The 1,116,602-nt window shown below is 39.0% G+C and overlaps 37 protein-coding genes, 4 long non-coding RNA genes, 2 other non-coding genes and 1 pseudogene across 88 annotated transcripts; 21 read left to right on the top strand and 23 right to left on the bottom strand.

Annotated features, from left to right (window-relative positions):
- The first annotated feature begins 1,619 nt into the window (after positions 1-1,619).
- On the top strand, positions 1,620-36,810 carry eif4g1b (eukaryotic translation initiation factor 4 gamma, 1b). Its single transcript, XM_008426193.3, has 33 exons — positions 1,620-1,785; positions 7,354-7,410; positions 7,495-7,616; positions 8,276-8,362; positions 8,998-9,030; positions 11,881-11,901; positions 12,377-12,568; positions 12,681-12,783; positions 16,838-16,974; positions 21,593-21,685; positions 23,409-23,499; positions 23,635-24,633; positions 24,723-24,811; positions 25,649-25,832; positions 25,922-26,055; positions 26,195-26,320; positions 26,423-26,842; positions 27,798-27,944; positions 28,157-28,393; positions 28,508-28,612; positions 30,981-31,277; positions 31,353-31,464; positions 31,559-31,664; positions 31,772-32,034; positions 32,138-32,265; positions 32,444-32,616; positions 33,038-33,163; positions 33,259-33,340; positions 33,518-33,616; positions 34,016-34,147; positions 34,409-34,490; positions 34,570-34,710; positions 35,355-36,810. The coding sequence occupies exons 3-33, from the start codon at positions 7,542-7,544 to the stop codon at positions 35,534-35,536; spliced, it is 5,196 nt and encodes a 1,731-aa protein (XP_008424415.1). The 5' UTR covers positions 1,620-1,785; positions 7,354-7,410; positions 7,495-7,541; the 3' UTR covers positions 35,537-36,810.
- Positions 27,646-27,723, top strand: LOC145554767 (small nucleolar RNA SNORD66). Its single transcript, XR_014090759.1, has one exon. It is a non-coding gene; the product is annotated as a small nucleolar RNA SNORD66 (small nucleolar RNA).
- A 6,021-nt stretch (positions 36,811-42,831) lies between the features above and the next one.
- Positions 42,832-64,466, top strand: alp3 (alkaline phosphatase 3). Its single transcript, XM_081614408.1, has 12 exons — positions 42,832-43,501; positions 46,275-46,391; positions 46,617-46,732; positions 47,582-47,761; positions 50,250-50,417; positions 50,539-50,679; positions 51,407-51,476; positions 53,199-53,333; positions 55,169-55,360; positions 57,464-57,580; positions 58,988-60,221; positions 64,382-64,466. The coding sequence occupies exons 1-11, from the start codon at positions 43,432-43,434 to the stop codon at positions 59,284-59,286; spliced, it is 1,605 nt and encodes a 534-aa protein (XP_081470534.1). The 5' UTR covers positions 42,832-43,431; the 3' UTR covers positions 59,287-60,221; positions 64,382-64,466.
- A 100-nt stretch (positions 64,467-64,566) lies between these two features.
- Positions 64,567-89,416, top strand: fam131ab (family with sequence similarity 131 member Ab). Of its 5 annotated transcripts, XM_017308227.2 has the most exons (7): positions 64,567-65,025; positions 65,093-65,147; positions 70,364-70,503; positions 76,404-76,497; positions 76,606-76,788; positions 82,134-82,265; positions 83,363-89,416. In XM_017308227.2, exons 2-7 carry the CDS (start codon positions 65,117-65,119, stop codon positions 84,016-84,018), a joined length of 1,236 nt encoding a protein of 411 aa, XP_017163716.1. In that variant the 5' UTR covers positions 64,567-65,025; positions 65,093-65,116; the 3' UTR covers positions 84,019-89,416. The 5 variants fall into 5 exon arrangements, with proteins under 5 accessions (XP_017163716.1, XP_008424410.1, XP_008424412.1 ...); XM_008426188.3 differs by lacking the exon at positions 65,093-65,147; XM_008426187.2 differs by lacking the exons at positions 64,567-65,025; positions 65,093-65,147 and adding an exon at positions 66,636-66,864.
- A 5,827-nt stretch (positions 89,417-95,243) lies between these two features.
- On the top strand, positions 95,244-99,113 carry hspb12 (heat shock protein, alpha-crystallin-related, b12). The gene is made up of 3 exons (XM_008426191.3): positions 95,244-95,801; positions 96,320-96,462; positions 98,797-99,113. The coding sequence occupies exons 1-3, from the start codon at positions 95,564-95,566 to the stop codon at positions 98,986-98,988; spliced, it is 573 nt and encodes a 190-aa protein (XP_008424413.1). The 5' UTR covers positions 95,244-95,563; the 3' UTR covers positions 98,989-99,113.
- A 4,289-nt stretch (positions 99,114-103,402) lies between these two features.
- Positions 103,403-207,690, bottom strand: LOC103475184 (chloride channel protein 2). Of its 3 annotated transcripts, none has more exons than XM_081614548.1 (23): positions 207,464-207,690; positions 189,957-190,110; positions 168,561-168,692; positions 167,558-167,686; positions 165,756-165,889; positions 164,401-164,478; positions 160,655-160,733; positions 158,807-158,932; positions 157,504-157,588; positions 154,357-154,458; positions 153,464-153,548; positions 151,350-151,487; positions 137,593-137,662; positions 135,764-135,874; positions 133,635-133,848; positions 129,809-129,942; positions 128,247-128,431; positions 125,535-125,646; positions 123,895-123,965; positions 116,651-116,689; positions 114,768-114,872; positions 109,004-109,090; positions 103,403-107,019 (listed from the first exon to the last, which is right to left on the bottom strand). In XM_081614548.1, exons 1-23 carry the CDS (start codon positions 207,512-207,514, stop codon positions 106,834-106,836), a joined length of 2,607 nt encoding a protein of 868 aa, XP_081470674.1. In that variant the 5' UTR covers positions 207,515-207,690; the 3' UTR covers positions 103,403-106,833. The 3 variants fall into 3 exon arrangements, with proteins under 3 accessions (XP_081470674.1, XP_081470676.1, XP_081470675.1); XM_081614550.1 differs by lacking the exon at positions 207,464-207,690 and adding an exon at positions 200,553-200,705; XM_081614549.1 differs by lacking the exon at positions 207,464-207,690 and adding an exon at positions 199,471-199,564.
- A 19,556-nt stretch (positions 207,691-227,246) lies between these two features.
- Positions 227,247-243,083, top strand: LOC145554630 (uncharacterized). The gene is made up of 5 exons (XM_081614810.1): positions 227,247-227,277; positions 227,509-227,585; positions 228,655-229,580; positions 231,340-232,178; positions 242,704-243,083. Exons 1-3 carry the CDS (start codon positions 227,247-227,249, stop codon positions 229,537-229,539), a joined length of 993 nt encoding a protein of 330 aa, XP_081470936.1. The 3' UTR covers positions 229,540-229,580; positions 231,340-232,178; positions 242,704-243,083.
- A 2,580-nt stretch (positions 243,084-245,663) lies between these two features.
- Positions 245,664-372,095, bottom strand: LOC145554536 (chloride channel protein 2-like). Of its 12 annotated transcripts, none has more exons than XM_081614539.1 (28): positions 371,525-372,095; positions 313,157-313,304; positions 301,586-301,636; positions 297,364-297,495; positions 296,362-296,490; positions 294,477-294,610; positions 293,252-293,329; positions 291,207-291,230; positions 290,706-290,729; positions 290,137-290,215; positions 287,462-287,587; positions 284,945-285,029; positions 282,845-282,946; positions 281,974-282,058; positions 280,081-280,236; positions 277,251-277,320; positions 276,295-276,405; positions 272,853-273,066; positions 270,052-270,185; positions 269,212-269,402; positions 267,520-267,631; positions 266,467-266,537; positions 265,975-266,049; positions 263,955-263,987; positions 258,932-258,970; positions 257,456-257,560; positions 251,081-251,167; positions 245,664-248,883 (listed from the first exon to the last, which is right to left on the bottom strand). In XM_081614539.1, the coding sequence occupies exons 1-28, from the start codon at positions 371,525-371,527 to the stop codon at positions 248,689-248,691; spliced, it is 2,793 nt and encodes a 930-aa protein (XP_081470665.1). In that variant the 5' UTR covers positions 371,528-372,095; the 3' UTR covers positions 245,664-248,688. The 12 variants fall into 12 exon arrangements, with proteins under 12 accessions (XP_081470665.1, XP_081470662.1, XP_081470663.1 ...); XM_081614536.1 differs by lacking the exon at positions 371,525-372,095 and adding an exon at positions 346,757-347,163; XM_081614537.1 differs by lacking the exons at positions 263,955-263,987; positions 371,525-372,095 and adding an exon at positions 346,757-347,158.
- LOC145554539 (uncharacterized) lies at positions 287,517-298,156 on the top strand. The gene is made up of 4 exons (XR_014090510.1): positions 287,517-287,607; positions 296,309-296,405; positions 297,371-297,522; positions 298,004-298,156. It is a non-coding gene; the product is annotated as an uncharacterized LOC145554539 (long non-coding RNA).
- Positions 372,096-378,635: 6,540 nt separating the features above from the next.
- chrd (chordin) lies at positions 378,636-398,718 on the bottom strand. The gene is made up of 21 exons (XM_008426183.3): positions 398,272-398,718; positions 395,155-395,258; positions 394,931-395,054; positions 392,158-392,304; positions 391,902-392,019; positions 391,603-391,690; positions 389,522-389,663; positions 389,223-389,360; positions 389,043-389,125; positions 385,823-385,970; positions 383,823-383,929; positions 383,374-383,653; positions 382,998-383,239; positions 382,414-382,527; positions 381,740-381,931; positions 381,535-381,628; positions 381,356-381,412; positions 381,100-381,203; positions 380,629-380,892; positions 380,424-380,517; positions 378,636-379,420 (listed from the first exon to the last, which is right to left on the bottom strand). Exons 1-21 carry the CDS (start codon positions 398,414-398,416, stop codon positions 379,356-379,358), a joined length of 2,850 nt encoding a protein of 949 aa, XP_008424405.1. The 5' UTR covers positions 398,417-398,718; the 3' UTR covers positions 378,636-379,355.
- A 9,578-nt stretch (positions 398,719-408,296) lies between these two features.
- Positions 408,297-417,581, bottom strand: LOC103474908 (uncharacterized). Its single transcript, XM_008426180.3, has 5 exons — positions 417,252-417,581; positions 413,814-413,853; positions 413,191-413,274; positions 412,862-413,098; positions 408,297-410,971 (listed from the first exon to the last, which is right to left on the bottom strand). Exons 1-5 carry the CDS (start codon positions 417,579-417,581, stop codon positions 410,550-410,552), a joined length of 1,113 nt encoding a protein of 370 aa, XP_008424402.1. The 3' UTR covers positions 408,297-410,549.
- Positions 417,396-430,819, top strand: LOC108166797 (uncharacterized). Of its 3 annotated transcripts, none has more exons than XR_001777182.2 (5): positions 417,396-417,490; positions 421,992-422,773; positions 422,961-423,041; positions 425,939-426,097; positions 427,462-430,819. XR_001777182.2 is itself a non-coding variant. In XM_081614552.1 (5 exons), the coding sequence occupies exons 2-5, from the start codon at positions 422,741-422,743 to the stop codon at positions 427,642-427,644; spliced, it is 456 nt and encodes a 151-aa protein (XP_081470678.1). In that variant the 5' UTR covers positions 417,414-417,490; positions 422,652-422,740; the 3' UTR covers positions 427,645-430,819. The 3 variants fall into 3 exon arrangements, 2 of the variants coding, with proteins under 2 accessions (XP_081470678.1, XP_081470677.1); XM_081614552.1 differs by having other exon boundaries at positions 417,414-417,490; positions 422,652-422,773; XM_081614551.1 differs by lacking the exon at positions 417,396-417,490 and having other exon boundaries at positions 419,204-422,086; positions 422,652-422,773.
- Positions 430,820-431,247: 428 nt separating this feature from the next.
- Positions 431,248-494,641, top strand: LOC103474907 (solute carrier family 12 member 9). The gene is made up of 13 exons (XM_008426179.3): positions 431,248-431,889; positions 434,914-435,048; positions 435,950-436,087; positions 436,484-436,801; positions 438,833-438,940; positions 440,630-440,741; positions 460,290-460,447; positions 462,790-462,872; positions 472,196-472,320; positions 482,637-482,829; positions 487,961-488,135; positions 491,973-492,119; positions 492,299-494,641. Exons 1-13 carry the CDS (start codon positions 431,670-431,672, stop codon positions 493,252-493,254), a joined length of 2,868 nt encoding a protein of 955 aa, XP_008424401.2. The 5' UTR covers positions 431,248-431,669; the 3' UTR covers positions 493,255-494,641.
- Positions 494,642-508,279: 13,638 nt separating this feature from the next.
- Positions 508,280-553,995, top strand: LOC145554596 (uncharacterized). 2 transcript variants are annotated; one of them, XR_014090585.1, is made up of 4 exons: positions 508,280-508,749; positions 509,012-509,101; positions 510,450-510,492; positions 512,678-515,291. It is a non-coding gene; the product is annotated as an uncharacterized LOC145554596 (long non-coding RNA). The 2 variants fall into 2 exon arrangements; XR_014090584.1 differs by lacking the exons at positions 510,450-510,492; positions 512,678-515,291 and adding an exon at positions 550,165-553,995.
- On the bottom strand, positions 535,804-539,285 carry LOC145554698 (uncharacterized). 2 transcript variants are annotated; one of them, XM_081614944.1, is made up of 6 exons: positions 538,986-539,285; positions 538,260-538,291; positions 537,658-537,906; positions 537,398-537,553; positions 536,970-537,062; positions 535,804-536,268 (listed from the first exon to the last, which is right to left on the bottom strand). In XM_081614944.1, exons 4-6 carry the CDS (start codon positions 537,527-537,529, stop codon positions 536,131-536,133), a joined length of 363 nt encoding a protein of 120 aa, XP_081471070.1. In that variant the 5' UTR covers positions 537,530-537,553; positions 537,658-537,906; positions 538,260-538,291; positions 538,986-539,285; the 3' UTR covers positions 535,804-536,130. The 2 variants fall into 2 exon arrangements, with proteins under 2 accessions (XP_081471070.1, XP_081471069.1); XM_081614943.1 differs by lacking the exon at positions 537,658-537,906.
- A 35,165-nt stretch (positions 553,996-589,160) lies between the features above and the next one.
- LOC103474906 (uncharacterized) lies at positions 589,161-593,655 on the top strand. The gene is made up of 3 exons (XR_014090692.1): positions 589,161-593,331; positions 593,410-593,504; positions 593,570-593,655. It is a non-coding gene; the product is annotated as an uncharacterized LOC103474906 (long non-coding RNA).
- A 3,812-nt stretch (positions 593,656-597,467) lies between these two features.
- ecel1 (endothelin converting enzyme-like 1) lies at positions 597,468-655,540 on the top strand. Its single transcript, XM_008426178.3, has 19 exons — positions 597,468-597,677; positions 605,919-606,087; positions 606,179-607,047; positions 608,209-608,277; positions 610,501-610,611; positions 610,706-610,798; positions 612,844-612,968; positions 627,922-628,144; positions 633,749-633,847; positions 634,334-634,408; positions 637,018-637,121; positions 637,920-637,978; positions 639,709-639,760; positions 646,000-646,067; positions 646,490-646,614; positions 648,394-648,459; positions 649,594-649,689; positions 652,265-652,341; positions 652,470-655,540. The coding sequence occupies exons 3-19, from the start codon at positions 606,199-606,201 to the stop codon at positions 652,567-652,569; spliced, it is 2,391 nt and encodes a 796-aa protein (XP_008424400.1). The 5' UTR covers positions 597,468-597,677; positions 605,919-606,087; positions 606,179-606,198; the 3' UTR covers positions 652,570-655,540.
- A 2,496-nt stretch (positions 655,541-658,036) lies between these two features.
- Positions 658,037-662,396, top strand: xaf1 (XIAP associated factor 1). The gene is made up of 7 exons (XM_008426176.3): positions 658,037-658,289; positions 658,888-659,023; positions 659,140-659,196; positions 660,177-660,399; positions 660,500-660,567; positions 661,205-661,441; positions 661,528-662,396. The coding sequence occupies exons 1-7, from the start codon at positions 658,252-658,254 to the stop codon at positions 661,570-661,572; spliced, it is 804 nt and encodes a 267-aa protein (XP_008424398.1). The 5' UTR covers positions 658,037-658,251; the 3' UTR covers positions 661,573-662,396.
- A 569-nt stretch (positions 662,397-662,965) lies between these two features.
- On the bottom strand, positions 662,966-669,023 carry tekt1 (tektin 1). The gene is made up of 8 exons (XM_008426175.3): positions 668,913-669,023; positions 667,337-667,506; positions 667,064-667,229; positions 666,795-666,923; positions 666,532-666,678; positions 665,883-666,108; positions 664,542-664,738; positions 662,966-663,211 (listed from the first exon to the last, which is right to left on the bottom strand). The coding sequence occupies exons 2-8, from the start codon at positions 667,500-667,502 to the stop codon at positions 663,052-663,054; spliced, it is 1,191 nt and encodes a 396-aa protein (XP_008424397.1). The 5' UTR covers positions 667,503-667,506; positions 668,913-669,023; the 3' UTR covers positions 662,966-663,051.
- Positions 669,024-669,807: 784 nt separating this feature from the next.
- inpp5ka (inositol polyphosphate-5-phosphatase Ka) lies at positions 669,808-681,200 on the bottom strand. 5 transcript variants are annotated; one of them, XM_017308056.2, is made up of 14 exons: positions 681,122-681,200; positions 680,136-680,211; positions 677,951-678,055; positions 677,411-677,519; positions 677,179-677,295; positions 676,468-676,643; positions 676,285-676,396; positions 676,065-676,174; positions 675,929-675,955; positions 672,929-673,148; positions 672,280-672,417; positions 672,127-672,210; positions 671,940-672,044; positions 669,808-671,146 (listed from the first exon to the last, which is right to left on the bottom strand). In XM_017308056.2, exons 2-14 carry the CDS (start codon positions 680,201-680,203, stop codon positions 671,057-671,059), a joined length of 1,461 nt encoding a protein of 486 aa, XP_017163545.1. In that variant the 5' UTR covers positions 680,204-680,211; positions 681,122-681,200; the 3' UTR covers positions 669,808-671,056. The 5 variants fall into 5 exon arrangements, with proteins under 5 accessions (XP_017163545.1, XP_017163543.1, XP_017163544.1 ...); XM_017308054.2 differs by lacking the exon at positions 681,122-681,200 and adding an exon at positions 680,527-680,613; XM_017308055.2 differs by lacking the exon at positions 681,122-681,200 and having other exon boundaries at positions 680,136-680,591.
- Positions 681,201-682,076: 876 nt separating this feature from the next.
- On the bottom strand, positions 682,077-697,733 carry LOC103474900 (phosphatidylinositol transfer protein alpha isoform). The gene is made up of 12 exons (XM_008426172.3): positions 697,580-697,733; positions 695,672-695,702; positions 689,244-689,389; positions 688,901-688,992; positions 688,666-688,673; positions 688,513-688,587; positions 686,139-686,216; positions 685,055-685,132; positions 684,844-684,954; positions 684,595-684,717; positions 683,142-683,199; positions 682,077-683,057 (listed from the first exon to the last, which is right to left on the bottom strand). Exons 1-11 carry the CDS (start codon positions 697,594-697,596, stop codon positions 683,152-683,154), a joined length of 807 nt encoding a protein of 268 aa, XP_008424394.1. The 5' UTR covers positions 697,597-697,733; the 3' UTR covers positions 682,077-683,057; positions 683,142-683,151.
- Positions 697,734-701,220: 3,487 nt separating this feature from the next.
- LOC103474899 (large neutral amino acids transporter small subunit 4) lies at positions 701,221-728,663 on the bottom strand. Of its 2 annotated transcripts, XM_017308340.2 has the most exons (15): positions 728,337-728,663; positions 725,166-725,376; positions 719,351-719,570; positions 719,215-719,270; positions 719,040-719,116; positions 710,920-711,012; positions 710,662-710,795; positions 709,415-709,626; positions 705,326-705,469; positions 705,198-705,215; positions 704,908-705,034; positions 704,205-704,337; positions 703,758-703,831; positions 703,426-703,549; positions 701,221-703,336 (listed from the first exon to the last, which is right to left on the bottom strand). In XM_017308340.2, the coding sequence occupies exons 2-15, from the start codon at positions 725,323-725,325 to the stop codon at positions 703,175-703,177; spliced, it is 1,734 nt and encodes a 577-aa protein (XP_017163829.2). In that variant the 5' UTR covers positions 725,326-725,376; positions 728,337-728,663; the 3' UTR covers positions 701,221-703,174. The 2 variants fall into 2 exon arrangements, with proteins under 2 accessions (XP_017163829.2, XP_008424393.2); XM_008426171.3 differs by lacking the exon at positions 705,198-705,215 and having other exon boundaries at positions 728,337-728,661.
- Positions 728,664-730,798: 2,135 nt separating this feature from the next.
- LOC103474896 (unconventional myosin-Ic) lies at positions 730,799-790,064 on the bottom strand. 6 transcript variants are annotated; one of them, XM_008426167.3, is made up of 33 exons: positions 789,949-790,064; positions 789,599-789,831; positions 753,564-753,719; positions 752,869-752,984; positions 750,277-750,475; positions 749,955-750,035; positions 749,525-749,704; positions 748,052-748,150; positions 746,234-746,344; positions 744,775-744,846; positions 744,494-744,613; positions 743,652-743,725; positions 742,318-742,423; positions 741,384-741,464; positions 740,467-740,558; positions 740,270-740,364; positions 739,367-739,413; positions 739,202-739,282; positions 738,618-738,723; positions 737,080-737,197; positions 735,994-736,107; positions 735,791-735,867; positions 735,640-735,708; positions 735,449-735,533; positions 735,169-735,328; positions 734,645-734,728; positions 734,450-734,543; positions 734,317-734,372; positions 734,104-734,239; positions 733,950-734,020; positions 733,757-733,854; positions 733,022-733,121; positions 730,799-732,857 (listed from the first exon to the last, which is right to left on the bottom strand). In XM_008426167.3, exons 2-33 carry the CDS (start codon positions 789,686-789,688, stop codon positions 732,831-732,833), a joined length of 3,195 nt encoding a protein of 1,064 aa, XP_008424389.1. In that variant the 5' UTR covers positions 789,689-789,831; positions 789,949-790,064; the 3' UTR covers positions 730,799-732,830. The 6 variants fall into 6 exon arrangements, with proteins under 6 accessions (XP_008424389.1, XP_017163858.1, XP_017163859.1 ...); XM_017308369.2 differs by lacking the exons at positions 789,599-789,831; positions 789,949-790,064 and adding an exon at positions 785,279-785,727; XM_017308370.2 differs by lacking the exons at positions 789,599-789,831; positions 789,949-790,064 and adding an exon at positions 784,655-784,784.
- Positions 790,065-796,136: 6,072 nt separating this feature from the next.
- LOC108166809 (uncharacterized) lies at positions 796,137-807,084 on the top strand. 4 transcript variants are annotated; one of them, XM_081615019.1, is made up of 5 exons: positions 796,163-796,263; positions 800,583-800,677; positions 801,113-801,242; positions 803,335-803,440; positions 805,347-807,084. In XM_081615019.1, exon 5 carries the CDS (start codon positions 805,358-805,360, stop codon positions 806,627-806,629), a length of 1,272 nt encoding a protein of 423 aa, XP_081471145.1. In that variant the 5' UTR covers positions 796,163-796,263; positions 800,583-800,677; positions 801,113-801,242; positions 803,335-803,440; positions 805,347-805,357; the 3' UTR covers positions 806,630-807,084. The 4 variants fall into 4 exon arrangements, with proteins under 4 accessions (XP_081471144.1, XP_081471145.1, XP_081471141.1 ...); XM_081615018.1 differs by lacking the exon at positions 803,335-803,440 and having other exon boundaries at positions 796,137-796,215; XM_081615015.1 differs by lacking the exon at positions 803,335-803,440 and having other exon boundaries at positions 796,164-796,263.
- Positions 807,085-809,527: 2,443 nt separating this feature from the next.
- On the top strand, positions 809,528-1,073,905 carry LOC103474876 (uncharacterized). 2 transcript variants are annotated; one of them, XM_081615010.1, is made up of 4 exons: positions 809,528-809,641; positions 810,469-810,559; positions 810,930-811,069; positions 1,071,313-1,073,905. In XM_081615010.1, the coding sequence occupies exons 3-4, from the start codon at positions 811,006-811,008 to the stop codon at positions 1,073,343-1,073,345; spliced, it is 2,097 nt and encodes a 698-aa protein (XP_081471136.1). In that variant the 5' UTR covers positions 809,528-809,641; positions 810,469-810,559; positions 810,930-811,005; the 3' UTR covers positions 1,073,346-1,073,905. The 2 variants fall into 2 exon arrangements, with proteins under 2 accessions (XP_081471136.1, XP_081471135.1); XM_081615009.1 differs by lacking the exons at positions 809,528-809,641; positions 810,469-810,559; positions 810,930-811,069 and adding exons at positions 1,064,578-1,066,882; positions 1,066,984-1,067,076; positions 1,067,510-1,067,639.
- Positions 824,761-838,529, bottom strand: ywhae1 (tyrosine 3-monooxygenase/tryptophan 5-monooxygenase activation protein, epsilon polypeptide 1). 3 transcript variants are annotated; one of them, XM_081615021.1, is made up of 7 exons: positions 838,286-838,528; positions 836,327-836,526; positions 834,171-834,277; positions 831,719-831,925; positions 830,735-830,871; positions 828,316-828,363; positions 824,761-825,937 (listed from the first exon to the last, which is right to left on the bottom strand). In XM_081615021.1, the coding sequence occupies exons 1-6, from the start codon at positions 838,347-838,349 to the stop codon at positions 828,356-828,358; spliced, it is 723 nt and encodes a 240-aa protein (XP_081471147.1). In that variant the 5' UTR covers positions 838,350-838,528; the 3' UTR covers positions 824,761-825,937; positions 828,316-828,355. The 3 variants fall into 3 exon arrangements, with proteins under 3 accessions (XP_081471147.1, XP_008424361.1, XP_008424362.1); XM_008426139.3 differs by lacking the exon at positions 828,316-828,363 and having other exon boundaries at positions 838,286-838,527; XM_008426140.3 differs by lacking the exons at positions 824,761-825,937; positions 828,316-828,363 and adding an exon at positions 830,073-830,133 and having other exon boundaries at positions 830,731-830,871; positions 838,286-838,529.
- crk (CRK proto-oncogene, adaptor protein) lies at positions 841,195-855,681 on the bottom strand. Of its 2 annotated transcripts, none has more exons than XM_008426141.3 (3): positions 855,102-855,676; positions 852,542-853,110; positions 841,195-845,777 (listed from the first exon to the last, which is right to left on the bottom strand). In XM_008426141.3, exons 1-3 carry the CDS (start codon positions 855,313-855,315, stop codon positions 845,640-845,642), a joined length of 921 nt encoding a protein of 306 aa, XP_008424363.1. In that variant the 5' UTR covers positions 855,316-855,676; the 3' UTR covers positions 841,195-845,639. The 2 variants fall into 2 exon arrangements, with proteins under 2 accessions (XP_008424363.1, XP_008424364.1); XM_008426142.3 differs by lacking the exon at positions 841,195-845,777 and adding an exon at positions 847,912-852,176 and having other exon boundaries at positions 855,102-855,681.
- On the bottom strand, positions 856,724-905,981 carry lrrc75a (leucine rich repeat containing 75A). 4 transcript variants are annotated; one of them, XM_008426145.3, is made up of 6 exons: positions 905,447-905,981; positions 902,486-902,747; positions 895,093-895,221; positions 879,298-879,410; positions 864,597-864,870; positions 856,724-863,767 (listed from the first exon to the last, which is right to left on the bottom strand). In XM_008426145.3, exons 2-6 carry the CDS (start codon positions 902,735-902,737, stop codon positions 863,147-863,149), a joined length of 1,389 nt encoding a protein of 462 aa, XP_008424367.1. In that variant the 5' UTR covers positions 902,738-902,747; positions 905,447-905,981; the 3' UTR covers positions 856,724-863,146. The 4 variants fall into 4 exon arrangements, with proteins under 4 accessions (XP_008424367.1, XP_008424365.1, XP_008424369.1 ...); XM_008426143.3 differs by having other exon boundaries at positions 905,472-905,981; XM_008426147.3 differs by lacking the exon at positions 902,486-902,747 and having other exon boundaries at positions 905,447-905,975.
- Positions 906,415-919,301, bottom strand: poldip2 (polymerase (DNA-directed), delta interacting protein 2). Of its 2 annotated transcripts, none has more exons than XM_008426149.3 (11): positions 919,090-919,301; positions 914,987-915,068; positions 914,579-914,676; positions 914,399-914,498; positions 913,675-913,750; positions 912,320-912,427; positions 911,393-911,529; positions 910,447-910,473; positions 910,248-910,373; positions 909,183-909,262; positions 906,415-907,965 (listed from the first exon to the last, which is right to left on the bottom strand). In XM_008426149.3, exons 1-11 carry the CDS (start codon positions 919,272-919,274, stop codon positions 907,851-907,853), a joined length of 1,134 nt encoding a protein of 377 aa, XP_008424371.1. In that variant the 5' UTR covers positions 919,275-919,301; the 3' UTR covers positions 906,415-907,850. The 2 variants fall into 2 exon arrangements, with proteins under 2 accessions (XP_008424371.1, XP_008424370.1); XM_008426148.3 differs by having other exon boundaries at positions 914,987-915,062.
- vma12 (vacuolar ATPase assembly factor VMA12) lies at positions 920,032-923,707 on the top strand. The gene is made up of 6 exons (XM_008426150.3): positions 920,032-920,454; positions 920,540-920,613; positions 921,382-921,471; positions 921,565-921,607; positions 921,698-921,810; positions 922,971-923,707. The coding sequence occupies exons 1-6, from the start codon at positions 920,271-920,273 to the stop codon at positions 923,064-923,066; spliced, it is 600 nt and encodes a 199-aa protein (XP_008424372.1). The 5' UTR covers positions 920,032-920,270; the 3' UTR covers positions 923,067-923,707.
- Positions 924,641-930,223, bottom strand: sebox (SEBOX homeobox). Its single transcript, XM_081614774.1, has 3 exons — positions 929,228-930,223; positions 927,661-927,866; positions 924,641-926,722 (listed from the first exon to the last, which is right to left on the bottom strand). Exons 1-3 carry the CDS (start codon positions 929,340-929,342, stop codon positions 926,027-926,029), a joined length of 1,017 nt encoding a protein of 338 aa, XP_081470900.1. The 5' UTR covers positions 929,343-930,223; the 3' UTR covers positions 924,641-926,026.
- On the bottom strand, positions 930,375-957,123 carry smtnl (smoothelin, like). The gene is made up of 10 exons (XM_008426152.2): positions 956,981-957,123; positions 955,822-956,738; positions 939,063-939,144; positions 937,777-938,016; positions 937,624-937,686; positions 936,973-937,033; positions 936,755-936,895; positions 936,560-936,671; positions 935,892-936,043; positions 930,375-930,829 (listed from the first exon to the last, which is right to left on the bottom strand). The coding sequence occupies exons 2-10, from the start codon at positions 956,455-956,457 to the stop codon at positions 930,703-930,705; spliced, it is 1,614 nt and encodes a 537-aa protein (XP_008424374.2). The 5' UTR covers positions 956,458-956,738; positions 956,981-957,123; the 3' UTR covers positions 930,375-930,702.
- trnar-ucg (transfer RNA arginine (anticodon UCG)) lies at positions 965,558-965,630 on the bottom strand. The gene has a single exon. It is a non-coding gene; the product is annotated as a tRNA-Arg (tRNA).
- LOC145554716 (uncharacterized) lies at positions 987,842-989,176 on the top strand. The gene is made up of 3 exons (XR_014090700.1): positions 987,842-988,270; positions 988,449-988,775; positions 988,863-989,176. It is a non-coding gene; the product is annotated as an uncharacterized LOC145554716 (long non-coding RNA).
- Positions 1,008,481-1,013,449, bottom strand: LOC145554713 (uncharacterized). Of its 2 annotated transcripts, none has more exons than XM_081615011.1 (4): positions 1,013,349-1,013,449; positions 1,013,166-1,013,258; positions 1,011,577-1,011,706; positions 1,008,481-1,010,309 (listed from the first exon to the last, which is right to left on the bottom strand). In XM_081615011.1, exons 3-4 carry the CDS (start codon positions 1,011,638-1,011,640, stop codon positions 1,008,610-1,008,612), a joined length of 1,764 nt encoding a protein of 587 aa, XP_081471137.1. In that variant the 5' UTR covers positions 1,011,641-1,011,706; positions 1,013,166-1,013,258; positions 1,013,349-1,013,449; the 3' UTR covers positions 1,008,481-1,008,609. The 2 variants fall into 2 exon arrangements, with proteins under 2 accessions (XP_081471137.1, XP_081471139.1); XM_081615013.1 differs by having other exon boundaries at positions 1,013,360-1,013,449.
- On the bottom strand, positions 1,017,056-1,020,394 carry LOC145554607 (uncharacterized; annotated as a pseudogene).
- On the bottom strand, positions 1,022,223-1,031,606 carry LOC145554714 (uncharacterized). Its single transcript, XM_081615014.1, has 4 exons — positions 1,031,482-1,031,606; positions 1,031,288-1,031,380; positions 1,029,607-1,029,737; positions 1,022,223-1,028,309 (listed from the first exon to the last, which is right to left on the bottom strand). Exons 3-4 carry the CDS (start codon positions 1,029,668-1,029,670, stop codon positions 1,026,769-1,026,771), a joined length of 1,605 nt encoding a protein of 534 aa, XP_081471140.1. The 5' UTR covers positions 1,029,671-1,029,737; positions 1,031,288-1,031,380; positions 1,031,482-1,031,606; the 3' UTR covers positions 1,022,223-1,026,768.
- On the top strand, positions 1,041,237-1,047,940 carry LOC145554715 (tripartite motif-containing protein 16-like). The gene is made up of 2 exons (XM_081615022.1): positions 1,041,237-1,041,847; positions 1,046,214-1,047,940. Exons 1-2 carry the CDS (start codon positions 1,041,266-1,041,268, stop codon positions 1,047,294-1,047,296), a joined length of 1,665 nt encoding a protein of 554 aa, XP_081471148.1. The 5' UTR covers positions 1,041,237-1,041,265; the 3' UTR covers positions 1,047,297-1,047,940.
- Positions 1,048,824-1,053,804, bottom strand: dhrs13b.2 (dehydrogenase/reductase (SDR family) member 13b.2). Its single transcript, XM_008426153.3, has 8 exons — positions 1,053,647-1,053,804; positions 1,053,369-1,053,545; positions 1,053,011-1,053,286; positions 1,051,435-1,051,764; positions 1,049,921-1,050,268; positions 1,049,736-1,049,828; positions 1,049,630-1,049,649; positions 1,048,824-1,049,511 (listed from the first exon to the last, which is right to left on the bottom strand). The coding sequence occupies exons 1-8, from the start codon at positions 1,053,690-1,053,692 to the stop codon at positions 1,049,497-1,049,499; spliced, it is 1,305 nt and encodes a 434-aa protein (XP_008424375.1). The 5' UTR covers positions 1,053,693-1,053,804; the 3' UTR covers positions 1,048,824-1,049,496.
- Positions 1,054,029-1,061,209, top strand: gemin4 (gem (nuclear organelle) associated protein 4). The gene is made up of 6 exons (XM_008426154.3): positions 1,054,029-1,054,205; positions 1,054,779-1,056,773; positions 1,057,248-1,057,395; positions 1,057,474-1,057,744; positions 1,058,744-1,059,439; positions 1,059,998-1,061,209. The coding sequence occupies exons 1-6, from the start codon at positions 1,054,184-1,054,186 to the stop codon at positions 1,060,217-1,060,219; spliced, it is 3,354 nt and encodes a 1,117-aa protein (XP_008424376.2). The 5' UTR covers positions 1,054,029-1,054,183; the 3' UTR covers positions 1,060,220-1,061,209.
- Positions 1,060,647-1,064,496, bottom strand: LOC103474890 (TLC domain-containing protein 3A). The gene is made up of 5 exons (XM_008426155.3): positions 1,064,254-1,064,496; positions 1,062,369-1,062,452; positions 1,062,059-1,062,278; positions 1,061,659-1,061,754; positions 1,060,647-1,061,553 (listed from the first exon to the last, which is right to left on the bottom strand). Exons 1-5 carry the CDS (start codon positions 1,064,373-1,064,375, stop codon positions 1,061,263-1,061,265), a joined length of 813 nt encoding a protein of 270 aa, XP_008424377.2. The 5' UTR covers positions 1,064,376-1,064,496; the 3' UTR covers positions 1,060,647-1,061,262.
- Positions 1,073,906-1,078,496: 4,591 nt separating the features above from the next.
- On the top strand, positions 1,078,497-1,087,273 carry LOC145547497 (uncharacterized). Its single transcript, XM_081614674.1, has 4 exons — positions 1,078,497-1,078,587; positions 1,078,689-1,078,781; positions 1,080,547-1,080,687; positions 1,084,479-1,087,273. The coding sequence occupies exons 3-4, from the start codon at positions 1,080,624-1,080,626 to the stop codon at positions 1,085,807-1,085,809; spliced, it is 1,395 nt and encodes a 464-aa protein (XP_081470800.1). The 5' UTR covers positions 1,078,497-1,078,587; positions 1,078,689-1,078,781; positions 1,080,547-1,080,623; the 3' UTR covers positions 1,085,810-1,087,273.
- A 2,050-nt stretch (positions 1,087,274-1,089,323) lies between these two features.
- On the top strand, positions 1,089,324-1,097,672 carry LOC103474892 (uncharacterized). 3 transcript variants are annotated; one of them, XM_081614673.1, is made up of 5 exons: positions 1,089,324-1,089,460; positions 1,089,562-1,089,654; positions 1,090,087-1,090,216; positions 1,093,098-1,093,179; positions 1,093,445-1,097,672. In XM_081614673.1, exons 4-5 carry the CDS (start codon positions 1,093,134-1,093,136, stop codon positions 1,095,733-1,095,735), a joined length of 2,337 nt encoding a protein of 778 aa, XP_081470799.1. In that variant the 5' UTR covers positions 1,089,324-1,089,460; positions 1,089,562-1,089,654; positions 1,090,087-1,090,216; positions 1,093,098-1,093,133; the 3' UTR covers positions 1,095,736-1,097,672. The 3 variants fall into 3 exon arrangements, with proteins under 3 accessions (XP_081470799.1, XP_081470797.1, XP_081470798.1); XM_081614671.1 differs by lacking the exon at positions 1,093,098-1,093,179; XM_081614672.1 differs by lacking the exon at positions 1,093,098-1,093,179 and having other exon boundaries at positions 1,089,337-1,089,471.
- Positions 1,097,673-1,113,021: 15,349 nt separating this feature from the next.
- Positions 1,113,022-1,116,111, bottom strand: her13 (hairy-related 13). Its single transcript, XM_008426138.3, has 4 exons — positions 1,115,759-1,116,111; positions 1,115,537-1,115,623; positions 1,115,361-1,115,442; positions 1,113,022-1,114,296 (listed from the first exon to the last, which is right to left on the bottom strand). The coding sequence occupies exons 1-4, from the start codon at positions 1,116,071-1,116,073 to the stop codon at positions 1,113,884-1,113,886; spliced, it is 897 nt and encodes a 298-aa protein (XP_008424360.2). The 5' UTR covers positions 1,116,074-1,116,111; the 3' UTR covers positions 1,113,022-1,113,883.
- Between the last annotated feature and the right edge of the window lie 491 nt (positions 1,116,112-1,116,602).

Raw genomic sequence — 1,116,602 nt, 5'->3', positions numbered from 1 at the left:
TTCAGATTGGTTGTAAGACTGGCTGCTACTGGTGATCCTTCCTGCCCACAGACACCATCACCATCCACGAGTCTTTAAAGGTACTTTGATTATATGAGTTAAGACATTTTGTTTTCCTTTAGGATAAACTATTTCTGAATTTAGCTGAATTCTCAAAATTCTCATAAGTGCATTAATCAGTTTCGCTGCTTAAAATTGAAACTGGTACCTCATGTAAATGGATAAGGTGTGTTTTGAGTTATGATACATTCTGTTATTCAAACTTTATATTTGAGAAAAATATTTTCTAAAACTTTTATGTATTTTTTTCAGGATAAAACAAGAATTTATGCGGCTCACCCCAGAGGAGAAATAAAAGGAAAAACTAAACATGAATAAGGCATTGACTATTTGGTAGACAAGACTTCAAAGAACAGCAACGGTATTAATATTGTTTAATAGTGCATTGATTTTTTTTTTAACTGATGTAAGTCAGAATGATTTATGTTGATTCACCACAACTCTTTTTTATTTTTTTTTATTTTAGCACTAGCATTAATAAATCTAAGAAGGCAGTTTGACTAAATATTGGGTCTAAATAACTTTAAATTTATGCTGCAGTGGATTCATGGTTCTTAAATCTGATCAAAGTGTAAAAAACATAACCCTCCATTCAGGAAGTTTTTACAAAAAAAGTAAAGGAGAGTTTTTTATTAAATTAATTTAACTTGGTCTATGAATGCCAAAAGAACCAGTGGAACCTTCATATAAGACATGACACGGCCAGGTTTAAAGTTAGTATTTTGAACTTAAATGTCCAGCTTCTATCGAATTTGAAAGGAAAATATTGAAATTTGACTGTAAAAGTATGTAATTTTGTAATGAAAAATGTCAAGGAACAGATAGCTCAAATTCTAAATTATGCTTGTTTAATATACAGACAAGTAATGGATACAGAAGAGGATTATGGCAACTAAAGGAAAAAAAATCTGACTTTACTTTCATAATTCAAACTTTTTTCTCTGAATTTTTGCTTTTTCTCTTAGTCAGAATACTGTTTTCAATCTCAAAATTATTTTTTTATGCCCCTGATCTACTTATTTGGGATGCATTGTTTTATAATTGACCTACTACTTGTCAATCCATAATGGGAATCATAGTTTCTATCTCAAAAACTAGCACTGATTGAAGAAAAGTAGAAAGCCATCCCATTCAAAATAGATTTGATTGTAATGAGGCTGGCACAATACAAAGTTGTAATATGCCAGAGAAGGAACCCAAATTGTATCAACTTTGTCACTGATACTCACTAGAACAATTAAATTTTTCATAGCTATGACAAAACATGTTTGAAATCCTTCTTTTATTATTATAACATACTTTGACAAGAGGGGGATCCCAGCTAACTGGGATTTTGACAGATTGGTGTAATCTGCATTAAACTGTAATAAACGGTGGCAGGTACAAAGAGTTACTGAGTTAACCGTAAGGACTGAATCTCAAAATAATCTTTGGAATACCATTTTTGAACACTTTATTGAAGTCCTTTGTTTACTTTTAAATTTCCATGAAAACTTTGGAGCTTGAACCTGTTTAAACTGTAAACATATAATGACACATTCTCAGTTTTAAGCACATTAACGCTTGTTTTTAGAAAGATTATTGCTGATATGAAAGTACCCATAGTGCGAATGAATGATTACTGCCTGGGACATTTTCACGTGACTAGTTTTGGCCGGAATTAGTAGCTACCGGCTTCCGGGGAGCTTTCCGTCCGTCCGGCTCTGCGGACTCAAGGAGAGAAAGGTAACACGGCGGTCCTCGGCCAAATTCTTCTTTAAAATATCTAGTTTTTCTTATATCTACCATAGGATATGGACTTTGACTATCTGGGGATAAGTTAAGTGTCAGTGTCATAGTTTTATTCCCGGCACATTGCTCTGTGGTGGGACTTTGTAGAGTGCTGACTGCTGCTCCTGCTGTTTTCAGGGATTAGCTAGCGCTAGTTAGCATTGCGTGCTAAGACGACGTGGGTGTTCTTTCTTCGCTAGGGGCTACGCTGACTAGCAAGCTAGCAGTACAGCCTACTACCAGTACGAGTCCTTACTCATGTGACTTGATGGATAATCTGTGCTATACACTACATATACGAAGAAATGGAGTGACAGTAGCATCAGTGCTTAGCGTTATGTATACTGTAGCTATCCAGCCGTATACTACATCTCTAGCTGTTAAACCACTTTGATTGTACTGTATTTGTTTTAGCTGTGGCAGAAAGTGATGGGACATACATTCCACAGTTTGTGTTTAAGACAAAAATCTGGAACAGTTTCAAACCAGAACATGCATGTGATAATTTGTTAGCCGGAGCCATTTGATTACGATGCAATTTTTTTTTGCCAGCAATCTGAGACGTGTGGTTTCTACGGTGAAGAATCCAAACATCACAGTCCGACGCTGTTGTCTGTCCACGAGACAAACTGTTCTTTGCGCTCACTTTAAGATAAAACACAAAAAAATATATAGTGTGACGTGTATTTTAAATAAGCTTCAGTGTATTTATCGTCTTTTGTACCATTCTTGAAGTTTGGCTAACTGCAATGCCCTCTCAGCGGGGGCAAAGCAGGACAAGGAGTCGGTAAATGTTGGATTTTATTTGAGCATCATCTGGGATACCGCATCTGCAGCATTGCAACAGTAGACGCTGCTGCAAAGGCTGAGACCTTTGGCTGGTGTGTGTTAAGGTGCGAAATAAGAAAACAATCACTATTCTTTTGTGATTCTGTTGCTATCATGTGCAGCGCTGATCCAACGCTCATGTTAATATTTCGCCAGTGAGAAGCTACCGAGTATCGATCAAGAGCTTTCACTTCAGTCAGTGGTATCCTTTATTGATTATCACGTCTGGCTAATTCTTGGCTTGACAGGATTCGTGTTATGAGACACGCATGGTTGTCACAGCTAAAGACGGGCCTAGGCGTGGTTGGCGTGAAGCCGGCTGCTGGGCGGCGTATCGCGCCAACAGCGGGAGGAACCACGTGGTGAATCCAGGTTGGGCCTAGGAAAGTTAGCATGATGGCTAACCGGGCGCTGAGCAGAGCTCGGAACAGCCCGGCATTCCTGTTGCGTGTTTACAGGCGCTTATGTTTGGGAAAAGTGCTTCTTATGAATGAATTTAACGTTAGTGGATGTCATCGTAGCTCATGCCTTGCGCGTAGACAGACACGCCCCTGTGCCATAACACAGCTATGCCCTCACTTTACATTAAATACGTGTTGGTGATGGTTGTTTGAACTATAATGTACTGAGATCGGTGAGAACAGAAGGCTTAAATGCTCGTTTTTGAACTATTTATTGCTGCAGAAATGATGATCCTGATGTTCAACACTGCAGACATGTGACTCTAGCAGGAGATGTGAGTCCAAAATGGACGATGTTTACTCTGCATAACATATAAACATGTTTACCCCAAATATTTATTTCTTTGTTGGCAAACAACCGTCATTGTGATGCAGGGATGTCGGGCATGCTTCAACCAGAATCTCACAGCAGAGATTTAATCACAGCACAAATGTATGGTGTGTCAGAACCAGGCTGTCACAGTTTTGTTGCCACATGCCCTGAGTTCATGCATGAGTGAGCTCTGGCAAAACGCTTTGGGAGGATGGCGAAGGGAGAGGAGGAAGATGATGACAGGTGTTGTGATGCCTAGTTGCTGAGGCATAATGTTTACTGTATGTAAATCCTTTTCACTGTGGACTGTGTCAATAGCTTGTCATTCACTTAAATTGATTATTCACTGGTGATTGTTGGCTATATTCATCGGAGTAGTTGAGATAACACTAAAATTTATTTATTTATTTGTATTTGTAGCTCTATGAGCCATTAGCTATCAACTGATTTCAAAACAGAGATTTCTATTGGATCACTTATTAAAGAAGTGATTGTGTCATCAGTTCTAGCAGGAGTTGTTTTAAAGCCAGAGAGACGAAACCAAAACTTAATGACAGAGTTATCTGCATTGTTTGGGTTCTAGACCAGAAACTAAAACTTCTGATAACAAATTTGGGATGTTTGCTTCCACACATACAAAAATAACATTGTTATTGCTCAGGCATAGTATGTACTGATTGGAATCGCTGCAGATGAGGTTTCAAATGACTGATGTTGAAGATTACTGAATCGAGAGGAATTATCTTCTGGCTGTTTTCTTTATAAAAAATAATCTGACTAGTGTGAATAAGTGAATATGACATGTAGACGTTTTATATCCGTGTGCCACAAGCTCACCATAATATCACAAAGCTTTGCTTTTGCTTCTTTTTTCTTCTTGTGCAACCCGCCACCTCTGCCAAATTAGCTTGTTGTTAGATGTAAGGCAGTTCAATATTTTTTCTTTCCAGTATCAGTGAAGGCAATGTTCATATCACAAAGGCGTGTCGGGAGTGCCGTAATTATTGGCTGACATAATAAGTGTTATGATTTAGCATTTTTCATGCTGATGTAACATTTAGCCTGTTGGATGGAATCTCATGGCAGCAGAAGAAATGGGATATCGCACCTGATATCGCCATTGCAAGACTTTCTATTGTTTTTTTTCTTCTCTTCATTCTCTTTTCTTCCACTCCTTCTCTTCTATTTTTCTGTGACAGCAGTTGTACCACTGAAATTTTGAGGTGCAGTAAAAGCACCACTGTGCTCCTGTAGCTTTTAGACAGTTTTTGCAGAAGATTTACTTTTGTGGTTTTTAGTCCATCATAACGCTGTTTCGAAAATATTACTGCTATACAAAAGGATGGCAGCACAGTTGGGGAATGGTGTGCTGCCTGACCAGAGAGACTGAAATCTTGAGTTCAAAACTGACCTCTTTATTATTCAGCGTGTCCCTTGGTTTTTCTTTCTATTTATTACTCTTTTCTTTTGTATACCTTCAAATTCAGCTGAAAAAAACCTCTACTAGTATGCAGTTGTAGCAGAATTGTAATCTAATGCAAAAACACCAAGTTTTCACAGCATTTATACAAAATGATCCGCTGAAATTCTACCTTCGTGATTTAGTTTGCACACCATGAATGATGTATGATTTACACTTTGCTACTTTAAAACTTTTCAATCTGAATTTGCCTTTTCTGTTAACTTAGGAGAATTGTAGCAAACTTATTTCAGCCAGCAGCAACAACAAGTGGAGGAATGATGTGGGACTCCATGTTCTCCTTACAGTCATAGGAAAACTTGAGTCACTCCTGCACTTTGTAACCACCTTCTGCCTACTCTATAGCCTTTTATACTGCTACAGGAAAATATAAATATTAGGATTTTGGCAAAGTGCCAGATGTCAGCGGCTCTTCACTGCAGTAGGAATCAGACTAGCTTGATTCCTCGACTGCTTTAACAACCAGGAAAATAAAATAAATGCTTAAAACGGGATGAAAATGAAAAGCGTTAAATAAAGTCAAATGTGAGCAATCAGAGTTGGTTTAATGCAGAGATTTTTTACTGTGGCTGAATGCAGTTCAGGCAGCGAGGCCAGTGTAGTATTTATGTTTGCATTTGAAGAGGCATTAATCTGAGTTTGTCTGCAGCAAACAGGTGCTCCGCCACTCTCCATTACTGGATCATTATGCTTATGCAATATCTGGAGGAGCATGTTTCTGAAATGGGGGCTGTCTGGACCCCTGTGGTGCTCGCATGTTGAGGCGGCTCAGATGACAGGACGGCGTGTGAAAGCAGCACAGCGAGATGTGGAGTGCAGTGGGAGCTTTGCTTCACTTTCTCTTCAAACTTTTCCTGTTTTTTTAGTTCTGCATACATAAATGTCTGATGGTAAAATGTTTAATTGATTAGACAAGTTTGCTTAGCGTTGTGCTCCAAATCCAATAGGTTTTATTTGTGTGGTTTCCAGCTCACCAGAGGAAAGCCTATGAAGACAGTCTCTGTCTTTTATTGATCCCATTCAGCCCTCAGTTTATTTACTTAACATTTTATTTTCTTTCCGGTCCCCACATGGCCTGGGAAGTGTGATTTAGACTTTGACTTGTGCTGTCTGTTCTTCCAACATTTCAACGGTTTTATTCTGTCCTCATATCTTGCCTGAATCAATAACTGCAAAACTTTAAATGTTAATGTCTTCACCAGCGTTTTGTCTAACCCGGTGATGCCATCTGGCTGAATGAATGGAAACTATTACTCAGTTAAAAGCAAATGTAGTCATGTCATTTTTTTTGTTTGTGTGGGTATAGTTATGAAAAGATCAGGGGTTATAGTCCTTTCTGCAGCGTGATTTTCTTTAAAAAAACACCCTTAAATCACAATGACTCATGACTTTTACACTGTTGCTTCCTTTTGTTGTGTCAGTAAGGGGGGAGGGTGGGTAGATTGGTGTAGAAGTGTGCCATTGGCATATATACAAGCGGCTTTAGCTATAAATAACAAATGTGTCATCATAAGAGAGTCATAGAACTGTAGGGAAGCTTTTAAATGACAAATGCTTTTCATTCATTTACATTACGTTGCACTTTTATGATAAAAGTTAGGATTTATTTATTTCATTTTTGGTGAACAGACTGGATGCTACTGTAAGTTGTTAATTATTGGTCACTGTTGGTAACAACTTTAATTTACTGCTAATAGCTGGATGTGATCAAAATTCTGTATTTCAGATGGATGTTATAAAAATTTCTCCAACTTGCTTTGCTGCAAGAGAAAAGTTGCATCTCTCTTGTGTTTACTGTTTTGTAAGAAAGATTGAAGAAATATTAATATTTTCTAACCTTTTCATATTTTGTCACAGCAAGAAAAAAATCAGTTCAATGTATTTTTAAGCAATCAACTCTAGTTTATTTTGGGGGACACTTGAATACAACTGCATTTGTATTTTCAGATATGTAAGAAATATTTGAAAGCCATGCATTGTTTTCTGTCGCATCAAATTCAAATGTACACTGAGGTCCGTGGCTAAAACATGGGAAAAAATAAACAAAAAGAAACTTGAAGCATTATTTTCTCAGGTGCTGTACATGCTTTGTTCAATTATTTGTTTTTAAAAAGACAAGCAGTGAAATATTTCTGTGAAATATTTGTATTTCATCAAAATAAGTTATTGTTGCTCTTTATGTTTAACTCATTACTCATTTCGTAGGCACAATAAGTGAGGCAGTTTTTTAAAAGTTAAACACAAGTCTCTCCAGGCTGGAGTTTGAGCTTTTGGATTTGGAAACACAAAAATGTAACACAGGGCATTTTTTTTAATCTTCTTGTTTGTGGTCAGTGGTGTTTTTGCTCTTTAATCAACTGAGAAACAAGTAAATAAATGCTGTTGAGTGTTGAAAATGAAGCCAGAACATTGTCATTATTAAGAATTTTTCTCTCTTTCAGGAAAAATATTCTTCCACACAGAAACTACTCTTTGGACCTAAAAGGAAAATCATAAATGTAAGCATTTTTTTTATTGTTGTTTTTAACACATCTTAACCTTTTTACACACCAACTGAGGCCTTCTGTTTTCTCTTTTGTTAGATTTTTACACGGGTCCACATCTGCCTCCCCATGCAGAACCCCATGAAATGAATAAAGCACCACAACCTATAACGGGACCCCCCTCTGCCCCCCACCCTGCCCCCTCCCCTGGTCTTTCACAGGTAAGTCTCAAGGGACTCATGAAGTTCATTAAGTTTAATCTCACTGAGGTTCATCAGAGGAGAAAAAAATCCAAGCATTTGATCATGTTGGCCTAAATATATTGTAATTTTCATAGTAACCTAAAAGTTACTGTCTATGAATTATAAAAAAGAAATCACAATTACTTCCAAATTTGCATGTTTGTTATATTTTTCGTCTATTGAGGTTGCCATGTTTTCACCTGTGCAAAGCATGCTGGCTTGATGATGTGGGTAGGTCATAGTGGACTCTGCGTCTGATCTCTGATCTGATAAAATAACATAATGGAGCATCTACACTTTAATATAATATTCAGGCCTGATAATGCTCTGACGCCGTGCTGGTTCTCTGTGAGAAAAAAACAGAGATTTATTAGGCATTTCTCTGATACTAACAGAGGTGCAGCATTCACACCCTACATTGGGTTTGTTCAACTCCCACATGAATGTTGTCCATTTGTAGCAACAAAATTCATAATAATCTATCATTTAAGAGGCTTTTAGAACAGTTCTTGGTATAACAATTGTTATTTCATATTGTGTGAAGCTCTAACATATTGATGTTCCTATCTCTCATGGCTTCAGGGCAGCCTTCCTTTTCAAGTTTTTCTCATGTTTATGTCCATTTCTGTCTGATGCAGCCCTCGTTCCCCCCTGGGCAGCCTTCTTCTGTTGTGTTTGCAACCTCAGCACCTCCACAGATGAACCCCACGCCACAGCCTCGACAGGTAGGACTGACCGCTGACCTGCCCCTCACCTACAATGATGCTTTTCCTTTCACATCAATGAGCCAAGCTTTTTCTCTCTTCTTCAGCAAGGCTTGCTCAGTCAAAAATGGTCATAAGGCATGGAATATATCAATATATCTCTCTCTCTATGGGAAATAAAAGGAACAAACCATATAGATGTGTTTAATGGTTCAGGTTGTCTGTGTTCTCATAGCTTCTTCTCACATTTCCTCACCACTTCTGGTGTTCATTTTCTAAGCTCATTTTGATCCGATCTGCATGGTTTAGCTCTTTCACAGCTCATTTCATCTTCCATGACTTTGTAGAATTGGAGTGATTTTCACTTGGTGCTGAATTGGGGCTTTAAGATAATTAATATGTATCCATCACTCCTAGGGGACATCTGATATCTAGTTTTTATTTGTTGAAAAGAAGTTGACAGTTAAGAGTTACACTAGTGGTGGTTTTTCTGACCTTCTTGCTCATGTTTTATGGTAGAAATGTGACTTTTCACTTTTCTTGTTGTTTTGGAAATCAGGTGCGAATGTAAAAGAGAAAACTGCAAATGGAGAGTGATGCATGAACGTTGAGCTTGTCTTTAACCTCTGTCTTGTCTGCCTCTCCTCCTCCTCTAGTTTGCCCCTGGGCCCCGACCTTTACACCAACAGGTACTAACAGCACAGCTGACTAACATCGGGTGGTGGGAATCAAATGGTTACAAAGGAGTTGAGAATTAACCCTTCCCTTGTTTTACGAATAAAACACATAAAAAAACAGAACAGAATCTTCTTTTACATCAAAACTGAAACACTACAGTTCGTGCTTTTATGTTTGCATAAATTCATTATTTACTTCAACTAAGTACTTCAAACCACAGATTATATACAGAGACAAAGTTGCTTCAGATCTTTGTAAGGATTCAGTAGTGTGATCCCGGTGGTCACGCTCCTTTATCAGCTTCACTGAAAGATTTCTTCTTCTTAAGTTGTGTTTTGTAACGAGGGTTTGGCATCTTGGCTGTAGCACACTGTGGTGAGTGATGCTTGGAGAAGGTTTGAATGGAGGAGTCAACCTGACAGAACAAAAGATCAAAGGATAATTCATTAAATCAGTCGGAATATCTCAAACTGGGAAAATCCAAACACTTTGAAACGAGCCGTATTAAATACGTTTCCACTTAAGATTTTTTATTTTGAACCAGACATCTTTACCGTCTTTTAAAAGTCAGATTTCAGGCTTGGTAATTAGGTTGTGCTTTGGAGATTTTCTCAAATCTTCAGTTTGGAAGTTTGAGCCTTAAAGTAAGGATGCATGATCTCTCGCACATACAGTGTTACAGTTGAGGAGAATATTTCCTGAATCCGTCTTCCAGGGTAAATCCTTGTGAAAGGATTCAAGGTAAATAAGTTTTATGAAATTAAAGTTGTTTCCTTTTTAGAGAAGTGCCTTGATTAACATCCTTCATGGGGAGGCATACTATTGGTTTGAGAACACCAACTAAAGTGCTGTCTTTGTTACATTTCCTTTGAGTTGCTAGAGAAAGTGCCAAAGTTTTCTTCTGCTTTGTGTAGAGCAGAGCACCACCTGTTGCTTCCCACTGTCAAACATCTGGCTGACAAAAGTGAGTTCTGCTAAACTCTTCCATTAAACTAAGTAAATATTAATATATTGGTTTAAATGCATTTCTGGCCACATAAAAGACTTATAGCTTGAAAATGACCAAAAGTTACCTTTTTTAAGGTGGTGCTCATTTTGAACACTACATTAAGCTCCACAAATACCTCAGCCAGTTATCTGACATCAGGCTGTTTTGCTGCCAAAGGGGCTTTACAAAGAGCAAAATGGTTGAATTTAAAAATCTTTTTAAACATTTTACATTTGAATCGAATATTTAGCTTCACTATTTGGGTGATCCACCAGAATTTGTATCCATTTAGTAATATCTTGACAGTAGGCATAACATTTTTATGCTTACTGATATTCTTTAGTTCGGTAATGTACTTATTTGTGTTCTTTCACTCTTAGTCTGCTGATTTCAAAAAGATAAAATATTACAGAATGTAAAGTAGCGCGAGATGTGAAAATATTTCACCAACTTCAGTCGCAGTTGTTTCATTTTTGACTTTAACTTTGAACTAAACCTTTTGGTTTGGTCCACATGTTGAACTGAAGAAGGCTTAAAACCACATTACCCGAGACAACTGTGGGATGCTCAGCATAGTCTAAAAAGCTCGAAAGTGTGAGCATTTTAAGGTTGAAGTTTGGGAAACTGCTCTTTGTCCCCCGTTGTGTATGAGGCGTTCATGGACCGGATCTCCAGGTGTAGGCACGGAAACAAGTGTGTTTACTTTGGGTCTCAAATGAGCTTTGTGCAGATGATGTGGTTTTGTTTGTGCGTTGAAGCTGAAAGCTGGGTCTCTCACCGTGCTTTTCTGGAGCTGTTTGCAGCTGAATGGGAAGCTGCCGGGATAATAATTAGCTCCTCCAAGTCTGAGCTCATGCTTCTTATCTAATAACAGGAAGGCTGCTCACTCCATGGTGTCAGTCTGTCTTATGCGGAAGGGTTCAGGTATCTTGATGTATTATTCACAAGTGATAGGATGGAACAGGAGAGGAATCAAGCTGATTTAAGGGTTCCTGTTTAAATTAGACTGATGAAATGAGTCACAGCTGGAGAATACATCCTCACAATTTTAAGTAATGGCAAATGAAAAAAAAAACAACTAAATCTAACAGAATTACTTGTGGCAGTAATTTCCAGTAGAGTGTTATATGTAATGTTAGATGGTGACAAATTCTTTCATCACAATAAGAAGCTGTTTGTTTGATTCCCTCATTAAAATTCCTCCCAGGCTTTCCAGACTGACATTGTTTGGACTGCTGTCTGCTGCAGCGAAGAGATTGACTGCTCATTAGGTAGTCTAAAGGTGATTCATTAAAACGCCACGACCTGTGCTGTTGACGCATCACCTCTGGACGACTCGGGGAAATATGCAAACTTGAGAAAGTAAAGGACCAAAACCGTCTCCAGTTGACAGACGAGAAAGCTGTTTCAGAAGCATTTGAATTCATTCTTTGAAAGAAAGTTCACAGTAACTAGTTATAAATGGAACAGGATTTTTTGTATTCATTTTTAGTGCATGTCTGATGTACTGTGGTCATTACAGCATTCAGCATTTTATTGAAATAGGCAGTTTGAAATCAGATGTTTGTTTTTACTGGCTTTCACTGAAGTTTTACTGTATAAAAATCCTGTCAAAGGGTAACCACTGGTTATTAGTTCTAAAAAAAAAAGTTTAAAATGGTGTCCATCTTCTAAAGTGCCTGGATTCTTTTGAGCTCTTGGTTTACTGCGGTCCACTGTTCTCTGCATGTTCTTTGTAAGCTCACCGCTTGCCTCAGAAAGGGCCGTTCCTCTGCTCTGATTGATGCTTTCTGTTTCTCAATCGTCTTTCTTCCACCTTCTGACTCCTTCTGTTTGCCGTGTTTCTGTGTTTGATCTGTTTGTGCTGCTGAAGGGAAGCTTCAGGTCGCTACAGGTAACTGGATTTCATCTTTTTTTTTTCTTCTTCTTTTTTCTTTTTTTCCTTTTTCATGGTGAGGATGTGTGTGTGTGTGTGTGTGTAATAGTTGGCAGGGGTTTGCATGATTGGCTTGGTGTCAGTTTGTTAGCTCCCAGGCCTGCAGCAGAATGTCAATGAGGAGGCTCTGAATGAACTCGTATTAGCTGCTTTATCTCTGCTGACAGGCGGGGCCAATATGTTTCCAGTTGGATCCTGGCCATATATTCATACACAAACTGTTAGCCTAGCTGCACATGTTAGCTTCTCTTGTCTATGATACACAGTTATCTTTTGTTTTTCAATGACAACAAAAGATTTTGTGTTTTTCCTTTCTTTTTTTCTCTTCACGAACTTTTTATTGTTGTTGTTGTTGTTGCCCAGGTTTTTTCTGCTCACATTCCTTCCACTGTTGTACCCTTTCTCATCCTGCACACCTTTATTCCACTTGCAGCCCTACTACACCAACAGGGGCAGCTTGCCTCCCAGCAGTGGGCCTCGGGGCGTCCCAGCCAGCACTACTCCCCGTGCTGTGACACCCACCCATGTTTACCAGGCGGGCCCTGGCTCCCAGATGATGATGATCCCCCAACAGCAGTTGCAGTTCCCCAGCTCACCACAAGGCCCAGCTTATTTCATAGGACAGGTAATGAGACGCAGTCTTAATTTTCACAACATTGAAAGTGATACTGTGCAATTGTTTTTCTTTGATCTTACCGGGGGTTTTTTCTGTTTTGTTTTGTTTTGTTTTTTTACAGTACCGGTCTCCAACGTATGTGGCCACACCGCAGCAATACTCGGTCCCAACTGGAACCCCAGGTTTCTACCCAGGCACCAGCCCTGCTGAATATGGTACTTATGGTAAGAGGCTCTGCTCGGGGCCTCGACTGCCGTACAAACATGTCACTGGGGTACCTTGTTTAAAACATGTCAGGTTAGGAGTATGTGTAAATTAGATATAAATTGTGTCTTATTAACACAGAAAATACATTAACAAAAATTAACTAAACAATATGTTTGAAAATGGAAAATAAGAGTTATGTCAAATCCTGCTAAATGATGGAAACATTAGGTAACACACTGTATAAATAAATAAGTTGGGGAAAGTTCTTATTTTGTAAGGGTTTTTGGTCCATTATTTGATGTATTAATTACTTTATCAAGTCATTGATTCATTTCTGCATTTATTGCCAGTTTTGGCAGGATATGTTCAGTCCGTCTTCTGGAAATGGAAAGAGTACAGCACAACAGCAAACCTAACAAAACATTGACTCCTGCTTTAAACTGGTGGTAAAGAAATGCTCCAAAAGAGTTGCAGCTGTAACTGCATCAAAAGTTGGGCTGAATAAAGATACACAGCACAAATAACTTGGTTTTGTTTATATAGAATGTAGAATAAACACGTGGCATTTTCTTTCTACTTCATAGAAGCACTTCTTTGATTTGGACTATCTTATAAAATCCAAATTTGTAGCCAAATTTATGTCTACACTACATAAATTTATATGTAGTGTAGGGCAGGAGGACTTGTGCAAGGCACTGTAGATATGCAGGTTTTGCTGCTGTGCTATCCCACCATCTAGAGGTGACTGGGTGTCAATGCAGCACAGAAAGTGATAATGCCTTGCAGCAAACTTGCTGACCCCTCACTGCCAGGCATTCGAGGTATGTGTTGTCTTTGTGAAGCTAGTCCATCAGCAGTGCGGTGAATGCAGACCTGTAGAAATGGCCTCCCTCCTACCACTTACTGTCCTGCTCTTTGCTCTTCATTTCTCATGGTCCAGTCGTGGCATAACCTTTGAAGCTGCAGTCACTGAATCTGACTGCTCACAAGCCACAGAGCTGCTCTAATAATGAAATGACTATAGAATGTTTGTGGAATGCAACATTACTGAGATATTGTATATATTTATGATCAGCTTAAGATAAACAATTACAAAGTCAAACTTTGTATGTGTGCAATTAAAAAGCCTTAAACTTTCCAATAGTACTTCAATTGCTTTATGAATATGATTATGAATAGCTTCATATTGTTCACAAATCTGAACAGATTTGAGGATTGATTTTATTAGAAAATTAAATTGTGTTCCATCAGTTTCTATTCTGCCTGAATAGAAACTTTCAGGAGCAGCAATAAAGGCACCTGAAAGGGAAACTGCAACGGTTTATTAGTTGTTTACATCTACTGGACTTTGGGGCCATTCTTCCTTGCCTAGCACTTTAGTCTGAGGTATTAAAAAGGCCATTGTGTAAAATTGACTTTTTTGAGCTTTGTAAGTAATAATGTTATTCCCTCATAAAAAAAACATACCTGGAATGTCGCTTTCATTTTTTCATGTTTGAGGACTCCCTTAATCTCCCATGACAACCAATCAGAGTTGCACAAATTCTTGTTCTCGCAAAGTGCCGCCTAGTTACCCAAAGCTCCTCCTTGAAGCTGCAGCATTCCCTCTAATAGAGCATCCCTCCCCCACAAATCCTCTCCTCGGCTCCTCCAGACTAGTGCCAGCAGCTATTAGCAAACACCTGGTGGAACTGCGAGTCTGTTGAGCTTATCATACAAACTACAATGTCCCTAAGCATCATCATGGAATGGCAGTGTTGTAATGACATTCTGAAAGGAGAATGTGTGGGAAAGGATTGGAAAGCAGAGATGAATTTCAAGGCATCCAATAATATTATGATGCAAAGTCAATTTTATTTGAAGTTTATGTTATATACAGCATTTTCATAACACCTGAAGGTAATGTAGTTCCTTGATTGAGCTGTTATTGATGTCTGATTCTGGTTACGTTGCAGTTATGTTATTAAGTTACATTTTGGTTTACTTGTGATGTACAAAAGTCACTTTTTACTACCTTCAAAACTAATTTGAACTTGCTTCTTGTTGAACTCTTTTGGAAGCCTGATATGACATTTATAAAATTTCAAATTGTCTAGAAGCCAGTTTAGCAGAGGTTCAATCTTTAGTCTGAAGGCCTTAGACTGTTTTTTTTCCTATCTTACCATGGTGTTCACCCCACCAGTCAAGAGTACACCAACCTAAATACCCAAAGTTTAAATGGAGAAAAACCTTTGTAAAAAAAAAAAAAAAAAAGTGGACTGATCTTACGTAGCTTTAGCTATTTTTAACTCTCCCACCTGCCAAGAGTGGTTTGATAAGCAGGTTCCCTCCTCCCCCCAGTCCCACCCCATGTAGTTGGCTCCCATGTCGTCACTACAGCTGATCAGATGACACGTTCATGGTGTAGAGGTACGGGAGTCTTTGGACCTAGAGGGGGAGAAAGAGGGGAGGGAGGAATTAGGAAGGTCAGTGGGAGGAGCTAATCGGAAACCAACTCTGTCTGTAGGAGGATGGACTGAACAGTAGAAGAAGTCAGTCTGAGAGGAACCTGTAGAGTGAACTGGAGGAAGTTTAGAGAGGGGGTTTGAGGAGAACCCTCCTCCTTTTGCCCTCTCTGTACACTGTTTCGCATTCAGTCGGAGTTCCACATGGGGAACCGTGGTTCGCAGCAGCAGCAGGACTCTGAGGTCTCTCAGGGTAGGTCTTACCCCCCATCACGCTCCCCCACAGAACCACTGATCCAAGCTTCAGTAGAACAAGAGTCAGGGCTCCAGTCTCTTCTTTTTTTATGGTTAGGGACGCTGTCCAAGAATCGTGTCATTCTACCTTTTGGCGCTCTCTGGTAAATGGGCCACGTCTCGCTCGCACTTTCTTTCCTTCTCCTGCGCAGACTCGTCCGTGAGCCTGTGTGGGTTTTGACTATATTTAGGCTGTGCTGCTCCTGGTCAACAATGCAGACTCAGTAATGTTAGTTAGACTGAAATGCACGCAGGAGGGGAGGGAGACTGAGTGGCAGCTAGCTGTTGCTGTGCCTGAATAATGGCCTCTTTGATTTAAAGTTTGCTTTTCTCCCTCTGAGGCTGGACTGTCGGAAGCCAGTGAAAAGGCCAGGTAATGGCTGCATGGCTGTGTTTGTTATTGAGCAACTTGCCTTGTGTTGTGGGGTTTGTTGAGGATTTTTCAACTTGTGCGAACCTTTGGGGAGGGTTGGAGGTAAATGTGCTTCACAGGCAGGAGTTTTCTAAATAGGTTTTCTGAATGTGATACTTACAGCTCGCCTTAAGCACTGAGGGTCAGCTGTGTAGAGCAGTGAGGGACTGCTGGGTCATTGTCTGTTTGCCCACTGTGTGCTCTGTCCAGGTTATTACATATGGGCCCAAAATCTGGAGGAGTGTGGCATTGAATTTATTTACTTTCCTGGTCTATATATCTATGGAAAAATATGCATAAAGCTTTTGTATTTTCTAGTCTTTCCTATCTTAATTATTCTTTCTTTACTTCCTTTTCACTTTCTTTCTTTTCATTCTTTTTTTCCATATTTTGTTCTTTAAAGTATGTTTTGATTGTTTATTTGCTTTTTTTCCCTTCCATCCTTTTTTTTAAATTATTTTTTGGTATTTTCAATTTTTTCCTTTCACTCCATCCATCTGTTCTTCCCCCTTTCCTGCATGTTTTCATTGAAAGATTCATCCATTTTTTTAATTCACTCAAACTTTCCTATCCTTTGTTTCTATTCTTGTTTGTTGCAGCTTTTATATTTAAAGCCTTGCCATAAGAATATCTTATATCTTTTAAGTCCAAAGCGTCCTCAATGTTAATTTAAATTGACAGTTTTTTTGTTTGTTTTTTTGTTGTTAAAAACTGAATTTAAGTGTTTTACATGAACCGTCTCACAGTTCCTTAAAGATATAAAAAAACAAGAAAGGTTTGAACTTCTCTAACAGCTTATAAACACAGAGAGAGGAGCTGTTTCTGCACATACTGTGTGGATCAAACCCTTGTTTTACTCTTGTAACATTAGGTCAGTGTGTGTGTTGGTTTACATTCTTCTTTCTGTTTTATCCACAACAGGGACTTACTACCCTGCACAGCCCCCGTTCCCTCCCTCTGTGCAGGCGGCGCCTGTCATTATGAACCCGGCCCCGCAACAACAACAAGCACCGCCTCAGCCTTCTCAACACATCCCCACCAAACGGGAACGCAAACAGGTAGAGTCGGTGGTCTGTAACACAAAACATACCTCATTGTAAACTGCAGCATTGTGACTTTTAGTCTCTGCGGTACCTGATTAACTTCTTCCTGATACTCATTTCCTAGAAAATCAAGTTATATCTTTACAGAATTCCCCTTTGGTTAATAATAATCCTTATATTTCAGGCTTGATCATTAAATTGGAAAGTTTTTCTTCAGTTTCCTTGGAATGGTCAGCTTTTTCCGTCCAGCTCTGAAGCTTCAGTAACTCCTTTAGGGCAATTATTTGAGCATGATGTGTCTTTCCTACTCATAAGAAACTTCCAGAATTATAATAGTGATATGCTTTACACTCGTATCACTATCATCATGTCTGAATAAATTGCAGTGGTTATTGAACTAAAACAGAACAGGTGAAAAAAATAATGCGTATTAACAATATGTATTAATGCAAATGTTGCATTAATTGCTGCAATTGATGCACTTATGTTAAGATATATGATTTTTGGCACAAAAAAAAAAGTAATGGAATCACTCAGTATATTTTGTGTGGTAGCTGCAACTGCACAAACATGTTGTTAAACCTTATATGTATTATCATTTTACTAGTTTTGCTTTTAATGACAATTAGGGCTGAAGTGATGAATTGATGATTGAAATTATCCGTTAATTTAATTGATGAATTTTTGATGGGAATATGCAGACTCGAAGAGGCCATTTTCTGAAAGAACAGAGTGTAATTAAGCCATAACTGTGGAAAAATATATACATTTTGCATTGTTTAAATATGTTTTACTCAGAACTCCTCGAGTGACATAGATTTCTTCACCTGGTTCAAATTCAGTAAAAAAAAACAACCTCTTACTAAGCACTTTTTGCTTTTTTTTATTATTATTATTCAAGCAGATGAGGCTTTTCACGTTAGAATTATTTTCTTAGCTGCAGATGCATTCTTTGATACAAATTATCAAGAGTACACTAAAGGAATATTTTTGTTGCATTTTAGGCAAGAAAATGTTTATTTAAAAAAAAAAGATTTCAATTGTTGCTATCTTTTAATGTTTTTCAAAAACTCCTCAAAACTGTTTGCATGGTTATATTAAAAAAATCTACAGAATGTGCAATTTTTTTTATCCTGTTAATCTTCAGTATACTCGATTATTAAAATAATTGTTAGTGCAGCCTTGATGATATGACTATTTTATTCATTTACGTGTTTGAAGTCAAGAGATGTATAAGAGTATGTAAAAGACAGATGCCAAAGATGCAGCTGAAAGTTGACCAGTAGGAATGAAATTTTATGTTGAAAACTAAAATTAAAATTTAATACATGACCCAATGTCCACCCAATATGAAAGCAATGATTGCATGATCTTTTAAGTTTCATCGGTGATTTGTCGCTCGAGGAAGAGGAATTGAGAAGATGTGCCGTCCAAATGGAGTAGCTTGGAGACTTTACAAACCGGCACCCTACATAAATATTTACATGCACTCAGTCAGTCACTCTTATCACCATACATTGCAATGGTAATTCTCTTGTGCTGGGAAAAAAAATATTAATTACTTTTTTTCCGCTGAAAACTGATAGAAAGCCAGTTTCTGATTTGTTCAGTTCTTTCAGGGTTTTTAGATGGACATAACTTATGACATAAATGGGCTCCTGAGAAGTGCTACTGCCATGATGGGTTCACTTAACTTGAAAAAAGTGGATTTCTAAGTGTATAATCTATTGGTCAAGCCAATAAAACAAGATGCAAGCTGTTGTACATTCATTTATTAATTTTATTTCAGCAAGTAGCTGTTATATCAGAGGTGGAAAATCATATGCATTTATAGTTGTCTATTTTGTTGCTGGTGTAAATATGATTACTGTGAGATGAATCAAAAATCCAAACTGCTACATACCAGCTATGCTAATGCTACGACACTCATGTTTGAATTAACTTAAAAATGTCAGTAAAGTTCTTGTATCTGGAAAAGTTTAGTGGTAAACCTCCCAGATGAGACGAGCTGAAGTGTCTGTTTAAACACTGGCTTCACAGACACGGACGACCCAGAAATGGGGCTCTGCTGATCTATGCTCCCCCATTGAGCTGCAATTCATATATGCGAAGTTGCAAACGACAGAACACTTCGTTCTATTCAGGTCAGAATTAGCACAGGAAATTGCTAGTAAGCTGACGACTTAAAAAAAACAGAAACCTGTAGGAACCTGTAGGAATCTTCCTTACTGCAGTAGTTGATTTATAAACAATAAGGTTACCAGGAATACAGAAAGTGCACAGGGCGGCATCTTAATACATCTGCTTGGACCACATTGCTGTTTACACTGCAAAAATAGGTTTGCTATGTGCCAGATCCATGTTTTTTTAGAAACAGAATTTTATTATAAAATGATTCTTTTTTTTTTTTTTTTGCCTCCCCCAGTTGCAACATTTATTTATATCGACATCAAATTAACAGATAAACTGTGGCTCATTAAAGATAAGCAGTTATAAAAAATACTGTGAACTTGTCTCCCGTTTTGTCAAACAGGTAACAGTTCAGTCCTCATTTTCTCCCTAAAGAGGGAAATTTATCGATAACTTTCTAAAATAGAAACATTGTCATATTGTAATCAATCATATTTTACTCTCTTATATTGAAAGAACCCTTGAGAAAATGTTGTGATGCCGAGTATTTTTCTTAGCATTGAGTTTGAAATTTTAGCATCGCAACAACCCTAATAGATACTCCATAACAAAGGGTCTCGACTATGAATTGAGTGATACTGCTCTGGAGAACTCTTCTCTATTTAACTTGATTTAATCCTTATCAGTTAATCCAATCAGCCGTTAGTCTCGATAAATAAAAGGAAAGTACAAAGGCGTGTGAGCAAACTCGATTGTTGGAGAGATGGCTGCAGCTGGAATCTGTTGAGCTATACCTACAGTTTCTAAACGGCTTCATGGAGGTGGTGCTGTAGTCCTTTGAACAATATTTGTGCAAAAGACTGTATAAACAGACTTGACAAAGTTGTGCTGCTATGTGTAGTGGCAAACGTACTTATATATAAAAACAAAAAGAGACGGAATTAATTTGATCTCATGAGAAGTCAGGTCTTTTTGTGCCTTTTTAATATTTGGCACATTAAACTCACAAGTAGCTATTTAGACGTCTCTATTTACCATGTGCATTGCAAAAGTTGTTGCAGAAATTTTTTTCCAAATTTCTGCGGACGTGCTCTGACCGAGAGAGTCCTGAAAGGAGGGGGCTGAGGGACATGTCAGCACATAGCTGAGGTCCACGTGGCCACTGGTCTCCTCCCCCCCCCAGCCTTCCGCTGCCGCTGTGGCATCCCCCCCTCTTCCTCCTGCTCTAGTTTCCTCTGCTTCCAGAAGGCGTGAGCTGAAACCGAAATCTGAAGAGTGACTTTAGCCTTCCTGTGTTAAAGAAATGGAGGGGGGAGTTTCTTGAGCAAGCTGCTGCCTATTTGATAATGTGAACTTTTTTCTTTTTTTTTTAACTGGAAACCCTCCCATTCGCACCATGCCCCTCCTCCTCTCTCAGGCCTCTTTTATCTGTGTGTGAGTCTCTGTGGGCGGGGGTGCACATTCCAGCTCCATAGCTCTACAAGGCCAGTCTCTTTCTCCCTTTTTTCCCTCCCTGTTCTGTTCAGCTCACGACAGAAGGCTGATCACGCTGCTAGCTAGCTTACAGACAGTCAGGCCTGGCTCAATGCGGTCCTATTCTGCTGGACTGTTTGCCTGGCAGTGTGTTATGCGAGTAAAACCAAGGCAAAACTACTTTGTGTCCAACCCCCACCCTGCTTTGTGGAGTTGAAAGTCCAGCATGAAGCCAGCAGGAGCTGCTACTCCAGCCCTGGGATGAGAGGCCCACCGGGGTTTGTACTGCTTTTGGGAAGGACTTGCAAACAAAACCGGACCAGGTAAAGGTCAGTAGTGTTGGGTAAACATTGCTGCACTTTCATTAAAAAGTAGGTTAGAGAGCAAAAGTGTTGTAGAAGCCGCGTTATAACTTTTATAGATCAGTTTCTGTCCAGTAGCATTCAGCTTCGTTTTATGAGTCAGATTTCACAAATACCACATGATCAACAGATCACAGCCAAGCAGAAAGACTTGTGCTGTGTGAGTGAGCAGATTTTCACCCACTTTAGTTCCCTCTGTATGTCTTGTCTGTGTGTGCACATGCAAGGCTGCTGTTGTCACACCTGATTATGCTTTGCCTTTGGCATAGTCATGCCTTTTTCTGCCAGTTTAAACCAGCAGTGGAATTTCACAATTTGGCTTTGGGTTGGTTGATTAGATTCATAGTGTCAGCCTGCTTCTTTGTTGACTCTGAAAGCACAGTCGGTAGAGCCACACAGGAATTTGTGAAGCAATCTTAAGAGTTGGTTTTTATCTGATCAAAACGGGAACAGAGATGTGGATTTTGTTGAGTGAGCTCAACAGACGACACAGAAAAGGGCTGGCAATTGTAGGCGTAACTCTTTGATACTCTGATCAAACGCAACACTTCCTCATCTACTTTCTTCTGACTTGTCTTAACCCTACAGGGCGGGAGCTCCTTACCCTTAAACTACCACGTGTTCCTCCTACCATGCTTTGCTCTTAATTTGCTCCTTTTGCTCCACAGATAAGAATAAGAGATCCTAACCGAGGAGGCCAGGACATCACAGAGGAGATTATGTCTGGGGGCCGCAGTGGCTCTACCCCAACGCCCCCACAGGTGAGCTGAAGTAGCACGCAATGAGTCCAGGCAGAAGGATAAAGAAGTACAAGCTGAGCTTGTGTTCAGACTAAAAACTGATATTGCCATACTGTTTACAGCTGTGTATATTATGTTAATACTTCTACTCTGTGCCGGAAGTACTGCAAAGCATTTGGTTAGACTACTGCTACCAAGCCTGGCAAAAGCATTCATGTGACCTTCAGGTTTTTTATGTTGCAAGCAAAAAAATTTTAGTGTCTCATTGGATTTTATCTGACGGAGCAACGTGTGTCGAATACAAGGTTCTAAATATTTTATTTTTATTCACCATTACAAATAAACTAGGGCCTGGACTTTGTCACTTTAATTTCGATTGATTAATTACATAGATTTTAATGTGTTAAAAATATTAACATAATTGCTTTTTTTTTTACCTATAAAAATCCTGAGCAGGAACATTTATATGTTTTGTGCTTCCGGTACGCCCTTAATTCAGATGCACAAGTGACATCCGTAAACGACTGTGATTGATGACAAAGCCACTTTTCCTGACCCACTGGGGGTTAATAATAAAAGACTATTGTTGTATTCAAGTTGTGCAACAAAAGAGTAATCTCATCACCAAAACTATTCAAGCCTAAAAAGCTATTTCAATGCTAAACATGTTGCAGCAAGCACAGATGGTTTTCACATGAGTTACATGAATGGTCAGGGCTTCCTGAAACACTTAAAAGATGAATGAGTATAATAGTACTTTGAAGACCCTTCAATTACCTCAGTTAAGTCACCAAAACAAACTCATTAATTTCTTGCCCTGTGTCAATACTTTGATGGTGACTTTTCAGGTGTAAAGCTCCTACCTTTGCACATAAAGGAGCTGAAATTTTTACCATCGGTTACATTGCATGACGAGTGTCTGTGAACATCAGTTACAGACACTCGAGAGACACCGATTTTGTATTTGATTTAGTTCCAGACTAAATCAAATCGAGGTTATTGATTTTAACCACACTGCTGCGGCTGCAGGTTTAGGATCGCTCCAGTCTTTTTCAGCCTCAAACAGGTTTTCTTCTATGATTCCATTTAGCTCCATTCATCATTTCATTAACTGTCCAGCTTCCCTAACTGTTGGGGGAAGAAAACATCCTCACAGCATGATGATATCCCCACCATGTTTTACAATGAAGACGGTTTGTTCAGTTTTTTGTGTTTTGAGAGTTTTCCACCAACATTTCAGTTGTGGCGTTATCTGACCAGAGCACCTTCCACAAATTTAATTTGTCTCCTACGTGTCAACTTGGATACAACAAAAGGTCCTCTACCAAATGTGAAACAGCTGCATTATTGTTATGATTAGGGTCCACACAGATGGACACTTTTTACCATCTGAAGGCAGTGGGTTGCACTGGAATTTATTTAGAAGTATTGGTGTAAACGGAGATTGAATTACAATGTAAGTCACATTTTTTTAGACTTTTGTTTATTAAAAATGAACCATATTTAGTACTTGCTTTGGTTGTACTTCAGATAAGTTCTACTTTGATTTGGGCCATCATGAGTTTTTATCAAATATACTTCAATTTCATGTTGACCGTTGTTGTTTTTTAAAATCTTTTAGACAGAGACTGCAAATTTCTAACTAAGGGAAAAACCTAAATAATTTTTTCTCCTGTTAAAGTGGAAAAGTGTGTCACGCTCAGCAGTGAGATCACGCCTATCCTTTATTACATTTTCCCCACAGACGGCCATATCTGGATCGGATAATACAGCGTTGCCTCAGGCCAACGGTGACAGTATCTCTGCTGCTGCTACAACAGCGCTGGTTAGACCAGGTAGGTGCTACATAAATCTTGTTTGGGCTGGGGGCTGCTTCAGATAATTGTTTATTAAATTGTCGATGCTTGATGTGTAAAATAATTTCTCTACTTTTTAACAACCTTTTTCCTATTTTTTATTACTTATTTTAGATGACGGAGGGAAACGTACGCCACCGTCTTTGTCACAGACCCCTGAGCTTCCCAAGGTTGACCCCATCCTCACTGAGACCCCGTCCTCTGCTGTCAAGGTGTCTGCCCCCCCTCCACTCTCCGAATCCACACAACCTTCCCTCAGCAAGCCTTCACCCTCTGCTCCTGCTGCTGATGTGATAGAGGCTCCCTCACCTCAAAGAGGACCCACACCCAGCCCCCCATCAGCACCTGAGGTCCCTGCCTACCCTGCACCCCTTCCTGACCCTTCCCCCACCTGTTCTGCACAGAGCAAAACAGAAAACACAGACCATGTTGTAGAACAGGAGGACTCTGGAGAGGAAGAGACTAAAGTCGAAGAGATACAAGCCTGTTTAGACTCATCGAGTGCTCAGGCCCCCAGTTCTAACGGTGTGGCAGATATGGAGCTTGAGAAGTCATCGGTTACTGTACCCCCCACTCACTCGGAGGACACTTTAGAATCTCCCATTGCTCAGCCTGAGGAGCTCAACCTGCATTTACCTAATGGCCTCCCGTTACCAGACGCTCAGATCCCCGATGGATCTGCAGTCGACACGTCTGAGTGCGACGACAGCCCTATAGCTGAGCCCGATGTAAGTCAGCAGCCTGTCGCACAGAGCTGTGCCGTTGAGGAAGCTGACGAACAAACTGTTACGGCCACACTCGCTGCTGTCGACCAATTAGCATCTGCTCCCGCTGTCGAAGAAGTTCCAACCGAACCGGTTGTCCTGACCAAACCCTCTGAGTCAGAGGTACAGGATGCAGTTACCGAGGTTGTCTCTGAGGTTGAGGAAGATGCTCCACAGCTCCAGACGGACACCAAGGAAGAAACGCAGTTGCCTACGGAGACTGTTCCCTCAGCTGATAACACATCTGAGACGATCTCAACTCCTCCTCCTCCTCCCACAGCAGAGGAGAAGGAGGGGGCTCCCAGTCCACCGACTGTCACCCCATCCCATGTGGAAACTACTATGCAAGGTCAGTCCGTTTCTGAAATTGGAGCTGTTTTGCTTCTTCTCAAAGCCCTTCTAAACATGTGTATGTCCTGATTTTTCTCCTCTCTGCAGCTGCTGTGTCTGTGCCAAAGAAGAAGCGGAAGATGAAAGATCTGAACAAGAAGGAGGCAGTTGGAGACCTCTTAGATGCCTTTAAGGAGGTGTGTTTATTGCAACTGCAGTTGTTAAATTGGTGGAAAATATTTTTTTTGAGGTGGATCATTGAGTTCTGGAAAAAGCAGCTTGTCCATATTGCCTTTGTTTACCAGCTTTGCTGTCCTGAGTAAGCCTGTTATAGATTTTGGTCTTTTCTAGTTTACAGAGAAGGATCACTTTTAAGTTATGTATTTATAAATGATATCCAAATTCTCTTCTTTACTGGTTTTGACCTAATTAAGAAAATAAATCGGATTTCAGCAAAAAAAAAAAAAAAAATCAAGACTTGCTGCATGAATGTTAGTATTGTGACAACCCTTACAACCCAGTCAAGTTCACTTCATGATTCAAATAGGGGGTGTAAGCATTTTCAAAAAACTCAGTCGATTGAGTCACTGACTTGCAGCATTTACTCCCAGTTTTGTTTGACATTTCCATTTTACCTTCTGACACATTTATTCTGCAGTTAGTTTCACCAGGCACTACAGTTATAGCAAGCCTGAATGCATCATACATCAGTAAAAGAAGTGGTGCTCTTTAGTCACTTTACGATTTGATTGCAATGTGATTATAGGACGCTTTGACATCGTTGGCTCAATATTCTTCCACTTTACAGTTTCAAACACCTTCAATATTAGAAAACAAGCCATTTATGTACATTTTTGCTTGAATAATTCCACTTGTTGCAGCAAAGAAAAAAACTCTTTCTACAAAGTAATAGATGCCTGTAATGTGAAAATGGTCACTTTGGCTCAATGTGACAGCATAATCCAATTTGTTGGATTATTCTGGATATAAATTTGAGTAATTTTAATACTGGACCTGGATTTTGTTTGATCAAGGAGCAGGTAGTTGCCCAGCCTGAGCCTGAGCCGACCCCTGCCCCACCACCAGAGCCAATGCCCCCAGCTGCAGCCCCTCCTGCACAAGAAGAGGCAGACCTGACCTGGGAGGATAAAGAGGACAAGCTGGATGCCGAGAACATCGAGCCGGCCGCCACCGACATGAAGTACCAGTACAAAGAGGGTGGGTCTCTGGACACTGATGCCTCTGAGGATCCCCGTTTAGCAATTCTTGGGGGTGAATCAGCTGATGATTTATTTCTTCTGCTTCAGAACAATGGAAGCCAATTAACAAAGAAGAGAAGAAGAAATACGACAGAGAGTTCCTTCTTGGGTTCCAGTTCATCTCTGCCAGTATGAACAAGCCTGAGGGTTTACCAGCCATCAGCGATGTCGTCTTAGACAAGGTGCATACTATTTACCTTAACTCCAAGCCTTCGCATGTTTTCACATCGTGTAGCTTCATAAAAGTTACATTTGAGAGATTTCTCAAAAATATCTATCCAAAAGCTCTCCATAAACCAGTATTGTTTACTTTTTGTTCAGGCAAACAAGACTCCTCTTCGCCAACTTGACCCGAGTCGTCTTCCAGGTATGAACTGTGGTCCTGATTTCACACCCTCCTTCGCCAACCTTGGCAGGCCTGGAATGGGAGGAGGAAGCAGAGGACCTGTGAGTTACCAGTTTCTCTGTGTGACCCATCAAAGCATTCATGATTTTATTAGACTCTTAGTCTAATGGTGTCTCTGTTGGTTCAACTCTCTCCCTCTCCAGCCCCCTGGTATGGGCATTGGAGTGGGCGGGCCCCGACGTTCTCAGCAGGTCCAGAGGAAAGAGCCGAGGAAGATCATCACCAGCATGTCGCTCAACGATGACATTCAGCTCAACAAGGCAGAAAAGGCCTGGAAACCTTCATTAAAGAAACCCACCCGGAGCCGGGAGCCGGAGGAGGCGCAGCAGCAGCAGGAGAACGAGCCCGAAGAGATGAAAACGCAGGAGCTGTTCAAGCGCGTCCGAAGTATCCTCAACAAACTCACCCCACAAAAGTTCCAGCAGCTAATGAAGCAGGTGCAGGAACTGACTGTCGACACCGAGGAGCGGTTAAAAGGAGTGATAGACCTTACCTTTGAGAAGGCCATCTCCGAGCCAGACTTTTCAGTGGCCTATGCAAACATGTGCCGCTGTCTTTCAGGGGTAAGTAGAGCCACATTTACCTGCAGTGGAAGAAAAAAGAAAATGCATTTCTCATATTTTTGTGTTTGTTGTGTCTATTTTCAACCCCTTTACTTTGATTCCTCTTAACAAATACAGGGCAAAGTTTGCCTTAAGACATCACCTGTTCACTAAATCAAGTATGTAGTTTCACCTCAGTAGTGAAAGAAGCAATGTTTAGTCTCAGTGATGGGGTAATAACTACTTCATTAAGTCCAACACTGGGGACAAAGTTCACTAAAGTAAAAACATCCTGTCTCACACATCTAGGACTGAAACAATTAATTGTGATGAATCAATTACTCAAATAATTTAGTAGATGATTAATCGTAAATTGGAATACACAGACGCAACAAAAAAGATATTTGCTGATATTTATATTCCAGTTATTAACGGGTTAAACCAACAAATCGATAGATCAACCCTCCACTGTACTAACATTAAGTGAAACAGGAAGTGTGGAACGTTTTTCATATTGCAGTATTAGAAGTATTTTTTAGCTGCTGATGCATCCTTTGCTACAAATTATGAAGTGTACACTACGGGAATCCTATGTTGCTTTTTATAAAAATAAAAAAAAAGGTTGGAAAAAGGAGTTGAATTATTTGTTAGTTTGAATCTCTGAATGTACTTCTAATATTGTGTAAAGTTTTAAATGGTTTAATGGAAAATCTGCAGAAGGTGCCAACATTTTATCCAATTTATCGATTAATTGTCACAACATTCAAACACCTAAATACTCGTTACATATCATTACTACACATATCATTATTTTCGGCTCCAGGCTCCATCAGTGATGACCTCTGTTTTGTGCCATGTGTCTGGGCCACTGATCCAAGTGATGGGACTGAGGAACTGAGGAGCCTCTATAGCAGTGTCAGAACAAGGGTTTGTTTTTTCTTGCTTTTCTAACCTTTATTGTTGCTGCTCTTTTCAGCTGAAAGTCATAACCCCAGATAAGCCTGGTGCCACTGTGAATTTCCGCAAGCTGCTACTAAACCGGTGCCAGAAGGAGTTTGAGAAGGATAAAGATGATGATGAGATCTTTGAGAAGAAGCAGAAGGAGCTGGAAGCTGCCTCAGGGGTAAAGTTACTACATCATGATTTAAAGCGTTAGGTACTTAAAGAGATACAAATAGACGTCAGAGTTTTATTAAAAAGTGTTTTATTTGCTTTTATACATGCTGTGATGTTTCTCAGGAACATTTTAAAGGCTTATATAGTTGCAGCTAGCTTTTCTTGTGGAACTTCCCCTCTTATTCTGTCTCTTTTTTTCTGTTGATGTTTTTCCAACAGGACGAGGTGAAGCAGCGACTAATCGAGGAGCTGGAAGAGGCTAAAGACAAGGCCAGGCGGCGCTCGCTCGGGAACATAAAGTTCATCGGTGAACTTTTCAAGCTCAAAATGCTCACAGAGGTTATCATGCACGACTGCATTGTGAAGCTGCTCAAAAACCACGACGAGGAGTCACTGGAGTGCCTCTGCAGACTGTTGTCCACCATTGGCAAGGATCTGGACTTTGAGAAAGCCAAGGTAACAGAAAACACACAAAGTAAAGATTTACATTGACAAACCTCTTCACTCAGCCTACATACTGATGGGGAAAACAAAATGGTTAGCTTACTAAGCCTCTCTGCCTCTCTTCAGCCTCGAATGGACCAGTACTTCAATCAGATGGAGAAAATAATAAAGGAGAGGAAGACCACCTCCAGGATCCGGTTCATGTTACAAGATGTGCTGGACCTCCGACGGGTAAATCATCACACAGACGTGGTTCTGAATATCGATGCAGAAGCATGAATATCACAGTTAGGCCTCATGCAATTTAAAGGTTTACCTACAGTAAATCAAACCCTGGCTAGAGCCCACATTGCTAATTCTTTTTGAAGGTGAAACTAAGTAGGAATACAGAGCTTTAGCAAAATACATTGTGACAAGCTCCAGTCATTTCTATTAGGGTATAGATAAGCAAATCTTTCAGCAGGTTGATGTTTTCAGGAGAAATAAAACTGTAACTTGCCATTTCTGCAAAGTTAGTCTTAGGGTTTTTGGGCCACTTTGGACCTTCAATTAACAGATTAATAACCTGATATTTGATTCCTCCAGTCTGACTTGTATTTGTAGCTAAAAACGTTCGTTTTTGGGGGTGTTATCATTTGTTGTTGGTTCACTTCAAAATGTATTGTGAACATATAATGGATGTTCCTCTTTTCCTTATTGATTTTTTTTATCTGCATGTTTAGTCATCTCTTGATGTGCTCATCTCTGCATTGTGTGGTAGTTTTTGGATGAGTTGTTCATTCACCAAACCAAACCGCCATAATTTTGGTGTCTTAAGTGAGATTATAAACACTCTTGTTCTGGTCAACGGATAACGATGTTAGTGCCGATCTATTGTTGCTTTGGTTAAACGTGTCATTCTGGTCCAGTACTGGAAATCATAATACAATCACTCTGCTGGATTCAGAATTTGACGGATTGTGATTAGGGCTGCACTGAGAAATCGGACCCCATTTCACTGCAAAGGTCCCCTTTTGCTCAACCCAATGTTGCCAACTTAGCGACTTTCTTGCTATATTTAGCTACTTTTCAGACAAAAACATCAGTATCAGCCAAAATTGTAATTTGAAAGTCAGGCTTTTCAGTGATTGGCCAGAAAACTATCAGTGCATCCTGAAAGTGATCGTTCATCCAATCTGCATCTATATGGACCATTTACTTTGGAGCATGCTGAATGTCTCTGTTTAAACAGGAAGGATGATGTTAGATTAATGGAAAGCAGGGGATTTCTGGAAGAAAAGTCACACATGCAATTATTGTTTGGTGTTGTGTGTGTGTGGTGTTAAATGTAGCCCTGCAGACATATGCACTGGTCTTTTAGCCCTGATCTGTGCAAGTCTCATACGAGGGCTTAGAGAGAAATATTTTTCTCAGCTCTTTAATGCAGGGCAGCTCCCGAACTCAGAGCTACTCTGTGCCATAGGTTGAGACAACATACTGATCTTTTCTGTTTGCATTTTTTTATTAATTTCATATGGGATTAATCAACTAATCCTCCCATTAGTACTGACACATTTATATGGACTCACTATAGATTGTTGTTTAAATCTTGTTTTGATGTCCAGTTTATTTGAAAGGGACTTTGTGAAGCCACTTTATTACAGTCATGTTGAGCGTATTGAATTCACAGTTCCTGCAGGTTTTCTGCAGGAACCGCAGTGAGCAGCTCAAAGTCAAACTGGCACATTTTACTTTGTAATATAAATACTGGGATTTTTCATCTCCTTGGTGGGTTAGGTGGCTGAGCTCTTGTTTCTTGTCAATTATCATTCTGACATTAAAAAATACACTCGCTGACAAAAAAAAAAAAGAAGGAACGGTTCAGTGTGTATGTGATTTGGTTCGCCAGAGGGTTTTAGTAGTGTCGGCACCATGAGTGAAGTATTGTCTTCTGACCGCCTGACAGGCAGTCAAAACAGTGAATAAAGTGTACCAGACATGGAATGCCTGTAGACTCATTAGACACTATTATCAGTGGTTAGAATATGACGGAGGGCACATTGTGGGTTTGAAATTGTCTGGCATGTGGAGTCTACAGTTGTCATAATGATCTAGTCTTTGGAGACAATAGGAATGGCCAACAAAAATGTAAAAACATTCAAACTGCAGTGTTAAGATAGGATATGGGTTGGTTTTTTAGTAAAGATTGTCAGAAAACGTAGTAATTGAAGCATGAAAAGTAGGAGTGTCCAAACTTTCATGTTGGCCAAAATCGACGAATCAAAAGTTCTCACAGACCAAATAAAAATTAAGCAAGTAAACTAGTCAGATTTTGTTGATTTTTGAAGAGGGATGTTATCCATTGTGGACCCAAAACTTAAAAAAATATTTTGCATGTCTGGATTAAATAAAAGGCCTTTAATTTTAAATACTTTTGGGCTTGATTGAACAATTTTATTATAAGAACAAGATTTGGGTAATTTTCTCTAAAAACACTCGCTATATTTCTTTAGCCAAATTTAATAAATTACGTAGAAGCTGATTTGGGTGCATCAATGCCTTCTTTTCTGTTGTTTAAGCTTGGTCATGAAATTATGAATACTTTGTATTGAACTTTCAGAACAACTGGGTACCCCGGAGAGGCGACCAGGGCCCTAAGACCATCGACCAGATCCACAAAGAGGCTGAGATGGAGGAACACCGGGAGCAGATGAAGGTGCAGCAGGCTCTCATCTCCAAGAAGGAGTCTGGTGGAGGAGGCCCAGGAGGCAGAATGGGGGAAAGAGGTTCAGGAGGCCGAGGTGGTCCTCACACCCCGGGCCGGGGAGCTCCGCCTCAGGATGAGGGCTGGAACACAGTCCCCATCTCCACCAAGAACCGACCGATCGACACCTCTCGCCTTAGTAAAATCACTAAGGTAAGTTTAAGCTCTGTAAAGTTTATGCAGCTCCACAAGTACAGTTTATTTAACAATCAGCTCCCTTATTTTCAGACTCCTGTTCTTGACTTCAACAATCAGCTGCTTGCCCCTGGTGGTAAGGGCACCTGGGGCAGCTGGGGGAAGGGCAGCAGTGGTGGCACCAGTGCCAAACCTTCAGATTCTGGTAAGTTTATTATAAAAGGGACATCAGCATTTAATGATCCGAGGTACGTTCAAGTTTAAAGTGAATTCTTGTCTCATGTCCACTTTATCTCCAGGTTCAGAGTCTGGAAACCGTCCAGCCACCAGCACTCTGAATAGGTTTTCTGCATTGCAGCAGCCTTCATCCTCATCACAAGAGTTGGACAGAAGAGTTCCTCAGAGGTGAGCAACAGTTCCTGCTACCCAAGTCTTTAGTTCATACTTCAATAACAAGAGCAGTGTAGAACTGAGCGGTTTGTATCATTTTTCTCTAACTGTAATCCGGACAGAAACAGCTCGAGTCGAGAGCGCAGCGACCGCTTCGACCGCTCTGATCGCTCCGATCGAGGTGGCGATCGCTTCGACAGAAGGGATGAGCGAAGAGATGACCGAAACCGGATACAGGTCACCAAACGGAGCTTCAGCCGGGAGAAGGAGGAGCGAAGCCGGGAAAGAGAGCAGCGCAGCTCAACTGATCCGGTCCGCCGAGTGGCGAGTGTGACCGAAGAGCGAGACCGAAGCAGTGGCGAGCGAGCCACGAGCAAAGAGCAAGGTGACGATGTGGTGGAGAGTGAGAGAGAAAGCTGTGATATTCTGCCAGTGAAGTCGGTATTCAGTATTTTGGTTATTTATGCATCTGTTCTGTACATAAACAGTGAAGCGGCAGGCAGCTGCCACTCCGCCACCTCAGCAGACCCCTGCGAAGCCTGCACTGACCGTTCCCGAGATAGAAAAGAAGTCGGCAGCCATCATAGAGGAGTACCTCCACATCAACGACATGAAGGTACTGCAACACAGCACATCTTTGTTTGATAACCTGGATTCCTTCATTTGTATCTTTTAATATTTCCAATTTAACTTTTGTTAAATTGGAAATTTAACAGAAGTTTTACAGCATTTTAGAAATGCTGTAAAAAAAATAAACACGTCCTTATCTGCTCTTTGCATGGGTGTCCCAACAGGAAGCCCTGCAGTGTGTGAGGGAGATGAACAGCGCTGAGCTGCTGTTTGTGTTTGTGCGGCACGGACTGGAGTCCACCCTGGAGCGCAGCACCATTGCCAGGGAGCACATGGGCGAGCTGCTGCACCAGCTAATTAAGACCGGCATCCTCCCAACACAGCAGTACTATAAAGGGTCCGTATGAAGATGCTTGGCAGTAAAAGTTATTTCGGTTTGATTTTTAAAATTGGCAGATAAAACGGATGCAAAGGATCACCTGAGGTCCACAACATGGTGCTTTATTCTGTCGATTAGAGATGCACTGACATTTGAAGCCAACACAGTGACAGTTTTACTGAAAGCCTAAAATTGAAAAACAGATGTCCACAAAACTGAAAGACCCAAGACATTATTGTCTTAGGTCTCCCACTGGCTGGTTCCTGCAGGTGATCCGACTAAATCATTAGCTGGACTATTTTCTCAGAATTTAAAGTTGTTTAGAGAAGATTCTTAAATTTCACTTTTACTTAGTTCATCCTTGTTCTAGAATGTTTAACATTTTTCTTTTCCTCTTAAATAAACTCATATTACAATGTGATGTGTTTCATGCCTCCAGGTTTCAGGAGATTCTGGAGATCGCTGAAGACATGGCAATAGACATCCCCCACATCTTTCTCTACCTGGCAGAACTGATCACTCCCATGCTGCATGAGGGAGGCATTCCCATGGGAGAACTATTCAGGTAAGAACCACTCTTATTTATTTATTTTTGATAACCTTTGGGACTTTTTTGTTGTATTTTACTAAGTTTTTAATGTTCTGCTGACCCCCCTGCAGGGAGATCTCTAAGCCTTTGATCCCAATGGCCAAAGCTGGAGTCCTGCTGGTCCACATCCTCACTTTACTTTGCAAAGAAATGGTAAGAGCTACATATTCACCTTCTGAAGTTTGAGCTATAAAAACACACAGTGGTCAAACTAAACTACAACGGGTGATTGAGCACCATAAACTGGCGTCAGTGTGGTAGCTATGAAGGATAGTCCTGGTGAAATCTTTAATTACACTTCAAAAAACACGTGCATCTTGATTTCACCAGAGCCATAAAAAGGCTGGCACCATGTGGAGAGAAGCTGGCCTTCGGTGGACAGACTTCCTGCCTGAAGACGTGGACGTCAACAAGTTTGTGACAGAGAAGGTTAGTCTGATCAGTGCATCATCATCAGACTTCAGAGAAAATCAGCATCAACTGATAAAAACCTAAATGGTGCAATTCTTGTTAGCATGTAGCCACAAACTGTTTGTATGGTCTTTTGAGATTTGATTTTTTTTTCCTGAAAAGCTTTGTTGTTTACTGCTTCAATAATAAAGTAACTGAATAATTTATCAGATCTGATAATCTTATCAGGTTATATGAATAGATAATTGTTTTTTTCTGTATAAGTCTTGGCTCTTACCTTCATGGTAGTATAAGTAAACATTGAGTCACCATTTTATGTGACTAATGTTTGTGTTTCCACTGCGATCTACTGGAGTCATGAAGCGAACTCTGTAACCCTGACGGCGCATGCTGACCATAACGTTCCTCTTTCTGCAGAACGTTGAGTTCACTCTGGGCGAAGAGTCGGAGAAGAGCAGGAAGGAGATGAGCTCAGCAGAGCTGACCAAGCAGTTGGACAGACTGCTTCAGGACAAGGCGGACAATGAGAGGATCTTTGACTGGATCGAGGTCCGTGTCCAGCATCAGCTTGATTTCAGTTCTAGTGTTTTCTGGTTTATTTTTAAAGACGGTAGTGGAAATGCTGCCACGTTTTAATATGCTGTAGAGAAAAGAGCCCTGATCCTGAAGGGCCACCAAAATATTCATTTTCCACTTTAGTTTTTTGAAAATGTTTATTTATTTTAAGTCAGCAGAGTTATTCTATCAAAATATGCCGAAATTTACGCCACTTTGGTTCATCTGTGGATGAATATTTATTTCTCTTTGTAGGCCAACCTAGATGAGCAACAAATGTCATCTAGCATGTTTGTCCGGACACTGATGACCTGCGTCTGTCAGTCGGCCATTATCTGTGAGTACTGAACTATTCTAAACAGGCCAATGAGTTAAAATTCCCACTAAGCCAACCCTCGAGCTTGTTTCCCCTCCAGGTGAGAATCCATACAAAGTGGACAGTGAAGTAATCAAGCTGAGGGCCAAGCTGCTGCAGAGGTACCTGAAGGACGAGCAGAGGGAGCTGCAGGCTCTCTACGGCCTGCAGGCCCTGATGGTGCAGATGGAGCAGCCTGCCAGTAAGCGTCTCAAATGATCTTTCATTGCCACTTATTTCTGCTAAAGCATTCCTACCCCTTTCATTTTTCAACATTGTGTGTCATTACAGCCGCAAACCTCAGTAGGTTTTATAAGGATTTATAAAATGGTGCTAAATTTTAGAGTGGAATGGAAAATAGACTTTTTTTTTTTGTTTTCATAAATAAAAATCTAAAACGGGTGGTGAAACTTTGTATTTTATATCACCCTGAGTCAAAACTTGAATGCCTGTCATTTGCAAAACAGCTCAAGCTCATCTTAGAACAAGTCTTGTCATAGATTCTTCAGTGGATTCAGGTTTTTCCATCAACTCTGCCCTCTAAGCGAGACACTAATACCACCTTTCAGAGGGAGGATAAGCAGTTTTCTGTTTACCAGATTTATGGAGTAAATGCCTAATCTTCCTTATCACCTGAGCTGTTGATTTCTGCACATCAAGAGTTAACCAGTTTTGTCACTCTTGATTTGTATTTCTTTACTTCTACGTCATTTATGCATGCATGACTTGACTTCACATAAATTTGAAGGTTTTTGCATCCAATATTTGTTCCCAGTTGTTCTAAATGTAAAGTTGAACTTCCAACACTTGTGGTTCTGACAACTTTTTATGTCTACCCTCCATCAGATTTGCTTCGGATGTTCTTCGACACCCTTTATGATGAGGACGTGATCAAAGAGGAAGCTTTCTACAAGTGGGAGTCAAGCAAAGACCCCGCCGAGCAGCAGGGGAAGGGCGTGGCCCTCAAGTCCGTCACTGCCTTCTTCACGTGGCTCCGGGAAGCGGAGGACGAATCCGATAACAGCTAAGAGCGCTTCAGGGAACCTGGAGAGGCTCCTTGGAAGGGCGGGGAACGTTTTGTGGATGATTCAGAAGCGCCTGATGGGGCAAAACCTTCTGCATAAACCGAAAAAAAGAGAAAAAAATTCTTCAAAATGGGAGAGATTGTATTATGGATCGAACATTCGGTCATTTTATTTTGTTCTTTTCTTTTGTGTGGGGGGGGAGGGGTTCTTGTAATTACCCCAGCAACAGAATGTCTTTTTTTCTGATAAGAAAACTACAGGATTAAATAGAGAGGATATATAAGAGATGATTGTTACATGCTGTTGAAGATGCTGCAGTGATGTTTGAGCTCGTTTGCGAATGGCTTTTTCCTCAACACAGCAACACTATTCAAATCGTATTTGCCTAATAAGCGTTTAAAGAGAAAAGTGAAATGTTGATCCCATCTATATTTTTGATGAATTCATCTTTTATCATGTAGGCCGGCCATAGCCACTCGGTGCGTCCGATCTGCATGGTGGGCTTATGTAGATGAGTAGCTTTTTGTTATTTCCAGTGTTGGCTGAGTGAATCGAGTGTTTCTTTTTTTTTTTTTTTTTTATAATAAAATAACAAAACTACAAAGAGAAGCGGCGAGAGACGTCTGGCACATTTCAGACACAAGCGACGGTTCTGAACATTAGGCTCGACACGGGACAGTATCATTGAGGAAAGATTCGATGGACTCTATTGCGCCTCTGGTGTCGGGAGAATGACGATGCTTCCTGCAAAGACCCGCTGAACCTGCATCTCGACCTGCCGATGCAGCCGCCTGGCTCGTTTCCTTCGCTTCAGAAACAAAACTATGGACTGAGAAAGAGCCGGTTTGCAGCTGCAACCCCCTCCAGAGCTTGTCATCGGATTTTAAAACTCAAAATATCAAATAAAACTTGAATAAAGCTTACAGAGAAAACAAAATCACTTTGAGATGGGACTTTTAAGAGAAAAAAAAAAAGTTTAACTGCAAATTCTAAGGCCTTTTGTTGCTTCCATGAGTGGAATTTCAGGAGAGCTCTGTAAATACAAGATGGCTAGTTTTTCCTGTTTTTTTTTTTTTCAAAGAAAAGATGCTAATGTAACCCCTCTCCTCTGAAATGAAGCTTCAGTTTTTCCCTGTATTTATATTTTTCTCTCCTCAGCTGGCAGAAGGTGCTTGTAATTATCCAACTCATTGATTACAGTTTAATTGAAAATGTGTAAATACTTTTTTGCTTTACTTTATTAAAAAGATATTTAATTAAAGAAAAATGAAAATGGATCTTGTTGCAGTTGAAAGCTGATGACTCTTCCTTTTGCTGCTTGAACCTTGGAGCTTATGTCCTTTGTCCTTGTTGCACAGAAACATGAGCTTTGGCTTTGAGCCCCACATTGGGTCTAAAACTAAAAAACATCTATTAATTATTGCAGGATTGCAAAGAGGATGCTGGATTTGTTGGTGCAGAGTTGTCGTCAGTGGGAGAGTTTGTGTAACCGCTAACTTGGACCACCAGTCTGAAAAAACATGGCCAAAGCATCTGTTTTACGTCACCCCTGTGTTTTTTGCTGACTGGTTCCTTACTAAACTAATTGTTGCTGGAACTCCTGGGGAACTCCAAAAAATATTCCCTCAGCATTTGGCTTTATAAATTGGCTGAGGAAAAGGTTGTTGAAGGGGAAGACCGGCCAAGAAAGAGAGAGTTTGACTGTAGAGTTTCACTTTTTGGGCTTCAAGCTGTGCAGTTTTTTATTCTTGAGACCAAAATGAAAGTAGCCAGCACACACATACATAATTACAATTACAAGAGCCATATGGTACCACTATTATTTATAACAAAATGTCAATATCTCATAGATGTAAAACCTAAGTTTGTTCTACATACAATTAGGCATGTTGTATATTTTATTTCAAATTTAGTCTGTGCGTTAATCTGATGTTTTGCCGTTTCCTTCCTAAATGCAGCCATTTCTTTCCTCCTTAAACATTTTTCATACCCATGTCAACCCTGGCCTAACGTCATTCTGGCGAGGGAATTTCACTTTTAATGTAAAGGCGGCTTAAATTCTAGTTTTATTAGAAATAGCTTATTTCTAACAGAAATAAGCTATTTGTTGAAGTGACATTTTGTAGACATCAAACCCTACTTTGTTTCAATCCTTTGGCTTCAGTAGTTTTCAACTTAACAGATTTTAATTAGATTGTCTGAAGATGTGAAGCCAAAACTACCATCGCAACAGAATCTGTGAACCTGCATTGATCCTGTGTTTTTAATCTTAAACATTAGAAACTGTTGGTGTTTGTATCATGTTAATATGAGTATAATTTGTAAAAATGCTTTACACTTCTGCAATGGTGGTGCTACATTCAATGTCAAATTGCAAAATAGGATTTTTCACATTTGCTGTGTTTCCCCCTATTCGTTGGGAAAATGAAATTTAGGAACACAATAAAAAAAAAAACTTAAACATATTTCAACATACCCAAAACTTCTAAGGCCTAAAACTAAAGCTTTGGGTTAAATAAAATTAATATTCACTGAACTAGTATCCAGAACCACACAGCATTCTGGGGGATGTAGGCAGAGGAAAGACTGGCCACTCGTCTCACTGAGCTGTAGCTCTCCAGTATGTGGTTTAGTCATTCAGATACAGGATCTGAATCATGCTGGTTTGTGGCAGGAAAATACATTAAATTGTTTTTCCAAATTACATCACCACAATGAAGCATTTATTCCAAACTTGTAGCACTTAATCACTTATTGGAGAACTCATTTGGTGCTTCTGTGCTTACACTCTGACATTCTTAAAATAAATGGTGAGTTTTCAGCTCCCATTCTTTCTCATACAATCCTCAGTATGCATTCCCTTAACTGGAGAACATTTTCTTCCTTGTTTTCATCTAAACCTGCAGTTTTATTTGGTTTGCATGTTACAGAACTGACTTGATGCAACAACACAGCGTGGACTGGAGCAGAGACCAGTCAGACAACTGCTACTGAACAAACGTCAATTCTTCAGCACTGTAAGCCGTAATACTTGTTGGCTGTGCGTCCTCAACTCCCTAAGGTACAGTGTGAGCCTAATAAGTGTTTAAATACTTTGAACAACATGTTTCTGTTTGGTCTGTGTGGTCAAAAGTGTTCATTGGGCTCCATAATCCACTGACTAAAACAACCCATGATGTGCATAAACAAAGCTGTGCTTTTTAGTTGCAGTTTTTCCATAAGACAGACGTGAATTTTGGGATTTGATCTCCTGTGTTTCCACCTAATAGGTTCACCTATTTGTCTTGGATTCATGTAAACTCCCAGAGGAAGCTCAGCTTTCCTCCCCAAGTCCAGGCCTACACCAGACTGGAGTTATGAATTATGGAGTTATTTGGTCTGCTTTCTGCCTTTTTGTAAAATGTGTATAAGTTATGATTAGGCCTGCACTGTGTACTGGATTAAAATTATTTATATCCAAGGCAGATTTAGATTATTCAAAGTAATTTTTTAGTTTTTTAACCAAAATGATTGTTTCTGCTTGGACCTGAGTCAGACATCTCTGCATAGATATTAAAACAATGTAGAAGTCTTAATTTAGAAAAAAAAAAAAAATCTTTATATACCACTTTCAAAAATGGTGTGGCCAAAATTATTAATCCCTTCTCAATAATCAGTGACAGACAATAAATATGAAGCATTGTAATCTTTTGCTTGCTCCACACAAAATCAATCAGGCTGAAGTCGGGACTCTGACTGGGCCGCTACACCACATCACCTTTACTCCCAGTCAGAAGTGTTGCTAGAATTAAAAGGTTGCTTTAATCCATTGTCTTCCAGGGGTATGAATGTTTCTGGCCTAAACTGAAAGCGTTGTTTTGTATGTCTGCGCTGAAACAGAACAGTTCCAGTGAGGGGAGTGGGTTCAGCGAGTTCTCCAGCAGAAATAGAAAGTGTGGTAGTTCTGGACGGCTCCAGATTGCATCTCGACCCAGAAGAATCAGTAAGACCCAAAAAGTAAACACAGTGTTCCAACACAGCATGTCTTTCAGTCAAACTCTAATGTTTTTATCCATTAGGACTTTATACACAGCAGAACTTCTGGTTCTCTGTAAATCGACCTCTGCTTATCTTCAACTTGCTTTCACTGTCAGCTGGTCTCAGATTTTATCACACGGTGACCAGTGACCTGTGACCTGTTCTTACTCTGTCAGTAGTTTTGTCAACTGGTTAAGGCAATGAAGGTTAAGATCTGTGTTCTTGGGCCAGGCAGAGAATACAGTCCTTGTTTTTTCAAATCTTCCCAATTTACCTCCTTTTATTTAGCCTTTGGTTTAGGATTGCAGGACACAAACGAAATTGTAGTTTGTTTGTTAACGTGGTTCAGATTTTTCCTTTGCCAGGCCTCTTTGACAGTTCGCTTTATAACAGGGACATCAAAGTTGTTCTGCGTATGACTTTTGGCACTTCTTCCTCCTCTATTTTAAGTGTAAACACTGGTTGTGCTCTTTCTCCACTAAACAGACCTGATCTAGCATTTGATCAAGGAAAACTTTGAATTCAGGCATCAGCTCATGTTTTAGCCTGGTTACATGACCAATGTGCACAGTTTAATTTGTTTTGACAATTTGTATTCCTTTTCGTAAACTGGGACTGTTTCAGTCTATGCTTGTATACTGGAATCAGCAGTGAAGGTAACGTATGTCGATGATGGAGAAATGATGCAGGCTGTTACTGAGTATGAAGTGCCATTGGATTAAACCATGAAGTTCTGCTTGTGTTTTGGACCAATCACCTCGGCCAGATTGGCAAAAGACTATAATTGATCTTCAAATGTCTTAAATCCAGAGGTTTGCTCGCCTGGATTAGCAGGTAATTCTAGTGCTAAGTGCTACATCCAGAATTAGGATTATTCATGGAGGATTTGCATTAAAATATCCAATTTACTGTAGTAATGGGAAATTCTGTCTCCTTTGGTTCTTGACCCAACTTTTTTTTTCTTCTTAAGAAATTTGTGCTTTACAAAAGATTACATTTTTGGAGAATGAAAATAAGACACTATGGTATAGACTAAAAAAATGCAGTTAAACTTTTTTTAAACACACGAACTCAGTGTTTAATGTAAGTGTGGTATCTGACCACTAGAGGGCACTATCACACCTTTCTTTTAGCGCTCAGTGTACGTATAGTTGAAGAATGTGTTGCAGAAATAATGAATTTCAATACACTAAATAGTTTTTGACAGGCTGAAAGATCTCATAAATCAGCACTCTATGGCTCAATAATAATAATAAAAAAAAATATTCCAGAAAGGATCAGCAGTGGCACAACTACACATTATTCAGGTGGATGCGAAAACATAAATCAGCGGGCCCTCCCCCCCCCTGGAAGGAAGGTACGTCAGGTCAGGGCTAAGGACCTAAGGACCTCGTCCCCTCTGGTGCTGCGTCCCTATGCGTTGCATACGCTGCATACCCACTTTTTGCGCCACTGAGGATCAGACACAAAACCACTGACCTCTAACAGTCTGGAAGTCCAACAGACTCATTGTCTTAGTAACATCTGAGCCATATTTAATGTGGTTTTAAAGCTAAACCTTTACAGGTCGTCAAATCTCCTTCAGGTCTGAAAGCTCTTTTCTTTCAAACAGTGACCTATCTCAACGCAATCTGCCTTGTTCTCCTTGTTCCTTTGCTGTAGGCCCATTTTTCTCTCTCTGTGGAGCATTCAGTAAAATCTGCGTTTTGTGCACTTCAGCAGACTGTGAAGGAGAAGCAGTGTGTGACAGGTGAATGGGTTGGTGTGGCAGTCATGTTGTTAATGATGCTGCATCAGAGCTCCTCCCTGGCGTGGGTCTCTGCAGCCTGCACAACAACAGGCTGCTGCTCACCTCGGACCATCTGCTCTGGAGTTGATGATTCATGACGGTGTCATGCGAGCTCATTACTTTTTAGTGACGTGGGCGTTTTTTGGGAAACAGAAACGGCCGTTAAGGGGGCAAGTTGGGTTATGGTCCCGTTTTAGCTTTGGTTCTTAGATGAATGATGGCTGTTTTGCTGACAGACTGAATGGCTACTTTTACATCACATTAAACAAGCAAATTTAAAATTTTCAGTGCAAAAGCAGAAACTTAGGCTAAAAGGTAGTCAGTAATCGATCTTTGAACTTATTGAAGCTAGGAGAAAGACTCATCATGTGCTTTCTGCTTTACCACACTGTGGGAGGAAAGCAAAACAGTTTGGATTTGTGCAAATTAAAATCTGAAAAGTGCACTTTGTATTTGTATTTACTCTAATCCACCTAATTAAAATCTAAGGATGCACTGATGTGAAAATCAATATGCAGCATTAGTTTTGCTGTTATGCCTGATAATCAATATGTTACCGATTTTATATATATTATCCTACCTTTACAAAAAACATAACTTTTGCATTGAATCTCTGCTTCAGTTAAACACCCCACAATCACTATCACTGTCACATAATGATAAAATACAAAAAGTAGTTTTGAATTTATTAATTGACTGTGTCAACGTGAAAAAATAATTGCACCCTAAACTTAAAAACTGGTTGTGCAGCCTTAAGTGGCAACGGTTTGAGATAATCGGCAGCGAGTCTTTAACACGACCACTGAGGAATTTTGAATCCATTATGCTTTGCAGAAATTTTTTATTCAGCAACATTGGGAGGTTTTCCATGTATGAACAGCAAATTGAAGATGGTTGCTTGAATGAAATCATAATTTGAAAATGAATGAATATACTTTATTAACCCCAGAGGGAAATTCACATTTCAGCAAATGACTTTGGAAAAGACGTGAATCTGTAAAGGTGGGCAATTGCTGTTTTTTTACAACACTTTGAAAGTGACATAAAACTCTGTTTAATCTATCATCTGAAATTTTTTTTGCAAACCTACAGAGGATGTAGGGTGTTTTGTGTAAAAAGAAAAGTCTTTCTTGCAACGAGACTTCTTTGTCCAGATGTATGAAGAATCGAGTGGACCGTCGTCACAAGAAGAACAAGATCGACAGTTGGTTTTTTTTTGTTCTTGCAGCTTCTTTACTGTTATCAGACATTGTCAACAAGTTTTCTGTTAAATTGTGCAGGATGTGTCAAAGGATATGTGGAAAAAGTTCTGAAATGATTTGTCAAAGTTTAAAATATGTATATGTAGACATTTGGGAAACACTGTAGTTGTCAGTCTTGAAATCTGTCATGATGATTCCCTTTCCCCCGCTAATTCATTTCCAGTATTAACAAAACCCCAGCAGGCTTTGGTCACGCTCATTTACAACTGGGAGGGTTCTCACTGTCCTCACAGGGAGCATTGGATAACAAAAACAGCTGATATAAATATCTCATTATCAGTGCGTGACGATATCTGCTGAATTAAAACTGAAGCACAGGTTTGCATCTGTTTCCAGGGCAACTTTTAACTGTCTGTGTCAGAGATGAAGGAACTGGCACAACCAATCGAATAAAAACACGACGGTCAATACGGGCTTTGTTCTCACCTTAATGTATTCATTTGAAAATAGATGGTTGAGGGCTTCCAGCTTGCAGCCTCGTCCCGGTGGACTCTGCTTCTCACTTACATAACTTTATGGCTCGCTGCACTTTCTGTTAGATAGAATGCATTTATGGTTGGAAAACACACACACACGTTTTCAAGTGCTGTGTTCTGGGTTTAATTGCAGGTCCTTGAACTTTAGCTCAGCATCATAAATAATGACTTTATAAACACTAAAACAAAAATTCATCCAGCAATTTGGTGTTCTTAGTCAGTGGTTACAGGCTGGAGAGATTTTATGAATTTATGGCATCCTGATAAAGACTTCTGAGGAGAAGTAATCTATCAGTCACGGGGCTGATCTTCTGGAAGGCAGCAGTTGTTGATCTGCAGCTTGAGAAGTTGACCATGGAGTTGACAAGACTGGCCCTTGTTGCTCTGGTTCTGCTGGTAACACTGGGATCGTCAAGAGCCAAGGGTAAGACCAAGAAGATACGTTATTATTCAACTCTCTAATGTCTCTGATCTGATTTATGGCATCGGGATGTGTTTTCTCACCAGACTTTCTTTTCCTCACATTTTGGCTACTCCACACACTCTTTACAGTTTTTTTTATAGATATCTTTCAGTTCTTTTTGAAACTGTGCGGAAAACTTATTAAAATATTAATTTGTTTACAACCTTTTCGGCTTCTCTTCAGTCTGCCGTTCCAAACATGGAAAAGGGAACTCAGTTTCATTCCTATTTATACCTTTAGTGATTTAATAATGATCCTCCTTCATGTAGTCGGCACAGAAGATATAAGCCCCCTAAAAACTGATTTCTGCATGGATATGGTCAGGAAGCCCAACAGAATTTGATGTAGGTCTTAAGTAGCGTAACAGACAAAAGGGACAGGTATATATGCTTCAAATCATTCTTTTGTTGCTAATTGTTAGCCTCAAAATGGCATCCTTGATTACAATTTTCCAGCAGCTTTCCAGATCACAAACAACTTTAGGATGGACAGATCAGTGCTTGATTCACAGTGGCAGCCAGTTGGGGGTGAGTGTATCTGTATGCACGGTGAGACAGAAATGTTTGAAAAATGGCCTTATGACAAGATGTGCAGCAAGGAAAACATTTTTTGTCCAAGAAGAATATCAACAATTGTACAAAATTCTGCTGAAAGCTCCAGGACAGAAGCAGCAGGAGTTTGGGACATTTGGCGTAAGAAAAGTGTTAGTTTGAGTCCTGATACATAAAGCATCCTGACATAATTCAAGAACATGATCATGAATAAGAAATTTTATCAAAACTTTATCCAGGAGCAACTTCTACCAAAAAACCAGAGACAAATTTGGTGATGATTTGCAAAATATGCTCAGGCAAGATCAGTCAGATGAGCAGAACTCTGCATCCTTCATCACCTTCAAGCACTAAGAACGGATCACCACAAGTCAGGATCTGACACCCAGACAGAGTAAACTGCTGAAATGATGGAGAGGAGGAGTTAGTGCTGTAAATATTGACTATTTGCATAAATTTGAAATATTTACTCGAAATCTTCAAAAAGTATCAAGTTTAAATTTGAATTCATTAAAAAAGTGAAATACTGACATTGGATTGGCTTGCATTCTGGGCCAAGCTCTGCGTCAAGCTCTGGATCTGTTTCTGGATTGCTAATAACATCCTATATTTGGATCAGAAATGATCATTTAAACTATTAATCATATTTCACTTTAAAACTCATCCAGTCTTACATGAACTCATGTCTTGGTCCCAGTGAGAATGTTTTCATTCAGAGCAGAACATTTCGGCAACATTCGAAAGTTCAGTAATGAGCTTTTTTTGCAATTTTTTTCTTCACAGTGTTTTAAGGTTTCATTTGAATATTGAATGACAGATGATTCAGGCAGATGACAGACTCATTTCCTTACCCTTCAGAGTTCTTCAGGTCTCACGTTCCTCCTCATCCTTGAGAGTTTTCACTGTTCCCTTCACAAGATTGCTTGAAGATGTTTTTAGCTTGGCAAACACAAAGCTGTATAAGAGCTTTGTCAGCATTCACTGTGCATGGCTGTACCAAGCTGTTCACAGCACACAGAGATGTAGGCAGGAGATAAGAGAGTGTGAGAGTGAGACGTGACAGCTGTTGCTACAAACGCGCACGTTCAGGTCCCGGAGGATTTCTCTGCTCACACTGATCTCCCTTACGTTCAAGTTTGACGTTTCTTCAAAGCAGAACCTGGGCTGGAGCTGGTGGACATATTTTGCTCTAACAAACATTTAGAAAAATTTGATCGTCAAAATGTTTTGTTCTCTTTGGGAGAACCACAGAACAAAAACTGTTGGTGCTTTATGTAGATTGAGGCACTGAAAGAAAATTGTAGCATTCTTTTCAAGCCACAAACCTTTTTTATCTCAGCTTTCCACTGACTTTGAAATGTTTCTGAAATATCCCTGTCAGCACTAAAAAAAAAAAAAAAACTTTAATAATAACATTTAGGTGCCATTGATCTCATTTTGAAATTGTTAGATGAGAATGAATTACTTTTATGTTGTTTCATGCAACTTTTTTCTGTGGTATAACTTTGATCACATCTCTAGGAATCAGAAAAGCCGTCCTAACTCCAGAATGCTGATCAGATGAGTTTTTGTACAAACCACAAACTGTACAAACGCCTTCAGAGGAGAGTGAAACCTTTAAGTTATTGTTGTCTTTTTATTGCCTTATTTTTCACAAATAAAAATAATAAATGTCTGGCATGCATTTATAATAAGTCCCATGTGAGTGAATACTTTTCTAATAAAAATCTTCTAAAGTTTTGATCTAAACATTCCAGTCTCAACTCCGTTACAGTCTCAAAGAGGTTTTCCTTCCTCAGGGCAGAGCTTATATGTAAACATAAGCTGCTATTAACTTTAAATAAGTCCAGACTGAATCTCAGTTGTGTTATTTCTATTTATTTGTTTCTCCATAACGGTGCATAAAACCCTGAATGCTGTGTGTTTATTAAAAAAAAACCAAAAGGCTGTTCTTTTCTCCCGGTTTCCTGAGGACACAGAATTATTTACCTACTTGATCTTTGTGATGATTGATGTCGATTATTTCTCATCTTTTGGGTACTTGTGATGGTTACGTTCTAAAACTTACAGCTGCATAATGTAGCCCTCATAAGGTTTTGTGTGAAAAAACATAAAAATACCATGTTAAATGTCAAACAATATAAATAATATTAGTCAGTTTCGTGTGCATGTTTTTCTTTCAGTTGAGGAGGAGAACCCTGAGTTCTGGAGGTCAAAGGCCAAGCAGACTCTACAATCAGTCCTGGACAGAAAACTGAACACCAATGTTGCCAAGAATGTCATCCTTTTCCTTGGGGATGGTGAGTTTCAAGAATCCCAGACATTTCCAGACTAGTTGCTAATTAACCCGTCTGAAACAGATGTGGCCACCACCATGAAGAATCAGTATTTTCCTTATTTTCTTCCCCCATTGTTTTCTTCTGCATCGGAACTTCTCTGATATTTAGAAACACACTGGAATATTGGTTGTGTGAATTATTTATTTCCTCTGGAATGCATGCAGACGTTTGTGCTGTGTGCCTCAGGAATGGGAATTACAACCTACACTGCCGCCCGAATCCTCAAGGGGCAGCTGCAGGACCAGACCGGAGAGGAGACAGTGATGACCATGGACACCTTCCCACACGTGGGGCTGGCTAAGGTTTGTACAGCACAGTGACATATGGAGATGTCCTGTTTTCTTAAGACACTATAAATACATAGAATGGCGTTTTGAACTGTTTTGAACACAACTTCAAAAATGTCCCAGCAGCAGCAAAAATCCACAATGTTTTCTCATAGGAAAATTTTTAAAAGAATAAAAATACCCATATTATATAACAGGAGACTTTGAATACAAACCTCATGGTCTCTACCTGTAAATTACAGTTTTTCCTCTATTGCTAGACCACGTGTCCAACTCAAGACCCGGGAAACAAATCTGGCCTGCTTTGGCTTTTTATGTGGCCCTCTAGACCCCAAATCATAAGTGCTCCCAGTTTTTCACAAATCTACAAAATTCACACAAAGTCCACGTTTTTTCTACTGATTTCTGAATTATCTCAAAATTGGTCAAAACTATTGAGCTTAAAAGACCACTGCCTCAGTCTTACTTGATGTCAAGCAATAGTCCGTGAATGACACAGCGAGTAATAAAAAGTCACATTTAACGTCATACATTAGCGTAAATATTATACAAATTCTTTACAAATATTTCTAAATTGGCACCAAAAAAATCTGCAAAACAATTACAATCCCAGAGGAGCAGCTATTTATAGACATTTTAACAGTCTAATTGGTTTTATAAATATATTCTGGCACAACCGGCCCTTTAAGAACATTCAGATTTTTGATATGGTCCAAAATGAAAATGAGTTTGACACCCCGTTACTAGACGAAACGTTTTGGTTTAAACGTTAAACATGAACCCTGACTAATATCTAAATGGGGTTTACATGCGTCCTCAGCATTCATCAGGACTACAGCTCAGTGCGGTGTGTGTTTTGTGCAGACCTACAGCGTAGACTTCCAGATCCCAGACAGTGCAGCCACGGCCACGGCGTATTTGTGTGGAGTAAAAACCAACCTGAACACCATCGGAGTCAGTGCGGCGACTCGCAACGGCGTCTGCAGAACTCAGAAAGGGAATGAGGTCACCTCCATTCTGAAGTGGGCCAAAGATGCTGGTAAGGTCACCTTGACCCTTCTGAGAACATAATTACCCCATAATTTTCCTAGAAAATTAATCAAGATTTATTTTTATAATTTGGAGGGTTAAGACAGAAGGGCAGGTTTACTGTACCAATGCAGTTTTTCTAAGAAATATGATTTGTGTATTATACTTATCTAATCAGTGGATTTTTGCATGAGGCAGTTAATATTCAGTTACCGTAGTTACTACACTTGCGTTACTGTTGTTCACAGTTAGTTTGTTTTCTGTGGTTTTATTTGACTGCTGCTCTAGAGATGTTTTTTTTTTCTGGCACAACTGAAAGTGAACAACATATAAAATGATGGAAGACAATCTACTGATTTCAGGAATAATCCAGTGTCCAGGTTCAACATTTCCTTATGTTAAGCTTCGCAAACAGTGCAACAAGTAGACATGTTCAGAGCTTGGAAAGGACATCACTACATATGTGTGATTATCATTAAAAAAAAGGAAGAACTCAAGTTAAGACACTAACCAGTTACATCACACATTACCAAAATGAGCTGCTTTGTAATAATACTAAAAGTCCCAAATATAATCATTTCTGCTGCAGCAACAGAAGACACAAGGTTGATGAAAGTGTTACAGTGAGCAATATGCTTATTATCATCTCCACTTATGAAAAAGTACAAAGCTCTTGGCTACTCTCTTTTTTTTAATAACTTCAATACAGTCAAAGTGCTGTGTGCTCCAGCTACCGCAAGGGGGAGCTGGACCCCACTTCGTGCTTCAATAATTTTATTCACACAAAATACCGTCCTATTCTCTAAGCCTTCACAGCTTAAAGCACAATCTGTCCCCAGATTTCAAGCTTATGTTGAGAGAACAAATATTCCAACTTTGCTGATACAACAAAAATGACTCAATGTGACCTACATCGTTGCTTTTGAAGAAAACTTAAATAAATTATGGCTCTGCCAGTGCAAAAACAAGCTAAAAAAAAGGGAGTAGTTTCAATCACAGTTCCTCTATCTGTTTTATCTTATACACTGACATTTCTATTGTGAACGGGGTAAAATAATATTCGACTATGATACAATCTGATGACAGACTCTCAGTATTTCTGCCCTTCTACATCTTTTCAAATGTTTAAAATAGCTTGAATTGGAGAAGCTCTAAAGATATTCAGAGCTTCACTATAATTAAGAATGAAGAAATGAGTATACATTAGGACAAAGTCTATTAAAAACAACAGAAACATGCACATAAAAAGTAGATAAGAGCTTTCAGAAGTAAAATAAAATCTTTGTGGAGGAAGCGGATTTGCGCCGTTGCACCAGAAAACCCCTCAGGTATGCGGCAAGCCTGGTTTACAGCTTAGCTCAGCTGTTTCTAATGTGCACTTTGACCCTGATTGAGTTCCAGGGTCTATACTGTGGTTTTAATACCTGGACGTTGCTACACCGATGTTATTCTTAGTCTTTGACCTGAAAAGGACTCTGCAGCGCATCATTAAAACATCCTGCAGACAAGCCATGTTCCTCGTGAGACTTCATTTAGTTGTTGGGAAGGAACTTCTGCAGAGAAGCACCCCCAGCTGTCCGAAGATAAATGTAGGTGTCACTGGCAACTCAAATAAATGACGGTCTGTGGACCTGGCATCAGCTGGCATTACATGGCTTAGATCTGATGATTTAATAACACTCAGCAAAAATGCCATTCTTCCACAATAACATGGGTTTATATGAAAACATTGAACTAAATAACATACATATCCTATCTTGTTTCTTGTTTTCATTTCAAAACAAGATGCTGCTATGAAAATATTGTTTTTACAGTTATGCCGATTTCTGATACACTAGGAGGAATAGGAAACAGGAATGATGGAAGTCTCTCTAGTCGTATTACCTTAACCAATAACACTGATTTCTAAATTAGCTTTGACTATTAATATCTTCATAGACATGTAGAGGTGACATTTCTTGAGTAGTGAGACTTAACTGTCAGCTAAAATACACAAAAGTCAACAAGACATTTTAAAGTGTCAGATATAAATATAAACATAGTCAGAATAGCTTGAGGAAGAGCTCTAATTTTGGCTATTTGTGGATTATTTCCCAATCCCTGAGTTGTTGAAAGTGTGACTATATAATAAACAACGGAATTAGTTTTTTAAAATAAATGCGCTAATTGTAAATGGCAGATTTTATCTGATGCCCTCCTTTAGTAAAAGGAATAGTTGGTAGTAGTAGAAGTTGATCATTATGGGCTTCTCTATGCCCAGCTGATATTTAAAGCTCAAGACAATGAGGGTCAATATTGCGTTGCAATTCTTTTCATTTTAGGAAGCCTGCATGTTTTTTTTCTATCTCCCATGTATTTTTTAACTGGGGATACAAGAATTTAAACAGTTTTTAATATTAACCTAAACTGGGATAAAATGTTTCTGCAGTTTTGGTAACATTCTTCACTTAATCATTTTACTCAGTAACTCCATTAACACAATTGCATTAATATTGCAGGTAAGTCTGTTGGTATTGTAACGACCACACGGGTGCAGCACGCCACCCCAGCAGCCTCCTACGCCCACAGTGCCAGCAGGACGTGGTACAGCGATGCAGACTTGCCTGATGCAGCCAAGACGGACAACTGCACCGATATCGCATCGCAGCTGATCGAAAACATAGACATTGATGTACGTTGTTTTGTGCCAGAAATTACAACTATGGACGTTTTTTAAACAGATTCATTCTTTAAAAGTTTCAGTGTGTAAAAACGTAAGGATTCCCAATAATAATGTGTGTGGTTTTTCTCAGGTGATCATTGGTGGAGGCAGAAAGTACATGACACCGCGGGGCACCAAAGACCCAGAATACTCCTTGGATTTGTCTTCCTGGGGCACAAGAAGAGATGGACGAAACCTAATCCAGGAGTGGCAGAGCATGAAAACAGGAAAGGTAGACCTTTTGATAACTAGAGCTGACATGTAGATCAACTAATAAAACCCTCACATCAACAAAACACACCCATCTAACTCATCAAAGTTTTGGAAATGAATTCAAAAGGGTAAATATAATAATTCTTTCAATGACTAGGTATCTGTGACATTAACAGCCATGCAGTGATTCCAAAATAATACTCTGATATGTGAAAGTCAGTCTTAAAATATATCTTCACGATTATTTTAAAGGTCCAGTATTTAAAATCAAGCAACATATACAAACTGTATACTTCAACCAACATAACATAAAGCAACAAAGTATGTGGAGTCAAGTGAGACCTGCAGGCTCTTTGAAAAACTTTGTTCAAAAATGACAAATGTGTTTTTCATCTTGTATGCAATTTGACCAGGGAGAGACAATCTGATCAGCTTTTGTTTTTTCAAAATAATACATTCGAATTTTCTCCTGGATGGAATCATTATGGAAATGTGATGTTTTTGAAGACCAGAACTAAAAGTGCTGTTTGTATTTTTTTAAGAGCAAAAACTCACTTGAACTGACTTCAAATCCCAAAGCTATTTAGAGGAGATCTGACAGTGAAAACTACACACAAGATTTTCAGCTGTGTTAAATTTAAACTACATTAAACAAATGTCTATAAAACAGAAAGATCAAAAAGTTCACCTGTCAACACAACTTGTTTTTCTTTACAGTGTTAAGTTTCTTAGTCTGTGTGTTCCAGGTAGCCCACTATGTGTGGAATAAAAGCGATTTTGATGCTGTTGACCCTGAAGCCACCGACTACCTCATGGGTAATTCTTTTTTTCCTCACTTTTCCATTCACCTTTGACTTATTACACGTTTCTCTCTTTGTGCAGACACAACTTTCATGTTGAAAGCGTCTCATTTTGGTCCTGATGTCTTTGGGTTTCAATAGACTCCTTTCATGTCCTAGTGCCAGTCCTGAATACTCATAAACTCAACTCATCTACAGATGTTTTTAAGAAATAACAAGCTACATTAAATTTCAGTTTATAGTTATGGGTAAATATAAAAATGATCACAGCTGCTTCTGTAGTTTGCTAAGACAGTATTAATATTTGATTGCGTAATACAGAACAGGGATTGCTTTAGCCAAAAGGTATTTAGATTTTTTCCCCCATTTAGACTAGTATTGTGAAAAACAGTCAAAAACCCTCCTCATGAACATATATGCATATTTTTTTAATAATGTAAAACATTATCCCGTTGTTCGTTTTTCTTTCCTTATAAATTGTGTTTTAACTCAAATTAAGAGAATAATCTACCTTTGTAGTAGGGCTGTGTAATAATATTGATTTTGCGATATATATCGATATTTTCTTTCCTACAAAAAAATTTATATTCATCCGCATGTATCATAACATCCAACTGTCACCTTGCTCACTCACTGCTTGCTTCGCCGGGAGAGTGATTAGGTCATCAGGCTAAGAGTGATTCATTCAGATGTGAAGTGTCAAGGTTAAAAAGGTATCAAACTATTCAGAGCAGGGTACTTGGAGCACTTTATTTACTTTACAAATGCATGTAAGCTACAGTTTGTACTGTTTCAATTAAAAGAAACATGTTTTCTCACCACTTCTTTGATTCATTTTGTCCAGCTGTCGACTTTAAGTCTGTGTCCATGTCCAACCAGAGCCAGGTATTGTGTAGTTGGTGCTTTTAATCAGTTTTCAGTTAAATTAATTCAATCCAACTTTATAACAGTCGCAAAATGTCACCAAAATCACTCTGTCCCTCTAAAATCTTTCAGAAAATCGCAAACGTGTATTGAATTGTATCATTTGCTGAATATTGCAATATATATCGTATCGTGAGCAGAATATTGTGTATCGTGTATCGTGTCGTGAGATTATTGTATCACTACAGCCCTACTTTGTAGTCACACTCCTGACTTCGGGACATTAGTTTATCAAATATAGATCAATGCAGCAAATGTTAAAATATGCCTATTTGAGTTTGTATCAGTGTTTTTACATTTATTCTTCGGATGTTTACTTTTATTCCGGGCTGCTGCAGAAAAGTCCCCGAGCCACATGCTGGGAAAACTGCGTAGGCTTTCAGATGCTTCAGTAATGTAAAACAAATGGAAGCTGTTCATGATGGGGACCGGAGCGGACTGGAGCAGCTAGATTTGATTTTTTTGAGAACCATCTGCTTATTTATCCCAGCAGTTTTTCAGATGAACAGGATTTTAGATCAGCTGGTGGAAACATCTGCCCATGTTTCGCAGATGTGTCCTCTTAGCATCCTGTACTCTTTAAAGTTTGATTTTGGAAAGTTGCTGCTTATCATCAGATGATATGATTTAAAATCATGAAAACACGAGGAAAGCTCTGCATTAGCGACAGAAAGAGCATTAACAGCTTTATTGAGTTATTTTCTAATATTTTCATATTTGTTTGAAAACAATGGTAGCGGGATGAAAACCGTGCCGCTCGGCCTCCTCTCAGGCTAAACTGGAAATGTGTAATTCTGATGCTGTCTCTTCACAGCTCTGTTTGAACCCGGAGATCTGCGTTATGAGGTGGAGAGGGATCCCAGCACTGATCCGTCTATTGTTGAGACCACAGAAAAAGCAATCCGGATCCTGCAGAAAAACCCAAGAGGTTTCTTCCTGCTAGTGGAGGGTAAGAGGCAATGGTTTATAAGTTGTGGTGAATCTTGCTCAAATAATCCCTTTTATTTTTGTACCAAATACACTTTTTCTTATATTTACAAATTGTTTAAAGAGGCAATATTTTGTAAAAACAACTTTTTTGAGCTTTACATCATGTTATAATGTTATTCCCTCATCAAAAACATACCTGGACTGCCACTTTGATTCTTTCATCCATCTTCGAAAAATCCTTGAATCTTATTGAATCGGGGCGCCTAAATGCTTGCTCTCACAAAGCACCGCTGTCTTACCCAAAGCTGCTTGGATCTGCAGTCTCCGCTGAGCTTCCGCCTTACAGAGCACCCGTCTCCCATCACCCCCCACTCACTCCTACAAACTAGCTGCAGCAGCAATTGGCAAATACCTGATGGAACTGCTAGTCTGAGAGCTTATAATGTGAATTACTTCTCAGTCTAAAATTTGTAAAAGCAATTGTTAAAGACTATTGGAGAAAGGTTTTGATGACATGCTGAAAGTGGAGCGTTAGAAAGAAAAGGAGCTTCTTAAAGAGACAGAGGCCCAATTTCACAGCGTTAATTTGATTGCAAAGTCAAAATTCTTTTATAAACACAGCATTTTATATCAACTGAAGATTACATAGTTATTATCAAATGGCACATTGTGAATGAAAAATTCATAATTCTGCCCCTTTAAAGGCTTTAGGAATTACAGTAAATACAAAACTTTTCCAATATTTATTTTATTTTATTTTTTTACCATCAATCTTGGGGGGTTTAGAACAATCCTCATGCCATCAGCTTCATCTCCAACTTCCACAATGCATCATTTCAGAGGACAATGTACCCGCAGTAGATCTGGTGGCTTGACATTGATTCTGGCCACAGCTCAATGAGTTTGCTGCAGCGTGTGCTGTAGTGGGGTGGGGGTTGGCGTGGAGGCGCTGATGTGTTTCTGTTCCACTCGGCTGCTGCGCTGGCCTCCTCATCCATCTCTCCTTTAATCTGAGGCAGCTGCCTGGGGATGCCTCGCTTCGACCGAATGTCTTCACAATGACTTATAAATAACAGGCAAATGTAGAAATAGAAGCAGGCATATGGTGCATCCAGTCACTGACAGCTCCCAGAGATCTCAACTTCTCACCTGGCCTATACTTCTCTTTCCAACATAAAGTGAAGCATTCATACCCTTGAAGTTTTTTTTGTTGTTTTTTTTTCACTTGACATGTTACAACCGCAAACCTCCCTGTATTTTGGGCTGGGATTTATGTGGCATGGCATCTTATTGTGTGATCAGAATGAAAATGAGTCATGTATTTCTTTCATTGACAATTTTAGTTTTGACAAAGAAAAGGTTGAGCATGTGGCACACATTTGTATTAGACTTTCAAAGGTCACTGGGGATAGCTTAGGCTTCTTACGAGAATATTACTGTTATTTAAAAAGCCATTTCTCAACCTTGTCTCATTTCAGCCGCTACCCAACCCAGCCTTCAGCTTCCAAAAAGAAATAAAAACACAAGTTATGCTGTGACCAAATTCAAAACACCACACCTTGCCTCACAATTTTTGAATAAAGATATAAGGAAATTATCTGCGGCATATGCTTTGTCTTTATATGCTGGTGAGACCACTATGATATTGTACAACTAACTGTTTCTCTTTTTCATGATTAGTTTTTTAGTGTCAAGCATTAAGATCAGAACTGTAAACAAAGGCAAAGGAGAAAGCTCAGCTAAAAACAAGCCATTTATTTTTATATTTAGCACCTGCATTAGCTTTTTCATTGCCTTTTTTTCCCCTCTACATGAAGCTTCCCATGTAAGCCTCTTTGTCATGCGTGTGTCCAGGGGGGAGAATCGACCAGGCCCACCATGCCGGCCGGGCCTACATGGCCCTCAACGAGGCTGTTGCTTTCGACAACGCCATCGCCAAGGGCCTCGAACTCACAAAAGAGGACGAAACTCTCACTGTAGTGACGGCCGACCACTCCCACCCCTTGACCTTCAATGGATTCCCCTTTCGAGGGCAGAGCATTCTGGGTAATTTCAGCTTGAATTTTGTCTGCAGGTTTAGGTTTAAACTTTTGCTTTGAAGTTTGAGTCTGCAGAGACATTTGGTTCTCGTTTCCCACTTAAGCGCGTCTCTTCCCATTCGTTTGGCCCTTCCAGGTGTCTGTCTTTGTGTGCACAAGCACCTGCTTCCTCACAGCTTCAGAGTGCTTCAGCCACCTGCAGCTTGACATTTCTTCTGCTTTCTCTCTCCTGCAATTACAGGAGTCTAGGTAAACACATGGCTGGCAGCCTCTCTCCTCCTCTCCTTTCTATTTCAGTCACTTCCCGTCTCTTCATCTCTCCTCTCTACCTGTCTGCAAGCATCGACCACAGTGCGTCCCTGTTTCTCACCTTCCCCTGATGGAGAGTCTTCCTACCTTCCTCACATGCTGTTAACATCTTTACCATCAGCTCTCAGCATTCAGTGTTCTCTCCTCTTTTTCTGCTTACAGGGAGATAATGCCACACAATAGAAGAGAAAATTCCATCGCGTTATAGAGCTAGGAAACCTAAAAATCTTAAATTGACAGATTCATTATCTGGTGAATGAACAGTCAAATTAATAAATTGGATTTAAATGTATAGAAGAAATAAATAAATTCATAAATGGACATTGCATAATTACATACAAACAAAATCATACCAATGACACAAACAATCTCCCCAAGCAATAGCATGTCAAAAGATGTCAAACTCACCATAACAATAAATAAATGACTTAATGGCAGTTTAGCCAAATTGTTAAGGATCCTTAAAGCATAAACAGAAAATGATCAGTAGTAATGTTTCAGGATCTTAAATAGTTTTATACACAAACTTATAAAAAAATATGTTAATTCCACTGTGGAGTTTGATTGAAACAGACAAACATGGGACATGAAAACAAATCCTGGTTGTAAAATTAACAACCCTTGATAATAAAAAAAATCCAAACAGCCTGAATGCCAAGAAACTCACTGCTGAATTTGATAATTCTTCATCAAGTTTTCATAGAGTTTTGTAGTGAGAACGGCGACATCTCTACTCCAGCGACAATCACAACCAGCACTTTCACTACAGCATCTTACAACCAAGTTACTTTCCTAAAAGATGCTTGAGATGTTTATAAATAAACTGGTCAAGAGAAATCTCTCCCTAGACCTTCTAGCTTCCACTTAAAAAATTTTTGTAGCAAGGGGTCATTCACCACTTGGTGAACTCTGGGCTGAGCAAAGAAAACTTTTAAATCCCTGGGTGAGGGACAGTTTACTTAGTCTTCTAACTACTCCTCTCACATCTGCTCTACTGACATTTCTATGATGCTTTAGCTTTAGGTGGCTTTTATATTCTGCATTGTTGCTTGACCTGTTTTTTTTTTGTTTTGTTTTGTTTTTGTTTTCTTAAATATCTTTCATATTTCACATACGCTTCAAGCTCGAGTAGAGGTGAAAATGTGATGCTGTAAAACCAGTGGTATAGGTTCCTGTTTATTCCACCCTTTCTGGTTCTGCAAAGCTTCTTATTGTGTGTTTTTTGTTTTATTCACCTGTACTCCTCTTACTTTTATATAACTCCACGGAGCTGTAAGCGCTTGCTTTTTAGTCTTGTTTGAATCACAGAGAAACTTTTTTGCACCTGAAGTGAAGTTTCAAGACGTTTCCAACAAAATCCTCGGCCCAGCACTGATATTTTGAGGATTTCTTGGAGCAAAGTCTTCCCTTTTAAAAGATGCTTCCCACAATAATATCAATATCAGCCTTCTGCTTTTATTGACTGGCCTACTGATGTGTGGTTGTTTCATGCAGTTTCCAGCTTTCAGCTACGTCTGTCCTGCCCTCTTCCCTCCCTCTCCCTCCTCCTCTTTCCTCTCCCAGCAGTACAGCAGTGATTAATGATACTGTGAAACTCTAAGCTCTTCATCAGCAGGGAGACTCGCCAGGCTAATGGCTCATCTGGAGAGAAACACCGAGATACTCAACAAGCTCGAGACCTTCTGCAGCACCTTGGGGATCTGCAAACCCCTCCTTCTATTGTGCTCGTGTGTTTTCATAACCGCTGTGTGTGCATGTGGAAACAACACAGAATATTCAAGTTTATTGTCATGTTTTCCAGGTAAATCTCCTCTGTGGGGTACAGACTTTTTACCCTACACTACGCTGATGTATGGCAATGGACCGGGCCACAAAATCATTAACGGCAAGCGCCCTGACATTCGAAATGTCACCACCAGTAAGACTCAATCACTATTTATAGAGCAGTTGGATTCTAATTACAGAATTTAGCCACACTAAACAGGATTATGTAAAACTACAGTTCTTTGTAAACATCTGCATCTTTATTTTGTGTCATTACAACAAGATTTGATGTGTTTTACGGAGAATTTTACAAAAGGACAGCAAGAAATGGTGCATAATTGTGAAGTGGAAAATAATACATTACTTAACATACAGTCTCAATTTCAGTGAAGTTGGAATTAAGGTTGTACGGTAAATTTTTGTACCAACATTTACCCAATATTTACTGTATTGTATCAATATTTCTAGGAAGTATTGGTACAATCATGTAGGGTACTTAACTTTACCCTACAAGATGTTTTTTTCACATTTTACAGCATAATGTATTTTTATTTAGGTTGTATTCAGATTTTATGTAACAATCCAACCAAAGGCAGCAGAAACATATGTTAAGTCAGGATACCATGAATTGCAAATCTTGTTCAGCTTATGTTCAGCTCTACAAAGACAACATATTTAATGTCCAAATGGACAAACTTTATTGTGGCTTTGCATTTTGAATTTGATGTCTGCAGCAAGTTCCAATAAAAGTTGGATTTTTACATCTGACTAATATGACACTATTTAAAATCAGAAATATGAATAAAAGTGTGTTTTTTACAAGCTTAAAGGTTATTTCAGAAGATACACTGAATCTGACAAACAGTACTCATCTAACTACACTTTCAAATTTATTGGCTATTACTGTAGGTTTGGTTTTGGTAAAATAGTTAACTTTTACAATCACGTTTTTGACCCAGATGGTTGTGTGCAGTTCCATCCATCCATCATCCATCCATCCATTTTCTTTACACCCTTGTCCCTTAGTGGGGTCAGGAGGGGTGCTGGTGCCTATCTACAGCTAACGTTCCGGGCGAGAGGCGGGGTCACCCTGGACAGTTCTCCAGTCTGTCGCAGGGCAACACAGAGACACACAAACAACCATGTGTACACACTCACACCTAGGGACAATTTGGAAAGGCCAATTAACCTGACAGTCATGTTTTTGGACTGTGGGAGGAAACCGGAGTACCCGGAGAAAACCCACGCAATCACAGGGAGAACATGCAAACTAACCCAGAACCTTCTTGCTGCAAGGCAACAGCTCTACCAACTGCGCCACTGTGCAGCCCACGGATTGTGTGCAGTTTTTCAAGAAAATCCTCTCTGGCCTTTTTTTTTCTCTCTCTTTCTCTGTGCCGTCCTGAATATTTAATGGCTGACAGTGGGTGTTAAAAACCCAGAAGAATTTTTAAAGGAAAACCATGTGATAAGTCAAACTTGATCAGTGTGCAGGCAGATAATTCAGCTGTTTTCCTGCAGGTTGGACATGTTCATTCTCTGTAAATGTTTTCTTTTGCAGATGATAAAAACTACGTCCAGCTCTCTGCCGCCCCCGTAGACTCGACCACCCACAGCGGGGAGGACGTAGCGGTGCTGGCCCGTGGACCCATGGCTCACCTCTTCAGCGGAGTCCAGGAGCAAAATTACATTGCCCACGCTATGGGCTATGCTGCCTGCGTGGGGGCCGACCTGAGGCACTGCAATGGGGGGCCCATACCACCTGTGTACCCCAACAACAGATCTGGGGCAGTTCAGACCTCATCAGCTCTGTCCAGCAGCCTCCTCAGTTTGCTGCTGGCCCTAACCGTGATCATGTAAGACCCCCTCCCCAGGTGAGGCAGGGGGCTATTACACCAGCGTAGTGCAGAATTGTTGCTGCCAGCAAAGCATTTTGATCAGAAAGAATAAGGTGGTGATAAAATTTTCTTTGTTAATTTATTGGCTACTTCGGAACTTGCTGCGTCTCTATTTTTCACTAATAAAATAATTTATGACAACAAAGTTGATATGATTAATGATCCATTATGAAAACACAACTTTTTACTCACATTAATAGCTTTACCTGGCTTCATCAGGTAAAGCTATTACATTGTTCAGATTTCCAACATCAGAAATGTAAAAAAAAAAATTTGTTAATACATTACAGCTCTCGGCTAACACAGGGAACCTTCATCTTATAGCTTCTGTCTCCCTGTCCGAGGAGTTTAGACCTCTACTGCCTCCACTGACCGGCCTGGGCGGCTCTGAGGCATGAGAGGAGGCAACAGGAGTCTGTCCAACAGACTTCAACATGGCATGTATGGCATGAATCTAGGAGCTAAATATCCAATTTTGAGCTTAAAATTTAGTTTGTAACCTAAATATTGAGCTTGCTCACCAAATATTTTGGTTAGCACTAGGGCTGGGCAATATATCAATAACAGAATTGCGATAGACACATGAGCAATATCAATAAACAAATATGTTTGAGAGAAGTTTCAATAGTTTCACTGAACTCTGATCCAGAACGACACAGCATTCTGGGGGATGTAGGCAGAGGAAAGGCGTTAGCCGCTCAACTTCTCACAATGAGGTAAGCAAGGTGGGTGACATCGACTAACCCACTCATTTTTGGTTACCCGGCAACAACTTGTTTAGTAAATTGCACGGCAACGGGTTTTGCCACCTACAATAAACAATAAAAAAAACAGCAGTGTGGCATATTAACGGAGAAAATCAGCACAACAGCTCCAGAGGACCTGTTACAGGAACAGGTGAGGTCATATCAACAGTTTGGCAGCATTTCAGAAATTTAAAACAACAAAAACAAATCAATAATGATTTCCACTGATATGAAATGCTTATTTTGCTGTGCGCTTTTTATCCAGCTGAACAGCATTAGAGTTAAATATTTACAGTTTGCTAGATAATTAAGTAATTAATTTGAAACTGTGACACGAGTAACATGGTGAAAATGTTAAGAGACAGTCATCCAAACATGAGTGGGCTCAAATTCAGGCTTGCATGAATTTGAGCCTGGATGAATACTTCCTCTAATCCACATTTATTTAATATAAACCACATCTGTGTTACTAAATATTTTGTCAATGTGATAAAAATGTATGTAGGATCAGTAAGTAGTAGGATTTCTGTTGCAGTACGTGCAATTTTCCAACCTGTGATGCAACAGGCGACCAAGAATCACTCCTCTTAGCTTTGATCCCTTCCTCCAATATCCGCTGTGCTAATTAAGGTTTGAGGCGGCGTGCTTTCATGATATCACTACTGCAGCCCATTAATAATGCAAAAATATTTAAAGTCCGTCTATTTTTATCTGTGACAGATTGTGGTAATTATTCTGGACATCTGGTAGGGATTGGAGTTTGTTAAGCCTGATTTGGACCTTGTGCTCATTTAGCCTGGCCAGAGGCCCTCACCGTGTTTGTTTCAGATCTTTGTCTTTTACACCGGGGCTCAGTCAGATATGAGACGGTGGAGGAAAGCATCAGAGACGTTTTCACTGATGCGTAAACACCAAAGGAGAGAAAAACAATGTATGTTAAGAAACAACAACAAAGCGAATTATTCTAGAAATGAACCAGACTTAATGAACCAGACTTCACATTCAATGTTAGTAAGTAAAATACAGTACAGTAAGTCTTCGTCCAGTTATTTACGACTTTTCTTTATTTTCCTGCTTAATCATCTTTCTTATGGTTGAACGCTGAATGAGCAACATTCCTCTCAGACAAAACTTCAGCCTCTCTCACCAGATTTAATCTACTTCTCAAATCTATAATAGCATCTTCTCTGAATTTTGGTCTCATAAAAATCCAAACATTAATTAGAAGTTTGTTCTTATCTCCAGCGATGAGAGCCTGAAGGTTTGGAACAGATTACTTATTTGGTCTCCAGCAGGAGCCGTGTCATTTCATCTCTGCCCTCTACGATCCCGTTAAGCCCCAAATTAATTGGGTTTAAAGTGATCTTTTAACTTTACCAACATGTTTCTTCTGACTGGAGGTAAATTTGAATTGCAAATAAATGTTATGAAACCATGTTTATTTTTCTTCAAGTATACAATTGTGTACTACTTGGTTGGTCTACTACATAAAATACCAGTTAAAAGTAGGTGGCTTAATGTAATGCATAACACACGATTAAAAGCATCAAAAAGGAAAACCAGGATTTCTGCTCACTGACTGTTTACAGCATGCTGATCAATCTTTAACATGCTTCCTGACATTCAGTAAAGTGGATCATGACATCATTTCCCTCTCTAGCAAAGAGCAGGAAAGGAAATAAGTAGCTGCTCTGTAATTAATCGCAAAGGCTTCTGATAATCACATCTTCCACATGTTCTGCTTTTCGCTCTGCAGCCACACGCTGTGCAGCGCCACATGCTTTCTCTCCCCGAACTCCCACGGGCTCCATCAGTTGGTAAGTACCGTGGCTGCCCTGCCGGTGGCGCTGCAGCATCGGGTAAATGCCACGAACGGGGGAGCTTAGAGGACCTCCGTGGGCTCAGGCTCGTTTTGCCGCAGCTTGGGATGTGTTATGAAATCACGGCTGAGTGCGCGCAGCAGCAGGAGAGTGGGTGCCGAAGATCCCCATCCTGTAGAATGTAAAATCAGAAGGGCAACATGTCTGACTGACAGTCACACATAACACAGCTCAGATCTAATCTCCCCTTTTTGTGTTTACTGCGATGAAGGCTGGTAGTATTCCCCCCCCCAGCTTTACTTCCTCATCTCTGCACACTGCGCATTTACGCACAAAATCCTCTGGGATTTTGATGTTGTTATTGTTGTTTTCCCACTTAAACTTGAATATCTATTTTCTCTAAAGTTAAGCCCATAAAGAAGAAAAACTGAAATAAATGCTTCCCACATAAAATACTGAATACCCGTTAAAGTTACTGAAACAAGTAACATCCCCCTCCCCCCCCCCCACCTCCAAAACTTCACGCAGCTTTGCAGAGGCGCGGATTTCCTGCACCTCCATACGTGGTTGAAGTCCTGCTTTCTATAAACGGCATCAGATTTGTGAAATATCAATAATATCTAGTGGAAGCGCTGAAACCTTCGGGCATTTGGGCTTTTGTAAATCCGAATAGGCACCACTAAGCACCCACTCAAAGAGCGTTACGCGGTCCTGTATCGGAGGGAGAGCTGGGCGGATCTGTGCTCCAGGAGATGTTGCGCCTCGTCGGTCAACTGCTCTGCGAGGCTATCTTTAGAGCCCTGGTGGGCGCGAGGAAATACGAATGGAGGCAGGAGGAAGATTCCCATCAGCCCCAAGAAAACTTTGCGTTATTTGCAAATGGGTCAACCTACAAACCGTCACTCTTTTCGGTCTTGTAAAGAACGACGGGATGAAACAAATAGTTGTAAGGTGAAAAGAAAATGATACATGGTTTTCAAAAATGTTGCTAAACAAAAATCTGAAAAGTGAGGAGTGCTTATCTTTTATTCTTCCGTGGTAACTTATTAGTAAACAGGTTCCGCCTGTGTGTGATTTAAAGTCAGAATAAATACAGCAGCTCTGTGATGGGTGCAGAAGTTCACACAGGTCAAGGAGAAAGTTGAGAGGAAGTTCAAAAAACACCAATTCTAATGCAAAAATAGAGGTGGCAGCATTATGATGTGGGTCTGTAGTGGCAACGGAAGACATAAGACTGGGAGGTTAACCTTCAAGCAACAATTCAACTCTAAACATACAGCTACAATGATTTAGTTCAAAGCGTTTAAGTGTAAAACGTTCAGAACTACAGTGTTTTTAAACTACATCTCAATCAAACAAATTGAGTTTTGTGGTTGTAACATCAAACAACGCCTGCAGAGTGCCTTATTGTAGAGGTGGAGGGATAGATCCAAAATATTGACAATATCGACATCAACATCATTGACAATACCCTAACCCTAACCCTAAGCCGGAATTATTATTGGATCGATATTAGCGTGGTAAGATCACTGATGTAGTTTCAGGTTCCATCTTGAATGCTTTTGTATTGTAGTTCCTCAAACCTAACTGAAAAAAGATTAAACTTTTGTGCGCTTCATTTTGAAAAAAAGAAAAGAAAATACACACAAGTTTGTTGTGTTTTTATGTTGTTTCTGTTCTCCATCCATCCATCCATCCATCCATCCATCCATCCATCCATCCATCCATCCATCCATCCATCCATCCATCCATCCATCCATCCATCCATCCATCCATCCATCCATCCATCCATCCATCCATCCATCCATCCATCCATCCATCCATCCATCCATCCATCCATCTTCTGTTCACTGTTGTACCTCAGTGAGGTCGGGAGGGCTGCTGGTGCCTATCTCCAGCTAACTTTTCGGGCGAGAGGCGGGGTCACCCTGGACAGGTTGCCAGTCTGTCACAGGGCTCTGTTCTTCATATTAATTTTAAAGTATATCTTAGGCACCTAAACTTCTGTTTTAGGCTTCAATAGAATGACTCAAAGGAAAAACCACCAAAAAACCTAAATCTTAAAAGTTTAAAGATGCATCAATTTTAAATAATAAAAAGTATTGGTATCGGTATCGGTATTAGTATCAGATTCTGGTCCTGTATTTACTTGGTATCAGATCGATACCAAAACATGCAGCATCACACACTTCTGCCTCGTAGAGATGAGTTTTATGTTTCAATGAGCCTAGTTAATACACAATGAGAGCATATCGGCCATGAAATGGGGTTGTGGTGTTCTACATTGCTCGCATGTGGTTCATGCTCGCTTTGCTTGCTTGTGGTTCATCATATTGCCTCCCTGCCCACCAGGGGCTCAAAAAAACGTGAGCTTGTAAAGGAATATGAGAGATTGACAAGAAAAGTCAATCTCTTTTAGTCCTTTGATCTCAATGTAGAAATGATCAGTGTCTCGATTTGATGACATCTGGTTTCCTCTTGTCTACATCAGAGTTGCTGAAACACAGCCCTCCTTTGTCATGATGTCAGCTGGTATAAACACGGTCAGGAAATGCAATCCTAAATGAAGAACCAGCTCCTCCTCTGCGTGCACCCACAGCTCCGCCCTCATGTGACTCCAGCCAATCCCGTCTCATTCCGCTCCTACACAGCAAGAAAAAAACACATTCAGAGGGCGGAAAGTCTGCGCAAGCTGTATAAGAGCGGGATAAGCATGGATTGTTTTTCTATCAGCGTGTCGACTCTTAACTCCCTGAGCAGAGACAGTGGATAAATGCCCAAAATGTGGCCCGAGCTCGACAGAGAGTAAGGGAGAGTGGGGAGAAAACCCCAGTAACACCGAGCGCACACGCACAGAAACACAGCACTGCAGCTCTCAGGTCGGGGCCGAAACCTTAACTGCTGCCTGCAGAGAAGAGCGCTGTCCCTCCGCTGTGGTGCTGAACCTTGCGGATGCTGAGATCCAAAGGGAGACAAGAGGTTTTAGAAGAGCCGCAGAAAACTTTATGTGCATGGATTTAGAAGAAACAAGCTGAGCAGAAGTGATGGCCAGACCCCCCTGCAGTCCGACAGGCTTCAGTCCGGCGGTGTGAGCACAGCTGCGGAGGACAGGGACGGAGGCTTTCCATCTGTGAGGTACGCTCTGCGTCTCTTTACACGTGGATGATTGAGGGAAGAAATGTAATAGATTACGCTTCTAAAGGGGGGTCTACATGCAGCAGCGAGAATGGGCTGCATCAGCTCCAAAGCGCCTGTTGGTAAGAAGTGCTTTAACTTGCTCTCCTAGAATTAAAAAAAAAAGAAAGAAAAATAAAAAAGCACGATGGAGGAAGCCTGTTTTATCTTTTCGTTTTGTTTTTTGCATTCATTTTGCTGCATCCTAACTCGACGCAGCGGCTTTACATGTGGATTTTGGACGCATGCTTTTTCAGCAATGGCACACACACACACACACACACACACACACACACACACACACACACACACACACACACACACACACACACACACACACACACACACACACACACACACACACACACACACACACACACTCCAGCTGTGCTGAGTCACACACACACCAATAACAATCAACACTAAACCAGAACTTGGAAAGTCTGATATGGTCAAGCGAGCCAGTCAACTCTTGAAGATATGAGGTCAAACCAAAAGACTTTAGCGCTTAGCCGGATATTAGTTCAGCTCATACAAAACTCTGCTGCAACGGATTAGGTTGCAGCAGAGTGTCGGGTGGAACGCCGGAACCCTTGTTAGGGTACCCTGATGGTGGAAAAAAAAGACAGCTGCATAAGTTGAACAAATATTTCTATTGATCGTTGAAATGGGAAACTTGGGGGAAATAAAAAACAGCCTTTACCACGAGCAGATGGGCAGTGGCCATTGCACCCTCCAGGGTTTCCCTTGGTGGCACCATTATCACATTTAAATGTAACAAAAAATTCAATAAAAATGTTTATTTACCTTTGTGGCCAAACATTTTATGATATTACTTTTGATTTATGCATTTATACATATGATTTATATGATTTGGGGTCTCAGAGCGATTGCCAAGTTGATGGTTTTTTTTTTTTTTTTCAGAAGTGGCATAGAACAAAGACGATAACAATCCTGAATGTGTCCTGGTTATCTCTTGATGCTCTTACTCTAGCTGCATTCCACACCAGGGGATTGTGCTCGCCCTTTGAGCCACTACACACTTTTTCTTCCACTCAACTTTCCATTAATGCTTTTGGATACAGCACAATATGAAGAACCTGCCTCTTTAAAACGGATGTTTTGTTGACTACACTCATTGTGGAGGATGTCATTGACTGTCTGCTGGACAACTGTCTTTCCCGTCTTGAAACGTAACATTTCTGAATTTAAAAACACATTTTAACTGGTCTTATGAAATGGAAAAAAATTCGGCGTTTTCACAAACGATAAACCAAAGTTTCCTAGAATAAACATTTAAAATATACCTCTCTCTCTATTTATTTATTAATTTTTTTATTATGTAATTTACCTTTTATTTATTCCGGCTGTCCGATTGCGGTTTTCGGCTTCAGTGACACCAAAACAACTCTTGTACCGTAAAACACCATGTATGGGTTAGACTTTATTCTATAGTTTAAACGCGTATTTTCATGTGTGTGCTTACTTGGCGTATGCATGCGTGTGTGTGTGTGTGGGAGGGGGGGGGTGGGCGTGCGTGTGTGTGTGTGAAGAGGGTTTGCGCTTTTATGGTTGCGGTGAGCATCGAGGGGCTGGGATCCTGCAGCCTAAGCATCGCGATGCTACGAGAGTTGCGAGACGCTGTTAGGGGAGCCCGCTAGTGAGAAGCGCACACACACACTGAGGTATGAGGGGCTGCTGACACCATGGATGGATTCACTGTTTAAACGGCTGTTAGGCTCGTGAAAGGCGCTTCCTGACACCATGGTTCTGACCGCGCTGACCCAGTTTAGCTGTAAGGTAGGACCACGCTTCTTTTTTTTTCTTTGCTCCTTCGTTGACGCAAAATCCTCGGAGACTTTTATATGACTAGAAACGCTCTCGGTTGTTCCAGGAGTTCAAGTTAAGTACCTTTAAAATATCATAATTTTATCAGCATTTATGCAGCTACTGGGTGAAGGTTGCCAGGAACGAGACCCCAGTTTGCTCTCAGTTTCTCCGCGGACCTTTGTCTGTGTCACCCAGACCCAGACTATGACGCCTGTCTTCCACGCGTGAAATCAGACATCAGACTCGACCCACATCATCGATCCATGGCTCCTGTCTCATAATAAACAAATCATAATAAACAAACACAGACGTTGTTTTCTCTCTAATTTTCCTGCGACCTTTAATTGCCTACAACCTTTTAATCCAAACTGATCACACCCATGATGGAGATTGTGACACCCTTTCTCCGCGTCTCCTTGTCACGGAGTGCGTAAAGGACGTGTCCATCAGTCTCAGAAACCCAGACCGAGCAGCAGCCCCGGCGCTCGCACGTCTCAATGCAGCCTGGCAGCGAACAGCAGCCACCTGTTTGCTGCTCTGCATGTGTGATAGGATCACTCTACCGCCTTATAGCTACTTCTAGTGGGGTTAAAAGCCAACAAGTGCAAAGGACAGGAGGGAAAAAACAGAAAAAGAGGAAGGGATGGCGTCACGGCCGAGCCGAGGTCTCCCTTCCTGCAGTTTCCACGACAACGGAAACTACACGTAAAGAAGAAGCGCTTCTCCAGGAGCGCAACTGACATCAAAAATCAAGACCACTAATTTTACTTCACAGCTGCAAACGTCACTCAGAAGAACGAGGTTATTTACAAATGTGTCCATTTCAGTTGGAGGCCCGTTTGATCAAAATACCGCACGATCCCTTCGATTTATTCTGATCAATGATCCACAACCCCGGGAGCTTAAAGCACATCCTGGTTCTGGCGGAATATCGGTAGAAACCGACCTCCGTCCTCTCCGCTGGAGATTCGTGAGAAATTCGTGCATCTTTCATACAGCTTGTTGCGCATAACATGTCAGAGACTCAAAGAAGTGTTTGGTCTCTTTTTAAAGATGTGGAGAAATCCTTAAAATAGATTTATTGTTTATTGCAGAAGGAAATCCTCGAAAAAAATTAAAAAGTTGAAAAATCATCAATTAGATTTTATTACATTAAATTAAGTTGCAGGAACAAATCCAATATTAAAAAAATATTTTTAACCAAGTCACAGTTGATACATAATTATCAGTTCTTTTTGTTATCTGGATAGAATAGGGATATTTAGCCTATTACAGTCCCTGCTCACCAGCTCCCCCTACAGGTTTTCTGTAGGATTGAAGTCTTCAGACCGCTTTGGCCAAGGAAGAATGTTGACTTTGTGGAACCATTTCTGTGTCCATTTGGCTCTATGTTCTGATCAGTTTACTAGTAAGGAGTGGAATTGATCAAACTCCACATGTTTATGTTTATGATGGTAGGACAGAAAATGTCTTCTTGTGCAACTGGTTTTCATGTAGACACTGTGTGATGGTTGTTATGGAGACCCTAGGATGCCATTTTTGCTGCAGCTGTTGAGGTTTGTTTACTTTGCTTAGCATTGTGCTGACAGTCCATGGTGACAAGATGAATATAAGCAGTTGTCCAGCCAGCAGCCAGTGGCTAAAATGCATCGGCCACTTTGTCACGTCCTATTTATACCTTAGGAAATGGGAATTCAAGGAGTTAGTAGAACCTGCTTAAAAGAAGAAATTGAAAATGCTTCAGCTCCACTTATTTTAAAGATATTTTTTAGAGATGAGAAACGGGTGAGTTTGTCAAAATCTGTGATTTCTGCACTGCTTAAATTAAAGGCTGTTTTTCTCCCTAAATATTTTGGTGCTACATTATAAAAAAAAAAATTATATCAAGCCTCTTATTGATTCTCACTAGTGAATATATCTGTGTCTGTAAAGGGGTAAGTGGTATCGCCAGTGACCACCAGGTTTTTGAAAACTGCTGCAGAAAACATGTGAGTGTCTCTCACTCGTCACAATTACTTTCATTGAGATGGCCTAGATTCAACACAATACACCCCCAGGCAACGGATCTCATCACACCCAGTTAAATGGCACATATTGAATACTCCAGGTGGGCAACCTGAGCTGATGGAGCTAAATGGCAAGTCTTTGACCAGACAGGAGAGGGGGTTGCAGGGATTGGCTGAGCGATCCGTCATCAGTGTTTGAGATGGGTGCTGGTGGCTAATGGAGCGAGTTGTTCTTTTCACAGACAGTAACCAGAAACGGCTGCCTGCAGAGGGGCTGGAAAGGAGAGCCAGGCACTGACATTTAGAGCCCCACCTCTCCTAATCTTGTTTTTCTCCAAATCTGATTTGATGAGGGTGAGCGCGGAGGCCGGAGGCAGCGTGAGCATGTGGCCTATGGGAGCTGTCCAGGTGCTGAAATGCTCAGCGGATGGGAAACTCGATTCTTAGTGTGCAGTGGATCAGCACTCATAGGTCTACTGTGGATTGTGTCACATCGACACGATACTGACTCATGTAGTCAGCCCTAATTAAAGTGATGTTTTAAACCTGTTGGTTGTTACGTGATGTTTGCAGGAAGAATTGGACTAACAAGAAATGTGCGCTCCTAAAGGTCAACGGATGCTTTGGATATTTTCAGTGAAGACTCTGTGAAGTTTTCAGTAGAAGCTCCCTCTCCTTTTGAAAGAATCTGTCATATTGCTTATAGCAGACAAATATTTACTTCAAACAACTCCCACTTTTAAAAAACCGTTTGATTATAAAGAAGAAAAGGTCAAGGTGCTTAACGCATGAACAGCATGGTTTAAAAGGTGCATGGAAGTCACCCTTCAGCAAATTATCTCACTACACAGCCCACAGTCTCTGCTAGAAAAGCTGCAATAATAAGCGTCCTTCAACTTATGACCAGCTACACATACAGAATGCTACATTTCAGAACCACATGAAGAGTTTTCTGAAACAACCAACCTGAACAGGTTTTGCACGTGTCTACAGTGTAAAAATGATACAATCTACTGATATCTTCCCAATACCCAATCCGATTCCTCATTTAAAACAGACAATAGCTGATTGAAACAAAATGTTTTATCCACTATCGTGTCAAGTAGTTGGTGAACGGTTTGCTTCGGAGGGACTGCAGTGAGACTGTAGTGAGATAAGACACCATCAGGCTACATTTTGGTCGTTGCTTTGACTGCCCTGAGTTCCTGATGGAGGCATGGAGTTTAAAGCATTTTTCTAAAGCAGTACATACGGTTAGCTTAAAACTCATGGATGGCTGATTCTTGCTCCAATTTAAAAAAATATCTGAAAACTATGAACCCTCTGAGTACCTTAAAGTGCTATTCCAATCCTTAAATGCAGACCTTAATTAGGTTTTGGAGCGAGAATGAAGTCCAGAGCCACTATGAGTTTTAAACCACGTGCTTGCTGTGACCTTCACGTGGCTCTCTTCCTCCTGACAGTGGCGGTTGATGGTTCGTTGCGTGTGGACTGGAGCGCGTCCAGCTCCATGTCTGATGTCAGGCTCCTGGGGAGCACGCGGACCTGCATGGCGCGCAGACTGATACTCGGTGCACCTCTAGGTGCTCTGGACTTCAGCGAGGTGCCCTGAATTCTCTCTTTAATCGAAGTCAGACTTTACATTTAGTGTGGTTCTACAGACCATGAACTTGACAAGGGCAGCTAATTTAAGCTAACTAGTTCCACTACGACGCTGCAAAATGTATTTTGTTGATTTTTATAAATTGATAAAGCCACAAAAAATAATGCATATTTGTGACGTGGAAAAAAACCCACATACATTGGCTTTCCACAATGCTGATTAATCATCATCTATAATGTGACAGTCCTTCCCAGTCAATAATTTGCAGAAACGTTTTTTTACAGATTCAGATTTTCTCTCTTTGTCCCCATCCACCTTCTTATAAACTCATGCAGAGGTAATGCTGTCCATGTTTGAATGTGAGGATGTTGTGTGTTCATTGTCGATTTGCAATTTTAGTTTTCCCTCACTCAAAATTTTGCAAGTAGGCTATAAAGTGTAATTATTGTCTAATTAGACCAAAACTCCTTCTTCCATGTTTTCTTTTCTTGTTCTAAAGTCCCATTAAATACAGAATATAAAACAAATTCTGTGATGGCACGTTTGCCATCACACGTTTGGATGGCAAACGTGTGAATACGTTTGGATGACAAAGACTGTATCTGATTTGAACCCTATTTGCTATATAGTTTATTATATTCTACTCCAGATTAGCTGTAACCAAAGCTGAGAGTCTCTCTGTATGAAGGGGAAATTATTTTCCCAACCTTCCAAATTGAATAATTACCTTATTAACGAAGCCATCCAAGTTTAGAAAATGCATCTTAGCCTGGGGTTCACTTTCCCTTTTATTGCTTTTCATTAACATGAACCAGTTGATTCCTAGTTATTTATTTTCCATCTAGCATAATTAACAATTATTTTTTAATATGAGGATTTAAGTGTGATGTAGCTTTCTTTGTCACAAGAGTCAATTTAACTCGAGTTGTGTTTAGGAGGCATGTGGTCTGCTCCAATGCCCTGATTGATATTTTATCAGCCTGGAAAGAGTCCCAAAGCTGTTTCTAAGCTTTCGGGACTCCAGTGAGAGCTGCTACTGAAAAGTGGTGTAAACACGTGACAATGGTAAACCTTCCCAGGAGATCATGTTGACAACTTCTCCAGCAGCTCCCAGAAACAAGAACCTTTGAAGCACTGCAGGCCTTACTGTGCTCATTAAAGCTCAGCATCAATGATTCTGTATTAAAATAGACGAGGATAATAAACATGTTGCCCCAAAACATTGGGGATGAATTATAACAATTCTGCAAAGAGGAGTGGGTTGAAACTTTTCACAGTGAAAAAGATTCACTGCCAGTTATCGCAAACACTAGATGGGAGTTGTTTCTACCAATGATGGCTCAACCAGTTACTAGGTTTAGCAGAGCGATTACTTTTTCATATGGGTCAGTTTGTTTTGAATTGCTTTTTTACCCTTAATAAGCAAAATCTTTGACACAAAAGTTTGTTTGACTATTTGAAACACTTACATTGGTAGAAGAAATCAATAAATCCCAACACTGTAGATAAACGGAGTGATTTCATCGGCAATCATGGGGGCATTTCACCCCACAGTTCTACATCTCTTTAATTGCATGTGGTAGATCATAGACGACTGCTTATCGCCGGCACAGAGATGGTGATGATGATTGTATAAATGATCATGTCTCCACCTGTCCCTTTTATCTTTGCACACCATCTGTGAGTCTGACGTAGTGCAGCGAGCCAGCCAGGCGGCGATTAGTAACGCTTAAGAGATCCATTAGGAACATACATCCAGCCTCTGCCTCCTTCTGGAAAGGAGAGGAGATACGCTATTGAACACTGGCCTCTGTGAAAGAGGAGTTGGCTAGACTGCTGAGCTCCCTGCATCACAGCAGAGGGTGGCCCTCTGTAATGCCTCCCATTTCCCTGAATCCTAGACAGACATGCTGCGTCCTTGATGTAACGATGCATTCTGACGGCTGATTGTTTCCCACACAATGCACGTCTCCTCCCAGGATCTCTGATCTCACAGAGAGCAGCAGCTGCAGCGGTCGGTCGTCCGCCGACGTTTCGAGTCTGCGACGTCATCAGCACATCAGCCACACATGCGTGCAGAGAGGAATTGTTCCACGGTGACTGGTTGCCATAGAAATGTTCCAATTGTGGGAAAGTTAAGAGAAGGAGGGGGAGGGTTTGAGAGGGTAGAGAAAAATGGAGAGAATCCTAGAAATGTGCTGGTGAATAAAGATCCTCCCATTACGTTCCACAGTGTGAAACAGATATCTGCATGCGGGCGTTTGTGGCTCTCCTTCTCAGATGGTTGGGCATAATGGCTTCCAAATAGTGGTTCCCTACAGCAGGAGAAAGGGCCTCTGGATAAAGAAGCATTGCTGTTTCTCTCACAGTTGATATTTGCTGAATAGGAAGCCAGAGAATGTTTCACTAATTAAAACTGCAGAACTTGGGAAAATAATTAAAATAATAATTTAAAAAAAACCAATCTCCTTCTTTTCAGTCCCTATCCAAACTGTTAATTGTTTACTGTATCATAAGTTATTTATGTGAAAGCCATATTGAGAATTTATTATTTATGAAAGACTTTTTTTACTCACTTGTCCATCTGTTGTCCATCTTGGAAAGTTACAAGATATGTAACTTTCCACAGCGATATGGAAAGTTACAAAACTTTCCATATCCCAAGAACTTTTTTCATATTTTGCCTGATTACAAATAAGCCTGTCGCAATAAGCAATTATGCCATTAGCCAGCTATTACTTGAAAATGGTCTCAAATAACAATATAATCAATCATTGCAGTAATTACCAGGGCAATCTATCATCCAGCAAAATGTGTTATTGTGACAGACAATAACAAACTGTTATTGTCTGTCACAATAACAGTTTGTAAGATGCTGTTGAAGCCACAGGCTGAAAGAAACCCCAAAGCATAATAAAGCCACCTCTGTGTTTCACAGTGAGAATGTCCACAGCGATATGCAGTGTTAGATTTGCATAGAGTGCTTTGCATTTTGGTCAAAAAGTCGAATGTTTTTCAGTTTTGTGTCCCCTTCATGGCCTGTGGACTGCCGCACTAATATTTAACCTCTCAATAGATTCTTCTTCTGTGAATAGTGGCTTAAAGACAAATGCTGAATTTTGAGGTTCTAATGGCAGAGACAGTTTCATTTCCACCATATCTAATTATTAACATGAGAATTCAGTGTTAATAGACGCACTGCATTTGCTGTAGCACTGTATCTGCTGAGTGCAGCCCATGTGTTTCCCTCTCTGGTCGCTCTGCAGTTCAGTAGGGCAGTGGGAGAAGCAGCGGTGGGAGGGAATCGAAGGAAGAGCAGAGTCAGCCAAAGAAAGATGACCCACGAGCTCAGGGTTCTGCTCACCTTAAATAATTCATACGTCTATATAGTCCTTCATGTGTATATTAAACTTCATGATCACAGGTTTCCTGCAAACTGTGAGATACTTGTTTCCAATTATGCTCTGTGGTCTTGATCTCGTCTTGCTCTGTTGTAAAAACAAAAAGGGATGAAAAATGTTGATGCGATTGCCAGAAAAAGACAGCGGGTTTCCATTAATACCATACAACACAGTGAAAATGTTTTGGGTTTTTTTCTTCAGCTGTACACCTTGAAAACAAATAAAATATACTCTGTTAAGGGTACACAACATTAAGTAGTGCAGCCTTAATTTTCAAAAAAGACCAAGCAGAATATATCATCCCCAAACTCCTCCCGGCTACGTGTCACGTCTCCTCCAGATTATCCTCCCCTCAGATGTGCGAGCTGCTCTGCGGCACAAGAGGATTATCCCGCCTCTGGGCAGCAGGCGATACAATCTCAAGCTTGGGATCCCCATTAATGGTGTAGGGGTTTTCTTCAAGAGCATTCTGCTAGTTGTTTGTTATTCAGGCCGCCGTTTTGTTTTTATTAGGAGGAATTGAAAGGTCAAAGACAGGGTGGCGCCTTTGATGACCTGAGTTGATTATTTGTGTCTTGTGTCTGCAAATGAAATGCGCTGTGCAGCCGGCGGTGACTGTTAATGAGAATGGTAGGGAATGGGATTTAACTTCAGAGTGACTCAACAGTTTTAAAGTTAACTCTGTGAGGAGTTTAGTAGTTGAGGAATGTTCCTTTCAAATAAACTCAGACATCTGGACTTCTATGTTATAGTCTGGAGAACTCCAGGAGGGTGAATTTAGTGTTTCCCAGATTCAGAAAGTTATTTATATTTCCAGACTTTATTTCCTTTCCTTCCTTTTGACCTTCAGATTTTTCTGGTAGCTTTTCGAATTTCTGCCCGCTGCAGAAAAAGCTGCCACAAATAAACACGGCTACTGCTTGTGGAAATATTTTTCCACGTAGCCGTCACATCATTCACCCTGCCTGACTGCATTGACCCACATTAATGACACGAAAGAGTCCGCTTAGAAAAGGGCTTTTGACTGTTGATGTGTCCATCCCTCACATGAGGACAGGTGCGTCCATTTAGAGTTGGCAGACAAAGAAACTCGTCAACACCCGATACTCCTTCTGTGGTTTGACTTTACAGAGCTCAAGGCCTGGCGGGAGTGATGGATGGCGTCAGTCTTTTGTCTCCTGTCTGCTTATCTTGAATTCTTTGTGAGACAGTGTTTGGATGCTAAGCTGTAGCTGTATCCTTTTCTTTTATGCCGTTTTAATCGCCAGACCCATTTAGTTCCAATCAGTTTGCATGGATGGCAGCAGGGTGTGGATAGTGTGCAAAAATAAACCAATCTATGTCACCGCGGGCCCTTTTTATGCTTTGCTGGCCTTTCACGTGTGCATTTGTATAACATAACGACAATTTGTAATGGATGATCACTGTTACCTTAACTAACTGCAGGTTTGCTAATTAGTCTACAGTCTAAGAAAACATGTGGCACCAATGGCCTCTACCCATTGATGAATATTTGCGGTTTCACATCAAATTATATACAATTATACATCTAAGTATATCTCTTGATGTTTTCAACATATTAAGCTCTTATATTAAATGTATTTTTATTCAGTCCACTCCACTCTTGTGCATCTAAACAGAATTCAGTGCAACTAACGTAGATTAGATGTCATCTATTTAGTAAATGGAGTCCACCTTTTGTTAGAGAACAAACAGCACCATGAAGACCAAGGCACACAGCAGACAGGCAAGACGCCAATGGTCAATCTAGCCTTCATGGAAGACCGGCGAGCCTTCTGCCACGATCACAGGCAGCACAGAAAATATGCAGAGGATGATGCTCTACATGAAAACAGTGGAAAACTAATACTGAAACGTGGTGGTGGCAGAATCTTGCTCTGACGGTTCTTTTCTACAATCAGAATTAATAGGGAGATGGATGGAGGTAATTGCAAGACAATGCAGCTCAAGCTACAAAGCAATATTCTTAATTAATGTGCATTAGTGTGTTAGAATGGTCCAGTCAAAGTCCAGACTCAAGTCAATTTGAGATTTCTACAAAATCTAGCTAAGCTGACAGGTATTGCTTTACAATGATGGCAGGATTTATTACTTTGTATTTATGGATCACATAACTGTGTCACATTCCACTCTTATAAAATGTGTAAATATACAAGTGGTTTGAACGTCATTGCAAAGAACTGCATTCACAAAGCAATACAAATAAGCAGGAATGTGTCCCTGCACTTATCAAGATTGTATGTGTGTGTGTGTGTGTGTGAAAGTGTGTGTATTTGTGGACGGGGAAGAAAAATTCCTGAGTTTTTAAAGAACATTAAAGTGTGCCTGCTGCTTTAGCAACAGGATTCTCCTTTGCACCAAACAGGCAGCAGAGGGTTTTCCTCTGAGTCAGGGCAGGATGTATTGAGATGTGGCTCACATTTCTGCTGAGCTCCTGAGCGAGTTCAAGGCCCACTCATTTATTTCTCTTCATTTCAGGTGAATGTTGATGACACCATTGAAATGCTACCAAAATCCAGAAGAGCTCTTACCATTCAAGAGATTGCTGCTCTAGCGCGATCTTCTCTGCATGGTAAGTGCAACGGTTCATAAAAACAACTTGCTGTAATACACTCAAATGTACTCTGCATGCACGTACTGGACCTGATTTAGAATAACTCCTGATATATGTGTCCTTCAGGTATTTCGCAGGTGGTCAAGGACCATGTGACGAAGCCTACAGCCATGGCGCAGGGCAGAGTGGCCCATCTGATAGAGTGGAAGGGATGGTGCAAGCCCATGGACACTCCGGCAGCTCTGGAGTCAGACTTCAACTCTTATTCTGATCTCACTGAGGGAGAGCAAGAAGCACGCTTCGCTGCTGGTAATCTTTATGTTTATTATTTGGTGGATGGTAGAAGAGTTATTTACAAAAAATAAACTCTTGGTGACCTTAACGATGCTAAGGTTCTTTTAACAATTATGTGGAAATATGTCTAATAAATATGTACTTAGGTGCCATTTCTGAAAGAAAAAAACACAAATTTTTAATTTAGTGATAAAAAATTTTAATCAAGTTAATTGCAGGGACTGTTATTAACTAATAAATCAAAACTAACTGCATTTTAATTGAAAACTATATCTTGACAAAATAAGCAATATTTTCATTTAAAACCTCCTTCATGTTGCTAAATTATCGAATATATACACATGAGCTCAGCAACAAAGACGTTTGTTTTTAATCTGTTATTTAAGTTATTCGGCGATCAGATTGGTGCAAAATGCTTCAGGGATCCCTGATCATTTATTTAACTTTTTTGAGAAAATTCTTCTTTAGAAATATGGACTGTGGATGCTGACATTAGCATTCGAGACGTCTGTGTTTACTCCCAAATGTTTTGCATGGAGATGGTATTTTAGGTTGGAGTAGTTTCAGTAACAGGCTTTTGCACAACCTGCACACAACAATAGTTTATCAAATGTCGCTTGTGCACCTGATTTACGGTCCTACCAGAAATATGCAGATACAAAGGTATGACAAAGAAATCCAGTTCATTGCACTGAAAACATTTTAACACATTTAAATCTATCTAATGAATGAATTAGTCTAAATTAATGTTGTAAAGGTCGACGCTTGTAGAAATCAAAGTAAACTGATCACTATCTGATTGGCTTGCCTGCATATTACTGTTATTGGATCTCAGCCTGATTCACATCTCAGCAGAGTCATGTGACTTTGTAGAATCGGTTGAAACACACGGACATTACATGTTAACATAAACCTCTGCTGCATTGCTATTTCCTGTCAATACATCTTGAATGATCATAATATTTGCTTGACATAATCTGCAGCATGCAGTATTTGACAGCTTTACTTTACAGTACTTCACAGATTTTATTATGTGACATCTTCAGGACCTGCAACGAACAGGCAGTAGAAACGACTCATCAGTGTGATTTCAACATATGAGAAATGCCATTATTTGTCATTCAATTATTTATCTAGTCTGATAACTGTCACACAGTTTGTTAGTGGATTTGTTTTTACCTTTTTACTATGGACCTTTTTTGTGTCTGGAATAGAGATTGATTGATTGATTGATTGATTGATTGATTGATTGATTGATTGATTGATTGATTGATTGATTGATTGATTGATTGATTGATTGATTGATTGATTGAAAGAAGCACTGATAATGAGGTAGGAAGTGTTGGAAGCATCATTTAAATATTGTCAGTGACGCACAACGCTCCAATTCCAACCTTTTTCGCAATTATTTTACATCTCTACTTCACTCTCACTTGTGAATGTTAAGCTTTTGACTTGTATAAATGGTTATATAAAATATCTTATTTTTCATGGATAGTTTAAGATGTTATGCAACACATATATAAATCTGCATTATCAGCGTGTTGGGGATGACTTTTGCACGTGTGCATTCTGGCCTTCATGTTAAACATTCAAAGAAAGTGTTGCCACCTAATGACTTTTCACTCCATTAATTTCACTCCAAGAAAAAGAACAAACATGCGTTTTACACATTTTTTTTAAAGAATGACTTTATTGAATTTTTCTCACCCTAACTCTTCCCTCTCTTCAGACTGTGTAAGATTTGTTTATCTTTGAAAGCACTCACTTAGAGCACATCTGTGTCCTCTTTCTGCTACCGACTAACCTCGTCTCTGGCTTTTCTTTCATCCCTCCTGCCCTTTCTGTTCATTATTTCATCTTTGTGCTCTTCTACCTACGCTGTCCCTCCCTGTAATGCTCCTTTTTGCCCTCTGTAATACCTCTTTTTCAGTCGTTGTCACTTGCCGTCTGCTCTCTATCCGTTCTTTTGCTCTGTCCCTGCAATGCAGACTCTCAAGGTTAATTTGCACAGTAAGGTTTTGCCCCTGGCTAGTGCTGCCGTGACTGAGCAATTTTCCCCTATGCCTTCTCTGTTCTGCTCCCTTGTGCTTTAATCTTTAGGGTATAATCATCCACAGGACATCTCTGCTCCTTTAGGCCCCTCTCTTAACACATTTATCAACTGTTATTATTATTCTCCCCTCACAGACGTAAGGACATTTATTGCTGCTTTGGTAAAGATGTATAGTATAAAAAGTGTAATCTCAAAATGTATCCATTAATTCAAGTGTATTTGTTCAGTAGTAGGTGAAAAATCCCATTTTAAGTCATAATTGCTCAATAAAACGACTGGTGGTCCAATTATTGGCACCACTACGCACTTAGATGTATTTTTCTTCAATGCCATTTCAGGCTCTTTGACTATTCTTCACAATCTTTCTTGACATCCTCTGTTGTGCTCTCATCACTTCAGCTCAACTCACAGGTTTTCTGTAGTATTTATGTCTCAGGACAAAAATGTCCATGGCGAAAGCTTGATTTTATAGTGGCGAAACATTTCTGTGTTGATTTAGACATTTGTTTTTCATCACTGTCCTGAAAGATGCAGCGACAAAATATTTTTACTTAGCTCATAAGTTTTTATTGAAAATATCCTGACATCTAAAAGGCTTAATAAATTCTTTTTTTATGAAGTCGTATCCTGAGAGTATCATGATTTGTGCAGAAAATGACACCAGTACTCTTCATGGTCTGGTGTTATGTTTGCATGGGAACTGCACAGAGCCGTCTCTTCGCTTTGCTTCATCAGTGGCGCCCACTTCATTAAGTTGCTGCCAGTGGCGCTGACTCTTATTATTTTTGTCAAGTTGCAATCCACCGATGGCGTGACGGCGAGTGAACATTCGTGTTCAAGTTACAGAATAAAGTCAACATGTGCAAAAATGTGATAAGTGTTTGGTGTGTTTGTGTGTGTGTGCGTGTGTGTGTGTGTGTGTGTGTGTGTGTGCGTGTGCGTGTGTGTGTGTGTGTGTGTGTGTGTGTGTGTGTGAGTGAGTGAGTGAGCCAGAACACACTCTGGTGTACTGTTTGTGAGTGTCTGTGTAGGAGGCAACCAGGGAACTGAATATGCAGAGGGTGATGTTCTGCTGAAACACTGAGACAAATACATCTTCTACTCTACACTTTGTATGAATGAAGAGATGAATGAAAGAGGCAGATATGCAGTGACTGACACAGCCAGGAAACTGCAGGTAGTATATTGAGTAAAGATGCCAGTTTTATGGTGTCGTGGTGTCTGCATCAACAATTACAAATGTACAACGTAACCCAGTTGCATTTAAATCAACTAGAAAAGCAACAACTTTCCAAATGCTGCAAAAATAGGCAGTGATCAATTGAATGAAAATATTGTGTTTACCATAAACCTATGATGCGTAAGACTTGTTGATGCTTGTTGATAACCTAAATATTAGTCAAACAGTTTTGAAGGCCAAATATTTAAGAAGTAATGGGAAATTTGACGAGCAGTTCTCTCTCTCATTTTGTGACATTTGGTAATAATACTGTAAATATTTGTTGGCATTCCTATCTGAGCTAAAAACGGTTTATGTTTTTATTTCAACTGTCAACCATGTCAGTGAAATGAAAGAGAAAAATGCTTTCTCTTTGACGACGGCAAGATGCTGATAATGTGATGTCTGCAGGCTCACCACACTGCTGGCCCTCCGTCTTAAAATGTTCAGATCAGGAAATCGATTGGCTGAAAACAGTGAACCCTCCTGGTGTTTCCACTATTCTCCCAAACATTTGAGTCCAAGAAAGCTGGGATATTATCCTGCAAACACAATATGTCACAACTGAATAGGGTTGAAAACCCACTCCTTCACACACCAGGATTAAAAATAGTATCAATCCCAAACACCTCCTACATTTTATCATGTAAGAGTTGCAAAACGTGTGTTTCATGTGGGCGCCCACTCTTTGCTATTAAATTCCTTGTATTGGTTGTGTGCATTGGTGACATTAAAATGAATGTTAGCGGCATGTGAATGGCTACTTTCTAGATCTAAAGCTCACCCTGCACAGCTCAGCTCCGTCTGTGGGAGGATGTGCTGCTGTTTGTGAGGAGGGTTCAGGGTCCAGCCACAGTGAGGGATGAATGGGAGCATCGATCTCTTTCCCTGCGGGAAACGGCGCAAAATACTGAGCATTGAGCTGAAGAGACCGACAGGGAGACATAAAGAGATGAAGCCTGAGGAGAGGAAAATCTAAACCAGGGGAAAGCGACAGGTCCAAAAGACTGCTGGGAGGAGAAAAAGAGAGAACGTGAGGAATCACGAGAGCCAGGTGATTCGATGGAGGATTTTACAGAGGGAGACGATTGAAAGGAAGGCATGACATGGAGGAGAACAGGGGCGAATACAGAGCAGGTAGGAGGAAGGAGGGGGAGCAGGGTGACATTAAGGAAACAAGTGAGTGACTTCCTGCTCCTGATTGGGGAAGATAGGTCACTCAGATCTTAAAGGCTATTCATGGGAGCCATAGTTACACAATAAATAAATATACACAGACAAACATGCATCCTCTCTTGGCTTTCCACTTCTACGACATGCTTGTGCTTGTAAGGTGTAAATGTTTTGCCCTAACACAACCAGATCATTTGGTGATGGACGCTCTTCCTTTAAAACCTGCAGTCATTAAGTTGATAGATTTGTCAGCCTAGTTTAAGTGACAGAGATTCTCTAGGAACAAAAATAAAGAGTTGATCTATTTCATCTGGTCTTTGGAGTTGATGTTTAATTCTAAGCTAAAGACTAATGAAATGTTCAGACCGATCTGGGACAGTAGGATTATTCACATTGATGTCCTTTACAACTGATAACTTAGTTTTGTTTGGGGTTTTTTTAGGTCGGTTTGGAATTGTGTTTCACCCTCCTCCTCACTCCTCTGCCTTATGATTTTGCATTGGATGTGACTCTTAATGCTTTCTAGAAAGGATTCAAGAGATGAAACCTTTATAGAAACTAGAAACACACAAATCTAGCTCTTTTCACAGACGTTTCCCTCACAGATTGAGCTGGCACTTCTCCTCTGTACCTCCTCCAGCTCACAGTCTCAACTTGACGGAGCACAACTAAACACCAAGCGACATCCATCTTAACTGCACCAGCCAGGTGACGGCTGACGAACCCCGACTGTATTGGGAATGCTGTCGCGTGTCCACTCTGATGCCACATTGTGCACCGCACCTCACACAGATCTGTCAGTCAGGCAGCAGATGACGCCGAGGCACAATGCAGCCTCCTTGTTACTATGCCAACCGTGTAATTGCCCTGCGTGCATGTGCGAGCTCATGTGTGCCGTTTGTGTGTCTGCAGGTGTGGCAGAGCAGTTTGCCATCGCCGAGGCTAAGCTGAGGGCCTGGTCCTCTGTGGACGGCGACGAGTCCAATGATGACTCATATGATGAAGACTTTCTGCCTGCCAGCGAGCCCACCACGCAGAGCACAGGTAAATACACACACACACACGCACACAGACACAGACACACACGCACACAGCAGCTAAATCAAACCTCATTGATTCAAAGCTGAATTAGACACCCTCTCCCATATCCATCTCTCTTTCCTTTCCCCCTCTCTCTTTGTCCCAGTGCCCCAGTTTTCATCCTCTCCTGACATTTTTCTGTTTGTCTGCGCAATTTGATAGCCCTCCTGCAAGTTTAATATCATTTCCTCTGCTGCAGAGGCAGCATCTGTGTGGGCATTGTGTGTTAGTGGGTTATAAAGGCACTCGGCAGTGTGTGCACCGGAGCTTTCATCTTCATTACACACATCCGCCAATGCACTGCACTGCAGTTAATAGCATTCATATATTCACCAGTAGCTTCTTACCTTCTGGCAGACCATATTTAGTTGGATCTCACGCATGCAGACCTGTGGGTGATGACAATAGACTCTTGAGGAAATGTAAGCCAAGTTGCTAAAACTCTTAAAGCTCCAGTTTTACTTCACAGCTGTCTTTCAAGCCTCCAGGTGTTTTATTAATTATAGATATTTTGAATTAGTATAAAAGGCCTTGTTCCCATTTCAAAGGTTGTGAGTGCTTTTGCAAAGCCCTTTCTTCTTAATGCCGTTTTGTTTTCATTCTAAGATTTTTATCTCCATGAAATCCTTACGTGAATCTTGAGATACAAAGAAAACAAAGGTGCATTTGACCAAAAGCTGCAGCATTTTATGGTCTCAAACTCCAGTCCTCAAGGGCCAGTGCTGCACCTTTTAGACGTCTCCCTGCCTCAGCACACCTGCCTCCAATACTAGTTCATTAGCACAGGTCAGTAGAGCTTGACTGCATGCTAGTGAGGCAGCTTCACCATTTAATTCCTGTGTGTAGGACAAGGGACACATCTAAAAGTTGCAGGACTCCCGTCTCTTGAAGACTAGCGTTTGAGACCCTCTGTAAAGTCTTCTCTGGGAGTAGCTTAATAGGTATACATATTTCTTATTGCAACATCCCAAAAAAAGGAACTAGCTTTACTTCCTCTTTACTGTATCATCGTTGTTGTTCTTTCAAGACTTCATGCTTACAGTTTGTGTTGCTCTCTCTAGAACTGTCATCTTATCCGCCGTACTTAAAGGACCTGATCCACAGCCAGCTCTGCCAGCACCTGGGCATGCGAAGGCCCTGTTCCGAGAGCGGAGGAGGGATCGGCGAGGGCGGTGGCAGCAGAGAGCCCTCCCCCACGGCGGGCTCTCCGGACACGCTCTGCTCCAGCCTCTGCAGCCTCGACGAGCAGCACCCGCTGCTCCGCGATCTGAGGACTCATCGCGGTAATCACGCCCAAAACAACGCAGCTGAACTTGCTGCAAAGATCCTGTCTGCGCTGCACGGAGGGGAGGAGCTGCTGGCCCGACTTCAGAGGGTGGGACATAGTGGGCCTGGTGGGGGAGACTGTGGCTTCCACAGCTTGAGTGGGGGTGGGCGGGGCAGCAGGTCCTACGGAGGTCAGGTTTCTCCTTGCTACTCTATGTCTTACTCTGAAACGTATCTGTCACCTGGTGAGGATGATGACACCCCCTGCAAGGACTACGAAGGCACTGTGTGCCAGGAGGAGGCGGAGGGTCAGGGGGTGGAGTATCCTCCTGACTACGACCCACACAGGAGGGTGTCCGATGTGGCCTCCTCAGGGGTTGTTTCCCTCGACGAGGAGGAGGAGGAAGAGGAGGAACTGGAGGAGAGAGCAGAAGAGCCGAACAACCAATGACTCCTTTTTTTCTCATCTCAGTATTTGGGGAGGGGCTTCTTCATTTTCCCCTCTTCGTCACGGTGTCTGAACAGTTTGAACCTTTTGAATGATGTGTAAATCATCTGTCTTTGCCTTATACTCGCAGCATCTCAGCTCTCCTCTCCATCCGTTAAGTGCTTTGCCCCCATTCCACGTGTTGACACTTTTTTGTTTCGAAGGCGTCCAAACAATCCTTTTTCATCAGTGTGAGAACGGCGAGGGCTGGACTAGGCGCGGTCAGTCCAGGGACTAACTCTCGGGTATGACGCCCACAGTTTTTCGGCTTCTTCGGTGCGGTGAAAAGACTCTGCTCCAGGCAGACGGATCGACCGAGAGTCCAAACCTCTGACTTATATCTGCATGTTTTTTGCAAGTGCTGAAATCAATGGGCTGACCTGGGCTCGAGCACGTTTTTGTAATCTCAGCTGTGCTGTATCACCCCTGCCCATCTCTCTCTCTCTCTCTCTCTCTCTCTCTCTCTCTCTCTCTCTCTATAATGAGTGAGCAGGCCCTGGCACCTGTCCTCACCCCATCCCTCATCTCCTAACCTCTTTCCCCCATCCTTTGCAAGAGAGTAAATAGCATCCTTCTGGGCATGGCTTGCTGAGTATGCCAAACTATTTAACCCTGTCACTGTCAATTATGAGCAAATGCTGGAATGTCTTCAAAGTGACAGGAAATGGTATGTATTTTAAAAAAATTTCATGTGTTCCAAATGATATGACAGAAATGATATGCTTTTGATGTACTAGTTTTCTATCAGTCATGTTGTTGTTCATGTCATCATCATGATGGACAGCTGGCATATTGATGAACAGCCGCTCTGTGTTCCCCGGTGTTTTCTGTGGAGGAAACCTGAACTTTGCTCTTGAAAAAGAAAAACTCGCAGCAGGGACACTGGAAACACAAAAAGAGAGAGTTCCCGAAGCGACGCCTCAACGACGGATGTTTGGCAACAAGCGACAGAAACCTATTTTCCTGTGCAGAGATGGGTTGCATTTGGAGATTTTTCTATATTTTTGTATGCGTTGTCTTGCTTTGATCTCCTTGCCTATGCGGCGTGCCAGTGTATGTGGTCTTTGCACGAAGCTAATGTGGCTGTAGATTTCTCCTGTTCTTTGTTATCACTGTGTGATATAGTCTACTGGGAAAAAAAAACAAAAAACAATACAAATGTGAAATTTTCTTGTTTTTTTTTTCAAAAGAGGATACTGTGATACGGTTTTTTGCCATTTATCATGATCCTCATGAAGAGCTCTGTTATTTTTTGTTTATTTAACCCTTGTGCGTGCGAGGACTGAGGCAAACGTAGAGGACTGTGGCAAATGATGCAAGTTTTACGTGTGTGGGGTCGGTTGGACCCCATTTCTAAACACAAGGGTTAAAAACTTCTAAATACTCATCTTTTCTTCTCATGTTGACTCTTGAAAAGCTTTGCCTTTTTATTCTGTACTCTCCCTTTCTATAATGCTTGCAAAAAGGCATGTAATGTGACACGTTAAGAGCCTACTTCATACTCTCCATGTTGATGTACCTGAGAGAAAATGTCTTTCATGCAACTCAGGAAATCCCATTGAACCAGAGCATGGATGCATTCATTCCCACACGCACGTAGGCATGGGCTGGTTGATGGTACCAAAACGTTACACTTTCAAAACAGCTAAATGTTTCTGTCATACTTCTGCTAAAGTTTAGGTAGTCTAAGCTTAAAATTTGAATAAAAAATCTGTGAGGTCCACAACAAAAAATCTAATAAATCATACAAAATGCCAAATAATCATTCAGTGACATTCATTTGCCTCAATCCTTATAAAAGTTATCCATTTATAAAATGAGATTTTGGTGTAATGATGTGATTTGAGTTGCTGGTTCAAATCCTAGTCCCCCTGCTTCAGTCATTGTGTCCTTAGTCAGGAAACTTTCCTCACCTTGCCTACTTGTGGTTGTCAGAGGACCCGATGGTAGCTATGGCTACAATGTAGCTTACCACCATAAATTGCTTCAAAGTCCTTGATAAAAAGTCATATAAATGAACATCTTGTTAGCATTTAGTATTTAGACCAGATACTAACAGCTTAGATATTTAGACACTACATTAACTTCTAAAATGGAGATACTCTCTGGGATGGGTTAAAATCGTTATTAAAGTACCTTGAGATAGTATTTGTCAAACCGAGTGAAAATTTCCAAAGCAAATGTTTTTTGTTTAGCATTTTTGTTAACTTTGAAAACATTTAGTACCCTTAGCTTCCCCTATGTAAATCTTTCCAGATAAATCATGAAGCACTAATTTATTTGACTGTTCTGGAATAAAATCCGAGATTTGGTGATCGACTGTTACAAATTCTTCAAGTAGTTAATGATTATATTCATGTTCTTATTTTGAAGTGGGTGAAGACCGTTCCATATTCCTCCACCTGTGATGGAGGACTGTTCAGATGGCGTCTAGGACAGCAGATGGCGTCTATTCTGTACCCGGAGCGAATTGCTGTAGAGCTACAGTCTGCAGCCTTACAGTGAACTGATGTCCTCCCTATTTTCTGACCAAAGTCCTGCTGTGGTCAATCAGCAACAGAGTTAGCAATACTCAGCAACTATAAAGTGGTCTGAATCATTTCAGGCTCAGCAAATTTGACTTTCAGATTTGTTGAGCCTCAAAATGGTCAACAAATCTCACCATTTTGAGGGCGATACATTGCAACACATGATGGTATCAATATGGTTGAATTTAATGCTCTTGCTCATTAGCATTAGCTCATGTTAAATGCTACAACAGTATAGTGAGTTAGCAGAACTCATATTTATGTTTAGTGCTTTAGGGTCAATGCAACTAATTTTAGTTAGATGGCATGAAAACATAATTTAACATAATTTAAAATTTGATAAATGTTTGTGCACTTGTATCAAAATGAAGTAGTGATATTAACTATACTAACATTGCTATTTTACCATAGTAGGAATAAATTGTTGCTTTTTAAAATTTATTTAAATCACAGTGGTTCAATCTTGCTATGTTTGTATAAATCCTTTTTTTAAACATCATGACACTGTGAAACCAGGGTTATCATTTGAGAACCTGCTACCGGCCCATGCCTAAATGTACAAGCACCACTCCTCTTTCACTCTCACCCTGCATGTGTGCATATGTTCAAGAGAAACCCTGGAGTGAGTCGTCATTTTCTACAGTACAACATAATTCAAGCACAGACTTGATCCCCACTTCTATGCTTTTTGTTCAAAGAAGCCTCAATGTGTGTGTTTGTATTTTGAGATTTTGTGAAACTGTGTGTCCGACTGTGTCTCGTAAGATGTCAGCAAGCGCTCCCAGCTTGCACAGTGAATTAATTCCAAATCCCCTCCAATGCAGCGATTCCCTTTAAAACAATGTTTTGGGGTAGGTCATCTCCTGTTTGAGGCTTAACTTTTTCTGGTTTCGATGGATTAAACTAAAACTAAGGTTTGACATTGCCTCATTTACAGAAAATAGCAAATGCTAGTGTTAAGAGTTAGGCAAAACCGTGAAAACTCAGGGGGAACCATTGAAGCTGTGCCTTTCATACATCACCTTTGACCTCTCAAACTGCATGACTATCGTCACATCCTCCTCGGTGTCTCTAAGACCACAGTTCAACTCCCATCCCCCCAAACAGGGATCAGAGTAATATGTACCCCTTAGACAGAGGCATCAGGAAATCCTGTTGTATCTCCATGCAGTGATGAGAGCTTGCAGCGTCACTGTCCTTTTGCTTGACATTAAAAGCTGGGCAACGCTGGCGAAGCGAGTTCGCGCTTTTGTCCAAGCGCGGTGACGCGACCGTCCCATTGTCTCACAACCGTCCCCCTTTTTCCTCCTCTGTTTATCAGCTCACTCTGAGCGCCTCTTGTGCACGCTTTTTCTCTGCATGTCTATCTGAATGTCCTTGCGGCTTCTCCAAGTAAAGACGGGCACCTTGGACTTTCTGTGTTTCTCACATCTACATGTATGTGCTGTGATCTTATACTTCTGAAAACTGTGACTCTGTTCATTCATCACCAAGAGAACAGTTTGTACTCACATGGATAGAAGCAGAAGATGTGCCGTTGATACACCAGACAGCCTGATGAATGTGTTTTTTCTCCATCCTTCCATCACCATCCTGTCATTTTCCCTTCTTCCATCCCGCCTTTCTTTGTTTCTGTCCTTTGCTCCAGCTCTTTTTTTTTGTCCGTCTATTGCTCCTTCCTTCCACACAGGGGGGCTTATTACGTAAATAGATGGGCGTCTTAGTGCTACCTTTGCCAAAAGGCAATTAGCCTGCAATTACAAGAACGACTGAACTTCAGGAGACGTGTATCTCTCTCTCCCTTCTGTCGTTTTTTGTTCTCCCTTTTCCCCTTCAATCCATCTGCTCTCTCCTCTCCCGACTTTCTCCCCAGACCCTCGTCACCAGCACAAGTTTCTAAGCGGCAGCTTTTGAGGTCAGCTGTCCCAGAAAACTCCACACCAACTTTTAATTTCGTTCTTGTCTCTCTGTATAAAAAGTGTTTGAGATTTTGTGGCCCAGAACAACAGGAAACCCTTCATTCCCTTCATTGAGACACATGTCTTTCTATCCTAACATGTTCCATCTTGCTTGCAAGAATGTCCCTGGGCAATTAGTTTTAGCTTGTTGCTTCAGGCAAGTAGTGACATTGGATACTTATCAGAGAGAAGTGCTCCAGATTCACTATATGTGTGACTGTGTGTGTGTGTGTGTGACATCAGCTGAGGGAACCAGTGCTATAAAAAGACATCAGAACATCTGTCAGACAGTGCGAAGCAGGAGGCCGGCATAAATATTCACATGGTGGTAGTGCCCCCATCACCTTGTAACCGACTTACCATTTCAGAACAAAGCAGATGGGCCGGGGGACCGCTCTCCTCACACCCTATCAGCGATTATTGGGTCAAAATTGGCCAACACAACCAGGAGTAAGTAAAAAGTGCAACAGGAAGTGAATGACGGATATTCACGGTCTGTGTTTGACTCACATCAGACTGAAATGACCAAAAATAAGACTTACCATAGAGAGTTCAGAGAGCAAAGCCATACTAGAGTCCCCTAAGAGAGGGCAAGGTGGGCACTAACAGGGTTAAAGGAAAGATGACCTGAGTTGATTGTAGTTTTCCACACTACAAGGGATCCATTTCACCATCTGCATCAGTCAAACACATCTCCTTACCCCTCACCTCCGTCCAAATTTCAGTCTCTTTTCTTCTTTTTAATACCTTTCTTCCTCTTTTGGCTGAATGTAATTATTCAAATATAGCCACCTTGGATTGAAAAATAAATATATTTGTTTGCTGCATCTGATATTATTTCAAAAATAAAGAAAATATTGTTATTGTTCTTTGCAATGCTCTGGTGTTTGAGTGGATATCTTTTTATGTTCACTGAAGGTCTTCTGGAGATTAAACACTTTGCAGTGTCAGAGATGCACCAAACAGGATTTTAGCTGATTTTCAAACTTCATGTTTTGTAAAGTTTATTCTGTCAATTCAGGTTTTAGCTGATTCTGATTTCAGTCGTATTTTAAACAAATACAGTCTTGTCATTTTTATGTCTTTAGGATCTTATTTTAGTGAAAGTCATTGTTCGCATGGCTACCATTACTAAACAGTCAGCAGTTCTGATAATCTGCCAACATTTTCAAACCCATCATGTTTTCTGGTAGAGATGCTGAAAGCTCAAAAGGATAAAACAAAGCAACTTTATTGTCTTCTGCTCGGCCTTCCCGTTATCTGCTTTAAGTCTCGCTCTCTAGAATCTTCAAAAAGACATTTTCCTTTTGAATACATTCTCACAGCTTTGTGTTTCCTCTAATTTCATTTTGAACATCTTTGTTACTGAAAGTAGTTAATCCAGACTGCTGTTAACGCGAGCCGGCACTGCTTTCGAATTGGTCGTTCATGGATTGGATAAAGATCTGACTTTTTAGGTTTCAAACAGCAGCACAGGTAAAATGAAGTTTGCAGTTAGATTACTGACATGAAGACATGATCCCTAGTAAGACTTTATGGCAGCATCAGACAGTTGAAACAGGAAATGTGGTAAAAACTGCTTATTCTTTAGACATATTTCACTTTTCCATGACATTGTGACTCTCCTGGGAGCTGACAGATCCATTTTGTGGAAATGATAAAAGAGGTGACCATGCCTGAGTTAACTTGAGACTGGCTGATGTTTGCACAGAGGTGGAGCTATATTCTGAAATATTCTGCAACTAAAAGGCAAAAAAAAAAAAGTATGGTTTCCTACCAAGCTAAAAGGAGTGGGAAAATCCATACTTGCCACAGACATATTTAAAATTCAGAAATGTAATTGTTTGCTGTGGAAAGTAACATGAAATGCAAACACGTTGCTGTGCTGCAGAAGGGAAAACTGGTTAAAGCAAATATGTAAAGAAGAAACCATCCTTGGGGAAACTTTTCATCTGAAAAAAAAAAACAACTTTTGGCATGAGAAGAAACGCAAGGTCCAGGCATAGAAAAACAACACATGAAATGATGGGTTTTTCAGGTTTGGTTTTCCACTGAGTTTCACTTCAGTTTTGTGTATATAAAACAATATAATGTTATATTTTGGCCTCACAACCAAACTTCGAGCTTAGTTATATACTCACAACCACAAACATCAGCCTTACTAAGCTGCTTGAGGAGCTATTTTCAATTTTTACTGCTGATGAATTCTGAATTTAACCATAACTTTTGGTGTGTCCCTCTAAGCCCTGTTGTCCCTAAAGTTGGAGCAAAGTGAATTTTTTTTAACCTCTTCTCATTTATTATTGTAACAATGTTAGTCTTTTTCAAACATATCATAGTGAACTTAATGCTCACAACAAGAACAATAAAAACAGCAATATGTTTGAAAACAAGAATATTACAATTTTAAGGCGAATAGTGATTAAATCTCAAATCTCTTGTGATATAATGATCCTGAATGCTTAACACTTTTATATCAAGCACTAATGTGGATAAAGAAACTATTTTCCTTCACTGTGAGATTACAGTGCATACCTACAGCATGTTTAAAAAAAACATGAAACCATAAATTCTTCAACATTTAGTCAAAATAAGTGTTAACAAAGGGCTCTGCTAGTTTAAAACCTCTTTGGCACACGGCCTGTTTTTGAGCAATATGGCTGACAATAACATGCCCAAAATGAAATGAATGTATCTCAAGAACTACAGAGTTTATTTTAATTGTTTTGGTATCAAAACAAAGGCAAGACCCTACATAACATGTTACAGTTCTAAAAACCACCCTACCTGTTACTGATGAAAGTGAATTAATATGATAAACAGCAGAAATTAAGAAAAAAAAATTCTACCTAAAAAAACACTTCAATATATGAAGGTTCCTTTCAAAGCATGCAGTTGAAATCCAAAACATGTAGAAAACAACAGTACACAATCTGACCTTTTACTGTGCCAAGTTTCATGAAAAAAAAAGTTAATCATATGGGTTTTAGAGAGGTATTACTTGATAAAAATCTAGGCGGACCTTCCAAATTTGCAATTTGTGCCATTTGAACTTTCTTAGTTTTTATTTCTGTAGGTTCTGTTTCAATCATTTATTCTTTTCATATAATAAATTATTATTTATCATAAATAAGTAATTACATCTAATAATTGTTTTCGGGGGTTCCTTTGAAAAATCCACATTGCATTCATTCATAAAAAGAAAAAAATAGACAAATTGTAATAGACTGAAAATGGAACAGATTAATTTACAATAACACTTCAAATAGAATTATATAACAATGAAAATGCAAATAGCAATGAAAACTAATTTGTCAAAATGATATGATCACAGGAAAAAACAAATATATCTCATAATTACATTACAATAACAATGCGCTCTGCGCGTAAAATCATCCAATTCTCCATTCAGGCTTTCAAAACTGCGCGGGGCAGTTTCTCGGGAACCCATTGGTTAAAGTTTGACGATTGACATGTCGTTCAAACCGTCAGAGCCAATAGAATCCGAGGGCGTTGACATTGATACAGAATCTAAAGTCATTCACCAATTACAGGGGGAAAACGTAAGTGACGTACATTGACTAAGTTTGACTCAACATTTTGTTTATGGTACCTAGAAGATGGAAATGCCTCTGTGCCGAACCGAAAACCATGTGAGATGTACTCAGGGAAAATTAATTATCAACCAAGTGGAAATATTTACTCTAATATGGATTATGACCACGAAACAGCAAAGGTAGGACTGGATGTTTGATTTTAGCTTCGTGAAATGAGCTATTTCGTTTTTTCTTCTTTAACTGCTGGTTCAATGAGTTTTGCACGTAGCATGGTGACTCTGGTATTGTTGGAAACCGCAGAGCTTCGGCTTTACTCTGATAGATAGTTTTTGTGTGTCGGGCCTCGTTGCTCTTTTATTGTTGCGTTTTTTACCGGGTGTGCCTCGTTAGCCTCGTTAGCGTCTAATTGCGTTTCTTTTTATCAATCTGCTTAGTGTTCAATCTGGGTGTGGTTGAGGTAGAAAATATTATTTCTATCATTTAGAAGAGCTTATTCCCTTTACGTGGATATGCAATATGCCTATATTGATAAATATATAGCATTTGTTTTTAATTGATCTTTTTGGGGCAAGCGCCGTGGACCCTCTAGTAACAGTTGTTTGCGTCACAAAAAAAAGAGCTGATATGAAGCACCTTTCAGAAAAATCCTATTTTTGGTATAAAATCTCATCTTGTCAAGGTTGTGAAGCAAAGCGAAGCGGCATCTGATCGGATTTACACCACAGACTGAAAAATCTGATTCTGAGCCTCGGGTCTGAGTGGCTGCCATTCAGGCGGTGCTCTAAAGATATGCAGTAATATCTGGGCCAAGACTTAAGTAAATCCCAGAATCTGAAGTTTTATTGTTAAACTTGAGGAAATATGTGGTATTTTTAGTTGAAGATACAGAGACAAGAAAGCAAAACAAGGCTTCTTCTTTTCAAGTTTTTTTTGGTTGTAATTGCCCCAAAACATTATTTTCCAGAAATTGATAAAACTTTCCTTTCCTCTGCGTGAGTCTAAATTCTTCCATGCAGATTTCTACAGTTCCTGAATGTTTTACAGCTGCAAACACATTGATGCAGGTTGATTTAACAATGACTCAGTCATGCTCAGGAAACCTAAATGGACCCATCATGGTGTTCTCTGTGTACTTCTTGCCTCATTAACGCCGTCATTTTATCTCCTCTGAGTTCAGCCATGGTGCACCGAGTGACGGTCCACCATCTGGAGCGGGCCAGGAGCGAGGCAGCTCTGGACTCTGGAGACCAAAATGTGTCATTAGGGGCTGAAACCATTCCCAGAGGAGGTACTGGGTCCCCAGTGAGGGAGCTGAGGATGAACTCCTCCGCTGCCCAGTTGAGAGAGAAGCTGCAGAAAACAGCTGAGTCTACTTTCTCCCACTTTGTCTCTTTTCTATTGTGTCTCCCCATCCTGAATAGTAGCACCTTGTACAGGGTCAAGTTTTTAGGCTTTCCAAGGACTTATTAATGTATGCTGCTTCACAAAGGCAGATGCATTTGTTCCACTGGTGGGGGAACACATTGGGGCTGTCAGTGCTTCATATTACCTGCAGAATTACTGCTGACAACAAAGTTCTCTGAGCACGAGGCAAAGGCTGGACTGTACGAGAACAAATTATTAAAGGTATTCGTCCTGAATGTCGTAGTGATTTTAGGACAATTTGCAAATGTCATAGAAAACATGAAGGCTAACAGAGGGGTAGAAAAGTCTACACAGCCCTGTTAATATTATGCAACAGCTTTGTGATGACACTGTGTTAAACATATTTAAAACCTTTTCAACTTTTCAGGTAAAAATATTCTCCAAAAACAAAAGTGGCTGCAGATGCTTTCCTATTTTTGCTTAATCCACTTTTTGATTCTGTTCCAGCATTCATCCCTCTTGACTTCACACCTGTCATCAGCTATAGTAAATCTGATTAACCTGAAGGAGAGCTCGGCCTCAGGAGGATTCTCGTGACCTTTGCTGATTTGTGTCCTTTAGCAAAAGCTTTGGTTTACAGAGAGGCTGAAAAGGAGTTTATTGTAGTTATGAATCAGGAGAAAATAAATCCACACTCATTGTGGGATGGCAAAGATCAATATTTGAAATAAAAATAAAAAGGAGTGCAGCAGTAACATTTCTACAACTGAACATTCCCCCATTATTGATAAAAAAGACAAAGGAATCCAGTCCTGGAAGCTGTCAAGACGCTGACAGCAGCAGCACTGAAGTACTGATTGTGTTCTGTCTGTGACAACAGTGTCTTGTCTTCTTCTTGCCTATTACTAAGAGGGGAGTTGGAAGAAAAGGTTTTTTTCTTCCAAAGAAAACATCCAGATCTAATAAATGTCCTCCAATGTGTCATGAACTGATAAAACAAAAGTTTAAGTCTTTAGCAGCAATTCATAAAGGTCTGTTTGCTTCACAGAAGTTGTTTGTTTGTCCTGTGACGGACTAACGACCCGCCAGGGAGCATCTGCCAACACCTGCGCCTTTAGGCGCCAGCTAGGAAACTCAGGATGAAGAAGAACTTTATTTTTTAGAATTGCAAAAAGTTTACACTTATATGCAGGGCTGTGAACGAGAGAAAAACCTCACAGCCCGAATGATTTGGAGAACTTTTTCAGAGTAATCAGACATTGGCAAGTCAAGATGATTCCTACCAAACAAGACTTAACAATGACATTGAATCAAAAGGTACGCCATCAAAGTATCAAGGGAGTGCACAATTTTCTAACCAGTTTCTGACAGTGTTTTCATTTTTTAAATATTGTTTTCTTCTGTCGTGCAAGAGTTACGTCACATTAAATGCAGATAAAGTCTGGAAATGATTTGTCATAGCTATGTGGATAAGTACAAAAACCAGACCAACATTCTATATCCATTCAAAGTTAGTCTTCTACACAGAAAATTGAATTCAAAAATAGCAAGCACAGATTGTTATTTTGGCTCACAGAGTGCCTCCTCAACAAGTATCCTCTGCTTTAGCTTTGCAAAGCTTTCAATTTGTTTGCAGAATAGAAAGTAAACGAGTCAGATATGTTTGACATTGCATGCAAGGTCAGTCGTATGGACGCCCTAACCTCTCAACGGCTTTTCTATTTCTGACTACATGCCAGAAACGTCTCCAGCAGCTCTGATGGGCGTTATCTCTGGATGTGGGTATTTGTGTGTGAGAGTAGGAAGCGGTCTCCGCTCATTATCAGTTTATCCGTTACACTCTTGGCCCAAGTGCTTGGACAAATTACCATTTAGGGCTAAAGCCAGAATGCGTTGCAGAGTAGCCAACACTGTGTCCCATAATGCAGCAGGGCTCTATAAAACCCCACAACAAGGACTACAGGATGGTTAGTGTGAGGTCAGTAGCTGCTGGCAGACTCCGTCAGTGTTTAATGAGAACTCATATCTGAGGACAGATTGGCTGCATCTGGGATAGAAGTTGGTTCTCAGCAAGTTTTAAAGGCCACCGATACCTTCAGTCATGGCATCACTGACAACTTCCAGCCAAAGATCCTCTTCCTCGTATCGCTCCTCATCGCGTTATAGCACTTCCAGCTCATATCGATCAGATGGATCACCTAATGGATCCTCTGATTCCCTGGATGCTCTTTTTGAGCCTTTTATTCACTCAGCAAATTGCTCTAGTCTTTTCGGAGAGGAGGGTTCAGCGGGGCCCGACAGTCCGCCCAACTTTAGCAGGTCATCTTTTGGAAATACAGGTAGGAAAAACACTTATTTACCTAATGACGTGTCTGTTTCTCATGAGTCCATGACACAGTAACAAAAGTCAGGAAAAAATAAATAAAAAATGAGGTCTGCACCATCAAGTAATGAACTTTAAACATCCAGTATTTTTTTTTTAGAAAGTTTTCTGGTTTGAAACGAGTTTTGCCTCAGATCCATAAAAAAGCGTGAGAGTAATCTATTGCTTTTAAATGGATATTCCTTTGACATATTTCTTGTCATTTGTCGATAGGAATACAAATTTGTAGAGAATATTAAACCAAATCCAAAAGATGTTGAAGAACTGTATCTGCTTCCTCTCCAGACTACACACTTTTTTTCTTGTTGAAAAGCCTTTAAAAACAAACACTGCGTAATAAAGTCTGGCTTTATTAATTACTAAACATAACAAAAGAAGCTCATCTCTAAACGTTTTATTATTCATAAAAAGCTCAGCTAGTCTTGTACATTAATGTGTTTTTCAAGTCCTGTTTTGCATCCACTCCTCCTGTAGGTGGCACTGTGACGAACTGGCAGGGAAATGGGGTGCGATGTCTCGGTGATTCCTACTGTATGGCAGCTGACCTCAGTCAGTTCGAGCCACACGACATCGTAGTGATGGCCTACAACCACCATGTCGTCATTCACGCACAGAAGGTGTGAATGTGTCTGTTTGTTTTTCCCCTGAAGATAAGTTATTGAAAATCTAAATATGGTGGCTAACATATTTACTGTTGCCTTACTACGTAGCTTCACTCAGGCTCAGTGGCGCAAAAAGTGGGTATGCAGGGTATGCAACGCATAGGGGCGCAGCACCAGAGGGGGCGCCAAAACCCCGTCTGGAGGGGGCGGCGCGCCGATGATTGTTTTTCCATACACTTCGGCACGTGTAACGCTCCTTCACCTCGCGCACATAACGAGGTAAATGTAGCGAGTTTTACCCTTCACGTATCGTCGCCTCGGGGGGGGGTAGGAGAGCGTCGCTCCTTCACCCTGACGATCCTTCCCTCGGGAGGTTGGGTGGTGGGGGGCGCCAATCTATGTTTTCGCATCCACCTGAATAATGTGTAGTTGCGCCACTGCTCAGGCTGGCATGTGTTTCCTGAAATCTGGCTTGACCAGAAATATGAAGTGATCTCAAAGTGAAATCAGCAACTAAAAATAATTTTAGAACGACACTTGAGTTTTCAGAGCTTGTCCACATGCTTAAGTGGTAAAGAAATATATTTGAAATTCCAAGCATCCATTTAGCAACAAATCATAACTAATGTCCAATTAATCATTTATTTTTAAAATAATGTTTCATTAATCTTAGTTTCATGTTAAGTAGAAACACAGCCATCAAGCAAATTTTACTCTGTAGCTAATTTTGACTGTGGATAAAAACAGCAAGAGGTTTTGAAGAGTGACCCCTATCCTGTTGTATTTTTTCTATTTTTCAGATTCATTTTCTACAACGGTTTGACTATGTTTGGTTTTTAAATATATTGCACATTTAACTATTTATGTAAAAAAATGTCCTAGAAAAATAGATTTCAAAAATTATTAAAAAAAATAAAACTTAAGATTTCTGTTGCCTCAGAATACATCCAACTTGTTGATTTTGGCCCATGTAGCAAAAAGTTTGGACACCACTGGGCTAACAGACAAAACAAGGCAACTTTACAACATGTTTAGCCTTCCTAGTACCCGTTAAAAGTCTTACTCTCTAAATGAACCCAAGACACATTCCACTACTACAGAGAATAGTTTCCCTTTAAAGAGCCTCCATTTTCTACTCTTCTTCACTCCAAATCAAAAATCAAAGAATGTTATCAGCAGCACCTTGTAGTGCTGGCCATGGTGAGCTTACTGATAAATAAAATCAGCTGATTTATCAGTTATTCAGTGTAATAAATAAAAGCCTGTTCGTTTTCCATCCCGCACACATACATTTTTAGTGTATTGTCTGTACGTCGAGAAGGGTCGGACCCCCATGCCCTCAGCGCATACCCCCAGCTGACTGCATCAATTCGAATAGCTCCTATTTAGAAAGCTCATTTGATTAAACTCTGGATGTGAAGCACAAGCTGTTAGAATGGGCTGAACATAGAAACGGAGAAATTGATATAATTATTTTATATACACAAAGTTATAAAAATATCAGGCACACATCACTGAAAAAGAGGATGAGTTTGACACGTGAAAGGAGTGCAATTATTTACCAAATCAGGCCCTTGTGTGTATGAAGTAGTTTCTTATTACTTTGCGCTAAGTTCATAAAACCCAAAGTATACCCAGATGTCTCCTTTTCAAAACATTTCCAGCAGTTTGTAATCCCTCCTTGGTTTTTACAGCCTTGGTCTCTCAAACTGGCAAACAGATCAGCAACATTAGCATAACTTGGCGTTTCAATGCAGAAAAGCTAAAGGAAACGTTTACTGCAGGATTTTGGGCAGATAAATAAAATGCAAGCCTGTAACTTATGTGCTTCCTCGTCTCTGCTGAAGCTGGAAATGATAAAATTATAACAGGCAGAACCTTTTGTAGACTTTACTTCTGGAGCCTCATTGGTTTACTATTTTCCACCAGATTCATTCACATCAGTGTTAGTGTACATATTTGAATTAAACTACACATTTAACTGGTCCAGATCTTTCTTTATTGGTTTTAAAAATAATCATCAGGAGTCAGAAAAGTTCCTCATGTAGAACAAACTGAACAGTGACAGACAGTAAAAAGTTCCTCAATCTGACATAGTTTGTTACCAATGATCGACATGAAAACTCAAGTTAACCTTCTTAACCATGCACTGATGAAAATGTAATTAGTCTGAGCTGCTGTGCATACAAAAGTGCTGAACATTTCAAAACTACATGCTTTACCTCTCACCTTGTTTTTAATCTGTTTTCCACTCTTACTCCTCTCTTGACCAACTAGAGTTCATGTTTCTGGATCATGTTTCGTTTTCCTTTGCTTCTCTGTTTCTGATGTTCTGTCTTTCTTCTTCAGGTTCTGGATGATGGGAGCGTCAGTAACACCTTCACCCATAAATCCCTGTTCCCAGAGGACATGGATCCCCTGTCAGTCAGAGGGACCCTGAGCCCTGACGGGACCCTGTGGGTGACCGTACATCGGACCACAGAGCCGAGTGGACCAGACCCACTGGGAGTCCCTACCTACAGCAGCGAGGCTCACCTTTGACCTTTGTGTCCTCTCGATGACAATCGTAGCTTTCATTTAGATGAGTACTGACTCCAGTGAGTGGAGGGGATTTTAGTAGCGCTGGGCTTTTTGTTCATTCTTGTCATTAAACATTACAAACCTGATGTCACTGTTCACAACTGATTCTTGGGTTTCTTTTCAACTGAAATAAAACCTGAAAACACAAACTTAATTTGTGTTTACTTTGTCAAAATATAATTCATGGAAGGGTTATTTTACCGCTTATTAAGATGCATGACACAGACCGTTTTCACTACCATCCCATCATTACACACTGGATTATTATATTGTAAACTTGTAACAGCTTAGTTCCAAATCAATGCCCTACAGCACTTACCTGAAGCAGGCTGTGCCAGCGTGGACAGATGGTGTTACAAACAACTGCTTCAAACATCCTAAATCACATAATGTACCGTTTACAGGATTCCTTCCTCTCTGTCTTCAGAGCTCTCACTTTCAGCTCGATTACACAGTGGTCAACATCCCATCAATCACAGAGGGCTTTAGATTAAAGGTAAAAACTGTGAAAATTATTCTCCACACTCACATCGATGACAGACGGGCAGAACCTTTGGATATGGTCCGGTTGCTCCCTGCCTCAACCCACCTATGGACGGAGCAGCAGCAGCCCGCCCGACAAATGAACACGTTTAGCTCATTAAGCTTTTGAAGCAGCGCTTGGTAACCATCGTCCAGATGCTCTCCTCAAACAGCAAAACAACAGATTTTTATGTTTGTTTACATATAGTGAATGTTCACATGGGCAGAAAACAGACGGGCAGTTGGACTGCAAGAACATGTGCAGATGCTGTTTACTTATGTCCAAAATGGTAAAAAAGAAATATTCAGTGAAAGAGCTGTTTGGAGATTGTTAAATGAAATCTTTAGCTTTGCATGTTAATTTATTGATAACATGAGGTACATCCCATTTTTACATGTCTGATCTATGTACTGAAATATGTTAACTACATTAACGTCAAGATTATGTAAACAAATCCACAACGAAGGACTATTTAAGTCAATGGAAACTGTGAGTTGGAATTTTTGAAATGTTCAGGGGAGTGAGAATCTCAGTGTAACTCTAGAGGCCTATCTGGATGTGTTTTTATTGAACGCAACAATTCTAGCCAATCATAGGTGCATATAGATTTTTATCAAATGGATGTAGCCACTGCTCTACACCAGAAATTGGTCGTGTTGGCTGAATACGGAACAGGAGCAGCGCACCAGGTGGATGTGGAAAATAGTGCAATAGAGGACATTAGTAGTCAAGGACAATATGCTGTATGATCCACATACAGCCTTAAGAGAATTATGTTAATATGGATGTTTTTGTCTATTCTAGTCCCATCATTACTCTTGATTCCTGTTTTATTAGATATAAAGTACACAGATTGAGATGGATTTACAGGTATTGTTCTGGGGCTCATTGGGAAGCAATATAGCAGGAACATATCTTCTCTCTCAAACATCTCTCAGGAAATACTCGGCAAACAAGACTTCTTGAACTTTGACCCTTTAAATCAAAATCAAATCAAATTTTATTTGTATAGCACATTTCAGCAGCAAGGCATTTGAAAGTGCTTTATATCATAACAAACACAAAAACAGTCATGCCAGGTAGAATCAACAAACATTACATTAAGTCAAGTGCCATCATTACATTCATAACTGATTACGTTTCAAATACAACTCTAAACAGGTGGGTTTTTAGTCACCCGTTTCAGCTCAGTGTTTCAGCTGTTTTACAGTTTTCTGGAAGTTTGTTTCAAATTTGTGGTGCATAGAAGCTGAATGCTGCTTCTCCTTGTTTGGTTCTGGTTCTGGGGATGCAGAGCAGACCAGAACCAGAAGATCTGAGGGGTCTAGACGGTTGGTACAGCAATAACAGATCTTTAATGTATTGTGGTGCCAAACCGTTCAGTGATTTATAAACTAACAACAGTATTTTAAAGTCTATTCTCTGAGCCACAGGGAGCCAGTGTAGGGACTTTAAAACTGGTGTTATGTGCTCTATGTTCCTGGTTTTAGTGAGAATGCGAGCAGCAGCGTTCTGGATGAGCTGCAGCTGTTTGATTTATTGGAGAGACCTGTGAAGACACTTGCAGTAATCAGTGCGACTAAAGATAAAGGCATAGATGAGTTTCTCTAGATCGCGCTGAGACATTAGTCCTCTAATCCCGGAGATGTTCTTCAGGTGATAGAAGGCTGACTTTGTAACTGTTTGTATGTGGCTCTGAAGGTTCAGGTCAGAGTCCATCACTACTCCCATATTTTGGGCCTGATCGCTGGTTTTTAGTTTTAATAATTGAAGCTGTGCTTTTGACACTAGATTGCTCTTCTTTAGGTTCCAAAAATAACTTGTTTTTTTCTGTTCAGCTGGAGAAAGTTTTGGCACATCCACTTTAGACATATCAGAGCTGTTGAGCTAGAATGCTCAACAATATATTCTTTTCCTGGATCTCTATCATGCAGAGGTTTTGTTTAGAACCTGGTTTGGACTTTCTAAAACAAACTTGGATAACACTTTATTTGAAGGGGGGGTGAATAAGACTGACATGACACTGTCATAAACATGACATAACACCTGTCATGAACATGAATAAGCCTTCATGAATATTTATGACTGTTGTCATAAAGCGCCATTCGGTAAATTATGACACTTTTAATACAAAGTTGACATTATTCAAAATGCCTTTGTTATGACAACTTGACATTAACCAAGAAATCATTACTGATATAAATTTGTTATATAAGTATTACTGATTGCACTTTAAAAATTAGGTAACTTTCTGTTATTAAAGGTAAAGTTTAAACAGTAGTGATTTCTTGGTTAATGTCAAGTTCTCATAAAAAAGACATTTTGAATAATGTCAACTTTGTATTAAAAGTGTCATTATTTGCCGAATGATGCTTTATGACAACAGTCATATTCATGAAGGCTTATTTATGTTCATGACAGATGTTATGTCATGTTTATGACAGTGTCATGTCAGTCTTATTCACCCTCTTCAAATAAAGTGTTACTCAAACTTGAAGGTGATGGCTGCGTCAAACAAACATATCCTGTTTCTAATCCTTTTGTTTTACAGGTGATATTTAAATAAGGGATATAAGATAAAGAAGAAAGGGATTTCTCTCAGTGTTGAATTGATTTATTGCACTTGATTTTGTCAACAGTTAACAGGAATATAGCTCAACAAAACCTCCTCTGTGGGAAAGAACCATGGGGAACAAATCAATGCAGCAAAACAAAGAGAATCTGAATTTACCTTTCAAACTAGCAGGAGGTTTTCTTTTGTTCATACCAGCTATTCACTGATGTTATCTGCGATCTCTGCAGGTCAGTTAGACAATCATGATTTTCATAACAGATTTCCAGGAGGATTATTGAAGTATTCCTGTGGTGGAACCCCCAAACTTGGGCACCATAGAGAAAAAAAAGAGTTGAATCCTTTCTAGGAGTATTTGACATCTTCATACTCTGGTCTAGAAACACTGTTATTTTAGTTCTGATTTGTTCGTTTGGTAGACTTTTTTCATGGGCAATGATCATATTTCTGACTCCATCTCTGCCTGACTTTCTAAACATACAGCCAGACAGATACTTTTCAAGAAGAGCAGCAGGAGCAAATGAGGTGGATTAGCAGTGCTCAACAACTGAAGGTCTCACCAGGACTTGTTACTGTGAAACATCGTCGCTACTGCCCAGATATTGAGCAGTTAGCATTTCATGACAGTCATAAACTTGTCTTACTGCAACAATTTTCAGTCAGAAGTTTCTTAAGAATTATTTCAAGACTGACATCTACTGAAGATCAATCTGTAAGAAAATGTTTCACCTCCCTGATCCTTTAAAGATGGAAATGTCTAGATAATTTCCCAATCTGACTCATGGAGGTCAGTACACAAAAATGCCTCCTATAGAAGCAAAGTGATGCACTGCTAACGCCTCTGTTGAATAAGGCCACCGAGACCCAACTGTGATTAGTCAGGGTAATTCCTGTCACTGATCACTGTACTTTTTTTTAAACAGAAACTCTCTTGGTGTGTGTTCAGAATATGCAAAACTGTGTATAAATCAAGATGAAGATTGACTTCTTGATTATCTGATGCAGAACATCTTTCATTTTAGGGTTCAACTGTGGACAGTCAGGTGTAGAAAAAGGAAACCTTTGACATTTGGCGGAATAAAATATTTATGACAAACTAAACAATCTAACGGTTTGAGTAGTGCTGCATTTACCCCACGGGGAACGAGAGAAAAACAAAACAGGAGTCCAGGTGCGTTCCAGTTGTCACTGGAGGGGGAATTAAAGATGACAAGAGGACAGGAGCGCAGCTGCAGGATGACCAAGACTCTCAGACAGAAAACACACTCCAACACAAACACTCGTTTGTTAAAATCATATTTATTCATCATGATGTACAAAAAAAAAAATCAATGTTTTAATTTTCGATGTGAAAAATAACTCTGGAATTTTGCTCTGGTTTGGACCCCTTGGCTTGCTGTAATGCACAGTCCCATAAGGAGTGGAAAAAAGATCTGGGCTCATCAAAGCCGCTCTGACTGAAGGATGGAAGGAAGCACGATAAAACTGACTGTGTGCCTCGGGAGGCTCGGATGAGAGGAGCAGCTTCGCCACAGTCTTCCAGATAAGGTTTCCAAAAAGCCCAACTGAGACACCAAAAGTGCAGATTACTGTTGCAATGTGAATTTTAATTTCCAGAGGCTTCTGGGAAACCTTCCTCTACAAACAGTCAAAGACCTTACCACGCTACTTCTTCTTGTATACATAAATCTTTTTACTCTTTTCAGATTTCTTTACAAAAATAAGGTTATCTTGCATTCATATCAATTAAAACAGGTCTAGAAAATGAGATGAATTACTGTTATTGCACAAATCAATTACCCACAAGCAGATCCACCAATAAAACGAAAATTTACAACTTCTACTGTGATTAATGCAGGCTGATAAAGAGCCAGCGACCTCTCTCCGCAGCAGATGAGATGAGATATCTGCGGCGAGGTGAAAGGACCCGGCAGAACAATGAGAATCGATGAAAAGGCGCAAACAAATGAACAGAACCAAATGAGAGGAGTGCTTTCAGCTCCCCCTGGGGTGAGCAGACACCACGGTTGCCATGGTAGCAATTGCACACTGCCGTGAAACACCATCAAGCCACTAACATATTACGGAACAAGTGCAAGAAGCGACTGGTCTACATGTCTATGAGGAGCGAAGCAGTTCTGCACCGCTTTTATTCCCACTGATAAAAGAGAAGGAGGCACTTGTGGAATGAGCAAGTTCATTCCTTTAACTTCATTATTCTGGTTCTTCAGTTTGCCATCAGACACGCGCCGCAAGCTATCACCCTGTTAGTGTATTCGCATTTCACAAATAAATCTCGACTGTAGAAATGTTTCAGACAGCATGTTAAATATACAAAAATAACTTTTAAATCATTCAAAAAAGCGACAAAATGATAAATACGAAACATGAAAAATCTCCCCAGAAAGAAAAAGAGACGAGTCAACAAGGAAGATTGGTTAAGACACAAAATCATGATTTCAGATTACAGGAATGATATTAAATATATTAATCTGTAAGTTTCTGAGCCCACAAAGACCCCAATACCCGGTTATAAATCAGGTAACGAATAAAGATTACTGGATAAGAGGGAGGCGCAGCAGAATGGCAGAAAATACAGGCACAGGATGGCAAATCCAAGACATCATTCATCCGGCCAATCATGTGTGTTGCTTTTGGTGCGTTTTGATCATATAAAATAAATGCCACATGCATTCTCTCATGCAAAGCCATGCTTTGTCGCTGCAGACACTTCCTATTCTGCAGAACCAAACAAGAAAAGATGCTAAAATCTATTTAAAACCACTGAAGACATTAGGAGGCTGGGAGAGTTTTTATAAGGCAATAGAATGGTGGCAAAAATCTTTGTCTGGTCCTAAAGGATGTTTAGGATGTTTAGGACAGGATGGAGAAGCTGGAAGAAATGTTTTCCTCTTAATGAACAGAAGGAACTATGGCAGACATGGAAGGTATTGAGTGTTATCTGTCATGTCAGGAATCAGAAAACACAGTGCTGTTACACATTCATGCCCAACAGTAGTCTAACAATACACCGTGTTCCAAATTATTATGCAAGTGATATTTTCGTAGATTTTCCTAAATGGTCAATGCAAATGATGGTCAGTATAATTTTCAAGTCATAAACTATTACAGTACAAATCAAATTTTACTGAACAAAGCTTCCAATGAGAACAGTAGATTTTTCAAAAATAAAAAACTTAAAATGCACCGTTCCAAATTATTATGCACGGCAGATTTTCTAAACATTTAATGTATTATGAAGAACTGCAAACAGTCCTTCTTTGAATGTGCAGCATTAAGTGGTCACATATACTAAAATCAAAAGCTATTTCAATGCAAAACATCTTAACAGATCGAGTTACATGTTAACATAGGAACCCTTCTTTGATATCACCTGCACAATTCTCGCATCCATTGAACTTGTGAGTTTGTGGATAGATTCTGCTTGAATTTCTTTGCAGGATGTCAGAATACCTTCCCAGAGCTGCTGTTTTGATATGAACTGCATCCCACCTGCATATCTTCTGCTTGAGGAAACTACAGAGGCTCTCAATAGGGTTGAGGTCAGAGCAGGATTGTGATCCCTTTTATGCCCATAGCTGCCAATCACACAGAGGTATTCCTTGCAGCATGAGATGGTGCATTGTCATGCATGAAGATGATTTTGCTACGGAAGGTAGCAAATAGTTCTTTTTGAATCATGAAAGAAAGTGATCAGTCAGAAAGTCTATATACTTTGCTGAGTTCATTTTCACACCTTCAGGGACCCTAAAGGGGCCGACCAGCTCTCTCCCCATGATTTCGGCCCAAAAAATGACTCTACCACCTTCCTTGCTGACGTCAAAGCCGTGTTGGGATGTGGTGGCCATCCACCACCCATCCAGTACTGTATCCATCTGAACCATCCAGGGTTGCACAGCGGTCATCAGTGAACAAGTCTGTTTGAAAATTAATTTTCATGTATGGCTGGGCCCACTGCAACCGTTTCTGCTTGTGAGCAATGGGTAGGGGTGGCCGAATAGTATGTTCATGCACCACAAGCCTCTGGAGGATCCTCCACCTTGAGGTTCGAGAGGCACCAGCAACTTCAAATAACTGTTTGCTGCTTTGTAAGGGCATTTTAACAGCTGCTCTCTTAATCCGATGAATTTGTCTAACAGAAACCTTCCTCATTATGCCTTTATCTGCACAAACCCATCTTTGTTCTGAATCAGCCACAAATCTCTTCACAGTACGATGATATTGCTTCAGTTTTCGTTAAATATCTAATGTTTCCATACCTTGTCATATGGCACTACACTATCTGATGATTTTCGTCAGCAGAGAGATCCTTTCTCTTTCCCATTTTGTTTGAAACCTGTGACCTGCTTAATAATGTGGAACATCCTTCTTAAGTAGATTTCCTCTAATTGAGCTCACCAGACAAACTAATCAACCCAGGTCTCTGAAATTAATTATAGTGATTCAAAGACCCCTGACACACAATACCATCTATAAATTTAATAGCACAACAAAAATTGAATCTTTATGGCACTTTAATCCAATTTGGATAATAATTTGGAACATGGTGTGTTTAAATAATGATTTGAAGCCCTGAGGAATTCTACATGTTTGTAGATTTGGAGATTATAGATGTCAATGCATCCTCCACCTCCTCTTCCCCCACCTGCACCTCTTCTTCCTATTTGTCCTCGGCTTTCCCTCACTGGGACTACTCATTGGACTCCGACGTGGGTTGTTCTCCTGGCAGCGACACGGTCTTGTGACGGTCCCACAGCTTATGGAGCTCCGTCGCCTCCGTCTTGTTGCTGCTGGTCCCATTGTCCCTGAAGCTGGCCAGAGGCGGATGCAGCTTTGCGCCTTTTACTGTCACAGTGCCCTCGATGGCTTTGCGTAGCTGAAAGAATAAAGACAAGTTTAGAAAAGAAAGGAATGAAAAAGGACAGTTCGGAATAATGTTATGGCTGACGTTCATCCTAAGTTGGAAAGGGAAACCAGAAATATACCCAGTCCAGTCCATCAGTTGGTTAAGTTCTACTGTTGGTTTCTTTGGGACTCTTTTTTGGGTCAAGTTAAACTCTAGTGTATTTCGATTTCACAAAAGGAAGACTTTTCTTTCTTTTAAATGTGAAATATGCAAGACTCTATATTGCACAAAGAATGTTTTGAATATCTTGCAAAAGCATTTAATATAACAGGACTTTATTATATTTCTGAAAGGTGAATAACAGTTTTTACATCTGGAATTCTTTGGTTATTTGATTGAAATATTTTTTATTCACTCAATACACACTTTTTTGTTACGAACTATGATTAGAGTAGAAAATTGGAATCCAGAAAAATTTAAATGCAAAATAATAATATTAATAAAACAGTTTTGGGAAAATAAAATGGATGTCAAAGTCCCTACATGTATTTTACAAAACTAGAACATGTGTCCCTGAACGCGTTCTGGCAGGAGGACCATGGATGCTTTCAAGAAAAATCTAGTCTGTGTCTGACCAAGTGTCCGCATTTTTGGCATAAAGCTGAGCAAGCTGTTCCCAGTAGAACTCCACGTGGGCTGCAGGTTGTCACCAGTCCTATTTTTTCTTTGTGAACAAAATCTCAAGATATCAGAAGAGTGTGTGTGTGTGTGTGTGTGCCGTTTCAGCTGAGTTTCAGCTTTCTTTTAGTAGCTCATGTGGTTCAGTTGGCATCTCCAAGCCATGACTGTCAGCCTTCAGCAGAGGGTTGTTCAGCAGCCAAAAGTGAAGGAGATGATATAAGATTCTGCTCTTTGAAGTCAGACATCATGGTTTCCAACAAGAAATGGGTGGGCTACACTTTGCCTGGTGGGGCTATATTTGCCTGCTTGCCTAAGAACAAGAATGGGCTGCAAAGTGCTGCTAGGGAAAGGGATGTGTGTGGGTTTCCCTCCAAAATCTTTTACCACTTATAATCAGATCTTGGGATTTGAGGAGGACAATAGAAATATGGATGGACTGATGCACTACTGAGCTATAATTCATAGAAATGCAGGACAAAGTACAAGTCTTTCAATTGGACAGATAAATTTAGGTTTAGCTTTTTTAGCTTCCCATTTATTAGTCACAGTAAAGTATTGCATCCACTTTATTTATTCTAATCATTAATTACAGAAAGAAATCCTTATTTCATCTAAAATTTGTTTGACTTATTTTTACCCAAACCAGGCGAGTGGTTATTTAAAAAAAAAAAAAAAGAAAAAAACACTTTTACACTTGAAACAGTTTTCAATGTGCTTGCTTCAGATTCACACAACTTTTTCAGTAAAAAAACACAACAGTCTTCCTGTATCAGGTTGAAAACAACTCAAGGAAGAAATCTGGTGATTTCTTCATCATATGTGCTAAACATATTGTGATATAATAGGAATGTCTGTAAAGGAGAACAGCTTTTGTCTGCTGTGGACTTTTTGTCTGATGGCGGAACAAAACACAAAAAAGCTTTAAATGTCAGGGTCCGGAAAGCAGAGCCTGCACTTAGCAACAGCTCTCTCTCTACTTCCTGGCCAATTGAAAAAGAGTGAGGTTTTGAGCTGTTAGGGAGGCAGGAGATATGTAATGAGAGGGACGTGGGCAGAGGACAGACGGAGACAATAGATAAGAGACAGCAATTTGCAAGAGCCTTATGTCTGCCACAGTAAATCACAGGCAGAAAAGAGGAATTATTAAAGATGACTGAAAGGCCTTTGTGTAACTGTATGCTAGTTTAGCACAGCAACAGCTCTGCTGATGAGACAGTTTTAAAAACAACAAACGCACTGTCAGTGCTAATGGATGTCACGGATATGAGCAGAATTCGATTCTGCAATAACTATATATCAATTCTCACAAAAAGGAGGAAAAAACCAAACTTACCTCCTTGAGGGAAACCACCCCGATGAGACGGCCGGTGCTGGTGACGTAGGCGTGGTCGAGGCCCAGCAGGGAGAAAAGCTTGTGAGTCTATGAGAGATGAAAGATGGAATTAATCTTTAGAGCCAACCAGAACCTTCACAGAGACAGCTCTGTGAATGTTTCAGGCTTGAAATGGAGCTCATTTAAGGAAATGCACCACTGACTTTAATTATCCAACACTTCATTCACAAGACACTCACTGAACATGTTCAGCTAAATTGGATACAGATACTTTGGACATCCCTGGGCCACACTTCCAAGAACATTCACACTTTAAAAAGGGGGAAAAAATACTATCCCTGCAGTTGCTAATTATCCAAAGCTAATTACCTTCACAGTTGGAAAATTGGATCCGTTAAAACCGCACATAAAAAAAAGCTTTTGTTATCTTAGCTATGGAACAATAATAAACCAAATTTTGTAGCAAAGCATCTTTATTAGTGCAGTAGGCTACACAAGAGGTTTAACAGCCACATAAGAGCTGCAACTGTATGTGGAGATGCCAAATAGCTAGAAGCTAAAAATGGAAAGCTGAACAGAGGAATCAACACACGTGTTGAAGTGAGATAAAAGTGAAATCTTCTTTCAAAACCTTTGGAATAATCAGACACTTGACAATTCAGCTGTTGAGAAGCTAATTATGTAATTTTTGTTATTTAACAATTAAAACTGAAGAAAATCTGTCATGCTGTAAATTTTCATGCTACCAGACATGAACATCTTACCCGTTTCTATGCATAATTTACATGAGGGATGCTCAGAAATAAAAATATGGCTTGATATTAACATCCAATATTAATATTATTGTTAAGGCAGACAACTGATTGCACTATGGTGGCCAAGATGAGCAAACAGGCGTAAACGCACAGCTAATGCCTTATTGCTGAAATGTGCTATAAATAAACTTGATTGATTGATTTGAAAACGAGCTGCAAACAAGTTAATTATGCAAACTCCCAAACACACAAAAACAAGAATCAAATGAAACAAATACTGCAAACAGAAATTCCTGCATTCACAGAAAACAGAAGCAAAAACATAAATAACAGAACAAATTCAAATGAAGAATGCTACAATCATAAACAACACGCTGGACCCAGACAGACCTGCCTAATGGAGTCAACCTTACATAAAAAGCCACTAAGCCTTTCTGTTTCGGCTGGCTCCTCTGATTTTTTTCCGATGAACTGCTGTTATTTTATAGTGCCACTGGTGAGGCTGTGAGATGAGCAGACTTGCTTTCAGTCAAATGGTTATAACAGTGATAAATACCTTTAAATGGCAATTCAAGCCAATCCCACCTTGCTGAAAGTTAATGTTAGCTATAATGTTAGCTAAAGATATTAAACTCCATAACTGTAAGGTCAGCCCTTAATATCAAAACATATTTGCCTGTCTTTAAACATATTTTAAAGACAGGCAAATAGGTTTTTTCCTTCCAATTTTAAACTAGCAAATTAAAAGCTAATATGTTAGTCAAATTTATCGTTTATGTGCATTATTTAGCAACTTGGCTGATGTGACAGTGCTTGTGTTTTTTGCTATGTCAACTTTAGCCACATAAAGACCCATGTTAGCCTAAGGACACATGATGGGGGGACAAAGTTGGCTAATGTCATGTTCATGACAGTGTCATGTCACTCTTATTTACATCCCATCAAATAAAGTGTTATCGGAAATACATTGAATAAAACAGCTCCTTTATTCTTGTTTTTCTGCTTTAATCAAAAGCAGTTACATGGTAGCATGTTTACTCAAGGTCATTATACTTATCATGCCTATTTGTCGAATTCTGCCCATTGACTAGTGAACAAATGTTCTCAGTGCACTAAGGCCTGTAGAGTTTCTTGCTCAGATATCAAAAATGTAAATTTTACAATCTTTTAACATGTCTATAGTCAGTTTTGTATTGAGACATGGAGCTCCATCAGTTTTGTATTGAGACGTGGGGTCAGAGTGCTCGACACTCTGACCCCACTCTTCATTGTGGCCAGTGTTCTTAGGCTGATCTGAGGTCTGTGAGTGAGCTACCACATGTTTGAGTTCATTTATCCTCAAGAAAGATTAGACCAGTGGTTCTTAACCTGGGTTCGATCGAACCCCAGGGGTTCGATGAGTCGGTCTCAGGGGTTCGGCGGAGCCTCTGCCGCGGAGGTAAAGACACACTTGTGTAAAGTTGTGACGACGCGCCCCGCTTTGCCATCACTTGCTGCAGAGGATCACGTTACATTGCTTAGCCAATCAGTGCTGCGGAGGAGCCCTGATTGAAGGAGTTCCACTCTCAGCATGGATTTGAACTTTTGTCTTTAATTACTTCAGCAAAGCTCACAGTTTTTACCAAATTCTATAGTCTAAATCTGCTCCTTAGTCGCATCTTTTCGGGGTTGGTACTGCCTCTAGTGGTGTGGGGGTGGTTACACAGCTAATATAATTACATTACTAAATCAGAATACCGCAAAGTATTTTGTGTTTCAGAGGGGTGGGGTGGGGGGTTGGAATAAGAAGGGTTCGGTGAATGCGCATATGCAACTGGGGGGTTCGGTACCTCAAAAAAGGTTAAGAACCACTGGATTAGACACTGCATCAGATTTAGCCAGTGACTAATTATCTAATTAGTCACTGGCACTCTGCCTCATCTGCATAGTGTAAGGCAGACACATGTCTTAATGACAGGATGTCACATAAAATGTATCACGTTCTTCACTGTTGCTGTTCACCTTTTACTTGTTGGGGTTTTATGATGCGTCAGACACTGGGAAGGGAGAGTCATCAGAGGAAGTAACTTTGCCCCAAACCTTTGCTGTCTATCCTTGTCCTTTCTGCAGAATTGAGTCTGTTATGGATGGGTTTTTTTTTTAAACAAAATGGTTCCTTTCTTGATACTTTCTGTCATAAGTTTGCTTTATTATGTGGATGTACTTAAGTCCACCTGCTATAATGTTAAAGAAGCTCTTTACTGGTTGCTTTCTATCAAGAGATGCTGGACAATCTTGGACTTCCTGAAGCCTCCTTTACTGACATTTAACTTCTCTCCATGAGGTTATTTCAAGTGCAATATTTTTGGAAGCAATTAATTTTTTCACGTGTGGCTATTATAACACTAAGTGATGATCACTGCATGCTTTCCTTTGTGGTGAACCATTGCTAACGCAAGTTAATGAATTCAAGCACATGTACTTTTACAGCAATCCATTTGCTAAACATAAGAATCAAATCATTTTAGATACTCTTGTGACATAAAGGAGAAAAATGCTTTATGACATATTTTTTAGTCAAAAAAAGTATTTTTATGTGGAAGTAATTACCGTAATTTCCGCACTATAAGGCTAAAAAATCTTCAATTTCCTCAAAAGCCGACAGTGCGCCTTATAATCCGGTGCGCCTTATATATGGACCAATATTGAGCCACAACAGGTCTAGCAACTACGGTAAGCAGTCGCCGACTTCATTTTCCCCTGTAGAAGAAGAAGTGCGCGGTGCATGCTGGGATAGTTGTCAGAACGCTGCTTTGTTAATAAAGTTTGATAATACATTTAAAGCTGGGGAGGGGCGGGGGGGGGGAGACTGCAGCAGCAGCGTGTCGGTTGGTCTGTGTTAACCGGAAAGCAGTTGGGCACAATATCGCAACACCATGAGTGAAACAACTGGGGCAGACTACTATATAAAGTACTCGGGGACCACTTCTTTACAAATGTGGATGTGTAATAATTGAGTACGGAACACATTGGCCAACCCAAACTGTAGCGTCTATTTTATGTGCCATATATATGAAAAACGTTTTAAAGGCGCACCATTCATTGAAGGTGTGCCTTATAATCTGGTGCGCCTTATAGTGCGGAAAATACGGTAATATGTATTTGATCAGCACACACCGTAGATTAATAACTATGTGTACCGTCAACACAAAAAAAATAGGTAGGTGGCCTGGTTGAAGTCCAACCAAAGAAAAATCCCAGACATAGAACTGAAGGGAGATGAATCATTGTGGAATCCCCAGGCTGCAAGGTTGGCAATAGACAATTAAAACCTATTGAAAGATTAAATATATATATATTTCTGCTCTACTTCATCCTTTAGCCTGATTATAGTATTTACTATTTCCAGTTGGGATCTACAAAGTGATTTTACACTGGTATAAGGTGAATTTGTGCAGCTAGAGAAAAATTAAAATCTTCAACTACTTTTCTGCTGGATAAGATGGTTTTTATTTCTGAGGCAAGCTGCACTTTAGTTTTGGGAGACTTTCCCCATCTGGGATAGCTGGAATTGATCCCACAGAGCACAGAAAATAAAGGCTGTGCCAAGAAAAAGATCGTTGAGTGTTTTTTAGGCCACGGTAAGCTGCAATGTAATTTGTCAAATAGGTATCCCAGAGGAGAATGCAGCAGCTTCAGTGAGGACGCCAGCATCTCTTTAAATTGAGGTGCATTGATTGATGCCGCTGCACAGGCCTTTTCACAATCAACTGATCAGCAGCACACTAATTATCAGCAACCAGAGATTCCAGCTACAACCTGTTTATATTTATTCCACAGTCCTTTGGCACACAAACGTAGATAGAATTCTACCAACTATCATCAATGAATAAATGAGTCAATCATCAGAAAATTTATCTTTGTATTTTCTTCTAAAAGTGATGGCACCGTTTATGTTGAGGGAGATTGTGTGTGATGTTGACTTTTTGCAGGATGCAGTGGAAGGAGGGAAGCGAGATGGATTGGTGCAGGATCCCTCGCTCTTAAATGTTTAAAGAGTATTCATACGGGGCCCCGAAGACTTTGGAGAGCCACGGTAGCATTATAGATGGGAGACATTAAGTGCAGCCATGGCCGCTAGCAAGTCAAAGCAGCTCTATGCAGGTGTACTCTGTATGAAGTTTTCAACCCACAGCTGTGTTTACGTGACTGTAGACTGAGCCTCCAGAGGGCTGCAGACATGTGAAGCAGGAAAGAAAGTAAAGAAGAGTGAAACACCTTTCTTTCACACAGCAGGTAATAAACTTTTAACTTCAATTGTCCTTTGCTATTATTTATATGATGCTTTAGGTTTGCATACCTAAAAATTTAAATATCTGCCATTCTTCGCAAATTAGCTCAAACTTAGTAAATGTAAATTATTAAGTCTCACCACAAATAGTTTTTTGATTTAGGTCTGGATTTTGACTGGGCCTTCCCAACATGTGACCATATCTTAATGTGAACTTTTTAATTGAAGCACCTGCTGTATGCGTAGGCTTTTTTGGTTCTGGAAGGTAAACTTATTCATCTCATCAGCCCTTTAGTGTACCAGATGAAGAAAGGAATTCCCACAGCATGATGCTGCCACCACCAAAATGCTTGACAGTATGATGTGTCCAGGATAATGTGCAGTTCTAGTTTTCCAACACACAAAGTAATTTGACTCAAAGCAAAAGATTTGTCTCATCTGATCAGAACACTCAAGGGTGTCAAAATACAATTTGAAAAGTGTGCACACCACACTTGTCAGATTTTCTGTCCACTTCACAACAATGTGCTACTTCATGTTGGTCTACCATAAAACCTTGGCATTGATGTTTATAACTGTGAGGAAACGGTGAAGGGTTGTGAATACTGTAAAGCTTCAAGGCTCTGTGCAGCTCAGAGTGGCGACTGGCTAATGCCTCTAAACACTGAGAAACGCACACATCAGGAAGGATGCACTTTTATGCACAGAGGGTAAACAGCAGCTGTAGCTCCAATCAGACCTTATGCAGCAAAGTGTGCGCCACCAGCTGAAAGGGGGCGGGGTCAATCTTGCAGTTGTTGAAGTTGACTTGCTCATCAAGCTGGCTCTCCTCCCACTCTGCAATCTGCAAATCACACAGATTTGAAGGATCAGAGATGTTCAGCAAAAACTTAAAAAGACAGAAAGATGGCAAAAACAGTGAAGTGCTTGGCAGTAGTGTCAGTGGTCAATGTACCTCGATTAACGGGATTTTAAACATTCTCAGTAAAAAAAAAAAAAAACAACTAACTCCCACATTTAGAGCCTGTCTTTATTGGCTGTACATCTTTGTGATTAGGCTGTAAAAAAAAAAAAAGCATGTTCAAAAAATACTGACAACAGATGAAGTCTTTATGACTAATATCAGCCTGTGATCAGCTGACAAAAGCATCATATTTTCCAAACCACTATTTGACACATCACATCCATTTAGTGGCACAGATGCAGCGCTGAGTGATTATAAATCAAAGGCAACCTACACTGCAATGCTGCTCAGCACCAGAGGCAAACAAAGAGAGACAAAGACAGAAGCAGTGACATGGCAGATTTATGAAAGGTGAACGTTATTTGAGTGAACGAAAGGAAGAAAAAAAGGGTGAGGAATATGTTTCTGACAGAAAGGAAATGAGAGGTTCTGTTGATGGATGAATTATGAATGATGTCATATCCAAAAATATACGACTCCAGGGTAAGTGACCCATCTGGGCACATTGAAAAAAGTGAAGGGCCAAGGTTTGTCGGACTGTGATGACATCAAGCATAATAAGACTTTCCAGTAAGACAAACATAGGCTTTGAAATGAGAACAGATTGAAAGAAAAGTAGTCTCCATGTATCGAAGACTTGAAAGAAGTTCCTCTGTGTGACACCAGCATCAAACCTAACCCTCGAAAACAGCAGATAAATCCCATCTACAAGATGATCACAACTAAAATATAATTTCAACAACCACTTTCTTAAAGGCTACATGTATGCTTGTTTGGAAAGTTTGCAAACTCTTTAAACATAAAAAACAAATTCCAACTGCAGTATTTTACACTATCAAATGTAGCTCAAACACTAGAATATTAAAATGATCAAACCTGAATCAGATAAATCAATACAGAGGAGATTCATGGCTAAATATTAATGAAATCCTTACTCCACTTACGAACATACAAATGAGACATTAAGGTCATCACAAAACAAAGAGAATCATAGAATCGACAGTAGACTGAATAACTGAAGACCAGTTAGTTTCTGTGATTTGCAAAACCTTTGCAATATTAAAAAAATAAAATAAAAATAATAATAAAAACATACCTCCATCCTACTTTGTCTCATAGTTGTGAACCCAATGTAGTATATCATCATGTGATGCATTGCTACATATTTGCTAACCATTTCAGTAATAATAAAACAAAAATACTCATAAAAAGTAAGACTTAGAAAATCAGTTTCCCCTAAAAATCTTCCATTCTTCCAAGTGCTCATTCAAAAAAAATCCTCCACTTACTTTTCTATGAACAGAGTTCTCATTTACAGAACAGCACACACCACGCCTGGCTTTCATCACAACTTTGAAATTGAACTCCTCTTGCATTATTGAAGATTCAGTCAGGGACAGAAAGGTAGTAACCATAACCTCCATGATTTCCCTCATGGTCATGTCTGGAGGGTGCCACTACGACTGCTGCGCCCCATTTCCTTTCTGGACAGCTCAATTCTTCAAACACTAACTCAGATTACCTTAAAGACATCATCAGGGACATTTTAATAGCTGTCAATATGTATAATATTGCAGTGTTCTGCTGGGAGAGAGCTCCTATTAGTTGGGAAGTTTGTGTCACAATACAAACATTGTGTCATCAACTGAGGGTCTTACCTCACGAAGTGTCACGTCGTCTTCCACATCTCCGTCATCCTGTAGATGAGAAGCAATAGAAGAGAAGTCAGTAACAAAAATTTAGGTTATTTCATATTTTAGCTAAAAACAGCTAAAACATGAAGAATCAAGAATATCAGAAACACATGGTAAACAAATGAAAGAGAGTTCTGGTTCCTTTGTTACTTTCTTAAATATTTCTCATTTCCAGTCCTACCCTCTAGGCTACAGAACAGAAGGCAGAGACACATGGAAGACATCAAGAATGTTATACTGCACCAATGTCTTGTGACAAATGGACAGAAATGGAATGACAGACTAAAAGAGTGACAGGAGCACATTTAATAAGTGCGCGAGATGTGATATACGAGATGTCATAGTAGATGTTCATTATAAAGAAAGATCTGTGGTAAGTTTCAATAGAAAGCCTGATATCGTTGTTTGACAAGTTTGAATAGAACCAGCAAACACAGATTTGCAGGCGACCATATTAAAACCCGCAGAGATGTGGGTGAGGAGAACATTAATGTAAGGTGTGATTTCATGCCTCTGTGACAAATTATGACAAATTAGCATCAAAATAAAGATGAGTTAAAAAATTAAAATTAAAATAAATAAATCAGATAATCCATCCTTTATTGCAGAAACAATTTCAAACTGAAAACTAAAATCCAGCCATAATCATATACGTTAGATGGAGTGGGGAGAAACATTCTAAGCTTTATTTCCTTTAGCATTTCACAAGGCTGGAACGTTTAGAGAGTTTGGTAATTCAGGTTTGACATCTTTGATTTGTTTTAATGAAGTTTTTTCAACATCAGTCCCAAGCATCTCAATAAATAAAGTGAAATATGGATGTTGTGAGGACTTGGTGACCCCATGCTTTGTTGTAGTTTTTTTATCCTCCATTATCATCCTACTCACTTTTTGTGGGGACGAGATTAATATGAGACCTCGTCCAGCTCAGTATCCAGTGGCTAGAAGAACTGCAACTCTGTGTTACATGATAGTAATACCCCTATTACATGGGGTTAGGGTTAGGGTAAAGAAGTGATGGATTGTTAATTATAAGTTCTTGAATCCTATTAATAACTGAAAACAACAATGCATAAAATACTTTTCATCATCTTTAACTAATTGTTAGGGGTACCAACAATTGTCCCACTGGGAATTTTAAACAGTCCCATCTTGACAAGTGACTTTTCGAGTCTATTGAGTACATGTTCTCAAAATGACAGTTGGATTTTTCTGAATTTTATTGTGTGATCATGCTGCTACACTGCTGGTTTTTTACACAACCAATTTGTATCTTTGTGAGGAAGATACAACTTTTGTTTAATTTGAAGATGTATGATCAGACTTGAATCAATACAGTGGTGGCGGGAGCAAACTGCCAGTAGAGTAAACACTTTATTTCTATCTGCCCACTCAGAAAATCCCCCAGCTTTTCAAATTAGAATCTTCACAGACATTGTCACACATGTGGAGCAATATTAGTCTATTAGGTTGGTTGATGTTGCTCAACATCCATATAAATATTTTGTTTATTTAAGTGTTGATTGGATAATCAATGATATGACAAAGTAATCAAAGTCAAAGTTTTAATACATTTCAAAAAAAGGGAATGATCAAAACTGCATTGTCTAGTTATACCACAGTGTAGGTAAACTAGTAAACACACTGCAGGAAATGTTAAGCTGTTGTTACTTTATGTCAGACAGATAGTTACAGTTCTCAGTTTTTGAGCAGCTCACTTTCTATCTTTATATTAAAACTTGCATGTAGTGATTTAAAAAATTCAACTGCCTAAAAGCAAACAAAAGATTCTCTCTTTAAAGTTTTCTAAAATTAGTTTGTGCAAAGCAGTCATCATCACATTATATACATTAATTTTTTTCTTAAGAAATTCACCTTCCTCTCTTATTTAAAATTACACAGGAACTCCATCCAGTTCTCTCCATACTCTGCTTATCAGATGCCTGAAGGACATTTTTAATGGAGTCGGTGTCTTTGTAACACTGCTTAGAATTTGCTTCCATTAAGATCCAACCAGGCACCAGTAGCATTCGACTTCGATGACCCGAGTCATACAAAGTGGAATGACGCAGAAATACAAACATGAACTTAAAACAAATCAATCAAGCATTTCATTGTGTCCCAGATAGATAACAAAATGAAATGTTTCTCTGCAATCACCAACACAAACTAGATAATATAAAAATAAGTTAAAAAAATCTCAGCAGTTCCTGCAACCTTGCTGAAACAGAAATCTGCTATAAAGCTCCCCTCACTATCCTCTGCAGGGTCTTTCTTTTCTGCTATGTTGCAGCTAAAGTACTAATACCGTCACACTCCTGAGCTTAAGTCACGACAGCAGTTTTTCATTCATCTGGAATTGTTCTTCACTGCATCCTTTGGGTCAGGAAGGGGTATCAAAAAAGAGGTGCAAAGCTGCTTTAGTCGCAACGTTCTGGTTTATTCTTCACAAACAGCTTGCTTGGTTGCCTGTAAAACACTGAAACACTGTCTGTTTTAAACTTTACACAATAAATAAATAAATTGCATAGAACAAGCTTTTCACTTTCTTAGTCAGTAAACTTCCACTTTGCAAACATTTACATTCTAATTAGGCCAAATGTGAGGTTATAAACAGCTGCTGTAATCAGTTTTAGTGAGCCAAGACCATCAATTTTCATTTCCATGCTGACTAAACAAAAACAAATGGCAGCATAGTTGTAAAGTAGAGCAAGAAAGAAGCTTTGACTCACTTTCCAAACTGCTTTTTTAATGGAACGCCCTCCAGTTTGTGAAGCCGGATGCAAAAATATGGAGATGTATCTAATCGTGCTCAGGGGTTGAAGGCTCCAGATGTCGTGGGGACTTATTGCGTCTTTGTTTCAGAGATAATTGTTGAGTTCTCGAGTTATTTTTTATAACTCGAGAATTCAACATTGGATAAATATGTCAAACCAGTTTTGGAATCCCACATTTTAATAAAATTATGTAGAATTATTTCTACAATTTGTTTATTTGAGCCACAGGTTAAATTTGTTTTTATTTTACAGACACATTGAAAAATATAACCAACAACACTGTAGTGGTTTTTACAGCCCCTTATGAAAGTACTCAGTCTTCTGATGGCAATTTTTGGCACAAATATTTCTCAATAACTCGCAAAAACTCAACAAAAAGATGGATAAAGAGAAAGATGGAATTTGTCAGAAAAAACAAAAATGAACAAAAAGGAAAAATACAAGCCCACAAGCGATTATAAATAAAGCACGAGGGACGTAAGAGTGGGAGAAGAAGAATGAGAAAACGGCGAGGAAGGAATCATCAATCTGTGCAACAGGTTCCTGATGTCATCTGCCCTGCATTAATATTTCACAGTCACAATAGAACAAATGAAGGGCAGGCGGGCACTGTGGGCAAGATGACGGAGCAACAAAAAACTGGAGGAGGGCCTCGCACAAGTCGCCAAGCATGACAAAGATGTCCAATGGGGAGCACAAATCAAGGAATGGTAGAAGAACTGAGAATAGAGCTGCTGAAGGGTCAGGGCTGAAGCCATAAGTTGATCTACCACCTACTGCAGGGATTCAAAACCTGAAATGATTCCACAAACAGGTCCCTCTGAAAGACAGGAATGATTAACATGCTCCTTGGTTCCCTAAAAACCCCAAAAGATTCCTTGGTCCAACGCCTGCTCCATCTGCCTAAGCACAGACTGGGCGATGAGCTTCACAAAAATACCCTTCAATCATTGATTAAAATCATAACTGGCAGCAGCAGATGAAGCAGATTGACTGCTGTCCATCAATTAATAATAAACATTATAAATAAATACTGACAGACTTGAAAATCTGACGTGAAGTAAAATTGCCTTGTGGAATTTTGCCTCCTAAGGTTATGGTAAATACTGTGTTTAAAAAAATTTTAATATTGTCTGAACATTTCAAATTAAAGTCAATTTTTCCAGTCTGTGAATAAACTCCAACCCTTGGGGTGTGGAAGTTGTGCGAATTGGTGACCTGGTGCTGCTCTGGCTTTAACCAAATATTGTGGCTTGCTGTCATCAGGGTGTCATGCTGTAATGTATTTTTTTGCAAAATATACAAGTTGAAGTCATAAAGATACACCCAAAACTTTAAATAGTGGCTTCAGAGGTTGTAAAATTGTAAACTTTGTGTTTAAATTCAGCTTATTTACAGAGTAAATCTAACTGCCAGGCATCTGAGTTTCGGGCTGTGGGGAAACTCACAGTTGTTTAACATACCGGCTTTGTTTGGCTATTCACAAGCTTTTGTTATTGGCTTCAGCCAATAAATTACAAGTTTGAAAGAAACATACGGCTACTTATTGCAACCACAACAAGATCTGTAACTTAAGACTATAAATGTTACAAGAGATGGGACATTTTCTCCAGAGTGGATTCTAAATAAATGGATTCTTTAGCAGCAGAAAGAGTGGCAGGGCACAAGCTGAACACAAGTTTACTATAGTAACTGTAAAAGCAAGAAGGTTGCAACAAGAAACTTTATAAAAAAAAGTCTAAATACAGGACATCATTGACACAAAAGTGATTAAAGAATGGGGACTTGTCAAAAATGTAAAACCTGGACATGAATGTGTTGGCGACGACAGTCAAATTTGCAGTACCGTAACTCCGCAATACTTTGAGCTATCTGAAATGTTCCAACGGTTTCTGAAAGGAGAGACGTTGCGCTTTCAGCCAATCTCGGGTTATTATGCTCATTTCACTCCCGCAGTAGGAGAAAGTGAAATTAATCTGAGGGGCACTCTTAATAGAGGGTAAATTATGAAAATTACCACTAGATATTGAAAGTTCCAGTTGTTATAGATAAATGCGCAAATGTATTTGCTCACAGGACATTTAAAGAACTTTGTACAATTAAAATAAGCAAAAATATCCAGGCGAAGATTTGGAACTCAGAGTGAATATGAAATTAGAGAAAATTCAGATAATAGGTTCCTTTTTAGTGAGTTCGATGCGAGTAGAAATGACTTACAGATGTACATGGTGCCCTTGCTACAAACAAGCTTGACTAAGTATGTAATTTTAAAAAAAGTATCTCAACATGTCCTGGTGAATCGATACTGGGATTCCAATTTCACTAAAACAGAGGAGCTTGGCAGTGATGCCAATTGGACGCTTATTCATCTCTTTTCCTAGTGATAAGACATCTTTTTTTTTTTTTAACCATAGGGAGTTATTACTGATTATAACTTCAAAGAACCTCACTCTAAAATATCAAAAAGGAATCCTTTGAGGTAGGTTTAATTTAGGCTGTGTGGTCATACAACATAAAAAAAATATCTTTATAGAGCAGAACTGGATATGGTTCTGGACTCAAACAGCTTGATGAGATGCATGGTTGAAGCCCACAATACTGTCAGTGGTTTTCCTTTCTCTGTCAACAAAACTGATCAGTGTCATTTATCAGCAGTATACTTTGCTTTTACACACACACACACACACACGCCCACACACGCACACACACACACACACACACACCCACACACACACACACGCACACACACCCACACACACACACACACACTGAGGCGATGCAAGAGTAATGACATGACATCCCTGCACTGCAGAATGATTACAATTTTGTAGACTTCAATAATTGGGTTGATGGAGCCCTTTCAGTGCTTCAAGTCCAAATCAATAATATTTCTAATTGAGTTACACCAACATGATCTGAACTGTAATTCTGTCAGAGGGAGGATGCAATGTTTTATTCTGATCAAGTCATTTTCAAGAAAAAGGTTTCTCAAAAATGTAGATCATTATCTGGTAAACTCTTCATTAAAAGTAATATATTAAAATTAAAAGATATTGTTTATATAAAAATACTGGGAATAATGTATAAAGCATTGAACAAAAGTCTTCCTTCTGGTATTCAGAAATTATTTAAGCTAAGAAAGAATAAATATAATTTGCAAGGTTTGTTTATATTTGAAAGCGCAAAAGAGAAGAGCCAGGTAAAATCTAGATGTGTTTCAGTTATTGGTGTGAAACTGTGGAATGAAATGAATGATGATTTTAAGTTGTGTCCTTTCTGCTTTAAAAGAGCTCTAAAATGTAAAATTATAAAGTCTTACGCTGTTAAGTAGACATATACTGTATGTATTGTGAAGATGTCTTGGTAGGTTGTTAGGTAAAATAGGATAGGCAAGAATAAGCTTGGCTTCAGCCTATTCCTTTTTTGGTAAATTATGGGTTTGTTTATTGTTGTTTTTTTATGTTGCTTTGTGGTGCTTTTTTATGTGGTCCATTGTCCAAGGTAAAAAGACGTTTTTAACTGATGATACAAGGACACTTTGAGGCAGTGGAATCAATAGAAGGCAGCAGTGACATGTTAGCAGTCAAGTGTTCTGTATGTCCCCTGACCAGCAGACCAACGAAAACTGGTTAAGCTGTATGGATCAAAGCCAAAACCTACAATATCAACAGTTAAAAGCAGAGAAAGGTCAGTGGTCAGGTTACAGGTTGGATCAGAAAGAGGATGCTCTACACTGGCACAATGAGACAGCTTTGGCTGAGTTCAGCCCAGATCGCTGACCATCGGCGTTCGGGATTAGCCCTGAAATGGGATGGCTGTGTGACAATAGATTGATCGGTAGATGGACTTGTTGGAGAGCGGATTCCAGGCATGCTGGGAGCCCAGAACGGTGGCTCTTACCACAACAGATATCCGGACTCGTTTGGGTGGCCTCCTTTGCTCAGGAGACACTGGGGTCTCCATATTGTTGTTTTTCTTCCAAGGTGACCAGAGACAAGCACACAAAGTTAACAACCTGAACGTCACCTTGACTTTGTAAATGCATTAATATTTTTTAAAAGCCTCTGGAAAACACTGACATGACAAAACGTCAATGTAGTAAAACAATCCATTTGCAGGATAAAATAAAGTGCGGCAGGACACAAGGCTGAGATGAAGTGAAAGAGTTTAAATAGAAGCCACCTAAGATTGTGTGTGTTTTCTGAATATGCATGTGTGAGAGAGTGGGAGGTACTGTACTGTAAAGCGTGAAGGACTGTTTGTGAGAGATAGGATAGGACTGTGTGGGTGCACTGAATGTGTGAACGGCAGGATGTGAGTCACCGTGTGTGTGTATGTGTGTGTGTGTGTGTGTGTGCGTGTAGGTGTGTGTGTGTGTGTTGTGTCTGTGCTCCTGTTGATTGGCTGCATTCAAGGACATGGTTCTCTCACCTCCAAACCTTCTACGTCTGGACTGGAGCAGAACAGGTTCTTCTTCTTTATGCCAGAATGGTCCTGTGGGCCTGCAAAGGGAAAATAGAAACATTCACAATCATTGCTTGATATTGTTTGATCAGTAGATAAATATTCAAACCGATAATGTTCTCCTAACTAGTCATGATTTCATTGTTTTGACAGTAGTCTGCACTAAATCTCTCCAAAGCTTTCTTCCTCAGCCACCTCTTCCTAGCTGTGACCTAAAATGACCTAAAGATGCTCCCAAACAAACAGACATAATGTCTCCAGCTGGTCCCATGTCAGTCAAAGCCCGTCTCCCATTGTGACATGTTTGAAGCACCTTTCCTAGAATCTCTTTATTCAGAGTCTCCTAGTCTGCTGAGCTCCTCACTTTCCATTAAAGAAAAGCTGAAATAATTCAACATCAGATTTACCTCGGCTTTTGCCTGATGAAGGTATAAAAAAACATGAGTGATATACACCATGCGTTCACAACACTATTTGGGGAACAGTAAATTCTTGCTTCTTTGTGTTTACAAAGTGAGAGATTTATCACCGATAGAAAGAGAATCGGAAGCCAACTTCATCATTCAGTAATTACAAACTTTTTTGGCTTCTTAGAGTGTGTTAGCATGTTTGATGAGAGGTCTTTAAGTTACCTTTTGACCCAAAGAACCAACTGACTTCTGTACCAGAGAGTCCAACCCAATTTGCCAGTCACCTTCATAATAAAGTCAACAGAACCAGTACTGTGGTTCTTCCATAGTCTATAATTATGTCACTGAACACTTTGACTAGGACAATCTCAGTACTGTGGTCAGCAGAGAAACCAAATTGAAAGACAAATGGGTTTGTCACTGTTAAACTATTTAAGAGTTTGAAACAAAGCTTTTTCAATAATTTTGCTGACAAATGGAAGGTTGAAATTTGACCTGTGAACCTGCAGTAGGGATGTTTCCAGATTGTTTATTCTTATCAGTGGTTTGATAACTGCCGTGTTTAAAGTCTGGAGGAAAACACCTGATGAGAGGAAAGAGTTTACCATTTGAATCAGAGCATATGCAACGACAGGCAGTGCTTTCCTAAGGAAAGCTGTGGGTAGGAGGAGCTTAATTGATTTTTAATTTCTTCTAGGTTTTTGTGGCTGAGTTGGTGAAATTTAGTCATTTTCTCTGCATTTCTCATTTTTTTGGAATAGGAATAGAAGTGAAATTGGTGTTAATGTGCAAATTAACCCTCTATTTTTTATTTTCTCTGGAAGGAAGTTGGTAAAGTCATTGGAGACTCATATAGAGTTCAGTCACAGGAGGGTTTGTCAACCTATCAACTAAGGCATAGTGATAGTTGATTTTTTTTTTGTTGCTCTATTTAACCAGGTAAACCAGGTAAAAGATCTAGATCTCATTTTCAAGAGGGACCTGGGCAGAAGTCTCCAATACACAGCAACCTGTTTTTTGCTATTGATTTCTGAAAAGAATGCCTCCTTTGCATGTGTCAAGGTGGAATGACAGTCTCTGTTTATAGATTTCATAGTGAACCTAGAGTAGTGTTTTAAGCCGTTTATGTTCAGCCACTCAGAAGTCTTCAAGTATTACTGGGATTAAATAATTACTATTACCTTAGTCGTTACTTACTAGTGGGAAGCTCAGTTAGTCTCTCCACAACAGACGATCTTTTCAGTGCAGGTTTCAGAGGCTTCTGACTAGCTGGACGAGTTGGACTGAAGGTGGACTCCTCAGTAGAAATCTAAGCACAAACACAAAGATGAAATCTAAACCACCTAATCTTCCCTTAACGCTCCATCACTCTCACTAACGTCGGATCCATTAGATAAATGAATGTGCTTTCAGCAGAGTGAAGAGATGGAAACAAATCAAGGGAGTGAAGGAGGCAAGACAAAAAAGAAAATGCATACAAAGACACAAGAGGCCAGTGGGAGGAATAAAGTTCAGAGGCTGAATGTGGGTTTGGCTTTGATTTAAAATTTCATGACTGCAGTGGGTTTTCTTTCAGCCATTTTCATGACCTGAAGACATTTTTGCTCAGCTATGTTATTGATGCTCAGAAAGTGGGGAAAACATCTAGTTTCAGCCATAAAGAAGTGATAGCTTATGTGAAAAAAAAGTTTTAATATTCATTGTTAATGATATTTTTAAAGTTTCCAGTTCCATTATATAAGGTAGTTACACTTTTTAGAGGTCTGTCTCCCTATAACTGAATGCATTATTCAACAAAATTGTCTGAGAGTTCCTCTAGACAGAAGTGTTTCTCTGATTAGCTGCATTATGTTGGTGGGACACCAAGCGTTGCAGAGTAAACAAATAAACTTCTAATTGCTGAATCTATTAGGACCAGAGTTGTCTTTTAAACATGGGTGTGTGTAGATTGTTGATGTATTAAAATAAGGCATTCCTGAAAGACTTTATAATTTGTCTCTAGGTGAATGCTTACATCATAAGTAGTCCATTTGCCTTAAAAATCACATTCTCTCATCTTTTTCTAGAGTAAATAAGCAAACTCCTAGTTCTAAGCTATTTGACTTTAAATGTTTCACTTTCATTTCAAAGCAATGGAAACTACTGAGAAATGAGAAATAATATGGTTTTATTTCACCATCATCTTGCATTTAGTTTCATCCCACTACACAATAATGGTAACCAAGTTTTCTGTCACTGCTGAATAAAAGTGTCCTCACAGCATGTTTCACATTGTGGGGGAACTCCATTTTCAGGGGTAATGTGCAGTTGTAGTTTTCCTATGTTGCATACCGTTTTGTAGGACCAAAATGTTTAATTCAGTTTCATCTGAGTGGAGCATCTTTCTCAAAGGTTTACTACATCTCCTGCGGCAAACTCCAATAACCTGGCTTGTTTCAGCATTTTTATTATTTTTTACATGTCTCTCTTCCATAGAACAGATTTGTAGTGTATAACTAATAATTGTCCTGTCAATAGACTTTCTGCATCTCCTAGAGCTTCCATGGACCTTGAAGCTTCTTCTATAAGTAATAATTCTCTCTTTGTCTGGCCTGCTAGCTTAAAAATATAAAACAAAGATGTTTTCAGGTCAACTTTCTCCTTGACCTTTACACTGTGTTCTTTGGTCTTTATGATGCCGTCTGCTTTCTGACCTTCACTAACAAACATTTCAAGGCTTCACAGAAGAACTGGATTTATAATGACACAAACTTCAAGGTGTCCATTTAGTAATCAGGTGGCTTCTGTGGGGAATGGATTTTAATTATGGACATCATAGTAAAGCTCTTCGTATTTGCATCTGCAAACTATTTTTATTAATGTGTTATTTTGTGTTAAAATCTTTAGTTGTAACTTCACACAACCAAAAATAAAGTATTTATTAGATGCACTGAATATGTAATGAAGATATTGCCCTGTAAAAATCAACTCCCAAAGCTCTTCTTAAGTGAAACAAAAAAGAAATATGAAATAGTTTCACAGAGAATCTAGTACAAATTATATAACTGCTTGATAAATTCTCTTGAGAAATTCTCCTCACATTGTCTTTAGAGCAGTGGTTCTTAACCTTTTTTGAGGTACAGAACCTACCAGTTTTATATGCGCATTCACTGAACCCTTCTGTAGTGATAAATAAAATAGGATTTTTTCCCCCCAAATTCAAGACGACTGGACTCTAGTTGGGTGACCCCAAGATCACTAAGTCTTCTTAAAAGGTAGAGTCTCTGAGAACAGTTCTTCAAAATATAGTCAGTGTTTTCAGCAAAGTTGAGCTGACTGTCCAGGAACGACCCAAGGTATTTAAAATTTGCCACAGTTTCAACAGGTTTTCCGTCAAGAGAAACTAGAACCACTTTACGGTCTTGTTTAGATCATTTAATTAGCTCTACATTCTTAAGAGAATGAAAAATTAATAATAAATAAATAAGACTTTGCGGTATTCTGATTTAGTAATGTAATTATATTAATTGTGTTACCACCCCCACGCCACTAGAGGCAGTAGCAACCCCGAAAAGATGCGGCTAAGGAGCAGATTTAGAAGTACACCAAAAGCTAAAGAATTTGGTAAAAACTGTGAGCTTTGCTGAAGTAATTAAAGACAAAAGTTCAAATCCATGCTGAAAGTGGAACTCCTTCAATCAGTGCTCCTCCGCAGCACTGATTGGCTAAGCAATGTAACGTGATCCTCTGCAGCAAGTGATGGCAAAGCGGGGCGCGTCATCACGACTTTACACAAGTGTGTCTTTACCTCCGCAGTAGAGGCTCCGCCGAACCCCTGAGACCGACTCATCGAACGCCTGGGGTTTGATCGAACCCAGGTTAAGAACCACTGGTTTAGACGCATTTCACTTGTCAATAAGGACCTCTAACCTGGACCTCCTGGCTGGCCCGCTGGCGTCCATCCTCACTATCGCTGTTCGACTCATCAGACAGGCGTTTTTTCTCTGCTGCAGCTTGTTCCATGATGTAGTCCGTGCGTCTGCTGCGACTGAGCTGCTGGGAGAGCAGCGACTGCAGCTGGGCACGCTCTATGGAGCCCAACAGGATCATTGACTCTGGGTTAGGAGACAGAGATACACAGGGTGAAATCAAGAGCGATACAAAAACCAAGGAGGATTAAAAAAAAGGGATAAGGCAGTTTATTAGCAGAGTGCAATGGAGTGCAAGAGAAGGCAAAGGAGGAAAAACAGAGAGGGTAGAAAGAAATTTACGGAAATACTGCGAGCAAAGGGCTGCAACTTCCAAACAAACAAATGTACTGCAGAGGTCTGCATAGTTGCATAACAAGTGCCCAAAAGGCAGCAAATGTCCAATAATTAGTGTGCATGTGTTGCCAGCTTAAAGTAACTGCCTTTGTGACGGTGCGTGCAGATTAGGTGTTCAGCTAAATGCCGCAGCTAATTGTTCCTGTACCACTGTATAATTGAAACAGTGTTGAAATACCCAATTTGCACTTTAATGAGGTGACTAAGGCCATCAGCAAGCTGTGCCCAGGCAGGTTTTTTTCTATCAATCAGTCACTTTGATGAGGACAGAACTGGGATTGCAGCAAGTTTGAAATTAATACCAGCTGGAGAGCGCACTGGGAGAACAAAATTGGCAACACCGAACAAAGATACCCCCGACGTTAGAGCCACCGCATTACGGATTCTGATTTGCAAAACCTTTTTAAGATGTTATTTGGCCCCTTAAAAACAGATGTGTGCTGAACTAATGTGTGGAACAAAGGTCGACGAGGTTGGAGCTGTAGGTCACTGACAGGCTGGTTAACTACAAAAGCATAAACCTGCCAGGAACAGAAGTGGAGTTTGTGTACCATTTCTTCCAAGAATTTCTCATAAAAACATGGCCAAAAATCATTGCACTGCAAAGTAATTAATATAATCTTACTTGCCAATAGAGTAAGAATTTTAATCTTTTTAATAATAAAGTAAATAATGTCAAAATGTTTTTCAGTCAATAACAGAATGTTTTTTTCCCAAACTAAAATCCTCATATTATAATTTGTAGGACACCTATAAAAAGTATTCACTCCTTGTGGAAACTTTATCAATGATGATCAACAAAACACCCAAGGGACTGAATATTTTTTACTCTGATTACTTTAAACTCCAAGTACTGACATATTTGTTTATTTTGGGATATGGTTTACCAATTAACAATAAATATGTAGCAGGGTACAATAAATCCCAACATTTTAACTGGCAAATTGGGATTTTAAATTGTTTTCATTTGATTTGTTTCTGCCAAAGAAAAATATGAGCAGAGAAATTAGATGAGGGACCAAATGGTTTCTTGTATGGAGATAAACTACCTTCAGCTACAAATAAACCCTCACTGTCTCTTTCAATGGTTTCACGAGACACCAGAAACAGGTTATTTATACATAACTCTGTGTTTTGCATGGATGTGTAGATTTTTTTTTAACTCACCTGCAGATTGCACTAAAGCCAGAGTCTTAAGATGTCCCGACATCAGGATGTTGCGTAGGTCTCGGTAGCAGCAGTTGAGTGTGATGTACGGTACATCCCGCACCATGAAGTCCTCCACACGGATGTTGTATTTCCTGAGACAAACATGGAAGGAAAGAAGAGTCAATTAAATGTACAAGGTGAAAGAAATAAGTGTCTATTGTTTCACTGAGATGAGGCCTAAGGAAGAAGACAGCTGAAACGGTATTCTATTCATTGGCTAAAAATATAACCACACTCATGTTTAAAAGTTTATACTACACGAGCATCATAATATTTCTAAGTTATTGCCCTTACAGATATGATGACTGCACAGCCTTTCAGCCGTCTGGCCAACACAATAAAAAGTCACAGTGTCAACACATCTTTCGGTTGTTACCGCACCTCCGTGTGTACTTCAGGTGAAGCTGGGTGACACTGCGCAAGCACTTCTCAGCTCAGCAGAATCACACGCCTCAGTACACCAGTTAGATACACTCAGATTTCTCTTCCTGCTGGAGCCGGCCAAGAACTGCAAACACGACAGCCGTCGCTTAATGGCTTCCGCTGCCAAGACCGTCAGCCGTGCCAAGACACGGATTGCGGCCAAACCTCCACTTTTCAACCGGTGACAACTCGCTGTGCTGACCTTTCCTTAGATGTAAAAAAAACTAAATTGATGGCCATGCTTTCCAAGCTCCAATTCAATACATATAATGTACAACTCTAGTCCAGGAGGCCTCTTAGGAAGATGAAGGAAACCTATCAATACACTTCTGCATATTAGAGCATAGGAAGAAGAAAATAAATGCAAGTAAAATTACAGTGTGTATTGTGAAAGAACGAAACCCCTACACAGAGCAACTGGCTATAAATTTAAAACTATAAAACACACCAGGATTAAATTAGTTTCCTGAATTATTTGTATTTTCACCATTTCAGAAGCACGTTCACTTTGAATTATGTATGCATTAGTTGAAACCATAAGAGTCAGCTGTAAGATGAAGAAAAACACACATGCAGCTTTTTGTTCTCACCATCTGAAGCTAAATCAGGTCAAACATCTCTTGTTTTAGGCCAGTTAGAATAACTAAACCAAAGTCACATTAATGAGACATAATTGATCAGATATGTATAGCATTGTATCATTTTGCAATGAATTTAAATATCACAAACATTAGAAGGCCTTGAATTAGAGAGCTTTAGGTTTATTTCCGCCAACTATGTAAAAATGAAACTTTTCACAAAAACATTTCAGAACTCACTTCTCAATGCTAGGACTAAAAAATGAAAAGAAAAAAAAAAATAAGAAAAAAAAAATTATTTTGTCACCTTATTTGTTAAAAAGCGAAATGGTTCTTCTAGCGCCAGACAACTGTATCATCCCAAATATGAAAAAGGCCTTGAAGAAAGTTTCCTCTTTGCGCTGTGCTTTTAATTTACATGTGGATGAGAGAGAATAATGTAAGTGCTTGCCTCTGAACTGGCCACAGCAGCTGCCAAGGCAAATTTCCTTGAGGTGTCAAAGGTGGAAGATATCTAATTGTTTTCCCTCTTAATTCAACCAAGCTGGGAATAGAATCTGATCAGGCATCCTGCATTCTGTATAAACTGTATAACCTGAAAGGTTGCTTCACTTGATTTCCCCAATAACACCAACTGATGCTAAATAAGACTGACACCTTGGAATCCTGATTAAATGAATACTCTGCAACTTTTACGTTTTTGCAGTGACTATTTACACATGGTCTAATTGACGTCAACAAGGTACAGCAAGGCTCAGGTTTCACACTGAGGTGAGGTGGAAAAAGTGTTTAAAAATGCAGAGGTGACAAGCGAGCTGTGATGAGAAAGGTTATGCAATAGTTTCTGCATTTAGAAGTAAAAGCCATTTTTTTGAATAACGTATGATGATGAGCCATTGAAAAAGACTTTAAATATATGAACATATAGAAACTGTGTAGTCAAATTTGTATGTGATTCGAATACCTGACTTTGCAATGCAGTCTAGAAGAAAAAAAATCACATTTTCTTCCTAGAAGATAAATGTTGATAAATGTACATGCTATTATGCTGTATGTGTTTCAGAGCAGTCATTATATAAGTGTTCCTTTATAGTGCTTTGTACATCCATCAAAAATAGCTAATTTCATGATTGAACCTTCCAACTCTTTCTGTGAAATAATTATGTAATAATGTCTGATATGTTTGATGACAGAGTATCCTGTCAAGACAGAGTCAGGAGTACGTAGTAAGAGTAGGGTTTTCTGTTTTTTTGCCACAAACAAAGCAAAGAAGTTATATTGTAGGGCTTGAGACTAACTTTTTACACTGGTTTCACCCAACTATTTTTCTTAGATTCATCCAAATTTTTGGTCACATCACATTTAGACCCTTTTGTTAAACAGACTGTTTTGCTCAAAAATAAACTGGGTGAATTTGTCGCCTTGTGTACAAAGAGTTCTGTGCAAACAAACACACTCTGCCTTTGCAGCCAAGGGGAATAACATCATTGAAAGAACTGCAAAACAAAGTCAATACTGAGATGTGTTTTGTAAAATATGCAGAAAAATTGGATCTGTGCCTTTCGTAGAGAACAAATTCTCTTGAACTTGTTCGAAGATGTATGTTTGGATAATTTCCAAACACTGTTTCAAACAGTCATTTGAGCTTCCCACTGCAATGGGAGCAGAGCAGAGTTGTTTGACTGATGTTTTTCTTGCAGCCTCTTGGGACCCTGTGCTCCGCAATGGATGAGGCAGTTGAGGATGGGGCATGCAGTACTGCCTTCGTACACAGAAATATATATAAATAATGACTTAAAGAGAATAAATGAATAAAAAAAACATAAAAATAAATGCTAATGTGTGTATCTGGTTGCTTGAATTTCACACCATGGTGAGTAAACAGACTTACAGAGCTTTGTTTACTTTTAAATTTTTTATAACCCACACATGTAACTTTATAAAAATTTTTTAGAAGTATTTTCAGAGGATGGCCCAATAAGAATTGATACCTGGGAGCAACCTACTGATCCCAAGACAACAAAAACAAAAGCCAAAAAATATATAAATTGAGGAAAATGTCTTTCTTTACCTGATCCTGGACACAATGCCCGTCCAACTGGTACATGTACTCAAATGCTGGATTTTACAATAGATATGACAGATTATTCAATTGTTGTGGTATAGTGAAGGGAAGAGAAGCTTTTCCAGTAAAAATGATTAAGAGTGACATTCATTGTGCCCTTATTGCGAACTAGACACATTTAGGTTATTGTTCCAATGTAACAGTTTGCAGATATCCAAGCAAAGTTGTCAAATGCCAAGTGCAAATGTTGAAATGGGTGTATCTCTGAGGACACCCAATAAATCCTGCAAAGGAAAAGAACCTCAATACAGAAAATCTATCAACAAAAACTATTAAAGCTGCAGTTGAAGCCAGAAGTTTACATATACTCAATAAAAATACATGTTTTTTGACCTTCATTGTTTGAAAGGTCTGAAGACGGTTTGCCCTCAAGTCACAGTCTTCAAGCTACTGTTTTTATGGATGTATTAATAAAGTGAGGAATAAATGCTGTACTAGTCTTGGAGACTGAAAACAACTCCACACGTCTGTGGACAGCAGGATTACAGTCTGACAAGTCTCTTTCACTGCTCTAAAAATGTTTGGCAAATTTGAAGTAAAGGTACACTGTTAAGTAAATGTAGTTTCCTTACTGTAGTTGTACAGAGTAATCTTTAAAAGGCAGGCACTATTGCATATTTGCTTTAGGCTCTTCTTCAATATATTACGCTGTACGTACTCATGGTGACCCCAGCCCAGCTCTGGGAGGTAGGGCAGCTTCTTGATCCTGATTATGGAGTCGTAGTATGATGGCTGCAAAGACTGAGCCACGACGTTGGCCAGTATAACAGCTATTATCACTGGCAGGATGTGGGAGATCTGACCAGTCAGCTCAAACACAATGACCGCAGTTGAAACGGTGTGGGTGACCGCTCCTGCCAAGGCTGCAGCACCTGTGGATAGGGGAGAACAGCAGAACAGGCAACTCTCAGTGTCATGGTAAGCTCCGGAACACCAGGAGTGGTGTTAACGGAATATTTTCTGAATGGTTTTATAAAATGTAGCAGGAAAATTCAGAAGGCTGTGTGTGATTTTATCAAACTGCAATTCACACCTCTGACCCCTTGGTGAAAACACATAGACGTTTTCAATTTTACGCACAGAGTACATCATGGAGGAAACTAAATCTATCTATCAATCAAAAAACTGAAAAAGTACTTCCATCTGAGAATCACCTCTGACATACTCAATGTATCTCGCTATCTAGGAGCTGAACTTGTTGAAGAGGCTTTATAGCGCATCCCGGTTACAGACTGGTGTAGCTGGACTACTTTGTGGACAGGAAGCGCATAATTTAAGTGCAATCATTTAATTTAATTGTTTATATGTAGTAGTCAGGGCGACAGTTGGTTTTCGTCACTGTGGGTTTCAAACATGTATTTGTCTACTTAATATGTGATGGCAAAATGTGCATTGTCCGTTCTGAAAATTAATCTGAATGAAACACAAATGTAATTGAATTTGTTGTCATCATTTGTTGGTGAACAAATGATGACATTTGTTCACCAGCAAGGTTCACCTGTCAAGTGATTGACAGGTAAAAATTTATTTAATAACCGATTTTATTCTACCCTGTCATTCAAAATGACAGACAAAAAAAACCTGGTGCAATCTCTGATCAAAACGGTCCTAAAAAGATGTTTAAAACACTACAAGAAACCTAAAAACCAAACACTAATCTGCTTAATCAACCATTCCAAGTCATTCTCCTGTTATCAGTTTCATTCATCAGATCTAAAACTCTTCTTCAAACTCTCTGCTCAGCTAAATAAATTCACATTCTACTCCAACACACCCATAAAGCAGAAATCGACCCACGCATCTAATTTAATGCTGGAGGAAATCTCTGCATCAACATTTTTTTTTTCCTTTCTCAAAAGTGATGTAGAAAGAGTTGTATAAAATCTGGGGCTAAACAGACAGAGCAGCATGGTGTGAATGAGTCTTCATACAGACAGAGAAAATGGATGAGTCCAATTTTAAACAGTGGGTAAAAAGAGGAACAGTGGAGAATGAGAGAATTAAAGAGACCAATACAAGGAGAGAATGAACAAACAGATGCTAGATGGGAGAGTTCGCACCAGGTTTCATTGTTCTTTCCCATAACTTAATTAAGCCGTGTCTGCCTCCCTCCCCTCAGATAAATGCTGCTGCTGCTCTCCGCCCGTCCTAATGCTCAGTCCTTAGAGCGAGCTCTGCTGTGAGATGAAAGAGGCTCATCAGAATGTCGGGCCTGCAAAGGGCTGAGTCATCAGCTACAGCACGGCACAACAGCATCAGCAAGCCCAGAAAAAAAAGGAAAACAGCAGGCGCCGAGGCTGCAGCAGAGACATAATCAGCACTGCTGTCAACAAGTAGGACTGCAGCAACACTGGATCTCACACCCGCAACTTTAAGAAATATTGTGGATGTGTAATCATTGTTTAAAAATAAAGTAAAATCAATCATTTCTACCACTCATCTACAGTATATAAAAAAACTTATTGAATCTTCATTAATAAAGTTCACCAACAAGTGATGATTATGTTGTGATTTACCTCTTTCAAAAAAGTACTTTTGCATTCAGTTGATTTTGTTGCGTCATTTTTGTTTCCATTATGTTCAACTCTCACAACTTTTTCATGCTTTTTATTTGTGGTGCATCAGAAAGTTTTGATCTTGAGATGGGAGCTCAAACCTAATAAGAATAAAACTATACGAATGCTACAAATACACAAAATCAGACATTCATACTTATTCAAAAGCATAACCAGAAAGAAAAGAAGAAAAAAAGTTATCTGGTAATAAATTAATGAGTGCTCAACATACCCACAATAGCATAGCCTCCCGGCACTATAGGATAGATGGATTCATCAGCGTGAATGCCATCTGGGAACCAGGCTGCCATGCATTCTCCAACCAAACGACCAAACGCTGCTCCTATAATGGCCAAACCACAGGGACACATGGATGAAGAAAAACGGTCAGACCTCGGGTTTCTGCCTACATGTAGAGAAATAATAAACCTACATTTCTGTACAATGGAATGACTACACCTGGTTCCAAACTAGGGCTGTGCAATTAATATCAATTTTGCGATATATATCGATATTTTCTTTCCTAGAAAAAAAAAAATCGATATTCATCCGCAAGTATCGTAACATCCAACTGTCACCTTGCTCACTCACTGCTTGCTTCTCCGGGAGAGTGATTAGGTCATCAGGCTTAGAGTGATTCCTTCAGACCTAAATTTTTGTACAATGGAATGACTACACCTGGTTCCAAACTATAAATACTACATTTAACACATTCCGTTCTGCAGTGCTACATTTCCCCATTGAAGAGTTACAACAGGGTGAAAGGTGTAGATTTAGGTGTAAAGTAATTCTGCAAGGCCCTGATTGCTACAACTGAGGTAAAAAGATAAGACTATAAACCCCATCTGATGGATATGTTGGTGGATTAGAGTCTTAAAGTGGAAAGCCAGCAACAGTGATACATCTGGCTCCACAGAAATTGCCACCTTCTTCTTAGCAGGTAGAAACTTATTTCTTAAAAACATACTGGTCATTTTGCTGATTAAAATTGTATAAATAACACATGAAAGTTTTTAGTGTTTAGTTTTCCAATACTGATTTGTGCAACTAGACTAAATCTTATGAAAAAAAATTAGGACACCCTAGCAAATAGTCATCCCTTTAAACAAAAATGTTTTGAGTTATAATCATGTTTCAGGATCCAGTTCTGATTAGACGCAGATGTTCTCACATTTCCCTCAAGTACTATTTAATATACGACTGAATAGGCAGAACCTGCTGCAGCAAAGCAGAAACAAACCATAGCACTTCCTCTGTCATACTTCACAGTTGGTATTTCCTGGAGTGTTGCATTTAGTCAAAAATGCTCTATTCTTGTGTCCAAATATTTAAAAATTTGACTCATCTGTCCAAAGAACTTTATTCCAAAAATCCTTGCGTCTCATTTTTTCCAACATATTTTTTTTCCTTAAACTCCATACATTCTCAAGTTAAACTTGAGAATGTATGGTCCTGTGATGTCATCTCAGGCTTTTTGGAAACTTATTTTAACCTTCTATGGTCTACATTCAGGGTCATCTTGCTTGGAGAGCAAAAATATTCCTCACCACATTTGCATTTTTATTACATTGTGCAAAAAATCTTAACCATACTCATATTTCTTAGTATTTTCATAGTTGATAATTCACATATGCTGATATCTTAGAAAAACACAGACTATCATTGTGTGTCTTAATGTCTTCACATTTTGCAGACTTTTACCAAATAGGAGATAGCAATAACAGTTTTTTTTATTATGATTAAAATCCAATCAGGGTTCTGCCATAATAGTTCTGAACAATTTTGATGGGTTTTTCATTGCTTTTAGGAAAAGGCTGTCCTCTCAGTCACTACTTTCTTTTGGTTGCACCAGAATCAAAACGTTGATATGATAAACTGATGCTGTAACTAGACTTTTTAAAACATCCTGTGTAATTCGTCATCTCTCTCCTGTTTTATCCGTTTAAAACAAGTCTTTGATGGGGCTGATTAGACTTCCTAAATGACAGTCTAACTTCACCTATTAAAAAAAACAGACCTGAGCTCACTGTTCTAAAACACACATTGTTAATTGTTCATTACCAATGACAAACACAGGCACAAAAGCTCCACAGGGCACAGGCATGGTGATGGCCAAGGCAGTCATCCAAAACTAAAGAGAAAGAAAAAAAAAGTGAGATAAAGACATAAAATGAAAGAACAGGGTGGCATTTCAATTAGACACAAAGTCCTATGCAGTGTGCCCAAACATGATAGCTAAGCTGAATCTCAAATCAGCAGTGAGGGGGCGGCCATGCGAGGTTTATTGCCGAGGTTAGATTGAACTGTCACATTCATTCTACATTTGACAAAGACCCTGAAATAAAGCTTGTGTAATGACTGGCCTTCGCCGATTGGCTGACGCCACAGCAGGCAAGGGGAGAGGACAGCTAATTAGGCAAGAAAAGGAAAATGTCAGCGCCGACAATGTGTAAGCATTGCTCTATGTGCACATGTATCGGAGGGCCTGTGTTTAAAAGTATCAACAGTTTCCAGCTACACAGATATTACACAAGATACCTCGTTAATATTCATACAAAGCTCCACTCAATGATCACAATATTGATCAGTTTTAATATATGAACAGTCATTACATCCTTGACACTGAAGTAACCAAATGCAACTAAGAAGATTGGAATACATAATCAATAGTTAGCCAAATATAATATTAGTTTGAGGTTCAACAATGATTGCTTTTTAAATGTACACATGGAGCAAAAGATGGATCAGTGGTAGAGAAAGTAAACCATATATAAAGGCTACAGTCCTTGATGCAACTGTCCCAGGCTTGATTCCCAGCAGCATGATGAGTACTGCATGTGCTGCCCTTCAGTTTCAGCCGTTTTTCCTGTCAAAGTACTAATCAGTAAAAGCCTTTCTCAACATGCTACCCTGAACAGCAGCAGAAATATAAGCATTTGGGGTCATTTTTATAGTGATGTGCTGATGACTTAAAGTCTATCCTTAGAGTATATTTATCTCTAAACAAAGTTAGTGTGGTGGACAGGTCAAGTTGATTATTGATAAAATTATTAATATAAAGAAAATGTGAGGACAATGTACCTGACTAATTCTTATGGACATTCAGTCAGGTGTAGGAACTGCTGATCTAAATATCATCCTCTGGCTGGCATAATCAGTTTGAGTCAGTTTTAGGCACAGCTCTGTAGTTTCTTCTGTCTTATGGATTTGTTTTAAATTGTTGAAGTACAACTCAAATAATATTAGATAACGCTACATTTTATGCTGACTCAGACTTACACTGCCTACATGATGTTAAAGTTCAGCTAAAAACTGAGCTTCCTAGTATGCTTTATTTGAAGAAAAGTGGGAGGACAGACTCATGAATTGTATTTTTAAACAAAGCAAAAATAACAAAACCAGAACTGGTGCTGCATAAGCCATAGCACCGGTTCTTAGTATTTCCATCATGAACTTAAAAGAACTGCAGGTGATGTTTTGTCTACAGTCAGCCTGTGAGATGATCTGAAATTACTCCTCAACTATTTAGGTCAGTTTGGTCTATTAATTCACTTCTTGCTTCAATATGGGGGATGAATTTTTTATTCATCTAAGCCACACAAAATTGAGACGTTGTCACATTAAACATTTACACGCCCAAAGTACACCATGTGAATTGGAGTATTATACAAACTATTAGACAAATCTCATTGCTGTATTAATCTCATGGTTTCAAATAGACTTTTTAATTACACTCATTGCTCCATCTCTCTCCTTCCTCTCTCCGGACCCTCTGCTCCATCTATAGTTAGTAGTAATTAAGGCCGGCTGCCATGGTGACGTAATGCATCTCCTGCTGCAACCCTGAACTGCTACCGTTTTCACACCTCGAGCAAACACACATATGTGCGTAGGTGTTCACACACCCCCGCAGCACACACCATAACACATACTCTGTGATGAGAATCAAAGCTCCATGCTGCCAGACACACAAACATTTGATTACACTAAATGAGCCTCATGGGGAAAATAAAGCAGACATTGGATTCTTCAGACTCCCTTTTCCCTCATATTGTTGCTCTTCCACTCAGACAGTGAAACACAAATGAGAAAGAGGGAGTATTGAAGGATCTCTGGATTTATAATAAAAGCTTAAACTTAAGGTTGAGGCCATGTGTTCTGTGGAGAGAATCACAGGTGTCGCTGTGTAGGTGTTTGACATTATCTGACAGCATTAAAACCCAAACTGAGTGGAGAATGTGGCCATCTAAATGATTTGTAATGTTCAACTGAATGGGTTTTCTGAAACAATCACTAGGAAATGATTTTAATTAAAGTTCTAAATGTGTGCCATATCTAACCTTTAATGTGTTAATTACTATGGTTCAAAAGCTTTAGTTTTCAATAATCAAAATGCAATAATCAAACTGCTGAGATTGATTTACAAAGCTTTGAAGTCTAGATAAAAATAAAATAATAATAATAAAACCATGAAAATGACTATATCAGAAATATTCCAAAGAAACTGAAGCTTGGAAGCTGAAATACCTAAATACACTGTTAATTCACATGCTTCTGGCTGACGATTTCATTTATTTTATTTGCAACCGATTGACGGAGAAGAGATTAGAAAAACAGTTGAAATTAACTTTCGTGGTAATGCTAAAATGATTTTTACTGCGCATATTAAGATATTTTTGGAATTTGAACAAAAAGGGGCAGTTACTGTTTTTACAGTATGCAAATATTACCAGATTTCAGCTATTTGTGGATGGCTGTGGTCCTTAAACCACACACACAAAGAAAAACAACAACAGCATTTTTCTGATACTTGGAAAAGGTTTTTGGTGCATCAAATAATATTTTTGTCAGATTAATATTTTTTATGGTAATGTGTCAATCTCCACTTTATGTTGCCACCTACAGTCTGAGTCACCCACTTTCAACAATCCCATTTAATTTGACAGACTTGAACATCCTCCTCTCTGAGAAAACCACTTTGAAAAATGTCAAACACAGACAATTTTAACCACTATGGAGAGATGAGGAGAAAAATAAAATTGGAATAAAAGCGGAAGGCACAATGTACACTGATGAAGGCAAAAACTGACATAAATTGACGAGTCTGGGTTACAGATTTATTTTTTGTGGTCCAACAGAACTACACACTATTACTTTTGGGCATAATGGGAATTTTATTTTCATGCTTTAAATGATTTTCTGAACATCTGGGACATGAGTCTGAACAAAGACAAAAGTTTTCCGATCACTGTAGAGAAACTTTAGTGTCAATCTGCACAAAACCTTGTGCACATAAGTATTGATATTAAACGTAATGTTGGGATCGGCCTCCATTAAGCTGGAATCTGAAAAGAGCACCTCGTCTGGAGGGTGTAGATGACAGGGTAATATGATCCAGCTGCTTGTTTGCACAGAAAAATCCACTCAAACCCAGGTGAACGTGACAAGATGCTGCCGGCTGTGTCGTTTCCATCCCCATAGGACAGCAGTCCTTACCATGGCAACCACTCTGACGTCTGTAAAGTTACAGCGGCCTACAAATCCCCCGTGGCTCAGGGTTACATCCGAGATAAACTAATGAAAAGATCCCTGTAGGCTGTTAATGTCCCTCCATGTATTTTTAATAAGTCACTGATGGAAAAAGTACCTCAACTATAGTAATGTCATGTTTCAGGCTGAATGCTATTGGTGGTTAAAGCTGCTGCACTGAAGGTTTAGTCTAGAAACCTCAATGTTTATGAATCATGTTTAGCTTAAAGCTAACATACTGACAGAGCACCACCATGTGTCACATGTGTACTATTTTTAAGCAAATAGGTTGTCAATGGGGAACTTTCTTTAAGATATATGAAGATATTAGAACAATATATTTTTTTAAATTACCTCAATTCTGTCTCTCAGCCTCTCGCAGCCTGAACAAACAGTAGCAGCTGCTTCTATTTAAAATAGTTGGCTCTGAGTTTTCTTTAATCAATAGCAGCCTCCACACTATTAGGAATTTTATGCGATAGTGCTCAGTATGGTGTGATCACCGATCAGGAAGGATCATAATTAAGTTTCTATCCTGTTCAGTTTCATTTGTCATATGCACATTAAGACAAAGTCAACAATGCAATGAAATGCTTTGCATGAGAAGAACTGTTCAAATGGCTATAAAATAAAGAACTGCCAGCATTCAATGGAAGTAAAAATATAAATATAAATCAATGAATATATAATATTTACAACTGCAGAAGAAATCTAGCAAACAATACAGTAAAATATACACTGCAGGACAAAGAAAGTGTTGGCAGTATTTCATAGTATTTAACAGATGATAATAAGGCTTACATGATTATTGCATTAACGTTGAGATGAGTTAAAATAGTAAAGTAGTGACATACATGACAGTCATAAGATGCAGCAGTTATAGACATAAGTGTCACAAATGTGGCTTGTAGTGCAGTATTATTGTTGAGAGTTTAGTACTCTCAACAATAATAAGCCACATAACAACAGAATTTAGTGACAGTTTGTGGATAATGCTCGTCTTTGAGTCTTTTTGTGTGTGCTGGCCGGCTCCTGTACCGTAAACTACAGAGTAGCAGTTGGAAAAGTTCTTGTGCTGAATGGGTGCAGTCACCAATCAACTTGGGTTTCCAGTCAATTTCTAGGAATAACATTATCTTACAATTATATTGACTTTGAGAGCAACAATCTAGGATTCATTAAGCTGTTCTCCTGTTTTATGATTGCAGCGCAAGACCCGTTTATTATAGCTGCTTATAAAGATCGGAGGTGACAACCTGAAAAGGCTGATTTTGAGGATTTGATGTTGTTTGATTTGCATTGATTTTGATCAAGAATCAATAGCACTACATTGAAACGCTGGTATTTTCCCTAAAATGAGCACCACATACCCGCAGAAGCATCAGTACATGTAGAACATGTGTCATGGGACTAACCAACTCACATGAAGAATAAATAAATCTTGAAATATCAAGATTTGTTTTAACCTCTTGCACCCAAGAGGGGGGTAAAATGAATTTCCGCCTGACAAAAACATACAAAAATAAATCAATAATAACCCCCAGTTATCAGATTAAAATCAGCTGATCATATGTGGGTTAAGCACGACTATTTGTCCTGCCAGGACTAATGCTACACTCAATTACATTTCCTAACTATTACTGTAACAAATCTTATGCAGCAGAAATGACTCACTCCCCCAGAGGAATCATTAATTTTTCATTTAATCTTATTTAATCGACTCACTGTATGTCTCACAGAAGAGGTCCACGGCCATCAGACATAATTATGAGGATTTCCAACCACAAACTGGATGGAGACTTCTGTAAGCCAAGATTTTAGTACAAGAAAATAACTCTACAGCATGAAAAGCTTTGATGTTTTAAAACCTTCAAGGAGCAGCCAGAAAACACAGAAGGGATCCTAAATTAAAATCCATTTAGAATATTCCTAATGAACTGCATGAATTTTGAAGGTGGCTTTAATAAGACATATTATTTATAGAGCTGCTTCAGGCTTATACTATTTTCGAGGAAGAGGAAGTACGGTAGTTATTGTATTCAGTTCAATTCAAAAACGGATATTACATCTTCAGACGTTGTTGGCAAAGTCTGGACAGGAATGCAAAGTTAGATTTGAGCAGCCTGAAGCGGGACTGTGTTTATATCTGCACCATTATCAGAGACAGTGAACAGTACCAGGAGTCCCAGGACACAACAACCTTAAAAACAAGTTATTCCTCAACGTCATGAGACAGTTTGTCCGTATCAAGGTATGTCAGACTTTAATTTTTTTTCTTTCTTTTTTCTCTTTTTTTAAATTTAAAACTGCAGAAAAACTTTAGGTCAAATCATTGATTTCTTTCTGATAGCATAGAACAGAAGTGATGTTAAACTTGCCCTTCCCCTCTGTTGCTGCACATTGCTGGTCAGCAGGCTGAAAGAAGGCAACTACATATACTTGTTTTTTTTTCTTCAAAATATATGCAACAGGGTTTTTCTTTTACTCAAGGTCATCATACTAAAATGCTCTCAGCTCATGTCTAATATTGAAATATCTAAATAAAGTTGGAGTGGGTTGGCCAAAAAACTTATGTAAGAGAAATACTGTGGAAGATCCAAAATAGGCTGTTTGTTTGTAGGAGACGAGCTGGTCTATTAACAGGACCAGCTGTCTCCTGTGCAGTGCTGATAAAGGTGTAATTTTTTTTAACAGCCACTATAGCCACAGAAGAAAAACAGCAAGGATTTGTTTGCACATATTTTACACTTCTAGATAAAACACTGGATTATTTAAAAAAATGACCATGTTTGTGACACTCTCATTAGTGCTAATGTTTCTATTATTGTTTCTCTCTGTCTTTATGCATCTGCCTAAAGCCTCTCAATAAGTTGCTGTGTGCAAAACTTCATCTCAAGCAGATATTTGTACCTTAATGAAGGCAATCTGCGCCCGAGGAAGTGTAACTAAGATGGAATCTGTACTTTAATCCCAAACATGATAATAATAGGCTAAGGTCATGTCAAGCAGCAGAACAAGTGATGGCTACAAATGGGTGCTAATGAAAAATAAAACCATTGTGGTTCCTTTTCAGCCACTTGGGTAACACATTCTCAAAATAACTCAAGTGTTTGAACAAATGCTATGTGGGTAAAACACACTTATAAAACCAAAGCCCTGAAACCCATTAAAGGTCTCCCCAATTAGCCTCATGGTAAGACAGAATTCTTAATGCCAGTTTTGTGTTCCTTGAAAATTTTAATGTAACCCATTTCAAGCTGTTGGACAAGAACAGCTAAAAGTTACATAAATAATTATTTAAATGGCAAAGTGGTTATGAAACAGCGTAACTATTATCTATCATTAGTGACAGGGCATGTTTGAAATGAGGTCTGTACTTTTCACCCCTCCAACAGACATTATGTTTTAAAAATAATGAGACCAACTAGATTCTGTATTGAACTTAATAAGGCTTAATAGACTGGGAAAATTGCCTATATTTGTTTTGACCTCAATGACAAGTGCAATCATAAAACCCTCACTCTGGTTGTGTGTGTTTTTAGATGGCAGTCATTTGTTTTTCACTATAATTTGATGAAACATGGATCTGACATCAAAGCTACATAATATGTTGCAAATGTATTCAAATCTATTGTGGTAGGATCTTCTCCTATATGCACTGAAAATACATAAAGAAAGCATTATATCTATATACTAGAGATGTGCCAATCAGGTTTTTTCCTGCCGATACCGATTCCGGTCACCGATACCGATAATAAAATAATTATTAGCGGTAATAATAATAATAATAATAATTTTTTTAATCATAAGCACTACCGGTTACATTATGTGGAAAAAGGAACCATAAATTCACCTTAATTTAGACAAAAACTTGTTTTTAAAAACCAAAACAGGCATTGTGCAAATTGTACTGCTATCTGTAATACTATTCTTAACAGACTGAAAACATATGAAGGTTCTGAAGAGGCTAAATAATGCAAAAAGTCAAAATAAAACCTCTCAACATTGCCAAAGAAATTCAAGTATAAAACTTAACATTCAAAGGCAAATACATGTTCCATTACAATAAAGAGCCATCTGAAGCCACCTGAGTTACTGAATGAAACCTTCCTGATAGCATGGCGGCTAGCTGATTACTGCTAGTTCTGATTGGCTGTTTCTGACTGAGCGGAGTAATTATGCAGAACAGGGAGGAGTTCGATTATTTTTTTTTAGAGATTATCTGTCTCATGTTAGGACAGCGAAAGTTTTAATACGTATGTAAAATTTACTTTTTTAAGTTAGATGCTGCAGCTTTAAGCAGAGGTTCGATGTGAGAGTCACTACCAGGTGGAGCAGAAGCGGCGCTCCGTCTGTGAAATATTACTACCTGTAGCGCGCAGCAGCGGTTCAACAGCGAGAACAGAAACAGCGTCTTACATCGCAGCTTGAAGACTTAAATAACTTTGCAGGTTATTTGTTTAGCTTTCCGACAGTCATGCTAATCCGGGTGAGTGTTTGTAGCTGCGCGCTGCTTTACCTGCTATGTGATCGCTCCGTTTGTCTTTTTTTTTACTGCAGTGAGCCTCCATGTAGCCAAACTCCGTTAAGTATGGCATTGTTTTGATGCCATATTAGATTCGTCGTGTTGATGCATTTTGACCCGCTTCACCCCGTATGCTTCAATTTTCCGCTGCAACACGTAAATGTCCTCAATCACTCAGTGAGTTATAGTTACACATCACTTAGTATTTGCTGCTGCGCGCTTGCACAGTCTGAAGGAAAGAGGAGACCAGCTCCACAGGCAGGCTGCGAAATGAAATGCAGGTGATCGGTTTGTGTGATCGGCAACAAGAGACCGTGATCGGCGATCACCGATCACACACTTTTTCACGGAAATCGGCCGATCTACTATATACTAATTAGGAATGTGAAGGAGGGAAAACTTACATTTCTTATCAGACAGCAGAAAGGACCTTTGCTAAGTAACTCGATAGTAACATTTACCATTACAAAAACAATTTTTTTTATACTGAATTGATGCTTTATTAGATGGACTAAATCACTTCAGCTCTTCAACAAATATTGTTTCCAAATAATTTACTTAGTAAAACCAAAAGACTGTTATCTAAGAACATTGCACCAGATGCAGCTTGAATTAACTGAATGCTTTTGAAGTAAATGAACAACACTAGAGATTGGAGAATGATCTAGGTTTTAATAAATGTGTTTGTTGTAAAATCATGGCCACTGCTGTATTTTAGTTGGTACTTTGTTACCAACTGTGACTCTGTTATAAAGTAATAACTTTCCTTGTGTTTGGGCCTGATCGGAGGAGTGTGTCTCCCGTTTTATATGTACCTGGTGACTAATTTAATACTCAACGAAATAGTATTTTATTTGAATTGCTGTGTGTTAGTTGGACAGCGTTTACATTGGTAAAGGGCAACTTAACCCTTTCATGCATGAATTATGATCCTTTGATACCATTGACAAATGTCAATGGTATCAGTTATGACAGACCATGGAGGACATTTATACTCAATCAGCTAGAAGCGCTGTATGATCCTGTGTGTAAACCATTTTCAGAGGACAGTGCTTCTTCCCAGGAGCCCCTCCTCGATTCCCACTCCAATTACAGTCCAGTCAGCTCTGTGACACTATAAGGCACACACACTGCTGTTTTCAGACACAGACAGCAGAGGACACACACCTGCATTAATATACCCGTTTCACCCTGAGAGCTCATAATAGCACAAGACTAAAAATAACATTGAACTATTAAGAATGGTAAATTGGTTAGCAGCTTTGAGAGTGCACAAAGCTGCTAACCAATGAGCTGAGCTGAAGCTAGCATCTTCACAGTAAGTGGTAACATTTCAGTGTCCCTGCTTAATCAGGGCAAGTTGCTAGTTGTTAGCAGAGCTGAAGCTGATGGAAAACTGCACGCACCTTTTCTATTCATCACAGGAAACAGTGTTTCATAAGTTTCAGTATGAAAAAGGGAGCATCAAGACAAGATGGCTGCCAGGCTGAATAAAAGAACCAGTCATTATAGAGAAGAAGCGGGAGTGAGAGCAATCTCGCCTTTGAAAATCACCAGGCTGAACCCTGCAAAACCAAAGGCTGTAATTAGACCGAGCCATTACAGCCCCGCTTTGCATGTCGAGTCAGGGTGATGGAGATAGAGAGAGGACATTAGTCAGTGCATGGCAACAAGTACATGCTCAACTGCTCAACAAGGTTTGTTCAGGTGGTGTTTTATACCGCAGTGGTGCTTCCAGAAATATTTCACAGGGGTCGATAGATTAGTAAATATTTTGGGGTGATGCAGCTAAAAAATAAATGGATAATTTACCCACAGTTGGACAATAAAGGATATTTCTATTTCATTTTAAGTTACAATAGAAAAAGGTACATGGAAAAGGTCCGTGGAGATAAAGCACAGTGAGAAAGTTTACAGACTTTAGTCAGGAGTGGAGGTTCATCTTCCAGCCTGACAACAACTCTTAACATACAGCCAGGGATAAGATGAAGTGGAATGATAGATGTGTCCATGCTTCAACACAGATGAATTATATGCTGAATTGCCTCCTTAATATGTCAGAAAGTTCTGCAAAGGCCTGGTAACAACTACGGATGAGGAAAACATATTTTTCCTCCTGCGGGAAACTTTGTAGCATCTGGACAGTTTATGATGAATGTATAAGGTCACATGCAAAGAGAAAATCACTTGGGTGAGAACCATCATATGCAGGATGGGTGAAAGTGAACGGAAATGTTTTAAAATAGAAGGAACAACATTAGATGTGTAAACCAGAGGTGACAGCTACTGTGTTGTATGCTTCAAACAGGAGCAATTAAGTTTCTGTGCAGAGCAGGGGAAGGGAGACTAAATGATTTAGTTTTAGATACAGGCAAAATGAAAGACCTGGAGGCATGAATGGAGGTGGGAGGGAGGGGCTATAGTCACATCTTAAGACTACAGTTTTGCCTAAAAAATACTTGTAATAACCTATTAATAAATCAAGGGAACATCTAAAAGACAGGATACAAGGCTTTAAGCAGTGAATTTGAAGACAAATCATATGTTCAAGTGGACTGAGAAGTTGGACTGAATCTGCAAAACCTGAAAACTACAGTTCAGGTCTGAGCTTGAGAAAACACTTGCAACTGTAACTACAACCTAAATATTCAATATTGAAAGCAAATAAATCACATTTTTCAGTTTATTTGTAAAGCATCCTTAAAGCCATACTTCATTTCCTCATTCTGCGCTACTTTATGCTGTTCTGTCATTAAAAAGTCTAGTAAAACACATTGAAGGTTGTGTGACAAAATATTGAAAAAGTTTAAAGGCTATGAATAGTTTTGCGCGGCTCTGTATGTGACACCAACATGAAGCGATTTTTTTATTAACCTTGTTCATGCACAGTGAGTAGATTCACAGTGGCTGGATGTCTCTACAGTGAGGAGGAATAATCCTAAAAGGACAATATTTCACTAAAGGAAAAACAGAGGATTGGACACAGAAAAAGGGACCTGCTACTGAACATGTTATCAAAAGCTCAATCAAACTTACCTTATTAAAATAATTAAATCCCACTGCTTGCAATTCTCACTCTAAGTTGAACAGACAGAACACTGAGTGAGACATTTCTTATGATAAAACTAAGAAACAGTTGCAGTAAATCAGTTTCTGCCATTACTGCAGTGCCATCACATGATCCGTGTCTCTGCTTACATAACTTTGACAGCAGAGCCTTCAGCAAATGTCACATAGCCACTTCACTGTGTGGTTTTATCTTCATGTTCCTCTACATTGTTCTCAGCAGGAGCTGCAAAGGGGATAATCATTTATCTATTGTTACATCCAACAAAAACCTTTAAAATTGCGCCGTGAAAATGATTTGCCCCTTTACAGTTTTCCTCTGTTTTTATATTGCCTAAATGTTTTGGATCATAAATGGAGTGCTGGAATAATTTAATTTGTTTATAGTGTCACCAATCCGTCTTGACCAGTTGCTGCTGCCACTGCATTAACACAGTGCCCTCCGGACTGATGCAGAGCTACAGTTGGACCCCAGAGGACAGTGGTTATTAGACTGTGTGCTAACTCCTTTTAAAAAATGTTACTTCTCCAGTTTTATGCACACACTGACATGAGCCGTTACTTGTTATGCATGTGTGCATCACTGGCAGAGCGACAGGAAAACTTGTTTGCAACCTCGCCACACACGTTGCCGTTGTGTACGGACTGTTTGTACACACTCTTGTGCAGGCTTCGTCCACTGTATGTTATAAAGGATGATGGCGAAACTTAATTCACTGACTGTGAAGTCTTTCAAGAACAGGAGGTGCAAAAATGCTAATCTTTAAATGTCTGCACCACTGCATAATTGGAATTACAGAAGGAAAAATGAGCTACTGTTTGAATGCTCACTTGGCTGCTCGCTTCAGCCAGCTGAGTAAAGGAGAAGTAAGAAAGAGAAAATTATAAAAGTGAAATATAACAAACATTATTGGCTTAAAACACTGGCAATAGAAAAAGAACATATTGGTCAACCTCTAGTTTAGTTTTAAGAGCTTATAATAAACTTGCTTCTGTGGTTGTAGATGCAATGATTCAAATCCTGTTTTTAGTCACCCAAACATGAACCACCTGAACACTCATAGCACCGCTCTCTCTTTGTTTCTACACCCACACACATATACACTACTTTCTGTGAGTACTTTGCTGGGCAAAATTCAGAACACAATCTCACATGTAGGGTTGTGTCCATGTCATGGATGACATTGTATCCATGTCATTTGTTATTGATCATAGAACGTTTATTTATTCTTAATAGAAGCAAAAAATCTAATTGGGGACAAGCATAAGCATTTTCACAGATAAGGGATGGCCGCGTGACATGTGGCTTAAACTTATGTTTGTCTTTATAACAAAGTTTCTATCAGAGTATAAGTGAAATAGGACAATGGAAGGTAGGCAAAAGTACCATCGGTGGTCCCATTTACCTTTTTCTTACAAAGTACATTGGACTGGTTTGTTAATATTCATACAGTCTCTTTTCCAACTCCCTGAAATCTAAAGGTGTCAAAGTGTTAATCCTTTAACTCCCCTTACCTGAGAAAACTTCTTAGATCCAAAAATGGTCTTTTACGTTCTGTACCTCAAGTATTCAGACTTTCCAACCTTTCCAAAGCTGTGCAGCTGATGTCATAACTGACAGTGATAATCTACTGAATGTTGCAGCTCCTTACAATCTCTCCCATGTGTCTCATCACCCGTCACAGGTGAGCTCTGTCATCAGCGCTGTGGGATAATCGAAGACTGCGATCAAGTTACAACAGCAGCAGAGAAGAGTTGCTGCTATTCTGCTCCCCAGCTGAGCATAAGGCACAAATGAGTTCAATTCAAATTGCACAGAGACAGACAGTCCATTCCTATTCTGCTGCTTTTCAACAGGTAGATGCGTTTCAGCTCTTACAGTTAAGAGACAACATAAAGCATGACAGCTGCTTAGGAAATGTTTGGCAAAAAATGCTATTAGAAAATTTTTGATTCAAAAACGTTTCACAGCAGGGATGTCCCAATCCAATCCCAGGTATGGAATTGGGGTCCTACTCATAGAAACTTTAAATGATCAATGTAAAGTCCCAGATGAAAACCTACTGCTGATACCGACTGTTATGCAGTATGTAATTGCGGCAATCACAGGTAATAAAAAACTCCCATTTCTCTCTGCAAAACTAGCAAAAATGCACACTCCTCTGGTATTTCCAAAGACCAGAAGACTGCCTGAGCGTAATAGCTGTGCAGAAAGCAGCTGAAACACCAATCATTCAATATTAAGACATTAAAAGCATATTAATGAACCAGGAGAATAACTAATATTGGCTTGTCCTGAATGTCTTTGTTAAGGTAATTTACCAATATAGTCACACATTACTAATATGAATGTATATTGATATTTTATAACAATTTAAACCTGGTGATTTTTAAGCAAATTGATACCAATTATGAATTGGCTTTGAAGAGAGTATTACTGTCAACCTAAAGAAAGCAGATAAATGGCCTTAATTCGTCCTCTTCTTGTGTTAGTCATAGTTCACATTAAAGAAAGGTTGTTTTGAAAAGAATCGGCATCACATGTACTGAATAATATTTCCTCAGAAATTACAGTTTCCAATCTTCAACATGAGAGTTTCAGCTCCAGTGAAGACGGCTTTTGGGTTGTCGCCTCCAGCAGAGTCGTCTACAGAAGTGTGATACCACCTTTGTAAAGCTTCCTCAACTTTATTCCTACCTTCATGATGATGAAGAGGGCCAGAGTGACGAAGACGTTGACTTGTGGGTGTTTCCAGGCTTCGGCATTTCCATTGTATTCCTGTTTTGTCCACGTTTGGTTGTCAAAGAAAGTCAACACAGACTGCCCCTGAGTCAACTACAAATCACAGGAAATAATAATTACAAGTCAGAAGCAGATGGCAGCACTTTTTGCATCAATCGTTTGTAATATGACAAATTATGTAGCTTTTTGTGCCAATAAAAAGTGTGAAGTCAGTTTGTAAATCAAAAGCTAAAATACTGATGAGTAAATTGCTAAAATGAAATTGTGATGTAGCAAATAAAAAATGAAGCCTGCCATATATATCATTTATATATCAGGATAAAAAAAGTACTGTTGGAATTTTGTCATTCGGAACATGGAGAAGGTAACTGTCGGCACACATCTTTCGTTCAGGACAAACAAAAGAGAGGTAGTTGTACCTGGAAAGAAGAAACCGCCTGTCACTGATATCCTCACATTATTTTTTTATATTTTACCCCAATAGATGTTAAATTTTTCTGGTGAAAATTCTCTAGGTGATCTAATAATCAATCTTTTGTGGGACCTTAAAAGTACCTTTTTTGCCTCAAATGTCTCCTCCAGGGCTCAGAACAAACACAAAGCACAAAGTGTTAGCAGGATGATTTTCATTTACTTGCCGTTGTTTTTGCTTTTTACTCATGCTCACACCTGCTTGTTTACAGCTATCCATGATTGTTAATGTGACAATTGTGATTTAGAGCATAACTAAACCACATCTTACTGAAGAATTTAGAAAATCTGAGGTTTAGCGCCTAGATTCACAGCAAGTTTTAATAGAAAGACCTCCTCTGAATGTGAGCACAGAAAAAGATGATGAGCTCAAGGTTTTACAAAATGTCACCGGAGATTTACATTTTACAATATCCGTCAGGGATTATGCTGTGACAAAATCATCTGATGCCGTACAAAAGTCACATCAGCTGCAGACAGCGTTGGAGATAAAGTTCCCACTGGCAGAGATGATGATGAAGAGTGTGCCGGAAAGACAAAGGGATCACAGATACAAATTTCTGAGTGGGTACTCCAAAGAGAGGAGCTTTAAGAGGAGTAAGCCAGCTTGGGCAGAGCTTCTGAAGCCTTCAACACTTTCTTATTTGGAGCCAAGGCAAAGAGAGGGAGTCAATCTGCGTCTGTGTGTGTGTGTGTGAATACTGAGTGTACAAAGGATGGACAGTCTATTCCTTTTCTAATTCCGATTATTAACCGGATGAAGGGGATAAAATCGAAGAAGGCACAACACATGCTCATGAGTCATCCCTGGAGCAAAAGGACAATATGCTCGTCCATGTCTCCAGTGTACACTGATGAGTCACTAGCACTCACAGGCACATTTATACCCCTTTAAGTTATTATGACCAGAGGTTTAAAAAAAAGAAAAAAAAACAACAACAACTTGTTTTTTGGTTATTGGACAATTTGAACCTGTCAGCTACAATCATGTCCATCAACCTCTAGCTGTAAACAGAGTAGACTCTTACAGCCTTTAGCATGTGGCACAAACCAAAGAACCACAAAAGTCTGTTGTAGCAGTCTGGATGATCTGCTGGGATGCCTCCAGAAAATGCAGCTCTCTTTTAACCAACATTTTTCAAATGTGATTCTTCCTTTAGCTTAATGGACAAATCAGAAGTTTAAGTTTCCAACCATTCAGGCAACAGTCATGGTGGATAAAGCTGAAAATGTAACCATTAAAGTCCTATCTGGCCTACTTTTCATACATAATCTTTCCAACACTGAACCACAAAGAAACTGCACAATATGAATCAGGCATATCCATAATGCGACGCCTGATAACCTCCTGCAAGTCCTGATTAAGCTCTGTAATGCATCCATGAGGAGCTCTCTGTTTCATTTGATCTTCATTCACTGTTAAGACTGAGTGCTGAATGCTCTGGAAACTGTTACACATCACTCTACTTATGATGCTACCACTTCAGCTCACTGGTCCCTATTCTCCAAATTCCAGCAAAGTGAAAATGCAAAGCAATGCAGTTTATGCAAAAGAGTATTATTTCCTTCATAACTTTTCAAAGATGTTGGAACCATACCTTTCCAGCCATAAACTGTCCAAATCCTGGTGGAAATGTCAGTGTTGAAATCAATAAAGTGACCAGCGCTGGATACAGCAGTCGCCTGAAAGGTGAAAAGAAAAAAATAAGTCATAAAAATAAATTTTTTCCATATTTGCACTTCATCACTTATTGAAGAGTAAACATGCTGTAAATTCAGTAAACAGCCATGTTGAAAAAAGCAACCCTTGAGGTCATCATCATCATAGCGGTTAGATATCAGACAAATTTAAAATGTTCAATGATTATTAAGAGATGTATGTTTAGCTGTTACTGTTGGCTTTAAATGAACAGCCCAGAATGTGTCGAAGTGTATAAACAGGTAATACAATTTGCGTTTGTTCGTGCCTTCACAATTTTCACTGAAATACAAAAAGCTTGGAAAACGCTGTATGTAAAAAACATTTATTATTGTATCATAATAAAGTACCATAAAAGAAGTTTTCAGGGGTGTGATCTTGAAATGCCACTTTAAAACTGTTGTACAAAATGTTTCCCAGTTGCCATTCGCCTGTAACTTCATCTAATGGTAAGTGCAACTTATTGTCATTGTATGAGTCCTGCATACTGTTTCTGTGATGTGTTAATAGTACAAAAGCAAATTAGTTTCCTAATGGGTTGAAGGAGTTGACTTCTCATCAGGCTTGGCTTAAAAGATCCTTAATCAAAGAAAACTTTTGGAACTCAGAGTTCATTTTACCATTCATTCTTTTATGAACTTCTCAAAATACAGCAGACTGCTGTATACATGCACAGAGCCCACAAACGCATTCTAGTGTGTGACTCATATGAAACAATGGAGAAAAACTGAAGCTGGGAGCAGGGTGCATGTTTCTCTTGAGACATCTGTCACATTCTTCACATGTACTCACTTCTTCATGAGGAATTTGTTGATGGTCTTTTGTTTTCTGATGAACTGGACAATCAGTCGGTTCAGGTAGACGAACAATGCACCACCGAATCCACTGGCAATACTGCAGACAGAGAAACAGGGCAGTTAGTCCTGTTTTCCCTAGTGATGAAGCACTCTGCATGATCAAAGTGAAACTAAATGGAATAAATTAGTTCAAGAGTAAACAAAGCAACGCATCAGGTCTTCTGCACCACCTCCATACGTTGCTCTCAGTGCATTTGGCCACAATAAAAACAATAGGAATGTAATGAGGCTCTAATGCACTGCAGGCGGGTGTCAGGAGTAAGTACAAATGTGATTCAGTGAAGCCATAAAACGAGTACGGGTCAGGGAGGGAGATGATGTGGAGGAACAGCATTAATGCAAATACAGAAAAGAATGAGAGAAGAATAATAGAACAAAGACGAAATGGATGAAGAAAATTGCTGGAATTAAAAACAAGAGACTAAAGCTAAGAGTGAGACATACGGAGCGCGCTGTCAGCTGAGGAAGTGTGGGGGAGCTAGAGAAAAGCCGAAGGAGAGGTTTATGTAAGTACACATTTAAAAGCGCTGTGGGAGACCTCTTTATGGAAGCCAAAAGAAGAGAAAGAAACAGGAAATAAGTGAGAGTGAGAGTGTGTGTGTGCGCGCGTGCGTGCGTGTGTGTGTGCGTGTAATGCTTGCTGCATTATTAATTCCATCAAATATGTTTGAATAAATAATGACCAGGATGATGAGGTAGTCTTTAACCCCCTGTTAAGGCATAAAGAAAACAGCAGGTATGCTTTTGGTCTCCTTTGTTCCTCAAAAATAAACGATTTTTGTTGGTCTAATTCCAGTTTTGGGCAAAATTAGTGTTAGGCCTCATGAGGTGCTGATCGAGGAGGTGTTAGGTAATGGTGGAGTTGGGTAAAGCTTTTCTTAACCCTTTTTATTAATTATTTTTATTGAAACAAAATTCCACAGAGATTCCTACAAAGAAGGCTTGGAGGAGGACATGAAAGGAATATCTTACTGGATCAGAGGAAGAGAAAAAGTTGAGGAAGAGGCTCATAAGATCCTACGTTCACCTCAACCTTTTAAGAACTTCTCAGACTTGCATTTCACTCAATAGGGTCATTGTACACATAAACTACTCAGGACTACATTCAGTTCATTCTTTCTTAGAAACCTCAAAGCTTCTAAAAAACAACGTCTGTTGGGAAAATGCTCTCCTCTATTAAGTTCAAATAAGAGCTACATTAAAGCTCATCACTAGGTGCATCCATCTCCATGTGTATGTTGTTCTGTGCTGTAATGAGGTCGAGTTTCACCAAGCGAGCTACTTCTTACGCCTGAAGGTGTAACAAACAGCAAGTGGAATAGGAAGCAACTCTTCAAAGACATGCCCTTGGCAGCATGCAGCACAGCACAAACCGGTCCTGGCCTAGTTGACTGAAACAATGACCGACTTTCCCTGCTGCATGGATCCTAGTGAGGGGAGATGGACGGATAAGCACTCTGTTCCACTCACATCTTGGCACAGAGAGCAACAAAGTGAAACTGAGACTAAGCATTCCAGGGGCCGTGTTGATGTCCAGGCTGGAATTATTATTTAGAGCAAAAAGCATCAGAGGAAGAGTCAAAGCTGAACAATAAGTCATTTTCTTCAGCTAATTCAAAAATGGCAAACTTTCACTCTGAAAAACGGATGGAAGGAAGAAGAAAAAAGGAGAGCATCCCTCCCATCTCCACACTAACTTTACTTTTTTTTCAGGGCTTTCTGTATCATTCACAGCCAGGAAAAGCCCTGAAGCTATGACAGAATAAAATAGGACATCCCTCAGAGAACAGGCAGCTGCTGAACAGGGCTGAATTATCCATGTCAGGAGAATTTTACAGGCCACCCTGAGGAAACACCCTCCAAATGTTACAGCAAGTCAAGATTCTGCCATAATAAATGGGATCACCCGTAACAACTTAAACCTGCGCTTTTGTTGATTTGCTACCTTCTGAACCTTTATGGTTTAAAAATGGATCTTTTGCTGTAAATGATTAGGTACAATTTGCGTTGAACAACAAGTTTTTATCTAGATTGTCAAACTCCATTCCTCAAGGGACGGTATTATACAACTTTTACACACTTTTCTGCTTCATCACACCTGAATCAAACGATTACATGGTTCCCAGGAAACAACTCTTTAGAACCTGAGTGGTATTTCCACCTTTTCCTTAACGTCTGCTTAGCAGTTATGAGTGACCAAAAAAATCTTTTGGTTATTTTTAACTACTATCCAAGTGCAGAAAAAGAGCAGCTACAGGCATTTGTGTTTTTTGTTCTTCCAGAATGTGTGATGCTGTCGGTCTGCTTTGCCCTCAAGTCTATCAGTAATCACTGATTGCAAATTGTAGACAACCTAAAGCAGGAGACTGCAACCTTTACAATCAAAAGAGCCATTTTGCCCACAGACCAGCTAAAAAAAACACATTTAGAGTTGCAAAGGTTATCTATTTTTGATAAATATCTACTAGATATTTTCGATTTCTAAGTTTTAACATAAACAAAAACCTTGAACCTTTGCAGAAAGAGAACGGATACATTTTTCTCCATGAGTTGTTGATATTTGTGAAAAATTATGTGAAAAATATTAAAACAAATATTTTAGGTACTGTCGTGTAAGTTTTATGCAATTATTTAAGAAATTGCAGTAATTAAAAAACTGTAAAACTCCTAAAACATACATTTGTTATGTATTTTTAAATGTTATTAAGAAGGAAAGGCTTGTAAAGCCTCTTATTTTTGAGGAGACCTCATAAGGGCAAGTCCTCATGCGGATAATGTTTTTGTCTTTTTTTTTCTTTTTTTTTATCTCTTTAATGTTTTTGTCTTTACTTTCTAATTTCTTTTTATTTATTACACTTGCCGTTTTTATTTTAATTATGTAAAGCACTTTGAAATGCCTTGCTGCTGAAATGTGCTATACAAATAAAGATTGATTGATTGATTGATTGATTGATTGATTGATTGATTGATTGATTGATTGATTGATTGATTGATTGATTGATTGATTGATTGATTGATTGATTGATTGATTAAGGTCCAATGAGCCACAGGTTGATGACCTCTGACCTGGAGGAAAACTCACCCAATGACAATGAAGGCAGGAAGCTCCTTAAGGTTAAAGGAAAAATTCAAATGGAAATGGGTGCTGAAAAGTGCCGTGATGGCCTCTGAATAAGCAGAAACATACAGAAGTTAGAAAATAGAACAAGCCACAATAAAACACACAAAATTGGTAATGTGAGGTCCAAATCGAAGGTTTTAATTGTAGGTGTTTCAGTTTTCTGTGCAGGTACAACAACAGTTCATGCTTTGTTTCTAATTACAAAAAGGAAGCTTGCCCTGCAGACCAGAACTCCTGCCCTCTTGCCAGCACACAGTAGACAGATGGCTAGAGAAAATTAGGTGTAGGAAATAAACAGTAGTAGCTAACAGATCACTGGGGACCTGCAGCTTGTTGAGTTGGAAGTGCAGCTCTGCAAACTAATTCTTTTTCCAGTACAGTGGTAATACATTTCAATCTGCCACCAGAGTTTCTCATATTCCGCTGAATTCAGATGTTATTACCACCAACAGGAAATGTTAATTTCTCAGAAAGCTAATGATGTGTGCCATAATACACAGAGTGGATTCAGACATAAGTATTGAGTCATACAGTTCAGACTCTTCCTGCTGTTTGATAAGTTACTTATTAGTCATTACAGGATAATTAAACAAGCTGAGAATATTATTCCAAACGGTTTTCAACAGCTTACAATTGTAGCTGCCAGTATTTATGATGCTGGAGTGAAACTCTCATCATTATCGATTTAAAGTTCTGTAGCAACGTGAGAAAAAGTTAATTTAAAAGTCTGAATGTTTGAAAAGGTACTAACCAGTGGTGCAAAAAATAAAATAAAATTTAAATGCAGTCATTTAAGACTGCATCTAACCCCTTTAAATGCAGTCAGATATATTTATATACAATAAAAAAATAAAATATAGCAGCTTACAACATTTCCGTGCGCTTGAAAATGTTTCATCATATATCATGTTGGTGAAATATGTTTGTTGTAATTAAGTTCTTGATTTAGCTGGACCTCAAAGGACCTGAACATGCGTTTCCAAACTAATAAATAATAGATGAAATATACTTAACATAAAATTGTGGTAAACTAAACTTCAGTAACATCATATTTAGGTTAAACTTCTTCCAATCTTTTACATGCGCACTAATTTTTAATCGTCGGACAAACATTCCTTTAGCAACTTAACATTTTTTAAGTTTTAGCAGATGGTGATTTGCTTTGATTAGAGAAGATGTGGTGCAATTATGTACAGCATTATACTGCTTAGATGTTTAGGTGGTTTGTTAACGGTCTGATATAAACGGAGCTCAATGACGTTACCTTCGTCTCTGTTCCAGACAGCCAGCACTCTGTAGAAGAAGGCACTGACGGTAGCTGCAAAGATCCCTCTCCAGTAGTTCCTCACAGCAAAGAATGTGGATGTTACTTCAATACTGTACAACACACCTGCAACACAAGGCAGAACAGTAAATTGTGGCATATTTTTCCTACAGACAATAGAAGAGAGTTGTTTAAATGTGTGATGGTTAAACATCGCCTTATGGCGTGAGATGTAAAAACTGCTTCTTTGAGCAAGTCCCCCCAGATCTCATATTTTGGATCAGGTAGCTCAATGTGTTTTGAAAAATTTTAGATCAAATATTCTGGTAAAATATTTCAGTGTGTAGCCCTGGGGTTTGGAGAACCATAAGAAGTGGGGGTTTATGTCTTCCGATATGTAACTGGGGTTAAGAATGGGTAATGGAGTTACATAAATGTATATTTTGGTGATTTACCTATTGTAAAGTACGGAGAGGGATGATTTCCTGTGTCCGAGAGTAACTGAGATTTACGAGGTGCAGTGAAGTGTACGGGGGGGAAGAGAGAGACGAGAGGATTCTGGGAAGCGAGAGGAGAACGAGAGCGGAAGGAGAGAGGGGAAGAAAAAAAAGGAAAGAGGGATTGGAACCTTACGAAAAAGAATTTGTGTAAAACATAGTTGGTGAGTTAGAAATAAGATTATAAGTATAGTTCACAATTGAGTAATGGGAAGCGAGGACTGTTACTAATTAGAGGACACTACAGCGGAGCCCGTTTTTGGGTAACGCAGCAAGATGGCGGGGACGTTTCCCTGAAGATAAAGAAAGCTACAGGAATCCTGCGTGGAGACGCTATAGGAAAAGAAAAAAAAGAAAGTGGACTCGCGAAGCAGCGGTGACGGTGAGGACGTCGGCGGAGCGAGCCGGTTTCTGGGGTCCACCCGGTTCCAACAAGAGGAACAGTAACAAGGATTTTGCGTTCGTGTCAGCGAACTCGAACATCAACAGGCCTGCAACGGAAGCGTCAACGGGTATTGGACTGTATGTGTGAGAGTGGGCCCTGTGTGCGGAGATGTGTAAAGTTATATGCTGAAATGTGAAGTTGGTGTAAGTTTAAGAACTGTTAATGTTTGTAAATATATATAAGGGGTTATAGAGACTGATGTGTGTTAAATTCCTACCAACGTTCAGGGTAGATAGAAGAAGCCAGGTTTGTGTGTTGAAGATAAATAAGAAAAAACAACTTTGTGCGTGGATGTCTGGATTATTTTACTGGGAAGGTAAAAGAATGACAACAGTAGTGGAGTAACGGCTACTCATATGAGGTAAACCTGCGTGGTATCTACCTGAAAATCACGAACCCAAGTAGCCACCCCACAAGTGAGTTAAAGTTCTGCCCCTGAGAACAGGTGATGGAGCAGTGGGGTGCTACAAGTGATTTTAACTTTGATACAAAAGTTGGTTCAATAGTAAGAACAAACAAAGTAAAACTTTGAAATTAAGTATATCTTGTAACAGCCTTTAAAAACTGATCTGTTCTTGAAAAGCATTTCATCAAGGCAATTTTAATTCCTTTAATGTAATTGGAATGATGTCCACTACTTCTCATCATTGTCTTCTCTTTTCTTATTAGTTGTGTTTTGATCATCTCAGGTTATGGCAGAGGTTCCCAAACTGTGGGGCACGCCCATTTCTAATTCATAGGGGGCCCAGAAAAAGTTTGGGAACCACTGGGTTATGGTATTGTACTTAACCTTTATTTTTATGCACCATGGCCAACAGTTGTTTTTAAAATGACTTTAGAATTAATTGGACTTATTCAATCAAAATTACAGTAAGCAAAACAATTAATTTGTCCAGCAAAATTCACCTCCTATGGGGGAAGCAAAGCAGCTGCTCAGTCCCACAGCACAGGCTGTCGCAAGCATCTCGATGTTCCTCGAGTCATTCTGAAACACAGGTACAGAATGATACATTTATTTTAAAAAATTAAACTAATGAAATGGGAGATGAGTTGTAAATTCAAACAATTGACTTCAAGCAAAGTTAGTATTTACAAGCATTTAAGGATTATTTTTCTTTCATTTTAGCAAGTCACTGAATTTGTTGACAGGTTACCATTACAGTCAATTACAACATACATGGTTAGATATGTAAACCAATTGCATATCTACAGAAAGTACCAGAAACAGGAACATTAAATTGCATCAATTACAAAAAAAAAGAAATCTTGAGAAGACTGGCAAAACCCTAATGGGACCGACAAGACAAAACAGTTCATATAATGTCAGACACATGTAGTTCAGTACTATTCTTACTGAGAATGACTCGATTCCTTTCTTTGGATCCGGAGTTTCAGTGTAAAACATAATAAGCCAGATGAGCGAAGAACAAAAAACAAAGATAGTTCCACCTTTCTGCAGGAAAAAATGGATCAAGGAGCATTCTAAGAAATTTTCTTTTTTTTTCTTTGACCTTTTAAATTTACCTACCTTGGTTCCCAGGAGACTGAAGTCCTTCAAGCAGCATTGTAATGTGAAAGAGAGGTTAGAGGCACTTGTATTTCTCTCACTGTACTGAGGCTTATCCTGCTTTTGTATGTGGTGCTACTTCTGACATAAACATGCACACACACACACACACACGCACACACATCTCACATCAGAAAGCAACTAAAGCTTACTCTGACCCAAATATTGATGGATTCAAATAATTTATCTGAGAGAGAAACTCAACTAAAGTGGATTCTTCTAAAATAAAACTTCCTTCTTTTTATTTTACTGAATATTAGAGAGTTGTATGGACGGTTTTGTGCCAAAAAAGACCAACATTTCTTATGGTGTCAGGTGACCTTTGGTCCCAGCAGTATTGGATAAACCTTGTTAAACTCTTATCATTGGATACCGATTTAAAGGCTGTCCAACTTTCTCACAGTGGTAGTCATTTTGATAGGACAAAGGAAGGGAAGCATGCTGGGAAATGTGTGGCTGATTTACCTTAATCCCTACTAGACCCAGCTCCTTCGTGTAGCAGGAGAGCAAGAGTCAGTGTTAAACAGGCAGAGAACAAATTATTAAACTGTGTGAATCATTTGAATGTTTTAGCATTTACACTCCATCACCTCACATTCACAGATCTGAATGAAAACATGTTATGCAATTAGGTCCAACTAGCCCTCTACAAATAATGACATTCTCCACATGCATATAAGCCTCTCATCCTATTTTTGCGTTTTAAAGTACAGCACTCTGGAAAGAAAAGCTGCTTTTTCACAGCCCACAGGTTACATTAGCATACTGTACTTAAAACTGTGGAGAGGGTCGGATCCAGCAGCAGTTTCACTCTTCACTCATGCATCACTCTTTCTATTAAAATGCTATAAAGTGCAACACATGGCTCTCAGGTGGAAAAGGAGCCACTAAGAACATTAGATGGAAACAATGTAATGGTAATAAAAACAATGCATGTGAGGATGGACAAATAAAAAGAGGAAAAATGGTAGAATAAAAGATTTTAAATGAAGACAGAAATGTGACAAGTGGTGTAACATCAAATTAGAGATGCCCATTTTATCCATTCTTGCATTTATTTAGATTTGGGTATGGTGTGTAGCTTTCTGGGATCTTTTTAGCCTATTTTATTTTGTCAGAGGTTCTGCTCAAGTTAATCTTGATTCTACAGGTTTGGCAAAAATCAAGCCTGGGTGTGGTTTGTGAAATTCAACTCCACTTTCTAAAATGCATTTCATCATAGTTCATTTATGATTCATCATAGGAGGGTAGTTACTTTTCCACATAGGTTAGGTTTTGATAACATTTTCCTTGTTAGAAAATAAAGTCATCATTTAAGAGCGACATTTTGTATTGATTCTGCATAAATTTATCCAATTTTAATCTTAACATTTGAGTGTGACAAAAAGCAAACACAATAAAAGAAGCATAGAAAAGTTAACATTGCCTTTTTGGTTCCATGCTTAGAAATTACAATATTTTTACAACTGTAGTACAGCCATATCTGTAAACCAGGAGAGCAGATAGAGCTGGAAAAACTCTTTCCAGAACTGTTGTGATTTTTGTGACCATAGATGAATCGGGAAGGAAGTTTTCAACTGAACTGCCCTCAGTGCTGCTTTCAAACCCTCCAATTTCTCCCACAGTTCATTCCCCAAAGAGCACTGCTCACATCTCATTACAAGGAAAGATGAGAGTCAGAGAGAAACTCTGCTTCCTGTAAGATCCCACACTGCTCTCCCAATGGATAAAATTCCAACCCCACTGAAACACAAAGTTGTTGGAAACTGTGCAGCTTGTTGACAAATAAAGGGCAATTAAACATTTATAAAATAAGCTATTGATGGATGTTAACATTGTGTAAAAGATGTTGGAGAAAATGAGAGAAGGGGAGAAAATCAGCATTTTGAGTCTCAGTAAAAAAAACCTTTAGAATTTTGTGTATTACATAACCACATAAAACCACAGTGTCTTGTCACTCCCCTTGAACCTCTTGCTATTTCACTTTATAACCATCAATGTCAATGTATTTTACTGACATATTATGTGACCAAGACCAAATAGTAATAGAGGCAGAAATGTTTACCCGTTCTTCTTTTCTAAGTAGATCAAGCTCAGTCAGACTGGACGAAGGAACTTTTTGAATCTCAAATTCTGCTGCAGATTCTTAGTTGGTCTTATATCTGGAGTTTAACTGGCCTACCCCAACACCTAAAACTAAGCCGTTACCTTTCAGCTCCGTTTATGGTTGTAGTCCCACTGAAAAATGAATCTCTGCCCCATTGTCCAGTCCTTCACAGCCTCTAGATTTTCAATAAAATCATCCTATAAGATCAACTCTGACCAGCATCTCTGTTCCTTCTAAAGACAAGTTTCTCAGCAACATGATACTTCCACCATGTTTCACTGATGTGATGCCGAGTTCAGGGTGATGGAGTGTTTTTTCCTCCACAAATAACTTTTTGCATGAAGGCTAAAGCATTTAATTTTGGTCCTACCTGAACAGAACACCTTTCTCCAGAGTTTTTTCTTGAAACTATAATCCAAATGTGGTGCCTAATTTCTGGCGAGTGTTTTAACTTTCTGGATGACGTCGCTATGGTAATGACCTCACCTTCCCCCAAGTCCTTGGATATGGAGACTGAATGAAGTAGATGCGTTAGGAGCTCTGTCCAACACCGAACAATATCCTCAGAGCTGGCCCTTTCTAAGTTACTGGACGGTTTCCCAGAACTTCTCAGAATTCGTCAAACCCCTGCGTTGTTGGATATCAAACTAAGGAGAGCTAAAAATTAATCCACTCTGAATTTTTAAGCATTTCATTTGTAAATATTTTTAAAAAATGGTGTATATTTTATCATTCTATTTCACAAATATGCACTAATTAGTGGTTTTTATTTGTAAACCTTAATAAAATACAAAAATAAAAAGAGATAAAATGTGAAACAGGTTCGAGTAGTATGGATAACATTGCAAGGAGCTAGCGTAACAGCAAAGTAAACATCTTAATATTGCTAGTGCCACCTGTGAAACGGACTGAAATTAACTGAGCAGAAATGGGGAACAGGGAATCCTTATGAGTCATACCAAAATCTGTGAAACTCACCTCATAGATTCCTCCAAACAGAGACATAAACTTGCTGAGCAGAACAGCACACAAACTGGCGATGTGCACAAAGGGACTCTGACAGGAGGAAACACAGAAGTCATGAGACAGACGCAATCACTTCAGGTTAAGCACCACTTTACTCCCCTTCCCCATTTACTCTAAGTCAGAAGTGACGACATGCGGGGGCTCTGTGAAAAACAAATTCAAAGAGTAACTGATGGGATTAAAAGTGAGAGAATTAGAAGGGGGAGCACAGATAAAGAGGAGGAAGAGGTAAGTGCTGAATCAAAACTACAGATGCTGCTGCAGTGGTGCGTAAGCAAAAGACCCTCAGGGGTTTCTGCGTACATGTGTGTTTTAGCATTTCTCACCTTGTAAGGCCCATTTCTCCAACAAATACTACATTGTGAGGACCCACTACTTATTATGGGGCCTCATAAGAAGAAGTGCTGTTGCTGGGTTACAGAGTAGGTTTAGGACTAAGGTGTAAATTGATTTCAGGTTTAGATTCATAGAAATGAACAGAAGTCGATGCAGATTTAATATTTGTCTTTGCGTGAGGGTATAAAGATTTCTGATGAGGCATTTTTTTAACAGTGGAAATGTGTATTCCTGAAAACCCCTGCTTAAAATACTTTTTGAAAAACAATAGACTACATTAAAATCTACTCAGTTAATATAAACAACACATCTTCCAAGAAAATAAATCATTTATTCTCATCAGATTAAAAGACACTCCATGTAAGCTGCAAAGGGTTTATTTCCTCCCAGTTCTTACTGCACTACACCTAAACTCCGACTAATATGATTAGAGTAATTTGAAAATTGTTAAAGTTTTCTTCAAAAATCTCAGCTGAAAAGTTCCAAGCAAAATTCTTGATGAATGTCCACCTCTAACACCAAATGTCTTAGTCAGACTGCATTTTCTCTTTTGCCATTAAGGATCAGTGATTGTGTTAAAAATAACATACAGGCCGCAACATTTGAGGTAATTAAATGCAAATGCAAATCCATAACAGCACATATGAATAATTCTGAATAACTATGCAGCTGTACATTCCTCAACACGAGTAAGAGCAGCCTTTAGACCTACAAGTCGTGCACTGCAACGAGTTAGTCAGTGATTCGCAAAGTTGCCAGCTTGTGCAGTGTGGGTCAGTGTGTGCTGTCCCTGCATCGTTCATTGGCCTGTTTGTGTTCGAATCACAAACTGATGCAGGCATTATGGCAGGGAGGGGGATGAATATTGGTGCGCTGCTCCGTCTGCGTGCGTGTGTGTGTGTGTGTGTGTGTGTGTGCGTGTGCGTGTGCGTGTGTGTGTGTGTGTGTGTGCGCGCGTGTATGTACGTTACCTCCTTGCCCAGAGGCATGCCACTGCCTAAGACGCAGGTGAGACCGATGACTTTGGCCACAAACATTTTGAAAGTGAGAAACTCCTTCAGCACCACCCCTCGCAGGATGGTCTTCATCTCGGGAATGCCTGAACCTGCAGGACAGAAGACGAGTGATGAGCAGCTGAGATTTCAGTCAGACCTGATTCATGACTTTAAATATTTATGACAGAACTGCAGAATATTAACACATTTCTAACAAGTTGTCTTCATTTATCCAGCCAACATGCCAGGGTCGCTGGGAGTGGGCTGTTGGGGTGACTGGGACCCATCATTAGTTTGTGGTTGTCACACTACAAACACAAACCTGACCCATACAAATGAATGTATAACTTTAGAGTCAAAGTCCAGGCCGAAGTCTGAGACGAGACTTGAAACTGTTCAGACACGCATCAGTCAATGTAACTGAGGTTGAGAAAAGAATGGGTCTCTCTAGCTCACCAGCTTTGATTTAGGAATCTTTAGACAACATATTTATACCTCTGGCTCAACTCTCACATCCCTGTATTCCTCTACAGAGGAGTGGAGGAAAAAACTGACCAAATTTCTGCTGGATAAGCCTTCAGACTTTTAGGAGTGCACCCATCATTTCAGCCTCTGTTAGTGACAGTAAGGTCTCCTCCTTACCCGCAGAAGTGTACTTACATGCTGTGCTGCATTCAAATAAACCAAACCTGAATGCCAGGAAGTTACTGATGTATTCAGAAACCTAGAGGGGGATTTACTGTTCTTTCCCAAACTTGTAGAGAAACGAAGAGGGCTATCTAGGGAAGGAATGTGAGGTTTACTGAGAGAAGGTTTTTACTTTCCGGTCAGAGGTTTCCAGTTCAGTCATTGTGAATACTAATGTTTAAGAAAAACTTAATAATGCATTTGCTAATACACAACAAAAAATCTGATTTAAAAAACAGACTTGCTTTATTCATAAAAAAACTGTCTTTAAGATGCAGCTAACAATCATTTTAGTAATTGATTATTTCAACAATTATTCTGACAATTAATCATCTAAAAATAATTTTCACATTCTGCAAATTTTTCATTTAACCACTGACCCTTTCATTCAATATCAGAAAAACATTAAAATATGCTAATAAATAATTCAATTCCATTTTAATTAAACAGCATTTCTTTGGTGCATGCTGGATTATTTGGTGCAAAGGATGCATCTGCAACTACAAAAAATACTTCTTACAAAAAGGAGGGGGCAGCATTATGCTGAGGGACAGCATCATTGCCAGTGGCACTGCTGCACTGTTCAGAGCTGAGGAAACAATGACTCAGGGCTACTTCCAAATTTGTGGATGCTTCAAAAGGAGCATAATCTAATACATCCATTAATTCTAGCCTGAAAAGATGAGGACTCATGGGATCTGCCATTTCTAATGAGAGTCTCAAATGGTTGCTGGTTGATGGCAACATAATGCTCAATGATCCAACTTCATAAGGCACATCTATCCAAATGTTAGTGGAGGTGTTTTTCTCTTTTACCCTCTCTGTAAATGAGAGAAAACTAACAATACATTCCAGCTTCTACACAAAGTTCTTGGTTTAAATTTTTTTTTATCATGACAGGAAATGTTTAAAAGTCTTAACACTGATTGACTTTTTGTGAAGTTTTGGTCAAATATAAATTTAATAATAAGAAAAGCTAAACCTTCACATAATGGTAAATAAATGCATTGTGTGTTTTTGTTTTTGTTTTTGAAAGGCCTGAACCGCCGTCCTGTCCTGTTTGTGTGTCCGTCTGTGTGTGTGTGTCATACCAACACCCTGGGGAGCGAGGATCTGTGTGAAGCCGGCAGATAAGATGATAAAGACCACAGGGCAGGTGACCCAGACCAGGTACTGCAGGAACACATTACTGTCCAGACCATCATACATCCACTTCTGTGCTGTTGAAACACACATAGGTAGAGCCAACAGGTGTGTAAAAAACAACAAAATCAGAGCAGCAGCACAGACACAGGAGGGAGGTTGTGTATTCATGCAGGGTTAGACTGTGTGGGAGAAACAGGGCTCTTGGATCATTTAAAAACAAGCGGGTTGAATCCAGTTCAGCACCAACTGGAGCAAACAGATCTCTGTTAGTTTATTTTACCTTTATTTCATTTAGAAGTTCATTTTAATTAGATAATATCTTGTAAGACTTCAAACCAGGTCTACAATCTTACCTCCATTTTCTAGTGTTTATCCACATAAACCTCCCATTATCCATCCTGACGTTTATGACTAATTGAATATTTCTACTCACTCACCTTTGTCTTCTCCTAATTTATGCGGGTTTATCTTTTATGAACTTATCCTATGATGCAGTATCCCAACAAGATAAATCCAATCACATTTATCAGCACATTCTTATCCTAGGCATCAACTTCCATTGGGTTTTGAAAGGACTCCAGGGTAACTACAATATTCTACAAATTCTTCTTTTCATTTCACATCACATAACCATGATGGATATGAGTTTTGATCCAGGTGAGAGACTGTTTTATTCAAAGTGATCCAGACACTAATTTCCATCACCCTTAAGACTACTCCTGTTACTTATTCAGCAATAAAGTGAGAGGCTTGCAACATATTCCAAAGTGAAGATGACTTGTGTGGGCAGGCCTGAAATTGTTCTCTATTAGGCAAAAAGTAAAATCCAAGTCTTTCAAATTGGTTGTCAAGCCTCAACATATTGATCACAGACATGGGAGTTTAACAAGAACTTTAAATATGACACGTAGAGCATTTTGCTGATAAAAGCCTCCTCTGCTTCCTCACCTTGTAGGCAGACAGCAATACAGATGTCTACCACCCAGCTGATGAGGGCCGTTACCAGTCCAAGCAGGAACAGGAAGATCCATTCCTCTCTGACTAGTGAGATCAGGAATTTTTGGCAGCGAACTGTGCAACCTGCAGGAAGACAGCAAAACATGTTAGTTGAGGGGCTTTACCCAGATCAGAGCCGTGTTTCAGTTCAGGAATTAGTTGATATTGAAAAGCACATACCCAAAAACTAAGACATAAACTGTCCCTGCATTCTGAGTGTTAAAAACAGGTGTGTACTGAACTGATGAAGAATTAGTTTGTATTCATCAGGCAGACATTACCTGGCCATGCATATTTCCTCCCTGGATAGCAGCGTTAAGCCTTCAATACTTTTCCAGGTGCAGAAAAGCCTCCCCACAGCATCATAATGCAACAACATTTCACTGCAGGAATTGTTTAATGCATCTTTTGTGAAGTATTAGTTTTCCGCCATATAAAGTTAAGAATGTGCTTGTGACCTGACAAAATCTGAAAAGTTCAAGGAGTGTGAACATTTTTGCCAGGCTTGATGGTTTAAGACACAGTTAAATATGCTGCACCCAACTAACTCAGCTCTGGTACACTGTATAACAGAAATATTAATCATGACTAATTGCTGGAGCTGAACATTAGCTTGATTGTGAAATGGAGCAGTCTCATTAGCATGTGCTCAGACAGTAGGGTTTATACATTTCTCCATGGCAGGAAAAAAACGTGACATTTAGAAAAATGTTGCCGCATCTTTCAGCAGGTTTTCACTTATCCAAGGAAAAAAAGAACCTTCATACTCCCCTCAGTAGAAGAAGATGGCAAAATCAATAGTCTGAGTGCAGCAGTATTCATAATTTATTACAGCTATCGCTCCTTCTTTTTCTCTCTGAGCCAAAGAACTCTGCTTAAATGCCACTATTCTGCAACCATTTGCTCTGTGATCATGAATGGAAAATGCTTTTGTGTCAATGCTTTTCAATCAGATAAGATAAAAAGTCCATTTGATTCAAACAAACTGGACTTTTACCGTCTTGTTACTTTCCTATAACAACATTCATGGTGCATTCATTCAGGCAAATGCAAAGGATGCAGCAGAACTGCACACCATAAGAAAAAACACTAAATTATTATGTTCTTGGTGAAAATTGATCATACTGATCTACACCTCTCCTCTCAGGGATTAGCACCTCAGCCAATATCATCAACATCAGTTTTTTGCATTAAATTAGTCATCTTTTGTGGGGATACTGCTTGCATGGAAATTATGATGACAATGAATTAATTGTGCAACTCTGTTATAAAGCGATGCAAAATGACCAAATAAACCTTGCTGTTCATTTGTTTCATTTAACCAAGAGAAGAGCTTTTATTAATGAATAGTGATTATTTTCTTGTCCATTCTGGGGAACCTGAAACAGATTTTATCTTTGCGGAGCTGCTGCGGTTGTCATGGGAGCTTGGTTCTCCGGTCCACAAGTCTTGAGAAGGCCTGTTTCTCGGCACCTGGACATATTTGATATTTTTAAAGGACCATTTTGAGCTTGCATAACTAAACTAAGAATCGTGACCATATTCTGTCAGAAAGTTGGACATGGTTCCAATGCAGGTTGGACTCCGCCAAAGCTCTTCTTTGTCCTGTTTGTGGCGGTCCGAACTCGCTGAAGGAAGCATGCTTTATTGTGAAATGTATAAATGATTTTTAAGGAATGTTTTCTTATTTTCTGAATGTAAATCAGATGTTAATTTACAAAAAAACCCTGCATAAAACACATTTGAAGGTCCTGTGCATGCAGTCATTCTGATGGTAGAGAAGGGAAAATACAGCCATTGAAGGGGTGCATGAGGTGAGTAGAAAATACTGCAGGGATTGGAAAGAAAACCACATGCACACATTCTCCAATTAACACCTTGAGCTGTGAACTGAGGCAAAAGCTGTGAGAAACGCTTTCACTATCACACAGATTTGCCTGTGCTTTCCATCACTCCATCTCCAATTTTGTGACAGATCAGAGGAACAGGCCTTGTACAGCAGTATATTTAGCTTTATGTGTTATGTGAGTGCATGTGTGCATACTTGTGCGTCATCTCACCCACGGGCCGTCTGTGTTCCTACACCCCTTCTGTCATCCAGTCAATGTAAGAATAGTGTGTGCGTGTGTGCGTGCATGCATGCGTGTGTGTGTATGTGCGCGTGTGTGTGTCAGCATGCACACGTGCAGGCATGACTCCCTTGTGCTTCTGCGCAGAGTGTCTATGTGCCTTTACAACATCAAGTGTAATTTGGGCTGTTTGGATGTATAAATTCATTAGCTTACAGTCCTTGATGGCTTTTCCGCACAGGCACAGAATCACAGCGGTCCTACAGACTAGTTGCTGCCTTTATTTTTCCTGGCATGCAATAAGCAGCATGCTCCTTCCCAGTGACTCTTGTCAGAGTCACCCCAAGTATCCTCCCCCGATCCCTTCATCCATCTTTTAATCACATTCAACCTCTGACTTGGCTTCTAAGCTCCACATCTCCCTCTCCCTCTCTCTTGCAGGTCTTATTTGAAACTCTCCACTCTTCTTTTATGCCGTCTTTCCTTTCTCTGCACTCCTTCCTTCTTTTCCTTTTTTAGTCTTACATGCGCACTTGCTGAATCTCTCCTCACCAAGAGACATAGTGCCCACAAACCTGCTGAGACTAATTTAAGTTGCCTTGGATACACAATGCATCAAGCTCCTCTGTCTGACATTAGGGAACTGCATTAGAGAGTGGCCTGCGTCACTCCTGTCTATATATTTTTTGGTCAAATTAAAAAACTATGGCTGGACTGAAATATCTCCAATCAAACAATTGTTAACGATTTATCTGAGCATTTCAGATAAAGTTGTGGGGCACAGATTTAATGTGGCATGTAAACATCTGCACCCAGAATACGTCTTTGCAGCAACTGCAGACTGCGTTTGCATGACCTTTAGGCAGAACAAAACCATTTTGGAAACCAACACTGGTCCCATTCTGCTGTGATTTTACTGTGAAAATGAGGAGAATAGAAAAGCAGAGTGAACACACACCTCTGAAGACCAACACTACCGGTGCAGATTTCTCATTACTGCTTCCACTGAAAACCCAATTATTCAAATCACCCCTTCATGTATTATGCAAGGTGACAGCCTTCTAAGGGTGTAAAAGTCCTAAAAGGCTGACCATTAATACACCAATTTTGCTCGGTCATGGCAATGAGGCATGCTCCCTCTTCGTGTCTATGTGACTCCACATTCATTATGGAGCTTCATGCATGAGGCAGAAATTCAATTAGAAACGGCTCGCTGTGTTTAAAACCACCTGCTTAATTAGATCAGGAGGAGCACAGATAGACAAACGCCACCGTTCGGATCATTTGAGTTTTAAATGCCAATGCTGACTGATACAGGATGGATTCAACTGAAACTGATGCTTGGCGCCAATCGGTGTACACACACGCATGCACACGCGCACACACGCACGCACACACACACACGTTAATGGTTTTCCATAAATTTTCAAATTATTTTCAGGATTTTTACAAACATTGTCCTGTCCGAGTTGCATCAGATTTTAAATTAACCAAGTGCAAGTAAAAAAAGAAGCAGTTCAAAACAAAACTGCTTCTTCTTCAAAACTGCTACAAAACTAAAAGAAGTTTAGATTGGGATTCAGAGCAAGAAATTTATTATTCTTCTGGTCTTGAATTAAACAACGGCTTAATTAGCTCGTCAGCATGCTATCAAGTTGTCCAGCAACATGCCAACTATCAGTTCCTTTGATCAAACTGTGCTGAAACAGGAAAACGTCTAAAACATGCCAGACAGAACCTAAAGACAGACTTTGAACCCCACTGTTTAAGGGCTGGACATACCTCCCAGGTTACATCAGCTGCTTAGTGCTCATGCACTTCTATTCAGACCATTTTTGAGCACATCTGTGTTTCACTCCAAAATAAATTGTTTTTTACTGCAGCCTTATCAGGGAAGATAAAGTGATGCTTATAAAATGTCCACAAACAAAAGAAGAAAGCCAAAGATCTCATCAGAATGTTCAAAATGTATCATTTTTTTGTACGCTTGCATAATTTTAAAAAGTAGCTCTCTTCTGCATATTTTTCTTTTCTTTTTCTGCTCATGATCTGACCAGCCGTTTCTGTCATCTGCAAAACCCGCATGCTCACAAACATAAGCTCCACACGATTCTAGATGTGCCTAGTGGGTCGCTACAGATGACAAAATTTACATCATACGGTCTTCATGTTCCAGTAAACAGTAGCAGCTCAACATAAAGATTTGAATAAGATTTTAGAAATGACGAGCATGGATTGGTTTGAAAGTATTCTATGAAAGCTACAAGAATCCAGATTGGTTCAGAGAGTTTGCCTCTTTAAACATTCCTCCAGACCTAGCTCATCCTAAATAAATAAAAGAAATCTATGCAATTTCAGGGAAAAATAAACTAATTCTGTAAACGAGTCAATGCAGAACAGGGGAAAAAATAAATAAGCAACAAGAATGGAGCTTACTAAATAACGGAAAGAGCTTACAAAACAAATTGGTCCCCAAGGACAACAAAGAAATGTCGTCAGAGAAATAGATACAAAAACAAATATGAATCTGTAAATGTTTGTTCTGCTACTTAATGAGACCATCGTCATTCCTGTGAACCCTACAACTCTAACATCTCCATCTCTGCCATCTCTGCCGACTCGTCTATTCATTAATCCCTCTATCCATTCCTCCTCCGCTCCCTCTTTCGTGTTGATGTGTTCTCTATGCTAATAAGATGAAAAGGGAGGGGATGCTTATGTAAATGTTCTGTAGCAGCCACTGCGTCGGTCCCCAGCGAGCAGCCAAAGCGTCTCGTCTCGCGCTCAATCACTCGCCGAGTAACGACTGTTGTGGCACCAGTCTTATGGCTGCTGAACAATGTCTGCTTAATGAGGTGGAATGGTGTGTCTGCACGGACACACATGCACCACCAGACTGGATGCGGGGACATATTCGCCACCTTATTATGATACATAAATAGCTTGGGTGTCCTTCCTTAATTGCAGGCTTTAGGGTGTGTGTTTAAGTCGTCTATAGGAGGGTAACATTAAACCTAAATATAAAAACCGGGTCGTCTTTCCTCAATTTAAAGCTTAAGCAGAGCAAGGATGACTAATGCCTCGCAATATTAAAGATGCTTTTAAGAAGTAAACAGTTTCTGCTCTGGATCCAAATTCTCATTAAAGGAGGATTATCACATGCTAAACACCAAATGCTATAATCTAAGTTTCGGTCCTCATTTTGCTTGTTAAGGAGCGCCTTAACACTTCTGCATAACTTTGAATTTTTAATACTTTAATCATTAATATTTACTTTTGTGACTTATACTCTCATGAGAAAAATCTGCCTCCAAAAATACAAGTTTGTTGCACTGGAGGAAATTGGCTTCGAGACGTTTTTCTATTCAATCACTTCAGAGGTGAGGGCAGAGAGGACACAGTCAGCATGAAAACCTGCTGGTCCAACCGTTAATGTTACAGTGGTTATAGTCTGAAACTGTACTATAATGTCTTCAAACCAGAGAAAGTTTGCTGCGTTCACAGATATTCAATAAATAATGCCTAAGAGGCATATCTCAATAAAGGATTAATCACACAGAGTAACAACAGCTGAGAGGCCTTGTCTCCTAAAAATCGATTAATGATTTAGTAGTGATTGTACTGCAGAACATAAATACTTTAAAACCTTCAAATATTACTTTGAATAAAGAATTTTCTCCCTCTTTTGCCAGAGGCGGCTGTTAAAATATGACAAACTTTAGAAAGGTTTTCTTGCCTGTGTTTGCTCAAAGTTTTCTTAATGTCCTTTAACATCTCAGAGTCTACCACATTGACATTTCTTGGCTGTCAAGTAGGACAAAATTAATGCTTAGGAATGAGTTTGATTACAAATTGATTCAACTATTGACGAGCACAATTATCCCGTCTCCAAACAAAAAGAGCAATAAGCACAGCACCAGTAGAGTGCTACTCTGCTATTCCGCATTAAATTGTTGCCCACATGCAGCTGCAGTGTTATTGATCTTTGTGTGCAGTTTGCAAATGTTTATAAAACGCAATAAATTAAGCATAATTTAAATGTCCTTCACTGCTGAGCAATACAACCAACTTATAGCTGACATTTACAACAGATAACAGGAACTGATCAATGAATTTCTTGTCAAGGTTGTGGATGCCACCATCAGTTAAACAATTGGGTAATGTACTTTACTTTGGGAGGGATCCGAACTATGGAAATATTATTTTAGTTGACCAAACCTTGATTTTTAGGCATTGTGCATTGTTACAGTTATTTGTAATAACCCCATTAATCCTACACAGCTCATGACCAATGCTCTTCAACAACTATAAAATGGAGGTCTGTCGGTTTAGGTTAGCAGTCAAGTCTTTGTGTTTCTGCAGTTATGTCATAATCTGTTTCCAGGTATCTGCTTGAACTTTTCAAACTCTTAAAGTACAAAGATTCAACTGCAAACAGATGGTCTCTATTTACTAATTAGGTTACTTCTGCAGGCATTTTGTTACACTTGGTTTGATGAAGGGGTATATGAATAAAGGGGCTTAATACGACTCACTACTGCATCTCAGTTTCTTTTTACATTCAGAGCTGGAGCTCTGAATTTCCTTTAAGTCATTGATTAATTTTTAACAGTCAGTCCCACATAAACACAAAATCAATACAATGGCCCTTACACCACCCTTAATGAATGCATTAGGGTCTTTTTTCCATCTTTTCATGAAGTCACTTTTCTTCTGTCTCCTCCAAGTCTACAAAAATGACTATAACAACCATCTTCACCCTGACCTTTTGATTTCTGAGGCTGCCTTCTCTCCAGGGGTGGTGATTTACTAAAGATCAATAACTAGAAAGTAAAAAGGCACAGATCAACTATATGTAGTTGCCAATGAATTTTATTGCATGTTTGCAGCCATTTTAATTTACAGTTTTCAAGTTGTTATGATTAGAAGATGAATCACTGAAACAAACTCACTCTTGCTGCTGCAAACAGAATGTGAACGTAGAGCACTCTTCAGTAAAGTGCTGTACAAATGCAAGCTATTTGCCATTTACTGTAATTGGAGATCATTGTCTTGTACAAGATACAAACTTGGAGAAGAGAAAACTGATTTACAGAAGACTTCATGTTCATGTTGGCTCAGTCCTGGTCCGGTGGCATCAATACAAGTCTGCGTTCTTAGTGTGAAGAAAGGCATCTTGGACCAATACATTAAAATCTATAATCTGTCAACTTGTCTCCCATAAATCTCGCCAACAAGCCATATATGATCAGCCTTCCCATAATCTTTCACATTCATCACATTCATCAAGGGTCGTTGAGTCTGAGATGGAGCTCTTGGGTTTTTTGTAGTTTATTTGAGCGTGCAACAGATGGATTCGCAGCTAATCTTGATGGAGTGTAGATAGGTGATTCTCCTACATGTTTCTCCATTTATGAGTGCTATTTTACACCAAGGACTAAATGACTCAGTCATTTGGAAATTGCATTAAAACAGTATTTTAACAATTGGAAAACTGACATCTTTCCTTCGTGATGTCAGAAGGAAACTCCATGGAGTACTTGAGATTTTTTAACTATGCAAATGTGGCCAGATTTGTGTATGTGTAGCTTGAATAATTGAACAATTGCTAATCTCCCTCTTGTGAGTATGACACGTTCAGTGGGATCAAAAATGAAGAAGTGGTTTCTTTTCCTGCACTTCAGCGTAGTGAACCAAAACTCACAGGATGGATTCCCAATTCTTTTTCATTCCCTCTCTTCTGCCCCTCTCTTGGGGCAGAGAGAGGGGCATCACCATTCATTTAATCAATCTCCACTCCAGACTTCTGAAATCAACTCCTCCACTCATCTCTTTACTTCCATTTCCTGTGTTAACTTTTACACCTTTCCATTTCAAATCATGCTTTCATTACAGCTTTGCATGCATTCATTTTTCCAGCTTTCTATTTCGCTATAGTTTGCCCTTCTCTTGCCCCGCCTTCTCATCACAAACACACTCTCTATTGCAGACTCGGCACTTTTGTTCTGCAGCTCACTGCAGACATTGAAGTGTGCTGATTTACACTTTTACAACCTACCGTACCAAGCCCCAGAGCAAAGCTACGGCACACCCAGTATCTGCACCATCTTTCAAAAGTGACAGGAAAATGCAGAGCCTATGTATTCACCATGTTCTCTTTGCTCATACATAAAAGAATAAAATAACACATTTGAATTTACAAACTGCGCCATATATACGATGAGCTAAACAAAACTAATATAAGGAGGGGAAAAAGGAAAACACACTGGACATGCAGATCATTGCTCAAACCTTGGGAAGGTAAAACCACAAACCCCAGAGGTTCTCCCACCAGTAAGACAATGGCCTAAAACTTACATCCAGGTCTACGATGCTGAATTAAAAAAAAAAAAAAACTGGACCTCTATTAGGTCCACTTTAAAACCTAACTGAGAATCTGAATAAAATTTGAAAACTGATGTGCACAGATGCCCCAATTCAATCTGACTGAGATCAAGCTATTTTTTTTTTTAAAAGAAGGATGAGCGAAAATTTGCCTCAAGACCTGCAAAGCTGATTGAGACATACTCCAGAAAACCTTCCACTGGTTTTCTCTAGAAAGCTGATTTAGCAAGGTACAGAGTCAGTTAGGCAGAAAACAAAGGCACATCTGAGGTTTTAGACATATTCCTCTTCATAAAAATGCACTACTTTGTGTTAATCTGATATTTAAATTCCAATAAAATACATTGAAGTTTGTGGCTGTAATGAAATAAAATGTAAAAAATATATATATATATAATATTAATGGAGAACGACCAATTGAGACAAGCCATTGACTCTTAGTTTACTGCATAGCCTAACCAGAAGTATTTAATTCCCCTCTCTCATACACAGACAATCATATGCACACATATTTGCATGTGTGCATGCAAACATATTTGTCAATGGAAAGTCGGGACTTTCCATTGACAAATGGAAAGTCGGGACTTTCCATTGACACACACATATCTATATCAAGACATTGTTTCCGACTACACATTCGGGCTGGAGGCGACCAGTAATAAGGCCAAGATGGTGGAGTTAGTCTTTACTGACACAGCAAAATAGCAACATTAAGCACACTGGGGTATTTTTTTGTTGGTTGTTGATTAATAATAAGTTGTAAGTGTATAATGTTGTGTGTTTCACAGAGCTGTTTTGAAACTTTATTGCACTGAGACAATCACTGGAGTTTGAGTCTGCAGAGCGTTTTCTGTTATTAATGATGGGGGGATTAAGACGTCACAAAGCACTGGAAAGTGTTTGGAAGCATTACAGCAGTGTAGAAACACTTAATGACCATTTAGTACATATTATTGACGAAGTAGTACTGCAGCTGCAGTAATGGAGAGGTGAAATTGGGGGTTTAATTTTAGTTGATGAAGGAAGACTGGGGGTTATACAGTTTGTTGTTTGTTTACTAGAGATAAAATCCTGGGCTTGGGCCTCCAGAACATACGAGTACCCTGACTCTGGAGAACAAACAAACCATATGAAATTGTTACACAATGCACAGTATGGGTATGTGCATTTTTTCCTCTCTCCAAGACTCCATTTTTCATTTTATCACTGCAGGAAAAAGAGTTAAATACATAATGTAATTACTTTGTGATGGATGTAGGCCGTGTTCACATGCAGCAGTTTAACAAATGAACAAGTAACAGAAAAGAGTGATGGGGCAATGTGGGGAGAACAGGGGCAAGAGATAATGTTGTCATTGGTGTCCTTGTGATGTATAATTGTGAGGTTGAAAGAAAGGGACATGCATTCCCTTTTTATTGACAAAAACCTGTAAATGTGGCATGCTTTGGTACTCAGTCCCTCTAAGTCAATATTCTTGGAATTGTACTTCACAGCAAATACACCAGTAAGTGCTTTGGTGAAAAATTGCTCAAGTGCAGTTAGATTAAATAGAAAGAATGTGAGAAGAAATGTTTAAATCTTGCCACATATTCCAAATTAGAAATGTGTTGGCCCATCATAAAACAAATGAACAAAACATTCATATTTTTGGTTTAATGCAAGTTCCAGATCGTTAGGGCTACAGATTTTGCAAGCAACTGGAGCACCTATACAAATACTGAAGTATTAGAACAATCATGCAATCAATGTTATTTTTGTGAATACCTGAACAAATAAATGAATAAATGTGAAAGCTGTATGATCACCCTCTAGTGGCTGGCTGCGCTCCAGTCCATCACAATATCAGATCATCACAACGTAGTTATTATTGATGCAAAATAAACCAAACCTATTACTTGTAAATCTAATGTATGAGGACTTAAAATAGGAGACTCAGTCTACATCTCCCTCTGGCATCACAAATATGACAAAATAAATGAAAAGGGTTGATAGGTATTTTCCTAGAACCTACATAAAAGAACCACAGACAACGTATATGAATTTTATGACAAACTTTGCAAAGGAGAACAAACTCTATCAATTGCTCCTCCGAGCTGTTCATAGAGCGTTCTGAAAATCTTTGGGTAAAGCTTGTCTTTTATTTTCAAACTTCAAAGAGGGAGGATAGGCAAGATAGACAGCAGAGAAAAAACAGCAAAGGTCGTAAAACATTTTACCTAAACACAGCAAAGGTCGTAAAACAATTTACCTAAACAACTAGCAACCCAGTTCCAGATGCGATATCTGATTTACGGCCTGAGCCCGGTTCAAATCTTGGTCAAACTGTTTCACCTGAAGATGAACAGGCAGCTGTGACCCCCAGGTCAGTTAATACACACACTAAAGAAGAGAACATTTTAATCTGCTCTAACATTAGACTGAATATGAACTAAAGTAACAACAAAATGATAATACCAAAAAATCTCTAACAAGGGTACAAAATTTGCACCTTTCAGCCCAGTCTGGAAAGAAATCAGTAAGGTATGGGGGGAAAGTGAGTTGTGGACAGGCTCTGGTCTCACTGAGGATTAGAGAGTAATAACTCAAAACATGGGGCTCAAATGGATGGAGCGGAAGGCGCACAGTAACCCTTATGCTTCCGTTTGCACACAGCCTAAGAGGAGGGATAAGAAAAGCTGATGGATTGTCATCCAAGAGGGAAGTGAAGAGAGCTGAGTGGTAAGAGCAAACAAGAAAAAGTGAAGGAGAGGTCAGAGAGGTTGGAAAAAGACGGAAAGTGAGATTAAGATTACAGAGATCAGGAAACAAAGATTTAATACAACATATCAGATTAGCAGGGAAACGTTATGAAATGAGGCATACGACAGATAAAAAGTTCGAAACTAGACTTTAAAAAGTTAGCAGCAAAGTAACATCCAAGTTATTTGTGGCCTTTGACAAATAAGCTTCAGTTTTACGACGAGGAGCTGCTCTGTATAAAGCATGTGCTGATATCACAATCCAAACACATAAAAATTAATCATGGGATTAATAAAACTATAGTCTTTATGGTAGCAGCTGCAGTAAAGCCCATCAACAGCAATGAGGTAAGTGATTTACAGTAACCTCAGCGCCACATTGGAAAACTGCAGTCCCTCTGATCTGTGGCCCAAACTGCACTTCATCAAGGCATTAATTTGTTTTCACTGCAACTCCTGCCAAATGTTGGACTGGGTAATACTGCAGTTTGAGCTCAACACCGTGATACAAAACAAAATTCCAGAAGTTGCTCTAAAAGCTAAATTAATGTGGTTAAACTTGAGATCAATTATTCCTTCACCATCTTATTATTAAGTTAAAGGAACAATCCATACACCACTCTTCCTCATGGCTGCATGCTCCATCTTACCCTGCTCTCCCTCATTATTCACCCTCGGAGTCCTGCATTTTTCAGAGTGTTTCGACAGATTGAGAGGAATTCGACCAGGGTGCAGCATTATTCTATATAACAACTCCCAGTGGCTTTAGAAACTCAATGACTTTGCCGACCTAGTGACTCTCTGGTGGCGCCTGTTGGGATGGATGGTCTAACCTCTCATTACACCATCGGAAGATTATATATGTTGAAAGCCAGAGTCAAAATGTTGTTTGCAGCACCATGTAATGTAATCAGGTTAGGTTCCCTGAAGCATGTCCAAACACAACAGCCTTTGAGGAAACTGAGATTTTGATTGTCCAACAGAATGTTTTCCCAGCAATCTAACCATCCCCCACTTGTGGTCTGCTTTCAGAGTGAACTTGCTTGGACATTCAGCCTTGGCCATGTTGGCAGTTATTTCTCTTCTTGTAGACTATTTTCCACATAGTTGAATGGTTGATTTATTATTCCTTTAGTCCTCTTTAAATCACAAGACCAGGCTGATACAATCGTCTCTCTAAAGGCCCCAGACAGTTCTTTCAAGACCTTAGTCTCACTTCATCAAGGAAGAGAAAAAAAACTACATTTGAGTACAAACCTGTGTGTATTTTCAACCATTTAAAATGTGTGGGAGTGTTCAAATTTGTTCCTCACCAGAAGTTGTGTTTTAATTATATTTTACAGGAAAATATACTGTTCTTTTTTTTTCCCAGTTTTTGTTGGGTTATTTAAATTTTTCAGTGCTAATACTAAATAAAAAAATAGGCTGTGTGCAGTCTCCTAATTTTTGTCACGACTAAACAGACATTTTGAACACAAGTACCGTATATTGCGTTAAAAAAAACAAGCCATGAGAATATTTGCCAACCTTTCTTACAAATGAGCTTTAAAAGAGATCCAATAATTAGTTATAACAAAAGATATTCATTTAAGAAACATTTATTTCAGAAGTAAAAACAACACACTACACACGTATAATGCCACATAAAAACTTTGAGGCACTTTGCCTTAATCTAAACGTTTTGTAGGCCTCCTGCATCACCTTGATGTCTCGCATTGTTTTTTAAAGGGTTGAGTCCACTACAATGTACCTGGCATGACATCCACAGGTAAAAATAAATAACGATCTCAGTTAAAAATACAATAAGAATTAAAATTTTTACTATTAATAATTATGCATTTTATGTTTCACAAATGACAACTTACATTACAATATATTTAGGCCAATATGTTCAAGTAGTGGATACATTTAAGCCTCATCTATGACCCTTTCCTTTAGTAAGAGCTTCCACACAGCTAGTTTTTTTTTTTTTTGTTGTTGTTTTGTTTCACATGACATTTCCATGTGATTGGTCCTGGCTGTAATGAGTGCCATATTCAATACCCGAGTCACAACCTGCATAGTAAAAGCAATGTAACAGCAACTCAAGAGCTCTCACACACACACACCCCCACACGCATACACACGCACACACACACACACAGCTCGAGTGGCAGAGGATCAAATATTGAGCAGGTCTGGACTCGTTGGTTACTTGATATATTAAAGTGAAAGTTCCACCAACTCTGTGTGTATGCGAGTGTCACATGTCCTGTTCCTGGACTTGGCTGGTGCCTCAATGTGAATGACACTTGAACACCCCCGTCATGCGTCAGCATGGAACACAACAAACATGCGTCCATCAACAGGACACACGTGGCTTCTGCATAGTGCTGAAAAGCTCATTGAATGCACATGGTGGAGCTAAATGTGTTCTTCAATCATAGGTCAGGTTAATGTTATAAGACCAGATAATCAACTAAATGCCACTCATGCAAAACAAGGAAAATTTTCCCATGCACCGTCACACATTTGACATTTATCAGAGCTATGATTTAATAAGCCACAAGGTCTTTCGTGTGGGAATTTTTTTTTTAATCAAATGGGTAAAAATGAATACAGAACAAGCAATTTAAAATTAATCAACTTTATTTTTGATCTATTGTCATGGTCATGAAACAGGAAACCCTCAATCATGGCTGTAAGACAAAAGAGCTTGCTACATACTTCAATTTCAAAGTCACAGTTCAGTATGTTTCAATCAACAGAAACAAGTTGCTATTTTAGATCAAACTGGAATTAAGCTTTTTTATTAAACCTTTTAATAAGACTGTACAAACATTTATCAATCAGATGTACTTAATGGATCATAAAAGTACAGCTGTATTCTACCCAGTGTTCTGGACTGGTTGATAAATGGAGGCAGTTGGATTTGGACTTTCACTGATTATTCTTCAGTATCAGTGTTTCCATTCACCCTGATGTTGTTTCAGGAGAGTAATTCAATGCCGTTTTTTCTGGTGTCACTTTTAAAGTTGCAATCCAATCTAGATTTGTGAACTTAGTGTTGCAGATAAACGTTCTGCCTGTGTTCAGATGTTATTATTTGATACATGCGTGCACTGAACTAAAATGACTGCAGTTCACAATATGCATGAATACATATTGTTACACTCCTACCTCCCATTAAAAAAAACGGTTCTTGCAGTTTTTCTAGTCTTAAGCCACAAAAGAACAACTGTATTCCTCCCTTTTATGCTTTACTAAACAAAAACAAAGCTTGTGATACAGTACACCCCACAATTCAATAGCTTCAGCAGCAGTAACTCAAAGTTGTTTTAGGAACAACTTGATCAGAGGTTCCGCTTCAGTTCATTGATGTTTGCTGACATTAGTTTCTCTTTAAAACTTCCACCACAACCTTTCAATCACACTGCAGTCTACACTTTGCCTGGAACACTACACTTTTCTTTTTGGGCCATTCTCAGATGATATTTGTAAGGAATTTCTGTCAAGCTTTAGCAGTCACTGGTATGTTCTTGAAAGGTGGATTTTTTATTTATTTTTAGTGAAATGCCACGTCTAAAAGATAACACACACAGTGACAAGCATCTTCATCAGAATCCTTACACCTCCCACAATTTCCACTGGTACAATCACTTCTGTTTATGTTGATCTTGGCTTTTATGAAACAATTGCTGCTAACACACCATTTGGTTTATTAGATTGTGGTGTATAAGCGTTCTCTAGAAGAGAACTCAGAACTCTCACTGGCTAGCTCTGGCTGCATGTGTATGCCCTTTGAAAAATGTCTGTACCCAGGCGTTTCATCAGGTGGTTTTATGGCCTGACATTTTCATCCAGTTCCTATCATCATCAAAGGATAGGTGAAGGAACACGAACAGGAACAAAGCAACGACCACAAGATAGGTGATGAAGGCGAAAAGACAACAAGGACAAAAAAAAAAAAAAGATAGATGAACACAAAAGCATGTGAGCGCCATTGGTCGCTAGGTGCCTGCCGGTCACCATGGCAACATGTGGTGCCATGCTGAGCTCCTGCTGACATCACACCTGTTGAGGCGAAACGTGTGTGCGTGTCATCTTGGAGGCAATTAAATGACATATCAGTGCAAGGTGGATTGAAAGTGAGAGAAGGAACGAGTCAGGGGACAGAAAACGAAACGGCAGCTGTGTGGATTTTATCACCTCATGGACACAGCTGCCAACACCGTGTGTTAGAGTGTGTTGCCCCTGGGAGGCTGGGCATGGAAGAGAGGGACAGTGAACAACAAGCCTGAGAAAGGATTCATCATGTAGATTCTCACATGCTTACAAATGAGTCTCTCTGCAGCAATGCGGACAAAGGAATGAACATGAAGGGGGGGAAAAAAGACAGTTATCTAGAAGTTTGGGGGGGGGTGCGTTCTATGCAAAATCTGCTCGTTTCTAATATCAAGATAAGCCAGTTAAATAAAAGAAAGCTTTAAATTACAGGAAAGAACACTTTGGCTCTTTGGAAATGTTTTGAGTCCTATATATATATATATATATATATATATATATATAGTATAATAATATATAGTATAATCCTCTCACCAAGATTGAAGAAAGCTTACCTGGGATTTCAATTGTGGTGTCACGGTAAGTTACATTCTACGGCTGCACACTAGCAATGATTATACCTTTTGTGTACTGACCTGTTTTTTCTGGCAGCTTTAAGAATTTCATGCCTTCCACTTTTAGAACACAAGTACAAAAAAGTCACATCTGATTTTCAAACTGAAAGATTTTCTCAGATAAATACTTCCATCTCTTTAAGATTAATCTCTTCACAAAATGTAGACCAGTATCTAAATTAATATACAGTATTTGTGAAGGATCCACTGATGTAGTGTGAACAGGAAAGCTGACAGGATGCTCCTGAATGCCCAGAGATTACACTCAGACACACACAAATAAAATACTCATCCGCAGAGGAAGAGAAGCCCTGCCAGGATCCCACTTCCTCCATGAAGTCCACTTTTCATCTCTGCCAGGGCTCCTCCACCTGCTGCCTCTGTCACAATGCAGTGTTGTAAAGTTCAACGCCGCCCCCTGCTGACCAATACTCGCACAGCAACAAGCCTTTCCCCACAGACTGTACCGGCTGGTTGAACAGCCAACAGTTGGTGAAAATACCATATGCCCACTCCTGCAGCACTTGTTTTCCTATTTATGCTCTCCAAATGGAGGCATTGAGGGGGATGAAAATCATTCAGCTCTGCAGCTCAGAGTTACTGCCAGGTTCAATGAGGCCAGATTGTTTCAAGGAAAAACTTCCACTTAATAACACAAAGAAATGCTTCATTATTTGTGCTTTAAATTAACCAGGGAAAAATTCAGTTTTGCAGAAAAGATCTGAATTTATATCTAAAGTTATTTAAAATAACTTTAAAATAAAAATTGTCTATGAGCTACATGAAAAATATTAATTATATTTTTTGCATAAAAATCATTCATTTTAAGTCCCTTTTGGAATAAGCTGCTTTAGTCACTTTTATGCAAATAAACTGCTACTGGCTGCATCCCCCAACTCAATACTTGTATTCGAACTTCAGACTTACATGAAAATGGCTGAAAAACACATGGTACCCAGAGTCTCCAGAGCCTGCAGCAGCCGGCGCTAAGGGGTCCTGGAAACGCCTCAGCGTCTCTCCTCACCATCTACCTTCCACCCATCCTGACACTGCTGACCAGCTTCACTCTGACTGTGTCTCCAGACACCAAAAAACATTAACTTATTGACAGAAAACAGTTTGGGGTTTATGCTTACACTGCTTCTAGAAGTTTTACATAATATGTCCCCTTTAAAGAATATATCTGAACATGTTTTACCATGAAAGAATAATTTAAAAAAATTATATATTTATATTTTTACATAGTTCAGAGGATAAAAAAACTTCAACATTCATAGAATCATTTACTGAACAGCATGTATGCATGCCTTTATTCGAACTTCAGACATCCATGAAAATGGCTGAAAAACACATGGTACATCGCTGACCCTTGTGAGACTCCTGCACAACCATCGAGGACCAGCAACCATTCCTGGATGTCAACAACACTTGTCTTTTCCAGCAGCCATTGCACAGCACATAAGGTGGTAAAACCTGCTGACCAGCTTCACTCCGACTGTCTCCAGACACCAAAAAACATTAACGTCTTAACATATTGTGTGTCCTTTAACCCCCAACTGATGGAGGCAGATGGCTACCCTTCCTGCTCAGGGTCTTGTCTCCACCAGGGCACTTCATTCCATGCACACTAAAAATGAAGGACTACAGTAAAGACCGCAGTCAGTCTTCATTTATTTTCTTCTCCCTCTTTCCTATTTGACAATCAGGAATTATATAAAGACTGTTAATTAAAATTCATTGATCTAATCAGGATATTAATAGATTCACTTTACTTTATTACACTCCGTTTCTTGAATTGGGTTAATTTAGGAAGAAGTGAATGAGAACTTGAATTAGTTTTAATATAAAATTAACTTTCAATGAAAACAATGGATGGATGGAAATTTTCCCCGTTTTCTCTCTGCCTCAAGAAGATTTGTTGTGAATAACTGCTCTGCAAGTCAAACTGAATTAATGTTTCTGTTGCAGCTTGTTGCTGTGAAAAGTTTGAAAGCATGTTATAAAACCTGAGATAGCTACGTGGGATGAAGGAGGGCTAAGTGGAATGAAAGTGGTAAAATGAGGGATATAACAATAAATCCTCCTCACAAGTCATTGTATCATTATACACTATTGGCTCAATAAGAATCAAGTTGGATTCTAACAAATTTTTAAAAAATTGTATTATGAAATTGAAATTGAATTGCACGACACTAGTGAGAAGAGGACAGATATATTTCTGGATAATTTTAGAATTTAGAGTTGCAGCTGTGCAGCCCCTTAAACTTAATAAGCTCACAGCTTTCTGCTTGTTTTGCCTTAACAAATGAACAGTTTCTTGAAAAAAAAAGATCAACTCAGCTTTTCTGTAGCCTTGGAAAGGTCAAAGGTGCAGCCACAGCTGCTGATGCAAGACTGAACCCAATCTCATAAGGGAATGAAAGATGTGGGGTGCAACCAGTGGGGCAGGGGAAGGCGAGCTTTAAATGAAGAACTTGAAGGATTTACAGGTGAAATTTGGGCCATTTGGTTTGCAGGTTCAAGATACAATGGATACAGCAACTCAAGGAAATTGAGATTACAGAGTTAAACCAAATAAAGCAAAACTAGTCAAAGGTTGGACTTTGTGTTTAAGATTTTTAATGCTCAGACGGATTCAAAATTATTAAACTTAAATTATCATTATACTCAATTACTGGTGCAGTTCAGTGGTGTGCTTGTTGTTACATCCAGAAATAAAGATGGACAAAAAAAAGAAAATGAGAAAAACAGAATATGTTTTCTGATCAGTTACCATGTGCCTTATTTGATGGCTTGGACATGTGAAAATGTTTTTTTATTTTGCAAAAAAAAAAAAAAATCGCAGAACACAAGTTAAAGTGAAAGGGGAAAAAAAGTACATTTTATTTTGAAAATAAAATGGGGCGAACATAAAACTTGGACTTAAGCAGATATAAAAGTTTACTAAAACTTTATGGCAGCCATTTCCGCAGTAGTCTGCTAGTAAAGGATAAAAAGTTGTTCTGTGTAGAGATAATAAATGTTGGAATTTGGAATCAAATCCTATACTTTTCCAAAGTGTGGAATTTGGAAAAGAAACTAAGTAGAAAAACTAACCAAGATATTATGTTTTATTGACAAGCAATGTTATAAAGCTATTGACTAATTTCACTGAAAACTCTTGACTTGTTGCTTTAACACTTGAAAAGCCAAGTTCTTTGATTAGCAGCTGCTAATAATCAGAATACTCTTATTTATTTCTTCAAAATAATATCCAAACTGATCGTGTTTACATATTAACAGATGATAGCCGTCTGAACCGCCAGAAATCAGCTGTGACTCATCAACAATCTGTGACACCGCTGGCAATAACTACAGACATGATACCTGTTGCTCAAGCTGCTCTGCTGTCACTGCGTTTTACCACTCTCTGAGAAGAATGTCTGGAGTGGGGCTTGTACAGCCCCACTCTCTATCTCTCTCTCTCATACACTGAAGACAGCTGAAAAGATGACAGCCTCCTTGGCGACAGAGATGGCTGATGATATGCTGACAATGCTGTTGGCTGCAGCATTCAGCATCATTACACCGCAACAAATTAGCAAGACTGCATGCATGTGCGAGTGTGTGTTATGAATAAAATATAAATATGGGCCTCCTGTAAGCAGCGTGTTTCTTTTTGTTTTTACACACAAAACACATTATCTGCAGTCATAAAGCACGTAACATGACAAAGTGTCTGAATGTGTCAGATTCCCAAGTACTTTCATCCTCTACAGCATGTTTAATGGCTCTGCCTTGCTGTGTTTTCATATCTGCCTTTTTTCCTGCAGGCATACAAGTGAGCATAAGGCTGAACTGCTGTCCAAACAACATCTCTCATAATTGTGGCGGCCTGCTGAGCTAATCAATTGAATCACTGGCACCTCCACCGGTGTTGTGATCCATCTGAAGAGCGCAAGAGCTGGTGGAGTAATGGAAGACTGATTCATCAGCTGCCAGCAAAAACAACACTGAAGCTCATCAGGAAGATAAGAACAGATGACACTCATACACACAAATCGGCTTCAGTTATGCTTTGGTGACACTAGAGGGCTCTCTGCTGTCACAGAATGAGAAGTGACACCAGGTTGATGAGATGTATATACTGGCAAACTCTGGGATGTCTTATTTAGAACAGAAATTAGGAAAACGAGGTGAGGTCAGTTAAAGGGTAACACAGTTGACACAAATGCGATCAGGCTTTCTCCGTTGTTGCTCCTTTTCCAGAGCAGAGCCGAGTACAGTCTGAGTCATTTTAAAATGCTTCTTAAAACTTATTTTTATTCATTAGCATTTAATTGAGACCTGATATGCTAACTTTTCTGTTGTGATGTTTTAGTTTTATTTTCTCTTTCGTCAATTTATTCTATTGTGTTATTGTCTTTGTATAACACTGTGGTGCAGTTTTATCTTGTTTTTAAAAGTGTCACGTTTTGATATCAGCTCTAAACTGAATAATGTCTTGATGATGCTGAAGAGTAAAATTTTTTTGGGTTCAATAAATAATTTCATAACAGAAGAGAAATATTCCAGATTTTACATCTTGTAGGGCTAGTTGGACAGTTTGTGTTTTGTCTTAAAAGTTAGACATACCAGTGAGGAACACTCCACAGTTATTGAGTGAGGTGAAATCAGAAGCCTTTTCTCATCTGCCACATGAATCTCAAAGATTTCCTCCAACTCCTGTTAACAGCCCATATTTTCCTGTTGTGTGTTCTGCTTTATCACACTTAATTTTGTGACTCTATCACACACACTTGCTCTCATACACACACCCTTGTTTTCACTACTAACAAACCAGAGAAAGGTGAATCCCCTGTTCACCGCAGGGCTCTGAACGTTCACTTGATGCTGACAGACTATGAAGAAGAAATTCTTGTTATGATGATTGTCTGATGCTGCTTAATTTCTAGTTTTCTGATCTGTGGTCCAGGACAACTTGAGCTTCCTTAGCAATGAACATTGAGAACCGCGTCCAGTTCAGACCCAAAAAAGGAGCTTCCAGCATTGTATTTCTGTCACCAAAGTAAAGAAAACAATCAGGCAGTGATGAGAGATGCATCATAATGGTTGATTAGGCATACACGGTGTCAGATCTATGCTCTAATCTGTGTTTACACACACTTTTGACTCAGATTTTTTTCAATAAATGGTTTAAAAAATAATATCTTCTGATATTGACACTGGAAGACAATAACCAATTAAAAAGAGGTGCCAGGTTGAAATTAAAAGGCCTTCATGACAAACCCTTAATGACATTACTCGAACACTCGGAAACATGATAGTCAGAGCAGCTACGTCCTACAGGTGCAGATGTGAAGACCCTGATAAGAATCAATCAAAACTGTATTTAAACCAAAAGGGGGACAAAATACATCTGTAGATAAAAGCTACGATGTTTACTTTAAATTTAAAGATTACTTCTACAGCTTCACATGGACCACATTCTGACCAATAGGAGTTGCTTCTTGCACTTACTGCGGCACTTGGAGCAGCGTCCCTTGTCGCACTCCGGCAGGTCCAGGATCCGGCTGCGCTCACTGACCGACGACCGCTTCTGCCTGCTCTCCCTCTGCTTGGCCGCCTCCTCTTTGGCGTACACCCCGAGTTCCTGGGTGTAACGCCCATACATCTAGAGGAGAAAAGTGACACATATAGCCCCGAGATGAATGGACATATCCATCAGTATAAAGTCCAGGATGCTGAAACTCCTAATTTTAGTGACATTCTCTATTACTGGAACAAATAGAGGCCTCTTGAACCATCATTGGTATTAATCAGCTTTTTTGCTGAAGTGTGAAGTGAACCCAATGTGATGTGATAGAGCAGGGGTCCCCAAACTACGGCCCGCGGGCCGGATCCGGCCCGCCTCCACATTTGGTCCGGCCCCCTGAACAATACCAGATAGCATTCAGATTGTTTTTCATTACCGTATTTTCCGGACTATAAACCGTTTATATGTGGATTTTTTATTCAACCACCAGGGGGCTCTTTAGCAGGAAGTGAATCATTGGAAGTCTCGGTTACTTGCGGGCCAACACTGAGGCCACAAGCAGCAAAATGAGTAAGAAACAGATCAGATGTCTTTGGAAAGTTTCTTTGCAAAGGAGAAAAGGCCCAGAGAAGAGACAGGAGAATGGATTCATCCCGGACCGGTAGGTGATTCCCACATTACAAGCCCGCTCTGCGTAACATGTGGCCGGCTGATAATGAGCTTTAAGCTGCTTTGCCACGTAGAGACCAAGCAGGCTGTGGATATAAGCAACACTTCGGGTGTCATTGTCTCTCGTCACTCCCAGATGGGACTGTCTCGTTGCAGAGAAACAAGCTCAGGGCTCCCGTTAGTCAGTATCGTGAGTTAAAATTTTCAAGAAAGTAAAATGTTCATTTTTGTGGCGCTTCGGTTATTTTGAAGGGATATATAAATGTTGCCATAGCGAACAGACTGAGAGCGTTTGGGCTGTGGTCGAGAGGAGATGAGTGAGTCTTAAGTCTGGTTTAGACGGAAAGATTTAAGAATTGTTGGCCGATTCTCCAAATCTCTGTGACCACAGAGCTGATAAAAGTCCAACAGGTTCGATCGGTTCGTGTGTCCAAGGCAGGAGCAACACAACCGATTCCAGTCACGAACATCCCGATTCCAGAGGATAATCCAGTAAAACCCCCAACATAGCGGGAATTTAGAATAACCAAACACGGATGACGATGTAGAAGCAGTAGTGATAGTTTGTGGAGTCATTGTAAGAGATAAAAGACGTAACAAAAAGAAAAGGCGGTGGATAAAAGACGACGGGAGTAGCCGCTCTATTTGCTGCACTATGATTTGGAGGTGAATGGTTTTTCATAGATAACATTTTTAACTGAATATACATAATAATGATCTTTACATATAATAATAAAACATTTCCACATATCATCTCCGATATCCACCGGACTCAGTTGCGCGATATGTCAGCTGTTTGGGATTCCCCTCTGTTCTGACGTCACCGCGCTTTTTGATTGGCTACCTGTCACATTCAGTAGGTCGTATTCTCGTTCCCAGACAGGAAAAACCCCACAGGTTGCGATAAAAACTCCAAGACAACCCAAATTGGGCAGGAGCCTTATCTGACTGTTCATCCACCTCCCCCTCTCCCGGGCCTATTCAAAATTTCCAAGTCTTGACGGTCCGCGGTAATAAAAAGGTTTGGGACCACTGATTTAGCACATGCTAGTTGCAGACACGAAGGATCAGCACTTTTACTGTTACAGTTACCGTTCAGAAACTAATCAGTTCTGTTAAATCTAATCTTGGCAACTTTCAACCCTAATAAAAGTGATATTTAATTGATCTGTTCTGACTCAGATTTTGGGTGTCCGCCCCCCTCTGCTGCTGCATCATTGTGGAAAACCTGGAGCAGCAGAGATATCTGAGGTTTATATGTGTATGTTTACTGGTTAAAAAAAAAAAAAAAAAAAACTTTGGGGTTGTGGTTTATAGTCCAGTGCGGCTCATAGTTTGGAAAATACGGACTATAATCCTTCCTGGATTTTTTCTGTGAAGAACCCAGAGGAGGTTATTTGATTGTGCTTTCTGGAAAACAATAAATTTTTACATTTAGGCACTCCTGCAATCGTCACACTTTTTCTGTTACAAACTGACTCCGGCCCCCCACCAGAGAAAGGAAAAGTTATGTGGCCCTCACAGGAAAAAGTTTGGGGACCACTGTGATAGAGTATTGATGGTAAATTTCTCACAGTCAGGAGCTTGTGGCCATCATATAACACTAGAGTAAATGTTTAATTCTTTAAAAATATTACATCTTTAGAGTCGATTTAAGAAAAACATGGTTTTACCTGGATCGTTCCTTTAATGTTTTAATCTATAAAAGAGAATCTAATTATGTACAGTATCAAATTCGGCGTTCAGATCTAGAAGTAATAAAACAGCAACGTTGCCTGAATCAACTGTTAAAAGAAGATCATTATACACTCAAAGCAAAGCTGTTTCAGTGCTATGAGCAGCTTTAAACCCAGACTGAAACTTCTCAGTCATATTATTGTCTTTTAAAAACATTTCAAGCTGAATGAAAACAAATTTTTCAAGGACCTTAGATAAAAAAGGGAGTTTGGAAATGGGCCTAAAATTTGCTAGTATACTTGAGTCTAGATTAGGTTTTTTAAGAAGGGGTTTAACCACAGCATGTTTAAGAATAGATTGTACACAACCTGACTGCAATGAGGCATTTATCACCGTTAAAATATATAGGTCAAAAGTGAGAAAAATGTTTCTTATCAGACGAGTAGGAAGACAATCCAAAGGATAATTTGAAGGCCGCAGATGCTTAATAACTGAGGTCAGTTCATCTAAAGAAACTGGTTGAAAATGCTCCAGAATAGGTATGCATTGTGGCATTTCATGAGAATCTGAATCTACCGGGGTAATTTGAGCCTCTAAGAGCTACAATCTTTTCTGTGAAAAACTTAGAGAAAGCCTCACAAAGTTCAACAGTGGCTAAAGCGCCAGAGGTAATCGAGGGATTAACAATCCCATCCAGGACATTAAAAAGAACTTGAGGCCTATGCCTATTTGAAGATGCAAGATTAAGGAAATATTTAGATTTTGCTAATTAAATAAACTATCTTTCAAAATTTCAAACGAAACATGCAATTTATCTTTTTTCCACCTCTTCTCAGCACGCCTACATTCCCATCTGAGTGCACGAGTGGTTTCATTAAGCCACGGCTCTAGAAGTTTCTTTTTTGTAGTTTTTATAGTTTTCAAGGGAGCTCCTGTATTTAGAGCATTTGAGCATGCATTGTTAAAATTTAGAATAAGAGCTTCATTATCAAGATTGTCATCAGTAGGTAACGTAGTATTAGCAAGGACTGCATTTAGTTGAAGAGCAGTTTCAGAATTTATACTATGAGAAAGTAGGAGTTTAGTATTGTTTGTATCCACAGAAGATGAAATATTAATAGAAAATAAAACAGGCAAATGATCAGAAATACATGTCTGAAGGATTTCAATAATATCCAAACAAAGCCCATGTGATAAAACCAAATCCAGAGTATGTCCCTTTAAGTATGTTGGCCCAACCACAGATTGATTGAAATAGAATGAATCAATCAAGTCCAAAAAGTCCTTCACCAGAGGTTTATCTGGGCAGCATACGTGTATATTAAAATCACCTATAATTAAAATATGATCATACTCTAAGGTAATCCATGCCATAAGTTCAGAGAATTCATGAATTGTTGAACTTTGGCGGACAATACACCACCACACACAGAATTGGTTCAGTTAAAAACATACATTACTCTCACTGTGTGCTTCCCTCACTTTGAGTGTTTTATCTACTTGACTCATAAAATTCAGTACCATCTTACAGACTTCATACAGGGCAAACCTCAACATTTACTTTGCCATTTACACTGGCCAGAAGAAACCCAGTTTTACCAACTATTCCTCCAAAACACTCTTCATTAGAACGGGAAAAGAGAACTGAGTTTCCTCTTGGCCACCCATAACAAGGTTCTAAATTTTTTCAAGGAGTTCACAAAGGCTCACATTAGTGCCTAGAAAGCCAAATAGCAAGTTTTATCAAGCAATGTCTTGCCAAAGTTTTCATACCTTTTGGAAATTGCTCACATTACAACTAAATTATAATTCATCAGTATTCAACAGACGTTCCTTGAAGATTTGTTAAGAACATTAGTTTAGGAAAAACCAACGAAGACAGCAGACAGGAAAGGTTTAGAGAACTATTCAATCTCAAAATAAAATAATAAAAATGTATAATAAAAAGGTTTTAGGCCTATATGCAAAATGTTGTGTGATTCTCAATGAAAAAGGGTGGGAGCTATTGGGTTAGGGGAGTTTGTATAAACTACTAGTTTTCATACAACTGGTACTAAAAAAAGTGCAGATTTTTTCCATCAGCACTTTTGATTGCAATTACTTCCCTTTTAAACTCAAACACAATTATTCTTGTAACTGCACAGCAAAGTAATAGATGTATTGCTATTTATTCTTAAACACTCCGATGACCTTCACTTGATGTCCACGCATGTTGGCACAAAACAGGACTTCAAAGCAGTTTTTATGCTTCCTGGAATTCAATCTTTACTACCAGGCAAAATAAACTGGTTGGATAACTTGAGGGAATACATGAATTTGTGCATCTACAAACATAAACACAAACACACACAGAGCTCAACTGCTGCACAATTGAACAGTGTCTGCAGTACACACAATTACAACTCTATTTTTAGACACACTCTCACACAAACCTGCATATACCTGCTCAGGGTTTATGAGAACAATGAAGTCAGACAGTTCACAATAGTATAATTAGGGTCAATGATTACAACAGGTTGGTCGAGAAAGACAAGAATTCATGCTGTAAAACTATCAATGGAAACAAGGAATGGAGGATATTTTGGGAAAACAAAGGCAGTTCAGCTTATGGACCACCACCTAGTTGGATTTGTACTTCTGAAAACTGAAATCAAACTGAGAATTCAGTAGAGATGTGCCGATCAGGTTTTTTCCTGCCGATCACAAATACCGATAACATAATTATTACTTTTTTATTATATTTTTAATTATAAGCACTACCGGTTACATCATGTAGAAAAAGAAACCTTGAATTCACCTCAATTTAGACAAAAACTTGTTTTTAATAACTTTTTCCAAGAAAGAAACAAAACAGGCATTTTGCAAATTGTACTGCTATTGGTAATACTATCTTTAACAGACTGAAAACATATGAAGAATCTGAAGAGGCTAAATCAGTGTTTCTCAACCCTGGTCCTCACCGCCCCCCTGCTCTGCATGTTTTAGATGTGCCTCTATTCCAGAACAGCTGATTAAAATGATTGCATGACCATCAAGTACTGCAGAAGCTTGTTAATCACCCAGAGATACAATTCAGGTGTGTGGCAGTTAGGGAAATACCTAAAACATGCAGGACAGGGGGGAGGTGAGGACCAGGGTGGAGAAACACTGGGCTAAATTATGCAAAAAGTCAAAATAAAACCTCTCAACATTGCCAAAAAATTCAATTATAAAATTTTACATTCAAAGGCAAATACAGGTTCCATTACAATAAACAATCCTGAGTTACTGAATGAACACTTCCTGATAGCATGGCGGCTAGCTGATTACTGCTAGTTCTGAGTGGCTGTTTCTGACTGAGCAGAGTAATTATGCAGAACAGGGAGGAGGCAGAGGAAGTCAATTATTTTTTCAGAGATTATCTGCCTCATGTTAGGTCAGCTAAAGTTTTAATACGTATGTAAAATGTATTTTTTAAGTTAGATGCTGCAGCTTTAAACTAGGGCTGTTGTAAACGATTATTTTAGTAATCGAGTAATCTATAGATTTTTCTTACGATTAATCGAGTAATCGGATAAAAACAATTCTGAAATAAAATATTGGTAAATCTTCCATAACACCAGTGTTACTATCGGATATCAACATCAGTCTATTTTTTTCCACATTTGAGTTTCCCTACCAGTTACTTTTTTGTAGACCGGGGGAGCAATACGGAATATTTACAGCTCCTCCGTTCAGAAACTCATCTACCAGCCATGTTCCGCCTCCCGTTTGTTCAGACCGGGATGATATAAGTTTATTGTGCGGTTCGTCCGTAAAGCTGCTCTTACCCTGTAAGCATCAACCCTCAGCCGCCCGCCGTGTTCAGTCTCTCCGCTCACCTGTATAAATCCTCCTCAGCTTCTTCCCGCCGTTCAACCAGCAGCTCCGGAGCAGAAAGGCTGCCGAACTCCCGGCATCGCGCCGGTCATTTTAAGGATGTTTATTGGTCCCACAAAAACGATGAAAACCCGGAATTATCACCAATCAGTAAAATCCCCGCGGGCCGAACTTGAAGATTGGACGTTATGCCGCTAACACGCAGCTTCCGTCAACAACTCAGAGGCGTAAGTCAGAGCTCCACGCAACGCAAATAATGTTCCGGCTGAAACACAGTGCTCTAAATGATAAAACATAAATTAACAAAGCTTCGAGGCAGGTCAATTTTCCTCGAGGAATTTTAATAATCAAGGTACTCTAATCACTCGAGGAATCGTTTCAGCCCTACTTTAAACAGAGGTTCGGTGTGAGAGTCACTACCAGGTGGAGCAGAAGCGGTGCTCAGTCTGTGAAATATTACTACCTGTAGCGCGTAGCAGCGGTTCAACAGCGAGACTTAAATAATTTTGCGGGTTATTTGTTTAGCTTTATGACCGTCATGCTAATCGAGGTGAGTGTGGCTGTGCGCTGCATTACCTATCTGATCGCTCCATATGTCTTTTTTACTGCAATGAGCCTCGATGTAGCCAAACTCCGTCAAGTATGGCATTGTTTTTATTTGTCGTGTTGATGCATTTTGACGTGCTTCACCCCACGTGCTTCAATTTTCCGCCGCAACACGCAAATTTTCCCATTCACTCAGTGCGTTATAGTTCCACATCGCTTAGGATTTGTTGCTGCATGCTTGTGCAGTGTGAAAGAAAGAGGAGACCAGCTTCACAGGCAGGCTGCGAAATCAGAAGCAGGTGATTGGTTTATGTGATCGGCAACAAGAGACCGTGATCGGCAATCACCGATCATACACTTTTTCACGGAAAGCAGCGATTATGATCGGTGGCCGATCGATCGGCACACCTCTAGAATTCAGCCAACTTGAAGAAAGGTTGACTGCTTCCATCTCCCACAGCTGCAAGCACATCTTGAGCAGGTCCTGCCCATATCAAGTATGCTTGGTATTTGTAAAGGCTCACCACATGTGTCACTAAGGTCAATGAAGTTCCGGCAAAAATCAGCACAAATACAGGCTAAGGGGTCAGAGGTCAAATGTGCATGATCACACTTGATACTTCATAAGAAAAATATTGCTTAACCTTACAGAAATACTGATACTTCCATACAAGAGACATCTCTAGGTTTCTATTCCTAATCCCTAATGCAGTGGTTCTTAACCTTTTTTGAGGTACCAAACCCACCAGTTTCATATGCGCATTCACTGAACCCTTCTCTAGTGATAAATAAAATATGACTCCCGCCCCCGAAATTCCAAGACATTGGGGTGACCCAACTAGAGTCTAGTTCGGTCACCCCAAGATCACCAAGTCTTCTTAAAAGGTAGAGTCTCTGAGAACAGTTCTTCAAAATATTGTCAGTGTTTTCAGCAAAGTTGAGCTGACTGTCCAGGAACGACCCAATGTATTTAAAATTTGCCAGTTTCAACAGGTTGGCCATCGAGAGAAACTGGAACCACTTTAAGGTCTTGTTTAGATCATTTAATTAGCTCTACATTCTTAAGAGAATGAAACATTAATAATAAATAAAGACTGCAGTATTCTGATTTAGTAATGTAATTATATTGTGTTACCACCCCCACGCCACTAGAGGCAGTAGCAACCCCGAAAAGATGAGACTAAGGACTACACCGAAAGCTACAGAATTTGGTAAAAGCTGAGCTTTGCTGAAGACACAAGTGCTGAGAGTGGAACTCCTTCAATCAGTGCTCCTCCGCAGCACTGATTGGCTAAGCAATGTAACGTGATCCTCTGCAGCAAGTGATGGCAAAGCGGGGCGCGTCATCACGACTTTACACAAGTGTGTCTTTACCTCCGTGGTAGAGGCTCCAGGGGAACCCCTGAGACCGACTCATCGAACCCCTAGGGTTCGATCGAACCCAGGTTAAGAACCACTGCCCTAATGGGTCCAAGTTATTGTCTGGTGCTTTACATCCCAAGTAGTGCCCAAGCTCATTTCTCATTTCATAGATGAACATGTACTTAGAGCTTTAATAAGACTGAACGCTGCCAATGCCTTTAAAGAGTCACAGATTTTATTGTGTGAACATGCACTTATGTCATCTTCTATCAGTCATTCACTACAGTCTGACCTATTTTGACATGTTTTTCTCCATACTTCTTATGCGGCATTCAGGTCCAGCCCAAGCCTCCATGGGGCCCTATGCAAAATTTGGTTTTGGGGCCCTCTAGTTCTACTAACAATGTGAACTTGCTGCAATTAGCAGTCTGATTATTAGATTATTCACACACCTGCTATAAACTTATTGCATCTCTGGCTGTTTACGTTGTATACATATATAATATAGGATAAATTTATTGGCCAACTGATTTATTGACCAGTTCATTTCTGGGTGCCGATTTCCTTAATTTTGGGGAATCATGATAGGCCGATACTTACACGCGAAGTCCATCTTATCACCTGATCTTATCTTCGACAGCAAAGGTTTATAAATCAGCCCCTGTCCTCTTCTGCTCTCAGGGCTTAAAGTAAAAAAAAAAATCCTGAGCCTGAAACCTAGTTATGATAAAAATTTACTATAGCGTTGCTATTGACACAGTTTAATAAAAAGTGTCTTTGAATAGTGCAACAATTGCTTCTAACAATACAATTAACAAGCTAAAAACTCAAACTTAAATAAGACTTCAGTACATTTCAACTCAAAATAAAATGTAAAATGTCTGTGCTCTAAAGGTTTGCCTTACAGGCAAAAATCCCTCAATATTATACAAGAGTCCTTTCAGTCAATGTTTTAGCAAGTAATTTAGAACATGCAACATTACCAACTAGATCAGTGTTTCTCAACCTTTTTCAGCCCAGCACCCCCCTAGCTTTTATCCAGGTCCCTCACCGCTCCCCAACAAAGAATTTGTAGGCTAGAATAGAAGAAGAGCTGTCATCGATTTAACCGCCGAACCGAACGCATGCGCTTCTTTTCTACAAACCGTTTTACAGTCATTGGTCAAGAACACGGGAGCTAGAATTCTGATTGGCAGACATCTTTGTCTATTATCTATTATCTACAGTTTAGTTGAGGGGGGCCGTTGGTGCAAAGCTCGCTTTGCTTGAAAGTCTGGCCCCCAGACGGAGCTCTTTACGCCTAAGTTTCAAACGTCTGACTAAATAAATCTTCCTTATTTTAATTGTAAGTAGTTCTTTAAATGTCCTGTGAGATGATATACTTACCCATGTATCCATAACCACCGTAACATTCAATATCCAGCAAGTTATTTTCGCAATTTACTATCTATTTAACGAGTGCTCTCTGGATTAATTACACTCTCTGCAGCTGCAGCTGTGAAGTTGCCGTATTAACCCGATATTTGCTGGAAAGTGCAACGTCTCCCCTTTCAGAAATCGTTGGAATTTTTCAGATAGCGCTACGTGTGGCGGAATTACGGTACTGCAAATTTAGATGCGTCGCCTCCGGTCTAGAAGGGTCCGGGAGACTAAAGTTTGGTTTGGCCAAAAGCCGGAAATCCGGCCACCGGCCAGAACTCTTTAAGCCCTGTGCTCTGCAGTGAGAGGTTTGACTGACAGACCGGCTCACCAGGTCAGGTCTGCACGCTTGCAGTTAACAATATTCACCCCACCGTTGCCAACTCCATGACTTTCTTGATATATTTAGCAACATTTCAGACAAAAAAAATTATATCAGAAAAAATCAAAATCGGCAGGTCAGGCTTTTTAAAGATCGGTAACCAGGGATCGGCCAGAAAACAGCAATTGGTGCAACCCTACACACATATTCATTACACTCTTTGATTAAATTAATTTCTCTTAAGCATAACTAAAATAACCTAAAAAATTGTTTTTACCAGATGAATCTTTCTCCCCTGAGAAATGTCTTCAAATGATTTTAACAGACGTTTCACATAACTTAGAAGTTAATGTAAAAATAATGTTTGTTTTAGCCACAAAATGATTATGCTCAGCAGCAAACAACATATCTCCAACTACAGCATAAAGCGATGTAGAAGCTATGTAGCCTGACGTAAAAACATTTTGCTAGACAATGTCAAACATTGAGAAATTTTAATTATTATCAAACGTTTTGAAGCCAAAAATTCCTCAAAATTATACAGAGCCAAGCAGGAGAATCAACTCATTTAAAGTTAAAACTCAGACAGTTTCACACAAATATAAAGACCCTAGCATAATTGTTTGGCTGTTGAACTGGACCGTGTTCCAGGTCGCTATCAAGCTAATTTTCTATTAGCAGCTTTACTAATCTTTACATTACATTACCAGTGCACATTAAAACAAACCTTTATGTTGGCTTTTTTCTATTCTTCATCTTTCTTTTCTCTCTTCCTGAAGGATAAGTCCTTTTTTGAGACATTGTTTTACTTACTTAACTTCTACCGAATTAGACGGTGGATGTTTGGATGCGCTCTGCACGTGCACAGCAGCTCATCATGCCAGCGGGGGGGCCCAAGAGCTTTTTTTTTTCTTTTTATCAATAAAATAATAATTTCTACATACATTATAAAATATATATTATTGTAAAAACAAATCATCTCGTGATGAAATTGTGTGTTTTTGATATTATAATGATATAGAAATTATTACTAAAGAAAAAATAAATAAAAATCAGCTCCAGTGAGGGGGGCCCCTTAGTGACCCTGAGGCCCTAAGCGGTTGCTTAGTATGCTTATGCCTTGGGCCGGCCCTGGCGGCCATCCAGAACTTGCATAAACTCTCTGCCCTTTGATATGATTAGATCCCTACTTCACACAACCCATGTGCATCTCCAGTCATTTCAGTTCAAAGAGTCATGCTCCTTTTGAATGAGAAGTATGCACAACACAAACCATAATCAACCAGAGGGTTCAATTTATTTCCTGATTTTAAGTGGTAGGCAGGAGCTTTATGACCCATGTGCAACATGTTTAATATTGATGGTGAATCAGTGTTCCTGCTTTACGTCATTGATTATTATCATTAGGGCTTTATGATCTCAGGTGGAGCCCACTAAACTGGCCAGATATGTAGACCATGAAACTTGATTTGAAACTTTGTACTAAATAGTACTTCCAAGTGGTCCTATGTAATTGTGATGTTGCACACTTCCTACATTATTCGGAACAAAGTTCAGTGACATGAACTACAGTCTATAGGACACATTTTGTATAGACTGCATCTCCATTGCGATAGGCATTGTTATTGTTTTATTGCCCAGCCCTATTCAACTGAATCTTTACAAACCTTACACATGCTGCCAGGGTTCTATGAGGTGATAAGATAATTTATCCTGGCAACCATAGTTATTTGGTCTGATTCCAAATGAACTCCTGTGAACTTTAACTGATGTGGTGAAGCTTTTGAGGTTTTTGCAGTTTCTCTGAGGCTCACTTTGCTGATCTTGGGATGAAAAAAAGGAGGCTGTACAATGAAGAATGTGTCACGCTGCAGTGAGAAGTTTACTTCGAGGCAATAAAACAAAATCAACAAATTTCAAACATACAGTATGTAAAAATCCTCTTGATGAGTTTTCAATCTTCATTCTCACATTCCTTTTCATAGAGAAGATTGATGGGCTGTGAGGACTCCATATACCTTGCTGGGTTCATGTAAAAGCCCAATATGGGAGAAATAGTAAACAGTGGTACAGATTTGGGGTTTCTGGCATCGAAGGACAACCGCTGCTCGTGCAAAGATGGCATTCTGCATGGCCTTCTCAGCCACATCCATGATCGTCAACCCTAAGTTTTAATTAAATGAGTAGACTTCAAACGGGACGGAAACTCCAAGGACCCAAAAATGAGGGGCAAAAATAGGCCTTCTGAGATGCACCCCCTCTGAAATTTGCATCTGAGTGGAGGAGGAAAACAAACAGACCTATCCAAAACAAAGACATTACTGCTTGAAAGCCTGTCATTATGCTGAGCATAGTCAGAAAAGGCCACATGGCCAAGCCTGCCTGCTTTACTAAATTGATCCCAGATGAAGGGGTTGTCCTGCACTCAGTGTCCTCATTATGTGGGCAACAGAGAGCACGGAAGACAAATGGTAAACAGAAGGGGGCATCGCTGGCGTAGAGGTAGAGAGAGCACCCCCATAAATAAAGGTTATTGTCGGGATTCAATCTCAAGGTCGATTCCTGACATTGAGATCTTTACAACTTGTCTTCCCAACTTCTCTCTCAGCCCTTTTAACTGTCTAATTACTGTCAACAAATTAGTGACAACAAAATAGGAAGTGGGGGTCTTTCCAGTTTCCATTTGGAAGGAGGGTATTGCACAGCAATGATTTTCTCCAAACAACAATTGAAAATTAGGTAAAACACGTTTCAAAAGGCTAATATTAACTCAAACTGAATGAAAAGCATGGATAAGAAAATACTGATAACGCATAAACCCCATGTTTAGTTTGCTGTTTTGTCTGAAAATATTTGCAAAAACAATTTAACTTTTCAATTGATTGTCTGTAGGGTGGAATATGAGTTTCTAATTACCGTCAGATTATATGACATAAGGGTAAGATTCTTTAGTACCACAACTTTGTTTACACAAAACTCTGAAGCAAAAGTGCATAACATTTTGCTTCAGAGCAAAATGTTATGCTCTGAAGCAAAACAGAGCTTCAGAGCTTGCAAAACAACCTCCCATCTCTTGGAGATTCTTTTTCAAACAGCATGTCTGAAATCTTCTGAACATGTTTAGAGCGAGTGGCAAAAATCATTGTGAAAGAGAGATGTTAAATCATCAATCTGAGATTCAAAATTTTGTAATTATTCTGTTGCCAGTCTGTGAAGACTCTTAAAATATTAGGAGGATAAAAATTTTAAAGTTATCATAGAATAGAAGCCAATTAATTCAAGCTAAAACTGCTGTAATCTTCCTTCAGTTCAGGAAAGAAGATGTGCCAGTGGATACAATGCATGAAGACTTTCAGGAATGAAGGAAAATGTGCCTTTCTCAGACAGTCACCTCGGAAACCTTTTATTAAGGCTCTTTAGGGTCATATCTCCCAGAATATTATGTGTCCACACTTTTCCAATCTTCCAAGTGCTATAATGCATTAGTGTAACATAAAAGATCTTAGTTGATTTTTCTTTGCTTCCTGAAAATATTAAGTAGATCTAAAAGTAAAGAGATAAAGATACATCTTTGTACTTACAGAGATCTATTTGTTTCTCTAGTTATCTTGCACAGCAGTGTGTAAGGTTCAAAGCCAATTACAAACAAGCCAGCCCCAGCAAAGAGGAGACCCAAAAAGAGCAGACAAGAGTCCAAAATATGCATGAAGAGCACAAGTGATCTGAAAGCACGCATGTGCACAGCTGGCTGCAGTCCATCTAGTAAAGAATAAATGACTGCTTGACATAATATGAAGGACAGTTGTGGTAGCATGGAGGTGAAGTCATAAGGTCCCCACCTTCCTCACCTAGAAACCGCCACGGACTCTCAAAAAGGCATTATTACCCCTTAAACTTTGACTGTTTCATTTTAAACTCAAGCTTCAATGTATGGAATCAAATAGCCTGTTTCCCAATTTAATAAGAGTGTATCCAGCTTTTCTGTGAACACCCCAGAGGCTTGATAGATGACTTTGGGGAAAAGTATCATAATGATAACCAAAAACCCAGCAGATCATGCAGCAGGCTGTGGACAATTTGAGGAACTTAATCCTGAACACATTATCTGCACCTTTAAAAATGAAGAAGACAGCAGCAACATTCATTCATTCATTTTTTCTGGAACTCTGGTTGGAAGACGGCTGGAGTTAAACACCTAACACTTTAAGGACACTTGGTAGAAACTGCAAATGACACCTCCAGCAGGATAATGACCCAAGAGGTCTAGACATAGCTCTGGGGTGGCAGACGAGTATGTGCTGTTATTCGCCCTATTTTTAGCTCAGGTGCAAAGATCAGAGATAGGGAAATGGATAGATTTATTTGTGCATGTTGTTCAGTTTGTGCAGGGTATCCATAGTGTGCCCTTCCATGTTGTGTGTACAGTATGTATGTGTGTGTGTGTGGGAGGACTAATGTTGTGCTGCGGTTAGAGTGACGAGGGGGGTTCAAAGGCACCCAGTCATTCGCCAGGGATGAAGAATCTTGCGGAATTTGTTTGCAGGAAGAGGAAAAGCAACAACAAGGATAGACCAAATGCACAAATGCTATATTTGTTAGAGAAAATATTTTGGGCAGAAAAACAAATGCATACAGAAGCTGTAAAAAAGAATGGGCATGGAAAAACAAATAATCGTTCAAGGTATGAAATAGAGATCTCATCCCTTTAGTAATGTAAGGTGAGAACTAAGTTAGGACCTTTAAAGTAATATTTGAATCTGTGACAGCTGACAAGATAAGGGAATTGAGTGGAAAGTCTTTCTGGAAATCAGTTTTACAAGTTCTTGGAGCTGTTGGATAGAAGGACTTCTTGATACACAGGAGGTAAAACACATAAGTCATCTGTCTACTACTGTCATCAGGATCTGACTCATCATGGAGAACGTTTTCTTTTTGTTTTTTTACATTTGTTCAGAGAGGGGAGAGTTACACAGTGTGCACTTTGCAATATTTGAATTGTAGTTCGCACATGATCTCTGAAACTTTATCTCCCATTTCCTCAACTGTCAGTCCACCTTCTGTCCAGACTCCCTGACAGAAATTAGTGGGGTAGATTACACTTAAATCTCTGATGTGTTCTAACATCTATCACGTCTCAACATCTGTTCTAAGAGCCGTTCTAACCCGGCTTCAGAGGCGCTTGTTTGAACTGTTTGTAGGATTAGCAGGATCAATTCTACTGTAAACCAGTCATGTATAAATTGCTTTGATTCAGGCTTATTAGCAGTGTGAACAAAAAAAAAAAAATCTTGAGTCAGCAGATGCAGGCTTAGCATTCCAAGTCATAAAAGATGACAAATAAAAAACACAAAGAGATTAAGGTGGGGGTTTTATCTCAAAAGTTTTACAGAGTGTCTAAACTTTGTCAACTGTACAGTAGTTTGTGTTTCTACACTAAAAGTTACTGGAAAGACAATCTAAACCAGCTGATATAGTAAGACTTTTTACCAGTCTTAAGAATTGTCTTCACCTGCAGCATACTCGTTTAATGACTCAAGCAATTGCAGATAGAGACGCAACAATTAGATTTATGTGGCAGATTTAGAATTTAGCAGAAATAACTTATAGTAAGCTATACAGCCTTCCTGTTATGTGCTAAAAATCTCACTTTGCACTAACTAAATAAACTACAGACATGTCTCACATCTGATTATCTTGCAGAGTTGGTTCTATAAGAATCTACAGTAGTCACTTGCACACTCACACCTCTCCAAATGAACCGGATTTCTAAGCAAGCAAACTAGAGTTTGATTAAGCGGATCAAACAGGGCTGGTGTGAATGCACCCCCAGTATGTCAAAAAAGAGAGAAAATCTCTGCATCTCTGAGTTTTCTATAATTAATAGCAGGTTGAACTTGCATATGGGAGTTTGCAAAAATGTGAACGGTCAGAGTTTTGAGTATCAGGCTGGTCGATCACAATTCACAGCTGATCAAAATGAAGTTTTCTCAACTCATTGCACTAGCTGATTTTTTTCTTTCTTTTTTTTTGATCTCTAATTGTAAATGCACTTGATCTTAAAATGAGACTGGAATTGTACACATTAAAATTGTTCCTATCTTGTAGGAGCAGTGTTTAAATTTTAGTCTCCTTTAAATAAATTTTATTTCATTTGAGCTCAACATTACTGCTAGGTAAACTATTCATTATGATGCCAAATTCTACCATTGAGATAATGGTCATAAAATCAGAGTCAGAATCATTTGTTTTAATTACCAAAACTATAATTACAATAGCACTGCTTGGCCAGATGTTGTTTGCTTGTTTAAGACATACCTTATAACATGCATTAAAGGTATTTGCATGTTAAACTGCACAGTCTTTCTTGAACACCACTAGCCCTTTAAGGCTATTGCTAGTGTGTTTATCCCTCACGCGCAGTCCACGCCCACCTACTGGGTGTGGACTCCCCGGTCTGTATAAATAACAATCAGACCGGACAAACGGCTCCCTCTTTTTCTTCAGCCTAAGATTGTATAATAGAAAATTTCATCTTTAGCCTTGTTTCATCTTTGATGGAGCTGATGATACTTTTTTTTTTTTTTTACCATTTATTTACTGATTATATCTGCTGTGTTTTTGTATTTATGCAAGATGTGTTTTCCATTAAAGAAGTTTCCAGATAATAGATGTTTCTGCAGCTGTAATAGTATAAGAGACCTGAAGACATCCTGGGTAAAATGTCTAATAATTGTCTTAAAGGACTGACGTGTGAAATGTAGTTTGTACCCTTGTTTGAACCCTGCATCCATGAGTAACTGACAAAGAATTTGAAGTTTCTCCTGTTCTCTTTCCTGCCATAAAACATCCCCTCCAAGAGGTGAGGGATAGTTCATGAGGTGGGGGTAAGGATTGTCTTCTGGTCCGTCTAGCAATAGAGATAAGATCAGACTTTGGGTGGGTTTTTTCCTTGCTGTGACTATATAATGATGTGATGTGTGTTGTTCAGGGCACTTCTCCTGACTGCGTTCAGTGAGATGGGTCTTCAAACGCTTTTGCCTTTGAATAAAGAAACTTAGAGACAAAAATTTATTTTTCTCTTATTAATGAAACAGATTCTCATAAATGAAATTTCCATAACAATAGCACTGTCTTGAGAGAGAAGATGTTTTCTAGCAGTACCATCTGTTTGTGCCCGTCTTGTCAGACAGGGTACATCATGTCCTTTGATGGGCACCGGATCTTCGAGAGATGTCTGGGCCCCCAAGCACGCCAACCTTGCCCTGAAGCCTCAGCCCTCTTCCCGTTCCTGTGCTCTCCTCCCACTAGAGGAGAAGAGGCGGAGCCTAGCCTTTATCAAGGCTGGCGCTAGGCGGGGCGATGGGCCCAAATATATTGAAACAAGTTTGTCAGTCTGCTCACTCCTGATTTACAGACTTAGACGTGAGTTTTTAGCATGTAAATGTCACAATGGATCATTCGACTCATGTAATTTTCACAGTTTCCTTGTAATTCCACTCAAAATAAACTTTTAAAAACATTCTGCTGTGTAGCTACCAGATGAAAGCCAGGTGATACAATCTGTCAGTTCTGGTTTCGGAGACCACGGAGAGCCGTAGATAAATACAAAAGTGCCAAAATGCAACAAGTGAAACTCACCAAAGTTTGTTCATACTGCAAGGCTCGCTGGTCCGAACCGTCCCCCGCCATGGCTCTGCTCCGTATCTCACCCAGCGACTAGATGGAGGGATTTTTGGCTTGGAAGTGACAAGAAACCCGGTCAGAGACGTCTCTCCGCGCGCTGGCTGGTTAAAGCAGACTGATGTCTGTCTGAAGTGTCCGTACAGCAGTTCACTAGGTGAACTATGACTTTACGCTGCGTCTCTGTTATTTTCTTCATTTTATACCTTTAGTTCCCAGCAAGAAACACATGCGAGGCGGGACTTGAGTGTGGAGTGAAGCCCAGCCTCCTTCCATTTGACAGTCCAAATTGTTCCTTTCTTTTTCCAGAACCTTAAAAGTATTAAGGTATCAATGTCATTTACAGCATTGACCATCTCAGTATTGGTCTCCCTTTTCCTGACAAAACAATCCTGACTGAAACCATCAGGATTCTACAGAATATAGAGAAAATTTTATTAAGGCAAAAATAATGGTAAAGGATATCAGTGGTGATACATGCCTATTTTCTCCTTTCTCTTTCTTTGACCTCTTTTAATACACAGCTCTCTTTGCAGATCAAAAACTCTCCACAAGAGATACAGGATGCTCTGACCAGTTGACATCACAGTTTCACCCTTGTCAAATTCACTTTGAGAACAATATGTTTACTTTTCTCATAATTTTATGATATAAAAAAATATATATTTATTTTTGTGTCAGAATGGGTTGTATGTCAAATGTACAGATTAAAAAAAATCAAATGTACATTTAGTTGAATAAGATTAATTTGTAAATATAAATTTACCCTAAAGCATAGAGTGTCTCCCAAAAGGAACATTTCTTTGCTGTATATTCCCAAGAACTGTTCCTCTGGGTACATAAATAAAACCTTTATTTACTATGTCTGTACAGCTCACACCCATGTGAGTACAATCATTACTCAAAGATTTATTCTAAGTATAAAATCTGTTTCTAGTGAATCCTCTGTAGTTTGGATGAATAAGTGGAAAATTGTTCAAAGTATTTGATGTCAAAAGATGAGATTTTAACGTCAGGTCAGTTGAGCAAAAGATAGCTCTTTCTGAAGTTCAACTTGCGGTTGACTGAATTTGTCCTGAGATGCTTGATATAAAGAAACTGAAGTGTTTGATGTTCTGAGGCAGTGATGTGAAGGAAATATGGGAAAATCTATTCATAGCTGTCAACAGGAGGTTCACCTTAACACAAAAGAACAAAATCACTCCGGTTTTATAGATTGTTAAAAAATGCGTGTGTTCTTGTGTTAATGATTAGACTGACTGCTTTGTGCAACGCATGTTTGAAAGTGACAGCGTTTGTGGCTTAAAGTCCTTAAGAAATCAATCATGTAATGTTTAAACGCTTGCATGCCATCTCGCTGCCACAAGTTCACCAACATGTGGTCAAATAATTTCAAGAAAGTCGATCTTATTGAGATTTTACATCTGGCCTTAACTTAAAAATGCAATATTGCTTTTATCAAATAAAAAGCTTTTTGTATGGATAATGTTGCTGTTGTGGCTGTTGTTTTTATGTTTTTAGATTTAGTTGCTGAACTTTAAACCCAGGTAATCAATGTGTAAAGACACTGAGGCGGTAAGCATCCTCTGTAACGTCAAAAAATCTGTGTAGTGTTATACTAGGCATTTCATTGGAATAACAACACTCTGTTAGAGCAGCTGTTTCAAAGTTAAACAAGGATTCCAAGAATCTACTAATTTACAGTGGAAAGTGGCTGGAGGTATGTGAAAAAAAACAAATACTCAGCCTTTGTTACTGATGGCCATTTTCCATCAGTAACTGATGGAAAATGGCCAACAAGCCATTTTCCATTAGTTACTCAGATCGGGGTCATGGTGGCTACATGGAAAACTGATTTCAGTCATTTTTAAAATTCTGACCATTGTTTTAAAATGCACTCCTGCACAGTGGCGCAGTTGGTAGAGCTGTTGCCTTGCAGCAAGAAGGTTCTGGGTTCCATTTCCGGCCCAGGTCTTTCTGCATGGTGTTTGCATGTTCTCCATGCAGAAAGAAATGCATGGGTTTTCTCCGGGTACTCCAGTTTCCTCCTACAGTCCAAAAACATGACTGTCAGGTTAATTGGCATCTCCAAATTGTCCCCAGTGTGTGTGTCTGTGTGCATGGTTGTTTGTCCTGTCTCTGTGTTAGTTTCTTATTTTTTTCCTGTTTGTCTTTAGTTCAGTCCTTTCTCAGTGGTTCTAGTTTATTATGTTTATTTCCTTTATCTTGTTACTCTTAGTTACTCTACTTTAATTATGTTTCCTGTATTTAGTTTTGTTGCACTGTTAGATTAATTTCCCAGTCACCTGTGCCACTTTCTCTCTCCCTCTCCTCAGTCTGCCTTCTGCTCTCTCTCCTCACACCTGCAATCAGTTAGCTAATCAGCCCTGGTCCATTTTTCCAGCATTCTCTAATTGATTGATGGTTAAAAAGTTGAATTTAAGAGCCGAAAGAGAGGAAGACAAAGATAAAGAAATAAGACTATCTTGGACTTCTGGAAGTCGGCGTCAAGGAAATGCTCAAGATGATATTGGGAAATCCCGTGGATTGGTGAAAGAACTTTGGGCAAAGATTATGGCAGGTAGACACAGCTGTGCTGTGAATGGACCAGAGTGGGAAAATAGTATAGATAATGAGTGATGGAGATGAATAAAGTTTCTTTCTTTCTTTCTATCTATCTATCTATCTATCTATCTATCTATCTATCTATCTATCTATCTATCTATCTATCTATCTATCTATCTATCTATCTATCTATCTATCTATCTATCTATCTATCTATCTATCTATCTATCTATCTATCTATCTATCTATCTATCTATCTATCTATCTATCTATCTATCTATCTATCTATCTATCTGAGCAGTGAAAGGATGAGTCCAAAAATAGGAAATTATTCGGCGTTGGCAGTTGTAGGAAAGAGGGGAATAGTGGTGAAAAATTAGGATGAGTCTGAAGAAATGGAGGGGGAAGTAAGGGAGTTCAAAGTAATTGTTAGAGTTAACGAGGAGAAGGCATTGCAAATGCTCAGTCCAGTTAAACTATCCACGATTCTGGAGAATCAGGTGGGGGACATTACTAATGCAAAAGTTCTAAGAGATGGAAACTTAATGATATGTTGTAATACAGAAGAACAAAAAGACAGAGCGTGTAGGATGAAAGAAGTAGGAAAGTATAAAGTGACAAGCGTGAGTCTGGTACAAGAAGGAAGTAAATGGAGGAAGGGAGTGATTTGGGGTATCCTGATTGAGGTTTCAATTGAGGAAATAAAATCAAATATCAGAGGAGGAAAAGTTAAAGATGTAAGAAGCCTTCAGACCTTTAAAAATGGAGAGATAATGAACAGTGAAAGGGTTTTGATAGTTTGATGAAGAAAGACTTCCAGAGAGAGTCTATGTAGGATATTTGGCCTACAATGTAAGAGAGTATGTCCCACGACCGATTAGATGCTTTAAATGTCAAAAATTTGGCCATGCAGCGCAGACATGTAAAGGAAAGAGAAGATGTACATGATGTGGAGAGGATCATGATTATGAACAGTGCAATGAGAGCAAGCAGCCAAAATGTTGTAATTGCGGTACCAGCCACAGTGTGTCATATGGGGTTTGTGAAGTTATGAAGAGGGAGGTGCAGGTACAACTAGTCAGAATAAGCAACAAACTATCCTATGGAGAGGCTGTTAAAATGGTAAAGCAAAGAACAGATGCTGGGGTGGAAAACAGGATGAATACAGGGCTAAACCAAACAAAAGAAAATAAAGTGTATGTGGATTTAAAAAAGCTAGTGATATTTATTTCAGGGGTTATAAATGCAACAATGGAAATTGAGTCAAAAACAGAAAGAATTCAATTAATAGTGAAAGCGGCAGCAAATCATCTTAACATTAATGAATTAACATGGGAGGAAGTGAAGAATGACCTCAGTGCCCTATCCTCATGAATAGGATAGTCATACTTTGGTCTTGATTCCTCAATGGAATGCAAAAAGCTTAATATCAAATGGACAGGAATTAAAGCATTTTATTGATAAATTAGAAGAAGCTCCAGAGGTTATTTGTATACAAGAAACTTGGTTAAAACCCCAATAAGACTTTAGAATCTTAAATTATTCTACTATTAGATTTGATCGGATTGAAGGTAATGGTGGGGGATGTGCCATTTTCATTAGGGAGGGGTTGCTGTTTAGAGTGGTTACGAGAGGAAAAGAAGATGAGTTTGTAATTGTGGAGATTTGGATAAATGCAGATCAATTTATTATAATAAATTATTACAATCCATGTGAAAGATTAGAGCTGGATAAATTAAAAGAAATTCAGGGACAAAATAGTTATTTGGTGTGCAGATTTTAATGCCCATAGCAATTTATGGGGAGGACAGGGAACAAATACAAATGGAGATATAATAGAACAGCTGTTGGAAGGTAATCAATTAGTGTGTATGAATGATGGGAGGAGAACAAAAATAGATGTGCACAGGGACACCGCCAGGAATCTTGGGCCCTGTGACAAAAAATGTAATTGGGGCCCCCCCTGCGCAACTACTGTTACAGTTTCTCCAGTCTATCTCCATATTTGTTAAAGTTGTCACAATGTTGTGACAGTTTGCTATGAGACAGATAATCTGTGAAAAAAAATCAATCTCCTTCACCTCCTCTCTGAACTACTATTGTTACCTAAAGTAATGTGCCGTTCTGACCAAAAACAACCAATCAGAACCAGAAGGAGGGTCTTAGTGTTGTTAATCAAGCTCATTCACTCACTGCTAAATGTGCTAATGGTGGAGAAACAACTTATTGTGACAGGAAAACTGTTAATCTGCTGTCATTGGTGGCTATGTTAACTAAACTGAGCATTCACAGTTTGAATCTGCATAGCTCTGGGCTATGATAGCACAGAGCTAGGAGGAGGGAGGATGAGCAGCCACATGAGATTGTGATTGATAGCACTAAAACCCACCTTCTGTCTCTAATTGGTTGTTTCTAGATAGCACTGGGAGAAGACAGAGGAAATAATTTTTTTCACAAATTATCTCTCATGCCATACTGTCACAACACAATGACAGTTTCAACAAATATGTAAAAAAAAAAATTATTTTTTTATAAAGGTTACACACTGAAGCTTTAATTTCACTTAGGAGAGGACGGGTGGCAACATATAACTTGTAATTTAGATGCAAGCCAAGGTAAAACTGTGTGGACTGGCTGCAGTCCAGACAGGAGGCTGTTTTTTTATTATTATTTTATAAACATTGTTCGAATTTCTGTCAGCAACAAATATAGTGTTTTTGTTGTGTAACTGTAAAAAGAGCAAAGACACAGAGAAATCCCTATGGAGTCCCTGGAATGATGCTAACTAGGTTGTTATTGAACACAGTGTTGCTCACCTTTTTCACTGGGACAGGGGGAGGAAAGGGGTTTATGCTGGTATGGTGGTTGGAGCTTCTGCTGACTGACTCATCTGGTAAGTGTGGTAAAAGGTACAGGGACAAGTTAAATATATAAATATCTTGGTATATCTTTTCCTTAATTCATTAAATGCTATGGAGGAAAACAGTAGTCTGTAGCTAAGCTAACTATGCTAAATGGTTGATAATCTCACACAGTCTCCTCACCTCTCTTGGAGAAAAACTGTTACAAATTCATACTCTTGTTTTGTTTGTTTTTTTGTTAAAACTTCATTATTTTTCTAGGCAGAATAGTCACAGTTGTTCTTGTCTTGTACTGACCGTCAAGTACGCCAAGCAGGAACGAACCATTTCATGCAGATCCAGAGGGGTGTTTAGTACAAATATGGATATGTGCTTTTTGGTCTGGGAGGGGTAACATTTAATTTTTACTGCTAAAAACAATTTTATAAAACACAATAACAGTAATTGACAGGTCCCCGATTTTTTTTTAATTTCTGTAAAAATAAATAAATAAATAAATAAATAAATAAATATATATATATATATATATATATATATATATATATATTTTTTTTTTTTTTTTTTTTTCCTATGTCTTTCTGTTCAGACACAAAGCTAAACTGACAGAACAAACGCATCTGGAGGTGTCAGCTCCATCTGATTCACATGGATGATTTGCTGCTGACCGTCTCTGCAGCTTCTGCACTCCCTTCTGTGAGGACAGATGAACAGCTGGGTGCTCCTCTAGCAAGTCATGATAAAAAAATAAAAACAATAATGTGCCACTTGCTGCAGCGCTCCATGTGACACTTCAACAGAACACAGTGTGAGGATGTTAGAGTCTTGCTGTTGGTTCACTATTGTTGGCTCACTGTTAATTATGTCATTATACTGCAGTTACCAGTGATTATGCAGAGTGGGTTTAAAAAGCCTATGGAAGGAAGTGTTTCACGTTTTATGATTTCTCATTTTCAGTATTTTTAATCTTGTACAAAGATGTTTTTTTGTTTTTCTTCTAAATAGATATTGAATTTGTTAATTAGCTGTTTATGTTTGATATTTCACTAGTTTCAAGTTTTTTTCCCCCTAATTCTTAATTATTTTCCCTAATTTCTTAAGAAATACCTGAAAACAATAAAACGTCACCTCTCACTACACAGACTAACTCTAGATCAGCTTTTCTACATGTTTTAGATACGTCTGTTCCAGAACACCTGATTCAATGGCTGCAGGACTTTTTTCTTTCTTCTTCCTTTCCTTTAAGTTTTGTCCTCTAGATATTTCTGCTCTTTCTTTCCCTACAACACTGCCTACTGCTTCAGCATTTTATTCCCTTGAGTCATTACAGTTTGTGCCATACACTTTCTATTTTCAAATGATGGATTAAACAAAACCCAGCCCTGTTTTAAACTTTTTCACAGCTTCCTCCCCGGCCAGTCTGCTGTGTTCTTTGGTCTTCATCATGTTTGTTTATTAATGTTCTCTAACAAACCTCTGAGGCCTTTTACAGAGCAGCTCCATTTATACAGAGGATGAATTAGACCCAAGTGAACTTTATTTACTATCAGCTTGATTTCTGAAGCTAATTGGTCCCAGAAGATGTTGTTCAGAGGCAATAATAAGAGGTCAAAACATAAATGTGCACCTCACTTTTAAGATGTATAAAAATATTACCTTGTGTTAGTCTATGACTTAAAATGCCAAGAAAATGGGAAAAAAAGTAAGAACTATGAATACTTTTGCAATTATTTACTTACTGTGGATCTGCATGTGTTGCTGCACCAGAGGTGACTGAGTGAGAATCCTTGGTCAGGATTCCTAGCTCCACATGCTAAATTGCTGCCATATGACTCATGGTTTTGTATTTAAGGAGAATTTCTGACTCAAGCATCAAAGTGACGGACAGTGAGAGTCTTGAGCAACATTCTGCGGAGGGTGAGTGCATTACCTATGATAGAAATAAGGTTTCGAGTAAAGTAGGAAGGCTTTAAATAATGTCAGTTCTGATGTAGCAAAGCTATTTTGATATAGAAATCAAGCATCGTCAGCTCACCATCAGTATCCATGTATTTTGAGTAAAACTAGATATGGAGAACTGTAGTGGCGATTGTTTACCAAGCCAAACATTCAATAAAAGTTTCATCAAGCCACTACTGAGGGAATGGGGTCAAGTTTCTGTACACAGTCAAAAGAAGGTTCGATGTCCAAACTTGTTGTTTGTTCTGGATGATTTATTTTCCCACTTCAGCCAGCAATTACAGAGTTCAAACTTTTCTTTGTTCTTTCTGCTACCTCTCTTACTCTGGTAAAACCCATAGACCCCAAAACAAGGACGTAAATCCCTTTTCATTATTGGGGGGGGAAGCGCAATTTTGGGGGGTTCAGCAAAGTTACAGTAAAATGTAATGTAAAATGTGGTTTAATATTTTTTGTGTGTGTGTTCAAGCTACACCATCGAAAATGTCTAGCAAGTAGCGATGAATAAAAACAATGTCAAACTAAGATTCAAATGTTGATCATATATGAGTTTGGTTCTGAGTCACTGATCTAATCTCTGCTACACCTTTACAAAAATGTGAGGTTCTGACTAAAAACAAGTTTTAATAAGTAACTCCACTTAATAAAATTCCTCAGAAATACTGATTTATTGCAGTGGTTCTCAATACAAGTTATGTGTTATTTAAATTATAACTTAAGTTGCATTAAACTTTTATTTTAGTGTAAGTTTGCGACCCAAGAGAAAAACAGACTGGAGCCGGCAGTGGTAGAGTACTCAATACTTTTCTTTTTTCTTCAGTTCAGTTCAGTTCAGTATACAGCGTGGCATTTCAAGTCACAAACAAGAAGAGCAAGAATCTCCTTTTCACCTGAACCATCTAGCTTTTAAATGATTGGCTCCCACCAGGACTAATTGGAGGGGTGGAGACATTCACATTTTCAGACAGAAACAAACAAACATTTGCACTAAACTATTCCTAAACAATGTCTACAGTTACAATTAACTCAAACAAAAACTATCTGGGCCCAAACAAAATTCAAAATGCATCTCTCCTCCCTCTCAGAAAATGGATTTTCCCAATGAGGCTGATTGGTATCACCAGGTCCTTGTCAGCACTGCTCATGGGCGCGCTTCCATGGCAACACATGACCAGGTGACCTCAAAGAGAGAAGAGGATTAAAACAAGTAAATAAATCAAAGTACTTCCCAAAACAATACATTTACACAAATAAATTAGAATTTATAAAACACAAAAAACAGCACCTGTTAGGGAGGGGGCAAATCCCTCACACTTCCCTCCCCTTCAGGAGACTCGCTGTGTCCACAGCGAGACAAGAAGTCTGCATTAAGCTGGACTTCTGCTGAAGGTTGTATCGGAAGGTTTTTGGTCCCCGTCTTGCAGCCAGGAAGTTTTCAACCAGTTCTGCTGCTTCTTGTGCCGATGCTGGGCTCCTCTCTTTGACCCATACTCTCAGCTCTGGTGACAGAATTATAGAACTGCTCCAGGATCAGGATCTCCCCAATCTCATCCTTTCTTCTCTTCTGAGGCTGTATCCACTTCAAGTAAAGGTCTTTCAGACGGTTGTAGAACTCTCGGGGGGTTTCATTCACACGGACCTCTGGCTCTCTAAAGCGTTGTCGGTACACTTCTTCATTAATTTCATACTTTGTCAAGATGGCTGCTTTTACTTCACCATAGTCACAGGAATCCTCTGCAGCCATAGCCACATACGCTGCTCGGGCTCTGCCGGTGAGATGAGGTACCAACCTTACTGCCCAGTCCCTCTCAGGCCATTGGTATGCCATTGCTAACCTTTCAAAGGTTGTCAGATACTGTTCAATGTCCTCTCCCTCCTCAAACTTTGGAATATCAGATTGAGTCCAGACTCTTTGTTTTGGCTCGCCTCTAGATTTATGCCGAGAAGCTGGCTCTAAATCATCTTCTGAAGAGGAGCCTGAATGAGAACAAATTTCAGTTTTCTGCTTCTTCTCCAAGTCATCTCTCAGATTGTTAACTTCAACCTGCATCTGGTGCCATCTCCTTTCTTGCTTATCCTCTTCTTTATCCCATCTGTCAACAAAGTCACTCTGGAACTGAAGACATTTTTCCAGCATGGCAGCAATGTTCTTCATGTCCACAGATGCTGTTTCATCACTGAACTGCCAAGTCTGCTGACCTGTAGCTCCATCCTGCTCTGCTTCCTCCACTGGAGCCGATTCTGCAGCTTTAGAGCCTTTTGTCTGCTGCTTTGGACCCATAATTAGCAGTTATCTGCACATCAGCGTCGCATCCCACTTCTGACACCAAGTGTAAGTTTGCGACCCAAGAGAAAAACAGACTGGAGCCGGCAGTGGTAGAGTACTCAATACTTTTCTTTTTTCTTCAGTTCAGTTCAGTTCAGTATACAGCGTGGCATTTCAAGTCACAAACAAGAAGAGCAAGAATCTCCTTTTCACCTGAACCATCTAGCTTTTAAATGATTGGCTCCCACCAGGACTAATTGGAGGGGTGGAGACATTCACATTTTCAGACAGAAACAAACAAACATTTGCACTAAACTATTCCTAAACAATGTCTACAGTTACAATTAACTCAAACAAAAACTATCTGGGCCCAAACAAAATTCAAAATGCATCTCTCCTCCCTCTCAGAAAATGGATTTTCCCAATGAGGCTGATTGGTATCACCAGGTCCTTGTCAGCACTGCTCATGGGCGCGCTTCCATGGCAACACATGACCAGGTGACCTCAAAGAGAGAAGAGGATTAAAACAAGTAAATAAATCAAAGTACTTCCCAAAACAATACATTTACACAAATAAATTAGAATTTATAAAACACAAAAAACAGCACCTGTTAGGGAGGGGGCAAATCCCTCACATTTAGTTTTTTTGTTTTGTTTTTTTTTCATGTCCTGGTTGGCTGAGAACCTATAAATGTGTAGAAATTGAATATTTGGAAAGTATCATAACTTAAACTTAAAGGTCAGCACCAGAGTTTTCTAGAAAAATATTCAGATTTTATTTTGTGGTTTTAAAGGCTCTACGTTGAAGAAGATAAGAAATAAAGGCATACTTTATTTTTGTTTTACTGTCAGCTGCAGTAGCCCCTCTGCTCTCGGCCTCCTCTCCCATACAGAGCTGTCAGCTAGTGGTAACTCTCAGCCGCTCCAGTTTCAAATTCTTCTTATCAAAGTAAGAGTTAGAGAGCTAAATATAATTGAAATATTGACTACTTTCAACAGAAAAAGGAGCTAAGTCTATGAAAGCAAAGTTAGCTAGTTTTGATATCCAAGGCATAAGAAGGCAGTTTATCAGTTTACCAAAGTAATGAAATAACTGTGGACAGATTTTTATTGTCAATTGTCAATTCCTATCGAGCAGTGAAAGTAAATAAAACGTGTTGCATGTCTTTTAGAACCATTGTTCTAACAATAGTGGGGGGGGGTGGGACTTTTTAATTAAAAATGAATTATGTTTTTTCTTAGAGGAATGGCAGATTTACTTCGTTCTTTGTTTCTATTGCCTTTTTATATTGATATTGTTTAAATACAAGGGTTTCTTTCATGATTTCTTTGGGGGGGACAATTCTAGACTTTTCCAAGATTGGGGGGGATCCGTGCCCTGCGACAGACTGCTGACCTGTCCAGGGTGACCCCGCCTCTCGCCCGGTACGCTAGCTGGAGATAGGCACCAGCAACCCTCCCGACCCCACTGAGGGACAAGGGTGTAAGAAAATGGATGGATGGATGGATGGGGGGGATCCGGATCCCCTCCGGGATTTACGCCTATCCCCCAAACCCAAATGCCTTCTGGTCCTTCACCAGGCCTCTTCACTTATAGAAAGTGGACTGACCCACATTTCTTCCTGTCTTACTTAGAAAATAAATAAGAAAAATAATAAAACAAAAAATAAATAAAATCAACAATTTAATATACTGCAAATAAACTCTAAGTAATACAAAAAATAGATATTTAAGAATAAACTAACAAAATTTAAAAGGATAAAGAAATAAAGAATAAATGGCTCCAACACTCCGGCCCCTAACTGTGAATACTGTCACAATTACTTTTAAAAGGAAAAGGAGCAATTCCCTCAAACATGTCCTGAATTCCTCAGGGTGAGGCTTCCAGTAGCAAAAGAAGTTTGGTCACAGGTCTTTCCAAAACACTGGTCTTTGTTTTGTAATCGCAAAACAAAGACCAGTTTGTTTTGCACAGTCTACAGCCAAGATGCTGTAGACTGTGCCCTGCAGGCAATGGAGAAGTACAACATAGAGAAGGATATCGCTGCCTATGTTAAAAAGGAGTTTGACAAGAAATACAGTCCGACATGGCACTGCATCGTTGCCAGGAACTTTGGCAGTTATGTGATGCACAGAACTAAACATTTCATTTACTTTTAAATGAAATGTTGAGATCTGTGGAGAACTCAACAAGCCTTTGGCATCCCGGTTTACACTCAAGACTTTGGTCATCATCCATGATCCTCTTGGAGCTGTAGTGTCTGCAATTAAGACATCTCCAGGAATAAGACATCTTTTAGTTCTTGTCCATTTTTGTCTTTCCTGCATCGGAGGTAAGTACTCAGAAAGCCAACTTTTCCAGAACAGCTCTACCATGTATTGTACTTGTTTTCACCTTTTCCTGAGATAAGGATCTTTTTGGTTGAACAGTCCTGGTGGCAAAACTGGTTTGTTTTTCAGCAACAACAAATAGTTGGGTGTGAGTGCCTCAAGATCATCCGAGTCATCTGAAACCTTGGTAATGGGTCTGTCGTTTAATAAGGCTTCAACTTCACAAAAGATTGTTTGAAGTCCTTCATCGTCCAAAACTTTTTCTTTAAGAACTGAGACTAAAATACTTCTCATGGAACGAATCAGACGCTCCCAAACCCCACCTTGGTGAGAGGCTGCAGGGATGTTTCATTTGATTCCATCCTGCACAAAAGTATTTTGAATTTTAGCATGGTTCAGTTCAGCCAAACTCTCCTCCAGCTCTCGATTTGCACCAACAAAATTTGTGGCATCAGATCTGATAGTGGAAACCAGGCCTCTTCTACAGATGAACCGGCGTACTGCATTTATACAGGAATCTGTATCGAGGGTGTATGCAATTTCCAGGTGTACTGCACGGATGGTGAAACAAGTGAACAGAACTTCATACCTTTTCAGGAGACGTTGTCAGGAGACACTTACAGGACGAAAGTAATCCACTCCAACGTTTGTGAAAGGAGCGATGTCTCTCTTTCTTCTGGTAGATCTGCCATCTTTTGTTAATCAAAAGTTCCTCTGTTGCATCTGCAAATAACACAATGAGAGAGGATTTTTTTCTGTCAGCTGAATTAGCATTTATTATCCAGTGTTTTTGTCTGAATCTTGACAGCATATGAGCTCTTTCTTGCTCTTCTTCTGTGGGAACAGATTTTAAACAGTCATCCACATAAATGTTATTTTTGATTGCATCAACCGCTTCAGCTGGAAACTGTTGTGCGTTATCGTCAGCAGTTCTTTGCAGAGCATAATTTGCACAGCTGGGAGAAGACACTGCTCCAAACAAATGAACCAACATCCTGAACTCCTGTGCAGGTTTTGATGTGTCGCCATGATGCCACCACAGGAAACAGAGAAAGTTGACATGGCATCAATGTCGGGCATGAGGGCAACAGGTTCTTTTCTAAATCTGATGGGGACTCCAACCAGAGAGTCTGTGAGGTCAGGTCCCTGTAGAAGTTGACTGTTCAGTGATGCTCCTTTATAAGTTGATACACAATCAAATAGTACTCTCAACTTGCCTATTGTGGGATGATGCACTCCATGATGAGGAATGTACCACAGTTGTCCATCACCTTTCTGTAGCTCATCTGCTGGTACAGCTTCAGCGTGTCCTTGTAGCAGCATGTTGTTTACACATGCAGTGCATTCCTCTTTGTACTGAGCATCCTTTTCAAATCTCCTTCTGAGGCTCTGGAGGCGCTGCTCTGCAACACAGATGTTATTTGACAAGCTGGGACTTTCACTCCTGAATGGTAAGTCAATATGATAACGACTTCTAACAAGTTTTATTGAGTTATTAACAATGTTCATGAAATGCAAATCCTCTCTGGACATTTCGGTTTTCCCCTCTGATCTTTTGTTAAAATCATGATTGTACTGTTTGACCAGCATTTATTTAAGATGTTCAACAGAGATCCTGTTGGCTGTTACAGCAGTGCAGACATTTTTATTTCTGCTGTTGCTTCCAGGACCATTTATGACCCAGCCAACTTTAGTTTTTGCAGCATAATGCCCACCATCCACACTGTTTACCATCTCTCAGGGCTCTAAAGCATTTGAAGCATCAGTTCCCATCAGTAGTTCCACATCTGCATTGATGTTATGAAGCTTAACAGATTTAAGATGAGGCCACTGATCACAACTCTATGAAGTCATTTGTTTTCAATTCAGAGACTTCCCAACCAGACAAAACTTGTACATTAACAATCTTATTTTGACTCATTGTTCTCAGAAGAATATTTGTCCTTTTGCAATTTAAGTTCAGACTTTTTGCCAGAGTTTCTGTACAGAACGTAACTGAACTTCCTGGATCACGAAATGCATAAGTTTGTACAACTTTTTTGGTCTTTTGACTTTTAACTTTAACTGCAACAAAAAAAAAAAACATCATCATCATCATGACCGGCCCCAATATGCCCACATGTCTGATTGGTTGCAGTTGAGAAGTAGACATGAGATCTTGTTGTCTGTTGGATTTGTTCTGAAGAGGCTCCTGGCTCCTTTCGCTCTATGTGAATTCTCACATAGAGCGACCTGACCTTTCCACTGCATGTGTAAAACAGCAGCTCTATCCAGCTGCCAAGCAAACTTTATGCCTGCATGATTACATGGAAATCTTTTCCATCAGTTGAGTTTTGCTGAGAATGTTCGGCAAATCTTCTGAACCTGGCAAGCTTTAATGTCCTCAGTAAACTCATGTCACTAGCTTTGTAAGAAATGTACATTGACGCATTCATATGACGGATTACCTGCATTAGATTCAATGTGTACAATTGTGCATTGCTAACAGTGTGTACCACATGTAAAGGTTTTGCAAATGCGTGGATGTGGATTGAGTACAGACTTTATTATTTGCTCAAACTGATGTGGGTCACAGTATGGTTTCTGTTGAATCGCAGTTTCATTTGGACTTGCCTGGTTTATAACACAGGACTAGCCAGCATAGTCATTGAAAACAATGTATTTGCAAATGTAACTAATTTAGAAGCTATTTCATTGTTATTTTACCTTTTATTTATACATGTAATCTCATTCAAACTCAGGCTGTCATTTCCAAGATAAAATGTTATATAGTCAAAGAGAGACATTATGTATTACAGAAAAAAAAAATCTTTGTGTTGGGATGTCAGTATGTAATCAAAAGCAAATGCTGCAATAATTTCAGCCTAAAATAAAACAGTTTGCCAATTTCTAACACACTTAAACAAAACTGATCATATTGACCCCCAAATAATACATTTGTAAATTATACTTATGAACAAAAATGATCAAACTTGTAGCCCAGGATAAAAAAATGCTAATCTATTTCTTGCTTTGAAAAATTCAAATATCAATGGCTTAATCCTTCAAAATGTGATGCAATGAGAACCCTCAGGCTATCTGCATGCTGCACTTGGAGACTTTTTGCAGTTGTTTTGCATGTGAAAACTTCCACTAAGTTTGCAGTGATTGTTCATGTCAGCACCACCAGCAGTACGGGGAATTGGTTTTCAATTCCCCGTACTGCAAAGTTGCATCACAACAAGAAGGGCATTCTGAGGCGTTTGTTTTTTACAAGCATGGGTGGCATTTTTTGAAGAACTCTGGTTTTCTGAATAACATGCATCCCAAGTTAAACAAAGATCCTAAGTCAAAATTAGGCACTCACAAAAACAGCCTGATTTATGGAAAAATAGTTCTGTCGTAGAAACACAGTGACACTTTAAAATCACCTTAGAGTACTTTTAAAGTTTTAGCTTCACACCACTGACACATTAGATTTGTGTCCCTTTTAGGTGTTGCTATCCATATATCTTCTGTTTTGCCTTTGCCTGCAGGAGCCTCTGCAAGTGAAAACAAGAAAGAGGAGCTGAATGAACTCTTGCACATTTTAGAGTGTGAGTGCTTCATTTCTTGTGATGGCCAAACCCATGGCCACACTACTATGTCGGTGACTTTTTTTTAATGCAGTTTATTTTTTATATATAAACACAACAACACTTTAGTTTCAATATAACATTTATTAGTTGATTTACCTTTTTTTCGAGGCTGAGTTGCAGACAGAACCTGGGCAGTCTCGGAAGCCACGCAGTCAAAGAAGGCATGAGAAATTTCAACATGCACTGGGTGAGAGTTCAGTTGAAGTGGCTCCAGATATGCCACTGGGTTTTTCAATACCCACAAACATCAGACAAATGCAGCAGAATGATCCAACTTTGTTGCTGAAGGCTAGGGGGGAGGCCTCTGTAGGGTCTGACACAAATAAAGAGCAATATATACTGCAAGATGGCATTTTATACCATCAACATGGCCAGTTTAAGCTTAAGCAGTTAGTTGTCCCTAAGAAGCCACGTGAGACAGTGCTGACTTTGGGACACTCTCTATTCCCTGGGCCGGCCACCTTAGGAAGTATAAGACCACTGCTCGCATTAAGCTGTACTTTTTCTGGCCTGGTTTAAGATCAGATGTTTGCAGAAGTTGCCCCGGGAGTCAGAAATCCTCAATTAGAGTCCCTACCAAAACACCACTTCAACCCCTCCCCATTATTGGCACACCTATTCTACGATTTTGTATCAGTTGGTCACAAGGCAAAGCATTTATTAACATTTGTTTGACGGAAGTGTTTGGTTTGGAAATTTGTTGACAACCCCTAAGTGAACCTCCGAGCGCTTGAGGAGTTAGCTTGAGAACGGCTGGCCGAAATTAGCGCTCATAAATCGGATCAAAGTTGAGCTAAACGCCGCTTGCCTGAAACTAACTTCACTGCGGTCAGTAACACAATAAAAACACCGGGATAAAGTTTGTTTTGGTCTGTGGCCTGTAAAGATGGCACCGAGCAACTACGCGAGACATAACGTGATGTTAGTTCCAAAGCTCTATTGGCCAATAGTAGGACTTGTACGTAGAAGGCAGCTCTCCTCATTAACATATGAGGCACACAGAGAAGCAGAAAAAAGGACAAGTCAAAAAGGACAAACAGGAAAAGGAGAGGAGGTAATGACAAAAGAAAGAGGGTTTGTAAAAGGAAAAGACAAAACAAAATATCTACTTTTCTTGACAAAAACGCATGTTTAGGGGAAATGAAAAAGAAAATATATTTCTTGACGGAAACTCATGTGTAAGGACAAGGACAAGGAAAAACTAAACATGTATGTATGCTTTTATTTCTTATTATGTCCGTTTTGGTCCTACATAATATTAAAGATTGACAAGAAAAGTCAATCTGTTTATTTCAATGTAGAAATGATCAGTGTCTCGATTTGATGACATCTGGTTTCCTCTTGTCTACATCAGAGTTGCTGAAACACAGCCCTCCTTTGTCATGATGTCAGCTGGTATAAACACGGTCAGGAAATGCAATCCTAAATGAAGAACCAGCTCCTCCTCTGCGTGCACCCACAGCTCCGCCCTCATGTGACTCCAGCCAATCCCGTCTCATTCCGCTCCTACACAGCAAGTAAAAAACACATTCAGAGGGCGGAAAGCGGTATAGGTATGAACTGTTTTCTATCAACATGTCGACTCTTCACTCCCTGACCAGAGACAGTGGACCCATGTCCAAAATGTGGCGTGGATTCGACAGAGAGTAAGGGAGAGTGGGGAGAAAACCCCATTGACACCGGGCGCGCGCGCACACACACACGCACACACACACACACACACACACACACACACACACACACACACACACACGCACACACACACACACACACACGCACACACACACACACACACACACGCACACGCACACGCATGCACACGCACAGAAACACAGCCCTGCAGCTCTCAGGTCGGGGCCGAAACCTTAACTGCTGCCTGCAGAGAAGAGCGCTGTCCCTCCGCTGTGGTGCTGAACCTTGCGGATGCTGAGATCCAAAGGGAGACAAGAGGTTTTAGAAGAGCCGCAGAAAACTTTATGTGCATGGATTTAGAAGAAACAAGCTGAGCAGAAGCGATGGCCAGACCCCCCTGCAGTCCGACAGGCTTCAGTCCGGCGGTGTGAGCACAGCTGCGGAGGACAGGGACGGAGGCTTTCCATCTGTGAGGTACGCTCTGCGTCTCTTTACACATGGATGATTGAGAGAAGAAATGTAATAGATTACGCTTCTAAAGGGGGGTCTACATGCAGCAGCGAGAATGGGCTGCATCAGCTCCAAAGCGCCTGTTGGTAAGAAGTGCTTTAACTTGCTCTCCTAGAATAATAAAAAAAAAGAAATAAAAATAAAAAAGCACGATGGAGGAAGCCTGTTTTATCTTTTCGTTTTGTTTTTTGTTTTTTGCATTTATTTTGCTGCATCCTAACTCATGTTAGGAACATAACAGTGTCATGAAGTGTCATTCAGTAAATAATGACAATTTTAATGAAAATTTCCTTTAAAATTTGGATGACAATTGTTATGTTTATGACAGTGTCATGTCAGTCTTATGCACACCCCATCAAATAAAGTGTTACCAAAACGGTAATATATTGAAGGCACAATGTAATTATAATTTTTGTTCTTTAAAGTAATAACTTTCATGTTTTTTTCGTCACACTTAAATGTTCATGTTCATTGTGTTCACTTTTGACGTGCAAACTGATAATTTATGTAAAGTTCATAAAGTTGTGAGTAAAACTGGACAATTTTAAAACGTCGGTAATTAAACAAAATATTTGAAGTACCTTGAACATCTTGTGTAATTAATCTTTCCATGTAATTGTAGCCTAAACAATATAAGTACTGTAGGGTAGTTATGCATGTCATGTACAAAATAGGAAAGTAGGACTAAAGAACACTTTTATGAGTAATTAAAATTGTACTTTATCAGCAATAGCAGTAAATCAAAACTAAAATTTAAGTGTAATTTAAATACATTACATCATTAGCAGTATATTTTAAAATATATTTAAAGTATATTAAAAGTATATTTTAATATAATTCTATGACAGAATTAGTACACTCAAAATATACTAATCAAGCTTTTGAATAGTACATAAAAATATACTTAAAGTATACTAAGTACAACTTGAAGTTGTTCCAAAAAAGTACATTTAAGTACTAAAAATTGTAATTTAATACTATTTAAATACTATTAAAATATACTAGGCACAAAAAGTTGTTCCAAAATAGTACAGTTTAAGTACATCAATCAAAGTATGCTAAAGTATGTTAAAATATACTTTTCATTTACAAATGATTAATATGATTTGGGGTCTCAGAGCGATTGCCAAGTTGATGTTTTTTTATTTTCAGAAGTCGCATAAAACAAAGAATGTAACAACCATGGTCCTGAATATGTAGTGGTTATCTCTTGATGCTCTTACTCTACTTGCATTCCACACCAGAGGATTGTGCTCACCCTTGTTGCTATTACACACTTTTTCTTCCACTCAACTTTCCATTAATGCTTTTGGATACAGCACAATATGAAGAACCAGCCTCTTTAAAACGGATGTTTTGTTGACTACACTCATTGTGGAGGATGTCATTGACTGCCTGCTGGACAACTGTCTTTCCCGTCTTGAAACGTAACATTTCTGAATTTAAAAACACATTTTAACTGGTCTTATGAAATGGAAAAAAATTCGGCGTTTTCACAAACGATAAACCAAAGTTTCCTAGAATAAACATTTAAAATATACCTCTCTCTCTATTTATTTATTTATTTATTTATTATGTAATTTACCTTTTATTTATTCCGGCTGTCCGATTGCGGTTTTCGGCTTCAGTGACACCAAAACAACTCTTGTACCGTAAAACACCATGTATGGGTTAGACTTTATTCTATAGTTTAAACGCGTATTTCCATGTGTGTGCTTACTTGGCGTATGCATGCGTGTGTGTGTGTGCGGGGGGGGGGAGGGGGGGGGGGCGTGCGTGTGTGTGCGTGAAGAGAGTTTGCGCTTTTATGGTTGCGGTGAGCATCGAGGGGCTGGGATCCTGCAGCCTAAGCATCGCGATGCTACGAGAGTTGCGAGACGCTGTTAGGGGAGCCCGCTAGTGAGAAGCGCACACACACACTGAGGTATGAGGGGCTGCTGACACCATGGATGGATTCACTGTTTAAACGGCTGTTAGGCTCGTGAAAGGCGCTTCCTGACACCATGGTTCTGACCGCGCTGACCCAGTTTAGCTGTAAGGTAGGACCACGCTTCTTTTTTTTTTCTTTGCTCCTTCGTTGACGCAAAATCCTCGGATACTTTTATATGACTAGAAACGCTCTCGGTTGTTCCAGGAGTTCAAGTTAAGTACCTTTAAAATATCATAATTTTATCAGCATTTATGCAGCTACTGGGTGAAGGTTGCCAGGAACGAGACCCCAGTTTGCTCTCAGTTTCTCCGCGGACCTTTGTCTGTGTCACCCAGACCCAGACTATGACGCCTGTCTTCCACGCGTGAAATCAGACATCAGACTCGACCCACATCATCGATCCATGGCTCCCGTCAGTGGCGCAAAAAGTGGGTATGCAGGGTATGCAACGCATAGGGGCGCAGCACCAGAGGGCAGTGGCGGAGCTAGACTTTTAAAGTTGGGGGGGCCAAGGGGGGGCCAGGACTACCTCTCGGGGGGGGGGTGGGGGGGGATTTTAAATGTGTGTGTGCACATCTCTATATATATATATATATATATATATATATATATATACATATACATATATATATACCGCATGGATTGATTACAAGAAAGCCTATGACTCAATGCCACACACTTGGATCATTGAATGCTTAGAGATGTACAACATCAATAGGACTCTAAGAGCCTTCATTGCAAACTCGATGGGGCTGTGGAAAACCACCCTTGAAGCCAACTGCAAACCCCTTGCACAAGTGTCCATCAAATGTGGCATATACCAAGGAGATGCTCTGTCCCCACTGCTGTTCTGCATAGGCCTGAACCCTTTCAGCCAAATCATCAACAAGACTGGCTACGGATACCGACTCAAAAATGGGGCCACGATCAGTCACCTCCTCTACATGGATGACATCAAGCTGTACGCCAAGAGCGAGCGAGACATCGACTCACTGATCCACACCACCAGGATCTTCAGCACTGACATTGGGATGTCATTCGGACTAGAGAAGTGTGGTCGGATGGTTACAAAGAGAGGGAAGGTCGCCCACACAGAAGGGGTCTCACTCCCAGAAGGAACAATAGCAGACATAGAGCACAACTACAAGTACCTGGGAATACCACAAGCAAATGGCAACCTCGATGAGGTCACAAGGAAAGGAGCCACAGCCAAATACCTCCAACGAATAAGGCAAGTCCTGAGAAGCCAGCTCAATGGCAAGAACAAGATCCGTGCAATAAACAGCTATGCCTTACCAGTAATCAGATACCCTGCCGGAATAATTAGCTGGCCAATGGAAGAGATGAAGGCCACGGATGTTAAGACTAGGAAGCTACTAACCATGCATGGAGGATTCCACCCCAAATCCAGCACCCTGAGACTGTATACGAGCCGTAAGGAAGGAGGCAGAGGACTAGTGAGTGTGAGAGCCACTGTCCAGGATGAAACATCCAAGATCCATAAATACATCAAAGACAAAGCCTCAACGGACGATGTGCTCAGCGAATGTCTCAGGCAATGGGGAACAGAAGACAAGGTGCTGGAAGTACCATCATGGGAGGACAAGCCCCTACATGGGATGTACCACCGACAAATAACTGAAGTGGCTGATGTCAGGAAAACCTACCAATGGCTGGAGAAAGCTGGACTCAAGGACAGCACAGAGACTCTCATCCTGGCCGCCCAGGAACAGGCCCTAAACACCAGAACAATAGAGGCTCAGATCTACCACACCAGACAAGACCCAAGGTGTAGGTTGTGCAAGGAGGCCCCTGAGACAGTCCAGCACATAATAGCAGGGTGCAAGATGCTGGCAGGGAAAGCGTACATGGAACGACATAACCAAGTGGCGGGCATAGTGTACAGGAACATCTGTGCAGAATATGGACTGGAAGCCCCGAGATCAAAGTGGGGAACACCCCCAAAAGTGGTGGAGAATGACCGAGCTAAGATCCTGTGGGACTTCCAGATCCAGACAGACAAGATGGTAATGGCGAACCAACCGGACATTGTGGTGGTGGATAAAGAACAGAGGAAAGCTGTTGTGGTGGATGTAGCAATACCAAGTGACTACAACATCAGGAAAAAGGAGCATGAGAAATTGGAGAAATACCAGGGCCTCAGGGAGGAACTGGAAAAGACCTGGAAGGTGAAGACCACAGTGGTGCCTGTGGTCATCGGGGCCCTCGGGGCAGTCACCCCCAAACTGGAGCAGTGGCTCAAACAGATCCCAGGAACAACATCAGACATCTCAGTCCAGAAATGTACAGTTCTAGGCACAGCCAAGATACTGCGCAGAACCCTCAAGCTCCCAGGCCTCTGGTAGAGGACCCGAGCTCAGAGGATGAAACAGACCACCCGCGGAGGGTGAGAAGGGAATTTTTTATAATTTAAAAAAATAACCAAACTGAATATTTGGTTATTTTTTAAGCCCCTCTGTCATTTGACATGTTATAATTAACTCCTTTGACTGGCGCACATGGAGACATGATAGACTTTATGCAAAGAGTTCATCGCAGAGGAAACTAAAATCAATCAAATAAAAGATCCTTTCTGAATATCATCTCATGGACACTGAACTAAATGCGTCTTTCTGACCGGGAGCTGACAGCGTGTTGAAGAGTTATGGACACCTTGGTTAGGAAGCTCTGATTGGACAGGTAACAATAGTTCGGGTCGGACCAGAATTATTAGCCTGATGGTGGTTCGGGCTTCTGATGAATTTACATTAATGAGTTTGGAGCACACAGAGAAAAACTAAATAGAATGTTAGGATCTACTTATTATAGTTTAAGTAGAGGAATAACAGCTGACTGTTGAGAGAGGAAAGAAATTAAAGTGCAGATCCGTTAAGCAGAAACAAGCGCAGAGCGCTGGGCAATAAATGCTCCAGTTAATCACACATGAGATGACAAACGCCAAATATACAATATATAGTTACACTGCTTACGTTAATGATGTTTTAAAAACAAAACCAGTAAAAACTTAACTGAGTTAATATGTCAGATTCCCTCCTCAGCCTCATTTTGATAAGAACAGAGAGCAGTTCGCTGGTTTCTGTCCAGAATGTGATCAGCTGACCACTTGGTGCGCAGACAGTTTCAACTTTACGCAAAGAGAACATCGTGGAGCTCATTATTAATCAAACTAAGAACAATATCTGTCAGAGAATCATCTCTGATCTGGACGCTTTAACGGACCAGAGACTTTGAAGCGCCTAGCGCAGCTGATCCGCTTCTGCGGGGTTTTTCTCCCGCAGAGGGAAGTGATGCGGGATCAGGAACCGATCAGAGTGACATTTCGTGAAATGTTACCTGATTTTAAAAACGTTCTCGCAGAGAAATAATAAATGTTGCGTTTGATGACTACAAATTGGAAATAAAATGATTTTTTTCTTTGACGGACAACAAAAAACCTCCAGCGCCACCTCTGCTCCAAACTACGAACATTGTCGGCCCCTCTTCGTTTTTTTCTCTATTTTGCGGAGGATCAATAAATAACTTATTGGTGTTTTACAACCACCAGGTATGAAGTGTTTTAGCCTTTGAGTTGCACCACAGCGTAGCAACTGAAACACCCAGGAGAAGAATATCAGCTTGTTGTTATGAGTATAAAGGAGGCTGGTATCGCGCCTGATAAAAATCTATTTATTTATGTCATCACATGGACTTATATAAAGTTTTATACATTTTCTTTTCATATATTTATTATTGTTTTTCTTCTTTAGATAGATTGACTTAGAATGATTCCAAATAATGTACAGGATAACCTGGTGCCGTTATATGTCAATCATCAGGGGGGGCCACTGGGGGGGCCAATCAGATGACAGGGGGAGCAATGGCCCCCCTGGCACCCCCTCTGGCTACGCCACTGCTCACAACGTCATGTGAGAATCACAAGCAAAACTTTGAGTCAAACAAAAACTTAGAATATCAAGAAAAGATTTATGACATGCACAAATAAGTTTAACAAAAACAATCACTGAGACATGAGACTGCTGTTCATGAGACAAATGTGTGATTTAAATGTTTAAAAAGGTTTTTAAAGCAAAACTCAGTAGGCTTTTCTCATGGTGACATACATTAACAATTCAATTTTTGCTTTTGTTTTTTTCTTTTTTCTGCAGTTCCACCTTAAAGTTTGATGCAGCTCTGCTTTCCTGATTGGACCGTCTTCATCTCCACTGCAGCAAACAGGAAGCTCTTTTTATAGATTACAGTCCTAGTGGATACTAATCTGTAATCTTTTTATAGATTACAGATTAGTATCTGTAATCTATAAAAAGATTACAAGGGCACAAAGGTTGCTTTGTGCCCTTGTTTATATTTTTAATAGTGTAATTCTGTAAAGACAAAATATGTAAACCAGAGCTAGACCGCCAGCTCTGATTTACAAAATAGACCTGCAGAAAGAAATTACTAAAAAAATATCTTACATATGCATAGTGTTATGCTCTATGTAGAGATTTCCTTTAGCTCTGATTGTATGTCTCACAATTTTGTAATTTATCATTGTTTATTAAACTCTGAAAGCTGAGAGGCTGTTAATATTCTGTCCTAGAAGGCGGTTAGATGGGCCCTTTTTTGTTGTTGAGCACCTGCCCCTGTAGTGGTCTCTGTACGGCCCTGGCCATATATCTGCCGTAGCTAATACTAGGGACATTCTGTCATATGTGCATGGTTGTAGGTGAGGAAGACGCCGGTAAACCCAGGTAGTAATGAGGAAATAATGTATTTAATAAAGAATCAGGAACAAACTCAGAAAGACATGCGGCACTGGAAACGGACAGACGAACGATGAACTAATGACGAGGACCCGACGAAGGACAGAGACAACAGGTGGGGTTAAATACACAGGGAAGCTAATCAGAAAGACATGGACACGCTGGAGGGACTATGTCTCTCGGCTGGCATGGGAACGCCTTGGGATTCCCCCGGAGGAGCTGGAAGAAGTGGCTGAGGAGAGGTAAGTCTGGGCCTCCCTTCTGAAGCTGAAAACCTATCGATCGTTTTTGAAGGGAAACTGGAGCACCCAGAGAAAACCTATCCATCTATCCATCTATCTATCGACCAATCGATCGTTTTTGAAGGGAAACTGGAGCACCCAGAGAAAACCTATCCATCTATCTATACATCTATCCATCTATCGATCAATCGATCGTTTTTGAAGGGAAACTGGAGCACCCAGAGAAAACCTATCCATCTATCTATACATCTATCCATCTATCGATCAATCGATCGTTTTTGAAGGGAAACTGGAGCACCCAGAGAAAACCTATCCATCTATCTATACATCTATCCATCTATCGATCAATCGATCGTTTTTGAAGGGAAACTGGAGCACCCAGAGAAAACCTATCCATCTATCCATCTATCTATCTATCCATCTATCTATCTATACATCTATCCATCGATCGATTGATCGTTTTTGAAGGGAAACTGGAGCACCCAGAGAAAACCTATCTATCTATCCATCTATCCCTCCATCCATTTTCTTCAGGTCATGGGGGCAGCAGCCTAAGTAGGGAGGCACAAACTTCCCTCTCCTAAGCCACTTGGGTCAGCTCCTCCGGGGGATTCCCATCACATTCCTTGGCCAGCTGAGAAACAGACATTTTATCTGGGACTGGAAATGGACGGGAATTTTACTCTTTTATTTTGCTGTTGGTGATCCTCAGCAAAGTGCACAGAGGTGGATTTGAGTAAAGGTAATGTGACTGGCTTCCTAACTTTCTGACTACTCTGTATAGGTCTGTTTCTTGTGTCGTCATGTTGGTCAGCAGTACCCACCGATCTTCTTGCAGATCTTCTTGCAGACTCTGCCAGGGAGGTACTTCTCCCTGGCAGAGTCTGGTGGCTTGGCTTACTGTTTTCAGCTCCACACACTCTGTCTAATTCCATCAAGGTCTGCATGTTTTTCCTTTCAATCTCACACAGTTCCTTTTTCTCCTGCCGTTTGAGCTGAATCTGGGAATCCCAAGAATTTGTCAGACTCTTTATAGCTGCAGCTTTTTTCTCTTTCTCCAGTTTTTCACGCTTTTGCTCTGCAGATTCCCGCTCTTTCCTTTCTTCCAGTAACTTATCCTCCATAAAAGTCCGTTTTTTAGCTTCTTCCTTCTTTGTAAGTGACAGTTGGTCGTACACTATTTTTTTACGTATTTCACGACTTCTGTCCTTATCAGGAATGTTGCAGTCACTCTTATAGTCTAGAAAGCCAGATTCATACTGAACATCTCTTTCTTGCTCAGTTACACTGTGCTGTATTCCCCACTGCATTATTACTAAATTGTCCGTATGTTTTTTAGTCTCGTCCTGTGTCTTCAGTTTCTGCTGGGGATCCTTCTTCTGTCTCCTGGCTACAATTTCCTCAGCTGGATATCCAGGAAGCAACCCTTCCCTTTCAGCCCTGTCCATTTCCCTCTTCTGTTGCTGTTTATTTTCATAACTAGCAAACACTTTATCAGCCAGAGTCTTTGGCTTTGGAGTTTCCTTCTTCTGCTGATGTGCTTCATGTAGCATTTTGGCAACCTTCTCTTTAGCCATGCTGTTACATAGCTTCTTTTGCATAACAGAGTCATAGGCAGCTTCTTTCCTCAATATATCCTGTAAATTGTCATCCACTGTCTTCTTTTGGTCCCTCATGTTTTGCTCAGTCTTGTCCTGTGTTCTGAGTGTCTGCTGCTTCTTCTGTTTCTTCTTCTCAACGTCCTCCGTTCGATGCGACTGCTCTGATTCCATCAAGGAATCAGACCCTTTATTTATGATCTTGTCCATTTCAATCTGCTTTTGCCGTTTGTATTCAACTTGATCATCCCATGCATCAGTCAAATACTTTTGCATTTTGACTTTCTTTTCTTTCTCCTGTTTGTCAAGTAACTTTTGGGCAAACTCCTGCTTAGCTTTTTCTTGGTTAAGCTTTTTCTCCTCAACAGCTTCTTTGACATATTCTTTTCTCCTTATATTCTCTATATTTTCATAGGCCATCTTCTTACATTTCTCTCTAAATTTTACCTGCTCGTGAACATTTTTCTCCCTCTCGTCATGTACATATTCTGACCGTTTGCCTTCACTAACTCTGGGTGTTTGCCTTGGCTTTACCAATCGTTTCTCTGCCTTCTCTCTAACCTGTTTGTTGAGTTTTTGTTCATTTCTACGTGACGAAGACTTTTTAAACTGCATGCCTTGTTTGTCCTTTCCAGAATCCTCATTGGAAAGGACAATGAGTTTTGGACAAGCTCTCAACTTGTCAGCTCTCAACTTGTCCACATCCGTGGACAAGTTGAGAGGTTTTTGCACATCTCTGTCAATTTGCTGCAACGTTTTTGATGGAGTTTTCTCCCGCTTGTCTCTCCAGTTTTGCACATCCTGTGCGTAGGCATTCGTTGGGCTTGGCTTCTTTTCCTGTAATTTAGGAAGAGCAGCTTCGTGTCTTTCTTTCAACTCCTGTACTTTTCGAAATTTATTATGCTGGTTAATGAGTGCCTGAATATCAATTCCGTCTATATCAATTCCGTCTACAAAACTTAGAGGGAAACCTGAGCTTTTGCTAGAGTTGGAATCAGTTGTGGCGGAATTCTCCTGAATATCTAATTTTTGTTGCGGTATGGGGGTAGGATGGATATCCTTTTTAATTTTAGGTAACTTTAAAATCGAGTTCCTTAAAGTACGGTCCTGATCTTCAAATTTGACGCTCTTCTTGAATCCAAAATCACATGGGAGGTCTGGGTCAAATATCTTTCTCGTCATAGGCATAGGTGTATCTTGCCTCCTGGGGAATCGACGGGGCTCCATCTTGCGTTTCAGTCTCTGGGTGAAAAATTGCACTTCTCTATAAATCCGTTGAGTTCTGCGCATCTGGCTTTAGAACACACGTAACAAGATATTCAAAGGGTTCAGAGCTGATGTCATAGAATCTATGACACAAGGCCTGGGTTCCTAGTGACATCATCAGTTGGGTAGAAGTGTAACAGTTGCTATGGTAACCAGGAAAAGCTCTGAAGTGATTCACACTCCCTAGTGAAGGAGATGTTTCAACCCATCAAAACATTTCCAAATAAACTCATTCATATTAACACAAATGTAACTTTTTCCAACAATTTAGACAAGATTCAGCCAATGTGGCTGTAACTGATTTAGGCTTTACAATGTGCAAAACACAATCACCTGGTTTCCCATTAAATCTGCTCAACAGTGTTTTTCTCATCAATTCTTTTTTTGATGAGGAACCTAACAATAGTTTCTAATTTCTTTTGTTGGCCGCTGTCTAAGCTACGGCCTAAAGACGGCGTTCCCAGCGTGTCATTTCGTTCAACCTTAGCTTCGAGCACATGGGCGTGTGAAAACCACCACGTATGTACGAGCATGCAAAGAGCTGAGAGAGGTAGAGGAAAACAGAATGATTTATTCCTGACGCTCTCTTCCAAGTGACCTGCACAAGTTTTGACTCTCCACTGAAGACTCCATCAACAGTCTTCATGCTTTTTTTATGTGGTTTTGTATGTTTTCCTCCCACAAATAGCTTAATACAGAAAACTTTTCATCAGAAACAACTGATGGTCAAGCAGGTGATGAGCTTGTTCAACCAAGTTCCATTGAACAAGTGGGTAGTTTAAGTATTTCCAATTTATTAGTAATGTTCTTTGACATGTTGTGTTGTACCTTTCATGTTCATGTGTAAATTATTGAATACAACATGTGAATAATTAGTAATTGTAATCCATCCATCCATTTTCTTACACCCTTGTCCCTTAATGGGGTCGGGAGGGTTGCTGGTGCCCATCTCCAGCTAATGTTCCGGGCGAGAGGCGGGGTCACCCTGGACAGGTCAACACAGAAAGACAGACAGGACACACACACACACACACACACACACACACGCACGCACGCACGCACGCACGCACACACACACGCACGCACGCACACACACACACACAGATACAGGAGACAGTTTCCAGTCATTTTCCACGTTTGTAAGAGGCTCTGTGGTGATATTACCTTCTTTTTTTCCAAAGGTAGAATCTAATTGCAATGTAATGGCAATGTATTTACATTTTACAGTATAACAACGAGTTTTAAAGTGACCTATTATGCTTTCTTGAACAGGTCAGGATAGATCTGTGGTCAATAACAAATATATTCATTAAATTTTTTACACAAAATTATTCACAGATAATGATTTTAGTCTGGTCAGTTCTGCCTGTTTTGAGCTGTTTCAGGGAGTTTGTCACTTTAAATCCAAATAAGAAGAACTGGCCACGCCCCCCCCCCCCACCCCCGTCTCAAAGTTTACACTCGCACATGAAAATGATGAACAATTACACAACCGTACATCTTTGAAAAGCAAAAGTGGAGCCTCCTGCACAGCCAACAAGAGTGGTTTCTGAATGGCAAGTCAACAACAAAACACTCATCTTTTCCAAACAATGAGATTTGTTTGGAAATCTCATTTCCAAACAAATGGAAATCAACCCAAGCTGACATTAAAGTCAGCTTGGGTTGCTAGGTAACAGGCTGGGTTTCTCTGGGGTTGCTAAGTAACGGTTGATTTGTGATGCTACATTCTGGAGGTTTTTGAAACGGCTCTTTTTACAGACACTAAAAAACAAACTTGTTACCAAAAAAACAGCGGGTGGTTGTTTTAAGCACTTGGGCTGTTTAAAGAAACAGGCAGATTTAAAGATACTCAGTTTCTGCAGTTTTCTGAAAGTATATTCCAGATTTGTGGTGCATAGAATGTGAATGCTGCATCTTCATGTTTGGTTCTGGTTCTGGTGCAAAGCAGACCAGAACCAGAAGACCCGATTGGTCTGAAATGTCGGTACAACAGCAGCAGATCTTTAATGCATTTTGTTGCTAAGCCGTTTAGTGATTTAAAAGCCAACAACAGTATTTTAAAGTCTATTCTCTGAGCTACAGGGAGCCAGTGGAATGACTTTAATAGCTATGTGCATAATTAGTCAGCCAAATGGCCCAACCAAAGCCTACAGAAAATCTCTGGAGTATTCTAGAGAAAAAGATAAACACTAGACCAGTGGATCTTAACCTGGGTTCTATCGAACCCCAGGGGTTCGGTGAGTCGGTCTCAGGGGTTCGGCGGAGGGGGCGCCAAAACCCCGTCTGGAGAAGCGGCGCGCCGATGATGTTTCCCCATACACTTCAGCGTGCCTTACGCTGCTTCACCTCGCACACATAATGAGGTAAATGTAGCGAGTTTTACCTTTCACGTATCGTCGCCTCGGTGGTTGGTTGGTTTGGGGGGGGTAGCGAGTGAGCGTCGCTCCCTCACCCTGACGTTCCTTCCCTCGGGGGGGACTTCATAATTTAAGCACTGCTTAAATTAAAGGCTGTTTTTCTCCCTAAATATTTTGGTGCTACATTATAAAAAAAAAATTATATCAAGCCTCTTATTGATTCTCACTAGTGAATATATCTGTGTCTGTAAAGGGGTAAGTGGTATCGCCAGTGACCACCAGGTTTTTGAAAACTGCTGCAGAAAACATGTGAGTGTCTCTCACTCGTCACAATTACTTTCATTGAGATGGCCTAGATTCAACACAATACACCCCCAGCCAACGGATCTCATCACACCCAGTTAAATGGCACATATTGAATCCTCCAGGTGGGCAACCTGAGCTGATGGAGCTAAATGGCAAGTCTTTGACCAGACAGGAGAGGGGGTTGCAGGGATTGGCTGAGCGATCCGTCATCAGTGTTTGAGATGGGTGCTGGTGGCTAATGGAGCGAGTTGTTCTTTTCACAGACAGTAACCAGAAACGGCTGCCTGCAGAGGGGCTGGAAAGGAGAGCCAGGCACTGACATTTAGAGCCCCACCTCTCCTAATCTTGTTTTTCTGCAAATCTGATTTGATGAGGGTGAGCGCGGAGGCCGGAGGCAGCGTGAGCATGTGGCCTATGGGAGCTGTCCAGGTGCTGAAATGCTCAGCGGATGGGAAACTTGATTCTTAGTGTGCAGTGGATCAGCACTCATAGGTCTACTGTGGATTGTGTCGCATCGACACGATACTGACTCATGTAGCCATGAGTCCCCATCCACCTTCTTATAAACTCCGTCTCTGCGGAGGTAATGCTGTTCATGTTTGAATGTGAGGATGGTGTGTGTTCATTGTAAATTTGCAATTTTAGCTTTCTCTCACTCCCATAAAGTGTAATTATTGTCTAATTAGACCAAAACTCCTTCTTCCATGTTTTCTTTTCTTGTTTTAAAATCCCATTAAATACAGAATATAAAACAAATTGAGGTGTGAATACGTTTGAATGACAAAGACTATCTGATTTGAACCCTATTTGCTATATAGTTTATTATATTCTACTCCAGATTAGCTGTAACCAAAGCTGAGAGTCTCTCTGTATGAAGGGGAAATTATTTTCCCAACCTTCCAAATTGAATAATTACCTTATTAACGAAGCCATCCAAGTTTAGAAAATGCATCTTAGCCTGGGGTTCACTTTCCCTTTTATTGCTTTTCATTAACATGAACCAGTTGATTCCTAGTTATTTATTTTCCATCTAGCATAATTAACAATTATTTTTTAATATGAGGATTTAAGTGTGATGTAGCTTTCTTTGTCACAAGAGTCAATTTAACTTGAGTTGTGTTTAGGAGGCATGTGGTCTGCTCCAATGCCCTGATTGATATTTTATCAGCCTGGAAAGAGTCCCAAAGCTGTTTCTAAGCTTTCGGGACTCCAGTGAGAGCTGCTACTGAAAAGTGGTGTAAACACGTGACAATGGTAAACCTTCCCAGGAGATCATGTTGACAACTTCTCCAGCAGCTCCCAGAAACAAGAACCTTTGAAGCACTGCAGGCCTTACTGTGCTCATTAAAGCTCAGCATCAATGATTCTTTATTAAAATAAAAGAGGATAATTAACCCTCGTGTTTACAAATGGGGTCCAACGACGGTTTCCCCAAAACCTTGAATTTAATCCAGATGTGGTAAAATGCTGTTGCATCATAGTAATCATCCCCCCTGTTGACACATGACAAAATCCATGTGTCAAAATTGCCTCTGCTTTAAATAGGGATTTTGGTAGAACAGGTTTGTTATTTACCTGAACAGTTTTATCATCATTCAGTGTTGCCCCATGTCTTTTTCTGCTTTTGGAGCATTATCCTGCATGTCTTTCAGCACTGCTTTGTCTATTATTTGTGGATCTTCAGTCTGTGCTGGGAAATTGCCTCTCCCATGTTTTCCTGCTTGGGAGAGGAAAGCACCATCAACGAACCAAGCTTCTCCAGTTGCCAAGGGAGTATCTTGTAGGTCTGGTATGGGAAGTTGGAAATGTCCAGTAGCTTCTAGACAGCTGTGTGGAGTTCCATCATTGGACGATGGAAGTAATGGATTCAGGACTGTACATCGTTTTATTATGATGTGTGGTTGAGACAAAAGTGTTGCAGTGTAAGATAGGTGTCTTGCTGGTGAGAGCAAATTCATTTTACTTTGTAATAGTAAAACATCTACAGCATGTGGGACAAGTAGTTCCATTTTGTGAAACAAAACTATGTCTGCTGACATGTTCACTGCCATTGCCGCTGCACATGTAACCTGCACAAAATAATCAACCCGTATTTTATTTTGGCGGGTCAAACTGACAGCACACTTTAAGATCCGGGTCACAGGTGACTCGGATCTCAATTGCTGTTGCTGCTGTCGCTGTGGTTAGCTGTTCGTCTTGGCGTCTTCTAAGCATATGGAAGAATAAGACTGGATCGAGCCTTATTAACACGGCCGAAGGACTAAATTGGGTGTTTTCTGTCGACCGCTCGACGGTGAGTCGTTGATTTACGTACTTTGTTAGTTTTTCAGAAATAGAAATGCAGTGGCGACACGCCCACTCAATTTATGTATTAGTGATTAAAAAATGGTCTTATTAATTAAAAGGTCATTTCCTTTTTGTTAATTTTGTGGCCGAATAGATCATATAACCTTAAAATGTTAAATAGGTCTTTTGATTTTTGTAGATTCGTCCTTTTAGGATAGTTTTAGTTACTTTTCATTAATTTTTGTAGACAGCCTATAGAACTCTGGGGTTGCTTAATTTCTTGGGAGTTGCGAAACAAACTAAAAGAGAAAAAACAATTGTTTATTGAAAATGATATGAAAGTCAATTAAGTTTAATTGACTCTGTCAATTAAACTTGGATACAATTTGAAAGTGCACTTTAATTTGATCTGTACCCTTGACTTGTAACTTTAATTTGATCTGTACCCTTGACTTGTAACTTTAATTTGATCTGTACCCTTGACTTGTAACTTTAATTTGAATCTGTAAACTTGATCGCGATCTTTAACTTGAAATTCATTTGAAAGATTTCTGAGAAATACTTGATGGAATATAGCTTTTTTAATTGTAATTATTGAATGTTTGGTTAATTTGGATAACAGTTTAACCCTGTTTAACCGTGAAAGTTAATTTGTTTTCTTTTTATTTATGACCTTATTTAGGTCAGGTTTTTTTCCACCCCCTGTGTCAACCCAGGATGGCGAGCTACCCGGATCACCGCAGCTTTGCGGTAGGACTTAAATGAACCAAACTACTTCATGCATTCTGGATCTAATGCCCTGGATCATGGACTAAAAACAGTTGGATTATTGATTGATGGACCATTAATCACCTTGGATTCACGAAAGGACTTAAAATAGAAAAAAACGCTTGGGTGTCATCAGGGTTTATTGTTTTGTTGTTTTCCTTGTGTTTCTTTTTTGTTGTGTCTTTCGGTTATATTCATAGAAAATCACTGTTATTATAAATATTATTATTATTGAATATCTTCCTAAATATATGCAAGAATATACACTTGAATACAATAACTTGAATGTACTTTTTGTCTGATGGTGTTTTATTCACACACACGGGCTCCATAGCCAAACCTATCTGAGTGCCTGTTATTAGAATTGGCCGTAGTCAGGCGCCTAGCCTTAATTAGCGTTACACACACACTGCTTGAACACAATCTGGTAGGGACTGTGCTACTGGATCTAGTTTCTTTGAGTAGAAGGCCAAAGGCTTTAGTATATTTCCATGACTTTGTAACAACACAGAGGTCATAAACACATTTCTGCAATCCACAGTTTGGACAAAAGTCATTTTATAATCTGGCAGGATCAAAGTTGTTGTCTGTATTAATGTCTGTATTAATGCCAGTTTCTATCAAGAAATGACATTTGTTTCTTAATTTCAGGTTTTGGTGCATCAGCAATTGTTTTTTTCTTTTCTGCTGCATCCTTTTCCCTTCAGCAGACATGGTGTGACCTAGATAGTTCACCTCCCTTTTTACCCACTGCAGCTTATCTTTGCTGATCTTATTCCCCGTTTTACAGAGGTGGTGCAGCAGAGCGAGTGAGTCACTTCTGCACGCTTCTTCCTTTTCTGATGTGATTAATAGGTCATCAACAAACACCAGGAGTTTACTTGTTTAGTGCAATTATGGCTGTTTTCAGTCGGGCAAGCAGCATATCCCTGACTTTTATAAGTGAATGCAAACCAAAACTGCGAGTCTGGGTGGACGGGTGCCGAGAAGAAACCATTGCTGAGCTTAATTACTGTGAAGAATTTATTACCCAGCTTAAGTGAGTTTAGCAGTGTGTGGGGATCTGGTACATTTGGTTGTCTGATTTGCACTGCATCATTCACTGAACGTAGATCTTGAATCGTATGCCAATCTTTCTTGTTTGCCTACGGGACTGGAAAAATAGGGGTATTACAGTGATAATTCCTCCTTTCAATAATTCTTCCACAATGGTTTAATACCTTCCACTGCTTCTGGTTTCAGGGGATATCTAGGTCTCCAGTTAGTTTTTGCTCGAATTTGTACTGGAGGAATTGAGTTAAGTAACCCAACAACAGAGGGACTCCATAATTCTTCTGGAATCTCAGCTAGTTCTTCCTCCTCTTTTTCTGTTAGCAAATTAGAACTGTAACTACATTAATCATAGCTCTTCTTTTCTTCAGTGTTTGTCAGTTTCTGGTGGTGCAGCTCTGCTGCCTTCAGGAGAATGGGACATCAGAGTATCATCCATAAAATTTCACCCACATGGCATTTATTGTGCAAACCAGAGCCTCCCAGAGCCTGTCACGGGAGTGCATGAACTCGAGCTGTGCCTGTTACAACTTCACACAGTGCGTGTCTCCAGATGTCACAGCTGGGGATGTAATGCCACCCCTCCTCCAGCTTGTTATCGGTGGCTTCAATAGCCATTTTGGTTCTAAGGCCAACATTGGCCCATGTAATGTTTACTGGTTTGAACAATGAGATACGGGGTATTGCTGTCAATTTATACATGTCAGCAGAGGGAGCTGCTGTGCATACAAAAGTGCTGAACATTTCAAAACTACATTCTTTACCTCTCACCTTGTTTTTAATCTGTTTTCCACTCTTGCTCCTCTCTTGACCAACTAGAGATCATGTTTCTGGATCATGTTTCGTTTTCCTTTGCTTCTCTGTTTCTGATGTTCTGTCTTTTGTCTTCAGGTTCTGGATGATGGGAGCGTCAGTAACACCTTCACCCATAAATCCCTGTTCCCAGAGGACATGGATCCCCTGTCAGTCAGAGGGACCCTGAGCCCTGACGGGACCCTGTGGGTGACCGTACATCGGACCACAGAGCCGAGTGGACCAGACCCACTGGGAGTCCCTACCTACAGCAGCGAGGCTCACCTTTGACCTTTGTGTCCTCTCGATGACAATCGTAGCTTTCATTTAGATGAGTACTGACTCCAGTGAGTGGAGGGGATTTTAGTAGCGCTGGGCTTTTTGTTCATTCTTGTCATTAAACATTACAAACCTGATGTTACTGTTCACAACTGATTCTTGGGTTTCTTTTCAACTGAAATAAAACCTGAAAACACAAACTTTTATTCACATTACAATATTAATTTGTGTTTACTTTGTCAAAATATAATTCATGTAAGGGTTATTTTACCGCTTATTAAGATGCATGACACAGACCGTTTTCACTACCATCCCATCATTACACACTGGATTATTATATTGTAAACTTGTAACAGCTTAGTTCCAAATCAATGCCCTACAGCACTTACCTGAAGCAGGCTGTGCCAGCGTGGACAGATGGTGTTACAAACAACTGCTTCAAATATCCTAAATCACATAATGTGCCGTTTACAGGATTCCTTCCTCTATGTCTTCAGAGCTCTCACTTTCAGCTCGATTACACAGTGGTCAGATCTGCTATCAACATCCCATCAATCACAGAGGGTAAAAAGGTAAAGTTTTAAAGGTAAAAACTGAAAATTATTCTCCACACTCACATCGATGACAGACGGGCAGAACCTTTGGATATGGTCCGGTTGCTCCCTGCCTCAACCCACCTATGGACGGAGCAGCAGCAGCCTGCCCGACAAATGAACACGTTTAGCTCATTAAGCTTTTGAAGCAGCGATTGGTAACCGTCGTCCAGATGCTCTCCTCAAACAGCAAAACAACAGATTTTTATGTTTGTTTACATATAGTGAATGTTCACATGGGCAGAAAACAGACGGGCAGTTGGACTGCAAGAACATGTGCAGATGCTGTTTACTTATGTCCAAAATGGTAAAAAAAGAAATATTCAGTGAAAGAGCTGTTTGGAGATTGTTAAATGAAATCTTTAGCTTTGCATGTTAATTTATTGATAACATGAGGTACATCCCATTTTTACATGTCTGATCTATGTACTGAAATATAACTACATCCACATCAAGATTATCTAAACAAATCCACAACGAAGAACTATTTAAGTCAAAGAAAACTGTGAGTTGGGATTAGGGGCTAGGTATAGGGGGGGGAAGTTGTGACAATTCTAAGAGCCCTTGACAACAGGGGGCCCTCTACAAAAAAATAATACGTTTTTACAGAAATAAAAAAAAAATCGGGGCCCTGTTAATTACCGTTATTGTGTTGTTTTTTTTAATTGTTTTTAGCAGTAAAAATTAAATGTTACCCCTCCCAGACCAAAAAGCACACATCCATATTTGTACTAAACACCCCTCTGAATCTGCATGAAATGGTTCGTTCTTGCTTGTCAGTACAAGTCAAAAACGGCTGTGGCGGTTACTATGTTGCCTAGAAAAATAATGAAGTTTCAACAAAAAAATAGAGATAAGAGAGAGAAAAAGACAAGAGTATGAATTTGTAACACAGTTTTTCTCCAAGAGAGGTGAGTAGACTGTGTGAGATTATCAACCATTTAGCATAATTAGCTTAGCTACAGACTACTGCTTGCCTCCATAGCATTTAATGAATTAAGGAAAAGAAATACCAAGATATTCATAAATTTAACTTGTCCCTGTACATTTTACCACACTTAACAGATGAGTCAGTCAGCAGCAGCTCTAACCACCATAAACCCTCTTCCTCCCCGTCCCAATGAAAAGGGTGAGCAACACTGTGTTCAATAACAACCTAGTTGGCATCATTCCACGGAACCCATAGGGATTTCTCTGTGTCTTTGCTCTTTTTACAGTTACAAAACAAAAACACTACATTTGTTGCTGACAGAAATTCGAACAATCTTTATAAAAAAAAAACAAAAAAACAGCCTCCTGCCTAGACTGCAGCCAGTCCAGTTTTATCTTGGTTTGCATCTAAATTACAGTAGGTTGAAATGCTCAGGGGAGTGAGAATCTCAGTGCAACTCTAGAGGCCTATCTGGATGATGAGCAACAATTCTAGCCAATCATAGGTGCATATAGATTTTTATAAAATGCATGTAGCCAATGCTCTACACCAGAAATTGGTCGTGTTGGCTGAATACTGAACAGGAGCAGCGCACCAGCTGGATGTGGAAAATAGTGCAATAGAGGACATTAGTAGTCAAGGACAATATGCTGTATGATCCACATACAGCCTTAGAGAATTATGTTAATATGGATGTTTTTGTCTATTCTAGTCCCATCATTACTCTCAATTCCTGTTTTACAGATTGAGATGGATTTACAGGTATTATTGTTCTGTGGCTCATTGGGAAGCAATATAGTGAGAAAGCAAGACCTCTTGGAACGTTGACCCTTTAGACATATCAGAGCTGTTGAGCTAGAATGCACAATATTTTATTTTCCTGGATCACCATCATGCAGAGGGTTATTTAAGAATCTGGTTTGGATTTTTTAAAACAAACTTGAAGGTGATGGCTGCCTCCAATGGAAACATTCTGTTTCTGTTCCTTTGTTTTACAGGTGATATGTAAATAAGGGTTATTAGATAAAGAAGAAAGGGATTTCTCTCACTGTTGGATTGATTTATTGCACTTGATTTTGCCAACAGGAATATAGCTCAACAAAACCTCTGTGGGAAGGAACCATGGGGAACAAATCACAGGAGTCCAGGTGCGTTCCAGCTGTCACTGGAGGGGGAATTAAAGATGACAAGAGGACAGGAGCGCAGCTGCAGGATGACCGAGACTCTCAGACAGAAAACACACTCCAACACAAACACTCGTTTGTTAAAATCATATTTATTCATCATGATGTACAAAAAAAATCAATGTTTTAATTTTCGATGTGAAAAATAACTCTGGAATTTTGCTCCCCTCTCTCTTGCTCTGGTTTGGACCCCTTGGCTTGCTGTAATGCACAGTCCCATAAGGAGTGGAAAAAAGATCTGGGCTCATCAAAGCCGCTCTGACTGAAGGATGGAAGGAAGCACGATAAAACTGACTGTGTGCCTCGGGAGGCTCGGATGAGAGGAGCAGCTTCGCCACAGTCTTCCAGATAAGGTTTCCAAAAAGCCCAACTGAGATACCAAAAGTGCAGATTACTGTTGCAATGTGAATTTTAATTTCCAGAGGCTTCTGGGAAACCTTCCTCTACAAACAGTCAAAGACCTTACCACGCTACTTCTTCTTGTATACATAAATCTTTTTGCTCTTTTCAGATTTCTTTACAAAAATAAGGTTATCTTGCATTCATATCAATTAAAACAGGTCTAGAAAATGAGATGAATTACTGTTATTGCACAAATCAATTACCCACAAGCAGATCCACCAATAAAACGAAAATTTACAACTTCTACTGTGATTAATGCAGGCTGATAAAGAGCCAGCGACCTCTCTCCACAGCAGATGAGATGAGATATCTGCGGCGAGGTGAAAGGACCCGGCAGAACAATGAGAATCGATGAAAAGGCGCAAACAAATGAACAGAACCAAATGAGAGGAGTGCTTTCAGCTCCCCCTGGGGTGAGCAGACACCACGATTACCATGGTAGCAACTGCACACTGCCGTGAAACACCATCAAGCCACTAACATATAACAGAACAAGTGCAAGAAGCGACTGGTCTACATGTCTATGAGGAGCGAAGCAGTTCTGCACCGCTTTTATTCCCACTGATAAAAGAGAAGGAGGCACTTGTGGAATGAGCAAGTTCATTCCTTTAACTTCATTATTCTGGTTCTTCAGTTTGCCATCAGACACGCGCCGCAAGCTATCACCCTGTTAGTGTATTCGCATTTCACAAATAAATCTCGACTGTAGAAATGTTTCAGACAGCATGTTAAATATACAAAAATAACTTTTAAATCATTCAAAAAAGCGACAAAATGATAAATACGAAACATGAAAAATCTCCCCAGAAAGAAAAAGAGACGAGTCAACAAGGAAGATTGGTTAAGACACAAAATCATGATTTCAGATTACAGGAATGATATTAAATATATTAATCTGTAAGTTTCTGAGCCCACAAAGACCCCAATACCCGGTTATAAATCAGGTAACGAATAAAGATTACTGGATAAGAGGGAGGCGCAGCAGAATGGCAGAAAATACAGGCACAGGATGGCAAATCCAAGACATCATTCATCCGGCCAATCGTGTGTTGCTTTTGGTGCGTTTTGATCATATAAAATAAATGCCACATGCATTCTGTCATGCAAAGCCATGCTTTGTCGCTGCAGACACTTCCTATTCTGCAGAACCAAACAAGAAAAGATGCTAAAATCTATTTAAAACCACTGAAGACATTAGGAGGCGGGGAGAGTTTTTATAAGGCAATAGAATGGTGGCAAAAATCTTTGTCTGGTCCTAAAAGATGTTTAGGATGTTTAGGACAGGACGGAGAAGCTAGAAGAAATGTTTTCCTCTTAATGAACAGAAGGAACTATGGCAGACATGGAAGGTATTGAGTGTTATCTGTCATGTCAGGAATCAGAAAACACAGTGCTGTTACACATTCATGCTTTAGAGTCATTAGAGTTGTTAACAGTAGTCTAACAATAATGCAGCAGCTAAACTCTAGTTATTTTGTCCAACTGAACAAGTTAAATCTCTCCCTGTTGGTCCGTTATAGATTTCGGCCAGTGGTTTTAAGCAGACAATGAATATTTTATCAGCATTTTGTACCAGTATATAAGTGCAGTTTGTGTTGCGTCTGAGATGATATAATAACAGCTCACATAGCGATTAAATTCAGATTGAAGAGTATCCAGTCTTCTAGACAACCATTTGATTCCTGTCCTTCCTCCTTCTGGTCCTCCTCATCTTCCCTAACCCTCTCAGAAAGTCTGAGTCAGATTTAAATAAGCAGAGAACAACTACCGTCGGAGTGCACTGCTGCAAAGTGTTTGTGTGCGTTTCAGCCTCACGTCACCTGAGGCCAAAGCTACAGAATAAAGGTAGTGCACACTATGGTGCCAACAGGCCTGGCTGCTCGCTGCACTCGACCTAATCGCTAGGACTCGCAGTGGAGGGGAGAGCATGCACAGGAAAAGACATAAACAACAAACTACTTCAGCATCTGTCCCTTTATCAGTTCAATGCTTGGTAGTGGGACAAACTGATTCTTCCAGACCTCCTGATTTATCAAGACTGAACCTCGTCACAGAGGACAATAAAGACTGAAATTTGTTCTACAGGCAGTAAAAAATAAAATCCTATACAATAGAGTCTATGCTGCTCTTCTTTTCATGCACACATTTTTCTCCTTTCATACATTCACACTCCCAGTACACGCAAACATTACAGTATTCTTCCTTGTTGAATTTCAGGACTCAAGTGGAAGACTTGCTTGACATATTTTGCATCTTCAAACCTTGATTCCAACTCTAAACACAAGCAAAAAATTAAATAAAATAAAGTCTACAAAAAAAAAAAATCCCTTTTTAAAAACTCAGACCCAGTTTTGGAGGTGACAAACACGATACACTGGAACCCCAAGGGTAAATGGAGAGCCGGGGCCAGGTAGGTGTTTGTCTTCCTGTGGAGTGTCTGGCTTGGCCACAGCAAGGCTCCTGGAGGAAGCACAGGGTGAGTAAAGAAGCCGAGGAGGTGGTGTTGGAGGAGGTAGAGTGGCAGATGAGGAGAGAAGCGAGAACGGCGTAGCAGGACTTTCTATACTTAAATAATGATCTGAAGCCCTGAGGAGTTTTGCATGTTTGTAGCTTTGGAGATTAAATATCTCGATGCATCCTCCCCCTCCTCTTCCCCCACCTGCACCTCTTCTTCCTATTTGTCCTTGGCTTTCCCTCACTGGGACTTCTCGTCGGACTCCGACGTGGGATGTTCTCCTGGCAGCGACACGGTCCTGTGACGGTCCCACAGCTTATGGAGCTCCGTCGCCTCCGTCTCGCTGCTGCTGGTTCCACTGTCCCGGAAGCTGGCCAGAGGTGGACGCACCTTCACGCCTTTTACTGTCACAGAGCCCTCGATGGCTTTGCGTAGCTGAAAGAATAAAGACAAGTTTAGAAAAGAAAGGAATGAAAAAAGACAGTTCGGAATAATGTTATGGCTGACATTCATCCTAAGTTGGAAAGGGAAACCAGAAATATACCCAGTCCAGTCCATCAGTTGGTTAAGTTCTACTGTTGGTTTCTTTGGGACTCTTTTTTGGGTCAAGTTAAACTCTAGTGTATTTCGATTTCACAAAAGGAAGACTTTTCTTTCTTTTAAATGTGAAATATGCGAGACTCTATATTGCACAAAGAATGTTTTGAATATCTTGCAAAAGCATTTAATATAACAGGACTTTATTATATTTCTGAAAGGTGAATAACAGTTTTTACATCTGGAATTCTTTGGTTATTTGATTGAAATATTTTTCATTCACTCAATACACACTTTTTTGTTAAGATCTATGATTAGAGTAGAAAATTGGAATCCAGAAAAACTAAAATGCAAAAATAATAATATTAATAAAAAAACAGTTTTGGAAAAATAAAATGGATGTCAAAGTCCCTACATGTATTTTACAAAACTAGAACATGTGTCCCTGAACGCGTTCTGGCAGGAGGACCATGGATGCTTTCAAGAAAAATCTGGTCTGTGTCTGACCAAGTGTCCGCATTTTTGGCATAAAGCTGAGCAAGCTGTTCCCAGTTGAACTCCACTTGGGCTGCAGGTTGTCACCAGTCCTATTTTTGCTTTGTGGACAAAATTTCAAGATATCAGAAGAGTGTGTGTGTGCGTGTGTCTCGTTTCAGCTTTTTTTTAGTAGCTCATGTGGTTCGGTTGGGATCTCCAAGCCATGACTGTCAGCCTTCCGCAGAGGGTTGTTCAGCAGCCAAAAGTGAAGGAGATGATATAAGATTCAGCTCAACGGAGACAATAGATAAGAGACAGTAATTTACAAGAGTCTTATGTCTGCCACAGTAAATCACAGACAGAAAAGAGGAATTATTAAAGATGACTGAAAGGCCTTTGTGTAACTGTATGCTAGTTTAGCACAGCAACAGCTCTGCTGATGAGACAGTTTTAAAAACAACAAACGCACTGTCAGTGCTAATGGATGTCACGGATATGAGCAGAATTCGATTCTGCAATGATTACAGTATTTTACGCACTATAAGGCGCACCTTCAATGAATGACCTATTTTAAAACTTTTTTTATATACAAGGTGCACCGCGTTATAAGGCACATAGAATAGACGCTACAGTTACGATTGCCACCCGTCCCGTATTGAACCTGTACGGGACGCGATTTGTTCAGTACTCTACAAATGTGGATGTGTAATAATAAAAAAGTGCCGCTATGAAGGCGAACAGATTCCGAAAATCTAAAAAAATTTATTATTTTCTAACATTGACATAGATTATCTGACACAAGAGCCTATATTAGAAATGAAACAATGTTACATATATTATAAAACTTATATTATGTGTTATAACATTCACCAGCAAAGTTTAAACAGGTGGTAAAGACTATTATTTATGTGCAATTCTTTCACTCTGTCAAAAGTAAGATACATCCCAAATCTTCCGTTTTTGTTTTGAAGGTTTCCTAAAGACACGATGTGAGGAAGAAGAGGGAGATATCTATAAAGAGAGACATATTCACTGCAGCACGGATGAATCTCACATCGGATTTTGGACTCAATCTCAGCTGCTGAATCTCTCTGAAGCTAGAACTCATCGGCTGAAAAACATGCATATATATGTGTATGTATATAAATACATACATATAAGCATGTATCAGTATTAATCATTTATTTGTGTCATTATAGTTATATAAATATGTATTGATATTACTAAATAATTTATTAAATTATGAACGACTGTGATTTTGTAAAATGCTCTCCAGATGGTGGAGAACGTGGTGATAAATGACCTGCAGACGACCTGATTATCAGGTCGGCAGGTAGATAGGTCAGTCAAACTTTATTAACAAACCAGCGTTCTGACAACTATCCCAGCATGCACCGCGCGCTTCTTCTTCTACAGGCGAAAATGAAGTTTGTGACTGCTTACCGTAGTTGCTAGACCTGTTGTGGCTCAATATTGGTCCATATATAAGGCGCACCGGATTATAAGGCGCACTGTCGGCTTTTGAGGAAATTGAAGGTTTTTAGGTGCGCCTTATTTATAGTGTGGAAAATACGGTATATATCAATTCTCACAAAAAGCAGGAAAAAAACAGACTTACCTCCTTGAGGGAAACCACCCCGATGAGACGGCCGATGCTGGTGACGTAGGCGTGGTCGAGGCCCAGCAGGGAGAAAATGGTATGAGTCTACGGGAGATGAAAGATGGAATTAATCTTTAGAGCCAACCAGAACCTTCACAGAGACAGCTCTGTGAATGTTTCAGGCTTGAAATGGATCTTAAAGGAAATGCACCACTGACTTTAATTATCCAACACTTCATTCACAAGACACTCACTGAACATGTTCAGCTAAATTGGATACAGATACTTTGGACATCCCTGGGCCGCACTTCCAAGAACATTCACACTTTAAAAAGGGGGAAAAAATACTATCCCTGCAGTTGCTAATTATCCAAAGCTAATTACCTTCACAGTTGGAAAATTGGATCCGTTTAAACCGCACATAAAAAAAAGCTTTTGTTATCTTAGCTATGGAACAATAATGAACCAAATTTTGTAGCAAAGCATCTTTATTAGTGCAGTAGGCTACACAAGAGGTTTAACAGCCACATAAGAGCTGCAACTGTATGTGGAGATGCCAAATGGCTAGAAGCTAAAAATGGAAAGCTGAACAGAGGAATCAACACACATGTTGAAGTGAGAAAAAAGTGAAATCTTGTGGTTCATTATCAGCCTGTTTCAAAACCTTTGGAATAATCAGACACTTGACAATTCAGCTGCTGAGAGGCTAATTATATAATTTTTGTTATTTAACAATTAAAACTGAAGAAAATCTGTCATGATGTAAATTTTCATGCTACCAGACATGAACATCTTACCCGTTTCTATGCATAATATACATGAGGGATGCTCCGAAATAAAAATATGGCTCAATATTAATATTACCGTTAAGGCAGATAACTGATTGCACTATGGTGGCCAAGATGTGCAAACACACTGCAAACAAGTGTAAATGCACAGCAAATGCCTTATTGCTGAAATGTGCTATAAATAAACTTGATTGATTGATTGACTTGAAAATGAGCTGCAAACAATTATGCAAACTCCCAAACACACAAAAACAAGAATCAAATGAAACAAATACTGCAAACAGAAATTCCTGCATTCACAGAAAACAGAAACAAAAATATAACACAACAAATTCAAATGAAGAATGCTACAATCATAAACAACACGCTGGACCCAGACAGACCTGCCTAATGGAGTCAACCTTACATAAAAAGCCACTAAGCCTTTCTGTTTCGGCTGGCTCCTCTGATTTTTTTCCAATGAACTGCTGTTATTTTATAGTGCCACTGGTGAGGCTGTGAGATGAGCAGACTGTTGCTTTCAGTCAAATGGTTATATCTAGAGGTGTGCCGATATCGATTGGCCACCGATCATAATTGGCCGATTTCTGTGAAAAAGTGTATGATCGGTGATCGCCGATCACGATCTCTTGTTGCCGATCACACAAACCGATCACCTGCTTCTCATTTTGCAGCCTGCCTGTGCAGCTGGTCTCCTCTTTCTTTCATACTGAGCAAGCGCGCAGCAACAAATCCTAAGCGATGTGGAACTGTAACGCACTGAGTGAATGGGGAAGTTTGCGTGTTGCGGCAGAAAATTACCTCGGGGTGAAGCAGGTCAAAATGCATCAACACGACGAATCTAATATGGCATAAAAACAATGCCATACTTGACCGAGTTTGGCTACATCGAGGCTCACTGCAGTAAAAAAGACAAACGGAGCGATCACATAGCAGGTAAAGCAGCGCGCAGCTACAAACACTCACCCGGATTAGCATGACGGTCGGAAAGCTAAACAAATAACCCGCAAAATTATTTAAGTCTTCGAGCTGCGATGTAAGACGCTGGTTCTGTTCTCGCTGTTGAACCGCCGCTACGCGCTACAGGTAGTAATATTTCACAGACAGAGCTTCGCTTCTGCTCCACCTGGTAGTGACTCTCACACCGAACTGCTGCTTAAAGCTGCAGCATCCATCTTAAAAATACATTTTACATACGTATTAAAACTTTCCTAACATGAGACAGATAATCTCTGAAAAAGTAATCGATGTCCTCCTTGTTCTACATAATTACTCCGCTCAGTCAGAAACAGCCAATCAGAACTAGCAGTAATCAGCTAGCTGCTATGCTATCAGGAAGTTTTCATTCAGTAACTTCGATTGTTTATTGTAATGGATCCTGTATTTGCCTTTGAATGTTAAGTTTTATACTTGAATTTTTTGGAAATGTTGAGAGATTTTATTTGAACTTTTTGCATTATTTATCCTCTTCAGAGCCTTCATATGTTTTCAGTCTCTTAAAGATAGTATTACCGATGGCAGTACAATTTGCACAATGCTTGCTTTGTTTTGTTTTCTTCTTGGAAAAAGTTATTAAAAACAAGTTTTTGTCTAAATTAAGGTGAATTTATGGTTCCTTTTTCTACATAATCTAACCGGTAGTGCATATGATTAAAAAAGTATTATTTGAACGGTATCTGTGATCGGCCCTCATGGGTGATCGGAATCGGAAGGAAAAAAACCTGATCGGCACATCTCTAGTTATAACAGTGATAAATACCTTTAAATGGCAGTTATGTAAGGCTGGCAACAAGCTGATGGTCTTGTTTGATAAAAATCTAAATCTAAAAACACAACAAAAAGGAGTGAGATTTATTACCAACACTGCAAGATGTTTCTATCTTGTTAAAGAATTAACGGAGCTATTGCTTGAAACTAATTATAAAAAAAAAAAAAAACATTCAGCTTAAACTTTTTAAAGCACTAAGGTCTATTCACCCTGATTTTACTAAAAAAAAAAGGATGAGCTTCAGAAAAATTACAGCAGGATGAGGTAGTAGGACTGCTTCAAGTGCCCTTATCCAGTAGATCTAATGAATTGGGTTGACTGATGAATGACAAAAAACTTTTTTATATGCACAAAAAAACCAACCTCATTCTTTATCAATAGGTAGTAATCTCCATTAATATGTTGAACTGAACAAAACTACTAAAGCAACCCCTTTCTACAACATAACTCCTGCAGGTCTTTACTGCAGGCAGTGGGTAGGATGGACCCTCTGAATATACTCTTTCCAACTAAAATGTTTCTTCAGTATCACCTCTATTCTTCCATATTTTAACAATTATTATAAAATTATTTTAGCTTAAACACTCCTGTTAGTATCTTTGTTTGTTTGGCTGACAGAAAATATTTAGATCCACCTGAACATTACCGTTTTCACCAGAACCAAAGAATGTGTTCTTTAACACGACTCTTAAAGGAATGTAGCTGCTCACTGCATAAATTAGGTCAGATGTGTTGCCAACAAAATGCTTTAATCCCTTCAGTAGAATTTTAACATAATGGCTTTAATTATAAAAGTTGAGTATTAAGTGGTTGAAATTTAAGATGCATGCCAATAATGAGAGAATAACGAGCAGAATGTCCTTTAATTTAATTCATAGTTCAAAAATAAAAACAGCAGAAATAAAATAGATAATGGGGATTATTATTATTTTGTGTGTGTGATTAGGTTTGTGTGTTATTTAACACTAATACTATACTGTTATTCAGTCATAGTCAAATGTTAAACATTAAGAAATACATCAAATAAAACAGCTCCTTTATTCTAGTTTTTCTGCTTTAATCAAAAGCAGTTACGTGGCGGTATGTTTACTCAAGGTCATTATACTTATCATGCCTATTTGTTGAATTATAGTATTTACACTGGAATAGAGTGAATTTGTGCAGCTAGAGAACTACACTAGCTGCACAAATTCAGCTAGAATTTTTATTTCTGAGGCAAGCTACACTTTAGTTTTGGGAGACTTTCCCCATCTGGGATAGCTGGAATTGATCCCACAGAGCACAGAAAATAAAGGCTGTGCCAAGAAAAAGATTGTTGAGTGTTTTTTAGGCCACAGTAAGCTGTAATGTCATTTGTCAAATAGGTATCCCAGAGGAGAATGCAGCAGGTTCAGTGAGGACGCCAGCATCTCTTTAAATTGAGGTGCATTGATTGATGCCGCTGCACAGGCCTTTTCACAATCAACTGATCAGCAGCACACTAATTATCAGCAACCAGAGATTCCAGCTACAACCTGTGTTTATATTTATTCCACAGTCCTTTGGCACACAAACGTAGATAGAATTCTACCAACTATCATCACTGAATAAATGAGTCATTCATCAGAAAATGTATCTTTGTATTTTCTTCTAAAAGTGATGGCACTGTTTATGTTGAGGGAGATTGTGTGTGATGTTGACTTTTTGCAGGATGCAGTGGAAGGAGGGAAGCGAGATGGATTGGTGCAGGATCCCTCACTCTTAAATGTTTAAAGAGTATTCATACGGGGCCCCGAAGACTTTGGAGAGCCACGGTAGCATTATAGATGGGAGACATTAAGTGCAGCCATGGCCGCTAGCAAGTAAAAGCAGCTCTATGCAGGTGTACTCTGTATGAAGTTTTTCAACCCACAGCTGTGTTTACGTGACTGTAGACTGAGCCTCCAGAGGGCTGCAGAAATGTGAAGCAGGAAAGAAAGTAAAGAAGAGTGAAACACCTTTCTTTCACACAGCAGGTAATAAACTTTTAACTTCAATTGTTCTTTGCTACTGTTTATATGATGGTTATAATAATAATCTATTCCCATAAAAACTGGATCACCTGCTGCAGTTCATCTTACTGTGCAGCAGATGAATGAAGAGGGAATAAACAATGTCAGGTGCCGTATGAACTGGCTCAGTCAGAGAGAAAAACCAAAGGGAAAAGTTTTCCCAATGAGCTTATGAGCAAATATTTTTTTATTCATTTCTTAGCTCCATTGGTTTCAAAATTGTTTTATAAAATAAAGCCAAGATGTCTGATCAGTTTGGGAACAATGCACAGCTTTTCAAACCACATACTATAATAAACTGAATTGGATTTAAGCTGTTATATTAAATAATTTGCCCTGGACTCTAGATGGGAAGTCATTTTTAGTCAAACAAAAACTTGTTTGTGTCTCTAATACTGCCTGATTGGTTCATCAACCTTTCACAATTCCTCACAGGCACTTCTTGAATGCGACTCACTTCTCCTCATGCGTAAAAGATGAAACGTGAAAATCTTTCTCAGTGGTGCATCAACTCTAAAAACTCGTTTCAAAAACCAACACACCTATCGTATAAAGAGTATTACTGAGGGTCTGAGTTTTACTTTTAAAATGTGATCTATAGAGCAAGAATAAGTGGTTATCTTTTTAAGAAATAATAAAAACATTTTAAGCCATTTTAGTCAGTGGTGGTTTTCTCTGAAATGTTGAAAGTCATGACTGTGCATTTTCTGAGATAAAGAACATTTCTTAGAATGGGAATGGTTTTGCTCATGCTAGCTTTAATTATATAAAGTTTATAAATGTATTTTAAGAAGATTTGATGTGTCAGTCTAAAACAAATGAGCACATAGCTATAAAGTTGAAGAAAACTTAAAAATTGTGGCAAGCATTTTAAATCCAGCTTTTGCTACAAGTCAGCTTTAGTTTTGTACATATAAAATTTTAAATATCTGCCATTCTTCGCAAAATAGCTCAAACTTAAAAATAAATATAAATGTAAATTATTAAGTCTTGCCACATAGTTTTTTGATTTAGGTCTGGATTTTGACTGGACCTTTCTAACATGCGACCATATCTTAATGTGAACTATTTAATTGAAGCACCTGCTGTATGCGTACTGTTTTACGCATGTTTTTGGTTCTGGAAGGTAAACTTATTCATCTAATCAGCCCTTTAGTGCAATGTTTCCCAACCCTGGTCCTCAAGGCACACTGACCTGCATGTTTTAGGTATTTCCTCGCTTCAGCCCAGCTGATTTAAATTGATGACTGATTAACAGGCGTTTCCTGAACCGCAATCAGTTGAGTCAGGCACATTAAATCAGGGAAACCTCTACAACATGCAGGACAGTGTGCCTTGAGGACCAGGTTGGGAAACACTGCTTTAGTGTACCAGATGAAGAAAGGAATTCCCACAGCATGATGCTGCCACCACCAAAATGCTTGGCAGTATGATGTGTCCAGGATAATGTGCAGTTCTAGTTTTCCACCAAAGTAATTTGACTCAAAGCAAAAAATTGGTCTCATCTGATCAGAACACTCAAGGGTGTCAAAATACAATTTGAAAAGTGTGCACACCACACTTGTCAGATTTTCCGTCCACTTCGCTACAATGTTTATGTTGGTCTACCATAAAACCTTGGCGTTGATGTTTATAATATGACACTGTGAGGAAACGGAGAAGGGTTGTGAATACTGTGAAGCTTCAAGGCTCTGTGCAGCTCAGAGTGGCGACTGGCTAAAGCCTCTAAACACTGAGAAACGCACACATCAGGAAGGATGCACTTTTATGCACAGAGGATAAACAGCAGCTGTAGCTCCAATCAGACCTTATGCAGCGAAGTGCGCTCCACCAGTTGAAAGGGGGCGGGGTCAATCTTGCAGTTGTTGAAGTTGACTTGCTCATCAAGCTGGCTCTCCTCCCACTCTGCAATCTGCAAATCACACAGATTTGGAGGATCAGAGATGATCAGCAAAACTCTAAAAAGACAGAAAGCATTCTCAGTAAACAAAAAAACAAAAAAAAAACTACTAACTCCCACATTTAGAGCCTGTCTTTATTGGCTGTACATCGTTGTGGTTAGGCTGTAAAAAAAAGTATGTACAGAAAATACTGACAACAGATGAAGTCTTTATGACTAATGTCAGCCTGTGATCAACTGACAAAAGCATCATATTTTCCAAACCACTATTTGACACATAACATCCATTTAGTTGCACAGATGCAGCGCAGAGTGATTATAAATCTAAGGCAACCTACACTGCAATGCTGCTCAGCACCAGAGGCAAACAAAGAGAGACAAAGAAGTTCCTCTGTGTGACACCAGCATCAAACCTAACCCTCGAAATCAGCAGATAAATCCCATCTACAAGTTGATCACAACTAAAATATAATTTCAACAACCACTTTCTTAAAAGGCTACATGTATGCTTTTTGGAAAAGTTGCAAACTCTTTAAACATAAAAAACAAATTCCAACTGCAGTATTTTACACTATCAAATTTAGCTCAAACACTAGAATATTAAAATGATCAATCCTGAATCAGATAAATCAATACAGAGGAGATTCATGGCTAAATATTAATGAAATCTTTACTCCATTTACGAACATACAAATGAGACATTAAGGTCATCACAAAACAAAGAGAATCATAGAATCGACAGTAGACTGAATAACTGAAGACCAGTTAGTTTCTGTGATTTGCAAAACCTTTGCAATATTAAAAAAAAATAAAATAAAAGCATACCTCTATCCTACTTTGTCTCATAGTTGTGAACCCAATGTAGTATATCATCATGTGATGCATTGCTACATATTTGGTAACCATTTCAGTAATAAAACAAAAATACTCATAAAAAGTAAGACTTAGAAAATCAGTTTCCCCTAAAAATTTTCCATTCTTCCAAGTGCTTATTAAAAAAAATCCTCCACTTACTTTTCTATGAACAGAGTTCTCATTTACAGAACAGCACACACCATGCCTGACTTTCATCACAACTTTGAAATTGAACTCCTCTTGCATTATTGAAGATTCAGTCAGGGACAGAAAGGTAGTAACCATAACCTCCATGATTTCCCTCTTGGTCATGTCTGGAAGGTGCCACTACGACTGCTGCGCCCCATTTCCTTTCTGGACAGCTCAATTCTTCAAACACTAACTCAGATTACCTTAAAGACATCATCAGGGACATTTTAATAGCTGTCAATATGTATAATATTGCATTGTTCTGCTGGGAGAGAGCTCCTATTAGTTGGGAAGTTTGTGTCACAATACAAACATTGTGTCATCAACTGAGGGTCTTACCTCACGAAGTGTCATGTCGTCTTCCACATCTCCATCATCCTGTAGATGAGAAACAATAGAAGAGAAGTCAGTAACAAAAATTTAGGTTATTTCATATTTTAGCTAAAAACAGCTAAAACATGAAGAATCACGAATATCAGAAACACATGGTAAACAAATGAAAGAGAGTTCTGGTTCCTTTGTTACTTTCTTAAATATTTCTCATTTCCAGTCCTACCCTCTAGGCTACAGAACAGAAGGCAGAGACACATGGAAGACATCAAGAATGTTATACTGCACCAATGTCTTGTGACAAATGGACAGAAATGGAATGACAGACTAAAAGAGTGACAGGAGCACATTTAATAAGTGCGCGAGATGTGATATACGAGATGTCATAGTAGATGTTCATTATAAAGAAGGATCTGTGGTAAGTTTCAATAGAAAGCCTGATATCGTTGTTTGACAACAACTGGGCTGTTTGCAGGCGACCAGGGTTTCCCCCAGTGTATTATAGGCCTGGCGGCCCGCCATGCTTTACTAGGGCCACCGCCAGGCTAAGACTTTCTTGTTTTTTTTTAGTTTAAAAAAAATAATAAAAAATTGCCTTTTTTTAAAGCCGGATTGCAAGTGTTTCTGTTGCTCCCAGCGTTTCACTATCAGAGCAGATTTATTCCTAAAAGATATGTTTATAGTTTATGCATTTAAAGCCCGACCAATCACACCGCTGGCCTCTGCGCGTTGCCTCGCGCTGCAGCAGCTGGATGTCTAGTTAACCTCAGCGCGGATCTCCCTCCTCCTTTCACTCGAACTGGACACAGACTGACCGCTATGGATATTTACATCAACCCCCTGTGAGGAATTATTAGTTATGAGGAGTTATTGATTAAGGTAAGAGTTTAAACCCACCGCGTTAGCTCTGGTTGCGCAGCTCTACGTGAACCGCATGAATAACATGTAGTCGCGCTTTCAGAGGTGCTTTGAGGAGCGGTGAGAATTATGTATATTTGTGAACAAAACATTATGCGGCATTTACATCTCAACACGTTGCCCAGCTTTTGGCCCTTTCTTCCCTGTAAAGTTTATGTGTTCCCGGTTAGTCGGTGCGTTAGTGGTCAACGACCCAGTGCTAATCGCTCATCGTGCAGGTTTAACCCGGTGAGGAGCTAGACAGAGTTAATGCGCGCGGCCACCGGACATCTGAAAAACTCGTCCAGAAACTCGACCAACCAAAATAATTTCTGTGTCCCCTTGTTAAAAACTCAACAGACTCGAAATGAAAGAGCTACTAAAGCCACATTAGCAACATTGAATTAAATCTCCCATTTGTTGCATAGTGCAGCGGATTACCACATCATGCAGGGCCGGTCCAAGGGTGTATGTGGCCTGGAGCAGAATATGACTTAGGGGGCCCTGTTGTTGCTAAAAACATCAGCACCTCTAACAGCTTCTGTGTTAGATTTAGTGAAATCTAGGACAGGGGGAGTAGTTTAACTGGCAAACCTAAAAAGCAATAAATTATAACTGCAGGTTACTAATTTGTATTTGTGAGCAAACACATCTGAAACTCAAAGATTAAACTCAGCATCAGATTGTAGCTGTGGTAACAAACCAATCTGACCATGAATGTTGTTCTTTGAACTTCTACAAAGTAAACTTGCCATCTCCTTAAAATCTTACATATAAATGTTAAATAATTTAGTTTTTTAATTTATATGCTGAAACCATTATGTAAAATTTAGCAGCAATGATAATCTCAATAAGCAAATGCTACATTTATATATCTGTGGTCTATGTTAAAATATTAGCATTTATGGGGCCCCTGAAGCTCTGGGGGGCCTGATTGAGCCACTGACTTAATTTGGATTTAACAGAAGTGGACATAATTGATATTCATTTTAATTTCATGCCTCTGTGACAAATTATGACAAATTAGCAACGAAGTAAAGATGAGTTAAAAAAAATAAATAAATCAGATAATCCATCCTTTATTGCAAAAACAATTTCAAACTGAAAACTAAAATCCAGCCATAATCATATACATTATATGGAGTGGGGAGAAACATTCTAAGCTTTATTTCCTTTAGCATTTCACAAGGCTGGAACAGGTTCTCAGTAGAGCTTCACAATGATAAAGGAAAAAATCAGTGCAAGAGACAAAAACTTTTGAGCAGGGTATTTTCTGAAAACTATTTACACTCAAACATGATTTTTTTCAGCTGATCAAAAGTTTAAGACCATAGTTTTTAAAAGCCAAAAGCTGTGCAAAAATCTGGATTCCATGTCATTTTCTGTCAAGTCTTTACACTGTCAAGACCTCCTGATGGCAAAAGCAAAAAAGCTCACAGACTTTGAACGTGGTAGGATTTTGGGTCTACCACTTGACTTTTTTGTTCCTTAACCCTCAGGAACATTTAAAAAATGCATAATGACCGTCTTTCTGCGTCCAACCTCAGCAGCGATGGCACGTTGTGAGAGGCCTTGCATAAGCATGAGCTATGGTCTTAAACTTTAGATCAGCTTAAAAAATCATGTTTGAGTGTAAATGCAGTTTTCAATTAATTCATTGCTCAAAAGTTTTTGTCTCTTACGCCGATTTCTTTTTTTAACATTGTGAAGCTCTACTTGGAACCTTCTTAAGATCCAATAGTGCAAAATGCAAATTCTTTCAGTTTTTTAACTGGTCTTAAGATTTTGATCAGGAGTGTATAAGCGGCTTATAGTCCGGAAAATACGGTATATGAAAAAAAAATCTGAATGCTCTCTGGTATTATTCAGGGGGCCGGACCAAATGTGGAGGCGGGCCGTAGTTTGGGGACCACTGCTCTAATACAACAAACTCCACAATACTTTGAGCTATCTGAAATGTTCCAACGGTTTCTGAAAGCCTTTCAGCCAATCTCGGGTTATTATGCTCATTTCATTCCCGCAGTTTTTCGCAGTATAGGAGAAAGTGAAATTAATCTGAGGGGTACTCTTGATAGAGGGTAAATTATGAAAATTACCACTAGATATTGAAAGTTCCAGTTGTTATAGATAAATGTGCAAATGTATTTGCTCATAGGACATTTAAAGAATTGTGCAAATATAATTTGCACAATTAAAATAAGCAAAAATATCTAGGCAAAGATTTGAAACTCAAAGAGTGAATATGAAATTAGAGAAAATTCAAATAATAGGTTCCTTTTCAGTGAGTTCGATGCAAGTAGAAATGACTTACACATGTACCATGGTGCCCTTGCTGCAAACAAGCATGACTAAGTATGTAATTTTTTAAAACGTATCTCAACATATCCTGGTGAATCGTTACTGGGATTCCAATTTCACTAAAACAGAGGAGCTTGGCAGTGACTTATTCATCTCTGACCTTTAGTTCACTTTTCCTAGTGACATGACATCTTTTTTTTTTTTTTTTTACCACAGGGAGTTATTACTGATTATAACTTCAAAGAACCTCACTCTAAAATATCTAAAGGAATCCTTTAAGGCAGATCTAATTTAGGCTGTGTGGTCATACAACATTAAAAAAATATCTTTATAGAGCAGAACTGGATATGGTTCTGGACTCAAACAGCTTGATGAGATGCATGGTTGAAGCCCACGATACTGTCAGTGGTTTTCCTTTCTCTGTCAACAAAACTGATCAGTGTAATTTATCAGCAGTATACTTTGCTTTTACACACACACACACAGACTGAGGCGATGCAAGAGTAATGACATGACATCCCTGCACTGTAGAATGATTAAAATTTTGTACAGACTTCAATAATTGGTCTGATGGAGCCCTTTCAGTGCTTCAAGTCCAAATCAATAATATTTCTAATAGTTACACCAACATGATCTGAACTAATTCTGTCAGAGGGAGGATGCAATGTTTTATTCTGATCAAGTCATTTTCAAGGAAAAAGTTTCTTAAAAATGTAGTTGGGAGATCTAGAGAATTAGCTGCAGATTTTCTGATATATGGATAATTATCTGGTAAACTCTTCATTAAAAGTAATATATTAAAATTAAAAGATATTGTTTATATAAAAATACAGGAAATAATGTATAAAGCATTGAACAAAAGTCTTCCTTCTGCTATTCAGAAATTATTTAAGCTAAGAGAGAATAAATATAATTTGCAAGGTTTGTTTATATTTGAAAGCGCAAAAAAGAAAAGAGCCAGGTAAAATCTAGATGTGTTTCAGTTATTGGTGTGAAACTGTGGAATGAAATGAATGATGATTTTAAGTTGTGTCCTTTCTTGGTGAGCTTTAAAAGAGCTATAAAATGTAAAATTATAAAGTCTTACGCTGTTAAGTAGACATATATGTATTTTGAAGATATCTTGGTAGGTTGTTAGATAAGATAGGATAGGCAAGACTAAGCTTGGTTTCAGCCTATTCCTTTTTTGGTAAATTATGGGTTTGTTTATTGTTTTTTTTATGTTTTGTTAGTTTTTTTGTGTCATGTGTTTAATGTGAACAATTTACCAAAATAATGATTGATTTTTTTTTCTTCCTTGATTTCCAACCACCAGCAGCTTAAATAAAACACTTTTGAATCTTGAAATGAACACACTGATATTGGGTATTATGTTAACATTGAGATGGAGGTGCGGCTTAACCTTGTGAAGTGGGTGCTTTCATATAAATTAAAAAGTCAACAGTGCAATTTACAAAATTTCACTGTCAAAGGGTGGAACCAATAAAGACAAATATCCGAGTAGTAAATCTTTAACAAATATGCCATTAGTAAATGCATCCTTGCATTCTTCAAGCAAATATTACCACTGAAATGTATGTCCCTATTCTAAAGCCTCCCAAATGGTTTCAAAAACAATCAGAGAAAATAAATAAAAACTAAAATGAAAAAAGAAATTGATTTTATACAAACTCCTCATGGGCTTACTTTACTTTGAAATTGTTGAAGTGCATCCAGTCAGAATAAGATTACAGCTTTCAGTCAGCAACAATCTGAACAGAGTTGTTACACCATATATCTGCCTGTGCTTTTTAATACTGGACCCATACAGGAATGTTTGAGAGACAAATGTGCTCACCACAAAGAAACCCTGTAGGCTGGGAGGTGGCTCCTAGTGAATGAAATGATATGTGATGAGTGGAGAACAGCATTACTGGACACTTACTGATGCTTTCAAACAGGTGAATGCATTCAGACGGATTTATGTTAAGATAAACTGCGTTTGATTTGAGCAACTGAAATTGTCTGTCATGCAAAGTCGGCTGATCCAGTGGAATAATTCCCAATTCCCAATTAGATGCTCATTTCACTGATTAACATGCATTGCTGCTTGAGTAATTGCACGACAAATTAAATCCCACACTGATATTTTTGGAGGATGCATCATTTTGTTTGAGGTGGTGTCAGCCCTTTATCAATTATCTGATATTAAATATAATGCTACATGCAAGGATTCAACCTGATGTCGCTCTATGTAATTAAATGTATGGGGTGAAAGAAATGGTTACAAGAGTGTAAAGGATTATTTTATTAGGTCACTCCAGAAACAGGGCGGGGCCTGCTCTGGGAGGCAGTCACTGATTGGACACCTCGGGTGACATCGTTGATGAAAGACAGCATGCTTGACTGAAATATCCAGAACACTTGACCACAACTCCACTGAATGTTGGCTGTAGTCTTTGCCAAATGGACCATATTGAAAAATTGAAAGAAGAGCTTTCTGTAATGTTTCTGTATATTTGGAACAAAACGCAAGTGGTTTCTTTTCCTACATGTAGAAATAAAGCTAATGTCTCACCTTTAAGCAACTCTGACATTAAAGAAGTCATTATATCAAGATGAATAAAAGTTCAAACACACACACAGCTTCCTAACTTTTATAAATTTCTTTCAAAAATTGTTTCACTTCAGAATTAAAAATGTGGTTAGGTTTAGGAATTATACTGTAAGGTCTTCAAATACACTAATTATGTGGGTTATAATTGCTTATTACTTATTGTTAGAGATTCAAAGCATCTTACTGGGATATGTTGGCATGCCAGTTTTTTTAACCAACAGTTGTATATTTGTCCCCTTTGTTATGTGATCCATTGTCGAAGGTAAAAAGACATTTTTTTTAACTGATGATACAAGGACACTTTAGCCGTTTTCCACTGCAAGGAACGGAACGGTTTCAAAGTAGGGCCGACCGTGTTTGCATTAGAACTTCCGACCGGTTCCACCCGGCCCCTTGGAACCACAAGAGCCGTGGTTCCAATCGGACCGGCCAAGCGGTGCTGCTTAGAATCAGCAGCTGATTGGTTTAGAATCAGCAGCTGATTGGTTTAGAATCAGCCGTTGATCGGGTCTAGCTGGCTCTCACTAAACTGTTCTTACTGTATTTTATAAAGTCTGCTCTTTTTAATATTTTTATTATTATTTTTAATTTGCGATGAATTCCCCTCAATATTCTGCTGTTACCTGGTCCCATGATGAGGTAATTTTTTTCCTCCGCTTACTCGCTGATGAACGAGTACAGAATGAGCTAGAACGGTCAACGAGGAAAGAGTTTTCCGCCGCATCTCTGAGGAAAAGGATTCTGCCGCTGCATCGAAACCAATGTTTGGTTTCAAAAATAATGATGTCAGGTACAGATTCGATGGCGCCATCAGTTATATGCAAACACAACAGGGCTGCAGTACGGGTGGAACCAGACCGAAGTGTGCCGTTCCGTTCCTTGCAGTGCGAAAACGGCTTTTGAGGCAGTGGAATCAATAGAAGGCAGCAGTGACATGTTAGCAGTCAAGTGTTCTGTATGTCTCCTGACCAGCAGGCCAACAGAAACTGGTTAAGCTGTATGGATCAAAGCCAAAACCTACAATATCAACAGTTAAAAGCAGAGAAAGATCAGTGGTCAGGTTACAGGTTGGATCAGAAAGAGGATGCTCTACACTGGCACAATGAGACAGCTTTGGCTGAGCTCAGCCCAGAACGCTGACCATCGGCGTTCGGGATTAGCCCTGAAATGGGATGGCTGTGTGACAATAGATTGATCGGTAGATGGACTTGTTGGAGAGCGGATTCCAGGCATGCTGGGAGCCCAGAACGGTGGCTCTTACCACGACAGATATCCGGACTCGTTTGGGTGGCCTCCTTTGCTCAGGAGACACTGGGGTCTCCATATTGTTGTTTTTCTTCCAAGGTGACCAGAGACAAGCACACAAAGTTAACAACCTGAACGTCACCTTGACTTTGTAAATACATTAATATTTTTTAAAAGTCTCTGGAAAACACTGACATGACAAAACGTCAATGTAGTAAAACAATCCATTTGCAGGATAAAATAAAGTGCGGCAGGACACAAGGCTGAGATGAAGTGAAAGAGTTTAAATGGAAGCCACCTAAGATTGTGTGTCTTTTCTGAATATGCATGTGTGAGAGAGTGGAAGGTACTGTACTGTAAAGCGTGAAGGACTGTTTGTGAGAGATAGGACAATGTGGGTGCACTGAATGTGTTAACAGCAGGACGTGAGTCACCGTGTGTGTGTGTGTGTGTGTGTTGTGTCTGTGCTCCTGTTGATTGGCTGCATTCAAGGACATGGTTCTCTCACCTCCAAACCTTCTACGTCTGGACTGGAGCAGAATAGACTCTTCAACGCTATGCCAGAATGGTCATGTGGGCCTGCAAAGGGAAAATAGAAACATTCACAATCATTGCTTGACATTGTTTGATCAGTAGATAAATATTCAAACCGATAATGTTCTCCTTACTAGTCATGATTTCATTGTTTTGACAGTAGTCTGCACTAAATCTCTCCAAAGCTTTCTTCCTCAGCCACCTCTTCCTAGCTGTGACCTAAAATGACCTAAAGATGCTCCCAAACAAACAGACATAATGTCTCCAGCTGGTCCCATGTCAGTCAAAGCCCGTCTCCCATTGTGACATGTTTGAAGCACCTTTCCTAGAATCTCTTTATTCAGAGTCTCAAGGTCTGCTGAGCTCCTCACTCTCCATTAAAGAAAAGCTGAAATACTTCAACATCAGATTTGCCTCGGCTTTTTCCTGATGAAGCTATAAAAAAAAAAAAACATGAGTGATATACACCTTGGGGTCCACAACACTATTTGTGAACCCAAGGAACCCAGCCATTTAGTTTCAGTAAAAATCCTTGCTTCTTTGTGTTTACAAAGTGACAGATTTATCACCGATAGGAAAAGAATCGAAAGCCAACTTCAGCATTTAGTAATTACAAACTTTTTTGGCTTCTTAGAGAGTGTTAATGTGCAAATTAACCCTCTATTTTTTATTTTCTCTGGGAGGAAGTTGGTAAAGTCATTGGAGAATGGTCAACCTATCAACTAAGGCATAGTGATTGTTGATTTTTTTTGTTGCTTTATTTACCCAGGTAAACCAGGTAAAAGATCTAGATCTCATTTTCAAGAGGGACCTGGACAGAAGTCTCCAATACACAGCAACCCGTTTTTTGCTATTGATTTCTGAAAAGAATGCCTCCTTTGCATGTGTCAAGGTGGAATGACAGTCTCTGTTTATAGATTTCATAGTGAACCTAGAGTAGTGTTTTAAGCCGTTTATGTTCAGCCACTCAGAGGTCTTCAAGTATTACTTGAATTAAATAATTACTATTACCTTAGTAGTTACTTACTAGTGGGAAGCTCAGCGGGTCTCTCCACAACAGACGATCTTTTCAGTGCAGGCTTCAGAGGCTTCTGACTAGCTGGACGAGTTGGACTGAAGGTGGACTCCTCAGTAGAAATCTAAGCACAAACACAAAGATGAAATCTAAACCACCTAATCTTCCCTTAACGCTCCATCACTCTCACTAACGTCGGATCCATTAGATAAATGAATGTGCTTTCAGCAGAGTGAAGAGATGGAAACAAATCAAGGGAGTAAAGGAGGCAAGACAAAAAAGAAAATGCATACAAAGACACAAGAGGCCAGTGGGAGGAATAAAGTTCAGAGGCTGAATGTGGGTTTGGCTTTGATTTAAAATTTCATGACTGCAGTGGGTTTTCTTTCAGCCATTTTCATGACCTGAAGATATTTTTGCTCAGCTATGTTATTGATGCTCAGAAAGTGGGGAAAACATCTAGTTTCAGCCATAAAGAAGTGATTGCTTATGTGAAAAAAAGTTAGAATATTCATTGTTAATGATATTTTTAAAGTTTCCAGTTCCATTATATAAGGTAGTTACACTTTTTAGAGGTCTGTCTCCCTATAACTGAATGCATTATTCAACAAAATTGTCATACAGTTCCACTAAAAGACAGAAGTGTTTCTCTGATTAGCTGCATTATATGGGTAATATTGGTGGGACACCAAGCGTTGCAGAATAAACAAATAAACTTCTAATTGCTGAGTCCATTAGGACCAGAGTTGTCTTTTAAACATGGGTGTGTGTAGATTGTTGATGACTTAAAATATGGCATTCCTGAAAGACTTGTATAAAAGTGTCCTCACAGCATGTTTCACATTGTGGGGGAACTCCATTTTCAGGGGTAATGTGCAGTTCTAGTTTTCCTATGTTGCATACCGTTTTGTAGGACCAAAATGTTTAATTCAATTTCATCTGAGTGGAGCATCTTTCTCAAAGGTTTACTACATCTCCTGCAGGGCTTGTGGCAAACTCCAAATGACCTGGCTTGTTTCAGCATTTTTATTATTTTTTACATGTCTCTCTTCCATAGAACAGATTTGTAGTGTATAACTAATAATTGTCCTGTCAATAGACTTTCTGCATCTCCTAGAGCTTCCATGGACCTTGAAGCTTCTTCTATAAGTAATAATTCTCTCTTTGTCTGGCCTGCTAGCTTAAAAATATAAAACAAAGATGTTTTCAGGTCAACTTTCTCCTTGACCTTTACACTGTGTTCTTTGGTCTTTATGATGCCGTCTGCTTTCTGACCTTCTCTAACAAACATTTTAAGGCTTCACAGAAGAACTGGATTTATACTGACACAAACTTAAAGGTGTCCATTTAGTAATCAGGTGGCTTCTGTGGGGAATGGATTTTAATTATGGACATCAAAGTAAAGCTCTTCATATTTGCATCTGCAAACCATTTTTATTAATGTGTTATTTTGTGTAGAAATCTTTAGTTGTAACTTGACACAACCAACAATAAAGTATTTATTAGATGCACTGAATATGTAATGAAGATATTGTCCTGTAAAAATCAACTCCCAAAGCTCTTCTTAAGTGAAACAAAAAAGAAATATGAAATGGTTTCACAGAGAATCTAGTACAAATTATATAACTCCTTGAGAAATTCTCTTGAGAAATTCTCCTCACATTGTCTTTAGACTTATTCCACTGGTCAATAAGGACCTCTAACCTGGAAGCGGACCTCATGGCTGGCCCGCTGGCGTCCATCCTCACTATCGCTGTTCGACTCATCAGACAGGCGTTTTTTCTCTGCTGCAGCTCGTTCCCTGATGTAGTCCATGCGTCTGCTGCGACTGAGCTGCTGGGAGAGCAGCGACTGCAGCTGGGCACGCTCTATGGAGCCCAACAGGATCATTGACTCTGGGTTAGGAGACAGAGATACACGGGGTGAAATCAAGAGCGATACAAAAACCAAGGAGGATAAAAAAAAAAGGGATAAGGCAGTTTATTAGCAGAGTGCAACGGAGTGCAAGAGAAGGCAAAGGAGGAAAAACAGAGATGGGAGAAAGAAATTTAGGGAAATACTGCGAGCAAAGGGCTGCAACTTCCAAACAAACAAATGTACTGCAGAGACGTCTGCGTAGTTGCATAACAAGTGCCCAAAAGGCAGCAAATGTCCAATAATTAGTGTGCAGGTGTTGCCAGCTTAAAGTAACTGCCTTTGTGAAGGTGCGTGCAGATTAGGCATTTGGCTAAATGCCGCCCCTAATTGTTCCTGTACCACTGTATAATTGAAACAGTGTTGAAATATCCAATTTGCACTTTAATGAGGTGACTAAGGCCATCAGCAAGCTGTGCCCAGGCAGGTTTTTTTTCTATCAATCAGTCACTTTGATGAAGACAGAACTGGGATTGCAGAAAGTTTCAATTTAATACCAGCTGGGAGGGGGGCAGCACTGGGAGAACAAAATTGCATCTTTCAGTGGTTTCACGAGACACCAGAAACAGGTTATTTATACATAACTCTGTGTTTTGCATGGATGTGTCGATTTTTTTTTTTTTTACTCACCAGCAGATTCCACTAAAGCCAGAGTCTTAAGATGTCCCAACATCAGGACGTTGTGTAGGTCTCGGTAGCAGCAGTTGAGTGTGATGTACGGTACATCTCGCACCATAATGTCCTCCACACGGATGTTGTATTTCCTGAGAAAAACATGGAAGGAAAGAAGAGTCAATTAAATGTACAAGGTGAAAGCAATAAGTGTCTATTGTTTCACTGAGATGAGGCCTAAGGAAGAAGACGGCTGAAACTGTATTCTATTCATTCTCTAAAAATATAACCACACTCATGTTTAAAAGTTTATACTACACGAGCATCATAATATTTCTAAGTTATTGCCCTTACAAATATGATGACTGCACAGCCTTTCAGCTGACTGGCCAACACAATAAAAAGTCACAATGTCAACACATCTTTCGGTTGTTACTGCACCTCCGTGTGTACTTCAGGTGAAGCTGGGTGACACTGCGTGAGCACTTCTCAGCTCAGCAGAATCACACGCCTCAGTACACCAGTTAGATACACTCAGATTTCTCTTCCTGCTGGAGCCGGCCAAGAACTGCAAACACGACAGCCGTCGCTTAATGGCTTCCGCTGCCAAGACCGTCATCTGTGCCAAGACACGGACTGCGGCCAAACCTCCACTTTTCAACCGGTGACAACTCGCTGTGCTGACCTTTCCTCAGATGTAAAAAAACTAAATTGATGGCCATGCTTTCCAAGCTCCAATTCAATACATATAATGTACAACTCTAGTCCAGGAGGCCTCTTAGGAAGATGAAGGAAACCTATCAATACACTTCTGCATATTAGAGCATAGGAAGAAGAAAATAACTGCAAGTAAAATTACAGTGTGTATTGTGAAAGAACGAAACCCCTACACAGAGCAACTGGCTATAATTTTAAAACTATAAAACACACCAGGTTTAAATTAGTTCCCTGAATTATTTGTATTTTCACCATTTCAGAAGCACGTTCACTTTGAATTATGTATGCATTAGTTGAAACCATAAGAGTCAGCTGTAAGATGAAGAAAAACACACATGCAGCTTTTTGTTCTCACCATCTGAAGCTAAATCAGGTCAAACATCTCTTGTTTTAGGCCAGTTAGAATAACTAAACCAAAGTCACATTAATGAGATATAATTGGTCAGATATGTATAGCATTGTATCATTTTGCAATAAATTAAAATATCACAAACATTAGAAGGCCTTGAATTAGAGAGCTTTAGGTTTATTTCTGCCAACTATGTAAAAATGAAACTTTTCACAAAAACATTTCAGAATTCACTTCTCAAAAAATGAAAAAAACAAAAAACAAAAAATGTTATCACCTTATTTGTTAAAAAGCGAAATGGTTCTAGCGCCAGACAACTGTATCATCCCAAATATGAAAAAGGCCTTGAAGAAAGTTTCCTCTTTGCGCTGTGCTTTTAATTTACATGTGGATGAGAGAGAATAATTTAAGTGCTTGCCTCTGAACTGGCCACAGCAGCTGCCAAGGCAAATTTCCCTTGAGGTGTCAAAGGTGGAAGATATCTAATTGTTTTTCCTCTTAATTCAACCAAGTTTTCTTGTAATAGCTGGGAATAGAATCTGATCAGGCATCCTGCATTCTGTATAAACTGTATAACCTGAAAGGTTGCTTCACTTGATTTCCCCAATAACACCAACTGATGCTAAATAAGACTGACACCTTGGAATCCTGATTAAATGAATACTCTGCAACTTTTACGTTTTTGCAGTGACTATTTACACATGGTCTAATTGACGTCAACAAGGTACAGCAAGGCTCAGGTTGCACACTGAGGTGAGGTGGAAAAAGTGTTTAAAAAAGCAGAAGTGACAAGCGAGCTTTGATGAGAGGTTATGCAATAGTTTCTGCATTTAGAAAAGCAATTTTTTTGAATAACGTATGATAAAGCCATTGAAAAAGACTTTAAATATATGAACATATAGAAACTGTGTATAGTCAAATTTGTATGTGATTCGAATACCTGACTTTGCAATGCAGTCTAGAAGAAAAAAAATCTAATCTTCTTCCTAGAAGATAAATGTTGATAAATGTACATGCTATTATGCTGTATGTGTTTCAGAGCAGTCATTATATAAGTGTTCCTTTATAGTGCTTTGTACATCCATCAAAAATAGCTAATTTCATGATTGAACCTGCCGACTCTTTCTGTGAAATAATTATGTAATAATGTCTGATATGTTTGATGACAGAGTATCCTGTCAAGACAGAGTCAGGAGTACGTAGTAAGAGTAGGGTTTTTTGTTTTTTTGACACAAACAAAGCAAAGTAGTTATATTGTAGGGCTTGAGACTAACTTTTTAGTGCAATAAATTTTCACCAAATGTATTGCACTAAAAACAAATTTAGTGCAATAAATTTATTTAGCGCAATATAAATATATAAAAACTGTTAAAGTTGCAGTTGAAGCCAGAAGTTTACATACACTCAATAAAAATACATGTTTTTTGTCCTTCGTTGTTTGAAAGGTCTGAAGACGGTTTGCCCTCAAGTCAAACAGTCTTCAAGCTACTGTTTTTATGGATGTATTAATAAAGTGAGGAATAAATGCTGTACTAGTCTGGAGACTGAAAACAACTCCACCTGTCTGTGGACAGCAGGATTACAGTCTGACAAGACTCTTTCACTGCTCTAAAAATGTTTGGCAAACTTGAAGTAAAGGTACACTTAAGTAAATGTAGTTTCCTTACTGTAGTTGTACAGAGTAATCTTTAAAAGGCAGGCACTATTGCATATTTGCTTTAGGCTCTTCTTCAATATTTTACACTGTACGTACTCATGGTGACCCCAGCCCAGCTCTGGGAGGTAGGGAAGCTTCTTGATCCTGATTATGGAGTCGTAGAGTGATGGCTGCAAAGACTGAGCAACGGCATTGGCCAGTATAACAGCTATCATCACCGGCAGGATGTGGGAGATCTGACCAGTCAGCTCAAACACAATGACCGCAGTTGAAACGGTGTGGGTGACCGCTCCTGACAAGGCTGCAGCACCTGTGGATAGGGGAGAACAGCAGAACAGGCAACTCTCAGTGTCATGGTAAGCTCCGGAACACCAGGAGTGGTGTTAACGGAATATTTTCTGAATGGTTTTATAAAATGTAGCAGGAAAATTCAGAAGGCTGTGTGTAATTTTATCAAACTGCAATTCACACATCTGACCCCTTGCTGCAAACACGTAGACGTTTTCAATTTTACGCACAGAGTACATCGTGGAGGAAACTAAATCTATCTATCAAAAAACTGAAAAAGTACTTCCATCTGAGAATCACCTCTGACCTGAACAATATACTCAATGTATCTCGCTTATCTTGGAGCTGAACTTGTTGAAGAGGCTTTATAGCGCATCCCGGTTACAGACTGGTGTAGTTGGACTACTTTGTGGACAGGAAGAGCATAATTTAAGTGCAATAATTTATTTTAATTATTTATATGTAGTAATCGGGGCGACACTTGGTTTTCGTCACTGTGGGTTTCAAACATGTATTTGTCTACTTAATATGTGATGGAAAGATGTGTGCATTGTCTGTTCTGAAAATTAATCTGAATGAAACAAATGTAATTGAATTTGTTATCATTTTAAAGATTGACAGGTAAAAATTGATTTAATAACTGATTTTATTCTACCCTGTCAGTCAAAATGACAGACAATAAAAAAAGCCTTGCACTAGGCCTGTCACAATAACAAATTTTGCTGAGCGATTAATTGTCTAAAAAAATAATTGCGATAAACGATAATATTGTTTCAAGACCTTTTGACACAGATTTAATGGAAATGACTAATAATGCATACGATTTCCTGCCATAGATAGATGCACTTTATTTTCAAAAGAACACATAACACTGGAACTGATTAACTAAATAAATAAAACAACCAAAAACAAAAATAAAATGGATTCTCAGTCTCCATTACCAAAAATCATACTTGAATAAAAACTAAACATAAAGCTAAAGTGGAAATAAATACTGCATTCAACCAAAAGAGTGCAGATTAGGAAGTCTGTATACTATATTGGCCTTCAGTAATCACTAGATTTAAATAGAGAAGATGGGCACATCCGACTACCTAATGTAACAGTTCACACTACACGATTTTTTGCCCCTATTTTCCCCTTATGACAATCTTAGATCGTTGAGCAATCTAAGATTATCGCTGGTGATTTCCTAACCGATCATACTGCAGTGTGTGGTGTGTTACGGTAGATCGTCGTGGCCGCTTCGATCTAAATCAGGGGTTTTTCCGTTAATGCAGAATGTGACAGGTAGCCAATCAGAAAGCACGGATTCACCCCCCCCCCCCCCGTGATTTCTGAGGGGAAATTACGGAAGGGAATCCCAAACAGCTGACACGGCGCAACCCAAAGTCCAGCCGACGTTGGAGATGATATGTGGAAACAACATTATTCACCATTTCCTACAAAGAATATAGAAATGACAAGGGGAGGAGTTGGAGCCAAATAGCTACCGCAGTTGATGAACCCGGCAACTTTTCAGCTGTTTTTCGTTAACGTGACATAAATAGGTTATAATGATTTTCATTCAGTCAGGACTTTACGCTGACTCTAGCCACATGCATCACAGGTAGATTGTAGTAAAACACTGATTAATGCCTGATTTTAAAATTAGTTAACTGGACTTGTAGCCATTATTTTATGCCCATGTGGCTGGACACCACACGGCACGACGAACCCGATCAAACCGTTATACCTAGGATTTCTGTCGGCTAATGTGTGGTCTCTCAAGTTTTGGAAATGGGTCGACAATCGGCCGACAACTCGTGCAGTGTGCGCTGGACATTAGACTAAGGAAATGAGGAAGGGAGGGTCAGTGGAGAGCACTGTAGCTGAGCCTTTTTTCATTCAGTGTCATCAACAGAAAGAAAAAAAAGGCAGAAAGAGACGATAAAGCCGATAGGTTTAATTTATCGTGCGCTTAATTGACTTATCGTTTATCGCGACAGGCCTACCTGGCGCAATCTCTGATCAAAACGGTCCTAAGAAGATGTTTAAAAATATCACAAATTGGTACACCTCTATAAAAATCATACACCAAACATTTTTAAAACACTACAAGAAACCTAAAAACCAAACACTAATCTGCTTAATCAACCATTCCAAGTCATTCTCCTGTTATCAGTTTCATTCATTAGATCTAAAACTCTTCTTCAAACTCTCTGCTCAGCTAAATAAATTCACATTCTACTCCAACACACCCATAAAGCAGAAATTGACCCACGCATCTAATTTAATGCTGGAGGAAATCTCTGAATCAACATTTTTTTTCCTTTCTCAAAAGTGATGTAGAAAGAGTTGTATAAAATCTGGGGCTAAACAGACAGAGCAGCATGGTGTGAATGAGTCTTCATACAGACAGAGAAAATGGATGAGTCCAATTTTAAACAGTGGGTAAAAAGAGGAACAGTGGAGAATGAGAGAATTAAAGAGAGCAATACAAGGAGAGAATAAACAAACAGATGCTAGATGGGAGAGTTCGCACCAGGTTTCATTGTTCTTTCCCATAACTTAATTAAGCCGTGTCTGCCTCCCTCCCCTCAGATAAATGCTGCTGCTGCTCTCCGCCCGTCCTAATGCTCAGTCCTTAGAGCGAGCTCTGCTGTGAGATGAAAGAGGCTCATCAGAATGTCGGGCCTGCAAAGGGCTGAGTCATCAGCTACAGCACGGCACAACAGCATCAGCAAGCCCAGAAAAAAAAGGAAAACAGCAGGCGCCGAGGCTGCAGCAGAGGCATAATCAGCACTGCTGTCAACAAGTAGGACTGCAGCAACACTGGATCTCACACGCGCAACTTTAAGAAATATTGTGGATGTGTAATCATTGTTTAAAAATAAAGTAAAATCAATCATTTCTACCACTCATCTACAGTATATAAAAAACTTATTGAATCTTCATTAATAAAGTTCACCAACAAGTGATGATTATGTTGTGATTTACCTCTTTCAAAAAAGTACTTTTGCATTCAGTTGATTTTGTTGCGTCATTTTTGTTTCCATTATGTTCAACTCTCATAACTTTTTCATGCTTTTTATTTGTGGTGCATCAGAAAGTTTTGATCTTGAGATGGGAGCTCAAACCTAATAAGAATAAAACTATACGAATGCTACAAATACACAAAATCAGACATTCATACTTATTCAAAAGCATAACCAGAAAGAAAAGAAGAAAAAAAGTTATCTGGTAATAAATTAATGAGTGCTCAACATACCCACAACAGCATAGCCTCCTGGCACTATAGGATAGATGGATTCATCAGCGTGAATGCCATCTGGGAACCAGGCTGCCATGCATTCTCCAACCAGACGACCAAACGCTGCTCCTATAATGGCCAAACCACAGGGACACATGGATGAAGAAAAACGGTCAGACCTCGGGTTTCTGCCTACATGTAGAGAAGTAATAAACCTACATTTCTGTACAATGGAATGACTACACCTGGTTCCAAACTAGGGCTGTGCAACTAATATCGATTTTGCGATGTATATCGATATTTTCTTTCCTAGAAAAAAATCGATATTCATCCGCAAGTATCGTAACATCCAACTGTCACCTTGCTCACTCACTGCTTGCTTCTCCGGGAGAGTGATTAGGTCATCAGGCTTAGAGTGATTCCTTCAGACCTAAATTTTTGTACAATGGAATGACTACACCTGGTTCCAAACTATAAATACTACATTTAACACATTCCGTTCTGCAGTGCTACATTTCCCCATTGAAGAGTTACAACAGGGGTGAAAGGTGTAGATTTAGGTGTAAAGTAATTCTGCAAGGCCCTGATTGCTACAACTGAGGTAAAAAGATAAGACTATAAACTGCAAAATGTGCAGACATTCGTAATTACGATTAGGACCCAATCAGGGTTCTGCCATAATAGTTCTGAACAATTCTGATGGGTTTTTCATTGCTTTTAGGAAAAGGCTGTCCTCTCAGTCACTACTTTCTTTTGGTTGCACCAGAATCAAAACGTTGATACGATAAACTGATGCTGTAACTAGACTTTTTAAAACATCCTGTGTAATTCGTCATCTCTCTCCTGTTTTATCCGTTGAACCAAGTCTTTGATGGGGCTGATTAGACTTCCTAAATGACAGTCTAACTTCACCTATTAAAAAAAACAGACCTGAGCTCACTGTTCTAAAACACACATTGTTAATTGTTCATTACCAATGACAAACACAGGCATGAAAGCTCCACAGGGCACAGGGATGGTGGTGGCCAAGGCAGACATCCAAAACTAAAGAGAAAGACAAAAAAGTGAGATAAAGACATAAAATGAAAGAACAGGGTGGCATTTCAATTAGACACAAAGTCCTATGCAGTGTGACCCAACATGATAGCTAAGCTGAATCTCGAATCAGCAGTGAGGGGGCGGCCATGCGAGGTTTATTGCCCAGGTTAGATTGAACTGTCACATTCATTCTACATTTGACAAAGACCCTGAAATAAAGCTTGTGTAATGACTGGCCTTCGCCGATTGGCTGACGCCACAGCAGGCAAGGGGAGAGGACAGCTAATTAGGCAAGAAAAGGAAAATGTCAGCGCCAACAATGTGTAAGCATTGCTCTATGTGCACATGTATCGGAGGGCCTGTGTTTAAAAGTATCAACAGTTTCCAGCTACACAGATATTATACAAGATACCTCGTTAATATTCATACAAAGCTCCACTCAATGATCACAATATTGATCAGTTACATCCTTGACACTGCAGTAACCAAATGAAACCAATAAGATTGGAATACATAATCAATAGTTAGCCAAAGATAATATTAGTTTGAGGTTCAACAATGATTGCTTTAAATGTAAAAAGATAGACACAAATGGAGCAAAATGTGGTAGAGAAAGTAAACCATATATAAATGCTACAGTCAGATTAATATTTTTATGGTAATGTGTCAATCTCCACTTTATGTTGCCACCTATAGTCTGAGTCACCCACTTTCAACAATCCCTTTTCATCTCATGTAATTTGACAGATTTGAACATCCTCCTCTGAGAAAACCACTTTGAAAAATGTCAAACACAGACAATATTAACCACTATGGAGAGGTGAGGAGGAAATAAAAAATTGGAATAAAAGCAGAAGGCACAATGTACACTGATGAAGGCATAAACTGACAAAAATTGACGAGTCTGGGTTACAGATTTATTTTTTGTGGTCCAACAGAACTACACACTATTACTTTAGAGCATAATGGGAATTTTATTTTCATGCTTTCAATGATTTTCTGAACATCTGGGACATGAGTCTGAACAAAGAGAAAAGTGGTCCAAAAGTAGAGAAACTTCAGTGTTTCACAAAACCTACACAAAACCTTGTGCACATAAGTATTGATATTAAACGCAATTTCGGGATCGGCCTCCATTAAGCTGGAATCTGAAAAGAGCACCTCGTCTGGAGGGTGTAGATGACAGGGTAATATGATCCAGCTGCTTGTTTGCACATTAAAATCCACTCAAACCCAGGTGAACGTGACAAAATGCTGCCAGCTGTGTCGTTTCCATCCCCATAGGACAGCAGTCCTTATCATGGCAACCACTCTGACGTCTGTAAAGTTACAGTGGCCTACAAATCCCCCGTGGCTCAGGGTTACATCCGAGATAAACTAATGAAAAGATCCCTGTAGGCTGTTAATGTCCCTCCATGTATTTTTAATAAGTCACTGATGGAAAAAGTACCTCGACTATAGTAATGTCATGTTTCAGGCTGAATGCTATTGGTGGTTAAAGCTGCTGCACTGAAGGTTTAGTCTAGAAACCTTAATGTTTATGAATCATGTTTAGCTTAAAGCTAACATACTGACAGAGCACCACCATGTGTCACACTCCACACTCAGAGTATTAGGAATTTTATGCGATAGTGCTCAGTATGGTGTGATCACCGATCAGGAAGGATCATAATCAAGTTTCTATCCTGTTCAGTTTCATTTGTCATATGCACATTAACACAAAGTCAACAATGCAATGGAATGCTTTGCATGAGAAGAACTGTTCAAATGGCTATAAAATAAAGAACTACCAGCATTCAATGGAAGTAAAAATATAAATATAAATCAATGAATATATAATATTTACAACTGCAGAAGAAATCTAGCAAACAATACAGTAAAATATACACTGCAGGACAAAGAAAGTGTAGGCAGTATTTCATAGTTTTTAACAGATGATAATAAGTCTTACATGATTATTGTATTAATGTTGAGATGAGTTAAGATAGTAAAGTAGTGACATACATGACAGTCATAAGATGCAGCAGTTATAGACATAAGTGTCACAAATGTGGCTTGTAGTAGTGCAGCATTATTGTTGAACGTTTAGTACTCTCAACAATAATAACTACATAACAGAGTTTAGTGACAGTTTGTGGCTACTGCTCGTCTTTGAGTCTTTTTGTGTGTGCTGGCCGGTTCCTGTACCGTAAACTAGTGATGGCCGCCAACACCAATGAGTCGGCGCATGTGTCAAGCCCATAGACCAAACCCTGTGTCGGTGCGCATATTGCTTTCAGCAAGTCACGTGACCGATACAGGAACTGTTTTGAAATGACACTGATGTGCTTAACTGTGTTTATAAGGAAGCAAATCTGTCAACAGGATGCATTTGCCAAAAGAATTCTTGATCTTTTACGGTACAGCATCAACTACGTAGCAGCCTCAAGGCAAACAAAAGGTTTCCGCAGTGTAGGACCATTTTGATCCTACAACAGAAAATAAAGTATTTGTTTTCATTTTGTTCTCGTTTCATCCAGTTCTTTTCAGTTTCTACTTGATCTAACTGAATCCAAATCCAGCTGAAATTGACTCTTAGTTTACTTTCATATTGTGTTCTGCATATCACATGTAGTGAATCTTTTGCTAATAATATTTCCTCAGAAATTATAGCTTCCAAGCTTCAACATGCCGCAGTAAAGACGGCTTTTGGGTTGTCGCCTCCAGCAGAGTCGTCTACAGAAGTGTGATACCATCATTGTAAAGCTTCCTCAACTTTGCTCCTACCCTCATGATGATGAAGAGGACCAGTGTGACGAAGACGTTGACTTGTGGGTGTTTCCAGGCTTGGGCGTTTCCAATGTAGTCAAATTCCTCAGCAATTCCCTGTTTTGCCCACGTCCGGTTGTCCAACAAAGTCACCAGAGACTCCCTCTGAGTCAACTACAAATCAAAGGAAACAATAATTACAATTCAGCAGCAAGTGACAGCACTTTGTGTCAATCGTTTGTAATATAATTACAAATTATGTAGTTTTTTTTGTATCATTAAAAAATTTGTATTCAGTTTGTAAATCAAAAGCTAAAATACTGATGAGTAAAATGTTAAATTGAAATTGTGATGTGGCAAATTAAAAATGAAGCCTGCCATATACATCATTTATATATCAGGACTATCAAAACCATTGTTTAGTTTCAAAAATAATGACATCAGGTACAGCTTCGATGGCGCCCTCGGTGTATATGCAAACACAACAATGCTGGAACCGTTCCGTTCTGTACCGTTCCGTTCCTTGCAGTGCGAAAACAGCTTTTGTGATCTAATAGTCAATCTTTTGTGGGACCTTAAAAGTACCTCTTTTGCCTCAAATGTCTCCTCCAGGGCTCAGAACAAACACAAAGCACAAAGTGTTAGCAGGGTCTTTCAACTTGAATTTGGGATGATTTTCATTTACTTGCCGTTGTTTTTGCTTTTTACTCATGCTCACACCTGCTTGTTTACAGCTATCCATGACTGTTAATGTGACAATTGTGATTTAGAGCATAACTAAACCACATCTTACTGAAGAATTTAGAAAATCTGAGGTTTAGGGCCTAGATTCACAGCACGTTTTAATGGAAAGACCTCCTCTGAATGTGAGCACAGAAAAAGATGATGAGCTCAAGGTTTTACAAAATGTCACCGGAGATTTACATTTTACAATATCCGTCAGGGATTATGCTGTGACAAAATCATCTGATGCCGTACAAAAGTCACATCAGCTGCAGACAGCGTTGGAGATAAAGTTCCCACTGGCAGAGATGATGATGAAGAGTGTGCCGGGAAGACAAAGGGATCACAGATACAAATTTCTGAGTAGGTACTCCAAAGAGAGGAGCTTTAAGAGGAGTAAGCCAGCGTGGGCAGAGCTTCTGAAGTCTTCAACACTTTCTTATTTGGAGCCAAGGCAAAGAGAGGGAGTCAATCTGTGTGTGTGTGTGTGTGTGTGTGTGTGTGTGTGTGTGTGTGTGTGTGTGTGTGTGTGTGTGTGTGTGTGTGTGTGTGTGAATACTGAGTGTACAAAGGATGGACAGTCTATTCCTTTTCTAATTCCGATTATTAACCGGATAAAGGGGATAAAATCGAAGAAGGCACAACACATGCTCATGAGTCATCCCTGGAGCAAAAGGACAATATGCTCGTCCATGTCTCCAGTGTACACTGATGAGTCACTAGCACTCACAGGCACATTTATACCCCTTTAAGTTATTATGACCAGAGGTTTAAAAAAAGAAAAAAAAAACTTGTTTTTTGGTTATTGGACTATTTGAACCTGTCAGCTACAATCATGTCCATCAACCTCTAGCTGTAAACAGAGTAGACTCTTACAGCCTTTAGCATGTGGCACAAACCAAAGAACCACAAAAGTCTGTTGTAGCAGTCTGGATGATCTGCTGGGATGCCTCCAGAAAATGCAGCTCTCTTTTAACCAACATTTTTACAAATGTGATTCTTCCTTTAGCTCAATGGACAAATCACAAGCTCTGGAAACTGTTACACATCACTCTACTCATGATGCTACCACTTCAGCTCACTGGTCCCTATTCTCCAAATTCCAGAAAAGTGAAAATGCAAAGCAATGCAGTTTATGCAAAAGAGTATTATTTCTGTCATAACTTTTCAAAGATGTTGGAACCATACCTTTCCAGCCATAAACTGTCCAAATCCTGGTGGAAATGTCAGTGTTGAAATCAATAAAGTGACCAGCGCTGGATACAGCAGTCGCCTGAAAGGTGAAAAGAAAAAAATAAGTCATAAAAATAATTTTTTTCCATATTTGCACTTCATCACTTATTGAAGAGTAAACATGCTGTAAATTCAGTAAACAGCCATGTTGAAAAAAGCAACCCTTGAGGTCATCATCATCATAGCGGTTAGATATCAGACAAATTTAAAATGTTCAATGATTATTAAGAGATGTATGTTTAGCTGTTACTGTTGGCTTTAAATGAACAGCCCAGAATGTGTCGAAGTGTATAAACAGGTAATACAATTTGCGTTTGTTCGTGCCTTCACAATTTTCACTGAAATACAAAAAGCTTGGAAAACGCTGTATGTAAAAAACATTTATTATTGTATCATAATAAAGTACCATAAAAGAAGTTTTCAGGGGTGTGATCTTGAAATGCCACTTTAAAACTGTTGTACAAAATGTTTCCCAGTTGCCATTCGCCTGTAACTTCATCTAATGGTAAGTGCAACTTATTGTCATTGTATGAGTCCTGCATACTGTTTCTGTGATGTGTTAATAGTACAAAAGCAAATTAGTTTCCTAATGGGTTGAAGGAGTTGACTTCTCATCAGGCTTGGCTTAAAAGATCCTTAATCAAAGAAAACTTTTGGAACTCAGAGTTGATTTTACCATTCATTCTTTTATGAACTTCTCAAAATACAGCAGACTGCTGTATACATGCACAGAGCCCACAAACACATTCTAGTGTGTGACTCATATGAAACAATGGAGAAAAACTGAAGCTGGGAGACATCTGTCACATTCTTCACATGTACTCACTTCTTCATGAGGAATTTGTTGATGGTCTTTTGTTTTCTGATGAACTGGACAATCAGTCGGTTCAGGTAGACGAACAATGCACCACCGAATCCACTGGCAATACTGCAGACAGAGAAACAGGGCAGTTAGTCCTGTTTTCCCTAGTGATGAAGCACTCTGCATGATCAAAGTGAAACTAAATGGAATAAATTAGTTCAAGAGTAAACAAAGCAACGCATCAGGTCTTCTGCACCACCTCCATACGTTGCTCTCAGTGCATTTGGCCACAATAAAAACAATAGGAATGTAAAGAGAAAAAGTTGAGGAAGAGGCTCATAAGATCCTACGTTCACCTCAACCTTTTAAGAACTTCTCAGACTTGCATTTCACTCAATAGGGTCATTGTACACATAAACTACTCAGGACTACATTCAGTTAATTCTTTCTTAGAAACCTCAAAGCTTCTAAAAAACAATGTCTGTTGGGAAAATGCTCTCCTCTATTAAGTTCAAATAAGAGCTACATTAAAGCTCATCACTAGGTGCATCCATCTCCATGTGTATGTTGTTCTGTGCGGTAATGAGGTCGAGTTTCACCAAGCGAGCTACTTCTTACGCCTGAAGGTGTAACAAACTGCAAGTGGAATAGGAAGCAACTCTTCAAAGACATGCCCTTGGCAGCATGCAGCACAGCACAAACCGGTCCTGGCCTAGTTGACTGAAACAATGACCGACTTTCCCTGCTGCATGGATCCTAGTGAGGGGAGATGGACGGATAAGCACTCTGTTCCACTCACATGTTGACACAGAGAGCAACAAAGTGAAACTGAGACTAAGCATTCCAGGGGCCGTGTTGATGTCCAGGCTGGAATTATTATTTAGAGCAAAAAGCATCAGAGGAAGAGTCAAAGCTGAACAATAAGTCATTTTCTTCAGCTAATTCAAAAAAGGCAAACTTTCACTCTGAAAAACGGATGGAAGGAAGAAGAAAAAAGGAGAGCATCCCTCCCATCTCCACACTAACTATTTTTTTTCAGGGCTTTCTGTATCATTCACAGCCAGGAAAAGCCCTGAAGCTATGACAGAATAAAATAGGACATCCCTCAGAGAACAGGCAGCTGCTGAACAGGGCTGAATTATCCATGTCAGGAGAATTTTACAGGCCACCCTGAGGAAACCCCCTCCAAATGTTACAGCAAGTCAAGATTATGCCATAATAAATGGGATCACCTGTAACAACTTAAACCTGCGTTTTTGTTGATTTGCTACCTTCTGAACCTTTATGGTTTAAAAATTGATCTTTTGCTGTAAATGATTAGGTACAATTTGTGTTGAACAACAAGTTTTTATCTAGATTATCAAACTCCATTCCTCAAGGGACGGTATTATACAACTTTTACACACTTTTCTGCTTCATCAGACCTGAATCAAACGATTACATGGTTCCCAGGAAACAACTCTTTAGAATCTGAGTGGTATTTCCACCTTTTCCTTAACGTCTGCTTAGCAGTTATGAGTGACCAAAAAAATCTTTTGGTTATTTTTAACTACTATCCAAGTGCAGAAAAAGAGCAGCTACATGTATTTGTGTTTTTTGTTCTTCCAGAATGTGTGATGCTGTTGGTCTGCTTTCCCTCAAGTCAATCAGTAATCACTGATTGCAAATTGTAGACAACCTAGAGGAGACTGCAACCTTTACAATCAAAAGATCCATTTTGCCCACAGACCAGCTAAAAAAAAACACATTTAGAGTTGCAAAGGTTATCTATTTTTGATAAATATCTACTAGATATTTTCAATTTCTAAGTTTTAACATGAACAAAATCCTTGAACCTTTGCAGAAAGAGAACGGATATAGTTTCCTCCATGGGTTGTTGATATTCGTTATTTTCACATAAATATGTGAATTTTTTATTTTTTTTTTAAATATAAATTTTGGTGAATAAATATTTCACGCCCTGTTGTGTACGTTTTTTGCAATCATTTAAAACTATATTGCAGTTATTAAAAAAAACTGTAAAACTCCTAAAACCTACATTTATGTATTTTTAAATGTTAAGAGTCATTGTGGAAGGTTCAAAGAGCCACAGGTTGATGACCTCTGACCTGGGGGAAAACTCACCCAATGACAGCGAAGGCAGGAAGCTCCTGAAGATCAAAGGGAAAATCCAAACGGAAACGGGTTTTGAAAAGTGCCGTGATGGTCTCTGAATAAGCAGAAACATACAGACAGTTAGAAAATAGAACAAGCCACAAGAAAACACACAAAATTGGTAATGTGAGGTTGAAATCGAAAGTTTTAATTGTAGTCGTTGCAGTTTTCTGTGCAGGTGCAACTACAGTTCATGCTTTTGTAACACAATGTGTTTACAGTTAATAGGACAGACAATAGGACCAGTGCTAGGTTCGGCTACGGGAGTTGGAAGAAGTGTAAGTGCATTCATGACCACAGACCAGAAAATATGTTTAAACTGCCATCTTATTATTTGTTGAAAAGAAAATAAACAACAATCTTACAAACAGTTGACATACAATGACACAAATTTCAGTAGTTTTCCCGTTTCTTCAGAATAATTTATTTAATCCCTATTTTGAAATTTAAACCTACCATTAGGTATTAAATGATACTATTTATTCAAACCTAGGTTATAGCTCTATGTCCAAGTTGATACTGTTAATCTATTTTAATTTACAGTTTGTTTTAAATATTTTTAATCTATTTTAGTTATTTAGTGTTCTTTTTAATAAGTTAAGGTTTTTATAATTTCCTGTTTTAACCATTTCTTGTTTCTATTTTAAACCCAACAAACAATTTCACATACTGTAACAATGGATATTGAATGTGCTTCGAGAAGGGAAAAAAACACAACAGAAACAATCCAGCAAAAAACCGAATAACTTGTGCTTCAAATCAACATCTTTTCTCTCTGATGATCCTAAAGGGTTAATCCCGTTTCTCTGAATCCACTGCTATTTCAGTTTGGATGATTTGCAATGTCCAGCAGAGAGCGTAGCTCCTGCTAGACCGCGGTTACAGGGCTCCTGGTTTACGGCTCGCCATCTTGTTTCAGTTCTGTAACATAACACTGTCCCGACCGCAGTCAGGTTGAAAAAAATGCAGAAAGCTCCAAAATTGTAAAAAATGTTTTTAGACAGCAGGTAGACTTTTAATCGTCGATTTTCTCTCATCTTTCTCTCGTTCACAGAACAACTCTTAGCTTCTTCGTTCTCTGCTTCTTCTTCGCGCTTTCTGCTTCTTCTTCTTCTTCTGGCGCCAGAGAACATAGCAACCCGGTTGGCTGGAGCTAGTCACATAGGCTACACATCAATGTGTAGTTTTTACTCACACTTAACCGTTGCAGCTGCTGACAAAATAAAAACTATTTTATACGGTTTTAACCAAATAAAATAACATGAAATACAACATTCCTAATGTCTGTAATTATTACTTTTTATATTTTAACTATTTTAAGACCTATTTATTATCTTATTTATTTAATTAATTAATTAATTTCCTATTTATCTACTTTATAGCTATTTTATGAAAAGGCTTACATTTAGTGAGGGTTATGTTAACCTGGGTTACACTGGGTTAGACCAGAACTCCTGCCCTCTTGCCAGCACACAGTAGACAGATGGCTAGAGAAAATTAGGTGTGGGAAATAAACAGTAGTAGCTAACAGATCACTGGGGACCTGCAGCTTGTTGAGTTGGAAGTGCAGCTCTGAAAACTAATTATTTTCCCAGTACAGTGGTAATACATTTCAATCTGCCACCAGAGTTTCTCATATTCCGCTGAATTCAGATGTTATTACCACCAACAGGAAATGTTAATTTCTCAGAAAGCTAATGATGTGTGCCATAATACACAGAGTGGATTCAGACATACGTAATGAGTCATACAGTTCAGGCTCTTCCTGCTGTTTGATAAGTTTCTTATTAGTCATTACAGGATAATTAAACAAGCTGAGAATATTATTCCAAATGGTTTTCAACAGCTTACAATTGTAGCTGCCAGTATTTATGATGCTGGAGTGAAACTCCCATCATTATCGATTTAAAATTCTGTAGCAACGTGAGAAAAAGTTAATTTAAAAGTCTGAATGTTTGAAAAGGTACTAACCAGTGGTGCAAAAAATAAAATAATAATTCAAATGCAGCGTCATGCAAGACTGCACCTAACCCCTTTAAACGTAGTCAAATATATTTATATAAAAGAATAAAATATAGCGGCTTACAACATTTCCGTGCGCTTGAAAATGTTTCATCATATGTCATGTTGCTGAAATATAATATGTTTGCTGTAATTAAGTTCTTGATTTAGCTGGACCTCAAAGGACCTGAACATGCGTTTCCAAACTAATAAATAATAGATAAAATATACTTAACATAAAATTGTGGTAAACTAAACTTCAGTAACATCATATTTAGGTTAAACTTCTTCCAATCTTTTACATGCGCACTAATTTTTAATCGTCGGACAAACATTCCTTTAGCAACTTAACATTTTTTAAGTTTTAGCAGATGGTGATTTGCTTTGATTAGAGAAGAAGTGGTGCAATTATGTACAGCATTATACTGCTTAGATGTTTAGGTGGTTTGTTAACGGTCTGATATAAACGAAGCTCAATGACGTTACCTTCGTCTCTGTTCCAGACAGCCAGCACTCTGAAGATGAAGGCACTGAAGGTAGCTGCAAAGAACCCTCTCCAGTAGTTCCTCACAGCAAAGAATGTGGATGTTACTTCAATACTGAACAACACACCTGCAACACAAGGCAGAACAGTAAATTGTGACATATTTTTCCTACAGACATATCTTAGAACATTATGGGAATAGAAGAGAGTTGTTAAACAATCCAATATGGTGTGTGATGTGAAAACTGCTTCTTTGAGCAAGTCAACCCAGATCTCATATGTTGGATCAGGTAGCTCAATGTGTTTTGAAGTAGGGCTGTTGTAAACGAATATTTTAGTAGTAGAGTAATCCATCGATTATTCTTACAATTAATTGAGTAATCGGATAAAAAAAATTGATAAAATAAAATACTGGTAAATCTAGCATAACACCAGTGTTACTATTGGATATTAACATCAGTCCAATATTTCATATTTGAGCTTCCCCAACAGTTACTTTTTTGTAGTTTAGAATATTAACCTGTAAAAATAATAGCTCACTTTCTAAGTTAACCTGAAGAAAATGTATACAAAAACCTGAAATTCTATTTAATTTAATAATAAAGAGGCAGACTCACAAATACGCTTATAAAAAATGTCTATACTCCAGCTTTTAGTTTATGTATTCATCTTCGAACGAACGAAAGTAAGATGGGGGATTTGAGGTAGGAAATAGACCAGGAGACAGACGATAGGTCCGGGGAAGACAGATGAACGAACGAACGTAATGTGGGGTGGGAGAGATTTCACCGGTAGACCAGGGTACGAACGTAAGAAACAGGAAGAGAGCAATACGGGATATTTACAGAAAAATGGTTTTTAAAAATTGCGGGAAAGGGGGGTAAAAAAAAAAACGGTAGTTTCCCTGCCAAAACGGGAGGCTTGACAAGTGTGCCTTGCCCAGCTTTTGTGTTTATGTTAGCAACGGGATTTGACACCTTCGTTCGTCACACTCAGATGATTTCCACCTTCCGTTTGTTGAGACCGGGGTGATATGAAGTGTATTGTGCGGTTCGTCCGTAAAGCTACATTTACACGGTAAGCATCAACTACTCAGCCGCCCGCCGTGTCCGCTCACCTGAATAAATACTCATCAGCTCTCTTCCCGCAGTTCGGTTTGAACCAGCAGCTCCCGGAGGAGAAAGACTGCCGTACTCCAGGCATCGCTCCAGTCATTTTGTGACAGACTGGACTTCAGAAATAATTATACCCCCTCCCTCTTCTTCGAAACACCGCTGATCCCCGTACGGGCCACCAATTTTTGTTGCACACTTAATAATTAATCAGAGTGGGTTTTGGGCAGGTTCTTTTATTTTGATGAAAGCTGTTGCGACAGTGAGCGCCTTCGCTGACCAGCCGTTACTGCGCTTAATTGCCGTTGGCTCGCTCACAAACAAATATTTTACAACACAAGTCGAAGAACAAATATTTACAATACAAGTCAAAGAATTAACTAAAAACTTCCACACATATACCTCGCCACCCCGCTCCAGCCCACCTCCCCCACAAGAGACACAACAGCAGCGCGAATTGACATTTACCTGTTGAGACATGAGAGCGACAGTGAGCGCCTTCGCTGACCAGCCGTTACTGCGCTTAATTGCAGTTGGCTCGCTGAGTCAGGAGCGGTCACAGTGCTCTATGTGCCCACTGGTGGCGAACCGTTGTAACTGCAGTTCAGCGCATCTCAGCAAGAGAAGTGCAGCACGAGAAAAATGAAAGCAAATAAACAAAAAAAAAAAGGGGGAGGGGGTGTAATTATTTCTGATGTCCATTCTGTCGCACTCAATTTTAAGGATGTGTATTGGTCCCCCGAAACAAACAAAAACCTGGGCATTATCATCAATCAATGAAATCCCCACGGCCGAACTTGAAAATTGGACGTTAAGATGATAACACTTAGCTTTCGTCAATAACTCAGAGGCATAAGTGAGAGCTCCGCGCGACGCAATTAATGTTCCGGCCGGAACACGGTGCGCTAAATAATAAAACATAAGTTAACGAAGCTTCGAGGCAGATCAATTTTCCTCGAGGAATTTTAATAATCGAGGTACTCGAATCATTCGAGGAATTGTTTCAGCCCTATTTTGAAGAATTTTGGGTCAAATATTTCACAGTGATTTTAACTTTGGTGGTGGCGCAGGGGTTGAGCACGGCCCACATATGGAAGCCTTGGTCCTCGACGAAGCTGTCGCAGGTTCGATTCCCGGCCTTGACGACCTTTGCTGCATGTCTTCCCCCTTCTCTCATTGCCCACTTTCCTGTCAGTTAACTATCAAATAGGGGCCAAAAAAAAAACCTTTAAAAAAAAGTTGGTTCAATAGTAAGAACAAAGTAAAACTTTGAAATTAAGTATTTCTTGTAACAGCCTTGAAAAACTGATCTGCTCTTTAATTACATTTCATCAAGGCTATTTTAATTCATTTAATGTAATTGGAATGATGGCCACTACTTCTCATCATTGTCTTTCCTTTTCTTATTAGTTGTGCTTTGATCATCTCTGGTTATGGTATTGTATTTAACCTTTATTTTTATGCAATATGGCCAACAGTTGTTTTTAAAATGACTTTGAATTAGTCCAATTAATTCTCATCAAACTTACAGTAAGCAAAACAATTAATTTGTCCTGCAAACTCACCTCCTATGGGGGCAGCAAAGCAGCAGCCCACTCCCACTGCACAGGCTGCCGCAAGCATCTCGATGTTCCTAGACTCATTCTGAAACATGTACAGAACGATAAATGTATTAAAAATTTTTTTAAAAACCCTAATGAAATGGGAGACGAGTTGTAAATTTAGATAAATATACAATCGACTTCAAGCAAAGTTAGTATTTACAAGCATTTAAGGATTATTTTTCTTTCATTTTAGCAAGTCACTGAATTTGTTGACAGGTTACCATTACAGTCAATTACAAACCAATTGCATATCTACAGAAAGTACCAGAAACAGGAACGTTAAATTGCATCAATTAAAAAAAAAAAATCTTGAGAAGACTGGCAAAACCCTAACGGGACCGACGAGACAAAACAGTTCATATAATGTCAGACACATGTAGTTCAGTACTATTCTTGCAAAACCTAATAAGCCAGATGAGTGAAGAACAAAAAACAAAGATAGTTCCACCTTTCTGCAGGAGAAAGTGGATCTAGGAGCATTCTGAGAAATTGAGTTTTTTGTTTTTCTTTGACCTTTTAAATTTACCTACCTTGGTTCCCAGGAGACTGAAGTCCTTCAAGCAGCATTGTAATGTGAAAGAGAGGTTAGAGGCACTTGTATTTCTCTCACTGTACTGAGGCTTATCCTGCTTTTGTATGTGGTGCTACTTCTGACATAAACATGCACACACAACCGCACACACATCTCACATCAGAAAGCAACTAAAGCTTACTCTGACCCAAATATTGATGGATTCAAATATTTTATCTGAGAGAGAAACTCAACTAAAGTGGATGCTGATAAAATAAAACTTCCTTCTTTTTATTTTACTGAATATTAGAGAGTTGTATGGACGGTTTTGTGCCAAAAAAGACCAACATTTCTTATGGTGTCTTGACAGGTGACCTTTGGTCCCAGCAGTATTGGATAAAACTTGTTAAACTCTTATCATTGGATACCGATTTAAAGGCTGTCCAACTTTCTCACAGTGGTAGTCATTTTGATAGGACAAAGGAAGGGAAGCATGCTGGGAAATGTGTGGCTGATTTACCTTAATCCCTACTAGACCCGGCTCCTTCGTGTAGCAGGAGAGCAAGAGTCAGTGTTAAACAGGCAGAGAACAAATGATTAAACTGTGTGAATCATTTGAATGTTTTAGCATTTACACTCCATCACCTCACATTCACAGATCTGAATAAAAACATGTTATGCAATTAGGTCCAACTAGCCCTCTACAAATAATGACATTCTCCACATGCATATAAGCCTCTCATCCTATTTTTGCGTTTTAAAGTACAGCACTCTGGAAAGAAAAGCTGCTTTTTCACAGCCCACAGGTTACATTAGCATACTGTACTTAAAACTGTGGAGAGGGTCGGATCCAGCAGCAGTTTCACTCTTCACTCATGCATCACTCTTTCTATTAAAATGCTATAAAGTGCAACACATGGCTCTCAGGTGGAAAAGAAGTCACTAAGAACATTAGATGGAAACAATGTAATGGTAATAAAAAACAATGCATGTGAAGATGGACAAATAAAAAGAGGAAAAGTGGCGGTAGTGGAAGATTTTAAATAAAGACAGAAATGTGACAAGTGGTGTAACATCAAATTAGAGATGCCCATTTTATCCATTCTTGCATTTATTTAGATTTGGGTATGGTGTGTAGCTATCTGGGATCTTTTTAGCCTATTTTATTTTGTCAGAGGTTCTGCTCAAGTTAATCTTGATTCTACAGGTTTGGCAAAAATCAAGCCTGGGTGTGGTTTGTGAAATTCAACTCCACTTTCTAAAATGCATTTCATCGTAGTTCATTTATGATTTATCATAGGAGGGTAGTTACTTTTCCACATAGGTTAGGTTTTGATAACATTTTCCTTGTTAGGAAATAAAGTCATAATTTAAAAGCTACATTTTGTATTGATTCTGTGTAAATTTATCTAATTGATAAATCTTAACATTTGAGTGTGACAAAAAGCTAACAAAAGTAATCTGTCCGAGAGTTATGTATAAAACAATATCAAGGCAACATTAAAAAAAATCTTGCCTTTTTGGGTTCCATGCTTAGAAAGTACAGTATTTTTACAACTGTAATGCAGCCATATCTGTAAACCAGGAGAGCCGATAGAGCTGGAAAAACATTCAAATTTAGATAACTGGCGCTAAACTGAAAAAATTTAAGCAACAATAAATCTTTCCAGAACTGTTATGATTTTTGAGACCATAGATGCACCGGGGAGGAAGTTTTCAACTGAACTGCCCTCAGTGCTGCTTTCAAGTCGTTCACAGCCTCCAACATATTTTCAATAAAATCATCCTATACAATCGGCTCTGACCAGCATCTCTGTTCCTTCTAAAGACAAGTTTCTCAGCAACATGATACTTCCACCATGTTTCACTGATGTGATGCCGAGTTCAGGGTGATGGAGTGTTTTTTCCTCCACAAATAACTTTTTGCATGAAGGCTAAAGCATTTCATTTTGGTCCTACCTGAACAGAACACCTTTCTCCAGAGTTTTTTCTTGAAACTATAATCCAAATGTGGTGCCTAATTTCTGGCGAGTGTTAACTTTCTGGATGACGTCTCTATGGTAATGATCTCACCTTCCCCCAAGTCCTTGGATATGGAGACTGAATGAAATAGATAAGTTAGGAGCTCTGTCCAACACCCAACTATATCCTCAGAGCTGGCCCTTTCTAAGATACTGGACAGTTTCCTAGAACTTCTCAGAATTCGTCAAACCCCGGGGTTGCTGGATATCAAATTAAGGAGGGCTAAAAATTAATCCACTCTGAATTTTTAAGTATTTCATTTGCAAATATTTTTAAAAACCTGTGCATATTGTATCCTTCTATTTTACAAATATGCACTAATTAGTGGTTTTTATTTGTAAACCTTAATAAAATACAAAAATAAAAAGAGATAAAATGTGAAACAGGTTCGAGTGGTATGGATAACATTGCAAGGAGCTAGAGTAACAGCAAAGTAAACATCCTAATATTGCTAGTGCCACCTGTGAAACGGACTGAAATTAACTGAGCAGAAATGGGGAACAGGGAATCCTTATGAGTCGTACCAAAATCTGTAAAACTCACCTCATAGATTCCTCCAAACAGAGACATAAACTTGCTGAGCAGAGCAGCACACAAACTGGCGATGTGCACAAAGGGACCCTGAGAAGAGGAAACACAGAAGTCATGAGACAGACACAATCACTTCAGGTTAAGCACCACTTTACTCCCCTTCCCCATTTACTCTAAGTCAGAAGTGACAACATGCGGGGGCTCTGTGAAAAAAAAATTCCAAGAGTAACTGATGGGATTAAAAGTGAGAGAATTAGAAGGGGGAGCACAGATAAAGAGGAGGAAGAGGTAAGTGCTGAATCAAAACCACAGATGCTGCTGCAGTGGTGCGTAAGCAAAAGACCCTCAGGGGTTTCTGCGTACATGTGTGTTTTAGCATTTCTCACCTTGTAAGGCCCATTTCTCCAACAAATACTACATTGTGAGGACCCGCTACTTATTATGGGGCCTCATAAGAAGAAGTGCTGTTGCTGGGTTACAGAGTAGGTTTAGGACTAAGGTGTAAATTGATTTCAGGTTTATGGTGATTCATAGAAATGAATGGAAGTCAATGCACAGTCCTGATGAAGATTTAATATTTGTTAATATTTAGCATGAGGGAATAAAGATTTCTGATGAGGCATTTTTTTAACAGTGGAAATGTGTATTCCTGAAAATCCCTGCTTAAAATACTTTTTGAAAAACAATAGACTACATTAAAATCTACTCAGTTAAAACAATACATCTTCCATGAAAATAAATCATTTAAAACTCCGACTAATATGATTAGAGTAATTTGAAAATTGTTAAAGTTTTCTTGAAAAATCTCAGCTGAAAAGTTCCAAGCAAAATTCTTGATGAATGTCCACCTCTAACACCAAATGTCTTAGTCAGACTGCATTTTCTCTTTTGCCATTAAGGATCAGTGATTGTGTTAAAAATAACATACAGGCCGCAACATTTGAGGCAATTACATGCAAATGCAAATCCATAACAGCACATATGAATAATTCTGAATAACTATGCAGCTGCAGCTGTACATTCCTCAACATGAGTAAGAGCAGCCTTTAGACCTACAAGTCGTGCACTGCAACGAGTTAGTCAGTGATTCGCAAAGTTGCCAGCTTGTGCAGTGTGTGCTGTCCCTGCATCGTTCATTGGCCTGTTTGTGTTCGAATCACAAACTGCTGCAGGCATTATGGCAGGGAGGGGGATGAATATTGGTGCTGCTGCCTCTGTGTGTGTGTGTGTGTGTTACCTCCTTGCCCAGAGGCATGCCACTTCCCAGGGCGCAGGTCAGACCGATGACTTTGGCCACAAACGTTTTGAAAGTGAGGTATTCCTTCAGCACCACCCCTCGCAGGATGGTCTTCATCTCGGGAATGCCTGAACCTGCAGGACAGAAGACGAGTGATGAGCAGCTGAGATTTCAGTCAGACCTGATTCATGACTTTAAATATTTATGACAGAACTGCAGAATATTAACACATTTCTAACAAGTTGTCTTCATTTATCCAGCCAACATGCCAGGGTCGCTGGGAGTGGCCTGTTGGGGTAACTGGGACCCATCATTAGTTTGTGGTTGTCACACTACAAACACAAACCTGACCCATACAAATGAATGTATAACTTTAGAGTCAAAGTCCAGGCCGAAGTCTGAGACGAGACTTGAAACTGTTCAGACACGCTTCAGTCAATGCGACTGAAGTTGAGAAAAGAATGGGTCTCTCTAGCTCAACAGCTTTGATTTAGGAATCTTTAGACAACATATTTATACCTCTGGCTCAACTCTCACATCCCTGTATTCCTCTACAGAGGAGTGGAGGAAAAAACTGACCAAATTTCTGCTGGATAAGCCTTCAGACTTTTAGGAGTGCACCCATCATTTCAGCCTCTGTTAGTGATGGTCAAGTCTCCTCCTTACCCGCAGGAGTGTACTTACATACTGTGCTGCATTCAAATAAACCAAACCTGAATGCCAGGAAGTTACTGATGTATTCAGGACACTAGTGGGGGATTTACTGTTCTTTCCCAAACTTGTAGAGAAACGAAGAGGGCTATCTAAGGAAGGAATGTGAGGTTTACTGAGAGAAGGTTTTTACTTTCCGGTCAGAGGTTTCCAGTTCAGTCATCGTGAATATTAATGTTTGAGAAAAGCTTAATAATGCATTTGTTAATACACAACAAAAAATCAGATTTATTAAAAAAAAAAGACTTGCTTTATTCATAAAAAAACTGTCTTTAAGATGCAGCCAACAATCATTTTAGTAATTGATTATTTCAACAATTATTCATCTAAAAATAATTTTCACATTCTGCAAATTTTTCATTTAACCACTGACCCTTTCATTCAATATCAGAAAAACATTAAAATATGCTAATAAATAATTCAATTCCATTTTCATTAAACAGCATTTCTTTGGTGCATGCTGGATTATTTGGTGCAAAGGATGCATCTGCAACTACAAAAAATACTTCTTACAAAGAAGGGGGGGGGGAATTAATCTACGTAGCTGAAAATAGACCACAACATCAGTAGCCTACAGGCTACTTGTCAACAAGCTTAACGAACTGTGTTGGTATTAGCTAGTCATCTTTTAGCTAACATTACCTGTATCCAACAACTTTACTCAACTCAGTTGGTTAGTTTGGGGGAAAAACTGTGCAAAGTTCTTTGCGTTTTGCTGCCATGATTCAAACACACCTCCGCAGCTCTGAACAGCAGGAGAAGATCTCCTTCGCCGCCGCACAGGACTAAACCCAGGGCAAGTGTCTCAGCGTTCATGTTGCATTTGAAGGCGGCTCGGAAAAACAGGTTATGTCATGTTAACAACCGATTAAACAGCTTTAACTGCTGAAAAAAGTGACAGAGGGCACAGTTATGGGAAGTGCGGAAGCTCCTACTATATCAAATTGATATAGGAATAACAGAGAGTTGGTCACTCTGAAGTAAAAACAAGAAACAGCTTCCAGTCCAGGGGGGGCATAGCTGACTCTGTGGGCGGGCAATCCCAATGCCCGCCCATGCCGCCGGGTCTGTCACATAATGGCAAATAAATGCATTGTGTGTTTGTGTTTTTGTTTTGAAAGGCCTGAACCGCCGTCCTGTCCAGTTTGTGTGTCCATCTCTGTGTGTGTCATACCAACAGCCTGGGGAGCGAGGATCTGTGTGAAGCCAGCAGAGAAGGTAATAAGGACCACAGGGTAGGTGACCCAGGCCAGGTACTGCAGGAACACATTACTGTCCAGACCACCATACATCCACTTCTGTGCTGTGGAAACACACATAGGTAGAGCCAACAGGTGTGTAAAAAACAACAAAATCAGAGCAGCAGCACAGACACAGGAGGGAGGTTGTGTATTCATGCAGGGTTAGACTGTGTGGGAGAAACAGGGCTCTTGGATCATTTAAAAACAAGCGGGTTGAATCCAGTTCAGCACCAACTGGAGCAAACAGATCTCTGTTAGTTTATTTTACCTTTATTTCATTTAGAAGTTCATTTTAATTAGATAATATCTTGTAAGACTTCAAACCAGGTCTACAATCTTACCTCCATTTTCTAGTGTTTATCCACATAAACCTCCCATTATCCATCCTGACGTTTATGACTAATTGAATATTTCTACTCACTCACCTTTGTCTTCTCCTAATTTATGCGGGTTTATCTTTTATGAACTTATCCTATGATGCAGTATCCCAACAAGATACATCCAATCACATTTATCAGCACATTCTTATCCTAGGCATCAACTTCCATTGGGTTTTGAAAAGGCTCCAGGGTTAACTACAATATTCTACAAATTCTTCTTTTCATTTCACATCATGCAACCATGATGGATACGAGTTTTGATCCAGGTGAGAGACTGTTTTATTCAAAGTGATCCAGACACTAATTTCCATCATCCTTAAGACTACTCCTGTTACTTATTCAGCAATAAAGTGAGAGGCTTGCAACATATTCCAAAGTGAAGATGACTTGTGTGGGCAGGCCTGAAATTGTTCTATATTAGGCAAAAAGTTAAATCTTATAAAATCTTCTAAGTAAAGTCTTTCAAATTGGTTGTCAAGCCTCAACATATCGATCAGACATTCGAGTTTAACAAGACAATTAGAGCATTTTGCTGATAAAAGCCTCCTCCCTCACCTTGTAGGCAGATAGCAATGCAGAAGTCTACCACCCAGCTGACAAGGGCCATGACCAGTCCAAGCAGGATCAGGAAGATCCAGTCCTCTCCAACTCGTGAGATCAGGAATTTTTGGCAGCGAACTGTGCAAACTGCAGGAAGACAACAAAACATGTCAGGTGAGCGGCATTACCCAGATCAGAGCCGTGTTTCAGTCCAGGAATTAGTTGATATTGAAAAGCGGATTCCCAAAAACTAAGACAAACTGTCACTGTATTGCAATTGTTAAAACAGCTGTGTACTGAACTGATGAACAATTAATTTGTACACATCAGACAGACGTTACCTGCTGATCATGCATATTTCCTCCCTGGATAGTAGCGTTAAGCCTTTAAAACTTTCCCAGGTGTAGAAAAGCCTCCCCACAGCATCATGCTGCAACAACATTTCACTGCGTCTTTTGTTTAATGCATCTTTTGTGAAGTTTTAGTTTGTTAGTTAGTTGGTTCTCCAGTCCACAAGTCTTGAGAAGGCCTGTTGCTCGGCACCCAGACATATTTGATATTTTTAAAGGACCATTTTGATCTTGCATAACCAAACTAAGAATCGTGACCATATTCTGTCAGAAAGTTGAACGTGGTTCCTCTTCTTTGTCCCTAGTCCTGTTTGTGGCGGTCCGAACTCGCTGAAGGAAATGGGACTGAAGCACCTTAGGACGTCCCATTGTGATATGCATCAATGATTTGTAAGGAATGTTTTCTTATTTTCTGAATGTAAATCAGAGGTTAATTAAAAAAAACAGCATGAAAAACATTTGAAGGTCCTGTGCATGCAGTCATTCTGATGGTAGAAAAGAGAAAATACAGCCATTGAAGGGGCGCATAAGGCGAGGAGAAAATACTGCACGGATTGGAAAGAAAACCACATGCACACATTCTCCAATTAACACCATGAGCTGTGAACTGAGGCAAAAGCTGTGAGAAACGCTTTCACTATCTCACAGATTTGCCTGTGCTTTCCATCACTCCATCTCCAATTTTGTGACAGATCAGAGGAACAGGCCTTGTACATGAGTATATTTAGCTTTATGTGTTATGCGAGTGCATGTGTGCATGCTTGTGCGTCATCTCACCCACGGGCCGTCTGTGTTCTTACCAGTGGTGCAACTACACATTATTCAGGTGGATGCGAAAACATAAATCTTATTGCCAGGGTCACCCCATGTATCCTCCCCCGATCCCTTCATCCATCTTTTAATCACATTCAACCTCTGACTTGGCTTCTAAGCTCCACATCTCCCTCTCTCTCTCTTGCAGGTCTTATTTGAAACTCTTCACTCCTCTTACGCCGTCTTTCCTTTCTCTGCACTCCTTCCTTCTTTTCCTTTTTTACTGCATTAGAGAGTGGCCTGCGTCACTCCAGTCTATATATTTTTTGTCAAATTAAAAAACTATGGCTGGACTGAAACATCTCCAATCAAACAATTGTTAATTTATCTGAGCATTTCAGATTTGCGGGATCCAGATTTAATGCAGCATATAAACATCTGCATACCTAAAATAAGTCTTTGCAACAACAGCAGACTGCGTTTGCATGACCTTTAGGCAGAACAAAACCATTTTGGAAACCAACACTGGTCCCATTCTGCTGTGATTTTACTGTGAAAATGAGGAGAGTAGAAAAGCAGAGTGAACACACACCTCTGAAGACCAACACTACCGGTGCAGATTCCTCATTACTGCTTCCACTGAAAACCCAATTATTCAAATCACCCCTTCATGTATTATGCAAGGTGACAGCCTTCTAAGGGTGTAAAAGTCCTAAAAGGCTGACCATTAATACACCAATTTTGCTTGGTCATGGCAATGAGGTATGCTCCCTCTTCGTGTCTATGTGACTCCACATTCATTATGGAGCTTCATGCATGAGGCAGAAATTCAATTAGAAACAGCTCGCTGTGTTTAAAACCACCTGCTTAATTAGATCAGGAGGAGCACAGATAGACAAACGCCACCGTTCGGATCGTTTGAGTTTTAAATGCCAATGCTGACTAATACAGGACGGATTCAACTGAAACTGGCGCCAATCGGAGTACACACACACACACACACACACACACACACACACACACACACACACACACAAGTTAAGGGTTTTTCATAAGTTGTCAAATTATTTTCAGGATTTTTACAAACAGTGTCCCATCTGAGTTGCATCAGATTTTAAATTAACCAAGTGCAAGTAAAAAAAGAAGCAGTTCAAAATAAAAGCTACAAAACTAAAAAGTTAGAATTGGGAATAAGAGCAAGAAATAATTTATTCTTCTGGTCTTGAATTAAGCTTAATTAGCTCGTCAGCATGCTATCAAGTTCTCCTGCAACATGCCAACTATCAGTTCCTTTGATCAAACTTTGCTGAAACAGAAATTGCTCAAACCTTGGGAAGTTAAAACCACAAACCCCAGAGGTACACCCACCAGCAAAACAATGGCCCAAAACTTACATCCAGGGTTATGATGCTGAATTAGAATGCCGCCAGTTTAAAAATTAGGTTTTAAACTGCACTTCAATTAGGTTCAATTTAAAACCTAATTGAGAATCTGAACAAGATTTGAAAACCGATGTGCACAGTTTTCAAATCTTCAATCCGAAGATTTCAATCTGACTGAGGTCAATTTATTATTATTATTATCATCATTTTTTTTTAAAGAGGATGAGCAAGAATGTGCCTCAAGACCTGCAAAGCTGATTGAGACATGACATACTCCAGAAAACCTTCTGCTGGTTTCTCTAGAAAGCTGATTTAGCAAAAGGTACCGACTCAGGCTGAAAACAAGGCCGCATCTGAGGTTTTATACATCTTCCTCTTCATAAAAATGCCCTACTTTGTGTTAATTTAAATTCCAATAAAATACATTGAGGTTTGTGGCTGTAATGAAACAAAATGTAAAAAAATAAAATAATAATATTAATGGAGAATGACCAATTTTCAAAAGGCTGCAGTGACAAGCCATTGACTCTTAGTTTACTGCATAGCCTAACCCTATATGTATTCAGTTCACCTTTCTTATACACAGACAATCACATGTACACATGTTTGTGTGGCTATCTTTGTGGGTACTTTCCACTGACTTCCATTCATTTCTAAGCCTAAACCTTACCCTTATCCTAACCCTATCCATTACATACCTAACCCTAACCAAAACTCAATTCACACCTTAGTCCAAAATCTAACCCCTGAGCCAAAAACAGAGCTTCCCCTTGTGGGGACCAGGCTTCGGTCCCCACAAGGAGGAGTGGGTCCCCACAACATAGTATGCGTCAGGAAAATCGTCCCCACAAGGTATTACAAACAAATGTCTGCGCGCACACACATGCACGCACACACGGAGCACATATTAATGTGCTATAACAATGTTTTACACCATTAATTATAAAAAAGACACTTCCTGAAAATTCAGATAATAGCTTATTTATATCAGCCAATCTTAGTCAAGACATGGACCATGAGGAGCCCTCACACACTTCCTATAGTGTATATACTTGCAGTACCATCTTCAACCAGCAGGGGGTCCAAACTTTTCCAGGTTTTACTACCAAGTGGGCCAAGTGAAAAAAAAAGCATGATTCATGTTAGGAGAGCATTCCAGGCTGCTTTAAAGTGGTTTCCCAAGTGGGGTCCAGCATTTTGGGCCCCGCAACGCAACCGGGCCCCTCTCTGTTGGTGTGCTCCCGTGCTCGGGACCCCCACGTTAATAAAAGCAAGTGCACAAACACTCACATTTATATCAAGACATTGTTTCCAACTACACATTAGGGTTGGAGGCGAGCAGTAATAAGGCCAGGCTGGTGGAATTAGTCTTTACTGACACAGCAAAAGAGCAAGGTTAAGCACACTGGGGTATTTTTCTGTTGGTTGTTTATTAATAAGAAGCCAGAAGTTGTTAAGTGTATAATGTTGTGCATTTCACAGAGCTGTTTTGAAACTTTATTGCACTGAGACAATCACTGGAGTTTGAGTCTGCAGAGCGTTTTCTGTTATTAATGATGGGGGGATTAAGACGTCACAAAGTACTGGAAAGTGTTTGGAAGCATTACAGCAGTGCAGAAACACTTAATGACCATTTAGTACATATTATTGACGAAGTAGTACTGCAGCTGCAGTAATGGAGAGGTGAAATTGGGGGTTTGATTTTAGTTGATGAAGGAAGACTGGGGGTTATACAGTTTGTTGTTTGTTTACCAGAGATAAAATCCTGGGCTGGGGCCTCCAGAACATACGGGTACCCTGACCCTGGAGAACAAACAAACCATATGAAATTGTTACACAATGCACAGTATGGGTATGTGCATTTTTTCCTCTCTCCAAGACTCCATTTTTCATTTTATCACTGCAGGAAAAAGAGTTAAGTACATAATGTCATTACTTTGTGATGGAAGGCCGTGTTCACATGCAGCAGTTTAATAAATGAACAAGGTAACAGAAAAGAGTGATGGGGCAATGTGGGGAGAACAGGGGCAAGAGATAATGTTGTCATTGGTGTCCTTGCGATGCATAATTGTGAGGTTGAAAGAAAGGGACATGCATTCCCTTTTTATTGACAAAAACCTGTACATGTGGCATGCTTTGGTGCTCAGTCCCTCTAAGTCAATATTCTTGGAATTGTACTTCACAGCAAATACACCAGTAAGTGCTTTGGTGAAAAATTGCTCAAGTGCAGTTAGATTAAATAGAAAGAATGTGAGAAGAAATGTTTAAATCTTGCCACATATTCCAAATTGGAAATGTGTTGGCCCATCATAAAACAAATGAACAAAACATTCATATTTTTGGTTTAATGGACGTTCCAGGCGTATAAATGATTTTGCAAGCAACTGGAGCACCTATACAAATACTGAAGTATTAGAACAATCATGCAATCAATGTTATTTTTGTGAATACCTGAACAAATAAATGAATAAATGTGAAAGCTGTATGATCACCCTCTAGTGGCTGGCTGCGCTCCAGTCCATTACAATATCAGATCATCACAACGTAGTTATTATTGATGCAAAATAAACCAAACCTATTACTTGTAAATCTATGTATGAGGACTTAAAATAGGAGACTCAGTCTACATCTCCCTCTGGCATCACAAATATGACAAAATAAATGAAAAGGGTACAAAGTTTGCACCTTTCAGCCCAGTCTGGAAAGAAATCAGTAAGGTATGGGGGGAAAGTGAGTTGTGGACAGGCTCTGGTCTCACTGAGGATTAGAGAGTAATAACTCAAAACATGGGGCTCAAATGGATGGAGCGGAAGGCGCACAGTAACCCTTATGCTTCCGTTTGCACACAGCCTAAGTGGAGGGATAAGAAAAGCTGATGGATTGTCATCCAAGAGGGAAGTGAAGAGAGCTGAGTGGTAAGAGCAAACAAGAAAAAGTGAAGGAGAGGTCAGAGAGGTTGGAAAAAGACGGAAAGTGAGATTAAGATTACAGAGATCAGGAAGATGAAACAAAGATTTAATACAACAAATCAGATTAGCAGGGAAAGGTTATGAAATGAGGCATACGACAGATAAAACAAGTTCGAAACTAGACTTTGAAAAGTTAGCAGCAAAGTAATATCCAAGTTATTTGTGGCCTTTGACGAATAAGCTTCAGTTTTACGACGAGGAGCTGCTCCGTATAAAGCATGTGCTGATATCACAATCCAAACACATAAAAATTAATCATGGGATTAATAAAACTATAGTCTTTATGGTAGCAGCTGCGGTAAAGCCCATCAACAGCAATGAGGTAAGTGATTTACAGTAACCTCAGCGCCACATTGGAAAACTGCAGTCCCTCTGATCTGTGGCCCAAACTGCACTTCATCAAGGCATTAATTTGTTTTCACTGTAATTCCTGCCAACTGTTGGACTGGGTAATACTGCAGTTTGAGCTCAACACCGCTACACAAAAAAGAAATTTCCAGAACTTGCTCTAAAACTAAATTAATGTAGTTAAACTTGAGATCAATTATTCCTCCACCATCTTATTAAGTTAAAGGAACAATCCATACACCACTCTTCCTCATGGCTGCATGCTCCATCTTACCCTGCTCTCCCTCATTATTCACCCTCGGAGTCCTGCATTTTTCAGAGTGTTTCGACAGACTGAGAGGAATTCGACCAGGGTGCAGCATTATTCTATATAACAACTCCCAGTGGCTTTAGAAACTCAATGACTTTGGCGACCCAGTGACTCTCTCTGGTGACGCCTGTTGGGATGGATGGTCTAACCCAGGGGTCACCAACTCCAGTCCTCAAGGGCTACCATCCTGTAACTTTTAGATTCACCTCTGTCCCAAAATGTCTGAATTTCCTCACCAGCATTCATTCCTCTCTGCAATAGGCTGGAAATGAGCAGTTTATTTGATCCAGGTGTGTTTGAGCAGAGACACATCTAAAAGTTGCAGGACGGTAGCCCTCGAGGACTGGAGTTGGTGACCCCTGGTCTAACCTCTCATTACACCATCGGAAGATTATATCAGAGTCAAAGTCAGAGTCAAAATGTTGTTTGCAGCACCATGTAATGTAATCAGGTTAGGTTCCCTGCAGCATGTCCAAACACAACAGCCTTTGAGGAAACTGAGATTTTGATTGTCCAACAGAATGTTTTCCCAGCAATCTAACCATTCCCCACTTGTGGTCTGCTTTCAGAGTGAACTTGCTTGGACATTCAGCCTTGGCTATGTTGCCAGTTGTTTCTCTCCTTGTAGACTATTTTTCCACATAGTTGAATGGTTGATTTATTATTCCTTTTGTCCTCTTTAAATCACAAGATCAGGTTGATACAATCGTCTCTCTAAAGGCCCCAGACAGTTCTTTCAAGACCTTGGTCTCACTTTATCAAGGAAGAGAAAAAAAAAAAAAACTACATTTGAGTACAAACTTGTGTGTATTTTCAACTATTTAAAATGTGTGGGAGTGTTCAAATTTGTTCCTCACCAGAAGTTGTGTTTTAATTATATTTTACAGGAAAATATACTGTTCTTTTTGTTCCCCAGTTTTTGTTGGGTTATTTGAATTTTTCAGTGCTGTTAAAACTAATACTAAATTAAAAATAGGCTGTGTGCAGTCTCCTAATTTTTGTCACGACTAAACAGACATTTTGAACACAAGTACCGTATATTGCGTAAAAAAAAACAAGCCATGAGAATATTTGCCAACTTTTCTTACAACCGAGTTTTAAAAGAGATCCATAATTAGTTATAACAAAAGATATTCATTTAAGAAACATTTATTTCAGAAGTAAAAACAATACACTACACACAAATAATGCCACATAAAAACTTTGAGGCATTTTGCCTTAATCTAAACGTTTTGTAGGCCTCCTGCATCACCTTGATGTCTCGCATCGTTTTTTTAAAGGGTTGAGTCCACTACAATGTACATCAGTTAAAAATACAATAAGAATTAAAATTTTTACTATTTATAATTATGCATGTTATGTTTCACAAATGACAATTTTTTTCAGTTAATAGGAAAATTACAAAAGATTTATGCCAATATGTTCAAGTAGTGGATCCATTTAAGCCTCAACTATGACCACAGTCCTTGTTGAACATCTCTCCTTCATTGGACCATCATTGATAAGTCATGATTACTACAGACTGACTGTCTTAAAACAGACAAATGATTACAAAGCTTGAAGTGTTCAACTGTATTAACTAAACAGTGGTCACTGTGTATGTTCCATACAGAATGCAGATGTTTACTCTTGAGAATTTTACGAATTTCTAACATCTTCAAATCCAGTTTCCTAAGAGAGACTGAAAGCTCTAAACAACAAAACAGTAACACTATTGTAAAGAAAAAAATAGCCTTGTTTGTTATGAGTTGCTGTCTCTCTTTGATGATGAGCCCCAGATATGTCTCAGCATGAATTAAAAAAAAATTTGGGGGGGCTTTTTACAACATTTTGTGCTTTACTGATTTTGAATCAGTTTTCACTCAGCTTCCTTTAGTAAGAGCTTCCACACCAACAAATGTTACTTCAGTCCAGTAGCACACAGCTAGGGTTTTTTATTTTTTGCCTTGCAGCAAGAAGGTTCTGGGTTCAATTCTGAAAAGCTCATTGAATGCACATGGTGGAGCTAAATGTGTTCTTCAATCATAGGTCAGGTTAATGTTATAAGACCAGATATCAACTAAATGCCACTCATGCAAAACAAGAAAAATTTTCCTTTTGTCACACATTTGACATTTATCAGAGCTATGACTTGATAAGCCACAAGGTCTTTTATGTGGGACATTTTTTTTTTAATCAAATGGGTAGAAAATGAATACAGAACTTCTGGCTTAAAATGAACACAAAACAAGCAATTTAAAATTAATCAGCTTTATTTTTGATCTATTGTCACAGTCATGAAACACAGGGAACCCTCTATTACAGCTGTAAAAGAGAAGAGCTTGCTACATATTTCAGTTTTTTTGTTTCTATTTCAATTAATAGAAACAAAAAGTTGCTATTTTAGATCAAACTGGAATTAAGCTTTTTTTATTAATCTTTTTAATAAGACTGTTCAAACATGTGTCAATCAGATGTACTTAATGTATCATAAAAGCACAGCTGCATTCTACCCAGTGTTCTGGACTGGTTGATTAATGTAGGTAGTTGGATTTGGACTTTCAATGATTATTCTTCAGTATCAGTGTTTCCACTCACCCTGATGTTGTTTCAGGAGAGTAATTCAATTCTGTTTTTTCTGGTGTCACTTTAAAGTTGCAATACAATCTAGCTTTGTGAACTTAGTGTTGCAGATAAACGTTCTGCCTGTGTTCAGATATTATTTGATACATGCGTGCACTGAACCAAACTGACTACACCTGACACAGTCTGCATGAATATCTATTGTTACACTCCTACTTAAAAAAAAAACGTTCTTGCAGTTTTTCTAGTCTTAAGCCACAAAAGAACAACTGTATTCCTCCCTTTTATGCTTTACTAAACAAAAACAAAGCTTGTGATACAGTACACCCCACCATTCAATAGCTTCAGCAGCAGTAACTCAAAGTTGTTTTAGGAACAACTTGATCAGAGGTTCCGCTTCAGTTCATTGATGTTTGCTGACATTAGTTTCTCTTTAAAACTTCCACCACAACCTTTCAATCACACTGCAGTCTACACTTTGCCTGGAACACTACACTTTTCTTTTTGGGCCATTCTCAGATGATATTTGTAAGGAATTTCTGTCAAGCTTTAGCAGTCACTGGTATGTTCTTGAAAGGTGGATTTTTGTATTTATTTATTTTTAGTGAAATGCCACGTCTAAAAGATAACACACACAGTGACAAGCATCTTCATCAGAATCCTTACACCTCCCACAATTTCCACTGGTACAATCACTTCTGTTTATGTTGATCTTGGCTTTTATGAAACAATTGCTGCTAACACACCATTTGGTTTATTAGATTGTGGTGTATAAGCGTTCTCTAGAAGAGAACTCAGAACTCTCACTGGCTAGCTCTGGCTGCATGTGTATGCCCTTTGAAAAATGTCTGTACCCAGGCGTTTCATCAGGTGGTTTTATGGCCTGACATTTTCATCCAGTTCCTATCATCATCAAAGAAGGATAGGTGAAGGAACACGAACAGGAACAAAGCAACAACCACAAGATAGGTGATGAAGGTGAAAAGACAACAAGGACAAAAAAAAAAAAAAAAAGATAGATGAACACAAAAGCATGTGAGCGTCATTGGTCGCTAGGTGCCTGCCGGTCACTATGGCAACATGTGGTGCCATGCTGAGCTCCTGCTGACATCACACCTGTTGAGGCAAAACGTGTGTGCGTGTCATCTTGGAGCCAATTAAAGGACATATCAGTGCAAGGTGGATTGAAAGTGAGAGAAGGAACGAGTCAGGCGACAGAAAACGAAATGGCAGCTGTGTGGATTTTATCACCTCATGGACACAGCTGCAAACACCGTGTGTTAGAGTGTGTTGCCTCTGGGAGGCTGGACATGGAAGAGGGGGACAGTGAACAACAAGCCTGAGAAAGGATTCATCATGTAGATTCTCACATGCTTACAAATGAGTCTCTCTGCAGCAATGCGGACAAAGGAATGAACATGAAGGGGGGGGAAAAAACAGTTATCTAGAAGTTTGGGGGGGGGGGGGGGCTTCTATGCAAAATCTGCTCGTTTCTAGTATCAAGATAAGTCAGTTGAATAAAAGAAAGCTTTAACTTACAGGAAAGAACACTTTGGCTCTTTGGAAATGTTTTGAGTCCTATATATATATATATATATATATATATATATATATATATATATATAATAATCCTCTCACCAAGACTGAAGAAAGCTTACCTGGGATTTCAATTGTAGTGTCACGGTAAGTTACATTCTACGGCTGCACACTAGCAATGATTATACCTTTTGTGTACTGACCTGTTTTTTTCTGGCAGCTTCAGAATTTCATGCCTTCCACTTTTAGAACAAAAGTACAAAAAAGTCACATCTGATTTTCAAACTGAAAGATTTTCTCAGATAAATACTTCCATCCCTTTAAGATTAATCTCTTCACAAAATGTAGACCAGTATCTAAATTCATATACAGTATTTGTGAAGGATCCACTGATGTAGTGTGAACAGGAAAGCTGACAGGATGCTCCTGAATGCCCAGAGATTACACTCAGACACACACAAATAAAATACTCATCCGCAGAGGAAGAGAAGCCCTGCCAGGATCCCACTTCCTCCATGAAGTCCACTTTTCATCTCTGCCAGGGCTCCTCCACCTGCTGCCTCTGTCACAATGCAGTGTTGTAAAGTTCAACGCCGCCCCCTGCTGACCAATACTCGCACAGCAACAAGCCTTTCCCCACAGACTGCACCGGCTGGTTGAACAGCCAACAGTTGGTGAAAATACCATATGCCCACTCCTGCAGCACTTGTTTTCCTATTTATGCTCTCCAAATGGAGGCATTGAGGGGGATGAAAATCATTCAGCTCTGCAGCTCAGAGTTACTGCCGGGTTCAATGAAGCCAGACTGTTTCAAGGAAAAACTTTCACTTAATAACACAAAGAAATGCTTCATTATTTGTGCTTTAAATTAACCAGGGAAAAATTCAGCTTTGTAGAAAAGATCAATCTGTATTTATATCTACAGCCACAAAATAACTTTAAAATAAAAATTGTCTATGACCTACACAAAGAATATTAAATATATTTTTTGCATAAAAATCATTTATTTTAAGTCCCTTTTGGAATAAGCTGCTTTAGTCACTTTTATGCAAATAAACTGCTGCTGGCTGTATCCCCGAACTCAACACTTGTATTCGAACTTCAGACATACATGAAAATGGCTGAAAAACACATGGTACATCTCTGAACCTTGCAAGACTCCTGCACAACCATCGAGAAGCTGCAACCATTCCTGGATGTCAACAACACTTGTCTTTTCCAGCAGCCATTGTACAGCACATAAGGTGGTAAAACCTGCTGACCAGCTTCACTCTGACTGTGTCTCCAGACACAAAAAACATTAACTTATTGACAGAAAACAGTTTGGGGTTTATGCTTACACTGCTTCTAGACGTTTTACATAATATGTCTCCTTTAAAGAATATATCTGAACATTTTTTACCATAAAATAACAAAAAATATATATTTATATTTTTACTTTTATATTAACTCCAATCAGAAGATATAAAAACTTGATCAACGTTCATAGAATCATTTACTGAACAGCATGTATGCATGCCTTTATTTAACAGAGTGTGTCCTTTAACCCCCAACTGATGGAGGCAGATGGCTACCCTTCCTGCTCAGGGTCTTGTCTCCACCAGGACACTTCATTCCATGCACACTAAAAATGAAGGACTACAGTAAAGACCGCATTCAGTCTTCATTTATTTTCTTCTCCCTTTTCTCTATTTGACAATCAGGAATTATATAAAGACTGATAATTAAAATGCATTGATCTAATCAGGATTAGATTCACTTTACCTCATTACACTCAGTTTCTTGAATTGGGTTTATTTAGGAAGAAGTGAATGAGAACTTGAATTAGTTTTAATATAAAATTAACTTGCAATGAAAACAATGGATGGATGGAAATTTTGCCCGTTTTCTCTCTGCCTCAAGAAGATTTGTTGCGAATAACTGTGCTCTGCAAGTCAAACTGAATTAATGTTTCTGTTGCAGCTTGTTGCTGTGAAAAGTTTGAAAGCATGTTATAAAACCTGAGATAGCTACGTGGGATGAAGGAGTGCTAAGTGGAATGAAAGTGGTAAAATGAGGGATATAACAATAAATCCTCCTCACAAGTCATTGTATCATTATACACTATTGGCTCAATAAGAATCAAGTTGGATTCTAGCAAACTAAAAAAAATTGTGTTTTGAATTGTACAACACTCATGTGAGAACATAGATACATTTCTAGATATTTTTAGAGTTTAGAGTTGCAGCCCCTTAATCTTAAACTCACAGCTTTCTGCTTGTTAGATCTGGAACAAATGAACAGTTTCCTGGAAAAAAAAGATCAACTCAGCTTTTCTGTAGCCTTGGAAAGGTCAAAGGTGCAGCCACAGCTGCTGATGCAAGACTGAACCCAATCTCATAAGGGAATGAAAGATGTGGGGTGCAACCAGTGGGGCAGGAGAAGGCGAGCTTTAAATGAAGAACTTGAAGGATTTACAGGTGAAATTTGGGCCATTTGGTTTGCAGGTTCAAGATACAGTGGATACAGCAACTCAAGGAAATTGAGATTACAGAGTTAAACCAAATAAAGCAAAACTAGTCAAAGGTTGGACTTTGTGTTTAAGATTTTTAATGCTCAGACGGATTCAAAATTATTAAACTTAAATTATCATTATACTCAATTACTGGTGCAGTTCAGCGGTGTGCTTGTTGTTACATCCAGAAATAAAGATGGACAAAAAAAAGAAAATGAGAAAAACAGAATATGTTTTCTGATCATTTACAATGTCACTGATTTGATGGCTTAGACATGTGAAAATGTTTTTTTATTTTGCAAAAAAAAAAAAATCGCAGAACACAAGTTAAAGTGAAAGGGGAAAAAAAGTACATTTTATTTTGAAAATAAAATGGGGCGAACATAAAACTTGGACTTAAGCAGATATAAAAGTTTACTAAAACTTTATGGCAGCCATTTCCGCAGTAGTCTGCTAGTAAAGCATAAAAGTTGTTCTGTGTAGAGATAATAAATGTTGGAATTTGGAATCAAATCCTATACTTTTCCAAAGTGTGGAATTTGGAAAAGAAACTAAGTAGAAAAACTAACCAAGATATTATGTTTTATTGACAAGCAATGTTATAAAGCTATTGACTAATTTCACTGAAAACTCTTGACTTGTTGCTTTAACACTTGAAAAGCCAAGTTCTTTGATTAGCAGCTGCTAATAATCAGAATACTCTTATTTATTTCTTCAAAATAATATCCAAACTGATCGTGTTTACATATTAACAGATGATAGCCGTCTGAACCGCCAGAAGTCAGCTGTGACTCATCAACAATCTGTGACACCGCTGGCAATAACTACAGACATGATACCTGTTGCTCAAGCTGCTCTGCTGTCACTGCGTTTTACCACTCTCTGAGAAGAATGTCTGGAGTGGGGCTTGTACAGCCCCACTCTCTATCTCTCTCTCTCATACACTGAAGACAGCTGAAAAGATGACAGCCTCCTTGGCGACAGAGATGGCTGATGATATGCTGACAATGCTGTTGGCTGCAGCATTCAGCATCATTACACCGCAACAAATGAGCAAGACTGCATGCATGTGCGAGTGTGTGTTATGAACAAAATATAGATAAATATGGGCCTCCTGTAAGCAGCGTGTTTCTTTTTGTTTTTACACACAAAACACATTATCTGCAGTCATAAAGCACGTAACATGACAAAGTGTCTGAATGTGTCAGATTCCCAAGTACTTTCATCCTCTACAGCATGTTTAATGGCTCTGCCTTGCTGTGTTTTCATATCTGCCTTTTTTTCCTGCAGGCACACAAGTGAGCATAAGGCTGAACTGCTGTCCAAACAACATCTCTCATAATTGTGGCGGCCTGCTGAGCTAATCAATTGAATCACTGGCACCTCCACCGGTGTTGTGATCCATCTGAAGAGCGCAAGAGCTGGTGGAGTAATGGAAGACTGATTCATCAGCTGCCAGCAAAAACAACACTGAAGCTCATCAGGAAGATAAGAACAGATGACACTCATACACACAAATCGGCTTCAGTTATGCTTTGGTGACACTAGAGGGCTCTCTGCTGTCACAGAATGAGAAGTGACACCAGGTTAATGAGATGTATATACTGGCAAACTCTGGGATGTCTTATTTAGAACAGAAATTAGGAAAACGAGGTGAGGTCAGTTAAAGGGTAACACAGTTGACACAAATGCGATCAGGCTTTCTCCGTTGTTGCTCCTTTTCCAGAGCAGAGCCGAGTACAGTCTGAGTCATTTTAAAATGCTTCTTAAAACTTATTTTTATTCATTAGCATTTAATTGAGACCTGATCTGCTAACTTTTCTGTTGTGATGTTTTAGTTTTATTTTCTCTTTCGTCAATTTATTCTATTGTGTTATTGTCTTTGTATAACACTGTGGTGCAGTTTTATCTAGTTTTTAAAAGTGTCACGTTTTGATATCAGCTCTAAACTGAATAATGTCTTGATGATGAAGAGTAAAAATTTTTTGGGTTCAATAAATAATTTCATAACAGAAGAGAAATATTCCAGATTTTACATCTTGTAGGGCTAGTTGGACAGTTTGTGTTTTGTCTTAAAAGTTAGACATACCAGTGAGGAACACTCCACAGTTATCGAGTGAGGTGAAATCAGAAGCCTTTTCTCATCTGCCACATGAATCTCAAAGATTTCCTCCAACTCCTGTTAACAGCCCATATTTTCCTGTTGTGTGTTCTGCTTTATCACACTTCATTTTGTGACTCTATCACACACACACACCCTTGTTTACACTACTAACAAACCAGAGAAAGGTGAAGGACAATTCACGTGAATCCCTTGTTCACCGCAGGGCTCTGAACGTTCACTTGATGCTGACAGACTATGAAGAAGAAATTCTTGTTATGATGATTGTCTGATGCTGCTTAATTTCTAGTTTTCTGATCTGTGGTCCAGGACAACTTGAGCTTCCTTAGCAATGAACATTGAGAACCACGTCCAGTTCAGACCCAAAAAAGGAGCTTCCAGCATTGTATTTCTGTCACCAAAGTAAAGAAAACAATCAGGCAGTGATGAGAGATGCATCATAATGGTTGATTAGGCATACACAGTGTCAGATCTATGCTCTAATCTGTGTTTACACACACTTTTTACTCAGATTTTTTTCAATAAATGGTTTAAAAAAATAATATCTTTTGATATTGACACTGGAAGACAATAACTAATTAAAAAGAGGCGCCAGGTTGAAATTAAAAGGCCTTCATGACAAACCCTTAATGACATTACTGCAGTCAGAGGCCTGAATCTTATTAAGAGTGGTCCAATCACTGGACTGACAGTTCCTCTTAAGTATGATGTTAAATGACCTTTTTAAGTTATGAAGGCCACTCACTTTTGCACAGCAGACCTGATTATTGAACACTCGGAAACATGATAGTCAGAGCAGCTACGTCCTACAGGTGCAGATGTGAAGACCCTGATAAGAATCAATAAACTGTATTTAAACCAAAAGGGGGAAAAAATATGTCTGTAGATAAAAGCTACAATGCTTACTTTAAATTTAAAGATTACTTCTGCAGCTTCACATGGACCACATTCTGACCAATAGGAGTTGCTTGCTTGCACTTACTGCGGCACTTGGCGCAGCGTCCCTTGTACTCCAGCAGGTCCAGGGTCCGGCTGCGCTCACTGATGGACCGCTTCTGCCCGCTCTCTCTCAGCCGGGCCGCCTCCTCTTTGGCGTACACCCCGAGTTCCTGGGTGTAACGCCCATACATCTAGAGGAGAAAAATGACACATTTAGCCCCGAGATGAATGGACATATCCATCAGTATAAAGTCCAGGATGCAGAAACTCCTAATTTTAATGACGTTGTCCATTACTGGAACAAACAGAGGCATCTTGAACCATCATTGGTATTAATCAGCTTTTTTGCTGAAGTGTGAAGTGAACCCAATATGTGATGTGATAGAGTATTTATTGATGGTAAATTTCTCACAGTCAGGAGCTTGTGGCCATTATATAACACTAGAGTAAATGTTTAATTCTTTAAAAATATTACATCTCTAGAGTCGATTTAAGAAAACCATGTTTTTACTTGGATCTTCCTTTAAAATACATACATTACTCTCACTGTGTGCTTCCCTCACATTGAGTGTTTTTTTTTCTACTTGACTCATAAAATTCAGCACCATCTTACAGACTTCATACAGGGCAAACCCGAACATTTACTCAGCCATTTACACTGGCCAGAAGAAAAATGATCAGAAAAGATCTCACCACAAAAAGTATACCATGTTCACATACTGAGTGCTGAATCAGCAGTGCAAGAAACAGGAAGAAACCCAGTTTTACCAACTATTCCTCTGAAACACTCTTTATCATTAGAACGGGAAAAGAGGACAAGAGTTTCCTCTTGGCCACCCATAACAAGGCTCTAATTTTTTTCAAGGAGTTCACAAAGGCTCACATTAGTGCCTAGAAAGCCAAATGGCAAGTTTTATCAAATAATGTCTTGCAAAAGTTTTCATACCTTTTGGAAATTGCTCACATTACAACCAAATTATAATTCATCAGTATTCAACAGACGTTCCTTGAAGATTTGTTAAGAACATTAGTTTAGGAAAAACCAAGGAAGACAGCAGACAGGAAAGGTTTAGAGAACTATTCAATCTCAAAATAAAATAAAAATTTATAATAAAAAGGTTTTAGGCCTATATGCAAAATATTGTGTGGTTCTCAATGAAAAAGGGTGGGAGCAGCTATGGGGTTAGGGGAGTTTGTATAAACTACTAGTTTTCATACAACTGGCACTAAAAAAAGTGCAGATTTTTTCCATCAGCACTTTTGATTGCAATTACTTCCCTTTTAAACTCAAACACAATTATTCTTGTAACTGCACAGCAAAGTAATAGATGTATTGCTATTTATTCTTAAACACTCCGATGACCTTCACTAGATGTCCACGCATGTTGGCATAAAACAGAACTTCAAAGCAGTACTTATGCTTTTTGGAATTCAATCTTTACTACCAGGCAAAATAAACTGGTTGGATAACTTGAGGGAATACATGAATTTGTGCATCTACAAACATAAACACAAACACACACAGAGCTCAACTGCTACACCTTGCAACAGTGTCTGCAGTACACACAATTACAACTCTATTTTTAGACACACTCTCACACAAACCTGCATATACCTGCTCAGGGTTTATGAGAACAATGAAGTCAGACAGTTCACAATAGTATAATTAGGGTCAATGATTACAACAGGTTGGTTGAGAAAGACAGGAATTCATGCTGTAAAACTATCAATGGAAACAAGGAATGGAGGATATTTTGGGAAAACAAAGGCAGTTCAGCTTATGGACCACCACCTAGTTAGATTTGTACTTCTGAAAACTGAAATCAAACTGAGTATTCAGCCAACTTGAAGAAAGGTTGACTGCTGCCATCTCCCACAGCTGCAAGCACATCTTGAGCAAGTCCTGCCCATATCAAGTATGTTTGGTATTTGTAAAGGCTCACCACATGTGTCACTAAGGTCAATGAAATTCCAGCAAAAATCAGCACAAATACAGGCTTTAAGCAAGGGATCAGAGGTCAAATGTGCATGATCACACTTGATACTTCATAAGAAAAATATTGCTTAACCATACAGAAATACTGATACTTCCATAGAGGAGACATCTCTAGGTTTCTAGTCCTAATCCCCAATGGGTCCAAGTTATTGCCTGGTACTTTACATCCCAAGTAGTGCCCAAGCTCATTTCTCATTTCATAGATGAACATGTATTTAGAGCTTTAATATGTTCAATAAGACTGAACGCTGCCAATGCCTTTAAAGAGCCACATATTTTATTGTGGCTCTTTGTATTGTGGCTCTTTCAACTCCATATACCTTGCTGGGTTCATGTAAAAGCCCAATATGGGAGAAATAGTAAACAGTGGTACAGATTTGGGGTTTCTGGCATTGAAGGACAACCGCTGCTCGTGCAAAGATGGCATTCTGCATGCAGTGAATGGGTCAGACTGTAGTGCAGACATGTTTTTCTCCGTGCCTCTTATGCGGCCATCCAGAACTTGCATAAACTATCTGCCCTTTGATATGATTGGATCCCTACTTCACACAACCCATGTGCATCTCCAGTCATTTCAGTTCAAAGAGTCATGCTCCTTTTGAATGAGAAGTATGCACAACACAAACCGTAATCAGCCAGAGGGTTCAATTCGTTTCCTGCTTTTAAGTGGTAGGCAGGAGCTTTATGACCCATGTGCAACATGTTTAATGTTGATGTTGAATCAGTGTTCCTGCTTTACGTCATTGATTATTATCATTAGGGCTTTATGATCTCAGGTGGAGCCCACTAAACTGGCCAGATATGTAGACCATGAAACTTGATTTGAAACTTTGTACTAAATAGTACTTCCAAGTGGTCCTATGTAATTGTGATGTTGCACACTTCCTACATTATTCGGAACAAAGTTCAGTGACATGAACTACAGTCTATAGGACACATTTTGTATAGACTGCATCTCCATTGCGATAGGCATTGTTATTGTTTTATTGCCCAGCCCTATTCAACTGAATCTTTACAAACCTTCACATGCTGCCAGGGTTCTATGAGGTGATAAGATAATTTATCCTGGCAACCATAGTTATTTGGTCTGATTCCAAATGAACTCCTGTGAACTTTAACTGATGTGGTGAAGCTTTTGAGATTTTTGCAGTTTCTCTGAGGCTCACTTTGCTGATCTTGGGATGAAAAAAAGGAGGCTGTACAATGAAGAATGTGTCACGCTGCAGTGAGAAGTTTACTTCGAGGCAATAAATAAACAAAATCAACAAATTTCAAACATGTAAAAAAAATCTTGATGCGTTTTCAATCTTCATTCTCACATTCCTTTTCATAGAGAAGATTGATGGGCTGTGAGGACTCCATATACCTTGCTGGGTTCATGTAAAAGCCCAATATGGGAGAAATAGTAAACAGTGGTACAGATTTGGGGTTTCTGGCATCGAAGGACAACCGCTGCTCGTGCAAAGATGGCATTCTGCATGGCCTTCTCAGCCACATCCATGATCGTCAACCCTAAGTTTTAATTAAATGAGTAGACTTCAAACGGGACGGAAACTCCAAGGACCCAAAAATGAGGGGCAAAAATAGGCCTTCTGAGATGCACCCCCTCTGAAATTTGCATCTGAGTGGAGGAGGAAAACAAACAGACCTATCCAAAACAAAGACATTACTGCTTGAAAGCCTGTCATTATGCTGAGCATAGTCAGAAAAGGCCACATGGCCAAGCCTGCCTGCTTTACTAAATTGATCCCAGATGAAGGGGTTGTCCTGCACTCAGTGTCCTCATTATGTGGGCAACAGAGAGCACGGAAGACAAATGGTAAACAGAAGGGGGCATCGCTGGCGTAGAGGTAGAGAGAGCACCCCCATAAATATAGGTTATTGTCGGGATTCAATCTCAAGGTCGATTCCTGACATTGAGATCTTTACAACTTGTCTTCCCAACTTCTCTCTCAGCCCTTTAACTGTCTAATTACTGTCAATGAACCCCATTAGTGACAACAAAATAGGAAGTGGGAGTCTTTCCAGTTTCCATTTGTAACTGGAAAGACCCCCAGTACATAATAAAGGAGGGTATTGCATAGCAATGACTTTCTCCAAACAACAATTGAAAATTAGGTAAAACACGTTTCAAAAGGCTAATATTAACTCAAACTGAATGAAAAACATGGATAAGAAAATACTGATAATGCATAAACCCCATGTTTAGTTTGCTGTTTTGTCTGAAAATATTTGCAAAAACAATTTAACTTTTCAATTGATTGTCTGTAGGGTGGAATATGAGTTTCTAATTACCGTCAGATTATATGACATAAGGGTAAGATTCTTTAGTACCACAACTTTGTTTACACAAAACTCTGAAGCAAAAGTGCATAACATGAAATAATTGTGTTTGTGTAAAACAGCAAAGCACCAAAGAGCTAATAATCAAGTATTGGTAAAATAATGTTTAAAAAGTTAAAACACAGCATTCCCTTAGATTTTTTAAAAGAGCACGTTTAAAAATAATTACAAAAAAGCCAGCCCCAGCAAAGAGGAGACCCAAAAAGAGCAGACAAGAGTCCAAAATATGCATGAAGAGCACAAGTGATCTGAAAGCACGCACATGCACAGCTGACTGCAGTTCATCTAGTAAAGCCTAAATGACCGCTTGACTTCAGTGCGGTACAGCTCGCTTTGCCTAATGAGCTCCCTGATCGAGTGTGTGTGTGTGTGTGTGTGTGTGTGTGCGCGTGTATGATCTCTGCTGTGGGTGTAGAAGTGGTGCTCAAAGCAGAAAAAGAGCAGATGAGGTGGTATTTTGTCCCAATAGCTGAGCTTCCTTTTAAAAACATGGACTTGTACATTAACAGATAGAGGCACTGTAAGCCTGTCAGCACATTTGTTTGCAGAGGAAGGAGGAAAGTAGGTTTTTAGAAATCCCTGTATGGGAGAACTGATAAAAAGGAAATGTAAAAGGTAGTCAACTTGACTGGGAAAACACTATAATATGGATAAAGAATGTATTTTAAATGAAAATCAACAGTAATAAGTAGAGAAGCCCATGTCTCATTCTGACAAAAAGTCTGTCTAGAATCATGGTCTTCAAGGCTGTGATAATGCTAAACTCTTGAATAAAAAAAAAGCAGCTGGACTTTCTGTCTTGGTTTACAACTGTGGTCCAGATGCTTTCTATTCAAGAACTCAGGTACTTAATGAATCAATCTTATGCTTTTGTGATTTAAACGCTGTATCTTTGCTCACTTGGCTAATGGGTCCGTTAACCGATCTGTGATTCAGTCCATCTTTGCTCTAACCAGCTATAACCAGGCATCTAAGAAATAACTGCTTTGCAAATTGGTGGTTTTACTTTTGCACATCCTAAACAAAACTGTCCAAAATCTGAGACTGGAGTTTATTTTGGCCTTTTAGTTTTTGTGAATTTTCAGAAATATTTATTCCCACTGGTCCTAAAGCTGAACTGTTCTATTCAAAAGGGGGGGAAAAAAACGAAATCCAAAAGAAAAAGCCAAGAACAACAAGTGAGATGAAAAAGATTTACAGTAAGTAACGGTTTCCCATTTCTCCAGAGGGGCACCCCAGGGGGCATCTTGAAAGTCTTAAAAGGTAGTGCCAGGCTGCCATGCCAACGTCTGGGCCTCTCTCACACTGATTTAGAGCTGCACAGACAGAAGGAAGAAAAGGAGGAAGGATGGACATATGACAAATGGACAAGAAAGCTGCTGGAGGTGTATAGTAGACATGGAAGGATTGCAACAAAAAAAAAGGTAAAGAAAGAAGTGCTGGGTTGATGTGTGTGTGAAAGGAAAGTTGTGACATTTGGCACTGTGTACAGAATCCACTCTACAGTGTGAGCTGAATTCAGAGTGTAAATGTGCAGCAGTAAGACCAGACTGAAAGAGTTCAGCTTAGCACACAGTGATCGGTTGAAGATTAATGATACAATGATACAGGCCTCACCTGTCTGATGCAAGCCTTCATTCGATTGCTACCAAACGTATATCACAACAATCCATTTAAGAAATTATTTCTATTCCAGCTGTTCCATTATGCTTTTATTTCCATCTCCTTGTTTCTGCTACATGACTATAATTATCCTATCTAATAAGCTGCAGTTTTCCCTCAGGAAAACGAAGCACAGACACAAAGCAACTTTGTCCCTTTGGCTCTCTTTGTCTGTGTCTCTGGCACCATGAGCCTCAATGTGCAGCTGCACATTAGCATTAATGCCACGTCTTAAGCAGAGGAACTGCCAGCGACGCTGCAAAAGGCTGACATTCACCTGTGGAGTGGGAGCGTGTGAGCAGCAGGTGCACTCTCCTGTTGCCCCATTAAGAAAACCCATATTTACTTGGGCACTTCCTGCTCTACTGGCAGAGTGGAAGCCAACTCCTTCCAAGTGGTTCAGTTTTACCCACCTTTGTCCCCCCTTCAAAAAGTATAGAAAGTCTTAGAGCTTTTGTAAGGCATGCTGATGTGTTTCTGAAGCCAAATGAGTTCATTCAGATGACTTCAAGATGGCCCCAGAATTATTAACACCAAGTTTAACAAAAAGAGAGTGGCCCATCACATAAAACCTCACCAACACCCATTAAAGTTCTCCCATTCCTGTCCATTCTGCCTCTGTTCTCCTGCAGTTCTACCTCAGCATTGTGTTGGTAAATGCTTCCATTGTTCCTGTAAATGTGAGAAAACTGATCTGAGCTAATCTCATGTTGCGTGATGAAGCTAAGGAAGTTAGTCACTTGGAGAGTTCTAAAAGTTAAGTTTTGACCGCGTGTGTGCGCGTGTGAAAGCTTCTTCATGGACTTTAATGCAAACCAACAAAGGCAGCACAGGTACATACAATACTTTGTTCCTTTTATTTTATTTAACAATTAATAATTAATTTTTATCTCAGTCTTGAAAAAAAAAATCCAATTAAACTAAAAAAGTATAAAAAATATTAAATGGAATTTATAAAATTTACAAAATGGAGTCTTTTGGAATCATTGTTAATTGATGAAGTTGAACCAGACGTGTATGTTTTTCACAAGGGGAAGGTGTTGACCATTCAGTATTTGTTTGGGCATGTGACAGTGATGGTGATGCAGACCAGGATTGAGGTTTTTTTTTTTACCTGAAGTGGAGAAGCAACATCAGCAGTTTAGTTTCTTACAGTGTCGAGAAGGTAGGGAAATGCACAATACAGATAAATAACCATTAGTACCTAAAACAGGAAAAATAATATCAGATATTGGTCCAAATGTTTATATTGGACCATCTGTACTGTAAACCGTGAAATATAGAGGAAACAAGCATCATGGACAAAACACTATGTGAGGTTGAGTTTATAATACCTTTGAAGTTTACAGATGCATTATTTCAGAGTCTTGTTAGATCACCACCATTTTTAGAAATTTTTCTTCAAGAACAGAAGTTTGACAATAAAAGTCTTAAACATACCCTTGGACAGAAATGCGCAAAAATTACTTTATAAAGAAAAACAAACCCTTTCCGGTAATACTTTATTTGAAGGGGGTGAGTAAGACTGACATGACACTGTCATAAACATGGCATAACACCTGTCATGAACATGAATAAGCCTTCATGAATATTTATGACTGTTGTCATAAAGCGTCATTCGGTAAATTATGTCACTTTTAATACAAAGTTGACATTCAAAATGTCTTTGTTATGAAAACTTGACACTAACCACGAAATCATTACTGTTTAAACTTTACCTTTAATAACAGAAAGTTACCTAATTTTTAAACTGCAATCAATAATACTTTTATAACAATTTTAAATCAAATCAAGAAAGACATTTTGAATAATGTCAACTTTGCATTAAAAGTGACAATTTACCGAATGACGCTTTATGACAACAGTCATAAATATTCATGAAGGCTTATTCATGTTCATGACAGGTGTTATGTCATGTTTATGACAGTGTCATGTCAGTCTTATTCACCCCCCTTCAAATAAAGTGTTACCCACTTTCCTGTCTTTTCATTTCTTTGGAATTAAAAAAAGGTCAGAGGGAAAGATTTAATTGAACTCAGTGTGGATTAAATGTAACTATACAATTTCCACATATATTAGTGGGAATTCTGATAGTTTTGTGTTTATTTTAGAAACACTTTAGAAGAGCCCCAATAGGTAGTGAAGGCAGCACTAATAAAGTAATGGGTAGAGGGTACAGCAGGTGATGTGGTGCAGTGCAGCTTTATGCTGATGGTTGCAGGTTTGTCTTTCTCCTTCACACACACACGCCAGTTGATGGGATATTGTCTCAGACAGCCTTAATTTCATTACAAATATTGACATATTGACAAAAGTCGCCCACCTTGCACTAAGCAGTGTCCCTCATCCGAGTTAAGCTGTGTGTTAAAGTGTGTGTGGGGGACACTGCGGCTGCTGGATCCTCAAAGCTTTTACTTTATTATTCATCCTCTCACCTGGGTCTGTATCAGACTTTCCCACATGCAGTTTTCCCCTCCTCACTCACACTGGAACCCTGTTTATGTTATGACTCTCATATTTCAGTCTCTCAAGCTGCACACCCATCTCAGGTTTTCTCAAGATCTCGTAAACTCTACCTTCAAAGGCTGAGATTGGAGATGCTTTATATTTTGGGTTCAATATTTGGTCTTTCTGTAAACATATCCCATTTTCAGTTTTTTATATTTAATTTTAAAGAAAAAGTGTTTGTGGACTCCCTTATCAGAGCAAGTTGTTGTGACACTTATTGTCACAGCTGTGTTTGCTCAGACAGACTTCAGTTATGAATTTGCTGGACATTGTGTCCCCATCTCTCATGTGTTTGTGTGAAAGTCGGTACAGGCCTGTGCAATGGCCGAGTCTTCCCACGTCCCAACTGAGCACGTGTGAGAGAGACGGAGAGAGAAAGCAAACAAAGATTCATTGTGCTCAAATGTCTTTCCTCCCTGCAGACCTCACTCTGGCTCACCCATATTCTTGCTGGCACTGCATTAATCTTTCCATGCACCATTTCATCTTCATCATCTGAAAATAAAACTCATTATCTGCCCTGTCTCACTTTGATCTGGACTAACAAACAATGGTTTTTTACAGAGTACGTAGCATTATGATCAGTTTGACAATCTAAAAATCAACATCTGAAGTAGCATTAGGTGAAATATTTCTTTATGCAGACTGGTTTGTAGAAAGGTTGAAAACAAATGAAACAAAATCCAACAACGCTCTAATCTTTCTGACCATAAAAATAATGGATCATAAACAATCTAATATCAGTAGCTGCTCAGATTTATGACCCTGTCTGTTTTTGAGGGTTGAATGTGATCAGTGATCACCTCTAAACACTAAACTGCTGACAACTGGAGAAGCATTTGTGTCTTTATTCTATGTATGCAGAGTAACCATGAAGGTGACCTCCACGCCTCCATGCTACCACAGTTGTGGTAGCGTGGAGGTGGAGTCATAAGGTCTCCACCATCCTCACATAGAAACTTGCCACTGACTCACAAAAAGGCATTATTACTCCTTAAACTTTGACCGTTTCAAATTTAAACTCAAACTTCAATGTCAAAAAGTACGTTTCCCAGTTTAATCCGAGATTAAACTGATTTTGGAGAACTTGAGGAACTTAATCCTCAACACATCATCTGCACCTTTAAAAATGAAGACAACATCATTCATCCATCCATTTCTTCTGGAACTCTAGTTGGAAGATGGTTGGAGTTAAACACCCAACACTTTAAGGACACCCAGTAGAAACCGCAAACGACACCTCCAGCAGGATAATGACCCAAGAGGTCTAGACATAGCTCTGGGCTGGCAGACGAGTATGTGCTGTTATTCGCCCTATTTTTAGCTCAGGTGCAAAGATCAGAGATAGGGAAATGGATAGATTTAAAACATTGTTATGTTAGGTTATAAAACATCCCAAGCTTTGCACATCTTGTGATGCAATGTTCAGACCAGTAAGTCCCAAATGCAAACGCATCCATGCTAAAGAAGCAGCCAACGGATGCGTGGGAACTCTGGAGGAGCTCCAGAGATAAAAAGCTCAGATGGGAGAATTTGGTGAGGGGTCAGCTAACACACACTGTAAATCTGGACATTATGAAAGAGTTACCAAAAGTAAGCCACTATGAAAGAATCCCATTAGAAGTGGATCCTAGATTTATAGCCTAAACTCACCCCAAATCCGACCCGAAATTTTGGCCTGGCCAAAATTATTTGCTTTGAAGGTCGGGTTGGGTGGGACTCGGGTTTCTCTAGCACATTTAATAGGCGTACAATACATACAGTCCAGGAAAAACAAAATGAGAATGCACTACCTACTTAGTGCTAATGTACTAAGTAGGTAGTTAACCTGTTGAGGAAATAATTTAAGGTGCAGAAGTTGGACTGTGAAAAGAGCAGCATCTGCAAAACTAAATGCACTTGAGCTATTCCGTATAACAGCAAAAGAATTTTATTTTATTTTTTTTTAAATAAAAAAAACTAAGAAAACTTTGGTTATGTAAAGCTGGTACAACACATCTTGAAGAACTTCCAGAGGTTTCACAAAGTACCAACCCAGCGGGTGTTGAATCTCTATGCATGACGCACCTTTCAGATTAGTAGTATTACAGTAAAGCAGAGTGGATACAAATGTGCACTATATAATTTTTTTTTTTTTAGCTTCCACTTCACAATTATGAGCCATTTGTTTTGGTCTTTCACAAACAAATCCCAGTTAATACAATGTAGTTTGTGCATGAAAAATGCAACAAAATTATGCAAATGAACACTTCTGTGTGGTCCTCTACGAAAACGAAAGGAAACAATTGGAACCCCAGGGCTGCCTTATTAGCTACCAGGAACAAAGGTAAGAGAACCAGCAGTCCAGATAAATGTAGCACATTAATATTTCTTTGGTGTTGAGTACATTGCTGATTTAGTCTCTCCTACAAGGATTATGAATCCCACAACTGGTTTAAGCGCTGCTTCAGGGGCGGAGAACATGAGCAGAGGATTTTCTTCCCCATTTATTTTTACTCGGCTGTCAGCAATGCCGGCTAAGCCATTCACCTAATGGGAATATGTCAGCTAGGAGTCCTTCTTCACTGACACACTCACAGTGGTGCCCCTTATCCTCACATTGTGTGTGTGTGTGTGTGGGATGATAAATGATAAGCAAAGACAGGGGTGGTATGGTTGTAGGAGACCACATCATAACAGTAATGTAGGTTAAGAACTGTGCTTGCTGTCACACTCCCAACAGGTACTGTTACATAAATCCCACACTTTCACAGTGTACCTTTTTCTGACCTTGAAGCTTTTTCATAACACAATCAACATCTGATCGCCAAGATACCACCCATGGTTTTATAACCAACAAAAGCAGAATTACTACAATGAAAGGCTGTCCCTGCCCTGAACAATCAACTCAATAAATGCGAGTTCGGAGAAAGCCATACACATTTGTGTACATACGTCATAAGCAAGACTTCCTGTTCCGAACTCCTTTTTTGGTTTGAGTAGACATCAACTGTTTTTATAGCTAGACATCCTTTAAATCAGAAAAGCTCCCAAATAAATCCAAAAAACAACCTACTTTATTGGTTTGGCATCAGCGTTGGATGCATTGCCATGGGAAAATCATTTTAGAGTACCTTCCCTAAGCCCTCCATCTTGAAAACGGTCACTAAGCTCAAGCACCTGAACACGAGAAAAAAACCACTTCTCTCTAGTGTTTTACTAAAACCATTTAGCTGATGGTGAGTTATGTGATGAGTAATAGAGCACTCCAAAAAAATGTACGAGCATATTTATTGCAACACGAAACAGAACTCTTTTCAACAATATTACAAGAAATAAATATCTTATATGGTAAAGACAAGCCATTGGAAACCACAGTCCCAAACAGTCCAGTCTAATGTTTGTCTCCTAAACAATGCCCAATGTAGTAAGTCTAACAATTTCCCCAAATTAAGAAATTTTGAATAAAATCTGGATAAAATCTGTCTGGACCCGAGTTCTCTGACATCCAGAGAGTAGAGCTGACTGCAACATGAGTGGGATTTCATCTGCTGAGGATTTTATGGATATGAGCCACATTAAGAGAGCTGCTAGCTCTGCAGGGAGATACTCACCTGCAGCCTGGTTGGAGCTAAATTCCCATCAAAACACACCACCATTAACAGACTGATCCATTTCAATAATGGCGGTCTTAAATGTACCCCCAAAACACACATTGCAACCCCCTACAGCTCAAACCTCTGCTCTTAATAAAATATTATACGTTTTTGTTCTCCCTTCTCAACACAGGTGGACATATTGTTACGTTAAGATTGCAAATCTATTCTGTGTTTGTATGGCTGAGATTACAGTGTGGAAAAGTAGTATTTGATACACAGCAAATTCTTGATGTTTTCCCACTAAAATAATGTAGAAGTTTGTAAACCAAAAGTATCCAGAAAAAAATTTATTACATTTACATTGCATGATTTTTAATAACTATTTTGCATTTTGTACTGACGTCGTGGTTGAACGTTTCCATTTAACGACCCTTGGCAGATGACTAAAGCCAATGCGTCGCATACAAAGAAGATGAAATGTGAATCATTTCACATTATTTCTGAATTATGAGAAAAAACTACAGTGGGTTTCATATCACTCTACTTAGTAGGGCTCCAACAATACTTTCAGCTCATGACATAAAATGCAGGAAAACATTGTCAGATAATTAAAATACATGTAAAGTAAAATGTACATCAATTAGTAGCAGTAGGAATAACTTACTTCTCTTTTTAAAATCTAAGCAAAAACATGGTTCTGTAAATATTGCAATGTTTTGTTAAGTAAGATTCTCATATGGCTAGTTAGTGTTCCAATAAACCGTTTCTGCGGTTATATTCTATGACGTTACTTAAACATGTTTTGTCAAGTTTCAGATTTATCAAATAATATTGCATATAAATTTTCAAAATATCACACAACACCACAAACTTGTATACAAAAACTGTGTCACAAAGTTGCCCATCTTGCAGAGGTTCTCATGAGGGACAAAGAAGTTTCTCACCTCTTGTTTTTCCCAGTTCTTCTGGTGAATGTGTAGTCTTTAATTTGTGGGGTTTTAGCAGCTATGAGAGGAAAATGTGGCTGCACTTTAACTGCAACATTACTCCACACCCCTGCTATACTGTATTAATTTATCTTCTAGACACCTATGAAAATCTTCTGAATTTATCTTGGAAAATTTTGGGAAAGAGTGTACGACAAAGTAAGGTGTGTGCTGGCTGTAATTAATTTTTAAGCTAATGACAGCAATCTATCTTTCAGCAAGGGGATGTCAATAGGAGAAAAGCTATACCCATACCTGACTGATTAAATCCATCCACTTTTGATCCAGCCCACCCAACTCCCCTATAGTAAAACTGTGGTGGCATTAAGTGGTGTGATGTTAGGCTTTCAAGGTGTGTGTGTGTATCATTCTTGGTGCATGGAGCAGCATACAGATGAGTAATTACAGGCTGTACAGAAAGAAAATTGGCAGATACAATCATGCATTCATATGTTTTCAGGCTAGTGTTGTTGGGTTGTGTGTACAAGGTTAGTGGAGTCACATTGTTCAAGCTGATTCAATAATCAATCAATGAGCTAGACGAAGAACTGCCTCTATTAAATACTCGCACACAAACACCTTTGACCCAATGGGACTAAGTCAGCTACTGTGGCTAGCAAGCTATTAGACACAAAAGCCAAAACACTCCGACTTACTGGGGCAAAGGAAGTGTTTTTTGTCAACTTTTATTGACTGCAAAGGATGTGTGTGTGTGTGTGTGCGTGTGTGTGTGAAGAGCCAGCTCTTTGATTAATCAGTGCACATGGGATGATTGCATAGCTTGTCTTGTCTCGTTACAAAGTAGTAAACCTTATTCATGTCATTTCCAACCCAGCTCGGTGCAGACTCACCATGCATTCAAAATGTGCAGAAAGTTACAGGGAGTTTGGATGAAGCAAAAAAATGAACACCACCTATGTCTTAAAACTCTTAAATTTTTAGGGGTTCCCTTCTTGTTCTGCCAGTGACGTATTATTGCTGTGTCTGGAGCAAGAAATGGATAGACAAACTGGGGTTTGTCTGCAGTAATCAAGGCACTGCTCAAGTCAAAGAATGGTGAACAAAGAGTGTGCCAAAAAGTATAGATCTCAATTTACCAGTCTGTCTATGTTCTGAGCTTTACACGTGGTCATGGGATATGGATCATGACCACAAAAAAAAAAAAAAAGAGATCCCAGATACAAGCAGTTGGAGTTAGCTTCTTTGACTGGGTGGCTGGTCTCAACCTTAGAGGAAAGTTAAGAACTTCCATATCCTATAGCAACTAAGAACAGAACAGCAGATGAGGATGTTTCAGGCATCAGATAGAGATGCTTCCTGAAAGATTCTCTGTTTAGATCCAACTGGAAAGAGAGCCCAGCACAGATGCAGAAACTATAAGGGGGCCATTTATCCCTTTTAATCTTTGAAGATCCAGAAAAAGTTGGAGCATGTCACTAGGCAGGCGGATGACTGGGTTACTTCTTGGGACACACCACCTGAAATATGATGAAGAGGAGCCACTCATCCTGCCCTTATTGCACAACTTCTTCCAAAAAAAATGGGAATGGCCAAGCTTTGTTTGGCAAGTAAAAGTCACAGACTCCTACATTTCTTCCAAACTTTGTAAAACATAAACTTAGAGATTAAACAGTTTCCACACTAGAGCAAAACTGTGTGACATGCATTATAATGTCACCCGTAGGTAGATTTAGTGACAAAAGACAAAAGTTCTAAACTAACCATTTTAAAGTCACTCATTTCCTGAGTGCAGCCACTTTATCTTCTTATGACCAGAGGGAGGTAACCTCCAAAGTCGACAGATTAGAACTTAACCTGCATGTGTGCAGAAACCACCCATGAAGCGTAATCTGTAACAGATCAGGGTTCACACAACAAGTCATGCCTCACATGCACAGTAAACAAAGGAACTTAAAATTACTTCTCACCTCTCAGACACTAACCCATCAGACTTGCATGAATGGTTAATGATCTCCATTTTGTTGTTGGATTTCAGAATTTCAGCTCCTCTACTTCGCATAGCTATTTAGCTGGAATACACTAAGCATGGTGAGGTATCTTGTCTCTAATGACAAAGATGGAGATTTCATCCACATATGGAAAAAGTGTGAAAAAAGTCAATAAAAGAGAATACCTGTTATGAAAAACAATTCAAAGCAAGGCTTTCATAATGACTGCGGTGAAAAACTGCAATGTGATGCAGAGAAGTTAGCATTTTAAAGGAAACTGGCTGATTTTTAACTTGATCAACCCTGAAGGCAAGACAACTTTATTTGCACCTTTCAGCCAGAGACAACTCAAAGTGCTTGTACAAAGAAGTTAAAAGCAGCATAGGAGAAAACACAAACAGATTAAAATTAAATGGACTGATCAGTTGGTCAGCAAATAAAAAGAAGAAGAAAAAAAAAAGAGGTCTTTGATCAATGAAGACATCACATCTAGGTCCCATCAGGTGTAGAAAATCTTGGTGTAAATGTTGATAAAGTGATTTAGGTTAAAAAGTCAGAAGCCAGTGAGCAAAGATTTTAGAAACTTTTCAAAATTAAACAAAAAAGTGGAATATATGAAAGTTAGGATCTACAGTTATACATAAAATTCACTTTTAAAATATTCTGTTTTTGTTGATGAATTAAAATTGCATGTCAAAAATCCATCCATCCATCCATTGTCTTTACACCCTTGTCCCTTAGTGGGGTCGGGAGGGGTGCTGGTGCCTATCTCCAGCTAACATTCCGGGCGAGAGGCGGGGTTCACCCTGGACAGGTCGCCAGTCTGTCGCAGGGCAACACAGAGACACACAGGACAAATAACCATGCACGCACACACTCACACCTAGGGACAATTTGGAGAGGCCAATTAACCTGACAGTCACGTTTTTGGACTGTGGGAGGAAACCGGAGTAGCTGGAGAAAACCCACGCATGCACAGGGAGAACATGCAAACTCCATGCAGAAAGACCGGGGCCGGGAATCAAACCCAGAACCTTCTTGCTGCAAGGCAACAGCTCTACCAACTGCGCCACTGTGCAGCCCAGCATGTCAAAAATCAATGTTCTTCATTTAGAAATATTTACTTTTATGACATAATTGCTGACTGCTTAAATATTCAAATTCCACAATGTTCCAGATGAAAGACTCGCAAATTTTAAATAATACATGCAAACATTTATTATGGATATGCAGATTATTCCATTTTGGTCAGGTAAATGCCAAACATATTCCTGTATTTTTAAGATTTCTATGTCTAAGGGACAATACAACTTCCTTCAACGGCTTAAAAAAAATTCTCCTGTTATTACAAATCTGAAATATTTTTTTAAATGTTAGTTATTCCTCTGTATTTACCCACATTGTGTGCTTGTTTGTGTTAAAAGCCCAAGTTAAACCAGTAAGGTATTAACACAGCCCAATCTTATCACTGCATTGATATTACAGGAAGTAATAAAGTAATACAGTAACCAATGTCCACATTCATATCTTTATGAATATGTGTGTGTGTGTGTGTGTGTGTGTGTGGAGGGGAGAGTTAGCATTTCTCACCTTGTAGGGCCCTTTTTTAAACAAATGCCACATTATGAGGACTCCCTGCTCCTTAGGGAGCCCAAACCCAGGATAGTTTAGGCTAGGTTTAGGGTTAGGCATGTACAGATAATGGATAGGTAAGAATCAGGCTACATGAATGAATAAAAACTTAATGAAGTCCATGCAAAGACCTTATAAAGATAGAAAGATATACTATGCGTGTGTGTGTGTGTGTGTACGCGCACGAAGACCTTGAAAACCAAGGTACTGCATAAACAGCACAGTGCTACCAAGGTCAAGCGTCCTTCATGTGAAATTCTTCGTCATATCATGGCATGCGTTGTTCAAATTGCACAATAACAAAGCCAGACAAAATATTAGACACTGTTCTACAGAAGTCATTGTGTTAGAGGCTCTTCAGACTTTTCCCTCCCTCAGAAAGAAGTGGAGCAGAGAGGAGGAGACGTGCGCAGAGCTGCTGAAGCTTGGGCCAACTTATTAGCAGGAGATCGATGTGTGTGAGACTCCAACTCCACCAGTGGAACAATGAGCAGCCACACACACTTTATATGCGTATGGAAGAGACAGAGGTATTAAGATAGAGGGAGCAAAATATGTATTGATATTGATCCAAGTAACAAGAATATAGTACAAGTTTCCCTTTGGTGCAGTCGCACACAAACACGGTGTCAGGTGTTGCAGCACAGAGGTACCAGCTATGGGATGATGAGCACAGCCGTAGGCGACCAGATTACAAAAACCTCACTCCCACCTGCAGTAAAAATAAGACTGGCAGTGGGAACCCAGAGAGAGAGCAGCTGGCAGGACATGAGCGCTTGGGTGATCCAACAAGCTTAAATAGTAGTTGATTTACATGTCCCAACTGCAACAAAAACTATTCTACTGTTTGAATGAGCTGAAAAACTAAAAAATTGGATTTGTGCAACTATTACCTCGAGTTCCCATTTTGTTTAAGATATTCTAGCTGCAGTAAAATTATCTCATGAAGATAAAATATACAGCCTTAAGGCAAACGTAGCGACTTACAAATAAAAACAAGCAACTCAGCGGAAAAATAAAGCACGACGGCAGATGAACCCCAGCAACCACAAGACATAAGGTCTGTACATTTTAAAGAGTTATATAATAAAAGTGTTTCTTTTATCACACTTTTGGCCTCATTGCTAGTTAATAAATTAAAATAAGTACATCTTGAAGAGTATTCACCATTATGAGAAAACTGTTCACTATGTATAAAATACTGTTCAGACACATTCATCTATAAAATTCTGTTAGCAAATTAAAGAAATTAATGGAATTAGAGGATCAGTCATTACAGAAGTGTCTGAATGTTAGGAACAAACCTAAAATAAATAATATTTTTGTGATGTTTCACTTTCAAACCTAACATAAAACGGGAAAATTATTTTTTATATTTAGTCTAAGATCCTCGATGAAAAACTCAGCTGCTGAATCTTGCAACTCCTTCAATGTAGTCAGAGGTGGCGCCTCATTAGTCTCTTTGTGCAATCACTTAGTTTGTGAGGATGGATTCATCTCGGCAGATTTACACATGGGCCATATTCCTTCTGTGTTTTGATGATGGACTTGGCTGAACTTCAGGTGATGTTCAGGACCTTTGAGATATTTTTCTATTCATTCTCTGACTTTTCAATAACATTTTTTTCTGATATGCTTGGAGTGTTCTTATGTCTTTGTGCTTTAATGGTAGCCAGGATTACTGATTAACCAGTAAATGGACCTTCCGGACACAGGTGTCTTTATACTACAATCACTTGAGACTTACAATGATCTCCGTCCCATTCATTGTGAGACTACCATCACTAACAGACTTATGCTCTATTGAATTAGGTCAGTCACTCTAAATGTGAATATTTATCCAGTCACTTATGTTGAATATTTATATTCAGCAATTTGTAGAAATTCGGTTCACACTTTGAAAAAGTTTGCCTTTTTGTAAAAAAAATAAAAAAAATTTGTGATAATGATGGAATTTTTAAAACAAGAATAAAACAACAAAGGGAGTTATTTCTCAAGATTTTCTACAGAAACAAGATTTATTTATAATATTTGGGAACATTGAATACTTTAGAACAGAAAATAGTCCAAACAGATGAGGTTTGCAGGAATATTCAGTAGTGATGCATATAAAATTTATATCTCAAACATTTAAAGTGTGACTGTCAATTTAAGTGGAGTATTGTTATTAATTTTATCCCCGATCTTCATTCGTTACCAATAGAACTGTTCCTCAATGGATCTCTATTGTTAAATGTACTAACCAGGTAGCCCAGGGGTGGCATCAGGTGGCACTGCAGTCTAACCGGCACAATGCTCCTCATTCTGTTATAACGCACTTCTCCCATGTGAAAGCGAGGAGGGCTTTACATAACACACCCATCATGCTGCAGAAACTGCTCACAGAACCCTAGATCAAAGACTGTGGGATGTTGCCTTTCCCAAATGAGAAAAAGTCCAAAATTCAGAAAAATCCAAACATCAGCAACAGGCTTTAGTATTACTTGAAGGTTTTCTTTCAATTCACAGATTTTACCTTGCCTCTGTTCAGTGACACATGTAGCAAAACAGAAAAAAGAAAAGTTAGCCAAAGATGTACGTTTTCAGTGTTTTGGAAACAAAATTAGTCATCCAACACTTTCCAGTCTAAACCTTTTACAAAGTTCTACTGAGTGTATGCATGGACTGTTTGATTTCACTAAAAGGACTGGAAATTGTGGGATATATATATATATATATATATATATATATATATATATATATATATATATATGTGCTTTCAAGCAGAAATGTGCCGATCAGGTTTTTTCCTGCCGATACCGATCACCCACGAGGGCCGATCACAGATACCGATCACATTATTATTCATTTATTTTTTATCATAAACACTACCGGTTACATTATGTGGAAAAAGGAACCATAAATTCACCTCAATTTAGACAAAAACTTGTTTTTAATAACTTTTTCCAAGAAGAAAACTAAACAAAACAGGCATTGTGCAAATTGTACTGCTATCAATAATACCATCTTTAACAGACTGATGACATATGAAGGCTCTGAAGAGGCTAAATAATGCAAAGAGCCACTGCTGGTTAGAGTTCATTACCAGGTGGAGCAGAAGCGGCGCTTCGTCTGTGAAACATTACTACCTGTAGTGCGTAGCAGCGGTTCAACTGCGAGAACAGAACCAGCGTCTTACATCGCAGCTCAAAGACTTAAATTATTTTGCGGGTTATTTGTTTAGCTTTCTGACCGTCAGGCTAATCCGGGTGAGTGTTTGTAGCTGTGCGCTGCTTTACCTGCCATCTGATCGCTCCGTATGTCTCTTTTACTGCAGTGAGCCTCGATGTAGCCAAACTCCATCATGTATGGCATTGTTTTTATGTCGTATTAGCTTCGTTGTGTTGACGCATTTTGACCTGCTTCACCCCCACATGCTTCAATTTTCCGCCGCAACAAGCAAACTTCCCCAGTCACTCAGTGCGATATAGTTACACATCGCTTAGGATTTGTTGCTGCGCGTTTGCGCAGTATGAAGGAAAGAGCTGCACAGGCAGGCTGCGAAATGAGAAGCAGGTGATCGGTTTATGTGATCGGCAATCACCGATCACACACTTTTTCACGGAAATCGGCTGATTATCATCGGTGGCCGATCAGCAAACCTCTACTTTCAAGTTATTTATAAGTGAAGAAAATTAAAGGCAATGACGTCAGTAAAAGTTTGCTGCAACACAGGAGATGCAATAGTTACTTTTTCAGGAATGTTTTTAGATGTTTAAGATCTTCCAAAAAGAGGCACTGGGTTTTCCTGCTTTACAAAAACTCTCCACAGGATAGCATTTGAAAGGCAATGATAGAGGTGAACGTGAGTCGTCACGAATCTGTGTGCATGTTCTCCGAGTTGAATGCCAAATGTGATATAACCCCCCTGTGCTGTTTGATTCTGATCCTCAAAGCTCAAGCTGCAGAGATTGACATCAGACGACAGACAGACGCCTCAGCCTTGTGTTCTTCATGTAGATGGGTCAAAGACGGATGATGTAACAGCAGCACCAGGGATCCAGAGACACGCTTTATAAACACACTGTTGCCAGTGTCTATTACTAACCGCAAATTAAATATTACATGCAATTAGAAAGTATCCAGCAGCTTCCAAAAGTTCTATAATACTTCAGGTTGACATGATGATCTGACACCAGTCTGATTTGAATTGGTGATCAGATCCATCTAAACTGAGCTCCTAAGCCAATAATCAATGCTCTTCAGGAGATCTAAATAAAAACATTACTAATTTGCAAAAGAACAAAATCTGGATCTTTCAAAAGATACAGAAATAAACCACTTGCAAGTACATCTGGCTTAATGTTTCCTCAACCTCTTCAAGCTTTCAACCTCTGAGGGAGACACAAAATAAGTTATGTGTTGAAAGAAAAGCATGGGCCTCTCCAAAATAGTAGCAGTACGACCTTAAATACTTAGTCAAACTTGGATCATAATTAATTGTTCCAAACTAATCTCATGTAGCTCTTTCTGCATACTTAGGCTCACTGTTCTGCCTCGTCTCGCGTTTTTGGCTGGAGAAATGGCTTTTATCCCAGGACTATCTTGCTTACCCATCTCTGCTGACGAATTAAATCCCCACAGCATGATCCTACCGTGACTATTTTTCAACATCGGAGTGCGATTATGGTGATTCCCACTTTTCTGCCTCAGCATTTAGTTCAACTAAATGGTCTCATCTAATTAGAGCTCATTACATGTGTTGTGTATCCTACAAATTATCTATGGAGGCTTGCAGTGCCGTACTTGCTCTCTAACAGACATTTAAGTAACATTAATCGAGTGATCACATGACACACAGATTATTTCAAAAATAGATTTGGAGGTCATGCATTTTACTTGGGGGCATTGGAGTAAATACAAATATTTCAGATTTATCTTTTCTTTTTCAGTTTTTTGCTTTCCCCCCCACCCCCACTTCACTCATCCGCTGGTCTGTGTTGACCTTTCCCACAAAATCCCAATAAAAACACACAGAAGATTGATGTTGCATAATGTCAAAATATGGAAAGGCTCAAGGTGTATAAATATTTCAAGGCACTGTAATTTCATCTGAAATGTAACAAAATGCACAAGTCACATTCAAATAGAGCTGCATACTCCTCTGCAGCAAACTGCAAACAGGCTTGTCAGAAGTAAAGGACTTGAAGCTCAGAGGTGAACAGAAAAAAAATGAAATTAAAAATAAGACTGAAAAGCGAAAGGCGAATCAGCTCCTGAACTAACCAGCTAACGCACCAGTCGCTCGCGTAACTGCAGCTGGGCACCGTGGGCAGCCCTTCTGACAAAGCGTAGGAGTTTGTGTGTGGTGAATGTGCATCTTCCATTTGTGCATGTTGTTCAGTTTGTGCAGGGTATCCATAGTGTGCCCTTCCATGTTGTGTGTACAGTATGCGTGTGTGTGCGCGTCTGTGGGAGGACTAATGTTGTGCTGCGGTTAGAGTGACGAGGGGGGTTCAAAGGCACCCAGTCATTCTCCAGGGATGAAGAATCTTGCGGAATTTGTTTGCAGGAAGAGGAAAAGCAACAACAAGGATAGACCAAATGCACAAATGCTATATTTGGTAGAGAAAATATTTTGGGCAGAAGAAAAAAAATGCATACAGAAGCTGTAAAAAAGAATGGGCATGGAAAAACAAATAATCGTTCAAGGTATGAAATAGAGATCTCATCCCTTTAGTAATGTAAGGTGAGAACTAAGTTAGGACCTTTAAAGTAATATTTGAATCTGTGACAGCTGACAAGATAAAGGAATTGAGTGGAAAGTCTTTCTGGAAATCAGTTTTACAAGTTCTTGGAGCTGTTGGATAGAAGGACTTCTTGATACACAGGAGGTAAAACACATAAGTCATCTGTCTACTACTATCATCAGGATCTGACTCATCCTGGAGAACGTTTTCTTTTTGTTTTTTTACATTTGTTCAGAGAGGGGAGAGTTACACAGTGTGCACTTTGCAATATTTGAATTGTAGTTCGCACATGATCTCTGAAACTTTATCTCCCATTTCCTCAACTGTCAGTCCACCTTCTGTCCAGACTCCCTGACAGAAATTAGTGGGGTAGATTACACTTAAACCTCTGATATGTTCTAACATCTATCACGTCTCAACATCTGTTCTAAGAGCCGTTCTAACCCGGCTTCAGAGGCGCTTGTTTGAACTGTTTGTAGGATTAGCAGGATCAATTCTACTGTAAACCAGTCATGTATAAACTGCTTTGATTCAGGCTTATTAGCAGTGTGAACAAAAACAAATCTGAGTCAGCAGATGCAGGCTTAGCATTCCAAAGTCATAAAAGATGACAAATAAAAAACACAAAGAGATTAAGGTGGGGGTTTTATCTCAAAAGTTTTACAGAGTGTCAAAACTTGGTCAACTGTACAGTAGTTTGTGTTTCTACACTAAAAGGTCCTGGAAAGACAATCTAAACCAGCTGATATAGTAAGACTTTTTACCAGTCTTAAGAATTGTCTGCACCTGCAGCATACTCGTTTAATGACTCAAGCAACTGCAAATAGGAGATCCTGTTATGTGCTAACAAGCTCACTTTGCACTAACTAAATGAACTACAGACATGTCTGACACCCGATTATCTTGCAGAGTTGGTTCTATAAGAATCTACAGTAGTCACTTGCACACTCACACCTCTCCAAATGAACCGGATTTCTAAGCAAGCAAACTAGAGTTTGATTAAGCAGATCAAACAGGGCTGGTGTGAATGCACCCCCAGTATGTCAAAAAAAAAAAAAAAGAAAAGAAAATCTCTACATCTTTGAGTTTTCTATAATTAATAGCAACATCAGCATCATATAGCGTTGCATTTCATGTGACCAGATTGAACTTGCATATAAGGAGTTTGCAGATATGTGAACGGTCAGAGTTTTGAGTGTCAGACTAGTCGACTAGTCACAACTGATCAAAATTAAGTTCTCAACTCATTGCACTAGCTGATTTCTTTTTTCATCTGCAATTGTAAATGATCAAATCCACTTGTTCTTAAAATGAGACTGGAATTGTACACATTAAAATTGTTTCCATCTTGCAGGAGCAGTGTTTTCATTTCAGTCTCCTTTAAATAAATGTAATTTAATTTGAGCTCAACGTTACTGCTGGTTAGATTATTCATCCTGATGCCAAATTCTACCATCAGGAATGGTCATAAAATCAGAGTCAGAATCGTTTATTGGAATTACTAAAACTACAATTGCAATCGCACTGCTTGGCCAGATGTTTGCTTGTTTAAGACGTGCCTTTTAACATGCACAAAAGGTATTTGCATGTCACACAGTATACTTGAACACCACTAGTTTCATCTTGGCCAAACAACAAGCAGTGTGTGCGTGCTTGCATGTACATGTGCATGCGTGCGTGCATGTGCGCGTAAGAGCTCAGACAGGGCAGGAAGAAACAGGTGGGCTTTAGGGTCAAGGACCTATTAAGTGTGTGACACACAAAGACTCATCTGTGTGTTAGCTTGTCTGTGATGGTTAATAACCAGCATTTGATGCATCAAACCATCTCTCCTCTTGCTCTCCAATCTGTCAGCACTGTGCCTGTGCTGCCAAAGGGGAAGCAGATCTACTTTTCCAGGGGCTCATGAACCGCCAAAGTGTGTTTAATTACACTCCACTGAGGGCAAGCCAGCAGCAATTAAGACAGCAGGGAAACAAGAGTCACTGCTTTAATTTGGAGTTGATGAACACAGGACAGAGCTGGAGAGTCTTTTACACCAAAGAGGAAGGTGATGCTGGAAGATAATGTTGCAATCCCATTTATTTAACACACAATCTTTACACTTCAAAAGAATAACCAGCACATTAGGTCAATATCCGAGGGAAATATCAGGTTTATTTAGCTTCTAATTTGTAGTTTTCAAAGCACTTAATCTATGCGAATGTGTAAAGTTAACAACTCATCAGAATTTGTGAAATAGACAGTCGTTTGTGACCAAGTTTCAAATTTATATTAAATTAACAGCACAAGGGTTTCTGGTGACCATACATACCATAAAGAGTAAATGCCCATCTGGTTATTTTTAATGCCAGCCAAAGTTCAAAAACTTGAATCAGTTCAAAAACTTCAATAGGGATGCACCGATATGAAAATTTTACATGTTCCACTTTAACTATTGGGATGGTTCAAAATGTAGGTTGTTTTTTTTTTTTCAATAGATTTTTAAGGTGTGAGGGGATAATGTCTGTACACCAAGGTCTGTCATCAGCATACAGATTGAAATGAAAGCATCCACATTTTTATGTCAATGTTATGATGACAATGATCTCTCACCACACGCAAGGAGACAAGTCAATGTGGGAACTTAATGGTAGAGAATGTGCTGATGAAGGTGTGGATATATAAATAGAGGCAAGCAGTCTCAGTGTGGGAGGTCAATGATGACAACAGATCAAGACGGGGCAAAGACGAAATGAGCCCAAAAGCTGCCCTCTCATGGGATGATGAAGCAGACAAGACAGGAAGGCATTAAGTTTAGACCAGGGTCTATGTCAATAGCCCTCAGCTGCAGTCTTCCTCTGGCTACCAACTAAGGTAAATACTATGGTATTTAAGGTTACACTAATGTGGGTTTGTGAACTTGAGAATTAAATATGTCTGCTTTAAAAGGCACAAGCTAAACCATTTTAAACACATTCTGATCCCAACTCAGGTTAACATTTATGCGATTCCCTCCATTCCACAGACGAGAGAAAATTTAACTAGAAATGTAAAATTAGCCAAGGTTGAGATAGTTCCCAGCAATAACATGCACACCCAGACATGAACTATGAATGCAAACACCATTCCCACTAACCATTTTTCTGCTAACTCCCTCCAGTATTTACTGGATCTTTGTTGCAAAGTCATTACAAGTATCCTGGCTATGCACAAGGTGACGGCCTTTAAGCAGCCAAGGTAGATACAGCTGAATGTAATCTTATGTCCTCAACAGGATACGCCAACATAATTTAGTTTATCTGAGATATGTTGAAAGTAAACTCAACTCGGGACATGAAAAGTCTCATAGGAGACACGCACAGCTGATAATGAACTGAACATCCTCTGATGTGTCAACGTTGAGTTTATTACAGCAAGAAGTCACCTAGAGGTAACCTGGCTTTTGTTTTGTTCCGACTGTGCATCAGTGTGAAACAATTCAAAAAGAAAGAATCATTCAGATAAAGCAATGCCTGTGCTGGACATCTAACAGCTAACTTTTTTGGACAGTGTCTAGTCGAGATGGATTCCAGAACTACAGTATGTCTGAGATACAATTCCAACAATTAAACACTGTTCAACTTGAAGTATTTATAGACAAAACCAACCGACTCCTGAATATGATGTGGGATTGTAGGAAAACAGAATCTTGGAAAACAAATCTGCATGCTGCTCACTAACAAGCAAACAGTACACAGCCAAAGGGCACAACCCTATCTGAAGGAACAATATTGACTGGCTGAAAGGCTGTCTTGAACGGAAAAGGGATAAACCTTAGGAGTCACACTATGGAGAAGGTGAATATGTTTTTGTAAAGGTTTGTGCTAAATAAAGGTAGAGTAGGGTACAATACCAGAAGCTCAGGAAAACATTATATGGCAACAAAGGAGGGCTTCTCTTTTTAGGAAACATAAAAAAAAAGAAAACCAAAAGAAAACTACATTGTCCAAATGGCCTCATATAGACCCCAAAAAGTAACAGCTTAACTTATTTTGTCCGTCATCTTATAAGCTCAACTGTTTGTTTCGTGGAGCCGGCTTTTCAGAAAGCACCCAAACAGAATGTTCTGTTCCAACAACCAAGATGCATAACTCACTGTCTAACTTGCAAACGTGTTCTTACTCCTCAACTTTTCACCCATTTTGTCACATCAAAAGCACAGACTTTAGCATTTTATTGGGATTTTATGCAATCAAGTAACAGAAAATACTACTGAATTCTCAGACAAAAAGAAAAAAAAAATGCAGGACTTCAAAAAAAAAAGAAAAAAAAAGTGGTGTGATCTACTTCCCATTTCTCAGTACATCTTGAAAAAACATTTCAATGCAATTACAGCTGGAGGCCTGTGGGATATGTCCTTATTTGTACATCTAGAGGCAGAAAACTTTTGCCTAATCTTTGCATAATAACCCCAGCTGTTCAGATGATTTTAAAATTTAAATGGCATATCTCTGGACACCAATATGAGATAATTTTAAAGCAAACAAAAATACATTATGTTTAAAATCAGTGGTTCAGTTCATAGAATATTGTCTTGCACATTTTTATTTAAGAACTTCACACTTTTCCAAACTAATTTCTGTAATGCTCACTCCATTTTCTGTAATTTTTACTGCTAATATACCTCTATGCACATTTACCTATATCCATTATTTTCCAAACCTGGAAAATGCTTAAATGAGATCCAATACTTTTCCAGACTTCACATGAGCTCCATTATTCCCCTCACTACAATTGAACCCTAAAACTAATCCTTTTTTATTTTTGCAGTCAACTTGAAGCTTTTCATCAACCTTTTTCTGCAGAGTTCTGAGATTCAGAGGGTTTTGCCTCAACTGGGCTCCGTTTAATTGAGATCTCAGTTTTCTATTCTCTGTGTAATCAATCTCTGCTCAAGATTTGAGAGCAGGTCGAAATAATGTATGGCACTAATGAAGAGGCACGCCTCAACACTTCAAAGAGCCTCATGTTTAATCATTCAAGCTCTGTCTCTCTCTCTCTCTGCGATTAATCATCAACACAACCCAAAAAGCGTCAGAGAACAAAGAGCAAGTGGAATGCACACTTTTTGATTTCACCTGAACACACTCTCCGCATTTGCTTTGACTTCTTTTGGCGTCTGTCTAATTCACCGTTATTACAAATACCTCATTATGAGACAATATGCTTTGATTCTGTTGTATTAGTGTTTGACCTAAACTTTTCTTTTAGCTTAACCCTTGACTGGGGCAATTTATCAGGGCTGTTTGTCAAGAAAGCAAACAGTGTTGGATAAGAAATTAACTAAATAAAAGCAATTTGTTGGTCTTTAGTGACACAGAGACAACTTTGGTTAAGAGCTTTTGATGCTTATCTGCAAATAAAGCCAGCCCACGTTAAGCAACCACTTGTCTTCTCACTCAGGAAGAAGAGTCGAGGAGCTGTTGACCCATCTTGAACAATAAAAGGAGAATTTACCCATGAGGTAAGTTTATGTTGACAGCGTAAAAGGGAAATTTCCACTATGAAAGCAAAATCCAAGAGCAATGCACAAAACATGGGATTAAGCAAAATATGCTTTCATAATAATTGACTTCATTTATAATGCCCTTTATGTCAAATTGAAATCTTAAAGAGCACAGTAAAGAACACAATATGAAAACATCTATGTGATCGTTAACAAGTCTTAATATTTCTCAATAGCAGTTTCACTTTCACGTTTTTCTACCTACTTTGCAAATAAGATCCCAAGCCACAATAAAAAAGAAATGAAAACTTTATCTGATTAGTCTGTGCAAAAATTGTTGGGGTGAAACCAAGGAAGGACTTTGTTTCAATCGCACTAAATTTTTCCATCAAACCCACAAAAGACGACACAAAAGACGACAAGAACTCCTGAAGTTATACACAATGAAGAGTAACACACTCCGTACCAAGTAAGCTTTGGAAAATAGCCAAACAAGATGAGCAACCAAAATTTTCCCTTGGTGGACTCAGATGTTTGTTGCTCGGAGATTTTTCCGCTTTCAATTTAATCAAAAATTAGTTTCATTTCACGTGTTAAATTTATCCAATATGCATGTCATATCTGAATCCATTTATCAGGTCTTGAGTGCAACTAAGTGTTTACAAATCAAAATTTGTTCATGAATCTAAAAAAAAATTATAAGTTTTTTGCCATTTTATATTATTTAAGTTTTTTTATTTTTTGTATTTAAGACCTCAAAATTTGCTTGCAAGGCTCAGCACTTAGCAGATGCAAGATACTAAGCTCATTATTAAACTTGCATCTAAAATAAAGCTTTGCACATTCTATGTTTAGACCGTGTTTAAGACAAAATATAGTTTTAGGGAAGTTTGGCGTTCTCTAAACATCACTAAAAACTTCTTCACAATGATGACACATGGTGATGACAACGTCATGCTGTGGTGATGCTTTGGTGTGAAACAATCCTAAAAAAAATTTTTTTTTTTAAACTTTAGCGCAAAGAAAGACTGCATGTTGTTGCAACTCATATCATCCAGATATCTCCAAAGAGTTGTCATGGATGGTGATGATATGGGAAGAGAGGATTTCTGGTAGCAACAAATTTGAAGAGACCTCTGACTAAAGACTGTTTCAGTAAGGCAGCAGAAACAATGTTCTACATCAACATGTCATGGATGACACCATCTTTCATTGGCAAGCACTGCTAATCCATCTCATCTGGTTTTGCTGCTCATTTTTAAATCTCAGTCTGGCTGTATAGCTAGAGAGCAGGTCAGAGAATCGAGGTCATGATCCTTGCCCATTATGATTGATGAAAAAATGGCTTGAACTTCTTTCTTCTCTCTCTGATCTTTGGCCCTGCTCTGCATCCATGAAGCATTATTTTTTTAACTCATCTGGGATTTGGAGTTCAGGTTCATTTCAGCTTTTGAAATAATCATCAGCTACTTTTAGTTGTAAAAATAATACCAGGTTGTCATGATTACATAACTGTTAAAATATAAAAAACTAAGAACATTTTAAAAAGTGTATTCTGTGATAAATTACACATGTAGGAGAAATAGTTACAACTGCATCGTAACCTTCTGCATAAACATTAACTGACTAGAGATTTTCACTCCTTACACCCAAATTTAGATACACCAAGAGCTCTTACACCTTCAGAGTTACACTAAAAACATCCTCAAATGCCTCTATGCTCGGTTGGTTAACAACATTCAAAGACATGTGGGAACAGAAACATAAATATCTGGTTTAAAAACTAAAAACAAAATACTTTCTGATGACGGGTCACCTCACCTGCATGCCTTTGGAAGGCAGAGTCTAAAAACTGGGCAAAATAGTTAGCAAACCACTAATCACATTCTGCACAAGACAAATTTTTAAGCACATTTATCAAAAAATACTGAAATCTTCCAAGTTGACAGATACGTTTTAATAATACATGAAATCCAATAAGCCTGGAAGAAACTTTCATTATGCCTTATGCCTCCATTTTATGGGAAACAGATGGGCAAATTAAATTATGCTTCTTTAAAAAGAGTCAGGCTTAAGGTTACAGTATGATTTATGCCCAGTGTTTGGCACAACAAAGATTATAAAATTATTAATTAAAATCAACCACATATCTGCACTTTTATTGGAGTGGTTCAGATAAACACAGCCTTTTATTGTGGAGAAAGACTTGTCACGCCACATGAAATGTTGAGTTATTAACTTTACACTTCAAGAAAGGGAAAAAAATCAATGCCATTATACAGCACATAATAAAATGTTACCTTTGATCACATGAAAAAAATCTAATATTGCTGATAAAACAAATGACAGACAATCCACTGCCTCAATAACGAGTGACTATGCACAGCAGACATATCTGCAGATCAGGTGTTAATAAATGTGAACCGATGTCTCAGTTTGAGGTTTACCAACGGTACTTTGAGGCAGGTTTTACCGTCTTAGAGCTTGGCACTCCTGACCCCGCCAGCTTTTCTCTACAGCCAGCTTTTCATTCTCTCTCACAACCGAACCACACTGGCCTCTTTGAGCATCCGCTGCCCACAACAAAACCCACACAACCATCACGACTGCCAATATCACACAAAGACACCATGTTACTACAGCCCACAGCGAGGAGATGGAAAGAAGGCAGGAGGGGGGAACTGATGGTAAACGAGGTTACTCTCATTTTGAAACCGTTTTCTATTTCTGTTTGGTTCTATGTAGTTTATGCCATTGTTTTGCAGCTGGGTTGAGGAGAGTTCGACAACAGCCGTCGGGTTTTTACTTATTTATTTTTCTCCCTTACAGAGAGCCGTAGGGCCGAGCACGAGACCTGCCAGGGTGACGGAGTGTCCAGTGCTGAATCAGCGGGTCGCAAGTTGTGTAATCTCTCACACAACCGCACACACAGATTAACAGAACACAAGGTGGGGGGAGGAGAGGACCGTTTTTCCTTTTACAAAGAAACTTTTTCAAACAGAGGAAACGGAGGCCCAAAGTGGTGTTACAGCTGTGGTTGCTCTTAATTTAAAGCCTCAGTGCCACTGAACTGGTCCGTATAAAACTAGAAATAAAATGGGGATTCTTTTGGCCTGACGGAAGTTTTATCCAGAAACATTCACACAAAGTTCCCTCTTTACCAAAATGAGGAACATGCTGAAGATCTCTGCTCCACAAAAACACATCCAAGCACTCAGAAGTGACTTATACACTACAGTTTCACAAGACAACATAATACCTTACATAGCAAATATATGAAATAAAAATGTAGCCACTTGTCTCAGTCACAGCCACCTGTTAGTTGTAAAATTAATAATAAGTAATAGAGATGTGCCGATCAGGTTTTTTCCTGCTGATAGCGATCATCCCTGAGGGCCGATCACCGATACAATAATTTTTATTTTTATTTTTTTTTAAATCAAACACTACCGGTTACATTATGTGGAAAAAGGAACCATGAATTTACCTTGATTTAGACAAAAACTTGTTTTTAATAACTTTTTCCAAGAACTAAACAAAACAGGCATTGTGCAAATTGTACTGCTATTGATAATACTATCTTTAACAGACTGATAACATATGAAGGCTCTGAAGAGGCTAAATAATGCAAAGAGTCAAAATAAAACCTCTCAACATTGCCAAAAAAATTAAAGTATAAAACTTAACATTCAAAGGCAAATACAGGATCCATTACAATAAACAATCCAGAGTTACTGAATGAAAACTTCCTGATAGCATGGCGGCTAGCTGATTACTGCTAGTTATGATTGGCTGTTTCTGACAGGAAACCAGGATTTGTTGCTGCGCGTTTGTGCAGTGTGAAGGAAAGAGGAGACCAGCTGCACAGGCAGGCTGCGAAATGAGATGCAGGTGATCGGTTTGTGTGATCGGCAACAAGAGACCGTGATCGGCGATCACCGATCATACACTTTTTCACGGAAATCGGCCGATTATGATCGGTGACCGATCGATCGGCACACCTCTAATAAGTAATATGCTTTTCTTAGAGACATCTCATTGAAAATATTAAAAAGAAAGGCCAATGACAGAAGGAGCACAGCAGACAGGCCAGAGATAAAGCAAGGTTAAGTTTTAAAACAATACTAATCTACTACGAAATCTAGAAACTTGACATGTCACGCAAGCAGGGCTTTAATCAGAAAACCCCTCTCTGCAACTCTGGAGATGCTGCACAGATCTACAACTCAGCGGTGTACACTCTGTAAATCCATTCATTGTGGAAGTGTGGCAAAATGGACACATCTGTTGCAAGAAACCCATAAAATGTCATTTTTGCAGTAGAGGACGCAACAAACATGGTCAGATAAATCTTAGCATTAATGCTAAACAGTATGAGAGAAACAGGACATCCACACAGTGCACCATGCAACACCTTAAGACACATTAAAATTTAAGACGACTTTATTACAAGTTTTAGAAGGCTTAAGAGTTCAATGTTAGTCAGGTTCAGCTGAATAAAAACAACTAAAAGCTCCACACAGACTTTCTTTGAGATGGCCAATATTTATGCAAAGTGCATCAGTAACTTATGAGCCTAAAACCGAGACCCAACAGCCAGCACAACTGTCACTTGCACCAACATACTGAACATTATTCCACACCGAGTCTCGCCCGAACAGCAATGAACACATCTATTGTCTGATGTCAATGGAGCCGCCACACTGAACTCCTGACACATACAGTAACCACTATGACAGCTGTCAAGATAACATTCCGCTAGTTAGATTTGACAAACATTTAATTTGAGCTGCACACATACAAGTCTTAAATTTTTCTGCACACCAGTTTATTTTAAAGGAGTTAGCAGGGAAAACTAAATGCACACACAGCAAAAACTTGCATATTTTAAGAAGGATGGAAAAAAATGACCAAATAACTAAAATATTGCATTGCTTCTTTTTAATTTCAGAGCACACTACAATGTTTACCAACAAATCTGTGAGAATCACATCTTCAATAAAATGCATAGTGTCTCAAAATATTACAAAACGGTTTACAAGAATAGTGCAAATATTTTCTGATGTAGTAATGTAACTAAAGTGCAGTGTTAGAGATATCATGTTTTGTTCGAACATGATATCTTTTTGGAGATGCGTGTGACAAAAATTTAGAAACAACGTTTTTAGATGAATGAAATTACTTTATAATCCAAAACTGCCATGGGGTATAAATAATTATAAGCCTAATAATATGCACTTTGTGAATTGAAAGAGGGGAGCTTTCTCATCTTTTTTTTCCTGTTTTATTCAAGTCTGGCTAAAATCTAGTCTTAAAAAGGTAGGACACTGGCTGAATCTGAATCCGCTCTCTGTGCTTGTAAAGTCAATGAATATGTCCTGCTTAACACTTTAGAAACGTATCTTTAGCCAACTGTGTCACCTTGTCTGTGTACGTGGGATGTGCAATAAAGCCTTCAGGAACACATAAGCGACACACAGCGGCATACACGCGAGAAAACACAACAAGTTGAACTTCGTTCAAAATGTGTTGAAACAAGTTTGTCAGTCTGCTAACTCCAGACTTACAGACTCATACTTGAATTTTTAGCATGTAAATGTCACAATGGATCATTCGGCTTATGTCATTTTCACAGTTTCCTTGTATTTCCACTCTAAATAAACTTTTAAAAACATTCTGCTGTGTAGCTACCAGATGAAAGCCAGGTGATACAATCCGTCAGTCCTGGTTTCGGAGACCAGGGAGAGCCGAGGATAAATACGAAAGTGCCAAAATGCAACAAGTGAAACTCACCAAAGTTTGTTCATACTGCAAGGCTCGCTGGTCCGAACCGTCCCCCGCCATGGCTCTGCTCCGTATCTCACCCGGCGACTAGATGGAGGGATTTTCGGCTTGGAAGTGACAAGAAACCCGGTCAGCGACGTCTCTCCGCGCGCTGGCTGGTTAAAGCATCAGTCTGTCTCAAGTGTCCGTACAGCAGTTCACTAGGTGAACTCTAACTTCACGCTGCGCCTCTGTTATTGTGCTAAAACGCTTCATTTTATAGCTTTAGTTCCCAGCAAGAAACACGCGCGAGGCGGGACTTGAGTGTGGAGTGGAGCCCAGCCTCCTTCCATAACCAGTCAATCAAGGCGAAGAAAAACTCGCTGCGTGGGACCTTCACGTGAGCTCATAAACCGGAACAATGAACCTCCATTGAAAATTAGTAGGGAATTCCTTCTGCCCAGGTGGAGGGTGATTACCCGGGCTTCCGCAATGTATGTAACAGCAAAAACTCTCTCAGGCCACTTTATTTAAGTACAGAATCAAATGTTTCATGGCATTTAAGTCAAGACAAGTTCATTTGATTAGCACATTCCAGCAGTTCAAAATGGTTTAGAGTAACCAATTATGAAACAAGTAGTAAACACAAAACGTTGAAATATTAAATATACTGATCAATATTCCAGATTTATTAATCAAAGGCAACTCTAAACAGGTGGGTTTTCATAGTTGTTTTGAAGGAACTCAGCGTTTTAGCTGTTTTGCAGGTTACTGGGAGCTTGTCCCAGATTTGTGGAGCGTAAAAACTAAATGTTGCTTCTCCTTGTTTGGTTCTGGTTTTAGGGATGCAGGGTAGATTTACACCAGAACACCTTATTGGTCTGGAGGACTGGTACAACGACAACACCTTACCTTAATGTATTTTGGTGCTAATTAAAATACACTCATTAGGCATTTGTAAAATAACAAAAGTATTTTAAAGTATACGTTCTGAGCTATGGGGAGCCAGTGTAAGGACTTTACAACTGGGTAATGTGCTCTTTTTTCCCAGTTTTACTGAGAACGTGAGCCACTGTATTCTGGATCAGCTGTCTAGCTGATTTTTTTTAGACAGACCTGAAGCCACTGTTGCAGTAATCAATTGGTCTAGTTAAATGCAGGATGAGTTGCTATAGATCTTATTAGGACATTAGTCCTTTAATCCTGCGATGGACTGGCAACCAGTCCAGGGTGTACCTCGCCTCTCGCCCGTTGACCGCTTTAGATAGGCACCAGCACCCCTCGCAACCCCACTAGGGATAAGCGTGTAAGAAGATGGATGGATGGGTGGATGGATGGATGAATGGATGATCCTTTAATCTTAGAAATGTTTTTCATGTGACAGAAGGCTGACTTTGTAATTTTCTTTATGTGTTTTTGAATGTTCAGATCTAGGTCCATCACTACCCAGATGGACCCAAATTTTGGGCCTGATCACTAGATTCTAGCTGTAATAATCAAAGCTACGTGTTGACTCTAGATCAGTGGTTCTTAACCTGGGTTCGACGTTCGATCGAACCCCAGGGGTTCGATGAGTCGGTCTCAGGGTTCGACGGAGCCTCTGCCGCGGAGGTAAAGACACACTTGTGTAAAGTCGTGATGACGCGCCCCGCTTTGCCATCACTTGCTGCAGAGGATCACGTTACATTGCTTAGCCAATCAGAGCTGCGGAAGAGCCCTGATTGAAGGAGCTCCACTCTCAGCATGGATTTGAACTTGTATCTTCAATTACTTCAGCAAAGCTCACAGTTTTTACCAAATTCTGAAGCTTTCGGTGTATTTCTAAATCTGCTCCTTAGTTGCATCTTTTCGGGGTTGCTACTGCCTCTAGTGGCGGGGGCGTGGTAACACAACTAATATAATTACATTACTAAACCAGAATACCGCAAAGTCTTTATTATTATTAATTTTTCATTCTCTTATGAATGTAGAGCTAATTAAATGATCTAAACAAGACCTTAAAGTGCTTCCAGTTTATCTCGATGGCCAACCTGTTGAAACTGTGGCAAATTTTAAATACCTTGGGTTGTTCCTGGACAGTCAGCTCAACTTTGCTGAAAACACTGACTATATTTTGAAGAACTGTTCTCAGAAACTCTACCTTTTTTAGAAGAATTAGTGATCATGGGGTCACCCAACTAGACTCTAGTTGGATCACCCCTATGTCTTGAATTTGGGGGGGAAAAAAATAATTTTATTTATCACTACAGAAGGGTTCAGTGAATGCGCATATGAAACTGGTGGGTTCGGTACCTCAAAAAAGGTTAAGAACCACTGTTCTAGATATTTCGTCTTTAGATCCAAACATAATAATAATCTTATAGAGTAGAAAGATAGGAGATTAAGGTGTAACCTGCTAAGGGATGTTTAACCAAATGTTAGTGTGGATGTATTTTTGCAGTGGAGCCTTTAATCAGAGTGCTTATACATAAAATTTTGGCCACAATATTGTTTGCAATTCAAGTTGGGCTGCGATTATTGTTGTAGCTGTTTTTTTCCAGAGCAGACTTGATGACACATATCTGCAAAAACTTCCCAGGTTAAAGTTCATCAAGCATCAAAGTATCCATACCTACAAGGCATCTGACACAATAGCAGGTCTCTAACTCAGCTGAGTGGAATCCAGTCAAAGGTGTGTGCAGGCTTATTTCTGTAACACTCAGATGAATTCATAATGCATTACACCTTTGAGTGACACTTGTATATATTTTCCATTATGAAAAAATAATGTTTTGAAAGTATTTTACCAGCTTCCAAACCCTGCTAACGTCTAAATGGTAAAGGTTTCACTATCATATGACAGTTCACTTCATATTATTGTCAAATAAATCCTAAATAGAGCTTTACAATCAACTCTAAAATTATTTTTGAACATCTCTGCATCTCTGGTTCTAATGACTTAATGTATTGACTTTTTGCAATGGAAACCATTTTTTGCTTTATCTTTTTGACTCATGCGCTTCAAAAAGGACAGTGTTATGTATTTTGCAGAAACATAGTGCCATTTTATAGCACAATGAAGTAACTATGTCACTGTCAGTTGTTATGAAAATGCTTCATATATCAATTATTGAAACCTACAACGATAATATTATCACATATATAGATAGTTGTTTGCACTTCTCCTGAACATCATATCCATTGCATATGTTTTTAATCAGACATCTATTGCATACATTGACCTCAGAGGCAGTACTCTGAAGATCTGGCAAGTTCAGTGGTGGTGAACTGGACCACTGTGTGGAGTCAAGTCTTTCTCTTTCTTTGACCTCTTTTAATACATAGCGCTCTTTGCCGTCACATATGAAAATTACCTCAGACATTTTTAGCATTTCCCTTGCTTTGACAGTGCAAATTGTCCCTGCAAAGCCTATGCTAAAAGTCAAGCCTTTTTCCAACACCTTAAAGTTTTTAAGGTATCTTTATAATTTATCCAACATTTGCAAGAAAACCTTACGATCACCTGAGTGTTGGTCCCCCTTTTCCTGACAAAACAATCTTGATGAGTGAAACCATGGACTTCAGTTACAGAACATAGAGAAAATCTTACTAAGGAAAAAATAATGGTAAATATCAATTAGGATATCAGTAGTGATACATGCCTATTTTCTCCTTTCTCTTTCTTTGACCTCTTTTAATACACAGCTCTCTTTGCCGATCAAAAACTCTCCACAAGAGATACAGGATGCTCTGACCAGTTGACATCACAGTTTCACCCTTGTCAAATTCACTTTGAGAACAATATGTTTACTTTTTAAATAATTTTATGATATAAAAATATCCAATATCTATTTTTGTGTCAGAATGGGTTGTATGTTGAATGTACGCTTAGTTGAATACAATTATTTTGTAAATAGAAGTTTACCCAAAAGCTTAGAGTGTCTCCTAGAAGGCCTATTTCTTTGCTGTATTTTTCCAAGAACTGTTCCTCTGGGTACATAAATAAAACCTTTATTTACTATGTCTGTACAGCTCACACCCATGTGAGTACAATCATTACTCAAAGATTTCTTCTAAGTATAAAATCTGTTTCTAGTGTATCCACTGTAGTTTGGATGAATAAGTGGAAAATTGTTCAAAGTATTTGATGTCAAAAGATCAGATTTTAACGTCAGGTCAGTTGAGCAAAAGATAGCTCTTTCTGAAGTTCGACTTGCGGTTGACTGAATTTGTCCTGAGATGCTTGATATAAAGAAACTGAAGTGTTTGATGTTCTGTGGCAGTGATGTGAAGGAAATATGGGAAAATCTATTCATAGCTGTCAACAGGAGGTTCACCTTAACACAAAAGAACAAAATCACTCAGGTTTTATAGATTGTTAAAAAATGCGTGTGTTCTTGTGTTAATGATTAGACTGACTGCTTTGTGCAACGCATGTTTGAAAGTGACAGCGTTTGTGGCTTAAAGTCCTTAAGAAATCAATCATGTAATGTTTAAACGCTTGCATGCCATCTCGCTGCCACAAGTTCACCAACATGTGGTCAAATAATTTCAAGAAAGTCGATCTTATTGAGATTTTACATCTGGCCTTAACTCAAAAATTTAATACTGCTTTTATCAAATAAAAAGCTTTTTGTATGAATAATGTTGCACTTGTGGTTGTTGATTTTTGTTGTTTTTTAGATTTGGTTGCTGTACTTTGAACCCAGACAATCACAGGGTAAGCATCCTCTGTAACGTCAGAAAATCTTTAGTTATACACTCAAATAATGCTATAATAGGCATTTCATTGGAATAACAAGCATTCCTCTGTTAGAGCAGCTGTTTCAAGGTTAAACAAGGATTCCAAGAAGCTACTAATTTGCTGTGGAAAATAGCTGGAGGTATGAGATAAACACAAATACTCAGCCTCAAGATCAGCCAACGAGCCATTTTCCATCAGTTACCCAGATCAGGGTCATGGTGGCTACATGAAAACTGATTTCAGTCATTTTTTAATCCTGACCATTGTTTTAAAATGACGGATAAAATAAAACAGTCAGATATCAGTTAGCTAATCAGCCCTGGTCCATTTTTCCAGCATTCTCTCTCCTAGTACATATACACACTTTATTCTCCCACTCCTTTCTGGTTTCTCCTGTTATCTCCTGTTACTTCCCTGCAGTTTTCCCTGCCATCCTTCATTTCCTGGGTTCCTGTGAAAGCAAAACAAATTGAATACCTTTAGGCATGTATTTATTTATTTATTTATTTATTTATTTATTTATTTATTTATTTATTTATTTATTAAATCATCAAAATCTACTTGATGCCTCTGGGTCCATCAATATCAACACAACCTGCAACATGACATCTTGGGGTATGTCTCTTTCAGCTTTCCAAATGTAGAAACGGTTTTTTTTTTTCTTCTTAAATAACTATTCTTAAATAACTATTAAATAAAATTGGATGGAGATTAGCAACAGTAATTTTCAAATCTTGCAACAGGGTCTCAGTTGGATTAAGACTTGTAGTTTGACCAGGCCATTTCAACCGATGAAAATGCTCCACAGTTATCACAGATCTATTGGTGCACTGTTCTTAATGCATCTTAGCTGCGCTAAAAACCACACAGAATCAGTTTTTCACTGATCCCAGTGGGCCAGTCACTTTGTAGCTCTGAAGCTGGTTTTCATGGCACATTACAAGTTTTGTAAAATTGTATTATAATCTCTACAAGTTACTAGTGCCACTTTATCCTCCTGGCTTCTGTCTACTCTTTGGGTTTATATTTAATAAGAGCTATGACAAATATAATTACTTTTTTTTTAAAATCTGAAAACCTTCCTCCTTTGGCCTTTAAGTAAACAGTCTATGTGTATTTTGGAGGTGAGCGTTCTTCACCACAGCTGGGGGCTCCATTCAGTGAGCATGTGATGATCTGTATCCTGAAGAAGCCTGAAGGTTTTTTTTGTTTGTTTGTTTGTTTGTTTTGTTTTTGTTGGGTGGATTTTCATCTGTCTCAGCTGTGGCAACCAGGACCCTGATATCGTGCACCACCACAGTCTCACTGTGGAAGTTATCTTCATGGTGTGGTCTGGTGTGAATGAAAACCAAATTTTCTAAAACCATCACAAACTGGAATTTAGGCTGTTGACTGCAGCACATATTTAAAACCAAATATTGAAAAGATTCAGAAATAAATGTGAAATAAATTCAGAAATGCAAACACAAGAGCTGAGTGGGAAAAAAACGGTTTCCTTCTGGTATCAAAGCCTCCTGCGGCAAAGCTGATTGTTTAATTTGTTTAGAGAGGACAGTGTGATCCATGCCAAAGATTACTGCACATAAATTACAGAAGCATGAGAGGCTGTTTTTTCTGTAGGACCTTATGATCCCTTTAGGCATTTTTTCATGTGAATCAGAATGTTTGATCCCCACATTTAAGTCAAAGTTGCTCTCAAGCATGAGGTCATAATGCGCCCTCTTCTGGTATAAGAATAAATGGCCTAATTTGACTGAAACTGGTTTTAAAATACTCTAGAGATTCATACACTGTTGCTGTGATCTACATTCTGAAGATTCCTCAGGTTACACTTACTGGGTTCCCATGTCTTTGATCAGATTTCTGTTCAAAACTCATGATGACAGTTTTAAATATCAACTTGTCACTATGTTAGCAGCATAATTCTCTTTCCTTCTCCATTTTGATGAAACACTAACATGTCAATAGAATGCAGTCACTATAAAATCAGATAATCCTCTAACATAGCGGTTCTCAACGTGGGCGGTAACGCCCCCCGGGGGCGTTCAGAGGACTGCAGGGGGCGCTGGCGGAAATTTTTACAAAAGGGGTGCGCTGGGAGTCCTTTGGGGGGCGTTTAGTCAAAGGTAAACTTTACACCTTAAATCCGCAACAATACCAGTTTAGACTTTGAGTAACTTGGTAAAACTGTATTGTGTAACATTAAATCTTGCTTGGCTGCAACTGTATCGATGGCAGCTCTTCTTCTTCTCTTCAGTGTTTGTTAGCTTTTGGCACTGCGTTCTCCTGCTACTGGTAGCTTCACCGCATCAGTTCAGTGTTACACCGGTTGATGACGTTGCTGTGATTCACTTTGTCTGGTATTTTTGTACATATGTTTTAGCAGTTCTGTGATCATGTCAAAGCAGCAACTTATATTAAAAGGTGTTTTATTTCCGTTTGAAGGCTGCCCGCTTCCATGGAAGGACAACAGAAAATCGTTCTTATAAACATGTAATTAATAAAATCACGATACCCGTACTTTGTATCGCTCTGAAAAATGAACCCATTTAAATAAAGAAATCCCTCCATGGGTGATACCACAATAGAGAGCGTTCATTTTATAACGTTAACACGGTGCTGTAAGTGGTCCGGTATGAAACGGGTGTGATAGAACAACGGTACCACAGCACTTTTAAATTTCAATAATCGGAATACTGCAATTGTTTCTGTTGTTTTAAAAGGTTTATGTCAATCTGCCTTTTCCCCATCAATACGCTTCCCGACCGCCCTGCACCTTAGGGGGTAAAAAACCCCCCAAAAAACAGGCGCACATCGCACAAAACTCTGAAACAGGAGAAGCGAGACATAAGACGGAGCGATGAACTAGATGTGAATTATGGCATAAAAACAGAGAATCCGACACTGAACAGTGAAAAATCAACACATGTTGTGAAACACATGACGTTTAGTCGGCGCAGCAGGTGATGAGTGAAGATTACTGGTGGTGAGCGTCAATAAACAATAAAATAAATCTAGCAACAGGAAAGAAACTAAAGTGGACATAGCAATAAACCGAGAGGACAATACTAATCAAAGGAAACTATACATGGAAATGAAAGAAGAACAAAATGCAAGAATAAACTAAGAAACTAAAGTAAATACAGAGGAATAAACTGGTATGGCAAGACCTTTTGAGCAATATTTAATACAGAGGACTATATGGCAAGAATAAACAGACACTATTTCCAGATAAAAGGTAAAATAATATTGTTGAAGTGCCATGAGTTTGTTGAGACCATATCTAGTACTGAGAATAAATATATCTTACAGACCATAACAGTAAAGAACTGATCATTTATTTGTTTTTAATTAGATTTGATATATTTATTTCTTCAATATTATTTTTCATGTCAGTGTTAATGTCATGAGGCTGATGACTCCTTGACACTTTCAATTTGACTCATTAGGATTTGATTAAGAACCAGATTTGTTCTTTGTAATTTCTGTCCAGTAAAACTATTAATCTATAAATCAATAGACAGGTCTATATAAAGATATAATCCATGTTTTTGTCTCATATTTGTATGGCATTAAAAGGATCAGTGTTAGAAACGGAAAGAAACACTGAAGAGAAGAAGGGTTATGATTAATGTAGTTACAGTTCTATCCATGTTTTAATGTTGCAGAGGTCAGTCGTTTGCAAATAGATCAAAGTTTAAACTGGCATGTTGAACATCTTTTATCTGGTCATTTTGTGGAATATTTAACAACTAGAAAATGGCAAAGAACAAGAATATTTTTTCCACTCTGGCTGCTGTTAGGCCTACCAATTTTAAGTTGAATATCCAATCATTGCATTTTTTTAGACACTTGTGAAAATAATTTCTATTCACATTGCTTTTTTGTTCTCTGGGAAATTATTTTTGATGATAAATACAGAAACAAGCATAAAAATCAAAACATCTACAATAGTGACAGTAATATTAATAATAAAATAATAGTCAGTGCAAAGTAGCCTGCAAATTATTTGGTGGGGGTTGTGAGGGACCTGGATAAAGGCTAGGGGGGCGCTGGCCCAGAAAAGGTTGAGAAACACTGCTCTATTACCTCTAACATTGCAAACCTCTAATGGGGTGGTATTATGTATTTTTCAGGCGCATAGTACTATTTTGTAGCACAATCAGGTAACTATGTTACCATCTGTTTTTTATAAAAAATGTTGTATGTACTGGACATAACTAAAGAAATTTGACTTTGCAATTTGATGTCTTGAAATTGGCCTCCGTCTCTTTAAGAAGCTCATACTCTTTTCAACACTCTACCTTCAGGATGTCATCGCAGTAAGATTGAAGGTCTGTAATTTTTATAGCAGGTACACTCAATGGAACCTAAAAGGACGTCTTCAAAGCATGCCAAACTGATTTTTGATTTGTATAACTTGGTGAAAAGCACCACCTAATGTTTGACTAATTCCCTGAAGTCCTTAAGGACTTAAAGTGTGATGCTATAAAGAAGAGGCTGATCAGTTTAGAATTTTTATAGTTTTATTTGGAGAAAACATTTACCCACCAGTGTTCAACCCCAAAGCAGGAAATGGAAAATTACCTAAAGTATTTTCACCCTGAGACAACAAGGACCTGATTTCCCCCTTTTGTTCACTCTTCTGTTTGACTGCAGGACAACTTGTTTGCTAAAGGCTTGCAAATGTGATGAGTGGATCCCTGAGGGGTAAAACACACTTACAGAATGCTCAGACAGATTCTACCAAAGACATCGGTCTGATGTAGGATGACCTTTGCTTTTAGCTGTGGGAAGACATGAACAAATAGTGAGTGCAGTTTTATCAATGTTCAATTGATTTTTAGATCCACGTTGCATTGGATATGAAGGTAATTGACTAACACACTTTATGTTAAACTAATAGTTTAATCAAACATTGACTGAACTTTTATGGAGCTGGCACATAGCTGGAGGGCCAGTTGGAGATTAAAGGTCAGTGAGACGGAGAGGCTACAGAAGTAACACACTTGCTTTGAACGTGTGTTAGGAGGAACATGAGTAAGTTGCATATTAAATTAGATCTTAATATGCCATAATTGTCCATATTAAAACACAGTCTTGACTGTTTGCAAGTCCAGAAAATCGTGGTTTATGATTTGTAAATCACTACTTTCTGTTCTAAAAGAATAAGTTAACGGTTATTTAACTTTATTGCATGAAATAAGAACTCTGGCTCTCATAAACCTCTCAGTTAATCTTCAAGAAGCCATCTATTCTCCACTCGTTATCTGTATTAATTGCACCTGTTTCAACTCATTACCTGTATGAAAGGTACCTGTCCACAAACCCACACTCCAATTCAATATTTTTTGAGTCTGAACTGTATTTGATTATCTCTAAATTCAAATCCATTTTGTATTTAAGGACACCACACTTACAATAGGTACAAGATCTTCAAAAATGTTTGAAATTCATAAGACCTTTATGATTAGACAAGCATAAAAGGAACAGTATTTAGTCTTGTCATTCTCATTCTTTAAGGTTAATGTTCACATGAAGATAGTCTGAGGGACTCGGCTCCATTGGAGGGGAAACGTCTAGCTGCTTCACAGTATTTTGGTTTGGTTGACTTTCACATCACACTTAAAACTGTGACCATCTGCTTTTCCAAAGTGCTATCACAAGAATCTGTCCAATATGAGCAGAGAGCGAACTATCCAGCATGTTGCTTTGTGTACATGAGACAAATGCATCAGTTCAGAGAAAGAGAGGAGGAGGAGGATTATGTGCTGCAGTGGTTACATATACGCCAGGTGTTAGTATGCCAAGTATAGCAAGTATGGTTCATCATGTGGTTCACTTTCTCTCTTTTGTTCTCCAAGTAGTCCATTTGGTTTGCCATTGTGAGGACACCATAGATGCAGGCAAACTGAGACCAATGCTTTCAGATGCACAACAGTTAACATGATTAGTCCAGAGATTGAATGAATGTCGCATGGCATGCCATTTGCCTGGGTGAGTTTACCCACAATGCCCCGCGTTGCAGACCAAGACATTTTATTTAAACTTGTATTACTTACATTTAAACTTGTGACAACTTGTGGATTGCCCTGTAAATGTAAAGTTTGGGGTTTTCAGTACTTTGCCATTGTGCTAGCTTGAGCGTATTCACATTGAGGCATACAGCTAGTCCAACAATACGAGTCCTCCTGAGCCGCGTTACTGCATTTTCCATGGTATGTGTTAACCTATGGGCGGTAGAAAATACCACAATATTTTATGACATCTAATCCACTTCATTTCTATGAAAAGTCTCTCTGATCTATAGGGTTTGAGTGGAACAAATTTCCAGGCTTGAAGTGGATTTTTGTGGAAGAGCACTCTGCCTCTTTTTAATGCCGTAAAAAATGATAAATTAAACAGTTTAGGCCTCTATTTTGTTGCTTCATTCCCTCTGAATAGTACCTTCTGTTTCCACACAGCTAAAACAGCATATTGAATTTACGTAACATGCAATTCATCAAGAACAATAAAGATTCATAGCAGGAATATGACAATGTATGATATACACTGTCATTCGTATGCTCATTTAATTTATGGGCATAAATTAAATGTTATGACCAAAGTCCTTGATGGAAACTTCAAATTCACAATACTGAATATAACATTTAAAAACTAACACAGTCAAGGCTAGAATTACCAGTTAGAGTTCAGTTTCAATTTATTTTTAATTACCTAATTGTCTGTAATTGCAAGAGGGTAGCCCAAAGCAAAAGTATGAGTACAGTATGTGGGAGCCTTTACTGAGCAACTGAAATAAATACTCTTTCCAGTTTACCTGCTATTTTGCTTTGTTTTGTTGTTTAGTAATTTGTATATAGAGGTAAGTATGTTTCAAAACATCTAAACTTGTATTTTGGATGGAAGCATTTATGCACGATTCATTGTCACTGGTTAATTTGATGAGACAATATGCAAGACATTTAAACAGTCAATCAAATTTTAAGAACTTAAAGGAAACACAATGAGTTTGTCCTGAAGACATTCAATTCAGGATTGGAATCCAAACCTATATCGATGCAGGGACTTGATTTTTATTTATTCAATAGTTAAACACTTAACTTGGATAAAATGACTTGTGAACATTTTTGTTTCGTTTTCGCCTACAAACACTGAAAGAAAAGGCAAATTCAGTGGAGATATTTCTTTTTTTATTATTTTCCAACTGCTTTTCAGATTGCGCGTGTCTTTTTTTTTCATACTAATCCTAATCAGATCTCCATCCATTAATTGAACTGTTGGTGATTTGTCTGGTTTGGCATCACATGCTTTGTTACAGTATGAGATGTTTGCCTTTTTTTCTTTACGTGTCATAAAAGCTGTTAAACCGCCCCCCTTCACTCCATGAGGAATGCTTACAAATGTCCTCCAGCTATCAGAAGTTTAATTGCACAACAGAGTTCACAGAGACTGTCAAAGATACAAAACACAGTTCCTTTACTATGCAACACAAGAATGGAAGCTAGAAGAAACTGAGCAATGGAGAAAAATTAAGACAGATTAAACTAAACTGAATTAAGACTTAAAAGGAAATACAAACCTGGGGGAAAATAAACAACGACCAGAGAACTGAAGTAGCAGAAAAGGGTTTTGCAGAGGAGCAGGTAGATAATAACGAAGCTTCGTTTGCACTTTTCTTTATATAGTTCTGTCATCCACGTTGCTGCAGATTGACCCTCATAAGTAAAACACAGCTTGATGCTATGCTTAAAACTCAGAATTTCATTTGCTATGTTATTTTACAATATATTTAGGCTACTTTATTTGCACTGTTATTCGGAGAAACACTTCCTCCCTTGTGCACCAGAGTTTATCATCATATTCCAGTCATACTGGGTTTGTCACAGTGCTTTTAAAACACTGTTCTAGGCACTGTTGTCTCAAGTCTCCAAACATTTATCCAGACTTCATCCTCCAGACTGGACAAATCATGAAATAATAAATCCTTTTTTGTATTAACTCTCACACTAGCTGGAGACTTTGCTGTCACTACTTTCCCCTCTGGGTGGCTAATGTTTTCGGCATTGCTGCCCTAGTTTGGCGTTTCAGATTTAATTGCATCATTTTTCAGCAACTTTCTAAAAGTTGGCCTGCTCTATGATGGACTTTTACAATTTTATTTTTTTTAATTCTATTTCGTGATTTTGAGGATGAAACTGAATCAAATTATTGTGAGCTTCAAGCCTGAGCACAGCTGAAAAGGATTATTTGTACAAAACATAATGGGTGCTCTTTGAGGTGTCTCCAGGCCATATAGATGCAACATTGGAGTTCTTCTGAAGGAGCAGGAAGGTCTGAGAGACGGCAAGTTATTTTTCAGAGTTTTAAAGATGGGATGAATATTGCTGCAGAGTGCAGCTAGGGAGGGGAAAACCTTGTGTTACACATAACCCTGGAGGCGAAAAGGATGGGTCAGAATGAGTATTATTGTGAGTATTCTGACATTTATTACCAAGACAATGGGCAGTGCAGGATGGATAGGCAGGTTAATGAGCAGCTAGGCATTGTTATGGTCAAGTAGTGAGAAATACTTGAGAGGCGATTCATTCACAGGAGGGCGCAGGGGAATGACTCAGATGGGATCTGAGCTGAGGTGGAGTTTGAAGCAGACATGTTAGAGATAAACCAAGGAAAATTCCTCAACCACAAACAGACAATCTGGTGGTGAGTGAAAGCTTTGCTTGCTAATACATTCAGTAATGACTGACTGGTTAATTATAGTGGCAACTCCACAAACGAGAGCAGTGTGTTAGTTGGATGAGAGAAAACACACTGCACTCAGAACAATTATTATTCATGCACAAAATAACAATGAAATAATATTTAGAACTGATGAACTGTCAACCGTGGAGGAATCACATGAATTCATGACGAGCTGACGCATTGTTCATGGATTTTAATAATTAGGCTACAGTAATTTACTGATTTAGTCATCGTGACTTGCACATAATAGCAGGAGTTGGGTGAAAAAACAAATGTTGCACATGACTGTGGAGGTGGAGATGATCTGCAGGTGATCATATTATTGTGAATATTCTGACATTTGATATCAGGACAGTGGGATTTTCTTGTGCTCTAAAGTTGCACAAGACAATAAAACTGAAAAGTGTTGCAGAACCAAAATGGAGATTGGAGCTCATGATGATCCTGATGATGGTTATTTAATGGGGAAAAAAAAACTAAAAACAACTTAAAATTATCCTGGGGAAAAACACACAAGGAGCCAGGGCATGAGAGCATTTGAACAAAAGAATTAACAGAAGCAGCGTAACAACAAGAGACCAGGAACATCAGAACAAATGGAAGAATCTAGCAAGGATTAGAGATTGAAGAGCTTTAATACTGAAGTGAACGTGACAAAAGAAGCAGAAGAGCTAATCACAGGTGATTGGGAACAGCTGGGGAAGAGAGCAGGTAGCCGATAGGAGGAATTTGAAAATGGCTGAAAAGGGGAGCAGAATGGCTGGCAGACTGAGGGAAGGAGGGGAATGAACAGACTGGGAGGAAGAAAGAAAACCATTAAACTAACAGAACAAATCAAAGGAACCTACCAAATGAGGCCAATGTACGACGATTTAAAAAGATGGTGTATTATGAGGCCAAGGAGAATAGAAAGCAGTTGCACCATGTTTTTGATCAGCTTGCAACAGGAGGAAGTTTTGACCTGAATGAGGAAATCAGGTGTGCTGAAGGGTGTAAACAAGAGGCAGTCAGACAGTGGTGAGGTGTGCAGTAGGAGTTGGAGATGATTATGAAGTCACAGCAGAGACTGTGATCTGTTGTGAGAATAAAGAACAGGTGGGGGAGAGATTGGAGAATATTCTGAAAAGGCAATGCAGAAAATAATGTGAAGGTGAAAAAGAAAAGCAGGTAAGAGTAAAGCTGCACTGAGTTGAGGCATTAAAGGTGATTGTAATTTAGTATCTACAATCAATCATTTGAGTTAACTGGATTTGGGGACAAGGTTGAGACTGTTTGGACATGTAGGAAGGACAGATGTTGCACATACCGAACACAGGGTGTGGCATATAATGAAGGAAAGGAAGAAATAATTTAGAAGGTGGAAGAGTAGAAGATATGACTGCAGATAAATATTTTCCATGTTGGTGACTAAATCAGGACTTACTGTATGCAAAAGAGAAAAATACCTTAATTTCTATGTCTTTCTGTTCAGACACAAAGCTAAACTGACAGAACAAACACATCTGGAGGTGTCAGCTCCATCTGATTCACATGGATGATTTGCTGCTGGCCGTCTCTGCAGCTTCTGCACTCCCTTCTGTGAGGACAGATGAACAGCTGGGTGCTCCTCTAGCAAGTCATGATAAAAAAATAAAAACAATAATGTGCCACTTGCTGCAGCGCTCCATGTGACACTTCAACAGAACACAGTGTGAGGATGTTAGAGTCTTGCTGTTGGTTCACTATTGTTGGCTCACTGTTAATTATGTCATTATACTGCAGTTACCAGTGATTATGCAGAGTGGGTTTAAAAAGCCTATGGAAGGAAGTGTTTCACGTTTTATGATTTCTCATTTTCAGTATTTTTAATCTTGTTCAAAGATGTTCTTTTGTTTTTCTTCTAAATAGATATTGAATTTGTTAATTAGCTGTTTGTGTTTGATATTTCACTGGTTTCAAGTATTTTTTCCCCCCTAATTCTTAATTATTTTCCAAATTTCTTAAGAAATACCTGAAAACAATAAAACCTCACCTCTCACTACACGGACTAACTCTAGATCAGCTTTTCTACATGTTTTAGATACGTCTGTTCCAGAACACCTGATTCAAATGGCTGCAGGACTTTTTTCTTTCTTCTGCCTTTCCTTTAAGTTTTGTCCTCTAGATATTTCTGCTCTTTCTTTCCCTACAACACTGCCTACTGCTTCAGCATTTTATTCCCTTGAGTCATTAAAGTTTGTGCCATACACTTTCTATTTTCAAATGATGGATTAAACAAAACCCAGCCCTGTTTTAAACTTTTTCACAGCTTCCTCCCCGGCCAGTCTGCTGTGTTCTTTGGTCTTCATCATGTTTGTTTATTAATGTTCTCTAACAAACCTCTGAGGCCTTTTACAGACCAGCTCCATTTATACAGAGGATGAATTAGACCCAAGTGAACTTTATTTACTATCAGCTTGATTTCCGAAGCTAATTGGTCCCACAAGATGTTGTTCAGAGGCAATAATAAGAGGTCAAAACACAAATGTGCACCTCACTTTTAAGATGTATAAAAATATTACCTTGTGTTAGTCTATGACTTAAAATGCCAAGAAAATGGGAAAAAAAGTAAGAACTATGAATACTTTTGCAATTATTTACTTACTGTGGATCTGCATGTGTTGCTGCACCAGAGGTGACTGAGTGAGAATCCTTGGTCAGGATTCCTAGCTCCACATGCTAAATTGCTGCCATATGACTCATGGTTTTGTATTTAAGGAGAATTTCTGACTCAAGCATCAAAGTGACGGACAGTGAGAGTCTTGAGCAACATTCTGCGGAGGGTGAGTGCATTACCTATGATAGAAATAAGGTTTCGAGTAAAGTAGGAAGGCTTTAAATAATGTCAGTTCTGATGTAGCAAAGCTATTTTGATATAGAAATCAAGCATCATCAGCTCACCATCAGTATCCATGTATGTTTAGTCGAAAAGATATGGAGGACCATGGAGGTTTGAAAAGGAACTTCCAGCCACAAAAAAGCAAATGTAACCGATCAAAAAAAACAGATTGAAGACCATTTTTATGGTAACAAAGTTGGATAGGAGACCATAGCACAAATATATAAATATTTTTATGAACTAAATCCTACAGTATCAAATAAATGTTAATTTTCAAATATGCAACAGCCTTATTTTTAAATGTGCGCAGAAGGCATTCAATGAATTTAATGAGAACCCTCACACTATCTGCATGCTGCACTTGGAGACTTTTTTTGCAGATGAAGACTTCCGCTAAGTTTGCAGTGATTGTATATATATGTTCACATGAGCACCACCAGCAGTACGGGGAATTGGTTTGCAAAGTTGCATCACAACCAAAATTACTTTCTCTGAGGCGTTTGTCTGTTTTTTACAAGCATGGGTGGCCTTTTTCCAAGAACTCTGGTTTTCTAATTTAACATGCATCCCAAATTAAACAAAGATCCTAAGCCAACCTTAGGCACTCACAGAAACAGCCTGATTCATGGAAAAATAGTTCTGTAGTAGAAACACAGTGACACTTTAAAATCACCTTAGAGTACTTTTAAAGCTTTAGCTTCACACCACTGACACATTAGATCTGTGTCCTGTTTAGGTGTCGCTATCCATATATCTTCTGTTTTGTCTTTGCCTGCAGGGGCCTCTGCAAGTGAAAACGAGAAGGACAGAGGAGCACATTTTACAGAGCGTGTGCTTCATTTTTAAACACTACGTGCACCAGAAGCAGGCCTGTCTGCTCGCTGTGAACGACTTCATTAGCTTTATGTGTGTAATTTCAATGTGAGGAAGTCTTTTTCTACACCCTCCATCAACAGACAAGCTGTGAATTAGTTACCGAGTCCTTAGGTGGAGAAGTCATTACTCATATAGAGATTGAAGGAGCACCTGTGAGAATTTGTTGGCAAAGCAAAGAAACATTCAAGATGTACATCTTGTCAACAACATCTCTCTCACACATACACAGTAAACACACATATATATAGTTACATTTGTTTCTTGCAGAGCCAAACATCCCCCACTACAGAGGTCACCATCGGACACAAAAGAACCCCAAACTTCACCTGCTTTGACAGCATGATGAGGCATTTTTAATGCATGTGGGAGCCACTTGCAGCATTGTGAAGTCTTTGTTCTGCTCTGACCTTGCCATCTTAAATAAAGTTTTCTTGCTGACACAAATTTTTAGCTGTTAGATATGATGGGTGAATAGCTCAGGTGGATTTAGTCCCACAGCAAACAGAGATTCTGCAGAGGAGAATGAATACCCTGCAGTGTGTGTTGGAACATCAAGGTTTTTAACAGCTTTTGATGCCAGAAACAGCAGGGATTTTTTTTACTCAGTTATGCAAATACAGATAGTCCATTTACTCTAAGGTTAAAAACATAAAAAAAAGAAGATGTTTCTTACATGGTCTGCCTTCTTTCATCAAACTGAAAGATTAAGTTGAGTTTTACAACTATGTTTAATGGAACATATTTAAAATGGGTCAAGTTCATTTGTCACCAAAACACCTTCCTGTGCAGGTGAGTTCCGGTCCGGTCACATGTATCCAGCTTTTTACAGTCATTTTAACCTTAGGGTAAATTCAAGTCAAGTTGTCAATTAAAATGTCTATAATGAAAAAAAATGAATAATTGAATGTTTTTTTTTAACCAAATGTTTATTCAGGATCTTTGGTCGTTTTCAAATAATTTTATTTTTATACGTTGGTTTTGTCAAATGATCAAAACCTTCAGTTGGTTATAATGGCCACCTTCAAAAATGTATCAGTTTTGTTTCTCAGTATGTATTTGTGATTCACAATTTTACCTCTGTATTGTGGTGCCTGTCTCTTCTGAATCATCACTGACCTGGCCTAGGAAATTAAGAACAACTCATTAAGACTGACCATAAGGGATGCGGTGACCATAAGAGAATGGAATCTTAAAGTTAGTTGAAATGGTTACAAAGACTAAATGGACACAAAGAACATCCGAATCCTTCCAAACTACTGAAACCTAAACTATGGACAAGGTGCTGTCCATGGTGCTGGTCTCTGTTAAATAATTAGATTAAAATATTGAAAGGTGCTGCTGTTTTAATAGCAACAACAAAAATGTCAACACATCTCAAGAATGTGCTGACATTTTCTGATGACAACTCAATTTAACATTTAACAACATTTCATGTCATATATAGTCTTTTAATATAGTTTGACCAAGTGATTGGAGTCTTTGTTAGATTGCATTGTTCAATAAAGCTATATAATGGTACACATTTCTTACCAACCATCAACACCAGAAAGCATGACTTGTGAATATTGCCAGTATGTGTGTAGCAACCCTCCTCTGAGCTCCACATCCATCATGAATGAGCCCCATTCCTCTCCCTGGAACAAGACAGACATGTACATCCCAACTTCTATCAATCTCCATCATCACACCTTTCCAGAGCTTTGCTTCTTTACGTCTGTCTCCTGACTCCCAGACCTTTCTTTGACCTCGCTTCAAACATTGAACCGCTCACTGCTCTGCTCTCCAGACTCAATCCAAAGACTGATGTTGGAGAAGCAGATCTCCTGCCTTAAGGCTTCTCTGGCCTCTCATGGTTCACCAACGCTGCTCCATTAACCTCTGAAGTTTCAGATGAAGACCCTTTAACTCATTTCTCTGGGGTTCTGGCATTAGAGGTCAGATGGATAAATGTAACAATTAGTTCAATCAGGCATTTTTGTCCCTCCCATGTTCTGGGTGCTGCATGTTATTACCACACCACCAGCACTCCCTCTAAAGACGAACGAACAGACGATCTGGTCGACACTCCAACTCCAACAAGCAGTCAGATAATGATTAATAATAGAAAAAACAGACACCTGTAGACCTTATTGTCGCTAACTAGTCTTTAGTTGAACCCACAGAACTGAAGCAGATTTACTTGCATCTCAGTTTCTAAGCCTCCACCTCCAATGCTGTATTGGAAACAGTTTTGCTTTCAAGGCAAACACCAAAGTATGTTACATCATGCTGCAACATACTTTGGTGGTGTTATATATATCAAAGAATGAGTCAGATTAATACCTTAAACTCAGTCACTCCACACTCCAGTCTCTATCTAAGCTCTTCCTCTCCACATTTGTCGCAGTCTAGATTATTTCAGCGTTTCTTTGCAGACAGCCTTATTAGAGTCATGGATGTGTAATAATGATTGATGCTTGATTAAAAAAAAAAGCAACACAAGTATTGCAGGTATTTTAGTTTAACAGTTGCCTCAAGTAATTGCTTCTGACTTAAAATACAGCAGTAATGGAAAGTGTCTAAAGAGGCCAAGAGTGATGGTGAGGAGATGATTCCCGAGAAGAGAATCGGGGAGATGACTGATGTTTTCCCAGTGAGAAGCAGGCCTCAGTGAGCAGCTGACGGATAGAACAGGTGCAATATTAAAAAAATAAATAAAAAATCTGCCTGGAATCAGAAGGAATTTCACATTATTACGAAGGCAGTTAGATTATTGTTATCCCTCTATGGTACCATATCACCCCCAGGCAACAAACCATTTCTGGACTGCCACAATGCATTCTGCTGAATGATGTAGCTCTTTAAAAGGAAAGGAAACCATAAGAAACCAAAAACATTGCTTGAATTTGTCACACGAGTTTCAGAAAATTAAACCCATATATTTATTTTTCTTTCTTTCGTGGCAGACTGCTGGAAGCAAAGTACCCGAAGACCTAGTTTAAGAACTTCCTATAAATGCTAAAAAGCCTGTACTTGTATAGCACTTTATCTAGTCCAGAGGACTCCAAACTGCTTTACACAATAGTAAGCTACATTGAAGCTATAGCTGCATTGTCTGAATGCGAGGCTACCATAGTCAGCACCACCAAGCCCTTTGACCACCACCAGCATGCAATGCGGATAAAGTATCTTGGACAAAGAGATGAAATGGCTGAGATGGAAAAAGCCGGTTACAGGCAAAACTAACTCCTCACCCACTGTCACCCCTCTGCCATCCATCACTGGTCCATCCCCTAGGCTTAGATTTATTTTATACTTGATCACGGCTAAAATCTTTTGACGTTTGGTAGTAAAATATATGAAGTCAGTAGAACTAACAAACACTGCAAAAAAAAAACAAACAGAAAATTATAAACTAAATATTGTGCAACATCTGAAATGTCTGTGCCCAATAAAATAAAACAAATTTTAAAGTCTCACAAGATATTTATGCACATTTCTGGTGCCGTTTCACTGACCACGCTGTCAAATCTGTAAACTCAAAAGATCATACATAGAACAATATGAAGTAGGCAAAGGGATCTCAAATAATAGCATGTTGTCCTGATTCATATTCAAAGACAGATAATAAAAAAGTAATTGACATCTATTTGTATGAAAAGGGTTACAGAACGATTTTTAAATGTTGAAACTCCAACTAGAGTCCAATATCCACAAAATGAGAAAATATGGATCAGTGGTGAATTACCCCAAGACTGACCAGCCTTCCAAATTACTTCAGGATGACGTGAATGAATAATCCAAGAGGTCACAAAAGAACCAAGAACATCAAAAGCCACAAGCACCATGTTTGACTCAGTTAAGAAGAGTGTTGATGATTCAAGAATGAGAAAGAGAGAAAGCTCCAAGATAAAATCCATTGCTCAACAAAAAGAAAACAAAGGTTTGTGTTATAGTGTGTATGCGTGCATGTGGGTGTGTGTGTGTGTGTGTGTAGGTGTGTGTGTGTGTGTGTGTGTGTGTGTGTGTGTGTGTGTGTGTGTGCGTGTGCGTGCGTGCGTGCGTGCGTGCGTGTGTGTGTGTGCGTGTGCGTGTGTGTGTGATTCAACCCATAGTTGCAGAGCAGATGTAGGCAGTGAATGAAGTTGAATAACTTTACAAAACAAATATCTACAAAAACATACAATAAACAATTGAGAACCAAGGAGCAAGAGCAGGAACAAACAGGGACAGGATGAAAAGAAATGGAAAATAATGGCAGAATCCAGAATGTATGGGGCTTTCAAACAGAGGAGTTTGATTACCAATAAGGAACAGGGGACTTATTGGTTGCAAGTGAGAGAAGGGACCTGACAAGCAAACTGAGAGAGAGATGGCAGAGAGCGAGTAACACCAAGAGGAGAGCAGGGAAAACAAAACTGTAACCAAACAGAAAATAAATTAATTTATTCTAACTCAAATAACTAAGGCTAGCAAAGAACAACAAATGAACAAAACTGCGACCCAGAAAAACACAAGACAACCCAGGATTCTGATGGTTTGACATAAATTTGCTGAACATCCTGAAGGAACTGCAAGCTTATTTGGGTGATATAAAAAGACAATACCGTACAGAACCCATGATTAAAAAACCCCAAATAATTTTAGAGTGATCTCGACAAAGTCTGGACTCCCATCTGATTGATTTATGGCCTGCCCTTAAACTGGCTGTTCAAGTTCAAAAACCCTCTAACTTGGCTAACATACAAATTACTTTGTAAATGAGAGCAGACCAAAAAATTTCCCACTGCAATGTAAAAGACTGTCTGTGATCACAACTGAATGACAGTTGTTGTCACCACGCATGTAATAATGTCATAAATGTTATATCAACAGAGTTGAGTGGTGTATTGAAAGTTACAGGCACCAGAAATGATCAGTTTGTTTTTATGGTCTGGAAGGAGGGCCTCTAATAGTGTCTGGAACTATTTTCAAATGGTTTTCATGGTGAGTATCAGAGTATCAGAGTTTTACAGTTCCACTAAATTGTTAAACGTCCATTAAAGGTCCACTGCAAATGAACGAGTATCTACTCAGCAAGTGACAACCTCAATTAGGAAGTAGAACAGACCAGTAAACTGTTTGTTAAATTACACACAGTTTTATATTTACATAAAAAACAAAACAAATATTCAAAAGAAAAATATACATTTTCGTTCCAGATGAATGAATGATTTCTGATGGTATATTCAATTATTTTTTAAGTGTGCAGTGGTTGAGGTTGGTGCAGTGGTTGTTTTAGGCCCCCTAGTGGAACAATCAAGGTACAGTTGAAGTCAGAGTTCAACTGAACGAGTTTCTGGTCTTCATTCTTCTGCGTTTGATCTCACGATGGTGGAACCAAAGGCAACTTGTCGCCTCTAGCAGGTTCAATGTTGTACCAAGTTTATGAGTTTCACTTTATGTAGAAGAGGCATGACTGAAATATCTATTTTCACAAATTAGAGATTTTTTTTTACATTTTATTCCCCGAAAGAAGAGGCCACATGATTTCTCTCTAAAATGCCCTTAATATGTGTGTAACGATCAGCCACTAAAAAAGCCTTGTGATGTGAAAGCCAGCTGCTGATGCACAGCTATCATAAGCATCTTGTGACACAAGGAGTAGTAGGCACCACACCGAGGCAAGGCCTTGGTGAATGTCTGTGTGCAAGTCTGGCCGCATGCATAAGGATTGTAAGGATGTAAGGAAAAACAAAGGGTGGCGAGGCAACGGGACAGGAAGCTGGATCATGGAAGCTTACTGACGATGAAGGTGTGCAAAGATCTCCAAACAGGAACAAAGCTCTGCTTCTGAAGTTAAAGATTCAACATTATCCTCAGTTTGCAGGCCGCCTCAGTCCCACAAATATTCATCATGTACAATGGGGTGTTTATTAAACAAAAACCTCTTTACACACTTTCCAGTATTCCTGTAGTTTAAGTCAGAGGCAAATACTTGGGGAAACTGTTAAACTGAAATAACTGCAGGACTTTTTTTTTTAAATCAAACATCAATCACTATTAAACATCTAAGACACTAATAGGGCTGTCTGCAAAGAAACGCTGTGAAATAGTCCAGACTGCCACAAGTGTGGGAGAAGAGACTGGAGTGTGGACTGTCTGAATTAAATGTATTGATCTGATTCATTATTTAATAAACATAACACCACCAATGCATCTTGCAGAATGAAGCTAACATACTTTGGGGTTAGTTTTGAAACAGAACTGTTTCCAATACATTGTAACTTAAAAATAATCTAATATCCAAATTAGCTTATTTTTAAACACATTTTTGTGACAGTTTCATGTTATATTCTGCAGCGAATTGATTAATAAACATGTATGAATGGATTTTTTTCTTAGTGCTGATATGTTGTGAAATTAACTTTCTTAAAAGTGAGGAAAAAAAATCACAAGGTGAGCTGCTTAAAAATCCACAGGCAGTAAGTAGTGACATTTTTTAACACAATCAAGTAACCCTGTTACCTTCAGTTTTTTATAAAACTTCTATATATGTCAAATATGACTTAAAAGAAATTTGGCTTTGTAAATTAGTGTACTGAACCTCTGTCTTTTTAAAAACACTTGCTCTTTAACATCTTAAACTCATAGCCCACGAGGACCATGAGTTTAGGATTCTGTCCAGAACAGAACCTTGAACTGTTCAGCAGGTTCATGTTGTAAAAAACAAGAATCTGTGTGTCAGGAAAGCATGAACAACCATTCACATTCAGCACTCTACCAATATTAAAAAGACTCTCCTTTGTCAGATGAATATTAATAAAATACTTTAAAGTTTGTGGATGGAATCGTTTTTTTTTTTTTTTCTTTTTTTTCATAAAGAGCAACCAATGTTTTTAAATGATGCAGCAAAAGTAATTGGAAATTGAAAATACAGATCTTGCATGAATAGCACCGTGGACTAGCCTCTGCTTTTGCTCCTGGCATATATTTTTTGTTTGCTTTTACAACTATAAAAGTTTCATAAATCAAAGTTATAGAATAATTTTACCAAGATTCTGAAACTTACTGTTTATGCCAGAAAGTATTAAAAGTCACACGCTTTAATTTATCACTACGTAATCTACACAGTCAGATAATGACTTTAGCTCTTCCAACAATGCGCTGCCAATTTTATGTTTGTTTTTTACAGTGCAGGGTCGGAGTACACTTCCCATTAAGTGGAGAAAACCCTTTGTGGCTTCTAATAACTTTTTAGAACGCTCCTGTCGCCCCCTTATTGAATGCCGCCCACTGTGGTGTGTCATCAACACCAACCATTCAAAAACGTGTCTTCCAACATATCATGTTTTCAGGTTGAAACTGAGTAAAGTTTTATAGATGCAGATTTTTATTATGAAAAAGGAACAACTCTGAGACATTATAGATGCTAGACCACAGTTTATCTCCTTCATCAACAGATAAACTAACGCTTCTGCTTTATTTTACTTCACATCTGCCCAATTAACCAATTACGCTGTGTGTCAAACTGAAAGCGGCGGTCCTCACCCCTGTCAGCCCGTGTGACATGTTGCTGTACATTCTCACACAAGCGCAGACAGCAGGCATGCAGACGCACCGTGCGCAACGCACTCACCATCCTGTCCTGGGACTTTCTGGGTGTTCCCAGTGTGTCCAGTGAGTCCCCAGAAGACGTCCTGAAGCGGCGGCGAGCGGTGAGTCACCTGCTGCTCTCCATCTCTCCCCCTCAGAGCGCTGAGGGTGAAGGCTGGGGAGGGTGAGGGGAAGGCTGGAGACTCAGCGGGTCCCAGATCCAAACACTGGCTGACAAAGTTGACTCAAGGCAACAGTTTACTCCTCTGAGAACTTGACTGAGTGATCCTGGAGCTCCAGGCGACCAGCAGCGACAGTGTGGTGGGAGGAATCCCCTCCTGACTGCAACAGCCTCAACTTCAAGTAAAAACGTGGAGAAAACGCACAAAGTCTTTGCCTGACGGCGCCCTGCTCACGAATGACGGCATTTCTTTAAGATACCCGCGGAACGACGGGAAGATGCCCTTCAACAGCCGCCGCGTGTTGCATTGCGGGTGTTTCGCCGCTGCAGGATCCCCTCGCGGTCCCACTCGGATGCACACGAAAAATCAACGAGTTCATGGATGAAACCATCCGTTTCATCTGTCGGTCCAGATGTGCAGACTCCCGGGGCGCGCACTTTCACGGGACTGGACAGCCTGAGACACGGCGGGGCTGAGGGGGGAGAGGTGGGGGCCGCAGCGGAGTGCGCATCTCTGAGTGAGGCACCGCCGCGCCGGTGCGGGATGAGAGCGCGGAGGAGAGCTACCTACCTGTGGGAGGTTCTGGAGAGAACCGAGTTGAGATGGGAACATGATTTGGAAGATGTAAGCCCTGGAATCTGTTTCTGCTGCGCGCAGGAGGGCAGCGGCTGGTTCCCACACAGCGCCTCATTAAAGCTTTTATCCACACAATCCACAAGGCCTGGCGTGATTTTGTTGGTTTGTTTAATAAATGACATACAGAATTTAAAAACTACGTTTTGTATTTAGTAAAATATGAAACGTGTGGCAAAAAAAAAGAAGCAAAAACTGAACAAATCTGAGAAGGAAAATACTCTTTTCTTAATACAGTGATTATTTTATATCCAGTTCTTAAGCATAAAAAGTGCTTTAATGTATTCTAATTATGAAGCAAAACAATTTAAAGTAACTCTGGCTTAAAATGTCCCTGTTGGCATGAAACCAGCATCTTCAGTTGGTTGAAAGGTAGTTCTGGAATGAGTTGCAAACTTTGAGGTGATTCACTGCAAAAGCAACAAAAGTATTTTTGTCTTGTTTCTAGAGCTCTTGAAAAAAAGGCAAAACACGTAATGTTTGAGCAGGAATAGGAGGAGCTTGCTTCATGTAAATAATTTCTTAATATTGATGATAAAGTACAAGTTTCACAGGCAGATTATTTCACTTACAACATGAGAAAATGTCTTCTCGTCTTGTCAGTGTTGAGCTCTTGATGAGGCAACTCCAAATCTGTAGATTGCCCCGCAATCTACAGATTTGGAGTCTACAGAAAATTGTACTTTCTGTTTTTTATGCTTCCAAGCCATTTCTAGAAGACATCATTTTCTCACACCCTGCAGTGTGAGACGTTGGCTGTGCCCACGTTTCATCAGTGCAAGATTGGCTTGGGCCCTTTTGGGCTGTTGAGACACCTGAGACTCCATTAGAGAGTTCTTTCTTTAATCAGCCTGTTTCATTTCCAGCCAATAATCACGTGAAAGCGGGCTACTAATAATTGTCTCAGGGACGCTCCAATGCGATCCCACACCCTTCTCAGCCACCCATCAGGTTTGAAGCACTCAGAAAGTTGAGGAGTCAATAAAGTAATTTGTGGCTTCTCCACAATTTCACCCCATCTGCACACAGATGGCATCACAACAGCTGAGATCCCAAAGCTTATTAATCCATGCTATTGTGTTTTGAAATCTGGAATTAGATTTAACTACACCTTAAGTCCCCCCGGTTGGAGGAATCAAAGGTTAAAAGGTCACATAAAAAAAAGAAAAAAAAAAAAAAACTTGTCAGCTGCTGCTGAATGGGCTGACTCAGTCCACTCATTGCACATTACTTTGGTTACCTGCAGTTCAGTTCATTTACAGCAGCACGTGTGTGGCTATGAAACCTTTTGCATTGTTTTGTAGATTGGAAAATAAAAATTTGCATCCACATTCTCTAGTGCTTCTTGCTTCTTGCAGACATTTCACTGTTTAATTCCCATCAGAGCTTGATACAAAAAGAAGAAGAAGAAACTAAACTGTTAGTGCATCCATACAAAGTCATGTAATTGTTTGCTCTGTCAGAATGTAGATGCATCAGACAACTCAGTGTACAATTTTATATACTAACTGTCAGGTCTGATGGGGGTATCATCATTCTGGGGGGTCTGTTTCATTGTATGTTTCTGCCATGTTGCATAAAGTTGGTGGGATGTTGAATATGGGGAACTATTTTAAAATGTTTAAAGTTTTCTCAAACCAACAGCTATTTGGGCGAAATTTAGACACAACTAGCAGCTCCAACAGGGCAAAGGTCACTGAGCTGAACTGGACCCAAAAGCAGAAATAATCAAAGGTGGTAAAACATAATTGCATAATAAAAATGGTAACTTAACACTTAAATTTCATTGAGTGGTTACCGTGACATTCACACACATTTTTTTTTGCTTTGAATTTCAGAACAGATTAAAATTTTCAGTGCACACTTTACACAGCGTAACTTATTGTACGCAGGTCAGAAGGTTCATAGTTTCCACGCATCCATTCAGAAACAGATCCTGGACAGAGCGACAGTTCAGCTCCTCTCACTAACCTCTGCAGGGCGACATGTAAATGCAAAGTAATATTTCATATGTTCAATCCTACCGTGCCCAAATGGAAAAAAAAAAAAAAAACATTGATTAGTCCCATAATCTTTAGAGAGTATTCCATTTATTCATTCATCCTTCTGATTATTTGAACAATTATTAAACGAGCTTTATGAGCTAACAGTGGTGTCTCTTGTTCTGTCCTACATTCTATGATCAATGAGACGTCACCTAATCTGCTCCTGAGGAAGCACGTTTTCCCTCTAATGCACAGAACTCCTCTCAGAAACACAACACGGTTAGATCCAGACTTGCTTCGTTTCATCAATCATGTGTGAAATTTTCTTCTTTTTGTCACTGCAAACACAGGAATCTCATTACCAGACCAAATGGTAGCGATAACAAACACGCTCGATGAAACTAACTGAATCAGGCCCTACAGACGCAACATTTGGGGATTTCTCATCCTCAGAGGTATTTACTGGGGTTTGTCTGGATGTGCAAACCAGAGGAAGGTCTCCGGCACGTGGGAGACGCTCTGAGAGAGTCTGATGCTAACTTTGCAGTTTTTAATGCTTCCAAGACAAGGAGAATAAAACGGAATCGACTGCACACAACGTATTTTAAGACGTTATCGCAAGGGGACGACATGAACGGTTCTTGTTCTCTGAAACCTCCGCGCTGAACTTTTCAGAGAACAGCTGAGATTGTAGCAGAAGCAATGACTGGCTGACTTTGTCAAATCTGGCTCTGCTGTCACTTCTGAAGGCGCAGCAGAGCAAGAAACTACAAGAAAATCTGCAGGAAGTGATGAACGGTGCCAGTTCATCACTTCCTGCAGTGCCACTGGGTGCGAGACATGCAGGGAGTTGGCGCTGTCATGTCCAATAGCTGCTGGTGTTACTCATTAGCATCCTTCTTCCATTGGTAACTTGAATTTGTAACCCCTACGAGTGATTTATTGATTTTTGTTTCACAAATACCACAGCCCCTTTGGCTTAAAAGAGTTGATGCACAACTATAGATTTTTATCCCATTTTATTCTCTTGAAAAATAGTTCAGACTCAGTCGATTTGGATGCGGAGCAACTGTGAATATACATGTGCAATTACTGCCAAAGATTCTAAATTATATTTAGCTATGGACTTTGACTGGGACATTATAACACCTTTGAATACGCTTCGATGTAAAGCGTTGAATTGTAGCTCTGGCTCTTTATTTCGGGTCATAGCAATAATTTTTTTTAGAAGCTGTTAAAGTTGAGAACAGAGTTTATAATTCGCTGAAAAGAAATAGTCTGGTAGAAATAGCATGAACGGTAGAGCTTCCATGCAACTGCTCAGCAAAAGACCACAAATGTCGTTCACCTCTGAAAGTACCGGTTTTTAGGTTAAGGTAGCTATATAGTTTTACTTCTGTCCCTCGGTTTGCATTTTCCCTAATTGATGAAATCGCATTTTGGATTTATTTAAGTTATGTCTCTCTCCCATGAAACTTTGTGTGACAATCTAAAAACATTCAGCGGCGACATAAAAGTCATGACAGAGGAGACCAGTAGGAGCACAAAAATTAAAATTCACAGAAGAGAACTGGTTGTCCTCCAGTCATGTGCCAGTAAACTCAGCAGCGCGTTTATTCGGCAGAAAACAAAGGGAAACCTCAGCAACTCCAAATCGTCACGGTCAGAAGACGATAGATGTGTGAGGTTCAGCTTCAAGATGCTTTATTTCTGCCAAAGAGAAATTAAAAGTCGTAACTCACATCGTCCGAGACAAGTGAGCTCTTCACTCGACTGTTTGAGAAGTTCAACACACAGAGAAAAAGTAAAGCATCCAAGCTTTTGCCCTCTACAGCACAAGGTGTTTGGCCATGTATAAAGCATCGGGGTGTTTTCCTTTCATCCCCAGCCCAGAGGGGGTTTCATTGATGCAAGCACAGTCTCAACACAAAGGTGAGGTTCATAAGAGATTACAGTCAAAATCCTTTTGATATGATAAAAAAAAAAAAAATTGTTTGTTCCAGCTTCAGAGTGACCTACCTGCAGTTTGAAGGTTGGAAAAACCAATCAGTCCACAGCAAATCAGCAAAGGTAAAGAAATTACAATTGTTTTCCTGTAACTTTGCCTTTCACTGTTTGAAGACTACTCCTCTTTGAGTTGTATCAGTGGAGCAGCCGGGAAACAGGAGCGCAGTCAATTAAAAAAAAAAAAAAGAAAAAAGGAAGCATCCTGGAGCTGTGTTGCAAGCTTAGGAACCGGTTTACGATGCTATATATGACTCGTGAAAGTACAGCCTGTTAAACACTGTAAATCCCTATTTTATGGGTGTGAAAATGTCAGTTCAGATGTTCACAGCAGAGGGCAGCAGTGCTGAAATATTGATGAGGCTCTGCTCACTCAGCTGGAGTCTGTTCAGCAGTGTGAGGCACAGACATCTTTTACCTCGACTTTTACAGCATTTCCTTTGGGAAGCGCCGTTTACACTTGTGCAATCATTTCCTACGGGACACGTTTTATTAGATTTATCCCTCTGAGTAAAGTTACAAATGGTGTCACCTCTGTTTTTACACTTGTGGGTCACTAATTGCAAAATTGTGCAAACACCCAGACAACTTATGAAGTCATGAAATCGGATAAACTGGAATTTTAGGGGTTGTACACTAAAAACTGTGACTGCATAATGGTATAAAGTGTTGAAAGGATCGTAAATAGATATCAGATAAACATAAAGCCTGAAGTACAGACTACTGTGTGGATTTATTTTACAGGACCTATAAAAAGCATTCACCTCCTTGGATGTTTTACTATTTTATTGCTTTACCAAATCAAACAGGAGCAACAAAATTGTGATTTTCATTCTTCTTTTATTTTTTTGTACAAAAAAAATGACAAAAACCTTCTTCTTATCTCTAAATAGATAAAAGTCTGATTTAAAAACTTTTTTCTGTATTTGATCAGGAGGCTGTCTTTGTTTGTTATTAAATATTCTAGTATCTGAGACATTTAAACGTGACCACAAAACAAAAACAAAAAAAAGAAGAGAAAAGAAAAAAAATGAGTTGTAAAACAGACATTTTAATGTTGCTGCTTCCTAATACAATGCTTCTGTAAAGCAGCTAAATTGAGGTATCTACAGTCAGACTGCGTTCCAGGCAACTCCTTCATTTTATATAATGTAATTTCAGTTTTTAGAATATTTAGAAATAAGGTTAGATAAACAGCCAAGAGTGTGTTTTTGTGATCATCAAAGCTTGACACACAGCACAGTCCTGAGTTAACTTGTCTAGAAGAAATATACAGGAGTATAAATCCCCATCTTACCGGCACAGTGCTGTGATGACAGTCATGGAAACTAGAAAATAGTTTTGAATTAGGAAAATCTTTTATCATTTTCATTCTCTCTGTCTCTCTGCTTGTCTCCAGGTTTTCTATCTGCTTCTTGTTTTATTAATGGGCTCTTTAAGGACTTTTTATTTACTGTTCTTTGTCCCATTTTTTACACAGTAAAATTAAAATTGAAAAATATTTTTAAGAAAGAACATCCTGACTTTTCAACAAAACCTTCTTGTACAGAGACATGTGTACTAGCAGAAAAAAGAAAATACAAATAAAAAACAATCTAGTTATCGTGTGTCCATTTTTGTGACCTGTCAGAGGACTGCAGATGCGAATTAGCCCATCGAATGGTGACATTGACATTTGAGTTGTGCATTATCCCTTTTTAAAATAAGTTCACCATCATAGTGCAGTAATGTATTTTGACCAGCAGAGCGCAGCAGTCACAGCTTTACAGCGGTGTGTTGGAAAAACTGCTGGCAGCAATGTGTGTGTTCCAGGTTCAGGGTTTGGGACATGTGTCAGTCTGAGTGTCTGTTTATGTTTCCGTCTGTGTGCCTTCCCTGTGTGTTTGTCTTTTTTTTTCTTCCCCTGTATGTGTCTGTGTATGAATCTTTAATGATCGCATGTGCTGTCTCAGGAAAAAACACACGGTAGCAAAATGAAAGAAAATAGAAAAAAGGAAGAAGGAGATAGAGGAAAATAAAGAAAAAGGTTGGTAGGGATTTGTTGAAGAGAGCTTCTCTGACGTGATTCTCAGCAACTGCTCTGATATTAGTAGAAACGTGACTTATTGCAGGATTTAAAGAAGCGTGGTACATTCCCAGCAGCTAAAAGAGGAAATGGGTGTATAACCTTAGCAACAACATCTATAAATCAGCAGACATTTCCTCTTTTACTAACAAACCCTTTTTATTTTGTTTCAACAGTATTCAATAAATACAAAATACAAACCTGCTTCATATTTCACAATAATGAAGAAAAGCAAAAACAAAAATAGCTTAAAGAAAAACGGGAAGAACCAAAGCTGAGGCGAAATGATATAAACAGAAGGTGTTTTAATTCTCTATCCCAGAAAAACTGAGCGATCCTGTCAGGAATGAGAGTCATACAGAGTGGAAATATTTTCTTACAACAGACAAAAGCTGTAGGCGTGTGGTCACAGATACGTTTCTTCAATTCACTTACTCGCACTCTTTAAAAAATCCAAAGGAAGTAAAAGAAAGACACACAGATACCTACATTCACACACTCGCGCCTTCTTAAGTAACATTTTCCATCGCTGTGTCCAGTGGGAGCCGCAGTAATTATGGCTGTGCTTCAAAAATAAGCTCTGTCGATACAAACTGCTTTTCTCTCCCAACACTTACTATTTAAAATCCACCTGGATTTCAGTCCGATGAAAAGCTGCGTTGGACCTACAGCTTCACCTTTCACCCATTTAGGAACGGTTAAACTCCAAAAAACCCTGAAGGCAGCATGTGAGTAACGCTAGGATGGTCCTCTCCAAAGCTTTACTGCTTCACTTAAAGTCTTTATTTTGCGTTTGAACTCCCTTCAGTCTCTGCATGGCTCTCCTCTTTACAATCTTGAAGCTGATAACCGGGTGGGTTTTGGGTCAGGAGCGATAAGGGGGTCCCAGTGTGCAGTTCTGGGTATAGGTCCATGTGGGATGAGGAGAAGAAGGAGGAGGAGGGTGCTGTTTTCTAGAAAAGGGGGTTTGGGGCTCATCTCTGAAGTCGGGGCCATTCCACATCCTCATTGTCTCCAGGTTCGTCTTTTGCCTGGTGTTTTTGTCATCAGATCAGCTTCCTCTTTCTGATCTAGGAAGAGGATAAGAAAAAGAATGAGAAATGTGATACAAAATTGTTTCTTTCCCAGATATAACTGTTCTGAAGGATCTCTGTTTAGTGTTCAATGTTCTAGCTCAGGTTTGATAGTCAGAGATTCTGTATGAACAAAATGTCACCTTAAATGCAGTCAAAACAACAACAAATAAGTAAAACCCTTTGAGTTGAATGTCAGCTTAGAATCAGTTGCCAATGCTAGCTTGGTTAGCAGCTAACAGCTAGCCAGTTGTGGTTTTCCCACAGTGCTTACATATTATTAAATCTTCTAAAACTTAAAATATAAATGTTGCTGCACAAGCAGTTTTTAAAGTAGAAGAAGATTTTTCAGTGCTTGCGTGTTGTCAACCAGAATGGCAACAGGGTGTTAACAGCTGCCTCTGCCAATACAGAAGTGCAACGCTGTTGCCAACTCCACAGCAGGGATTTAGTCAGCTGCCCTAAAAGTTGCTAGAAGTCACTAATAAGATTAAGGCCTAATCTGCAGACAATGTGCCTAGAAGCAGCAGCAGAAGAGAGGAATAATGTTATGGGTGAGACAAAAAAGACATGTAGAGAAAAGAATTGAAATATGTTTAGAACTTTTCATGTTGGTTTAGTTTTTTTCTGCAGGAAAGGTTGTTAGATTTATTCTTATTTGATTTTTGTTGTTTTGTTTTAAAAAGGGGTTAGGAGAAGGTGAAAACCATCTAATAGCTGGAAACACTGAAATACAACTCAAGAACTACTTCCATTCTTTCAAAATAAGAGTTTCAGACAACACTTTCACATCTAGGCATGCAGTAATAGCTTAGATTTGTTTTAAAGACAGATTTGTATTTAAATGTGAAATGTTAATACACTCCTCATAAAAATATTGTCACTTTCCTATAATAATGGCCTAAGATATTATTTACCAAAAGTGATTTTGGCAAAAAAAAAAAAGGCTATTATTTTAGGAAGGTGACAATATGTAAATCAACATGTGTTCATTCCTTACCAGCACATTCAGGACAGCATGAGCTCTCTGTACGGGTGATATTAGAACAGGTCATCACAGGACACTGTTTTCTTTGACACTTGGTAACTCCATGCTGTAGAGAAAAAGAGAACGTGAAAGCAATATTAAGAATTTCTTCATTTGATGGGAAAAATTGGATTTCATTTGCTTTTTAGTAAAAAACTTGTAGCTCCTTCATGCTTACATCACACCAGCAGTTGATGCACTTCATCTCGCCCACCAGAGGCACCCAGGGGTGCCAGCTGTCGCTGTTCTGGTAGAAGTTCTTTCCAAATTTGCAATACCGTGGGCCGTCCGCTTGCATCATGTCGGTGTGCTCCAGGCCTGCAGGGGTCCTCTCTTCTTCTGGACACTCCTTGCAGCAGTCAGAGGGGCTCCGTCTCACTGGGTGACTGCAAGTCAGTATGGGACACGTCACCTTCTCACAGTGGACCTCCCCTGTAGAGCCCTGAGGTTAAAACAACAACAGATTGGAAACAGTTTTTCTTTAGAAAAATGTGACTTCTCTTTCCAGTTTTGGACATCCTTAAAGTACAGAGGAGAATTTTCTCTACCCTTCACATTCTTTGCAGCCTAATACAACACAAACGATCCGTAAAGAGCCTCTGAGATGTAAACTCAGCCAGATGTGAGCCTATTTATTGATGTTTATTACCTTGCAAGTGCAGACCGCACATTTAATGTATCCAAAGGGAGGAACAAAGGGATGCCATGTGGTGCCTGGGGCATGCATCTTCTGGTCGCCCTCAAAGTAACAGCCTGAGTGATGGGAAATACAAGCGGAGAGGGTTGCCAGGGGTAAGACAGGGGCTTTAGAGTTAATCTGTGAGCTAAAATCTCATAAACTAAACAGCAGTTAGAAAACATAAAAGACAAAAGAAGGTAAAAAAAAAATTGAGTTATAACACCACCTTCTAGGTGTTCCTCCACCGTCTCTGGTGCTTTTATGTCCTTGGTCTCCCTCCTTTCTGCACATGGAGAGAATAGTCATAAAATGATTATTAGCTTGAAACTCATGGATGGCCATGGAGAGCACTCTAACTAACATCTATGAATGACTTAAAAATATCCAACATAACGTTGACCGTACCATCACAGACGGCACAGCACTTGTCCTCGGGTTGGATGGTTCTGGAGCAGGTCAGCTCTGGACAAATAACTGGATCACAGATCACTGTTCGCTTCTACAGATGGAAAAAGATGTTATATACATGCTAATGCTAGCCCAGCACTTCAGCAAAATGTCTTGCATAAAAACATTGCCATGTGCAGCAAGATGTGAGTGCTCTCCTTACCTGACAGCTGCATGTGAAACACTTGTCATAGATGGGAGTCCAGCGGGAACCATGAGCGTGATACTGGTTCTCAAAGAAGCAGGTGTTTGGGTCTTTCTTCAGCTCCTCGGGGTCATTCAGGAAAAGGTCATCAAGCTCAGCCTCCTCTACCTCTGCTGGGGCACCAAGTTTACAGCTGTTTGGGACATGGACCTGGAAATGCATCATCAAACGGAGTCAGATGAAGAGGGAAGGCATTTGAACAAAAAATAAATGTAAAAGCGTGTGTGAAATGTGTAGAGATTTAAGTTGGGATGAAAGACGACCTCACAAAGTGATCAACCATTACACCTGTGGGGTTTACAGCCAACTGTGGCCTCTTTGTATGTTTCTGTAGGCCAGTAAAATTAACTAAACGTGCCAGTGAAAACAATAACCACCTGACAGATTCAGATGGTTATTGGATGAAGCTTTTTGACAAACAGCAAACACCTTGATTGTTTGTAGCGTTTACTCTTCCTGATTCTCAGCATCAGGGTTTAATCTGTAAAATACCAAAGGAAACATGCAACAAACTGTGTCATTCAAGCTAATTGCTAAGACCTTAGTAACTATTACGGAAGTTTGTGGCTTAATATATCACTACAGTAAGACAACGACATTAAAATTAGTGACCACGTGACTTCATCGCATACCTGTCCTCGTATTTCTCCCTGGGGATTCAGCTTGGTGCTGACTTGGATGAAGGCTGTTCCCTGGTCCAGATGTTGCAGTAGTTCAATGCTCATGTCCTTTAAAACCCCCTGAGCCTGCAGGGTATCATATTTTATTAAGACATTTTTAGAGTGATGCACGAAGAAAATTATATATATATATATTTCTATTTAAGTGTTTTCTTTCATTGTATATCCTACTTCCATTTAACCCTGTGATCCCTTTGACTGATGCTGAGTTAGAGATATTAGCAGTATTTAGTTTTCCTGTAAAACACAAACTTATCTTGTTTCTTATCAGGCACCATGTTTGATGCCAAATACAGGCTTCAATGGTATTAAAAATGTTTAATAGTAACAATTTAACATTGCATATTTGCACCTAATAAGAGAGTCAAATGTGATTATTAATTGCCCTGCATTAAAATCTAAATATTTTGGCATTGTTAATGGCTGTTAATATGAAATACAGTTTTAAATTTTTTTTATATTCAAAGCAAAACAAAACTTTAACTTCTGACCTGAATAGTCTACAGTAACATTAGTGAGCAGACAAGCAGACGGACCTGAGAGCCGTAGAAACCCGTCAGGAGCCTCTTGTGATTTGTGCTACTGTCATCCAGCTCTCCAATCTCTGCCAGTCCGTGCAGGTGGGCGTTCATGGTCACGTCGTCCGTCTTACTAAGACCTGCGACGATTATCTCGTAGTGCAGGTGGCACTGTTTATCCACAGACACCCAGGCGTGGCCAGATGCTCCGGTTCGTACCGGTGGGGACACAAAATGCCCGGCCAGAGGAGTGGGCAGCTCTTGAAGAGACAGAAAACGAATGAAAAAAAACAATAAATGTAAGATATTTTCAAAGCAAGTCAATATACTTTTTTTTTTTTACTGTTTAGTTGTTTCTTAATCTGTTTGTGCTCACTCCACTGTCCTCACTCACCACGTTTGGGTACCTCCAGGCCACTGTAAGGCAGGACTTTGATTTGCCCCCTAAGTTCCCCCTCCTGGCTGTGTGCCGTGGCCACATTGATGAAGAGCTCGTTTTGCAGCAGCATGTGGATATGTCGGGCCTCCAGTCGACTCCAGCTGCCCGCCGCCTGCCCAGTCACCCTGCTGTACTCCAGAGTTAAATCGTAAAGGACAGAGCGCTTGTTTCGACGCCGCGGCTTCAGCTCTATTGTGAGACCCACAATGTCACTTGTGAGACCTGCAACCTGAACCTGCAGGACACCAACAGACCCAGGCATTAAACATCCTACCAACTCTAAATGTGCTTTTGTAACATTTTAGAGAAAGTCATTGTTGAGTCTGGGGAATCAAAACCTCAGAAAGGGAAGTTTTCTGAAAACAAAAACACAAACATTGTTTCTGAGTAGAAGAGACTGTTACCTGGTAGTCCAGTGTCCCGTTACCATGGAGATTAAAGATGGCAGAACCCACCCCTCCTGTCTTCCCTGGGATCAACGCATCGCCGCTGGACATCACACTCTGAATAGCTGAATTGGACAAAGACAGATTCATGTAAAAATATACATAACAAAGACTTCATAATTTCTCTCATCAGTTTATCCACCACACACAACAAAAGCAGTTGAAATTAAGTTTTCTTTCAGTCTGAACGATGGAAAAGAGGCAAGTTATACCTACTTGTGTTCTGCGGCAGCAGAAGCACACATCTGAGTTATATTTTTTCATAGCTTTGTCTCTTATTGTGAAAAATTAAGTTTAATCACAGCCAAGAATCTGTGCCTGCTTATGTCATACCAAAAACATCCACGCCGCTGCACACAAACAACTTTGCATAAGAAAATGCTGAAGGTTACATCTGAGATTGAGGTATATTCTGGTGAATGAAGTGAGCCTTATAAAGACTGAGCTGAGGGGGACAGAAGGTAATGAGTAACAGAAGTGGAGAGAAAGTTTTCAATATGAGACACAGAGGGAACAGCAGCATAGATGAGAACTGATGCCAAAGCTGCACAAAGAGGACAGCGGACGGAGGGACTGAGACATGGAGGAGACAGAGAGGGAAAGAAGAACATTGGACCTGAATTCTTACCAGATTACGTCACATGCTGTTAATCAAAACGCTGGAACACCGACACAAGAAATCAGGTCCAGCACGCTGACCTTGGCAGCAACCATGTGTGTGTGACTGTGTGTGTACACATTTTACAAACAAGCATATTTTTTTTGTTATAAATCCCGGTCTGTGACAATGAAAACTGAAATCAAAGCATTTCACAGCAGTGGACACATGATGATTAAGTTCAAATAGTAATAGTGAGTCGCACAGAAAAGGACATGTGTTCATGTTTTTATATTTGAAGAAAACTTGGGCAGTCCACAGCATTCCTAAAACCCTTTTCTTACAGCTTCACACACACACACGCACACGCACACACACGTGTGCAGACCCTCTGTGAGACAGCAAGTCCAACATAAGGTCTATAAACACAGCTTTTCCCACATCGATAAGACTTGAAAGAAAGGACGCAGAAAGAAAGTATTTTATGGAGGATAACAAAACCAGCCACAGATGGATGAACAGAGTACCGCAGCAACACAACCCACGTTTTTAAACTGTGTTCTTTTTCTCTGCTTCTCAGAACCAGATCCAAGAGTTTTAAAAAAAAGTACTTCTTGAACCTTTTCACATTTTGTCAAGTAACAACAACAAACTTTATTGTGCTTTACTGGGATTTTAAAATGGAAGAAGACTGCTACATCATTTCCAGAATTTTCAACAAATTAAGACCTGAAAAGTGTGGCATTCATCTGTATTCAGCCCACTGTAATGTGACACCTATAAATATAACCTAACTTTTTAAAAGACTGCACAGCTCAGCCATTAATCCTGCACTCCACAAATCTGCTGTTAGTTAAAATGTAAAAATGAAAGCCATTAATTTAAAAAAAAAAGACATTAGAAGTCCTGCTTGGGACTAAAACATCATGAGAGAAATATGGCAGTGGAAGCATCATGCAGCATGGACGCTTCTCCTCAGCAGCGACAAAACATATTTACATTAGTATGACCCAGTCAAGGTTTAGACAAAAGACTAACTTAAAATCTGTGGGAAACTTCAAAAGATGCTTTCCGTCCAATCTGATGCTGTTTGAGCTGTTTTGCAAAGAAGAATGGGAAAAAACTTGTGTCTCTATTTAAGTCTTTACTAGCCAGATGTCTGTATTAGCAAAACTAGCAGACATGCCCAAGACTTGCAGCTGACTCCAGAGAATGAACACTACTTGAAAGTAACACAACAAAAATATGAAAAACCATTCAGCATTTTTCTTCTTTTTCACCATAATGTGCCATTTAGCGTTTATCTAACACCTGTACTCCATCAGTTAGTATTCAGGTTTCTTAGAGCAAAATCACTCACTGTCACAAGATTTTCTTCCTGTGATGAAGCCGGAGATTTGTCGGGGATCCTGATCCTCGGTTGCCACGGCGATTTCCAGCTGACCACGAGACAACCAAAACAGCTCGCGGCTGTTCAGGTCTGTCAGCACCTCAGCAAAATCTGGATCCTGCACAGATTGAAAGTGTTAGCACAAAGCTAAACAAGTTTTTGTGTCACAGAAAGCCACAAATAGTCAAAAAAAAAAAAACATATTTCACTAAAAATTAATTACAGTCTTCAAAAGCAGGAATGAAAACGTCACAATGAAGTGTTAAATCTTGTTGACATGAGGTTTATGCAACATTGACTTGTCACCAGAGTAAACCCCCCCCCCCAGCTTCTTTAAATGAAAGACAGGCTCGTTATTTGTGTCCAGCTCCATTTGTTTGTGTTTGTTCTAAACAAAAATGGAACAGAGAGCAAAACAAATCACGTGGCAGCTAAATCATCTCCAGGTTAAATAAATACGACTGTCGCCAAGACATGGCAGAGCCCAAATCCATTAGAGACGCAAACATTTCTGCTACGCAACAACGCGACCCCATAATCACCCCGCTCACACACGCGCAGTTCGACTCGAGGCAAAAATATGGTTCATATTTTTTTCACTGGTTTCACCAGTGAGAGGCCTCTGACTTAAAGCGGGACTGACAGTATTCCATGAAGACGTTGAGAAATGCTGGATTAATAGGACACATGTATGAGTGCGTTAAAGAAATGTTACTTTTATGACCCTCAGGCCTTGGTTCAATATAAATATACACGAAGCATAAATCCACAGAGCGAGCAGCCAAAACAGCTCAGAAAAAGAGCAGGGGAGGCACTGAGAGAGGGTTATGTTGCTGGAGAAAAAAAATGGACCGAATAATGAGGGGGAGGCAAGGTGCAGATGGATATATTAGGGTCTGGTGTTAATGGAGCGGAGCAGTAACACAGCAGTAATAAGACTGCTTGTCTATGTCTACTATTTCACAATATATCAAGTTATAACCACAAGCTTTAATATTCCTTATTGCAGAGGTTCCCAAACTTTTTCTCCTGGGCCCCCCTAGTGGTTTCCAAACATTTTCTGGGTCCCCCCTATGGATTACAAATAGCTGTCTGGTTGAACGACATGCTTTAGCGGGGCGGAACGGGAGGCGGATGGGGGGAATCGACTTATTTGGGGGCAAAATGAATGTAGGTAGCTGGACATAGACAACAACGCCAGTAGCCTACAGGCTACTTGTTAAGCTTAAGGTGATGTATTGATATTAGCTAGTCATCTTTTAGCTAACATCACCTGCATCCAACAGCTTTACTCAACTCAGTCGGTTAGTTTGGGAGAAAAACTTTGAAAAGCTATTTGCGTTTCGCTGGTTTGCTGCCACGATTCTAACACACCTGCGTAGCTCTGCACAGCAGCAGCAGGTCTACTTCACTGCCACACAGGTGTAAACCCAGTGCGTAGCGCTCATGTTGCGTTTGAAGGCAGCTCGGAGAAACAGGTTACCACATGTTAACGACGGATTAAACAGTTTTAACTACTGATAAAAGTGACAGAGGACACAGATATGGGAAGTGTGGAAGCCTCTACTGTATTAAATTGACATAGGAATAACAGAAAGTTGGCCATTCTATGGTAAAAACCCAGCGCATACAGCGTTCATGTTTTTTATTTTTTTTGTTTATTTTTTCTTTTCATCCAGACGGCTTCCCGCGCCGCCCCCCCCCCTGCAATGGCACGGCGCCCCCCCCCTAAGGGGCGCGCCACACAGTTTGGGAACCTCTGCCTTATTGGGATCTTTTAAGCTAGAGAAATCTAATGCATGCCTTTCAACACTTTTTTATTTTTTACAAAATTAAAAAAAGCAAACAATTTCTGCAGATGAAAGCCTTTTCCAGCTTTGCACATTTAAATTCAGAAAATTTGTACACATCCTTTTAGACAAAGTAGTTCAAGCTCGGTCAAAAAGGAACATGAGCATATGTGAACAACAATTTTGAAATCTTTCCACAAATTCCCAGTTGACTTATTTTATAATATGTATGGCTTTATATTTTCAGAGTCAGCATCCTAATGGAAACTGGATGTTTGCCTCCAGTTCTGCCCTACATTTTCTGATCAGCTTCCTTTTTCCTGCAGAAGAAATGCATGTATAATGCTGGCACTACCATGTTTCAGTGTTGGGATTGTTACTGTCCAGAATTAGTTTGTGTTTTGAAAATCACTACAGTTTAAATAATCTCCTAGTTAATGCTGTCCTCCAGGTGTGTCACACTTGAAAATGACTTTATTGAAGGTTATCAGAGGAAACAGGGATGAATACATATTTATGGGGCTTTTTTTTTTTGCTTTCATTTGTAAAAGAAAACTTTTTAACATTTTCCCTCCCCTTTAGTGTGGCATCCAATAAAATTCTAAAAAAAATACACTGATGTTTGAATTTGTAATGTCTTAAAATGTTTAAAGGTTTAAGAAGCATGAACACTTAAAGCACACACGCTAAATATTGTCTTGGGTTTGAAATAATACATAATACGTTGGGAGTTTGGCTTTTTAGTCGTTGTGTAGTTTCATAGGTCAGGAAGCAGTGGCTAAGCTCAAATCTTACACAATATTTGTCAAGGACATTCTGTAAACAGCTGGATCAAAGGAGAAACATCGTCCCTTCCTGGCAGAATTAAAACCAGACGCACCTTTCAACACCCCCTCCGCCCTCCTCTCCTTCTACTAAGCCCACAGACCACTAACCACTGACATGTGTGAGAGGTGGCGCATCCTCTTTTACCCCCACGCTTCCCTTTATGTTTCGTACTCCGCCACTATCTGTCTCGTGCCAAACTCTCCACACAGACTTTCCCTTTTCTTTTGTTTCCTCGCACCTTCATAAATTTTCCCTCACCGTCTATCAGGATGCTGAGTTGTGATCCAAGTGCCACGATAACTTCGCTAGGATGTGGCGAGAAAACCACATCCGTCTCCTTGAGTAGCTGGGAACAAGGCGGGTCCAACAGTGGGACTCCGGCGATGTGACATACGTTTCTAACCCAAAACAAGACGACTTTGGCTCCTTAACATTCAGAGCAAAACATCTTCCACTAAAACTCCGCCACTGTTTTATAATAGTCGGCATAAAAAAAATCTTTTTCAACATGGTTATTAGTTCTTTCTGTCTCTGACCGAACTGATTATGATGGCTGTGTAATTGTTACTCACGTTAGAGGTGATGTTGGACCTGATCTCTCTTAGGACATGTTGACGGTACATCAGCTGGACTCGGATTGGGACCAGAACTGGCTCTAAGGAGAAAGAGGGGGTTTTTTTCATTTAACTTTATTTAGCTTTATTTAGAATCTTGTCTTAGTTTCAGTGTCCACTCCTGTGTGTCTCCTTCACCTCTGTCCTTGTGTCTGATGAGACCCTGCAAGATGAGGATGAAGTGAAGGTTGTTCTCACTGTCACTCAGCGTCAGTAGGGCAATGCCTCCCATTCCCGCATTCTCTTCCTCTGAGGTCAGCACTGAACTGAATGTCTCTGCACATAATAAGCATACACAGTGACATGAGTTATCTGCCCACGCATTTAAACACTTTCAATCAGCTTTCTTTTGCTTTTACTTAAGACTCAACATAATCAATGCATTGAAGATAACAGGGATAAGAGTGCATGCATTAAAAGCCCACACGCAGTCTCACCAGCAAACAGCGCTCTGTGTTTGATGATCTTCCCAACCACCTCTTCTCGCCTGCCCGTGGATGTGGTCATGCTGATGCGCAGTTGCTCAGCCTGCAGCTGTCGCAAGAGAGGTTTCGCCAAATTTTTCCAAACTCCACAGATCTGCAAGCAAACACCGACCAAAACAGGTGCAGTGTAGGAGACACTTAGGATGCAAATGCACATGAACAATGGATTTAGAAAACATCGGGCCCTTTTCAGTTCTTCCTGGAAGCACTTTTAGACAAAGTGTCTGCAGTGTTCATAATTTCTTCTCAATATAAATCCATCAGTTGTGTGAAGGCCTCAGAGGTTAGTTGGAGAACATTAGTGAACAAACAGCATCTTGAAACACATAGAAACAAAGCAGATAGGTGAGGGAAAGTTAGAGCTTTAAGTCCCAAGTTTGGGATTCTTTTATGAAAATGTGGCACAGACAGTAACTAGGCTGTGTTAAAATACAGAAACATCAATCCTGTTTGGAATTCACCTCAAGTCATGTAGGAGTCAGATAAGAGTGAAACTCAATGTTTCTGCCTACATACAAAAGCCTATGTTTTGTGTGGTGGGGAATTAATGAAGCACATCACTCCATGGTGGCAGCATAATGCCTTAGAAATACTGTTATTCAGCAGAAATATTAAAACTGGTCAGAGTTAAATGGGAGATATCAGACAGTGCTGGAAGAAAACCTACATTATGCTGCAAAAGACTTGGTACAACCAGAGCTACAAGGGAATGATTTAGATCAAGGCATATCCAAATGCGTTGAAGTGATCCAGTCAAAGTTCAGATCTAAACATAATTGAGAATCCAAGGCAAGCCTAAAAGGTTATACTTTTCAGAAATGCTTTCCATCCACTCTAAATGAGCTTGTCCTATTTTGTCAAGACTGAGGAAAAATCTTGACAAAATAGATTTTTTGGGGGGACAAAATGTTGGTATATGCAAGTCATATACCAACAAGACTTACATTTGTAATTCTGTAATTACAGCCAAAAGTGATCCTATACAGCACTGATTCAAGGGGTTTAGTAAAAACAAACATGCTTTTCAACAGTTTACTTAAAAACAAGATTATTTTATTCCACCTCACTTTTATGCACTACTATTTTTTGCCTTGTCACAACAAATCCTAATGATATACATTATCATTGGGATTTGACAATATGTGAAAAGTTTGAGGGTCATGACTACTTTAGCAAAGCACTGTAAATAAAAGCAGATAGGGAACACATCGCCATCTGCCAGATCCATAAAGTTTTGTGATCGTGCATTGAACTCTTGGCCACAGCGCTTTAACATAAAACCAAAACTTCTTCCTCTGAGCTGAGGGAAGAAATGTGGCAGACAGCCGACACCTCATAACTTTGAGTTCAGGAGTAATCTCCATTTTAATTAGCAATACTCTCTGTCGCCATGCTAAGCAGTGATGTAACGTGTGAAAAATTCCCCCTCTCTCTCTCTCTCCCTTAAAGTCCTGCTTCAGCAAACTCCCCTCCTCCTTTCTTTTTCAGAGCCACAGTGTTTTCTCTGAGGTCCTCTGGAGCTTGACTCTGACATTTATCTAAAAATAATAATAGGCCAATTTCTGGGACCTGTATTTAGGGGGCTCCTGTCTCACTGAACAGTGTTTGTGTTCAAAGTGGAATGTGAAGATGTGTGTATTTTGGCAGGAAATCACATATAGTAATGCAGACGAACCTTAGGGAGCATCCAGTGAAGTATAGGTAACCTGATTTATCAACACAAAGCTGACTTAAACCTGAAAAGCTGTTGCGACTGACTGTGTGCTAATAATGACTGCAATCAGTTTGAAGTTCAGAAACGGGGCACTAAGGCCAATAGGAAGTGTCACTGACTCTCTATGTGTGTTTATTGTTTATGGTTACTGTGAGTTATGAGAAAACAAATCAGAGCCTGAGCACACAGTAAAAGCATCCATCATGTCGCTGCTTGGTTTCCCGGCATCTTTCAGGAAACACATGTGCGCGAAACCAAATACAACTCAGATGGAGCCAAGAGGATATGATTGTCTGCTCTCATGAAAGTAATGTCTTACCATGTCCGTCTGTCCTTTGGGGACTTTATATTCAAAAGCAGGAGTCCCATCTGAGTCCAAGATGGCTATTTTACTAGGGCGGCCGATTCTGGAGAGCGAAGGTAAAGTTTCACTTAGATGCGAATATAAAAACAGGCAGCAAAAACAAAAATAATCTTTCTCATTCAGATTAAGAACACTTTCTCTACTCCATTTTGTCAACAGTCATAACAAAATTAGTTTTTAACCAGCAGATACAACTTGTGACACCAAAGAAAAGTCAAGGGAAACTAAACAAAAGATATGTTTCTTCTGGATACCTTTGGTATGTAACAGAGAAGGTCAGCGTGGTTCTGGTCAGAGAAAGACGGACTCTGGCAACTCCGCTGGAGCTGGGCAGCCATGAGTCTGTCACTCCTGTCAATAGCGCCACAAAGTCTGCAGAGGGTAAGAAAGGGCACAGCAAACTCATCACTGTAACAAATTAAGTATCATATTTCCATTTATTTTCCCCACCTGCATAAAACAAGAGTGAACATTGGGTTATATCTAATTGTTTGTGTGTGCGCGCTGTACCTGTGCGGCTTTCTCCGAGGCCCGTGTCCTCAGAGCTCAGGTAGGATCTGTCATTGTAGGATTTGTGGAGGTCGTCCTCTTTGCCCTTTTCATGGAAATACTCAAAGGTCTCCAGCATAACATCAACCTGCTTTTTGTCAACCACACCTGCAGAATTTAAAAGAGAAGTCACTTTATTGTGCTAAATTAAACAGCTGTCCTATTTGCTGCCTTCCACTCATCAACAATGGGTCAAAGTGGCGAAAGGTCAGTTGAGCTGCTTGATCCATACCTTGTGACCATATGTGTGTGTCTAGGGTCCTGATACTAGTATATTGAAGCTGGCTCAGCTTTTTTTTGTCACAAAAGACAGAACATAACTCAGATTATAACAACTAAGTTTTCAGTCTGTCTATTCATGTCCCACTCCTTCCTACCATCACTTGTTAACCAGACTCTAAGATACTTGGACTGTTTTGCTTTAGCCAGACAGTTAGAACATACTCAAAGGTTTTAACTTGCCTTTGAAACAAGGTCAGTACCAGGTAAAATATACCACATAAATCCAAACAATTCAAAACACATTCTGTCACAGTGTCCTCCAATGTCTGGCCCACATATGAACCCCAAAGCCTGGCCATTGTGCAAACAGTGTGACAGATAGGTATGCGAGATCTGGCAGGATTGAAACTGATTTTGGCTGATTAGACATATGACCAAAATAATATGGAGGTCTCCATCTTCCTGACATCTCAGACTTTCTCCCTCCTCATTTCTTGGCCAGGAACGGCTTATCCAGCACTGTGTCTTACAGCTGATGAGCTTCAGGAGGATTGGAAGTGACACTGGCGTGCAATCTCAACAAAGACCCACTGTTCCTCACAAACTGCTGTGCATCCTGATGTAATGTGCAGCCCTCACAACTCCACACACACATGCACAAACACATAGTAACACATGCAGGGGTGCTTGTTCAGCCAATTACAGTCTTCTGACATGTTCTTGAGAATGAAAACCACACGCTGCCTCTTAGTCATCCAAATGTTATTTCTCCCAAGGTTGTTTTCTGACATGCTCAGTTGAACTGTCTGCCTATCCTTCCTGTGTCTACACACACACCCCCACCCCCACACACACGCGCACACACACGCACACACACACACACACACATATATATATATATATATATATATATATATATATATATATATATATATATATATATATATATATATATATATATATATATATATATATATATATATATATATATATATATATATATATCTGGCACAAAACACCCACAAGCCTCCTTCAACTCCTCTCTGAAGTTCTTCTGGGTTGCGTCATCCTCAGTTCTCCTTGCTTAGCTATACTGTATCTTCAGGTGCACCAAGTAATAAAACACACACACGTGCATACACAAACACACATTTTCCATCACTTGTACAAACATACCAGGTGTGATGGTGCCAAGGCTAAGACAAACACACTCAACCTTTTCCTTAAGACGTAACCAGAACACACACACACACCTAAAGGGGGCTGAACAGTTCTTACAAACACACACAACATAAAGTCCAACAGTGCTCTACCTTTACTTTCCATTCCATTACCAGACACCCAGGGTAGAAAAACACCCACCCAGTGTGTGTTTGTGTGTGTCTGTGCAGGGCAGCTCTCCAGCTCTGTAATAAGGTGGAATTATGTGTACAGGATTGCAGAGGCAAGGTAGGTGACTTTCACTTATGGTCAAATTAGTGGAAAATCAATTAAGATGTTGGATGCATCCACCAGCTGTTCTGAAATCTAACTAGTCAACATGTGACTACATGAATATTCATATGAGGTCAAAAAAAAGGAGACAAGTAAAAAAGGGAGAGATTATTTTTTGCTGTCATGGTGGGATGGAATGAATGTTAAGTTGCATTTTAAATATTTTTGGCTGAAGAGTTTGGAGCACATTTGTAATTGGGCACCTTTGCTTTGATACTTCTAAATACATTTAATAGCAATCAATTATTCTCACCAGTTTCCTAATTAGTAAATAGAGTCTAGTTGTGTGTAATTTGTTCTCAGTAAATCCAGTTGTTTGAGAATATTGGAGAACAAACAGCATCGTGAAAACCAAGGAACACCGCAGACCAGTCAGGGAGAAAGTAATAGAGAAGTTTAAAGAATAACTTGGCTGACAGAGCAAGCTTTGAATATCTAACAGTGTCGTTCAACGTATCATCTGAAAATGAAAAGGGAATGACACAGCTGCAAATCTACCAAGACATAGATTCCCAATTACACTGAAAAGCTGAGAAAATACTAAATTAAACCGAGACCAAAAGGTCTGTGGAAACTTTTGGCTGCAAAATGCTTAAGACTGTGATGGAGCTTCATCTTCCAGCAGGACAAGGACCATTAACAAGCAACCACAGCTAAAATAGAACACTTTACACAAAGCATATCACTGTGACATAAAAACATATTCCAGACCTGTTAAAATTGAAAATCATTGGAAAGACTTGAAACTGATGTTCACAAACACACATTTTTTTTTTCAGATTTCTACTTGAAATAACAAAAAACAGGTATAGTTTTCCTTCTACAACTGGGTGTTGGTTTATTATCTAGCATCCCAATTAAATACAGGAAAATGTGTGGTTGTAATATGAAAAATGGAGAACAGCTCAAAAGGAAGCTTTTGCAAGACCCTGCCAGCCAAAAGCTATATGCATTTCGAACAATCTAAACTGATCCTTTGTGGGAAACAGGTACTGAGTTTGAGGCAGAGCATGAGTACCTTTCTGACAGGTTCTACAGCAGTGTCCTGGAAGCAGAACAGAGTCGTCACAGTCCAGGGTGGGACAGTCCTGTTTGATGTTCCTGCAGTTTACTTTACCCGACACCTTCCTGCGACTCTTTTGCTGCCAGACAAGCAGATACACCATTAGTGTGAATGCTCTTTTCATTAAATAATACACAATCTGCAATCATAGAGTGGAATCAGAGTCCAACAAGACTTACAGGTTCGCAGTGGCACTGGACGCAGTGCATGACACCAAAGGGCTCCCCTAGATCTGGGTGCCAGGCCTCCTCCAGGGAGTAAAATCGACCTCCAAAGGAGCATCCTGTGAAACAACCCATGCTGATTAAACATCAGGTTATTCTGAGTACTATTCTCTGACTGCACATGTGGTCAAAATGTAAAATACTTATATCAGTTAGCAATGACAGCAATGATTCAAGGGGTTTAGTAAAAACAAACATGCTTTTCAACAGTTTACTTAAAAAACTGGATTTTTTTTATTCCACTTCACTTTTATGCACTACTTTTTTTGCCTTGTCACAACAAATCCCAATGATATGCATTATCATTGGGATTTGACAATATGTGAAAAGTTTGAGGGTCATGACTACTTTAGCAAAGCACTGTAAATAAAAGCAGATAGGGAACACATCGTCATCTGCTAGATCCATAAAGTTTTGTGATCGTGCATTGAACTCTTGGCCACAGCGCTTTAACATAAAACCAAAACTTCTTCCTCTGAGCTGAGGGAAGAAATGCAGTTCACATTACTTATACTGTCACATATTTCTCACATATAATACAAGCCCATTCATTTTGACTAAAAATAACCAATAGAAAGCTAATTGGGGTTTTTAATACTTGTGACGCCCTCTTGTGGCTTGGCAACCTGTGGTAAACCATATTCCCCATTTTGCTTTTGTTTTTTGTTTCATGTATTTGTTAATAAAGCTCTGTATGTCAAATTAGATTGATCCACACTGATTGCAAAGATTAGTGTAAATTAATTAGATTTTTATTTTAATTTTGATGACAAAAAAAGGGAATAAAATGACATCCTATGCTTTTTTTAGTCATTAGAACCTGCTTAGAGTTCTAAGCTGTTGGGTACAAAAGCAGAAAAACTGGTTCTAGAATTTAAGTGAACAAACCTGCATATTTTGATATTTTTCTTGATGACAAATTACATGGACTAAGCCACCATTTTAATACTTAACAAGCAATAGATCTCAAAAACTTTCCTGCCCAGGCTTGTAGGAGTTGAACGAAATTTCCTGGATGCCTTTTGAGTTTTGGTGCCCCCATCCTGTCTAATGTAAATGAGCCAGAAGAAAACATGGGGGAGACCATGTCAATATTTTTTTATAAAGTCTGCCAAAAATCATGGGAAAAGGCTCTTTCAGTTATCTTACTGTGCACTTTAAAGTTTATAGATAATATGTAAGCATAAAACACCAGAAAGATTTGGACATAAATAGCAAGACTTGCGCTTATGTACAGAAAAACTGTAAAACTTAAAACCCTCAAATCCTTGATGCTAAAATGTAAACATGTTGAAGTTTCTTGTTATTGTAAGGCTCAAGTACAGTCGTGATTCTAAAATGTTGTAGTTGATCGTATATTGTTTTTATAGCAGATAATAGAACACTTTGTGTTGTTATTATTATATTTCTACAAGGATAATTGAGCCTTTGTCACACTGAGGCCCCAACAGGAGCATTACAGTTATTCCTGTTTGGGGAACTGCCCATAAGCAGTGTGCATAACACTCACAAAGTTTTACCACGTTATAATTACAATAAAGTGACTGCACACTTTAAACACCCCAACTAACTGACAGAGCCAAACTGTGAGCAGCTCGCTTCGCCTGCCACTTGTCTGTCTCTGCTCAAATAAATCATTCTGCAGGAGCCAGCGCTTGTAATGGAAAGTCGATTGATTACAGTTTCCAGCTCTGAATTGCATGGTATAAGGCGGTGGTTACCACGAAGCTCCTCACTAGTTTGAACTCTTAGGAGTAGTTACCTTATAAAAACCACATCGAGTCCTGCGTGAATCAAAAGGCATTCGCAGCAGTTATGACTCAGAGGTGTGCCGCCTGCTTTAGGAGACAACAGGCGGCAACACTACAGGAAGTTTGAAGGGAAACATGTGAAGATAAAAACGTGTGTCATTAGACTGGGAGGCTTTTAGATGTTATCTTTATTTTTATGTGAGTCTCACAGCTTTGACTTGCAGGAGCCACATCACATCACTCAGAAATTAGCTTACCATTTCTCACTTTAGCAGAGAGTCAGAAATTGGTTGCCAACTTCAGCATTGTGGCCAACTTCACAAAACATGATTCAAATGTTGACCAAGACACTGAATTTGGCATCCTATATGAAATTTCAACACTGGACTAAAAAGTTATTTTACATTTTTTTAGCTTGTTCACAACATCAGAGAGTGCAATCATTTTATAAAGTACACCATGTTAAACCTGAAGTTTAATTATGCTGCATAAAACACAGCCTGTGATTTGTTAAACTTTCATGTAATTTGTAGGATTTTTATTTTTTAGAAAAAGTCAATTTAAGGCCTTTTTGGCTTGTTTGTAACATCTTAAAACCAACAATACTATTGGTAAAGTCAGAAAATTGCCCTCATTGAGTTTCCACAAACTTATTGAAGGTTTCCCCAATCACACTGTTTTATTGTGTTATGAATTTTGACTAATTTATTCCAGGTTTGACCAGTCAGGTAATATTGTTTTTAAAATGAACCCACCTTTAGCCATCAAACCACAAAACCACATTAGAACAGATCCATCCAAAAAAAAAAATACAAAGCCAGATGTGACATGTCTAATTTTTGTAGTTTTTTTTAAGGATGGACCAGGTGGCAAACACGACAAACAAAAGACTCTAATGTTATCCTTTTTCTGTTTTCACAAGCTAAATTACAAATTACAAACTACATTTTAAGAAATCTGTAATGATTATCACATTATAAATACCATTTTATAGAAAGTATCTTAGATTTTGCAAGAGCAAAATAAAATTAAACCAGAGTTAAACTTTCATTTGTCAAAAATCCACACAATTTAAGCTTAAGCCACTCCATGCTCAATGCTGCCCTCGGAGTCTGCTTTATGAAACGTTTTAGAATAAGGTTTACCCTTTAAATAAATGTCTTCATTGGCTCTCTGTGTAATTTACAGGCGGTCCAGAAGGCAGCCATATTTAAAAAACGGAACACATATGTAAGGAGTTTCGCTAGCCTATCACAGGGTCAAGTTCAGAGGTTCAGACAGTAAATATGGTAAGTATCGGCAACCACGCTGGTTCACTCACCTGCCAAGCCTTTGGAGGGCACCGGCTCCCTCTCGGACTGGATGGGCAGCGCAGGAGTCTTGAGGCGCGAGGCTGTCCCGATGGGAAGCCACCACGCGCAGCTCAGCGCGCACAGCAAGCAGCGGAGCGCGCGGGAAGCCAGCATCCCAAACCCTCCACAAAGCAGGCTTTAGTTTCTCTCTCCTCAATAAACACCCAACAATTTCTTATTCTTTTGGAGCCTGTTAGCGCAAATTCTCACTCAGGCTCACGGAAAAAGCGTAAAGCGTCCTCGTCGCCTCCAACTGTCCGTTTTTATTAGGTTAAAAGTCGCCTGTTTTAAATCATCAATCTCAGCCAAACAGAGGTATTTTTTTCCCCTCAGGCAGGACACAAAGTAACTGTACTGTGTGTATTTCCCCCCAAAATGAGCAGCCTCTTCAGAGCCGCCCCTCTCTGTTTTATAGCCTCCTTCTGACAGCTTGAAGCAGCCACCGGTCGGAAGGAGGAGGAGGGAGAGGGGGCCTGAAGAGATGAAGGATGGGTTAGGGGGGGTGATGGAAAGGGAAATGGACGCCTTGACAATTCACTACAGCCTAAGATATGGAAATGAGCCAGCGTCTGATTTATTGTGTCTTAAGTTGTTTATTTGATCTTACAGCTGCAAAGATCAGGTAAAAAAATATTCATGCTTGTGGGAGAAAAGAAATTATAATTTGCCAATGTTTTTTGACTCTGGATTGAGATAAACATATTTACTAGTAAAACTTTTAAACTAGATACAAAAAATAAAATGTTGGAGTGTGTGAAGTGTTAGTCATTACAAAGTTTTAATTTCAACCAGGCACATCAGTTGTAGATGTAATGCATAATTTTAAATAAACATATGTGGTTTTACAGGGTTCGGTTGGAAAAGGTGTGGTATCAATGATCGTATTGATACTGAGGACTGAACTGAGGAGACTGTCTGATTAAAAAACAGCATTTGCTTAAATTACTAAAAACATTGTTTGTTTTTTTTTCCTTTTATGCTGCATTGCACTACTAAAAGAAACGGGTAAATTAAATAACTTTAACTTTAGCATATTGTTTAATAAATGTAACAATCAATAATTGTTCAATTCTAACATTAGTTACTGATAACCAATCTTACCAAAACAATTTTGTTGGATTTTAACTGAAGATGTTTGTAAATGCATATCTGACCTCACATTACCACCTTGTTGGATGTTTTAAAAAGTTTATTAGTAGTAATCTGTGCCTTTATCTCAAACCATTGCCTTTGAGAGTATTTTCCCTATTAAACTTACATAATTTCCAGATCATTTAAATTGACCCAAATAGAATAAATGGAAATTCTTATGCCAATTTTATTGGTTGAAATTCTAACATTTCATTTTATTGGGGAATGCTAAGATTTTCCAAAGATGAGAAGTACTCTGAACATATATGGAAAAAGCATTTCTTTCCTTCTTTGTGCTTAAGCATTCCCTAAAATTCAGTTTGCCCTGATTCTGTAAGTACTATAAAACTAAACCTCTCTTTGATCATGTCAATGTTAAAAAGCCATCTTTTTAACATTGCATAGAAGACAAATGTATTTCTCTAATTCAGTGTATTTAAAACCTGTTTCTTAAGGCACAATGCCTTTCATGTTTCAGATATTCCCTTGATTTAACACACCTACTTGAAGTTCAGCAAAAATCTGTTAAACAGCCATCAATTGAAATTAAGTATGATGAAGCAGGGAAATGTCTAAAACATGCAGGAGCCCTGAGGACCAGTGTTGAGAAACATTGCACTCATTTAAGCATTCTGATTAAAGTCGAACCATATAAAATACATGCACATTTCTACAGTAGCCTTGCATTAATTAAATTGTAATTTTATTTTTGATCGAAATTGGCTTTTTTTTTCTTTTTCTCCAGTGTTTGGTTTTGATTGGTTGACTGTCTGTGCTCTCCTCGTTTGTGCCATTCTAATAGCTTTGACAGCACCAAACGCTCCACTATTTGGGTTAACTGCTCGTCTTTTGGTCCCTTCATGGATTTATGACTATCCTGCGCCAATTTTCGCGCTCTGCAGCAATAAAGGCTCCTCAGGATGATGGGAAGCACATCGAGGTCATCTGACACCCACACAAAGCGCAGCTACACGATCGCTCCTGTTGAGTGAACGAGTGAATCTCCAGATCATGTACAGTAAGGAATGTCTGAGTGATCGCCTTTTATTTATTTTATTTTTTTTTTCCAAATGTGCTTGGAGCTTCAGGGCCTAAGCTACTTAACAGAAACAAATGAAAATAGTTGGAATGCTTTACGCCAGATTTTCTTGGCTTTCTGTTCCTGTTGGATCGTCCAGCTGGTGGAAGAATCTCATTTAGTGAGACTTGCAGTTAGGCAGCCTTGGCTTAACGCAGGTGCCCGAAGGCTGTTTAACTCCAACGATTTTACAGTTCAGCGAGCTCAATATGGGGGCTGCACAAGGGGGGGGGGGGAGGATTTATTGGGACCTATTTAGATCTGCAAAATGTTCCCATCAAACAAAAGCTGCATGTGAGGTAACAGTCCAGTTCCTCGCAGTGGTCCCTTTGGGAGAGGAGTGGGGGTGGGATGGGGGGGTTTACATCGCAGGTTTACATCACTATAGCTGCCCACGTTTGATTTATGGTGGAGAGTTCAGGAATTGTCAGGCCAGCTGTGTCCCCTGAACTGTTTGGAATAAATGATTAATCAAGGAATGTTGGGAAAGGATATTGATTAGGTTTGTGTTTTGGGTTGAGAGAGCCAAAAAAAAAAAAAAAAATCACTCTAATAACGGTCTACTGGTTAATCTCAAGAGTCGCCTAAAATGGTGCCAAATCGAATGGGCACAGCATCAGAAGCGCATGAAGAGGTGCGAACTGAAGGTATCGTTTTTATGCAATGATGTGGCTCCTGCATGGGGGGGGCACTTCCACCCGGGTGTGAGGATTCACGCAGCCTACAGAATCTGTGTCCCACCCTGCCATTGGGATCGATGATGGGCTGTTTGCTGTTCATCATGGAGCGATAAGCGACGGCTTTTGTTAAGCGCTGCGGTGATTCATTAAACAGACTGGATGCTAAGTTGTCTATTAGAGCTAACACGGCCCAGTACACACTGGGATGCTCACCGGAGCGTTTGGTGTGTATTGAAGGAGACCCGCGCGATTTCATAACAGCCGTTTATCAAAAAAAAAGTCAGACATGTCCTTAGAAAAGTCTTGACTCTGACTGCGTTGCAGGCCGGTTTCCAGTCGGTGCACTATAAAAAAGAATCTTGGAGGGTGTTAAATATTAGCCATTAAAATTATCTACGCAATAATCAAGCATATTAGGATATACAGGGGTTGGCTGTTACACTTTTTGCTGTCAACACAGATACACTTTTCATTTTTCGCAATGGATTTTCACAAAAAAACAATTACCCTTCATTGACACTCTTAACACTTCATGACCAGCGAATCCAGCTTGTCTGCATAATATCAATGTGACTTTTATTTATTTATCTTTTTCTCATAAAGTTGTCAGTAAGGTTTAGACATGGGCTAGAGAGTCCAGATCAAACACATATTTCCATGAAACAATGCAGTTCGGTTCAGTTTATGAATCTGGTAACAAAACCATTTGCAGGAAAAACTGCTCCTGGACAAAGAGAAGAGTTACTCGCATTACTGTAGCTTTTGACTGCTAAAACCCTCCTTGACTTACTCTTGTCAAAGTTATAGCACATTTATAAAAGGAGTTTGGGATGCTAACATGTTAGCCAATGTTCATTTCTAGAGCAGTCACATTTGTCTGATAATGCTATGTTCATTAATGGTGAAATGTTAGCATGAGCTACTAGTAACAGATCTTATATAGACATGTTATTGCAGTCTATCTGTCGATGTTGGTTCAGTTATTTTCAATGGTCATGCACAGTGACTAACAGCAAATAGTAAGGCTGTGTCGTCGTCTATGCTGGTTCTATAAGGAATGACTTGATCAATTTACTAAAAGTTATCAGCTATCACAGGAATGTTTTTCTGTTGAAGTGGAATTTAACTTTGTATCTATCTCTAGCCTCAAGAAGTTATCTTATTTTGTGTTTGCTCTCCCCAAAAAATGGTGGCTTTTGATGCCAGTAATAAATTCAGGCTGTCAGTTGTTTTTAATTAATTAATTTATTTATTTATTTTGTTTTTTCATTACCTGATTTGCCAATCATACAGCAACGATCTTATTTTTGCTACATTAGTGTTGTTAACATAGAAGGTAAGCCAAACAAAAAGTACATTTCAAGAACTGGTCAAAAATACTGATTCAAGTTGACCCAAATAAAACGTACCAATTTTTTTTTTATTACTCTTAACAGCTCATCAGAGTAGATGTTGCCTTTCCAAACATCAGATCAGCTCCTTACAGATTTGAAAAAAAGCATTTCTCATTTGTTGTGCAGTAAGATTCCTGGAAATTCAATGTTTGTGCAGAATCTGCCATGCTTATTAAAACAAGCACTTTATTAGCACCATAGGCATGTTTATACTTATAGGCTTTATTTGGGTAAGGCGCTTGTTGAGCAGATGTGATGTGATAATGAATTCCACTAATTTATAAGTGTATTTTGGCCTCAGAACCGTGGCCGTCATTCAATTGTGGAATTTTAGTTCATTTGGTGATTACATAGTCATTTAATTTCAATTAGAAAACAATCCCATTGCTTTTGGACCGCTAAAATCAACAGGGAAATGGCCAGAAGTCACCTCTGATAAAAACAAACATTCAAACCCAGAGAAATCGATTTAAAATGATCTGCGTACCTCCAGCTTTATGAGCTTTTTAACATTCCGATCAACGTTCAATCAGTTATTCCCGCTGCGATCCCTTGGGAGCTCTCAGGACCGGATATGAATTCACGGCTGAAGTGGAGTTTGGGGGTGAGGGGGGTGGGGGGGGGGAATAGACGGAGCGGATTTTTGCAAATGTGACACCATTTAAAAACGATATTATCCGCGTTGTGTGCGTGGGAGGCAGTAAATCACGCACAAAGTTGCAGGATGGATCCCTGCATGATCGTGGAGACTTGATTCTCCCCTTGGCGCTTTGTGTCTGCAGGAGCAGACATTTTGGTTCGCAAGTGATAAACGCTTCTCCCTGCTGCAGGGCGCAGAGAAGCGTGGTGCCGCATCCTGTTTGGTGCTTGGACGGGGAGGTGCGAGTCGCGGATGGCCTGGCAGATGTGCCGCACACACCCCACCTGTTCCTCATCACACGTGGAACTGCAGCGCTGATGTGCGTGCTTTTACTGTTTTCTCTTTATTCTGGGAAAAAAAAATAACCCCTGTGGTTATTTACTAATATCTCTCCGCCAATTATCAACACCTTTCATGCTGTCGCCATTTCGTGCGCTCCCAGTTCCATTTCGTATCCACGTAGATCACGTCAGTTGATTTTTCTGTTAGTATTTTTGCATTGATTAAAAAAAAAAAAAAAAGAAAAATAGTTACTAATACTCAGATACAAATTGGTCAAATTTAGCCAATAGTGTCCTATTTCAATGAATGATTTGGATTTTTCCAATTAGCCAATTTCTGGGTTTACAAGTACGAAATGCCAGTGTACGCATATGGCAAAAGTGCAAAAATGACCCCAGCGCAGAAATCTTCACTTCACGTCAAACACTGTCCGAAACAAGACTTGGAACGGTGAAAGTCCCTTTAAGCTCTAGAAATCCTGGGAAACGAAACAACCAAAAATACAAAGCCAAGAATGGTGAAGGGGTTGAAATGACAAGCAACTACTTAAAAAAAAACTAAGCTATTTGTTTACAGGATGATGACGTTTTGTGCTGCAAAAAGCAAAGAGCTCCAAGCTTTTTATGGTGATATAATCAGATTTTTTTTTTCATAACAGGAAAGAGAACACATCGCTTTTGAACTCTTTGGATTTGGTGCGCATTCAAGGTTATTGCATTAAAGGTGGAGATGCAGAAGAGGACGGTCCTCTTATTCTTCCTCAAGAGCTGCAACCCTTCTCGTTGGCTGCACCAGGATGTAAGGCTGTAAAGAAAAGAAAGAGACCTAAAAAAGAACGAAATGGCTCTGAAAGGCAAACCTGTGGAGTGACACAACAGCGGCGCGCACTGTGCTGTTTCCATCCACTGTTATGCTGATGCGCATCATGATGGTAATAAGAGGCAGCCGGTTCAGTTGTAAAACTAATTTCGTGGGACTGCTGCCCGCCTGGCAACTGGGGCAGGGTGGGGGTGGCTAATGGCCCCCTCTGTCCCTCACACAATGTGCAAACGGGGGAAGTCTTGCGGGGCTGATGTTTATTCAAACAAATGGGATCAATTGGCAGACATGGTCGAAACTCTGAAAAGAAAAGCGCACCTCCTTTCTTCTCACCTTCTCTAATTTCCGAAGTCAGAGAGGCGATGGAGCGGTGCAATAATTACTGCGAGCAATTAGCGACTGAGAGCCAGAATATACCGAGAGCTGGGAGTGGAGGGGCCGCTAAGTTTATTTTGACACCTTAGAGAGAGGAGCTGAGCACAGGGGGAAATGTTCCCAACATTCCCAACATCAGACATCATGCAGTAAAAAGATATTCCCGCAGAGGGAATACGGCATGAAGGGCCGTTAGTTCTGGATGGGCTTCCAATAGATATTCATTGATTTCACACATAGAAGGAAGTGAGGCTTAATAAAAGTAACAACATCCCACTGGTTTAACTTTAAAAGTATTTACTTTCATTGTATGCAACTACAAACTTCATGTTATTTTAAAAACAAAGCCGGCCACTTCTCCTCACGTTTTTCTACTACACTCCAATTTGCATCAAAGGAAGGAGCAAGAACGTCTTGTTTGAAACAGTCCCAAGGAGAAAACCTCTTCTTGACTTGTCCTCTGCTAGCTGTTCCATTGCTCACGTGCCTGCAGATTATTTCTTTCTCAAGCCAGAATATAGGAGAACCAGCATGCTGTGTCAGATTATCCATCTTGGTTGAGATAATACAAGCCCTGCTTATTAACTTGTCATGTTTTATTACATTTCTGTAACAAATTCAAACTCTCCAGCTCTCTCAAACAAACACAGCAGCTCATTTTAGGTTTGTACATTTGCATCCGAACGAAGACAGACAGAAAAGATGTCCGTCAAACCGATGAGACCAAAGTAGAGTTGGAGTTGGTTGGCTATAGTTTCTGTATCAGCTACAACAAATAAAACAGCAGAACAAACTATTCTTCCCAACATGGTGGGAAGAATTGTTCCCACCATGTTCCCACCACCAGCATGGTGGTGATTTGGACAACCTGCACTCTCTGAGTCAAAAATGAACTCATCTGTTTCCAAAGTACTCCAGACTCAGCGGTCCCGAAAAAGCCATACAGAAAAGGACTTAAAATATCTTAAAGTTTATTGCAGTCAAAGTCTGCTTTACAAACTATTGGATGGGATGTGCTTAATATTTCAAACACAGACTGCAAAATTGTCTTCATCTTTGCTTTGCAAATATAAGACTGTGAAATCTGTTGAGTTATTGGAAACCTGACGTCATATTTAAGTAATTTTAGAATCTGGTAAAGATGAGATCGTCTTTATGTCCTATTATGTAAAACACTTGGAGTTCTATTTATTTATTTTTAACCATCAGCTCTTAAGCCCCATGTAGATTCACGTTCACATTCATGTTCAGAAAAGCCAGAATCCATCCAGCGGAAGCTGCCAGATTCAGGCACACAAGCCACAATGCATTATCCATCCTTCCTGGCAGACAACCCCTCCCTCCCGCCCCCCGAACACCCATCCAGTCGGCTCTTTGAAATCTGCATCACTCTGGTCTCATTTCTGTTTACAAGAGTCAAATTGCTTCCACACACTTTATTTGTGAAAGCTGAAAAATCCACAGAGAGAGAGAGAGAGAGAGAAAGAACAAGGATAGACAGAGACCAAGAAGCAGTCACAGCGGATGCATTTCTGAAAAAAAACAAAAAACTAGTGCGGTAAATACTTCAACCGTTAAACATCAACACACACAGTCATTTCCAGTGAGTGGCCAGAGAGGCAACAGGCTAACAAGCTTCTCTTTGACTCAGCACTTCTTTATCCCATCTTAACCGAGTTCATGCAGCCACAAAATGATGGTCCCTCAGTGGAAAATTAGCTCAAACACCACAGACACTAGCAAAAGCCCCCCTTAATTATAGAGCTCCTCCTGATATATGTTGTCTGCGTATGTCAGAGCTCGTTGTTCAAGGCGTCATTATCGGTAACATTAAAATGCACTTTATATGATCTGGGTAAACACACTCGAGTTCCCAAAAAGGCCCGGAAAAACAGGAAGCTTAGTGTGAGCCTTGAGAGGATTGTTCACTTGGCTTGACCCAATCAGAAGCCAAGCGGTCACAGACAGAATGAGTGAGAACATAAGTTGTACCAAGTGCGAATTTTTGCCGGCACCAGATTGGGCTTGCAGTCATGAAGATGGAGGGGGAAAAAAAAATGGGGAAAGTTTATAAGATGATTCGTCACTGTGAGTCACAATAAAAGAGTCGGGTCCCAACACACCAGACGAGTGTGTTGGGATCCAGACGAGTGCAGAAAAAAACGCAAAGATGAAAGTACAAGTGGTCCGTTTTTTTCCCTTCATTTGGCAAAGCAATAATGTGCAATTTATTTATTTTTGTGCACCAGCTTAGAAACCGGGGAAGCGGATTTCATCGTCTCAACCGTTTTTATTCAGTCCATGATCAATGTGCAAAATGAGAGAATGCACTTCAACAAAGTTAAGAAAAAAATCTGGTTACTGTGACGAGAAACTAACTCATGGCTCATAAATTATCTCTGGAGTTTGAAGTTAAACAAACTAAAGAGATGACTCCTTTAGTCAAAAATACTAAAGGAATCCTTTTGAAACCTCCTAGAAACCTGCCAGTGCTGTTGGTTCCTTATGCGTAGCAAAGGAATCAGGTCATAAATGCAGTGGATGAATTCTGCATAGTAAATTTGCCATAACATGAACAATGATTACACACATAAAATGCAACTTGTAAGACATGCAAACTAACAACATATTCAAGAACAATTTAACCTGAATGTCTGGAAAATAAAAAAAAAAAGATCATATGCCAGAAGAAAAAGCCTGAGCTAACATTTTGGTTTTTCATTAAATGCTTTACTAATCTCTAAAAGAAAGGCTGTCATCCAGTAAAACATGATATTTTCAAGTCAATCTGCATTTTATTCTCCAGGAGGAGAAATACTACATTTCTCTGGGGTCTGGTAGTGATTTCTGGAAAAAAACATTTACTTAGTTTTATTTTTGATGGGCAATGCCTTGTTTCACTATTAAAAAAAAGAGAGATCCCATTCAGTTGTAAAGTTCATTCTGTTCTTTTGGCCACACTCTGATCCTCCACCAAACCTCATAATGTTGAACTGATTGGTTTTGGTCTTATTCTGCAGACAAATGGCTGTTGTAATGCTAACAAGTGGTGCTGTGTTCGTGCTCTGTTCTTTCTAATTTGTAGTCTCTGGTGCCAGAAGGATTAACATTGAGACAATCACAGATGCTATTAACAGAATGTTTTCTTCGGGAAAAATGAAAGCACTGTGCAAGAAAGCTACAATTTAAACGCCAAAAAAAGAAAAAAGAAAACAACAGCACAGGAACAGAATGTAGACGGTGAAACGAAAAGCTCCAAGTGCATTTCGAGAAGCATAAACTCTGACTAACCATGGACCCTCCAGACACAGTCACTGCACTCAGGTGATCTCCATTCTGCCCACAGAGAGACAACAAGCCCTACTTAGGTGAGCCTCCGTTGAATTACGTCTGTCACTTTGAAGGGGGTGAATATATTTGCAAACACTTATTTTTTTATGTTACATCTTTTTATTTATTATTATGTCTTTTAGAAAACGGCTTTATAGAGTTTGGCACAAACAAATGATAAAAAGCACACACACTCACATACATCACATCACAGGAGGAAACCCCTTCAGGGTTACTTCTTTAATTTCCATCCATCCATTCATCCATCCATTTTCTGCCGCTTATCCGGGGTCGGGTCGCGGGGGCAGCAGCTTCAGAAGGGAGGCCCAGACTTCCCTCTCCCCAGCCACTTCTTCCAGCTCCTCCGGGGGAACCCCAAGGCGTTCCCTGGCCAGCCGAGAGACATAGTCCCTCCAGCGTGTCCTGGGTCTTCCCCGAGGCCTCCTCCCGGTGGGACGTGCCCGGAACACCTCACCAGGGAAGCGTCCAGGAGGCATCCTGATCAGATGCCCGAGCCACCTCAACTGGCTCCTCTCAACGTGGAGGAGCAGCGGCTCTACTCTGAGTCCCTCCCGGATGACCGAGCTTCTCACCCTATCTCTAAGGGAGAGCCCAGCCACCCTGCGGGGGAAACCCATTTCGGCTGCTTGTACCCGTGATCTCGTTCTTTCGGTCATGACCCAAAGCTCATGACCATAGATGAGGGTGGGAACGTAGATCGACCGGTATATCGAGAGCTTCACTTTTTGACTCAGCTCTCTCTTCACCACGACGGACTGGTACAGCGCCCGCTTTACGGCAGACGCTGCCCCAATCCGCCTGTCGATCTCCCACTTCCTTCTTCCCTCATTCGTGAACAAGAACCCCAGATACTTAAACTCCTCCACTTGAGGCAGGACGACCCCCATGACCCGGAGAAGGCACTCTACCCTTTTCCGGCTCAAGACTATGGCCTCGAATTTGGAGGCACTGAGCCTCATCCCGGCCGCTTCACACTCGGCCGCGAACCGCTCCAGTGAGAGCTGCAGATCACGTTCCGATGAAGCTAACAGGACCACATCATCCGCAAAAAGCAGAGATGTGATCCTAAGGCCACCAAAACGGATCCCCTCAACACCTCAGCTGAGCCTAGAAATTCTGTCCATGAAAGTAATGAACAGAATCGGTGCCTTGGCGGAGTCCAACTCTCACCGGAAACGAGCCGGCTTACTGCCGGCAATGCGGACCATGCGGACACCGGTCATACAGGGACCTGACAGCCCGTATCAAGAGCAGTGTGGTTTTCGTCCTGGTTGTGGAACACTGGACCAGCTCTACTTCTTTAATTTTTCCTTATTTAACATCTAATTTACATGCTCTGTTTAGCTCCAGCTGCAAATCCTTACGACATCTATAACAACATTTTTCTCATCACTTTACCACAGTCCTGCATTACACACACTCCAAAACATTAACAATTTTTGAGCCAGAAGCTTTTACCACTGAATACAGAAAAAAAAAAAACTGTTTTATGGCCCCCAACAGATAAGATCAAGTATCAGTTTCCACTAATCTTTTAATACAAACTTATCACGCTAAGAAATTGAACACAGTTACACAGCTTTTATACTGTGACCTTTTGTGTTGAATCTTCTTACTGATAAAATGAGCACACATAACCATTCAGAGGTTATTAAAAAAGTAAACATGTCACAATTGGCTTCGCTGCATTTTAAACATTGCATCCTTGAAGGACAGTTTCTACTGCTACATCTTTTCTACCTATTTGGCATGGAGGCCATTTGGAAAGCCTCTCTCGGCTTATTCTTTTATATCAATTCATCACCTGCTGACATGCATGCTGTTACTCTTTCTCCCTCTCTGTTCTCTGGCTTTCTCTTGGCTCTTTTGAAGTCGTTGGGTGTCCTGTGGTTTTCTAAAAGGTCAGAAAGGACGGCCCTACTGTTCCCCTCGAAGACAGGCGGTGGGATAAATGTATGTTACCACCTGTCATTGCCGCTCCATGTCAACACCACTGGTGTCACTGTACTCACGCCTCGTCACCTCACCCCCTGCCGCTCACGCATTGTTTCCTCCTGCGCAAACACACACCAAAATGCACGAGTGGCTGGGCAAACCTTTAAAGCAGCGCTATACACAACGTGTGTTTCCGTAGTGTGGGACACCTACTGTCCAACAGCCGGCACACAGAGACAAATCAAGGAGTCCTGCTGGTAAAATCCCACCCTTTCCTTACACTTCATATAACCCAGGATTCTTTCTGGCCCAAACCCAAATCAGTGGGGGTGGTTCAGCTGGGAAAAAGGGCTGCATCCCAGGGAGAGAGTCAATTGCAGGTCCGGGTTCAAGAGAATGAAAAAGGGTAGCCATGGCACGCCAAGATGGAAAATTAGCCTTTCAAATGGCAGTTAAACATCAAACCAGCCAGAGAAGCTGTGGGTGTTCCCTGTGAACAGAAGCTTTTAGAAGCTTTTAGTCTCAACAGACTCCACAGGATGATCCAAAAATAAAGAAACTTTTAGTCTGATGATGCCAGCTTCTCAAACTTCTGGATCATTGTTTTCACGGACTGGAATGGAACCTCTCTGTGCCACCAAACACCATTTGGACCACAAGGATCCCTAAAAGTCGAGTCCTTACACAGAAACACATAAGGAGGTGTCGGGAGGCCGCAGCGTAGCCTCAGCTTGCCCTGTCCTAGACCCAGAGCCGGAAGCACCCCGGAAGGGCTGAAGCGGGTCGGCAGCGTGACAAGATGCTCCTGGGTCAGCGGGTTGTGGAAACTCAGGATCCCGCCTTCAAAACTGAGGAATATCCCGAGGGTTTTGATCCTGGGTGGGACAGTGCCGATAGGCTCGCAGCTTCCATCGTACACTGCATGAAAAGCCGAGACATTTCTCTCCAGCCACCAGCCGCTACAGCCATCTGATGAGATCACACCTAGGAGGACAAACGTGCAAAGGTTACCGAGTGCAGTTAAAGAGATGCTCTTGCAGCCAATGCAGTGTTTACAGTGTATACAATCAGTTGAATAGGATGACTTGAATAAAGTACATTTTGTAAAAAGGACTTTATTGCTATGTTATAGTCAGCCTAATTAACCCTGGTGTTCATTTAGATCTGAGGAATTTTCCAATAAAGCGAAGAAGTGACCTAAATAGAAATCACTCGATGAACTTCCGATTGACATTTTGTGGTCTTGTGTTCTCAGTTACTTCTGGTGACGTTTCATGACCCAGGATAGGCAAAGCTTCAGATATTGGACAGACAATACACCTTTCTGACTCAAGATAACTTTCTCTGGGTGATGGGCTTTGAATAGCTCATCAAAACTCATCAAAGTTTAATGGGTTTGCTTCTCTCAGTTCATCGCTGACGTCTTTACACATAGCTTTGTTAACACACATCCTTATGCTCCAGAGCACCTGCTTTTAAGCAGGCCGACCAATTTGCTAATGATCTGTAATAAGGGTAATTTGAGGTGCTTTTCCACTGGCAAGTCGCTCACCAACCGGTTAATGTGCGGTTCGGTTTTACTCCAGGTAGTGAGCTTTTCTACTATGTGGTGTGTTCCTCACTGTGGTGGGCGGGACGTGAGCGCGCAGCAGCTGTGGTCAACTCTCCGCTGATGTTTGCAGCAGCACTCAGCAATGGAGAACCTCCAGGTTCTGGTTCAGAGGGACTGAAATAAACCCAGATATTTCATGTTGTCGTGTTGAAATTCATTGCTGGTCCAAACATGATGACAAAGACTCAGATCAGCTGAGTATTCTGCTGTACAAATAAATATATACACATTACAAATTATAATTTTAAATGTGCAACCTTTTGGATTTAGATAATGTAGTCAAAAGATGCAAACCAATTGCCATGCATGAATAGCATGAACTTTATTATTATTTTTAATCCAAAGAAAAAGTCAAATTCACGTCACAATCTAATATTCTGTAGGTCCATTGTTTCACAAACTGCATCTCCATCAGAAAGCTGACCACTGTTTCTCTCTTCTTTATTGCTGACCATTTCACTATAATCATCTTGTAACAGAGTAGAAATCTTTACAAACCAATGTTGATCGTCTTTGTGACTTTCTCAGTCATTGCAGGAGCATAGACAACACCGAAAGGATGAGGAAAATAATTAGGATGTTTTTTTCTGTATCCTGTTTTTAGAATTTCATCCTACTAATCGAACTCCATGCCCTTACGATTTTAGAGATGGTGCTTTGCAGTTACTCAGGTTGGGAATATGCACTGTAAAATATAAGACTTTGAATCCTAGAGACTATCTGAACTGAAGCATTTGTACTTCAGCGAATCATTCACAGAAGAAAGCCTCTTAGCTTATCAACATTTTGTCCACATTCTGTGTTTAGATTTGTGTTTGTTGCGTAATACCAATGGGGAGGCATCTGATTTGTCCAAAATTCCCTCTGTTGCATGACAATAAACCCAAACATGCAAGGAAAAAGAAAAACAAAGAGTCGTGCAACAGATGGTACAGAGCCCTGATGTCAACATCCTGGAGTCAGACTGGGGTTACATGAAGAAACGGAGGATGCTGGGAGTTTTCCTGGATTACTGCAGCGAGTATTGCTGTCAACGCTTAAAAAAAGATCAATAACTGGTCAATGTTCCCAACACATTTATTCCCACGACCAGTGACGGTGAATCAGAAAGGGCCCCTGTGTGTGTGTTTACCGTCTTTGTGCACTTTATTGTGGGTGTAGGTATAAACAAGAGCAGTCTTGCTGAGTAAGGGTGAGGGCTTCTGGAAGGAATGAATCAACTGGCATCAACCCAGTTCAACCACAACCAACAGAGCTCTTACCAACCCTGTAGACGGAGCTGTTACAGACATCCACCTCCCAGTAGTACTGCCCCCGAGCAATGATGACGTCAGCGCTCACACGAGGAAGAAGCAACGTGGAGTCAGGGGTCAACGCAGGTTTTCTGATCGGGGGATGCGGGTCAGAAGGACCACTGTCACCGTAGGTCACTGTGAGGAGGGTGTTGGAGAGATGGAGGGGCGGTGGGACAGATGAAGGGTCCAGGGAGAAGCGCAGCCCTAACATGATTCACATCAGAGCTTAAATACTTATGCACATGTCATCTGTCATCGCTATTTAGTAGGCAGGAAAATCCAGCTTGATTTCTGACCATAGACACTCCGCTCCATCTCGTCTTCCAGCAGATCGGCAGCACCATCCACTGGCAATACAAATGAACTGCGCGCATTGGAGCCTGAGTCAAACAGAAGATAATTGGTGAGCAGATTAACTGATCCCAAAAGACAGCAGATCAACAGAAAGCTGAAATCATAACCGTTTGTTAGAACACCTAGTAGATGTCGCACTCAGACAGTCAAATCCTTTTAGCTGTAGAAGGACTGGTCAGCCTCTACAGTGGTTCTGGTAAACTGTGTAGTTTGCTTGGAAACATCTAGCCACTATGGCCACAATGACTAAAATGATTGTTGCAAGTTTATCTGAGCATCCCTCTGCATAAACAACAGCAAAACTTTGTATAAAAATCTTAGAAGAGCCGGGAGCACCGTCATATCACAGAGGTAGATGTATTTCTGGGAACAATGCAGAAAAATCCCCCAAACAACTGAGAGTTAGCTTTCTTCTTCATTTTTACAGGCTGAGACAAAAAATGTTTGCATTCTGTCTTTTTGTTATGTTGAAACAAAAGAAGACAGCCTTAAGCAGAAACTCAAAACTGCTTTACTTCTTCACAAAACTATAAACTACTCCTCAAAAGAAGCGTACTATACTTACACCTTTTACTGCTTAGTGTCGATTTGCAATCACTGTCCTCCTGTGAAAAACAATGACAATGCATTTTAAAGATACAGGGCATGAAAATAAATTCATTGTTGGCACAAGACTGACATCAGGTAAATTAATTGTATCAGCAGAATTAAATAAAACCTTGGTATTGTAAATATTAAGGCAGAAAAGCAAACCTTGTTGCATATATGTATATATACAGTGGGGCAAAAAAGTATTTAGTCAGCCACCAGTTGTGCAAGTTCTCCCACTTAAAAAGATGAGAGAGGCTTGTAATTTTCATCATAGATATATACCTCAACTATGCGACAAAAGGAGAAAAAAAAAATCCAGAAAATCACATTTTCTGATTTTTAAAGAATTTATTGGCAATATATGGTGGAAAATAAGTATTTGGTCAGCTACAAACAAACAAGATTTCAGGCTCTCACAGCCGTGTAACTTCTTCTGTAAGAGGCTCCTCTGTCCTCCACTTGTTACCTGTATTAATGGCACCTATTTGAACTCGTTATCAGTATAAAACACACCTGTCCACAACCTCAAACAGTCACACTCTAAACTCCACCATGGCCAAAACTAGAGAGCTGTCAAAGGACACCCGAAACAAAATTATAAACCTGCACCAGGCTGGGAATACTGAATCTGCAATAGGTAAACAGCTTGGTGTAAAGAAATCAACTGTGGGATCAATTATTAGAAAATGGAACACTTACAAGACCACTGATAATCTCCCTTGATCTGGGGCTCCACGCAAGATCACACCCCGTGGGGTCAAAATGATCACAAGAACGCTGAGCAAAAATCCAGAACCACATGGGGGAACCTAGTGAATGACCTGCAGAGAACTGGGACCAAAGTAACAAAGGCTACCATCAGTAACACACTACGCCGCCAGGGACTCAAATCCTGCAGTGCCAGACGTGTTCCCCTGCTTAAGCCAGTAGTACATGTCAAGGCCCGTCTCAAGTTTGCTAGAGAGCATTTGGATGATCCAGAAGATGACTGGGAGAATACCATATGGTCAGATGAAACCAAAGTAGAACTTTTTGGTCAAAACTCTATTCGTCGTGTTTGGAGGAGAATGAATGCTGAGTTGCATCCAAAGAACACCATGCCTACTGTAAAGCATGGGGGTGGAAACATCATGCTTTAGGGCTGTTTTTCTGCTAAGGGACCAGGACGACTAATCCGTGTAAAGGAAAGAATGAATGGGGCCATGTATCGTCACATTTTGAGTGAAAACCTCCTTCCATCAACAAGGGCATTGAAGGTGAAACGTGGCTGGGTCTTTCAGCAGGACGATGATCCCAAACACACCACCCGGGTAACAAAGGAGTGGCTTCGTAAGAAGCATTTCAAGGTCCTGGAGTGGCCTAGCCAGTCTCCAGATGTCAACCCCATAGAAAATCTGTGGAGGGAGTTGAAAGTCCGTGTTGTCCAGCGACAGCCCCAGAACATCACAGCTCTAGAGAAGATCTGCATGGAGGAATGGGCCAAAATACCACCAACAGTGTGTGAGAACCTTGTGAAGACTTACAGAAAACGTTTGATCTCTGTCATTGCCAACAAAGGGTATATAACAAAGTATTGAGATGAACTTTTGTTATTGACCAAATACTTATTTTCCACCATATTTTGCAAATAAATTCTTTAAAAATCAGAAAATGTGATTTTCTGGATTTTTTTTCTCCTTTTGTCTCTCATAGTTGAGGTACATCTATGATGAAAATTACAGGCTTCTATCATCTTTTTAAGTGGGAGAATTTGCACAATTGGTGGCTGACTAAATACTTTTTTGCCCCACTGTATATGTATATATATATATATATATATTTCCCTTCCCAATGAGCCACGAGAGATGAGAGAACAAAAATCAAGTCAAGTCAAATTTATTTGCATAGCACATTTCAGCTATGCGAAGGCTTTACACTACACTACAGTTAGCAATAATGGTGACAGTTGTCACCAAATTTGTAAAAAAGCATATTTTAATAAAAAAAATATATAAAAGTTACATTCTGCATCTTTAATTGGTCTCTCTAAATTGAACTTACAAGTAAGTATATGTACGTGTGTGTGTGTGTGTGGGGGGGGGGGGGGGTGCGTGTGCGTGCGTGTGTGTGTTGTTCTTTTAATGGACTGACAGCCGGTCCAGGGATACCTCCGCTTCTTGATGATGAGGAAAATTCTTTTTGAATTATTATTGATGTCAGGATATGATATTAAAACTCTCCAGTTTCTGAAGTTATTAAGATGTAGACCAGTCTCAGCAGAATCCTCACTGCCATCATTTATTACCCATACAGTAATCCAATATTGAAAAGCTTCAGTTAAACTTAAATATCCTTGAACAGCCCATCGTCTAACAGGATATAGGACAGTTTTTTTTATTGAAATTATGTTAGCCAGTGTCTCAGTGAGATTTACCGGCACAAGAAAAGATGAAGTTTAAAAGAAGCACTATTAACAACAATAAATCAAAAAATGATTTATGATGAAAAATGATGAAATGATGTTCTGTCTGACTCACTGAGTGTTTGCCGTCACTCAGGAGGAATTTTTCCCACACTGTTCCTTCCAAGATCGCCTCAGGGAAGTTTGCTGGATGATCGTTTTCTGATAAGCGCTACATGACTGCTTGTTTTTCATTGAAATCCGGTGGAAGCAGCAAAGGTCTACTGAGGTAATGCTCACAACTTTTTTGTTTTTTTAATATATATATATATATATAACAGTAACAAAGTGAATTCTGTCTTGTGTTTTGGTTACTGTGGGTTAGTTTTAAATCTTTAAACTTCCAAAGGAGCAAGTCTGGTACCAAAAAACTCCAGCATTCTTTTTTAAAAATTAAACTTTTTTTAAAATCATAACTGCTTTGTAAATACAGTCCTACTCTGTCTAATTTTAAATAAAACCCTTTTATCAGCTCATAAAGCTGCTTAGTCATGTTTAATCTGCATAATTACTTAGCTACGATCTGTTTTCTAACTTTATTGTCATTTTTGGTTAAGTAATGCAAATTGCACATTATTGAGTAGGAGAGTAATCAAAATTTATATTATTATTGTAAAATTTGACAAGTTAGACTTTCAGTCTCACAGACTGTGTTTTTGTCACTGAAGAGAAATAATTTAAATAGCCATGAAAACATGCAAAATCCTGCTCAGAGATAATACGAAGGTTTTGGATGCTGTAATGCAAATAGATATTTTTCCATTGATTCTCTTTAGAAAGGGAACTCATTTTTAATAAGAAATCACCTTTTTGTGTTAAATGAAACTAATTTCAAGTCAAAATCTATCTGGGGTAGCAGTCATTTTAGGTAAAAATGTGTATAAATGAGTTTTTCTCCAATACCGCACGGTTACTGAACATCCAATATCTCTTTAATTGTGGCAGGTATCTTGATCAGATCACATGGTTTACCTGTTTGTGGTGAGACCTTGCTGATCCGTCTTTGAAGCCTGTATCCCAGTTTGCATATTCAGATCTCAGAGTGGGATGCTGAGGGAGACAGGAGGCGGCAGATGACCAGGTCCAACATGGCAGCTCTACAGATTGTCTGCAGCAGGGGCACGGCACCGAGCAGACTGACCGACACAAAGGATGCGACCCGGTTTCCTCTTCAGCTCCCACACAGCGACCACAGATCGTATGAGAACAAGGTAAGATCAAAGCAACGTCATATTCTTTGTTACAAGCTGGACACTGTGAGAAATCCTCCAAGCAATCCATGTAACAATCCTGGCCCAGCATCTCTATGGGTTTACTTTACGTTCTTTACTGTCTTTTCATTTTCTTCATCATTTTTCTGATTCATCTGATGCACTTCAAGAGATTAAAAATTCAAAAAATGTGGCAGATTCTCAAGTTTTTCAAGTATTTGGAAAATAAAACATGATGAATCCATAACACCAGCTAAAAATCTATAAGGATAATGTCCTGGAACTGAAGTCTTCCTGTTTAGCTTTGTCGCCACTCTCCCAGCTGGCTGATGTGGAGCGAAATGGGCAGGATGGGCTGAAAGATAAAAGAGGGAAAAGGAGAGGCCAGGCTTTTGAAAAGGTACTCATGGCTTGGTGTTGCCATGGTCACGGCTCATTATGAAGAGACGCACACATACAATAAGCGTGTTGCATAGAACCCAAGCGCACACATGTGTATCCACAAAGCCTTGCAGATGTTTTCACATTTTGTCACGTTTAAACCACAGCATTCCACTTATTCAATTGGATTTGTTATTTTGTGTGAGACTGCTGCACAATTTACATGTGGAAAGACGCTAAAATATGAAGTGGGAGGGAAATTTGTTTTATACTGAATGAATTTCCAAATATTTGTAATGCATTTGTGCTCAGTTCCTTGGTAAATAAGCTCCAGTAGAACAATTGCCTCCAAAAGTTGCAGAATAGATACACAGAGTGGTGGCAGCATCATGCTGTGAGGATGTATAGAGCAAACTAAAGGGTAATTTTGGAAGAAATCCAGTTAGAAGCAGCAAATGACTGCAAAACACTGGGGAAAATTACCAATAGATGTAAATCACTGGCTTTATCACGTCTAACTATGCTCTGTAAAACCTAACGTGTCATTAAATTCAACTACTATCATCAGTGAACAATGTTACTGTCAGTCAGACACGCCTTTTGTGAGGATCTTGGGTTGTTTTGAGTTTTTCTGGACTTGTAGTTCGATTCATTTATTATCTCCTCTTATTTCGCAAGATTAGCCTTCTTTCTGTTTTACTTTAGTTCAGTCCACTCTTGGTTATTTTAGTTATATCATGTTTATTATTTGTTTGTTGTGCTTAGTTTGTTTCTGTCTTGCTTAGGTTTGATTTCCCAGTTTCCCTGTTTATGTTTAGTCCTCCTCGTTTCTCTGTGCCGTACTTAATTTCTGTTTCCTCCCACCATCGTCCAGCATTCAAACTCCCAGCGTTTAACCCCATCTCTTTCACTCACTCATCGCTGGCTTTCATGTCAACTATTTTATTTGAACGTACCTTCCCTTTCGTCTCTCCGGTCTTACATAACGTCAGGTTAGCACACTTACCTAATGTCATCTGAGGTAACATAGTATTTTCAAGTCAGAGTGACAAAACAATATAGGCAAAAAAAACTTTGAAAGATTCTGCAATAGATAAACTTTCTTAAGTCATTTTCCAGAAGTGTTACTCTCCCATGTTCAACTCTGATCGGCCTGGAAATCTGTATGTCATTGAAGGAATGAAGCAAAAAAAAAAAACAACAAAAAAACATTCTTTTCAATTGCTCATAATTCTAAACCATAATATATTCCGAAATGTAACACTCTCCTGCAGTTTCCCAAATTGGTTGACGTGCAAAGAGTCAATGCAATGCTTGACTGAGCCGACGCGGAGAGGAGAGAGTGCTGGGAGGCGGGGTGAGGGGTGGATTTGCTGAGTTGGCTTTGAAACTCATTGATGGCTGCTTGCAATGCAAGTGTAATTTTGCTGTTCCAAAATCAGATAAAACTTATGTGGGTAACAGGACACAAACAGGTTATCCTCTTCTTGTTTTTGTTGGACTAAATGACTATTTCCCGTTATAATATGCCTATGAGCTCTGTTAAGGATTCCAAGACATTGTGCAATATCCTACAAATAAATGTTCCACAACAAAAACTGATGCAAAAGATAACAGTAGGAAGAGAGGAAATCTGCTGTTAAGCTTTCACACCTTTCTCACCTTGTGTGTTCATAAGTACTTTGTCCCGAAATACATTTGTAAAGTTAAAACAGATTGTGGCACCAAAACAGAGAATGAATCTGTTTGTCACTGGAAAACTTTACCCAGTGCAATAGTTTTAAGTCATATATTAATTATTTTGAGTTTGGTTTCAGTAAGTTACAATTTGTTAGAGTTTCATCATGAAAAAGTGGTTCTTATATTGCATATGAGAAAATTTAGTATGCCTAAAAATGATCAAAAATAGAGAATCTGATCTTGATTTGCAGATTCAGACATGCTTAATGTTTTTTTAAACTAATTTGTATGCTTACTAAGAATCCAACAATTTTTAAAAAAAATTCCTTTTCAATGATATATACAATGAAAAAGAGACTCGATGTACTGCTGGAGACTAGTGAAACAACTTTCTCTACATTGTACAACATGTTTCAGAGACACTGTGTCTCTGAAACATGTGTCTGTCAAGAAAAACCTGTAGAAACAGTATTAGATTTCACTGAACATGGCTTACAGGTGAAACTGCCACATTCCTTTGGTGCTTGCTTCTTGGCTTTTGTACATGTTGTCATGTTAGTTCATTTCTTTATGTTCATTAGTTTATTTTTCTACATTGTGCCACAAGAGGAGACTTGTTTTGGTCATAAATAACTAAAAAATAATTGTTATTAATAAAACAAGATACTTAGATCAAAATGACAAATTCAAGGTACAAGAAAATTAGGTCCAGTACTGCATGGCGTTCCTCGAACATCCAGATGCAACATAAACACAGACACTTCTCTCAAATATACAAGAGTTTCTTAACAAAAACAATTCAACTCTACAGTTAAATACTTAAACAAACTCGCTAAGCTATCAATGTGCAAATTAAACTACTAAGAAAACAATAAAATGACAAAACTAATAAACTTCTAAAAGTTAACAGTAAAAATATATGAACTAATAACATAATAACCAATGAAATGATGCAATGCTCTCACAGTTCAGTTTTTAAAGGGGGGCAATTATGCAAAATTTAGTTTTTTTTACCTTGTTATAATATTATTCATGCCCTCAAAAATAGACCTGAATTGTTGCTTTGAGTCTTTCATATATGTTTGAGAAATGCTTGAATCTCCTGTGGGAACAATTTGTGGGTGCCTAAATGCTTGCTCTCACAAAGCTCTTCATACAGCTGCCGTATCTAACTGAGCTTCTGCTTCATGCCTCCCCCTCTCTGCTCCTCCAGACTAGCGGTAGCACCAATCAGCAAACACCTGGTGGAAATGCAAATTCTGGTGCGCTCGTCATATCAACACTCTTAAAAACATCTGAAAACGGCATAACTGAGAGACACCTTTGTGATGATACTCTGAAAGAGGATTGTCAGAGAGAGTATGAGCTTCTTAAGGAGGCAGAGGCCAATTTCAAGATTTCAAATTGCAAAAAGTGAAATTTCTCTTTAAAGGGCAGTACTATGTGTGTTCCAGGCTTAAAAACCCCCCAAAACAAAAAAAAACAAAAAAAAAAAAACAACGATGGATCTACAAAATATCGGCAAAAATATTCATTTTTATGTTTGTTTGTTGTTCTGATGTGACGATGGCAATCTATAAGATTAAACCTACCTGGCTTGGAAAAGGGAACTTCAATTATGGGCTATCCTGTGTGTTTTAGAGTTCCCCTAGTCCCTGTAAGTTCCCGGAAAGCCAAAAAGAGGATTAAAAAGTGGTTTGACGTAACTCCTTCAGAAATAGATGACTCTCTTTGGAGCCTTGCCAAGTGATTATCTATGAGTCACTTATGGAAAAATGTCTGCAATGAGAACCTTGTGTATTGTTTGCCACTGTTATTTCTGCCTTCTTGAAACAAAGTGGATAATATGGGCTTATATTACACAAACAAAGCATCTGTTCACTATCTACACATTGTTGTTGCTGCCTTACTGCTACACACTTGTTTGCATTTGTCCTAAAGGAAGATTTCCATTACTATTTTCATAATATCACATTCTTTTGTGAACATGGCCAAAATTCTGTGCAAGCCATGCTAGTGATTATGAAAGTAGCGTAGACAGTGCTGGAACTGTGGGCGCTGTCTATGCTAATTAAACTAAACCAACAGACAGATCTCTCTGACAAATATGGTCAAAACGTCGTCTCAAACACGACACAGCTGATCAGCATCATCCTAGCATAACCAGGTTAGTACCATTTCAGTTTTATTTGTTTTGGTGACACAGGGTGAAACATTAACTTTAGGCTTAGACAAACAGAGTACACACTCTGAGAAGTCATGCAGTAACACACGTTACTCGCCACATAGCATTTTCTCAAATCTTTGTGGAGGTGAATGCTGTTCAGCACCGTCTCCACCTGGTGTTTTAGGCGTCGATCTGATTGAGATTTAAGGACATAAAAAAAAAAAAAAACTTCTTGAATGTAATAGAATGACTTTCACCTCACTGTGACCTGAGGTGATTCTTCTGAAAGTTAATGGAAGAGCGATGGGGGCCAAACGACCACAACTGAGAGACACCATGCCTTCAAGGACGGGTTATGGCTTATAGCAGTGAGTTATCTTCCTTTTTTATGCCGTGCTAATGACAAGGGTTAGTTTATGTGTAAACTTTGACATAAGGGATGATGTTACCAATTTGCTATATATTATAATTAATACAGACGAAAGCTTTTTGTATGTTGCTGTTAAAGGGGATTCCCTGCATATCACCGGGTTTCCTGACTGGTATGGTTAAAATCCCCATGACCACTAATGGGAATTGCCAGTATGATTTCCTAAACTCATTCAATTTGAAGCACATTCATTTCTATGAATGTGCTTAAATTAGCAGGAATCCTGCCTAATTTAGCAGGAAACAGGTGGGCAGAGACACCTACGAAGGTGAATTTGACAAAGCAACTTGTTGAGGCAAGATCTGTGGGAGGAATTCTGGCAGGAAGCAATAACGACAGTATCAGCACGAGTGATACTCTTCATGCTGTTGACTTCAAGGCAGACTATTAATAAAAGGGGGAGGCAGTATATACAATAACAAATGCAGACAGGTTATACTGTGGTGCAGAATAAATGAGCTGAATGGCAACTCCTCACTTACATCCACCATGTGCTGCTCCAGGACTGCTGCTGCTGCTGATAGGAGCGACTGTCACCCACCTGCCTCAAGTAAGCGCAAGACCGATTGCCTTCTGGTGTAACACTGACACTATGGAGCACCTGGTGATGAGTTTCAAACGTGAGGTGAGGAATTACCTTTGCTTTTATTGCATAATCATAATTTTGAACCTCTGACATGTAGGCAACATGGAGAGCTTTCTGTCATTGTATTTACCAAACCAGGTTTATGTGTTAAAGCGAATGTAAATTAATCTAATGGGGCTTCATTGTGTCAGTGCATCTGACAAAACTTCTACATTGATGTTTTCAGGGTAACTGCTCTGACACCCTGCTCTCCACTGTAGATGTGCCAAGAGTGGGGGTGAATTCGCAAAAATATTTAAACTACACAGTAAGTACTGCACAGCATTCTCAAACACTAAACCTGCGTTAATCACAGATGTTTCGTCCACTCGTAAACGTTGAAAGACGGTGCATGTTGTTGATTTTGTTCCTCTTCTCTGTAACAAAAGAAGAAGAGGTTTTTCTGTTTCCTCAGATTCCTCCATGCTACCTGATAAAAAGTTACAACAACTGGATCCAGGTTTTAAATACTATTTTTTTAACAATCAACTACCAGTAGTTGGCAGATAAGCTTTCTTTCTAAGGAAAAAGCAACAATTTGTCAAAGAAATTTCCACGACATCAAAACTTTAACCTAGATGAGATCGACCTCAAGAAATATCGTATCTCAGCAAAAAGTAGTAGTATGTTATGTTTTGAGTAAAAAAAACAAAAACAAAAAAAAACAAACACAGAGAGGTTTTTCCAGAGAATTTCTGTTTGGTTTGCTTTGTTCTGTTGCCAAAATTCACTGCTCTTCCGGCTTGACAAGAGCTGGGTTCTCGCTCATGACTGTCTGGCTTAGAAATTCAAGAACATATTTGTAGAAAACAAAGACAGAGCAGCACGTAGCTGCTGCAAAAGTATATCGAAAACTCTGTCGTAACCAGTTTCCACAAGAAAAAATGTTCATAGCAGGTGTGCGGGAGGAAACTGACCTAACTGCCCAGCCATGAAAATGTATTTGGCAACCTGCAGATTTTGTGTTTTGTTACGCATAAATGCTCCAGATCATCAAGCTATCAAGATATATATATATATATATATATATATATATATATATATATATATATATATATATATATATATATATATATATATATATATATATATATATATATATATATATATATATATATATATATATATATATAAACCTGAATGACTACAAAACTGCGTTTTCAAATCATGAAAGAGTCACTGTCATCTCTCAGTCGGAAAAGTAAAGGTTATAGACATTTCTCAGGCTTTGGGATAGTGACACCACAATAAGAGCCAAAAACACAAAATAGAGCAGCCAAGGAATCTTCCAGTAAATAAAATATTCATTAGAAAACTACATTTTGTTTTTATTCATATTCAGTTATTTATATATAACTTTTCTCTATATGTTACATACAGGAATTTACAACTGGTGAAAATTTGGTCAAAGTTTAGGTCACATAGATTGAAATATGAATTCATGAGCAAGGGTCAACAATTTAAATTTCTCCATTTAAATCATAGTGGCACAACAAAACAGTTAATTTGTCCATACTATTGTTTGGAAAGATAGTCACTCTGTTAATAGGTGTTGAACCTTGACAACTATGACTTTTAGTAGTCATGACATCATATTTGCCTCCTGTTCTTATACTTTTGAGCCTATTTTTAGTTGTGGGGAGGGCACAACATATATTTGCTGTTCATTTGTTTTCTTGTCACTGTTCTTTGACATCACAGAAATGATGTCAAAGAACAAAGTTATTATGGCTTTAAAGAAAAATGCTGCCTTTTAGAACATTGGCTAATGACCCCAAAATTACCAGTTGAAAAACATTTTTGGTTAAGCTACAAGCAACCCCAGTTGGTAACACTTTATTTGAAGGGGGGTGAATAAAACTGACATGACACTGTCATAAACATGACATAACTCCTGTCATGAACATGAATAAGCCTTCATGAATATTTATGACTGTTGTCATAAAGCGTCATTCAGTAAATTATGACACTTTTAATACAAAGTTGACATTATTCAAAATGTCTTTTTTATGACAACTTGACAGAAATCACTACTGTTTAAACTTTACCTTTAATAACATAAAGATACCTAATTTTTAAAGTGCAATCAGTAATACTTTTATAACAAATTTATATCAACTGGATCAAAAATGAATGAATGATGTATTATGATCTGATGAATCTAACATCACACGGATGACTGGGTGCACGTGCGCCACTTCTCTGGGCGCAGAATCAGAAGAGGGGAAAACTGCACAGGTGGTGTGAAGCTTGGGACAATGTTTTGCTATCTTGAGGCTTTCCCTACGTTTGGATGTTAATTTTGCACATAATACTTCCTTGGGAATTTCTACACACCGTGTGCTGAACAAACAAACCTGCTTCACGTAAAGCAGGCATAGTAGCTTCCGTTTTGTTGGAAGTTACTATGTCACAATTTTAGAAGTCTTGTGGAAATTATCAGGATGGTTGCCATGACGTTATGCCTTCTCTGTTTCCTTTATATTTTGTCAGCTTCAATTTTGCATCTTATAATTATATACTATAATTTTGCAGGAACAGATTCTAATACAAAACATCAACAAAACAAGGAAGAAAAACGTTTCAGTCATTCATGGTGTTTAGTTGAACTGAAGTTCAAATGAGTCATAAATTAGGTTCTTAATAAACAAACCAAGCGTAGCATGCACAACTGAGGCAGAACATTAACTGGCAGACAAAGGTGCGGTGGAGGCTGCCAACGTAGGTATTAAATCAGAAGTTGTAATCAGTTCACGCACTGTTGGTTGGTGAGATATGATAATTGTTTCCCGATTTTGACTTTGTGGTATCAGGCTACAGGTAAACAGCATTTCAACTGTGTAGCCATGCAGGCAGATCAGAATTTGCTCTTGTTCTTTTTGCTTATCTTAGAATTGGTCCATTATTTATTGAGGAAAAAGCTCACATTTTCTCCCATTTAAAGATTTGTTGGGTCTATCAATGCTAGCTGGCACATCTGTGCTAGCCTGCTCATTTATACAGTGAACAGCGTTGGTGTCTATATAACCAGTTGTCATTGGGTGAGTCATGGGGTACACCCTGCACAGTTCGGAATATGAACATGTGAAACAAAATCTGAAAACTTTGTAAATTATTGATTTTGTTGCAGCATTGTGACAGCTGTATGTACATTTGTTTGTCTAGTTTCAGGAAAAACTGTCTGATGTGCTGCAGAACTTCCAGGCATTCCAAGAAACCGTCAAACATCTTAGTAATCAAACCAGCGCGGACTGTGAGGATTTCCTGAATAATTTTGCTCACAGTATTAAGCAGTACGTGATGATTCTCAAAGAGCAACCACAGGTACAGCTCAAAACATCTTGCCGTTCCATGAACATATCTTTTGTGAAAGATTTCAGCAATATATGGGCATACCTTGAATTTTTCTCACTTTTTGCCATGTCACAACAACTAGCTTCTAAGAAATTCATAAGGATTTTATATAAAAAAGTAAAGGCAATTGTGACATTGTGGGGAAGGAATTATCCTATTTTTATTAGTTATACTTCTAGGAATTCTGCCTTTTTTTTGTTAAATAAAAACCTGAAAAGTATGGATGTTTATTTAATAATCACAAAGACTCAAAAAACATAGATTATCTTCTTTCCCTTTGACAGAAATGCAGCACTTTGTGTTGGTCTTTCACATAAAATATCAACAACATAGATTGAAGTCCATAATGTGACAAAATGTAAAAAGGTTCAAAGGATACGAATACCTGTGCAAGACTCCGTTCTAGACCTTCGCAATCTCCAAAAAGAGAAAACCATTGGAAATATAAATCCTTTAGTAGTTGCTGAGTTAAAAACACTACTTTTTTTAAAGTCCAAAGGAAATCATGAGTAATATTGATTACCATGAAGCATAACTCTGAATGAAAGTACTGTCTGTAAACAACAGAGCAACATCTTAAGCTGAATTTAATGTACTTATGTACTCAAAACTCATTGTGGATCACTTGATAGAGCAGTTATTGCCCAACCTTTCCTGCCACTGTATCATTGGTAAAGAATTCATAAACTGATCCAAAGACCACAAGTGGATAATGATATGTTTTAAAACACCTTCTTCGTTGGTGATTCATCATTTAGGCTTCTTCTCTGGACTATTCTTTGCCTCGACAACAGCAAGGAAAACCTGATTTTCTGTTATCCTTAAATGCTTTGAGCTGCTATGTTTTCATCGTGGTACTGGCACAGTGATGCGTTCTAGGTCTATGGCTGCTTTGTAAATCTGTATGTTACCAGATTTGAGGATACAAGTGGAGTGTTTAACACAGACAAAATATTCTAGCATTGCTTTGGAGAACATAGCATTAGCTGTACTATTGTTTGCTGTATTTGAACAGGTGCTGCTGGCAAAGGAGTAGAAACTTGATGATAAAATTGTGAAACTGCCCATATATGTTTGTAACTGGTTGTTTATTGTTTTTTCAAACCTCTACATCACTGGAAGTGGCATTTTGATGCATTTTTTTGTTGCATGAAAGCTTAACTCTCCTTTACAACTACAAAAAAAAAACACATAACAAGTAGAGAATTAATACTGGTATAATGACATACATTCATTTTCTCATGTTATTAATTTGCATTATCTTAGTATAAAACTATAAGCTGTTTGAACATGTGCTACATTGTAATATCTTATGTATCGTTGCTTTCTTACAGAAAAACGGCCCTTTGCCTCCTCCAGCTTTGCCTCAAACATGGGACAGAACACAGAAACTTAGTGAAATCTGGGACAGATACAGCACACTAGTCAAAAAGAAGCTGAAAAATGTTGCTTTGGAAGTTGAGTGCAGCCATAACAAGAAAAGGAGTGTAAGGCAGCTTGAACCAAAAGGACCCTAATTGTATAACTGTGTTACCTCGGACCAGATTCGACTCATTGAAGCCAGAGGATGCGTCATGGTGACAAAGACGCAAAAGCACTTGGAATGGACCTATAGGAATCAAGCTACAGTCAACGACGAAGAACTACAAACCAAGTTAGCAGAACTGTATCATGGGCTGCATAATGAGGACATTCATATTTATTGGGACATCAGATGCTCTTCTATGGATTGCTGTTTCACAGCATTGGTTTCTACATTTGGGATTGAGGATGCTGGTTTTTTTGGAGCCAGCGATGATTTGCTGGATCTCAACAATATGTGACGAACTTCCATTTGGCAGCAACTACAAATCCTGAATCTAGGAAATGCAATTTCAGAATTTATTTTATATATCACCATGCTAATATTTGCAACAGAGCAAATGAGGGATGCACAGACTTTTTTTTTTTAATTTCATTTTATTTGTGTGGTTCAGTTATGAATGAGCTATTGCATCCCAGTCACAAGTTTGCGGAGAAGCGGGCTTTCCTAAGCTATATCTGTAGGTTACAGCTGCAGATGTAGCAGCTATATGCTAAGATAAACAATGAATGACAGCACATCATGCTAGATTTTCTACTCAAATACTGAAATAATATGTTCACTGAAATGTCTTAGAACAACAATATTTTAGCATTCGAAAACTGAATTAAATTATGTTGCAGGAAATGTTAAATTAATACAAGATATGAAATTGTTAGAACTAGTTAAGTTCCACAAACTTTTCCTACATTAAACAACAATGGGAACAGTAAAACGGGAAATGCCCATTACAAGTATTCCTATAGACAAAAGTAGCTGTTCACACCCTGTTTAATGAAACATTAGCTTTTAATATAGATGCTATGGCTCACCAACAAGGGCGGCATCGCAATGGGAGCGTCACAAAAAAATGACCTGTCAGTTTTTACCTGAATAAGTTTTGTATTGTTCATTTGTGAGAGAGTGGGTTATAGTTGCCCCTCGCATATTGCATAGTGTAAGCCTGCTAAGCCTTAAACCCCAACTGGACAATGACTGTAAAGTTTTCACTTAATTTGCATGTTCCTATTAGTGCTAAAATGTGGGTGTACTTCTTACAGTTTAAAGAATATTTAGTGGATTTGATTATCTTTGGCAAAACTTTATAATTCTACACTGAAGAGGGGCCTATCAAAAGTACAGCTTAATTATATTCATAAAACATTTGAAAATACACACAACACATTGGAAACCTTTTGCTAATATGACCTCCACAGATTGCACTTTTCATAGTTTTTTTAAACTTGAACTGAATTATTTTTTAAACACTGCTTACAAATTCACAAAAATGCTTCCTGATTTACCCCAATATGCGCAGTTTTCTCAGAAATATAGGTAAAATCCTCCTGTCTTGTCTCGTGAGTAAATGTACGATAACAACCCTAGTACACGTGTATATACATTGGCTCAGAAGAACGGGATCCCAGAGCTAGCACTCACTGTGGTTTCTACAAAGGTGCGAAAGACAAACAAACTATTGTTTTAGAATTCAAGACTGAACTTAGACTGACAGGCTGCCCTGAAGCTAGAGTAGTGTATCTGATCCTTAAACCAGCTTCAATATTTACTTTAACCATATATTGCACAATCAGCTCATAGTGCAGCCAAACTTTCACTTATAGGTTGTTAGTGTGGCCTCAGTCTCATGGAAACTAATCTGAAAGGATTGTGGTTCTCTTAGTTTATTATTTGATCCCCCCTTAAACTGTGAGTGCTTTAATGACCAAACCTTCCTGAATGTGCTTTTGCAGACCCTTTTAACCTTGCAGTTTAAAGCTATTGTAATATACTGTACAACTCAAACTGAGAGTTTAGCGCCCTCTGTAGGTGCTAGATGAGAAATGCAAGTGGTCAGATTTAGACTCAAAATATTAATCATCTTCATCACTGTTTGCAAAAGGGTTGACATTTAATCACATTAATTGCACTCTGATGAAGATCTTATGTTTTTTTAAAGAACACAAATTACTTTAATCTTCAAATGATCAATGTAATATGCAGTTTAAAGTGTAAAAGCGAATGTTTTATCAAAGTTCATAACGAGGTGAAAGTCAAATGTGAAGTATATATAGCTGAAAAATGTGAACAAAAACATTTATTCTGTATCTGTACATATAAGTCGAATGTATTATAACTTAAATCATGGGAAAGCGATCAAGAACATGCCTGGATATGAAAAATAATTTATCAATTTTACTTTGAAATTAATCCTAAAATATTGTATATATGTGAAATGCAGCTGAGTGTGTACGGCTTGCAAACGTTAAAAGGCTGTGTTTCACAAACACTTACAGATTTATGTGTTATTTATTTACTGACGAGTACTTTGGACTATTTGAACTGGACATGAACCCTTCTTCTGTATCACTTGGATCATCACTTTCTTTATTAGCGTTGAAAGAACGCGAATTTTTCAAAATAAAAGCTTTAGAAATTAAAAAGAGAAATCAATGTGGACTTTTATTTTGATATTTAAAAAAAAACAACTTGTCAGCAAGTACGTTTATCATTGTAACCCTCCTATTGGCCCGACTAACTTCATCATATGACCGAAAGCAACAGGCTGGAAAGTGTGAAAGCAGGAAATCCCTGGAAAACCCAAGTACGAAAGTAAAGTTAGATAGAATTAAACAGGAAGTTTTGCATAAAAAAAATAAAATAAGACATAACCATACATGGCTCTTGTAAACTCTTTACTGTTTTTTTGTTTTGCAAAGTTTTATAAAATCATTGCCCTCTTCCCACTCCTCCTCTTTATCAACTGTGGATTATAGTTATATTTGTGAAGCACTTTGTGGTTTTAATATCTGTGACTGGTGCAATTTAGATAAATATTACTGAAGCACAGACCCCACAAGACATTTGGAGGTGTGTTTTTATCTAGCATCAAGAGGTCAGCAGCAGATCATTTTGGTTTGGAAGGTGGAATGCTCTGATCCAGCTGATCCCAGAGAAGTTATATTGAGGTCTTGGGAATCTGCAAGCCAAGTTAACAACTCACATTAGGTGTTGTTTATTCCTAAATCATGTTTGCATCTTGGGATGGCACATAATCCCGCTGAAGCATCCCACAACAGTCAGGGAATAGTGTGAAAGAACTCCCACACCCAGATTGCAAGAGAATAGCAACAAAATAATTTGCCCACAACCCGTGGAAAAACAGAAGTGTGTGTATAAATACACTGTATACATATATATATATATATATATATATATACAATATGGGCATTGCGCTGTTTTTGTTTAGCAGTTTGCAGCATTTTGTTGGAATTTGGGGGGAAATTCCAACAAATTTCCCCAAGTACCTCAGGATACCTGGGATGTATCCTGAGGTACTTGCACATATTTCCTGCTTCTAATACACAGTATGTATTGACAGGATGTTCAGTCCAATCTAATTCATCATTAGATGCTATTGTGAAGAAATAAACAGTGTTTTTGATGTCACTTTTTAACGTTAATAAAGCTCTGCCTGACCGATGTATGTATGTCTAAGGTGATAAATTGTTTTGCTCTTATGAAAAAAGTAATTGCTTTTATTGTGAAAGGGTAAAACGGAAGTTTGCAGCAGAGGCACGCATTGACTTTTGCGGCATCACATGATATTCTAATCCGCGTAATCAGAGAAATAACACAGAACTGCAATGGCCACGCGCAGGTATCCTGCCGGGGTTTTTATCTAACATTTTATTGATAAACGATGGAAGTTTGTGCATCAGTGCCAAACACGCTCAATGTTTTTTTAACTTATTGACCGAAGCACTTGTCTGTTTTGCTATGTAGCTACTGAACTTGCATCTGAAGCGGCTGACAATCAGGACGCGTCAATTCTACAGCTTTTTTCTTCATCCATCGCAAGCATTTATTTACAAACTCTTGAGTTGTCCTGACAAAATACAGCGATTTGGCCGTCCCTAAATTTATCCGGGTTACTTTTTAAAGTTCGAGTCGCCCTAAAGCGAGCACTTGTTTTTGTTCGCAATGACGGAGCGGACTCCTCTCCTGAACTACCGCCTCGTCACCAGCGTCAATGAGTCCGAGCCGCGGTCGGCTCCTGCCAGCCTGGCCCCGGAGGAGCTCCCGGGAAGCCCACGGCTCAGGTCCTCACCAAAGGGGCAGCCCAAGAAGCTGTCGGTGTTCTTCGGTGTGGTGGTCCCCACTCTGCTGTCAATGTTCAGCGTAGTGGTCTTCCTCAGAATAGGTGAGTGGTGGCAGCAGAAATCACTACGCTCTATTTCACTTTCTGTACAAGTAGTATGCACAGTTTATATATTTTACTACTTCTGTGGTTGTTCGTAGTAGTTTTGGGAATCGTTTTAGGGTTAAGCATTTATAATTTCCACTCAACACAACTCGTTTCTGTAATCTGTTTGTGGTTCTTTCCAAAGTCCAAAATGACTTCCTCTTTTTTGTATTAACTAATTATTGTGAACTTAAATGTAAAAACAAATGCTGCTTTCCAAATGGTGCGCTGTGCTACAACTCCCTTCATTTTTGCAATTGTGCTCCGATATTTCTGAGGTCCTTTTGTTGGCAGCGCCATAATTCAGAAAAAATATCATGCTACACCTTTAAGGCATTACTAACTATTATTAGTGTCGATAACATCTTTTCTATGCGTCGCTTTTCTATACCCGTATATGGAATTGCTTCATATGTTGCATCTGTGTTTCACACAGGAAGATAGCAGAGGTGCACTGCCTCCAATTCCAATTTCTTACCTAAATAATCATTGACTTCCGTGTAAATAACGCAAACATGTCAATGGTTTAAGAGTTCAAAAACACTGTTTCCTTATTAAACTGCTATGACATTTAAGACTGGAGTTGTTTTAAGACGGTTTCCCTCAAACTAGATGTGCTCCTAGCCTTTAAATTCAAGAAGTCAGCATTTAAAATGGCAGCGCCAACTGCTAGTTAAAAGATGAACTACTTAATCTTTTAAAGAAACCTCACTTAAAAAAAATCCGAATTATCCCTGTAAACTACAGCTTTTGAAAGTGCACTAATAATTCATCAGCAAACAGAGACTGTCTCGACTTTATGCTGTGAAAGTGACACTCTCGTAACTCAGGTTTGGGTTTTGGTACCGTGAGGAATTAATGTCTGATTGTAATCAGTGAGATACAAGTTCTCCTTTTCCAGTAATTTGACTAAACTAGAAATTATTCAAGCCCATAAAATCCATGCTGCTGCTGCAGAGAACACAGTTGAATTTGCAGAACAACAAATCAACTTTTCAAAACCAACTTCATCTTCTCTCCTCACTTTTCACTTCTGCTTTTCTTTCTGATTTTTTTTTGTTTCCTATAAGTTTTAACTCTCTTTCAGTATTCTCATCTCCTGTCCTCCCAGTGCCCCTCCCAGTCCCCCTCTCAGTCTCGTGAGTTGTCAGCTGCTGAGCAATGGTCACTCACATGGGCATATGTAGCTGTTGGTTGAAGACGTTAGACATTGTAATCTCAAGTTAAAGTGTAAGATTGCACAGGAACTGTGAGTGGTTTCAGTGTGGATGTGAAACTACTGTAAATTTAACGGTTTGACAAAGTGTCTCTTGTCCTGACCTGGATGTACCACCAGAACATGCAGATGCTTCGCAAGTTGAGTTTATCTCAATTGAGCTTAAAATTTGAGCTCTTAAAGGAACAAAGCAAACTTTGTTTCCTGGTGGGACTTGGGTTTGTATCACAGTGATTCTGACTGATGGCCGAAACATGCTGCTAGTTGCTGATCAAAGATAAGTGGAGGAATGGTGCTTTAATGTGGATAATTTGTTTGTTTGCGACGCAGTTCAAAGTGACTGATGTGACGTCCAGCTCGATGAGATTCACAGCATTGATCAGTAGGACAAATTTGACAAATGTTTCAATTTGGAAAAGTACAAGACAGAATTGGTTGTCTTAGGTTCATTTACGTCCACTGATTATTTGGGTATTTTAGCCTATAACTTATGTAATTGATTTTTTTTTGTTTTGTTGAGGCACTAACTCCTTGTTCTTCAGACTAAAGAGATTTCAAATTGGTTTTATGTTCCAGATAACAATATATCTACGTTGCAAACATGGTGGTACGATGTCGGCCCTATTTGGCTGAAAGAAGCAACTTTTAAAAATGAAAAAAACATAATTGATATCTGAACTTTCTGCCACAGATGATCAATCATCTCTCCTTTCAACTTTCCATGAGAACAATTTCCTGTGTATTTGGGTTTTTCCACCACCGTGGTTTGCATAAGGTTTACATATCTGTAGAGTAACCTTGGTACAATGGCCTTATGTGAGTGTTAATGGCTTATTTAGTAATTAGTAGTTATATTATTCTACTTTTTATTTATCTCAGTATTCCTATAAGCAAACATCTCCAGTCTCATTTATTGACGCAGTTCTAAACAACAAGCAGTATTTATAAATGCGTCACAATGGCTAACAGATAATCTCTGATCAGAATCAGGAATTCTGGAAAACTGGAATATCAGTTCAAGTCTAAAACTCTTTATTTTTTGGATGAATCCCCACAGAACAGGCTTTCAGCTAACATAGCACTATATTCTACTGACTCCAGCATTTTCAATTGATAAATCAGCTAAAACAGACGGCATGACTGACTCCACCTCTCCAAAAATGACATTGGTTTCCAAAAAAAAACCGAGATTAATTTCTGCTGCAGGCAGATCTATGATCAACAATAGCGTCAAACTAAACTTTTAATCAATACAAATGTGGTCACATAAGACAGCATGGACACAAAGAGCTGATGCTAAGAAAACAGCACCAGTTTAGCACTGGAACTAATTCAGCTGATTCATCTAACCAGAGCAGCAGATTGTCACAATGTATACAGACAATGCAGAAGCTGGAATCTCTCCCAGCATGTGATATTCCAGTTTCATTTTTACAGAAAGTGAAACGTTGTGGTGAGCCATTTAAACTGAAGGCTTTTTATTATTTTTTTTTTATTTTCACTTTTTAATTCTTTGAAAACTGTTTGAAATGTCATCTAGAGTTTAAAGCCATGGACAGACATCTGTTGAACAAATAGATGTGATATGTTAGCTAATCGTACTTTCATGACGCCTTAAAAAACCCACATCCTCCTGTAACGCTGGCACTTCCCAGGAATCCTTTCATTGTCAGCCTCTTTCCACTCTGCTCCAGTTTATGGTTCTGCTTTCACCCAGGCACCAATCTACTACTTTAATTTACTTGTTTCTGTTTTTTTTCCCCCAGGGTTTGTGGTGGGACAGGCTGGTTTGTACCAAGCTATCCTCATGTTTGTGGTGGCCTACTTCATCATCTCGATGACTGTTCTGTCGGTGTGCGCAATCTCCACCAATGGAGCGCTGGACGCTGGAGGAGCCTATTGTATCCTGTTCACACACACAAGCATCATCATATGACCTTCTGCATGTGACAGTCATTTGTAGCGCCATTATCACTGTCAACAGTCAAGGTATAGAAAAAATCAGGGTCTCTGTTTCAAACCAGTGCTGTCTGTCGCACAATACATTTCTAACCACTGGAAAAGTATAAATCAGATGTATTTCAACTTTTGTTTGCTTTAATGTTCTGTGGACAGTCAGCTTGATTACTTTCCAGCTGAAGGTAAAGTGTCAAGCTGGAAAAGATTAAAAAACAGAAATTAACCTTTTTTAGTATCTGAGTAGCTTTTCACAGTTTGAGACTATAATTGGTCACTGCTGCTTAAATCACACAAAAATCATATATGCTTAAACATGCTCACGCTCTGATATCACTGCCCAGCATTAGGTTTGGACTGTTTGCAACATTTTACAACTTTTCAACAACGTTCATTAACACATCTTGTTTTAGTCAGATTTGCATCTACAGCTGTTTGACGACAAGGTGGGAAGTGTTTCTTTAAGCTGAAAGTCAAAATTAGACTTATAGTTTGCTTTAGCATAAAACCAAGGGAAGGAAGCACATGATTTAGTATAAAGGTTGTGAATTACCTGAGGTTTCTTTAATATATTCCAAATTCAGGTTTTGCAAAACATCAAAATACAATAAGTAAATTTATACTTCAGTTCATACAAAATAAAACAAATTGGTTTATTATGACCTGGTTATTATTGCTAAAGTTGGCCAATAGCTTTTCCCATTTTAAGTGCATTTAAATGCACTTAAAATGGGGTATTTTGAAAGGGGTAAGCCAAGCTTACCCCTTTCAAATGCTGCAAATATTTCACATCAGTTCATGAGTTTGTTTTAAATGCCATGTACTTTGCCCTAACTTGAGGCACAGACATGATCAGCCGAGCTCTGGGTCCTGAGTTTGGTGGCAGCATCGGCATCATGTTCTTCTTTGCTAACGTGTGCGGCAGCGCCCTCTTTGTGCTGGGTCTGGTTGAAGCCATAATGGGCACCTTTGGAATACCAGAAGGTAAATTGAGGATTTCTTGATTTGTGTATTTATCTGTATCATGTCCTGCCAAAGTATTAAAAGTTATTACTTTAATAATGAAGTCTCTATAAAGAAAGTTGTCCTCCCAAAAAAAAAAAAGGGCTGGTTGAGACCAAAGCACCAGACTGAAGATTGTTGTCATCCAGTTTTGGTAGAAAGAGATGGAGAATTGAGAACACCGATAAATCATGCATATGGAAATTATTATGTTTGTTTTAATTTATCATGCGACTAATTGATTTATTGCTTTTTGCAACAGCCCTAACACAGGTGAAAGACTGTGGGAAAACATGAGGCAGAAACTATCTGGGATTCCTTTTGTTGTTCAAATCAAAGCTTCCTAGTCATTACATTTCCTCTCATGTTTCATTTTAGATCCAACCGTGGTTCCCAGTCCACAGCAGGTCCTGCCGTCAGGTTACTGGTGGTCCCTGCTGTACGGCACCGCTATCCTCTTGCTGTGCCTCTTAGTATGCCTGGTCGGAGCCCACATCTACGCCAAGGCCACTTTCGTCATCTTCCTGGTGGTCATCTTGGTTCTGATCATGATCTTCATCAGCTTCTTTGTTGTGCGACCTAGAGTGGTCCTGTTGCCAAGCCCCTTCAAGCCGTCCAACGGGACGGGCCCTGTGTATCCCACCACGGCTAATTTTACTGGATTCAAGCTGGAAACACTGCTGGGAAATCTGCACGGTAAGATTGAGTGACTAGAATAGAAAGCCTTGATTTTTTTATTTTTTATTTTTTCTGCCAAGTATATTATTTTGTGGCCACTTTAAAATGAATGATTTTTATTTGCTAATACAAATTTTTGACAATTTTGAATATTCCTCAAATATTTTTTTCACTTTCTGGGCATGAATTAATAATGATAAAATAATTATAGCAAAATGCTAAATATATATTTTTAAGTAATCAGGTGCCCATGGGTGTTACACAGCTCTGTAATTAAACAGAATTTCTCTTAAACTTTGAAACTTAGATATTCAATTTGTTTATTTATTTTTCTGACAAAATGCAGATTCCTGTTGGTAAAGCCTAAAACCAGCTATTTCCAGTTGGATTTTTAGATGCATCTCTAATTATTACTTAAGATCGAGCCTGTTCTTTTTATGCATCATGATGGCAGCAGATGTTCTTGTGAAACAAGGGAAAAAGGAAGTGAGGGTTTGTTCACGCAGTAGCTTCATAAGCTCTGAGACCATCAGCTCATTTGTGGGTTTAAATATAGAGTTTTACTAACGTTGACATCTGATCAGTGGCAGCGCATATGACCATTAAACACTGATTGGTGATTCAGAAGCTTAAAGACATCCTCTAAAACATTTTAAAGCCATTTTTGTTTTAATGTGGCCTACGTTCTTTATTTCATAAGGTATTTTAAAAAGTGAATGTTTTCCTCTTTTAAACTGAGCCTGCTGTCCACAGGCTGTATACTTACACCAGAGCAGGAATAATGAGTATTATGGGCTTAAAACCCCTTTAACTCTGATGATTATTGGCAGTCATATAAACTTCTAGGATCTGAACTGGTTTTCCCCCTGCAGACCAGACAGGAAAGAGCAGAAGGCGTTTTGCCTACACTTCCTGGAAGATCAAAACATATTTGACTCATGTTTGACATGATGTTCTTTGGATTCTTATTCCTACAAAACGAACAAAACGGTTTGAGAGGATTTAATTTCAAGCACATTACTGAGCTAATTGCTTGTAACTCAGGCCTGTACTCATGAAAACTATCTGCACGCATGCACGCACACACACATATATACAATAATCCTGATTCACTTTACCAGCTGTTTACAGAAGCAATGCATACACATTACCGTTTCATGATTTCAGTGAGCATTGTAAAATGTATCATGTTTATTTAATACAAGCGGCCGAAATGGGCTTCCTCCGCAGGGTGGCTGAGCTCTCCCTTAGAGATAGGGTGAGAAACTCGGTCATCCGGGAGGGACTCAGAGTAGAGCCGCTGCTCCTCCACGTCGAGAGGAGCCAGTTGAGGTGGCTCGGGCATCTGGTCAGGATGCCTCCTGGACGCCTCCCTGGTGAGGTGTTCCGGGCACGTCCCACCAGGAGGAGACCTCGGGGAAGACCCAGGACACGCTGGAGGGACTATGTCTCTCGGCTGGCCTGGGAAAGCCTTGGGGTTCCCCCGGAGGAGCTGGAAGAAGTGGCTGGGGAGAGGGAAGTCTGGGCCTCCCTTCTGAAGCTGATGCCCCCGCGACCCGACCCCGGATAAGCGGAAGAAAATGGATGGATGGATGGATGGATGGTTTATTTAAACCCTGTATTTTTATAGAGAGAACTAGTTAGCTAAATGTAAAGAAGATAAAGGGTCTTGTTTATAAAAATGAATCAACAATGCACACAAAAGGACTGAATTAGTTCAAATCTAAGCCATTGAGCTAAGATTAACCTCAACCTTATCAGAGTGAGCAACAATATACAAACATTTTTTCATACATGAATGAAAGAACAGAATATATTCCTGTATGAACTTTTGCGGGAGTGAAATTAGATTTTTACTAGTAAAACATGATTGCTGATGCTGCACTCAACAGAAAAGTTTGAAGAGGGTTACTTGTTCAGAGACTTGCAGAGATTAAGTTTTATATCCAGAGGATTGCAGAGCTTTGTCTGCCATCAAACCAAGTTAAACTTACTGATCATGATGATAGAAGCAGAACTACAGTGACTTACTGGTATTTCTTCTTCCAGCTGGCTACGTTGAAGACTACACCACTGGGAAGATGATGTCCTTCGCCACCGTATTTGCTGTGATGTTCAACGGCTGCACTGGCATCATGACAGGCTCTAATATATCAGGTAGGTGTGGTCATGTCATAGCCTGATTATCTGTGGAGGAATCGGTCATCTACAAAAATAAGACCGCTTTCATTTCTAATAGAATTATCTTTAATGATAAAGGCTATTTCCATTTTATCCTAGAGGACAACAAAGACGAATCCAATCAAAGATGAACAATACTTGCATACTTTTTATCCCCTTATTTGCAGAGTATTTCTGAACTCAGAAGCAGATCATTAACTTATTAGTCTCATCATTGAATGGGTCACATCACTGTGCCAAAACAATCACTTAGTCAGTTGAGGTTAGCCTCATATTTGGCTCTAGAACATTATGAAATATTCTTGATCGACAATCAATCGACCCCCCCACTTCCCCGCCATGTCTGATGAATAAGGATGGAATAATATTTTTTTTCCTTCCATGTCTCAATTTATTTTCCACATTGGATTTTTTCCTGCTTATTTTTTCTTAAATAAGGTTTAACAGGTGGAAATGCATACGTCTTCATAAACTTAATGTAAAGAATGTCAACAATTTAATGGAAAAACTATTTAAATGTCTTTGGGTGAAATAAAATTTGATAGCGGTCGGTTTTTTTAATACGTGTTTTCTATAAAAGTAAAAGTAGCACATGTGTTTAAGAAACATATTAAGAACATGTTCCACTTTACCCATTTTCAGGATGTTGCTTCTGTGTTGTCTGGTTTTTACTCAGCTGCCTTTATATCCTAACAAAGCATCCCCAAACACACCCAGCTTTCTCATTTACACATTAGTATTTATTTCTGCCACTGTTCGAGTTGGCAGAAAAAGTGTCACAATAAATTCAGTCCAGGTGCATTTTACTTTTGCTGGTCTCTGGTGATATGATGGGTTGAGTGTTTGCTTTTCTGGTGGTTCTACATCATTTAACAGAGTGTTTATCCAGCCTCATAAACTAACACTTTGCTTTTGACATAATTATTAATGACCTGTGTATTAGCAGGGTTTCACTCCTACTGTAAACGTTGTTGTAAAGGGTGAAATCTCTTATTGTTTGGGAAAACCTGACGTTGCTTCACTAATTTCATAACTTGTAAAATATTTCACATTATACACTGGATTCCATTTTAATTGCTGGATTCTCCCCACATTGTGTGCATCATGGAAATCACAGGCCTCTATTATGTTCAAACACGTTAATGTTCACCATGAACAAACATCTCTATCAAAGACATTGTTCAGGACGTCTTGTGGTTTCCATGGCCTCACCTCAAGGGGGGGAAGTTCCTGGGAGGTTGGATGATGTCTTAAAACTCTTATTCTTGTAAACTGTGTTTGTCTTTGTTGAATTATGGACTCCAAATAGATGTTAAATGACCTTAAACCCATTTCCTGATTAAATTAAATTACACCACTAACTGTTGATTGGCATTGCCTTAACACACCTGAATTTTTCAGGCGAGTAAACTCTGTCACTGCTGATCTAGTAACCTGTTCATTACATTTGCAATCTAACCTCTTTCTGAGGTAAGGATGGAATAAGTTTGTCAAAAAATATTTCCCAGAACTATGCCATGCGCTGCTTTTCACCTGAGTTTATATCCACCAAACTGTAGGAACTGATGAGAACCAGATTAGGTTTTTGCATTCAGATATGTAGATATTTTGAATAGAATAGGATGTACTTCTTATTTAACATTTTAAACGTGTGCTGTCCACCAGGTGACCTGAAGAATCCCAGTTTCTCTATCCCTCGTGGCACCATCACCGCCGTCATCTTCACCTACATCATCTACAATCTGCTGTGCATTATGGTGGCCTGCTCCTGTGACCGGTTTGTAACATAGATTTTTCTTCATCCCCATCTATTTTTCCAATGTTCCTTACCTTTAGTGCTACTGGTGTAATACGTACAAGCAAAGTATAAGCATTGAATGTTCCCAAAATTGCCCATAAATCAACAAATATTCATGACAGCTAATTAAAGCTGTGAGTATTAATGCACAGTTGTAGTAATGGATGTTAGCATATTGTGTAGAAGAAATCAAATGCTTGGAGCCTGTCAGATAATGCAGACAAAGTTAATTTTCTGCTTCATCAAACAGAACTGAAGCCTCTGAAAGAGGAATCCAATTTCAAACAGATCTATGCCATCCGAGTGTATACCGATAATCCATGTGGGACTCTTTGCTTTTGCTCATTCTTAAAGCTAGATGTTGGGAAAAACTGGAAATTATCTGATCTTTTATATGATTTCTTTTACCATGGCTACAAAGAACTCCTTTTTTTTGGACAAATTTTGTGGCAAAAGGCTCCAACTACCTTGGCTGTTGTGACCAGATAATTAATTTACCAGATAAAATAAGTTTGTTGTTTGAGATAACTTGACACCTAAATGCTTAGAAACTACTATCAAAATTAGAGGTAGTTTGAAATTTTGCATAGTAATATGCAAAATGGCATTAATAAATGCCATTGATTACAATATAGTGACTGCAATATTTATGCACATTTTAAAATATTTTTTAATTGAGGGTTCATAGCCAGAATCAGGATGATCAGTTTGCAATCTATGTTAGCATTAGATCTACTAATGTTAGCATTAGTAGATCTAATGCTAACATAAGCTAACATTAGTTAGTAGTTCTAGGTCTCTACAACTGTTAGAGCCAGTGTTCTGGTAGGCCTATTTATGACCTTAAAAATGTAAGATTTTCGTGAGGTATTCTCACATCTGGGAACTGGAACAGTGAACAAAAAGCCTTCTGATCAAAAGTTTTTTTTAAAAGCAATTAACTAATTCAGGACCATAATGGCAGGAGAATCCTGTATATCCAAAATAGTTGAAAGTATCATTAATGCATTTTTCAATTCCACATCTGAAGAGATCATTGTCAAAATTGAACATTAATCTTGATCCCTTATTCACGATGCAACAGTGTTGGTTTTTATGAACCAGTCTTTAAGAACCGTTGAGAGAACAGTTGCCTGCTACTCTGCAAAACTATTCAAATTGTCTGAGTGACGCTTCAATCAGGCTGTGGTTGGCAGCTTCCTGTTATTTGAGTTTTGAACTGTTAAAGATTTTACCTCTTCCAATCGGTTCCTCAGCTTACTGTGTTGGTTGCGCATTCACCTTGCTCTTAAGAGCAGGACTGATAAGTGTTTGAGTCCTTGAAGAGGCAAGTTGGTATTTACTTTTTTCTCTCTGTTTCTAACCATCTCTCTCTGGCTGTCAGCTGCAGAGTGCCAGAGTTCGGTATTGATGTAGCTCTAAAAGCGAATGTTGCCAAGGTGCTAAACTGACATGACAGGGCTATAAAAGAGCATTGGAGATCAATATGGCCATCATTTACCCTGCTGCACCGTCCTCCCTGCATCTACCTGCCACGCTTGCTCTGAGATGAGAGGATTCTCTAAACATTGCCTCTCTCTCCCTCTCAATGACTTGCATACATTCATACCTTTTGAACCGCTTCACATTTTGTCACAATACATCTACAAATATTATTATGTTTGATATTACTGGGGATTTGATGTGACGTACTGACTGAAACCAGTCAGTTTCAGTCAGTACGTTGCACATACTTGCAATGTGGAACTGGAATAATACATGGTTTTCAAATGTTTTTACTAATGATATGTAAAACCACACACAACCAAAACCCAGAAATAAAATGTATTAAGATGTCTTTGTATACAAAATGCCATTCAAAAAATATTGATAGCCAAAATGGAAATTGAGTTCATTTTAATGTATCATGCAATTTGTTGATTTATTGGTTTATTGCTTATTGTGACAGGCTTGCTTTGACTACACTGAACCCCTTATGAAACAATCCTGGAAGAAAACCTTTCAGAGGCCCTGAAACACTTGAGACTGGAATGGAGGTTCAATTTAATGTCCCTAAACATACATCCAGTGCTCCTGCTTAGATTATGCAAAAACAAGTATGAAGTGGAGTATAAGTCTTAATAGTTTAGGAGGATCTTTCCCAGTTAGGAATATCTGGTTTTGCAGACAGACGTCCTAGATGCCTGGTGTTGACTTTAGAACCCAGAGAGGGTTATTTGGTTATTATTTATTTCATTAATAGTGTTATTATTTATTTCCTGACTTTTGTTCTGTGAAGAACCCAGAGAGGGTTATTTGATTGTGCTTTCTGGAAAACAATATTTTTTTACATTTAGACGATTGCAGGAGAAGGGAAAAGTTATGTGACCCTCACAGGAAAAAGTTTGGGGACCCCTGATTTAAACAATATCTGACAGCCGGATCTTATTTGAACATTTGGTTTTGCTCACCTGCACGTATTCCAGATTGAGTTTATGCAGATGTGATGTCAGAAGCGGGAAGAGAAGCTGTTTATTTAACCTTACAGTGGAAAAGTCTGATTGGCAAGTTTGCATTTCTTATCTTGTTTCCTGGATTTTTATTTACAGCTGTGACTCATTTAGGGTTGGGCCTTATTGAACAGTTGTTTGCAGTTTTTTTTAATTTACTTGCTCATGTGATTATGCAGCGCCGAGAAAAAGTCACCAGACTGTCATTGGACACCTCACTCGTAAAAAGCAGTCAGTAAATTCCCAACCGCCACATTCAGGAAGTAAGAACTGATCCTCAGGTAGTGACTGCTTCCTCTTGTCAACAATACATCAATTATAATATCCTTGAAATTTGACATAATTTCAGAAATATAGTTTTACCTGTCCACATTCATAACACTCTGGAAGAAATTTTCTGATATTTGTTAGTTTTAATGATTTTGGCTTAAAGTTAATATTCAGTTTCTCATAATTAGAATATTTCATAAACCTCATCAAAACTCGGTGGACGAACACCAGCAGGCGGCATGGCTCCCCAAAACATTACTGATTTTGAAAGTTTCTCACTAAGCCTCAGTAAATTGATCCTATGCTTCTCACTCCTTCTTCCAAACTCATATTTTTCACAGATCTCTGAAAATGAATGTTTCTTTTTAGATTTATCACATTTGCATTTCATCTCCAACTTTTAAATCTTTTAATTGTTTAATGACGAAAACCTAAGGAAAGGGTTGGTATTTTACCAGACACTTTGGTGGCTCTTATTAACAGCCTGGCTTTTCAAAACCCACAGTGTCCCTGTGACTCACATGGACCATGTGGATCATTACCTTAACATTTTCAAATCCAGCATGTTCCATGGTAGAGCTGAAAAAGCAGCACAGAGCAACGTCGCTGTACCTTCCTGTAATCTGCTGAAGGCCTTCTGCCCTCTTGCTCTTGGTGCTAGAACTCCAGACGTCTCAACATGTTGTAGAAAATACAGTTTTCCTTTAAGTAGCATCTTGGGTTTCTGTGCTTCCTCTTAACTTCATTTTAAACACCTTGCCAACACTGTGAATATCTAAGAGCCTTCGTCACTCTATTCTATTTCAGATAACCAACAGTTTTCTATCTCTAACTCTAAACAAGGCCTAAAACATGTCAAGAAACTATATTGAGTTTGTGTAAAGAACTACCAGAAAAACAACCATTTTGTTTAAATATTGTTTACATTTTTCCAACAGTAAATTGTTTTAGAAATCTGGGGGACAAAAATTGCAGTCTGAGTCTTTGAGAAAACGGTTTTGATTTTTATGAACGCTGTATTCTAAACTACACAGTCAGAAATAAAAGCTCTAGTTGAGTAAATAGACTTTATTATCATAAGCAATTATGTATGGTTAAACAAGTGCTTAATTTCTTGCAAATATTAACATCTTCTGCTCTTATGCAGGGCAAACACAGACTAATTTATGCACTGTACACATAATTAGATAGAAGAAAACACTTTTTCATATTCATAAGTGCTAAATGATTCTAGAGGCAATTACATAGCAGTTATGGCAAATAAAGACCTTGCCAGCAGCTTCATAAGAAGAGTTGTAGTTGGCAATTATAGGAAACAAAACCATGCTGACAAACGGGCTCATTAAAGCCCAAAAGCTCCATGACACAAGAATACCAAATCAGTTTTCTTTTTAGAGAAATGACTGAAATAATTTGCATATTCTATGAAAATAATAAGCATCAAGATCAGAGAGTAGCTGTTATTTCACAGTAAATGCAGACAAAACACTACATGTAGTTATTTTTAATGACAAATTACATATGCAGGTGTTGGACATTGACTGTATTAGGGTGTTATGAGGAAACTCCTCACGTTTGGACCATGAATGTACCAGGTGCTGGCTTTTTATGGGGAGTGAAATAAAAACTAAACATGTTATTACGACTGTCGCCCAAAGGGTGGCAGTCATGCTCTCTCAACAAAGTCAGTGAGTCCTCAGCTGGTCAAACTAAAAGTAACAAAAAACTTTCAAATCAGACTGTTTATTTAGATTTCTGCCTCATGCAAATTCAAGTCCTTTCCCAGTAGAGCGGTATAGATTATAAACTTTTAGAAGCGAATGGGTCCATGGGTGCCTGGGCTACCTGAGCCGAGGCAGTGGACGGTTTCCCAGCGTCTCCCTTCACACAGGTGTGAGCCGTTGACAGCATGCGCTCATTATAACAGGGAATGAGGTCAGGAGGCTCAGAGTTGACACCTACTGAAACTGATTAGGCAGTGGTGTCCAAAATCGGTCCTCAAGGGCCGGCATCCTACATGTTTTAGTTCTCTCCCTGGTTCAACACTCCTAAATGGAATGATGGTTCATTAGCAGGCCTCTGCAGAACTTTATGACATGCTGAGGAGGTAGTTGGACCATTTGAATCAAATGTTGTTGAAGCAGAGATGCATCTAAAACTGGCAGGACACCGGGCCTCGACGGCTGGAACTGGACAACCATGGGCTACAACACGTCTCAACAATCGGCGCCTTTCAAAAATGTTGAGATGTTTGTGTTTACAGGGATTTTTAAAATGTCAGGGTAGATTTTAAACAGACAAATCACTTATTGTTGTATGTTACCTTACAGAACATTATGGAGTTTGACTCAAAACATTTTTAAAACACTTATTTTCTGTACCCAGTCATAACGGTCACCAATTCCGAATTTAGGAAATGTTTTATGTACCTGCTTGCAGTGACTCAGGAACCATACAACGTAGTTACTCCTTTTCAGCTGCTGATAATTAACATTGTTGAGAGAGGAAAAAAAAGCTTTAGTTGTCTGTGCATCTTCTTTACGGACTAATGTTAATAGAGCGAACACAGATGTAGTCTATTTTGACAACGCATGCCAGAACATTAAAAGTGCCGGGGAAGGAAAGGAGACTACCCGAGGGTGTGTGAGGGGGGAATCTATTAACCTCCAGTGACCACCCAACCAGCCATGACTGATTACCCTGTCGCTACGTTATCAACCTCTTTTAATAGTGTGTGTGTAAATTTTATGTCTGTACTCAAGTGCATCTACAAACTGAGTTGCTTTACTCTGATGTTGGCTTTGCATAGACAGGTATGACATTCTTACAGTTTCATAACATCGTGTGAAACATTACACCACAAAAACAGAGAACAAAAATATATAAAACGATTGTGATTTGTCTAAAACGTAAACGCAGCAGTTATTTTTATTGAGACAATATAACATATTGTAACATGTTATTCCAGCTCTAATAACTTTTTATTATAATACTTATTTCAAAAACTTTATTTGGCACTAGCGACCTTTATTCAAGGTCAGGAACTTTGGCTGATAAAGTGACAACATGCAGTAAACGGAGCAATCAAATCCGGAGTGGCTGCATCAGTGACTACACGCCGTCTCTATCCATGTTTGATAAACAGCAAGATTTGAAATGCACAGCAACAAGTGGGGGGAGGGTAACAGTGTGATAATTTGTGCTTCAGGCATCAGTGTAAAAATTCCAACTACTCCAACACTTCTTCTGTCATTCCTTTACTTCTCAGGAAGAGTGTACAACCATTAGAGAGTAACGACTTTGAAACCAGAACTTTTTACAGCTTTTATACACCTTAATGCAGCAATCGGCTCATAATATATCTTAAATATGTACTTGGCTGAACAAGAAAGCTAATTTGCATTGGGTTTATTGGGAAGCACCAATATAAAGATTTGTACTGGTATTAATATTGCTGATATTTACTGATATTATATATATTTTACTAATCTTTCGTCAGGATGAAAAAAAAAAAGGAACTCACCACTGACCACACTGTTAACATGGTCTCAGTTTTATTTATTGGACCAATACAGATACTTTAAAAAAAGCAAAGATCAGCCAATACCGATGTTATTGACAATATCTAGTGCATCCATAGTTTATCTATTTATTGTAACACTGGTTTGTTTTTCTCTACTTCTGATTCCACATGTAAGATAGAATCCATTTGTGGGTTGAGCAGATGAGGAAGTTATCAGGCTTTACAACAGGACAAGATTTACTGCTAAGATTTGTTAGAACTAAGAAATTATCAGTAAATCAGTAAAGTTTATTTGTATAGCATATTTTAGCAACCAGGCAGTTCAGAGTGCCTTACATCATAAAAACACAAGAACAATAAGTCATAAAAACAACATTCAGTCAGCAATTGAGAAACCAGTGATAAACATTACACTTTGAGCTCAAAAGCTCATCAACACACTCTGAATATGTGGCTTAATGTTTCATTCGGTGTAGTTCAACAGTAATTCTAAATAGACAGGTTTTTAGCCTCGATTTAGAGGAACTCAGTGTTTCACCTGTTTTGCAGTTTTCTGGAAGTTTGTTCCAGATTTGCGGTGCCTAGAACCTGAATGTGGCTTCTCCATGGTTGGTTCTGGAGATGCAGTGCAGGCCAGAACCAGAAGACCAGAGAAAGAAATGATCACTCAAACTTCCGTGCACTTTTCTATTTGGCTTGACTGACTTCTTTGTGCGTGTGTGTGTGTGTGTGTGTGTGTGTGTGTGTGTGTGTGTGTGTGTGTGTGTGTGTGTGTGTGTGTGTGTGTGTGTGTGCGTGAACATATAATTGACTCCCACAATGCTGCATGTCTGTGACCTGTGGGCTTATCCCACCCTGTGCTACAGACGTCTTTGTATTAATAACCTGACTTGATAATGATATTAATTTGAATCTGCCGGGCCTTCTTTTGTGCTGCTATCTCTGACATGCAGCTTTGTGAATCTGGGTAAAATCCGCTCACCCCCACTGAGGTGCTTCTGTCTGTCTTGTCTTCTCAGCTCTTGTCTCCTCACATTCTGTGTCTGATTCATCTGTTTTCAAACAGCTGTGTTTCCCTTAAACTCGTTTTTGCCTCCATTCTCGTGAAAACACATTTCTCATGTGTTCTCATGCTAACTTTGTGCAATTTGATTTTACTCCTTGTGAACCTCTGCCAATAATATGAATCTTTCACCTTTCACCTTATTTTGTTTCTGCACATTTACTGTCTTTAGCCCAATTCTGACGATAAAAATGTCCAGTTATCCTTAAGATCTGCACATCCTATCCGTAAGATAGAACACATTTCTGGTGCCTGTGTTCATTGGACTCTGTCTTCACCAACACAAGTATTTTCAAAAGCAATGATTTTTTTAATTAAATGTTTTTTTTTGTTGGTATTTGAACCTCCCATCCACATATAATTTCAATATTTTTATATAACAGAATCTACAGTTGTTTTGGAAGAATTTTTTAAAATCTTAAACTCTGGACTTCATGCTCAGTATCTTGTTCTTTAAATGTTAATGATGTTGTTACTGCCACCTACTGACACAGAATAGTCATAACATTTTTGATTGAAATCTGGTAGACTGTCTGGATGTAGGTGTTTTTTATTTTTTATTTCCTTTTTCAAAACCAGGAAAAAAAGAAATGTGAAACTGTAGTTCCTGGACAAAGGTAAGTCTAACATCCCTGCTCTGCTTTTTCCATGCTCTCGTCCTCCCTGTCCGATTGTCAGGTACTATCACCCCACAGCAGCTTTTTGGGCTTTTACTTCTCCTACCTCCATCATCTCCTTGTCTATCATCCACCCATCCATCCACCAACCACACTCTCTTTTTTGGTTATCTCTTCACTGCAGTGATTATGTTCACTTTTGAAGAAGGGGTTTTAACAATGGCAGAATCACAGGCCAAGTCTTCCAATGCTGTGTTCTTTCTGAATAAAAAGCTGCTTCCCTTGGAAAGAGAATGAAGCTAAGGGAGAAATGAGATTGGACTGAATCTTGAAGATCTTGAAGACAAATATTGGTCTTCTTTTTGCAGCCCCAACAATCTATGCTTTGGAGCAAATATTAATAGCTTAGTCAAGATAATGAAGTTTGAATGCACTGATATGAGAATTTGGGACAATATTGATATCAGATATAACAATATTGCTGTTTTGACTGATTGTTTGAGTCTTACCAGTATTATGTATATTTCCCTTTCTGTGAGAAAAATGACCATGCCATTGACATTCCTTCTCTGTAGGATTGTTTCACCGAAAACACTAAATGGCCCCCACTCAGTGATGATATTAATGATGCCATCGGTTAATATCAGCTCAGCTTTACTTATGGGACCAATAAAGATATATTAAAAACATTACTAACATTGCCTGTATTGATGTTAATTCAAACACCGCCTATCGTGTGTTCTTAAAACAAAATTCCTTCATCTATCTTCTACTCCATGGCTTCATGCGCTGAAGGAAAACTTGACTGAATGTTAACTTGACTGAATGAAGGAAAAGATTTGCAGTCATGGTAGAAAGAAACTGTGCTCTCTTTAAATTTTATACAACAAAACACATGACAGTGAGGTGATCTAGTTTAGGTTTGTGCTGATCAAGTCTCAAGTATTGGCACATGGATGCCATCCAGTCATTTTTGAATAATTTGTAGCTGACTGCAACTCTAAAATCTGTGGCCCTTTACTGACCATTGTTTCATGTCAATTGCACCAGTTGGAAGCAATCTTGAAATAAAACATGAAAGCAGTTTTGTGACAATTTGAAAACTTTATGGTTGGGGCATTTTCTGTTTTGGTAGTGAAAGAGCTATAAGGTCAAATTCCATGAACTCATCAAGGTAACTCTAAAAGCTAATTTGATGAAGCATTTCACTTTAGAACTGAAGAGAGGAGAAGTTTTCGAAGGACATCAATGAGTAACAAAAGATGAAAAATGTGGAAGACTTTGTCACTCTGGGTGAGCAGCCCACCGCTGTAGTGAAGTATGGTAGGTTTGGGAACCTTTGGGAACTTCTGGTGTTTTATTTTGTCGTGTGACACAGAGGACAGAGAGATCCACGCTGACTGAATTTGACTATCACACTTGAGGTTATTTGATATGATGATCAATATTTGCTTTATCAAAAACCATTTCCAGTTTGGAGGTTTGTACATTGCCATTCCTTAATGTCACATTGAACAGATTTGTAAGTGATCATGCGATCAGCAGGCTGCATGCCCAGCAGTTTCATAGATACAGAGCTTTGAATCAAGCAATTGCGGTGATGCTGAACAGATGGGGAGACTTGAGTATTTCACCATCATCTTATGCAACAATGGAAGACAAATGAAAAAGGGGGCCTCACACACTTGTTGCGTAACAAGTGTCAGAAATATCTCAATCAAAACATCCTTATTTGAGATACTTCACTTTGAATCAAGCAGGTGATTAACAAGATGTTTCAAAGGGAGGATTAGTCTCTCTCTGTTGTTGACAATCCATAGTGTGTTTTGTAGTTGAGTTAAATAATTATTTCTAACTGTAAGCAAGTTGCTATTGCTGATTGGTTTTATTTTTCGGTTGTGTAGAATCTGGGAAGTAAATGCAGGCATTTGTTCCTCTTTGCGTCACACCCTTGCTAAATACTTTAATCACAAATTTTGGGTTCAGAGAGATTACTTTTTATGTGTCCAGAAATGGTGAAAAGGAGCGGCAGAAAACAGACTAAATGGAAAGCAATATCAAGGAACTAAACATGTTCCAATATAAAGGAGAAAGACAAACCAATAAAAAGCTTAGACTTGCATCTGCAGTTTTATGAGGGAAGAAAAGGTTTGGGACTGAGGAGAGGATGATAGAGGGAAAAAAGGGGGAGGCTGTGTGTGTGTGTGTGTGTGTGTGTGTGTGTGTGCGTGCGTGCATGTGTGTGTTTGTGCACGCTAAGGCCTTGTTAGTTATTGATCCCATTTAATAATCCTTAACCACAGTCTACTCTCTTGAGAGCACTTATCTCTGCCCCTCCCCTCTTGCCTCTTGCCTCCCTCTCCGTCTCTTCCATCCCATCATTCACTCCGTGTTTTTGCTTTCTGTTTCGGTCCTTTCCCTCAGCTGCTACTTGCTCCATCTCTGTGCATCATCCTTATCCCCAGCGCGCTGTGGCTACACTCTGACACTACCTACAAGGTCAAGGAGAATTGGGTTTAAAGACCAATGGTAAATCCCAGCGGTGAAGGGTCTGGTTCTCTGCTGGTGCATTTGTTGCTATGGAGTCGATTCAGGTGTCTCTGAGAAGCTCATTCCAAGAAAACTGGTTCCAAATGCCGGCACTGTAAAGTAACATTGGCCTTCTGTGAATATAGATCTGTGTGTTCAGCCAGTTTCTGCTCGGGTTTTTATTTTCAAATTGTGCTCGAAGGGTTTCTATTCTGCCTTTCCTTGCAAAACGGGTTCTTTATTGTTCTTCACCGCTGGCGTAGTGTAAAGTAGTCCCCCTTTTCATGTCTTTGAGCCGAGGTGGTATGCTTTTATATCACACTTGACATTCAACAATAGTAATGATTACGCTGCACTTGTAAGAACCTGGCACTTTTATGCAGGCTGTTCTCTGTGAAAAATCTGATTTAACGTATTCACACTGAAAAATGAATAGAGGTCTTTTCACCTGATCCTTAGCCTTAAAGTTTGTAAAAGAGAGCTTGCAATAGACGGAAGGGGGCTTTTTACAAGTGGCCATTTAGGAAATGGAGGCATTTAGTAAAATATGCATTTTGAGATGGTGGAGTTTGACCTGTGCTAGATTTGAAAAAAAAAAAAAAAACCCCATCAACTTACCTTCCCTCTTACTAATAGTGAGTTGTTTGTTCCCTCTCTCCATGGAGTGCAGTAATTACCATCACCTCTTATACCAGGATCAACATTTACTTTTTAATTGCTGCACAAAATAAATGCAGTGGTAGCTCTATATAATTTTCTCACTCTACATGAACCATTGTGAAGATTGTTGCACGGTAACATATTTTACACCAGAGGACTTGTTGAAATATGTCCAAGGTTGAGTATTTCAAGGGCTTTTCTTTAATGTGGTGCTTTGCTTGCTACAGTAAAGGAATGAGCACTTAAGGATTTCTTCATAACCTAATATAATGAAGCAATCCATTGAAATAAACCAACTTTTTAATTACACCAAGTTATTAGCAAAGTTATCTTACAGTGTAAATAGCAGAGTAAACTTGGAGAGGAAATTGGATTTCTTACATTTCTTTACTCTTGTATTGGACCATAAATCAAGATGCAAAGCCTTTCATAGTCAGTTATTTTCTTTGATACAACAGACTAATTTTTTACTTTACTCTGGTCCAGCTTTGCACTGATTTTTCACAACATATGTAATCGACATTTTAGTTAGACATTTACTGTAAACCGAGTGAAATATAGGTAGTTAATCATCATTAATGATGAGGAGGAACAAATCAGCAGTGAAATGGGAGAAGCAATTATTCCTACTATGTTTGGTGGTATCTTTTTAAAACTGTTAAGCTTTCCTGAAAGTATTCTCAGTTAAATGCATTACCAGCTGCCTCCAAGATTTTTTGATTATTTTGAAATTGACATTTTGTTAATACTTATTAACATTCAGGATTTAATGTATTTACTTAGGAATTGTTAAGTTTTTACATAAGTTTGTTTTGTAGCAGGACAGATCTAACAGTCTGAACTTGTCATTTCTCATGTCTGTTGTTTTTGTCTTTATAATTTTTAGTTAGTTCAGATTAGTAAAACAATTTGGGAGGTTTTCCTGTTTCTCCCTCTCAGCTGCTACTGAGCAGTGCCTACATCTGCTCTCCTACATCGCTGAGTAACAGAAGAGGTGGACAAGAACGGAGAGAGAGTGTACATGTGACGTATTACTATCATCCTGGAGTCTTTTTCTCTTTGGCGCCGCTGACTCTTTTTGCCTTTTCTAGGCCATGTCCAAACTCAGGTGCCTACCAAAGTTGAGGTATAATTGAACAGATCCCTGAGAGGTGAGGGAGAGGGGCACTACGGCAGAGTCTGGAGATTCATTTTTCACGTGTTTTGTGTAGAGATTTTCCCCCATGTCTACTCTCTAGCTGAGCATTATTGTGTAACTTAGAAAAAAAGACTGAAATTGTTACCCTGTTTGAAGTTCCATGTTCACATCTTGTCAATTTTGAACCCAATGTTTGATTAATTAAACTAATCTCTGGTTTTCTTGAAAATTTTTTTTCCTTTTGTTCAACCACAAAGCTACTGATGCTGGTATATGATTTAGTCTAAACTAAAGGCTTATTGCGCTGTTTTTTTTGTTTGTTTTTTGTTTTTAGGATGTTGGGATTACATTTCATTGAATCGGTTTATTTCCAATTGTCCTTTTGAACCAAAGGAGGGCGTATTTACTTTTAAAAGCTTATTTTTACATTTAAGAAATTCTTTGCATCAGAAAGAAAAATAAGAAACTTCCAGTGCCATTTTAATGAATATTGACTTTTCTGTTATTCGTGTATTCTTTTAACACTAATGATAACTTAATGGTGCTGTGAGTATGACAGCAATGTTGGCTACCTGCCAAAACCCTCTGTAATTAGCGCTGATCCCATCCGAGTCTTCAGTGCACATTCCATGTGGTCGTTAGACTGGATGATCTTTAATTGTTACTCTCACTCCAAGAATTACACAAGAACTTCTTGTGACTTCCAGTCGGCTTCTATTTTTTGCACCTAAACACATGCGTGCCGCCCACCCTGGGTGTCAGCGCTTAATTTTTCATCCCATTTGAGAAATAACGCATAATTAATCCATAATGTTCGACAAAGGCGCAGGTGAATTATCAGACACACAAACACACGGGATGATGGATTAAAATATGAATACGCATGAATACACAATTGATGGCATGAATAAAAATGGTAAACAAATGAGCTGAAGGCTGGAGCTTGATGGCAGGAGAGAGAACAATCGACCAAACAATCTCTGTGGGCTCATTTTAGTCACTGAGCTGTGTTTCCTCCTCTTTTCTAAACAAGCTCCTTTAATCTCTCGCGCTTTTGTTCTCCTCTTTATTTCTACAGCAGAGCTCATTTGAGCTGATCAATAATTACGATCGCGAGCACAACTACATCGCCACCCACACACAGTCGCATACATACATGTACAATATTCCCTGAGTAATGAATACGCAGCTTGTAAAGGGGGGAAAACTTGCCTCCATAAAAACATATTGTTCATTCTGCTTTAACCCAATATATTGACTTTACCCTCTCTCTCGATCTCTCCTCTCTCATACAAACTCATACCATTTATCATCACTGTCGCCCAGTTTGCTGCCTCTTTGTTTTGGAGAGCCATTTAGGAAATGTCAAGCTTTCCAGATTAATTTAGCTTCTGTTCCACATCAAAGAAATTAATATTCAAGTGACATGTTTTGACCCTCTTCTCTGCTAAACACACATGCAAAGTTAAAAGTCTTTCAGTGGTTTGCACTATTTTGTTTTACAGACACATTGAGTTTAGTGACTCTTATCTGTTGACAAATATATTAATCGTGACCAGTTCCCTTAATTTAAGCCATCATAGATTTGTGATTCTTTGTTGGGTCAGGCTGTGATCATTTGGAAGTTTAAATTCCAACAAGTTCTAAATTGTATAAATCCAGCGATTGTAATTGAAGTTAAAATGCTAGTGGTTCCTCACCAACACTGACTTTAACACCATTAAGGATGTTGGTCATGTTGTCATAACATAAAAACTTCACACTAGACCATGCATGGTGTCAACCTCACTTGGAAACTACGGGTGCATTCAGACCAACCCAGGATTAGAGTCCTGAATCAGACTCTAATCCGTTTGTCTAGAAAGTCCGATTTTTTGGGGGGTGGAGGTCAGAATGTAAATTTGAATTCCAAAACGGACTTAAAAAGCAAACTCCAATCCATCTAAAAACCTGGGTCTCGGTCCAGTTGAAGTGAACTCTAAAACGGTAGAAAACCTGTCTGAATGCAACCTGACTAGAGACCGTTCCAATTGCAGGAAGTTGGCAACAACAGTGCAGGACATTCTGGTCAATATGTCAATATGTCCTCTGATCTGCTCTCTGATCTGCAGGTTAACGAAGATGTTGTCGGTTGTCATGGCAACGGGTCTGCGTGCCGACACGGAAAGCGAGGAAGAGCAAAATGTATATGGTTTAAAGTTGTTTTACTGTTTATCAGCTTATTTCCCATTGCTGTGGCGCTCTGCAGCTGCTGTAATTTTTAAACCTTTAATAAATGACAAAAAGCGGGACTGATTGCCTCATTTGTTTGAACATTTAATCATCAAATAGGATGACATATTTCATACGTCCCATAAATAAAGTATACGAGTCATGATTTGTTACATTTTTGACAAACTAATAAAATTAGCAGCAGCAATTATGTAATTATTCACCAATATAAAAGAGCAATGTGCTTAGTCCTCTCTTGCATCTTGATAGAAACCAAACTGTTTATAGATTTATATCAAGGGAGAATACTTACAAACATCAGAAATTTTCTCAGCTTTAATTTAAACCATATTTATAGAAATTGGGTAAGAAATAAAGGCGCTGTGATCATTTTGTGACAGATTCCTGCTCATCCCGCATTGGAACAGCCTGGTTTAGTGGACAGACTAACCGCATAGTAATGGTGCCTGCAGGAGCGTCGCTAACGTTAGCGGCTAACAGGCGATGTCCAAACCAGTAATGTATATGAATGAAGAAATCCTACAACGGCTAAAATCTGACACTGCTCCGTTTTTGTTTACTTTTTGTGAAGAAGGAAGTTGCGCTGGCCTTCTTCAGAGGTTTTGTGTCGATTTCTTCAGTAGATCTTGGTGCAGCGCCCCCATAGGCGATGGGTGGAACAGGTTTTTCATTTAGTTTTAGTCGTTTGACACAGTGCAGTGTGAATGCAAACCACAGTTCTGGAAATGTAAGAAAAGTTGCAATTTCAGTCCCCAATCGATCCGGGTCTACTGGACTATCCGGTCTGATTAAGATCACTTCTCCATGCCACCTCCATCCTCTGAGGTCATACCTTTTTGGAAGGAAAGCATCTCAGGCCTGACTTCAAATCATAAAAATGACTTCTGTTTTTACTCTTTAACTTTTCATTCATCCCATTTCTCCTTATCTTTTCTGAATTGCTGAAGGCTAGTGCCTATCTCCAGTGGTCATTGGGGTAGAGGCAGGTCGCCAGTCCATCACACGACCGTACAGAGACGCACAAGACAACCGCTGAAATGGAGAAGTGTTCTAAAATTAATGCCTTTAAATGCTTTAAATTTTCATTAAAAAAAAAGGCAACTTGGCCTCACGCCTATGTTTTGTCATTGCAGAACTATTTAAAGTATTTTTTCTTCTCGCAGGACTTTTCGGTTTGGCAAAAGATTTGAGTCACACAAAAACCTCTTCATTAGTTTCTGTGACTCAAAGTGCTTAAGGCTACCAGCAGCTACCTGCTAAACCTTGCAAGCTTTTTTACAGCAAATCCACCCAACAATTCCCCATATCTATGGATATTTTGGTCTTAAATGTCATCCAAGGTGGCATTAAACCATTCTTAAACAGTCTTAAATTTGACTTACTCTATTCCAGCAGGAGATCAGCTGGAATAGGCGAGAGAGACTAGTGACTAGACATGCTAGTCACTAGTTTCTCATTCGCTAATACAAGTTGACCACCTAATTACTGGTGCCGTCTTATCATTAATCATATCCAGGGGTGAAAGTAGTTTTAAATTTTTGGGGGTACTATGACAAGGAAAAAAAATAAAATAAAAAAAATAAAAAAATAAATATATATATATATATCTTTGTGTGCTTTGGAGTTTCTGTGCTGATGATTTTTTTTGCGACGCGATAAAAGCTGGATAGCTCTTGAATTGCTACAAAATAAAGCTGTATTTCCCTCAGCCCCATGGCTGCAATGTTGACACCTTGAGATGCCATGAGACCTAAACTCTGATCATCATGGCATGGAGAGCATCCCAGTTTTCCATGTCTGGTTTATAACCATTCATTTTAGTTTTTAAACTGGTTATATTGATCCTGTGTCCAGACAGGGATAATCAGTAGCCCAGCATCATGACCTGATTGTTCTGAAGATTCTGCAGCTTCCACTTCTCTTCCTAACATGGTGCTTCCTCACCCTGACTCTCACCCTGATAGGAGGAACCACAGAGCTCTGTTAAGTTCAAGCTCATCTCCTGAAGTTGGGATATTTTTCCTGCAACAGGTTCCAGAGGAATCACCTCAAACCAGATGTTGGACTGGATTTTATTTCAATGTCATTTGTGAATGTTAGAGCCTCATTTTCAACAGTGGAGTAATAAAGGTTGAAAAAGGTTATTATTTTGGAGAAAGTCTCAACATCAATATTTCCACTAAATAAGAGGCAAAAAAAATTGTCTCTCAGACTCTGAGCTCAAAGCACCAAACTATTTTTTTATATTAAACAATTTAATTTCACATAATTATCGCGGTAGAAGCCATTTGCTTGTTAAATTCTTAATGAAACATATTTACCATGTTTGATGTTTGTTGTAAATGACGTATAGTCACAAAGATAATTAGTCCAAGTTTGTCGTTTATTGAACGTTCAGAAACTACAGGGGCTGTGATGCACCAATGCAAAAGTAAAAAAAAAGGTAAAACAACCTGAACAGGTGATCAACTCTAAACCACTCGCACCTTTTTACTCTCTGTCTCTGTCACAGCCGTTGCTATGGCAACCTCCTGCGCTCCACAAGCCGACCCGAGATTATGTTAAAAACATAGCATTCAGTCCGTTACGATATTAGGTCTGCAGGCTTGATATTTATTTTGCGATTATTAATAAGCGCTCCCCCGAACACAGCGGTGGTTGATTAGTTAATTTTAAACTCCTGCTCTGCTAGTTATTTTGGTAATGGAACTGAAACGCACAGAATTGCTCAACACCTTGTTGAAACAATAATTACTGAGATTATTATTGTTGTTGGGTCATTAATTTGAACACGTTTTGTTGATTTTTTTTTTGTTGTTCTTTAATAAAGTTACGAACGTTTTGATAAGGAGTCAGAGGAGGACGTGCTGCTCTCAGCCTCCTGGCTGCGTTCAGTTTGTCTCCTAATGCCGAGATCGACTCAAAACCTTCCGCGATCGACATATTGCGCCCTGCTCTACAAAGCACAAACAGTTCAGAAACAATATAAAATTAGAAAAAAAAGCTATTTATTAACTGATTATGTCGTGTTTTAGATTATTCTTGAAAAACTAATCAGTCACGGCTGATTAGTGGGTGCTCTCACGGCTGCACGGTGAATCCATTGATTTTTTTTTTACAGCAGACAGCCGTTCCACTCTTGCAGGTACTGCGTACCCCCACTAAATCTTTTAGGGGTACGCAGTACCCTGCCGTACCCCCTTACTTTCACCCCTGATCATATCAGTAGCTGGCTTCAAACCGGAAGTAGCCACTGCCATTTGCACAATACTCGTAATTTTGGCCCTAAACTCTGTGCAGAAAGACTTTAGGCTGGGACTCGAACCCAGAACATTCTTCTTGTGACGAAACGGTGTTACCAAATGAACGAGTGCATTTTAGGCAGAACTGCAGATATCACCCTGCTCCAAAAGCTTGGATGATTCTGATTCACTAACAAATGTCAAGTCCCAACAACTAATTAAAAATTGACCTTAAAAGCATTTTACCAAGATATGTCGGCGTATTTACTGATGACATGCTGAGAATATTCTGCATCCTTACAATCCAAAGTGGCAACGGAAAACTGCAGCAATGTGGCTCCTCCACAGGACCCTAGTTCACACGATTCACCCTGAAATCCTTTGTGTTGGTGTTTGTGTGCTTGTGAGTGAGTGTGCTTACTGCCTTTTGTACTCCATATGAAATAATAATGTTCTCAGACATTTAGATGGAGTGAACAATACCTAATAGAGCCATAATAATAAGTATTAAAGTCAGTGGACCTGAAAGAAAACGTGATGAGAGTATTAATTAGGAGGGAAGGAGGGGAGGGACGAAGAGAAAATGAGAGCGGTCACGGATCGGAGTTGAAATGGAATGAGGAGGACTGAGACAAAAGCTAGAAAGACCGCTCAAACATCAGAATCAGGGAGATGGAGGTGATGCAGGAGGGGAATAGATGGATTGGATTTGCGTGTGTGTGCGTGTGCGTGTGTGTGCGTGCGTGCGTGCGTGCGTGCGTGTGTGAGACAGAATTGAGCCACAAAGAAAGATTGAGATGGATCAGGGGAGGGAGAAACCCTGTGCTTTAATTCTCATCTCCCTAGCTGTGTTGTATTGAAAGGAGGTGGGGAGCAGGCCATAATCACACACACCCTTCAGAGGTTTTTGTACTTTCTGATCTCTCTTTCTCCATGTATCGACCACAATCTCTTACGCGCACACACACACGCACACACACCAGCGCATTCAATGTGGTGGTGTATTGGTGTATTTCTGGACCTCCTCATTAGACATCCTCAGAGTAATCATCACCTCAATCTTGTTCTTTTTCTAGTGGACACAAGCACATTTTACCCCTAGAACAAATGAGTTTTAAATGACACCTGGTCTCATTCATTTAGAGTAGGTGTCACTGGTAAATGTGACAAAAAAAGCTTTTTTTATGTAGGACTTTAAGTTTTGCTTTCTTTGCTGTTCTGTGTAACACAGTACGTTGCATAGATATATTGTATAAAACATCTGCAAAGTACATTTGTGGTTGTAGAGGGGGAAAATGGGGAAAATTGAGGAGGAATGACTGGTTTTTAAGTCACTATTTAAATGTTTTTGTGAAAATCAGATTTACAATCCCGATTTAAGGGTTTCTTTCTTTTTTTTTTGTCTTCATTTTCAACCCTAATATTATTGGAAGGAATGCTTTTACCTGATTTACTAGAAGATTAACAAGATTAAGTCAAGACATATTTTTTCTTACTTCAGGTAATTTATTTGTAATGTGTTTGTATATAACATAAATTATTCTCTGTAATGTTTTGAAATTTATATTGGGTTCACAAATTTTAAAAATGGCTGAAAGTGTCTAAACTTCTTAAAGAGTTCTGCTTCCTGGTGCTAAATAATTCTCATTCTGCTCACTGTTCCTACAAGCGTGTCTGCTCCGCTTTGTCTAACAAGGACCTGCATTGATTGCAAAGTGATATCACGATCATGTGGGTTAAACTCTTTACATTTTACCTTTGCAGTGTTCTCCTCCAGAGGGATTACAGTTTTCTGAGGGCCATCAACATCTGGGAGCCCTTGGTCATCATTGGAGTTTATTCCTCTACGATCTCTGCCTCAATGAGCAATCTCATCGGAGCCTCTCGCATCCTGTACGCCTTGGCGAAGGATGACTTATTCGGTGGGTAAAGCGACAAAGCTTTGCAGTGGAGCAAATGCTCTTTATCACGCTGATGCCATTTTGAAGCTTTAACATTAGAAACTCATGAGATTTTGAAAGGGCGATGAGAGAGCCGTTTACGCCAAAAGCTCCAGCCTACAAAGCGATCCGGATATCTCAGGACAGCGAGGAGAAGTACGTGGCATTTCTGATGGAAGTGTAATTTACCGCCATTTAAAAGTTTAAACACAAACTCTGTCTCTGTGAAAGTCACTGGTATATCAAGCTTATGCAGCACGTGTGATTTCCATTACTTCTCTGTGTGAGTCCGTCCTGCCTGTTGTTTTTTCATTATTAACAACTGTGAGCGCCATCCTTCTCCTCTCTTTTATTATTTTTAAGCATGGTTTATTTGTCCGCCTGTTTCCATCTGCATGTACTCAAGTGCTGGTGTGTGCTTTAGGGGAGATAAAGGAATTTATTAGCACAAGTTTGTCTGCAGAGTGATCAAAAGAAGCAGCTGACTCAGTCTTGCCTACACCCCAACAGCCAAAGGGTTAACATAAATCAAATGAATTAGTTTAATTAGAAGTTGGCGACTGTGGAACCATACAAGTTGAGGAGGATCAGCATATATTTGTGACTCTGACCACAGCAGTTGTCCGTTTGTGTGTGTTCTTGTTGTCATTCATGCATGCAGCTCGGTGCTTAACCTTGCCACTGTCCTATGCGGACTGACTGATGGATGTGTCACTTTCCCAACACGTACACTCTGGAGTTTTCTTCCCACACATCTCAATCTCTTTCTTCTCTACAACTTGCTAATCTCCAACTCCTTCAGCGCCATCCTGCCACTCTCCACCCTCCACCCCACAGCTGCATTGATTTGACTTAAAAGTCTCGCTGATTTAATTCAGCTTCTTTATCAGGTGTGAAATTTACTCCGAAACGCAGATTTCTCTCCGTCTCTCGCCACTTCATTCTACCTCCATACGGGGCTGTGCGTTTCTGTCAGTCAGTCGTGGGTCAGTCAGCCACCTCTTAAGTCAGAATGTGACGGCCGTAAGAGAAAGTTGTCTGAGGTATGACAAGTATGTGGGAACACCTTCTTCCAGCAAACCAAGTGGCGGTGAGTTATTAAATAAAGTGACTCATCGGCTCAGTTTATCTCTCTCACCGTCTCTTCCGCCTACTCCAGCTCTGTTTTTAAACCAGACGTGGAGTTAATTACAGAAATCTGTTTAAATGTCAGGGTTATTAAAGCTTGCCACTCCTAATCTAAATGCTGATGTAAACTGGTGATCTTGTACATAAAAATTGCCAGGCCACTTTATTAGGTACAGCTTGCTAGCGCAGGTGTTTGACCTTGTTTCACCATCAGAAGTGCCTTAATGCTTCTGAAACATTACAGCAATCCCCAGGTCTGGTATCCAAAACTTTCCCCAGAGTTTCAGGCTGATATGATTACATCACCCGGTTACTGCAGGTTCTTTGGCTGCACATCCATCATGCAAAAATCCTGTTCCACACATCCATTTAGTTGGATTGGTGTGTATATGTAAAAGATAAGAGTACAATTAACAAATTAAACAAAAATTACTTTGAGACTGTTCAAGGTTCCACACCGTTAGACACCACCTGTCTGAACCACTTATTCAAGACATTATCTAGGCTTGCATGTTGATAATGATGAATTCTGGCCAATCCATCTCAACACCGGAGCTCAGCAGGCGATATTTTTCTAAGTGGTTATTGTGAACAGTAGCAACAGTTTCCTGCCGTTATCTGACCTGACAGTTTTGTCACACTTTACTTATGAGTGACAAAACTTGAAGTTCTTCAAAGTGGCCCTCATTTCTTCAAATACAGACCTTCATGTAAGAAGTAGTTTATGGACGTTTTGGGACTTTTATTAATAATTTAACCCTGCTTTGGTTAAGATTAAATTTTCCCCAAACTGATAATTTGAGAATTATAGTGAGTTTCATTTAGCTGGTGGTAGTTTTTTTCCCTTTTTGTATCTTGTTTAACCGCCAATATTATTACACCTCCCCACTACATGTAGCATGGATGTCTTACATCTGACGACATTCAGAAAACTGAAAATCTCCCCTTGAAATTTTAATAATTTTTGGGGTGCATTTAATACGTTCTTTATCTGTTTGGATTCATTGTTGTTAGATAAACAATGTGGTGAAGTTTTTCTATCAAAATTAATATTAAAATACTCTAACTTGGCAGAAAGTTCACTTGTATTCCACTAATGTGGCTTCTTATGACCATTTGAAGTTTGTCAATGGATGTTTTTTTTCCCCTCTGAGAACTTTCTTGTAACCTCTTTAATATGTCACTTATTCCTACAGGTAAGGTGCTGTGTCTAGCTAAGAAGACGTCCCGCAGTGGCAACCCCTGGATCGCTGTGCTCATGTCCTGGTTCTTGGTGCAGGTTAGTAGACATGCACAGTAAAAATGCCAGTGTTGAATTAACACCCAAAAGTGTCTGTGTCCAAGTCAACTGACACATTTACAATTGTGCTGGTGTTAAAATACATTAAAAGTAACACCAGTGTAGTGTTGATCACAAAACATAATGTGGTGTTAAAAAAGTAAATAATTGACCCACAAGGTGTGAATATCAATCAAATCCAGTGGAAAATGTTCAAAACAATACACGGAAATGGAAAGTTTAACTTTTCTTAAACCAATTTCAGAATTATAGACCAATGTTAATTTAACAAAAATATGGGCGTCAATCTTTTAACAGTTTCAAAAGTGTAACATTAACACTTGCTGACTTGGACACATATAGACACTTTTGGGTGTTAATTCAACACTGGCATTTTTACTGTTTATGCCAGTTCAAAACAAGACATTTTAAGACTTTTAGAAGCAAAGAAACATTTCTTTTTGTGTGGACATTGCGAGAATGTTCAACGACAGTATGTGTCCATTTGAAACACAATAACAGTTTGGACAGTTATTTAATGTATGAAACAAAGATTTTGCATCAAAGAATCTTTTTGTTGTGAGTTAGCTGACAAATCCTTTGAAACAATCCTTTGTTTCAAAGCTACCAAGCTTTGAAACAACTAAACTATTCATTTAAATATGGCCCTTAAAGCAATCAGTAAAACAAAAAGATGCAGCAGAAAGTCAAGGAAATCTGTCATATTGTTGATGTTCATTTCAAAGCATTTCATAATAAGTAAGATTATATGTAGCTTTTAAAAGTTCAAATTTCAATTATTTCTTTTGTGAAAACAGATTGAAAGCATAGAAAGCCAAAGAAATTAATACAGAAGCAGTTGCAGTCCTAGACTTTTATTAACATAGTTTGCTGAAGTCATTAAAATAAAGATAATTCCTGCTGAGCTCTGAAAGCAGCAGAGTTCAGAGAAACATGAAGCTTCAAATAAGCGTCTTTTATTTCTGGCGAATAAATGAAAGGTAGCCAGGATAGAGTGTGAAAATCAGCCCAAACTCCTGTTGTTTGTGGCGTGAAGTCTTGTCAGAAGGTTTTCAGCACTGGAGATCAGAGACCCTCTCTTCTTACAGACCAAGCCTTTTGCTTCAGATTGGACAACAGTTGAACAGTAGCAGTTTGATTTCTGTATTCGCTCCTGTAATGTAATTTCATACATTTTGTAGACCTGATTAACCTTAGGTTTAGTTTTTGTTCTATTATATCTCTTGAATAGTCATTGGAGAAGTTATTAGCTGTAAGTGACCACGCCGAATCATTGCGTTGTTTCTTTAGCATAGTTCATAGTTTGGTTCAAATGTTTCATAAATCTGAACTTACAATTTCAACCACAAATTTAGTTTGTGTAAAATTTAGATTTTGATATTGGACAGTTTACAAATGGTCCAACCTTGTAATCCGATTACAAAATATGGTGACTCTCACTAATTTACAGAAACATTTCCCTAATACATAATAACCAAGTGCAATTTTTGCTCCATATGTTGCAGTTCGGATGGGAAGTTGGTTGTTGTACTTAAACAACCAACGCCCTGATGAGTAATAAAGCTTGTGGAACGAAATTTATCTGTTTAAAAATCCATTTTCTGAAACTGGCTTAAAATAAATTATAATTAGAAACATTTTTTATTTCAATATTCACTACCAATTCCTTGATCATATATATGCCATTAAAATGTGGATTTATAGTAGTTTGTGCTGAGCAATCATGAGCTGGAGCTTTGCCATAGAGTGTAAGAAGGATGTGATAACCTAGAAGTAAAATAATTTGTTAATTTTCCAGAACTGAATAACCCCAATTTAGGTTGTAAAATGTTATTCTTATTGCTGATGTCATTAAATAATTATAGCCATTATTTATTTTTTTTATTATTACACAGGTCTTAAATTGTAATCATAATGGCCCTGAAAGCCCCTATAAATTCTTGCATTTAACCCAGTGAAACTTGCAGTAGGCTAACCTTGCCAATATCACAAAATAGCAAGCTGGAGATAAAGTTTCATAACTTAAACACAAATCGCTGCGCAAACCCAGGAATATTATTAGAGCACATTTGAAAGGAACAGCTGGAACACCTTGTGGTGGTGTTCATATATCACATGTTAAAGGGGGGGGGGGTCAATTTGAACTGAGGAGGAAAATATTGGCAAAGGACAGGAGGGTAAGGATAGAGATGAAGAGGAGGCGGAGGATCATACGGGCAAATAGCCCTGACTAAACCATTATTATCAGAGGTGAGTGTTAGAGGCTGAATGGCTTGTCATTATTGGCACCCTCTCTTTTTCTCACTGTCTGTGGCCCTCTTATCCTCTTCTCCTCAACCCTCGCCACTCTCTAGAATCCGAGGAGAAGCAATTAGATGGAAATCGTTGGCTGTGTCGTTGCCGCCATCAGAGATCATTTGCTCTCGTCCTCTTTCTCTCTCTGTCTTCCTCCACTATAAGGATGATTAACTGATGACAAAAGTCTGATTGTAATCTGGCTTTGAACACTTGGACAATGCAGAATTGGAAAGAAAGAGGAGGGCGCCTTCTGTTATTATAGTTCTCAGAAAAAGAAAAAAAAAAAAGAAAAAAAGTAGGACAAAAGAAAAATGAGACGTACAAGAAGAGATTAGAGAGGATAAGGTTGTTTTTGTTTAGACCCTTCCTGACTGCACAACATTGGATTTGCAGTATTGCATTTAAAGAAATCTGTTCTTGTAGCACTTTGTTAATCCCAGCTAGCCGTTTTGTCATGCCTAGAAAAAATGTAATTCGGTGTCAAAACTTTATAGATAAAAACAGGGAAACCGCTGCGCTGCTGATAAATGATCTACACAACAATGCACGAGGTTCATGGAAATTTGCCCCTATTTATTTGCAGCTGTATGTAAATGACTTTCCTCTCACAGCTCCTCTGACTTCATGTAAATTCAAGTCGTCTTCACTGATCCACTCATTCCCTGCTGCTCTTCATGGGTCAAGGATGCAATAACAAGGAGCTAAGAAAAGCACTCCTCCTTTCTAACCTCTTCAGCACCTCAGCGTTGAGGTCCCGGAATCACACTCAGACTGTGCTTAAGTGTATTCTGAGTGTGATCTCCACCCAGTTGGACACGCTGTTAACCGTTTCTCAGGGATGTGTTCTCATTAGATGTCTGAACCGTGTCGCTAGTGGCCATGACTCGCTCTCGCTCCCACTCGATCCAGATCACCACAGACTATAGTTACAAGGGACTTTAACTGATATCTCTTCTTACCGTATTTCAACAGTATACATATGTTCCTAATATATCATCAAAAAGTAAAAAAAAACGTACTTTTTTTTAACATATTGATTGCATCAATATGTTATTTTGCTAACATATTGATGCAATCTTAGCTAAATAAGAACAGAGCCATTTCACCTTCAGAATACATTGGTCAGCAAAACCTTTAAACTCAGGGAAAATACACATTTATATTTTTGCAGCTAGATTATGACCAGTTGAGCTTGAAAATAAACTGGAAGCGACAGAAAGGAGAGCAGGGAAATGATTGAAAATGACATTAGGGCTCAAACCGACTATTTATCATCCAATCACGTTTGTGCCATACAAAACAAATCAGAACTAAAAGATTGAAAGGAAAAAAAAAAAAAAAAGGACTCGGCACTGATTAGTCCCACCGTCCTGGTTGATTACTTCAAAAATCAATGTAGGCATGGTTGACTCGAGTTTTCCCCAATGGCTCTGTGGGAACTAAAATTTTGTGCAAACATAGATTCTAGATCATAAAAACATCTCCAGTGGGAACTCCTGGTCATGGCAGTAACATTGGAAGCCATAAGGACTGTCTACCTAAAATAATTTCTTCTGATTGGAGACTAAAACTTTCTTCCACCTCTAAAGGTCTCTTGCTTTGTGCTCCCTTACAGTCCAGACAGCCAGGTTTGGAGAGATGGAGAGATGAAACCCCAATTGAAGTTGAGACATCGTGTAAAACATAAATAAAAACAGAATACAACGATTTGCAAAATATTTTTGTGCAAATAAATTTCACATTGCTCCACAAATTAGTTGCCACATTTTCAACAAAAAAAAAAAAATTAATAAGTTAGATATTTAGCATATCCGTTGTTTAGTTGAGAGTTGCATGTTATGTATAGTGTCTTGATTTCATCAAGGGGAGCAAATTCAACGTGTTTACTGTCCCGTTTGGTTATTAACATAGGTGATTTGCTCTGCTAATAAAAAGCAGCACCTTTACATTTTGGGGTCTGTTGATTGACCGCTTTATTCAAGTACTCGGTTAAAAGGTGTGTGTTAGTCATGTCATATTTTGCTAACCTTAATAACTTTAAAAAAAAAACAACATACATTTAAAGCTGATTTAGAATCCATGTTTAATGTAAAAAAAAATGCTTGTAGTCACTGGAGCAGTGCTACAAAAAACAAACTCCAAAGGAGGCCCACAGGAGGAAGAGGCAACCTCCAACTTTTCAGTTGTTAGACCAACTACTAGAAGCTCTTACTGCCCTCATGCCAGTCAATTTAAACTCAAGCTGGTGAATAAATATTTACTTAAGCTTAAGCTTTTGCCAGAAGGTTGTTTTACACCCTTATTTGCAGCTTAGTCACTCATTACTGCAATTTTTTAGGTATTAAAACATTAACATTAAAGCTGCTGTTGATTTTATTTTTGATCATATGCTCCAACAGCGGAACCATCAGTTGTTGAAATATGTATGATGGCTGCCCAAACTGTTTCACATGAGCTTTTCTGACCAGTTTCTTCTCACTTTGTTGCATTCAAAATGTTGGAGCACAGATGTACTTTAGTGAAATGCATGACTGTTTGTGCGTGTTGCTTTCCAGTAAAATATCCCTCAGATTCAAAGCTTAAATAATTCCTACAGTGATTTATCATGCTCGCGCGCACACTTGCACACCTCACAGCCGGTGTAGAGTCACAGCAGTCGTCTCTGCTAGCCTGTGTTTAAGTTAATGGCTAATTAATGCTCTGGTAGAGCGGGCTCCCAGGGGGGTACTGGAGAAACACCCACTAACTTTGACTGCCAGAGGTCAGGATGTTCTCTTGCTCACTTTCTCATTTTCATTTTTCTTTCCGTCTCCTTTCCCTCACATGTTTCCCCCCTTTTCTCTACTCGCTCCTCCTGCTGCTCATCCCAAGACAGTTTCTATCTTTTTCTAGCCACCTGTCATTGTGACAACATTAATCTCAACTTCCTGTCATTAGCAGTCCTCCGTTCTCTCCTTTTCTTATTACCTCAGCGTCATAGTTACAAAGTTAGTCTTCGGCTTGCTTTTGGATTCCTCTCCACTCTGTAAACACCAACAACATGCCCTTGAGCTCAGAGAAATATGCTCCCACTCAGTGGAGCTTCTTAACAGCCAGTCATAAAACACATGATAATTGGAGAGAAAGCTTCTGCTCTGTGTGTGCACAGTGCAGCAGTTATCGTTCTGTTCTGTGGGATCAGCCACTGCAGCTTGTATGCAGATAAAGAAAGCACACTTTATTACGGAAAGCCCACAGAGCTCAGTACAGTCGACCCCCCGCTGAGATTTACACACCACCAGGGTGGCTCGTCACGATGGGAAATGTCCCGTTTGTTAAATTTGAACGTGTTAATGCCACAGCCAGAAATACAGCTCAATGTTTGTAATGAGTTTCAATCGCACAGTGAACACACTAAATTACTTTGATGGGTCTACCTGATTTTTATGCTAATGAAAATTCTCCAAATGTCTGAGTACAGCATTAAACCTAGAGTGTCTGTGAATAATTGACTCGAGCTGACGTTCCGTTTTTGTTTACTCTTTAGATCCCGTTGTGCTTTAGTTTCAATCATTCAGTCAAACTTAATTTATTCAGGACTTTCAAAAACAAAAAACATGCAATTAGCAGCAATTAACAACACACAGAAAATGAGAGAGGAATCTAGAGGCTAATCGACAGCAATGAAAATGTTAGTCCAATAAACTAGAATTAAATGTTTTTGAATCACATGCAATCTAAACTCCAGCAAAAACACAGTAAAATATTTGAGCTTAAACTAAAGAGAGATTTTGCTGTTAATTACTTGCATGTGGATTATGCTAACTTTGAAGACTCAATACTGTGACGTCAATGTTATTTTTTTTTACAGTTATAAAAACAAAACCAAGATAAATAAAAACAAAGCACATGCTTGGAGGCTTGGCATTTGACGGAATAACTATTTCATTCCTTAATACTTATGTTTGTTGTTTGGATTTAAGGCATGTTTTTTTTTATCAGGAGAAAATGTGTGTTTATATGCGTGCGTGCGTGCGTGCGTGCGCGTGTGTGTGTGTGTGTGCGTAGCTTACCAGTCCAACTGGGATCTAGGAGTAAGGACAGAATACAGGACTTGGAAGGTGTAGAACAAAATAATTTAGTTGTGTTTTGTAACATTCCAGCTGTTGAAGGTTCTGGAAAACTTTCAGAATAGTTCAGTGATAAGCGAACCAAGATCTTTATCGGCTGAGGAACGGACTGGTTGAGAATTCTACACACACATGAAGCAGACAGGATTTAGATTAAATAAATAAATAAATAAATACGCCCCACTCCGTATGAAAGCTGGGGGTTCTGAGAGATTTTTGTGGCTATGAAACTTGTGTTCAAAGCAGGTATGCTACATTTATTTTTGTTATTTGCCACTTTTCACTCCCATCAGGCACACCCATTTTCCCTTCCTAATGACCCCATCAATCTTTTTTTAATTTAGTGGTAGAACCCAATTGTTTTTGGGTCAAATGTAAAGGACAGCAGTCCTTGAAAAATATTGACTGCTTAACCTCATCTTCTGTGGTACAACATTGTGTCTCCAAGTTATCTTTTTAATTATAGCTGAAACTCTACAGTTAAGCAAAAAATATTTAAAAAATATATATCTGAGTATAAATCTGCATGGCTATCGGCATGGCATCTTTGCATATTCATTCGTTGTCCAGATCTGAAAGCTGCATTTTGAATTTGCATTTGATTGGGCTTCATAAACTCTTTGCTAATGTTACAAGCATTTATTCAGCAGCTCTGTGTATTTTCTTTTAAAACTGCATCATCTATCCTTACAATTTAAATTACCAACATCTTACAAGAATTACATCTGGCTTAAACTAGGTTTTACTCTTTTCTTTGTACCTCTGGAGTAGCTAAGGGTAAATTGTGCTTAGCTATGTTCACACCTTTTGATATCAGTGGACATGGCAGGGAGCAGTACTCATATCATGGTCATCTTCAGAACAAAGCTTCTGCACCTCCAGTCTTATGCAGCAAGTCTCATTAGATGTACAACTCTCCCTCCAAATGAGCTGCTTTGAATTTAAATAACAAGGGACCAAACTTGCCTGTGCTGTCACGCAGCTGTCACAGCTAACATAGCTGAGTTCATGTAGCCCAGCAGCAGCTTAGATACCATCTTAATTAAAAGTGAACCTTTGCCTCAATCAGTTGGTTCCTCAGTGGAGCCACTGCACCCTGTGGTTCTTACAAGCCGCCCACACCCCCTGGCAAAATGCAATAACATGCATTTTTAAAAGTGTGTTACTCCTGACATGATGTATGCCTGATGTGATGACCAAAATTAACCAAGGTGTAACCAGGTGATTATAAGTAGTTTTAACTCTATCAAACATTTGGTTTTCTGTAATGTGCTTTTTCAAGAAATTTTGCTCTGGCTGAAAAGGGTTCATTTAGGAGTCTTTTTGTAACCCTTCTTTGTTAGTCTCTGGTCCAGTAGGTTGACATCACGGCAGACACATTCAGGTTCACTGTATTTATTCTAACAAACAGGAAATTGAGTTGGTGGTTAACATTAATCCAGCAGCTTCTGCCCCTACACATTAAATAGAAAAATAAAAATAAAAAAAACAAACAAACTACTAAGCAATAGCTCTCATTGAGCAGTTATCAGCAGTTAATAGCAGTTAGCAGCAGATAACATTTGTAAAATTAAACATAGCTAAAATGGATAGCATTAATAACAGTTAAAAATGTATACAAAACATAGCAAAATTACTCGTGAAACATTGCATACTATCAAATTTTGTTCTAAAATATATGTTAACATTTAATATCAGCTCCTTTCTCTATAATGGGTAGCTGTCAGTTACTGGTTGCTATGGTAACCACCAACTGACAAGTGCAACATAACTGAACTTAAAACACCAATAAATGTCTGAAGAAACGACTTGTTGAATAAATTTAAGCTTGATCCCAATTTTCCTTTAAGAACTGCAATAAAATACAGAGCAACAGCTGTTTGTTTTATTCGCCTCTCTGCTGCAAGTTATCATTAATTATTTTTTAGTAGATATACTAAAAAATATCTAGTATATCTACCAGATATACTAGTAGATATCCTTATTTTTATTTTAAAATAAGGATAAATGATTTGATGACATCTTAAATTATCATCTAATGTTGGTGATTAGCACAGCTAGCATTACTAAAAAAAATCTTTCAGTTTGTTGGAGTAGAGACACATGAAGTAGATCCTTACCTTAACTCTGAATTTGTACAGCTCCAATGTCTGAAACAGAGCAGCTTTGCTGTTCTTGGTAAAATCTTTCTTGCATACTGAAAGTCTTGCTCTTTCTCGCTGTCCCTCAGCCTGAAATATTAACAACCTGATGCTGAAAATGGCTAACTTCAAGCCTTTTCAATGAGGAACACCAAACGTGTTATGAGCACAGCCTGTTAGAATATTTGTTTAGTATGTTCACTGATCTGAAATAAGATTTGGTTTTAAGTTTCTTACCAGCAACTGATGGATCAAAGAGTTCAAGTTAAACATCAACTCCTTCCAGTCACAAGGCCTTTTATTAGCACATTTGATTATCAATGTTTTGCTAAAATAAATTGGGATCCAACAATTCATTTTTGGACTCTGATTTAGAGGAACATCAGTGGTAGTTAGTGTATGTAGCTCTTGTTTAGTGTATCCTTTTAGTAATGAAGTACAAGATTTAATTTATCTGTTTTCGTGAGGGCATATGTTTATAAAACTGCTAAAAAAATGCACATTTCTCATATTTGGTCAAAGTAAGAAAAAAAAAGGAACAGTTTAATAGATATTCAGAGGCAAATTTTAACAGGCTTTTAAACATCCTTCAAAAGGATTAGCATAATGACTTTTTCACTCCAGTCCCACATAAAATTTAACGCTAAATGTTTGTATTTTATTTTAACATGGAAATGATGTTTCTGTTTCTAAATGTTAATCCTCCCTTCCTGATTTTCCCCTCAATGTTGTTTTGTCCTTCCTTTCTCTGTAGCTGGTGCTGTTTTCAGGAAAGCTCAACACCATCGCCAGCATTGTGACCATTTTTTTCCTGCTGGTGTATGCCGCCGTGGACTTGGCTTGTCTCGCCCTGGAATGGGCCTCTGCACCTAATTTCAGGTACCCATACATAACAGACACACACCCCAATTTGTTTTTTGTTTTTTCTTATACTCTGACATTTTATATCTGTGTGTGGGAGAGGTTGTTTGCCTGCTAGATGCTGCTACAGTGATGGTATACTAATTAAAAAACATAAAACTGACCAGTGCTTACAGCCCAATGGAGAACAGGGACTAACAATAAACCGACTGAGGGTGAGACCTGAGCTAGATGTGGGGGTAACGACGCGTGGCGATGCTCAGAGATTAAACTTTACAGTGTTTGTGTGTACAAGTGAATTCCTATTCCTTGGTCACTTGCAGTGATCCTGATTTATAAGAGCTCGCTGATAATATTCTCTTGCATCGCTCAGATTACCTGTGGACATGGTGGAGGTTTATGTGACTGGATGATATTACGGCACAGCCAGAGTTTGGAATTTGATTCACTACACACCTTTTTATGAGTCATTTCACATCTCCCTGTCAGCTGCTGATGTTGTTGTGTAGAAAATATCCTCCTCAATCCAGCAAGCATAAGGTTTATCCAGAGGCGACTTCTTCTTGCAGGAAATATTTAAACCACTTGAGTTTTATTTGTAATGGAGGAATGAAATAGTATAAACATCACATGTTGCTTTATTGTTCTGACAGATTGCATCCAGTGCTGGTTTAAGAGTTAGATATTCTTCTGCGGCAATACTCAGAAATGAGTTGCAGTGCATGTTAACGACACTTAAGCTTCTGTTATCGCAGACACATCAGCAGGCTGCAGCTCAAATGATCTTCTTGAAATAGGGAGATGCTTAAAGGATCCTAAACAACACGAAGGACTACTTGCTAAATACAAACATCTAGAATAGCAACAAGCTATATGAGGTATACTCAATAATAGTGATTATCAATTATTATTAATACCTGTGAAGAGATTTTCTGATCAAATTGTGATGATTCTTGACAGAAATAATAATTTACCCAGATAGAAAACATTTACAACCAACATTCATTGATTCTGTTTATGTATTTTCACATGTACATTTTACTTACAGCTTTAAAATGAGCATGTTATACAACGAAGTGTTTCACACATGCTTAAATAAGCTTTTAATAAACTGAAAGAACTTACCATATCAGTGAAATTTTTCAGATGTTTCAGCTTCCAAGTGATGACTGTTAGGTTAAAAAATGTGAGATCAAGCATCTACTTAGTGTATTTTATAAACTAATAGGTTTTATCCAAAAAATTACATAAAGCATATTGATTCAATGTGCAGAAATATGTCACCACGTTTAGCTGACAGACCCTCCAACAGAGCCTTGATGTTATGATCTTCCCAACCAGAGGTGTCATATGATCACAAATTGATTGGTCGTTAATTATTCAGTGGTATTGTGAACGTTTAGCAAAGATGGGGTCACCATCATGGTGTTCATGTTGGTCCATCTGGTCTGGAGATCTTTACAGTTTTCAATATGTTTATTTCTCTCATTATTATCTTCAGTTGCATCAACACCTTTTATGTTATCACCGTCTACAGTAGCTGTGTTTCCATTACAAATGCACAAAACTTTTTAAGTGTTCTGCTAATGACGGAAAAAGCACAATTTCACAATTGTGGTTTTTCCATTAAATAAAAAATGGAATTAAAATCCCACGTGAATAAGCTTGTTAAAGTGATAAGTTATTAAAAATCATGGTGGCGAAGGATGTAAACATTTACATCAGATATGTAAGATGTATGCCATCAGAGGAGATGTCGGTATCTTATTCAGACATTCAAGTGACAATACCCTTATACTTGGGAGTAACTACATATGTGGCTTTTTGGGAAATTGTAGCTGCCAGTTTTACAAGAGTTATGAATAAAGTACTTTTAAATAACAAGCTCAACTTTTTACGCTCTGAGACCTCTGGTGGAATTAACTGTGCAATGTCCAAAGACACAAAAGCCTACAAATAGGAGCTTTGCTGCTGTATGTAAATTGTCCTGATGCAAAAAAGTAATTCTATTGCAATTTTGCAAGACACACAAATTTGGATTGAACTGAAAAACTGTCATTCTAGCGCAGTTGGCGTGTTTAGTTAGTAAGCAAATTTACTTTTTTAACTCTAATTTTGGTCAATGGAAACTCAACTAGTGGCATAAAGCCAACTTCTACACCTGAAATATCCATCCTGCTGATTTTCTGACCTTTTGCTTTTTAATTATTTTCTTTTTTTTTTCTTTTTTTTTCTTTTTTTTTATAACTTACCTGAAGGGAAAGACTCACCTGTAAGATGTTTCCAACGCCACCTCCTGGCTTAATTAACTTCTGAGAAAAAAAGGATGCAAAATATACCCATAAACTAAGACAAGTATTTTTAGTGGATATGTTTAGTTTTTTTCTAAAGTAAACATTGCCACTTAGCAAATATAAAGGAGCTCATCACTTTTGATTAGTTATTGCAATATTCCTTTCAGAAGTCTGGTCCAAAACTGCTATACAATTTCTCCTGCAGTGTCTATTTTCTTAAAAGCTATTAAAAAAAAAACGATCTGTTTTGCTCTCAGCTTCCAGAGCAAATGCTAAATGAAATAACCAACTTCTGAAGATATTTATTTAAACTATGTTGAACATGAAAAATGAATAGATTTTTGTGTCTCTGTCTTCCACTGTGCTTTATTACTTGTGTGTCTGTGTGCCTGCATACTAAATATGGTCATATTTACATTGCACAACTGTAGGAGCATCCAGTGATGTAATGCAGCAGAACCAATTTTGTCTGGCTCTTTTGAATTATTTCATGATGAAATGGCAGTTCAGGTGCATTGTCAAAATTTTTATTGGATTAGTGAAAGTACAGCCATGCCGGTTCTGCATGAATAAACTAGGCTGACAGTTCAGTAAATGCCTTATTCTGATGTATACCTGAAGCAGTGAAGCAGGGCTGGAGCATTGAATACGCACGGATACCCTAATAACAATGGTTTCATCCTCACACTAACAAAATAACATGCCAGAATGACTGTCACTGAACAAAGAAATGACCTATAAATCTGGTCATATGTAATGGATGGTTCATGAGCCTAATTATTCTCATTGTCAGATTTCCACGTCTGGTAATATCAGCACAGGAGTCACTGGTCTGTCCTTTGAAGCTCATTATACATGGATTTTTGCTCATCATTTTCTAGGACTTAAACAGTTACCTCCCTTACTTTGCTCAAAAAGAATCCTATTCATCCACAGTCATGCTTTAGTCCCTAATGTAGAAGTTGTTTGTCACAACTTTTTAAAAATAATGGCCTATTTTGGTGTGTGCTGTTTGTAAAACAATAGTGCAAACTGTGGATTTTATTTTGTTAATCTGTTATTCTCTTTTAATAATGCTTTTCACAATAAAAGAGAGACTGTACTGACTGCTGCCATTATCTGTATCAAGTAATCTGTTCTGACTGCTGTACTTAGCATTTTATTCATGACATTTCCCATAGAAACCAAATAATATTTTAATTGGTCATTTTTTAAATGTGTTTGTTTATGACACTATCTTTCTATCTTCCTTTATGTTCTGATAGAACACTTTTTCTTGCATGAATTATAAATTCATACAAAACTCAATGAACATCATGAATAATACAAAACTAAGAGGTCCAAAAAGTGTTTAAAAGAAGCGGCACTATGAGGCCAGAATTGGGGCCACCGGAGGGGCCCCCAAGTAAAATTTTTGGTCTGAATCTGTAAAGGTAATGAAAAAAGGACATTTATTATCAACTGTGATTTGTACAGTTGTCAAGCTACACTCATTACCTATGTATTCACATTTAATAATCTATTAAGAATTGATCGAATGTTAAGGAAGAATAGTGTACAGTTTATTTTGGAACAAAATCGGTGATCATTTTGAGGAACATACTATTAAACTGCAAAAAGAGCAAAAAGTCAATGAAAACGTTATTTATATTGGTCTGCTTTCTCTCTCAAGGTTACAACACTAGTGAGTGTGAGTTATTGGGGGTGAATGTTGCTATGGTGTAAATCTATTTAAGTAGTCGGTATAACTTAAAAAGTACTATATATTCACTCAATTTGCCCTTTGCTCTTTTTATATAGCTCTGCAGTTCAGTATTTAAGGTATTTTTAATGTGCAGTCATCTTTGTTGCAAGTGAGTATACTGCTACTGGCTAAGTATTAGCTGTTAGCATCTGATTCTGAGTTTTCTATTGGTGCATGAATTTCAACTGCTTTTACTTAAACAATGCAGATTTTAAAATACAGTTTGAGATTTCTGCAACTTTTTTTTTCCTTCGTAAAACCTAAAAACGACATTCTCAATACTGTTCTGTCATTAGCATCACCTCAGTATTAGTGTAAGAACTGTGGTATACACGCTTGTCTCTTCAAATTCTACAATTCATACAGTCATGAAATGCGTTGTTTATTCTGTATTGAAGAGAAAACATTCCCTGTTATCTACCCATCTTTATGAAAAACAAACACCCATGCATTTACACCTGAAATGTTCGTGGGTGATTGGTTTTTCTGGGAAGTTAAAAAATTTTGCTTTAGTCTCCAAAGTTAGAGTAACTTCTGTTATCACGAACGATCAGAGCCAGGCTGCCAGGAAATAATAGTTTTCTCCAACAGTGAAACACTTCTAAGTTAGTATGAGAGAATAAAGCCAACATTTGCTTTGGTGCTTTGGATGTACAGAACTGTGTGCTATCAGCTCAGGCCTCATTATCAGTATGTGACCGCTGGCAAAGCCTGACACAAAGTTAGTTCTCTAACTTTTTCTACTGTCCCCTCCCTGTTGGCCAGGGGCCCCGGGGCTCCCAGAGCCGATAAGAAGACTTGCTGTCTGGACGCCTGCCTATTTTGGGCCTTCTCCCCTGAGTTGTTAATTCAGTTAGTTCACTGTTGCTGTGCCACCAGACTAATTTTAATGCCAGTTGTTTGTGTTTATTGGTTTAATTTTTCTTTTTTCTCCTCACATTTTTGGTGTGTGCTCTTTTCTCTCTGTTCTCTGTCTGGCGCTTTCCCACATCTCTTTCCAGGCGAAAAGAATTAAAAGCCATTTAGCGCTTTCTCTCCCCCTGAGAGCTGCTCTGTAATTAGCATAACTAATTTAGCAGAAATATTTCCCTTTCCCTTGAATTTGCTGCTGTGTAGGGGAGGGAAGAGGCTGATATTATGATGTAGCGGAAAAGATGCCTGCTTGTTAAGTGCGTCTGTGTGTGTATGTGTGTTTCCAACAAGAGAGCGGTAACTTTGGAGAGTGTTTTGTCTGTCATCATAGTCAAATTTTCTTTTTTCCCGAGAAGTGTGTGGTTGAACGTTCTCATCTTAAGAATGTTTGTATTTTTATCTTTTGTGAGTGCGTCTTGTGTACAGTGACTGGTATTGGCTGCATCTTTGTCACTGGTACTTCCAGCTACAGGAAGTGTTGCTCAGAGGGTGCTTTATGTCCTGCTTCTGTGGCCACTTGGAAAGCAGAATCAAACCCACTTGAATATTCACAATGAAAAACACAAATACACACTATATCACACAGTCACTGGCCAAGATTTAATACACGAGTGTCAGAGGATATTTGCTGAAACCAAAAAACAACAACAATGATATAAAAAACAAATGCTGTGACCTTGAGACAGGCAAATATCAATGTCTGAGAGAGACTTGACAAATTGAGAATAAATGTTCTTTATATAGCTTTACATATTCAGACCTGAAAAATATACCTGCTATTGTATGTTGTTTTTAATTTTATTTGGGTTGTCTGGTTTTCAGTTTGTTTTACTTATTAAAAATTGTATTAAAAACATATCTACATCAATGAGAAAAGCCAAACCACACAACTTCTTCGAACTTTAAATTTTTGTACCGCTTGATATTAATATAATTAGATTTGAATCTCATTTGTATTAATCTTCAGATTTAGACAGCATTCATTGCATTGATGTGATGTAATTGGCTTTCGAAGTATGCAACCCCTGAATTTGGACACACTTTGTTTTCTATGTGCAGCAGCCATATTAGATGTTGAAATTTGGTTCGAGTGACTTCTGTGAAGGAGATACTAGACCTATCTCTGACTTCAGTTGGCATTCTTCTTACTGTTTTATTTCAAACTGACTACTCAAAATCCAACACGTTTAAACTGGACACAACTTTCATCCTGATTAAAGGGACATTAGTTTTAAAGATAATGGCTACAAAAATGGTTTCACTCATCTTAAAATACTATCAGTCTCAATAAAAGGCCACTTTAGAAAACCTGAAATTCCCACATTTTTGAGGTGAAACTGCTTTTTTTTTATTTTTCTCCCATCAATTGTCATTGATTACCTTTTTTTCCTTTTTTCTGGCTCACAAGAAACCGTGATTAATGCTATACTTGAAATTTCAAAGTGACCATTAAACTGCTTCCTTTAATAATTTTTTTTCAGGTTTGGGTCCTTGACGGTTCATGAACCTTCAAGCTGTATTTTAATAAGTTATACTGAGAAAAGCCCTCTGAAATTTAGTCATTAATAGGTTCACAACTTGAAATCTTAGCTAAACTTCCCCAGGCACTTTAAATACAACACTTGAGAGAATATTTACTTTTGCCCCATCCAAACTTGAAAGTAAACTCCAGCTTTAAGTCACACTCCCCTTCATACAGCCCTAATGAGGAGAAATAGTTGTCATTTACCGGGTTGATCCAATTTCAATTAAGTACAGATTTCTTAAGGTCAAATCTGTCTAAGCTGGACGTTAGAGGCAGCCTGACGTAATGTCTCACACACCCAGACCCCTCACTTATAGAATGTGGCATCTCCTGGCAGCCTTCCCCTGGATGTGTGTCTGTCCCCACTTTTCCTTCTGATATGACGTATTCTTTTGGCTGCAAGCTAGCTCTCCGCTCTCCATCTTAGCTGCTCTTCCTTTTTATATCTCCAAGGACTTGGTCTGTGGCAAGTTTTTTCGTCTAGGGAGATTTTGCTGTGTCAGCTAAGTGACATCAGTCGCTAGAGAGCAAGCAAGATGGGAGATGGGGAGGTGGCTAAGTGGAGCCCTTCTGATCAGCAGCAACAGTTCCTGCAGAGACTAAAAGGATGAGTGGGGGATGGTTGACCAGGTGGGCAGGCTTTTACTGTAATTAATTCCACTCTCAGATGGGACGGATAGGGGGAGGTTGGAAAATGGTGGCCAACGCTTGCGTTAAGTGATCAAGTCAAAAGGAAATAAAAGTAAAGTTTCAAGACTGCTGTTCAACAGCCAGAACAAAGAAGGATGGGCTAAAATCTCGACCAAAGTGAAGCCCTGTATAAAGCTTTCCTTTATACATTCTAGAAATAGTTTTTTTTAACAAGTACAACATTAATGGAAAGTAAATAATGTCTTGGTGTTTATCCCAGTGTTGCACATTCAGAAAGCATGAAATTCCAAGTTATGACTGAATATTGCAATAATGATGGGGATTATGATTGTCCAACATTTTTATCACAATTAACCGTAAGCACTTTCTCTGAAATTTATTATCTTGTTTATTCTGATTCAAATCAATTGTGAGGCTAAATACAATTGAAAGTTCATCTGATTGACCAAACACAATATTTGCAAGATGCATTTGAATTTATGGACCCTGAAATAGTATACTACTCAAAATGGTAAGCAGTCCTTTCCCATTTTCCTGTTGCTCATTTTTGTCTTTATTGAGAATTGATGTATTGTCCAGCTCATGTAGGTGAACTGTAAGGTAATCAAATGCCAGTCAATGTTTATAATTCTTATTGCATGTTAAATAAGACATACTATATAGGTAGAGAGAACTTTTTCTTTGCTGACCTTTTTCTGACATTGCCATTGTCCATTGCTGTCATCCTATGAAAGTTAATGTACAGCTAATGTCCCATTTAGGCTATTAATGAAACACACATGACCAAATTGTCTTCAGGTCAATTAGGCCATGAGCCAAAAGCAGCACTTATTTGCTATTGGCCATTTTTCCCCCCAATCCTTAACATTTTGATTTACTGTCTTTAATTTCTGCTAAACACCAAATACAACTGAGCCTAAAGGAAATGCCAGTATTGCGCTATTGATTCATAAATCAGACTATTGGACAAAATTTATCAGCTTTCACCTCATAAGCAGGGATGTGGATGATTGATCAAGTAAACAAATTTTATTTTGGTCTCATTTGTCACCAACCGAATTTGTCAGTAAATGTAATTATTCATCTTTGATTAATGGACAGTTGTGGCTGAATGTTGTTTACAAGATGTTGGACAGTAACCCGATGCTACAGCCTCATCTGGCATTGGATATCTCAGTTGAGAAACTTTTTTAACTGCAACGTCCTTGAATGACCTTCTGTGGTCACTGAACTTTATTGGTCAATTGAAGCATGACTTAAAAGACAAGTGGACTCTCCTATGTTTTTTTTTTTTATCATAAGGGAGGAACATCCTTTCTCATTAATCTTCTAAATTTTATAGGCCAATACTTTATCACAATTTGTGTCCATCATAAGAGGTTTTCTGCATACGATACTGAATTTTTTTGCAATACTTTTTCAGTCCTTGTTCCGATATTTTAATCTAGACTTGCCTGGAATATGATGATGTTGGGGTACAATTACTGTCTGTTTTACAGAGGGAGTTTGTTTCAAGCCCATTACAAGAAATTACCTTTCACCATCTGTGAGCTTTCAAAATATCCATTTTCAAGTTTATAAATTCAGATCCACCAGGTTTTCATTGGTCTCATCTGTCAATCCCTTCACGCTCCAACTATTTTAACATCTTTGTGTTCTCTCTTCTCTGCTTAGAGCTACGCATTGCTTCAGTTTCATGTTTATTGATTGTTCATTTTTGCCTCTTAGTCAAAAAATGTGTATTGATCTGTGGAGGAAGCACCCACCATGTTTCAGTTGAGGTGTGTAATTAAAGCTCCTTCCATTTTTACGGCCATTCGTCTACACGCCTTCAGGTGCTGCAGGGAAATTGGGGTCCATTACATGATCCAGTAAAAATGTTCAGTTTCTGTCCAATGTGTATCTCACACCTTCATCTAGAATGTGAGATCAGCAGAGCTTTGTTTTCATAATTATAGGCTTCTGCACACAAACGCTAAGAAAGCTACAAGCAGTGGCTAATTATCTGCGTCGCTTTGGGTTTAATTGATCTTGTCTTCCCATTAATGCCACATTTGTTTTGATCCTAAGTCGATAAAAAAGGAATCTAACCTCTTAGCGACCAAGATCATAAAGCTTAGGAAGAGTTGTGGGGGCTTGGTGTGATGTGGAGAAGAGTAGCGAAGCTGATGCGGGCCATTTCTTTGAAATAAACAAAATTGCAATTTCATGTTTCCATAATATTATGCTGCCTGGGTAAAAGTTTTCTAAATGTAAAGAAAAAAAAATGGATAAATAATGATACAACTACACTTCTTTAGGGTAAACTATAAAGTTTCTTTTCTCATAGATTTTTGCTCCCTTATGGTGTTTGTACAGTATATAATATTTTGAAGAATTAAAAAACAAATAAAATAATTAAAAAAAAACATATTTCCAAGTTCTGAAACTGGTAACAAAATGTGACTAAATATTGACAGTCTGGAGCCCACACAAGTTCCCCACCGATTTCCCTTATGTCCACATCCAGCTATCAACTCTCATATATTACCTACACATTAAACTTGACTTTAATGTGCATCATGATGCATATCTACAAAAATATTTAGTAATTAAACAACTGCATCCAAAAGATGTCGTTCATTTGTCCAACAGGGCAGGCCGTGTTGTAAATTGTCCCGTTCTGGTCATCGACTGATGTCTTGGTGCACCCCTATTTAAGATGTCCCATTAAATGTCTACTTTATTTAATTAAAATGTTTTTTTTTTTGTTTTTTGATAAATTACTATATAAAGCACAAGGACAAAAGTTTGTTCTTGTAATTAAATCTCATTTACTAAGAGGAGCATATTAAAGTGCATTACAGCTGGCAAGTGATATGACCAACAAGTTCTAGTTCTCTTCTTTTGTTTCTGTGTCTGAAACAAAAACAAGATGATTTGCTGAAATTTCATCCAAAACATACTTATCAAATAATTAAATTCAAAATGAAAACACCTGGACTAATTTGGAGACCAGAGACATAAATATCCTCTGGGGTATTTTGTATTGAAAAAAGTCTCTAAAATGGAAGTTTTTTGTTTAGTTTATTTTTTTTCCCACTGTGCTCTTCATGCAGATATTCTCAAATATCACAGGCCGGCATTTCTACCCTCCTGTTTATTCATTTTCAATTTTCTGCAACTTCTACTGTGAGATTTACCTCCATCCCTCTTATTTCCCTCTCAGGCCCACGTTTCGTTACTTCACCTGGCATACGTGCATACTGGGCATCGTCGGTTGTGCCGTCATGATGTTCCTCATCAACGCCATCTACGCCTCAGCTAGCATTGCCTTCATGCTGCTCCTCCTCCTGCTGATTCACTACCTCAGCCCCACGTCCAGCTGGGGATACATCAGCCAGGCTCTCATTTTCCACCAGGTCTGACTAACGCATACACACACACGCGCGCGCACGCATACACACGCAGACATGCTCTCAATACTGCTTGTCATTTCTATAGCAACTAAAATCTCATCCCCTCCGCTTTACACGATCCTGTACCTCTGCCAAGCAATCGTTCTATCAGTTTTATAGATGCCCGTATACACACACACACACACACACACACGCACGCAGTCTCGCACTGACTGCTCTCCGCTGCCCCTCCCAATCGTTTTACATTTAGCAGAAGTACACACACACGTTCTCCCTCTGCTTTTTTTATTTTTCTCTACCATACACATTAAGGCTTGTCATTCCTACAGCCGGCATCTATCAAGTTTATATCAGGCTTACCAGACGGAAAAACACACAAACACACACATCTGCATCTATTCCCTCAGTAAAGCTCCCTACATTTATGGCACAAACACACGCTCTCCATCATTCAGCTCGCCGTGTCCTCTGTTGCCTGTTTTCAAGAAGAGGGGCCAATGTTGTCAGAAGGGCCTGCAGCCGAGGGGAGCCGTTGCCAATGCTGCAGGCGGGGGGTTACAGGCAGGGAGGGGAATGTTGGCTGGGTTTTCCAGCAGCTTGTCAAGAGACAGAACATTATTACAGTTACTTAAGTTATTGTGCTTTTCCTAACACGATTTTCTTTTTCTGTACTTCTCACAACTCCTCCCTCCTATGGTTTTTCTTCATCTTGACACAGTAGCCCCAACAACAAACTTTGTTCAGCCGTACAAATTCAATAGATGGATACATGTTCAATTCCTCAAAAGTCATTATCAGTCATAGATGGAGAGAAATAAATTAAATTCATGAAAGTGCAGTGACATTTTAAGGCTCATTAAATTTTTCTGGTCAGTATTTCTGGTCTTTCGCAGTGAAATCCGTCTTAATCCATTGCACAGATCCCCTTCATATTAAAAGATAGAATCAAATTCACTCCAGATAATTCAGTATAGGTGCAATATATCCAACTTTAGCAGCTTGTAAAACGGCAATCAGTTAAGTTTTTCAAGGTTTGATTGCTTCGACTCTTTCTTCCATGCACTTTAATTCTTAGCAAACTATATTTAGACTGTAGGAGAACTACCTTTAACAGGACCTCTGTTAGCGTAGCAGCCCCTTCCCTTGACCAGTTCACACCTGAGAAAAACACAACCAGAAGTCATGGATCCAGAAGTCTTTTTTATTCTTATAATTACAACAGTATAAATAGAAAGAAAAGACAGTAATGACAAGGGAGTAGAGAAAAGTGGTCAGTAAGTCCTCCGTCAGCATAAGAACAACTATTTTATTTATATTATGTTTCAAAAATATGCAACTTTTGCAAAGAGGGACGGAAACATTTTATTCTGGGATGTAAAGGAAAGTGATGGAAAAAGCACATACATCCCAACCAAACGACTATAAAAATAAGTCTTGAAAAATGTTTCTGGTAATTTAATTGTCATCCTGTTTTGGAAATCAACTGCAGTTACTGTATTCTATAAAATAAACTCCTAAAACCTGCATTTGTTATTATAGCTTCATTAGTTGGTTCTTTATCAAGAGTCATTGTGGATGGTCCAAAGAGCAGCAGGTTGGAGAGACCAGTTTAAATCAAAGGCAGCATAACCACAGAGATAGCTCAGGTTAATTGAACCACACATACATTCCCAATTGATCCTTGTTATCAAACGGCGCATTGAGCTCCGTTTGTTTTTCAAATTACTTTAAAAAGTTTTCTGTCTAAGGAAACGCAGCAGAACCTGGCTCAGAGCAAGCTGCCATCTGCCGCCACCGACTGGGGGTTTCAGGAGACGGAGCAGAATGCTCAAAAAAGAAACAGAGCAACTGATAGAAGGGTACTTTCTATGTTAATGAAAATAGTTGGAGAGGGAGAATGTTTAATTGTTGGCAGCATTCTCCCAGCCGATGCCTTCCTCCAGAAAAGGCACGACAGTCAACTAGAACATTAGGCCAGGTGCAGCTTCTGAGAGACAATATAAAGTTAACAGTCGAAATGGCAACAAATAATGAAAACTGGAGAGCAGTAGAAGAAGAAAGTGAAGAAAAGCGGTGAGTTTGTTCTTTGAGAATCTCTAAGAAGCAAAGTTTCTTTTGGGTTTTTTTTTACTGTGTGTTTATTGTGGATTTTAAACAAGCTTGAAGTAGAGTTAACATATACCTTGGAGTAACAATGGAGAACGATGATTGTATGGATCATAGGTGGTGGCAGCATCAGTAAAGAAAAACTGGTTTCCTCTTGATTAATGGAGCAAATTGGTGTGCAGACTTTAACTCTGACCTCTGATTGGGATCTCTGTGTTTGATTGTTGCTCCCACTGTAAATGGGACGTTTGTCCACAAGGAATCAGAAATCAAAACAAAACATGACAGAATCTTGTGCTGTTCATACAGAGCTGCTCACACTCCTTTTGTTTTTGATATTCTATAAAATCACGCAATCAGGCAGAGCTGTCTGTTTGACCACCTGCGAGGCTTCAGACAGGCAGACAAGACAAGACAAAGACGGACGTCTTTTTGCCACCATGTAAACAGCAGCAGCTGAGCAGTTTAATGGGTCGTATTGAATGTAGTAAAATTAGACTCCAGGCTGTGAAGCTGTTTTAAGAGAGAGTTTTTTTATATATTGATTAGAAGTATTTTTTTAGCTGCAGATGCATCGTTTGCTACAATCAAACATGCAAAACGGTAATACCATGTCAATAAAATGAACTGTTTGTTTTCTGATAGGAATTTAATCATTTATTTGAATCTTTTAATTTATTTCTAATATTGTATGAAAAAAGGTTAATGGGTTAAATTAAAATTCTTCTGAATGTGCCAATATATTTTTTTCTAGATTAATTGCCAGAATAATTGATAGAGTAATTACTAAAATAATTGTTAGTTGCAGCCCAAGTTTAATTTTCGTAGTTTTTTTTTTACTAATTAGAAAAGTATCTAATATTTGAGCTTCCAACCAGTCAACCAAGCTAAAAATGATTGTTTTTATCACTGGACGACTTTTGATTTAGTACATCTCTGTTAAAAAAAAAATTCCAAAGGAAACTTTGGATTCAAACCTTCATTTCAATGCTATTCCCACCATTCGGGAGGAAAGGTCATCAGGTCAGTAAAGTGGAATAACTTTATTAGGAAGAAATCTCAAACCAAACCAAATTCAGGATGGGCTGCCACTTATATCAACAGGCAATAAATTATTGATCATAAGTGGAAACTGTGAAGTTCACAGAGCACTACTTCATATCTTGGCACTGCTGGACCAGAACCTCGGTATTAAAAGACACCAGTTTTCTGGTCAGTGTTGGTCTCAATCCGTAGACGGTAACAAATAGCAGTTATTAGCTGTTTTAAGGCATGTTGAGATAAGCTACATTATGTGGCATCCATTTCGCATTTGAGCACACAACGTAAATATGGCTCCTGTATTGGGTCTAATGTGCTTTTTAGGTAATTAATCATTTCTATGAACTTTAAATGTACGTCTCAACATCTTATATTCATTTTACAAATGGGCCTTCTCATTTCACCGCCCCCACTTCTCATCATTCAGTGGAAGTGGGTTCTAAACCCGCCTCTAGCAAGAAGCCCACTTTGATAAAAATAATACAAATGATAGGCTGAGCTAAAGACCCCATCTGTGCACGTATACTGTGCCACATGCATACAGTTGCACCCTCCAGCAGTAGCCGGTGTATGGGAGTGCCAGCGGTGTGACATTGAGACGGGGATGAAAAGCACATTAGTACATAACAACAAAGAAAGGCAGCTAGATAGTAGGCGGTCGACAGCTGTTTTTAGGAGGGAATAAAAAGACAAAACGGAGGCAAGAAGTGCTGATTGTATCACAGGGAGAGAAGGTGGGAGCAGAATATAAGCAGGGGATGAATGATTGAAAAACTAAGTGATGGATGAGATAGAAGCAGCAGTGAAATGATGATACTCTGATGGATGAGAAGACAGGGAAACAGAGATAAAGGGAGACAGATGATTAGCTGAGTGGAGGCAGTCAGACTTTGCTTCTGGGACCTTGTCTTTTTGTCTTTTACAGTTGGGGCGATTATGATGGTAATAATGGTGTTTGTATCTTGGTTTTTGATTGATAGTCACGCGGACACACATTAACTTGCAGTTTCGGGAGATTGAGCTGAACTTGCATTGCTTAGACATTATCGGAATGATTTCTTGTCTGTTTTTTCAGGCTGAATCCTAAATCGAAGCTCCAGCTCAAAAACACTTCTTTTTTTTAAAAAAAAAGCAAAATTCCAGCACCAACACAAGCCAATAAAACATACTCTGAATGTGTTTCCATAATAAAATCATTTTCAAGTGTTTTTTCCCTTTCACGTGGTGTACTTCCTGTGTAGAGGTTTCCTCCGGCCAAAAAAGTGCGAGCTCTTTATTTGGCAGGAAGGACTTGAGGCTGTCTCCCCGTCCCACTCATCTAAAATGCGAGATAACTGGATGACTCATCCCAAGTTGTCCTTCTTCTGAGAAATCAAACTCTCCACCACTTTCCAGTAACTTCAGGTTTTATTAGCAGCATTCAAAAGGGTCAGAAGTCCCCAGTAGGATCAAATTCTCAATCAACTGGACTTTTCTCCCAGAGTCACACTTTTATGATGCAGCTTCAAATAAAGCAACGGGCTTCATTTTAGATTTTAGTTTTAGTATTGAATCCCACATATATGGATATAGTTCATTGATTCTCCTCCAACATTAACCATCCTGATCAGAGTTCATATAGTTTGAAAAAGTAGAGTATTTGGCCATTTTCCATGTCTGGATTAGTCTGAACTTTTTCACATCTGTAATTTTCTAAAGACTAAAAGCCTAATGATAAAGTGATGTATAGTAAAGTTTTATATTTCAGGTTTTTTGTTGTTTTTTCAGAAATTTATACTTGCATGACATTCTGTCGTAGATTTATCACATCACAAATTTCAACATAAAATCCACTACCGTTTGTTGAAATAGCCAAGCACACGTCATACAATGACCATATGCCATATGCTTATTAACTCCTTGATTGAAACCACTTAACTTTTTTAAGCATTTAGGATTATGCCGGTTGAGATAAAATCATATTCTAACCCATTTTTTCCTGCTGCAGGTACGCAAATACCTCCTGATGCTGGATGTCAGGAAAGACCACATCAAGTTCTGGAGACCTCAGATCCTCCTCATGGTTTCCAACCCTCGCAGCAGCGTGGGCCTCATCACTTTTATCAATGACATCAAGAAGAGCGGCCTCTACGTCCTGGGACATGTCCAGCTAGGAGACCTCAGTAAGTAAATGTCCCAGCTACTTCTACTTTCAGCTCTGAGAAAAGCAGACTTAAACAAAATAAAGACTATTTACATATTATGTAAAATTCACATTTTGTATGTCTTTGTACTTCCATGGGTTACTACTGCTTCTCAAACAAACCCAGGTGCTTAAAAAAACACCCAGCTGGTTTTTGGCAGTTAGTTGATGTTTTTTGGTGTCCGTTTCAAAAACCTCTGGAATGTAACATCACAAATGAGCAGACACTGCTCCTCACTTAGCAACCCCACCGAAGAAGAGCCCGTCACCTAGCAAACCAAGTGGAGCTCCTGCAAGTTTGATCAGCTGATTTTACTGCTGTACTGTATGTGCTGTACAATGGCTGCTGGAAAAGACAACTGTTTTGTTGTTGACTTATCATTCACAAACCACTTGCTGCATTCTTGTTGGTTGTGTAGGAAGCTCTACTAATGCTTTTCAAAGATGTGCAGATGTATAATTGCCCATCTGTTTGCAACCACTTTATGCGCGAGTGTAAATGTTGACATGGGGGGGAGTGGCCAGCAACAGCTTATTTGGATTTAAAGTGACAATAGATCCTAAAATGGCTCATTCTGACATGAGGCAAAACTGAGACTGAAATCTCATCATCTAAAAATGAATTTATGCAGAAAATGTAATGAACATGTTTTACATAGCACATAGACGGATTCTGCCCTGTTCAAGGAAGTATAAGTATATAGGTCACCTTTAAGCTTTGTGTGGCATGTCTGAATAAAAGGATTGCAGAGTTTCACACCTTTCATCACACACCGTTGAATGGAATACTTGCTGCTTCTTCATGACATTGACTGACCCTCTACTGTCTTATTGTGAGACCTGTATATACTGGAAAACCACTGGAGAATCGGCTTTCTCCCACATGACGGCAGTGTTCTGAATTATTTCAAGTAGCAGGGTCATTGTTGGACCTTTTCTTTGTCTTTGGAGAACATGTAAGGGGTTTGTGGGTAGAGCAGAGGGGAAGAAGGAAGCCGCTCTGAATGAAATCTTCTCAATCTGAATTCTCTCAAGTGTTGGACAGCGGGAAAAAAAATGTTTATTTGCCACAAAAGAGCCCTTGTCCGGTTCTGATGAACCACTCAGTCTTCATACAAAGAATCCATTCATTTAGGCACTAACAGGAGAGAAGAATTTCTTGTTTCGACATTCTCAGCAGAGGAGAAGAAGGAAGCTGCTCTTAATGAAATCTTCTCAATCTGAATTCTCTTAAGTATTGGTTAGCGGGAAAAAATGTTCAAAATGTTAATTTGCCACAAAAGAGCCCTTGTCTGGTTCTGATGAACCACTTCTGATGAATCCATTCATTTAGGCAATAACAGGAAAGAGGAATTTCTTGTTCCGACATCCTCATTACACTCCTGGAAAATTTTACAATCTGTTTATTCAGTTTGTCTAGCAGCTATTTGGTGTAAACCTGGTACTTACCTATAATTTGCAACAATCACATTAAGAGCCCCAAAGAAACTGGCTTTGAAATTTTCCCAAGCACCTACACTTGCTTTTTTGGGAGTGATGGATTACCCACCTCCCTGTTGTGTCTCTCTGCATCTTTGCTCTGTCCAACATTCTGTCTGCGCTGTCATCTGGAGTTGGATCTTTGTCTCTCTCTCTTCCCTCCCCTCCCACCTTTCAGCATCTTGTCTCACATCTTCGTCTCCCTCTGCCTCATATTTTATGTCAGCTATGGAGTTTTTCACTTCGTATCCCGGTACCTTCAGGTTTATTTGGTTAGTACACACTAGAAATCTATATTTTATTCAGATCTGGAAGCATTTTGTCTAATAAATCTAATAAATAAACATGTATGCATGTAAGATTAACTGGTCATCCTTCTGTAAAAATATCTAGCTGCAAACTAAGCTAGATATGCAAATGGAAGGCAATCAATTACTAATGTGAAGTGGAAAAAGCACTGCAAATGCACATTCTTGCAAAAAAAAAAAAAAGAGACTACGTAACATCAACATTTAAAACTACCGTATTTATCGTATAAGGCGCACTTAAAAACCTTCAATTTCCTCAAAAGCCGACAGTGCGCCTTATAATTAGGTGCGCCTTATAAATGGACTAATATTGAGCCAAAACAGGTCTAGCAACTACGGTAAGCAGCCGCCGAATTCATTTTCCCCGTAGAAGAAGCGTTGGGATAGTTGTCAGAACGCTGGTTTGTTAATAAAGTTTGACTGACCTATCTACCTACCGACCTGATAATCAGGTCGTCTGCAGGTCATTTAGCACCACGTTCTCCACGAACATGCTGTGCACGAATGGAGAAGGGTGACCATCATCCGGCCACACCCTGGCCCAGTTGCGGAAAGCTCTCCTCGCCGACCCGAGTCGGGCTGTTTTGTTGACATTCTTTATGTCAACAAAGTGACTTTAGATATTCATCCGGGGTGCTTGGACTAGGGTTACCAAGGGACCAGCCCCTATACATTTAAAGCCTGGGGCAGGGGGTCGGGGGAAGAGAGACAGAAACTGCGACAACAGCTTGTCGGTTGGTTTGTGTTACCCAGAAAGCAGTTGGACACAATATCGCAACAATAACACCACAAGTGAAACAATGACTGGGGCAGCCTACTGTATAAAGTACTCGCCTTATAGTGTGTAAAATACAGTACTTCTGAAGGTCATCTACTGTATGAGCCTTTTATGTTTGTGTTGTGATTACAGTTGAAGCTGCATGCAGTATTTCTCTTCTCCCTTCTGATTGGCAGTCAGTTGTGGTGGTGAAAAGGGAAGAGGGGCTTGGAAAGTTTCAGGAAATCCCCACATTTGCAGCAATGTTCCTGTTCTGTGAAAATATTGGCAGAAATGGCAACCCTAGAAGCATTTAGATGTTGCAAGGGACACTCCAAAAATATGCAGAGCGCGTTGCTAAAGTATCTATTCTCCCTGTTTTGAGGTGGCATTGATGTACTTTAACAAAACTACAAAGTTTTTAACATAAGATAGGAAATGGTCCATTAATTAGGAATTTGCTATAATGAAGCCCCCTGATAGGGAAACCCTAAAAGACTAATCATCCTGAACTAACCTGTTAACAGTGTCTTTAGAAAGACAAAAACAAAAGTTTTTTAAGTGATTTATAACCATCTCCTATTTAATAGGGTTTGGCCTGAAGTCAGGATTTCAAGTAACTAAAAGCATCTATTAAACTGTAATGAAGCTTGTTATAAATGCTGTTGGAAGTTTTGGACCTAATATGTTTAAAAAATATATATGTCTGAGATAAAACATTAATCTTTAGTTAATGTGTTGTTGGAATAATTTTTTTTTAGGTCAGGTACTTGAGTTCACAAGGTTTTTTATCATTCCCATTAGGTCTAGAATTAGCAAAGAAAATTTGGGCCAATATGGATATCCAGTATTGATATTGCTATTTTGGCTGATAACTGATATTTACTAATACTAATTACATATATATTTCACTTCACTTCTGCTCCACTTTTCTCCTTCAGTTAAACTCCCCACAGTCCTGTGCTGCATCACTACCACTGCCACATGACCAAACTTTCTCCCTTCTGTCACAAGAAACAAACATCAACAAGGTGGAAATAAATAAATATGTTATTATTGGCCCAGTTTCATTTATTTGACTTACACAGATGTGGTAACCCTAACATCAGCCGGTACCAATGTTGGTGTCAATATATCAAGCAAAATGTGTAACTCATTTAAGTTGTTTTACATTTAAGTTACTGAAACTTACACAAACCTTGTCCTTTCCTCTCCTCATTATCGTACCTGATTCTCACATGTCCGTTTTTTTGTGTGTTTTTCTCTCGTTCAGGTACTTTACCGGCTGACCCCTTGCAGGCCCAGTATGACTCCTGGCTGTCCCTGGTAGACCATCTGAACATCAAAGCTTTTGTCAACCTGACTCTGGCAGATTCTGTCCGTCATGGCGTCCAGCATCTACTCTTCATCTCAGGACTTGGTCAGTACTGCTGCCAGTGTCGCCGTGTGTAGCTGCAGCTGCACACCATGTTTGTGTCGTGTGAGAGTTTAAAGTTGTTGACTGACTTAGTTTCACATTCTGCCATGATGAATAATTATGATGTCCTTTTCTAGTCGGTTTGATTGTTTAGTTTCTCCTTGTTGCTCCTGTTCTTGCAGGTGGGATGCGCCCTAACACCTTGGTCCTCGGTTTCTATGACGACTGCCTTCCAAAAGATAAGCTGATTGAATCGTCGGTGTCTTCCACCGAGTCCACAGATCCCTTCAGTCCTTCTCAGGACCTCGAGCAGCCCCCTCTGCACCGCTTTGCCTCCCTGCGGGGGTCCAGTGACAGGCAAGATTATGGTGAATTTGGGGATGGGAAGGTTTTAGGCGCCCAGGAGTACGTCTCTGTTATTTCTGATGCCGTGAAGATGCTCAAGAATGTGGTTCTTGCTCGATATTTCAATGACTTTGATAAAGCTCGGATCCTTACGCCTCCCTCCATCCTGTCGAAAGGAGATGTGTTTGTTGATGTTTGGCCAGTAAACCTCCTGCGCCCGGACAGCTGCAGCTACGTCGACACCTGCTCCCTGTTCCTGCTGCAGCTAGCATGCATCCTCAACATGGTGAAAGCCTGGCGCAAAGCTACTCTGCGACTCTTTCTGTGCGTGGAGGAGGGGCGAAGCGTCAAGGGCCCGGAGGCCAAGCTCGGCCAGCTCCTTAAAGATTTGAGAATCAAAGCTCAGGTGGAAACCGTACCCTGGGACCAGGTGGTGGCGCTACACTGGCAGCGGCAAAGTGGATTCAACAAGAACCTGACGTCCAAGTCTCCAGACTCGACCGCTGAGGAGATGGAGGCCAGAGCCATCGAGGAGGAGAGCGAAGAAGATTACGCCAACAGCTTCCCGAGCAACGCCACGCGCGTCTCCGATGACTACCTCGCGGCTGTCAACAAGCTGATCCTGGATCAGGCCATGCCACCCCCTGCCGTGCGTTTCCTGTATCTGCCCCGCCCCCCAGCCGACACGCGGCGGTATGCCACATACTTACACCAGCTGGACCTGCTTACTCAGGATTTAGGACCCACTCTGCTCATCCATGGGGTCACGCCTGTCATCACCACTGACCTGTGAGCTCTCCTCTTCCTGACGCGTTCAGTGAAGGGTGCCTTACACTCTGACAGCGAGCGAAGTCTGCAGTCTCCCCATTAAAGGTGTGGACCACAGCTCAGCGTTGACCTCTCCATTATCACTGCTAGCTCACTGACATCACCTTCTCTGCCTTTATGATGCTCTTATTTTTTTAACTATTCCCTTTTTATATGTCTTCTAACTTCTAAATAACTTTGCACACTCATCAAGTACCAGAAGGAACCTCTGGGGAAACCTCACTGTAGTTTTAAGCTCAGCCTGGAGTCTGATTTCATTGCTCCAAATGACCATTCCACATGTTCTTGGGCCAAAAGTGCCTTTTTTTTTACCTGGGAAACGGAAGTTACACAATGTTAATGCTTAAAGCAGTCATTTCCTTTTTCTTTTCCAGGTAATAATACGGGCGGTGCTTCTACAATGTGCTCTTTTTTTTAAATTCCCAAATGATAATATGTGGAATCTCAGGACATTATTCCTTTTATCCAAATGCACTTTTGTCCTCCCCTGCTTTAGCCAAACTGCACAGTGTGCAACTCCTCAGAAGAAAACTTGACATTGTTTCAGCTCCACTAACTGTTCCAACTATCACAGAGATTCTCTCCATTTGTTTTTATTATCTCCTACAATCTTGTCACTTTCGGTTTACTCTCGGCGGCCATGTTGGTTGACCGGCCTTGTGCTAAATTGCCCGTATGAATTTAAATATCTGCTCATGTCTGCAGTCACACTCATTACCTAAAGTGCTTGTAACATTAAAAAAGAGTTTATGCAAATTCTGCTCAACTGTGTGGACAAAGGAGGATTTATTTGAATGTATGTAAGGGCAGAGCTGTGGAGCCACATGCCGCCTCACTGTCAGCTTGCATATGTGAACAACTCGGCGTACTCTGACAATAATGCTTCCTTTGTTATGCACTCTGTAGCATCTGTAACAACAATCTCAATGGTTTGATAAACTTTCCCTTTTGAATCATAAATCAGACCAGCTCCCCAAGGACTTCAGCACATTTGAAGCCAAACGTTTTTGCTGAAAAGAAAACCTGGTGCTCTGATTTCACTCTTAACCTGACATACCTTTGCTTTTTTTTAACTCATTCCAAAATGTGCTTCCTTGTGATTTTTTTTTACATCTATTGTTTTTCTACTGATATGTTTGTGCTTGGACACTACACTCCTCTTTAAACCACTGGCACAGTAAATACTTTGTCTGGGATTTTTGTTCTCCATGTTAAAGGAGAACAATAAATTCAGTTGGACACACTTTCCTGAAGGAATTAGTGTTTGTATTACTCTTGAATTATGGCCAAACTGTCCAAGATGTTGATCATGTTGAAGCAAAAAATAAATAAATAAACATCTTTGTCCTTTTTCCACTTGCACAGTTGATTCTTACAACCAATAGCAAACCCAGCAACCAGTCAGAGCGCGTTGACAGCCTTAAACCAGTTTACGCCACTCTGTACAGGGAACTGGGAGTTTTTGTGCCTTTGCTCACTTGTTTGTTCGAGGTAAACTTGAGAAATAAGCCCTGAGATTGCTCAGCAGCTCAGACAGAGAGATACAAGATGGTGCCAGCCAGCCAAATTACCTTGTCCTACAGTCTACCTCAGTGCCAAGCAGACAGAAATGGATTCCATCTCTGTTCTGAGGTGAACAACGAGATTGGAGAAATAAACCCAAATAACCACTGGTATCTATAGGAGGAGAAAGCCTGACATTTATCAGGGAGTGAAAGACCCCAGACCCCAGGGGAACTAGCCGTGTAGGTTTGTGCTTAGGGAATTTAACGTAGACTTTCATGGCAAGCTGTTTTTTTGGGGGGTTTTTTTTTGCTTTGTAGGAAACATTTGTGCAATACAAATCAAGCAAAGAACATTCAATGATAATCAGAATAAATGTTGCAACTGCATCCATCCTAGACTGATCAGACCAGGACAGGACATTGGTCTTTAGAATAAAGAAACAAACACTGCTGAATTTAAGGATGTGTCTCCTTTGCAACAATTTATCAAACAAAATAGTCAGAAATCATGAAAACACAATTTTCCATGATTTCTGTCTTATTCGATTGCAAACCACAAATAACTTCAAACAAATTGAGTAGAGTCAACTTTAAAAATGTCAACAAATAGAGACAGATGAGCTTTATTGTCTGTCAAATAACTGAATATCTAAATGTAGCCTTACAAGCCTTACATTTGAAATTGGATAACTTTAACGATAAATCACAAATTAAATATTTTTAGACTTGAGTCTGATCTTGCATCATAATTTAAGACACATGGTACAACAAGTATGTTATTTAAGATGAAACCATTGATGAATATTTCTCAAATTAACTAACTTTAACTTAATCTCTGCATGCATTTTATTTTACATTAAAGTGTCAGATCACAACATACCATGCATTTAGGTTGCAGAAGTATAATGCGATCCAAATGCATGAGCGCCAGGCGGTGTAAAATAATGCCAAAGTCTTTTTTTTTTTTTTTTTTTTTTTTAAGCACCAAACAATTACATGTATTGCAGTATGCAATTCATGGATCAATAATTTCAGTTTAAATGAACAACACATTTCACAAACTCAAAAAAATAATTGAATATATTTTAAAGCATCAAATGTTTACAATTTGTGGCTTAAAAATATAAATTTTAAGCAGTTATTTGCAAACTATTGAAAAAATTATCATTTAATAAGCGACACAACACCACACACTGACAGTAGCTAGCTTAACATAAAAAATGAAAATCAGCCACCATAAGAAGTCAAGAGCTTTTATATGGAGGATCTTTTTTTTTGTTTTTGTTAGTGTGATTTAAAATTTAAACAGGTCAGAAAAATAAAGGTAGATTAGTTGTCAGGCAGGAAAGTGGTCTTTATATATAAAAATAATCAGTCATATCATACAGCCACACCATCACTGGAGTGGCCGATGAAGCCAATTATCACAACAAAGACTCTCAGTGCGAGGATGCAGAGAAGCATAATAAGGAGCTTCCTCAGTTTCTAAATGACACTTTTGTCTCTTCGGTTATTTACATGACGCGCCACCTTTAGTGTTGGAAAATGTCAAAATCCTCCATGGCTCCCCAATTTATTACAGCTGAACGAGAAGAGAAAGTGCTGAGGAACAAACGTTGACTTGGTAATGATTAGAAGAGGATGTTGTTTCTTTCAAGGTGTAAAGGAGAAAGGCAGTTTGGAGGGTAAATAAGATCTGTGAGGGAAGGAGAGAAGGAAAAAAGAGATTTTATTCTAGGTTTTCAAGACATACTCACTTCCTTGAGCTACATGGAAGGTCTGTCAAGGCTGTAGTTCATTTCATTTCCAGTTCTCAGGGGCACATGAGGATGTCGCATTGCTCCCGATTGCAAGGATACAAGAAAAGGGACAAACATTCATGTTGCAACACACAGCCTCTTACCTGAGAGCTGCCTTGGAAAACTCCTGCTTTAGACTCCAAACAAGGTGGAAGAATAAGACGAGTGAAATGAAAAACAAATACTGAAGTATCTTAAGAAATTTTCCTTAAAAATTAAAGCCATTTTAATAACATATATTTATGTTTACTGATCTGTAAATATCTTTGATTTCTTCTTGTTTTCTCTATATACATTAAAGTTCAGCAATGCTGAAGCTCAACTGTTTGAGCCTTTGGCGTTTTCAAGTAACAACAGACTGTAGAGTGAATAAATGCACCTCATCAAACAGGAAACGGGCAAAGTACTGCTCCAGTCATTTGTAAACATGTAAGAAACAGTCATGATCAGGAATTAATGACACTTAGCTAAATGCTAAATTTGGTTTGTCTAGTTTGTGAACTTAATTCTTAAAACCTCGCTGCTGCCTGGGAGCCAATCAGGTGAAGCGTTTTAAAAGCAACTAAAGTAATAATCTGAAGTAAGACCGGATGTGGTAGTAAACCTGCTCCTTTTTAAGGCAGAGATTCTCTGGCTTCTGCACCAAATATGGAAAATGTTTAAATTTACAGTTTCCTTCCCCCAATCTGTGATCTGAAAGATAAAAATTCTGAATTTCAGATTTCTTTTGTACTGATTTACATTTATTTGTCTTATCAACTCATGATAGATAAATGTCCACACATTCACATGTCAAAAAGGGTCATTACACTGTTGGACCTGGTTTCACGCTGGACCTGAGGTTCTGGTTTAAATGACGAGTATAGAATTAAAACTCCTGGTCAAAGGTTGACCACATGTCAAGCAATTGGTGAAAAACATGGGCAATTATAAAAAAGAGTTTTTGTTGCAGCAGTGCTAATAAAGGCTTTGATTATTTGAATAGGATGAAAGCATTTTCCAATTTTTGTTAAAAAATATAAAGATGATTTCTCATGTAAATTTTCTTAACTTTTGGGACATTTCTTTGTCATTTTCTATCTTCTAATTGGAATGAAAACAATTTTTATTTTAAATTTGACGGGGGGGATAGTGAGTTCTTAAAAAACTAATGGGAAAGCATCGATCAGCTTTGATCCAAATTTCTGGACAGTGATTCCCTTTCAAGCTCACTGGGAGGAATATAATTAAATATCCTACAGGCTGGTCATTATTAAAAGATGAAAATAGGATTTTTGCAGCTGGTTGCCTATAGATCTTATTAAAGAGATGTATATTCAGACCAATGTCTGTTGACCAGAAGTATTTGAGATTTAATATAATTTCTTAACATAATGTTCACATCTTTTGTAAAACTCCATCCGGTTCTGGTGCAAACGGATAGAAAATCACACCTAATAAATCTCCCCCTGTGGTAGATCTACAGGTAAAAATCTACAGAAAAATGTTTCAGTTGTGTATCATTTATTGCATGCCTGTATTGGGAAGGGAAGATGTTTACCTTCTCTTTAGCATCAACCTTTCCCAAAAATTCTCTTGGAAGATTTTGGCCGTCTTTCCCAGCTCCACCAGTTGCAGCTTTCAGCAAGAAAATCTTGACAGACAAACATTTGGGGGCAACAAAGCAGCACAACTTCTATTTGTGGTGTGGTGAAGGAAAGGCTCCCTCAGTCAGAGCTGAGAGCTGAAAGGAGCTGCAGTTTGTCTGACATGAAGGGAAACCATTTGCACGAGATTCTTTTTCGAGGTTTACGTGACACCTTTCAGGATGTGCTCTTAAAGAGCCGAAATATAATGGCACACAATTGCTGAGCCTTTCCTGGGAAACAAGTGGCGCGACTCAGTTGGGCTAAAGTGCACAACAGATGTATGACGGCAGCGAGGAATGCTTTGACTGCCACTTTAATGGTGGAGTTTAGGAATTTTAGAACTCTTAAAAAGTGACTGTTTGGTCGTGAACTCCAACTTTCTGCACATTTGAATGCAAAAATGATTCACGGTAAGAGCCAGCGGTCTGTTTGACCTCAAACTACTTTAACTTGAAATGGAATCGGGGCGTAACTCTGCCCAAATCCCACTTGACATCCCCACCTTCATCCCTCTCCCCATAATCCATCTGATGACTTTGGTAATCTGCATGTCATGTACAATTAGGAAGACGCGGAAAGGCAGAGAGGGAGATGAGATTTTCAAACGCTGAAGTAATCAGAACGCGGGCGATGTGCATGGCTGTGCTCGCCGATGGCGGGCCTGTTGGTTGGGACCATGACGCGCCGCAGAAGTGGCAGCGTTGTGACAAGTTTCCTCTGATCAGGACTGCAGACACGACAGAGCAGAGAGTGAGACTTGGAGGCGAAATCACACTCAGCCTTATGGTCTCCATCTTTATTTTGGTTTGTCTCCCTCTCACAGACGCTCACACATATTTTGGGAAACCCCTCAGGACGAGCGGTTCTTCTCCACCACCGCACCCACTCTCCTCGTTCCTGTCACCGTCTCCTCTTCTTGTTACACCCTGCAGCTGCTTCTTCTTTTTCTCACCAAAATCAAACACTTAAATTCAAAATCCGATTTAAGAGCCCTGAGTGTAAATAAACAAAGTATGGTCATACAGTCAAGTGGAAAAAATTGGGACGCGGTTGAAAAAGAAATGTTCATATGTCGACGATTGGTAATTTTTAAAAATGAATATTTATCTATCTTTAGAAAAGAAAGTGATTTCATTTCAAGTCAGCACCAAAGGATAACCTTGCTTTACTCTTTCAACAAAAGGCGTCAAATTGCAAAGTCTAGTTTTTTTTAAACCATGACTGTATGCCAAACAATGCATGAAGTAAACTCTAAGTCAACAAATTCAAATGCACCTGAGGTATATCTAATGTGGATGAGGAAGCACCTGTTGTAATGTCACCATCAGTGCACAGGAGAGGTGAGGAAGAAAGAGCAAGCAGGTGTGGATGTTCCCTGCTGAGATTTGATAGGAGAGCTGCAAATAAAGGAGAAGGTTCATGGAACGTTAGTGAAAGCTGTTAGGATGTTTGGTTAGTAGACGGTGCCACTAAGAAAAAAGAAACTCGGCTGGCAGAGATGAAAATGTCAAGATTGACCGTTCCTACTGGACAGGATTAAGTGAATAAGCGAGAAACGACAGACTGAGATGTTTTATACACATGTAGGGAGGGACAGAGGACAAATTGGACAAAGAAAGTTAAACATGAAGCTCCCTGAGAGAAGGATATGAAAGAAAAACACAAGGGTTTATGGATGAAGTGAAAGATAAGAAAATGAAAGGAAAATACAATTTGCACAGATTGGGTAACATTGTCTTTAAATTGTGCTTAAAGTTTGTAATACAGTACAACCTACAGTGATAAGTTCCAGACTCAAAACAAACATCCTGTTTGTGAATCTAAATCTTGTGAATCCTATTTTTTCAGCTTCTCATACTTGTTTCAGTGGTTTTGTTGGACTCTTGGCAATCTTTGAGCTATTTCAACCTTTGTGCTATTGAAATCATTTATACTTTTTAAAAATATGGTATCTGGGTAAAAAAAAAAAAAAAAAAAGCAAAAAAAAAAGCTCATGGTTAAAAAATTAAGTTTGTATCTGATATCTATTTAAAGTGGCTCCTTACCAATGAGATTCAATGTGACGTTTAGATGAATAAAATAGTTCATTAAAAATCTTCTGTGGACTGCAGCTCTGATATTTCAAAGAAAGTTCCTCTGGCTTTCTTTGATGCTGATTAACATCCCATGAGATTTTTCTAATTATGTCCACTTCTGCTTCATCAATCCAGAATGAGTTTTGTACAGTTGTTTCTCTAATGACCATAAAACATAGATGGATAATGTTGTCATGAATTAGAATGAGGTCTCAGCAGATGTACCATGTTGCCAAAAGTATCGGGTCACTTGTCATTACCCACACAGGAAGTTGAGCAGCACCTGTTATTAACCCAAAATATTATTTTGGTCAAATCATTAGTGGCTGTGGCAGCTTCAACTCTCCTGGTAAGACGTTCCACAGGTGTCTTTATGAACTTTCTTCTATGCACTGGTTTGCAGTCACATGGTTACAGGAAGTCACCATCCAAAGAATTAATATTCTGCTCAAGAACACTGCTATGATTGAAGAACGGGACTCTAACAATCCCAGATCAATCTGGGAACGTTAGAAAGTGAAATAATTAAAGGGGCAGTATTTTCCAGGCACATAGTGCCATTTTATAACATAATCAAGTAACTATACTGCCCAAGTAAATCAAACGTCTGTGAAATCAAACTGTTCACTTAGGAAGCAACACTGATTGACCCGACGAGGGTCCCTGTTGTCAATCAGTGTTGCTTCCTAAGTGGACAGTTTGATTTCACAGAAGTTTGATTTACTTGGAGTTATATTGTGTTGTTTAAGTGTTCCCTTTATTTTTTTGAGCAGTGTGTATTACCTTCAATTTCTGTATATACCAAACATGACTTAAAAGAAATTTGACTTCGTAATTTAATGGCTAGAAATTAGTTTGTATCTTTCTGATACTCTGCCATCAGGAAGTGATCACAACATCACTCCTCTGTTAACCCTTTTTACGTGCGTCGCACTGAGAAGTAGCTCACACAATGAGCTCAGCAGGTGTGCAGTTCCACCAGGTGTCTGCTAATTGCTCCTGGCTAGTCTGAAGGAGCTTAGTAGGGGAGTCGTGAGAGAGGGCTGCTCTGATAGGGGAAAGCTCAGTGGAGCTGCGTCTCTAAGGTTGCCGTGGGAGATCAAAGAATTTCTCAAACATGTCTGAAAGAATCAAGACAACGCTCCATGCATGTTTTTGATGAGATCACAACAATAAAAATGTGGATATTTGGTAAAAAAAAAATATTTAAAAAAAACTCCCCAATCTAAATTCCGCAGAGGAGGTGTGGTCAGTTCACGAACACAAACACAAACAACAATAAGGCCCAGCAGATGAAAATCTACCATTCTAATCTGCAAAAGTTATGAAGTTGAATGGTCAACACTTTTCCTCTCTTCTCTCATTTGACATCTTATTACCAATAAATTACTAGGAAGGCTATAAAGCAAAAATTGTGTATTTTGAATGTGCCTCAGTGAAAGAAACATGTAAAATACAAAGTCCTGCAGCACATTTTAATAATGAAATCTTTATGCCCACTGGACCCTTTTACACATCTTTATCAGGAGTTGAATAAAAGTGAATATATGCCGTGTGTCCATCAAGATCTTTATTTAAAAAAATATATATATAAAAGCAGCAGGACCACCATGATTATTGGTCAAAAATATAGAGAATTATCCAAATTATAATTAATTGTAATTACCCTATCATCCATGAATGCTCATCTTTGGCTCTAATCAAAATCAATTATATTCTACTGATGGTTTCAAGTGCTGTAATCAGATCTGTGGAGAAGATGGAGTAAAATGAGGCAGTGACACCTCCATTCTCTGCTTTAACATCAAGATCTAGAATAAAAAATTATCCTTATGAGCTGAGAACAAATTTATGGCCTAAAAACCTGCATCATGCAGAATGCAACAGCAGCATCCATCAATGCTCTTGTCAACTGGCTGTTCTTACAGCGGTTAAACGTACATTGTTAAACTTCTTGACTAAGGGAGTTTATTTGAGGAGTGCTTATAGATCTCATTACCAAGTAAGTAAGACTGAAATGAAAACAGTTTAAACAATCCTTTTTCATAAAGAACCTGCTATGTTCATTCTATATCGATGGAAGTGTCTCCTCTGAAACCTGACTAAAGCAGACAAGAGTAACTAATTATAAAATAAAATAATTGCGATTTTAAAAACGGGTCATTCAAATGAGCCTTGCTTGTTTCAGTATCTATTTATTTATGGTTCCAGTTGTGCAGTCCCATCATGGAATAACTGAATGTGATTATTGCACCTGCAATCTGATTGGTTAATTTTCACAGTAAGGCCACATCTGGCCAACTAGCTTGTGTAAGGTATGAATAGCTGTGCTGGCTTGGGTATATTGTTTAGACTGTTTAATTGTAGTAGAAGACGTATATTTAAGTACATTTTAACTATTTAATTAATTATTTAGGTTTTCATTCCCAGTGTTAAATAGTTAATTACTCATTTAAGTCTTCATTTAATGGTACCTGGTCCTACATGCCGAAAATGTCATTTAAGGTATTTTAGCACAAGGAAAATACTTAACAGAAAAAAAACATAAGGAAAAGAAAAGATTGAGGACAGCAGAAATTTAAATTGTCATTGAAAATAATATTTTTCAGAATTCTGTTTGGTTGTCGTTAGATTGTTGAGTCTGTGGCTCTTCAAGTCTACACAGCCCTGTTGAAAAGAAATGCTTTTGTGATGTTAAAAATTAGATCATGACAGTAGCAACAAGCACAAGAGGAACCCAGGAGCATCTGCATAGAACATCAAATACAACAGTAACAGTAACACAGGAAATCTGTTTTGGAAACCATAACAGGATCTGACAAGGAGGTAATAAAACTGACTGGCTCTAAACTGTTGGGAAGGTGATTGAGTGGCATGAGAAGAGGGAATGTGACTGATTAATACAGAAATGAAACAATCTTACAAAACCTAAAGCTAAAGCCTGACAGTATAGCACACAAAAAACAGAACACAAGAAATGACAAAATATCAGAAAAAAAAGAGTGAACCATGAAACCATAAGTGACAAAAATAAAAATCTAGAATAATCCAACTAGAAAAATTAAATGCTAAAATTTAGACACAAGACCATGATTGGGGTTTTCTTTACATCTTGAATTGTCCGCACTGCTTCATCTTTTGAAATTAATCTTCGTGTTGTACTTTACACATGCCAGCTTGGATGGATGGTCTTTACATAAACAGTTTTCAGAAAACTGGTATCTTTGAAATCACAGTTGTGGCCGAAATAAGGAAGCAAAATCGAGTTGATGGACCAGGTTGCTACTGGAGTCCCAACATGCCATTATTTATTGCCTGCCTGTCTTCTACTTTCGCATCACCCAAAGGTGTATTCAGTAATAAAGATGAAACTGCCCACCCCCTGCATCTCCTCCTGCTGCAACCCTCCATATCAGTAGAAACTAATCCTTTCTTTGTTGTCGAATAAACAAACAACTTGAGTCCTTACAAAGCCAACACAAAACCGATGGCCTGCAATGAGCCAGAGTGGAGAGACAGAGAGAGGCAGGACAACTGCGGCTCCGTAAAATTAGGAAAGGACCATCAGGGTTTGTATTTGTGTGTACTTACAGCTGTCATTACTGAATATTGCTGAGAGGAGAATGCTCGCATTGGCCATAGAACAGGAGCAGACCAGTAATGGAATGGTCCCCACGCCAAAGCACACCCACTGGTTTCATTGAGTGCACAAGATTCACCCAGTAAATGCAGAAAGTAGATGTCTCTCCTGCTAATGGCAGGCAAAATGTTCATTGGTCTGTGTGTCTAATCGGACTTCAGGAGCCGAAAAGGCAACTTAAAATCATGCAAATTTGTTAGGAAGCAGTAAGAAGTGGAATAATGTTTTGGTTTCAGTGACTCAGGGGTCAATGAGGAGACCAACACATAAACGTTAAGGCACAGAACTGGTTCCCAAAGAAGCCACTCAAGCCGTAAACGGATGCACTAAAGGCTCTTTGGTGTGCAACGTTTTTTTTTTTTTCACCTTTGCCTTTTGCTACAAGGCCCTGCAAACCTTTTCACACCCCTGAGAAATGTTTCCATTTTATCACAATACATACACAGCCTTTGGTGGATTTTATGTAAAAGAACAAGGCAAGAAAATTATTTCAATTTTTTAGTTTGCATTGGTATTCAGTTGCTCTTGGTCAATACTTTTGTAGAACCACCTTTTCATCCAATAACTACAAGTTTTTTGGTGTGTACCAGCTTTGTGCAACTAGAAATCTAGCATTCCCACAGAATGTTGCTGTTATCTCGTCATAAAGTTTTTGTGGAGATCATTTAAAGGTTTTGGTCACTTTGAACAGTGTAGCAGTGGTCATGGTTTTTCTCCACTAAATATACAAATTGCATTTGGAAATGATTTCACACAGACAGCATTAAACCTCAACAAGGAACGACACGCTGATGGATGAAGTTATCACTTGCTGAAAAATCCAAGGACTGAATATGAAATCGAAGTGCAATGCTTGTTTATTGTGGGAGCTGCATAGGTAGACTGATTTCTCCTGACACTTTAATAGTGTGTTCCTTTGGCCCTGTGGAAAATAGGACTGTCGCATAAAAGCCAGTCATGCACAGCACAGTTCATACTGGCAATAGGCAGGAAAAGAACCACACAGGACAGGGGGAAGGGAAAGCAGAGAAACATGAGGCATGTGGTGATCTTGGGCAAAGACCTGAAGTACATTGAGAAATAAGATAGGACATCTTCATTTTGTCTTAACATTGGCCTAACTGCACAGTATACCTTGCTCTGCTCTGCTCAAGCAGCCAGCAGAAGCCTCAGCCATTCACACTAACAGATGGATTTAGACTCTCAGACTCAGGCATTCTGTAATATTTGCTGCCTCAGGTGAGATTTTTGAATTTTGGATTGAATCAAGCGTTTCAAACCAGTTTTGAGATATGAAAAGTCGGCGCTTTAAATGGGATTTTCGTTTTTAATTAGTCAATCCGAAGCCATATTTGAGGGCCCCACCTGTAAGGTTGGTTGCCCGGAGGCTGTGAATTTGGTATATCTCTCAGTTAGCTGCTATGAAAAGAAGGAGTCAGAAAAGCAGGTTCAGCATCTGAGCCCAAACTAATGCATTCTGGCTGTTCTGAGGGATAAAAACATATTTTATCACCAGTCAGCCCCGTCTGTCTCAGTCTGCCATAAAGGACACAGATAATTGTTATCTTTAATCCTGGCTACAAAACTGGAGATCTACGACTAAACCATTTTGTCAGTCATGTTAAATTACAATATTTGGTAACACTTTATTTGAAGGCGGGGTGAATAAGACTGACATGACAGTGTCATAAACATGACATAACACCTATCACGAACACGAATAAGCCTTCACGAATATTTATGACTGTTGTCATAAAGCGTCATTCGGTAAATTTTGACACTTTTAATACAAAGTTGACATTATTCAAAATGTCTTTGATATGTAAACTTGACATTAACCAAGAAATCATTACTGTTAAAATTTTACCTTTAATAACATAAAGTTACCTAATTTTTAAAGTGCAATCAGTAATACTTTTATAACAAATTTATATCAGTAACGATTTCTTGGTTAAGAAATCATTACTGATTTCTTAACCAAGCTGTAGTCTTAATGTAGACATTAAGGCGCCAGTAGTCTTAATGTCATAAGACTACTGGCTAGAATGTGGTTTGTGAACTATTCAAAACAAGTCTACTGAACGAAACGCATTTTGTTAATATTTGGAAATACAGTCACAATGATTTGAAAATGGTAGTTAACAAAGAAAATTAATTATCTATTTAAAAAAAACCTGCAAAATATAACTTCTAAATCCTTATGTATAAAAACAGCAATTGATATACTGATGACAGAATATTTTGCTGTTGCAGGTAGTGTGTCATAAATTTTGAATAGTTCTTTCACGATGTTAACATACTCTCTCTTGCTCTGCTAAAAGTCAAAAGGGTCAAATTTGGCATTGCACTATTTTCCTATTGCAAAACAGTGCAAAGAGTATTAAAAAGACTCATCTGACCAGAGCATCTGTTTCACAGGTTTTTTGTGTCTCCTTCATGCCTTGTGAAAAACAGCGAATGTGACTTCTCATGACTTTAATTCATCTAAAGCCTGTGGTGCTCAAGCAGGGCTTACAATTTCCACAGCAGTTCAAAAACTATGTAAACCACTATTCTCATCGACTATTATTTAGTGCGCATACAGAAGGATAACTTCAATCACCTTCCCTGTAACCCATTTTGTCTAAAAGGTAGGAGCTTTATGGACGGAATATACAGCAGGAAGCCATTGAAAATAATGGATTTGAAAGAACTTTGATGTCATCTTGCCAGCAGGCAAGAAATGACATTTTATTTTTCTGGCAACAGTTCAGTCTTTTACCCTTTTCAAAAATACACCTACCTTTACAAAAACCAGCATTAACTTTTCTGCTTAAAGCACTGAGAAATACTTAATCAGTTTGCTGCAAGTCAGGTAATTTCCATGAAAAACTCATAGGGCAGTTGAGTCATGATTAAAAAAATACTAATAGCTTATTTTAACATGACATCATATTTATTTTATTCTTTTAGATTTACGGTAAGCTGTTTGAAGCCGTAGACTAAGCAGATACATGTTTGCAAATTATATTTAGTGAAGCTGACAATTAGCTCTTCAGACAAACAGCTTACTTACTTGTCAGATCCAAAAATTAATGCCTCAAAAATCGTTGATCAAAAACATCCCAAACTGGATTTACCTATTACTAAACTTTAGGGATGACTTAATAACTTTCAGTTAAGACAGCACTGAAGCAAATTGAGGGTGAGAGCGTGTCTTGCATCTGATGCGTGATGGATCTGCTGGGCCGAGCAGCTGCAGCCATAGTAAGTCAGCTTTCCTGTCACCTGCTCCAATGCACAAACCCACCCGACTATATTTATCAGCTGGTGGTGGTTTATGAGGCAGTAGTAGACCTGTTCATTATGGTGCTAATTTCATCCCTGACCACCTAGTTCTCATGTGTGCCTTCAAACCTCATCAACTTTCCTTCTCAGATGTGTGGTATTATAAATAAAAAAACAAAACATTTGCTAAGTAAATTATGATATTCAGTTCCACTGTGAGGTTCGTGGAAACATTAAGACTGTACTTACTTGGCTCCAATAAAAAAACATAACAGTGTGTGTGTCTCTGTCTCTGTGTGAGGTAGGATTAAAAAAAAATAAGACAAGAGATGGGGGGAAAACAAAGTCTTCACTCTGATTGAATCTGTTGAGGCGTGGCATTGAGATAGATAGGAGAAGATGTATGTGTGTTGGGGGGTTGGTGCCTGCGTTGCCAAGTCTGACCAAAGTGGAAAAAGATGGAGCTTCACCTCCATATCACACACATGTCAGTATGTCTTTGTGTGTGAGTCTGTTCTGGCACATAAGCAGCCGCTGCGGGACTGTGTGTGTACGTGATAAACACATTAGCATGTGCATCTGCATTCATGCAGCCCAGTGTGTGTGATTAGATATTTACTCAGTGCTGCAGTGTGTGATTAGGTGTTCTTTGAAGCAAGTGGCTTTACACTACACCACGTCCTGGACTTTTCCAATCACCACAGCCCACATATAGGTACAGAAATTCCTGTCAAAGCAATGTGTTGTATAATATTTACTTTAAAAGAGTTTGTCCCATTCATTGCATTACTAAAAACTAATGATATTACTCTCCATAATTCGAAAACAATTTCACCCAAGATATCAGTTAATTAGATTGTTTAGATGTGGAGTTGTTCACATAAAGAGAAATACAAGGTGTAGGTAAGACATTTTTGGTCAATCAAGGATTTGATAGCTGAAAAACAACTATTATAAGAATCTGGAGTCATAGCATAAGGTTTAAGAGCCATCTTAAACCTTGTGTGTGTGTTAACAGACACTATAGCTCTGAATAAGATGACCAAGAGAAAGTAGGTAGTTCATACCTCCATCCATCCATCCATCCATCCATTTTCTATACACCCTTGTCCTTAGTGGGGTCGGGAGGGGTGCTGGTGCCCATCTCCAGCTAACGCTCCAGGCGAGAGGCGGGGTCACCCTGGACAGGTCACCAGTCGTCGCAGTAGTTCATACCTGTTAAAGAAAAAAATAGTTTAAGCAGACTGAAACAGGCCGTTGTCATTTTTTACTATGCTCCTTGAATGTTACATCCTTGATTGTTCTAAATGTCTTATCTTTTTCTGTTTTGCCTTGCATTGATTGGATAAAGCATTTTGCTTTGCCCAACCAGATGGGAGTGGGCGAGACTAATGGTACGCTTGGTAGGTCAGTGTGCGAAGTGTGAACCGAACAAGCTAAAGTACACAGTGGAGCAGATGTGGGACAATAACAGACTAAAGCTGTCCAATACTATGGTCAGTGCAGAGTTGCTGACTATAACGGACTTAAAAAAAACACATAAAAGGTAAATGCCTTTGTCTGTATGTTTTAAGCTGTTTCAGAACGATGCGGTGTACAGAAGGAAAGAATGCTTAATGCAGCTAGCATTTTAGCATGCTAGCGCGAGGTCGCAGCCGTTTCAATGATGTAGCATCTCGTCGTGTTATTGTGCATTTAAATGTAAATGATAATATTAGTGGCTTGTTAAACTCGTCATGGCAAAATATAGGAAGAAAGTGAGTCTGAGTAAGGAATAAATAAGGACTGAGAGCTGTTAATGTGTACAGCGAACCAGGAGTTACTCTATGGACCTGCTGCAAAATCAAGGGATCTCCACATCTGCTTTTCCGGATCCAATCTAGAACTCTGAAGAATTTGTGAGTACAAAATTAACTACTGCACAAGCTTTTTGTTTAATTGCTCAGCGAGTTTGTTTTTGGCTCCCACACATCGAAACATGAATTAGCCTGTACCAATTTATTTTAGGGTTGATTTTATGTTTGCGAATCCCTGGCTGAAGTGTGATGGATTAATATGGACTGAAAGTGTGACTTAATTGCTATAGTTGTAAAAAATGTTGTTGAGATTTTTATTTTTATATTTGGTACAAATTCATCAATTCTGATACATTTTTGATTTTACTAAAGGTTTTGCATCTGTGTTTTAAATACATATAGGCCCATTTTTATTTGCCCACGTTATTGCATGTCTTCCTCCAGCTATCACTACAACAGTGATGCTTTAAAACTACTTTTGAATGTTAGTAAAGCATATTCATCTGCAACAATAAAGCAGTAAATCTTTCAGCAGGCATAAGCTAACATTATCTGTTTCAATTGATGGTATAAGTCAGTCTGAGCGTTGTCGAGATATGGTTAAATTCTTTTCAGGTGCAAAAAATGTAACCACATTATGCTCTGTTTTACAGTTAATACAGGAAAACTATTAGCTGAAGATTCGGTGGGCTACTGAACTGTGAAGCAACAAAACAAACAAATGCAACCTAGTGGTGCTGCAGGAGTTTATAACCAAAGAACACAAAACCTGAAAATTTCTGCAAGACAGAAATTCCACAGGGCTCCTGCTGATTACATCTGCATGGAACAGTTCCTTCTTTACTCAGTAAAAAAATGTTTTGTATGCTCTTGATCCATGTTTGTTTTGCAACACAATTTATTTTAGTATAGAATGATACTTCAGTTGTCCCTCAGCACTAATATTTATTTTTATCAACAGCAAATGAGAACACAGTGGCACACTAAAGCCACTGTGTGGCAAATAAAATCAAATATTGGCAGAACTCAAAAGTTGTATATCCTTCCATAAAGTACATGAACAATAAAAGTTATGTTATCTTCTCTACCGTTTTCCAAGTAGAAAAGTGATTCTTTTAAATTACATATTTTTATCAATGAGAGCTGAACTATTTTTTATTTATTGTTTTACCTTGTCAAGTAAAAATTGTCATTATAATCATGTTTGTTTCTTTAAGCTAAAAAGAACCCTTTTCCTCCAAAAAGTATTGCAGTATCAAAAATTATATTGTTTTTCTTAGCATTTGTATTGAGCTGGAAATTTTAGCATAACAACTTTAGCCTAAACCAAGGTGTTGACACATGGATTAGGCTAAATGAGACACATGTCTCATTTGATAAACCCTAACACATTTTCAATTACTATTATATGTTTAGATTGTTTCACTTGACATCTTCTTTGTGTTTTCAGTGACATTTGCCCTGAGGGAACAGTATCTAAATATTTGAAACAAGTAAGAGAAAACCACCACAACTTTAAAGAACCAAATCCAGATCAGTTGTTTGTGTATGCAGGGATCTTATAACTGCCTGCACAATGAAGACCTAAACTCAATCTTTCAAAGCAGAGGTTTTTGCCTTTCTCGTGTTAACAGACTGCTTCGACGCTTGGCCAGAAAATGAGCTGCTGAGTCCTCATCATCCAAGGAGTGTTATCCTGGTCTATTCAGCTCCACTAGATGGCTATAATGGGACCAGGCAGGGTGGATACTGACAACCAGATTTAAATTGTGTTCAAGAAACTAATTTAACTTTTCCCAAATTTTTCCCACCATTTAATACAAGAATATTATCTACACCAACACAAAGCCGTGTATGTTACCTGCACAAAATAGGGACAAACCCAAGAGTCCACAAATTTGACAATGAAAGCAGGATGTTTGCCCTGGAAACACACATATATACACACACACATCTTGTTCTACAGACAACTTTCTTCAAACAAGACATTTCTGCAGACTAGTTTTTTTTTTCTAAGAAGTGCATGTTTCATTATGTGCTGAGAGCTATGAAGTGAACATCAGTCAGAGCAAAAACAGCTACTGGATAAGTTTTTTAGCATTTCAAACCAATTTTTGCATTTGAGTTTGTAAAAAAAAAAAAAAAAAAAAAGCAAGTGTGTGGAAATGAGGATGGAGTTGTCATCTAAAACAAGTTTATGTTCTGGGGGAACAGCTGTGTGTCTTTCAGATTGTCTCACTAACGGATAAATTGCGACATCTGAGGCGATTCGACTCATCCTTTTTTTTTAAATTACCAGCTTCCAAATTGCCTCAAAGTGTTTGTCTGTGCCGCATGTTGCATGCTGCATCTCATGTGACTTTTGTGTCACTGTTCTAATTTGCTCATGCAGTATATAGTGCTACAAATGTACACTCTTAAAGATTTGCTTTTAAATTTTTTCCATCTTGATAATCAAAAGTTTACCTTTTTTAGTATTTGTTCACACATCCTGAGCAAATACAAAAAGCAGTAGGGTTAATTATAGGCCTAATTATCGTTTGGCTGGTGTTGTGATTTATTAATTTGTGACTTGTTTTATTTTTGACTGATGCCTTAAATGTTAATTCATACTGACTGACATGAACCAAGGAGTAAACATTAATATTTACGACTGCGGAGAAAGCTAATTCTGGGATGAAAAGAAGATGGCCAGAGAAACAAGCCCACAGTCAAGACACAAGAGGAATGTTTTGGAAGTTTTATAATCTGTTACATCGGGAGTAAAACTAACAGCATTTTGGAAAGCAACACCATATCAAGATTCAAACATGGTAAAGGCTGCTTTTCTACTTCAGGACTAGGATGACCTACCACAATTGATGGAAACATAAATTCTGGTCTTTTATCAGAGGCACGAGAATGAAAAAGTCCAGCCATCAGTTTTTGACCTTCACCTTACACTTTTTGTAACTAGCAGGACAATGATCCAAAACGCAACAGCAAGTACCCCACTCAATGGTTCCAAAAACTGAAGCTTTAGGAGTGGCCTAGTCAAACCTCAATCCAATTGAGGGACCCATTCCTGCTTGAAAACACTCCAACGTGGCTGAATTAAAAGAATTTAGCAAAGAGTAGCAAATACCCTCATAGCAACAAAGAACATTTTGCATAATTAGTGGGGAGCTGTCACTATCAAGGGTGACACAACCAAATATCTTGTTTAGGGGGACTTACTTTATATACACAGTCGAGTTGGTTAAGATGATTTTTTTCTGGAATGTAATGAAATGGTCATCTTAAAATGTCATTTGTATTAACTCAGGCAATATTTACCTCTTATTCAAATTGATTTCACTTGAAACCTGGAACAGTGATAGAAAAGCAAATGGAGAAGAAATATGCAGGGGGCAAATACTTTTTCAGTGCACTGTACCTTCCTAAGCCTTGCGATGACAATAAATTGTACGGTCTAAACCTCTTTGGGCCAGTAGCAAGGGTGAGGCTGCAAATCTTCACTCTTCCTATTCCTCATTTCATCTTCCTACTTCTCCCTGGGTCTTAGTGGTCACTTCTGAAATACAAGCGTGTGTGTTTCTGTATGTGTACAATGAGACACACAGAGATTTATAGGCCTTGAACATATGCTGGAGCAATCAAAGAATCACCTTCGACTCATTTCCTCTCTTCTAATAAAAGGAGACAGAGAGTGTGGGAGTAAACGGAGGGAAGAAAATCATCAAGATGGAGCTGCGTGATGAGAGACCAAGAAGGAGAAGAAAGAAAACACTCCAGACACAGAGGGAGGGTTGAGAGCAATGGTGGAAATGAGCCGAGAGAGTAAAAAGGTGATGACAAGCCTAGTCTCATGGTTTTAGTTCAAACAAAAAGAGGATTAAAACAAATGAAATAAAAAGTTGGGACAAGAGGAAATTTGGCAGATGAAGGAATGAGAAAAACTGAAAGTCAGATGGAAAAGTTTTCATAAAGTGTAGGCAAGTGTGGTTATAACTCACTTTGCTATAAAAATGACAACTTGTTTTTAGCTTCACCTCCATCGTCAAAAGATTGATGATTTCCTCGACTTTTATCTTTGTTTATATGTTCTAAAAAATTATGTTGTGTAATATTTTTAAAATGCAACAAACCAAAGCAGTTTCCTTTGTCTGTACTGTTTTTGTCATTAGAAAACTTTGGCATGCAGATGCGGCTGAATTTTGTTTGGCTCAGACGAGTCACTGCCCACCCACTTCAAATAAAGCATGTTACACACTGCTCCTCTTAAACCGCTGCATTATAGGCATGGACAAAAAACCAGTATAGAAAGCTCTGGGGATGTCATTCAACATCTGTATTTTAAATAAATACTGCACATCTTCTCTGCTGTGCTCCTTCCCTTTGCCTGTTGTCAGTCTCACTGAGTTAAGTAGGGAAGGAGGAGGAGCTTGTTTCTTAACCACAGCAACAAAAAATATTCGGCAACTTGTAACCGAGACTTGTTCCATATCATTCATACTAAAGATGCAATAGATATGATTCTGTCATGAATGCCAGTGTTGTATCATATTGTGAAATGCATGGTGGCAGTTTGTTGGAGTATCTTGGTTACATTAGTTCTGTCTTTTTCTTTTTGTAGACATTTATTTTGTTGAGATGTTGCAGGTTTGGATAATTATTCCCTCTTTTTTTGGGATGTTGTGAAGCTGGAAGGATTTTTGCTCTAACTTTTTTTTACTTTTGAACAATTGTTATGATGCGAAACGGTGGAACAAATGTATTGTTTTTACAACTTGGAGCATCTCAAAAGCACAAATAAAGCATGAACTATGGCCCCAAATCTCAGACATTGAAAAGGAGGCTTGAGTACGCAATGCTGCTCTATAGAGCAGAGAGGAGGAGGAATTTCAAACCATCCATTGATCATAATGAGCAAGGATCTTATCCCTGACTCTCATCTCTCTGCCTGGCTTTCCAAACTTGTGGCCAGACAGAAATGAGAAAATGAGGTCGATTAGCAGAGATATTCAACAACTGAGGGCGACATCCAGACCTTGTAACTGAAATTTGTCGGTAATTACTGGAAATCGAGCTGTTAGCATGCCACGACTATCATGCATGACAGCAACAGTTTTCTGCTGGAGACCCCGTCAAATTGGTTGGAAGATTGACTGCTACTGTAGATTCTTCGTGCTCACAGTATCACCATCCACAACAACTCTTTGAATATCCTTTCATGACATTAGTAAAATCCCCATCTGGGATAAATGAAGATTTTTTTTTTTTGTTTTTGCTGCATTCTGGTTTTAAGGTTCCTCAAGAGATTTCCAACCGCTTTGAAGAAATCAAAATCCAATTCGGTTCACAAAGTCAGCTTTTCAGATTGAAACAGAATATTACTCTTTCTTCTCAGCAGCTTTTTTTCAATGAGAATGCATTGAGAGTCAGCATCTCAATGCCTTCCTCTGTCTTTCTTATACAGAGGCTTTAGCAGAGGAGTCAGGTTTAGCACTTACTTCAGTGCCCTGTTCTCATTAAGTCTGAAGCCTCTGACACACACACCATTACTTAACCCTGTGAGACTTGGTCACCCGTTGTCTTCACTTTTTCGCGAGCTGAACATATTTGACCTTTTCTTTTGAATTCCTTGGCTTCTCTGACTTCTGACCTTTTCTTTTCAAGTGTGTGATCCTCTTTTGTTGTTTTGGGGATTTTTCAGCTTTCTTTGTACAGACTGCTTTAGTAGATTTCTGTCTTTTGCTTGAATGTTTGTTTTTTTTACACTCATATTTGCATATTTCCTGCTAATATAGTTTTGTCATTTCTTCAGTCAATGTTTTGATTAGACCACACCAGTTCTTTCTCTCTGTCCAGGGTGTATTCCTCCTCACAAATGGCTACATTCTGGGCTTGAAGCTAATCTTTGCCACCCCGTAAGAAGAAGCAGGTTTAGAAAATGGATTTAGGCTTTTTCTTTGAACAAAATATAATTTTGTTGTTGCACGTATGTATTTCTAAGGATTTTGACAGTGAGCTCTCTGTCCTAAATATTTTGACAGATAAATCAACAGAGTGTCAACAGGAAAATATAATTTACCAGCAAATGTTACAGTCTGAGTCAATGGTTCTTGTCCTTATTTGTGGTTTTCTCTTCATATTGAGGCGTTTTGTTGTTTTTTTTTTTTGCATGAAAACTTTGTAATTAATATTTTAAAACTGCAAAGGAAGTGAACAATGACATTCTCAACTGTGCAATGAACAGATGCCACATAATCCTGTTGGTAGCATTTTACCCAGGGAGTCTACATACATGCAACTGTTTATTAGCTTAATACAAATGTCAACCTGATGAAGCAGATCTTTGTTAGATCCTCCCAAGCAATCATGGCACGTTTGACAGTGAGTGAGCAGAGAGGAGGGCCATCTGGTGTTTCAGATAAGCACAGAGTTCTCTCAGCAGCACAACATCTCAAATCACTCCTTAGCCTCTATCACAGACACGCACAGACACACACGTTCACGTCCAGAAAAAAAATAAACGGAGTCACTTAGAGTCAGCCATCAATCACTGAATTCAGATCTTGTGATTTAGACCTGATAAAGCATGCTCACACAGTACACCTCAGAACTGACAGATCGGTCAGTTTTTGCAGTGTGTGGACTCCTCATAAAGCAGTTTGTGTAAATTGTGCTTCATGTACATCAGTGGCTCAGTTCTTACAGACCAGATACTGCGAGTCTAAACAGACTCGCTGCAGTGCTCGTGGAGAAATTCTTACTCTGCAACATGTGATTGCACTATTGATTTTTTTCACATAGTCTTACTAACTATCCTGCTCCTAATGTTGTAAGATAAGGGGATGTAATGTGGACCGTGTCTGTTGGCGCTAATTGCCAATAAAACACATCAAGTGCAACCACATGCAACATTGAAAATCTAATTTTAATTACCACAGCTGAAGGGTCCACCAACTAAATTTTAATAATGAATGATCCTGTGTACATTCTGGATATAATTTAATAATGTTACTTTCTATTTTGCAATACTACAAATAGCATATTTCTAACAGGAAACGAAGAACTAAATTTATTTCCACTGTTTTGTATAACTAAAACTCTCACTTTACACCATTGAAATTAAATATGTTCAGCTGCTAGCAACAGGCAACTGTCAAAAATGTCATTGCATAATGTCATATTCTTATAAATATCAAAAACTACACTGAGCATTTTACAATATCCAAGTCCAGGTCTTGTCAAATGGTTTGCATTTGAGGGAGTGTGATATGGTCTGAAGTAGATCTGTAGGTTGATATTTGATGACAGTAAATATAGTAGGGTGACCATAAAAAGAAGACATTTGAACAAGTCTGAAGAATGTCCATCATAATCTGTTTACTTTAAAAATACTTGTAATCTTAACATATTTAAAGTGTGCCTTCTATGTTTGGTTAGAAATAATGGTTAACAAATTTTAGATAGGTATACAAAGCAAAAAAAAAAAAGAAAAAAAAACTAGAAAAATAAAAAATCGTAAATAGAAATGGCCACTGCGGATGCATGACATATCGGTATCCCTGATGGGAACATCAGATGATCTCTTCCTGGTTTCCATTCCCGCTGCTCTGACTTTTCCTCTGGATTTCTCCAAAAATCTTCCTGGTGCGCCTCAGACTGCTCCCTTGACAACACCCACCTGCATTCCTCATTGCACCTGACTCCACCCTCCATCGCTCGCCATCACTGACCCATCCTGGAAATAAACAAAGAGAAACAATCACCAGCCGAACACTCGCCCTGTTCTGCCAAACAACTCACTTACAGCCTCCACAGATTTGTCATCTCAGTTTACGAGAAGAACTTCTCCTCCTCATCTTCTCCTGTAAATCTTCATCCAACCTCCAGCTATAATATTAATCACTCACCTTCCCTCCTCTTGTGCACCTGGGTTAATCTTTCTCCCACTGGCAGCTCCTTCCTTCCTGAAAAACCTCTTCTTCAGAATAAAATAGTTAACCTTTCTGGGCCTATTTGTTCGCAGTTGTTGCCTGCACCAGAGTCTATTTAAAATCAGTCATTATGACAAATACACAAAGTTTGAGAAATGTACTATTTATGTCTTGAAGAAGTAATATTTAAACTTAAATAACAGTTTTAGGCAAAAGTGTGTAGCTTCTCGCTTTAAAGAATAATTCTCAAATAGATTTTTCATTTTAAAGCATTTATCAGTATGCTGGTAATTTAATTGAGTACTAGTTATATTACGATGCATCGCTCCTGTCCCGTGTTGTAATCTGAAATCATTGCTTTAATTCTCCACTCGAAATAGAAAAGTGCATGTCTGGCAGCGAGGGTGCATTGCTTTCTCAGGACTAACACACTTATATTGTATTTATGTTCACACTGCTTCACGTGCCAAGGCTCCAAAGGTTTTAATAGTAAAAAGAGGTCAAAAACCTTAAATGAGATTATTTGCTTGGTGTGTCTGTCTCAATCCAGCACCGTTCTCTGTGATTATACCATTAAAAAGTAGTTTGATCACAACTTTAAAGCACAGATATTACTGCAGACATTTTATTTGACATAGGATTTTAGATGCATTGAAAATGACTGAATTACTTTTTCTGTTATGTGCTATTTTTGTGTAACTGTCTAATGAGTCAATAAGCAAACACACATTACATATAATAGTAGGGAGCAATACTTCTTAAATGAGCAAAAAGAAAATGGTATGGCTTTTGCAATGCAATTGTCTAATGTTTGCAATCAGTGCGTAAAACCATTCAATTCTAAAAAGAAAACACGAGAGACGCATATAATTTAACAGATTTATTTTTTTTCTTTCATGGCCAGGTTTTTATTTCAAGATTTAGACACATTTTAAAACAGCAGCTGCTTAATAGGTAGTAAAAGAAAACAGTTTGCTTATGTTAGAAATATCCATCCATTTTTCTTACTGACTCATCCTTTCAGTGCGGCTGGTGTCTAACTCAATCTGTCAATGGCTGAGAGGCGGGGTAAACCCTGGAGAAATCAACAGTCTACCACAGCAGGGTGACACAAATATGAGCAACTAAAAACAAACTTTTTGTAATGAAGATTTCCATGTTCTACTTATGTTTCATGCTGCTCCACTGCTTTGGCCCGCCCATTCTTGGTGGCTGCTGATTGCGCCCACCCATGCTGCTGACTATATGAACTTCTGCAAAGCACTCACTTAGTGCAGGATCATCTGTCGAAATCTTTGTGATGGTCTTTGAGCGATCCATGTCTGGCTTCCTGATTGTGTATCTGACCCGTTTTCTGTCTCCTGACAATCAGCCCAGCCTGTTCCCTGACTGTTCTGAGTTATTCTGATATTGACTCTGAACCTTGCTTCTTGTACCTTAACTCTGATTACTACCTTATGGATTCTCGTTCTATTCTGCCTTCCCTACCTACCTGCTTTGTTGGTGACCTGGACCGTTAACCCGACCATTGAGCTTTGTGATACGGACAAAGTAACCTCTCACTTTCCCATGGTAAAACCAGAACACTGGATTGGAGTGTGTTATCCAACTTAACCTGAACTGGAGTTTCTGTGCTGTATGGCATAATTGATCCTGTTTTCCATTGTATAGTAGACCTTCATATGGTCCGGCAAGTTAAATGATACAGGGTAAAAGGAAATATTCCAATCCTCTAAAGTTAATCTTCTTGGATTCAAGTTTATAGCGGCCAGATTCTCCAAAGAGCACTTCCTGGAGAACTACCTCTGAGTAATCTGCTACTTCTTGTTGTTTTGCAAGTCAGTCATCTTTCTGTCTTCTTCATAGAGTCTGACTAGAAAGTTAGTCCTATGAATATGATGCTGTCCATCTTGCACATTCAGATTTCTGTCAGAACTTGTTCAACATTCGCAAAAATCTGAATCTTTTCTAATTTTCACTGACGTCTTTAGTCTGTCATAACTCAAGTCAACTACGAGATTTTTTTTTACTCCCTACCCCTAATTTTATTCCTTTTTTTTTCTCAATCACAGAGACCAAAGTTAAATTTCTAAAAAACATGTAAACCCTGGTCCAAATCTGAGAATCTAAAGTTGTCGCATTAAGCACCATGAGCTCCCACAGGGTGCATTGGTGACCTCTGTAGTCCTGTTAGTTACACTTGCAGTATTTACGACCTGAGTCTGAATCCATCATGTGAAGAGATCCTACTGCATAAACGCACATGAACACAACATTCAGTCACACAGCCAGTTAATGAACTGCCCACATTGTGTTGCCAGTGTGTGTGAACTCCGCCTCCCATGTGGCACTTTTATGAATGCGATTTATTGTCTACCTCTTTCTCTAAAGGGAATATTAATAGATTTATAACGTGGCAAACTGTGCAATTCATTTTACGTATGAAGGAGAGAGAGATCTGGTCTGTCAGAAAAAAAACAAAGTGATGGTGTGAGAGGAAAATAAGATGATTGTTGGTTTCTCTGGAGAGCTGAAGATGAACTTGTATTCATCTTTGCAAACCAAAGATGTTTAATCAGCTGTAAGGTTGAAATATCCTTAATGCAACCTTTAAAACCACAGATGGAGATAAAAAGTTGGTCTTGCGGGTGACAAGCAAAAGCAATTTGTGGTCGGAGACAAGTGCCTTGCAAGAGAAAAATTAATCAAAGAGGAAGGGCTGCTATAACTCTGGAGGAGCTACAGAGTTCCATTGCTATCAGTTAACACATTCATGTAGCTGTGCAAATCTACAGATCAGAATTTTAAAGGATTTAGGTGGACAATCCCTGTGATCTGGAAGTCTCAACCAGGTTTTCTTCCACGATTGTTTTCATAAACTCAAACCAACTTCAAAATGTTTGCTGTAGAAAAACATCCCCACCACCAGGTTTCGTCATGAGGATGTGATATTAAAGTGACGTAAGGTGTTAGTTTCATAGCAGTTCATTATTGTTGGTTCATGATGCTACAACAACCCAAACATTAAGCTGGAAAGAAAGGGAGAAATGTGGAGGAAAAGGAGGAGTTAAGGGTAGTGGAGGCAAAGAAGGATAGAGTGAGTACAGGACAACAAGTCTGCTTCTACCCGCAGAAAGAAAAGACTAAAGGCAGAGAACCAAGAAACCATAGCAACAAAAAATGTGTAACAAATACAACATCGCCGATAAGGACACAGTACTAGTTGATACAAGATTTTTTAGGAGAAGAAATTGTAGCACTTTTTCAGCAACAAGGCAGTTCAAAGTGCTTTATAATTTTTTTTGGTGCAAACCGCAGCCCATCATATCTGAAAACACCTGAATGGGTGTATGTAAACATGATTTTGCATATATGATTTCTCCATAAAAATGTGAAATGGAGGGTGTGGAGACCCACAAACTCACCCACCCCAAAGGACATGAGGCAGACATGAGGCAGACATGAGGGCGATGAATCGGAACCGGTGTCCTCATGACAGCTAAGTGGTTGAGAGAGAATATTTAGAATAAATCGTTAAAGGACCCAAATATATATGAGATTTATGCTTATAATGAGTGGACGTAAACCTTTGACCACAAATGCTGTGAGGACACTCAAAGGGCAGTCTTTAATGTATTGACCAAAATGTCTTTGGCACATATGGGGCAAATAATTAATTAATCTACTTGTTTAATCACACAAAAATGCTTAGGTCTTCTGCTGGGATTGGTTGAGCCACACTTCTAAACACCTTTGATTTACAAATAAAAAGAGATAGAAAGACACCCATGACAGTTTAAGTGTGCATCTGTGTGTTTGCAAGAGAACCTAAGGCTCATTAACAGGATTTTTTAATAGATGATCCAACTGGTTGAAGGTTGTAGGAAGGATAATGCGGCTTCTTAAGTGTGTCTCTTCCCCCATCTTTAGAGAAACCAGTCTTTCTCTTGGCCTGCTAAAAGCACAAAAATACAATTGGTTTTGGCTGAGCTCTGTGCCAATGTTTTAAGAGTGGGGAGAAGAAAGGAGAGGGAATAAAAAGATGGGAGAGTGACGAGGGGAATTATAAAAAAAACAAAAAACTATTGCGAGCTGTTTTATTTGTCTTGCGAGCAGCAGGAGTATTAGTACACTTTTGATTGATCCTCCAGTGGTTCTGTGTATCGCCAAGTGGAAAGCTTTGGGCTCTAAAGGAAACACACGTTTCCATCCTTTTGTCTGCCACCTCTACTGACTCACTGCTGCTTGAAAGCGATCCCAGTCAGCTCCCACTTTGTTCTGTCAACTATAAAAACTCACGGTGTGATTAGTTGATGCTATACGTTATGTCATTTGGCATTTAGATTATAGAAGCAAAAAGAAATCATTGTTCAACATTGGAAACATTGGAATGTCTAGAGATGTTATGCTATTTTTTTTAGGATATCCTGCCCCCCCAACAAAAAAAACAAAACACTCCATCAATAGAACTAATTTAGGACTCTTATGAGAAATCTGCTAATTTTTCTCCATTCCAACACTCCGACACATTTCATATATTCCAATGTGTTGTTTTATCTAATAATGTAAAAACAAAAAATGTACCTAGTTGAGTTAAAAGGAACTAGAATGCTCAGCAGCTTTACTCTGCGGGTCATAACATTGTTGAAACATCTTTAACATTCATTTTGCCCAAGAAATACATGAACATTTACTACCTTTCAACAGGTAAACATGTCTGCGTTTTTAAGAGCATCACAAGTCGGATGTTAACACCATATTGTACCATGGTAGTTCATTCATATTTTGGATATTTTCTTTCTTCTCGATCCTAAACAGTTTAGGTACTGTTGAATATCTTAAGGAAAGCATGTTCTGTAGCCATTTTGTACTTTTCAAGTTGCTTCATTCACTTATTTTTTGGGTATGCAGAATCTGCCAAATTATCTTTTTAAACATTAAAAATAGCCATTTTTCAAGAGACCTTGTGTACCTAAAGGAAATAAAATGGCAATGTTTGGAACAAAATAAAGTTGTGAACTGGAAAAGAGGTGAATTAACTCAGATGTTAACCCCCAGCTTAGACCTCTGCTCATTCACAGAAGTGAAAGCTTAGATTTCTTAGATTTAGATTTCTACATTGGATAAATTTATTCCTATAACTTCTATCAGTATCATACTACAGGAGCAGAAATTGTAATATTTTACTGTAAGAACATTCTGTCAGGAAATTGTAAAGTTTGTCTGTAAATTTAGATGAACTTGCCCAACCCTGGAAACAAAAGCAGATTTTACACATAATAATAACGCATAGAACCAAAATTAACTGCAAATCCCTACATGTGAGGAGGTGGAATTAACATATGTATGCTTGCTAAAAAGATAAGTGGAACTGTCACCCTTTAATCTCTGTTGTTTTCACAAATACTCCCTACCTCGGTGTCATGTGACTGCTGCAGGCTTTCATTCTGACAGTAACAACAAAACATGTAGCTTCAACCTAATCTTCAACACATGCTTGGGTTTGTGCATCTCAAACAGCAGGACGTCTGTTGATACAGAGTGATCTAACAGTGTTCCTCTCTGAAGTACATACTTTAGTATACAAAGAAATAAAACTCTCATTCTTGACATGTTCTGTGACTTTACCTTACTGCTTGACATTTTGGTGACTCGTTATGTTGTAATCACTGGCTGCTCTAGAATAGCGAATTCAAAATGCATCAAGTCCGATATTAAGACTGGGCTTGTTTATTTTATTTATTCATTTTTTAAAATGGATATTACATCCCATAGCAATGGCAAAAACATCTGCCATATTCCCTTGTGCTGCTTCTTAACGTGGTTTGGTTTTTCAGTTTTTGTGAAATTGATCTGTGATTCTAGAAAGTAGATAAATCCCCACAGCTGTGGGAGGCAAACAGCTAGTCAAAAAATGTGGCTTGTTTAAGCTGATATTAAATATTTAAAACAATTTAAACTTTCTAAAGAGAGCATTTTCAAGCAGCCATCGCAGGTTCAAATCCCGGCCTGGTGACCTTTGCCACATGTCTTCCCTCTCTCTCATTGCTACATCTTACTTGCATACTTCTTTGCTACTTGAGTCTTCATGTGATTTAGATGGAATTACATTTAGAATTTTGCATTAGTCAGTTCCTCCTGCATGCCATTGAATATGATAGATTTCTGTGCTTTTTGAGGTCTTGTAGTTGTTTTGGACATGCTATGATCAATTAATAATGCAACCAGTTGCCACCACAAGTGCAACTATATGTTGTGGTTTTGTTGTGGAAACTGAGACAAACTTTTTTTTTTTTTTGGTTCTGGTGGCCTTTATTAGAAAGTGCTCATACAGGAAAGCAGACAATGAGAGAGAGAAGACATGTGGCAAAGGTCACCAGGCTGGGATTTGAACCTGTGACAGCCACGTCGAGGACTAAGGCCTCCTTCTGTCGGTTGTTCTTAACCCCTGCACCACCATAGCACTTATCTAAAGCACTAAAACTTATCAGCATTAGTCATTTCAAATTTAATTTGATAAGCAGCTTAAATGAGGAGCATTACTGTTCTTTTCTACAAGCTGTTATACAAGCTTTCTACTACAATTGGTAAATTTCTACGTCACAGAACATTCCTTCAAAAAAATCTAAAGTACTTATTTAATGGCATGCACAAAAATTCAATAAAGTGAAAAACTTAAAATCATATATTCCTCTAGTCACACAGGGAAACCAGCAGGACTGAAAGTAAAAGTAATATGTCTACTATTTACTCCTGTGGCTCACATCCAATAATCAGTAATCTCCCTTCAACAGAGCTCATTCAGCCCCATATCAACTGCTAAATGTAAATACTAACTGCTGAACTGCATCCACAATGAAGTTTCAGGATTGATATGAGCTCATGGAAATTAACTTATTAAATAAATGTTATTAAGTTTTAGAATTTAAATGCATACATACCAAGAGGAAAATAGTTAAAGTGACAATAGATGTGGTCCAAAATGTAGAGGCTGAAATATGAATGCAAAGAATCCCCAAATAAGAAAAATCCATTTCAAGATTCAATATAGCAAATATTCACTGTTTGTTCAGACTGTCGAGATGAGCTCTGTTGCTACTAGAACTGCTATGAGGATTATTAATGTTGCCTACAAAGAAAGAAGCGTTTATTAACCCACAAATACTGCAGATACACTTCAACATTTTCCTGTTTTTTCACCTTATAAACACACTTTATCTATGTCATTGTGATTTTTATGGGACAGACCAGAACAAAATATCACACTGGTTTAAAAAAAAATGCAAACAAGAAAAGTGAGGTTTACATATGCATTCAGCTCTCTTTACCACTACATACAATCCAGTCAGACCAATTGACTCCAGACGTTACCTGATTAAAGTAAATGGTATGTGTTTAGGTCAGAGCACATTCCTGTCTTAAAGGCCTCATAGCTCCTAGTCTCAAGTCTTTTGATGATGCAAACAAGTTTTCTTTAATTATTTACCAGAATCCATCTTCCTTTCAACTTGGACCAGCTTCCCTCTGCCGGCTGAAGAAAAGCAACTCCATACGATAATGCTGCCACCAACATGTTTTCAGGGTTTTATCTTGTAAAGATGATTGACAGGAACTTCCAAATCAGTTTCATTTTAGGCCACTTTGGGCATTTGCAGAATTCACTTTATTTAGCTCCATACTTTGTGCCAACCTCGTGTAAAGGTCTGTATTTCTGGGAAAAATATTTCATTCTTTTATCAAACACCAGTAATGTTGCATTTCTGTTAAGCTTCTTTGTCCTGGCAACAGACTCTCCACCTGGACTTTTGGTCTCTGCAGCTCTGGCAGAGGTTGCTTTTCGTCTGGTCTGTCAGTTAAGATGAACGGCCATAAACTGGTTGGTTTGCAGTTGACTAACTTTTTTGTTTTGTGTTTAATAGACTTGACTTTGCTTTGTGAAATGTTCAACGTTTATTAGTTCAACATGGCATTGACTCAGGAGGAAGCTGATTACATATGCATTTCAGTCAATTTTTAGAATGTCCTTTAGCTTCCAATGTGTTTGCATTGCATTGCAGAGGCAGTAACTTAAATTCTGATTCACACAGTGTACAGTTAAAATCTGGTATTTTTTTAAAATCAAGATCAGAGTCTTGCACTGACCTATAGCTAATCTATATCCATCACTTGATTGTTTTTGTTTTTCTGGAACAGGCAAGACAATTAGGAATGCTGTGTTTAGACCGAATATATATATATTTTTTGGTCACTTTTTTTTCTTGTTTGGGTCTAGTCCATCTGTTTATTTTCAGAGTTTGTTATGCAAAGACACTTCACAAATATTGACAAATCTTTTAAGCAAAATCTCTTAAATTCAAGTATAAATCATTAAAGTGTCTGTACATAGCTTACACAACAATTAATGCTAGTTGACTGTAGCAAAGCATATTCCCTTTGTCGCTGAACTGTAATTTCTTTCTGTGTGGATAGTTGGAGGTAGACCAGAGAAGGTGAAGGTAAAGTAAGAGTGATTGCAGAGCTTGTTATCAACAGGTTTCCTTCCTGGAAGTGTTTGTATGAGGAATCATCTCTGTAGCCTGTGCAGTTTGCTCATGTTGGCTCCAGTGAGAGTTCACCTGTTATATTTGCAGAGGATGCATGTGATATCAGTTTTTTTTTTTATTCTGCAACACCAAAAACAGTAACTCCCCCAAGGCTTGAAAAATTGTTGAAAACAGTTTACTAGTCTTTTTATTCTGAGTGATTTGTCTGTTTGGAATACTCAATAGTCAGTAAACTGGGTTAAATTTTAAACACAAATCAGACATACGTGAAAGTTGTTGAACAAATTAAACAAAAAATATGGGATTTTTTTCCAATAGGTGTGGGATGCTCAACACCTATTGGAATTTAGCAAGTGGGACTTTAAAGATCTCAAAAGCTAGAGCTTTTGCTTGTATATGTGGTTGTGACCGAACTTCAAACTTTGAAATATTGACGGGAAGCATTAACTTGTTTCAAATAAAAATGTTGATCTAAATATCATATAGCTATATCATTTGATCTGCATGAAACCATCACTCCTGTGAGATTGATCTTCAGTGCCTTTTGAAGCAAAGAAGGTTATTGGAGCCATAGTACAACACTTCGCTGCCATTTTGGATTGAATATGCCATCTTGTGAACTTTTTCTGTTTGGGAAAACTCCTATCCTTCTAGATTTATACTTAGCAAATTGAATAAATATTAAATGTGGTTGGGATCAGGCTTTAAAACTTGATTCCTAGCCATAATTGTTGCATTTCCCACAATATCTTAGCTTCACCCAAGTTTCCATGCGACACCAGTCCACTTGTAGCCCCACTCCCTGGGAAGTTTTTATGATGGATGCCCTTTGAACCTTTAAATCGGTCATAGTTTCTAAACTGCATCTAATCGCAGATCATTAAATGCCACATTTTCCAAACACCACTAGGACGTTCTTTACATCCATCCATCCATTTTCTTGCACCCTTGTCCCTTAGTGGGGTCGGGAGGGTTGCTGGTGCCCATCTCCAGCTAACGTTTCGGGCGAGAGGCGGGGTACACCCTGGACAGGTCGCCAGTCTGTCGCAGGGCAACACAGAGACACACAGGACAAACAACCATGCACGCACACACTCACACCTAGGGGCAATTTGGAGAGGCCAATTAACCTGACAGTCATGTTTTTGGACTGTGGGAGGAAACCGGAGTACCCGGAGAAAACCCATGCATGCACAGGGAGAACATGCAAACTCCATGCAGAAAGACCCCAGGCCGGGAATTGAACCCAGAACCTTCTTGCTTCAAGGCAACAGCTCTACCAACTGCGCCACTGTGCAGCCTACGTTCTTTACAATAAACATGCAATTTCTTCTAACAATTTGCTAAATATGATTCACTGTAATGTTTACAGGGGGCGGGGCTCAGTGCTCTGTCAGCAAAGTGTCACTGTGAAAACACTGCAAAAATATAATTTGAGTTTGGAGAAAAAAAAAGTTTCAAACAATATGATTTAATTTGGTGTACTTGATAGTGGAAAGAAAATCCACAAAAAAAAAAGCTAGTTACTAAATTTTTTACACACTGCAAACATACTGCACAGAAATGCAGAATTTGGTTGTGGTCGCTGATAACTGGCTATCTCTCCAAGTGAGCAGACAGGATAAACCCAGTTGTGGATAAATCTCTTTCACATGCTTTCCGTCCCTTTCTGCCTCTCTCCCTCACACACGTAGCAGCTGATCCATTTCTTTCCTCCCTCTATCTGTCTCAAACACACATACTCGCTCAGTCTCACTTGCATTCTGTTACACCTCCCTGCTGCCCTCGCTCTCATACACTTTTTTTTTTTTTGCTTTTGACCCCATTTATTTCATTTATGTACCACCCCTCTCTCATCCCATAACTCTTATTCCCGCTCACACTTCTTTGGTGCCTACATCTTCTTACCGTTTCTTTCTTCATATATCCCTCTATCTCCTTTGCTTCCTTTTGCATCTGATGCATTACGGACTTTTCTTCCTCCATCCGTTCTTCCCCTTTCCCATGCCTTCTATTTTTCATCAGTCTCTAACACCCTCAGGTGCACCCTGTGCTCTTCTCTTCCTCAGAGTGTTTTCACACCTAGTTGGTTTACAGTAGTCACAGACCTGGAGCAACAGCATCAGTTTGTGCCGTGAACAAAGGTCCCCCGAGAAATCAGTTTGCAGGCCCTGCGTACCACTGATATGACGGCTGGCTCAACATAAACAGGGTCAACTGAGAGTTAATGCTGTCGCTTTGCTTTTCCGCTCAGTGTACCGTTACTGTAGACTGAAAAATGCAGCAGGAAGGTTAGCCGTTTTTCACTTGCCTCAGTATTAAAGAGGAAATCCTGTACCATCTGTGGATTCAATCAAAATCCTTCGCAGTTTCCAATAAAAACACATTTGTGGAGTTCTACCAGAGGCTTCATATGCATTCAGATTTCTACCATCACATCTGGAGAGAAGTGCCTTGTTGAAAAAAGTGACTGGAACCTCTCCAAACATATCAGAGAAGTTGTAAGCTGTGAAAACTTGATCCAGCTAAAACATTATTCCTGCACTGTAAAGATTAATCAACTAGTCACTCTCAGCAATGATTAGTGAATGTTCCTGTTGGCAGAACATTGGAGCAAGGGTGCTGAAACAATATGCTGGCACTGCAAAATCCATATTACAAGTAAATTAAGTTTCTTAAAGATGGGAAAACAGAAAAGAATTGGGGATTTCACAGATTTTAAGGTAAAGACAAAACTTAAAAGGCAGGTTTTAACTCTGGGCTTCCATCTTTTCCGTTGTTGTACCTATTTGTTGGTCAAGTTCGGATCCTTTAGTTTAGACATCTGTGCCAGATTGATAATGAGAAAACTACAAGTAATTTTTGATGTACCACTTGGACAATATCAACTCAGAGCAGAATTGTATTAAATAATGTTAAGTATGTCATATAAAGAAATCTGGAAAGGTTGTTCTTTGTATTTAAATCACTTCACCATTTACTCTGGTCAAATATCATCTGGTTTACAACTGACACTAACTGAAGAAATGGTCCATAATAGTTTGTTTTTCTTTAGATCATAGATAGTTTTCTTTGCAAGCAAAATATAACATTGCAGCCAAATTGTTCTGGCTGCAACCAATAATGTTATTTGTTATTTCCATAAGAAATAACAAAAATTTGACCAATTGTCAGCCAAGACTAACATTTTGCTGTTCTATTTAGTCTCATTGTGTGTGCTGGTTAATATCACAAGATATTAGATATTAACCAGCACATAGAAATTATTCTGATGATACCCTGGGCATTATGACGTGGTACAGCAGCGTCTTAGTAATGGAAATGTTTCTATAGACCAACTAAGAACTATTTGGTTGGGTCTGATTAAAATCTGCACATCTAAGAGTCTTGTATTTTTACTAATAAGATATCTCTTGACTTGTTCAACGATGTAGAATCTAGAGCAACTGAGATCGATCCTCTTCTGACCAGAGCACTGGGGCAGATGACAAGACTGACAGTTATTGAAATAAATTGTCTGGTGGCAGTTTGGAGATTCTTTGTACAGGGTAAGAGTTTTGGAAAGCTATGCATTTCTCATCCAATAGATGAGCCCGCACTCTGTCAGGACCCCACTGACCTAGGAAGTATGTCGCTGACACAAATATCAGCTACTGCGGCTCGTATACGTCCTCTCAGTTGCTTTCAGAACAGCTGCCTACACACACAGCTTTTATGGACTTTTCATGTGGTCCATGTCTCCTGGATCTATGGAAACATGCGCTATATGTGTGATGACTTCTCCAGATGTGGTGGGGTTTCCTCTACAATGAGCTCCAAAGACTGGAAAGCATGGGAGCGGCAGCAGCTTACCTTTGATGTTAACATTAAAAACACTCTACTTCCTTGCTGATATTCTCATTACTCTGGTCATACATATTCACACACACACTTGACTGCAGTAACATATGTCAGCCACTTCAAATGCAACACACACACACACACACGGCAGAGTGGGTCTCTTAGGAGCAGAGTTCAGACTGACTGATGGACTGACTTTCACAGATAGCTACAATCTGATCTGCTTTTCTTGACTTGCCTCCCCCCCACAAACACGCACACAAACTCACACCCTCACGCACACTTGTAGAGGAGTCAAGGCAGTGAGCACAGCAGTCATTCACAGCAGAATGAGCTCTTCTCGGGTTGCAGTTTGAGCTCAGCACCACTGATGGGTCTGGCAAAGCAGGTCGAGACCATAACACGCACCATATGTCTCCTGGAAACCATCAAGAACAAAACAAAGCCATCAACAGACTGCCAGCAGCGAGCACACCAGACTCATTCGCCCCCAAAATGGCCTCAAATTCATTGTAGCTCACTGTGTGTTGACACAAGCATTCTTAAATGTTCTCGGCTCAGCTCACAAACGGGGAATTTATTCCTGCAATAGAACGCAGGCTCATAAAGACACATTACTGAGACCTTTCAGTAGCAGTGTGCCCTCTATTATTCGTAAAGCGAAGTCCACAGCTGAACAATCAAAAACTCACATTGGGTCAGTCTGCCTGCAGTTCTGATTAACATGTTATTGTTGGAATAGATGTGCACAATGAATTAGCACATTGTACACAAGCACTCACATATCACATTAAAAAGTTGGGCCAGAAGTAGCAGATAATTTTTCATTTTTGTGTTTATATCCCCTGCCTTAAAACATGCATATTACTCAACTGCTCACATTTCAAATGTGGCCCTTGTTTCAAATACACCAGTCCAAAACGCCTATAAAAACCTTCAGAACATCTGCGTAAGTTACATCATCTGCGACTTTTTATTTTAGTATTTTTGTTTGGTATTTTTGTTGCAGGGAGTTCCCAGCAACTATTTATACTTACTGAGCTAATATACAATGCCTTAAAAAAGTATTCATACCATCTGATCTTTACATTTTGTCACATATTTATGAAGATTTTATGTGGTAACCCACAAAGCAGTAGAAGTGAACGATGGATAGATGGTGCCTTGCAAAAGGAAGGTCATGGGTTTGATTCCCAGGCTGGGGTACTTTGATATGAAGCTGATATGAATCTGTCCTTTCTTTGCCGTGTGTCTCTGTGTTCCACAGTAATGGACAGATACCCTGTCCAAGTTGTACACCTCCTCTTGCACAATAACTAAACCAGCCAACTATCAAGATTAAGTGGATATTGACGATGGATGGATAGAAAAATGATCATCAAAACATGACACATAAGAACACTTTGAACTAACAGCACAAAGACTTTTGTTCCAGTATTTTTGTTCCAGAAAATGTCTGTTTGTATAACTAGCATAAACTTCTTTGGCTTCCAGGTTATTCTCTAACATTTATGATGAGTTAGTAGCTGCATAGAAACTCCCCATTCCACATGGCACAAATATGGAAAAAGAGCTAAAGCTAGCAGGTGAAATGAGATTTGGATATTTTACTACTTTTTTAAACTGACTTCAAATTCAGTAATGTACATTTATATTCCTTGTATTTACACTCATGTTATGAGTGTCATTCCACAAGCTTCTCAGAGTTTTCTGAAGTTCACACCCATTCCTACAGATAGAACTGATTTGTAGACTGCCTCACTCACACACAACTTTTCAGATCTGCTCAAACTTTCTGTGAGATTGAGATCAGGCTTGGATGATGCCCACTCCAAAACTTTAACTTTGTTGTCTTTAAGTCACTTTGAAACTAATTCAATCGCCTGATGTACTTTCCCCAAGCACAGGTTTTATCCAATACTCGAATTTCCTCCTATCCAAAATACAGATTTTAATAGGACATTTCAAGATGAGGGTTCAAACTGGATTGGCTGTTTGGTTCTGTGCTATTTAACAAGGGTCAGCTTTTACATCATGGAGTAACAATGAAATGCAGTCTGGGATGAAAGGCTTACGATATCTTGTTACCTAAAGTACTACAATCTTTTCTTTACACGGTTTGTGAAATTAGAGCTTTTGATTTTAGATGTATCTATGAAATTACAGCTATTATTTTAATCATTCACACATGATGTTCAATACAAAGAGTAAATGGATTAAAAAGAGTTGTATTGAAAAGATCATTGTGAATTTTGAGCTTTACAAATGATTCCTAATTTGATGCCATTACAAATGTACAGGTCTATTTTAGGCTAAATATAATTGCAACAACCAGAGCAATTATTTACATTACAGCCTATGGATATTATCATCGACTGAGGAGAGTTCATGGAACCAGAGAAATTGGGAAAGTTGCCTCTCAGGAGTACATTTCCCACATTAGATTATAAATTAGATTATAAATGCATAAAATATAAAGGCTATACAACATTGTGCAATCAAAGAAAAGTTTAATGCTGCTTTATTTCTCTGTGTAAAAGTGCTGAAGATAAAAGCCAAACAATTTCTCAACCTGTGTAAAACAAGGACATTTTCCAGGTTGGTTACAAATTACATTACCAATAATGTTGCATTGTAAAGTTTACCAAGATAAAAGCTTGCCAGCTTGTATAACAAAAAGCTGTAAAGCTACAAGTATAGTTCCTGACTGTCAGGTTTGGTCCAGTTTAGCTCAGGAGCAGTATTGGCCTGGGACACGAAAACAGGTCACTGCAATGTTTTTAGTGTTATTTCTTGGTCCAACTTGGAAGAAACTGGAGATTGCACTGCAAAAAAACGACATTTTAAAAAGTATTTTTGTGTAGTTAGTTACTAGTGCAAATATCTTAATGTACTCGAAATACGACAAAATTAACTTACAAGTAGCTTTTTAACAAGATAAAGGAAGTTGTTTTAAGTAAATTCCTTAATGTTTTTTTTTAAGTGCTAGTTCCACTCAGATTTAATTTATTACAAGACAGTTTTCCAATATTTTAATAATCTGCCAGTGGAACTAGTATTTTTTAATCAATATTAAGGAATTAATAATATTAATTATTATTAATAATTAATTAATTATTAATTATTATAGCTGATATTAATTCCTTAATATCAGCTAGATATAAGTTCCTATATCTAGCTGAAAAGTTACTTGTATGTTAATCTTATTTGTTTATTGATTTGTAAAAGCAATAAAAAGGGTAATAGCATCCTTGACACTAGAGTTCTTTGATTTGAAGCAGACATGGTTCCCCAATAATGTCTCGTGCTGAACCTGCAAATTCATTTGATTATTTTATCTTCCTATTTCAAGTATGTTGTCCTTTGAGTATTCAAGCCCTTAAAGCATGAGGACAATATGAGAAGGAAAGGTACTCCAGCTTCAGTGGCCAATGAAAAACACCAGGGCCATGACTAAGATGTTTCTCTGTATTCCAGACCCTTAAACTGCAGCAACCACAAATGCAGCAACTAAATGCAGCAACTCAAATCAAATGCTCTTCAAGTTTGTATGAAATGCATTCAGCTGTTCTTTGGAGCCTGATGCACCAAGCCATTAAATCGTAGCTGAGTCATTGTGCTGCTTCTAAATTAATGAGGCCACTTTGGAGATTTATTCTTAAAGCTAATTACAGCATCTATGACTCTATGGCAAAATCAATCTCTGCTGCATTAATGACATCATAAGTGACTAAGCCACTCAGACCAATGACATTATTTCATAAATGAGTAAGAAATAGCTTTATCAAAGCTACAAAAGTGTGAGCATGAGAAGGCAAATGGATTACCAACATCTGCAAAATGTTTCAAGTCCATAAGATTCAATGTGAGCACATATATCAGTGGTTGCAATTAATTAATAGAAGCACTTAATTTTAACGAGGTTACCGCATATTTACAGAATAGTTGTTTATTTTGATAAAACAAGTTAATGTCACACAAATGGATCACCAGACAACCCCACCATTATTGCTATGAATTACCGTGAAAATAAGAGTCTTTGATACATTTGTAATAAGGTACTATTTACAGAACATCACCAGCTGATGCACACTGCTCTCATAAGAAAAAGTCACAGAATGATGAGCTTGTCTGTTTTATACATTTAATGGGACTTTTCAAAGGATCTTGTGCTGCATGCAAAGAGGTTTTTATTGCTATTTGCTGCTAGGATTAAGGCTTGAGAAAACTTGTTTTGGATGCCAAATTGCCTGACTCTGTGCTTGTGAAAAGTAGCTTCCTCTGTAAAATTGTCATCACAGCACACATAGAAGCATACATCACAGATAGAGAGGAAAACAAGGAACAAAGGTAGAAAAGAGGACAAACAGAGTTAAGAAGGCATTCAGGGAGTATGGCTGCCTTACAGTCAGAAACACAATGGGTAACAGCTTTCTAGATAAAAAGATTAACAAAAACAGGTAAACAACATTGGAAATAAAATCTCCTTCTGTTTAAAGGTTTAGCTAGTAAGCTCAGGAAGAACGTGGAAGAAACTGAATCATTTATTCCCAACATTGCCTTTTTTCTGCTGAAAACAATTCCAGTAAATAATTGTATGGCACAGAGGGAGCACTACTAAAGTCAGAATGGGACCTAATTATGAAATTAATTTACTGTGAACCCACTACAGAACACGTTAAGATAAAAACACACGTCAGAGCTGGATTTTGAAATTCTCTTTGAGTACAGAAACATTGTTTTTTATATTTACTTAATTTATCAGCTATTTAAACATGGTACCCTCTGGACTAATATTAAAATTTGACTGTAGGCTATTTGCATTTATTCTGTTCTCATTCATCTATTAGTCAGCTTAGTCTTTGTTAATATACAAGAATGTGATCATGTTTTCTTTTTTTGCAAACCAAGCAACTAGGCCATTCATAAATCATTTAACAATGATATTCTAGATACGGCAGACTTTCTGATTCCTGTCGGTATCAGATATTTAGTTCCAAGCAGTCTTTTTGCTGTTTTTACACATCAGACAATTTTCCAGGTAGTTGTGTTTAAGCTTTGTTTGTCTGCCCTCAACAGAATCTCGTATTTTCCACTTCTTATTTTGTGTCTGAACACTGCTTATCCTATATCTTTAGGTATCTTTTTATCTGCCTTTCCAACTTTGTAAACTTCATTTGCTTTAACCACTCCTTTGCTTTCCTTCCCCCCCCCCCCCCCATGGTTTAGAATTAAGCAACATCAGTTCAACAGTATATGAAAGTTGCCAGAAGCCAAGAAACATACTGCCGTTTTAGACGCACAGTAATTACAAGCAGACAGGTCACACGTGAGGATGAGGTGTTAGAAACCATATCAGCTTATCTGTACGTTTCTTGGCAGTTCAGGTCATGCTCATATGGCTAAAGTAGCTAAGTACACTCTAAAAAGAAAAAAGTTGATCCAACTTAATTGAATTACTTCTGTAGGTAACAAGTAATTCAATTAAGTTGGATCAACATATATTTTTTAGTTTGTTTAACTTGATAAATGTAGGTCAGTCTAACTCAATTTATTTACTTTAATTCATATACAAATTTTTAATCCCTCTAACTTAAATTTATAGAAAGTCAACTCAAAAATTTAAGTTGTTCTAACTTAAAAAATGAAACTACCCCAAAGTCGTTTTGTACATATTTTGTACTTATAATAATGCTTAAATATAAATCACTTTTAAAGTATGTTTTAGCTTTTACAATAGGAGTATAATTCCTTTACACTACTCAAAAATTCAACTTGGTTCTAATAACAAATTTACATTGCACAAATAGAAAATTTTTAATTTTATTGTGAAATCACAAACTTACAGATTTTTCACAACATATGCACTGAACATACTACACAGATCTTTTGCTTTTCTGCTTAATTGGGTTAGCTTTTTAGTAAACTCAACATGGGGTATCCTAAGTCCAGTTCTGGAGAGCTACCATCCTCCAACTTTCAGATGAATCCAATCTCCAAATAAAATCAACTGCTAATTACTATGTCTCTGCTCAGCTGAGTATCTGCTGGTGTGTGAATTCAGTAAGGTGGTACTGAAATAGTCCATCTGAAAGTTGCACATTGATGGCTCTCCAGAACAAACCTTGGACATCCCTGTGTGAGCTTGTAGAATCCAGAAGTATTCCTCTGAAAAATAAGGATTTTAGATTTACCACAAGTCCTCCTAAAATAAAGGAAATCAACATTCTCAATCCCTAAACTGTTTTTACATAAAATGTAACAACATGTGTGACTGTTTTTAACATCTTCAAGTACAAACTGAAAACGAGCAATAACATCTACATCCTTTCAAACAAGGGCGTGGGTCATGGCTGCAGCATTTAAACCATGTCCAATACTTATTTAACTGACATCAGAACAGAATAGTAAACATTAAGCACTGCTTAATCTAAATTGAAAAAAAAAAAAAAGAAAAAACGCTGTGAAAGTGTCTGTGAACAATACTACAGCAGCCTACTGATGCTGTGGCTTTAATATGCACAATGTCCCAAAAGAAATTCAAAAAGTTCAGTCCCTTGAGGTTAAGCTTCCAATACATGGAGCCCTCATGTTCAAACAAAGACAGAAAATAATCTGTCCTTTAGCACAGGATGCAATTGTCTTCACTGTGAGGTCTGAAGTCTTCCAAACAAATACTGAACTTTATTAGACATCTTGTGTTGGTCAAGTTGCATGAAGATTTTTTGAAACACTTCAAATGTGAATTGCAGAGGTTTTGGATAAGCCAGGATAAGGGCATATATCAAACCCAGAAGCAGGGCACATGCTGAGGCAACTGAAGTCAGGTCATGCAACACCTCCACTCCCCAATGACAATGTCTTCTGGGGATTCTTTCAATCCCTCTCCCTCCTTCCGAATCACAAACACTGCCAGGGTGAGTTGTTTGAGTTCCATCTGGGCATCATCTCCACTGCTGCCCTGTAGTGAGATAAACAATATGTTAAACTTGAAGACTGTAACTAATCTCTCAATTGAAAAAGAAAAGCCTTATAAATACAAGTATAAGTGTAAAGGTGTACAGCTTGTGAATTGAAGAGAATCGTTTATGGCATCTGAAATATCCTTGATAAATTTTCAAAGTTCACAGTTGCATTACAAATTGAATAACTCAAAGGGTGATTTTTAATGTTTTTTTAAAAGATAATGCAAGCATGTAACTTTATATGTGTTTTGTCATATTGCAGGCTTTAGCTTAAACAAATTCGTAGATTATACATCAAAGCAGAATAGTAATCCAAGCCAATGATCATGTTAGGTTGAAAATCAACACAAAATGCACATTTCTGTTGCTTATCAGATATTTTGGAGCTGGTATGAAAATAGCATGACTAAAACCTTCGTATTAACTTGTTTCTATTATGTTGGTGAACAGTAAATGTAGTTGATAGTGAAGTTAGATAATGGTCTCTGCTGAATAGCAAAGCACACCACTGCTGGATTTAAGCAGGACTTAGCCATGTTAAATTTACAATTCAACACCAAATCTGCCTGCTGTATTAAAACAGATGTTTACATATAGCAAAGCCAGGCCAGAAATAATTTAAAAATGTAAAAGCAACTGACATTGAATTTTTCTGAATGGATTAAGATGCAACTTCAAACCTTTAAAAGAAACTTACACAGTATTCCTTAATAAGGTCTTCTGGATCCTCTCCAAGAAAGGTGATGAGCCCTTTCAGAACACATTCCCTTCGAATCCCAATGTCCTCCACCTGGAGAAAAATTATTGTTATCAATATTCAATATCTCTGACAAGATTTCGGATGCAACAGTAATATAAAAAAAATGTTTCTGGCAAGTTGGACTGAAAGGTGTATTTTATGAAATTCATGAATGAACCGCAATACAGACTGACTGACTAAATCCACCAAAAATACATAAGACAGTTAAAATTGCTTTTCTTTTGAGTGATATCAGCTTTGCACAAAGTGTATCAAGTATTAATAATTAAAACAAAAAGTCTGAAAGTAACTAGAGACTATAACTTCTTTGTTTTAAATTAAAAATGGTAAATGTCCCTCAGTGTTCCTATCGATGATGTCCATACCTTATCATAGGTTCTCATGATTCCAGCTATTTTTGCACGTGTTGCTCCTCCCTTGGCTTTGATGACTTTAATCAGCTGACTTGAGAGCCTGTCCAACTGGGCAAAGAAAGTCTGCTCAAGGGGAAGAGCCATGAGTCTCAGGAACTCCGCATTAATCTGAAAAACAAAACAAAACTTATTTAGTATGTTACAAAATGACTTAAAAGTAAATACTGACCAATCATTCCAAAATCTAAGTAAAAATCCTCAATCTGCATTACTTGCACTGCAAATGGGGCATTTGAATGTGGTTAAGTCATTGGTAACTGTTTGGTGGACTGGATGATGTCTTGATAAATGGTTCAGTAAAGCATTCCAGGTCTTGAATCTACACGCGCAACTTAAATATGTGCATGGACATGAATAGCCCCGTCCATAATGCCTGGGATTTAGTTTGTAGTGCTTGAGCAATTCAGATCTTCTGGAAAACATGCTCTCGCTGTCTTTGCATCTCCACATGAAGTGCAACACTAGAAGGATAAGACAGGAACTGAGTTACATGTATGTTGGCAAATCTGAAGGCAAGGAAGATGAAACAAATATGGATGCAGAGTCTATTTTGAGTACTCTCCGAGATGACTGAGCTTCTGACCCCATGTTGAGGGAGAGCTCATCAACCCTTTGGAGGAAATTAATTTCATCTCGTTCTTTGACCACCTATTATTCCTTTTACTTTAAGCTCCCTAAATGACGTTATTTATGGAACCTATTTTTGAATTAGTTTAGAGTATGTGTTTTTCATATTATCAATACAATACAGCATATTAACTAATAACTTTTTTTTTTGTTAAATTAGAAGCTTAGTGAAGCAAATATGGCTTACCTTCTATGGTCTGATGATGCTTGGTTCCAGGCCTGGAGAGTAGGAAAGAGAAGTTAACTCAAAGTTCCTATAAACATGAATTGCTTATTTTATTTTTTGCTTTTCCCTTTTTAAGAGAAATGACATCTTATGGATTATTAGCTTAGTTAGGATATTATGCGTTTTATATCATGTCGTCAGTAAGCAGCCTGACATTTGGAACAAAGGCTTCCCTGACTGCAGCTCACGGTGACGAGCAGAGCGCAGTTGCGTCACATTAAATAAGTTTTGCGTATAACACTAACACCTTCGTAACAGTACGTTAAGCTTACCCATTAAAAACGACCTGTCCAGTAGTTCCTGGTATAAAGTCTGGCCACCACTGCAGCGCATTAGCTGCTCCCACACTTTGACCCAGTCTAGCTTCCGACCGGAACACGCCAGCAGTCCTCGGTCCACATTTCATATTTTTCACTACCTACAAGGCTTCTAGCTATTTAAGTTCTTTAGGGTCAAATTAAAAGTATACACCCAAAATAAACGTTCACTAACTAACAGAGCAGTTAAGTTCAAAAATGCTCCGCCGAATAGCGCGGCTAATTACAACTAGCAAATGTGTTCAAAGCAAATAAGTGATGATACTTCGACGTTAAACACAGTTAACTGTTTCAAATTAAAGGTAGAAAAAGTCATGAATATTTTTACACCATTTAAATAATATTTTGTCATGGTGTGTAGAATACTTACTGTTTTATTACAATCCGATGAACAGTCAACGGTCAGAAGAAATGGCGGCTGCGCACACGGTCGGTAAAGTGGATCTGTCTCGGGCAAAGCTTACGTAATGACGTCAGACGTAAAACTGCATTCAACTTAATTGGTTCACTTCAACTCAAAGTTAAACGTTTGTTTTAGATGAAATGTGTGACTTTTAAGTTAATTGAACTCATGAAAGTAAGTTGACACAACTAAAGCCAAACAATTAAGTCAGGTTAAAGTAAAAAAGACCATAACATTAACTACAGCCCAAATACACTTTTTAGAGTGTAGCGCTTCCAGCATAAAGGCAGACCTACCACTTGAATTTGACAGAAAAATAAATTTTGATATAAATCTTGTCTATCTGATTCCAAAATCTAAATATCAGCAGACAATGAGGTAATATACTGTATAACGTTAAAACAATATGGCTTACAAAGGTTTTCTGTGGAGTGGACTCTTTGAGGATTGAACATTTCCTTTAAATTACATCACGTTCCACCAGATTGGCATCCAATAAATTACTCAGATTCTATTTTCTCTTTATTAATACAAGTTTGGGTCTCAACTCATTTGTTTTCCACTTACATACTCACTAATCTCTTTCTCCTCTTCTATTTCCTGTAATTCACAAATAGTTTACAGATAATCAAGATAACCACTGCTAGGATTATGGAAGGACAAATTATGTCTCATCTAGGTTATATGTAAGATGTAAACTTGTTACTAATTACATTCTGTTATTAGGACAGAGATTAGCTTCTGTGTGAGGGTTATTCCCTGAAGTTTTGAAGTCTCGTATAGGAATAATTCTGTTAAGACCAGGATGATGACTACTGCATATTATTGACCTGAAAATGCCTGCTAGATGCCCCAAAGCGCTTCATGGACGTATATCTGTTCTCCACGTTTGGCCTATTTGTGACTGTGTGTGTGCTATAGCTGCAGCTCTGTCAGAGAGAGGCTATGAGCCAGTCAGTCAGTCAGTTAGCCGGTCAGCTGGTCAGCAGGGGGAGCACAGCATCTCCAAGACACTGATTTATTGGACAATTTCACAGCAGTGTCCGTGGTAATGGGACAGGATAAATGGCTGCTCCCTCACTGGCTGAGCTTGACTCCTGGGGAAGAGCAAAGCTGGCTCTGGCAGTGCAACTTTGTTCTTCGCTCATCTTTTCTGTTTTATTTTTTTGGTTAGTTTTTTTTTTCCCCTCATTCTCAAAGTGTTGAGTCTTGTGATTGTGTGTGTTTTTTATATATATACATATACCTCCTACTGTGTAAATCCTCTAGAATGAGCTACCAACTCATGCTAAAAATTTCTCATGCCCTCTTTATCCCTCTTCACTGTCCTGTTATGACTTATTGACTTTCTGTCTGTGTCGTCCATTTCTATCCATTCGCTCTCACACTACATGTGATTTCTGTCTCCATGATCCCCATATTTTGTCCCTTGTCCTTATGGATGTCTGAAGTGTGGATTTCTAGTTTTATTTTAACCTAATTTGAGGTTAAGTTGGTGTAAACATGGAGGGAGACATGTAAATATTTACCATTAACTCTGTATGAGAGTATTATCAGAACTCTGTCCACACAGAAGACTTGGAGTGATTCATAAGTAAATTTTAGATAAGTTGTTTTAGCCATTCACCCAGTTTGATCAGAGTGTCACTATATGCATCAGACTAGTTAAAAATATTTAGCTTCTACAAACTTTTCAGTGGCTACAAAAGAAAACCATGATGGTACATTTCAGCATCATCTGTAAACTAAATAATACAACAGGACTGAAACAATTTAGGGAAAAAAAATGCAAAAATAGTTGAGTAAGTTTAATCCTCACCAACAGTCATTGTGTTTCGGGGGGGACAGTTATTAAAGTCACACATCTTTCTGTTTAGATTAAATGGAACAGAGGGAAATGGAAGGAAAAAAATGAGGAAAAAAAATCACCCAAATGCCATAAATTTGTGACATCAAACAAAAGAGAAGGAACATATTGGCCAGTAGATTGAGATAGCTTTGCATAATAAATCAATGTCAACAGCAACTTTGCAGATGGATGCATTTCTAATTTTTCTGCATAAAAAACAGCACCAATCTTTTCACATAATGCTTAGAGAAGTTAGAGGATCCTGCATCATCTGCTATGATGCTGGTGGGTTGGTTTTATTTTTTTTCTTCCTTCCTACTTCAGTGGAGCTGATTCTCCTTGGTAAAGGTGGTACACCTGCAGGTAATCTGCATATCAGCAGCAGATTATTTAGGATCAGTCCTCATTCTTTCTCATTACCTGGTTGCCTGGTCAGGTGACTCACCTTCAATAACTCGCTCTGTCCTCAAATGCTTGCCTTCAAGTATTACGCCCAGAGAGGTTTGATGCCTTCTTGTTCCATTTGCCCAGTTCCTGAACTCCATGTGGAGGGAAGGGTTTTGAAACCATCCGATATCCACTTGCCTCACCTACCTGTTCACCCTCCATCAGTCAACCTTCTCCACTCCTCAGCAGTCACTTTCCACGCTCAATCCTGCATTTAGGAAATAATTTATTACAAAATTCTTGTTATTGTTAGAAAAAAATATTTAGTTTGTGGACTTCTGCCTTTCCAGAATGTGGCGGTATCAAGCCTTTAAATGGCTTTGATATCAAATAAATACTTTTAAAACAGAAGGTTTACAGTATCAACAGCATGCTGTTAAACTCAGGATTTAGATTATTTTCTCACTTGATACCTGTTGGGGATCTAGCAACTTATTAGCCTCTGACATTTAGCTAGGCTTTAAGAAAAGAAAAGTAAAACTATTAAGAAATTAGAAATATTCACAGAAGCTTTTCAGCTATTGAGTAAAACTAAAATGAAATTTTGTGATAAAACTGAAAGATATCTAAAGATGAGTTGTTAATCTCCACGTCTTCAATCAGAGAATTAGCACTTGATAATCATCTCTTATTTCCATGCATCACAGAATAAAGTGATTAAACACTAAGGACTTGAACAAAGCAGCAAGTTAAGCTGCCTGAAGACACGCTGTGATTTGGACAATGTTGGTGCACTTAAGGTATGGTCATTTAATTTATATAGCACATTTTCAGCAACAAGGCAATTCAAAGTGCTTAAGTGCTAAACACAGCAATGACATGAAGCATGTAGTGTCAGGACAGATGTGAGAGCAATACATGTGTGCAGTAGGTCCATGGTAAGATTATCTGCAAAACCAGCATTTTAAGATATTAAAAAATTAGACCATAAAGTTGATGGTCTGTTGATGAAATGTGATATTTGTGTTAAACGTGTCAGGGATTATTTATGGATTGAAAAACTGTTTCATGATAAAACGACATCATAAAATGCTCTAAGAACTGATTCAAAGCAAAGTTTTCTTGGACACTGTTAGACCTCGTAAGCATACATACCGTGAGCTGAAAGCAGCCATGCTGTGCCGCAAGAAAGACGTCAACTGTAATGTTGTATGTCTGTATTGATCACCATTGTGCATGATGCACCTGAGACACTTTTTAAAAGAAATTGAATGAAAACAACACTTTCCCTCAGTTTCACATAAGCACACCAGGGTGTATTTACCATGAACAAACACACCATGCTTTCTGTAATGAGTCAGCTGCTGTAATCTCATTTCTGAGAGGCTGGGTTTCTGGCTGGATTTGGAGATGGAAATGGATAATCTCTTTGAAGTACAATCAATACATTTGTCATGAATAACACCTTAGTTCTAAAATGATCGCTATGACTTTATTCCTTTCATTTACAGCTGTTTCTTATCTGAGAAATGAGTAAATTGTAGCAATGTGGAAATCAAAATCAATTACTTATTAGTTCATGCTGTAAATAAACAGACGACTCACCTATCTAACCACTGTGCAACAAATTAAATGTTGACTTCAAAAGTTTTGAATGTAGATTCAGAACGTATTCTTAAAAAAAAAAAGTGCTCCAACTCAGACTGACAAAGAAAATCATCGAAACCACATTAGGGAAGTTCCCGTCCCCCCACCGTCCTCAAATGAAACAAAATTGGTGTCAAACTTTTGCGCAGTCTGTCCACATTTACTAAACAAAATATGGTGTCAGTCAACTGCACTATGCTTGTGCTGGTTATAATTTTTAAGATATATAAACAAAAGAAAAGTTTCCAGACACCAGCACAAAACTAACTGTATTACACCAAAGCCTGTGTCGAGTAAATGCTACCATCTGTATCTGAAATTGGGCTTCTTTAATCAAAACTCTTATCAAAACAAACCAAAAGTCAGTTTGCATCTGCACTGGCACAAATCACCAAAAACTCCCCACTCGTTTCTCTTGGAAATCATCTATTATAAGTCAAGTGATTCACTGCTTCAGTGGTTACTGTTCCTCGAATCAGGTTGATAAAAGAAGATGCTCAAAGCGAGGTAGGACAGAAAAACCGTCTTCTCATCCATATTACATTTCTGTACCCACCTCTGTGGTCACCTGCTAACCCCTCTTGTGAAATCCAGAAGTGCCTTTCTGCCTCAGTGACTACGAGGATGTCTCTGGAGATGAGATCTCTGATGCGCGCCCTGGGCATATTTACAGAGCAGGGTTTTGACAGGAAAGAATGAAGGAAGCGTAGTGAAGACGAGCCAGATTGCAGTTTCCCGGCAAAGAGAAGTTTGAGACTGAACAGGTTTGAGAAGCTGTCGCATTGTGTATTTTTTGTATTTGAAAACATATCTAGATCAAACCTAGTCGGCTTCAGGAGCTGTAAAAGTTTAATTGCATCAAATTTAACAGCATTTTTCCCAGCAAAGGTCCTGTAAGGGCACTTTACAAGACTGGACCAATTCACATTCAAGCAGATGCAATCTGCTAATCAAATGAAAACATGAGTCACATTTTTAACTTTACAACACAGCTAAAAGTTCAAGTCTTTGAATGCTAGCAAAACCTTGACCAATGTCAAGTAGTCATATCTGTTCTTTTTCAATTAAATAAATGTTACTATTTACAGTGTTCCCAGAATCCAAAAAAACTCACAGAAAATCAGAAAAGTCACTTAAAGAGTGCTGTGGATAAGATATGTTGTCACAGTCTGTCAGATTTGGAGAAATTTGCCAAGACACGATGGGAAAATACTGTCAAGATGTAGGACACTGACAGCCTGCTGCCAAAGAAAAGTGGAGGAAAAGGTGATTCAGCAAAGTGTTAGTTTAAGGGTCTGCACACATGCAGCCAAGATATTGGACTATTTTTATCTTTTATTTATTTTTTTCTTCTAATAGATTTGCTTACTAGCTGACATACAGAGTATTAATGTCATATGTGTGATAAAATATTCAAATTATTTATCAAAGTTTCAATTTCCACATCACAGAAGCCTGGCATTGAAACAGGGCTGTGTACTACTTAGAGATAGTTTATAAGGTACACAGTAACTTAACGCATGCATGTAAGTGTAACGTCATGAGAGCAAGACCCAAAACTGGTTTCTGAATCAGACTAAGATCACAAGAGACAAATTACAGTTTCCTTTGTTAAAAATTTAAAATGCATACTTACACTTGTAGGACAGGTTAAAGATGACAGTTTTGATGCTTGATGTGTTCTTATGTTTTCAAAAACTTTTGAATGGTTTTTCTGTTGATTTGGTTCCAATTTAGTAAATTTAGTAAATTGGTTAGATGAAGTGGCTTTAGAAATCCATGACACTGTGACCATCTGGCTCGGTATGTGTTGGCTGCTGATTTGCTCCTGTTGCCGACATGACATGAACTTCAAGAACAAGTTTTCCCAGCAGAAACCGATATATCCAAGATGACATGTTGTCCAGGCCTCTGATAAAGTTAAACCCTTTTCATTTTATCAGCTCAGTGTGCTTTATTCCTTTATTTAGTGAAAAAGAAACATTCATGTTCAGTAAATTTCACCAAAAACCATCTCCGCTTTCTTCTAGCTTTGAGGTAGATGAGAGGGAGAGAAATGTTTGGTTTATGCTGGAGAAATCTGCCAGTGTGCGACTCCCCGGACAAGAGAGACCGAATCTTCTGGTTGCCAAGGTGGGATTGTTTATATTACTGACTGTAGTGAGATAAAAAGGTCACAGATATCATTGCCACGAGTATTGCCTGTCTCCTCACCCTTTGAGAGTCAGATAGGTAATCAGTCAAGGCAAGGAGACTTTCTCACACAGAGCAGAGAGAAAAGTCTGAAAACTCTGAGTCTGATTATTATTTTTTTGTTTGGGTTGCATATTGTGCCTTTTAAATGAAGTTAAAGCTCAAAGTTTAAATGAGGAGTAGAAGATATTTCATTTATTATTTAAACTCTCATCAGTAGATGTATATCGTTTCTTTGCTAACCTGATTTATTTTTCTCATCATATAGACTAAATATATAGACTAGGTAAAAAAACAAAAAAAACAACAAAGTAGCTTTTAGTTTTTTCTGTTTTGTTTTTTGTCCTCACAGTTTATGTTATCTCGATTTCTAGTTGCAGAAATAGATGGACTTCTCAGCTTTTTAAATGTTTGTTCAATGGGAAAAGTAAAGAATTAATCTCAGACTGATAATTAGATTTTTTTGGTTAACGGTGAAATACATGAGAGTGATTTAACTGTTAGTTGATTGTGTAGTGTAATAAAAAATAGTGAAGCAGAACAATTATTTAAAACATCAAACTGTGCATTCTTCTAAATAAGGACATTGGGTTTCTGCAGCTTTAGACAAGAGGGTCTGGTGGTTTCTTAAGGAAACGGAAAAATGCGATTAGGACAGAGAGAGACTCAAAAGGAGAAAGGATGGGGAGGAAAAAAGAGTGCTGTAAGAAAGGGAGAAGAATAAAGACCAAAAGACAGTGCAGACAGTAACAAAAAGACAAAACAAATCCAGTCCGGAGTGTGAAAATGGCAATGTCAAAAAGGCAAAGAAAGAAAGGAGAAAGAGCGCAAGAGAAATTGAGGATAGAAAGAGCGAGGGAGTAGCAGTGAATACCTAATGGAGAGTGGTGGAGTCTATTGATCCAGTCGGCAGCGTAGGCTGTTTCATTTGGTCATTCAATTATTCAGTCATTTGGCTGATGTTGTTTCCCCCAGCAAAGGTTCAGAGCTTCCACTTCAGGCCACCCATGCAGAGCCGCGGAGCCACTCTGAAAACCATGAAAGTTATGAGTCTGTGGGAGAGTGATAGAGTGACACGGGGCTGTAGACTGGAAAAATGGAGAGCTTTAGCAAGTGTAGATCTTTCTTTATACAGTAGTCCCCAAAATGCTTCAATTCAGTGGTTGGCATATTTTCCTTTCTTCATACATTTTTCATTTTTTGTCTCCCATTTTCTGGCTTCTGGCTTTCACATTACATTAGAGATCAAGAGAGTCAGTTGTGAATTGAAAAGCTTCCTTTACGCAGATGGCGGTTGTGACTAAAAGCTTTTTAAACCCATTTCTGCAGTTACAGTTTTAACTTATATTTACGGTTCCATTTTTCACTTTATGTTGATTTTTTTCAAAAGATTTTTTACAAACATGGAAAAATGTATTTTTTTTTTTTTGACCAAAGAAACATTTAGCCAAAAACTGCTGAATATACGCTGTTAGCCAGTTCTGTCAGTGGCAGCTGCAAATTTGTTGATTTTCTGGGCAATATCCCCATACCACCTGAATAATAATCCCAAATTATCCGTCATAACCAACATAATTGGACCAGGAAAACATCCAAAAGAAGCAGAACATTGGACATTGACGCCCAGAACTGAGAACCTTTAGATCAAAGCACATCCATGTGTTTAAATGGCCCAGTCAAAGTCCAGACCTAAATGTAACATGAGGATCTGTGGAAAGAATTGGAAGCTAATGTTGAGATACCCTCCATCAAGTATGATCAGTTTTGAGCTAATCTGTAAAAGTAAATGGACAAAAAATCCAATGTCTCAAAAAGCAAAACATACAAAAATGTACCTCAAAATTCTTGGAACTGTAATTGCACTGAAAGGTGTTTCTGCAACGTACTGATTTGGTGAATACTTGCAAATGGCACACTCTACATTTTTATTTGAAAGTAAAATGTGAAAACCATGGACCATTTTGTCCAATTTCACAAATATCTGCTAATCTGCTAATTAGTAATGTTTTTGTTATAGCAGGTTTCGTTAAGTTAGCCAAATCCCGTTCACCACGACTCCATCACGCTCTAAATCTTTTTAAAGACGCATTACGTTGAGCTGCTGTCCTCGGTGTCAAACTTACCTTTTCTCTCTAGTTCCTTTTACCTTTAGCCAAACTGTTAACTGACAAGGTCGTCTGACCTTGAAGAAGCAGGCGGTCCTAGTGTTTAGCTCGGTCCTGTTGTCATTCGCCATTAGCTTCACATTAGTCCAAGAAGATTTGTGGACTGACCTCTCATCAAATCATTTACTTCAATGAATCAATTTAGCCTGACACATGCAGTATATTAATCAGCCGCCTAGGCTGACTTAATAGCTCAATCAGAAGCTGAGGAGGGAGAGAGAGAATTAGAGATTGAAAGAAGGTCGTAATGGAAAAATGCTATCCTAAAGTAACCTGCAGTCTGTTTGGATCACACATACTTACCAGACTGTCCCAGCCTTACCAAATAGAGCAGGAGAAACGGTAAACAATTTTTTTGTAATGTGATTTTTAAGTTAATGGAATGGTTGGCGTATGAAATGTTCTACAATTTCAGGGTATAATTTTACATAATGTCACCCAGTAAATAAAGATAAAAAGATGGAATTAAATGGATGTTTTTTAGGCATTTTTCCAGGCTGCTTAAAAAGTGTAAAGGTTCCTGCAGGGCCGGCTCACAGTTTTTTTTTTGGGACCTTGTGCATATTTTCGTTTGGGGCCCCCAATACCAAAATATCAATAACAGAAGTTCATCATTCTTAAACTCTACTGGTATGTGTAACATACCTGCTCTCATTAGCGTAATTTGTAATTAGCGTATATCATACTGGTGTTATTATGTCTGTTGACTTTAACTTTATAGGAGTAGCAAACTAAGGAAAAATAGTTTCAGTTTTGAAATGCAGAATAGTATTTAAGTGTGCCATATCATTTTAACTATTTGAAAGTATCATCAGCAGATACACTGAATTCACAGTAAACAAGTTAAGAAGTTTAATTATATTTCCCAATCAGAGGCAACAGGAAGAGATTAACCTATTATTTATGTACCAACTATAAAGATAATATAGATTTCTTTTCCATGTGTAATAGCATTTAGTTTGAAATATTCAATGTTATATTATTAAATCATGCTAGATTGATGTTCTTGGAGGCCCCCTGGTGGTGTGGAGGCCCTCATTAGCTGCATAACTCGTATTTGCCTTTGGCCGGCTCGGGGTACCTAAACCCCCAAATCTACAACACTCAGCTAAACCTGAAGCTAAAGCCCATCCCTGTGTTGATGTTTTGGCATATTTAGGTCATTGAATTAGTTATTGACATGGTCATACATGACTGAGTTGATTGCTGGCAGATATGGCAAAGCCCCGTGTTAACACACAGGCTCACACGACTGCTCACCATGGGCCGTTAATTCATTGACTGATGGCAACGTTTAGCTGCCGTCAGTCCCTGCTCTCTCCATCTGGTCTAGCGCTCCTTCCATTCTTCTTTTGGCCTCTGATTTCTCGTTATATCCATGAAGCAGAAAATATGCAGAACAGTGGCAACTCATATGTTTGTTCTTCTAATACTTCATTTTTACCTGCCACCTCCAAACCTATCCATTCACCCTGCTACTACTATTATCTTCTTTACTCTTACAATGGATCACCTGGTCTTTTCCTTCATCTTTACTCTAGGACAAGCACCTTATGTGTGGAAAGACTCCCTTTCTGCTGTCTTTGTATACCATGAGCCTCCTCAATAGTCTTTGGCTTACACTCCACATGAGGCTATTACCAACACACGCCTGTGTGCATATAACCGCACTCAACACAGAGATTATGCTCACATCATCCCTGAGAGCTGAGGCGCTAACTGGCTAACTTTCAACCAACAAACCTGGCATCTATACCACAGCAGCTCTTTTCAAGCAGACTTAGTTGCACAAAAACTGCCCACTGTACAGAAGTGTGTTTAATGTGTTAAAAAATGCTAAACGTAGCTTTATATCAGCAATGACATGCTTCCAATCTTTTTTCTTTTTTTTTTTAAATCTGCAGACAGTTACGGATAAAATTTTCAAAGTCTTTTTCTTTCTTCTACTGCTTAAACTTTTCCTGTGTTAAGTTGGATTATTTATAAGATTATTTGTATTTGCTAAACACTAGAAAAACAAGCGAGATTATTCCAGATTTGTTTAAACGTTAGACAAATTCAGACATTTACATACATTTTATTAGTACTTAGTAGAATTGCCTTTTAAGCTGTACGACTTGGTTCAAACTTTGGCTCAATCCTCCTGGCAAAACTGCTGTAACCGAAGCAGTCATGTACGTCGCTCTGCTCCCGCACATCATACATTTTCTGTAGGACTGAGATCAGATGAGTGATGGCCACTAAAAAATAATTACTTTGTTGTTCTTCAAACTATTTCTAACTAATTTGGGCATGTGTATGAGATCATTTTTCATTTGGCAATCCCATTCCTATCAAAGCTTCAACTTCTTGGCCAAATTGAGACTTTGCTTCAATATTTTCCTATTTTGTTCTCATGATCCACACCTATTTTGTAAAGTGCTGTGACCCACACGGCATGATTTCTTATTGTACTTCGCAGTAAGTAAAATAAACAGCAAATGACTGAAATGGTTTTCTTGTAGTAGCAAGCTTCTCCCTTTTCCTTCCGAATGTGACAATGGTCACCATATTTTATCAGATCACACATTTGTGACATTATACGGTCTTCATACTTTCATCTGTAGATGTTCATCGGTTTAACTCAAATTTTGTGAAATCTAGTGGCTTTCAGAGCCTTGACCTCACTGATGTGTCCCCATTTATTTAAAGGCATACTAATCCTAATGTACGTGAAATTCTGACTTTGAAAAAGTAATAAAAGAAATCCAAATGAACAAAATGAAATAAGTTTGGTAATCCTAAGTCACCTAAAATGGAACATTTTTAAGCGTTCTTTGACTATTTCTACGCTACAGTGTATGTGAAAATCTGGTTTTGGCTGTATACCTGCAATTTGATTTTCTTTTATGTGTATGTCTGTTAGGTACTAAGAAACAGAAGTGAACACCAGGAAACAGAAGATGACTCATACACTGGGGACTTTCAAAGATGGGAGAAAGGGAAAATAAGTTAAGTGTACTGCTGTTTCCTCTTTGGACCAAGAAAAGTCCAATGGCTCTTAAGATAATCAGTCAATGTTTTACTCTTCAAAAATAAATATTGGAAATAGATGGGAAGCCTGTTCCAGGAATGAATCCAGTGAATGAGAGATGGAGGTTTGTTCATAGAATATTTTAGCAATTATGACAGGTGCAGTAGTTTGGAACCAGCTCCAGAAAGAAATGTAAACAAAGCAGTTAAATGATTATGGCTTTTTATTTAATGTAACTTTACACAATTATTGCTTTTGGTTGTTTTCATTGTAAAGTTGTTAACCAGAAATGTAACGGACACATCTAGTACATCAATTCTTGCACAATGTAGTAGCTCTGTTACCTTCTGTGGTTATAAGAATGCTGTATATATACATCAAACATACCTTTGACTTTGTGATTTAAAGCCTTGAAAAGGGTCACTGTCTCTTTAAGAAGTTTCTGCTCTGACACTCCACCTTCAGTGTTTCATCACAACAATGCATCTTATTATGCCGTTAATACCGTTCCTAGGAGTGTTGCACTGAGAAGTAGCTTGTATGATAAGATTTTCAGCTTCACCAGATGTTTGCTAATTGCTGCTGCCACTAGTCTAGAGGAGCTGCATGGAGAACGTCAGGCGTAAACACAGTATGTTTTTGATGAGGGAACAACATTATAACACAATATAAAAATCAAAAATGTCAATTTTACATAATTCCCCACAGCCTCTTCAAAAACATGTTTTTCCTTCTACTTCATAACTACGCACTACTTTGTGTTATTCTGCCACATAAAATCCCAGTGAAATCCACTGAAGTTTGTGGCACTAAAATGACAAAATGTGGAAAAAGTTAAAGTGCTGCTCCTCATCCACCCTGCCACTTCACATAATGCTTTTAATGTTTATGTTGTTCCACAGCAGACAGTCCCGGTAACTTCATTACTGACCGTCCATTACAGTTCAGGGATGCTCGTGATTATTTATGCGCATTTAAGCCAGAGTGCGTCTCTGTGTAATTCACTGTAAGGAGGCTTCATTGGAATTGCAAATCAATGTCCCAGCAGGCTTTGCCTCAACCCCCTTTGGAAATATCTCCTCTCCTGTGAAACCAACCCTCTCCCTCATTGCTTTCCCTCCAGCCAAACATTCCCCTCTCTGTCTCTATCTCCTCTCCGCCTCTATTGGGTAGTTTGTCTTCCAGCCGCCGTCTTGCCAGCAGTGCAGGTAGAGCACTTGTACCTGGGCACTTGGCCAATATCAGTCTGGGGTGGATAAGGAGGGAAGTCCATGGGGACAGAAAGATACTACGCCTTCCAAAAGTATTCATGCATCAAGAACGTTTGTACATTTTGTCCCGTTACAACCACGGACCTCAATGTATTTTTATTGAGCTTTTATGCAACAGACAAACACGAAGTAGAACACAAAATAGTGTAAGGGATACAAGAGAGGGACCCATAAATTTAATATGAAAAATATGACAATTGTGGAATATATTCTGCCTCTGTCTCCTAAGGGTCATCCATATAAGTAAAGAGAATCTACCTGCTTGTAATTTAATCTCGGTACAAATGCAGCTGCTCTGTTTCAGTGACTTATTAGGGAACAAACGGCACTATGAAGGCCAAGGAACACATCGGACAGGTCACACAGATCGCTGTGCAGAAGTTTAAAGCAAGGTTAGGTTATAAAACAATATACCAAGCTTTGAATGTCATGCAGAGGTTTGTCCAATCCACCATCTGAAAATAGAACGAGTATGACACAACTGCTTGTCCACTCCACAAATCTGGCCTTTAGAATCGTTAAAGGAAGCCATAAGAAGTCCCATTCAAAGATGCCATGAGCCATGTAAAGGAAATGGCTAACATATAAAGCAGAGATGCTCAAATCAAGTCCTCTAGAGCTACCATCACAAAATAGTGTGTTGGAGTGGATTCTCCACTCCAACACACCTGAGTTTTGCATTATAGAAGGTTGTAAGATATTTTTTAAAAAATGGATTTTCTGAATAATATTAAAATGAGGGCAAAAAGTAAAATTAACTTTTTTACAAAAATGTGTGAGGCATAACCTTGAATTTCTCTCCTCTGCAATTGCAATTTGTTTCACAAAGCACGCCACACTTTTCAGATTTTTGCGTAAAAAAGCACCTCTTTGTGTTCAAATCCATATAAAACACATTCAGGTTTGTGGTTTCAACAGGGCAAGCTGTAAAAAGATTTGTTGTTAAAGAAGGCTGATAAGAAGTGGAAGGAGTGAAATCTACTATTTGTGTTTTTGTTTTTGCAGCAGATCTGCAGATGATCTGTCTTAAAAGTTACTGACACTGATGCTGGCCGTGGTCCCGAGAGCCGACTGGAGACTTCTCTAAGTGCTCTCCTGGCATGACTTCCCGGCTGGTTATGAATTGATGCAACATGGTTTACAGTTAAAATGTCTGGACCAGACTGTGCCTTTGCCGTCTTTGATCATGACATGTTTTGGAAGAAGATGTCTTCCTTTTATGGTTCCACTTTGAATGAGAAGGCAGACTGCAGCTGAAAGAAGAAATCGAAGGAGAGAGATCAGAGGAGGAGGGGGTTATTTATGAGCAAAATGGAAAAAGAAAAACAAAAAAAAACTTAGAAAAGAATATTGCAGCTTGTTCTAAACCAGAACTGAGAATGTGATGGGAAAACCAGAGAACGCTGTCTCTTCTCCTCCCTTCCAACACTATTTCAGCCCACCATACTTCCTCCTTCGCCTCCTGTAACTGAGTGTATCCTTCAGGCTTCTCCTCACCGGCTGCTGTATTAGAGCAACCTTTTACTGCTGCCTCGGCCGAATCGGTCACACTGGCTTCTTTCACTCTCTTCCACTTTTTTTTCCCCCCTTCAATCTTTCTTTTATCTTTTAACCTGAGATTCTCCATAGTCTTCCACCCATTTCTTACACTTTGTTCTCTCTTCACCCTACCTTCCCTCTGATAAGTCACATCATTCGTTCCTTTTCTCTTCTCCATTACACGCTGCTTGTTTCCGAAGTTTACAAATGGCAAAATTTTTTCTGTCTGCCTTTACTACAAGCTGCTATCTTTCTGTTTATCCCTTTTTAACCTCTATTTACTCTTTCAATCCATCCTGCCCAGAGGACACATCTCCAAGGATCCCTTTCTTCTTCTCTCCTTTTTTCCTTACATTCACATCTTCCTTCCCCTCTCTCCACCCCTGTGGGTTTTATTTCCTGCAATTTCCATGCATTCAGTCTCTCCCTTCACCAAGCTGAGTTCCACCATATCCTTGACAATTTTTTTTACCCTCAGTTTTGGTTCCGTTTTTGACCCTCAGCATCTCATCCCTCATCCTTCCTCTCTGCTGCTATTTATTTATTTCTCTCATTCCATCACGGAGTCCATCTTCAGGTCCTGCCACCAAATAAGATTTGGGGGCCGAGGCCCTTGTGCTCCTCTCTGCTCTCAGATTATAGTCTGTTATTGAAGGCTGTATTCAGGACATTTTACTGAGTGTAACTCCCAAAGAGGAGGGAAAAGTTGACATTTGATGTGTAGTATTTTTTAAAACCTTTTTTTTTATTTTTTGGTTTTTGCTCCAGACGGGAGGAGAAATATCAAGACCTACAAGTTGTTCATAAAAACTAAATGTAGAGGTTATGTTAGAGATTTTTTTTTGTTATGAATTTGGGTTTCTTGTGTGTGAAATGTGCTGTTTTCATTGGAATAAATAATATTTGCAGTCCATTGTTGATCCTACATCACCTGCCCTCTACTTCCCTACACTCTCTACTGTACTGTCTCTACTACCCTCTGTCTGCATCATATTTTTACTTTGTCTGACTAGTGATCTTCCTCCAAAGGAGCTTATTGTTAGTTTTGATATTAACTGCCTCGTTACATCCTCATTTGTAAGTCGTTTTTTTTGATAACAGTGTCTGCCAAATGAGTAATTATCATCATCTTCTGATTGTTACTCCCAGCACTGCTTCCCAGAGCTTATACCATCTCTGTCAATGTTTCTTAAGCTTGAAAATGAATTCAATGTTTCAATGTAGTCCAATGGCCTCTAAAGTGACCAAATCTCGATATCATTTTCATAATGCATGTGCATCCAAACAAAACATTTTTTAGCAACTATGTGCTGCTCTCATGTCAATATGGACTCAGATCTCAGAGGAACATTTACCACCCCTCTATTACATTGATGCCCCAAAGATTTAAGGCAGATCTGAAGATAAATGTTGATCCAAACCAGTTTTAACAAGGTGTGCTTAACAAAGCTTCCACCTTCATCTGTGTACAACTGATCTGTGAAGGCATCAGAGGTTTGCTAGTGAACATTAGTGAATAAACAGCATAACAAAGACTGAAAAACGCACGGAGGCTGAATACAAATGCATGCCACACTTTTGTTTTTGGAATTTGAAAACCAGGTATCATCTTCCTCTCTTTTTATAATTCTGCACTGCTTTTGCTGACCTGTCCCATAAAATCCAAATAACAAATTAAGTTTGACAAAATGGAAAAAAATAATAATTTAAAGGATGCAGGCATTTCTGCACAGCTCTAGGTCATGTGAACAGGTAAAGTTGAAATCTGTCACGTAATCTCATTAATAGCCTTTGTTGTTCTTTTTGGATGTTTGTACTGACTGACCCAGTGAGTGAGAACAAAAGTCGACACAGAAAGCAGGAACTAACTAATTCCTTGGCGATATCCAGCAGAGTCCTTACCGGAGCCAAACACTTAACTGTCCATGACAGGTCATGGCAGAGGGGTGTTCAGTTTTGGAAAATGGAACTTGACTTGTTTAGGCTTTTAAGCCCACCTAGAAATGTCCTCCTGTGTGGGGAAACAAAGTTGCCTGCTGGGTGCAAACATGCAGGTAACAGTCAGAGGTGCTTCAACAGCAATTTTCAGAGATTTCACATAAATGACATCCAAGCACTGATCTGACAAGACATTTTGAAGAGAAACTGGGTTACTTGATATTTTGACATGCTTACTACTGTGATGACGTCTGATAGTCATCTCTACTGAAATGACATGCTACCACAGTTTTCCTAAAGCTTTATCATAGAAATTACAATATTAAGAAAAACAGCAGCCCAGGTCGACAGTGATTTACAGTGATGGGATCATTTTAGTCGCAAGATGTTTTTCCTAATAAACATTTTTTAGAGGAGGTTCCAATCAGAATGCATCTAAATCTGCTTATGGTCTATTATGACCATCTGTCAGCTTTTAGATGTTTCATTTTCTCTGCTTGAAGTAATGTGGGAAAGAACTGATTCGTAGATTAAAAGGCAAAATTTGAAGAAAAAAAAGCCTTTATTTTTGATTCATTCTCTAACTGCTTCAATCTTTGAAGTAAAATAAATCGGTTTGCCCACATTTATTACTACTAGTAAAGAAGTGTAAAAAATTAGAAATGCTTTTCTTTTATTCATTGGCATATGTTATCACAGAAAAGTGTTAATACTATGAGGAAAGCAATCTAATGAAAGAGCTAAAGGAACTTGTCTCTAACAAAAGGGGACAATGGATACATTTTAGTATCCCTTATTATGCATTGAAAATCATTTTTAATTTCTACCTTTATTCTTAGTTGATGAGTTTGATTAGCAACTTGTCCAGGATGTACCTGATGGTTAATCACCAGCACCTCCGCAACCTTACAAGAACAAGAATGTTTAGACAATGGATAATCAGTTTTAAGAACATTCTAATTAGTAACCCATGACTTTTTGACACAAGACTTTGTATGGTGTGACACGAAGGCATGTTTATTTTAGACGCTAACCAATATTAAGTTGTACTTTAGCCATGATGTTAAAAACAACAAGCAATTTGGCAAATCAGTTGTAGCAGGTGTAATATATTGATATCATTAAACCTGTATCCCTTATTTGGTCATTTTGTATATATTTGTGTCTCCAATTCTCCTGAACTGGCACAACTCTGGCTCCACTTCCCACCAGCAGGAAACTGATCCATCAAGTCAGACACAGCAGGGTGCCAGCACCGGCCATTGCCAGTACAACTCTTGGCACAGGGAGCCGGCCTAGTGCCACATCATGCCAGGAGGCCAGATTAGATCCACTTCACCTCATCCTGCTGGTATGCCAGTTTTACTTCACCTCGGTGCTCTGCCTGCGGGTGAAGAGGTGCCAATCCAGCTGTGTCTAACCCCTTTATACACTAAGCTGTGTGTGTGTGGGAGGAAGGGATGGAACCAAAGGGCCAGAAAGAGAGAGAGAAATACATGGACAATGTTGATGGATATGGTTGTCACAAAGACAGGGAGCAGGATTTTAATTTTTAGCTTAAATGCTTTTTAAACTCATGTTTTCCATCTTTAGAAAGAAATATGCATTACAGAACTGAAATACCAACACACACTCATGCACCCATTCTATGATGTCCATGTCTGGCAGTAAAATACTAAATTCACCTAAAAATCAAAATTAAAAATGGCGACAAAATAAAAGTTGTGATTGTCATTTCATGTGCCGTACTGACAAAGAGAAGCAATAGTGACCATTTTTGTAAACAGTCACGTTATTGTTTTGCTTTGTCAGTCATCTAGGACACCATGATCTTAACACCCCCATCACATAACAAAATGTCTGCTTTGTGTTTCAATGTCCTGCTTTGCTGCCTGAGGTCAAGAAAACCTCATCATCAACTCTCTGTGCATCTGCAGCGTATGCAGTATGACCACCAGAGAAGTCAGGCTGAGTTGTTTTTGGAAAAAATTCTGTAGTGTGACCAGCACAACTTAGACATTTCACAAATATATGGTATAGTAATAAAGAGTAAATTGAGAATTTAATCTTGAGAATGAAATGATGTTGAGAATCAACGATTGTTTTTCTTTTTATGTGGTATTTGCAGATATTTTGTAGGCTGGATCTGAGACCTGGGTTAGTTTTTAGTTATTTTCTTCAGTGAAAGTTATTAGTTGTGGTAAAGCAGAACATGCTTATTGTGACTTCATTCACTCCCTGACTTGACTCACCTGCTGTGTAAAAGCCTCTGGTTCGGATTCCTTTTGCTGCATCGGCCCATCACTCTATCAACTTCGCCTCTCTTCGCTTTCTCCCCATCTTATATCACACTTTGCTTTCTCCTCTTTACCTCGGCTCCATTTCATAATTTTCCTCTTTCACGCTGTTTCCATCTTCCCCATCATCCTTTCCCCTGCTCAACCAGACTCCTCTGCATTGTAAATGGATTTATAGATACACACACAATCATAGGTAAATGCACAAACACACACGCACATTGATGTACACAATAATTTGCTTTGCTTCTTGTTCCAATAACCTAAGAAAATTCACATTGACGCTTCATGTGAACACACACATACTGAATGATGTTTAATCAGTCTGGACCCACAGGCAGGAGCTCCTCTGACTGATGTTGTTTATTCATGCAGCCAAATCGAGAAGCATATTTTTCACTCACACTGATCTCACTGGATGTTAATTTACTCAGTGAATGGTCATGAATTTAGCTAATAGATAACTGTTCCTTAAAAGGACTCTTAGCATGTTACATTTAACATCAAAGTTTTACTTTGGAGACTCGCATGTCCCCATACTTCTATATGCAAAGTCCCCCATCACTACTGTAAATTTAACATCGTTAAGAATGGATAATAACATATCATTTATATATACAGCCAAAACATGTTTTCCCAATATCTTTCAAATATTCCTTAAAATGAAAGAGAGAGAAACTACATTATGTCATTTCTCAATGACAGTCCCTTTTCTTGACAGCATGAAGAGTACCTTCTTCCTCTACAGACATGATTTTGTAATGTGTGCAGAAAGTGAAAAATAAATGGACGCCCCTTATACAGAGAAAATGCAGCCGCGAAAGCAGCAATATTTTTGCTCTGAAATATCTGAATACCGAAAGTTTCTTGAAACTCCTTTTTAGTATTGTTATTGTTGGAACAGATGTGGGAATGGCATCGGTGTGAAATCATTGATCTGCAGAACATAACATTAGTTTCCTCAGAAAAATGCATCAGGAGAACAGATTTGTCTGACCGCTGTCCTAGTCCATGTCTTGACAGAGAGAATTTAGAGGCTTCAGAGCCAAGATAACTCAACAATTCCTTAAGTCTATTTAAGGATTTTCATGGAAAACAAAACTTGAACTGAGGTATCTGAATGTAAATTGGTGTTTTCAAAAGTAATTCCTTGGTTGTATCAGTTTGATTGTAGATTATATTATAGCCAGTTAACAGTTTGTTTGCAACAATAGCTTCCTTAGGGCCTGATCTTCAAAAGGTTTGCATGTACAAAAACAAACCTGATCTGCAAAAACCACGCAGACAGAATTGTGTCAGCAAAAGGAGACTATTAGGTGCAGTCAGCTTAGTGCGTCTGTCTTCAACATTCAAAATGTTTAATCATTAGAAAGCGCAAATAAATGAGAGGGCGATATGCAAATGTAATAACTTACCACCTGCAGTGCAACTTATTAAAGTAGAACCAGATTGCAGGTATCGTTTTTTGCGTTTACAATTTAGCACGGTTGAAAAGCAGGATTACCAAATAATTCCAGTTTACCGTTACTTTATATCACACTGGTCTGCTGTACGTTCCCCACATCTCTTCATGACAGCTCGTAGCGCAAAATCTTCAGTAAAAGATTTTGCTGAAGAAAAATCTTTCTTCAGCAAGAAAGATTTTTCTTTCTTGCTGAAAGAAAAATCTTTCTTCAGCAAGAAAGATATATTGTGTATATCTGTGTATATACACACAGATATACACAATATCTGTGTGTATATTCCACACACAGATATTGTGTGTGGAATATACAGATATTCCACACACAATATCTGTATATTGCATGCAACATGCCCAGTTACTGTTTGTAAATTTTAGGGGGTTGATTCTCATTTTGCTCGCAGCCTAATGAAGTACGAATAGATTGTGAACAGAGGCTGTGCTGTTATATCTGGCACCATGATTTTAGCGCCAGATCATAAAAGTGTTGCAAGTTGTAAGATGAGGCTTCAATGGATTTGTTTATCCAGCATATTCAATAGATGCTTGATTGAAATGATCAGTCAATTATTCTGTGCTCCTCAAATCATTCATAAATTATGTCTGAATTGTGGCAGAAACAGACTAAGACAGCCTTGATAACAAAAGCTCTTTCCATAAAAGGATCTGCCTGAGTGTTTAGGTCAGAGCTACATGTTAAAGCAACAGGGGAATCACAGCAGAACATTGCCAGTGTCACAGTTCTAGTCATGACCCTGCCTGTACCAGTTTGTCCCCTTTTAAAGTGGATTCCCCAGATAAGTGAAATATGTACACTACAAACCAAGAGATATAAACCCACAGCTTTAGAGATGTCCTGATCTAGACACCAGCCATCACATTTTGACCCTGAGTTTGTTCTATTGTTCCCCCTGTAAAACAGACTCAGGGAAGACATTGTTCACTGGAAATGTTGCATTTTTGAAGCGATGATCTGTAATATCCACTTCACCTGTCAGAGGTCGTAATATTATGCCTTATCGAGAGATTTTACTTTGTTTTTTTATTATTATTTTAATGATTTGGATAGAGTAAATATATCAGCTGAGAACCTGTCATCATTGCTGACATCTCCCTTCACTGATTTGCTCTAAGACATCTTTCACTGAATGAAATTACGGTCTTCTGGTCTCTGTACTTTCTGTGCTCAGATTCTCACTTGAAAATTACATGTAATCATCTAAATAACCTTTAAAAAAAGCCTTCTGCAACACTGTCATTTTATAACCACATATATTGCTTCTCAACTCAGACATGTAAACGTCAGCCATACATAAGAAAGTTTCCTCACGTCGCAGATTTTAAACTCTCGCTTCAGTAAATATACATTCATGTCCTAGGTTGACCCCTTTTGAATAAGTTCATTGTGCCACAGATTCAACAAGATGCTTGAAACATATTGATATGATCACAACATGCTTTCTTGAATAAGCATCCATCCATTGCAATACTTTTTCTTGGAAGGTCACAGTGATCAGTTTAAGGTGTCCTCTATGTGGAGCTCGGCTGGAAACTGTAGCTCCTAGGAAAGGCTTTGGGTTAATAGGCGGCACATTGTCTGAGCAGGCACCACTGAATGTATGCCACAAGAGAGTCGAGGATTTCTCAAACATACAGGAAAGAATCAGAGCAACACTCAAATTATGTTTTTTAAAAGGAAATATTATAATATGATGTATAGCTACTTTCTTTTATCATCTTTTATCTCTTAAAATGACTCCACAAACATCACTATTGCTTCTACATGTCATCCGTGTACGGTTATTCTAAATTCCCGCTATGTTGGGGGTTTTACTGAATTATCCTCTGGAATCGGGATGTTCGTGACTGGAATGGTTTGTGTTGCTCCTGCCTTGGACACACGAACCGATCGAACCTGTTGTAGTTTTATCAGCTCTGTGATCACAGAGATTTGGAGAATCGGCCGACAATTCTTAAATCTTTCCGTCTAAACCAGACTTAAGACTCACAAGCTCTACTCATCTCCTCTTGCAGTGGCAAAAAGTGGGTATGCAGCGCATGCAACGCATAGGGTTGCAGCACCAGAGGGGGCATCAAAACGCCGTCTGGAGGGGGTGGCGTGTCGATGATATTTTCCCATACACTTCAATCGCATGTTTTCGCAACCACCTGAATAATGTCTAGTTGCGCAACTGTCCTCTCAAACTCTCTGACTGGTCGAGTCAATGTCAGAGTCAACGTTACTATAGTAACGTTTGTATATCCCTTCAAAATAACAGAAGCGCCACAAAAACGAACATTTTACTTTCGTGAAAATTTAACTCACGGTAACGACTAACGGGAGCCCTGAGCTTGTTTCCCTGCAACGAGACGGTCCCATCTGGGAGTGATGAGAGACAATAACACCCGAGGTGTGTTGCTTGAGTACAGCGTGCTTGGTCTCTACGTTGCGAAGCAGCTAGAAGTTTCATTGCCTCATTAGCAGCCGGTCGCCGCATGTTACACAGAGCGGGCTTGTAATGTGGGACTCACCTAACGGTCCGGGATAAATCCATTCTCCTGTCTCTTCTCTGGGCCTTTTCCCCTTTGCAAAGAAACTTTCCAAAGACATCTGATCTGTTTCTTACTCATTTTGCTGCTTGTGGGCTGAGTGTTGGCGCACAACCGAGACTTCCAATGATTCACTTCCTGCTAAAGAGCCCCCTGCTGGTTGAAGAAAAATCCACATATAAACGGCTTACAGTCCGGAAAATACGTTAAATAAAAAAAAATCTGAATGCTCTCTGGTATTTTTCAGGGGGCCGGACCAAATGTGGATGCGGGCCGGATCCAGCCCGTGGGCCGTAGTTTGGGGACCCCTGATCTAAACTATACATAGATTTAACACTAGGACGTTGTTACTGCAGCTCTAAAAACATTCCCATTTAAATTATTGTACAATTAATCCATTGAAATAAATTCACCCCATCATGTACAGCAAACACCAGCTAGCACACCCCAGCGCTGCCTTAGTAAGGCCTGGGTAATTATCTAGTTTTACAGCTGTGATTACCACAGGCGACGACTTCAGGCTGCAGTATTAGTACATCCATTTCCCTTTCCCCCCTCTTCTGTCACGCTGTGGGTCTCCTGTATTCTTCTGTATTGATCTTGTTTGCCTCTGTGATGTGATCAGAGGCAGGCTGTGAGGCTATATCTACTCAATGACCAGCTATTCATACGCCTTTCCTTAGCTGTGGTATAAAAGCAATCCCCTGCTGACTAAATGGTCCTGCGGTGGCCGGGTTTTCAGTGGCCCAATAATATGCCCCCCTGCTGAGCGAGCGATGCTGGAATCGACTTGGTGTTTGAGGACACGCCCCTTGGCATCTCTGCAGAAGTGGAGAAATTCACATGCGTGATATGCGCTAGGATTTGCTCATATTCAGACATCAAAAGGCGCATGAGCATCGTCGCACATGCCTTCAGCTGTGTGTTTGTGTGTTGGTGGAAGAATGTGGGAGAGTGTGCATGACAGGTGGGGTGCAGCGAGTGCCATTTTAATTTTAAAACTCACTGAAGTAGAGATAGTTCTAATTTGCTGTGGCCTCCCAAGTGGCCCGGCATAATGGACTGAAAATGGGCTCCAAATTAAAGTTAGGGCCCTCCAAACAGCCAAATGGACTGGCCTGAAAAAGCCTCGCAACAACAAACACTCACACACTGCAGTACTCACTAACCTTAACAGCACTACAGGAGTTTAATCACACCATCAGCAGGGTTACTGTAGATGAGCAGAAGTTGTTGATTTTGTTTACTCATTATATTCTCAGACCTCAACTTGAAACTTTTAAGAGACCACCCACCTTTGTGAGTTTTTGAAGTAGCAGATTATGTGAGCAATGTGTTGCCAGAACCTTGGGTGATTTAAGATTCACTTAACTCCAATTAAAAGGAACTGGAAAAAAAGTTTTGTTCAACAAAAGCTATGATCTTATTATTCAGATGCCAGAGCATTGTTATTCAGAGGTTTATATCTTGTTTTATATTCTTTTTTTTCTGTGTGTAATATACTAGGGGCTTTAAACAGTATTAAAACATAGCTAGCTCCTAAATCTGATTATAACTGCAGAATTATAAAATCATTTCCCTTTAGAGGTAATATAAAGTGAGTCACTCGCTAGCGCAAGCAACAAAACGACTCTGTACTTTGACTTCACCAATCAGATTCATCTGAGAGAAAAATATCTCTAAGACGGATGCAGGAACATTCCTTAACTGGTTTTTATGATTCAAGGTAAACGAGTTTCATTTGCAACATTCTGCATTTCAATTGAATCCAGAATGTTGGAGGTCCACTGCACTTGTTAGCTACTTTTGACATTTATCAAGAGATAAAACTACTCACAAAAAGCAGTTCTTCCTGTGCAAGTTGCTTGTGTATTTTTATTTTTTTTTTTGATAACCTGGCAGATTGGTTTAAGTCACACACATATTAAGATAAAAGTGGGGTTTCAGGGTAAATACATGTGAAGGATGCTCTCTGCACTGTTTTGCTGAAATATTTTGTTTTTACATATTGACTAAAACAACAAATTATTTTTAATATAAAGGCTGAGCTTAAACAAAAAAGAAAATGTCACTTGATTACAGAAATAAGAAGGTTATGGCGCAATTTTAACTATGAGCTTTATACTCGTCACTATGGTTTATGTAGTGGTTCTAGTCCCACATGCTGAAGAAGATCTGCAGCAGAGTCCAGTCTTCTTTAGATCCAGGCAATCATTTAAGACATGCAGGACATCGGCCAGCAGGTACTGGACTTACCACCTGTTCTAGGCAGAGCCTTCAGGGTAATAAATCCTTTGCTTTTAACAAAGCTTTTAGACATTCTGAGATCTAGGCTTGATTACCAGGGGGAATAACTTACAGTCCCAGTCTTCTCCTTGGCTTTTGGCCCTGTTTCAAGAATTTTTTGATATGTAGTTTTTTCCAATAACATGGTTATATGGTGGTCCAATGAGGTTGTTGTAGGAAAAAAACTGGCTTGACTATTCATCCTGATCCACTTATTTCAGACCTTTTCTGAAAAGGCAGTTGGAAATACAGACACAATTACAGCAGGTAAGGCAGAAATGTCTCCTCTTTCCTTCATGGCCTTTGTAAAGCTCAGCACATTGTCATTTGGATGAGTAGCCCTCCCCCTGACCTAGAGATGACAAGGAAAGGGTCAATCGCCACACTTCTGTGTTCTGTAGATTATCTGGATTCAAAGTTCATGTCAAAATGATAAATGTGAGTAACAATATGTGCTTATTATGGAGGCATCTTTTCACAGCCAAAACAAGGACAGAAGAAATATCCCTTAACTGAAATTAACAAATATATGTCCACTACACCATGGTTCTGCAATTTCAGTTCTGTTTGTCAGTAATTTCACTGGTCCTAAACAAACAAACAAAAAAAAAACACTATATCCATAAGCTGACCTTTTTGAGAAGAAACTCGGAACGAACTTCCTCTCTTCACAGCACCAAACCACTCTGATTGCAGGTGGTAAACAACGTGGCGCCTCCTTTGTTCCTCTTATTGCTGTGTTTGTTCGCGCATTTTTAGCAAATCTGCAGGTCCAACAAACAATGACTTCAGACGGGAGACATTTTTAGACTCTGATTTGTGTACCAGCTTTAACTGCTTCCGCCAGCTTATTTGCAATTCAGATTTTGACCAAACTGTTGGAATCTGAAAAAAAAAAAACCCTTTTATGTTTGTCAAAATGAAACAAAGTGATGTGAATGGGAGGATGAAATCCCAGGTTCTCCCTGCAATTTGCTGGTGTTTGGACCTGCTTCAGACGGCTATGTTGGTGATGCGTGGAGTGAGTTAATTACTTTGGGTGCTGGACATGTCAGTAAAGACAGTGGCGTATACTTAGTACAGTAAAGTCTAGTTTGTTTTTGACACACTTTGTACCATACATTTTGGTTTTATCTTCACAAAAAAAATAAAAAAAAATTCAGGATTATATTCAGGCGCAGTGTCTCTTGGCAGATTTAAGTTCTTGTCACCCAAAAACAGAGCGACAAAGTAATTCAAGTTCATTTGTGTTGCACATTTCAGCAAAACGGCAGTTCAAAGTGCTTTACACGATAAAAACATAATAACCAATTATGAAACAAGCAAAAAAACATTACATTTCGTCAAACCCATCACCAAAGTCATTAATAACAATATAGATCAAATATATTGATAAATGTTCTAGTTATTAATCAAAGTCAATTTGAAACAGGTGGGTTTTTAGACTTGAATTAAAAGGACTCAGTGTTTCAGCTGTTTTGCAGTTTTCTGGAAGTTTGTTTCTGATTAGTGGAGCAAAAAGACTGGTTCCCGTCTACTTAGCATCCCCAGAACCAAACATGCAGTCATACATCATGAGAGGCCTGGAAGGTTGATACAACAACAACAACAACAACAACAGATCTTTAATGTATTTTGATGCTCAGCCATTCAGTGATTTATGAACTGATGACGCAGCAACGACAGCAAAAACTAATGGTTTGCATCTGATTTCCACTTCCCTGATGACTCATTTAATTTCTAAAAGAGTGCAGGTTAATATGACATCGTTCTATGACAGGTAAGGGAAGTTTTACTAATAACTTCAAAAACCTCACATTAAAAAAAAAAAACTTTAGAAAATTAATCAAATTAGCAGAATTTGACAACAGCTAATTTCCCCCAAGATCCCACTTCAGTTTGATTTTTTTGAAAGCACAATTGAAAAGCCTGCTGGAGATTTTTTGTTGCAATCTGAGAGCTAAATGGAAGCTTAAAAGCGTAAATTCAAGCTGGGAAGACTCCAATCAACTCGTCGGCTGCTTCTATTACCACGCCCACGCTTCAATCAACAAGCACCGCCGCGCAGCCGCTCCAGCCAATCACCTTTCAAGAGTTCCTTCAAAAGCACCAACAAAGCTGGGCTCTTCAGTTTTTCAGCTGCGCTTTGACCCACCTCCTCCCCATCTCCACCTTCATCCAGACGAGCACCTCCGTGTTCCCTCCTTCCTAGGCTTTTCTCCACCATCAGTGTCCGGGCCCGGGGGAGAAGACTACCCTGAGCTGTGGCCCGAGCCGATCATCAAATCTCTTGATGATGCTCAGCACGAACGTCTTCAGCCGGGCCATAGCTCCAAAAAAAGAACACAGTCTAATAAGTCTTTATAACTGATGTTTCTCTCTGACAGAGAAACATCAGATTGGACAGATTGAATGTGCTTATCAGCTTAAATTTCTTAGAATTTACGTCATTATCATTATTCTTAATACCAAAATGGCAAGACCTTGCCAAATGAAATGTCTGCTGAGTTTTGCACACATCGCTACTCTCCATCATCAAACAGGTGTCTTTGTATGTGTGTGACCGAGGAGGAACGGATGCCCCGGGATTCCAGGGTCTGCTCTCTCTTCCAAACAAACGCTGTGCCAAAGTGCCTGTGAGCCTGAAATCTCAGCCTGAAGCCAAGCAATCTTTGAGTCATTTGTATTGATCATCTGTGCTATCAGCTCAGCTCTGCTGATATGTTGGCTTCCTGCAGGGAGACGGGACAGGCATGCATGCTTAAGAAAAGGTCTAAGGCACAGCAGTTGAGCCACATTTGATCCTGATTACTGTGCAGTGGCACTAATTCAGTTTGTCAGGTGGACATTAAGGACAAAACGCTCACGGATCCAACATGACATGTGCTTAGACAAACAGAGGTCGACAGACGCATGCAGCAAAATAAAGACCCGTCGAGATGAATGTCATCCAACGGCCCTGTGACAAACACAATTTATTAAATCATGCAAGGTCATAACTGCCAATTAAGATTTGCAGCTTTTAAATATTCATACATTTAGAACAGATGCTTTTTAAAACGAAGAACACAAGAAAAGCTTGATCTTTAACAGCATTGGTCTCAGGTTTTAAAGTTAGTAATCACTGTTATACTTGGATTTACTGCCATTCAGCATTACCTTCTGTCAGAGAAAAACAAAGCACACTTTGTCAGGTCTGAGCAGTTGGTTTCACAGTATAAATGTTGTGCATGTAGAACTTAAGACGTATTATTAATGAAGTGACCATGGAAATGTGTGCAGTTCCACACAAACTCCATGCCTTGTGTACACGTTTCCACAACTATTGGCTGATTGACGACACTTGGAGGGTATGGTTGGAAAATTGTTATTGTTGTGAAAACTTATTGCATACACCAGAGAAACATGAAAAACCATGTTTGCAGTGACATGAATAGATATGAACTTGTGCAAAGTGCAGCAGAAAACCCCTTTCACATTCATGACTTTGGACTTTTTTGAAGATATTGGTCAAATTATAGTTTTTGTTTACATATTTAAATGAGGGCATTTCAAATATAACATACATTTGTTGTGTTTTTTTTTTTTATTATTATTTCAAGATAAACCATGATTCAGTCGGAAATCACCTAAAATCTTTGAAGCCAAAACTGAACTTTGTACTACTTCCAATTTGATATAAATTCAATGATGTTAATTTGATAAATTGAGCAACATGTGTTCTGCAGAATGGAAGTTCAAGTTTCAGCAAAATAAACGTAACTTTCTTTGGAACTGCACCGAGTTCGCGAGTGAAGTATTTACGATTTTAGTAATAAAAGTGTCAAAACCCTGAAGCTCACAGGAGCTCAGCAATATACCTCCATGATAATCAACCCAAATCTAATCAATGATAAATATCTGACTGATCTATCGGCCAGCTGACGTATTAGCTGACCTGTAATGGTAGGTTCATAATGAAAAGATTCTCATTTCATCATCAGAAACAATCTTAAAGATTTAAGATTATGGAATAAAGTCAACTTCCCCTGCAGGCTGAATGTGATGTGTTAGCAGTTATCAGTCCTCAGGCTGCCGCTGTGTCCCAATAAACTAGAGTGGCTGCAGAGCACTGACAACACATGGACAGAATCAATCATCAATCCCAATCAGGTTAAATGGAAAACAGCGCTTGGTTCAAGTCCACGGGTGTGGCTTTGCTGCTCTCTGAGTGCAAAGAGGCAATGACCTCCCATTGCTTGAGAATTAATTGATTAATTAACACTTTCAGTAATCACTATGCTAGTGAGAATTTGTGAACTGATGAGTGTCATTTTGCTGCACTATTAGTAGGTTAATTTTCCATGAACAAAATGTTATTTATTGTTATATAATTAGGAAGTTAGGAAGAATCCATAGGTGTACATTGGCAAGGAATTGGTAGTTATTCTGTTATTTACAACTATCATTATTACTATCATCATTATCTGTAACTATTACTTTGTAACCATTTTGTCTATGTAATATAATTTATTTGTTGGCTTGTTAGCACAGTATATTGAACAGGCACACAAATATTGTGAGGTGGTTTTAATTACAAACTTTTTGAGTTTGTAAATAATATATTTAATTAAATGGAGATAAATGGATAAATAAATGGAGATTCGAACTGGAAATATGATAATTAATTCAGCCAGTTGAAACTCTGTAGACACAAGAAACTTTGTTGGTTATGATGTCACAATGATTCAGACTCCAGAAAATATGATGCAAACACTTGGTGATACACGGATATGGAAACTGCAGGCACCTCCTGTCCAGGTTTCTGATAAATCATTAACCATTAAGTTCAACTGAGACAACAACAAATCTTTTTAGGCAGAAAAATGTCAAAAAATCAGAAACTAAAAAAGGTTGCACTCACAAACTGATTGAAAAACATTTTGATTCAGATTCTGCTCTACATCTTTTTGAGTTCACACATGTCATCAACAGACTGAGTCATGTCTGAGAGAAGAGCCAGTGTTTCCCTGACAGGACCTGCTTTTTTATGGGAAGTCTTGGTTGTGCTTGATATATGACAACAATTAGAACTAAATAAAAAACCCTGAAGGTTCCCCTGACGAGGGTCGTGGGCAAGAGCAGTTCTCCCATTGTGAAAGATTTGTAGAACTTTTGTAAAGCAGAGCAAGTAAATATAGGCAAGTTAAGATATGGTCTGCTCTTATATGCTTTATATTGAGATTCCTGCCAAAGACTGAATTCAACAAATTAATAATAGGGTGAAAACCAAACCTACATATATTCAACATTTTGACAAACAAATTGATATTAAATATAATTTTTTAGTTGAAGTCTATCACACTAAAGGTGGAAAAAATATATACATTTTGATCAGAAAAACTTTCCGTAGTGTTTTAAGTTTTTAGAACTGCTATGTTTCTGAAATCAGCACAATACTAGCAATTATTATCGGTAAACATGCACAATATTATTGTAAACCTTTAGTATTATTATTGCTCTTAAAGCTGCCCAGTACTGCATCAAAACTTTACTTTAGTGGTGTGATGTGTAGTAGAGCAGCTTATTCAGCTAGTAGAAAGGCAACACAAACAGGCTAATAACTTTTAATTAGCATCACTGCACAGCATCTGCCGTCACATCTGCTGGATGCCATCAGCAGTTTGCAGTGATAATGATAATGCTATTGCTGTCAAATATGAAGCCTAATTGTTTTGGAGAAAGCTGACATTTAACTGTCTCCAACATTTAAAGGTTTGGGGTTTCATTTCTCTGTGAGTTGATTATTAAACCTACCAGAGGTAGTTAATCAGAGTCACTGAAAGTCTAATTTAATGCGTTGTAACCTTTCAGGTTCTCCTTTCCCTTTTCTCTGGCATTGTTTGGGCTCTGTATGGATATCACTTTTTTTTAAGCATTCATATAGTATCACTCTCACATGCGTTAGGGCAGGTCTGCAGCTCTTTGCCAGATCTGGTCTGCTGCTTAACAATCAATATGTGTCAGAGTGTAACCTCAGCGCTGCCCAAAGGGGCCTCATTCTGGTTCATTCATTCTCATTCGCACTTCCTCACCACCTGTCCTTGTCTGTCTTTCCAAAATTTTAGTTGCCCTGTGATGGATGTTCCTCTATTATTTATATCAATATGATTATTCTAACACGACTTCCAAGCTAAACTTGCCACTCATCACTGTTCAACCTGCACTTAGAATGAATTGTTTTATTTCACGTCAATTGATTTAAGGTACTTCCTGAAGTTGACAACTATTTTGTGAAATGTTGAACCTAAATGTGCCTTTCCCAGCTTACAGTTTGAATTTGGAGGTGGAATATAAAGGGTCAAAATTAATCTAAAATGAAAGAAGACAAAGCTGCGTTGGACTGTGATCAGTTGAGACACTGATTGTCTTCTCACAGGAAAATTACGATGGAGAACTATAGTGAAATACGTAATAAAAGACCAACATATACTTTTTGGTAAATAAATTACAAACAGATCAAAGATTTAAAGCTATGTTTAAAGAAAAAGAAAGTAAGGACTATGCTAAAGAGAACCAGCACAATTATCAGTAAAAAGTTTATTAAAATGCTTACATTTCTTCATATAAACTACTGATGGTGGTAAGCTCATCTTAATTTCATTCGCTTGTTGCTTGTAGTGTCTGAAAATGATGCAACAACTGCTGAGTCAACTGCTTCCCATCTTTGCTCAGAAAATGCTCATATCCGGAGGTCTAATTTCCCAAGTGAATCTATAGTAATTAAGTCCAATTATCACTGATAGAACATTTTTTACTGATATAGAAATGATGAATTATAAAAACTACATGACCAATTAAGGTCGCAGCTATGGGCGCACATGTTTTTTAAAATAAACGAAGTTTTTAATTGTTGTGTTAAGTTTTCATAAAAGTTTGCTTATTCATTTCATTAAAGAAGATGCAAATCAGCTGGTTCCTCTTCAGTCAATTTATTTGAAAAGCTCAAGGCAGAAAATAAACACTCAAACAGAGCCAGTTCTAAGTAAATAAAGGTAATGTAAGATCTCAGGTTTCTGTCAGTGTGAATTTCTTCATGTATTGTTTCAATACTATAAGCAGAAACTTGGGACACTTAGTCAATTACGTCAGTCAAACAGTGAATCAGCTAATTGTGGCAGTACACAGCAAATTCAAAAGTGTTAAATATTTTGGTGTTAGTAGACTTTATGCAAAAGCAGAGTTAATTTTACACTTATAGAGTCACATTCTCTTTATGTAAGTCTGGGGTGTATATTACTAGTAGTTAAAATCCAGTGTTAAATCAAAGTGTTTCCGTATCAAATCTAGAGGCGTTAAAATAGAATCAATAACTCTTTACTTCTTAACTCTGAACTCCACCAGCGGCTCTAACACTGAAGGAGTTAATTCACTGACTCCGCCCCCAGAATCACAGATTCCCACCGAAGCGACAGAAGCCAGGTTATTTCAGGCTATTTACTTTCCACCTGTCTGAGGTGTTTATCACGCTTGGTAAGTCATTTTTTTCTGAGATGGTTTATAACTATTATTTTGAGTTGAGCTCAATATGATAGACGTCACGTTCGCCACACGACTCGGTGTTAGCATATTTAGCTTAGCATGCCGAATGTTAGCGGAGTATAAGTGTTGGAAAAAATCAAGCCGGTGAACATTTAATCAAATTATTGGCTAACTTGAACAGATCCGTAATAATCTGGAGTATGTCTTTTCATGATGTTGAACATTTACATGCATATTGGTCAGATTTATCAACCTATCTGATAAATTTTTTCCCTTTGATTAAATGTAAAAGGCTTTTTCAAGTTGAGAGCATTATTCCCGCTGTTGTGTCTTCTTACGTCTTGCAGCATGTTTTAATCCTTTTATTGCCTTTTTGTATAGATTAGAACCAGTCTGGTTGAGGATGAATCTCCAGTCGTCAGTCTAACCTCCCCCTCCCGATCCCTCCATGGATTCTTTGAAGATTCAAGCTCCAAAAATTATTATGTAAGTGTTAATATCTCTGAAACTCTACATTTCTGTAATTGAGGCTTGTTGTTAGAGTTGTAGTAAAAATGTATTCCTTCGTTCCATTTCCCATTGTTATGTTTTTGGTTTGTTATGATGCTGGTGTCCCCGGCCAAACGTCACGAACAGCCCAACAACCTGAAGACAATCTGTTAGTGAGTGGACATCTCTCTGGTGGAGTGCAGAGAGGAACTGGGTCTTATCAACAGAAACAGAAACTGGATAAGAAATGATGGATCTGATTATCAGGTTGGTCTGTTATGTACTGTAATATCTGGCAATCTACCTGTTAAAAGAAAATGTACTCTTATCATATTACATAAACTGCATGCATTGATACAGGCTTTACTTTCTCCACCTTGTACTTTGAACAATTTCATGCATATGGTATTGAAGAAAAAGCATACTGCATTTTGTATTGCACAGCTGATATGTTGGACCTTTTAATAAGCGATATGTGACATGTGAAACATGCACATTATTCCACGTTGTAATATGTTTTGTAATTATGGTGCACGTTTTGAAATAAATGCACTTGAGAAAATCAGTGCCTCTTTATTAAAGATTTATTTTCCAAAGACTTTTTTAAAGTTCAAAACAATAAAGTACTTATTTAATATTAATTACAAATAACTCTTAAGAAGTTAAAGAAGTACTCTGTGAGAGTTAATATTAAGATCTAACACTGAATTAGTGTTAGTAAGTGTTAAATTATTAACTCCAGCAGATTTGATATTTGACACTTTGTAAGAGTTAAGGTACTAACTCTCCAAAAAGAGTTAAATTAACACTTTCTGGTGTGGACCCATATAGACACTTTAAAAGTGTTGAAATCAAATCTGACAGTGTTAATCTGGGCCTCCTGGATTAAATGCATTTAGGTATCTGGAGGTTGTTACGACAACTTGTTGGAGGTCAAACAGATTAACTGGTCTAAATATTTCAGAAACTGTTTAAAAAGTTTTCACTCAAAATTGTTTTTGTACTTTATACTGGCCCAAAAAAAACATAGAAAATGTCTATGTGCCTGGATAAAAATGCCTTATTGGTGTCAGAGGTGCTAGGAAATGGGCAAAAAGGGTTGAGAAATCAAATAACCGCTCACTACAGCGAAGGTCTGCAGAATACCAACTCTGAACACAAAATGTTGAACCTTGAAGCAGCCAGGCTAAGAGCAGGAACTGAGGCTACATTTAAAAATAGGACAACTTCAACATTTGGATGGATGAGCTGGGAGTGCGTAGCAGGAAAGCATGGATACATCATGTCTTGTATGCCTGGTGTAGGTGGTGCAATGACTGCCGACTGGCAATCTGTTTACTCCGGAGTAATCCAGAACGGAGTGAGTGAGTGTGGGCCAGGTGGAAGCAAAGTGAGGCGAGGAAGGCTGAAGTTAGCAGTAAAACCTGTCCTGATTTAGAGTGGCCTTATAGTTACTTACAGCAACAAATATTGCAAAGTGAAAGCTTCTTTGATTCAGTGAATCTCGTAAGAAAAACAGGTGCAGAGTTTTACATGTTCAGCATGATCTTTGCTTGTTTTTGCTTTTCTCCTCATAAATATAGCCGACTCACTCTAGAGAGTGCTGAGCTGCTGTGCATCCAATACCGCCTGGCAAAAATAAGTATTTCATGGGTTTAATATGTTCTACCTGTGTTTTATGTCTACCTTCATTGTGCCTGTCTAGAGTGTTGCCACAGGAGATTCCTTGGTAAGCTGGAAACGGTTTGTTATTGTGAAAGTTGATGCTGGTCTGACCGTCGCCTCTCGTGACATCAGTCAGTCACAGCGTTAAACACACAGCTGCCCTCCTGCCAACCATTCGCTTTTCCTTCCTCTAGTCTATAATAATGTAATCTTGAATCTACCCCTCATTGCAGGATTCATGTTGCTCCTCCAGCTTGATTTGTTTCTACTCCGATTTCTGCTCCTGTGCTTATATGCAATGTCAGATATCTGCCTCTTAAGTCCACAAATTAACCTCCCTTAAGTCCAATCCCAGTTAAAGATTAGTAGTACAAAGAGATGTTTGTGGTATTCATCGTGTACATGATATGTGTACATATTAGTCATGTGCACTAAAAACAGAGGCCAATTATTTTAGATTGCACTGAGCCCAGAGGTAGACCGATGATGTGAGGACTGTACTTTACATTTTAGATCAGAAAGTCTCTGGAATCATCTGGTTTATTTTTTGTTTCAATTTCAGTCTCTGAAAATAAGCAATACCATGAAACATTACTTAATCACTTCACTGTAACTCTGCTGCAGCTTTGTAAAGGTCTAAATGACCTGAACCGCTTACTACCTAAACTAACTACAATTCTGTCTTTAGTGCCTAGAAATGACAAACCCATATATAACAAAAAGCGTCTCAGGAAAGTTGATTTAGCTTGTTGTACACAGCAGGATTTGAAAAAGATCAGAGTGGAGTCAAAGCTGACTGAAGAATAAGTGGGCGACTGTAATTTGTGTCACTGGATTCCAGGAAATGATCACAATCAGATTATCATCAGAGGAACAAACCAGCAGTCAGTAAGACCAGAGGGAAGTGGCTCTTCTGCGAACTGAACGAAATGAAATCATTTTGTTTCTAACCTGCATTAGGCTTGATGCTGTTCTGAAAAGTGAGCACAAATATGATCCTCATCCATTTAGCAAGAACTGAAGTCATAATATAATGCATTAAGTCTCGTCTCTTACCAAGCAATCTGGGTCACAATTTATGAGCAAATAATTAGCCAAAACCTTCTAACCTCCTTCCTAACAGCATAAACCCAGCATCTGGGTTAAAGTAGTAACCCTGTTCTTAATGTGTGTTCTTAGGGTTTCTGTGGTGTATTTAGCTTTTTATGAGCTTTTTTAATTTTGACTACATCTGTAATAAATAATGAGGCAGTGAAATGAGTTTTACACCTACAGTTAGACAAAAGTCATTTTGGAACCTGGTAAAAAGAAAAGACGACGCAATATATGTGTGTCACGTACTTTGAGTTCCCCATCTCACATCACAATCACAGCAGGACTGAAACAGCAGATTATTCCTCAAGGCAAACATTAATTCATAAAATGTTGTTGACTCAAGAGAAGATGTATCTTATTACTTAGTATTTTGGATGAGAGGTGAGGTGAATTAGAGAAGATGAAACATAATCGCTAAGTTCGTCAGGGTGTTGATTTAGGAATATGAACTTTTTCTCATTAAATATAACAAATAAGCTAGAATGGTTCTGTTCATGAGTCACAAACAAAACATCACTGTCACTCCTCACAATATACTATATTATTTTTCTCAAGCATAGATTTACACACACGTGTAAAGAAATGTATTTACTCCTCTTGTGATTGCATTTACTCTGGTAGGACAAGAATGTCTTTCATCTAAAACTGATTCAGTTTGACTGTTTTTTGTCCCAATGAGTTAATAATTCAAAAAACAGCTCAAGTAATTTTAAAAGAAAACCATTGCATCCACAAGTTAGATTTCATTGAGATGTTTCTAATCCACAAAGGGTTAAGACTTTCATTTCACTGAAACATTAACCCAAACACACAATAGTTGTTCTTTTTCCTTTCAAATCATTGAAGTCGTATGATTCATAATTAATTTGTCCCCCACCAAAAAAAGTTAAAATATTTAAATGTACGACATTCATACTGACAATGAATATACTTTTAGAGAAAAATAATTACACTTGAACTCGTAACACTCCTTGACACAATATTCACACATTTTTAATTACACCTTTAAAAGAGTACGTTGACACAGACTTGACCTCAAATAATTCCCCTTTAAACCTCAAACTTTTTCCAATTTCACTCTCAAAGCTAAAAAGATCCATTCAATGACCCTTGACGGTCATTGAGTCGGTGGGTTTGCTGGTCTTTGGCATAAACAGAGACGTTGGCCTTAAGGCAGCTGGATGTTTCGTAGCAGCATCACAGTGATCTCTCAGCATTGCAGCTTCTGCCAGCAGTCATCCACACACATGCCATATGCCATGCTTCCCTCCAAACACTTCAGGAATCCTTCTCCTCCCAGTCTGCAGCAACTGGGACAAAACTGCCACCTCCTGCCATGCAGGGGAGAAAAGGGAAAAGACACCAACTTAATATTCTTCATAGGGATCGTTCAATTATGAGATGAAGGAACATGAGGAAATTGAATCCATGACCACCAGAAAACAGGAAATGTGAGACTTCACTCACACATCTAGGATTAATAGTCTGCTGCGATGATCTATTCTTTATGAACTCAATACAAGCAATGAGGCCGAGATCACATACTGGAAATGACTTGCTCACAGGATATCACTGAATGCACTGCAAAGGGTCCAATAAAATATCCACTGTGCTTTGCCGCCTTATTATTCTTTGTGTTGGTTTTCTCTTTGTATGTGTTTTGTTCAGAGCTTTATTTGGTTTTTGAATTTCTTCAACTCTGCTTCTTTTTTTATTCCTCCTTCATTGTTGGATTTAGCCCTTGGATTTCCCCTCACCTTAGCTAAATTTACATTAGAAAAGTTCCATGATTGCATAAAATGTACTTGGAATAAAAAAATCTGAATGTATCATTTACATGAGACCAAAATTAATCTGGCCATGATGTGCATTTACATGCACTAAAAAAAGCCCCCACAGAAGTTGTATTTTCATTTGTGCTGAACTTAACTCCACGCCAGGTTCTGACAATTGAGATGTATATTTTCCAAGCACATAGTGCTATTTCATACCACAATCAAGTAACTGTTACCTTTAGTTGTTCTAAAGAAATAAAAAAAAACACTTACATTTAATAAACATTAAAAAAAACAACTTAAAAAAATTTTTCATCATTGCTCTATCTGACATCTTGAAAATGGCCTCTGTCTCTTTAAGAATCACTTGCCTTTTGTGACATTTCTCCTTCAGCACGCTATCACAATATTGTTTTATTGAGGCTGTTTACAAACTTTCTTCTGTTTAAAAAAAATCTAACAAAAAACAAACTTTATTTCAATTTAATCTATGTTGTATCTATTTTCAATGTCAATCTGAAATATCCCACTTCCAAAAACTGGACTACAGAAATACTGTAAATGCAGAGATTAATTGATTCATGCGTATAGTTCACTATCCAGAGATTCTTAAAGTTCACAGCTCCAGCAAGAACAAGTTCCCCTTCATTCAACATGTTTTGGCTGAAAAAAAAGTTTAAAACAGTATTTAGTTCATGACGTCATTCACAAAGCGACATATCGTTTATGCTAATGCCTATAATCTGTTTTATTCAGTCTTGTTGTCCGTGCCCACATAAGCTGTATGTTACAATGGCTGAATTTCAAAAACAGCTGTTCTCATTTACAAATTTTAATGCTGAGTCTGAAATTGTGATTGAAAGCCAGTCCGTCCATTTAGACTACATTTGTAACTGTGGTCACTTTGAACCCTTTTATTATCATCCCATCAGTGCCGACAGAATTTGGAACGAGCTTTTAGTGTTTTTTTTTTTGTTTGTTTTTTTAGTGCAGTTTCACTGAATAACATCTAGCTAACATTTTAGCTATTTACCTGAAGTGTTACAGAACATAGCTAGACCTATACCTCCCTCCCATAAAAAAATGAAATTTCAAGCCAATTTTATCGCTTTGATGAGACCTCAGTGAATATTCCTGAGTGACCGCATCGTCAAGTGTAAAGTCAGTGGAGACAGATCAAGCTATCAATATTTTGTCCTCACAAAAACTTTGCAAAAACTGGCTCCAACAGCTGCTCATGCCCAGACACACAAACACTCAGCTGCCAGGTTGACTCGTAGGAAAATGTTGCTGGTGTTTCTGCATGAAGTATCCAAAAAGGCAGCATTACTTAATTTTTCACTGCAAATGATGCCCCATGAAGCAATATTAGGAAGAGGTGTGCTCTCTGCTACTGAAGTAAACAAAACAAAGACAAAGAAAACAAAAACAGCATCATTCCTTCTTAGACAAGATGTAGCGTACCAAGTCTTTGGTGCAGGAGTCCAAGTCAAATCTGACGTTGCAGTTTTTGTGACTGAGGTGCAACGTTAGACCAACGTTAAAACTTGAGTCACCATCTCTAGAATCGAAATTCATATGCTAAATTCACATTCATAACCGTGTTAATAAAGGGTGGAAATGCAGTATAACATTAGATAGATAATCTGTAAAAAAAATAAATAAATCAAGGTCCTCTGCCTCCTGCTTGTGGTCCTACTGCTATCTGCAGAAATACACCGCTTCCAGTCAAAAACAACCAATCAGAGACGAGAGGTAGGTCTGAGCTCTGTCAATCAAACTCATGTATGCGCTGCAGCTGTGCTAATGGGAAAAAATAACTTAGCATAAAAGGAAAACTGTTTATCAGCTGCCATAGTTTCCATGCTAACTAGCTGTGTGTGGGGGTGTGAACACAAGCATTATTGACAGCACTAAGAACCTCCTTCTGACTCTGATTGATTCATATTATTCTGTCAGGACATAGTGATAGTTTTAAGAAATATATTTTTCTAAAAGTTGCATGCAGCAGCTTTAAGGAAGGAGATTATTTCAGTGAACATATACACAAATCATGCTGATTGCAATGAGTTCAGGTAACTCGAATAACCAGACATGTATTTTTTCATAGTGACTTGTATAAGGTAACTATGATCGCGCTAATGAAGTTATTTTTGCAGTTTGACATCAGAAGGCTGGAGAATATGTTTAGTTGTCAGTAAAACAAACAAAAAATATATATACCTCATACTGTTATTTATGGTAACTGGAACCATGGAAACTAGAATTAAGGCTCTCTGTTAATATCAAAAGGCACTTAGGATGAAAATAAAGAGGCAAAGAGGGGGAAAATACATTTAAAATGAGTGGAACCTTCTGAAAGGAAACAGAGTTTAGTGAAGAAGCATATTGGATATTTTAAGGTGTAAAAATTGAAAACGATGGAATAAAATCAGGATGAAACAGCCTGTTTGTGTCTGGGTGAAGGTGTGTAAAAACCATCGCTCGGCATCAGCTGCATCCTTTAGACGAGGCTGTATTGACAGGTGTTGTCAGCAGGGGGCCTAATCTAGTTTGAGTTTTGTTGCCAGCGGCGTTTGTACCCATGTGTGGGCAAAGACTGTATAAATTGGGTGGGGCAGATGTCTCTACGTTCATTTTCTGTATCTAATATTTGTGCAGCAAACTATTGTTTATTCATGAGGAATATTTTATGGTTTGTGTGTGTAAGTTATGCTATGTCTATCAGCTCAATATCAGCGTTCCAATCAATTTTTTTCCTTATTATCCTGACTGAGTGTCCGGTTAGCTGTCTCCAACATCAAACAGCACCTGAAATATTGACAAGGGAATCAACAGACAATTAAAAATCAGAGGGAAGACGGGGTTATTAATTATTGGTGTTTGTGTAATTCATTGAAATCGGTCTGCAAGATGTTGATCCTCCTCTCTCTGACAGTTTTGGAGCTCCACACCCGACTGACTGAAGGCAAAGGACTTATGAGGCATGGCAGGAGGACAGCCTGCAGCTCCCTGCAGCTTTGATTGCCCCATTTGGTGGAATAGAACTACACCAATACCGATGATGGATGAGTAGGAAAATCGGATGGTGGCTAACCGTGTCTGAAATAACAACAAATATATTTCCAGAGATCAGAACAAGCTGTAAACATTAACTACTGTATGTGGAGAATTGAACACCGTGCAGTGGCTTTCACTTTGCATGCTTTCAGCAACGATGCAAATGTGTGGAGATCAGATGACTGTTACAGTTTTTAACCCCAGATCTTTTATGCAGTTATGCCTTTACATGCTCCTTTTTTCTACATTTGTAGACAGTGTTGACTGCTAGTTTTATACAAACATGCTTGAGTGGCTGACAGTAGATTACAACACTCTGACACTTTTCATTCGCGTCTTCATCATGACCTAAAGTTAAAGTCGGCAAAGGATAAAAATGAGAAAACTAGACTTGTTAATATGGGGGAAGGCAGAAAAAAAAAAGTTTTGAAATTCTGTTTCAGCTTATCCAACTGAATGATATATTTTTAGTGTATGATTTTAAGTTCTTTGACTGCATCCAAATTTTTGCTCCCAGTCATCAGAAAAAGCCAAAACTCTCATCTTACAAATGCAAACTGGTACATATACTTTGCACATCCCAGTTGTCCCAGGATATGTTTTGAATCCATATACTGGACTTCCCACTCTCATGCATGAGTGGGGATGTGTAATAGCCACAGATGGAGAACCAGAGAAGCCAGAACATTAAATTCAACTCTGGATGTTCCTTTTAATTATCAAAAAGACAATTTCATTCTAGCATAATTAAGGAATAACAACACAATAACTGTCGGCTCATAACGGTGAATAATAAAAATCCCATCATCTTGTCAGTCTTCCAAATGCCAACTTCAAGCGCTAGCTGTGATCACACAGCCAGTCCCTCTCACTTTACCAAAAGAAACTACAGCGGATCGCCGAGTGGAGGCTCAACCTGCTCAACCTTTCAGTTTTTCTGTTTCTTATAAACTCAGTTGGGAAGGGAACTGAATTGAATAATTTGTACATTTTGTGTTAAACTGAATCAGTTTGTGCTGCACAGTTAGTGAAGATATAGCAGATTGGATTGCTGTCTAGATTCTTACTAAAACATGCAGACCTCCCTGACTCTTAAATCCCTTCTATCGCCTCCAGAAATCATCTTATTAGTTAATAGAGCACAACTATGTGTAATTTAATCCCAGTGCAAATCCGTCTGTTCTGTGAAGGTCTCAGGTTTGTTAGAGATCATTAGAAAACAAACAGCTTCACGAAGACCAGAGATCACAGCAGGGAGAGAGTTCTGACAAAATTAAAGGGGTTAAGTTATAAAACAATATTCCAAGCTTTGAAAAGCTCACAAAACATTGTTCAGTCTATAAACTGAATCAGGAGGAATTTGGCACAATTGCAAATGTTCCAAGTTTGTGGGGAAAGGCTTAGCTCTGGAGGATCTGCAGTGATCCACAGCTCAGGTGGGAGAATCTGCTGGCACGACACAACATAAAACCTACTGGTAAAGCAAAGCACAACACAAGACATAGAGGAAACATGGCAAACATGTGAAGCAAAGTAGCAAAACAGAAGTTTTTAGCTAAGTACAAAATCCTGTAGGTGGCAGCAAACTATCACTGCATTTTCCGGTTAACATAACATCCCAATGGTGAAACATGGTGGCCACAGCATCATTCTATGGGAATTTCTTTAAGCAGGGACAGCAAACTGGTCAAAGTAAATGGGAGGATGTATGGAGCTAAATAAAGGGCAATAGTGGTGGAAAAAAAACAGATGTTGTAAAAGACTGGAGAATGGAATCAAAGTTTACTTGTGAGGAGGATATTGGCCCTGAACACACAACCAGAGTAAAATATGGTTATGATTGAAGCATATTCATGTGGTAAATGATTCACTCAAAGTCCAACTAAATCTAAATGAGAATCTCTCCCATTACTTTAAGAACTGTAGCTCTAGCTCAGTCTGACTGAACTGGAGCTATTTCGCAAAGAAAATTTGTCTTCAGATTTGCAAAGTTTGTAGAGATACTATACCACGAGACACTTGTAGCTGTATTTTAATTAAAGTTTTGACTCACGGGAATAGCAATGCATGCCATAATGCTTTATTTACAGAAACAATTAAAAGCCACACGTTCTTTAATTTCAGAATTATGTGCTACTTTGTGGTCACATAAAAGTCCAAAAGGTTTATGTGATTTTAAAAGACTCTGAATGTGATATTAATTTTAGTACCTGATAAGAGACGCATTTAAATAGAAAAACAAGATTATTAAGAAGAGGTCGACAGCAAGCAAGAGCTTGTTTGATTGTGTGAAGTCCAAACAGAACCTTATATGTGAACTGAATATCTTGACCATCTACGAAAATGGAGACACGCACACTGAGGCAGTGACGGGAGGAGGGCGATGTGATCTCTGGGAGCACATACAATTTAATTACAGCTGCCATCAGACTGATTTACAACTATACCTACACACCAACCTGCACCCCAGCCTTGCTTTTCTTTTGCATGAATTTAGACCTTCTCACATTTATCTCTGAACTTAAAACTCTGTTTTCCACAAATACTCCTCATACAGACACAGAGGTACATTTGTGCCATCCAAGGGGGAAAAAGCTAATATGATACGATGGGTCGACTGCAAGTGCACAACCATGGAGAGACAGGCATACACTTTTTAGTTTGTTTGTTTTTTTTTTGCTTTAATGTAATCTTGCCTCAGCTGCTGGCTTCGTTGGACTGATGTAAATGAAAACGGGTATTTATGGTTTTCAGAAAAGATGGATTGAGTGGAAGGGGAGGTGGGGAGTGTGAGGGGGTTACAGCCCTGAACTGACTCCACTCAGCCTATCAATTGGTGGAAAGGGATGAGAAAAGGAGAGAGGTACAGTGTGTGTGTTACCTGGGGGACAGGGTGTGTGTGTGCATTGGATCAGAAGCGGAGGATGGGTAAAGACTTGTTAAATGGATGGAAGGAGAGGTGGAGAGATTAGTAATAAAGGGGGAAAGGTGAAGAGATTGCATGAGGAGAAACGGAGGGAGGAGATGAAATAGAGATTGGAGACGGTGTAGATTAAACAGATTGAAAAGCGAGGGATTGTTTTTCCTTTTCATTTCACATTGGTTTAACTTGCCAAGAGGAGCAGTGAAGTCCGACTGTCTGAGTGTGAGTCTTTCTGTGCAGAGTGCAATGTCGCAGTGTGATATACAGTCTGACTATTACATGCAGAAAATCCTCCCAGGAGGATGCTGTAATGTGTGCAGTAACGTAGCACTGTGTCAACAGAGGAGAAGCAGGAAAAGTCAACCTATGTGTTCTGCAGAGATAACAATGATGACAAATGCAGAGGTTGCACACTGTCATGATCAAACAACTGAGTTTCTAAAAGTGGAGTGCTTCAAGGAAGGCTTTGTGAGCTTTTATCACTGAAAAAAAAACCCTACTTTTGTCCCCTCTGAACCTACAGGAGTAACTCAACTGTATAAATAATTCACCTGGGATGGAAAAATACTTAAATACTAATAGAACTCCACAGAGAAATCAGACGATGCTGAGACTGCAATGTTTCAATTCAGTTTATCTACAGAGAACCAACTCACAACACTTCATCTCAGAGCACTTAACAAAAAAAAGTGAAGCTCATCCAGTCATACATGTATTATCTGAGTTTCTTTACTCTGTATGTGGTGATGGCAGCTAGGAGAAGAAAGAAGAATGTGCTGTTGCAGTCTGTGCAACAAGTCAGAAGATGTTTCCGGCTAAAGACAGAGGGATTTCTTGCTCAGGACTGTTCATCATGTTTTTATGTTATGAGGCATCTTTCTCTTCGAGGACATCCTCCACTGTTTCTTGAAACAGTTCAGATTTTTTAAGGTCACTGGCTTTGATGCTTCTCCTGTTCCTTTAATATGCATCACTTTTGCATCTTCAGTCTTTTCTGTTGTCCAAAGAAAAAAATTGAACAACAGACTTAGACCCTAGATAATGACACAAAGGTATTGATATCCTTCCTCATCTGCACCTCTTTTCCCTTCATAGAAATTTTGGTTCACATATTTCTGCTTCCTCTGAAATCTGCAATCATTTCCTTTGTCCTTTTCACATGTTGTTTGGAAGTAAGAAAGATTGCAGCTCTTGACTTTTCTTGCAGTGCTACTGTCTGACTGCATTTGGTTGTAGTAAAAGTATTGAATAAATCTCCACCTCTTTCACATCTTGTATCTGGCAGCATTTTGGGAACTTCAGCGAAAAAAAGAAGCTACACCTGATTTCTAAGCACTCAAAATACAGCTATTGGCTAAACTTTAGCCACATGCCAGGTTTTCTATGACCTTTGAACCAAAGGCCCATTTCACTGGTTCTAATAAGTCTGTGCTGATATCGTAATCTGTTTTTCAAGATATGAAATGACAAAACTAATCAAACCTGAAGTGGATAATTCCATATTTAACAAAGATTGTTTAATACTAGGGCTGCAATGTATGCAATATGTCTTAATATTGATGAGCGATAGCCATATGCCTTGAGATACATAAATAAAATATTCAAAGCTATATTTCTGCTTTGGGTTCATAGCAAACATAGACCTTTGATAATGACAAGTCTGTTCATCTCAGTCACAAAGTTTCATTGGAAAACTTGATCCTGTCTGACTTTTTGATGTTTTGGCAATGAAACAGTTCAGCTGTAGTTTCTTATTGACTTGGCCACCTCTTTAGCTTTTAAAACATTTTATGCTGCATTAAACAACAAATGTTACCAGATATATTAGGAGCAAACAGACCCTGAATGAATCATGCTTAAATAATTACCTAACACCTATTGCACTCCAGTCAGGGGAAGCACTGCCTCACTTGTCATCATGAGATGTAAAGTACTAATAATGATAAGAGAAAGTAAATTTATTCACTTGACTTTTTAATAAGTGTATTTTTTTGTATGATTTCAACATTTCTGTGAATTGACGCATTTCCTGTTCGAGTACATTTGAGAAGAGCGAGGTGAGGCGGTGATGACTGTGACTCACCTTAATTTGTATGTGTTTATCTTACGTGATAAAGCAAACGAATGACTAACGAACTGTTAAAATCTGGTTCTAATTACCAACCAGGATTAAGTCAACAAAAGAAATTGAGTTTGTGGACAAAAACATGAGCAACAATGTGTTAAGATATTCAAATTTAGATGGTTAATAGCTTTGGAAAATAGCAGAGTTGTGGGAGAATAATCAAGAGATGCGATGTGGATGGAAAAATACTATTAAGTATGCACATTAACACATAATTGAATCAGGGCATGCAATACAAGAAAACATCAGAACGTGTAGAGAAAAGGGATGTAACTAGTTTAGAATAAACCTTACAGTAGAGCTCATAATAAAACACCAAATTTATTATTTCTAATAAATTTGGTGTTTTATAACTCACCTTTATTTCTGTCATAGACAATTAACAATGGTCTTAATTTATTACAAAATATCATCATGAGTAATGAATTATTGTGGCTAATTTTCTGTTGCCGAGAGCCTCGGTAGAGATCCGTTTTCAAGATTTATCACTAGATTAACACTTTGGCTGGGTTATTCTAACACATGAATGTTCAATTCATCAACAAGGACAGCAGTGAACAGTGTTGAGAACAAACCAACCTTTGTTTCGTACAAAGGTCTTCTAGCCACAGGTTAGTTTACAAACCCATTTCTTGGTTGGACCTTTTTTAAAAAGGCAACAAAATTAAAATGAAAGATTCCCATCACACACAGAGATGCTAAAATGCTGTGACCATTAACACGTACATGAAAACGCATATTAGAGAAAACTAATTCTCGGCAACAAAGTAAGTTGGTATCTATCAGCGTTCACATATTTAGTTTTCTTTCAGACAAGTTTTTAATTCAGTTGGGAATTAAAAACTCTAAAGATTTGTTAATATTTTATAGCTGAGAAACTGTTCTACATCTGAGAACCTGTAAATAAAAAGGACATTGGAAGTAAATGATGTTTTGGATCTTACTGGTTTGCAGTTTCCCTCCCACATGTAGGCCAAAACAGTCGATTTTGCTCTCATCTGACCTGAGATCTGTGACCTCTCTCCTACATGGCTTGTGGGGAACTGTGAAAAGGACTTTTGATGATTCTGATTTCTGGAGTTCATGACTAAAAGTTGTCCTGTCAACAGATTATCCCACCTGGGCTGTGGATCTTCTGCAGCTCTGCCACAGTAACAATTGGCCTCTTGGCTGCTTCTCCAATTCATGCTGTCCCTAATTGATATTCAGTGTAGATACGCAGAAGTATACCCATGGCTCCTCTCTGTTTGTTCCTCAAAGACAATGAAATATATTAAAACGTACAGCCCTTAGATGTTAACAGAAATTTTTAAGAAAAAAGAAATGTTATTTTATTGAAGCACTTTACTCTCATCCTCTTTGTCTTAATGTGATGGTGAGCAGCGATCAGGATGAGCTTCTGTCAGTGGGTAGCTGGAACTCCACAGTCAAATTAAAACCCAATTATGTTCTCATTTCACGCTTTTTTATTGGACCCATAATGGAGAATTTGGAAATCGACACAGTGGGGAAGGAGGACAGAGAAGGAGGGAAAATTGAAGTAAAAGAATCCAAACGAGGTGTAACTATTAACTAATCCCTCTTGGTTTCTTTCATTTCTCTCCACGTCTCTGTGTGTATATTTGACTTGCTGCTCTGAAAGCCACAGTAATGCTCACAGGGAGCATAAAAGAATCAAACAGGCAACCAGCAATGAACAGGATGCAAATGAAGAACTTGAGTGCCGCAGCATTTCTATGTCAACATCCAGACTCAGCTGTTTTCTGTAGGCAAGAGTAGGTGATATTTTAACAAGTCCTAATTGTGACATAAAATTGCTTTCAGTCCTGAACTGAGATCACAACACAGCAAGGTGGACAGACTTTGCTTCTACATCAGATACAGACACAGAGATCCGTGTATTTTGAAGTTCACTGAGTAATGGTTCTGTCACAAATTTGTGCAATTTTAAAATTGTAATTGGATTTATTGAGGGAAAAAGCTACAAAAACCATCCTAAGTATATGTAAATTAACAGTCTTAACAGGCCTAAAACAGACGAGTCATGCTGAGAAATCCTCTTTGGTTGACTTGAAACAATTCTGCAAAGAGAAGTGGAACAAAATTCCTCCATCGTGATGTAAAAGAGTGACCTGACATTTGTTGCAAACTCTGGATTGCAGTTTTTTTTATATATTGTTTTATAAATAAATATGCAAACAACTGTAGATATTTATTAAAAACAACGAATTAGGATTTATTGTGTTTTCTCAAATCAACACCAGGCACACAGGCTCAAATTATGCCCATACCCCAATCGTATTTAGTTAAATACCTCTAACAAGTTGCATTCATTCACTTTTTTACAAAAAAGAAACTTCTGGCATAATCTTGGAGGAATATTTCACTTAAAATGCTTTGTTCCTCAACACTGGGCAAGAGTTAAAGCCCAGTTTATATAAATAAACAAAAAAAACAAAGTGACTTTGGAATTGATCCCAAAAGAAGCACCGTGGTGATATTCCCAATAATTAAAAGTAGGCAATTGGCTCTTCCAAGTTTGTTGTAAAGGGTCACATTCATAACAAATTCTGGATTCTGCATTATGATTCTTTAAAAGTAAAGTTGAAATAACATAAAATGTTGTCATGTCTACACACAGATATAAACTGCAACTTACTACTGTTCTGCATCATCATGTTTTCTAAACAACAACAAAAAAGACGTATGCAGTACTCAAGCAAACACACATCTTCCTCCTTTTTCCCTCTGGTGTCCTCTCTGGGATGACTGATTGATTGTACAAGAGAACACAACCAGCACAATTAGTTCATCTTGTTAGTGCTTCCCTGGGGGCCATGTTGACATGTTAGCCTCCCTCTTCACACAGACACACAACGGTTTCTCTTACTCCCCCCTCACCCAGCCTCTTTTTCATTCTCCCTCATCTTTTCAATCACTCTCTACACTCTGACTTTTGTCTTCTTTTTTGTCCCCAGCCCTCATTCACCTCATGCCCCTGCCCCACCTTTTCTCTGTCAATCAGTCAAACAGCACCTTATTAGCCAACACATCCACATCCTTGCTTCTCTCCCGCCGCCGCTGCTGCTGTAACTATTTTAATTACAATGAGTTAAAAATTACGAGCCCAGAACGCCGAGCCGCTTGGCAGGTTTGCTTTAATTGGCTCATGTAGTAATTCCGGACAGGAATGGGAGTGGGTCGCAGGGTGGGTCGCACATGGGTGGCAGAGAGAGAGATATAGAGACTGACTTTCAAATGACCTCCTCAATCAATTGACAGACGATGGGGAAGCTACTGCAGCGCTTGTTTCCACTTGCTCTGCCCCGCCCTGCAACCACCCCTGATGAAGTTCCCTTCCTTACACACTCATCTGAATATTTGCTGCGTAATAAGACCTGCATTGGCTCTGGTTTGCACTTTTAAGAAAAAGTGATGGCTGCATATCAGTGTTTGCCTACCTGCACCTCTATTGGTGGCCGGTTCTGTAATTAAACTCAGCTGCGGGCCCCTTTTGGACGGCGTACGTTTTTAGATTCAAGATGGAAAAGGGCCCAAAGAAAAGCCGCACATACACATCCCAGCAGCATTCCACTTTCGGCCATGAATTCATAATGATTTGAAATGATTTATGGCTCCACCCTCCCTCATATGGTAAGCCACCTCTGGAAGCACTCTGCTATATTAAAAAGGAATGCGCTGCTCCTCCACACCGCTGCAAGTGGTAAGGCTGGTCAGTCTAAACAAGTCATAAAGCTCTTCTTGCCTCAGTAGATCCTGAACTGTGGCTGCTCCACTGCAGTTCCTTCTAGGCTGGCTCCGCCTATCCAATAATACAGATATATTTGTGTCCTTTGCAGCAAATGTGCATTAAAATGTAGGTCGCTCAGAGGCTAAGTGGATATGTGTGTGCAGATGGTGACAGTGACAAAGATGTAAGTGATGATGGCAGCTGACCAAAGGATCCATATAGAGATGACATCACCCTCCAAAGAAAAAAAAAAGAGGAGGGTTGCTTTTTTTGTGTGTGTAAAAAACAGGCTCAGAATAATAATGTAGGAGAAGATCTCTAAGCACTGCTGCTCCTGAGGCTCCTAATCTATTGATGCCTCCACCCCTGTACCCTTCAGTGTCCATAGCTCTTCTGCAGCTGGCCCTTTGTCATGGGGTCCTGACACCTGTCCTTTTCACATGTTCACGAGGTTTTCCTCTCAAAGTGCCGGTTACCGGCCGCTAATCAGGTCTCTGCCTTCTCCAATCACTGTGGTGCCACTTCCCCTTCAGCTCCAATCTGTCTTTTTTTTTTTCTTCTTCTGGTTTGTTGATTTCAGTGAACTGCTTTAAGGGTGAGCGGATGCCGTCCCTGACATCTTGATGAACATATATTTCGTCAAGTAAATGTAAAGAGTTGCCATTGATTAAATTACTTATTTAGAAGTAAAAAAGTATTTGGCTTCTCAAGTACTGGGTAAGTGATCAAAAATATCAATCAGGTAATATTTTAAAATTGCATCTTCAGATGGACCAAAATGTAAAATTATGTGAAATTTGTTTTATTTTTAGGAACAAAATGAAAATTATTATAACATATTTACAAAATAACCAACAAAATAAAAAAATCCAAATAATTTTTTTTCAGTGTAAAACTTATGAAATTTTAATAAAAACTGCAGTTGTGTGTCTGTATCTGGTGAATTTTTGGTTAAAACAAAAATTTTAACCCCATTTTAAATAAATATTCCCCCCATCTCATATGGGGAGAATATTCAGTCCCCAAAATTTCTGACTGAATTTTATTCAGTCAGAAATTTCACTCGCAGAAGAACCGCAATATTTTATAATAAAAAAAGTATTTTTTTCCCCAAAAAGTTACTGAAGTAACCGAGTAAGTATAGTTACTGCCCTTCTTGTCCAGGTTGTTTGCTCAGGTGGGCTGCCATGACTATATAGATGGCGGGTTGAACTGAAACTGGTTGCACTGGATTTTCTCTTGAGGTATCAGAGCAAAATTGGATGACTTTAAACCTTTACTTGTCAGATTTGTGTCTGTAAAAAAATTAAAAATAAAATTCAAGTATCCTTTTCCTTCTATTTCTCATTTATTCTCAACTTTCTGTTGATCAATTAGAAAAAAAATCTGAATGTTGAAATGTTGGGTGCGGCACCCATGCAGAACAAAAAGTGTTGCATGTGGGTGTGCTGTGGTGGCGCAGGGGTTAAGCACAACCTGCATATGGAAGCCTTGGTCCTCGACGCAGCTGTCGCAGGTTTGATTCCTGGCCTTGGCGACCTTCTACCCACTTTCCTGTCAATTAACTATCAAATAAAGGCCACTATAGAGCCAAAAAAAATCTTTAAAAAAAAAGGGTTGCGTGCGTGTTTATGCTTTGAAGGTGTGAGAAGTCAGTAATCTGTAGGAAGTGCAGAGGCTGCTGCAGGCTGCCAGTCATGTAGAAAATGCTCTCATTTGTTTAGATTAATTACAGCAACATCTCTAAGCCAACGCCTTGCTTATTTCCTCAAGTCAAAAAGCTCTGTGTTTGTCTGAAAGTTTCTTCTTGTGACTTTCTGCTTAGTTTACTTCCCTGTTTCTCCTCCCTTCACTTATCCACCAATTCTCTCCATCCATCTCTTTCTTTCTCAGCATATCTATCCTATCCATGTTGCCTCTCTCTCCGCCGGTTCGAAGGAGAGCTCTTTGAGGGTCCGCTGACTTAATTAGTGTAATGGGGTTTTGACACTTGAGACTGAACAAGTAAAAAAGATGTAGAAGAAGGATGGAGAAGGGGGCAAATGAAAGGACATTGTTATTAGTTTTATACAAAAGCTTTGGTTCACAAATCTAACAAAAAACACTCAGTGCTCCATGAAGGAATGGTTTGCTGGAACATTTGTTGCACTTTTTATAATTCCTTCATTAGTATGAATGCTTAATTGTTCCATTTGTGTTTGCAGGAAATAGCAGTTTTTTTGGGCTCATTTCCACAGCAGTCAAGCATTCCCTTTCTCAGAAAAAGAAAATCCTAATTATCTGAGTTTGTTATTTTCACCTTGTTTATGGTCTCTGTTCTTAACTGCAGTTCAAGATGTTTTCAGGAACCATTGAGGGGATTAACTTAGTTTGCTGGAATCAAATTTGTCAAATTATTATTTTCCTTTCGGAAGGAAGCTGAATATTTTTGACATGTTTCTTGAACTTTTGTGCATTTTGTCACACTGAAAGGCATAAACACGTGTATTTAGTTAATTTTTGGATTTCAAAATGTTTCAGAAATTTGAAAAAGTGGAGTTTACATCTACTACTTAAGTATCGTTGAATCAAAGTTTGTTTTACCTCCCACACAGCGTCTGGTGAACTGCAAATAAAACTCCATTCAGCTTTCTTTCAACAAGGGCTTTCTTTTTACAAATCTTACCTAAACTTAACATTTAAATCCACAACTTATATTTGCCAATCCTCCAGATTCATTACGGGCTTTTCTGACTAATAATAATATTCAGTCCCTATTAAAGCAGGTTGAAGGTTGTGATTGTTGTGAAAAACGTTTCAGGGGTATGAATTCTTTCAGAAGTCTAACACATTTGTATTCCTCTGGAAGTCTGGTTTCTACTTGTTCAGCAGAAGATATTATTTACAAATGCTGTCCCTGGCTGCACAATTCAAATCTGGACCTAAAGGAAAGGAAAATAAACAAGAACAGATGAGTAAAAGAATGATATGCACAAAACAAAGAAGTCAGGAAGAACGTGGCTGGAGAGAAGAAAATTGAAAGCCAAGCTCTTGTCCATCTTCTTTAGGGTTTATTTACATTTCAGAGATTTTCTCTGTATGCTGTCGGGCACATTCATAAGGTGGAAAAGCATGTGGCTATATAAAGTAAATTCAATGTAGTTATTGTCTAATTTGAACTGAACTGAACGTATGCAGTCCATATCTTTAAGAATGTTTATTGCCATAAATTGTTGGAAGTCTTATACTCTAACTGAAGTGTGGTTTAACTCTACAATGGTGAAAACTCACGCTTGGTTATATATCCACGGATCCATTTTCTCTGAGCTCATATGTATTCAGCAGAATATTGTGGTTTTACTTTTTATTCAGTTCTTATTGAAATGTCTTTTAATGAAAATGTTGGGTCAGTATGCTATTTATTTGGTATTTATTTTCTATAGTTGACAGTTTGATGCTGACTCTTACAAACTGGAATAAATATTGTAGGTTTATTATCATGTGAGAATGAGTCTGTTGTTTTTCTGTCAACATATTTCGCACCTGGTTGTGTTGCTGTGTTGTGTTTGGCACCCACAGTGGTACCACATGAAAGGTCAGGTGTCTTTAGAAACATAAGACTCAGATACTTTGAGGACTACAAGTGTAGGCCAAGTGGGAGGAAAATAAGAACAATTTTAAAAAGCAGAGACTGGTTTTTCAAGGCATTTGTTTGTGGAGTGTTTGTAGAAATGTTTTACAATATGCAAAGACAATTAGAAGTTATACAGTCATATTTCTTTAAAACTCCACCTCTTTTGGACGTTGAGATTGGATTTAAATTTTTCTTGCACCTTCCATGTTCCCCTCTGCAGCAGGATGCAGGCATGGTTAGGAGTAAGACGGTCTTGCTGCTTCCATAAGAGGGAAAATAACCAAATGCACTTGATTAATAAACTTCATTATCAGTAAATGTGACCACCTCTAAAGATTCAGGAGATTTAGCAGTTTGCTTATTTATTGCTTGAAGACGTTTTTCTATGCCAAAGACGGAAAGACATCAGTATTAACATGAGAAATGCAACTGTTGCCTGTCATCAATTTCAACCAGGGTTAAATGGCCATTTCCATACAGTCTGTCATACTGAGTGAAAGGATGTTAAGTCGGAAGATGAATGTGACTTTTTTGGAGCCATATTCACCAGCTGACATCAGTACTAGGAAAAAGTACGTGGCTTGAATTCTCAGTTACTTTTCAATTAATCGTATTACCTCTCAAACAATATTTTCAGTATATGTCAGACCAAAGTAAGGCTGCTGGCCCACTGGGTTCTACACCATTTTTGATGGAAAAACAGACGGAGCACATCAGCTCTAATATACCTACTTTCAATCCTGGTGGTGGAGGGCTGATAATTCGGGGATTACAGAGTCAATTCCTGTGTCAAATGTAAAATTATCAGCAAGGCTGCAGAAGCCTGGCAGAAAATGGATCATAAAACAGGACAATGATCCTCAATTAAAGCTGAAAATCTTCAATAGCATGGCTGGCAGATAGTTTATGTATTGAGTTTAAAAATACATTGTTCTGCATAAACACTCTTTCACTCATAAACCTACACAGAAGTGTTGTCAAAGCTCTCCAGCCTTTTGCTTCAACTGGAAATGGAATTAAGATCAAATCATTTGTATGGCTTCTTATTCCTGCCAAAAATTCAAAGAGCATATTAAGCATGTATTAATCAAGAACACACATAGCTGAACGTGGTCGCAATTCCATTCATTGAAACAAAGAGTGAGCGCTTTGTACGTTCCTCTGGCTTTTGGTAGGAATGTGATGCCATAAAATTTCTTTTAAAAGGAATTTGTGACTTACAGAACATATATTTTTACAATAGCTGATTGTCTGCAGCTGTAGAGTTTACTCTGAAACCATTGAAAGTGGCTCACTGGCCTAACTTGACGTTTCATTGACATTGTTCATAAACCTACCATCATAAATTCCTTGTTTTCTGGTTTCCTGCTATGATTCGTGTTGCCACTCTGTTCACAGCTCCTCCCTTTGCTGCTGATTAGCTCTTTGCTCTCACCTGTGCCTCTGCTTTAGTGCTGCTGATTACTCTCACCTGTGCTGTTGCCTATATAAACTCCTGTCCCATGGCCTTTCTTATGAGCAGGTTCCAAACCTGTTGTCATCTTTCTGACCTCCATCTCTGCACCATTATTAGTTTCATGTGCCTGAATATTGATTATTGCCTTGTTCTGCCTTCTATGTCTGCCTGTTGCTGGCCTCAACTATTCGACCCACCATTGAGTTAAAGATTACAAGCAAATGGATCATTCACTTCCTCTTGGTAAGGCCAGATCATTGTAGTGGAATGTGTGAATCATGTTGCCCCTCTACTAAAATTTTTTCTTTCTCCAAAACATAGAGCACACACAGTTCCCAGCGTCTTCACTATACGATCTTGTGGTTGAAACAATCCCTGGATGTTTTGCTTTCCCCCAGGGATTCAAGACGATCAAGGTCAGAGTCACCGTATATCTGAGGAAACCACCCGACAGTCCCTCACCATCCTGTCTTCTTCACAGAGTCTGACCAGATGGCTGCTGCTGAGAGACGTTATATTCCAGCTATGCATTTCATACTGTTTCAATAAACATTGCTTTGACCTTTACTGGGTTGTGATTTACATCTTGAGTTCTACTCGAAGATCTTATACAAACTAATGCTTTGCATTATTCCTAAGAAATTAACACTAAAATTGTCTGAGAAAACTTGGGCTTCGATAGGCATTATGTCCCTCTGATTTCTGGATGTCACCCTACAGCAATCAACCAAACCTATAAACTGGGAATCCACAAATCTAGGCCTCAAAGGCCTACAGGTTTTAGATTTGGCTCTGCTTCCCCACATGCAAGTCAAATAATCAGGTCATCAGTATGACTACGGAGAAGTTGACTGCACACTGAAAAGGTAATTCAGCCATTTGATTCAGACATGTTGAAGTAGGAACAAATCTAAAAATTTGCAGAACACTGGATCTTGAGGCCTGTATTCGAGGACTCCTGCTTTAAATGGTCAATAAGAACAAATGGTATTTTGCTACGGGCCACTTTGTTCTCTCTCTGCACCGCTCTCACTCTGGCATGCTCATTCCTTTTCTCTGCAGCTCATTGCTGTCCCCTTCCAGATCCTGCTGCATGTCTCCTTTTGCCGTTGGGCTCGTCCCTGAGTTTTGCTCCTGCCGGTCTGTCTCCATCCATCCTTCTTTGCCCTCGCTGCTCGTTTTTTCTGCTTGTGCCTGCTGCCTTGTCAGTCTGGTCTTCCTATGTCACTGCATCTGATGGGGAAACACCTGCACATTCAGTGTGTTCTGGCTTGAGTAGGGTGATGGGTAATGTCCTAAACTTTAAAACAAAAATAAAAAATATATACACAAACTAAACATACAACACAGCAAACTTAAATAAACCCAAAGTTTTCATCCTCAGTTTCTAGCTGTCCTAAAGCTAGTGGGGAATTTTCATTTATTTCTCCACTGCACATTTGTGATGAGATAAACTCTGAGATGATTGTGAGAAGGTGTAAATTCACTCTCTGTCACATTGTTGTTGTTTTTTTTTTATCTAAATATCCAGTGCACATTTAAAGCTTATATTTAGAAAGCATTTTAACAACCTTTTTGTCACTTAAATCTGAGTCTGATGAGGAGGACAGATTAAAATACAGCAGGAAATCTCAATTTCGCAAAATATCTAACTATGTTTTACAGTGGTACACACACGCACACGCACACGCACACACACACACACACACACACACACACACACACACACACACACACACACACACACACACACATCTGCTTTAACTCCTCCAGGCTGGAATCAGCCTATCCGACAGCTGAGGCAGGGTCCCAGTAGGGGTACAAGCAATATAAATGGTGCTCCCAGCTCCACATTAGTCTGTCTGAGAGGAAGATGTAGGGGGTGGACACACAGGGTGGGGTGAGGCTCAGGTGCTGAGCAGGCAGGTCTCCTCTCGTCTTATCTAAGTTGTTGTACCTTTCGGGCAAACTGCCTCCATCCATCTTAAGCCAAACTAAACCCAAGAGCTACCTGGAGGCTAACTATCCAGTTCTGTTTTAGCCTTTGGACAGGAAGCACAAGTGTGTTATAATGTGGTCCACAATGGTGTGTGTATTCCTTTGAAATCAATTAGCGTAGTTTTGTAAGTTCTTGAAATACAATAGACTTTGCGCTGGACTCATCTCTGAGATTTCAGCTTAATTAGGGATCTTGATGAATCAAGTGAACCAGGTCAAAGGAATATTTTTAGAAACTCAGAAATAGCGTTGCAGTATTGAGCTTATTGAAACTCTTGGATAACCATCAAAAGATGGTACGTTTGCATAAAGAGGTTTTTCAGACCAGCCTTTTTGTATGGTATTTAGTTTAACCATTTTAACAATCCCAATGGCCCATAGATCTTATCCCTGTTGTCTCAACATGAGGTAGCCTGGATTTCTAACTGGGAAGTGGTTTTGTGTACATTAAGGCCAGAAGTGAGCGAGTTTCTTTGCTTGTCCCGGTGGCAGCAGGTGTGTAAATAACATCCCAATATCAAATACGGATGAATCAAAGAGCTGAGGGACTGAAACACACACTGCCTTCCCCTTCTCATCAGCACATTGCTCCCTCCCTCTCTCACTCATGTGCTGGGCCACTTGTTATAATTCTGGGTCTGTAGGCCGCATGTGTTGCAGCATAATTTTGCCAAGTGTCCTGCTTACATGCAGGCTGACAGCTGCCCACATCTACTGCTTCACTGAGCCGAATTACAAGCCAGCAGGCCCTGGTTTGCCTGACATTATTGTTTCCTGTTAGGAAAATCAGCGCATTGCATGGTGGGAAGAGTGCAGCGGAATGGGCCCACAGAAAAGGTAATTAGGAAATAATTTTAAAGCAAGTTGTCAGTCTTGCAGTGGGTTGCAAAAAGTTATCATACTGTAACCTTTAAGGTTTTAGTACATCGCCACGTTAGAATGTATATCATCTCTTTCCTAAAATAATTGCCTAAGTCTTTTATTGCCAAAAAGGATTTGGGGAGAAATCCTCACCTCTTTCTTTCCAAAAGACGTTAAAGGTAATAATAAATACTTTGGGCAAAAACTTACTTGGGCCATTATTTTAGAAAGGTGACCGACATAAATAGTACCTGTGAATTGTGAGCTTTTACTAGATCTAACATTTTTACAAGCATAAATCTGTAAAGTGTGCAGTGTAAGTCTGTTCAGTCCTCAGAACAGAATACCACTGTATACTTTGTAGAAATCATTTGTTCAAGTCCTCCCACAGATCTTCAGTTGGATTTAGGCCTGGACTTTGACTGGTCCATTGCTTGGTCCATTCTACAAATGATGTTGTGCTTGTATTTAGCTTGACCCAACTTCCCATCAGCTATTATCTTCTGCTCTACATCTAATAAAGAAAAGCTACCTAACTGCATGATGCTGAGCGTTTTGCATGCCAAAACGCTCCGTTTTTCTCTCACCTGAACAGAAAACATTCTTTCCAAATGTTTACTATGATTTCCCAAGCTTCAAACATCTACCAGAGCACTATTCAATTCATCATCCAAAAATGAAAAGCCAGCATGCCATCAATGGTGTCAAGCTAAACTTATGGGTGAGCAAGAAGACCATTAGAGAAGCACCTTAGAGAACCATCATTGCTTTGTAGGAGCTGCAGAGATCGACAACTCAGGATGGGAGGATTTGCCAGTAGGAGCATTATTAGTCATGCACTCCTCAGATCATCATGCACCATCATGCACTCATGGTGTTGTGACAAATGGAAATGTAACCATAGCCATGCAGGGGAACAGAAAATATTTGGAAACACTTATTCTGGTCAGATTAAAACTTTATTTACTGTTTTACTTGCAAACTAACAGTTAACATTACCCTGAACACACCATTCCCATCATTAAAATAGTGGTGGTAGGATTATAATGAGTGAATGCTTTCCTCCAGCTGGGACAGAGGAGATGGTTAGTTGATGGGGAGATGGGTGGTGCTAAATCATGTAAACATCTTGGAATAAGCCTTGATAGAAGCTGTAAAACACTTTGCAGACAAGAGAGAATGGGGTGGAGGACAACAACCCTAAACATAAATACAGAGCTATGCACGAATGAGTAATGAAGTTTTTAAGATAACAAATGGACATTCATGACCTGCAGATCACTGAATGGATTGATTTTATCCAGAGGCTTGGTGGTGGGCCAACCTTTATTTTCATCAGGTATCAAAACTGTAATTGAATTTTAGCATTTCATGTAGAAAAACTGGTGTGTTTGTGTTTGTAACTCCCTGAGGTGCAGTTTCTGTAAACATGCACTCATCGATGTGCATGCGTGCACGCCTGTGTGCGCGCGTATGTGTGTGCGTCTCACCTTGTTAATGAAGCATTCCCTCCCTCTCTCCCTCCCTCCTCCTCTGTCCTCATACATCGGAGGCTGTGCGCTGCAGCGGCCGCAGAAAGCGCCGCGGATCCTGGTGTGTGCCGATCTCCGGAGGGTCCCGGATAATCCAGCTGGACCCTCAGTGGACTGGATCTTCCTGCTTACCCATACTAAGCAGAGGTGGGGTGGGTTTCACACTCCGTGCGGGGATTTTTAATTCACTCAGCGCAGGTAAGCCGTTTTAGTACCACAAGTTTCCTTCACTCCGCGGACACTCACGTTTCCACCGAGGCTGCTCCTCTGGGGGTTTGCCGCCTGAGAGTCACGGCATTTGGGGTTCAAATGATAGAGAGTGATGGTGAAACAAGTGGAAGCGCCCAGAGATAAAGTGACTAAGTCGGAGACTGACTGTGTGCCCTGGTCCGCTCCTGTCTCTGCGCACATGGTCTCAGTTTAGGATGCGCAAGCGACAGAAGTTTTTGTGTAGTCACCTGCTCATATGGAGGCTGAGTCTATTTGTTAGGCTAAATATTACATACTTTCTGCTCTTATTGTACATCCAGAATGCCACATTTACATGCTCTGAATGCGTTAATTTGCGAGCGAACCTGTTTCCAACGTGAATTGTTGCATCCTCTAGAGTTATTAATTCATAGATCATCGGAAAACATTTGTGAATTGTAGTGATTCAGATAGAATCAATATTAAAAGTATTTGTACTGGAATGAGGTTGGATCCCCAGGCCCCCACCTCTCCCAGGTGCGTCTTTACGCGCTCAGTTCAGTCGCCAAGGAGAAGATCGGACACCAAAGCGAGTGTAAAACCAAACTTCTTAAAAAAAAACAAACAGAAGAGTCATGCGTCCTTTTTGTTTCTTTTAAATCTTTATACCCTACAGGAACTTCTGGGAAATGAGTTTGTAAAGCAGATCCGATTTTCTGAACACACAAACTGATGGTTCTCTACGCGTAAAACTCAACCTTGTTTAAAGTTGACTGAAACCCCTTTATATCTTTCAAAGTTTGAACTTACAAATTTTAAACAGAAAATGTTAATTGGAACAAGAAATATTAAGTAAATGTTTAAAATATGCTACCTAGTCAAAGAATAAACATGCGCGTCAGAGTTAAAGTCCTCAGTAGGTGTGCGCTCTCACTTTTACTGCTGTTTAACTTCAGTTTTTAATTATGTTCATAACCGAACTACACAATGATTAAAAATACCTTTACCCAAAAAGTTTGGTGTAATAATTAGCAAAATTGTCAATTTTAATTTAAACAATACATCTAAATATTGATACAGCATAAATTTAATTCTAACAAACTATTATTCTCATTTTGTTCTCTGGTTGGCATTCTGTGTTAAAAGAGAAACAAAAAGCTGAGAAAAACATAAAAAAAACTGAAAGATTGCCATCTATATTGCCAAGGAGACTTGTAAATCTTTCCCCTGACAAGATGTGCTGTTCATTGGTATTGACTGGCTCAAGATTAAGCTCAGCCAGCTACCAAATTTCACTTTTGAAACCAACTAAAGTGGATTCAAGCTTACATTCTTGTTCCAACACAATAACTGTCTCAATCACAAGTCTGCAGGCAGTTCTTAGGTTTAGTAAATTATTTCATACCTTCATACTAGAACCCGTAAACACATATCAGTCTTAGCCTACTGTTCTCGTTACCACAGTTGGTAACATGCTCAATTAAGGTTTAGGCAAGATTTGTTATCAAAATGAACAAGCTGATGTTTTTTAAAATTGAACAAATATCAGATATTGCATTTACAAACTGATATGCTTGATTGCATTTTAATTTTAACGACTAATATTTAATGCTGTCCGAAATTCATTCATTCATTTTTACAGTGTAACAGCTGAGATCGGAAGCAGGTCGTGCACTTTCACAGAAAATAGAGGATAGATCAACAAAAGGGATTTGCATCAGTGTGGATTCAGAAGTGGCTACATTGTAAATAAAAAGATAGACTCTACTTCATTAACATTTTTAGATGTTATCGTACCGTTACTGTCACCTCTGATACGTCAGTTATGTTTTTCAAGTAAGAAATTATCTTCATCTAAGATATTACCACTTTGTGTCTTCTAATAAAGTATCACAATCTGATACTTGTCATTTTCAACTTATAACATAACAACTTATAACATTTGTTATGTTATAATAGAAAAAGGGAAAACAATTGAACTATTAGAAATGCTTTAAATCACCTTGTGTGCAAGATTCAATACATGCATGCTTAAACAGCTCCGCAGAGGAAGTTCTGCTTGAGTACAACTCTAAGTAGGATGTTAGTACTCATGAGCAGTGTGTCCAAATGGGTAGCCCATACAAATGCAGCGCAGCGCTCTGCTGCAGCCTCTGGCGACTGGTGATAAGACTCGAGGGGGTTGACTTTCACTCTGAACCCTCCGAGTGTCGTAGCTACACTGCTCACGGGGAAAAGCTCGGTGACCATTTTGATTAAGGGATAATAAACCCATTTATGGAGGGCTTGCAGGTGATGCAACTTGGCGGAGAGAAGATAAAAGAAGAGGGTTGCTTCTAAGCCCTTATTTCTGGGTACCACAAAATATCATTACAAACTGCAGCAAAGAGAGAGCAACTTCTCTTTTTCTCCTCACAGAAAACTTGCAGTTGCTGCTTGGAGTAAAACATGAGCATGATGTGTTCTGACCAGTAATTAGATGAAGAGTGGCAGAGTTATTATTAATGTATTAATATCATAATCTGGGACTCCGCTGTGAAGAGTTAGCAGACAGTTTTAACCTCAGCTGACTTTCATCATCAGAGTGAAATCTACGAGACCACAGGGAGCAGTTCGGATCTCATAAAGTCTCAGCTTCCCATGACTCCAGAGCGAAACCATAATCAGCTTCCATTTGCCGAGAACAAGTGATATTCTCATTTTAGGAATCTGAATTATGTGACAGGTAACCTTTATGACCTGAAAATCGTCATCCATCAAAAGTCTGTGTGACAGTGATGTGAACCTGGTGCTGCACAGATGCTTCTAAATTAAGCACGAATTGATACAGTGTGATTCAGAACTTCAACCAACGTGATTCTTAAAATAACTTTTAACATTTCCATCCATATTTTACACATTTATTCTCTGACTTAACGTTTGCTCTGTTTCTTGTTGAAGTTAAAGAAAACATTTCGTTTCTTCCCCAGTCGCAACTAGTTCTTGAGACATTTTGTCTGATCTTTGAGAAATTCATGAATTTGTCGCTCTCAACTTTGCAACAATAAATCATTATTTTTTGTTGCAGCAAATGACAGCCATACAGAGCTTTTAAGACCAAAAGCAATTTGTGTATTTATTAAAAATTAAATAATGAATTATATGAAACAGTTTGGATACACAACATGAAACTCTCACAATTCTTTTCATAAAGTTAAGATGACCTCTTTTGTTGGTTTTGAAAATAAAATACATTTAAAAAAATAAACACTAGCTATTAATCTGCAACCATTGTAAAATAAAAAATAACAGAATGCAAATATTTTCTAATTATAAAATGGTTCTAATGCTAAAAATACATTCAAAAAATGCTTGTGCAGGTTTCAGTCAAACAATTTAAATTTTGATCAGATTTATTCCAGACTCATTAGAGAAATGTGATATAGCTCTTTTGTTAAATGCCAACACTTCAAAGCGAAGCCCAAATTAACAGTTTTTATTGGCTAAAACTTGTGGTATTATCGCAGTGTTTACAAAGTATTTGAATCTTGTCATTTTGTCAGTATTTCCATTTTCTCGTTAGTACCAAACTGAGGTGAGAGCAACGACAGCAGTGAGCGCTGGCCTGTTGCTGCTGCAAGTGACTCTGTTGCAAATGGGTCACAGGTCCGTACCTGCAATGCTCTGAAAGGTTTTCTCCTGCATTTTATCTGATTTATGGTGACTGCGAGAAATGCACTGCTGTAACTCCTAAAAGCTGATTCAGGTTCTATTCATTTTGCCTTTTCTGTCACACAGAGCAGATCATGTTGAGCAGAAACGATTTTGTTCTCCAAATCAAACTGTGGTACAGCTGGGTGAGTTGGATCGAATCAACTCAGTGTGTGAAACTAAAAATAGTTATTTTTTTAAAAGCGTGTCATGAGAATTATCAGAAATTGTCTATTTGTTTTTATTTTTGCCAGATTTGCAGGAAGTGCAGACTTGTTTGTTTGGGTCAAAAAGGTTGATCTACAACTTTTAAAATGTTGGAAGCTGTTGCTCCACTTGCTCCACTGTTTAGTCAAGTGTATTTATGCAAATTAAATGATAGAGGAAAAAACAGTACTTACTTACAAATGATAAAAGCAGTATATTAGCTGTTGTTGCTGTTTGTTATTCCCTACTCCTTCTTTTAATTAGTATAAATGCTCAACTAGGAGTTGGAATCAGAAGTGTATTTTATTTATTTTTTGGGTCACACACTGAAAAGTTTGCAAATCATTTTGCTAATGGACTACTAATGGGTATTCATACATGGAGGAGGGTCAATGTAGTGTTAACAGGATCTCTGTTCCCCCTGAATATTCCCTAAGCCACACTTTATATCAATAAATAACTGATGTATGGTGACTTTTTGACAACTGCTAAGGAGCTGTGCATCAGCTGTGCTGTATCAGTGCAGCATTTAAAGGTGCATGTGACAAGCGAGAGCGAGAAAGAGGGCGTGCATGTGTGAGTGTGCAGCTGCATTAGTTTAACTCTCAGATATTAGGCTCTGTCATGTTTGGTAAATAGCCATTTATCACGCAAACCTCTCACTGCGATGGTACCCACAAGATCCAATCCATTAGCCATACATTAAATGTCCACCCAGCATGCGATCATCTGTTGTGTGTGCATGTGTGTCTCATAATTTATTATCTCACTTCAGGAGTTGTGACACAGAGATGGTGTTTGCTAGTGGAGGGAAGTTGCACGGAGAGTCGAGATGCTTCATATTTTGAATTGCAATCCAATTTCCTTCACATTATAGTGAACAGAGGACAGGAGTTTGTGTGAGTGGCTCTGCTTTCCTGGACCCAGAATGATTCTCATGGGGTTTGTGCATCTGTGTAACAATGCAGAAGATTGATGGATGATAGGGTGGAGTGATAATGACTCTCCACAGACAGGATCCTTGAATCTCACTGAGTTTTCTTTCCTATTCTTCTCACTTTGATATACTCAGTTTGTCCTGCTCTAGACTTTTCACCTGCAAGTCGGGAGCAGCATTAGAATGATGTAAAGAGCAAGAGGTCACCATGGTTCCACAGGCTATGTATAGAAGACGAACGACGTCTGAGTGTAAGAAGGGAAGCCTTGGGCAGAAAGGGAGATTCCTCTCTGGTACTGAGAAATATGACGCTTTTATTGCCTAGTAAGCATTTTCTGATGTTTTATGACTGCTCTTAAAAGTTTGAAGTCATTCTCTGCAAAGTAAAATAATCATTTATTTGATTATGATAATCAGAAAAGGTCATTTAAGATACCAGAAAGCCATAAACATATTTTAAAGTCACATGCACATGGTTCTAAACTAAAAGCTAAAGGTATTTACAAAAGCAAAGAGAAAAATGTATTTATTGTAAAGCACTTTAGTTAATGCAAAGCATTGCTGAAAGGTGCTAAATAAAGACTGTTATAAGTTTATTATAGGAGTAAAGTAAATAAAAACAAGGCACAATAATTCATATATAACTCATATTTATATATATGAATTAAATCAAAGGCAAATAAAATGAAAGAAACTCGACTTGTCACTTTTAATTTAAAAATAGATCTCCAATTTTACCACATTTTACACAGAGTGTAAATGTAGCGTTTTCTTACTACCAACAAGGATTTGCTTTCCTGTCGTTGCTTTTGTAAATACCTTTAGCTTTTAGTTTAGAACCATGTGCATGTGACTTTAAAATATGTTTATGGCTTTCTGGTATCTAAAATATTTCCTGTATTTAGCTGTTAAATCATCCACTAATCTTACAGAGTTCTTTATTACGCCTCATAGAATAAAAACGTGGGTTCCACTTTTCCTTAGCTGTATTTTCCTTATCTTTATACAACACTTAAAAAAGTCAACCAACAGCTTGTAAAACAAATCAGAGCTAGACCTGCATTCTCAGTGGCGATAGCAGGGATCAATTTTTACGAACTGCCTTCAGAGCTTTCAGCAAGTGGGTTTCCACACACACTAAGACACACTCACACACACTTTCTTTAACACTTGATTAACATAATGCATCATCCAGCACTTTCCACTAACATTAGCCATCCCAAAAAGTCTGTGCCTAATGAAGATATTGAAAACTATTTTTTCATTTTTTTTAAATCCCGTTTCAAAATACCTTAACATTTTCAACTCCTTAAGTCTTAATTAGCTTAGGTGCCAAAAAAAGAAAACATTTCCAACTGTTTGTTTGTGATTATTAATTTGATATAATAGGTCACTCTTTGAACACTGTCTTCTGTGGGACAGAATCAATTCCCTTTGTTGGAGAATTTGGGTCTTGCACAAGTAAGCTTAATAATACATCAAAAGAGATAAGGAAAGCCAAAAAGAGAAAAGTATGAATTACAAAAAGAACTTAAATTCAATTCTGCATTTAATGTTTGCAAATGTTTGTGTAGTGTAGCTCAGACCTAATAAATGTTACCCTTTTGCACTATTCCTAGCCTCTTTTACACACTATGAGCTCATTTAATAAGAAATTTTGATTTTTGAACTGATGAAGGCTGGGTTATGAATAAGGGAAAAAATGCAAGAATTACCTACAACTTTCATGTAAGTAGGGAAATGCCTTACCAGATTTGCAGAACTGTATGCCCAAAGTCAGGATCTCACTTTTTGCACAATTCTACATGGGAGATTTTGCAGAGCAACCTGTGAATAAAGTGATACAAATATAATATTTTTAGTGTGTAAGGTTTGCAAATATATATCATTTTGCAAACAATATGCAGAGCTATGCTAATCGTTGAAAGTGCCTGACAATATTTTCATTTGTTCCTGTAATCCTAAGCAATCCTAAGAAAAGCTTTATTACTTTGACTGAAACAGCATGTAAAATAAAAGAAATCACTGATTTAAAACATCTTACAAGTATATGTATTAGAAAATAATTGTTGCAGACTAATTTACACTGAGATTATCGAAATATGATGGCATAAAAGTCATTTAAGACTTAGGATGGAGTAGTTAAGATTTAACCAAAAAGTACCCATCTCCCTACCAAAGATATTCATTGGCATACATCTCTACACTGGAAATCTGGTTTTGTCCTTTTAGAGACAACATTAAAGGAGATGGTTGTTGGTTGGTCTAGGGGTGGCCCTAGAAAACGACCCTGAATCAAAGAAAAGGTTTCTGCTGTGCCTTTGGCAAGATCTGATCAACAGAAGAAAATTACAATGCTTGCTTTTTACTTAACTAACATAAATTTAAGCCATAGAGGTCACAAAGTATTGAAAACAATTAGTTCCTTAACTGAAGTATAATCAATAAACACATTAGAGATATTTGAATTAAATCTCTATCTCCAATTGGCTAACGGTAGAGCTCACATTCACACAAGAAAAACAACCATGCAGACACACATGCCTAACAGTAGTTAAGAGATTGATTAACTGAAATGGGCTATCATTGGTTTTGAAAATGTTGCATACATATCAAATATGATTTAAAAGAAATTTGACTTTGGAATTTGACCCCTGAAATTAGGTCTCTGTCCCTTTAAGAAGCTTGTGCTCTTTGCGACTCTCCGACTTCAACACATCGAGACATTTCTCCATTAATAGTTTAGCAGCATTCTTGGGAGTGTTTCACTGAGAAGTAGTCTGTATGATCGGCTCAGCGGATGCGCAGTTCCACCAGAGGTTTGCTTTCTGCTGCTGCCACTGGTCTGAGGGAGCTGAGCAAACTACATGACGGTGAATAAAAATTCCCATCCTTCATCCAATTAAACCAGGTCCTCGATGCATCCTGTTGTGAAAATTGCCTATTTATTTTTTTTGTTTGTTTGTTTAATACCCCAAATAAGAAGCTTTGCTGGATTGATAAATGGCGGACAGGGTGAGAACGTCTGTCTGGTCCTGTTGATGCAACAGAGGCAATAAAGTCTGGGTCCCCCTGCAGTAATATTAGTTTACATCAATTTGGACTGACACAAGTCAAGTTATGGTTATTGTAACACCTCTCCATGGCCCAGCTGATGCCCAGCTCTTTGCTCACCGTCTCCAGTGATCTGCAGGCAATTTTAAGTCACCCGAGGGATACTCTCTGTCCCCCGAGGGATGACTAGCACTAATCAATTGAGCAGCTTGAGCTGACAAACAGAGGCAGACAAAGAAGGGAAAGATGCGGCAAAACGGATGTTATTCTGTCATTCTCTGATGTTGTGCTGTTGGATTCAATTTCCTATTTTTCTTGTGAGTTACAGCCCTCCTCTGTCTCATTTCTATTTTTATTGACAGGTGACCTGAAACTGATTGCCCAGGAGGAGGACGGGAGAACAAATGGAAGGACAGCAGAGAGAAAGTGGATAAGAAAGAGACCAGAAGCAGGACCAGAAGGTTTCCAGTCTCTTTCAATACAGGGCTTTGACTTAAAGAGCAGACAGTGGGCATTACCAGAATAAAAAAGGTAGGCTTTACACACATTTTAGTCATGAGGACATTATTCTAAAGGCAGAAAAAAGTTAACATCCCAACTTTTTTCCCCCTAAAACCTTCAGTTACTACCAGATCTTTTGTGATGGAGAAGACATACTCCCTAACTGCCCACTACGATGAGTTCCAGGAAATCAAATATGGCGGTCGCTACAGCAGCGACATCCTCAGCAATGGCATGACCCTTCACCTGGGGGGCAGCCTGGACCGCCATGTGGTCCGAGGGAGGGGCAACACCTGGTCAAACAGCCGAAACAAAGACCTGAGCGGCAGCAGCAGCAGCGGGGGCCTTCCTCGCTGGAGCAGGAGGGAGAACTGCCTCCTGTCTGCGTTGGTCTTTGCTGCAGGCATGTGCCTCATCCTGGGGAGCATGCTGGCTCTCAAGTACATTTCACTTGACGACGCGGACTGCAGGCAGGACTGCCAACACAAACGCTCCCTTATGCGGGCGACTCGCTTCGTTCAGGCCAATATTGACATAACCATACAGCCTTGCCAGGACTTCTATTCCTTTGCCTGTGGAGGCTGGCTGAGGCGCCACGGTATCCCCGAAGACAAGCTCAGCTATGGCATCATCACAGCTATCGGCGAGCAAAACGAGGAGAAGCTGCAGCAGCTCCTTCTGGAGCCGGTTCAGAGACATGGGCCAGACTCCGCAGAGCGGAAGGTCAAGGAGTTTTATCGGTCCTGCATCAACATCAAGGATATTGACAAACTGGGGTCAAAACCCATGACAGAGGCGTTAGACAGCTGTGGAGGATGGGACCTGGAGGGAGCTCCTTCGGGCGCTGCTGGGTGGGAGAGGGAGGACGCCCCCCAGAGGCCGGATTTTAATGAGCTGCTCTACCGGACGCAGGGGGTTTTTAGCACTGCTGTTTTTTTCTCCCTCACCGTCAATGTGGACGATAAAAACTCCTCCAGGAACGCCATCAGGGTGAGCTCAGAAAACTAATTAGGGTTTATAAATGGCTTATCTGTATTTGTCTGCTCTTGTCTTTTTATTGGCTCTTTAGGAACTTTAATGGCATAATCATCTACCTTATCGAGTCCTGCTGTCTTGAGAAAGCTCTGTTTAATAAAATGCTTAATGTCATTTTTTGGCGAGGAAGGGAAAAGTTTACAAGTTTTATGTATCTCAGAATGTGTCTTAGTGACCTCTGTTCAGTGTAAGATTATCCAGTTCAGTCAGCATGATTAGATTTTGATCCAGGGGCTGTAGGTAAAGTCCAGATCTTTTTTAAAAATTGTAAAATCACCAATTAGCTTAGAATCAACAGCTAATTCTGATACAGATGTTAAACTCACAACTTCATGTCATGTTAATTGCAAATTCCCGCACCACACGCTCATCAGGTGGTGTGTGTGAATAGAGAGCATGTCTGGGTAATGTTAGCCTGCTAGGCTAACATTACAGCCATTTGAGCCAGTAAGACTAAAAATGTTTGATGTAAGGTCAGCATATTCACCAGTTATTAAATTAGTAAACAAAACAATGCAGTTTAAGAAGTAATTCCTCTCTTAACTCTAGATAAATGTCTCAAACATAAAAACAGGCTCGGGTAGCCTATCTGGGCTCATTGTCATAGCTTATGCTAATTTTCGCCTTACTAAATCAGCTTGACACCACTTCAACTTTGACATACACCACTTTGTAGAAAAATTGTGTTTTATTAACATGAAACCTCGTTCAATGAGACTTACACCCCTGGTGATGTGTAATTTTGATCCAGTCACATTTTGAATATGTTATAATGAACGATTATTAAATCTCAGAGTTCATAGGCAAATGGATTGGAGTGGGAAAACTCAAGGGTTCAATTAACCTGAAAATAACAACAACCAAAATCCACAAATCATGTTTTCCACAATAAACTGCAAAGCCTTTATCTTGGCTGATGTATGAAAATAAGAGTTGCTTAACTGTGTGAATTATTAATTAAATGTTATGATGTTAGGCGTTACAGCAAAGCTTTCAGTCATTGACTAGATCTGAATGTGCACCTATGGTGTACATTACAGGGAGACATAGAGGAAAACATACTTAAATTTACATCAAATTGAATTATTAACTTTTTATTTTTCCGTGTTTTTGCAGATTGATCAAGAGGGACTGACTCTGCCAGAGAGAAGCCTCTACCTCGGTCAGGATGAGGATAGTGTGAAGGTGGACAAAATTCAGTGGTTTTGCCTCTTTTTTATGTCATCTCTTATCATCTTTTCCCCTCATTTTAATCCCTTCATTTCACCTATTTTAGTCTCTTAGTTTGCTCAAATTACTTATTCACAGTGCCTTTCAAAAGTATTCATTTGAAACATCAACATTTTAACATTTTGTCTCTTCACACACACAAACTTCAATGCATTTTACTGCTTTTAAGTGACAGACTAACATAATTGAAAATTACAATATGGAAGAAAAAATGTCCCATTGTTTAAAAATGTGAAAATCTTGACATACAGTACATATGTTTTATCCTCCTGTATTCTGATATGTTTTTAGAAAATGAGAAGCAACCGACACAAACATTTTTTCTGGTTTGTGTCGTTTCACATCTAAGGGTGTTTTCACACCTGATAGACCAGTTGACTTGGTTCGATTGGGAACCAAAATCGCAACATTTGTTAAATTTTCAGCTGGCGAGGTTTGCTTTCACACTGCACCTTCAACTGAACCTCTGAAGAAGACATGAGTCCAACTTCCTTTTTTAAGAAATGTAAATAAAACTGGAGCGGTATTAGATTTTAGCATTTGTAGGATTTCTCTTTTATCTTTGGTAAAAGACCATAAGTCATTTCTCATGCCAGCACTAGACACCTGCATTTGTTTTGATTGTTTTTACCCAGAATTTGCTGCACTTCAATCCGATTTGCTTGCCATTCACATTATGCATTTCAACTGTACCACAGTTCCCTTCAACCAAACCAAGACCTTGGTTTCTAAGAGGACCAGAGTTTGCTTTTTTTTTGGTTCACATCAGTTTTATTTTGCTTTCACACTTCCCCGACTGAATCAGACTTTCTAGGTAAACAAACCAGAGTTTGATTTAAGCGGACTAAACAGGACTGGAGGGAACTAAAGACAGATAAAGCTTGGGATGTTCAAGAAAGACGTGCAGGGAGACTCTGTCCACTTCCTGACATCACAGGAACAGACTCAGGTTCAGGGACAGTGAGATGTTTGTTGTCTTTAAGCTCATTGTAAGAATCCTAAATTGTTGTGATAGCCTCAGTGTTGGATAACAGCTAATCTTCATTCAGAACCAATTTTGTATCACAGATGTCAGGAGCTTCTCAAAGTAAGTCATACAGCACTATAAATTTGTAAATGCTCTAAGCAGGGAGTGAAAAAGAGTCAAATAAAAATAATCACACTGCTCTTGGCGTCTGTCTGCTTTATTCAAACCAACATGGAGGGCTGTTCCACTGCATCTGCCTTGTGCACAAGTTGCATATTCACAAATCTCCCAGAACCCCCAGCGTTCATACCGAGTGGGTCGTGTTTATGCTAGAGTCTGTCTGCTTTATGTGAGTGCAGGATCCTCTTCCAGTCCTGTCCTTTCTTTGGCTGACAGAGATCTCTTGGCTTGCTTCAAGGACTCATTAACTACTGTGGCTGCTTAAAACTCAACAGCTCAGTTCATCTCTCCACATCTTGTCAAGTCCTGAATTCCTTCCTAACTCTCCAAACACCCGGCATCCTGCGCACACATTTCCGTCTGGTAAAAACCACTGCCTTAATTTAAAGCAACTACATAACATAATTATTAACAAATAACATAATCATTCAGATTGGGGATGCATCAAATACAGCTTATGAGTAGAAGAAAGAGAGCCATTGTTGCAGGTGATTCTACAAAGTGTTGAGTTGGGCAGCTGATTATAAATACATAAGAGGCATATTATATATAGGAGAAGTTTTTTTAAACAAAAATAAACAGTGAGTTATTTTTTTCTTCACTTCAAAATTTAGCTGGCTTTAAACAACATTCCAAATAAATACCGAGAGGCTGGTGATCCCATTATAACAAATTGTGAAAAAAAAGAGAGCTGCAGGAAAACTAAGAGTTCGTTCTCCACTCTTTCTTGACCACCTAACCTCATCTGTAATATTTATCGTTGTTTTTGTAACTGGCCTTGATTGTTTTCCCTGCTGCCCCTCATTCAACCATTTCCCCCTAAATCCTCTCTGCCTTCTCTCGCCCCTCCATCTGGCCCACTTCACTCTCCCCTCGTCCTTCTTCATCAACCCACCTGTTTTCTTCAGCCACCCACTGCGCTTTTGTTATCCCTTCCACTTTGCCACATGTCACCATCGCCACCAGTCATTACTGGTGCCGTCGCCGTGGCACCTCCTGTCCGTCAGCGCTGATGTCACTGTATTTCCCAGATCCTGGCAGCGTACAAAGCCCTGATGGAGCGCCTGCTGAGCATGCTGGGCGCTCACAATGCCACACAGAAGTCCAAGGAGATTATAGAGCTGGAGACCCAACTGGCCAATGTGAGCTGAAAGAGCGCAGCCTTTTGCACACGTGCAATCATGCATGCTGGTGCTTGTGCATATGCATTGTTTAACCATGTGCTTCTTTCAACAGATCACTGTGTCGGAGTACGATGACCAAAGGAAAGACATCAGCACAATGTACAACCGAATCACCCTTAGGCAGCTGCAGCGCATCGCACCTAGCGTGAGCGCAGCACACACACGCACGCACGCAAACACACACACATGCAGACAAAGCATTTATATTATATACTGCAGGAAAAACGTATTTGTCTCCTAATTTTCTTTTTTCCTTTTTTATCATGAAACTTTTTCAGATTGACTTTGTTTTTTAATCAAAGATAACATGAGTAAATACGAAATGCAGTTCTCAAATCAGGATTTTATTCATTTTGAGAAAAAAGCTACTCAAACCAACTAAGCCTTATGGTTTAAGGCACAATAAACCTATTGGGTTGTCTTGGTCTGATATTTAAATTATAATGTATATCTGAATAAACAATAAAACAAAAAGGTCTTTCAGATGGGGAATCATTTTTCACAGCACTGTACACATACAGATGTTTTTGACAAAAACTTACGTAATGGATTAAAATTTGAGTTCCAGCAAAGCATTTTGTGCAGTGATGTTGGTGTTTGTGGCTAAGAAACAATGAAACAGTGAACACTCAGAAAGAGAGAGGCCTAAGAGGCTCTCAAAAGCTGAGGCAGGGAAGCAGATTGAGATGCAGATTGAAAGAAAATGTTCAAGAAACAGAGAAAAATGAGGACACATTGGGGGGTATTCACAGAAATGGAGAGAAGTAGGAGGAAAGGAACAGGAGGTAAAGGTTAGGAGGAAAACAGTGGGAAAGGAAGGAGGAGGAGTCTCTTGAGGTGTCTCTCCTTGCTTGGAAAGGATGGATGAAAGTTGACTTGGAAGAAATGGAAACTGGGCAAAAGATACAGAGCTGATCTTAAGGAGATCAGCAAACAGCAGCTGCAATGAAAACTTTGCAAAGGCTTAACTCAAGTGTCAATAAAGGGGGTGTGAGAGAGCGTGACTGTTGTGTAGCAGATTGGATGATGCTTCTTAAAGGCAATTTGTCGCAGCAATTTATTTGGAATGAATTACTAGTTCCTCGCTGCTGCCTCATTAACTGGCCAGGTTGGTCTTCTCAGTAGCGAGCCTGCAGCAGACTGATACGCTAACTCTCGTGGATTTACACAAACATATATTGTAAAACGGAGTTACATTAAAAGCAGTGTTGGGGTGGGGGGGACACTTCAAAGGTGGCGAGTAATGGCTGTGAATGCTTTGAAAAAAGGGGGAAGAGTTCAGGGTTTTTTTTCCCCATCTTACAAAAGCTGAGTGACAGCTTGAGGTAGCAAGTAGAGCAAGAAGGGATAGTATTTTATTCTATTTAAAAAAAACTACATTGCTGTCGCTGGCATCTTGTAAAGAACAAAAATAATCTGGGGGAACAAAATTATGCAAAAATATCCTGGAATTAGAAACTGGTCATCACTGTTAAGCTACATCTTTAAACAGTAAGAACTGGATAAAAAAATTTAAAACCGAAGCTCTGATCAGTGGGAAAATGCCTGGTTATCAGTAAAGGGGGCATTGTGGCAAAACATTGTTGACATTTTCACCTTACTTCGAACGTTTTCTGAAGCAGAGCAGATTAAGATCAGCTGTGGATAATCACCAATCAGAATGTGACTGATTTCTGTTTTTTGGAAAGCTTCGTTTTACAATACCAATTATATCTGATTCTGATTTATCAGCAACTTTCTTCTGACCACTTCAACCTCAGACGCTGTGAGCTTTCAAAGGTGCCATGTGCTGTTATTAATTATGCATATTAGGAGCAGCGTGGATGTAATGCTGCATATGTGGAAACGCACTAGTTAAAAAATAGGGTTCAACCTTTTTAAAAACAAATGCACAACAGTTAACTGTCATTAGCGTCTCAGATTAGCAATTAGCACAATTAGTAAGGATATTATGAAAACCCCAGACTCCAGAACCAGGATCTGCTTTGTTGTGTTTGAAGCTTTGAACAGGTTTTGAAATGCTGACATCACACAAATATAGTTTAGAGGAATTAAAATGTACAGCCACCACTTAATGACCGGTTTGACCACAATGTTTTACATGACTGTAAATAAATGCAGGCAGTAAGGTCTTAAATGAAAGTCGCTTTTTTTTGAGGGAGAGTAAGACTTTTGGGTTTTCTTCCACAGCTTCACTGGAAGCGATTGTTGGACCGAATTTTCCACGACAACTTCTCTGAAGACGAAGAGATCGTGGTGCTCGCCACTGATTACATACAGAAAGTCTCTGACATCATCAAGAACACTTCAAAGAGGTGAGGAAAGTTAAAGCAGTCCTAAGTGTGGAGCCAGGGTGGGGGAGAGTACGATAATGGTAGGGAAGTCTATGGAAAATTGATTTCATTAGACTCGTGCAATTTAGAGTCGGGTTGTTTTATATGTGTGTGTGCGTGTGTGTGTGTGGGCTGCCTGTGGTTGAGGCCTGTCACTGGCGTTTAGAGCACAACACCAGTCACCAGATGTATAGATTGGCTTTTTAGTGCTGCTGTGCATGTATTTGTGTATATATTCATGTTTGTGCGTGTTTGGAGAGTCACTGTTGGGTGAACTTCCAGTTCTACTGCAGCTGATTATTATTGATCTGCACCCACACCTTCCACACCTCCTGCAGTCCCAGACAGAGGCACATGAACAGACCCCCGTGCATGTACACACTTTCACCTCCTTCTTCTTCTTGACAGACTTCAGGGGAGGCCTTAGAGGGCTGCTGCACGTCAGGGTGTGTGTTTCAGCCAGTGACAGCTCGCCGATAGTCACTCTGCTCCACACATACACACAATGGCTCTCAGCCCCCATGCATGGCTGACTGGCTGCATGACTGGCGGGTGGATTTCTTGCTTGTCATTTCTGTCTGAGGCAGGATGCATGTCCATGTAACAACATAACCGCTTTAGACATTTTGGTAATTTCATGAATGGCCGGTTCATGACGCTACCGTCTCATTTAGTCCTGCAATTCCTTCACCTCCTCTCAATGATTCGACCATACCTCCAAATGTTTTATCCTGCAACTTCTGATTGATTTTGTGCAAATCTGGGGCTGGATAACATATTGATTGCTTATACACGAGATATATAATCAATTTACCAGAAACATTTCCACTTAAAGTCATGGTATGAAATTGCAAATTGACAAAAGTCAGACTATGGTTGGAGATGACTGATGGCTTTTGTTGGTGAAAGCTAAACTAATCAGCTAATGCAGTAATAGATTACCTTATCAGAGTGATCAATGGAAAAAGTTCTTTGTTGACCTGTGGGCTCTCTGTGGTTTTCTAAGGATGAAATACCCCAAACTGGTGCCAGGGATTGTTTTTGTTTTTTTTCTGTTCTTGCCCACTAATCAGTCACATTTTCACACTCAACACTGCTTTAAAAATTAACATAAAATTCTGAAAACTCAACCAGCAAGTCAAGGTTGTGAAATGTTTTACTGTCCAGTTCATTCTTATGACTGTTGCTTTAAAACAATTGTATTTTGGAATAATGTTTTTGTAATTAAAGACAAAAACTGTATAGTTAGGACAAATAATTGTAAGAGCAGTCTGAGATTTAAAAATAAAAAAGAATAGGCAAACTGTATCAAATATTTATGCTTTGAGTTAAGAATTGGACAATGAATAATGAATTAAATAATATTAATTTTGAAGATTGCTGACACCAAATGCAGACATGAGTCTCTTACCTGACATGGGTTTTAAAAAGTGAGACTGTCCACTAAATCTTCCTGCTAAGGTGGCAGAGACACAGGTCACTGGACATTTAGCGGTTCTTCACCTGCACCAGGAACCATAACTCAGATTTCTGCAGTGATCATTCATCTGCACTTTGATACCTGGAATGAGCAGATCTATTTCAAAAAGGTCAGCGTGGTTATCATTGCGTTTTGAAATGTCAGCTGACTAATTTGCCTAATCTTTGCCGATAACAAAGACCAGCAGAAACCTTTGGTCTCTGAAAAGGTTTCCAAACGATTTTGTCACAAGCAGCTTGAGTCTTTTGCTCACGATCAACTTCATTCTTGCTCAACATATGAACTTGTAGGGATATTAATAAATACAGATTAATATTCCCTGTTAATAAAATGTACTGTTTCACCAATATTTTTAATGTGCAGTGCACAGCACTCGCTACAGTCTAATGAACTTCTGCATCGTACTTACTTCACCTAATCACCTATTTAGACTGATGTCGATTAACACGACTTTATATGGTGCGTTTATGTTTGGTCTTCTCTTTGCTGGATGTATTGTAGGTTTTTTAAAGTCACCACAGAAACCCGAGAAGGACCCGACCATCAAGCAAATAATCTTGGCCCATCCCAGCCCAAATGTTGGGTAGAGTTCAGGCTATAAAGTGAAACTCTTCACTGAGCTGGTTCTCAGTGAAACTAACATTTTTGTTGTGATCCAGTCGCTTGTTTACACGTTTCCAGTGACCGGAGTCTCTGACATCGGCACTTTTTGAAACCAGGACTTTTTGGGAATGCTCCCCATTGAGGGATGAAGTTCTCTGCAGGTGTGAAAGGGCACACAGGTGATGCAGATGCTGAACATACCTGTGAGGCAAAGCAGGATTGCTGCCAGATGCTAAAATAACAGCGCCAGATAGTGGCTTGGCATGACATTGAATTTAACTTAGTCTCATCTACAGTGATGTAGAGCCATGTAATTCTGGAACATTTCCCCAATCGACATCAGAAAATACCAGCAGTTTCCAGACAGCATTCTTGTGTAAACAAAGCCTCCGTCTCCCAAATCCCCTTATAGCTGGAGTTGTCTGTGAAACTGAGAGAGACAGCAGTGCTACCACTGGAAAACATTGCTGTCTGAGCCTTTTTTAGGAAACTGAATGCCTTCTTGGAAAGCAAAAGTTGTCCTCACCCCTGGGGCAGCTGGAGTAAAGCGGCATCAAAAGGTTCACCCTGCTAGGCTGAGCTGGAGAGCAGGAGCGTCTCCATTTATGTAAAAATTAAATGGGGGGAAAAAATAGTGGTTTCACAGTAAAAAAAAATCAAGAATTCGGGCTAAAAGCTCCATTTACTTTGCACAAATAATTTTGATGCAGGCAATACACAATAGTCTACAATAATCAAAATAAAGACAAAGCCTTTTACTGCATAATAACAGCACTCTCATAAGAAGGCAGAGTAATTTCATCTGTGGATGACTTGAACATTGACTAAGTTCTGTGGAAGATGCCTGTCTTAATGACATCATGTGGACTTGACATACATTAGCTGTTCTGTTTCATCCTAATATGAGAATTTTTATTTCGTGAGGCTGCTAGCTGCTTCTTTAAATGCATCCTGCACTTACAGAAGTTCATTTAAAAAGCAACATGAGTATTTGTCAGAAGCTTGTTTTTTAATCTTGTTTTCAGAGATTTGCTTTTTTTATTTATTTATTTTGTTAAATATGGTTGCACCAGCTTCTCCTGACACATTTTCTTTAGAGCACAGTGGTTGCAAGTAAAAGAAAAACACATTTTTCAGTAAGAGAGAAACTTATTTACAAATGTAATAAAGTTAGTCTGTTTGCACAGATTCTGTCAACCTTTTGTACCTGCTGTTTGCTTTAATTATGACTGCTCTAGTGCAGGCCAGCCGACAGCCTGGCCTGATCCCAGGACAAGATAATCTTAAATGAATCCCATCTACTGTATTCTGCAATTTGTGGAAAATTAACTAATATTTACCATTTCACGACGTGATTGACACTGCATTCTGTCTCCCTGTTTTTTTCTCGGGTAAACCAAGATACGTGCAAATACTGTCATACATAGAGATGTTACATGGAAATGACTCATTAATATTGTATAGAGGAAGAGTAGTGAATGCTGCAAGTCAATGACTGGTTGTGGTCTACTGGGTTTCCATGGAAACTTTTTAAGCTACTTTGAAGAATTAATTTAGCGTACTGTACTGTTTGATAACTAGAATCAATCTGAATGTATGACTGAATCAATTTGTTTGTTAAATGCTTTGAGAAAGCATTTGTTGTGAGCTGGTTTCATATAAATAAACTGATTGATGAGGTACTTACCCTCCAAAAAACTTTTTTTTTGCTAGGGCAGATTTGATGTTATCTTGATTATGTGATTTTTACTTAATTTTTGTTTTTGTTTTTTCTTTATTTTGCTCTCCTTTTTGTCAATTATGTGCATGTTATCTTAAAATGTAGTTGTTTTTTTGTTGTTTTGCCCAGATATTATGGGATAATCCACTTTGCTTAGTGCGGTACCATCCCTGCTTTCACATCCATTAGGCTTGTTTAACTGCTCTTGTAATGCTAGGTCTGGTACCATGTTGTTTACCGATGCTGCCTCTCAGCTGTCCAACCATCCATCCCTCTTGATGGCTTTTGTAATGAGTTCTTCTCTATATTTCAATCATCCCTCTCTACCTGTCATTTGTTTTCTCCACGAGTGTCTAACTGACAGTATGCTTTTTCCATTTTATCACTCAGTCAGCGTTTGGCAGAAATGGGTTCCGGTTTAGAGGTACAAGCACTTTGTGCTCAAAGGATGCATTCATCACCTTGGAAAACTTGACTCTCCCCAGCCTTAGTTGCATAAATTGATCACTGGTAAACTGCAGTGTGTTTGGTAGTTTTTTTCCTCTCCTCCTGTGCCCGTCTGGTTGGTGAAACTCTTGTGAAGCTTCAGTAGGTTCCTGGTTGAGGCTTGTTTCCTAAAGCAGAGTGCGAGCTTTGATCAAACTTGGCCGTTTGGGAACATCAAGCTACAGTGGTGAAAGAAAAATCGGCTGAACACAGTGTACACATAGTTCAATAGCAATATGGTATGTAGCTCACTTTGCCAAAACTTCTCACAGCTATAAAATGCAAGTTGGAGGTACAGTCAGTTGTTAAAATATCAAAACCATGTCAAATTAATATTTTAAAATTTCCATACTTCAGCACTGAGCATTATGAAGTGGGTGTATTGTATAATAATGCAGACACCGGCTACATTTCAATAAACCTAACCAAATCTCCAGTCATTTCTACTCTTCAAAAGTTTTGAATTTGAGAGTATAATTGAGTCAAATTAATTTCACAATTTGTAAAAACATGCACTGAATATGTTCCAAACCCTGCTTGTTGTTTACCCTTACACTCATATTAGTTAATGTTGCTGTCCTGTGGTTTTAAGTGCTATTGTGTTCCTTCATATCTTTTGTCAGGGTTGCCACAATGTTGCACTTTTACTTTCCCAGTATTAATAATTTACTCTAGTAGAACCTTACCCTCTTTCTGACTCCTCCTCAGTCCTCCTGACTCAAAGTTTTCTCCCCCTCTCTCTTATCCTCTTCAAACTTTTTCTCCAATCATCTGCTCCTCCCGTTGTGCCCATCTGTCTTTCTTCCTTCCAAACCTCTCTCTGCATCTGTTATAACTCTGTCTGATAAAATCTTTTTCCTTTCAGTTCTTCATTTCCCAAGCAAACTCTCCTTTCACTCCATCTACACTTCATCTCTGCCACTCCTGCAAATCTTTCTTTTCTCTCTCAGCTTCTTGCAACAATTAATATTTTCTTACACCTCATTCTCGGTGAACTCCAGGACTGTTTTTTGTTTTTTACCCAGTTCTGACTCCTAAAAGATAAATTGTTGGAATTTTAGACAGACTGGGAGAATAGAATTGGTATCTTTTTTATATCTTGTGTCTTATTTGTGTTATTTAGGACCTTAAATAACAACCTAATTAAACAAACTCAATGTCCTCACAACAAAAGTACTGTTTTCATTTTGTCTGTTTTTTTCCTTTTTATAAAATGTTAGAAAACTTCATAAGAGATGCATCCACGTTAACTTCTTAATATGAGGAGTTTGTGCTTGAAAGCTTTGATTCCTTTAAATCAATGTAGAGCAATGTTGAACATATGAAAGTTCACAAAGATGGTTAGCATTGATCTTTTTTTTAATATGAGAAGGACAAGTCTGACATTTTGCTGCTGAGGGGAAGCACTGATAAAATGCAGCTTGTGTAAGTCAAACAAAGATACTGTAGAATAGATACTTCATTCACCTCTTAAATTGTTGCACTACATGATTAGTAAAAAGTACATTCATTTTTCTACTATGACTAGAGACTGCAGAGCACAGAGCCAATGTTTTATCAGATTGTTCCATTTATTTCTCCCATTTGCTTTACTGATCCTGGAAAAATAAAACTCTTTGAGGAAGGTTTACGTAACATCTTGGTGCCAACATTGAAAATCCTAAACCTCAAATGTAGTGTCTTTCTTGCTCTTTCTTTAAAACATTTGTAACACTTCCCACTGAGCAGTACGGCATGAGTCGGTGTGGTCCACTTTGCTGCCATTGTGAAAGTGACCCATACAACCAGTCCGTACCACACCATTCCTGGGCCCCTGTCTATAGGACAACGGTACAGTATGATTAATGCAGCGCTACTTGGGTCACAAAGTCTTTTGACTGGGGGACAGAAAAGCTTCAGTGCTTGACCCCACAGCTCCAGGGTCATCAGTGCATCACGTCACACTCTACTTTAACCTCACCGCCCCAGTGAGAGTCTAACTGGCTGTGGAAATGTTTTCTTGAGTATGTGGGCCATTAAATAGTGTACCGAACCGCACTGGCCCATGCTGTACCGCTCGGTGGAAGTGAGGCATCTCAATGTTGCATTTTCTCTCTAAGCTGTTGTCCAGGTGAACAGCTGCACCTTTCCTCCTAACGGAGGGTATTATGTATTTTCCAGGCACATGATGCACAATAAAGTAACTATATTACCATCAGAGAATGAGAATGTTGTATGCATAAAAAATTACTTAAAAGAAATCTGATTTCACATCATGGTCATATCTGACCCTTTACAAATGGGCCTTTGTCTCTTTAAGGAGCTCCTACACTTTCCAACACTACATCTTCAGTGTGTTATCACAACAGGGCTTCTCCAATCTGTTCATTAATGCTGTTTACAGCTGTTCTTGAGAGCTAAGAGTCAACAGACGTGCAGTTTGACTAGATGGTCCCTAATTATTGCTGCCACTAGTCTGAAGGAGCCGAGTGTGGGGATCATGACAGGGGTGCTGTGTGGGGTGAAAGTTCAACTGGAGATTGAAGCTCCAAGGAGTGGCTTTGTGGAAATATGCAGCTTTTTTCCACAAAGCACTGCCAAGGATTTATGCACCCCTGAATGGTTGTTAGGGGAGATTAAAGGATTTCTCAAACATGCATGGAGGAATCAAAACAACACTTAAGTATGTATTTGAGGAAATAACATTGCAGCATGACTTGAAGCTTAAAAAAATGGATTTTACATCATACCCGACCTTTAAGATGAAAACGGGGTTATGATCCTTCTGCTAATAAGACTAGCTTGCTTTTTTTTCACCTTCTAAGATGAGGTGATCGTATTCTCATCATGACACAAAGCCCACAGCTCCAGGGTCATCAGTATGTTCAGTAAATGACCAGACTGTACGAGCTTTAATGATCCTCTGGAGCGAGGCGTCGCCCTCTATGATGCACAACCTGTCCGTTTTGTACACAGAAGCCTTTCTGTCAGGTAGTGAATAAGGTGTAGAAGTATCCACCTGTATTTTCCGGCTAAATTGTGTCATAAGCACCCGGGAAATCAAAGGACATGATCCCCACAGTGCTCCCTAAAGAAGGTGGATGATAGCATCTTGAACACTGCCCCATGGCAAAAAGCAAACTGCGGTGCGTCCTGAGAGCAGCCGACTTGCTTTCCAAGGTGCAGAATTTGAACTGGGCCATGACTCTTCATGGCTCAGCCGTGACACACGCTTTATGCTGTGTCCTCATGGAACGATTGTCTCTCTTTGTCTCTGCCAGTGCCTGAGTTTGAGTTCTTGAAGTTAGCTGCTGTGAAGGCATCAGAATTAGGTCCCTTAATACTTGGATAACTGATGTCTTCTGAGCTGTTTTTAATTGATTCAATCACTCCCAGGATTCATTGATATTTTCAACAAACTCAGTGATATGATATCTTTCTACTACAGGTGACAAAATGCATTTTTGACAATAACCTCACAGAGGTTCACTTCAGAAAATCCTAACCAACCAGCATTTTCTGGGCTGCAATTTGTGTTGAACTAAAGCAGAAAATGACTAAAATAAGTGTAACACAGCATCTCTGACTTTAGATATAGAAAACACCATAATTTTCTATTTGAAGCTCTTGGTTAAATGAAGATTATTTTAAATCTGAGTCTGTGGGGGATATGAATAATTTTAAACTGTAAATCCCGATGGATAGGGTTACTAAAACCGTATGTGACTATATTCTTAATCCGTTACTTGTTGCTTGTTCGCCTTTTGTTTCAGATGGCTTCCTGCCTTTTTTAAAGTTTTTTATCATCCTCTCCATCGTTACAACACAAATTCTTAATTTTTCTCCCACACTCCATCATCCTCATGCTTTCAGATTGATAAAATTCCTGTCATATAAGTCTACTGACAATAGCTGTAACCCCTAGATGTCTCCCCTTCATCCATCCATCACTTTTTCTCCTCTTCTTTCTCCCTCTTGTGTGTGTGTGTGTGTGTGTGTATGTGTGTGTTGTTCCTCTTGTGGTTGTGAATGCAGCCAATCCCATTAGTCAGATGAGCGGACCTCCAATGAGGGGGAAAGCGTAATGACAACACCAGCGTCTCCTCCACTTTCAGCTCTCTCCCTCGCCACTGCCGTCTGTTCTCCCCGTCACTCGTGAGTGCGTGTGTATGCGAGTGTGAGGATCCAGCGTGTGTGTGTCTGTCTGTTTGGGCCTTGCAATCCGAAGCCTACTAGCAGGGGGAGTCTGTTCACTGCGTGTTTACTTAGGTGAGTTTGAGTGCACTGTGTGAGTGTTCATGACTAATCCAGAGATGTAAAACAGCAGCAATTGAAGATTCACTCCCTGCTGGGCCCATCAAGTATTTTCTGAGAAAGCTTTTCCCCAAACAGTAGATTTTATGTTGCGGTGGCTGTCAGCTGTCATAGTTGGATTCCCAGCAGGGCCTCCTGAGCTGGAAACACATGCCGTTCAGCTACCGTAAGGTATTATGTATAAAAGTCTTACTAAAAGCCTTTTTCTGTCTGCGTAGAGTTTGGGTGGACAGCCTGGGAATTAGCATATATCTCTAATTACTCTAATTTAACACGCGGAAAGATCAAACTCAGAAAGTTGCCCCCTAAGTGTCCATCTAAATTGAAAGCGTAGCTGGAGTGAAGTTTGGAATAGAGGAGACCCTCCCTCCTCCATTACCTGCATGGTCATTACCTGCAGTAATGTGTTAATGTAGTGCAAAGGGACAGTGTCTTTTCATCTCCTTAACTAGCTCCATTAAAACCCATTCAGCTAATGAGCCTTCACTCAGTCCTGTGGTAATTAAAGCCTATACTGCTTAAACTGTGCAGCTCTCTGACAGACACTTTCATTCCCCTGCTGTGGCTCCATTTTCTCTGAACAAAATCTGCTCTAAAACAGTTTCAGTTTGTGGACCATGCAAGATTTCTAGCAGCAAAAGAAGATGCAGTAAACGCGTCTTTTAAAATGATAGATTTTTGTAACGTAAAAAAGTAGGCTGATGAATAATTTCACAACTTTTTATTCATGTCAACTATTTTGAAAGAAATTATATTTACATATTAAAAAGCTTTTGACAATCTTTCTGCATAAATGTGCAAACTCCTAAATTGTTGGTGTCCAAAGATTTTGCACAGTAGGCCAAAATCTGAGAGCTTAGTTTTCAGGGTCATTTTTCCCCCCAATTAAGAGGAAAATAATTTTGTTGTTCTTTCCGTTTTACCTGCTCAGCAATAAGTAAAACATGGAATATTTAACAAAAATAAATAAATAATTAAATCTGAAAAATAGTCTTAAAAAAAGATGAACACTTTAGAAAAAATGTCTAATATTTTCTCTTGTTTGATCTAAAATATGTTTAGTCTATTCCCAGAGAGTCATGCAATCACCTAGTAGTAACGCAATGAACTTATAAATCTTGACGTGGTGAAAATAAGTAGCTGAAGGTCAAATTTAACATCAGATTTTGAACATGTCATGGTTTTTGGTGGTAGGACGGATGTTCTGAGTACTTTAGAAACTGTTTATCTACTGTGATTGTCTAACATATCCACCTCTCCGGTTTACAGAGAATGATGATGTTGCTTGTGCGTCAGATTTACGGGTGTACCAGAAACACATAAATGCAAAGGTTCCACTTTGTACTTTTGTATGTACAAAAAATAAGTGACTAATTGTGTTAAAATCTTTGACACGCTAAAATCTATGTAATTAATGAATCAAAATGGATGCTTTAAGGTCCCGACCCTAAACCACGTATGAATAATTTACACAAAACATGCTTACTTTGCTACTTTGTGCATACATCTTGAATTGTACTTGATTATTAAATAATAAGCCACATAATTATTCATTCACGTCTCCACGATAACGGTAGGCAACAGAAAGCTGCTGAATCTGTAGACAATCAATCAATCAATCAAATTTTATTTGTATAGCACATTTCAGCAGCAAGGCATTTCAAAGTGCTTTACACAATTAAAATTAAAATAAAAGCAGAATAAACAGTGAGAAAGAGAGAGATTTTGAAAAAGATGAAAAAAGATAAAAAGATAAAATTATTAAAAGTAAAAATAAAAACATTGATCCACGTGAGAACTTGCCCTTATGTGGTCTCCTCGAACAGAGTTTTAGCAGAGCGACATCATACAAGGATTCTCAAACCTCAGAGTTTTTGCATCTTACAAGGATTCTCAAACCTTACAAGGATTCTCAAACCTAAGACATTAAAACCCGCAATTTAGCCATAAGCAACTCTAAACAGGTGGGTTTTAATTTGAGACTTAAAGGCACCCAGTGTTTCAGCTGTTTTACAGTTTTCTGGAAGTTTGTTCCAAATTTATGGTGCATAGAAATTGAATGCTGCTTCTCCTCATTTGGTTCTGGTTCTGTGGATGCAGAGCAGAACCAGAACCAGAAGATCTGAGGGGTCTAGACGGTTGATACAGCAATAACTGTAAATAATGTATTGTGGTGCTAAACCTTTCAGTGATTTATAAACTAACAACAGTATTTTGAAGTCTATTCTTTGAGCTACAGGGAGCCAGTGTAGGTACTTTAAAACTGGTGTTATGTGCTCTATCTTCCTGGTTTCAGATTTTTAAAAGCTGTTTTGAACTCTGTGACTTTAATGGGGTGTACAGGTTATAAAATGGTCTGGAAAGTTACATCATCCAGCAGCAAAAACACTCTGTGTATTTTGACCAATCTTGACCTCAGAGAGAGAAACTGCATTAAGCTACAAAACGATGGAGTTTTTTATTTTACTGACACAAACTACAAAGCTTATGATGGAGAAATTCCAAACAGTTTTACCTCTTTATGATGAGCAGCTGTACTCATTAGACCCGTTTGCATTGCTAACTCTAACATCACCCCCATATTTATATTCCAGACATCTACATCTTGTGTCAGTCTTCCGACAGACTGCCAAGTTTTTCTGATCCTGCACGCTTCATGGTACATCCACAAGAAAGAAATATTCTGCATTAGTTACCCTCATGCTGCCTCTGAAGCTCTGTGTTGCTGCTATAGAGCTCCAGTTGTCTGTAACAATCCCACACAACTTCCACTGCTCTCAATGTCTGCAACCGGCACACGCTGTAAGAGACGCCTGTCTGGCATTTTCTTCCTTTTAGCACCAAAATACCTCTGAAGCACAAGAGCACTGAAGAGTTCTCTGCCTAATAGCACACCGTTTCCAAAACAGACTCTGCCCATAACAAGAACCTTTTTAATCGTTTTGTAGAATCAATCAAATCCATCTACTTATAGTTGAAACATCAGTTGGCATGCAATGTATGTAAGGGAACAATATATTTTATTGTTTTGGTGTGCAGACTAAAATAACCCAAAATATGCCCTGCGTCAACACAATCATGGTGTGGGGTTGGTGAATTGGTCGGTGGCCTCAACCTACATTCAGTTTAAGATTGATGTCAGCATTGGGTCTGATAACAACATTGAATCCGACTGGCCACGCTCCACAAGAAGCAGGATACACGTCGAGTATGAGCCACACAGTACATTTTTGCTTGTTTATGTCACATTTGCAATAAGAATTTCTTCTTTTCAATTTGGTGAGCCATGCAGATGTCTAACAAAGCAACCTGAGAGCAGACTCTGCTCCACAGTTATTCTTGTTTTGCCACCTGCTGCATCATATACTGCTATCTTACAATGATTCCAATGTGGCAGTCGCAAAGAACAGGAAACACCCACGAACACCAAGACAACTGCTTTCCTGTTTTACAGCCTTGAATAACAAACATCTATAAATTAAATGATTTCGTGGGGTTGGTTTTAATCATAATTACCTCATTGTCTCGTGTCCCCAGACTGTCGTCACTTTTCTTCAGAGAAGCTTCAAATAAAGCTGCTCAACCACCGGCCCCAGAAACGCATCAGAAACATGTCTTAGTTTCACCATTATCATATAGATGACTTCCACATAAGTATGATGGCTTTACTTTACACATGCACGCACACACACACGCACTCTCAAACCTACACCACTGGATACTCATACTGGGCATAGCTGCAGTAGAAAGAGCAAGTCAAACCTGTAACTGCGCTAATAAATATATTGTAATCAGCTCATTGTCCTCAGCTGTAACCAGAAGTCCAGTCATTTACTAAACCACCCACCTCTCCCTCCTCCCTCCTCTTTCTTTGCCTGTTAATTAAATTGTCCTCACACTTCTGCTGTTGAACCTCAGGGTGCTGTTGCCAAGGCACTTTTGACTTAACATCTGTCATGCATAAGCAATATTATTCATAAAAACAGCAACAAAAAAAAGAAAAACAACAACAACAACATGCCTGAAGTTTAGCATGCAGCTTCACAGTAGGAGCAGGGGGCATTTGTCCCTGCGAGGCAGATTGGATGCACGGACCCAGTGGGAGCATGAGGACATACCAGCGCTGCATCGTCTGGGGGGCAGAAGACGCAGCTTGAATACATACTTGAATGATCCATTTTCTCTTCCTCTGCTTGACATTTTCCTCAGCCCTCTGCTGCCTCGTTCCTGTTAGTCCGTCTGGATCGGATGGAGCTCTTAACTGCTGGACCCTGCTGATTTCTCACTGTTCAGCAGTGTTTGTCCGACTCTGCACATGAGAGAAGTAGTAAGAGGTTTGCTCAAGATACAGAATCCTGACTCAAAAACACGTGAATTAAATAAGTAATTAAATTAAGCTACACCTTATTATAATTCCCGTATTTTCACAATTTATATGAAAAATAAGACTGGTATTGTAGTTGGCTAATGCTGTGAATTTAGCTGCAGATTTGTCAGTTTGGGCTTAAAGTAAACTAAAAAAAAATATGCATCCCCAGGCAACACTCTGAAGTTTTTCACATTTATAAGAGGATTTATCAAAATTATTTGCATTTAATCTGCCACCAAATAGGATTACTAAGGTAATGACATTGCATCAGTTCAATAAAGCTAACCTGTCTCACAACAGTCTAATTGCAACTCAAGTTCCATAGCTTCAAGTAAAATGTGTAGTTTTTCTATATATGAACCTTTAAGTTTGATTAACAACAGGAATGAAGCTAAATCCCAGTGGTGGAGCAGCAGTACTGTAAAAGAGAGACTCATTAAGGATCTTCTGCAGGATAACATTGGTAAAATTAAAAATAAAATGAGTGATACATGATTAACAAAGTCTGGATTTCAGAGGCCCAGTTCAGAAAATTCAGCACCACATTCCCTTGAAATAAAAATTTTGACTTTTGAAGATCTCATTTTCATGCACCTAAATAAAGTAGCATGGATAATTCCAAGTTTGCCTTTTTCCACATTTCAAAGTTTGTATATTTCATACTTTAAACTTTGTTTAATTTTGTAGCAACCATGAAGTATTTTCCAGCCCTTAGTAGTTTTTGTTTTTTGTTTTTCTTTGCAGGATTTTCCGTCATTTCACTCCTTCCGTATTCTTATCATTGTCCAGCTTCCCTGTCCTGTCGAAGAAAATCATTTCAACAGCATTATGCTGCCATAATGGGTGTGGGGTGTTGAGGCTACCAGGTTTTCTCCCACACATAGTGTTTATCTGTGAGCTAAAAAGTCTGGTTTTGGAGGAATTTTGTCCACAGTGTTTTGGTTTCCATACATGACTTGCTGCAAAGTTTAATTGGGATTTCTTATGTCTTTCTTTCAACAATGATTTTCTTCTTGCCACTCTTGCCTGATTTGCACAACTAGATGTTGGTCTGACATGTCTTGCTAGGTTTGCTGTTTTGTTTTTATTTTTGAATGAACCAAGGCCTTCCAGATTTTCACGACTAGGGATACGAAACTCTGCTTTGAGCTTCTCCACAACTCTGTCTCTGACCTGCCGGGTGTGTTTCTTGGTTTTCTTGATGCTATTTGCTTAATAATGTTCTCTAAAAATACGTCTGAAGTTTTTATACATCATTTGAGTCCCTTACCAATCAATAGGAGAGAAATATAATTTATTGTCCCACAATTTATGTGCAACAGGGGCAATTAAAGCAAATACTTAGACACAAACTGAACATAAAATGTACAAAAAAAACAGAATATAAAATAAAAATACTCTAGAGTAAGGTCAAAATAAATTACATCAATACTGTGTAGTTCTAAAAAAAATGGTGTACTCCAGTCCTAAGGAACATGCAACTGAGTTGGTTAATTTAAAAATGTGCAAAACATGCATGTCTGTAAAATATAAATAACTGTATCAGCACAGATGTGCAGACTCCAGCAGAAATGTTATTCATATTGAGTAAAGTTGTACACATACCAGCATGGATGTAAACACTTATTGAGTTTGTTGGGAGCAGCGATGCATCAAATGGAGCGCAGCAGTGTCAAATCAAACAAACCTGGACTATGAAGCATGGTGATGGTAAAAAGTCCATTCAGCCATTTTCTTCTCCCAGATAATCTGGTTCAAGGGTTATGAGAGATGGAGATATTCCCCGAAGTCACTGGGTAAGAAATGATCGACATGTGTCATTCATGTCCACATGATGTATGTCATAGGAAGTGGAAGTATTGTGTTAAAATAATGTACATGTTTTCAGCTATTATTTTATGTAAAATGGTTTATTTCAAAAAACCCTTGACAGAAGAAACGTTGTGGCAAAAGACGAATAATGTATCTATTTTCTCCTCCTCAGGGTTCTGCATAACTACATGCTGTGGCGAATTGTGGCAGCGCTAAGTGAGCACCTGTCCACCGCCTTCCGAAGCACCATCCACGAGTTTTCTCGAGAGATCGACGGCACCGAGCAGCAGCTGGAGCTGGGCCGGCTCTGCCTCACTCAGGCCAACAAGCACTTCGGCATGGCTCTGGGGGCGCTGTTTGTCAAGAAGCACTTCTCTTTAGAGAGCAAAGTCAAGGTTGGAATATATGCAGACACACGCCTGTTCGTCTGACGGCTTTAATTTAGTCCTTTACTTTTAAAAAATCACTTGTTTTCATGTGTCATAAAATACTCCAAATTTAGGCTCACATTTCTGTCTAGAAAGACTATATACTTACTGGCCGCTTTATTAGGTACAACGTGCTAATAGGAGATTATTCCCATTCACCAGCTGATGATGGTTATGGTGACGACTGGAGTGCAGTGAACTCACTGTCATTTTCAAGATAACAGTTTGAGATTATTTGGCCTTTGGTACATCATCCTGATGGAAGAAGTTTTCAGAAGACAAGAGGAATAAACATGATTAGCATCACAACTAGTAGTTGTGAAGTGTAAACTCTGCTCAACTGTTTGTAAAAGGCCCAAAGAATATTTGTTAATATTCCCTAATTCTAACTTTACCATCAGGATGATAGAGCTCAAACTTTTTTGTCATTTTTTTGTGATCTTTAATGAATTGTAGCCTCAGCTTCTTATTTTCATCTAGACAGACTGGCATGACCTCTGAGGCCAACCAGACATTTCCATCCATTAACTATTTTTCTCTCTTTTGGGCCACTATTTGTAGTGGCCCAAATAGTGAGAGAAGGCAGTGTGTTTAAATCCAAGTAGATCAATAGGTTCTGAATTACTCAGAGCATCTCCATCAACAACCATAACACACTCAAAGTTACCAAATTCCTCTTTTTTCAGCCTTCAACTTTTTACACTTCCACAACAAAGTGTTTTTTTTTCTTAAAAACAATCATTTCATAACAAGCAGTACCATCAAAAGACAATACCATAGACTGGTACTGGTACCAGTGCAGTTTGGCCGCCCAAACTGCTCTGGCTTCTTGCCATGGACTCCTCTGCAAACTCATAGTGTTATAAAATATGGAAAGAAACATGGACTTTTAGAATCCTCTTTTCTCACTTTCCCATTACTCAATAATTATTCTAACTTATATTTGTAGAATGATTGAAAAACAAATTTGATTTCATCTGACAAAAATTTAATTTAAAATTAATGGTTTAAAAAATTGTTGGATAATTTTTTTTTTATTATTGCTTTTTTTCCTTATCTTCCCTCCAACATTTTGAGGCCTCAGTAGCGCTCCCTGGTGGCTCACTCTTTGAAAAACACCATAGACCATCAACCACTAAAGGCAGTATAAATAAAATTGGTAATAGTCCTTTGCCAGTTACACAAATGAAAGTTTTCAACAATTATTGTTCTATAACCACTAAAATGTTCTTACTCTGTTGGCAGCTACTCTGGCTATTTTAAGTTAATTTAAATTACTCTCTAAAAACACCTAAACCAACATATTAAAAGGACTTTGCATAGGTTCCAAGTTTGCTACAATCACTCTAATGTTATCAGAAGGACCCAGTGTGTTTCCTGTTTCTAGGGCAGTTCTTACCAAACTGCGGTAAATATCATTTTTCACAATTTAACAGTGAACAAAAACACAATCAGCTTTGACAGCAGAAAATAACAAAGACTTATAGAAACAAAGCTTTTGTCAAAACACATTCTAGCCTGCAGCTACGACAGCTCACACTGTGAAGTCTGAATACAAACATAAGCATACGCTCGCTTTCTGGTGAATAATAACTCTCTGTTTTACTTAGCGGTATTCCTGAATTCAAAATGTAGTAAAATGTCCACTCTGACCAGGTCCAGGTAAAACTGAAAGCATTTCTGAAATGGAAACATTTAAATACCTTTCAGCAGCCCACATCATACCCTCAGTTAGATTGTTTCTAATAGAAAACTAAATCTCTTTTGGCTAATGTATCTTCATAGAAAAACAGAAACATATTTTTGATTCAGAGAAATTGTTACGAACATCTATTTTCATTTTCCTCCTTTTGGAGGTCATCATTGTATTATCTTTATTTGAGTCTACAGAGACGGTGTCCAGCAGAGTATTTTGACACGGCTCAATGGCTCTGATGGCTGAACTGGGATGTTGAAATCCCACCAGCACTAATCTCGGGCATCTACCCTGTCTAGTGCTTTTTTCCACTTTGCTGTCTGCCTTGGTCAGTCCCAAACATTTGGCAATTACTACTGTTTCACCTGAGTCGTCCTCCATGTTTTTTTTTTTGTCTGTTGTCTGTTCTAGGTCATGGAGATATGGATCCCAATGCGATTTCTAATCTCTATAACTCCATGTTCATTCTTTAAACCCCACCCTGTGTCTCCTTCACCTCCTCAAATACAGCTACTCACATCATCACACACATAGTCTCATATACAGCATTTCTGTTCTTCAATAACCTTTTAAATTTCTACCAAACTGAATTTTAAAGCATGAAGCATTTTGACTAAATAAGCCGTGGATGCTAATTAATTTTTCGGGATGGTATCTTAATTGAAAGTTAAATTCCTGAGCTCCTTACGTTCCAGTTAAGATCCTAATAAGATAACAAAACTAACTTTCAGAAGCCTTTTTGATTATTGCTAGGGATGAAAGCTTTTCATGATCAAGCATTTAGCAGCGGCTGCTTAACATCTCAAAACAACAATGGTTTTGAAGCTTCACACGTGTAAATCTTGTGTTGTGTGGACGGGATGGAAAGGTTTGAGTGAACGTGCTGCATTTTTGTCACTGGCTATGCCAGCAGTGATTGATTCTTTGTTTAGCTTGCCTGTTGTTGTCATGACCACACAGGTAGCCGACCTCATTAAACATCACTCAGGTAGCCTACCTTAGGCCAGTGACATTGTGTGCAGCTTTCACTCATTTACAGATGCTGCTTACCTCAGCATGAACAAGAATTAACGAGCCTTCAGGAGCTGCAGCTGAACAACAGAAGGCTGTGCAAAGAATAACTGGCTTTCTTGCTAAGCTTGTTATGGTGATTGGCAAATGTAGAGACATGAGCATCTCGTAGGAGTGGCATCTAAATAGGTAAAAGGTTAAACACAAAGCTCCTTCACAGCATCTTTATTTTGGAGCATTGTTCTTCAGAAGCAGAGATGCTAACAAAATATTGTTTGTGCAGATGCTCTGATTTTCTGGCAAAATTCATATTAGGCTCATAAAGTTGTGACCTGCTGATACTGACGTTCTCTAATCTCTCTTTAGAAACTATTAGCAGATATGTTGAGTGGTCAGTCATTTGTTATATTTAAAGCACAAACAATCTTGCACTGTAGAATAAAGAAATGCATTTTACTCTTACATCAGAGACAAATATCAATACATTTCTGGATTGCAAATATTTTTTAATGTTGGCATGATTAGAACTATGAAAAATGCAGTCAGTGTGCATACTATGGAAGTAAAAAATAACTCTGGATAAATTGAGAGCCCACTGCACTGACCCCCACTGAAAACCTCGTGGTTTTTCCACCAAAAATTAATTTCTGAATTCTTCCTGAGTTAAAACATTAGTATTGTTGTTTCTATGTGAATATGATCATATCTCATTTTCTGCAAATAAATACTAAATTTTTGCTTTGAATTTCAGAAACATGCTGTCAGTAGTTCATAGAATAAAAGAATAATGTTAATTTTACTCAAACATATACCTACAAAAAGAAAAATCAGATAAACTGATCATTTTAAGTGGTCTCTTAATTTTTTCCAGAGCTGTATGTGTCACCAGGATTTGAATAAAAAATGCCACTGAAATTTTTATGTTGTGTATTTGTACTTATTCAGATTCTGGTGACACATATTTACTTCCATAAAAAATGCTTATTGGTAAGCCCAAATATTCCAATCAACTGTGAGAAGCCAAGCCAAGCCAAGTTTATTTATATAGCACTTTAAAACAGTTCCACTGACCAAAGTGCTGTACAGCCACAGAATTAAACAAGTGAAATAAAAATTAAAAGCACACCAACACCAAAAATACAATCACTTAAAATGAAGACACACAATGCAATACAAGAACATATCCAAATATGCAGTCATAATAAATATCACAATAAGTAATCTAAAAAACAATAAAAGTAACTAAAAGTAACAGCAGCTCAAACTGAATCAAAGGCCAGCCGAAAAAGGTGAGTCTTAAGAGCAGATTTAAAAGTTGCCAGAGAGGTGGCCTGTTTTACCGACATTGGCAAAGAGTTCCAAAGTTTGGGAGTTGCCACAGCAAACACCCTATCCCCTCTGAGCTTCCTTAAAGTCCTCGGCACCTTCAGGTACAGTTGACTCGCTGGGTGGGTGGGCGGACAAGCAAATGAGCTACTATTACAAACCTCCACTGTTACCCAGTTTGGACAATTATAACTTGGATTGAAATACTTCCAGTTAAACAGGCTCTTGATATTATCTGCCCATTACAAGTAATCCTTTTACCAGCTTTAACTTGAATAACTGCTTCTCATAGTTTTATATCAGTGGGTCACTAATCCAGACAGATCAAGCTAAAAGTTGATTGAGTCCACTCACCCCCAATCAACCCCATCACTGAAGAAAATAAAAACAAAAAATAACCCGAAACAAAGTTTAATTCTAAATATATTCACATCCCCTGGTGATATAAAAAATCTGTAGAGTGTTAATGAGCATATGTTGTTGATAAATTCAGATGAAAGTAGTGGCTGGGAGTGAAACTGGGAGGTCCAATTATCCAGCATCTATTACATTTGGTAATAAAACAAATAGCAGGAAAATGAGAGACAGTGAGCTTGTGTTAATCCAGTGCTAATCTGTGCCTTTTATAAATATAGAGCTCTCTATTTTAATTTGGGAGTTTTAATCATGTCACAGAAAGTTTTAACAGTGTTTGGTCTCCAGGAGCCCACCTTCAATTCTTGATGAAACTGTATTTTTCTCTTCCTCAGGAAAGATGGTGTCTGATAGTTTTACTTTGTTTCAGACTCAGTGCTTCCGGTGCAATACAAACTAATAGAGCACTTTCCAAAACAAGTTTTTGTTTGACGTTTTCCCATTGTCTCTTGCCCGAAACGTTCGCAGGAGATGGGCACCAGCACCCCTCCCGACCCGACTAGGGATCAGGGTGTACAGAAAATGGATGGATGGATTTCCCCATTGTATTATATTTACCGAAGTTTGGCTTGCTTTAGTCGACTCATTTCATAGCAACAAGTTTTCTGAAAGCAGTCATCTTACAGAAGGTTCTGTAGCAAACAAAGCTCTGCATCAAGTACATGTTTCAAGGGAAAGTGGTTGGCCGGTGGACTGTTGCACTGACTTTTTTTTTTTTCTCATTATGCGTTATGCAGACAGGACCAAAAGGAAAAGGCCTGGTATTTATTTATCAATGTGATTGGGCCAGCCTGGTGTTAGTGGACTAGTGGTTATGGGTTGGTCTCCGCCCTAATAGCATTTCGGCCCACCGGGAAAATGCCCGATACGCCAGATGGCCAGTCTGCCATGAGTACAGTTGCCTTTAATAGAGCAGTAGTAGGAAAGTGGACCAGGTATAAGGACCTTAAAAGCTTTTCAGCTAGTAAAAGATGAGTTAATGAAGCAAATATACAAATGTTTATTTGTATGACTTCCTTCAGCCTATACTTCAATCCTATTGATGTCCCTGCTTCCTACTCTCCTACAAATGATTACTTTAATTATAAACTTACTGCTACTAACTAGCTCTATTTTCCCTTCAGGTACAGAAGCTGGTGGAGGACATAAAACATGCCCTGGATCTTCGGCTGCAGGAACTGGACTGGATGGATGAGGCCACCAAGGAGGCTGCCAGAGCAAAGGTTTGAATCCTAAACTGAACCTTGAAATCACAAACACGACTTCCTGTGAGATCCGATTAGTACTTGAAAAGGTTTTAATAACTTCTTTGTGATTCTTTTCTTTTGAACGAGTCTGACTGATTGCTTGGTAAGATAGAAATGTGATAGGATACATCAAGGGCTTGACATTGAGAAGTGAGGATTGCCTAATCCGGATCTCTCTGTGGTGCTGATTTAGGGTCTGCACTGCAAGATATCCTTTCTAATACTTTTACAATCTAAAGTTATAATCCTTTTACAGGGGCATGCTGAATATAAAGAGCTTCTCTGTAATCCTATTAGACTGGGTTTGCTTGATTAGTTGATGCGCACAAGGGAGCGGGTCAGAAACCAGGCACATATGTGGAATATTCAGTTGCTGCAAAGTGGATGTGGAATTTTGTTTGACCGATTTGTTTCTTTCTTTCTCCCATCATACCTCACTAATTTCATCTCCTCTTCTCGCAGCTCAAGCACATGATGGTGATGACGGGATACCCAGACTTCTTGCTCAAAGATGAACTCATTGATCAGGAATATGGGGTGAGTCATGGACCTCCTATTTCACTTTGGCCCGTACGGTCATCCAGTACCCACACATCATCCACGCCAGTCATTCTTCCCTGCATCCAGCTCTTTCTCTTGAGCACTGGAAGGATTTATCTTCAGGTGGAACCGTCATGCATCACCATGATTGAACTCAGTTAGAAAAAAATCCACCATCATTTACAGAATGGTGACGGGACCATTTATAATAAAGAAGCAGTTACAGGGATTGTTGATTCTGACTGGTCCAAATAAAACTCTTGTCAAACAATATGCTTATAAAGGACGGCTGACAAATAACTCAAAAGAAATAAAGGATTTTCATTAAAATTCTGCATCAAAGTGGAAACAGATGGAAACAACATGGAAACTAGAATTAACAATGTCCTTGGGAGAGGCTAACTCAGAGTGGTTGGACACAGCAGCTACTTAAATATTTGCACACCTGGATATTTTCAGATTTTTCACATTGCATTTTAAGGTTTTCAGTTGTGGAAATCATTTTTGCAAGACAGTGGACATTTGCTCAGAGACATAACAATTTGAAATGGGAACACCGTCTAGGTTTTAACTCAGAATAGTAGCTAGAAGCAACAGTAGTGACCAATTACAGCACAGGGTACACTCGCACTGCATAAGTAGTATTAATTGTTGCTGTGAAAGTGTAGTTTCGAGTCAACAAATGTTGATTTGACTGTGTAGATGTAAATCAAGTACATAGAGATTGCAGAACTTTTCTGAAAGCTAATTATGCCGTAGGAATTGGTCCTGATGATGGAGTATAATAGCTAGAAGCATGGAAGCTTGTGGGAACATTAGCTACAGAACAATTGCATAAAATCTCATCTGGAAGACAAACCAAGCATTTGTTTTAATTTAATTATGTTCATATTTTACCTTCAACTTATTATGAATAACTGCAACCTGCAGTGTCATATCCGGCTAACTCTGTGCAAAAAGCTTTGATTTTCTAATTAATATCATGAATCTAGCTTTACCAATAAACACTGTACTTCTTCTTGAGAATTAGCTCTACTAATTTTATTAACGACACATCAACACAAAATTGCTGCATATTATGGAAGCTAAAGTTTCCATCCATTGGGAAAGATATTATTAGGGGAGAGAGACTTGAGTTTCTGCTGTTACTTTTCTGAGTAGTTTCCTCTCCAAAAATCCTGCAGCATGTTTTTAAGTAAGTTTATGCAAATAGAGTTCCCTCATGGGACTCAATCACTATCATAGCCCTTCAATCCGACATCTACATTTCAATTTCTGAGTTGGCGTGCACTGCCTACAACATCTGCAACAGGTTTTGAAACGTCTAAGTAAAAAAAAACAACATTTTTTTTAATCTGCTTCACCTTATCAGTCTCCTCCAATTTAAGCAGGTAGACCAAGCTTGGAGTGATGCCTGTGCAGGGTGAAGAGGCAGATTCACAGTGAGATAGTGTCTAGCCTTACTGTTTTTTTCCTTTTTTTTCCAACATTCCTGTTGTGAGTTGTCGTATTTATATTAGAATCAGTAAAGGGATCCAGCTGCTGTTAGTCAGGTTTTACAAAATTTCCAATCAAAGAAAAAAAGAGGTAGAGTTTGACATCGCAGGGCTAGCATTGCTAGAAATGTCGTAGAAATTCTGTGAAATTTTTCCTGTGTGTTGCTAAGTTTATTTATGAATAGTTTCTGATGAAGCAAAGTTATTAGTATCTTATATCACAATTAAAATTTTTATTTACCTGCCAAATCAGTGAAAATGCGACAGTTTCAGGGGCCAATGAAGTCGGCCAAAGTGATTTTTCTTTTTTTTGTAATCTGTTCGTCTTCCTGATATTTGCTGTCTAATGTTCCTCTCTTCCTCAATAAACTACAGACCACTTGACAAAAATCAAGTTTTCATTATGTTGTCTACATGTGTGTTCTTCTTCTGACTTCACCCTTTAACACTTCACTGAAACTATAAATCTTTACATTTGTGTCACTCGGTAACAGCAAAGAGTGTTGTAAGCTGGATCTGTACATGGTGCATTCAAAGACAGGAAAGAGATCAGATTTTTCTGTTTCCTACCGGATATTCACTGGTTAGAGCCGAAAAAGCTAAAAATGGAAAGATTCTGATTTATCGGTTGAGCTCAAAGTACTGTTTAGATCAGGAATCTGCAAACTACAATCCAAAGAGTCATGTTTGTCTTTAGTTCAGTTAAATAAAACTTGTTTAGCGCTGCAAATGTTACATGACGTTTTTAAGAGAATGAATATGATTAAAATCTACTGTAGGAAATGTGTTGCCATTTAAAAAAATACTATTTCACTTAAATGTATGGGTTTTATAATAATTAAAAGCATAAATTATTTGCAAAACACAGGATGAATACATTTTCTTCTATGGAAAAACTATATGAAAATCCCAGTTTCTAACCTAATGCAAAAAATAAAAAATAAAAATAGATCTAATATGTTCTTTTAGTGTAATTATGGTGTGGAAATTCACTGCAATTATTCCAAGAAGAAACTGTTAAATCTGCATTTGTTATATATATATATATATATATATATATATATATATATATATTTTTTTAAAATATAAACTTGTTCCCTTGCTTTGCAGTTTGATGTGAACAAGAAGACCTACTTCAAGAATATCCTCAACAGCATTAAGTTCAACATCAAACTGTCTGTCCGGAAAATACGTGAAGAAGTGGACAAGACGGCGTGAGTGTCACCTTTTAGTTCTGTGATTCCCAACATTATCCTGCATGTTTCAGACACATCCCTTCCCCTGCTACGTGACTCTCATGTGTCCAACATGCCTAACATGTGTTCCCAGAAATCTCTCTATTGCCACGTTTGCTGATGTCCCTCTAAATTAAACAAACAGATCCTAAATCAGCATAAACAGCTGCAGAAAATCCATTTGACATACTTATCTGTAGCAGCCAGGCAGCAGAAGAGTGCTGTGGGACATAGGGTTCATTTTTCTAAAATACAGCCCTGCTCGGCTTGGATTGAGTGCATTTCTGTTATGACAACACATTACAGGCGCATTAGTATTCCAGCATGCTTGACACAACGGTATCGTTAGCCCACACTCGCATACGCCCTCTTTATCACCAAAAAGTGGACGTTCTATCACTCACTAGGCTTTGTCGGTGTTAAATAAAGACAGAAACCGTCTGTCTTGTCGCTTCTCCACCGTCTCTCCTCAGTCCATGCAGAGCCATCACTCCTTTAGATGGAACAAGGGCATCTTAGTCTGTCGGAGTTAGTCATTTGGGGGATCTATGCCAATCGATTTTACTGGCTTTAAGTGGATTACCATAAAGGAACCGTCCATGTTTTTGTATGCACAGAGGCACGTCAGCTGTGGAATGTTAGAGTGGAAATCTCAACAGGGGGTTTGGAGGGATAAAGGCAGCGGTGTTTGTGATTCTGTTCGGTGTGTTTGGAGTGGATAGAGTGTGAGGGGATCTTGTCTCTAAAACCTTTTTTGTCCAATTTCTTTTTCCTCAGGTGGCTTCTCCCCCCGCAGGCTCTTAATGCCTACTACCTGCCTAACAAGAATCAAATGGGTGAGTGCATGACTTTTCATCGTTCACGGCCATACAAGTGCCGGATTCTGCCACAAACAAGCGCGCGCGCACACACACACACACGCACACACACACACACACGCACACACACACACACACACACACACACACACAAGGGAACCCTTCCTGTGTTTAGTCACAGACAATTACTCCATGTTGCTGTCTGTTTACAGCAAGTCAAACACAATGACTTCTGGAGGAACAAAACAAAAAAACATGTAAATCTCCGCATACCGTAATCCCCCTCATTCCTCCCTTTCTACAACAGTTGGATGTTTAATGCACCCCTGAAGGAAAAACAAGCAGTATCACCTTCCTGAGCTTTAACAAATCTAGCCTAGCGCTATCACCCCTTCCTTCGCTCTTCATCGTCTCCCAGGATCGGCCCGCCGTCTGTGTCTGCCTGAAGGATTCAATCTCTTCCAGAAAAATCAATGGCATGCTCACAGATTGATGCTGGGGGACAGAAGGAGTTTGACAAACGCAGTCATCAGAGTCCACTGGAATATTTTTTCGAAGCAGATAAGCTCTTACTCCTCTCAAGTTATCCACATTTTTTATTTTCCTTCCTTGTGTTCACAGTTTTTACAAGTGTAGTCAAGTTTGATTTTAAGACCAAGGATTTCTGCTTTCTCAAAAGTTGTTGCTGTATCACAGATTTCTGCCTCTCAATGCAGGGCATGTCTGAAAAAACAACTTCCAGTTGTAGTACCAGAACAGTTTTGACGATAGCTCTACTATAAGCTGCTGTGGCACCTTTTCTAATCTTGCCATGTATGCTGGCAGATTAAAACCTCTAGATTTGAACATGAGAAAATGAAACAGATTTTGTGAAACACCAAGTTCTCATCATGTCATTTTTAATGAACTCCTAGTTGGAATAGTTTGTGTATGTCTGGATCAGTGGTGTGGAATATATTTTGTTCAACTGAGTCAGAAAGGCATATTTTACTTTTCCATATCTTAACCTTGTTGTTTTTTATTTTTCAAAAATGTGCATACTAAGCTGACCTTCCAAAAATAAAATTCTAATGATTGACAAAAGTTACAACTTAGTCAGATAATCAGTCACTGAAATAAAACGAATGTAGCGCCAACAGTCACGTTCACTTTTAAGATGTATCACCAGGCAAAGTGAAAAAAATCTTTGGATTTCCATTATGTTACATATGTGTGTGAGAACGGTGGCTCGCATGTTTTGGACGTTTTTGACATTTAAAAAAAGTCATGACACCCTGAATTAGACTAAAATCAACTTATGCAAATAGCAGAGTTTAGAAGTTATTGCATTAGGAATGTTATTTACTAAGGCTATCCATTTTCCTGTGCCATTAAAATATAAGGCGGATGTGCAATAGTATGACAATGTATTAGAAGTGTAAGCAAAACACATATGGCTTAAAGGCAACACAGAACTGCATCACATTAAATATACATTTTCTTTAATCCAAAAAATATTCATGGATAGATGGATTTCTTTAGTTTTGCTTTTTGGGAACATTAAAATAAACATCTCTTGTTAATTTTTGTATTTTTACCACCTCATTCATGTTCTGATCAGAACATTCTGGTCATTCATGTTCTCACCAGAACATGAATGAATTGTTTTCATTACCGAGTAAGTTGTTGTTTTCGGGTAGGATTTTGGCCTAATAAATTTCTAAACACTTGTAACTCTCTCATGTCAGCTTTTTCTATCTGTCTCACAGTTTTTCCTGCTGGCATCCTGCAGCCCACCCTCTACAACCCTGAGTTTCCACAGTGAGTATCCCCGCTGCCTCTCCACAGAGAGTCCACAGCCGCTACGCAGCTACAGCAGAGGTCGTTAAAACCCGCGTTAGTCTGGAAACCCTCTGCTTCTCCTGACGTCCCAGCACACCTGATTAAACCAATTTAACTACCCACCAAGAGCTCAATTACTGAACAAGCCACTGCTAATGGAACAGGTGTCATTGAAAGGTCGTCTCCCTAAATTTAAGTCCGTTGAGTAATTTGATGGTGCATGAAAGATCACTTCCCTGTCTGTCGCTGCCTGATCTAACTCTCTCACTTGAGTCTCGCTATCAGATGAGATTTTTCTAATAAAGTACTAAGGAATTACAGTAACAGAAATATTGGCTACAAAAATTTGCAATGTTCAGAGGTTAACATATTGTCATTATAAGCAGATAGCACAGAATAGAATAGAATTATCTTCTATTTGTCACTCAGAGAGGACATTCAGGTGTGCCAGCAGCAAAGTGAAAGGCAGATTAAAGAACACATATACATTTTAAATGGAGCAATCCTATAAAGACTGTACAGTCAGATCACATATACAGTGTATGAAAGACTGTACAGAATAAAATAGCTGATTCAGAGTCTAAGAAATGTGCAGAAGTACCAAGATGATCAGCGATGCTAAAATAAATGAGAAACTAGATGAGTTAAAGTCACTAGTGATTCTACTTTTACTGCACCATAAATTGAGTGTGCTGACCAAGAAAGAAAACATTGCTCCAAATGTAGTGGTGAGAAGTAACGAAGTACAAGTACTTCATTACTGTACTTAAGTACATTTTTGTGTATCTGTACTTTACTTAAGTAGATTTAATAATGGGTACTTTCTACTTTTACTCCACTACATTTTACAGTAAGTATCTGTACTTTCTACTTCACTACATTTCTACAAAACTGTCGCGTTACTCGTTACATCCAAGTCACGTTGCGCTTTTTTCCATTAAAATGTGAAGTTGAGGGACTTAAGGTGGCGCCGTAAAATCCAAGCAATAACGTGACTTACATGTCTGTTGTCACCCATCGCCTCCCCCTTTACTCGCACACGGAGCTCCAGACATGCGCAGTGGTTTCCTCTGAGCGGGAGGAGAAGTCTGTCTAATCGTCAGTAATATAATAGCGCTGCATAAATCATAAGATATGGCGACATGTAAAATCAGTAGCGCTTCGCTTTCACAGACGGTGGGGACTAAGTCCAACTTTTAGAGTCACTTGGAAAGGAAGCTTTAAAGAAAGGTAAGATCTGTGGACGTGATGCTAGCAAAGTTAGCTGTACAGACACATGTCGCATCTGCGATTAGAAAAAGTTGTCACTCATGCGCTGAATTATTGTGTGGACGTGTTGACTGAGGTGTCGCATATATGGGACAACGCTGTGACCAAAGTGCAATATAGTGATATGACATTCAGGAACGATCCAATTCTTCTGGACGGATCTTTACTAAGGTTGATAGGACTGAAGCCTCACTGAGAGTTGTGAAGTTCTGCTGAAGAAAGGTATCCAGTTTTGACACTTCTGACAACGTGTCACTCCGTTGGTGAGAAAAAAATCCTGAAAACACCATTAGGCATGAGGACTCAGAAGCGGGTCCTGTCTCAGAGGTCTGTCCTGACTCAGAGGTCTGTCCTGTCTCGGAGGCGGGTCCTGTCTCGGAGGCGGGTCCTGTCTCGGAGGCGGGTCCTGACTCGGAGGCGGGTCCTGACTCGGAGGCGGGTCCTGACTCGGAGGCGGGTCCTGTCTCGGAGGCGGGTCCTGTCTCGGAGGCGGATCTCCTCTCGGAGGCGGATCTCCTCTCGGAGGCGGGTCCTGACTCGGAGGCGGGTCCCGTCTCGGAGGCGGGTCCTTACTCGGAGGCGGGTTCTGACTCGGAGGCGGGTCCTGACATGGAGGCGAATCTCCTCTCAGAGGCGGGTCCTGACTCCGAGGCGGGTCCTGACTCGGAGGCGAATCTCCTCTCAGAGGCGGGTCCAGACTCGGAGGCGGGTCCCGTCTCGGAGGCGGGTCCTGTCTCGGAGGCCGGTCCAGACTCGGAGGCGGGTCCAGACTCGGAGGCGGGTCCTGTCTCGGAGGCCGGTCCTGTCTCGGAGGCGGGTCCTGTCTCGGAGGCCGGTCCACACTCGGAGGCGGGTCCCGTCTTGGAGGCCGGTCCCGTCTCGGAGGCGGGTCCCGTCTCGGAGACCTGCCCTGACTCGGAGACCTGCCCTGACTCCTCTGAGTCAGTTCTTTTTGTGGATGTTAACATTTTCTTTTTAGGAACAGCATTCTCCAGGTGCTTTTTGAATTTTTCCACAATGACTTTTTGTCCTTCAGGGTAATCAAGTAGTGCGATTAAATGCAGTCCACTGGCAAAGTGGAATGCATCTCTCGCAATACTCTGGAAAATCCGTTCACCAAGCTCTTCTGACACCTCCGAGAGTACGTCCACATTTATATCTCCAATTTTTCTCAAAAGCAAGATCAAAATTTTGCTATGTTGTTCCTGAAATGTTTGTCTGACAAGATGCAGAGTTGGTCCGTCTGCAGCCTTTTCAATCACTTCCCACAGAAGTTCACTGAGAAAGTTTCTCTTGTCATCTGGGCTTCTTTGACCAGGATGAACTTTCTTGGACAATGTTTTTTTCACTTTTGTCCAAAAAGAGACCTTAGGCCTCACATCCATTTCTCTCTGTGGGCTTTCGTCATTCATCTTTATGGAGCTGAGCTAAAACTTCCAAATGAATCTCGTGTTGACTGATTTGTTAACTGATTTGTGTTAACTGATCAGAGAATTAACTGATCAGTTGGTGATGTCATGGCCTCTATGACATCATAAAGTCATCCTCAGAAGGGCCTTATGACACACATCATTTGAAGTCATGCTGATGACATCATTGTCAGCAGCATGGCAACTGTTGCTAGGGCTAATAATACCACGCAGTGAGCATGCGCTATGAAAATCAATAGAATCTGTGGGCACTAAATGCATTATTTCCACAGTCTGAACTAGTAGTGATCTGCGCAGCGTAACAGGAGGGGCAAGGGAACCATTGGCCCCTCCATTTTACCGCCCTACCCATGTTTATTTGTTATTTGGGTTCCATCTACTAACAGGCAAAGTGCCACTGGAACCGCTACATCAGTGGTCCCCAACCTTTTTATTATGGCGGACCTGTCAAGACTTGAAAATTTTGCTCTGGCCCGGAGGAGGGCCTGGGGGGGCGGGGCATGTTGGTGTTCTCGCTAAAGCCTGAATAGGAGACCTCTGCGGATTGTGGCACAGAGATGGAAACAAAGCAGAATAAAGAAGAGTTTGAATTGATACTGGTTAAATTTATTTCAGCTCTTAGTATTTAATAACTAGGTGTTTTTATGGGAATGTGGATCTTTCAGATCAATTTGAGAAGCAATTTTGATAGGTAAACTTAATTTTATTGTGTCATGTAGCGCAGGGTGTTGGTCTTGGTCTTGGATCAGTGGTCTAGACTACAACTCTGCTACGTGGCTCCTTAGTTCCACGTCCTCCCCCGCCATTTGGATTTCTTTCAAAATAAATGCCACTAGGGTCAAAAATAAGTGAAGTTCATGCTATGTTAGGACAGGAGACAAGATGTTTCCATCCCTGAAATTATGATGCATAGAATCAAATATCTAAGTCTAAACTATGTTACAGAGTAAACACAATGAAAACATTCTTTATCTGTGGCATTGTTCATTAAAATGGCACATTACTGATCTATTAAAATTAAATGCGATCGGTACACTTAATGATATTAACAATTAGGTATTAAGAAGCAAGTACTTTTACTTTTAATACTTCAGTATTTTTAAAAGCCAGTACTTTTTTACTTTTACTTAAGTACAAATGTTTATGTGGTACTTTTAATTTTACTTGAGTACATTTTTGTCTGTGTATTTGTACTTTTACTTAAGTACATTTTTTTGCGTACTTTCTCCACCATCGTCCAAATGTAATACCTTTAAAGCTGCAGTAACTTTTATTTCAGACAATTGTTTTTTAAATATTTATGAATATAATATAAGACATAAAATCTGAGAAAAAATTGAGCCCTTCTGCCTTCTTCATGTGATCCTACTGCCATCTCCGGAAATACAATCAAGCTCATGTACATGCTGCTAAATGTGTTAATGGTGGACAAACAACTCACCATTACAGTAAAACTGTTTACCTGCCATCACTGTTGGCCATGCTAACTAGCCCCATTAACGGCAGGTTCTGCTGCAGGGAAGGAGCTGTAGCACAGCAGTGAGCAAAGGGCAGGGTGTCAGCAGTGCATACACGAGAATGATTGACAACCCTAAGACCCTCTTGGTTCTGATTGGTTGTTCCTGATCAAGCAGTGCATTTCTATAGATGGCAGTAGGACCACAGGGAGGAAGCAGACGAGTTTGACTTTTGTCTCATATTCTACTGTCACAATATAGTGACAGTTTTAACAAATATGAAAAATAATAAAAAACATATTGCTTATAAAAGTTAACTACTTTAGCTTTAATTTTGACTGAAATTTACCGACATGGGCAGGTCAAATGACTTGTGAACAAAAGTTTCATGGACAGATGAGTCAAAGATTCAGTTGTTGACCACAATGACAAAAGCATACTAGTAGTCTAGATGACTGAATGAACAATTTTTCAACTCTCACATACGGTGAGAATACACAGCACTCTATCACTTGTAGTTCTACAACTCCCCTGAACAACTAGATACTCACAAGCATAAAATAATTAGACCTAGTGGCTGGCGCATTCAGCTTTTTCTTACATTTTTATGTCTTCATTAGAGGTTATCACCACTACTTTTGCTAGTGGTAGCTATGCATGCGAATCGATTTTAATTAATGACTGAACCAACACACACACCCCCACACACACACAGACACATATCACTGCAAAGTTATTACTGCAGTAGCCTCAACCTCCCATATAGACTCTCACACACACACACACCTCTGCACTGATGTTGAGTATAATGAAGCTTCAAACAGCCTGTTAGTTTAGCAAGGGAGTCGGCCCAGTGTGAGGCAGCTTATCGACTAGCTGTCAGAAAGTCATTTTCAGACGTAGCCATGTGAATAGCCTTAAGTCTGCCCTCTCATCGCTCTCTGGATCTGCATGTACAACACACACACACACACACCTCTCCCACTCCGCACAGGGTTCAGGGAGAGGGAGGGGCAGCGTGAGGCTTTTTGGGGAGGACATTGGAAACTTTTGGGAACTTGCATGATTTGTGCCATTTTTTTTTTATTATTTTTTTTACCAATCAACAACTAGGGAAATTAAGATTTATGTTCCAAGTCCCTCTATGGATTTGTGCATTGCTTGTGAAACATATATTTGATCCTTTCTAATTAATGCAAGCATAAAAAGGTGGCATTGCTTTGATTTGTATTCAATACAAATCCAAAACACATGGATTCAAGCAAGGTCTCATTTGCTCAGTTTTTTAATCCTGCTTGGCTAAGCAGAATTTCCAATGAGGACAAAGGGACACAAGCAAAGAAAGCCAAGTAACTGACAGCAATGAGACACTTTAAATCGGTCAAATGGCTTCTTTTTTTTTTTTGCCAGATGCTTTAAAGAGGTCATGTATATAGCATTAAATTTGAAAAATCAGTAGGATATTAATTGTATGTTGGGGAAATGCCTGTTAGAGGGCAACTTTAAGAAAAGTGTAGCTATTAGTAAATATTGATAAATGTCTTACAGCATTATTTATCAATAAAATTATTCCCATTGCGAAACCAGTCAGTTACATTAGCCTTAATTTGTCACAATATGACACTTAAAGGGGGTTTTGAACTAGCAAATTTTACAAAATACAAACTTTTCAAAAACAACAATAGATTTTATTAAAAGAACAACTGAAATCATTGAAACACTTGATTTCTAAGTGCCGGTCTATTTACTAGATTTCTAATTGGAAATGTCATAAATATAATAATGTGGGAGTGTGTGTCTATGTATGAGGATGTGATACAAGGACAACAAAACCAGGTGGTGACTCCGTTCTTGAAACAAGATGGCTGCTGTAGCCGTGACATAGGAACATCTGTGTGTTGGTTAAAAAGATCAGGACAAACTGAACTCATGATGTCTGATTCAAAATTTAAAAAGTTAAATCTAACTCTCTGTAAAGTTCATCAACATTTACCGCTGCGAGCACAGCGGCTCGATTAAGTTTGAATCGCAGTAATTTTTCATTTTCCCATTCTGCTTCCAGGTCCCTGAACTACGGAGGAATAGGAGCTATCATCGGCCATGAGCTGACACACGGCTATGATGACTGGGGTAAGAATGAAAACCTCTCTGTCCATGTTTTATTACATAAACAAACGTTATTTTTGCCATTTTTTTTTACTTTGCAATCCTCACTGTGCTTCTTTATTATTTACTTATAACTTTTGATCCCAGTCAAAAACTACCATGATGCTCATTCGATATCCGCTATTCACCTAACAATCAATTGGACAACATAAGCCTCTTAAGATGGTGCATTGTATGCTTACTTGCAAAATAAAGGGGTTTAATCTACAAACAAACTAAGGGGAACTTGCATTATAATCTGTTCTCCAAAATCTGGAGTGACAGCATGTCTGGCAGCTCTTTGACTGTGGAAAAAAGTTATAGATTATGCTGACTTCATGCTACTATTCAACATCCACCCTCACTTTTGCCCTTCATCTTAGTGATGCAATGGTTCATGTCCCTAGGGGGCCAGTACGATCGCTACGGCAACCTCAAACAGTGGTGGACTCAGGAGTCCTACAGAAAGTTCCAGAAAAAGGCCGAATGCATCGTCAAGCTCTACGATAACTTCACTGTATATAACCAGAAGGTGGGTTTTAATCCATACAACACAAGTAACACTGACTGAAAATGCATTTGCTTTTATTTTATAATACAGTTAATATTTGTGCATACCTCTCACTGAGATATAGTGATTCTATTTGTTGAAATTACTTGGTTTCAGATGGGTATCAAAATATGCAGTACTGTAACCTCAATTTTCCAGGCAACTGGTCCTAAATATCAGTTCTATTGAGCTTCTGAGTGATCACTTTTTTCTTGTGACCATGTTCTGTCACGTTGGAAAATATTCAGACATCACTACATTATATTGATTCTCAGAATTTGAGCCAATCTGCTGATTCAAAGGACATTTTTTTACTAATTAAATGTTTTTAATTAACTGAATTCAGCTGCATTTCATTACAGTTGAACTAAACTGAATCAGACTGATCTGACATACTTCACATTGAATTGAATTCAACATGATGAAGAGCACTGGTCAGAGGACTCAACGCCGGTTGCATGGCAGCCTCGCTTCTGTCAGTCTGCCCTCTGACTTGATGAAGTAATATACAAATGCAGGCGAGTTCCCACTATAAAATACGTAAATATTCAAAAATCCCATTTAGAAAGGATTAGTTCATCTTTGTACGTCTCACAGGGTTTCACTCCGTTCTTGATGTTTTTCTTGGACACAACATGGTTTATGCTGCCTTGCTGTAAACAAGACAACTATCTGAAAGCCTTCATTTCAGTTTCTATTCAGACTATTTCGAGCAAGCTCTGCTCTGGTGGGAACACACTGTCATAGTGGGGTCATCTGGAAGAAATTGTTCTTTTATTCGTTGCTGCTCCACTTCTTGATCATCTTGGAAAAGTTCTGTCACGTGTTAAATTTGTAGCAGCATTTTCTTTATATGCGAGACCTTTTTTGTGAAGTGGTAAAGGCTTAACATTTTTCTTTAAAGGTTACTATTGTAAACAACTATCATTATCATCAGCTGCTCATTCCTACTTATGAATGTCTCCAGCTGTCAACATGGGAGAGAAAGTGCAGACCATGGGCAGATCTGCGATGTGAACCCATGATCTTCTTGCTGCTAGGCAACAGCGCTGCCCCATTTCTAACTGAAGATGCTGATGATGCTTTAAGGACATCTGTTCTTTTTATAGCAATCTATCAGTGATTAGTTTGATAAACTGAACTCAGCTGGACTGTCTTCTGCTTTTGATTGAATTCAAGTTAATAGTTAGCTCACTATTTTTCACCAGGGTAATGTTGGGTTTTGAATGTTTTTAAATAAATCTCTGACTTAGAATGATTTGAAATGCATTCATCTTATAAATCTACACATCTACAACTAAATTGTGCCAAACTGGCAAGACAACATTGGTGTCACTGCAAAGCATTTTAGCCACGACTGCATGAAGTCAAAATTAGCTAACTACTGTTAGCTTAGGAAATAAAAGAGGAAGTGGTTCCAAGAAAGCACAATATTTCTCCAAGAACTAATATGACGACACTTAACAAAAGAGCAATGTCCAATTTATTGCATCGTTTTAAAATTACAAAATCGGAACAAAAACATCTGCTCTCTGTTTCATCCTGCTTCCAGGTGTAGCTATGTGAACTTTACTCCATTATACACAACATGAAGGTTTGACATGTAGAGTCAAAGTGACCTTTGACGTGAGTCACACAAAATTGCAAGCCCCACTGGAGCACTTACCGGTGTTTTGTAGCACAGATCTGCTGGTCGGAGTGAATTTGATATTGCAGTCCTTTTTACTGTTTATTAATCTTCCGTCCTTCCTGTGTGTGCAGGTGAATGGCCGCCTGACATTAGGAGAGAACATAGCCGACATGGGAGGACTAAAATTATCGTACTATGTAAGTAAAGTCCTGCGTTTGGATTGAATTATTCTTTATGAACCACCCTAGTTTGTTTCATTAAATGAGGAAAGGCTGAACTGCACAAGACTCGAGATAAAAGATCTGATCTAGTTCAATTTCATTCCGTCAATATTTGAATTTCCTTAGAAAGAGAAATGTGGATCAAGTCTCCACTGAACTGAGGAGTATTTAATGCTGGTAAAAACAAAAGTTAATCCCCCTACGGTTACATAATTCACATACGGTGCTGTGCAAAAAACATTCATACCTCTTTTTCCACTAATATCATAAACTCTTATAACTCTTTGGGATTTTATGTAACAGATAAACACAGAGTGGCACATAATTGTGAAAGAAATACAGGTTTTTCAGAAGAATGGGGTGCATTTTTATTCATTCTTAATTACTTTGACACCTCTAAATAAAATCCAGCAACACCAGTTGTCTGCAGAAGTTACCTAGTTCCCAAATCAATTCCGCTTTTGAAGGATTTAATCTCAGCTTAAATTCTGTGAAGAGAGAATGCACCTCCAACTTAAAAAAATGTGGTAAATGGTCACAAGTAGTAATTTGTCAAAACTACTTTATTTGTGTTTGCTTAACTTGACAACTTAATAATCAGAATAAATTAAGTTGGATAAGCTAAATGTGATTCGCTGAGACTAATTAGTGTAACGTAAGTTGGATCACCTGTTCTCTTTTCTTTAATGATTGCAGCAGTTCTGTAAAGGCCTTTTAGGTTTGTTAGAGTACATTAGAGTACAAACAAACAGCATCATGAAGAACACAATAAACAGGTCAGGGAAAAGGTTGCGGAGATAGAAGAGTGGTAAGAAAAAAACAATAGTTGGGGGGAAAACCCTCTTTGCAGTTTTCTAAAAGCCGTGCAAACGGGATACAAATACATCTCACGCTTTTCAATTCACAATTCCGCACTACTTTGCACAGATTCATCATATAAAATCCCAGTAAAATAAATTAGCATGTATTTTGTGGCATGCTTGAATGTTTTCTGCTACATCCGTTTTCTTACTTTCCTTTGAAAAGTGAGAAACATTCTTAACATCTAACTCGAAGGTTATTTGTTTTTCTATTTCCTGGCAGTCATTATCCCTTCACTTCTCCTTGCAGGCATATCAAAAATGGGTGCGGGATAACGGTCCAGAGAGGCCCCTCCCTAAGCTAAAATACACCCACGAACAGCTGCTCTTCATAGCCTTTGCACAGGTGAGGAAGTTTGTCTGCGGCTCTGTTTTTCTTTACATTTACATATCAAATCATATCAGGTGCCACTCTCAGCTGGAGCTGGAAGGTAGAGGACAGGTTGTAGGTGTCACACACCAGCATTAGCTGATAGATACATTAAGTATTAGAGGGATTAAATCAGCAGAGCCTTGATGACAGCACGGTGTCTCGGAGCGCTAGACCACCCCTGATCCTTTTAAGTATTACGTGTCATCATTGAAATTCAGTAGTTTCATTGAAATTCATAGCTTAATGTAACCGAGGCGGAATCTGAAAACACTTAAGAATGCAACGTGGTGTGTTTAGGCTCATTTTTTAAAACTCCTGCCCTGGGGGAAGTGTTATGAAAATCAGGAATATGTGCTTACATTCATTTGAAATGTCATATGCGAGTGTGAATAAAAACGCTTGAGGCGATGCAGTCACCTCGAACAAAATGAATCCGACCCTCCAACCTGCACAGCAGGCCGACACACGGGTCTTATAAACATAAGACTCATTAGGTGTAGCTGCAAAACCAAAATAAGTTCAGAGAAATGTGATCATCACAGCATGACGACTTTAAAAGTATTAATCACAAACAAATAGCAGAGTTTTATTCCATTTGATTTGTCGTCACCTAGGAAAAAAGTCAAACCACACAGTTACTCAGTGTTCGACTGCATCAACAATAGAAAAACGTGAACCAGAGAAAGCTGGATTAGATTATTTTTTATGCCAACATTTCTGTACACAGAGGAAATTTAGAAAGTATTAGAAAAAGAAAAGAAACCTTTAAACTAATTATTTTTTATATTACAGTACCATGATCCCACTCTGAAATTTCTAGACATAAAAGCTATATCTTTGAAGCTAACCCTTGAGCACATTTTTGTATTTTAATAAAGTGGCACACAGTTATTGATATCTCTAAAATCCTTTTTAATATATATTTAAATATTAGATGAGCATTGTTATCAAATTATCACTATTTTATGTTGATCCGAATTCTGAGATCTAAGTAGGAACTACTGTCTCCTGACTTCTTGTTTCTCTGTGGTATAATTATGACATGACACAAAGACCAGTTTCTCTCAGCTGCTGGCTGCTGAGCTGAACGGTGACACTTATTTATTTTTATCTTGCCATCATTCACAAACTAATAAAGGTTGGCAAAACTCTAAGAGTTTAGATTAGACTAAAGTTTATTTTATAGGCATCAAACACCTCAGGTGGACGAGGCATGCATATTCTTTCAAGAAATAAAGCTATTTTTGTTGATCCAACTCTTTGAAATACTCTCTAGTTGTTGCCTCAGATTGTGTGTTTTTTTAACATGTAAAAGAACCCTAAAGATGCACTTTAAAGTTGATCACAATTTGTTGACTTTGGCTTATTTTCCAGCTTCAAGTACTGACCATAGATTCTCAGAGGACCTCAGGCCTTTCTTGGCTGTGGGTCTGAAGTCTGTTTCTCATCGTGGTGCTTCATTATGACGGAAGATACTCAAGATAATCACCTAATTGCTTCTGGATTGTTTCTGGTCTGCCCTGCTGGGCGTCTTTATCCCACTCTTCATTCAGCATTGTGTCAGGCTACCTCACAACCAGGAACATTTAAACTTCCTGCAGCGTTTCAATCTTTAATTGATGTCTTTCTTAATTATTCTAAGCTGAGAAATCTATTTTCCATGTGTTAATATACATCTAGCCGCTCTTCACATGTGACAGCCTTAACTTTTGGCCATGTATGAACACTTCTCTCGTCAACTTTTTGCTCGAGTCCTGCCTTTAAAAAACATCATCCACTGAAGGCATAAGAATTTATCACGAATGCAGAAAAGCTGTTTAAAACACCATTAAAAGTAGTTAAGTAAAAGCACAGCAGAAAATATAAAGAAAAGCATAAAGTGACCAGAACTACAGCTGCAGAAGCTCTGGTATTTTTTCTAATTTATTGTGGCACAGGGATGCTTATAAGGTCAATGCAATAAAACTAACTGTAATTACATGCTGTATTCTTTTTATAGCTTTTCCATTTCAGTTCTGTTCCAGCCTGTAGCTCTTGATATGTATATTTATTTTATATGATCACAAATAAAAAGAAATAAAGCTCGCACTATACAACCGACACAAAAGCTGTTGGAAGAGTGATGACATGGTGTTTGGAGCACTGACCTTTGACACACACTATGGCCACACAAGGCTAAAGAAAAATCTCCGGGTTTTTTTTTTTTCTTTTAATTGCATGATTCCAGTTTTTTAATATTCTATGAGCAAAAGGTTTACACCTTAGAGTTCTCAGTTCATCCCTTTTCTGAATTGCCAGTAAGCCGCCACAGAGTTTTTTTGAGATGTCTTTAAAAAAGTTAGTTTTTTTTTTAATCAAGAAAACAGCTTCTTCTCTGTTGACAGCCAGTTTGTCATCTTAGTATGGGTTTTAAAGTTGCTATGTAGAAAAACCATTCTTAAGGCAGACTGTGATTTAAAAGTCTTTCATACTTTCACTGCGTTTAGGTTTTCTAGCTCCAAAGTGATATAAACCCTTCAAGCCACTGTTGTGTTGTTTTTTCTGTCAGAACTGGTGCATGAAGAGAAGATCTCAGTCCATCTATCTGCAGCTGCTCACTGACAAGCATGCACCAGAGCACTGCAGGTGACGTTTTTATCAAATTTTGGTTTTGAATAATAATTCTGCTATAAAACATTCATGTGCAATGTGATATTTTACACATCCCGGATCACTTTTAACTTCTTTTCTTGTGCCGTTTGCTTCCCCTGCAGGGTGCTCGGCAGCGTTTCCCAGTTTGATGAGTTTGCCCGTGTTTTCAACTGTCCCAAGGGTTCTCCGATGAACCCTGTGGAAAAGTGCTCTGTTTGGTGACCCGGTGACCCTCGATTTTCAAGATCCAAACAAAACTCACCGTTTCGTCAGACATCACATTTTCCCGCAGCTCATCAGGGAGGAAACAGTGTTCAGACCCTCTGCATATGGAGCCACATCATCATCACCGTCAGTGACTGAGTACCACTGGTCTCACCAAGCATGAGTCATGTGACTGTAGCTTGTGTACAAATATCATGTGATTATAAATATTTTTCTATGTTTACATTTATTTTGAAATCATCTATTTTTCTATTTGGCAGATATCTCATACATTATGTTTAGGATTCATAGAGTTTTGTTTCAGGTTAGGCGTTGTGTTTTCTTGTTTGTTTGAGGGGTCTTTGTATGAAAAAGGCTTATTTCATATGTAATGAAAAAATAGTCAATTTAGAGTGAATATGGATTTGTAGCATCTTGGTGCCAGCCAAACAATCAGGAAGTATCCATCTGCAGGCGTCACTCTCAGGCTCACTACCATTTCCAGTTCATAAATTGTTTGCTCTCATGCCAGGAAATTAAACCTCATAGTAACCTCGCTGTGGCTAAATTCATATTTTTATTATCCTCCAGAGAAAACACGTTTACATACACTATGAAAAGATGCGTACACGTTTTTTTTGTTGTTGTTTTTTCTCACTGTAAGGTATTAGAGCTCACTGAAGTTTTTCTGTTTTAAATCAGTTAGGATTAACAAACTTATTTCAACTCACTGCAGCATGGAAGATATTAAAGAATTTGAAGAAACCCAGACGATGTCATCCGAGTTAAACATACTGTTTAGGAAAGAGACGGGTTCTGTGTCCAAAAGATGAGCGTAGTTTGGTGTAAAATGTTTGTATTGACCACAGGAGAAAAGCAAACCTGGTAAAGATGCTGACTGAAGCTTGTAGGAGAGTCATTATCTGCTGTGAAATGAGTCCTGTACCAGCATGGGGAGAGAGGAAGAATCCTCTCCTGAAGCAACTAACAAAAAAGAAAAAAAATTATAGTTTGCAAATGGACTGAGGGACAAAGATTTTAGTCCTGTGACCAGTGAAACCATCCCAACTGTGTACCACAGAGGTGGCAGCATCATGTTGTGTGTATTATGAGACAAGTGCACTTCATACAATTGATGATATTTTGTAGAAAGGACATGAGTAAATATTAAAGCAACATCTCAAAACCTCAGCCTGAAACTTAAAATTTGGTAGCAAATGAATCTTTCAAATTGATATTGTAACTAATTTTATACTGACAATTAGTTACAAAGTAAGTTAAGAACATTAAAGTTTTGGAGTGGCCATGTGAGGGACCAAACTCAAACGAGGACAAACATTTGTTCAAAGTAGAAAAAGTTTCAATTTTAATACTTCAAAAAATTGTTGACAAAACATTAAGATTTAAAGCAAGAATAAATCAAAGAATAAACAACAAATTTGGATCCAAATGAACTGAGGTCAACTGAACACAACAAAAACTGACCTGACAAACAGAACAAAAGGCTGCTTAAATAGGGGTGGAGTAACCCAAATCTACCACATGAGGGAGGTCTGATCAAAAGAACAAAATAAATACAAAAATAAATAAAGCATTCTATAAACAAATAAGGCAAAATAACTTTAACTTAGCACAAACAATAAATGAATATTTTAAGTGACAAATTAAATAATAATCATCTTGGAGTCTCCCCCTTCTGTCTTTCAGTAATTTGTAGATGGTTTACCCCCAGGCTCCTCCACCAGCTGCACCTTAAAAAAACACAAGTGAAAATAAACCATTCAGACAGACATTAACTAAAGTGTGCACCCATTAGAAAATATATGTCTAAATGAAATATCTTAAACTATATTAATAAGAAATTAATACTAACACTATGTGGTGGTGGTAGAAGCATCCACCACAGGCCAGTAGAAATCCCTGATTTCAGTGGATTTGCAGACAGTTTAAAAGAAAGTGTCTGGGTATATAATATGTAATAATAATAATAATAATAATATAATGAAATTGGCTAAAATTCCAACAAACTATAGTGAGCCTCATGGAAAGAACCCCAAAACAGTTTAAAGGCAATTCCACCAGATACTAAACAAATTCATGCAAACCTCTTATTTTAAAGTTTGTTTGTTTTTTTATTATTATAGTTTTTAGCAAATAGAAATAATAATAACTGGTAACCGTAACTGATCTAAACAGAAAAAAGTTAGTCTAATTTAACAGTTAAAAAAAAAAGTTCTTTTTTTACATTTGTATGTGAATGTACTAAAGTACTTTGAACGGATTTATCCTGTCCAACACAACAGAAAATGACATAATGCGGATTGTTTGGCCCTGGAGTCGGGAACCTGCAGTTATTAGAAAACATTTGCGTTTTCTCGCTCTGGGGTTGGAATTTAACATGTGTTGCAGCGCTGCCCTCTTGTGGCCACGGAGAGCAATGGTCAGTGTTCAGCTCGTCTCGACTGTTGTAATTAATGTTTGCCTGCATTGGTCTTTCGTTACCGTGAGTGTTTGTAAGATTTTTATTTTTTAAACCTGTTGACTCATGCTGAGTACTTTTCTCAGGATTTGTAGCAACACGCAGCATCAAAGAGAGAAATCGTCTCTTCAGTCCATGGTGCCAAAACAGAAGAACTATTGGAGGTCACATGTTACATGTAACTCATCACAAAACCCAACACCCTGTACAAGAAAGTCCAACTGTAATTATAAAGAATCATACATTTGTACACAGTGTTACTTTTCTATGAAGAATTTGTTAATGCCAAAACAGAAGAATGATTAGACTCTTTGTACAGTGAAGACGTATATCAGATGTAACGGTTGTTGAAGTGAGTGCATGTTTCCATCCAGAGCAGCGTTGAATCCTGATCGATTAACATGGAGGATCACACATGCGCCTCAGTGTACAGCTGCTAACCCACGTGTGGCTGCTCTCCTTCCCTCTCTGTTGGTCGCTGTTTAATGTTCTAATAAAAGCAAAGGCTCACTCACCGTGTCCAGGTGGTTAAATAACTGCGTTTTCATCCAGGTTCTCAAGCTCACTCTGATGTTTTAGTTCACATCAGAGTGATGTGAACTAAAACACTTGGCTTAACATTGTCAGGCATTGAAAGTTCACCTCTCCCACTCTGCCTCTGGATTGTTTATGACGTGCAAAACCTGCCAGAAATCAATACAACACAATCTGTACAAGCTAGGATGTTGTCCTATACAACATACAGAGCCTTGCATAAGTTGTTACACCACAATAACTTTTTTTTCATATATTTTTGCAACATTACATAAGAAAATTGCAATGTATTTGAGCTGGAGTGGCTCTTCATTATTTTAACCCATGTCGTTAAGAATAATTGTGAAATGTCCAAAGATCCAGCGAATATGTTTAAACATAAATAACATAGCAAATGCAAGTTTGAGCAGTTTTATTCGTTGAACAAATACAAATATCTTTTTAGATCTATTTTTCTTGTCATTAGGTTGAAATCTATGTGTTTTTAATATAATTTATACAAAAATAACATCCCATAGAAGAAAATGTATTCATCCTCTTCTCTTTGCCTTGTTATAAAACTAAAAAAAAAATAAGTAAAGTGGTTGTTCTTTAAGAATGACAACATATTTCATACTCTTCTGGATTAAAAACGATTCTGTTTGAGAAAAGTTATCAGAGTATTCATTACAATAAAATAGCAGTAACTTCATAAACACGTTCTTACTGTCACTGTGTAACATCCTTCCTTTAGGCCCAGGTTTTCCAGTAGCAGCACAGACGCAGTATTCAAAACAAATGCATCGATCGACTGATGGTCAGTAAATGTCATCACTTTTAATAAAGTAACAGATTTTCAAATTTGCCATTCAGAAACATTTAAGTGTGTGAGCACAAAGATGAGGCGACACAATTTGCAATAGTATAAACGTTTAGTTATTTTTTATTTGTCACAGGATGCTATATAAAATCAGCATTTTTTTTACCATCTATTATAAACAAAGCAAAAGTTGGTAAAAAAAGTATTTAGTCTTCCTGTCTCCACCGATCTGTGTACTGCATCAGAAAGAAGCAGCTCAGTCAGCACTATGGATTTTTAATAGATTTTGTGGAGGTGTGCATATTTACACTGATGTGTAAATCACTCATCAAATGATTCCCTACAAATAAGAGACTCAGTATGGAAGATTAGGTTTGCAGAACAGTGTTTGGTGGCATAATTTCAATCTAAAATCACTGCCATTTTCTTAACCAGGATAAAACACCTGCGTTGTTTCTTTATGCTTGTGTTAAAATAGAAACATGACTGATTTCTGTTCAGGCTTCAAATAAAAACTTTTATATATGGGAGCATGCATCTCAGATCTTCTGGAAAATAGTCGAGAAATTGAGTTTTAGGACCTAGAAAAAAATTGCAGGGTTTTTTTCTCATTTTTTTCTCATTTTAATTGTAAAATTTCTCACATTTCCTTAAAAAAAAATAAGTGTGCAGAATTAGAAATGATCTGATGCTCCCAGAAGCAGGTAACGTATGGAATCCTTTCGAAATGGTATTTCATACAAAGAGGAAACCTGATGACTTTAACCGGGACTATTCCTACCTTGTCTTTTTTCTTCAGTACTGAACGTAAATCTAAAATCCTCCTCTTGTTTATCATTTTGTAGTTCATAGGTTGGAGCCCATGACCAAATAAATGCAGATATAAAATGTGCTTTGTTTTTGCGTTCTTGTATGAATTTCTCCACATCACCATAACCACCAATGAACAGACAGTGACCTTTGACACCAGCTCCTCTTTCATAATCAGCTCAATTTGACTGCATTGTACTGTAAGGAGATGGATTGACTTGAGAAGAATTTGGAGCTGAATATCACCACAACTATGAATTCAGAAACATTTATGACAACTTATGAAATAGCTCTCTCTAATCAAACTGAATTGTGGATTATTATGCACCATTATAACTCAATAACACATTTTAGGACATACGATGTCTGGATTTAAGAATATCGTATCAGCGACTGGTTTGCAGCAAAGTCAGATGACATTAACTGTTTTTTTTTAAATCAGGAATTTAATTTTAAACAAGAAAAAATGATTTTTAAAAAACTAATTAACCACAACCCATCTTATCTGAGAAACCTGCTGCTTTAAAATGTAAATCCAGTCTTTTCTCACATTGTTTCATGAGGATTCTTTTCATCAAAAAAGGGAAGCCAAAAGGAACGTGCAACAGCAAACCCAAAATCTTATCTTTCAACTCAACTCACAAAACCTAAGACAGACATAAAAAGGAAGAAACAGTAAAGCTAAAAAGAAAGCAGAGCAGACAAAAACAAAACTGATTACTGAAACAGTTTCAGTTTTGCTTCAAGAATTTTAACAGGTGCTGTTCTAATAAGCAGCCATAATTTACCAATAACTAAAGAATTGATTCTGGTGAATTGATTCTTGTTTTCAAAAACAAGTTGTTATTGGTCATAAAGAGGGTCTGCTAAGAAACTCTGTGCTTCTGTTTTATTCGTCACACCAGGTGAAGACGGAAGCAGCAACACCACTCAAGAGCCTTCAGCGCCTCCCGGTGGTGAATCGGAGTACGTGCAGCCTGCCGGAGGAGATGATTTCACTTTCTGTTTCGGAGAAACGTGATTGAACTTTGCGTTGACGTTTCAAGACAGTTTTCCCCACTCTGAACAACAGCTGTCGATGGAAAACACAGAACCAACCCGAACCTGTGAAACATGGTAAGAACTGACACAGAGCCGCATTGAACGACGAGTGATTTAAGTTTTGATTTATTACCAACATAAATAGCCTGAATAATAATACGGATCTTTGAGGTGTAGATAGAAAAGACGCCTTGGTTTTAGAACCAGTTGTTCACGTTTTTATCTTATCTCAGCCCAACATGAAGTCAAATGTTTGAAAGCATTCCACTTTCAATGCTTTGAAAGTTAAATGCATTGTTGGACTAAGAGGAGCGCAGGTGCAAAAAGAAAAGTTTCACTTCAGTGTGGCCTAAGTTTGAAATGACATATTTGGAGTCGTTGGGTAACTTTTTCAGTAGTTCAGTGAAACAGCTGGTCAGAGTGAACAATAACTTAACTTTCAAGTCTTAAATGATTTCTACCCCTCTGATCAGAGGGAGTCATGTTGTTATGACACTGTAATAACTCCTGACTCCACTTTTAGGCTTACACGATATAACCCTGTGGAGCTTTCGGTTCTTGATAAGAGAACTTCCTGGTTCAAAGACTCTCAATCTTTGCCAGGTCATAAAATAATTTAAAGTTATCTTTAAGTATTTTTCTCGTGAGCTTGTGCTTTTTTTTTTTCTTTTAGCCACAAGGAGGTGGCAGAGGCCAACTTCCCTCTGCATGAGAGCCACTGCAAACGATTTTTGAGTGTCTGTCCTGACTGTGATGAAGCTGTCCCCAAAGACCAGCTGAGCCAGCACAGAGAGGAGCAGCACACCAAGGTGATCATCCGCCGAGGTGTATAAACTACACCACTTTGTTTTTTTTCCCAACATTTTCCCTGCACAATGACGCTTATGTAGTTATTTCCTGTCGAACCATTTCTGTCCATCTAAAGGTGAAATGCTCCAAGTGCAACAAGAAGATTGAACGGTGTCACCTTGAGGATCATGAGGTGAATTCCTTTTGAACTAATAAGAAGGTTCAATGCAATGTCACGTGGAGGAACATCTCACATACATCCAGTCTTGCTGCTTTGGACTGAAACTTTTATAAAAAGTTGAGGTTAAAGAAGTTTAGGGCCAGGAATGAGATGAAAATACTGTAGATGATATTGCAACAAAAGTAAAATCTACGGTTTAAAAAAAAAAAAGCTGTATCTTTGGGATCTCTAACTCTACATGAACCTTTTGGTTCACCTTGACTTTAACTGACTGAAAACTGATGGACTTTGCTTCAAAGTCCAGTTAATGACTAGAATTTACCAATTGAAGTGAACTCTCTTTATGTTTTTCAGTGTAAGCCAAGTATACTTCACTATGCTATTCCTAAATATAGTTTATAAAAAGTAAACTTCAACTACTTTAATTAAGTAGTGTAATATCAGTCAGAAAGAACTGCTTGGATATTATTTGGTAACACTTTATTTGAAGGGCCGTAACAGGTGTGCATAAGACTGACATGACATTGTCATAAACATGACATAACACCTGTCATGAACATAAAAAAGTATTTATGAATGTTTATGACTGTTGTCATGAAGTGTCATTCGGTAAATAATGACACTTTTAATGCAAAGTTGCTCTAAAAGTTGCATTGAAAGTCCATTAAAAGTGCCAACGTTGCATGATTTTGTAAATTATAATTTAATGCAAAATTGGCACTTTTAATGGACTTTCAATGCAACTTTTAGAGCAATTTTGCATTAAAAGTGTCATTATTTACCGAATTATTTTTCAAAGGTTAGCTTTGTCTGTATGGATGGACTATTATGATCTCACTGGATGCAGGTCTTAGCCACCAGCATCAGAAAGCTCATGCAGACTGTTGGGGGTTATTTGAAAGGACACTTTCCTGTCAGATAACCATACAGAGTGAATGTATCAGCGTGTGCGACAGAGCAAATGGATCTTTCCAACTGTGCCCTGCTTCCAGGCGGAGGAGTGTCCGGAGCGTCTGCAGAAGTGTTCGTTCTGCGAGCTGGAGGTGCCGTGGAAGCAGCTGGAGGAGCACAGTGTGGTCTGTGGGAGTCGCACGGAGCTCTGCAAGGACTGCGGTCACTACGTCAAACTGAGTGACCAGTCAGAGCACAGTTCAACCTGCTCAGCTGCCGATGAAGAGGACTCGACTCAAACTCTTAGCAGTGCATTAAATACAAGTACTGAAATGGACCAGTTCGGCCCTGAACTCACTTAATGCCCGGAATATATTTTCCTCCTGCTTAACCTGAGCTTTTGCTTTTTTTTTTTTTGTCTCAGCGGAGAACAGAGTGAGCTGTAGAAACTGTGGGAGATCATTTCTGGAAAAAGAGATAGACCGTCATGAGGTACGTTAAACATGTTCCGTTACATTTCCTTGAGAAATTGTGAATTGGACCAAACTGTGTCCAATTCACAGTTTGATCCAATATGAGTTATACAGTTCATAATTCATATTTTGTCATAATATTGTCATAAACCTCAAGGTAATGTGTAATTGTGAAATGGAAGGAAAAGGATGTAATATTTAACTTTATTTTTAACAGGTAAATATCTGAAAAATGTGGCATGTATCTGTATGAAGCCCCTCTGAGGCAGGGCTTTGTAGAACCACACTTTGCTCCAACTCCATCTGCAAGTCTTTTGGGTTATGTCTCCACCAGCTTTGCTCAGCTTCAATATCCCTGGTCACCACAGCATGCTACTGCCACTGCCATGTTTCACACATCTAAAAAGTTCATATCTGACCAGATTTTTTTTTCCATTGAGGCTAATTTACCTTTGGGCAGGTATTAAGCAGACCTTTTATTAGTCCCACATTGTAAAAATAATCAATACAATTTATGGTAAAAAAAAAAAAAAAGTTAAATATCAATAGTTAATACTGTAAAATTCAAAACATAATATTACCATAGAAAATGCATTTATAGCCTCAGGAATTCACTTTGACACGTATCTGTGTCTGTCTTCCGTTCTCACATGCAGCTGAGGTGTTATCAAGAGCTCTATCAAGAGGTTGACACCAAAGAAGAAAAGTGGGAGGATGAAGATGACTTATGCGAACAGCAGAGTCAAGACCAGCTGAGAAGTGCTTATAAAGCCACTTCCCAGTCACATATGTCAGGGAGACAGGGTCCGTGGGTCAGTGGAGACCAGGACCAGATCAGCACCTGCCCACACTGTCACCTGGCCTTGCCGCTCCCAACTCTGAAATGGCATGAGGTAAAATTCCTGAATCACACAGGTTTTTTTTAATTTATGCTAAATATTTCCTTTGAACAGTGTTTTTCTTCTTTTTCGTGTTGTAGGCAAAATGCAGAGTCAGTGTTGTCTTGAAAGCCAGAGAGGGCTAAGGACAGAGAGAAGTCCTATGAATGGATCTCCTGAGAATAATGAGCAGCACAAAGGCCATCCATTGTCTCAGCTGCCATCTTAGAATGTGTGTTTACATTTGTTTTGTAATTTTTATTCTCAGCTGAATCATCTCTTATGGGATATTGTATAATTTCAAGTCATATGAGTGTCGATGCTGACGATGTATTGAATAGTATGTCTGTACTGGGATGACGGGTGTGAAATCCACAGTGTTCTGCTGCGTCAGCACTGATGACCTTATTGCCTTGTTTTAGTTATTCGTAAGTAATGATCTGAAGATGAATTTTATAATGCTATTTATTCCCCAATCAAATCCCTCAAGTGACTAAATTGTAATTAGTTACATTATTCACAAAAAAGGCAACACGTTCAGCTTTAGCATCTCCAATCACGCCTTTCCCCAGCTGAGTTTTATCTTCATCACTGCAGACAGAGCTCCGCATGGCAAAGCATGAGATTAAGTAGTTATTTTGTCATTGCCCCGGCATTCGAGTAATATTTGTGTCAGTTTTGTGGCACGCTTAAGATGTATATATTAACTAGAGCATACACTCATGCCTCCAAATCTTATGACATCACTAGGAAAAATAAAACAAACTTTCTAGCAGCCTGGAAAACCTGGAAATCAAATTTTGTAATGTATTTGCAATAGTGCCATAGAGACATCAGCTTCCCTGTTGTTTAAACTTCTGACATTCAAAGGAAAGTGTGAATTCATCCTGACAGAAGAAACACTATTTGGTTTCATGATATATATTTTTATGAATACGAAACTACAAATAAAAGAACCCATTATTGTGAATTTTGTGTACTTTCATTATGTAATTTCTTTAAAAATTGTCTTTTAAAAAGTCAACAACTACTTTGGTCTTTTAGTTTGTTCTAATATGTTTGGAGCATAAACTGAACTACAGTAGTTCACATTCCATACCCAACTGTCATATTTACACACTCACTGCAGTTTTATCTATTTTCTGTTTCTGCTCAATGTATTAAAAATTTGTCAAAAGTCTTGTCTCATTAGATTTACAGTGTCCTCTGCCAGTGATTTTTATTAGTCCAAATCAAAGTAGTGATTTGGAAGGGATATTATGCATGTTTATAACATTTGTTAACATTTTCAAAAATTAAAATCTAAAAATTGGGTTCACCTGTGTGTAATTTGGCAGAATGTCAAACCATGCATCACCTTCCTTCCACTTCACAATAGTCCCCTACTTTAGTGTTGGTGTCTCACACAAAAGTCTCAAACTACAGAGAAGTTGAAGTTCAAGAGGTATAATTAGTTTTGCCAGGCAGTGTGCCGACATAAAAGCTTTAGTAAGTGATTTTAAACGAGAAAAGTTTTAGTCACAGAGTAAAGAAAATAGGTATTTTTTATAACTTTATTTTCTGACATATTGTACATGCCTGTATGTATCAATAACATTCACACATGAAGATTTTCCGCTGATTGGTCAGACGTGGCAAATGACGACGGGCTCCCTAAGCTGCATGCAGACGACCTCATCAATGTAAAGAGAGTTGGCTTTGATCTCAATGTTTTCCTGCAGCTCCAGCTGGCAGCGAACCAGCGCCCTCTGCTCCTCCTCAGACAGAGCCAGTTCCTCACGTAGTCTGACGGAGCAGAATAAAAAACAAACAGCCATGTCATGACGAGCTCTGAAGTGCAATTCTTATGAACAGGAACTCTGAAAACATCTGTGAAACTAGAAATGGGATGGTGGGTTTCCAGTAATATTCCGGTAAATGTGCTCGGTATTTCTGTGAATCCTGTAGCACTCACTTTAAAGCTCTAGAAATTGTAGCCTTTCAGACGTTACTTGGCAATATTTAGCAGATGGTAGAAACAGGGTTGAAACGGAGGTTTGACATGATTTTCAGATATAAAACATGAGTCAAAGGCTATCCTAAACTTTCTAACTGAAGATTTAGTCAAATAACAGAGGCTGGAGGATAAGCTTTATCTTTATAGTTACTACTCCTGGAACCAACAAGATTATTACTTAAGTTTTTTCTTCATTCAACTATAGAAAAATTCTTGCAGACATAGAGCTTTAAATTTACTATAGTAAAACGTACTGTTTCAAAACTTCATTTGGAAGACAAAAGAACTGGATATCATCTGTATAGCAATAATAGGAAATATCCTTAAAAGATGACAGTATCAGGTACAGCAGACACAACAATGGCCCCAAAACAGAACCCTGTGGAACGCCAAATCGAACAGGACAGGAAAGGGATCTGTAAATACATTGATCTATGACAAAAGTGTGAGGATAGTCATTTTAAAGATGACCTGTCATACTTCCTTGAACAGGTTAGATCAAAACATGTTCATTACACTTTTTGCACAGAATCTTTCTCAGATAATGATATTTCAATCTGGTCACTTCTGCCTATTTTGAGCTTCTTAAAGAATGAGCAGTTTTAGGGTATCTTGTTACTTTAAATCCAAATAAGCTGTTGCTGGCCACAACCCCAACTCAATGTTTACACTCGCTTGTGAAAATGCCTGCAATCAGACACACAAATATGCAAATGTACAAATTTGAAAAGCAGAAGTAGAGCCTCCTGCACAACCAACCACAAAAAGAATGCAGCAAGTCGTTTCTGGATGGTAAGTCAACAACAAAACACACGTCTTTTCTAGTAGTCAGTACAGGGCACATGCAGCAGTAAAACCAGCTGACCAAACATGCTGGCACTTGGGTTGATAGGTAATGGGCTGGGTTCTGATTTGGTTGCTAGTTGAAGGGCAATGCCTGCTGATTTGTGATGTTACGTTCGAAAGGTTTTTGAAATGGCTCGTTTTCCACACACCAAAAAACATTAACTTATTGGTGAAAAATGGCTGGGGGGCTTTCTAAGCACTTGGGTTGTTTTCAGAAGCAAATGGAAACACACAAACAACATCAATCAACATGTATCATATTGTAGGACTCACTTGGTGATGTGAAGGTTGAGCTGCTCAACCTCGGCGAGGAGCTGGATCTGGGCTGCGTCGAGACACTGCTCTTTGCCAGGCCTCTCTTTGCGCAGAAGAAGCCGGGCCTGGGCCAAACTCAGGAACTGTTCACTCTCTGCGATGGCTGCTAGCAGATCCTCTTTGATCCTCTGAAGGTTGCTGATCTCACACATGACCTAGAGAGAAGCACCCATAACAATAACCATGAATCCCTGCAGTCTCAAAGAAACCAAATTAGAGAATAAATCTAAAGCAAGTTGCAGAGACAGTATCGGAGCAATATGTATTTCTTTGAATACGGAGCACATTTAATTACTATAAGTCATTATTACTTCTTGATTTCACCTTATTGTTGATATGTTTTTACTGATTTTGTTAATACTTCTCTTTTGTTTCTGGTGGTAAACAACAATCCATAACTGTCCTACAGCTCTGCTAACTGTTGGGCAGTTATGGATTATTCTAAAACAAAACAAAAGTATGCATTTCCTTTGTCTAATTACAGACAAAGAACGGAAATGTTTCTGCCCCCTCCATGCTCTTGTGAGACCACACCTTATCTATATACTGTCTTTACAGCTGCGTGTATTTGGTGGTATGTATCCACAGATTTGCCCATCTAAAGACTAAAGGTTTTGGAAGAGGAGTGGTTTTCAAGTAAAGCCATAGATTCTAGTTTAGGCTTTGGTATGGACTTTGACTGAGCCATTCTAACATCCCCCCAACCAGTTCACCTTGTTGCACATATTTGCTTTGATCTCTTTCAACAGTGGCCTTCAATTTGATACATTTGGGCATTGCACAACTAATAGTTGTCCTATTACATGCTATACCAATAGATGTGCATCTCTGCAGCTGCTCCAGAGTTACCACGGTTCTCTTGGCTGCTGTTCTGGCTAATGCACACCTTGTCAATTTTGGTGAAGAGTGACCTGTCATACTCTCCTTCTGATCTTGGAATATTGTTTGTAACTACTTTCTCTTCTAACTTGTCCGCAACTTTCTCTCCCTGACCTGTCTGTTGTGTATCTTAAATGTCATGAAGCTGTTTTATTACCAACTTCTGAAGAAGACTACATCAGACTGTATTCAGAAAATAGTGATACACTATTTTGAGTTGATTAACCACACACAACTTTACTAGAAAATACATGGAACTTGAAGTTATTCTCTTCTTAAGATATACATATTAAAACACTGTTAGTGACATGTCACAGATTTATGTTCCTCGTTTGTTCAGGGGGCACCAGATTTGAGCATCTAAGGGAGATGCAACATCTCTTTGCATCTCCCTTAAATAAACCGCACATTGAGCCCTACCTTGGGAAGTTTATCTTCCAGTTGGGTCTTGGCAGCCTTGATCAACTGAATGTTGAGCTGCAAGGCTTCATTAGTAGCCCTGAACTGCTTCTGCATGTCGTCAGCCGACTGCGACAGCAGAGACTCCACCAGAGCGCGCAGGGACAAAGAGTTATTCTTCTGCTGCTCGGCCCTGGCTATGTTGAGGTCTGAGATGTTCTCCCACTGCTTTGGGCTAACTGTTGCGCTGGAAGAGGGACAGAAAACCTTAGAAAACAGCTTGGACTGAAAATACTGGCTCTCTCCAGGTACTCCAGCTTCCTCCCACAATAGAACAAAATGGCTACTTTTTTATTAGCTTAACCTGTCTCCTTGTGTGCTGTTCTGTTGCATTTTGATCAAATGTCCAGTCCTGTCCAAACCCTCTCAGTTCACCACCACAACAGGCCGGTATAAGAAATTAAGTGTAGAATCATGGATGGATGACAAATGCTTGCAACATTCTGTCTGCAAATTCCAATTTTTACCTGAAGCCTGTTAGGGGCTTACTATTTTGTGTAATAGCTGCATTTAAAGTAATCAATAAAGAGGGCTTCAAATAACAGGCTTTACAGTAGCTATACTATAATATTTCTTGTTTTCTGGGAACAACAAGAAGCCGATGGTTTACCTTGAAAGCATAGTGATGTTTTTCTTGGACAGTTGCATATTAGGGATTGTCTGCACGGTCATCAAGGCACAAGAGTTGTCAATGTTTTGAGCTTGAAATTTCTCCTTCAGATCCTGTTCTAAGTAGAACTTAGCAGACCTGTCCAGACTGGAGTAATAAAAGAAGATGAGCGTCATTTCATGTTTGTGTTTATGAAATGTATACTCATTCAGTAGCATCATTACAGGGCAAAACGATATACAGATATTAGCCAGAGTTCTCACCGTATCTGCTCAGCAATCTGCTCTAGCACAATCTGAAGTAGACCTGTCACTTCCTGAAACATCGAACATTCTTTCAGCAGCTCGGCGTCCACCGCATCATGCACCCTGTCAGAAGGGGCCCGTTTCCTTCTGCAAGCCACATAGCAGAACATTTTCACTCAACAGCTGGGAGTTTAAGCTTAAAGTTACTGACATTCCAGGACAGCTGCCAGATGCTTAAGACAGAAAAGAGAAAGATAGGCCGTTTGCTTCTGATTTGGTGGTTTCACCTCGCCTCCAGACAGAGAAGAGTGACTTTCATTGCGTCTTGGTTCATCACCAGGGCCTTCACCACTCTGCTTTGTAAGACTTCAAGGGCATCAATCTCTGGAATAAGCTCCTCGAGCTTCATCTCCACCTCCTTCCTTAAAAACTGAATGTCTCTGACCCGCTGATCTGAACATCAGAGAGAGAAAAGAAAAAGATCACAGCTCAATTACAGCCAAGCAATTTCCTTTAATTCTAAACATGAGCCACCACAAACCCCGTCCTCCCCTACTTACCAAGGCGCTTACTGTCACCATTTTGCATACGGATACATGCGCTCTCAGACTCTGACATGAGCCTCTTGCACTCTGCTCGAAAGAGCTCAGAGCGGTTCAGGACAACCTCAACATTGAGGAGATCAGGTCCATCAAATTTTGGGATACTCACGTCTAGGACAGACATGGTTCTGAGGAGAGACAGAAAAGGAGGATGTCAGAGGAGCGGATAACAGGTTAAATATAAATAATTTACCTCTTTTATATCTGGGTTTTTAGATGTTTGGGAAAATTTAAAAATTCTTTGGGCTTTACCTGGTTTTAAAATGATTTAAATAAATTTTTAAGTACACAAAAAACAAAATGCATTCCACTATGCCATTATTTATTAAACAAAACATAAATATCATGTCAGTACACTTAGAAATGGACTAAGCAGGTAATGCGTTCAGGGTTGAAACAATTAATCTGATTAATCATGATGAATCCATTATTGAAATAATCGTCAACTAATTTAGTATTCCATTAATTTGAGTATGCAGACTGTTTGCTGAAAGAACACGCAAAAAATATTTACATTTTTTATTTAAGATTTAAAAAGCCTTTGTAAATTTGTTCTACCCAGAACTCCTCGAGTGGCATCTTTTTTTTAGCTTCTGCATGTTGAGATTGTATTTAAAAAATGTCCTGTTAAGCACCTTTAATCAGTTAACACAAACAATAAATAGATGATTCTTATGCTGTATTGATGGTAAGGTAAAAAGGGAATTTAATTATTTATTTATATATTTTAATATTGGATAAAAAAAGGCTTGAATTAAAAATCTACAGAATGTGATCATTCTATTATCCAAATAATAGAATACTCGATAGATTAATCAATTAATAAAATAATCACTTGCTGCAGCCCAAATTACTTTTTAGGAATGGCTGCCAGAAGAAAGCTTTGTCTCTCTTAAAGCATCGTTTTTAAAGTTAAACAACTGACTTACTAAGCAATGCTCTTTGGACGAATGTGGTCTAAAGTTAAAATGATAGGTCACAATGTCCTGACCTAACCTAACACACAGCACATAGGCACAAAAACGTCATACAAACTGTTCAGCAGTTTGAATTAATGTCTGCAGACACCGTTTGAGGTTAAAGGTGAAGTAGTCTGCCATACAGCTAAAGCCTGGCAGGAAATTCGCTATAAAACAACTGAAGCAGTCCTGCAAAAAAAAAAAAAACTATGGGAAACAACAGTACGAGAGACTGAGAGTTAAAGCTGCTAAAAGTACAAGCTGCTGTAACTACAAGTTACAGAATGAAATGTACTGTTTAAAGCCTTATCTTGACTGTGGAGATTCTATTGTGTGTCTTCGAAAGGCCTTAATAAAATACTATTTCCGAATACTTACACCATAAAATACATTGAACTTTCTTTTTACGTCGGAGCTTTTGTTCAACAATAAAAAAAAAAACCGTTGACATTAGCAACAAGTCACCCAAACCTGAACCTGTTAGCTAACCAGTGCTCTTTAATAAAAAAAAGTAACATTTTTAAATCGATATCAATATAAGTTTATGAATAAATTATTTTCTGTGTGAAACGCACCTTCTTTCGCGCAGCTGATACAGAGAAAATGTAGCGGAGATCCCGCTGACCACAGGCACAAATTAACAAAACAAATGGTTACTATGGCAACCGGTCGACCAATCCTAAAGCGAGATTCCTCCGCGGAGGAATCTCGCTTTAGGACTTCAACGCAGCTGCACTTCAACGCAGCATTTGACCGCCGCGTTTTTACTCCATGGTGCATTCAAGTCAAGTCGTACACTAGCATATCAACATAGAGACAATTCCAAAACGATTAAATATTTAATTTTTCTCGTCAAAGGTCACTAAGGTGTTTTTCTACAAGTTTCAAATAACATTATTTTTGAAGTTCGGTCCTGTTAAATGAGCCAAATCTGAGGTGTTGCTGTCCATGGCACTGGACAGTCCATTTGTTTAATTGGGAAAAAAAATATTAAAATCTGCAGCAGAATCACAATGAAACCATGTGTGCTTTATTGGCTGTTAATCTAATAGTTGGAATTTTAGAGCATTTTAAAAACCGGGCAGTATATAACTTACTATTTATTCAGGTGATTATTAATAAATCTATTATCTAATTTTTATCAATCAATCACAGTTGTTTAATTGTTTTATGTTATAGATGATTCCTTAGCAGGTATTTTTCCTGAATACATCAGTTCTCTGACATTTACCAAGTCATATCCCCAGATCATTTCCATCCTGAGTGCTGTTATTTACCAAAGTGTTAGTAGCATGTAGGTTTTTATAAAGTATTAAAAGTGTAAACTCTGGATTGGTTAACATTCCTAGATCATCTAAAATTTTACAAAAATTACAGTAAGTTAGCTCAAAACCGATTAAAAATGCCATTTACCATAAACTGTACATTTTCCAGCATGAATACCAACAAACGAATAAAACCAAGATTAAGTAGGGAATTATTTAAGTTTTATTTTTGAAGTTTTTTTTTTGTTTTTGTTTTTTTTTTACAGTACATTTGCAAAGAAGCAGCTGACAAAAAAAGTCAACAGCAAAAAATTTTCCAGAGAGCCGAGATGAGGCTCTAAGCTTATAACAGAAAGATCCAAATGAGATCTGAAAAAATAAGCAATAAAGATGTCGAAAGATTAAATATAAGGTACTGGTGATGAAGAGGTCAAAGTTATGTTAAGCAGCATACAGTTCAGTTTAGACAATTGCTTTAAAGGCACTTGATGAATTTGCCACAAAACATATACTGAATAATAATGACAAATTTTCAATATATATTTACGTTTAACAACATTAAACAGTGCAAAAATATTCATTAAGTTTACAGTGATGCCACAATCTACATTAAAAGGGAATGATTTCAATATTTTCTTTTAAACTCATGAGGGCTGAAGTTGCAAAGCTGACCTGGAGTCATTGGAAACAGATCCAACTAATAAAACAGCAGTTCAGTTCTCAGTGAACAACTGGAGAGCTTTAAAATCCAAACTGTCAAATTGTCATTTGTCTTTGTACAGCAGCTTGTCTCTACAACAATAATCACCAAATAATTTAAAATTACAATCGCATCCAGCTTTCACACAACAGCAGTGATTTTTTTTCATGACAGTACACAGATAAAGAGAAGTATTCCAGAACAAAAACTTCTCATTTTTCTAAACATTTCACTCTTTCTGTATGTACACCTTATAATTTAATAAAAGAATCTCTGTTTTTAAGGTTTATTTTCTTCAATGAGAGGAAAATGCTGTAAAATGAGAAATCAGTGCATTGCACAAGCACATACTGGCTCTCAGAAAAAAGTATATAATTGCTGAAAATGTGAAAAGTTCACATATAAATTGAGATAGCATGGAAAGAGAAAAGTTTGCTTCCTAATTCCCTTTTCCAAGCTGACAGTTTACTGGAGGGTTGCTGTCTTCTAGCAGAAGCTGAAAAAATGGTTCCTTCATCCCTGAGCTGGTCTTAAGGAAATTCTCCAATGTCCTTCGTCTTTACATCTATAAGCTATTGGACATTAGCCAGGTATTAATACAGCAGTTGGTCTGTCTACCAGAAGACCACTCATTCCAGAAAAATGTACCAACCACAGAGGTTTTGGGCTCAGTGGGGATGAGATTCCTAATTTGAACTCTGAGCTGGAGGTCAAGAAACCAGATCAGTTGTTCCACATCTGGGAGCGATTTACTTCAAAAGTCTTCACTTCTTGCTATTCTGTCCAGTCCATTGATCCTCTCAGGAAACAAGCCTTCTGCCACAGCTACCTTGGACTCTTGGACCTAAAAATATAAAGATAAAAAAAAAAAAAGAAAGTACATTGGAAAATCTGAGTAGTAAAATGTTCCTTTATTGAGGGTTTTTGTAGATTTCACCAACTCAAATTTAAGACTTTTTAAGACTATTATGAATAAAACTTAAGACCTGTCTCACAACAGAAATGTACAAAAAGAAATACTATATTTTATATAATAGCGCCGTGCGTTTTTTCCAGAGAATGCATGTTGTATTGTACTGGTTGGCAACAGAAGTGAGCCAAAGGCACAGACAAAAGTCATCCAGCCAACTGGTGATAACTTACACTTACCAATAAAGATCAAGAAAATCCAAATAACTTTCAAGGGTTTATTAGCAACTTAATCGGTGGTATCCTGAATAGCCTCAAGTCACAGAACGTAATGAAGATGTCTCAACTTCTGACTGACAGAAAAGTCCCATGAAAAAAAAAAAGAACTACATAAAATATAGGACATTAAACAGTCTTGCCGCAACAAATTTTAAGACTAGTGAGTATTTAAGATCAACTTACACGTTTTCTAATGAATTTAAGACATTTTAAGGTCTTAATTTTAGATACATGACTTTAAGACTTTTTGAGGATGTGTGGACACCCTGCTGAGTGCTAAGCAGACTGTAATCCAATAGAAATATTAATAACTATATATTATTAACTATATAATATATTGAAGGATTATGTCCCCAAATCAAAACACTCCATAAGGACAATCATATCATCATTCCTAGTGCAATGCACACTTTCTTTCATATTAATGCATGCTTTTGTTGATCGCTCACCTTAAATGGTTCACTAATTCCAATGATGCACCGCAGGTTGCTGCTGTAGTAACACAGGACACACTCTCCCCCCCTAACCGGGATTTCCTCTTTACCCATGAACACCTAAAAACAACAAAAGAGTAAAACGCCTCTGCAAACCTTTCCACTCAGACTTAGCAACACTCCAGGCTTCTTTAGCTCCCACCTGCATCATTTCGTCGTTAAAGGTCACTTCATCGTCTTTGACCCACGTGTAGGTGATGTAGTCCGACACGCTGCTGAATCCAACCTGAAATCCAGACATGGTGTGAGTGAGGTAGAAACAGAAACCCTAATGAGCTGCTGGTGGAAGGATAACCTTGTAGAGTCCAATCCAGTCCCAAGTACTGGATGGGAAGGGCTGCAGGGGGTTGTAGAGAACAATGGAGTCAATGTCCGCACTCCAGTCGCCTTCTGCATGCAGACTCACCAGAGGAGTCTGGTGCATCTTCGTCAGCTATAAGGACAGAGACACCAACTTTAATGGGTGTTTAACAGCAAATACAGTCATTATAAAGTCTCTAACACTGCAGGAGGAAACCAAACAATGTGTATTTATTCATACCTCTAATCTATTGTCAAGATGACAAAAACAAAGTCAATCTTCATTTTGTCATCTTGTCTTAAAATGACTCAAAATCATAAAGTCGTTGTTTGAAAAATTCTCTGACTTCCTGATTGGGAAGTCTGAATCTGGGGGACCTTACAGTTCCTTTTTCCAACTCAGAAGTCAGAATTTCTCAGGTTCTGAATACAAATGGATTGCAGCTCATCTGTAGGCCAAATCTGATATTTTCAACAGTAATTCTTAGCATTGCTGTGAACGCAATAAGAGGTTTCAGTTCACATATGTAGCCTCAAAGACAGAGGCCTTGAGCTCAAACTGTACTAATGCAGAATGAAGAAACAAAGCAAGAGAACTGAGCTCTGATTCATCACATTTCTTCCCACTTGCTGGAGTTTCTCACCTCCAGGGTGAAGATGCCAATCACAGGTTTGTGGTCACTGATGCTGAACTCCATGTTGCTGGTGTACAAGTCCTGCCGGACCTTCAGAGGATACTCCTCTTCCTCTTTCAGTTGCTTCTTCTCCTTTACATCGTTTTCATCTTGCTCGTCGTTGGGTTGGGATTTGGGTCGGACACGCCACAGAATCCGGTCGGTCCAGGCAGGTTTTCGCTTCTTACCACTAGACAGGTGATCACAGACGATATAGGATGGGAAATGTCAGTTTGGAAAATAAAAATAAGCTTGTTTCCTGAGAGGATCAATACCTTGCAAAGGTATTGATATTTGTTGAACTTATTTACATTTGATCACATGACAGCTACAAACTTTATAGCTTTGGTAGAGATTTTAGGTGATCAGCCAGAACATGGTGGTGCAACATTATGGAGGGGAAAGAATAAAACTATGCCTATATTGACATTTTGCTCCATCACATATTTGAATATTTTATTTATGTTAAAGCTGCAGGTGTTTAAAACAAGTGAAACATCTTTATTTCCAATCTCTTAGCATTAAATTTCCAATAAATTATTTTTATACAGCATTCAATCTGAGTGGTGCAGCTGAGCACGTTATTTCTCTCAATTTGTGTAGGAGAAAAAAAGAAAGTTTGAAATTATGTGTTAGCATTTTCTGAGTTGGATGTATGGATTCAAATATTCATTTAAACATGTTAGTCTATCCTCTTTACACACCCTTTCCCTCATAATGCATACATGAAATACAAAATTGTAAGTAGGAAGATCTGTTAAATGGACGAGTTTGTTGCAATTTCTAGCATCTATACTCAGTACGACTGTTAAATGCTAAAGTTGTAGGAATCTTGCTGTGTCTATCCTTGCTGTAAATTAAAACAGGAAAGAGCTTGTGGTGACAACAACAATGCTAATCCTTTAATTTGACTTTACAGGCAATTTGTTTAAAAAAAAAAAGAAAAAAGAATGGTTTGTGTAACCAACTGGTTGTTTCTAATGTTGGTCATAAAAGCAAAGTATTCAAACCTGAATGATGCAGAGAGCAGCTTCGCACCTGTGAGGGTTCAGAACCCTAACGGCCTAATCTTACAATCACTCCTGCTAATACTGTGAAACTTAATACAGTCACTGGTCAAGAAGTGGCGCAATCTCTATTTCTGTCCACACATGTTAGATAATAAGCCAGCCATATTAGAAAACATGCTCCCTTTTAAATAAACAATCCTAAAAAGTAGTAGTGTGGTGGTAAACAGTGAGGGTTAACAGGAGTTAATACAGGTAACAGATACCAACGGTGCTTCACAATCCGTATCTTTTATTCATATAGCATTTAATACGTACTACTCACAAAAAGTTGGAAAAATTTGGCTTTTGGGGTGAAAAATGTAGAATATGGATCTGTGTTACAACCTTGTGATGGTGAGCTAAGCTCAGCCTTGCAAACCCAATCGTCTTGGTCTCAAGATTTCAAAATGTGAACCAAGAAATTAATTGACTGAATCATGGATCAAACACCTGTTGTTAGGTTCTTTGTTGAAGAACAAGAAGTTGAGCAAAATGCACTGAAGCTTTAAACAGTTGGACGTGTGCAACAGTTTAGAGAAGGTCACATTAAGTTCACCTGCAAAGGTTAAAATGATTTTTAAGTGAATTTCACCCTAAAGTCAAATATCACTAACTCTTCATGAGTACTGTGATTTCACTATTCATATATACGTGAAATACTTTTATGATTTAAATCTATTAAATAATCTAATGAAAGCTTTTTGGGTCGTAGGGCTTAAAAAACCCAAAGGGTCATTTCCCCAACATCAGAAATAAACTGGAAAAAAATATATTTTAGGCTTTGTGTGCAAAGACAGGCTGAGTTTAAAACTCATAACCATCTCTGCTTGTTCAAGTTTGCTATTATCGCTTAGCTAAGGTTTAAATATGATGCTTAAAATATGTCACTTTTACCAGAAGGTAAAAGTGGTACATATGCACATTAAAGCATGGTTAGATGAATTAGGTAAGGCCAAATACAGAGCCTACCTAAAGTATTCATACCTCTCAAACTTTTTTGAAAGCTGAATATGTAACTTTTATAAAAAATGTTTTTTATATATTTCTTAAAACCTTTATTATGTCATGACAGCATAACAAGAACTAGAAAATCTGTGAGAAAAATTGACATTCTCCACCTCCTTCTCCCAGTGCTGCTATTGCTAATGCTAATGCTAGTGCTGGCCAATCTGTAGCCCAGCAGAGAGCTACTCTGCTGACTCTGATTGGTTGTTTCTGACAGAGCGGTGTCTTCTGCAGATGGTAGTAGGACCGCAGAGTGGAGGCAGAGGAGCTCAATTTTTTTCAGATTATCTGTTTTATGTTGCACTATCAGGACATGTTAAACATCTAAAAAAACAATTTTTTAAAATAAAAGTTAAATACTGTTTATTTCAGTCAGATTTTGCCATGTTACAGCCACAAACTTCAATGTACATTTGAGCCCCAAATTATTCATAACCCTCACTGACTTAGATCTCAAAAGCATGTTGGAAAATAGAGGTATCTCCAAAAACAATAAAACTGTGTGGAAAAGAGCATAGACATTTAATCAAATCAAAATAATTTACCTGGTTTTATTTACATTTTATTAAAATTGTCGTGTCAATAATGATTTATAGTTTTATAAATAATCTATCGTAAGTTATTTACTGGCAATATAACAATCAAATCCTTTTTATAATTCGTGATCAGGACCCTGATTGGATCACCCCAAAGCTATTACCATCACTTCCAGTCAGATGAACCATACTGGTAAAATTAAATGACAAGTAAAACTAAATCTGCAACGGATATGAATAACTTTGGCCTCATCTGTATCTGCAGTAAAATTTGTGTTTATAACATGGCGAAACGTGGAAGAGTTCAGGAGTTTGAGTGACTTTAGAAGGTCCTGTATTTTAGGGAAATGTGCATATGATTAGACTTTAGGAACGCTTACTTAAAGCCAAACCATGTTGCGTAGAATCTGTAAAGTTAAAAAGAGGTGAAGATAAAATAAACACAAATTAGAAATAAAATGATGATTTTAATCATCATGATGATTTTAATCATCATGATGATTTCAATCCGAGTACCTGCTGTCGTAGGTATCTGAGTTCAAGTCAAATTTGTATGTGGGCTGAAAGTCCAGCGGTCCTTCTTCAAACTCCTGCAGCAGCTTCTCCTTCTTCTTCATCATGATCAGCTGAAAACACAACATGTTTTTCACACAGCATCATCGTAGTTAGCCAAGTACTGACGGATGACCCCTGGATTCTCTCACAAATACGAGCTGAAAGACGGTGAAAGTCCAACCTGGTCATGACTCCACAGCAGGTTGTAGGTTTGGTTGTTGATACACGAGCGGACAAAGTGCATGCCGTGGTCCTGGATCCTGAAGTTGAGATCTCCGAACCAGAACACCAGCCTGATCAGAACAACAGCAGAAATTAATAAAACATGTTACCTGTGCTGTTTGAGCCGCGTGTGTTTTCTCACCTGTGGTCGATTATTCTTGGAGCTTTCTTGCAATCGAAGGTCTGCGTGTCCATGATGTGCTCAAACTCATCCACCCTTTCATTTGCATACTTCATATGAGCAGCCAGGTGGCAGTTGAGGAAGCAGAGCATGTGTCCATAAAAAGACAGACGAACCGACACTCCGCCTTTGTTGCCCTGACAGACAAACAGGAAGGGAGAGAAATAAAACAGTCAAATATGCAGGAGTAAGAGGAAAAACGTATGAAGCACTGAAACGTACAAAAATTTCCTTCTGCTTTTTTGGTTCGGTTCATGAATCAAACAGAATAATAAGGATGCAGTGTGGCTTAAGGAACTACTGGACTAAAAATATAAATGTGGAACTTCAAGTTTCTGAGTGCGCATTTGAAAATGTGCTCCTCACGTTTTTCACATTACAGTTTTTATTTATTTTTAACGACAAATAGTGAAACATTAGTGTTTTCAAACACTCCTGGTGAGAACATTGCTGCATTCAGAAACAGCTTAGGCCCTCTTTTCACCCTATTACAAAGTCCTAATAAGAGTAAAAATGTGATCTAGAGTGTGTGTGTGTGTGTGGGGGGGTGTGTGTGTGTGGGTGGGGTGGGGTGTGTGCGTGCGTGTGTGTGTGTGCTTCATTTCAATTGAAATTCAATTCAAAGCTCAATTTGAATTGAACTGAAATTTTCCGTGTGTCTTTACTGCTCACCCAGTAACCAAATATGCCGGTGCGGGTGTAGGTGGCCTGGATGTCTCTGATGAAGGGGACGTGCTCCAGTTTGGAGAAGAATAGCAGCAGTAGACCCTGCATTCTTATCGATGACACCTGAAACACGTCGTTTCGCAACATATGCAACCCTTAGTTTGAAAGTATTCATTGTTTGTTCTCATTTACCATGCAAAATATGTCCATTGCATGGATTTGTATAGAGGAAATGTACCTTGATGTAATTCAACGGAGCTAGGGTGGAAGTAAACAGCTGACTCCAGGGGTCGTCAAACATCATGTCCGACACAAACCTCACTGGTCCTGAGTAAACTTCCTGCAGCCTGAGCACATACAGGTATGACTGTCAATCTGCCATATAAATGCACACAAAATTGTCGGTACCCCTCTAGTAATGGCCGAAAAAGCCACAATGGCCACAGAAATAACTTGAAAGTAATAATAGTAATAATACATAAAAATTAACTGAAAATAACAAATGAAAATCTGACACTGCATCTGAATTGTCTTTCAACAGAATAATTAAAAAAACAAACAAGCCTGGACAAAAATGATAGTACGTGTAACTGAAACCAAACAATTTCTGTAACTCTTAATGAGACGGCAGTGTTTGATTTTCATTGCTCCATTTTCATTACTTTTGTCGGTTTCAAGTTATTTCAGTGACCATTGTGGGGGTTTCTTATTCATTAACAAAGACTTACCAACATTTTTGCCACTTGTGCATATATGAAAAAGAAAACTTCAGCCATACCCTATGACATAGAGGTCAGGAGTCTTTGGCGAGTTCAAGTGGAGAAGTGAGGCCACATCATCAGTAGGATCAGCCGTCGCCACGTTCCACGTCACCATGTGAAGTCTGGAAGAAGGGAAGAAAAAAAATGAATCAAATGAATTAATTCAATCTGCTTCGGCTTATTCTGAAAACCTTTTGGGTCAGCACTTCTCTTTAACCACCAACCAAAGAAAAGCTCATCAAGCCTGAGCGGGGAAGCTGTTACAATGGCAGCAGTGAGATACCGCCGCCAGAAGCAAATCAGGCGCTACAGTTTGTTAAGACTCAACTCAGAGCCCGGACTGTGCTCTGAGTTGAGCACAGCTGTTATTAAGGAGAAATAAAGAAGTTTGTTGAGAGCACAGAGAGGTATAGATATAAAAAAATAAACAGAGCAAAATTATTTCTCTAAAAAACTGATCTCTGGGTCCAGCTCCTTCTTGTTCCACCTGAAGTTGTCCTTTTTTGGCTTGTTGACTCTCTTGGCACAGGAGAGGAAGGCACTGTCCAGGGTCTTGACCATTTTCTGGTGCAACTCGGTTTTGGGGTCCAGGTCATCCAAACAGGTCATCAGCTGGTTTAGCCGATGGCGCAGAGCCAGTTTGCTTGCCGTTGACTGTGTGGCATCAGAAGAGAGGGTGTCACTGCGGACGCGCCCCATGGTACCCAGCAGACCGCTGATTTCGTCCATTCTGGCTCGAGATGCAAATCCAGTAAGAACTCCCTGAATCCCCCACTGAGAAGGTTCTAAAGTTATCTGAAGGACTCAGCAAAAAATATTAAAAACAGGTTGATTAGAGAGTGAATCAAGGGAGTCGAGAGCGCTTTTAGTGTAGAATCAAACCACCAAAAGGGAAGTGGAGAAAGTCCAGGCTGGGTAGCTGGACAGGGAGATTAGGGAATTGGCTCATTTGTCTACAAGTCGCCTTTGTGCTCTGAACTCTACCTCTAATCTCACTGAAAAATGTCCCAACAATAGGCCTATTAAAATAATTGAGAAACCACGTTGCAAACGAGAACAGAGCTGCTCCTGCCTCAGCTGGACGGCAGCACGCTGGCCGCTTGTTTCACTCCTAATCCGCATTAGGTGTATGTTGTTGAGCAACCTAATCCGCCCGTTAGAATGCAGCGGAGTGGTAAACAGTGCTCCGGGTTTAGTGTTACAGCACATTCAATCCTGCATGACTCATGCAATCGGGCTTTTTAAAGAGATCCCTGGAGTACCAGGCGGCACAAAGAGCAGATCCACTATTTAAAGCAAGACCTTTGATTAAGAGAAGAAGGAGAACAGCTTCATGTTGACACTTAAAGATACGTTTTAACTTGGTGCTATAATGTAATGGAGGATGTCATGATGAAGAGTTTAGCCCTCACCTCACCTATAATTATGAAATCTAGATCACAACAGAAATAACAAGACCATGAAATAAGCTTCACCAGTAGAAAGGCAGCATTAAAAAGAGTCGGCTGAGTTGGTTCAAACATCTGATCAGGATGCCTCTGACAATCCAGCCTCATCCCAAAGGAAGAAGATCCTATGGGAGGTCCAGGACTCAGTGCAGGGAAAACCTTGTTGTGGCCTTCTGTGGAGCCCCTTATGCTGATGGGTATGTGATTAAGTGATTTCTGTCCAATCACAACACTGTAAACAGTTTGATCCTTGGTGAATGTCCCAAATTAAGCAAAGAACAACGGATGAATGAGTAGATGGATCAGTCTTAAGAGCTCTAATGCTGACAGTTTAGTACTAAATAAAGCAGCAAATACATGCCTATAAGTAATGCTACAGCTAAAAATTCTTAATTTTGTGCAACTTTATAAATATATTTTTATCTTCATGTGAGCCTACATGCTTCAATCCTGGTGTTACACCTGTGTTTTCCAACTGTGAGACAATGAAGGATATTTCTAATCTAAAAGTGCAGATCATAGGAAGTATTTCAATTTAGTTTAAAAGATTCTAAAGCATCACAGAAGTGCTGCAAGCAATATAAAAGCAATGAACAGCAAAAAAGAAAAACAAGATTAACTTTTTGTTATTGAGGATGTGCACCACGCATCATCTCATTTCACCCAACACTGTGCCAGATCCACCTTCGTTATTACAGAGCAGGACATCAATGTGACTTTATTTACTTGTTTATTAACCGGAAGAAGATCCTACCTGAATCTTTCACTTTCCTTCTCCAGTGGCTGATGATCACCTGGTTGCTCCTCGTTCTCCTCCATCATCTCCACGCCTAGCAGCACCAGATGTAACAGTTCAACTCCAGATTCGTGTCCTTGTAAACAGCTAAACAGCCAATATTAGACCTAATATATTTTATTATTTTTTTCTTTGCTTCTGTAAACTTTAGCCGTTGGTCCCAGATACTCTGGTGGTGTGTTATTGTAACGAAACGCAACGCTAGCTGTACTGCGCAGCAAGCTAAAGAGAGTCCTGTTTTAAATAAAGTACAAAATACCGGAAACAACAAGATGCACCAGAAGTTATATTATTACGTACAACCTGAAAGGCTTTGGTAATATTTATTTTGGCTTTAAAATCAACTTACGAGGAGTATAGCGGTCAGAAGCCGCAGAAGTACAGTATTGTTGTTGTTCCCGCCCCTAACCGGAAAGTAGGTAGTTTACTTTCAAAATAAAAGACTTACTCTAAGAGCTGCTTCTTCTATACGTCAGCGTGTTGGTCATATTGTGAGTGGCAAGGTCGTTTAGCTATCATTAAACAGACGTGTGTAGAGTCTGGATTTTATAAATAAAAGGGGTAACAAACATCCGAATTTAATTATTTCCATGTATCAATTTATCTCGTTCTTATAACACTAATGATGGTGAGACAAAATATTACTTAAACTAAATCAAAATATGAAAGAAACATTTCCTGTTTCTATTCTAAATACTTTGGAATATGCGTCCCAGTAGGGTTATTTTCTCAGATTTAAAGTGCATTTTGAAAACCTTTTGGCAGGTAAACAAGATTTTCATTTAGCCCGCATTGCAGAATTAAACTTTTTTTTGGTCGATATTGCAATATTCTAATAGTAAATGTCGTGTTGCTTAAGCTCAAATCAGAAAGTTATTTAAAACATAAATGGTAGTTGTATGTCCGGTTCTAATAAGAAGGAACATGAGAAATTTGATAAATACCAAGTTTTCAAAGAGGAAATAGAAGTTGGAGAGTCAAGTCCTCAGTGATCTTCGACTTTGAGCTGCTATTCAAATTGAGGGAGTGGTTTCAGGAACATCTATCTCTAGCCAGAAGGGGGCAGTCTTACGAACATGTAAGATAAGATTCAGATGCTCTACAGATGTCTTTTCTATACGTTCAAAGTTGCAATACTAAAGCAACTTTTCTGTTATGTAAAATATTGAAGTAAAAGCTCATCAATTGCTGAGAGAAATTGATAAGCCTCAGCCTCCCAACACCCGCCCCTACCTACACCACCAAAAGTTGTCACCAGGCAGAGCAACCAAATCTTAGCAGTTTCCCCCTCCATTCATGTGCCAACAATATACCCTACTATTACCATCGTTCCAGTTAACTGGAATCTGATCACAAATTAATGTAAGCTAAAGGAGTACGAGTTCAGACATTATAAACAGTATTGCAAATCATACAACTATTAAGCAAAACAAGTCAAAAGAGTTTTAATCATCTTCTGAGTGGAGAAAAGGTTAAAGAGATAAAAAATTATGTGGGTCTAGATACAAATTCATAAAGTTCTGCAGACTATCACTGCCATAGTTTGCTTCAGCTTCACTATCGAAGGCAGCCTCTATCTTGGTTTAGGGTAATAAAAATAAGGTTGGTTTCAGAACTGATGCCATAAACCTGCAAAACGTTGCACGTCTACCATACTGTGTACAAATGTCAGCTGCCTTTTGTGATTTTTATCAACTCAAATGTGTATAGTTTTGTTCTCCAGTGCGCTTTTATTTTTTGGTGTAATCATGCAATGAAGATCCACATTTCATTATCCAACTGTGCTTTTATTGTCAGTGTAAATTTGCAGCTGCAAAAATTTTATGTGGTATCCTTAAATGTTCCACTGTGGAAATGATGTGCAAAAGCCTATTTTTGCATTCATAGAAAAAAAATAAGCTGAGTCAAAGTCATCTTTATTTGGATCATTACAGTAATTGTGCTTGTAAATATACTTTAATGTTGAATCAACTTTTTTCATGCAAGCAGGGAATGACTGTCTGCTCCTCTTAATCCGATTCTTCCAGAACTCAATGTCAAACTACATGTTGCCAGTGCAAAATGTCTTTAATACAATGCACAAATCCCATAAAACTCTAGAATATTTGCAATTGTCATGTGACAAGACTCATCATGACAAAATGTTTTTTTTAAAAAAAATCTTTAACCAGTTCAGCTTCTTGGAGACATAACACTCAAACCCTGATCTTAATTATTAAGTGCTGGTAGCTCATGAAAGTCAGACCATAACATGAAACGGTCATTATTAAACACCCTTATGTGTCAAAAAATATCTGTCCTCAAGTTTTTATTGTCTCAGTCAACCATGGCATGATTGGAGGCACAAAAAGTGGAGCAAATGATAATTTGGACAAAATTAGGAAATGACAGCAGTGCCGTAGAAAACATCACAGGGAGAATATCCATGATTCCTCTAGTTACTTACAGTACAAAAAAAGCAACACTTACAAACATTGACAGAAAAGTTTTCCTTACTGTGGAAAGTAAACAATAAATCAGAGAAACAATACAAAATCAAGAGGATTAACAAATCCTTGATGCCCAGAGAACCCACACCGGTATGTATTAAAAGTTGTTAGGAATAGGCATAAACAAGAATATTTAATCCAAAAAGTAGATCTTTTAACTTGCATCTTAAATAAAAAAACTAAACTAAAAGCAGCCGTAGTCAAATTTAATAGTACATAAATATGCACGAGTGCTTTGCAATAATGAGCTCTTATTAAGAGCAAATCTTTATTAAGATGTAAGGGGGAGGTATTCTTGATTATGCCTAGGAAGCCACTGTAGTCCCAGTCAGCCTGGTGAGTGGAGAGCAAGCTTGCTGGACAAGGTCAGGTCCTCCAGTATCACATGTGTCTGGGTAGAAAAGCGGAAGACAAAAATAAGACTAATTCTGTTTAGAGAAACATTAATTTAATAATGAAATTATTTCCGACTTACAGCTTTGACATCACTCATCAGAGGCACCCATTCCTTTGACCTCCTCATTTTTCCTCATCTGTTGACAGCGAAACATAGTAGTGAGAAGCGAGCACAGTTACAACTTACTTTTCTTATACATTTTGAAGACTTATTTATTTCTAGTGTTAAAAATGTATTCACTGTAGAACAAATGCTTCCCACTGAGTAAATGCTGTAGAATCATAGGAACATAAGAACTATGTTGTGTTTTAATCACATTATTACTTATTTGCTACAAAGGAAAAGTTCAATATTCTTTGTCAAAGACTTCAGTATGTGAAAATCATCTAATGTCCAGATTCAGTACAGAAAGTAATATTTCAAGCCTTTATTTCTAGTTATTTTAATGATTATGACTTAAAATAATCATTTTAAGTCATAATCTTAAAAAAACTTAGTGTCTTGGGAAATTATAATAAAGTATAAGATCAACATAAAAAAAGGATGTTTTAGGCACAAATGTGAGGCTTCGGGGTAGCATGTTAATTTCTATGCACTCAGTACTTGGTTGGGGCTCCTTCTGCATGAATTATTGCATCTATGCAGCTTGGCATGGAGATGATCAGCCACCTTATGGATTGGACGGATTTTGCTCGACTATTCTCTCAAGATGACAGCTGATTAAAGGTGAAAACAGTTAAAAGTATTAAATACAGATAATCCTCTCTCTTTCAGACCAACTTCAGATCCCTCATGTTGATGCAGCCTTTTCTCTCCACTGATTTCATTATGAATATGCTCAGATCTAGTAGCCTGAACAACCAGCTTCTTCAGCCATCACATTTTGGAGTTTACTCTCTTTGTGGAGGAGGTCAATAAGCCTTCTGAACATTTGTCAAATACATGAGTGTGAGACCACATAACATTTATATATTAAAACCGTTTTTCTTTAATTTGGGTAAAATCTAATATTCAAATTTTTTTTTTAACATTAATCACCAAAATAACAGGAAATAAAAGCTTAAAATATTTTATTTCATGTGTATTGGATTTAAATACAAGTTTCACTTTCCTGGAATTGAGTTTAAAAAAAAAAAGTACTAATAAGTTAGGTTAGTATTTTAAGTTTTGAGATGTACCTGTATGGAGGAGAAAGTGGAGATTGCAGTTTGATACTCATATCACTAGATGTCACCATAACCCCAACATTAGACTTTTAAAAAAGGCATTTCTCAAGGTGGATTGATTTTGTTTGATCCATTCAGTACATGCAGCCAAGGGCACAGTCAGATTTAAACAGATTAAATCTGCCACATGATACTTTAATTTACTCTTACAGCACACAGTCCAAAGAAGCTGCTTTTAAAATATTTGTATTTGGTCATATCCTTTGTATGAAGGGATGTACCAAGTCTTGCTCACATTAACTGGAACTAGAGATGCATCAACATTTGGACTGATATCCAAACAAATTTGACTACATTTCACTCACCTCATCTAGTTCCTTCTTCGTCTCCTCCTCCATACGCCGTATGTCGTCCATCGACAGCTCAATCCATTTGTCAATCCAGCAGAACAGCTGCCTGTGGAAGTGAGTAAACAAACGCTTTTCCACCTGGACACAGTGGGAGAAGTGGGAAACGACAGAAATTGAAATGGAGGTAAAGAAGTCAACAAGCTTTACAGCAAAAGTCCATTTCTACAACAAATCAAAATATGACAATTATAACATTTCTTTTACTTTATGAATAAAGCTTTCCATCTTGTTTTGTAGTCCCAGCCACTTGAATTCAACAGTGACCAACTTGTAGGCACACATGTGAGGACAGTCTTTGTTGTTGGCAAGCTCAGTCTGCAGATTTAGACAAAAAGCAAAAATTAACAAGATAAATTAAATAAGTAAATAAAAAAAAACCTTTAAGGTATTTTAATCATAAAATAATATCCTGTACCTGCCACCCATTTTTAAGAGGGCCTCTTCCCGTCTTCTCTGATTTAAAGATAGCAGGATCCTCTTCCTGTTTGTAGTCCTGTAAAAATCAAGGAAGCATGTAAAATAGCATTGAGACAAGGGAATAAGTAATAAGTCCTTTACTGGATGGTAAGCAAAGACATTCAACTTTCCTGGGTTCCACCATTTGTATAATTATTTGTATTTTTGCATAAATCCAAGTAGATTGAAAAACATCCATAAAATCTGGATACATGCATTTTCAGCAGAAATCTTTTTTTATTATTCTTTTCTTCACATCTCTAATAAATCTGTTGGAGATATAACACACAGATGGCAAACTAAATGGTGCCATCTGTGTCCCTTCATTATTATAGGCCATTAACTACCAATCCAAATGCTTTTTTCCCTCTTTTTTTCCATTCTAACTTGATTTCTGACCTTATAACTTCCATATTTTGGAATTTCTTCATAAATACATGTTTTATTTCTTAATGTGAAAATATTTTTTACGGTAGATTTACAGCACCAGGGAATAAAAGTAGAGCTAAAAGTGGAGTCTAAGGGGTTAAAATTGCAAAAAAATATGACTAAATATCTCTCATGTACGCTTTAGAATTAGCTTCATAAAAACAATATATTTTGATCAATCATATTTCTATGAGTCCATTTTTATGTCTAAAGTACACTGACAGACCAAGTACTATACATAAGCAATAAAATAATCCTAATTGACATCGCTACCGATTTTTGACACTCCAAGGATCAAATAACACCAACACAAAAACTGTATATTAAACACTGCAAATTATTTAAAAAGAAAACACACAACTAAAACTGACATGTAAGAATTTTAAGGTAGTAAAAATTCAGAAAATGTCTGAACATTTGCTAAATATGGTGAGGACTGATAATGAATAAAAAACATTTGAAAGCAACAATCTCGAGCAAGTTATTCTCACTGCATTCTGTAAAAAGGTAAAGTCCTAAAAACGGCCTCTGAAGGTTAAATTTAGAAGCATTAATCAGGGAACAATCTGAGCTGAAAACTGGGCTTGTTTACATTTTCTAAAATGTTTTCTTACCTTTGAATTGATGCAGCTGTTATCTGCAATGTCAATTTTAACAACTTCAACTGCATCCCATTTCTCCACTTTATGTACCTGCAGAGTAGTAGTACAGACATTTTCATGGTTTCATTGAACAGAGAGGACACAAATAAGCGGCAGCATTAAAACAGAAATAGCCAGTTACAAATCAGATGCGCCCCATGAACTCTAGCTCTTGCATTGGTAATCTCTGACACATTTGCCAAATGGGGGAGCAATCTGAAGAGAAGTAGTTGAAATCCATGGGTTTCTGGATAACTCGGAAGATTTTCTGTTTTGCTTGAATTGTCTTCAATATATTTCTTTGACAATAAATGAATATGAAGCCCACTGAGCTCATTGCAACAACCGAGGTGATGCGTTTTTTTGGAAATGTGGACATCCAGCTGAAGGTCACACTGATTTTCACTTTGAAAATTACTGCTAAATTTCTTCTAAAACAATCTTCATATGTAAGCTAAATGTACGAGGAAAGAGCCATCAGAGTGGAATGAAAAATCTGTAGATGGGCCAATTTTTTATCCAATTAATTGTCAGAATAACTAATTACTGAAATAATAGTTAACTGCAGCCCTAATAATGACACACACTAGGGTACGGCAGTGGCGTCGGGGTAAAGCACGACCCACGTATGGAGGCCTTAGTCCTCATGCAGTCTTCACACGTTCAAGTCTTGACCCAATGTCTTCGCCCTCTCTCATAGGACACCTTCCTGTCTGACAACTGCTAAAGACTACCAGAGTCGACAAAACCCTAAAAAGAAAACCGTAGTCATTTCACACTATATTCCTTTTTGTAATTCAGCTCTTTATAAACTAATTAATATAACAAGCTGATAGCTATTCAGGATCTTTTCTTGGGTAAACATGCTGCTTAGCAGACGTGCAGGTAAAATGCAGCTCTGCACATAGAGATCTTCATGGTATGTTTATTCACAACTTCTTATTGGTTCATTTTAATGTGCCGATTTACTACCCGGTGGTCAATAAAAACACAAAAACCAACTCATGTAGCAGGATTGTTTGTGTTTTAATCATTCAGGGAAAAGTGAAGTTTGGAAACAACTGATCTGTTTGTACATCAGAAACCTCAAGCATCCTGTGTGGTTTTTAGCACCCTGATTAACGACTGCAGTGGAACTGCTGCGTTATACGTGCAGTTTTCGTGTCATCACATTAGAACATAAACACAAACACAAAGCTTTATAGTGCCGCATTAATAAGTCCCAGAACACATGGGCATACGATGACTTCAATTCTGAATGAAGGATAATGTTCATAATCTGAAGAGTACAATATCTGTGGGTTGTGTGTCAATCTAAGATTATTTAATATTTCATTTTACCGCTTTAGGCAGAAGGCAGTGGAAATAATTCCCTCAAAATCATAACCGTCTGTGTAAACTTTAATGGGTAATTTTACTACCATTCTTTTAAACTTATCTTAGTGCAGGTGCCAAACTCAAGGCCCGAGGGCCACATCTGGCCCACCATGGCTTCTTATGTGGCCCTCTACACAACAAATTATATCAATAAGTTATTTTTCACAAATCTGCAAAATTCACACACACACACACAAATCAACAAATCTCCACATTTTTCTCTGATTTTACTGCAAATTTTCTCAAGATTGGTCTAAAACATTGAGTTTGAGTGACTGCTGCCTCTGCCTTACTTGATGTCAAGTTATAGTCTGCAATAAAAAGTCATATTTAACATCATACACTAGCACAAATATCATAAAAAATCGTTACAAAAATGTCTAAATTGGCACCGCAAACCTGCAATTTAGATTGCAAAAAACACTAAAACGATCACAAAATCCTGGAGGAACCACTATTTATTGATATTTTAACAGTTCATTTAGTTTTTTCAATATATTCTGGCACAGCCAGCCCTTTAAGAACATTCAGATTTTTGATATGGCCCAAAATGAAAATGAGTTTGACACCCCTGCCCTAGCGCTTCCAACTAAAAAGTTTAGCGAGTACTTTCTTGGGTCTGTATCAAAGATTGTGGTACACTTTTCTTTTTCTGTTCATTAATTTTACTGACAAGATCATAAAAGTCCCATCATAACCCATCTTAAACAGTCACATTAATTGTTAAAATGATAATGACTGTGGCCTAAATCCACAGTCTCACACATTCCTCCTGGTCTTCCTGGACTTGAACTGTGAGCTCACTTGTGTGTAATTTAGTCTCCAGTGGGATTACTGCAGAAACTATTGGCATAAAGGTTTTGGGCTTCAGACAAACATATTTCCCCTTTACACAGTCAGGCTTTTTCCTGAAATGTTCTCTGCAAGTTAAAACTTAAATCTAATAGTAGTGGTGGACATTGTGACTTACGTTCACTTGCTCCCCCATATCAGGCTTGTGCCACGTCTCAATCTTGATCATGAACTTGTCCTTCATATAGGTGTTCTGTAGTTACAGGACAGAATGGTCAGTGAACATGGAATATTAGTGTGTCCAACTTAAGTATGATTCACAAATACTTACTGTAAGGACTGTTTCAGAAGAAGCAGTGGACGGTGGTGGAAGAATTATGAGAAAGAAAAAAATTTTTAAAAGATGTAATTATAATCAGGAGATTTCAATATAACCATACTTTTTTGCACTGAGGTTTATCTAAATCTCAGGGAAACGAGGTTTCAACTGAAAAGGAGCTGATCACCCATGTTCAGGGTTCAGTGTGTCACATGTTGCTGTATGTGTGCACTGCAGTGTGACTTACTTGTACGGCAGTAGGGATATGCATTCCAGGCCTTCTCGTGGACCTCAAGAGAACCTTTTGGAGCGATCATGCGGACGAACGGCGGCACTTTGCTGCAGAGACAAACGTGCAAAGTGACTTTTTCTTGAAAAATATTCCTCTGTCATACATTTTCTGCTGTATAAATCGAACAAACCCCACTCTATATGTAACATGTATACAGACATACTAGTAGAAATTAATTTAAGGTTTTGCAAAGTTCAACCATAATTAACAACAATAATGGCAACTTTGACATGAAGGAACGTCAAAGTAAGAGGATTGTGACATGCATGAAGGGTTTGGCTAGCTAAAAGTCACCTACCTCTGCAGGTGGTAGACCTTATGGGTGTATTGCCCCTTCTCTCCATTCTCCTCGTATGGCTCGTTGACGAGAACCTCCACACCTTCTCCTCCTCCCGTCTCATTTTTGCTGGCTTCTGCTACTGCGTACAGCTGCCCCACTTGGTACTGAAAAGAACCAAGAAATCCATTTTTAAAAAAAAAAGCTTGCTCAGTTTTGAATACAATATTTTTTAGTGACAGCCCTTTTTTAAACTTTCGTAAGTGCAAGTCTTGAACCATCCATCCATCCATTTTCTGCCGCTTATCTGGGGTCAGGTCGCGGGGGCAGCAGCTTCAGAAGGGAGGCCCAGACTTCCCTCTCCCCAGCCACTTCTTCCAGCTCCTCTGGGGGAACCCCAAGGCGTTCCCAGGCCAGCCGAGAGGCGTAATCCCTCCAGCGTGTCCTGGGTCTTCCCCGAGGCCTCCTCCCGGTGGGACATGCCCAGAACACCCTTTACGGCAGACGCTGCCCCAATCCGCCTGTCGATCTCCCGCTCTCTTCTTCCCTCATTCGTGAGCAAGATCCCCAGATACTTAAACTTCTCCACTTGAGGCAGGACGACCCCCCTGACCCGGAGAAGGCACTCTACCCTTTTCCAGCTCAAGACCATGGCCACTGATTTGGAGGCACTGAGCCTCATCCCGGCCGCTTCACACTCGGATGCGAACCGCTCCAGTGAGAGCTGCAGATCACGATCTGATGAAGCCACATCATCTGCAAAAAGCAGAGATGCGATCCTAAGACCACCAAAATGGATCCCCTCAACACCTTGGCTGCGCCTAGAAATTCTGTCCATGAAAATAACAGAATCGGTGACAAAGGGCAGCCTTGGAGGAGTCCAACTCTCACCAGAAACGAGCCCGACTTACTGCCGGCAATGCGGACCAGACTCTGACACCGGTCATACAGGGACCTGACAGCCCGTATCAAAGGGCCCGGTACCCCATACTCCCGGAGAACCCCCCACAGGGCCTCCCTAGGGACACGGTCTTGAACCACTTATAAGTAAATATTGTTTCATTTTCTTTATTAGAATAATAACACAAAAGATCAAAGAAATAATTCCTATTTAATATTTTCACATTACAACCATAAATGTCAAAGTGCTCCAGGGTTTCCTCCAGTGCATTCTAAGCCTGGCGGGCCACTAGGCTTTATTTGTGCCCCCACCAGGCTAAGCATTGCTTAGTTTTTTAAGTTTTTTTTTTTTACTGTTTGCGTTTTTTAAGACGTTATAGTTGGTGTTCAGGTATTAATCTTCCAATAACACATAATTATCAAGTGATATTTTCAAATTTCCTGTCAGCTTTAAACATTTCTAACTCAAAAACACGACGGGCCGCTGGAAGAACGACTGCCTCAGCGCCCAACCACCAGGCTTAGCAAGTTTTCTGGGGGAAGCCTTGTACTCTATTTCGATTTCCTGTGATAGAAAAACAAACAGTAGAGCATAATTGTCAAGTAAGAAATAAAAATTAAAAAAAATGTAGAATGCATTATTCCAATATGCCCTCCGTTTCTAACCGCCTTTCAATGCAATTACAGCTGCAAGTCTTTGGGGTCCTTCACCACTAGTGATGCACCAATATAAAAAACATTTTTTGGTCAAACTGGTGCTATGGTCGATAACCAATATTTACTAATATGTTCTATATATTTCCCTACACTTTCAAAACTGTAAAATCAACTACACCACTGACATTGCTTTTCTGCTTCAGTTAAACACTCCTACCATCCTGCACTGCCTCACCATCACTGTTATATGATCAAGCAAATACCACAAGGTCCCTTCAGAAACACGTAAACAAACGGCAATATGATGGAAATTAAAATCAGTTGTCAATATCAGCTGATACCGATGTAAAACTGGATGGATTGTGTCTGAAAACAGACATATTCAAGTTTTACCACAGATTTATTTTTAAGTGGATTTAGGTCTGGACTTTGACTGGGCCTTTATAAACCTTCCCTAGCTACTCTGGCAGTATGCTTAAGAGTCGTCATCCTGCTGAAAGTTGAACCCAACTCCAGTATTTAGCTCCACCAACTCTGATGCTGAAGAAAGGCATCCCCACACCATAATGCTGCCAGCACTTTGTTTCACATTGGAGATTATGTGTTCATGCCACAGTATTCTGCAACACGTTTGCTGTGTCACTTGGCTTGTAACAAACTGCCAAGAACATGACTTCTTTAGTCATTTCCTTTATGTTTGTGTAGTGCATGACTAAACAGTTGACCTTCAACAGATTCTCCCACCTGAGCTGTGGCTCCACAAGAGCCACAACCAACGTCTTAGCTGCTTATTTATGCCATCTTTGCCGAGGGGTACACTGAGACAAACGGCCAAGTCTTGGTAGGTTTGCAGATGTGTCACGCTTTATTTTCAGGCAACAGATTAAACAGAGCTTGATTGTTGACATAACTATAACTAATTAAGTAATCCAACAATCATTAACGGGAGTAAACACCCTAAAAAAAGGCCATTTGTTGAAAGAACAATGTCAGAGTAGTAAACTGTGCAGAAAAAAAAGGTTTTACATTGAAGAAGAAAAAAAAAAAACCTTTGAGAATATTTTCTACCCAGAAATCCTCAAGTTGAAGTTTTAGTTTAACCCATTTCAAATTATGTAAAAAAAAAATTAATAATAAAAAAAAAAAAAGTCAAGCAGAAAGGGCTGAGTTTTTCACATATTGATGCTAGAAGTATCTTTTAGTTGCATTTGGATTTTTTTGCTGCATTTGCAGCTAAAAAAATTTCATGATGAAGCATATAGTAAAGGAAATCTCTATTTTAGGAAATAAAATTTTGATTTAGTTACTTTAAAGGCATTTTTTATGCATTTCTAATATTGTATAAAAAGGCTTAAGTGGCTAAATGAAAAATCTGAATGAGAATTTTTTTAACCTGATGAATCATTAAACTAATCAATAGATTAATGTATTACTAAATTAATCATTAGCTGCAGCCCGTGTTTGTTAACTAAAAAACCTCTGAGACCTTCACAGAACGTCTGAATTTATACTGAAATTAAAATTACACACAGGTTTGTTCTGATTGTGGAAGGTGAAGATCTGCCTTGGCCTCAAGTCTCTCAGTCTCCGATAGATTTTCCTCCTAACATCTCCTACCAGTTAGAATGATTTGTTTAGGGTGATTTGCAAGATTATCTTTGGAGTTCAAATTCATAACACACTTAAATCTAATTTTCTTCATGAACGGAGTCATCAAAACATAATCATCTAGCAGTGAGGTACTAATTATCCCCACATGCTGGACAGCCAAGGCTACAAAGTTAGCGTTTAACTAGGATGCTACATGCTAAAGTTAAGGATCTCTCCAAGCTGTTGCTTTGAATGTGTACCAACATGACTCAGATGTAGGCAGAGATTTACATCTGTTTAACTCTCAGAAGAACATGTGATGACTATGTAAAGCACTTCTAGAAGAAGTCAACACAAATAATAAGGTAGAAAATATTTCAAAAAGTGCTCTGAATGGCAGGAGAGCTATGAAAGAGAAGTTTATAAAGAGCGGCAATGACCAATCATAAACAGTTTTCCAACCACTACCAATTTAATGCTTTTTCAGAGGAAAAGCAGCTGAGTGACCTTCTCTCAAACTTGGCTTTCTTCCTCTTCCTCCCAAGTCAGGCAGAACTGCTGTGGCACTGGAAACAGTGACTTGCTCCTTGGGTGTAGTCGGCTTTGTCACACACTCTGACTAAACAAAAAGGTTTGTCGGCTGTTTTATGCAACACTGAGACGTCTGGTCCACCAGGGCAGCTGCTGTGTCATCATGAGGCGTGCTTACTAGTGGGCTACAGTTGAAGAGGAAATGCCACATCTGGTGCCTCAAGCAGCCCAACCACGCACATAAAAAAACATAATCTTGTTTTTGGATTCAGACAAACCCTCTTCAACTCAGAGGGTTGAACCCTCTTCAACTGCCCAACAACTTGTTTCGGTAGCACTGGATGTTCGGCTTCTCCTTTGTGACCAGGAATGTTACCTGCCATGTAGAACCAGTCTGACTTATCAAAGACAAGAGCAGGCAGCTCCCAGAAGGAAACAAACGGTCATCAGAAAGTAACAACCAAAAAACAACAACTGCTACAGCTTCAGGCACAGAACTGCGTCTATCAGGCTGGTCAAAGGAAAAGACAGCCTGCTACAGACCGACAGGGTCATGGTGTGCGTTTTAAAGTTGAACCAGAGCCACAATGACGAAAGTAAAAGGTTGCTATGGACTGAGTCACACAAATAAACCTCAGAATAACTAAACTTCAAGCTCCTTTTTGAGTCAGAGCTTAATAAACATTCTGCCATTCAGAATTTGTCTCATTTATTTTTTTTTGTCGCAATAATAAAATTAGTCAGGCCTTTCAGTTTTAACCTCTTTTTCATTGGATTCATCACAGATTCAAGATAATTCATTTAGGAAATGTGCATTTTTGGATCTCTGAGGTTTCCAAGTCAGAATTTGTTGTTATTTGTTCCAGATTTTAGACATCCAGCCATCACCTCCATCTAATCTGGGATCAGTTCACAGCCACTTGAACCAGATCTTCTGGGGCAATCCAAAGGCGTTCCCAAGCCAACAGAGAAACAGATTCCCTGCAGCGTGTCCTGGTTCCTCTCCCTCACCATGGAATAGGGATGCAAACAATCAACTTGCAATTGTTCATAAGATTAAAATGAGTTCCAATCGATTAACTAATAATGTCCACTTAGAATACTATAATCCGGAAGAGTGTGCTGGTTGTCATTCTTAAGCAGAGCCAGTAGGTGATTAAAAAAAACAAAAAACAAAGGCGATCCCAGATCAGCAGAATAATAATAAAAAAACTGAGTCAGATGTAGGGTGCAAAATGCAAATTATACTGTTGTTTTCAAACATTTGATATGTTCATTCAGCCGAGCTGCATGATGGAGCGGCATCAACTTCTCAAACCGAAGGCCAGAACGTGATACTAATGTTTTATGTAAACATTCAAACATAAACAGCTGATTCCTTTCTATGACTTGTGATCCAGAATGTCCATATTTTGACAACAAACTGGACACACAAGTAGCATTTTTAGACTCTGATTTCTTGCAATTATCTAATCTACAATATATTGACCCTTTTCATTCAGTCATTCAGCTGATCATTTCCATTTATCTTGTTTAAAACCTGATAATCTGATAGATTCAACTGACTCAAAATTGGGAGTATTTTAAATAGAAGGTTAGTCAGTAATTTCGAAAGAATAATATATTATTTTGATCTAAATCACTGGCCATAAAAACACAATCATGCAAGCCAAGGCCAGAACTGAGCTCTGCGTTTCTCTGACTGTAGACACCCTTGATGTGTTGGCATGCATTATTAATCTGTAACTCACCAGATGAAAACTTCATGAAACCTGATCTAAACGAAGGGTTCCACTTTTTTTAACTGTTTAGCGCTAGATGGGAAGCCTAGCTCTTGTGTCAGAGGGATACATTCATCTGACCCAAGCATAGTGTAATAGGAACCAGGTTGGCCACTAGACTGGCTGATCCAACTTTGGGAAGTAAACTCTTATTATTCCACCTCCACTCTGTCAAAATATAAAACAAGTAACAACAGCCATCCGTTTGAATTAGATTATTTTGAATGTTGAAACTGCAAATCCACGGTAAGCATTAGGATTGCACATGTCATCCCTAAATTATATCCAATGTGATCCAAGTCAAGATGGCGTAAACATCCCTGTTGCTCAACTATCAGGTGAACCAACTTTCCACACTGAGGGGAGGAAAAGCCGGTCTGGCTTCTGCTCTGTGTGGCACACTAGGGAAAGACGTTGTATATGACATTTGGTTTAAAATGCACAATGAATGAAAAGGGAGGGACTCATCTAACAGTGCAGGGAGAGGTGAAGAAACAGAACCTGCTCACCTGAATATTCAGGAAAAACCACCATTACGGTAAATTAACCCCGACCAAACACACACAAACACAATCTTCAAGAGCGGTGGCCATTGTTCTCCAACATGAATCATCTTGAAGAGGCAGCAGGGTCAGAATCACAAACTGAAATAAGTCAGTCACCGGCATTCGCTGCCGTGACGCACAGTGGCGTGAAGCCATCTTTGCTCATAAATAATCACCATCTGCTTAGGCAGGAAAGCTAGAAAACATATTTTCAAAATCAGAATGAGCAAAAATTCCTACATCTTAGGAAAGCTGCCAATAAAAAAATTAGGCACAAAATTCTGATAGCTGCATCTCTGACTGTCACTGTAAGTGACAAAAACAAAACATTCTGCAGATAAAAGACAGCGGGAATCCAACACATATCTAAATATAAAACATGTACACTCTGTTGAGGTCAATCTTGTATTTTTATTGATACGATTGAAAGTAAATAAATGAGTACCTCCTCGACTGAGATGGGCAGGACAATCTGGCTGTAAGAGAGAGAGAGAGGAAAAGCAAACATAATTCATTAGAGTACACACATCAGCAGGAAGTGATGAAAACACACTAGTTATAGATTTACTGCTGAGGCATCATATCTGTACAAGGAGAAATTATAAAGCTTTTCCTCTTTTCAGTCAAACAGTGATTACATAATACTGTGGGGTTTATAGGAACAGTATAATCTGCAAATACTAATATTTACCCAGGATAATTAAAAGTTCCCAAGAAGGTGCAGTAAAGGCAAAGCCTGGAAGAGTCACTTTCAGATTTAAGCTGAGTTTCATTGCAAAACTAACTACAATATATACTCCTTTTTCTGGAAAGAAAAAAAAAACACTAATAGTATTAAACACTCCTGGATAGTATCTTTGATCCATAGTGAAAGGATGCCCTTCATGGTCCGCTCAGAGATGAGGAAACACTTGCATTTATGGCTTTTACTTCAACACACAACTCATCTAACTTCCACTACACGTGAGCTGAAATATAGAGTAGGACTCAGTGAGATAAGGTTCGTCAGGCACAGGCAAGTAAACCTTGAGGTCAATAACAGGTGAAACCAAGGCCTCACCCCATGGATCACACAGTTATAAAGAAAAAATACAAACATATGTTTATTTTTCCTGTTTGCACACTGCACAATCAGAACGTCTATGAAAAAAGTGCACTTATGCAATACACAATGTACACCGGGAAGTAGCAAAGCATGTGATCTTCTGCTGGAGTCTCTACTATCACAGGAACTAAACGAGCAGGAAGATGAAATTATGAAGCTGCAATCAAGACGTGTCCCATAAAGCGAACAAACAAGTCTGGAGTTTTTAGTGGAAACTTTGCCTTTGAGTGCCTGTATGCATTCTTTGTCCTCCTATACAATAGAGAATTAATGACCAACTGTTGTCAGTCTAGCGGAGCTTGAATATTTCATAAGACAGATCAGAGTGGAAGAGGAGCTTTTAAGGCCTCATCAACCTGTTGCCTACTGGGCTAAAAATAAGATCAGATGTTCGGATTCAAAAGAAGAAAACAAACAATTCAAATGGTTTCATGTTCTACTAGCACTAATATGACCTAAAGGCACATCCAGCTTTATTAGGGATTGTAATTAACATGGCTGAGCCTGGTAATGTACTTTGCACCGTGGTCAGATGACAGTCAGAGCTGGATGTCGTCCCAGCAGTGATGTGCATATGACAAGAAGTGATAAACTATAGGAGCTCATAGGAGCTCATAAGCCCAAACACTTGTCTTGTAAGGAAGGTTTTAAAAGAAATGCAGCAACAACGTCCTTTTGTAAACTTGCCGGTATGTTTCATTTCATACAATCCTACATTTTATTAAATAATACTTCTTTTTAGCGTGGGATAATGGTTTCAGGAAAGGAAATGGAGCGAGGGAATACCTCACTGCTCCGTTAGCCTCCGTCTTCCTGTCCATTAAACCGCTCTGAAGCCCAATTTCAACACTTAACTCTATTATGCCGCTGTTTCAGGTGCAATTTAGTAAACCTGTTTAAGCCGAAGTTTCATATACTCACATAGGCGTTCAACCGTACTTATTTCTAAATATTCTTCCTTGCATGTTTGCTAAACCAAAAAAATTGAGAGAAACAGGAAGAAATCTAAATGAAGTTTCGCGTATAACAACTCCGGGATTAGATACTAAAATATGTGAAAAGACGCCGCTTTTGAGAAAAAAAAACCAAATAAAAGTGAGTCATACAGTACGAAACATTCACTTTTCGTTTTTAAGGTCTAATTAACAATTTTGTAGCAGTTCAATAGATTTTATTTTAGTTCAAACTTTTCAAGTCGTCGAAGTGAAATGGAAACAAAGCAGTGACTTGAAGTCAAAGCGTACTTACAACTCTTTAATCAGCATGGTGGCTGTGCGTCCGTCCAAACGTCCGTGTCCGAGTGTGGAATGAGCCGAACCGAGCTGTTCATTCACTGCTTTGAAGGGACTTTTCTTCCTGTTAGATGCCGTGTGTGTAGAAGGGGCGCGGCCGAGGAGGAGTCCCCACCTAGTCTCAGGTAACTACCAGTTGCGTTCAGGTTCTGTCGGAAAATAATCATCCAGCTTTACCAGTTTTTCTCGAGCCAAACGTTTCGCTACTGGTTTAAATACAATCCAAATGTATGCACCGCACAAATAAAATGTAGTTTCATACTGCATGTTACCATAAAATTACTCTTTGTTTTTATATCCACCCCTGAAATGATGTGAAATTGACAAACCAGGTAAGTGCCCATTGATAGGCCCAGTATGCAGTGGCGGACGGTGTTTCTGATATGGGCGACATGGGCAGCCCAGAGCGGCCAGAGCTCTCGGAATACTCCCTCCTCCTCTTCACACACACACACACACACACACACACACACACACACACACACACACACACACACACACACACACACACACACACACACACACACACACACACACACACACACACACACAGGAGAACGCACTCACGCGCACATACACTAACAAACGCATAGATAAGCATCCTAAACCTCAGACCCAAAAGTTCAAACCTCTCTTGCCTCAATTTAGTTTAAACAGAAGCAGAACATCCATGTTCATAGCCACCAGTCCTTAAATGAAATAGACAAAGAAATAATGAAAATTCAACTGTGTTTAAAAGAGTTAAGTCTGTTATTGTTGTCCCTTATGAGTTCCATCTGAATCTTGTTTTAGTTTATTGGAATTACAGTAGCTATGTTTTGTCTATTAAGCATTTTATTTAAATACATAAATAAGGTAAAACGAACTGAGTAACCTTCATTTACTCATAAAATACATTTGATAAAGTTCTGTTTGGTAAAATTGGGTCTCAGGTTTATTAGAGAACAAACAGCATCACAGAGACCAAGCAGTGAGGTTTAGATTTTACTTACAAGTAAAAATCATGACAATAAGAGATCAGTCTTGTGTTGTTTTAAATGTTGATATTTATAGCTAAACAATTTTCCTTTATTGCCTTCCAATAAAGGACACCCTGTCAAACTTGAACATATGCAGTGTCATTTAGCACAGAAAACAAGTCATCTAGAAATCATTCATACTGACTGTGTGCTTGACTGAGTGACTTTACATTTCTTATTATGTTTAAAATGAGTATCACTCATTCTGAGATCTGCACATCGTGTTCAGACCATATCCTAGACATGTACCTCTACGTGCTTCTGGAAACACACAACCGCATGTTCTCTACTGAGCTGCCTCATCCCTTTATCACCACGTCTTTGTCGTCTATAGGAGATACAACAATAATAAGATAAATCATGTTTTTCACCTTCTCACAGTTGTAGCTATTACCAAATGTACATTTCCTTGAACTGGAAAACAAGTGTAGCTATAAATATCACCAATGGGGAAAAACAGCTCATAAAACAGATAATGGAAAATTGTTTACATCCGTGCATTGCTGATTCAGCAGTTTTAAACGAACAAATCCAACATTCATTCATTTCTACACCAGAGAACTAATGAATTAAGTACAAATTTATAAGACACAGTTGTGTTTACTTTTTTAAGTAATAAATCACAATGTGCATCTCTACTATTCATGTTTTTTATTATACTTATCTTTTATCAAATTATTCAGGCCATTTCATTGTCTTTTATCATTCATTTATTTTCCTTGGTATTTGTTTTGGTTTGCAGTTTCACTCACACCATCAGCATGTCGCATTGGATTATAGTATCCGTTTTTAATTGCCATTTTCCCAAGAGTGTTATATTTCAGAAGGATGTGTATGAATGCTTATGCAAAGCATTTTATTTCTTAGTTCTCAAACACTGACACATATTTCTGTTCTTTGTCTTATTTTTTGTTTCCTACCAAATCGCTTACTCAGAAGTTAGTCTTTTACAATCTTCCAATTGTGCTTGTTCTTTATCAAAATTTTAGACAAACATCCTGGAAACGACTGTTATGCAGAACTCCTGGAAAGACTTTTCCATCGTTTCAACCAACTGTTCTCTTGCTGAGAGCCAATTTTCCAAGAAAACTTGCCAGATGTTCCAACTCATTAAGGTTCGCAAGCAATTGCTTCTACCAACAAAAGCATTTGCAGACCAAGACTGGAGCCAACATTTATTTCATAAATGCAAATTACAAGCAATTAATTTTTTAACACTAAATGATTCAGGTATTTTTTCCTCTGGTTGACCTGGAAAAAAGGTTGTAGTTTTAATTGTGTCAAAGTCATCACTTAACTTTATACATTGAACAAATAGTTTTAAAAAGTATTTTAATAAAAAAGAATTTGGGGTCAATTCCACAATTTTGTTTTGCAACCCAGCTGTACATACATAACAATGCTGTCTAAATATTACCTTTAATATGGAAGTCTGACACCTAGTGATTTAGAAAAGTATCGTCTCTCCTTTTCTAAATCACTTGAAAAGGATTTAGAAAAACGCTCAAACACTCCTGTTTTTGTACCATTAAAAACAGGAGACAAATATACAAATGATTGTTTATTTCATATATTCAAACTTTTTTTTTTTTCCTTTCAGTTGAAAGAACATATTTTTAAAAGTCACTGACAATAGTTATACTGTGGAAAAGACCAAAAAAAAAAAGTCATACAAGGTAAAATATCATGGAAATGCACAATCCTGTAAACTCAGAATGGAAAAAAGTAAAAACAGTTAGACATGATAGGAAAAAATACAAAATGACAAGTGGAGAACAAAAAAAAAAAAAAAAAAAAAAGGTACATCTTTTTTTTCCCCCTTATATTCCCACTTTTACGCATCACACCTACATGACTATTAAAAGCTAACACCCAAAATTCATCACCAGGAAACAAAACAATCCATTGAAATGAGCAAGAATGCACAAAATCGCTTTGGGGCTCAGGATTCGGTGGGACGAGGCGAGTAACCCAAGGAAGTCAGTGACTTCGTTCCCATTTTCTCATTGCTTGTTCAGTACAGGCTCAGGTCTCACATTGGTTAGCAATGCTAGACCACTTTCCTGTAAATGCTGCTGATATAATACCAGGAACTCAGAAACGGAACACTTTAACCCAAATTCCTGCCTCTGAGCTTCTTTTTCATAACAACCCCAAATTATTTACGGAAGGAGAGAAAATGTTACCAAAATTAAATCCGAGTGAGGGACAAATTGTGTATTTCAATTTAAAATGTCTGATTTCTTTAAATAACTGCAATTTTTCTAGTAAAATATGAGTACATTCTGTCTAAAAGGAATGGATTGTGAACTGAGAAACAAGACTCTGCTGCACCTTCTGTGTGAATAAAGGCCAAAATGTGAAGCAACGCCTCTTTTTTTTCTGATAATAAAAAAAACATCTTCTAGCTTCCACAGCATGAACAAATCTACATCCAAAAGCCCTGGGTCTACATTCTTTCCACTGTGCACCACCATTAAGGAGTCGTGTGTTAGAAACAGCAACAACAAGCTGTGCAGGAATATGCAAATAAGGTCCATTTTAGACGTTTTAAAGTGCATTATGTGCTTTTTTAAAAAATCCTCACTGAAAGTCTGTCGCTGGGAATACGTGAAGGCAGCAGAGTGTCATCTCTCAGTTCGGCCACCTATAAACGATTTACATTTGCAGAGAGGGGCAGCTGAAAGTAATTATCAGACAGTTTTACAGATGGAAGGAAAGGGGGTCATCCTGCCTGGATTCACCTTATGACAAGCTGCACTGTGTGGCATCTACAGTCGGCAGACTGAATAATATTCAGCACATCATGTTTCCGTTTTAATTGTCTCTCTAAAAGACAAAGAGTCTCTCGTTTGCATTTGAACACATTACATTCTGCTTTTTTTTCCCTCTGAGAACAATAAATCATTATGGTTTTCTCTGTTAGGCAGAGGCCTGTTGCCATTACAAGACAACTCTTTTAAAACAGTAAAAGTAATTTACAATGTTTTAGTACTTGTAATGAGAAGACACTCAAAGAAGTACCACCCATCGTTCTTATTAAGGTAACGCTGTTTTAGTTGGAGAGCTACGAGTGTGCAGAAGCAGACTGCAGGCTAGCTACCAGAGCTGATAGCTGCACTAACCAGCTATTATCAGCTCTTATACTTGTCTTTTAAGAGCAGAAAGAGAAAACAATATTATAATATCCTCACATAAAAACTAAATGTTGTGGTTCTGTATTTAACATAATAATAATTTTGGCCATGTAATACAGTTTTGTGCTAAATATTTGTGCAAATACTGTGAAATTGTGTTAGGTTACCACACTATGAGAATCTCATTCCAGCCCATGTCTAGTTACCATCAAGCAAATTGCTGTTCCCAGGTGTATGACAAGGAGTCAAGCTTCCCTGAGCTGCTGCTGATGGTTCTGTACATCAGGTTTTACGTTGTGAAATCACCATGAAATGCATACGAAGCAGAAAGCAAACGCTACATGAAACTGCAGCTACGCTAACTCTTTGGAAATCGACCTATGTAGGAAAAAAATTGGATATTTGATTTGTTTGTTTGCAGTATGACCACCTCAGCTGCACCGTGAAACACAAACACATTTCTGGTATTCTAACTAGCACCGTCCACAGTGCAGAAATAGACTTGGTGAAATGAACACGTATATTTGGATGAATGTCCAGCGTCCACACTGAAATACTTATTGCTGAGATGAACAAATACTATAATTTCATTGTGTATGGACACTACTCTGATGTTTTAAAAAAAATGTGCCGTCTATCTGCTCTAAACATTCCTTCGTATTACTGGGTCATGATTGAACGTCACACAGAGACCCTTATCTAAACTAACACAAGATCTGGCAGGTTTGTCAAACAACAAGCTGTGTGTAGATCTGTTTTCCTGCTCAGAAGGCTGAGTAAAACATAAGCAAAGGATCAGCACTGTCACTGGGATCATGCACCGACAATATAACACAAACACAGGAGCTGCTGTGTTTCCTCAGTGACTTATCAGTGTGTTGTGCACTGATCTCAAACTGTTGCATTGTGGGTTTCTGCTGAGTCCAACAGGAGGAAGTGGAGATGGCAGCGCAGAGGATGCTGCTCAAATTTCTTTGTGTGTGTGAACACAAAAAAAGCCGAGTAAGTGAGCAGGAATGCAGCACCACTGCCCCCTGCTGGTTAAATTCAGATCCACATTCTTGATTGCAGTCAGCTGCCATTTTCTGTGCTTCTGAATACAGAATGGCAGGAGTGAGAAGGAGGAGTGATTAGGGGAGAAGTGAACCGTCTTTTCTCTCCCTTTTTAGTCAGTTTTGGATCATGATTGGAGGAATTGTCATCTCCCCGCAGTGTTTGAGTTTGTGTTGGCTTTTTCACAGAGCATCACAGAAGGTGAAACTAGTCATCACAGTGTTCACACGTGCAGAATCAACAGTTCAATATATGTGTCCGTGTACAGGTTCACCACTCGTTCCTCCTCCTCTCTGTGCCTTAGCTTGTTTATTTCTAAAAAACAAAAATGTCTTCATCTTTCTACACGCTGGCCTCCGGCGCGCTGCCGTTATTCATCTTAATGTAGACCTTGGGGTCGTCGTTGCGCTCGTCTCGCAGGCGCTGGAGGTGGCGGCTGTGGCACAGGAGGTAGAAGGGCAGGCAGAATCCCAGCATGCTCAGCACCAACAGGCCCACGTTCACCTGAGCACCAGATAGACACAGTGATAAACGGTAATGCAGAAAAGGGAACTATACTCCGTCATGCTGGTGTCACAGTGTGTGTGTCTTACCCATAGAGGGTCTCCCTCCAGGGGTCCCACCATGGCCATGAAGAGAGGCTGCTGCAGCAGAGCGAACAGAGCGCTGATCAGGGACTGCATGCCTGTCAGGCTGCCAAACTGAGAGGACGGGTACCTGTAGAGGATAAACAGAATGTGTCAAAGGGTTCTTTGCAAAGGTGATTGTTACAATGTGAGCATGTCTGGACTGAAATGATGATTTGAGTTGGTCCATCTCATAAAATTCCAAAAATATAAAAGGTTTTAGAGGAATGAATGCTTTTCCTAAACCTTTGTAGCCCCTTTATTGCTGCAATCATCTTTTAAACATGCCCCACACTTACACAGCAGCATACAGGCCTCCGACAGCAGAGTGGATGAAGCCTCTCACTATTGTGTGCAGGACGAAGGACAGAATCTGTAAAGAAAAGAGAAAACAGACATGTTGTCCTTTAGAAATCGTTTTACAGCACAGTAGGTCTATATTTAGCACCAGCTGGCTTTCATCTTTGATAAAAGCCATTCAGAACCAAATGGATAAATAAGTAGTAATATTAATTTTGTCCAGTAGGTGTCAGTAAAATACCAAGAAACATTTTGCTTCAGTGCTTTTGCAGCTAGGGTTGAGAGAGCTGCCTGCATCTGCAGTGTTACCCCTCGGTGGAGCAACAGAGGCACATGTTTGGAAATGTGAATCCCCAAATATCTACAACACTGCAGAGCAGCAACACACACACACACACACACACACACACACACACACACACACACACACACACACAGTTTCACACCTGAAGCGGGAGGTTTGGTATGATGCATGTGACCCCGAAGCCAACCAGCAGCAGGTTGGTGAAGATGAAGGCTCTAGTTGCATTGATGATCTTCTGAATCTTTTTGGTTGGGCGCCGGGGCTGGCCAGGCTCACTGATTAGAGGGGAAAATAAATATATTTTTTTTTAAATCAGAAAATGAAAAAAAACAAACATTTGTTTTAGGACAGAAACATTTAATCGGATTAGTCGTTTTTTTGAAATAATCAACTAATTTAGTAATCGATTAATTGTTAACTGGAGTATACAGACTCCAGAAAGTCGATTTGCTGAAAGAACAACCTATCCAGGTTCAATCACAAAATAGTCAAAATATCTGCCTGGTTTTTTTAGCTCCAGGTGCGTCCTTTATTACAAGTGATCAAGTTTATACTGAAGTAATTCTATGTTAATGCATTTTAGCTAATAAAATATTCATCATTTTAAAAAAGGAATTTAATTATTTGTTTATTTGTATTTTTATGCATTTCTAATCTTGTAAAAAAAATAAGCTTAAGTAGTTAAATGAAAAATTGCAAGACTGTGGTAGTTATTTTTTATCTGATTAATTGTCAGACTAATTGATAGAATAATTAATTACTAATATAATCATCAGTTGCAGCTGCTGTGTTTTATCCCGTTTTCCAGCTGTTGCTTCTGCATCTCTAAGAGTTTGCACCCTCACCTTTTGACAGTCTTGTCGTTCTCATCCTCACAGTCTTTGAGCTTCCAGTCCATCACATAGCCAATCACAGGAGAGGTGACCAAACACAGGAGCTGGAGCACGCCAAAGATGGAGGTGTAGACGCTCACTGAGGAACACACAGCAAACACACAGTTACTTATTATGCTTTCAGACCAGATCTGGACCACAACAGAAAAATGATGCATGTTGGACAGCAAAGACAGCCGAGGAGGACAGACAGTGGAGGAGGGAATGAATGGAGGTGGTTAACCGGGCCTCAGCGCTCTTACCCACTTGCATCCTCTCCACTGTAACAGCAGCAGGAAGCAGGCATGACAGGGACGTTCAGAGGTTAAAGATAAAAGACACAAAGCAGCTTTTGCATTTTTATTTGCAGCTTATGGGTGGTTACACTCACCTGTGTTCAGGTCTCCGTCTGTAAGGGACTCCAGGATAGTGTTCATGGCTCCCATGTAGAAGATGAGTCTTAGCTGTGTAACGCACATGGTGATGAGGCTCAGCAAGAAGATGGGACTGAAGATGCTCCTCATGAAAGACTGGGCTGCAGAGGAAATGAGGCAGGATTTAATAAAATGCTTAAGATGAGGGATCAAAAAGACATGAGACATAATAAAAAGTGTGATGTTTGACTGGTTGTAGCGAGTGCAGGTGCTCACGGCGGGTATTTGGAGACATTTCATAATTTGCACTCAGTGCACCCAATGCAACTCTGTTCTCTATAAATTACTCAGTGGTTCAGTTATGCAACAACCCCCAGGGCAAATCTTATAGCAGCCAAACCTTGATTTTATCTCATCCAGCAGCAGCAGGATGCCACTTCTGCACTCATAATCTCTCACATCGTCTTCTGATCACATCAACAGCAACAAGCTGATAATGAACATTAACTGAGCATTATGTGAGGACCGAGGTCAGAATGTGGCTCCCCTTAGAGGAATTGATGATGAGTCAAATGGTTGTCTTTTAAAAGTTTAAATAAACAGTGGTTGGATTTGTAGAGATTTGTCTAGTATCGCCCAGTGACACATTTTAATTATGACCTTATGCAGGTAAACAACTTTGTTTTTAATCTAATATTAGGCTGTGATAATGGGGGTTTGATTTAACATTCATATTTTCTTTATTTCAGTTCCCAGTGAATGAATCAGATTGCAGCTGCTACAACCTTTTAGATTTTGCCGGCATGTTTTAAAAATGCATATACAGCCTATTGTAAGTTTGAACGATCTACAAGCGTACACATCAACACACGTGCTTGATGAGTGGTGATACTGTGTCTAATATTTCAGCAGCAGGAGATCACAATGTACCTTGCAGACAAGTACAAACATGCCTGACTTTTGGTTTTCTGCACTAATTTGATGACATAAGACTGCTCCAGACGCTTATTTTCAAATGCATCCATCTTGAAAAGGTTTGAGTTTTTCCACATTTTGTCACTTTACAACCTCAGACCTCAATACACTTTAAGATGTAGTTTCTTACCAACTGTCAGTTAGTAGGAAATGGATGGTTTTCAAAATTTCCACAACTAAAAATCTAAAAAGTGTGGTGTTGAGTTCAGGTACTTTAAATTAATGCATATTACTACCACTTTTATTCTTTTTTGCTTTATGTCTATATATTTTGCATGTTTCATTTGACCAAAGTCAATTCTTTAGCAGTAAACTGAACTTTTTATGGTGTTCTTATTGTAACTCTTCAAATAAGGCCAGCTTGGTAAATCAACTTTATTTATACCATTAGATATATTCGATTACTTGGTAAACAGTAATAATTTCCAAAGGTCTGGTTGACCTGTTGCTCTATGACAGCGTTACCATGAATGTCTTGGCTGCTTTCCTTACATTCCCACCGGCCTACTGGTTAAGATGGACACGCTCTACATGGATTAAACAATGCTCCTTGAGATGTTCAAAGATTTATGTCTCGTTTCCTCCTTTTTGTTTCGGCCTATTATATAAAATCCCAGTAAAATACATTGAAGTTTCCCATTTTAACATAAAATGAAAAGTTCAAAGATTGTGAATAATTTTGAAGTAGAAATTGTCATCTAAATATTCCTGCTGCCTTCAGGTGCCATGGTGACGCTTCTGAACCTCAATTAGGAGCAGGAGGAGCCAAAGAAAAGCAGACAGTGGGTAAAGTTGATCATTAATGAGGGTTGTGAATATAAATGGAAAATGGACACTTCTGTCCATATGGTGACAACATCCAATTAGTGGTGAGTGCACAGATGGAGCTGGTGGGTTTATTGCCTTGATCAACAGATACGCATGTCGGGCTAATCACTGGAAATGTTTGGTCATGGCCACAAGAAATTGGGATGTTTTCCAAGCCCTTTTAGCCATGAATTATTAGAATCTGTTCACGATCCATTAACCAGGGCGTTGGGCAAAGAATGAACAACCTAGGACAAATTTGCTGCAGGTTTCCATTGCAGTTGGGTTTTTACAAACACACACAAAAGAGTTTGTTTGCTTGTTTCTGAATATCAATCAAAATGGGTCCCGTCTTATTTCCAGAGAGGGAAGCCAGTGGGGTTTACATACCAAAGTTGTACACTCTGGTCTCTAACAGAGTTTATTACATCCACATAATTTATGACTGTTACATTATGGACAATTTTTAGATAAAGCCAGAAACTGATTAATAACCAGCTAAATCAGAAGAAGGTCGTGCTTCTTCTCCACATTATTTCCATTCAGAGAATCAATAACTTCAAGAAACTCATTTCTCATTGGCTTTCAAATGTAACCAGATTTTGTTCTTAGAACTTCCTTCTGGTTTTAATGTATTTTATTCCTTTCTTGTCTATCCTTTGCCATCTATGTTGCTCTTTGTAAAACGCTTTGGAGCCGACCTTGTCGTTATGAAGTGCTACATAAACAAAATTGTCATTGACTGTACCGTTCCGGACAGCTGCTCTCAATAGGGTACGCAGACGTAAATATGAAGTGCACACATGTTTGAACCAGTTAACCCCAAACAATGCCTCTCGAGCTCCCTGCCAGAGCGCCACACCTGCTGAGCGACTTTCCTAGAAATTAGTCAGAACTGGTTCTACGGTCTATTTGGTATCAAAAGGATCAAGAGGGAACCCACCAGCCTACTGCTGGGAGAACCTGACCCCGAGGAAGAATTTAGAGCCCCTGGTGTGGAGGCACAGGGTTGACAGAGGTGACAGGGGTCGGCGTAGTGTGGAAGTGGGGCAGAGGGTTCTTCTGTAAGTGCTGTACAGGCCAAGTCTCTCTGTTCATTATGTAGGGCTTCCATAACTAAAAATCTGAAGACCGTACAGGTGTTTTTACACATTCTTTACACAAAATGAATGTATAAAATGGTTCTGAATGCATAAAATGGATTATCTTGGCTAATCCATTATTTTCCCTTTAATGCATCAGTTTAATCTACAGTTTCTATCGCTACAAGACTGAGAGCTGAGGTGTGTTCAGCAGCTAGCTGCTAATCAGGCATGGGCTGAGATTCTCACAGTAAAATAATATTGTACATTATCTAACAGATTTATTAAAAAGAGAAAATGAACAATTATTCAAACTTATACCAACTATTTTGGCTATTAGCTCCAGCTATAACAGCAGTTCAAGTTGTTATCGCTTTTATTGAGCAAAATCTTGTAAAAATAAAACAAAAACAAACAAAAAAAACACTAAAATTAGTTGTGTTTATTTTGGCTCTTTATAGAGCAACTCTTTACAACATGTAATCAGTCCACAGTCTGGGTAGCGAACTTGTAGCCAACTGGCTAACGAACTTGCCAACTGTGGTTTATAAGCAGTGTTACCTTATTAAGGCTAATCAGTGGCGCTATTTTAGTCCGTTTTTCTGGACCTGAAATATTAACCCAATTCATCCTTTTTTATCAAGGGAAAATTGTAACAGCTTTCTTTCAGCCAGCTGACTGACAGTGTGCAACATTAAGTGCATTAGGCAAAGCTTCACTAGCTGGAGAAAGTTTGATGTACTTTCAGTTGTTATGCCTGTGCAGGTATATGTGAATATGACTACATGCCTAATTATTTGGGTGCCACCAGCTTGTTCGGGTTAAAGAAGTTAAAATTAGCTTAAAGTGATATTTCATTCCAAGAACCTCAGAGTCATGAATCAGTTCCATCATGGCTCCTCCAGCAATCTGATACCCAAGACGCTCACACGCACATCATTGTTCAACTGACCCAAATGTGGATGATGCTATTCGGTACCAAATCATTTAGGCACATGTTAACAGCTTTATTTTGGGATTCTGGCTCCCTCTCAAATGAGCATGCTGTTAATATCCAGCTTGCTCAGATCAGATGGGAATAAAGCCAAAAAAAGAGAAGCCGAGACAGAAATCCCTTTTGTGGCATGGCTCTGATTTTACTACACCTTCAGAAATTGGTTACCTCTTACTTTTCACTACCAGCTTCAATCTGATCTGAACCATTGCAGAATTTCAAAGTGAGATGTTGTTTCTGTGACTTACACTCTTCGCTGCCCTTGCAGTTCACCTCCAGGTCTACGGTGGACAGGCACAGTTTGTTGGCGTCCTGCGCTGACAGATCTGTGGACGGCTGCTGCGGCTGCTTTATTGCATTGCCCACACTGAGTCGGCGGCCCACCGTGGTCACCTGCCGGTAAAACTGCTTCCCAGTGATCTTGTGGTCAAAGCCCAGCCAGCTGAACTTTATCTTCACCCTAAAGGGACGCATGAACGGGTAAGAGACAGAAGGTTCCTTGTGAGCCCATATATCTTGCAAACATGCAACATGACAGCTGAAAAGATATAAAAGTAAGAACAAAATCTGAGTGAACAGAGAAAAGAGGGAAAACACCATTAAAGACAAGTTTGAAAGAGAGCAAATCCTGCCAATCCCCTGGCTTTAGGTTCTTTCCCCTCTAAGGCTCAGTGGGTTCTGCTGCTTTACAAGAGGATTTGCCACATTGAAGGGAGCTGGCATATCTATGCAATCTGCTATGTGTGTATTTGAAGGCTAAAATATCCATGTCTTGTTTTGTAACTACCACAAACTGTGCATTTTAATTGGACTTTATAAAACAAGACAACACAAGGAGGGGGCTAATGAAAAGAACTTGGATATTTTGTCATTAGATCTGAGAGAATCTGGCAAGAGCTGCAGTGATTAATCGATTACTCATGATTTATTATTGAAGAATAACACCCTCAGAACAGTAATTATTCAAAAACTGTACAAAAAAAAAAAAAATCAATATAAGAAAGAAAATTGTATTTTACAGAAAGTATGAGATCTCCTTGAGTTGGATAGTTTTAGATTCATCTGGTCCTGGTTAAATAAGAAAATCTCAGATTAAGCTTTTTCTATATAATAGGTTAATCCAAAACATAGCCAACCCTGCACTGTATTGATGCCAAATCAAACAGAAAGGGCTTAGCTTTTCACATGTTAGGAGTATTTTTTAAAACAGAAGGTAGATCCTTTGGTACCAATGATAAAATGTACAGTGAATGAACACTCTGAACAAATCCTCCACACTGTAAAACATGGTGGCGGCAGAATCGTGTTGCGGGATGCTTTACTGTAATAAGGATAAGGATTAAGAAATATTTTTAGCCTCTCTTATACGATTTTTTGATTTACTTTTTGGCTACTTTGGTCTATTCCCAAAAAACATGTTAAAACACATTGAAGTTTCAAGTCAAAAAGAACGTGTGCAGGACACAGACAGAGTGAGCATGTCTTTTGGTCTTACGTAAAGTCCATGTCCTCTGGGCCTGGGAAAGGCTCCAGAGGCCAGTTGATGAAGCAGTTGAGGAAGACGAGGCCAGCGCAGCCGGCCCAAACCACCAGGATAGAGATGAAGGAGGCACCTAGATCATAAATCACCTGGAGGCAGACGAACAAAAACATCATGATGGAAAATCAATAACCCATCTTTTGCTGTCTTTTAAGAAGTAATGGCTGAACAAACTGGAGCAAATCAAGAATGGCATGAAGTTTGAGGATTTACCCTGATGCCAGGAAACGTGACGGCAGAGGAAGCATAAGATCCAATCATCAGGGCGATGAAGGTTGACCTCAGGTCTCCAAACATGTTGGGAAGCTAAAAATAAAAAAACAAAAAAAACAAATGCACCTATTTGTGATGGTCATATTTCTCTCAGTCAGATTTGCAGGGTTTGAAGTAATCTGACAGGATCTTGGTGCATCACTTCTATTAATTTAATGCTAAGCTGGAAGTTAACAAGCATAAATAAGGTTATGCAATTCCACAGGAAAATGGTTCCAGCATCAACATAAAATGTGAAAAATGCTCTGGGGGGAAAACACACAGTTGTTGATTTTTTTTTTTTTAGTCTTTTCTGTCTCATCTCGCCGGGGAACCCTCTTCCACATGTTTGCTGTATCCTGAGTTGCAACAAACTTCCCTCGTTCTGTCTGCTATTTTCTTTAAGTCTTAATGAAGCTGCTGATTATTTAACGGACTTCTTACTAAATCACACCGAATACAAATACACAAACTTTTCATATTTTTACTATCAGCTACAATTTGAACAACTTTCCTTCCAACTCACAATTGAGCCCACTTTTGTTGTGTTTAATCACCAGAAATTGTCATGAAACGTTACATTGATTTGTGTGATTGCATTGAGACCAAACGGTGAAAAAGGAAGCAGAATGATTGCTGCCGAATGTGAGGTGAAAGCTTTTCTCTGCAGGAGTAAAGCTTTCAAGCTGATACAGAAAATTATACCTATTGGATTTCCTCATCTAAAATCAGATTTCAGCTTGTGCTTCGAACAGCTCTGGAGGCTCTACACCAATCCTTATGAGCCAATAAAAGGTCACTGACTGGAAAAGAATGTGGTAAAATACACACATGTTGGCAGACGATGTTGAATCCCACAGATTTATGATGAAGCTGTTCAGTAGTGAACTGAACTGGGTGAACATCACACCATCTGTGTTCTGGTGTTTGCAGCAGCAAAGAAAAAAGGCTGGGGTTGCATTAAGTCATGCACAGCTCAAAAAGAGGACGCCACGTTCCAACCAGACGAAACAGTAAACGCTGCTCTTCAGGAAGTCAACAGCACAGAGGAGTGGATGCATGTCGGAGTGGTTAATCGTCTCTGTGATGCTTGTCAGCCTCAAACATTCTTTGTTGCTGTACTTTTGTGACATTTGAATTATTTAGAGTGGTTTCTAGAAGCTACAGAGCGCAGCAGTGAAGCAAATGAGGCTGATTGTTAAAGGCAGTATTGTGGGTCGCGTATAGTTTTTCTATCCTTCTCCAGCTTGTCATAATTTATCCATCCAGAAAAAATGTTCACCACAGGTGTCTAGATTAACCAGCTTCCTGAACCTGCTCAACCCAGACAGATGTCATCCTTTGGACTAACTGGAGCATAAAGTGAGAACCCAAGAATCACTGGAGGCCCCACAATTCAAAACAAATTAAAAACTTTCCACATTCTCTGTAGCAGCACAGAACCAAAGAAGTCTAGTTTGAAAACCATAAAGGGAGATTTAGGGTAAGATGGCTAACCTTTGGTCCAAATGGTGGAGACAGTGGATACGTTCAGACCCAAAGCTGCTTTTTTTGTCCAAATGTGATCTATAAACCTTTTTTTTTCTTTTTTAAAAAACAATGTTTTATTTCCTCCAGTGGTCTTCTTTGATAGTTGTCAGACATGCAGCAAAGGTCATTGGACAGGGGCAGCCATGTTGAGGAATAAGGAGTCGCATATGCTTCACCCTTGCACCACCACCATGCCTGAAAAATATGTACTTTTAGGAATATTTCTTACTATGCTGTACTATTCAATTTTACTCGAGTACAATTTCTGAATACTCTGGCAACTGTGACCAACTTCACTGAATAAAGAACAAGTTTTTTTTAACCATAAATTCACCAGCAATGACACACACCAGCAGTTTTTTTGCAAAAAGTTTCACAAGCTTTACATTGAACGAAATTGAGTTGGAAAAATGTTTCTTGATTATTTTGTAATCATGTTATTTATATGAATCATTTTCCTTTTGGTTTTTAAAATACCAAAATTTCCACATAATTAAAAATTTTGTAAGTTTTAAATAATAAATGATTGATGTTTTCATCAGTTACTCAGAACTCAAGTAACTTCTTGGATGGCTACTTTTTACTTTTACTTGAGTAAAAATAGGTATAGTAATGCTACTCTTAATTACAATGTTTCTAACTCTACTCCACTAAACACACAGCGAAGCACAGGCCTGTTTTTGTGTCACTCTGAGATTTTCTCAGGGTTACTATGAGTTTAAGTCACAGTTAAAACCAGTGTTTCCCCAAAACATGTGACAACCCAGTCTGGGCTGCTGCTCACGAAAGACGCAGTCTGGATTAATGGATTCGATCGCGACGTGTAGTGTGAGTGAGCCTGTAGCTGGGAGGAGCAGCTGCTCGGCCTGATGAGATGAAGATTAAAGTGTTTTTCTAGCTGGAGGAAAATAAACCAGATCAGTCAGGCAGTCATTGCTCTGTAACCGTTACACATGGAGGAACAAAGAAACAGCTGTGGGTTCAGACCACAACGCATACAGCTGTAACTTTAACAGGAACAGTCCCAGAACAGAAGAAACGACATGACTGACTCTGAACATGCTTCATCAGCTGACTAACATTACTGTCAATTCCTAAACAAAAGTTTTAAAAAATGATTCCTTTAAATGTGCTTACATTTAGACTCCATGCTGTTACTCAATTGTACAATTTTTCTATAAATTCAGTGATTCGCTCTGTTCCTTTTCCAGGTTGAAAAAGTCATGCGACAATTCTATGAATTTTAAACGCATTAGGTGCATTTTTCATCTACAAAAGGTCAAAATTCTACACAAACTCCAATATGAGATTATACCCCCACTAAAGTCTCTTGAGGCATCAACAAGCTTCTGGCGTCATTCTAGCTCAATATTTGATCACTTTTCCTGGCAATAAATAAGTACTTAACAGGGCTGGGCGAGGAGCTTTAATGTTATCCTCTTTTATCCAATCAAAAATCTGTTTTGATGTGCGTTTGTGTTTCAACAGAAAAATGAACAAAGTTTTATCCAAGTTTAAGCCATCTTAAATAGACAATTTCAAATGAATGGAGATAAATTATAAAGAACAAAAAAACAACACCAAGTAACCTTCAAGGCCCAAGTCCATTATAAACACCAGAGTCAGAATATGTGAAACAATACGATACAAATTCAACTTTATGGACTAAGATGGATCCAAAATTAAGCTTAGAAATTTTCAGCCAAGTGTCTTCGGTAGTAAACTCTGATAAAATAAGAAATAGATCGTTGGTCTCTTCAACAAAAAGAAGTAAAACCCTCAAATTAATGTAATGTGTCATATAAGTGGATGTAAATTGATCAGAACTGTACATTACAACAGGGTTTCACTTGGGAAAAAGCTAAAGGATTTAATAACTCCCAAATTTGGAAAAAAACATAAAAATAAAAACAGTGACTATTAAAATTTATGAAGAGTCTTGAAATGTCTTCAATACAATATTTAATTTCGCTTTGGGATTAATAAAGTATTTTGAATTTAATACACTGCATGTTATTGTTGACAGTAGACATCACCCAAGCTTTAGCTTTTATTTTACATACAAGTTACTGAATATTACAGCTTTGATAGAACAAGAATGCAACACTAGCAGAGTCAGTGAAGTTTAATGTTTCAGTCTGTAGCCGTTTTAGGATGTTATCACATGAGGCAACTCTTTGCACTGATGTTTCAAATTACTAGATCTAGAATCAGAGCAATCTTTTTTTTTAGTATAACATGCAGTCCGAGTTAAGATCATTAATAATGAATCGCCATCGTCTATCCCAGAGGCTCTTGGTCTCAAGGTGTTTTTCATGTTGAAAATTCCTACTAGGTTTCCCAGAAGAGAACAGTGGCTTATATTGGTGACTTTTAATCATCAAAGGAATGTGTTTTCTATGTTTCTCAGCCTTCAAAGTACACCATGTGACTCCTGATCAGTCTTTGAAAGTGTTTGTTTTGGAGATTTTGTCCCCTCTTTTACCTTAGCTGCTCTTTTCTGATTTGTCACTTTGAGACTTTACTAAAAATATTAAACACCTCTATTAGTTTACTAGCCTCTGCTACAACACAAATAATAGGTTTGGGATGTTCATCTGCACAGATATACCAGGGATGGTCTTTGTTATTGCTTCTTGACAAAGTAGTTTCTTTGTTAGCTTTAAAATAAGTGGATCCAATGCAGAGAACCTAATATTTTGCTCAACTAAGCTTCTTAAATTCATCTTAAATGTGTTGATTTATTTCAATGATTTGCCAAAATTGCAATGCTTCTCAGCTGCCACTTTGTGTTATGGCTTTTATAAAGGCTTATCAACATATAGATTTTCCTATTCTTCTGCCTTACAGGCAAACGACCTCTGACCAACTTATTTGTTTTTCCTTGTCAACTGACAAGTCATAAAGGCTCTTCTCTGTACATGCAGGAGTTTTGAAACTTTATCTTCAGCTGTGTGTTTTGTCAGGCATCATTGTTCAGTCGAGTTGCTGCAGGCGAAGGGAGCGGTTTAAATATCCGTGTTTGCAGCACTGTCGTGCAAAATTGTAAACTAACTTGGGTAGCTTAAAACAGCTCTTTTTATACCCTTAAAAATATTTTTGTTCTGTTTATATTGGCTTTTTAAACAACTCTACATTTGAGTCAAACTGTGGTTCATTTGGCTAGAAAGTCCGGTTTGTTTGGGGAGGCGTGAATGTGCCATCAAACTCGGATGTGGACCAAAAAAAGCGAACTCTGGTCTACCTAAAAACTTAGGTCTGTGTTGAAGCGAACTCTAGTGCAGTCTGAATGTATATATGTGAATGCTAACCAGACTGGAGACCGCTCCAAAAGCATGAAGGGTAACATATAGTGCAGGGCATTCTGGGTAAATACAACCAAAACATACACGAGTCTAGAGCTAGCGAAAAATGGCTTATGGTTTTTGCCATAGAAAAAAAAAAAAAAAAAAAAAAAAGAAATCCTGTTGCAAATCTGATGCCACTCCGGTTTTGGTAACATTTCGTCTTCCTTAGAGGTCGTTTGTGTTGTTTCCTTCAGTGGTTCAGTGCAGCGCCACCACAGGTGAGGAGGTTAACGGGATTTTAAAAGGGTTTGGTAGTTTGACTCAGTGTAGTGTGAAAGCGAACTGCACCAGCTGAAAATGTAGCAAATGTTGCCATTTTGGTCTCCAGTCGAACTGAGTCTACCTGACTAACAGGTCTTAAAACACCCTGAAAGCAGCTGTCAGTAATGTTTACCTACTTCAGTCCCGGTGAGCTTGCATTTAGTCATCTTTTGAATGAGAGGGCTGAAGGTTATCGGTGCAAACAGAGGAGATGAATGTGTGTGCACCATCCATTGTTATTAATGAGAGTATTTCAACAATTCCTTAGGCAGAAGTGACACTTTCGTAGTCTGATTTTTTTTGTCTAACCATTGTCTAAAACTGGGAACATGTTGTACAAACAAGGTTTCCTGTGCATATTTTGGAAGTGGTGTTGGATAAGACTGTGTGCCGAGTGTTGAAAACTAAAGTGGACAGAGCAGATTGGATTGTGACTATTAGACCAAGGAAAAGAAGGGGAAACATGCTGAGCCACTTAAACCAACAGAGTAAAAAGAGGAAACTGGAAACGGCTGTGTGAGAAAAAAAAGCAGTAATGAAAGGAGGAAGAAGGTGTTTTTTTTCTTGCTGCATCGAGTGGAAACTTCAGCTGCCAGAACCAGCTCTGACCGGTCCTGTCCTGACGCATGAAGCGGGACTCCTTCCATCATAGAGAGCAGCCAAGTGGACTGGAAGATTAGCAAACACCAGCTGACGAACAGCAGACAGCATGCCTCCATCGACCTGACGTCAACTTCTTCTCCATCTTAAAGCACATTCCTCGCACTGCAAGGATTCCTCACGAGATTACATCCGTCATAACTCTTTGGTTCCTCTATCCAACCCTTACATCCTTAATATAGCGACTAACGTTTTCCAGTTCCTTCTACTTTGATTCATAAATACTTTGAATGTCTTAGAACCATATCAGCTTCTGCTACATCAAGAGGGGTGTGAGGAAGATGATCACTCGTGTGACCTTTTCACACGGTCCAGACATAAAATATGGTTGGTGCTGGGTAACAGACAGAGCCTCACGTGTTACTGTGGGTGTGGATGCACTGCACAGATGTACTGAATGTGTATCCTTACCAGAATAGAGGGGCTTCTGTTTGAGAGATTTTTAAATGGAAAAAAAGGGCTTCTCTGAAACATAGGACGTCATTCCATCCAGATACAGTCCATGATTTCCTTAGAGGCTAAATGTGGCCAAAGAGAAGGGAGGATTGGGAAAACAAAATAATCCAAGGAGGACTACATTTCCGCAAAGTTTGACCAACTCCAACTAGTGTTGATGCTGGATTCGGAGATCCATTCACATAAATGACAAAAAAAGTCATTAAAGCTCTCAGTGTTGGCTATGTCTAATAGAAACAAATAACAACAACAACATCTCCCCAGGACCAATGGGAAGCTGTAAACCACAGCCTGTGCAGACGCACCTGCACACACAGCAGCATGCACAAACTGTTGCGTACCCGTGACATGCTATTAACAGCTGCATGTGGGTCCCGCCTTGACAAGACGGAGGAGACTAAAAGCAGGAGAGCAGGAAAACAAATCTAAGACTGGGAGGGGGGGGAGGTGGAGCAAAACAGATTGAGAAACAGGGAGGTGTGTGCACGTGTGTGTGTTACAGTTTCAGCATAACAGTAGACTTGGGTGGAGAAGTTCTCCCGTTGCAGCTTCCTGTTTGGATCTTCCTCGCCAGCATGTCTGAGTGTGTGCGTTGTGGAAAACAAAATATCCATTCTGCCACAGTTCAAGGAAAGCGCTATCATGCAGACACAATGTACCACAAACCCAAACACAGATTTTATGTGTAACCCTCATATTGTTGTGTGCTATTAAGGTCGATATGCATCTGGCAAAATACAAAAAGCCATGTTCCTTTTGCAAATGAATAGTAATGAAGAGTTTTCTGGCTTCAAACCGCAGCAGTGAATAATAAATCGCTGAAGCTGCCTCCATCCTCACATGCTGTCTCCTATGATGCAGCACAATCTGAGTGATGATATCATCCCAGCCACCGTATCTGCAAGCTGCTCTACTATGCACACATCTGCTCTTCCCTTTCTAAACAATTCTGCACAGCAATCCCTCATCTATCTTCTCATCTCATAACACTCTTCAGTGTGGAAGTTGTAAATCGGAGAGAAGGAAGACAATTTAAAAGAAAATTACACTTTCCAAAGTATTTTAAGACATGTCTGCAATTTACTCAGGATGCAAGAGTGTAAAATTTTTTATAAGATAACGGGAAGGGAGAACAAATTAACTCATCTGTTTTTTAAAATCGCAACAGCATGACATCACCAGAGCTCCCAATATATTTGATTAATTAATCAAAGGAATTGTAGAAAAAAAACAATGTCTCTTATATATATATATATATATATTTTTTTTTTAAGTCCTTAAAGGGAAATCAGAAACAACCACAGTATTGGCAGGCTAAAGCTTCAGAAAATTTTTTTTAATAAATTTCTAGTCAGCTGTATCCTCAATCAGACAATAGTTAGAAAGTAGACCTTATATTCTGTACAGTTTCCATGGACTGGTTTTATTGAGCAGACAGTAATGGCTCTTCAGCTTTGAGATTTTTACCTTTGAATTTACAAATTGCATGAATATGTTTAAAGAAAAGAAAACTATGGAAGAACCCTTTTGAGTTTTACAACAAACATCCTTATGATTGGTTCATGAAATGTTCATTTCCATGTCCTAAAATAAGATGGGCAGCTGTAAACTCCAAATTTCAGCCGTTCTACTCTGGAGAGTCACAATATTTCCCCTCAAGAACAGAATCTAGAGCTCTGCTGTGCATGTATGCGTTGTTACATCCTCTTTAACAAAATTATTAGAGGAAAAACAAATAAGAAAAACCTTTTTGCCTCTCCAATTAGTTCCCCTCTGCCTTTGTACATGTAAGTGTAGCTAAAACAGGAAAATATAACTCGTTCTTACCGTCAGAGAGGTAAAGGTCATGCACATGCCTCCAAAGCCGTTCATTGCCAGAGCAAAGAAGATCAGGATGGAAAGATCTGAGAGAAAACAGGACAGATATGACAAGACTGACTTTCCCGAATAAAATGTAGATGTTCGAGATCATGGCGGACCAAACAGAAAACAAGATACGTACTGTGAGGATTGCTGGCACCATAAGCAATTAGGAGGCAGGATAAGGCGAAGCAGGCACTGGGAACACAAAGTTATAGTTATGCATAAGAAGAAGAAGACATTTTTAAATGAAGAGGGAGTTCTTTCCCTTTCCTCACCTTCCTAGAAGTCTTAGCTTACGAGGGCCATACTTGTCCATGACAATGCCCAGAGGCAGAGTAATGGCTGACAGCAGGAAGGAGCCCACAGTGAAGGCCAGATTCAGCATCTCATCCTGGTCTTTGCAGATGGGCCAGTTATTCATCATCAGGAACTCCTCTGCCTCGCCGTTGGCCTCAGACAGGGATGAGTTTGAGATGTTGAGGTTGGAGCCATTTTCTACAAAAAAGAAACGAGGGAAACAATTTTTTCTTTACATGTGAATGTATAAAATGTTTTATTCTTACATTTTCGTCTCAACCACTTCTAAAACAACCCAAGCACTTAAAAAAAACATGCGCACACACCCAGCAGTTTGTTGGCAGTCAGTTAATGTTTTTAGGCGTCTGGAAAATGAGCCTTTCCAAAAACCTAAATCACAATTGACCACTGCACCATTACAACTCCAGCATAGCCTCACCTAGCAACCCAACCAAAGTCAAGCTAACTACCTAGCAACCCCAGGAAACACCAGTCCAGCATAAGCAGAGCTCCAACACCTTTGATCAGGTAGTTTTACTGCTGCATGGGCTGTACAATGGCTTCTGGAAAAGTGTATACTAAGGGTGTCCAAAGTCGGTCCTCGAGGGCCGGCATCCTGCATTTTTGGTCTCTCCCTAGTGCTAGTAACAAACTCCTCAGCAAATCAATGTTCTCCTTAGACCTTCTAATGAGCCATCATTTGATGCAGGTGTGCTAAACCAGGGAGAGAACCAAAACATGCAGGAAGCCAGCCCTTGAGGACCGACTTTGGACACCCCTGGTGTATACTGTTGACTTGCCATCCAGAAACCACTTATGGGATCCTTGTTGGTTGTGCAGGAGGCTCCATTAGTGCTTTTCAAAGATGTATGGTTGTGCAATAAACGTTGAGTTGAGGGGCGTGGCCAGCAGCAGCTTATTTGGAGTTAAAGTGACAAGGCGGCCTAGAACAGCTCATTTTGAAAAAAAGCTCCAAATAGGCAGAACTGAGCAGACTTCGACCTCCTCTAAGAATAGTGGCGTGCAAATAATGTAATGAACATGTTTTGTGTAGCCCACAGACCTATTCTAAACTGTTCAAGGAAGCATGATGGGTCACCTTTAAAACCACTTGTGTTACCGTTCATTTTCACGTGGAAATTTAACCCTGAAATACCAAACTGTAGTATTACCTGGTGCTGACACACTCAGGATAGGTTGGTAGTATATTAGATTTCAAACATTTCGTTGGTGTACATTTCAATTATTGCTTACTGGGGACGAAACTTCTGTTACCTCACTGCCAATGTCCCTTGCAGCCGACCAGCTGATTGAAAAACCAATGAATTAAAGGTTGAGTAAACAATCCAGAGGGGGAAAAACTCAATCCTGGGTAAACAGCCCCCAGAAATAGTAATCATCTGAACTTTAGCATGGTGGAGGGAACTTTCCATCTCACTCCCTCAGCTGAATCACTGGTAAACACAGTCCACCGAGTTCATTTGGAGTCTATTTCTGTCCTGATGCTCCATCGCTGTGTCAAAATCTGTTGGTATAAACAGATAGATGGTGTGCTGGGAACACAGCCGACAGGGGAACAGCTCTTCCCTCACCTTGACTTGCTTGCTATAAAAATGTCAAAGCCTCATGGAGAATCTGCATTTCACAGCCCCTCCAAATGCAGGGAAACTATTTTCCAGAGACAATTTTATTCCAGTTAAGAGCTTAGCTGTCAAGAGTAACTAAGCTCTTAACTTTATCTAATGAAGAACGCATCTGAAACAGAGTTTCCTCTCTGTGCTCGGGCTGAGAACATAACGTTAGTTTCTCTCTTCGCTGAGTCAGCTCACAGCAAAACAGGACAGGGAAGGAGATGTTGACGCCAGCAGCCCTCTGGAAAAGGGAGCTGTGGGTGGGTTCAGAGCAACAGGAAGCTCAGATGTCAGATGAAATACTTCCTGATGTAGAAAACTTGTTTGTGTTTATTAAGGTTTAAGTAGGCTAAAGGCTAACTGGACTTAATAAATATCTGATTGCTGAAGTGTTTGAATGCGGATGCATAAATTCACAGAGGGATGCGAGAATGCTGGATTTTGGTAGCAGGCTGATTTTAGTTCCCACAGCCAAAGCAGAACCGAGGTGATCAGTCATCAGAACCTGGCAAAATGACTGATATAAATGTGAGGAAGTTATTCGATATTCAGTCAAATGTTGCCACTTGTCTTGTGGTCAGATAGGATTGACAGCACCTGTAAATATATTTTGTAAAATTTTGCAACAAATTCTCAATTGGATTTAGGTCTGAAACAGATGTGAAGGGGTATGGATACTTTTGCTTTTTAAATCGGAGTCGCAGACTGCCTTCATAAGGTAGAACAGATTTTGCCGAGTCAAATGATAAGACATTTCATACTTTAAATAGCATCTTATCACTAACAATGTTTAATTAAGTGAATCCACTTGGTATTTCCAAAACTTAGGTGAGGGGAGTTTAAAATGGAAACTTTTCATTATGAGCTGGATGACTTGTTCTCCCAGCAAATCTGGCATCTGAAGTGTTTTTGGAGCATTAAGTGCTGAGTGTGTGGCTAAAGGCAGCCAGCAGCATCTGTCCCTCGGCGGCTCCGCCTGCTGACTAATCAAATGATCGCAGCAAACCTGAGTCAATAGGGGAAGAACCCTGCACACACACACACACACACACACAAAGACCAGGCAGAATTGATCCTCCTCAGTGAAAGGACCCTCTGTGTTTACTGCACACCTGCTAAACTTTAGCAAACTCTCCTGTCAACACCATGAAGAAAAAAAAGTGAGTGTCTTTTCACATGACCTTTTCTTTCACAGCTTTGTCATGTGCAAACGAGCTCTCCTCCAACACATTTGGATTAATCATTAGGAGATTGTGTCAATAGAAAGACTTGAGATACCACTCACAGTATAAGTTAAAACAATGCCGTGGCAGAGACGCCATCAGAGGGGAGATGTCCAAGAGATAAACTTAACAATGGTTGTTTTAACAAACAACAGAGGGAGGAAAACCTCCCAGAATTAGGCTTCTGTTCTGACAAACAGTGCTGTACACAAGGATATAGTCGTTATTATGCAGATTTAAAAGGACTCATTAGATGGCTATCTGAAAGCCTACATAGAAACAGACATTTTAACCATTCAAAAGTCCCGTGTTTGTCCTTTGTTAAAGACGTTCTTCTTTTAGTCAGAAACAAGCTTTTCAGATGACTGATGATGAATATTTGCACAAGGAGGGACACTGAGATGACAAAGAGATGAGTCAAGTTAGAAACAAAGTGTTATGCATTTTGCCTCCGTCTAACCTTTGACACAGATAAGTGGGACACCAGCAGAAAAACCACAAAACGAGACCACAGCATTCATGACATACAAGCATGACAGGATGGCCACATAGTAGAAATGGACACCGAGAGGTACAATAAAACAAACCATAAGTAAATATGATTCATAATGTGTACAGGTTGTTTTTCTGCTCATTCTGTGACTGAATCTTAGATCCTTTTAATCATTTCACTCCAAGACAAATCTGAGAACTGTCTTGCAGTCGTATGACTTGAAAATTTAGGTCAACGGTAAATGTCTTGGGGCTTTAGTTGGCAGCTGACTACATCAACAGAAATCCTAGACTAGACTTCTACTTGTGTCAGTCAGACTTCCCCAAAACACAGAGATTTTAAGGCTTAAAGGTTGCAGAGTGATGGTTTCGAGGCTAGGTTTTAGATAGTCTGACAAAACAATGTTCTAGGAAAGTATTTGGCAAACCAAAAAGCTGCAGATATGCTGCATAGCTATGCATGCTTATACATTCACAGAGGTCATTATGAGTTAGTAAGAAGCCAGTAGCCCCCACAAACATATATGCTGTGACATTTCTTGCTAGATCAGATCTACAGACTCTGGAGTGATGTGAACTTTTGTGGGTTGAGTCACTGTAATCTGTCAATCATACAAAAATCATAGGATTATTCAGGTGCGACTTTTCTACCTTCCACAGCAACTAGATGTACTGCAGTGCAAATTATAGCTTGTATGCTAAAATTTGCACTGCAGAACATTTTCAGTAAACTTTTTGCTGGAAAATATTAATTAGTGGATACCCAGAAGGCATTGCACTTCTGTTGGGTTCAAATGGTTTCCTTTCCTAATCAAATCTAAAGAATCTTCTTTTTTTCAGTGCGCCGCCACATAGCACTAATGCAGACAGCAAATTGAAGTGGAGAATAGTTAAAAGCAATTTAGCTGAAGTTCAGAGAGTCATCCGAGCGTAAAGGACAGAAGGGACCAAACAGTCTCTTTTCCAGTAAAGCTCTGCTGATTTTACGGTTACATTAGTACAACAAAGGTCTGCTTGTTGCACAGCTTATGGAAGAATGAAGGTGATGTATATTTGCATTTAGAGCAGGTAACTGAGATGAAATCACAAGAAGTCATGCCAGTATTTCTTAAATCTCATAACACATGAACTTTCAACGCTCTACCAGGGTGGAGCTATAAAAATGAAGGAGGTGAATTTGCCTATTTAAAAAAAAAAAAAAAAAAAAGATCAGCACAAGGCAAAGGTGTGGAGCAAATCTTATTTTCGTAAAACTTTTAAAAAATTGTTTCTCATAACAAAAACGTGTTCAGAATCCACCATAAAACCTTTTTTATTAAAAAAGCCAAGACTCTGCTCTCAAAACAACAACTAGGACAAAAGACCACAATGTATGCAGATAGGTGAGAGAAATTAAATTACTTCACGCAAATAGATTGCGTTTCTATCTTTCTCCCTTTGCTAAACTGTGAAAAATGCACAAAAATACAATAGGAGGATGAAAGAAAGCTGCTAAGCCAGAAATCGTGCAGTTGATGGAGATAGACCAGCTTTTATTTTATATCCTGTTGCACTTGCACAAAAACACCAAGGCAAAACCCCTTTAAAGCCTAATAAAGGCCCCCTGAATGGAGCAGCTCACCACATATCCTTTGATCATAATGAGCAATGGACAGAAAGAAATGATAATGAAATTATCTTTGTTTTATTTGACCATTCAGAGCTCCGTATTAAGCCCTGCGACAGACTGGCAACCTGTCCGAGGTGTACCCCGCCTCTCACCTGAAACGTTAGCTGGAGATAGGCACCAGCAGCCCTCCCAACCCCACTAAGGGACAAGGGTGCAAGAAAATGGATGGATGGATGGATGGATGGATGGATGGATGGATGGATGGATGGATGGATGGATGGATGGATGGATGGATGGATGGATGGATGGATGGATGGATGGATGGATGGATGGATGGATGGAGCGCCGTATTATGCTTATTTAGAGGCAGTTCACTGCTATTCAACATGTTAAATAAATAAGAGTTCTCATAAGTTTGCTGATAAATCTGATATCACACCTCAGGATACTTGCTGGTAAAATTACATCAAAATTGTTGTGGTTTGCCCCAAAACCTGCAGAAATTCATCAAGCCAGCACAACACAGAAGGTGTTGCAACAGACCTGTTTGGATGGTTTTCTCATTGTTTCTCTGTGCATACCCTGAAGCTCCATAAAAATAACTTGCAAACTCTAAATTAAATCCAGACCGTGTTTTTGGGGAAGATAGAGGATGAAAACAGGCTGGCAGCAATTAAAATGCACAAAAAGCCCTGCCTGTAGATTTCTACTGCATCACAAACAGCCAAAATCGATGTCTTTATTAGTCTGATTACTTTTGAATACTGCATTAGACATTACATAGAAAGACAGACATCTGCACCGATCTAAATGATAACTCGGGTAAAGGCAGACGCACCTGGAGCTTTGCACAGGTAGGAATAGAAGCCCTCAGACTTCAGCATGATGAGCAGGGACGACCAGCCGAGCAGCACAGCAGAGAAGAGGAGGTTTTCAATGACCGCCGTGACGGCCATCCACCAGCGGCGTCTGAAAGCTGTAGCAAGGGTTGGAGCCATTTCTGCTAGCCTGGAGGCACACTGACCGGATCTAAGGGAGACTGCAGGTGCCTTAAAGACAAGAAGAGGAATAAACAGAAGATGTCAGAGTCATATTAAAATATGTCAAAATGTCAACAAGAGAAGCTCTGATCTCCCTTTTCTTATTAAAACAAGGTGAATTCATGTTTTTTAGGCTGTCAGTTTGTGCTAAAGTAATTCCCACTCTTAATATGTTTAACTATGAGTGGAGAGATATAATTTGGCTTCATTTGTAAAAAACCTAAGTGACCAGCGAGTAACTGGAATCATGAGACTTAATTTATTTATTATTTGGGATTTTAAGCAAGTTTCTTGAAACAGTAGTATTAATTTCCCACTTTGCAAATTCATACATTTCATCCCTGTCCGCCTTCACTTTGTACACTGATCAAATGATTTTGTGGCACTGTATTTTAACCGCTCTTATCAACTCATTTTTGTTTGGAGTTTAGTATTTTTCTGAATTATAGAAATAAGTAGTCACTAAAATATGCCATATATAATTGAAAGCAATTTTTTATTGCCATCACAATAAAAGCATTGAAATCCAATGAATAATTCCACGAACAATAACACGTAAATTAAAATGCATCCGTTTCTTTTTAAGAGTAATACAATTTGGCGTCAAAGTTCTACACTATACATTTTTTATTCATATTAAGAAATAAGAAATGTTGTGTTTTAGACATTAAAACTCCTCCTGTATATATAATTGAATGCAATTTTTTGTTTTTCCCAAAAACTGAATCGGGCGTTATAGCTGACAGACTGACGCCCTGATTAAACCAGAAGAACTCAAACCAACTTCCTTCCTGCATAAATTATCCATTGAAGTTTAAAACAGTCTTCTTACATGAAGTACACCATTTTTTAATAATCAAATTAACAAATTTAACTTCATGTCTTAATGGAAAAGTATTTTTGGATCAGAATTAAAAGATTTCTAGAACAAATACTTGGATTATTTTAACTAAATAATATATTGCATGTTTTAAAGCTGACTGAACAACAACAAAAGCTTCAGGTGACTTTTTACGCAACTACCAAGTTCAATTCTTTGTTCCCAGCTCTGTGATGATGGTGGAGAACAACAAACAACTGAAGCCTCAAACCCCACCTTTAAATATTCATTGCTACGCCCACATATATACCCGATTGGTTGTAAAGTTTATTATCTCTTCGCTTATTGGCTGCTGGGGAACATGGCTTGAAATTACTACACGTGAGACGGTTGCTGCATTCTTGACTGATGGGAAAAGATTGCGTCGCGATCTTTTACTGACAAAAAAGGCTGCTACCGTTAGGCCCTACGCCTCAGATACTCACGAACAGAATTAGCTTTCTCATTTTAAAATCAGTGAAGCCATACTCGGTTAAAGAGCGGCTCTCGAGGTCAGCTAGATAAAAAGGTGGCACCGTGATTTCGTCATGAAAAAAAACACTCCACTTTAAAGGTTAACGCATTTTATTTTCATATTATATCCACGAAGCTTGAAACTTACATGTGTAGTTAAAGAAAATACGAAACGATTGATTGGAGGGGATTTTTTTTCTTTAAGAAAAACGTGTTTACTGAAAACCGCACTGAACGTGAATGCAGCGCGAGCTGAAGCCAGTTCGAACCGGTACGGCGCGAGACTGCTCTGTAGTTGTGCACGAGCGCTGCTGTAGAGGTTCTGGCAGCCGCAGCAGTCAGTGTGTAGGTGCAAAGAGAGCACTAGTTTGACTACATTAACAGGTAAGGTTCATGGTTAAAAACAAAAATAATATTAAATAATAGCTTGAAAATGTTGACGTAAACAATATTATAAATTTTATATTATAATATAAAGCGAGATAGAGGCTTGAAATGTGTTTTTTCGATAAGGTTTAGTTTTCAACAAAGCATTTTGTTAGCAGAAAATTAGTACACCCTTTGTGTGTGCGCATTTCTGCATAAACTAACTTTTCGCCTCCCCTATGTGAACAATAAGCGACATAAAATATCAAAGGCGCCATTTTACCCTCATTTGGCGTACCCTTTGTCTCTGTGAGAACAATTAAAGAATATAGCGCTGGAGGAAATGCTGACTTGAAACTGGTCTAAACTGGACTGAAATCATCTGCACAATAACCCCCCTTTCTTCCCTCCATCACACCCATCCATCTCTTCCTCTGAGAAGTTAACTACGACGAAAACATAGCGCTTCCGCCGAGGAGTTTTAATGTCAGAAACACAACATTTCTTATTTCTTAATATGAATAAAAAATATATAGTGCAGAACTTTGACGCCAAATTGTATCACTCTTAAAAAGAAACAGATGCATTTTAATTTACGTGTTATTGTTCGTGGAATTATTCATTGGATTTCAATGCTTTTATTGTGATAGCATTTCTTAGCTTTTTCCGGATTTCTTTGCGTCTTGACAGAGCAATTAAAGCGCTCAGCTGTTCAGCGATAACAGCAGCAGCGAGCAAAACATCCTCCTGGAACAAAGACAGTTCAACACGGGCAGCAAAACACAACCAATTTAAATTATGCATAGTTGCATACTAAATTTTAAAATGCACGATACGCCCTTTCTTCTGCATTTAATTAAGTAACTTTAATGCAGCACTGAAAAATGTCTGAGTTCCAGAGTCACAGATATCTGTCAGCCTATATAACTAAAAAATGGCGACAGTAAGATAATTTTACCGCAACGTATTTTTTTCTTATAGTTAAAATGTTGACGAGCAAAAAGCGGAAGCTGTCTGTGCGGATAAATAGTAACGGTCCTGAAGTTCATGCAGTGTTTTCGGACTGTTGCGCCGTCATTTAATGTAACCAAGAAGCAGATATGAAGAGAAAGCGACTCAGAGGTGACGTGAAAGCCGCAAAATGCCTCTAATTTCATTACACTGTGCTTTCTGAAAGCCACCCGCATTAGGAGACATCCTGTACTTTTCTGTCGGGGCTCCCCTGTGTGTGAGTGCGTGGAGCATCTCCGGTAAATGCGGACAGCCTCACCTGAGCGCGGGGATGCTCGCGGGGGACAAGCGGGACAGCTGCTTCAGCCCTGTCTCTGCGGCTCCAGGCGTCCCTCGCTGACAAATAGACTAAGCAGGGATGGACAGTCACCTGCGGGGATGTCTGTTCGCTTTTCTTCTCTCACTTGGTTTCTGTAATTTTGGTTCTTCCTTCATTGCTGCTGTTTTTATATCAGCTGCAGCGGCACCGCACAAACAACCGAACCTTCGTATTGGTCCGTGGCTAAGCTGAGAGACCACCCTCAACCAATCAGAGAACACCAATATTACATATGTGCGGTTTCCCAATGTTTTTGTTTCGCGTGGAGAAACGTTTTTGTTTTGTTTTTTGAATGACTGGATGTAGGGATAATTATACGAACCAAAACAACTTTTAAATCAAAGCAAAAAAATTACACCCTATATTTTTAAAAAATATTGACCAAATCTGAAAACTTCAACAAACATCTCTGATTATTAAACACACAAAGAAAAACAAAGTTCTTCTATTGCACAAAAGTGACATATTTACTCTATAGAATCTACAGCTAACTTTTGCTTATTTTTATACTTTGAGAATCCAAAATGGTTTATATTGTTTTAGTTTATTCCGACACTTGTAAACACTTCCCTGTGCTGCTGCTGCTAATACTCCCATCATCGTGTGAGTTGACACCCTGTTTACATCGCCTCTTCATACCAAAAGTGGAGTTCCTAGAAATCAGGGTTCACATGTTCCGACTGAAAGAGAAGAGGGGGTGAAGAATTTGGGACATCAAGGGCGACATCTAGTGGCTACTTAATAAACAAGACATTCAACACTGGAATACAAAAATATCCACACCCTTGATGTATTTTTACAACCAAGAACGGCAGCGTATTTTAGAGGGATTATGTGGGAGAACACCAATTACCACATACTTACAAAGTAGAACAAAACAATTATGGCTTCTAAAGCAAATCAAGTTTTACCTCCATACCATAATTTTGCACCGATAGATTGATCTGTCACATAAAATCCCAATTAGTTTTCTGAAAGTTGTAGAATGAGCATGGCACAATGAGGAACAGTTCACATAGTGTGAATGCTTTTTGTAGGCAGTGTAAGACAACCTTATATTCTGAATTGTATTTATTTGTATATATTTTGTTATGCATTGTAAAACAAACTAAAATCTCTGTAATTACAAGATTTTACATTTTCGGACATAATGAAAAATGAACCAATCTTTTTGATGATCAAGATAGAAGTCAATCCTTTGGTAAAACACAAAGAAATACAGAAACTGAATAAAAACGACGTTCACTCTTGACTGAACAACTGTGAGAACAATCTGATTTAATCAGAATTTATAGCTGTAAAAAGAAATTTAAAAGCTTAAATATCACTCCTCCATCATCATTCTTAAAAGCAAGTACAAAGTTTGGTCTGTTTTATGTCGTCTTGCTGTGATTTATGGCAACATAATGCAATTAAAGGCTTGTCCGTCCTTCAGACATTGTTCCACAAGTCTTCTGATTTTTTTCAGATGAAGCTTTCCAAACTAAAGTTGTGTTTACAGAAGTGCAAGACGACACCTGTCAGGACTACAGCATAAAATTTGCACCATACAATTTCCAAATTGGGCACCATGTAAGTTGAAATGAACAGACTTTTAGATGGTATAAGATTAATTGTCAATAATCACTTTAATAACACGGAGTTTGTCCAGAATCAAAACAAAGATTCTGGATAAACTCAGTGTATCAATGATTTTGGGAGACGGAAGGAGTTTTGTCGTTGCTTTCCTCGTCATGAAATGATTTGGCGCCCCCTTGCGCTGAGTACGTGCCCCATGTTTTCTGTTGACAAGGGCAGCAGAGAACCTGACTGACCTTTCACCTCATATAAGTCAGGGATCTGCAGCCTTTATAAACCAAGAAGCAGATTTTGCTCCAGTCCAGTTAAATAAAACTCATCAAGAGCAGCGAAATGTTATGACCTTTTTGTGAAAAGACAACTTTTTACTTTAACTTTTTCAAAATGTTATTAAATGTTTATTACAGGAAAATTTGGGTCTTTTAAATGGCTTAATTTTATTTCTGTTTTTCGGGTTTTAAAACAGACAAACATAAAATCTTAAAGAAATAACTGGTAAATTTTCTTCTAAACTTGATAACGAGAAAAAAGATATTACTGCAAATTCAAAGCAAGATTTATTCTATGGGAAATACTAAAAGAAAGCCTGGTAAAATCTGCATTTGTTTTTAAAACATATATATTTATTCTGCACTTTTTAGCCATTAAGAGCCATTGCAGAAGGTCCAAAGAAACATTTAATTAGATTTTGAACTTGACCTATAGCATTGGTGTCTCAGTCTCAGCAACTAAACTATTGTCATTAAACAGTTTCACTAAGCTCCCAATTTTAAAATCTCAAATTGCTAAATAAGTAAAAATCCCCAAGCACTCACCATATAGTATTATTTTTAAAAATGTATTTATTCAAATTATAAGTATTATTTAGTGTGTTGGCATAGTTATACATTGGTTGTACAGTAAAATGAGCCTGAAAGCAGGAGTGTCTCTATAAATCAACAAACATTGGACTTGGTTTGAATAAAGCTTGTACAAAGAAGCAAACCACAGACGGTCAGAGAGGGATTTATATCAGCCTGACTAAAAGAAGGCACATGAACACAAAGTTAAAAGCTTTTTTCCCCTCCCTCATCAAACCTCTCTCTACTTGAACCACTCAGTTAGAACAGACATCACAAACTGTACATCTACAAACCTCACCCCACAGAGAAACAAACAGGACATTCATTACAGACACAATTTAGCATATTAATCATACAACACTGAATCACAAGAAATCAACCAGATCTTTGGGTAATAAGTGCAGCGGCACAGTCTCGTATCGTAGAACCATGACGCAGATCAAGAGTTCTTTCATGGAGTGAATTTTGGATATAAAGTGAAGGAAAAAAAAATACTCTGAGATTTGTTTGGGGAGTTTTTCCACCACCAGTCTTTGGTCTAAACGAGGTCAGAGCTGGAGTTAGACAGCATTGATTGTTGCAGAACTGGTCCTGGGTGCCAGGGATTAAAAACTAGACAAATCCTCTAGAAAAGACTCCAAGCTATGAGTTTTTAGTGTTAAAGGCATCAGTATTTCTTCTCATTTCTTTTCTCTCCAGAGCAGCTGGGCTTCAACACACTGTTGTGTCATAAAAACTGTTCTTGTGTCAGTGATGAGCCTAATGCTAACAGAGACATTTATGCTAGCCTTCTTTTAAGAAGCTAAGCTAGCTACCTCTAGGATATTCTGTAAATTTAGATTAACGACAGAGTGACTTTATCAAATCTTCACCCAAAATGTGAAACTAATCTCTTAAAAAGAAAACATTTTTTTACAACATATTTATATCTTTCACTTGTCATATTGGTGTTTTTGGTGTTTGTTTGTGAGAAGTTTAGCTAAAAAGTCAGAGTCCCTAAAGTCACAAAATATAGTCTGTAGTCAGAAATGAGCCTCTCTCTGGAAATATAGATACAAAAGAAGAAAATGTGTCACAATTAATTATCGCTGTTGTTTGTACACGTTGCTCAGACTCCAGCCAGATTAGACCAGTTCAGGCGTTGGATGAGGAGGACAGCGAGACTAAAGCTGCAATTTAAGTTTTAGTCAAATAACTTTGTGAGAACAAATCTCCTCTCTCTGTTGAGTGCAAGAGTTTTCAGAGCTGTTAAAACAACTGATGAACTGTCCTGAAGAAATTAACCAATGAAAATAAAAACCAGGCTACAAGGTAAAACATGGCTGTGCTTTGTCGTGTTTTTTTCCACCGTTCTCTTATCCACATCTCACTTACTTTGGTCATCTTCCTGCAGATTTTCAGCAAACTACAGCAGCTCTTTCTGTGTTCTAGGCCTACTGATGAATTTCTCTTCCTCGCCTCTTTACCCTTTCTCATCCGCTCTCCATGCTTCCAGCCTTGATCTGTGCACCTTCGTAACAATAAGTCATCTTCCCCAGAAAAGCAGAAATTAAGTGGTCCAAATTAGAAAGCAAATAATAAAAACAGCAACAGGTTACTCTGATCTTCTCCAGAAACTGTTCCTGATGGTGTCTGAGTCTAGTCTGTCGCTCACTGTGTTCTCGCTCCTGAATAAAGCACAACAAGCAGGCAAGGTGCAAGAAAAATGCACCAGAAATATTTGTTATTCCTTGGCCTTATACATATTTATATATATATATATTTATTTATAAAATCAGAATATTCAAACAGCAAAAGTATTAATCTCAAAAATATTATATATAAACATAAATATATCAATTAGTTTAACTAGATTTTTATGTGTTTTTTGGTTTAAAATTTTAATTGTATGCACAAGCCCGCAAATGTAGAGACAGGTGGCGTCTGATTGGCTAAAGCGGAGCGAGGTCTGCGTTCGTGTGATTGGAGGATGGGGAGCTTAGGCGGTTCCTGCTACGTCCGGTCAGGGTGGCCATCATCTGGAGTTCAGCCTCGGAGCCGTCTGGGGAACAAAAACGAATCAAAGCTCAGCAGGATGTGAATAAAGATTCTGCAGCAACAAAGAGTCAGATGCAGCTGGGGAAAAATGAGAGCACTTTTCTTTAAACTTGAGACTGTCATACTTCTATAATGGGATGTAAACTGAAAAGAAAAATCCTCTCTCACCACAGACAAGTGTCCGTTCTTTGCCTTTTCCACGTGTAGTTCTGACCCGGGCGTGAAGTCTATGATCCCTTCTTTCCCATTACCTGCTGTAAACTTTATACTACAGGAACAAAGCAGATAAATGGAGTTACAACAGTAAACAGAGAGGGCAGATTTACAATTTATTTTCTCCGCTACAATACAGAAAACATTCACACACACACAGGATGTGGTCACAAGTGAAACTCCAGGAAAATAAACGTGTGATCAAACTTGTGACATATTTGTAGATCGTCTTTGGTATTATTAGAATCTTATTCTGGGTGTGGGAAAATTTGAGAAAAACTGGAAGAATTTAAATCCTCCTACAACCACTAGAGGGAGTTATTTTGATTTGTCATCAGAGGAAAACAGCATTCAGAAGGCTATAGGAGCTCACAAACAATTCACAAGAAGTGAACTATTGTTAAGGTATCAAAGCTACATTATACTTTACTGGACAATTCTCACATAAGTTAAACACGGAAAAACAACAACCACAAAAAAACAATTTAGCTGGAAATATGGCTCACATTTTGCAATGACGTGGATTTTTGTGGTGTATCTTTACGCATCATCAATCTGAGGAACTCCAACATTGACAAAGGCTATGTTTTGATTTTCTTATGGAGATGAAACTAACAATTCATAGCTGATCAATGCTCGTTGTGAACACACATTTAAAGCTAGCTTTGCTGCGTCTGTTCCGACTCTCACCTGCCCTGGTTGATGTTGATGCTGTTAATTTTGTCGGCACAGATGGCGATCTTGGTCAGGGTTTCGATCACATGGTCGCTCTGCAAAACCACGTCCCCCTGGGAGTCAACGGGCACAAACACATTTAGCATTTTCACACAAATGAAATGAGAAACATTCTCAGGAAGCTTTTGTGACTCGTCTTTCGTCGCACCTTTTGTTTGTTGTCCTCACTGGGCACGTGCAGAACAAACAACCCATCACTGAGAGAGCTGACCGAGATGCCTGAGACACAACAATAACGACAATAAGTCAGATCCTGGTTCAGTTTGATCATTTTCCATATAATCCTCAGATTTATTTCTCACCTTTCAGGGTTCCGTAATCGATGCGCTGTTTGAGTTTGCCCTCCTCGACGATGATGGCGCTGTTGGACGTGAGGAGCAGCTGCCGGGACCGAGACTTGTAGCCCTTCCTGTCATACTTGGTGACCGGCACTGCGTACTGAGATTACAGCAGAGACACGTCAGCATAAAAGCAGAACCCTTCAGCAGTATGAAACAAAGAAAGGCTTCACTAACCTTCATCTTCTCATTGCCCAGAGCTTGTATTGCTTTGGGGTTGATGTCCTCTCCATCTGAGCAGCAACAGAAAAGGTGGAATTAGATCAAATACTGGATAAAAATCGGCATCGTCTGAATGTTGAAGTCTCACTGAGTCTTGTGCCGACAAACAGCTTGGGAACACTCTGCGGGTAGTTGTCCTTCTTGTCCTTGAAGATCTCGCTTGCGATCATTTTCTGCTCCATCTATTTGTATACAAACCAGAGATGAATGAAGCAAATTCAAAGAGCAGCAAATACAAAGTATAGATTCTAAAGCGAAGGTTGTGACTGGTGACATTTCTCACCTGGTGTTTCCACTCAGAGTTGATCTTCTTGCAGTAACTCCACACCATGTTCTGCATGCACATCTTGCGCAGAAGCTCTGAAGCCTTAAGACACAGACAGGGTTTTCACAACATTGCATATAAGTGCAGTGTAAAAGAATTCGCCTCCCATAAACGTTCACATTTTGTCACATTACAAACACAGACTCCACTGTATTTTATTAATAATTTATCTGATAGACTAACACAAAGTAGTGCACACTGTAAATTATCTGGTTCTTGGAATAATGTTTTTCTTACAATGTTCTTTTTAGTTGGCCATGTTTTGGTTGTTTAGTGGCTATAACATCACAAAGTGAAAAAGTTCAAAGGGTATGAGGATTTCTGCAAGGCGCTCTATCTGATTTATAAGAGACAGTAAGTTTTCCTTTACTAAGTTTATTGGTTACTGCTTGTGCTTTATTTAAATTGTCAATAAATAATTAAATCAATATATTATATATTAAATCAAGAATGTCTGCAGTTAAACAAACCCAGATTCCCACCTGAGTCAGAGCAGCCGGAGGTGTGGGCCAGCTTTTGTCGAGGACGTTCTTGGGAAGGTTCCTGTGCAGATTCATGAGGAAGGAATAACGCACGTAGTCCAGGAAATACTCGTTCTCTGGACAGCGTTCTTTGTGGCGGTAGATGAAGCCTTTGATAAACCTGAAGAAAATGAGGAAATCACATTGTAATCAGTCCAAATAACAAGAAGGCTTTAAAATAAGTATTCATCTTCCTTACATCTTTTATTATATTCTGACATACTGCTGTATTGTCTCATACCTGCGTATAGTGTTAGCTGCCTGTCGCCGGCGCTGGGCCTTCCTCCTCGCCAGGAAGCCCCGCCACCAAGCCTGGATCGCAATGGCTGGTTGGGACAGAAAAATAAATTCATTGGACCAATGACATTTAACTGTTGTTTAATGTGAAATGCTAAATGCACATAGGACATGTAAAAATGGTGGCTTCCTAACCTGAGGTCCTTAGTTTTTGGTATTTGGTCTTCTGACAGTAGCCTTTCCATCCCGCCTGTAGCTTGGTGGCTATAAGGTAGGAAAAAGATTTAAATAAATAAAATAAAACTCAAAATGTTGATCAATCTCGACAGAATACTCCATCTCTTACCAAGGCCGTGTTTTCTGGTCTCCAGTGCATCCTCGGTGGCAAACAAAGTCTTTGGGAAGCGGATGAAGATTTTGGATCTGTTGCGTTTAGAAATGAAATGTTACTTTCTACTCTACATGAATAACCAGAATACTTTGTAACAACACGCACACAAAGTTCAGGTGCCAACAGTAACCTCTCTCACAGATTTCTGCGCAGCTCACCTTCCCAGTTTGTACTCCTCAGGCTTGTATCCCATGTGTTTGACAAGTGTGGACACACCATCAGACAGCTTTCCATTCCAGTTAGGCCATGTCTCTGGGCACAGGGACTTGTACCTAAACACAAAGAAGGCAAAACACACAAACACCAGCATGGTTGTTCAGATGTGAAGCTTAAAGGTTGAAGAGAACACAGTGATGGAAAAGGTTTGCTGTTTAAAAAGTCTCTTTGGCTGCAGGATCTATAAAGGTGACCCATTATGCTTCCTTGAACAGGTTATGATATACAAAATGTTTATTACATTTTTTGCACAAAATTATTCTTAGATATTGAGATTTTAGTTTGGTCAGTTCTTCCTATTTTGATCTCCTTTCAGAATGAGCTGTTTTAGGGCCTCTTGTTACTTTAAATCCAAATAAGCTGCAGTTGGCCACGCCCCCCAGCTCAAGGTTTACACATTCATCTGCAAAAAGATGCACAATTGAACAACTATACCTCTTTGAAAAGCAGAAGTAGAGCCTCCTGCACAACCAACCAGAATACAGCAAGTAGCTTCTTGATGGTAAGTCGATAAGAAAACACTCGTCTTTTCCAGCAGCCATTGTACAGCACATACAGTGGTAAAACTAGCTGACCAAATGAGCTGGCGCTCCAGTTAGGTTGCTAGGTGACAAGATGGGCTCAGCTGGGGTTGCTAGGTAACAGCACAGTACGTAGGTTTTTTTTTAGAGGGTTTATTTTTCAGATATCAAAAATAAAAATAAACTTACTGCCAAAAACAGTTGTTTTTTGTTTTTTTTGAAACACTTGGGATTTAAAAAAAAAATTTTTTTTGAGCTCTTAAAATCCCAATAAAAGTATAAAAACATGCAAATTTGAATTTTTGCATAACCCGCCTCCTTTAAGTTATCCTTTCAGGAACAAGTCTCAGGATCGCTGAGAAACAAACTAGTCATCAAGGCATAGATGCTAATAGATTGAGCATCCATGACTTTTTCTGAGGGAGAAAATGAGAGCTGCATGAAGAAATGTTTTTGCTGGTGTGTCTTCATTAAAAAAAGAAAAAAATAGAGAGAGTGGCTGATCACCTCTGTAGGAAGATCTCATAGCGACGCCTGTAAGCGAATCCAGCCCTCCTCACCCTCAGGTTCTCCATCAGTCCCAGATACTTGACCTGGTGACGGATCAGCACCTCGTCAAACCGACCTGCGACAGAGGAGAGAGAGAGAGAGAGAGAGAGAGAGAGAGAGAGAGAGAGAGAGAGAGAGAGAGAGAAAGAGAGAGAGAGAGGGGCAGAAATGAATCAGCCAGCTGGACAACATGAAGCAGGGAGAGGAGTACGTAGATGGTAAGCAGCAGCAGTAGGAGTAACAGAGGACAGAGGGACAGTGTGGAAACAACAAAGGGCCAAGTGTGGAGAAAAACAAAGGCAGCCACACAGAAGCTCATACTGTCGCTCCTGATGCAGCAGAAATCGGACTGTTTGGGTTGGTACTGGTAAGATCTGCATCATCACGAGGACCAGATCTGCTTCAGTGGCGTTTACAAAAACGTCTTAAAACTGACACGTCTCAAAGAATGATTTCAGTACCACTGATGTCATTTGACTTCACTAATCTGAATATTGAATAAAAAAATTTATTTCCACAATTTTGGAATAACACAGCTGTATTATGAAAAAAGATGAATTGTATAGATGCACTAAAAGTTGTTTGGTGACCCGCCAAAAGTAGATCTTTTAGATCTGTGAATGCATAATACCTACTCAATATATCATGCCATATTTTCACAAAAAAACAAGCAACCACAGCCCCTATAATGGATTACCTTGTACTTTTACATGATAAACGTTTGAGATCATGCACTGTGCTGCTGCCGCAGTTTTTGTTAACCACATCAATGGTCTGAAACCTGCGGTTCTTTTGACCTTTCACAGTGACTCTTAGACACATGGATAAAAGTAATGAAGAACCTGTTAATATTTCTAAATATAATTATAATTCAGGATGTAAGAGAGTGAAAGAGAGGAAAACTTTCAATGAAATTTCTGTGGCATGTAGGCAAAATCTAGAGCAGAAAAACTTAGTTTTATCGTTTTAGAACATGCTGAATTTGGAAATGTTGGCAGTCTTCTGGAAATTTTACTTAGGCTCAGCATCTTCATTCGCTACAAATTACACACGAAGGCTTGTAATTTAGTAACTAATAACTGTAGTTAATGTTAAATTTAAAAATATGATATCTAATCACTTTGAAGTTGTTTTAAGAGTCAAAAACAGATTTAAAGTTTCTGACCACCCATTATCATATTGTCACCTCTGCATCTAATGTAATTAATTATTATTTATATCACTTCACAAAAAGAAAATCAGAGTTGGTCAGACGAGCAGTCAGAAAACTGGTCAGAAAATTCTGATCGATGCGTCTCTGAATAAACGTCTAACTAGATGTTAAGACAATAATGCAAAGCTTTTTTTTAAAAAAATTTCTACATCCAAAAAACATAGTTCTACTTTCACTTACAGTGTCACATCTTTAGTTTAAAATCAACTAAAGGGCTACATAAATGCAGTAAGTCACTACATTACACATCAGTAAATAATAAAAAGAAGGATTAACACCCTACTTGCTTGCTTGGAGTCATTGGGCTTGATGCAGCGGACATACGACGGCTCCTTGGACATGAGGATTTCCATGAGTTTCGCCAGACTGGCTTTAAACTGGGTGGCTGCCTGAAAGGGCAGACACAGACGAATAAAAAAAAGATTCAAGACCGTTGGGAAGGGATGGACGGGAAGGCGACTGGCAAAAGTTGCAGTTCAGAAGAGCTGGAAACGACAAAGAGGCGAGCAGCAGGTTAGGTCGAGCTGAGGAGGACGATGTTAGCACAGCGATGGTCGATGCGACTGGACACTGGGTTCACTGTGGAGGACTGGGATGCCAACTTACCAGCTTGTGACAGTGCCCTGCATCATTATGTGTGTGTGTGTGTGTGTGTGTGTGTGTTGGGCATTCCTCAGTGCGAAGGCAGCTGCGGAGAATCCCCATCAAACAGCCCACTCAGCATCGGAGAGGGAAACACACGGCTGTTTATTGTGCTGTGGGAAACTATGCTGAGAAGCATTCAACCAAAACCAAATCATTCACTCAAAACCAGCAGGGGAACCTCCTGAGAGCACAAACGCAGATGCAGGGTGGAGGACAGCTCACCGTGTCGGGGCGTTTCTTGTCACTCAGCTCGTCTCGGTCAAAACACTGCGTCAGAATCTTGTTCTCAGACATGCACATAACCTGCAGATGCAAACACATGGACTGACCTCATGCTGGAAAAACAAACAGGAAAATGCATTGCTCTTTATTCAGTCGGTGCCTAACCTCTTTTAAATTCCTGAAGAGAAGATCGTTGTTTTTGTCCAAAAATCCTGGAGAAAAAAAAAAAAAGATTCAGTCATCTAATCACAAAACAACTGGTACCAGCTTCTCTTCCTACATTTCTAACACTACAGTAGGAGTGATGGATAAAAACTGAACTCATCTTCTAAAGTCTCTAATATTTACAGTGTGTTTACTTCTTAAACACCCTGTTCCTAAACAGGGTGGTATACTTCCTAAAATAAATGGCATCATGACGAAATTTTGCATAAATATTGGAGCAACATCTTAAGACATCAACCAAGAAGTTAAAGCTCTCGCTCAAATGGGTCTTTCAAGTGGACAATGACCCTAAACATGCAGTCAAAGTGTTTACAAAGAGGCGACGATTTACAGAAACCATCACAAGGTCATTATCCCAGTTATAAACACTAGTTCTGTCAGCAGGAATGAGCCTAGAGCAATGTTTTACCCGACTCGTATAGTTCAGAGGCGTTACCAAATAATAAAAAATTATATGTTTCAATGTAACTATTTAAACAGAAAAAAGCAATAAATGATTGACTGTACAATTATCTCATGTGTTATTCTGGAATCTGGCAGAAGGAAATCATTTCAGTCATTTGTGATATTAATTGCTATTATTAATGCAGTTCTATGCATTTTCCAGGCATCTGGTGTCATTTTGCAGCATCATCTTGTAACGTGTATGTTATCACTTCTTCTATGTTTTATCAAACATAGCTTAGAAGAAATTTGACTTCCCGACTCGACACCCTGAAATTGGTCTTTGTCTCTTTGAGAAACTCCCCCTATAAGATTTGATGAAAATGTAAGCAAAGTATCTTTACCAAAGAAGGAACCCATTTATTTTGATAAACTAATCCATTCAGAAAACACACACACCGTTAACGTTATAGTTGACCTCCCCAGCGTAGTGCAGCAGTCTGAACTCCTCTCGGCCCATCACCTTCCTGGTCTTTCCGTCCGCCAGCTTGTGACTAAAGAGACACACAGAGTGAGAGTGAGGATAATCAGCCACATCAATGACTCAGGTTTTCTAACCCGAGACCAAACTTGGGTTGACTGAGTGTCAGACTGACGTGACGAAGTGCGGGTGGCCCCCCAGGGTGTCCTCCAGCTTCTCCAAGAAGGTGAAGTCGCTGGCATCTCCAGGTCTCAGACACTCCTCATCCTGTGATGAGAGGACAGCGTTAAGATCTCAGAGGAAAAAAGCTAAATTTACATTTCTGTTTACTGGATGTTCAGCTCTGTTATTATTATTAATGATAATATATTTGTGTACACTGCATGTTCAGGCTGAAACACCTGACGGACACAAAGCAGAAAACTTTCTGGTATTCTGAATGTTGAGAGACTGATGAGCTTATGATTAATTAATGTGTGGTGAAAGCTAAATAATTTATTAGAATAATAATATATTTTTTACATTTAAATCTTTAATGTGTAAGTTTAGCTTATCCGTGTGTTTTGGGGATTTCTTTTCAATTGAAATACATTTATTTGAGTTGGGTAAATCAATTTAAAGAAAGAAACTAAAAAATAAAAATGACATTTTGCATTCATAAAGCATCTTAATCAATATTATGACTTAAATTAGTCACAACTGCAATGAAAAAATATTAAGAATGACAACTTCCTACCTGCTTCAAAGAGTGAATTTCAAGTCTTAAATCTGCCAATGTACTTAAAAAATATCTCAACTGTGTTACCATAAAATGACTAAATAAAAATGATCAGATATCATTTGTGATCTATTACATACTTATTTATTGAAGAGATTTTATGTTGGCAAATAATGACAGAAAACTAAGTTCTTAATGTTGCTATTGCCAACTCCCACCATGTAAAACACAGAGTGGAGCATCATGTAGTCCTCAGAGGTCAGGAGACGAGCATGAGGTCTTTTTCATTTGTTGAGATAAGAGCTTCAAACTTGCAGTGTCTGAAGCAATGGAAAGGCAAAGTTTGAACGAGGTGTTTGGGTGCAGCGCCTCACCAGGATGGAGATGATGCCTTTGAACTTCTCCTCCACCAGGTCACAGATGATCTTGTTGTTGAAATACTGGACCGGCTCCCACTGCAAACACACAAATCACTATGTGACAGCAGCAAAAGCTAACCGATTGTTGGAAAGGTCATGGGGGCCAAAACGCGAACGCCGATATAAAACTGGAGCTCCTCCAAAGAGGAGCAGCTGAAACAGCTGGTCGCAGCTTTTCATAGTTCATAGTTTTAAAGATTCAGAGAATGCCAGGAATCCTGGCACACAGACACACCCTGCACCTACATATATGTGAACACACACACACTCAGAAATGCTCCACAAGCACCGTTAGCTCATGTTAGCTTCGAGAGTCGCATCTTTTCCACAGAGAGCAACCCACGTCTGTCATGACGCATCATAATGGGCTCTTTGAGAGGCAAAGCCAAGATTCTCCCACAACTTGTTTGCTCTCGACACATTTACATTAGACTGAAACCAAGAGGTCTTTGTTCTGACCGGGCAAAACAACGCAACAAAAAGGCAGAAACAGGGAAGGACAGAAGAGGAGAGAAAGAAAAAGGAGAAACATCACTGGGATCGGCTTTCGTTACAGGACTGTTCTGATATGAAATCTCCTCAGGAGGTTTTACCTGAGAATGAATTACCAAGCAGTCCAGCATGTGTGGATTTAATTATTCATGGGGTGGATTCTTTCTAAAAATATATGCACTCAATGCAGATGGATCCCATTAGGAGAATGCTGCAAAATTCAAACCCAGACTGAGAGAAGTTAACAGTGATGATAGAAGGGGATCAGCACTTTCCTACTGAAATATCACAGACCAATTCCTCAGATCAAGGTAGCGAGTCACATCGTCACATGATTCTGAGGAGATTGGCGTGAACAGTGTGTGTGTAAGTGTACGGAGTTAGAGAAGCTACTGACCGTGATGCCTTCAGCTTCGTACTCATCCTGCTCTGACTTCAGGGTGAGCTCGATGAACAGCTGCTGCAGCTTCTCGTTGCAGTAGTTGATGCAAAACTGCTCAAAGCTGCAGAACAGAAAAAATCAGGAGGATCCGATGATCAGATTGAGGAAAAGGTAAAAGGAACGTCAATATGTCGGGCAGTTTTGCAGTTTCATTTCTTAAAAATGTTTAAGGACCAGAGACACTCGCTGCACGTAGGGAAATCACCCAGGATTAGAAAGGTTTTCCACATTTTGTCACATTATAACCACAAACAATACCAAGGAACTGGGGCTGAAAATAATCATGATTATTGAAATAATCGTCATCTAATTTAATAATTAGTTAATCTTTAACAAGAGTATACATTCTCTGAAAGAGGCCAATTTCTGAAAGAACAACATATTAAGTGTACAAACCATTTATACAGTTTGCATTTAAAATAAAAAACATTCTTTGTAAATCTATTCTACCTGAAACTCCTCAAGTGGTGTAGTTTTAGCTTCACCTGGTTCACTTTCTGTTAAAAAAAATGTAGTACCTTTTTTGATATTCGATTATTCATAATTTTTTTTTTTTATAAATTGCCCCTATACTGTATTGGCATTAAGTTAATCAGAAAGGGCTGAGCTTTTCACATGCTGATGTTAAAAGTAATTTTCTTTAGCTGCAGATGCAACAAAATGTTTGATTGTGTAATAAAAAAAAACTGAATTATTTCTTTATTTGGATCTTTATGCCCTTATATCGTTGTATAAAATAAGCTTAAATGGCTAAATGAAAAATCTTCAAAATGAGCCACGATTTTTGATCTTATTAATGAATTAATTGTCAAAATTGATGGAAAGGTGAGTGGGGCTAAATATAGAAGAAATAAAACCTGTTAGAAACTGCTCAGGTTCCAACAGGACAAAAGCCTTAAATATTCATAGTGGTGGCAGCTTTACTCTCTTTCAAACGTAAAATTGTGCACACATTTGTGTTTGTTTATCACAACAAACCTCAACAAAATACCTTTTATCTTGTGGTTATAAGTTGATGAAAATATTAACACTTTTCCAAGGAATCAAACTTGTTACAGTGGAGTGAAAAAGTGTTTGCCCTCTTCCTGATTTCCTTTCTTTAATGTTTGAGAACATCAAACATTAATCAACATTAATGTTAAAACATTTATCAATGGAAAAAAAGAAACCAGGAAAGCATTATTTCTACACCACTGTACATTTCAGAGCAGCTTTTAGTCGATACATTCTGAAGGTTTTAATTTAAGATGTCATGCTAAAACAAAGAAAACACGTGAAACTATCTTTACCTGTTGTGCTGGAAAACCTCAAAGCCGTAGATATCCAACAGACCGATAACAGAGGCGTTCTTATGAGATTCATCCTGTTGGAGAGACAGAGACAAAAAAAATCATATTTGGCACCAAAAACCCAGAGAATATCCATGTAACTAATATTGTATTATTATCAATGAGATTCATGCATAGCAGGGAAGTTAAGCTGGTTATTTACATGTATTTGAGTAACTTTTTGGAAAAAATTACTATTTTAGGAATATCTTTATTACGTTGCGCTTCCTACTTTTACTTGAGTAATTGTATCGTGAAGTATCGCTGCTCTTAATTGAGTAAACATTTTGGCTACTCTCCCCACTGTTAGTAACTTCAATGAATGAACAACAAGATTGTTTTAAAAAAAAAGATTCGCCAGACACACCTCCAGTTGCAGGTTAAAAGTTTCATATGTTTTATATTATATTTTGTATGATTTTATTTTGTAATTGCATATGTATATTAATTTCCAAGATTTCTACATAAATTTATATTTTGGTCCAACTCATAATGTAACTTTTAAATATTAAATGACTGATGTTTTGATCAGCACTTGAGAAACCTTTTCGCAAAATTACTTTTTTACCCTCTTACTTGAGTAACGTCCAGGACAGGTACAGGTTTAAGTAGCGCTGCTTTTCCTTATCTATAGTTCTGCGGCTCTCACCCACCTCTGGATTTAAGTAAATCTGGCTATAAATGATAAGTAAAAAGCAGTCCTTTATCTATAGATTATATTTAAGTTGTGGCCACAAGGTGGCGCCATCTAGCTACAGAATAAAGACGATCCTTGCAGCAGGGTTTGGTCAGTGAGTTTATACCTTGTATGTCAGCGAGGTGTTGATTTTATTGACCAGCCAGGTGAAGGTGCGTCCATACACCGCCTTGGACAGAGCATCCCGAGCCGACGACGCCTGCTCCAGGTTCAGAGGGCTCACGAGCTGCACACACACACACAGTGTGACAGAGTAACTCAAAGCTGAGCTGGGACACTTACACATGTAACAATGTTATTATTTCTAACCACAGCAGACATTACACAGACAGGAAAGCTTTGTATACCAGTGCTTATCACACAGTGACAGTGTGTATCCAAACCTACCTCCTCTCCCTTGGCAATTATCTTCTTATGTGTGAGTGCCTCTGTCAGCACCGTCCCATTCACCCCCAACAACTGGAAAAGCACAGCAACATTAGCACACACACACACCAGAAGTAAAACCAGTGACAAATCCACCTCTTCCAGAAAACAGACAGACGTCACACCAGTCTGCGGCCAGAGAGGTTTCTCTCCCGCCCGCTTATTATGTCTGTGGTTGGTGGGGACAGCAAAACAGAGGTGAAAATGAACCGAGGCACAGAGATGATCTGTTTTGTGTCTGTAGATTCACATTTGGAGTCGACAGAAAAATAGAGCAAGTAATTTGTCAGCGCCGGCAGAGGCACAAACACTGAAATAAAATAGATAAAATGAGTACGTGGTTGTTGTAACAGAAAATACATAAAGTTATCATGTATTTTCAGCACATAGTTCCATTTGGTAGCAAAATCAAGTAACTATGCAACCTTGGGTTGTTATAAGAATGCTGTACATATCAGGCATAACTTAAAAGACATTTGACTCCTATAAATTGTCCTCTGTCTCTCTAAGAAGCTGCTACTATTCCAACACTTCACCTTCAGCACGTCATCACAACAATGCTTCTCATTATGCCGTTTATGACCGTTTATAGGAGCGTTGGACTGAGAACCTTATTGAATGATCAGCTCAGCAGATGTGCAGCTTCACCAGGTGTTTGGCTAATTGCTGCTGCCGCTAGTCGGGAGGAGCTGAAGGGGAAGGAGCCTATGAAAGGTGCTCAAGTTGTTAATATCGGGCCAGGTTTACTTATGGGACCGATATAAAAAAAAACTAGCCTCAGGGCTCTACCTTTCAGCAGACTGCTACAAACATCCAGTTAATAATGACATTTTATTTCATTTACTTTTTAAGCATATATGAGCCAAAACCTAACTGACAAAAAAAATCTGCAATCATTCAGAAAAATAGTGCAGCTTCAAAAGTTTAGGTGGTTGTCTAGAAATCATATTCAACTAAATAATTTTGAAATTGTAAATTAAAAAAAACTCTAAATATGTACAGCTCTGGAGAAAATTAAGAGCCATAAATTTTTGGTGGTGGTTATTCCACCAGATATTGATTTCTGAACTGAACTGTATGTATTAATAATGTAAGATTATTTATTGAAACCTTTGACACTGGATTTCATTCTGAAAAGCAGCCTGCATCATCGAACCTAAAGTAAAACTTAAAACTTTGATAACAGAAAAATGTCGACCCCTCTTTAAAAGAGCAGCGACAATCCTGTTAGTGTGTTTGATAATAAATCTAAACTGCGGTTTCTATAACTTCGCCGTCTCTGAAACCTTTATTGTCTAAGTCATAATCTGCATGCCATCTTATTGTGCCTACTTTCTTTTCATTTCTTCAAAAGAATTTTATACACTTATTAAAGTCTTATTGTTTGATCTGCTCATGAACCGGCGCGGCGCAGTCTTACCCTGGCCAGGTACTTGATCTGCGTATCCGACGTAATGTGGGCGTAGCCTTCTTCCTCGCCGTATTGCACGTTGCCGAGGTGAAGCACACTGGCGATTATGTTCAGCAGCTCCTGCACAGAGTAAAAAAAAACCCATTAAGGATGACGCAGTGAAAAAGATGAGCTGCAGGAGGACACGAAGGGAACAAAGGTGAGAGGATCAGAGACGACGGCGCGGTAAGATCGAAGCTATCTTTACAAGCGGCTCAACTGATAAGTCCCGCTTTGATTAAAAACCGGACAAAGATCGGAGCGTCCCGGGAATGTAGCAACCCACACACACTCACACCTGCTGCTCTCTCTGAGCAGTGGGATCTCTAAAGGAGCTTTGGGAGAAAGCCCAGACTCACAAACGTGGAGGAAGACTCCCACGCCGAGCAAAAGTGACTTATGACTCCATAACGACAGCTACACGCCGTTCTGTCATCCAAAGAGACAAAAATGGCCTCAGGAACACTGAGAGCTCCACCTAAGTTAACATAATGGTTATAAGTTATTATAGGTTAATATTTTTTCTCTATTGCTTCCAATATCTTTATTCAAAACATAAAAACTGTGGACTGAAAAATGTGACATGCATCAGTCAATTTTAATTCGTTAATTTTAAGAAAATGGTTCTGATTTCTGCATTCAGGTGATTTCAAGTATTGAACTATATGAGACTTAGAAAAGTCCAAATAAGTGTCATTAAACACCAAAATCAACTTGCTTTGTTGCTGATAAATTGTCTACATCTTATTTAGGGCTCCATCATTCTGTGCATTTCTGTGTTAATTTGTTTAGGTCTGCATTAATTTGCCTAAAACCGTCTCAGGGCTGACATCATTACGTCGAATCGTGCCTAACCTGTTAAGTTCTCTGATTTGTTTAAAACGGATTTTCTTTTCATCACAGTACGACACACAGCCCTGGTGACCAGCCAAGAGTTAGAATAATGAACTGTTATCAGTAGCGTTTCCCAGCGTGTGTGATTTATTTGCAAAGTGGACACAAAGCTGGATGGGTCTCCTCCACTCAGACTAATGTCTGCAAGCTGCAGGACGAACTCCGATGCAAGACTGACTGCAGTACTTATGAAGCAGGAGAGGCTCACGGCAGAACTCTGTAATCAGAGCAGAACTGCTTTCACTTCGCCATAAAACTTTCCAGTAAAAGAAAGAAGTTGCTAGGTTTGTAACGCTTTTTTAATAGAAAGTTGTTAGCGGGTCAGAGAAGTCACTAAGCATTGTGACACACTGGATAAGTATTGACACAGCACAACAAAATGTGGTGACTGAAAATAAAAATAACTAGATCATCAGCACAAACAGCAACTTTAAGTTCAAACCTCTTAAGTTTATGTTGTTCTGATCTCAATTCAGTAGTGGTTAAAAGAAACAGCTGGTTCAGACTCCTTCACAGGAACACCAACTATACCCACAGTCAAAACACAAATAAATGAGGAAGAGGCGAAATGAAGGGTAACTGGAACGTCTTTCAGTGCCTGGGTTTCTTGTTTTGAGACAAGATATGATTTGGTCCTTAACACAAATGAATGCAAGGCAAACACAACCTCAAAAACTACAACACATGACATAAAATGCACAAACACGCAATCGCTAAGCATTTCGGCTGAGCTTCTGTTATTATGTCATAAATTGTGGCTGACTAGAGCTTGCATATCCTTAAATTTAATACCCATTAAGAAGCAGATTGCAGTTTGTGTCGTGATGCATAAAAACCAAAAGCTAAAAAGTCTCTGACTTTGTTCTCACCATAATTACATTGTTTGTTTCTTACCTCCACTTCATCGTCACTGAAGCCAATGACAGTCAGGGCTTTTCTCACCACCTTCCAGTCGCTGCGGTCGTTGATGGAGCTCACTTTGGGACAGTTGCCCTGTGGGACGCATCGGACGAGTTAAGCTCAACTTTGGAAACCAAGTGAAGCAGAGTTTAGACTTTTTCAACCATGAGAGTTTTCAACCATCAGATTTTCACAGAGCAGGTGATGCGCAAACAGCTGTTTACAGCTAAACACCTTTGTGTATGCAATATAAACACCTACTTAGACAAACACAGGTGGAAGCTGCTTTGGTTTGGAAGGTGATGGAGAGAGATTGTGTGAAAAGGAGTGTTCAGCAAGTCCCCTAAGGAAGATCTGTCCTCTGAGGAAAGCCCTTACACTGCTCTGAGCATTGCTCACTCTGAGCCCATTAACTTGGTCGTCCACTGGGACGCAGAGGCAGGCGTTCGGTACGGACCAAAAGCTACAGGCAGGTTGGACCAAACAGGGCACTGAAGGACATTTTGCTTTAGTGGCTAAAGATGTTTCATAAGAAAGGTAAAACCTTCAAAAAGTGTCATTACCCCTTTAACTTTTCCACTTTCTGTCAGGCTATAATAACAAATGTACATGTTGGGATTTAATGTGACAAAGTAATGCATAATTATAAAATAGTATTTGCTAGTCTGTATGACCCAGTACTTAGTAGAAACATTTTCGTCTGCAGGTTGAGTCAAGTTTATTTTAAAGCTCATTTCGACAACAAGGCAGTTCCAAGTGCTTTACACCATAAACACATAAAACTTTGACCAATTATGAAATAAGCAATAAAGATTGCATTTTCTCAAATCATCAGAAATAATCGATACATTGATCAACATTCTACGTATTATGAATCAAAGGCAACTTAAATAGATGGCTTTTTAGCCTCGATTTAAAGGAACTCGGTGTTCCGACTGTTTTGTAGTTTTCTAGAAGTTTTTTCCAGATTAGTGGAGCATGAAAACTGAAGGCTGCTTCTCCATGTTTGGTTCTGGTTCTGAGAACCAGAAGGTCTGAGAGGTCAGGAAGACTGTTACAACAACAACAAGCCTTTCAGTGATTTATAAACTCACATTTTTAAAATCAAATTTCTCTGACCTACAGGGAGCCATTGTAGGGACTTTAGTATTTTGGAAAATGTCTTTACCCACATTGTGCTTCTAAGCCAAGAATTATTGCCCATTTTTATTTGCTCAGTCTCAATTAAACTTATGCTTGGACTTTGACTAGGCTCTCCTAACCAGGGTTTGTGTTCTACTAGCATGTAACCTCAGTTTTTAGGTTACATGCTTTTAAAGCATCCAGCTGGTTTTGCTTTGCTTTGTTTTTGCCTTCATTCATCTTTCCATTAACTCCCTGATGAGGAAAACCATCAAGCTGCCACTATACTGTTTCAAAGTGGAAACAGTGAGTGGAGGAACATTGACGTGTTTGTCCCACCCTCACCTTAACCAGGTACTGATACTGCTGGGTGTTCCTCTCCAGGCCAAGCCGTCGCAGCAGGTCTTCTTCGCCTCCTTCGATCATCTGATAGAAAATGTGGAAGTTTCTCTCCCCGTGGTTCTGGTGGACCACCCGGGACTTCTCCAGCAGGTAGTTGATGATGTGGCCACCGACCGGAGCCCCCTGTCGACGGGAGAGAGGCCAAGGACGGCGGTGGGAGGAAGACGAGGAGAAGGAGGATTGGGTAAGGCTGGGGTACTGAGGTGTAGTAAAACATGCAGGTTCCAGAGGGATTTTGTCATCCATTAAATATATAGTGCACTCATAAAAAAGGGGAGGTTAGATGTATTATAACTTCTTAATCCTCAATATATTTTCAATTTCTTTACAAACTTCTTTGGATTTTGGAGTCTTTTGCCTGCTTGTTGCTCACCTTAAAGTCAAACTGAATGTCCATGTACTTGCCAAAGCGGCTGGAGTTGTCGTTACGCAACGTCTTGGCATTCCCAAAGGCCTGGCAGGGAGAAAGACACAGCAGATAAGGACAAGTGAAAGAGGAGAGGAGTGATAAGTGATGGATTATGGAATAGAGATAACAAGACGGTGCAGATGAAGGAATGTGATAAAGATAGGAGAAGAATAAAGAAAAAAGGTGAGAGGAATGAAGGAAATTGACAGAGCTTGTTAAGAAATCTACTAGTAGAGATGATTCTTTCAGTGCTTTGTTCTATAAAAGTAGAATCAAACACAGATACCTCCAGCACTGGGTTAGACTGCAGCAAACGGTCTTTGACGGTCTGCACTTGTTCGCTGGCTGGACAGGTGATGGCGTAGTACTGCAGGATCTTTTTGGACGCTTCCGTCTTCCCGGCGCCGCTCTCCCCTGAGATCAGTATGCACTGGTCCTTCCGCTCCGTCCTCATGGAGCGGTACGCATTGTCTGACACCGCATAGCTGCAGGAGGGGAGGACGGCAAGAGTATCAGAAGACTTGATGTCTTAAGGGAAGAGAAATATGAATTTGGGTGCTTAGTCTGCTTTAATTAAACTCTAGTTCATTTGCCTAGAATGTTTGATCTGCTTGGAGACGTGTGAATGCGCGATTGAACTCTGATGCAGAGTGAAGAAGTAAACTCAGGTCACCTAGAAACCTAAGTCTCAGTTTGCTAGAAGTGACCTGGACTATAGTAAGGGAATTCTGGGTAAATACAACAAAAACAAACATGAGAGTCTAGTGCTAGCTGGAGAAATGGCGCAGCGTCTTTTACCAAAGACAAAAAATGAATTCAACAGTGGCTAAAATCTGACACCACTCCACTTTTGTGAAGAAGAAAGAAAGTTGCGCTCAGTATCGTCACCAGATATTTTTGTGTCGTTTCCTTCAGTGATTCTCGGTTCGGCGCTACTGCAGACGAGGAGGTGAACAGGTATTGAAAAGGTTTGGATCCTTCAACACAATGCGGTGTGAAAGTGAACCGCACCAGCTGAAAATGTAACAAATGCTGCAATTTTGACCCCCAGTTGAACCGAGTCTACCCGACTATCAAGTGTGAAATACCTTTAGTTTATCATAAGACAGTGACAAAGCAAACATAACCTTGTTTTACAATGACTGCTTCTTCACACACCGTGATATATCACTTCTTTTTCAGAGACGAAATCAAGCAACTGGAAATTCACAAAACTCTGGACGTCTCTCCTTATCTAGTAGGAGGGAAACCCAAACATCCAGATTATTTTGGAGGATCCCAGTCAATCACAGGTCAGATTAGTCTCAGTAATCCATTAATTGAAGAGGAATGTACATCAATTCAGTACCAAAGTGAAACAATGCTGTTAAAAGACTCAGAAGAACAAGAAAAATCCAGAAAAAGAGCAATACATCCTGGATGACAACGTGTTAAAGAAAATATTGACTTTGGAAAATTAATGCCTGGAATGTGTCATGCTAACCCATCACAGTCGGGTATAAGCATGAATCATAAAGACCCGAGTGAAACCCAGCTTGTTCCAGTTACACCATCGCTCATCAGCTCCGGGTCGCCATCTTCCTGGTGCTGTTATTTCAGCATGTTTTGACACATTTCTGACAGCGGACTTATCGGTGAAAGATAAAAAGCAGCCGCTCGAACGTTGTTGCACTCGCACTCGGTGCCGTTCGTGTTTGACACTGGAGTCTGAGCGGGGGTCAAGTTGGGGTCAGAGGAATTCCCTCAGCAGGGAGGAAACCTCTCGCCTGGTACCAACGCTTGCTCACTTTTCTTTCCATCTCCCCCCATCCTCCACCCTTCTAACCTCTCCTCTTCACTGAAGCACATCTCTCTTTCCACGCAGAGGGAGAGAAAACATTTAGCCACACGCTCGAGCGCAGACAACGTGAAAGCACAGGCTTGTGAAATGTTTCAGTGCAGCCGCTCTTGACTCTTTATAATGTGCTGGATTGTTTTGGGAGGATTTAAAGGGAATTCCCTGACCCTTCCTGTGGCAGCGATTCAAACATTCCGGCCGCAGCCATGACGAATAGAGAAGAGGACACTCAGACTTGTGAACATGACGTAGCTGACCAACTATGAGCAAATATTCCAATACATCTTACCACTGTGACAGTATTTAGCAGTTATGTCATTCTAGAAAAAAAGCAAGGAACAAACCATTGCTCTCTGCTGGATTTGATGGATTAAATAGTCTGACTTTACACATTTGTATCCATGTGGCAAAGCAGGAAAAAAGTAGGACTCATGAAAATCTGTCTCAACTTATCATCTCACTGTAAGCCTCCTTCACATCCTGAGGAACCTGCTGACTGCTCTTTGCTGCAGGTTATTTTCTTTTAATATTCAATTATTCTGATGATTAGATTTAAAAAGATTGCCACATTCTGCAGATTTTTCACTTAAGCCTTTTTCAAATACATGAAAAGATACAAATTCCCTTTTCAAATAAGAAAATAAATCATTAACATGTGAAAAACCTTAACATTAATACAGTGTAGGGCTGATAAACTGAGTATTATTTTGAAATAATTGATGAATAACTGGACAGTAAAATGTGATTTACAGATTTTCTTTTTACAGAATTTGAAGCAGGTGAAGAGTACAATATATTCACAGGCAAATATGGATTTATCTTAAATATATTTTTGTTTAGTTTTGACTTAATTAATGCTTTAGTACGTTGTTCTTTCAGCAAATGGCCTTTTTTTGAGTCCGTATGCTCCAGTTAATGATTACTGAATTACTAAGTCAATTATCAATAATCAATTTAATCTGGATCAGTCATTTCAGCCTTATAAGACGATTTGTCCTTTAACGGAGCGATGGCTGCGTATGGAGAGATCTGTGCACTTACATGTGTGGAGAAACCTCGTAGAAGTTGACGCCGCGGTATCGCTCCATGTGGTTCTTGGTGTAAATCTCCAGGTCTTTATACGGATTCACCGACACCAGCACAGAACCGATGTAAGTCTGAGGAAAAGAGAACGAAGCGGTCACGTTGCAATAAAATAAAAATGGTTTTATAAGAAGAACATGTTTGAAAATTGTCAGCAAATCTCTTACCTGTGTGAATTACGGCTCTAGCAATTAATTTAGCTAAAGAAAGACTGGAAACTATATTAAATTTTAACAAAATTATTAAGAAAACTCAGAATCCCTCTTTCTTGTTTGTTCATTCATTTAAAAATGTCCCAAAGCAGCTTAAGAACTGGTGGCTGGTTCTGTTGTTCAACGAAACGATGTAGACCGACTTTCACAATGCAACTCAGATACGAAATGTTTTACTTTAAAACCAACTTACTTTCACAGTGCGAGTTTAGTCTTTTTTCCACCTAAAAATTGTGATGCTAACAGAAAGCTGCTTCACGAGAAACGTTGAAAAATAATCGTGTTGTTTCAGTATCCCTGCGATGGCTCATTCCACCCCCAGGTAAAAAAAAATCTTACTATGTCTTATTAGAAAAAACATGGCACTAAACTTAAATAATCCCCCCAAAAATCAGGAAAGTTTTGCCTAATATGTGCCGCTAGCCCTCGTCATTGACTCACATAGATCAGGTTCTCCTTGAAGCGTTTCCGCAGGTTCTCTATGAAGGCCGCCTCGCTGGTGAAGTTCTCCAGCAGGACGAAATCCTGCACTCCCACCCGGTCTCTGGCTGTCAGGGCCGACTCCATCATAGCCCGGACCCCGTCACTCGCCACCACCTGCAACAAGAGAGTTTGTTAGTGTAACTAAAAAATAAAAATAACACAACAAATGTTATTCTTCAGTGTGCAACACAAAATCCAGTGGAGATAAATTAGAGTCTTCAATTTCCAAGAGTTGTTGTGAAGATAATGAGCAAATAAGACGGCCTGACTGAAAGTCAACCAGCAGAAGAAGAAAAAGTCGACAGTAGGACAGTAGGTCAGCAGCAGATGGATGCAGTTTTACAGTCGGTCATGTCAGGTTGAGTAAAACTGAATCATTTATTGTTCGTAAGGAACACAACTTAAAGATTTTAAGCTAAATTATAGTGTGGTAAAAAATTCACAGCAGCTGCTCATTCTCAGATAAAGCAACGCTTAACGACTCAATCTCTTCATGTAAACAAAAACAAACATCTAGATTTGATTCAAAGCTGTAGGAAATTAGAAACCTTACTTAGTAACATCTACAAAATTATAAAAACAAAACCTAGAAGCTTTGACCCTTGTTATTCAACACATATTAATTATTGCTGTACTCATAAAGCTGAACAGTCATGGAGTAATTTTAGTAAAAAACAGACGAACTGAAAAGAAAAAGTTTAAAATCAGCTTGTGAGAAGGATCGAATCACTTTCACCTGAACTGACCCAATATGTGATGGAAACACAGAATAAAAAAAATCCAGGCACTGAATGCAGCATATCGAGAAGCTAATGTCAAATTTAATTATTTTGTGCATTTAAAAAACCCGCATCAGACGGTCAAAGTGCTTCACAGTTACATCCACAATCGAAAAACAGTAAAAAAAAGTAATTAAAACAAAATTAGGATTTAAATTACTGTCAGACATATCAAAGAGATGAGTTTTTATCTGCTATTTAAATGATACTAGAGTCTGAGTGGTACGGACAGGTAGAAGTGAGATATTTCACAGCAGCATGTTTAAAACTTTAAAAGTGAGCAGAAAAATGTCAGTGTTTGTGCTGGGAAGAAGCAAAACCAAAAATGCAAAGGTGCAAAATGGTGAAGCCACCAATCTTTTATCAGTGCATCTCTAGTAAAGAGGTAGAGATATTGCCTCGTTTACCAAATGCATAAACAGCACAGTTGGTAAACTACTACTGTGTGGATGTAAATGAAACAAACACTCAGTTTTTGTTGATGAAAGGCTTGTAAGTGAACTTCTCACTTCTAAAAAAGCGAGATCGAGCCGAACCCAGATGTGGCGGGGAAGTGTTGTCGCCCCAACCCAAGTGCAAAAAAAAAAAAAAGACCCACCCCGGTTTCACTTGTTTAAAAAAGTAACACCAGACAAATTTAGCATCAGAAGTGCAAAGTCAAAGCGCAGCACTCACATGTCTGAGCTCATCGAGGCGTTTGCCCAGGAAGCCGTTTTCTAAAACAGTGGCTTGAGTTTTCAGCATAAGACTGGCCAAATTACCGACATCCATTGTTGAGATGCAGTCAGCAGTGCAGAGTGCAAAGTGAAATAAGTTGGAGGAGGAAGGAGCCAGGCTGAGGACAGGACAGGGGCACAAGACACACACAGTAGCACAGCAGGTGTTGTTGTTGTGTTAGGCGGTGCAGAAGACGTCTCCCTCAGGAGGCTACAGTGCAGACTTGGATTGAGAAAGAGATGAGAAGGCTTGAGGGAGGACAGAACGTATTAATTAGAGCAGAGGGAAAAACAAGAGAGGGAGAAAAGGGAAGGTGAGTCTGACGGATGCCGGGTTGTGACTCCAGTCCAGCTCCATGACTGCTTTAACCCTCCTAGAAACTCCTCAATGCAGCCATCTTGAGGCCCATTAAAATCTCCGCGCGCACACACACACACGCACACGCAGACACAGACACACAGCATCTTGTTCAAGTTTCACCCAAATATGCAGAACCACGTTTGATCTCAGCCCAAGTGTTTGGTCGGTCTTCCCCAGCCTGAGTCAGTCCATGTCCCTGAACGCATCGCCCAGCATCAGGACAACAAACCTGACACAAACAGCAGCTTCCTGAGCCTAATAACATTAGCTAACACTGCCTGCTCCATTTGTGCTCTTTAATTAACTGAACCAGCCTGTAATTTATCTTTACAGCCTCTCAAAGAGGCGAGTGGCTTGGCTGGGAGGGAGGAAGGGAGGCTGCTGGAGTCTCTCCTGATGCTCATTCACTGATGTCTCTTTCAGGCCGAAATCAAAGCTGTACAGCAGTCAAAAGGTCTTAAAGACGACACAAATTCAGGGTAAATTGATTCAATCCCCAGCCATTTTCAGTACCGGTAAGAGGTTCAAAAATAAAATAAAAAAGAGGAAGTTTAAAAGATGTAAAAAGGATCAGATAATTCAGGCTGCTATAATAAGAGACAGACCTCAGCCAGAGCTGCTCATTTCACTTTTTGATCATTTCACATCCAACTTTTTTTTGGATCAAAATGGTATCAGATACCCAACCATCAATTACAGTTTCGATACCATTATATATGAAATATATCTTAAAATGAAACAGATTCCTTTAAACTTCCACACAAACAACCAAGTTCTCTTGTCAATCTTCCAACACTAATTTAGACAAAAGAAGATATTAAAACTCAACTAAACAGCTTGATAGGCAGATTTCTGCAAAGACAAGGCTAAATTCATACAATTTGGCTTCTTTATATAAATAACATTTCACCAATTGGCTGTTATGATGAACTGAATCTGGCTTTAGCAGTAAGGATTTGGATTGCTTGTTGAGCAATTATTTATTTCCTGAGCATGGAATCAAATCTAAAGACGAAGTTTGGTTTATTTCAGATCATCTCTGTTAGCATCAGGTCATCGCAAACCTGGGTTTTGGTATTTATGTCTCTCATTTTGTCTTTTGGTGTGAAACATCCTCGTACTGTGGGGATATGCAGCAGATTCTCTCTCACTTCAAGCTTGTAGAAATAAATACTTGTCTCAATACATTTTCTGATTAAACATGTCTAGTTCAAATCCTGCCTGAATGATTTATTTCCATAACGTATAAATGATCCTTTGCTTTCTTAACACCCATGTTATCAGTGCTACATGTAAAAACAAAGTAAAGCAATGAATCAGGAGTGTAAGGAGTAGGGAGAACACCTCTGGGGATCATAATTGTGTGTTGATGTGTAACTTTATCCCACACAGCCGTGTGTCTCCCACCACTCAGCTCTGTTTGGACAACATGAGCTCTGGTGACCTATTGTTTCACACAGAAAACAGCAGCTGTGAGCGAGTGTGTGTCGCTACAGCCGAGTGTTTTAATATCCTGGTAATCTGTCACCACTTTGACTTCATTGTATTTGCTCCTCTCACCTCCCAGTAAAGGAATGGAGCTTCTATGTTCAGGTATTTTACCAGTTCAGATCTTTGAATTCAAAAGCGTTGCTGCAGCTGGAAACGCGACTTCCTCCCCAGAGGATTTGTTCCTGGGAAAGACTAAAGTAGCAGCAGGTTCAGCCCAAATGTGAATAAAGAACCAAGCAGATTTTACTGTAAAATAGAAGAAAATTGACGTGACTTTGCATGTTTTATGAAGAGACAGCCTAATTAGAGTGGTCAGCGCATTTCTTCTTCTTCAACACATCTTCATCTGTGTCGCGTTCCATTACTTCACCGTTTCCCAATTCTTCTTTCACTGTTTGGCTTTCCTGAGGGTACCGCGGACTTCCACCCGCTTTCAGGAACTCAAGGCGTATGTGCCTGCCTGGCTGCCACTAGTCGTCATGTTTTCCAAATCCTGTCCAGCAAACAGAGCCGCTCGGAGCCAGGATGGAGGGAGGAGAGCTGGGAAGCTCCCACGCTTCTGAGATGACCGATCGCTCCAATCACTGTCGCTCAGATAAGGTCTGAAATGACTAATCAGATTCATCATCAGCCGATTTAGTAATCGCTAATTATCAACTGGTGTATAGAAAAAAGAAGAGCAGTAATTAATCCAAAATTGTGCAAAAATATATACATTTTGCATTTAAGTTAAAAAGAAAATATGTTAATATGTTCTACCCAAAAGGTAAAAAAATATATATTTTCTCATTCTTCTTATGAAAAAGGAATTAAATTGTGTCTTTTAATGCATTCCTAACATTGTATAAAAAAGGCTTAACTGAAAAATGCGTAACGTGGCAATTGATAAAATAATCAATAAATCAATCAACTAAAATAATCATTAATTGCAGCCCTAGTTCAGATTGAAATATCTCTACATCATCAGATCTAATGTTATTACTGCTAATCTTTGATTGTTTCAACATAAAGTACCTCTTAACACCAACTGTCTCCACATTTACACTACACGTGTGTCATACTTAGACCTTATTTAAATGTCTTTTTCTGTAGTTAAAATAATCCACTTCTAAAAGGAGCAATTACCAGATTTATGTGCAGTAAAATTACTGTAAATGGGTAATCGAGTGTTATAGTATTATAGAATCAGAAGAAAAGAATTAAACCATTACGATCAGAGTTAAGTAGCAGAAAGCCAGATTTAGCCATTTAAAACACTATATTGAGAAAGCGTCGCCAGCTGCACACTTAAAACAAACTTGTTTTGCTGCTTGTCTGGAAGACCACAAATGCTAAAAGGACTGAGTTTATTTAGCACTTTTCTGGTCAAACTACCACTTATAGCACTTTACGCTGCAGCCGCATTCACACACAGTTCAGTAGGAAACTTGAGGTTGAGAGCAGGAGACGCAAGGAATTTAACACGCAACCTTCCAGTTGCAAGAGTCGACCCACTGGTTCAGACGGTCACTGTGTATTACTGGAGAGTCAATGCACAAGATGCAAAAAACAACATACATCTTGCAAAAGCATTCTTTTCAAATTTTTATCAGCTTGCAGCAGCAAACATCAATATGTTTTATTGGAGTTTGTTGTGAAAGATCAACACAAAGACATGCATAAGTATAAACAGGAAGGAAAACAATCCATAGTTAAAAAAAGAAAAACATTCAAAACTCTGAAAAATGTGGTGTACAACTGCGATCAGCCCCCTTTACTCTGATTCTCCCAAATAAAATCCTGTCTAATGTCTTCAGAGCAATCCAGCTAGTAAACAGAAGTTGAAGAGGAGTTTAAAGCAAAGCCAGGTTACTAAGCAAAACCCCAAACTTTAAGCAGAAGAGAAGAAAATGGGAGAGTTTAATAAATAGGCCACATGGTGTTTTTCTTTTTTAAGTTATTCTTTGTTCTTCCATATACTTTTATTCTTTTTCTCCCTCTCTTTTCCACTTTTTCCCAAAAATATCTGTAGAGTAATTAAAAAGCAGAAAAAATAAGTCAAAATAGAAAATAACCGCCATGATTAAAAGAAAAAAGAATATCCTAATCCACAAATTAATCAATTTCAATTTTGTTGCGGCACCAACTGATTTTGTTCTGTGTTTCATTCTTGTTTTGAATGTACCTATTTTAATGTATACCTGCTTGTTTGTTGGCTTTTTTATTTTTTTGGTTATTTTATTTTAATTGCCCTTACTCGTTTTATTATCCGTTTAATTATTTTGTAGATAAATACCCTTCCTTGCTTTTTGTCAGTTTTAAATTTTTATTGTACGCAGACTAATTGGAGAATAAAAAACAATTCAAGGATCAATCTACGATACGACTTCAGCACAACTAAAACAGAAAAACATGTAATTATGATACGATGGCTGAATAACACTCAAAAAAGTCAATTTTACATAATATTAATTTAAAACCCCCAAAATATGAAAAGGTTTAGGAGTTTGCAGTACTTTTACAGGACTCTGTGCATCTGAACTTCTTGGCTCGATACTTTAGCATAAACGTATGTCATGTTCAATAAAGCTTTGTATAAACCAATCAGACCCCAAGGCATGTCAGTCAACCAGAGTACAATGTGTAAGCACATAAAATACAGATAACATATGCAAAAATGTGTTGTTCTTTCTTGTTCACATGATTTTCAAAAAAAAAAGAAGTGTGTAGATTTGCACAGATCTGCCTAATTTAACTGCTCTCTCAATGTTTTGCCCCTTTTTCCACATGTTTCATCTCTGAATCAGATTTCTGGTGCTGATTTCTCCCCTCATCTGGTTCTGCGCTGGCTGAAAAGGGCGCAGACTGTAGAAATAAAGACTTCAATTTAATTCAGTCTTAATTTGTAAGTGACTGAGGTTTTAAGTGAAAGCTGGAGTAAAAGCTGAACACACTGTGACCCCAGAAGCTATGCATGAGTTGCTGGTTTTGTTAGAATCACAAGCCAACCACAACATTTTATAAACAAGGAAGTGGTTAAAAAAACAAAGCAAGGATCTTTTGCAGAGCTTCCAATCAGTCAAGGTCTCTCCAAGCTTGTGTGAATGTGGAGTAAAACATATCCCACAAGTCTGTGCATGTAAAGCTGTCAGCGCTCGAAGCGTTCTCCCACTGCTCACCTGCACAAGACGCAAGCCGTATTACCATTATTTTTTTAGTATTACCATAGAGACGTTCCTCCAGCAAGTTCAGATCTCTCCACACGGCGCAACAACGCTCCGCAAAGCAGTCAAACAGGTGGAGCGAGCAAAAATTTACCACACATCTGAGGGCATGTGGGCCAAACAAGCTGGCATCTAATAAAATCCTCCCAATTTTCTTCCACAAAAATAAAATTTTAAACTATTCACGTTGTTCATTTACTCTATTCTCGACTAGCCATTTAAGGATCCAGTTCATAAAAACAGACAAAACATGATGCTGGTTTTCACAAGGAGGAGACAAGATTTGAGATTTAATTTTGGAAAATCAAAGGATTCCAACTTTTTTCTTTGACTTATTCATAGATTGTGTTTTTATGCTGATCTAATTTTAATAGGCAAAGTACACACATTTTTTTTAAAACCTTTCAAATCTCCTGTCATGTCACGGTGGGTGTGCTTGGAGACTAGAAGGGCATTTGTGTTGAGCAGCAGAGTGAAAGCTAGTTAATCAACCAGTCAGTTACTTGTTAGGCTCACTGGGGGTTTTTTCTTGATGAAAAGTTCCTCACAAGTCATCTAGCTGTGCAGAGGTTTGCTAATTAACCCTTCAATAGATTCAGGTGTGTCAAATCAAGGCAACATCCTTCAGACACCACTGCTCTACAAAGAGCAGAATGCAAAAAGATGTAATACTCTGCCCAATCAGCATGTTTACATAAAAACTGCCCTGTACCAATTCATCAAAATCAAAAGAATAACAAGAAATATTATTTTTTTTTAAATGTTAGAACTGCAATATCAGGCTGAACTCAAGAGATCAAATCTTATTATTTCAAACTATTCTTAAGAAGTAACATCCATTATCCAGTGTCGATGCTATTAGAACTGAGCTGATAGTTTGGTAGATTCAGTTCGATTAGGAACATTTGTTACATTTTCAGCTAATGTGCTTCACTTTCATACTGAACTGTCAACCAAACTAAACCCTTTGAAAAATATGTTTCGCCCTCTCGCCAGTGGGGGCGCTGCACCAAGAACCATTGAAGGAAACGACATGAAGAAGAAGACACCGAGTGCAACTTTCTTCTTCACAAAAGGTAAATAAAAATTGAGTGACATCAGATTTTTTTAAGATTTCTCCATTTTTTATAAAACAGCACAAGTCATTTCTTCCACCAATACTGGACCAGCAGGATTGTTTTGGTTGTCTTTACCCAGAATGCTCTGCGCTACGGCTTCTTGTTTTTCGAGCCGTCTGCCGGCTTTAGCCAGCACAGTCACAATATTCTCAACTTTTTAAAAATTGCATCTTTCTACTCAAAATGTTGTCACACAACCCATCAAAAAGGGTGGAGATCTCTTCACTGCGTTTCTAATCAAGTGATGTTAGCTGAATCTGTCAGAACAACCAGGCAACTAAAGAACTACTTCCTTTCTTATTCCAAAATAAAAACTTTCCAACATGGAACCACTTACCTCAACAAACTAAGCTGTATTTTGACAAAAACTAAATAAGTGTTTCAAAAGAAAAGGTACTTTAATGAAAAACATGAAAATCAAGAGATCTCCTGCCACACCCCTGCAAAACACCACCGTCTACTTTCATTAGAAAGAATCAGTTCCTGTCCTAGAAAACTGAGAAGTAGCGGATACTTTTAACCTACAAGTCAGCATTAGTGAAGAACAATTTGTCATTCAAACAATCTGCGAGAATCCACCAACTTACCTGACACCAGCGAAACTCCATGGAGAGAGGCTGTTTTGTGGCTTTCATATCATTAATCTTTACCCTCAGCCTGATTACATTCCCTTTCAGAGCAAAGAAAAGCTTTTCACAACTCAAGTTTGCCACAGTCTGCAAAGTGACAACCGAGGAAAGCCTGAAGAGAATGAGGCGAGCCCAGTATCAGCTTCTGAGCTGAAGTCAAATGCCTCGCAGGCAACAATGACAAGTGTGTCAAGAATTTCTTGGAGTAATATGCAACTCTGGCATGTGTCAGCTATCCGTGGTGCACATACATACCCAGCTGAGGCTCAGTGAAGATTTCTGATGCAGATGAAATCCCTATGGACGAAGAGGCATGTCCCAAAACATGAAAGAAGTCCTGACCCGCTATACCCAAAGTACTAAGCAGCTAGAATCTACTTCACATTGACACACTGACTCTTGGGTTCAGTGAAAGCAAGAATGCAGCAGAGCTACGAAACACCACTGTGTGACTGCCTCGCCCTGGGGCACTGCAAACACACACCCATGCAGACACACTCAGAGGTGAGGGCACTCCCTTGGAGATATCAAATAGGTCCAACATCACTGTGACAAATACGAAGGAAGAGGTGCAAAGATGCTGAGAGGAGACGAAGTCTAAAAAAAAAAAAAAAAAGTAGAGCAGGTGAGCATCAAGTTATTCAGTCTCACCTGTGTCCTTCAAGTCCAACAATGTACCATCAAGGTTGTTTCACAATCTGAAGCGCAGTGTGGGAATCTTACTTTACAAGTCAGACGAAAGTAACTCCCCTCCTAAAGATTAGTTCTTACCCGTTACCTCTAATTGCAAACTGACAAGTCCAAACTTGACCGTCTCTTTTGCGATCAATCACCCATAAAAAGCCTCCTTGTTAACCACATCCACAGCAGCTTTTTCCTCTTTTTCTTACCAAAGGTCTGTATTTCATGGCTCCTGCCCAGCTCTCCTGCGATCCAGACTTACTCTCGTTCCCACTGTTCCAACGGCCTGGCTGTCAGGAATGTGGCCTCCAGCGCCGCGTCACGACCACTATTTAACCGAGAGTTTGTTTTTAGAAGCTCTCCCCTTCGTCCTGAGAGCCAGCTGCCATGGCTTCTCCTCTTACTACTGCTCTCAGGCTACGAGCGCACACCTCACTCTGCCTCCTCTTACTCCCACCGCGTTCGCCCCGTCTTCCTCTCCCTCCCTTTGGAGGAAACAGTCCCTGTGTTTTTGTGACACAGAACCCCCCCACCCCCCTCCACCCGCTCCTTTCTTTTTTCTTTCTGTAAGTATTTTCCCTTTTGCCCCCTCCTCAATCCAGTGGACAACTAGACTCTAGGGGCAAAAGATCGAAAGCATGTTCCTCATCTTCTTATCGTGTGCACAAACACACATCTGGCCCTAACCACCACTGGAGAGAAGAAAGAATGAGAGGGAAAAACTGCATGCTGATGCCACTGTGGTGAGGAGTGTGTGTTTGTGTGTTTTTCTGTGCAAGCATCCAAACTGAACCATGTTCGCCTTCTTCGGTTCCTCGACTCCACTTAAGACTTTCTACTGGCAGAAATATGGCCGTTGCTCATTGTATTTAGCAAACAAACATCCCATATACACACATGAGAATTTGGCACTGTTCAATCAGTATCGACACAAGGAGGGTAATTTGTCCAGACCAGTGCAACCTGCGCACGTACACACCCGTCCGCTGCAGATCAAAGGTCTCTGTGGTCTAATGCATCTGCTTGTTAACACTAATAACATCTGGCATCTCACAGGCAAGGGGCGTGCGCTGCTGTGAACCGAGGAGAGCTTTCACTACATTTACTGGACTACAACATGGATGTTGGCACAACCTTAGTCATCATTTAAATACAGTGTGGATTTGATAATCTTACAAGCCACTTGAAGCATTTAGTGGTTTTCTCTGTACTCCGAGAGCAACGGACAAAGTTTTGAGACTTAAAGAGTGGCGTTGGACGTATTTGACATGAAGAAAATATGTGATCAAGTTATATAAAAACAGCAAACCTTTAGCTAATGCCAGTGAGCTGGAAATGACGTGCTCTGAAACAACATTTTAAGAAAGAGGCAGAAAAGCCAGCATTGGATTCTGGTCAATACTTTTGAAAACGATTATGTCATAGTCCCACCTCTGACTCGCAAACCTGCCAGAATGTTTTATGGAGGTGGGAACTAGAGCCTGCTAGGGAAATTTCAGAAAAGTAGGTTCAGCCAAACACGTAGCCTGAAAAAGTATTCAGTCTTGATTTGAAAGTGCTTGATATGTTACAGAAAGTGGGGCGGCGGGGAAATGTGTCATACATTTCTTATACCAACTTTATTAACAGACAGATTACACACATTTTACAATAGTTTACACTAAATACCCCAAATCCCAAGATCTTTAACAAAATAGAAACAAGCTTCAGAAAAATCTGATAAACAGTGAAGTACTTTTAGAAGTTGAAGCAGCTCTTTGAGATGCAAGTATTGCTCACACTCATACTGTAATGATGACACAGTTGTGATATGTTGTGCAACCCCAATAGGTATTAACATGCATCCTGTGCGGATACAGACACACTGCAGAAGCCTCCTGCAGTATCTCTGTCAAATACAAATAAATTAAGACATAAAACATGCGTTCTTCTCTTCATGTAGATCGATATGGTTTACACTAAAGTCCACTCATCTTTTGCAGATATATATCTAGGATTCATGAGTGAATAAATGAATGTTTCCCTGAAGAAAGCTAGCCACGGCTTCCTGCTTTGATGGAACAGTAACCTGCATAAAATTGTTGTTTTAAATGGCAGAGTATGAAGATATTGCAGTGGGAGATCTCTCCATGCTCAAATGATAATTCTTGTCCTGGGAAGAGCCGTCTCATTGCTTTCTGAGCAAATCCATTTAAGCTACAATGAGGCATGGATAAAAAGGTGTGTACCATTGAGTTGATGTTGCACAATAAACTCTGTCCAGGGAAAACGTTTGCAAGAATAAACAACTTCAAAAGTTGTGTTTTCGGTTTCTCTGATTAGATCCAGCAGGATTTGGCTTGCTTTACCTTACTCTCTGAGGTAAACATCTCCTGAACAAGCTTTGTGACAGAACCAATCAGCTGCAACCTCACATCAGGAGAACCGATTAAAGCGGGACAGTCTAGTCAAAGCAGCAACAGGCAACATGTTCAAAGAGAGGAGCGCCAGCAGGAAAAGCCAAGTTTTATAGACCTCATTAAGGCGTCTCGCTTCTTTCTTGTTGGTCCGACAGAATAAGCCTCTAATCCAAACAATTAACACCTGCTTCCTTTGAATGTTGCCCTCAACATCTCACCACATGCATTTTTTAGTAAGAAGAAGCAGAAAGCGATGTGGAGAAGAAGACAGAATCTGTGGAGAGGTTTCTGTCTCTCTCAAAGCATCTCGTTTTACCTCAGTCAGCTCTAGCGAGGCAAAGTCTTCCTCAAGGTTATCCTGTTCTTGCTTTTAATTAATTTAGCTGAAGGTGCTCAGCCCCGAGGGCAAAGAGCGAGTCTCATGAGGAGGAACAAAGCCCCTTTTCAACACCGGTAAACCGAGCAAGAGATTCCATCACAACTCTTGAGAGCACCTCACAATTATTTAATTTTTAAAAGTGGAATAATTATGTAATGGGCATCGACAAATAAGGTCATGTGGAAAAATGTCACATTTTGCACATTTCTGTGCTTCCATTTGGGTCTCTACTGCTTATAAAAACAACCCAAACACTTACAAAAAAAAGACAATCAGCTGTTTTTAAGACTAGCCAATAGTTAAACCACATTAAACAGGCACTGTGCCGTTACCAGAGACGGGCAGAGCACCAAAAGATGTTTCTCTAGAAAGAGCAGCATTACAAGCCATTCAAAAAATTACTCAAGAGCAAAAAAGTATTTGGTATCGAATAACTCAACAAAACATCAATCATTTTCAATATTTAAAAATTGCATCATCAGATGGGCCAAAACATAAAAGTATGTGGAGATTTTGGTATTTTAAGGACCAAAATTAAAATAATTTATTTAAATAACAATTGCAAAGTAAAGTCAGACAAAAGAAAAAAATAATTCCCAATAAATTTATTTTAATATAAAACTTTTTGTTCTACATTTAGTAAAGTTATTCAGAGCAGAGTAACCAGAAATGTTACTAAAGTAACAGTATCAATAAAATTAATCAAGTAAAAAGTACAATACATAGTAAAAATAACCCTAAAAGTTAATTTTTTCCAAAAAGTTACAGCAGGTAAATGTAATTGAATAATTGTAACTTGTTATGACCAAACTCTGGCCATTGCCTAGCAACCCCAGCGAAGTCCACCTGTTACATAGCAACCCAAGTGGCACTCCAGTACGTTTGGTCAGCTTGTTTTACCGCTGTATGTGCACTACAATGGGTGTTGGAAAGGAAAAGTGTTTTGCTGCCGACTTATCATTCAGAAACGACTTGCTGCGTTGTTGGTTGTGTTGGAGGCTCTACTTCTGCTTATCAAAGATGTACCATTTTATAATTGCGAATCTGTTTGCAGCTATTTTCACGTGCAAGTGTAAAAGTTGAGTAAAAGCAGCAGCTCATTCTGAGAGATTTTAAAAAATAGGCAGAAATCATCAACTAAAAATGATTTTGCAGAAAAACTGTAACAAACATGTTTTGTATAGCCAATAGGCTTATCTTAACCTGTTCAAGGAAGCATAGCAGGTCACCTTTAACTCTTGTCAAACAGAAGTAAAGAGGCAGAGAAGGACAATGTTACACAGTCTAGACTCTAGCATGCCCTCTACTGGCCACCTCATGCCTTTTCTCCTCTGCAGACATTAAAGCAGCTAAAATATCTGAAACAATAACCTGTGTGCTCAGCGGTAGAAAGGGACAACAAACCCTTCATGTGGGTTATGTTGCACTCGTTCCATGCCAGTTTTATTTGACAGCCCCTTCCTCCTCCATTACCAGCACATTCAAAGCCTCTGCTGCAGGAATCTGAGTAATGCTTTCCAGACGCTCTCACTCTCTCCCTTCATGTGTGTCTCACTCTCACCACAGTGTGAGAACGCCGTGGTCAGACGGAGGGAAGCAAGCACTGATACAACACCAGATAGCGGATAACACTTGTTACACAATCAACAGATCCTGCGAGTTTCCGTCGTTCATCCCTGCCAGCCACTTCTGGCTGAGGACTGAAAAGGTGTGTGAGTGTGTGTGTTTCACGCTGAGGCAGCATATTTCAGCTACGCTGCAAGAGAGGAGGGGCTACATCTGACCACCACTATCTCACTCAGCTCTCAGACTTTAACCCTTTAATGCTATTAAACCTCCTGGCACTGGACTGAACATCCGGCAACGCAACCTCCAATACGGGGATCGTATTTGCTTAGTGTCTATTATGTGCATTTTATAACTAGAAATCTATAAAAGATGGGGCATAAAACCACTGAGAGGCTATAAATCCATGGAAACAACACAAACACTGGTTTACACCTGCCATTTGTTCCAGGGTGGAGCATTCAACCACAGCTCTGATAGCCTGGCGCTGCAGCAGGTCCATCCACTTTACAAACAAAACTTTGGTCACTCTGTCGTTAATCATTACAGGATTTTACTTTGGTCCTGGTGTGCCTTTTAAGTGAAGCCCTACTCTGATTTGCAGTTAAATACAGACACTTAACTTTAGGAAGAAAACAGTGTTTTTATTTGCATAAAAAAAAGGGGGGGGGATTGTTTTCAGGTCAGCGCATGCGATCTCAGTTCCGTGGGAAATGAGAAACGAGAGCCTGACTTTCCCCTCAAGCTCCAAGCCTCTCTCCCCATGACTTAAATTCTTCTTCTTTCCTGTTGCACTTCCTGTTCAAAGTTTGCTCAAAGTCGTCTTGGATATAAATAGCAACTTTCCGTTCTCCCCGCACTGCGGGCCCAACAAAAAAACTACAACTTGTAGAATGTGCCGTGTAATTTGATACACATCGCTCTGTCATGTTTAGCAGCTGCTAATGCGGCACTGCAACGTCACAAAGCTATAAGATTTATCTGATTCAAGGTGTCGCCTTAGCAGCCAGTACACTGTGAATATATTTCCAAATCAAAAGGACTTTATAACATCTCATCATCGACTTATTCACAAATTACAATCAGTGGTGCAATGCATCCAGTTGAGTCTTTACACACGTTGTTTACAATTAAATAAAACCAAGATGAAATGTAGTTAAGGCTGCTTTTACGGAGCAATTTACAAAATAGTCCAGTTCTACTGAAAGAAATTCATCAAACTAATAAAATGCATTTTATTGCTTAATGCAATGTGAGTCAAACATCACTGTCAGTCTTAAATTTGAAGTATGAAAAACTTTTTGTAAAGTGTAAACACAGGTGAGAAATCAATCATTTCAACTAAACTTTTAAAGATTAAAAAGAAAACGTTAACGAGATAATGGTAAATACAGCTTTTTATATTATATTTCACTTTCAGTCTTTATAGTATGGAAAAAACATATTAAAGTAGATATTTCTAATCTACTTTGTTTTTCTTCCTCGTGTCATTACTGTTCTTAATCAAAAAGTACATGCAATGTTAGCTGACAGCCCAGATTCTGTACTAACAATCACAGATACAAGTAAGGTTTTAGCAAAGACTGTCAGGTTTTCATTATAAACTAAATTAATAAGAAAATCTTCCTTCCCTTCACAATGATGCACCATTTTAAGACGGTTTATTACATATTCTAGTGAAGTTTGTGATTCTAACATCACAAAATTAGATAAATATTCAAGTGGAGCTTCTGCAAAGGGCTGTATCTACCAGAAATAACATGCTATTACCAAGTCATGAGCTTATTTTTTATGTTTATTAGTCTGTAGTGCTGCCAATGTGTTTCATTTGTATTTCTCATTTCCTCAGGTGAATTTATGCAAAGACAACAACAAGCCGTCAGTAAGATGAGCTCACTTCCTGAGTTGCATCACCAATCTGAGCACACCCTTGACTCCAAGGTTGCACAGCTCATTTTTAGCCGATGCTGTGAAGGATTCATCCTCCACAGAAAGAATGCTGATAGACACTCAGCTGAAACGTCTGTAATACAACTCCCTCACTGCTGATGAACAACACTAAATCACAATCATCTTTGGCGCCGCAGAGATTAGCCTGGAACTCAAACATCATGGTGGAGCAGTAAAGCAAATATGTTAACGTTGGCTCGTCCAGAGCTAAATCAAGATGGACAAATTAAAGATTGATCTCCTAAGCAATGATTCAGAGATGACTTCTATCCCTCTTCATTACAGCCAGACAAAAATAATCTGCAAGATATTAAACTCCTGACCTAGTGGGACCAGTTCCAACATATTTGTCTTTCCTCCAAAAACAACATATCCGATACTGACACAAGTCATGTCAAAGAAACGCATCCATACAGGGAGGAATTTTGTGGGCTGCGACGTGACGAAAGACTGTCGAGGGATCTAGTCAGAGCGCCCCTGACATTTCAATCTCAGTCTCAATCTCAATGAAAGATACAGCAAAGGAAGGAAAACGAGAAATACTGTCGTCATCAAAATTTAAGAGGAAATGTTTGGCAGTTTGTGGCCTTCTCTTTCACCCATTATGTCTGTTTCTGCTGATGCAGAAATACTCCACGGTTTTCACAAACGTTACTCTTGTACAGTAAATATTTCACAACGAGAAACTTTGAACAACAGCACTTGGAAAAAACTCAAAACCTCTCAACATTTTCTTTGTTTACTGTGCTACAACTAGAGGTTAAATACAGGAGAGCCCCATAACTTTTACATTTTCATCTGCAAAAACATTTAAATCCACATTTAGAGAACACTTTTGGCCCTTCTTTGTTGCTCAATACTTTTCTCAATGAAGGGCGTGACAATGGCCTAAAGGAGGATCAAACATGAGCTTAGCGTCAACAAATCACAGAATGAGGAAACAATGTTTACTCTTGAAGCGTTAAATACATAAATATATCCTACATTTCTGGACAGAAGGGAGAAAAGAGATCCTGAACTGACACAGGAGAGTAAAACACTGGAAATGCATGGCAGCTGTGATGTCAGAGCAAAAGTATGTGAGCCATGGGGGCGGCAAGCGAGAGATGGAGAGAGCCGGAGAGAGAAGTGTAGAAGAAGAACAGGAAGAAGCAGGAAGCTGGTTACACATGGTGAAAGTGTGACCTTAAAAAAAAAAAAAAACTTGAGTCAGTGAATGAGTGTGTTTGTATTCTCTGAGATGACTAGCGGCTCTGACAGGCTGAAGAGATCCAGGCATATATTGACACAAGGGGGTTCCCAGGAGGCCAATTCGCTCAAACTGGCCAGCCACCCACTAGGCCTGCCTCTCTTCAAGGCCCTGATGGTGTGGATTCAGTGACAAACCACAGTGGGTGTGTTGGTGTGCACCAGACCGTAGCAAAGCGAGATTCTGGCACAGCAACACTTAAGTGACAGGAAAAGAGAGCAGCTGGCTTAAAAATAAGTAAATGAAGGAAACTGGGCTGCTGTTTTTTTCTTCCTCTTTTCAGTTCACACACCAAATATGGAGACGCTCTGTGTCCTTCGCACTTAAACACACCCACTTTTCCACTGTGGCAGCACTTTGGTCATGAAGGCATTTCCTAAGGTTTCCCATGTCTATCATAGAGGAGGAATCCATACGCTGAAGTACAGGAACGTGTTAGCAGAGGATCTGAGTAGAGAGCGTTAGCATACAATCAGAAATACAGTTTTTAGCACCTTTGGAGTCCAGACAGGCGCTACACAAGGTTAGAGTTTGAAGCTCTGATACAAGCCTGTGCATGCATGTAAGAATGAAGCAGAGCAAGAGTTAGCATCAGTCAAGAGCCACATGCTAATGGGATTTAATCAGAGTCAACACCTGCAGGATGGCTGGAAAACATGGAGAAATTATATCAGGAATAATCAGATTGCAGTTATACGATCCTAAATATCCACCATAATGACACTCTGAAGCAGGGCAGGGTAATCTAATCAGGGAATGTGGATCTTTTGAGGTGAGGTGCTACATAATTAGCAGGCTGGTAACTCAGTATCAGCCCCAGTCAATCATTAGTTACGCTTACGCTTCATGATTTAAAGTCCACATTCTCCAGCAAAAAACACCACCAAATGATGAACAATGCTACCAGTCAAGAGTCAAGACCTTAATGTGGACCAAGTTATAAGTTATTATCCAACTTTTTCACTTTTTAAAATGTTTTTATTAAGACTTAAGAACCAGAACCAAACAAGAAGAAGCAACATTCAGTTTTTATGCCCCTCTAATCTGGAAAAAACCTCCAGAAAACTAACATTTTTGGATTTTTATTTCCTTTAAATCAGTTGCCTTTGATTGATAATAACTGGAACATCATAAACTGTATTCTACCCGTTACTGTTTTTCCTCATTTTTTGCTTTTTTTTTTTAATTGCCTTGTCGCTGAAAATGTACCGGTAATATTAAAATAAAATTGACTTGTCATCTCAGTCATAGTTTATCATAAATACAAGAATTGAATTTCACTCAACAATATCTCACTTCTTTGCCATCTTTCACACCTGAGCTGCAGCTCCTCCATACCAACTGAAAACCTTCAAGACTTTGAAATTATGTAAAAACTACATTTTTAATACATTTTTCTATTCCGAATTTTACAATGCCCGTTTTTAAAGAACTTTATTTTACTTTAATTTCCAACATCATTTATCAGAAAATGTAAATAGGAATCTGTTTATATTATTGTTTGAGTCTTTTATCTGAAGCCCTTGTTATGTATCAGATTTCTAAGGCAAAAATTATTTCAAAAACAGATTTAGCATTGAGAGTAGCTTTTCTAAACAGCCTGTCAATTAAAGGATATCTACACCGAGGAGCAGAACGAGGAATTCATAACAGGCAGATAAATTATTTCAGCTGCAGGGCAGGTGAAGACTTGTTGAGCATTTTCTCAACTCTCATTCCACCATTTTTTCCCCCCCAAATAAAGTTTGCATCCGTTCAGCTACTCTGCAGATATTCCTACATCTAAATCTCATAGATTGTAGACGTCGCCCTCCTGGTTGTATTAACATCCATCAAGATTTAGTTGTGCTGATGATTAGAGTCGTGCTGACAGATTTATCACAACAGAGCCTAATAAATTAACACAATGGATATATCATGTTGTGTTCATGAACTGGGTTTTCGCTCATACACAGACGCTGTTCGGCTGGTTCCTGTGCCAGTTTATGTTATGTTGGCTGTAGACAAAAGTTTAGGCTGAAATGAATCAGGAAATGTACGATCAGATTTGACTAACTCCATGAAAATTGGACATGTCAACATGTTTCCAAGTTACTGTATCTGTATGGCATTGTACAGACAGAGCTGCTAGGTTCCCAAACAGTGAATGTCCTGTTTACTCTGACCACTTCCTTCAAGTTAATTAGGCTTTATTCACAGTAGGGACAAAACAAAACCAGATGATGATGACTAATGAAAACATCGTAAAAGCTGGTCTATTTCCTTCCCTCACACTGGGAATCCCACTAATATCGCTCTCTTTCCTTTTTCTTCAAATGTAAATGAGATCAGCACTGCTGATCCAACCAGGAAAAAGGTGACGCACACCCTCTGTTGGAGCTGTGCTTCAAACCTGTAAACAGTCCTGCACTTTATTTTTATCTGGTTAAATATAGGCTCCATGATAAAAATAAAAACAAAAATAAACAGGAGAATCTACAGAAACACACTGTTAAGATTTGAAAAATAAATGCACTTATAAAATATCTGGTGACTAGAAGAGGTTGAATTTAAGATGATCTTTATTGATCTTTCTTTGTATCGTCATACTTTAATAAACTAACATTTAAAAATGTTCTCCTCTCCCGCTTCATCCATCATTGTTACAAGTACAAAAATCTTCCCTTCGGCCCGTGAGCTGCGGCGTTTACACCAGACCCGTCCTTCAAATCAGGGGAAAAGACGAATGAATTTGGGCACAATTATAGAAATCTTTGGAATTGGGCAGCCTTGGTTGCATTGCTGTAACTCCATCAGTCTTCAAAGCTTGCAACCCCTGATTTTTGGCAAACCCTAGAGCTGTGCATGAAAAGGTCATTCCAACAACAATCTTCAGAGTGGAAGGAGACTTTAAGGTAATGATGGTTTTTCTACAGCCTTCAAACCTCATATTTGAGGTTTGAGAGAGCAAGGAGGAGTAAGACCTGAAGCAGATATGAGGAAGGTTGAACAAAGTGCAGCACAGTTGCTCTGCTAAGTCTTCTCATGGTGTCCTTTTCCACCTTTGAACATGCTGAATGTGGAACAACTGAAGTTAAATCTGTAAGGAATATACATGAAGATGAATGTTTCAGTAATATAAGATGCTAAAGAAACCTTAAAATGTCAGCAGTGGTAGTTTAATGCTTTGGTGAAAAATATAAGAACCTCAGTTTTGATTATCTTTATTGGCAGGAAGGCTGGATAAAAAAAAAACTTCTCATAAATACTCCTATGTTACAGTTCTTCAAGAGAAATTGAATCTGTTGAAATGTGCATCAATCAGTCGCAGTTTTACAAAACCCTCCATCCATCCATCCATCCATCCATTTTCTGCCGCTTATCCGGGGTCGGGTCGCGGGGGAGGAGGCCCAGACTTCCCTCTCTCCAGCCACTTCTTCCAGCTCTTCCGGGGGAATCCCAAGGCATTCCCAGGCCAGCCAAGAGACATAGTCCTGGGTCTTCCCCGAGGCCTCCTCCGGGTGGGACGTGCCCGAAACACCTCACCAGGGCGGCGTCCAGGAGGCATCCTGACCAGATGCCCAAGCCACCTCAACTGGCTCCTCTCAACGTGGAGGAGCAGCGGCTCTACTCTGAGTCCCTCCCAGATGACCGAGCTTCTCACCCTATCTCTAAGGGAGAGCTCAGCCACCCTACAGAGGAAACCCCTTTCGGCCGCTTGTATCTGTGATCTCGTTCTTTCGGTCATGACCCAAAGCTCATGACCATAGATGAGGGTTGGGAACGTAGATCGACCGGTAAATCGAGAACTTCGCTTTTTGACTCAGCTCTCTCTTCACCACGACGGACCGGTACAACACCCGCTTTACGGCAGACGCTGCCCCAATCCGCCTGTCGATCTCCCGCTCCCTTCTTCCCTCATTCGTGAACATGATCCCCAGATACTTAAACTTTTGTAAACTGGGTTTACAAAACCCAGCGATCTGAAATCAGCCACAACCCTCTGATTGCTGCATCTCTAATTTGAAAGTGTGCCATATAGGAAGACGGCTCCTCTGAGGCCATCGGTTTCTAATTAAAATGCAGTTGCACTCGACCTAAAGCTGACAGGAGTGGAAATTTATGCGTGAACAGCTTAAATGGAGAAACTTAACACAGACCTCCTCCCTACATAAGAAGATGGCTCAGCAATTTGATCATGCAGGCTTTGTTGCCACATCTCCATCTGAATCCTCAACACACACACACAGTTTCACAGAAACACACTTCATTCTGAGATATGCATCACACCCATTTATAAATGCAGCATTTAACCTTTCGCTTTTACTTTTTGTTTGCACTCTGCAACTCGTAGTTAACCTAAAATTAATCAGAAAACACACACGCACAAACACACACACACGCACACACACACACACAAACGCTGTGTGTCTGAACTTCAGTTCAGGATGCAGCAGGTCATTTGGTTAGAGTCACCCAGCAGTGACCAGACCGCTACTCAGTCCTGGACACAGACAAACACCTTGAAGTCATCACCATGATAACGATAAGACCGCCGGCAGACGTTGGTTATATAAAAACAAACATGGAGACAGGGAGGAGCAACATGGTGGGGAGGGGATGTGCTCAGATCCAAGACAGCTTCTGCAACACAAATTATGCAAATAATCATTTATGATAAGCCAGTAGAAAATTTTATGGGAAAGTGGGATGGAGAAATTGATGGGGAAATGTTTTAGGAGGTTCAGCTATGATGTCATATATAGAGCCTCATTTAAAATGACGCTGACTGATCATTAGAGGCTTGTTTAATTGAGAATACCAATTCAAAAAGTGAAGGTGGTCTGACGATTACACGTAAACGATCTGACGAGCGGTGGCATTTATTTTCGACATTTGGAGTTAAAGTGGAGTTTTCTGCACTGCCACACTCACAGTGGCTAAATCCCACTGGGCAGAGATCTGAACAAACAGCTGCTCCACCTCTCCTGAAGAGCAGGATTCTCCAACTCTCTGCCTCACACACACACCCACCCACCCACACACACACACACACCGAAACCACCAAGGAAACACCGAGCAGAACCACCGGTCCATGTTGGACACCAAGCAAAGACTTCCGAGTTTGGGGTGGGAGACATGGACTTAACAATTTATCACAATATTTTGTGATAATATTATGAAGCAATAAAAGCGATAATTAACCATTTATTACTTTTTGGATGACACAACAACCATAGCCTCACACAAACAAACACTGTTCCCATTTGAAAACTGTTTTTTTAGGACACCAGTCACAAAGATGTGTGATTTATATCACTAAACTGCGCAGAGACTTCATTTAATCATGTTTTCAAATTAACTGATATTTATTGACGCTGTCGTGGAGAAAAAACACTTCAGAAAATAGAACAAATAACATTTCAGTAAGTTAACATTAATTAACATTTCTTAAAGATAGAATAAAGGCCCAGCCTATTCAAATATCTGTAGAGTGGGACAGCAATTTCTTTATCCACAAATATTAACCCAGAAATTTTTCAACATTTCCATGAATTTAAAAGTGTAGAAGGCAGGGAATGTCAATAGCAGCATTTGATAGAAAACATAGTAACAGCAGCACCGTCCGGTGTGGTTGACAATCATTTACCAGCTGTGGAGAAACACACCCGAAATTTGGCATACTTTAAAATTTACATTTAACCATCTATATATTTAGGGTAGATTTATAGTTTGTAAAAGTCAAAGCCTTTAAAGATGTACTGACATTAGAGAAAGTCCATGTGGTTTCATACAAGGAAGGAAGGAAGGCTAATTTGTCAATGTGGGCTTCACTGGTGATGAGACAAACCAAAAAAAAACACAAAAATATGTTTCCAACACACCTATTAACAAGACTGAGTGTATGGAGAAGTCCTCTGCACTCACACTCTGTTTTTAGGTCAAATACAGACGGAAGAGCATAAAAAGAAAGAGCACAGCTTCAAAGCCCACAGCAGCCTGGGCTCTGAGTCACTCCAATGGACTCCAGATGAAGGTGAAAACGATTAGATGGGAATTCTGCACATCAACCTTCTGTGCCATATTAGGTTAATAGCTTTAGGGCCAATAAATGCTACAATGTGTGCAAAACTTCCACGTTCTTCAGCAAACAGCTTGATGAGACAAAGAATGAACGATTAGATGCTCCACACTCCATTTCTTCACATGGGACTCGTCTTTGCTTTCAAGACACAAAAATGTTTCCTTTCAAACTAGGGCCAGAATTTGCATTAATTAATTAATTACAGATATTCCAATGCCTTAACATTTTTAATGCAATCAATTGATGTTTTTGTTTCTCTTGCAGGATAAGTTTCCAGCCAGAACTTTTAAATACGAGCGTTTCTGGTACGGCCGCAAAGCAAAACGACGGACGACAAAATGATTTGATGGAACGCTGGAGAAAAGAAGCTACTTAACCCCAAAATGGCATCGAAATGCTAAACATGCTGCAGCAGCACAGACATACCCAACGCTAATGTTAGCATCTGCAGTCCGCATTTCTAAAGTAGTATTTTTTCTAAATAGCTACATCAGGTGTTCCTGAGACACGTGAAAGCAGAATGGATACAACGGCACTTTGCACCACCCTTAAGGGTTGAATTACTTAAATAACACATTAAAAATCATAAATATATTTGTTGTCGATTTATCCAACAATTTAGCAGCAAAATTGCTTTGTTAATAGAAAATGTTGCTCATTTTGTCGCTAGTTTTTGATTAAAATGTGATTAAGTTACAGTTTCCTCAGTTATCTAATATTAAATCGAGTCCCATCAAAACGTCCAACACTTTGTGGCATTCTACCTGTGTGTCCAGCGGCTCCAACTCTGCTGCCATGTGGCTCCTTTATTTACTCAGTCCACCTCATTCTCTGCAGGCCCAGGGCCACACCTGCCTCCACTTATGTTTGTTTTATCCAAAGACTTGGTTAAAGGTTAACAAAGAGGCTCTGAACGAGAGACAAAGCTGTAACCAAGGACCGTAACCATTGTCTCCCACAGCAAAGCAATGGAAAACACACCCACTAAAGTACACCGCACTCTACTGTAGGAGTATCGCCTTAAGCTGATCCACACAGCTGAATTTGCCAATATTTGTTGCTGTGAGCTAAACATGAATTGTTTTAAGCTACTCAATAATGTCCATGTGATAATCTATTGATTTCCTGCTTTAGTCAAATAATTAGCCGGAGTCATCACCAAGCAAATCAGCATGGAACAAGATACGACCATTTCAGCAGTTAATGCAGAGTCACAGATGGGTAGCTGATGGATTTTACTTTTAGGAATCCAAAATTTCCAAATATTTTGCCTCATGTGACTCAAAACTCCGGCTTTATCTTTTTAAATAACCGGAATATGGTTGGCTTTGTTGGTGATCAATAAAAAACCAGGTTAAAAAGGGCTTCATCTTTGTGACTTTATGTCAGAACTGTTTTTTGAAAGAGGCTATTAAACTTTCAGGAAGAAATGTTTGAAGCCTACCCCCATGTCAAGTGACATGCATCCAACATAAACATAATTTATGTTTGTAACTCAGCTACTTATGATTTTACACTTATAACCATTACAAACTGACATTTAAAATTAGAACAATTAATTATTATTTTTTTTACAACAGAAATGAGGCATTAATGTAAAGTATAATTAATATCTGCTTAAATGTTACGGTACTTTTAATCTGGTAAATGAGACTCACAAAGACATATATTCTTATTTATTGAATATGATTGTATCTTATTCTGAGGCTCCAAATGTGTTCCACTCTACAAATAATTTACATCTCTAGCTAATTTTGAGAAACTCAGACATCTAAAAGATATCAAGGAGCTTAATAAGATGCCTAAAAGGCATAATAAGCAAACACAAATGCAACCTAATATAAAGCCGAACTACTTTCTACAATAGCATTCATTATGAGATGCTTTTTAAGTAGTAAAAAAAATAAACATCTTATCTGACTTTGTAGTGTCATAAAGGCCTTTTCCAAGGACTGAATCAAGTTTACTTTTTCATTCTTTCTCAACTTCAACATGAACCATGCCCATGTTTGTTTAAACTGTATACGAGGGAGCTCAATTCTGCTAAATTCAAACAATCATATGAGCTCCAGAGGCATTCATCAATGAAATACAAGCAAACAAGGACACGCCATACAAAGCTTTGTTTCAACAAGGACTCAGATTTGCCTTTGGTGTCATATCACAGTAATTACCAGGTAACCAGGTGTGTCTCAGCACAGAGTGTATAGATTTGGATTTGAGGTCACGGCAAGAATGACATCAGATCAGCTAAGCTGAGAAAAAGAGTCAAGTAAAGTAGAATAATCTGCAGATGAAAACAAAACTGCCAAGTCTTAAATGCTGCTCTGAATTAGGAACAAGTCCAACAATAGAAAGGTGAAAATTTTAAAAGGTGACCCATTATGTTTCATTGAGCAGGTTAGGATAGATCTATATGCTACACAAAACATGTTCATTATACTTTTTGCACAAAATAATTCTTAGATAATGAGATTTCAGTCTGCTTCTGCTCGTTTTAAGATGTTTTCATGCATCTTGTCACTTTAAATCCAAATAAGCTGCTGCTGGCCACACTCCACGTTTACACTCATACATAAAAATGGCTGCAAGCAGATGTGCGATTGTACAATTATATATCTTTGAAAAGCAGAAGTAGAACCTCCTGCACAGTCAAGAAGAATGAAAAAAGAATGTCAACAACTCGTTTTTTCCAGCAGCCATTATACAGCGCATACAGCAGTAAATTAAGCTGACCAAATGTGCTGGAGCTCCACCTGGGTTGCTAGGTGATGGGCTGGGCTCAGCTGAGGTTGCTAAGTAACAGCAATTGTGACTTAACATTCAGGAGGTTTTTGAAATGGCTTATTTTCCAGACACTAAAAAACTTCTTGCCAAAAATCCAGCTGGGTTGGGGTATGGCTGTTTTTAGAAACAGGTGAGACCCACATAGAAGTACAAATGATCCAAAATGTTAATTTTTATAATAGGTCCCCTTTAAGTTCCTAAAAAGCTAGGAGCTGGTTCTGACCAACATGATTTATGTGAATAAACAAACTGCTTTTATTCCTGAGACCACCTATGCTCTCTATGCATGAGAAGCAGCACCTCAATACAATGACGCACCTCAAGATGTATTTAAATAAACATCTTTTATTGTGCATGGATTAATGTTGGAAGCTATGCTGACTGCACAGTCACACTCTCATGACACGGTAAAATAAGTCCAAGGTTTAAAAGAAAAATACAGGATTTTAACCAAACACATCCTTCAAACAATCTCAGAGCTCTTCTCTGCCAGGCCTGGCAGCAAGTACATGCAAAGCACAAGACCAGATGAAACGGGATTACCAGTTATCTTGTTTGATAGGGGTTAATCTGGGTGCAGGTGAAGGTGTGAGTACAACCGAGCAGGATTATGAAGTGGCTTGGTCAGCAGTGGTGCATGTGAACATGAATGAGCAGTTCTGTCCTCAGATGACGCAGAGCCGTGCAAAATGTGAAGCAGGTTATCGAGGTTCAGGAAATCTGTCCCTCGACAAGACTTTAAACACCGCTGATGATGCTGTGGTCAGTCAGAAACCCAAAGACTGACTTTATGACACATAAAGTGAGCTGTGTTGGCTGAATCTCTTGGCTCAGTTAAAAGATGTTACTTTAAAACCAAGACAAACAGGAGAAAAAAATGAAAAACTCCATTATTTTTGGAGGCACGGAAAGGGCATTCCGGGTCGTTCAAGGACCTCCCACCTCTTCCAGCTCATGTCCAAAAATGGCAGTGAATCTGACGTGGGTTTTGACTCATATCCAGGGTGTTTTCCAGTCTCTAAGCAGTCCAGACTATAAAAGCAGAGGGAAAAAGGACGAGTACCTCTCACCGTTTGTTCCCAGCAGTGCGGTGCTCACACTGTACTAAGTCGGCTGCTTTTTGCCACAGCAGCATGGGACACTCTGTACAACCTACTCGTCATTTCTCAGGTAACAGAGATGCTAAGCTACCTCAGATACGCCCCTCTAATTGCTGCCATTCTACTGAAATGCTTTGCAGAAGTTCCCACACATTGCATCTGCAAAACACAGACCTTCAGCAATACTAAAAACAGTCCAACAGTTATTGCACCTTCACCTTTTTAACCAAAATAAAAAAGTACATTTGACTCATATAATCCTTACATTTTAATACAGCACCTTACAAAAGCAAATTACATCAATATTTCTGCTGATGTTGAAAAATCTGCTCTGAGTTTTCTGTAAAGAGATGCTGAAGTTATTATAATGAACCCAGAATGCCTTTCTCTGTCTCCAACTGTCTCTGCCAAGGTTCAAGTCGATTGACATTTCCCTCCAACACATTCCCATTTCAAGGTCTGACTCAGTTTCTGAGCAGCAGCCGTCATGTAAACCGTCTCCCACACATACCATCAGCATCGCTCACTCAGCTATGTTTTATCCACTTAATGGAATCGCAGTCTAACCTGATCTGATACGTCTCATGTTGCATTCCCCAGATTTCTCTCACAGGAAGCATTAAATCAGTCCACAGACATCAGATCATCACTGTGAAAAATAGAAAATTTGTTCATCCCTCTTTACTGCTTTACTGAATAAGAAATTGAGCATGCGTCATGTTTAGAAAAAGTAGCATTTCTAGAACATTTTGATGAGAAAGCAAAACTGAAGGGAGATTTTCCAGATTTGGCCAACATGCTCTAACCCTCCATGTATCAATAAATCAATCAAAAGATTGACTTTCAGCTCCAATTGCATTAGGTTCCCATCTGTCTTACTTCTGGGTCAGATTAATCTCAGCTTTTCATTATGAAAGGTCCAAACTCCTGAATGAATCTTGGTTCTTGAGTTGTAACTGTAAATGAGGCATACAGTCATGGGAAAAAACAGCAACTGCCAACACAGCTCCAGGAACAACTAATTCCATCTTTGCTTACGATCTGTAAGAGAAAGTAGCAGCGATGTTCTGGGAATCAAAGCAACTGGTTAGCTTATTATCAGTAAGTGTAGCCACATTTCCAAAAGCCAGGGTTTGTAAACAGTGCCAAGATGGATATCAGCAATGACGCAAGAGATGATGACCAGCAAATTCACTCCAAGGTTGGACAGCGCAGAGAGCAGCAGGTGCAAAACGCCTAAAGCTCCTTTTCAGACTCTACAAGCCTATGTTGGCATGTTCATGTAAAAGTTTGATGACAAAAATAGAAAACAAAAAACACAAATATGGCGTGTCTAAAACAGCTGATCACAGGATGAGCAGAGGTATTTTTCAGCAAAGTTTTTGCTGAAAACGAACCACACAACCTCTTGATTAATCTGCTTTGGGCAGATAAAAACTAAATGATTGAAGAAAACCAGCCCCGTTTAATCCGCGTTAGTTGAACTCTAGTTTGTTAGTGTAGAAAGTCCGGTTCATTTGGGGAGATGTGAATGTGTAATCAAACTGCGATGTGGACGAAAAAAAGTGAACTCTGGTGCACCTGCAAACCTCGGTCTCAGTTCAGTTGAAGAGAACTCTGGCACGGTTCAAATGCACATGTGGATGCAAGCGGGACCTGAGTCCGCTTCAGAAGCAGGAACCACACTACAGCACAGGGCATTCTGGGTAAATACAGCCAGAATGTTTAACAAAACCTTTGTTAGTAAACTACAAAAAAAGTTAATTTACCAACTACAAAAGAAAAATGGTACAACCACTAACATTTGACACTACTCCATTTTAGTTTACATTTTGAGAAGAATTTCAAATTCTTTTTCAAAGAGTTTGAAAGCAAACCGCACTAGCTGAAAACACAGCAAATGTTGCAGCTTTGGTCAAATTGCATCTGCCAACCTTTTGGGTGTGAAAACGGCTGAAAAATAAAACAATCTAGATTTGCAATGGACCAGTGATATCTCAGACCTCAATACGAGTAAACTTTAATCTACATTTTAGGTCACTGAAGAGGAAATAACCCACCCTGACTGTTTCCTAAAGCACAGCACAGGTAGTAAATGTGCTTATGCGAGTCCGTTTTTCCTGTTGCAGAGGTGATGATGCTGATCTTTCTAACGGCCAATCGGTTGGGTGTGTCCTGTGGGAAACTGTCAGGATCCACCTGATGAATAGCTGACACCACGTTACCATGGAAAGACCTTCAACCTGTCAACGGCAAGTCGCACTTCCCTGAAAACAAAGCACACGTTCCCTTTGAAGCACTTTCTATGTACTTGTAGTTCACAACTGGATTTAGTTTTTTGTACAAAATTTCCTAAGATGGTTTGTAATAAAATAAATCTGCCGTGAAATGTTCTTCTGCGGAGAAATGGAAGACTAGAGTTTGATCAGATAAACAGTCCAAAGCATGCCAGGACCAGTCTACTCACATTTTTACCCCACCCTTTGAATGCCCTTTAAGTGTAAAATGAGAATGTGGGGAAGGTAAATGTAGGGACATTTGTTCTCGTCTATCTATAGTACTTTTGTATTTACCCCCTTACAGACTTCTTCTGTTTTTGCTCTTGTTTTCCAACAACAAACTAATTTAAATACCACATAAAGATAAGCCGAGTAAAAACAGAAAGCATTTTTTAAATTATCACTTTTATTAGTGATTATATGAAATCTATTCAAACCAATCTGGCACTGTGTAAAGAAAAAATAATTACTTTCTAAACCTATTAACAGGTTGTTCCACCATTGTGATGAGTTTGTGTTAACTGTTAAAGAGTGTTTTATTTCTAGCATGAAGAAAACCCACCAGCATCTCAATTATATTTAAGTCCATACTTTGACTAGGGCACAACAAACTTGTTTTTTCCCCCTTTGCATTCAGAGTTGAACTTGCAGGTTTTTGTCGGACCTTCTTAAGGATTTTACTCCAAAATCCTGGAGTAACTTCGGGAGACTGGCTACTTCTTTGAAGGTTCACCACTGTCCCATGTTTTTTTGTTTTTTTTCTTCCTTTAAAGATACAGTAACTGTCGTTATTGTGGTTCTCTGAAGTCGCCACTGACAGATGTCTCTGTAGCTCTGGGCATCATCTGTTGGTTCTGTTTACTGGGTTGTTTATAATTCTGCAGCGTCAACAAGAATCATGCCTGGGTTTGGCTGGCAAAACTGAATCAAAACATTTTCACTAATGATTTAACACATGGTGCCAGATCAATTTGGATATATTTTTTCGTCTTAGCAATGTATCATTACATTAATTATATAATTATATTAATCCACTAAAATAAACCCATAGCTATCTCACTGATCTTTGTTGTTTTAGTGATTATAGATTCATAAACAAAGTTGAATTTGCTGTTCTGGTTTTTACCTCTAAAGGTGACATCTAACCAAACCATTCAGAGAATATGAAGCCCGTGTTTAATGGAAAATCAAAGACATTAATCACAGTGCAGCATGTCCCACTGGAGGTCTGTTTTGGAAAAACATATCGACAGCAGGACATTGATGTTTTGTTTCCGCTGCTTAGTTGTGTTCAGGCAGAACATTGTGCTAGGAGGCTTTTAAAGAACAAAAGTTTCTAACCCTCCTCAAAAAGTCAATGTCACTTCATCCTGCCTTGCTTGTTATTTCTAATAACAAGCTCTCCTTAGCCATCTATTCAATCTGGCCAATTTTTAGGAAACTTCAGGCACTTCTGATTGGATATTTGACCATTGTTGTCAATAGAAAATTAGCTGGGTTTCTGCTGCAGACCCAGCTTAGAAGTAAAGTAGCCTACACAAACTTTTGATCAGGTTGAGGCTACCTGGATACCAGAACTGGATGACTGGAGTTGAAGACCCTTGTTTTGAAGAAAGGTTTTATGAGCATGCAAGACAAAGATTGATCCATCTTACAACAATGTTAGCAGTAGTAAAACCAAAATGTTCAAACTTAAGATCACCAACTAACTGTCTTGGCTGCAAACTACTAAGCACGGTGGTGGTAGTATTATGCTGTGAGGCATGAAAGGGACGGATGACGTCCAAATTCTTCAACTTTACCTCAACAGAGTCCTCGAAAGGGTTTCCAAAGCCCCAGATAATAAGCATATTGAACATTTATGTACTATGCTCAAAAGTCAAGTACACTGCAAGAAGCCAATGAATCAAAGTAAGTTCCCCACTTTCCAAAAGGTAGAATGATCAAATAACCAGCCAGTCTCATGGCAGGATCTTGGTGATGCCTTGATAACTCAGCAGATCTACTGTAGCTAGCGTACTTGATTAAATCTGCTTCCCTTTGAGAAGTTTCTTGCAGGAACTGGTTTCACCAAAAAGGCAGGTGTTCTGCAAACCTTTCCATGTTTACAGAACAAACACACATTAACAGGTGGACTGCTGACTCCAAACTGCAGAGACAGGTGTCCCGTAAATAAGAGTCCAAGCAATTGGTGAGATACTTGCAACAGCACAAAAACCCCTCATATATTTCTAAATACCTCAAATAATTATAGGTTCTCTAAAAGTTCAAGAGGTCATGAAAGGCAGCTTGTATTACCTGTTTATTCACGCCGTCTCAGGAAGTGTTGAAAAAAAAGATTTTCAAAGCAAAGTTAAGAGCAAATATCTCCATGTAAAAGTGCAAGAGTAGATCTAATAGTACAAAAAAATATCTTCTCCCATCAAGTAACCTCTCAGCCTCCTGGTGCTGAAGTGTGGGATACTGTTTAGTTAAGAGTCTTAGTCAGTGTCTGGGTGGAGTCTATAAAAAGACAACCACAACCTGAAGGTTGTGAGACACAAGCCCAATTAACAACTCTAGTGTCTGTCAGTCAGCCAATGGGGAGCTCAGCTTTGTGACACTTAAAATAGGATTACACCAAATCTCTTCCCATCATTAATGTTATTTGTATTCTTATGATTGCTACTTAAGTTTGTTTTTTTTTTTCTTGACAGCGGTTGTCACATGGCGTCCATTCAACCCACGCACTGAAACATGCTGCAGTGACACAAAATACTCAGCAGAATCAGTCCACATGTCCCGCAGAGCTGTAACAAATCCTACTGTTTTGTCGTTCAAGGTAGGCAAAGTAAGGTTAATAATAGCCTACTTTAGAACAGGATAAAAAATGATGACGGTTGAGGCTAAAAATACGAGTTATTGTGGAAAAGCTAAACATACCTGAGGTCAAAAACAGCGCGAGTTCCTCAGTTCAGAAGGAGACAGGGCAGACCGGTGGTTTGTGTTCAGTCCCCGCGTTGTGTGAGACCGTCAACCCGGTCAGCTCGTTCTCTGTCAGTCTGCTGTGGCCCAGTTCTGCCGGGTTCTTCCCGACCCTCCCACTACCACTCCCAAGCGGTTTGTCCACAGTGGACTCTGCTACAGCTGCGGTTTCTCCCACAGCGCCGCACAGCGCACCGTATCCAGCCGTTCACCCGCAGGAAACCCCGGTCACTCCCATAACCAGGACTCGAGTGAAGTAGAACCGCGTTAACGGAGCCAGCTGTCTGTCAGTGTGCAGCTTCTGCCGATATTTTGTTCCCCTGGATCCACTATGGGAGTGGTGTGGCAATTTCCCCTTTCCTTTTCTGTCATTGAAGGACAGCTACACCCAGAACTACCAGGAAGTTCACCAAAAACCCGTCCCACTCCTGCTGCTCGAGCCGAGGCGTGTAATGCCAGCAGCAGAACCGAACCAGCTTTTATGCCATCCTTCAGCTCAATGTGAGCGCTGGTCGTCTCCGTTAATAAGAGTATCGTTCGCTTTTAGTTCTGCGTGTTTGCCCACCAAACCATAAATCCCAGTCAGAAAACAGTTTTACTGGTAATCTTTTTTGCTTTAATTAAACTTTTTTTCTTTTTGAATGACTTTAAACTTAAGTAGACAGATAAAACATATTAATAAAGTACTTGTAATATATGTAAATTCAATTCAGATCCAGGTTATGCAGATGTTTGGTGAGAAACGTCGGAACAGCTTTTAGAAGTAGCGCCTACTAAAAAAGGAGCTCTGGCGCCATCTGCCGGTAGAAAACTGCAACACCCTGCTGTTAGTGGATGTTACGTCTCTTCCAGTCATTTGGCTCAGGAGGGCCCTTCTGAGTCAAGAGTATCCATAATTATATTCCAGAAATGGGTTCCGATCAGTCTCTTTCGTCAGATTAAAAGTACTTTCTGGAAACAGAGTTTAAGCAGGTATTAAATATAATTTTTATTAAACCTAAATTTATGTATTCAAAAATATTTTTATTGCTCTAATCTCCACGTTTTTATGCTTACTTATCTGAACGATAAAATAGTCAGAAATGAGCATCGTATCTTATTCCATAAGTTTTTTACATCGTGATTTGAGTTACTGAAATAAACTTTTCAATAAATTTTAATAAATAATTTAGTAATCAATTACTCATTAACTCTAGTACAAAGACTCATAAAAAGACAATTTGCTGAAAGAACAATGTACTCAGACCAGCAATTAAAGCAAACACTGTACAAAAAAAATAAACTTTTTACATTTAAGATAAAAAATAATAATAAACCTTGTCTGTAAAAATGTTCTGATTCAAATTCTTTAAAATTTCATAAATATTTTTGTCTAATGTAACATTATCATTTTAAATGTCATGTTTTCAGTAGCTGTAATTGCAAAATCATCATAATTAATAGAAATAAAGGTTTCAAATATTCATCTCCATATAATGTTTTACTAAGTGATAAAGTTTCTGAATGAAATGGACTTTTCTATCATCTAATTTATTCACAATTTTCTGGCAATTGATCACAAAAATAATACGGGATATTTTAATTGTAAAATTATTCAAGGAACGAATACTTTAACTAGGAACTCATGATAAAAATGAATATTTCTGCATTTTGGACTTTCATAACAGAGCAATATGGGTCGCACAGAAAGCAAGGTTAAGAACAGATTGTGTCTTTGTGATATTACTGTGGTTATGCAATGTGCACTTTGTTCATGTGGAGGTGACCTCAGCCAGCTGGACAGATGGGAGCACATGAGACAGACTGTAATATGGCTGCACTGCCAGAGGGGGGAGTGATCGATTCAGAACAGAACCAGAATCGGTCAACATACACTAACACATGGACCGTGTCCTGTACGCAAGGTCACGTTGGACTGTTTGACTCAAACAGAGGGAAAGGTTGTCAGCCTCTTCCCTCTGCTCCCCACTTCTGTGTGTTTCATGTAGTGACCATTTTCTGGTTTTACTGTCTCATCATCCAACTCTGTGGGTCTGATGCAGAGACTTTAAGAAACAGGAACTATGTCTTCACATCATGATGTTTCAAGGGGTTTTACAAGATGGCTGAAAATGCTAGGTTACACATGGCCCAGGGCCCCATTTTTCTTCATTTTTAAATGAATGCATGTTTTGCTAACATTTAATTTGTCTGTATTTTATAAAATTTGCAGGTGAGTTGTAGTAATATTTTGGGATTTTTTTTTATGTAAACAAACCTCAAAGATTAGAAATGTCTGAAATTACAGTTGTTTTTTGGGGGGGAGAAAAATACAAAGACTCTGGTCAAGATATGTATTATTTTCAGTTGGTATCATCAGTTCGTATTTTGCATTAGCAAAAGCATTTTTCTTTAATGGATAAGGCACCAAAGCGGTTTCCAGGGGCCCACATACCTGTGCCCTGCACATGGCACAGGTAAAATCGCCCCAGATCCTAATGACACGGGGTGATCCAGCCCTGAAGGAATGTGGGAAGGGGAACAAATGAAGCCGAGTTCAGGAATGTGTTTGTTGTTTCCTTTCGTCCAGGCTCCAGTACATTCCACACCTCCCCAGTCATCGCCGGGCCGGGCACAGCCGGCTGCACTCAATCCTCTGACTGAAACTTTAAATCTTACATGAATCCATGATTTAACTTCACCACGCGGTGCCTCGGACCTCTGAAGGTCTGCTTTTTAAAGAGCTCACTCCTTTCATTCCTCAGATGCTCAGCTCATACAGAGGGAAACACATGCTGAACGGACTGAGCGGTACATCTTCTGTTTCCTGCAGGGCAACTTCACAAAGGCAGAAGCTAAAGGTCGAGACCAGGAGATCTCAATCAGACGTCAACGTTAAAGAAACCGGCAGAAACCCAGCAAAGATTCGTTATCCTGTTTATAAGCCTTCACAGATATGAGCAACTCAAGCAAAGTTTTACAAAAACAACATAATGCAGATTCTGAGCAAGCAGCTGTTGCAAAAGTTCAGAGTCAACGTTTAATAGTGAGCAGGTTATTTTCTTATTTGTTGCCAAATGAAGTCATAGAGTGAAAAGGACTTGTGGGCCAAAAATTAAGGAGGGGAAAGGAGTAAAGTAATGATGAGTAAAGTCAAATTGTTTGTTGGGAAGGGGTGTGTTACTGTTGGTCCAAAATGCTAAATAAGGATTTAATAAGGTTTGCCTTATTATAAAAAGTTGAAAATGACTTTTCTTGTCAATTCTGAGCAATAGCAACAATATTTAGGTCACTTTTATTGTAAAGTATATATCCAAACTTGATCAATTCATTAAAAGCAAATCTGAGTGCACCAAAGCATGCTGGGTGGGTGTGGTCCTCATAAAAGATTACAAAAATCCGCTGTACTGAATACTTTCTGCTGTAGCAAACATTTTCTATTGTAAGACTTTAATTTGTCTGTTCTGTGCAGTGGGTCGGGTTGGACAAACTTCTTGAACTGCAGTCATGGGCCACACAAAATCACTCAATGAGCCACAAATGGCCCACACGCCACACTTTGAACACTCCTGGCTTAGGGATAGGGTAAGATTTCTAAAATTACGTTTAGATTTCTAAAATAACAGACATACCCTTTGAGCAAATTCACGTTGTTGGGCATGTCTGTATTCAGGAGGGACAAAGTCTAAACCAAGGGTGTTCAACACAGGGTTCCGGGGGCCGTTTGCAGCCCTAGTGTGAGTTTATGCGGCCCCTTGTGTGATTTTTTATTTATTTATTTATTTTGCTGTTCCAGGATCACAACTTAAGAGTAAATTAAATAAATTAGGCCCAAACTAAGATTTTTAATTCCAAACTTACTTACAAAAAAGTTGGATGCAAAACAAAGTGATTATCTTTTCCACACTTTCTGCTTTTTCTGCCTTCACGGTAAACATATATAGCAAATATTTTCAAATGAAGACTGACCTACATTGTAGTTTATTGCTGAGAATAGACAAAATATTTTCTCTGGATTTTTCAATCAAGCCCAAAATAATAAACCAAACTGGAGGCTTTTCATTTAACAAGGAAAAAACATTTGAAGTTTACAGAAAACCTTTTATTATTTGTTTAATTAAAATACTTCATGCTTGGTTTATTGTTGAATAGGCACCCAAAAACAACATATTTTTGATGATTTTAGTCTTTAAAAATTATATTTCTTGACCCTTGAGTGCTTTTGAGCTGGTCGCTTTTGCCCACATGACAAAAAGCGAGGACGCCCCTGGTCTAAGCCCATCTGACCTTTGAACTTACCTTGCAGCTGTGGCAGTAGTTTTCTCCATTCTTCCCCGGAGGAAGGATTATTTCCCCCGTCGGGATCAGCTGGATCCTCAGCTCCATCATTGTTCCCGTCTCCCCCTGATTCCTGTTCTCTCTCTTGAGTTGATTTTATCTTCAGCTGAGCCCAGAGAAAGCCTGACAGAGTGAAAATGCTTCTTTCCACTGGTGTGAGGGAAAATCCTTCTGAATGCAACCCCAAGCAATGCCTGAAAAGGAAACAAGTAAACGTCAGAGATCTCCTTTGTGACGTGTCCTCAGCAATATGAAAACGTGAAAGGAGAGATTGTAGATGTGAGTGCAGAGCGCAGCAGCTGGGGTGTTACCTGTTGCAAGGCGCTGAGTCTCAGTGAGAGCTGCTTCCCCTCGCTGCAGCCAGAGGATGTTTCCTCGCCGGGTGAGGGATCATGGGGAGGATGTGGAGCTCAGCCGGACTGGAGATGGGTGTCACATGCAGAGGATGTGTGTCTTTTGTCTTACAAATGAGTGGAAAGTGAAGCCTGGAATATACACGCTTCACAATTTGTGTAAAAAGATATGTTTATTGAAAAAGAGCCAATACTAGTAGCTGTGTAGTTCTTCTAAAGGTGAAGAATATTGTGATTACCTTTCTCATGGCGCTCAGCATGTGATGTCACGTTCTCACAGCATGACAGCTGGGGTCGGTTTCAGGTCAAATTCAATCTTCATAATTATTTACATTGAATAATTAAACGATAAGCCAATATTTAATGTCAGCATTAGTTATCAGTTTTTTTGGTTACTCTGACTTCCTCCAACCGTCCAAAAGCAATGAATGGAGGGTGTCATTGTTCATTACTGATTCCTCCCGTTATCGTGTCTGTTCACTCTGCGATTACCTTTGTAAGTTTTGCCTTTTGTTGTTGTTAAAGTTACTTCCAACCACTTCTGCATTCTGGGCCTACTCTAAACGCAGCAAGACGTAAGGTCCCAACAAAATACAATGTAGTTTCTGGTTGTAGCATGAAAAAATACCAGAATAATGGAACAATTATTAAAATATTGTTAACTATTGGAGTGCACAGGCTCTAAAAAGGCCATTTGCTGAAAGAAGGACACAATCAGAGCAGTACGGTAATTAAAACAAAACTGTACAAAAAATATACAGCTCTGGAAAAATTAAGAGACCTCTAAAAATGATCAGTTCTCTGATTTTACTTTTTATAGATATGTGTTTGAGTAAAATGAACATTGTTCTTTTATTCTGATTTATTGACAACATGTTTTTGAAATTCCAAGCAAAATTTTTTTATTTATTTGCAGAAAATGAGAAATGGACAAAATAACAAAAAAGATGCAGAGCTTTCAGATCTCAAATGATGCAAAGAAATCAAGTTCATATTCATTTAGAATCAACAAAACTAATGTTTTAACTCAGGAAGAGTTCAGAAATCAGTGTTTGGTGGAAAAACCATGAGGTTTTTAATGGGGTTCAGTGCAATGGTACCTTTTTACAATTCAATTGTTATTAGGTTAATAGAAAAAGATAGTCAACACATCACCCTACAATGTATTGATGTTAAATCGAGCAGCAAAGTCAGAGTTTTTCCACATTCTAACTTATTTATAATTCTAATAAATAAGTTAGAATTATTTATTTGCCGCTGATGCATCCTTTGCTTCAAATGATAAAGCGTACACTAAGGATATGCTGTTGCATTTTCGATAATAGAGTACATATGTTATTATTAAAAAAAATATTTGAATTATTTGTATACTTATATATTTTGATGTATTTCAAATATTGTATAAAAAATATTTGAGTGGTTAAATGAAAAATCAGCAGAATGTGACCAATTAATTGATCAGTGGTCTAATAGCAGCAAAGCAAAACAGTTTATTTGACTGCATTTTGGTCCCAACAAGGTCAGTTTGATAGCATTTTGGTCCCAACAAGGTCAGTTTGATACCAAAATAAGTTCCTGAGAAGTGAACATAAACAAGAATACAAACACACACACGCACACACACACACACAGTTGGTCTGAGCAGGAGTTTCCTTATGGAAACAGCATCCTGCCTCAGACACTTTCTGTATCCACCCTGAAGATTTAGTGTGTGTGACGTATGTGGCATGTGTATCACCAAACTCTCTCCTCAAAGACCTTAACAAGCGAGAGCACTCGCTTTCTAAAAACAAATAAGGACTTGAGCTGTCAGAGAAACACTTCCTGTCCCTACACACTATAGACAAACCACAATATTTACACTAAGCACACACACATATCCCATCCGACAATGGCATCTATTAAAAGTGAGGTTGGTTTCCAGTGTTAAAATGTAACTCGGACGCTCCTGTGTGTGAACAGAAACTGTAAACAGCCCCATACTGACAAACATCCATCATTCAGAGGATCTTCCTGACACTTTTGATAACTCCATGTTCCTGTTCACATTGCATTCAGTTTATCTTGCTATTCATAACATTGCTTTTCTGAATTAGGTTTCATCCTGGATGAACTCGCTGTTCTTGTTTTTGAAAAAGGAAAGTTTCTCTTAAATGTACCCGAACAAGGACTTTACAGACGTTATTTGACAGGGATTATGTGATGAGTGGTGGAGTTGGCATTCTGCACACTGCTGCTGAGAGAGGGGAAGGGACAGACACAGACATCCTATGACCTTTGACCCTGGCTGGAGGCATTCTCGGCAGCCTGGCATCAACAGGAAATCTGCAGCCTTCACACACTCCTGTGAACGCGCGCACGCACACGCACACACACACACGCGCACACACACAGGCACAGTCCTCGGAGAACTCACAACTCCTCTCAGTGCCGTTTTCACACAATATGAAGGGAATGAAAGTGAAAAGAAACAATACATACTGCTTGGTACCTAAACTGAAGGTCCTGAAGGATGTTCGTGTAGAAAATCATACAATCATGAGCTACAAATGAACTCGAACCTGCACTAAGGTTTACTCCTCTTTATAGTAGAAAGAAAAAAATAATTATTATTTTTTTCTTCTCTACAGCACTATAATAATGTAGAAAACCTGTGCTATATTTTCAGAATTTGAAAGTTAATTATTACATTCACTCAGTTATATTTAATTGAATAACTTCTTGGAAAACTGTTTTTTTTTTTTTCTTTACTTGAGTAATTTTATCATGAAGTATTGCAACAGACTTTTTTTTTTTTACAGAATTCTGATTTTTGTGTTGTTGTTTGTTTAAATTGTTTATGCATCATCAAGTAAATTAAAACTCAAATATACCAAGTAAATTGGGGACAAGCTAAAGAGGTTTTCAAATCCTATAAGAAGGAAGAAGGTGTTATTATTTTCATGTGAACACAATTGAAATACACCTATGAATGTTGGTTACTTATTTGGATTTTGATGTAGATTGACACAGAATTAGAATTCTGAGGGAAATGTCAGAATGCTGAGTTTAAAGACAGAATTTTGAAAAAAACTCAGAATTCTGAGATTAAATTCAGAATTCTACAAATAAAAGGCAAAAATTCTGAAAAAAAATCTGAATTCTGAGGAGAAAAAAGGTAGAATTCCAACGTAAAGGCAGAATGCTGACGGATAAAAAAAGCTTAAATTCAGAATTAAAAAGAAAAAACAAAAAAAAAGTCAGAATTTTGACGTGAGGTCAGATTCCAAAAAATTCTGACTTCACAGAAAACTAGAATTCTGAGATAAAAGTCATTTTTTATTCCCTTTGTTTTATGTTGGCTCTAATCTTCTTCTGTAGAAAGCTGGTTTTTTTTAAGGGAATAATCCTGGGAGGGGAAAAAAAACAATTTGTCGACGCTCTATGATTTAATCCCACCTCTGGGCTCTGCAGAGCAGCTTGAAAGGTGCATGCAGGACGAGGAGTGCTTCATTTTACAGCCTCATCCTGCCGTATATATCAGTGGCTGTAATCAGATCCCACTCAGAACCCACCGGCCTCGGTGTGAGTAAATCTCACAAGTGCTGCCTGAAAATAGCCGTGGCTATTAATAACTGCTGTCTCCACAGCAGGGGAGGAAGTTACTAATACTTCATTGACGTTTGTTCCCGTGGTCCCACTTTGCGAGCAGGAATCTCGCTTCAACAACAGAACACTGAGGCAGTTTCCAGTTTCCACAGGAAGCAGCAGGACGCTGATCTGGCTGCAAGACGGAGCGGCGAGCGCCACCGGCTCCTCGAAAGAAACACACCCTGTGGAGAACCGCTAATGAGTGGAATGTTGCGCCGTGTTTTGTTCACTCGCAGCGCCTCCCAGGACCGTCTCCTGTGGAAACCTGGAAGCCATTGCAGGATGACTGATGCATTGTCTGATTAGATGGACCCTGCTGCCCTCTTGAGGTTTCACATTACAGCAGGACGAGCCAACCTGAAGGCAACACGGCAGATTTACAGCTGATCAATACCCGACAGGACAATTTTAGTATTACACTTGTTAAATAAAGAACAGGTTTTGTACTTTGCAAAATAACTTATTGCTTGTTTCTACTCAATATCAATACTCAATTAAACTGTAAAATCAGTTAATTAAATTCACCTTATTTTTTTTCCTGATCTTGTCTGGTATTTTTGCCATATTCATGTATTTATCTCATACATTTTTTAGTTTTATTCATCTTATTACATGCTTTTCATTTAGCCCACCGTACACACAGTTTGAGTGAGTAGATGAAAATCAGGCAAATGAAATCTCTGTAAACTGAACCAAACTAATGTCTGCAGGCATAAATCAAGGAATGGAATAAAATTAATCTTTTAAAATTTAAATGGTAGAGTGTCCCCAATTCCAAGGAATTTTAATGTATTTAATCTAAAAGGTGTGCGTCTAAATATATCAATTAAACTTTCAGCAGATTAGCAGCTTTTATCCTAATTTAAAATATAAAATAAAAATAATCTCTGGAAATGTGACAACATGCTTTCTAAACTAATTTTTTATATATTATGTATTTCATTAGGCTGCTGCAAAAGAAAAACTTACATGATAAAGAACACCTACTACCAATAAAAAAATGAAGCTATTATGTTTTTCTTTCCGTTTTAAAATTATATAGTACTGTTGTCTGTCAATAGAAACAATGAAAAAGTTAAAAAAAATACTTTTTTTTTCTTTTTACAAAGACTCCTATTGTATTTTTCGCAATGTTTTTTCAATGTTTTCTTATATGTTTATAAGTTATACAATGTGTACTTGCACATAATTTATAACCAATACATTTGTTCTTGGAAGCCAGACCAGCTGTTGAAGGTCTGTGGTTTTCCCTCAGTGCCTCTAGTGGTAGAAAGAGGTGTTGCATGAACAATCAGAAAAACAAGCCTGTCAAAAATAATGATCATTTTCATTTGCCTAACAGCAGCTTCTTCTTTTAGAAAAGAGAGAAAAACAAAAATGAAAACTAGGCTATAGTCCGACAGGCTTAACAAAAAGCACACTTGATCAGACTTTTTGTACGTCATTGGATTATTTTGGTAAAGGTGAGTTTTCATCACATTTCAGGAAAAAATGTTCCATGGAGAAACAAATGAAAAAAAATTGCTATAATTTTTCTGATATCTTCTGAAACTGCCAGGAAAAGAACAGATTTTACTGATCACTGTAACACATTCTGAGATGCATCCTGTTAGTTGTCTGGTTTCACTTTGTAAAAGGTAAAAAAAGATCAAGGTGTAAAGACTTGATCTTTACACCTTGATCAAGTGTAAAGTATTTTACTTTACAGGGCGAAGTAAAATATTCTTGATACAAAACTGGTATTGTCATCATGTAAAAACCCTCCACCAGTCTAATTATTAAAGTGATTCATCAAAGTATCTGCTATGGAGCTAGTTTGACATGCAGAGGGCACCAGAGGAGCTGCTGCACTTCTGACTAGCAGCGCTGCAGGATCCATATCAGCTCTGTCCTCCAGAGGAACGCAATATTCCCCTCATACTTCTTTAATATTATAGGAAATCCTCAAGATCATAGGTGTAGGAACCGGGGGAGGGCGACGGGGGGACGTGTCCCCCCCAATATTGGAGGAAGGCGCATTTGTCCCCCCTGCTCCCACCTCAATAATTTCACTGCAGTTGCGAAAAATATTTGATTTTGAAATGTTCTGCTCGCTTCCCGGCGCCGGTCTTTCTGCATGGAGTTTGCATGTTCTCCCTGTGCATGCGTGGGTTTTCTCCGGGTACTCCGGTTTCCTCCCACGGCCCAAAAACATGACTGTCAGGTTAATTGGCCTCTCCAAATTGCCCCTAGGTATGAGTGTGTGTGTGCATGGTTGTTTGTCCTGTGTGTCTCTGTGTTGCCCTGCGACAGACTGGCGACCTGTCCAGGGTGACCCCGCCTCTCGCCCGGTACGCTAGCTGGAGATGGGCACCAGCACCCCTCCCGACCCCACTGAGGGACAAGGGTGTAAGAAAATGGATGGATGGATGGATGGATGGATGGATGGATGGATGGATGGATGGATGGATGGATGGATGGATGGATGGATGTTCTGCTCGCGTGCTTTTATTTTGAAGGCGCACCACAGAGCCTTCAGCACAGCACTTCCTCCCTCTGCTGAACAGCTCGGAGAGCTGAGGAGGCAGCGGGAGGCAGGAAGTTGGTTCGAATGAGGTAAACGGTCTGTCGGGAATATTTCCATGAATATCGCTTGTTTGTAAGGTAAGGTAATTTTATTTATATAGCACATTTTCAGCAACAAGGCAATTCAAAGTGCTTTACATGAGTTAAAAGGAAATACAAACAAAATAACAAACCAAAGGAAAGAAAAAAAGAGGAAAGAAAACTAATCTAATGTGGTAAGTATGTAAACTAAGTGCTCCTGTTCAGGGTTGCTAAGTATCTAATACCATTTCTAAATAGTGAGAACTCTACAGTTCCTGATAAAATAAGCTAAAGAGTAACTGATCTAAATCCTTTTCTGGGTTAAAGTAATCTAAACTAAGCAGTACTGTTCCTGTTAAGTTTTTCTGGATTCCAAGCTCGTATTATTCTAATTCTAATTCTGATTCCATTTCTGGGTTGTATAATATTGACCTAAATAGTGCATACTCCACAATTTCTGATATTACTAAAATAATCCTTTCCTGGTTTAAATAGGGAGTACTCCACCGTTTCATTTTGTTTTGTTGTCAGTTTACTTTCATAAATAGAACCAAAATCTTTTTGTTTAAGTCGTTTTAATTCTGGAATAGTCACACGTCTAATATTTTACTGCTAACTATTCTGTCCTCACACAGGCGCGTGCTGGACTGAGTTAAACAGATAGCGAACAAAAAAACTCCAAACGTCGAACTGAAATACGTCTGACCTTTAATATTTTTTGTAAAACTCAAAAATAACCATAAAAAGACATATGAACAGCTTGCACGTCTCAAGTACACACATTACTACATGAAAGATAATTTACACGTAGTGCCACGAAGGCTGGTCACGTTTAACAAGGTTAAAGACGACACAACTTATATAGCAGAAAAAGGTCAACATTTGAACACATAACACTACAGACAGATACTCGAGGCTTGAAAAAAGATGTAGACACTGTCGCTCTGTCACTTTGCAGGCCAAAAACGCTAGACAGCTTTCTCTTCCTGTTGCAGCCCTCAGCTGCCTCTAAGCCTTTCCTGTTGAAACGGTTTTTAGGTACAGACACTTCTGCTTGTTGGGGTCTGCTGATAATTTGCTTATTGAGACAATTTGTTCTTTGCACACATGGCTGCTATTGAATAAGTATGTATCAAATAGAAGTATCAACCCCTTGAATTTGTTATTTCTTTAATATGGTGCTAAAAGTAATTCTATTTGCTTATATGTATGAGCTTCACTAAGCTTAAGAAACTATGTGCACCCTTAAGGTGCAAGCTTGTTATAACTTTGTACAAAAGTTAATCTTAGGACTTGAGTCTCAGGGTAGCTTCCTATGATAAAACTAAGCAAAATAAACATTTTAAAAAGTATTCACACCCTCATAAAAGTTTTGGCACCCTGGTTAATTTTGATGCTTATGAGGTCAGGAACATCAGGGAGTGGTCAGAAGTAATTTTAATTCAACAACTTCGTCTAATTTTAATCTGCTTGATTTTTTTTTTCCTCTCTTGTATGTTGTTTTTAACTTTGAATTGTCCTCGACTGAAAGGTGCTATATAAATAAGTTGCCTTGCCTTTAGACTCATGGTTTAATCAATACATAACTTAAACAGTAGGCAATATTTCTTAGATATAATGAGCACGATTTGATTAAAATTAGTCTAATCAGTAGTTTTTATATTAGATCACATTCTTAAGAATGTATAAATCATATATTCATCTGGAAATGTTATAGTTCATTATTGCCAAAGGAGTTGAAAACTAATCAGAACGTGTTCTAATTTTTATAGTCAAAATCTGCTGTTTGAGAGCTCTGTGCGTTTCAGGAATCAGTTTGAGGCAGTTTGAAATGAGAAACACAGATAGCTGATAAACCTTGGCTTTCTTGAGTAAAATCTGAATTAAATGAATACATCTATTGTTCGTGCCCGGGGAAAGTGTGCAGGGATGATACCTTAGCGCAGGGGTCCCCAAACTTTTTCCTGTGATGGCCACATAACTTTTTCCTTCTCTGCTGGGGGCTGGAGTCAGTTTGTAACAGAAAAAGTGTGACGATTGCAGGAGTGCCTAAATGTAAAAATGTATTGTTTTCCAGAAAGCACAATCAAGTAACTTTCTCTGGGTTCTTCACAGAACAAGTCAGGAAATAAATAATAACCAAACAACCCTCACTGTGTTCTTCACAAAAAAAATCCAGGAAGGATTATAGTCCGTATTTCTGAACTATAAGCCACAACCCCAAAGTTTTTTTTTGAACCAGTAAACATACACATATAAGCCTCAGATATCTCTGCCGCTCCAGGTTTTCCACAACGATGCAGCAGCAGCAGAGGGGGGCAGACAGCCAACACTTGAGTCATAACAGCTCAATTGAATATCACATTTATTATGGTTAAAAAATAAAAAGTTGCCAAGATTAGATTTAAGAGAACTGATTACGGTAGTTTCCGAACGGTAACAGTAAAAGTGCCGATCCTTCGTGTCTGCTACTAGCATGTGCTAAATCAGTGGTCCCAACCTGTTTATTACCGCGGACCGTCAAGACTTGGAAATTTTTGCTGCGGCCCGGGAGGGAGAGGGGGGTGAACAGTCAGATAAGGCTTCTGCATGTTGTTGTTCCCACTAAATACTGAATATGCCCTGTTTGGGTTGTCTTGGCCCTTTTATTGCAGCCTGTGGGGTTTTCCCTGACTGGGAATGAGAATATGACCTGTTGAATGTGACAGGTAGCCAATCAAAAAGCGCGGTGACGTAAGAACAGAGGGAAATCCCAAACAGCTGACATATTGCGCAACTGAGAGTCCGGTGGATATCGGAGATGATAAGTGGAAATGTTTATTATAAAATCTAAAAGGTCATTATTGTTTATTCAGTTAAAAATTTTAACTATGAAAAAACATTCACCTCCAAATCATAGTGCAGCAAATTTATCCACCGCCTTTTCTTTTTGTTACATCTTTTATCTCTTACAATGACTCCACAAACTATCACTACTGCTTCTACATTGTCATCCGTGTTTGCTTATTCTAAATTCCCATAAGGTATGTTGGGGGTTTTACTGGATTATCCTCTGGAATGGGGATGTTCGTGACTGGAATCGGTTCGTGCCGTGTAGCTGAACACGAACCGATTGAACCTGTTGGACTTTTATCAGCTCTGTGGTTACAGAGGTTTGGAGAATCAGCCAACAATCTTAAATCTTTCCGTCTAAACCAGACTTAAGACTCAAAAGCTCTACTCATCTCCTCTCGACCACTGCCCAAACGCTCTGACTCTGGTCGCTATAGTAACGTTTATATATCCCTTTGAAATAACAGAAGCACCACAAAAACGAACATTTAACTTTCATGAAAATTTTAACTTACGATAATGACTAACGGGAGCCCTGAGCTTGTTTCTCTGCAACGAGACGGTTCCATCTGGGAGTGATGAGAGACAATAACACCCAAAGTGTTGATTATATCCACAGCCTGCTTAGTCTCTAAGTGGCAAAGCAGCTTGAAGCTTCATTGCCTCATTAGCAGCCGGTCGCCGCATGTTACGCAGAGCGGGCTTGTAATGTGGGACTCACCTACCGGTCCGGGATAAATCCATTCTCCTGTCTCTTCTCTGGGCCTTTTCCCCTTTGCAAAAAAAATTTCCAAAGACATCTGATCTGTTTCTTACTCATTTTGCTGCTTGTGGCCTCAATGTTGGCGTGCAAGTAACCAGACTTCCAATGATTCACTTCCTGCTAAAGAGCCCCCTGGTGGTTGAAGAAAAATCCACATATAAACGGCTTGTACGAAAAATACGGTATATGAAAAAAAATCTAAATGCTCTCTGGTATTGTTCAGGGGGCCGGACCAAATGTGGATTCGGGCCGGATCCGGCCCGCGGGCAGTAGTTTGGGGACCACTGCCTTAGCGGCTAGATTTGCCTCTGGGCCTTGGTACCAACTGCATGGTGTCTGGTGTCCAAACAGCAACACGACATTACAGGCTGTTTGAGACCACCTTTAACCGGTACGTTAGAACGCATCACTGTTGTCTTACAGTGAAACAGTAAGACAGTTTCACTGAGGTGAAACTGTCTTACTGACACACGCAGAGTCTCCGAAGGGACGTCTTCGTTTTTTTTGTATTTTTCTAAGGTAATTAATTTCTTCTTTGCGGCATTGGTTTCTGATGATCGTGTTGAGCTGTTTTTGTGACCTTATGCATTTGATTGTTAAATTCTGGTTGATTCTGGTTGATTGTGAAGTTGAACAGTGATTGTTGTCTATGGTTTCACTTTTACACATGACATTAACATACCTCGGGAGACGAGATGACAACGAGCAACAGGCCGTAAATATCTCGTTTCTCAACAATGCCTTGAAGCCTGGCTCCAAATGTCCCATCTCTCTATTTCAGAAACGGATGGTGAAGAAGAGCTGAGTGTGCGGCGCAGAGCAGCCATTTCCTGCTGAGGATCAGTTGTGGGAGCATCTGTGAACTCCAGCGTCCTGGTGAGCTGAAATATTGCTGTGGAATTAAAACTTTGATGAAATAATGCATAAAGTTCTTCCACACGCTTTAAATTACTGCTTTTATAAAAGTTGGCTCTTTGTATATTGCTTGTACAGTCAGAGGCCAATGCCATGTTTCTGTTATATTGTCTCAGATTTATTTAGTATTTTTCAGCTTTAGGTTTTAGGTTTTATTATTCTGAAAGCTTTCAACATTTCATCTTTGGTTACTAAAGTTTAGCAGAAGTCTGTATTCTGGTTTTTGAACAAAAGTAACAAGTACAATACTGCACATTAAAAAGCCCAGATATTGTCCTGTGAGGATAACTAGGACCAACTAAACATCCTAATAGATGAGTTAAAGAATCACATTGTATTTTACAATAATTTGTAGCTTTTTAACATCGTTCATTTTCTGGTTCTTGTCTCTCTCAGCTGGTCCACAACTTGACCTCACCACCAGTTCACCCATCACTCTGGTTGTGGTCTCCATTAGAAGAAATGGAGCATCGAGGCAAAACGCTGGAGGCTGATTTCAACCCCAAAGTCCTGCTGCATAGATTAGGTTTGTAGGTTTTCTTATCAGTAATGGTTCAGGAGCAGCTTTCTGAGGTTTATCTTCTTAACAGAAAGTTGAGAAACTGTGTCTGTGTTAGCATATTAGCTTTCTATCTGTTGGAAGAGTGACTGAATCCCAACACAAATAAATGTATCAAACCTGATTCAACATTGAAATATTCAACTTTTCTGCTGCTCTTGGTTCAGTGGAGCTCTGGTTCCTAAGGCCATTGAAGATGATGTTCAGGTCTTTGGCTTTCTTTTTCTAGATAGCTCTCATCATTTAGGGTTGAAGACGAAGCTGAAGTTGGTTTCCAATTCTAGCTTCCAATAGCTAAAGGGCAATTCCACCTAATTTTTCACTACCCTCTGCATCTTTAATCGACTCTAATTTAAAAACTACTATACCTAGACACTTGCACTGGATTATTCTCCTCCCTCTTCAAGCTGAATATTTAAAACCATGTTTAGGATTTGTGAAACATTTTTCTGATTTGTGAAAAATCAAGAACTTTCGATTTTCAATATTTTTTTGCATCTGGATCTCCATAGATCTGCTCTAAATAAAAAACTACTAGACACTTCAATCTGGACTAGATTATTCTCCTCTTCTTTATAACCATGTTTGTGATTTGCAGTGGTGGAGAAAGTACTCAAAAAATTTACTTAAGTATTAGTACAAATACACAATCAAAAATGTACTCAAGTAAAAGTCAAACTACCAAATTAACATTTGTACATAAGTAAAAGTAAAAAAGTACTGGCTTTTAAAAATACTTTAGTATTAAAAGTAAAAGTACTTGCTGAACGCATTACCTAATTGCTAATACCATTAAGTGTGCCAATCGTATTTAATTTTAATACATCAGAAATGTGACATTTTAATTAACACTACCACAGATTAAACATATTAAACATGTTCTTATTGTGTTTATTCTCTGTAACAGTTTAGACTTAGATATGTGATTCTATGAATCATAATTTCAGGGATGGAAACATCTTGTCTCCTGTCCTAACATAGCATGAACTTCATTAGTGACATTTATTTAGAAATAAATCCAACTGAAAGGAGATGGAAAGAAGGTGTGTGGGGGGAGGACATGCAACCAAGGAGCCATGTAGCAGAGTTGTAGTCAAGAACACCGTACCCAAGACCAAGACCAGCTCTCCATGCTAAATGACACAATAAAATTAAGTTTACCTATCAAAAGTGGTTCTCAGATTGATCTGAAAGATCCACATTCCCATAAAAACACCTAGATATTAAATACTTAGAGCTGAAATATATTTAACCAGTATCAATTAAAACTCACTTCATTCTGTTTTGCTACAATCCGCAAAAGTCTTCAGCCATCTCTAGAAAAATAACGCCCTGGGCGGTTGCCCATATTGCCCATGTCAGAAACCACAACTGAAACATGGTAATTAACGGTAAATAACGTTCAACTATGAACACTGTCCAACCCAACGGCGCAACAAGTAACCAAGCAGAAGGAGCACCATGACTGTTCTCATCCTCCCTCCCACTGCGATGTTTGCCACCATGACAGGAGACGAAATCAATCGATGAGAGCAATGAGCATGCTCTGTGTTCATACGTTTAACTTTTACTTATTCAGCGATTAAATAAATGTGTGTGTGTGTATATATATATATATATATATATATATATATATATATATATATATATATATATATATATATATATATATATATATATATAGCTACTGCAGTGTACACAAGAACAAAGAACGGCTCTCAGTGAGGCTTCAGTCCTTTAGGACTTAGTAAAGATCCGTCCAGAAGAATCGGATCGTTCCTGAATGTTATCTCACTATATTGCAGACTTTGGTCACAGCGTTGTCCCATAAATGCGACACCTCAGTCAACACACAATAATTAGGCGCATGAGTGACAACTTTTTTTCACCGCAGATGCAACATGTGTCTACAGCTAACTTTGCTAGCATCACGTCCACAGATCTTACCTTTCTTTAAGCTTTCCTTCCAAGTGACGCTAAAAGGTGGACGAAGTCCCGCCGTCTGTGAAAGCGAAGCGCTGCTGATTTTACATGTCGCCATATCTTATGATTTATGCAGCTATTATCGATTAGTCAGACATCTCCTCCCGCTCAGAGGAAACCACTGCGCATGTCTGGAGCTCCGCGTGCGAGTAAAGGTGGAGCCGATGGGTGACAACAGACACGTAAGTCACGTTATTGCTTGGATTTTACGGCGCCGCCTTAAATCCCTGAACTTCACATTTTAAAGGAAAAAAGCTCAACGCGACTTGGATGTAACGAGTAACGCGACACTTTTGTAGAAATGTAGTGAAGTAGAAAGTACAGATACTTACTGTAAAATGTAGTGGAGTAAAAGTAGAAAGTACCCATTATTAAATCTACTTAAGTAAAGTACAGATACACGAAAATTGTACTTAAGTACAGTAACGAAGTACTTGTACTTCGTACTTAGTAACGAAGTACAAGTACTGTACAATTACTTGTACTTCGTTACTTCTCACCACTGGTGATTTGTGAAACTTTTGCCCTTTTTTCAAATCTGGACAGGATTATTCTTCTCTTCAAGCTGGATATTTAAAATTATGTTTGGGATTTGTGAAACCTTTTTCTGATTTGTGAAACTTCACTTCACTTAACAGACCACTGCTGAAGATCTTTCTTTCCTTCAGCCTTCACCATCTATAATAACTCTGAAGAATTAATGAGTTACACCAACATGTAATTTCCCATTGGGATTCATAAAGTGGTTTTGGATTAGAATTGAACTTGAAAAAAACTGTATGGAACAAGTGTGAATAGTAATCTGATCTTTAGAGACGTTTCACAAATCCCAAACAGGGTGATAAATATTCTGCTATTATAGCAGAATAATCCAGTCTAAGTTTGAAGAGTCTATGAGTTGTATTTTAGGAACTGGAGCAGTTCTGGTATGATCCAGATGCAACAAAAGTGGTGAAAATTGAACTTTATTGAGTTTTTACAAATCAGAAAAATGTTTCACAAATCCCAAACAAGGTTTTATATATTCACCTTGAAGAGGAAAATAATCAAAATTAGGTGGAATCCCTTTCGCTATTGGAAGCTAGAATTGGAAACCAACTTCAGCTTTATGGGTTGACGTCGGTTATCTTTCTGATCTTCACCCAGTTTGAACAAAGTGTTTAAATGATGGTTATAGTGAGACTCTCTTCCTGATCAGCTCTGAACTGGGTTTCGTGGCACTTTGGTCTGGGAAGTCTGCATTCAATCACAACAGCTTCATGAACTTAAAGAGTCCAGCTCTTAAGAAACTGTCTCTAGTTCCTAAATGAAGCAAATTACTGTAAACAGCTTTAGGCCAGAGTGACTTTGTCCTGATTCCCTGTTAGATCAAACATCTGATTCAGAGCATCAATGGCACAAAAATGTCACTTTGATGAGTTTATTATCTTCATGTCATCAGACCAAAGTGATTTGTTTTCTTTGTTCTGGGTTTCAATTTATTAAAGTCTGTGTAATGTGCATAAAACAGAAGTTGACACATTTTTCAAAAGAGACAAGTTTATATTTAAATTTATGAACACAACGATAACATCCATCAATTTAAGTTACAAAGGAACATGTTTTGGCAACAAGATTGTAAAAAAAGTGAAAACTAGCAACAAAAACGTCCCATTTAAATAACTCTGCTATCATTTCTTTGGCTTTCTGCTACAGATGCAAATTATCGATTAATGAGTAATCAATAGTTGACCTTATTCAGGGTTTTCACCATAAAAGAGACTAAGTCTGGTGGTAGATGGCATCAGGATGGCTGATCACCAACCCATTGAATTTTAGTTAAAAAAAAAAATTAAAGTTGAAAATATTGCTATTTATTATGTGATGATGTAAGATATTTGAGACATACTAGCTATATAAAAAAGCCAGGCTTAAAATACTGATTTTAACAGGTATCGCTCTAATAGTGAACCTCAGAGCGAATAACATCGCAGTTCAACCTAAAGTCAAACATTTATGTACGTTGGTTTGTAACACTAGTAATGTTGATGTGAATATAAAGCTGCAGTGGTTTATAATGTACATAATTTGCTTCATTGGTTCCTGCAGATGCTCAGCAGATGTTGCTGCTTAAAGGAGATGCTCCTGAAGAACATGGTCCAGGTTTTGACCAACAAGGTCCAGAGTCTCTCCCATCAACCATGAATGAGGATGATGAAGAGTTTCTCCTGTCTTCTCACCTTCATCAGCACCACAGAGAGTTACCAGAAGATCACTGTGAAGCAGCAGAACCTATGAGGAATCAAGATCATGGAGATTATTCCAACTCATCAGAGACTGAACTCATTGAGGAGGAGAAGAAAGAGGATGAAAAGGAGGATGAAGATGATGCAAATAATGTTTTCTGTCAACTTGAACAATTGCTAGATTGCAGAACAAATAGTAAATACATGGGAAATGACAGCAAGGTGAGCCATTCAACTAAAGGTTCTCCAAACTCTGAGGATAAAATGAAATCCTTTACTTCAAAGAAAACCTCAAGGAGGAAAGTTCAGGTTGAAATGAAGTTTAGCTGTGATGACAATGGTGAAACATGTAAAAAAAATCCAACATCAAAAAGACATGCAAGAACCCTAGCAGGACATAAACATCTCTGCAAATTGTGTGGACACACATTTAGCAACAGAAGAAACTTAGACAGACACATGAGAATCCACACAGGAGAGAAACCTTTCAGTTGTGATCTTTGTGGATACAGATGTAGTAGAAAATCAGATTTAAATATACACATGAGAATTCACACAGAGGATAAACCTTTCAGTTGTGATCTTTGTGGATACAGATGTATCCAAAAATCACATTTAAATAGACACATGAGAATTCACACAGAGGATAAACCTTTCAGTTGTGATCTTTGTGGATACAGATGTAGCCAGAAATCAAGTTTGAATGTACACATGAGAATCCACACAGAGGATAAACCTTTCAGTTGTGATCTTTGTGGATACAAATGTATCCAAAAATCACATTTAAATAGACACATGAGAATTCACACAGAGGATAAACCTTTCAGTTGTGATCTTTGTGGATACAGATTTAGCCAGAAATCACATTTAAATGTACACATGAGAATCCACACAGAGGATAAACCTTTCAGTTGTAATCTTTGTGGATACAGATGTAGCATAAAATCAAGTTTAAATAGACACATGAGAATCCACACAGAGGATAAACCTTTCAGTTGTGATCTTTGTGGATACAGATGTAACCAGAAATCACATTTAAATAGACACATGAGAATCCACACTGGAGAAAAACCTTTCAGTTGTGATGTTTGTGGTTATCAATGTAGCCAGAAATCAAGTTTAAACAAGCATATGAGAATTCACTAAAGATAAACATTCTAGTTGTGATATTTTAGGCACAGGAAATGAGGATCATATTTAAATGGAAGACTCTTAAAGAAAAAGATTATCCTGTTGTATGTTGAAGTTTATGAAACAATAAAGAGAGTGAAAATTGATTTTGAAATGACATTGTTGTAGGGTTTATTGTGGAGAATGTCGGTGCTATTAAGGATTATTTTTGTGCTTTTTTGGATGCTTCTCTTCCACTTTTGGTTTGATTTTTTTAATAAATATTTTTATTGAATACACTAGGCATTTTCTGTTATATAGCTGGAAATATGATTTCTCACTGAATTGTTATTAATAAATCATTTATTTTCTTTACTGCATTTTTGTTATTGCTGCAAAGACAGCTGTGCTACTAATCATGTTAACTGCTTTATTAGATGATGATTCTGCCTGTTGTATATGTTCAATAAAGTAAAGTGACAAAATGCAAATTTACTTTCATGGGTCTGTTGTGCTTCAGAATCTAAAAACCTAGTTTGCAGATTTTTAAGGATCTAAACTTGGATTAGACCAAACAAGACCAGTACTAAACAAGTACAGGTCACTATTTGCCAATTAAATTTATATTAATGGGAAAATTCCCCTACATATTAAATCCCTGGAGGCTAATTCAGCTGCACTTTGCCTTTAAGATAAAACATGTGAAGCTAGCTATCTATGAGCTATTGAGACATTTGTTTGTGACTAAACTGCAGTTAGTTGCAACCCTTAAACAAAACAAAAAAAAAAAGCCACTTCCTCTCTACTGCAGATAAGATGATGCCACAACCAAAGAAGGTCTTCAGGAGAGTCTCCTGTTCCCCAAAATACCTCAACCTACTCAGCAGGTAGAGTCTGCTCTGATCCTTCCTGTAAAGAGCATTAATTTGTCAGAAATATCTCAAAATTGCAGCTTATCCGTTGTGGCTGGTCCTGTCATCAAGCCATACATTTAGAAGAGCTGAAAGGCTTCTTAAAAGTTTGTTTCTTCTCCAAATTTAGTCTTTCTTGGTAATGTAGTCCAAAAGTGCATCAAAAGGAATTCTGGTTTTTGAAAATTTAAATAAGAAATCCAAACAAAGGCAACATTGTGTTTTTATTACACTATTCTATGCCTAAATATTTTTTTTATAAAATAGTTACTGCTCATAATTACTGTGATTTTCGGACTATATGCCGCTATTTTTTCCCCCACACTTTTGAACCATGCGGCTTACAGCCCGGTGCGGCTTTTCTGTGGATTTTTCTTCAACCACCAGGGGGCTCTGTAACAGGAAGTGAATCATTGGGAGTCAAAATTGGAAATCAAAGAAGAATGTGCTATTTTTCATTTAGAACAAGCACATACTTGCAGCAGGCACAACGGATAAATGTTTTCAAACTCTATGATGCAGCTTTTAAGTTGAGGGCTATTGATCTAGCAGTACAGGAGGGAAATAGAGCCGCTGCATGTAAGCTCGGCGTGAAAGAAACCATGGTTTGCCTTTGGAGATGGAGAGCTGCGTCCTTAATATATCCAGCAGGGTTATTAGGACAAAGTCCTCTCCTGCCCTCTGCTGGGTCCTTATGGAAAACCAAGAGCGGTAGAGATACCAGTGGCATATTGCCTGGTGCGGCTTATATGTTCCCCGTTTTTTTTTTTTTTTTTTTTTTACATTTGTAGGTGCGTCTTATAGTATGGTGCGCTCTATCGTCCGGAAAATACGGTATTCATACTTTTGATTACAGGGATTCTGTGCTGTGGTAAAAGATAGTAAATGAGCTCAAATTAATGGCAATAAAAAGTAGTAAGAATGAAGGTATGATGAAAAAAAGTAGTACCTTCAAAATATTTTTAATTTTCCATTGATGCTCACTTATTGTTTTAAGTATATGTTACTAAAATCTCTATTAAAAAAATTATAACTGCTGTACTGGCAGGACCTGAGCTGTCACTGATAGAGTCCAAGCTGCTGTGCGTCTGCGTTGTGTTGGAGCCGCCTAACGTGTTGAGACTAGCTAGTCATTTTGCTCTTCGCCAGGGTTTCCCCCAGAAAACTATGGAGTGAAAATAGTCTCAAAATATCTGTGCGTGTGTTAAAAGATTTGTGCGTGTGTAAAAGGATTTGTGCATAGGCGTAAATCCTGGTTTTCTGTAGCGAGGTCCTTCTCAACAGAAAGGGGGGGAATGGACCACTGTCAGTCCTATACTTATTTAGAAATGGGACCATTGCAATCCGGAAGTGAAGGGGGCGCTATTTCCTATACTTCCGTTTTTATTTTCTTTTGAAATCTGTGATATGTTTTCACCTTTAGGAAGGAGTTTCACTCTGAGCATGTATTTAAACTTCTTTCTTTTATTTACTTCACGGCAGCTCACAGTTTTTAGCAAATTCTGTAGCTTTCGGTATACTTCTAAATCTGCTCTCTAAGTCGCATCTTTTCAGGCCTGCTACTGCCAGCTGCTGCCTCTAGTGGCGTGGGGGTGGTAACACAACTAATCTAATTGCATTACTAAATCAGAATACCACAAAGTCTTTATTACTCATGATTAATTCTGGCATTATTGGAACAGTAAAAGATAAATTCCCTCACAAAAGAACATGCCTTTTTAATTTCTAAAGGAAGTAGAGCTAATTAAATTAGATAAACAAGAACTGAAAGTGATTACAGTTTCACTTGATGGCCAACCTGTTGAAACTGTGGCAAATTTTAAATACCTCGAGTCAAGAAATAAAAAAATATGTCGTTTTATAAAGCCAGTAATGCCAGAATTAATAGTAAATAATGAAGACGTTGTGGTGTTCTGAATTAGTAATGTAATTAGATTAGTTGTGTTACCACGCCCACGCCACTAGGAAATAGCGCCGCCTGCACTTCCGGATTGCAGTGGTCCCATTTCCAAATAAGGTATGAGACTGACAGCGGTCCGTCCCCGCCCCTTTCAGTTTGCTGCAGCGAGGTGTACTTGGCTGAAGTGAGGAGCTAGCTGTTCGTTGTGGCTCTGCACCACAAATAAAAACCCCTCCAGTAAGTAAATACTTAAAAGACATGTAACACATTTTATTTACTTTAACTGCTCAATATTAAGAAACACATTAACAATAAAAATCAGACTGCGGTTATTTTCTTACTTTGGCTGAGTTATGATGAGCTGCCTCATTAGCTAAACTGCTACACGATGGACATAAAATGTTCTGACGGGTGAGTTCAGGAGTGAAGCGGACGTAATCATTTTCAGATACAAACACGTCATTGTTGCACTTTAAGTGTAACTGAATAAAAAACTTCCTCAAAGAAACAAGGAATAAAACAGAGGCTTTGAATATAATTATAAATTATTTGAAATGCAAATAATAGTCTTTCAATCTGACTACATTTTATTTCTGTACGTTAGATTGATGAAGTGAACCAAAGTAGGAAAAAAAAAAAAAAAAAAAAAAGATTACACAAGATGTACATAATTTTGACCGTTCGGGAAATTGTCTTTAAATAACAGGTTTACAGGTAAAGACACTGAATCAATTCCAAACAACAAAGTTCAAACATTAGTTTCAAGAAGTTATCATGTCTTTATTGAAATCTATCTTTTAACCAAAAGTTGGTGCCAACTGGAATGTCTAAAGATGACATTTGTCCTTTCAAACCTTTGAAATTTTTGAAAAAACATAATTATGCATTTGATTGTTTGAATAAATTCTGGTTGATTGTGAAGTTGAACAGTGATTATTGTCTATGGTTTCACTTTTACACATGACATTAACAGATGGGATGACAACGAGCAACAGGCCGTAAATATCTCGTTTCTCAACAATGCCTTGAAGCCTGGCTCCAAATGTCCCATCTCTCTATTTCAGAAACAGATGGTGAAGAAGAGCTGAGTGCGGCGCAGAGCGGCCATTTCCTGCTGGGGATCAGTTGTGGGATCATCTGAACTCCAGTGTCCTGGTGAGCTGAAATATTGCTGTGGAATTAAAACTTTGATGAAATAATGCATAAAGTTCTTCCACATGCTTTAAATTGCTGCTTTTATAAAAGTTAGCTCTTTGTATATTGCTTGTACAGTCAGAGGCCAATGCCATGTTTCTGTTTTTTTGTCTCGGATCTATTTAGTATTTTTCAGATTTAGGTTTTAGTTTTTATTATTCTGAAAGAGTAAAATGTACAATACTGCACATTAAGAACCCCAGCTATTGTCCTGTGAGGATAACTGGGACCAACTAAAGATCCTAATAGATGAGTTACAGAATCACATTGTATTTTTCAATGATTTGTAGCTTTTTAACTTTGTTCATTTTGTGGTTCTTGTCTCTCTCAGCTGGTCTACAAGTTGACCTCACCACCAGTTCACCCATCACTCTGGTTGTGAAGAGGAGTGGTCTCCATTAGAAGAAATGGAGCATCGAGGCAAAACGCTGGAGGCTGATTTCAACCCCAAAGTCCTGCTGCATAGATTAGGTCTGTATGTTTTCTTATCAGTAATGGTTTAGGAGCAGCTTTCTGAGGTTTATCTTCTTAACAGAAAGTTGAGAAACTGTGTCTGTGTTAGCAGATTAGCTTTCTATCTGTTGGAGGAGTGACCGAATCCCAACACAAATAAATGTATCAAACCTGATTCAACATTGAAATATTCAACTTTTCTGCTGCTCTTGGTTCAGTGGAGCTCTGGTTCCTAAAGCCATTGAAGATGATGTTCAGGTCTTTGGCTTTCTTTTTCTAGATAGCTCTCATCATTTAGGGTTGAAGACGAAGCTGAAGTTGGTTTCCAATTCTAGCTTCCAATAGCTAAAGGGCAATTCCACCTAATTTTTCACTACCCTCTGCATCTTTAATCGACTCTAATTTAAAAACTGCTATACCTAGACACTTGCACTGGATTATTCTCCTCCCTCTTCAAGCTGAATATTTAAAACCATGTTTAGGATTTGTGAAACATTTTTCTGATTTGTGAAAAATCAAGAACTTTCGATTTTCAATATTTTATTGCATCTGGATCTCCATAGATCTGCTCTAATTAAAAAAACTACTGGACACTTCAAACCTGGACTATATTATTCTCCTCTTCAAGAAGACTCTTTGTAACCATGTTTGTGATTTGTGAAACTTTTGCCCTTTTGCCATCTACAATAACTCTGAAGAATTACTCTGGGTAGAATCTACCAAAGCACAGTTAAAGAGGCTAAAAGGGAATATTTGGCAAATATCATTTCCTCAAACAGCCATAACCCACATGTTTTATTTCACACCATTGACTCTGTACTTAATATTCCGTAGAATGCCTGTTTGGAAGCTTCTCCTGACATGTGTGATCATTCGCTGCGTTTCTTTATTGAAAAGGTTGGTAGTACCAGGGCTCTTATCACAGCTCCTGACTCTGACCCCTCTGTTTCGGTCCCTTGCTCTGCTGCTTTCAATCAGTTTGAGGTTGTGACTGTTTCACTTTTAGAGGACGTGGTTGGCCGCATTAAGCCATCAGGTTCCCCCTGTGATCCTGTCCCTCCACAATTTTTTAAAGATATTTTATCTAGCATAGTGCAGCCTGTTCTTGCAATTATAAATAGCAGTCTGTCCTCAGGTGTGGTGCCCTCTAGTTTTAAACATGCAATAGTGCAACCATTGCTTAGAAAACCTGGCCTTGATCCTACTGCTCTGGCAAATTATCGGCCTATTTCTAAGCTGCCTTTTCTTTCTAAGGTTTTAGAAAAAATTCTGTACTGCCAGCTGACACAGTTTTTAGAAGACAATGGCATTCTGGAGGTTTTCCAGTCAGGTTTTAAAACTCTTCATAGCACAGAATCTGCTTTAATAAGAGTTTTTAATGACATCCTTCTTGCATGTGATTGTGGTCACCATGTTGTTCTGATCCTACTTGACCTAACTGCTGCCTTTGATACTGTAGACCACGACATTTTAATATCGAGATTACACCACGTTGTAGTTATTGATGGCACTGTTCTTAAATGGTTTAGGTCTTACCTGGAGGAGAGAACTATTTCCGTTAAAATTATTGACTCTGAATCAACTGCTGCTTCAATGCCTTATGGTGTCCCGCAGGGCTCAATTCCAGGCCCTCTGCTTTTCTCACTTTATTTACTGCCTCTGGGTTCTATACTTAGGAAACATGGGATCTCATTTCATTGTTACGCTGATGATTTTCAGATTTATTTGCCCCTGAAGCAGAAGGATGTCCATTCCATCAAACATCTCCTGGCATGTCTTGGTGATATTAAAGCTTGGTTGGCCTTGAACTTTTTAAATTTTAAGGAAAAGAAAACAGAGGTGATTGTGTTTGGACCCAGTGGCTCCTGTGAGTCCTCCTCTGTTGACCTGGGACCCTTGGAGGTATATTTTAAACCCGTTATTACAGATCTTGGTTTTAAGGTGGACAGTGATTTTAAATTGGACATCCAAATCAGAGCTGTGGTTAAGTCCAGCTTTTATCATTTAAGACGATTGGCGTCAGTGAAATCTTTTCTTTCCAGGCAGCATTTTGAAACGGTGATCCACGCTTTTATTTCGACTCGGTTGGATTACTGTAACTCCCTTTATCTGGGAGTCAGTCAGTCGCTGCTCTCACGTCTGCAGCTGGTTCAGAATGCTGCTGCACGACTTTTAACAGGAACTCGAAAGAGGGAACATGTGACCCCTGTCCTGGCCTCACTTCACTGAATGATTTTTTCAGGAGGTTTTGGAGCACTTCATGTTTCCATCTGCTGAAAAGCTTTATGGAGATGAAGATTTCATTTTTCAATACAACCTGGCACCGGCTCACAGTGCTAAAACCACTGGTTTACTGACCATGGTGTTATTGTCCTCAGTTGGCCTGCCAACTCTCCTGACCTGAATCCCATAGAGAATCTGTGGGATATTGTGAAGAGAAAGTTGAGAGAGACAAGACCCAACACTCTGGATGAGCTTAAAGCTGCTATCGAAGCATCCTGGGCCTCCATAACACCTCAGCAGAGCCACAGGCTGATTGCCTCCATGCCACGCCGCATTGAAGGCTGCAAGAGGATTCCAGACCAAGTTTTGAGTGCGTAACTGAACATAATTATTTGAAGGTTGACTTTTTTGGTATTAAAACACTTTTCTTTTATTGGTTGGATGAAATATGCTAATTTTTTGAGACAGGGATTTTGGGTTTTCATGAGCTGTATGCCAAAATCGTCTATTAAAACAATAAAAGACCTGAAATATTTCAGTTGTAGTTGGCATGCAATGAATCTAAAATATGACAGTTTACTTTTTATCATTACATTATGGAAAATAATGAACTTTATCACAATATGCTAATTTTTTGAGAAGGACCTGTATTTACTGTGTAACCCATTTCCTACACTAATTTAAAACCTCTCCTCAAGCCCTTTTCTTATTGTCTCCTAACCATTATCCTTATAGGGTGGAAATAAAAAATATATATATTGAAAAGTTTTTTTTTTTAAATCAACCTGTGGTGCAGGGGCAAAGCACAACCCATGTATGGAGTCCTTAGTCCTCATGCTGGTGGTCGCAGGTTCGATTCCCGGCCTGGTGACATTCACCGCATGTCTTCCCCCCCTCTCTCATTACCCTCTTTCCTGTCAAATTACTTTCAAATAAAGGCCACTAAAGCCAACAAAATCTTTTAAAAATAAAAAATCAACCTGACATCAGTTCTCACCTGTTCTTTCTGGTTCTACCAACATTAAAATAATTTTTATATCTTCACACCCTGAAACTCCACCTGGGTCTCCTGTATAAATAAAATAAAATGATAAATAATAAAACTCCTGACCTGCTCTTCTCATAATAAAATAGTTTAGTTTATTTAAAAATTACGATCAGTTAATATTCAATAAACTAATTGAAGACCTCACCAGAGCTTCCTGGTCTCTTCACCTTTCTTCAACAGCTTCACTATTCTAGCACTGACATCAGTGGCGCAACTACACATTATTCAGGTGGATGCGAAAACATAGATCGGCGCCCCCCCTCCCCCCGAGGGAAGGAATGTCAGGGTGAAGGAGCGTCGCTCACTCAACTCCCCACCCCCCCCCCCCCCCCCCCCCCGAGGCGACGATACGTGAAAGGTAAAACTCGCTACATTTACCTCGTTATGTGCTAGAGGTGAAGGAGCGTAAGGCGTGCTGAACTGTATGGGAAAACATCGGCGTGCCGCCCCCTCCAGACGAGGTTTTGGCGCCCCCTCTGGTGCTGCGCCCCTATGCGTTGCATACCCTGCATACCCACTTTTTGCGCCACTGACTGACATCCTCCTGAATATATAATATAATACACGTTAAGTGTTGTGTAGCCATTGCTAACACTGACATTACACTTTAAACAAGAAAAAGGGCTCATTTTGTTGCCGTTTCATTTCCTTGTGATGAAATACAACTTGAACATGTAGATATTAATTTCGCGCTGCTCCACAACAAAGGGAAAAATCGTTAAAGAACAACTTAAAACCACGTCTTTCTCGCTCTCTGTATCAGCGCAGCTACAAGGAGACTCGTTGCCAAAGCCAGTGTTTTTCAACCACTGTTCCGCGGCACACTAGTGTGCCGTGAGTCAGTGGCGCAAAAAGTGGGTATGCAGGGTATGCAACGCATAGGGGCGCAGCACCAGAGGGGGCGCCAAAACCCCGTCTGGAGGGAAGTTTTCCCATACACTAGAAGAGCCCATAGTAGAAGAGCGAGTGAGCGTCGCTCCTTCACCCTGACGTTCCTTCGCTGGGGGTGGTGGCGCTGATCTATGTTTTCGCATCCACCTGAATAATGTGTAGTTGAGCCACTGTCCGTGCGTAACAGGATTTGTGCGTGCGTAAAAATATCTATGTGTGTGTAATACTCGATTTGTAAAACTTAAAAATAAAATAAACCTTCTCCTACGCCTATACATGTTGAAAATGTACACACAAATCACCTGGTTCACACACACAAAACTGCATCTACACATAAATCCGTTTACGAGAGCACAACTATTTTTGAGACTCATTTCACGCTTCGGGGAAGCTCCCAGATTTGTGTATATGGTGCGTTTACATGCTAGTAAAAGCTGGGACATCTGAGTTTTGCTCGGAGTCTAGTGTTTTTATCCTCTGAACGTTTCTCACTGTGCTTGTGCCGAAGTGGCAAATATGTTAGTTCGGTGGAAAACGGTAGTTCTCAGCACTTCCTTATAATATCCTAAAATTATTTATAGGCGTTTTTGAGCGGTACGGCTTAATTTGCTGCAGCGAAGTCCTTCTCAAACAAGGTAATGGTGGGTAACTATGGCAACCAGTGACAGTTTAAAAGCCCGCCTACTCTTTCTGCAGTCAGGTTGCGCGCGCATCAGCCGTGTTAAAAAATCTGTCAGACAAGCCCTCTGAATATCAAATGAAATTGTGACATCACAATGTGACATCACAATATAACTTCAAAGGCAGAATTCTGACATCACCAGCGATTATATAAGCTTGTCACATTGATCTACCTTCATCACAACCTGTTAGCAGCCGTTGTTGATAGTTTCTCTTCAGAATTTACTCAGCAGTTCGCAGTAGGATTTTCAACTTTGTTTGGTGAATATTTCTTTGGGATATTTACATCTAACATAACGAGAAATCTTTACAGAGTTTTAGTAGTGATTTATTTTAGAACAAAATAAATTATACAAGCAAAGGTTACAATGCAGTCTGACCAGCCAAGAGCCGAAGCGGTCGCATCCGATAACATTATCGAGAGGGAAGTACAGCCACCAAAAATACCCAAGCGTAGGAAGAAGAAGGTGTCATTTGGAGTTTGGTGGGCGCTGCGCGAAGCTGAGGAGCTAAATAAGACAACTGAAAATATCGAACAGCAGGACTCTTCAGTGGAGAGTCCTGCTGATCAAAGGGCTTCAGATGAAAGTAGTGGAACGGAAGACAATTCGCTGGTCACCGAACAGGAATCGATCTCTGAACTGAAGGAGACACCAGAGAAGGAAGAGTCCTCTAAGTCCAGCGCTGAAAATGTTATCAAGCAGGACACTTCTCTGCCTGCAGAAGAAGGTAGTCAGGAAAATAAAGAGGAACCTATGATTTCAACACCAGAGCCAGTCACCAAAAAGGAGCATGACGAGGCAGCTTCCTTGAAAAGGGAAAGCTGTTTGACGAACACTGTGGTTTCTCCAAGTGAAACAAAGTGTACATGTATTTCTGAATATATCGAGGTACAGAAAAACTTAATGAAACAGCTGGATGAAATGTTCGCTCTAAATAATAAACTAAGAGCTAAACTTAAACAACAGAAATATCTGACGAGGAAATTACAAAGGAAGAAGTCAATGGTTTCTGTTGCAATTCAAACTGACTCACAAGACACCTCGCAGCAGAAACCTATCTACAAATCTGCTTCGACGCAAACGGAGATGACAGTTCCCATCGAAAATAAGAATCACACAAATAATACAGTTATCGGTAAACAACCGCAGGTGATCGAACAAGAGACGGCCTCCATACCACAATCAAATGGGGACCAGCAAGAGAGAAAAAAACAATCAAGGAAATCGAAATGGAGGATGAAGAGAAAGGCAGCAATGAGAGCCAAGTCTGAGATGGAAAACATTAGCAACGATCAAGTTTCTGGAAATAACACCGAACAGAAAGTTTTAGTACCAGAAATAGTACTAAAGGCTGCCTCCATCAATGAGATTCATAAGATCGAAATGATAATATCGACCCACCAACCTATCTCTGAAGAGATTGTTATGTCTGAAATGCAACAAAGCGGGAATGAAAAAGTGAAGAAAAGGTCAAAGAAATATAAGCAGAAGAAAAAGAGAAAGGCAGAATTGAGAGCTGCATCTGAATTGGAGACGTTAAATAGTGAGAACCTTTCTGTTGAAAACACTGGAGAACAAGAAGTTTCAACACCAGAAGCAGTCGGAAATGACAAAGACACCATCATAATTGAAATATATAAAAATGAAACAGTAATTGGGAAACAACAGCAGGAAACAGAGACAGATAAAAACTCAGTCCCCAACGCAAAATCTGATTCTGAGATCATGCCAGACATCCCCCCCACAATAGAGACAAAACTTTGCACGCCGTCAGAAGACCTACCAGGCAAAGCTCCAGTAGATTCCATAGAAGAGGAGAGTGTTATAACAGAAGAACGTAGAAAAGAGTCAGCAGAGAACATCATGTCTGAACCAGAAGAAAGACCCACAAAGAAAATTTCACTATGGAGACGAATAAAAAAGGCCTTGACTCCAACACATCTGCGGCAATTTAAAGACAGATGAAAGTCTGTCCAGCATAGACAGACTTTACATCTGTCTATGCTGATGTAAAGTCAGCATAGACTGACTTTACAGTCTATGAGTATACTGCTCAAAAAAATAAAGGGAACACTTCAGTGTTCACTTCAATGTTAAAGTGTTCCCTTTATTTTTTGAGCAGTGTATATTAGATTTGAAAGGAGGGTGGAGCCACGTGTGTTTTGGGTGACTGACATTCATTGGAAAAAGAGCTACTGTTATTAATTGGGTATTTTAGTTTTAAAAAGACAGGATTTCACGGTGGGAAATGTCTCCCCGTGTAGGTGTGGGTTCACTCCGGGTGCTCCGGCTTCCCCCACGTTCAGCAACATCAGAACTCATGTTCAACTATTGTGAGATTTAAATTTCTAATTCGAAACAGAAGATCAAGCAACCACATTTATTAATTAAAGGGAGATTTAGAGAAAGAAAATGTAAACAACGACAGAGAGAATTTTAGAAGTCTAAACCTTTACATATATAAATCTATTATATATATATATATATATATATATATATATCTCTATAAGTATATATAAATCTCTCTATAAGTATATCTAAATCTATATGTAGATATATATATCTACCTATATATATACACACGTATATATGAATCTCTATAAATATATATAAATCTATATATAGATATCTATAATATCTATATATCGATATCAATCTATATATCTATCAACCTCTCGCTCTCTATGTAATTATAATTATATATATATATATCTGTGATCGGACCATGAGGGCCGATCACTTTTTCCAAGAAAAAAACAAAACAGGCATTCTGCAAATTGTACTGCCACTATCTTTAACAGACTGAAAACATATGAAGGCTCCAAAGAGGCTAAATAATGCAAAGAGTCAAAATAAAACCTCTCAGCATTGCCAAAAAATTCAAGTATAAAAACATTCAAAGGCAAATACAGGTTCCATTACAATAAACAATCCTGAGTTACTGAATGAAAACTTCCTGTTAGCATGGCGGCTAGCTGATCACTGCTAGTTCTGAGTGGCTGTTTCTGACTGAGTGGAGTAATTATGCAGAACAGGGAGGAGATCGATTATTTTTTCAGAGATTATCTGTCTCATGTTAGGACAGCGAAAGTTTTAATACGTATGTAAAATGTATTTTTTAAAGTTAGATGCTGCAGCTTTAAACAGAGGTTCGGTGTGAGAGTCACTACTAGGTGGAGCAGAAGCGGCGCTCTGTCTGTGAAATATTACTACCTGTAGCGCGTAGCAGTGGTTGAACAACGAGAACAGAACCAGCGTCTTACATCGGAGCTCGAAGACTTAAATCATTTTGCGGGTTATTTGTTTAGCTTTCTGACCATCATGCTAATCTGGGTGAGTGTTTGTAGCTGTGCGCTGCTTTACCTGCTATCTGATCCTCCATATGTCCTTTTTACTGCAGTGAGCCTCGATGTAGCCAAACTCCGTCAAGTATGGCATTGTTTTTAGGTCATATTAGCTTTGTTGTGTTGATGCATTTTGACCTGCTTCACCCCACGTGCTTCAATTTTTGTCCCCATTCACTCAGTGCTATAGTTCCACACCACATCGCTTAAGATTTGTTGCTGCACGTTTGCGCAGTGTGAAGGAAAGAGGAGACCAGCTGCACAGGCAGGCTGAGAAATGAGAAGCAGGTGATCGGTATCGGCAACAAGAGACTGATCGGCGATCACCGATCATACACTTTTTCACGGAAATCAGCCGATTATGATCAGCCGATCGATCGGCATATATATATATATATATATATATATATATATATATATATATATATATATATATATATATAAATAGAGAAGTACCTTGTAATTTACACAAGGTGGATACGGAGATGGAATGAGCTGGTATCCTAAGAATGATAGAAAACATGCTAACAAAAAGCCTCAGACCTACAGCCCAGCCCACAGGCAGTTCTAGACACAGGCCAACAGAAGTGGCTCTTTGGCTCACTTATATGTTAAATGATCAAATATTGCCCTGTTTTTGTTTCATTCGTTTTAATTGCCCTGTAGGCAGCAATCTAGTCACATATTTGCACATTTATTATTATTGATACTTTAATTAAAGATAAATTGTCCAAGTTTTTGTCATTGGGCCCGGGGGCGCCGATGACATGTTCGCATACACCTCAGAAAGTATGTAGTTGCGCCCCTGCCGTGAGTGATCGTCAGGTGTGCGGTGGAAATTATTCAATTTCACTATGGTACCGTATTTTCCGGACTAAAAGCTGCTACTTTTTTCCTTAACTTTGAACCATGCGGATTGTAGCCCGCTGTGGCTTTTCTGTGTATTTTTCTTCAACCACCAGGGGGCTCTCTAGCAGGAAGTGAATCATTAGAAGTCAAAATTGTAAATCAAAGAAGAACGTGTTAATTTTCATTTAGAACAAGCACATGCTAGCAGCAGGCACAACGGAGAAATGTTTTCAAACTCATATCATGCAGCTTTTAAGTTGAGGGTTGTCGATCTGGCACTACAGGAGGGAAACAGAGCCGCTACACTTATAAGCTCGGTGTGAACGAAACCATGGTTTGACTTTGGAGACGGAGTGCTGCGTCCAGCAGATTTATTAGGACGAGGCATTCTGCTGGGTCCTAATGGAAAACCGAGAGCAACTTCCAGTTTTTATTTTATTTTTTTTATTAAAGGTGCTAGTATGGTGCGCTCTATAGTCCGAAAAATACGGTAATTGGTTTTAAAAGATTTTTTGAAAATGAATTGTCTGCAAATAATGCCATCTTCGAGTATCTGCTGTAGTAGTAGCAGCAGCGGCGTAATCATGTAATGTTCTTACCACTAGATGGCAGTAGGTACAGAGCATTTTACATTAAAACAAGAGAATTAGTGATGTATGAATGTTACAGGTAGCGGTGAGAGCACTGAATCTAGCAATACTGTGATGACAGTGATGGAAAACAAGACAGTGAAGCTCAGCAGTAGTTGGAAAGAACATGAGTCCATTTCCCACAACATATCTGTGTGAAGTGAGCTTCTGAAGCTTGGCTACTATAAAAACTAAAAACAGTGAGAGACTGAGATGTTGAGGAAGAGCTTTTTCTTTAATTTCTGCCAGGAAATCAGATCTGTTTTCATCCAAACATGCACAGGTTTCACACCAGGTGGATAAAATATACAGATATTGACATTTTGTGCATGCAACTCTTCATATTGTAACAGTGAATATGAAGTGAAATGTTTCCCAAATATTGCTTCTTTCAAAATAAGAATTATTTTCTGTATTCTGGCTATAAGAATGCTTGTGGATTAGTTTGTAAAACACTGACGTTTTCTACAACTTCTTTAAATTTAACACCACATTGTTGTGGCTGTTCAGGTGTATTTTTGAAGTGGATATGTTAAGTGCAATTCGAAATAAATGTAAAATGTGATAAAAATACATTTTTGTGTTTATTTGATTCCTATTCAAGAGACTTTGATAAGAATGACTATATATTAGACTATATACCCTACAGAGTATCTTTATTTTAGTTGGTGGTGTGCCTCGAAATTTTTTCAATTAAAACAGTGTACCTTGACTCAAAAATGGTTGAAAAACACTGGCCAAAGCAACTGACAACAAGGCCACAAAAGTGAACACTCAGATATTTCCCATACAAAGAGCAGAACATTCAGTCTGTTGCAGTAGTATGGTTTTAGGCTTAATGTTTATTTTGAGATTATTCATAAGTAATTGCTGTGATAAGAGAAGAAAACTATAACTATTTCGCAGCACTTGACGGCTAGCTGCTAGCTCGCTGTTACTGTCTCATAACTCTGCAGTTGTGGAGTCACAATGTCTGGGATCATGAGCGCCCCCAGCGATGAGACAAGAGAACTGCCCAAATTATTTTAACCACCTGATATAATCTGTTCCCCTCTATAAAATGGAAACAAATGAATTTACCTGCAAGTTTTTTACTGTGTTAATTCCTCTCATTATCAACAATAAATCCTGCAAGTTTGAAAACATTAGCTCTTTTTTTTGTGCCAAAGTTAGGATGGGGGAACAAAATATTTTAACTGTTTCCAAATAACTGTTTTCACATGTCGATGTATTAAGTTTTGGCTAAGTATATATATTTTTTTCAAAACATACAAATTATAGTTATAACAATTTTCATTAACACTCAAAATAAGAATATTAATGTTATAATCAGGGCTGCACAGTGGCGCAGTTGGTAGAGCTGTTGCCTTGCAGCACGAAGGTTCTGGGTTCAATTCCCGGCCCCAGTCTTTCTGCATGGAGTTTGCATGTTCTCCCTGTGCATGTGTGGGTTTACTCCGGGTACTGTGCAGTCAGCAAGAGGTTGTGCAATCCCAGGTGAGGCTCAGCTCTGCTGCCTCACCGGCTTCGCCTCTGAGTACTGAATGGGAAAATGCGAAAATTCAGCGATTTTGAAGAAAAAAATAATCAGAATTGGTTAAGTTAAATGAAAAGGAGGTACTTTGTAATACAAACCACAGGGTGAAAATAGCAATATAAATTATTTTATCATTATTTTTCCATGATGACAGGTGAGGCAGAGTTTCCCCTGCCTCCCCTGACCGCACGCCACTGCTTTGCATACTTCCTTCCCAAAACGGGGGTTGATCGGTGTACTTCTGAGTAGTCAGTGTTTAAAAAAATGTTTGGGCCCTCAGAACTTTCTAACTGCCTCAAAAAAAAGCAATATTCAACATTAATACATCATAAAAGCCCGGAATTGGACAGTTGTTTGAATTGCCATTATCTTTACACTGAAAAGTTAATTACTTGCTAACGGCAGCTTGCTAACGGCAGCTTGCCAACGGCAGCTGGCTAACGTAGAGCTAGCAAGCTACATTAGTTTTTCTCAACTGCTGTTTGTAGAAATTAATTTCGATAAATCAACTTCCGCCTCCATTTGACGCTTTACCACGTCTGCAATCAAGTCATCTCTGTTCAGTGACTTTTTTTTTCCGATTGCCAAAATTACTCATTTTTGCTGCACCTTTTTAAAAAGTTGCGGTCAAAGTTGCTTTTTATAATGGATGTGAGATTTATACAAAACATTTAGCATATCAATATGCTAAATGAAAAAAAAATGGCTCAAATGTAGTTAACAGCCCCATTAGAAAGGTAAAAGTCAAAGGTTACAGCTGGATGGATCCAGGAAGTCCCTGCAGTGTTGGCGCCGGCTCAGACATCTGGGCAATTATTCAGTCTTTAAATAATTTTTAGCTACAGTGTAGGAATAATATTTAAGAGTAGCTTGAGATCACACCAACAACTGGATTTTTAAAGTTTTACACAAACTACAGTTGAAATAGCACTTTTTGTTATTCGCAGTAATCATAGGGCGAAGGGGGAGACATGCAGATCTGGAGTTAGACTCCAGACTTCTACTTCAAGAAAAAATAGCCTGGCTGTACCGCTACGTCATGTTGCACCTCTAACAGTAAATACTTAATAATGCAAAGAACTGCTGAGAACTAATAACATAAAGCCATCTCTTCAGCAGCAAATGCAACCTTTGCAATGCTGGATGCTCCGACAGTTGCTGTCCGACAGGCTCCTCTACTTTCAGTCCAGAGTCTATTTTTAGCACAGGGCGGCTCTGCCCGTTAGGGTGATGTAACTGTATCACAGAGGTTAAAACTGAAACTGAGGAGGTAAAAGGTTAAGGCCCCTACAGAGGGACAGAGTATGAACCACGCATGAAGAATGCGATACTTTCTGGGTATAAACAGACAAAAGCAAAGATTTTTTCTGAAAACCAAGACAGAAACCTGAGCTGAAGTGTTGAGGTGGGGCTAGAGAGTGATCAGAGTCTTTAAATGGTGCCTTCAGCTGCTTCTGTTCATCACACTGCTGCACTAACCGCCGCGCTCACGACATTAATGCACACACACAAGCATTTGACTTAGCTCTGTCTCAGAACCTGGAAATAGAAATTATGAATGAGAATCTAAATCAGATTCTGGGGAGCTCGGGGGGGAGACATCTGCTCTGAGTGGGAACACAAATCCAACATTTGTCCATTTGCACTCATGTATTTAACCATTACGAATCGTTTCCAAAAAGCATTTTTCTTCCCGTTTGTTTACTGCTAGACATCCTGTATGGAAAATGTGTCAAACTCGAGGCTCGGGGGCCAAATCCAGCCCACCACACCTTTTTATGTGGCCCTCTAGATTCTAGTGAGCCACATAAAAGGAATCTTCAAAAACTGTTTTGTGCTTAATTAATCCAATCCAGTAGGTTTTCATCTGAATATTGACAAACTAGAACAATGAGAAAAGATGTTTTAATTTCAAGTTAACTCAGAATGGGATAAAAGTAAGAATGCCTCCGCTTCTTCGTTTGCATCTGTTGGTCTCAATATATACACAGCTATCCTTTCGTTGGTCAGACAAAAATGATTCAGGAGGCATCCCAGTTTTAAAGTCAGTTTATGTTTTTAGTCTGTTAAAATCTAAACTTTTACTTTTCTCAGTGAACAAAGCAAGCCAAAATATTTGGCAAGAATTAAAATTTATCAAGATGTTCTATAATTTCAAAAATGTTCCACATACAGAATTGGCCGAAGATTTGGTTACGAATTGCACCTGAATGCAGCATAGAAGGACAGGTGTTGAGAAAACCTCCATCACTGCCATTAGAAAAACTGTGTGGACATAAATTTCCAGCGTGGGAGAATAAATATTTATATTCTGTACTATTCAACATGAATCTACATGAGTTTCACTTTCTGAAGTGAGAAATTAACTTTGCACATTTATAGTTTTTAGATGTTATAGTAAAATGTTCAGCTTTACCAACAAGTCTAATAAAAAAAATCAACTAAAAATCTGAACAGGCAGCACAAACACTTACCTGTACAATTATGTACAAAAGAAACAAAACCAACTGTTTTAATTTGTTTAATGTTAATGCCATGCTGTGTTTCAATAAGAACGTTACAGATTCCCTGTCTGTGGCTCCAGTCAGATATCCAGTAGTACAAATCAGCTCCAAGTTACATATAATGAAGCAAAAAAAAAAAAAGAAAACAGGAGAGTAATAAATGAAAAAGAGCAAGAAAAGAAAATCTGATTCTAGAGGAGCTTCAATAAAAGCAGGGGAGAAGCAGCAGAAGCTAATGTGTTGCCTGGTGTCTGTGCTGCCCCTGATTTCAGCGCTCTGGGCAGGGAGCCGGGTCACACAGACACTTTCACACAGGTGAGAAATCTCCCAGTGTTTGTAAAGAACCAAACCAGCTAGAAATAAGTTAGTGTTTAGAGATTTTAGCATGTGTGGACACTTACAGTATTTCAGCACTAAACACAGTCCAGGAACAGCTACAAAACACAAGACTAACTGTAGTGTAAAACATTAAGCACTTCTTTGCCCCACGTGGATATCACACATTCTGCCAAATTCCTAGGAAAAAAAAAAAAAGACCATCCTAACCCAACAAAAAGGGCGTCTGCACTTGCTCCAACGCCCCCATAAAAAGGTCAGATAATCTGTTCGACATGTCACTAAAAACAGAGATAAAATAGCTCCCATAACTAGTATTCAACATTATTAGTAATAAAAGTTAATTTCTGTAATTACATTAAGAAAAAAAATCTCAATACATCCAGCAACTGATAAAAATATGGAGGAAAAAGCAAAAACAAAACAAAAAAAAATACAATAATGAAAACAAAGAACGTTTTGCAGAACTGCTTGTACCAGGACAAAAAACAGCAAACAGGGACATCTTTCTTTCTCTTTCTAGCGTTGGACTTCCTTTAATTAAGTGGTATTTAATCAAATGGTGTCAGGGCTAATACAAAAATAAGAGAAAAATAAACTCATTAACTCAGTGGCCCTGCTGGGTCAGGGAGCTCCAGAGGTGAGGAAAAGGAAAAAGGAGGGGGAGGCAGCGGAAAAGGAAGGTGGCAGGGAGGAGGAGGATGAGGAAGACAAAGGCAGAGGGAGTGAGGAGTGTGAGGAGGTGAAGGGCAGAGGGGAATCAAGTTGTTGGCTGTTGGTGGCATAGTCTCACTGGGCCTCGTCCTCAACGTCTTGCAGTGTCTCTTTGTTCTGTTCTTCACCTGGGGGACAGAAAACGCATCGTTAGAGTTGCTCCGAGACAAAACGTCCACAAGTAAAAAGATGCAGGCAGGTTTTACAATTTGTGTGCAGGCATCTCAACCTGGACAAGAAGGTGAAATGATAGTGTGTGGTTTAATTTTGACGCTCAGAGAATTAAAAAAGGAATATCAGGGAGAAAACTACAGGAAAACCGATCCAGACAATGACGTTCATTAAGCTGTGGAAACGACTGAGCCACCTTGTGTTTGGGAGGTATAACTGCAACAAATTTACCAATTGTAAATTTCTAAACTACCTCGGTCAAGTGGGTTTACCGTTTCTGGACAGAAAACTTTAAAAATCCTATTGAAGATGTCCTAATCCAATCCTAAGTGTCCAATGAATTTTTTGAATGCTCAGCATTAGATGGTGGTTTTATTTCAGCCACACCCAAAGACAGCTACTTGGCTGAAAAATAACTTTAAAAAAAATCACATCCTACCTTTGTGTTACAAACTGTGTTCTGGGCCCAGAGAATTATTTTAGTGAGCAAACAAATCTTGATTTTCCCTAAAGACCTCTATAGGGAAAATGCTTTTTACCCTTCCTGTTTATCTGCATCACCTGACCTGTGTGCTCTGTCCAGACAGATTTTAGTGGAGGAGAAAGCTTTACAGAAAGCGACGAAAGCACAAGTCTTTACATTTTACATCAAAGCAAAGTGCCAACAAAGCAGGAAAACAAGTTTCATCTGCATGCTCAGATTGGAACTGCAGTGAAATGTCAAAGTATCAACAAGTCATATCAAAACAGCGTTAACATGCTAATGTTAGCCTAGCATGTCAGAAAACTGCTGTGCATTAAGTCTTTAATTTTATATGTTGGCAAGAAATCCATTGCTGTCCAGATAAACGGACACTGCAGCACCTGGAATATTACTGACGAGTGGAAAACACTCATCAGTAAGAACTGAAGAGTGCAGCGTATCATTTTAGCCCCTTTGCTAGTACTTACACTGCTGCACTTGGTTTTCAGTATTTACTTGACCGAGTCAAACAAAAAATGCAACATTGGAAGACCGACTGTCATTGATTGGCTATGAGACGATGTCCGGAGCAACGTAGACACAAGAATCAAACCTGGCAACAGAGAGTGAGCGTACCCTGAGCTTAAAAGAAAATGGCAACACTGACATCAACACCGTGATCCAAAGACGAGATTCAGACATTTCTGATGGCTGATGTGAAACTACAAAGGGAATTAGACGATGGCTTGTCTCATCTAATCACATCACGTTACTTGTCAGGTTGTTTAGCTTCGACGACTTGAACATGCAGACTTTAGGAAGTCTGCATGTTCAACCAAATGCATGATACTTTATTATCGTTTTAAATTTCAATAGTAGAAGTATTCTAACTAATGATGCTGGGCAGTTTAACCTTAATCTCAGACTATTTTCAAGAACTAAAAAAAGATGCATCATTTTGTTTTAAGGATGCTGTCAAAAAAGGACACAAAACTAAAAGTGGCAGATAAGACAAAAATATTTAATGACTAAAACAAACTTCTGCAACTGATTCTAAATTCTAAGAAATTCAGTTCAACGAACAAAAAAAAAAATATACAATTTTACAGTTAAACACTTTCTGCAAACAACCAGACAGTGTCTGATGTGGTGATATCATTCAGGTCCACTATAACAGGGAAGTCTGTGATTAAGTGGAAAATAAACCTATTAAAAAGGAGTAAGTATGAAAAGTAGTTTTGTTAAAGTTGAAGCATTTTGTTTCATTGTGAAATCTCACAAACCTCAATCTAGTTTCAGTCAGCAGGATTTCATGTAAATGGCATTAAAGAATTTCATACTGTTGCTGCACAATAGATCCAAGACATTATTATTATTGTAATATAAGTAGGAACCACATCAATATTGCAACAGCTGCTTGGACCACCATGTTTGGATTAGTTAATCGTCTAAGTGCATGCAGTCATATTCTGTGGCCCAATAAAATACTTGGCAATGCTCATTGCTTAGAGTAGCAGAATATGTTAAACAGGAGAATTAAGCCATTAGAAACTTTTTTGCCATGTTGCGTAAGCCTCACAGTACATGTAGAAACATACAGTAGAAGCAGCATCACATGATAATAGCAAAACAATAAACCTTTCAATATAAATGTATAAATCAATGAACGACTAGATTGCAACTACACTACTGTATTTCTCTGAATGTAGTGGAAAATAGACTAAAACAGCATTTTTAAATGAGCCGGAGTGACTGACAGGCAGGTGAGTGGTCACAGGTATTAAACTAAGTGAGTCAGTGCAGAGACGTCACAGAAGGCAGTTGTGCGAGTACAGAAACACGCAGAGCAGGGTGAGGGGGAGCAACACTTACAAAGTACAGTTAACATGAGAAATGAACAGCTTTGATTCCTTTAGGGCTCTACAGCAGAGGGAATGAGAGAGAGACAAGAGACATGATGAGCCGTCGGTGAGAAACCCGCTGCACTCCGTTCGCCTGGCGTCACATCAGAGTCAGAGCGGCACTTCTGACAGCTGATTATGAGTTTAATGAGTCTGGCAGCCATATTGGATTTGGCTGTTAACCTGATTCAGATGATCAAGTTAGTTGCTCGTTCAGAGAACCTTTTCATGATATGCTCATTTTTTGAGATAGGAATTTTGGGTTTTCATGAGCTGTATGCCAAAATCATCAGTATTAAAACAATAAAAGGCCTGAAATATTTCAGTTGATGTGCAATGAATCTAAAATATATGACAGTTTAATTTTTATCATTACATTATGGAAAATAATGAACTTTATCACAATATGCAAATTTTTTTAGAAGGACCTTCAGTGAGTCATTACAGATGGTTGTATTTGTGCGAAGAATAGATCTCCTGCAGCTGTCAGTGTTGCAGCAGATCTGAAGCAGCCTCTGGCTGAAATAAACTGTAGTTAGAATTAAAGTAATTTCCCCCCGCAATATATCGCGTCAGAAAACAGAAGCAGAGATCAGGATTTGAACCTATGACAGCTGTCGAGTTAAAACACTCTGTATGGGGACAGTCGCTTTTCCGCAAGACCGTGCGTTGCCGGAGTAACAATTTCACTGTTTCACAGCAACAGTCACTTTTAATACTTCATATTTACTCAGAAAGCATAAAAGTTTTGATTTAATTTAAACGGCACAACAGGGTGTGTGCTAATGCAATAAAAACAGAAACATGAATATTATCAAAAGCTTGTTTTTATATCATTTATATCAAACATTCCCAGCATGAAAGCATATCGAAGCACAACACAGCTGTTACTTCACTGATAATTCTAAGAAATTGGCACTAATCTTCAATATTTCCAGTACATGAATTAAAAGATAAAAAACTCAGTTAAATTTAATATTTGATAATGTAATGAAGGTTTAAAAATATAATTGCCTGATATATTTATTTTAGGAGTTGTGTTTTTCTCCATCACCGTCATCAGATTCTTCCGTAGGAGGGAAACGAGTTTGCTAATTATTAGGGCTGCAAAAATTTTTTTAAAGTTCATTATCGTAAAATCACTGTAGGCAACATGAACATTACAAAGAACCACAAAAAAAGGTTGGCCAATTATTTATGTCCATCAGGCTCTCCATGTGTCAATTATACCTGGTGTTTAATGCAGCATTAAAGGTTTTATAAGAGGTGATTATGGTACATAGGACTGATACATCTGTTTCCTTAGATTTGGCAGTAAGAAATTTAAAAAATGAGGAAATTAAATTGGAAAACCAAATATATTTGTACATAAATAAATGGTTTAATGATTTACTTCCACATTTATTTGTACTTGTACTGCTCCTTTGACCATTTTCCCTCAGTAATATAGAAATGAGGTGGGCATTTCCATCACTACTGCTTAGGTTGCTGCCTCTGCGACCCGATCCAGGATAACCAGAAGGCAACGAACCCATTACCAAACGTTTTTCTAATTTGACAAACATTTTTAGTAAAAATGTAGGTTTGCAGAACAGACTGCTACAGGAGATTCTTTCTGCTCACATCTATAATGACTCCGAAGAACCTTTGATTGTAAGAAAGTCACAATTCTGTATGGGTTTGGTCAAGTGTTACTGAATTTAAACATTTATCTAAATGTATATGAAAGTAATAAATTGAGAGTTATTTTAAAAATAAATTGTCTTGCAGTGTCTCTTTGTTCTGTTCTGTCTGCACTCTGATTGACTATGTGCAAACAAAAAGAAGGAAAATACATCTACCCATTGCTTTGATTTATACATTTCTTTGACACCGTCAAAAGTCCTGGCCCAAGACAAAATTTTAAGCTCGAAGCATCAGATGTGTAAAAAAAAAAAAAGAAAGAAAAAAAGAGCTAGGGAATTGGAGGCTGTGAAGGTACTCATCACATCCACCTGCAAAGCTATCATTATCTCCAACAGCTGCAGTGGATCGCTACAGTTTGTCATTAGAGGAACTGACTCCTTCTCAGTAAGTATAACAATTAACCAGAGTAACAGGTACTCAAATTTCCCCAGAGTGGTTACACAGGAAAGCTCACCAACATCTGCACTTCCTCATCTCTTTTGGTTGTTGTGTTCAACAGTTTTGAGAAATTTTCATGTTTTAATTGTGGGAGTATAAAGTCACAACATATTGAATCGACAAAGCAAGAAAACAGGAGATGAGTGCAGGAACTGACCTACGCCAGCAGCTGCGCAGCAACAAGACAGTAGACAGAACGGCTTGTCGCAGAATCATAAAAGCATGACTGTTAAGCTAAAAAAAATGGCCGCGCGAGGTTTACTCACCCTCTCCCTGCATATCTGAAGTCCATAGTGTCAGGTTGTCGCGTAACAACTGCATGATAAGTGTGGAGTCCTTGTAGCTTTCTTCACTCAGAGTGTCCAGTTCTGCGATGGCGTCATCGAACGCAGCCTTCGCCAACCTGAGCAAACACACTCCTGATTAAAACCCTTTGTATTCACGTCCAAGTCGCATTTCTCATTCTCAAAGCATCGTATCAGACATGTTCATGCGTCAGTGTGGTGTGGAAATATTTATTTCTATCTCATTATTTAAATTGAGAATGCATTTTTTTAAACATACATATTTATTAGGAGGTGTGCCGATCGATCGGCCACCGATCATAATCGGCCAATTTCCGTGGAAAAGTGTATGATCGGTAATCGCCGATCACGGTCCCTTGTTGCCGATCACACAAACCGATCACCTACATCTCATTTCGCAGCCTGCCTGTGCAGCTGGTCTCCTCTTTCCTTCACACTGCGCAAACGCGCAGCAACAAATCCTAAGCGATGTGTAACTATAACGCACTGAGTGAATGGAGAAGTTTGCGTGTTGCGGCGGAAAATTGAAGCACGTCAAAATGCATCAACAAATCTAATATGGCATAAAAACAATGCCATACTTGACGGAGTTTGGCTACATCGAGGTTCACTGCAGTAAAAAAGTCGATCAGATAGCAGGTAAAGCAGCGCACAGCTACAAACACTCACCCGGATTAGCATGACGGTCAGAAAGCTAAACAAATAACCCGCAAAATTATTTACGTTTTCGAGCTGCGATGTAAGACGCTGGTTCTGCTCTCGCTGTTGAACCGCTGCTACGCGCTACAGGTAGTAATATTTCACAGACGGAGCGCCGCTTCTGCTCCACCTGGTAGTGACTCTCACATCGAACCTCTGCTTAAAGCTGCAGCTTTAAGCAGAGGTGACATGTCGGCCGACTTCCTTCATAGACAAATTCACAGTGAGCTTGTTTAGAAGAGACACCTGCAGGCGCGGTCAGGCGAGTTGAGGATCTCGTAGTAGAAGACGGAGAAGTTGAGAGCGAGGCCGAGGCGGATTGGGTGCGTGGGCGGCAGCTCCAGCATGGCAAGGTCCGTAGCAGTTTTGTACGCCACCAGGCTGTTCTCTGCTGCCTCCTTTCTGTTGTTGCCAGTGGCAAACTCTGCCAGATACCTGTGGTAGTCCCCCTTCCTACAGATGGGGGGGGGGGGGAATACGACAATATTACAACAGTTGAAGGTGTTACAAATTACTGACCTACAGATGAACTACAATATCCAGAAGTTAAACATATGGAGAAATAAAAAAATGCTCCGTTTGTGAAACATGGAGCAGGTAGTTTCATGGTTTAATGTGACATTTTAAACACAGCAGGGCAATAGACTGAAGATACAATATTTAAAGCGACTGAGCAGATCACCAGGATAAAGTTGGAAACAACTGACAGAGGCTGCAGTGAAAGGCATAAAAGCAACAATGAAGAGATCTGACAGTGGTTTACAGTTCATCTGAAAATCTTGTAAAGTGTTATTAGAAAACCTGAGGCGTCAGCATTGAAAACCAAAAACTGCAATCTTGAATTTAGTGATTACAGAACAGAAATTTGGCATTTAATACAGTTTTATTGTTGTAATTTTATGACTTTGTACAGTTATATACAGGAAATGTGTGGACTTTCAATGCATGTTTTATAATTTTTGTCTGCATTATTAACTCTCCTGCTCAGCTCAGGCACTACAGATGGAAACTAGCTCAAGCTAAATCTGGTGTAAAGCATCTTTTATTAATGTTTTTTGCACGTTGTCCACATTAAACTAAATTTGATCAATTTTATACAAGTTAAATATTCCTTTATTTCCATTTATACAACTCACATCCTCTGACCCCCCAGGAGATGCACTGAACAGTTGAAATCAAGGCTAAAGTTGTGATTCCTGTTTCAGATGTTTTAGATTAAATCTGCACCTGCTGTTCAAATGATCCACAGCCGTTAGCCTTAAATTGTTGTATGGCTTTCTACAGTCTAATATGACAAATGAATAAAAAGCTTTATGGGTTCTACTGTCTGAGACGTTCCAATGAAATCCAACACACATCATTACTCAGTTTTCTTTCTGCCTGTTCAGATTTAACAGAAGGTTTGACATTAGGCAGCAACTTGCATCGGAAGGCCTTTTGGCTTGTTCAGCTGCTTTCAAATCTTAATGGTGCAATAAAACCAGAGTTAAGAGATGTATGCTTAATGAATACGCTAAAAAGTTTCCTCTGTTACTGGAGCACGGGTCAAAACACTTACAACAACAAACCAAGTGTGCTGTAGTGATAAGAATCTAAAATGGTTTCAAGAAAGCATCTCTTCTCTGCCACTGTCACAGTTCACATGAGAGCAGTTGAACCAAGGAACCGTGATCTTTCAGGGTATTTGATGCTTTGGAAAGAACTGTCCTGCAGCACTGATTCAGCAGCTTTCCACATCACGCCTGAATAAGTGCAGCCAAAGTCTAACAGCGAGTGCGAGCTTTGAGTTTTTCTAACCCGGGAAAGGAGCTCGAATGGCGACGTGTGTGTAGCCATGATGGGGGACAACACAAGTCTCACCTGAACAGACATTTTGGTATGCAACGGTGCTGTGGGCCGGATCAGAACAAGGTTTTTCTGAGGCCTGACGGTTTTCATGGCAGACTGAGCTGAAAACCTGGCAGCATGTCATGGTTTCTAATCACAAACTGCTGGTAGATCATGAAAACAAAGCTGAAGTATCAGCCTGTGGGTGACTGTTGTAATTCTCTGCATTCAAGCAATTATATTTTTACTTCAAAACTCAGTTTTATGTAACGAAACTAAGGCTGCAACTAACAATTATTTCAATAGACTATTCTGGATATGAATCGGATAAAAAAAATTGCCACATTCTGCAAATTTTTTATCCAACCACCAAAGCCTTTTTTTGACATTAGAAATATATTAAAAGATGCATATGAACAAATTTCCTTTTACATAAAAAACAAACATTTTATTGCCTAAAATGCAACAGCATTCCTTTAGTGCTTGATCATTTGAAGTCATGTATGCATCCGCAGCTAAACAAATACTTCTAACGTCATGTGAAAAGCTCAGACCTTTCTGTTCACTCATCAATACAGTATTTTTTTTTTATCTTAAAAGAAACATTTATATATTTTTGTACAGTTTTAGAATGTCTACTCTCAATGCCTTTTTTATACTCCAGTAACTGATTAATTCAATAATCCATTAATGGTTTCAGCCCGACATGATACCCATCTTTAAAGTTGCCCTAAAATAAATAAGTGTTTTTGCCTATGAAGCAAGCAACCCTTTGCTACAATGAAAACGGTGCCTCCTGTCCTCTCAGTGAGAACCACAGAGTAATAATTCATTAATATGTTACCCAACATTCAGAGCAGGAAGCGCGTACATTTTGTTGTAGAAGACCTTAGACTCTCCCATTGCTGCAGAGGGGAGTAGGTGTCTGTCCAGCGCGTCCAGGATGTCACCACAGATCGACTTCAGCTCCTTCTCCACCTGCCAGCAAACACACAAGAAACACTCACTCACAGAAACCGTTTCAACAGCATTCCTACTGCTTGAGCTTTTTCAAAGGGGGAGAGATGTAAACAAATTAGGGGTGCAACGATTGCAGCTTTCTGGCTGATCACCGATTACCAATCTATTAAAACTCCTGACCTGCCGATTCCGATTTTGGCCGGTACCAATTTTTTATCTAAAATGTTGCTAAATGTAGCAAGAAAGTTGATGAGTTGCCAACAGTGAGATGACTATTGTTAACTGCAAACATATAGACCTGATCTGGTGGGCTGATCTGCTGGTCAAAGTTCTCTCACAGCAGAGCAGAAGAAGATAACAGTTAATTTAAATGTCTGTTGAAGTTGATAAAAATCGGTCGTTAAGATCAGCTTCACATGTAAAAATGGGCCGATCACCGATTTCCCCAAGATTAGGGAAATCGGCACCGATAAATCAGATGGCCGATAAATCGGTGCATCCCCAAAACAAATGCAAGGAGGCAGAAAGACGCCAAAGTATAAAATAACATTATGTAGGTCAGTGAAGTTCAAACTTTTTGCCATTTGGGCCAAAATGTAAGGTTGAGTTTACTTGAGGCCTGACGGTTAAGGAAAGTGACTTTTCCTTAATTATAACTGAAAATATTTATTTATTAAAACACTTTTTATAATATACCAAATAGACACTATTTTAATAAGGTAATAAAGTAAAGAAGTCAAATTTTTGTAGAAAATACATCTGTAAATCATCGTTGGTAAAAAATAAAATATAAAGAGTATTGAACAGCTGCTGTACCAAATGACAATTTAAAAAAATTTGGGGGTTTACTACACATTTATTTTCTTTTTACATTTGGCAAAAAAGGTTGGGCAACACTTGCTGGTATAAGCAAATTGTAATCAATGATAACTTTATTAAAAGAAAAATTATTTGCCTTGTACCTAAATAAATGTTTAAAATTTTATGTGTCTGTAAAAATGTCAAATTAATCAAAAATTCTCTCCATTCTCAAAGTGTTGGCAGAAGGGCCAAACAAAATCATCCAGAGGAAGGTAAATGGCCCCAGGCCACAATTTGGACATCCGGGATCTAGAGCAAGGAGCAAAACAGTGAATGACGGTGCTCACTGCAATTCTATGGCTTTAACTAGACAATTATGATGACTGATAAATTTCATATCAACAATGGACTGAAACCAACAATTATTTTAGTAACCAATTAATCTGTTGATTATTCTCATGATTAAAGGGCTAGAAAAAAATTGGCACATTGTTAAACTATTTAAGTCTTTCTATAAAATACTAGAAATGCATTAAAAGATGGAAAAAAAAAATTAGATTCCTTTCTTTAAATAGGAAAATGAATATATTGTTCCTGAAATGCAACATGGCATTCCTTCAGTGAATTTGAACCAGGTGAATATTAAAAAAATGCCACTTGAGAAGTTTTGAGTAAGACATATTGGCAAAGATGTTTATATTACATAAATATAAAATGTACATATATTTGAACAGCTTCGGCTTAATCAGTTTACTGCTCTATTTTATTTTTTTTCAGCAAGTGGCCTTCTTTTGAGTCTGTATACTCCAATTAATTAACCGATTACTAAATTAACAATCGATTCATCCCAATTAATCTGATTAAATCAATAACATTTTACAAAAAGTCCTGCTTGAAGCTTTCCTAAACATTTATACAAATGAAACTGGGATCCATAAGGTGCAGTATTATTCCATGAAATGTTTACTCAAATGGAATAAAACGGTGACTCTGGAAATGTAGGTGTACTCATCTCGGCATGCCATTAGATCACTGTCTGCAGTCCGGCTGCCTCTCCCAGCATAATAGCTGCTCTTATTCCACTTCATAAAAGCATGAGAGAGTGCAGGGAGGACCCGGCAGCGATGACTCAGACGCTGTAAGGTCCAGTAGCTGTTCGGCAGCGTGCATCATTCACAGGAGATTGTGATCTCACAATCACCGGGGCAAATAACAGCTGCTCTGACGTGAGGAAACGAACCGGCAGCTTCCTCCCGCCGTGTTTACCGTTTGCCTGTATTCCCGGATCATCTTCAGCTTCTCTTCGCCGCCCTTGTTCTCTTCCCTCTGTTCGATACTGCTGATTATCCTCCAGGATGCTCTCCGAGCCCCGATCACGTTCTTGTAGGCCACTGATAGTAGGTTCCTCTCCTCCACTGTGAGCTCCACATCCATTCCTGCCACCTTCTTCATAGATTCCACCATCTCTGTTAGAAGGGGGGGAAAAAAAAAAAAAAAAAACACTTTACAGAGCTAAAACTTTCACCGACAGCTTATAGGTTTTGGGTCTTCGAAGGATCATTCATAAGTAGATGACTGACAGGATATCCGCTGTTGGTCACCTATGCTTCATGAAGCAGTGGCTTCATCATCACGCTGAAAGCGGTTCAGAAAAAAACATGACTATTGTAGACAATCGGCTGAGTGTGACCTTAACATGCATCAAAAAAAAAAAAAAACAGCAACTGACTGAAGTTGAACAGCAACAGACTGTGCGAACAAAAATACAGAGGAAAAATCAAAAATCCAACTCGGCTTTTAACATCAGTAAGGTATTCAAGATAAAATTAGAGTAGTGAGATGCAAAATATTATTTAAAAGGGATCAAAGTTGCTATAATGTGACATGTTTGTGACTAATTTAGGTTGAGCAAGAACGACAGCGCAAGACTTTTAGTAGATCAACAGGAAGGGAAAACTTGCTTTTTATTCTTTTGGAGCTTTTAACCTGTCATAAGTTGGGTTTGGAGCAGGTAAGGGTCTCCATTTTCTAATGAATACACATGGAAACTATTTTTTGCTTTGTAAACAAGACTGAACATATTTGATGCTGAAGATGGTATAAAACATGATGAAGCAGGCAGACTAGCCAAAAACAACCCAAAGATGCCCATCTTATACGTTTATAACATTTGAGTCACCAGGTTGTTGCTCTGCTCTTTGTAGTTATTCAGCATCTTTTACCAAGTTTGTGCTTTTATACATGTCTATTTTATCTGTTTCGCCTTTTTTACACTAATCATTTTAACGACGGCTGCCTCGTTTTGCTGTGAGCCATTTATTTTACTATAAAAAAATTACAGTAAAATGACTTAATGCTTCACCATTCAGCAACATGTGAATTTAGGATAACTTTTAGGAAAGGCAAAAGTAACTTTCATTACATTCCAGTGAGGTTACAGTTTAGCCACCAAACCATAAATCACTCCCCCCCCCACAAGAGGTCTCGGTCCAGATCCTGTGAATGAGTCATGGTGAATTCACTTAAACGTTGCCGGGCAACGAGTGACCGGTGGCAAAGAAACCCGTCCAAAACAGCCCCCCTTTAACGGCCAGTAAGCGGCTATGACAGTGGCAGGTTTGCACCGGGGTGAAGTCGTCTCCTGTGATCGATCCGCGCAGCTCGCCCACAGGAAACACCCCACCAAAATGAACAGCTGCGCTCCCACTCCCACTCAACAGGCTTCATGCGGCTAATCGTGCATTGTAGCTAGCATCGAGCGAATGTTTGCTCAGATTAAACTGTAAGAGACGTTCAACAGCAGCTCGGTGGTTTTATATCTCAGAGATGCTTATATGGAGCTAACCGGTGGAGCTGAAGCGTTCAGATCCAGAGATAGCGTGGGGCAGGGGAGGCAACCCCCCTGACAGCTCACGCTTCACTGATCCGCCATTTTGTTGTAGCCACATCGCTAATGTTAGCCGTTGTCAACAGCATTCCTACGATATTATTGAAACCATCGAACTTTGTGACGGTTGGTAGGGATTTAAACTAACGTTACTCTCGTTTAACGATAATAAATGTGGCATGTCAGTAAACAGCTGGCTAAAAAGCGGTGGGAGTAGCAGAGTTAGCTCCTCTTTAGCTGCCCATAGCTATCACTTGAGCTAGTGTTGCTTGGGGGAAAAAAAAAATCCGAGACGTGAACGGGTCCCACTCCCGGGCGGCCCCTGGACTCTCACTTACCGTCATATCTTTCTGCCTGTTCGGCAAGTTTTGCCTGATAAACTAGGTCATCTCTCTCTCCCATTGTTGAAAAAGATGAAGGGATAAGCTGGCAAGTTGGCAAATCAAAGTGTCAGATCTCTAACGAGAAGTCACGGTGGTGTGCCAGGTCTGTCGGCGGTTCCTAGAAACCAACTGATCGATGAGGAGTGTTCCGCCCCACCGGTAGCGCTGTGTAGCGATAGAAGAAAGATGGCAACCGGTCCCATCCGGGTACTAGGGACACGGACCACCAAAACGTCTTTTTTTAGTATGGCAGGCCGTTTTAACACATCATCTCATTGCTCTTCATCTGTAGTAAATAGCAAAGTATGACATCCAGCCTTGTAAAGGATATTCCAAAATTTACAGTGAAAATTGTGACAGCCAATATATTTGTAAAAATACATTAAAATGGAATATAGCCAACAGTCCGTGAAAGTGAACATTTAAAATATATGGCAAGAGTGAAAAAAAGTGTAGCAATAATCAGTAAATCAGTTTCCCCATTTTTGAAAAAGTAATTGCCCCCCATATAATTTAAACTTGTGCCAGCCTTGGGGGCAACAGCTATAATGGGCAATCAGTCTTTTGGATCTCATGGTGGATTATGTCTAATATTAACATTTGTTTAATCATCTGAAATGCTTAAGAAAATAAGGAAAACAGAAAAAAAATCTGCAAAAGTTCAATTGTTTCGTATCAGAAATAATCTGTAAAGTCATTTGCAGCAGTTTGAGATCAATTTTTTAAGTGTGTTTAACATAAACCCTGACTGTACTAGTTTTTGTCATGATCCAAGGCATTTGTGAAGAATTTGAGTTCCTGACTAAAATCTACTTCTGGTCCCTGCAGTTAGACTGCTAACCAGAGCGTTTGTCAAGTTTTCTATAATTTCATAGCTTCCCATACTTGAAAAGGACTTGAAAAGACTTCAGGATTTCATTCAATCTTTTTTATTTTCACCAGTCAGTGTGAATCAATGAAGAGGTGAAAAACCTACAAAAACACAAAGTTTTCTTAACATACATTTTACACATTTGGTTTAAATCAATTAATCAATCAAATTTTATTTGTATAGCACATTTCAGCAGCAAGGCATTTCAAAGTGCTTTACATAATTAAAATAAAAACAGAAATAAGCAGTGAGAAAGATTAAAAAAAACAAAACATTACATAAGAAATTAAAAACATTAAAAACAAAAACATGGAAGACATCAAAAACCGCACTCTAATCCTAATTTAGCCATAAGCAACTCTAAACAGGTGGGTTTTAAATTGAGATTTAAAACCCACTTGTTCTAATTTATTAATTTAAGATAAATTAATAAAGTTAATTTATCTTAACCAATTCAATTTTTAACCTTGGACATACATTTCTTTCGCAATTTTAACCATGAATTCAAGTATTAAATTATTCAACTCTGTGTTCGGTTGAATTGAACAAATCCAAACATTTTAGAATAGCATTTTTTTCCCCTTTTTCTCAGGACATAACTTTTTACATTAAATGTCTTAAATATGCATCTAATGGAATCAAACTGTAAAAAAACTAGCAGTGCAAACTTTTCCTTCAATAAATTCTGCATTTCTTTTTATCAAACGCAAAACCAAAGTCAAATTACATTTCAACTGAGTCTAGTGAACAGCTTACCGGTAGTCCTTATTTAACCCATGTCCTTTTCCCATGAAATGCCACTTTGGAGACTGTGTTTGCCTTCCTCAGCTCTGTTGCAAAAACCAGCCAAATGTTTGGTGGATTCCTTATATTACCTGAGTTGAGGGTGGTGCTGATTGGACCAGATTCCTTTCACCTGCTGAGAAGTGCTGCAGAGTGGCACACAAATGTGTGTGTTCATGCACCCACATCTGAACCCATGAGCAGATCTGCTCTAAAGTCCTTTGCAGCAGTTTGAGATTAATTTTTTTAAAAGTCTGTGTTTAATATAAGCTCTGACTATACTAGTTTTTGTCCTGATCGAGGCGTTTGAGAAGAATTTTAGTTCCTGACTAAAGTCAACTTCTGGTCCCTGCAGTTAGCAGACTACTAACCATAGTGTTAGCCAGCAAATCATTGTGAATTTTGTGTGGCAGATTTTTATTAATCACTCCCAAAGTTTACACACAGTTTTCAAAACTATACTATCAAATTGCTTTTTACCCTTTACAATAACAGCTGCAGTTTTAAGAATGTTTTTATTCAACAAATATTTCAAGCTGTTTCGCAAACTAAATGTCTAATTATAGATTTGAACTTTTGATTTAATCCTGACTGATGACCCATTCTTGTAGCAATAATCAGCATTGCTACAAGATTCTGATTATTGCTACAAGTTGCTCCTTTTGGCTTCCATCTACCCTTCTGCTTTTAGATTAATAACTACATATTATAAGGTAAATAAATATCTGCAAGGACTTTTGGAAATTTTCCACAGCGGTGGAAAATTTGCAAATCACTGTCAGATCTTACATAGATTGTTGACAGAAGTTGCTCCTGTCGAATATTTTAGTTCATGGAAATGTTTGTGGGCAGAGCTACAAGGAAGCACACTCCCATAATGGACAATCTATGGATTGGATCAGGAAATTTGGAAATACATTTTTTCTATTATGGTACTGTAATAGTAGTTGTAAGCCACTACTACCAGCTGCCACCAATGCTTTTTGAATATTGACCAAACTGCTTTTTCTTCCGATCAACTTTCCATTAAAATGTTTGCATATAGCACTTTTATCCAAGCTATAACATTCCTTTATTTAAAAAAGTAAAATTGCTGTCTTAAAGAGTTCACTACTGTTAGTTTTTTGATGATAATCTAATTTTCTGAGATGTTTCAAAACCTTTTATAGTTTTTCACTAAATCAAAAACAGGAAAAAAATAATCAAAGACTGTCATTTTTCATAGGTTTGACTTTATTTACTAGTATATTAACACATTACATGCTACTGAAAATAAAAAGGTAATTTCAATTGTCTTGAAAGAATATAGTGTTATAATAAAATGGCACATTTCGATATTACACAGTTTCCACTGGCACTCTGCCACCTCCTTCCTTCTTCTGAAAGGAAATGAATGACTTCATGCAGGGCTACTAAAAAAATACTTCTTGGTGGTTTCATTGGCAACACAATTTAGATGATGAGTTATGTGGCAGAGCACCTGCTGTATGCAGAATGAGAGAAACGAGGAGGATTTGATCAGAACCATACAGATAAATGGACTGTATTAAAAGCTGGCAGTAAATAAAGGTTTCTCCTCTGAGTCACTACAATATTATAAGAGCAGAAAAAAAATCAGAAAAGGAAAATAAATGAAGGCAAGACAGAAATTAAGGTCAAAGAGATGTCTGGGGCCACCTTAAGACCGACGGCAACATAACGCAAACGGTGCATTTAGAGAGGCGTGAACATTTATTAGCACCCGTGATGAAGATGTGCAAAAAGCCTTAAAATAAACTCACGGTTTTTGAAGCAGCACAAGATCGCTCTGAAGTAATTAGAACAAATATCAGACTTTAACTTTAGTGCATTCATTTAGTTTGGGAGGAGATGCTTCTCTTAACAAAATCCCCCCCCAACAATCCCTTCAAATTAAATGCAACTTAAGAATCTTAAAACTACTTCAGTGGCGTGGAGTAAGCGGCACCTTGGGTTTCCATAGCAACTGTTAGATGCTTGTGGATAATCCAGATAAACAAGTTCATGTTTTAAATAAGAGACCTTTTTTAGCTTAAAATGTTAAAACTGTTTATTTTTGGATTAACCGAGTAATTGAATTGTGAAAGTTGGTTAATAGGTGAGTTTTTCTTTTCAGGTGAAGCTAAGACTCTTAAAAATTGAGGAATTATGGGTAGAACATTTTTCAGACAACTTTTTTTTAATCTTAAACTCAAAATGTTTATATTTTTGTTCAGTTGTGACTTAATTACTGCTCTGTGTTCTTTCAGCAAAATGGCATTTCTTTGAGACTGTATCCTCCAGTTAATTACTCGCTTACTAAATTAGCTGACGATTAGTTCAATAATTGATTAATCTCTTCAGCCCTAGTTTGGGATTTTCTTTTTTAAAGTGTGCGGAAAACACACAACAGAAAGTGCAGTAGAGGATCTGTGATGCTACAGGCCTGATTTGCATCCACAATAATCCTTGTTAGACTATTTAGTGAATTTCCAGATCATTAAATAAAAACCTGTTGGTTTCTGATGGAAGACTGACAACAAAACCGTTACACACAGGATAATGATTAAAAACATGAGGCAATAACAAAAACCAACCTTCCTCCGTGCTCATCTTATATCACTAACTAAAAATATCCATTCAGACTTGAAACCACTGAATTTCTCTCCCCACTGAGTGAATACACAGAAATGAAAGGTTTCGGAGTAGAAAGCACTCTAAGGCGTTTTACACATCTTTATCAGAGGAACCAAGAAATCCCTCCACCCTCTTCACTGTCATCAGGACATGCAGAACATGATCCCATCTGTCCGAATGTTGCTGCAGCGCCATCTGCAGGTGGCCGCAGCACCGCAACAGAGAGGAGGAGAGGATGAGCCCCCACAGATCACGCATAAAGGTTTTCAGCTTTTGTTCACGAGTCTGCGTCATGATAAATAGTAGCGCTGATGATTGTCACAACAAAAACACCTTCCTAAAGGGGCGAAAAACACCATGAACTACAAACCTCATAAAGAAACGGCGGAAAAGAAGAGGTAAAACAATAAAAAGATACAGTCTGCTTGGGCCTGTGCTTTGCAACTAAACAGGACTTTTAAATGAGGAAGAGCAAAAAAAAGAAACTAATAAAATAAAAATAAAAAAACTAATTTGCTAAAGAAGTTCACAGAAGGCTTTAAAACAAGGAGGACAGGTACCACATAACACCACTTTCTCCTTCCTTTGACACACACGACGAGACGTGGACGTAGGGTAAATTCAGTGGGCTGAATGCAGAACGCTAACATGATAAGACGGTTCTAACTAGAGTGGCTGGCAGCCTCCTACATTCAGTCTGTTTTACTTCAATCGTGTCCATCGGAGGCAGAGTGAGAACATGCGAGGGTCGGTCAGTTCCTCTGCCACAGAGAGATGTAGTGCCCTCCCAATGTTAAAAATCAAAGCAGCTATGAAGACAACTAGTAAGATATAAACAATACTCAGCATGAAATGAGAACCACAGTTACATCATTCCATAACAATATGTTCTATGAATCCTACAAAGGACTACTTGGTGGTGCGTGGTTGGAGGTGATCGGTGGAGCGAGGTTCAGGTGAGAGAATGTAGTGTTGCCTTTATCCCCACCTCGTCAACAGTCTTGCGGTTTCTCCATGGGCTGCGACTACATCCAGTTGCTCTTACTGTAGCTGCTGGTTTGGACTCGAGTGTTCGATACTCCATTTAACCGAGAGGTCTACGCCTTCATGTCTTTTTGGAAACGGTTCGCTGCTGAATACGAGCCCCGCTGCTTCAGTCCTTCAAAGTCAGGGGTTCACGCAGGATACTGCTGCATTCATGGCCAGTAAAGGAAGGAGTCCTTCAACAATGAAACAGAGCACGCCTCAGGTCGGGGATGAAAACTCTGAGTAGCTCCGATTGGCTTTTGTGGTTTCCGTTCGTTTTCATCAGAATCAATGCAAATTTAAAGTGGAGAAGTATCGAGAATTCGGCCGGCGAACAGAACTGACTGATGATGGTTTGCATAATGAAATATCGCCAATCTTCGGAGTGGAAGCTGTTATAGACGCAATGACAGTCATTTTTCATACCAGCCCTGGTTAGTCCGCTTTAATCAAACTATAATTTGCTTGCCTGGAAAGTCCGGTTGGTTTGTGGAGGTGTGAACGCACAGTCAGACTCCGATGCGGACCAAAAAAGCTAACTCTGTTCTGGCTAAAAACCTAGGTCTCGGTTTGGTTGACATAAACTCTGACGAGGTTTAAATGCATAATGTGAATGGAAGCGGACTGGAGACTGCTCCAATGCAAGAAGTGCACAGGGCATTCTGGGTAAATACAACCAAAACAAACATGTGATTCTAGCACTAGAAGAAGACTCACGGTCTTTAGGCCAAAGACAAAAGAGAAATTCTACCACTGCAGACTTTTCAAGCAATCCATCAATCAATCAGTTTTAATTATAAAGCACCCTTCATACTAACAGCAGCTCAAAGTGCTGTACAGATTAATAAAAAATAAACCAGTATGGAAAATGTATAAACTGATTTCTACATTTTTACACTGAGAATTTTGGAAAATTCAGAGTAATACACACTGAGACAGTTGTTCTCATCAAGCTAGTTGAGCTAAAGGCGGCTCAAAACGTCAACTATAATCACTTTCTCTTGTAAAACCGTTTTCCAGTGATTGACATGACGTCGTCTCTTCTAATTAAATTTCTAATGGCTGAAAATGGCAGCCAGAACAGAAATACATCCTGTTTTTATTCCTAAGGTTCCTAAAGAGAAGCTGGAATCAGCTAAAAGTTGGTACCAGCAGGTGAAGTTATTTAAAATCAACATTGGTGAATCTCTGCTTCAAAGAACTTCATGAGAAAATCTGAGTTCACACAAACAAAGACGGAAAGATAATGTCGGAACTGTGAGCATGTTTAGATTAAAAGGACTTTTTAAAAATAGGTTTAAAATCGAGACGGGAATGGGGAACTGACACCTAAAATCCATGGATGATGAAGATGCAACAAGAGAACTAAAATAATTTCTCCTTATTTCAATACATGAGGATCTGGATGTCGAAAATTAAGTTAAATCACTAAAATCTTTGAAGACTCATGGAAACCAGTTGTTATTAGAGCAAACGTTCTGTTTTCCCATCTGGCATGAATGCAGCCTGAGTGACCCTTAGTGGAAGATTAAAATAAAAATAATAAAAATAAAAAAAGACAGCAGCCATTACTGGTTTCCACAGAGGAAGAGGAAGTGGTTGAACGCTGCGTCAAGGAGTCTCCGTAGGAGCGAGCGTCGATAAGCCGTCCACGGCAGGAACTAGTTACAGGGAGTGGTCGCCGAGTTCGTGGAGCAGCAGAGGCGGGTTCATCTTCCGTGTTGCAGTCTGGGAGAGCAGGAAGGACGAGGAGGAAGAGGAGGTGATTATTAATACGAGTAGAAACGGATCACGGCGGGGTGGAGGGGGTCCGACGAGGGGCCTGCTTTGTTCTTGGTGATTCTCAGAAACTGTACTTGGTGCGGCTAAAAGCTCGGGGAGGAAGGGGGAGGGTTGGGGGAGTGAGCAGGATGGGTGGAAGGGGAGTAGGTGAGAAAAAGAGAGGTGAGGAAGGGTCTAGTACTAGTGTCCAGGTGGTGGAGCGGCGGTCCGCCCTCAGCTCAGTTCGTCCTCGGCGCTGTGCTGGTCCAGCAGCTTGACGTGCGTGAAAGGAAAGTGGCCATGCTTGCCTTTACATTCGCCCTCCCACTGGCCGTTCACGTTTATTTTGGTCACCTTCACCATGTCCCCCACCTGGGAGGGAGAGAGAGGAAGAGAGAGAGAGAACGTGAGGAGCAGAAACACATCAAACAGAGCTAAGATCAGAGTTTATACGGTAAAATTCAAGCATTTTCAAGGTAAGTTTTCACTTTTCCAACACCACACAATACAAATGAACTACAACAGACAGGTTCAATTCACTATTATATACTGCTCAAAAAAATAAAGGGAACACTTTAATAACACAATATAATTCCAAGTAAATCAAACTTCTGTGAAATCAAACTGTCCACTTAGGAAGCAACACTGATTGACCTGACGAGGGTCCCCGTTGTCAATCAGTGTTGCTTCCTAAGTGGACAATTTGATTTCACAGAAGTTTGATTTACTTGGAATTATATTGTGTTGTTTAAGTGTTCCCTTTATTTTTTTGAGCAGTGTACATATATAATTAATATTAATAATGTCTTGTAATAGTATTCTACGTTCTCTAGCGGGGATAATGTAAACTAAAATATAACAAAGTTTTATGCTTTAAAATGTCTTTCACAAACACCTGGTACATCGCAACAAAACAAATTTATCAAAAACAATCCCCCAATTTCTATAATGTTTTATAACATATAAAATATAAGTTAACATTTACTTCAATTGCACAGATCAATAACTCATTGGAAGTACCGTATTTTCCGCACTATAAGGCGCACCTAAAAACCTTCAATTTCCTCAAAAGCCGACAGTGCGCCTTATAATCCGGTGCGCCTTATATATGCAACTACGGTAAGCAGCCGCCGACTTCATTTTTGCCCCTAGAAGAAGAAGCGCGCGGTGCATGCTGGGATAGTTGTCAGAACGCTGGTTTGTTAATAAAGTTTGACTGACCCATCTACCTACCGACCTGATAATCAGGTCGTCTGCAGGTCATTTAGCACCAGGTTCTCCACGAACATGCTGTGCGCGAACGGAGAATGGTGATCATCGTCTGGCCACACCCCTGCCCAGTCGCGGAAGGCTCTCCTCGTCGACCTGAGTCGGACTGTTTTGTTGATATTTCGTTTAGTCCATCTAGTGGATGCATAACGTAACTCCAGCCTCTACTGTAGCGTCTATTCTATGCACCTTATAATCCGGTGCGCCTTATAGTGCGGAAAATACGGTAATAAATATTAATTACATTGAAACAATCCAAACAAATTGTGTTTTGGTAAATGACCTTCCTGCTCAAATTAAATACTTAACATAAAAAATGTTTTCTGGCATTTAGCATATAGAAATAATTTTTGGTAATTCTAAATGACCTGAAACAAGAAAAGTTTAGTCTGATTTAACTTCAGACAGTGAGGGAAAAAATGAGTGTGTCTTTTTTTTTATCAGGTATATGGAAATATCTAGGCTCAACTATAAATGACGCTTTCCACATTTAGGCTTTTAAACAAACATCATTGCACAAAGTTGTGCCGTTTGAATATCAAGTACTTTTAAGGACTTTACACAGAAATCAAGCACTTTTCAAACCTGGAAAACGCCTACATGAAATTGAAGATTTTCAAGCACCCGTCTTGTACAAAACCTGCATGTCGACGTTTGACCTGCACAGGCAGAGGAGCGGCTGGTCCTGCTGCAATTAACCTGAGCAAACAGGTGCCAGCAGACAAGTACAAAGTTCAAGTCGACGTCAGCAAGAGCAGAAGAGGAACAATCCGATAACTCAGAGTGACGATGAAGATTCCCGGTGATTCCTGACAGGAAAAAGCTGCAGGACAGGTTTCTAGTTAGATCACCTGTCAGGATTCCTCACCAAACTAACTCCAATCATTTAACGTCCGATTTATTTTACATGTTACAACCAAAATTTTATTATGTTTTGCAATAATAGTGAAGCAGGATTTAAAAGAAGATTTATGCTTGTCTGCACATCAAGTGTTTAATTCAAGATTCAAGGACTCAAGGATTTTTTATTGTTTTTATAGATACATTTACATTTTTATAAACAAATTGTAAAATAAATTGCTCTGTGATGGCACTCAAAATTAGTTAATTGCAGGGTTTGTAATTAACTGATGGAAATGAACTGTATTTTAATCAGAAATCACAAATCCACAAAATAAATATTTTCAATTCAAAAATCCTTTTGCTGCTAAATTATTGAATAAATAGACACATGAGCTCAGAAACAAATATATTTATTTATTCCAGCGTCGTGTCCTTTAATAAATTGAAGTTTATTGGTCTTTGAGAAAGCGAACTTGAATTATTGTTCCATTATCAGTACATTAATCGAAGATGGTCTCAAACAACATTATCGCAATGACTACTGGAACAATTCCAGCAATATTTGTTATCGTAACAGGCCTACTGATCATTTTAAAATGTTTTTATTTTATAAACAGACATCAGGACCAGTCATACTTTTATTCCACTGGATTATGCAGAAAACCTACAAAAAAAAACAGAAACTGGAATCGACCCAACGCTTATCAACACTTTACTAAAAATGGAAGAATCATCAGCATTCATATAGAAAGTTAGTCATCTTTACAATTGTTTTAAAGTAGCTCAAGAAAACATTAAATCTTGTGCTTATTTGGATGCATGAATAAATTAGGCACTGCAGCATTTAAATAAATTACAGTGATGCAACACTGTGGATGAACTCTGCCAGTGTGTTTATGATTTCTTAGTAACTATCCAGCCTGTTTACCTGATGTGGTTTAATAACAATGTAGTTATTATTCTTTAGCTGCTAAGCTCCACTTGTAGGCAATGCTCCTCATGTTAGAGCGACCGTCCACTTCTGCTCACGTTATGTTTTACTCCTACTGCCAATCCCCGATAACTTCAGCAGCCCTGAGTCTCTTTCTTTGCTCAGGAGTGCTGAATTATATGCTAATATATTCCACTACCAGAACCTCCACTCTGACTGTGTCAACTAGAGGTCGTAATCTACTGCAACGTGGGCTCTCTGTCTGACTGGTCGGGACATCAGGGGAGAAAAAAAGAACAAACGGTTCAAGCTGCAGATTTCAAAGTTTAACAATGATTTTGGCTTTCAATAAAACAGTCAGAGCAGATCTACATGATGGACTGACATGTTCATTATCAACGCGCATCAGACGGAAATAAATTCTCCTAGATCACCTTCATCAGCTCAGGAAATCAGACTATCTAGTGAGACAGCTTGATGGAATTTAGAAGGATAAAAGTTTGGGCAACGCCGACATCGTCTCTGCATTAAAACTTTGTAAATTGCCAGAAATCCTCTGGCTTTTATGCTTTCAGACAGCTGCTATGATTCGCAACAGCGGCAACAAGGCATCGTCTTTACTGCAGAGAGCAGCTGGTTAGCATCTCATAAGCTCAAAAACACCTGAACTACGACTCCAAATCCCACATGAGTTGAAACCTAGGCTGCAGAGAGAGAAAGAAGTTCAATCCCCAAATCCAACGTCTCTCTGCTCGGCTTTCTAACTATAAGGAGGTTTAAAGAGGAGTGGCAAAAACAAATGAGGTGGATTAGCAGTGTTTATCAACAACTGATGACATCATCTAATTGTGGAATATCATCTCTGCTGCCCGGATATTGAACTATTAGCACATCACTATGGTCATGCGACTGTCACACAGCTACAGTCTTCAGGCAGAGGTCTCTAGAGTCACTGCAAGACTGACCGTTACTGTAGATTCTTCCCATAGCGTCACCATTAATAACGATTCTTTGAAGATATCTGGATCATGATGATGACTTATGACAATTCATTTCTCTTTGGGTAAAATAAAGTACTTTTGACTTTAATTTGGACTGACTGAGCCTCGGGCAGCTAACGGCTACCAGACTCCAACGTTCAACCTGTCAGCAGACTTTCAAACCAGGCTGAAGATAACTTCTTGTTCACTTTGATGGCAGGAAGTCTGACTTCCTTTGCAACCTTTGACATCACCAAACCATGATCAACTTTACAGATTCAAAAACTGAAGGTACAAACAACACTGGTAGACTACATAGCAATATGCTGCCATGTTAGAAGAAAACTGAATTTCGAATCGCAAAAATGTAATTCCTGTACATTCATATCAGAGATCCACTTGCTACTAACCTGACCAATGATGAGCTGTAAGAAAAAACTCAAGAAAAAAAAACTACAGATGCACTGACTCATTTCTTCTGACTGGTTTTAGGTTTTCTTTGAGATGCAACAGTAATACAAGAGATATACAAAAGGAAAGGTGGATGCATAAAAAGAAGGAAGAAGTTCTCCAACGTCTCCCTGCCTGGCTTTCTAATCACACACCCAGACAGAGACTTAAAGCAAACGGGATGGATCAGCAAAGCTCAACATCACCTGATGGTGCCGTCCAGGATGTGCTAATGTGGAATGTCTTTTCTGTTTCCCAGAAATTGAGCTGCTAAAATGTAATGAGACTGTTACAGTCTTCAGTCAGAGGTCTATTCAGGTTAATTGCAAGACTGACTGCTACTGGAACATCACCATCCACAACAACTCTTTGAAGATGTTTGGACCATAATGATGAGTTAGAACATTTAACTTCCCTTTGAGAGAGATAAAGTATTTGTAGACAGGATGAACCTGAAAAACAACATTTTCCGACCGCCAAGGAATGGTGGATCTGCAGTTTGAGTTTTAAGTGTTTCTCAGGTGAAGCCAATGGCTGAAAGCATCACCTGGTTCTGCTTATAACCCCATGAAATATGTTGCATAATAAAAAGCTGCTTTCAATTGCTTGGTATAGATCTTTAAATTGTTTTTTTTTTTTTTTTTTGGAAACAAGGAAACGTGAGCTACTTATTAACCACTCAGTGCCAACATGCTGAGTCACTCAGGGCCGACTCCCGTAGGATACAGGTTTCTTTCTACAGAACAACTTCAAACAAATTTGTCCTGTTTTCAACCTGGTCGATGACTAGCAAAAAGAAAATTGAGCCACAAGCACATTGCTTGTGCTTTGTCAAGACACAAAGGGCCAAACACTGGGTCTGGATGTGCAGCCACACTGTCCAGCAGCGAGGCGTGGGGCGGGGGACAACGAGCGCATTTCGCTTGGCCTGCCTGCTCATCCCACTCCTGGCTCAGCTGGATTCCAGGCTTCACAGAAACCAGAGGAAATGGTCCTGTTCCCAAACACAAACTATTTCCTTCCCCCGATGACCTGCTCCGTGGGAGCCCCGCTCTCACTTCCGCTTCAGTTGAACAGCGCCGGCACAAAGTGCAGCTTACCCAGCATTAGCAGCAGGGTCCGTATTTTGATAGTGTTTGTTGGATTCAAAGCGCCACTGACGCCATGGTTAGGCGGAGCAGATTTTGAGCGAAACTGTAACATTTTTGTTTCGCTCGCTTACACAAATACAGGGTTTGTTCTACGCATGCGTGGGAAGATAAAAACAACGGTGGACAGCACCGTGACGTGTTGCACTACTTAACCAGTTCGGTTTAACACAACTTCTGATATGTATTCTACATGTTGCAGGACTTCTTGGTTCATGGGAAACAGATTACCGTTTTCTAATGAGGTAGGAACTAAAGATCAAAAGCGAATGTGCGATTGGACGACATGCTAAGATCATGGCGCCATGTAAGTGGCCTGGCATGACAACTACAGCAGCGTCAAGATGTGTTCGAGGCTCGGCAGTTTCCTGACAGCAATCTTGTATAAACGTAGCCTAAGGCTGCATTCACAACAGTCCCGTTTAGTCCGCTTTAATTGAGCTCTGGTTCGTTTGTCTAGAAAATCCAGTTGCTTTGGGGAGGTAACTGTTCAAACTCTGACGTGAACCAAGAAGCAAACTCTGGTCCACAAAGAAAACCTCGTTGGCATTCAAGTCCAACCAGGCTTGAATGCCAAAGGACCACTCCGAAAGCAGGAAGAGGACTACAGCGCAAGGATTATGGGTAAATAAAACCAAAACAACTGTGCAAGTTTAGTGCTAATAGGAGAACTAGTTGTGAGTCATTTGCCAAAGATAAACAAGAAATCTTACAACTGCTAAAATCCACTCCATCTTGTTTACATTTAGCAAAGAAGGAAGATGTGCTTGTGTCTCATTCAGAGGTTTTCTTGTAGTTTCCTTCTGTAGTTCTTCATTCAACACCACCACAGGTGAAGGGGGGGAACAAGTTGCTCAAAGTGTTTGGTTATTTGACATAGTTCAGTATAAAAACTTAAAATATAATATTGTAAGAAAACCTGCTTGAGGCCACAAAAGACTTGAAACTGGTTCCCGGTTCTAATTTCAGGTGACTAATAACCCTAAACAGAAATAGAGCTATTCAGGGAAAGCTTAAATCAAAGCATTTTATTGTGTTGGGATGGTCCAGTCAAAGTCCAGATTGAAATTCAAATGAGGATTTGTTGATGGACTTGAAAACCTGCTGTTTACAGACACTTTCCATCTAATCTGACTGAGCTCGAACTGTCCTGCAAATGAATGGACCAAAGCTTCAGTTAATCGAAAGCAAATAAAATGCAGCTCTAACTGGTGTTTGATGCAGCTTAAAATGCTGAATCACTTCAGTTTATGCACTGATTTAGATTGATCTATCACATCAAATCCCAATAGGATACTGAAATTTATAATTGATAAATTGTGGAAATGTTGAGTTAGAAACTGGCACTGCACTGAAATACGCAGAAAAATCATAAGAACTTTGATTAAATGCCATGTCAACCTTGCTAAATGTTGAAGACTTGGCATCACATTTCAACAATAACCATCTCCTGAGCTGCTGGTAGAAAGAGAGCAATCAGACCAGTGAAAGACGGCTCTATGTCTCCATATTTACCTCCAAGGCCAGGGCGGTCTTGTCGTAGGCGTTGGGTACCCTCTTCTGTATGGCCCTGGCATAGACGGGTCCATTCTGGAGATTCGGGAGGGGAGTCGGCTGGGCGTACTGGCTGGGGTCTCCCGTCAATGGAGCGCCGGACTGAGCTGCAGAGCTGTCCGAGTTCCCTGCGGGCGGCACCGCAGGCAGCCCAGCCCCCGCCACCGCGCTCGGAGACGCCGGTCTGAACTGCTCCACGTACGGGACTGGGATCATCCCTGTTTTTCCTTCAGAGTTCTGGGCGTTCCACCACTGCTCCTCAGGCTTCTCCAGTACTCTGAGGATGTCCCCCATCCGAAACGGGAGATCCTCCTCGTCGTTGCCGGGGAAGTCGAAAAGCCCCCGGACGTACTCATCTTCCAGGCGCGGCGGGGCTTTGGCCACACCTCGGGCGGAGCGGGGATTTTTGGACTTGTTCATGGGACCTATCAAGGTGGTGGTGTCCAAGTAGTGGATTTTGTAGAACTCGAGCAGAGCGGGAAGAGACTCAAACTCCTGGTCACCAATACGAAACTTGTGGGGAGGCGAACCTGGTCCGACACAGGAGGAAGAGGGAAGTTAGAGCAAATTTTCATTTACACTCATTTTTTTTTTCTTTTGGCTGAAACAACAGACACCTGCTCTAATGCACAGTCAGTGTCTGAGGTCTGACGCAATCAATCAAATTTAAAATGAGCTCAATAATTTCCATTCTAAATGATTAATATCTTTTCCAGAGGCATCATTATCCATTTATTTATGGTTTTTGTTGTGCTGTTGGATATCTTTCAATTACACTATTAAGCGTTCTTTACTAAATAAAAGTTTGCTGGTCTCTGACAGGAAGAATTTGAATTTTTACACCACTATTAATACCTCAAACATCAAGATTATCGTTTATTGCAATAACTTCAGGGACAATTCATCGTCCAGCAAAATGTGTTATCATGACAAGCCAAGTGAGGTCCTGAACAGAATTTTCTTGATTGCCTTGTTATAAACATATAACTAGAATTTGAATGCAACTACAAATCCAAAGTTGAAATTTTTTAAACGACCAGGACTCCTGTAGCGTTTTGGTTTGCTTGTTCCTCAGGCTGGCCCTGCTGGTTTGTTTCGATATGCAACATGTAGACCGCATGTCTCGAAAAGGTCAATCAAAACTCGTGTTCTTTCCACAAACACTTTAAATCCACTTGTTTTGGTATACATTAATCCTCAGTTCTTCCGAACTTGTTTTGTTGTTGTATATTTATTACATACATTTTAAATATCCTAACTAAGCAAACAAAAACAGAAAAACAAAAATTATTATGAAGTCTCTGTCAACAAAACTGCCCTTCAAAAAAAAAAAAGAGGCGTAGTTGAGATCAAAACACAAGACTAAAGAATTATGTCATCCAGTTTTTGGTAGAAAGAGAAAACATTTAATCTTTCATGGATTTAGTTGATTGCTTTTTGTGACAGGCCTACTAATTACTACCCATACCAGATGTATAGCTTACCTACCGTAACCCAAACAAATTTGATTTAGAACAATAAAATCAATGCATGCGTCTGTTATCATGTCTGATCACAAACCATGAAGTTTGAGGTCTGTAGTCGCGTGTAAACTAAAATGCTCAAGAATGGGCCGGCCCTGTTGATGATGAGTTCAGAAGTGCAACATGCGAGACTGGACTATTTCTGTAACTGGTCATGATGTTGGTGATTTCCAGAGTGACCAGGAAGCATCTTGGTTTCCTTATTTTATGTTTTTCCCTGAGAATGCTGAGGGACAGGTAGGCCTGTTGTAATAAGAGATACATGAGTTAATTGTTTGATAAATTAACATGAACTCAATCATTTTCATTTGGATGATTTATTGCTTTTTTTCTTTTCTCTCTTGTTCTCCCAGAATTTGTAAGAAAAAAGTCTTCATTGGTCTCTGCTAGTTTTAAAAGACAATTTTGTTCACATACTTTTTTTTTATTTGTTTCTCTTTTTTGTTTATATTTAAAATGTCTTCCAGCTCCAGTGGTAAATTGTAATATTCATTACAAGTTAAAGTGTATTAATCTTTGATAATGCGTTCTTTCATTATTTCGCCATTACCGTTATATTACTTGAAAACGGTCTCAAAACAATATTGTCATTTATCGCAATAACTTCTGGGACAATTTATCGTTCAGCAAAATGTGTTATTGTGACAGGCCTGGGACGGGAATCTAAAGCGTCAAACTAAGATAATATGAAGTTCTTGTGAACATTATCTGCACCTTCTGTTGGTACATTTATTTCTGCGCTGCAAATATTGCTCAACCTGTTAATGAAACTATGTGATTTTTAAGTCACCCATGTCTAGACACAATGATATGCTACAATTGGCCATATTATGATGGACTAACGCACGTCTCAATGTGCATGGCCATCTATATTCCCTATGCTGGAAAAAGAGTGGCACTATTGCTGCCTCTTCTATGGTGCAAGTCATGCAAGAATGGTCCCATCGGTGGCACCACCGTGCACCGAGCCCCTCCACGCCCCCTCTCTGTGCTCTTACCTGGCTCGGGCTTTCGGCTGTTCGTGTTAATTATATAATGCGAGACTCTGGAGTTCTCCGACACCGACAGCACGTAGTCGCCGGGGCTGGTGATGGAGTCCCGGACCAGAAACACGCCGTGCCGCTGCCCCTGCAGCATACACACAGTCTCCGCTCTGGTCAAGCGGCCCCAGTACCAGCTCTCGCGGTCCGACGCGTCAAATCTTCCGGCCATGATCACCAACACAAAGCCGAGGCTTTACCCGTGGCCTTCCCTGCTCTCCCTCCTGTTATCCACAAGCGGAGCTTTCAACTCATACAAAAAACTTTAGCGCCGAGAGCACGTTCAGTAAACAGGCGACATCCGCAGCTGGCCGTGTGGGCTCCAATTCGTAGATACAGGAGGAAAACCGCGCTGTAAAAATACCTCCGGTGTGGTCTGTGGTCAGCCTGCTGGTCTACCAATCATACGGCTTGTTTCAGAGGCACGAATGTTGCTACAAACCAGCCGCTGATGACAACTAACTTCAAAAACTGAAATGGCGGATACGGGAAAACAAAAAAGGCCCCACTCACCGGAAGGGACGTAGACTTTGGACGCAGAGCACGCACGACGTCAAGCTCCATACGTCATGATAAACAGATAAACGCAAAGTTATGTAAACGTTGAAATATGTTTGTAACTATGTTGTTTCTCATACTCTTTGAATGTAAAAATAATTTTTATATACCAGGAAATTTATTTTTCTTTTAAAATGTCAGATTTTGACTTCGTCACGACTTCATGGTCACGTGTTTTACAAAAAAATAATAATAATATATATTTTTTAGCACATTACATGAACAATATTGGCTCAGTTGTCACCGAAATATGAACATTTAAGGTTTCTCCTCTAACAAGTAATCAAACAAAAGCGTGCACATTTTCAACAAGGGGAATTAAATCTGAATGCAATTTATGTACATGTCCACTAGATGTCACTAAGCACACATTAGTTTTGGTTTGTACTGTAACTTGTGTGATATACGCTGTCATAATTTTGAACGTGTTGAAAATATTGGAAAATATTTATTTAGAAATAAGTTAGCTGTAGTGTATTCCTTTTGTCTTATACTGATCTGAAAAGGCCAACAGGCTCGTGGAGAGATGGTACTTTTTAAAAAAATATTTTATCTCTGTGCAACCAATGTTAGTGTATCTCATCTGTGAGAGTCCAGCACAAAGTAGTGTGTTATTATTTTAGTTCATTAAGATTTTAAACTAATATATATGATTAAAGTGTGTGTTTGTGTTTCACTCTGAATAGAAAATGCAGTTAGTTTAATGGTGTGAACATTTATGTAACCAGGTTATTGTAGCTTTTTAATATCCCACCCTCAACTGACTTTTTGGGTTTTCTTGTTGAATTGACAAGCTGTCAAATTACGGGTCAAAACAATGCCCTCCTTTTTCAAATCTGAAAAAAAAAATCAATGTTTTTGAGAGCAACTGCATGAAAACTTTTGCAAAGTATGTCATTTACTATTTTAACTTTATCTATAGCACTATCTATTTATATAGAATTCCACTGAGGAAGCAGCTGTTTTGGTGAAATCAGCTAAGTGGCTTTTGCAAAGGAAAGGAATCACAAAGACAAAATAGCTGAGTTATTCTTCCTCTTATCATAGACTTTATTGGTTAGACCCAAGGCAAAACAGCAAATCACAGTCATACAAATCATCTCGGATTTTAGTAAGTCTATAAAGTTCTTCAAAACAATCAGATTGACAAAGTGACAAAAAATTAAGTTAGTATAAAGAATATTTATAGAAGCATACGGTAGACTGAGGAGTATACAGAGCATAAAGAATCACTGATCAAGAAACGATCCAAGGCCATTCATGCCTACAGATTCACTCCAATGTTCATTTTTCTACACCAGCTCAGCAGAGTCCTTGAGGAGGATGTACAGTATCTTTCCTTGCTTTCTGTAAGTCCAAGGTGAATAACACGATCGTCTTACTGTAACAGAGAGGGACTCGCCATTCTGCCTCTGGAATCCTACGCAAAGGGCAAGAAGGAAACAAAAAAAACGTACTTCGCTATAATTTAAAACTTTGCCCCGAACTGACCAACATATGAGCTTCTCTCACCAAAAAGAGAAGCTCATATTCAATAGAAAGATTATTCTTTCTATTGAATTTCCTGAATCAGAAGATTCCAATTAATCGCCTCCATCTGTTGATTTATGGAATTAATTCAAGCAGCGGTCTGGTTGTTTCGATTTGCCGTGACCTTGACATTAAAAGCAGACGTGTGCCTGGCGGCAGCTCATTATGATTAAGTACACGTACCTCCGGTTGGGACTCGTTGAAAGGCAGTCAGAGTAATCACCGCAATGAACCTGCAAGACCCTGACCCCAAAGCACTGAATAAACAAAACCCGTTGCTCTGACAGAACACACAGGTTAGTTCAAGTACAAGATAGCATGCAATATTTAAAGTCATTTGTTGTTGTAAAGGGTTCATTCCTTATGAAACTGGTTTTGGAGAGTCGCTTATTGTTCGAGTGGATTAAAGGGATTCTTTTTTCTTTGATATTAGTTGGATGTGCAAAGCTATTAATAATATCCTGCTGGTATCAATGAGGTCAAACATTAACCACCTGTCCATAAAAATGTCATCCTGTCACTGATGAACAGCTAAGATGAAGATTCTGTTAAAATCGACCATCAGACGGTTCTGGATGAATTTGTAAGGCTTTACCAGAGGGAAAACATATATTTAACTTTGGTAGAGAGTATTTGGTAAATCTAAGCTCAGTTCTACATTAAAGTCATTTTATGACGTTTAATTTATGGCTGTCTTCTCCATCTGTGATAAGGGAAAGTTTTCCAACCCTTCGAGGGAAAGGTCTAGACTCCAAGGTTTCTACTGAATTTTTTTCAAGGCCATTTTAAGTCCTGGTTGTTTCTCAGTTATGTTTTCCTGCCCTAAGATAACCCAACCCTGAGAGCCCTCACAGCAAAGCTGCCGTCACTCCGTCTCTTGTCTTGCCATATATGCAAGTATATCTGTGGGTCTAAATGTGAGGAAATGTTGCTAATTTTGTGGAACATCAAAAGGTATGTCTGTGGAGAATGTGGATCAGTTTAATGTTTTGTTAAGTGCAGTGATGACTAAATGCTTACCCAGGGAGGACAAAGGGAAAAGAACTCAAGCTCCACGAAAATATGACTCTTTTCTTTTCTTTTATTAAAACCACCAATATTTTTATTGTAACTAATTGTCCCTGCTTAACAAAAAACTAAATATATATATATATATAAAAAAAAAAAAAAAAGTTGAAAGGGAATAACAAAATTATAATAGATTTTCTCCAGGTGCTACAGTTTTCTCCCACAGTCCAAAAACTTGACTATTAGGTTAATTAGTCTTAGGTAACAACTGAAGATGAAAGTAAAACTCCGATTTTATGCATACTCGCCCTTTAGAAATGATTCAGTCAGTGAGAATATCTTCTGGGAGAAAATGTGCATCCCATTTCACCGTCCTGCTAGGAAATTGGCTTTTTCTGTAAAGGCAACTAATGAGTGGAAAACATTGCCTCGTGATGCGAGGATCATTAGATCTCTGAGGTTTTTCGAATCTATCTTGGAAAAATAAGATAAAAAGTGCTTAAACATGTAATCATTAACTATAACTGTGTGTGTGCCAGTGATAAAGTTTGTCTGTCGAAACTAATCTGCACTGTTGTATGTTTCTGTTTTGCTTTACTGCTTTTCCTGTAATCCGGTACAGAGCATCAGAGGGTGACCACAATGTTTGAATTATTCTGAATACTGATCACAATGGCTTTGAATTCTGTAATACTGTTAAAAAAAAAACCACATAATATTTTCTCTCTCCACCTTTCTCTAAAATCCACCTGGTAAAATTTGGGTTTAATAGATTCTGGTTTAAATTACATCAGGTAAAAGGATTTAAAGCCAGATAATCATTTACTGCACTTCTGGTACGATCTGATTCTGGGAATATCCTGCCGAGAGCAATAAAGAAACACCCCACTGTCTCAAAATTAAATGGGTTATTGTCAATATTTATCCCCATGCTGCACACATTAAGCGATACACAGTTTTCCAGTATTCCTCCCCGTGTCTGTGCTTTGTAAAAACCCCTCTCTATTTTACATAACTGAGACTTGATTAATGAAACACTCCAGAAACATGCCTTTGATTGGTCAGGATGGGGTTCAGTGTTCACTGAGCCTGTTTTTAAACACGCTGTAAAATCAGAAGCCTTGAAAGAGTCGGAAAACTTTCTACTGGTACTGTACGGCCTATTTTTCTCTCTCTACTGAAGTGTTTTAAGTCTGATAAGTGTCCTTAAGTGATGTCATTTGGCCCATCGTTTGATCACTTAAGACTGAAGTCATAAACATAAAAAACATCTGGAGCTGTGGTGGTTCAAAGAGACCATGGCGTGCTAATGCCTGACTGATGCTACAGTTCGATTTGTCATTATCATGACGCAGCTGAATCTATTAGAAACTAACTGCAGTTGTGTTGTGTCAGTGATCGATGTCGTTAGCAAGTTTTACAAAAGAGAAAGTATGAGCCCCATCTTGGTGAGTGAAACTGTTGACTCTCGAGGAGAGAATAAAAAATAATCTTTTCCCTTTTTTATTTAGTTCCACTCGAAGATCACGAGACTGCACTGCAACGTCGGGTCAAAATGAACAACAGAGGCACATTGAAGATCTCCGCTCAGCAGTGTGAAGCAGCAACACAAGCAAGAATTAAATGCAGAACAAAGTCAGACAGGTGGTGCATCGTCAGCCTAGATCTGCAAAAAATGGTCTTAACAAATCCTCACAGGGTCCGTTAATGTCTAAACTGATAGCACTTATTGGATTGGGGACTTTGATTGGGCTGGACTTCAATATGAAGCAGGCACCTAGGAGTACATGGGCGCTGTAAAGTGTAAAGTGCTCATCAGGTAAGGTTTTGTGCCCAGGGATGCCCGGTTAGATGTATCCTGAATGAACTGAATGACATGGTGATGACAGGATTCAGCCATTTGTGTGTTGAGACATGGGTGCATCTGAAAGTTGCGGTCTCTGACAGACTGGACTTGCCAGCCCTGGACTACAGAAACCGTGCGAGTCACTCTGCTGGAAGTTAGCAGGATGACTCACCGAAATTAATTTACTGTTGTAGACGGAAAGAAACACAGATTAGAATAGTTTTGTATGCAGTTATCCACTACCGAAGCAACAATACTGCTTTGAACAAATGAAAAACATAAAAAATGATAAATGCAAAAGCAACAAAGGCAGGAAAAAATGATCCCATCTCATCTGAACTGCTTCTAATGGGACTTACTTCAAACAGCAGTATTAGTTTGTTAGTCTAAAACAAATATCTAACATAACAAGAAAATGTTCTGCAAACTGTTTTAATTCCAGTTTAAATCTGTTGTCTTTGTTAGTCTTAATCTTTCACCAACAAATAAGGAGAAATGTACTGAAAAATATTAACTCATAGGAATAACCACAAAGTATTTTTTCTTAGGCACAGCTCAAACTTCTTAGATGAACATTGGACATGACCTAAAAGCTGCCTTTTCAGGAGCCAAAAATATACATAGCTCTCAAATAAATCTTTGCAAACTCAGGTTTCTGATTTTAGTTTTACATCCAACGATAAACTTAGTGCTCCTTAAGATTTTTTTCTGTTTAGTGAGACAGTTAAGCCAAAAAAACATTTACTTTTGAAAACGTGAATGCCATTTTTTCAGTTTGTAGATAAAAAGTACTTCTGAAGAAACTGAATTTTTAAATGTAATTTTAGTCAGAGGATTATTGATTGTTTCAAGAACTTACTTTCCCATTTATTAATTTCTTGCATTTGTGCACAAAATCAGCAACACAGAGAATTAAAAATGATTTTATTTTTTTTACTGCTTGCTGTTACTGTTTCACCAGCATTATGATTAAGACTTAATCTTGTCGTTTAGTATCTAGCTTGGATCGTTCCACAGGCTAAAGTTAATGGCTAGTCTGAGAAGGGCCAAGAGCGAAACTGATTTCTTACATTTAGAGATTTCTGAAAATGTTATTTAATAGACCTTTAAACTGTTAAAATGTTTACTTTGGAAGATTATTTGCAGAGGAGCCAATGGTTATTCACACAGCAAACGGAGGGCTGAGGCTGAATGTCAACAGTGATTCTCCTGAGAGAAACATGCAATGAGAAAGGAATATGGAAAGGTTTTCAGGTCAGAATAACTGCCTGATAGAAGAGGAAAGTGGTGCAAAAAGCAAAAATGTGTGCATGTTGTGTTGTAAGTATGAGTTTTGTTTTTCATCTAAATAAATAAAAAGTGAAACCGTGAAAATATCTTCCTTCAAAGGTTCATAAAACAGTGTTTGTGTAAATCTCTACGATGTTTTTAAAACTGCAGCAGTTTTAAGCTGGCCCTTCTTGGACTAGCCGTTAGCTTCATTCGCTAGTAGAAAGTTAGATGCTAACAAAACCTTTAAGATAATAAAACCTAAGAGGTACTGCCTACAAAATAAATATTTCTCTCTAGGTTCTCGTTTTCTCTGATGTTTCAGTTGAAGTTTAGAAATACCAGATTCAAAGCTAATGTTGAAAGCTGCACAAAACTTTCTGTTCCGGCTTCACAGTTCACTTTGTAGCACAGACTTCCTGACTCCCATGTGTTTATTGACCTTCCCTTTATAGTCTGTTTGAAAACGAATACATGCAATACATTTGTTTCTCAATAGGTATGTTTTTTTTGTCCCTTTAGTATTTTGTGTCTTTGCAGGTTGTACCGTTGCATAACCCAGCAGTGATCCAGCTATGTTGTGCAGCTTGGATCTCAAGCTTTGATAAGATTTTCAGCACGTTTTGAACCGACTATTCGTCAATTAATACTCACTAAGAAAAGTTTCCTACTAGAGGCAAACTAACTTTTTAAGTCAAACCGATAAGATGACTTCCTTACTTGTGGCTCGGCAACACAGTATGAAGTGTTGCTGATTGATTACCTGGTTGTTCAGCTCCACCTGTGAACGAGGCAACATCTGACTTTGTACATATTTACTGCATTTGGATGAAGCTAAGTTTTCATTCTCATATTTCTCTATATGTCTAGGTCTGTCTCTCTGCAACAATACAACTTGTTCCCTTATAAAATATCTAGTAGACTAGTTTAGCTCATAAATATTGCTGCTCCAGACTCCAATAGTACTAAACATGAGCTCTTGGTTGTTAGAACTTCAGAACTAAGCTACGCGATATCTCCTCAAACATCTTATATATATTTTGATATTTATAGTACAACCAAAAATACAGTTTATCTGTAAAAGTTCTGCATGATGTTACGTGAGGAGGGAAAGCACAGCTGGGTGAAAGCTACATACTGCTACCTGAGTGCAACCATAGGGGCGGCGGGGGCTATATATAAACACAGCGCTGTAAGCATGTGACGCACGCTCGCGTACTGAGCCATGGAGTAAAAGCATGACCTAGATTATGAGGAAAAGTACTTCTAAATGTTTCATGTTCGGAGACGTGGCCGGTCCTAGCACATCTATCCTCTGTACACATTCAGTCTAAAATAGCAAGTTTTCTTTTGTAACTTCTTCATGGCGACTGGTTTGCTCTCCGCCTGTGAAACACTGCGCACCTGTTTGGTTGGACTGCAGCAGCAGATTTACGCCGATGGCTTAACTTTTGATTTCTGCTCGTCTTCTGATCCTGGTGGTTGTGGGAGGGAAAGGTTCTCCGGCTTGGTTTCATCTCATTTTGAACCAGCAAACAGAGGTGCTACAGGCACATGTAGGTATTAGCACAATTATAACAAGGAAGGACCTGATTCAAGATCAACATTCTGCATTGAGCCTCATCAGTCTATTCTGTGCATCCTCAGGCGTATCGGATCGGTTGGTCATAAGTCACCAGCGGGGGCTTGTTCATGAGGACCGCATGCAACGCTGCAGCCTGTACTCCCATCGCCTCTGTCCACACAGGACGGGACACAAGAAGGAAAACACAAGCAGATTTGGGAGCAACACTCAGGTTAAATGTTCTGATTGGTCCGTCATGTCCCCCTCCTCCACTCTCATTGGCTCAACTACAGCAAAGGAGTGCTGGGACTGGCTGGAGCAGGACAGGCGCGATGAACGGCTCTGTGTGTCGTCCTCGTCCTCTGCCATCACCGCCCTCCTCCCGGGTCTTATGTCTCTTCTCTGGTCCACCTTCTCTTTTTCCTTCTCCTTCTCTTCCTCCTCTCGCCACGCTCTCCTGCTCCTCACCGTCGCTTTCCGCTGCTCCCCCAGCGTCCACATGCTGTCCTCCTCATCGTCTTTGCCCTGAATCTCCCTGTCGAAGTCCAGCAGCTCTTCCATCATCTCCTCGATCTCCGTCTCTCCGTCCATCTCCTCCTCCACCTCCGATCGGAGCTCGCCCATGCTCTCGGTCAGGTTGGTATCGTCCGTCTCCTCCTCCTCTCCGAGACCCCTCAGCCTTTCGGGAGGGTCGCTGGCCTGACTCTCGCCGAACTCCAGGATGGTGGGCAGGTTGCCCTGCTTGGGGCAGCGCTTCCTCAGGCTGACCAGGAAGGGTTGAGGCAAGGAGAAGATGTCCACGTTGTTCCCCAAATCAATCCATGTCACACTTGGAAAACTGCTTGGATCCTGAAATGGGAAATATTCACATTAAAAGGAGATGTTTAGCTTCATTTTTTTTGTTGAGGATCCACATTAGCTACACTAGGTTTAAATACTCTAGTCTTCTTACAGACCTGAAAAAAATTATTTTACTACACCTGTCACGACTGGTGAAGGTGAAAATAGGGAAGAGCCAAAATGCAAGTGGCGACGTGGAATGGTGAAGATTTACTTAAAGACTTGACATGGACATAAGTGTTCATCAAACTACAAACATAAAATGCACAAGAATCCCAAGACAAAGGGATGATGAGGAATTTCAATACTACGTGAGACAGGTGAGGAAGATAACTAATCAGGTAACACAGGTGAAAAACATGAGCTAGAAAGTTGGCCTGAGGAAAGCCGACTAGAGAGAGACTACAGGAAATAAAACCTTGCATGTAAAAGATGACAGAACCTTCTCAGCACAAATGAAACTAAAGAAAACCAAAACATGGAAACTGGAACATGACAGGACTGAAACAGAGGGACTGTAATAATCAAGGCTTGAACAGAACCAAGACAAGGGAGACTAGAATAACAATGAACAGAGATTAGACCAGCATGAGAATTAGATTAGCAAGAAACTAATCTAAACAAAACTTTAATTTAAATAAAACATAACACAAATGGAACATAACCTAGAGAAACAAAACATGACACCAGGTCAACTATGAACCCCAACCCACAGATAAATAAGCAAAGACTATGAATAACATAAACCCCATGACAAAAACCACCAATCCCCCAGACATCACGACAACACCTGATTATTATCAATGGTGTAAAAAAAAACAAGACAATCCTTTCTGACCTTCAGGGCGTCAGTGAGCTCCTTCAGAATAGCTCTGGTGAGTCTGTTTCCGTTCAGAGCCAGTGTCTCCAGGTGCGGCAGAGCAGCCAGCGTGGGAAGGAGCTGGAGGAAAGCCTCGTCAGTCAGCTCGGTGAAGCCCAGCTCCAAGCTGACCACGATGGACGCGTGACGCTGCAGGTGTGCAGACAGACGCTCCATGTCGCGAGTCGTTAGAGGGATGCCAGACAGATCCAGGGCGCCGCTGGACAACGGAGCTGACAACACCGCCTTTAGGCTGGAGACACAAGAACGGAAAATATCTAAGGCGGTGTGGATCAGATCCTTTCAGAGATCAGTCAAACTGTTCAGAATATTTCACTATTATAAAGTCACACTTTTTGCAATTATAGCATTATTTACCATGGCTAGTTGTATAAGACTAAAGACAGCACTATTTTCACAATACATTCTGCACATAATCATTATTAGTAGGTCACCAATTAGACTATATAATAATTATATGCATATTTTTCAAGTCCGAAATGTAGCAGGTATTATGTATTTGTGCAATAAGGAGATCAAACCCATATAAACTGTGCATAATTATTTGGCACCTTCTCATCCTCAGGCAAAATTAGCTGAAAATCAGATTAAGCTGAGTTTGAAAAATACCTGTCTGGCTCCGACTGGTTGTTTTTGTATTTCTGCAGATGGCAGTAGGACAACAGGGAGAGGGCAGAGTCTGATTTTTTTTCCACAGATTATCTGCCTTGGGTTATCCTGTCATTTAATTACTTTTAACAAATGTATATTTAAAAAAAAATGTTTATAAAAATTAAATACTGAATATTTAAAGTATGGCAAATAAGAACATAAACTGTTAAAAAACAATAAATGTTTGTTTGTTGGGGTTGTTTGCCTTGAATGCTGTTTGAAAACATGTTGGAGCCAAAAAAAATAAATTGAGTTTTGGTGTCTGTATCTGGCAGCAAATTAACATTTGGGTTCTGACACATAAAAGGAAAAAAAATTACCTTAGACGATATAATGAGAAGCAACCAGCCATCTTGTGTGACTGCAGGGCTGGACTGTTATCAACAGTTAGCAGCTGAATGCGTTTATCTGTTCGTGAGCCAGAGGGACTTTAGGGGAATCTAGGACACGGCAGCCCAAAGCAAAAAAGAGAGGTCAAATCTAGCTTCCCAAAATGGTTTTGTTCCCTCTGTCTGGTCACAGAGACAGTCCCTTGTTATTGAGTTATGTTTTAGATTTGATTTTAAGCTGCCGGGTTCTGATTGGTTGGGTCGAGGCACAGGAATGTTATGCACATCATTCCAGGTGGGTCCATTTAAGGACATCTTCTGAGGATCAGACCTTTGCTATCCATTGTTCTTCTGTATTCGTCATACACTATGGCTGCCACGAATCGCCCACCGAAATGTAAAAATTCAGAGATTTTCATAATGTTTCGGTTTCAGTCTGAACACCTGTTAGTATTTAAACCAGGAAATAAAAAGATAATTTTGCGTTCTGAACTGACACTGACTGAACAAGCAACAAGTGGACACGTCTGACTGAACCTTATCTTATTTCTTTTACATCATTTCTGTGTTTCCCAGCTAAGGACATTCGTCTCGGTCGGGATCAGAAGGATTCTCTCAGGCAGAACTTTACAATCTGGGGTCTCAGGGGACTTAAGCCATGAATCTTATTAAACTGCAGTTTCCTTCTGCTATTTCCTACATCTCCAACAAGCCTCGATTATAGGAGGCTTCTAGTCAAAACAAAAGTATTACAGAAGTGAAAATGAATCTTTTTGTCCAAGCGAAATAAAAATACACCAGTGCCCATGTAATAGGGTTCTGTTTTAACAATATTATAAATATGAAGTTTGTCAAAATGTGCTTGTTTATTCTTTGAATTCATTTTATTTAGTCAACAAGTTGTTTCTTTAGACATTTATTTGTGTTTTAAGTTCAGTTATGCTGCGCTTAACAGTTGTTGGTTTTCATAGTAACCGGTAATTTTTTCATAATTAAGGACCAACTGTCTGTCCAGTAAAGAAATTTTAAAGAACATATCCAAGTAGTCAAATACCTAGAAGAATTAATCATAAAGCATGTCAGCTTCACTATTAGAAAAAGCATTCAGCATGCTGAGGTGAGCTGAGAATGCTGAGAATCTATAATAGAGAAACTTGAGATTAGGCAATGTTGTTAGTAATCAAACTAATATTTGAACTATTATGATGCGCATGGGGAGATAAGGGAGGCATGATATATCTGCACTAACATCAGTGTCAGCTGATATTAGTCCTTTTTTAATATATTGTTATCCATTCGATGAATAAAACTGTACTGATATTAACAACCAACATTTAATTCCAGCTTATTGTGATTTGTTTCTGAAGAAGGTATTTGTTTAGTCATGTGACAGTGATAGTGATGTAGTGGGTTTTTTCTTTTCAGTGTTGAAAGGGTAGTGAAGTAATGCATCTGTAAATATTGGTTATCAGCCATTACTGCAATATCAACATCGATACTGGTCAAAATCCCTAGTGGAGGTAGATAGTAGAAAGGAGGTTATTCTCCCTGCAAAATCACGTCTTTCTATGCCACTGAAATGAAAAGCAGATATGCTAGAGTGTAATGGGAGTGTAAGGGAGAAAACATGTAAGTGTATGTAATTGGTAATGAAGTGTTTTAAAAAAACACCTTGCAGCAGATGATGCTGCCACTGACAGTCTGGGTAAGTGATCTCAAACTACTTCCCACAGCAGCCCTGGAGGGACGCGCACCAACCCCAGTCCAAGCACACCATTTCCTCCTCCACGCTAAGTGAAAGTGTGCTAATTAGTCGACACAGCTGGTGTGGTGATGCCCTCGGCTCTCAGTTACTCCAAGATTGAAAACACTGATCTAATCGTTCCAGTCCATAATACCACCTCCCATGTTCAGCAGCCCCTCCTCTTCCACTCTTGAGTTCACAGGACCACCAGAAAGTAAAATTACATACACTTGAACCCAAAGGCAATCTTTTAAGCACCGCATGCAGTCTGATGTGCTATCAGCATGGAGGGATTTTTCTCCTATGGCTTCATGGGTTGCTTTCCCATGGCTTAAAGCCCCATAGCCTGTCACAGCTCATACAGCTTCCAGTGCTGCTCTCTTCTCATCGATTTGAAGCAATAAACAAGAGCAGGCATGAGTCGCAGAGTGGAAATAAAACACAGATGAGAAGCTAAAGGAAGTCATGATGTGTTTGGCTTCAGACCAGAATCCCACGCCATGGAATGCGACACACTCCTCCCAGCTTCAAACCAGGGTCACCCACCCTCTGTCTCAACAACACTGGCGATACGGTGGAAGGGAGGATGATTCTCCTCTACGAATCTCATTCTGGCTTCATTCCTGGAAAGTAAAGGTGTACATTAAATCTGCAGTATGTAACTTTTATTTAAAAAAAGAAGTTTTTTACATATTTGTTAAAACCGTCACCACGACGTGACAGTTTGTTATGAGACGGATCCTCTGTGAAATTACCAATCTCCGCCACACAGAGGATAATTGACAACTCTAAGATCCGCCTCCTTGCCCTGATTGGTTGTTTCTAGTTAGCACCAGAAGTGCTGGGAGAGGGCAGAAGAGCTTGACTTTTTCACTGATTATCTGTCTCGTACCATACTGTCATGATATAGTGAGCGTGTCAACAAATATGTAAAAAAATATGAGTATACAGTATGTATAAAAGTTATATACTGCAGCTTTAAGTAATGGTGAGGTTCAATAAAAATTTTTACTCAAGTTGATTCCATCCATCCATTTTCTTACACCCTTGTCCCTTGGTGGAGTCGGGAGGGGTGCTGGTGCCCATCTCCAGCTGATGTTCCGGGCGAGAGGCGGGTTCACCCTGGACAGGTCGCCAGTCTGTCGCAGGGCAACACAAAGAACAAACAACCATGCACACACACACTCACACCTAGGGGCAATTTAGACACACCAATTAACCTGACAGTCATGTGTTTGGACTGTAGGAGGAAACTGGAGTAAACCCATGCATGCACAGGGAGAACATGCAAACTCCATGCAGAAAGACCAGGGCCGGAAATCGAACCCAGAACCTTCTTGCTGCAAGGCAACAGCTCTGGCAACTGCGCCACTGTGCAGCCCGCACAAGTTGATTGCATGGTGTGTAATTAATCACATTTAATTCGAATTTTAATTGAAACTCTTGCATTGACCAAATAAGTAGCGTTTTTAATTCATGGATAGACATAGCAGCTCTACAACAGACATAGCAGCTCTACAACAGAGATAATGTTGGCATTAGCGTTGGGGACATCTGTGCTGCTGCAACATGTTTTGCATTGAGATGGTAATTTAGAGGTTAATAGCGCCGATGATAGGCTGCCTAGTTTTAGCACAACTTGCACACAACATTAATTCCTTTTCAACAGTCTCATCAGATTGTTTTCTTGAAGCAAAAATTAACTGAGCAGCACCCAACTGGACTTATTCAACTGAAGTCAAGCTAGCTCAATTGAAAAAAAAACAAAAAACCTCAAGTTAACTCAGTGGCACTACAGTTTAGTATCTGTCTATGTGCGTAATATCAGTCTGTTGTTGCTTTTCTGTTGAATGAGGAATCTAAAATAAATGACCAAATTTCTGTTAGAAACCTGGCAGAATCAGAGCAACATCTTGGACCCTGTGCAGCTCTGATTATTACAGTGACATTAAAATAACTTGTGACTCAGCAGCTGCTCCTCCTCTTGTCCCCACACTGAGGAAACAGTTAGGTAACAAGTCATTACTAGCATTTCATACTGCTCTTGGAATAAACTTTTGAAATGGTTTCATCTTAAGTTTACCTCCAATAATAAAGAACTTGTAACATTTTCCCCTAAAGTATGATGAAACATATAGTGTATTTCCACAACAATTCCTAACACACAATTGTTTTGATCACTTTTGAACGGCCTGGAACTGCCCACTTGTTTCCTGAAAAAGACTCATAAAGCGAATTCATGCCTGACGTATGTGAATAAAGCTGTGGAGGCAGAATGTGCATTTATGATATCAGGATATTGCTTTATCCCAAGTTTACACCCTCTACACACCTCTTTAACTTCTTTTCTCAATTAACTGTGTGTGTGTTTTTGTTACCTGGGAGGACACAGGAAGGTGAGGGAGGCGGAAAAAATTATCTTTAAACTTCCGTACAATAAGATTCATAAAGATAGTGTAGAGGCTGTGCACAAGTAAGCTTTGTGTACGTATCCATGTATTTCCAGGAGACGTCACCGACTCCAATGTAATTACCTTGTTCAGCTTTATCAAATCATTTACCATCAGGAACTACTTCTATGCACAGTCTGATTTAATGCAATCATTGCAGCATGTCATTACACTGATTAGGCCAATTTCAACCAGAGGCAAAGTGAAAGACAAATCTGCCGCTGAGTGGTAATCTGGGTGAGAACACTCCAACAATATTCTTCACTGTTGCTTTGTTTGAACCTTCATGTTGCCTAAATCGGAGACTGATGCTGCCTCATTGATTTCATCCTTCATTCTTACATCTTTATTTAAGGTACCAGGACAAGATAGTTCATTCACACTCCCAACATTTCTTTTTTTCTGTATAGTTCGCATGGGCAGCATGCTACTTTTCTTGCACACAGTTTTTTTTACATGTTATTGCTTGATTTTGGATTTAAAGAAATAGTCTTTATAGATTTGAGATATTAGTTTCTGAGATTTCTTTAACGTCTGAGCTAACGTTTATCCTAATCTGAGTATTATTACTCAGCATTTTCTGGTGACTCGAACACATGTCATTGTTTATGTAATTTTTGTTTATTTTGTACATATACATAAATATTTATTATGTACTTACATTAAATAAAAACCTCGACTACTGGCCTACCGAGTAATCAGGCTCTGCTTTGGTTGCTAGGTGACGGGCTGGGCTCTGCTTTGGTTGCTAGGTAATGGGGTAGTGCCAACCGATTATGATGTCCAGGAGAAGTGAATGTTGCAAATCAATGACTCTCAAATAATATCTGCTGGATTTCCTTAGAAACTTTTTAAGCTACCTTGAATAATTAATCGAGTTTAATGCACTGCTGCTCTGTTTATGTCTGCTGAATTGAAATGACTGTTTTCTGAAGGGCAGTGAGACGACATCTGTTGTGAATTGGCGTCATATAAATAAAACTGAATTGAATCGAACATAATTATTGAAACTGCTTGTTCTTTCAGACACCAAAAAAGCATTAACTTATTGCCAGAAAGTAACTGTGTATTGTAAACATCTGCAGTGTTGTGTATTTTCCAGGCACAACGTGCCATTTAATAGCACAATAAAATAACTAGGTTTTCTTCAATTGTTATAACAATTGCTATACATATCAAATATGACTTGAACAAAATTCCATGTTGCAGTACAAAGCCTTGATATTAGTACTCTTTGAAACTCCTGAAAGAATCAAGGCAACACTCCAGGTATGTTTTAGATGAGGCAATAACAATATAATATGATGTAAAGCTTAAAAAAAATGTTAAGCACTTGGGTTGTTTTAGAAGTAATAGAGACCCAAATGGAAATACAAAACATACAAAAAGTGATTTTCCCCTAATAGGCTCCATTGAAATACAAAACTTTCTTTTATTATCAAATCTTCACAAATGTCTGTTATTGACATTGAAGTTTGTGGTTGCATCATGTCAAATTGAGAAAAATTTCAAGGGGAGTGAAAACTTTTTCAAACCATTGTGACCATTCGCTTGACTGCAGAGACACAGTCAGCCAGCTTTCAGGTTTTTATAATCCCATATTCAAGTTAAGAGCTGATTACTTTATCTTCCCCAAGCAGCTGCGTTTGAGTCGTTATCGCCTCCTGGCCAACGGGACTCCATGAGTTTGTCAACAGCAAAACTTCAGATGTTATATTCCAACATCTCGATAGAAAGAAGAAAACTGACCAGAACACTTTGCTTTCTTTCTTTCACTCATGGTGAATTTTTTTTTTCTGAGAGCAAGAGATGCACAAAGTGTCCTTTTGTGCATCTGCCAGCAGTGGGTCTCAGTGGGTAAACCCATTATTCACACAGCTTCCAGGGGCCACTGGGAATAAACATGAGTCACAGACAGATGACAGAGCTGCACTGTGCAGAAGGAACGGACATGGAACTAGCTGAGCACCAGGTCTTTCTTATCTGATTGTAGCGTGCTTATGCACTGATATGGAGCCATGGCACTGCGCTCGCTGTGCGGCTGCAAGTCACAGCACAGCGGCGGGCTTTACATACCACATACCGACAGGAAAGTTTACATCTGAATGGCTTTATTCAACAGTAATAGTTCATGTGTCTGGGCTGCATAATGAAGAATGATCTTCTGAACTGGTATGGTATGGTATGCTAAGCAGAAAAAGAGTGGGCAGCTCAGAGTTTTAGCTGTAACATGAGCTTCATCTGTACACAAATTAAAATAATTCACAGCTATTTTTTTTTTCTAAGAGAGCAGATCATTCAAATTTATCAAAAAAGCATAATTCTCCCAAAAATCGCACTGGGTCCTGTTCTTTCTCGACTGCTCAAGGCTTCGCTGGCGGCTCTGTTAAAAGCCGGTGTATTTTTAGAAAATGGATGTTTGATTGTTTCCTGTGTCCTCGTCTTTATGGCATGAACACACCAAGCTGTGTGCAGCTCAGTGAGGATGAACCGAAGTGTACAATTTGGCACCTTGTATAAAAGGGCAGAAAGAATGACTCACAGGATGAGTCAGGGGAGAGAGCAAAGAAAGAGAGAGATGAGATTAGGATTAAAATAGGAAAAGAATGTGATTCCAAGTGCTTTCAAAGAGCTGGGATTAATTTTTAGTTTTCACTGGCTGTGGACTGTAAATTATAACCTGGATTAGAACAGAATTAACAGCTGAGAGTGAGCAGCTCGAGAATATCAGTGACCGGTGTGGTGAGAGGATTTCATTGATCGCAGTGAGCTCTTGAACATTTATTAGAGACTAAAACGCATTTTAAACCGCCTCATCTGGACTCTTTATTTACTACATACATGCTCAGCGGATATAAATGAGCCAAATTTAACTCCTGTGGTGTCGAATGGCAACAAGCCAAGCAGGTGCAGATTCTTTCTGAAGCGATGAAGTCCAAAATCAGGATTTTAATCACTGCACTGATTGAACTACTCAGGATTTTCTGATTAAAAATATCAGTTATTGAAACAGGTACATCACTTTTTTACTCTTTTTTAAACGGTTTTTGCACAGGTGGCCATTTTCTATTAGCAATAAGTATTGTTAGAAAAGCATTGTTATTTAAGGAGACCAACACTTCCTTGAAAAATTAGGATCTGATTCTAAGCAATATAAAATGTGTTTATTAAATTTTTTGGAAAAAGTCATTCTCAGATGATGAGATTTCACCTGAACTTGCAGTGCACTGTCGGCTGTTTAAAGACCTTCATGAACCAATTCGCCCAAACTACAATTTTCTTAGGCAATGTGGCTGAGATAAAAAGTGAAATAAAACCAAGCAGCTCCATTTTGCCGTTACTGGAACGAACATGTTGTTCATTGCAGTCAAATAAAATAACACTTGTCCTTTCCATCAGCCATTGTACAGCGGTTAAACCAGCAGACCAGATGTGCTCGAACTCCGCTTGGGCTGCTATGTGGGTTGTTGCCAGGTTACGGGCTGGGTTCGGCTGGAGTTGCTAGGTAAAGGGACAGTGCCTGTCAATTGTGACTTAATTATCAGGAGTTTTTTTTTAAATGACTCATTTTTCAGACACCAAAAAACATTAGATTATTACCAAAAATACCAGGATGCCTGCTGGACGCCTCCCTGGTGAGGTGTTCCGGGCATGTCCCACCGGGAGGAGGCCCCGGGGAAGACCCAGAACACGCTGGAGGGACTATGTCTCTCAGCTGGCCTGGGAACGCCTTGGGATTCCCCCGGAGGAGCAGGAAGAAGTGGCTGGGGAGAGGGAAGTCTGGGCCTCCCTTCTGAAGCTGCCGCCCCCACGACCCGACCCCGGATAAGCGGCAGAAAATGGATGGATGGATGGAAATTACCAAAAAAGTGTCTGGATGTTTTTTGTTTTTTTTTGTGCTTAGACTGTTTCTAGAAGTAGTAGCGACTTAAATGTAAGTACAAAAACTCACAAAAGGACAATTGTGCATAAAAGGTCCCCTTTAAAAATTTTTCATGTGAAATGTTACTGTAATTCAGAGATTTTCAAAGAAAGCTGTCAACATTTCCAAAGCTGTATGGAAATGAGCAGACATCTTATTCTCTCTCAGTCTGAATAAATCATACATCTCCACACGTGTCTTTCTTTTTGTGCAAAACTCCACAGCTACGTGAAATAGCAAACTATTTCTGTTTAGTTTTTCACCCAATGATGAAATCACGTCAACACATCAACAAATCCAGAAAACTCCATGGCACGAAGCACCTTGCAGCAGTCAAAGAGCAGAGAGTGTTTACTGCAGTTTGAGATCGCCTGTGTTACTACAGGACCTTTTCAACGCGTCCGCTGGCCCGGCATGCTTTGATCCACGGCTGGAACAAAGCGAGCAGAGCTGGAGTGTGAAAGGATACGACACGGCAAATCGATGGCCTCCTGCAGGCGGGAAAATGGGTTAGAAACTGGCAATGATGCATTTCCAATAATTCTGTCTGACACCGTTGTCTGCCAAACCATAGATGCTGCAAGGTCTTTTCATTGTACTCTAAAAAACTGATATCTTTACGTTAAAAGTTCCAATATATTACATAATTGCTGCTTTAGATTAAACAAAATCATTAATTAACCTCTTGTTTACTTTTCAGGCCTCCATTTCTCTCGTGTGGGGAAAATCTTCGATGGTAAATAAAGATCTAATATCCTCCCAGACTGGTTCTGTCTGATAGTGAGGAAACACAGAGAAAGTGGGAAAGATCCAGACAGGTTGAGTCAACATTTAACTTCTCCCTCTGCTGGCAGTCAGAGATCAGGCGGGAGGGCGACCAGAAATCTGGTTGGCGAAGCAGCGACAGCCAGCGAGTCGGTGGGCGGCAGCCAGACAGCAAAAAGATCCAAGAGGCGAGAGAGGAAGAGAGCAAGGAGCAAGGTGTGGGACTATCTGACGTAAACAGCACTCTGTGTGCTCATGTAACAGTGGTTTCCATGGCAAACAATGTTATAGTCAGACAAAACCTTAGAGAGACCTCATTATTTGGCAACATCATGAAAGCTAAACGAGCTACTTGGAAAAAGAGACACACAGTTGCAAGACCCAGGAGGGACACACCGAGACAGACTCCGGTCCAGGCCAAGCGGTCAGCAGTCAGACTCTGTTTACATGCTGTTTGTTCAGTCAGAGAACATTGAAGGGAATGAAGATTCTTGGCGTTTGGTCTCCACAGACCTGTAGCTGGTGCTGCCGAGTTCACTGCAGACAATGTGAACTCATGCAGCCCTGCAGGTGCTTTATGCTGCTGCTGACACGTGGAAACCATTTTCATTTCTGTTTTACACTTGTAATGGCAACGTGAAGTCAAACGTGCAAGTCTATGACTATTATGTCTTATATAAGAATTAGGCCTGCAACTAACAATTATTTTAGTAATTCATTAATTTGATGATTATTCTGATGATTAAGAAGGCAGCAACACTGGCACACGCTGCAGATTTTTAATTTAACCACTTAATCCTTTTACAGCGTTAGAAATATATTAAAAGATGCAAATAAGCAACAAATTCAATTTCTTTTTTAAATAAGAAAATAAACATAGCATTCGTTTTGAGTACACTCAGTTATTTATAGCAAATTACGCATCAGCAGCTAAACAAATATTTCTAACATCAACATGTGAAAAGCTCAGCTGTTTCTGTTCGATTTAATGTCAATAGGGCTGGTCTGTTGGAGAAGCTCTATGTAGAAAGCATTTACAGACAAAGAAGGTTTTTCATATATATATATATATATATATATATATATATATAATAAATAATATACCTTGTATATATATATAATAAATAATATACCTTGTATAGTTTTGGCATAATTACTGCTCTCAATATGTTGTTCTTTCAGCAAATGCCCTTTTTTTGAGTCTGTATTCTCCAGTTCATGATTAATCGATTACTAAATTAGCTGACAACTGTTTAAATCATCGATTAATCACGATTAATCATTTCAGCCTTAATGCATTCTATTTCATAGTGCTGTGCTGCAGAACAGCATGAATTTATTTTTATCTTTCTGCCTTACCATTCAAAATCACCAGCAACAAATAAATCAATGGTGATAGATCTGCAGCTGGTGATTTTTAATTGTTAGTTGCTGTGCAGGATAACCAATCGAGCGTCATGTTAGGGCTTATTTAATGAGACACAGAAGTTGTTTCAATTATATAGTAATACATATGTAATATGATCTAATGAAAATACTTGATTTTGAAAGATATATGATAAGAAAATAGTACTTATATTTCCAATTTTACTCAGATATTCACATATTATTATGTGGCAGGAATATCACTCAGAGCCTGACCTAAGACTTTTTAAAGTTGTTTATTTTTTAACTATCCTCACCTCACAGAAGCAAGTAAATCCTGTTTGTCTGATTCCCATGGAGGATCACCAGTACATATTTTTTCCTCAGATAAAAAGATCTCAGCCCTCCTTACGGTTTAGTCATTTCCTTTTCTTGTTTATGTTTTTTTTTATCTATGCTCTCACACAAGCTGACTTGTGGCGTCTGATTTTGACAGGCTGAGGCCCAGTGGATTTCCTATTCAGAAGAGATTACCACAAGTTCGCAAGAGATTACAAAGTTGCTTCAGAAAGCCTGCAGAAGACGTCTTTTTCTGTACATTTACTTTGTTTAGACCGTCATACAAGGTAAAAAAAATAATTATTTTTGTTAGTTTATCTCAGTCTTTGCTTTGACTCTATCCTGATAGAATAATCTGTTCTCATTTATTTTGATGTGAACCTTCTGCTGTCTTCCACCTTTTTAAGAGTAGGGGTTCTTATGCTTGACTTTAGAAAAGAGTCTGGAGCAATAAGTTTGCCAGCAACCAAAACAAATGTCTCTTTTAGCCAACCTGTGTTTGTACATCCCAGTAAAAAAACAGAAATGTGATTTACACAGAAAACACTGATGATCAACAGATATGCAGGCAAACTGCTGCCGGACTGATAACTGGGTGAGAAACGAGATTCGTATGGATTTTAAAATGCATGACTAAACCCAGCAAATTGGAGCCCTGAACCCAAAGTGGATGGAAGCATTTCTCATCACTTTAAGTGACTCTGGGATGTAATTAGTCAGGAAATGTTTGTTTTCCAGGAGAGGAAGGTGTTAACGGTGCGTGTGCTCCGTTCCAACAGATCAGCCAATCTAATATCTCCCTGCGAGTCTCAGAGTAAATGGGGTTCGTCTTTCCTCCGGTTAATCAGTCTGGCTGGACTTCCTGACAGCCTCAAGTGACGACGGCAACGCTGCATTGATTAAATCCCTTCCACCGGAGCGGAACCACTTCACTCATTTTAAGTTTCATCTTTTGGTCTCATTTTATTCCAGCAAACTGTGAGTCACTGCTTCAACGGCATCGCCAGGAGCCCACTTGCGTCGACTGTGAAGGCACTGACACACACTCTAAAACACACACAGCAGGGGTCCAGTCTTACGGCCGGCGCTGAATTGTTATTTCTCTGCTTCGACACTCCAGCATCGGGGTGCAAACGCCTTTAGAGAGGAGGCGACACCTGTTGTTCATGTTCAAAGCAGGAGGAGGAGACATTTTTATTTCCGATAGATCCTGCTTTCTCGCTGCAGTGGGAATTCGCTCTCCAAGCGTCTCGCTACAAAGGCTTTTTTCTCTGCCGTCTGCTCCCAGCAGGACATATTTCATGGCCAGCCTCTGTGTTTCGGAGCTGGATTTAGATTGTGCTGCAGCACAGAGGGACAATTCGATACCGAGTATGAAATCACTCTGCACAATGCATGGGCCCGTTTCAGGCTTAAAGGCTGAACTTGCTGGAGTTAACAGCCATGATTCCATCCAATTGTTATGGGAATTTTGAGCAAACTTCTAAAATGTTGCAAAAAAAACCAAAACGTGAATTAAATGTGTTTCCATCACCTGAGTGAAGTTCACCCCACCTTCTTCAAATCAGACAAAATTGGTGCTGGTTGGTGCAGCAAAAATTAGCATTTTAAAAATATTAAGAAATGTTTCCAGAGGTCATGAAAGGTCAACCAGGCCCCCACCTTCTTCAAATCAAGACAAAATTGCTGTCAAATGTTTGTGCAGCAACATTTTTCATTTGTGCCGCTGTTTGTCTGATTTGAAGAAGGTGGAGGGGGCTGGTTGCATTAACTCTCTACTAAAACCTCTTCTAGCAGGCCTAAAATATTTAGAAAAATTTAGAACGTTTTTCAAGTTTTTACCATTTCCATCAAAAAACATTGATGGAAGAACGGTTAGCTCAGTGTTTTTTTAATCAAATTTTGTTCAGAAATATTTTATGTAGATGCCTATTAGCTATGTTGGTCACCTGTTGCAGCAGGACCGTTGGACTTAAGGAGGCCAGCACTGAGGCGTTTTTAGACAAAATATTGTAGAAATAAACTAAGGTAAGAACCCTAAATCACCTCTTCAGACAGCTTATCAGTAAAAAAAAAAAAAAAAGTTAATTTGGGGATTAGATACTCTTTAAGAAACATTTTTGTGGAGGAAGTTCTAATTATTCTTAGTGAGTGTTTCAAGTATTCACAGATTTTAGATATTCAGAGCCACCTGGGGTCCACTGTGTTTTGCTCCGGTGGTCTCGTGTCTGCCCAATAAAGTTTGTATAATAAGAAAAACTGAACAACACAAGCAGTTATATAATGTCAAGTCTGAGCTGCTCTTCAGATCACTCAGAGCACACCTGAGAGGATTTTATGAAACAGGCTCAAGAAGATTGTTTTCAATCTGAAACCTGTTACTAAGTACCTATTGGATTTGGGGAAATACGGCATCAGAACCAAGACTGAGAAGAAACATTGTTCTGAGCGTGAGAGTGTTTGTTCAGCAGTGAATAATATTTAACGTTGAGCACAGCTCTGAGCCTTTAAATAAACCTCCACCTCGTGCAGAGCTGAGCTGGAGAAGCAGGTGGATTAGTTTGTTGCTCTTGATGCCTTATTTGCATGTTGTGCATCCCAGCTGTGTATAAATTCAAATTCAGTCAGGATAGCTGCCCTCCTTCAGCTGCAGCCTTTGAAAATGAGCATCCTCTGCATAATGCAGGTGTGAGACGGAGCTGGCTGCCGAAATGCAAAGTGGACAGAAATCACAGCTGTGTCTCACAGCTAAAACTTGGTTTATGGCAAATCTAGACAAAAAAAAAAGCACAAATTAAACCCCAATCACCGTAGCATCCTGAGAAAAGGAAGTTTCATAATTTAAAAAAAGAACAAGACTCAGAAAGGAGGACTGATTTAAACTCCAACTGAGTGTATGATCGAGAGGAAACAAAGAGACGTGAGCAGATTTTTCCATGGCATCCAAAGGGGCAGCAGATGATGACACACTGCTGACATACTGAGATGCTAGCCAAAACAGAGACACATGGCACTCCATGAGTACACCCCGCATCCCTCAACAAACACACGCAGGCACGCACGCACGCACGCACACACACACACACCAACTCACCAGGCCTGAGGTTTTCTCTTGAGCAGTCCCTGTCTCCTCCACTGGGAGTGGGGGCTGAGATGGTACGTCAGCTGACGACAAACCTTCTCCATCGCCCCGAGAGAGTCTCCTTCCTGTTACGCACACAGACAAGAAACGCACAGCAATTAGCCCAAAGGCAGCGGGCGGCCAGGAAATGAGGGAAAAACACAGGTGCTCAAACAGATCTACTGTCATTTGCTGTTTTATTACATACATCTCACTTATGTAGCGCTGACCTGGTTAGCTGGGTAACCATAGCGATGATCACGCCTACTAAGAAGAAGGCGCATGGCAGCAGTGGATAAGACCGAGAGAAAACATTACTTGGCATCGATGGAAACGTGAACAAAGTTATCGCATTGTTTACAGAAAGAGGAAATTATTGAAATATGTGTGAAAAATTGAAGAAAAGTTAGAGGCATATAATATTTGCTAAGTTCAGTCAAGTTTTTCCCTCTAAAACTTTCAGGACTGATTTGAGTTGAAGTTGCAGAGAAAGAACACGTTCAGCTCCGTAAAATAGACGGGCCGTTTTTTCCTTCTTTTTGACAGAAAGCAAGAAAATCTCATTTTTTGTTTGTTTTTGTCTTTTGAAATGGTTTCACACATAAACATGTAGAACCTCCATCTAGGTTTTGTTGTTCACAAAAACAGACCAGTCCCGGTGAATCTCATAGAGGTTTGAAACCCCCAGTAGTTCAGCAGTTTCTGAGAGATAAGTGACCATTTAAATCCACTTTTTTCATCATTCTGGTGGATGAAATGTAACTTCTGCAAAATCTTCATTGTGTCTAGATACTTAAATTCACCAACTTGCTGCTGTTTGATTGCCCAAGTTGTTTATTATTAAAAACCAATTAATTGTTCTTAACATAAATGTCTGGCAAGTATTTATTAGAGCTGCACAATATCCTTCTAAGCAACATAAATAAGAAAAATATATTTTTGCCTTATAACAAAGTATTGAGTTGTGGGAGTTTTCAACTGAAGGTATCCTGCCTAATCTTGATAGGCAGGATACAAAAAAATCAGAATTCTTTCAGTGTATACAAATATACAGCATGGTTCTTTCTTTCTGCAATAGCATCACGATATGACATACTGGAGGTTATTTGGTCCCTTTAAATTGCCCTAATTTGGTTGTTTGACCTGCATGTTTTCAGTTTGCACCAAAGAAATTGGGCTTACAAATAAAATCTTGTTTTTTCACATTTTTGTTTTCCATCAGAGATTATTTGAGAGGTGTCACGTCGCATAAAAGATTGTCACAGAACGAGAGCAGTGAAGTGTTACAGCAGCAAATAAGGGGAACAAAATAATTAAAGGATACGAGAACCACTGGAGCAAAGAATTAGTAAACGCACGTGCGTCAACTTATTACTGTGGAAATGGGAAACACACACACGCGTGCGCACGCAGTCAGTAACGAGCTGTACATGACGCACTGATTGGCTGTACGTACGTCACTCTCCATTCTGCACCTGGTGTGGCAAATTACCATCAATTTCAGAGTGTGAGCTCCACATTCTGGATCGTGTAGTGGCTGTGTACGAATGAGTGGAAAAGATGAAGCACATCTGTACCCAACTAACAGGGATGCTTAGAGTTTTTCTGTTATTCCTAAAGAAAAGTTAAATTTTAGAAGTATTGCTTTGGATCATTAACTGAATCTTTTTTGTGTGTGTGTGGGTTATCTGCAAAAGCAGCTGAAAATAAAATGATCATGTTGGTCTCTAAAATCTGAATTAATCTGATTGTCATCAGCTCTGCTTCACCACGACCATGTCATCTACACTGTAAAACATTTATTCAGGCAGCAAGTGAGGTTTTATGCACTGTTAGAAAATAAATACAGACATTCACCGACCCCCTAAGGATCTGGATATTTGAATCTTGCTTTGTACTCAGGAAAAGGAGTTAGACACTAAAGCAGAAAAATTATTTCCAAGTCAAATCATTTTCCCCACGGGGAGTTACGTCACCTCTCAGTTTGCTAAACAAAGTTCTCATTTTTTTAAATTAAATGGAGCGATAATGAATTCCCTGAAGAAACTGTGAAGATGTTCCAGAGAACGGACCTGCTACAAATTCTTATTTGCTCGGTTGAAACATCACCATACCCACTCCACAGTGATTCTCTCCGGGCCGAAGGAGAAACCAAGAAAGGAAATATAATCTTCTCAGGTCCTCTTCATGAACAGCCTTTAATGTGGTTTTATTGTCAAATTGTAGAGTTCTCTGTATACCTTTCTGTTCAGGAAGCACCCAGGAACAGCAGATGAAAAAGAGCTTTTTGGCTAGCTCCGGTAAATTTGCAGCAATGCTGTTAAATTACCGAGTCCCTATCAAATGAACCAGCTTTAGGGTGCATTCACGCCAACTCTGTTTCGTCCACTTTAATCAAACTTCACTGTGTTCCCATAGAAAGTCCGGTTCGTTTGGGGAAGTGTGAATGTGAAATCAAACTCTGATCTGGACCGGAAAAGTGAAAAGTGAAATCTGGTCTCGAACGGGAGACCGCTCCAAAAGCAGGAAGTGGACTACAGCGCAGGGTATTCTGGGTAAATACAACCAAAAGAAACGCACCAGTCTAGTACTAGCAAGGAAAATCCTACAACCGCTAAAATTTGACGCCACTTCATTTATGTTTACGTTTTGTGAAGAAGAAAGTTGTGCTCACGTCTTCTTCAGAGGTTTTCGTGTTGTTTCCTTCAGTGGTTCTTGCTGCAGCGCCCCTACAGGTGAGGTGGTGAACATGTATTTCAAAGACTTAAAAGGTTTATTTGACAAAGTGCAGGATGAAACCGAACCGCACCTGAAAATGTAACAACAAATATTGGACATTTCTGCCAGTCTCTCAGGAGATTTTCTACACGTAAATCATTTTGAAGAACAAAAATGAGTTAAAACACTGGAAAAAAAACTGAATATTTGTACTTTGTTTCATTAGATTTACTTGATTATTCTCTTGTTTCTAAACTAAAACATAATAATTTAAACAAATATTAGTATTAGGGGTAAATTTAATATCAATGGAAATTTAACAACATCCAGCAGTATTTTGTTTTTTTAGGGTGTTGTTTAAAAATATTTAACTGCAGTATGTAATTTTTTTTTATGAAATGAAAACAGATTCCCATGAACAGTTGCTAAATATTGTGCTGGAAATATCTTTAGACCCACTTTACTTATTGGTGTTTTTATACCAAACACTGGGCTCTATTTGTGCTGCCTCTGTTACAATTTATTGATATTTTTACACCAGCCAATAATGCACAGGAGCCAGAAAAGAAAGACAGCAGCAACGATTCGCTGACATTTTGTCTATTAACCAGCTCCTCCATCACTGTCTCCCTGTTTCATCCGCCTGTTGTGATTTCTCTCGATCTCTTTCTCTGCTGATGTCTTCCTGTCTCTGTCTTCCTCCCCTTTCTTGTTCCATTATTGATACAGAGCACATCTGTGAGTCTTCCCTATCCCCAGAGAGCCGATGACCCTTCCTGTCTTCCTCTCACTCAGTCTCTCCTTTTCATTTTCGGGATGCTTCCCCTCCACTTTAGCCCCTTCGGCTACCTCTCTTATACAGTTAGTTGACACAGTACAAATTGAACCATTACTTTAGTCCTATTTTTCACTGTATGGCCTGCACACTCGGCTAAATTAGTGCTAACTTCTTCCTCCGCTCTGCAGATGAATTGCTTGGATAATTCAATCTACTCGCTCTCGTTTTAGCGGTCAGGAGTGCAGGGGAAGACCTGGCAGACAGCTAACTGAGAATCATGGCTTGCTCTCAGGAAGGAATCACTTTATGCGCTCCATAATCCAAGAGATGCCGCAGATAAACCTATTTTGGCATTTTCTTTACTGCCTTTAATGGAACAAAATCAGATAAAAGGATCTGTTGGTGTGCTGTGGAGAAAGTTCAAAATGCCCAAAAAATAGCTTTCAGAGGCATAAATAACAGGGTCCGACTACGTAAACATAAAACCCACCCTTTAATTCAAATTCAGTTCAGTTGATAAATACTTTTTTGATCCCAAAAGGAAATTAAATGTTGTTGTATCTCATAAAATTTAAAATTCTTCTAAGAATCAATATCACTTTGAGTCAAAACTGCATTGCTTTATAATCAAAATACATTTCAGTTTTTGCTGTGGGCGGGAACAAGACATTTCGTTTTCTAAGATTAAGTAAACATTCAGAGCTGCATGCTAGAAAGTAACATGGATGAACAGCATGCTAAAAATGAAAGAGAAAAAACTATTTAGCAAAAATAAATTGACCTGGATGCCAAGGCTGCAACGCTTTGCTCTCACTGATGTTTCACCTCACTTTGAGAACGACAGGACAGTGTCAGATGTAGAAGATAAAAGAACTTCAGAAGGGATGCAGCGATGGGATAGATGAAATGTTGTGTGAATGACTGTGTGCTTTCTGAACCCCGTCCGTGTGTTTGGCACAAAAAACATAATGAAACACGAAGAATCAATAACTCTGCGACTATTATTTATCACAGACACTGAGTTGTCAGTGGGTGTAGTTCAGCTCACATCTTATTTGGTTTAAATTGCGCCATCTTCTTTGTCTGAATCCATCAGGTCACTGAAATCTGTGGAGATGAAAAGTCAGTCAGCTCAACAACCTGGAGTACTTTCATATTTTCTAAAAAAGTAGAACCTTGAGCGTGTTTTCCTCAATTTGTCCCAGATGAACACAACTTCTAACAGAAATATTCTGTGCTATAAACTCTTCTTTACCGTTATTCTATTGCCACTTTTGTCATATCCTGATGTAAAATGTGCAAAATGTTTCTTTATTCATATTTCCTCCCCCCCTATGCACTAAGGATGATTTCAGGCCTGATAGTTTGGTAGACTCGATTCAATTGGGCAGCAAAATTGCAACATTTGTTACATTTTCAGCTGGTGTAGTTGGCTTTCACACTGCACTAAGTCAAACAAGCCAAACTCTTTGAAAAACCTGTTTACCTCCTCGCCTGTGGAGGCGCTGCACCTTGAACCACTGAGGGAAGCGACACAAAGAACTCTGAAGACACTGAGCACAACTTCCTTCTTTACGAAATGTAAAAAAATGGACTGGTGTCAGATTTTATCAGCTTTGTCTTTGGCAAAAGAAGCTAGACTTAAGTATTTGTTTTGGTTGCATTCACCCAGAATCCCTTGCTCTATAGTTCATTTCCTTGATTTCACTTCAACCGTGAGACCTGGGTTTGTAGACGGACCCGAGTTCACTTTTTTGCTCCAGATCATATCTCGATTGTGCATTCACATCTTCCCCAAAAATTTCTAGGCAAACAATATACCATTTGATTAAAGTGGATTAAACAACGCTGATGTGAATGATCCCTAAAACTGGGGTATTGAAAATGTGGGGCAGCTAGTCTCCATCAGAAAGCAAATCAAATCCAATGAGAAGAGGGTGTAAATCAAATCTAAATGTAACAATTAAAATGTGACGCACCCACCCAGCTTGCTGTCAGAGGACATATGGATGAGTGGGCTGAAACTCATTACAGGCATCTGTTGATTCTCCCATCGGAACATTTTGGAACAGTGACATTTTATTAGCTGCCATCATTTGTTCTTACCATGGCAGTGCAGATAATCAGACGATAATCAGATATTATTTATACATAAAGTGGGAATAGCTGTGTGTCTCTAATGAAACTGTGATACATTGTTAGTGGAACAAGCTGGTTATGATTTCTGATTAGGTTTTAAACGGCGGGAACGTTTCACAACAGATTGGTAACAAACTGAGGGGAATGAAATGGTAAACATCACAAACAGGTTGAGGAAAAATGCTTATAACACACTCACTAACAGCATGTGCCACCTAATGAACAGAAATATGCTTTCACACCGATATTAATGCCATCCAGCTGGAAGTGGACGAACCAACATGATTTATTTCTAACTTAAAGAAAGAGGCCAGTCTTTTCCCTTAGATTAGTGGAGAGATTGAACCACCCTGAGGTCCATTTTCCATGTCCAAAACCCCAGAACTATTGGGTTATTTAAACCCCTCCATCATTTTAAAGATGTCAGTTTGATGGAAGGGATCCTGCTGAAGCAGAAGGTGCATAGTGTCCAGTAATACGGCAACGTATCAAGTTTTGTTGCAGTGAACATAGAGCTGAGTAAAAGAAACAATCTTAATTTACTGATCTCTCAATGTTCCAACCCCCAAAGGTCAGATATGGATCATTAACAAAAGAAAGAGATGCTAGGTACAAGCGAGAGATAGCAGTCCGTTTAGATGTCTTGGACATTAACCTCTGGAGGTTTTCCCTGCACATCCTACCAGGAAGTGATCTGAGGCAAAATTACAAGTAGCTTGTAGGGACAGTATGTCCTTTATGGCCTATGGACACTTGAGGATTGTCCAAAAAAATCTGCAGAGTATCACTAGTAAAAGGGATGTCTGGGATTTTACTGTGGCAAATGTTGCTGCCAATGATCTGATCTTGGATTAAAGGGAAGACAATGGATGGATAAGATCTAGGAATAGGCCAATTTTTTATTGTTTATTAGTATTTTAAAAATAACTTATCATAATAATTAGTAGGGGTGCCGTTTTCTGGTCGATTGCCAATTACAGATTTTTTAAAAAGCCTAACCTGCCAATTCCAATTTTAGCCAATATCAATTAATTTTTTTGTCCGAAATGTTGCTCAATATAGCAAGAACGTTGCTGAATTGACAACAGTGGGGTAACAAACGTGCAGACGTAACCTGGTGGGCCGGTCAGTCATTCAAACCTTTGTCACAGGAGAGCAGAAGTCAGTGGTTGAAGACAGATAAATCAGCTGGCCAATAAATCGGTGCACCCCCAACAATTGGTCATCCGGTCTTAAGTCCACATCGCACAGAATGAAAATCTAATTTATCAATCAATCAATCAGGTTTATAGCACATTTTAGCACAAAGGCAGTTCAAAGTGCTTTACGTCATAAAAACATACAAAAAAAATGCACAATTACTGCAATCGATTAATCTTTAACTGGAGGATACGGACTCAAAAAAGACCAAATACTGAGAGAATAATACTCTCAGAGCAATTATTAAGCCAAAATCGTACAAGAAATATATACATTTTGCATTTAAAATAAGAAAACTGTCTGTAAATATGTTTAACCTAGAACTCCTCAGGTTGAGTAACGTTTTAGCTTCACCTGGTCCAAAAAAACAAGCAAATAAACTTCTATTAAGGACTTTTTGCTGACTAACAATTAATTGGTTAATCTAATTAGCGCTGCATTATATTGATGTTAAATAAAGAAAAAAGAGATTAAATATTTTTTTAGCTGTAAATGCATCCTTTGCTCCAAGTGATGAAGTGTAGATTAAAGGAATGCTATTTTGTTGCATTTTAGATAACATTTAATTTTACTAGCTTTAAAAAAAAAGAATTGAATTGTTTATTTGCATATTTAGTTTTTCTAAAATAAGTAAAAAGGATTAAATGATTAAATGAAAAATCTGCAGAATGTGCCAATTTTTTTAACCTGATTAATAAGTTAATTAATTACTAAAATAACCATAAGCTGCAGCCCCACTAAAGCCTGACTCTATTTGATGCAGAACATCAGCTCGGATTTGATATTCCTCTCCAGAGTCAAAGCCCGACACAGATATTGTTTTCAAATGGGGAAATCCGGGAAGCTGCTGGATTCACTCAACCACAGAAAAGATGAGACATGGATGGATGAAGCAAATCAGAAGATACGTTAAAAAATAGACAGGCCTTGAAAGCAGATGAGAGGATACCTGTGAGGTGTGAAATGGGGAGAATTAGGAGAGGAAAAAGAGAAGAGAATCAGCGCAATGAACAAAGCAATGAACACACATCTGACATCCTCCAAGAAAGCTGCTGGTTTTTCACACAAAGTGAAGGAGGGAAAGTGTCTGAATATTTTTACACACCTGCTCTATAGCAACATGCGCCAGTCTGTGTGCCAGTGTAGGTTTTCTGCATGTGTTTTTGAGCAGTAAATATATGTAACCAGTGGGGATTATGTTTCTTCCTGTGTTTTTTAAAGATAGAGGATGTTTGTCAGGTTAGACTCTCTGCAGAGGAAGGCTTATGGCTTAAATAGGATTAGATGAGCTAAAATTCAGAAATCCAGCCATTTCGGTTTTTCCACATGAGCTTCAGGCTGACAGGTTCCTCTCTCTTTCAGGACTTTGTTGAATTTACCTACTGATATGTAGCTACCAGTAGTCGTGACCAAAAGCTTTGGCAGCAAATCAAATGTTTCACAAACTTTGCAGCTTCAGTTTTTTTTTGGATACCACTGGAGGCTAACAGACGCTCTGTGACTCATCAAAAATGTTGCTTATATGTTGTTGTTTTTTTTGTATTTTATTACTTATTTCAGTATATTCAGGAACACAGAAGAAGCTGTGAAAAGAGTTCAGTTGTAAGAAGTATGAGGTGAAGACTTTCAAAGAGTGACAGCAGGAAGTCTTTAAAAACTAACAAAGCCACACCAGAGACAGAGACGGCAGTTCTGCAGGAAGTACCAGGATGGACAGCAGAAGAGTGGCCTTTATGGAAAAGTGTCAGATGCAAAGTCATTGTTGGAAGAAAGTCATAAGAAGTCCAGTGTGCGGTTTGTCACACACCACAGTCCTGGTCAGATCAGACCAAAATTAAACTCCAGAGGAAAGATAACAACGCACATCACTCTGATTCAGAGGTTGCATGACTTCATATTCACTGCCATGTTGAGTGGAGGTCAACATGGTAGCTTGGCATGAAGTCAATTATGCAGAATAAAACTAACAAGAACCACAACATCATCCCGGACATTTTCGGCAGAAGCAGAGAGGAGATCTTCTGTGACTGTCCCGACTCTCAACACGCCTATAGTGACACATGTTGGTGGCAGCATCATGCTGTAGAGATGCTTTCTTTAACAGAGATAATGGAGGCTGGTTAGAGTTGAATGGAAGATGAACTTTGATAAAGAAATAGCAGTAATTTGAGAAAAGCAACATCACATTGAAGTGCATGTACATATAATATAAGAATGACCCAGTCAAAGTCCAGACCTTAATCCAGTTCAGAATCTGCAGTAAGATTTGGGAAACAATTATCCTCACAAATGCTTCTCATCCAAGTTATTTCAAATGAACAAACTGTTTGTTCTTTTCATGTTTAAAGCTGTTAGAGACGCAATAAAAGCCTTGCAGCTACCAGCCATTTACCCTTTTCCTTCTACCTTATAATTATGCTCTACTCTGTGCTGGTTCGTCACATACAATCAACAAAAAATATGACAAAGTGTGCAGCTGTAACAGGCTAAAATGTGGAAAATTCAAACGTTACAAACGCTGTTTTATGATTTCTAACTTCTTCTGAAGCGGCTGTCTTTTCTAACGCAACATGTCCGTTCTCTAACCTTTGTTCGTTTGGCTCAAAATGCTGTGAAGCAAACTGCTGGTGAGAAAACAAAGAGCGGCAGTTGCTGCTGGTCAGCGGCAGGTTAGACAAAAAGCTTCAGGCCACAGATGATTCATTTCTACATGTGACCCGCAAATGCAACATCAAAGGCAGCAACACCTTTTCAAAAGCTGCTCCCATCAAAAGCCAGCCTCTGGTGCCGGTTTCACAGCAGATCCAGTTGGATTCATAGTGTTGGACAAAAGACATTTTGCATCAATTTGTGTGAAGAATTTTTCTTTTAAAAATTTCAGTGTACTCTCAAATGTGTCTAGGCAATAATAATTATATAAAAAAAACAATTTGGTTTCTCCATTTGCTGAAAGCAACAATCAATACTTTCTAGATAACTGTTTAAGTGGGGAAACACCAGGCCATCCTTTATGAATGGAAATGAGACAAATTCATTACATGCCTCTTTATGCTTCATTTTTAACTAGATGTTCTCTACAGATTATTGTTGCTGTGAGATTCTTGCAGTAGTGCGGACATCAAGATATCAAGAAAAAACTGAACAACAGGAACATCAGAGGGATCTCACTAAATATCTGACTGCATCTTTAAAATTAGAGCATATGCTTTGATAAACATACCATACATGATTTTGACATTTGTAAAAACTAGGGACAGGACTTTAATATGCTAATTTTGATTAATTAAATACAGAAATATTGACGAGTTCAAAAATCAAACACAGTTAATCAAATTTTTTAAAAACACAAAAGTCCCAAGCAGGAACTTTTGTGTTTATCCGTAAACAGAGCGACACTGGGGGATTAATTCTTGCTTTTAAAAAATCATCTGTCGGGATGCTGGAAAAGGCTGCTGCTGTGTGCATGTTGTGCTAAAAGGAGTTTGCCTGTTACCAAAGTTATTCGAGCCTAAAATATAATTTCAACGCAAAACATGTGGAAAGAGAACAGACGTCCACAACACTAACGTCATCCTCCTCAGCACACATGTTTTTTAAATGACTGGTGAGGGGTTCCTGAAACACTGGAAAGCTAAACTGATGCAATAGCACTTTCTTTGCACCAATCTGTGACAGACTAAAAACAATAAATATGCTTGTTGTTGTTGTAGAGAAACTCCTGTTAGTTTATTACTTAGTTTAATGTTAGCAAGAATCAAACATGGAGTACCAACATTTTAAACTTCACAAATCTAGAGCAAACTTAGAAAGCACCATCTACTTAGCAATCCAAAACAACTGGAACCAGCATCTAGTTTAATACTTACAAATATCCTGAACGAGAATCAGACATGGAGAACCAACCAACATTTAGCTTTTATTCAGCAACTCAGAAAAGGAGCATTTAGTTTTATACGTCATTCTTAAGATCTAGAGAAACTCCTATTAGTTTATAATTGTGAAATACTTTTGTTATTTTCCTTTTGCTTTTCTACTGGGGGTTTTTTTGTTTGTATTTCCTCTCATTCATGTAAAGCCACTTTGAAATGTCTTGTTGCTGAAAATGTGCTATATGTCAAAAAATGAGCTTCCCTTACCTTGTTGAGCTGATATGTCTATTTATTAATTTATTCATCAACAAAAGGGGTTTTTGAATGAAATTATTTTTTTGCTTATTTTGTTGATAAGTTGTTTTTGATTAAAATGATTAAAATTAATTGAGTCCAACCACCTGTAAAAACTTATGTCATGTTTTTTTTTTGTTCAAGAAAAATTAGCATAATAAAAAACTATCTTTCTGAAACTACAAATTAACTTTGATTAAAGTCAGTATGCTCTTCGTATGGTTTGAAGGATGAGATGCACTGTCAAAGATCACCCGGTTACTATAGCGACAATCAATAGTACCCTGGCTTCCCATTGGCCTTATATGGGCATTTAGGGGATGGAAGTGAAATGTGAAGAAAATGGAAGAGTTTATAAATCACTAATAATGTGATTCATCTATAGGATATTTGATAACAGAAGCTGTGATGTGGCAGTGGTTTGGTTCCCCTCTGTTGCTGTGTGTCGTCCCTGTGAATGCAGGAGTTTACGCTGGTTACCGTGGTTATCAGTGAGTAATGGCATGCCCATTCAGTGTGTTACTAGGATCCAGGATTACCAAGGTTTTCAACATTTGTGGATTTAAAAATACTAAAGCCCCCTCCGACACATGTTGCTGCGCACTGTCAGTCAGATAGCTGAAAACCGGCTCACAGGAAAGTCAAAATAGACTCTTTGGAAATCTTTCTGGACATGAAAAAAGCTCCAGCTGGCAAGATATGATTGACATTGGCCGATCAAGAGCTGACTATGGTTACCTGGGCAACTGGCCCGACTAATTAGCTAGCAATAAACCCCCCATAAAACAGGTAACCATCATTCTGCTCCTTTATAAAGATGTGCTTACCAGCTGTAAGCACATAGCTGGTATATAAATTTGCTGTACATTTTTTGTTCTTTCTGTACTTAAAGACAGCTTTATTTATTAAATAACTCTAATGTTTTTAAGTTGTGATATTGAGGTAGTAATATTAATGTGTTGTGTGTTTTATTTGAGAGATTGGGGTAAATATGAGGAGATATTTGTATTCTACGTGCATACGTCGTAGAATGTGACGTATGCACGTCGTCGATGGAACTTTGCTTCTTCATAAAACAGCTAATTCAGCCTGGGTGACGGCGTCTCTCCTCAGAAAGACACAAAGAGCACGAGATATTCTGCTGCAAGCATCTTTACAGTGTTTTTAGTGTCCTCTAAAATATTATCAGTTTCCATGATTTTACTTTTGGAAAATATACAGTGCTTTCAGAACTCAAATAAGGCATAGAAAACAAGATAATGTTAATTTAGAAACAATAATACTAATGTTTCAACTGAGCAAGAGTTCAGAAATCAACATTTGGTGGAATAACCAGGAGGTTTTTAATGGGGTTCAGTGCAGTGGTCTCTTATATTTGTTCCAGACCTGTTTTTGTATTTATGTCTGTACGCAGTGAGTCAAATTCCTTGTTTATGCACATAAATTCAGCAATTAAAGCTGATTCTGAGTTTGATTCTGAACATGGCGGCTTAAATATGACTTATGCAAGTTGCTCGATTGGCTCATAATCACATATTTCATTTCATCTTCCTGTCTTTCAAACCTTTTCTTATTAGTTCAATGATCCAAATCAGCGGCTGGTTTCAAATGATGCAATCAAGCGACTCTTTTTCATTCATGCAGCACTACAAAAAAAAAAAACATTTTTTAATCCGGTCTCTTAGCTAAACAGGTTTTCAGTCCCCTTATTTATACATGGAAATCTGTGACTAATCCTCCACCATCTTTCTGTGTTTATATATTTCTCGGACAGATTAATTAAGCCGGTGACAGGGTGACAGGGTTCATTCACTGGGCTATTTGTATCCCGGACTCCAGCATTGACTAAAACATTAGCAGCTGACAGAGAATCTTCACGTGGGGGCGGACTGTACCTCCAAAGGTCATGTGTCGACCTCTCTTTTCAAATGTAAAACAGAAACAGCGGAGAAAGTAACGACTTCACCGGCTGCACAATTTCTACATGGTTTTCCACAAGCCCAGCTGTGTTAAAGGCAGCAGATGGAGGTGAAGGAAACAGAGCAGAAAAGCAGATATGATGGAGAAAACAACATCCGCTGGAAAAAAGAAAAGAAGCATTCTCTCTGCATAAAAGCAGCTTTGTGTTATCGGGTCGCTAAATGCAGAGCAGGTTAAGTGTGCTGGATGTAGTAGAGCTCAGAAAATATGCTTTTATGGCATTGTATGATGGAAACTTCTTGTAAGAAGGAGAGCTGTCTGTACAACAAAACGCAGGAATTAAACCTGAGTTTTTCAGCTCCATCAATCATGCGACTGTTTCAGAAAACAAGACTTTAAATATTGATGATCTTATACAAAATCTTAATTAAAACAAATTAACCGTTTCTTATCCAACTATTAGATAAGAAGAAAGCCTAACCTGTCTGATATCAGTCATTCAAAGCAGAGTAATCCTGAAAAACAGGAAGACAACACCTCCCTCTGACTCCCCTTCCGATGTTTTATTCACTCCTGCTCAGCCTCTGTCTATTCAGCTATTATGAGCCGCACACAAAACCCAACGTCTCCATTTCCTCTGAGAGGTCAGCTTGATCCCTAGCAAAAGGCACTTGTGCACAGAAGCAGATTTCTTAGGTGGATCTGTGTAATTTGAAGCTAGAATTTAGCAACCCAGTGTTTTTCAGTGTTAGTTGGGACAGGTTATTGAATAATTAACTGAAGTTGATAGCAATTTTTGATAAGTAGGATTAATTGGAAAGTCTGTACTTGAAATCTCTCTGTTAGATTGTCTGAATGGTGAGTTGTGAATTGACACAATACAAAAAACTGAATTCAATATTGATTTAGCAACTTTCCAGACTTATGAGGCTCTGAATTATAAAAGAAATCAGTCAAAACAGCAGCTCAGGTTTTTTAAACTACACTTCTAATGTCATGGGTTATTTTTTTAAGAAGACTTTTGTTTCATGTCCCGAAACATTTTCCAACAACAAACTAGCTGCAGAATAAAGTCTTCATTTGACATCAAAATATATTTATTTTTAAATTGTATCTTTTAATTTGATCCTGTTTTTTTATTTATGCACTGTAAAACATTTGAGATGCATTTATTTGACTCTATAAGTCAAATAAATGTAGCAAGTTTTAGATTTTGAACTTAAATGTGTGAGTTTGTGAAAGATAAGCTTACAGTAGTAAGTTGTGTTAACTTTTTATTTCGGTAAGGTAATTTTATTTAGGTAGCAAATTCAGCAACAAGGCAGTTCAAAGTGCTTTACATGAATTAAAAGGAAATTCAAACTAAACAACAAAACTAAAAGAAAGATAAAAAGGTAAAAGACAATATGGCACATGTCTCAAACTAAAGGCCCAGGGGCCAAATCTGGCCCGCCACAGCTTTTTATGTGGCCCTCTAAACTCTAATGGGACACACAAATAGAACTATCAGGATAACGGTGTGCTTAGATTTTTTTGTCAATCAATTCAAAGCAGTTTTTATCTATTTAATGCCAAATTGCATCAATGAATCACTCCAGTTTCTTGTGAATTATTGTGGAAATTCATGCAAAATCAACAAATCCCTGCACTGTTTTTGCTCTATTGCATAATTGTGAGTTTATTGTAGATTTTTCACAAAAATGATGAAAAACATTCCTTTTAAATGACAATTTATTCCCCCCTGCAGGTGGCAGGTATTTCTCACTTCTACTCTACTTCTACTAAACAACTGCCTCAGCCTTACTTTATGTCGAGTGATACGCCGAGTAATTTAACGTTACATCTACATGAGTGCAAATATTTCTAAATCACTACCACAAACACTTTTTTTATTGCTGGAGTGACTGGAAATATGTTAAGTATTATTTCATTTCAGAAATGTATTTATATTTTCACATTTTAACAGTTTTTATCAGAACATTCTGGCACAACTGGCCCTTTAAGAACATTCATGATCCTGATTTGACCCAAAAGGAAAATGAGTCTGACACTCCTGGGGGTTCAACAAAGACTTTGTGAATTTGAGGGAAAATGTATTTGGTACAAGTCAGGAAGTGAAATATTAAAACAGCTTTCTGATAATCCCACGTTTTTTTTTTATCATTGTTTGAATAAAGTCTTTATTTTAATCCCACCACTGCATCACTAACTGTGTTACCTTAGGCTTCCTCTTTCATCATTCGCCTGGTGGGAATGATGTTTTTAACAACTGCCCCCAAATTACACATCAGGCCTTTTAATTCCTGTCTCCACCACCATCTTTCCCTCCTTCCTCTCTGCATTATTCATTCATAACGACCGGCGCCATCTTTCGCATCGTCCTCCTTCCCTCCCGCTAACATGATGGCCGACATGAACGGACAAACGCAATCAGCAGCGGTTGCCTCAAGAACGCACGCAGACACACAACCACTTAGAGCACTTCCATAACCTAATAGTGTCAGACAAAATGAGTCAGGAGATCATCCGATAGCAGCAACACAGTGAATCATATCAGTCAGCACGCGTGTGAGCATGCTCAGCCGTGCTTACTGTAGTCTGAAATATTTACTGCATATGCTTCATGTTAGACTGCTACATGAAGTCTAACATGTAGACTTCATGTTAGACTTGAAGTCTACATGACTTGAAGTCATGTAGACTTCAAGTCATGAGTGGGTTTAATTTTGTTAATTTATTGTTATGAGGGGCAGACGCTGGTTTGCAGTTGGAGCTTTGTTCAGCTACAGATGAAGCTTTCAGCCGAGAGGGGTCACGTTGGGTCAGGAGGTCAGGAAGGTGACGACCTACCGTCTTGGGGCAGTGGACGTATCGGGCCAGGCTGATGATCAGGTCGTGTGTGATGGGGTCGACCAGGTTTCTGAAGCTGGCGTAGCGATACAGGACGTCATCCAAAGACGTTGACTCCATTCCCAGATCCTGCACACATAAAACAGCAGCAACATGAACTCACTGACCACCTGAGAATGATAAATCCCAGCCTGCACTGCTTCCTGCTGGGTAGGAGTATAAAACTGTGGCTGTGTGGGTACTCGTCTTGCTATCGGAAGGTTGTATGTTTGATACCAGCTTCTTCCTGCCACGTGTCGATGTGCCCTTGGACAAGGCACTTAACCCCAAATTGCCTATTGGTGTATAAATGTGTGAGCGTTTATGAGTGCGGATGGGTGAATGTGACTCTACTGTAAAGCGCTTTGAGTGGTCTAAAATGACTGGAAAAGGGCTTCATAAGTTCAGTCCATTTACCATTTAAAGAGGATTACGTCTACTCACAAAACTTAAGGATCCTGTTGTTTCTTTTTTCAAAGCAATTATGGGTGTGTTGAATAATATAGTTGAAATTTGACAAAGAATTTCTCATTTGTTATCATCTGATTTCCATAAATTAGACTAAAATGACTAAGCTACACAGAAACACACCCACATCTGTTCCTAAAAGCAAAACGACACTTAAAACATCTTGACATTTTAGCCCAAGATGCATTCCTTTATTTATTTTGGACAAGCTACCAACTTTTTATTTCATATGTGACAACCAGAAGGTTTCCCCACATTCAAATAATGAGGCAAATACATACAGTCTTTAATATTTGAAATGACAGTGTGAGTCTGATAAATGCGTCTGAAAACTTCTAAAGTCAACTATTAAAATGGGTGGTATTATGTATTTTCCAGGCACATAGAACCATTTTAGCACAACAAAGTAATCCAGCTGTTATAAAAAAAAAACATCAAACGTGACTTAACAGAAATTTCATGTCATAAGTTGCCATGAATTGGGCCTCTGTCACTTTAAGAAGCTTCTACTCTTTCTGACACTCCACTCACCAAATACACCTTAAAACACAGTGGAAACTGTTTTAGTATCACCAGTGAAGCTGATATCCACAGTAAATAAGCACCAGAGGCTCCATTAAATGCATCAAAGGTTTGACGTGTAAAAGCCTATAAAGCACTATACTGTAAGCTTTTATGTAGCCCAACAGAGGAGTGCCAGACATAAATTAATCATTGAAGGTTTTGTTGTTCCTGTTGAGGCGCAAAACAATGGAGAAAAATTTTGTGAGTAAAGCAAAGACCTTGAGATTCATCAGCAGCACCAATCTGCTCATTTTGTTTCCTTTTTACGATTAGATTACAATAAAATCAAACATTTTATTTTGGCTCCTTGAGTACAAAACGACTGTAGGTCACTGGTGAGTGGGTGGGATAGTGGGTGACTTCAGTCATAATAGGTACCATCAAAAACAAGTAAACAACTTTTTATGTGTAGAAAGTTACCTGCAACCTTCTAATGAATCAATTTAAATTTGTAAACAGATATGAACTAATCTAATGCATTTTCTCAGATAAAAAGATGTAATTAAAAGCTTTACCTCTATTATTAGCTAATGGATGATATGATACAAACGATATAGAGGTACTTCACTCATATGCACTCCACTGCTAACAAAAGGTTATTCTGAAACACATTTATCTAAATAAATTAATAAAATAGTCCATTTGCTGTTTCCTTTAAACATTCCATAACCTTTTAATCATTTCAGCTCTTGTCAAATATTCACTATAATGCCAATTCTGATCTGCTTCATTATAAATATCCTCAGGTACCAAAATCATCCTGCCTTGCATCAACGATTCCGGCTGGTGGTGGTGGTGCAATGGTGTGAGGGATATTTCCTGTAACACTTTGGGTCCATTAGTACCAATTGAGCATCGTGTCAACACCACAGCCAACCTCTGTATTGTTGCTGACCAGGTCCATCCCTTTATGACCACAGTGTACCCATCTTCTGATGGCTACTTCCAGCAGAATAACAAGCCATGTCATAAAGCGCGAATCATCTTAAACTGGTTTGTTGAACAATGAGTTAACTGGACTCGAATGGCCTCCACAGTCACCAGATCTCAGTCCAATAGAGCAGCTTTGGGATGTGGTGTGATGGGAGATTTGAATCATGGATATGCAGCCAACAAATATGCAGCAACTGTACGATGCTATCATGTCAATATGGACCAGCCTCTCTGAGGAATGTGTCCAGTACCTTGTTGAATCTATGCCACAAAGGATTATGGCAGTTCTGAAGGCAAAAGGGGGTCCAACCCGGTACTAAGAAGGTGTACTTAATAAAGTGTAGTTTCTAATTTTTTGTCTCCAACTCTGCTATGTTTTCATGTTGTATTAGCATGAGCCTTCAGGTTGGTTTTGCAGACAATTCATTGCCAATTCAGTTGCAGGACTGATTATTTGATAAGCAACACGGACAGAGATGCTTGGTCTCCTGTAGAAACCTATGACTCATCGAGTTTTCCTTGCTGTCTGTTCTGCGTAGGCGGCGAGGCGCATAATGACAGCAGGTTTGAATGAATGACATGCATGTATTAATTAGCTGCTGCATTTTCAGGTTTCAGAAGCAACGAAGCAGATAGGAGAAACCAACAATTAGTCTATAAAGCAGCTGTCTGATGGCACGTTATGGTACTAACCTGGAACTGAAAAAATGTCCACGTCTTCAGGAAATCAGTTTTTTCTCTTCACTGCAAGTTAAATTTAGAGGAAACGTCTCTTGTTTTAAGTCAATTAGAGTTACCAAAATGATTTGCATTTGCTAAATGCCACAATAATGAGAGAAAGAGGAAAGTTCAGTTCAAATAGGTAAGTTTTAGTGTAATACTGTATAAAAGTAGGCAGGTATGCGTGTGGGCCTGCATTGTATTAATGCACGGTGCGATGTAGATGGTCATATGTGTAAACAACACGTAAACAACACTGTAAGTTGTTAATATGTTTTTCGCATGTTATTTACATGTTAAAAATCCTATATTTTTGACCTGGATGGACTTCAAAACACCACACAAACGCCGGCCTGTCAGTGGAGTGAAAGGAGAAAATGAGAACAACAGCTCAACAAAACGATGGATTAAAACGGTGGATTAAGGTTGGACCAGTACTTCCGATACTTAAAACAAAAAAGTAGTGAATAATTATTGATATCAACTGAAGAGCTTATATCATGATACGTTTTTCAGCCAGGCCGTCCAACCCTACCTGTCAGTATCATGACTTTTCTGAAATGCTGCGTTGGTTTTACAACTGATCTGCATCCATTTTACAAAGTTTCACTTTGCCTCTTCAGTTCATAGAATATTTTCCAACAAGTCGTTATTTTTGACACATATGAGACATTTTTATGTTCTTTTTATGGTTTTTTGCCTTTTTCTTATTGTTGAATCATGAACTTTTGTGCTTTAGATATAGTTCCTGGATTAGTCATTGTTTCCCTCTTGGATTAATTTTGGTAGACCTGCCACAGCTGGGAAGATTCGCCACTTCTCCATGTTTTCTCCATTTATGGATATTATTTCTCAGAGTGGTTCTCCAGAGACCAAAATTATTAGAATTGACTTTTTAACTCTTTCCAGATTGAGAAATGTCAAGGATTTTGTTTCTCATCATTTGTTGAATTTAATCAGGGCTGGGCTTTATATATTATTAGTTTTTGACATTTTTGCTCTATTTGATGCTTTCAGTCAGGTTTTATTTAAGTGATGTCTCAATTTGAATGGAACGGCACTAATTAGACCAGGATTTCAGGTGCTAATGGAAAAAGGCTACCAAAGCTTTGTATCTGAAGCCAAACCCAGATATGAGGAAGTTTATCAAGTCAGTAATTCTGATGAAATTGTCTACAGTGATATAACAAGCTGAATCAATGCAGGAAAAAAATTACCGACACCAAATAAATTTTTTATTTTTTTTTAATTGAGGTTGGAAAGGCACTCAAAGCCCCTCATGAAATACACATGAGTTTCCTCAATTGGACTCAGTTTTAACTGTATTCAGACACTTTTTATGCTTTCAGAAAACAGTGTAGTCTTTACTTTTGTTAGTGTAAGAGCGGTTCACATCAAAGGAGAGGTCTGAACGCAGCTCAGCCTGAACAAAGACACAACTGCAGTCAGACATGGCGAACGCTGCGACTCAAACGTTAATAAAGGGAAGTGGAGTCCGGCGCTGGAGAACTCAGATCTATAAACACTTCACAGCGTTCTCACCGACCTCTGCTGAGAGACAGCTTCGTTGAGTCAACATTTTTTTCCAATTACAGAAATTGGGAAAGCACCTCGATCCAGAGTCTGGCTCAACGGCACACGGCTGCTGCCAGTTGTTGTAACTCTCTGCAAACTCGACAGGTTATATAAATAAGCCCAAAGCCCACACAAGATGCGAGTAATACTAAATTTGATTTGGTGGTTTCAGCATAAATAAAGAGATGCCAAACTGTTTAAAATGTTAATTTAAGCTTTAAAGGAATTGCTAAGTTTACTTTTTGAGAGTGTGAAGAATAATTATTAGCTATAGTTGCAATCTGATGCTACAGGTTTAATCTCTCTGTGTTTGAGCTTGGCTTGTTCACAAATACGTCTCAGCAAATAAGAACCAATTGCTGTTAAGCTGAGCCAATTAAACTGGAGTTCTTCTCCTAGATCTGTCTTGAAAATATGTTTTCACACCAGATGGTCCGTGTATTTGGTTAGATTCGGACGGAAACTGCAACATTTGCTACATTTTCAACAAATCAAATCCTTTGAAAAAACTGTTCCAGCCCTTCGCCTGTGGGGGTGCTGCACAAAGAACCACTGATGGGAACAACACAAAAACCTCAGAAGAAGATATGAGTGCAACTTCCTTATGCAGAAATGTAAATAAAAATGCAGTGGCATTAAATTTTAACAGTTGGCAAAAGACTAGCTCTAAGCTCGTGTGTTTATTTTGGTTCCATTTACCCAGAATTCCCTGCAGTCTATGCTAATTCGCTTCCTGTTTTTGGTCTGTTTGGCATTCACATATGAATTCAAAGAGCACTAGAGTACGCTTCAACAGAACCGAGACCTAGGCGGACCAGAGTTCACTTTTTTTGGTCCACACCAGAGTTCACATCACACCTCCACCATCGAATCGGACTTTCTATGTAAACAAACGAGTTCAGTTAAAGCGGACTGAACAGGGCTGGTGTGGATGAACAGGAAGTGGGGTCCTAAAACAAATTCTGTTTAAGCCCCCATGAAACTTCGGGCGAGCCGTGAATAAATCCACTCATCTGAGACGCACATGGTCTTGGAATAATAATAATAATAATAATAATAATAATAATAATAATAAAATCTATATATTGTTCAGGCAGCCATGTTGCTCTCCATCATTTTATTCTGTGAGTCCATTCAAGAATCTGAAGTTGAAGGTTGAGTCAGCCTGAATTTAATAAGGCAGGAATCAGGAAAAATAAATATTAAATTACTGCTGAAAAATACTCAGAGTCCTTTTTTTTTTTTTAACTATGTAGTCCATTTGTTCTGTTATGTATTGAATGAGTGTGAAACATTTACAACGTGTCCTTCCATCTCAAATTCTGAAGAGTCCAAAAATGTTGTTTCTTAGATGACAAATTTGATCTCTATGAAAACATGTGTTGATGAAAGTTTTTATGCAGTAAACTCTAGTGTTTATTATTGCTGCCAAAGTGGAGCTGTTTAAAATTTAAACAAGACATTTTAAGAAATACAGCTAAGAAAAAATTTCCCTTTTAAGAGAAAAACAGGATGAGAACCGACTCTGCATTGTTCTGCGCTCCTTTCACCTTGGTTGTCATGCTATAGTCAGTATATGTTATATAATCAAATTGCTTTTACTTAAAAGAGAAAAGCAATAAATTATTTCTTCAACCAAAACAACAAATTGATTCTTACAGTTAAGAATCTGGGTTAAGTCCAATCACTGACACTTTCTTTGGCATCTTATCAAAAATACTTTAAACCAGAAGAACAGCAGGTCAACATTTTTTAAAGAGATTTTGACACTATTCCATTCACAGTCTGTTGTTAGATTTCCAGTCATTTTGATATTTTACTTTTTGATAATTGTGGTTCTGTGTATCTCATTGGTTGAGTTGAGTGACATTCTGTTTTTTTTATTGGATCTCGAGTCTGAAATAAAGTTTCTTTCAATGCAATTTTAATCCACTGGTTGCCATGATACTGATTACCCACCTATGTTCAACTTATTGAGTATCTCTCAATAAGATCAGATTAGAAAAAAGAATAATATTCCATGCAGAACTGTTTGTGTGAGATTACCAATGACACCATAAATAACCAATAAAAAATTCACCAGGTATATATTCCATATTTTTGCTTTCTTTGTGTATAAAAGTCAGACTAAGAGTAAATAAATGTCATGGATGCTATTAATATAACCTGAACATAACATGTTCATGTTATTTTAGCAGCAGTAGGAATAATTGTTGCCTTTGCGATCTACCTACGACAGTTAGATCATGTGATACACTGATGCTATTGTTTCTCAGCAGAGTTTTTTGCCGTTCGTCGTCAACACCTTTTCAACTTTTCCTATTCCAGCTGTTGCACTTTCACTCTGCTCCATCCCTTTGTGTCTCGCCACACCCAGTTCTTCCAGTCTGTTGGTTTTTCCTCTCCTGCTGTGACAACGGCAGCAGCCAGCCGAGCCGAGGCAGAGTTACGCTGTAAATCGGAGTATTGTTCACCGTTACAGCAAAGCCACTCTGAATATAACAGCTCTAATCATCCAGGAAGGGAGGTGGTTATTTTACTGAGCATGAGGACATTGAATTACTCACTCTGTTTATTCAGCGTGTAAACAGGCAGTGAGAGTCGGGCTTTTGCTTCAGTGCGAGTAGTAAAAAAAAAAAAAAATCAAGGAAAAAGGACAAAAACAAACAGAAACAAGCAGAGGTGCTGTGACTGCTGGGAGGGTTGTTCTCACTCTACAATAAGCCTGTCACAATAATCAGTTAATCGAGTTAAAGTGAGCTCAGTAATTTCCATTGTGATGATTAAGAACTTCTGAAGAGGGCGTTTTGTTTACACACTTCATGATTCGTTTATTTAGGTTTTCAGTTGTGTTTTATTTTAGATATTTAAGATATCTTCCAATTTTTTTTGAAAATTAAAGTTTATTAGTTTTCTGGAAAGCAAACATCCATTATTACCCAATTACCGATATGTTAATTGGAAATGGTCTCAGAACAGCAATATTATCGTTTATCGCAATAACTACGGTGACGATACATCGCCTTGTAAATTTTGTTATCGTGCCATGCCTCTACTCTTCAACACTGATTTCCACAAACACATCAGTATCTACCTGTCTGAGTGTCTTCAGCATCTCCGTGGCTTCGTCCTGCTTGCCCTGCTTGGCCATCATCATCATCTCCTGGATCATCCCAATCCGGCGCTGGTATGGCGGCGGCGGCGTCCCCGTTCGGTTCAGCCGGTCTCCAGACTTCAGCATCAGGGAGGCCAAAATGTCCCCCCTCTCCTTGGTGGGAGTCCGTTTCCAGCTGTGTTGAGGACTGGCCCCGCCGGGCTCCTGGCCTTTGCTCTGCTTGGCCCCCATGGAGCTGCCTCTGTATGAACAGTGATAATAAGGACACTGGTCCCACCAAGCAGTTTGATTAATATCAGAAATGTTCTGCTCATTTAGATCATTTAGATCAGGTCTGCAGCTGATCACATCCTTGTAAAACCAGAGGAGCTCGTGTTTGTAAAGTGAAGAAGCTGCACAGCTGAAGAAGCATCACCAGTATCACAGCAGTGGTTGTAGTTTCCTGTTTCAGACATCAGTTCATCTCAGGTTGGGAACAGATCGCAGGATGCTGCCTGCAGCATGGCCGCTCAACATGACCCCAACAAAGTCAGGGTGTCCGATCACTAAAGTAGGCTACAGAGCAGAGTGTGGCCTCCCTGTCCCGAACACAACTCCAAAAATATTTAACTCCGAGAGCGGCGATCCCCTAAAACAGAACCCGGTGTCCTGGGCTGGCGGAGCAGCAGCAGACACAGAGTCGGAGGAGGTGCTGCATGAGGCAGGGCATGGCAATGTTTACACTGCAGATCAGCATCGTCCTTCTTCGGTTCGGTCGCAGGAAGTCATGCGGTACCTGCATCACACGCGGCGCTCGCCCTCCTCCAAGGTTGAATCGCCATCCGTGCTGGAGCAGCGAGCTGGACGCGGCCGCATCAGCGCCTCGGTCCGCGGGCTGCGCAGCGGCTGCAGCTCCGGAGGCTCGGCTCTACTGTAGGGGCGAGTCTGTGGTGTCCCCGGGCTGGAAGTGAATTATGCATCGCAGCCTCTGTTCGGCTGAGAGGGGGGCGACTGTACATGAGCTCAACTCCTATAAACACACGGAGATGGGAGAGAGGGAGCAGGAGGAGCGGAGGGAGCAGCAACACGGCCAGGAGATGGAGAGAGGAAGCAGAGGGAGCTGCAACACGGCCAGGAGATGGAGAGAGGAAGCAGAGGGAGCTGCAACACGGTCGAGCCGGGCGGTTTCTGGGAGTCTCTCCTCCGATTTCCACTGAAAGCAGCGTTTTTATGGTTGTGCTGTACATTAGCAATGCGGTGTTTACTCCAAGGATGAGTCACATAGCTGAAATCCTTTTGCAGTCTTCAAGTTAAACCGACAAACAGAGGAACGAAAGTGTCACACATATTACACAGGGCCGACCCAAGGTTGTAAGAGGCCTCAAGTAGAATGTTATTGGTGGGCCCACTTCCGGTTGTGCCCACCAGCTGACATGCTTTTTATATTGACCATGTTGGAACTTTTGAAGGGTTTTCCCACTTCATCTAGCATTTCACATATTTTGCAGATGAAGTAAACTAATGGAAAAGAATGTATATTTGACAAATATGATGCCAATTTTACTTTATTCAGAGCTCGTGTGTGTGATCAATTTGGTCACACGTGTGGCCTAATTTCTCAATAGTGTACCAAAAAATTTCAAAGGTCGTACAGATGCAACCAGTATCAGTATGACCTACTATATGAGCTATTTGAGGGAAAAAAATACACTGGACATCTCCCTGTAGTTTAATGACAGACACACATTAGGCCTATTTTGTGGTCTAAACCAATCAGAAATAGAGAACAGCAGAATTAAATTAACTAATAAATGACTATAGGGTTGGTATATTAATCAAGCATTAGCATAGCAGAGTGGTTAGCATGGGTGGCATTCAAAATCTACCCATCCATCCATTTTCTTGCACCCTTGTCCCTTAGTGGGGTTGGGAGGGTTGCTGGTGCCTATCTCCAGCTAACGTTTCGGGTGAGAGGCGGGGTCACCCTGGACAGGTCGCCAGTCTGTCGCAGGCATTCAAAATCCCTTAGCCATTTTCCATAACTTTTTTGTTTTGAATGGAGGGGTGGATTACTGTAACTAGTGACTCTATCCCCTACTCAATCAGTGACCAACAGTCTTATGACTTTCTATTTTTGGCCAGATGAAGTTGGCGTTTCTAAATGGTGTTTCTCAAGGACCTGATTGGACAAAATTAACGTATGTCATTTGACCTTTTTTTTTTTTACTATTTCTACTTCTCTGGCATTTAACTTTTGTTTATTTACTATAGCTCAGCCTTCATAATACCCGTTGAAAGTGTCACTCTCTCTATATCTAGATAAACTGAGACTTGTTCCCTCAGTCAGGGTTGCAAGATCTGACTGAGTTCCCAGCCCAAAAAATGTAAAATACATCCAAACTCGATCAAAACCAGCCCAAATCTCAATCTTTGTTGAAACGTGTTGTTGAATAAAGATGCAGAACACATACGCATAACAAAGAACGCACCACTAGCACACAACCGCACTCAAGTAAAAAATAAAAAGGTAGCACATACAAGCTCCCCACAAAATATGCAAATCAGGCAACCAAATAATTACACACAAAAATCCCCTTCCCTAACATGTTGTCATAGCAACTGTAAAAGCGTTATCAATAGTCTATCGACATAAATTGTAAATTCAAATTCAAAATTACTTTGTTGATTCCAAAGCGAAATTAAATAAGTCTAACTTAATATGAAATTTAAATTTAACATTGCTTTTTTTAAAACAGCACACGTTTTTAAGTTAATCAGCTAAATGAATCAGCCTCAGACAAGCAAATTGCATAGAAACATATTCTAAACATTTCAAAATAAATGAGCTACAAAAGAAAAGTAAGAGCTAAGACATAGCATTTTTATCAAAATGTAAGTTATTTACTGTTCTGCCACACAATAACAACTACTTTGGCAGAATTGTCCTTTCTAAAAACTCACCAAATGTTATGAAAAGGAGACATACCCGAAGCTTATTTTTTCCAACTCAATCTGGTGCCGATTCAATCCGGAAACACTACCGTATCTTCCTCATCAGTGTTATTGTCAATGTGACCTGGTATAGTCTATTGATAGTCCATTTTGGTGTTAAGTAAATCTAGAAACTAATATTTGAGCTTCCAACTGGCCGATTAAGCTAACCATGCTACGGTAACGCAGTTTGTCAGTCAATTTCTAATTCCATCTCTTGGAAAAAAAATCTTAAAAATTATATAGTGCATATAATATTATCGAACCTCACACTTAAGAAGTTAACCAAAATTTTCAGCGGTTTTTGAATGGTATGCTATCAGAGCACTTGTCTTGTCCAGCGAATAATGCCGTAAAGCCCACTGACCAAACTGCTAAGTGGGTTGCTAGGTAACGGGCAGTGGCCGCTGATCAGGTTTTTGAAACAGATTAGCTTCCAGACATTAAAAATCATTAACTTATCAGCAGTTTTTAGAAGCAGTTAAAACCCAAACTAAAGTAAGTTTACCTATGCCTGAGTTGGCGCTGATTTTAGAGAAATGGAGCCCACTACAGCACAAGAATGCTTTAAGAGTTTTAACTAGCCCATTTAGTCTCCTCTAATGTCCATCTATAATATTCCTCCCTGATCATAAAGTTAAAATGAAGTCTTCGTAAACATATTCCTTTACGTTTTAAAGAGGTTTAAATCTATTAAGGTACCTAAAAAATAAGCATACGTCTCTTGAGGTTCATAAAAACTCGGAAACACTTTACCTGTGGAGTGACTCTACTGACCTCTGGTGGTGATAAAGAATAAAACTACTGCTAGCAGAAGTTCAACATTTACAAGTCATTTGTTTTTATCCTTTAAACTGAAAAGAATTTACATTGTATCCTTATTTTCTACATGAGCAGAAACCTAATCACAGAAAACAAAAACTCACTACAGATCCAGACATTTTTGAAAAGGTTTATTTCCTTTACTTTTAATTACATCTCTATTTACAGTATTTCAAACGTCAGAGTTGCTTCAAATCGCTCACTAAAGCAGCAAAGTTAGCTTCTATCTTCACGTTAAGGGGGAAGTGTTTAGGCTCATCTCTCGTTCCCTCTCAAAGTTAAAAACAGCCAACGACATCCATAAAATGGTAGGCGCGTCTCTTAAAACACAAAAGTTCAAACCTGTCCCCCTCTGATGCTGCTTCTCTCGTTTTTGTGGCGCGATTTCTGTTATTCCAAGAGTATAAATCCTGGCCTTGAGCAGGAGGGGGGTTACATTTGGCCATCAACGCACTCAGTGGACAATACTAGAGCTCGATAACACTAAACCACAGTGGACATCTTCATTTTTCTAATTTAATGATAATAACCACCTTCCAACAGGTAAGTGTTTAGATCAGCCCGATTCAAATTTGCACAACGTATTACAGCTAAATATTTCTTCTGTTGTGTGTCTAAAGTTAGACAAACAAGAAGGAGAGAACAAAATAGCTGTGAGCAGAAACCTCACCAGGATTCCTGGGGAAACTAAAAACAGAGAGGACCTTCCAAAGGCACGCAAAGGCAGCAACAACAGATGCAATACAATTCATCTAATGGCTGTTATTAGAAACTTGAAGCCACATTTTAACTCCAATATAAACTAATGAAAATCAAAACAATCAGGAATATAATTAATGTTTTTAAAGGAAATAGCATGGCTATGCAACACAAACCCTGTTGGTAGTTGCATTCCAACTGTGTGAAAGTTACTAGAAAATATTAAATATGTACTTTGAGTTCAATTACTAGAAGTTACTGTGACAGGATTGCATTTCATTATTTTTATGCTTGTTTAGTAGGAAGTAGTGATGTCCACTGTGCTTCACTGTTGTGTCACTCTTGCACGACTCCGAACCAGGTAGTCTGATGCTTATAAAGCATGAGGAGAAGAAAAGGGTCCAGGTAAAATAAATGTTATAACCCAAAACAGATGAAAACAGAGGGATGAACAGTTTTCAGCTGGCAAATAAGAAATAACTTACTGGTTCAATTTGAGTCCCCCTCCGTTTTCTCAAACCAGAAGCTCAGCAGGAAATCCTCCCACTTACAAATAGTCGGGTCAGTGTTTCAGTAATTGCCCGTCAGAACCAAATCTGCAGTAATTCTACGTTTGACCCAAGTGTCCGTGTCTCAAGAATGCACAGAACAGCAGAGTGAGTTTCCACTCTGTCACTTAATCGATCCCACACAGCTGCTGGGTGCAGCCTGACGGCCGGAGTTTGGATTATGTCGACACTCCTAAAGTCTCTTTGTGACTGAAATTGACTGAATGCTGAGGCAGGGCCACAGAGGAAGGGCAACTGCAGAGATGACCCAGCTGGGAACTGGCGTGGTGGCCAGCCAGTGCCAGTTAGAATGTGTAGCCAGCAGGGGGCGCTTTGTCGTCTTTGTTGCTCTCCAGAGAGAAGGGGGGAATCCTGACGTCGAAGTGGGAGCCGTCGGTTCTCTCAATACGAAACGTTCCCCTGGAGAAAAACAACAGGAGTGAATGGCTACAGAATCTAAACATTCTTTTTTATAACATATTTACAGACAATCTATAATTCTGGTCAGACACAGGGTAGCAATTATTGCCAATTACATGAATGCTACATTACTCTTGATTTGATCTCATATTTTACTAGCCTATTTAATTGGGTCTAGTTGATTTTTTTATATTCCTGTGTTTGTAATTTTGTTTAATCAAAACATGAATCTCTTGAAAATGAGACGTTGGATCTGCATAGAAGCAGCATTCAGCCTCTATGCTCCACAAATCTGGAATAAATTTCCTGAAAACTGCAAAACAGCTGAAACACTGAGTTCCTTTAGATCCAGACTTAAAACACATCTGCTTTTGAAACATTATAATAAATGTAACATTGATAAATATTCTGATGTGTAACAATGCCACCCGACAAAACGTTATGTTTCTATTGTTGACTCTCTTCTATGATTGTATTTTTGTGTTTTTACGATGTAAAGCCAACTGTTGAAATGTGCTATACAAATAAACTCGATTGATTGAACTAGATGGCTTGTATAAACAAAATAGGTTTAAATAAATAACTATGGCCTTTTATTTTTACCTTCTAACTAAACATGTTTAATATACTGTACAACAAAACACAATGTTAAGACAATAAATACATGTTTTGACACTAGGGGCCTTAATTGAACCTCTATATTTCCTGTAGGTAGAGAGACAGGAGAACAGGAATACATGCAGCAAAAGGCCTGAGACCGGAGATCAAACCACAGCAAGGACTACAGCCTCTGACTGCGGGGCAGTAACTTTTTAAACAGGTAAACTGTTTAAAAAAGTTTATATTTCTTCCAACCCACACAGCAGAAAAACAACACAAACTGCTCAAATACATAAACATCCCTTCTGATGTTTGGATAAATGTCCTTTACCAAGTTGTAACTCAACCTGTCATCAACAAGCTGTTGGCATCATTCTGGTTGGACATATGACCAATCCACCCATCAAAACCAGTAGAGATCATCTAAATAAGATGGTTTTTGTGGGATGGACTCAGCTTTTAAAACTAGTTCTAGTGGCCAAACTTCATTTCCTTTTATCCGAGTGTGTTCGTTTTGGTCGGATGGGCGAAACTTGAAAACAAACAGGACAATGAATGTGTATGTAAACTTCTGACTGCTGGGACTGCATATGCAGCGTGTAGAGCATCGTTCTCACCACATATGACCACTGGGAGCTTGTAGAGACACATGGCTGCTGTACTGGAAGGCTGGCTGCTCTTTAGATAACACAGGCTCCTGTAAGCACAAACACAGAAACACTGTAAACAGGAAACAATGAAGACACACACACACACGCACGCCCGCACGCACGCACACACACACACTTTTTTTTTTATCCATGTTAAGTAACAGCTGTACAACAAGAGGTTCAGAATAAAAAAAAAACAAAAAAACAACTGACGTTAAATAATTTTTTTATTCTGATCTTGAAGAAAATAAAAGTGGTAGCAGTTAACAGGTTAACCTCTGGGTCTAAACTGAACGCTCCTACTTGATTTAAACCCATTTTAATCATCAAAATTACAAGAAACAAAGTCTTGAAATATTTCACTATGTGATGAATCCATATACAAGTTTCACCTTCTGAAATAAGTAAATTCAAAATCTTCAAATTTTTTGAGGTGTAGCTGTATGGAGGTAGGGCTGTTTTTAAACTTCAGATTGCAGGATATGAGCTTCCTGTTCATTAAAAGGCTGTCAGAGCAGAAACAACAGAGTTAATATTATAGCTAATATCAACTTATACTTGTTTTAATTTAACTATTTGATTAGAACAGAGCACATTAATCAACATTACCACATTTTAAGGCAATGTAAAAAAAAAAAAAAAAACATGTAGAAATTAGCACAATAGCTAAATTTCATCATTTGTCCTAAGAAGGCACAAAAAAACAAAGGGACACAAAATTCACAGGACAAATCAGTATTACGCCATAAAATGGTCTGTGTATAATATTCTGCATGAGACGTAGTAGGAAACAAAATGTAATGAGCGTTTATTTTATAGTTTTGTGTCAGCTTATTATCAGAATCAATATGAATAAATGTCATAACATTTTTATACCTGCATTACCAATGTGGTTTCTTATTGGTAATCAGCAGTAGGAATGCCGTAATTGTTGCTTTTCTGTTTATTCGGACACTGTTTTGCTTTTAAAGAGACCTCTAGGTCAGACACACCTACCCCTTCAAAATAAAAGCATGCTGTTCTGACACTCACCCTGCCTACGACGCCTCGGCCCCGGACCGTCTCCAGGGTTCCCGACAGGCTGAAGATCCTCCAGTGCCGCTCTCTCAGCTGAACCACCTCGCTGCCCAGATTCTCCAGGCGGATGCAGTAGCGCCACTGCAGGAAGGCAACACATGTTCAAACTGTTTGCTTGAAGCTGCCGTCGTTTCCAACACTGCATGTTACTCACCCAGTACACGTGGGAGTTCTGGGCCTCCTGAGAACCAGAAAAGCAATTCATCAGATTTTCAGTGGAAAGAAGACAAAAGGTCAGTTCCTCCTGCATGTTGCCATGTTTCTTTGTGATTGCTAAGGCATAAAGTTACTGATGTTGTGGCACCGTTTTCAAAACGTTGTGGGCAAAGTTGAACATTTTTTGCCAAAGTAAACAAAGTTAATATTTAATGTGTAAGTACCGTTTTCAGGTACCTTTTTGAAATTGATGCTTTAATACAAATAAACTCAAGTCCTGAGGAGGAGTTAAAGTGCAAAGAAAATGAACTGAACGTTTCAAACTGAAGGCCTGAGGGCCAAATCTGGCCCAAAATAGCTTTTTACGTGTCCCTAGACTCTAGAAAGTCCCATAAATAGATCCTTAAAGGTAAGAGTTGTGTTTTAATATTATTTCATCAAATTAATCAAAGCAGTCAAAGCATCTATGCACTGCAAAACTACATCAGTGTGAAAAAATGTGAAGTATTATTTAACTTTAATTACTCACTGAAAGCAGAAACAGCTTTTTATTAATATATTAAGAGTCTGCTGATGGGTTTTATTAATACTTTCTGGGACAACCAGCTCTTTTAAAACATTCGTAATCTTGATAAGGTCCAAAATGAAACAGAGTTTGCCAAAAGAAAGGGGGAAAAAGTAAATGTTACATGTTTTCAACTTGCAGGTTCGGTTTCAGGAGACGTGAAACAGGAAGTTAAATTAGAAGCAGGATATGAGGATTGGTCAAAATTCAGTCGAGTTGGTCAGAAAAGAAGGAAATACAGAAAACATTACAGTCAGACTAGCAGAGAAGTCACGATGAAAATTGTAAGATTAGTGAACGGTGAGTTTGTTTTAATAGTTGCGATCGCAGCACCTTGGTGAGACTGACATACTGAGGAACTCTGAGCAGATGAACCCACCCTCATTCCCATGTAGAAGGGGATAACGGTGACCCTGATGTTCTCTGTGGTCTCCCTGTGGACGTCGGACAGCTCCAACCAGGGGTGGTTCTTCTCCTGCCAGGCCTTCAGGGTGTCTCTGGGTGTAAATGGGGGAGCTGAGGTGTGAAAACAACGACAAAAGCACAAATTTACCATTAACCTAATGAAATGTATTTTAGTTTATAACACCTACATGCATAGATTCTAAATCACTAAAACGAACATGGAGGCGGCCATCGGTTTTCTAGAGCAGGAATCTACAAAAAGAGCCATTTTGCCTTCAGTCAAATGTTACACGATCTTTTGAAATAAATTCTGCTTATAATTTTTGATAAACATCTACTGTAGAAAATGTGCTGTCACGCTTAAAGAACCATCATTTTATTTCTTATTTTAGCTTTTAAAATAAAAACAGATGCACATTTTATGCAGTAAAGTCGGTGGACACATTTTATTTGAATATTTGTAGAAAATATAAAATGTATTTTTTTTTTTTTACACTAAAGTTTCTATATTTACACTTGATGTCTAATATCAAAACCAAAAATTTAAAAGATGATTCTGAAGAAGCACATAATTTTCAACCTAATGACAAAAACAAACACCTAAAAATATTACTGGTTGTTTTGGAGTCATTCTTCATAGTGCAATCATTCCATTAAACAAATCTGGAAAAACTGCTAAAAACCTGCATTTGTTATTACATCTTTACTTAACTACATTAGTCAGTTGTTTATTTATTTTTATCAAATGTATGATGAGCAAGTGTGGAAGGTCTAAGAGGAAACACCTTCACATCTGCTTCCCTGTTCTGATTCAACTCAAAGCTGTGGCAGTGATTTAGCATTCAATGTGAACGTGAGAGAAGTCTGACGCTGAAAGCAGAAGAAGACGGTGAGTGTTTACATTTTGCCGGGTTGTACATGAGGAAGCGCTCAAACAGTTCATGCTGGATTGGGACCTGCTCTGCTGAGTTATAAGGCAGGATGTCTTCATGGCTCACATAGTCCAGGCCTGGAGGAGGAACGAACAAACACACACGGTCACATGACAGCTACACACAACAGTATGAAGCCTGAACTTCAGAGCTCCATTTAAACATGTAAGTAATTTAAATCAAATCACAGATTCAGTCCAACTCCCCTTCACTTTCCTAGAAATACCATCTCTCGTTTGTTATTCAACTCCGGCAATGAAAACTCAGAATATAAGAAGAGTTTTTATGACGAATCTGATTTTCCAGACTCAAATTTCTAAATATTATTGTGCCTCACACAATAAACAATAAATCAATTAATTGCATGGTAGATTAAAGCGAGCTCAATATTTTTGTATCAGCGTAATTTATAATTTTCTCTTTCTACCAAAAACTGGATGACAAAATTCTTCAGTCTGGAGTTTTGGTCTCAATTATACCTTTTTTTGAAGGATAATTTTGTTTACAGAGACTCATAATTGATTTTTTTCCCTCTGTGTTTTTGTTTATTTATTTTGGATATTTAGCATGTCTTCCAGTTCCAGCGTTAAATTTTAGATTAGTTAGAATTTAAAGTTTATTTATCTTTAAGAATGTGTTCTTCCATTATTATGTCATTACCATTCTATTGCTTGAAAATGGTCACAAAACAACAATATTATCGCTTATCGCAATAATTTCTGGGACAATTTAACTTTTAGCCTTTAAAACTGCTTCAATATCAGTCTTGATACTAATTTCCTGAAAAAAATGAAAAACAGCACATTGCTAATTTTGGCCTTTGATTTGCAAAGTTAATCGGCTACCTCACTGCTTTTTTTTTGTATCATCAGAACTTATTTAGACCACTTTTGTTTCAAAATCTGTAACTTCTGGTCAAATAAGATTAAATATTTATCATTTGAAGAATTTTATGAACTTTAGTATCTTTATTTTTGTTGACTAGACCCAATCTAAGTTTAACTTTACCTCATATACAGACGAAACAGGGAGTAAAATGGTTTGACTTTTTTAAGTAATTAAATTTTTTATTAATATTCAGCAAGTCAAAACCAAAATAAAACATCTACAAATATTAAATGAAATGTGCAAGTGGGCAAAATGAAAGAAAATTATGTCAAAAGGACAGTATTTACATGGCGCTTAAATAATTTTGTTGTTTTGATGAAGAGACAATCAAACAGTTTATGCATAGAAAAACAAATCCTACCCTTTTCAATCCTGATTAAAACATTATATTAGAAATATGCAAGTCAGATCCATGAGCGTCAGTATCGCTGGTTACCTGGGATGGCGTACAAGGCTCTGCTGTCGTCATGGTTGGCCAGAAATGTCACAGCCTCAGTCTGAGACCTCTGAGACTGTCGAACACAGAACAAATTCGCACAACAACATTAAATCTAACGCACAACAGCAACGTGTCACAGCTACAAAGATGAAGCTCTGACTCGTCTAATGTGGCTTTCAGAACAATAATAAAAAGCATTTAAATGATGGTTATTAATTTGAGGTTACTCACTGAATCTCTATTAAAATGTATAAAACAGTATCTTTTTTAACTGACTTCTAGCTGTAAACTCATCAACAAGATTCTGCAGTTAAGCAGCAGTTAGAAAGGCACCAGTTTTATTAATGTTCTTATGTATAGTTGCAGCTAATTTACATTATGTGTTAATATTTTAACGATGCACTGAATGCATGTGGAGGAAGTCCTTAGTGTTTTAACCTGAAGCAAGATCCGTTCTGTTAGCTTATTTTGCGCAAGCTCTGAAAGAAATACCTCTGGATCTTCATTCAAATGTGGATCAACAAAGAATATTTATTTAAATAAACTAAAAGAACCAATTTTCCTTGACGATATTGTAATTGTCTTAGAGAAATGACCAAACAATGCTTGGTGTCTTTACCCAGAACAATCTGACATTTTTTGTTTGGACATTCAATAAGCAAAGTTCTACTTGAAAACAAACAGCAGCAGCTTCAGGCTGAACAAAGAGGCTGCTACTTACTATGTGAGGGCAATCCCTGGTGTCAATGAGGACCTGGTAGTAGGTGTGAGTCTTCCCCTTCACCTCCTTAGAGCCGTGGGCTCCGGGCGGCTCGGGTTTGCTGCGGGAGGACATTTTATTTCAAAAACTTCTCCAACAAAGCCACTAAACTTTAAGAGCAAGTCAGAGATGCGGGGTTACCTGTCGGACACCGGAGGGGTGATGTCCCGGTCATAGAGGCGGGCGTGCCACGGAAACAAGACGATGCCTCTGTAGCCAAACACACTGTGGAGAAAAAGCTGAGAAGACAACAACAACAAGGAAAGAGAAAATAGATCAATCCCTGAGACACAGCACAGATTAGATGGAATTACACATGCAAAAACAACACTGAGATTTATTTATATGAAAAAAAAATTTGAATGTAAAGAAGAGATCTTCATTACTGGTACCATCTTTACTTAACTAACTTTTAAAAGCACCGTTGCACTTTAAACATAGATTCATGTGTGCACAAGTTTGAACTATTTAATGCTGTAAATCCAGGTGCTAACGGCCGCCATGTCAAGCTACGGCGTGCTCTGCTGCAGGATCATCAGAAAGCCTTACCTGTCCCGTTTCGTATTTCCCATGCTGCTTCACTGCTTCAAACACACCGACAGGCTCCAAAATCTTTCCTTCAGGCCTGTTCCTGCCAAAATACAGGCAACACAGTTACGCACACAAACACGCAGCTACGAGTCAGTCGGTATTAATCACAAAGCACAAGGTGTGGTAAAGACAACCACTGATCCGTAAAGAAAAAAGGCCCAATCCATCCCAACTCCAGCCCTGACAGAAACACCAGAGTGTCCATCTTCAACACACAACGCTCGACCGGCGATGATGACGACAACAGCTGGTCACTTTGAGTGAATAACACTCACACTTGTGAAAGCTAATCTTCACAGCAGAGATGAAGGGGCGGATTAATGATTGGGATATGTGGACCAGAGGATTTAATATCGCACGGTAAGTTGGTTTCAGGTTTTGGCTTTTGACTATTGCAAAAACAATCACCACAGGGTAACTGGATTTCGCTGTGAGAAATATGGTTATAAAAACGAGCCAAGGTCCAAACCAAGGATTTTAATCTCAAATGAAAGCACTGACATGAAATACTGCCTGAAAATATGTTACAATATGTATTACTGTTTTGAGATATTAGAGAGGAGTACAACAAAAAAAGGAAATTTCAAACAAACTATTTTTTCTGGGTAGGTGGAAGGTCTTAAACAATTAATTGAATCAATTTTAATGAATGAATTATTAAAGTAATTAATCCAGTAATAAATTGTTAACAGGAGTATATGGTCTCAAAAAAAGCCAAGAACAACATATTCAGAGCAGTAATTAAACCAACGCTGTACAAAAAATTTAATTTTGCAATTCAGATTAAAAAAACCTTTTTGTCTGTAAATATGTTCAACCTAGATCTCCTAAAGTAGCACAGCTTTTGTTTCAAATTCAGTTTTAAAAAATCCTCCAAGCACATTTGACATACAATTTTTCATCTGTTAATCCAAAAATAATCAACACTGCATCGATTTTAAGTCCAGCAGAACGGACTGAGCTTTCCACACGTTGATGTTAGACGTTTTGAAAACTTAGCCCACATATAATACAATAAAGTTTGTGGTTGTAATGTCATAAAATGTGTTTTAATGTGTTTGTTGAACACAGTCTCAGCCCTGAGAGCCACAAACATCCTGTTGCTATATTTAAGTATCTCTAGGCTAAAGGTCAGCGGCTAAACCTTTTAGTGACGTGCAAAACTAAACACCAACTGCTATTTACTGCATGTAAACAATAACCAATGAAGAGTCTAGCAAAGCTGTGAACTTTTAAACAAGAAACAATGGTTTATTATAAGAAAGCTTAAGGTTTAGCAAAATTTTACAGATCCAATAACCGATGCAAAATGCGCTGGAAAGAACTGATGCACTGAAACACATCCCATCTTTTAAATAAATGCCAATACACTAACCCCCATTAATTCACCTTCTAAGCTAACAAAAATATGACAGCAGTAAAGGGTAAAAACTGGACAACTGTTGCTATTGCAGAATCAGAGGGGGCTCAAGCCCACCCACATCTACTGGTGATGTTTAAGGTTAACAGGATCCTTCTTCGTTCGACCCAAGAATCGTTTCTGGCTACACCGACTCCCACTTCTCTGGGAGGGAAAAACACCAACTTCCTTAAACTAACAAGTCACAACTGCAGCCCTGAGCTCCCAGAAGCAGCGCCAAGCCCATCAAAACCTGTTCAGGTAGCAAAACGGTCAAAGTCAAAATGAGTGTGCAAACGTTTCTATTAATAGTTTGAAAGCCTGGATCACATGACCGGATTAAGAGAGGCAAAAGACACAAAAATGTGCTGGGTCATGGTTTGTTAGGACAGCTTCCTGTGTTCTCTGGTCAAAACAACACAAACACACAAGATGAAAGTTCAAGTTAAAACACTGGCTGTAGCTGATACCAGCACAGTTCCCGCTGTGGAGCAGCTTTTACGTAAACAAGCAACATTTTTCAAACTTTTAAAGGCAATTTTGTTTTAAAATAACATGAACAGGGTCAAGAACGTCAATCTCCATTTCTACAGCTCAACATTTCCTTTACCTCTCTTTCTAAAATCTCTTCAGTGCAAAATATTCCCTTTTTGTAGGGAAACCGCAAACTGAAATCTGATCTTGAGAATTTTTGCACAGGCAAGCAGACTTCAACATGTCTCATAACAAAGCAGGTCTGTGTTAAATATCTGTGGTTTAATTACACAACTCAGAGAGGCAACAGTTTGATGCATCTCTCCTGCAAATCACTAACGTCTTCTCAGACTTCATCACTGATGAAAAGAAAACTAAAAAAATAAAAGTGCTAAGGGGTTTCATTTAGATACATTAATTTCAATTTTTTTACTTGCAGCATCTCATAGACAAACGTTTGACCAAGAAAAGCACCGACTCCCATTCGGGCCTGAATGTGAATGAACTTAAAACACTTTTGCTTTATTGTTTCTGGAGCCGACTGTGTCTGATGATGGCCATTTCAGCATTTAATCCATTCACTATTTTGTATCCCAAACTTTGTTTTCAAAACATGATATTAAATCACACCCTGATCCGATTAAATTGGCTCGATTCGTGACACATGATGGATTATAGTCCAGATTACCAAAAAAAAAACCAAAAAAAAAACAGAGTGACGTTCTCAGCATAGATGAGTTCCTTACAGTTCACAATTAGTTGATTATAGAAAAATACTTTAAATGTTCCACTGCAAACTGATGTTTCTGCATTTGATTAAAACAAAAAAAGTCTGCAATGGTACTACAGTGCTTTGCAGTACATTCATTCATTTTTTTAACAGGTTTTGCACACACATAATGTTGTGTATGAACACAAACGTTTCCAGAGAGCCATCAGGTGTTTTATAGGGTACAATCTTTTAGTTTCCTTGTGCTGGTGTAGTGAAGAAAACGTCTGTGCATTCCTCACAAGCATTTAATGTTATCAGACATTTTTTTATCCTAAATAACATCCCAAAAACAACTTGAGTTGCGTTAATAACAAGGTAGTGCCTGGCGACTAGCTATATTTGATGTTTCAGGGGTATTTAAGTCGGCTGTTTATCTTTCCAGTAGTGAACGATCGCTCAAAGTTCTGCGTTTTGCCAGAATGCACAAGTCTCAACAAGTTAAAATACTGGCAAACATTACCAGGCATTTCGCTGATATTTGTGAAGTCATGATGGACACATTGGCTAGTCATAATTTACTATAAAATAGATTATAAGGGAAGCAGAGATTTAAATTAATCTCGACAAGGTAGCAATTATGGTGGCTACTTTGTTTGTTTTTAAAATACATAATTGCTAACGTGTTTAAAAATAAACTTGCCTGTACAAAAGCAAACATCATCAAAATACAAAAGGCATTATTTACATATGTATAACGGTTTTCTTTCAATTAATTGGCCTAAATAGATTTAGGATGTTATTAAGGATCCAGAAAAGCTTCTTAGAGGCTAAGCTAATCAAGTGGCCACTGACGACATTGTCTCAATGTGGAAAACGGTGTGCTTGCCAAAGTTAAACAGAGAAACAATTAACTGAATGTTTTCAAAGTAAATATGCAACAACAACACTGTGGAAAGTTGACTGAAAGTTTGCACAAGTGTAATAGTGAATTATTATAATCATATTAAACGTGTTTTGTTGTTTTCTGGTAGGAAAACAGCAGTGGATTTGCAATCCGGACTCCGCTTAACAATGAGGTTTAGCAGAGTGCATCTGCAGCTTTTTACTTCCAGACTGCATTCAACTCACAACTTTTCTATAAAACATGATTTCATAAAATATGTGTGGTTCATGTTATCCAGCATTCAATGATTTGACTGAGCAGGCTGGAGGAGTTTGGATCAGGCAGTTGTTGCTCAACCCATGCTGGCTTCTTGGCTAGCTAGCATGAACTAGACGATCAGCAGATTTCTAGTTTTCTAACACATAATATAATCCCTTATAGCACACCTAGCGTACATAATATCCAGAAGTCTGCTCTGAGAGAATGACCAAAGCTTTGATTTTCCGGGGCCAGATAAGTAAGCATGATGGACCTAGCTACAGCCTCTCGTGTGTATGTGTGTTAGCTTGACATAAGGACGCTGTGTCTCTTACCGTGACGACATAAACCTCTTTTGTTGAACACCGCCGAGCAACCCGCAGGCTCGGCATTGTAACCGTGGCTTGTACACCTCAAAGCTGCTGTTAATGTCAGTGACACTCAGTATTCTATGGGAGTGTTTTCTGCTGTATTTGCTGACACCACTAAGCAACCCTCTACGTAGTGCACAGGCGGCCATCTTTCCTTTCTGCCTGGGCGATCGTACGCAAACACAAACCGGGATGCTACCTTCACGGAACGTTCGTAAAGTGGCAGAAACGAGATTCTGGCCGCTAAACTCTGCATTCCATATATTTTTATTATTATTGCTGATTGGTGCAGTTGTAAATTGTTCATGTTGATATGCTGAAGAAAAACTGGCTGGATTGTATGAATTTACGTAATTATGCACAAACTTGTCAGAAAGGAGTTTCCGGTAAACGAGCGAACCATGAATACACCAACAATGTTAACGTGTAACGTAACGAACAAAATTCGTGGTGATAAAAATTGTATTTCTGACATTATTGCCAACACATAGCAAAAAGGTTGATTTCCAAAACCCAATAAGGTTCAATATTTAAAATATATTAAAGAAAAAAAAAACTTGTCACGTGGGTCTGAGTGTTGCTGCGTTCCAGTTGTACTCGGAACTTGAAAATTCCGACTTTCCATTGGGAAAAATCATCTCGAACGCCGTCAGATTTCCCACGGATAAGTACCTCCTGCTATTCCCAGTTAGGACTTGTAAGACAGACATCACGTTTTAATATGGCCGCTTCTCGTATCAGCAGTAAGACATGGTGGAAACACGATTACTGTACAAAGCCCGCATGTAAGAGTGCGTCTAAAATCAATGTTATATGTAGCATCCACAACTTTAAACTGGATTTGTAATTGGTGCTGTAAATGTTATGTTGAAATTCCACTTTAACTGACGTCAAACCCAGGTTGGAGTTCAGACTTCCGAGGTAAATGGAACGCAACATATGTCACAAGACAAACATGGCCGCGTATATTTTTATAACATCGAGCTCCTAGTATTCGTTAAAAGCCAACATTGTATGACCTCAATTATTAATACAAACTGCGCGTTTCCAGGCACTTTGTGCGTAATTCAGAGCAGGACTGAGGATTTACACAGCTGTGTCGTTTAGCGACAGTCTTCTTAGTCTTTATTAGCTTCATCGACATTATGGCATCTTCATTTGTTGTTGGAGACAAATTCAGATGTCGGGTGACGGAGTTGCTGGGATCCCCGGACTCATCCCTGCCGGAAGGACTTAAAGAAGAACTGATGGAGATCCTGGAAAAACCAAAGCCAACAGTCCTGCCTTTCAGCACAGCAAGGAAGCTGAAGAAACACCTTCAGGATAAAGGTGAACGGAAACACGACTGTGGTGCTCAGTAATAATATTACATCCTTTCGTGCACATAAAGTAACTCTTTATTGTGTCTTCTAAGGCCATCCTTTCTATCTTCATCAATTACTGGAAGACAGCTCACTGCACCTGCCTGAAGTCGTGAAGCCTCCCAGAGTAAGAGCATTACTCTACATAACATTAACCACTCCTGGCCAACACTACATAATTAACATTTGTTGGAATATCATTCAGTATTTTTTATGTTATGGCTTCAAGACCACACATTGATGGAAGATGTAGCAGTGGCTAACAATGCAGCTCATATTCCACATCGTTAACCAATAACATTTTAGCACCTCCCTTTCAAAGGTAAGGCCATGCACGTCTCAGTGCAGTGATTATAAGTACAGAAAAAAATAATTATATTGAAATAAGTTGCATTAAAATATAGACTTATGTGTTGCATACATTTAACATCTAAGAACCAACGACATAAACAAATAAAATGACAAAATACTCCCTTGTGGCGTAGCTGCAGGAGGTTCATTAAGCCTAACTTGCCAATACCGATTTTTTTTATTTTGTAAATCACTAACATTGGGGGGTGAATATTGTTAACCACAACATTGGTTTTAGAGTCACCAAGAACAAAGCCCTGAGGAGTTCCATATTTGATCTTTGTTTGCTCATATTTACAGTTGGCACAAACAAAGTAGCTTCAGTCTGCCAAATAAAATAAAACTATTTCACCAGAGCACCAATAAATCCTAACTACTTTTCTAGACTATCGTTGAGTTTATTATAATCAACTGTATCAAATATGGCAATAAGATAAGGCCAAATCAAGATGTCAATTAAAGCACAAAGACCCTAATTTAAAAAAAAATGGTATCATTATTGTCTTAATGAATTTAAAGTCTTAACTTTTGGTTCTTGTTTCAGAATCCTGAGTTAGTGGCACGTCTTGAGAAGATCAAAGCGAAACTGGCTAATGAGGAATACAACAGGATGACGCGTAATGTCAACACTCAGGTGCATGTTAAAACTGTATGGATGAGAAAACACAATGCTGAACTAAACCTGCATCCATGTTCTTATCAAAAATATTTCTGTTTTTATTGTTAGGAAATGAACCGAAATGGCACACTTGCAGATTTTGGTCAGCAAGGTCAGTGTGTGATGCCTTCTTTCTTGCTCATGTTGGCAACAGGCTTTAAACTGTGTGACTTGAACTGGTTTTATTCCCTTTTCTTCTCAGTGCGCTCAGTAAAAGCAGTGGTGGTGACTGTTTTCAACTTCCTGGTGACTTTAGTTGCTGCTTTTGCTTGCTCCTACATGGGAAGCCAGTATTTATTTACTGAAACCGCAACGGTAAGGGAACATTCAGTCATACATGAATTCTAATCTATTCCAGCTATTGCCTTGTTTTTTAATAACAGTGTAGATTGAAATAATTTTTAACAACAAAAAAAAGAACATTCTGGAAATTGCGGTGTGCATGTTGAACTATACACATAAACAGTTTTTTCAAGGTAATTTTATTTATTTAGAACATTTTCAGCAGCAAGGCAGTTCAAAGTGCTTTGCACGAATAAGAAGAAAAAACAAATGAAACAAACCAAAAGAAAGACAAACAGGTAAAAGTATAAAACTACATATTGGTTCCCCATGTTTAATAAGAATAAACTAGTGGGGGTTTCTCTGGATTCTTGTTCTGATAAAAACTAGATTTTGGTTCTCTATGTTAGATCTGCACAGTGGCGCAGTTGGTAGAGCTGTTGCCTTGCAGCAAGAAGGTTCTGGGTTCGATTCCCGGCCCCGGTCTTTCTGCATGGAGTTTGCATGTTCTCCCTGCGTGGGTTTTCTCCGGGTACTCCGGTTTCCTCCCACAGTCCAAAAACATGACTGTCAGGTTAATTGGCCTCTCCAAATTGTCCCTAGGTGTGAGTGTGCGTGGTTGTGTGTCCTGTGTGTCTCTGTGTTGCCCTGTGACAGACTGGCGACCTGTCCAGGGTGTACCCCGCCTCTCGCCCGAAACGTTGGCTGGAGATGGGCACCAGCACCCCTCCCGACCCCACTGAGGGAAAAAGGGTGCAAGAAAATGGATGGATGGATGGATGTTAGATCTATAAAGTAGATGGTACTTTCTATGTTCTAGATTTGTAAACTAGAAGGAGTTTCTCTAGGTTTCAATTCCTTTTTTAAATAAGAAAATGCAAAATTGCTTAAAATGTAAAAACATAGCATTCATTTAGTGTAAGCCTCATCATTTGTTCCAAAAGATTCATCTGGAGCTTAAGAAATACTTCTTGCATCAACATGTGAAAAAGTAAACCTTTTGCTTTGACATATTGTGAAATATTTACATGTGAATAGCTCAGTCAGGCTCAACCTTCATGCTAAAAACTTCCTCGGTTTAACAAAACATTTCAGCCATATTTACTAGACACTTCATTTAGTAATGCACTTTTTTATTGAGTTAAATTTGTCCCTCACAGGCTTCTGTTAATTATCCCTTGTGTTTGTTTCAGAGGGTGATATCAGCTGTTATTGCTGCATCTGTAGTTGGACTGGCTGAGCTCTATGTCCTGGTCCGGACCATGGAGGGAGAACTAGGGGAACCATAGCAACTGTAAAAAAAAACAACTACATACAGATGTTTAGATTTTTGTTTTTTATTAATTCTATTTATTTTAAATACATTTGTTGAACTTTCTCCAGTCAAACATGATTGTAAGTTTTAACATGTTACTTACATTCTTCACTTGTTTGTTATTCCAATCTTTTTGTTTTTCTATCCTGTTGATGTTTTTGTTTGGTTGTTTTCAAATGCAATCATATCTAATACATTTTTTTCATTAAGACTCAATAAAACTAGAAGTTTACACCTGCAGAAAAAGTTGAAAACAGATGTAAAGTATTTTATTTTCTTTAATTCAGGTTGATGTTTGGGAATCAGCCTAGACAAAAAAGCAACAAAAACAAATCATTAACTAGCTGCAATATCAGACTCTGATACCTCGATGATCAACAACACACATCTAATTTAAAATCTGATCAGTTTTTTCCTGATCTGTTCTCCAGATATGAATTCATGTTTTTGTAAACCACACCACTCTTGTCAAGTCCTGATATATCAGTGGATGGATTAAAAGATGTAACCACATCTGGAATACAATAAAGTATCCTCCTAAGATCTGAGATTTGACACCCGGATTAAAGGTTTATTGAAAGATTATTTGGTATTAAAGATGATTATGATATAGAGCGATCCGTGTCCAGCTCTCCTGTCTGTCATGTTTGCCTCAGTATTATACCCCTCTCATGTAATATTTCAAAACTTAAATCCATGCCAAATTACTCGGCCTGTAAGCTGATAGACCTTGAGCTCTGGCTTTAATTTAGTTCTTATTTTTCTTTTTTCTTTTTCATTTCCTCTTGTCCATCTAAACCCCCTGATTCTTAGAATACAAAGAGTTATCGAAAATATTTTGATATAGGAAAATAATTATTCCTGTCATCGTATCTTACCCCCAAGTAATCATTTTAATCGGTATTACTGTGGAAGGATAATACTCATGGGTCACAGCAGTTAAACATGTCATGCAGGAAAACACAAGCCTGCATCTGGGAGGACAAAACTTCGCTTAAGGTTCACTTGAAGGTGGATCAAATGGTTTTATATTTTCTAAATTTAAAAATATTTAGAATAGATTTATGTTTGTTTGCTGCTTTCTGATGCTTTTAATCAGCCCACCTCCACATTTAAAGACTAGCAAAGATGTACAACAAAAGATTCCTAAACTAATGTATTTTTTGGATTAGTTTACCTAATTTTTTTTTAAGTTCCTGTATATTGTGGATGACTGAGATTTATTTATTTTTTTTCATAAAGTAAAATCTGCCATTTAATTAATCTGGCATTTTTATTGATGTTCAGCAGTATATGAAATAAAACAGTCGAGTTATTGTGTAAATTAGTTTTGGTTGAAGGCCTTTTTTTATCAGCTGAAAATAGTTTAAAAATCTTCATATTTTCATTACATTATTTAAGCCATTATGCATTTTGCATTTTACTATGTACTATTATATTACTGAGCTTAAAGCAGGTTAAGCAGTTACAGATTTATCAGCTACACCAATAGGACATTAACATTTAACCAGAATAATGCTACTCAAATAATATAAGTGTATAAACCACATGTCAAATGTACCTATTTGTTTTTCTTATGATGTTGGGCTGTTGGCACAAAATTCATTAAGTTTTGACAAAAAGGATTAAAGATGTTTTGTGTTTTCTGACATGTTTGAAATAAATCTCTTCTAATCCAATCTAATTTAATGCAATGGTCAAAAAATTCTATCCAACTTTTTTCAATTGGTAGCTGAAAACAAAAACACTGGTGTGCTGCAAGACTGTGATCAGATTTGAACATGAGGTGTTGCTTTTGACATCTTATACTTTACTTTATGTTGCCAGACAGATTTTACATTAAATTATTCACTGACTCTATAAGACTCGGCTTTCCAAAAATAAAACTGGAGTCAGTTAGAGTTAGCTACCTAGCAGGTTAGCTAGCTGGCTAGTTCGTCAAATAATAACCAAACAGTTAGCCAAACAGTTAACCCAAAAAAATTGTTAACCTGTTAGTTAGCCAGTTAGCGAACTAACTCAAACCCGATTTAATAAAGGTGGGATTTATTTTGTCACAAACAAAATAACCATACTGTGGTTGACTTGGTCTGATGTGAAATATAGCTCATCCGTGCTATGCGCATGAATTCTGGAGTCAAAAAAGTTCAGTAAGGCTCAAACCTTGTTTAATAAATTACTACGTGTAAATCCAAAAATACTTAGCTTCAGACAAACATTATTACAATGGAGGTGTCAAATAATGTCCTAATTTTTTAAAAATATTGATTACAAAACAGTACGACTAAACTGACAGACAACAACAGCAGTACTACTTAACTATCTGGTATAAAATCAGCAGGCAAGAAGGATAGGAACAAAAAAAACTTGGAGGTAGGACTGTAACTGTTAATTTAGTAACTAACTATTCTGTCCGTTTCTTTGACTTTTAATCGATTAATCAGATAAAAAAATTCTCTTAACCACTGAAGTCTTTTATAAACAATTTTAGAAATATATAGAAAGATGTAAAAAAACATGAATCTATTCCTTTTTCAAATAAGAAATTAAACATTTTATTGCCTAAAATGCAATAAAATAAGTATTTTCATTTAGTGCATGTTTGATCTTTTGTAGCAATCATCATCTGCATCTGAAAAATATTTCTGCTTAACTTAGCATCATTACAGTGTAGAACTGATCTAATAATTAGGTACCAGATGGATTTTTTTAGAATTTGAACCTGGTGAAGCTGTGCCACTCTAGGAGTTTAGGGTATTCACAGACAAAGGTAGGGTTTTTTTAATGCAAAAATGTATATTTTTTGTACAGTTTTGGCTTAATACCTGCGTTGCTCTTTCAGCAAAATTGCCCTTTTTAAATCTGTATACTTCAGTTAACGATTAATCATTTACTAAACTGGACAGCAATGGATCCAAATATGTTCATTGGTCATCAGAACTCAAGAAAATTAGTCACAATGGCGGCATTGTAGATCAGATCTGAGATGTATCCCATGGAAGTCTGAGGTCCTATTTGCGGATGATGATGATGATGATGATGGCGGTGACCTTGACCTTGAGTGACCTCCCAGTACATTGGTTGAGGGTGTGAAGGGACAACCTGGTCCACTGAGCTGTGTCCTCCAGCTCCAGCATTGCCTCCATACATGTGCTGATGGGTCAGAGGCGGAGCCAGGCTCTGAGGTTTGAAGTTCGTAAACGCCTGATAGGAGCGCGTGGAGGGATGGTGATGACTCTGCCTGCTGATTGGCTGCGGAAATGAGCCAGTAATGAAGCTGCTGAATCTCGAGCCCAGCTGCTGCTCTTCCTCCCAGCGGTGGCCGTCGGGCGCTTTGGAGCAGCTCTGGAGCAGCTTCGGGGGAGGCTGCTGAGGAAGGGACGGACACGGAGGAGGCGTGGACGACGCCTGGTTGCTGTAAATCTGGATCCAGTCTGAGTAAAGCGCAGGCACCTCCTCACAGGAGTGGCTCTGATCCTGCCTGAATATATCCGCCAGGCTGGTTGTGGCTGGTGGGTAAGCGGAGGCCCCATGTCCAGCAGGGGGCTCCAGGAAACCCCGTCCTCCCCCGTCGGACTTGGTGGGTCTGCCTGTTTTGATACTTCTGGCTCTTCTGTTCTGAAACCAGACCTGGTAGGGAGAAAAAGAGGCTGATCATCGGGTTAACGTAACTTTAAATTGGACTTGATGGGCTTTTCTACGGTTGAATATAAATGTGGGTAGTTTGTATTAAAGTAACTCAAGATGATATTTGATATTAATTGGTGAAAAAAATGAAACACCTTGATGGGGTCAACTGAAGTTTTTTCACCATTTAATATTGGTGACGATATATATATATTTATGTATATATAAATATATATACATATATATATCGTCACCAATTAGCATTTTAGTTGGTAAAAAATAGAAAAATATTAACTCCATTTTATATAAGTTTTATTGAAAATGCTTCCTATTTTATTCACATAACTATACACAGATAAACTATAACTGAATAGAAATACACTGAAATAAGAAAATAGTTGAACCAACTTAATTGAATTGCTTTAATTGGTAAAGTAATTCAATTAGGTTTATCCAACTTAATTTAAGTTGGTTTAACTTGACAAATTTAAGTCAGTCTTACTCAAATCATTTAGTAAACTAACAAAGGATATTTTTATAGGGTTATTTTGGCTCAGCCAGCCTTTATTTGCGAGTAGTTAGACAGGAAATTGGGTAATGAAAGAGAGGGAAGACATGCAGCTGAGGTAATCAGGGCAGGAGCAGCAGCCGCATCGAGAACTAAAATCGCCATATGAGAGTTGTGCTCTGCCCCTGCACCACCCTGGTCGGTGTAGGATCTGGTGGAGCTTGTGTCATGACGTTAGACGTAGGATACGAACAGTATTGAATTTAATTGTAAGTTGTCCTCACAAAACTAAAAGAATCAAGTGGGATTCATGTAAGTAAATCCATAACACGAATTACAACCCAAACGCACTTTTTAGAGAGTAATGAGCGTTTTAGCTCCTCACTGAGGGAACTCAGATTCTGATTTGTTAAAGTTGGAGACTGAATCCCACCTGTATCTTGCTCTCTGGCAGGTGTGTGTGTGCAGCCAGCCTCTCCCTGAGGGTGATGTCCGGGTACGGAGTCACAGCGAAGGCCTGCTCCAGCTCAGACAGCTGGGCTCGGCTAAATATGGTCCTCTTCCTCTTCCTCTGGCCCTCCATCAAAGCCGGGCATCTGTCCGGCTCCTGAGAGGACGCAGTGCTCTCACTCCGACCATCTTAGAGCAACAAATCACACAGAAAACTGAGGAAAATAATTACACTACAATATTTACAACATGTGTTAGAAAAAAAAGGGAATAAATGGAGAACTGTTTTGGTGGAGGAAAGATTTAGGACACATAACTCAAAGTCTGTACAAGTAGAATTTATGTTTATGTTATGATATTTAAATTTATTTATTTATTTATTATTTAAGATGGAAACCACCAAATGCCAAGAACAGTAATAATCGTAAATAGACTGAATTTATTTGGTGCTTTTCTATTCATTAAAACTCTATGTTGCACACATTCATACATCGATACATCAGCAGAAAACTTGTGGCTAAATGCCTAGAAGCAACTAGGACTGAAACAATTAATCTGATTAATTGTGATGAATCAATTATTGAAATAACAGTCAACTAAGGTAGTAATCAATTAATTATTTACTGGAATATACAGACTCAAAAAAGGCTAATGACTGAATAAAACACTGAAATCAGAGCAGTTAAGCTAAAACTGTACAAACTACACATTTTATAAAAAGCTTCTTTCTTTGTAAATATGTTCCACTCAGATCTGTCAAAAAATAATTATTCCCTACAATATATTGATGTTAAATCAAGCAGAAATGACTGAGCTTTTCACATGCTGACATTTGACGTTTTTTTTAAGTTGCATATTCATCCTTTTTATGACCAAACTTCCAAAAACCTCCAAAACAGCTGAAACGCTGAGTTCCTTTAAATCAAGGTTAAAAACCACATGCAGTGTTGCCTTTGATTAAAAACATTTATATATTTGATAATAATTATTCCTGATGATGACATTTGACAAAGTGTAATGTTTGCTTCTTGTTTTGTGATTGGTTACTGTATTATATTCTTATAATACAGTATCATAATTGAACTCAATTATTGCTAAAATAAACTTGTAGAAATGAACTTGACATGATTTTGCTTCAAACGACCAAGTGCACACTGAAGGAAAGCAATGTAATTGCAACTTATGCAATAAAATCTTTATATTTTTTATGTCAAAAAGTAATTTACATTTTTAGGGTATTTTTTAACTGTACAAAATAAGCATAAGTGGTTAAATGAATAATCTCCAGAATGAGCCATTTGTTTAATCATTTCATTGTCAGAATGATCAATTATTAAAATAATTATTAGTTGGAACCATAGAATCAACTACTCCTTCACACTGAGCCACATCCAACCATTATTATTATTATTATTATTATTATTAGTAGTAGTAGTAGTAGTAGTAAAAATATTTCTTGTATTTTTCTTTTTCCAATTAGAAACTATTTTCACCTGCAGATGACGGTTTTGTTGCAGTAATCTAACTGCGGTCAGCAAACTGCAAGCATCATCTCCTCTCACCTCTGCAGGCCTCCTGATCTCCAAACAGCATCTTCGGATCCACCAGCTCCTTCTGCTGCTTCTGCCTGATCAGAGGGAACTCAGAGTCCAAAAACGCGGCCATCGCTTCTTCACCCGCGCAGAGACGCAAACTTCTGCCGCGCCGCGTCCGCAGAGGCTGACAGTGAGGAGGAGTCGGGAGCTTGTTATATCCCGCTCCAGATTAGACGGGGCTCTGCAGATGAAGGTGTTCCACGGACCTCGATAATCCTCAGTTATTGACAGACAGGTTTTCATATCTCATCGAGATGTCTTCGGCTGTTTCCATCATAGTTACACAGCTTTGCAGCTTTGTTCAACACACTAATATCTGGGAATTCGGTTAAAAGAATGGATGTTATTAAACCCAACATTATTCCCTTTTTGTTGACCCAAAAAATTCAGTTTGATGCTAAAGAAAAAAAATCTTTATTTTTACCAAATGTTGAGTATTTTTCTCCAAGTAGGTCATGGGGTTTTTTAATCTAGTAAACTCTGATCACCCCCATATCCCCACAAACAAGTCGCAGATTAAGACTCCTGATAATCTTTGGGATCAACATGACATCATGCCATCATATAAATATACCTCGTTTCAGAGTATATATCAAGTATCATAACATTCTCAAAATCTTTGAACTTGATTGAGGCACATTTAAATTGACAATGCAGTTTTTATCTTTAGATTCCAGTGTGATACATCTTTTTAAACTTTATATTTTTTCATCTTTACCGCATTAAATATTTTCTCCAAACTCGTTCGGAGATGTAACATTTTCATTTTTTTTTTTATTGTTTCCATATTTTTATGCCTGTACTGTCGTAAAAAGTTTACCTGGAATCAAAGAGATGACTGAAAACCCTTCAGCATGGTGCTGCATGTTACCACTCACAACTATTATTTCCTTATCGAATCATTTTTATTTCAGTTCTTTTTTTTTCCAGCATCCTAACAACACAACAACCCACAGCATATCAGGATGGAAATATCACTCAGCAGCTCATCACATGTATTCTTGGTTAACATTGTGTCAGACGATAAAGCAGCAGGTCTGAGCATCGCAGACACCTGGTGATTTTAGTCATTTTATAAGACAAAGCATATTTCTGCTGACGAAAAAAAAAAAAATCACTTTCAACATCCACAGGCATGCAAACAAACACACCCACACACTAAGTCAATAAAAAAAACCTAACAACTGAAAATCAGCGCTGACATCTGTGTGCAGGTTCATCTTTGTTGTTGCTGATCATATCCAGCAACAATAAATCTCTCAAATGTGTACCAAGAGTCCAGCCTTTACAGTCAGTTTGTGCCGAAGAGGGAACAGTACAACAGTTCACCACTAGAGGGCGATCCAGCCTTTCCAATATGGCGTCGGGAAACGCTGAACTCTGTGTTTCATGGCTGATGCCAAGCCAAGTGGTTAAAAAAATCCCAAGTTTCACTCGAACTTGCGCAGGTGGTTGTAGAGCGACTGGACGTAAGTGAAGACACACATGGGGTCTGGCTTGCGACCCATGATCATCATGTCCTCCACCTCTATCAGCCGGTCACAGCCCGCCTTGGTTCTGAGGATGGGGACAGATGAAGACGAGTCATAACAGAGGAATAGATAGGAAACTAAAATGCAACCAAGAGTCTGACTTTGCTTTGCTGACTTTGTTTCTACTAATTTTGCACACCTGGAGACCAGAGTGTACTATTATTGATTATTAATGTTATTTTTAAAACAGCTCTTTCTGGATAAATATATGCTTTTTTTCAGGACTGAATTGGATTCTGAATCTGCACTTTAACAGGGCCATATGAACACCTGAATATGATCCAAACCAGTAGTTCCTGCTGTATGTTTTGGTCGGTTTTCCTGTTGGAAGGCAAACCTCTCACTGAAATCTCTTTCAGGATTTTCTTGTATTTGGCTGAAACCATCTTCCCATCATGGGAGTAATGAGTTCACGATGAGGTGGCTTGCAATCTCTCTAGCACACATGGTTTTGCATGAGGAGCATACATTTTGGGCTCTTCTGACCAGAACACCTTCTTTCTCGTGTTTGTTGTGGTTTGTGGTCAACCTTAAACAGGGCTCATTATAGCTTTCCTTTCAATAATGACTTTCTTTTCTTCTCTTCCCTTTTCTCTTCTTTTTGTTTTTCTCCTCCATAGAGGCCTGTTTTGTAGAAGAAATAAGTAATATGTGTCCTTTTGACAGATTCTCCCAGCTGAGCTGTGGATCTCCGTCACTCCTCCAGAGTCTCTGATTAATTAATGCTCTCCTGACATCAGTTTAGCTGAATTACTATGTCTCTGCAGGTGTTTCAGACGACGTATTGAATAATACTCTGTGAAATGTTCAAAACTTGTTATTCTGTTTCTAACATAACCCTGCTGTGCTCTTTGGTCTAGACCAGGGATCTGCAACATGCAGCTTCAAAGCCACAAGTGGTTCTTTGGATCCTCCACAATGGCTCTTGATAACTTTGTCTAAAAATTAAAAAGCGCCATCTAATACCAGATATAATAACAAACATGGGTTTTGAAAGTTTTTTTTAAAAATCGTATTCCTGCAATATTTACATTAAATTTCCACAAAGAAAGACTCTAAAAGTACTAGTAATTTGCTTAAATCACATTTTCTTGTCATCAAGGCTACGTTCACACTGCAGCCTGAAGTGACCCAATTCAGATTTCTTGCCAAATCTGATTTTTTTTGGCATATACATAGTTCAGACTGTCATGAAAAGATCAGATACAAGTCACATTAAGTCAAAAAAATAGGAATTGGGTCAACTCAGGCTATAGTGTGAATGCAGTGTAAAGGCCAACTGAGTGCAGTTACTTTTGCTTAATGCCGTTAAAATTCTGTACTTTTGTTTTGGTAACAGTAGCTATGGCAACAGAGCACAGTTCTACCTGAGAAAGTTAACAGTGAATGTAGGTTAACAGCAAGGCTGAAAAACGGATAACAGACATCTTAAGATAGCTTCAGTGAAACGGGGAACAATGTCAGTAACGGAGATTTAAGCTTTTTTTTTTTTTTTTTTTTTTTATAGAATTTATTCATTTCATTTAAAACAAAACAGATGCTACACATACAAAAAAAAGAATATACAAAACACAAATAAAATGAAAGGTAGCAGAAGAAGAATAAAATTCTTATTTATATCTGCCCCTTTTTTCCAAAATAAACAAATTCAAACAATGATAGTTTTCAATTAATAAAACATAACAAAAAAGAAACATCAACTCCTTCTTGTGCAACAATTGTTATGATTGCACATTATACAATTGTATATGTCTTCAACAACTTAACTTTTATCATTCTCTTAAATATATCTATCGAGCCAGCATTTTTATAATCACTTTCCAGATTATTCCACAATCTTATACCTTGTACTGATGTACAACGGTCCTTCAAATTTGTTCGAATCTTGGGCTTTACAAACATTTCTATACCCTTAAGATTGTAATTACTTACTCTCTTAACGAAGTATAATTGCATATTAAGAGGTAATAAGCTTTTATGAGCTTTATACATAACCTGCAAAACATTGTAATCAACCAACTCATAAAATTTCAATAGTTTCAATTGACAAAATAAAGCATTTGATGGGTGATTATAATGTTTTCTGGTGATACATCTTATTGCTCGTTTCTGTAAAATATAAATGGGATTTGTAATTGTTTTACATGCTTTCCCCCAGACTTCAATACAGTAAGTCAGGTGTGGAGCAATTATTGCATTATATAACATAAATAAAGCTTTGTCATGAAATAAATCCCTTACTTTGTACAATACAGCTATGGATTTGGCTATTTTTGTTTTTAAGTAATTTACATGGGGTTTCCATGTCAGCTTTTCATCAATGATAACACCCAAGAACTTAACCTCATTGACCCTACAGAGCTCAACATCATCGACTTCAAAAGGAAGATCGATAGCTTTATTTCTTTTACTAAATATCATATAATTCGTCTTATTCAAATTTAATGATAATTTATTTAGTTTAAACCAAGTTTGTATCTTAATAAATTCTGTTTGTATCATCTCCATCATTTGTACTATGTCTTTTCCTAAACAAAAAAGGTAGTGTCATCTGCAAATAACACACATTTAAGAAGCCCTGACACATTTACCAAATCATTCAAATACAAAAGAAACAACTTTGGCCCAAGTACAGAACCCTGAGGAACCCCACATGTAATGTTGCAGAGTTCAGATCTTGCATCATTCACCTGCACAAACTGCTTCCTATTTTCCAGATAACTAGATACCCACTGTAAGGCTGTACCTCTTATGCCATATCTATTTAACTTTTCCAAAAGAATGATGTGGTCAATGGTGTCAAAGGCCTTCTTCAAATCAACAAAAACACTAAGACAATACTGTTTTTGATCAACAGCTTCTGTTATTTGTTCAATCAAGTCCATGATAGCCATTGATGTAGAATTTCCAGACTTAAACCCATATTGACTGCTACTTAATATATTATGTTTATCAATAAATAAATTTAATCTATTTACAAATAACTTTTCCAAAATCTTTGAGAACTGTGGTAACAAAGAAATTGGCCGATAATTTGCAAACAAATTTTTTTCTCCATTTTTGTAGATAGGGATTACCTTGGCTATCTTCATATCACCATTTGAATGGTGAAACGGTTGTAATTTTTATTTTTCTTGTTTAACTCTTACGGTGTTTGATGAGATACAAGCATGACAATAATAATCGTTATGCCATCAGTTCCAGCCTTCTCAATTGACTGAAGATAAACTAAGATGTCTTTTATCCGTTTTTCAGCCTTGCTGGTAACCTTTTACATTCACTGCTGTTAACTTTCTCAGGTAGAACTGCGCTCTGTTACCATAGCTACCGTTACCAAAATAAAAGTACAGAACTGTAATGGCACTAAACAAAACTAACTGCAGTCAGTTTTCCTTGACACTGTGCTTTTTTTTTTTTTTTTATAATTTCCCATCACACAGAATAAAAATGTATCCTGTGTTGCTGAATTGTATGTTTATTTTTATTTAAAATCATAAAAATAGAAATAAAATGGTGGTTCTCTAAAAAAACATGACCACAAATTTCCAAGAGTAGAGATTGACCTAAAATTATAAGTTGCCTTTTTATTATTATTATTATTTATTTATTTATTTTTTCTTCAAAACGTTGTGGCTCGAAACAAGTTTTATTTGGCTGGTCTGGGAGTAAAACTTGCTTTTGAGGTTGTAAAAGCTGCAGACCCTGGTCTAGAAGCTGGCTATGCTTTTCAAATTCACTTCACAACTTCTTTATATTGGCCCACCACGTGTAATCTCAATAAAGCACATTAAAGTTCGAGGCTACAACACAACAGAACAGGGAAATGTTTTATAAATTCAGCAGCAGTCGAAGAATAAATAATTCCCAGTAGTGATACTGGTGCCTCTAAGCCCTGATCTATATGTCTGATTGTGCTGCAGGGTCTACAGCTTGCAGCATGTTTGTGTGCTGCCACAATAGGCAGGGATTTAAGATGTCATGGAGTCAGACAGAAGGAATGCACACCTTTTGCCAGATATAAGAAGAAAAAATGATATCAAACACAAAGAAGACACTTTTATGCCGCCATCAAGATGTAAAATAAATAAATAAAACTGAAATTGTTCTACTCTGATGTTTAGATTTGATAGCATTTTATAATTTTACAGCAAAATGGAGATGTCTTTGTTCTTTGAATGTTTTTTTTAAGACTGATTGCATGACATGCATAATAATTGCTGCTCCAAACTAAATATCCTGCAGGGAGTAATTTTGAGAGTAAAGTTAGAACTCTACATCTAATGCAGAATGTCATAAACAGCTTTACCCGTTTCAATATTTAATAACCAGTTTTTGCTCCCTGTTAATCTGGGTAGGGTTGTTTGACCCGGTGTAAAGTCACACTTTTTCTCAGTTCTCGGCTTTCTCGAGAACTGAAACACAACAACTTGAGAAAAAAAAAACCCGTCTGGGTTTAAATCACTTCATTACAGAGAGTCTGCCTCTACTGGCTGTGCTTGGACTGTTTTCAGGAACAATAGAGATGTAAATGGCAGTATAAAAACGTGGGAAGCAGTGAATTTTGCATAGTAAGGTCTGCTTTAAGGCTTGTTTCATATTTAATTATGTGAAGACAATAACCCTAAGAAACACAAATTGTTCCAAAGTGCAGGTCAAACCGTGTCTGGCTTTAGTAGGGTACTCCTGCTTTCATCTAGGTATTTATGCAAGTTTTTATTTTGTCCTTAAATGGAAATTTATAGAGTTGAAATGTCAGCAGTTTCTATATTAATCAGTGACTGTAAAGCTGTGATGCCGCACAAACTCCTCGTACTTCAAAGCAAGCGCCATGAAAAGTGAGGGCAGTATTCTAACAATATTAATTTATCTCTGAGGATTCAGTGTTCAGATTAAAGTGAAATCTGTACATCTTTACTCAAACTTAATGAAATTCTTCATCCTCTGCTTCTAAACCTAGGCCCCCATCAAACCCATCCGTCTTTTTTTTTTGTCCGCAGTGACGGAAAACAGAAGCAAGTACACTAACTGTATATTTGAATACATCTATTTCCTGTCAGGCTAAACAAGCATTTTAGTTTCATACTCACTCTGCGGTTCCAAAGGCCAGCTCAAAGTTGTGTTTGCGATTGACCGGTGATAAAGCGTTGTAGTCGAACTCGGTGGGAAAGAAGGAGTGGACGAGGGCGCAGAAAGCCATTCCATCGCTCCAACTGGACGAGAAGTTCTGGATGTCGATATTCTGCGGAGAAACAAACAGGAAGAAGACGGAGATTTAAGCATGACAGAGAAACACTCAAATATTTAAAAGTAAAATTATCCAGCTTGTAAAACTAGCAGGCAGCCAGTTGTAGCTTCATAAAGCCCGTCTCATCGCTCACTGTCTCGCCCATAATGATGATGGGTTAAACAGACGTTCCTCTCCCTCACTGCTCTCAGATGCTTTCAAGAGTTTGAAATCGTTCCATGCAAAGGCTGCACTTTATTCGTCTGGAGTTTGGCTTAAATCAAAGCGCAAGATGTCGAGTAATCAAACCGGCATCTCTCAGCGGCGGCTAAATCTCTGTGAGAGCCGGGGCTTTGCCACACTTCTGTGACCAAAAGCAAAACCACATGGAGGAGCTGGCATGAGGTCCGACTCGAAGAGCCCAGAAATGAATCAGGACATAAAATAAATTACTGGATTCTAAGCATTTTAAATCTAACCTCAAATCTCTACAGAAGATCCCACACCATCACAAAAGCTAAGATGTTTCACCTGGTATCCTATGGTCTTGGAACGACACCATTCAAGGAGAATCTGCTTGATGCTGCTGGCGGTCGACACACCAAAACTCTGAGAGCGCTTGAGCCCCGCTGGTTTAGGACGACTGTGCGCAAGAGACACAAAAAAAGTGATGTCCAAGTGCAAAAGTTTCAAAGACAAACCATCACAGATCTGCTTTGCACTCACCTGTGACTGACTTCAGAGTCTAATCTCTCAAATATAGATCTCCGAGCCTGAGCGCCGATGCTACGGGGGAGAGTCTGTGATCTCACCAGCTCCCGCCTCCTCTCTCCTACCTGACTGCAGTTGTTGTTTTTGTCTTCGTCTCTGCAAGATGCATTGAAGTCACATCAAGTAACGCAGTCGTCATTTGTCCTCAGAGGTTTTGCTTCACCACAACTCACCTGTCATTGTGCTGCAGCCCGGAGTAGGTCACAGACTTAGAAGGAGCCGAGTTTGTCTTGTCTGGTGAAGAGATCCATCAAACAGAAAATCAGCTCAGGTGCTTTTTAGTGCATGGTATAGGTGCAGAATGTAACTCTTCTAAAAATATATGTTTATAACTGTCACCATGTTGTTAAATTATAATGTGAGACAGATAATCTGTGAAAAGATCGAACTCCTCCATCTCCTCCCTTCTGCTATTACCGTCTGAAGAAATGCACCAGTCAGAAACAACCAATCAGAACCAGGAGGAAGGTCTTACGCTGTCAATCAACCTAGTGAAGGCACTGCTAAATGTGCTAGTGATGGAGAAACAACACACTGCTACCGGAAAACAATTTATCTGTCATCATCAGTAATCATGCTAACTAGCCTTAGCATTCATGACGGACTTTGCTGAAAGAAGAAACTGTGTAGTAGCAGAGAGCAAGAGGAGGAATGGGGATGATTGACAGCGCTAAGACCCGCCTCCTGGCTCTGATTGGCTGCTTCTACTTAGCACTGGGAGAAGGTAGAGGAGCTCGATTCAATCACATACAATAGAGACAAATGAACAAATATGTAAGAAGATATATTTTCATAAACGTTTATAAACACTGTTAACCACTCACCCTGGTGATGTGGAGATCCTAGAGTTCGGACAGGTGTGGGGGTCCACGTCTTGGCAATCGGTGCTGGCAACAGGGAGGCCAAAGTAGCTTTGGGTCAGAAGATTTTTCAACAGGATATTCAAAGCATGTTTAGTCAATCATAATCTCACACACCTGGTTGAAGAGCAGAACTCTCTGCCGGCTGTGGACGAGAGACGCTGGGTGAAGCCTCGGAGGACGGGAAGGACATGGAACCGACAGGGCTGCTGGGAGAATTGGTGGAAGCCTTGATTTCAGCTGTCTTGGTTGTGGCTGTGATGGGAAGGTGGGGCATCCGCAACGTGACGGGCGCCGCGTGTTCAAGAGGGCCGTCTACGGGCGGGGAGACCTTTCCCTGCACCAACACCGAATGCTCTGTTGGAAAAAGATAACGGATAAAACTGAGTCAGTGATTAGACTCAAAGCTCACTAAATCATCAAATACTGATGATTTAACCTGTTATGCACACTAGGGGAAACAAAAAATATATTTACTCAGTAAGTTTTCTTTAGAGGGGCAGTGTTATGTATTTTATAGCACAATCAAGTTACGATGTTACCTTCAGTTGTTAGAAAAATGCTACCACAACAAAATGATCAGTTCTTTGATTTTACATTGTTCTTTTATTCTATAAATTACTGACATGTCTCTAAAAATCCAAGCAAAGTTTTTTTATTTATTTGCAGAAAATGAGAAATGGTCAAAACAACAAAAAAGATGCAGTGCTTTCAGACTTCAAATAAAGGAAAGAAAACAAGTTTATGTTTGTTTAGAAACAATAATACCAATGTTTTAACTCAGGAAGAGTTCAGAAATCAATGTTTGCTGTAATAACCAGGACGTTTTCAATGCGGTCCAGTGCTGTGAACGATTAATTTTTTCCAGACTTGTATATCAAACATAACGTAAAGGAAGGTTGACCTCACAATTTAATGCATGTAAATTGGGTTCTGTCTCTTTAAGAAGTTCTTGCTCGTTCCGACACCCCACCTTCACCACTTCATCACAGCAATGCTCCTCCTTGATGCCGTTTACAGCTGTAGGAGTTTTGAACTGAAATTCCGTTGACTCAAAGTTCCTCTCAAAGCATCAAAAACAAACTCCAGGTATATTTTTGACACGATGTAAAGCGCAAACAATGACTACATCCTCATACGGTCCAGCTCAGCAGGGTTAGGGGTCATTAATGTCCAACTATAGAAGTACTTCATAACAGATTGAAGGTGATGACATCTTTACATCTCCTCAGAATAAAGAAGAACAGGTAGAAGCAGCAAACCAACTCAAACACATAAATAATCCAGAATAATTACCTCACTGGATACATTTTACAACTGTGAGGACAGAAGAAACCCTCCTTCATCTGTCATGTGGACCAAGCAGTTCCTTAATGTTACGTCCCTGTTGGACATTTAATCACCTGATGCGTTAGCATGTCCATTCTCCTGTCCAGCGTGTGCAGGCACCGGGTCGACTTCTATTGGCTCTTCCCGCTCGATGCTCTGAAACACACATGGAGTTATGATTAGGAACACACAAGCAGCCTTTCATTGATTTAAATGGGATATGAAGTCATGTTTGACCCTCGGTGATCGGGGGTGGAGCCGTTTTTCCGCAGCGGGGAGCAACAAGCTGGAACACAAAGTTGGAAAGCCACTAACTCCAGAGCCAAAACACTTAATCCTACATCGACCACAAGGAACGACGTTGTGTTTACAGCACTCACAGCTAAATTAGGCACTGGATCAGCGTTGGATCAGACAGAACAGAAGAAACGAATAAAGCGGCATTTCTCGGGATATCAAAGAGGGTGTTTTACAGGAAAGCTCCATGGTGTTCTGTTGTGCTTCAACCTCCACCTCTCCAGATAAGACCCGAGAAGATTAAAGTCAGGCAATACAGTCTCTGATGTCCTGCTGGGAGACCAACATTTTATAGCAATAATTAAGTTTGGATTTTACTTCTTTCCTCTTTCTACTCAAAACGTTTGGCTAAGAAACAGCTATCACAATCCAGAGGAGACGCTTCAGTCTCAAAACACGTTACACACACAGAGCTGCTGATTCACAGATGGATGAGCCGTCACTTTCCATGCAGTCCTGTCACAGATACACAGAGCTTAGAGTGTTGATAACCAGCCCATCTAGGACAGAACAGCACCACTGAGGTCAAGAGTGCGCTGGTGATAGCAGCGCACGTTTCTTTAAGCTCAGCTCCAAAACAGAAACCACTTAGGCCAGCTCTTCCTTCTGCAACCAGAAGGAAGAGCTTCTGGCAGCAGAAGCTCTTCAGCCAGAGAAGCTGGTTTCTTGAGAATTATCATGGAAATTCACACAGAATCAACAAATCCCTGCACTTTATTTGCACTAATAATTGGGAGTTTATTGCAGATTTTTCTCACAATTTGTCAAAAACTTACTTACTTGTACCAAACTGCCTCAGCCTTAACTGATGGCAGATTATAGTCCATGATCTACACAGCAAGTAATAAAATTGCTCAATAATAATATTTAATTTTAAGAATTAATTGATATTTTAAGAGTTTGTGAACAGGTTTTATCAATACGTTCTGGCACAACCGGCCCTTTAAGAGCGTAACAAAACAAAAATGAGTTTGACGTCACTGAACAGCTCAGCACTAAAATATATTAAAGCTCTACTGTTGTTGTACCAACCTTCCAGACCTCTCAGGTCTTCTTGACCTTCTTGACCAGGTCTGAGCACCAACTGCTCAGGCATGTAAAGTTAAAGACTAAAAGTCAGACCTACATTTGGGGCCAATTTAATACTTTCAGACCTAACTATTCATCATGAAAATAAAATGACAACAGCAGCTCCTCTGCCCACATGGAAAAATTTAATATTCGGCTCATGGTGTGAGAAACTTGAGGAAATTGCTCCTAGTGTAAATGTGCGTCTCTTTGGTTTATCTCATCATGCAGGAATGCTGGTAGGTCATGAGTGTTAAAATAACGCAAGAAGAGACGCTGTGTGTGGTTCTGTGCGCGTACGCTCGTGGTGAGAGGTTTCATAAAGTGCAGTGAGCCCACTTAATGAGGGGAAAGGAGCACATTTCTGCAGCCTATACTGGATATGCAAAGGAAAAGTGCAGCAGAGTCATTTTATGCTGCAAGATTGGAAATAATCTAAAGGGGCAGAGAGCTGGAATGGCGAGGTGGAAACAGCTGGCTGTCCAGGGAGACAAATTGTTGCGTGGCTTTGGGACTGGGAGCTCCCTTAGCCGAAACACTCAGATGCCAGCCGTTGTTTTTGGTTCAGAGGGAGGAAACATGATAGCCGACACTCTAAGGTTCTGTAAACTCTCTGGTATCTCAAGGTCCAGCTTGCTGGCAGAACACACTGACTTTTGCTTTGTTCCTCATACAACAACTCCAGTTCGGTCAAGGCTGAGCAGAAGGTGAAGGACATCCAGCGCTCATTATGAAAGCAGTCGTTTAAAAGTGCGTGACACATTAGCAGAATTACTTTAAATAAAGCTGGTCTACTTTGAAACATCTGAAGAAATATTTTTTTAATGGTTCCTGGTTTTATTAATCAACTGAATGTCTGCTTAGTGTATTTTAAACCTTAACGGTCTGAACCATTTCTTAGTAATGATTGGACACCAGCTGTGTGAACTAGGGCTGAAACGATTCCTCGAGTGATTTGAGTACCTCGATTATTAAAATTCCTCGAGGAAAATTGACCTGCCTCGAAGCTTCGTTAATTTATGTTTTATCATTTAGCGCACCGTGTTTCAGCCGGAACATTATTTGCGTTGAGCGGAGCTCTGACTTCCGCCTCTGAGTTGTTGACGGAAGCTACGTGTTAGCGGCATAACGTCCAATCTTCAAGTTCGGCCCGCGGGGATTTTACTGATTGGTGATAATTCCGGGTTTTCATCGTTTTTGTGGGACCAATAAACATCCTTAAAATGACCGGCGCGATGCCGGGAGTTTGGCAGCCTTTCTGCTCCGGAGCTGCTGGTTGAACGGCGGGAAGAAGCTGAGGAGGATTTATACAGGTGAGCGGAGAGACTGAACACGGCGGGCGGCTGAGGGTTGATGCTTACAGGGTAAGAGCAGCTTTACGGACGAACCGCACAATAAACTTATATCATCCCCGGTCTGAACAAACGGGAGGCGGAACATGGCTGGTAGATGAGTTTCTGAACGGAGGAGCCGTAAATATCCCGTGTTGCTCCCCCGGTCTACAAAAAAGTAACTGGTAGGGAAACTCAAATGTGGAAAAAATAGACTGATGTTGATGTCCGATAGTAACACTGGTGTTATGGAAGATTTACCAATATTTTATTTCATAATTGTTTTTATCCGATTACTCGATTAATCGTAAGAAAAATCTATAGATTACTCGATTACTAAAATAATCGTTTACAACAGCCCTAGTGTGAACGTCAATCTACATTCAGGTGGGAATTATGAAAGGGAATCTACCTCATTTTCTTCCAACCATGAAGGCCAGGAAATACTCAAAGAGATGCTCTTAAAGGTCGATGCTGAGGTTAGCAGCTGCGTCACATTTTTACAGTGAAAATGTGACATATAACCTGTGCAGACACTGAAACCCAAGATAAATATGCAGCTGCTTCACACTAGGGTTGATTGCGAAGAGGGAAAATAGATATTTAAGATGTGCGTTTCAGACATTATTTGTATAATTTTAATGAGAATCTATATAATCTAATCCATGTTATAATTTTTCATCGCAAATTTTACTTTTAAGAATTTATCCCAGATAAAAACACTCAAACTTACAGAATTGGGCTTTAAAGTTTATCATATTATGTCGTATAATTACCAACACTTTTAAGGATCTAAAAAGTTTTGCATTTCTGTATGTAATGTGTTCTCAGTATAAATGCAGCTGTCCAGCGAAGGCCTCAAAAGTTAGTTAGAAGACATTGGTGAACAATCATGAAGACCAAGTCGGACAAAATAATATCTGTGAGCCGTGAGATCCAGTAGAAAAGTAAATATATCTTTGCTTTACCTGATTCTATTGCAACTTCAAATTTAATTTAGATTTTTTTTACTTTCCTCTTAGTAAGGAGGAAATGGGATGCAGTGTGGCAAGATGGTACAGATATAGGAAACACATGATGGACTCAGGAAAACATTTTTTTAGTTCATTTTCATCCTAATCTTAATTTTGTTATTTTTAAAGGTGGACCTAACATTATCAAGGTGCAGAGGGAATACTCCACCCGCCTAGTCTGACCTTATAAAAGTGTACATGACAGACTGTCGCCCCATTTCTGTAATATGTAGAATATAAACCCACATATGCAAAGTTCACCTTCTATTACAGACTCATACCTGTTTTAGAGACGCACAAGAAAAAGATCCCTGTTTCTGTATTTGCAAAGCAACAAATCAACTACCATCTGAATTTGCGTCACTCGTGTATTAATAGGAAATTGTAGAACATGCAAACACAATACAGACAGAGACAGAAAGTGGGTGTAAAGAAAAGCCCAGCATATAAGAACAGGAACAGGAAAAGATAGAAGGGGAAAGAAGGAAGCTCAATTATGCAAAAATGGAAAATTAAAAACATGGTGTATTATGATGCTCGAAGCTATTTGATATCAGGGGTTATTAAAGTTTCTTATACAATTATTCAAATACTGTCGTCTACTACTGGTCTGTCTTTTGTGTTGTGCTGTTATTACGTTGCTCTGATTTCCATTATTTTGTATTTTATGGTTCTCTGTCTAATATTTATGTACCCATAACAACCCTGGACGTCACTAGAAACCAAAGCCAAATATAAAGAACAAAGCTTCAAGTAAATGGTTGTAAAAATCTCTTGTGTAGATTCTTTACGTCGAGATAGACGGAAATATTTCAAGCCTTTATTTACTTAAATCGAAAATTATTCTAAAGTAAAATAAATAGTAACTTGAGATTGTGAGTAAAATGATAGAGAATTATGTGTTTCTTTAACTAGCAATTTTTTCTTGTGAAATTATTATTTGACTTAAATTAAGTTAAAACTCACAATTCAAGATGAATGACATTAAAAGAAAAAACGATGTTTAGACAACTTCTCTCTTCATGAACTTTAATTTCTGAGTTAAAACCAAAACAATTTTCTTGTTGACTTGAATTGCATCTTGAAGGTAGCAGGTGGACTTTCATTTTCAAGTTAAACCAAAGGTTTTACAGTGTACTATGCATCCCGGCTACTGTGAAGCTATGAGAGGAAACCTTTGGTGACCAAGGCCCGGTGTGGCATAGTTTCCTGTCGGGGAGGTGGAATCCTCTCAGAGGAAGAGAAACTCATTAAAACCACCTGTTCCTCAAGAACATTCACGCAGCCTGCAATTTGTCTCCAGGAATGATCTCAGGGAATCCCGTTCTGGGTCAGGAGTGGAAAGAAACAATTACAATCTTTGAAGTGAGCAAATATAAAACGGTAATTGCAGGTGAGAGTCACTGTACAGAGAACATCGTGCCTTATAAACTTATAAACAAGTTATGACTTCAGACATTTTTTTGGAAATTACCACTTAAAAAGAAGTGGTGAAAGCCGGATTCCTATTTTTTTTTTTTTTCTTTTAGTTTGGACATAAACCAACAACGTCTCGGTTCTCACTGGAAAATGAATATTAAAAAAAACAACAACAAAGAAAAAGGCTGTAGGAGAACTCTGTGCTACATGCACAGCCGGCCAAGTACTTTAATAAATGTATTTCAGATTTACAGGGCAGTTCAACCTCTCTAGAGCTTAAGTGGTAAAATATATTGGCTAACACTTCATAAAATGCCATGCTGTACATCCACTCCCAATCTGTTGTTGATTTAGTCTGATTTATTTTATTTTTGGGACGCTTGAAGAAAAATAAGGCTTAGATAAATTTGTCTTTATGTCAGAAGGGGGGAAAAAGACAAATTTTCTCTCTACATGTATTTGCAATAAGCAGAAACTCCATTTGTCAGCAACAAGGTAACTTATATTTCTGTTGTGCTGATGGGACGTTTTAAGATATTTAACTCTACTGTTAAATCAGAAATGATTCCACCTATAATTCTTAATAAAATTCAAATACATGGCATTTTGTTCCTGGATGTTATTCTTTGCAGTGCTTATTCTCTAAAATCCGCTATTTTAGTAAAGTACACTTCTTTACTAATTAAAGAAGTTAATTCTTTACTTCTTTACAAATTAAAGAAGTAAATCAGTGCAATTAAAACCAAAATATTTTACCAAATTTGCTAAGCTACACCAAAAAATCGATTTTTTTTATTTTTATTTTTTCTGCATGGTTGTCCGTGCTACTAAGCAGATCTTAAATGTGACTGCAGTCAGACTTTTGTGTGAACGGTTCATCAACCCAAAGAAATCTGCATGTGCAGAAGATTCTTATCATTAAGTATTGATAATTGTTGATGATAATTATTGATTTGTTTTTTGTTTTATCCGCAATGTTTTTATTTTTAAATACGGTGGAAAAACTTTAAACTGCTGCTGCACATGTTACTGAGCAGGCTGTTGCTAGGGAACCGAAATGTGAGTGAGTTGCTAGGTAGCCAAAGAGCGAGTGAGTTAGTTGATGCCACCAACTTTGCTTAGCTCTCTGAGAGGCTGAGTAGCTAAAGCTTTTTCTCTGCCTACATCTCCCAGAATGAAAACTTTATATATTGAATATTCTATCAGATGTATTATCTATTGATATTGATCACGTGTCTATCAGAATATTCATAGATTTTTTGTCCAGCTCTATGTAAATGTAGTTGTTATGTCACTGCCATCTTTTTGTATGTAAAGTCAAAAACCTTCCTCCCAACCACCAACTTTTTCACAATGTGCACCCACCTCCCACAACACATTTTCCCCAAAGTACCCTCTGGGCATGACTCCAAAACACTGCAGCTGGAGAACAAGGAAATGAAATCCAAGAGTTCCCAGGGTGGATTATCTGACGTTGTCAAGGAGGCGACCTTAAAATCTATCATCTCCTCAAACTGAGTGCCAGTAAGTCTCCCTGGTCCTGCAGGGGCAGCGAGGTTGCGCTGTCCCACTGGTTGGTCACTTATTATTAACCTGTTTCCACAGAGATGATGACGGGAACATGGCCTATTGTCTGGAAGTCATTAAGAGAGCCAGGGGTAGCCAGGGAGTGGTTGCATACCTCTGTTAAACCCCCAACATGTACACACAAACCCTGGTTACAACGGTGCTCCACTTAAACTTCTACTCATCTTTTTCATGTCATTACACATCCATTTTAAAATCTAATAATGTGCCTTACTGGAAAAGGTATTTTTAAAAAAAAGTCCCTGATAAGCAGCTTGAGCTGCCAAACCAAACAGGCCAAGAAGAGTCGCGAGATAACTTAATAGTACGCGGTGAAGTGATGCACATTCAGATCAGGTTGGGATCACAGACGGGCTCACATTGTTTGCGTAAGTCTCCATTATGAGTCATAAAACTGAATTTTCTGCCTCAGTCGTGACTGTAATGACAACCACCAAACAGATAGATTCCAGGAATTGGTCTCAGAGCTTTTCCTGCTCTGAGGGGGACCAGCGCTGGGGGAGGGGGCTTGGAAGTGAGTCCTGGGCCACAGAGCGTACGGAGGAATGGAGGTCAGATTAGGATTTGTTTGTCATAGTTATCAGAAACAGACGGAAAACTTTCAGATACCTTTTTCATGGAAATAAGCCCCACTGTACCCACCTGCATCTACTTTCCTTCACTTTATCTCCTAGGAAAGTTTTACTTCATCTAGCTTTTACATCCCCCACTTTTTTATGAGCACATCTTTTGCAGAACAGATAACCCAGATAACTACAAGGAAGTGCTTTTGGTTTTCAGTAGTGCTGAGACTTTAATTAATTAGATCAATTAAAAAATGTTAATTAAAAAAATTAATCGCGAGCCGGAACCTTGGTTGCTCGTTTCTGGTATGCCCATAAATATGAAGCACAAGCGACATCTGCAAACACAGCAATGGATGATAAAGCCACTTCTCTTAGTCCACCTCAGTCTCATTTTTGCTTCAAAAGACAATCTGATGAGACGTTGGAAAACACTTGTGTGGAAGTTGTGCAAAAATGAGCTTATCACCAAAAATACCATCACAGTGCAAAACATGTTGCAGCAAGCACCGATGTCCCCAATACTAATGTCAGCGTTCAGTCCACATTCTGAACAAGTATTTGTCAAAGGAAGTTACATGAGAGATGAGGTTTTCCTGAAACAATTCAAAGATGAAGGATTATAACAGCACTTTACACTAATGTGATGGTTGAATAACCTGAATAACAGATTAAAAACAATTATCTTTGGTGTTTTGCTGCTATATCATTCAATACTTTTTCAATTCAAAATGGTTTTTGAATTGAAAATGTGTATTTTGTTTGTTGATATATGAATTTTGATTTAAAAAAAACATATCTAGTTTATTTGCCTAGAAAGTAAAGTTTGTTTCGGAGAAGAACAAATGCACAATTGAGCAATTGATGTGGATCAAAAATGTTAATTCTCAAATACAAATGTGAAAGCCAAGCGGACCGAATCCCGCTCCAAAAGCAGGAAGCAGAATGTTGCACATGAGGTTCTGGGTAAATAAAAACAAAAACAAATGAAGAAATGACTCATGGCTCAAAGACAAAAGAGGAATCATACAACTGCTTAAACGGCCACAGGTTTTTCAAAGGCCTTGGTTCATTTCACACAACACAATGTGAAAGCAAACCACACCAGCTGGAAATGAAACAAATGTTGCCATTTTGCTCTCCAATCGAACCAAATCCACTGGACTGTCATGTGTGAGAACAACCTAAAAAGCTCTGAACAAACGAGTAAGCGGAGTAATTCAGTTTGGATAATGATCACAAGACTGAATTTCTCCAAAAGCACAATCTATTCATCATCCTGATATCATAACCCGACTAATCTAAAACAGCAAAGAGGAAAAAGTGCTGCAGCGGCCTGGTGTTCACATGAGCACATGTAAAGGTTAAGGCAGAGATAACATCAGGTTCGCGTTGAGTAATGTTTCTGGAAGGTGGAAGTGACGGCTGAGCTCTAGTTGCTGAGACAAACGTTAACATTTATGCTGACTGTGCAATCTGGGAGCTTAAAACTCAAATAAACTTCTAACATCACCATGAGATTACTCTAAGATCCTTTTGTGAGTATGTGTAATGTTTCTTGCAGAGATTAGACAAAGCTTGAGAAAACAGTCAGCTTCAGGCTTTCAGGAGAGGTAGTGAAAGTGCAGATGTTCATCAGAATTAGAACCACATTTCCTATAAATCTGGCTGCTTGCTGCTCGAGTCTTTTGAAAATGCCTTTGCCTTTCATTCCTTCCTCTGTCTGCCACCCCCAATAATAGCCTTCACTGAATTTTGTAGCTGACGGCTGACAGAGAGAAGGCCACAAAGTGTGCCTGGTGATGATTTGCCTGTGTTTAATTTGCTGCTTTTGTGCTGCAGAGTGAAAGCTTGTTTGACTTTATAGCCTTTAGCATCTACAAATGTTCCTAAACTCTTCTGAAGAGCCCCCGATGTATGACGTGAGAGGCCCACTGAGCCATAAATCAAGACTCTCAGTGTTGATGTTGAGCGCAAGTCGGCCCTCTGACCTGCCACATCTAATCTGCTCTGTACATCTGCTAATTAACACAAGCAGCAGCGTCGGAATGTGCTCAGTGCACTGCAGTCTTTATTTGTAAAGGTGTGGTTGCAGAAAATATTTGAACTGGAAGAAGGATGAAACTTATGCACCTTCCCGAGATCTTCTGCAGTAAGGCAAAAGTATTCATACCCCTTAAGCATTTTGTTTGCTTTGATCTTCGATGTATTTTCTGAGGATTATATCCAATGAAACAACACAATGTTGTGCAAAGAAGAAACATGATAAATGGCTTTAAGGGGGGAGTGTCATGTATTTCCCAGTAACAGTTCGATTTTATAGCACAATTAAGTAGCTATGTTGTAACAAAACTGTGTTATTATAAAAACGCAGCTTGTATCAAACATGATTTCAAAGAAATCTGACTTCAGAATCTGATGTCCTGAAACTGGGTATCTGTCTCTTTAAGAAGCTCCTGCTCTTTCCGACGCTCTGCCTTCAGGATTCGGAAAAGAAATCAAATAAAGTATTTCGACAACAAATTATTAAGAAACCTATCAGAAAACTCTCTTTTATGTAATAATATATATTTCTATGTAATAAAATAAAAGTTTTTTTTGTAAATGTTTTTGTCAAAAAAGCCACATTTTGTTGATCATGATTGATTTATAAAAGCAAAAAAAATGGATAAAACATTAAAGGGGGCGGTAAATTTGTTTAGGTCGTGGCAGATGGTGGCTTGTACTGAGCCAGAAGGGAAGTTTTTCCTCTCCACTGTCGTTGCATGCATGCTCGGTATGAGGAATTACGTTGTGTTGTTGACTTTACAGTAAGTGATTTACTGCCACTTCGTCACACCATGAGTCAATGACTTGTTGAAAGTCATTGACTTGATGCAAGTCATTGACTTCTGGTATTTGTGGGTTTCCATAAATAGAAAAAAATGTAACTAATTTGAATAATTAACCGAGCTTGCTCTCTTGTTTGACAACTTGGATCAGTTGGAATGCATGTGGCTGAACTGAAGCTACGTTTTGCAAGTTGAATTGAGAAGAAACTGGTTATGAATTGGCGCTGCACAAATCAACTGAACTGAAGCAAAAGAATCAATGAAAGACGAATTGATTTAATGAGACAAGGAAGAGCTGCAGGAGGAGGAGGCAGACAAACACGCTCCACACTGAGGCGTCTGAGCTGAATGAGAGGAAACAGCTGATTGACAGGTTCGTCATGTACTGAGGAATGGGCCGAGCTTGGCTGTGGGACAACCCGAATAAAACAACTGAATACAGATTATCTTCTCTTTTTTTAATGCCAAGGTAAGGAGCTTTTGCTTCCAGAAGATATTTGTTGATGTGAGATAAGGATTGTAGTCGAGAACAGGAATGTAAGGAGTGACGAGGAGGAGGGTCCATGTTGTAATCCCTCCACACGCCACATACTCTCAATGAAGCACGAGAACGCACACAATGGTCCGCTGGGCCAGCTGCACTGGCAACAGTGGAGTTGTCTGCAGAAATGTTTTACGTGTGCTGCAGATTGTGAAGCGTGGAACAGGTTCAGAAACAGAAACAGCGGAAGAGGACGCTGGGGGACAGGTTTTAGATCTTTGTCCTCGTTCTGACCTCAGCTAATTCTTGCTCCAGAAAACCATCAGAGAACGCTAAAGCTGCTTCCCGTCAGAACTCCAGACCTTCCAGATGGAAGCGCACAAATACAATCACAATCTCAACAGATGGCTGGGTTTTCATGCAACAATTTTTATGTGAATTCTGCTGTAGAGAATCAGAAACATGCAGCAAACTGTGAAAAAGTTTCACAAAAACCTGTTGGAGGAAACAGTAAATAGCATGCCGTATATCCTGGGCTTCATAGGAAAGGCTTCATTTATCGTAGAAAGCGATCAGCAGTCACACGGCTGCATGGCGCAGGTGTGCGGTACTGAAAGGAGCTGGAACCGCGCCTGTGTGTGTGTGTGTGTGTGGCTTTTTACGATGACTTGGCAAGTCACCATGACGCTGTACGGTAACAGCTGGAGAGCAGGCTGCAGGACAGACACGCCTCTGCACATCTCCAACTTCCAGCTTTTTACTGTATCTATTAGGAAAAAGGTCTCCATGTTATGTCAACAGACCTGTTTGAACAGCGAGCTGAACTTTATGAACTGGATCTACCTCATCTCTCGCTGGCAGGCAGACGAGGACGTGGCGCAGAGAGCCAGGCGTAATTAGGGTTTTAAACACAAAGGTACTAATTTTACAAAAAAAGAGATTAAGCATGACAGTGAAGTAGTACTGGCTGACCTTTGTCCGCAGATGTAATGCAGCAGAATACATCTGAAGTGTGATGTTGTGTGTTGTGCTAAGTTGACAACACGGGATCTCCCACAACAGAGAAACACAGAAACAAAGGTGGCCTTGTGTCGATTTGGCTCCCATCACCTGATTTCACAGAAGATAACATTCCTCGGCGCTATCTGCCGCATACTTTGGAAATTACAGAGACAAGAGGGAGCATCCATTTGCAAATGATTTTTGTGTGTGTTACTTGTATATTTTGAATACAAGTTTGTGTCGTACTGTAGTGTGAATGCAGAATGAGTTAAAGGAGCTACAACTGTATGTTGAAGTGCCTTGACCTTTTTTAGAGCGACACTAGGTGTGGGCATTTATTGTATCGTTTATCGTTCATCATAATACATTTCATAGCATGGTAAGAATTTTATCGTCACAATAAATTCAAATTAATGATGCTTAACTCTCCTAAAACTGTCCGTTTTGTCGGGATTGTTAGTTGTACAATTTTCTCCGCTGTTTCTTCAATGTCCTAAAGAAACATCTTAAATAGGTATGTTTTTAAAAAGCAGTATTTGTGTTTGTGAGGCTGTGACTGCTGTACAATACAATTACCTTAAAAGAAAAGTATCGTCACTTTTATTAACACAATATTGCCACAAAATATTGTGATGAAACTTTAAGTCCATATCACAAACACCTAAGTGATACAATTTGGCAAATAAAAATATGAGCCTCTTTTAATCTGAAACTCCTAAAGTAATTCAGTGCAACCACTTGCCTTTAGAGCCTAAGTGGTAAAATCTGTCTGTAATTTAATGTGAGTGTAAATCCAGCTGTTCTCTGAAGGCCTCAGAGTTTAGTTAGAGACGATTAGAGAACAAGCAGCATCAAGAAACACAGCTGAGAGGTCAGGGATGAAGGTGTGGTGGTTTTAAAACAACATAACAAGCTCTGAGTTCCTCACAAAGTTCTGTGTTAATCCATCATCAGGAAATAAACTGCAAACCTACCAAAACATGTCCATCTACCTGAACTGACAGGCCGAACAGGAAGAGTGTTATGGCAACAAATCCAGGTTCTGTGTCATTCGTCAAGCATTCTTGGGAAGGCAAAGTATGCATGCAAAATCATGGATTTAACTAAAAATACAAAAAATGAAGACCCAAAGTCTCTCATTACAATTCATTTTCCTTATTTCCAACAAACACACACAGTCGCAAACTCTTTTGCTCCGTGCTGCTGCAATCCTTCTGCAGTCTCTGTGTTTTTCTGACCTACATTCGACTCAACAGGAAGTAACACTTTCAAAATAAAACTGGAAATTCACAGCAAAGTTAACCTTAACTGATATTAATTGTACATCCTGAGCATGGCAACAAATCAAAGACAAAAAGGCATTACACAAAACATATAATGTGAATAATCTTTGTCTCATATCTTTCTCAGATAAGAGAAGGAGATAAGAGGCCCATGTTATCTCTAGACAATTATCAACTACACCTTGATGGTTTAGCATCACCCTGATCACATTATCCCCACTAACGAATATTGTGGTAGCAACATCATTCCAAGCTACACTATGAATGTTTTCCTTCAGCAGGGACAGAAAAGCCGGTCAGAGTTCATGGACAGATAAATAAAAGCCAATCCAAGAAGAAGAGCCTTGCAAAAGACTTGGCATTTAGACAGTGAACTTAAACTTACAGCCAATTGAATGTCGGAATGGTCAAGTCAAAGTCTAGAGCTTACGTTTATGAAAATGTTATTCAGGCTGATATATGACAAAACTACAAGAATTATTCTTTTAAAAAAGAAGAATAGACAGTTTACTGGGTTGACTCTAAATAATATGAAAATGCCTTTATTTTGTTTTTTTAACTGTATGGAAAAAAGGTGTTAAAACTACAGAAATAAGACATTTCCCAAAATAAAACTTACATTCATGTTCCCCTTTGCAAATCCGTAAAAGCCTAACAAATACCTTAAGCTCACTTGTCTGGCAATAGAATAACTATGAATAATCCAGCTGTTCCTCAGCTTGTATTTCGTCTAAATATTTAGAAACACTGAACATAGTTACCATTCTGTGATAAACAACTCATATATTTCTGATCAGAAGGAAAAACAGCCTGTTCATCATCAACTGATGAAGTAATGAAGAAACCAGGAGATTTTTTTTGGTTTGGTTTAAAGCAAATCAAGCCTAGGAAAATAATTTAAAACCAGAATAAAAGAAAAATAAATGATAGGACTTTGAGAGACTTTCAGACGAGTCTAATTCCAGAGCATCTCAGAACAACAGTAAAGCTGTTTCTGATAGTAACTCCAAACCACACAGCAATAAAGCTCTGACTGGAGCTTTTGGTCATCACTGATGTTGTGAAGAACTATGATGTAATGCAGACTTGGATCATAAAACCAACTTTTAGACTGTGCTAGAATCAAGAGAAAAATCAGCCAGAAGAAGAATTTGCTGGGTTTTAGTTTCATTCATCAGTTCTTAGAATGAATTAGTGGATTTAAGAACGATTCTCTGAAAACCAGAGAAATTTTAGTTTGAGGCTCCGCCGAACCCCTGAGACCGACTCACCGAACCCCTGGGGTTCGATCGAACCCAAGTTAAGAACCACTGGGGTAGACAAAACCTTCCACATCAATGCCGCTTGGCACACTGATTGAGGAGGCGTGGTTGAACAAATACCTAGCGGCAGAATCGTGTACTACGAAAACTGCGCGTGCAGCTGCGTCATTCTGGAAACTTTTGGGTAGCCCCTCGTATATATTAAACAGGACATAAACAAAATTTGACTTCACAATTTGATGCCTTGAAATTGGGTCTCTGTCTTTTTACGAAGCTTCTACTTTTTCTGACACTCCGTTTTCAGCATGCCATGACAGCAAGATGCATGTTGAATGGCGAGTTCAACAAACTCACACCTTTACCAGGTGTTCGCTAATTGCTGCTGCCGCCAGTCTTTAGGAGCTGAGAGGGTGAGGCACGGAGACACCAGTAGTAAGTATTAAGGCACCCTTGAATGGCCACCATAGAGATTCAGGGATTCCTCAAACATGCATGAAAGGATCAAGTCAACACCCCAGGTAGGTTTTTGATGAGGTAATAACATTATAACATGATGTAAAGCTCAAAAATTTAGATTTTGCATAATACCTCCCTTTAAAAAAAAACACTGGTTCAGGTAGGTCAAACCCAACAGTGACTAACCAGGGCCTGCATTTCACAACGTTGATTTCAGTTATTTGTTGCAGGTCTGAAAAACCCCTCAACCGCACTAACCTCACCTCCCAAAAGCCTGCTCGGCTCATATTACTGCACTTCATAAATCCTTAAGGATCCTGGCAGAACGCTATTGTGCAACCGCAGCGACACAGCCAGTGTCTCCTATGACACATCCACACAGCCACAACGCAAGAGGGCTTCAGTCAAACCACCAGCATGTGGTAAAGTTTCTCTTCACCACATGCTGAAGCATCCCTTTCTGCTTTTGCATCTTAACTTTCCATCTATTGTTACACAAAGTATTTGGCATTTAAATGTAAGGTAGAGGTTCAGAATAGTTACAGGCCAAAGGGGCATAGACTAAAAACATTTGCATGGACGAGGGTCTTTAAAAGTTGAAGTCTGAGCCGTTTGGGAGATGTAAAGCGATGACGGCACAGAATAATTCTGACATGGTGTCAAAGATGCTAGAATAGTTCTCAAAGATGAATGTATATTGGCTCAAGCTTACATGCACTAAACAGTATGTGTAGAGCAGCCTAGTCAACAGAAATATGAGAAGCTTAAAAGCAGTGAAAACAACAAAAAACTATACATTTATCTGCAAAATACAAACATTAAGAAGAAAAGCGCTAACCTATTTTGCTTCCTCTGGTAAAGTCACTTACAGAGTTATGTTGAGTTGTATGTTTTCATAAGCAACATACTTTAAATTTGGAGTGAGTAGAGAGAGGTAGGTAGCATGAATGTTATAATGGTGGTCCATAAAACACAGATGCAGACTGGGTGGTGGACGCTTAATTTACCCCACATTATAGCACAGCTTAAAGCCACAAGACATAAAAGAACTGAACTTTAACTATTGTAAGTACCTACTGAACTGAGGTTAAGTTATGCACACCATTAATGATAACAATTTTCAAGACCACATAGTTCCAGTTTCCATCAGTATTATTTAGAAGCAGAACCTGGAAGGCGGATGTTGCATCAATTAAAATTAATATTTAGCTTAGCGGAAACAAATAACGTCACTGATCAGCTGCTATTTTCCACTTCCAACAAACCGGAAAGACTACTCTAAGGCGCCAGCTACCAGATTGTTTTGTTCTCCTGTCAGCAGCACCTGATAATGGCTCAATCACAATGATGTTGCAGGGGTGCTGTGGTGGTGCAGGGGCAAAGCACAACCCATGTATTGAGGCCTTAGTCCTCATGCTGGTGGCTGCAGGCTCGATTCCCAGCCTGGCGAGGTTTGCCGCATGTCTTCCCCCTCTCTCTTAACCCTCCTTCCTGTCAAACTACTTTCAAATAAAGGTCACTAGAGCCAGAAAAAAACAATGATGCTGCAAATTAACTGTTAAATGACTGAAAGTCACTGATCAATGTATGGAACAGATGAGCTGAGGTATTTTTTTTTAAAACAGAAAGAAATGTCAGTGAAAGTGGTAGTATTTGAAAAGTTGCCTCTGTTATAGTTACATAATGTTAAAATGTTTTAAAGTGGAAGTATTATGTAAAATTTTGTTGTTCTTTAGCTTTATTTTTTATTGTGCTCTAATGTTATTCCCTCATCAATAACATGCCTGGATGCATGTTTTATTAAACACGCAGGTTTAATAAAACCTGCATGAACCAATTGAATTTCTCCTATGGCAGAAATTCAAGGGTGTCTAAATGCTTCCACAAAGCTCCTCCTTGGGGCTGCAGTCAATTAAAATGAGCTCAATAACTTCCATTTTAATGGAATCAAATGATTAATCGCTTTTGAAGGGCAAATTTGTTTACAAAAATATCAAAATACATTTTATTTCTGGAATCAGATAGTGACTTGCATCTCTGGTTTTATGGACCAAATTGCAAAGTCAAATTTATTTTTTAAAGTTACTTTTAATATATGCAGCATTTTTATAACTGAACACTTGATTGTGCTGTAAAATGACACAAAGTGGCTAGAAAATACATAGTATCTCCCACTTAAAGGGTCATACAACACAACCAACACAGGAAAAATGTAAAGAGTCTAACTTTGCAGTACTCACATTGGTCTTGCTGGAAACAGCAAAGGTAGCTCGGCTGGAGAAGCGTGTGATGGAGGGGCTGCTGCTCGTCCCTGGGCTCATCATCATGGAGGAGCCTCTGGAGCCAGCAGGAGGACTGCTGGAGCTTGTGGGGGAGGAGGTGAGGTTGGCACGGGTCGATGAAAGGCTTGACGGACTGCTGTAGGGCTGCATTTGGTTTTCCAAAGTGAAGTTCTGGGTGCTGGCTTGGCCTCTTCCGTAGATCACCTCCTTCACATCCTGATGGTTCTCCTGTATGTCGTGCAGCTCGTTCTTGTGATTGTGACTGTGGTTGTTGGTCGGTATGTTCCGCTCACACGTGAGGCCGTTCAGGAGCTCCACTTGCCTTGTGAGAGCTTCCAGCTGGATCCTGAGCTGACGGTTCTCCTGCTGGAGCTGAAGCACGGCCTGTCCAAGCGGACCGCTCAGGTTGGCAGTCTCGTCACAACGCCTCTCTATATCGAGCTTAAAGTTGTTGACCTCTGCATGGATCTCTCTGATCGCATCCTGCAAGGTATTCTCGTAACGAGTTAGAGCTGAACACACGGTTTCCCCCTCTGGAGAGGGAGAACGGTGGTGACATAAGTCATCCATCTGAGCCAGGGTTTGAGCCTCCATGAGCCCAGCTGCTGCCGCTGGTGACAGCTATGGAAAAAAGCCTCACCGTGTTTGAGTTAACGTCTGAGACTGAGCTTACTGGCCCCTGGAGACACTCCTTAGTCGAGGGAGTAGGGATTGATGCACAGCAGAGTTGAGAGGTGAAACCTAGAAGGATGGGGTGGGGTGGGCCAAAGGTCTGGACTGTGTTAAACCCACTCCTCCAGCTCTGTCCTGATATGAGGCTTCCTGACGTCTGTCTTCTTTCTCAAGCTCTGCTTTCCAAGAATCAACGTCTCATACTGCAAAAAGGAGACAAAAGATTAGAACATGCAACATTCATTCAGCTGTAAAACCCTTCGGCAAGTCCTCTAAAATCCCTAAATGTGATGTCAGTCTAAAACTTAAAGAAATACTGAATTCAGTTCAAAGACATTACAAGACAGCAAGAGAATCTCATTAAACATCTCATCAGGCAAGAGAGGTTTTCAATGCTGCAACAAAGCTCTGTGGTGAGGTCATGTTCAGCTGCAGGGAAGCCTACCCCAGCTCCGATCCGGAAGGTTTCTTTGAACAGCTGTGTGAATGTGTCCTGGAGTGTGTTCGCTGAGCTCTGCTGTGCTTTGCCGGCTCTCTCAGGTTGAGCACTCCTCTCTTCTGGCCCGGAGGAGGGAGGAGGAAGGGAGGTATCAGGGAAGAGGGCGTGTCAAAGTGGAGAGCCTCACAGGAAAGAGTAGTAAATGTGACGAGACGGGGGAGAAAGAACAACTTTCTCTCTCTGGTTATACTTGTCCCTTTCTAGTTACATAAAATACAAAAGGAATAAAACTTATGTAAAGAATAATGAAAGTGAAGTCAAGTTAAAGCACATTTCAGTGACAAGGCAGTTCATAGTGATTTCCAAGATGGAAACATCATGATTGTGAAACAAGCAGTAAACATTCAATTTATCAAATGCCATCATCAAAATCATCAATGCACATCAAATATGTTGATCAATGTGCCATTTCCTACTAACTAAACAAGAGGGCATTTACTCTTGATTTAAAGTAGCTCAGAGTTTCAGCTGTTTCGCAGTTTTATGGAAGTTTGTTCCAGATTTGTGGTGTATAGAAGCTGAATGCTGCTTCTCCATGTTTGGTTCTGGGCGTGCAGAGCAGATAAGACCCAGGACAACTAAATGGTCTGGAAGGTTGATACAACAACAACTAATCTTTTAATGTATTTTGGTGCTAAGCCTATCAGTGATTTATAACTAATAAAAGTATTTTAAAGTCTATTCTGAGCTGCAGTGAGACAGTAAGGACTTTAAAACTGGAGTGATGTGTTCTATCCTCCTGGTTCAATTTATATTTATAGACACTCAATTTATTTATTTAGACAATTATGTGCTTAAAGGTTATGACTGAAAACAGAGGACCACCACCCTCCACGCGTAATTGGACCCAAAGAGAGCAAACATTCCTCACTAGATGGCAGTGGCGTGCGAGTACCAACGCTACTGACAAACTCCTGCAAATACTTTGACACTGAGCCCTCCTGAAAACTGTCAACAATCTGTGTGTGTGCCAGTAAGTGTGTGTTTACAGAGGGAGGTTGTCTCCGCATGAGTGCATTTATCTCTTTCCTTCAAACACACAAGGGGTTAAGTACAATGCAAGCCAGAGAGATTAACTTAATTGGTCAACTGTGGTCCATAAAATGGATTCTCATTGGCATAATTACTAGAAAAATGTTCTAATCTAACCCAGTCATTGTCCCTGCCTGCCGTCACGCACCAGCTCAGTTGTGATTACTGGTGCCTATGAGAGGGGGATGTGTAAATAAAAACAGATTTGGTTTAACTTTCACCCCACCAGTGAAAATTTTATTGACAGTGGAGATCATGACTATATGCGAGTGAATTTCTTTCTCAAATGATTTGCTTGTTGTTATAGGTCTGGAACAAACTGAACCCACTGTGGTGCCTGGCTCAGGAAAACTTAAAGAAGCCTCATTTATTCCATTTTGTGCAAGTCTTATGCATGCAGCCGTTCACAGTCCAGGAAAATACTTTTCTCCAATGGAAATCTCCCCAGTTCTGATGGGACTGAGAGAGAGACAGAGAATTGTCACCGGACTTGGGAAAGAAGTGTGAAATATCATATTTACTGGAAGCTATATTTATCATGATTAGTGGTTTTGTTGCTGGTGAGGTAGACATGGTGGACCCAGGTTTGTAGAGTAAATGATGGTTTGCTGAAGAAGTGAACAGAAATCCAGGCAGCACAATGAGGCCAAGAACTCAAACACACTGGTAGCACTGGTTACACAACTTGATGACAATGACAACAGACGACTCCATAGACACAACAAGGACACGACCAGGCAGGTGGGATTAAATACACAAGGAAGATAATCAGGGGAGACGAGGGAGAGCTGGGGACAATCAACGGGTAGACGGGATGGAGACTCAACTGAACCCAGAAACCTAAATTAATACAGAGGAAAACCAAATCCTCACAATATTAGTCTGGCTCATCTCGTTTGGTGGCAAAATAGATACGGAAATGTACAGTGAAAACACTTGAACAAAATGTAAGAGGGATTTCTTAGACCTCTGGAGTAGCAGTCTCTTCATTGCCCTGTCCCGTATCATCCCCCTCCCCCTGCTCTTACGGTCGAACTGGTTGACAAAATTTCCCATTTTCTAAAATCCAAAACTTGACAGTTATGAGTTCCCCAGGCATTTTGGTCACATTGTGACCAAGTCAGAACCCTATTAGACACCTGGCTCCAATACTGGCTCATTAGCATAGCTCTGTAGAGATTGACTGCATGCTGGTGTTAAGCCATTTAATGCAAGTGTGTAGGACAAGTTACAAAACTCTGGTCCTTGAGGAATGCAGTTTGAGACCACTGCTTTACAGCAACAATGAGTCAGCATGTAATGTGGTCGGACCACTCTGAACCAGAGTGAACCCACTTCAGCTGTAGTCACAAGTATAAATATTGCTTTCCACATTACCCCCCAGGCTGAGCTTTTTCATTGTCTTGAAAATTAGCAAATGGGCTTGACATTTCAAAACCCAGTCCGATGCAGAGTTGAGATTTCAGACATTCATTTATCTGACAGATAAATGCATTGAATGCATCCTCTTTACTTAAGAGGATAGATACTTCATTTTCTTATCTGATCTTCACAAAATTCAATATTGCAGTCACATTTACAAACCTCCTCCGTCAATACAGAAAGACTTGTCTAAAGCTGCTTTTCCATTGACCATATAGTTGTGCAATTTGACATTTTGAAAACAAATTTGATGAATGGAAACGTGCTAATTTTGAAAAAAATAGTTTTTCAATAAAAAGTTTGGATTTATTTTAAAAAATACTGCAATGGAAACACCTTTTCGCACCGTGAGTCACATGATCAGCACTGGTGCAAACCACACCGAAGAAGTTGACAGGAAGTAGTTGCAGGATCATGGTGCAGAACGAACACTTTTAATTGTTTTTTTTATTCTGTTTTTGACATTAGCAGAATATTAACAAAAATTTACGCATATTCGTAATGGAAACAGCTTAAGTTGTATTGGATAAAAACCATTAAAAAAATTACACATTTTCACTCCAATTAACTAACGTCCACATTAGCTGTTAGTCATGTTGAGGCGCCACTTCTGCTACATGGAGAACAGCGACTGAACTGATTCTCCCAGCATGCACTGCGCCTCAGTGCATGCTGGGAGAACCCGGGAGCGGCTGACCCGGTTCTCTGACACATCGGACATTGCGAGAGTGTTGAACAACACTGGAAGTCATTACTCACAAATGGAGAAGTCGAAGTAGGGAACGTTCTGAAGAGTGGCCGCTCTGCCACCGTTATATTTTAATAGCAATCAGGAAGGTCAAAAAGAAAACAGAACAACATCTAGGCATCACTTTCCTCAGTTAACATCATTGTTTATGATTCAACAATGACCTAGACTGGGCTAAAATTGCATCCATTGGAGAGTTTTGAGGTCAAAGCCACATCTGTTAAATGATTTGTGGGCCACAATTGGAAATTGCTTCTCTGTGAACAAACTAACACAGTTTATGCACTTTGGATGAAGTATATAGGATCCTTAAGAAAAATCTCTTTAGTTTTTTGGGCTTTTTTTTTAGTTAAATATTTTTTTTCTGTGGAAAAAAAACCCCACATTATATTTAAAACTTTCTAAACAAATGAATGAGGAAATAATTTCTGTCAAATTGCCAAACAAAATAAACCACTTCTCACTACTAATGCTTCACGGGAGCCAAGTGTCGACGTGCTTGTTGTCGAGCAACTCCCAGCTCTGTGATGCTCTGTTTCACATACTTGTTATGGAAGGTGTTTCACTGGCCCGTCTCTGAATGCCGTTAAACATTGCAACAGTGAAACTAAACTGGAAGAAATCAGATGTAATCAAGCCATGCATAGATCTGCGGTAGAGATATCTGCCTTCAAGTGCATGCCACTAAGTCAAAACAAGGGTAGAAATCTTAACCAGGAGATGACAGATTCAGATGGTGAGACAGTTCTCATACTGTTCTCGTCGTGGCCTTTACAGGAAAACCATATACCGGTGTGATTCAACAGAAACTAGTCTGAGGTTCTCCGTCTTCTCAATGTGACCTTATTGAACCTGAACGCTAAAAGATGTTGACATTCATAGTCTGTGAAGTAGGATAAAAATGCTAAATAAAAACTTTCTTTCTTTGACAGGCCTCTTGTTCCAGGAATTTATTTTAATGCTGTTAAACTTGCTTTGCAGCTGGTAATAATTTCCGAGCTGTATGCAAAGGAATAATGCCTGCTATAGAGTAATTACTGATTCTGTTGTTTCTAATTATGCTGTTAATTATAGATGTGCTAGCATAAATATGGTGACGCAATACAGCTAAAGATCTCCCAACATAAACCACATTCTTCTTACTACTCTTTAATTTCTCCTCCACAGACATCCACCCCGTGGCCCTGTGCATTTCTTTAGGAGGGTTGGGGGCTTACAGTCTTCAGCTCGTCCTAAATCCTCCCATCAGTACTGCAGTCATAGTGTGATGCAAACCGTAAACATTAACAAGAGGACTCAGAGTTCAAGTTCAGAGATCGGTGTACGTCAGCGCAGCCATTAAACACAACACAAATATGTCTGTTCTGCCCTCAGCCTGCCTTCCATAAACAGACGCACAGACTCACACATGTACAGATGCAGGCGCTGCATGCAAAACGCAGAGCCGTGCCAGAGTGAACGGCCAAACGGTTCCACGTCTAAACATGAAAATGAGTCAGTCTGCATGTGGTTTAGTTTAAGCAAAGCTGCCACTGATAATCTGTATTTCTGCACGTTACCGTGACACATTGTTTTTGTTTTTTTGATTAATTTCACGTCAAGCACATTTTAATTTAGGTGCAGAATTTATCCAAAATGCCACGCTAATTTAACTGATCATAATTCGAATATCGGATGGAACTGAAGTTATGCTCTCAACCAGGTGGTGTGCTGTAACTTTACAGATAAAAATTTTTATTTATTCCTTACAAAAGACAGAAGAATCCACTCTGAAATCGATATGTAAAACTACACAGGGACACAAATACATAAATATGGTTTTCAGTCACGTACTATTACATCATTTTTGGCGAATTAATACTTAATTTCAAGGCTTTACGAAGCTTCAAGTAATTGGTTTGTATAAGTACGGTTTTAAGAACATAAGATTTGGGAGCGGCAAGGCTCTACAGCAGTGGACAGTCCCTTCTCCTCTAACTCATGTAGCTCCACTCCTGCATAAACCACTTATGTTAGCTTAGATTGTAGGCAATAATACATTTTCAACCAATACGTGCTCAGTTTCTGAACTTGGTACTGATTGATCATGTTGACATTTCTTTTCTAACTTCAAAGGATTTATTGGGATAATCTTTAATTCACTTTTTCAAATTCTTAAAAAACATTGGCATGTGAAAGATCCTAAATGTCCTGACATGTTTGAAACGCAACACCAACAGCAAATAAAATATCTTCCCTTTTTGTGTGGACTTTAATGCAGTTGTATCTCCCAAAACGCCCTGAAAAAAATAACCATACTTTATGAGGAAACATAGCACATTTTTCACACACTTACAAAAAAAAAAATATCCACCAAAAGCCTCACATTGTTTCTCTTTTGCTCTGCCTCTCCATGCTCCACATGCAACTTGTTAAAAGTCACCTTCTGAGGTGTTAATTACATCATAACTTGGCTGCAAACTGCGAGCCAGTTTAGACAAGACAGATTCCCACTGAAACTATTATGTCACTAGTTTAGGGTGTCTGACGCTTTTGGCAGGTTTTCTGGTGAAATGTGATGTCTGATGTTAACACATATGCAGGAACAGAACAATGTGTCAGTTTTCTGGGAATAAAGCCAGCAGGTACAGTGTCTGTCAAGCTAGAGAAGCACACAATTGACTTTGAGTCACACCATGTGTAATGTGTCTCACTGTTGGCTGCTGCCAGTCTGCTATAAATTTGATGTAAATATATTGGGAAGCAGAATGACCTGGCTAAATATATATTTCCTGGAAAATGATCCAATTTAAGGGAAATTCATCTTTGACCTTTTCTTGGTGATTGACAGCAGTCTCAGAGCTAACCAGGTTTGTCCTTGTGAGGTTTGATTTTTCAGAAAATCATGGGCATTAATTATTATTCATTTTTGGCTGAATGGGTTTATAGCATTGAAATAGAGATGTCTATTTAAACATTATTAACACAATATCTACTCTTTGTAGTGCTATTTTAGGAAATATGCACTTTCAGAAACACAGGGAGGAGAAAATGTGGAAAAGTCCCAAAACAGCACGCAGTTCACATTACACCACAAAATAAAAATTCTCTCAGATTCAATAAATAAATTTTCTGCTTGATGTGAACCCCAAAAACAGTGGTTCCCAAACTTTTTGTCCTGCGCCCCCCCAGTGGTTTCCAAACATTTTCTGGGCACCCCCCCTACAAATCGCTGTGTGTTTGAACGATATGTTTTTGCAGGGGGGTGGGAGGGGATCAACTTTTTTGGGGGGTAAAATGAATCTATGTAGCTGAACATAGACAACAACTTAGCATATAAGCTACTTGTTAACAAGCTCCATGTGATGTATTGATATTAGCTAGGTAGTCATCTTTTAGCTAACTTTACCTGGATCAAACAGCTTTACTAAACAGTCTGTTTGGGGGGGAAACTGTGAAAAGTTCTTTGCGCTTTGCTGGTTTGCTGCCATGATTCTAACACACACCTGCGTAGCTCTGCACAGCAGCAGCAGGTCTCCTTCGCTGCGGCACAGGTGTAAACCCAGCGCGAGTTTAAAGGCGTTTAAAGGTGTTTAAAGGCGGCTCGGAAAAACAGGTTACCACATGTCAATAACGGATTAAAAAGTTTTAACTGCTGATAAAAGTGACAGAGGACACAGATATGGGGAGTGTGGAAGCCCCTGCTGTATCAAATTGACAGGGGAATAACAGAGAGTTGGCCATTCTAAGGTAAAAACCCAACGCATACAGCGTTCATGTTTTTTTGTTGTTTTTTTTTTTCATCCAGACGGCTTCCCGCGCCCCCCCCTGAAATGGCACGGCGACCCCCTAGGGGGCGCCACACAGTTTGGGAACCTCTGCCCTAAAACAAGATCTCTCAAATCCAGTCACCAAGAGCTACTATTTTGCAACTTTTAGAGGCATCTCTTCACCAACACACCTGAATCAACTGGCTGATTTCCTTAATCGGCATGTCACTCAGCTCTGCATAAACAAACCATTTATTTGGTGTGTTGGAGAATTGTGCCAAAAGAACAATATGGCTACATTCACACTGCAGGCAATTCTAATTATCTGTGATATCTGATTTATTTTGAGTGGTTGTTCACATATCCAAATACATGCGACTTGTATGTGATCTGTTATGTGAAGAGCAAGGGAACCTAAAAGTGTTTTGGTTGTGTAGAAAACGCAATAGTGTCGCATGTAGCGAGCGTATTGGCCAAAGCGTTTTGTGTGGCAGCAACATCTGTACAGAGAAACGAATGGGTTCGGCGTTGAAACCAGGAGTGGTAGGATACTGATGTGAGCAACTTTAATGATAGGGAGTTCATTCATAATTTTCCAATGACAAGGGCAAATTTTCTGTACCTGTGTGAGCAATTCTCTTGAACGCTCACACGTACAGACACAAGTCTTCAGCGACCCATACCAGTGAACAATTCGTATTAAAGATAGTAGGACTAAGAGGATTTAAAACTGTAAACGAATCAAAATATTACATCTATAGTAATGTCAAATATGTTTTATGAGTGAAAAATATCTAAATATTAAAGGGGTAAGTAAAGTTTTTTTCAAATCCTTACCCCTAATGATGAAAATGAAAACAATCTTTGAAACATACTTTCCTGAAAATGATTAGGTCAAAGCAAACTCTCAGGATGAGAGCACAGTCATTAGGAACAATTTTTCCAGTGTTCCCAAATATAAAAACTATCCCGGACACGAAAGTTTTCTCTGAGGAAGGAAAAGTTGACTCTGAAACCACAGCTATCGTTAAGGCAAAGAAGACATCACCAGAAGGTAAGCTTTACAGTTTCCAAGAACTGAAGGTGAACCACGCTAACAAAGCCCATCACTAGACGGTGATTTTTCCATTGTTTTCAAATTGAAAAGTACTCTGGGCCAGGAAGCTAGTTTAAAGGACAAGAACAGCTGTGAAACTACAGCCAAGACGGCTGTGTTCCCAAAGACGAACTACCCTGGATGGGCAAGTTATCTCTGAGGGACAGATATCGATTTGACTAAGAAGACATCTCCAAACGGTACTTTTTCCATTGTTTTTGAACATGAGTGGAATGGACAAGTGCTGAGTGGTTACTGAAAAAATCTTTTATCATATTGTGTGCAAGTCGTAGTTAGCTTAAATTCTTGATAAGATCCAAATCTTAAAAGGTTTTTTTTAAACAAATATTGAACTGATGGGGACGTCTGGACAAATGTCCAGACATTTATGTTGGCCGTACATAGTATTTAAAACAAGTTTCTGATGGAATTACATCCAGGTAATTATGTTTATCCAGGGTTTGGTAATTCAACAGCAACCACGAAGGGACTCGAACCCTCAATCTTCTGATCCGAAGTCAGACGCCTTGTCCATTAGGCCACGTGGTCTTGATGTTACATCATTCAATGACATGATTGGAAAGACGAACTGCGGAGTGGCTAATGACTTTCTTTCTTCAAGCACATTTTGAGCCAGTTAAAAGACTATTAGAGATACAATAGTTAGCTTAATCATATATTCAACAGCAACCACGAAGGGACTCGAACCCTCAATATTTCTGATTAAAATTAAACATTTAACTCAAGTATATTTTCACTTTCAGTGTCAGTTTTTTTGTCTTGTTCAATACTCTGCTCCATTATAACAAACTTAAATTCTCAAGTGATATCAAAATCAATTATTGTGACTTCACTGTGGAGTCACGTGTTAAAAAAAATTGATGTTTGGAAAATACATCAGTCTCATTTTGTCTTAATCAATGCTGAGATTAATAATGATCAACTCTAATATTTAGAATACTCATAACTGCTTCCTTCTTTTCCAGTGAATGATGACTACCACTTGTTAAAGCGCATCCTGCTGTTCTCTGGGAAAGAGTGTCGACCAAAAGCACCATCCATGCATTGCACATTTCAGAGGAAAGGTCTATGCTTTACGTAAAAAATGTTTGAAACAAGCATGGAAGACAACAAATGGAGAACATAACTATGAGACATTTCTGTCAAAGATTGTTATAGATTTTGCATCTGTCAGTGAAAGGCTTCATACAATTGTAATAACCAAAGAAGATTTACTAAATGGTACTGTCCACACAAATGGTACCTACTCCAATGGGATCCTGGCAGATCTGTTCCAGAGGAGGGAAAGACTGCCATGGAAGTCATTGTTTTATTGGCTCCTCTCTTTTGGCCTGGAAACAGTATCTGAAAAACAGACGGAAACAACTGTGAAAAATAATATACGTATCTCAGAAAACATAACATTGGTGACACAAAGTGTGAAGGTTAAATGTCTTTCTGTTCAGAGCGTTTTATTTGGTGTGAAAGCATACAAGAACCCAGTTAAATAAAAGAAGTCAGGATGCAACCACTGTTGAGGAAAAATCCAAAGAACTTGCAATTAAACTACGGTGTATTAAGGGTAAACTTGAGAAGACTGAAAGTAGTTTGCAGATAAGTTCTGAAAATTCACGTTCTTGAAACAGGATGTCAAACAAAGGACAAGTTGATCCATGATTTGAAGGAAACCAAAGCTTTTTTGAAATCTCCAAACTCAACACTGAGAAGGCAACTTCACAAAACAGAATCGGATCCTGACAAAAAAGATCAAAAACTCAGTTTTTGTCGCCAGGCTAACTGGTACAGGAGTCTACCGCATAAGGAAGAAGACCTCGAACATCAAATCAAAGTTTTACAAACCCAAGTCTCTAATTGTAAACTTTCAGCGGAAAGATTCAAAAATGTTAAGACGACTTTGCAACAAAAAATAAAAATGATTTAACTTGACTGTCAGGAAGCTCTTGGTGATGTGTATTGTGGGAAAGATTAAGAAATCAAAGCTAAAAATGGTGGTCATTATACAACAGATTTCATAAAGACTAGAGGGTGAAGAAGACGCCCCTGTTGTCAGGTATAAGAATGTGATTAGAATTGTGGCAAATAATATCTAACACACCATCTGAACGCACATCTTTGTGTCCAAGGACGTGTCTTCTCCAAAATGCCTGCTGCAAAATCAATGATGAACCACCAGTAGGAGCAGATTGTGAATGAACATATTTGTGAATGGATATTGGGTCACATGGTTCATCAGCGGTCTTTAGGAACCTTTCTTGGTGAAGGAAGGTGATCCACACGGAAGGAGGGAGGAAACAGTTTTTTTGACTACTGAATACTAGATGCTGTTAATACTAGATGATGGAATTGTTGTAAAAAGTGTATTTTTTGGCTTCACTGGTCATTGACAAGAGGCAAAGAAAATAAATGGATGATCCGCACAACGATCAAAGACGGCTCAGCTGGCAAAGTAATCAGCATGTCAACTCTACCCCAGGGTACCACCTCGGTGGCTTAAAGCATTGGCTTGGCCTCTACACCACTTTGCAATGATTACCTTCACAGTGTAGGAAACATTGAAAGATCACAGGAAGTAATTGGGCCTCCAAATCACAGTGGAGACAGGCAAATCAGTGAGTCTGGGATTCACCTTACTGGCAACTTAGGATGCAGATACACTGTTATCTGTTGCATGTAAAGTTTTTTAAGACCTTGCTGATATCTATCAGCCTAAAAAAAAGGAAACAACCACCTGATGCTGAAAATACATGATCGGTCTAATGAATGGCAGAGCTTCAGTGATAAAATCTTGATCTTGCAAGAATTTCTGGTGTTTCATTGGGGTGAATGAACCTCGTGCCTCCCGTTATATTCATCTGGCTTGCAGCTCTCTTGGAAAACGTGGGGATGACAAAAGTGGACGTGGAGATCTGTGGGAAGCTTCTTCTCTTCAACACGTTCAAAGGTACCAAGCTTTCAATCAAACCGCTTCAATAATTTCTTCCATGTCATCACCTGAAATTGAAAAGTGCTCTGGCTGATGCAAACAGTGACAAAATAGACATATCGATAACTGCTTTGGTTATTCCCTGTCACAAAGTAACAGGCCCCTATCCGATGCTAGTAAAGTGAGGTTTGATGCAGAAAACCCCAGGCTGGGATTTGAACTGCTTCACTGTGCAACCCCACTCAGGAAACTAAAGGGAGATAAATGCTGGCAATAATCGAAGAAAAAGAAATTTATGTACAAGAAAGAGAACACCAAATAACCGAGGAATAAATGAATATGACTATCTACGGGTTATATTTCTATCTGTGTGAACATGGTTAGATTTATTTTGAGCTTAAAGTGAAGCTTTTTAGAGAAATTAGGAACAGACAGAACAAGAACCACAAACTAAGAATATCCTCCATTTCAAGACAAGTTTCCACAAACATGACAATCAGGAATTTTCCATTTGCATAATTTCTTTCTGACTGCAGCAACTTTATCCAGAGATATTAAGACAGTCACTTGGTTTGCTAGACAGAAGGCAAGTCAGGGCCGGTACCACATTAAATAAACTGAAACACACAACTCTAATCTCTGGATGCAGGAAACAGTTCTCAGAACAATGACTTCAACGTACTGTGCGAGCATGAAGATGATTTAATGATGATCTAATCTAACTGTATTCATCTTTGACTTCTCCTGACCTGAGATGTTATGTCTCTAGGCTTGCTGTTACATGTCAGGATATGATTTTCCTGACCGAGGTATATGAATAAAGACCAGCATTTGGTGAATATTTAGGGCCGATGATGTGTTTATTGTTTCATAGTTTGTCTGAAAAATTTTGCTTTTTGCACACAGAACAGAAAAGACAAAGTACAAACATAAAAATCACCTTTGTGCTGGTCCACAAAATGATGTCTACAGAAACTAGCATAAAAGTCTTGCCATGTGAACTTGGCATTAGTAGCTGTCACACTAATCTGCTGATGATCCCAGAAAATCCCAGAACATATTAGGAGCTAAATGTCCTCTAAAGATATTTGTCAAACTAATTTCAGTTATCCATCATGGATCTAATATTTTTTTGCTAAATATGTATTATTTGATGTCTTAAAATGTTAACATTTCAACTTTGCTTCTGTGTATTCTGGATTTCTCCAGAGAACTTGTGAACACTTTCTGCAATACCTTAGTGCTACAAATAGGGCAGAGATAATGATTGGCAAAAGTTAAACATTTTCACTTCATTGCTTTCTTCTTCTGATTTGACAAAAATGTTTTAAAACTAGCTTGATGTCACATTATATTTGTATATAATGTCACATTATATACAAATATATAATGTGACATTATATATGTCACATTATATATGTGACATATATAATGTCACATATATATGTGACATTATATACAAATAATGTGACATTATTTGTATATAATGTCACATTATATACAAATGTATATACTGAGATGCTCATCATCTCAGTTGCTTAAAGAGAATATTGTTCCTTCTGCGTGAGTGTTTCAGGGCGTAAAGCAGTGATTTTTTATAGATACGAGAACTAGCCTAAATTAGGCCTTGCAGTAACATAGCACTAGATCCACTTTGGTAGCAAATCCCTCTGACAGTGTTTTTGACTTGTGATCCTAGATTTTAAAGCCAAACCACTGGCTCACGTTTAACTTCTGCATAGTGCTGGATGATGATAATAATCCATGTAGTGGAAAATCTCCTCCCCCACGTTTGTTTTGGAGCTCCTGTTTGGTGGTTTCAGTTTTAAACTTTAGCTCTTTTTTTTATATATTATTTTTATTTTTCTTGAGTTCTGTCTGACTTCTTCATCTGAACTGTTGGAACAGAAATGGGAAAAAAACAAAAAACATAAAGTTTTCCAAAACACAGGGTTAAAAAAATAATAATAAATGATAATAATAAATGATTGCATCATTTATCTAATATCACCAAAAGACTTTGACTTTGTTTTCGAACTTAACTTTCTTCCTTGCCAGTTTTGCTGCTGAGGTCATGTTGCATGAAACTTTAGCACATAATAAAGAAATAAATTACATGCAGGCCATGAGCTCATGCTTGCAGAGTCTGGCCTGGCTGACAAAGTTCTTCTACAAGCCAGTATATCACAGAACACTTCATGGGTTCAAATGTCTATCTGTAGAAACATTATAGCAATCCAGGAAGGTTAGAGTGAAACATAACTGAGGTGCTGCTATTTAAGGGTGTATTCACAACCAGCCCTGTTTAGTCAGCTTTAATTGAACTCTGGCAGACCGGAGACCGATCAAAAAGCAGGAAGCGAATTACAAGGCCGAACACTCTGGGTAAATGCAACCAAAAAAAGTGGAGGAATGGCTTGTGGTCCGCAAAACCCACGACTGCTAAATTCTGACTTTTGTCTACGTTTGTGACTAACAAATTTGCACGCATGTGTTGTTCAGAGGTTTTTATGCCATTTCCTTCAGCGGTTCTTGGTGCAGCGTCACCACAGGCGACGGGTCGAACAAGCTTTTCAAAGGGTTTGGTTTGTTTGACACACTGCAGCAGTGTGGAAGCGAACCACGGTAAATGAAAATGTAACAAATATTGAGTTTGGTCCACAATTGAACCGAATCTACCTGGTTATCAAGTGCAAAAACACGCTAAATCTAATTCATAATCTGTGGCAATACTTTAAAGATTCTGTTCCAGATTCTCTTCTTACAATCGGACAGAGCTGGCGGTAGTTTGCAAGAAGAACAGACAAATTTCAGTCTCTAGATGAGCAAAGCTGGGAGAGACACCCCAAAAGGCTTGAAGCTGTAACTGCAGTAAAGGTTCTGCAAAGTACAGTCAAGAAGACTGAATACAAAAACGTACAGAAGTTGTAGATTTTTTGGGATAAAACCCCACTAAAGAACAAGCTAGATGGTGAAGATGTAGAGATAGAAAAGCACCGACTGTCAACAAACATCAACTTGAAAGGAGGTCGTTTTTAGAGGTTAATGATGCTGTATTTTTACCGTCTGTTTTGTCTCTTTGTTTATGTCTACATGGAGACCGAAGGGGAGTACAAGTAAATGATAGTGGCCCTTAGAGACAACAGTGGAGGAGTGGAGAAGCGTGCTCATGCCAACTTCATATCAATTTCAAGTCGCCGTCGTGTTCCTTCAGCCGAAAGCTTCAGTGATTGCTGGATTTACGCAAACAGAATCGGTAGACTCAGAGGATAAGACTCAGCTCCAGGGTGGGTTCAACAGGACCAGTAGATAATGAGTTTCCTTGGTAACACACATTTTTTTAATGCCGGGTGTTTGTTGTGGTGTGTGGACAAACAGCAACAGGCCTGCCTCTACAGTTATCTTCATCTGCAAGCTGAACTGTGCCAGCCGGTTCACCACGTAGCTCATAGACTCCGAGACGACATCAGAGCTCTGTTATGTTGCCTGTGTGTGATTTTCTCCAGGAAAAATGGATTTGTGCAACACTGAGGGGAGAATGTGCGTGTGGCCTCTTGTTGTTTTCCACCAAGATACCAGAGTTATACATAAAAATGGTCATCAGATAAGCAGCAAACAACACTCCTGAGCTGTTTGGTCATGTTTCAGGGAATTCTGATGTCAAGAACGACGTTTTGATATTCATATCACTGTATCAGATGCACGCAGTCAGGGAAATTCTCAATTTAAACAGTACACATTGTTACTGACAAAATCTACATGTATTCTCTGAAGAAGAATGTAGAGGAAGTACATTTGTGCAAACACCTCTATCACTGGTGTTGACTTTATGGGTGAGTATAGCATTTAGCTATAGCTTTTCCATTTGAATTTGTGCATAAATACATAAAACTATCACATTTTTGGCTTATAGCAGGGGTCTGCAACCTTTATTCAAAGAACCATTTTACCTCTTAGTCAAGCTAAATAAAACTGGTTTTGTGTCATTTAAAACAAAAAATAAAGACTTTTTTTTTTCTCTGTTCTACTTGAATTTCTCTGTGCTCTTCGTTATCACCATTAACATCATCATTCATTCTATAAACCTGGGTGCGTTGTGTCATGAACGCCGCGCAGGTTCAGCTGCATGTTGCTTTTCACAACGTTGACGAGAAATTAATGCGCTGCAGACAGAACCACCGGAGAGGCGGATCCGACAGCGGGAATCTTTACAGAACCACCGGAGAGGCGGATCCGACAGCGGGAATATTTACAGAACCAGCGTTTGGTCGGCCAATGGGAAGCAGCTTCCTGGTTCAACAATCCTTCCTCCAATCGTGGCTCTATTAGCGCATGACGCTAATGTGAGCTGAATGTCTGACACCACGGAGCATGAAAAACGTTTTCATCATGTTCCTGTGGAGCGTTTAGCTTTTTACTGCAGGCAGGAGACGGTCGGAGACATCCCATAATATTATTAGAGCCAAGAAAGGTAAAAATATGAACAGGTAAATCAGAAGAGCAGGACTGAGGCGTGACTGGACGTCTGAATGAATGAATGAATGAAGTTTAATCAGACGGAGCCGTTGGCTCTTAACCAACCTTCTCGCTCCCTTCAGATGTTCAAACTGAACTTGGTCTCCTGTACCGCTCAAAAACACACAATATGTCTATAAATAATTGTAGGATATTATAAGGAAGTGCTGAGATATTCCGTTTTCCAGCGAACCAACGTATTTGCCACTTCGGCACAATGAGAAACGTTCAGAGGATAAAAACACCAGACTCAGAGCAAAACTCAGATGTCCCAGCTTTTACTAGCATGTAAACGCACCATCTACACAAACCTGGGAGCGAAGCTGAAATGAGTCTCAAAAATAGTTGTGCTCTTGTAACCGGATTTGTGTGTAAATGCAGTTTTGTGTGTACCAGGTGATTTGTGTGAACTTTTCAACATGTATGGGCGTAGGAGAAGGTTATTTATTTTTAAGGTTTATAAATCGAGTATTACACACACAGAGATATTTTTACACACAGAGATATTTTTACACACGCACAGATATTTTTACACACAGAGATATTTTCACTCCAGAGAACAGACTCGAGGTGAGGCAGGCAGTTCTCTTGCCTCACCGCTGGGGGCGCTCATGATCCCAGATATAGTGACTGCACAGCTGCAGAGTAAGACACGGTGAGCTAGCCATGGAGCTAGCCACACAGTAAATAAGTAAAGTACAGCGATATATTTATTTTCTTCTCTCTTCAACATGAAAGACTGCATTTCTACACGTAAACAGTTTTCTAAAGTGGATTTTCAACTGAAGCAGGAGATGATGACTAAAGTTAGACCAACACCGGAGCTGAAAGTTTCAACACCGGAGCTGAAGGTTTTACTTCCAGACAGTTTGATTCTCAGACGGAGTAGAAAAGACATGCAGGATAAACTTGGCTTTGGATGAACAGATATTCCTGTGTAGGATTAGCGGCGCATGGATTTCATTGATACGTGAAGGTAAGACAGCAATAAGATGTTTTTGTTCAGTTTTTTAATTAAATGTGCGTTTTGTGGGCTACAGTTCATGTATAAATAATTCAGTAAAGTAGCAGCAGTAGCTAATCCACCACAGCAATTATTTATTAGTAAAACATTAAGCCTAAAACGTACAACAACAACAAACTAAATGTTTTGTTCCGTGTGCAAAATTCTTGAATGTTTTTTGGTGTTAAATCCTAAAACATGAAGTGGCGTTGTTGTCAGTTGCTATGGCAACGAGTCTGCGTAGCTTGGCGGACACAGATCACTTTGCTGTGGATCACAGCACCAAATTAATACCTACATTTCTAAGTTTCACTGAGTTAACGCGGCTATGGATGACACGTAAAAGATTAGTGTTTTTGCCCCCCAGCGTTGTGCGCATGCGCGAAATTTCCGTAGGTCCAATAACATGGATGGTGTCTACGTCATAAGTCAGAGCGTCACCAGCCATGACGCCTCTGGCTATATATATATATATATATATATATATATATATATTTATTTATATTTTTATTTATATATTTATTTTTTATTTTTATGTTGTGTGTATATATAATGTTTTTTTAAAAAATATATATTTATCTTTTTTTTTTTCTTTTATTTATATATTTATCATTTATATGGAGGACCAAAACTGACATAATAAAATAATATATATATATATATATATATGTTTCTTTTATTATATCTTTAGTTTTATTTATTTATATTTCTCTTTTATTATTATGTTGTGTATATATATATATATATGTATATATATATATTTTTTTTTGTGCTAAAAAATAAAAGCATAAATACATATTTTGATAAATATATTATTCTTTGTGTTTATTATTTTATTTATATATTTATATTTATATGGAGGACCAAAACTGACATAATAAAAATAAAATAAAAAAATATATATACACTGCTCAGAACACTGCTCAAAAAAATAAAGGGAACACTTAAGTGTTCCCTTTATTTTTTTGAGCAGTGTATATCTGGCTGCACAGCTGGTGGCATTGCTGGTTCCTGAACGCCATCCTGTTTTTCTCCGTCCGCCGCAGTCTTCTCGCCTCCGTCCGCCGCAGTCTTCTCGCCTCCGTCCGCCGCAGTCCATCCGCCGCAGTCTTCTCGCCTCCTGCCGCCGCAGTCTTCTCGCCTCTGTCCGCCGCAGTCTTCTCTCCTTCGTCCGCCGCAGTCTTCTCGCCGCAGTCCATCCGCCTCCGTCCGCCGCAGTCTTCTCGCCTCCGTCCGCCGCAGTCTTCTCGCCTCCGTCCGCCGCAGTCTTCTCGCCTCCGTCCGCCGCAGTCCATCCGCCGCAGTCTTCTCACCTCCGTCCGCCGCAGTCTTCTCGCCTCCGTCCGCCGCAGTCCATCCGCCGCAGTCTTCTCGCCTCCGTCCGCCGCAGTCCATCCGCCGCAGTCTTCTCGCCTCCTGCCGCCGCAGTCTTCTCGCCTCTGTCCGCCGCAGTCTTCTCTCCTTCGTCCGCCGCAGTCTTCTCGCCGCAGTCCATCCGCCTCCGTCCGCCGCAGTCTTCTCGCCTCCGTCCGCCACAGTCCATCCGCCGCAGTCTTCTCACCTCCGTCCGCCGCAGTCCATCCGCCGCAGTCCATCCGCCGCAGTCCATCCGCCGCAGTCTTCTCACCTCCGTCCGCCGCAGTCTTCTCACCTCCGTCCGCCGCAGTCTTCTCGCCTCCGTCCGCCGCAGTCCATCCGCCGCAGTCCATCCACCGCAGTCTTCTCGCCTCCGTCCGCCGCAGTCTTCTCACCTCCATCCGCCGCAGTCTTCTCACCTCCGTCCGCCGCAGTCTTCTCGCCTCCGTCCGCCGCAGTCCATCCGCCGCAGTCCATCCACCGCAGTCTTCTCGCCTCCGTCCGCCGCAGTCTTCTCACCGCAGTCCGCCGCAGTCTTCTCTCCTTCGTCCGCCGTAGTCTTCTCGCCGCAGTCCATCCGCCGCAGTCTTCTCGCCTCCGTCCGCCGTAGTCTTCTCGCCTCCGTCCGCCGTAGTCTTCTCGCCGCAGTCCATCCGCCGCAGTCTTCTCGCCTCCGTCCGCCGCAGTCTTCTCTCCTCTGTCCGCCGCAGTCTTCTCTCCTCCGTCAGCCGTAGTCTTCTCGGCGCAGTCCATCCGCCGCAGTCTTCTCGCCGCAGTCCGCCGTAGTCTTCTCGCCGCAGTCCATCCGCCGCAGTCTTCTCGCCGCAGTCCGCCTCCAAGTCATTCTCCATGGGCTCTGGGAACTTCCTCTACACCCGAGTTTCTCCCTTAGCGACCACTCGAGCTGCATGCTAGTTGGACTGCCAGTATCCATCAGCTGCTTCCAGGGTGTCAGTCCAAAAAGACCTGATAGTTCTCTATCTTTGGTTTGAGAGCATCCCTCCCTTCTGGTGCCTACGAGCTGATTTTAGGGTCGTCCCCAAAACAGGCACAGAAAATCTTGTGTCCACATCTCCGATAAGCCGCATTGACAATGGGGCGATGTTCTTCCAGAGGTGAAATTTGAAGCTCTGTTTCACAGATGACTCTGCCAGGATCCTCACAACACTTTTGGGCCTCTCTGGTTTGACTGGAAGTTGGCTGATGATTGGGGAGGATACCAACCAGGGAGTGGTCAGTGGACAGCTCTGCCTGTCTTCACCCAAGAGTCCAAGACATACAGCCACAGATCAGATGGGAAACAACAAAGTCTACCATAGAACTGTGGCCATGGTGTCCTTGTGCTATGAGCACAAATGGACACCCGTATGCTTGAACAAGGTGTACATTATGGACAGTCCATGACGAGCACAGAAGTCACATAACAGTACACTACTCGGGTTTAGATCAGGGTGGCCGATCCTCTCAACCACAAGCCTCCAGGTCTCACTGTGAGTGCCCATGTGAGTGTTGAAATCCCCCAGCAGAACAAGAAGTCTCTTGGAGGGACACTCTCCAGCACCCCTCCAACAGCTCCACAAAAGGTGCCCAATGCGAACTGCTACTTGTTGGCTTTTCTCCTTGGTAGGAGATTAGCCAACCTACTGCCCTGCTGGCGAAGCCACTCAGAAACTCGTGACCTTAAATTTCCGGCATTTCTGCTTTCAGAAGGGACGTCCTCAAAGGAAACATCCACTTCTTCAACATCATTGCTTTCATGATGTTGTGGCTCAATCTGAACATGTTCTGAGCTTTCTTCAGAATCCATTTCTTCTGAGGTTGAACACTCAGAAATTCTCTCTAAAGGTGGCACGTAATTCTCCAAATTTAAATATCCCCGGATGGATGATCTCCTAGAGGAAACCAGCCTCCTGTAATAATTTTTGAAGAATTCAATGTCATCTTCTGTGAGAATTTGTGAAGAAGATGGTTTTTCTGAAGAATGCTCAGAAACTTCTTCAAAATGTGCCACAACATTATCAGCAGCTGTGTCAGAAGAAGGGATTTCCTTTGAGGCGACGTCCGTATCTGCAGCATCCATGCCATCAAAATGGTCTGCGTAATTCTGAACTCCGTCTTCTGAGTTTCCATCAACAGAAGACGCCTCTTCTACCAATGGATCCTCATAGACCGGTTCTAAATTTAACGCATCTTCCTGGCCGTCACAGCTCGTTTCAACGGCCAGGTCCATTTCGTCAAGGGGAACATCGACACTTGTACAGACATCAGTGTCTGCGTCCCCTGGACAAGTTTCCAAATGGAGTCCACAGATGTTTTCCAAAGCCACAGGAGCTTCATCACTAAAAGTTTCCAAACTTGTCAAGACACCTGAAGTGCCACTGACAAGGCTGGCAGAAGCGTCCATGTCACTTTGGTCTTCATCTGCGTCTTCAGGGCGTGTTTCTAAGTCCAGTTCACATCTGGACACCGTGGCAAGATCCACGGTGTCTTCAGGGGTAAAATCAGGTAAAGGTGTCAATACCCCTGAAGCGGCACTGACACGGTTGGTGGAAGCGTCCATGTCATCCTTTTCTTCATCTGTGTCCTCAGAGCAAGTTTCCCAATTCATTGCACAGATGGTCTCCAAAGCCACGGCGTCTTCAGGGGTGAAACTTGTCAATCTTGTCACGACACCTGAAATGGCGTTGGCGATGTTGGCGGAAACGTCCGCGTGGCTTTGGTCCTCTGGAATTAACTCCTCAAACCCAAAATATCTCCACCTGATATCCTCGTCTCGGTCTTCGGCAACTTCTTCTTTATGTTGACCTAGAAGTTTCTCCACTCCTTTAGAGGCTAAGTAGCCCAGGCCCCAACCGATCGATAGCATCATTTTTCAGTTGAAATGGTGTGAAATTCTCTTTACGTGGATTCTAAGGCAGCTGGAGAGCAAACTGACAATTCTTGTGTTCCAAATGATAATAAAATCTTTTGAACCTTTATGACATCATAGATGAGAACATTGGTGGCATGATGATGTCAAACAATCTTGACAGGTTCTTGTTTGTTTTAGTGCTATGGAAACACAGAGTTATGTGTAAGGTGGACTACTGTCAATAAAAATGCATGGTAGACATTTAAATCCATGAATGCAAGTCAATAAATGTGCATAAATTTAAGTTTGTATTTGTCCTGTTTTTCAACTCATATGTGTAAAATCAAAGATTTTACCTATGACAACACCCATAAACAACAAATTAGTACAAGTGTTTTATAGAATATTTTCCAGACGTTAAACACATCAGTCACATTTAGAAACTGTCTCTAAGCCTCTGCTGGATCTATTTTGAACCGTCAGTGAGGAGGATCCCCTTAAACAGATCATATTTTGCCTTAATTGCTTGTTTGTTCATAAGGAAAATATTAACATCTAACAATTAGATTTTTTTTACATTTGAATCAGTGACAAGGATGATGCACCAAGCAGATCAGCCAAATAATTTTATGTGTAATCTCACCTTCTTTATTTATTTTTGTACCTTTTCTCATTCTCTAACCTCTCAGCCTCTTCACTGTGCGTTTATGAATCGCCCCTCTGTGAGATCTCCTGTTTACTCTTAGCACCGCAGCATAAAGTGACAGTCCACCCAAAACATTTTGCTTCTCTGATTGCAGGACCAGTTAATGTTGTTCTGTCCGTTTAGTTGTTTTGTTGCCCTCTCCTAGTCATTTTGAGTAAATGAGGTTTTTCCCCTGTTGCATTATTAAGCATGTTGCGATAAAAAACCATAATAAAAGTAGCAGGGAGAACCTGATACCACAGTTATGAATAGTTCCCCATTCATTTCCATGAAGCATTTGGAACAAACAGCAAATACCTGCAGCGATGCTACAGCTGGGTTGATGGAAACATCCATACAGGTCAGCGTGTGTCCAGTTTGAAAAGAGGCGCGTGGGATCCGTGCTGAGGTCACCTCAATTCAGCTACGGCAACACGCAGAGGCAACATGCCGCAGAGGCAACACGCCGCAGAGGCAACGCGCAGAGGCAACACGCTACTTTTTACTGCAGGCAGGAGACGGTCGGAGACATCCCATAATATTATTAGAGCCAAGAAAGGTAAAAATATGAACAGGTAAATCAGAAGAGCAGGACTGAGGCGTGACTGGACGTCTGAATGAATGAATGAATGAAGTTTAATCAGACGGAGCCGTTGGCTCTTAACCAACCTTCTCGCTCCCTTCAGATGTTCAAACTGAACTTGGTCTCCTGTACCGCTCAAAAACACACAATATGTCTATAAATAATTGTAGGATATTATAAGGAAGTGCTGAGATATTCCGTTTTCCAGCGAACCAACGTATTTGCCACTTCGGCACAATGAGAAACGTTCAGAGGATAAAAACACCAGACTCAGAGCAAAACTCAGATGTCCCAGCTTTTACTAGCATGTAAACGCACCATCTACACAAACCTGGGAGCGAAGCTGAAATGAGTCTCAAAAATAGTTGTGCTCTTGTAACCGGATTTGTGTGTAAATGCAGTTTTGTGTGTACCAGGTGATTTGTGTGAACTTTTTCAACATGTATGGGCGTAGGAGAAGGTTTATTTTATTTTTAAGGTTTATAAATCGAGTATTACACACACAGAGATATTTTTACACACAGAGATATTTTTACACACGCACAGATATTTTTACACACAGAGATATTTTCACTCCAGAGAACAGACTCGAGGTGAGGCAGGCAGTTCTCTTGCCTCACCGCTGGGGGCGCTCATGATCCCAGATATAGTGACTGCACAGCTGCAGAGTAAGACACGGTGAGCTAGCCGTGGAGCTAGCCACACAGTAAATAAGTAAAGTACAGCCATATATTTATTTTCTTCTCTCTTCAACATGAAAGACTGCATTTCTACACTTAAACAGTTTTCTAAAGTGGATTTTTAATTGAAGCAGGAGATGATAACTAAAGTTAGACCAACACCGGAGCTGAAAGTTTCAACACCGGAGCTGAAGGTTTTACTTCCACACAGTTTGATTCTCAGACGGAGTAGAAAAGACATGCAGGATAAACTTGGCTTTGGATGAACAGATATTCCTGTGTAGGATTAGCGGCGCATGGATTTCATTGATACGTGAAGGTAAGACAGCAATAAGATGTTTTTGTTCAGTTTTTTAATTAAATGTGCGTTTTGTGGGCTACAGTTAATGTTTAAATAATTCAGTAAAGTAGCAGCGGTAGCTAATCCACCACAGCTATTATTTATTAATAAAACATTAAGCCTAAAACGTACAACAACAACAAACTAAATGTTTTGTTCTGTGTGCAAAATTCTTGAATGTTTTTTGGTGTTAAATCCTAAAACATGAAGTGGCATTGTTGTCAGTTGCTATGGCAACGAGTCTGCGTAGCTTGGCGGATACAGATCACTTTGCTGTGGATCACAGCACCAAATTAATACCTACATTTCTAAGTTTCACTGAGTTAACGCGGCTATGGATGACACGTAAAAGATTAGTGTTTTTGCCCCCCAGCGTGGTGCGCATGCGCGAAATTTCCGTAGGTCCAATAACATGGATGGTGTCTACGTCATAAGTCAGAGCGTCACCAGCAATGACGCCTCTGGCTATATATATATATATATATATATATATATATATATATATATATATATATATATATATATATATATATATATATATATTTATACTTTTATTTATATATTTATCTTTTATTATTATGTTGTGTGTATATATAATGTATTTTTAAAAAATATATATTTATCTTTTATTATTTCTTTTATTTATATATTTATCATTTATATGGAGGACCAAAACTGACATAATAAAAATAATATATATATATATATATATATGTTTCTTTTATTTATATCTTTATTTTTTATTTATTTTATATTTCTCTTTTATTATTATGTTGTGTATATATATATATATATATATATTTTTTTTTTGTGCTAAAAAATAAAAGCATAAATACATATTTTGATAAATATATTATTCTTTATGTGTTTATTATTTTATTTATATATTTATATTTATATGGAGGACCAAAACTGACATAATAAAAATAAAATAAAAAAATATATATACACTGCTCAGAACACTGCTCAAAAAAATAAAGGGAACACTTAAGTGTTCCCTTTATTTTTTTGAGCAGTGTATATCTGGCTGCACAGCTGGTGGCATTGCTGGTTCCTGAACGCCATCCTGTTTTTCTCCGTCCGCCGCAGTCTTCTCGCCTCCGTCCGCCGCAGTCCATCCGCCTCCGTCCGCCGCAGTCCATCCGCCGCAGTCTTCTCGCCTCCTGCCGCCGCAGTCTTCTCGCCTCTGTCCGCCGCAGTCTTCTCTCCTTCGTCCGCCGCAGTCTTCTCGCCGCAGTCCATCCGCCTCCGTCCGCCGCAGTCTTCTCGCCTCCGTCCGCCGCAGTCTTCTCGCCTCCGTCCGCCGCAGTCTTCTCGCCTCCATCCGCCGCAGTCCATCTGCCGCAGTCTTCTCACCTCCGTCCGCCGCAGTCTTCTCGCCTCCGTCCGCCGCAGTCCATCCGCCGCAGTCCATCCACCGCAGTCTTCTCGCCTCCTGCCGCCGCAGTCTTCTCGCCTCCGTCCGCCGCAGTCTTCTCACCGCAGTCCGCCGCAGTCTTCTCTCCTTCGTCCGCCGCAGTCCATCCGCCGCAGTCTTCTCGCCTCCGTCCGCCTCCGTCTTCTCGCCTCCGTCCGCCGTAGTCTTCTCGCCGCAGTCCATCCGCCGCAGTCTTCTCGCCTCCGTCCGCCGCAGTCTTCTCACCGCAGTCCGCCGCAGTCTTCTCTCCTTCGTCCGCCGCAGTCCATCCGCCTCCGTCTTCTCGCCTCCGTCCGCCGTAGTCTTCTCGCCGCAGTCCATCCGCCGCAGTCTTCTCGCCGCAGTCCGCCTCCAAGTCATTCTCCATGGGCTCTGGGAACTTCCTCTACACCCGAGTTCCTCCCTTAGCGACCACTCGAGCTGCATGCTAGTTGGACTGCCAGTATCCATCAGCTGCTTCCAGGGTGTCAGTCCAAAAAGACCTGATAGTTCTCTATCTTTGGTTTGAGAGCATCCCTCCCTTCTGGTGCCTACGAGCTGATTTTAGGGTCGTCCCCAAAACAGGCACAGAAAATCTTGTGTCCACATCTCCGATAAGCCGCATTGACAATGGGGCGATGTTCTTCCAGAGGTGAAATTTGAAGCTCTGTTTCACAGATGACTCTGCCAGGATCCTCACAACACTTTTGGGCCTCTCTGGTTTGACTGGAAGTTGGCTGATGATTGGGAGGATACCAACCAGCGAGTGGTCAGTGGACAGCTCTGCCTGTCTTCACCCAAGAGTCCAAGACATACAGCCACAGATCAGATGGGAAACAACAAAGTCTACCATAGAAATGTGGCCATGGTGTCCTTGTGCTATGAGCACACATGGACACCCGTATGCTTGAACAAGGTGTACATTATGGACAGTCCATGACGAGCACAGAAGTCACATAACAGTACACTACTCGGGTTTAGATCAGGGTGGCCGATCCTCTCAACCACAAGCCTCCAGGTCTCACTGTGAGTGCCCATGTGAGTGTTGAAATCCCCCAGCAGAACAAGGAAGTCTCTTGGAGGGACACTCTCCAGCACCCCTCCAACAGCTCCACAAAAGGTGCCCAATGCGAACTGCTACTTGTTGGCTTTTCTCCTTGGTAGGAGATTAGCCAACCTACTGCCCTGCTGGCGAAGCCACTCGGAAACTCGTGACCTTAAATTTCCGGCATTTCTGCTTTCAGAAGGGACTTCCTCAAAGGAAACATCCACTTCTTCAACATCATTGCTTTCATGATGTTGTGGCTTTCTGAGCTTTCTTCAGAATCCATTTCTTCTGAGGTTGAACACTCAGAAATTCTCTCTAAAGGTGGCACGTAATTCTCCAAATTTAAATATCCCCGGATGGATGATCTCCTAGAGGAAACCAACCTCCTGTAATAATTTTTGAAGAATTCAATGTCATCTTCTGTGAGAATTTGTGAAGAAGATGGTTTTTCTGAAGAATGCTCAGAAACGTCTTCAAAATGTGCCACAACATTATCAGCAGCTGTGTCAGAAGAAGGGATTTCCTTTGAGGCGACGTCCGTATCTGCAGCATCCATGCCATCAAAATGGTCTGCGTAATTCTGAACTCCGTCTTCTGAGTTTCCATCAACAGAAGACGCCTCTTCTACCAATGGATCCTCATAGACCGGTTCTAAATTTAACGCATCTTCCTGGCCGTCACAGCTCGTTTCAACGGCCAGGTCCATTTCGTCAAGGGGAACATCGACACTTGTACAGACATCAGTGTCTGCGTCCCCTGGACAAGTTTCCAAATGGAGTCCACAGATGTTTTCCAAAGCCACAGGAGCTTCATCACTAAAAGTTTCCAAACTTGTCAAGACACCTGAAGTGCCACTGACAAGGCTGGCAGAAGCGTCCATGTCACTTTGGTCTTCATCTGCGTCCTCAGGGCGTGTTTCTAAGTCCAGTTCACATCTGGTGGCAAGATCCACGGTGTCTTCAGGGGTAAAATCAGGTAAAGGTGTCAATACCCCTGAAGCGGCACTGACACGGTTGGTGGAAGCGTCCATGTCATCCTTTTCTTCATCTGTGTCCTCAGAGCAAGTTTCCCAATTCATTGCACAGATGGTCTCCAAAGCCACGGCGTCTTCAGGGGTGAAACTTGTCAGTCTTGTCACGACACCTGAAATGGCGCTGGCGATGTTGGCGGAAACGGCCGCGTGGCTTTGGTCCTCTGGAATTAACTCCTCAAACCCAAAATATCTCCACCTGATATCCTCGTCTCGGTCTTCGGCAACTTCTTCTTTATGTTGACCTAGAAGTTTCTCCACTCCTTTAGAGGCTAAGTAGCCCAGGCCCCAACCGATCGATAGCATCATTTTTCAGTTGAAATGGTGTGAAATTCTCTTTACGTGGATTCTAAGGCAGCTGGAGAGCAAACTGACAATTCTTGTATTCCAAATGATAATAATAATCTTTTGAACCTTTATGACATCATAGATGAGAACATTGGTGGCATGATGATGTCAAACAATCTGTGACAGGTTCTTGTTTGTTTTAGTTGCTATGGAAACACAGAGTTATGTGTAAGGTGGGACTACTGTCAATAAAAAATGCATGGTAGACATTTAAATCCATGAATGAAAGTCAATAAATGTGCATAAATTTAAGTTTTGTATTTGTCCTGTTTTTCAACTCATATGTGTAAAAATCAAAGATTTTACCTATGACAACACCCATAAACAAACAAATTAGTACAAGTGTTTTATAGAATATTTTTCCAGACGTTAAACACATCAGTCACATTTAGAAACTGTCTCTAAGCCTCTGCTGGATCTATTTTGAACCGTCAGTGAGGAGGATCCCCTTAAACAGATCATATTTTGCCTTAATTGCTTGTTTTGTTCATAAGGAAAATATTTAACATCTAACAATTAGATTTTTTTTTACATTTGAATCAGTGACAAGGATGATGCACCAAGCAGATCAGCCAATTAATTTTATGTGTAATCTCACCTTCTTTATTTATTTTTGTACCTTTTCTCATTCTCTAACCTCTCAGCCTCTTCACTGTGTGTTTATGAATCGCCCCTCTGTGAGATCTCCTGTTTACTCTTAGCACCGCAGCATAAAGTGACAGTCCACCCAAAACATTTTGCTTCTCTGATTGCAGGACCAGTTAATGTTGTTCTGTCCGTTTAGTTGTGTTTTGTTGCCCTCTCCTAGTCATTTTTGAGTAAATGAGGTTTTTTCCCCTGTTGCGTTATTAAGCATGTTGCGATAAAAAACCATAATAAAAGTAGCAGGGAGAACCTGATACCACAGTTATGAATAGTTCCCCATTCATTTCCATGAAGCATTTGGAACAAACAGCAAATACCTGCAGCGATGCTACAGCTGGGTTGATGGAAACATCCATACAGGTCAGCGTGTGTCCAGTTTGAAAAGAGGCGCGTGGGATCCGTGCTGAGGTCAACTCAATCCAGCTACGGCAACACGCAGAGGCAACGAGCAGAGGCAACACGCCGCAGAGGCAACACGCCGCAGAGGCAACACGCCGCAGAGGCAACACACAGAGGCAACACACAGAGGCAACACACAGAGGCAACACGTAGAGGCAACACGCAGAGGCAACGCGCAGAGGCAACACGCAGAGGCAACGCGCAGAGGCAACACGCAGAGGCAACACGCAGAGGCAACGTGCAGAGGCAACACGCCGCAGAGGCAACGCGCAGAGGCAACACGCCGCAGAGGCAACACGCAGAGGCAACGTGCAGAGGCAACACGCCGCAGAGGCAACACGCAGAGGCAACGCGCAGAGGCAACACGCCGCAGAGGCAACACACAGAGGCAACACACAGAGGCAACACGCAGAGGCAACGTGCAGAGGCAACACGCCGCAGAGGCAACGCGCAGAGGCAACACGCCGCAGAGGCAACACGCCGCAGAGGCAACACACAGAGGCAACACACAGAGGCAACACGTAGAGGCAACACGCAGAGGCAACGCGCAGAGGCAACACGCAGAGGCAACACGTAGAGGCAACACGCAGAGGCAACACGCAGAGGCAACGCACAGAGGCAACGAGCAGAGGCAACACACAGAGGCAACACGTAGAGGCAACACGCAGAGGCAACACACAGAGGCAACACGTAGAGGCAACACGCAGAGGCAACACACAGAGGCAACGCACAGAGGCAACGAGCAGAGGCAACACGCAGAGGCAACACGTAGAGGCAACACGCAGAGGCAACGCGCAGAGGCAACACGCAGAGGCAACGCGCAGAGGCAACGCGCAGAGGCAACACGCCGCAGAGGCAACGCACAGAGGCAACACGCAGAGGCAACACGCAGAGGCAACGCACAGAGGCAACACGCAGAGGCAACATGCCGCAGAGGCGCCAGCGTTGTGATTGGTCCGACTTTAAATGCATAAACTATCGTCTATCTTGTAGGACTAAATCTGCTCTGCCAGTGAAGCGTTCAGAGCAACAAAGACAAATAAAAGCAGATGACGGAAAACCTTGAAGTATTATTTCTGCTTCAGCTCGCAGTCGCGGTTTAAGCAGAGAGGTAATGAAATACAACAGACACTGACAGGCCTCTGCGTCTGCCTTTCTCCGAAGAACTACTGAGGGGAGGAGACAGACAGGTGAGGAGAAACTGTTCTTATCTATCGATTCACTATTTTTATCATACAGATATTAGGCTGTTGTTGTTGTGCTATTAGCTAGCTGCTAGCTAACGACTTTGCTAGCAAAGCTAGATAACTAAAAATCTTCTCCCCTGTATCGTTAATGATATCAGTCATTCTTCAGTATTTATTATGCAATAAGGGCACATCGCCCGTCCAGAACCGATCATCTCCATAATGGATAAATGTCCGATCTTCTAATTTCCTTTGCTGCATAATGTACATTTCATTTATTCTAGCGTTAGGTAAATGTATCTTGAAGGAGAATAACACTTAAATAAAAGTCCATATTCATTGAGAATTAAAAATAACTCACCCTGAATTACCATGATAGATATAAAGTGCATAATTAATGAAGGGGAAAAAACTCCAGTTTAGGGTTCGCAGAGTATGAAGTTACATTTTGTCCCCAATTATTCAATGGAGAAAAAAACTAACCTCAGTTAAGTAAAATAAAATAGTAACTAAAACGTTTGGAATTGTAATGATTCCTTTTTTAAAAACAAATCGTTTTGTTTAAAAAAACTTTTTTTTTTTAAATAAAATTGTCTCATGAACATAAAAAGTTATTTGCCAAACATAAACATTTATTTGCACACATCATAAATCTGTTGTTGTGATTTTAGTTCCTGCCCAAGACGTCATGTGAGAATCACAAGCAAAACTTTGACTCTAACAAAAACTTAGAATATTAAGAAAAGATTTATGACAAGCGCAAATAAGTTTGTTTTGCAAAAAAAGAAATCACTTCATGAGACAAATGTGTGATTTAAATGTTTAAAAAAAAGTTTTTTTAAGCAAAACTCAGTAGGTTTTTCTCATGAAAAGAACCTCTGGGGGCCGTGGCCACGTGTGGAGACGAGCAGAGCGCTGCGACTTTTTTCAATAACACAACTAGCAGCTTTTTTCTAGAAAACAGCTAGATACAACTCTGGTAACACTTCAAAAAATTACCACAAACTTAGGAACTTTTTGTAAAACAGCAACAAGCTAGAAGTCTGCCTTTTTTTTTTATCAAAAAGATATTAGCTACCCAGGTTAAAAAAAAGTATACGTTAGTGTATTTCAAACATACTTAAATTTGTGAAAGTACACTTTAAGTATACTAAATATTAAGTGTACTACCTATAAGTATATGTGAAGTATACTAAAAATACACTTTTTCCAATTTCGAAATTAGTACTTTAAACACACTTAAACATAATTGTACCAAAATACACTTTTAATAAAAGTATACTTTAAGTGGACAAAATATAAATTAATATGTATGAACTTTTAAGTGCCTTAATAATCTTTTACTATTGATTAAAATTGCATACAATAAAAAAATGATAATCATGTAATTTTTAAGAAAGTATCCAATCAATTTTCAGATGTGTGACGTAAAACCTTATAATCAACGGCATTAGCTCCAGTTCACACTCCAGACCAGATGGTGGCGGTATTGCACACTTTCATTTATTTAAAAAACGCCACAAAGAGCTGAAAAAACTTGAAGCAGGGAAGATAACAGACGCTGTTCCTTAAAACCAGAGAGGGCCTTGATAATAGTTACTAATTTAGGTAAATTCAAGCTGTTGACGTCCTAGTCCGAGTTAGACGACAACACAACAGGACAACAACCGATGGAAATGAAATGTGTGTCACAAAAGGAGCCCGGAGGGACGAAGGCTGCTAAGTGTTGCTAGTTGTTGGTAAGTTTGCTTATTAATTATCTTCATTTAATTATAAACAGTGCAGTTAATATATATAACTTACGTTGGTTTCATAAATAATTATTTTATCAATTTTATTGTGACTTGTATGATTATTACTATAGCAATAATTCAGCTTCATATTATAACTGCATGGAGGCTGTTTGTTGGGACTTATACTTTAATTCATAAACTAACATGGTTTTAATTAAGCTCCATAAGACAAAGAGACTTTGATATTGTGAGGTTGTTGTTGTTCTAAATCGTTCATCTATGATTTTATCTTCAACATGTTTGCAGTCTAAACAAATGAAGATGAAAGAGGAAGCCAGAGAAATCAGGTGTTAGGAAACCTAAAGACTTTCTGTCTCAGAAGAAGCTCTGACTCTATCAGATCACCAACCAGCTCTGAGGATGAACCTCCACATCGTCTTCATGGTGTAAGTTTGTTTTTTACTGAGGAGCTAAAGCTACATTTTCAACAACAAAAACTGCTGTGTTACCAACACCAAGTGCTTAATAAACATGATTTGATTTAAAGGTAACTGGAAAGAATTTTTCTCTTCTTGATAATCTAACATTTATCTTTCATACATTTAATTTGTTGTTGACTTTCAGGGCCCTGTGATGGACTGGTGACCTGTCCATGGTGAACCCTGCCTCTCATCTGATGGCTGCTGGAGATGGGCACCACCAGCCCCCCTCACCACCCTGCAAGGATCAGTGTGTTCAGATCATGGATGGAAAGATTTTCCAAACTTAAAACAGCTTCATAGTTAATACCAACATCAACTGACTCTATGACATTGCTGACTATTTTTTTTCTACTTCTAACATAAACAAGCAAAGAACCCAGAAATGTTTTTCCACCCCAGGCATCTGGTCCCAATCATCATCAGTTCTTATGATGTCACATACATGGCGAGTCCACAACGTCTTAAAATTGTAAGTATTATTTTTTTATTTGCCATTTTTCTGTCTTCTTTAAATACAAATACTTTCTGTTTAATTGCTCTATTGTTCTTTTTGTAGGTTCCTGTAAAGTGCAGTGAATGGGAATGTTCTGTTGTTGATCCTCACTGTCATGTTTTATTGCCACACTTCATGTTCATGTGTTCACTTTAGATGTGTAAATTGATAATTTATGTAAAGTTAATAAAGTTGTGAGTAAAATTGGACAATTTTAAAATGTCGGTAATTAAACAAAATATTTAAATTACCTTGGGCATCTTGTGTAATTAATCTTTCCATGTAATTTTAGCCTAAAACAATGTAGTGTAGTTATGCAGGTCATGTACAAAATAGGAATAAAAACTTTCACGAGTAATTAAAATGATAGTTTATCATCAATAGCAGGAAATCAAAAATAAAAATAAGTGTAATTTAAATACATTTCTAATATATTAATAGTATATTTAAAATATATTTGAAGTTTATTAAATATATATTTTTAATATAATTCTGAGACAGAATTATTACATTCAAAATATAATTATATCAAAATATAATGATAAAGCTCTGAAATACTAAATTTAAAAAATACACTCTAAGTACACTTGAAGTTGTTCCAAAAAGTACGTATAGTTTACTAAAATATACTATTAGTTGTAATTTAATACTATTTAAATACTACTAAAGTATACTAAGCACAAAATTAGTTGTTCCAAAATAGTACAGTTGAAGTACATCGATAAAAGTACTAAAGTATGTTAACATTTAGTTTACTAAAGTATACTTTTTTCACCTGGGTACAAATTTTAAACTTTGATCAAAAAACATCTCGCTGCTACAAATAGCTGCTTTTTCTGTCCAGAGCTCTGATCTTACCAGCATGATGCTGCCTCTACCACATTTGACGCGTGGTGGATTGTTTTAAAGTCTCGTCTCGTCGGTGTTCGTTTCTCCAGAAGACGTTTAGTTTGTCCATGTCTGCAGATCTCCGTTCAGCCTCACGGTGGCGCCGGTGGTTCCTGGTCTCCTGTCGTCTGAGGAGGACAGTTTGAGTTCATGACTATCCCAACCTTTGGATGTTGAGGGAGTTCTTTGGGTGTTTCCTTGAGGTACTGCTCAGTGCAGACCCAGTCATCATGACTCACCAGAACCGGCTGGTTCTGTGACGTTCTCGGGTTTTGCTGTATCTTTGCGGCTGTTTGTGGTTCTGGTCCTAAATGTGAACTCATGCACTCGGTTCTGTGGATCATCTCATCCTGGAAGACAAACGTTGATCTGAATCATGATGAGTGTGATGTTCAGATGTTCTGACGGGTCCGGTAGAACTTGGTTCTGTTCATAAATGAGTGGCTCCAGGACTCTGCCATCTTTTGTAATTGGACCGTTCATTAGCTTGTTAGCTAAATCCTCTGTCTCGGTGCAGAGGCGGGTCCAATCTGCCGTCATCCCATCTTCTCTGACGGGCCTCCAGAACCTGCAGGTTCCAGCCGTCTGGATCATCCAGGACGTTAGGAGTTTCTCTGTTATTTTGTTGTAATGCCAGAAGGACCTCTGGCCTCGGGTTCAAACTCTCACCTCACAGCAGAGGTCGTGTGTTTCCAGGCACATGGTTCCATTTTACAGCACAATCAAGTAACTATGTTAGTCAGTTGATTTTAAAATACTACATATATCAAATCTGACTAAAAAAATGTTACTTCATGGTTTAACGCTTTTAAATTGGGCCTCTGTCTCTTTAAATCTCCTGCTCTTCCTGAAGCTCCGCCTCCAGGAAGTCATGCCAACGTGGCTCCTCTATTTTTTCATTAAAAGAAAGGAATAAAAAGACACAGGACCGATTCCCCGTCCCTGAGGAACGCCGTAATCCAGTTAAGTTTTATGAGTCGTTAGTTAGAAAAAGTTTACAAAGCAAAATCACAATAATTATTAGATAATGTCTAAATGAAAATTTTCCCATTTCTGAATTTAAAGCTTCGGACGAGAACCAGATGTGAGCCGAGCTAATGCGCTAATAGAGGAGCTAATTTTTCATTTAGCGCTTTAGCATCGTTGCTAACTTTAAAACCATTTCCTTCCTCACTTTATTCTGTACCCAGAATGCATTGCTGTGGAACAGCAGCCTGTAGTTCTACAGTAAACACATTTATTGATTGATTTTAAATATTTTCTTTAGCGCTTTTGCTAACATTGAAAACATTTTACTACCTCCAGTTTTACAGGAAATAAAATCTACTGATGTCTCGGACTGATCAAGAATCTTTCTAATCTTTTTAAACCATTAACTAAAAACAACATTTATGCCACAAGAATCAGTTCAGCTTCTTTAATTTCAACATAAAATATGGGAGCAGAGCAAAGAGAGGCTCTGGACGCCCCCCGCTGATCTTTGTTTGGGCCCTTCCAGGACCTGCTGGCCCGGTTCTGGAGAGCGCAGGTCCTCCAGCGCTGCCGACCGGCTGCTGCTGCGCGGGTAATGCTGAGCCATGGTGCTGCCATGGCAACCGGGAGGGAGGGCGGTGTGTGGCCGAGCAAACATAGCAGCGAGGGGGGGGGAGGGCGACGAGAAACCCAAACAAAGATCCAAACTGGAGACGTCACCAGAAATCTGCAGAGGAAAAATAAAGATGCTGCTCAGCATTTCAGACGCAGCAGATCAAACCTGCTTCAGTCTCCAGAGCATTGCATCATGGGAACGCTCACATTGCAGGATGACATCACCAGAGTCGGGATAATCTGGCTGCAGGGAGGGGGCGGGGCCAGAGGAGGGCGGGGCCAGTTAGCTGGAGATGGAGCCAGTTAGCTGGAGGCAAAGCCAGTTAGCTGGAGGCAAAGCCAGTTAGCTGGAGGCAAAGCCAGTTAGCTGGAGGCAAAGCCAGTTAGCTGTAAGCAAAGCCAGTTAGCTGTAAGCAAAGCCAGTTAGCTGGAGGCAAAGCCAGTTAGCTGGAGGCAAAGCCAGTTAGCTGTAAGCAAAGCCAGTTAGCTGGAGGCGGGGCCAGTTAGCTGGAGGCAAAGCCAGTTAGCTGGAGATGGAGCCAGTTAGCTGGAGGCAAAGCCAGTTAGCTGGAGATGGAGCCAGTTAGCTGGAGGCAAAGCCAGTTAGCTGGAGGCAAAGCCAGTTAGCTGGAGGCGGGGCCAGTTAGCTGGAGGCAAAGCCAGTTAGCTGGAGATGGAGCCAGTTAGCTGGAGGCAAAGCCAGTTAGCTGGAGATGGAGCCAGTTAGCTGGAGGTTGGAGCCAGTTAGCTGGAGGCGGAGCCAGTTAGCTGGTGGCGGAGCCAGTTAGCTGGAGACCAAGCCAGTTAGCTGGAGATGGAGCCAGTTAGCTGGAGGTTGGAGCCAGTTAGCTGGAGGTTGGAGCCAGTTAGCTGGAGACGGAGCCAGTTAGCTGGAGATGGAGCCAGTTAGCTGGAGATGGAGCCAGTTAGCTGGAGGTTGGAGCCAGTTAGCTGGAGATGGAGCCAGTTAGCTGGAGGTTGGAGCCAGTTAGCTGGTGGCGGAGCCAGTTAGCTGGAGGCGGAGCTTAGTAGAGGGACGCCTATTAACAGATTTTCTGTCATTCCTGGAAAATTTACGTATTCCTACATAAAATGCAGGTTGGGAAGCTGGAATACTTTAGAGTTATCTTATTCGACACTATTAGGTGCCTTTTGCAAAGCAGCCAATCCAGATGCTGCATTTCTTTTCCTCGGCACTGATTGGCTGTTTCCCAAAGAGAAAAGGAAGACGATGGACTCCAGCTCCTATTGGTGGCGCTGGACGGTTTAACCCTGTTAAACATATTTAAGTACATCATATAATGTTTCTGCTGCTGACTGATGTAAACGTGCAGCAAATGGCAAAACAAATACCAAACCTCCGAATGATGCAAACTATTAAACACACAAAACCCGTCAACAGAGAATCGCTGCAAACGAATCATCCTCCAGACACAGAAAACGGCAGCAAAAATCTGAAATTAATAAAACAAATTGTCATGAAAAATGTTGCAACCTTGGGAATAGAAACAATAGGGAAAAGTCAACAAATTGCACAAACAGCAGTAAGTCCTCTGGACCACTAGGGGGAGTCTGCAGTAGCTCATATTACCTACTAAACATGCTGCTGTTCTGTAAAACGTAGTTTTAAAATATAAAACTTATATTATGTGTTATAACATTCACCAGCAAAAGTTACACAGGTGGTAAAGACTATTATTTATATGTACATCCCAAACACATCCCAAATCTTCCGTTTTTGTTTTGAAGGTTTCCTAAAGACACGATGTGAGGAAGAAGAGGGAGAATCTATAAAGAGAGACGGATTCACTGCAGGATGAATCTCAAATCGGAGTTTGGACTCAATCTCTGCTGCTGAATCTCTGAAGATAGAACTAGTCGGCTGGAAAACATATATATATATATATATATATATATATATATATATATATATATATATATATATATATATATATAATTCTGTATTAATCATTATTTATTTGTTTGTATAATTATATAAATACGTATTGATATTACTAAATAATTTATTAAATAAATGATGAACGGCTGTGGGCTTTGTAATCTGCTCCTCATACATCAATATCAGAATATTCCATTCCTATTCTATTGTTATAGCCACTAATCATATTTAAATATGCTGAACTATGTATTAAAAACATATTAAATAATACAATTGTTTATAAATGTAGCTTTGATAGATGTTTGAATATGGTTTCCAGTAACAAAAAAGCGTGTTATGATCGATTAAATGCGCTGATACGTCATTGTGCTGCTAAACACATAACGCTGAGTGGAGTGGTGGACCGCTCCAAGATGGCCGCCCGCTCCAAGATGGCCGCCCTAAATCTCGTCAGCAACAATAGGAGAGAGCGGCCATGAGGGTCTATCCTTACATTATGTCTATGTTTCTTCCTACAACTTTATTCTGAACATCCCATCTTTACTGGTGGTCAGTTCCTGTGAGATTTGGCTCGACTCCCCCTAGTGGTCTGGAGGACTTCGTCTTGTGGTGTGAGCTTGGAAGTTTCTGTTGTTTTTGCTATTTTCCTATTTGCTTCTATTTCCTGCTGCTGCAGCATTTTTCTTTTTCATCCGTCTTTGATTGGAGTTTGCGTTATTTGCTTCCTGCGTCCATAGAATAGACCATTAGAAGCATTCGTACGCGTTGTGGCCCCCGACCCCCATGAATCCTGATCACAGCCGTTTCTGTGATCTGAATCATCCTGTCTGAGCTGAACCTGTTTCCACCGGGACCAGGCTTCAGAGAGCGGCCGCTCCTCAAACAGGTGGGACGGCTCTCTGTGGCGCTGGAGGCAGAGAAGACGCTTCATGACGGCGTTAGGACCAGGATGTGGGTGAATCAGGGCGGCTGTGTGCGCTCACAGCCGGAGCATATGCTGCAGGAGGAACCGGGCCTCAGCGGCGCCGGCGTCTGCAGTGAGCCTGCAGAGAGGCCATATTTCCTGTCACAGCTACATTTGGCCGCAGAGCATCGCTGAGCTCACATCCTGCTGCACAGAGAGTCAGACATGTTGGGAGGTGATTCGTTGTTTTAAACAGAGATTCACCAACAGCTACACATTTACAGCTGAATGCAGGTCATCCAGTTAGTGCAAAAAAAACAAGTTTTTCATGGAAATATGAATATTTACAGTTCAGGAAGAGAAGGATGAACGGTCCGGATCCAGAGCTGACGGAAGAATCCGTCTCTGTAGCGCCGCCCTGCAGGTAAAATCAAAACAGTTCAAGTCCAGTATATGTGGGGTCTGCAGGGCTGCTAACTGCAAGCTGACCTCCTGACCCTTGACCTGTACAGGTCCTGGATGGAGGGAGGGTCAGCTCTGATGGCTCCCTTCAGTCTGGACCGGTCCGGTTCTGTTGACGACCCAAACCACACACAGGATGTCCGTAGCCGTTAGCCTCCAGCGCTAACACGGTTAATTCATGTGGAGTTTGAGAGACAACAGACTGATGAGGCTAAGAAACTAATTGAATTCCAACAATAAAGTGTGTTTTCCTCTCATCGACTTTTTTCTCATCATTTTAAAATCATTCTGAGCCTGTGACTCTGTTGTCTCCAGTATTTTCAGACTGTAGTTATTCGCTGGCGGCTGTGACCTCTGACCCCTACCATCTGGTCCAGCTCAGACCTCAAACTGAATTTGGTTATTTTTGGCATAAAGATTTCTGTTGTTGTCATCAAAGAGGCAAATCTATAATTAATAAATGGATCAATGAGACGTTTTCCAGGTGGCAGTTCTAAACCACCAAGTTACATCATCAGTCAAGTTGATTTGTTCGGCACATTTCAGAAACAGGGCAGTTCAAAGCGCTCTGCTTCATAAAAACACAGTTTTTACACCATCATATCACCACCAGTTTGAAAACAAACATTACATTTTGTCAAAATCATCAATGAGCATCAAATATGTCCATTTATTTTGGTTTAGAAGCAGCTGCAGGTCTGCAGCCCAGATTTAAAGGATCTCAGTGTTTCGGCTGTTTTGCAGTTTATTCCAGATTTGAGGTGCGTAGAAGCTGAATGGCTCCATTCATGACAGTTGCATTGTTGCCTTGCAGTAAGAAGATCCTGGGGTTCAAGTCCCAGCCTGGAGTCTTTCTGTGAGGAATTTGAATGTTCACAGATTCCCTGGACTATAATTTAACATCCACATTTTAATTTTATCATCTTCCAACTTTGTATTTTGTTGGAAAGAAACCCATGTAATGGGGTGTGCTGTGGTGGCGCAGGGGTTGAACACGGCCCACATGTGGCGGCCTTGGTCCTCAACGCAGCTGTTGCTGGTTCAATTCCTGGCCCTTGTTGCATGTCTTCCCCCTTCTTTCATTGCCCACTTTCCTGTTGATTATCTGTCAAATGGGGGCCACTAGAGCCAATAAAAATCTTTTTTAAAAAAACCATAACTTTTCCTCATTTAACTTGCACTGTCTGAAAAACAAAACTGTGGTAAGTTTGACAGTTATCTAGAGCTGAGTGACAGGGCTGTGAAACTGATCAATTAAACTTATTCCCACTTAAAAACATCCACAAAAACAACATACTGGCTTTCAGCGCTTTCAGGTGATGGGCAATCCCCTAGGAAGGGAAACCAGTTTCTGTCTGGGATGACTCCCATTGAGCCGCTCCTGTCTGAACCCTCAACCTAACTAGACCGAAACACAGCAAGAGAGGAGGAGAAGTGAGGCTGCCTGTAGCGGTTCATGCTATTTTTTTTAAAGGTTTTATTGGCTCTAGATCCCTTTATTTGATAGTGACTCGACAGGGTAGCGGGTAATCAGAGATTTGAATCTGTGAACCTGTGATACTGCACATTAAATACAGAACCAGTATCGCCGATACTGACTCCAGTATCAATACTGTTCTACAATGTTGATATCATCATCAAGCATTTGACACCTTTATTTTTGTGTATTTTTTCATTTTGAAAAGGTTTTGTTCTAATCTATGACAGAAAATGGATTGCAAAATACTTTAATAACACATTGAGATGAGAAACAGAAACAATAGAAAAACAAAACGTGCGTTTTTTTTCTGCATTGAGTTGAGAAACAACAAAAGAGAATCCGAAATTAAATGACACACTGATATCAACTTGGTAATGATATTACTAATATTTGGGGACAAAATTAAGAGACTGAACCCCATTGAAAACCTCTTGGTTATCCTCAATGTTGATTTCTGAGGTCTGTTGGGCAGGAAGCTGCCCCACATCCTGAACAAACCATCCATCAACATGCAGCCATGCACGTTCATATAAACCAACAATTTCAACTGAAGAGACCCAGACAAAGTGTAAAAACAACTCACTTTTTGATTTATGAGCTCTCCAAGGCCCTGATAAAACTCATTCCAGTGAGATCGACTACAGAGGCTCTAACTGTCTTTGCATTCAATTGTGTTCTGACATGAAAATTGGCACGTGAGTGCTCTTTTGCAACACTTTTGTTTTGGATGATTTGAAGTGACACCGCTTGTAATCACAACATTAAATTGTTTTCTGGTGCCGACATGTTTGCTTCTGTGCTCCTCCTCTTTCACTCACATTTGTCTCTCCTCTGTTATTTCCTGTTTAAATGTCTGAGCTGCTTTTTATCATCCAGCTAAGCTCTTCGGGTTGCTGTAGAGTAAACTGTTTGGAGGAGATTTCCAGAAGGAGATGGATTTGTTGAAATCATCCTCAGTTTAATACTTATGAATTGTGTTTATGTCATGAGTTTTCATTTATGTTATCTCAACTCCCAGCTGTGCCTGGTTTATTCCCAGTCCTTATATTCATGGACCCAGATAAAAGTAGTTCTGGGTTCTACTTGACGTAGTTCTGCAATAGCTACCTGAAACTGAAAGACTTTAATTTTTTTTTTGAAGATGCTGTAGGTCCTTAGTCTATTTTGAAGGTTATAATCTGTTCTAACATCATCTGCTGGGGTGGCGGCATCAGAACCAGTGACTTAAAAAAGAAGACTGGTTCTGGGGAATACTGTGGATCCTCTGGAGATGACCGTGCAGAAAATCTATTTTCTTGATTTTTCTTCTTCTTTTTTCTTCTTCATAAAATTATGGACGTCCCTGAGCATCCTCTCCAGCATCTGCAACAGGAAACACTAACTCAGTGATTTTAGAGTCATAAACATTGAAACTGGCTGACTGAATCAGATTAATTCAAAACTGCAATAATTATGTTCAGGGTGAGAAACTTACAGAAAATGTCCAGAGGCATTTTGTAACAGAGATGAGAGTGCAAAGAATATTTCAAACTGCGTCATTTTTGTACAGCCAAAAGGAGCCTACGCATTTGTTTTTGTGTTCTGGATATATGAAACGATTAAAGTGGAGGCTTGAAACAATCAAAATACATGAATGTAATAATATAAAGAAAATATTTTGGGGAGGTTTTTAACTGAGGATGGTTGTATAATCGTTGGTGTTACTTTTACAAATATCCGTGCAATACTGAAATAGAATAGAATGGCAGTCCATTTTTAATTGGAACTTAGGACACGGATGTAATCAAAAGCATAATAATAAAATTTTACATCTATCTGCATCTTTTCAAGCAGTATGTTTTGCAAGTCTGATCATTTTTTTACTTGCTTTGCTTTTGTTTTTTTTCAACTTATGTGTGAAACTAATCAACAAACTAAACAAAACTTTCATCCCAAAGCATTTCCTTTTTGCTAAGACTGTAATTAAGTTTGCAACATTCACACTGTGAGGAAAAAAACACACACACACTCTGCTTCACCTGAATATTTGAAGCTGTAATTTGCCCAAATGTAAAATAGTAAAACATTGCAGGACTGCGGCTCTCGAGGCCTAGTGATGAAAACTCCTGCTGTGCAATTTAACCTTGACAGCAATCCCAACAATCTATATCTGATTTTTTTTTTTTTAAAGGTTTTGTTCAAAACGGATCTATACTTAGCATTTAAAATGACCAGGATGAATCCGTTTGATATGGTACAGCATGTACAAACCACACTGTAAGCCCTCCCCAACCTGGGTTTTCGAGGAGGCCACATGTGTGAAGGTTTTTATATGTGTGTGTGATGTGTCTATAGTTAGTCATGATTCCTAAACAGTGTAACGCGGGAAAGGTCAGCAAGACGAATTCCCAGACTGTTAAAGAGTCTGAAGGGGTGTTCAGGGAAACGCAGTCATTTCGCTCCCTTCGTCTACATGTGTGTGCGTCACACACACACGGACCCACACACTCCTCATGTGAAAGCAACACAGCACTGATTTATGAGCTCTCCAGAGCCCTGATAAAACTCATCCTGAGTGAGCTCATAAATGTTGCAGAAAGATGGAGCGGAGACTCTGACTGGTGACTGCGTGTGCTGTAATTTGTCTGTTTTGACATGAAAATTGGCAAGTGTGTGTTTCTTTTGCAACGCTGCTGGTTGATTAGAAATGACACTGGTTATCATCAGAGCAGAAAATGGTGTTTTACTGCTGACATGTTTGCTTTGCTGTGCCTCCTCTTCTACTAACATTTATCTGTTATTTCCTGTTTGTCTTTGTGGGTTTTGTGGTCCATGTTCAGCTTACTTTTTGTGCAATATGTTGCTTGAATTATTGTGATTTTGTCATTATTACTTTCCCTTCTCAGTTTGAGTTGTCAAACTTTAAATTGAACTATAGGGTCAGTTTTAATCAAACTCTGGTTTATTTGCCTTATACTTATTTGACAAGAAATGTGTTGAAGTAATGTTACTCTTGCATATTTTTGGTATCTTCCCACCTCCTTAGTTTGCCACAAGCCAGGCTGGATTCAGATACACAGCAAATATAAAGTGCTCTTGTAACTTTTTGTCCTGCATGCAAAGTTTTCCATGCATCACCCTCAACATGCTATACCCATGGTGGTGGCAGCATTATGCTGTGGGAATGTTTTTTTTCTTCAGCATTGACTTGTTAAGACAAACGCACCCAACACTTTTTAGATTTGTATGTTTGAAAACCATTTTGAAACCCAATATTTACATACAACATAACTCCAAAAAAACACAATGAATTTGTAATTATAACTTTCCAAAATGTGAAAAAGAAGGTTAAGAACAATTTAACCTTTGAACATTAAGACTACTTTTAGGTAAGCTTGAAAAGATCGAACCAACACTGAAGTTCAGTTTTAGGGAAGCTTTATGGGGAAAATAATTCTTTGCGCTCTGCATACCTGCCTTTCTTCTGGTTGCTTTCCAAAAAAGAAATCATTTACATTCTGTTGCTGAGGCTGCAGTAATTTGCCCACTATAACCAACATGTTAAATAGACAGGAAGTCACCGCAAAAACAAGAACCAATGTGTTCCCCCTGCAGGCCAAGTGGTTAGCAGAGTTTGGATGATATAATTAATCACACTTAAACCTGACAAAAAGAATACTGCGCCACAGCAGAGAAAAATACACTCATCCAAACTGAACTTGAAGGTCATTTGGCGAAAAGCAACGCAGGACTGATATTCGCTGGGATGGTAGAAGGTAACATATGAGAGTAGACATGAGCATAAATAAATGTTCTCCAAAACCTTTTAAAACTGAAAGAAATTAAGAGATTTCTGCCAAAGCCAAACTCCAACAGACTGCCCCCAATGAGCTTTTGGGGCAGCAGTTAACATTTGTAAAATTGTTAAAAATGGACAACATTAATAATGATGGCAGTTAAAAACGTATACAAAACATAGCACATTTACTCGTGAAACACTGTACACTATCAAATTTGCACAAAATATATATTAGAGTACAGTGGTGGGAAGTACAAGTATTTCGTTACTGTACTTAAGTACAATTTTCGTGTATCTGTACTTTACTTAAGTAGATTTAATAATGGATACTTTCTACTTTTACTCCACTACATTTTACAGTAAGTATCTGTACTTTCTACTTCACTACATTTCTACAAAAGTGTCCCGTTACTCGTTACATCCAAGTCGCGTTGCTCTTTTTTTCCGTTAAAATGTGACGTTCAGGGACTTAAGGTGGCGCCATAAAATCCAAGCAATAACGTGACTTACGTGTCTGTTGTCACCCATCGGCTCCACCTTTACTCGCATGCGGAGCTCCAAGACATGCGCAGTGGTTTCCTCTGAGCGGGAGGTGATGTCTGTCTAATAGTCAGTAATATAATAGCGCTGCATAAACCATAAGATATGGCGACATGTAAAATCAGCAGCGCTTCGCTTTCACAGACGGTGGGGACTTTGTCCACTTTTTAGCGTCACTTGGAAGGAAAGCTTGAAGAAAGGTAAGATCTGTGGACGTCATGCTAGCTAAGCTAGCTGTACTGAGACACATGTTGCATCTGCGATGAAAACAAGTTGTCACTCGTGCACTGAATTATTGTGTGGAGGTGTTGACTGAGGTGTCGCATATATGGAACAACGCTGTGACCAAAGTCTGCATTGATATGACATTCAGGAACGATCCGATTCTTCTGGACGGATCTTTACTGATTAAATTTATTTTGGCTCTAAGTATTTAATATCTAGGTGTTTTATGGGAATGTGGATCTTTCAGATCAATTTGAGAAGCAAATTTGATAGGTAAAAGTTAATTTTTTTGTGTCACATAGCTGGTCTTGGGTGCTGGTCTTGACTTGGTCTTAGGTAGGTGGTCTTGACTACAACTCTGCTACTGGCTCCTTGGTTGTCTGTCCTCTCCCACCCACCTTCTTTCCATCCCCTTTCTGTTGGATTTCTTTAAAAATAAATGCCACTAGTGGCAAAAAAAGTGAAGTTCATGCTTTGTTAGGACAGGAGACAAGATGTTTCCATCCCTGAAATTATGATACATGGAATTACATATCTAAGTCTAAACTATGTTACAGAACGTAAACATAATAAAAACATGCTTTATCTGTGGTATTGTTCATTAAAATGGCACATTTCTAATGTATTAAAATTAAATACAATCGGTTCACGTAATGATATTGTCTTAGGGATTAAGTAATACATTCAGCAAGTACTTTTACTTTTAATACTTAAGTATTTTTAAAAGCCAGTACTTTTTTACTTTTACTTAAGTACAAATGTTAATGTGGTAGTTTTACTTTTACTTGAGTACATTTTTGTCTGTGTATTTGTACTTTTACTTAAGTACATTTTTTGAGTACTTTCTCCACCACTGTTAGAATATAATATTTGTAAAGAAAAACACAGAGCTGATTCTAATAACACACCGCAGTTACAAAGGGGAGGAGCTGTCAGTTACCGGTTACTATGGTAACCACCAACTGTCAAGAGCAGCAACAACTTTAAAACGCCAAGAAATGTCTCCTATTGGCTAAGTTTTATTTACAAGGCACAACTTGGCCTCTGGCAGCCAACATTTGAACTGCAATTACACTTAAATTATTGTTATTATTATTATTTGACTCTTAAAATTTTTCTCTCACCTGATTTGTTACTTCTTTCTGTCTCTTTTGTTTGGATTGAATTGCGAAGGCTTCTGCTCCCTCTTGGAAATTCTTACAAGAAACATTCACTGAATTTATCTCATTTAGGGCGTTTAAATCCAAACTAAAAGGTCTTGAGGCAGATCCAATGACATGTACTTGTTTTTTATGGCTTGACATTTTCTTTTTAACTGTATTTTTTGGGGGGGCTATAGGACTCCCTTGAGAAGAGGTATTTAATCTCAATCGGTTTTTATCCTGGTAAAATAAAGGTTAAATAAGTAAAAAATAATTTGATGATTTGGAACATTCAAGTATGACTAAAACGCAAACAAAGAAATCTGTAAGGGGGCCAAAACCTTTTTGTTGCACTTTATCTGTTTCAGTCAACTTTTTGAAGCTCTGCATAGATTTCTATCCATAATACTTTATTTCTTCTGAAAAATTTCCACCTTTGTCAACTGCTGTGGTTTGAAAGAGTCAAAATATCTGACTTAAAATTACACACCAACAGTATTGGTGTTCAGTATTGCTATATGTCACACTGACTTATGTTTTTGTTCGACCTATCTCCAGCGTAGCCGACTCAACAGCAGCAGACTGAGCAGAGCTACAGATTGTGACGTCTGCTTGCAATCAGCAGCTTTAATAAATCTCCCTCTGCGTTCCCATGAGCGGCCGCAGATTACATGTTTGAGAGCTAATGATGCCGTCTTTCCAGAATTTAGGCAAAAGAAAAATATGGTCTCTTCTTGATGGACGGGCTCTGTTACAGAGTTGGCGAATGCCTGAGTGTTCAGCTCCGGGGCCTGGATGAGGAAAGGGTGATGTAATGCCATAGCAGAGCCTTTCTGCCAGCCAAGGAGCTGATGTGGCAACGCTTTGATTCAGCAGACATTGTGTGTGTCGGGGTGTGTGTGCGCGTGTGTCTGTGCGTGCTCAGGCTGCAGAGAAAGAACAATTGATGGATATGACTTAGATGGATTTTGGCTCAGTGTTGGTGAGTGACATCATTGTCTTGCGCAACAACCAGCTATCAGTGTGTTATGAACTGATTGAGCTGTTTCTTTTCCTGGAAAAGGTGCAGAATTTGGACTCGGTGTCCAGGCTGTTTATTCTTTTCTCAAGTACTTCCAGAAGAGCAATGAAGAAATTCACAAATCTAGTTGTTTGTTGTTTAACAAAAAAAATGCTTTGTGATTTAGTCTGCCTATCTGTTTTTATGCTTTCACTTCATCGACAGCCAGTTTATTTCCCAGAGTTCCCCTCAGGTCTTGAGGTCACGTCCTTCCAGCATCCTCTCTGATGTTGACGTTAGAGGCCTGCTCCCTTCCAGCCCTATCTAATCCTGATGACATCCCACAGAGGACACCATGTCCAGTCTCTCCCTCTGCTGACTACACTTCATGCTGTATCTTTTTGAGAGAGTGAGGTTCTGTAAGAGCGTCACTACTCTTACTTGAGTAAAACTTCTGGACAATAGAAATGTGCAATACAGCATATTTTGGTATCGATCTGATACCCAGTAAATACCACACCAATTCTTTTTAATCAATTTTGACATATCATCAAACTTCTGACCTTTTTTGGTGTTTTATGGTGTTTCTGTTAAAATGTTTTGTTAAAACAAAGAACAGAATTTGGACAAAGTTTATAATTGGCAGTTTTCCTCAGTTGCTTTGGTGCATTTCTCAAATCATTCTTGGTAATTCCAAAACAGTAAGAGCTTTTCAATTCATACAAACAGCATAAAACCTGCAAAATCCATTTACTAAAAATCCTCAGTCCGTCTCTCAGTGTATCTGATAATAGTTGGATTCATGACCATGACTGAAACCAAGGAATGTGTGAAAATTGTCAGAGTGAGGACATTACGTTTGGAACGCTGAACTTGGCTACCTGTGCATAATGCAATGTCCACCAAGCCCAAATTTAGTGACAACAGTTTCCAATTTGAGTTCATAAAAAAAAGATTTGTGCTGAAATGATCCAATGTGGAGAAAGAAATAAAAAGAAATGCTATCCAAGTGTAGCAAGTGGAACCTCACAGGTTAAACATGTATCAAAGCTTTTAGTTTGACATCATGAAACTTGTAAAAAACAGATGTAAACTTTATTTATATCATACCAACAGCAGAGGGCGCCGTTATCCACGATTTGGTCACAAGCTTCCATGATGTACATTATTTTAAAAAATGAAATAAAAACACATCAGGAATTTATCCTCTTGGAAATTTGTTGATTTTGATAATAAAGTGTGACAACATGTTTTAATCTCTGCACCAAAACAACCCTGTTATGTTTATTTTAGTCTTTGCGCATTACGATAAAAGAACAGGACTGGCGTTGGAGGCGAAATGAAGAGAAAATGAGAAACATAAACATAAAAAATATATATTACAATATATATTTCACAACTACTACGTCCACCTTCATATGTTATAACTAGAAAAAATTGTTTTACTATCTATCAGTTGTAATGTTTTAGTTTCTACAGCGCCGCTCCGCTGCAGAAACACAAGCTGGTGGAGCCCTCCAAGAAGCTCCTGGAGAACATCTGTTCTCGTCACAATGAGCCGATGAAGGTTTTTTGTTGCACTGATTAGCAATGCATCTGCATCTTGTGCACCATGGATGAACACAAATGATCCTAATATATTTATTGCAACAAAGACTTTTTTATTTTTGAAAGTTTTTTTTATTTAAGTGAATTATAGTTTCTTGGTTTTTTGTTTTTGTATTTTTTATTTCATTCCAGTCCTGGGTTGCCTTTTATAATCATGTTTACATCCGTTCTTCTCAGGAGAGAACATCCAACAGGTTCAAAACAAGTCAAGTTTGAAGAATAAAGTGCAATTCACTAGCAGTAAATATTGTGCTAGTATCAGTATTGGACCAAAGAAAGCGAGGCAGTTGCAAGCCTTTATAATTGAAAATGTGACGCATTTTATCGGTCAAATAGACTCAAAAAATTGTAACACAGGGCTTAAAGTAAAAAAAATCCTGAGCCTGAAACTTATCATGGTGATATAAATTAACTATACCGTTGCTATTGCCACAGTTTAATAAATGTGGAGAAAATAAATCTTTAATTGCTGCTACTTTGGAGGCTGAGGGTGTAGAAAGGACAGTTCTTGTTGACCCAGTAGTTTTGGTTGGCCCAGAGAAAATGGGTGGTCCAAGAACAGTTTCTGCAGATGAGTGAAGGATACCAGTTGTTCCAGAAGATGCTCTAATGCAGTGGTGTCAAACTCATTTTTATTTTGGGCCGAATCAAAAATCTGAATGTTCTTAAAGGGCTGGTTGCACCAGAATCTATTGATAAAACCAATAAAACTGTTAAAATATCAATAAATAGCTGTTCCTCCGGGATTTGAGATTATTTTAGTGTTTATTTTTGCAATCAAAATGACAGATTTTGTGGTGAATATTAAGAAATATTTGTAATTGTTATTTTACAGTATTTACGCTAATGTATTATGTTAAATGTGACTCTTTATCACTCGCTGTATCAGTTACGGATTTAATGTTTTTGACCAATTTTGAGAAAATTTGCATTAAAATCAGGAAAAAAAATGTGGAAATTTGTTGATTTTGTGTGATTTTTGCAGATTTGTGAAAAACTGGAAGGACTTATTGATGTAATTTCGAGTCCAGAGGGCCACATAAAAAGCTACGGCGGGCCAGATTTGGCCCCCGGGCCTTGAGTTTGACACCTCTGCTCTAATGTGACCATGGGGCCAGGCTGGAGCAGCAGAGGGGGCTAAGAGTCTATTTGCCAAGAACATAGTTTTAACAGATCTAGAGGTTGTTTTGGTTGACTTTGATGAGTATGGTGGCTAAGAGCCCTGGATGAAGTTTGAATCAGTTTTATGTGACAGTTTTGTTTTGGAGATCTATCAATGTCATAGTAAATGTCTGAGAAGAAATCCTGTATTTCTGTGCCAAATGGACTCAAAAGGACCTTTGCAGCATTGGACATCATGTGCACGGTGTCTCCAGAAATATCCAACAAGAAGGGTTTTCTTTACGAGCACGCGTTTCAAGTCCTCCATTTTTACCTCTCATGACAGCACAATTGTCCATAAGAATGCTGACGACTTGCCTCCACTTAAGATTGTTTGAAGCGAGAATGTCTCCTGGTGTTCCAAAAGAATATTTGCTGTTGTAATGTTAACTTTTTTTTGCTGGCTAAATGCTGAGTAATAACTTTTTTATGGTCTTCATCAAAATAGCACGTTCAGAATTTTGTCCATGTTGCAGTTGGTTGACTCATCAATATTCAAAGAAAACATCGTATTTTCAGTTTTTCCGACAGAACTTTTTTAAGTTGAGGGGCCAGGCCATGTGTGCTTAAATAGCTAACGTGTATTTTGACATTGAGAGTTTAGCTAATGCAGTTTTGTCCTCAGTTAACTTTTTGCACAGCTTAACTAATGGCTGTGAAATTGTGAAAGACAAGTCATGTTCGGTTATGAACGCACACAAACACATTTTTTGCTCACAGACACGATCAGTGAAGGACGCCAGAGTGTTTGCCGTCAATGTAGCTCCAGGTAACGTGCAGATGTAGAGTAGCGCTTGGACAGCAGCTCTGTCGGTTTTGTCTAAAATCATGTCGCAGGAGAGCCTTCTTGCTGCTCGTAGCATGCAGCAGCTTTTTAAGGCACACGACACAAAAACAAGCTCCAGACACTGCGAGTTTCCTCTAGCCATGCCCAGCGCCACTCGTCCTTAATTCCTTTGTCGAGTAAACGTGTTTCTTTACCGGGTGAGACAAACTCCATCTTCTTTCATATCGCATTTGATTTAACCCCCGAACCCAACGCTTGCGCTTCTCTACACACCGTTTTACAGTCATTGGTCAAGAACACGGGAGCTAGAATTCTGATTGGCAGACATCTTTGTCTAGTATTAACCGCCGAATGGTCCATTGCTCGCTTTGCTTGAAAAGCCGGAAATCAGATCCCCGTCCGAGCCCTTTAAGCCCTGTGTAGTAAATAATGATTTTTTTTTATTGAATTTTTTTTACTTCAGAGTTGCAACTAACAGCAGTTTAGTCACAAACAAAAATCCCTAGTGTATTCAATAAAATATTTATTTAAAAAATCAAACCATAAGTGGAAGAGAAGCATCTAAAAAAACAGCTGTGTGAAGCCGACACCCCACCCACGTCAAAAAATCCAGCAAATAGTCTGAATGGTTAGTGCTCCGTTAGTGCAGGTTTGTGCCGTTAAAATTAAACGTTTTGGCTTCTGAGATATTAAAAGTTATAATTTTGGCCAATGACATCACCGTCACCCCATCTTGTTCCAAAACAAACCAAAGTTAGTGCTTCGTTTGTGCCATTAAAATTTTTGTTTGTGCAGCTTTGGTTTCTGAGATATTAAAAATTATTTTTTAGGTCATCCAGAGTTCACCATCCCCCCATCTTGCTCCAAAACAAGCCAAAGTGTGGGCTACTTTGTTTAAATTCTTCAGATTTTCAGCTGTTGTACAATGTGTACCTTCTTTTGTTTTGGACTTCAATAAAGATTTAGAGGAAGAAAAAATGTGTCTCCTTTCAAGAAATGTTTTAAGATAGCAATGTTTTCTCACAAATATAGCGTTCTTTCTCCACAATAATTGCATCCTGCCAATAAAGGACATGCAGCCGTGACCCTAACGTAATGTGTATAACCTGTTCAACTGTGCTTTAGTTTCGAAGGTGGTCTGAACAATTATATTCACATTGTTGGCTTACTTTCTGCTGATTATGCAGCAAACCGGTAAAAATAATTTTAAAAAAATTTACAGCTAATATGCTAGTTGCTTGAGCAAAGTTTTTGCAGAGTAAAAGAGTAAGTGCTTCACTGGTTCAACAAAGTTCATCCAAGTAATGTACTTAATATTTAATATATTTTAAATGCAACAATTTTCATTTCATCCTATTTCTGACATTAAATGTGTATGCACTTCAAGGATTTTGAAAAGCACATAAAATTTTTGCGAACTTTGACATAGTTCTCACACAACTGGGATTGGCTCCACCCACACTGTATTGAGCCCCCCACTCCTCCACCCCCAATCTCGTTTTGGTGGCAGAGCAAGTGTAATTTCAACCTCTCGTTAAAATTATTCTCAAAGAAATCATTTTCAATAAGTAATTTTTGGAATTTTTCCAAACCTCTGATTTTCATTTTTGAACAAGTAAATTAATGCTCAGGTTTCTCATAAAATATTGACTCAATGCAATCCATCCCCATAAAAGCAGAGAGGATGTATGCATGGCTAGCTTACATTTATTTAAATTCACAACTTATATTTGAAGTCCAGACTTTTTAAAGCTATTGAAACATAGAGAGGCACTTTATTGCAGCATTTACATTCATATAGAATCATTAACACTTAAGCATATGCATAAAGGGCACATCTTCTGAATTAAATTCATCGGACAAAATTATAACTTTTAATATCTCAGAAACCAAAGCTGCACAAACAAAAATTTCAACGGCACAAACGGAGCACTAACGAACTAGCCCTCTTTGGTTTGTTTTGGAGCAATATGGGGGGATGGTGAACTCTGAATGACCTAAAAAATAATTTTTAATATCTCAGAAACCAAAGCTGCACAAACAAAAAATTTAACGGCAAAAACCTGCACAAATGAAGCACTAACCGTTCAGACTATTTGCTGGATTTTTTGACGTGGGTGGGGTGTCAGCTTCACACAGCACAAAAAACAAAACAAAAAAAATCCTAATTAGCACGAACATTCTCCACAATAAACCCTGCAACAATAACATTTCAAAAATCAATTTCCACTCTTTATTGTTTCATAGACTTCAACACACAACAGAATAATCTTTTTCTTCTGAGTCTTCCATTTCAAATATGATCCTCATTCCCTGTGCCTACAATATCACAACTAGAATGTTTATCTTTAGTGGATTCTCATGTGCTTGTTTAAACTTGATTTCTGGCTACATTGATAACCACAAACATCACAACTGAAAGGTTTCTCTCCAGTGTGGATTCTCATGTGTTCATTTAAACTCGACTTTCTGCGACATCTGTATCCACAAAAATCACAACTGAAAGGTTTATCTTCTGTGTGGATTCTCATGTGTACATTTAAATGTGATTTCTGGCTACATCTGTATTCACAAAGATCACAACTGAAAGGTTTTTCCTCGGTGTGGATTCTCATGTGTACATTTAAACTTGATTTTCTGCTAAATCTGTATTCACAAATGTCACAACTGAAAGGTTTCTCTCCAGTGTGGATTCTCATGTGGTTGTTTAAACTTGATTTCTGGCTACATTGATAACCACAAACATCACAACTGAAAGGTTTCTCTCCAGTGTGGATTCTCATGTGTTCATTTAAACTCGACTTTCTGCGAAATCTGTATCCACAAAAATCACAACTGAAAGGTTTATCTTCTGTGTGGATTCTCATGTGTACATTTAAATGTGATTTTGTGCTAAATCTGTATCCACAAAGATCACAACTGAAAGGTTTCTCTCCTGTGTGGATTCTCATGTGTATATTTAAACTTGATTTCTGGCTACATCTGTATTCACAAAGATCACAACTGTAAGGTTTTTCCTCGGTGTGGATTCTCAAGTGTACATTTAAACTTGATTTTCTGCTAAATCTGTATTCACAAATGTCACAACTGAAAGGTTTCTCTCCTGTGTGGATTCTCATGTGTACATTTAAACTTGCTTTTACGCTAAATCTGTATCCACAAAGACCACAACTGAAAGGTTTATCCTCCGTGTGGATTCTCATGTGTCTATTTAAACTTGTTTTTACATTACATCTGTATTCGCAAAGATCACAACTGAAAGGTTTCTCTCCTGTGTGGATTCTCATGTGTCTATTTAAACTTGTTTTTACACTACATCTGAATTCGCAAAGATCACAACTGAAAGGTTTATCCTCTGTGTGGATTCTCATGTGTACATTTAAATTTGATTTTACATTACAACTGTATCCGCAAAGATCACAACTGAAAGGTTTCTCTCCTGTGTGGATTCTCATGTGTGTGTCAAAGTTTCTTCTGTTGCTAAATGTGTGGCCACACAATTTGCAGAGATGTTCATGTCCTGCTAGGGTTCTCGCATGTCTTTTTGATGTTGGATTTTTTTTACATATTTCACCATTGTCATCACAGCTAAACTTCATTTCAACCTGAACTTTCCTCTTTGATGCTAGGGTTTTCTTTGAAGTAAAGGATTTCATTTTACTCTCAAGGTTTGGAGAACCTTTAGTTGAAAGGCTCACCTTGCTGTCATTTCTGCTGTATTTACATTTTGGCTTGTAATCTGGCAATTGTTCAATTTGGCAGAAAACATTATTTACATCAGCTTCATCCTCCTCTTCATCCTCCTCCTCAATGAGTTCAGTCTCTGATGAGTTGGAATAATCTCCATGATCTTGATTCCTCATAGGTTCTGCTGCTTCACAGTGATCTTCTGGTAACTCTCTGTGGTGCTGATGAAGGTGAGAAGACAGGAGAAACTCATCATCATCCTCATTCATGGTTGGTGGGAGAGACTCTGGACCTTGTAGGTCAAAACCTGGACCATGTTCTTCAGGAGCATCTTCTTTAAGCAGTAACATCTGCTGAGCATCTGCAGGAACCAATGAAGCAAATTATGTACATTATAAACCACTGCAGCTTTATATTCACATCAACATTACTAGTGTTACAAACCAACGTACATAAATGTTTGACTTTAGGTTGAACTGCAATGTTATTCGCTCTGAGGTTCACAATAAGATTGATGCCTGTTAAAATATGTATTTTAAGTCTGGCTTTTTTTAAAGTAAAACTAGTAAGTCTCAAATATCTTACATCATCACATAATAAATAGCAATATTTTCAACTTTAAACGTTTTTTTTATTAAAACTCGATGGGTTGGTGATCAGCCATCCTGATGCCATCTACCACCAGACTTAGTCTCTTTTCTGGTGAAAACCCTGAATAAGATCAATTAACTTTTGATTACTCATTAATCGATAACTTGCATCTGTAGCAGAAAACCAAAGAAATCATAGTTGAGTTATTTAAATGGGACGTTTTTGTTGCTAGTTTTCACTTTTTGTTTACAATCTTGTTGCAAAAACATGTTACTTTGTAACTTGAATTGATGAATGTTATCATTGTGTTCATAAATTTAAATATAAATTTGTCTCTTTTGAAAAATGTGTCAACTTCTGTTTTATGCACATTACACAGACTTTAATAACAAACTGAAACCCAGAACAAAGAAAACAAATCACTTTGGTCTGATGACATGAAGATAATAAATTCATCAAGGTGACATTTTTGTGCCACTGATGCTCTGAATAAAATGTTTGATCTAACAGGGAATCAGGACAAAGTCACTCTGGCCTAAAGCTGTTTACAGTAATTTGCTTCATTTAGGAACTAGAGACAGTTTCTTAAGAGCTGGACTCTTTAAGTTCATGAAGCTGTTGTGATTGAATGAAGACTTCCCAGACCAAAGTGCCACGAAACCCAGTTCAGAGCTGATGAGGTAGAGAGTCTCGCTATAACCATCATTTAAACACTTTGTTCAAACTGGGTGAAGATCAGAAAGATAACCGACTTCAACCCTAAATAATGAGAGCTATTTAGAAAAAGAAAGCCAAAGACCTGAACATCATCTTCAATGGTTTTAGGAACCAGAGCTCCATTGAACCAAGAGCAGCAGAAAAGTTGAATATTTCAATGATGAATCAGGTTTGATACATTTATTTGCGTTGGGATTCAGTCACTCTTCCATCACATAGAAAGCTAATATGCTAACACAAACTGTTTCTCAACTTTCTGTTAAGAAGATAAACCTCAGAAAGCTGCTCCTAAACCATTACTGATAAGAAAACATACAGACCTGATCCATGCTGTAGGACTTTGGGGTTGAAATCAGCCTCCAGAGTTTTGCCTTGATGCTCCATTTCTTCTAATGGAGACCACAACCAGAGTGATGGGTGAACTGGTGGTGAGGTCAACTTGTAGACCAGCTGGGAGAGACAAGAACCACAAAATGAACAAAGTTAAAAAGCTACAAATCATTGTAAAATACAATGTGATTCTGTAACTCATCTATTAGGGCCTTTAGTTGGTCCCAGTTATCCTCACAGGACAATAGCTGGGGTTCTTAATGTGCAGAATTGTATTTTCTACGTTTGTTCAAAAACCAGAATACAGACTTCTGCTAAACTTTGGTAACCAAACTGAAATATTGAAAGGAGGGTTGAAACGATTCCTCCAATGATTCGAGTAACTTGATTACTAAAATTTATCTGCCTCGAAGCTTCATTAATTTATGTTTTATTATTTAGCGCACCGTGTTCCGGCCAGGATATTACCTGCGTTGCACGGAGCTCTCACTTCCGCCTCTGAGTTGTTGAAAAAGGCTAAGTGTTGGCGGCATAACGTCCAATCTTCATGTTTGGCCCTTTTGGATTTTATTGATTGATGATAATTCCCGACATTTTATCATTTTTGGGGAACCAATAAGCATCCTTAAAATGACTGGGGTGATAACAGGAGTACGGCAGTCTTTCTCCACCGGGGGCTGCTGGTTGAAAGCGAACGGCGGGAAGAACGCTGAGGAGTATTTATTCAGGTGAGCCGATAGACTGAGCACGGCGGGCGGCTGAGTAGCTGATGCTTACAGTGCAAGTGGAGCTTTACCGGCGAACCGCACAATAAATTTCATATCCCGGTCTGAAGAAACGGGTGGCAGAGCGCATCGTACATGGCTGGTAGATGAGTTTCTGAGTGTGACGAACGAAGGTGCCGTAAATATCCCGTATTGCTCCCCTCGTTTTTACGTTCGTCCCCTGGTCTATTTCCTTCCCTCCACCCCCATCTTATGTTCGTTCGCTCAACTGGCCCCCTCCCCCACCACTCCAGGTGACATTTTCCGTATTTTCAAACCCAAAGTATAATAAGCATATTTGTGAGCCTGCCTCTTTATTATTTAATTGAATATAATTTCAGATTTTTGCATAAATTTTCTTCTGGTTAACTTAGAAAGTGAGCTATTATTGTTACAGGTTAGTTTTCTAAACTACAAAAAAGTAACTGTTAGGGATGCTCAATGTTGAAAAATTGGACTGATATTGATATTTGATAGTAACACTAGTATTATGCCAGATTTACCAATATTTCATTTTATAATTTTTTATTCGATTACTCCATTAATCACAAGAATAATCAATAGACTACTCGACTACTAAAATATTCGTTTACAACAGCCCTAGTTGAAAGCTTACAGAAAAAGAAAAACTAATGATTAAAACTGAAAAAGCACTAAATAAATTAGATAAAATGACAGAAATATGGCAGTGGCCCCTGACAGTACAAGCAATATACAAAGAGCGAAATTACACAAAAGCAGTCATTTAAAGCGTGTGGAAGAATTTATGCATTATTTCATCAAAGTTTTAATTCCACAGCAATATTTCAGCTCACCAGGACGCTGGAGTTCACAGATGATCCCACAACTGATCCTCAGCAGGAAATGGCCGCTCTGCGCCGCACTCAGCTCTTCTTCACCATCCGTTTCTGAAACACACCATCCTGTTAAAATACTGCCTGCTCAACACTTTACTAAGAAGGAACAGACATGTTTCAACAAACTATAACAATATTTACCGTTTTCTTACCAGAAATATCACCGAACAATGAAAAGCGGGACGCGTTGTCCCCGCGTGACCGAAGATGGAGAAACAGGAAATTCTATGCAGTTTCTTCTTCTTCTTCTTGCGGTTTTTGCGGGTTGGCAAAAAAAAAAAAAAAAAAAAACTTTCCGGTGTGCATCGCCGCCACCTACTGGTGAGGAGTGTAGGTAAAAATGGCAATTTTATTCAATTTGCAGAGAGAAAACATTATACTTTTAGTTCGAACTGTCATTGTTAGATATTGAAACAAATACTGATAACATTCATTTATTGAGTTGTTTTGTAGAAAGTTTTCTCAGTCAAATCTCGCTTTCACCTTTTCAACTTTTAAAGATTAATAACCAATAACTTTTATTGTCAAACTGCAGAACTTTGCATTGTATTAGGTTTTCTCACACATACAAGTATTACATATGTCTATATATTTTATAATATATTATGTCTTTTACATGTCTCACATTTATGAGGAAAATATATTTTTCATAAATACCATTAAGCTAAAAAGTATTCATACTCCTTCTATGCTTATGTTTATGTTCTAAATCAGTTTCCACTCATTAGTGTCCTCTAGCTCAACACACAGCTGAATATTTTTTCTTTTTGTTTTGATTCTTCTATTTAAAACGTGATTTGTCTGCATGTCCTGTCCCTAAAATATCACAACTAAAATGTTTATCTTTGTGGATTCTTGTGTATCTGTTCAAATTTGATTTCTGGCTACATCTATACCCACAAAGATCACAACTGAAAGGTTTCTCCCCTGTGTTGATGTTCATATGTGTGTTTAAATCACCTTTGTCCTAGAATCATTACTCACAAACATCATAGCAAAATGGTTTCTGTTCTAGGGTGGTTCTCTTGTGTGAGATTAGATTTGATATATAGATAAATCGTTTGTTTTATAAAGATCGCAGCAGTAAGTTGTGTGGCCTGTGTGGATTCTCATGTGTGTTTGAACTTGATTTCAGGATATATCAGTGTACACAAAGATCACAACTGAAAGATTTTTCTCTTGTGTTTCATGTATCTGTTTAAACTTGATTTACATTTACAGTGGATATGGAAAGTATTCACACACTTTTACATTTTTCACTCTTTGCTTTATTGCAGCCATTTGGTAAAAATCAAAAAAGTTATTTCACATGAATGTAACTCAGCATCCCATCTTGACAGAGACAAAACAAATTTAGAATTCTTTGCAAATTTATTAAAATATAAAAACTGAAATATCACATTGTCATAAGTATTCAGACCCTTTGCGCTGTAGCTATTTAGTAGAATCATCCTTTTGAAGTAGTACAGCCATGAGTCTTCTTGGTAATGATGCAACAAGCTTTTTGCATGTGGATTTGGGGATAGTCTGCCATTCTTCCTCAAAGATCCTCTGCAGTTCCGTTTGCAGCTTTGTTTGCTGAGAGCTAATGATGCCGTCTATCTAGAATTTATGCAAAAGAAAAATATGGTCTCATCTTGATGGACGGGCTCTGTTATGGAGCTGGCGAATGCCTGAATGTGTGTGGCTGATTGCTGAGTGTTCAGCTCCAGGGCCTGGACGAGGAAAGATTGATGTAATGCCATAGCAGAGCCTTTCTGCCAGCCAAGGAGCTGATGTGGCAACGCTTTGATTCAGCAGACATTGTGTGTGTGTGTGTGTGTGTGTGTGTGTGTGTGTGTGTGTGTGTGTGTGTGTGTGTGTGTGTGTGTGTGTGTGTGTGTGTGTGTATGCGCTCAGGCTGTAGAGAAAGAATAATTGATGGATATGACTTAGATGGATTTTGGCTCAGTGTTGGTGAATGACATCATTATGTTGCGCAACAACCAGCTAAAACTTCTGGACAATAGAAATGTGCAATACTGCACATTTTGGTATCGATCTGATACCCAGTAAATACCGCACCAATTCTTTTTAATCAATTTTGACACATGATCAAACTTCTGACCTTTTGGTGTTTTATGGTGTTTCTGTTAAAATGTTTTGTTAAAACAAAGAACAGAATTTGGACAAAGTTTATAATTGGCAGTTTTCCTCAGTTGCTTTGGTGCATTTCTCAAATCATTCTTGGTAATTCCAAAACAGTAAGAGCTTTTCAATTCATACAAACAGCATCAAACTTGCAAATTCCATTTACTAAAAATCCTCAGTCCGTCTCTCAGTGTATCTGATAATAGTTGGATTCATGACCATGACTGAAACCAAGGAATGTGTGAAAATTGTCAGAGTGAGGACATTACGTTTGGAACGCTGAACTTGGCTACCTGGGCATGATGCAATGTCCACCAAGCCCAAATTTAGTGACAACAGTTTCCAATTTGAGTTCATAAAAAAAGATTTGTGCTGAAATGATCCAATGTGGAGAAAGAAATCAAAAGAAATGCTATCCAAGTGTAGCAAGTGGAACCTCACAGGTTAAACATGTATCAAAGCTTTTAGTTTGACATCATGAAACTTGTACAAAACAGATGTAAACTTTATTTATATCATACCAACAGCAGAGGGCGCCGTTATCCACGATTCGGTCGCAAGCTTCCGTGATGTACATTATTTAAAAAAATGAAACAAAAAGACATCACGAATTTATCCTTTTGGTAATTTGTTGATTTTGATAATAAAGTGTGACAACACGTTTTATTCTCTGCACCCAAACAACAATTTAGTCTTCGCGCATTTCAGTAAAAGGACAGCAGGACTGGAAAAATAATGTGCAATTCACTAGCACTTTATTTTTCAAACTTGAAAAAGACAGTGCTTACTTTATTGTGTGAACCAATAACTGCTTTGCTTTCTTTGGTCTAGTATTGGTCCAGTATTGGACCAAAGAAAGCGAGGCAGTTGCAAGCCTTTACAATTGAAAATGTGACGCATTTTATCGGTCAAATAGACTCAAAAATTGCAACACAGGGCTTAAAGTAAAAAAAAAATCCTGGGCCTGAAACTTATCATGGTGATATAAATTAACTATACCGTTGCTATTGCCACAGTTTAATAAAGTGTCTTTGAATAGTGCAAACAATTGCTTCTAACAATACAATTAAAAAGATAAACACTCAAACTTAAATAAGACTTCAGTGCATTTCAACTCAAAACAAAATGTAAAATGTCCCTAAAGGTTATCCTTACAGGCAAAAATCCCAAAAATTAATGTTTTTTTGTTTTTGTTTTATTTAATCATAAACATAGTCCTGTAAGAGATCCAAACCACTTCTTTTTAATTTTTAACAGACGCTTTTGGTTGGATTTGGAGAAGAGAAATCTTTAATCGCTGCTACTTTGGAGGCTGAGGGTGTAGAAAGGACAGTTCTTGTTGACCCAGTAGTTTTGGTTGGCCCAGAGAAAATGGGTGGTCCAAGAACAGTTTCTGCAGATGAGTGAAGGATACTAGTTGTTCCAAATGATGCTCTAATGTGACCATGGGGACAGGCTGGAGCAGCAGAGGGGGCTAAGAGTCTATTTGCCAAGAACATAGTTTTAACAGATCTAGAAGTTGGTTTGGTTGACTTTGATGCTTGACATTGATTTTGATGAGCATGGTGGCTAAGTGCCCTGGATAAAGTTTGAGCTGCTTTAGAGGCAGCTGTGGCTGCAGATGAGGAGGAGGCAGCTTAAACATTACAAGGTTTCTTTTTCCCAAACAGCTGTATCTTCAAAAAAATATCACATCGAACTGACTACAAATATCAGTTTTATGTGATAGTCCAAATACCATAGTTCATATTATCTGTAATTGTGGTGCTCTGTTCATGGTAGTAATAGAGCACCAAAACATCCATCAGTTCATCCACTCTGGTGCACAACGGCAGCACCTGTAGGAATCTCCTGCTTATTAGTCGTACCAGGCTCTTTGGGGGCAAATGCAGTAAACTCTGAAATTCAGCAAAAATTCTCCTTTTGTTTTGGAGATCTATCAATGTCATAGTAAATGTCTGAGAAGAAATCCTGTATTTCTGTGCCAAATGGACTCAAAAGGACCTTTGCAGCATTGGACATCATGTGCACGGTGTCTCCAGAAATATCCAACAAGAAGGGTTTTCTTTACGAGCACGCGTTTCAAGTCCTCCATTTTTACCTCTCATGACAGCACAATTGTCCATAAGAATGCTGACGACTTGCCTCCACTTAAGATTGTTTGAAGCGAGAATGTCTCCTGGTGTTCCAAAAGAATATTTGCTGTTGTAATGTTTACTTTTTTGCTGGCTAAATGCTGAGTAATAACTTTTTTATGGTCTTCATCAAAATAGCACGTTCAGAATTTTGTCCATGTTGCAGTTGGTTGACTCGTCAATATTCAAAGAAAACATCGTATTTTCAGTTTTTCCGACAGAACTTTTTTAAGTTGAGGGGCCAGGCCATGTGTGCTTAAATAGCTAACGTGCATTTGACATTGAGAGTTTAGCTAATGCAGTTTTGTCCTCAGTTAACTTTTTGCACAGCTTAACTAATGGCTGTGAAATTGTGAAAGACATGTCATGTTCTGCTATTAACGCACACAAACCTATTTTTTGCTCACAGACACGATCAGTGAAGGATGCCGGAGTGCTTGCTGTTGATGTAGCTCCAGGTAACGTGCAGGTAGTGATGGGTCCGGCAACAGCAATGCGTCGGCGCATGTGTCCACCCCACAGACCAAAACCCATGTCGGTGTGCGTATTGGTTTCAGCAAGTCACGTGACCGATACAAGAACTGTTTCGAAATTACATTAACGCGCCAAACTGTGTTTATAAGGAAGCAAATTTGTCTATCTGTCAAATGCATTTGCCAAACAAATTCTTGATCTTTTACGGAACAACGTTAAGTATGGCGCAGCTTCACAGGAAAGGTTTCCGCATTAGTTTGATCTTATATTGGAAAATAAATTTATTTTCATTTTTGTTGTTTCATCCGGTTCTTGTCAGTTTCTCCTTGATCTATCTGAATCCAAATTCAGCTGAAATTGACTCTTAATTTACTTTTATATTATGTTCTGCAGGTTAAGTGTCGTATATGTTTGACTAAACCGTCTTATTTAAATAATTCCACCTCTTCAATGTTGAGGCACTATGAGGCCAGGCATGAGAATGAAGTCCCAGATACACCTAGATAAACTCAGATATACAGCCATTCTATAAATTACTCAGTTGCATTTTATCACGGTATCGCTGCTTTGCAGATTTTTTTGTGCAGTTTTTTTTTTTTACAGTGTTCTGGGTCCTGATTGACTATATTGTTGGTAAAAACAGTCTCCGCGCTTCTTCTCTATCTGAGTGCCAATAACATTACGGTATTTAATACAGATTGGCCATTCAGGAGATGGAAACTGAAACTTTGAATGCCAGCTGGAAAAAAACTGTGGCCAGAGGCAGCACAACACCCTACTGGAAGCTCGCTTGACGAGATCCATCGCTCTGCCGTAGATACAGCTGTGAATCTCGCGGGGCAGTTTGGAGGAGACGCTTTAATAATATGACTCTGGATCACATTAATGCCCGATTGATGCACACACACATCCGCTGATCTGAAAACAGGCTTTGTTCTTTGGTTTCAATGTAGAGTATTTAATTATGCTGTATAATAATTGTAAAAACTAAAGGTAACTGCTACACGGATTTCACCCATCACAGGTTATTTTCGGAACGCAGCCCGTAAGAAAAACAAGGGTTTGCTGTAAATGTAGTGTTTACTTAATTTTTTTCTACAGCAGGAGTAGTTTTGTCAAAAAAGCTTAACAGAATAAATGTCAAAATGTTGTAAAAACTTTTTTTATACATATAAAAATTTGTGGAAATAGAAACAGTCGATGCATCCTCATTCCAAGCACATTCACTTAAATTTTCACTTTATGTTACATGTTCACATTGTTTATTGACTGTATATCAAATATATTTTAAATTATGACATAATACAATATATAATATTCAATAAATTACAAAGACTTACATTTTATTGTATAAACTAGGACAGAGGTTCCCAGACTGTGGGAAATATCTGGAAACCACTGGGGTGACGCAGGAGAAAAAGTTTGGGTACCACTGGACTAGGAGGTCATCAAATCACTACGTTGCCTGTAGGAATTTTTAATGTCCAGCAGGTGTCAATATTGAGTGACACACAGAATTGACACAGTTTTGCTATGTGTCGAAACGATACATGATGCCTCATCCACCCATGACTACGTGCAGGTGTAGAGTAGCGCTTGGACAGCAGCTCTGTGGGTTTTGTCTAAAATCATGTCGCAGGAGAGCCTTCTTGCCGCTCGTAGCATGCAGCAGCTTTTTATGGCACACGACACAAAAACAAGCTCCAGGCACTGCGAGTTTGTGACACCAACTGCTCAGCGGCTTCCCGTCTTGTCCTCTTTCCCCTAGCCATGCCCAGCGCCACTTGTTTTTAATTCCTTTCTCAAGTAAATGTGTTTCTTTACCGGGTGAGACAAACTCCATCTTCTTTCATGTCGCACTTGATTTAACCGTCGAACCGAACGCATGCGCTTCTTTTCTACAAACCGTTTCACAGTCATTGGTCAAGAACACGGGAGCTAGAATTCTGATTGGCAGACATATTTGTCTATTACCTACAGTTTAGTTGAGGCGGGCCATTTGGTCTAATGCTCGCTTTGCTTGAAAGTCTAGCTCCCAGACGGAGCTGTTTAACATGTACATAATATAAGAGTAGACCCCGCATTGGCTGCTCTGGCGCAGGAAATACGGCGGCCGTCTTGGAGCGGTCGTCCCTCCTACTTTGCTCAAGTAAACAACAAAAGATGCCTCAGCACTGCGGGATATTGTTAGGATCGACTGACTATTGATGTGAGGGCTTGACAGACCACATTTCACAAGTAAGATGGACATATCATTGTGTATATTTTGTGATTAGGATATTACTTTACTGTATTTATGTCCACCGGCGAGATACCAACTAATATTAGCTATAGTGCTTGGTGTAATACCGGGGTTCAGCCCCGCTATGAAGGCTAACGAGAAACAGCAGGCGCAAATCGTGACACCGCAACTACCGTGGCACTTCCAGTGGCAGGTGTCACGGCTGCCACTGTTTTCGGGGCTAGCTGCCAGTGTCATCACTGACTTCGACTGATTTCGGCACCTCATACTGGCACTTCCGCTAACACCCGTGGCACAGCAGCCCGTGGCACCCTGCTGTGACCTCATTCTGTTTCAGATAGAATGTAGCATATGAATAACTTTAGTTCAAACAAATAGAGATAAAATATATCTTAATTTAAAACAATTCTCATACATATTTAAATATACAGCCGGTGATCCGACTAAGCAGAGAAAGACAACACCTGTACTGAATGCATGTCAGATGGGACCTCTTCTGCGACAGCTGATAATAGCTACCACTAGGTGCCGCTACAATTGACACTAGGTGGCCATGGTATGTCAGTGCTGACAAGCTCCTGTCAGTTTCGGATTATGATTATTTTCATACAATTACCTTAATATAATGCTATTGATTATTAAACCGGGTAAGTTCAGTAATATTGACTTATTAGTTAATATTAGTGACAGTGGCAACATGAGATATTGACAATTCCACAGTGACTTTATGTGCAACATGGTTCCATGACAGTTCACAGGATGTCATAAGTTCCCAAGAAAGTAATAGATCAGGCAGCCACTGTAACTTTCAGAGTTTTTTAAGATAATGCAAAGTTTTTGGAAAACATCCAACCATTTTCTTAACACCCTTGTCCCTTAGTGGGGTCAGGAGGGTTGCTGGTGCCTATCTCCAGCTAACATTCCAGGCGAGAGGCAGGGTTCACCCTGGACAGGTCACCAGTCTGTCACAGTCTGCAACACAGACACACAGGACAAACAACCATGCACACACACACTCACATCTAGGGACAATTTGGAGAGGCCAATTAACCTGACAGTTATGTTTTTAGACTGTGGGAGGAAACCAGAGTACCCGGAGAAAACCCACACATGCACAACATGCAAACTCCATGAAGAAAGACCGGGGCCGGGAATCGAACCCAGAACCTTCTTGCTGCAAGGCAACAGCTCTACCAACTGCGCCACTGTGCAACCTTTTTGGAAAACATGTTATCGTAATTTTCCCAAAATACCTGTTAACCAATTTTAAATAGCTATTACTTGTTATTATTTAATAAATTTAATATCTGCTATTTTTCATTAATTGTAAAGTTCATTCCAGATTTGTGCGGCATAAATGAAGGTTGCTTCTCCGTGTTTGTTTCTGGTTCTGGACATTGTCTTTAAAGTTTTCTTATTCAAAGATGAGACAATGAATAAAATCTGAACTACAAAATGCATTTCAATAGCATTTTCAAGGCAGCAGGAGGACTTTCACTTTCAAGTTAAACCACCTTCACATTATTTACTCTGAAGTAAGTCAAAACAGAAAGTATGTACACCTCAATAACTTTGACAAACTGTGAATCCTAAGCAGCATTAAGAACAAAAGTGTTACATATTTTTGGAAATAAAAATTACTTTGGATTATACTTACGATGCAAAGGCTTTTTTAAATGAAAATTGTGCTTTTTACATATTTTATTTGGAAGGTATGTTGCACATTTTTTAAAGTTTATGTCCCAAAGTAAGTAATTGATTTGTCAATATTTTTTAGCCATTGTATGTAAATACTTTAAACAGCAATAACATAACATATAATTTAAGTTTTCAATAGCCAAGAACTAAAATCTTTGTGTATTATAAAATCCCTCTCTGAAATCATTTGAAGACTTCTGTAAAATTCATGTTTAGTCAACATGTGAATTTACTACATAAGGATCAAATAACATATTATTCCTCCATGAGAAATTATAATATTTCATTATGTTATTTTTTTTTCAAACTTTATTAATTTCTACAATATACGTTTTACACAACTACTACGTATTTCAATCTTGGCCAAAGCCATATCTGGCAACCCAACGGGGTTCAACAGATTCCACTGTAATAGTGACACTTAGTGGTAGATTCAATTACTTTGGCCATCTTCCTTCAATTAAATTAAGTCAAAAATATTCAAGGAGTTAAATGGATAATTAACCAATGCAATTACCATTGAAATAAAAAGTTATAAACAGGCAATATAAGTAACACCTTTTCCAAAAATTGCCATTGCCATCCCCCAAAACATCGGAATCAGTTGTGACAGCTCTGAAACATGCTGGACACCTAACGACAGCTCTAGTGGAAGCCAGACTCAGCTGTTGCAAAGGTGCCGAAACCAATGGCATCCCTGATACCTGTTGTATATTCAACTGATTCAAAGACGAAAGGAGTCGGCTGGATTATTCAGATGAACTTTAGTGAATACATAGGATGAACGAATCATACATAATGATATAAGAAAATGTGTAGGAATTCAGCAAACAGGTCTTTCTGCGAAAAAAAACCCTACAAAATTCTTTCTTTGTCTGTCTTCAAGTTCTTCTTCTACTAGTAACAAAGCATCATGGGATATGTAGTCCATTTGCCGAAGCCAGTGGCAACCATGGTGGCAACACTCACAGCTAGCCCCGAAAACAGTGGCAGGTCTATGCTTGTGACGCCTAATGGCAGGTGTTAGTGGAAATACCAATATGAGGTGCAGAAGTCAGCTGAAGTCAGTGACAACACTGGAAGCTAGCCCCGAAAACAGTGGCACTTGTGGCGCCTAATGACACCTGCCACCGGAAGTGCCATTAGTAGGTGCGGTATCACAATTTGAGCTCGGCCATGCTGAGGCTAACCGAGATTCCGTAAATCTAGGCTCTGACACAAGAGCCTACATTAGAAATGTGACAATGTAACATATTATTAAGTTTATATTACGCGTTATAAAACATTCACCAGCAAAGTTTACACAGGTGGTAAAGACTAATATTTTCCACTCTGTCAAAAGTAAGATAGTTCCCAAATATTCCGTTTTGTGTTGAAGGTTTCCTAAAGACACGATGCAAGGAAGAAGTGGGAAATATCTTTAAAGAGAGACGGATTCACTGCAACACAGATAAATCTCACATCGGATTTTGGACTCGATCTCAGCTACTGAATCACTCTGAAGCTGCAACTCGTCAGCTGGAAAACAGCCGACAAATAATATATATTAGGTTGTACATAGGTCTGTCACGATAACAAATTTTGCTGGACGATTGTCTAAAGAATTATTGCGATAAACGATAATATTGTTTCAAGACCTTTTGACACTGATTTAATGGAAATGACATAGTAATACATGTGATTTCCTGCCATAGATAGATACACTTTATTTTCAAAAGAACACATAACACTGGAACTGATAAACTAAACAAACAAAACAACCAAAAACAAAAATAAAATGTATTCTCAGTCTCCATTAACAAAAAACGTACTTGAATAAAAACTAAACAACATAAAGCCAAAGTTGAAATAAATGCTGCATTCAACCAAAAGAGAGCAGATTATGAAGTCTGTATACTATGTATGTTGCCCTTCAATAATCACTAAATTTAAATAAATAGAGAAGAGAAGCACATTCCACTACCTAATGCAGTAGTTCATAATAAACAATTTTTTACCCCTTTTTTCCCTTTACAAAAATCTTAGATCGTTGGCCTATCTAAGATTGTCGCTGGTGATTTTGTAACCGATCATCCTGTAGTGTATGCTGTGCTACGGTAGATCGTCGTGGCCGCTCCGATCTAAATCAGGGGTTTTCCCCGACTGGGAGCTTAATGCTGAATGTGACAGATAGCCAATCAGGAAGCACGGATTCTCCTCCGTGCTTTCTGAAGGAAAATTACAGGGGAATCCCAAACAGCTGACACGGCGCAACACGAAGACCAGCGGACATCGGTGATGATTTGTGGAAACAACGTGGACCTTACCACAGGGGCCGCGTTTCATTGGCTAATGCCCATTTCACGTCACAGCGCAGCTACCACGTGCGTGACCGTCTCACAAACACAAGCTACAGTAGTAAACATATGCTAATGCACATTGTGGACTAGCAGACCGGCAGAAAGTTTTTGCGTCAGGACTCGAAAAAGAATGGTTCTCCACTGTCGGTGGGGAATCTGTGCAGGCGATGTCAGGTATCCTGATCGTATTTGTGGAACTGAAATTCAGTTCACGACGCATTTGCAGCTCAACAGTGGTAGGATCAATAAGAATAAAGGAGTGTCTGCTGGTGTAAGTATTATTCCTTTGCTTTCTTTGTGTTTAGTGAATTAAAAAAAGAAAGTCAATAATAAACACATCCATTATGAAAACCTTTTAGCCTAGTACAGCATAATGGCAGTACCGATACAACTTCTACACCTTGAAGCCTGTCACACAGTCTTACGTTAGTTGAACAGATCAGTATGCAATATGTACTGTATCTGACATACCTAAAATATTTTTATTTACCTGAAAAGGCATTTTACTAAACTGTAATTGTGTTAGCCACACTAGCACCGAGTACTGTGTATCAGGCCTACTCACACTCAAACATTTGCCAACAACAGAAATCACTGATTTCAAAAGTAACCCTCAAAACCATAAATACCCGACTTAACCAGCCTTGCAAGAACAAGAAGCGTCAGTGATCTTGTCCACAGCTATATTTATGCTGAGCGTGTGAGGATCTGCTGTTTTCCTCATCGACCGGTAGCATTTAGCTGTGACGCGCACAACGTTAGAGGCATCGCGTGGCTCAAACACATCCAAAAAAGACGTTGGATGTCGTCCAAAAAAGATGACATGAACTTGTTGGTTCCGCTGTCCATTGTCGTGGCTGATATTTTGTGAAAATCCAGCAGAAATGCTAAACTAATCGACTCAGAAATACTCTGCAGAGTCAGTTGAAATGAAAGACGCCATGTTTACATAGAAACTAACCGCCGCAAGGCTGTTTGTGAGACATGCAGCCACGTGGGATTTTCGAGGGCATTTCTGGGCGGAGCTTGGTAAGGTCCATTAATGTTTATTCAACATTTTGTGCAATAAATATATAAATCATAAGGAGAGGAGTTGGAGCCAAATTGCTACTGCAGTTGATAAACCCGGTATGTTTTCACCTGTTCTTCGTTAACGTGACATAAATTGGTTATAATGATGTTCATTCAGTCAGGACTTTCTAGCCACATGCATCACAGGTAGATTCTAGTAAAGCATTGATTAATGCCTGATTTTAAAATTAGCTAACTGGACTTGTAGCCATTATTTTGTGCCAATGTGGCTGGACACCACACAGCCCGATCGAAACATTGTACCTAGGATTTCTGTCGGCTAATGTGTGGACTCAAGTTTTGAAAATGGGCTGACAGTCTGCCGACAACTCATGTAGTGTGCGCTGGACATTACACTAAGGAAATGAGGAAGGGAGGATCAGTGGAGAGCACCGGATGTGAGCCTTTTTTATTCAATGTCATCAATAGAAAAAAAAGGCAGGAAGAGACGATAAAGCTGATCATTAAAATGAGGTGGATAGGTTTCATTTATCGTGCGATTAATTGATTTATCGTTTATCGCGACAGGCCTAGTTATACATGCTTATATGTACATACTATGTGTAAACATGTATCTAATATATATTATTCAGTTTTAATCATTATTTATTTGTGTAATTATTTCTCATTATTTATTTGTGTTTGTATATTTATATAAATATGTATTGATATTACTAAATGTTTTAAATTATGCTGTGTGGTTTGTAAAATGCTCATCATGCATCAATATCAGAATATTCTATTCCTATTCTATTGTTTTCCCGACTAAGCATATTTAAATATGCTGAACTATGTATCAATGCAAATAAAATACTTAAAAAATACAATTGTTTATAAATGTGATAGATGATAGTTTGAATATGATTTTCAGTAACAAAAAAGCGTGTTATGATCGATTAAACGCGCTGATACGTCATTGTGCCTGCTAAACATGAAACGCTGAGTGGAGTGGTGGACCGCTACAAGATGGCCGCCCTAAATCTCATCAGCTACAATAGGCAAGAGCAGTTCATGAGGCATCCATTCTTATGTCTATGCTCGTTAAGCCCTGAGACTAGAGTTTGGTTGAGGCGGACCATGAAGATTTGGGCCGGAAATCCAATCCCCGGCCGCAGCTCTTTAAGCCCTGTTTAGTAAATAATGATACCTGCATTTTTTTTTACTTGAGAGTTGCAACTAACAGCAGTTTAGTCACAAACAAAAATCCATAGTGTATTCAATATTTAAATAAAAATAAATAAAACCATAAGTAGAAAAGAAGCATCTGAAAAGATAAAAAAAATAATCCTTAATAGCACCGACATTCTCCACAATAAACCCTACAACAATGCCATTTCAAAATCAATTTCCACTCTCTTTATTGTTTCATAGACTTCAACACACAACAGAATAATCTTTTTCTTCAGAGTCTTCCATTTAAAATATGATCCTCATTTCCTGTGCCTAAAATATCACAACTAGAATGTTTATCTTTAGTGGATTCTCATGTGCCTGTTTAAATGTGATTTCCGGCTGAATCGATAACCACAAAGTTCACAACTGAAAGGTTTTTCTCTAGTGTGGATTCTCATGTGTACATTTAAACTTGATTTCTGGCTACATCTGTATCCACAAAGATCACAACTGAAAGGTTTATCCCCTGTGTGGATTCTCATATGTACATTTAAACTTGATTTTACGGTACATCTGTATTCACAAAGATCACAACTGAAAGGTTTATCCTCTGTGTGGATTCTCATGTGTACATTTAAATGTGATTTCTGGCTACATCTGTGTCCACAAAGGTCACAACTGAAAGGTTTATCCTCTGTGTGGATTCTCATGTGTACATTTAAATGTGCTTTCTGGCTACATCTGTATCCACAAAGATCACAACTGAAAGGTTTCTCTCCTGTGTGGATTCTTATGTGATTGTTTAAACTTGATTTTACACTACATCTGTATTCGCAAAGATAACAACTGAAAGGTTTATCCTCTGTGTGGATTCTCATGTGTACATTTAAAAGTTGTTTCCTGCTACATCTGTATTCGCAAAGATCACAACTGAAAGGTTTATCCTCTGTGTGGATTCTCATGTGTCCATTTAAACTTGCTTTCTGGCTGCATCTGTACCCACAAAGATCACAACTGAAAGGTTTCTCTCCTGTGTGGATTCTCCTGTGTCTATTTAAACTTGCTTTTACATTACATCTGTATTCGCAAAGATCACAACTGAAAGGTTTCTCTCCTGTGTGGATTCTCGTGTGTCTATTTAAACTTTCTTTTACATTACATCTGTATTCGCAAAGATCACAACTGAAAGGTTTATCCTCTGTGTGGATTCTCATGTGTACATTTAAATTAGATTTTTGGCTACATCTGAATCCACAAAGATCACAACTGAAAGGTTTCTCTCCTGTGTGGATTCTCATGTGTGTGTCAAAGTTTCTTCTGTTTCTAAATGTGTGTCCACACAATTTGCAGAGATGTTCATGTCCTGCTAGGGTTCTCGCATGTCTTTTTGAGGTTGGATTTTTTTTACATATTTCACCATTGTCATCACAGCTAAACTTCATTTCAACCTGAACTTTCCTCTTTGATGCTAGGGTTTTCTTTGAAGTAAAGGATTTCATTTTACCCTCAAGGTTTGGAGAACCTTTAGTTGAATGGCTCACCTTGCTGTCATTTCCCTTGTATTTACTATTTGGTCTGTAATCTGGCAATTGTTCAAGTTGACAGAAAACATTATTTACATCAGCTTCATCTTCATCATCTTCATCTTTCTCCTCCTCCTCAATGTGTTCAGTCTCTGATGAGTTGGAATAATCTCCATGATCTTGCTTTCTGATAGGTTCTGCTTCTTCACAGTGATCTTCTGGTAACTCTCTGTGGTGCTGATGAAGGTGAGAAGACAGGAGAAACTCTTCATCATCCTCATTCCTGGTTGATGGGAGAGACTCTGGACCTTGTAGGTCAAAACCTGGACCATGTTCTTCAGGAGCATCTTCTTTAAGCAGCAACATCTGCTGAGCATCTGCAGGAACCAATGAAGCAAATTATGTATATTATAAACCACTGCAGCTTTATATTCACATCAACATTACTAGTGTTACAAACCAACGTACATAAATGTTTGACTTTAGGTTGAACTGCGATGTTATTCGCTCTGAGGTTCACTATAAGAGTGATGCCTGTTAAAATCTGTATTTTAAGCCTGGCTTTTTTATACAACTGTATTATGTTGAAAATGTCTTACATCACATAATAATAATAATAATAATAATAATAATAATAATAATAATAATAATAAATAGCAATATTTTCAACTTTAAACATACTTTAACTAAAATACAATGGGTTAGTGATCAGCCATCCAGATGCCATCTACCACCAGACTTAGTCTCTTTTCTGGTGAAAACCCTGAATAATATCAATTAACTTTTGATTACTCATTAATTGATAACTTGCATCTGTAGCAGAAAACCAAAGAAATGATAGCCGAGTTATTTAAATGGGACGTTTTTGTTGCTAGTTTTCATTTTTTGTTTACATCTTGTTGCCAAAACATGTTACTTTGTAACTTGAATTGATGAACGTTATCATTGTGTTCATAAATTTAAATATAAATTTCTCTCTTGAAAAATGTGTCAACTTCTGTTTTATGCACATTACACAGACTTGAATAACAAATTGAAACCCAGAACAAAGAAAACAAATCACTTTGGTCTGATGACATGAAGATAATAAACTCAAGGTGACATTTTTGTGCCACTGATGCTCTGAATCAGATGTTTGATCCAACAGGGAATCAGGACAAAGTCACTCTGGCCTAAAGCTGTTTACAGTAATTTGCTTCATTTAGGAACTAGAGACAGTTTCTTAAGAGCTGGACTCTTTAAGTTCATGAAGCTGTTGTGATTGAATGAAGACTTCCCAGACCAATGTGCCACGAAACCCAGTTCAGAGCTGATCAGGAAGAGAGTCTCACTATAACCATCATTTAAACACTTTGTTCAAACTGGGTGAAGATCAGAAAGATAACCGGTTTCGACCCTAAATGATGAGAGCTATGCAGAAAAAGAAAGCCAAAAACCTGAACATTATCTTCAATGGCTTTAGGAACCAGAACTTCACTGAACCAAGAGCAGCAGAAAAGTTGAATATTTTAATGTTGAATCAGGTTTGATACATTTATTTGCATTGGGATTCAGTCACTCTTCCATCAGATAGAAAGCTAATATGCTAACACAAACCGTTTCTCAACTTTCTGTTAAGAAGATAAACCTCAGAAAGCTGCTCCTGAACCATTACTGATAAGAAAACATACAGACCTAATCTATGCAGCAGGACTTTGGGGTTGAAATCAGCCTCCAGAGTTTTGCCTCGATGCTCCATTTCTTCTAATGGAGACCACAACCAGAGTGATGGGTGAACTGGTGGTGAGGTCAACTTGTGAGCCCAGCTGGGAGAGACAAGAACCAGAAAATGAACGATGTTAAAAAGCTACAATTCATTGTAAAATACAACGTGATTCTGTAACTCATCTATTAGGATCTTTAGTTGGTCCCAGTTATCCTCACAGGACAATAGCTGGGGTTCTTAATGTGCAGTATTGTATATTTTACTTCTGTTCAAAAACCAGAATACAGACTTCTGCTAAACTTTGGTAACCAAAATGAAATATTGAAAGTAGGGCTGAAACGATTCCTCGAATGATTCGAGTAACTTGATTACTAAAATTCCTCGAGGAAAATTTATCTGCCTCGAAGCTTCATTAATTTATGTTTTATTATTTAGCGCAACGTATTGCGGCCAGGATATTACCTGCGTTGCACGGAGCTCTCACTTCCGCCTCTGAGTTGTTGACAAAGGCTAAGTGTTAGCGGCATAACGTCCAATCTTCAAGTTCGGCAATTGGGGATTTTATTGATTGATGATAATGCCCAAATTTTTATCGTTTTTGGGGAACCAATAAGCATCCTTAAAATGACTGGGGTGATAACAGGAGTACGGCAGTCTTTCTCCACCGGGGGCTGCTGGTTGAAAGCGAACGGCGGGAAGAACGCTGAGGAGTATTTATTCAGGTGAGCGGATAGACTGAGCACGGCGGGCGGCTCAGTAGCTGATGCTTACAGTGTAACTGTAGCTTTCCCGGCGAACCGCACAATAAATTTCACATCCCGGTCTGAAGAAACGGGTGGCGGAGCGCATCATACATGGCTGGTAGATGAGTTTCTGAGTGTGACGAACGAAGGTGCCGTAAATATCCCGCATTGCTCCCCTCGTTCTTACATTCTTCCCCTGGTCTATTTCCTCCTCTCCACCCCCATCTTGTGTTCGTTCGCTCGCCCTCTCCTTCCCCACCACTCCACACGACATTTCCCGTATTTTCAAACCCAAAGCGTGTCAGGAATGGGGCAAGGTGAGAATACATCTATTAAACTCACTGAAGATGAATAAATAAACTAAAAGCTGGATTATAGACATTTTTATAAGCAATTTGCGAGCCTGCCTCTTTATTATTTAATTGTATATAATGTCAGATTTTTTTATAAATTTTCTTCTGGTTAACTTAGAAAGTGAGCTATTATTGTTACAGGTTAGTTTACTACACTACAAAAATCTAACTGTTAGGGATGCTCAAATATGAAAAACTGGACTGATATTGATATCTGATAGTAACACTAGTATTATGCCAAATTTACCAATATTTCATTTTATCTTTTTTTTATCCGATTACTCGATTAGTCGTAAGTATAATCGATAGATTACTCGACTACTAAAATATTCGTTTACAACAACAGTAAGTTGAAAGCTTACAGAATAAAATAAAAATAATAATTAAAACTGAAAAAGCACTAAATAAATTAGATAAAACATAGCATTGGCCTATGACTCTTCAAACAATATACAGAGAGCTAAATTACACAAAAGCAGTCATTTAAAGCGTGTGGAAGAACTTCATGCATTATTTCCTCAAAGTTTTAATTCCACAGCAATGTTTCAGCTCACCAGGACGCTGGAGTTCACAGATGATCCCACAACTGATCCTCAGCAGGAAATGGCCGCTCTGCGCCGCACTCAGCTCTTCTTCACCATCCGTTTCTGAAACACACCATCCTGTTAAAATACTGCCTGCTCAACACTTTACTGCGAAGGAACAGACATGTTTCAACAAACTATGACAATATTTACAGTTTTCTTACCAGAAATATCCCCGAACAATGAAAAGCGGGACGCGTTGACCCCGCGTGACCGAAGATGGAGAAACAGGAAATCCTATGAAGTTTCTTCTTCTTCTTGCGGTTTTTGCGGGTTGGCAACAAAACAACAACAACAAAAAAAACTTTCCAGTGTGCATTGCCGCCACCTACTAGTGAGGAGTGTAGGTAAAATGGCAATTTTATTCAATTTGCAGAGAGAAAATTATATACTTTTAATTCGGACTGTCAGTGTTAGATATTGAAAAAAACAGATTGGTGCCATTACAGTAGCTCAATATCAGATTTAACCAGAAAACAACAGAAAAATAACACTTTTTTCTTTCTTCTTTTACACCTTGAAGCGAATGTCATTATCTTAAAGAATTATTTTTTAAAAACTCAATGGTGTCTGTAATGGCTATGTTGAGACTTTAATTTTGAAGTACAATAAACCACTATTTCCAGTTTACATGTGTGATTTATTTGGGGTGGGGGAAGCTTTAAATCAGCATTGGGTTGCACACCTGAAAAATAATGAGGTTTCTACTGCAGTTCTCAATTCCTTTCCTGTTTAAGAATCAGCATAATGTTCAAACTGTAATACAATGATATTGATAATAAAGGGAAAATATCAAAAACAAAAATCATCTGACCATACTAGTGCAATGTGTCAATATATTTTTCTAATGCCAGATTTATTTTATCAGCTCAGCATGCATTGATCTTATTTTAGTGTCTCTTCTTGTGAATGGCTTTGACCCATCTTTATTCTGGTGCAACAATGTGTTGAAGCAAATGCAGGCACTCTCAGAATGTCATCAAATATCTACTGAAGTCCAAATTAGTGACGAGGTAGCAAACTGTCAACGCAACAAAATGTTTTTACATTTATCACTGCAGCTCCAAATCTCTGGTGATCAGCTGTCTTGAGTCTTATGTACAGATCAGTTGTTGCAAACACATCATCTGTGACATCCAGGTTATGCTCTGAAATCAGGTCCACACAGATACTGAAGACATCTTCATCGCCTGGAAAGTTTTTGAAAACACAATTTTCCAAGCAGGCTTCAACCCTGTTCAGATCAATGCTGTGTAGATAGTCTCTGGTTCCATACGCCTGAGGTACTGTGTACATTATAAATGGTCACCCATGAGGACTTCGTGAATTGTGTGCTGGACGTATCCTGTGGTGGTTCCAAGCTGAAGCAACTTCATTTAGTTCTTTCTAGAAGAAAACAAAAACCAGACTAAATTCATAGCTTTGAAATAAGCATTCAAAAGTAAAACGGAAGTGTGAATCTAGCATGACTGCTATTTATCCAAAAACAGGGAAGTTTAAGTCAAGCAACTACCCAAACATACAATATCTGCAATATTTAAGATATGCTATTAATTTAGTATAATACTCAGAAAATAAATATTTGCACATTATAACCACTTTATAGCAATTATACATATTTTCAATAGGTGAGAAGACAGAGCAGCTCAAATCAAGCTCACCTGTATTATGTGGAGAAAACAGAACTGGATCAAGGCTCTGTCCAAGAAGTTGTCCGAGAAGTGTCCATCTGCTTTCAGTTTGTCAAAGAGGTCCATCCAGAACTGGATACATTCACTTCGCAGGGTCAACCACCATCTTTCAATCCGCTGATTTCCAGTGCTTGGACCAAATATTACATTATCACTTTGAGGTTGATCTTCTGTAAGATTCAAATATCTTTGCATGTCAGCTGCATTAACATTTTCTGTCCACTCTCAGTTTTTCAGGACAACCCTCGGCTTTAATCACTGCATCCATGAAGTATCCAGCAATGACTCTTGGATCATTATTTGTTTTGTATGCCTAAAGCCATATTAGACTTCTGGAAAAACCGTCAATGCAACCATTGATCCCAATTCCAAATGGTTTCAGCTTATCATAGCTGTCCATATGCCAAACATAGTTTTGACCACGACTATAGAAAATCCGTCTCCTCAGTCGATTTCTTGACTGATCTAGTAAGCATAAAAGGACTCGAACTGTTTCCCTGTCTGTAACAATACCATTCATCCAGCATTTTTGGTGCATCCATCGATATCCGTGACATTGTCCAGAGGTTTCAAGTTGCTGACGAATGAAAGCTGCCACTACACTCACATCAGTTTTGTTCTTTCGGCGCCAAAGTTCCTTCTTATTAAGAATCCTTTCTAGTGTCCTCTTACTAAGAATAACCCCATGAACCTCAACCAGCAAAGCAAGAGTTACATCATTGGTTAAACCACATCTGAAATACTCCTCAATATGCTTATAATCCATTAAAAGGAGAAAATCTGTGTTTTCCTGGTTAGACAGATCAAATGGAATACTGTGTAAATTTCATACAAGACAGCATGTCTGCTTTTTTGGAAAAGTCGAAATTATGACTTTAAATCTCATAATTACGACTTTGAAAGTCAAAATTATGACTTTGAATCTCATAATTATGACTTTGAAAGTCGAAATTATGACTAAATTTCATAATTATGACTTTCAAAGTTGAAATTATGACTTTAAATCTCATAATTATGACTTTGAAAGTCGAAATTATGACTTTGAATCACATAATTATGACTTTAAAAGTCAAAATTATGACTTTGAAAGTCATAATTATGACTTTAAATCTCATAATTATGACTTTGAAAGTCAAAATTATGACTTCCTGTTTATCTTTTTTTTTTTCATGGCGGAAATGGGCTTCCATAAAAACATGATTCGTCTGCATGTCCTGTCCCTAAAATATCACAACTAAAATGTTTATCTTTGTGGATTCTCGTGTATCTGTTTAAATTTGATTTCTGGCTACATCTATACCCACAAAGATCACAACTGAAAGGTCTCTCCCCTGTGTTGATGTTCATATGTGTGTTTAAATCACCTTTCTCCCAGAATCATTGCTCACAAACATTACAGCAAAATGATTTCTGTTCTAGGGTGGTTCTCTTGAGTGATATAGATAAATCTTTTTGTTTTACAGCAGCAGCAGTAAGTTATGAGGCCTGTGTGGATTCTCATGTGTGTTTGAACTTGATTTCAGGATATATCAGTGTCCACAAAGATCACAACTGAAAGATTTTGCTCTTGTGCTCCATGGATCTGTTTAAACTTGATTCCACATTTACAGTGGATAGTGAAAGTAATCACAATCCTTTACATTTTTCACTCTTTGTTTTATTGCAGCCATTTGCTAAAAATCAAAAAAGTTATTTCTCATGAATGTACACTCAGCATCCCATCTTGACAGAGACAAAACAAATTTAGAAATCTTTGCAAATTTATTAAAAGATAAAAACTGAAATATCACATGGTCATAAGTATTCAGACCCTTTGCTCTGTATTGAGTAGAATCACCCTTTTGAAGTAGTACAGCCTTCTTGGTAATGATGCAACAAGCTTTTCAATTGTGTATTTGGGGATAGTCTGCCGTTCTTCCTCAAAGATTCTCTGCAGTTCCGTTTGCAGCTTTGTTTGCTGAGAGCTAATGATGCCGTCTATCTAGAATTTATGCAAAAGAAAAATATGGTCTCGCCTAGATGGACGGGCTCTGTTATGGAGCTGGCGAATGCCTGAATGTGTGCAGCTGATTGCTGAGTGTTCAGCTCCAGGGCCTGGATGAGTGAAGTGTGATGTAATGCCATAGCAGAGCCTTTCTGCCAGCCAAGGAGCTGATGTGGCAACGCTTTGATTCAGCAGACATTGTGTGTGTGCGCTCAGGCTGTAGAGAAAGAACAATTGATTGATATGACTTAGATGGATTTTGGCTCAGTGTTGGTGAGTGACATCATTGTGTTGCGCAACAACCAGCTAAAACTTCTGGACAATAGAAATTTGCGAGACTGCATATTTTGGTTTTGATCTAATACCAAGTAAATACTGCACCAATTCTTTTTAATTTGGACAAAGTTTATAATTGGCAGTTTTCCTCAGTTGCTTTGGTGCATTTCTCAAATCATTCTTGGTAATTCCAAAACAATAAGAGCTTTTCAGTTCATACAAACAGCATCAAACTTGCAAATTCCATTTACTAAAAATCCTCAGTCCATCTCTCAGTGTATCTGATAATAGTTGGATTCATGACCATGACTGAAACCAAGGAATGTGTGAAAATTGTCAGAGTGAGGACATTACGTTTGGAACGCTGAACTTGGCTACCTGTGCATAATGCAATGTCCACCAAGCCCAAATTTAGTGACAACAGTTTCCAATTTGAGTTCATAAAAAAAAGATTTGTGCTGAAATGATCCAATGTGGGGAAGGAAATAAAAAGAAATGCTATCCAAGTGTAGCAAGTGGAACCTCACAGATACATGTTGTATCAAAGCTTGACATCATGAAACTTGTGCAAAACAGATGTAAACTTTATTTATATCATACCAACAGCAGAGGGCGCCGTTATCCACAATTTGGTCACAAGCTTCCGTGACGTACATTATTTTAAAAAATGGAACAAAAAGACATCATGAATTTATCCTCTTTGGTAATTTGTTGATTTTGATAATAAAGTGTGACAACATGTTTTAATCTCTGCACCCAAACATTTCAGCCTTCATTAAACATCAAACATTATGGTAAAAGAACAGCAGGACTGTCGTCCTCGTGACCGGAACTGCTCTATAGACATACTGACGTCACGTGATTCGCGGAACAGGGTAACTTTTTTTTTTTTTTTTTTTTCTGTTTATTTTTTAATTTTCAAAGAACTTTATTAAAGTTAAATTAGTATACATCAAAATAACATAGTGAAGTATACAACACAACAGTAAACAGAACAGCCAGGGGTGGTTAGATAAGAACATGCAAAGACGTACAAATTGAAATTGTCCTTAAAGCCTTTTCATTTGTAGATTCTGCTATTGATTTGATATATAGTTCCATATCTTTAATAAAAAGAGAGAAACAAAGTGTTTTATTAGCAAATTTGCATTTATGAATGTAAAATTTAGCAAAGAGTATTAGCAGGTTTATTATAAAGAAATGTTTAGCATCCTTCTTATGGAACCTATAGAAACAAAATAAAACATTTTCCCAGCATAAGGAAAAATTCTGTAAAATATGGTCATTAATAAACCTGCTAAATTCTGACCAGAACCTTTGTGTAAAAGAGCAGAGCCAAAAGAGATGCGTAACAGTTTCTGGATGGCCCTCACAGAAACTGCAATTAGTGTTTATGTCTCTCTTAAATTTTATCATATAGTGCTTAGCAGGATAAATTCTGTGGAGAATTTTAAATGACACTTCCTTCACCTTGTTTATAATTAAGTATTTATGGGGGATCATCCAAACTGTTTTCCAGTGAATATCTGGGATATAACGGCTCCAGTAAATTGTTATAGCTGGGCGAGAAACAATCATTTCTTGGAACAATCTGCGTATTTTCTCATTGCTTTTCTTAAATTCCAGTGAAAAGCAGATTTTACCCAGAGATGATTCGGCTGGATCAGGGATACCAGGTGGAACAGACAGACTATAATTAGTGTTTTTAAATAACATTAAGGTGCCCAAAGGTATAGCATTGATCACCATTGAAAATTCCTGGAAACTAACTGGAAAATTATATATTGAGCAAAATTCATCATAATTGATTAATCGTCCTTCCTTATTAATCAGCTGAGCCACCAGTAGAATCCCATTTTGAACCCACGTTTCAAGATAGAGTAACCTATTTTTAAATAAAATATCTCTGTTGTTCCAGATGAGGTATTTGTGAGGCGAGAAGTTATGTTTATAGATGAGCATCCACGCTAAGAGCACCTGCTTATGGAAAGATGAGAGTTTTACAGGAAGTTTCTCAACATTGTAATTACTACTTAAGATGAGGTTGAAGCCACCAAAGCGCGAGAAAATGTGATCTGGTATGAAGTTCCAGACAGAGGTTGGATTCTTCAGGAAGTGTTTAGCCCATTTAATTTTGATTGTGTTGTTTAGGGTAGAGAAATCCAGAAAGTTAAGTCCACCTGATTCATAATTATTCATAATAACAGTTTTTTTGATATAGTGTGTACGATTTTTCCATATAAAATTAAGAAGCATACGATCAATATCTTTACAGATTTTGTTGTCTAAATGTAAGGGGAGAGCAGCGTATGTCAGTCGGGATAATCCTTCTGCTTTAGTAATCAACACTCTTCCTTTTAGAGATAAGTCCCTCTGAAGCCACTGGTTTAGTTTATTTTTGGTTTTCTGTATAATTGGTATCAAATTAGAGGAGCATCTTAATTTCTGGTCTTTAGAGATTAAAATTCCTAAATATGTAACTTCTTGTTTAACAGGAATATTGCAAATATTGTTAGTATGACAATCCTTTATTGCAAGCAATTCACATTTTTTTAAATGTAAACATAAACCGGAGGCCTTGGAAAAAGTATTGATCACCTCTAAGGCCAGAGGGATCTGGTTTGCATTCCTTAAAAATAGTGTAGTGTCATCAGCCAGCTGGCTGATTATGAGCTCTTTATTAGCTATGCTGATTCCTTGTATGGCACTGTTGGAGACATGAGTGGTAAGGATTTGAGAGCAAAGTAAGAATAAATATGGTGAAACAGGACATCCTTGTCGAATACCACGTTTTAGGATAAATCTAGGGGTGGAGCCGTTTGGCAATTTAATAGCACTATTGCAATTGGAGTATAATGTTTTGACAGCGTTACAAAAAAACGGGCCAAAACCAAATTTTTTTAAAGATTGAAAAATGAATTGATGTTCGATTGTGTCAAAGGCCTTATAGAAATCCAGGAAAAGAATAAAACTCTCATCAGGCACCAAATATGAATAATCAAGTAAGTCTAGAACTAGTCTAATGTTGTTAGAGATGTGTCTGTTTCTCATAAAGCCTGACTGTGTCTCATCAATAACTGTGTCCAAAACCTCTTTAATTCTGCTAGCAAGTATTGAAGCCATAATCTTATAATCATTGTTGAGTAGACTTATAGGTCTCCAATTATCAATAAAGAGTGGGTCTTTGTTTGGTTTTGGAATGAGTGTTATAAGGCCTTGAGTCAGGGTGGGAGGGAGAGAGTTGTTTTCTACGCTTTCTAAAAATACCTGTAAGAGGAATGGAGCTATATGAATAGAGAATGATTGATAAAACTCAGCAGATAAACCATCTGTGCCGGGGGATTTATTGGCCTTCAGTGCATTGATGCATTTAGAAACTTCCTCCACTGTAAATGGGCTGTCACAGTAGTTTTTATCTTCTACATCAATAGTTTTTAAATTTTTGACATTGTTAAGAAAAGATACTGAAATATCTTTATTATATTTTGAGCTGTATAGATTAGAGTAAAATTTGGAACAAAAAGTTGCAATTTCCTTAGGATTGTTGGAGATAGTGTCATTAATATTTAGTTGGTAAATAGAGTTTATTTTGGATTTGTATTTTTCAAGCCTAAAAAAGTAAGCAGAATTTAGTTCTCCTTCTTCCAGCCATCGTTTCCTGGATCTGATGAAGGCGCCTTCAGCCTTGTGTTTATACAAGGCATCCAGTTTGTTCTGTTGTTCTATTAAATTTAATTTATCTTCCTCTGAAACTTCTTCTGGGGGTTTTAGGTAATAGGAGGTGATCTTGCTTATGACTTCTTCCTCTTCAGCTTTCTTGAATTTAGAAATCTGACTTCCATAATGTCTTAAAAATTTGCCAATTTCAAATTTGAAAAGTTCCCAATTATTGCAGAAAGACCTTTCCTTGTTAGCCTTATTCCAATAATATAAAATTAATTTATTAATATGAACTTTAACTATTTCATGCTTAAGCAAGGAATTATTTAGTTTCCAGTAAGCACATTTGTAAGGTGTATTATCAGGAGTATAAATTCGGATGCTAATGCGAACAGCTCTATGATCAGTAAGAGGGGAGGCAAGTATGTTAACCACAATATTGTCTTTATTAATACATTTAGAAATAAGCCAAAAATCTATCCGGGATTGTCTGGAACCTATTTTATTGCTCCATGTAAAGATTTTGTCGTCTGGGAATTTTTCTCTCCATATATCTACAATATTAAATTTCTCCATAAAATTTTTTAAATTTGCACTGTATGAGGTCTGCTGCTTCGGAGGCCATCTATCAATTGAATTGTCTAAGGCAATGTTAAAGTCCCCACCAATTAGGATGACTGAGTTTGGGTATTTGGAAAGCCAAAAGGTAAGTCTGTCTTCTAAAGATTCGAATAGTTTGTTGTTTTCCGTTATATTATTATAACCGTATATATTAACTACAATAAAGGTATTGTTAAGGCATTCAATTACTGAGCAGATGTAGTGACCTAGAGTGTCGCAATCAGTATGTAAAATAGATCCAGAGAAATTATTTTTAAGTGTGGCGACACCAGCGGAGCGCTCAGATCCGTGACTTAACCACATTTCATTTCCCCACTGGGATTTCCAGAAATTACCATCAGAAGATGTAGAATGACTCTCTTGAAAGAAACAAAAATCTGTTTTAAGTTGTTTGGCAAATAAGAATAATGCTTTGCGTTTAGTTGTTTGTCTCAACCCCCTGGCATTGAGAGATACTAACGAAACGGACAAAGTTACTTGAAAAGAGTAACAAAGAATAAAGAACAAGATCTAAACTTTTAAAGATAAAGTTGTGTTCACAAAGAAAGGGGACCGATAGCTGCACACTTTAAGTAATAAAGCGGTAAGTAGCCTGATTAAATATTTACAAGAGAAACAAAGGAAAAGTAGCACTATGCCATCTATTTTGGTTTAACTATAGTATTTTAGGATCTTACAAGAACAAGGAAAGTCTTCAAAACTAAATTATATATTGACTAAAGGAGAAAATATAATGTCAAAAAGGAACGAAAAATGAAAGCAGAGTGTAGACCAAGCTCAATGTGTAAATGAATAGGTAAAATGATCATATCTAAGGTTTAGTTGAGTAGGAAGGAGGGAAGACTTCTAATCCGCTGATAAAGCCACGGCCTCCAACGAAGTAAGCTGGCTTGCCTTCCTTGCGGGCTCTGTCGATCAAGGGCCACAGTTTATTACGTTGTTCTCTGTCATCCTTGGACAGGTCCTCAGTGAATCTCAGTTGGTTGTCCCTCAGGTACGAAGATGTCTTGGCTGCTTTCCATGTCGCATCCCTGAGGACTCTGGAGGTGAACTGTATGATGATCCCTCTAGGTTTGGTGCTTCCTGTACGTTTGGCTCCAAGTCGGTGCACGGTGTCGACAGCATCAGGCAGCTTGTGTTTATGTTCTGGTAGAACTGACTGGCAGATTTCTATCACTTTTCTTCGTATGTCTTCTTTCTCTGTTTCTTCAGCTCCTTGTAGTTTGAGATTCCATCTCCTAGAATATCTTTCCAACTCAGCAAGCCTCTGCTGGCAGTTGTCCACCCGACCTTCCTCTCTTGTTACTTTTTTTCCCAGGTCATTCACTTTCTCCTTCATATCATTCACTTCAGCGCATATAAAGTCAATAGTCTTTTTGAGACCCTCAATCTTTAGCGTGTTCTCCGTCACCATGCTCTCTAAGTTGTCAGAACGGGCGTTTATCAGCGCAGACAGACTGGATATTATCTCATTTGTAGCAGAAGACTCCGGGCTGCTGCGTTCATACAACACCTTTTTCGGTGCTGGCGATTTCAGAGGAGTAACAGGTAGGGCAGGAAAGTCATCAATTTCCTCCTCATTCAATGTCAAAGTTAAGGGAGCAGCTGCGTAGTTGTGGCAATTGTCAAATAACGCGTTGCCGGTTGTAGCGTTAGCTACACTAGCCTCGTTAGCCGTCTCGAACAGGGTAACTTTCTACACTATTACATAACGAAATGGCGCAGAAGGGCGTTCAACTGGATGTTGAAACTTTTTCCTGTTCAATATGTCTAAACCTACTGAACAACCCGGTGGCTATTCCGTGTGGCCACAGCTACTGCATGAGCTGCATTCAAAGCTTATGGGATAAAAAGGGTAAGAAGAATCGCCACAGCTGCCCTCAGTGCAGGCAGACTTTTGCACCGAGGCCTGCTCTGGTTAAAAACACAATGTTAGCAGCTTTGGTGGAGCAGCTGAAGCTGACTGGACTCCAGGCTGCACCTGCTGATCATGCTGGACCTGAAGATGTGGCCTGTGACGTGTGCCATGGGAGGAAGCGGAAGGCCTTCAAGTCCTGTCTCATCTGTTTGGCTTCCTACTGTGAGAAACACCTTCAGCCTCACTACAGTGCCGCTCAGCTGCAGAACATCTGTTCTCGTCACGATGAGGTGATGAAGGTTTTCTGTCTCACCGATCAGCAGTGCATCTGCATCTTGTGCACCATGGATGAACACAAAGGCCATGAAACGGCTCCAGCTGCATCTGAGAGGGCGGAGAGGCAGAAGGAGCTGGAGGAGAATCTTCTTCTTCTTCTTCTAGTTGAAATTTAATGGCGGTTGGCAAGAAACTTTAGGTAAGCATTACCGCCACCAACTGGTAAGGAGTGTGGACCACATGACAAAAAAAAAAAAAAAAAAAAAAAAAAAAAAAAACAACTATATCCTATTAAACAACTTACACTGTTTAAGAAAATAAAATAAGGCCTCATATCCTCTACTTCCTGAATCTTTTTGTAATAAATCAACAATATCAAATTTCATTTTCATACTACTAAGGTTTCTAATTAATTTATTTCTTTGCATCAAATAATTCCTACAGCTCAAAATAGCATGTTCCACTGTCTCATCTTCCCCGCAGTCACATTTCCCTGTCTGATGTTTCCCTATCAAAAATAATGACCTATTTAGTCCAGTATGTCCGATTCTAAACCGTGAAATAATTATCTCTTCTCTCCTTATTCTTTCTGTTCTTCTCATTTGACCAATATTCTTTTGAATTTTATATAACCACCTTCCTTTCTTTTCTTCTTCCCATAACTTTTGCCACCTCTCTCTTGTTTTTTGTTTAATTATACTCTTTATTTCTGTTATATTAAAACTAACATTAATATCTATCCTCACCCGATTAGTACTCTCTTTAGCCATTCTGTCTGCCATTTCATTCCCCTTAACCCCATGATGAGCTGGAACCCAAACAAAATTTACCGTTAGCCCCATCATATTGATTCTATAAAGTGTTTGTCGTATTTCAATTAATATATCTGGTCTACTATCTGATTTATTATTTTGCAAACTGAATAACGAAGAACTAGAATCTGAGCAAATAATTGATTTTACTGGTCTTACCTCTTCCACCCATTGAACTGCTAATAGCAAGGCAAGCATTTCTCCTGTATACACCGAGACTCCATCACTAATCCTTTTTCCTACTTTAATTTGAAACTGTGGCACAATAAATGCTATCCCTACCTTATTAGCTGTATTTTTTGATGCATCTGTGTAGATTTGTATATAGTTATAATATTCATTTAAGTGTTCTTGTATTATATATCTATTCATATTGTTAAATTTATCTTTGTTCTTTTCTAAAAAAGAAAAATCAACCTCAGCATCAGGAAGTATCCAAGGTGGAACCGCAGATAATGGAATTGCCTGACATGTATCTAACTGATTTAAATTAATTTCATTGACTTTAGAGTTTATTATCCATCCAAAGCTCTTTAATTGTTTCTTTTCCTTTTCCCAGCCATGTTTAAGTACTTCTAATGTTGGATGATCATTTCTTTGTCCCTGTAGATTTGACCAATAATTTAAGGATAATTGATCCCTTCTAAGTTTAAGAGGCATTTCTCCCATTTCAACCTGTAAAGCTGCTGTTGAAGATGTTTTAAAAGCACCGGTACATAATCTTAAAGCCTGATGTTGAATAATATTCAACTTATGGAGGTTTGAATCTGCTGCTGAATTATAAACTATACATCCATAATCCAAGACTGACCTAATTAACCCAGTGTAAATTGCTTTTAATGATTTTCTATCAGCTCCCCACTCCGTTCCAACTAAACACCTCATTATATTTAATACTTTCCTACATTTATCAATTATTTTCTTAATATGCACTCCCCATGTCATTCTTTCATCAAACCACATTCCAAGAAATTTAAATTGTTTAACTCTTTCTAAATCCTGTCCATATAATTTTAATTTAGTTTTTCCATAAACTCTTTTCCTTGTAAAAACCATTATTTTAGTTTTCTCTACAGAAAGTTTAAAACCCCATTTATACGACCATTTTTCTACAGCTAAAATTGCTCCCTGAAGCTTTTTAACAATAAATTCTAAATTTCTTCCTCTTTTCCACATTGCTCCATCATCAGCAAAAAGTGAAAATCCCATTCCACCCTCTACTTCTTTAAACATATCATTAACTACCACTGAAAACAATAACGGACTTACTATACTACCCTGTGGTGTCCCATTTTCTATATTCATACTCTCAGAATAATCCTTCCCTATCCTCACTTGTATTTGTCTTCCTTCTAGAAAATTTTTGATCCATCTAAACATATGACCATTTATACCCATTATTCTAATTTTAATTAATAATCCTTCCCTCCACATCATATCATATGCTCGCTCAATATCAAAAAATATTGCCACAACACTCTCTTTGTTCACTTGAGCCTTTCTAATTTCATGCTCTAAACATAAAACTGGATCCATTGTACTTCTCCCTCTCCTGAAACCACTCTGATAAGACGATATAAGTCCCTTCTTTTCTATATAATATGTTAATCTTTCATTTATCATTCTCTCCATTATCTTACATAAGTTGGATGTTAACGCTATCGGCCGATAATTTTCTGGTTTGGATTCATCTTTCCCTGGTTTTCGGATTGGAATAATCACCGCTTCCTTCCAACTTTTTGGTAGTTCCCCGTCCTCCCATATCCTGTTATACATTTCTAATAAAATATTTTTAGAAGACTCACTTAAATTACTAACCATAACATAACAAATTTGATCTTTTCCTGGAGCTGATAGCTTAAATTTTTTGAGTGCCCTATTTAGCTCATTTATTGTAAAAGACATATTCAATGGATCATTTGTATCTTCCATTTGTTGCAATAAATTCTTGTTCTCCAATATTGTCTTTTGCCTTCCTTTTTTTCCTTCTTCACTAATATTTTCAGAACTATGGATTTTAACAAAAGTATTTACTAACATTTTTGCCTTTTCTCTGTCAGTAACTGCTGTTATGTCTCCATCATTTAGTATTGGATATCCACTCACTCTCTTAATCCCATTCATCCTTTTAATTGTTGCCCAGACCTTAGAAATATCTGTCTCTTTCCCTATTGAATTACAAAAACTCCTCCAATAATCTCTTTTTGCATTTTTAATAACCCTTCTTACATTTGCTTGCAATTTCTTGTATTCATTCAGATTCTGAAAATTATGATTTCTTTTTAATAATTTGAATGCTTTATTTCGTTTCTTTATAACTTTAGTACATTCTGATGTCCACCAGGGCACCAACCTTCTGTCTCTTCCCCCGCCTTCCTTCCTTATAGCCTGATCAGCTGATTCAAAGATAGCATTACATATAGAAGAATTTAAATCATCAATGCTACTGTTCATGTCTACTTTTAACATTTTTATTTCACTACTTTTCCTAAATTTTCCCCAGTCTGCGGACCTAAAAGACCACTTCTTTATCCCTTTTATACAATACCTCTCTATATTTAACTTTACTTCAGTCCTAATAGGATAATGATCACTCCCTATAGTTGTTTTATTTAAAACTTGCCACAAACAAACACTTGCTAACGAATTTGAAACTAATGTTAAATCAATTGCTGACTCTGTGTTATCTCTAAAATTAATTCTGGTCCCACTTCCATCATTTAAACATACCAAATTTTTAACATCCATCATTTCTTCTATTATATCCCCATTTTGATCATTATGATGACTCCACAAGGAGCTGTGCCCATTAAAGTCCCCACACCAAATAACTTTACCCTCTAGAAATACCCCAATTTCCTCCATTAAATCTAATGATAGTCTTTTACATGGATTATAAAAGTTGATTATTTTAAATCGTCCATTTACTGTCCAAATTTCAATAACTATATATTCTAACTCTCTTCCTTTAGCTAATAATCTAAACTGAATTCCTTGTTTAATAAATGTTATACACCCTCCTCCAGATCCTCCCTCTCTGTCTCTTCTAATGCTTTCATATCCTTTTATAACAAAATCAAGATTTGGTTTAAGCCATGTTTCTTGAATACATATAATATCTAGATCATCTTTACAATCTCTAATAAATCCTTTAAACTCCTGTCCATTTGCAATAAGGCTTCTAGCGTTCCATTGTAAGATGATCAGTTTTTATCTTCCTGACCTCCTACCTTTCCTTCTGCCCCTAACCTCGTATTTATGTGTTCCCAAGATATGTCCTTAATACCAAAAAACCTCTCTGCCCCTTTCACAATTATTTTGATTTTTTCTGTTTTGTGCTTAACTTGATCTGTACAATTAATTACATATGCAATGAACAACAGAATCTTTTCAACTGTTAAACCAGTTTCAGTTCCACTCTGTCTCTGTTCTGTTGTTGGATTCGGTTGAACTTTCCTTATAACTTCCTTAGGTTTCACTTTTTTAACAGCTTCAGCATAACTTATATTATTAGTAGCTTTGACTTGTTCGATTTCCATTGCTTTCCTTCTGACTTCACATCCTCCATAAGTCACCCTATGTTGCCCTCCACAATTACAACACTTATCCTTCCCATTTTTACATTCATCATAATTATGCTCTCCTCCACACTTTGGACATCTTTGTTTTCCCCTACATGCCGCTGCAATGTGTCCATATCTCTGACATTTTGGAGGAGAATCGACAGCAAATCCAGAAGAAAATCCAGGACCAGGAGAAGGAGCTGAAGAGGCTCCAGCAGGAGGTGAAGGACGCCTGCGTCTCTGCTGATGAAGCAGTGAAGAGTACGGAGAAGATCTTCACTGAGCTGATTACGCTCCTCCAGAAAAGACTTTCTGATGTGAAGCAGCGGATCAGATCGCAGCAGGAAGCTCAGGTGCTTCGGGTTAAGGAGGCTCAGGAGAAGCTGGAGCAGGAGCTCAATGATCTCAAGAGGAGAGACGCTGAGCTGGAGAAGCTTTCACACTTGGAAGATCACAACCAGTTCCTGCAAAGCTACGCCTCACTGTCAGCCCCCAGTGACCTCGCAGACTCATCCGGCATCGACGTCGATCCTCTGAGGCACTTCGAGGACGTGACAGCAGCCGCGTCCGAGCTCCGTGACAAACTGCAGGACATCCTGAGAGACGCTGGGACACACACCCTCCAGACGGTGTCCAGTTCCCGACCGGAGCCAAAGAGCAGAGCTGAATTCCTGAAATACGCCTGTGAAATCAGTCTGGATCCAAACACAGCTTTCAGAACGCTGAAACTGAGCAACGAGAACAGAGCAGCAATAGTGTGGTACGAGGACGAGTCCTTCACTCCTAACCCGGAGAGATTCAGCTCATGCAGACAGGTGCTGAGCAGGCAGAGCCTGACCGGACGATGCTACTTTGAGTTTAAATGGGCTGGAATAGGAATTTTCGTAGCAGTTGCATACAAGAGCATCAAGAGAGGAGGGAGAGCAAATGAATCGCTGTTTGGGTTTAATGATCAGTCGTGGGCGCTACGCTGTGACATTGAGCGGATAAGTTTGAAAGGAGCTGGTTACACTTTCAGCCACAACAAAGCAGAGACTCCAGTGTCAGGTCCTCAGTCATACAAACTGGGAGTGTACCTGGATCACAGTGCAGGTGTTCTGGCTTTCTATGATGTCTCTGAAACCATGACTCTGCTCCACAGAGTCCAGACCACCTTCACTCAGCCGCTCTATGCTGGACTTGGCTTTTTTTTCTGTGATGGAGGCAATGCAGAGTTCTGCAACCTCAAAGAAACATAATAAATCTGATTGTACATTATAAAATATATCACCATGTTGATACAGTATGGTAGAGACAGGTTAATTATGAAAAAAACTGAGCTTGTCTGCTTTGTCCCACTAGAAACAACCAGTCAGAGCCAGAAGGCGGGTCTTAGCGCTGTCAATCACAATCTTGTGTAGTGCTGTTCATCCCTCTCACATTGGTCAAGTCTGTATTTCACTGTTCTTACCCAAATTTAGACAAATGATTGTGTTTTTATCATATATCCTAATGTACTTATTACAACAAAGACTTTATAGGTTTTTTATTTAAAGTAAATTACAACTTTTATTCATTTCATCCCTGAATTGCCTTTTTTATCATATTTTGATCATCCAACAGGTTCAAAACAAGTCAAGTTTGAAACATAAAGTGTAAAGTACCCACTGTCGCATTAATAAAGCCTCCATTAATTAAGTGAAATGGCTTTACAAGTAAGAGTAAAGAAAACTGTTCTGTGTTGTTTACAGGAGTAAAATGTGCTACATACTTTCTGCACTACTTCAGTTTTAGTCAGATAAATAATGGTGAGATTTGTTTTGCTAAATATTTTTTCAGCAAAGATTTGTCACTGTTTTCTGTCACTGTACAAAATTTTGCTCATAAATCAAGACCCTTCCTATTTTTTTGTGTGTAAAATGATTAGCTCCTGAAACAAATTATGTATTTTTACAGATCATTTAGCTTCCACTCTTAGAGCATAAAAATCTGCATGTTGGGTTAACCGTTTACCCAAGATGACATTTAGGTCTGATTTTATGTTTACGGTTATTTCGTGCAACAAACCAACACAAATTGGTGCATAATTGTGCAGAATAAGAAAAACCTTCCAGCAGGATAAAACTGCCAAACATACTTAGAGTAGCAAGTGTATCTTCCACAATGGCTCTTAGTAACTTTATAAAGTAAAAAGAACCATTTGATGTCTTCAAATATAAAATTCAGGTTTTTCTATTTATTTTCATATTTGCTCTGAATTTTTTTCTCTTGTAACTAGATTTTAATCTATATATGTTTTTTGCATCATTTTTCATCCCGGAAAAAAAGAATATCATCCTTTACATTTATTGTAATTTTAAATCCTAAAAACAGATATAAAGTTTAGGGGTTTTTTTAAATTATGGCAACACATTTTTTAATTATGGCAACACATTCCCCAAAGTAGATATTTATATAAATGGATAAGTTGTCTTCTGCAGCTCCAAATTAGTTTTTTTTTTTTTTTTTTGGCTGGCTTGAGATGAAAAATGGCTTTTTGGGTTGTTAAGGTTGCAGACTCCTAGAACAAAGTATTTTTGTGTTTTTGAATTGTCCAGTCAAAGTCCAGACCTAAATCCAATTAAGAATCTTTGGAAAGAATTAAACGCTGCTGTTCACAGATCCATCCAATCTGCCTGAGCTTGAACTATTTAACAGAAGAATAGGCAAATGTTTTGGTTTGGAAAGATTTGTACCTGTAAAAATTATTCTACAAAGAATTCTTTCAGTTGGCAGAAATACAAATGGACGGCACACTTTCTGATTTTTATTTGTAAAAATTTTGAAAACCATTCTTGCATAATTTTCCCACTTGAGATTTATTTATTTTTTATTTTTTTAAAAGGTTTTATTGGCTCTAGTGGTCTTTATTTGAAAGTTAATTGACAGAAAAGTTGGCAATGAGAGATGGGGAAGGACATGCGGCAAAGGTCACCAGGCTGGGAATCGAACCTGTGACAGCCACGTCAAGGAGTAAGGCCTCCATACATGGGTTGTGCTTAACCCCTGCGCCACTACAGCACACCCAAGATTTATTCCATTTTTAAAAATTATTCTACATCATAAAACCCTGAAAATCGCGTGAAATATAGACTGTATGCCTGCAAACTGTGGGGGTGAAAAATTCAAAGGGGGTGAAAACTTTTGCTTGGAATTGTAGCTTAAATACAACTTCTTCAATATTTACTCAGTCAGAGTACATGCTAGGGCTCCACACCTCAAATAGTAGCAATTAGTAGTTTGTCAAGTTTTCGTATCCAGGAATTATCACTCTTAAAATTACATTAAAGTCAGTGCAATGTAGAAAACACAAGCTGCATACAAGTAACAAATCATCATGATCATCATAAGATGCACATGGAGAAAAGAGTCAGGAAGTCCAGGCTTGTTGTGTTAATTCTCTTCATGGTCCATCGCTGCTCAGTATGGTTTATTCTGCTCAGAACACACAAAGATAAAAAACACACACTCACACACTCATCAGGTTTTTCCTACATTTTACACTGAAATTGGTAATTGACTCAAAAATAATTCTGATTCAGTGTAACTTTACCTGCTTAGACTTTTTTCTTGCTGTGGAGAAAAAAAATACAAGTCTCATTTAGATAATAAAATGCACATGGGTCTTACATTCTTATAATTTTAAAGCGATTGGTCACCTGTGTGCAGGGCAGACAACATCACAGCCAGAACAACGAGCAGGAAGGCCAAGATGAATAAAACCATGAGGTAAAAGGTCCAGCTGGTCGGCTCTGAACAGAGAGAACAAACCAGATGTAACCCTCTGCTTCCATCTGGTGGTGGACCGTGGTTCTGCAGCGCAGCTACTCGGGACTACTCTCACCTTCGACTTGCAGGATGAAGCTTTTCTTGACAGGCATTCTTAGCGACTTATGGGAGACGATGCATGTGAACTGCCTCCCTGAAGCCTTGAGCGAAGCCTTGAGGTAGAAGAAGCCCGACAAGGAGTAGGTCTTGTCCTGGTTGTGCTTGTGGCTGGACAGAAGGATGTTCTGCAGCATCTTGGGAAGCGGGGCTCCGACTCGCTGACCCAACGCCGCCGGGTCCTGTTCGTACCAATTTATCTCCACGTCCAGAGGATAGTAGTTGTCTGCCTCGCAGACAACCTTGTGTTCAGTGCCGTCCAGCACAGATAGAACAGGGCCCACGTTCAGGGAGACACGGGGAGGCTCTAAAAGAATGAAATGATAAATTTTTTAAAGATAAACTGATGCAATACTAGGTAAATATACAATTATTCTTTTAAAAAATAGGTTTCTAGTGCTTAGGAACTGGCGCAAATAGATTTTCAATCAGTAATGAAAAACAATTAAAGGATTCTTGAAGCAGCCTCTCAAATACTTTCTTTCTTAAAATGTATTCACAAACACAGTAAAAAAAAATTGCAGCATGTATGCAGTGCAACATGCATTCAAGTCTGTGTTAACTAATGTAAACCAAAGGTCCAAAATGGATGTAATAAAGGGCACTATTTGTCTGGTTAAAACTGCCCACATTTTAGGTACGTGGGCTGGTTTTAGAAACAGTTTGAGTTCAAACAGTTCGAATGGAAGCATAAAAACATGCAAAATATAAGTTTTGCATAATTTTGCTCATTCATACCAGCCCTGTTTAGTTCGCTATATTCAAACTCTGATTTATTTGCCTACAAACTCAATGGAGTTTCAGTACCTTCACAGTGATGGTAGAGTAGAGCGAGAGATGTAAAGACAGACTCCAGTTTGTCATGGTGGGAAAAAAAGCTGATCAAAAAAGCAAAGCTTTTAATTTTCCAGGCCGTCTAGACTCCGACCTTTGCCTTCAGTCATGAGATATGGCTGAAATAATGAGATTCTGGACATGAGTGGATGAAATTAGCCTCGTCATTCAGGGGGTAATTTGGGACAGAGCTGCTCCTCCTCTGCATCAGATGGAGTCAGGTTAGGTGGTTGTGGCACCTGGTCAGGATTCCTCCAAGGTGAATCACTTTGCAAGTTTTCTGGGAACATCCCACAGCGAAGACAGCCTGGATTATGCTGGGAGGATTATTTATAACTCCTGAATGGGAGCGTATCGCCCAGGGGAGAAATGTTTGGGTTTCCCTACTGGATGTAATTAATTGCCTGGTTAAACCCCCTTAACCCTCACCCCCGGAAAATACAATGGAAACACGACACGCGGGCGTTCCGTCGCAGGTTAAGGGGTTTTAATAACTGTGAATAAAAATCATTATTTTTAATATTCAATCCCTTTTTTTGTTGGATTTTATTATTAAGACAGTTTTATTTTTATTCCCACCCAAACCAGGCGACATTATTTACTGACCCGACCGAGAAGCTCTCTCTCTCTCTCTCTCACCTTCGATTTGCAGCACTACGTCCTGATTCCCAAACAGTGGATTTACAAGCACAGAGCAAATGTATGTCCCTTCACTGCTCATCTTGGTGAAGGGCAGTGTGTAGGTGGCATCTCCTCCAGCGAGGGCCTTTTTCCCCACTCCGGAGCCTTGGATCTGCCCCGTCCGGCTGCAGTGGCTGAAGAGTTTGGTTCTCTCTCCGCGCTGCTGCCAGTGCCACTCCACCGTGGTGTTTGCTCCCCGGTGGTCGATGCCGAACTGGCAGTGGAGCCTCTGCTGAGAACCCAGGGTGGCTTTCACAGAGGGAGTTTGGGTTTTGGTAACCATGGCAACTGCGGGACAAAGTTAACCATACATCAACATTTGAAGGATGAATAGGGTGGTTAACACCTTCATTCAGATTTTGAAGTACGAGATGCTCATAACTTCAAAGGTTTTCACATCCCCTCAAACTTTTGACACATTTTAATGTGGTTTATTGGAATCGTGTGCAATATGCAACATAGTGTCATATTACTATGAAATAGAAGGAAAAGGCAACAGAAAAAAAACTGATAATCTGTGGAGATGAGCGTTAATCAGAGCAGCACCCAGTGGGTAACTCTGGAGGAGCTGCAGAGATCTACAGCTCAGGTGGGAGAATCCATCTACAGAAAAACCATTACACTGTAAAAACACAAAATCTTACCAAGTGTTTTTGTCTTGTTTTGAGTGCAGATATCTTTGTAGTACACATAAAATAAGGCAAAACTAACAAGTTACTTTTCAGGAACTTGTAGCAGTTTGTTTTATTTGATCGTTTAAAAGAGTCTTGCAATAAGTGAAATAATCTCCCAGTTAAGTTTTCTGACAATTAGTTGAATAATCAGGTAAAACAATTTGGCATATTCTGCTGATTTTTGTTTGACCACTTAAGCTTATTTTATTCAATGTTAGTAAATACTTCATAACATACAAATAGGCAAATATTTCAAATCCTATTTTAAATAATAAAATAGTTGACTGCCTAGAATGCAATAACGCAGCATTCCTTTATTGTGCATTTGATCATTTGTAGTGAAGAATGCATCTGTAGCTAAAAGATACTTCTAACGTCAACATGTAAAAAACTCAGCCCCATCTGTTTCACTTAAAACATCAACACAGCATAGGGATGATGTGTTGATTCTTTTTTAATTAAACAATTAATAGCTGCAATAATTATAATAGCGAAATGTGCCTAAAGGAAGATTTTTATTTATTTTTTTACAGAAGTTGAACAATGACACTTTAAGAGTTCTGGGCTGAAAATCGTTACAGAAAAATAAGCTTTTTTTCATCATAAATCTAAAATATATTAATTTGTATGTAATTTTGGCTTAATTAGTGCTCTGAGGTTGTTTGTTGTTCTTTCAGCAAATGCCCATTTTAGAGTCTGTTTGTATAATCCAGTTAGTAATTAATCGATTACAAAATTTCTTCATTTATCACGATTAAGCCGATTCAGCCCCAATTACACTTAAGGTTTGCAGTAGTCATTTCAAAAAGCTCACGAGGTGTGAATGTTCAACACTGTATTTCTCATCTGTTGAGGTTTACCAGATGTAGTCAGGATCTCAGTGTCAGCGATAGCGGGCCAGCTGCGGTAGTCCTGCTGCCCCGGTGGAGGTTCGTTAGACGGATGTCTGAGGAAGCCGGTGACCGTGAACAGGCCCTTGTCTTGCTTCAGGGTGCAGGTGAACCATCGGTTGTAATCCTTCGCTTCCTGGCTGGGCCAGTGGATGTGCATGCCCTCTGTGCTGTACCTTCGCAGCTCACATTCCAGCTGCTCTGCTTCCACCCCGTCCAGATACCGCCGCAGGTCCAGCTTGGATCCTACGCCAGAAAGGATAAAACCTGAAATGCAGCAGTTTCCAGCTCCGTTTCCTTGACTTACAGGCCGCAGGGAGTGACTTACCAGTGATCAGAAAAGTGATGGCATGTGGATTAACAGGAGTGTCTCCTTTTTGACCAAACTGCAGCATGGCCTGTCTATGGATGAGCTGAGTTTCAACATGACCCTCGTTATTGAGGCTCACATGCTCATCTGTGAACTGACAGGGCAGCCATTGGATCTGATGAACACAGTGCACGCCTGTGGAGGGTTATATGACGAATTAGTATAACACAATGTTATACTCCACACAAAATGACTCCATGCTTACCAAAATACACAAACGTCTTTAAACGACATACCTGTTGCTATAAAATAGCACAGAAAAAACTCCAGCAGCAGACCCATGGTGATTATTCATTGGTGATTTCCACTTTGGTTCTCCGTGTAGAACTGTGTATGTGTATCAAGACGCTTTCGCTTTCATTTTGTAAGAAAAAGAACTTCACGCAGCTCACCTTGTATCACGTGACAATCATCTGAAAACTGCATGACAAAAAAAATTACAAAATACTTTAGAAAATGCTTAAGAGAATAAAAAATAATGTATTTTTATAGTAGAGGATTTTTTAAAAATTACTTTATATATCGATGTGGCTGTGGGAGCCGCAGTACCGGCACTGTCCAGAGGCGTCGCTGTAGCTACAGCTGACCGCTGCCACACGTTAAAAAAGCGGAAGCACTGGACTCTTGAAATGTTGACATGATGTTAAAAAAAATGAGGATAACTGTAGCACGCCGATACCAGTAAACTGGGTTGAACCGCGACATAGAACCGCTGGTCTGGTTTGTAAAGCTGCTTTTACTGACTGGGCTTCTTTTCTCCTCATTCAGCCGCCATGGCGCTCATTATGAACAAAGGTAATGTATATTTCCACTGTTTTCATACCCTATGAAGTCCGCTTGTCGTCTACTGTATATAAATATATATATTTAATACATTTTTTGTTAATAAACTAAATGTAGAATGTAAACAGAATAAACTGTAAAGATGAACTTTAGCTGGTGTTTTGTTGTTGTTGTCATTATTAGCTCATATTTGTTGGACTGTACTCTCAGATGGAGTTATGTACCGGGTCACCGGCAGTGATTGACAGCTTTCCATCATTCTCGTTAGCATGAAAAGGAGGCCAGACAAATGCTATCAAAAAAAGATAAATGACTCCAGACCCGTTTATTCAAATTTTAGCTGAGTTTTTAGAAACATTCAAAATCTGTTGTAATTACTGATGGATAGAGGATTGTGGATTTTCTTGTATTATAGTTTTTTTATGAGTTTAACTTGTATCATGATTTATAATTTCAACCACTTGTAAAATGTAGTAGTGGGCTACCTAAAGGGTTAGGAATCTCCTCTCCCAGAAAGCTAGAAATGGCCTTGGTTATAAACCTGTCTGGTGCTTGAACTAAATCATGAAGTTCTGGTTCTTTCAGATTCAGCCATTCTTCAGGGGGCTTTCCTGCAGGCGGAGAAGCTGTGTCTCCACTCGTCTCTGTCCTCGCTTCCGAAAGCCGACTGGAGCCATGTTGGGCGCCCGATCTTGCTAGCACTCCAAGAAATCTGTGGACCAAATGACCCTGACAGCCAACCCAACCTTCAAGCTTTAACTTGGAAGAAGAGGATTGTTTGTGTTGTGTGGTTGAAGCTGTTGAGCAGAGAAGCTAAGGAGGATGTAGAAAAGGCGTGGAGGGAGAATCCGTTCTTCTCCCTCCAGAACAGCCTCCCTGAGGTGAACCACGCCGTCCTGCTAGAGTTGGTGAAGTCGACTGCTGCTGCGCCCATTTTTGCCCGTTTCCTCCTTCTCCTTCCTCCGGATCGGATCGCCATGGAGCTGGGAAGGCTAACGGATCACGTCAGGAGCGATCCCGCTGGGGAAGAAGATGTCAGATTTTTTCTGGAAGTTTGGTGGGAGCTGTGGAAAGGAAGAGAGGAACTTAAATCAGAGACCGAAGAAACCATAGAGACGATGTTTGCCAACCAGTTTGAACGTCTGTCCTCAGAGTCTCCTCACGCTGCAAAGAGGTTGAAGCTGGACTCTGCAGAAATAACAGCATCGTCTGCAAACGGTGACATCCTGCATGTTCTCTTTAATGCGCTGAAAGACATGACGGATCTGGTGGCTTCTACAGATGTGTGTTTTCAGTCTTTATCTGTTTCTCTTGATGCTCTGTACACGTCCTTCCTGATAACGCAGGAAGTCGTTCTTCCTGTAAAAGAAAAGTTGGACATTTTGTGTAAAATGATCGGCTGCAGAGGAGAGATTGAGACCCTCAGTGCTGAACTTATTCGAGACGCTCAGAAAGACTTGAGTGCCTCTCTGTCGCCGTCTCGGTTTCAGCCCGGCACGATGAAGCTGTTTGAAGCCTTGAAGATCATCACAGGTCTCGCACAGTTTTGGAAAGATAAAGGCCTTCTGGTGGTCAGCAACCCTTCGACTCCATGTTTCTCTGCCGTCAGGCTACAACGCAGCATCCAGAGAGTCCTGATGGCTCTCGACGAAGCTCCTGAAGCTGTGGCGGAGACGAACACGCTCAGAGATCTGCTCAAACCCCTGGACCTTCCTGCTGTTGAGAACGCTCCTGACATTCAGGCTCAGGTAACCGCGGTGATCATCGCTCACCGCCTGCAGGACTACCACAGCTTTGCAGAGCTGTTTGCAGGCCAGGCATCCTGGGCTCGTTCTGAGCTCTGGCTTCAATGCCTGGACGAAAATCAAGCTGCTTTCCGGCAGCATCGTACCCTCCTCAGCCTCTCTTCTACTCTCATGAGTCTCCTACACGCTGAGAACTCCGATATTAGTCAATGCAGGAAGTTGATGAAGATCGCCGCAGATATTTTTTCTGCACTTTCTTTAGAAGACAAGAACCAGACGCTTGCTGCCATGTTGGGTTTATCCAGCAGGGGCTTCTTCAAGCAGCCCGTCTCCTCCGCTGTATCGGAGGGGTTCCAACAGGAGCTCAACATGGCCTTCAACTGCATCATCCAAGGAGGGGGAGGAGCCTCAGCAGCAGCGTCGCAAGGCAACCTGACCACCGCCGTCTCCTTGGTGGCCAGAGTGGCGTTTCAGAACCCAGAGGCAGCGTTAAAGTCCTGCTGCCACTCGGCCGTTTTCAACAAGGGAGCCTTCTCCCTGATGGCCAAGATCCTGCAGCAGCTGCCTGGACTCAAAGCTCAGCCAGGAGGAGAAAATGAAGGGGAACCTAAAGATGATAAAGTAAATGCTGCGAGTGGTAGGAATCTGCTATGCAGGTGTTTGCAGGACACAATCAGGAGCAAATCCATGTCAGCCAGTGAGAAGCAGCAACTCCTCAAGTTCCTGGATCTTCTGATGACACCAGACTTGATGAATGAGGAGAAGAAGCAGCGAAGTTTCCTGTTGCCTCAGGAGGTCGTCAACACCTTTGTCCTGCCCAACCTCTCAGCTATGGGTGAGGATGCCCTTGTTATTTCTTAAAAAATCTTCTGGAAAACTTACTGAGCCTTGTGAAAGAATTTGTATTTATTCACATTTTGTCCTGATACAACCATAAACTTTAGAGGGAACCCATTATCCCAAATTGACTTTTCGTACGTCTTTTACTTCCATTTGGCTCTCAACTAATCAGTCAAACTGTTTAAAAAACAAACATCCAGCCGTTTTCTGGAAATGCGTTACTGTTTTTTCATGTCTAGGAAAGCAATTCGTTGAACTCTATGTTTGTAATCTGACAAAGTGTGACACAATCTGCTATGAATCATTTTATTTCTCAGGCTTTATAAATATTTGACTTTTATTTGTAGTTATTAACTTCAATTCTTATGTCTTCTAGTATTTGTAGCCAGGCCTTACATGTACTTGGGTGGATGATGTGTTGAAACATTTGCTGAAGGATTCGCTCTGTGATTTCTCCATGTATCTCCAGATGACGATAAGATAGACACAGAGTTCAGTCTGCAGCTTCTCCATGCTGCTCTGTCAGTGGAAGCAGCTCCTTCCCCTCACTGGGTGTTGAGCTGCTCTCCTTTCCCCCTCCTCTTTGTCTTGGCCCAACTCTACAACCAGGCTTACAGGTGTGTGTATGTGAAGTTTCTAATGTTTTATATTTTCTACTTTTTCACCTTTTAACTTCATTATGAATCATCTGATAGATGTTGGGAGGAGCCAGCAGAGGGCGCCGTCCACCTACGCTCCATGGACAACAAGGAGCTGCTGGTGTCAGTGCTGACCACTTTGGGGCAGCTGGTGGGGGCGGAGATCAAGGCAGCCCCCAGCAGCTGGTCCAGGCCTCTGTACTGGCTCTACAACAAGGCCGAGGAGTTGGACTGGACCGTTCGATTCCATCTGAGGCCCGTGTGGGGAGAGCACTTTAAAAACGAGGTGCCCTCCTCTCTGCTGGAAGTCTGTGACCTTCCTGAACAGGTAGGAATATCATGTCCACACTGCAAAAACACATATTAGTAATAAGTATTTTTTTGCCTAATTTCTAGTGCAAAATAAGACAAATTTAACTTTTCAACAAGACATAGAAGCTTGTTTTAAGTTGATGACATCTGAAATCTGGGTGCAGTGTTTCTGAACCTTCAGAGCCACATAAAGACGGTTACAAAGTCGGCCTTCTAGCACTTGAAGAATATTTCCTGGATTGAAAGACTAATGTCCCAGCACGTTCTAGAGAATCTCATGTGTTTATCTTTAGTCGCAATGATTAATGCAACACCGTTTTCACATGTCTGCCTGAGAAATCAATCGTCCAGCTGCAGCTGATCCAGAACGCTGCTGCTCGCGCTCACTAAAACCAGGAAGTGAGAGCACATCACACAGTTCTAAAGTCCTTCTACTGGCTCCCTGTAGCTCTGAGAATAGACTTTAAGATGTTGTTAGTTTATAAATCACTGAACGGTTTTGCACCACGATACATTAAAGATCTGCTGGTGTTGTATCAACTTTCTAAGGCTCTCAGGTCTTCTAGTTCTGGTTCTGCTCTGCATCCACAGAACCAGAACCAAACATGGAGAAGCAGCATTTAGCCTCTATGCTAATCTATAAACTGAAACAAACTTCCAGAAACACTGCAAAACAGCTGAAACACTGAGTTCCTTTACAGCAAGGATAAAATCCCATCTGTTTAAAGTTGCTTTTGATTAGTAGAAAATGGATTATTGATCAATATAGTTGATGTGCATTGATGATTTTAATGATGGTATTTGATCAAATGTGATATTTATTGATCATTTCCCAGTTGGTGACTGTGTGATGTTTTTAAGGTGTAAAGAACTTTGAACTACCTTGTTGCTGAAATGTGCTATTCAAATAAACTAGACTTCATTAAGTATTTGAAACGGGCTGAGATGATCAAAGGGTTTGGATGTTTGAACCAGGCTGCAGCAACGTTCCTGTCCTTGTTCCCCCCCCCCCTAGGACTGGTCCGGCCTGGACCTCCCCGAGTACGGCCCGGGAACGGGTCTTTTAGCCTGGATGGAGTGCTGCTCCCTGTCCGACTCCCTGCGGTCCACCATGCTGTCCTGTCTTTCTCTGGACCGGCACCGGCCCGACCACGTCAGCATGTTCAGCAAGGGCCTGCTGGTGGCGCTGACGCAGAGCCTCCCCTGGTGCTCCGTCTCCCAGTGGGAGCGGCTGCTGGGCGTCCTCAGGGAGCTGATCACGTCGGCTCGCCTCAGCGTCCCGTTCTCTCTGGAGTACGTGGACTTCCTGCCCCTCCTGGATCTGAGGCAGTTCTCGTGCGAGCTGCGCCTGTCGGTTCTCCTGCTGCGAGTCCTGCAGCTGCTCTGCGGCTCGAGCTGCGCCGACTGGCTGTCCTCTGACGGCTGGGCCCACATCTGCAGGCTGTACGCCCATGCTGTGAGGGACATGATGAACTGTGTGAAAGCCAAACTGCCTCTTCATTCTTCTTCTTTAGAGTGTCCTAAAGCTCCTGATTCCTCAGAGTTAAATCCGTCTGTTAAAGCTGCAAAAAGAGATCATAATCCTGTGGAACATGCAGAAGACTCTCCTCAGGAATCAGAAGATGCTCACATGGAGGAGGCAGCTGCAGCTCCAAGCCAGGAGGTCCTCTTCGTTCTCAGCCAGCTCTTCTGCCACGTTCAGCACATCCAGGTAGGAATCAAATGATTATATCTGGATTTTACCAGCAACATAGCTGCAGCAAAGGTTTGGTGTGGAAAAACTGCTTTTAATGGCTATGAAGTTACAGGCATGGATGCAGATATGGGCACCCTGATAAAGCCTGGAAATAGGTTGATCACAAAGCAGATCTTACTGCTCAATTCCATTTTTTTTTTTTACTGATTTACATAGTTTTTTCTCTCATGGTTGTCGTTCAGACTGCTAATTAAATGTGACCGCAGTGACACTTGTGTGTGAACGATTTATGTTCCCAAAGCAACCCGCATGCACAGAAGAACGTTGATGTCACACAGCTGTGCAACATTTACAGAAGTATAAATCATAATGGAGCAATTTATGTATAATTTTTAAAGTTTGCTCATCAATGGGAGTTGGCGGTATTGTTGCAAGATTATAACAAGATGAAGATAATTAAAAGAAAGCATCTTTAATGTGTGCGCCCTGAAATATCTTATCCAAATAGTTCCTTATGATTGTGTCATTGCGAGCACTGATATTGAGATTTGACATGCATTTTGTTTATTCCAGGTGATGATGCCAGGAGGCCAGTCTGAGCCTCTGTTCCTGTGCAGCCTGGAGATCCTCAGCCACTACGAGGCCGTCATGGCGGCTTTCCCAGACAGCTGCAGCCACTCGGAGAGCGACGACGCACGCCACTTCTTCTCCACCATCACAGACAACCTGAGCAACCAGCACATGAAGGCAGTGCTGCATCAGAAGATCACTCAGCTTGTGTCGTCTGCAGCTTGAACAGATGCTCTCTGCGCGTTTCCTACTAGAGATGAGGCGCTTTGAATTTCAGAATCCACACTTTACACTCAGGTGTAAAACCTGAACTCTAGTAAATACGTGTTATTTTCTAGTGCAAAGATGTGATTGGTTCATTATTTTTATTAGGGGATATGAAATTAGGTTGAGAGCTATCCTTGTTATATTCAGCAAGGTTGGCTCTTTTGAACTGTAACGTTAAATAACATCCACCAGTGTTAAGTAGACCACTAAGGCTAAAAGCATCTGAAGTTAGTCTAGATTTCTTTTTGATTGATTTCTTGACCTTAGAAAACATTTTCATAAAGCTCAATTTGAAGGCCAAAAATGTGGAAAAAATTGTTGGTGGCCCTTTTAATGAATAAAAATCCCACAATGGCCTCTGAAATAACTCCGAAACAGATAAAAGTAATAATTAAGAAGAATTTACTGAAAATTAACAAATGAAAATGTGACATTACTTTTGAATTATGGTTCATCTGAATCATTAAAAAAAGAAACTTTTCACAGGCAAAAATGGCGGTAGTTGTAGAAAAGATTTTAAATAATTTGACCATGGAGACATGTTAAGGTGTGCCCTGTAGTTAGCATTAGCATGACTTCAAGTTTTTAATCAGTCTACCTGAAAATTAACCAAAATAAAATTACAAGAATAAAGTCATGTTTCCCAAAAAAAAGTCTGACTATAAGGAGAACTGACATGGAAAAAGTAGTCTTTCAACTGTGGTAAAACAAATTATTGTGAATTATATTTTGCTACTGGTTTTACAGATAAAGAAAAAATCTGTTTACACGTCAAAAGACTGGTTAATAATCTGATGTTTTTGTGTTTACTACAACTTTATTTAGGTAATGTTACTACTTTATTTTCAAAATACGACTTTATTCGTATTTAGTTTTTTTTCTTTTTCTTAAACTGGCCTTAATACTTGTAAAAACGTTTCAGTCCAAATAAATCTTTAGTAAAACCAAGCACAGAAGCCATGCTTTCCGGTCTCAGTGTCGTAAATGAACAGACCAGCTCCTCAGTCTGCCTTCTTCACATCTTCGTCTACCTGCGGCCTCCTCTGCCTCAGGTAGAGTCGCTGTGCTTTCCTCAGCAGCAGGATGAACCAGTAGACCTGTGGAGCCAGCAGCACCAGGTTCCCCACGTTACAGTGCAGAGGCAGGTGGAAGGCCACTCGGTGCAGAGGAATGCCGAACTGCCGGCCGTACATCCAGTACATGAAGGGGAAGAGGAGGATGCGACACGTGAAGAAGCTCAGGAGCACGATGAGGCCGTTGATTTTATGCAGCTTGGTGCCGTCGAGGCGCAGCTGTTTGTAAACATAACCAGAAGCGTGCGAGTTAAAAAACTGGAGCAGTCTACCAAGATGTGATGCAAAGAATGAGAAAGAGAATGTTTTTCTTTCATTGTTCACCTGAATGAGGATCTTCCCTATGGAGACAAAGGGAGTGCTGAGCTCTGTGATGAACATGCAGCCAATAAAGAAATCCCCCAAACCTCTCCTGAAAAACTAAAAACAGGCACAATGTGGCCAATAATCAACTTAATGTTTCGTTTCAGTCATAGATATATGCTCCCTTTACATCAGGACCTAATCTAGCCAATAAAGACTTTGTTACAAAGAATATTTCACCTAAATTAACTATTTCGTGATCTGGAAATATTTCCAAACGGTGAAGAGCTGCGTCAAAACATTCGAAGAATCTCACTCAAAGTTAATGATTTTAGATCTGACACAAAACGTTCCAAATGAATGAAAATCTGTGACGGCAAAGGTTCGACTGAATGAATATGAATTTCCTCACTGATCTCACCAGTGTGATGGGTGTGAAAATAAAAACCAGGGCCGTGTGATGGAGAACCAGCATCCAGTCCTTGCGAAGGAAAGCCCTGACCGTCTGCAGCGAGTGTCCACTGGGAGCTTTGGACCCAGCTCTGCTCCTCTCAGTGTGGAAGTGGCTCAGATACATGGCGTAGATGTCAAAGACCATGTAGGGAACTCCAAACAGGACAAAACTGTTCACCAGCCAGTGACTGTGCATCATGAGACATGAAGCATTTTAACTGGATTGTTTTTCCTATACTACAATGAAAATGTACCAGTAGATTTATAGAGTCATTCACCTGTCAGTCATCACATCCCTGCAAGATGAAACAACTGTGACTCCAGCTGCAGTGGCCAGCGACCCATGGACAGCAGAAAGCAGTCTGTAGAAATACATCAAACCAGATGAAATTAAACTACTGTAAAACTGAATCCTAATGCTGATTTTTTTTTTTTTTTACCCTGGAAGCTAAAATATCCCTGGATCCTTTTGAAAAACTTAACTGGAACAGCCTCTGCACATTCAACTAAAGCTTGAAAAATGTATTATTCTTTATAAATTGTGACTTTAAACTCATTTGACTCCTGTCAAACTTATGATGGATTGATTACTAAATAATAATTTGGGGAATCAAAAAAAAGTTTAACTATTTTCCATTTATTTTAAGAGTTAGTCAAGAAAATGAACAGCATAGAGTGAGAACAAATTTGATATACGTTTTTTTTTGTGGATTTGTTTTTCAAATTAATTTAGGCCACTTTATTAGTTACCCTTTGCTAGTACCAGGCTGGACACACATTAGTCTTGAAAACTGCCCTTTTTTTGCCCTCATAGATTTTAGTAAATACTGTCATCGTGGTTACATTCATGATGTAAATTTCCTGTTTTACCATATCAGCTACATTTCAGGTTTGTGTTGAGGTGCGTTATTCTGCTGGAAGTGCCCATGAGAAGACGGGTACACTGGTATGGAGGACTAATCCTACCATAATTAAGAATGAATACAGAAATACATTTCTTATTAAAATAATTAATGGGCCAAAAAGCAGCTTTTTGGTCAAACATCCCTGCCCCCACACAAACGGTTATCAAACTCTTGAGAAACATGTATTTATAGATTTCTTGTGTATGTGACATGCATACACAAGAAAATTATTATATTTTTCAACTATACTGTACTTTTATACAGTTTGTATTTCCCCTTGGTCTTTGCTTCTAGAAACATTCAAAGCAAAAAGAGAAAGATTTTATGCAACAAATGTAATGGACATGTTTTGTATCCCAATCTTATCAAGGAAGATTAATAGGTCACCTCTAAAGAAAAAATATGGATTTACTTTCCAATAGCTTTCAGATTATGTGACCAAAAGACTCCAAATCAAACCAGCTATGTTACCATACTGGACAAATGAAACACAACAGCTTTAATCAAATTCATGATTTAATCGATGCTGAAACAACTCAGCTTGTACTAAGGGGGAACAAATGTGCCAAGACAAAATCCATAACACTGCCACCACCAGCCTGAACAACTGTTACACATCAGGATAAATCCATGCTTTCATGTTACTTACACCTAATTTCACCCCTTACCATCTTAATACTGCAGCTGCTCCAGACTCATGAGGCATTTTGTGCATTGTTGGAGAGCCTTTTTACAATGAAATCCTCAATTCCAGTTCTTAGGAACAAAAGGGTCATCTGGTAAGGTCATCGGCTGCTGTAGCCCGTCTGCTTCAAGGTTTGAAGTGCTGTGAGTTCAGTAGTTGTACTCCACACACCGTAAGCTGCTGAAACAGTCTTCAAAGTCGCCTCTGAAGTAGTGGGTAAAAATCCCAGTGGGTCAGCAGTTTCTGAAATACTAACACCAGCATGTCTCAGGGCCATTTTTTTATACAGTTATTTACATCCACTTTCCTCTCCTTTTTCATTCATGGTTTGAACTTAAAGAAGTTCTCTTAAGTCTTCATGCCACAGTTGTTGGGCTGTAGGCATTAGCTGATTTACAGGTGTACCTAATAAAGTGGTCAGACGGTTTCAGCATAACCAGGCTCTTCATTTGAAAAGCAAGCTAAATGTCCCGACTTTAACAGCTCTTCTATCCCTGAAATATTAGAAGTTCAGTCCCCACGACCTTAGCAGCAGCTCGCTAACATTAGCTTGTTACTCGTGAGGAAGCTGACCTCTCACTGACTACGGTGACGTCGGCTTCGCTCCACTGCGTCCTGGTGTGTTTTAAGATCTTCCTGAAGCCGAAGAAAAGCCCTGGAAACACCGCAGCTCCACACACCAAGGCAGCCAGCATGTTTTCAGAAGCCTCGGCAAATCCTTGTCCCTGCAAAACAAGCTCTGCCTGCTACATGTAACCATAGACATATGGTGAGAACTTCTTTTTTCATCCTTCTTCTTGATTTTTATTGGCGGTTGGCAAAAACCGTGAAGTAGCATTAACGCCATCTACTGGTATGGAGTGTGTTAAAGGTGACAAGTTGGTGGTGGCAATTTCCTTTTATTGGAAGATGTGTAAACAACAAGGCAGCAATACAAAAAGTTTTCAAATACAAATCAATCAGCGCTTTAGAGCATAACTGCAGAACGAACAATAAACTAAAAAGAAAAAGGAAATTAATATATTTATTAATTGTATTATTTTTTTTATTTGTTTAGTTATGTATTTATAAATAAGTACACAAATAAATAAAACAGTGAAAACACAGGATGATTCCTGACTACAAAAACAGAAAATGTTTGAGACAATGCAGAACTTAGGCGACATTGTCTTACATTTGGATTTGTGTACATCTATGACTTTTTCAAGAATTAGATCAATGTTCATTAAAGGGGAGTTTGTTTGCCTATTTACAATCCAAGATAAGAACACAAACAATGCCTTTCTGACAACATTTTTCCAGTTGAGAAATACTTGGCTATCCATTTTAAAACATCCTTCCAAAAATAATATGAGATCTTTCAATGACAGAATCTTGATATCTTAATGATGATTATTTCAATGTCATTATTGCAGAAAAAACTCATGTTTCTTCTGATCCTCCTTGAGATGGTACTACACCTTCATTGGAGTCCAGCTGTGTTCAACTGAACTGATGGGACTTGATTAGGAAAGGCACTCACCAGAAAAAAGACCCCACAGCTCACAGTTTATGTCAGAGAATGAGAATCATGAGGTTGTAGGAACTGCTCAAAGAGCACAGAGGCTGGATGACTGGTTGCAGAACAATGACCCTAAGCACACATCTAAAATAGCAAAGGAGAGGCTTCGGAACAACTCTGAGACTATTCTTGACTGGCAAAGCCAGAGTCCTGACCTAAACCCAATTGAGCATTTCTGGAGAGACCTGAGAATGGATCCACCAACTTTCACCATCCAATGGAACTGCAGAGGATCTATAAGGAAGAATGGCAGACTATCCCCAAATCCACGTGTGAAAAGCTTGTTGCATCACTATCAAGAAGACTCATGGCTGATACTTCTAAAGGATGATTCTACTAAATACAGAGCAAAGGGTCTGAATACTTATGACTATGTGATATTTCAGTTTTTATCTTTTAATATTTCTACGTTTGTTTTGTCTCTGTCAAGATGGGATGCTGAGTTTACATTCATGAGAAATAACTTTTTAGATTTTTTTACCAAATAGCTGCAATGAAGCAAAGAGTGAAAAACGTAAAGGAGTGTGAATACTTTCCATATCCACTGTAAATGGGAATCAAGTTTAAACAATTACATGAAACACATTTGAAAAATATTTCAGTTGTGATCTTTGTGTACACTGATATATCCTGAAATCAAGTTCAAACACACATGAGAATCCTCACAGGCCACACAACTTACTGCTGCGATCTTTGTAAAACAAAAGATTTATCTATATATCAAATCTAATCTCACACAAGAGAACCACCCTAGAACAGAAACCATTTTGCTGTGATGTTTGTGAGCAATGATTCTAGGAGAAAGGTGATTTAAACACACATATGAACATCCACACAGGGGAGAAACCTTTCAGTTGTGATCTTTGTGGTTATAGATGTAGCCAGAAATCAAATTTAAACAGATACACAAGAATCCACAAAGATAAACATTTTAGTTGTGATATTTTAGGGACAGGACATGCAGACGAATCACGTTTTAATCACGTTTTTACAAATCACAAACCACGAATCAAAACAAACAAAAAAAAAAAAAAATTCAGCTGTGTGTGTTGAGCTAGAGGACACTAATGAGTGGAAACTGATTTAGAACGTAAACATAAGCATGGAAGGAGTATGAATACTTTTAAGCTTAATGGTATTTATGAAAAATATATTTTCCTCATAAACATGAGACATGTAAGAGACATAATATATTATAAAATATATAGACATATGTAATACTTGTACGTGTGAGAAAACCTAATACAATGCAAAGTCCCGCAGTTTGACAATGAAAGTTATTGGTTGTTTATCTTAAAAAGTTGAAAAGGTGAAAGCGAGATTTGACTGAGAAAACGTTCTACCAAATAACTCAAGAAATGAATGTTATCAGTATTTCTTTCAATATCTAACAATGACAGTCCGAACTAAAAGTATAATGTTTTCTCTCTGCAAATTGAATAAAATTGCCATTTTTACCTACACTCCTCACCAGTAGGTGGCGGCGATGCACACCGGAAAGTTTTTTTTTTTGTTGTTTTGCCAACCCGCAAAAACCGCAAGAGGAAGAAGAAGAAACTTCATAGAATTTCCTGTTTCTCCATCTTCGGTCACGCGAGGACAACAACGCGTCCCGCTTTTCATTGTTTGGTGATATTTCTGGTAAGAAAACTGTACATATTCTTATAGTTTGTTGAAACATGTCTGTACCTTCGCAGTAAAGTGTTGAGCAGGCAGTATTTTAACAGGATGGTGTGTTTCAGAAACGGATGGTGAAGAAGAGCTGAGTGCGGCGCAGAGCGGCCATTTCCTGCTGAGGATCAGTTGTGGGATCATCTGTGAACTCCAGCGTCCTGGTGAGCTGAAATATTGCTGTGGAATTAAAACTCTGATGAAATAATGCATAAAGTTCTTCCACACGCTTTAAATAACTGCTTTTGTGTAATTTAGCTCTTTGTATATTACTTGTAGAGTCAGAGGCCACTGCCATGTTTCTGTCCTTTTATCTAATTTATTTAGGGCTTTTTCAGTTTTAATTATTGGTTTTTCTTATTCTGTAAGTTTTCAACATTTAATTTTGGTTACCAAACTTTAGCAGAAGTCTCTATTCTGGTTTTTGAATAAAAGTAGAAAGTACAATTCTGCACATTAAGAACCCCAGCTATTGTCCTGTGAGGATAACTGGGACCAACTAAAGATCCTAATAGATGAGTTACAGAATCACATTGTATTTTACAATGATTTGTAGCTTTTTAACATTGTTCTTTTTGTGGTTCTTGTCTCTCCCAGCTGGTCTACAAGTTGACCTCACCACCAGTTCATCCATCACTCTGGTTGTGGTCTCCATTAGAAGAAATGGAGCATCAAGGCAAAACGCTGGAGGCTGATTTCAACCCCAAAGTCCTACAGCATGGATTAGGTTTGTATGTTTTCTTATCAGTAATGGTTCAGGAGCATCTTTCTGAGGTTTATCGTCTTAACAGAAAGTTAAGAAACGGTTTGTGTCTGTGTTGGCATATTAGCTTTCTATCTGATGGAAGAGTGACTGAATCCCAACGCAAATAAACGTTTACAATTTGATTCATCATTGGAACATTCAACTTTTCTGCTGCTCTTGGTTCAGTGGAGCTCTGGTTCCTAAAGCCATTGAAGATGATGTTCAGGTCTTTGGCTTTCTTTTTCTAGATAGCTCTCATCATTTAGGGTTGAAGTCTGTTATCTTTCTGATCTTCACCCAGTTTGAACAAAGTGTTTAAATGATGGTTGGAGTCAGACTCTCTTCCTGATCAGCTCTGAAACTGGGTATAGAGGCACTTTGGTCTGGGAAGTCTTCATTCAATCACAACAACGTAATGACAGCGATGATCCTAAGAAACTCTCTCTAGTTCCTAAATTAAGCAAATTACTGTAAATGGCTTTAGGGCACATTGGCTTTGTCTTGATTCTCTGTTGGGTCACACATCTGATTCAGAGCATTGAGGGTACAAAAAAGAAATACGAAAAACTAAGGATGCTCTGATTAGGTTTTTTGCTGCCGATTCCAATACCGATCATCCATGAGGCCGATCTCTGCCGATCACCTGGACTGGCTGTTAATTTTTCGCTTTAAGTATAAATACTGCTATATGATCTGACACAATGGAAAAATTTTCTGGCAATAAATTCACTTAATTTAGACATAAACATGGAAAATATTTGCAGGCACACTGCAGCAGCTACTTAGTCAAAAGGACAACTGAAATCCCTGCAATTAGTAAAACAATATTTAACAGTAAGGCTCTCAGTACCATAAATTATACATCAGTCAAATAAATCTATTAACACTGCCTATCTCAAATAATATAAAAAAAAGAAAAAAGAGAAGAAATATTTATTCAAAGTCAAATGCAGGTTGCATCAAAATAAAGTGTCCCAACTTTAATGAATCAAAACTTCCTGACAGAACAGCTTGCTGGTTAATGCTGGCTCTGATTGGTTCTGACTGAAGGGAGTAATTCTGCAGAATACCAGGAGGAGGCAGATCAATTTTTTTCTCCAGGGATTATCTATCTTATGTTATTACATAACCAAACTTTTAATAAGTAGGTAAAATCTTTCCTGCTGCAGCTTTAAGTAGAGGTTCGGTGTGAGAGTTTACTGTCTTGTGGAGCAGAAACGGAGCTTCGTCTGTGAAATATCACTACCAGTAGCGCTTAGCAGCGGTTCAACAGCGAGAGCAGGACCAGCGTCTAACACCGCTAGCTCGTTGACTTAAAATTAAAGGTGTGCTCATTGATCGGCCACCGATCATAATCGGCCGATTTCCGTGAAAAAGTGCATGATCGGTGATCGCCGATCACGGTCTCTTGTTGCAGATACCGATCACTTCCTTCTCATTTCGCAGCCTGCCTGTGCAGCTGGTCTCCTCTTTCCTTCACACTGCGCAAACGCGCAGCAACAAATCCTAAGCGATGTGAAAGTATAACGCACTCAGTGAATGGGGATGTTTGCGTGTTGCGGTGGAAAATTGAAGCACGTGGAGTGAAGCACATCAAAATGCATCAACACAACGAATCTAATATGGCATAAAAACAATGCCATACTTGACGGAGTTTGGCTACATCAAGGCTCACTGCAGTAAAAAAGATATATGGAGGATCAGATAGCAGGTAAAGCAGCGCACAGGTACAAACACTCACCCGGATTAGCATGACTGTCAGAAAACCCGCAAAATAATTTAAGTCTTCGAGCTGCGATGTAAGACGCTGGTTCTGCTCTCGCTGTTGAACCGCTGCTACGCGCTACAGGTAGTAATATTTCACAGACGGAGCGCCGCTTCTGCTCCACCTGGTAGTGACTCTCACACCGAACCTCTGCTTAAAGCTACAGCATCTAACCTAAAAAAAAATACATTTTACATACGCATTAAAACTTTCGCTGTCCTAACATGAGACAGATAATCTCTTAAAAAATAATCGATCTCCTCTCTGTTCTGCATAATTACTCCGCTCAGTCAGAAACAGCCACTCAGAACTAGCAGTAATCAGCTAGCCGCCATGCTATCAGGAAGTTCATTCAGTAACTCAGGATTGTTTATTGTAATGGATCCTGTATTTGTCTTTGAATGCCAAGTTTTATACTTGAATCTTTTGGCGATGTTGAGAGGTTTTATTTTGACTCTTTGCATTATTTAGCCTCTTCAGAACATTCATATGTTTTCAGTTTGTTAAAGATAGTATTACCGATAGCAGTACAATTTACAGAATGCCTGTTTTGTTTAGTTCTTGGAAAAAGTTATTAAAAACAAGTTTTTGTCTAAATTAAGGTGAATTCATGGTTCCTTTTTCCACATAATGTAACCGGTAGTGTTTATGATTAAAAAAAAAATAATAATAATGTGATCGGTATCAGTGATCGGCCCTCATGGGTGATCGATATCGGCAGGATAAAACCTGATCGGCACATCTCTACTTAAAATTATTTTTCGGGTTATTTTGTTTAGCTTTCAGACCACGAAGGTCTTCCGGGTGAGTGTTGGTAGTTGTGCGCTGCTTTACCTGCTATTTGATCGCTCCGTAACGCTGCAGTGAGCCTCAATGTAACCAAACTTGGTCAAGTGTTTGTTTTTTAAAAAAAGTCATATTAGATTCGTCGTGTTGATGCATTTTGACATGCTTCACCCCCGATGTTTTTCTTCGGCAGGACACGCAAACTTTCCCATTCGCTCTCAGAGCGTTACAGTTCCTCGAGACAGGATTTGTAGCTACGCACTTCCGCAGTGTGAAAGAAAGACGAGATCAGCTGTACATGTAGGCTGCGAAGTGAGATCAGCGATCACCGATCATACATTTTTTCATGAAAATCAGCCGATTATAATCGGCACACCTCTACGTGAAAACTATTTAAAAAGGACAAACATGTTTTAAGGGAAATATCACCTTCATGAGTTCAATATCTTCATGTCATCAGACCAAAGTGATTTGTTTTCTTTGTTCTGGGATTCGATTTGTTATTTATGTCTATGTAAAGTGCATAAAACAGAAGTAGACAAAGAGACAAGTTTATTTTTTAATTTATGAACACAATGAGATAATCCATCAGTTCAAGATGTAAAGTAACATGTTTTGGTTAGAGGATTGTAAAGAAAACGCGCAAACTAGCAACAAAATACCCCATTTAAATAACTCAACTATAATTTCTTTGACTTTCTGCTACAGATGCAAGTTATGGATTAATGAGTAATCAAAAGTTAATTGATCTTATTTAGGGTTTCCCCCAGAAAAGAGACTAAGTCTGGTGGTAGATGGCCCCAGGGCGGCCGATCGCCAACCCATTGAGTTTTAGTAAAAAATGTCTAAAGATGAAAATATTGCTATTTATTATGTGATATTGTAAGACATTTTCAACATAATACAGTTGTATAAAAAAGCCAGGCTTAAAATACAGATTTTAACAGGCATCACTCTTATAGTGAACCTCAGAGCGAACAACATCGCAGTTCAACCTAAAGTCAAACATTTATGTACGTTGGTTTGTAACACTAGTAATGTTGATGTGAATATAAAGCTGCAGTGGTTTATAATGTACATAATTTGCTTCATTGGTTCCTGCAGATGCTCAGCAGATGTTGCTGCTTAAAGAAGATGCTCCTGAAGAACATGGTCCAGGTTTTGACCTACAAGGTCCAGAGTCTCTCCCACCAACCATTAATGAGGATGATGAAGAGTTTCTCCTGTCTTCTCACCTTCATCAGCACCACAGAGAGTTACCAGAAGATCACTGTGAAGCAGCAGAACCCATCAGGAATCAAAATCATGGAGATTATTCCAACTCATCAGAAACTGAACTCATTCAGGAGGGTGAAGAGGAGGATGAAGATGATGTAAATAATGTTTTCTGTCAACTTGAACAATTGCCAGATTACAGACCAAATAGTAAATATAAGGGAAATGTCAGCAAGGTGAGCCATTCAACTAAAGGTTCTCCAAACTTTGAGGATAAAATGAAATCCTTTACTTCAAAGAAAACCTCAAGGAGGAAAGTTCAGGTTGAAATGAAGTTTAGCTGTGATGACAATGGTGAAATATGTAAAAAAAATCCAACATCAAAAAGACATGTGAGAACCCTAGCAGGACATGAACATCTCTGTAAATTGTGTGGACACACATTTAGCAACAGAAGAAACTTTGACACACACATGAGAATCCACACAGGAGAGAAACCTTTCAGTTGTGATCTTTGTGGATACAGATTTAGCACAAAATCAAGTTTAAATGTACACATGAGAATCCACACTGGAGAAAATCCTTTCAGTTGTGATGTTTGTTTGCAAAGATTTCATCAGAAAGCTCATTTAAATAAACACATGAGAATCCACACAGGGGATAAACCTTTCAGTTGTAATCTTTGTGGATATAGATGTAACCAGAAATCAAATTTAAATAGACACATGAGAATCCACACAGAGGATAAACCTTTCAGCTGTGATCTTTGTGGATACAGATGTAGTGTAAAATCAAGTTTAAATGTACACATGAGAATCCACACAGAGGATAAACCTTTCAGTTGTGATCTTTGTGGATACAGATGTAACCAGAAATCAAATTTAAATAGACACATGAGAATCCACACTGGAGAAAAACCTTTCAGTTGTGATCTTTGTGGATACAGCTGTAGAGTAAAATCAAATTTGAATGTACACATGAGAATCCACACAGAGGATAAACCTTTCAGTTGTGATCTTTGTGGATACAGATGTAGCAGAAAATCAAGTCTAAATGAACACATGAGAATCCACACACAAGATAAACCTTTCAGTTGTGATCTTTGTGGATACAGCTGTAGAGTAAAATCAAATTTGAATGTACACATGAGAATCCACACAGAGGATAAACCTTTCAGTTGTGATCTTTGTGGATACAGCTGTAGAGTAAAATCAAATTTGAATGTACACATGAGAATCCACACAGAGGATAAACCTTTCAGTTGTGATCTTTGTGGATACAGCTGTAGAGTAAAATCAAATTTGAATGTACACATGAGAATCCACACACAAGATAAACCTTTCAGTTGTGACCTTTGTGGATACAGATGTAGCCAGAAATCAAGTTTAAACAAACACATGAGAATCCACACAGGAGAAAAACCTTTCAGCTGTGATCTTTGTGGATACAGATGTAGCCAGAAATCTAAATTAAATAGACACATGAGAATCCACACAGGAGAAAAACCTTTCAGCTGTGATCTTTGTGGATACAGATGTAGCCAGAAATCTAAATTAAATAGACACATGAGAATCCACACAGGAGAAAAACCTTTCAGCTGTGATCTTTGTGGATACAGATGTAGCCAGAAATCTAAATTAAATAGACACATGAGAATCCACACAGAGGATAAACCTTTCAGTTGTGATCTTTGTGGTTACAGATGTAGCCAGAAAGCACATTTAAATGTACACATGAGAATCCACACAGAGGATAAACCTTTCAGTTGTGACCTTTGTGGACACAGATGTAGCCAGAAATCAAGTTTAAATGTACACATGAGAATCCACACTGAAGAGAAACCTTTCGGTTGTGATCTTTGTGGATACAGATGTAGCCAGAAATCAAAATTAAATGTACACATGAGAATCCACACAGGATAAACCTTTCAGTTGTGATCTTTGTTGATACAGATGTAGCCAGAAATCACATTTAAATAGACACATGAGAATCCACACGGGATAAACATTTCAGTTGTGAACTTTGTGGACATGGATGTATCCAGAAACCAATTTTAAAACACATGAGAATTCACTAAAGATAAACACTCTAGTTGTGATATTTTAGGAGCAGTAAATGAGGATAAATCTTATTATAAAAGGAAGTGTGTGGATTTGAGTTTCTCTCTCTTTATTTTAGGTTCTGTTTCTAGTGAGTCTGTGCTATCCTGTCTTCCCCTTGATTGTTCCCAGGTGTCTCGTTCCCCGATTACTCTCTGTATTTAATGTCACCTGTGTTATTTGTTACTTGTGTCCTGGTCGTATGTCTCATTAAGTGTAAAGTTATCTTGTAGTCTGGCTGTAGTTTTTGTCCATTGGTTTTTCCTGATGCTACCACTTGTCAAGTCTTAGCCTTCCACTTTCTCTCTCTACTGCCAGGATTTTGGACTTTTAATTTTTTCTTGTGGATTATTACCATTAAAATCACCTTTTCTTCACTTCAACCTGGGTCTCAGCGTCTGCCTCACCACTTCCAAAACACACTTCATGACAGGAAGACTCTAAGGAAAAACAGTTATTCAGCTGTGAATGTTGAAGTCTATGACACACTTAATGACAATGGAAACTGATTTAAAATGGTATAGTTGTAGAGCGTATTGTGGAGAATTTCTGTGCTCTTAAGGATAACCAGGGGTGAAAGTAAGGGGGTACGGCAGGATACTGCTTACCCCTAAAAGATTTAGCGGGGGTACGCAGTACCTGCAAGAGAGGGAAGCAGCTGTCTGCTGTAAAAAAAATCAGTGGGTTCACTGTGCAGCCGCGAGTTCACCCACTAATTAGCCGTGACTGATTTGTTTTTCAAGAACAATCTAAAACACGACTTAATCAGTTATTAAATAACTTATTTCCCATTTCATATTGTTTCTGAACTGTTCGTGCTTTGCTAGAGCAGGGCTGCAATCGCGGAAACTCATTGTCTCCTAATGAGACAATGAGTTTGTCTCATTAGGAGACAATGAGTTTGTCCCATTAGGAGACAAACTGAACGCCACCAGGACGCTGAGACCAGCACATCCTTTTCTGGCTCGCTTAAAACGTTCGTAACTTTATTAAAGAACAACAATAAAATCAACAAAACGTGTTCATATTAATGACCCAACAACAATAATAATCTCAGTGATTATCGTTTCAACAAGGTGTTGCGCAATTCTGTGCGTTTCGGTTCCATGCAAAAATAACTAGCAGAGCAGGAGTTTAAAATTAACTAACCAACCACCGCTGTGTTCAGGGAGCGCTTATTAATAATCGCAAAAATAAATATCAAGCCTGCAACGGACTGTAACGGACTGAATGTTTTTAACATAATCTCTGGTCGGCTCTGATCATCTGTTCGGGTTGTTTTACCTTTGTCTTGGCGCATCACAGCCGCTGTAGTTTCTGAACATTCAATAAACGACAAACTTGGACTAATTACCTCGTTCTTTGTGACTATACGTTAATCACAACAAACATCAAACACGGTAAATGTGTTTCATTAAGTATTTAACAAACAAATGGCTTCTATCGTGATAATTGTGTGAAATTAAATGAATTGTCTAATATAAAACAAATAGTTTGGTGCTGTCGGGCTCAGAGTCTGAGAGGCTTTTCCTTTAGCAAACAAATTTATTTTTTGCCTCTTATTTAGTGGAAATATTGATGATGAGACTTTCTCCAAAATGACAACCTTTTTCAACCTTTATAGCTCCACTGTTGAAAATGAGGCTCTAACATTCACAAATGACATTGAAATAAAATCCAGTCCAACATCTGGTTTGAGGTGATACATCTGGAACCTGTTGTAGGAAAAATATCCCAACTTCAGAAGATGAGCTTTAACTTAACAGAGCTCTGTGGTTCCTCCTATCAGTGTAAGAGTCAGGGTGAGGAAGCGCCATGTTAGGAAGAGAAGTGGAAGCTGCAAGATCTTCAGAACAAACGGCTAGGCTACTGATTATCCCTCTGTCTGGACACAGGATCAATAGAACCAGTTTAAAAACTAAAATGAATGGTTATATGCCAGACATGGAAAACTGGGATGACTCCATGCCATGTTGATCAGAGTTTAGGTCTCATGGCATCTCAAGGTGTCAACATTGCAGCCAGTGGGCTGAGGGAAATACAGCTTTATTTTGTTTATTTTGTAGTAATTCAAGAGCTACCCAGCTTTTATATATATATATATATATATATATATATATATATTAGACGTGTGCCGATCAATCGGTCACCGATCATAGAAAAAGTGCATGATCGGTGATCATTGGCTCTTGTTGCCGATACCGATTACCTGCATCTCATTTCGCAGCCTGCCTGTGCAGCTGGTCTCCTCTTTCCTTCACACTGCGCAAGCGCGCAGCAACAAATCCTAAGCGACGTGGAACTATAACGCACTGAATGAATGGGAAAGTTTGCGTGTTGCGGCAGAAAATTGAAGCACAAAAATCAACAGTGTATCAAATACTTGTTCTCCCCACTGTACGACACGCCATTGGTATGCAGCCGTCTGTCACTGAATAGGCGTTCCAGTTCAGCAACAGCTTCATGCAGGAGGTGGGAGACATTGTCCATCAGTCATGTTCTTTTAGTCAGAGTCCTGCTCTGGGTCGACGGGGCATCGTTTCACAGAGCTGGGCTTCCTGATTAGCTTAGCCAGCGGCTTCCTCTCAACTACAGATAAGCTGATGCCACAACAGAGTCAAAGGTCTTCAGGAGAGTCTCCTGCTCCCCAAAATACATCAGCCTCCTCAGAGTCTGCTCTGATCCTTCCTGAAAAGATCATTACTTTGTCACAAATATCTCAATTTCACCTTATCCATTGTGGCTGGTCCTGTCATTGAGTCATACATTTAGAAGAGCTGAAAGGCTTCTTAAAAGTTTGTTTCTGCTCCAAATTTAGTCTTTTTTGGTAATGTAGTCCAACAGTGCATCTAAAGGAATTCTAGTTTTTGAAAATTTATTGAAATAAACAATCCAAACAAAGGTTAAATTGCTTTTTTATTACACCATTCTATGCCTAAAGAAATATTTCTAAAACAATTACGGCTCAAAATTATTCACACTTCTGATTAATACTAGATTTAAATGTATCTGTTATTGTTACCACATTTTTTTCTGATCTGAAGTAGGAATATAAAATGTTGCTTTTACAACATACACCTCATTGAAATGTATTATTGAAATGCTATTGAAAACAGAAAATGTAGATTGGATTTTATTCTTAAGGAATTCCTTTTGTCATTTGAAATGAACTGCTTTTGAATGAAAATAAGTATGCAAGGGGTATGAATACTTTCAAGCCTAATTGTATTTATGAAAAAAATAATTTTCTCAAAAACTTAAGAACAACGTATAGACCAGTGGTCCCCAACCTTTTTATTACCGCGGACCGGTCAAGACTTGGAAAATTTTGCTGCGGCCCGGGGGGCGGGGCATGAACCGTCAGATAAGGCTTCTGCATGTTGGTGTTCCTGCTAAATCCTGAATACACCCAATTTGGGTTGTCTTGGCTCTTTTATCGCAGCCTGTGGGGTTTTCCCTGACTGGGAATGAGAATACGACCTGTTGAATGTGACAGGTAGCCAATCAAAAAGCGCGGTGACGTAAGAACAGAGGAGAATCCCAAACAGCTGACATATCGCGCAACTGTGAGTCCGTTGGATATCGGAGATGATATGTGGAAATGTTAATTATATGTAAAGGTCATTATTATATATGTTTATTCAGTTAAAAATGTTAACTATGAAAAAAAAATTCACCTCCAAATCATAGTGCAGCAAATAGAGCGGCTACTCCCGTCGTCTTTTGTCCACCGCCTTTTCTTTTTGTTATGTCTTTTATCTTTTAAAATGACTCCACAAACTATCACTATTGCTTCTACATCGTCATCCGTCTTTGGTCATTCTAAATTCCCATAATGCTATGTGGGGGCCTTGTGGATTTTCTTCTGGAATCGCGACGTTGGTGACTGGAATCGGTTCGTGTTGCTCCTGCCGTGTGGCTGGAGACACGAACCGATCGAACCTGTTGTACTTTTATCAGCTCTGTCGTCACAGAGGTTTGGAGAATCAGCCGACAATTCTTAAATCTTGCCATCTAAACCAAACTTAAGACTCACAAGCTCTACTCATCTCCTCTCGACCACTGCCCAAACGCTCTCCGACTCTGGTCGCTATGGTAACATTTACATGTCCCTTCAAAATAAGATACAGATGCGCCACAAAAACGAAAATTTTACTTTTGTGAACATTTTAACTCACGATAATGACTAACGGGAGCCCTGAGCTTGTTTCTCTGCAGCGAGACGGTTCCATCTGGGAGTGATGAGAGACAATGACACCCGAATTGTTGCTTATGTCCACAGCGTGCTTGGTCTCTACGTGGCGAAGCAGTTTGAAGCTTCATTGCCTCATTAGCGAACTGGTCGCCGCATGTTACGCAGAGTGGGCTGCTTATCACCTACCGGTCCGGGATAAATCCATTCTCCTGTCTCTTCTCTGGGCCTTTTCCCCTTTGCTAAGAAACTCTCCAAAGACACCTGTTCTGTTTCTTACTCATTTTGCTGCTTGTGGGCTCAGCGTTGGCGCGCAAGTAACCAAAAGAATCCGGTTAAAGGATTTTCACAATAAAAGATCCTCCAGACTCAAATAATACATAAAACAGAAACATTCAATTATTTCTTGCACGGCCCGGTACCAATTGGTCCACGGACCGGTGGTTGGGGACCACTGATATTGACATTTGTAATGCTTATATGTGAGAGAAATCCTAATTATATACTAAGTCCAGTGGTCTGAGGGAAAATAAAGTTATTGTTTGATAATATGAAAAAGTTGAAAAGGTGAAAGCTAAATTTGACTGATTAGACTTTTTACAAAACATGAATGAATGCTATCAGTACTTGTTTCAATTTCAGTTCTAACTAAAAGTATATAGTTTTCTCTCCGCAAATTGAATAAAATTGACAATTTTACCTAAACTCCTCACCAGTAGGTGGCGGCGATGCACACCAAAAAGTTTTTTTTTTGTGCCAATCCGCAAAATCTGCAAGAGGAAGAAGAAACTGCATAATCGGATTTCCTGTTTCTCCATTTTAGGTCATGCGGGGACAACGCTTCCTGGTTTTTATGATTAGATGATATTTCTGGTAAGAAAACGGTAAATATTCTCATAGTTTGTTGAAACATGTCTGTTCCTTCGCAGTAAAATGTTGAGCAGGCAGTATTTTAACAGGATGGTGTGTTTCAGAAACGGATGGTGAAGAAGAGCTGAGTGCGGCGCAGAGCGGCCATTTCCTGCTGAGGATCAGTTGTGGGATCATCTGTGAACTCCAGCGTCCTGGTGAGCTGAAATATTGCTGTGGAATTAAAACTTTGAGGAAATTCAGGGTTTCCTCCAGTGTATTATAAGCCTGGCGGCCCGCCGTCCTTTACTAGCGCCACCGCCCGTCTAAGCCTTTCTTGTTTATGTTTTTAGGAAAATAATAATAAAAAATAAAACTTATTTTTCTTCTTTTGTTTAAGCCTAATTGCAAGCGTCTCTGTTGCTCTGAGCGTTTCACTTGCGTAGCAGATTTATTCCTAAAATATATGTTTATAGAAGATAGGTTTATGGTTGATTCATTTAAAGCCGGACCAATTAATTAACAAACTGGCGCTAACCTGATCATGCATTTTCAGCCTGGTGAGGAGCTTTCGCGCTCTCCTGTCTGTAACACGTCAAACTGATTTTATATTATTATTTTTAGTATTATTTTTCCGGTTACACAATGCATCAAACCATATCAAACGCTTTGTCCACTTAGTCAGACAGAGTTAATGTGCGCAGCGGCGCAGAGATCTGAGAAACTCGACCAACCAGACTAGTTTTTGTTTTGCTTAATAAACTCAACAGACACGAATTGAAAGGGCTACTAAAGCCACATTAGCAGGATTGACTTAAATCTCCCGTTTGTTGCGCATCTCTGCGGAGTGCAGCCGATTACCTCATCATGCAGGACCGATCCAAGGCTGTATGAGTCCTCCACCAGAATTTGATTTTGGAGCCCCTTTTGTTGCTAAAAACATGAACACCTCTAACAGATGTGTTGGATTTAATCTGAGAGAGGGGGAGTAGTTTAATTGACCAGCCTAAAAGGCAATCAGTTATAATTGCAGTTTACTAAATTGTATTTGTGAACAAATAGAGCTCAAACTCAAAGATTAAACTCACAGCATCAGATTGTAGCTAGGGTAACAAACCAATCTAACTATGAAGATTGCTCTTTGTACTTTTACAAAGTAAACTGGCCAGCTCCTTAAAATCTTACATTTAAATGTTAACTTAAAATCTTTTAATTTACGTATGCTGAAATTGAATCAAATTTAGCAGCATTGATCATCTCAATAAACAAGTGTTACATTCATACATCTGTGGTCTGTGTTAAAATATTAGCATTTATGGGGCCCCTGAAGGCCTTGGAGACCTGATGGAGCTGCTGACTTAATTTGGATTAAACAGAAGTGCAAATAATTTATATTAATTTTAATTGTATATTTTGATTTGTTGTTTTTAAGACCAGTTGTGGGTTTAAGTAGTGTTTCACTGGCAATGTTTTTCCGTAACGTATAATTACAGAGTGATATTTTTAAATTTCCTGTCACCTTAACGTCTTTTAATACAAAAACGCAGTGGACTGCCTCGGCACCCCGACCACCAGGCTTAGCAAGTTTTCTGGGGAAAACCCTGAAGTTCTTCCACAGACTTTAAATTACTGCTTTTGTGTAATTTAGCTTTTTGTATATTGCTTGTACAGTCAGAGGCCACTGCCATGTTTCTGTTATTTTATCTAATTTATTTAGTACTTTTTCAGTTTTAATTATTAGTTTTTCTTATTCTCATTCAACATTTCATCTTTGGTTACTAAAGTTTAGCAGAAGACTCTATTCTGTTTGTTGAACAAAAGTAGAAAGTACAATACTGCACATTAAGAACCCCAGCTATTGTCCTGTGAGGATAACTGGGACCAACTAAAAATCCTAATAGATGAGTTATAGAATCACATTATATTTTACAATGATTTGTAGCTTTTTAAGTTTGTTCATTTTGTGGTTCCTGTCTCTCCCAGCTGGGTCTACAAGTTGACCTCACCACCAGTTCACCCATCACTCTGGTTGTGAAGAGGAGTGGTCTCCATTAGAAGAAATGGCGCATCGAGGCAAAACGCTGGAGGCTGATTTCAACCCCAAAGTCCTGCTGCATAGATTAGGTCTGTATGTTTTCTTATCAGTAATGGTTTAGGAGCAGCTGTCTGAGATTTATCTTCTTAACAAAAAGTTGAGAAAGGCTACAAGCATCTCTGTTGCTCTGAACATTTCACTAGCAGAGCAGATTTATCCTAAAGGATAGGTTTATAATAGATCACTCGATCGCTGCCACTGCTATACCTCAGCTGGATCGCACACGCCTCCTTTCACTCAAACTGGACACAGGCTGACCTGTAAGGATATTTACATCAACTTACTATGAGGAATTATGATCCTATGAAGAACTCTAGGTTAGAGTTTAAAGCCCGCCGCGTTAGCTCTGGTTGCGCAGCTCAATGTGAACCGCAGGAATAACTTGTAGCAAATTCAGAGGTGTGCGTTGTGAGAATGATTTATCCTTGTGCATGAACAATTATATGTGGCGTTTACATCTCAACTTGCTGCCCAGCGTGTGGCTCTGTGTCTGTCTTCCCTGTAAAGTTTATGTCTGTGGTCCCGGTTGATCGGAGCGTTTGTGGATAACGACCAGCGCTAACCTCATCATGCAGGTTCAGCCCGGTGAGGAGCTTTCGCGCTCTCCTCGGAGTCACGCATCACGCTGATTTTATATTATTTTATTTTATTTTTTTATTATTATTATTTTTCCGGTTACACGATGCATCAAACCATATCAAATGCGTTGTCTACTTAGAGTTAATGTGCGCGGCCGCACATAGATCTGAGAAACTCTTGATCGTCAGACACAGTCGAGTCCCATAAACTCGACCAACCAGAATAGTTTCTGTGACAATTAAAAATTCAACATACACGAAATGGAACAACTACTAAAGCCAAATCTTCCGTTTGTTGCGCATTTCTGCGCAGTGCAGCGCATTTTCTCATTGTGCAGGGCCGGTCAAAGGCTGCATGAGGCCTTGCGCAGACTTTAACTTAGGGGCCCCTCTAGCTGCTAAAATTATCAGCACCACTAACAGCTTCTGGGTTAGAGTTTGTGAAATTTGGGAGAAGGGAGTGGTTTAATTGACCAGATTGTTGCTATGGTAACAAAACAATCTAACTATGAATATTGTTCTTTGAAGTTTTACAAAGTAAACTTGCCAGCTCTTTAAAATCTTGCATTTAAATGTTAAACAATTTAAAATCTTTTAATTTATGTATACTGAAATTGAATCAAGTTTAACAGCATTGATAATCTCAATAAACAAATGTTACACTTATGTATCTGTGGTCTGTTTTAAAATATTAGCATTTATGGGGCCCCTGAAGCTCTTGGGGGCCTGATGGAGCCGCTGACTTAATTTGGATTAAACAGAAGTGCAAATTTGTTGTTTTTAAACTAGTTGCAGGTATAAATAGCATTTCACTGGAGATGTTTTCCTGTAACATAAAATTACACGGTAATACTTTAATATTTTCTGTCAACTTAACATCTTTTAATACAAAAACACGGTAGACTGCCGGTGGACCGCCTCGACGCCCCCACCACCAGGCTTAGCAAGTTTTCTAGGGGAAACCCTGAAGTCTGTTAACTTTCTGATCTTCACCCAGTTTGAACAACGTGTTTAAATAATGGTTGGAGTGAGACTCTTCCTGATCAGCTCTGAAATTTGTCTTATTTCACAGTGTATTGCAGTGTGTGTGTGTGTGTGTTGGGGGGGGGTTACTGTCAATGTCTTATTTATATGTTTATAAGTTTAGTTTAACTGCACATTGGAGACTGGTGAAACACAATTTCAAACTTCTGTGTTAACCCTTTTACTGTGTTAACCTTTTTACATAGATCTTTGACAATAAAGTACACTTGACTTGACTTGAAACTTGGTCTGGGAAGTCTGCATTCAATCACAACAACTTAATGAACTTAAACAGCGTTGCTCTTAAGAAACTCTCTAGGTCCTAAATGAAGCAAATTACTGTAAACAGCAGAAGGCTTTGTCCTGATCTGTAAATATACTGTAAATTATTTAAAAAGGACAAACATTTTATAAGGGACCTTAATGTATTCATTATCTTCATGTCATCAGACCAAAGTGATTTGTTTTCTTTTTTCTGGGATTAAATTAGTTATGTCTGTGTAATGTGCATAAAACAGAAGTAGATGCATTTTTCAAAAGAGACCAAGTTTATTTTTTCATTCCTGAACACAATGATAACATCTATCAATTCAAGATGCAAAGTAACATGTTTTGGCAACAGTATTGTAAACAAAAAGTGCAAACTAGCAACAAAAATACCCCATTTAAATAACTCAGCTGTCATTTCTTTGGCTTTCTGCTACAGAACCCATCAAGTTTTAGTAAAAAAATATTTAAAGTTGAAAATATTGCTATTTATTATTTATATCAAAGATATTTGCGACATACTACAGTTGTATAAAAAAGGCAAGCTTAAAATACAGACTTTAACAGGCATCGCTCTTATAGCGAATCTAAGAACGATGTTAGGTTTTTGCCTAAGAGCAAACAACATCGCAGTTCAACCTAAAGTCAAATATTTATGTATGTTAGCTTTTAATTCAAGTAATATTTATATAAATATAAAGCTGCATTAGTTTATAATGTGTAGGGATGTAGCGATACAATAATCTCAGGATATGATATCCTGATCATGATACGATATGCATCGTATTTGGCATACGATTCGATGCACTTTTACAATTTTTTTGAATGATTTTGGAAGGACAGAGTGATTTTAGTGACATTTTGTGTTCATAGACTTGGATTTAATTAGCTGAAAACTGATGAAAAGCACCAACTACACAATACCTGACTCTGATTGGACAGAGATTTAGAGTCTACAGCCGGACAAAATGAATCAAAGATGTGGTGAGTTTCTGTCATTTAATTCATGTGGATTTGACATAAAACTCAAAGTTTCAACAGTGATCTGGGAGCTGAGTGGGGAGATTGTCAACCTCTGTAGAGTCTAAATATGCAAATGATTGCACTCATGTTTTTCTTTTGGAAATACTGTGGCTGCATTTTGGAGTGAAAAAGTCTTTTGGACTATAGGTAGCTTTTCTACCTTGGCTCCCGGAGTTAGCTGTGACTGAAGGCTGTTACTACTAACTGCTGGGGGAGTGGCTCTGCCTCAACCCGTAGTGATCGACTCCTGGCAGCTGCGTAGCGCTGCCATTCCCCTGTTTGAATTTCTGAGTAGTTGCCTCTCAGACTGCCAGGATCTCATTGTGCTCTCAGTCTCTAAAAACAAATTACGAAGTCAATGCCACCACTCAAACTTTGCATTAATTTTGAAATCTCTCTGCTTTTGCCGCTACTCCGTTCCGTTTCTCTATCACAGTTACGTGCGTAACTTTACTTCGTTTCTTAGCAACAACATACAGCCCATCATTATTTATTGAAGAGTCGAGATTTCCAAAAACAAAGGAATCTAATGTTGTGTTTCATTTTTTACGTTTGGAAGCTCATTCCCTTTCACATAACCGGAAAAGACGTTTTTTTGACATTTCCATAACATTCGAAAAAATATGATTTTACTCTGGTTTTACTTGGCCTATTGACACAACTTAAAAACTGGTGGTTAGTTTATAATGTGCACTTTAAGCACAAGTTGACTGAGATCAGGGGAGGTGGAGTCTTGCTGCTACACTGTCACTAACCAGACGTGCTAAAAAGCTGGTATAAACCTATAGACCTCTACGGTTTAACGTATCGATACTCACGGATGAAAATCGATATCTTCTGAGGGTGGGAAAAAAAAGATAAATATTGTAGAATCCATATAATCATACAGCCATAATAATATACATAATTTGCTTCAATGTTTCCTGCAGATGCTCAGCGAATGTTGCTGCTTAAAGAAGATGCTCTTGAAGAACATGGTCCAGGTTTTGACCTACAAGGTCCAGAGTCTCTCCCACCAACCATGAATGAGGATGATGCGGAGTTTCTCCTGTCTTCTCACCTTCAAGAACCTATCAGAAAGCAAGATCATGGAGATTATTCCAACTCATCGGAGACTGAACTCATTGAGGACAAAAATGAAGAGGATGAAGAGGAGGATGAAACTGATGTAAATAATGTTTTCTGTCAACTTGAACAATTTCCAAATAACAGGCCAAAAAGTAAATACAGCGGAAATGACAGCAAGATGAGCCATTCAACTAAAGGTTCTCCAAACTTTGAGGATAAAATGAAATCCTTTACTTCAAAGAAAACCTCAAGGAGGAAAGTTCAGGTTGAAATGAAGTTTATCTGTGATGACAATGGTGAAATATGTAAAAAAAATTCTACATCAAAGAGACATGCAAGAACCCTAGCAGGACATAAACATATCTGTAAATTGTGCAGACACACATTTAAGCACAGAAAAAACTTAGACACACACATGCGAACCCACACAGGAGAGAAACCTTTCAGTTGTGATCTTTGTGGATACAAGTGTAGTGTAAAATCAAGTTTAAATGTACACATGAGAACCCACACAGGAGAGAAACCTTTTAGTTGTGATCTTTGTGGATACAAGTGTAGCGTAAAATCAAGTTTAAACAAACACATGAGAATCCACACAGAAGAGAAGCCTTTCAGTTGTGATCTTTGTGGATACAAGTGTAGCGTAAAATCAAATTTAAAGGTACACATGAGAATCCACACAGGAGAGAAACCTTTCAGTTGTGATCTTTGTGGATACAGATGTAGCGTAAAAGCAAGTTTAAATGTACACCTGAGAACCCACATGGAGGATAAACCTTTCAGTTGCGATGTTTGTGGATACAGATGCAGAGATCAATCAAGTTTAAACAAACACATGAGAATTTACACAAGGGATAAACCTTTCAGTTGTGATGTTTGTTTACAAAGATTTAGTCAGAAAGGTCACTTGAACGAGCACATGAAAATCCACACTGGAGAGAAACCTTTCAGTTGTGATCTTTGTGGTTATAAGTGTAGCGTTAAATCAAATTTAAATGTACACATGAGAATCCACACGGGAGAGAAGCCTTTCAGTTGTGATCTTTGTGAATACAGTTGTAGCGTAAAAGCAAGTTTAAACAAACACACAAAAATCCACACAGGGGACAAACCATTTAGTTGTGATCTTTGCTCACAAAGATTTAGTCAGAAAGGTCACTTGAACCGGCACAAGAAAATCCACACTGTATAAAAACCTTTCATTTAAGATCTTTGTGGATTCTTGTTTAGACAGAAATTATATTTAAACAGACACATGAGAATCCACATGGAATAAAAACCTGTTATGAACTTACTGAATGCAGATATAGAAAGAAATCAAGTTTAAACACACCCCTGAGAATCCACACTGGAATATTTTTCTCCTGTAATGCTTGAGGAAAGGGGATGAACTAAATATCTTATTTGAAATATAGGAGGAAGGTAGAAATAATAATAAAAAAGACTCTTGGAGAAAGTGTTCAGCTGCATGTTCTTTGGCAACTACTGAGGACATAGAGTGGTATTAAAAGTGCTCCTGCAGAGTTTTCTGTTGGATATTTTTGTGTTAATAAAAGACAGTTTTATTTGTACATTTCTCTCTAACTCAGGACAGGGGTGTCCAAAGTTGGTCCTCAAGAGCCAGTAATCCTACATGTTTTAATTCACTTCCTGGTGGTAGTTACTCCCACCTCAGCAAGTCAATATTCTGCAGAGACCTGCCATCATTTGGTTCACATGTGTTGAACCAAGGAAAGAACTAAAGTATGCAGGAATACTGGACATTTGAGTACAGTTTAATTTTGGGTTTCCTTTTCATTTTTTACTTGCAAGTATTTCATAGAATACAATATAGCAGGTGTATTGAACTCAATTCCTCAAGTGCATCTTTTAGATGGGTTTCTATGTCAAAGCAGAGAGTCAAATAAGTTTGCTTTCAGGACTCGGGAGAACTTGATTGCACTGAGGAGGCATTAGATCCATTGGATTTACGTTTGTTGGACGCACCTCAAAGGTGCAGAACACTCTCCCTTGAAGATTTGAGTTGAAGATCCCTGCACTGTGTTCACCTAATATTAGGTGAATATTAGTTATTCACCCAATATTTTAATGTTTTCTAGCCAAGTGAATGTTTAGAATTTAGGAGTGTGGATTAAAATGATGGATTTTTTGTGTTAGAAATGTCAGGGCCTGCATTTTCCAATTCTGAGTAATGCTCTTACCAAGGAGTCTTGGCTTAAGTGGTTTAGTCGGCTGCTGAGAAAGAAACTGAGGATTCAACAGCGTATTTGATCCCTTTGTTTGTGTAATGCTGTTTTCTAGGGATTATTGGTGGTTCTTCTGCTTCTTGTTTAGTGGTATAAACACTCCTTTCCGCCCCGACTGATGAGGAATGTAAACCAAATGTTCGCAAAAATAAACTTGTATTCCATCATACAAATTACTGCCTTACAAATGTATAATGGTCTGGTACCTTTTACGTCTTGCATCTTCCTGAAGATTCAAGACCCTAAAGCAAATGCACCTCATAAAATCTATGGAAATTGATTCATGCAGTCCAGACTGGATTAAGAAAAATTTCTTCATGAAATTATGCAAAATGTAATAAATTATTATAATATAATTGTTATAACTATAGTATATTACTATAATATAATAAAATAAGTCAAATTTTTAAGTGTTTTTGTGTGTGATTCTTAATTGACTGCTATAATAAAGCCACAGTTTTCATGTTATTTACCGCTAATTTCAACCCTTACCATCTCAATATTGGAGCTGCTGCAGGTTTATCAGGCAAGGCAACTGTTCTTGTGCATTGTTGGAGATCCTTTTTACAATGAATCCTCAAATTACTGTTCTTGAGAGCAGAAGGATCATCTGGTAAGGTCATCAGCTGCTGTAGCCCGTCTGCTTCAAGATTTAAAGTGCTGTGAGTTCAGAGGTGGCACTCGACACACCTTAAGCTGCTGAAACAGGATTCCTGTTCCCTGATAGTTGTGGGTAAAAATCCCAGTGGGTCAGCAGTTTATAAATACTGACACCATTATGCGTGTTGGCCATTTTAAAGGTAATCTAGATTCACTTTCCTCTCCTTTTTCCTTCATGGTTTGAACTTAAAAAAGGGTGACAGATGATGTGAACACACATATGAGTATCCACACAGAAGAAAGACCTTTCTGTTGTGATCTTTGTAGGTATCGATGTAGCCAGAAATTAAATTTTAAAAATTCACAAGAATCCACAAAAGATAAACATTCTAGTTGTGATATTTTAGGGACAGGACTGACAAAAAAAAAAAAATCATATTTTAAACAGAAGAATCAAAACAAAAAAGTATTCAGCTGTGAGTGTTGAAGCCTATAAAACACTAATGAGAGTGGAAACATTTAAAACAGTATTGTTGCAGAGTTTGTGGAAAATTTCTCCATCAAAGAAAATGTTTGTTTTCGGATGCGTCCTTTCCACTTATGGTTTGATTTGATTTCTATATGCATTTTATTAAATGCACTAGGCATTTTCTGCTATATTGTTGGTAAATTAGTGACTTCTCATTGAGTTATTACTAATAAATCAGATTTATTTTCTGTGCTGGACTTTATTGCTGCAGATACAGCTGTGCTACAGATGTTCTCTGATCATGTTAAGTGTTTCATTAGATGACGAGTCTGAATGGTGTGTTCAATAAAGTAAAATGACTAAATGCAAGTTTACTTTCATGGGTTTATTATTCTTCAGAATATTATCTAGTCTGCAGATTTTTAAGGATCAGTACTAAACAAGTACAGGTCACTATTTGCCAATTAAATTTATCTTAATGGAATAATTCCCTACATATTAAATCCCTAGAGGCTAATTCAGCTGCATTTGTCTTTAAGATACTGAGACTGAGCTGTGCTATTGAGAAATTTGTTTGGATCCATTTCAAACTGCATTTAGTTACAATTCTTAAGAATAAATAAAAAAAACCAAATGCTCATTATTTACTTCATAAAGTACAAATGTACTGTTATTTTCAGCTTTTTAGAGGTACTGCGGCTGCACAGTGGCACAGTTGGTAGAGCTGTTGCCTTGCAGCAAGAAGATTCTGGGTTCGATTCCCAGCCTGGGGTCTTTCTGCATGGAGTTTGCATGTTCTCCCTGCGTGGGTTTTCTCCGGGTACTCCGGTTTCCTCCCACAGTCCAAAAACATGACTGTCAGGTTAATTGGCCTCTCCAAATTGCCCCTAGGTGTGAGTGTGTGTGTGCATGGTTGTGTGTCCTGTGTGTCTCTGTGTTGCCTTGCGACAGACTGGCGACCTGTCCAGGGTGAACCCCGCCTCTCGCCCGAAACGTTGGCTGGAGATGGGCACCAGCACCCCTCCCGACCCCACTGAGGGAAAAAGCGTGCAAGAAAATGGATGGATGGATAGAGGTACTGCAAAAATCATTTTGGATACTTGTTAATGTTAACTTTGGTAATATTGAGTGTAAAAAATTATAATCTTTCTGTAAATATATAATAGTAAGTTAAGTCAAAACCTTTATTTTCCTACGAAAATGCTCATTTTAAGTATTCTGTTACTTAAAAATGAAAAAAATACACTGGGTACATACATTTATGGTGGAGGTGGGGTTTTTTAAAGAATCTTATTGTGAGCGCTCTTAAAGTTTTCCCATATTATCTCTGCAAATTGAATAAAATTGCCATTTTTACCTACACTCCTCACCAGTAGGTGGCGGCGATGCACACCGAAAAAGTTTTTTTTTGCCAACCCGCAAAAACCGCAAGAGGAAGAAGAAACTGAATAATAGGATTTCCTGTTTCTCCATCTTGGGTCGTGCGGGGATAACGCGTCCTGGTTTTCATGATTAGATAATATTCCTGGTAAGGAAACGGTAAATATTCTCATAGTTTGTTGAAACAAGTTTGTACCTTCGCAGTAAAGTGTTGAGCAGGCAGTATTTTAACAGGATGGTGTGTTTCAGAAACGGATGGTGAAGAAGAGCTGAGTGCGGCGCAGAGCGGCCATTTCCTGCTGAGGATCAGTTGTGGGATCATCTGTGAACTCCAGCGTCCTGGTGAGCTGAAATATTGCTGTGGAATTAAAACTTTGATGAGATAATGCATGAAGTTCTTCCACGCGCTTTAAATTACTGCTTTTGTCTAAATCAGCTTTTTGGATGTTGCATCTATAGGTCAGATGCCACTGCCATGTTTCTGTCATTTTATCCAATTTATTTAGTGCTTTTTCAGTTTTAATTATTTTTTCTTATTCTGTAAGCTTTAAACATTTTGTCTTTGGTTACCAAACTTTAGCCGATGTCTCTATTTTGTTTGTTGAACAAAAGTAAAAAGTACAATTCTGCACATTAAGAACCCCAGCTATTGTCCTGTGAGGATAACTGGGACCAACTAAAGATCCTAATAGATGAGTTACAGAATCACATTGTATTTTACAATGATTTGTAGCTTTTTAACATTGTTCTTTTTGTGGTTCTTGTCTCTCCCAGCTGGTCTACAAGTTGACCTCACCACCAGTTCACCCATCACTCTGGTTGTGGTCTCCATTAGAAGAAATGGAGCATCAAGGCAAAACTCTGGAGGCTGATTTCAACCCCAAATTCCTACAGCATGGATCAGGTCTGTATGTTTTCTTATCAGTAATGGTTTAGGAGCAGCTTTCTGAGGTTTATCTTCTTAACAGAAAGTTGAGAAACGGTTTGTGTTAGCATATTAGCTTTCTATATGATGGAAGAGTGACTGAATCCCAACACAAATAAATGTATCAAATCTGATTCAACATTGAAGTATTCAACTTTTCTCCTGCTCCTGGTTCAATGGAGCTCTGGTTCCTAAAGCCATTGAAGATGATGTTCAGGTCTTTGGCTTTCTTTTTCTAGATGGCTCTCATCATTTAGGGTTGAAGTCTGTTATCTTTCTGATCTTCACCCAGTTTGAACAAAGTGTTTAAATGATGGTTATAGTGAGACTCTCTACCTCATCAGCTCTGAAATTGGCTCCAGTGGCACTTCGTTCTGAGAAGTCTGGATTCAATCACTACAACTTGACGAACTTAAAGAGCCCAGCTCCTAAGAAACTTTCTCCAGGTCCTGTTTACATTAATTTACAAATTAATGTAAACATCTTTAGGCCAGAGTGACTTTGTCCTGGTTCCCTGTTGGATCAAACATCTGATTCAGAGCATTGATGGCACAAAACTTTCACCTTAATGAGTTCATTATTTTCATTTCATCAGACCAAAGTGATTTGTTTTTTTTTGTTCTGGGTTTCAATTTATTTAAGTCTGTAATGTGCATAAAACAGAAGTTGACACATTTTTCAAAAGAGACAAGTTTATATTTACATTTATGAACACAATAACATCCATCAATTCAAGTTACAAATGCATGGAGTCAGATTTGTTTCACAATTATTCAATCAAAAAAAAAAAATCCAACAAAAAAATCTTAAACATTTTAATCATGAAAATATTTTTTACAAAACAAAAAAATGTTTAAAGAGTTTGTTTTTTTAATAAATTGAAATCTCAAATTTTTGTTTGAAACATTTATTTTTGCATATCAGAATTCTTTGGCTGACAGCCTAAGTTCTTTTTTTTTTTTTGAAGCTCCTATTTTTTGGTTGAACTCAACTTCATTTGGTTGCGGATATCACATGAACATCCTGGGCGGGGCTTAAGGACGAGCAATGTAAGACTTGTTCCGATTGGTTAGTGCTGAGTAAAGGGGATGACTCCCTGAGATCTCAGAACTCTGTCCCGAACTGCAGGGCTTTGGTGAAAGGGACACGGAATGTGAATGGTAAGTAGAGATGTGCCGATCTGGTTTTTTCCTGCCGATACCGATCACCCATGAGGGCCGATCACCGATACCGATCACATAATTATTATTATTTTTATCATAAACACTACCAGTTACATTATGTGGAAAAGGGAACCATGAATTCACCTTAATTTAGACAAAAACTTGTTTTTAATAACTTTTTCCAAGAAGAAAACCCTACCAAACAGGCATTCTGAAAATTGAACTATCGGTAATACTATCTTTAACAGACTGATAACATATGAAGGCTTTGAATAGGCTAAATAATGCAAAGAGCTAAAATAAAACCTCTCAACGTTGCCAAAAGAATTCAAGTGTAAAACTTGGCATTCAAAGGCAAATGCAGGATCCATTACAATAAACAATCCTGAGATACTGAATGAAACCTTCCTGATAGCATGGCGGCTAGCTGATTACTGCTAGTTCTGAGTGGCAGTTTCTGACTGAGCGGAGTAATTATGCAGAACAAGGAGGAGATTGATTATTTTTTTTAGAGATTATCTGTCTCATGTTAGGACAGTGAAAGTTTTAATACAAGACACATACACACCAAATAATAAACACAGAAATTATGTGTATCTTCCTTTAGATGACCTACCAGCTTAATTTTACATTTTACATGTGGAAGAAAATATATATTTAACAGTTACATTGCCTACCCTCATCGACAACACTGATTATGTGCTTGGTAAATAATCTGCACAGTCACTTGACGTGTGGTGCAGACTAACGTGGACCTAATAACATTGGTGCAAAGATCCGCTGTTTTCCCACTTTAGCTTCAATGCTAGTTAATACACACACGGAGGACTACACAACAGTTTTTAGCACATATTTCCTCCAGATACATTTGGTATTTTCCACGCTTAATGCCACTCGACAGAGGTTTGCTGGTTAACGAATTCAACATAAAGACAGGCGAATATTACACAAGCCTAGTTTATGAACTTTACCTAGTGCCAACATTAGCTAGCACAATATGCTACCGGGGACGGCGGCAGACAAAATATGTGACTGTCATAAGTTGTGTAAGATTTCTTCTTTGAAACGGGGTGGACACTTTAGTAGCTGCTAAGCTGTGTAATTTTGTGAAGATGCTGTGTCCAGTCACTGAAGCCCTGCAGTTCAGGACAGAGTTCTGAGATCTCAGGGAGTCATCCTCTTTAGTCGACGCTAACCAATCGGAGCATGTCTTACATTGCTCGTCCTTAAGCCACACCCATCATGTGAGATCGGCAACCAAATAAAGTTGAGTTCAACCAAAGAACAGGAGCTTAAAAAAAAAGCTTACACAACCAAAAACCTAGGCTGTCAACCAAGAAATTCTGATATGCAAAAATAAGTTTCAAACAAAAATGAGTGATTTCAAATAGAAAAAAACTCTTTAAAAATGTTTCTTTTGTAAAAAAATAAATAAGATTAAAAATTTCTAAGAATTTTTTTTTGTTTGACATTTTTTTTGATTGAATACTACTTTTGTTGCTTGACATAATTATTTGTTTTTGAATAATTGTGAAACAAATCTAACTCCATACTAATATGTTTTGGCAACAATGTTGTAAACAAAAAGTGAAAACTAGCAACAAAACACCCCATTTAAATAACTATCATTTCTTTGGCTTTCTGCTTCAGATGCAAGTTGTTGATTGAGTAATCAAAAACTCATTGATCTTATTCAGGGTTTCCGCTAGAAAAGACACTAAGCCTGGTGGTAGATGGACCCAGGGCAGCCGATCGCCAACCCATCGAGTTTTACTACAAGTATGTTTAAAGTTGAAAATATTGCTATTTATTATGTGATGATGTAAGATATTTGAGACTTACTAGTTTTATTAAAAAAGACCAGGCTTAAAATACAGATTTTAACAGGCATCACTCTTATAGTGAACCTCAGAGCGAACAACATCGCAGTTCAACCTAAAGTCAAACATTTATGTACGTTGGTTTGTAACACTAGTAATGTTGATGTGAATATAAAGCTGCAGTGGTTTATAATGTACATAATTTGCTTCATTGGTTCCTGCAGATGCTCAGCAGATGTTGCTGCTTAAAGAAGATGCTCCTGAAGAACATGGTCCAGGTTTTGACAAACAAGGTCCAGAGTCTCTCCCACCAACCATGAATGAGGATGACGAAGAGTTTCTCCTGTCTTCTCACCTTCATCAGCACCACAGAGAGTTACCAGAAGATCACTGTGAAGCAGCAGAACCTATCGGAAAGCAAGATCATGGAGATTATTCCAACTCATCAGAGACTGAACTCATTGAAGAGGATGAAGAGGAGGAAGAAGCTGATGTAAATACTGTTTTCTGTCAACTTGAACAATTGCAAGATTACAGACCAAATGGTAAATACAGGGGAAATGACATCAAGATGAGCCATTCAACTAAAGGTTCTTCAAACTCTGAGGGTAAAATGAAATCCTTTACTTCTAAGAAAACCCTAGACTCAATGAAGAAATTTGATGTAGAAATGAAGTTTAGCTGTGATGACAATGGTAAAACATGTAAAACGAATCAAAAATCAAAAAGACGTGCGAGAACCCTCGTAGGACATAAACATCCCTGTAAGTTGTGTGGTCACACATTCGGCAACAGAAGTTACTTGGACAACCACATGAGAATCCATACAGGAGAGAAACCTTTCAGTTGTGATCTTTGCAGATACAGATGCAGTGAAAAAGCAAGTTTAAATGTACACATGAGAACCCACACAGGAGAGAAACCGTTCAGTTGTGATCTTTGTGGATACAGATGTAGCCAGAAATCACATTTAAATGCACACATGAGAATCCACACAGGAGAAAAACCTTTCAGTTGTCGTCTTTGTGGATACATATGTAGCCAGAAAGCACATTTAAATGTACACATGATAATCCACACAGAGACTAAACCTTTCAGGTGTGATCTTTGTGGAAACAGATATAACCAGAAATCAAATTTAAATAGACACATGAGAATCCACAGAGGAGATAAACCTTTCAGTTGTGATCTTTGTGGATACAGCTGTAGTGTAAAATCAAATTTAAATGAACACATGAGAATCCACACTGGAGAAAAACCTTTCAGTTGTGACCTTTGTGGATACAGATGTAGCAGAAAATCAAGTTTAAATGAACACATGGGAATCCACACAGAGGATAAACCTTTCAGTTGTGATCTTTGTGGATACAGATGTAACAAAAAATCAAGGTTAAATGTACATATGAGAATCCACACTGGAGAAAAACCTTTCAGCTGTGATGTTTGTGGATACAGTTGTAGCCAGAAAGCAAGTTTAAATGTACACATGAGAATCCACAGAGAGGATAAACCTTTCAGTTGTGATCTTTGTGGATACAGATGTAGCCAGAAATCTAAATTAAATGTGCACATGAGAATCCACACTGGAGAAAAACCTTTCAGTTGTGATGTTTGTGGATACAGATGTAGCCAGAAATCAGGTTTAAATGTACACATGAGAATCCACACTGGAGAAAAACCTTTCAGTTGTGATGTTTGCGGATACAGTTGTAGTCAGAAATCAAAATTGAATGGACACATGAGAATCCACACAGAGGATAAACTTTTCAATTGTGATCTTTGTGGATACAAATGTAGTCAGAAATCTAAATTAAATGTGCACATGAGAATCCACACTGGAGAAAAACCTTTCAGTTGTGATGTTTGCGGATACAGTTGTAGCCAGAAATTTAAATTGAATGGACACATGAGAATCCACACAGAGGATAAACATTTCAGTTGTGATCTTTGTGGATACAGATGTAACAAAAAATCAAACTTAAATGTACACATGAGAATCCACACTGGAGAAAAACCTTTCAGTTGTGATCTTTGTGGATACAGCTGTAGTGTAAAATCAAGTTTGAATGTACACATGAGAATCCACACAGGAGAGAAACCTTTCAGTTGTGATCTTTGTGGATACAGATGTAGCAGAAAATCAAGTCTAAATGAACACATGAGAATCCACACACAAGATAAACCTTTCAGTTGTGATCTTTGTGGATACAGATGTAGCCAGAAATCTAAATTAAATAGACACATGAGAATCCACACAGAGGATAAACCTTTCAGCTGTGATCTTTGTGGATACAGATGTAGCCACAAATCAAGTTTAAATGTACACATGAGAATCCACACACAGGATAAACCTTTCAGTTGTGACCTTTGTGGATACAGATGTAGCCAGAAATCAAGTTTAAATGTACACATGAGAATCCACACTGAAGAGAAACCTTTCGGTTGTGATCTTTGTGGATACAGATGTAGCCAGAAATCAAAATTAAATGTACACATGAGAATCCACACAGGATAAACCTTTCAGTTGTGATCTTTGTTGATACAGATGTAGCCAGAAATCACATTTAAATAGACGCATGAGAATCCACACGGGATAAACATTTCAGTTGTGAACTTTGTGGACATGGATGTATCCAGAAACCAATTTTAAAACACATGAGAATTCACTAAAGATAAACACTCTAGTTGTGATATTTTAGGAACAGTAAATGAGGATAAATCTTATTATAAAAGGAAGTGTGTGGATTTGAGTTTCTCTCTCTTTATTTTAGGTTCTGTTTCTAGTGAGTCTGTGCTATCCTGTCTTCCCCTTGATTGTTCCCAGGTGTCTCGTTCCCCGATTACTCTCTGTATTTAATGTCACCTGTGTTATTTGTTACTTGTGTCCTGGTCGTATGTCTCATTAAGTGTAAAGTTATCTTGTAGTCTGGCTGTAGTTTTTGTCCATTGGTTTTTCCTGATGCTACCACTTGTCAAGTCTTAGCCTTCCACTTTCTCTCTCTGCTGCCAGGATTTTGGACTTTTAATTTTTTCTTGTGGATTATTACCATTAAAATCACCTTTTCTTCACTTCAACCTGGGTCTCAGCGTCTGCCTCACCACTTCCAAAACACACTTCATGACAGGAAGACTCTAAGGAAAAACAGTTATTCAGCTGTGAATGTTGAAGTCTATGACACACTTAATGACAATGGAAACTGATTTAAAATGGTATAGTTGTAGAGCGTATTGTGGAGAATTTCTGTGCTTTTAAGGACAACTTTAGTGTTTAGGTACATTTCTCTTCCACTAATGGTTTGATTTGATTTCTATAAGCATTTTATTGAATACACTAGGCATTTTCTGTTGTATTGCTGGAGATGTGATTTCTCACTGAGTTAATACTAATAAATCAGATTGCTTTACTGCATTTTTGTTATTGCTGTAGATACAGCTGTGCCACAGATGTTCTCTGATCTTGTTAACTGTTTGATTCTGCCTGTTGTATATGTTCAGTAATGTAAAATGACTTCATGCGAGTTTACTTTCATAGGTTTATTGTGCTTCAGAATATAGTAATCTAGTCTGCAGATAACTTGGATTAGACCAAACGAGTAGTAAACAAGTACAGGCTGTTATTTACCAATTAAATTTATCTTGATGGAAAAATTCCTCTGCATATTGAATCCCTGGAGGCTAATTCAGCTGCATTTTATCTTTAAAATAAAATATGTGTAGCTAGCTGTCTATGAAATATTTACAGATTTGATCCATTTCCAGCTGCAGTTAATTACGATTCTTAAGAAGTAAATAAATAGAAAATCCTGTTATTTTCAGCTTTCTAGGCTTATGGCAAAAATTTAGTTGGATTCTTTTTAATGTCAACTTTTGTAATATTTAATGTAATAAAAATTCCTGATTTTTCTGTAAATATACAAGTCAAAAACAGTGTTTTTCCTATGAAAACGTTCATTTCAAGTATTCTGGGACTTAGACATATCCTTCATCTGCGACCCGCCATTGCGTACTTGGTATGCAGCCGTCTGTCACTGAATAGGCGTTCCAGTTCAGCAACAGCTTCATGCAGGAGGTGGGAGACATTGTCCATCAGTCATGTTCTTTTATTCAGAGTCCTGCTCTGGGTCGACGGGGCATCGTCTGACAGAGCTGGTCTTCCTGATTAGATTTGCTAGCCGCTTCCTCTCGACTGCAGATAAGCTGATGCCACAACAGAGTCAAAGGTCTTCAGGAGAGTCTCCTGCTCCCCAAAATACCTCATTACTTTGTCACAAGTATCTCAAAATTTCACCTTATCCATTGTGGCTGCTCCTGTCGTCAAGCCATACATTTAGAAGAGCTGAAAGTTTTCTTAAAACCATGTTTTTGCTCCAAATTTAGTCTTTGTTGGTAATGTAGTGCATTGAAAGGAATTCTGTTTTTTGAAAATTCATTGAAATAAACGATCCAAACAAAGGTTAAATTGCGTTTTTATTACACTATTCTATACCTAAAGAAGTATTTCTAAAACAATTACGGCTCAAAATTATTCACACTTCTGATTAATACTAGATTTAAATTGATCTTTTATTGTTACCACAGGTTTTTCCTGATCAGAAGTAGTAATATAAAATGTTGCTTTTACAACATACACCTCATTTAAAATGTATTATTGAAATGCTGTTGAAAACAGAAAATGTAGATTGGATTTTTATTCTTAAGGAATTCCTTTTGTCATTTGAAATGAACTGCTTTTTGAATGAAAATAACTAAGTTTGCAAGGGGTATGAATACTTTTACGTCTAATTATTTATGAAAAATGTTTTTCTCAAAAACATAAGATATACAACATATAGACATTTGTAATATTTATATGAGAGAAAACCTAGTAATATATGAAGTCCAGTGGTCTTAGGGAAAATAGTTATTGTTTGATAATATGAAAAAGTTGAAAAGGTGAAAGCTAAACTTGACTTAGACTTTTTACAAAACATGAATTAATGCTATCAGTACTTTTCAATATCTAACACTGACGGTCCTAACCAAAATTTGATAGTTTTCTCTCTGACAATTGAATAAAATTGCCAATTTTACTTGCACTCCAAACCAGTAGGTGGCGGCGATGCCCACCGGAAGACCTTTTTTTTTTATTTTTATTGCCAACCTGCAAAAACCGCAAGTGGAAGAAGAAACTATAATCGGATTTCCTGTTTCTCCATTTTGGGTCGTGTGGGGACAACGCGTCCTGGTTTTCATGATTAGATATTTCTTGGATAAAAACGGTAAATATTCTCATAGTTTGTTGAAACATGTTTGTACTTTCGCAGTAAAGTGTTGAGCAGGCAATATTTTAACAGGATGGTGTGTTTCAGAAACGGATGGTGAAGAAGAGCTGAGTGCGGCGCAGAGCGGCCATTTCCTGCTGAGGATCAGTTGTGGGATCATCTGTGAACTCCAGCGTCCTGATGAGCTGAAATATTGCTGTGGAATTAAAACTTTGATGAGATAATGCATGAAGTTCTTCAACAAAAGCAGTAATTTTAGACAAAAAAGAAAGACAAGATAGACAAAAAATCCCGCGATACTAGCCGTCTGACGAAACCTCTCTGATTGGCTAGGGAAAAACTTCAATAAATACGACAACATAGACATAAGAGTAGACCCCGCATGAAACTTACTACAGGGGCCGCATTTCATTGGCTAATGCCCATTTTACGTCACTGCGCAGCTACCACATGCTTGACCGTCTCACAAACTCATGCCAATATACATTGCGGACTACCAGACTGACAAAGTTTTTGCATCAGGAATCGAAAAAGAATGGATCTCCACTGTCAGTGGGGTATCTGTACAGGCGATGCCAGGTATCCTGATCGTGTTTGTGGAACTAAAATTCAGATAGAGAAGCGGAATGTCTTGCTTGGATCAAAGCTTGTGCACGACCGCATTTGCAGCTCAACCGTCGTAGGATCAATAAGAACAAAGGAGTGTCTGCTGGTGTAAGTATTATTGCTTTGCTTTCTTTGTGTTTAGTGAATGAAAAAAATAAAGTCAATAATAAACACATTCATTATGAAAATCTTTTAGCCAAGTACAGCATAATGGCAGTACCGATACAACTTCTACATCCTGAAGCCTGTCTGTTACACAGTCTTACGTTAGCTGAACAGATCATTATGCAATGTGTACCGTATCTGACATACATTAAAGATTTTATTTAACCTGAAAAGGCTTTTTACTAAACTGTAATCGTGTTAGCCACGCTAGCACCGAGTACCGTGTATAAGTCCTAGGCACATTCGAGCCCTCAAAACCATGAATGCCCGACTTACCCAGCCTTGCAAGAACAATAGCCATCAGTGATCTTGTCCACAGCTATATTTATGCTGGTTTTGATTTATGCCATCATTTAGTGGCACCATGTCACGAAACCGACATATTATTTTTTTATATCAAGCTGATAAATTTTAATTTATATTCCCAGCAATATAAATACTTACCTAATAATATTTACAATGTGCCTGATCAAGGACACATCTGTAATTCGTCCGCCTGCAGACCAATGGCAGTAAAGAGTCGGGTGGCCTCTAGAATCGTTTTTTCCACATCTGTAGCTGGGATCTCCAACATCTCATCCACAGTTTTGTGGAATCTATAATTGGCCCTCGTGTCAGTCTAACAAAGAAAAAATAGATAACGGATAGGCCTGTCGCGATAAACGATAAATCAATTAATTGTACGATAAATAAAACATATCGACCTCATTTTAATTATCGGCTTTATCGTCTCTTTCTGTCTTTTTTTCTTTCTGTTCATGACACTGGATGAAAAAAGGCTCAACTCCGGTGCTCTCCTCTGACCCTCCCTTCCTAATTTCCTTAGTCTAATGTCCAGCGCACACGACACGAAGTGTCGGCCGATTGTCGACCCATTTTCAAACCCTGAGAGACCACACCTTAGCCGACAGATATCCTAGGTACTGTCCTGCTCACCATTATTGGCACCCCTTCATGATTTGCATAGATGAGTGAATATCTTCAGAAAGAAATGGAAATGTTCAAAACTTAAATCAGCAGGATCTTTCAATTTGAGGTCCAAAGTAATTTAACAAAGACAGTTACCATTTCAACATAAATATTTTAATTCCAAAGGACAAAACAGAAAACTAGCATGTGCACTAATATTGACACCCCTCTTTAATATTTGGTTGCGCAGCCTTTGGCAACAATGACAGCCTCCAAACGTTTCTTAAACTCATCTATAAGCTTCTTGCACTTCTCGGGTGGCATTTTCTCCCACACTTCTTTGGCAATATGCTCAAGCTCTTGTACATTTGCACGGTTCCTTTCTCCAATGGTAGATTTCAGCTCCAATCAAAGATTTTTAATTGGATTGAGATCAGGAGTCATTGCTGGCCATTTTAAAACAGTAAATTTTTTCCCTTTCAACCAGGGGTGTGTGCTTTTGGAGGTGTGCTTTGGGTCATTGTCTTGCTGGAGGACCCAGGATCTTCGCCGCAAACCAAGTTTCCTTACACTGGGCAAGACATTTTGCTCTAGAATTGCTTGATAATCTTCTGATTTCCTGATGCCTGTGATGCGGTCAAGGCCTCCAGTACCAGATGCCGCAAAACAGCCCCACAGCATTATGGATCCTCCACCATGCTTGACTGTTGGTATGGTGTTCTTTTCTTTAAAGGCTTCATTGCGCCGTCTGTAAACATATTGTTTGTGTGATTTACCAAAAAAAAACTCCACTTTTGTTTCATCTGTCTATAAAACGTTGTCCCAGAAGGATTGAGGTTTGTCCAGGTTCTCTTTTGCGAAGATCAAACGTTCTTTTTTATGTCTTTTCTTCAGGAATGGGGTCTTCCTTGGCCTCCGCCCATAAAGCCCCACTTTGTTTAGTGTGCAGCGTGTGGTACTTGATGAAGCAATCACACCAGACTGCTCCAGGTTGGTCTTTAGGTCTTTAGATGTGGTGTTTTTTTCCACCATTCGCACCAACCGTCGAAGACTTCTGTCATCAGTTTTTCCCTCCCCCCCACGTCCAGGGAGGTTCTTGACCGTTCCATGCCTGGAAAACCTCTTAATAACATTATGCACCGTTGAAATCCCTTTGGTATCCCTTTGGTATAAAGACTCTTTGGTCTTTATACCAGGTCTATAAAGACCTCCAAAGGCTTTATACCCTTTGGAGGTGTTGTGCTTGCAAATAGCATTTCTGATGTCCTCAGACAGCTCCTTTGTCTTAACCATTGTCACATGTGGAGATGAACTAATTGGTGGCTTTTAAAGCACCAACATGATTATTAATTGGTTAATTCATGTCACATGTGTGGAGGCAGTCCATCACAAGTGATATTTATATGTGATTTGCAACAGGAGAGCCAAATTGGGTTTTCATGTTGATTTGCAGCAAGGGTGCCAATACCATTGGCATGGTAAAAAATGTTTTTCTTTGTTTTCCTCATAATGTTGATCTTTTTAAATGTGTTATCATTTGCTGTTTTGCATCAAGCACAAGTTATCAGCAGTAAAATGTTGTTTCACTTGATGAATTTCCTTCAGTAAATATTCCATTATATGTACTCAAACTTCATGGGTGCCAATAATGGTGAGCAGGACTGTATAACGGTTCGATCGGGATCGTCGTGCCTTGTGGTGTCACGCCACCTGGGCACAAAATAATAATGGCTACAGGTCCAGTTGACAAATTTTAAAATCAGGCATTAATCAATGCTTTACTAGAATCTACCTGTTATGCATGTGGCTAGAGTCAGCGTAAAGTCCTGACTGAATGAAAATCATTATAACCTATTTATGTCAAGTTAACGAAGAACAGCTGAAAAATTACCGGTAGCAATTTGGCTCCAGCTCCTCCCCTTGTCATTTTTATATTCTGTGCACGAAATGTTGAATAAACATTAATGATGGCACAAATCATCTCCGATGTCCGCTGGACTTTGTGTTGCGCCGTGTCAGCTGTTTGGGATTCCCCTCCATAATTTCCCCTCAGAAAGCACGGAGGAGAATCCGCGCTTTCTGATTGGCTACCTGTCACATTTAGCGTTAAGCTCCCAGTCAGGGAAAACCCCTGATTTAGATCGGAGCGGCCACAACAATCTACCGTAACCAGTGGTGGAGAAAGTACTCAAAAAATGTACTTAAGTAAAAGTACAAATACACAGACAAAAATGTACTCAAGTAAAAGTAAAACTACCACATTAACATTTGTACTTAAGTAAAAGTAAAAAGGTACTGACTTTTAAAAATACTTAAGTATTAAAAGTAAAAGTACTTGCTGAATGGATTACCTAATCGCTAATATCATTAAGTGTACTGATCGTATTTAATTTTAATACATTAGAAATGTGTCATTTTAATGAACAATGCCAGAGATAAAGCATGTTTTTATTGTGTTTACTCTGTAACATAGTTTAGACTTAGATATGTGATTCTATGTGTCATAATTTCAGGGATGGAAACATCTTGTCTCCTGTCCTAACATAGCATGAACTTCACTTTTTTGCCTCTTGTGGCTTTTATTTTGAAAGAAATCCAACAGAAAGGGGATGGAAAGAAGATGGGTGGGAGAGGACAGACAACCAAGGATCCAGTAGCAGAGTTGTAGTCAAGACAACCAACCCAAGACCAAGTCAAGACCAGCACCGCGCGCTAACGTGGCACAAAGAAATTTACTTTTACCTATCAAAATTACTTCTCAAATTGATCCTAAAGATCCACATTCCCATAAAAAACTAGATATTAAATACTTAGAGCTGAAATGAATTTAATCAGTAAAGATCCGTCCAGAAGAATCGGATCGTTCCTGAATGTCATATCAATGCAGACTTTGGTCACAGCGTTGTCCCATATATAACGCGACACTTTTGTAGAAATGTAGTGAAGTAGAAAGTACAGATACTTACTGTAAAATGTTGTGGAGTAAAAGTAGAAAGTATCCATTATTAAATCTACTTAAGTAAAGTACAGATACACGAAAATTGTACTTAAGTACAGTAACAAAGTACTTGTACTTCGCTACATCCCTCCACTGACCGTAACCCACCACACACTGCAGGATGATCGGTTACGAAATCACCAGCCACAATCTTAGATTGGCCAACGATCTAAGATTATCTTGAGGGGAAAATAGGGGCAAAAAATAGTGTAGTGTGAACTACTGCATTAGGAAGTTGGATGTTCCCGTTTTCTCTATTTAAATCTAGTGATTACTGAAGGGCAATATAGTATACAGACTTCATAATCTACACTCTTTTGGTTGAGTGCAATATTTATTTCCACTTTGGCTTTCTGTTTTAGTTTTTATTCAAGTACGTTTTTTGTTAATGGAGACTGAGAATCCATTCTATTTTTGTTTTTGGTTGTTTTGATAATTTAGTTTACAAGTTCCAGTGTTATGGGTTCTTTTGAAAATAAAGTGGATCCATCAGGAAATCACATGTATTATTAGTCATTTCCATTAAATCAGTGTCAAAAGGTCTTGAAACAATATTATCGTTTATCACAATAATTTTTTAGACAATCGTCCGGCAAAATTTGTTATTGTGACAGGCCTAATTATAGTGATAGATCCGTTTGGGCTTTACATTAAGCTTGCATACGCCAAACAAGTGGTGTGACTTTTATACCTAACAAATACCGTGGTGCAGTTTTGTCCAAAAATGAGCCACAAGATGGTTTATATAAATGTGGCTACAGGCTACAGGTGAAGCTGCTGCAAGGAGGTGGGGACTGTGTGATTGTTCGGCACTCCCAGCTCAGTTCAGTGCTTCAACTTTAAACTGGTCTTTGGTATCACTGTTGCTGGTGAAGAGATGCTATCAAAAACAGGCTTAAAATGCGGATTTGGGGTGGGGGTGTTGCCTAAGAGCGAACAACATCGCAGTTCAATCTGAAGTTAAAAATTTATGTAGGATGGTTTTTAACTCAAGTGATGTGAAAATAAAGCTGCAGTGGTTTATAATGTACATAATTTGCTTCAATGGTTCCTGCAGATGCTCAGCAGATGTTGCTGCTTAAAGAAGATGCTCCTGAAGAACATGGTCCAGGTTTTGACCTACAAGGTCCAGAGTCTCTCCCACCAACCATGAATGAGGATGAAGAAGAGTTTCTCCTGTCTTCTCACCTTCCTCAGCACCACAGAGAGTTGCCAAAAGATCACTGTGAATCAGCAGAACCTATCAAGAATCAGGATCATGGAGATTATTCCAACTCATCACAGACTGAACTCATTGAAAAGGAGGAAGAAGCTGATGTAAATTATTTTTTCTGTCAACTTGAACACTTGCCAGATTACAGACCAAATGGTAAATACAGGGGAAATGACAGCAAGGTGAGCCATTCAACTAAAGGTTCTCGAAACTCTGAGGATAAAATGAAATTCTTTACATCAAAGAAAACCCTAGACTCAATGAGGAAAGTTCAGGTTGAAATGAAGTTTATCTGTGATGACAATGGTGAAATATGTAATAGAAATCCAACATCAAGAAGACATGTGAGAACCTTAGCAGGACATGAACATCTCTGTAAATTGTGTGGACACACATTTAACAACAAAAAAAACTTACACACAAATGAAAATCCACATAGGAGAGAAACCTTTCAGTTGTGATCTTTGTGGATACAGATGTCACCAGAAATCATATTTAAATGTACACATGAGAATCCACACAGGATAAACCTTTCAGTTGTGATCTTTGTGGATACAGATGTCGCCAGAAATCACATTTAAATAGACACACGAGAATCCACACAGAGGATAAACCTTTCAGTTGTGATCTGTGTGGATACAGATGTAACAAAAAATCAAGGTTAAATGTACGTATGAGAATCCACACAGGATAAACCTTTCAGTTGTGATCTTTGTGGATACAGATGTAGCCAGAAATCATATTTAAATGTACACATGAGAATCCACACAGAGGATAAACCTTTCAGCTGTGATCTTTGTGGATACAGATGTAGTGTAAAATCAAGTTTAGATGTACACATGAGAATCCACACAGATTATAAACCTTTCAGTTGTGATCTGTGTGGATACAGATTTATCGTAAAATCAGATTTAAATGTACACATGAGAATCCACACTGGAGAAAAACCTTTCAGTTGTGATTTTTTACGGATACAGATGTAGCGTAAAATCACATTTAAATAGACACATGCGAATTCACACAGGAGAGAAACCTTTCAGTTGTGATGTTTGCGGATACAGATGTAGCAGAAAATCTCATTTAAATGCACACATGAGAATCCACACAGTGGACAAACCTTTCAGTCGTGATATTTGCACTTAAAGGTTTAGTCATTAAGTTTATTTGAACCAGCACACGAAAATGCACATAGAAAAACCTTTAAATTATTATCTTTGTGGGTACTTGTTTAGACAGAACATTTAAACAGACACATGAGAATCCACATTGGATAAAAAGCTTTGCGTTGTGATCTTATTGAATGCAGATATAAAAAGAAATTGAGTTTAAACACACCCCTAAGATGTGGAACTATAACGCACTGAGTGAATGGGGAAGTTTGCGTGTTGTGGCGGAAAATTGAAGCACGTCAAAATGCATCAACACAAAGAAGCTAATACGACATAAAAACAATGCCATACTTGATGGAGTTTGGCTACATCGAGGCTCATAACAGACAATATGGAGGATCAGATAGCAGGTAAAGCAGCGCACAGCTACAAACACTCACCCGGATTAGCATGATGGTCAGAAAGCTAAACAAATAACCCGCAAAATTATTTAAGTCTACGAGCTGCGATGTAAGATGCTGGTTCTGCTCTCGCTATTGAACCGATACTACACGCTACAGGTAGTAATATTTCACAGACGGAGTGCCACTTCTGCTTCACCTGGTATCGAACCTCTGCTTAAAGCTGCAGCATCTAACCTAAAAAAATAAATTTTACATACGTATTAAAACTTTTGCTGTCCTAACATGAGACAGATAATCTCAAAAAAAATATTTAGATCAGGGGTGTCCAAAGTCGGTCCTCAAGGGCCGGCATCCTGCATGTTTCATTTCTCTCCCTGGTTTTACACACCTGCATCAAATCATGGCTCCTTAGAAGGTTTAAGGAAAACATTGACTTGCTGCGGAGGTTGTTACTACCACTAGGGAGAGAACTAAAACATGCAGGATGCCGGCCTTTGAGGACCGACTTTGGACACCCCTGCATTAGATCCATTGAATTTACGTTTGTTGGACACATCTAAAAGTTGCAGAACACTTTCCCTTGAAGATTTGAATTGAAGATCCCTGCACTATACGTTTCTTTATTTGAATACCTAATATTAAAATTTTTTCTAGCTAAGTGAATGTTTAGAATAGGAGTGTGGATTAAAATGATGGATTTTCTGTGTTAGAAATGTCTTCTCAGGGCCTGCATTTTACAATTCCGAGTCCTACTCTTACCAAGGAGTCTTGGCTTAAGTGGTTTAGTCGGCTGCTGAGAGAGAAACAGGATTCAACAGCGTATTTGATCCCTTTGTTTGTGTAATGCTGTTTTCTCGGGATTATTGGTTCTTCTTGTTTAGTGGTGTAAACACTCTTTTCTGCCTTAGACTGGTAAGCATGTGAACCAAATGTTTGCAAAGATAAACTTATATCCCAAATAACTCTCTTACAAATTCAAGATGGTTGAGTAACTTTTACTTCTTGAGTTTTTCTGAAATACATTAATTCCTAAATTGAAATATGATGCAAAACCCCCCAAATCAAATACACCTCATACAATCTATGGTAATTCATGCAGTCTAGACTGGATTAAGAAAAATGGGTAACACTTTATTTGAAGAGGTGTGCATAAGACTGATATAACACCTGTCATGAACATAAAGAAGTCTTTATGAATCTTTGACTGTTGTCATGAAGTGTCGTTCAATTCAACTTTGCTTTAAATTATTATTTACCAAATCATCCAAAGTTGGCACTTTTAATGGACTTTTATGCAACTTTTAGAGCAACTTTGCATTAAAAGTGTCATTATTTACAGAATGACACTTAATGACAACCGTCATAAACATTTGTAAAGATTCCTTTATGTTCATGACAGGTGTTATGCCATGTTTATGATGGTGTCGAGTCAGTCTTATGCACACCCCTTCAAATAAAGTGTTACTGAAAAATATAACAAAATTATGCAAAATTTTATGCATTTCTACACAGCATCAATATGCAGTGACTGCTATTGACATTTCTATTCATTTTACAGAGAGTATTTCTTAGGACACTCTTGGCCACAAGAGTTTCTATTTGCCTGGTGCTTTTTAGGTTATTCCCAAAGTTATTCCCCGAAAAAGTTATTATTTGTAAGACAGTCATTTGCTAAGGTAAAATTCTAAAAATCTTGAAATTCTAAGAATTTTCTGAAATGTCTCTCTGAGCGACTTCTAGATTTAGGATTTGAGAACACAGGCCCTGGTCATGTAGACTCTTTTTATTAGAAAAGTTTACATACCCTAGATTTTCCTTGTTCAATAAAGTAGATTGACTGTTTGCTATATTTTACATTTATAGTATGTATCGAAAAAAACAAACTCATTTTTAAGTGTCATTTTTGTGGGGGGAAAAACCCCTTCGTATTAAATTCTTGGTGTTCTATTCAGTTGTACTGTCATCGAAATAAAACCTTGTCACCTCCCTAAAAATTGTCTTTTTTTGGCCCTGTCTTTTGGCAATTAATGAATTGGGCCACTACTTTAAGAGGTGACCTATGCAGCTAACATTAAGCGTGCAGGTAACATCCCCTAAACGTTATCACTGTTTGGAGAAGTTTGTACCTGGGAATCAAAATGAAACGCTGTTTAAACGTTCAGCAGATGTTAATTTTTACCTCCACCAAATATTAAAATAACCTGAATGAATGACTAAGATTATCGAGCCAAAAATCCAAAGTTGGCACTTTTAATGGACTTTAAATGAAACTTTTAGAGCAACTTTGCATTAAAAGTGTCATTATTTATCGAATGACACTTCATGACAACCGTCATAAACATTCATAAAGATTCCTTCATGTTCATGACAGGTGTTATGTCATGATTATGACAGTGTCATGTCAGTCTATGCACACCCCTTCAAATAAAGTGATTCCGAAAAATGTCATAACAAAATTATGCAAAATTTTATGCATTTCTTTCTACACAGCATCAATATGCAGTGACTGCTATTGACATTTCTATTCATTTTACAGAGAGTATTTCTTAGGACACTCTTGGCCACAAGAGTTTCTATTTGCCTGATGCTTTTTAGGTTATTCCCAAAGTTATTCCCCGAAAAAGTTATTTGTAAGACAGTCATTTGCTAAGGTAAAATTCAAAAAATCTTGAAATTCTAAGAATTTTCTGAAATGTCTCTCTGAGCGACTTCTAGATTTAGGATTTGAGAACACAGGCCCTGGTCATGTAGACTCTTTTTATTAGAAAAGTTTACATACCCTAGATTTTCCTTGTTCAATAAAGTAGATTAACTGTTTGCTATATTTTACATTTATAGTATTATCGAGCCAAAAATTATACAATATTAGTTGTTATTGAAACACTGATCAACATATTTGATTTTTGTTTGCAAAATGGCTTTAATGACATTTGAGAAAATGTAATGTTTAATCGATGGCTATGATGTAAACCAGTCTGAACTGCCTTGTCGCTGCCAAAGGATGCATAAGTGGTCCAAAGTCTACACTAAGTTCACCACAAGGTGGCGCATAAGCGCCTCCTATCTGATAGATCCTGAGGACGTTTTTTTTGGAAGAACATTTCCGGAGTAAATGTCTGCATTTTTCAAAAGTTGCTGTATATTCAAAAAAGAAAAAATGCTGTAACTAATACTGTTCATTGTTCCAAATACAAGGAACAGAAAAACCTTAAATTAGAAATCCACATACAGCCTGCCAACCACTAATATCAGCAAATAAGCACACAATATTGATGCAAATTTTCCCACAGTGTTACTGATGACCATCAACAATCTTCTGTGTTCCATTTTAAGAACAGTGTGCTTGCCATAGGCCTTGTTGACTCATTTAAAATTGATAGTTGTAGGACGAAGTTTTGAAAATGGTGTGTGCGCTGTTCAGTGAATGGAAAATGAGAAATAAGAATTTTGCCTGGTTTAACTTCATACAGCGAGACAACAAGATGTATGACTTTAAATTCAGTCTAATATTTTATGGAAGAAGACAGAAGATAACTATAACGTGTTTTTATAAGCAGTAAGTAAGCTGGTGAACGGTCTGCAGATGCAGGTGCTGTGGCCCTAGCGGAGGCCATTGTTCTCTCACAGTCAATGGCGGTTGAGAAGCACCCAAGGATGGCCGGATATCCCCCGGGGATCTGTTTCAGCACCATATGCTGCTCTGCTGCCAAACCCCTCCCTGCCACCACGCCAACTGTTGCACTGCACTGACCTTCAACCTCACACTTCAGATGCTCGCTCACAAACTCGCAGCTGATGGCCTGGATTCAGAAGTCCTCCCCACATCTCTGATTTTCATCCGTCACTTGCAGTCAGCAGATCGTAGTGATGTGCTGGGGTCTGATGGAGCAAAGTTTCCCACAGTCATTAGTCCAGGTGCAATTTTTAGATTATTTTTATGGACGGTATTAAAGTAGAACATTTTGGCTTTTTGGTGTTATACATTTTTTGGATATATGAAGTTGTGTTACACTTTTGGCGTAATTAAGAGACTAAGTTCAATTTTAGCTAAAGGAAAGACATTTGTAAACATTTCTGCACTTTTGAGATTCTGTTGGACTACTTTCATACTCAGGAATAACACTGGGTTACAAAAAATATTTTTTGGAAGTTGTCCATGTTTTTTCAACCGAATTAGGAATATTTTGCATCACTGAATAAAAAAAAAGACATCCATTTTTTTAAAATCAAGTCAGGTTTTTATTCTAATTTGATTTAGTGCAATCTGGTCTTCTGACTATGTTGATTACAATTTTGCGACATTATCAGTTCATTTCCGTTAATATTTCTCATCAAAAAAATGCCTTACGAGACAAAACAAATCTCTAACAGTTAGTCGAACTGTTAAAAACTTGGATTTTTATAAATTAATAAAGACTGATAAGGGTAAATACATGTGAATTAAACAGTTTGTCTATTTAAATTGAGTCTGCAGGTGAACAGGATCAGCAGTTTGGACAAAGGTGAGACAGGAATATATATATATTTTTAATGTGTGTGTGTGTGTGTGTGTGTGTGTGTGTGTGTGTGTGTGTGTGTGTGTGTGTGTGTGTGTGTGTGTATGTATGTATGTATGATTTTACATTTATGTCTTGATTGAGGAAGATTTATGCCACTCTATGACCTGAACATGATTCTGGTGCATGTATGTGTGGGGTGGCCAACATTTTTCAAGAGGGGGCCATGGCCCCCTTAACCCCCGTTTAGGGGATGCTACTGTTTGACCAAGAAGCATATTTTGAGCTGGCCTGTTGGCCTAAAAGCTCAGAACTTGTGTTTTCAAGACAAATTCAACTTTTTAATGGAAATTAACTGTAATAGAAATTTGCCTCTACCTCGCCAGTTTTTCTTGATACATGCTTTTATGTTTTTGCTAGAGCTGCACAGTGGTGGATTTGGTAGCACTGTTGCTTTGTCTGGATCCTGGGTTTGATTCCCGGTCTTTGCATGTTCTGAGTTCTCTGCCTTCCTCCCACAGTCCAAAAGACTGTCAGGTAAATTGGTTTCTCTAGAAAGTGTGCATGTGTGTGTGTCCTGTGTGTCTCTGTGTTGCCCTGCAACAGACTGGCGACCTGTCCAGAGTTTCCCCCTCCTCTTACCCAAAACGTTCGCTGGAGATTGGCACCAGCACCCCTCCCAACCCCTCTAGGGACAAGGGTGTTAGAAAATGGATGTTTTTGCTAGACTATTATTTCTGGGATAAAGGTCAAAAGGAAGGCGTGTGTGTATAGGCATGAGGAAGAAAGGAAGAGAACTTGATCCCTTTAAATAGGAACTGTAACGTTTTACTGTCCTTCTCTGACTTTGAAGCTATTCTGTCACACATAACCCACTGACTTTGATCCCAATCATGAGCGTTTCCTTCCACTTTCACACCCGGACCCTCCACCCTCCACCCATTTCACTGTTAGCTAATTATCCTGTTCCCTTCACAAGGCCAGCAGATATTAAACAAAATGCTTCATCTGCAACGCTAACTGAATAATGCTCACAAGTAAATTGCGGAAAAGATGGCTCCTAAGGGTTTTTAAGAGGTGAAATCTGGCTGGTTATTTAGTAAACTACTGATCAGGAGTAAGGGGGCGCAGTGCTGTGAGGACCACCACTGGTCCAGACAGGATGTAACAGGAATTTGTTAACGTTCATTGTAGCAGGGGTGAGACTAAAAACACTTATGAGGAGGTGCGACTGTTTCAGCATGCATCATGCTGGGGAGCACACTTTGATTTAACAACTTAAATCGTATTGATGTGTTAAAAAGCCAAGACAGAGAAGTTTAAATCCTGAACTGTTTTTCAGATTAAACTTGGGGTTAGCAACTTATATCCTTGAGAAATGCTACTTTCGGATGCATCCCGGTTCTAACAAATTACCTCCTTAGAGTGTCAGCAGGTTTTGCAGATGGCGGGTTATTAAACCATTCATTTGATTAAACGGTGGTGGAGGAGGGATGCATCCAAACGCTGCGGGAACTCGAGGACTGAACCTGCTGACCCCTGGTCGAAACACTTGAATCTACTCTACCTTGCAAAATGAACCTCACCAAACCGCTGAACTTTATCCCATTTTATCGCGTTACAACCACAAATTTCAATGGGATTTTGTGCGACCAACACAAAGTGATGCAAAACTGTAAAGAGAAAAGGATTCCTAATTTTTGAGTAATAATAATCTAATAAGTATCACGTGCATATACATTTAAGAGTCCAGCTCTGTAAAATTTTATCTCATTGTAAATCCATTTGTTCTGTGAAGGCCTAAGTGGTTTGTTAGAGAACATTACAAAAAAAAACAGCACAAAAACCCCGCCAGCATCATAAAGGGAACCGAGGAACACAGCAGGTAGGTCACTAAAAACATTGTGATTTAAAATTCAAAGCAGAGTTCAGTTAAACAACAATATCCCAGTTTTGTTCAATTCATCATCTGAAAATTGGAAGACAAAACTAGAAGTCATTGCATGTCACCTAACCGAACAGACTTGGGAGAGCAATGTTAAGAGAAGCAGCCAAGAGGCCAATGTTATCCCTGGAGGAGCTGCAGATAACTGCAGCTCAGGTGGCATAAGCTTGACCAGGTTGTCCTTTTTGGTGGAAACGCATAGAAAGTCCACGTTGATGTTTGCCACAAGCCATGCTGAGGAAGAAGCAGATGGGACAAAAATTTAGCTTTTTGACCTACTTAGATGATGCTAAACATGGCAGAAAACTAATTTCAGCTCAAGATAAATAAACAAGTTTACAAGTGAAACAAGGTGTGAAGCCTCATGATGTGGGGCTGCTTGTGTTCAACTTGAGACTGAAGCAGAGTTTCCCCTTTCAACAGGACAACCTGAACGTACTGACTGAGCATGCAGAGGTTTCAAGCAAAAATTGCAAAAGATTGCCAAAAACCTTTTCAGAATTTTATTTGTAAACATTTTAAGACCTATCCTTCAAGTTCATTTTCCCAAGAGCGAACAGGTTGTGTTGACTTATACCATAAATCCCAATGAAACGCATCAAATTTTGTGCTTATGTGACAAAATCTGAAAAGGCCTTAGAACCGCCACACATATTTTGTGCATTGATTTAGTTTCACTACATCAGCCAAAAGCATTTCAGCTACATTATTTTATTCAGCAAATTCAAACAGTTAATTAAACATTGTTACAACGTAAAGAGGCTATGTGTCTCATAAGCTACAGCAATACACAAAATACCATTATTTATATTAATCAGAGGCATTGCCAAACCTCTCAGGTGCTAAAAAGAGCTTTTCTCCTCATCCAAACTCCATGTACACAGTTACACACAGAATAAGTGTGACCGCCTTCAACTGGTCCTTTTCTGTCCTTTGTTGGGTTCTAAGTGTTGAGAGGGGACGTTCTTTTATCCCCCAGGTGTGAAGAGAAGTCTTAAGAGAGTACTCAAAGCCAGGGTGTCAGGACTGAGGAAGGAAGGAGGAGAGTCCTTTCAGGAGGTCCCAAGCTGCAGCGGCCCACAAGAATTGGGGCCCTGCTGATAAGGAAAAGGAAAAACTCCACCCTTTAGTGCACTTATTAAGTTTTTTTTTTTTTGTGATTTCCAAAAGAACTATACGTGTGCTTATGGGTCAAATGTTGCTCCTTCTGCCTAAACTTGTAATTTATTTAGTGAATTTCTACACTTCCCAGAATGAAGAAGAAAGGATGTACAGTAGCTGCACCTCAATAAGAGCGAATAGATCCAGGTCCACAGAAGCTAGGTTTGGTCCCGTTAATAGAAATGGAACTCAGTGCGGGGCGATCATCTTAAGACTTTCAGTGCATGTCAGTTGGCAGTTCTTGAATTGGTTAAATAAGTCCAGAAATGCTTCAGCAGCAAATGGTGCTCATGTGTTGTAGGGTGGAGTTTTCTCTTTCTGAAGGAGGTGCTTCACATCAATGAAATCCCACAATTCCTGTTTCCAGCAGATCCCAGCTGCAGCTACAGACCTTTCCTACCAAGGCCTCCACATACACTGAGGGTATGTAACGGTGGGCATGCTCAGGGCCTCCCCTCTCTCCGCTCCCTCCGTCGAGCTCTGGTTGTGCTCGCTGTCCGTCTCGTCCAGGTCTGAGCACAACTCATCGGTGGACGAGTTGGAAAGGGCCGGGGTCGGGCAGGGCCCCTCAGCGGCGCCGAGCCAAGTGCTGCCGTTGGTCCCTGGAGTGTCCGTGATCAGGTCCATCAGGACGTCCTGGAGGTGGTCCTCGTTCAGCGGCATGCACTCCAGCAGGTGGTTGAGGAGCTCAGCCGCCACTGTGGCGTCGATGCCCGGACAGTTGGACACAAACATGTGGACCTCGTGCATGCACTGGATGTAGCCGGCTGCGAACCTCTCGCTGGCTTCCCGGCTGAGTGCATCGGCCTCTGAGGGAGGAGAGTCGAAGGAAATGACATTACAGTACTGCTGCACACCGGCTCTGCAGGCAATAAACTGATCAAGAAGAAAAAACAAACTAGTTTCTGACGCATCAGTGCTATGATATGAAACGTTTTTAATAAAATCCCAAACAAAGTGCCAGGTTGAACAGAATATTACTGCTGTCCCTCCTCCAGAAGATGCCGCACACTGCAGGTCAGCAGGCTGAAAATGGACGGCTGCAGTTTTTCCTAACAGTAAGATTAAACATGGATCCAATCACATGAAAGTTCTAATAGTAATGTAGGAAAATAATAAAGAAGTGTCACTCTTCCAAAGAGCAAAACAGCTGAAGGGATAACGTACAGTGGAAAAACTATTTTAAAACTCAGAATTTATTCTATGTTTTTCTGTATGACTTTGAATCAAAAGTAAATCAACGATAAATAAAATGTCATAGTAACTATTGAAAGATGAACTGGTCAGGGTTTCTGATCCCCAGTTTTATTTTAGGTCTGATTAAAAGATATGAGTAAAAATCTGCTACATGAAGCTGGAGAAAAGTAGTACAGTAGTTTGGAATCCTCCAAACATTTTCTTTGCTTATGATTTCGCTTAAGAAAAAAGAAAAGCATTTTTTCCCCACATTTCACTTGGTAATCACCATTTAAAGCAGTTAAATTATGTTAAGCATTTTCTTTTACTCTTTTAAACAGAAACTATGAAAGACTCATGTCTGAACTGATCTAAGGAACTAAGATATCAATGCTATAGCTCATGTTTCTCTAGCTGATAATAACTGATGATAATTATATTATTTTAATCATGATACTATTTATGATACAACATCTCCCAATAAATCTATCACGTCGATTCAAAATATTTGCTAACATGGACCAATAACGAAGAAATTTTCAGCGGTGCGTGAATACAAAAATCGATCAATACATGTTATCACAACTGAAATGAATCAGTTTATTCAGAAAAAAAATCTGGTTTTTTTTTTAGCATCACAGAAGTATAAAAGCTGGGCCATCCTGTAACTCTCAATCTACTAAAAAGTGAATCTGACCTTGAGACCGGTTCTTGAGAACATCCTCCACCTTCTTCACTGTCATCTCCAGGACCTCTGCGTTCTCCATTTTGGAATGGAGCTATGGAAATGGAAAGTAAAAGTCAGATCAGCTCCACGAAATAAACCGGCCTGCAGTAAGATACTGCGGTCCAGCGTGTGCGCCGTATACTCACGTCTGTATCCGCCAGCAGAGTCCGCAGCTCCTGCAGACTTTCGTTGATGCGAGCTCGTCTCTTCTTCTCCACCAAAGGTTTCCTGATCTAAAGGATTCCAGAAAGAAAACGAGCGTTTATCTTCACTTGGAATAGAAGTGTGATTAACTTAGAAATGTAAGCAAAACATCCCCTTGTCTCTGCACGCAGCGTGACAAGTGCGCCACACCATCATTGCCGCACCTTTCTGTCCGCTTTCTGAATCCCGTAGCAGGACTCGTCCTCCTCCATGCAAAGTCCGGCGATACCGGGCCGGGCAGCGGGGGCCATGTTGGTCGGAACGCCGCGTCTGTGGCTTCTTCCACTGCAGCTTTTCGCCTTCTGTGTCGTCCGTGAAGGGGGAAGGGGGGGGGGCAGCTGGCAAACAGAACCGGTTACAGGCAGACGGAGGAGGGGAGAAAGGCAGGCGAGGCGCCCTGTGTTTATTGTACCACCCCTGTGTGTCGTGCTGCTGGCGCTGACTGGCTGTTGTTGGTATTTATAGGGGCTCATTAACATGTGAATAGAGGCTGGAGCTGCAGGCGCTGAGGGCCAACAGAGCGCACACGGCCGGAGCCAATCAGCGATCAGCTCCTTTGTCTGCGGTCAACCCCGGTGAGCGCCCCGAGAAGATGGACCGGCTTTAATCACACAATATGTTGGGTTAGGGGAACGGCGGCGCAGTTATTCCCCAAGTAATGAGCAGCTGGCGCTTTAAATCCGCTGCATAAAATAAAGCATGCATTAAGTCAAGTACTGTTTGTAGAGGTGGGTGACAACCAGTTACATTTGCTCGGTGATGTTTACTTGAGTTGAAAATTGTAGAAGTATTTTTTTCTTTACTACACCTTACTTTTTACTTTTAGTTGAGCATTACTATATTTTTATTATTTGTCAATATTTTAATTAGTGCTTTTATATGGACCAACTTGTGTCTTACAGTTGTTGATGATGATGATTAATTAAAAGTATTGCTACTCTTACTTAAGTAAAATTTCGACCTACTAAGAATAACTGCAATGCACAAGAAAAGTGAGACTTGTTTGTA

This window comes from Poecilia reticulata, chromosome 13, assembly GCF_904066995.2.
Source record: "Poecilia reticulata chromosome 13, P_reticulata-male-v2, whole genome shotgun sequence".
NCBI classification, from domain to species: domain Eukaryota; kingdom Metazoa; phylum Chordata; class Actinopteri; order Cyprinodontiformes; family Poeciliidae; genus Poecilia; species Poecilia reticulata.
The sequence above is the reverse complement of the archived record's forward strand: the minus strand, read 5'-3'. Positions and strand labels throughout refer to the sequence as shown.

What these genes read in the sequence shown, in the direction of transcription:
- poldip2 (XM_008426149.3), bottom strand. Translation starts at nt 919,274, where the DNA reads ATGGCCGCCTGTGCACTACGTAGAGGGTTGCTTAGTGGTGTCAGCAAA. An exon ending in CCTTCTACATGGGAATGAGG is followed by an intron (nt 910,474 to 911,392) that starts GTGGGTTCATCT and finishes TCTGGTTCTCAG; the next exon opens with GAGGCCCAGAACTCCCACGT. An exon ending in GCTCCCAGTGGTCATATGTG is followed by an intron (nt 907,966 to 909,182) that starts GTGAGAACGATG and finishes GTTTTTCTCCAG; the next exon opens with GGGAACGTTTCGTATTGAGA.
- LOC103474899 (XM_017308340.2), bottom strand. Translation starts at nt 725,325, where the DNA reads ATGGCTCCAACCCTTGCTACAGCTTTCAGACGCCGCTGGTGGATGGCC. An exon ending in TACCAAACCTCCCGCTTCAG is followed by an intron (nt 703,832 to 704,204) that starts GTGTGAAACTGT and finishes TTTTCTTTACAG; the next exon opens with ATTCTGTCCTTCGTCCTGCA. An exon ending in TGGAGGGAGACCCTCTATGG is followed by an intron (nt 703,337 to 703,425) that starts GTAAGACACACA and finishes TCTGGTGCTCAG; the next exon opens with GTGAACGTGGGCCTGTTGGT.
- crk (XM_008426141.3), bottom strand. Translation starts at nt 855,315, where the DNA reads ATGGCCGGAAGATTTGACGCGTCGGACCGCGAGAGCTGGTACTGGGGC. An exon ending in CAGCCGAAAGCCCGAGCCAG is followed by an intron (nt 853,111 to 855,101) that starts GTAAGAGCACAG and finishes GTGTCGGACCAG; the next exon opens with GTTCGCCTCCCCACAAGTTT. An exon ending in AGACCGCCCTGGCCTTGGAG is followed by an intron (nt 845,778 to 852,541) that starts GTAAATATGGAG and finishes TCTCCCTCCCAG; the next exon opens with GTGGGGGACATGGTGAAGGT.
- LOC103474907 (XM_008426179.3), top strand. Translation starts at nt 431,670, where the DNA reads ATGACGGAGCGGACTCCTCTCCTGAACTACCGCCTCGTCACCAGCGTC. An exon ending in ACTGCTGGGAAATCTGCACG is followed by an intron (nt 436,802 to 438,832) that starts GTAAGATTGAGT and finishes TTCTTCTTCCAG; the next exon opens with CTGGCTACGTTGAAGACTAC. An exon ending in AGGCTCTCATTTTCCACCAG is followed by an intron (nt 482,830 to 487,960) that starts GTCTGACTAACG and finishes TTCCTGCTGCAG; the next exon opens with GTACGCAAATACCTCCTGAT.
- inpp5ka (XM_017308053.2), bottom strand. Translation starts at nt 678,662, where the DNA reads ATGGACGAAATCAGCGGTCTGCTGGGTACCATGGGGCGCGTCCGCAGT. An exon ending in TGCTGTGGAGTCATGACCAG is followed by an intron (nt 676,175 to 676,284) that starts GTTGGACTTTCA and finishes TTGTGTTTTCAG; the next exon opens with CTGATCATGATGAAGAAGAA. An exon ending in TCAGATACCTACGACAGCAG is followed by an intron (nt 675,956 to 676,064) that starts GTACTCGGATTG and finishes TTAACTTTACAG; the next exon opens with ATTCTACGCAACATGGTTTG.
- hspb12 (XM_008426191.3), top strand. Translation starts at nt 95,564, where the DNA reads ATGGCATCACTGACAACTTCCAGCCAAAGATCCTCTTCCTCGTATCGC. An exon ending in GTCATCTTTTGGAAATACAG is followed by an intron (nt 95,802 to 96,319) that starts GTAGGAAAAACA and finishes CTCCTCCTGTAG; the next exon opens with GTGGCACTGTGACGAACTGG. An exon ending in TCGTCATTCACGCACAGAAG is followed by an intron (nt 96,463 to 98,796) that starts GTGTGAATGTGT and finishes TTTCTTCTTCAG; the next exon opens with GTTCTGGATGATGGGAGCGT.
- smtnl (XM_008426152.2), bottom strand. Translation starts at nt 956,457, where the DNA reads ATGGAGGCTCAAACCCTGGCTCAGATGGATGACTTATGTCACCACCGT. An exon ending in GAGTTCTGCTCTTCAACCAG is followed by an intron (nt 937,687 to 937,776) that starts GTGTGTGAGATT and finishes CCCTGTTGCCAG; the next exon opens with CACCGATTGCCAAGACGTGG. An exon ending in CTGGCCTTTGGAACCGCAGA is followed by an intron (nt 930,830 to 935,891) that starts GTGAGTATGAAA and finishes CCCCATCCTCAG; the next exon opens with AACCAAGGCGGGCTGTGACC.
- xaf1 (XM_008426176.3), top strand. Translation starts at nt 658,252, where the DNA reads ATGGAAAACACAGAACCAACCCGAACCTGTGAAACATG. An exon ending in GTCACCTTGAGGATCATGAG is followed by an intron (nt 659,197 to 660,176) that starts GTGAATTCCTTT and finishes CCCTGCTTCCAG; the next exon opens with GCGGAGGAGTGTCCGGAGCG. An exon ending in CAACTCTGAAATGGCATGAG is followed by an intron (nt 661,442 to 661,527) that starts GTAAAATTCCTG and finishes TTCGTGTTGTAG; the next exon opens with GCAAAATGCAGAGTCAGTGT.
- chrd (XM_008426183.3), bottom strand. Translation starts at nt 398,416, where the DNA reads ATGCTGGCTTCCCGCGCGCTCCGCTGCTTGCTGTGCGCGCTGAGCTGC. An exon ending in CGGGTTTCTACGGCTCTCAG is followed by an intron (nt 382,528 to 382,997) that starts GTCCGTCTGCTT and finishes GATACCCTGCAG; the next exon opens with GCTCAGGGGGTTTTAAAGGA. An exon ending in ATGCTGTCCTGAATGTGCTG is followed by an intron (nt 379,421 to 380,423) that starts GTAAGGAATGAA and finishes TCCTCTTCCTAG; the next exon opens with ATCAGAAAGAGGAAGCTGAT.
- LOC103474908 (XM_008426180.3), bottom strand. Translation starts at nt 417,581, where the DNA reads ATGCTGGGCCAGGATTGTTACATGGATTGCTTGGAGGATTTCTCACAG. An exon ending in CAAGGTCTCACCACAAACAG is followed by an intron (nt 413,854 to 417,251) that starts GTAAACCATGTG and finishes TGTTTTTCACAG; the next exon opens with GAGGACAGTGATTGCAAATC. An exon ending in GATGGAGCGGAGTGTCTATG is followed by an intron (nt 413,099 to 413,190) that starts GTCAGAAATCAA and finishes GAATCATGTTAG; the next exon opens with GGCTGCGCTTCTCCCTGGAC.
- LOC103474900 (XM_008426172.3), bottom strand. An exon ending in TGCCCATCTCAGTCGAGGAG is followed by an intron (nt 689,390 to 695,671) that starts GTACTCATTTAT and finishes GGTTCTTTTCAG; the next exon opens with TACCAAGTGGGGCAGCTGTA. An exon ending in CTCTTAAAAATGGGTGGCAG is followed by an intron (nt 684,955 to 685,054) that starts GTACAGGATATT and finishes CTAAATCTGCAG; the next exon opens with ACTGAGCTTGCCAACAACAA.
- sebox (XM_081614774.1), bottom strand. Translation starts at nt 929,342, where the DNA reads ATGGCCGCGTTTTTGGACTCTGAGTTCCCTCTGATCAGGCAGAAGCAG. An exon ending in CTGCAGAGGTGAGAGGAGAT is followed by an intron (nt 927,867 to 929,227) that starts GATGCTTGCAGT and finishes TGTTGCTCTAAG; the next exon opens with ATGGTCGGAGTGAGAGCACT. An exon ending in TGCCAGAGAGCAAGATACAG is followed by an intron (nt 926,723 to 927,660) that starts GTGGGATTCAGT and finishes TCTCCCTACCAG; the next exon opens with GTCTGGTTTCAGAACAGAAG.
- LOC145554713 (XM_081615011.1), bottom strand. Translation starts at nt 1,011,640, where the DNA reads ATGGAGCATCAAGGCAAAACTCTGGAGGCTGATTTCAACCCCAAAGTC. An exon ending in AGTCCTACAGCATGGATCAG is followed by an intron (nt 1,010,310 to 1,011,576) that starts GTCTGTATGTTT and finishes TGGTTCCTGCAG; the next exon opens with ATGCTCAGCAGATGTTACTG.
- ywhae1 (XM_008426139.3), bottom strand. Translation starts at nt 838,349, where the DNA reads ATGGGAGAGAGAGATGACCTAGTTTATCAGGCAAAACTTGCCGAACAG. An exon ending in AAGGTCTTCTACAACAAAAT is followed by an intron (nt 831,926 to 834,170) that starts GTACGCGCTTCC and finishes CCCCATCTGTAG; the next exon opens with GAAGGGGGACTACCACAGGT. An exon ending in TTCAGATATGCAGGGAGAGG is followed by an intron (nt 825,938 to 830,734) that starts GTGAGTAAACCT and finishes TCTGTCCCCCAG; the next exon opens with GTGAAGAACAGAACAAAGAG.
- LOC103474890 (XM_008426155.3), bottom strand. Translation starts at nt 1,064,375, where the DNA reads ATGCTGGCTGCCTTGGTGTGTGGAGCTGCGGTGTTTCCAGGGCTTTTC. An exon ending in GTCACCGTAGTCAGTGAGAG is followed by an intron (nt 1,062,453 to 1,064,253) that starts GTCAGCTTCCTC and finishes GTATTTCTACAG; the next exon opens with ACTGCTTTCTGCTGTCCATG. An exon ending in TAGGGAAGATCCTCATTCAG is followed by an intron (nt 1,061,554 to 1,061,658) that starts GTGAACAATGAA and finishes GTTTACAAACAG; the next exon opens with CTGCGCCTCGACGGCACCAA.
- LOC145554630 (XM_081614810.1), top strand. Translation starts at nt 227,247, where the DNA reads ATGGTTCTGACCGCGCTGACCCAGTTTAGCT. An exon ending in CGCGCTGACCCAGTTTAGCT is followed by an intron (nt 227,278 to 227,508) that starts GTAAGGTAGGAC and finishes TGTGTCACCCAG; the next exon opens with ACCCAGACTATGACGCCTGT. An exon ending in ATCATCGATCCATGGCTCCC is followed by an intron (nt 227,586 to 228,654) that starts GTCAGTGGCGCA and finishes GCCACTGTCCAG; the next exon opens with GATGAAACATCCAAGATCCA.
- LOC108166797 (XM_081614551.1), top strand. An exon ending in TGATGAGTTTCAAACGTGAG is followed by an intron (nt 422,774 to 422,960) that starts GTGAGGAATTAC and finishes TGATGTTTTCAG; the next exon opens with GGTAACTGCTCTGACACCCT. An exon ending in TTCTCAAAGAGCAACCACAG is followed by an intron (nt 426,098 to 427,461) that starts GTACAGCTCAAA and finishes GCTTTCTTACAG; the next exon opens with AAAAACGGCCCTTTGCCTCC.
- LOC145554715 (XM_081615022.1), top strand. Translation starts at nt 1,041,266, where the DNA reads ATGGCGCAGAAGGGCGTTCAACTGGATGTTGAAACTTTTTCCTGTTCA. An exon ending in ATCTTCTTCTTCTTCTTCTA is followed by an intron (nt 1,041,848 to 1,046,213) that starts GTTGAAATTTAA and finishes ATTTTGGAGGAG; the next exon opens with AATCGACAGCAAATCCAGAA.
- fam131ab (XM_017308227.2), top strand. Translation starts at nt 65,117, where the DNA reads ATGGGCTGCATCAGCTCCAAAGCGCCTGTTG. An exon ending in CAGCTCCAAAGCGCCTGTTG is followed by an intron (nt 65,148 to 70,363) that starts GTAAGAAGTGCT and finishes TCCTCCTGACAG; the next exon opens with TGGCGGTTGATGGTTCGTTG. An exon ending in GTGCTCTGGACTTCAGCGAG is followed by an intron (nt 70,504 to 76,403) that starts GTGCCCTGAATT and finishes TCTTCATTTCAG; the next exon opens with GTGAATGTTGATGACACCAT.
- lrrc75a (XM_008426145.3), bottom strand. Translation starts at nt 902,737, where the DNA reads ATGGGGGCCAAGCAGAGCAAAGGCCAGGAGCCCGGCGGGGCCAGTCCT. An exon ending in AAGAGAAAACCTCAGGCCTG is followed by an intron (nt 864,871 to 879,297) that starts GTGAGTTGGTGT and finishes TTGTGTCTCCAG; the next exon opens with CCTAAAGGCGGTGTTGTCAG. An exon ending in AGCTCACTGACGCCCTGAAG is followed by an intron (nt 863,768 to 864,596) that starts GTCAGAAAGGAT and finishes TTCCCATTTCAG; the next exon opens with GATCCAAGCAGTTTTCCAAG.
- LOC103474896 (XM_008426167.3), bottom strand. Translation starts at nt 789,688, where the DNA reads ATGATGGAGCTGAGGATCCAGCTGATCCCGACGGGGGAAATAATCCTT. An exon ending in TCTTCAGGAATTTAAAAGAG is followed by an intron (nt 739,283 to 739,366) that starts GTTAGGCACCGA and finishes TTGCATCTGCAG; the next exon opens with GTTATGTGCATGTCTGAGAA. An exon ending in AGAACGGACACTTGTCTGTG is followed by an intron (nt 732,858 to 733,021) that starts GTGAGAGAGGAT and finishes TTTGTTCCCCAG; the next exon opens with ACGGCTCCGAGGCTGAACTC.
- LOC145554714 (XM_081615014.1), bottom strand. Translation starts at nt 1,029,670, where the DNA reads ATGGAGCATCGAGGCAAAACTCTGGAGGCTGATTTCAACCCCAAAGTC. An exon ending in AGTCCTGCTGCATAGATTAG is followed by an intron (nt 1,028,310 to 1,029,606) that starts GTCTGTATGTTT and finishes TGGTTCCTGCAG; the next exon opens with ATGCTCAGCAGATGTTGCTG.
- LOC145554698 (XM_081614944.1), bottom strand. Translation starts at nt 537,529, where the DNA reads ATGGCTCTTCCCCTTGAGCAGACTTTCTTTGCCCAGTTGGACAGGCTC. An exon ending in TCATGAGAACCTATGATAAG is followed by an intron (nt 537,063 to 537,397) that starts GTATGGACATCA and finishes ATTTTTCTCCAG; the next exon opens with GTGGAGGACATTGGGATTCG. An exon ending in ACCTTATTAAGGAATACTGT is followed by an intron (nt 536,269 to 536,969) that starts GTAAGTTTCTTT and finishes ATCTCACTACAG; the next exon opens with GGCAGCAGTGGAGATGATGC.
- eif4g1b (XM_008426193.3), top strand. Translation starts at nt 7,542, where the DNA reads ATGAATAAAGCACCACAACCTATAACGGGACCCCCCTCTGCCCCCCAC. An exon ending in CTTTACTTTGCAAAGAAATG is followed by an intron (nt 33,341 to 33,517) that starts GTAAGAGCTACA and finishes TGATTTCACCAG; the next exon opens with AGCCATAAAAAGGCTGGCAC. An exon ending in CTGTCAGTCGGCCATTATCT is followed by an intron (nt 34,491 to 34,569) that starts GTGAGTACTGAA and finishes TTTCCCCTCCAG; the next exon opens with GTGAGAATCCATACAAAGTG.
- LOC145554536 (XM_081614536.1), bottom strand. Translation starts at nt 346,807, where the DNA reads ATGGCGGGGGACGGTTCGGACCAGCGAGCCTTGCAGTATGAACAAACT. An exon ending in AACAAATTCCTCATGAAGAA is followed by an intron (nt 282,059 to 282,844) that starts GTGAGTACATGT and finishes TTCACCTTTCAG; the next exon opens with GCGACTGCTGTATCCAGCGC. An exon ending in CAGACGTAGAAGGTTTGGAG is followed by an intron (nt 266,050 to 266,466) that starts GTGAGAGAACCA and finishes TCACCTTGGAAG; the next exon opens with AAAAACAACAATATGGAGAC.
- vma12 (XM_008426150.3), top strand. Translation starts at nt 920,271, where the DNA reads ATGGCATCTTCATTTGTTGTTGGAGACAAATTCAGATGTCGGGTGACG. An exon ending in GAAACACCTTCAGGATAAAG is followed by an intron (nt 920,455 to 920,539) that starts GTGAACGGAAAC and finishes GTGTCTTCTAAG; the next exon opens with GCCATCCTTTCTATCTTCAT. An exon ending in AAGTCGTGAAGCCTCCCAGA is followed by an intron (nt 920,614 to 921,381) that starts GTAAGAGCATTA and finishes TTCTTGTTTCAG; the next exon opens with AATCCTGAGTTAGTGGCACG.
- ecel1 (XM_008426178.3), top strand. Translation starts at nt 606,199, where the DNA reads ATGGAGAAGACATACTCCCTAACTGCCCACTACGATGAGTTCCAGGAA. An exon ending in CTTTAGAGAGCAAAGTCAAG is followed by an intron (nt 628,145 to 633,748) that starts GTTGGAATATAT and finishes TTTTCCCTTCAG; the next exon opens with GTACAGAAGCTGGTGGAGGA. An exon ending in GAAGAAGTGGACAAGACGGC is followed by an intron (nt 637,122 to 637,919) that starts GTGAGTGTCACC and finishes CTTTTTCCTCAG; the next exon opens with GTGGCTTCTCCCCCCGCAGG.
- tekt1 (XM_008426175.3), bottom strand. Translation starts at nt 667,502, where the DNA reads ATGTCTGTCCTAGACGTGAGTATCCCAAAATTTGATGGACCTGATCTC. An exon ending in CAGATTGCTGAGCAGATACG is followed by an intron (nt 666,679 to 666,794) that starts GTGAGAACTCTG and finishes TTATTACTCCAG; the next exon opens with TCTGGACAGGTCTGCTAAGT. An exon ending in AACATCACTATGCTTTCAAG is followed by an intron (nt 666,109 to 666,531) that starts GTAAACCATCGG and finishes TCCCTCTTCCAG; the next exon opens with CGCAACAGTTAGCCCAAAGC.
- LOC103475184 (XM_081614548.1), bottom strand. Translation starts at nt 207,514, where the DNA reads ATGGCGGGGGACGGTTCGGACCAGCGAGCCTTGCAGTATGAACAAACT. An exon ending in TGTTTGGAGGAATCTATGAG is followed by an intron (nt 160,734 to 164,400) that starts GTGAGTTTCACA and finishes CCTGTGTTTCAG; the next exon opens with AATGACTCGAGGAACATCGA. An exon ending in CTTTGCTTCCCCCATAGGAG is followed by an intron (nt 158,933 to 160,654) that starts GTGAATTTTGCT and finishes CTTGTGTTGCAG; the next exon opens with GTGTGTTGTACAGTATTGAA.
- dhrs13b.2 (XM_008426153.3), bottom strand. Translation starts at nt 1,053,692, where the DNA reads ATGGGTCTGCTGCTGGAGTTTTTTCTGTGCTATTTTATAGCAACAG. An exon ending in CGTAGTGCTGCAAATCGAAG is followed by an intron (nt 1,050,269 to 1,051,434) that starts GTGAGAGAGAGA and finishes TCATTCTTTTAG; the next exon opens with AGCCTCCCCGTGTCTCCCTG. An exon ending in GTTGTCTGCCCTGCACACAG is followed by an intron (nt 1,049,650 to 1,049,735) that starts GTGACCAATCGC and finishes TTTTCTCCACAG; the next exon opens with CAAGAAAAAAGTCTAAGCAG.
- LOC103474892 (XM_081614671.1), top strand. Translation starts at nt 1,090,153, where the DNA reads ATGGAGCATCAAGGCAAAACTCTGGAGGCTGATTTCAACCCCAAATTC. An exon ending in ATTCCTACAGCATGGATCAG is followed by an intron (nt 1,090,217 to 1,093,444) that starts GTCTGTATGTTT and finishes TGGTTCCTGCAG; the next exon opens with ATGCTCAGCAGATGTTGCTG.
- LOC103474876 (XM_081615010.1), top strand. Translation starts at nt 811,006, where the DNA reads ATGGAGCATCGAGGCAAAACGCTGGAGGCTGATTTCAACCCCAAAGTC. An exon ending in AGTCCTGCTGCATAGATTAG is followed by an intron (nt 811,070 to 1,071,312) that starts GTCTGTATGTTT and finishes TGGTTCCTGCAG; the next exon opens with ATGCTCAGCAGATGTTGCTG.
- LOC145547497 (XM_081614674.1), top strand. Translation starts at nt 1,080,624, where the DNA reads ATGGCGCATCGAGGCAAAACGCTGGAGGCTGATTTCAACCCCAAAGTC. An exon ending in AGTCCTGCTGCATAGATTAG is followed by an intron (nt 1,080,688 to 1,084,478) that starts GTCTGTATGTTT and finishes TGTTTCCTGCAG; the next exon opens with ATGCTCAGCGAATGTTGCTG.
- gemin4 (XM_008426154.3), top strand. Translation starts at nt 1,054,184, where the DNA reads ATGGCGCTCATTATGAACAAAG. An exon ending in GCCCAACCTCTCAGCTATGG is followed by an intron (nt 1,056,774 to 1,057,247) that starts GTGAGGATGCCC and finishes ATGTATCTCCAG; the next exon opens with ATGACGATAAGATAGACACA. An exon ending in CTCTACAACCAGGCTTACAG is followed by an intron (nt 1,057,396 to 1,057,473) that starts GTGTGTGTATGT and finishes ATCATCTGATAG; the next exon opens with ATGTTGGGAGGAGCCAGCAG.
- her13 (XM_008426138.3), bottom strand. Translation starts at nt 1,116,073, where the DNA reads ATGTTAATGAGCCCCTATAAATACCAACAACAGCCAGTCAGCGCCAGC. An exon ending in TTCAGAAAGCGGACAGAAAG is followed by an intron (nt 1,115,624 to 1,115,758) that starts GTGCGGCAATGA and finishes GGAATCCTTTAG; the next exon opens with ATCAGGAAACCTTTGGTGGA. An exon ending in TCTCAAGAACCGGTCTCAAG is followed by an intron (nt 1,114,297 to 1,115,360) that starts GTCAGATTCACT and finishes CTCCTCCCTCAG; the next exon opens with AGGCCGATGCACTCAGCCGG.
- LOC108166809 (XM_081615018.1), top strand. Translation starts at nt 801,179, where the DNA reads ATGGAGCATCGAGGCAAAACGCTGGAGGCTGATTTCAACCCCAAAGTC. An exon ending in AGTCCTGCTGCATAGATTAG is followed by an intron (nt 801,243 to 805,346) that starts GTTTGTAGGTTT and finishes TGGTTCCTGCAG; the next exon opens with ATGCTCAGCAGATGTTGCTG.
- alp3 (XM_081614408.1), top strand. Translation starts at nt 43,432, where the DNA reads ATGGAGTTGACAAGACTGGCCCTTGTTGCTCTGGTTCTGCTGGTAACA. An exon ending in AGCCACCGACTACCTCATGG is followed by an intron (nt 51,477 to 53,198) that starts GTAATTCTTTTT and finishes GTCTCTTCACAG; the next exon opens with CTCTGTTTGAACCCGGAGAT. An exon ending in CATTCGAAATGTCACCACCA is followed by an intron (nt 57,581 to 58,987) that starts GTAAGACTCAAT and finishes TTTCTTTTGCAG; the next exon opens with ATGATAAAAACTACGTCCAG.